General features: G+C 43.2%; 7 protein-coding genes, 1 non-coding gene and 1 pseudogene across 10 annotated transcripts; 5 read left to right on the top strand and 4 right to left on the bottom strand.

Annotated features, from left to right (window-relative positions):
• The first annotated feature begins 105,748 nt into the window (after positions 1-105,748).
• LOC126293584 (aminopeptidase N-like) lies at positions 105,749-261,193 on the top strand. Its single transcript, XM_049986859.1, has 17 exons — positions 105,749-105,866; positions 159,943-160,193; positions 167,894-168,064; positions 174,777-174,883; positions 187,805-187,954; positions 197,508-197,813; positions 204,218-204,401; positions 212,837-212,993; positions 218,129-218,210; positions 221,051-221,243; positions 224,371-224,566; positions 230,505-230,779; positions 235,248-235,435; positions 242,950-243,120; positions 247,064-247,207; positions 259,639-259,717; positions 260,308-261,193. The coding sequence occupies exons 1-17, from the start codon at positions 105,764-105,766 to the stop codon at positions 260,836-260,838; spliced, it is 3,288 nt and encodes a 1,095-aa protein (XP_049842816.1). The 5' UTR covers positions 105,749-105,763; the 3' UTR covers positions 260,839-261,193.
• Positions 243,274-243,348, bottom strand: Trnah-gug (transfer RNA histidin (anticodon GUG)). The gene has a single exon. It is a non-coding gene; the product is annotated as a tRNA-His (tRNA).
• A 29,809-nt stretch (positions 261,194-291,002) lies between the features above and the next one.
• Positions 291,003-900,410, top strand: LOC126293246 (AF4/FMR2 family member lilli). Its single transcript, XM_049986364.1, has 8 exons — positions 291,003-291,008; positions 291,139-291,772; positions 712,164-712,307; positions 806,147-806,308; positions 813,454-813,630; positions 826,882-827,079; positions 885,075-885,385; positions 894,724-900,410. Exons 1-8 carry the CDS (start codon positions 291,003-291,005, stop codon positions 894,817-894,819), a joined length of 1,728 nt encoding a protein of 575 aa, XP_049842321.1. The 3' UTR covers positions 894,820-900,410.
• On the top strand, positions 304,294-304,411 carry LOC126293806 (5S ribosomal RNA; annotated as a pseudogene).
• A 10,074-nt stretch (positions 900,411-910,484) lies between the features above and the next one.
• LOC126293345 (zinc phosphodiesterase ELAC protein 1-like) lies at positions 910,485-983,921 on the bottom strand. Of its 3 annotated transcripts, none has more exons than XM_049986538.1 (8): positions 983,510-983,921; positions 982,705-982,820; positions 974,509-974,664; positions 969,069-969,211; positions 963,795-963,987; positions 954,263-954,360; positions 949,067-949,247; positions 910,485-916,755 (listed from the first exon to the last, which is right to left on the bottom strand). In XM_049986538.1, the coding sequence occupies exons 1-8, from the start codon at positions 983,622-983,624 to the stop codon at positions 916,636-916,638; spliced, it is 1,122 nt and encodes a 373-aa protein (XP_049842495.1). In that variant the 5' UTR covers positions 983,625-983,921; the 3' UTR covers positions 910,485-916,635. The 3 variants fall into 3 exon arrangements, with proteins under 3 accessions (XP_049842495.1, XP_049842496.1, XP_049842497.1); XM_049986539.1 differs by having other exon boundaries at positions 983,132-983,861; XM_049986540.1 differs by lacking the exons at positions 974,509-974,664; positions 983,510-983,921 and adding an exon at positions 983,132-983,480.
• A 27,306-nt stretch (positions 983,922-1,011,227) lies between these two features.
• Positions 1,011,228-1,047,217, bottom strand: LOC126293370 (ubiquitin-conjugating enzyme E2 Z-like). Its single transcript, XM_049986572.1, has 5 exons — positions 1,046,752-1,047,217; positions 1,032,572-1,032,832; positions 1,019,331-1,019,442; positions 1,013,826-1,014,035; positions 1,011,228-1,013,622 (listed from the first exon to the last, which is right to left on the bottom strand). The coding sequence occupies exons 1-5, from the start codon at positions 1,046,883-1,046,885 to the stop codon at positions 1,013,242-1,013,244; spliced, it is 1,098 nt and encodes a 365-aa protein (XP_049842529.1). The 5' UTR covers positions 1,046,886-1,047,217; the 3' UTR covers positions 1,011,228-1,013,241.
• On the top strand, positions 1,046,908-1,065,636 carry LOC126293369 (nucleoside diphosphate-linked moiety X motif 17-like). Its single transcript, XM_049986571.1, has 4 exons — positions 1,046,908-1,047,441; positions 1,047,517-1,047,718; positions 1,050,068-1,050,324; positions 1,065,192-1,065,636. The coding sequence occupies exons 1-4, from the start codon at positions 1,046,908-1,046,910 to the stop codon at positions 1,065,486-1,065,488; spliced, it is 1,290 nt and encodes a 429-aa protein (XP_049842528.1). The 3' UTR covers positions 1,065,489-1,065,636.
• Positions 1,065,637-1,078,826: 13,190 nt separating this feature from the next.
• On the bottom strand, positions 1,078,827-1,098,186 carry LOC126293168 (prefoldin subunit 5). The gene is made up of 5 exons (XM_049986272.1): positions 1,097,855-1,098,186; positions 1,093,167-1,093,301; positions 1,091,664-1,091,738; positions 1,090,484-1,090,589; positions 1,078,827-1,079,472 (listed from the first exon to the last, which is right to left on the bottom strand). Exons 1-5 carry the CDS (start codon positions 1,097,945-1,097,947, stop codon positions 1,079,387-1,079,389), a joined length of 495 nt encoding a protein of 164 aa, XP_049842229.1. The 5' UTR covers positions 1,097,948-1,098,186; the 3' UTR covers positions 1,078,827-1,079,386.
• A 9,367-nt stretch (positions 1,098,187-1,107,553) lies between these two features.
• On the top strand, positions 1,107,554-1,124,575 carry LOC126293167 (signal peptidase complex catalytic subunit SEC11A). The gene is made up of 6 exons (XM_049986271.1): positions 1,107,554-1,107,688; positions 1,107,779-1,107,946; positions 1,108,054-1,108,163; positions 1,115,209-1,115,358; positions 1,118,085-1,118,262; positions 1,122,934-1,124,575. Exons 2-6 carry the CDS (start codon positions 1,107,899-1,107,901, stop codon positions 1,122,982-1,122,984), a joined length of 537 nt encoding a protein of 178 aa, XP_049842228.1. The 5' UTR covers positions 1,107,554-1,107,688; positions 1,107,779-1,107,898; the 3' UTR covers positions 1,122,985-1,124,575.
• The last annotated feature ends 28,858 nt before the right edge of the window (positions 1,124,576-1,153,433 follow it).

Raw genomic sequence — 1,153,433 nt, 5'->3', positions numbered from 1 at the left:
AATGGGTCTGCACATCTGGTGGCCCACCAATACCGTAATCTCTACCAGGACTACAGTGGGTCTGCTCTGTGATGATCTACCTACCGATAGTCTTCACCGTCGACTGACTCTGTTGTGGCCCATTACCTGTCTGCATGTCAAGAGTCAGCACTGTCTTTCGTTGGAAGGACAACACTACTTCTTCAAGACTGCATGGAAATCCACTACTTCCGTGTTCATTTTCTTTTACTACTCAGACTTTGAGAAAAACACTGCAATTTTACTTTGATGAATGATCAGGACTGTCTTTATGGACTGTGAGAAAATATTAGCTTTTGACCAACATTGTATCGATAAGTGTGTGCATTTCATTTCTTTGTTATTGTAATTATGAAAAAAATTTTCAAATCTGTATTGGCCACTGCCAAAACAACTTGTAAATTTTTTGTGGGGAGCATGGGGGCTATGTAAGTAGGCTGTTTAGGTTTTTTTATTGGTAACGCCGCCGCCACGTAGCGCTCTGTATGAAAATCACTGGCTGTGCCGTGTGCAATCTGTGGCTGGTTGGCATTGTTGTAATACTTGCCATTGTAGTGTCGGGCAGCGGCAGCTGGATGCTAACGGCGCGTAGCTTTGCGCAATTGGAGGTGAGCCGCCAGCAGTGGTGGACGTGGGGAGAGAGATGGCGGAGTTTTGAAATTTGTAAGAATTGGTGTCATGAACTGCTATATATATTATGACTAGTGAGGTAAATACATTGTTTGTTCTCTATTAAAATCTTTCATTTGCTAACTATGCCTATCAGTAGTTAGTGACTTCCGTAGTTAAAATCTTTTATTTAGCTGGCAGTAGTGGCGCTCGCTGTATTGCAGTAGCTTGAGTAACGAAGATTTTTGTGAGGTAAGTGATTTGTGAAACGTATAGCTTAATGCTAGTCAGAGCCATTCTTTCGTAGGGACTTTTGGAAGTCAGATTGCGTTGCGCTAAAAACTATTGTGTGTCAGTTTAAGCACATTCGTGTATAATTGTTCAAAGAGGACGTTTCACATAGACCAGTCTTGTATAAATTGTTCTAAGGGGACGTTTCAAATCTTCCATATATATATATATATATATAAGTTTATTTTGTAGAGAGAACCCTCTGGTGTGTATTCGAAAACTACGCCTTTGTCAAGCGAACCCAGAGCCTCGAAATCAGAGAAGTGTGTACCCAAAGGGACGCAGTTGTCATGATAACGCAGAAACCAATACGGCGGCTCAGAAACCAAAGACGTACGCATGGGGACGCCGACTGTACTCGTGGTAACGACGATTGAGCGGACGACTCATAACAAAACTGAAAATCATCGTCAACACGTGACGGCGTGTGACTGAAAATTTGGTGTCGTGTTACGCAAAACATATGATGACGAACTAGGCACTAAAACTTACACAAACATGCTGTAAAACTGTTACACTGTACCTTTTAGAGATACAGTAAGCACTAGACGAGATGCTGCTGCACCGTGCCATGGTAATGACAAACGGCTGCTAGGAAAAGAGACGCTCTTGGCCTCTGCGCTGTCTTGACAACGGCGTCTTTTTCGAACACACATTAGATAACATTGTCTAGCAAATAGACGACTTCATGTATGTATTTTAATGAGTGTTTCTTTTAATCGACCACCCTTATTCTACGGGAGCCGGCACTGCAGCTCAGCGTGTTCGGTCAGAGTGTTTCCTGGTCTCTGTAATAAAAAAAAACTGAGTGAAGGGATCAACAACGATCAACAACTGATGTCATGCTGCGCCCGCTACGAGGAATAAAAAAAAAGGGGGTAGCGTCTTTCATTAGTTATCAAAACGTCCTCGGTCCCAGGTTCGAAACCCGCCACCAGTTAAATTTCGATTAATAACCAGCATTGTCGTTCGAAGACTTCCGACATAAGAAGTTATTCTCATTATGCCAACGGCCATGTCAAAGAGGTCGGACGAGCGAGAAGACGTTCAGGGCACTCTCCTGTCCTTGGAGTGGGAAACTGCCCCTTAAGGCGAAATAATCAGCAATGATCAACGGCATGAGTATACAAAAGGCAATGGGAAGCACTGCATTAAAGACACGGAACGTCTATCCACTGGAAATGTAACCTGCAATTGAAAAAGTGTCATCATGATCTCTCTCCAGTGACAACAGATTCCAGAATAGACCCCCACTTGGATCTCCGGGAGGGGACTGCCAAGGGGGAAGTTACCACCAGAAAAAGGTTGAATAATCAACGAAAGGATAACGTTCTACGCGTCGGGGTGTGGAACATCAGAAGCTTGAACGTAGTAGGGAAGATAAACAATCTGAGAAGGGAAATGCGAAGGCTCAGTCTAAATATAGTAGGCGTTAGTGAAGTGAAATGGAAAGAGAAGGATTTCTGGTCAGATGAGGGTAGGATAATATCAACAGAAGTACAAAATTGTAGAACGGGAGTAGGATTCGTTATGAATTGGAAGGTAAGGCAGAGAGTGCGTCACTGTGAATAGTTCAGTGACAGTGTTGTTCTTATCAGAATCGACAGCAAGCCAACACTGGCAACGGTATTTCACGTCTACATGCTGACGAAGCAAGCTGAATATGAAGAGCGAGAGATAAAATATACGAGGATATTGAAAGCGTAACACGGAAATGAAAATACGGAGATGCAAATATAGTAGTAACAGGGATTGGAATGTAGTTGTAGGAGAATGAGAAGGAGAAGAAGAAAAGGTTAAAGGAGAATATGGCCTTGGGGCAAGGAATGAGAGAAAGACTAATCGAGTTCTGCAATAGCTTTCGGCTAGTAATAGCGAATACTCTTTTCAAGAATCACAAGAGGAGGCGATGTACTTGCAAAAGGCCGGGTGGTATGGGGAAGATTTCAGTTAGATTACATCATAGACAGAGATTCCGAAACCAGATACTGGATTGTAAGGCGTACCCAGGAGCAGATATATACTCAGATCACAATATATTAGTGATGAAGAGTAGGCTGAAGTTTAAGACATTAGTCACGAGGAATAAATACGCAAAGAAGTGGGATACGGAGGTGCTAAGGAATGACGAGATACGCTTGAAGTTCTCTAAGCCTAGCGGAGTTCAGTTTTTATAGATACAGCAGTAAAGAATAGCTTAGTGCAGCTGAAGAGGAGTGGATATTTCTAAAAAGGGCCATCACAAAAGTTGAAAAGAAACAGATAGGCACAAAGAAGGTAGCTGCGAAGAAATCAAGGGCAACAGAAGAAATACTTCAGTTGATCGATGAAATAAAGAAGTGCAATAATGTTCAAGGAAATTCGCGAGAAACAAGTTGCTTAAGAATGAAATAAATAGAAACTGCAGGGAAGCTAAACCGAAAAGGCTGCAAACGTGAAGAAATCGAAAAAGAAATGATTGTCGGAAGGAGTGACTCATCATATAGGAAAGTCAGAACAACCTTCGGTGGAATTAAAAAAATGTTCAAATGTGTGTGAAATCTTATGGGACTTAACTGCTAAGGTCGTCAGTCCCTACGCTTACACACTACTTAACCTAAATTATCCTAAGGACAAACACACACACCCATGCCCGAGGGAGGACTCGAACTTCCGCCGGGACCAGCCGCACAGTCCATGACTGCAGCGCCTTAGACCGCTTAACTAATCACGCGCGGCAATGAAATTAAAACCAAGGCTGTTAACATTAAGAGTGCAATGGGAATTCTACTGTTAAATGGAGAGGAGAGAGCGGATGGGTCGAAAGAATACATTGGAGGCCTTTATCAGGGGGAAGATTTGTCTGGTGTGATGGAAGAACAAACAGGAGTCGATTTAGAAGACGTAGGCAATCCAGAATTAGAATCGGAATTTAAAAGAGCTTTGGAGAACTTAAGATCATATAAGACAGAAAGGTAGATAACATTCCATTAGAATTTTTAAAATCGTTAGAGGAAGTGGCAACAAATCGACTATTGACGTTGCTTTGTAGAATGTATGAGTCTGGCAATATACCGTCTGATCTTCTGAAAAAATATCGTCCACACATTTCCGAAGACTGCAAGAACTGACAAGTGCGAGAATTATCGCACAATCAGTTTAACAGCTCATTTATCCAAGCCGCTGACAGGAGTAACATACAGAAGAATTGGAAAGAAAATTGGGGATGTGTTACGTGACGATAAGTTTGTCTTTAGGAAAGGAAAAGGCACCAGAGAGGCAGTTATGACGTTGCGGTTGATAATCGAAGCAAGACTAAAGAAAAATTAAGACACGTTCATAGGATTTGTCGACCTGGAAAAAGCGTTCGACAGTGTAAAATGGTGCAAGCTGTTGGAAATTCTGAGAAAAATAGGGGTAAACTATAGGTTGAAACGCGTAATATACAATATAAGAGTAGACGACCAAGAACGAAGTGCTTGGATTAAAAAGGGTGTAAGACAGGGATATAACTTTTCGTTCTTTACGTCGAAGAAGGAATGATGGAAATGAAAGAAAGGTTAAGGGGTGGGATTAATATTGATACGATTCGCTGACGTCATTGCTATCTTGAGTGAAAGTGAAGAAGGGTTAAATGATCTGCTGGACGGAATGAACAGTTTAATGAGTACAAAATTTGGGTGGAGAGTAAACTGGAGCAAGACGAAATTAATGAGAAGTAACAGAAATGAGAACAGTGAGGAACGAAACATCGGGATGGTAGTAGGTGAAGTTAAGGAATTCAGCTACCTAGGCAACAAAATAACTAATGACGGAGCAAGGAGGATGTTAAAAGCAGGCTAGCAATGGCAGAAAGGGCGTTCTTGGCCAAGAGAAGTCTATTAATATCAAAAATAGATTTCGAGGAAAAAATTTCTGAGAATGTACGTCTGGATTACAGCATTGTATGGCAGTGAAACAAGTACTGTGGGAAAACCGAAACAGAAGAGAGTCGAAGCATGTGAGATGTGGTGCTGGCGCTGTGTGTGTTGTATGAATGCGGCCACTGTGATGCCGCTCCCAATGTCTGCAGCGAACCAAAATGCGGTCATCATTTCGAAACACTACATGATGCCTTTTCTGTCCCCGTTGACGTCGTTGCATACACCACTGCCGTCCAGCAGGTTTCTACAAAGTCGTCAAAGGTAGGCGGAGAAGTGGAAGACGCGTACCTAACCTGTTCCGCAATAAACGGCGACGGACCGTCACCCCTGAAAGTGTACGATATGTCACAGTGTTCCACCTATTGGAACGAGGTGTCGGTTTTCTCTGAAGGGTGGTGTGGGTGGTGCGACGTGACCCATCGCGACGTCTTCTTCGGCTTTCCCTGAACCATTCTACGGACACCCGTTGCACTGCCGAAACACTTCGTTATGGCTGCGTCACATTTTCTCAAGGCAATAATGTGCCCTGTTTCAAACTCACTGATCTGCCGGTACGGTTCGCGTATACATCTGCACGGAATACTGGACGTCCACTCAAGTCACAGTCATCCATTACTTTCGGTTTATAGCGGCAACGAGAACGGCAACCATATTTAACCGGTAGATAGCTTTGCGCCGCGATAACGATGTTGACCTCGAATACACGGTCCGACACGGTTCAAATGCTAAACATTTCTGCAATAGATAGTAATGTATAATAATGAGCAGGAATAAACGCATCTCATTTTTGGACATCTTATAAGAACTCTAGAAAACAGAATTAGTAAAAAAAAAATACAAAAATTGTGGAATAGCAAGAGCGACATTAAACGGATCACATAAATTAAGGAAGATATAAAAGAACTCCAAATTAGAGTAGATGACTTAAAAACAAGACAGAGAAAACCAGAATACTGCAATACCTACAAACCAGACTACAAATCAAAATCAATAAAAGGAGTACAGGAAGAGTGGTCTCAGATGAAAGAGAGAAAGAAAATATCTCAAAGAATGAATAAATATTGGGCAGACAGAAGAGCAAAACACCTTTCATATAAGAATAGATTCTAATAATTACATTACCTAAATATCATATTCAGTTATTGTTGAGCAAAATTGTATCCCTGTGTAACAACTTGTTTACAACTTTGTATTTTTGACTAGAGTGGTCCAATGAAGGCCATAAAATAAATAATAATAATGTATGATAATATTTTCTCCTGCTTCCGGCCGCGTCAGGTGGTTAAAATCCCCCGAGCTTTCCACCGAGCTCTCCCCGGTCATTGTCAAGTGGTAAGAATGACTGCTGTGTCGCCGTCGCCGCGTCGTTATACAGCCGCACTGCTGGCTGTGACGTCACTGGTTCTCTCTTCCTCGCCATTTGTGGTAATTTCTTCATCCCGCGTCCGTCGCACCCGTTTTAACGTCGCGATGGCCGGGGGTCCCAGGCAGGGCTGAGCTGCAAACCGCCATCCTTGTTAGTGGGGTTTTCAGAGGTTATTTTAATAGCTCCTTTTACGAGGGTCCCTCCAAAAGAAATGCACACTATTTTTTAAAAATCCTTCTTTTATTCTACATGTTTGAAAGTTTTACAGTATGTAGATACATCCTTTAGGAACAATATTTTCATTTCTCCACATAATTTCCATCCCTCTCAACTGCCTTACTCCATCTTGGAACCAGCGCCTGCATACCCGCACGGTAAAATTCTGGACCAACCTGTTGGAGCCACTGTTTGGCAGCGTGCACAAGGGAGTCATCATCTTCAAACCTTGTTCCACGAAGCGAGTCTTTCAGTTTCCCAAAGAGATGATAGTCACATGGAGCCAGATCAGGACTGTTGGGCGGGTGTTTCAGTGTTGTCCATCCGAGTTTTGTGATCGCTTCCACGGTCTTTTGACTGACATGTGGCCGCGCATTGTCGTACGACAGGAAAAAATCCTGCTTTTGCCGATGTGGTCGAATACGACTTAGTCGAGCTAGAAGTTTCTTCAGTGCCGTCACATATGCATCAGAATTTATGGTGGTTCCACTTGGCACGATGTCCACAAGCAAAAGTCATTCGGAATCGAAAAACACCGTAGACATAACATTTCCAGCAGAAAGTGTATTTTTGATTTTTTTTTCCTTGGGTGAATTTGTATGATGCCACTCCATTGATTGCCTCTTCGTCCCTGGTGAAAAATGATGGAGCCATGCTTCATCACTTGTCACAATTCTTCCATGAAATTCATCTCCACTATTCTCCTACTGCATGAAATTTTTCTTGTTTCTTTGTGAGTCACTGTCAACATCCTGGGAACCCACCAGGCACAAACCTTTTCTAACGCCAACACTTTCAGTATTCTGCAAACACTTCCTTCCCCTATCCCAACATAGCGTGACAATTCGTTCACTGTGATGTTTGTCAGCAGTCTAAACTTCGTTAACTCTCTGCACATTGGAGTGTGTGCAGTACGAGGCCTGCCACTGCGAGGACAATCTTCAATATTGCCGTGCCCGCTTTCATCACGTAACCTGCTTGCTCACCGACAAACTGTACTGCGATCGACAGCAGCATCTCCATACACCTTTTTCAACCTCTTGTGGATGTTTCCCACTGTCTCGTTTTCAAAGCACAGGAATTCTATGTCAGCGCGTTGCTTCTGATGAACATCAAGTGTAGCAACCATCTTGAAGACATGCTGTGACGGCGCCACTCACGGGAACAGGTTGAACTAAGTTTGAAAACAAGCGGGAAGGATGTATCTACACACTGTAAAACTTCCACACATGCGGAATGTAAACTGTATTTTTTTACAAGAGTAGTGTGCATTTGTTTTGGGGTGGCCCTCGTATGACGCTGCTCCGATATCCCTCGTATGACGCTGCTCCGATATCCCTTCGTCCTCATAACGACAGACGTTTCGTCGAACAGAATTCGGTGTCCATTTTCTAAGATGTGTTCTGCCACGGCTCATATTCCTGGATAGCTTAGGCGTAAGCACCTCTCGTGTTCCGTCTGGCGTTGCTCCACAGTGCGTACTATTTGGCCGACGTAGTAACAGCCACACTGGCATGGTATCTTGTACACTCCAGGCGTTGTAAATTCTAGATCGTCCTTCACAGGCTGAGCTGTCGGATTTTTGCTGGGGGCCTGAACACCGATGAAATGTTATATCTCTTCAGCAGCTGACTAATCTTTCCCGACACTGTACAATACAAAGGTAAAAACACAAGTTTCTTTCTTTCTTCTTCGGTGGTTTTCTCTTCTCCGTTGGTGTGTTTCTTGCGTGTCACACCAGATATAGCCTGTGACATCTGTTGTTGGCTGTACCCGTTTTACCGGAAGACTTTCCGGAGGTGGCTCAATTCTAGTGGCAGACTTTCAGCGTCTGAGACGGCTTTAGCACGATGGACGAGGGTACTCAGTACGCCACGCTGAGAGCGTGCAGATACCGGTGTGTGTGTGCGTCGGTTAGAATTCCCCCAGTTTTTCACTACCATGGGGCCAGATTCATCGACGTAACGATAAAAGCAACTTGGGTCAGCTGGAGCAGTGTCCAAGGGGATGTCTTCAAATTTTTCCGTAAAAACCACCTGACGCGGCTGGAAGCCCTAGAAAATTTTATTCATTCATATCGCTGTAAAACCATGCATTCATATATAGTAATGTATATGTCATGTGAATAGGAACGTTCTGTCTCTAGCCGTTCAAGGGCTTTTTTTTCTTCTCAGTAGAACCTACTTTGCATACCCTTAGAAGTTTTTCAGACAATTTCTGATCAGCCTCCATAAATCATTGACGACTACGGAACGTTCTCCTGGTTCGAGTCCACTCCGCTAGCACTAATACTGCCTGGCAAAAATACAGAGGCACCCGAAAGACACGGTCGAATATCACTGCGGCTTCATGCACAAACAAGCCGTCATACATAAACGATTACAGTTGCAGCTCTCTGTGACAGGTGCAATGTCCACCAGACAGCATTAGTGTTGTTACTGGACATGGTAGGCTATACAAAGCGGTTCTAAACTGTATGTCAAAGATATAGAGGAGACCTAAAGAAGCAGATTTTGTATAGGAATGTGTATGTGCTAATGAGACATTATAGCAGTAGCTTGTACAGCAGTATGAATCACAGGAAACTGAAAAAGTATATGAAGACAAATGACAGTAGAAATTCAACTACTAGTTCACAAGTGGTGCTCGAGAGAGTGGCCATCAGCGATACACGATTCACAGCGACGTCTCACTGATTGGTGTACGAGGTGTGACAAAGTAATGGGACTGATTTTCTTTGCAAGATGTGGTAGCCCTGCAAGCTTGCATAGGCACAATATATTTGATCTTGGTCTATAAGCTGCTTCTAGTCCAAGCGGCACATCGATGGAACTGCTCAGTCGTGAGTTGTGCTGTAATAAGTTAACATGCGAACTGCATAATATTGCGCAACAGTATGACATTTCTTTTTGGGTTAAATTGGGTGAATACGCGACGACAACTTACGGTAAGCTTAAGGAGAGCTTTTGGAGAGGTGGTTACGTCAAGAGCTTTTCGTTGGCATAAAATGTTTAGTGAAGGCAGAAAAAATATTGAAGATGAAGACAGCAGTAGACGATCATAAACCTCACGGACGGATGTCAACTTTACCAGGGTGCGTGAACTGTACGATCTGATCGAAGATTATTCATGAATATGATTGTAGAAGAACTGAACATCAATCGAGAAACGGTTCGTCTAACAATAACTGAAGATCTTGGTATGAGAAAGATTTGTGCAAAAATGCTTCCCAAAAATGTCGCACCACAACAGCGTGAAACAAAATGTGGCAGCCGATCAGTTAGAGCAAACGGAAATCAATCCAGAATTGTTGAGCCGTGTTATCACTGGTGATGAAAGTTGGTTTTTTCAGTACGGTCCAAAGACAAAACGCCAAAGTCCGCAATGGTGCTAAAAAAAAAGCTTGCATATCAAAGTCAAAAGTGAAATGTATGCTTTTGTGCTTCTTTAATTCCAAGGGAATTGTTCATAGAGAGTGGGTGCCTCCTGGACAAACAGTTAACCAATATTACTACAAAGAAATATTGGAAAGACTTCGTAAAAGAGTTCTTCGTGTCTGTGCCAACACTGTTGATAATTGGATTCTGCATCACGATAATGCGCCATCCCATACTTCTCTGTCAGTACAGCAATTTTTAACCTCAAAACAAATTTCAGTGCTACCACAGCGACCTTATTCAACAGATATCACTACGTGCGACTTTTTCCTATTTCCAAGAGTCAAAACGGCGGTCAAAGGACACCATTTTCGAACAACACAAGATGTCCAAAAAGCTGTCACGAGGGTCTTGGAGGCTATTACAGAAGATGAGTTCCAGAAATGTTACGACCAATGGCAGAAGCCCTGAAAACAGTGTGTGCAATCAGAAGCGAACTACTTTGAAGGCGAAAACACTAAACTTCACTAGAACAGTAAGCAACAATTTTTTTACACATGAGTCTCATTACTCTGTTGTCGCACCTCGTATATTAGAAAACACGCGAGGCATGCCGATCACGTGTCCATTAGCTAGATCTTCTTCAGACGTGACGAGAGACTCCTACATCAGGCTTTTGATTTGACCCTCACAAGACAAAATCCACGCAGGTTAAATCGGGAGAACGCGGTCGCCCAGTCCTGTCCAGTGTTGGCAGTAAACAGCGTCCGTGTGATTCCTAACATTTCGACTGGAGTGAGCTAGGCTGCAGCGTACTGGAACCACATTCGTCCGAGGCCAGCTGGAGGAACATCGCCCCGAACCTCGGGTAAGACCTCCTGTAGGAAGATGACGTACGTGAGGCCAGTTCCACGACTAGGTAGAACGTACGGCCCTACTGTGTCACTGCGCGCAATGCATGCCCAAACAATAATGGAGGCCCTTTCTCGGTAGGCGCCTACCATTGTGCCACGTGGGTTACCATGAGCCCACACTTGAGAACTATGGATGTCCAACGTGCCCGACCGCGTCAAGGCAGCCTCACCAGCCACTGAATAATCTGCAGGGAATGTTTCACTGGCTGCAGTCTGCTGCAGGTACCGACGAGCAAAGCTGAGAGGTAGAAAAAAATCGTCAGGAGCTATTGCTTTCACTCCCTGCAACTGATACAAATGCATTCAGTCTTCACACAAAGGCCTCAAAACACTTTGATGGCTCACACTTCCTACAGCTCCCAGTCTTGCCGAAGGATTATTATCTACTGCGTTTAATATTCTTTCTTCCACTGCAGGTGTTCTGCGATATCTTCCAATGGCAGTTTCACGCCTGGAAGCATAAAACTATCTAATCGCGCGTAACTCTTGATGAAGACGCTGGAAGGTTCGGCGATCAGGCTGGTTCCTACACGGGAATCGCTCCCTGTACATACTTTGACCTCCCTGCGCAGCCCCATACAATGAAATGCATGTCGGCCATCTCCGCATTGATGCTGCATACTGCTCCAGATCCGTGCAGGAAATGATGGATCCAACTGGCGAAGCGTAGTCAATGGCGTTCGCTATCGGGACGAGGTGGTATTATCCCAGACACATATATATATATCTGCTTACCCGCCAGGTTGGCCGAGAGCGGTATTGTGCAGCATCCTGGACTCAGGTAGGCGCACTGGCCACAGATCAAATCCGCCTGGCGGATTACTGACGTCAGTCAGTGTGCCGGCCAGCCTGGATGTGGTTTTTAGGCGGTTTTCCACATCCCGATAGGTGAATACCGGGCTGTTCCCCACGTTCCGCCTCAGTTACACGTCTCGCAGACATCTGTACACTTTCGCCCCATTCCATGAACGCTAGACGCAGACAGCAGGGGGTATACTAATTCTGTCCCAGGGGGTATGGGGGTGGCGGCAGGGAGGGCATCTGGCCAACCCTTCTACATCTACATCTACATCTACATCCATACTCCGCAAGCCACCTGACGGTGTGTGGCGGAGGGTACCCTGAGTACCTCTATCGGTTCTCCCTTCTATTCCAGTCTCGTATTGTACGTGGAAAGAAGGATTGTCGGTATGCTTCTGTGTGGGCTCTAATCTCTCTGATTTTATCCTCATGGTCTCTTCGCGAGATATACGTAGGAGGGAGCAATATACTGCTTGACTCTTCGGTGAAGGTATGTTCTCGAAACTTTAACAAAAGCCCGTACCGAGCTACTGAGCGTCTCTCCTGCAGAGTCTTCCACTGGAGTTTATCTATCATCTCCGTAACGCTTTCGCAATTACTAAATGATCCTGTAACGAAGCGCGCTGCTCTCCGTTGGATCTTCTCTATCTCTTCTATCAACCCTACCTGTTGCGGATCCCACACTGCTGAGCAGTATTCAAGCATTGGGCGAACAAGCGTACTGTAACCTACTTCCTTTGTTGTCAGATTGCATTTCAGTACAATTTTCCATTGTTGCAACCTCTCGATACACCACAGCATCATCTGCAAAAAGCCTCAGTGAACTTCCGATGTCATCCACCAGGTCATTTATGTATATTGTGAATAGCAACGGTCCTATGACACTCCACTGCGGCACACGTGAAATCAGTCTTACTTCGGAAGAGTTCTCTCCATTCAGAATGACATGCTGCGTTCTGTTATCTAGGAACTCCTCAATCCAATCACACAATTGATCTGATAGTGCGTATGCTCTTACTTTGTTCATTAAACGACTGTGGGGAACTGTGTCAAACGCCTTGCGGAAGTCAAGAAACACGGCATCTACCTGTGAACCCGTGTCTAAGGCCCTCTGAGTCTCGTGGACGAATAGCGGGAGCTGGGTTTCACACGACCGTCTTTTTCGAAACCCATGCTGATTCCTACAGAGTAGATTTCTAGTCTCCAGAAAAGACATTATACTCGAACATAATACGTGTTCCAAAATTCTACAACTGATCGACGTTAGAGATATTGGTCTATACTTCTGCACATCTGTTCGACGTCCATTCTTGAAAACGGGGATGACCTGTGCTCTTTTCCAATCCTTTGGAACGCTTCGCTCTTCTACAGACCTACGGTACACCGCTGCACCCTTTACACTCAGCTTGCCAAATCCGTTCCTCACAATGCCGACCCTGCGTCAGCGCGGGACATGGCACCAGTGAAAGAAAGACATTCCTTTATAACTGCTTATTTCGGTCCCCTGTACCTGCCTGACGTATGTTTTGGACCACCCTGTGTAAGTGACATGAGTTAAGATGTTAAGTAATGACTGTGAAGAACGGGAGGGATGTAGCGTACCCGTATGAGACAGCGTTATCAGCACTCGACAGACTTCTAAACGCTCTTCGCTCTGGGTGTTCCATTTCGCCTGCTGTTCGAACTGTGGAATATCAAAATTCGCGTTGCATTCGGATGAGAGAGTGAGCCGATGATGGGCTAGAATGGAACGTGATGGTGAGCACACCCTATTGCCCCGGTTGCCGTCGGCCACGTATGACCACTGTGATGCAGAATTGCTGTCTGCTGTACCCAGCTCGTCGCATCCTGTCCACACTTGCGCCTGTCGTCCGAGACGCAGTAACGGACAGCTTGTGCCCTTCTGTCCCACCCCGCACCACTAGCAGCAGCCGAACTACAAATTGCTGTCCCCTGATTGGCTGCAGTTTACGCCACAATACAACGTCGGCTTTGTGGCACTCTTCCCTATGGAACCTGTGTGTGTGTGTGTGTGTGTGTGTGTGTGTGTGTGTGTGTGTGTGTGTGTGTGTGTGTGTGTGTGTGTGTGTGTGTGTGCGCGCAGACCAGATGGGGTGTAACATCTTACTGAGAAGTGGGCTCATATTATCCAGTTCTTTGTAAATTTTTCCCGTTTTGTAATCACTGCAATAACATCAGATACGATGTAAACCCGTAAAGTTCCGTTTCGCTTCTTGCGCCCGGTATGATTGCGGCATTTTGTCAGGCAGTGTGCACATTAGTGGACAATTTAACTGGAACAAGACAACTAAATTATGCAGGGTGAACATTAATAGAGCCGACAAACCGCGGGGACGGATTCTTGAGGGGAAATGGAGGGGAAAAACGGTCCTGTGAACGTGTTCGGAAATGCGTCGTTACCACGATAGATGCCGCTGAAGAATTAAAGTTCCCCTGATCCCTTGCCGTGTGTTCCTTGTGTGTTGCAGGCTGTGTGATTGGCTCAACGTACCATAAGCAGGAGAATGGTCAGGTATTCGTGCCGGGGACAAGCCGAGATGGTGTTTGTGTACGGCCGAGCAGATGGAAACGGTCGAGAGGCAGCACGGCTACGCCAAGACAATTTCGCTCACAATAGCGAGCACATCAGACAATACTTCAAGCCCTGTTTGGGCACTTGTGTGGTCATGGGTGCTTTCACACAGGCGAAGGGGCAGGGAGGCGGCGGACTGTGTGTACACCAGATCCGGAGGGCCGTGTGCCACGTCTCGACAGTTTCGATCTGCTCGGCAGCACACAAACATCTCGGTGTGTTCCCGACGTGAACATCGCACCATTCTTCTGTGAGCCGTGATGGCCCCGGTTTATGCGTTTCTTTAATCCTTGGCTGTTATTCTCCGTTTGGTTTCCCGCAGTTATTACGGTTATGTCGTGGTTCTTCCTCTTTCTACGCGTGGCAGCAGCGGTAGGTATCAATATTCGCGCCTTGTAGTATCTTTGGTCTGGTCCTTATAGTTTGCGGTGTGCGGCAGTCGGTCGGTTGGTGTGGACCAGCCAGGAAATCTCCGCTCGGCGCAGCTGGCCGGGCCCGCTGGCGGTCTCTGCGCAGTGTCGGAGCGTGTGAGAGCTGTGCTACGGGGTTCGAGGCTCACCGACCCAGGACATCAAAGTTCAGTGGTGATTTAATTACCGAAGCCACGTCTATTCACACTGTGCCGTTTGTTTTCACGGTTGGCTGTTGGGGGAATTCCCGTGAGCAACACCGAGTGTTCGAGTTGGCGAAAGTTTGGCCACCATCACGTGGAGTTTAACTGTATTTTCGTTATTTGAAGTCCAAGTGCACCAGCAGAATTTTCTGCCTTGTGGCCGTTAGCGTTCCGGTAACCTGCCCTGGCCGCTGACGTAAGATTCAGGCAGTGTACTTTCCTCACCCTGTTGTCGCTGTCCAACACGTGTGTGTAGTTTTGACAGCTTATGCATACTTGGTTGTGGGCGGCTAAGCCTTTTACGTTTTGGCTTTCGAGATCCTAGTGCACTGGTCGGGAGGGAAGCAAGTCGTCTTGTCTGTCGGTCCAATGCTTGTCTCTTGGTAGGGTTGCCGGCGAATCGGATATATTTGGGCCGGCTACCTGTCTCCCCAAAGCGAACGTTAATACACTCCTGGAAATTGAAATAAGAACACCGTGAATTCATTGTCCCAGGAAGGGGAAACTTTATTGACACATTCCTGGGGTCAGATACATCACATGATCACACTGACAGAACCACATACACATAGACACAGGCAACAGAGCATGCACAATGTCGGCACTAGTACAGTGTATATCCACCTTCCGCAGCAATGCAGGCTGCTATTCTCTCATGGAGACGATCGTAGAGATGCTGGATGTAGTCCTGTGGAACGGCTTGCTATGCCATTTCCACCTCGCGCTTCAGTTGGACCAGCGTTCGTGCTGGACGTGCAGACCGCGTGAGACGACGCTTCATCCAATCGCAAACATGCTCAATGGGGGACAGATCCGGAGATCTTGCTGGCCAGGGTAGTTGACTTACACCTTCTAGAGCACGTTGGGTGGCCCGGGATACATGCGGACGTGCATTGTCCTGTTGGAACAGCAAGTTCCCTTGCCGGTCTAGGAATGGTAGAACGATGGGTTCGATGACGGTTTGGATGTACCGTGCACTATTCAGTGTCCCCTCGACGATCACCAGAGGTGTACGGCCAGTGTAGGAGATGGCTCCCCACACCATGATGCCGGGTGTTGGCCCTGTGTGCCTCGGTCGTATGCAGTCCTGATTGTGGCGCTCACCTGCACGGCGCCAAACACGCATACGACCATCATTGGCACCAAGGCAGAAGCGACTCTCATCGCTGAAGACGACACGTCTCCATTCGTCCCTCCATTCACACCTGTAGCTACACCACTGGAGGCGGGCTGCACGATGTTGTGGCGTGAGCGGAAGACGGCCTAACGGTGTGCGGGACCGTCGCCCAGCTTCATGGAGACTGTTGCGAATGGTCCTCGCCGATACCCCAGAAGCAACAGTGTCCCTAATTTGCTGGGAAGTGGCGGTGCGGTCCTCTACGGCACTGCGTAGGATCCTACGGTCTTGGCGTGCATCCGTGCGTCGCTGCGGTCCGGTCCCAGGTCGACGGGCACGTGCACCTTCCGCCGACCACTGGCGACAACATCGATGTACTGTGGAGACCTCACGCCCCACGTGTTGAGCAATTCGGCGGTACGTCCACCCGGCCTCCCGCATGCCCACTATACGCCCTCGCTCAAAGTCCGTCAACTGCACATACGGTTCACGTCCACGCTGTCGCGGCATGCTATCAGTGTTAAAGACTGCGATGGAGCTCCGTATGCCACGGCAAACTGGCTGACACTGACGGCGGCGGTGCACAAATGCTGCGCAGCTAGCGCCATTCGACGGCCAACACCGCGGTTCCTGGTGTGTCCGCTGTGCCGTGCGTGTGATCATTGCTTGTACAGCCCTCTCGCAGTGTCCGGAGCAAGTACGGTGGGTCTGACACACCGGTGTCAATGTGTTCTTTTTTCCATTTCCAGGAGTGTATTTCAAGTGCAGACCGACCCCCAGAAACTTCTGAGCGCCGCTGGCTGTGCTGGCTTTCCTCATTGCTGTTTCACTGTGTATTTTAATGGCTCATACCCGGTCGCTTAAATTCGTATCATTTTAATTGGGTTTTAAACAATGGGCCTTCGTCCGCTTTTAAACTGAAAGTTCCTTACTTATCAAGTCTTACATTGTTTGGGCCTTCAGCGTCTTTTAAAATATTTTGTTTTTTGTTTTCTGGATAAAGCTTTGGGCGTTCTGCATTTCGAAAATTTATTGTAGTAGTGTTTTACAAACATGAGTTTTCAGCCATCTTAAAATTTAAATTCGTTACTTGTTATGTCTTAGATTGTTTGGGCCTTCAGCCTCCTTTTTTTGAAATTATTTAAGGTTGAAGCTTAGGGCCTTCTGCCTCTGAAAATTTCTTGCACTTGTGTTTTTAAATCGGGGGCCTGCAGACGTTTAAAAAAAATTAAAGCGGTTGTGCCCTTAAGCCATAAGATTGTGTGACATACTCAGTCGATAGTTAAGCTCGGAAATTTGTGCTGTAATGCTTGGACAACTAAATAAAGTTATATGTGTTGGAGTGTAACTGACAGCCGCTCATTTTTGGCCCCTTTCCACAATTCCAACTATCTGTTCTGTTCTGTCCTGCGGATTTAACCAGGCGTTTCATGCTGCTTACACTACTCTGCTGCAGTCACACAACCGGCATCACACAAGAACACACTGGACGTCCATAGCTTTAAACTTAATCTCTTTACAAGTTATTGGACAAATATGTCTATTAATTCTAGAATCACCTGGGGAGCTGTCATTCGTCAGTCCGTCTACCTTGGCAGCGATGCATTTCCAGACACACGTTCGTAGTACCTTTTTTCTCCGTTTCCAGTCTGTAATCTGTCCTGGATTTATTAAGGGCCTCCCTTTATGTATAATACAGAAGTAAATTCGTGAATATTTGCAACTAATGTGTTCTCCTTTTGCTTTAAGGACCTTCTGGACATGTTGTGGCATAGTTCAGACGACGTCACAGTAATTATTTCGTAGTTCGTCGTCATGAAACGACACTTTTCCTTCATTTGTTAACGTAAGTTCTTTCCTGTAACTAAGAATTTCCATGAACGTACATGAAATGTATTCGCAGTTGCAAGTATGGACAACCGTCAGTTGTGTAATTGAAGACAATGAAAATTTCTGCCGGGCAGGGACTCGAACCCGGATTTCCGGCTTACCTCCAGAGGTCGCCTTATTGTGTGGCTACCAGAGCAGTGCTCCACGGCCAGGACACACTCCCGTATCTGCTCAACAGGTGCCTCTGCGACCACTACTCGTACGTCCATTGTGTACAGTCCTGTACAGGGCAGACAGTTCAGCTGAAAGTCTCTTGCTTGCGTATATGCATGTCCCGAGCAACCTTGCATCGTAATTCGGAACAATACAGGCTCTGCAATATCGTATTCCGTGTGTGTGGTTGAACTCACCATACTGTCAGCTGGAAGTTCTGCTCCAGGGCTACTCGCAGTGAAGAAATCTAAAACACTTTTTTAGGAGAGTAATTTACGTTCTGCTCGAGATGGCTGTGTCATTGCATCGTGGATGCTACGCCGGACAGTCCTTGCTTTGTAACTTCAAAATGGTTCAAATAGCTCTGAGCACTATGGGACTTAGCATCTGAGGTCATCAGTCCCCTAGAACTTAGAACTACTTAAACATAACTAACCTAAGGGCAGCACACACACCCATGGCCGAGGCAGGTTTCGAAACTGCGACCGTAGCGGTCGCGCGGTGCCATACTGAAGAGCCTAGAACCGCTCGACCACTCTGAACAATAAAAAGTGACTAGTCACTGAAAATTACACGCTTCCAGACACTGGAGGGCCGAGAGTTCTACGTTGTTGCCAAAACGAGTCGTTTTTTTTCACGGCAGGTGTTAGCAACCGCTTCTTTATTAGTTTTCGTGCCTTCAGCTCCGAACTAAGAAGCCTACACCATAGCACTGAACAGTCAGTTTCAATCACTGTAGGGATTTTTACAAAAACAGACATAATGTATGATAGGATAGCCGCAATCAGTGATTTTACAATGTAACTTTTAATCCGTCTTGATTGCAAAATGTTTATTTATATGACCGGTTTCGGTTTCTTTAGAACCATCTTCAGATCTGATATTTCGGTTACCGGAGTAACCCGTCCAAATACAGCAACTTTCACTTTGTTGCATGACGTAAAATTAGTTGGCAGAATGCACGTCATTTATTTCATTATAACATTATTCATATAATTAATGCAAATGACGTGCATTCAGCCAACCAATTTTACGTCACGCAGCATTTGAGCATTTGAAAGTTTCTATATTTGGACGGGCTACTCCTGTAACCGAAATATCAGATCTGAAGATGGTTCTAAAGAAACCGAAACCGGTCATATAAATAAACATTTTGCAATCAAGACGGATTAAAAGTTACATTGTAAAATCACTGATTTCGGCTATCCTATCAGACATTATGTCTGTTTTTGTAAAAATCCCTACAGTGATTGAAACTGACTGTTCAACGCTATGGTGTAGGCTTCTTAGGGGGACAATCATTGAACTGTATGACATAAAATCGTCATAACTACTGAACGGTTTGCGTTAGGAAGTTCAAACTGCATATTTAGCCCCGGGGCATGATGGAAATTACTATGTGCATGTATGTTTTGGTTTAGCGACGAAGCCCACTTTCATTTGGATGGGTTCGCCAATAAGCAAAAGTGGCGCATTTGGGGGACTGAGAATCCGCATTTCGCGATCGAGACGTCTCTCCACCCTCAACGGATGACTGTGTGGTGAGCAGTGAGCAGTCACGGAATAATCGATGCGATATTGTTTGACGGCACGGTGGCTACCGAACGCAAAGTGAGCCTCATTTCGGCAAGATGTGGTACACGCAAGTCGGAGTTCGACCCCATCGAAGTAGGAGAGGCCTCGCCTGGCCGCCAGATTCTCTGGATCTTTTTGTGGTGCTATATTAAGGAAGAGGTGTACGGCAATAACACCAAAAGCGTTTGCTGAGCTGAAAACAGCCATTCAGGAGGTCACCGATGGCATCGATGTTCCGACACATCAACAGGTCATGGAGAACTTCGCTACTCATCTGCGGCATCTAATCCCTAATGACTGCAGGCTACCTAATATCTGTAGTGACGTTTACATGTTGAATAAAGTGTGTGCACGTTGTAGTTTGCAACTAATTTAGGTTTTTTCATATAGTTCAATAATTTTCACCCTGTACAATTATCGTTCATACACAAGGGAACAACACTTTGCCAAGAATGCAGCAACTGGGCGCATAAAATCGGTTAGAGCTAACCAGCTTCAATTCCCTGTTAAGTATGAGTTTAATCCAACTACTTTGCACATTACTGAACACTTAAGAGACAGGCGTGCGCCCAACACACCCACAAAGGTGAATGCGTAAAAGTATGAGGATAAGAAGCACCACTTGAAAATGATACATCGCCGACATCAGCTGATTATATGAATTACGAGCGAAATTTTCTTTCGATTGCTCAACGAGGATGTTTGTTTCTGTAGTCAGTAGTTTCGTCACGAACGATCTGACAGTGTTGTTCACCTTATCTGATAAATTATTTATGGTTAGTGAGAACCTTATCAGTTTAATTGCACTTTGTCGGGATACATCCGTTGCTAGTTTCCCATCTGTTGTACATTCGCTGTCCAGTGTAAACCACAGCGTTTTATCAGCGAAAAATATTTCTCCTTATCTGTCAGTGTATATAAAGAAGAGTGTCCGTTGGTTTGTTTTTGTTTGTAATTGATACAAATCTATAATTTTATTCTGGTCTTGATGAAATATCGCACACTTTACCTCCAAGGCAAGAAGACCTCTGTCTACATAAATTCCGTAACCTGACTTGAAACATGCGTATATAATATACAGCGCGTATCCAAAAAAAACACCCGAGTTTTAAAAAATCTTAGCTATAAAAAAATCATAACTATTATGCTATTTGAGATGTGTGTGTGAACAACGTACCGTTGGAAAGAGCAAACTCTCGAGTTTTACAAGTTTCCGCTAGGTAACATCACTGTGCGTCCGCTTCAGTTGCAGCAAAAATGGTTTAAGGACAACAGAAAGTGTTTTGTGTTCTACATTTTGCGCGGTGTGGGTCAGGTAATAACTGTTCAGCGTGACTTTCGTACTAGGTATGGTGTGGATCCTAAAGCACAGGGCATTAGGCGGTGGCATGAACAATTCCGAGAAACAGCTTGTTTGTGTAAAGGCAAATCTCCGGGCCGTCCCCGAATGTCTGGCAGACATCGAATGCATCCGCCATAGTTTCTCAAGGAGTCCGCAGAAATCCGTTCGCCGTGCAGCTCGAGAACTCAACGTGCCCCCGATGTCCGTCTGGCGTGTGTTGCTTCGTCGTTTACACGTGAAACCGTACAAAATTCAGCAACTGCAGGCTCTTCGTGAAGGTGGCGAACAACAACGTGTGGAGTTCTCCGCTGTCGTTCTTGACAGGATGGACGATGACAGTTTTCTTGCACGTTTATTGTTTAGTGACGAGGCAACATTCCATGTACAATACTGGCCGTTAAAATTGCTACACCGCGAAGATGACGAGTGCTACACACGCGAAATTTAACCGACAGGAAGAAGGTGCTGCGATATGCAAATGATTAGCTTTTCAGAGCATTAACACAATCTTGGCGCCGGTGGCGACACCTACAACGTGCTGACATGAAGAAAGTTCCCAACCGATTTCTCATACACAAACAGCAGTTGACCGGCGTTGCCTGGTGAAACGTTGTTGTGATGCCGATGCGTACCACCACGTTTCCGACTTTGGTAAAGGTCGGCTTGTAGCCTATCACGATTCCGGTATATCGTATCGCGACATTGCTGCTCGCGTTGGTCGAGATCCAATGAATGTTAGCAGAATATGGAATCGGTGGGTTCAGGAGGGTAATACGGAACGCCGTGCTGGATCACAACGGCCTCGTATCACTAACAGTCGAGCTGATAGGCATCTTATGCGCATGGCTCTAACGGATCGTGCAGCCACGTCTCGATCTCTGAGTCAACAGATGGAAACGTTTTCAAGACAACAACCATCTGCACGAACAGTTCGACGACGTTTGCAGCAGCATGGACTATCAGCTCAGAGACTGTGGCTACGGTTACCCTTGACGCTGCATCACAGACTGGAGCGCCTGCGATGGTGTACTTGACGACGAATCTGGGTGCACGAATGGCAAAACGTAATTTTTTCGCATAAATCCAGGTTCTGTTTACAGCATCATGATGGTCGCATCCGTGTTTGGCGACATCGTGGTGAACTCACATTGGAAGGGTGTATTCGTCATCGCCATACTGGCGTATCACCCGGCGTGATGGTATGGGTTGCCATTGGTTACACGTGTCGGTCACCTGTTGTTCGCATTGACGGCAATTTGAACAGTGGACGTTACATTTCAGATGTGCTACGACCTGTGGCTCTACCCTTCATTCCATCCCTGCGAAACCCTACATTTCAGCAGGATAAAGCACGACCGCATGGTTCAGGTCCTGTACGGGCCTTTGTGGATACAGAAAATGTTCGACTGCTGCCCTGGACCGCACATTCTCCAGATCTCTCACCAACTGTAAACGTCTGGTCAACGGTGGCGTAGCAACTGGCTCGTCACAATACGTCAGTCACTACTCTTGATGAACTGTGGTATCGTGTTGAAGCTGCATGGGCAGCTGTACCTGTACACGCCATCCAAGCTCTCTTTGACTCAATGCCCCTGCGTATCAAGGCCGTTATTACGGCCAGAGGTGGTGGTTCTGGATATTGATTTCTCAGGATCTGTGCACCCAAATTTTGTCAAAATGTAATCACATGTCAGTTCTAGTATAATATATTTGTCACCGGCATTTTTTCTTGGTGTAGCAATTTTAATGGCCAGTAGTGCAAATGGAATTTGAATCGTCATAATGTGAGAATACGGAGTACGGAACAACCACATGAAGTTGTACAACATGAGAGGGACACTCTAAAATTTAATGTACTTTGTGTAGTTTCACAGGAAAAGTTGTATGGTCTGTTTTCCTTTGCAGAGAACGCTGTTACGTGTACGTAGCACATATGTCGATATGCTTGAGAACTTCCTTTTCCGACAGTTGGAGACTGATTCGAACGACTCCATTTACCAACATGATGGGGTACCGTCACACTGACGTAAGATAGTGTGGGAATTTTTAAATCAAAGGATTCCTGAACGATGGATCGGACGCACTGTACCAAATGATTCAGCCTTAAGTTACCGGCCTGCAAGATCACTGAACCTGACTGTATGTGATTAGTTCTTGTGGGAAATTATAGGAGACTATATTGTATGTAAAGGGGGCACATAAGCAATGAATGAACTGAGACATCGCATAACAGCAGCTGAGGCAGCTGTAACTGAAGCTGCAGTGCGCAACGCCTTTTGGAATCCAGGAACAGGGAATACACCTTATAACAATATTTGTTTATGGTTCATTTAAACTTTTCATAATTGTATTGCTTTTAAAATTTTCGCGTATTGGTACTATATTTTCTGTATATGTAAAGTAAAGTGTGTTACACTGGAGGCTGAAGTTCTTCGTATTGTATGTGAATAACATAAGTAAAATAGTATGTACATTGTTTATTATGTTAAATAATTATCTGGTGACCTTTAGTTTTTAAAATATTGGGTATATAAATTGTTAATGTTAATGTAAATTTGACAATTTAAGAAATGGTCACGCTTAGCAACAATATAAGAATTAGGTGTTATATAAAAGCCAGTGTGCTTTTGTTTGAAACGAAAGTGGCTCTGGGGAGTGGAAAATGTGGCAAGGGCGAATTGGCGCGCCACCTACAGCAAATGCGGGAAGTTAAGCCACACAGTCTGTAGGCAACACCTTTGTGGAGCAGGAGAAGCTTTGCTTGCAAATTCACACAAAATGCCTCGGATGGAGACTGCAAACGGCTTACGGCACAGCTGCGAGTTGTTGGGCCGCTGTATGTGGATTTGACCAACGCCAAGGAGAGGAATTAAGTCGACACAGCAACAGACTTGCAGGCCGTACTGGGGACAGTGTAGCCGCCGTAACATTCGCCACACCCAAGCCTGCAGCCACCAGGTAAGAATTACTTTATAGTAAATTTACTTTTGTACAGCGTGAAACATTAATTTAAACTGTGTTTTAATAATCATTCTTGAACTTTAAACAAAGTCGTTCACCCTGTTACTTCATCCTGATCATACACCGATATCCTACATTCGAGTATCCTATTTTACTAACTTATGAAGTGCCAAGTTAATATGAAGAGGCGGCATTTAAATAGATTTTGTGTTTCTTAACTACTGCAAAGTGTTACAGGAAAAGTCTGCTTACGTAAAACTCAATCAGATTGTAGCCAAGTTAATAGAATCTGGTAAATGACTATACAGAATAAGTTCAAAGAATAATAGCTTCTGAAACTAAATTCCAGTAAGACAGAGATTTTCTTGAAGTAAAATGTTTAGTATAAAAATGTGTACTTTAGTATCTAAGTATTTTAGTATTTAAGTTGTTTATTATAGAAAATGCTTTTCTATATGTCCCACCTGGCCAATTTTTTTTTAGCTTCCCTGGCCTTTTTCTCTTTTTAAAACGCATTGTATAAGGGTGTAGTAGTCAAAATTAAATCCAGTGTCTGCACTAACATAACGTTGTTTACGTGCAGTAGCATTAATTTGAAGAACCAAATTAAACAGTAGGAACAAAGTAGGTAAATTTTATAGTTCTGCTTTTCCAAGACTTCACTGTTGTATTGCGTGGGTAGACCGGCTAAATGGTTTAAACCACTAGAAGAACTTGGAACTGACTTGTCCTAGCTTCAGTATAATATTATTATTATTCATACTGCGTTTCTATTTAACCGCTGGGTAAAAATCTTAGGAAAAGAATTGAATAGTCTGATTTACTTCCCCATTAGAGAACACACAGTCAGATCCTGTAAAAAGGGTAACTCTATTCATTAGTTTTTCCCGTTAACAGGACTATCCTCCCATAGTGTACTTTATTTGGAAGCTAAGCTAAATTTTTGCAAGAGGGTTATACGTGGCTTTGCCCCTAGCAGGACTATTTGTTCTGTTGGGTCACAGTATATGTGAAATTATAGAGACAGAGTTTCTATTATTTAGGTGAAAGCAAACTAAATTAGAATAGTAGAGGTGGAGTTATAACCTGTTCACTGCGATCGGCTGTTTGTAAGGCATTTTTTGAGAGTATACTTTCCTGAAATCGCGACGATTAATTGAGAAGAGCTACTTCTCCTGGTTGCGATATGTTGCAGGATCCATGGACAGCCAGGCCTCAGCTAAGCACACTGTACAAAACGTTAGTCAGGCACCAACAGACATGACACCAACACTGGATAATATAGAGGCTCTAGGCTAGACAGTGCCGTAACATCGGCGATGAGGGGAGTCCACGAGTTCCTCCACCTCTCCTATGTTCAACTGGAGCCACTATTAGACAACGTAGGGAGCGCTGATTGCTGAGTTTCACCTCGTATTCCACACCGCCGCTGATATGTTGTATTATGTTGAAGTAGCGATCTTTAGAGGGCCAGTTGGCGTCATTTCTTGATAAACTGATGATTCCAGGATGAGATTTTTACTCTGCAGCGGAATGTGCGGTGGTATGAAACTTCGTGGCAGATTTACACTGTGTGCCGGACCGAGACTCGAACTTGGGACCTTTGGCTTTCGCGGGCAAGTGCTCTATCAACTGATCTACCCAAGCACGACTCACAGCTTCACTTCTGCCAGTACCTCGGCTCCTGCTTTCCAAACTTTACAAAAGGAGAGCACGTGGCCAGCGAAATTTGAACAGTATTACATACTCTAACCACACTTTTCGGTACTGTTGAAGAGTAGCCAGCCTGTGCCGGTTGCCAGCCGCTTCGGGTCCCTGCTGCTGGGACGCTGCAGCGCGAGTGCGCGGATCTGAGGCAGATTGCTTTCGATTATTCGGGACGACGCGAATTGACAACAGCGTCTCGGTTCGCTGGAACTGTTCGGTATTGTTCTCGGGATGCTTACAGAATAATGTTGGGGCTCTACTTAGAAAACAAGACCTTTCGGTTTATATCGATAGTAGGTCGGCGGCCATCATCTTCTGCCGAGTGTATGTTTAGTATTTTCATCGTTTGCCGTTTGTGTTGAGCTTTATAGGTTATGTTCGGGCCAGTGTATGCGCTGTGAATTTCTTTGAATCCATGTTTAGCTGTCTGAGCCACTTATTGGTTTGTGTTTGTTAAAAGCTACAATGTCAGTCGAAGCACGGCACCTTTTCTAACTACGCTAAAAAGGGGACTGCAACACGCGTTTGCTCACTTCCCTTAGAAGAGTTTTGGTGTGTTTCAGACGTCAGTTTCAATGTGGTCCTTCACGCTGTCTTTGGCGTGGGTCTGCGTGGCCCAGGGAAACCTTGTGGTTGTCTGTTTTGGTTGACGTGCCAGGTGGGAGCTCCAAACCATCTCAGGGTACGCTCTTTGCGACCACGGATTATAGGTACCACTTCTTTCTCTATTCTGCCCGTTGTGTTTGGTCTTTCTAGCTTTTATCATCTGCAAAGTTTACTATTGTGTGTTTGTATTTTTTCTTAACTAAAGACTCTTAAAGTTGATTATTGGGACATTTGGATAAAACTTAAACGAATCTTGAAAGATGACCCAAATCAGTCACCTATCTTGTAAGTTTTAAGTTTTCAAGGTTGTTTTGTGTTCTTTCTATTGAAATAGTGGGTCCATTGTTAAAATCGCTTTAATTCATAACAATTATCTGGTGCTCAATTTGCATTGGTTATAACAATAATTGTGTAGCCCAATAAATTTAAAAAATATTTAAACAAACAGTACTCAATTTCCATCCCAACGCCATGCTCCCCCCCCCCCTCCCCCCCTCCCTGTTAAACGAGCACATGCAGTCGTACAGTAGTGCTACACACCATGTGTGCACAAGTGGAAGTAGGTTTTAGTAGTTATTCGGAGATGCAGAAGCTTCCACAGGATAGAGTACCATGCAGAGCTGCATCAAACCAGTCTCCGCACTCTAGACCGCAACAACAACAACCACACATATTGCAAAGGAAATCCTGTAACGAGTCAAAAAGGACTTTACTACTTTGGAATGACACAGAAATTTATTGAGGTAACCAGCTGAATCTGTTGATATGCCATTTTGTTGAAAAGATGCTCAAGTTTCACTTTAAACTGTAATTTGGTTCGATGTGAGTACCGACTGCGAGGCGGCAAACATCTCATAGGTTGCTTCCCACACTCGTGGTTGGGGCGTAACTTGTGCAACGGCAGCGTAGATTCGATTTTTCAGTTCGGATATTGTTTCGTAGGGGAGGAACATGCACTCAGTATTTAATGAAACCCCAGAGAAATGAATCAAATTTAGGGAGTGAGGTGGCCCTGCGACTGGCCCTTCACGGCCCGTTAGCCGACCTGGGAGGCGATTATCCTGGTAACTTCCAACTTCCGTGAGGAAATATGGTGGTCCACCGTGTTGCTGGTAGTAAACAATGCCATCTCGCTCATCTTAATCGGTCTGTGGAATTAAAACGGTTCCAGTATATCCAAAGTCGCAACACCAGTGACAGTTTTCTACATCTACGTAGATACTCCGCCAGCTACCATGCGGTGTGTGGCGGAGGGCACAATTTGCGCCAGTCATATTCCTCCCCCCCCCTCCCCCCCCCTCTGTTCCCATCGCGCGAGGGAAAAACGATTGTCTGAATGCCCCAGTGCGAGCTCTAATTTCCTTTATCTTAGAATGGTGATCATTGAGCGATTCGGAAGTTCGTGGTAGTAATATATGCTCCACTCCACATCCTCGGTGAAGATCGGATTTCGGAATTTCGTGAGCAGCCCCTTTCCGTTTAGTGCGCCGTCTATCTGCAAGTGTGCCCAACGTCAAACTAAAGAAAATAGGGCCATACACTTTCAATTTGCTACGGGAAGGAAACATTAACTCTGAACGTGTTCCAGGGTTGCAGGTGGATTTTCGCAGGCTGATATTCTGCACCTGTGCGTGTTCACCACGCCACTGATATGAAATGTTGGCCCATCGCTGAAGGTTGTCTTGAGGACTGTTTCGTCGTCCTGTATCTCATGCAACTTTTCCGCACATAATTCCACACAAGTAACCTTATCTGCTTCACTAGTGTGCTGTGCAGTTGTGAATGTGTATAGTTTCACGTGTAAACGTCTACGAAGCACTCGCCAAATTGTCTTTCGTGGAATATCAGTCTCGGGAGACGCACGTGTCGTTGTTCTTTGTGGACTGCGAGCAAAGCTCTGGCTGACCCGCTCGACGTAACAATCACGACCTGGGCGAGCTGATGAATTATCATGGTGCAGTGAACAACCTGTCTCAACAAAGTTCATGTGCCAAATGTAAACTGAAGGCCTGCTTGGAGATTCTTTAGCGTATTCGGAGCGTAATTTACTCCGAAAAGTTGTTGTAAAGTACGTTTTATGGAAAAAAAAAACAGGAAGCACACTCCGCAACAGTGACAGCAGCCATTTTAACTGTGCACTGTGCTAGCGCCCCTAGTGACAGAACGGGAAACTTACGCACTATGTGAATCGAACCTAAGGCTTAATAAACGTAAACATGGTTCGTAGCACGCCGTAATGCAATGTTTATTTGACCGTACGATTATCTAAGTGCGACTAAGCGTCATTGTCAAGATCATTTGTAACTGCAGTATTTAATGTCATTTTCAAATCACTCTTAATTACAACTAAAAAGTGATTTGAAAATGACATTAAATACAGACGTTATACATGAGCTTGACCATGACGCTTAGTCGAAATTAGCTAATCGTACAGTTAAATAAACATCGCATTACAACGTACTACGGATTACGTTTATTAAGCATGTGGAGGCTGTGGGTCCCAATAAACACAAAATTTTATAAACTTAAGGCTGTTTGATGCAAAATGACACAGCAACTGATTCCGTAAGTGAGCCAAATAAATTTCTATATATAAATTCCAAAATGGTAAAGTTCCTTTTCACACATCCTACATTTCGGCCCTAAAAGTTAACTTTTTTAAAATTTCTGCAGTAATTTGACTATTGAATTATCCCAGGGGAGTCTGTGTTCCGAGTCTCGTTACATATTTGGCAGTAGCGCATGAGTCGTCACTCAGTGTGACATGGGAAGAGTCGTGAGCTGTTTCATCGATATCAGACGTGTGATGTTGCACTGTGTGGAGGATTAGCTGCCAGGAATTTGAGCAATAATCTTCAGTGGTGATAGCCTTGTAGCGGTGCGCTTTCGTTAAGCGAAAAGAAGCCGACATGTCGCAATTTACGAGCAGAGTTTTAAGGTTTTGCGAGTTAAGCTTTATGAGAGTCAACGAATTCGAGGAAATTACTTGACTGGTAAGAGAGCCCCGACGACTTGGAAGTCGGGAAACTCGTCGCAGTTTACCCACGGAGCAATGAAATCGGAGTGCCCAGACGGAATAAACGCCCTTCTTGTAATAGAATGTACTTACATGGCCATCTGGAGATAAATTGTTATCTAGGAAGGGTTCGTGACACTGATCAGCCAGGACATTTACATCTACATGGTTACTCTACAATTCACACTTAACTGCCTTGCAGAGGTTTCACCGATCCATTTTCATACTATTCCTCTACCATTCCACTCCCGAATGGCGTTCGGGAAAAAGGAACACCTAAATCTTTCCGTTCGACTTCTGATTTCTCTTATTTTATTATGATGATCGTTCCTCCCTATGTAGGTCGGTGTCAACAAAATATTTTCGCATTCGGAGGAGAAACCTGGTGATTGGAATTTCGTGAGAAGCTTCTGTCGCAAGGAAAAATGATTTCCAGCCCAAATCCTGTATCATTTCTGTGACACTGTCTCCCATATTTCGCGATAATAAAAAACGTGTTGCCTTTCTTTGCACTTCTTCGATGTACTCCGTCAGCCCTACCTGGTAGGGTTCCCACACCGCGCAGCAGTATTCTAAAAGAGGACGGACAAGCGTAGTGTAGGCAGTCTCCTTAGTAGGCCTGTTACATTTTCTTAAGTGTCCTACCAATAAAACGCAGTCTTTGGTTAGCCTTCCCCGCAACATTTTCTGTGTGATCTTTCCAATTTAAGTTGTTCGTAAGTGTAATACCTAGGTATTTGGTAGAAATTACCGGTTTTAGATTAGACTGATTTATCGTGTAACCAAACTTTAACGAATGACTTTTAACACTCATGTGGATGATCTCACACTTTTCGTTATTTAGGGCCAACTGCCACTTTTCGCACCATTCAGATATATCTTCTAAATCGTTTTGCAGTTGGTTTTGAACTTCTGATGACTTTATTAGACGATAAACGACAGTGTCATCTGCAAACAGCAGAAGACGGCTGCTCAGATTGTCTCCCAAGTCGTTCATATAGATAAGGAACAGCAAAGGGCCTATAACACTAGCTTGGGGAACGCCGGAAATCACTTCTGTTCTACTCCATGACATTCCGTGAATTACTACGAACTGTGTCCTCTCTGACAGGAAATCACAAATCCAGTCTCACAACTGAGACGATATTCCATAAGCACGTAATTTCACTACGAGTCGCTTGTGTGGTACAGTGTCAAAAGCCTTTCGGAAATCCAGAAATACGGAATCGATCTGAAATGCCTTGTCAGTATGACTCAACACTTCATGCGAAAAAGAGCTAGTTGTGTTTCACAGGAACGACGTTTTCTAAACCCATGTTGACTGTGTGTCAATAGACCGTTTTCTTCGAGGCAATTCATAATATTGGAACACATTATATGTTCTAAAATCCTGTTGCATGTCGACGTTAACGATATGGGCCTGTAATTTCGTGGATTACTCCTACTACCTTTGTTGGATATTGATGTGACCTGTGCAACTTCCGAAACTGAACAACTTGTCGGGTGTTGGAGGAGTGTCTTCAGCAGCTCGCGAAACCAAGGCGAAACCACGTCCAGATGTCGTGGGGTTGCGCGGCCATCCCTCATAACAGATGTCGGACAGTGTATGCTGGACAGACTGGTAAAACAAGACAAGAGGCGAACTGTGGCGGAACTAACACTACAAGCGTGTGCGAACACGCAGAACGCCAAACACTTCTAACGATGGGCCTCCACAGCCGACGACCTGAGCGTGTGAAAGTGTTAAGGCCGCGACGTGGGCAACTCCGACTAAAATGGTCACGTGACGGTGGCTGGGCGTTAGCAGTGCGTGCGCGGGGTGGAGAATCCCGACCTTCTTCCAGGGTAGCAGCTCCTTGACATCTGTACTCAGGGCCGGAGACAAGCTGGCGGCCGCTCCACTACGCTCTGGGGAACATTCACGTGGGCAGCCGTGGGTTCAGTGGAACTCGTGCAAGGCACCAGCACGGCCGAGGAGTGGTTGCGGACCACGTCCGCCTCTTCATAACGACCATGTTTCCTGACGGCAGTGGCATTTTTCATCAGTCTCCATGTCACAAAGCCAGGAGTGTGATGGGAGTGCTTTGAGGAATACGGTAGTGAGTTACTACTGATGTTCTGACTTCCCTCCCCCCCCCCCCCCTCCTCCTCTCCAACTCTCTAGATGTCAACCAGATCTAGCACATCTGGAATCTGTTACTTCATGAGCCCACGCGAATAGTAAACGGCTGTGAAAACACACTTGTCCTCTTTACAAAAACTAATCCCGAGTTAATAACGAGCATCAAACCCCATTCGAGAATTAGTGAACCCAAGGTTGTCGTAGCGAGATTGAATATTGTAATCCCCAAATTCTCGAAAAATAAGCGAAAAATATACCTATTAAAAAAAAACAGATAAAAATTCACTTGACGCCTTCCTGAGAGGCAATCTCTACTCATTGAAAACTATTAATATAAGTGTAGACGAGATCTGCCTTAAATTCAAAGAAATAGTATCGGCAGCAACTGCGAGATTTATGCCTAATACATGAACAAATGACGGAGCTGATACTTCTTGGTACACAAAACGGGTTAGAACACTGTTGCAGAAACAACGAAACAAGCGTGCCAAATTTAAACAGATGCAGAATCCCCGAGATTGGCAATTCTTTACAGAAGCTCGAAATTAAGCGCGGAGCTCAATGCGAGATGCCTGTAACAGTTTCCACAACGAAACTTTGTCTCGTATGTTAGCGGAAAGAAACAATCAGTGCCTTCTCTGCGCGATAGCAGTGGAGATACTATCCAAGACAGTGTTGCCAAAGCAGAGTTACTAAACACAGCCTTCCGAAACGCCTTCACAAAACAAGACGAAGTAAATATTCCACAATTCGATAGAGAACAGCTGCTAACACGAGTAACGTAGAAATAAATATCCTCGGAGTACTGAAGCAACACAAGTCACTTAATGAAAGCCAGGCCGGCCGGTGTGGCCGAGAGGTTCTAGGCGCTACAGTATGGAACCGCGCGACCGCTACGGTCGCAGGTTCGAATCCTGCCTCGGGCATGGATATGTGTGTTGTCCTCAGGTTAGTTAGGTTTGAGTAGTTCTAAGTTCTAGGGCACTGATGACCTCAGATTTTAAGTCCCATAGTGCTTAGAGACATTTGAATAAAAGCCACTCTTCTGGTCCAGACTATATACCAATTAAGTTCCTTTGGGAGTATGCTGATGCATTATCTCCATGCTTAACAAACATATACAACCTTTCGCCCGACGAAAGTTCAGCACGCAAAGACTGGAAAGTTGCACAGTTCACACCAACATTCAAGAGAGGTAGTAGGAGTAATCCACCAAATTACAGGACCATATCGTTAATGTCGATAAGCAGCACGATTTTGGAACATATATTGCGTTTGAACATTATGAATTACCTCAAACAAATTGGTCTAGACACACACAGTCAACAGGGGTTTAGAAAACATGGTTTAGAAACCATCGTTCGGGTGAAACGCAACTAGCTCTTTATTCACAGGAAGTCTTGAGTGCTGTTGACAAGGGATTTCAGATCGATTCCGTATTCCTGGATTTCCGGAAGGCTTTTGACACTGTTCCACACATGAGGCTCGTAGAGAAATTGCGTTCTTATCGAAGATCATCTCAGTTATGTGACTGAATTTCTTATTTCCTGTCATATAGGTCACAGTTCGTAGTAACTGACGGAAAGTCATCGAGGAAAACAGAAGTGATCTCTTGCGTTCCCCAAGGTAGTGTTATAGGCCCTTTGCTGTTCCTTATCTATATAAACGATTTGGGAGACAATCTGAACAGCCGTCTTCGGTCTTTTGCAGATGACACTGTCGTTTCTAGACTAATAAAGTCATCAGAAGATCAAAACAAACTGCAAAACTATTTAGAAAAAATATCTGAATGGTGCGAAAAGTGGCAGTTGACCTTGAATAACGAAAAGTGAGGTGTCATCCACACGAGTGCTAAAAGGAACGCAAACTTTGGTTACACGTTAAATCAGTCTAATCTGAAAGCCGTAGATTCAACAAAATACCTTGGTATTACAATTAGGAGCAACATAAATTGGAAAGAACACACAAGAAATTGTTGTGGGGAAGGCTAACCAAAGACTGTTTTATTGGCAGGACACTTAGAAAATGTAATAGACCTACTAAGGAGACTGCCTACACCACGATTTTCCGTCCTCTTTTAGAATACTTCTACGCGGTCTGCGATTTTAACAGATAGGACTCACGGAGTACATCGAAAGAGTTCAAAGAAAGGCAGCACGTTTTGTATTATCGCGAAATATGGGAAAGAGTGTCACAAAAATGATACAAGATTTGGGCTGGAAATCATTAAAAGAAAGGCGTTTTTCGTTGCGACGGAATCTTCTCACGAAATTCCAATCACCAACTTTCTCCGCCGAATGCGAAAATATTTTGTTGACACCGACCTACATAGGAAGGAAAGATCACCACGATAATATAAGGGAAATCAGAGCTCGTACGGAAACATATAGGTGTTCATTCTTTCCGCGCGGTTTACGAGATTGGAATAACAGAGAATTGTGAAGGCGGTTGGATGAACCCTCTTCCAAACACTTAAATGTGATTTACAGAGTACCCATGTAGATGTAGGCTGTATGTAGCGTCAGAGTTCATCGCCCCTCTCCACGGAATTTACCGCAATTAGGTGACTTGTGTGTGAGTATGGAGATGTTGTCCAACTCCCTCCAGCGACCTACTAAGTTCTCATTGCTTCCATATGACGACGCGTTGCCGCTGGTATCCGTGCCAAAGGCAGACACGCCGGCTATCAGGTAGATGGTTAAATGTTCTCACTGGTCAGTGTAGTTCCAATATCGATTTTATTTGCTTCCTGTAACTTGTATGTTTCCTATGTGTATTGCGTATTGTAATATCTGTTTTAGTATGTTCTTTGGTTCAACATACATGTAAGTTATTATTTCCTGTAGAGTTATTTAACGAGAGTAATTCGTGGATGTAATTTGCGTAACAATGCCCTTTTGCAATAGTACTGTGTTAAAGTAGTGTATGTCAAACGGCTTCAGGAATAGCTTACGTAGTATTACACTAAATGTAAAACCGGGAGCCAAGTGCCTCCGCATCGAAAAACTGTAGGCGAGAATGTGGAAGGTGCATTGGCGCGAACCGAAGCAACAAGTCTTTGTGGCAGAAACAGTCGGTGGCTAGCATTCAAACGGTTAACATACCGAGTGCTAAAGCGCCCAAGGGCAGCAGCGAGACTGAATTAATTATGTGAATGTATATTGGCTATTAGATCATGGTAATTATGAGTTCAGGATCATTACTGTTTTTTAAAACTGTTCATTAACTTTCACGGAGATATATCTTTCTCAAGCACTTAGTTAGTCTTTTGTATGAAACGCTTCATGTGGTCAGTTAAAGTAAATGGTTAAAGTACAAGAATGAAAAATGCTGCTATCACAGTACAAAAAGGCGAACATGCCCCACGAAGAGTTAGGGATGTAAACGAAGGGAACTACGTTCTGGACTTATCTGGAAGCTTCACGGAAATTTAAACCAAAACTTGTTGATATGTTCGCACTTTTTTACTTGTGTCAGTAGGCCTATCATGTAACAATGTATCGTGTCAAGTACAGTCACACACGATGTCATCCCTTCAGGTACAAAGCGACCTCCGGAAATGTTATCCCCCCCTCCCCAGCCAGAAAAACTTTTTTAGCAGTTATATATACGCTCTTGAAACATTTGATAATATGTATTGTTTACTATGTCTGGCGAATCTTTTCGATTTTGGGGACAGGGTCAGGAACTTCAGCCTACAAAGTCCAAGATGCAGGTGTGCCAACATCTTGCAGCTAAGAGAGCTCACTGCGCCGGGGAAGTATGGTTAACTCGTGAAAAAACGAGAATACCTCAAGGTGTTTTGATTGAAATGCCTCTGAAGCTGCGGGATAAGTCGAAAAGCTGGTTCTCTTCTTTTACTTCCATAATTCGGCCCAGGACATATTCCGCTTTCTTGTGTTATGGTAGGAGAATTTTTATTCTGGTTCCCAGCTTTTACACTACCGTAATTTTCATATTAGACTGCCATAGCTTGGCAGCTGATGCAGATATTTGTTGGCTCGGGTGACGACGGTTCTCCTATAAATGTTTTTAAAAAATTTCAATTCTAGTGTGGTAGTGTGCTACCCCAACAGTGTCGAATTATTTCAGAATAAAAACAGTCTTGGTCGCGATTACATTTAAAGCCAACAACGCGTTTCGCACTTTTGGGACATCACCAGACTGTCCACAGAAACAAGTAACCACTGACTTAGAAACAAATAGAGGAAGAGGTATGGTCCCATCATGCTCGACCACGCAGGTAAAATGAACTAGGAGTCCAGAAACGTACGCCAGAGTAGCTGAATATCTAACCCCTCCTTCATTAAGACACATGAAATGAAACAAGGAGTCAACAGTAACTGCATGTGTAATCCATCCGCTATAAAGAAGTATAAAATGCAAAGTGGACCTACATGTTAATAGCGCGTTAGATGGAGACGCCGAATTCGATGAATATTTACTATTTACAAAATATACGAGAGAGAATTGTCAAAGCATGTGGTTCTATGGTTCCGAAGTGGCAAGGAATACCACTCAAGCCACGATAAGAAGATTACAGCACTGCAATGATACCAATGGGAATCACTTCGAACAGCTTTTGTAAATGGACGTTCATGCCACCTTTGTGACCTTCGTTGACCTTCGAAGACCTTAGTGCTACACAGCATTGGATTCATCTCGATAGCCGCTATCAGAAAGTAAGTACCAAAGTATAACATTCCATTTTTTTAAAAACAAAAAAGGTTGAGCTTCATATCTCTGAAGTTACCCCACCTAGCAAGAAAAAACCAAGGTAATATTATGGCCCCCGTTGTCCCATGTAACGTTTGTCCCACAAAGCTTTCAGTATAGTGATTCACCATGTATATCATCAAAAAGGTGAAAGAAGATGGCGGAAAAATTTCGACTATCGCATGTTAATTTGAACGCACCTGCTGACTCCGCCATAGCGGTACAAAATAGGATCACGCTTGCAAAACAAACGCGTTATGAGCAGCACGCATCACATAATGTCCGTTTGATGCGCACACAAACACTACTGTGCCATATCAAGATGCTAACACCGCTTATAATACCGAAAACATTTCAAACGTGTCAAACTTGTTACCACATTCCATGCTATCAAAAGCGTTCACCAAACCTTCAGAAGCTATGCAATCACATGTAACTCAAGTGCTTTTGTATATACGTACCGGAACGTGATCTGGTATATATGTAGTATAGAGGGGGGGGGGGGGGGGACAAATGAAAGTCGTAGGGCCGGCCGTGGTGGCCGAGAGGTTCTAGGCACTACAGTCTGGAACCGCGCGACCCCTACGGTCGCAGGTTCGAATCCTGCTTCGGGCATGGATGTGTGTGATGTCTTTAGGTTAGTTAGGTTTAAGTAGTTCTAAGTTCTAGGGGACTGATGAGATCAGAAGTTAAGTCCCATAGTGCTCAGAGCCATTTGAACCATTTTTTGAAAGTCGTAGGGACTGATGACCTCAGCAGTTTGGTCCCTTAGGAATTCACACATATTTGACCGTTTTTTTGAATGGGTACAAAAAAAGGTTCAAATGGCTCTGAGCACTATGGGTCTTAACATCTGAGGTCATCAGTCCCCTAGAAGTTAGAACTACTTAAACGTAACTAACCTAACGACGCCACACACATCCATGCCCGAGACAGGATTCGAACCTGCGACCGTAGTGGTAGCGCGGTTTCAGACTGAAGCGCCTAGAAGCGCTCTGCCACTACGGCCGGCTCATGGGAACAAAGGAACACAGCAGGTGAAAGCGAATATAGTATTAACCTGACTATAGCAGATGTTGAAAGTGACCTCCATTCATCTGTTTGCACTTTTGGGTCCCAGTCAGCAAGTTGCTGAAGGCGTGTCGAAGCTTGAGAGGTGCATTTGTTGTAATCTCATCGGAACTGTTCTGCTGCAGGTGAGGGTTGTTACGGTACACCATAGACGTGAACGCTCCCCACACAAAATAAACGCACGCTGACAGATCAAGTGACCTAGGTGGCCAGCTAGGGCTGCGACAAGACTGGCCTCTGTTAACAGGTCTGTCAGGAGTGAAGATCGTGTAAATGTGATCCAAGGTTCGGTCGGCAGTATGAGCAGTTGCTCCACCCTGTTGGAAGTAGCCGTAGGTGCTCTCCTCTTCCATTAATGCTGCCACAAATTCACATCCAATCGTATCCACTCGTCCAGGCCACTTTCATTCGCTCCATCCTTCACAACACGAATGAAACAGGACGGCAGCCGCACAACAAACCTGGCAGTGTTTAGGCACTCAGAGGTTCAGGAAACGTTACTTTAGTCACATGTATGTATATTTAGTTTTAACTGACTCTTTTCTTGACTTATAGCCATTTTTATGTGGTCCATCTCTCCCAGTACACTGGCCCATCTCAGCATACACCTATGGGCGAGATGGACCAGTCATGTGTGGAGGGTGAACGTTAATAAAACCGACAAACTGCAGAGTGGTATTCCTAGCTGGAAATAGAGGGAAAATGGCCCTATGAACGTGTGTCCGGAAGTGCATCGTTGCAACGGTGCACCGGTAGAGGCTGCTCACGAATGTCAGTTCCCCTGAACACGTGGCGTGTGTTTCGTGTGTGTTGCAGGCTGTGTGGTTGAAGCGTCGTGCTGTAAGCACCAGAATGGTCCAGTATTCGTGTCGAAAACAATACAGGATTGTTCCAGAATGAGAGTTTGACTCTGCAGCAGAGTGTACGCTCATATAAAACTTCCCGGCAGATTAAAACTGTGTGCCGGACCGAGACTCGAACTCGGGAGGTTTGCCACTCCGCTGCAGAGTGAAAATATCTTTCTGGAAACATCCGCTAGGCTGTGACTAAGCCATGTCTCTGTAGGAGCCTTTATTCCAGGAGTGCTAGTTCTGCAAGGTTTGCAGGAGAGCTTCTGTTAAGTTTGGAAAGTAGGAGACGAGGTACTGGCGGAAGAGAAGGTTTGTGGACGGGGCGTGAGTCGTGCTTGGGTAGCTCAGGTGGTAGAGCACTTGCCCGAGAAAGGCAAAGGTTCCGAGTTCGAGTCTCGGTGCGGCACACAGTTTTAATCTGCCAGGAAGGTTCAATACGAGATGGTGTTTTTGTACGCCAAAGCAGATGGAAGCGGTGGAGAGGCAGCACGGCTACACCAAAATAAGTACTCTCACGGACACCGACCACGTCGCATAACATTTGAAGTCCTTTTTTGTCGTTTGTGTGATCATGACAGACGAACGTTCAGGGAGGCGGTGGACTGTGTGTACACCAGATCTGGAGGACCAGGTTGTACAGGATATTCAGCTGGAGTCTAGTTCCAGCTCCAGGCAAATGGTTTACCAACACGATGTAAGCCAAAGTACGGTTGGGTGCTTCCTATATGACAACCGCTGCCACCCCTGTCACCTGCAAATCCCACGGATGCCACTCTGAACATCTGTTGTGACGGCAGTGCTATGTAGCTCTGTACTACGTTCCGGGACGGTTGTCGCTGAGCGCACGCCGTCCATTTCCGGACACATGTTCACCAGACCTTTTCCTTTCATTTCCAGTCAGGAATCCGATTCAGAAGTTTGTCGGTTTTATTAATGTTCACCCTGTATTTTCATCAATTCTGTTGTATTTTAAGTGACAGTGACTTGGTAATTTACTGTACTGACCTTTATGTGACCCTCTATACGAATATGATGCCAGAAGTCAAAAAGCACGTAAATTTTATGCAGAGGAAAAAAAGTTGTTGTATCCACGGACCCAACCAACCAACCAACCAACCAACCAACCAACCAACAACTGCCGCACGCGCGCCCTGACCGTGACATCGCAGGCCACAGTTCCTGCCGTGGCCGTCGGCGCCTCAGGGCGTCACCGCAGACGGAAGAGGTCGCGCCATGGCCGAGCTCGGGTCCTCAGCGCCCTCTGCCTTTCGCATACGAGGAGGAGCGCTGGCCCCGACACGGACAGAATATTGTCGATTGTGTATTGCTAGCCTTCAGTGGAGTTTATAGCGGAGCCATTGCAATGTGATATTTGCTATTGTATTCGACCATAGGTCGTCATTACCTGGAGAAAGAAAACTGGCGTTCTACGGATTGGAGCGTGGAATGTCAGATCCCTTAATCGGGCAGGTAGGTTAGAAAATTTAAAAAGGGAAATGGACAGGTTAAAGTTAGATATGGTGGGAATTAGTGACGTTCGGTCGCAGGAGGAACAAGACGTTTGGTCAGGTGAATACAGGGTTATAAATACAAAATCAAATAGAGGTAATGCAGGAGTAGGTTTAATAATGCATTAAAAAAATAGGGGTACGGGCAACATACCACAAACAGCATAGGAAACGCATTATTGTGGCAAAGATAAACACAGTAGTTCAAGTTTATATGCCAACTGGCTCTGCAGATGATGAAGAAATTGATGAAATGTATGATGAGATAAAAGAAATTATTCAGGTAGTGAAGGGAGACGAAAGTTTAATAGTCATGGTTGACTGGAATTCGAGAGTAGGAAAAGGGAGAGAAGGAAACATAGTGGGTGAATATGGATTGGGGGACAGAAATGAAAGAGGAAACCGCCTGGTAGAATTTTGCACAAAGCATAACTTAATCATAGCTAACACGTGGTTCAAGAATCATAAAAGAAAGTTGTATACATGGAAGAATCCTGCAGATACTAAAAGGTATCAGATAGATTATATAATGATAAGACAGAGATTTCGGAACCAGGTTTTAAATTGTAAGACATTTCCAGGGGCAGATGTAGACTCTGACCACAATCTGTTGGTTATGAACTGTAGATTAAAACTGAAGAAACTGCAAAAAGGTGGCAATTTAAGGAGTTGGACCTGAATAAACTGAAACAACCAGAGGTTGTACAAAGTTACAGGGAGATCATAAGGGAACAATTAACAGGAATGGGGGAACGAAATATAGTAGAAGAAGAATGGGTTGCTCTGAGGGATGAAGTAGTGAAGGCAGCAGAGGATCAAGTAGGTAAAAAGACAAGGGCTATTAGAAATCCTTGGGTAACAGAAGAAATATTGAATTTAATTGATGAAAGGAAAAAATGTAAAAATGCAGTAAATGAAGCAGGCAAAAAGGAATACAAACGTCTCAAAAATGTCATCGATGAGATCGACAGGAAGTGCAAAATGGCTAAGCAGGGAGGATAGAGGACAAATGTAAGGATGTAGAGGCTTACCTCACTAGGGTTAAGATAGATACTGCCTACAGGAAAATTAAAGAGACCTTTGGAGAAAAGAGAACCACTTGTATGGACATCAAGAGCTCAGATGGAAACCCAGCTCTAAGAAAGAAGGGAAAGCAGAAAGGTGGAAGGAGAATATAGATGGTCTACACAAGGACAATGTACTTGAGAATATTATGGAAATGGAAGAGGCTGTAGATGAAGATGACACTGTGTGAAGAGTTTGACAGAGCACTGAAAGACCTGAGTCGAAACAAGGCCCCAAGAGAAGACAACATTCCATTAGAACTACTGACGGCCTTGGGAGAGCCAGTCCTGACAAAACTTTACTATCTGGTGAGCAAGATGTATGAGACAGGCGAAATTCCCTCAGACTTCAAGAAGTATATAATAATTCCAATCCCAAAGAAAGCAGGTGTTGACAGATGTGATAATTACCGAACTATCACTTTAATAAGTCACAGCTGCAAAATACTAATGGGAATCTTTACAGACGAAAGGAAAAACTGGTAGAAGCCGACCTCGGGTAAGATCAGTTTCGATTACGCAGAAATGTTGGAACACGTGAGGCTATACCTACCCTACGACTTATCTTAGAAAACAGATTAAGGAAAGGCAAACCTACGTTTCTAACATTCGTAGACTTAGGGAATGCTTTCGACAATGTTCTGGAATACTCTCTTTCAAATTCTAAAGATGGCAAGGGTAAAATACTGGGTCGAGGGGCATTAGAGGGAAGCAGCTGTTGGGAAGGGAGCGAGACAGGGTTGTAGCCTGTCCCCAATGTAATTCAATCTGTATATTGAGACAGCAGTAAAGGAAACAAAAGAAAAATTCGGAGTAGGTATTAAAATCCATGGAGAAGAAATAATAACGTTGAGGTTCGCTGATGACATTGTAATTATGTCAAAGACAGCAAAGGACTTGGAAGAGCAGTTGAACGGAATGGACAATGTCTTGAAAGGAGGATATAAGATAAACATCAACAAAACCAAAACGAGGATATTGGAATGTAGTCGAATTAAGTCGGGTGATGCTGAGGGAATTAGATTAGGAAATGAGACACTTATAGGAATAGTAAAGGAGTTTTGCTATTTGGCGAGCAAAATAAGTGATGATGGTCTAAGTAGAGAGGATATAAAATGTAGACTGGCAATGGCAAGGAAAGCGTTTCTGAAGAAATTTGTTAACATCGAGTATAGATTTAAGTGTCAGGAAGTCGTTTCTGAAAGTATTTGTATGGACTGTAGCCATGTATGGAAGTGAAACATGGACGATAAATAGTTTGGACAAGAAGAGAATAGAAGCTTTTGAAATGTGGTGCTACAGAAGAATGCTGAAGATTAGATGGGTAGATCACAAAACTAATGAGGAGGTTTTGAATAGAATTGGGGAGAAGAGAAATTTGTGGCACAACTTGACCAGAAGAAGGGCTCGGTTGGTAGGTCACATTCTGAGGCATCAAGGGATCACAAATTTAGCATTGGAGGGCAGCGTGGAGGGTAAAAATCGTAGAGGGAGGCCAAAAGATGAATACACTAAGCAGATTCAGAAGGATATAGGCTGCAGTAAGTACTGGAAGATGAAGAAGCTTGCACAGGATAGAGTAGCATGGAGAGCTGCATCACACCAGTCTCAGGACTGAAGACAACAACAACAGAACACATTCGACTAGGCTCAGTACACGGATTACTCTTGGATATTACTTGGACTTGTGTTGCTGGTGCACGTTTCGTCAGAAATAAAGGTAAGTTATCTCTTCATTCTAACTGGCGCAATTTTTGTCATTAATTATTTTTCGGCCAACAGACATAGCTACATCCTGGTCACCACCCACGTTTTATACTATTTGTGGTGGTTGCCCCTAAAGTACCGCCGAGGACTTTGGGTTTCTGAGCCGTCACAAAAAAAGTGGTCAAAATTTACCAGATGATAACGTAGACGGCAGGGGAACACTCACTCACGGATATTATGAATTACCTCGAAGAAAACACCATCAACATGGGTTTAGAAAACATTGTTCCTGTGAAACAAAACTAGCTCTTCATTCACATGAAATGTTGAGTCCTATTGACAAGTGATTTCAGATCGATTCCGTATTTTTGGATTTCCGGAAGGCTTTTGACACGGTACCACACAAGCAGCTCGTAGTGAAATTGCTTACTTACGGAATATCGTCTCAGTGACTAGATTTGTTGTTTCCTGTCAGAGACGTCACAGTTCGTAGTAACTGACGGAAAGTCATCGAGTAAATCAGAAGTGATTTCTGGCGTTCCCCAAGGTAGTGTTATAGGCCCTTTGCTGTTCCATATCTATATAAACGATTTGGGAGACAATCTGAGCAGCCTTCCGTTGTTTCCAGATGACGCTGTCATTTATCGTCTAATAAAGTCATCAGAAGATCGAAACAAATTGCAAAACGATTTAGAAAAGATATCTGAATGGTGCGAAAAGTGACAGTTGACCCTAAATAACGGAAAGTGTGGTGTCATCCACATGAGCGCTGAAAGAAACTCAAACTTCGGTTTCACGATAAATCAGTCTAATCTAAAAGGCGTAAATTCAACTAACACCTAGGTATTACAATTACGGACAACTTAAATTGGAAGGAACACACAGAAAACGTTGTGGGGAAGGCTAACCGAAGACTGCGTTTTATTAACAGGACACTTAGAAACTGTAACAGAGCTACTAAGGAGACTGCCTACACTACGCTTGTCCGTCCTCTTTTAGAATACTGCTGCGCGGTGTGGGATCCTTACCAGATAGGAATGACGGAGTACATCGGAAAAGTTAAAAGAAAAGCAGCCCGTTTTGTATTATCGCGAAATATCGTACAGAGTGTCACAGAAATGATACAGGAGTTGGGCTGGATATCATTAAAAGAAAGGCGTTTTTCGTTGCGACGGAATCTCAACACAAAATTCCAATCACCAATTTTCTCCTCCGAATGCGAAAATATTTCGTTGACACCGACCTACATAGGGAGGAACTATCATCGCCATAAAATAAGGAAAATCTGAGCTCATACAGAAAGATATAGGTGTTCGTACTTTCCGCGCGCTATACGAGATTGGAATATAGAGAATTGTGAAGGTGGTTCGATGAACCCTCTGGCAGGCACTTATATGCGATATGCAGAGTATCGATGTAGATGTAGACATTGTTGAGATGTACATTCTTGCTCACGTTCATTGTAGCCTGAAAAATTGGTGCCATCCGTGGTAGGAAAAATGTGTGTCGTGTATGTCCCTCATGAACAGCGCGCACGCGCTCACATACACACACACACACACACACACACACACACACACTGAGCCGTTGCCACACTCTACGCCTGACATCGTTTGGGAAAAAGAGGCGAGGCGAAATGGTAGCTTGTGAGGACCAGAACGAACACCTGGAGTCGGCAGCCGGATAGTTGCTGTGTTGGTTGGCCCACCGGAGATGCGCAGATTCGTGCACCTCTGTGAATAGTGGCTTTTCTGAGGTACCGGACTGCAAAGTCGACTCCATTCAGTCCCCACTTGCAATGTTCTCTCGGGAACCGATCGAGATGGATCCACATTCACTGATATCGGCAACTACAGGGTGTTTAAAAAATGACCGGTTTATTTGAAACGGCAATACAAACTGAACGAGCAGCGATAGAAATACACCGTTTGTTGCAATATGCTTGGGACAACAGTACATTTTCAGGCAGCCAAACTTTCGAAATTACAGTAGTTACAATTGTCAACAACAGATGGCGCTGCGGTCTGGGAAACTCTATAGTACGATATTTTCCACATATCCACCATGCGTAGCAATAATATGGCGTAGTCTCTGAATGAAATTACCCGAAACCTTTGACAACGTGTCTGGCGGAATGGCTTCACATGCAGATGAGATGTACTGCTTCAGCTGTTCAATTGTTTCTGGATTCTGGCGGTACACGTGGTCTTTCAAGTGTCCCCACAGAAAGAAGTCACAGGGGTTCACGTCTGGCGAATACGGAGGCCAATCCACGCCGCCTCCTGTATGTTTCGGATAGCCCAAAGCAATCACACGATCATCGAAATATTCATTCAGGAAATTAAAGACGTCGGCCGTGCGATGTGGCCGGGCACCACCTTGCATAAACCACGAGGTGTTCGCAGTGTCGTCTAAGGCAGTTTGTACCGCCACAAATTCACGAAGAATGTCCAGATAGCGTGAAACAGTAATCGTTTCGGATCTGAAAAATGGGCCAATGATTCCTTTGGAAGAAATGGCGGCCCAGACCAGTACTTTTTGAGGATGCAGGGACGATGGGACTGTAACATGGGGCTTTTCGGTTCCCCATATGCGCCAGTTCTGTTTATTGACGAAGCCGTCCAGGTAAAAATAAGCTTCGTCAGTAAACCAAATGCTGTCCACATGCATATCGCCGTCATCAGTCCTGTGCACTATATCGTTAGCAAATGTCTCTCGTGCAGCAATGGTGGCTACGCTGAGGGGTTGCCGTGTTTGAATTTTGTATGGATAGAGGTGTAAATCTGGCGCATGAGACGATACGTGGACGTTGGCGTCATTTCGACCGCAGCTGCAACACGGCGAACGGAAACCCGAAACCGCTGTTGGATCACCTGCTGCACGTTGCCTTCTGTGGTTGCCGCACGCGGTCGCCCTACCTTTCCAGCACGTTCATCCGTCACGTTCCCAGTCCGTTGGAATTTTTCAAACAGATCCTTTATTGTATCGCTTTTCGGTCCTTTGGTTACATTAAACCTCTGTTGAAAACTTCGTCTTGTTGCAACAACACTGTGTTCTAGGCGGTGGAATTCCAACACCAGAAAAATCCTCTGTTCTAAGGAATAAACCATGTTGTCCACAGCACACTTGCACGTTGTGAACAGCACACGCTTACAGCAGAAAGACGACATACAGAATGGCGCACCCACAGACTGCGTTGTCTTCTATATCTTTCACATCACTTGCAGCGCCATCTGTTGTTGAAAATTGTAACTACTGTAATTTCGAAAGTTTGTCCGCCTGAAAATGTACTGTTGTACCAAGCATATTGCAACAAACGGTGTATTTCTGTCGCTGCTCGTTTAGTTTTTATTGCCGTTTCAAATATACCGGTCATTTTTGAAACACCCTGTACTTGCAGGTCTCAAACCGACTGCCCTAGAGAGAGCTTGGTGACGCTACCGACAGAGTCCTAAGATCACTTTCCTTACGACGTTGTAACACTGCTGTCCAATATCGACTACGCCTATATCACGTAATTTCTTTGTCTTCATAGGGTTAATGTGACATCTGTACCACCATGTTCTTTGGTTACACATCTATGTATTTGTTTATTCATATTTTCACTCGATTTATCTCCCTGTGATTAATTTAGACTAAAACAGAAGTTATTTCTGGCGTTCAACAAGGAAGTGTTATACGACCTCTGTTGTTCTCTGTCTATATAAACGATTTGGGAGACAATATGAGCAGGCGTTTTAGGTTGTTTGGAGATGATGCTGTGGTCAGAAGATCAAAACCAATTGCAAAGCGGTTTAGATGAGGTATCTGTATGGTGCAAGAATTGGCAGTTGACCATAAGCAGTGAGAAGTGAGAGGTCATTCATATGAGTGCTGAAAGTAATCTGTTAAACTAAGGTTTCAAGATTAATGAGACAAATCTAAAGGCTTAAATTCAATTAAATACATAGGAGCCACAATTAGGAACAACTTAAATTGGAAAAAAAAACATAGAAAATGTTTTGGCGGGAGGGAGCTGATTCAAAGACTGCGTTTTCTTGTCAGAACGCTCAGAAGATGCAAGATCTGCTGCCTACACTACGCTTGTCCTTCCTGCTTCGTAGTACTGCTGGGTGATGTCGGATTCATATCAGACAGGATTAACAGAATACACCGAGAAAGTTTAAAGAAGGGTAGCCTTGTTCTTACTATCGACAAACTGGGGAGAGTGTGTCACGGACATGATACAGGATTTGGGTTCAAATGGCTCTGAGCATTGTGGGACATAACATCTGTGGTCATCAGTCCCCTAGAACTTAGAACTACTGAAACCTAACTAACCTAAGGACATCGCACACGTCCATGCCCGAGGCAGGATTCGAACCTGCGACCGTAGCGGTCACGAGGTTGCAGGCTGAAGCGCCTAGGACCGCACGGCCAAACCGGCCGGCAGGATTTGCGGTGGACATCATTAAAACATCTCGTTGCGGCGGGATCTTCTCAAGAAATTTCAATCACCAATTTCTCCTTGGAATACGAAAATATTTTATTGACTCTGACCTACACAGGGAGAACGATCATCATAGCAAAATAAGGGAAATCAGAGCTCGTAGAGAAAGATATAGGTGTCTGTTTTTTCTCATGCTGCTCGAGAGTGGAATACTAGGGAATTATTGTGAATGTGGTTCGACGAACCCTCTGCCAGCCACTTATGTGTGATTTGCAGGGTAGATCTAGTGTCCTTGTAATTTTCCAATCTGTGTTATTTTTAATTGCTATTATGTTAAAGTAGTGTTTGTGGAACTGGTTCATGCGTAGGAAACGTACGTTTGTCGTTACGTAAAACCTAGAGGGAACTTTCTCTCCTACAAAACGTGCATGGTTGGAACAGAAAAGGTGGATTTGGCGATTGAACCGCAAGAAATCTTTGTGGCACAGTCAGGCGGAGGTTAACACGCAAACTGTTCACACCCTGATTGTTGAATGAGGATTGATTACTTACTTTACTTTACATGTGGCAAAGGCCTTATCGACCATACGCCTGCTCTATGAGCCTCTTCCACTTCTGCCTGTCCAATGCGCTGTTTGTCCAGCTGCTGTTGCTGTTCATCCTAGTTGTGTCCTCCCGAATGTCATCCCGCCATCTGATTCTGGGTCTCCCTCTTCCTCTTGTTCCATCTATTGTTCTGCTCAATGCCATTCTAGGTAGTCTATTCTCTGTCATTCCTGCTATATGGCCTGCCCAATTCAACCTTCTCCTCTTGAGCACTTCGATAGTGTTACGGTGTTTGTACAGCCCTCTTAATTCTTCATTTCTTCTTATTCTCCATGTTATTTTCGTCGTATACAGGTCCAAAAAGTTTCCTTAGTACTTTTCTTTAGAATATTAACAGTTTTTCTTCATCTTTCTTTCTAAATATTAATGCTTCACTTCCATATAACATCCCAGGTATAATGATCGATTGATATAAGCGGATTTTGAAGTTACTGCTAAGTGGTTTTTTCTTAGAAATTTGATGAAACTAAAAAGCGTCTTGTTTGCTGTTGATAAACGAGCATCTATTTCTATATCTGTTCTGTTGTTATTACTAAAAATACTTCCTAGGTACTTGAAGTGGTCAACAGTCTTTAAATTGAATTCATCTACAGTCAGAAGTGCATCTTTTCTGGTTTTCTTACTTATGGGCAAGTATTTTGTCTTTTCTTCATTAACATGTAATCCTGTTTTCTCAGTAATTTTTTTAGTAATTTTGCATCATTGTGAATAATTCTCTCTTTGATCTACTTATTAGTGCTACATCATCTGCATAGGCAAGTCTTGTAATGTTCACATACTGCAGGTGGATCCCTTGAGGACTAGTTTTAGAAAATGAGGATTACTGGCTACGTATTCGTGACATTTATTGGTTGTTCTTTTTCTTGAACTTGTTCATACTGTGGGTATGGCCACAATATTCCATTGTTATTTATCTAAATGTGTTCGTTATTGTTTCTGTCTGGTAGAATGTATACATTTAGTCATTTATTTTTATATTTTTGTTGGTCACAGTGAGATATAGCCTTACAGCTAACGAGACATTCTACAAAGCCTTCTGTTAGAGGTAACTGTAAGGTGCGAAGTGGAAATTGTAGCAGTTAATCTAGAAAGGCACGCATTATATTTGCTCATAAAATGTAGAAGAACAAATTAGATGACAGACGAATTTAAAATGACGTCACTAGCAGGTGGAGAGAAAGACGGAGAAAAAGAGGGAGGTGATAAAGCGCAAGTAAGAAAAGGAGGGAGTGTGACTGACAGCAAAACGAAGAAAGACAGAAGCGTAACTGGGAGCACTTGCTGTGTCTTCGACAGGGAGGAACTGGTCATATCTGTTATTCTACCATCTCCAAGACGTCAAAATTATTTCTTCCGATACTTATTCTGATAACCTTAGAGCCATCTTCAAGGTGAATAGCTTGTAGAATTTAAACAACTTGGCGCAATATTGCTCGTGCGTCAGAGATAACGCTGTCGGCAAGAGGACTGTCAGTCACAGGTAACACGTTGTTCGTGTAACAGTAAAACAAAGAAAGCCGAGGGCCAGGAAATACCCAATAATTACGAATTGCCTGATTGATTATTTACATGGGTGACATGCGTTCGAGTATCAGGCAGTGGAGACTCAGAAGAAACAATCCCAATGAGAGCGCGAACGTAAGATGCGAGGTTTCCATGAAGTACGGCGCTGTGAAACCCATCTAGTGAAGCTTGTTCACTTCTAATCGTATATCCACGGCTTCCTTGACCAGTAAATGCCAAGTGGACGGGGCTGTGGCCGGTATTTTGACCTGCATGTATTCCATGTCTACTCCACAGCACTGTATCAAGTAAACGCTGCCAGCGACTCATGTAGAGAATAGGAGTATGGTTATCAGCAGAAACATCGGAAGAAGGAGTAATACTGTCTCTGATGGCCACCCGAAAGATGGTGGTATTTTCTGTCCGCCGGGACAACTTCAAGGAACACATGGGTATACCTGTTAATACACTGACGGAAAAAAAAACCTAACGTCAAAAAAAGTCAATGTCGAGTAATGAAATTTCACGAATACATCTGACTAGGTAACATATTTAAGTGATTAGCATTTTAAGATCGTATGTTAATGAAAGCGCAAGACAAGCCATTGCTTTTGTGAAATGCTAATACCTTATTAACCAGAGTAATCGCCAGAAAGTTGACTGCAAAAGTGCATGCATTGTATTGCACAGCTGCTGAAGGTCAGTTTGTGCATTGGAGTTCAAATGTTCAAACGTGCGTGAAATCTTACGGGACTTAACTCCTAACGTCATCAGTCCCTAAGCTTACACACTACTTAACCTAAATTAGCCTAAGGACAAACACAATATTCCATTCTTGTTTTTCTAAATGTGTTCGCTATTGTTTCTGTCTGGTAGAATGATTACATATAGTCATTTATTTTTATATTTTTGTTGGTCACAGTAAGATACAGCCTTACATCTAACCAGGCATTCTACATGATGGCATGATAGCGGAACAAACACTGGTAGCAGTTACTCCTGAAATATATGTGGGAGTATGCGTGCGGAACGATTTGAAGTGGAATGAGCATATAAAATTAATTGTTGGTAAGGCGAGTACCAGGTTGAGATTCATTGGGAGAGTCCTTAGAAAATGTAGTCCATCGACAAAGGAGATGGTTTACAAAACACTCGTTCGACCTATGCTTGAGTATTGCTCATCAGTGTGGTATCCGTACCAGATCGGGTTGACGGAGGAGATGGAGAAGATCCAAAGAAGAGCGGCGCGTTTCGTCACAGGGTTATTTGGTAAGCGTGATAGCGTTACGGAGATGTTTAACAAACTCAAGTGCCAGACTGTGCAAGAGAGGCGCTCTGCATCGCGGTGTAGCTTGCTGTCCAGGTTTCTAGAGGGTGCGTTTCTGGATGAGGTATCGAATACATTGCTTCCCCTACTTATACCTCCCGAGGAGATCACGAATGTAAAATTAGAGAAATTCGAGCGCGCACGGAGGCTTTCAGACAGTCGTTCTTCCCGCGAACCATACGCGACTGGAACAGGAAAGGGAGGTAATGACAGTGGCACGAAAAGTGCCCTCCGCCACGCACCGTTTGGTGGCTTGCGGAGTATGAACGTAGATGTAGATGTAGACACGCACACACACCCATGTCTGAGGGAGGAGTCTAACCTCGGCCGGCACCAGCCGCACAGTCCATGACTGCTGTGCCTCAGACCTGCAGTGGAGTTCCGTGCCTGCTGCACTAGGTCGATCAACAACGGGGCGGTTAATGATGTTTGGAGATGGCGTTGGAATTTTAGTCCGATGATGTCCAACATGTGTTCGATTGGAGGCAGACCTGGTGGTCGAGCAGGCCAAGGCAATATGTCTACAGCCTGTAGAGCGTGCTGGGTTACAACAGCGGTATGTGGGTGAGCGTTATCCTGTTGGAAAACATCCCTTAGAATGCTGTTCACGACTGACAGTATAAGAGGTGGAATCACCAGACTGAAGAACACATGGGTGCGTTGGGTAACCACGGGGGCGCTCCTGCTGTCACAAGAAATCGCACCCCAGGCCACAACTCCAGGTGTGGCTCCAGTGCGTCCAGCACGCAGACAGGTTGTCTGCAGGATCTCAACTGGTCTCCTTCTAACTAACTCACGGCTGTGACTGGCACCGAAGCAGAACCAGCTTTCATCAGAAAACACAGCAGAACTCCACCCTACCCTCCAGTTATCTCTCCCTTGGCAACACTGTTCGCTGTATTAAAGTCATAACTGCTGCTCAGATTGCTGCTGCAGACGCAGTACGATGTGCCACAGCCATACCCTGAAGACGATGCTCTTCCCCCTCCGTAGTGCGACGTGGCCGTCCGGAGCTCGGTCTTCTTGCGACCGTACATTCTTGGTACGCCCGCTAAACCCGCTGGGCAGAACAGGTAATAGGATTGTGGAATGGGCAAAGGGTTGAAGTCAGTTTCTGCTTGTAATTGTCATTTATTGTAATTTAGGAACTCTTTCACGGCTGAAGGCCTCCAACAAGGAATCTTAACAAGATAAAAATCCAATTAAGATAGCAATAAAATAATTCAAAAAACAACATACGCAAAGTGTAGTACAAATGGCTGAGGGCCACAATTAATTTCCAGAATTTTAGAATATATTACCATCGACTTTTGAAGGTCGAATGCCAACAAGAAATCTTTTAAAAAAATCAAAAATTTAATTAAGGTAGCAATTTAAAACCCAAAAGCCAACACATACAAGCAACACAAATGGCTGACGGCCGCAACTAGATTTCAAAACTTCAGCATATATTGCCATAGACCTTTAAAGGCAGAAGACCAGCATGTTTAAAACAAGAAATGTTAAAAGTCAACAAGATAAAACCCAATTAAGATAGCAATAAAATAATTTAAAGAAACAACATATGCAAGGTGGAATACCAATGGGTGAGGGCCACAATTAAATTTCAAAATTTCAAATTATATTACCATAATCTTTAAAGGCAGAAGGCCGCAGTGTTTGAGCTTGAAAGATAAATTTACAATTAAGTTTGCAAAATTTTAAGAAACAGACTGTGGTGTCACCGGCAGACACCACACTTGCTAGGAGGTAGCTTTTAAATCGGCCGCGGTCCGTTAGTATACGTCGGCACTATCAATGAATTGCAGACCGAGCGCCGCCACACGGCAGGTCTAGTCTAGAGAGACTCCACAAGCACTCGCCCCAGTTGTACAGCCGACTTTGCTAGCGATGGTTCACTGTCTACATACGCTCTCATTTGCAGAGACGACAGTTTAGCATAGCCTTCAGCTACGTCATTTGCTACGACCTAGCAAGGCGCCATATTCACTTACTATAATCTGAACAGATAATATTGTGAATCATGTACCGTCAAGAGCGACGTTCATCATGAATGGATTAAAGTATCAACTAGCTACGTCCGCGTTCTGAATTCTATTCCTTGTCATGTTCCAGACCTCACGTCAGTATAGTCCTTCCATCCTCACGCCAGCCTGCGTGAGCTAAACGCGTGCATTTCGGCCTCCTCTAGTAACACGGTGTTGGCACTTTTGCCAACCGAACAGAAACAATAACCATAAGCCTAAAATTTAAAACAGCTGACAACAGATAATACCGGTTGCACTCAGAAGGCCTCCATGGAGGTCGGTCTGCCCTCGTTCACTTGGGTGAGGAGACAGGTGGTGAGCCCAACTACACTTGATCCGTCGGAACCCGACCAGGGGACAGCCACGCACCGACCGACACAACGACCTGCTTCCCGTCAATCAGTACGTGCGGACCCCAAATCGCAATGTTACAAACGTAACACACCATGTTGGACAGCGACAACAGGTGAGCAAAGGACGCTGCCTCAAATCAGGTCAGGTCAGGTAAGCGGAACAGCAACGGCGACGAGGCAGAAAATTCCGCTGGTACATTTGAATTTGAAACACGGTAATAGTTAACTCGCTCAAAAGAACACTGCCTGAATTTGCGTCAGTGCCCAGGGCAGGTAACCGGAACACTAACAGCTACAAGACAAAGAATTCCACTGGTGCACTCTAATCGTAATCGACCAAACTAGTTAATTGCACCGCACGGCGGCTAAATCTCATCAGTAGAACCACTCGGTGTGGCTCACCGGAAAGTCTCGCCAACAGCAAACCACCGAAGCGAACCACCTCAACATGGCTTGGGTAGCTGAAACCAGTACTCAAATTTGGCGTCCTGGGTCGATGAGCCACGGAGCTGGTAGCGATCGGACAGCTCCACACACGCTTCGACACTGCGCAGGGACCGCCAGCGGACCCAGCCGACTGCACCGCGCGGAGATAACTTCCCTGGTCCGCAGCAACCGACAGACACGCTCCAGACCACCTTTCCAGAAACTATATGCACCAAACCAAAGATGGCACATGCTGCAAACATTGATATACATCACTGCTACCACACGTAGAAGGAAGAGGAACCACGACTAACGGCAACAAGGGCGGGAAACCACACACACACACACACACACACACACACACACACACACACACAGACAGCGAAGTTCACAAAAAACGCGTAGTTGGGAGAGAGCAACGCTCAATTCTCATGACCACCACTTCCGTGCACAGTGGCTGCAACCCTGCAAACTCTCTCTGCAGAATCGTAGAAGGAACATACAGCTTCTTGCAGCCCTGTTACACGACCTCGTTCAAACCATGGAGGTAGAGTAAGGGGAGATGGCGCTACAGACTTAGGCTGTACGTTGTTTTGAAGCCAGTGGGCGGGGCCTGCCGCCATCTTGGATCCCCAAAACATTAGCAGACGAGTGTCTACAATTGCTTCTTGTTCGTTATTTCTGTCGCGTGCACGTGATATTCGTTTTATATAGTAAATGTTACACTGTTTTAGTCAACAAGAGAGCACAAGGAACGCAACTTCAAACGTTTTTCTGGTCTTAAATGCGCATTCTATATTGATGAGGATGCAAAGTTAGTTCTTTTTGCTGATGATACAAGTATAGTAATAACATCCAAAAACCAAGAACTAAGTGATGTAATTGTAAATGATGTTTTTCACAAAATTATTAAGTGGTTCTCAGCAAACGGACACTCTTTAAATTTTGATAAAACACAGTATATACAGTTCCGTACAGTAAATGGCACAACTCCAGTAATAAATATAGACTTTGAACAGAAGTCTGTATGTAAGGTAGAATTTTCAAAACTTTTAGGTGTGTCCATTGATGAGAGGTTAAACTGGAAGCAACACATTGATGGTCTGCTGAAACGTTTGAGTTCGGCTACGTATGCTATTAGGGTTGTTGCAAATTTTGGTGATAAGAATCTCAGTAAATTAGCTTACTATGCCTACTTTCATTCACTGCTTTCGTATGGTATCATATTCTGCGGTAATTCATCGTTGAGTAGAAAAGTATTCATTGCTCAAAAACGTGTAATCAGAATAATTGCTGGAGCCCACCCACGGTCATCCTGCAGAAATCGATTTAAGGATCTAGGGATCCTCACAGTAACCTCACAGTATATATATTCACTTATGAAATTTGTTGTTAATAATCCAGCCCAGTTCAAAAGTAATAGCAGTGTGCATCGCTATAACACCAGGAGAAAGGATGATCTTGACTATGCAGGGTTAAATCTGACTTTGGCACAGAAGGGGGTAAATTATGCTGCCACAAAAGTCTTTGGTCACCTACCAAACAGCATCAAAAGCCTGACAGATAGTCAACCAACATTTAAAAATAAATTAAAAGAATTTCTAGATGACAACTCCTTCTACTCATTGGCTGAATTTTTAGATATAAATTAAGGGAGGGAAAAAAACTAACTTAAGCATTAGTGTCATGCAATATTTTGTGTAATGTAATATCCTGTACATACATCTTTCATTAACCTGACACGTTCCACATCATTACGAAGTGTCGTATTCATGATCTATGGAACAAGTATTAATCTAACCTAATCTAGTAACACGACACGAAAATATAGCACTTCTAGTCTCAGTACTGTAATTCCTCTTTGTTTATACACTTCGAATAACCGTGAAGAGAAGTATGTGCTATGAAAAGCGTGCTTTCGTAATCCATTTCTACTCACTTTCATTGTGTTTGTGTCGATAAATTATAAAGCCAGAACTCCAAAAGCAATGATTGATAGTTTAGAGGCACCGATTTGTATTCGTTGCATTTTCAAGTCAAATGCAAATGTTCCAGTTTGCAAGAAACTTACCTCGTTTCCTTTGGTCTCCCATAGATGTATGCAGGGATGAAATAAACAAGCCAGCTGTCATGCCAACAAAGTGAAAGATTCGTTAAATTACGAAGGAAAAGAAATGAATTTAAGATTGTCAGGCCCATTGTAGTTTACACATCTGCTTCGTTTTTAAATGACATCCAGTATGGCAAATAACAGCAATTTACAGGGTAACACGACAACACAGTGATTAATGTAATGATGTAAGACTGGTCTTAGATAGGGAACTTTGCTTTAACAAATATGTAACCCTTTAAGTTGTAAGGTGTCAGGCAAATCCAACACATTCCATGAAGACCCAGACATGATAAGCAAATCCAGTAGTATGTCACATAGCTCCGAATAAATCGTGACATTAAATTAACCAAAGTAATACGAGTAACGAGTGAGCAAATAGAATACCACAGACTAACACAAGAATGCCTAAATGCATGTCATACCTTCCCATCGTGGGACAGACGCAGTTCCGAGGGGACAAACGATAACAGAAGCCGAGAGCAGAACCGTGTTAAGCTGGAAGGCCCTACGATAAGGGACACCCACGTCGCCAGCTAACCGCTAGTACCACCCCAGCCGCAAGTTTTAGCGTCTCTGTTACGTTGCAAACTTTAAAAACATTGCCCCACCACGAAAAGTATAACGTTTCTCATTGGATGGACATAACTTTTGTAGGCAGAGCTTAAGGTTAACATTGAGACCCTGATTGGTCAGAAGAAAACACAGCCAGGTAGTTTTTCTAAACCAACTTTGGTAAATTGTAGTAAGGAGAAGATAGGCGAGAGTTGCTTCCGAGACGGCGAGGAGAGCGGAGCTGTGCCGCCCGCCGCCCCCTGACGAACACCGACAAGGTAATGAACGCATGCGATGCCGCATCACAGCGCATAAAGCTTCACTCAGAACTGCAGAAGTCTCATTTGTTACACCTCCTTTTTTGCTTAATACTAGTGTCGATCGTCAATTAAAGCTCATGGTGTTCACATTTGCCACTTGAAGTAAAAATCTGAAACGCGATGATTTTTCTGTTATATAGTTATTGAGAAGCCACATCAGCCACTGTAATTTTCGACAAGTTAAGTAAGTAATTAAAGATAATTGAGGGTCACTGTAGACCATTTTGATAGTTTATACGGGGGGGGGGGGGGGGGGACAGCCTAAACGTGTTGGTCAGTTTCGAGACCTTTCGTACCACAAGACATAAGTTTTGCAGGTGGCACAAATAACTAATTATACGATATTGGATAAAGAAAACTGGCGTTCTACGGATCAGAGACTGGAATGTCAGATCCCTTAATGGGACAGGTAGGTTAGAAAATTTAAAAAGGGAAATGGATAACTTAGAGTTAGATATGGTGGGAATTAGTGAAGTTCGGTGGCAGGAGGAACAAGACTTTTGGTCAGGTGAATACAGGGTTATAAATACAAAACCAATTAGGGGTGATGCAGGAGTAGGTTTAATAATGAATAAAAAAATAGGAGTGCGGGTAAGCTACTAGCGAACGCATTATTGTGGCCAAGAAGAAACTGCAAAAAGGTGGGAATTTCAGGATTTGGGACTTGGATAAACTGACTAAACCAGAAGTTGTACAGAGTTTAATGGAGAGCGTAAGGGAACAATTTACAGTAATGGGGGAAAGAAATACAGTAAAAGACGAATGGGTAGTTCTGAATGATGACATAGTGAAGGGAGCAGAGGGTCAAGTATGTAAAAAGACGAGGGCTAGTAGAAATCCTTGGGTAACAGAAGAAATATTGAATTTAATTGATGAAAGGAGAAAATATAAAAACGCAGTAAACGAAGCAGGCAAAAAGGAATACAAACGTCTCAAAAATGAGATCAGCAGGAAGTGCAAAATGGCTAAGCAGGGATGGCTAGAGGACAAATGTAAGGATGTAGACGCTTATCTCACGAGGGGTGAGACAGATACTGCTTACAGGAGAATTGAAGAGACCTTTGGAGAAAAGAGAACCACTTGCACGAATACCAAGAACTCAGATAAAAACCCAGTTCTAAGCAAAGAAGGGAAAGCAGAAAGGTGGAAGGAGTATATAGAGGGTCTATACAAGGGCGATGTACTTCAGGACAATATTATGGAATTGGAAGAGGGGGTAGATGAAGATGAAATGGGAGATACGATACTGCGTAAAGGGTTTGGCAGAGCACTGAAAGACCTGAGTCGAAACAAGGCCCTCGGAGTAGACAACATTCCATTGGAACTACTGACAGCCTTGGGAGAGCCAGTCATGACAAAACTCTACCAGCTGGTGAGCAAGATGTATGAGACAGGCGAAATTCCCTCAGACTTCAAGAAGAATATAATAATTCCAATCCCAAAGAAAACAGGTGTTGACAGATGTGAAAATTACCGAACTATCAGTTTAATAAGCCACAGCTGCAAAATACAAACGCGAAGTCTTTACAGATGAATGGAAAAACTGGTAGAAGCCGCCTCGGGGAAGATCTACATCTACATCCATACTCCGCAAGCCACCTGACGGTGTGTGGCGGAGGGTACCCTGAGTACCTCAGTTTGGATTCCGCAGAAATGTTGGAACACGAGAGGCAAAATTGACCCTACGACTTATCTTAGAAAATAGATTAAGGAAAAACAAACCTACATTTCTAGCATTTGTAGAATTAGAGAAAGCTTTTGACAATTTTGACTGGAATACTCTCTTTCAAATTCCAAATGTGGCAGGGGTAAAATACAGGGAGCGAAAGACTATTTACAACTTGTACAGAAACCAGATGGCAGCTGTAAGAGTCGAGGGGCATGAAAGGGAAGCAGTGGTTGGGAAGGGAGTGAGACACTCCCCTATGTTATTCATTCTGTATATTGAGCAACAGTAGAGGAAACAAAAGAAAAATTCGGAGTTGGAATTAAAGTCCATGGAGAAGAAATAAAAACGTTAAGGTTTGCCGATGTCAGAGACAGCAAAGGACTTTGAAGAGGAGTTCAATGGAATGGACAGTGTCTTGAAAGGAGGATATAAGATGAACATCAACAAAAGGAAAACGAGGATAATGGAATGTAGTCGAATTAAGTCGGTTGATGCTGAGGGAATTAGATTAGGAAATGAGACACTTATAGGAATAGTAAAGGAGTTTTGCTATTTGGGGAGCAAAATAACTGATGATGGTCGAAGTAGAGAGGATATAAAATGTAGACTGGCAATGGCAAGGAAAGCGTTTCTGAAGAAGAGAAATTTGTTAACATCGAGTATAGATTTTAGTGTCAGGAAGTCATTTCTGAAAGTATTTGTATGGAGTGTAGCCATGTATGGAAGTGAATCATGGACGATAAATAGTTTGGACAAGAAGAGAATAGAAGCTTTCGAAATGTGGTGCTACAGAATAATGCTGAAGATTAGATGGGTAGATCACATAACTAATGAGAAGGTATTGAATAGAACTGGGGAGAAGAGGAGTTTGTGGCACGACTTGGACATGTTCTGAGGCATCAAGGGATCACAAATTTAGCGTTGGAGGGCAGCGTGGAGGGTAAAAATTTTAGAGGGAGACCAAGAGATGAATACACTAAGCAGATTCAGAAGGATGTAGGTTGCAGTAGGTACTGGGAGATGAAGAAGCTTGCACAGGATAGAGTAGCATGGAGAGCTGCATCAAACCAGTCTCAGGACTGAAGACAGCAACAACAGCACGGTATAGGAAATGAGTAAAAAATAGTCATGGATATTTGTAGGAAAACTGTCGTCTGGAGTAGTTGTGCACAGCGTTCACGCAATGGCAAGAGTTGCAGTATACTGACAGATGCAGCAGTATAGGTTATCGCGTATGATGTGAGTAGTACAGTGTATAACAATACAACCATTCAGGTGGTGGCGGGTGGAAGTCTGTACGAAGGCAGTCTGCTGTGTGCGGTGTTAGTGAGTGCGTTTCTGTGGCCGAGCGCTTCAGTCCGGAACGGCGCTGCTGCTGTGGTCGCAGGTTCGAATGCTGCCTCGGGCACTGATGTGTGTGACGTCCTTAGGTTAGTTAGGTTTAAGTAGTTTTACGTTCTAGGGGACTGATGACCTCAGATGTTAAGTCTCATAGTGCTTAGAGCCATATGAACTTTTATTTTTGTGCGTGCGTGGCTTTACTGCAGACACTATTAGTGGTAGTATGTGTTGCGTAAATATATGGCGACTGACAATGCCACGAGGAAAACAGTTGTTATGAGAAGAAAAAGCAAAAAGCATAGCGTACAAGGAAATCGGAGCCTCTGATCGTCAAATCACCAGGAAACTCAACCGTTCAAGTACAGCGACAGATAATTTCATTAGATTCGGCGCAGAATATGAACAGAACGGAAAATGCGGTGAAAGTAGAAAATTATCTCAGTCATCGAAGTTGTTACTCTTTGCTAGGTCCAGGATGAGTTATGCTGATGCACCATTGCCAGTAACCGCCACACATATGCGACAAATTATGTCTTGCGTTGAAGAAATGACTGCAGAAACCTGCTCTAGCACCCAAACATAAACACGATAGATTGCAGTTTGCTGATAAACGTATGGTCTTCAGATTCGGATGAAGTGATCCTCAGTGACGAGGAGTTCAATTTAGATGGTCCGGAAGCATTTCATTGTTACTTGCATGATGTGAGAACGGAGCAACAGGTAAGATTGAGCAGAAGTTTTGGTGCTGGGAGTATTATGGTTTGGGCAGCCTCCTACACTAAGCCGGCCGGTGTGGCCGTGCGGTTCAGGGGCGCTGCAGACTGGAATCGCGAGACCGCTACGGTCGCAGGTTCGAATCCTGGCTCGGACATGGATGTGTGTGATGTCCTTAGGTTAGTTAGGTTTAATTAGTTCTAGGCGACTGATGACCTCAGAAGTTAAGTCGCATACTGCTCAGAGCCATTTGAACCATTTCTACGCTAAAGGTAAGTCACGCATTTCTTGGCTGGACACTGCAGTGAAATCTAGTATGTACACTGAGCTGCTGGAGACAGAACGCATTAGAATATATGAGGATCTAGCGGACGAAAGTCGAACATTTCATCAAGATAATTGTAAGGAAACTACTATTGTTAGATGTTGGAGATACTGAAAATTTGCTGGAGCGAAAATTTTCAACTTCGAAAAGAGATTATTTGGTTTAAACAACAAAAAACTCAAAAATTTGTTGTTATTCTTGTGTTCCATAGACACCAAGAAACGTATTATCAGGGGATTATTTCTTACTGATCAGATTGGCCTCCACCACTCAAAGGATTACTTTGAGACAAATGCAAATGTTTACTGCCAGAACAGTGTCCAAAACATTACAATTTAGTAATTAGTTCTGCAATGAAAATGATATAGTTCAGTTGATTTCTTATCCGTATCTTAGTTCGGTGGAATCTGCTTCCTGATGCTGTGAAGCAGCCGCTGCCTCGGTCCATTTCATCTGTTAACTGGATCAAGTTACGTGAATTCCAAGAAATAATCCAGGTACCAAGTCGTTTTATAGTGGTTTATTTATGACAAGCTGCACCATTTCTTCGAAGTGGGAGCCCACTCCACATAACAGGCTACATAGTCACAATACTGTATCACAACAATAGGTTAATGGACAGACGTGCGACACAGTGGCTGCGTCTCAAAACTGTCTCCACCTGTACATCCTTGAGTCCTGAGCTCCTCCTAATTATACATTTGTTAACAACCAAGTCAACAAAACTACAGTCCAAATTTATTAAATTAACGATTGAAAGTTTAACATTTTATGAATAACTATCCACAAAACTTTGCTTATTTTATGCTGAAACTACCGTATAGAATAGAAAAGACTTTTACATAGGATATACATCATATTATATAAAATACTGAAAGATAACAATGCTAACGTAAATTTTCTTAATTATGGCTTCATTGCGAACATACTGGGTGATCAAAAAGTCAGTATAAATTTGAAATCTTAATAAACCACGGAATAATGTAAATAGAGAGGTAAAAATTGATACGCATGCTTGGAATGACATGGGGTTTTATTAAAACCATAAAAAATACAAAAGTTCACAAAATGCCCGACAGACGGCGCTGAACAGCAAAACGTCACTGACTGCGCATGACAATCGTGTATAAAGGGAGCTGTAATAGAGAGAGAATCAGATACTCCAGCAGTCACAGCATGTTGACGTTACCTGAAAAGACGCTTTTACTGAAGCTGTATTATCAGAATGGGGAATGTGCTAGTTCAGCGTTACGATCCTATCCCCGTAGGAAGGGGGTTCGAACGGATAAAGGTCCGTTGACAAATGCAGCTGTGGCGAGAATGATTTCGAAGTTCGAAGCCACGGGTTGTTTAGACGATAGACCCCGTAGTAGCCGACCGAGCACAAGGCGTAATGCTGCTGAGACAGTTCAGGATGAAATGGAGACTGTAGCGGGTTCGTCTATGCACGGTGAAGTCAGCACTCGTGCAGTCGCACGTCGCACCGGCATTCCATACACTGCTGTTTGGTTGGCACTGAGGCGTACCCTACGTTGCTATCCGTACAAAATCCATCGCCATCATGAACTGTTACCTGGCGATTTAGTGAAGCGGAGGGCATTTGAGGTGTGGGAGTTTCAAAAGATGGCCGAAGATGACGATTGGTTGAGTAACGTGTTGTGGACTGACGAAGCTAATTTCAGGCTTGGAGGGTCTGTCAGCGCCCACAACTGCAGAATTTGGGCCACCGAAAATCCTAGAACTGTCTTGGAAACTCCATTGCACGACGAGAAAGTCACGGTATGGGTTGGATTTACCACATCTACCGTTATCGAGCCTTTTTTCTTCGAGAAAATGCGTGATTATGGTTTTGTAACTGCTACCGTGACGGGTGAGAGGTACGCTGATATGTTACAGAATCGCATCATCCCCAAACTGGCTGATTAACACCTGCTGGAACGTACGATGTTTATGCAGGATGGCGCTCCACCCCATATTGTTAGACGCGTGAAAGATCTCTTGCGCGCGTCGTTTGGTGATGATCGTGTGCTCAGCCGCCACTTTCGTCATGCTTGGCCTCCCAGGTCCCCAGACCTCAGTCCGTACGATTATTGACTTTGGAGTTACCTGAAGTCGCAAGTGTATCGTGATCGACCGACATCTCTAGGGATGCTGAAAGACAACATCCGACGCCAATGCCTCACCATAATACCGTACATGCTTTACGGTGCTGTTGACAACATTATTCCTCGACTAGAGCTATTGTTGAGGAATGATGGTGGACATATTGAGCATTTCCTCTCAAGAACATCATCTTTGCTTTGTCTTACTTTCTTATGCTAATTGTTGTGTTCTGATCAGTTGAAGCGCCATCTGTCGGACATTTTTTGAACTTTTGTATGTTTTATGGTTCTAATAAAACCCCATGTCATTCCAAGCATGTGTCTCAATTTGTACCTCTCTATCTACATTATTCCGTGATTTATCCAGTTTTCAAATTTATACTGACTTTTTGATCACCCAGTATTTTGGAGAAGCACGACCTACTAGTAAGCAAATGGAATAATAAATTTTATGAGATCTAGTGTATTACGCGAAATCACTTATTAGATGCCGTTGGAATTACGGAGCTTTCAAAACAGGAATGTAAAACAAAAGGGTTGTTTTATGTCATAATGCATCTGTGCATGTTTCTGCTACAACTACAGAATAGTCTGAAGATAAAGATATCGATGTTTTCCTCTGGCCTGCAGGTAGCCCGAGTATGAACCAATTGGACAATCTTGGGGAGGGGGGGGGGGGGGGGGAATTCCAAAGCTTGTATATCGCAATGAATGGCAATTTGAAGCCGTGCGTGATCTGAAAAGAGTGACACGAAGAAATTGGGTGACAGTTTCACTGCAAGAAGAACAAACCCTAACAAAATCAAAGCCAAAGAGAATTTCTGAGGTAGTAAGAAAAAACAGACGTTGGACCAAGTATTAACAATGTAGTGACAAAACAGTCCAGTGTGTGCCCTTGTAACAATTTCCATCCTGGAAATGCAAACCCCTTCTTTTGCTACTCCTGTTATGAAAGAAACTATGTAATTCCGTCACGATTGTTTATGTCTTACACGCGTCTACTACGTTTACAATAAATTCGATACAGTATGCTACCGACATTGTTCCATTACTTTCATAGAACCCTGCCTTTGTACTGATTTCCCATTCTCTATCCCATGAAATTGTCGAAAGAGACGACGTAATTTTCGGTGAATATTGTGGCAACGCAACCATGAGAAATTACTTAAGCCATACTACTGTCTCACTGGGATCAGCCAATCCCCTAATGCAGTAATTGGGTAAACGAAAGGTTTGCCGTAATCACAAGAAATGACTTCTAGAAATGTACGAGAGTTCTACAATGAATAAAAACTGTATACTGCAGATCGACATTTAGATACATACTCCGCAATCCACCATACGGTGCGTGGCGGAGGGTATCTCGTTCCACAACTAGCATCTTCTCTCCCTGTTCCACGAACGAGGGAAAAATGACTGCCTATATGCCTCTGTACGAGCCTTAATGTCTCTTATCTTTGTGGTCTTTCCGCGAAATGTAAGTTGGCGGCAGTAAAATTGTACTGCAGTCAGCCTCAAATGCGGGTTCTCTAAATGTACTCAGTAGCGATTCACGAAAAGAGCGCCTCCTTCGCTCTACAGACTCCCACGAGAGTTCCTGAAGCATTTCCGTAACACTCGCGTGGTGATCAAACCTACCAGTAACAAATCTAGCAGCCCGCCTCTGAATTGCTTCTATGTCCTCCCTCAATCCCACCTGATAGGGATCCGAAACGCTCGAGCAGTTCTCAAGAATACGTCACATTAATGTTTTATAAGCGGTCTCCTTTACAGATGTACCACATCTTCCCAAAATGAACCGAAGACGACTATCCGCCTTCCCCACAACTGCCATTACATGCTTGTCCCACTTCATATTGCTCTGCAATGTTACGCCCAAATATTTAATCGATGTGACTGTGTCAAGCGCTACACTACTAATGGAGTATTCAAACATTGCAGGATTCTTTTTCCTAGTCATCTGCATTAATTTACATCTATATTTAGAGTTAGCTGCCGTTCTTTACACCAATCACAAATCGTCTCCAAGTCATCTTGTATCCTCCTACAGTCACTCATCGACGACACCCTCCCGTGCACCACAGCATGATCAGCAAACAGGCGCACATTGCTATCCACCCTGTCCAAAAGATGATTTATGTAGACAGAAAACAACAGCGGACCTACCACGCTTCCTTGGGGCACTCCAGATGATACTATCACCTGCGATGAACACTCACCATCGATGACGACGTACTGGGATCTATTACTTAAGAATTCGATTCCTGGAGGTGTGCCAGGAAAGTGAACACTTTCACCCCACTCCCCAGTTGTAGATGCCTAAGAAACGGATATTATGCACTGACGTGACAAAAGTCATGGGGTACCTCCTCATATCGTGTCGGACCGCCTTTTGTTCGGCGTAGTGCAGCAATTTCGTCGTTACATGGACTCAGCAAGTTGTTTGAAGTCCACTGCACAAATATTGAGCCATCTGGCCTCTACAGCTGTCCACAATAGCGAGAGTGTTGCCGGTGCAGGATGTTATGCACGAACTGACCATTCTACTATGTCCCATGAATGTACCATTGGATCCATGTCGGGCGACATGCGTGGCCAAATCGTAAGCTCGAAATATCAAGAATGTTCTTCGGACCAATCGCGAGCAGTTGCGGCTAAGTGACGAAGCGGGTTGTCATCGATAAAAATTCGATCGTTGTTTGCCGCAAATGGTCTCCAAGTAGTAGAACATAACTATTTTCAGTGAATATTCCATCTAAACTCAGCCCACACACCATGGTGGGGATACCACCAGCTTGTACAAAGCTTTTTTGATAACTTATGTCCACGGTTTCGTAGGATCTGCTCCACACTCGAAACCTACAATCCGCTCTTACCAACTGAAATCCGACTCATCTGAGCAGGCCACGATTTTCCAGTCCTTTAGGGCCCAGCCGGCGTCGTCACGACGCTGCAGGCGGCGTCGTGCTGTTAGCAGAGGCGCTCGCTTAGGTCGACTGCCGCCACAGTCCATTGACGCTCAATTTCGCCTCATTGTCCTGACGGATACGTTCACCGTACGATTCATACTCAATACTGTGTTGCTTGTCTGTTAGCACCGACAACTCTAGGCTGCTCTCGGTCGTTAAGTGAAGGCCGCCAGCATTGCGCTGTCCGTGGTGGGAGGCAGTGACTGAAATTTCGTCCTCTCGGCTCACTCTTGACACTGCCGATGTAGGAATATTGAATTCCGTAACGATTTGCGACATGCAATGTCCAAGCGTCTAGCTCCAAATACACTACTGGCCATTAAAATTGCTACACCACGAAGATGACGTACTACAGACACGAAAATTAACCGTCAGGAAGAAGACGCTGTGATCTGCAAATCATTAACTTTTCGGAGCATTCACCTACAACGTGCTGACACGAGGAAAGTTTCCAACCGATTTCTCATACACAAGCAGCAGTTGACCGGCGCTGCCTGGTGAAACTTTGTTGTGATGCCTCGCGTAACGAGGAGAAATGCGTACCATCACGTTTCCGACTCTGATAAAGGTCGGATTGTACCCTATCGCGATTGCGGTTTATGGTATCGCGACATTGCTGCTCGCGTTGGTTGAGATCCAATGACTGTTAGCACAATATGGAATCTGTGACTTCAGGAGGGTAATATGGAACGCCGTGCTGGATCCCAACGGCCTCGTATCACTAGCAGTTGAGATGACAGCCATCTTATCCGTATGGTTGTAACGGATCGTGCAGCCACGTCTCGATCCCTGAGTCAACAGATGGGAACGTTTGCAAGACCACAACCATCTCCACGAACAGTTCGACGACGTTTGCAGCAGCACGGACTATCAGCTCGGAGACCACGGCTGCGGTTACCCATGACCCTGTATTACAGACAGGAGCGCCTGCGATGGTGTACTCCGGGACGAACCTGGATGCACCAATGTTAAAACATTTTTTCGGACGAATCCAGGTTCTGTTTAGAGCATCATGATGGTCGCATCAGTGTTTGGCGACATCGCGGTGAACGGACATTGGAAACGTGTATTCGTCATCGCCATACTGGCCTATCACCCGGCGTGATGGTATGGGGTGCCATTAGTTACACGCCTACATCTACATCCGTACTCCGCAAGCCACCTGACAGTGTGTGGCGGAGGGTACCCTGAGTACCTCTATCGGTTCTCCCTTCTATTCCAGTCTCGTATTGTACGTGGAAAGAAGGATTGTCGGTATGCTTCTGTTTGGGCTCTAATCTCTCTGATTTTATCCTCATGGTCTCTTCGCGAGATATACGTAGGAGGGAGCAATATACTGCTTGACTCTTCGGTGAAGGTATGTTCTCGTAACTTTAACAAAAGCCCGTACCGAGCTACTGAGCGTCTCTCCTGCAGAGTCTTCCACTGGAGTTTATCTATCATCTCCGTAACGCTTTCGCAATTACTAAATGATCCTGCAACGAAGCGCGCTGCTCTCTGTTGGACCTTCTCTATCTCTTCTATCAACCCTACCTGGTGCGGATCCCACACTGCTGAGCAGTATTCAAGCATTGGGCGAACAAGCGTACTGTAACCTACTTCCTTTGTTGTCGGATTGCATTTCCTTAGGATTCTTCCAATGAATCTCAGTCTGGCATCTGCTTTACCGATGATCAACTTTATATGATCATTCCATTTTAAATCACTCCTAATGCGTACTCCCAGATAATTTATGGAATTAACTGCTTCCAGTTGCTGACCTGCTATTTTGTAGCTAAATGATAAGGGACCTATCTTTCTATTTATTCGCATCACATTACACTTCGCTACATTGAGATTCAATTGCCATTCCGTGCACCATGCGTCAATTCGCTGCAGATCCTCCTGCATTTCAGTACAATTTTCCATTGTTGCAACCTCTCGATACACCACAGCATCATCTGCAAAAAGCCTCAGTGAACTTCCGATGTCATCCACCAGGTCATTTATGTATATTGTGAATAGCAACGGTCCTATGACACTCCCCTGCGGCACACCTGAAATCACTCTTACTTCGGAAGACTTCTCTCCATTGAGAATGACGTGCTGCGTTCTGTTATCTAGGAACTCCTCAATCCAATCACACAATTGATCTGATAGTCCGTATGCTCTTACTTTGTTCATTAAACGACTATGGGGAACTGTGTCAAACGCCTTGCGGAAGTCAAGAAACACGGCATCTACCTGTGAACCCGTGTCTAAGGCCCTCTGAGTCTCGTGGACGAATAGCGCGAGTTGGGTTTCACACGATCGTCTTTTTCGAAACCCATGCTGATTGCTACAGAGTAGATTTCTAGTCTCCAGAAAAGACATTATACTCGAACATAATACGTGTTCCAAAATTCTACAACTGATCGACGTTAGAGATATAGGTCTATAGTTCTGCACATCTGTTCGACGTCCCTTCTTGAGAACGGGGATGACCTGTGCCCTTTTCCAATCATTTGGAACGCTTCGCTCTTCTAGAGACCTACGGTACACCGCTGCAAGAAGGGGGGCAAGTTCCTTCGCGTACTCTGTGTAAAATCGGACTGGTATCCCATCAGGACCAGCGGCCTTTCCTCTTTTGAGCGATTTTAATTGTTTCTCTACCCCTCTGTCGTCTACTTCGATATCTACCATTTTGTCAACTGTGCGACAATCCTAGAGAAGGAAGCACAGTGCAGTCTTCCTCTGTGAAACAGCTTTGGAAGAAGACATTTAGTATTTCGGCCTTTAGTCTGTCATCCTCTGTTTCAGTACCATTTTGGTCACAGAGTGTCTGGACATTTTGTTTTGATCCACCTACCGCTTTGACATAGGACCAAAATTTCTTAGGATTTTCTGCCAAGTCAGTACATAGAACTTTACTTTCGAATTCATTGAAAGCCTCTCGCATAGCCCTCCTCACACTACATTTCGCTTCGCGTAATTTTTGTTTGTATGCAAGGCTTTGGCTATGTTTATGTTTTGCTGTGAAGTTCCCTTTGCTTCCGCAGCAGTTTTCTAACTCGGTTGTTGTACCACGGTGGCTCTTTCCCATCTCTTACGATCTTGCTTGGCACGTACTCATCTAACGCATATTGTACGATGGTTTTGAACTTTGTCCACTGATCCTCAACACTATCTGTACTTGAGACAAAACTTTTGTGTTGAGCCGTTAGGTACTCTGTAATCTGCTTGTTGTCACTTTTGCTAAACAGAAAAATCTTTATACCTTTTTTAATATTTCTATTTACGGCTGAAATCATCGATGCAGTAACCGCTTTATGATCGCAGATTCCCTGTTCTGCATTAACTGATTCAAATAGTTCGGGTCTGTTTGTCACCAGAAGGTCTAATATGTTATTGTCACGAGTTGGTTCTCTGTTTAACTGCTCAAGGTAGTTTTCAGATAAAGCACTTAAAAATATTTCACTGAATTCCTTGTCCCTGCCACACGTTATGAACGTTCGAGTCTCCCAGTCTATATCCGGCAAATTAAAATCTCCACCCAGAACTATAACATGGTGGGGAAATCTACTCGAAATATTTTCCAAATTATTCTTCAGGTGCTGAGCCACAACAGCTGCTGAGCCCGGGGGCCTATAGAGACATCCAATTACCATGTCTGAGCCTACTTTAACCGTGACCTTCACCCAAATCATTTCACAATTCGAATCTCCGTCAATTTCCTTCGATACTATTGCACTCCTTATCGCTATAAACACGCCTCCCCCTTCACTGTCCAGCCTATCTCTGCGGTATACATTCCAATCAGGGTTTAGGATTTCATTACTGTTTACGTCTGGTTTCAGCCAACTTTCTGTTCCTAGTACTATATGGGCGTTGTGACCGTTTATTAATGAGAGCAGTTCTGGGACCTTTCTATAGACGCTCCTGCAGTTTACTATTAGCACATTAATATTGTTATTCCCTGTTGCATTTTGCCTACTCCTGCCTTGCCGCGTCTCAGGAGGCGTCTTGTCGGGCCTAGGGAGGGAATTCTCTAACCTAAAACCTCGGTCACCTCTTGTTCGCATTGATGGCGCTTTGAACAGTTGACGTTACATTTCAGATATGTTATGACCCGTGGCTCTACCCTTTATTTGATCCCTGCGAAACCCTACATTTCAGCAGGATAAAGCACGACCACATGTTGCAGGTCCTGTACGGCCCTTTGTGGATACATAAAATGTTCGACTGCAGCCGTGGCCAGCAAATTCTCCAGATCTCTCACCAACTGAAATCTTCTGGTCAATGGTGGGCGAGCAACTGGCTCGTCACAATACGCCAGTCACTACTGTTGATAAACGGTGGTATCGTGTTGAAGCTGCGTGGGCAGATGTACCTGTGCACGCCATCCAAGCTCTGCCCAGGAGTATCAAGTCCGTTATTACGGCCAGAGGTGGTTGTTCTGTGTACTGATTTCTCAGGATCTATGCACCCAAATTGCGTTGAAATGTAATCGCATGTCAGTTCTAGTATAATATATTTGTCCAATCAATACTCGTGTATCATCTGCATTTATTCTTGGTGTAGCAATTTCAATGGCCAGTAGTGTACCATTCTGCGTTCAACGTCGTGCGGCCATTATGACATCGGAAACCTTTTCACGTGAATCACGTGACAGCTCCGGCTGTGCACTGCCCTTTTTATACGTTGTGTACGCGATATTACCGCCATCTGTATATCTGCACATCGCTATGCCATAACTTTTGTAACGTCAGTGTATCACAGTGCCTATGTTGGCCGATGTATTCTGCAATGTCCTTCAGACACAGATGCACGTCTGAACGAAGAAGCGCTGCTGCGATCGTGAGCTGTATGAAATACAAAAATTATATTTCCATTTGGGAATGCGATGGAACTCCAACTGCACAATTTATTTGTGATAGTGAAAGTATGTGCCGCACGGGGGCTCGAATCCGAAGTTTCCGCTTTACCGTAGTAGCCGCCTTAACAGCTTTGGCTACCCGAGCTCCCTCCCCGAACAGACCCAGACTTGAAACTTCCAGGAAGGTTAGAACTGTGTGCAGGACCGAGACTCGAACTCGGGACCTTTGCCTTTCGCGGGCAAGTGCTCTTCCATCTGACTTACCCAAGTACGACTCACGCCCCGTCCTCACAGCTTTACTTCTGCCAGTACCTCTTCTCCTTGGGTAGCTCAGACGGTACAGCACTTGCCTGCGAAAGGCAAAGGTCTGGAGTTCGAGTCTCGGCCCGGCACACAGTTTTAATCTGCTAGGAAGTTTCGTGTCAGCGCACACTCCGCTGCAGAGTGAAATTTCTCATTCTAGACCCAGACTTCCGTATTATGTAACCGTTTAGTATGCATCAAGTACTGGCACAGGTACTGCGAACTTCCTGCAGGGAGAGACGCGTGATTACGGAGCGTAATGGGAGAGCGCCAGAGATTAAGGCGGCCACCAGTGTAAAGCGAGAAATCCAGGTTCGAATCCCGGGTCGGCAGATATTTTCACTGTCGCCAATTAATGGTGCAGTTGGAGTTTCATCATATTCGTAAATGCGAATATAACTCTTGACGAAACAGACGGATCTTGCACAAGAAAGAATCGTTAGTCGTAACCGTCTAGTCTTCTCACAACTCGTTTCGTGTCTGATTGCCCCAGGTTTCGCAGAAGAAGAAGTGACACTACTTTGCGTTTCACAACCTCTGGAAACCGGTTCCGAGACCTCTGGAGGGCATATAGGCAATCGGAAGTTCTGCACCATATGGAGACAGTATTTTATGCCCCCCTCCCTTACTCCCCCCCCCCCCTCTCTCTCTCTCTCTCTCTCTCTCTCTCTCTCTCTCTCTCTCTCTCTCTCTCTCTCTCTCTCTCTCTCTCTCTCTCTCTACCCTCACCTCCCTCCCCTCCTCTCCCGGTTAAAATGTACATCCATGCACTTCAGTTTCCAGATACTGTGTATTGGGATAGCGTCGAAAAAATTACTATTCTATAGTAGAATGGAAACGGAAAACGTTCTATGTGCCATTTTTTTGCACAAAACGCTTTTTTTATGCTATTGTGTTCCTAGTACTCTATTGCATGTCCCTTGGCTTGTTGCAAGTGTCAGTCACGCAGAAAATGTTTCAGTGATGAATAAGGAGATGTTGCATAGCCTTATTGCTTCTCTCTAGAGCTCCAAAATATAAAACGTATGAGAAATGGTTTTTGTTGCCTAAAGTTGTACTACTTAAAACTTATGTAATCCTCTACTTGCCCTCCCACACTACAAGCAAATGCCTTACAGAGCACACCCTGCCATTCTCAAGGCACAACTGCAAGGAGGAAGCAATGTGCAGGGGAATTTAATGTCTCGGTTCACAAAGGGAAACAAGGAAGGTACCACACATAGAAGAAATAGCCGCAGTGTCAATACACAACAAAAGATAACCAACATCAGAAATATCGATAATGGTTATTAATCAAGAGGTCAGGTACAAAAAAAAAGAAAGGCTCTGAGCACTATGGGACTTAGCATCTGAGGTCATCAGTCCCCTAGAACTTAGAACAACTAAAACCTAACTAACCTAAGGACAGCACACACATCCATGCCCGAGGCAGGATTCGAACCTGCGACCGTAGCAGTCACACGGTTCCCGACTGAAGCGCCTGGAACCGCTCGGCCATCACGGCCGGCCTCTCGAGTTCCAGGCACCATGTTTGCACATGGAGTAATTTGGAAAAAATGGGAATCGAATTTCGGTAACCGTGTACATCCCTGAAACGATTTTGCTACTCGGACCGAACGCCGGTCTTTCCACCGTCAACTGTCTTATATATAATATTGACGGCAAAACTGCTGCCTCGTTTCTGCCAGCACGAGGAAATGACGTCATTACTCTCTTTATAATACTTCTAATTTAGAGAGTGGACGTTCTTATTATGGGCGTCAATGAACTCATGAGAATTAGCAGAAAGATGGTTCCAGAAAGTATCTTTGAAAATGTTATTCACTCCAATTAATGAGTGCGGAACTTTTTCATCACACTCACTTACCTCAAGTGAATTTTAGAAAAAGTGCGAAGTGGTGACTAGCCGCACATTATTTAAATCCAACGTTTTGGAAACTTACAGCGGCTCACCAGCCGCTGGTTTGGTTTCCATAGTAGTTTACAAATTAGTCTGCTACGCAGGACCTAGTGTCTTTGCCAAACAGTTCGGTTTTGCTAGCTCAATAAATAGATCAGCATTCATAAAGGAAAAATGGCCAGCTGTGAACGACACCCACTCTCTGAGTGCTAAGTACCAACTTATGTGTGTATGCAGGCAGTTCATCTATTCCGGAAATCAAACACCTCGACTATTCCTGCCTGTTATCGACGTTGATACTGGCAAGATACCAATCCCGGGAATTCCAACAGTTCCAACGTTTCAATTTTAAGTCTGAAGTCGGGTAACAAAAGAATTATGTTTCTGTGTGATAAAATTTCAAATTAACAATTCTACGATCTTTTACGTTCACTGGGAAGTACGCTATAGCTTTTAATGGGCGAATTTACGAGTACCAAAATACATCATATCTTTCGATTGCAGTGACTCAAAAGCTTAAAGTCGCTACACCACCATTGGACCACAGACCTTAGAACGTGGCATAAATTTGAATTTGATACGACCATCCATTGCTGCGAAAAAGGGGTCTCAACAAATGGGCAGTCGGATAACAAACGACAAAATAATTGTTTTCGTATGATAGAATTATAAATTAACAGTTTCCGCATTTTTCCTTTACTTTCACTGTGAAACCTCGCTTCGTGCCAAATTTTATGATGGTATGTCAACGGTAAGTACTCTCTGATATTTGGTGAGTGAGTTTCCGAGTGTAAAAATATGTGTCATAAGCAGCCGTATCTTTCGATTTCAATGACTTCGAAGCTAACGTTTATTATAGTGCCAAGTGATCATACACCTTAGTATGTGACAAATTTTGAAGTTAACACGTCAACTCAATCCTGAGAAATAGGGTTTCTAATTGTAGGACACAGAGGCACCAAAAAGTGATCCAATACGGGTTCCATTCTTACCGACTGAGGCATGGAAACGTAATATACGCATCAGATTTTCATGAAAACGTCGAGATAAAATCGTAACATGCGTTCCACATTAATATGTACCAGGGCGTGCTGGAAAGTAATGCCGACGAATTTTTTATTCTGTTTTCCAAAACCAAAAACTGGTCTCTCGTTGGGAGAAATGTACTTGTCGCCAGGGAGTTTAGAAATAACTATGTAGGCATGAAGAATAAAGATGCGTAATATTGATAAACTTGGATTTATTTTAAAAAATCTTTAGAGGTTTTCGCGTGAAACATTCGGAAGCATTACTTTTTGGCGCGTCCCCGTAACTATATTATGAGTCTCTTTAACTCAGTGGTCACACATAGTACACTGAAGAGCAGAAGAAACTGGTACACCTGTCTAATATCGTGTAGGCTCCCCACGACCACGCAGAAGTGCCGCAACACGACGTGGCATGTCTGAAGTAGCGCTAGAGGGAACTGACACCATGAATTCTGCAGGGCTCTCCATAAATTCGGAAGAGTAAGATATGTGGAGATCTCTTCTGAACATCAACTTGCTCAATAATGTATATGTCTGGGTAGTTTGTTGGCCGGCGGAGGTATTTAGAAGTGTGTTTCTGGAGCCACTCTATAGCAATTCTGGACGTGTGTGGTGTCACATTGTCCTGCTGGAACTGCCCACGTCCGTCGGAATGCACAATGGACATGAATGGATGCAAGTGATCAAATAGCATGTTTACGTACGTGTCACCTATCAGATTCGTATCTAGACGTATCGCAGGTCCCATACCACTCCAACTGAACACGCACCACTTCATTACAGAGCCTTCACCAGCTTGAACAGTCCCCTGCTGACATGTCGGGTCCATGGATTCATGAGCTTGTCTCCATACCTCCATCTCCCCTATACAATTTGAAACGAAATGGCAACAGTCATCAACAGTGCAATGTCGGTGTTGACGGGCCCAGGCGAGGCGTAAAGCATTGTGTCGTCCAGTCATCAAGGGTAGACAAGTGGGTCGTGGGTCTTTGTCTCCGAAACCCTTTATAGATGATGTTTTGTTGAATGGTTCGCACGCTGACACTTGCTGATGGCCCAGCATTGAAATCTGCAGCAACTTGCGGAGGGGTTGCGCTTCTGTCTCGTTGAACGTTTCTATTCAGCAGCCGTTGGTCCCGTTGTTGCAGGATCTTTTTCCAGCAGCAGAGACGTCGATTTGATGTTTTTCCGGGTTCCTGATATTCACGGTACACTCGTGAAATGGTCGTACGAGAAAATCCCGACTTCATCGCTACCTGGGAGATGATGTGTCCGATCGCTCGTGCGCCGACTATAGCAGCACGTTCAAACTCAGTTAAATCTTGAGAACCTTTCATTGTAGCAGCAGTAACCGATCTAATAACTGCGCCAGACACTTGTTGTCATATAAGCTTTGGCGATCGCAGCGCTGTGTTCTGCCTGTTAACGTATCTCTGTATTTAAGTACGCATGCCTATACCAGTTTCCTTAACGCTTCAGTGTATAATGGTTACCGAATAGATAAATCATCAAGTCTGGACTGCCGGTATCCGTTTTTGGAATCTTCGATGTGAGCTCTGCGCAGACTTGCGTTTTCTGTAATTCCGAGCACACTTACAAGCCATATGAAACGGCATCTTTAATTATTTTGTGCTTTTCTATTTAACACCGATTTCCCTTATATTGCGATAAATATTCTTATTGTGTCGCTTTGGATCCTAGTGGGTGCTAGGCTCTTCACAGTGACACGTGGATCAATGTCCCACGTTCGTAACAATCACGTCATGTGTGTTCACTGGTAAGATGACGTCACAAAGACTGCACTACCAACACTTACAGACATGATCTATTGTGAGATCAACATTCGTTTATGCATTATCAGTCTCGTAGTTATTGGTGATTCAATTCTGACATTAGTTTGTCAGTTGACTGAAAGAAATTAATAAATTCGAAGTCAGTGCAGTACTCCATCTTTTCTTGCACTGCGCAAAAAACCAGTTCCTCCGTAGCAACTGACATTTTAAAAAACAAACAATTATCTTACAACCCAGTTACGACTCATATGGCAGAACGTCTATACGCAGCCGAAAACCGATTGTTGGATCTGAAACCCGGCAGTCGGAATCGCATTGACCCTGAGTACGAATCTGGTTCCTTCTGAAGAGCTGGTCTAAGTAAAAAAAAGCGTTTTCTAAAATATTATGTTTTTTAAGCATTTGTGTACCGTTTTCTCAGAATCTATGAAGGCTGGAACTACGAAATTTTGCACACATTTCTGAAAGCCCAATAAATGTTGACTCAAGAGCAAATTTTGAAATGACGAGTGTAGGCTGAGGTACGGGGCAAAGTGCTTGGAATTTTGCAAGGATTTTATATTATCCTTACATAATTATAATTAAAAATTATTAAAATTCCCCCAATTCGATATATTCAAGAAACTTCATGAGAGAAGGAGGAGGAGGAGACTAGTGTTTAACGTCCCGTCGACAGCGAAGTCATTAGAGACGGAGCGCAAGCTCGGGTGAAGGCAGGATGGGGAAGGAAATCGGCCGTGCCCTTTCAAAGGAACCATCCCGGCATTTGCCTGAAGCGATTTAGGGAAATCACGGAAAATCTAAATCAGGATGGCCGGAGACGGGATTGAACCGTCGCTTCACGAGAGAAGATCCTATACGCAAAGAGATTAAACAGAGAAATTTTGTAGAAATCTGTCGATGAGGTTCTGAGAAAAGATACATGTATTATTTTTTGAAAATGTAATTTTTAAATTCCGTGAAACAGTTAAATATATATGAGTACAATGCAAGGAACTTAACAATAAATATATTAGTTTCCTGTAAAGAGTGTTACAAAATTTCATTGCCGTATCTTCAAAAATGTGGATTTGGTGAATCTTTTAAACAGTGTGGGTCGTGAATTCCATTGATTTCTTTCAAGCAAACTTTTACCCCAAATCAAATTTCAATTTCTCGCAAACGCTCTACCGTGTCTGAATAGTGGATTGCGTTGCCAGGCGGCTGCTTACTTTTCAAAATGTCGACGAACTGATTCTTTTGTTGACTGCAGGAAAAGAAGTACTGGGCTAACCGGCAAGCTGATGATTTGATCTATCCAATGGAATAAAAGCGCATTTTATTCTTCTTGAAAGGGGAAGAAGTACGTAAATGCTGATATATTAACTGAAGTGAAAGAATCTAACCTCTTGGGAGCAATGTGAGAAAAATTGACTAATAACGGTGCAGAATCAAATCTCTTTACTCATAATTGCGTTTTCTAGCCAAAACGTTGGAATGTGATGAAGTTGTACCGGTTAAGGCTTCACACTTTTTCCGTCTGATCTCAGTCAGAGTAATAAAAGAATTTTGCACACATTATTTGGCGTGGAAGGGACTTCTAAACACCTGTTCTCTAACAGTCCCCCTTAAGAGTTCACTGATATCCATAGGAAAACTGTACCGTCTTAATTCAAAATATCCCAAAGGCATTGTTAGCCTCGCTTCATCACACTGACGAATTCGGAACAGCTGACTGACAAACACCATTCTTATAAAACAACTGACGCTTCGATAGGTGACCGTATTAGGAAACTCAGTTCCAGCCTAAGGTGTAAGCAGGACAGCGAAAGTCGTTTCAGACGCGCTAAGTTTCACACAGGAAATCGGCCACGTCTTTTCGTGGGAACCATCTTGGTATAGGATTTAGGGGATCCGTTTGGTCTCAGACCAGTAATTCCGAATTTAAGAATGATTTTTTCGTACACAACACGCAACATCGACAATTTTTTTGGAAAAACATGGATGGTATTTTTGACACCGCCTGTCAAAGTGGCTTCAATACAGGGTGATTATTCTTCAGATAGCATTTCTTTTGTAGCGGAAAAATTAAAACTACTTTTTCACCAACTTATAATGTATTGTTTTTATTTTTTTTACATATTATGAAAAGGTTATGTTAAAATGCCTAAATATTGTGCAGAAACACTGAAGACTGCAGCGTTAGGACTATATTTTACAATACTTCAAGCATATTAATATTGAGAAGCACCTTTTACCACTGCAGATGCAGTTTTTGGATCAACATTCTTTGTTGCAACAGGATTCCAGCGACGTTTCTCTAAATAGATTGGCGCCCCCTGCTCCGCTTGTGTAGTCTGTAAGGTCTGCACAGATTTCTTGTTTTTCTTTAATAGAATTTTCATGTACTTAAAAAATAGCCATCTCTTCGAAGCTTCTTACATTGATTAAGAATGCTGTAGCAAGCTCCTTTCGTTAGGTACTTCTGTCCAAACAGCGATTCCAGTCGCTGGAGTTGGAAGCTTTTGTCAACCTAGCCCTTATTGAGTTTTTGTGGTAATATTTCAATACAAACTTTCGATTTCAATGTGAAGAAATATCTTTATAAAAAATTTCGTGCCATATCTCAACCCCTTAGGTGTTTACTTTCCAAAAAAACCCTGAAACACCTTTTTGTCATAGATGTAGCCTTATTACTACTTAAATAATAATAATGATGATGATGAAGAAGAAGTAGTCCCATACTCCAGATAGAGCGTAGGGGAACGACGCTGGAGACCCGCGCCGCCTTGCTAGACGAGGTCCTGGTGGAGGTGGTTTGCCGTGGCCTCCCTCCGGCCGTGATGGGGATGAATGATGATGATGAAGAGGCCAACAACACCCAGTCATCTTGAGGCAGGTGAAAATCCCTGACACCGCCGGCAATCGAACCCGGGACCCCGTGCGAAAACGCTACCGCGAGAACAAGAGCTGCGGACTACTTAAATAATAATTTATCTAAAAAAATTCACCCACTATTTTACCCTCTTAGTGTTCGAATTTCTAAAAACGCTGAAGCATGTACTTGTTTATTTCTGACTAGAGAAATCAAATACCAATTTTCGTAGTTCTAGCTATAAAATTACCTTAGTAGCGACATATTTTCAAAAACCTTCCTTCCCCTTTTTCACCCACTTAGGGGTGTAATTTATAAAAATCCCTTCTTAGTCGACGCCTGTAGTATAGGGTTAACATCTTCTCCACATTTCAGTCTTATAATGGTTTCGGTTGGGCGCTGATGAGCTAGTTAGTTAGGCCACTGCGAGAGAGAGAGAGAGAGAGAGAGAGAGAGAGAGAGAGAGAGAGAGAGAGAGAGAGAGGCAGATATAGAGAGAGGGGGTGGGGGGGGGGGGAGAGTGAGTTCATATGACAACATACCTTATCTGACAAGAAGGCACTTCCGTGAGCTCCAGTGTTCGACGTGTCAGCAAGATTCAAATAAAAGCTATGGACCCAAGGATGGATTTTCTATCCATCGCTTATTTCTGTGTGTTTGTTCTTTACCTCTCCTCTCTAAATCCTATTTCAGCTCAGGGTTCCTCCCCTTGTCATTGCACACGAATGTCGTCGCGCGCGTAATTTATTTTCCAGACAACTTGTTAGTTAACAATATCTTCGTTTCACGTGTCGGTAGCAACATGTAATCCAAAATGTAAAGCGTAGTACATGTCCCCCACAGATCTTGAACCAACACATAGACTACGCCCAAGAGAAACAGCTACACCATGCGATGAAAAATATCCGGACACGTATTAGGCGACATTAGTATGATCTGTATCCATTCTTCGCCTTTACGAAGGTTTCTACTGGGGCTCTTTCAGTGAGGTGTCTGAATGTGTATGGAGGAATGGCACATCTTTCATCCTCAAGATCCGAAAGCAGAGTAACTAGCGATGTCAGATGCCTGGGGATGGAGCGAAATTGACGTTCCAGCTCATCCCAAAGATGTTCCACAGGGTTCAGCTCGGGCGTATTGTCAGGCCAGTCCGTTTCAGGAATAATATCGTCCGCAAACCACTCCAGTCACCTGACTGGTTTGATATCTCCCGCCTCCATTCCCTCTTATTTTACGTCTACTGATGAAGCCCGACGATCTCAATCTGAAGCGCAGGACTTCATATCAAAAAATAATTTCCTTATTCGCAAGTGTTTTGCTTGCATATGATGGACTGATGAGCATTTAGCAGTGTCGTCACCTATGTCTCATCTTGAGCGCCCGTCTTGGTGACTTTGAATCATGTGACGTGTTACTTTCGTGACAAGATATCGGTTCCGGCAATCGTACATAAGAGTCGATACCGCTAACCTAGTATCAGTCACCAAATACGACCAAGACGATTGCGAATAGAAAAGAATTTTTTCATGGTAGCACTTACTCTGTCGTACTCTGAGATGAAGATGTTGCAAGAAAAGCACTTCGTCTTCAGGCCACGAGTGGCCTATCGGCACCATCCGACAGCCGTGCCATCCTCGGTGGAGGATGCAGATAGGAGGTGCGTGGAGTCAGCACACCGCTCTCCCGGTCGTTATGATGGTATTCTTGACCGAAGCCGCTACCAGTCGGTCGAGTAACTCCTCAGTTGGCAACACGAGGCTGAGTGCACCCTGAAAAATGCCAACAGCGCATGGCGGCCTGGATGGTCACCCATCCAAGTGCCGACCACGCCCGATAGCGCTTAACTTCGGTGATCTCACGGGAACCGGTGTATCCACGGCGGCAAGGCAGTGGCGGAAAGTGTTGCAACAGGATAGGATTTCTTTGCAGGCCGCATCAAGCCACTCATACTGCTGATGATGAAGAAAGCGTCGTCGATTATTTTTTGGATATATTCTAATCTCTGTCTTCCCTTATAATTTTTGCCGCCTGAAGTACCGAGGAATTAATTCCCTGGCATCTTAACGCATGTCGCATCATCCTGTCATTACATATAAACGTTTTTCTTTTGATTTTTTGTTTGATACAGACCTCAATCAGTATGGCTGTTGACACAAATTCACTTTGCTTCATTTCATGGCTCTTCTCTGAAAAAACCACCTCTTTGCTGCTTTTCTGCTGCTTGATGATTACATTACACTGTGTACAAAAAATCGTTCACGTGAAATGTGATTCTCATGAAGAATCGTCAACAACAGCATTAATGTACGCAGTTCCCGGTAGAGTGGTTCGCATCACTGGAGTTCCGGGTTCAGTTCTTGGACAGGGCTGACATTTTCTCCGCTCGGGCGATGCTTGTCTGTGCCGTGCTCATCGTCTGATCCCCAGCTTCATCGAGGCGGAACTCGCCGTGTAAGGATTCTGTTTTATATAGGAAATTGTAATTTTAGTAATATTTTGGATGTCACGCGTTAAATGAAAACTACAATAGCATCTGATTAATAGCGGACAACATCTCTGCCGAAGACGTTGTACTGCGAAAGATTGTTAATACATAAATCTTTGCTTGCGAGTGGAGTATAATCTTAGAGAGAGAGATGTATCTTGTAATGGACTAAGACGTGTTTAGGCCACGCTGCATGCTGGCAATAGTTTTCTTATATTTTTACATTTATGGAGAGATATTTTGTAAATTCATTCAGTACAGTTCAAATGCTTCAAATGGTTCTGAACACTATGGGACTTAACATCAGTGGTCATCAGTCCCCTACAACTTAGAACTACTTAAACCTAACTAACCTAAGTACATCACACACATCCATGCCCGAAGCAGGATTCGAACCTCCGACCGTAGCACAGTACAGTTCAAAAGGTACTTCAATAGCGCATTTGCTGAAACATCCAAGCTTAGTAGTTAATTTGTTCAGCGATTTAGAACTGGAGATTTCTTTGTGATAGAGTAACAATGTGTGATTTAATGATTTTGTTAAAAGACGGATCGCATATGTGTTTCTAAGGAAGTAAAGAGAAATTGTTCAGATTTTTTACTTAATTTAAAGTGAATTTTTAACTTTTCAAGTGTTAAAATATTGTTTCTTAGTGAGGTAAAGTTTTGTTTTTCCATCAATGAGAATTCATGTCTTTCTACATCTACATCTACATCCATACTCCGCAAGCCACCTGACGGTACCTCTATCGGTTCTCCCTTCTATTCCAGTCTCGTATTGTACGTGGGAAGAAAGATTGTCGGTATGCTTCTGTGTGGGCTCTAATCTCTCTGATTTTATCCTCATGGTCTCTTCGCGAGATATACGTAGAAGGGAGCAACATACTGCTTGACTCCTCGGTGAAGGTATGTTCTCGAAACTTTAACAAAAGCGCGTACCGAGCTACTGAGCGTCTCTCCTGCATAGTCTTCCACAGGAGTTTATCTAACATCTCCGTAACGTTTTCGCGATTACTAAATGATCCTGTAACGAAGCGCGCTGCTCTCCGTTGGATCTTCTCTATCTCTTCTATCAACCCTATCTGGTACGGATCCCACACTGCTGAGCAGTATTCAAGCAGTGGGCGAACAAGCGTACTGTAACCTACTTCCTTTGTTGTCGGATTGCATTTCCTTAGGATTCTTCCAATGAATCTCAGTCTGGCATCTGCTTTACCGACGATCAACTTTATATGATCCTTCCATTTTAAATCACTCCTAATGCGTACTCCCAGATAATTTACGGAATTAACTGCTTCCAGTTGCTGACCTGCTATTTTGTAGCTAAATGATAAGGGACCTATCTTTCTATGTATTCGCATCACATTACACTTGTCTACATTGAGATTCAATTGCCATTTCGTGCACCATACGTCAATTCGCTGCAGATCCTCCTGCATTTCAGTACAATTTTCCATTGTTGCAACCTCTCGATACACCACACCATCATCTGTAAAAAGCCTCAGTAAACTTCCGATGTCATCCACCAGGTCATTTATGTATATTGTGAACAGCAACGGTCCTATGACACTCCCCTGCGGCACACCTGAAATCACTCTTACTTCGGAAGACTTCTCTACATTGAGAATGACATGTTGCGTTCTGTTATCTAGGAACTCCTCAATCCAATCACACAATTGATCTGATAGTCTGTATGCTCTTACTTTGTTCATTAAACGACTGTGGGGAACTGTATCGAACGCCTTGCGGAAGTCAAGAAACACGGCATCTACCTGTGAACCCGTGTCTAAGGCCCTCTGAGTCTCGTGGACGAATAGCGCGAGCTGGGTTTCACACGAACGTCTTTTTCGAAAACCATGCTGATTCCTACAGAGTAGATTTCTAGTCTCCAGAAAAGACATTATACTCGAACATAATACGTGTTCCAAAATTCTACAACTGATCGACGTTAGAGATATTGGTCTATAGTTCTGCGCATCTGTTCGACGTCCCTTCTTGAAAACGGGGATGACCTGTGCCCTTTTCCAATCCTTTGGAACGCTTCGCTCTTCTGGAGACCTACGGTACACCGCTGCAAGAAGGGGGGCAAGTTCCTTCGCGTACTCTGTGTAAAATCGAACTGTTATCCCATCAGGACCAGCGGCCTTTCCTCTTTTGAGCGATTTTAATTGTTTCTCTATCCATCTGTCGTCTATTTCGATATCTACCATTTTGTTAACTGTGCGACAATCTAGAGAAGGAAGCACAGTGCAGTCTTCCTTTGTGAAACAGCTTTGGAAGAAGACATTTAGTATTTCGGCCTTTAGTCTGTCATCCTCTGTTTCAGTACCATTTTGGTCACAGAGTGTCTGGACATTTTGTTTTGATCCACCTACCGCTTTGACATAGGACCAAAATTTCTTAGGATTTTCTGCCAAGTCAGTACATAGAACTTTACTTTCGAATTCATTGAGAGCCTCTCGCATAGCCCTCCTCACACTACGTTTCGCTTGGCGTAATTTTTGTTTGTCTGCAAGGCTTTAGCTATGTTTATGTTTGCTGTGAAGTTCCCTTTGCTTCCGCAGCAGTTTTCTAACTCGGTTGTTGTACCACGGTGGCTCTTTCCCATCTCTTACGATCTTGCTTGGCACGTACTCATCTAACGCATATTGTACGATGGTTTTGAACTTTGTCCACTGATCCTCAACACTATCTGTACTTGAGACAAAACTTTTGTGTTGAGCCGTTAGGTACTCTGTAATCTGCTTGTTGTCACTTTTGCTAAACAGAAAAATCTTTATACCTTTTTTAATATTTCTATTTACGGCTGAAATCATCGATGCAGTAACCGCTTTATGATCGCAGATTCCCTGTTCTGCATTAACTGATTCAAATAGTTCGGGTCTGTTTGTCACCAGAAGGTCTAATACGTTATCGCCACGAGTCGGTTCTCTGTTTAACTGCTCAAGGTAGTTTTCAGATAAAGCACTTAAAAATATTTCACTGAATTCCTTGTCCCTGCCACCCGTTATGAACGTTCGAGTCTATATCCGGCAAATTAAAATCTCCACCCAGAACTATAACATGGTGGGGAAATCTACTCGAAATATTTTCCAAATTATTCTTCAGGTGCTGAGCCACAACAGCTGCTGAGCCCAGGGCCCTATAGAGACATCCAATTACCATGTCTGAGCCTGCTTTAACCGTGACCTTCACCCAAATCATTTCACAATTCGAATCTCCGTCAATTTCCTTCGATACTATTGCACTTCTTATCGCTATAAACACGCCTCCCCCTTCACTGTCCAGCCTGTCTCTGCGGTATACATTCCTATCTGAGTTTAGGATTTCATTACTGTTTACGTCTGGTTTCAGCCAACTTTCTGTTCCTAGTACTATATGGTCGTTGTGACCGTTTATTAATGAGAGCAGTTCTGGGACCTTTCTATAGACGCTCCTGCAGTTTACTATTAGCACATTAATATTGTTATTCCCTGTTGCATTTTGCCTACTCCTGCCTTGCCGCGTCTCAGGAGGCGTCTTGTCGGGCCTAGGGAGGGAATTCTCTAACCTAAAAAAACCCCATGTGCACTCCACACGTACTCCGCTACCCTCGTAGCCGCTTCCGGCGTGTAGTGCACGCCTGACCTATTCAGGGGGACCCTACATTTCTCCACCCGATAGCGGAGGTCGAGAAATTTGCACCCCAGCTCTCCGTAGAATCGTCTGAGCCTCTGGTTTAAGCCTTCCACTAGGCTCCAAACCAGAGGACCGCGGTCGGTTCTGGGAACGATACTACAAATAGTTAGCTCAGATTCCACCCCGCGAGCGAGGCTTTCCGCCTTCACCAATTCCGCCAACCGCCTGTACGAACTGAGGATGACCTCTGAACCGAGACGGCAGGTGTCTTTGGTGCCGACATGAGCAACAATTTGCAGTCGCGTGCTCCCAGTGCTCTCTATCGCCGCCGGTAGGGCCTCCTCCACATCTCGGATGAGACCCCCCGGCAAGCAGACAGAGTGAACACTAGCCTTCTTCCCCGACCTTTCCGCTATTTCCCTAAGGGGCTCCATCACCCGCCTAACGTTGGAGCTCTCAATAACTAATAAACCCCTCCCCCCGTGTGCCTGCTCGGACCTTGCTGAAGGAGCGGCCACATGTCCACTCACAGGCAGAGCGGGCGATGCCACACGGCCAGCCTCCACATTGACCCTCCGCCTCGTGCGCCGCGAACGCCGCTGAACCCGCCACTCCCCTTGGGGAGAGGGTGGCCCAACCGCGCCCGGTACCCGCGAAGATGTCTCGACAGCAGGGACAGTGGGTGAAGCATCTAACACCTGGGGTGTACCTTGCGACGCACCATACTCCCCACTGCCGCTACACTCCGTGGCAGCAGGCTGAAGACGGCTGACCGCGGCCTTCAACACGCTCAGCTGTTCGCGAAGAGTGGCCAGCTCCTCCTGCGTCCGTACACAGCAGTCACACATCTTTATTTCAAGTTTCAAATATATAATTTTGCTTTCCCGAATTTCTCACCAACAGAACGTTAGTTGACAATGACCAATGCAGTAATGAGTTTAATTAGCTCAGACGTTTTGCGGTTGTCTCTACAGTTTAAAGCACATATTGCACATCGCGTTGATAGTAGTTGGAATTTTTTTATCTAACATATCAGCAGCTGCTGCAATAGTTTGGAGATAGCGGCAGCATAGCGTTTATTCATTGTGCAAACAGGTAGGCCATTTATAATGTACCTGTGATACTATCACATTTCAACACTAACATATATTTCAGACAGGGCATTTTTAACAGAGTCTACTCTGGCCACGATCGTTGCAGTACACAGTTTAATGTTGCATTTCTGATTAACTTTTACATCATCTCTGATCACTTTTCAAGAATTACGAGATTACTTGTGAACTTAAATACGCGCTAAACTGTTTCCCTAATCATGAGTTCAACTTTACGTTACCACACACACAAAATACCATTAAAAAGAACTATACATTATCATATAACAAAAAATAGTCACTTTCAGCCGAAGTGTCGTCAAATAGAAAGATTCGTTCCAGGCCGCTGAATTGTCCCAGATGGAATCTCCAAGCCAACAATGCCATACGAACATTTTGTTTTATTTTATTTTCAATAAAAATAATCTCTCCATTCAGCACAAATCAGAATTTAATTTTACACCCGACTTGAACGAATAGTGACAAACGTATGTAGGTGACTGCTGGCTGTCAGGCACGGACAGTTGGAGCGTAAGGCGCTCACACCATCTGATGCTGGTGTACGCAGCTTGTCGAATTTACACGGGAGTAACGAACTGCTGGCTTACACATAGTGTCGAATCGAACCAGACACGAACTGCATCGGGACAAGAAGACATCAGAATAAAAAAAAAAGGTTTCATCGGCCAGCGTTCGCTGAGAGTTGGAAAATAGAGAAATACAACAACTAGCTAGTCAGCAGGAGTAGGGTAAGAGGTGCCTGTAGAGAAGAAAACATGTAACGAAACATTCCAGGGAGTAACGAGACGATGCTTCGAGATCATTATGCATTCCTTAATGATTCTAATCGCTCTAAGCACTATGGGACTTAACATCTGAGGTCATCAGTCCTCTAGACTTAGAACTACTTAAATCTAACTAACCTAAGAACATCACACACATCCATGCCCGAGGCAGGATTCGAACCTGCGACCGTAGCAGCAGCCCGGTTCCGGACTGAGAAGCCTAGAATCACTCTGCCACAGCGGCCGGCACGCATTCCTTACTCAGTAACGAGTATATACAGTATCCAACAGCTCTACCCACTGAAGCTGTAGCTATGCTAAATTTTCTCGGAGTAGCAGTATAGTAATCTGCGTGGCTCAACTGTTAGGCGATCCACACAAAGCCTGTTACGATTTGAATTGTTGTCTGTAGTATACCTATGTACGAGGCACGTTAAATAACTAACGAACCATACTTTTTTCCTTGTATAGTTTTGGTTTAAAAAAGGCGAAATTTGTTGTGGGACACTGTGGAATATCCCCGCTTGAGCGGCCCAATACGTAACCTCCAAAACGGGTCTGCAACAGAAGTGCCTCCCAAGCAGGTAGCTGGGTTTGTTCTCTCGGAAAACCAGAGCATCACAGGTATCCGTAAGCGCTGGCAGAACGTCTAATGGGAATTGGCAGTGAACAAAAGCACGGTGAGTCGTTGGGCGTAGCGTCCGTCATCGCAACGAAGTCGGGCAAACTTCTCCGATCTCCAGCGTACCGGCTGGCCGCACACAGCTGTGAATCCTCCAGTGTTGGGGCGTGCGGACACTCTCATTCGACGTGCTCGACGGATCACAATCCCACACCTCGGTGTCCAGCTGGAGTCTCTTGTGCTCGTGCTGACACACTCTTCCCCACCGCCTAAGGCACGATCATAAAGAGCAACGAAGGACCATCTGTGAGCAATTGCTTGCCAATTACGAGGCTGATCTTGGAAATTTCTTGTCGAGCATCGTCACAGGCGATGAAACATACGTTCATGACTTCGAATCGGAAAGAAAACGGCAGGCCATGAATAGTCACCATGCCACGTCTCTTCCAAATATGAAGTTCCAAACCGCACAAGCGGACGATAAAGTCATGTCTACGATCTTCTGAGACTGAAGCAGTTACTCTATACGATGTCCTCCCTCGTGGTGCAACGAACAAATCTGTACTGTGCTACCTTCATAAAACTGAAGAAACGATATCAGGTGTCTGTCGCCACAAAAATACAAAGTAAGTTTTCCTTCTCCATGACAATGCAAGGCCTCACACATATCGGGTCACACGAGAGCAGCTCACGAAACCTCATTGGACTGCTCTTCCTCATCCACCCTACAGTCAGAACATCGCACCTTCCGACTTGAACGTTTTCGGCCCAATGAAGGATGCAATCTGCGGCAAACAGTACGTGGATGAGGAGTAGGCTATTGATGCAGAAAGATGTTGGCTCCGACGTCGATCAAAATGCCGGCATGCAGATGCTCGCAGTAGGGTAGTGTAAGGAAGTCTCACTGAACGAAAATTATCTTTAAAAATAGGGTTTGTGGTGAAAAGAGTGGAGCATAATACGATATACTGGAATCACGAATAAAATCAACCTCCTTTGAGAAAATGAAATGTGTAGCATTGCTTACGTTTCAATAAAAAATTTGTTGCATTGCTTATTGTTCAATAAGCAATGCAACACATTTATGTTATGGCACATTGTTCAAGTTTCCATCGCTAGTGTGCGCTGCGGTTGTGGTGCTGCAGTCGTTAACGTTGGCGGGAGATTTAGAAATTCAAGCAGGCGATAACAGGAAATTTAAAAACATAAGATGTTGATGGCCGGATATTAAAAAAAAATCGAAGATGGGATGATAGAAAAATACAAAAATTTCAAGCAATACCGCTCTGTTGTGGTACGTTCTATTCTGTTCGTAACTTCCATTCTGTCCCATTCTTGAATAAAGTTTCGATCTGTTTAGTTCCATTCTACGCCGATTCCGATCGATTGCATTACCAGTGTTCCATTCCGTGCTGTTGCATTGCAATGCGTTCTCTACCAATCTTTTTTTCTCCGTCTCTATTCATTCTACTCTGTTCTAATGCATGCCAAATTTTGCAACTATAGCCATCTTGCATTCTTCAATTACTCCTCCATCTTAGGTTTTTGAATTTCCTGCCATTATCGACATTTTTGAATAAGCTGCCACTGACAGCAGCAGTAGCGCCGACTAGCGGCGGAAACTTTAACTGTGTGACAGGCAACATATACAAGGTGTTCGGACATTCCTGTTACAGACTTCTGAATAGATAACATTTTGACTCGGAACCCAAGTACGGCTACAATCATTTGAAAACTGAGACCTAGTAGTCAAGGGAAGGCAGGATTCGGTTACGATTGTGGACGGGGCCGTAATCAGTTACTATTCGTTGCCTTTTACTGTTACACACTATTTATTTTAAACCAATAAATCCAGACTCAACAATAAATAAGAAATATCAGGTGTTGTTAATGAAGGAATAAAACAACTGTGTAAATAATAGTGTTTTCAGTGAATTACATATTAGCAAATGACTATTAAATACACATACAACAGACATTGTTTTAAAAGCAAGCCACTGTGATGTAGGCAGAAGGCCTTACACGTCAGGAATAGCCATACATTTAAAACTCGGTGCAACTTACAAATTACAGGTACTGAAATATGAAAGGCAAGTCGGCACAAAGACAGCAGACGGCATCAGACGCCAGGAATGACAGTAAATAAGGCTTTAAGGCTTACTGCTAAAATACAATTAACCACAATCACGGCTGAGAGTCTTACACGCCGGGAACGGCAATAATATAAAAAACAAATTTGAAACCTGCTGTAAAACAGTAAATACAATAGCAAAAGTGATATAAGAAAACGAGCAACTGATCCAGACGTCGCCCCAGGAATCGACCTCTGAAAAGGTCCAGCAACACACACTTTCGCGAGCGATGAGATAGGCAGCCAAGAGTTGCATTCACTTAATATGGTAACTCAGACCAGTGGCAGTCTAAGTAATGATAATCTTGCTGAAGCTACTTGACGTCCGATAAACCAAATGCAACATTGGAACAATACGCCGAAGCTGGAACCGGCGCACTAAGTCCCCAGCGCGTGTTTAGCGCGCCCAGAACGAGAAAGAACCACTACCACCAGACTAGAAAGCACTCCACTCGCCGCTCTTCGCCTCAGCCACTACGAGCAGCAACACCAACCCAAGTCACTGGAGAATCGCAAGATGTCACAATGATGGAGGTTCCCCCACTTAAAGCTTGCTGGATCCGGTTTACGACGAGGCCGTGCACCCTCGTGACGACAGCCCCTGCACCCGGCAGTCAGTGACTGCCGCCAGCGGTCCCATCGTGTCTTCGCACTGTGCAGACCTGGCTCCTTCTGAGCCCCCAACCGAACTGCCCACTGACACGACCCGGTGAAACAACGGCGTCGCCCCAAAGATAGGCCAACACTTACTACGTACCGATAACCGCCGCTGCTGCCACAGGCAAAGTTTGCGAAATCTAGTGGCGCCAGTCAATAGGAGAAGAAGACAAACACTTGCTACTATGACAACGAAACGATACCGTCTGGCCTCCAATAGAGGGCGGAAACCTACAAACAGCACCAACGCGAGCCTCAGCATGGCTCAAAAGCATATTGATAACATAAACAATTTCACAAGTAAGTGATTGGACATGACCAAATACATCAGTTGTTTTGCAGTTCAACTCACTAATACACAAATAAATTAGTCGTGTACTCGTTTACAGTTTCTGTTTAACGCGATGCGGGACGGCCTATTCCAGGGTGGATGTGTGGCGTCTCCTTGGAGCATCGCTGCCACGCCTGCTGACGGCATTTTGATTCGCAGCGTGCGGTGGGGGCGGGCGTTGTCGTGCGACAGCATGAATCCGTCGGACAGCACTCCCGGGCATTCTGACTTAATGGCGCGTCGCAGTTCCTGCAATCTGCCTACGCAGCGTTGCTCTTTGGTTGCAGTTCCACAGTTGACGGACTCTATTAGCAGAGGAGCTCCTGCAGTCGAAGCCGTCCCGACCTCAGCTGGATTTCTTTGGTGAACGACATGAGGGATTTTTCTACTGTTGGCTGTGCCGTTTGTCCTCCGGCAGTCGGAATACTGTTACACGCAATCATATCGTTCCACGATAACGCCCGCCCTCATACTGCCAATTATAGGCGAAGGTTATGTTTCAGCGATTTGCTTTGGAGACACTGCAGCATCCTCCGGGCAGTTCGGATCCTTCACCGTGTGATTTTTACATTAATGCTGACCTGAAGAAAGACAGGTTCCAGGCGCTGTCTGTGGCTGACACTGTCGCTGAGACGGATGCTCTCGCCTGTCCTGTTTCAGAGGAAACCACTCAGCCTGCAAGGTCCGGCCAATTGCAGAGGGTGAGGTATTGGTAGTTGGGATCTCCAACGTTAGGCGTGTTAGGCCCCTGAGGGACTCGGCTGACAAGAGGGTAAGAAAACCAATGTGCACTCCGTGTGCATATCAGGTGGCGTCATTGCAGGTGTGGAAAGGGGCGTCCCGGATGCCACGAAGAGCTCAGGTTGCAGCCAACTGCAGGTGGTTGCTCACGTCGGTACCAATGATGTTTTGTTCACTTTGGATCAGAGGAGATTCTCTCTGGTTTCGAGCAGCTAACAGAAGTGGTAATGGCTGCCAGTCTTGCTTGCAAGATGAAAGCACAGCTGACCATTTGCAGCATGGTCGACAGGACCGATTGCGAACCTCTGGTACAGAGCCGAGTGGAGGGTCTGAATCAGAGGCGCAGACCGTTATGCGACAGTGTGGGCTGCAGATTCCTCGATTTGCGCCAAAAGGTGGTTGGGTTTTGGGTTCCGCTGAATAGGTCAGGTGTCCACTAGACGCAGGAGGCGGCTACACGGGTAGCAGGGGCTGTGTGGACGCCTTTTTGGGTTAGAAGGTCTCGGGAAAACACAAGAAGGGCTTCAGTCACAAAGGGTGCAGGCTGGACACAGGAAGAACGTAGTTACAGGAACCATCGGTGTAACAGTTGCAAATTGTCGTAGCTGTGTTGGGAAAGTACCAGAGCTCCAAGCGCTAATAGAAAGCGCTGATGCTCAAATCGTTATAGGCACTGAACGCTTGCTGAAGCCGGATAAAAGCTCAGCCGAAATTTTCGCGAAGAACCTAACACTGTTCGGAAAAGACAGGCCAAACACGGTTGGCGTTAGAAGCAGTTGTCGCGAAATTGAAGTAGATACCTCCTGTGAGTTAGTATGGGCAGAGGTCATTGTTGGAAACCGGAATAAAATAGTAATTGGATCCTTTTACCAACCTCCCAGTTCAGATGATACAGTTGCTGAAACGTTCAAAGAAAACTTGAGTTTGATTTCAAACACGTACCGGACTCATACGATAATAGTTGGTGGTGACTTTAATTTACCCTCAATATGTTGGCGAAAATAGATGTTTAATTGCAGAGGTACGCATAAAATATCATATTGTGCTAAACGCATTCTCTGAAAATTATTTCTAGCAGTTAGTTCATAAACCCATGCGAATAGTAAACGGTTGTGAAACCACACTTAACCTTTTAGCAACAAGTAACACTGAGTTAATAACCAGCATCAAAACCGATATAGGCATTAGCGAACACAAGGTTGTCGTGGCGAGACTGAATATTGTAATCCCCAAATCCTCGAAAAATAAGCGAAAATTATACTTGTTCAAAAAAGCAGACAAACATTAACTTGGCGCCTTCCAGAGAAACAATCTCCACTCCTTCCATATTAATAATATACATGTAGATCAGATGTGACTTAAATTCAAAGCAATAGTATCGGCAGCAATTGAGAGGTTTATACCAAATAAACTAACAAACGACGCAGCAGATCCTCCTTGGTACATAAAACGGGTTAGAACACTGTTGCAGAAACAACGAAACAAAAATGCCAAATTTAAACAGACCCAGAATCCCCAAGATTGGCGATCTTTTACAGAAGCTTGAAATTTTGAGCGGACTTCAATGCGAGATGCCTGTAACAGTTTCCACAACGAAACTTTGTTTCCAAACCTGGCAGAAAATCCAAAGAGAATCTCGTCGTATGTGAAGTATGTTGACGGCAACAAACAATCGATGCCTTCTATGCGCGATAGCAATGGAGATACTATCGAAGACAGTGCTGCCAAAGCAGATTTACTGAACACAGCCTTCCGAAATGCCTTAACAAAAGAAGACGAAGTAAATATTCCAGAATTCGAATCGAGAACAGCTGCCAACATGAGTAATGTAGAAGTAGATATCTCGGAGTAGTGAAGCAACTCAAATCACTTAATAAAAGTATGTCTTCTGCTCCAGACTGTACACCAATTAGGTTCCTTTCGGAGTATGCTGATGCATTAGTTCCATACTTAACAATCATATAAAACCGTTCGCTCGACGAAAGATCCGTACCCAAAGACTGGAAAGTTGCACAGGTCACTCCAGTACTCAAGAAAGGTAGTAGGAGTAATGCACTAAATTACAGGCGCATATCGTTAACGTCGATATGTAGCAGGATTTTAGAACATATATTGTGTTCGAACATCATGAATTACCTCGAAGAAAACGGTCTATTGACAGAGAGTCAACATGGGTTTAGAAAACATCGTTCCTGTGAAACACAACTAGCTCTTTATTCAAATGAAGTGTTCAGTGCTATTGACACGGGAGTTCAGATCGATTCCGTATTTCTGGATTTCCGGAAGGCTTTTGACACTGTAGCACACAAGCGGCTCGTATTGAAATTGCGCGCTTATGGAATATCGTCTGTTACGTGACTGAATTTGCGATGTCCTGTCAGAGAGGTCACAGTTCGCAGTAATTGACGGAAAGTCATCGAGTAAAACAGAAGTGATTTCAGGCGTGCCCCCAGGTAGTGTCGTAGGCGCTTTGCTGTTCCTTATCTATATAAACGACTTGGGAGACAATCTGAACAGCCGTCTTCTGCTGTTTGAAGATGACGCTGTCGTTCATCGACAAATAAAGTCATCAGAAGATCAAAACAAACTACAAAACTATTTAGGAAAGATATCTGAATGGTGCGAAAAGTGGCAGTTGACCCTAAATAACTAAAAGTGTGAGATCATCGGCATGAGTGCTAAAAGGAACTCGTTAAACTTGATTTACACGATAAATCAGTCTAATCTAAAAGCCTAGGTATTACAATTACGAACAACTTAAATTAGAAAATGTTGTGCGGAAGGCTAACCAAAGGCTGCGTTTTATTGGTAGGACACTTAAGAAAATGTAACAGACCTACTAAGGAGACTGCCTACACTACGCTTGTCCGTTCTCTTTTAGAATACTGCTGCGCGGTGTGGGATCCTTACCAGGTAGCACTGACGGAGTACATCGAAAAAGTTCGAAGAAAGGCAGCACTTTTGTATTATCGCGAAATATGGGTGTGAGTGTCAGAGAAGTGATGCAGGATTTGTGCTGGAAATCATTAAAAGGAAGGCGTTTTTCGTTGCGACGGAATGTTATCACGAAATTCCAATCACCAACTTTCTCCTCCGAATGTGAAAATATTTTTTTCATACCGACCTATATAGGGCGGAAGGATTAACACGATAAAATAAGGGAAATCAGAGCTCGTACGTAAAGATAAAGGTGTTTATTCTTCCCGCGCGCTATACGAGATCGGAATAATAGAGAATTGTGAAGGTGGTTCGATGAACCCTCTGCCAGGCAGTTAAATGTGATTTGCAGGGTATCCATGTAGCTCTAGACATGCGTGGATACCGGTTTCAGTTTGACGCGGAAGTGCAGAAGTGGGTGCGGCTGTGGATCCGCCAGCGAGTGACCGCGTTCCACTACACAGAAACTCGTCGTCTCGTCTTGCAGTCACAAAATTCTCTTCATGCGTGTGCTGATTACTTTTGAATGGAGCCATTCACAGGACCCGTCGTGGCTGTTCAGTTTTCAGTAGACTGGCCCATATACAGGGATTGGGCAGAATAATGTGAACAGTGGCAGTAATGGGATGGTTTTGTTTGACGGTCATCAGCGTAGGTAAGGCACGTGTAACGCTGGACTGTGCCAGTGTTCAGTACGGACTAGCCGTCAATGCAGGTGGTCGTTCATCAGTAGTGCACTCTTCGTATTTGCTTTCACGGGCAGAGATCGACGCGCAATGAAAGACCTAACAGAGTTCCAAAAAGGGTAGATACTGGGGGCCCGATTAGCTAGAGCATCAGTAACCGAGACAATCGACTTACTGAATGTTTGAAGAGCAACTGTTTTGACAGTCATCACGGCATACACAAAACATGGAAATAAATCACAGAGTAAACGTAATAGAATGCGCAAATCAAATCTAAATGACGGGGGTCGTCGTATGCTAACACGAATCGTATCAAAACAACACGAAACTACGGCGGCTAATTTGACTGCTGGCATCAATAGCCATCTTCGAGACCCCGTATCTATCGACACTGTCCGCCGAGAACTCCCATAAAGCGAATATCCATTGATGAGCTGTTATACCGAACCATTAGAGACGATAACCACCGCAAAGAAGCGTAAAACATGGTGCCAAGAGCTTGAGCACTGAATCGTTGACCAGTCGAAGCACGTCATATGGTAGGACGAGCCAACGTTTTCGTCATTTCGAACATCGGGCCGGCTTTACGTCTCGAGAAAAGACACGTACAGTCCTCTTTGCTTGATTCCAACCGTAAAGCATGGAAATGTAACTGTTATGGTGTGGGCAGCCATATCATGGTATTCTGCTGGTCCCATCATTGTTCACAAAGGCCATGCTACAACCAACGATTGTTGTTGTTGTTGTCTTCAGTCCTGAGACTGGTTTGATGCAGCTCTCCGTGCTACTCTGTCCTGTGCAAGCTCCTTCATCTCCCAGTACCTACTGCAACCTACATTCTTGTGAATCTGCTTAGTGTATTCATCTCTTGGTCGCCCTCTACGATTTTTACCCTCCACTCTGCCCTCCAGTACTGAATTTGTGATCCCTTGATGCCTCAGAACATGTCCCACCAACCGATCCCTTCTTCTAGTCAAGTTGTGCCACAAACTTCTCTTCTCCCGATCGTATTCAATACCTCCTCATTAATTATGTGATCTACGCATCTAATCTTCAACATTCTTCTGTAGCACCACATTTCGAAAGCTTCTATTCTCTTCCAGTCCAAACTATTTATCGTCCATGTTTCACTTCCATACATGGCTACAGTCCATACAAATACTTTCAGAAACGACTTCCTGACACTTAAATCTATACTCGATGTTAACAAATTTCTCTTCTTCAGAAACGCTTTCCTTGCCATTGCCAGTCTACATTTTATATCCTCTCTACTTCGACCATCATCAGTTATTTTTCTCCCCAAATAGCAAAACTCTTTTACTACTTTAAGTGTCTCATTTCCTAATCTAATTCCCCTCAGCATCACCCGACTTAATTCGACTACATTCCATTATCCTCGTTTTGCTTTTGTTGATGTTCATCTTTTATATACTCCTTTCAAGACACTGTCTCTGACTGAATTACAATGTCATCGGCGAACCTCAAAGTTTTTATTTCTTCTCCATGGATTTTAATACCTACTCCGAATTTTTCTTTTGTTTCCTATACTGCTTGCTCAATATACAGATTGAATAACATCGGGGAGAGACTACAACCCTGTCTCACTCCCTTCCCAACCACTGCTTCCCTTTCGTGCCCCTCGACTCGTATAACTGCCATCTCGTTTCTGTACAAATTGTAAACAGCCTTTTCGTTCCCTGTATTTTACCCCCGCCACCTTCAGAATTTGAAAGAGAGTATTTCAGTCAACATTGTTAAAAGCTTTCTCGAAGTCTACAAATGCTAGAAACGTAGGTTTTTCCTTTCCTTAATCTTTCTTCTAAGATAAGTCGTAGGGTCAGTATTGCCTCACGTGTTCCAATATTTCTGCGGAATCCAAACTGTCTTGCCCGAGGTCGGCTTCTACCAGTTTTTCCATTCGTCTGTAGAGAATTCGCGTTAGTATTTTGCATCCGTGACTTATTAAACTGATTGTGCGGTAATTTTCACATCTGTCAGCACCTGCTTGGAATTATTATATTCTTCTTGAAGTCTGAGGGTATTTAGCCTGTCTCATACATCTAGCAACCAACGATTATGTGAACGTTTTAGATGATCAGGCGCACTCCATGATTCAAATATTGTTCCCCAACAATGATGCCATATTTCAGGACGATAACGCACCCATTCACACAGCCAGGACAGCGCAATCGTGGTACGAGGAGCATGCAACTGAACTGCAGCGTCTTCCCTGGCCAGCGCATTCCCCGGACTTTAACATTATGGACCCCTTCTGGATTTTATTGGAGCGCAGACTCCGGAGCAGGTTTCCGCCTCCCTCGTCACTGCACGAGTTAGAAGAGGTTCTGATCGAACAGTGGCATGACATTCCACTGGAGAGACTATACAATCATTATATGCCAGTATCCCAAGAAGAATCGCAGCTGTGTTTCGGGCAAACATCGGACGAACCCCTTATTAATAAACTATTCCCAAGTAAGTACAGATGTTCCCATTATTTTGCCTATCCGCTGTACTTTGCTTAAGATGAAGATTGCAAAAAAAGTGTGTGTTCCATATTTGGTAGGTGGTAGTGTGGACTAGAATATGTAAAAAATGACCAGATAATAAGCGGTATAAAATGAATACCTCTAAAAACTATGAGTACTTCGTCATCTTCTCTGCTGTGAAACAGTTCTTCTGCAACCTCTTTGCCATTACAAACGACCTCCAGTAAGTAGTAAACAAAAGAGAACACTTTATTCTGTTACTGTAAAACAAGAATCTACCTGCTGTTGCATAAGCTAAAGGAAGTACACAACATGATGTCCATTTCTAGTAAGTCATACCTCCGTCCGACGTTTTATGACATCACACACCGTAGGAAGAAAAATCAAGGTCTGATATGGTTTCTCTGGCAGGCATTTGAGATACGTTCCTGTAGTGTCTGTACATCATTAATGGAACTTGCCTACCTCAAAGATCTCAAGTCACTCGCTGAGCAATAATCCGAGGGACGACGGTCAGGGGAACGAGCTGGTAAACGCAGTGGACTTCCCTGACCAATCCGTCGGCCATTGAACGTAGTGAGAGGCGTTCTCGGACATTACGAGAAAATTGACTGGTACTCCATCGTACAAGCTAAAGGAAGTTATCTGAATGGTGTCCATTCCTACCAAGTTATGTCTCTGTCCGGCGTTTTATGGAATCACACACTGTCTGAAAAAAATCTCGAACCGTTGCTGGAATGGTGCCTCGTGTACCTGGACAGGCAAGTTGTTTGACAGGCAAGTTGTTTGACAGGCACTGACGATACTCTGTACAACTCAGGCTGTAGGGCAGTATGTGAAGGCCTGTTAGTCCATTAAATTCATTAGTCCGTTTAATTCATTAAATAACCAGTTACAAGCAGCAGGTATTTTCTGTGATTTGTCAAAGGCATTCGATTGTGTAAACCACAACATTCTTTTAAATAAATTAGAATTCTATGGTGTCGTGGGCAGTGCTGCAAAATGGTTGAAGTCATACCTCGCTAACAGGAAAGAAAGGGTGAATTAAGTCATCAGTCATCATCAGAATGGGAAGAAATTACATGTGGTGTCCCACAAGGATCCATCTTAGGGCCATTGCTTTTCCTTGTGTACATTAATGATCTCTCATCAGTTACACTGCCAGAAGCAGAGTTCGTTTTGTTTGCAGGTGACACAAGTATTGCAATAAATAGTATGTCGAGTGTAGTTCTAGAAAGATCTGCTAATGATATTTTCATGGATATTAATAAATGGTTTAAAGCCAACTTACTGACATTAAACTTCGAAAAGACTCACTATATGCAATTCAGAACCTGAAAGAGGTTTCCACCCAGCATATGCATAAAGTACGAAGAACAGCAGATAGAAGAGGTTGACAGTCTTAAATTCATGGGATTACAACTTGATAATGAATTCAGTTGGGAGGAGCACACCACAGAACTGCAGAAACGCCTTAACAAATCTATATTTGCAATTCGAGTGTTAGCAGACACAGGCGACATAAAAGTGAAAAAGCTTGCATACTTTGACTCCTTTCATTCCATAATGTCATATGGTATAATATTTTGGGGTAACTCTTCAAGTCAAACAAAAGTTTTCAGAGTCCAAAAGCGTGTCATACGTATTATTTGTGGAGTAAACTCACGGACATCCCGTAGAAATCTCTTCCAAGAACTGGGTATACTAACTACTGCCTCTCAGTATATTTACTCCTTAATGAAATTTGTCCTAAATAATATATCTCTTTTTCCAACAAACAGCTCAGTTCATACATACAATACCAGGAACAAAAATGATCTGCACAAGGACTTAAAAGCACTTACTTTAGTTCAAAAAGGGGTCCACTACTCAGGAACACTCATCTTCAATAATTTTATAAAGATCAGTTTAAAAGGAGCCTGAAAGAATTACTAGTGGCCAACTCCTCCTATTCCATTGACGAATTTTTTAATAGAAACAAATGATGTGTTGTATATATTTATACTATTAGTATTGTTATTTCAGCTTACAAATAAAAATAAAAAATGGTGACATGTTTCACATCCACGAGGATCTCCTCAACACTGATCTATGCAACGAAACACTAATCTAATCTAATCTAATCTAATCTCCATCCCCACTAATTGCAGTCCATGAATTAAGTGAAAATCGGTTCTGATGTCATGCTTTTTCAACTGCTTGTGCATTTTGCACTTCTTGGTTACGAAAATTGACAATACCATTTTGCATCAAACCAGTCAAGTGTGTTAAACGTACCGTTGTTGTGAAAAGTGATCTTCACCAGATGTTTGCAACATCTCCTGGGAGAACAACTTTCTGGCTGGGTGAGCCTGTTGTCGAAGGTCTTGGACATGGTGTACCTTCATATGGGTGTAGCAGCATTTCGTGCATGATTACCGAACGAGGTGGCGCAGTGGTTAGCCCACTGGACTCGCATTCGGGAGGACGACGGTTCAAACCCGCTTCCAGCCGTCCTGATTTAGCCTTTCCGTGATTTCCCTAGATCGCTTCAGGCCAGTGTCGGTAGCTGAGGGTCAGCGGCACAACGACAATCCTATGAGCCGGGTTCGATTCTCGGCTGGGTCGGAGATTTTCCCCGCTCAGGGACTGGGTGCTTTGTTGTCCTAATCATCATTATTTCATCCCCATCGACGGTCAAGTCGCCGAAGTGGCGTCAAATCGAAAGACTTGCAATCGGCGAACGGCCTACCTGATGGGGGGCCCTAGTCACACGACATTTGTTTATTTCATGTCAGGATGGTTCCTTTAAAAGGGCACGGCCGACTTCCTTCCCCATTCTTAATCCGACGGGACGGATGACCTGTTTGGTCACCTCTCCGAATCAACCAACCATGCATGATCGCTGACACCAGAGGATGACTAATCCCGAGACACGCTGAAATTCTGCATACCCTACAGAAGTTCCAGAATCTTCTTCCATTCGTTCCAACAGTCGCATCACCACAACAGGATTTCGAACGGAGAGAGGTTTTCAACAATCCGCCGTTGTTGGAGCCACATAGCCAAAATGTACTTGTCGCTGGAAAACATGGCTGAGTACTGGTGCAGGTAGATACCCGACATTCTGGATATTTTGGAGTGTACGGGGCACGGTTGCAAAGGTTATTTCATTTCCAAGAGCATAACAAAAAGTCATGTTCTCCGTTTCCCATGTGGAACAGTAGATTAGTATGATTGTATGTGCAAAGATAAGACTATTAGGTTGGTTCATAAGTTCGCAGAGTTTTCGTTTTGCATTTTGAAATTCAGGTTACTATGGGCTTATCTATCGACTGTCATTTTTTATTTGTAATTCGCTGTTCTATCTGAGTTTACATACTGTAATTACGTCATTTTGAGATAGTGATTGTGGACGCTAGAAAAATGAGTGCCAGCCTGAGAAATACGATCATTTACGACATCATCTTGTGTTCGAATCGAATAGGGCGATGTCAGTAGCGCAGGCAGCCACAAACATTTGCGCCGTGTATGCGGATGACGTCGTCGGTGAGAGCTAGACAAGAAATTGGTTTTCTCGTTTTAAGGAGGATTATTTTGACTTTAGTGACTCTTGACGTTCAGTAAGACCTTTGGGATTTTATGCAGATCGTTTAGACGCATTAATCCACAACGGTCTGCGTCAGCATCCTCGACAACAGGCAAATGTGATGAACTGTCATCGTCCCACCGTCGTGCGACATTTGCATGCCATGGGGAAGGTTCAAAAATCGGGTGCCTGGGCATTGCTTGCTCAAAGCCAAAATCACAAAAATCAACTGTTAGCCGTATATGCGTCTCTCTAACTTCCCGGGAGATTAAATCTGTTTCCCGGACCGAGACTCGGGACCTTTGCCTTTCGCGGGCAAGTGCTCTACCATCTGAGTTAGGTTCGCAGAAGAGCTTCTGTGAAGTCTGGAAGGTAGGAGGCGAGGTACTGGTAAAATTGAAGCTGTGAAGTCGGGTCGTGAGTCGTCCATAGGTAGCTCAGATGGTAGAGGACTTGCCCGCAAAAGGTAAGGATTCCGGGTTCGAGTCTCGGTCCGGCACACAGTTTTAATCTGCCAGGAAGTTTCATAGCACCGCACATACGCTGCAGAGTGAAAGCGTCATTCTGTATGCATCTCTGCTTGCTCCTCATCAACTGGCTAGTGAACAACACCGACGATGCCAAACTTGTATAGTTACTGGTGAGGAGAAATGGTGACTTTAAGCTAACACAAGGAAAATAAAGCAGTGGTTGAGTCAAAAAGGCAGCAACTCCCTATGCAAAGACCTGCACGCATCCACAAAAGACAATGTTATGCATCCGGGAGAACAGCAAAACTGCGGTGTATTATGAATTACTTCGCCAATGTGTAACCGTAGCTGCTGACATTTATTGTCGAAACCTGAGACGTCTTGCAGACGGAGTTCAAGAACAACGACGAGGAAGACTGTGTGAAGAGATGCCACTCCACGATAACGCCCGCCTACATTCTGCTAGACTGACAGACACAACTATACAGTCACTCCACACACACGTTATTCACCTGATCTTGCACCCTCATATTTTCATCTTTTCCGCTCTCTGTCGAACAACCTTCAAGAATCTTTCCGCGTGAAAAAGCACTCGGAACACGGCTCGTCGAACTCTTCGCCTGAAAATCACTTCACTGCTACAGTCATGGAATCTGAACGTTACCCGAGCTTTGGCAGACTGTCCTAAATAGAGAAGGATAACATGTTATTGATGACTAATTGCTCTTATGTGCATCTGTTGTGTTTATTAAATTTGTTGGAAAACGCTATGGACTTACGCACCAACCTCATGCAATGTGAAAGAACTGCACAAAATTACCGCAGCAGCACGTGGTTTCGTTAGAACTAACGTATGTGCTGCATTCACCCACAACTACACTACTGGCCATTAAAATTGCAACATAAAGAAGAAATGCAGATGATAAACGGGTATTCATTGGACAAATATATTCTGCTAGGACTGACATGTAATGACATTTTCACGCAATTTGGGTGCATAGATCCTGAGAAATCAGTACCCAGAACAACCACCTCTGGCCGTAATAACGGCCTTGATACGCCGGGGCATTGAGTCAAACAGAGCCTGGATGGCGTGTGCAGGCACAGCTGCCCATGCAGCTTCAACACGATACCATAGTCCATCAAGAGTAGTGACTGGCGTATTAAGGCGAGCCAGTTGCTCGGCCACCATTGACCAGACGTTTTCAGTTGGTGAGAGGTCTGGAGAATGTGATGGCGAGTCCAGCAGTCGAACGTTTACTGTATCCAGAAAGGCCCGTACAGGACCTGCAACATGCGGTCGTGCATTATCCTGCTGAAATGTAGGGTTTCGAAGGGATCGAATGAAGGGTAGAGCCACGGGTCATAACACATCTGAAATGTAACGGCCACTGTTCAAAGTGCCGTCAATGCGAACAAGAGGTGACCGAGACGTGTAACCAATGTCACTCCGTACCATCACGCCGGGTGATACGCCAGTATAGCGATGACGAATACTCGCTTCCAATGTTCGTTCACCACGATGTCGTCAAAGACGGATGCGACCATCACGATGCTGTAAACAGAACCTGGATTCACACGAAAAAATGGTGTTTTGCCATTCGTGCACCCAGGTTCGTCGTCGAGTACACCATCGCAGCCGCTCCTGTCTGTGATGCAGCGTCAAGGGTAACCACAGCCGTGGTCTCCTAGCTGATAGTCCAAGCTGCTGCAAACGTCGTCGAACTTTTTGTGCAGATGTCCCCATCTGTTGACTCAGGGATCTAGACATGGCTGCACGATACGTTACATCCATGCGGATAAGAAGCCTGTGATCTCGACTGCTGGTGATACGAGGCCGTTGGGATCCAGCACGACGTTCCGTATTACCCATCTGAACCCACCGATTCGATATTCTGCTAACAGTCATTGGATCTCGACCAATGCAAGCAGCAATGTCGCGATACGATAAACCGAAATCGAACCTTTATCAAAGTCGGAAACGTGGTAGTACGCATTTCTCCTCCTTACACGAGGCATCACAACAACGTTTCACCAGGCAACGCCGGTCAACTGTTGTTTGTGTTTGAGAAATCTGTAGGAATGTTTCCCCGTGTGAGTACGTTGTAGGTGTCGCCACCGGCGCCAACCTTATGTGAATGCTCTGAAAAGCTAAGCATTTGCATATCACAGCATCTTCTTACTGTCGGTTAAATTTCGCGTCTGTAGCACGTCATCTTCGTGGTGTAGCAATTTTAATGGCCAGTAGTGTATGAATACGGTCTGAAGTAACAACACTGACCGATGATTAGGGAGTGCTGTTCCACGGAAAACGTGTCATCATCTGTTTAGTTCTTTCTGTAGGTCGTTAGTAATAGCGCAGAGCTTGTAGTAGAAGTGCGTTCGACAATATCGAAAGCGGGCAAGTGCTCACAGCTGTTTAGGTATGCCGTTTAGAGCCCATGTTTAGGGGACATTTTTGTCTTGTTTTGGCCCATACCACCAGTTCTCAAATTGTATAATACTTTTATCTAACACCCTGTATTTCCTTAATTATTACGTTGTTCCCGTAAGAGCGTGAAAAGATTTAAGAGGACATAGATGGTGCTCCATCGAACAATTTGAGGTTGGGAGCTTGGGGTCCGAGAAGGCACCTTAATGAGATAATAGAAATAAACAAAAACATTACTGTCTATTTATTGTTTATACTGCTTACTGTTTGCACGAACGTCAAGTACAGGTGGCCATTCACACGGCCAGGTAGAAGATAAGGCCCAATGAGGTTGTCGCCTACAACGGCGGTCCAGATATTCGCAACAAAGCGTACTCGATGGTGTGACTCTACTAAGGTGTGAGGGTGTTTCATCCCACACACGGCTATTCCTGCTGTTCGAAATACTATTGCGACCAAATGAGGCTCGTCAGTAAACAGCACGGTTTGGAAGAAATCTGGCAGATCACTCCATTGTTGGAGCAACCGCTGGCACAATGCGACCCTTGCTGCAAAGTCGGACTCGTTGTGGCTGATACTGTTGTAGTTGGTGTTCGTGGAGTGCTCGCCACACGGTAGTGATTGCAGGGCCACCCGTTTCACGTGCAGTACTACCAATACTTGTAGTGGCGTCCGTGGCAACACGTTCCAGTGCTCCTCTTTAAAATCGGGTGTGCGAGTGGTCCTCATGTTGCCAGGTCCCTCTTTTCTTCTTTCCAAAGAACCAATCTCCCACATTCGTCGATCGAGAGAAATAAACACTCTTCGTGACGGATGTCGCCTGTTAGGAAATCGTTCCCTATACAGCCATTCAGCACTGAAGACATTGCAACGTACTTCCCCCCCACACAAGGTGCATGTCTGATTTCTGCGAAGGACCTTGCCGTTGGTGGGGAGGCTTGCGTGCCTCAGCGATACAGATGGCCGTACCGTAGGTGCAACCACAACGGAGGGGTATCTGTTGAGAGGCCAGACAAACGTGTGGTTCCTGAAGAGGGGCAGCAGCCTTTTCAGTAGTTGCAGGGGCAACAGTCTGGATGATTGACTGATCTGGCCTTTTAACACTAACCAAAACGGCCTTGCTGTGCTGGTACTGCGAACGGCTGAAAGCAAGGGCAAACTACGGTCGTCATTTTTCCCGAGGTCATGCAGCTTTACTGTATGGTTAAATGAACATCAACAAAAGCAAAACGAGGATAATGGAATGTAGTAGTGTTAAGTCGGGTGATGCTGAGGGAATTAGATTAGGAAATGAGACACTTAAAGTAGTAAAGGAGTTTTGTTATTTGGGGAGCAAAATAACTGATGATGGTCAAAGTAGAGAGGATATAAAATGTAGATTGGCAATGGCAAGGAAAGTGTTTCTGAAGAAGAGAAATTTGTTAAGATCGGGTATGCATTTAAGTGTCAGGAAGTCGTTTCTGAAAGTATTTGTATGGAGCGTAGCCATGTATGGAAGTGAAACGTGGACGATAAATAGTTTGGACAAGGAGAGAATAGAAGCTTTAGAAATGTGGTGCTACAGAAGACTGCTGAAGATTAGATGGGTAGATCACATAACTAATGAGGAGGTATTGAATAGGATTGTAGAGAAGAGAAATTTGTGGCACCACTTGACTAGAAGAAGGGATCGGTTGGTAGGGCATGTTCTGAGGCATCAAGGGATCATCAATTTAGTACTGGAGGGTAGCGTGGAGGGTAAAAACCGTAGAGGAAGACCAAGAGATGAATACACTAAGCAGATTCAGAACTATGTAGGTTGCGGTAGGTACTGGGAGATTAAGAGGCTTGCACAGAATAGAGTAGCATGGAGAGCTGCACCAAACAAGTCTCAGGACTGAAGACCACAACAACAACAAATACTACTTCATCGTGTTGTACTGAGTAATGAATGGGCCTGTTGTTGATTCGTAGCACTTAGTCATCGGGCAATGTAAATACGGTAACTCAGAGCCAACTTATGTACGAATAAAGTAAACAAGACCTGCATCGTGGCTTCCTAGTAATCAGACTCGCCCTCTAAGCACGACTCACGACCCATCCTCACAGCTTCAATTCCGTCAGTACCTCGTCTCCTACCTTCCAAATTTCACAGAAGCTCTCCTGCGAACCCGGCAGAACTAGCACTCCTGGAAGAAAGGACATTGCGGAGACATGCCTTAGCCACAGCCTGGGGGATGTTTCCAGAGTGAGATTTTCACTCTGCAGCGGAGTGTGCGCTGATACGAAACTTCCTGGCAGATTAAAACTGTGTGCCGGACCGAGACTCGAACTCGGGACCTGCCGAGTGAAAATTTCATTCTGGAAATATCCCCCAGGCTGTGGCTAAGCCATGTCTCTGCGACACCTTTCTTCCAGGAGTGCTGGTTCTGCAAGGTTCGCAGAAGAGCTTCTGTGAGGTTTGGAAGGTAGGAGACGAGGTACTGACAGAATTGGGGCCGTGAGGGCGGGTCGTGAGTCGTACTTGGATAGCTCAGTGGTAGAGCACTTGCTCACTAAAGGCAAAGGCCCCGAGTTCGAGTCTCGGTCGGGCACACAGTTTTAATCTGCCAGGAAGTTTCATATCAGCGCACACTCCGCTGCAGAGTAAAAATCTCATTCTTTTACGCAATCTTAGTTGTAAATACGCTGGAAGACAGTAACGCTAGACAAACCGGTAGACAAGTTTACTACCTTATCTCCTTCAGCTGGCTTCTCCGACCTAAGGTTCCGTACCTGTTCAGTGGAGCATTCTCTGTGTGCTGTTACATTTTCGCACGCACTTACGGAAACACCCTGTATATCACCAAATCAAAACTATTATCGATGTTGACGCTGAATGTAGTCCTACATGTGCGAAATTTTCACCTGATGATTGAAATAGCTGCAACGACGTAATACGTAGATAAATTTTACTAAGCGGTCTAGACGCTTTCGTTCACGAAATATTCACAAAGATGGCGGACACGTGCAGGAAATTTATTTCCTTTATTAACAGATTAACAAAGACAGACAGTGCCGAGGCGTTATCAGCGACTCTGATCAGGCGATGAGACGGAACGTGGTCGCCGATAGCCGCTTAATCTTCGTGTATCGCTTGATAGGCGCGATGGATCACATAAAAGGGATGGCCAGCGCTCATCTCCCGTCCCGAGGGTCTGCAGAGCACAGCCACAACGGACGCTTCGTTGCCATGACCCGACTGCACGCAGGTAAGTTGCCGCATCTTAGTTAACGGTCGCGGGCTGCGTCTAAGTGCACCAGAACACGAGAAGAACCTCCGGTAACTGCCATTCCCACGCATTTACGTAGCTGGTACTGAAACATCTATTTAAAAAATATGACAGCCTTTGAACAGCAAAATAGCACCACCTGCAATTTTATTTTACCCCTTATCTTCCAAAGGCATTTGATTGTGTAGCTACAGTTTTCGAAAAGAAGATACTTTTGTGGATTTAAAGTTGTTACAAACAAGTGATTTCCATCGTATTTGGATAGGAACACACAGAAATTGTTACCTTACCATTCAAACGACGCTGAAAAACAAAAAATGCTCGAATGGATGGTACAAAAAAAAAAAGCAAGGAAGAATGCAGGGCCACAGGGTTCAATTTTGGATCCATTCCTTTTACTTACATACAGGCTGAAATGTAGGGATCAAAATAACAATTAAATGTTAAATAAAGTTTTGTCTGACACTTATTTATTTTCGAGTTATGCTGCTTAATGTCATTTGTGGCATGATGGGCCAGTACAAGCTTTTCGCGTGTCGTGTTCGCCTGCGTATCGGCTCATGTCGCTTTATCGGCGGTGCCCCTGTACATTGCAGTCTGGAGGCAAGAAATTATCTATCCCTGTAAGTGGACAGGTGGTGCCTGGCCAGTTGCTTAGCCCGCCAGATATCCGTATCTTAGCGTCCTGGACTTCTATCTTCAGGGCCGCCTCAAAGAACTCGTGTATGAGGTTAGAATCGATAATGTAGCACAACTACACCAGCGAAATGGAAATAGCAGTGCAACTGTGCAGAATGAGGCTGAGACATTCCGAGAGCGCTAACAAATCGTGCACGTCACTGTCTTCGTCTACACGGAGATCATTTTGGACATGTTCTGGGGTACTCGTAGAGTACGTAGCTGTGTTGAATTTCGGGTCCATTCGCGTCTTTTCATTCCGAACACAATCAGTTTTGCGTCGTTTGTGTTGTGTAACTCTCAAATAAACAATTTTACACAAAACTTAATTTAGCGTTTCATTCTCATTTCGACGCACGCACTACACATACGAAGTGTGTAGAGTTGCTTTTGGAGCACCCTGCATATCAACGAACTTTCCCTTAATATACATCAAGTATATAGTATCTTTATCTGATGACAGAGGTGCTATAAAGAATGTGGTTTGTCTGATGAACAGAATAAATTCTTGATATTTTTGGAAGTGTACAGCCAAGAGAATAACTCCAACGAATAATGAAGCACATTAACGACAGCCAGTGATATCATAGAATTCTCTAAATTTTTGCCTGTACGTATCGATCGAAATCCGTACAGGACAAACTATATTATTCAGCTTCTTAAACTCTTAACAACCACAACATTTTCTATTTGCATAATTTTCTGCTTTTGGAAGCAAAACAGATGAACATATTACCACCTTTACTGTATTTGCACTCATTAACGTCGTATGGGAGACCTTTCTGTGTTAACTACACTCACGAAGTTGATTGTAAAGAGAGCTGTGAGAGTACTAGGTGTTCTTTAATCTCTTAGGCGCCTCTTCAACGAGTTGTGCGCTGTAACTGCACCTACAAAAGTTGTAAAATAAATCTACATGTACAGATATGTAGAGTTATTAAAGGAGATAAAAATAAACACTTTTTTGTGTGGCCCAAATGTCACAGGCGAACAGTTTCCCTGCTGGGGGTCCTTGAATGTTTTGACATTTGTAATGTTCACAGGCAGTGTTCATGCTGGCTTCTGGTGAATATTGTTTACATATGTCTCTGAAAATGCCCTCTGTTTACATTAACGCACAACTGGGATGTGCGTGCTAACGATCGTATATAGCGCGCAAAGAGTGAACAGGTGTCTCACCAATAATGGCGGCCAGCTCCTTCTGGAATGTCTGTCAAAGTCTGGCACACCAAACGCTTTCCATTTCCTACCACAAAAAGAAATCCGTAGCAAGGTCGAGAGAACGCGGTGGGTGCGGTAGTAGCCTAACCTTCTCAATCCAACAACAGGGCAAAACACTGTCTATATGTTGTGCAACACCAACAAAAACCTGGACGCAAGATCGTTACCCGACTGCCAGTGGGAGGCTACCGAACGTTTCCGGTGGTTATTTACACATAAGGACACCGCAATTTCTTTCACCGAGTATGTTAGGAGGATACGGCCCAATCAAAAGGTTGTGAACAACACCAGCGCACACACTTATCGCGAATCTCTGTTGATGGTGTAACGCACGAGTTGCCTTAGGGTACACAGCTCCGAGGCATGACTACTGCGTCCTTAACCTTGTACAGCGGGAGCCTCGTTATTGTGCAAAGATAATGCACGTTTGGAAATAATGTTTGCTTAAATTTTGGAACAGATACCACAGGCAAAACTCCACGGGCTGAGAGGTGTTGCACCTTCTGTTACTTGAATGGCTATATGCTCGCATTGTACAAGACTTCCCACACACTGGCCTTGGAGGTATTCAGCCTCCACGGCTGTGGATCGTGTGCCGATGTCGGGTTTCCCCTCAGTTCGCTGCAACACAGCTTCCTCAGATTGGCCAGGACGCCCGCTGCGAGATTCACCAGTTCCCCCTGGGTCTGGTCCGAGGGATCCTGTTTCAGTGAGGCGGCCATCAAGTCTCTGACAAGGACGTGGTTTGGGAACCTGCTTCCTGGAAAACAGGCGTCTCGATGCTCGACTGCTGCATGGTACCTCCATATAAATTTGATGTCTATCAGCTAACTCGGTTAGATTGTAATCACTAAACCACTAATTCCTTAATGAGTCGAACTTTCGTGTCTAAAACAGCTTCATATGCCTCGTTACTTTAGAAATGAGTTGATGTGTTAAATATTTGCGGCATGTAAGTAGAGACTCGCTGAAGCGCCAAAAATCTCATTTAGAAAAATGTGTAAAGCAGTGTAAAAGTTGGTGATAGCGACACGAACAGGTTTCGGCTCATTTTTATCCTAGGTCAGTAGGTTTAAGATCAAAATTATACAAAATCTAAAGAAAATAACGACATAAACGCCACCACACTGATTTTCACTCATTTCACAAAGTTCTCTCCTCTTGAGCAAACGGAAACATTTTAGCTGCATACAGGGTTAGCGCCAGTGGCGACACCTACAACGTGATCACATGAGGAAAGTTTCCAACCGATTTCTCATACGCAAACAGCAGTTGACTTGCGTTGCCTGGTGAAACGTTGCTTTGATGCCTCCTGTAAGGGGGAGAAATGCGTACCACCACGTTTCCGACTTTGGTAAAGGTCGGATTGTAGCCTATAGCGAGTGCTGTTTATCGTATCGCGACATTTCTGCTTCCGTTGGTCGATATCTAATGACTGTTAGCAGAATATGGAATCGATGGGTTCAGCAAAGTAATTCGGAACGCCGTGTTGGACCCCAGCGGTCTCGTATCACTTATCCGCTTGGCTGTAACGTATCGTGCAGCCACGTCTCGATCACTGAGTCAACAGATGGGGACGTTTTCAAGGACAACAACCATCTGCACAAACAGTTCGACGACGTTTGCAGCAGTATGGACTACCAGCTCGGAGACCGTGGCTGCGGTTACCCCTGAAGCTGTATCACAGACAGGAGCGGCTGCGATGGTGTACTCGACGACGGACCTGGGTGCACAAATGGCAAAACGTCATTTTTTCGTGTGAATCCAGGTTCTGTTTATAGCATCATGGTCGCACCAGTGTTTGGCGACATCGCGGTGAACGCACATTGGAAACGTGTATTCGTCATCACCATACTGGCCTATCACCCGGCGTGATGGTATGGGGTGCCATCGGTTACACGTCTCGGTCACCTCTTGTTCGCATTGAAGGCTCTTTGAACAGTGGACGTTACATTTCAGACGTGTTACGACCCGTGGCTCTACCCTTCATTCGATCCCTTCGAAACCCTACATTTCAGCAGGATAATGCACGACCGCATGTTGCAAGTCCTGTACGGGCCTTTCTGGTTATAGAAAATGTTCGATTACTGCCCAGGCCAGCACATTCTGCAGATCTCTCACCAACTGGAAACGTCTTGTCAATGGCGTCCGAGCAACTGGCTCGTCACAATACGCCAGTCACTACTCTTGATGAACTGTGGTATCGTGTTGAAGCTGCATTGGCAGCTGTACCTGTACACGCCATCCAAGCTCTGTTTGACTCAATGCCCAGGCGTATCAAGGCCGTTATTACGGCCAGAGGTGGTTGTTCTGGGTACTGATTTCTCAGTATCTATGCACCCAAATTGCGTGAAAATGTAATCACATGTCAGTTCTAGTATAATATATTTGTCCAATGAATACCCGTTTATCATCTGCATTTCTTCTTGGTGTAGCAATTTTAATGTCCAGTGGTGTCCAAAGCGAGTACTTCAATGACAGCTGGAAGCCATGCGCCCGTTGCGTGCATCCCACTGACTCCAGACCACCGCCATTTGCGACTTCAGTGGTGTGAAGCGAGAGCTAATTGGAGGGCAGGGTGGAGGTCTGTTGTGTTTTCTGATGGAAGCTGGTTCTGCCTCGGTGCCAGTGATGGCCGTGTGTTGGTTAGAAGAAAGCCACCTGAGAGCCTGCAACCAACCTGTCTGATTGCTAGGATGCGATTTTGTTAGCAAGACCATTCTCTGGCGGTTATCCCATGAACTCTGATTGCAAAACTGTACGTCAGTCTGGTGCTTATGCTGCCGTTCATGAACAGCATTCCAGAGAGTGTTTTCCAACAAGAGACCGCTCGCCACTTTCTAGCCCAATATGTTCTACATATGTCGACACGTCACCGTGGCCTGCTCGATCACCAGTTCTGTTTGTAATCGAGCATCGTGGTATCACAGCTCCAGCGTCATCCACAAAAAACGTTAATCCTACTTGTATTGACAGATCAAGTGCAATAGGCAATTATTCAAAAACAGTCTTAATCGCATTTATTATTATTATACCGCCAACCGGTTTCAACCCGACGTAGGGGTCATCTTCCATTGGTTGACCGCTGGTGGTGTCACTCCTGTCTACGTAACAACAGGAAACTATGGAAGATGACCCCTAAGTCGGGCTGAAACTGGTTGGCGGTATGCGATTAAGACAGTTTTTGAATAATTCATTAATCATACTAATCGCTGCTTCATCTCCACAACCATGTTGTCCAAAAATCAAGTGCAACGTATGGAACACCATCCCACAGACTGACCTCTGGCAACTGTACAACACAATACAGCCACGTTTGCATGCTCTCTTTAGATCGGTTATTAAAGTACCAGCACTTCATAATGGCAATGGCTTATCTCGCGCTTAGATTACCCTGTGATCTTGCAATCTTAATCACTTACATCTGTTACTTAGACAAAATGTATTGCTGTAATTTCATTACTCTACAGCAATTATTTGATGCCCGTTAATCAACAGCAAACAAGACAGTTTTTAGTTTCATCAAAATTCTAAGAAAAAGATCACTTAGCAGTAACTTCAAAATCCGCTTATATCAATCGACCATTATACCTGGGATGTTATATGGATGTGAAACAGTATTTATAAAGAAAGATGAACAAAATCTGTTAATATTCGAAAGAAAAATACTATGGAAAATTTTTGGACCTGTATAGGACGAAAATAACATGGAATGAAGAATAAGAAGAAATGAAGAATTATGAGGGCTGTACGAACACCGTAACATCGTCGAAGTGCTCAAGAGGAGAAGGTTGAATTAGGCAGGCCATATAGCAAGAATGACAATAGACTACCTAGAATGGCATTCAGCATAACAATAGATCTAACAAGAGGGAGGCCCAGAATTAGATGGCGGGATAACATTCGGGAGGACACAACTAGGATGAACAGCAACTGAACAAACACCGCATTCTACAGGCAGAAGTGGAAGAGGCTCATAGAGCAGGCGTATGGTCGATAAGGCCCTTGCCAGATGTAAAGTGAGGTAAAGTAACAAAGTGACCTGCAACTGCTCAATAACCCCTAGTGGGTCACCTTTCACTTTTGACACAGATGAAATCTTTGGCCTTTTCTCATCGCTATTGTTTTCCTTTGATCATTAACAACCGACCTCGGGGAATATCAGTTTGGGTTCCGTAGAAGTGTTGAAACACGTGAGGCAATAATGACCCTACGACTTATCTTAGAAGGTAGGTTAAGGAAAGGCAAACCTACGTTTCTAGCATCTGTAGACTTAGAGAAAGCTTTTGACAATGTTGACTGGAATACTCTCTTTCTAATTCTGAAGGTGGCAGGGGTCAAATACATGGAGCGAAAAGGCTATTTACAATTTGTACAGAAACCAGATGGCAGTTATAAGAGCCGAGGGGCACGAAAGGGAAGCAGTGGTTGGGAAGGGAGTGAGACAGGGTTGTAGCCTCTCCCCGATGTTATTCAATCTGTATATTGAGCAAACAGTAAAGGAAAAGTTCGGAGTACGTACTAAAAACCAAGGAGAAGAAATAAAAACTTTGAGGTTCGCCGATGTCATTGTAATTCTGTCAGAGACAGCAAAGGAACCTGGAAGATCAAATGAAAGGAATGGAAAGTGTCTTGAAAGGAGCATATAAGATAAATATCAACAAAAGCAAAACGAGGATAGTGGAATGTAGTCGAATTAAATCGGGTGATGCTGCGGGAATTAAATTGGGAAATGAGACACTTAAATTAGTAAAGGAGTTTTGCTACTTGGAGAGCAAAATAACTGATGATGGTCAAAGTAGAGAGGATATAAAATGTAGATTGGCAATGGCAAGGAAAGTGTTTCTGAAGAAGAGAAATTTGTTAACATCGAGTATATATTTAAGTGTAAGGAAGTCGTTTCTGAAAGTATTTGGATGGAGTGTAGCCATGTATGGAAGTGAAACATGGACGATAACTAGCTTGGACAAGAAGAGAATAGAAGCTTTCGGAACGTAGTGCTACAGAAGAATGCTGAAGATTAGATGGGTAGATCACATAACTAATAACAAATGAGGAGGTATTGAATAGAATTGGAGAGAAGAGAAATTTGTGGCACAACTTGACTAGAAGAAGGGATCGCTTGGTAGGACATACTCTGATGCATCAGGGGATCACCAGTTTAATATTGGAGGGCAGCGTGGAGGGTAAAAATCTTAGAGGGAGACCAAGAGATGAATACACTAAGCAGATTCAGAAGGATGTAGGTTGCAGTAGGTACTGGGAGATGAAGAACCTTGCACAGGATAGAGTAGAATGGAGAGCTGCATCAAACCAGTCTCAGAACTGAAGACCACAACAACACTATCACTCCCGTGTGAATTCTTGGTGGTACTTTTACATCTGATTATTGCGTGCCATCTGCGTCGTGTCGAATGTCTTCCCGAAGCCGAAGGACACGGGCCGTGCGAGGGCGTCTTTGTCTGCACCGCTCTCGATTTCTTAGGCGAACAGAGTGGGACGAGTGCCACAAGATCCCTCAAGGAGGGGGTGACGTATGTCTCCTGGGACACCCATCTGTGGTTTATCTGCCCGCATCAGGAACGCGGCGTGTTAAGATGCATATCGCGCCGAGAACGTAGTCCGAGATATTTATCTGCACACACTATCGCATCCCATGTTGCAATCGAAGAATTCTTTTTCCAATGGAGAAGGCTATCGTGTTGCAATTCAGATTTTGTCGGCTGGTACTTGAGTAATCTGGTAATTTGATTTTATCTACTTAATATCTTAAGTAATGCGTCAGATTTATGTATTCTTTCGTTCTGAATAGTCGTATGAAAAGGAAAACAAAGTTTCAGTAGTAGATAAAATATTGTCTAAGTATTCCGACATTATACCTGAGACAGCAATTAACAGAAGGTACTGGAGTTGGACTGAAGTATGGAATCACCGAAAACACAACAAAATACCGTGACAAAGTAGGGTATGGGAAAACTTTTGGCATTCGAAACAGCTTCTAGTGATCTCGCAATGGATATATACAGGTCGTGTATGGTTTGAGGGGAATCTTGTTCTCCCTGCAAAATAGTGTCAGTTCTAGATAACGATGATGGGGCTAGATAGCGACCATGCTCTCTTCTCTGCAGAGAAGACCACAAATGCTGCGGGCCATGGGAGATGCGAAAATTTATTCCTCGTACTCGCAAAACCAGTCCCGGATGGTGCTAGCTGCACGAGTAGGGGCCCTGTCCTCTTAGATCGCAGCATCGCCATTACGGAACAAATGTTCTAGCGTGGGATGGACATGGTCACGCAAAATAGTCACATAATCCTTTCCAGTAATGCGGCCTTGCAGTGTGACGGTGGAGCCCATGAAATACCACGATATGTCTGCCCAAATCAACACTGAACTCCCTACAGGCAATCTGTTTAATTTACTCGTTGTCTCTGTAGAGCTCTACCATGGGAAGCAGGGAGAGCTTTTGTTTGGTGGCCAGTATTCTCTTTCTGTTGCACACATACGAGGTGCGACAATAAAGTAATGAGACTGATTTTCTTTGCAAGATGTGGCAACCCTGCAGGCTTGCGTAGGCAGAATATCTTTGACCTTGGTATATAATCTGCTTCTAGTCCAAGCGGCACATCGATGCAACTGCTCAGTCGTGAGTTGTGCTGTAATAAGTTAACATGTATATGTGTCTCTCGTCACGGAAATGGAGCCGAATAATACTGCGCAATGGTACGCCATTTCTTTTTGCGTTAAATTGGGTGAAAACGCGACGACAACTTACGGTAAGCTTCAGTAGGCTTTTGGGTAGGAGGTTATGTCAAGATTTACGTCGGCATAAAATGTTTTTGTGAAAGCAGAACGAATATTGAATATGACGACCGCAGTGGACGACCATCTACCTCACGGACGGATGTCAACTTGGCCAGGATGCGTGAACTCGTACGATCTGATCGAAGATTATCTGTGAAAATGATTGCAGAATAACTGAACATCAATCGAGAAACGGTTCGTGTAATAATAACTGAAGATCTCGGTATGAGAAAGATTTGTGCAAAAATGGTCCCCAAAAATCTCACACCACAACAGCGAGAAACACGAAAAAATGTGGCAGCCGATCTCTTAGAGCAACCGGAAATCAATCCAGAATTGTTGAGCTGTGTTATCACTGGTGATGGAAGTTTTTTTTTTTCAGTACGATCCAGAGACAAAACGCCAAAGTTCGCAATAATGCTCAAAGGGATCACCCAGACGAAAGAAAGCTCGCATATAAAAGTGAAATGCATGCTTGTGTGCTGCTTTGATTCCAAGGGAATTGTTCATAAAGAGTGGGTGTCTCCTGGACAAACAGTTAATCAATATTACTACAAATAAATTTTAGAAAGACTTCGTAAAAGAGTTCCAGAAATATTACGATCAATGGCAGAAGCGCTGGAAAAAGTGTGTGTAATCAGAAGGGAACTACTTTGAAGGAGACAACTCTAAACTTAGAATGAAATTTTCACTCTACAGCGGAGTGTGCGCTGATATGAAACTTCCTGGAGGGTTAAAACTGTGTGCCCGACCGAGACTCGAACTCGGGACCTTTGCTTTTCGCTGGCAAGTGCCCTACCACCAAGCTACCCAAGCACGACTCACACCCCGTCATTCTAGAAATATCCGCCAGGCTGTGGCTAAACCATGTCTCCGCAATATCCTTTCTTTCAGGAGTGCTAGTTCTGCAAGATTCGCAGGAGAGCTTTTGTAAAGTTTGGAACGTAGGAGACGAGGTACTGGCAGCTGTGAGGACGGGGCGTGATTCGTACTTGGGTAGCTCAGTTGGTAGAGCACTTGCCAGCGAAAGGCAAAGGTCCCAAATTCGAGTCTCGGTCCGGCACACAGTTTTAATCTGCCTGGAAGTTTCAACACTAAAGTCGACTAAAACGGTAAGCAACATTTTTTTTCATATGAGCTTCATTATGTTATTGTCACACCTCGTATATTAACTGGGTTCTTTATTCCTAAGAATAAGAAATCTACTTAACTCTAGCTAGTTGTTGTGCGGTAGAAGCTCTCTCCAGTAGTCCACGTTCGTCTCACTGCTGTTTGAAGTACAGAGCCTGCTATGTACATTACTCTGGTCGCTACGTGTTGTCTGCCACTGGACTGCGAAGGCGTGCCTCAGTGACTCTCTCGGTGACAGACGCGACCTCACTCGGTGCAACAGACTGGCCCACCAGTCTGCAACAGCGATCTAAACACTGGCGGCCGAGAGGGCGTTCGGGGCGCGGTTCCTGCGAGTCTGTCACTGCCGTCTATCGGTCTTCTCGCAATCTCTATGCCGCATAGTATGTCTGCATCGTAGTCTGAGGACGACGTATACCGGAGGTAAAAACAGCCAGAACTTGCAAACTGTGTAAACAAGACTCATCCGTCCAAATGAATTTCCTGCATTGGTCCATGGTCCAGGTTTTGTGGGTTTTGCACCATGTTTTGCTGTTACGGGCATTTGCGTCATTGAAGAATGATTTCCATATTCAAGCTCGCCCTGCAGTTCTCTGATTATGGAGCTCCCTTCGTGATATTTTGATCTGACAGGATTTGCGAGTGCGACATTCTGTTCTGCAGCCGTTTTCCCTCTTACTTTTAGTAACAATCCTTTTCAATGAGCGTCTTTCAGCACAAACTGTCGTCCGCGTTGTACCTTAGCGAATAATGTTATTCTGCATTCCCTATCTACGGTATAAATCTTCGATATGGAGCCTTTTGAAACGCCAAACACTTTGGCTCTCCTGGTTACGGAAGCAGGCATCACACAAGCACCTACATGTTGTCCATATTCGAATTACTTAACTCCGACATATACCGAGGTGACAAAAGTCGTGGGATACCTCCCAATAATATATCGGATCCTCTTTCGCCAGTGTAGTGCAGCAAATCGATGTGCGATGGATTCAACAAGTCGTTGGAAGTCCCCTGCAGAAATACTAAACCATGCTCTATATCCGTCAATTGCGAAAATGTTGCCGGTGTAGGATTTTGTACACGAACTGACCTCTAGGTTATGTCCCATAAACGTTAGAAGGGTTCATGTAGAGCGATTGCCCAAATCATGCACCCGAACTGTCCAGAATATCTTCAAACCAGTCCCAAACAATTTTGGCCCTGTGACACGCCACATTGTCATCCACAAATTCTATCGCTGTTTGGGAACATGAAGTCCATCTTTTTATTCGTGTCAGAAGCATTTACGATGTATAGAATAATGTACAATATTTAAATGTCGTGTGTATATATAATTACAAGACAATTATTTACACTTTTGCAGCCCAGAAGTTAGCGACCTCTATTGCATTTGGCGTTGCATGTAGCAGGTCTTCTGTTGCGCTTGTTGCTGGACATGGGTAGACTGGAGCGGGTGGAAGGTCGTCTGTGTTGCTCCACACTCAAAGTGGCGGCTCCTCTAGGAAACCCCATTTGGTCAGATTGCACTTACATATCGTGACACCCGAGCGTAGTATGTTGAGGGATCTCCATGTACCCCAATTCTCTGTGTAGCCAAGTGGTAGTCTTTCGCTTGGTGTAATCCAACCCACAGTACTGGTAAGTACGTGCACGCCATAGTTCGATTCGGTATTGCTGTAGCGCCATAACTAGAGCCTCGGTAGATATGAAGAAGCTCTTTCTGGATTTTAATTGTGGGTTTGCTGGTTGATAGCCACAGCTTCAGAAGTTTCTGATTTTTTCTTCTCACTTTTTGCTGCTTCCTCTCGGCCAATGCCGGAGGGGGGGGGGGGGGTGGAATTCCCGCGAGGCTGTACAGTCTATCCAGAGGAGTAGGCTCAGGCACCCGGTGATGATACGACAAGTATCATTAAGAGCGGCATCTACTGTTTTGGCATGGCAAGAATTGAACCACACTGGCCTTGCTTACTCTCCGGCAGAGAAACACAATGCAAGGGAAGAGCTTCTCGCAGTATTGCTGTGTGCTCCCCACGTTGTGCCTGTTAGCTTCCTGATGATACTGTTCCTGGCTGCCACTTTTTGCTTGGTATTTAGGCAGTGCCTCATACGTTAATGCACGGTCGAGGGTGACCCCTAGGTATTTGGGATACGTACAGTGTTCTACTGATGTTTCTTCCCAGGTGATTTTTTGAGGGCTCTAGCTGCCTGCCGGTGTTTAAGATAGAAAGCGTAAGTCTGTATTTTTCCAGGATCTGGTCTCAACTGGTTTTTCCCTGTAGTAAGCTGACAATTCTCTCAATGCTTTCCAGAAGCACTTATGAAATTCCGTAAATGGCTGCCAAAGGTGTCCAAGTGGTCGAACATCCAGAGGACCCAGTACATTCCATACAAACGCAGTCCATACCATTACACAACCACGATTAGGTTGCATAGTCCCTTGCTGACAACTTGGGTCCATAACTTCGTGGGGTCTATGCCACACTCGAAGGTTACCATCAGTTGAAATCGGGAATCATTTAATGGTGCCACATTTTCCAGTCATCCCCGGTCCAGTCGATATTGCCACGAGCCCATGCTGTTAGCAAAGAAACTAGCATCTGTCGCTTGCTACCGTAACCCATTAACGCCAAATTTCGCTCCACTGACCTAACGGATACGTTCGCCGTACGTTCCACACTGATTTTTGCGCTTATTTCGCGCGGTGTCGCTTGTCTGTTGGCACTGACAAATCTACACAAATGCCGCTGCTCTCGGTCGTAAAGTAGAGGCCAACCGTGTCTTCGTTTTCCATGGTGAGAGGTAATGCATGAAATGTGATATTCTTAGCACACTCTTGACACAGTGGATCTCCGAATACTGAATTCCCTAACGATTTCCGAAATGGAATGTCCAGTGCATCTAGCTGCAAGTGTCTAGTCGACAACTCGGGTGCATGACTTCGTTGGGTCTAGCCACAGTCTCACCCTACCATCATCAGCTCTTCCCAACTGAAGTGGGGAATCATCTGATCAGGCCATGGTACAAAGCGTTAATTCTCGTCGTGAAGCCAGAATCGTTGCAAACCTTTTCACATTAATCACATGAGTACAAGTGACAGCTCTCCCAATGCACAGCTCTTGTATACCTGGTGGCCGCGATGCCACCGCCGTCTGTATCTGTGCACCTCGCTGTCCCACGACTTTCCTCACCTCAGTGCAAAGCACTCACGACTACACAGGACATTCTTCTGACCACGATTGAGACTTTGTACATTTGCCGTACGTGGCCAAATACAACAGTCCAACCTGCAGGCATGGGTAGATTCTGCATTTATGTTGTATAGTACATTTCACGTGGTATTTCAATATTTGTGACCACTCTCTGTTCCATGTCATCTGTTAAACAGTTCTGGTAGCAGAAACTTCTGTGTGAGCGCACGTGCTGGGTACTTAATCTTTTGCTCTCTGACCTCTGTGGTTAGGACTTACCTTGGCTCTCGTAAACTGATCAAACCAAATGCCTGGATGGTTCCTTTCAGAGGCACGCAGGTATTTCCTTCATCATATGTGCCGGTCTATAACGGCCCACAGCCAGCGGAACGCAAGTGTTCGTCGTCGCCCCCCCCCCCCCCCGCCCCCCCTCGCCTTCCAGCTTACTGCTTCGATGAGGTCACGCCTCGCAGAGGGACCCTCGAGGACAAACGAAACTTCAAAAGGTACTCTGCAGCAATAACCCCATCAGATATTTCATTTCACTCTCTTTACCATCCACCAATTTTCCAGCTAGTTACGCAGGGTTAAATGTTTTACCTAGAACTGTCACACAACAGGCGATGATTTCTCTAATTGGCCTGGACATTGATTTATCGACAACGGGTAAGAATATCGATGGGTGTCGGGAATGGCCCGCACAGCTGCCGATGCTTATCTCTCGCTGCACAGACATTACAGCTCAGCAGTTCCACTATCTCACATACGCGATCCATCCTAAATCCTCGAGGCCTTTCGGAGATAAGATTACATCAGAGGCAAGAGTTTTTTTTTTAGAGACAAAGTTCCCAGCGACTCCGACGACATCAATCATTTCTTTGCGCGCCAGCTTAATCCTCCGTGGCCATTTCCGTGGCAGCACTTAACTACTTGCTTTTAGATTACTTTTTCGCAGTTGTTGGGTTCACACATCTAGGCTGAACTACGTTAGAGAGAAATATGGAGGTTGTTCAAGAACACATTCTAATTACTTTGGTATAAGGGAATGGTGTTCTCTTGTGCCTCAATACAAAGTAACAGAACTTCGTTTCATTTCTTAACGCTATTTATCTTTGTGTATGTATTGCCTTAAATAGTAATCCCACTGAATAATCGTTTCCTACGGACTGACAGAACATCGAAGGCATTACTGGTACATACGTTGCGTGGTTGCTCTGAAATGCTAATGTTTTGTACGACGCTCGCTCAGTGAATTAAATTTAACATTTTAATCTACAGGGTGTCCCACATAAAACCGGTACGCCTCAGGTTCCATTTAATCATCTCTGTTCGAGTTGCTTGTGAAGTGGTAACACTGTCTTGAGAGGTGGCTACACTGCATTTTATCGGAAAGCTGGGTGCAGCTGGTTGTTCGTCCGTCAACTGTTGTGAGAAACTCGTATTGTCGAGCTATTAGAGAATTGGGTCAGTTTGTAAAGGAACAGCGAACTGATATTGTGGAGTGTTACACGAAAAGAGGCTCCATCAAGGAATGTAAAGATATTTTCATATGAAGTATCTTGACAGGAAACTCCTATCAGTACTATTCGGGATCTGTACAATAAACTGAGAGCTGAAGGATCCGTTCAGAACGTCCAGAGAAATGGGCTATCGACAGTGAGGGACCCATGAGACTAAAGACGGAATTCACGTGGACGTTACGAGAAGACGGCGCGTTGGTAGAGAGATTTCCGCAACAGGTTGGTGCAACACTTACGCCGTCTCATCCAGTAATAGAAGATATGAAATTAAAAGCTTCTCCTGTGAATGAGGTCCAAGAGCTGAAATTTGATTGGGAGAAAAAGGAGACCTCATTTCTGTAAGTGGCTGTTAAAGTCGACTGCTAAAGACTACTTGGACCCCTTGCTTTCTTCATGTGAGATGAGGCCTGGTTTCATTTGTCTAGTCATGTAAACTCCCAGAATTGCAGATATTGGTTGTAGGACAACCCACATGACCACCTCACTCAGAGAAAGCGGGTGTTTGGTGTGCATTTTCCGGCACGTGCATTATTGGCTCCGTACTTTTGAGCTGTACCTTAAACACTGTCAGACATCTAAGAGATGTGTCACCTTCTATGCACCAGTTAAGAGGTGCAAAGAAGCAGTGTGCAACATTCCAAGAAAATGGAGTAGTCGCTCAACATCCAGCCAGAGTGTGGTGCACATTACCACCATGTTCCCTGAAGACATACTTCTCAGTAGTGGCCTGTGGCTATCAAGATCCCCAGACTTAACATGGTGTGATTTGTCTTTATCGTGCGTAACACAAAGCAAAGTAAATAACAGATTTCAGCTATCAGTCGTCCTCTTGAAATTTATTGGCAGATCTAGATTTCAGCTATAAACTAGCCATTCCCAATGCGCTATCATTTTTCATCAATGCATGTAATGCCTGTTGGTCGGTAGCTGAAATCTAGATCTGCCACTAAATTTCAAAAGGACGGCTGATGGCTGAAATCTATTATTTACAAGTCAATAACAGTCGCTGCGTGCAACAGCCTCTGAATGGAAGGCAACCTGACAAAGCAAAGTGTATACTGACAATCAGCGCACAATTGATGATATTGAACGGAATATTACTAAATAAATTAACAGCATCACACCTGCATAATTACAGCACTTTACTAATAACGTTATCACACGAACTCAGCGATGCCTGGATGTCCATGGCCACCACATCCAGCATCTCTTATAAACAGGTAACTCTGTGTTTTTTAATGTCACTGATATACTGAAGTGCCCAAGAAACTGGTATAGGGATACGAATATGGCGCTGCTGTCGGCAACGCCTGTATAAGACAACAATTGTCTGAGTCAGTTCTTAGATCGGGTACTGCTGCTACAATGGCAAGTTATCAAGATTTAAGTGAATATGAACGTGGTGTTTGTAGTCGGTGCACGAGTGGTGGGATACAGCATCTCCGAGGATTTCAAGAGTGTGAAGAACATCTGGAATCCGGTAAAACATCAAATCTCCGACACCGCTGAAGCCAGAAAAGGATCCTACAAGAGCGGGACCAACGACGACTGAAGAGAATATGTCGGTGTGACAGAAGTGCAAGTCTTCCGCAAATTCCTGCTTATTTTAATGCTGGGCCATCAACAAGTGTCAGCGTGCGAACCATTCAACGAAACATCTTCGATAGACCCCAAGGCTCACTCCTTGTATCCTTGATGACTGCACACGACACAATGCTTTACGGCTCGCCTGGGCCCGTCAACACCCGTTTGACGTCCTACCCCTCCCCCCCTCCCCCTTAAAGAGGTTCTACACTAACATCAATTCACCACGTCCGTTACAGTGGGTATTTAAAGCTTACCTGGTTTGCGTTCCCTTAGTGGTATCCTTCAGATGTAGAAGAGCACGGCTACGGACCTTCATTTACATCGCACACATTCTCCTCGGTATTGCGATTTTTTTTTTCGTTGTCCACTGGAGTACGTTTGCACACTGTGTTGGCTGATGGAATACAAAGGTCCGCGTTCTGGGTCCGACCGACCGCCTTGTCATCCCTCGGCTGTGGCGCCACTCGGATGCGCTGTGACGTGAGCAGGCGGCTCTTCCGGCCGCTGTCGGATCGGCAGACTAGGCAGTCGCCGCCTCTGACTGAAGCAGCCATCACGAGGTTGAAGGGCCCCAGTTCCACTTGTCTCACCGAGGGTAAACCAGAGGCAGTACGGCGAAAAGATCCCACGTTCTCTGCATAGCAGCCAGAAACGCTGAGCCCTTTTTCCTTTGTTTCACATTTTCTTATCTTTTTTCCTTTTTTCGTTCTCTTCTCTTTTTACTCCATTATTTCTCTTTTTCACTTATTGTCTTTCTTTTTCCTTCTTTCTTTCACTCTCTTCTTTTTCTTTATTCTTTTTTAAACTTAGTTCTTTTTCCTTTCGAGATTTTCTTTTTTCCGCACTTCTGTTTCCTTTCCTTCTCTCTCTCTTCTTTATTCTCATTTAACTTCTCTCTTAATGTTTCACCTGATTTTTTCTTGTTTCTTTATTCTTTTTTATTTTTCTTCTTCTTCTTCTTCTTTTCTGTTTTTCTCTCTTTCTTTCTTCCTATTCCGTTTTCTCTCTCTTTTTCTTCTCTTTCTTCCTCCTTTATTCTTTTTTAAATGTCTTTTCATATTTTTCTTCTTCTATTTCTATTTTTCTTTTTCCCTTGTTTCTTTCTATCTTTTTCCTTAGAAATTCTTCCAATCCATATGTGGCATACCAGTGCTTAACGGTACTGGTTAAAAACAGTGTTGGTGGCAATTTTAGGTTTCTTTTCCAACTACGCGTTTTGCCTCATTTAGACATATTCAGGTTGATCTACATAGAAAACAAAACAAATGAATCTATTTCAGAATCGCGATCGCATTGTGCAGACTTGGATAACCTAAAAGCATGTATAAACAGATCAAATAGTGCCACACAGCTGCTGGTGAGAATGAGAGATCGTAAAGTGGAGCTTCATACCAGCAGCTGCGTGGCAGCGCCACCTATTGAGGTGATTCTGTATTAGGCGTCAGTACTATCACACGACGCTGTGGTGCATTGTGCTCCCTACCTGAGCCCCCATCTTGCTCTGTTACGCGCTCCTGGGAACGGGAACGCGTTATGCAGCACTTGGAGTCACTCGCGTCTATCTAGAAAAGGTAAGGCCTTCTCATCAGGCTGCAGCAGTATGATTACATATCTGAGTGTCTGATCGCTGGTGAATTTTCTTATCTGTTTTTCCTATTTTTTACTGAGTTTAACGAATGCGATGTTGCCCTGATGTATTCGACGGTGCCCTTTGGGTACACACTCCAAAGGATCGCTTTAAGAGATACCAAATTAAGGTATTTGCTCTTTCAGTATTTGATGTGTTCATACATGCTTTTAGGTTGTCCAAGTCTGTACAACACAATCGCGATTCTTAACTAGATGCATTTATTCTCTGTTTTCTGTGTAGATCAACCTGAAGACGCCTAAATAAGGCGAAACGCGTAGTTGAAAAAAATGAAAAAATAAAATTGCCACCAAGACTGTTTTTAACCAGTACTATCTTTTGGTTCTCTTTATTTCTTTTTATTCTTCTTTTTTCTTCATTTTCTTTTAATTCTCTTCTTTCTTTTTTTTTTTTTTTTTTAACCGCTAGCGCACGGACGCAATGCCTTACTTTCCCTGTAAGCGGGGCACGTCTGACACGATCGTCGCATGCAAAGACAGCAGTGCGGTGAGGTGCAGACCGAGTTAGCGATGCCGGACACTTGTCGCTACATTCACCGACAGCCCCCGTTGCCGCTAAAGCGCGTTAAGCCAGTGACACCGGCGATAATTAATGATTTACTGCCTGTCACGAGCGGATACCTCACTCTGGCGTAACCGCCCAGAACCGACCTTGCAATTCTAACCGCACCCAGCAACAAGTGGCCGCTGTCCAACCACGGCGCTGTGGGCTACGAATCCCGCCGTTGTGCGCCTTCATGATGGACCTGATTCGGTGACAGAGAATGTGAGCACGACAGAAAAAAAACAGCACCCTAATGCCGTGTAGCTCCGCCTGTACTCTCCATAACGTGCCTCTGTTGATACAAGAAGGCTTTCACGACAGGATGGTACTGTTGTTGATAATTCTTCAGGGTTATATGGCCGTGGTCCGTGGAATACTTCTATTCCTAACGATTCGTCCAATACTACGTTGGATATGCTCAGCGGTATGGCTGGTCCTGTTGAGTTCTGCCGACTGGACCAGACATATAACTGAGGATGTCCAACGTAGTATTGCACAAAACGTTAGGAATAGAAGTACTCCATGGACCATGGCCATATAACCCGGAAACATTATCAACAACACTGCCTCTGTTGAACCAGGGAGAGAGTCAACAACTTTCTCCTGATGCTCAACGTGATTCAGCTGAAGCCACTCACCAATTCATCATCAGAGCCAATAAACTGCTGTGATGCTGACAGCTTCCATTCACCACGCCGTTCCGTACAGTACCATGAAGTGCTTGGAACGAAAAGCATTACGTGGGAAACACTTCGAACAAGATCTGTCGTATTTTACGGAAATACGATCTGAAATGTGTTCCCGACCTCCAACTAAAATTAGAGCGCTTTTGAGTATTTTACGGAAATACGATCTGAAATGTGTTCCCGACCTCCATCTAAAATTAGAGCGCTTTTGAGTTCTGTTAAGGATGATCTTGGTCTGCGTAAGGAGGATGTATATCGCATTCCTTGTAGCTGCGGCATGGCATATATTGGTCAAACTATCGTGGAGGACCGATGTACTGAGCATAAACAGCACACACGATTACAGCAGCCAAGTAAGATCTGCTATTGCCGAACATTGTTTGGATACTGGTCACCCCCTGTTATATACACTCCTGGAAATGGAAAAAAGAACAAATTGACAACGGTGTGTCAGACCCACCATACTTGCTCCGGACACTGCGAGAGGGCTGTACAGGCAATGATCACACGCACGGCACAGCGGACACACCAGGAACCGCGGTGTTGGCCGTCGAATGGCGCTAGCTGCGCAGCATTTGTGCACCGCCGCCGTCAGTGTCAGCCAGTTTGCCGTGGCATACGGAGCTCCATCGCAGTCTTTAACACTGGTAGCATGCCGCGACAGCGTGGACGTGAACCGTATGTGCAGTTGACGGACTTTGAGCGAGGGCGTATAGTGGGCATGCAGGAGGCCGGGTGGACGTACCGCCGAATTGCTCAACACGTGGGGCGTGAGGTCTCCACAGTACATCGATGTTGTCGCCAGTGGTCGGCGGAAGGTGCACGTGCCCGTCGACCTGGGACCGGACCGCAGCGACGCACGGATGCACGCCAAGACCGTAGGATCCTACGCAGTGCCGTAGGGGACCGCACCGCCACTTCCCAGCAAATTAGGGACACTGTTGTTCCCGGGGTATCGGCGAGGACCTTTCGCAACCGTCTCCATGAAGCTGGGCTACGGTCCCGCACACCGTTAGGCCGTCTTCCGCTCACGCCCCAACATCGTGCAGCCCGCTTCCAGTGGTGTCGCGACAGGCGTGAATGGAGGGACGAATGGAGACGTGTCGTCTTCAGCGATGAGAGTCGCTTCTGCCTTGGTGCCAATGATGGTCGTATGCGTGTTTGGCGCCGTGCAGGTGAGCGCCACAATCAGGACTGCATACGACCGAGGCACACAGGGCCAACACCCGGCATCATGGTGTGGGGAGCGATCTCCTACACTGGCCGTACACCTGTGGTGATCGTCGAGGGGACACTGAATAGTGCACGGTACATCCAAACCGTCATCGAACCCATCGTTCTACCATTCCTAGACCGGCAGGGGAACTTGCTGTTCCAACAGGACAATGCACGTCCGCATGTATCCCGTGCCACCCAACGTGCTCTAGAAGGTGTAAGTCAACTACCCTGGCCAGCAAGATCTCCGGATCTGTCCCCCATTGAGCATGTTTGGGACTGGATGAAGCGTCGTCTCATGCGGTCTGCACGTCCAGCACGAACGCTGTTCCAACTGAGGCGCCAGGTGGAGATGGCATGGCAAGCCGTTCCACAGGACTACATCGGCCTCTCTACGATCGTCTCCATGGGAGAATAGCAGCCTGCATTGCTGCGAAAGGTGGATATACACTGTACTAGTGTCGACATTGTGCATGCTCTGTTGCCTGTGTCTATGTGCCTGTGGTTCTGTCAGTGTGATCATGTGATGTATCTGACCCCAGGAATGTGTCAATAAAGTTTCCCCTTCCTGGGACAATGAATTCACGGTGTTCTTATTTCAATTTCCAGGAGTGTAATAGCACCGAGATATTGGCATGCCCGTCCAGCTATTGGGACAGTGTTATTAGGGAGGCAGTTGAGATTAAATTAGCGAGCAATCTCGTTAACAGGGATGGAGGTTTCTGTTTAAACTATGTCTGTAATCAGGCTCTCTCCCTTGTCAAAAAACAGAGGGACAGAGTCAATACTACCTCACCTACGAATTCATACTATCACTGTCGATAGCTCTGGCTTTGGTCATCTTTGGTGGCATTAGTGTTCATTGTGTGTGGTATCTTTCCTGAATCAGTCCCAGGGCCCATGTTTTAAATCTGCATGTACGTCGCCTGTCCGTTACAGTTTGCCTTGAAAATGGCGGGGTGTTGTCCCGCCGAAATATCGGCGGTCGCTGAACGTGTTACCTGGCTGAATTTCCCGAAGTTATTGGATAGTTGTATACGACAGGAGAAACTCAGGTCTCACATTTTCAGCCATTCATGAACTTTATGTTCGCAAGCAACTGTGGACTTTTTGTGGAGGACAGTGCATGACGTCAGCGGCCCACAGTTGCTCGTAACTGACTTGAAGAACGTCCCGGAAAATTCGAGTGATCGATACGGCCGCCCATCGAGCATTTTCTCGACATAATCGACAGTTCGTGTATAAAATCCTGCAGCTGCAACGCTTCCGCAGTTACGGGCTGCTGTAGCAGCGGCGTAGCCCGTAATTTCTCCAAGGGACCTCCAGCGACTTGTCGAGTCCGTACCACATAGATTGTTGCACTACTCCGGGAAAAAAAAGATCCGACACGATATTACGAGGTATCCCGTGACTTTTCTCACCTGAGAATTTATGATAAATTCCGACTTAGAGAAACACTTGTGTGACAGTAATGGCTGTCAAGAAGGTCACATTGGTACACGCTGTAGTCCCCTGTGACGGCAATCCATGTTTGTATCTACATCTACATGGCTACTCTGCAATTCACATTTAAGTGCTTGGCAGAGGGCTTCATCGAACCACAATCATACTATCTCTCTTCCATTCCACCCTCGAACAGCGCGCGGGAAAAACGAGCACCTAAACCTTTCTGTTCGGGCTCTGATTTCTCTTATTTTATTTTATTTTGATGATCATTCCTACTCATGTAGGTTGGGCTCAAGAAAATATTTTCGCATTCGGAAGAGAAAGTTGGTGACTGAAATTTCGTCTTCGATTTAATGACTTCCATCCCAACTCGCGTATCATATCTGCCACACTCTCTCCCCTATTGCGTGATAATACAAATCGAGCTGCCCTATTTTGCACCCTTTCGATGTCCTCCGTCAATCCCACATGGTAAGGATCCCACACCGCGCAGCAATATTCTAACAGAGGACGAACGAGTGTAGTGTAAGCTGTCTGTTTAGTGGACTTGTTGCATCTTCTAAGTGTCCTGCCAATGAAACGCAACCTTTGGCTCGCCTTCCCCACAATATTATCTATATGGTCTTTCCAACTGAAGTTGTTCGCGATTTTAACACCCAGGTACTTAGCTGAATTGACGGTATCTACCCAAGTTAACTCTAACATAAAACTGCCGAATGGCACCCTGGTATAGATTGACCCAAAGTTTCCCCAGTCCCACAAGCTGAGACATCGTCGTGAAAAAACGTCTGTGGTCACAAACGTTTTGTTAACAGATTACCGGTTTCGCTCTTTAATGACCATCATCAGATCTGCCAGCCAGATTTTGCAGCCATAGGACTTTATTTTCATGAAACAGATCTGATGATAGTCATTAAAGACCGAAACCGGTAACCTGTGAACAAAAAGTTTGTGACCATAGACGTAAATTGAAGGAAACTTATTTCCCCAGTCCCATGTGGGTTCGAGTAGCAAGAGATATAGTGATCTTGCTGATCAGGGCAGTTGTTTGGAATTGGCAGCGCGCCACATCCACCACTCACAGACAGACGGTGCCTACTCTCACGTAATGAAGACGGCAGAGCGCCATTCTACCCTGCCGTCAGCTGTTCAACCACACCAGAGCAGCCACACCCGGCAGTGTCAGGATGTCAGCGGCAGCCTGGCCAGAGCCACACGTCACCATAGTCCACCTGCCAGGAGGCGCTTCCCAAAGATCCCTGATGACGACGCGCTCCCCAGTCTGGAATCAGTTACATCAGTTCAACTCACGAATGTAATAGTTTTCTTGTGGTTCGTCGTGTTTTGGTGCAACACAGGTATTGTTCGTTCCAACTCTTACGTACACTCTGACCTGCGCCAGGTCTCATATGACTTCCATGCTGATGCTAATGACAGAAATCAGGCAATAATGTACGCTACAGGCCATTGAAATTGCTACACCACGAAGATAACGTGCTACAGAGGAGAAATTTAACCGACAGGAAGAAGGTGCTGTGATATGCAAATGATTAGCTTTTCAGAGCATTCACACATGGTTGGCGCCGGTGGCGACACCTACAACGTGCTGACATGAAGAACGTTTCCAAACAATTTCTCATACACAAACAGCAGTTAACCGGCGTTATCTGGTGAAACGTTGTTGTGATGCCTCGTGTAAGGAGCAGAAATGCGTACCATCACGTTTCCGACCGTGATAAAGGTCGGATTGTAGCCTATCGCGATTGCAGTTTATCGTATCGCGACATTGCTGCTCGCGTTGGTCGAGATCCGATGACTGTTAACAGAATATGGAATCGATGGGTTCAGGAGGGTAATACGGAACGCCGTGCTGGATCCCAACAGCCTTGTATCACTAGCAGTCGAGATGACAGGCATCATATCCGCATGGCTCTAACGTATCGTGCAGCCACGTCTCGGTCCCTGAGTCAACATATGGGACAACAACCACCTGCACGAACAGTTCGACGACGTTTGCAGCAGCATGGACTATCAGCTCGGAGACCGTGGCTGCGGTGCGCCTGCGATGGTGTACTCCACGACGAACCTGGATGCACGAATGGCAAAACGTCATTTTTCCGGATGAATCCAGGTTCTATTTAGATCATCATTATCGTCGCATCCGTGTTTGGCGACATCGCGGTGAACGCACGTTGGAAGCGCGTATTCGTCATCGCCATACTGGCGCATCACCCGGCGTGATGGTATGGGGTGGCATTGGTTACACGTCTCGGTCATCTATTGTTCGCATTGACGGCACTTTGAACAGTGGCCGTTACATTTCAGATGTGTTACGAGCCGTGGCTCTACCCTTCATTCGATCCCTGCGAAACCCTGCATTTCGGTAGGATAATGCACGACCGCATGTTGCAGGTCCTGTACGGGCCTTTCTGGATACAGAAAATGTTCGACCGCTGCAGTGGCCAGCACATTCTCCAGATCTCTTACCAATTGAGTTCGTCTGGTCAATGGTGGCCGAGCAACTGTCTCGTCACAATACTCCAGTTACTACTCTTGATGAACTGTGGTATCGTGTTGAAGCTGCATTGGCAGCTGTACCTGTACACGCCATTCAACCTATGTTTGACGCAATGCCCAGGCGTATCAAGGCCGTTATGACGGCCAGCGGTGGTTGTTCTGGGTACTGATTTGTCAGAATCTATGCACCCAAATTGCGTGAAAATCGCACGTCATTTCTAGTATAATATATGTGTCCAAGGAATACCCTTTTATCATCTGCATTTGTTCTTGGTGTAGCAATTTTAATGGCCAGTAGTGTAGTTTTCTTGTCGTTCGTCGTGTTTTGGTAGTAACACTTGTACCTTGGCAGTCGATCTGCAACAGGTATTGTTAGTTCCAACTCTTACATATACTCTGATACGTTCTACTTGCGCCAGGTCTCATATTACAACTTCTGTGCTCACGCTAATGACAGAAGTGAGGCAATAATGTAACTGTGGCATGAGGGTGGAAGGTTCCGTGGAGTTAACATAACACGTTTAACCCGTGTTCTGAATTGCACTAAAAGTACCTTAAATGTAACTGGGATTTGAAATGACAACTGCTGAGGACAAAACAAAAACCATGTTCTTATATTCATGTTACACGCTTATAAAAGGATGTAGAGGGGACTTGAATCAATTTTTACTCAGGAACCCTGGTCCGTAAACGTTATTTAGTGACGCTATACAGCGTCTCCATCTCCATCTATATCCATACTCTGCAAGCCACTTAGCGGTGTGTGGTGGAGGCTACCTTGTGTACCTCTATCTGTTCCCCCTTCTATTCCCCTCTCGTATTGTTCGTGGAAAGAAAGATTGTAGGTATGCCTCTGTGTGGGCTCTCTCTGATTTTATCCTCATGGTCCCTTCGCGAGATAGACGTAGGAGGGAGCAATATACTTCTTGACTCCTGGGTGAAAGTATGTTCTCGAAATTTCAACAAAAGCCCGTACTGAGCGTCTCTCCTGCAGAGTCTTCCACTGGAGTTTATCATCTCCGTAACGCTTTTGCGATTACTAAATGAGATTCAATTGCCATTCCCTGCACTATGCGTCAATTCGCTGCAGATCCTCCTGCATTTCAGTACAATTTTCTATTGCTACAACCTCTCGATATACCACAGCATCATCCGCAAAAAGCCTCAGTGAACTTCTAATGTCATCCACAATGACATTTATGTATATTGTGGATAGCAACGGTCCTACGACACTCCCCTGTGGCACACCTGAAATCACTCTTACTTCGGAAGACTTTTCTGCATTGAGAATGACACGGTGCGTTCTGTTATCTAGGAACTCTTCAATCCAATTGCACAATTGGTCTGATAGTCCGTATGCTCTTACTTTGTTGATTATACGCACCGCCGCCTTTAAATGTATCTACACACAGGATGATTGCGTGATGTTACAAACTTGCAGGATGGTGAGGAAGGATAGATGTATGAAGTTTAGCTTACGGTCCCTAGTTCGGAAACAAACGAATCGAAAGTTACAAGCGAAAATCATTCTCATACTTCTGATAGTGCAATACATGTACTGGTACAGTTGTTTCTAAGACGTGGAAGACAGACCAAAACAAGAAATAATGTCCAGTAAACATGGGATCTAAAATTCGTACCTTAAGAGCTATGTAGGTATTAGGTACTCGCAGATGAAGAGGCTTGCACAGGATAGAATAGCGTCGAGAGCTGCATCAAACCAGCCTCTGGACTGAAGACCACCACCACAACAAGATGTATGAGCACTTTTTCATCTTCGCCATTGTGAAAGACATCTGCTCCATTACAAAAGTGCTCATAGCGCCTCAGGTCAACATTTTAGACGTCATGGTTACTAGTTTTTTTCTTGTTTTCGTCCATTCTACTACCTTTGAAAGTTGCCTACGCTACAACCTTAGCAAGAACGGTACCAGTACATGTATTCCTCACTCAGAGGGATCAGAATGATTTTCGCTTGAAATTTTCTACTCGTTCGCTTCAGGTACAGACACCCTTACCTCAAATTGATATATTTATCAGTCTCTATTATCACTGAAAGTTTGTTGCATCGTCACAGAATCATTCGTATAAGTCCTCGCTACAGCATCTAGAAGTGTGTAACATGAGATGTGAAGCACCGTGCCTATGTGCATGTTCTTAGTGCCTGATGCCCTATCTGACTGCATGTAACGTAAGTATGCGCAGTTTCCTATCTTGTCATAGAAACTTTGCGTTAACAGAAAAGCGCAAGACGGTAGTCATGAACCTGGTGATTTACAAGAAGTAATTACTTCAGCACGCCATTCTTTAACATCCAACACGTTCAGAATGGAGAAAAAGGATTTCACTGATTTCCGGACTGGTGCTGATAAAGTCATCAACGCAACATCAGTTTAGCTGCACAAATTAAAATCATCTCACGTGGAATACTGCACATCAAAAGATCATTCAGTACCACTGAACGTTGGTAAAGGGTAAACACCCTAAAGAGAGGCAACACTGTTGGCTCTGAGTCATACACAACTTGTCTGCTGAAAGAAAGGACTTGTTTGCTATGGTACCGTTCACGCCACATTACACTGATTTGCTTAATGATACGGCATACTGATGATTTTTGTTTTGTATTGTTCACATGCCTTAAGATATTTATGTTTACATATGTTTTGTCAATCTTTATAGCTTGATAACCCTGTAGGACTCAGCCCTTTCAGTGTAAGTAATTTGCTAGACACATGCTGCGGTAAATTTCGAATTTTCTTTTTCTGGCCGATTCGATGCAATTTTCTCTGGACTTGCAGTACAGTTTATATTTTCTGGATGTTGATAAATGTTTAATACTGTAGAAACATGCGTGTAATTTGGTATGTTATACAATACTGTTTTCTTTTATCTCAGAACATTACCCTAAGTCCGTAACACCTTTAGAATGTTAGGTCTTCAAATATTTATTTCTTTTTCTGGGGCGTTAGTTTTCTGACAAGTTTGATGCGGACCGCCACGGATTCCTCTCTTGAACCAACCTCTCCACCTTCCACGACAATTATTTGGTGGTTTTATTCCAATCGTAACGGAACAAATCCTACGGATTTCGGAGTTCTCGCAACTAGTTGTTACATGGCCATCACTATTTGTCGTATAGTAGCCCTGTGCGGAAGCTAAATGTGCTCGATAAACAGTTCAGGCAAAGAAGAAATAGACGCTCTTGAAAAGTGATGCTACAGAATAATGCTGGATTATCTGGCTGGACGAGATGTCTCTAGTCTGCATGTTCTCAGAGAACTGAAAGCAAATGAGCGTTCTTAACTATATACTTTGTGTGACGGTTTTTGAAATGCGGCGCTATGGAATAAAGCTGAAGATTAGATTGGTGTAGCAGATAACAGTCTACATATTATCAGATGAGTGAAAATAAATGTGTGCGCGTAAATAATTCATTTATGCAAATTTCAGAAGTGTAGTTAGTTTTCTTGTAGTGCGTAAGTTCGTAACGTTTTTCCGTAAGTTTAATAAACACAAGAGATGCACGTCACAGAGCCTTTAATCGTCAATAGGTTATTTTTCTTCGCTGTTTACAATAGTCTGCCAAATCTGAGCTCATTTTCGTCAGGAAGTGAAGTTCCTTCAAGGTTATTCGGTGGAGAGCGGAAAAGGTGAAAATCTGAGGGTGCAAGATCAGGTGAGTAAGTGGCTGCGGAATGACTTCCCAATCCAACTCCTGTGTGGCGTTTTTTGTCGCTCTAGGCGAACGTTCGCAGGCGTTATCGTGGAGTAGCATTACATCACGCAGTCTTCCTGCTCGTCGTTCTGCGATTGTGTCTAAAAGACATCTCAATTGTTGACAATAAACATCAGCAGTGATGGTTACACCTCGGGGGAGCCATTCGTAGTCCAACATACCGTTGCTGTGCCACCAGATGCATAACACTGTCTTTTGTGGATGGGCGTAGATCTTTGTATGGCCAGTTGCTGCTTTGTTCGTGATGAAACGTTCCTTCCTTTCTCTTATGTGAGCAGAAGGACATCATCTCTCGTCACCAGTAACTACAGTGGATAGGAATGTTGTTCACGGGCCAATTGATGACGAGCAAGCAGGGATGCATATATGGTCACTCGCTGCTTTTTCCGATGTTGGTTTATGTCATGGGGTACTCTTTCACCCAATTTCTAAACCGTACCAATTGCAAGCAAAACTCGCACGATAGTGGAATAATCACAGTGTATCACATTTGCGAGCTCTCGAGTGCACTGGCGTGGATAATTGTGGATTAATGCATTTAAACTATCTTCCTGAACATGGACAGTCACTAGCGTCAATCCGATCCTCATTAAAGGGCGAAAAGAGTTTTCCTGTCGTGCTCTGTCCAATGGCATTATCCCCATACACGGGTCAAATATTTCTGGGTGACTCCGCTACTGTCACCCCTTTATTAAACTCAAACAGAAGAATATGTCGGAAATGTTCCGATTTATCCACTTGTACTCCATTTTTCAGTGTCCACAACAAAATGACAATGTGTGAACTCAAACAGTGAACTACAGATAAAAAAATGATAATTGGTAGACAAACTTATAACAACCGGAATACCAACTCCAAATCAAAAACGTTACTAAGCTGTGCACATATCTAATAGCATCTACAGTTTGTTCATAATGGAATAGAGTTTATTTCACATTTAGTTGCAGGAATTTTATTAGGAAAGGAAACTGGAACACGCAAACGACGTTCTTTTTATATAAGTAGGGTAGTCGGAAAAAGCAAAAGCACCGAGTATAAAAATTTGGCCAAATCGGTGACGTTTGTGCCAGGATATAAAATCGTGTGCCTGGACATAAAATCGTCTTGCGTAATCCGCCTGTAGGAAACACGCAAAGTATTGCTTCCGCCGTTACACTTCAAACTGGGCTTAATGAAGCAGTCTGACTGTTCTTTTCTACAAGACAGAGACTACATTAACTACCTTTACACAAAATTTCCTTCCATTAGTCATTAAATATTGAAAGCTAGAAATATTGTTGGCTGTCAAAGTCTCAAACTGATGAAGGAGTACCAGTTTGAGAATGCAGTGAATGTTAAAGAGTGAATGTTAAGGCAAAGACTGCCTTCAGGTCAGTTGCTGAAAACATTCTACGGAATAAGAAAAATCCAAATTACACGAGTACGTCAAAACTTCGCTGGAAAATTTCAAGGAGCTTCACTCGTAACGTTAGTTTAAAAGTCCGTTTCCAGGACTCTCATATTGACTACTCCCTGGAAATCAGGAACATTATAGTGAAGTGCAAGGTCAGTGCTTCCATCGAGACTAATCAGATTGAGAAGAGATAGAGGGGACTGTGATATCAAAGTGCGATGACACACCACTGTTCGATGTTTAAGAAGAAAGGATGGAAGTTCTGAAGAGGGAAAGGAAAAAATAAGGAAGTCTGGAATTTAAATGCAGCTAAGGAACTTTTGAACAGACGCAAGGATGAATTTGCAAAGAACCTTACAGTTTCAAATGTATAAAAAAAAGTGAGGAACATGAACAAAGGGAGCTTGAACGATCAGTCCTAAGGAACAAGGGAATAAAAGTCGAGTGTTGAGTCGGTGAGCACTAAGACGCTGTTGAGTCTAGAGGAAAAGCTTGGAGGGTTAGACAGGCAACTAACAAAGAAAAGGACTTTAAAATCTGTTACACAACGAGAAGAACGATTGCTAAAATAACAAGAAGCGGCAGGAGCAACATGTGTAATGAAAATCTGGAAGAAGCAGACCAATTCAAGCAAAACAAGAAACGAGCTTTCTTTAAGGCGCCGAAGGTAGAAAGATCGATGAAGCGAGGAAGCCCTTTGTGAAAGGGTATGATGGTGAACAGGAGAGAAGGATGTACACTATATGATCAAAAGTATCCGACAGCCCCAAAAACATACGTTTTTCATGTTACGTGCATTCTGCTGCCACCTACTGCCAGGTACTCCATATCAGCGACCTTAGTAGTCATTAGACGTCGTGAGACAGCAGAATGGAGCGCTCCTCGGAACTCACGGGCTTAGAACGTGGTCACGTGATTGGGTGCCACTTGTCTCGTACGTCTGTACGCGACATTTCCACACTCTTAAACATCCCTAGGTCCACTTCTTCCGAAGTGATACTGAAGCGGAAACGTGAGGGGACACGTAAGCACAAAAGAGTAAAGGCCGACCTCGTGTGTTTATTGACAGAGAACGCCGACAGTTGAAGAGGGTCGTAATGTGTAACAGGCAGACATCCAGACCACCACCACAGGAATTCCAAACTGCATCAGCATCCACTGCAAGTACTATGACAGTTAGTTGGACTGGCCTACATACAGTCCTGTCCTGAATCTTTTAGAACACCTTCGGGATGTTTTGGAGTGCCGACTTCGTGCCAGGCCTCACCGAGCGACACCGATAGCTCTCCTCAGTGCAGCACTCTGTGAAGAATGGGCTCCCATTCCCCAAGAAACCTTCCAGCACCTGATTGAACGTATGAATGCGAGAGTGGAAGCTGTCATCAACGCTAAGGGTGGGTCAACACCATATTGAATTCTAGCATTGGCGAGGGACGGCACCACGAACTTTTAAGTCATTTTCAGCCAGGTGTCTGGCTACGTTTGATCACATGATGAAACAAAGGATGTCAAAATAGAAATAAAAAGACTAAACTCGGTTACTTTGAAGGGTTTTAACGCCCAGGTTAAAGTGGCGTGGGAAAAAACTGAAATGACCGAAGACAGCGGTAACTATCATCTCCAACCTGCGCTGAGAAAATAAAATGTGATGGGCCAGCGACAAAAGACAGTATGTACAAAATAATAATGGGCATCTGGAAAAATAGAATGGTACCGAAAGATTGGAAAAAGGGCGTCATTATTCCAGTACATATGAAGAGCGACGAAAAGGCTCTGTGTAATTATGGAAGAATCGCACTGATGAAGATCGTCTACAGGATTCCCTATAGATAGCTCTTGAACAGAGTGGAAGAACAGCTCGATCCAAGGAGTGAAGACTATCGAAGTCGTTTCAGAAAAGGAAGGCACTGTATCGAGCAGCATTTTTGGACTCGGAAGGCTACTGGAGCACCGGCGCAGAAAAGGTATGAGCCCTGCAGTGGACTGTACCACAGCTTACGGTTACGCGGACAGGAATGTGTTGTAAATGTCCTCTGTGCCAAGCTCTGGACTCAGTAACACAAGAATTACATCAAGGGACACCTTGAAAGACACCGATCCTAGGGTCAGATACCGAAGTACAGCATCGGAAGGCTTTGAAAGAAAGACAGAAGTTCTTGAAGGAGATAAGTTGTCACCGATCCTGTGCAACTTGCTGCTGGATCAAGTGATCCAACAAAGTGAACAAAGCAGTAGTTACTAAAGATGTACCGATTGGGTACAAAACACAACACAACACCGCAGTAGACTGCCTAATCTTTCGCCGATGATGTGGCATTGTTACATGAGAACGAAGAGGGTGCAAAAATGTCTCTGGTTGATTGGTAGTTTGGTTTGATGAATGGGACCAAACAGTGTGGTCCCATCGGATTAGGGAAGAGCGGGGAAGAAAGTCAGATGTGCCCTCTCACCGGAATCATCCCGGCATTTGCCTGAAGCGATTTATGGAAACCACAGAAAACCTAAATTAGGACGTCTGGACAAGGGTTTGAACAGTCGTCCTCCCGAATGGGAGCCGATTATGCTAGCCACTGCAACATCTCACTCGGAAAAAACGGCGCTAGAAAATCTTTCTTTAGTCGTAGCAAAAGACGGTTTTAAGGTGAGTCAGTAAGACCTAGGTCTTAACAGGACGAACTGGAAGATCTCGTGGTGGAAAATGTGAACGGCGTCTGTTACCTAGCAAATTACAGACCATCAAAGGCATAATGGGCAGGCTCCAAACGCTCCATGAAGTATGCTGCAAAGACAGCCTATAGAAAGCGAAACCTGACGAGAAGAGCATATGTGAGACATTTTGCACTATTAAAAAGAATCTGTTACAAAAAAAATTATTCCATTCCATCTTTGCGTGGTTGTACAGCTACTACTGCTACTATTAAAAATAGTCGTAGGTTGCAGAATGTTTTTTATTAACTCAAGAATGGCGCGTTCCGTCCTGGTAGATTATGTTCAGGTTATATGAAAATATAAGGGGACGGCATCTGCCGTGATCCTATACTGGACTACTATAAAACCAAAATAAGCTTCAAAAACCGACCGAATAAAATTATATAGAGAAACGTAATGCAACTCACATTAAGAAATCGGAAATTTTCTACCAGAAAAACATCCATCAAGAATGCACGATATTGCGTAAAACGCATATATAGTGTCTCCAGATCTGGACATTAAAGACTGTGTGATTTTTGTAACTTATTACTAAAATGTCTGAAGCATCCAGTAATTATTTTTCATCACACAGTCTGAACAATATAGCTACCATCCCTAACAACTACAATTACAGATGAAAATAACTCCTCTTGTTCTATAAAAGAAGCGGTCGTAATAGCCGCTACGTTTCCTTTCTAACTTTCGTTTTCGCGATTCATGGAGAAAGACTCATGTACGTTGAGAAAGTGTGTAATTTGTAATCATTAATCTATGCATGAAATGTTAGGCTCGTTATTATTGTAAGTAATCTTCCGATCCGTCATATCAACGTTTTGAACATTTAAACAACTTCTAGCAATTTATATGTGCCGCGCCGCAAGGAAACACAACAGCGTTGGTTTGCAACAATCAGCGCCATTACATGGCAATTTCCTATGTTACAAAATATTTCATGCGTTTTAACACAGCTGAAGCCACAAAGCAGTTTAAAGGAATTCATTTAACTACAGCTTACATAGCAATCAGTGTACTTAATTAATGTTAGTACTCGTACTTACAATATTTCAGATACAAGTTTGATACAGCAGCTTTTGTCTTGACTAGCAACGAAAGAATCTTAAAATGTATAAATTGTTTAGGCGCCTAATATGGTAAAAGTGAATTCACCAACAAGAAGTAAATGCAAATCCAGTATTTTGTTCTTTTTACATATTCTTATTTCATTGGCTCGCCTACGGGAATCTGACCTCTATTGTATGCAAGTTGACGTAATTTACAGACAGGCTTGGTGTCTGAATATCAATTAACGGACCCGTAAGCAAGAATAAAATGAAATACGTAGTATAAGACAATCTCTATGGAAAAAATATTAAAAATTAATGAAATAAAATCGCCGACATCAGCATCAGTAGACAGCGAAGGAGAAATCGAAAAATCTGCGTTACCTCATGGTGGCGAGACGGGCGTAGCAGCGCAGATACGAACTTCGTGCGTGAACTGTAAACAGCCGGAACTCAACAGCGGTTCCTGAGCCCCGTCCTATTAACACCGAGCTTACGTGTGAACGATAGGGGCTCATGCAACGTATTGGGCTAGTACTAACGTTAGTCGCCATGCGGCACTGCCGTCGGGTTTACAGTGTGATAACGGCATAAACGTCAAATAGTAATGGATAAAGTACGAAATAAATAACACGTAATAAAGCATATGGGAATATACACAATGCATGCAGCGAAAGCGATGCACAGGGACATACAAAATCCTTACGCTCAAAAGCAGTGCGAGAAGATAATGAAACAATATACGGAGAGCAATAAAAAAAGAGATTAGAGAACAAATTTATGGCTAAAAGGTAAGACTGCCAAAAAGATAAAGTATACCTGCATACACATAAAAAGCGAGCAAGGTCCTGGTTATGAAAAGCCAAAGCTTTATAAATTATTTGAAAATGAGAAACATTCAATCATAGAAAACGTAATTCTTGCTTGATAACTGATCATTGAGTAACACGTCCTTCTTAGAGAATAAATGTTTAACAATTTCAGATCTCTTCGAGCAGACTAAGCCTCTACCTTTGCGAGCGCGGTGCAGAACCCTGTTTCCGAGTGTAGGTGGCTGATGGCCATTGAATTTAAGGTGCTGAGAGAACCCGGAATTATGTTTAACCTGCCTCTTCTTAGCAAATGCTCCTGAAACCTAATTTCAAAAGCCCTTCCCGTGTGACCGATATAAGCTGCTTGAGATTCACACCACTCGAGAATATATACGCCGGAGGCAGTACATTTATCTTTCTGGGGACGTTCATTGTGAATGTATTCATACTGGATTTTATTGGAGGTGATATACGCCATTCTTATATTCAGATAGTGACAGAGTTTAACTATGGCGTAGGACACAGTACCTAAACATGGATTCTTAGCAAGCCTGTTGTTTTGCGGTGTAGGTGATTTGTCGGTCGTGTGGAGATGTTTTTTGCTTGTATGATGGAGGGCCGGTACCCGTTACAAAGCGCCATATTTCAGGTTTTCCAGTTCCTTTGTAATAGATTTAGCTGTAAGTGGAATTTCAGTGACTCGCTCTATTACTGATCTGAAATAGCTCATCTTGTAGTGATAGGGACCACACGACGTAGCGTGTATAATTGAGTCGCTCATAGAAGTCCTGCGATGAACGTCAAATTTGATGACGTTATTACTGAGACAAAGCTGCAAATCAAGGAAGTTGAGAATACCTTTGCTATTCATGGCATCATGGGTAGAGGTCATTTTGCTATGAAGATTGTTAAACCAGGAGCATAATATCCGATCATTTACCGTAAAACACAATTCTTGTGCCACCGACATATCGCCTGTAAAAGATTTTTTTTTTTTTTTAGGTGGAGACCCGGGTGAAATAGTCACACTCCAAGTATTTTACGAATATGTCAGCAAGAAAACCCGCAAAACGGTTACCCATGGCCAAGTCATCCAACTGCTTAAAGAATTTGTTACTGAAGTGGAAGTAATTTACGAAGTCGAAAGCCTAAGAAGAGTCATAATGTCGACTGTTTCATCAGTTTACAGACGCTGGTGCCTAGAAAGGTTATCCAGAACAAATCAAATAGTTTCTTGTACCGAAATCTCTTCTAGCGGAACGGCGAGAGTTTCTACTGCTTGCCTTAGTGCCTGCCAAACCCTATCCTTATACCAGCAACGTAGCTGGATCTGTCCCAATCTGGAACGTTTGGAGCATTATGGGGAGGGCCGTTCAACCAATTGGAACTCTGACGATATGAAGCGCCAACTGGACAGAATTTGGGGCAGTACCCCTCACGAGGGCGTCGAACACCTCTGGCAATATATATATATATATATATATATATATATATATATATATGGCGCTATGGTTGGCCCGCTAGATGGCGGTGCCATAGGTCAAATGGATATCAACTGCGTTTTTTAAATAGGTACCCCCATTTTTTATTACGTATTCGCGTAGTGCGTAAAGAAATATGAATGTTTTAGTTGGACCACTTTTTTCGCTTTCTGATAGATGGCGCTGTAATAGTCACGAACGTATAAGTACGTGGTATCACAAAACATTCCGCCAGTGCGGACGGTATTTGCTTCGTGATACATTACCCGTCTTAAAATGGACCGTTTACCAATTGCGGAAAAGATCGATATCGTGTTGATGTATGGCTATTGTGATCAAAATGCCCAACGGGCGTGTAATATGTACGCTGCTCGGTATCCTGGACGACATCATCCAAGTGTCCGTTCGCCGGATACTTACGTTATTTAAGGAAACAGGAAGTGTTCAGCCATGTGTGAAACGTCAACCACGACCTGCAACAAATGATGGTGCCAAAGTAGGTGTTTTAGATGCTGTAGCGGCTAATCCGCACATCAGTTGCAGACGCGCGAGAATCGGGAATCTAGGAAACGTCGGTGTTGAGAATGGTACATCAACATCGATTGCACCCGTACCATATTTCTGTGCACCAGGAATTGCATGGCGACGACTTTGAACGTCGTGTACAGTTCTGCCACTGCGCACAAGAGAAATTACGGGACAATGACAGATTTTTTGCACGCGTTCTATTTACCGACGAAGCGTCATTCACCAACAGCGGTAACGTAAACCGGCATAATATGCACTATTGGGCAACGGAAAGTCCACGGTGGCTGCGAAAAGTGCAACATCAGTGACCTTGGCGAGTTAATGTATTGTGCGGCATTGTGGGAGGAAGGATAATTGGCCCCCATTTTATCGATGGCAATCTAAATGGTGCAATGTATACTGATTTCCTTCGTAATGTTCTACCGATGTTACTACAACATGTTTCACTGCATGACAGAATGGCGATGTTCTTTGAATATGTAGGATGTCCGGCACACAGCTCGCGTGTGGTTGAAGCGGTATTCTATAGCATATTTCATGACAGGTGGATTGGTCGTCGAAACACCATACCGCGGCCCGCACTTTCACCGGATCTGACGTCCCCGGATTTCTTTCTGTGGGGAAAGTTGAAGGATATCCGCTATCGTGATCCACCGACAACGCCTGACAAAATGCGTCAGCGCATTGTCAATGCATTTGCGAACATTACGGAAGGCGAACTACTCGCTGTTGAGAGGAATGTCGTTACACGTATTGCCAAATGCATCGAGGTTGACGGACATCATTTTGAGCATTTATTGCATTAATGTGGTATTTACAGGTAATCACACAGTAACAACATGCGTTCTCAGAAATGATAAATTCACAAAGGTACGTCTATCACATTGGAACAACCGAAATAAAATGTTCAAACGTAGCTACGTTCTGTATTTTAATTTAAAAAACCTACCTGTTACCAACTGATCGTCTAAAATTGTGAGCCATATGTTTGTGACTATTATAGCGCCATTTCACAAAGCGAAAAAAGTGGCCCAACTAAAACATGTATATTTCTTTACGTACTACACGAATATGTAATAAAAAATGAGGATTCGTATTTAAAAAAAACCGCAGTTGATATCCGTTTGACGGATGCCAACCATAGCGCCATGTGGTTTCCCCCTTCAAGCTAGAAAAGTTTCGTTCTTTGCACTTTTTTCGTTTGAGGCTTATTTCGTGAGATATTTGGCCCGGTCAGTGTCAATGGACCACCCTGTATATGTTGTTGTTGTCTTCAGTCCTGAGACTGGTTTGATGCAGCTCTCCATGCTACTCTATCCTGTGCAAGCTGCTTCATCTCCCAGTACCTACTGCAACCTACATCCTTCTGAATCTGCTTAGTGTACTCATCTCTCGGTCTCCCTCTACGATTTTTACCCTCCACGCTGCCCTCCAATGCTAAATTTGTGATCCCTTGATGCCTCAAAACATGTCCTACCAACCGATCCCTTCTTCTAGTCAAGTTGTGCCACAAACTTCTCTTCTCCCCAATCCTATTCAATACCTCCTCATTAGTTACGTGATCTATCCACCTTATCTTCAGTATTCTTCTGTAGCACCACATTTCGAAAGCTTCTATTCTCTTCTTGTCCAAACTAGTTATCGTCCATGTTTCACTTCCATACATGGCTACACTCCAAACAAATACTTTCAGAAACGACTTCCTGATACATAAATCTATATTCGATGTTAACAAATTTCTCTTCTTCAGAAACGCTTTCCTTGCCATTGCCAGTCTACATTTTATATCCTCTCTGCTTCGACCATCATCAGTTATTTTACTTCCTAAATAGCAAAACTCCTTTACTACTTTAAGTGTCTCATTTCCTAATCTAATTCCCTCAGCATCACCCGATTTAATTTGACTACATTCCATTATCCTCGTTTTGCTTTTGTTAATGTTCATCTTATATCCTCCTTTCAAGACACTGTCCATTCCGTTCAACTGCTTTTCCAAGTCCATTGCCGTCTCTGACAGAATTACAATGTCATCGGCGAACCTGAAAGTTTTTACTTCGTCTCCATGAATTTTAATACCTACTCCGAATTTTTCTTTTGTTTCCTTTACTGCTTGCTCAATATACAGATTGAATAACATCGGGGAGAGGCTACAACCCTGCCTCACTCCTTTCCCAACCACTGCTTCCCTTTCATGCCCCTCGACTCTTATTACTGCCATCTGGTTTCTGTACAAATTATAAATAGCCTTTCGCTCCCTGTATTTTACCCCTGCCACCTTTAGAATTTGAAAAAGAGTATTCCAGTCAACATTGTCAAAAGCTTTCTCTAAGTCTACAAGTGCTAGAAACGTAGGTTTGCCTTTTCTTAATCTTTCTTCTAAGATAAGTCGTAAGGTCAGTATTGCCTCACGTGTTCCAACATTTCGACGGAATCCAAACTGATCTTCCCCGAGGTCTGCATCTACCAGTTATCCATTCGTCTGTAAAGAATTCGCGTTAGTATTTTGCAGCCGTGGCTTATTAAACTGATAGTTCGGTAATTTTCACATCTGTCAGCACCTGCTTTCTTTGGGATTGGAATTATTATATTCTTCTTGAAATCTGAGGGTATTTCGCCTGTCTCATACATCTTGCTCACCAGCTGGTAGAGTTTTGTCATGACTGGCTCTCCCAAGGCCGTCAGTAGTTCTAATGGAATGTTGTCTACTCTGGGGGCCTTGTTTCGACTCAGGTCTTTCAGTGCTCTGTCAAACTCTTCACGCAGTATCGTATCTCCCATTTCGTCTTCATCTACATCCTCTTCTATTTCCATAATATTGTCCTCAAGTACATCACCCTTGTATAAACCTTCTATATACTCCTTCCACCTTTCTGCCTTCCCTTCTTTGCTTAGAACTGGGTTGCCATCTGAGCTCTTGATATTCATACACGTGGTTCTCTTCTCTCCAAAGATCTCTCTAATTTTCCTGTAGGCAGTATCTATCTTACCCCTAGTGAGATAAGCTTCTACATCCTTACATTTGTCCTCTAGCCATCCCTGTTTAGCCATTTTGCACTTCCTGTCGATCTCATTTTTGAGACGTTTGTATTCCTTTTTGCCTACTTCATTTACTGCATTTTTATATTTTCTCCTTTCATCAATTAAATTCAATATTTCTTCTGTTACCCAAGGATTTCTAGCAGCCCTCGTCTTTCTACCTACTTTATCCTCTGCTGCCTTCACTACTACATCCCTCAGAGCTACCCATTCTTCTTCTACTGTATTTCTTTCCCCTATTCCTGTCAATTGTTCCCTTATGCTCTCTCTGAAACTCTGTACAGCCCCTGGTTCTTTCAGTTTATCCAGGTCCCATCTCCTTAATTTCCCACATTTTTGCAGTTTCTTCAGTTTTAATCTACAGGTCATAACCAATAGATTGTGGTCAGAGTCCACATCTGCCCCTGGAAATGTTTTACAACTTAAAACCTGGTTCCTAAATCTCTGTCTTACCATTATATAATCTATCTGATACCTTTTAGTATCTCCAGGGTTCTTCCACGTATACAACCTTCTTTCATGATTCTTAAACCAAGTGTTAGCTATGATTAAGTTGTGCTCTGTGCAAAATTCTACTAGGCGGCTTCCTCTTTCATTTCTTAGCCCCAATCCATATTCACCTACTATGTTTCCTTCTCTCCCTTGTCCTACTGACGAATTCCAGTCACCCATGACTATTAAATTTTCATCTCCCTTCACTATCTGAATAATTTCTTTTATTTCATCATACATTTCTTCAATTTCCTCGTCATCTGCAGAGCTAGTTGGCATATAAACTTGTACTAGTGTAGTAGGTGTGGGCTTCGTATCTATCTTGGCCACAATAATGCGTTCACTATGCTGTTTGTAGTAGCTTACCCGCATTCCTATTTTCCTATTCATTATTAAACCTACTCCTGCATTACCCCTATTTGATTTTGTGTTTATAACCCTGTAGTGACCTGACCAGAAGTCTTGTTCCTCCTGCCACCGAACTTCACTAATTCCCACTATATCTAACTTTAACCTATCCATTTCCCTTTTTAAATTTTCTAACCTACCTGCCCGATTAAGGGATCTGACATTCCACGCTCCGATCCGTAGAACGCCAGTTTTCTTTCTCCTGATAACGACATCCTCCTGAGTAGTCCCCGCCCAGAGATCCGAATGGGGGACTATTTTACCTCCGGAATATTTTACCCAAGAGGATGCCATCATCATTTAACCATACAGTAAAGCTGCATGTCCTCGGGAAAAATTACGGCTATAGTTTCCCCTTGCTTTCAGCCGTTCGCAGTACCAGCACAGCAAGGCCGTTTTGGTTAATGTTGCAAGGCCAGATCAGTCAATCATCCAGACTGTTGCCCCTGCAACTACTGAAAAGGCTGCTGCCCCTCTTCAGGAACCACACGTTTGTCTGGCCTCTCAACAGATACCCCTCCGTTGTGGTTGCACCTACGGTACGGCCATCTGTATCGCTGAGGCACGCAAGCCTCCCCACCAACGGCAAGGTCCATGGTTCATGGGGGGACCCTGTATATATATATTTATAAAACACGCATCATGCAGAAATAATCCGAATGGGATGGAAATCGATCGGTAGACGGGAAAGATGTGAAGCACATGTTCAGACAAACAAATGTTTACAATTACATAAAAAATGGCTGACTCATTCAAGAGAAACTGCTCTACAAGCTGAGCCAGTCAAAAACACGTTGCTCCACCTCTGGCTGTTGTACAGTTATTTGCCTGTCCAACGATTGCCAGAGACGTTGGACGCCCTCGTGAGGGGTACTGCCCTAAATTCTGTCCAGTTGGCGCTTCATATCGTCAGAGTTCCAATTGGTTGAACGGCCCTCCCCATAATGCTCCAAACGTTCCAGATTGGGACAGATGCGGCTACGTTGCTGGTATAAGGATAGGGTTTGGCAGGCACTAAGGCAATCAGTAGAAACTCTCGTTGTGTGTAGGCGCTCATTGTCTTGGTGCAGTGTGAGCCCAGGATGGTTTTCCATGAAGTGCAACAAAAAAAGGCGTATAATATCGTCGATGTTCCACTGTGCTGCAAGGCTGTCGCGGATGACAACCAAAGGAGTTCTGATAAGAAAAGAGATGGCAAGCCTGACCATCAGTGCTGGTTGTCGGGCCATATGGTGGTCAACAGTCGGGCTGGTATCCCACGGCTGTCGTGGGCGTCTCCAGACGCGCCTCCGCTGCTCATCGGGGCGAAGTGCAGACTCACTGCTGGAGACAATTCAACTCCAGTCAATCAGACTCCGTGCCAGAACAGCCTCAGGCATCGGTGGGATACGAAAGTGACCCTCGACTGCCATGAGGCCCGACAACCGGCAGTGATGGTCAGGGTCACCATTTGACTTCATAGCAGAGCCCGTGTGGCTGTCATCAGTGGCACCCATATCTCGCAGTATGTCTGTCTGTCGACGATATTCAGTTACCCGTTTTGTTGCACTTCATGGCAAGCCATCCTGGGCGTACATTTCAGCAAGATAACGTCCACCCGTACATTGCGAGACTCTCCACTGCCTATGTTCGTGCCTGTCAAACCCTACCTTCGCCAGCAAGGTCGCCGGATCTCGCCCCAAATGAGAACGTCTGGAGCATTATGAGCAGGGCCGTCCAGTCAGCTCTGGATTTTGAGGGTCTAACGAACCATTTGGACAGAACTTGGGACCTCGCAAGGAGATTAAACAACTCTGTCAATCAGTGTCAAGCCGAATAAGTGGTTGCATAACGGCCACAAGTGGACCAACGCGTTATCGACTTGCTCAGTTTGTGAAGCCCTTTCCCTTGCATCTCACGTACTTGTTTCCATCTCATTCAGGTAATTCCTTCGTGGGGCGCAGCTTACTTTATTATATCATATTTTTATCTTACAATATGCTTGTCCTCGAACTAGATAAAATCTTACCATCCTGCCGTGATAGAGAAACATGAAAGTAATTTTCAGAATCGGCGTTAGAAATTGATTCTACATCTACATCTACGTGATTACTCTGCTATTCACAATAAAGTGCCTGGCAGAGGGATCAATGAACCACCTTCAAGCTGCCTCCCTACCGTTCCACTCTCGAACGGCACGCGCGAAAAACGAGCACTTAAACTTTTCTGTGCGAGCCCTGATTTTGTCTTGTTTTATCGTGATGATCATTCCTCCCTATGTAGGTGGGCGCCAACAGAATGTTTTCGCAATCTGAGGAGAAAACTGATGATTGAAATTTCATGAGAAGATCCCGTCGCAACGAAAAACGCCTTTGTTTTAATGATTGCCACTCCAATTCACGTATCATGTCAGTGACAATATCTCCCTTATTTCGCGATAATACAAAACGAGCTGCCCTTCTCTGTACTTTTTCGATGTCATCCGTCAGTTCCACCTGATGCGGATCCCACACCGCACAGGAGTACTCCAGAATAGGGCGGACAAGCGTGGTGTAAGCAGTCTCCTTAGTAGATCTGTTGCACCTTCTACGTGTTCTGCCAATGAATCGCAGTCTTTGGTTTGCTCTGACCACAACATTATCTATGTGACCGTTCCAATTTAGGATATTTTTAATTGTAATACCGAAGTATTTAGTTGAATTTACGGCCTTCAGATTTTTATGACTTATCGCGTAACCGAAATTAGCTGATTTCTTTTAGTACTCATGTGAATAACTTCACACTTTTCCTTATTCAGGATCAATTGCCACGTTTCGTAACATACAGATATCTTATCTAAATCATTTTAAATCATTTTGCAAGTCGTTGTGATCATCTGATGACTTTACGAGACGCTAAATGGCAGCATCATCTGCAAACAATCTAAGACGGCTACTCAGATTTTCTCCTACGTCGTTAATATAGATCAGGAACAATAGAGGGCCTATAACACTTCCTTGGGGAACGCTAGATATTACTTCTGTTTTACTCGATGACTTTCCGTCTATTACTATGAACTGTGACCTTTCTGACAGGAAATCACCGAATACAGTCGCACAACTGAGGCGATGTTCCATAGGCACGCAGTTTGATTAGAAGACGCTTGTGAGGAACGGTGTCGAAAGCCTTCTGGAAATCTAAAAATGTGGAAGCAATTTGACATCCCCTGTCGATTGCACTTATTACTTCATGAGTATAAAGAGCTAGTTGTGTTTTACAAAAACGATATTTTCTGAAACCTGCTGACTATACATCTACAGTATATGTTCCAATACCTTGCTGCAAATCGACGTTAGTGATATAAGCCTGTAATTCAGCAGCTTACTGCTACTTCCCTTTTTAGGTATTGATGTGACTTGAGCGATTTTCCAGTCTTTAGGTACTGATCTTTCTGTGGCCGAGTGGACGTAAGTATTTGCTAAACATGGGGCTGTTTTATCAGCATACTCTGAGAGGAACTTGAGTGGTATACACTCTGGCCCGGAGGCCTTGCCTTTATTAAGTGACTTAAGCTGCTTCGTTACTCCGAGGATACCTACTTCTATGTTTATCATCTTGGCAGTTGTTCTTGATTGTAATTCAGGAATATTTACTTCGTCTTCTTTGGTGAAGGAGTTTCGGAAAGCCGTGTTTAATAACTCTGCTTTAGTGGCACTGTCATCAGTGGCTTCACCGTTGTTATCGCGCAGTAAAGGTACTGACTGCGTCTTGCCACTGGTGTGCTTTATGTATGACCAGAATCTCTTTGGGTTTTCTAAAAATTCTAAAACAGAAATTATTGGGAAGTCATTCGAATTAAAAAAAAACAGGTTTGTGTAAGTATTGAGGAAGTATTCAATGGAATAGTCGAGAGAAAACATTTATAGCACAATTTGATTAAAATGAGAAATCCATTGAAGGTAAACATCCCGAGGTATCAAGTAATACAGGGTGTCCATAAAGCCCCTTTACAACTCCAAAATTTGATTACAAACGCAGTTGTTGAAATATTTTAACAACTTTTCTTTTATTGTAATCAGTGTTTATTAACGTTTTTTGACAGTGTTTGATACACCAGTATATGAGCGCCTTTAGTTGCTCGAAGCACATCAAGACGGTACTCGATTTCTTACCATGTTCACTGTAGCATAGCGTCATCAATGGTGGTAATGCCATTACGAATCCTTTGCATCAAGTCAGTAATGTCCCATATCGGTGTTTGATACACGATATATTTTACATACCCCCATAAAAAAAGAGTCCAAAGGAGTGATATCTCTACCTGGAAAATGGTTCATTCAGGAACTGACGAACATGCAATCCCCAATGTGGTGGTGCACCATCTTGCTGGAAAATGAAAGTTGGTTGTAAGTCAGTCAATTGTGGTGCTACATATTCGGTCAGAAGGTCGAGGTAAACATCTGCAGTAATTGTTGACTCGTTGGAATGGATTAATTATTCGGTTTCAGATGATTCCACACCACACATTCACTTTTGGACTATCCCGGTGGAGCTCCCTAGTCACATATGTGTGTTCAGATCCCCAGATTCTCACATTCTGTGCGTTTAATGTCCCAGAAACATAAAAAAATTTGCCTCGTCACTGAAACTATGCTTCCTCCTCCGAAAGGCGTTCCAGCATGTTCAATGCAAACTCTGTCCGTTGGCTTGTCATTTGTCTCAAGTGTCTCTAACGGTTGAACTTTGTAAGCGTAAAACCATAAGTTCTTGTGGAGGACCTGATGCACAGTTGCACGTGGTTGTTGCAACTGCCTGGCAGCAGTGTGGATGGACTCAGCAGGTGAACGAGTGGAGTCGTATAAAACGCGGTCGCGGTCGCTGTTTTCCTCGGATGTTCTTGACCGTCCTCTCGTCGTTTATCCACCAATGTCCCTGTCTCCACAAATTTTCGTGCCATGCTTGGACTGAAGGGCGCGATGGTGGATCTCTTCCATACTTCGTCCTGAAGTTTCGTTGAGTCTGAATATCCGATATTGTGTCAGTCAGCCAGGACCCACATTGAGCTTTCTCTTGAGGAGTTGGCATTTTAAAATGGTTCAAATGGCTCTGAGCACTATGGGACTCAACTGCTGAGGTCATCAGTCCCCTAGAACTTAGAACTACTTAAACCTAACTAACCTAACGACATCACACACATCCATGCCCGGGCAGGATTCGAACCGGCGACCGTAGCGGTCGCGCGGTTCCAGACAGTAGCGTCTAGAACCGCTCGGCCACTCCGGCCGGCGATTGCCATTTTATAGAGGTTCAGTTCCTTCCATCAATAATATGAAGCACATAATTTTAGTGTACATAAAAACTTTAGTAAACAGTGTTTACAATGAAAGAAATTTTCTTAAAATATTTCAACAACTGCCGTTGTAACAAAATTTTGAAGTTGTAAAGGAACTTTATGGACACCTTGTAGTGTATGTAGCAGTCGGAATATACCGGGTGATCAAAAAGTCCGTATAAACTTAAAAACTGAATAAATCACGGAATAATGTAGATAGAGTCGAAAAAATTGACACACATGCTTGGAATGGCATGGGGTTTTATTAGGACCATAAAAATACAAAAGTTCAAAAAATGTCCAACAAATGGCGCTTCACCTGATCAGAATAGCAATAATTAGCATAACAAAGTAAGGCAAAGCAAAGATGATGTTCTTTACAGGAAATGCTCAATATGTCCACCATCATTCCTCAACAATAGCTGTAGTCGAGAAATAATGTTGTGAACAGCACTGTCAAGCATATCCGGAGTTACGGTGAGGCACTGGCGTCGGATGTTGTCTTTCAGCATCCCTAGAGATGTCGGTCGATCACGATACACTTGAGATTTCAGGTAACCTTAAAGCCAATAATCGCACGGACTGAGGTCTGGGGACCTGGAGGGCCAAGCATGACGAAAGTGGCGGCTGAGCACACGATCATCACCAAACGACGCGCACAAGAGATCTTTCACGCGCCTAGCAATATGGGGTGGTCACTTTGTAACCTTTGTTTTCTTTTTGCTTCTAATAAAAACCCATGTCGCTCCAAGCATGTGTGTCAATTTTTACCTCTCTATCTACATTATTCGATGGTTTATTAAGTTTTCACACACACGCACACATACACACACACACACACACACACACACACACACACACACACACATATATATATATATATATATATATATATATATATATATATATATATATATATATATATATATGCGTCGGTGGCGGGGGGGGGGGAGGGGGGCAGGGAGGAGGGGAATCCGAAGGACTTGCTACTAAAGTGTAGAGGTAGTTACGAACAGATGAAGAGGCTAGCACTGTAGGAGACTATCCTCAGCAACTGCATAATATCAGTCTTCAGACTGAAGACTAACAACAACGTATATACAGAGTCTATCACGCACATTTCCAGGGCAGCCACATATTAGCATCGAATTATTTCCTCGTCCACTAATTTTCAACTTTGGAGTATGTGTGCTGGAATGTAAATGTCGATTACACAAGGTTGCTCAAAGTTGGTCCATCGGAAGAAAGACAAAGAACGCTAACTTCCTAGGCTTATCTACGGAGATGGCAGCCGTCGGATGGTCGTGTATCTAATCTCACAGCGAGAGTGGCCGCTTGTGATACACTGTTTTGATTGCTTTACCTTGTGCTTCAGTTGCTATCTGTCTATTAGGTCAAACGTCCGATTAGTGACGTGTCCAGTGAAGGATTCGACACGAACGTGCAAGGACCTCGGCATAGTTTCTATAACGGCCATTCGAGACCTTGCCCTACAGACTGACTCAGCATTAACTACATTATCTCAGAAGTCCTGTGCAAGGTTGAGATCTTACTACCCTGTCAGCGTAGTCATCGCAAAGCCCGAGTGTCTATACTCCGTACATCATAAGAACAAACCTGATGGAAACGTTCCACCATGTATTCTTCTGCGTTTGCTTGAATCTCATTGGATTTCGTTTCACGTAGAGCGAAAGCCAAGCTATGTCCCGTACAGTCAAGTGCGATAGTTAAGGAGACGTTTTAGGCTACGTTACACGCGCATAGACTGAGCGATAATGCGGTACAACAGCTTTACCTTCGCATTAAACTTGAACAGCACTGGCCATCCTGCTGGTTCAACTAACCTGCAATGATGTGAGCAGTTGCAGTTCAGACGTAAAAAGGAGACGAGCAGAGAAACAATGTAACTTCGAATGTCGTTTAAATTTTTAAACAGAATGAGATAACATTCGGCAAAACTCCAACACTACCGCACGGCTCTTAGATGACCAGACGGAAAGCATGAAATGATCTCGTTCACACCTAATCACAAACAGGAGTGATGAAAATTCCTAGCTTAAACACAGGGTAATTTTTCGGAGCAAGCAAACAACATGGATTTCTGCGCATTGTGAGTACTGAAGCCACTGAGGGTATTAATTACAGTCATCGTCTGGTAATCTCTGAGCTTCTTCCTTATCCGGATCCGAGAAGCACATTTCAGTTCTGGAACTGTCACCTGGTATGGTACGTCTGGCAGCTTAACACTTATTTCTCGCAACAAATCGCTTAACTTGGCTTCAGATCAGATCAGTTGTTTTCATATCGTAATGATACATTGGCAAATACAAAAGTGCAGCATTCGTTTGGTGTGCTCGATGCTGCAAAAAGGATTGTTTTGCGTGTTCCTTTGACCCTTATCACTCTGGTTCGTATGAGTCTACATCTGAAGCATAAAACAATGCACTCAGTCCAAATGAAGAGAACTTGGTTTTTCATTTTTGTCCAAAAAATGAAATTCTTTTCGTATTTGAAGCAACCTTTGTCCACAATATTTCATAAAAATATCGATAATGAAGAATTTGTATTTCAAATGAAAACGTGAATTTCACGTGCAACATGTAATTAGAAACGAGAAGATGTGTATTATTAATAAAAATTTTGATAAATTTTACAATTACGGGAAGTTACTACTTCAAATTGAACAAAAAAAAAAAACTTCCACCAGCGATTTATGAACTGTTCCACATCATCATTCTACTACGCTACCGATTCCGCCAAACATCCAGTATGTATTTATACACTCCTGGAAGTGGAAAAAAGAACACATTGACACCGGTGTGTCAGACCCACCATACTTACTCCGGACACTGCGAGAGGGCTGTACAAGCAATGATCACACGCACGGCACAGCGGACACACCAGGAACCGCGGTGTTGGCCGTCGAATGGCGCTAGCTGCGCAGCATTTGTGCACCGCCGTCGTCAGTGTCAGCCAGTTTGCCGTGGCATACGGAGCTCCATCGCAGTCTTTAACACTGGTAGCATGCCGCGACAGCGTGGACGTGAACCGTATGTGCAGTTGACGGACTTTGAGCGAGGGCGTATAGTGGGCATGCAGGAGGCCGGGTGGACGTACCGCCGAACTGCTCAACACGTGGGGCGTGAGGTCTCCACAGTACATCGATGTTGTCGCCAGTGGTCGGCGGAAGGTGCACGTGCCCGTCGACCTGGGACCGGACCGCAGCGACGCACGGATGCACGCCAAGACCGTAGGATCCTACGCAGTGCCGTAGGGGACCGCACCGCCACTTCCCAGCAAATTAGGGACACTGTTGCTCCTGGGGTATCGGCGAGGACCATTCGCAACCGTCTCCATGAAGCTGGGCTACGGTCCCGCACACCGTTAGGCCGTCTTCCGCTCACGCCCCAACATCGTGCAGCCCGCCTCCAGTGGTGTCGCGACAGGCGTGAATGGAGGGACGAATGGAGACGTGTCGTCTTCAGCGATGAGAGTCGCTTCTGCCTTGGTGCCAATGATGGTCGTATGCGTGTTTGGCGCCGTGCAGGTGAGCGCCACAATCAGGACTGCATACGACCGAGGCACACAGGGCCAACACCCGGCATCATGGTGTGGGGAGCGATCTTCTACACTGGCCCTACACCTCTGGTGATCGTCGAGGGGACACTGAGTAGTGCACGGTACATCCAAACCGTCATCGAACCCATCGTTCTACCATTCCTAGACCGTCAAGGGAACTTGCTGTTCCAACAGGACAATGCACGTCCGCATGTATCCCGTGCCACCCAACGTGCTCTAGAAGGTGTAAGTCAACTATCCTGGCCAGCAAGATCTCCGGATCTGTCCCCCATTGAGCATGTTTGGGAGTGGATGAAGCGTCGTCTCACGCGGTCTGCACGTCCAGCACGAACGCTGTTCCAACTGAGGCGCCAGGTGGAGATGGCATGGCAAGCCGTTCCACAGGACTACATCCGGCATCTCTACAATCGTCTCCATGGGAGAATAGCAGCCTGCATTGCTGCGAAAGGTGGATATACACTGTACTAGTGCCGACATTGTGTATGCTCTGTTGCCTGTGTCTATGTGCCTGTGGTTCTGTCAGTGTGATCATGTGATGTATCTGACCCCAGGAATGTGTCAATAAAGTTTCCCCTTCCTGGGACAATGAATTCACGGTGTTCTTATTTCAATTTCCAGGAGTGTATATCAACTCTATCAAGTACAGTCCCTCGGAGCACTTCAAAGGCGACTTTTTCTCTAAATTTATGAAAAACGTTAAGAACAACCTATTTCTCGACGTTTTTCAACCGTTGTCCACAAGCGTGTTTCACTACGGAGCAGGAAGCAGTCGTAGCGATTTTCACACTGCGTATCAACAACGCTATAAACAGAGCATAACTGTACACAGGCTGTGACTGTGCACGACTCTTGAAATGAAAACTACATATCTAAAGCGTGCAAAGAAATACGTTGATGGCCGTATGCTGTAGCGCACGCTTTTGTAAAATGGAACTGGGATTCCATCCGGACCTGGTGATTTATTTGCTTTCAAATCTTTCAGTTGGTTCTCTACGCCAGGGATGCTTATTACTATGTCGTCAATACGTGACTCTGACCAATGGTCAAATGACTGCGTGTTTGTACGGTTCTCCTGTGTGAACGATTTCCGGAACGTGAAATTATAAACCTTGGCTTTCGTTTTGCCATCTTCAACTGCCACACTAGATTGGTCAACAAAACAAGAGACTGAATGGAAGCCTTAGACCCGATTAGCTATTTTACGTAAGACCAGAATTTTCTCGGTTTCTCTGCCAGATCTTTACCTGAGGTATGAGAGCTGCAGTTGTGTATGCTTCGCACATAGATCTTTTTACAGAGAGACTTAGCGAGGTGGCTCAGTGGTTAGCACACTGGACTCGCATTCGGGAGGACGACGGTTCAATCCCGTCTCCGGCCATCCTGATTTAGGTTTTCCGTGATTTCCCTAACTTTTGTAGTCGTTGTTGCTATAATCGTCACCATGATCGCTAACCCCTGTTTCCATACTGACATTGTCGATAAGGTACGGCCTGTTTGTAGCTACAAGGTCTAAGATATTTCTTCTCATATCGTCTGCCTTTTCCTCTAATACTCTTACATATTCTCATCATGTCTCCTTTTTATGTCAACAGACCACTGCACACCTATTACATTACTAGTACTGCCTCGGAAACCTTAATTCTGAGCCTGAAAAGTACCTCTTTCTGCTGCTTCACCTGCGTTTACGTTGTGTACTCGTATTTCTAAAGCTTTTTAACGTTCCGTGCCTCCCTTGTGAGATCACTTTGTTGTCTTTTTGTGTTTCCGTCCCATTGCTGAGAACCTTTCTCTTTTCCCCCTCAGAAACGGCTGTACACATGACTTTGAAATTTGTGTCGTATACTGAGATCTACGATCTGATGGAGATGCAGAAAAATTACCCTTCTTCATCAGTGTAATCAAAAGATACGGTCATTTACGCCACGTATTTTGGTACTTACAAACTTTCTAATGAAAACATATAGAGTGCTTTCGGTTGATATAGAATTATGAAATGTGGGAAGAAGCAAGATTTTACAATTTAAGTAAAAGAAAAAATCCGAAAATTGTTCATTTGTTAAGATATCACACGAAAAAAATATTTTCTTTTGTCGTGTTATCCAACCGTCTGTTAAGATCCATCTGTCTCAGGAGAGAGTGGACGTGTGGGGCGTGCGTAGTTGGAGTGATATGGGACCCGTAATACGTGTAGATACGACTGCGTCAGGCGGCACGTACGTCAGCATCCTGTCTGATCTGATGCATTGATTCATGGCCTTGTGCATTCCGGCAGACTTGGGCAATTCCAGCAGGACAATGCGACACCCAACACGTCCAGAATTGCTACAGAGTGGCTCCAGGAACACTCTTCTGCGTTTAAATGCTTCCGCTGGCCACCAAACTCCCCAGACATGAACATTATTGAGCTTATCTGGGATGCCTTGCAACGTGCTGTTCAGAAGAAATCTCCACACCATCGTCCTCTTGCGGATTTATGGACAGCCCTATAGTATCCATGGTGTCAATTCCCTCCAGCAGTACATCACAAATTAGTCGAATCCATGCTACGTCGTGCTGCGTCACTTCTGCGTGCGCGCTGGGACCGTACACGGTATTAGGCTGGTGTAACAGTTTATTTGGCTCTGCAGTGCATGTCAAATGATTCTTGAAGTTGTACATATTTTGTATTATAAATACTATTTAATATCTTTCATTGAATGTGCTCCAGTGCACAAGGACAGAGAAGGCAAACGTAATGCATATATCGATAATTGCGATAAAAATCAACAAAATGTTATCTTTGAATGTTTCTGAGCCGTCTTTAATAAACACCCTCTCTCTTGTCTTCTTCTTCTGCCTTGGCCATAGCTAGTATACGAATTTGTGATTAATACGTAATAATATTTGCATGAACTGGGAATTGTGTACGTGTATTTGTCGTAAGACAAATTACCACCTTTTTCACAGCTGACTGACCATAGGTTCTGGTTCCTGTAAGTACTTTGACGCTTTCCGGAAAAAAGAACAGTTAGCAGTCATTTCCTAGATCTCATACAGATCGCTAATAACTGTAGCAAGCTTTTTTACAGCATGCAGTCATTACTTCATTACGAATTCTGATGTTCATGTGCGAATAAAACTGGGCAGACCTATAATAATTAATGTTCACGACGTCGCGAATTAGGAATTGTGAGGCTGTTATTCTGACAATGAAGTATTAGTCTACGTACTCTCATTCCCAAATATACAAATAATTTTCTTTGCCAATGCAATTCTTGTTTTCGTTCAGAGATGGGGAGTTATAGCTCCCGAAAATTGTCGTAAAGAAGGAAACGCTTGACAGCTACATTGTGTTGGCTGCGTGAAATTGGGTGAAATCGATAAGCAAGACTTCTCATTTCGCAGACGACACTTAGAACTGGGAAGTGCGACATGTCGCGATAGAACAGCATACTATAGAACTTTAAAGGATTTTCACTATGGTTTTAATTTCGCCACAGATCAGAGCTTGAAATAAAAAAAACTCGTATTTTATCATTCCTTCTCAATTTCCACAATCCTTTGCTTATTAATAAACCTAATATTTTTCTCGCGATTCTGCTCCCTGATTCACTGGAAGAGAGAGAGGGGGGGGGGGGGGGGTGGGGAGAGAGACAGAGAGAGAGAGCTCCCTACCCGAAATTTCCAATTCACTCAAGATTTATTGTTTAACATTCAACACGGGGTTACTGAGATAATTACATTTACAGATCGATAGCACAAGCGCTTCTGAGCTGACAAGTAATGGCCAATACCGAAACGTCCTTATCAGTATGTGGTGTACCCACCATGGACGGCAATGCAGGCGCTGACTCTGTCATCCAGTCAACAGTACAGATGGCGAATACTGTCCTGGCATACTTTATGCCACGCCCGGTCGACCTGTTCACTTAGTTCTGTAAGACTTGTTGAGTGTCGAATAGCACGAGTCACTTCTCGTCCCATCATATCCCACGTGTGTTCGTTTGGAGGCAAGTCCAGAGACCGTGCTCAACAGGGACGTTGCTGCACGTCTTGCACAGCGTGTTCTGTTTCAGGGTCAGTGTATGGGAGAGCAATATCCTGTTGGAAAAAAACATCACGTTCCTGTAGCAAGAACGGCAAAGGAACGGATGTAGCAACATTTTGCACGTACCGAGCGCCGGTTAGCGTCGTCTCCAGAAATGCCGGAGATGAATGAGAGTTGTAGCTCATTGCACCCTACACCATAACGCCAGGATCGGGGCCATTGTGTCTCGAACGAATGCACACTACAAGGCAGCACTCACCAGGTCTCTGTCGTATGCCATCTCAGAAGTGATCCTCTAACGGCACCAGTCTAGCCGTGCACTTCGATGCTGTGGCATTAGTGGAAGACTGGGTAGACGTGTGTGTGCCCGTAGTCCCATTGCTAGTAAGTGGTTCTCAACAGTTCATGTTGACATGTTGACACGTCTGGGCTGACAAGTCCTCTTATCTGTGCTGTGGCAGTCGCACGATCTGCCACTTCCGCCCTTACAATACGAAGGTCCCGGCAGGCATCTGTGTTACGTGGACGTCCAGAACCTCGTCTATGTGTGTGAAAATGTTGACCATCGTTCAAAAACTGACGTAGCGCACCCTATGTGTCTGACAGTCCTCCGAAAGGAGCAACCTGCAGCTCGGGGGGCTACTATTTTACCCATATCAAAGTCGCTAAATTGGCTGTAGGAAGCACATGTACATCTCTGTGACACAGTTGCCAGCTTCCTACGCAAGTCTGTAACACACTGAGCCTTCGGGCTGTGAGCATTCCATATTAAAGTGTGGACACAGATGGCGGTTTGGTAGCTATGCCACTAAACTGCCTATTGGCGGACGACGTTGAAACCACTATCAGTACATTTACTGTCCAGTAGGTGGTGTATACTGTCATCAGCACTCCGTCTTCAGGCCACAAGTCGCCCATCGGGACCATCCGACCGCCGTGTCATCCTCAGCTGAGGATGCGGATAGGAGGGGCGTGTGGTCAGCACACCGCTCTCCTGGTCATAATGATGGTTCTCTGGGACCGGAGCCGCTACTATTTGGTCGAGTAGCTCTGCAATTGGCATCACGAGGCTGAGTGCACCCCGAAAAGTGGCACCCATCCAAGTGCCGGCCACGACCGACAGCGCTTAACTTCGGTGATCTGGCGGGAACCGGTGAATCCACTGCGGCGAGGCCATTGTCCGATTACTGTCATCAGGTGTACTAAATTTTTCTGGCAGTTTATATATAGTGTGTCTAACTTATAATCAAGTGCTAGGTATTCACTTGTGCAGAGACACTCTTTCACTACACTGCTGCCACGCTTTATTTTTGCATTCCTCGACTGCTTTTGTTGACAGCTACGTCGCGGCGCCTGTGCCTGGCGTCGGCCGTCGCCTTGGTGCTGGCGGGCGTCTTCGGCAGCGTCGACGCGCGGGCGGTGTCACCGTGGAGTCTGGACCGGCAGAGCGTCGCGACGTCCTCCAGCAGTAGGGCACAGGAAGACTACTTGCTGCCCACGGACACCCGGCCCACCGCCTACGCTGTCACGCTGTCTGTGCACCTGGGCGAGGAGGAGGGCAACCAGTTCGCCTTCCAGGGTAACGTCAGGGTCAGTATGGTGCCTGTTCACAGTCAGCCTGTCTCGAAATGCTCATAATAAAAAAAAGTAAAATGAAAAAAAATATGTCCCACAAGGTTCAGTGTTGGGCCCACTCGTGTTTGTCGCCTTTAATGAGGTGCTACAGGTCAGCGTCGAGATCAGTATGCCACCTGGTTGCAGGCAGCCTGCCCTAAATTACTAAGGAAGAAGATAACAAAAAAGCAACTGCAGAGTCCCACGAGGTTTGTCCACTCTTGTTCTTCACCTTCAATAAAGTATTCCAGAGGAACATTGGGTGGGTGTGACATCAGCTTACAGGCAACCCACAGGAAAACGCTAAGAAGTTGGCAAAAAGTAAATGGAGAGTCCCACAAGGTTCAGTAGTTGGTCCACACTTGTTCCTCACCTCTGATAAGGTGTTCCAGGGCAACAGTGGGATCAGCGTGCCATCTACTTGCAGGCAGCCCAGATTATAAAAAAGGTACATGCAGAGTCCCACAAGTTGGTCCACAGTTCTTTTTCACCTTCTAAGGTATTCCAGGGCAATGACAGGATCATTGGGTCACCTAGATGCAGGCAACCTAGATTAGAAACGGTAAATACAGAGCCCCACAAGGCTCAGTGGTTGGTCCACAGTTGTTCTTCAGGTTCGAAGGTATTCCAGGGTAATGACAATCTCAGCGTGTCACCTACTTGCATTCACCCTATATTAGAAAAGGTAAATACAGAGTCCCACAAGGCTTAGTAGTTGGTCCACTCTTGTTCTTCACCTTCAATAAAGTATTCCAGAGGAACATTGGGGTGGGTGTGACATCTGCTTACAGGCAGCCGTCATTAAAACACTAAGAAATGGACAAAAAGTAAATGGATTGTCCCACAAGGTTCTGTAGCTGGTCCACACTTGTTCCTCACCTTCAACAAGGTATTCCAGGACAGTGACAGGATCAGTGTGCCATCTTCTTGCAGGCAGCCCAGATTAAGTGAATAGCTTCCATCTTATATTAGAAGGCATGTTACTGGTAGCGTCAGAAGAAGTAGAGGTTCGCCGGCTAACTACAACTACACCTACTTCCAAACCTATTGTTGCTACATCACTGACACAAAAGCTACATGGAGAGTCCCACAAGATTCAGTAGTTTGTCCTCACTTTTTCTTCAATTTCGATCTAAATCTACTTCTACACTCCATAAGCCACCCAGCAGCGTGTTTCAGAGTGTACTTCATGTAGCTCTGTTGCTTGCCCCTTTCCCATTGCAGATGCAAATTGTTCGCAGGGAGAAGGGTGGTTGGTAAACCTCCCTGTGGGCTTCAATATCTTTTTTCTCTCGATGGTCTTTCCACAAGATATACATATGACAAAGCAATATACTTTTTATTCTATAAAATTTCGTGAAAACTGCTAGCTGTACCTTGTTGGTGTGATATTTCAGCACATTCTGGCCATCTTCAGGTGATTACTGACTAGCTATTTAACATGCGTCCATATTTAAAATCTCGCCGGTATGTGTGTCGTGTTGCTAGTTGGCACTGCGCACGAGTTGCTTAAGATCATGTGCTTCTGCTGTTAAGTCTCTGCGCTGCTCTGCGCGCACTTCATAGTAAAAGCCCGCCTCTCTGATCTCGAAACGATTGTCTTCGGATTGTAAGATCTCACGACGACGCCGATTACACAGATTACGACGTTTTTCTGCAATCAGGTCCCGCGCAGAATTTAAAAAGGGTACAAATGGCTCTAAGCACTATGGGACTTAACATCTCAGGTCAGCAGTCCCCTACAACTTAGAACTACTTAAACCTAACTAACCTAAGCACGTCACAAACATCCATGCCCGAGGCAGGATACGCACCTGCGATGGTAGGGGTCGCGCGGTTCCAGACTGAAGTGCCTATAACCGCTCCGCCACACCAGCCGGCGCAGAATTTAACTTGAAACCAGTGATGAGAAATTCAGACAGTCGTATTTCCACTGATTCATTGATAATTCAGCTCCAAAAGTTTGACATAGGAGCCAGAATTCTTGCTTCATTATATTTCATCTGACAAGCTCCCTGCAAAAGATTTGCTGCCTTCACAGGGAATACTGGAAACACCTGGCTCGCGTCTTTAACAAATCGCAAAATCGCTGATCATTTGGAAGAAGGTAGAAAGTAGCTATTACTAACAGATTGGTGCGTGAACAATATACACAGATGTCTTGTGAGAGGAGGTGTAGTTGGGCTCAAAGAAGCCAGTTGGAGTAACCGAGGAGTCGTTCGACATTTGAATAGGAGCGACGCCACTATTCGACAGTGTTGGCAGGTCTGGATGAATCGTGCTCGAACCCAAAGTCGAGAAGGATGCGGTCGACCTAAGGAGACAACAGAACGTGAGGACCGAGCAATCGTCAGACAGGCATTCAGAACCCCAGATTGATCATTATCATCGATGTAACATGCAGCTGAAGCTTCAATGACCAAAAGGACCATTGACAGCTGGCTCACAGAAAGGCGACTGTGCTCGCGGTACCTCTTACACTACCATTGACCTCCGTATACCAACAAGGTAGTAGTGTCAGACACATTCGGCCTGGACTCTGATTGATTGGAGTAGAACTGTCTTGAGTCGTGAGTCGTCCTACGAGCTGAGCGTTGATGACCAGCGATGACGTGTCTCAGACGCCCCAAACAGCACTGGGATATGAAACTGACTGTCACCGCCAAACGGTTCGACAATCAGGAGTGATGAATTGGGGTACCATTTTCTTCATAGTAGGACCCCGTTAGCTGTCATCAGCGGCACTCTTACAGCACAACGTTACGTTGATGATAGTATACTCTCGGATTTGCTGCCCTTCATGGCAAGTAATACTGAACATGAGTTTTCGCAAGATAATGCCCGCCCGCACACAGTGAGAGTGTCAACTGCTTGTCTTCATGGTTGAAAAATCCTACCACTACGAGAAAAGTGCCCCCCCCCCCCCCAAGAACTATGGACCTTGCCGTTGGTGGGGAGGCTGTCGTGCCTCAGCGATACAGATGGCCGTACCGTAGGTGCAACCACAACGGAGGGGTATCTGTTGAAAGGGCAGACAAACGTGTGGTTCCTGAAGAGGGGCAGCAGCCTTTTCAGTAGTTGCAGGGGCAACAGTCTGGATGATTGACTGATATGGCCTTGTAACACTAACCAAACGGCCTTGCTGTGCTGGTACTGCAAACAGCTGAAAGCAAGGGGAAACTACAACCGTAATTTTTCCCGATGGCATGCAGGTTTACTGTGTGGTTAAATGATGATGGCATCCTCTTGGGTAAAATATTCCGGAGGTAAAACAGTCCCCCATTCGGATCTCCGGGCGGGGACTACTCAGAAGGACGTCGTTATCAGGAGAAAGAAAACTGGCGTTCTACGGATCGGAGCGTGGAATGTCAGATCCCTTAATCGAGCAGGTAGGTTAGAAAATATAAAAAGGGAAATGGATAGATTTAATTTAGAAATAGTAGGAATTCGTGAAGTTTTGTGGTAGGCGAATACCGGGTTATAAATACAAAATCATATAGGGGTAATGCAGGAGTCGGTTTAATAATGAATAAAAAATAGGAGTGCGTGTAAGCTACTACAAAAGGCATAGTGAACACCTTATTGTGACCAAGATAGACACGAAGCCCACGCCTACTACAGTAGTACAAGTTTATATGCCAATTAGTTCTGCAGATGACGAAGAAATGTATGATTAAATAAAAGAAATTATTCAGATAGTGAAGGAAGACGAAAATTTAATAGTCATGGGTGACCGGAATTCAGTAGTAGGAAAAGAGAGAGAAGGAAACGTAGTAGGTTAATGTGGATTTGGGCTAAGAGGAAACCGCCTGGTAGAATTTTGCACAGAGCACAACTTAATCGTAGCTAGCACTAGTTTCAAGAACAATAAAAGAAGGTTGTATACATGGAAGAACAATGGAGATACTAAAATGTATCAGATAGATTATATAATGGTAAGACAGAGATTTAGGAACCAGGTTTTAAATTGTAAGACAATTCCAGGGGAAGATGTGGACTCTGACCACAATCTATTGGTTATGACCTGTAGATTAAAACTGAAGAAACTGCAAAAAGATTGTACAGAGTTTCAGGGAGAGCACAAGGGAACAATTGACAGGAATGGGGGAAAGAAATACAGTAGAAGAAGAATGGGCAGCTTTGAGGGACGAAGTAGTGAAGGCAGCAGAGGATCAAGTAGGTAAAAAGATGAGGGCTAGTAGAAGTCCTTGGGTAACAGAAGAAATATTGAATGTAATTGATGAAAGGAGAAAATATAAAAATGCAGTAAGCGAAGCAGGCAAAAAGGAATACAAATGTCTCAAAAATGAGATCGGCAGAAAGTGCAAAATGTCGAAGCAGGGATGGCTAGAGGACAAATGTAAGGATGTAGAGGCTTATCTCACTAGGGGTAAACAGATACTGCCTACAGGAAAATTAAAGAGACCTTTGGAGAAAAGAGAATCACTTGCATGAATACCAAGATCTCAGATGGAAACCCAATTATAAGGAAAGAGGGGAAAGCAGAAAGATGGAAGGAGTATATAGTGGGTCTATACAAGGGCAACACACTTGAGGACAATATAATGGAAATGGAAGAGGATGTAGATGAATATGAAATGGGAGATACGATCCTGCGTGAAGAATTTGACAGAGCACTGAAAGACCTGAGTCGACAACACTCCATTAGAACTACTGACAGCCTTGGGAGAGCCAGTCCTGACAAAACTCTACCATCTGGTGAGCAAGATGTACGAGACAGGCGGAATACCCTCAGACTTCAAGAAGAATATAATAATTTCAATCCCAAAGAAAGCAGGTGTTGACAGATGTGATAATTACCGAACTATCAGTTTAATAAGTCACAGCTGCAAAATACTAACGCGAATTCTTTACAGAGGAATGGAAAAACTGGTAGATGCAGACCTCGGGGGAGGTCAGTTTGGATTCTGTAGAAATACTGGAACACGTGAGGCAATACTGACCCTACTACATATTTTAGAAGATAGGTTAAGGAAAGGCAAACATACGTTTCTAGCATTTGTAGACTTAGAGAAAGCTTTTGATTATGTTGACTGGAATACTCTCTTTCAAATTCTGAAGGTGGCAGGGATAAAATACAGAGAGCGAAAGGCTGCAGAAACTAGGTGGCAGTTATAAGAGTCGAGGGACATGAAAGGGAAACAGTGGTTGAGAAGGGAGTGAGACAGGCTTGTAGCCTCTCCCCAATGTTATTCAATCTGTATATTGAGCAAGTAGTGAAGGAAACAAAAGAAAAATTCGGAGTAGGTATTAAAATCCATGGAGATTAAATAAAAACTTTGAGGTTCGCCGATGACATTGTAATTCTGTCAGAGACAGCAAAGGACTCGGAAGAGCAGTTGAACGGAATGGATAGTGTCTCGAAAGGAGGATATAAGATGAACATCAACAAAACAAAACGACGACAATGGAATGTAGTCGAATTAAGTCGGGTGATGCTGAGGGAACTAGATTAGGAAATGAGACACTTAAAGTAGTAAATGAGTTTTGCTGTTTGGGGAGCAAAATAATTGATTGTGGTTGAAATAGAGAGGATATAAATGTAGACTGGCAATGGCAAGGAAAGCGTTTCTGAAGAAGAGAATTTTTTTTTAAATCGAGTATAGATTTAAGTGTCAGGAAGTAGTTTCTGAATGTATTTGTGTGGAGTGTAGCCATATGGAAGTGAAACATGGACGATAAATAGTTTGGACAAGAAGAGAATAGAAGCTTTCGAAATGGGGTGCTGCAGAAGAATGCTGAATATTAGATGGGTAGGTCACATAACTAATGAGGAGGTATTTAACAGATTTGGAGAGAAGGAGCTTGTGCCACAACTTGACTATAAGAAGGGATCGGTTGGTAGGACGTGTTCCGAGGCACCACAATTTAGTATTGGAGGGCAGTTTGGAGGGTAAAAATCGTAGAGGGCGACCAAGAGATGAATACACTAAACAGATACAGAAGGATGTAGGTTGCAGTAGGTACTGGGAGATGAATAAGCTTTCACAGGATAGAGTAGCATGGAGAGCTGCATCAAAGCAGTCTCAGGACTGAAGACCACAACAACAACAACGAGAAAAGTCGCCTGGCCGCTCCCAAATTGAGAACGTTTGGAGCATTACGGGCAGGGCTCTCCAACCAGCTCGGGATTTTGACGACTAATGCACCAGTTTCACAGAATTTAGCACGATATTCCCCAGGAGGACATCCAACAACCCCTTCTACATCTACATCTACATACATACTCCGCAATCCACCATAAGGTGCGTGGCGGAGGTTACCTCGTACCACAACTAGCACCTTCTCTCCCTGTTCCACTTCCAAACAGTACGAGGGAAAAATGACTGCCTATATGCCTCAATATGAGCCCTTTATCTCTCTTATGTTAACTTTGTGGGCTTTACGCGAAATATAAGTTGGCGGCAGTAAAACTGTACTGCAGTCAGCCTCAAAGGCTGGTTCTCTAAATTTCCTCAGTAGCGATTCACGAAAAGAACGCCTCCTTTTCTCCAGATACTCCCATCTGAGTTCCTGAAGCGTTTCCGTATCACTCGCGTGATGATCAAACTTACGAGTAACAAATCTAGCAGCCTGCCTCTGAATTGCTTCTATGTCCTCCCTCAATTCGTCATGATAGGGATACCAAACGCTCGACCAGTACTCAAGAATACGTCGTATTAGTGTTTTATAAACAGTCTCCTTTACCGATCAACCACATCTTCCCAAAATTTTACCAATGAACCGAAGACGACTACCCGCCTTCCCCACAACTGCCATTACATGTTTGTCCTGCTTCATATCGCTCTTCAGTGTTACTCCCAAATATTTAATCGACGTGACTGTGTCAAGCGCTACACTACTAATGGAGTATTCAAACATTACGGGATTCTTTTTCCTATTCATCTGCATTAATTTACATTTATCTATATTTAGAGTTAGCTGCCATTCTTTACACCAATCACAAATCCTGTCCAAGTCATCTTGTATCCTCCTACAGTCACTCAACGACGACACCTTGCCGTACACCACAGCATCATCAGCAAACAGCCGCATATTGCTATCCAAAAGATCATTTATGTAGATAGAAAACAACACGAACGTGCCACACTTCCCTGGGGCACTCCAGATGATACCCTCACCTCCGATGAACACTCACTATCGAGGACAACGTACTGGGTTCTATTACTTAAGAAGTCTTCGAGCCACTCACACATATTTGGGAACCAATCTCACATGCTCGTACCTTAGTTAGGAGTTTGCAGTCAATCTATGCCAAGCCAAATAACTGCTTGCATAAGGGCCAGAAGTGGACCAACGCATTACTGAATCGCTCAATTTCCGAAGCTCTTTCTCTTGAATGCATCATCGATTTTTTTTTCTAAAATAGTAACAATCTGTTTGTCTGCACATGTACATCAAACATACCTACTACCGTCCTATTCCTCCACGGTGCGTCGTTTTTCCTTGCGTTAAAGTGTACTCCAGATTGTGACACCATCTGCTCCACCTCCAGTTAATCTGGTATCTATCTGGGCTCTCCAGTGGTATGATATTGAATAACTGACTCTATCCTTCATGGTGAAAGCTGAAACGTATTAAAAACAGTACTGATTACAGATACCTATTGTGAGGCCTGCTACCAAACTTCATACACATTGCCTTCCGTCTTTCAGATCGACATCTCCGTGGAAGCAAACACGAACACCATCACTCTACACAACGACGGTTTGGAGATCACCACCCTGACTGTGAAGACCTCTGGCGACGACGTCCAGCACATCGAGAGCACGTACGAGAACTCTGGCGACGACAGGCAGTTTCTTTATATCAAGCTGGCAGACGAGGTAAGGCACTCACACAGTGTGACAAGCCAAACTACTTGTTGTATTGAGGATCGATAAGTAAAAAAATCCCTATTAATTTATTTACTAACTTTTTGCTCATTATTCGCTTTTGTATTCGTAAGTCATATATTTCACACACATATTGGGTCATTCAAAAGGCTTTGCACAAATGAAGGAGGTGAAAGAAGAAGACACAAGTGTGTGCCGTTGACCTAAGAAACAGGGAAGCTAATCGTGAGCTACATGTTGAATGGCCAGGCATCCAATTGCAGCAGCATCGCACCCCTAAATACTTGGCAGTCACTCTCGGTAGAACCGTGACATTCAAGACCACCGCAAGGACACCAAAATGAAAATCTCCACTCGAAACAGCCTAATTGCGAACTAACGGGCACACAGTGGGGCTCACATCCACATACTATTCGCTCTTCTACAATGGCACTGTGCTTTTTTACTCCCGAATATACTTCCCCAGTCTGTCATCTCGTGCCAGGCAGGTAGACATTGCTCTCAACTAGACCTGCAGGTTGATTACAGTTTGCTTAAGACTGACCCCAACCGCTGAGCTCTAGTACCTGGCTGGATTAGCGCCACCGTGGGTACTCAGAGCAGTGGCTGCCACCAAGGAGAGACTGAAAGTGGAACAGAACAGTTCTCATCCACTACACGGACATAATCTACCACAGCAACGGCTGAGCTCGCGAAAGAGCTTCCGGAGGACACTAGACAAGCTCACCGTTTCACCACAGGCTGCCACCAAGGAGAGACTGAAAGTGGAACAGAACAGTTCTCATCCACTGCACGGACATAATCCACCACAGCAACGACTGAGCTCGCGAAAGAGCTGCCGGAGGACACCAGAATAGCTCGCCGTTTCATCAGAGAAGGCAAGGCTGGAGTTATGGAAGAAGTCGTCGCCTCACCTGTGGCGATGGACGCCAGAAGCTGAAGAACTACCACCTGGACACAGTGAAAGCTGCCTGCTGTGGAAATCTTTAAACGGATTACGATCAGGTGTTGGACGATCCAAAGGCAACCTGAAGAGATGGGGCTTCGTAACAGAAGACACGTCCAGTGACTGTGGACAAGGACAAACCACAAGCCACATGCTTCAGCCCCCTTGTGCTCTACATCCTGCACGAAGAACGATCTCCTGCAAGGCACTCCAAGCGGCTTGGAGGTTGTAAAGTACTGGGCACAGTGTGTGTGTGTGTGTGTGTGTGTGTGTGTGTGTAGCTTCTGTAAATTTGTATGTTTCTTGCTCGAGAATAATAATTTAATGGTTTCCAAGAGGAAAAAATTCGATTTTTCAGTGTTGATATGAGTACTGAATCAATCAGAAAATTTAGAATTCTGTCATAATCCACTCATTAAGAGGTGTAATATTATGTTACAAGTTTGACATACAGGTAATAAGACAAGTATCGGAGATAGAAATTGTTTTTATATCTTGAGGCAGCATAACACACGACTTACGCAGACTATATAGAGCCTGTGTTTGGGATTGAGAGCACTTATGGACTTCCAACAATCTTTACTCATAATTTAAAAACTTCACGGAACTTTTTCTCGCTGACACCTCGCACAAGATATGAAAGGAACACAGTGTTCATCTCCCACTACATTCTCGCCGCTCGTGCAGTAAAACTTCAGCATCGAATATGATGTTTTAATTTGTTACTTCTTTACTACCAAGAGTATTCGTAACACGTTGTGCAAACACACACACACACACACACACATACATACACACACACACACACACACACACACACATACACCACTGAATTTACCTGCAAAATTGTAGCATTGTACGACTCATAGATCGGGAGATATAATACCACAAACATTGAGCTACGTGAAGAACTAGCCTTCGGTAAAAACGGAGCGACAAATTACTGACAGCCATTAGTGACATCCAACAAACGTTAAACATTCTTTCAAAGATTTTCTTAACTTTTTCTGGCTTACATGCTTAACGTCAAACATTTAACACATTAATTGATATGTGAAACATTCAGACGTTTAAAACTGGTATGCACATGGGAGTTCGATGTTTTACAGATTCAGGGGTTTACTGATACGTATCTATTTCGAAACTCAGTAAATACAAACAGCTAGGCTGAAATAAAAGATTCTTAGTGAGACATCCACAAGTGTCACTTGGACTATTCGTGGTGAATAATATTCGCTGCAATTGTAATTTCAAACTTCCTTTATTTGGATAAAGAAAAATACAATACCCGGGTTTCACGATATTAATCGCACCTTCAGGTTCTACTTACCTGCATACGATCACATCGTACAACTCACGTAGAAAAATTGAAAAATTTGTCCAGTACCTGTGGCTGATGCTGCATGCTAATTAGTAGTTAAGTATACTAAATAACTACACCAAACATTCTAAACATCGACTCATCTTACATTATAAATCATCGATAACGTTCTTAAGAATCGCTAAGCATATAGTACTTCATTGCATGTGTGTTTCGTCATTCATAACCTTTTAAACAGCGCTTTCGTTTGTACTAAGGATTATTTGTAGTTGTTGTACAGCCCAACATATCAGGCGGAATAAAGAAAAGTCAAATTTTATTTGCTTGTAAAATACTGCATTCTCCGTTTCTATAATTAACTGTGTTACTCTGTTACAAATTAATACAATAAACGGCATGGAGATTAGAAATCATATCTTTTCCCCAAGCTATTACGTTTTGACAAATATGGAAATTGGCGTGACCTCCAGTAACTGCACGACGTGTAGTCATGAGAATGTCTGCTATCAGAAAAGCATTATAGCTGACGGCTACAGTTATCGCAGTCCAAAAAACTTTGCAAATAAGCAGTGAGGCTCATTGAAGGGTGAAGAACAGCTGTTTTACTTATGATAACAACTTGCAGAACTAGAAACTGTAAGCAGAGGCTGTATCTTGCATCTGAGTGCAATTGTACCAGTCTTTCATCTTTGTTAGTAATCCATAGTAAGAGACAAATCACTTGTGAGGTTCCCCAATGACCAATCTTAGGTTCACTGTTGCTCCTCATATATCTAAGCAATCTTCTGTCTAATGTACAACAAAAAGAACTCGTTGTTTTTGCGAATGACACTAATATTGTAATCGGTCCAAACACACATACAGGAACAAACAAAATGGTAAACAGTGTTCTTAAAAGTATTACTGAATCCTCAATTTTAAAAATACACAACATATTCAGGTACTATACCAGTGATAGGTGTAATATAAGATGAGGAAGTAACAAAGCGGAAACTTCAAAATTCTTAGGTGCCCATACTGATGAGAATTTAAAATGGGAAAAGCACATTTTGGAATTCCTAAAACAGTTCAGTTCAGACAAATTTATGCTTAGAGTCGTTGCATATCTTGAAAAGAGCCAACTCAGTACATTACCATACTTCGCATATTTTCATTCATTAATATCATATAGATTGATGTTCTGTGGTAGATGATGTTTAAGAAAGAAAGTCTTCGTTGCTCACATACGCGCTGTAAGAATAATGTGCGGTGCTCACCCACGATCGTCTTGTAGACATCTGTTGTAGGAGTTGGGCATTATGAGTACTAATTCCCATTATATTTACTGCCTCGTGAAGTTTGTTGTAAATAATCCACTGCAGTTCAAAAGAAACAAAGATGTACATAATTACAATACTAAAAGGAAAAATGACATTCACTGCTCCAGATTAAGGTTGTTTATAGCACAACAAAGTCGTGCACAGTGTTGCAATAAAAATTCCTGATCTCTTTCCTGGTGATAAAAAAATGTCTGACAGACAGCAAAGTAAAATTTCAAAACAAACTCAAAAAGTTTCTCCTTGACAACTCCGTCTATTCCGTAGAAGAATTTCTATTGCCGTAATGTGCAAAAGGTGATGGGTAGGAATTACTAACTCATGTCTGTATATTTAAAGAAAATTAAAAGAAAAGAAAAGTAAAAGGAAACTTCTAAGTTTTCAGCACGTAGCCGTATATACAAATGAATTTGCTACGGGAAGGTAAAATAACTCATTCTACATAATTACGATTAATCGTGGAAAACGTTCCATGGAAAATTAAATTAATTACCTAACTAAGTAACTCAGAATTTGTCGTATCAACTGATCCTTTCTTTTAGTCAACTTGTTCCACAAATTTCTTGTCTGCTTAATTCTGTTTAGTGCCTCCTCATTAGTTATGTAACCTGCACATATAGTTTTCATCATTCTTCCGTAGCACCACATTTCAAAAGCCTCTGCTCTCTTCTTCTCTAAACTGTTTATCATCAATGTTTCACTTTCGTAGATGGCTACGCTCCAGACAAATAGTTTCAGAAAAGACTTGTAGACACTTAAATCTACATTCGATTTTAACAGATTTCTCTTCTTGAGAAAGAACTGTACATAAAAAAATGAAAAATGGAAAAACCCTTCTAAATGTTACACATTTAGACATTTTTACAAATTAAATTGCGATGGAATGTAAATTGAATCGTTCCACATTATTATGATTTATTGTGCAACATAATAAATGGAACGTGAAATTAAATAATTAACTGAAAATTTACGTCCTCTTCTGTCTTTTTTTGTGTCCCTTCATTTAGGTCTTTGCGCTGCCAAGTTTTTTAAATCACCAGTCCGCAAGTTCCAGTTTTCTGCAGATTAGATCTGACAACAGTCAATGGGCTACATCCAACTCTAAAGCCACGTTACCTGTCTTCCTGGATACATTTTGAGTTACTTTTCTGGACAACATTTATGATTAACAAATGACAAATGAGCATCAAGTTCTATACAGCTTACCTGCTCCCTTGCTTTCTTGTGAACTGCAACATTGGGAGCATAATTTCGTGAACACATGGGTGGACTGGAAAATTATTAGGTTGGTGAATGCGTTCGTGGCGTTTTCGTTTTGCATATTGTTATTCCGGTTACTATGGGTTTTATTCTCGATGGTCATTTTTTATTTATTGTTCACTATTGCTGTTTGAGTTTACGTATTATGGTTTCGTCATTTGGAAGTCGTGAGTGGAGCTATGGGTGCTAGAAAGATGATAAATTAGAACATTTCCGACATATTCTTCTGTTTGATTTTAACAGAGGTGTGACGGCAGCAGAAGCAGCCACAAACATTTAAGTCGTTCACGTGGACAATGCCATTGTCCATAGCACGGCGAGAAAATGGTTTTCCCGTTTTAAGTAGGATCGTTTTGACGTTGGTGACTCTCCATCTGTCCGCAGCTTGTGGTCGTGAGGTAGCGTTCTCGCTTCCCGCGCCCGGGTTCCCAGGTTCGAGTCCCAGTGGGGTCAGAGATTTTCTCTGCCTCGTGATGACTGGGTGTTGTGTGATGTCCTTAGGTTACTTAGATTTAAGTAGTTCTAAGATCTAGGGGACTGATGACCATACCTGTGCTGAGCCATTTGAACCATTTGAACTCTCCATCTTCAGGAGGTCTTCAGGGTTTGATGAAAATCGTTTAAAAGCAATAATCCAAAACGATCCACGTCAGTGTACTTGCGAACTGGCAAATGTGATGAACTGGCATCATTAAACCAGCGAGAGACACTCATATGCAGTGGGGAAAGTCCAAAAAAATGGTTCAAATGGCTCTGAGCACTATGGGATTTAACTTCGGAGGTCATCAGTCCCCTAGAACTTAGAACTACTTAAACCTACGTAAGGACATCACACACATCCATGCCCGAGGCAGGATTCGAAAATGCGACCGTAGCGGTCCCTCGGTTCCAGACTGTAGCGTCTAGAACCGCTCAGTCACCCCGTCCGGCGGGAAAGTCCAAAAATCTGACGCATGCTCTAAGCCAAAAACACAAAAATAATCTGCTTGCTCGTCGTCAGTTGCCTCGTGAACAACACCGACCATTCATATCCTGCACCATTAGTGCTGACGAGAAATGGCGCTTTTATGCTAATATAAGGAAAAGAAAGGAATGGTTGACCCCAAACTAAGCAGCGACTCCCCATACGAAGACGTGTGCACACCCACAAAAGATAACGTTATGCATCTGGTGGAGCAGCGACGGCGTGGTGTACTGCGAATTGCCTCACCAAGGTGTAATCGTCACTGCTGGCGTTTGTTGTCAACAACTGAGACGTCTCGCAGACACGGTCCAAGACCAACGACTGTGAAGGCTGCGAGAGGTGGTGCAACGCCACGATACCGCCTGCCCTCATTCCGCTAGGCTGGCAAAAAAAGCAACTACACAGGAGTGGACTGGCAAGTCAGTCCGCACACATCTTATTCAGATGATCTTGCGTCGACAGTTTTTCCACTGTCGAACAACCTTCAACGAAACTTCCTGGCAGATTAATACTGTGTGCGGGACCGAGACTCGAACTCTAGACCTTTGCCTTTCGCGGGCAAGTGCTGTACCACCTGAGCTACCCAAGCACGACTCACGCCCCGTCCTCAAACGTTTTTACTTGTGCCACGAGCTTGCTTTCCGGATGAATGTGCTACGAACAGGGCTCGACGAGTTCTTCGCCTCAGAACAATGTGATACCTGCAGTCGTGGAATGGAGAAGTTAGGCCAGCGCTGGCAGACTGTTGTAAATCGTGAATATATTATTGATGACTAGAGTCTGTGTTGTTTGTATCTGCCGTGTTTACTAAATTTACGGAAGAAGTCTATGGACTTACGCTCCAACCCAATGGCAACGCCCCAACCCCTGGGAGTGACGCGTGTTTACTTTGGCAGGTGGCAGCCGGCACCCAGCTGGTGGTGGAGATCAGCTACGAGGGGGAGCTGTGGAACGACATGTACGGCTTCTACCGCAGCTACTACGTAGAGGACGGCGTCACAAAGTGAGTACAGAGGCAACCGCAACAGTAAACAGCTCGCTAGTCTCTAGCCTTGATAACGCCGTCAGGTTGGAGAGGAGTTCCGTGCACAGACTTCTTGAAGCATATCACCCACTGATGATTAGATCCTGCACAGAGTGGGGATCCTCTCGCCTTGTGTTAGTGGACAGTACCCTGTTCTGAGGCGGATCTTGGTACTTCATCCCACCGGAGGAATGGTACGGCCAGACAATTGCCTTCAAGAAACCGCAACTTCCAGTCTGTCACTCCCAGCCACTCCCATACTCTCTTGACACATCAGAGAAACGGCAACGAGAATCTTCAGGATGTTTGCCTACATTGTAAATATGTAAAATTCTCCGACGTTTCGGCCACTGTTGCAAATGGTCTTCCTCAGGGTTTTTTGTTGACTGTTGAATATATTTCTAATACAATTGTGGAAGAGGCTATTCTCGTATTATATAGGGTGTTCAGGATGAGTTGCAGGGGTCTTAAGGGGGGGTAGGACGCCAAACGGGACGTCTTGAAGCAGGAGAGACACCACAGGAATTTTTAATTTCCACAGTCTATACTTTTAAAAATAACTTTGTTAAACTTTGTCAGAGTGACCAGTAAGGATTCAGGATTTACACTTGTAGTGGTGGAAATTCAAAAATATAATAAAATATTTTTTTTACATTTGTGTTTCACCTTTTTTCATTTACCATTGGCTGCATTTGTTGTTATAGGTAAACTTTTCTTCATAAGTAAGGGAGATTCTTCGATGAATTTTGGACAGCATACAAACCATACTCACAGGTACACAAAACTCTAGAATTTTCCAAATCTATTAAAAACTGTGGTCAAAATTGAGATAATTAACTATAAAATTTGAGTTTTTATAAACATGAAGTTTAATTTATATTAATGGGTTGTTGTTGTGGTGGTCTTCAGTCCTGGGACTGGTTTGATGCAGCTCTCCATGTTACTCTATCCTGTGCAAGCTTCTTCATCTCCCAGTACCTACTGCAACCTACATCCTTCTGAATCTGCTTAGTGTATTCATCTCTTGGTCTCCCTCTACGATTTTTACCATCCACGCTGCCCTCCAATACTAAATTGGTGATACCTTGATGCCTCAGAACATGTCCTACCAACCGATCCCTTCTTCTGGTCAAGCTCTGCCACAAACTTCTCTTCTCCCCAATGCTATTCAATACTTCCTCATTAGTTATGTGACCTACCAATCTAATTTTCAGCATTCTTCTGTAGCACCCCATTTCGAAAGCTTCTATTCTCTTCTTGTCCAAACTATTTATCGTCCATGTTTCACTTCCATACATGGCTACGCTCCATACAAATACCTTCAGAAATGACTTCCCCACACTTAAATCAATACTCGATGTTAACAAATTTCTCTTCTTCAGGAACGCTTTCCTTGCCATTGCCAGTCTACATTTTATATCCTATCTACTTCGACCATCATCAGTTATTTTTCTCCCCAAATAGCAAAACTCCTTTACTACTTTAAGTGTCTCATTTCTTAATCTAATTCCCTCAGCATCACCCGACTTAATTCGACTACATTGCATTGTCCTCGTTTTTCTTTTGTTGATGTTCATCTTATATCCTCCTTTCAAGACACTGTCCATTCCATTCAACTGCTCTTCCAAGTCCTTTGCTGTCTCTGACAGAATTACAATGTCATTGGCGAATCTCAAAGTTTTTATTTATTCTACTCCGAAATTTTCTTTTGTTTTCTTTACTGCTAGCTCAATATACAGACTGAATAGCGTCGGGGACAGGCTAAAAGCCTGTCTCACTCCCTTCCCAACCACTGTTTCCCTTTCATGTCCCTCGACTCTTATAACTTCCATCTGGTTTCTGTACAAATTGTAAATAGCCTTTCGCTCCCTGTATTTTACCCCTGCCACCTTTATAATTTGAAAGAGTGTATTCCAGTCAACATTGTCAATAGCTTTCTGTAAGTCTACAAATGCTAGAAACGTAGGTTTGCCTTTCCTTAATCTTTCTTCTAAGATAACTCGTAGGGTCAGTATCGCCTCACGTGTTCCAGGATTCCTACGGAATCCAAACTGATCTTCCTCGATGACGGCTTCTACTAGTTTTTCCATTCGTCTGTAAAGAATTCGTGTTAGTATTTTGCAGCTGTGGCTCATTAAACTGATTGTTCGGTAATTTTCACATCTATCCACACCTGCTTTCTTTGGGATTGGAATTATTATATTCTTCTTGAAGTCTAAGGGTATTTCGCTTGTTTCATACATCTTGCTTACCAGATGGTAGAGTTTTTCAGGACTAGTTCTCCCAAGGCTGTCAGTAGTTCCAATGGAATGTTATCAACTCCCGGGCCCTTGTTTCGACTCAGGTCTTGCAGTGTGCAGTATCGTATCTCCCATTTCATTTTCATCTACATCCTCTTCCATTTCCATAATATTGTCCTCAAGTGCATCGCCCTTGTATAGACCCTCTATATACTCCTTCCACCTATCTGCATTCCCCTCAGTGCTTAGAACTGGGTTTCCATCTGAGCTCTTGATATTCATACAAGTGGCTCTCTTTTCTCCTAAGGCCTTTTTAATTTTCCTGTAGGCAGTATCTATCTTACCCCTAATGAGATAAGCCTCAACATCCTTACATTTGTCCCCTAGCCATCCCTGCTTAGCCATTTTGCATTTCATGTCGATCTCATTTTTGAGACGTTTGTATTCCTTTCTGCCTGCTTCATTTACTGCAATTTTTATTTTTTCTCCTTTCATCAATTAAATTCAATATTTCTTCTGTTACCCAAGGATTTCGACTAGCCCTCGTCGTTTTACCTACTTGATCCTCTGCTGCCTTCACTACTTCATCCCTCAAAGCTACCCATTCTTCTTCTGCTCTATTTCTGTCCCCCATTCCTGTCAATTTTTCCCTTATGCTCTCCCTGAAACTCTGTACAACCTCTGGTTCTTTCAGTTTATCCAGGTCCCATCTAATTAAATTTCCACCTTTTTGCAGTTTTTTCAGTTTTAATCTACAGTTCATAACCAATAGATTGTGGTCAGAGTCCACATCTGCCCCTGGAAATGTCTTACAATTTAAAACCTAGTTCCTAAATCTCTGTCTTACCATTATATAATCTATCTGATACCTTTTAGTATCTCCAGGATTCTTCCATGTATACAACCTTCGTTCATGATTCTTAAACTAAGTGTTAGCTATGATAAGTTGTGCTCTGTGCAAAATTTTACCAGGCGGCTTTCTCTTTCATTTCTTAGCCCCAATCCATATTCACCTACTGCGTTTCCTTCTCTCCCTTTTCCTACACTCGAATTCCAGTCATCCATGACTATTAAATTTTCGTCTCCCTTCACTATCTGACTAATTTCTTTTATCTCATCATACATTTCTTCAATTTCCTCGTCATCTGCAGAGCTAGTTGGCATATAAACTTGTACTAGTGTAGGAGGTGTGGGCTTCGTATCTATCTTGGCCACAATAATGCGTTCACTATGCTGTTTGTAGTAGCTTACCCGCATTCCTATTTTCCTATTCATTATTAAACCTACTCCTGCATTACCCCTATTTGATTTTGTGTTTATAACCCTGTAGTGACCTGACCAGAAGTCTTGTTCCTCCTGCCACCGAACTTCACTAATTCCCACTATATCTAACTTTAACCTATCCATTTCCCTTTTTAAATTTTCTAACCTACCTGCCCGATTAAGGGATCTGACATTCCACGCTCCGATCCGTAGAACGCCAGTTTTCTTTCTCCTGATAACGACATCCTCCTGAGTAGTCCCCGCCCAGAGATCCGAATGGGGGACTATTTTACCTCCGGAATATTTTACCCAAGAGGATGCCATCATCATTTAACCATACAGTAAAGCTGCATGTCCTCGGGAAAAATTACGGCTATAGTTTCCCCTTGCTTTCAGCCGTTCGCAGTACCAGCACAGCAAGGCCGTTTTGGTTAATGTTGCAAGGCCAGATCAGTCAATCATCCAGACTGTTGCCCCTGCAACTACTGAAAAGGCTGCTGCCCCTCTTCAGGAACCACACGTTTGTCTGGCCTCTCAACAGATACCCCTCCGTTGTGGTTGCACCTACGGTACGGCCATCTGTATCGCTGAGGCACGCAAGGCTCTCCACCTACGGCAAGGTCCATGGTTCATATTTATAGGAAAAACAGAAATATTGACATTCAAAGGACGCTAATTCATAAGATATACTTGATTCATTGTTCTAAATTTTAAAAAAGTTCAACCTGTATGCAACTGTCTACTATAAAGAGCAAGATCTGAGATTTTTTTTCAGTTCTAACAATTGCTAAACGCTTCATTTATTGTGTATCTGTTGTTGTATTTATTGCATTATATGCACCAGTAGCATGTGTTGTCTTCCTTCCTGAAATGAGTTTCTTAAACTAACAGGTCATCTTTCTTGCTACACACATACATAAATTAATAACGTTTACGTGATTATCTGTTATTTTATTTACTTTTCTTTACCGTGATTTATTTCCTCAGTCAACTGCAAATCTCGTTGCAGGTTTCAGGAATCATTTTCGTTAATAATTGTGGGGATACAACAGCAGTGAATTTGTGATCCTTTAAACTTCTGCCAGTCGCTAGAAATCATCGTCTAGCTAACAGCTTATCCATGCGGTCTACAGCCTCTCTCATGACTAAATTCAATTTCATTAACATTGGTTTGATTGTGTTCAGCAGCTCCGAAATGCTTGATTAATCCTTTATTAGACAGTTACGAAAATCAGCAGCTCGCGGCTGCTTAAGTAACAGAACATGGATGAATTTCTTCCCTCGCTTTAGCAGTCTCTTTGCTCACACCTTCCTCTCTCTCTTTTTTTCCTGTAAAGCACTCAAGGCAAACCCTCGTTTTCGTTTCTGTGTAAAATCAGGCAGGACCTCGTAGAACATGAACACAACAACAGGGCGACGCTGTAATAGCTGAGTAAAGTCGGTCGGGACGTGTGTAGGCTGACACGAAATTAGTCAGTCGGTCTGTCGGTTGGTTGATTGGTCCGTCGGTCGGCTGACAAATTGGTGCCTGTGTAGGGCCCATTATTGGTGTTAGCTTTATTTCTTGCCATCGAGAGAAACAGACGTCTTTGATGGGCACTTGCTTTACTTCTTGCCACTGGTAGATATAGACGAAAGAGAAACGGGCGGCAACTGTGACGTAGCGCTGTTTGCTTGCTGTCTGTTTTGTTGGCTGAGTCGTTTATTCTGCCTTCGACTGCTGTGGTTTCCCGCGCGCCAGCGTGTGTGTGTGTTGCTTCACCTGAACTACCCCCCTGTAGAGCTGTTACTGCTGGTGGTAACCCAGACGCAGGAAGTCTGCACCCGTCCACGTCGGCGGGTCCCCCGGATGTTTCTAACGCCTCTAATCGTCCAGCTCAAGGTAAGTGGCTGTTTCTCTAGTATGCGCGATTCGTGAAATATTGTCTGCTTGCCGATTTCACCCTGGTGTTCCGCCACTGCTGACTTCGTGTTATACTTTGACGAATATATATTTCGTGTTTCCGATATCTGTGTGATAATCAGTCGCCCCATCTCGCCTGTATAAAGTAGTCCACGCTCGCGGCTGATTTCGTAAACTCCAGCAGCATGTAACTTGTCGGCTGCTTATTTCTTTGAGCAGAGGACAAGTTTTTATTTCATTACTGCCTCGGAAAACAGCTCTAATACCTGCTCAGAGGAGAATTTTGCACTCTCGCTCTATTACCCCGTGTAATAGCGCGGTGTTTTGTTTCTGTTCTTCGCTATTGCTTTCATTCTTTCTCGCCGTTGGTTTGTCAGTCATCTTTATCTCATAACCATTGCCTCCGAAGATGAACCTGAGATTTTGTAGCAGGGGAGAGTGGTACACGGTGAAACAAAAATTACATTTTTGATTATTTTGTAGAAATCACTTCTTACAGAATAAAATATTTTTTAGAAAGAACAATTTATTGCCAAAATTTTGGAGTGAAACAAAAATGATTTGGCAGCTAGTTAATAAATGAACTTATAATTTTTGAAATATGCTCCAAATGTTTTACTGTGTACTCTAGTCAAACAGTTACGATTTTTGCATTGAATAGATTACATCATAAAGAAAACATTAATACAGTGTTAAATATAAATACAAGCATTAATCGAAAATACGTTTTGCTCTGTGAAAATCAAATCTGCCAAAAGTGACATACAGCTTTGTAGCCATAGACATCGCACAATCATTCCAGTGCCCATATGTTATACACCTCATTGTCTTCTGCTTATGGGAACACAAAAGCTCTGAGACCACATATTCGTCACTACTACGAATCAGGACGTAAACTATGAAAATACATCAATTGGAATTTATAACAAAATATAATCGCCAATCACACAACATCCCAGTTCAAATAAAAAAAAAATATCTACTGATGAACTGCCCTCTGATTCATCAGAGAGACATATTTATCTCCTTGTTCATCACCTTCGCTTGAAGACATTTTACTTTCACGTTACTGAGTTTTCTTCGTGTTGGCTTCTTCGCATTTCTTTTCTCATTATCTTCCAATTTCACCCTTTTCCTGAAAGTTTCTTTTTTTTCAGCTGCCGCCTTCTCAGGTGTTGAAGACAATATGATGTTGTTTTTTTTGAGTGTCCATTTGTTTTTCTAGGAGGATCTTGTGGGAAATCACGAAATTTCTTCAGTGAGATATATGCTTCAACATTTTGTATATCAACTTTATAAGTGCTTGGAGGGCTCACACATTCCTCTGATCCCAGTTGTTCTGCTGGATTAGGTGATCTGAAACTAAAGACATAAGAAAATCTGATTCATCGAAGATGTTAACGTTAAATAGATAAATTCCACATTTTCTAAAAGCAGAAGTTACATTTGTTATTGTCACTGCTTTAAGAAAACCTTCACTAGTAGATTCTCCAAGTTTATAAATTGTCATAGGCCTGAATCTCTTAGCATCGATGAGTGTCCACTAGTTCACTGTGTACTGTATACAAGTGTTCCACTACGTACTAAAGGCACCGTAAACTAAAAAATTATTTAAGATTCATAACCTATATACCTACGACATCTAAAACTGGTCAGTATATAGCTAAAAGTGTATATATGATCATGGAACAGCAAACTCGTTTTAGCTGCATGGATCATGTAAAATTTTGAACTTATAAATAGGTGTTAATTATGATTTCGGACAACCGAAAAGATCCAGTAACATATGAATTAGAATGTGGTTCACCAAATGTTCGGCCAGTACAGCCAAACATGTTTCTGATAATGATCAGCTTATAGTGATATCAACATGACGAAAAATATTACTAATAACAGCTGAAATGGAATGTTGCACAGTGTACTACGCTAGTCTACCACCTTTATGTATTATTCATCGCTGACCTGTGGGACCTCTTAGTTACAGTGATCAGGGCGAGTTTCTTTTGTGTCGGGTGATGGTGGGAGCAAACATGTGGGTACCTGTCCACGCAAGTGGACTTCCTACGAGGTGAGTGAGAAAAGTAATGAGACTGTTTTTTTATCTGGCAAAGTTTTTATTGTTTCTCAAACAACAGTAACTTCCCCTTCAAAGTAGTTCCATTCGGCAGTCATACAATTCTGTAGTCGTTCTTCCAAGGCTTGGTAGCTGTACTAAAAGTTACTCTCTTGCAGAGCCTTTAACACGTCGGTCACATTCTTTTGGATGTTCTCCAGAGCCCCAAAACGACCTTCTCTTAAGACATTTTTTCAATTTTGGGAAAAGAGAAAAGTCGCAATGACTCGGATCAGGTGATTGGGGGTCTGTAGGAATGCCTTTGGAGATAAGGAATTCCGTGACGGCAGTGGTCGGGTAAGACGGTGCGTTCAGATGGTGCAGCATCCACTCGTCTGCAGTGTCCGGTATCAGCCCGTTTCCTTAGCCTTTCAAGAGCACCTTTGTGAAACACTTGGTCAACAGTTTATCTTGGAGAATCTCACTACGCACACGTTCAGCGATTTTGTCGGATTTTGAGATGGAGGTCTCCCCGACCGAGGTTCATATTCTTCCTTCGAGAAACTATTTGTGCCAGCGAAAAGCTAGTGCCCCTGACAAGGAATGTTCCCCATGGATCTGCTTTAAATTTTGAGAGGTCACACTCGTTGATTCACAAAGTTTGGCAGAAAACTGGTTGGCATGACGTTGCTCTAAATTCCGCTGTTCCGTTTTCGTGAGGCACCAAAAAATCAGTACTTCATTGATGGCGTTCTCAAAAATTGCGTGATGTCTGTTCGGTGCTAAAACGCGGACAGAGCATCAGGAAGCGATGAACATGCCGTTCTACACAAGCAGAACACAGCATTTTCACACCGCCTGCATTGTTGTCAGTTTCATTACTTTTATTACACACCTCCTATGCACCCTGTGGGCAAGTTCACCGCGAGACTTTCACTAAAGTTGTACGTCGAGGAAAGGCAGCAAACAGTTCTTTCTTGCGTCCATGGTAAATTGTATTTTAGTGTGCTGCTGACTGAGCTGTTGGTGGGAGTTCGGTAGTTCTCCTTCTCGATGTGCCCAGATGACGATCATCGATACACCGCGGCCACGGTTCTGGTCCCAATACTGCGGTCTGGAGTGCTGACGCTTCAGATGCGTCCATGAAGGTGTCTGCTGCTGTAGTCGAGAGAACTGCAGCATCCACCTGGTTATAGAATTCCCCTCTCCACCTGAAGTAGGTGGTCATTAAACAGCGCGGCACTAACTTACAGACATCGAGTGCTGTTCTTTCCTTGCTCACAGTATCTGACACTGGTACGTTCGTGAATTAAGAATTCACACCGAATCTACCCATCACATTCGTAGCCGAGTACACTACTCTCTTGTTTTTGCCACAAAGGAGGTGAAATCCTTAACGTATGAACCCTTGTGGCTCATTAGACGTCGAAGCTTCTTCCTATACAATGCTACTCTCCAAAAGTACATCCTCAGAAATTTCATCCTCAGATTAAGGCTACGTTTGATACCAGTATTCTCCAGGAATGCCTTTTTTGCCAGAGCTAGTCAGATTTTTATGTCCTCCGTGCTCCGTTCCTCATGGGTCATTTTACTGCCCAGGTAGAGCAGTGTTTCCTAAGTTGGTGTGCTTCGTGATCCCCAATTCTGATGGTCCGTGGTAGGTTGTAACGCGATGTGTGTTTAATCGTGCGATTAGCCAATTTGGAGTAAGCGTCTTTGTCAAACATGTGTGTAACATTTGTATTTGATGTCATTTTCACATCACTGTTAATTACAAGTAAAAAGTGTCCATAATCCCTCATTTTACGAAAGGATCCAGACTGCAGTGACACCTTTTAAGATCGTATTCTGAATTTAGCTCTGTGCATAAGAACATGGTAATTAGCTCATCGCACGATTAAATAAACATCGCGTTACAGACTGCTACGGACAATGTTTACGTCTGTAGATTAGATTAGATTAATACTTGTTCCATAGATCATGAATACGACACTTCGTAATGATGTGGAACGTGTCAGGTTAATAAAAGATGTCTGTACAAGGTATTACATTACACAAAATATTGCATACACTAAAGTTTAAGTTAGTTTTTTTTTTCCTTCGCCTCCATTAATTTATATCTAAAAATTCAACCAATGAGTAGAAGGAGTTGTCATCTAGAAATTCTTTTAATTTATTTTCAAATATTGGTTGACTATCTGTCAGGCTTTTTATGCTGTTTGGTAGGTGACTAAAGACTTTTGTGGCAGCATGATTTACCCCTTTCTGTGCCAAAGTCAGATTTAACCCTGCATAGTGAAGATCATCCTTTCTCCTGGTGTTATAGCTATGCACACTGCTATTACTTTTGAACTGTGTTGGATTATTAACAACAAATTTCATAAGTGAATATATATATTGTGAGGTAACTGTGAGGATCCCTAGATCCTTAAATAGATTTCTGCAGTATGACCGTGTGTGGGCTCCAGCAATTATTCTGATTACACGTTTTTGAGCAAAGAATACTTTTCTACTCAATGATGAATTACCCCAGAATATGATGCCATACGAAAGCAGTGAATGAAAGTAGGCATAGTAAGCTAATTTACTGACATTCTTATCACCAAAGTTTGCAATAACCCTAATAGCATACGTAGCTGAACTCAGATGTTTCAGCAGACCATCGATGTGTTGCTTCCTGTTTAACCTCTCATCAATGGACACACCTAAAATTTTTGAAAATTCTACCTTAGCTACAGACTTCTGTTCAAAGTCTATTTTTATTACTGGAGTTGTGCCATTTACTGTACGGAATTGTATATACTGTGTTTTATCAAAATTTAAAGAGAGTCCGTTTGCTGAGAACCACTTAATAATTTAGTGCAAAACATCATTTACAATTACATCACTTAGTTCTTGGTTTTTGGATGTTTTATTATACTTGTATCATCAGCAAAAAGAACTAACTGCATCTTCATCAATGTGGAATGGTAAGTCATTAATGTATATCAAGAACAGTAAAGGACCTAAGACCGAACCCTGTGGGATCCCATAGTTGATAGCCCCCCCCTCCAGTTTGAGGAATCAGCTATTGTTTTAACATTACATGAACCCCTTATTTCAACTTTCTGCATTCTTCCAGTTAAGTATGAATTAAACCATTTGTGCACTGCCCCCCTCAAACCATAATGATTTAGCTTATCGAAAAGAATTCCATAATTATACAATCAAAGGCTTTTGAGAGATCACAAAAAATACCAATGGGTGATGTCCGGTTATTCAGAGCTTTTAGTATTTGATCAGTGAAAGCGTGTATAGCATTTTCTGTTGAAAAGCCTTTCTGAAAACCAAACTTACATTTTGTTAGTACTTTATTTTTACAAATGTGGGAGGCTACTCTTGAATACATTACGTTCTCAAATATTTTTGATAAAGCTGTCAGAATAGAGATTGGGCGATAGTTGTTGACATCCGACGTATCCCCCTTTTTATGCAATGGTTTTACAATGGCATACTTCAGTCTATCGGTGAAAACACCCTGCTCCAAAGAGCTATTACACACGTGGCTGAGAATCCTACTTATCTGTGGCTGTTGCAGGGTAGGTTGCGCTGAGATATAATAGTTAAGAAAAAAATTGGATGCTTTCTGCCGATTCTGAGCTTTTTATCATTGAAGTTAGCCAGTAAGACTGTTGCACACATAAATTCAAGCGGCCCGCCAAATACAATTAATGTCATTTCTTCTCATGCACAGAAGATAGCGTTTAAGACTACTAAGCCTTTGCCTTGGGTTCGATCCTCACTACCGCCTCACTTCCAATTTTTGTATTGCTCTCTTGTTCGGCTCTAGGAAACAAAACGAAGAACACATTTGGGATGCCTTCTCTGGAGGGCATTTGAATTTGTGCAGCGGCCTGATTGTCCAATTTGAGTGCTAATTAAATTGGAAATGGCGTAATGTATCGAGATTTTTCCTTAACAGTTATTTCTCAGCACAGCCTATCCTGCAACACCCTTAAATTTTTATGGGCAGTTTCTGACCACCCTGTATATCTGCAGAACTTCAGTACGCCATGTATATGGAAGGGAATCAAATGGATTTTGTAAGTAATGAAGACTGTATACACATTACACTTCGTCATCCACTGCTTCATGTAGTAAAACAGAATAGGTGTTCAGCTGACCTTTAGCAACTTGAGATTTCTCCACTAAGACTCTCTGCTCATATGCTCTCAAAGTGATTTGCATCAAATTTCTATATAAAAATGTGATCTATTGCAGATTTTTCTAGTCCATCCTGTTGTATAGTTTCTCCAAGATATTCAAATTTATTTACTCGCTCTATTTTACCTATTTGTGTTTCTATGTACTGGTGCATTTTTTAAATTTGTAATGAATTTTGTTTTTTTTCAGATGAAATTTTGAGACCAGTTCTGTTTACTAATTTTTCCAGAATGTTTATTTGAGTAACTGCTTCTGTCAGGTTTTCTGAAAGTATTGCGTTATCATCCACAAAAGCCAAGGAGTTTAATTTAATTCCATTTGTTTTCCTTCCCAGGGTTATTGGTTCAATTTTGTGATTTTTTAGCTCCGTATTCCAGATCCTTACCATTTTTTCTGGAACACAGTTAAACAGTAAAGGTGATAAACCATCACCTTGTCTAACACCAGTTTTTATTTCAAAAGGCTGAGATACTTCTCCCATAAATTTGCCTATAGATACTGTACATGTTAGTGTTTCACGAATTATGTTTGCTAGTTTTGATTTAACACAACATTCTCTAATGACCTTATCTATCGTTTCGCTGTCTATACAATCAACTGCTTTCTTGAAATCTATAAATGGCACTAGTATTGGTTTGCTGTTAAAGTACTATGGCGAATTATTGACTTTAAGTTAAAAATTTGTTCTGCAGAACTATACTTACAATATTCGCAATTCAATAAGGATGTCCTGTTAGATGTAAGAGAGGGTCTGTATCGCAGGTGAAAGAAATGCACTAATAAATAAATTAAATACATCTGTACTTTGTCTAGGCAGTCATTCCTGAAGTCTCTCCTTGATGATGGCATGTATAAAATACAGTGTACGAATTAATGAGAGACTGAATCAGAGAAACTGTGCAATGTAAACAGAGTGAGGTTAAGGCAGGGCAGGAGTACAACAGCTAACTATATGAGTACACTTCTGCCCACAGGTGGCTCAGCAGAGCGCAGTTCCAGCCGACATACACCTGGGTCCCCTTCCCCTTATACGATGAGCCACTGAGTGGGGGATAGATATGGCAGAACAACTAATTTCTTGTGTGTGCGTGTTTTTTTTTTGCCACCAGCTGACTTTGCAGGATGCCTTTTCGCCCGACATACTGGCACGCTTTCCTCTGCAACGACGATCCAGTGAGTGTGGGGTAGATGGGGAAGAAGTTCAACAAGTAATTTCTAGTGTGTGCTTCTGTCGCCAGGTGGCTCGCGACAACGCAGTTCCAGCCTACATACGCCAGGCGCGCTTTCCCCTGCTACGACGAGCCAGCCATCAAGGCGCCTTTCACCTTCAGTTTCATCGTCCCCTCTGGCTACAATGTGCTATTCAACACCCGGTTGAATTCTACCATGTAAGTCCAGATGGCTAAGGCCCCTATTTGGCTTTCACACATTTTAATTTAGAATCGGCACCAAATGGCGTGTGTCCATGTGGTAACACAGGTACAAAATACATTTCTGTTCTGGAAACAGCATGGGAATTGAACCGCAAATCAAGCATGGAATGAATAACAAACATCAATATAAAATACATAAACTGTTAATACTCAACTTGTACACTGAAGATCTACATGTGTTGCAATGGCCGGCCGGTGTGGCCGAGCGGTTCTAGTCGCTTAAGTCTGTAACCGCGCGACCGCTACAATCGCAGGTTCGAATCCTGCCTCGGGCATGGATGTGTGTGATGTCCTTAGGTTAGTTAGGTTTAAGTCGTTCTAAGTTCTAGGGGACTGATGTTGAGTCCCATAGTGCTCATAGCCATTTGAACCATTTTTTTGTGTTGCAATGTAAAATTGTTTCCCTAGTGATGTCCTTTACATGCACAATTGTAAATCTCTGTAAAAGAGTTCTTTTGCGCCTGACTTGAGATCACGTTCCACGAAGCTAACAGTCCTAGCCGCGAGTTGACGTATCTGTGGAGAGGTAAGCAGTGAATAGCAATGTACGTCACTGTAGTGCAAAGTAGCTCCGCTGGAATCGCTGTAGAGTACACTGGCTGGGCCTTGAAGATTAGCTTGGGAGTATCTGGCGATTAAATGCAAATGAAAAAGTTAAAAACTCGAATTAAAATTCGTGAAAAAATGATATCAATGATAAGACACACTGATGACATTGCTGTCCTCAGAGAAACTGCACAAGAATTACTGGATATTCTAGCAATACCACCACTTGCAAAATAGGTCAGCACTCAGATTAAAAATGTTGCTCACGCAGCATATGTTGGCTTTATCAGGCAACAACAAAGTTATTGACTGTGGATGGTATCGTCAGAATGGAAATAATGAAGTCACTGTGAATAACTCATTAATTCTGGCACTTACCTTGAATGGATTCCCACGTAGATCTCGTCGAAGTTGTTATGACTCATCTTGTTGATTATAGGGTGATTCCACTGTGACTGCTAGAAGGTCCAGATCTGTATTTTAGCAATATTTGAAGACCTAACAAATGCGTTTTTCAGGAAATTCTTAATGATCAAACAATACCAGATCAGAACAATAGTATGGTAGAAATAATTTTTGACTTGGTGTTCACAATCCACATTTTAATTAAACTTCTTGTAAATTCACATATACTTCTTCTTAATTGTCATCAAGAAAACAGTTTTTGTATCAATCTCCATATATTTAGTTTCCACTAACCAAACCCAAGACTTGCCTGTTCTTTCACAAAGCGAAATAAGAACTTAACTTCTGCAAAGTGAAACAAAGACTTCTCTGTGCGCATTTGCGCCAAAACGGTTACAAGTAAGTCAAATATTATGACTGTCTCACAGAAATGAATACACAAAAGAACCATATCACTGTAATATATCGATACATCCGAGTACCTATACATTAATAAAACCAAATGTGAATATTGTCACAAAAATATGTCTGTTACTTCGCAGATAAGTAGTACGATATTACTGGTATTGAGAACTGGGGTTGGAGTGCAGTAATGGTCACGTAAATAAAGAATCATTACAATCTGTTGAATGGAATGAACAGTCTAATGAGCGCATAATACGGATTGAGAGTAAATCGTAGCTAGACGAAAGTAATGAGACATAGCAGAAATGAGAACAGCGAGAAACTTAACATGAGAATTGGTGATCTCGAAATAGGTGAAGTCAAAGAACTCTGATCTCTAGGCAGCAAAATAACCTACAATCTATGGAGCAGTTAGGACACGAAAAGCAGACTAGCAATGGCAAAGAGGGCATTCATGGCCAAGAGAAGTCTACTGATATCAAATATCGGTCTTAATTTGGGGAAGAACCTTCTGAGAATGTACATTTGGAACACAGCATTGTATGGCAGTGAGATGCGGACTGTGGGAGAAACAGAAAAGAAGAGAATCAGAGCTTTTGAGATGTGGTGCTACAGATGACTGTTGAAAATTGGGTGGACTGATGAGATAAGGAATGAGGAGGTTCTCCAGAGAATCGGTGAGGAAAGTACGATGGTGAGTCAAATGAAAACCTTAAATTTGTAAAACAAATCGAAATTTCGCACCGTTATCCTGTAAGTTGGTAAGCGTGCTACAAGCAGCGTGCAGAATGGCCTCTACGTAGCAGCATATAGCAGGTGCACATACTGTCGCAGTATCAGTATAGAGATGGCGACTTGCACCAGGGAAGAACAGCGTTCTGTTGTTCGGTTTTTGTGTAGTGAAGGTGTGAAACCTGTTGAAATTCATCGACGAATGAAGGTTCAGTGCGGTGACGCATGTTTGTCACAGCAGCAAGTCTACGAATGGAGTAGGAAGTTCGCAATTGGTGTGACTTCAGAGGAAGATGCTCCTCGTCCAGGTCAGGTACAGCGAGTTGTGACTCCACAGAACATTGCAGCAGTTGAAGCCATAGTGTAGGAAAACCGCCGAGTGACATTGCAGCATGTTTACAGATTAGTCTTGTCAGCACACCACATTGTGCATGATGTGCTACAATTTCACAAAGTGTCTGCAAGATGGCTGCCATGGCAGCTGACTCCTGAAATGAGACAACGACGTGTTGATGCTCGTGAAGAACTTCTTCGGCGCTTTGAACGAGAAGGTGATGGCTTCCTTGCAAGAATCGTTACGGGGGACGAAACCTGGGTTCACTTCCACCAACCGGAAACGAAGAGAGCGAGCAAGGAATGGAGCCATTCCTCATCACCAAATAATTTCCATATGTCTGAACCACGCAAAGACGCAATGGGAGGCTAGAGGTTTCGTTCTGGTGAAGAGGTATTCCACGCGGTGCATGAGTGGTTGTGCGGACTACCAAAAGAATTTAAAGATATTTATGCACTTTGTAAGCGCTGGAAGACTTGCATTCAGCGTGGCGGAGATTACGTTGCAAAGTGATATAGCTTTGTACCACTTCTGCTTAATCAATAATATTTTTAAAAAATATTTAAGGTTTTCATTAGACTCACCCTCGTAATATATGGAAAACACTGACAAGAAGATGGGAGGCGAGGATAGGAATAAATGTAGAGGGAGCTGTAGAGAGCAAAACCTGTACTGGAAAACGGACTTGAACACATACAGCAAATAGAAAAGGATAGTGCTACTCTGAGATTAAGAGGTTGCCACAGGAGAGCAATTCGTGACGGGCTGCATAAAACCAGTTAGAAGGCTGATGATATTAAAAAAAAATAAGCAAAAAAGCTGCAGTTGCCGCTGCAGACGGCGCATCTAGCACCCATGTGGCGCTCAGGCTTGGCGCCCCTTGATGTTGGACGGTGCTGGACGCAGTATCGACCACTGGTGGACAGCCACTGCACTCGCGCTGCCAACTTCAGATCAACGACGATGACGACCCCCTGTGTGGCACTGATTGTGTAATATCGCAGAAAGTAGCACTTAAGAACAGAAGACAGTATGTAGACGAAGCGACAGTGTGGATGCTTTCGACTTCCCCGACTGAGGTGGCCCAGTACTTCTGCCAGTGAGCCAATTGGATTTAGGGAATGGAGGCTTTGACTGTTTTGTCGTTTCATCTGGATGCCCGTCCTCAGTCAGTAGAGCGTACTTAGTGCAGAACTGCATTTCGTTTTATCATTATTCTGAGGCCTCAGTTTCACTTTTAATTTTTGATTTTCGTTTTCTTGGAGGATCATGTTTGTCAAAACCCGACATGGTGCAGAATGTGTTAGTATATTCACAAATAAGATATTATTTTCTGTGCATGACTACATGCTGATCATTTAAATAAGTTTTCTTTGTTTTAATCTTAATTTACAACAAAATTCGATAAATGAAACCCAACAATGTACACGATATCACTGTAAAATTTATACATGGAATAGAACATTTCGTATAATAGTGTCAGTTTTTTTCCAAACTTTATCTGCCACCACCACTAATTCTTAAGGGTGGAAGTAAAATATTTTTATGGGTGCATGGTTTCGTACTTTCTGGCTAAGCTTAAAGTGGAAGATAATGTCGTTCCTTGTGTCATATTTATGAATACTACTGCTGGAGGATAGTTAAATACAGATTTAATAGAAGAGTGTATCTAATGTGGGGCTGTTGTTAGTAATCATCGTTCCTTAAACAGACACCTACATCAAATTCGAGGATGGACATCGGATATTACATTTACAGTATATTTCTGTGCAATGAATACTTTGTGTCTATATGTGGAATTGCCCCATTTTCCTTACATCAGTCAAGGGAAGTATGAAAAGTGAAATAATTTTGTAATACTTTCATCGCCGAAATCAGCAATTCCTCGTACAGGAAATGTTGCAGAATTCAAGCATTTGAAATCATCTGTAATGTATGATTTTCAATTCAAGTTCTGATGAAGAATTTTGAATGCTCAGTTTTACATATTTTCTTTTGAGCCTGATGTGTTTTTACTACTGATGCTATAGCTTGCCTTGTACATAATAGAATGAACTAGGTTTGTTATGAGCAGCATACATTTCTTTGTATCACTGTAACATGGAATGTTATTTCTAAATAGCAAGAATGGGGATGGACCCAGAAGTGACCCCTGTGGAACACCAATACTAATTGCTCCCATTAAAAAGAAGATTCATCATGATAACTGTATGTGCCATTTAATATGGTCCTGTGCATCCAGTCAGTTGAATATGTAGTGAAACTCTCATGATTATACCTCAAAAGCCACAGACTTTAACCTTCTCCAAAAGAACATTGTTATTTCCACTCAAGTACATGAAACAGCTCAGAAAATACATTTGTAGGTGAAATCCTATCACTCAGTTACTTTGACAAATGGTCTATGAAGTTGTGGATGACACGTTCTAGAATACCAATTGTCACAGGTTCTGAATGTTACAGTTGTATATACACTCAGTTATTCCTTTTGCAAAGGAAGTTAATTGTAAAGTGTGTCCATAATGACTAATATCTGAAAATCTTGCATTCTTGCTGCTCTGCAGTCTGTTAGTATTTGCTAAAAGATTTCTTCCTGTGAGCCATGAGATGCATTTAAAACATTTAATTGCCAGCACAGTATGTGGGCGCAGACACCACAGTCAGTGCCCTCTGACACAGAGAACAACCAAATAAATGTGTACATATTGCTATCTATAAGACAATAACATTTGTATACAGCAGAGTAGAATTATTAGGTTAATTAAATCTGTAATAACAGTAACAACACTTAACAGTCAATAATCAGTCAACTCTCACAAAAATTATAGCAATTAATAAGTCAAGATTGACTAGGTTTCCCCAAACCCCACAAGGCTGTATGAGGATGCTTTATTCGCAACAATCGGTTTCACGTCATTGGAGATCAAGGCCTGGCTCATTCAGCAGTTATGCTTTGTACATTCTGACAAGGATCTTTTTGATGTACTCAATTTTGATATGGCAGCGTACCAATGTGATTTAATTCTTAACTCCCTGAAAACTGGGACTCCATAATTGTCCATCTACTTTGTTGTTGTTGTTGTTGTGGTCTTCAGTCCTGAGACTGGTTTGATGTAGCTCTCCATGCTACTCTATCCTGTGCAAACTGCTTCATCTCCCAGTACGTACTGCAGCGTACTCCTTCTGAATCTGCTTAGTGTATTCATCTCTTGGTCTCCCTCTACGATTTTTACCCTCCACGCTGCCTTCCAATAATAAATTGGTGATCCCTTGATGCCTCAGAATATGTCCTACCAACCGATGCCTTCTTCTAGTCAAGTTATGCCACAAACTCCTCCCCAATTCTATTCAAAACCTCCGCATTAGTTATAGGATCTACCCATCTAATCTTCAGCATTCTTCTGTAGCACCACATTTCGAAAGCTTCTATTCTCTTCTTGTCTAAACTATTTAACGTACATGTTTCACTTCCATACATGGCTACACTCCATACAAATACTTTGAGAAACGACTTCCTGACACTTAAATCTATACTCGATGTTAACAAATTTCTCTTCTTCAGAAACGCTTTCCTTGCGATTGCCAGCCTACATTTTATATCCTCTCTACTTCGACCATCATCAGTTATTTTGCTCCCCAAATAGCAAAACTCCTTTACTACTTTAAGTGTCTCATTCCCTAATCTAATTCCCTCAGCATTACACGAGTTAGCTCCACTACATTCCATTATCCTCATTATGCAGATATAACTGTTGTGAGTCAACTTTTTTTAATGCAAATACTTTGGTTCTGTACTTCTACCATTTCAAAAATTTCACTCGGTGATTTGTATCCGTGACAGATAAACGTAAAAATATGTCTATACTAATGTGAAACTGGCAGTTGCGAATAAAGCAACTCATCATTCTTGACTTTTTAATTGTTATAATATTTATGACAATTTGAATGGTTATTGAGCATTGAGCGTTGGTGTCGCTATTCACAATGTCTGAGCTGTGGCTGCCGTCGCCAGTAAGTTGTTTGTACTTAAACATTATTTATGTCCACATCAAAGTATGTATTTTTCAGTTACACAATGTCGATGATGTCAAAGTTGCTGTGTATCTAGAAATCATAGAGCGCCATGAATATGTAGAAGATAAATATACCTATGTGTATGTGATCCTGATAGCATCCAACATGTGTCATATCTCACGGTACACAGGTGGCACTGTGTACTTGTTCCAGCTGTCACATGAAAAACGGCCACACTTCCTCGTCTGGACACTACTGTCACGGAATGGAAAGTGGTGGATATGTAAGAACGTTAATGTTCGTGAATCCAGTTCCTCCGCATTTGATGCTCATTCAAGAGAGTGCAATCACTCTAATAATGACATCACTGAAAACATCACCATTTGTCACAAGGCATGACAAGGTAGATTGTTGAACATCCTAGAAAAATAGAGACAAAAACTCATGTGAAGAAACACACCCTTAATGAAAGGCAGAGCTACGAAATAAGCTGTGTATAGAGAACTCAAACAGTACGTTAACCGAATTACAGTTTTCTCAGGTTAAATGCATGTAAAACTAGCTAAATTTTACAATGTATGTTGGGTCATCTCCAGATCTAGATTCGAGTTGACTACCTCCTTATATGATCGCCTCAGACTTTTTGCATTATGTCCGACTTGCTCACTGTGTTATTCGTGACAGTTAAACAGGGTGTTTCAAAATTACACCTACAATTTTCGGGGGGATGCAGAAGATGTTTTAAGGAGCAAAATGAGGATAGGAACCCATGTCCAGAACCAAAGGTGCAGAGTGTCAAAGTTACAGCTCCCGACGCCTGTAAATGCACGTACTAGTATACAGAGGATGATTCCGTGTTGATACTACAAACTTTCTGGGAGGATGGAGAAGCATAAATTTACTAATTTGAGGTAAGGATCTCTGCTCTGAAAACGAACGAGTCGAAAGTTACAAGGGAAAGTCGTTCCGATATCTGTGGCAGTGGAATACATGTGCCGGTACTGTTGTTGCTAAGAATGTAGGGTAGTCAACTTTCAGATGCGGTAGTGTGGACCAAGACAAGGAAAAATGTGCAGTAAACATGGGCTCTGAAATGAATACCTCAGCGGCTCTGAGCACTTGTTCATCTTCGCTAATGTGAAACACTCACCTCCTCTGTTGAACAAGTGCTCATAGGTCGTAAGGCATGCATTATAAGGCCCATGTTTACTAGACTTTTTTCTTGTTTTGGGACGTACTATCACCTTCGAAAGTTGCCTACTCTGTAATCGTAACAACAGTACGACTTTCGCTTATAACCTTCTAGTCAGTTATTTTCGGATCCCAGCCTTTACCGCAGATCGATACTTTTATCTTTGTTCATCGTCCTTGAAAAGTTGCAACGTCACTAACGAGTCACTCTGCATATAGGAGGCCTATAATTTCGACGCTCTGTAGCGTCGCCGGATGACTTTCGCGAATACAGATTCCTAACCTCATTTTGTACCTCGAGACACCTTCTGCATCTCCTCGAAGTCTGTAGGGGTGATTTTGAAACTCGCTGTACGTACATTAAGGTGAAAAATGTCTTGGGACACCTCCTAATATCGTGACTGACCTCCTTTTGGCCGGCGTACTGCAGCAGTGAGATGTGGCAGGGATTCAGCAAGTTACTAGAAGCCCCCTGCAGAAATATTGAGGCATGCTTCTTCTCTCGCGGTCCATAGTTGCGGAAGTGTTGCCGATGCAGGCTACAGTTTTTCATGCGTGTAGGCTCCAACCGACATGGTCACGAGTTCAGGATAAGCGGTACAGGCGATGTCGTGGTGTTAGCGAAGGCACTCGATCTTTTGTCCGCCGCCACATCCCAGTGAAGGAAAATTCCGTTGCACTGCCCTAACGGATACGTTCGGTGTACGTCCGGCACTGCTGCGGTTATTTCACGCAGTGTTGCTGGTCTGTTAGCACTGACAACTTTACGCAAACTCCGCTGCTCTCAGTCATTAAGTGAAGGCCATCGGCCACTGCGTTGTCCGTGCTGAGAGGTAACGCCTGATATTTGACATTCTCGGCACACTCCTGACACAGTGGATGTCGGAATATTGATTTCCCTAACCATTTCCAAAATGCATTGACTCTAGCTGCAGCTGCCATTCCGATATCAAAATCTGTTAATTCCAGTTGTGTTTCAATAACTACGTGCGGCACCTCTTCTTATGAAGGACCTGAGCACAAATACAGCTCTGCCAATGCACTGCCATTCTATATCCTGTACACGCGACACTACTGCCATCTGAATATGTCCATATCGCTGTCTCACGACTTTCATCATATGAGTGTATTTAGGCATTCTCGATTCCCAAAGAAGCTTCGATATTTGAGTAACAATAGTCACTCGAAACTTTTTTCAGGTGGCTGCCAACAGTATCGATATGCTTGGAGAAATGCACCGTTTACACTTAGTCTTACAAATATATTTATTCACAACAGTTTTCCATCGCTCATCATCTTTACAGTGGAAAAATATTGTGACAACATGTCATACATGCTATGTAACCAGGAAAGACGCCATAGCTGACTTGCAAACGCCAGAAAAAGATTCTTCACGCTATAATACCGGCTTAAGCAAACAGAAAACTTTGAAAACATGAAACCTCGTACCAGCAGCAAGTCCACAGCAGTCACTATAACATCCAGTAGGTTAACACACAAGACGTAGCATGTATGACGTGAAGTTGCCACAACATTTTTCCACTGTGAAGGTGATCAGTGATCGAAACCGGTTGTGAATAAATATATTTGTAAGGCAGCACAGTGTGTATCATGGATTTCTCCAAGGAAATTCACTCACCTTGGACAAAAATACAAATATGTTCTTTGCGCTGAGACATTCACTCAGTTGGTGCCATGAAGTGTAAGAGAGTTCCCAGTGGACGGTAGGACCGGTCTTCCATTGTCCACAGTGCTCCAGCAGGTTCTGACTAGTTGCCTGCACTCACCGTCCTTTGAGGCACTACCTAGATGTAGAGTATTTCTGTCGGAACCGACACTTTCCGTGTGAGGCCTATAAACGCCGCTCTCTGCCCCTTGCAGGGAGGACGTTTCCGTGGGCAGGAAGTACCTGGTGTTCCAGCGGACGCCCCCCATGAGCAGCTACCTCGTCGCCTTCATCGTGTCGCAGTTCACGGAGGTGACGGACGAGCTGGGTGGCGTCTGGGCCAGGCAGCAGGTGGTGCAGGACGGGCAGTACGCGGCCAGCGTCACCAAGCCCATCATCGACACCATGGAGCGGCTCGTCAGCGTCCCCTACGAGACAGAAACCATCGACAAGCTGGACAACGTGGCCATCCCGGACTTCAGCGCCGGCGCCATGGAGAACTGGGGCCTCGCCACGTACAGGTAATGGCGACCTCCAGCCGCCCGCAGGCTGGCCAACGTCAGCAGGTTTGTAACACGCGGCAGAGTCCGTGCAGAATGATGTGGTCGCCAGTCAAGTGTGAACTAACCACTCAATTTCAATGAACTGGTACTTCAAACTCTTCACAGATAGCACACTCCTCACTTTTTTCTAGCTCACTCACTCTCTTCCCCTCTCCCTCCCCCACTACATCGGCGCTACGTCACTTCACTTCAGTCCCCCCTCTACTGCCTGTCGACGAATCGAACGGTGTTTGTTGGGAACGATAGGTTTACGAGGGGTTGTGGAGGTGAGGGGCTAGGGGAAAGCAGCGTCAGTTGCTTCCTGCAGTGCTGACATAATTACAAGTGACTATATGTGCAGTTAAACTTCACGTCTACGGGTAGACTACCGTTGGCAGCGCTTGCAGACAAATGAATATTAAAGATACAAACGAAGAGGCTGGCTGTGTGAGCACGCACAGCCGACATGAAAATAAATGTTTGTTACTAACACTGAAAGAGGAATTTTACCTGAAATCGTACCAATGACTACAGGTGACAGTTAACTTTTTGAATCTGGAGTGTTATTATTCTCAACAAAAATAAAATCTACAGGAAAACTTCTGAATAGTTACTTAACATAGGTATATAGACTTTGTGATAGTGATAAACATACTCATTCTATTTTGGGTTAAATTTTAAAAGGAACATAAAATTGGGGTGCATTTCGTTGGTAGCCCTAGTTTTCAGCCCATGAATACAACAAATAATATTTCATTTGGCAGATAAAGACTTTTTTGGGCGCTCCATGAGAAAATGTCGAGCAAGATTAAATGTAATACCTTCTTTATATGTGACAGGCCTCTCTGTTTATCTTTCCTTTGTCCCCTTCGACCATGCTCTATTTAACTCAGACGCTATAAGGGCGCAAAACGTTGCGTGCACGTAACTGCATAGTTCGGCCATCTGTTGGTAAAATTATGAAGTGTTACGAAGCTTTATTGTACGAGCGAGACGAAGCGAGCGTAGCCGCAGCTGAGCGGCGAACTGGGCAACTACGCCAGGGTTCCGTACTTCATGAATGAACTACTTCATTTGGACGCAGGACACAAGCGGGGAGTGTGGTAGTGGTGGGGGTTACGGGCAGGCGCTGAAGGGGAAATACTGAGTGCTGGGGGGGGGGGGGGGGGGGGGGGAGTGCCGTTCTTAACCTCATACTGTGAAGCCACTCCACGCCCACAGTCGCATGAGGACTGTTCAAAAAGATCTGTCACCTGTACTCTGGTTGGTATCTAAAGAGAATTCCGCTGAATTTGCAACAAAAGTAGAGATTTATTTTCAATTGGCTTGTGAAATGTTTGCAACATTCAGAGAAGCGTCATGGGTAGCGAATTTCGAGTGGAACCTACACATCTCTCTTGTTGCCATGTTAAAGTTTGCTTCTTTCGCCAAAACACAGCGGAGTTTACATAGTGTCACCTCACTAACATGTTGTGCAGATGCAATGGCGAGAGAATTCTGAAACAGTGGTTTATTAGGCTCATTAATTGAGGAACTGAGGAAAAGTAAGTTCTGTAGTTTAACACAAATGCGCCCACTGTGTGGACTACGTCTCTATGCAATTGTTACACCCAGTAACTTGTGTAACCTGTTTGGTGTTACTCTGAGGGGCCAGTTTCCCCCCTACAGTTAAACCCCTCCACCTCCGCGGCTGAGCAGTCACGGTGCTTGACTACCATATCGAGGATCTGGTTTCAGGTGCTCGTTACGGCAGGGAACCTTGTGGCCAGTCTTGCAACTCACTCTAAGTTTGGCCGCACTGTACACGGCCGAAATACCACTTTAAGAGGTAGCGCCAACGAAATTGGTATGGGCATGCTTATCAAATATGTAAACAGGTAGAATACGGCGCAGTTGGTAGACCAGTTACTGCTGCTACAATGGCAGGTTACCAAGTGAGTTTGAAAGTGGTGTTATTCTCGGCGCACGAGCGATGGGAGACAGAATCTCCGAGGTAGCGATGAAGTCACGAATGTACCTTGAATATCAAGAATCCAGTAAAACATCAAATCTCGCTGTGGTCTGAAAATGATCCTGAATGAACGGGACCAACGACAACTGAAGAGAATCGTTCAACTTGACACAAGTGCAACCCTTTCTCAAACTGCTGCAGATTTCAGTGCTTGGCCATCAACAAGTGTCAGCGTGCTAACCATCCAACTAAACAACCTCAATATAGGCTTTCTGAGCCCAAGGCCCACTCGTGTACCCTTGATGACTGGACAACGAACTTCACCCATCACCTGGGCCCATCAACTTCGACGTTGGACTGTTGATGACTGGAACCATGTTACCTGGTCCGACGAGTCTGGTTTCAGATTGTATCGAGTGGATGGACGCGTACAGGTATGGAGACAACCGAATCCATGAACCCTGCCTTTCATCAGCGAACTGTTCGAGCTGGTGGAGGCTCTGTAATGGTGAAAGGCGTGTGGTGTGTAGTTGAAGTGATTTCGGACCTCTGATACGTCTAGCTACGACTCTGACAGGTGACACGTACGTAAGCGTCCTGTCTGATCACCTGAATCCATTCGTGTACGTTGCGAATCCCGGCTGACTTGGGCACGTCCAGCAGGACAATGCGACACTCCACACGTCCCGAATTGCTACAGAGTGGCTCCAAAATCTCCAGACATGATTATTATTGAGAATATCTGAGACGCCTTTCGACGTGCTGTTCAGAAGAGATCTCCACCCCTCGTACTCTTACGGGTTTACGGACAGCCCTGCACAATTCATGGTGTCAGTTCCCTCCAGCACTACTTCAGACATTAGTCGAGTCCATGCCACGTCGTGTTGCAGCCTTCTGCATGTTCGCGGGGGCCCAACACGTTATTAGGCAGGTGTACCTGTTTTCTTGGCTCTTCAGTTAATTTTAAGCGGTCTATAATTGGCCAAATTCTGTAATTTAAAAAATCAACACAATGAGTGGAAAAAGAATGACATTAAAACAATTATAAAAATTGTTACCGAGTCTCATACTGCATAATCCACTCCAATGTAAGTAATATTGCTGGTGTTAATCAATTAAGAAGCCCCTCACGCAGAAAGCACAAAATTTCTTCAGGCACTGACGCTACCTGTAGCTCGACATATGCGAGCAGCCCATAGTGGCTTGCTTTCCACGCATTATACTTTCAAATTGTGACTAAAGCTTTTTCGCTGAATCTTTATTTTATACCTGATATGTAAGTACTGTTTCTTTTTGTACTGTTGATCAGTTTTCAGTCTTCAAACCGTATTTGTAAGTTTTTACGTCAACAAAAAATTACCATGTCTGCTGCTGTCAAATAAAACTTTACGTATTAGTTCACGTACTAAATACTGTTCATCTTAACATCCAGCTGTCTGTATTTTAAATGTTAAGTAGCCTACTTATATTTATGGCTACTAGATGGCACTCTTGGTGTAATGTTCACCTGCCCGCACTTGCTAACGCGGGCGCCTCAGTGTGTTGCTACCTGTGGGTTTATATGTATGAGCAGCCCATAGTGCATTCCCTTCCACATATTCTTTTTTAAATTTTTGTCACTGAAGCCCTCATGTTTGAAAGTTTTACGGTGTGTAGATACATTCTTTAGGAACAATATTTTCATTTCTCCGCCTATTTCCATCCCTCTCAACTGCCTTACGCCATCTTGGAACCAGTGCCTTTATACCCGCACGGTAAAATTCTGGACCAACGTGTTGGAGCCACTGTTTGGCAGCGTGCACAAAGGTGTCATCATCTTCAAACCTTGTTACACGAAGAGAGTCTTTAATTTTCCCAAAGAGATGATAGTCACCTGGAGCCAGGTCAGGACAGTAAGGCGGGTGTTTCAGTGTTGTCCATCAGCGTTTTGTGATCGCTTCCATGGTTTTTTGACTGACATGTGGCCCTGCATTGACGTGCAACAGCAAAACATACTGCTTTTTACGATGTGGTCGAACACGACTCTGTCGAGCTTGAAGTTTCTTCAGCGTCGTCACATATGCATTAGAACTTATGGTGGTTCCACTTGGCACGATGTCCACAAGCAAGAGTCCTTCGGAATCGACAAACACTGTAGCCATAACGTTTCCAGCAGAAGGTGTGGTTTTGAATTTTTTTCTTTGGGTGAATTTGCATGATGCCACTCCATTGATTCCCTCCTCGTCTCTAGTGAAAAATTATGGAGCCATGTTTCATCACCTATCACAATTCTTCCAAGAAATTCATCTCCACCATTCTCGTACTGTTCCAAAAGTTCGCTGCATACCGTTTTTCTTGTTTCTTTGTGAGCCACTGTCAACATCCTGGGAACCCACCTGGCACAAACCTTTTTTAACGCCAACACTTTCAGTACTCTGCAGACACTTCCTTCCCCTATCCCAACGTAGCGTGACAATTCGTTCAGTGTGATGCGTCTGTCAGCAGTCACCAATTCGTTAACTCTCTGCACATTCTCTGAAGTGTGTGCAGTACGAGGCCTGCCGCTGCGAGGACAATCCTGTGTTGCCATGCACGCTTTCATCACGTAACCTGCAGGCCCACCGACTAACTGTACTGCGATCGACAGCAGCATCTCCGTATACCTTTTCCAACCTCTTGTGGATATTTCCCACTGTCTCGTTTTCCCAGCACAGGAATTCTATGACAGACGTTGCTTCTGACGAATGTCAAGTATAGCAGCAATGCTGAAGACGTGATGTGACGGTGCCACTCACGGGAACAGGTTGAACTAAGTTTGAAAACAAGCGGGAGGGATTTATCTACACACTGTGAAACGTTCACCCATGCAGAATGAAAATTGTATTTTTACAAAAAAAGTGTGCACTTTCTAACAACCCTACCACAACAAAGGTCAAAATTTAATGATTGTGATGTTGCTCACGCTGCTAAATACTACATTTTCGGGCAACAACATAGTTATTATGTGGCAGGTGTTATCAGAGCACAGTTAATAAAGTCATTTCATGTAATGATAAAAAAAAATTTGAACTCATCTTTTGTGTTTCCCACGCTGGTCTTGTCGCAAAATCATGACTCAATCGTTGAAAATCTAGGTGGTTATGATTCCAATCTCGGATGCAAAAAGGCCTAGGTTTTATTCTCCTATATTCAAAATTTATGTAGATGCGCTTCACAAACCATCCTTGAAGATTACACTTTTGCTGGACAAGTAAAAACATAATCAGCACTCCGAAATTAAGTTACACTTCCTTTTAATTGCTTTTATTGCAATATCACGTGAGACACAAACATCACTTCACAATACAAAACATACGTGAAAACATCTTCCTCACAGTCACTGTTATAGTTCACATTTTATAAGCTGACGACAATATTCGTCTTTCCAACATGATGTCCACGACTTAACTTTCTCAAGGTCCGACTCTCTAACAACTTAGCAACTAACTAATAATCGCTTACGCGCCCAAAAATCAGAGTTACAAGTACGTCAAAGATCATAGTAACAAAAGAAAGAATACACATAAGAATAATATCATTGCAATATAAACATATCGATGTATCACAAATGAAATCAAATCTGAATGTTGTCTCAGAAATATGTTAAGTAGTTAACAGAAATACAGTAGAATATTACTGGTATCGAGAGATTCAGGTGAGGTACCATAATGCTTACGTAATTCAAGTACCATTACAACTTCTTTTGGAGTGACCCTCGTAGGGTATACGTGACACGTAAGTACTGTTTCTTTCCTGTACCGTTAGCCAGTACTTGGACTTTTGCATAAAATGTTTTCCCATAATTTTACATTTATGTTATAGGCCAATTTGAATATTTGATTTCTGTTGAAGACACTCATAGAAGTGTCGAAACCTGATCAAAAGGCATAAATTTTGTGACCGAGGGCTGTAATTGCTGATACGTCTACATAGGACTCTGGCAGTCGAGACATGCGTAAGCACCCCGTCTGATCACCTGCATCTGTTCATGTCCATTGGGCATTCCGACGAACTGGACAGTTTCAGGAAGACAATGCATCACGCCACACGTCCAGAATTGCTACAGAGTGGCTCTAGCAAACACTCTTCTGAGTTTAAACACTTCCGTTGGCCACCATACTCCCCAGACTGGAACATTACTGAGCATATCTGGGATGTGTTGTAGCCCGCTGTTCAGAAGCCCTGAAGGATTCATGGTGTCAGTACCCTCCAGCACTACTTCAGACATTATTCGATGTCACGTCGTGTTGCGGCACTTTTGCGTGCTCGCTGGGGGCCTACACGATATTAGGCAGGTGTACCAGTTTCTTTGGCTCTTCAGCATATTTGCTCGGCTGAATGCCCGAAATTGCGTGGGCTATTCGTTACGCCGCCAGTGGCTGAAAATGCACAGCAGGTGACCGTACGTTTGCAGAGAGCGGCTGATCTTGTGGGCGGAGCAGGTGTCTGACCAGTACGACAAGCAGAGAATCGCGACGGTGATCGCGCACGAGCTGGCGCACCAGTGGTTCGGCGACCTGGTCAGCCCGCGCTGGTGGGACGTCATCTGGATCAACGAGGGCTTCGCCACCTTCTTCGAGTACTTCGCGACGCAGGAGGTGAGTCTTCAGCGGCGCTAGCTAGACAGCCTGCAGGGCTGTTCAGAGGTGGCAGGACAGAGTTTGATTCCTGAAAAAGTACACACATTTTTTGTAGATCAGAGTGCTACCTTACCTGACCCAAGGATGGGTGAAACCACGGTCCAACACGTCCACTCGCGACACACCTCATTGTATTTGTTTACTGCATTTGATATCACTTCCTATTATCTATATCTACAAGTAATTGCACTGATGAAAAAAAAAATAGTCCACCGTTTTAGAGGTTTCCAACTATCTCACGATTTACGGTAGCAACAGGGAATATGGAGTGCACAAATTACATTTACAGATAAATAGCAGAAGCGATTCTGAGGTACCAGGTATCGATTTATGCTGAGACGCTCATATTAGTAAGTGACCCGCCAGGGTAACCGAGAGCGTTAATGTGCTGCTTCCTGGACTCGGGTTGGCGCGCCGGCCCTGGTGGATTAACGACGAGGGCCGCTGTGCCGGCCAGCCTACATGTGGTTTTTAGGCGGTTTTCCACATCCCTCTAGGTGAATACTGGGATGATCCCCATGTTCCGCCTCAGTTCCACGGCTCACAGACATCTGGACACATTCGCACTATTCCATGGATTCCACTCGACGCAGACAGTTGGGGTACACTAATTCCGTCCCGGGCGGTACGGGGTATCCGGCCACCCCTTAAACATTAACATGCCAAATCCGATAAACGATGCCTGACCCTTCATAACTGTGGGATAAGCCTCAAGTGATAGATAGATTGATATCAGTAAGTGGTGTAGCCTAAATGCGTGGCAATGCAGGTGCTGACTCCGACATCCAGTCTATTGCATAGATGGCGAATTCCGTCCTGAGGTGGACTGTGCCACGCTTTGTCCAGCTGCTAATGTAACTCTGTAAGAGTCTCTGTAAGAGTCGTGAGCATGACTTTTCCTCCCATCATGTGCCACACTTACTCGACTGAAAGCAAGTTTGGAGATTGATCTAGCCAGGGAAGTTCCTGCACATCTTGCAGTATACATTGAGTTTCACCGGCAGTGTGCGGGGGAGCATTCACCCTCCGAGAGCAGGCTTAACAACATTCAGCACCTACCGAGCGCTGGATAGCGCCCGTTCCAGAAATGCCAAATGTGTACGAGAGTTCTAGTTTATCGCACCGCAGATCTTAAGGCCCCAGGTGGGGCCAGTGTGTGTTCGGCGAATGCACCATGGCAGACAGCACTCACCAGGAGTATGTCGTATGCGCAAGCGACCGTAACTTCCGTACAGGCAGATTCTGCTTTCAGAACAGATCACGGCGCACCATTCATCTTCCAAGTGACCCTCTGATGACACCAGTCTAGCGTGCATGTCGGTGTTGTGGAGTGGGTGTGCGTGCCTGTAGTCTGCGCTCACAAGCTGTCTTGCCCGTGCTGTGGTAGCTGTAAGATCCGCCACTGCTGCTCTTACCATACGACGATCATGACGGGCGTCTGTGCTGCCTGGACGTTCAGAGCTCTGTCTGCGGGTATGGGGATGTTCACGCAACTACTCGCACCAGCATCGTTGGACAGCTGACGCAGCATGTCCGACTTTTGTGGCAGTTCGCCGGAAGGAATGCCACAGTTTGGTCCCTTTCAAACTCACTCAGTTGGCTGAAGAAAGGACGAGTTCGTCTCCACAGCATGGTTGCCTGCTTGCCTCACCTATTTGCACCACACTGAGCCTTCTCTCTGTGGACATTCCCTATTAAATGTGGGGGGACTGATGACCTTAGCTGTTTAGTCCCCCTTAAACATCCCAACAACAACAACTATTAAATGTGAAACGCCTGGTTAAATGGGCAGGCCAAAACAGGTAGTTGTGGAAATGGGCCAAAAATAGTCGGCAGTCAGTCACACTCGAACACATTTAACTTTAATTTAGTTGAACAAACATTACAGCGCAAATTTCCGAGCTTAAATATGGACTGAATGTCACATAGTCTTATGGCTTTAATTTTTAAACCGGCTGAAGGTCCATGATTTGAAACACAACTACAACAAATTTTCAAAAGGCAGAATGAGCAAGGTCCTATCCTTAAATAGTATTTCAAATGAGGCTGAAGCCCCAAACAATCTAAGACTTGACAAGAGAGAAATTTTAATTTTAAAACGACTGAAAGTTAATTATTTAAAAACATAACCACAATAGACTGGAATGGCAAGGAAAGCGTTTCTGAAGAAGAGAAATTTGTTAACTTCAAGTATAGATTTAAGTGTCAGGAAGTCGTTTGTGAAAGTATTTGTATGGCCTGTAGCCATGTATGGAAGTGAAACAGGGACGATAAATAGTTGGGACAAGAAGAGAATAGAAGCTTTCGCAATGTGGTGCTACAGAAGAATGCTGAAGATTAGATGGGTAGATCACATAACTAATAAGGAGGTATTGAATAGAATTGGGAAGAAGAGTTGTCTGTCGCACAACTTGACTAGAAGAAGGGATCGGTTAGTAGGACAAGTTCTGAGGCATCAAGGGATCACCAGTTTAGTATTGGAGAGCAGCGTGGAGGGTAAAAATCGTAGAGGGAGACCAAGAGATGAATACACTAAGCAGATTCAGAAGGATGTAGGCTGCAGTACGTACTGGGAGATGAAGCAGCTTGCACAGGATAGAGTAGCATGGAGAGCTGCATCAAAACAGTCTCAGGACTGGAGACCATAACAACAACACCAACCACAATAAATTTTCAAAGACAGAAGGCCCAAAGCTTAAGCCAGAAAAAAATGAGGCTGAAGGCCCAAACACTGCAAGACTTAACAAGTAAGAATGTTTCAATTTTAAAACGACTGAAGGCCCATTATTTAAAACCCAACTAAAAGCATAAAAATTCCAACCATCAGCTACGAGCAATGAACTCGAAAGCCAAAACGTAAAAGGCGTAGCCACCCACAAGCAAGTATGCATAAGCTGTCAAAACTACACACACATGTTGGACAGCGACTACACATTTAGGAAAGGACACTGCCTGAATTTTACGTCTGCGGCCAGGGCAGGTAACCGGAACTCTAACGGCCACAAGGCAGAAAATTCCGCTGATGAACTTGGACTTCAGATAACCGAAATATAGTTAAACTCTACTGGATGGTAGCTAAACCTTCGGCAACTCGAACACTCGCTGTTGCTCACGGGACTACCTCCCAAACAGCGACCCATAAAAACCAACGGCACAATGTTAACAGACTGGTTTCGGTAATTAAATCACTACTCAACTTTGACGTCCTGGGTCGGTGAGCCACGAACCTCGTACCAATCGGAACAGCTCCCACACACTGTGACACTGCGTAGAGACCGCCAGCGGGCCCGGACAACTGCGCCGAGCGGAAATTTCCTGGCTGATCCACACCAACCAACCGACTCACTGCCAGTACGCCGACAGCGTTTAAAACAAGTTGCCAATGGAAATGACACCAACTACCCACACAGTTTGACAAACATTTGGACGAAGACTTGAACGACACTAAGCAGTGGCTGTGCAATCAAGAAAAGAAATCGGCAGTCGATACACACACACACACACACACACTCACACTCACAGCCAACCCATAACCGATCGGCGAGCCAAATCACGTCTTCCGGTAGGACGACCGGCCGACGATCCACGAAGACGGTCCCCCGCTCAAGTGATGCGTGGCGGCAACAGTCGGGCGAGCCATGGACATGCGGGCCTCACTGCTGCTCCACCCGACTGAACTAGTCGTGCGTTCCAACTCCCCGGCTGGGAGGTCGGAACTGCACTCTCTCCACGACAGACGACCACCAGGAAGCAATAGCAGTCCAGCAAAGATAACTCGTGAGGGCTATATCGGTAGGCGCAGCTGCTGCCTCTCACGGGCATACCAGCAGCAACTCAGTGACAGTAGATATTGAAACTGACATAACGAGTTGGCAGCACGCAAAAAAAGGGATGTAAAATAAGAGATGGCACGTGCACGACCCACGCACTGCGCAGATGACGCTCTGGCAGCTATTCCACTACGCTATTGGTGGACGACGTTGAAACCATTATCAGTAGATTTACTATCCCCAAAACCATTATCAGTACATTTACTATCCCCAAACCATTATCAGTACATTTACTATCCTCAAAACCATTATCAGTATATTTACTATCCTCAAAACCATTATCAGTACATTTACTATCCTCTAAACCATTATCAGTACATTTACTATCCTCTAAACCATTATCAGTACATTTACTATCCCTGAAACCATTATCAGTACATTTACTATCCTCTAAACCGTTATCAGCACATTTACTACCCCTGAAACCATTATCAGCACATTTACTATCCTCAAAACCATTATCAGTACATTTACTATCCTCAAAACCATTATCAGCACATTTACTATCCTCTAAACCATTATCAGTACATTTACTATCATCTAAACCATTATCAGTACATTTACTATCCCTGAAACCATTATCAGTACATTTACTATCCTCTAAACCATTATCAGCACATTTACTACCCCTGAAACCATTATCAGCACATTTACTATCCTGTAAACCATTATCAGTACATTTACTATCCTCTAAACCATTATCAGTACATTTACTATCCTCAAAACCATTATCAGCACAATTACTATCCTCTAAACCATTATCAGTACATTTACTATCCTCTAAACCATTATCAGTACATTTACTATCCCAAAACCATTATCAGTACATTTACTATCCTCAAAACCATTATCAGTACATTTACTATCCTCTAAACCATTATCAGCACATTTACTACCCCTGAAACCATTATCAGCACATTTACTATCCTCTAAACCATTATCAGTACATTTACTAACCTCAAAACCATTATCAGCACATTTACTATCCTCTAAACCATTATCAGAACATTTACTATCCTCTAAACCATTATCAGTACATTTACTATCTCGAAACCATTATCAGTACATTTACTATCCTCAAAACCATTATCAGTATATTTACTATCCTCAAAACCATTATCAGTACATTTACTATCCTCTAAACCATTATCAGCACATTTACTACCCCTGAAACCATTATCAGCACATTTACTATCCTCTAAACCATTATCAGTACATTTACTATCCTCAAAACCATTATCAGCACATTTACTATCCTATAAACCATTATCAGTACATTTACTATCCCGAAACCATTATCAGTACATTTACTATCCTCAAAACCATTATCAGTATATTTACTATCCTCAAAACCATTATCAGTATATTTACTATCCTCAAAACCATTATCAGTACATTTACTATCCTCTAAACCATTATCAGTATATTTACTATCCTCTAAAACCATTATCAGTACATTTACTATCCCAAAACCATTATCAGTACATTTACTATCCTCTAAACCATTATCAGTACATTTACTATCCCTGAAACCATTATAAGCACATTTACTATACCCGAAACTGTTATCAGTACATTTACTATCCCCGAAGCCATTATCAGTACATTTACTATCTCCCAGGTGGTATATGCTGTCATTTTCAGATGTACAAATTTTTTTTCGGCTGTCTACTTAGGCTGTAAAGTGCATCGCAAAGGGTACTTCCGTCTTACCGTTCACATTCTGTATGAATATGTGGGGAGCATGATCGCTTAAATGCCTTCTTGCGTGCTGTAACTAGTTGCGCTTCTTCAGCTTCTCGTAGCGTACTTCGTGACTAAATATTTCATAGGTGGATGGCCGGATGTTAGCATCCGATGGACACAATACTTCAGCAAGTTATCACATCGCCATCGTCAGGTGAGCTGATGGAGTTACTACTTTAGGGTTTGTGTGGTGCTTTTATCTTTGCCCTTCATCTGTCCCCCACCCCTCTGATTTGCCAGTCTGTCCAAAGTCTGCACCCAGCATCTCCTCCCTTACTCCTCCTGACGTCTCGTTGACCCATTCTAGATTCACATCTTAGATTAACGCACAGGTACACGTGCTGATAGCACCTGCCCTGTTCCTCCACCTGACCCCAAAATCAGTTCGTTGTGGGACATCTCCATCCTCTTTTGAGCCAAACTGACTGTGGGTTCTGAGGCCTCTCGAGGGGGTGTTGCCATTCTTTAACGACAGAGTCCCAGAAATTGCATGTCTCCGTCAGAAAATCAGTATGGCCGAAATCCAGTCTACTTAATTCCGATAGGTATTGTTTCGCCACTACTGACATGTTAGGCAGATACATTTTGGTATGTCATTGCCGCCCTTGGAAATACTCTTCGACAGTATGCACTGTCTGACCTTTACGTCCTGTCTCATTGGCAAGATATCCAATAGACTGTAGTCTGAGGTCATCTCGGACACTACCAAGCAGGACCCGTGGTTTTGATTTCCTTCACGATCCCTGTAGAGTAAAATGTAGGCGGTTGCATCACATGCCTAGGTTCCTCATTTGAAATTGGCTCTTGAAATTTTGTGCACAGTCTTTCGCGAAATAATTGCGACCTAAGAGCAAGTGTCTCCCATTTTTGGTCCTTCAGAATCTCGGTGAATCTCACTTATAGGTCGGACAGACCTGTGACCATCCGTGCTCCGCTTATTTGTACGTATTCAATATCCCCTGTTACTCGTACCTGGTGCGGCACCCACACAACTGATCAATATTCCAAGTTGGGTCAGATGGGTGTTTCGTATTCAGTCTTCTTCGCAGGCAGATTTCATTTTCCCGCTATCCTGCTAATGAACCAAAATCTGTTTCACATGCTCCTGTGTCTGTGTAATCATCCCATTTTAAAATCCCACCAATTACTACACCTAGATTTTTGTATGAGTCTGCTGGTTCCAAATATGACTCACTGATACTGTACCCATGGGAAACATTTTTAATTATGTGAAACGCAAAATTTTACATTTCTGAACATTTGAAGCAAGTTTCCAATTATTGTACAACATCTTACTATAATCTATGTGAATGTTTGTACAGCTTTTCCAAATAATACATCACAACTTCATAATCTGAAATTAGCCTGACGTTACTGTTATGTCGTCTGCCAGTTATGTATTTCGTGGCTCATGCTGGTGGGTTATTTGTAGTGTCGTGTCCTTCACTCTGTGCTTGTCATTTGTACCTGAGAGCCCTTATCTCTCGGAACAAACACCGTGGCAGACTGCACTTTAATCACCCTTACGGTTTTGGACCACTCGATTTGATACGTGGGGACAGACAACAGACACTGACAGAAGGCATGAGAGGTGTAGTTAACACCGAACTGTCATAGGCAAGTCGACAAACGAGGCAGAGACATCTCGGCAACACGACCAGTCTGATTCGAACTCCGGTGCATCCATGAGGAGTGGATGACAGCGAGTGGAACTCTAGGTATGTCAGTGGCTACACCTGGTCAGTGGGGACTCTCAGTCCTTGTTCACTGTACATATGCCTGGAGCCTGCTCCCCTGTGCCCCCTTGCAGCCACTGGCTGGCTGTCTACACTAGCAACTGTTGGCAACAGAGGCCGCAGCATACTGGCCTCAGCGATGGGTCTGTCTTCACACATACCTGGATAATGACGACATCAACGTGGCTCTCCATCGACACAGTTTGACAGTTTCTGGTCTAGGCCATCAGCAGAAAGTAATCCTCTTGAAAATATCAAAATCTTCGACCATGGATTGTGTGCGAAATAGCTGAGAGTCTGCTGCACTCTAGTCTCAATAGAAGTCTGGTCTGTGCACTGTCTCTTCATTCTCTATACAGTTAAATGAATAGTACAGTTCCTCATGGACACTGGTTGACAGTGTCCACACCCTATCAGTGATAAAAGGTGCTACTCTTTGGAGTGACTGTATAGAAAATAGGTAAGAATCTGGGGTGGTCTAGCCTCAACAGTGGGTAAGTCACTCCATCTGTGGGACTACCTTTTCACTCATTGTGCAGTTAAAAGTAAGATGGCAATTCTGTGATTTCCTGTGGGTAGTTTTCATTCCTGGCCAATGATCGAAAGTGAACTGTTTTGAAGGACTGGCCCTTCAGACAAAGATTGTATGTGGACTGTCTGACAACCTGGTGAATTATGGCTGTAGCGTTTGGTATGGACAGCCGTGGTCAATGTTCTCCACCCATGGCCAGTGGTACAGTGTGTTCGTATTCTTTAACAGACTAAATTTTTGGGGAGCATTTTTGAAGATGATGTTTGATGCTGTTGGTAGATACTCTCAGACTCCCTGCTAAATGACGGAAAAGTGTTTGAGTGTCTCATGGGTCTTGAGCTACTAGATACATAGTGGTGCAAATTGGGGCCCCTCTGGCAATGCAAAAGGAAAACCTTGGTATCATTACCCATAGACACTTATATCATCAGATACACTTCCAAACTTTGCCACTGCTTCTGAAATGTGCTGACACTGGGCTACCTGTCTCGTTTAGTGGTGTTATGCATCAGTGATTCAGGCTTGACGACTTGTGTCTCGGTCTGACAGGTGGAGAGGGACTGGAAGCTGGACGAGCAGTTTGTGGTGATGTACGTGCACACTGGCCTCTCGTCTGACTCCTCCAGCTCTTCACAGGCACTCACCGCTCCTGCGGGCAGCCCGTCTGAGGTGATGGCCCGCTTCGACGACATCGCCTACAACAAAGGTAAGTCACCGTGGTTCAGTGCTTCCGATTCGTTATCACACAGCTGCAAGTATGCCTGTTTTGCTGTGCTGTGTATCTGTAGATGTAGATCCAATCTCGATGATCCCATGGGACTCGTATTTGGCGATGCCATTGGATCAACGTGGGAACACTTGGAGTTCGTTTGCAACAGAGCGACATTTCTCAAAAATGTGGACTGAATCATTTGTGCCTGCACCAGCATCGTTCTCAGTCGTCAGCTCTGCCAGACATGGCCGCCTGTACCGCTTTATGCAGTGGACAATTCTGACCTTCATGTGCTGTGATGAGGCATTGGACACCTTGTCACCCAACCTTCATCGAAATCCACAGATCCTCACTGTGGCACCACATGAACAGCTGACCAGCTTCGCAGTTTGAATGAAACTCGTTCCCAGATATGACAATATGGCCTGCGTCTCAGTCGTCTACGTCAGTGGATTTCCCCATCTGCGGCCTGTACTGTTGGTGGAATAAATGCCCATTTATCTGTGGCCCGCTTATGTACATGATACTTTCAGCTGAAGGTGACCACCACCTATGTTCGATATCAAAATGCAAAAACCAATACAGATGGCAGGTGGCTTTAGCAGCAGTGGAGTATACACAGGGTGTTTCCATAAGAGGGTCCAAAAATTTAACAGGACAGAGAGGATGCTCCACTAAATAATTTGAAGTAGAGAACCTGGGATGGGAGAAGCCAGATTCAGGAGGCAACAGGAATAAAATCACATTACCCTGTGCTCTTTTACACAGTTAACTGCAGATACCACCACTGACACCATGACCACACCACCTGCACTGTATCTTTCAAAATGTGCTGAAACTTACAGCAGTCAACGTCAGTGCAAGCATGACACTGGTGAACAAGGTTCTGAAGCACTATGGTGTGTCAAATCGCGTCACAGGCAGATTCTACTCTGGCAACTAATGACATGTCCGTATCCACTGGGGTCTCATACACAAGTGACTTTAGATATCCCCACAGGGAATAATGAAGGGGATTCAGGTCAGGTGACCTCGCAGACCATGACATACGACCTCCCCTTCCAATCCAGCGACCAAGAAATACAGCAATGAGAAGGTTGTGGACGTTTACTCTGAAGAGAGGCGGTGTATCCATATCCTCTGACGAGGAGTCAAGGGTACGTTCTCCAACAATTCAGGTTGAACTGTTTGCACAAATCTCAAGTAAAGGTGGCCTTTCAGATGGCCAGGTAGAAGACGTGGCCCAGTCACATTGTCACTTACAACTCCAGCCCAGATATTCACAGCAAAACGTACTTGATGATGTGATTCTAATACAGCTTGAGGGTTCTTCTCATCCCACACGTGGCCATTCCTGTTGTTCGAAATACTTATGGATAAGTGAAGTAGGGAAAGCCGTGCATCATGACTTCCAAGCAATCAGACTCGTCCTCCTCGTCCTCCTCGTTTCCTTGCAGGAGATAAAAAGCCTACACGCAAATAAACAGAAGAGTACTATGTTATTTGAAAAAAGAGCTGGAAAACAATAATGACAGACAAAGCAATAGAAAAGTTTACTGCCATATCTCCTTAAGCTGCCTTCTCTGACCCCCAGGTTCCCTATGTCAATTCAGTGGAGCATTCTATACGTCCTGGTACATTTTTGCTCGCTCTTGGGAAACACCCTGAGAAAGTGTGTCGGGGGGGGGGGGGGGGGGGGGGGGACGCCGAAAACAATGCAGTCGTTGTCCAAATGCGGAAATGGAGCGATTTATCTGACGTACATGGTCAATGGCTTTCGCTCCAAGGGTGGAAACATTTCCGAAACGGTTAAGCTTACAGACTGCTTTGGTTAAAGGATCAGTGCACGGCCAAGTGGCACTATTCATAAACGGCACTGAAGCAGTTGGGATGCACCGTGGGCTGTACATCACAGGAGTGAAAGGCGGCTGTGGACATGTGTATGGACGAATAGACTTGCAACTTTGTAAGAGACATCATATTTACGCCAGTAACAGTGATACTTTTTTTATTTCAGTATTGCAATTTATGCCTTAGGCCATTCTCAAGTGAAGCTGAAAATACAGAATGCTTTTAAACTGTTTAATAAATTCGTTGTGTATCTTGATATTCTGCCGATTACACTGCATAAAAATGCAATTGCGTGAGCATGTTACTCACATGTTATGGCTATTAGGCCATGTCAACCTAAAATGAGCTGACACATTTATATGTCGTTGTCATTACTATTAAATACATAGGTGATGCTGTTACATAGTGCTAGCACACATATCCATAAGTCATACAACAACATAGTCTGTAGACACTTATGTTAGTTGGCCCATCGCTAGTCATATATGCACTACACTGCAGGGGCAGATTACTGCGGAAAAGGTGTATGGCTTCTGTGATGAAAATGAGCAACGGCCGTGGGCTATGTATGCTGCTCGGTAGTCTGGACATCATCATCCAAGTGTCATGACCGTTCGCCGGATAGTTACGTTGTTTAGAGAAACAGGGAGTGTTCAGCAACATGAGAAACGTCAACACGACCTGCAACAAATTCAGATGGTTCAAATGGCTCCGAGCACTATGCGACTTAACTTCTGAGGTAATCAGTCTCCTAGAACTTAGAACTAATTAAACCTAACTAACCTAAGGACATCACACACATCCATGCCCGAGGCAGGATTCGAACCTGCGACCGCAGCGGTCGCTCGGCTCCAGACTGTAGCGCCTAGAACCGCACGGCCACTCCGGACGGCGACCTGCAACAAATGATGGTGCCCAAGTAGGTGTTTTAGCTGCTGTCGCGGCTAATCCGCACATCAGTAGCAGACAAATTGCGCGAGAATCGGGAATCTCAAAAACGTCGGTGTTGAGAATGCTACATCAGCCCCGTACCATATTTCTATGCACCAGGAATTGCATGGCGACGACTTTGAACATCGTGTACAGTTCTGCCACTGGGCACAAGAGAAATTACGGGACGATGACAGTTGAACATAAGCGAACTGGGAGGGTTAATGTATGGTGCTGCATTATGGGAGGAAGGATAATTGTCCCCCATTTTATCGATGGCAATCTAAATGGTGCAATGTATGCTGATTTCCTACGTAATGCTCTACCGATGTTACTACAAGATGGTTCACTGCATGACAGAATGGCGATGTACTTCCAACATGATGGATGTCCGGCACATAGCTCGCGTGCGGTTGAAGCGGTATTGAATAGCATATTTCATGACAGGTGGATTGGTCGTCGAAGCACCATACCATGGCCCGTACGTTCACCGGATCTGACGTCCCCGGATTTCTTTCTGTGGGGAAAGTTGAAGAATATCCGCTATCGTGATCTACCGACAACGCCTGACGCCTTGCGTCAGCGCTTTGTCGATGCATGTGCGAACATTACGGAAGGCGAACTACTCGCTGTTGAGAGGAATATCGTTACACTTTTTGCCAAATGCACTGAAGTTGACTGACATCATTTTGAGCATTTATTGCATTAATGTGGTATTTACAGGTGATGACGCTGTAACACCATACGTTCTCAGAAATGATAAGTTCACAAAGGTCCATGTATCAGATTGGAACAATCGAAATAAAATGTTCAAACATACCTACGTTCTGTATTTTAATTTAGAAGACCTGCCTGTTACCAACTGTTCGTCTAAAATTGTGAGCCATATGTTTGTGACTATTACAGCGCCATCTATCACAAACCGAAAAAAGTGTTCCAAGTAAAACATTCCTATTTCCTTACGTACTACACGAATATGTAATCAAAATGGGGGTTCCTACTCAAAAAAACGCAGTTGATATCCGTTTGATCTATGGCAGCGCCCTCTAGCGGACCAACCATGGCGCCATCTGGTTTCCCCCTACAAGCCATACAAGTTTCGTTCTTTGAAATTTTTGCGTTTGACGCTTATTTCGAGAGATATTTGGCCCGGTCACGATCATTGAACCACCCTGTATACGAGGGTTGGAACTTAAATAGTGGCAACTACTTTTTCACAACCGATAAAAAAGGGTTACATGTTTGCACCTGTTACTGTCCTTCAAAGTAGTCACCAGCGTTGTGTAGAACCCGTTGCCAGCGATGTGCAAGGCGTAGTATACCGTTAGCAGAGCCTGTTCTGTTGATGGTGCGAATGGAGCGGTCTAGAGTTATGGCGATTCTCGTGTACGACTGTGATGGTGTTATCCTTACGCTGTACGCTCCTTCACGGCAGACCGTCAATGCACAGTATTACTGTTTGTTTTTGGAGCCTCACCTGCGACCAGCTTTGCGAGAGAAGCGGCGACACTTTCTGCACAACCCACCCATCTTTTTGCACGACAGTGGGCGGGCGCATACAATGCAAGCTCTGGCTGCTCTCTTCGGTCGATGGGACTGGGAAGTACTGTACCATCCACCATACTGCCCGGACTCAAGTCCTTGTGACTTTGATTTGATTCCGAAGATGAAGGAACCACTTCGAGGCATTCACATCAGAACTGTTCCAAAGATTCGACAGGCAGTAGACTACTTTGAAGGACAGTAACAGGTGCAAACATGTAACACTTTTGTAACGGTTGTGAATAAGTAATTGCCACTATTTAAGTTCCAACTCTCATATAGAGATATTTCTTCCTTATTTCTGACAAATGCATCTGTGGAATACCACTTCATCTTATATGTTTGAATTTCATAATAGCGATGCTGTACATTTTCCTATTAGTCAAATGCCGAAATCAAAAACAAAATAGTGGGGGGATGTATTACGAGAAAATTCTTTCTTCAGTGGGTCGATTTCAACCCCTTATCGACCACATGGGTACGCGTAAAAAAAAATTCAAAGCTGATCAGAGTCGAAGTGTTACCCTTGGGTAGATTCATTATTAAGTAAATGTCAAATTATGTATATCTATGTACTCAGCTCACATTGCGCTCCGAATTACTATATCATCCATGCTGCGTAAGCTACATATAGTGAACTTCTGCGTGTGCTGGAGCACCCCTTCTTTCCGCCAAATAACCTTTTGGCAGTGACGCATTTTCTCAATTGTGTCGAGATCTGCATAATCCCCTTACCAACTTTTGTCAGACTCGGAAATAAACAGTGAGTGTACGAGATGTAAGCACTGTGTATCGTTTCTTTGTAGGTGGCTCAGTGATCCGTATGATGCAGCACGCCTTGGGAACAGATGTGTTCTACGATGGACTTAGTCGCTATCTCAAGGCAAAGTAAGTACCACGTTTACATTCTGTGTCTACCTTGTGTCACACAGTGACCAGTAATTCAGCTGCTATGTGCTGAAAATCGCGTTTTCTTTAAAGGAACAACACCTGATGCAAGGAAATAGTGTTGAGATTCTGTCTCACTGGAATGAGACCTAGACTACATCAATGGGTCGGAGTACATGTGGCCCACTGCAACGTAATGAAGTTGAGGAAATGAAAAGTGTTACACCATGAACGCCATGTCTGATTAATATTTCCGCGCTTCTGCCAAATGTTTAACATTTTCAGATGGTCAAAAACTGACTTAAGTTACAACAGCAGAAAAAGAAAAAAACCTTTGTTGACTGTTACAAGTAGAGCTAGGTTGTAGAATAGGAAAGGTATTGGGTAAATAATTAACATGTTACCATATTAACTTAAATCTTCATTGAACATTACATACCAATACCGAGGAATATCATTTTACTGCTTTCTTGTAAACTCCTATGTCTTTAGTCATGGTAGATCAACAGTGGACCCAATCTTTAGTATGAGGCAGTTGATGGAAAGGCATTGGGAGTATGGGAAAGATCTGGTGATGACATTTCTGGACCCAGCGGAAACATATGACAGTGTTCACAGGGAAAAGGAGGTTGCAAAGCAAACACTTGAAGTCATCCAGGCAATGTATGAAAAAAGCTCTAGTTGTGTGCAGACACGTTGGAAGAACTGAATTGTTGAAGAAAGTTAAGGGACTAAGACAAGGAACTGTGATATCACCACTACTATCTAAATGATGATGGATGAAATAGTCAGAGACACAAAAGAAGCCCATAGACGAAGGGAGACGAAGCTGCTACTATTTTCTGATGATATTGTGGTGTGGAGAACTAGCATTAAGGAGGTACAAAAACAAATAGACTCCCTAAATGATAAGGTCGAGAAATATGGAATGAAATTTAGTGTGGAGGAAAGCAAGACCATGGTGGTAATCGGAGGGGATAGAGAGGGCAAGGGACAAATCCATACTAAGGGACGGGATATTGAAATAGTTGACAACTTTAAAATATCTGGGAAGTGTATTAATGGGGAATGCACATTTGGAGACAACAATTAGTAAAAGAATACAACAGAGTAGTACATTTTACCAGGGTGTGGGGGGTGTGGTGTTGGTGTGGGGAAGGGAAGTGCCAATGAGGTGCAAGCTGGTGCTATACAAGACTTACTTCACACCCATACTAATTTACTGCTCAGAGACTTGGACTATGGCTAAAGGAGAGGAGAGTAGGATACGTTCCACTGAAATGAAGTTTATGAGAAGTATTCTAGGGAAGAGGAGGAGAGACAGAATGAAAAATGAAGATTGTAGGAAAGAAATTGGAGTGGAAAAGTTGACTGAGAAAATTTAAAAGAATAGATTAAAATGTTTTGGGTATGTGAAGAGGAAGGGAGAGAAGAATATCAAGAAGAATGATGGAGTTCAAGATTGAGGACAAGAGACCAAGTGGAAGACCGAGAACAAGATGGATGAACACAATAAAGATGAGTTAAGGAGGAGAAATCTGCTATGGAACCAAATTGTGGAAGAAGAATGGTGGAAAGATCGAGTAAAGTGGCGAAGTACCATTGATACCCCAACCCGACCAGATTCTGGATAGAGGGAAACGAAGATGATGATGAACAATGTGGCAAATAATCAGTTGTTTACAGAAGAGCTACCATATCAACAACCAATCAGAGAACTTTATTGGTCGCACTGTGTCTGTAAAGGTACCTGTTGTGATTCGCTTTCGTCATATGCTTTCCTTCTTTTTGCTGTTTTTTTATAATACGCAAAATACTGCAACTAGTACCGCAAAATTACAGCAAAGTGTTAACCCTGTTTGATCCTACAGGCGAAGTAATTACTGCCAGTTAAAGGACAACGCACGAAAGAATTCGCTACGGAATTGCTATTGCTTCCACATCCCTGCAGGGCAGGCAGATAGCAGTGTAGCAACAACATTACTCCATCCTCTGTTTCATTGTCAATCATTTTGTTATTCCTACTGCGACGGGCGTTCAATATCTAATGCCACATATTTTTTACTGAAATCACGTTAGTTTTATGCAGGACTACAATATTGCACTATTCCCCTCTCTTTCGGCTGCAAAAACCAATTTCTCAACGCAGTGTACAATCAATGAGAAGGCCTTACGTCACCTTACTGGTGTCACTCTACTGGTCGACGTCAGAGCCAACCACTTGTTGCACCAAAACGCTCTCAATCACCCATGTAGTGTTTCTTGTGTAGTGCATCCTTCATTGGGCCAAGTCTGTTTATGGTCTTCTGAAATGAACCCAGCGCGCACACTCTTTTAGGCACCCCAAGTGGTGGAAGAGCGTGGCGTCACTACCAACAGACATGTTCAGTACTGAGCAGGGAGGTGTTTAATTCTGATCCATCGAATGAGAGTGTCCGCACGTTCCACCACTGCAGGACGACTGGAACACGGCAGATCGGATGTGTTCGTGCGACCTTATACTGATGATGACAGCCAGCTCACGCAACGACTCGCCGTGCTTTTGTTCTTTTCCAGAGCACTGACATTCTGCAAGCCCCTCTGAATATCGGCGATGCTCTGGTTTTGCGCCAAGAGAAACTCAATGACAGCATCAGAACTTCATGGAAGTACAGGGACTGAAACGGGAATACTCCACGATGCCCCACAACAAATTCAGCATTTTTTAACCTAATTTATCCAACAGAAAAAATATGTTGCATTCCCTATAGAACGCCCCTTATACTAATGCCTTGATGGATGAGACGTTTACACAGACAAAGTGACTGGGGTGATGTGTCACCGTGTCTGTTTTGATGCAGCGCCTTGAGCGAGGGTTCAGACGATCTTCTTCTGGTCGGCCTGGAGGAGGCGCTGTCGGAAGCCGACCCCCAGCCTCTGCTGCCCGAAGGAAAGACCTTCAGCGAGGCACTCAGGCCGTGGATAAACATGGCAGGCTACCCACTGGTCAGCGTCACCAGGGACTACGATACAGGGACCGTCACCCTGACACAGGTAAGTGACGACCGAGGTTACTGTACACACTGAGGTGCCAAAAGTCGTGGGCCACCAGCTAGTATTGCGTCTGACCCCTTTTAGCAAGGACTAGTGGCATGGACAGGTCGCTGGAAGTCGGGCATGGACAGGTCGTTGGAAGTCCCCTCCAGAAATGTTGAGCCATTTTGGGTCTACAGCTGGCCAGAAGTGAGGAAGTGGTGCAGACGCAACGTTTGTACACGAACTAAAAACTAAACTCAAAACTGCCCACCCAGTTGGCCGTGCAGTCTAACACATGGCTTTCCGGGCGGGAAGCAGCTCCGTGTCCCCGGCACGAATCCACCCGGCATTTGTGTAGAGGTCTGGTGAGCCGGCCAGTCTGTGTTTTTAGGCGGTTTTCCATCTGCCTCGGCGAATGCGGGCTGGTTCCCCTTATTCCACCTGAGTGACACTATGTCGGCGACTGCTGCGCAAACAAGTTCTCCACGTGTGCGTACACCACCATTACCATGCTAACATAGCGATTACACTCGTCTGCTGTGAGACGTTCCCTGAGGGGTCCACCGGGGGCCGAACAGCACAATAACCCTGGGTTGGGTGTGGGGTGGGTGAGGGGTGAAGTGGTATGCGGTAGTCGTCGCGGGGTTGTGGCCCACAGCGGCTGCCTGTCCGTCGTTTCTAGGTCCCTGGTTAACATGCAATACAATACAAACTCAAAACTCTGTCAGAAAAGGCCATGAAGGCCCAATGGTACTGACCGGGCGCCGTGTCATCCTCAGGCCACAGAGGTCACTGGATGCTGTATGAGACCAGAGCCGCTACTTCTCAATCAAGTAGCTCCTCAGTTCGTCTCACAAAGGCTGAATGCACCCCACTTGCCAAAAGCACCCAGCAGATTGGATGGTCACCCAGCCAAGTGTTAGCCCAGCCCGACAGCACTTACCTTAGTTGATCTGACGGGAACCGGTGACACCACTGTGGTAAAGCCGTTGGCTTGTGCATGAATTGTCCTGTTGATTATGTCCCATAAACGTTGGATGGGATTCATGTTGAGCGATCTGGCTGACCATATCATTCACACGAATTCTCCAGAACGTTCTTCAAACCAATCATCAACAATAATTGTGGCCTGGTAACATGGCGCATTGTCATCCATGAAAATGCCATCGTTGTTTGGTGGCAAATGGTCTCCAGGTAGCTGAAAATAACCGTTTCCAGTCAATGGTCGGTTCAGTTGGACCAGAGGACCCAGGCGATTCCATATAAACGCAGCCCATACCATTATGGAGCGTCCTTCAGCTTGCACAGTGCCTTGTCGATTACCTGGCTCCACGGATGCATAAAAAGTATGGACCTCTGATAATGGCAGAAAAAACCATCTTACTGTTTGCCACTGCCAATAAATTTGTCGTCAGTAAAACGAATGGTTTACTGAACATGTCCTACAACAACACTGGTGAATAACATCTGCAGTTTTTCAGTCGTGGCCAACAGAGTGTGTGTGTGTGTGTGTGTGTGTGTGTGTGTGTGTGTGTGTGTGTGTGTGTGTGTGTGTGCGTGGGGGAGGGGGGGGATAATATTTTTGAAAGAAGCAAAGCAGAAACACTGGCTGTGGTCATAGCTCATAGTCGACTAATGTCTTTCACTTTTCATCCAGTCGATGCTTTCGTGGTGTTGGGTAGTATGTACCGTTATTGTTATGAAGTTTTTTTTTAATTGCTCAAAATAACATTCCGAAATGTGTAAGCAAATTTAACGTTAATGATACCAAATATTACAGTTGATGCACACAAGTAAAATCATTCATAAAAAAGAAAGCAACATATCCAAAATACGATTTTACAGATGATTGTGTTCGGTCTTTCCTTGGGTAATTTTATGTGTTTACAAAGTGACGCTGCCATGGAGGAACGTCATATTAGCCAATGTGGGATGGCATAAAGTTTTTAATAATTTGCCGGCCACTTTGGCCGAGAGTTCTAGGCGCTTCAGTCCGGGACCGCGCTCCTGCTACGGTCGCTACGGTCGGTTCGAATCCTGCCTCGGGCATGGGTGTGTGTAATGTCCTTAGGTTAGTTAGGTTTAAGTAGTTCCAAGTCTAGGGGACTGATGACCTCAGATGTTAAGTCCCATACTGCTCAGAGCCATTTGAACCATTTTTTAACAATTTTTTTAACACTTACGTTATTATCAAAGGTATTTCAAAAACAAGTCAGTGCGCGACCGACCAACCGATCGATCCAACCGCCAATGCCCATTGCCTAAACGAACTCGAGCAGACTGGCGGCCTAAGACATACTAGCACTCCGGACGACAGTCAGAGACTGACTGCCGCACAAGTGCGAACGAGAGACAGAGCAGCAACCGGTGATGGGTGACTGACCCAGACTCACTCCGCCTGACCAACAGACTAGACTCGGCCAGAGTGACAGACTGCCCTGGCTGACCAAGTGCCTCCGACTGACCCAGACTCACTCCGCCTGACCAACTGACTAGACTCGGCCAGAGTGACAGACTGCCCTGGCTGACCAAGTGCCTCCGACTGACCCAGACTCACTCTGCCTGACCAACTGACTAGACTCGGCCAGAGTGACAGACTGCCCTGGCAGACCAAGTGCCTCCGACTGACTGACTCAGACTGCCCACTGCCGAGCTCATAGCGCCCCTTAAATGCACGTGGACAGGCAACCTTTCCCCGTTCCCACCAGAGTGAGACACCAAAGCTGCGACTGCCACAGCGGCGCCACCGCCAGAAACGGAGGGCGACTGCTTCACACTGCGCGTTGCGGCACGCTCTTCAGCAAATACTACCACGGCTCAGTCCCCTTAACGGTATACTCAGTTTGTAAAGCAGTATAGATGCAGATGCAGATGTGGGTGTAGATGGAGGGTCAGTCTCTGGCGGACAGGGCGGGCTTACAGCCGCGCGGGATTAGCCGAGCGGTCTTAGGCGTTACAGTCATGGACTGTGATTCTGGCGGAGGTTCGAGTCCTCCCTCGGGCGTGGTTGTGTGTGTTTGTCCTTGGTATAATGTAGGTTAGGTAGTGTGTAAGCTTAGGGACTGATGACCTCAGCAGTTAAAGTCACACACATCTGAATGTTTTTGAATGGGCTCACAAAGTGTTGCAACGCTCTGCCCTGCAGACCCGCTTCCTGCTGACGGAGGGCTCGGAGCCCGACTTGAGCACGTGGGACGTCCCGCTGACGTTCACCACCGGCCAGGAGGGGGACTTCACCAGCACGGCGACGCGCCAGTGGCTGCCGGCTGGCGCGGGGGCGGCGCAGCTCGATGTTACGGTCACGGCCGGCGACTGGCTCCTCGTCAACATACAGGAAGTCGGTGAGTCAGGCGCTGGACACCAGGGGGCGCCCTTTTCACGCCTTTGTAAATAAACTCCAGGTGACTGGTTATCACTGTTAGCATTCACCCGCGATTCTTATACATGTATTTTAACAACGCGTTTCAAGAGACAATGCACCCATCATCAGGTTGTAAAGTCTATGTCATGAAATTAAACGGACTAAAAAGACAAAATACCATCACAAATAGTTGGGAAGCCCATAGAGTAAAACAGAATTAGAAGTATATTGGACTGTAGGTCCTCGTCTTACATTGAACTTGTTGACACAAGTCGATGGCCGTCCCACAGCTACCAAATACACTCCTGGAAATTGAAATGAGAACACCGTGAATTCATTGTCCCAGCAAGGGGAAACTTTATTGACACATTCCTGGGGTCAGATACATCACATGATCACACTGACAGAACCACAGGCATATAGACACAGGCAACAGAGCATGCACAATGTCGGCACTAGTACAGTGTATATCCACCTTTCGCAGCAATGCAGGCTGCTACTCTCCCATGGAGACGATCGTAGAGATGCCGGATGTAGTCCTGTGGAACGGCTTGCCATGCCATCTCCACCTGGCGCCTCAGTTGGAACAGCGTTCGTGCTGGACGTGCAGACCGCGTGAGACGACGCATCATCCAGTCCCAAACATGCTCAATGGGGGACAGATCCGGAGATCTTGCTGGCCAGTGTAGTTGACTTACACCTTCTAGAGCACGTTTGGTGGCACGGGATACATGCGGACGTGCATTGTCCTGTTGGAACAGCAAGTTCCCTTGACGGTCTAGGAATGGTAGAACGATGGGTTCGATGACGGTTTGGATGTACCGTGCACTATTCAGTGTCCCCTCGACGATCACCAGAGGTGTACGGCCAGTATAGGAGATCGCTCCCCACACCATGATGCCGGGTGTTGGCCCTGTGTGCCTCGGTCGTATGCAGTCCGGATTGTGGCACTCACCTGCACGGCACCAAACACGCATACGACCATCATTGGCACCAAGGCAGAAGCGACTCTCATCGCTGAAGACGACACGTCTCCATTCGTCCCTCCATTCACGCCTGTCGCGACACCACTGGAGGCGGGCTGCACGATGTCGGGGCGTGAGCGGAAGACGGCCTAACGGTGTGCGGGACCGTAGCCCAGCTTCATGGAGACGGTTGCGAATGGTCCTCGCCCATACCCCAGGAGCAACAGTGTCCCTAATTTGCTGGGAAGTGGTGGTGCAGTCCCCTACGGTACTGCGTAGAATCCTACGGTCTTGGCGTGCATCCGTGCGTCGCTGCGGTCCGGTCCCAGGTCGACGGGCACGTGCACCTTCCGCCGACCACTGGCGACAACATCGATGTACTGTGGAGACCTCACGCCCCACGTGTTGAGCAATTCGGCGGTACGTCCACCCGGCCTCCCGCATGCCCACTATACGCCCTCGCTCAAAGTCCGTCAACTGCACATACGGTTCACGTCCACGCTGTCGCGGCATGCTACCAGTGTTAAAGACTGCGATGGAGCTCCATATGCCACGGCAAACTGGCTGACACTGACGGCGGCGGTGCACAAATGCTGCGCAGCTAGCGCCATTTGACGGCCAACACCGCGGTTCCTGGTGTGTCCGCTGTGCCGTGCGTGTGATCATTGCTTGTACAGCCCTCTCGCAGTGTCCGGAGCAAGTATGGTGGGTCTGACACACCGGTGTCAATGTGTTCTTTTTTCCATTTCCAGGAGTGTATCTTGTCGCACTGCGCCAGCTCGGGAGCTGTTGTGGACTGACCTGCCTAGGTGTTGTGGCGTGGTTACAGCCGTGTGCTTGACGGTAACGCTATGCTATTGGGCGCCGGATTTCCTTATTGCATGGCCTGTTTCATATATATAGTTCGCAATTATGACAAATCAGCTGTTGTGAACCATATATATGAAACAGGCCATCCCCTTAATAGCATAGAAGACAACGTAGAAATATTGCATGTAGAAAAGAAAGGGAGGAAACTTGATTTACTAGAGGAATTCGAGATAGCTATCCATGAAAAGAAACAAAGCAATATTTTAAATGCACAAGATAATTTTAAAGAAATGAGATTTTTTAGCGGGGTTTTAGAATTATTTTAGGGCAGTTATGCGACTTTAAACTTGTAGCATGTCACTGACGGAGTTGCGAGAGGCTGACGATGGCAGACCAATGCAATAAGGAAATCAGGCGCCCAATAGCATAGCGTTACCGTCAACCACACGGCTGTAACCACGCCACAACGCCTAGGCATGTCAGTCCACAACAGCTCCCGAGCCGGCGCAGTGCGACAGCATATTTGGTAGCTGTGGGACGGCCATCGACTTGTGTCAACAACTTCAATGTAAGACGAGGACCCACAGTCCAATATACTTCTAATTCTGTTTTACTCTATGGACTTCCCAACTATTTGTGATGGTATTTTGTCTTTTTAGTCCGTTTAATTTCATGACATAGACTTTACAACCTGATGATGAGAGCATTGTCTCCTGAAACGCGTTGATAAAATATATGTGTAAGATAACCAGTATAACGACTACTGTACCTCGACTCCATAATGGATTACATTAAACTCCAGGTGACGTCACTGAGGCGTCACGTACAGGTGAACCGGAACTCCACCAACAAAGTTGTATGTGTTGTAAGGCGTAGGGATTTTGGACACCTTACATGACAGGTGGGGCAACGGCCTTGCGGCAGTGGATACACCGATTCGCGTCACATCACCGAAGTTAAGCTCCGTCGGGCGTGGCCGGCACTTGGAAGGGTGACCATCCGGGCCGCCATGCGCTGTTGCCATTTTTCGGGGTGCACTGCCCCTCGTGATGCCAATTGAGGAGCTACTAGACCGAATAGTAGCGTGTAGTGTTGTCGATTTTCTGATGACATTTGGGGAGAGACAGAAATCGAGCCTCATACGAGACTGGATTACTGGAATAAAAATTTAAACAATTCAAGTTGACTGTGAGTAAGAGCAAGACAGTGGCAATGAAGATGAGTAGGACATACGCATCTTTTTATATCACAGTGGAAGGATGGAAGGTAGAACGTGTGAAAAGTTAGTGTTATGTCAAGTGATGGAACGGCCGAATTAGACGATTTAAACAGAATAGCAAAAGGACCCCGCTTCTTCCACCAAGTTCGAAACCTACATCTGGGATAAGGGAATCTCCCCTGAAAATTAAAAAAAAAACTGTGTGAAGAAACTGTCTCTTGCCAATCACGACGTACTTTCGAAGAAATATCATCCACGCAGTTCCGAAAATAGCAAGAGCCGACAAGTTGCGAGAATAATCGCACGGTGAGCTTAACAGCTCAGGCATCCAATACGCTGAGAAGGATAGTGTAGAGAAGAATGGAAAAGAAATTTAGGTCGCGTTAGGTGACGATCAGGTTAATATTAAGGCAGCAAAGAAGCAGTCCGGAAGCGGTTGGCAACGGGAGGAGGACTGAAGAAAAATAAAGGCACGTTCTTAGGAACAGTTGGCCTAGAAGAAACATCCGATAATCTCAAACGGTCCGACTTGTTAGAAATTCTGAGAAAAATAGAAGTAAGTTATAGAAGAGGCAATGACGGAAATAACAGATTCGTTGAAGAATGGGATTAAAATTCCGGTGAAAAGACAGCAGTGGTAAGACTTTCTGATGACTTTGCTACTCGCATGCTCAATGAAGATCAACAGGAATTGCAGGATCTGTTGAATGAAACGAACAATCTGAGTGCAGAATGTAGATTGAGAGTAAACCAGAAAAACAGAAAGGTAATCAAATGTAGTCAGAAACTTAGGCTCAAAACTGACGATCACGAAGTAGACGAGGAATTATGCTGTCTTGGAAGCAAAATAACCAATGACGGGCGAAGCAAGGGGAACAGAAAATTCAAACTAGCAAAAAAAAAAAAAAAAAAAAGTCGTTGCTGGCCAAGAGAAGTTTACTAGTATCAGACATAGGCCTCAATTTGAAGAATAAATGTTTGTTTGGAGCACAGTACAGCATCTCAGTGAGTCACGGACTGTGGGAAAGGCGGAACAGATTTTTCCTTTGCGATCAGTAGCGCCGGTAATGAAAGGCAGGAATGCTCCCGATTTCACAAACACTTGTGCATCACTATGATTTTTGCGCTGCGGTCTTAACGCTCTTTTTACCTCAGTGGACGAATAACTACTCTTGAGCGATGCACTGGTGAGCAATAATTCCGCGTGAAGCATTTCTGCTTCTCATATTTTCCTTGCCTATCCTCCAAAGTTTTTATGATGCCTGAGTTTTGTCGTGGTTAGAATCCTGGTGCAGGTAACAGTCTACACTACTGGCCATTAAGATTGCTACACGAAGAAGAAATGCAGATGATAAACGGGTATTCACTGGACAAATATAGTATACTACAACTGACATGTGATTACATTTTTACGCAATTTGGGTGCATAGATCCTTAGAAATCAGTACCCAGAACAACAACCTCTGGCCGGAATAATGGCCTTGATACGCCTGGGCATTTACTCAAACAGAGCGTCGATGGCGTGTACAGGTAGAGCTGCCCATGCAGCTTCAACGCGATACCACAGTTCATCCAGAGTGGTGACTGGCGTACTGTGACGAGCCAGTTGCTCGGCCAGCATTGACCAGGCGTCTTCAATTGGTGAGAGACCTGGAGAATGTGCTGGCCAGCGCAGCAGTCGAACATTTTCTGTATCCAGAAAGGCCCGTACAGGACTTGTAACATTCGGTCGTGCATTATCCTGCTGAAATGTAGGGTTTCGCAGGGATCGAATGAAGAGTAGAGCCACGGGTCGTAACACATCTGAAATGTAACGTCCACTGTTCAAAGTGCCGTCAATGTGAACGAGAGATGACCGACACGTGTAACCAATGGCACCCCATACCATCACGCCGGGCATTACGCCAGTATGGCGATGACGAATACACGCTTCCAATACACGCGCATAACACAGATGCGACCATCACGTTGCTGTAAACAGAAGCTGGATTCATCCGAAAAAATGACGTTTTCCCATTCGTGCACCCAGGTTCGTCGTTGAGTACACCATCGCAGGCGCTCCTGTCTGTGATGCAGCGTCAAGGGTAACAGCAGTCATGGTCCCCGAGCTGATAGTTCATGCTGCTGCAAACGTCGTCGAACTGTGCAGATGGTTGTTGTCTTGCAAACGTCCCCATCTGTGGACTCAGGGACCGAGACGTGGCTGCACCGTCCGTTACAGCCATGCGGATAAGATGCCTGTCATCTCGACTGGTACTGATACGAGGCCGTTGGGATCCAGCACGGCGTTCCGTATTACCCTCCTGAACCCACCGATTCCATATTCTGCTCACAGTCATTGGATCTCGACCGACGCGAGTAGCAATGTCGCAATACGATAAACCACAATCGCGATAGGCTACAATCCGACCTTTACCAAAGTCGGAAAAGTGACGGTACGGATTTCTCTTCACAACAACGTTTCACCAGGCAACGCCGGTAAACTGCTGTTTGTGTATGAGAAATCGGTTGGAAACTTTCCTCATGTCAGCCAGTTGTAGGTGTCGCCACCGGCGCCAACTTTGTGTGAATGCTCTGGAGAGCTAATCATTTGCGTATCACAGCATCTTCGTCCTACCGGTTAAATTTCGCGTCTGTAGCACGTCATCTTCGTGGTGTAGCAATTTTAATGGCAGGTAGCGTATGTGTAGAGGTTATTGTGACATTTCTGGCCGAGAGAGTTTATATCTTACAATCACGCATTACTGATATTCACTCTGAAAAGAAACAGTAGTAAAAGGGATAAATAGTTACAACTGGTGTGTGCCGTATGTGATTTGAGCGGGTAGAAACCCTACTAACAGGTGGTAAGTGGTCCCTACGGTGAACCTGCCAGCTGTTGGTAGATGTAGACGTGGACGTAGACCGGCTGCGGCGCTGTGCAGGCTTCTACCGCGTCAACTACGACACGGACAACTGGGCGCTGCTGGCGGCGCAGCTGCAGTCCGACCACTCGGCCATCGGGGTGGTGAACCGCGCCCAGGTCCTGGACGACGCCTTCCAGCTGGCCCGCGCCGGCCTGCTGGACTACGGCGTCGCGCTGGACAACACCGCCTACCTGGTGGCGGAGCAGGAGTACGTGCCGTGGTACAGCGCGCTCTCCGCCCTCTCCTACCTGGACACCCGCCTCCAGCAGTCCGAGGAGCAGCAGCTGCTGCAGGTGAGTGGGTCTGCCCGGCCGCCCCGCCGTCTGGTACCGGGGCCCCATCTGGCGTTCTCTCAAATTCACTGTAACTTTGGACGTAGGATTGTCATTCTGAAAGTAAACAATGTCGGACTGTTTGTCTGTCGGCCTATCTGTCCGTCGGTCGATCGGTCGGTCTGTCTCTCTATCTGTATGTCGGTCGGTTGGTCTGTTTGTCGGTTGGTGTTCTTGTCCGTCTGCCCGTTTAAAATCCTTTCACTCAGGAATGGTAGACGTATCAAGTGGCGAGTCATGTCACATACTAAGATCTACAGCTCCTTGGCGGTGTCATAAATGTAACCTTCTAAGTCAATGAAACCAAAAGCTGCGGCCATTTATGTCACATATTTTGATACCGGTGTTGAGCCATACAGGTCAATTCCCTATCTGGCTCTCTCTAAAATTCACAACAGTTGTGGACCTATGACCGTAATTTGCAAATGAAACAATGTTTTTTTTTCATAGTGATTAAAGTGCTTCTGGGTATTATGCAGTGTCATTGCTAAAATGTAACAACAATAATAAACTAAAACCGACGTTTCAACCGAATTGCAACGGCCTTCCTCAGGGCACGACTGGTTTTACATGGGGATAGGTGCTTGTATTTATTACAGACTATAGATGCCTGACGTCACTGTTGTAAAACTTTTAATTGGCCCTCTAATATAGTTGGCTAGTCATGAAGTAAGGGAAGATGGAAGGAAAGAGGCTATTGGTGGATGTCCACGTCGTCAATGATTGGTAGCTGTCCGCCAATCAGCGTTCGGCGTCTGGTCGCCAAGTTTTCCTGCTGGTGTGCGCGGAAGTGGAGTGACAGTTGCTCCACAGCTGTTTGTGCGGATACGTCCGTGTCCCGTGTAGCCTCTGCCCCGCTGCCCGTTGGGCTGGAATGGCCGGCAGCCAGGACGCCGGGAGTTTGTAGCCATCTTCTCTGTTGATGTTGACATGCAAAACTAGTCGTGCCCTGAGGAAGACTGTTGCAATTCGGCCGAAACGTCGGTTTTAGTTTATTGCTGTCGTTAGTTTTTAGCAATGACGCGGCACGATACCCAGAACAATTTTAATCACTATGACACCGGCCGCGGAAGCCTACGTTCTTATATCAATGTTTTCTTCTCCAGACATTTTTATTGATACTGGAAGACATACAGAAATGAGATAAACTCAAAAATTATCCACAGTCTAGCTATAGTTTTTGTAAGAAAACAAATAGCACACACAAGTTATTTAAGTCATTTGTGGTTCTGCTCCTCAAGTAGTAAAAACTGAACTCTTACAGGATCAATTTATTGTCCTTCTGACGGTCTCTCGGTCGGTCTGTCAGTCTATCGATCTATCTACAGGGTGTCCAGAAAAGGACTCCCTAATTTCAAAATTAAATATCTCGTAAACAAAGATCGATAGAGGAATGCAGTAAACGGTATGTTTATTGTGAAAGTTGTAAGAAGTTTATACAGAAGTTTGAAATACTAGTTACAAAAGCTGCTAACAGATGGCGCTGTAATCACCATACGTAATGCCTAGTATAAATAGTGATCCGAAGTCCAGAGCGATCAGTTCCACTACTGAAACGTGAAAGGAGGTTAGCGTACCGAAGGAAGAGATTAAAACCATGTACTCCATTGAACAACGCGTTTTTCTGGTGCTAGAGTCCTACGGCATAAGCCGAAGCACGATTTAATGTTCCAAAACGACCCGATGCGAAAACCATCCGTATGCTCTTCGCAAAATTTCAACGAACAGGCAGAGTAACTGATGATCTAGTGGGGCATGTTGGCCACAAGCAAACCGCAGTCACGCCTGAAAATATTGCCACAGTTTCTGGAATTATTCAGCGAAATCCAATGTCATCCGTCCGTAGAATTGTATCTGAGACTGGTTTGACGCGTTCCAGCACGCAGAAAATACTGAGAAAGAGCCTACACATGTTTCCATTCAAAATTCAAACGCACCAGGCCATACCCGTACGAGCTGCGCAACAAATGGTTGCCTTTGCTAATCAGATGCTCACATGATTGATAGTGAAGGATTTGATGTTGGCTGCATATGGTTTACAGATGAAGCACACTTACACCTGAATGGATACGTGAATAAGCAGAACTGGCGATTTTGGGGTTCCGAAAAGCCATATTGGTGTGAAGCGAAACCCCTGTATTCTCCTAAAGTTACTGTGTGGGCTGCAGCATGCAGCAGAGGCATTATTGGCCCTTTTTTCATTCGAGAAACGGTCACTGGTGCACTTTACGTTGCAATTTTGGAACAATTTGTCGCCATACAGCAAGCGTTAGACGATCGACCAGGTACTCTATGGTTTATGCAAGATGGAGCCCGACCACAGCGCACCGAACAAGTGTTTCGCTTTCTTGAGGAATATTTCGGGAATCGAATCATTGCTTCGGAATATCGCAAATTTACTGGTGCAGGCATGGATTGGCCTCCATATTCGCCGGAGTTGACTCCCTGTGACTTTTTTTGTGGGGCACAGTGAAAGACATGGTCTACCCGAAGCATCCCGCCGCGCTGGACGAGCTTGAATCGGAGGTCTCTGTGGCATGTGAATCCATTTCGGTTGAGACACTACGAAATGTGATGGCGAATTTCATTCTTCGTTTGTGCCACCTCTGTATTGCCAATGGTGAACATTTTGAAAACATTGTGATGTGATTGTTTGCAAAAATTGTTTTCATGCGATTATTTCACTTCTGTATGCTGAGATGAGCTGTACAGCTTACAGCGCCATCTGTTAGCAGCTTTTGTAACTATTATTTCAAGCTCCTGTATAAACTTCTTACAGCTTTCACAATAAACATACTGTTTACTGCATTTCACCATCGATCTTTGTTTTCCGAGATGTTTAATTTTGAAATCAGGGAGTCCTTTTCTGGACACCCTGTATCTGTTGTTGGCCTATCAAGCGGTCGGTCGGTCGGTCGGTCGGTCGGTCGGTCGGTCGGTCCATCTGTCTGTTGGTCTATCGGTCTATGGGTCTATCCATCTATCTGTTGTGGGCCTGTCTGACAATCAGTCAGTTGGTCTATCGATCCGTCTGTATGTCTATCGGTCGGTCGGTCGGTCGTTCTGTCGGTCTGTCTGTATGTCGGTCGGTCGGTCCGTCTCATGGTCTGTCGCTCTGTCTGTCTGTTTAAAACCGTTTTTCTAACAAGGGAACCTCCCCATCGCACCCCCCTCAGATTTAGTTGGCACAGTGGATAGGCCATGAAAAACTGAACACAGAGCAATCGAGAAAACAGGAAGAAGTTGTGTGGAACTATGAAGAAATGAGCAAAATATACAAACTGTCCATGTCCAAGATATGCAACATTAAGGAGAGTGTGCGATCAGGATCGCCGTGGTCACGTGGTTAGCGTGAGCATCTGCGGAGCGAGAGGTCCTTGGTTCAAGTCTTCCCTCGAGTGAAAAATTTAATTTTTTATTTTCAGTTTATGTGACAGACTCTTATGTTTTCATCAGTTTTTTGGGAGTGATTATCACATCGGGCAAGGTAGAAGAATCTTTTTACCCATTCGCCAAGTGTACAAGTTAGGTTGGTCGACAACACATTCCTGTCATGTGACGCGCATGCCATCTCCAGTGTCATATAGAATATATCAGACGTGTTTTCCTGTGGAGGGGTCGGTTGACCTATGACCTTGCGATCAAATGTTTTCGGTTCCCATTGGAGAGGCACGTCCTTTCGTCTACTAATTGCACGGTTTTGCGGTGCGGTCGCAAAACACAGCCACTAAACTCATTACAGTGAACAGAGACGTCAGTGAACGAACGGACAGATGACAACTTTGCGAAAATAAAGACTTGAACCAAGGACCTCTCGTGTCGGATCTGCTCACGCTAACCACGGGACCACTGCACTGCTGGGTCCTTGATGTTGCCTCTCTTGCACATGGACTACTCAGTTTGTATATTTTGCTTATTTTTTCATAGTTCCACACAACTTCTTCCCGTTTTCTCGATTGATCTGTGTTTAGTTTTTGAAAGCCTATCCACGGTGCCAACTTTTAACTAAATCTGAGGGGGGGTGCGATGGGGAGGTTCCCTTGTAAGGAACTGGTAGACGTACCAAATCGCAGTTCATGTCACATGCTAAGATCTACAGGCCCTTTACGGTATAATAAATTTAACGTCTAAGTCAATGAGATGGCATTTATGTCACATATTTTGATACTCGCAAACTCACTCACCAAAACAAGTTTGTTTGGGTGGCCACTCGTCAAAACCTACAGGGTACTTCCGGTCGACCGAGAGACGAGAAATTTGGCAATAAGTAACGTTTCACAGCACAAATAAAGTTAAAAATCAGAAAATTGTTAATTTGTATCACACGAAAAATATTTCTTCTGTCATTTCAAACAGTCGCAGAGTATGCGGCGCCTGCCCCGTGATCTGTGGCCGTGTCTAGACCGCTCTGGCTCTCTCTCTCCCGCAGACCTACCTCAGGACCATCCTGGCTGACATCTCGGCGCAGCTGGGCTACGTGGAGACGGCCGGCGACTCTCACGTGGACCGCATCCACAGGAAGCTGGTGTCCAGGTGGCAGTGCGCCGCCGGGGCCCCCGGCTGCCTGGAATTCTCCAGCCAGGAGCTGGCCAAGCTCATCGCGGACGAGAACTACCTGTGAGTGGCCGAGCGGACGCCAGGCGTCTCTCTTCCTTTCACCAGTAAAAGTCCGCACCTCGTGGTCCAGTGGCTAGCGTTGCTGCCTCTGGATCCCGCGGTCCCGATTCCCGGCCGGGTTGGGGATTTTCTCTGCCAGGGGACACTCACTGTCTGTGTTGCCCTCGTCGTTTCATTCTCATTGTCATCATCCGTGACAGTGGCTACACTAGACTGTGTAAAAGAAAAATGGGACTTTGTAAGGGCGCTGATGACCACGTAGTGGAGCGGCCCACGAATCAAACATCAAACATCACCAGCAAAAGTAGACTGCCATTAAAGTACACTGGGGTGAGAAAAAGCATGGGGTAGCGATAGGCACGTGCACAGATGGTGGTAATTTCGAGCATTGGCGGAACTGCGGTCTGTATTCATGAGATTCATGTGAAACGGTTTCCGAAGTGATTATGGCCGCACTACGGCAATTGGGAGATCTTGGAGGTGGAGTAGTGGTTGGAGCTAGACGTACGGTATGTTCCATTTCAGAAATGGTTAGGGAATTCAATATTACGAGATCCGCCGTGTCATGAGTGTACCGGGAATATCAAATTTTGGGCATTACCTTTCACCACGGACCATGCAGTGAGTAACGGCCTTCACTTAACGACCGAGATGAGCGGCGTTTCTATAGAGTTGTCAGTGCTAACAGACAAGCAGATATTGTGTGAAGCAACCGGAGAAGTCGACGTGAAATGTGAGACGAAGGTATCCGTTAAGACAGTGTGGTGAAATTTGGCATTAATGGGCTACGGCATTACACTATCGCCTTGGGCACGGTTCTTTCGCTCGACACCGTATCCGTTGGACCCTAGACGGCTGGAAAACCGTCGCCTTGTCAAAGGAGCCTGCGAGTGCAGTTGATAAGAGCTGATGGTAGGGTTCGAGTGTTGCGCTGACCCCACGAAGCCATGGACCCAAGATGTAAACGAGCTACTTTGCAACCAGGTGGGAGCTCTATAATGGGTGTGTTTGCATTATATGGAACCTATCGTTGACTGGAAATGGCTATATTCGGCTACTTGGAGACCATTTCTAGCCATTCGTGGACTTAATTTCCCAAGGAACATTGGAATGTTTATAGGTCAAATAAGACATGTTACTTGGCAACAGTTGTTCGTGATTGGTTTGGAGAACGTTCTGGCCAGTTCTACCATCGAACTCTTATGGACCTTAATCGAGAGGTCATTCCGCGCACAAAAGCCTGCACCTGCAACACTTCGGCAATCATGGACGGCTGTGGAGGCAGCAAGGCTCAGTATTTGTGCAGGGGTTCTTCCAACGACTTGTCCATTCGGTGCTACGTCGAGCTACTGGGCAAAAGGAGGCCCTTACTAACAGCTATCCCATGACTTGTTACCTCAGTCTACATTTGTTCCACATTCTTCATCTGTGTGGCCACGTTGTCCGTACTTACTTCATAATCATTCAAGATATTTCGCTACCTTCTATGCAACTACAAGAAAACGCCTCATTTTGGCACCAAAGATGTTTCGTTTTATTGAAATAAAAATTATCAGTGATCTGTAGTGAGAGATACTTACAAACTGTTCGTTAAAAGATTTCACATATAGTATTTCGTTCCTTGTTTTCTCTCAGATCAGGAAACGCAATCAGCTTACATGGTTTTTTAAGTTGTTCCTTAATTTGATAGTGTTGATTCTGGCCTAATCCCGTGTTGCCTTGCACAACTATCCATGAAGCGCAACAGAATATATCACCACTACTGTCTATGTGTATCTTCTCGCTGCACATGCCTAGTGTGTTTTGTGTAGTGTTAACATTTTTACTGCTAGTCTTTCATCGATCTAGAAATGTACTCCTTTTCTGTTATTCGTTATAGAGTCATTTAATTATGTTACTGTGCATTTATTTAATGTGCAAGTCAAGGAAAATCAAGGTGCACCGAGGGAGCTGAAGATTAAAAGGGTGAATGGGTGGCAATGAGGTGGTAGGGGGGGGGGGGGGGGTGGCGAGGGGTATGAGCCGGGGGTGAGGGTGGGAGGAGAGATCACGGAACTGTGAATGCCATGTAGTGGAATGGAGAGAGTATTCAAGGACAGAGTGCAATAATTAAATGATTCAAAACACATACCACAGCTGGCCGATGTGGCCGTGCGGTTCTAGGCGCTTCAGTCCGGAACCGTGCGATCGCTACGGTCGCAGGTTCGAATCCTGCCTCGGGCATTGATGTGTGTGATGTCCTTAGGTTAGTTAGGTTTAAGTAGTTCTCAGTTCTAGGCGACTGATGACCTCAGAAGTTAAGTCGCATAATGCTCAGAACCATTTGAGCCACATACGACAAATAATGGGGAAAGATTACATTTCCAGATCGAAGAAAAAATTCGCGGTAAATATGCTAACACTACACAAAACACATGATACATATGTAGCGAGAAAGATACAAACAGAAGGAGTGGTGCGTTTCGCATGGAGAAATGCATAGTTCTGCAAAGTAATTTGGGATTAGGCCAGAATCAACAGCACCAAAAGAAGGAAAAAGTCAGAAACTTGCAAAGCACATGGGGTTTCCTGATGTCAGCGAACATCAGGCGTGAAATACTGTAAGTGAAATGAACATTTTTTTATCGAATTGTTTTTCGATCTAGAAAGAGAAGCAGTTTGTAAATATCTTTTATTACCGACCACTGACAATGTTTAATTTCGATCAAACGAAATGCATTTTGGTGACAAAAACACGCATTTCCTTGTAGACGAAATTAAAATATCTTCAACATTTCTTTTTAGTTTTACTGTTCCAAGAAACACTACACAAATAGAAACTTCCTGGCAGATTAAAACTGTGTGCCCGACCGTGACTCGAACTCGTGACCTTTGCCTTTCGCGGGCAAGTGCTCTACCATCTGAGCTATCCAAGCACGACTCACGCCCGGTACTCACAGCCTTACTTCTGCCAGTATCTCGTCTCCTACCTTCCAAACTGATAACGCACACTCCGCTGCAGAGTGAAAATCTCATTTGGGAAACATCCCCCAGGCTGTGGCTAAGCCATGTCTCCGCAATATCCTTTCGTTCAGGAGTGCTAGCTCTGCAAGGTTCGCAGGAGAGCTTCTGTAAAGTTTGGAAGGTAGGAGACGAGATACTGGCAGAAGTAAAGCTGTGAGTACCGGGCGTGAGTCGTGCTTGGATAGCTCAGATGGTAGAACACTTGCCCGCGAAAGGCAAAGGTCCCGAGTTCGAGTCTCGGTCGGGCACACAGTTTTAATCTGCCAGGAAGTTTCATATCAGCGCACACTCCGCTGCAGAGTGAAAATCTCATTCTGACTACACAAAATGTTATCTTATCATCAGTGTTCTGATTCGTTTGATGCAGCCTGCCACAAATTTCTCCCCTGTGCTAATATGTACATCTCAGAGTACCACTCGCAACCTACGTCCTCTGTTAATTGCTGGATGATTTCCAATCTCTGTCTTCATCTGCAGCTCTCAGCTCCTCCACAGCTTCCTCTAGTATCATGGACGTTATGCCCCGATGTCCTAACCCACATCCTTTCGTCCTGTCCCTTCTCCTTGTCAGTGTTTTCCACATATTCCTTTCCTCTCTAATTCTGCGCAGAATCACCTCATTCTTTACCTTTCCAGTCCACCTATTTTGCAACATTCTTCTGTACTGCCACGTCTCAAGTGCTTCGGTTTTCTTCTTTTCCCATTTTCCAGCAATCCACGTTTCACTGTCATACAATGCTGTGCTCGAGACGGACATCCTCAGAACTTTCTGGCTCAGGTTAAGACCATCATAACATACTACTGGACCTACTTTGGCCAGTAATGTCATCCTTGTCTATGCTAGTCTGCTTTTTTAACTCGTCACTACTTCATCAGTCGTACGTTAGTGTGAATATATCGTCCATAAAACACATCATGAGGCCCGCGACTGCTGATAAGCATAAATAAAACGATTTCCTGTGTCTGTCATCATTTTCAGGCGGACAGTTGTTGATGGAGAGAGCACAGTCGCCTTTTGAGACAGCTGGCCAATCGCAAGTGTATGAAATCACAGTTACTTTGGTGAGAGAGATAGTATCGTCCTCAGCAGGGCCTATCGATTGGTAAAGCTTATATCTTCATCCTATACACAAACACCACACATGGCGTGACAACAGTTACTGCATTCAATCTTTTGCAACACGAGCTCAAAATGATTGGTCTTGGACGTTCTCTTCTTGCTAATGATAGTTACCTCTTCTCCCACGTAGTACGACAACGCCGATGACGATACGGCGGTCATCTTCTTGAGGATTATTCCCGCGCATCCGAAGGTTAGCTGCAATGCTTCATGATGAGCGTAGAGGGGAACAGCTCGTAAAAATAAAATACTTTTCTTTCACTAGCTATCCGCATTTTATTTGTTACACACTTAGCGAACAAATACGCGTCCGTACACCTCGGCGGACGAGAACAAAAGGGCTTGTTACAAGCATTAAATCGAGAGAGGTGTTGCAAAGAAACCGAAGTTACATCGTTTTTCTTTTTTTGCCGTCTTTTTAGATTACATTAATGTGGCTTAATTACGAATTGATATATCTTTGGGGCAATCAGCTCGCGCCTGTATGTGTTAATACATCTCGTTTGTCTACGCAGATAAACCTTATAGATACCTACATTCGAAGCAGGTTATGTTTCGACTTTTGCTGGTGATAAAAGTTCGTTTTTTTAGAAAAGGTGCTGTTAGAATTAACGAAATAAATTTGTAAAAGCAAATGTGTTTGCAAGGGAGGTGGCGTCGAAATGATGCTGCATACTGGTAATTGCTACAAGTGCTCTCCACTGTCTACATTATATTTACTGATTCCTTACGTTGAGTACAAAGTTATTTGAAAGTTCAATTGCTGAAGCCAGGCTATTTGTATAACATACATTACAATTCAGTTATTACACTAAATGATTACATATATATGTAAATATATCACTCTTGTGTTAAAAAATAGAGGGATTTGTATCAATGAATCTGAACTTTTCCTCAAGCAGGAGAGAAAGTTATCAATCGTAAGAGCAATTAATTTCCTGAGTTTTTCAGAATTTAGTCATCATGCTCATTATAAACGTATTATTGATTTAAAGACCACAGAAACTAAACAACTAACAATTTAACAAATTTAACGTTGCAGGTGCCAGATATGATTGCTTATTTTTATGTGTTAACGAAGTTCTCCTTTCATATTATTGCATACTATTTCATCAAAATTTGTATCAAGTTAATTCGATGTTGTTTCTCATGTATAAGATATATTCATGACTACAGCAAAAAATTCAAGATTGTTTGCTGGTTCCATTGAAATCATACTGTTCTTCACACTTTATTTTAGGATTTTTCTGAGCAATCCATCTCTCTAATGTTGAAACCAGCTTAACTTATCACGTATTTAGCTACCATGGATTGGAGACCTACAGCACGTTTGTATACTGCTTTCCATAAGTGTATGGATATGTTCCTGGGAACAAAACGTTGCAAAAACTCCTTATGAACGACGACTGAAGAGAATAGTTCAGCGTGACAGAAGTGCAAATTGTAGCAGATCTCAGTGCTGGGCTATCAACGTCAGGGTGCCAACAATTCAACGAAATATCATCGTTATGGGCTTTCGGAGCCGGAGCACCACTCGTGTACCCTCAATTTCTACACGGCACAAAGCTTTACGCCTCGCCTGGGCCCATCAACACCGACATTGGACTGATCATGACTGGAAACATGTCGCCTGGTCGGATGAGTCTCGTTTCACGTTGTACCGAGCGCATGGACTTCTATGGGTACCGGGACAGCCTCATGAATCCATGGACCCTGCATGTCAGGAGGTAACTGTCTAAGCTGGTGAAGGCACTGTAATGGCGTGGAGGGTGTGCAGTTTGAGTGGTATGTGACCACTCAAACGTCTAGATACGACTCTGACAGTATACGTAAGTATCCTGTCTGATCACCTGCATCTGTTAATGTCCATTGCTCATTCCGACGGACTTGGGCAGTTCCAGCAGGACAACTCCGGCACCCCACAGGTCCAGAACTCTTCAGAGTGGTTCCGAACACTCTTCTGAGTTTGAACACGTCCGCTGGCCACCAACCTGCCCAGACGTCTATATTGTTGAGCATATCTGGGATGCCTCACAACGTGCTGTTCAGAACAGATCCCCACGGCCTCGCACTCTTACGGATTTATGGACAGCCCTGCAGGATTCATGGTGTCAGTTCCCTCCAAACATTAGTCGAGTCCATGGCACGTTGTGTAGCAGCACTTCTGCGTGCTCGCGGGGGCCGTACACGATGTTAGGCAAATGTATCAGTTTCTGTGGCTCTGCAGTGTATATATATTAATGACTTACGATCCTGCAGTCATGAAGATGCGAAGCTAGTTCTTTTTGCTGATTATAGTACTAATCACACGCAACAAGCAAGAACCAGCTGAGAAAATGACACACCTGTCGAAGACGTATCTAGACCATCAGGGGTCCCATATCTCTCCGACTGCACATGCCCCACATCACGAGCTTGGACAGTCCCCTGCTGACATGCAGGGTCCATGGAGTCATGAGATTGTCTCCAAACCCGTACACGTCTGTGCGCTCGATACGATTTGAAACGATCTCGTCGGACGCGGTAACATGTTTCCAATCATCAACAGCCCAGTGTGGGTGTCGAAGGGGCCCAGGCGAGGCTTAAAGCTTTTTGTAGTGCAGTCATCAAGGGTAGCAAGTGAGCCTTCGGCTTTGAAAGCCCATATCGATGATGTTTCGTTGAATAGTTAGTACGCTGACTATAGCACCACGTTCAGACTCACTTAAATGTTGAGAACCTGCCATTGTAGCAGCAGTGACCGACCCAACATTTGCGCCAGACACCTGTTCATATAGGCGTTTCCGACAGCAGTGCCGTATCCTGCCTGTATACATAGCTCTGTATACCTCTGCATATGCGTGCTTACACCAGTTTCTTTGCCGCTCCAGTGTATATGAAGAAAAGTAACGGACCCAAGACTGAACCCTGTGGAAACCATTCTCGATGCCTTCAAAGATATAGGATTCTGCTGATTTTTGCACACTTTCTATACTGTTAAACACTTGTTTATATAGGTGTGCCATAATCTTTCTGTTTAGATACGCCTGTATTTGAATTTGTGTGCCTACACCAGTTTCTTTGGCACTCCAATGTACATTAACAACAATAACGGACCCAAGACTGAACCCTGTGGGAATCATTCTCGAAACCTCCCAAGTTAAAGGACTCTGCTGATTTTTGCAGACTCTTTGTACTATCAATTTCAACCTTTGCATTGTTCCAGGTAAATGTGAATGAGACTATTTGTGTACTGTCCCACTCATACCGCAATACTGAAGCTTATCTACAAGAGAAATAAATTCAGAGACGCCGCCTGCAATGCCGCAGGTTGTTTGAGTAAGGTTCTGGAAGTGCACTTGAACTGTTGGTGTTTAATGCGCGTTGCACGCCTCTCGTGTTTCCCTGGCAGGGTGGGCCCGGACATGAAGAGCGTGGTGTACTGCTACGGCCTTCAGCAGGCGGAGGGGCGGGAGGCGTGGGACTCGCTGTGGGCGCGATACTCGACCACGGAGACGGCCACCGAGCAGTCCACCATCCTGGCGGCGCTCGGCTGCACCACCGACGCCCAGCTGCTGAACGAGTGAGTACACGCAGCTGGTCGACAACACTCCCGTGGGCTGTTCTGCTGCAGCTAGCTGTCTCTCGTAAAAACTCAGAGTGTGTGTGTAAAATGGCAACATGAAAAATGACCAAAATAAAATGTCCCTGAAACTTCCTGGCAGATTAAAACTGTGTGCCGGACCGAGACTCGAACTCGGGACCTTTGCATTTCACAGGCAAGTGCTCTACCAACTGAGCTACCCAAGCACGACTCACGCCCCGTCATCACAGCTTTACTTCTGACAGTATGTCGTCTCCTACCTTCCAAACTTTACAGAAGCTCCTTTCTTTCAAGAGTGCTAATTCTGCAAGGTTCGCAGGAGAGCTTCTGTAAAGTTTGGAAGGTAGGAGACGAGATAGTGGCAGAAGTAAAGCTGTGAAAAACGGAGCGTGAGTGGTGCTTGGGTAGCTCAGATGGTAGAACACTTGCCCGCGAAAGGCAAAGGTCCCGAGTTCGAGTCTCGGTCCGGCACACAGTTTTAATCTGCCAGGAAGTTTCATATCAGCGCACACTCCGCTCTAGAGTGAAAATTTCATTCTATGGTTTTCTGTTTGCGTTGTGTGTGCGGTTTCATGTACGTTCGTTTGTGTGTGCGTTTTCTGTTATATGTGAATGAGTCATTCTTTGTGTGAGTGGACTGGATGGAAATTAGCACGGACCTGACATCTTCCGAAAGCCAACAGCCACAGACACAATTATGCAGACTACATCCAACCAACCACAAAATGAAAAATAAGCGGTCCTGCGACACATCTTACACTGACAAAATAATATCCACTTGGAAAAGAAAACTCTGATGAGAGTTACAAATAATGCAACTCATAGACACAAACAATAGTTGTTACGTACATATAACACAAGTATGTAACCACAAAACTACAGAAACATGAAAACAATCATAGCACACAAACACCACAGTCATTGCAGACATTACAGCAGACACAGAAACAAAACACTGACACCCACCACATGACTAACAGAAAGAAATGGTACATTTTAAGGTACCGACACAAATCAACACACAAAATAGTAATTGCACTAAAGCCTTACACATTTATTACAGAGCAATAAACACATTCAATTCACATTTACAAACAGCAATAGACAAACCAGTAAAATACCAAGAATGTCAAGAATGTGAATCAGTATATCTAGGGATGAAAGGGAAGAATTCCAGAACTAGGTATAAGGAACAAATAAGAAGCTGGAAGTATGAAAGTAGCCACTCTACCTTTGCTGAAAATCTGATAAAACATGGACATGGCAAGTATTAGAGTGAACAATTACAACAACGAATATTATAGGAAAACAAAGAGCCCTTGCAATTTAAAAGAAAGCAATTATTCGACAAATCGATATGAGAAATAACTCACTGATATGTTAGCTACTAAAGCAATAACAAACAGAAACGTGTAACATAACCAGATTAAATAACTAATGAATCCCCCCTCCTCTGACTCCCCCCCCTCTCTCTCTCTCTCTCTCTCACACACACACACACACACACACACACACACACACACACACACACACACACACACACATACACACATACACACACACACAACCAATGCACATATATCAAACCACACACATAACATGGTCAAAAGACGAAAGATAGACGATCAGCGTCAGGTGGCAACATTACACACTGCAAACACAAACACAGTCCGACACACGACGAAAAGTGGAAGCGAAGTGTTCTAATAAAGTTGGACGATAAAATCGCCCGAAATCGGCCACCTGGACTATGGGGACCGAATAAACACATCTCCAGGACTACACATACACATGAACTAGCAACATTGTAAGTCGTAAGCACACCAAACGATAATTTAACCTCAGGACACTTGTGCTGTAAAAGTTGTTTCTAACTTGAAAAACAAGAGGAAAACACGAGAAAGCGTAACAACGTAACATAATTATTTATAAACATATAAAAAGAAACATGTATTACAGGCCGCTGAAGATGCTTCATAAATAAGAGAATCAAAACGCGCATGGCAGTAACAGACTGCCTTTCATTAAGTTGCAAAGACCTCCATGAACAACAATTTTATTTTTGAGTGTCGACAAGACTGAGTGGTACAGGGGGGAATCCCCTGACCTGTGTGACGATGGTAGAAACGCGGTAGTTCGTGAACTCGCGTTGTAGTGTCCAGCTGAGTGAAAGATGTCGGCATGGAATCAAATGATTGAAATGGGTCTGAGCACTATGGGACTTAACATATGACGTCATCAGTTCCCTAGAACTTAGAACTACTTAAACCTAACTAACATAAAGACATCACACACATCCATGCCCGAGGCAGGATTCGAACCTGCGACCGTTGCGGTCGCGCGGTTCCAGATTGAAGCGCCTAGAACCGCTCGGCCAATTCGGCCGGCAAGGAATCCTGAAAAGTAGAAGGCAAGTGCTGTGATACGCATCCTACTTGCGGAAGGACAGCGCCTGAAGAAACGATTTACGGCGAAGGTATTATGAAGACGACAAGAGTGTTCGAGTGGTGTACGTAGTTTAGTGGAGGCAGAAGAAATGTTCATGACAAACTGAAGAGTGGAAAACCTTCCATTTTGACTGACGATTTGGTGCAAAAAATGGAGGAGTTCGTGAAAACCGCCGATTGACAGTGGACGAATTTTTTGCGATGTTTTCCAACTCTCCAGAACTCTCTCTTATGAGACACTCACAGTAACGCTGTCATACAGGTAACTGTGCTCAAGATGTGTGCGAATACAGCTAACAGAGAAAGTACGAGAAAAGTGTGGTAGGTAACACACGCGAGTTTCTCCAGCGACTTGAACTGCAAGGTGAGGATTTTCTGAGCTCTACTGTGACTGGAGATGAAACGTGACTGGCTCATTACAAGTCTGAGAGAAAAAAAACAGGTCTCACAATGGCGTCACACCAATTTTCCATTTGCTGGAAAAAATACAGAATCAAAATTGTGGAAAAAAAGATGGCCTCTGAGTTTTGTGACCGAAAAGGTATTATTTTGGTCAATTTTCTGCCTCAATTGGAAACCATCAGCGTACAAGATATTGTGTGACCCTGCAAAATCTCAAAAAATGTGTGAAATCTTACGGGACTTAACTGCTAAGGTCATCAGTCCCTAAGCTTACACACTACTTAACCTAAATTGTCCTAAGGACAAGCACACACACCCATGCCCGAGGGAGGACTCGAACCTCCGCCGGGACCAACCGCACAGTCCAAGACTGCAGCGCCGTACACCGCTCGGCTAATCCGGCGCGGCAACAAAACCTCAAAAGGATTCAGAACAAAGTAAGGGCATTGCTGACGAATGGAGTGTGCTCATTGCACGGCAACGCCCGTACTCGCACAGGCTTGGCCGCCGAGGCGCTCCTGGTCTCACTTGGTCGGGATGTCTCGAACTGCCCTCCGTATTGTTCTGATTTGGCGCCACCAGACTATCATCTTTCCACCTCCCTGAAGGCCCTCTAGGATGGGACTAAATTTTCGACCTGTGGACAGGTGCAGAAAGAGGTACTGGCGTGGCGGTGGAGCTGCCTGGAGAGTTCTTCGAGGAGGGCTTAAAGAAGCTCGTGTCACCGCTTAGCAGACGCACTGAAAGTGGACGGCGATTGCGTGGGAAATAGTCAACGAATGTATCGACAATATATTGTAATTTTTTCTGGTTACACATTTCTAAAAAAAGATATAAAAATCTATTAGACTTACTTTCTGAGCATGTCTCGTAAGACCTGGGGTTGCTTTTCCCAACTTGGCTAAATGGATCATTGTTAATGTGTGTATTTTACCGCTGAAGCTGTACGTCTCCATGTTCGTAGTAGTACAGCTCTGCCTTGCACAGTTCATCCATGTGCTGATGCTGTGCGACCAGAATAAGTTTAGACGTGGCGGAGTTACGGCCTGACCTTCTGCCGCCGCTGTTTGCAGGTACCTCACCAAGACCATCACGAACAACTCCGGCATCAGGAGCCAGGACTCGTCCACCGTCTTCTCCTCTACCTTCGGCACGCCGCAGGGCATCCAGGCTGCGCTCAACTTCCTCAGCCAGAACTTCGACGCCATCAGGCAGTAGTGAGTATCCTGCATGTCAACCTATGAAGGTGATTCACTCAAGAATCATACGACTACAATTCTGAAGATTTCGTTTGCTGAAGAAGTTTTGGGTTTTCATTGACTCCTTAAGGTATCTGTGGTGTGCGTACTGTAAGACCTTCGGTACACACACCATCAGATTATTTGACTTGTCGCTCTAACGAAGTAGGCGAATGTCAGTAATATGTCTCGTGGTCTTATTGTGGCGTGTTTATCTTCTGCCGTTAGGTCAGACGATAGAAATTCCACTTGCATGCTTAGAATAGCAGATTGACGGTGACCAACTTTAAATAGAACTTGATTAATTTTCACACACATTTATTAAAATAACAAGCATAAAATTACTTAACTTGGTTCTGGATGTTATTTACAATTGACAATCTGAAGTTCCTTTGGTATTCCTACGTTAATCTTATTCTCATATATATCTCTGATACTTGACAAAAGTGTCTCTACATTTATCTTCACGGCTATGTATAGGAATATGGTATTCTTATCAGGTGCCGACTGATACTTGACTATAGACTGGTACAGACTGGTGCAGACAATTGCAGACTGACTAATCGGAGGTCCGTACACTCATTATAATACCTCACGCGTTCATATATGATTGCGCGAGTGTGATCTGCTAGGAGAAAAGGTTCTACGTTAGCAGCAATCTCATTGGCTGCATTACATATTAATACGCGGATCGGCAGAAGCAGAATTTGGTCCATCTCTAAGGCAGCGCCATCTTGTAGTGCGGAGACAGATGAGCGTTGCGCCTGCGCTGTTGTGCTTAGCGGGGCGCGCTCTAGTGGGAAAGTTGTGAACGCGCTGGCTACGCGGAACTATGTACACAACAGTACCTGTATGAAATTAACTATCTGATGAGCTAAGGGGGGGGGGGGGGGGGGCGAGGCGGAGGGAGGAGGGAGGAGGGGCATGTGGTCAGTTCTCCAGACCCCAGAACAGCTGAAGTAGCTCCAGATTTGTAGCCGCAACGTTCGAAACGTGCTAAGTATCTTTTCTTTGAGAACAGGTTTTATTACATTACATATGAGGCGTGTTTTTTTTAAGTAAGTACCGTTTTGAAATTTAAAAAAAGACATGCTAAGATATCTCACACTTTTATTTTTACATGAAAGCCTGTACGTTAATCTACTTTTCTACATAATTTCCGTCAATATTGAGGCTCTTGCCATAATGTTGTACCAGGTTTTGAATACCCTCCTCATAGAAGTCTGCCGCCTGACTTGTTAACCACTGCATCACCACTGTTTTGACTTCGTCATCATCTTGAAGACGCTGACCGCCCCGGTGTTTCTTCGAGTGCAGGAACAGACAGTAGTCACTGGGCGCTAGATCGGGGCTGTACGGAGGATGATCTAGAGTTTCCCATCGAAAAGATGTGATGAGATCTTTGGTCTGATTCGCCACATACGGACGGGGATTGTCTTGCAGCAAAACGATGCCCTTGCTCAACTTCCATGGACTGTTGCTTTGATTCTGGTGTGACGTAGGCCACCCATGTTTCATCGACAGTAACAAATCTTTACCGTCTTTGTGGTACCGCTCAAGGAAAGTCAATGCACTGTCTAAACGTTTGGCTTTGTGCACATCCGTCAACATTTTCGGTATCCAACGAGCGCACAGTTTTCGGTAATTCAAGTGCTCGGTCACAATTCCATACAAAACACTACGAGAAACATTAGGAAAGTCGCTTCCTGGCAGATTAAAACTGTGTGCCCGCGAAAGGCAAAGGTCCCGAGTTCGAGTCTCGGTCGGGCACACAGTTTTAATCTGCCAGGAAGTTTCATATCAGCGCACACTCCGCTGCAGAGTGAAAATCTCATTCTGGAAACATCCCCCAGGCTGTGGCTAAGCCATGTCTCCGCAGTATCCTTTCTTTCAGGAGTGCTAGTTCTGCAAGGTTCGCAGAAGAGCTTCTGTAAAGTTTGGAAGGTAGGAGACGAGGTACTGGCAGAAGTAAAGCTGTGAGTACCGGGCGTGAGTCGTGCTTCGGTAGCTCAGTTGGTAGAGCACTTGCCCGCGAAAGGCAAAGGTCCCGAGTTCGAGTCTCGGTCGGGCACACAGTTTTAATCTGCCAGGAAGTTTCATATCAGCGCACACTCCGCTGCAGAGTGAAAATCTCATTCTGGATTAGGAAAGTCATTCCGCAAGTAGGAAATCGTGAAGCGTCTGTTTTCTCTCACCTTCCTGCACCAAACTTTCATTAACGACCGAAGGACGCCCACTCTGTTGTTCATCATGCACATTTGTGCGGCCTTCTTTGAATACTCTCACCCACTTTCTTACCATTCCATCACTCATGATGTTTTCTCCGTAAACTGCAAAGATCTCACGATGAATATCGATCGCTTTTAGGCCTTTAGCACTAAGAAATCTTATAACAGCCCGTACTTCACAGTCGGCGGGACTCACGATTATCGGAGGCATCTTAAACACTCAGTACACAACGTAAACAAGGAAGAACTGTTATGGCGTCAATGCGTAGATTAAGGTACAGGCTTTCATGTAAAAATAAAATTATTGCGATATCTTAGCACGTCTTTTTTTAATTTCATAACAGTACTTACTTTAAAAAACACGCCTCGTACTTGCGAGTATATTATACTACGAGAAGCGTTCAATAAGTAATGCAACACATCTTTTCGTCGAACAAGTGCGGAGTTCGTTGTGGGACAGTCGAATATTCACGTTTCAGCCCCTATAATTTCATGATGTTTGTTAAGTGTCGGCACTGTACATAGCCTTCAAAATGGCATTTCTATTGGAGATCCGCTCCAAGCAGAGAACTGTCATTAAATTTCTTTTCGTGGAAAGCCAAGGTACCGCAAGTATTCATAAGCGCTTGCAGAATGTCTATGGAGACCTGGCAGTGAAACAAGGCACGATCAGGCGATGCATCTCCATCTTCGAAACAGGTCGCGCAAACCTGTCCATCCTCCGCGTACCGGTGAGCCGCACACAGCTGTGACTCCTGCAGTGTTGGAACGTGCGGACACTCTCATTCCAGGTGATCGACGGATCACAATCAGACACCTCGCTGCTCAATTGGACGTCTCTGTGAGTACTGCTGATACACTCATCTACCTGCTGGGATACCCAAAGGTGTGAGCCCGAAGGGTTCCTCAGTGAGTAACAGAAGACCACAAAGAGCACCGAAGGACCATCTATGCGGAGTTTCTCGCAAGTTACGAGGCCGATCGTGACATTTCTTCGTCTAAAATCGCCAGAAGTGATGAAGCAAGGGTTCACCAATTTGAACCGGAAGCAAAGCGGCAAACGGACCATGTCTCCTCCGAAGAAAAAGTTCAGAGCCGGAGCCTCAGCCGACAAAGTCTTCTGGGGCTCTGAAGGGTTATTCTGTTTGATGTCTTCCATCAAGGTGCAACGGTCAACTATGAAGTGAATTGTGCTACCCTCAGGAAACTTAACTAAAGTTTCAGCGTGTTCGTCACCACAAAAATATTAACGAACTTCTCCTTTTCCATGACAACGAAAGTGATACGCCCGCTAAACGGGCACGGTAGAACAGGTAATTAGAATTGTGGAAAGGGCCAAATAAGGTGTTGGTCAGTTTCAGTTCAAAATTTTAATTTATTGTAATTTAATAACCTTTACAAGTTTCTAAATCCAATTCTTTCGCGGCTGGAGGCCTCCAAACAAGAAATCTTAAAACTCAGCAAGATAAATTTTTAGTGACTGAAGAAAAACAGTTAAGATTGCAAATAAAATAATGAAAATATATATGTATATATCACAGCTAGGCTGAAAGCCTCAAGGTAAAAGTGGATAGAAGAAACATAAACAAGGTGCAATACCAATGACTGAAGGGCACAAATAAATTTCAAAATTTTAAAATACATTACCATAATATTATAAGGCAGAAGGCCGCAATGTTTTCGCTTAAGGGGAAGTTTTGAGAATAAGGCTTTAAACGGCTGAAGACCCACAGTTGATTTTCCAAAAATTCAAATAAATACTTTAACCTTTAAGTTTAAAGTGGCCAAGAGCACACTAAATGAAAAAGCAATGCAACGACAAGAACTAAATTTAAGAATAAGGTTTTAAGCAGCTGAAGGCCCACAATTGATTTTCCAAAAATTCAAAATACCTTAAACCTTTGAGTGGCTCACATCGTACTAAATGAAAAGATAGCACAATAACAGTAACTTTCAGCAAAATATCCACTTGCCAGAATTAAGACTTACTTACACGGGCTGAAGGCCCTTGACTTACATAAAACACAATAAAAATTGTTTTTCTGTAAGGCATTGGCTATAATTGATTACCAACAGACCATTAAACCCCCATGGAATGGGCAGTACAACAGCACTCAGACGCCTCCAGGAAAAGGGGGGGTGGGGGGCATGGACCTGCCCTCGAAACACTAAAGTTCACTTAGGTGAGACAGGTGGTGGGCCCAACTGCATTTGATCCATCGGAAACCCAACCAAGAGACAGTCACGGACCGACCAATCAAACGACTTGCTAGCCACCAATCGGTACATGAGAACTCAAAGACCACACTGTTACAGATGTGATTATCCACAATGAAGCATGTATTAAGCTGTCAAAACTACACACCGCGTTGGATAGCGACAACAGGTGAGGAAAGGACGTTGCCTGAAATTACGTCAGTGGCCAGGGCAGGTAACCGGAACACTAACGGCCACAAGGCAGAAAATTCCGCTAGTGCACTTGGATTGTAGTGAATCAATATAGTTAATTCCACCGCATGGCGGCTCGATTTCACCACTACAAAATCCTTGGGGTTACTCACAGTAAAAGCTCCCCAAGAGCAAACTGGACGACACAACACGAATAGACGTGGCTTGGGTAGTTGAAACCACTACTCAACTTTGACGTCCTGGGCCGGTGAGCCACGAAGCTCGAAGCGATCGGACAGCTCCACACACGCTCTGACACTGCGCAGGGACCGCCAGCGGACCCAGCCAACTGCGCCGCAAGGAGATATCCTCCCTGGTCCGCACCAACCGACCGACTGACCGCACACCCCCTAGCCGGAAACTATATGCACAAGACCAAAGATGGTTCACGGTGAAAATATCGATACTCATCGCTGCTGCCACACGTAGAAGGAGGAAGAACCATGGCATAACCACAACAACGACGGGAAACACAGAAAGTTCAAGGAAACGCATAGTCTGGAGTGAGCACGGCTCAGAAAGGCCTCTCGCAAGTCTGCTCACAAAACTTCACTGGACTGTTCCCCCCCATCCACCTTACAGCCAGGATTCGCACCCTCCGACTTCCATCTGTTTGGCCCATCGAAGGATGCGCCACGCAGGAAGCAGTAAGCAGGGCGTTGGCTCCTACATCGACCATTACAATGGTACCTGCTGTCATACAGGCCCTGCCACTAAGGTGGCCTAAGGCCATCGCACTAAACGCAGGTTATGTTGAAAAATAGAACTTTGCAGCCAAAAGAGTGGGGAATAACATGGTGTATAGGAAACCTGAGTAAAACCAACATACCTTGAGGAAAAAATAAATAATGTGTCGCTTTACTTATGGAACACCACCCGTAAAACCGCTTCTTTGTATGACGAAGGTAACGAATCGTAGCAGTGATCAACAGATTTCGTTGCTGCTAGTTTTACAATCCTCTCCATTCCAAACGTGCCTGAAAATCAGCTTTCAAATACATCTGTTTAACGCCCGAACGTAATAGTTGCCATATTGTTTGTTGTTTACAGGCGGGTTTCCGCTGTCGAAGAACAAAATGATGCTAGTAATGTCTCAAAACGTTTCGTATCTGCGAAAGTTAGACGGAATATCGCAGGAGCAGAATCTGCTACGAGTTCTGGGAAAATAATTTCGACGAATCCCGAATAAATACATGAAGTTATTTTGTTTATATACTGAATGGTTCCATTCTTGTAGGAACTAGGTTTGATTCTACCGCGAGCGGTAAGCAATATAGAACGTATGCATAACACTATTTATTTCAGTGAAACACGGAGAAAGGAGACGTATCTATTGTAATAAGAAACTGTATTTAAATATTTAGAAACTAGCGTAATAACCTTCCCCACGTCAGTTGAAGTGCAGACGTAGCCTGTCTTGCAATTCCTCGTGAAATGAATTCAGAACAAATTCATTTCACAACTTCTAAGCGTGATTCATGAAGATATGCAAATATTTTGATACGTTATTCTACAGCTAAAACTAAAGAAAATAAGTCATATAAACATAGGTAAGCTAATGATTAGTTACGGAGCTACAGCTAATAAAAGATTTTGCCTGCAATTTAGCAACTTCGCTAATGTGAAGACACTGCAAAACTGTACGAGGTTAAAGTAAAACACGATTTCCATTTATTTTGTTGTTATTGGTCTGGTGAATCTAATAAAACATGCCCCTGGCGTGTATCTGCATTACTTGCTCGCATTATACATGCAATCGACAAAATGAAGAACAACCCTCTGAAACTGAAACGAGCAACGCAATCTGTTCATACACGTGCAGCTAAATGCATTGAACTCGGTAGAGACATTTTTGAACATGTATTGTGCAATTAACTTCCTTATCACTCAGCTTCGTTTGTTCCTGTTTAGCAAGAATTCACGTGTGCTACGGTATTAATAATAGCAAATTATGTAACACATTCATACAGTTTCAAATAACGTTATTACCATCATTTTTTCAAGATTAAATTCCCTACAACTTCTATTGAAAACTATGTGCAATTGTCTGCAATTTAAAAACAATTTGGAACAAGTAGAGAATAACTTAAAGTTTGCGAAATTACATCTTTGCTCCTCTAGATGTTCTCGAAAACTACTGCAGATACATACATGTCTGTGACGTTTTTGTAGATTCACCAAACCAGTAACAACAAAATAAATGGAAATCGTGCTATACTTTAACCTCGTACAGTTTTGCGATGCGAAGTGGTCAAGCGGTAGGCGTTGCAGTCTGGAACCGCGCGACCACTCTGGTCGCAGGTTCGAATCCTGCCTCGGGTATGGATGTGTGTGATGTCCTTAGGTTAGTTAGGTTTAAGTAGTTCTAAGTTCTAGGGGACTGATAACCTCAGAAGTTAAGTCCCATAGTGCCATTTGACCCTTTTTTTGCGATGGCTTCATATTAGCGAAGTTGCTAAATTTCGGGAAAAATCGTTTATTAGCCGTAAATCCGTACTAAACATTTGCGGACCTATGTTTATATAAACTTCTCTCTTTAGTTTTGTCGGTAGAATAACATATTAAAATATTTCCATATCTTCGTGAATCACCCTTTATTAAGAAAACTGAAACTGCTCAAGGCAGATTTCTAATGTGTTTAAAAAAATAGTGTCGGCGTGCAGATGACGTAATGGCAAACATGACGAATCTATGTAGTCGCCGTCAATCAAGCGTGATACATACGGTTCCTGGTAGAAGTGGCGGTCATTTCGTTTGCCCGAAAACATTCGTGAATGTATTTGGTGTTCCAAGGAGGAGGAGTGTGACATTAACCAAAAAACTAAAGATTGATCGAGTGGCGTACCATGGTAACAGGGGTGATTCATACACCTGTACATATAGCGAGGACGATATTGTACTGATGAAGCATCATACGACACCTGTAACAAGAGAAGAGGGTCATTACAGTAGAAGGAGTCTAAAAAATATCTCTGCTGTGATCTTAATATTGGTCGTTCATAGAAGACGTTTAAAGTCAGAATTTGCAGAGATCAAAGTTAAAGAAATAGAAGGATACTTTTTAAATTCTATCCAAATCTATCATTTGCAAGGCCGAGGTGAGATACTTGTAAGACGTGTGACTTGTTGCAACTTGACAATCAAAGACACTCACCAGACAACAGAAAAGCTCAGAATGCAGTAGAACTGCACCATAGGTCGAGGTGCAATATTAGACAGAACAGGTAGACATTCTGTGGGTGTGAATTTTATTGTCCCGGATACGCTCACACAGCCATGGTAGACACGCAGCTGGATGTAGCCATGAGAAGCGTATCCGGGACAATAAAATCCACACCCACAGAATGGCTACCTGTTCTGTCGAATATTGCACCACCGAAGTTACGACGTCAAGCAGCGTTGAAAAGGGAATGGGAGAAATGCTCCAAGAATTCCAGGTTACCGCTACACCAGGACTGTGATTCCACTCAAAGGCAACGTCTTAAGTCCAGGAAACCCTCCTGGAGACTTGGAAAAAGGCTTACTTCTGAAGTATTCCAACCAGAAACAGCATGGCGGGAAGAATGGTTCGCAGCCAATCCCGATTCTGCAGGTCTCATTGACCTGCATCTACATCTACATCCATACTCCGCAAGCCACCTAACGGTGTGTGGCGGAGGGTACCCTGAGTACCTCTATCGGTTCTCCCTTCTATTCCAGTCTCGTATTGTACGTGGAAAGAAGGATTGTCGGTATGCTTCTGTGTGGGCTCTAATCTCTCTGATTTTATCCTCATGGTCTCTTCGCGAGATATACGTAGGAGGGAGAAATATACTGATTGACTCTTCGGTGAAGGTATGTTCTCGAAACTTTAACAAAAGCCCGTACCGAGCTACTGAGCGTCTCTCCTGCAGAGTCTTCCACTGGAGTTTATCTATCATCTCCGTAACGCTTTCGCAATTACTAAATGATCCTGTAACGAAGCGCGCTGCTCTCCGTTGGATCTTCTCTATCTCTTCTATCAACCCTACCTGGTGCGGATCCCACACTGCTGAGCAGTATTCAAGCATTGGGCGAACAAGCGTACTGTAACCTACTTCCTTTGTTGTCGGATTGCATTTCCTTAAGATTCTTCCAATGAATCTGTCTGGCATCTGCTTTACCGACGATCAACTTTATATGATCATTCCATTTTAAATCACTCCTAATGAGTACTCCCAGATAATTTATGGAATTAACTGCTTCCAGTTGCTGACCTGCTATTTTGTAGCTAAATGATAAGGGACCTATCTTTCTATGTATTCGCATCACATTACACTTGTCTACATTGAGATTCAATTGCCATTCCGTGCACCATGCGTCAATTCGCTGCAGATCCTCCTGCATTTCAGTACAATTTTCCATTGTTGCAACCTCTCGAAACACCACAGCATCATCTGCAAAAAGCCTCAGTGAACTTCAGATGTCATCCACCAGGTCATTTATGTATATTGTGAATAGCAACGGTCCTATGACACTCCCCTGCGGCACACCTGAAATCACTCTTACTTCGGAAGACTTCTCTCCATTGAGAATGACATGCTGCGTTCTGTTATCTAGGAACTCCTCAATCCAATCGCACAATTGATCTGATAGTCCGTATGCTCTTACTTTGTTCATTAAACGACTGTGGGGAACTGTGTCAAACGCCTTGCGGAAGTCAAGAAACACGGCATCTACCTGTGAACCCGTGTCTAAGGCCCTCTGAGTCTCGTGGACGAATAGCGCGAGCTGGGTTTCACACGACCGTCTTTTTCGAAACCCATGCTGATTCCTACAGAGTAGATTTCTAGTCTCCAGAAAAGACATTATACTCGAACATAATACGTGTTCCAAAATTCTACAACTGATCGACGTTAGAGATATAGGTCTATAGTTCTGCACATCTGTTTGACGTTCCTTCTTGAAAACGGGGATGACCTGTGCCCTTTTCCAATCCTTTGGAACGCTTCGGTCTTCTAGAGACCTGATGCTACACGAGTCCCTCCTGGATTCCACTTACCTAGGAGGTCGTGGACCACCCTAAATCGCATACGCACCAAGCACGGAAGATGCCAGGACTTGAAGCATGAGTGGGGAATCGCTGAAAGCGCCAAGTGTGACTGCGGACACCAACGACAAACAATACACCACATAGTCACAGAGTGTCCCCTACGCAAATATGCTGGAGGAGGTCTCTGAGGAAGCAATCTCCTGGCTGGATACTTAAGATATTAACCTATAGTTTTTATTACAACTTGAAGCTCTGTTTGTCAATGTTACTGTCTGTAAAAACCACTTTTTCTCTTTTACATGTAACTCATCGTAGTATTTTTATCCATATGAATATTACTGATTTATCTATCTAATCTAAGACTTTCATTGCCATAAATGAATGTAATTTATTTTATTTGTAGTATATGCATATTGTGTTACCAGTAACAACATTGCTGTTCAATTCAACTAATACATCCTTGATGCCAAACGAAATAATAATAAATAATAATAGGTCGAGAGAAAGCGCAGTGACAAACATGAAGAATAATGCGACTTCTTCATGCCTGGAAGCAACACTTGTACATTAGCAGTCGATCTAAAACTCCTGTGGTATGTTCCAACTCTTACACTCTCCAACAGTCTGCAGACAATGGTTGAAGTGGTCGATGCAGCAAGCAGAAACTTACAGGTGCCAGTATTTGAATGCTGGTCCCTGTTTTGACCATGTGGTACAAAAATAAAATAAATTTGGAAATTAGACGACTGAAAGCTGTTTGATTTGACACCCTGTAGCGAATAACCGAGTCCTGCAACCATCTCGGAAAAGATGCTCATGTAGAGTCTCAAGTGAAATGTCTCCCAGTATGTACTAGTACAGGATGTAGACACATGGTTGACGACATATGGGTGTTTGCGTCTGGTTCTGGGTCATGCTCGGATATCTGAATAGTCAGGCTACCGCTCGCAATAAGCGGGAAATCCGGTTTCGAAGCCCGATTAGGCACAAATTTTCACTATCATCATTCCACTATACAGATGAATGTTGCCCGTATTCGCAACTACATTTAGACTGAAGAGCCAAACAAACTGGTACACCTGCCTAAAATGGTGCAGGGCCCCCGCGAGCACGCAGATGTGCCGCAACACGATGTGCCATGGAGTCGACTAACGTCTTAAGTAGGGCTGGAGGGAATGGACATCATGAATGGTGCAGGGCTCTCCATAAAGCCGCAGAAGTACGAGGCGGTGGAGACATCTTCTGAACAGCATATTGAAAGGAATCCGAGGTGTGCTCAACAACGTTCATGGCTACGGGGTTTGGTGGCCATGGGAAGTGTCTAAACTCAGGAGAGTGTTCCTGGAGACACTCTGCAGCGATTCTGGACGTGTGGGGTATCGCATTGTCCTGCTGGAACTGCCCAAGTCCGTCCTAATGCGCAATGGACATGCCTGGATGCAAGTGAAGAGACAGGATGTATACGTACGTGTCAGCTGTCAGAGTGGTGTCTAGACGTATCAGGGGCCCAGTAACACTCCAGCTGCATACGCCCCATACCATTTCAGATCCTCCAGCAGCTTTTAACAGTCCCCTGCTGACATTCAGATCTGTGGAGTCACGAAGCTGTCTCCATACCCGTACACGTCCATCCGCTCGATACAATTTTCAACGAGACTCTTCCGACCAGGCTACATGTTTCCAGTCATCAACAGTACTGCGACGGTGTTGAAAGACCCAGGCGAGGCGTAAAAGATTGTGTCGTGCGGCCATCAAGGGTACACGAGTGGGCCTTCGGCTCCGAAGCCCACATAGATGATGTTTCGTTGGATGGTTCGCACGCTGACACTTGGTGATGGTCCAGTATTGAAATCTGCAGAAATTTGCCGTAAGGTTGAACTTCTGTCGCGTTGAACGATTCCTTTCAGTCATCATTGGTCCCATTCTTACAGGATCATTTTCCGGCCGCACAGATGTCGGAGATTTGATGGTTTATCGGATTCCTGATATTTACGGTACACTCGTGAAATGGTAGTACGGGAAAATTACCATTTCATCGCTACCTCAGAAATGCTGTGTCCCATCGCTCGTGCGCCGATTATAACACCACATTTGAACTGACTTGAACGTTGGTAACCTGCCACTGTCGCAGCAGTAACACTTCTAACTGCGCCAGACAATTGTCTTATATAGGCGTTGCCGATCGCAGCGCAGTATTCCGCCTGTTTACATACCTCTGTACTTTAATACGCATGGCCGGCCGGAGTGGCCGAGCGGTTCTAGGCGCTACAGTCTGGAACCGCGCGACTGCTACTGTCGCAGGTTCGAATCCTGCCTCGGGCATGGATGCGTGTGATGTCCTTAGGTTACTTAGATTTAAGTAGTTCTAAGTTCTATGGGAGTGATGACCACAGAAGTTAAGTCCCATAGTGCTCAGAGCAATTGAACCAAAATTTAATACGCATGCCTGTACCAGTTTCTTTGGCGCTCCAGTGTAGATTACCTGTAGTCGCCTAGTGCACAACTAACGCGGTAAGGAGAAAGTATATCACAGTGTGAACTGCTCCATGTATTCCCACTTCATTTCAGATTCTGCTGTTTACTGTAATTCACAGTGTCAGGTACATTATAAACTACCATAGAGGACGCAGCTTTTTTGGGACAAACACTGATGTTAATATCGTTGACTCTAGAGGAGGCGATTATTGAGTTCGACAAGTAAAACGTGTAATCTCTTTTTACAGTTACGGTGGCTTCAACATTATCAGCAGCGTTGTCTCTGGTATAGCGGCGAGGTTGACGACAGAAGAGCAGCTTAATGAAGTAAGTAACGGTTGCAATTGAAAAAATGACACTCGCTAAAGCAAATTCCATATAGTCAGTAAGTAATTAGACTGCATGTGTCGGAATGCACATTTGCAACAAACTGCAGTACGATCCACCTGCCTTCATTTTTCACCCATATGTGAGGACTACAGGGGCTAAATAAGGTAGATTACAGCTCGAACGGAGGCACACGGACCATCCCTTGATCCTCGTTTCAGTCGCTAGATGAACGGGAAAGGGGATGTCTCGTAGTGGTGCAAAGTACCACCCATTGACTGCTCGGTACTCTGTGAAGCATGTTTGTAGATTTGATAGAAGTAAAATCCACACATCCACTACTCCAAAGCTCTCTCCATTTAGAGCCATACACGATCCGACATTCCATGCTGACAGAAGAGTTTGATAACACTGAGCGTGATGAAACAAACATAAATATAATTTCAGTGAGTTAAGAACACTTGTTTCTCAAACAAGTACCAGCCAGATGAATACAAGAAATTACGTAAATAGTTGTTTCACCATTTTCTATTCTAAGAAAAATTATTCAGCACGTTATATTCTGTCTTTACCAAAACATTTTTTTCCAGCTCACCAGTTTTGTCAATGACAATGAAGCAAACTTCGACTCAGCAACACTGCAGGTCGTGCAGGCGTCTCTAACTGAAGCCCAGGCAAACATGGACTGGACGGATAAACATCGTGACAGTATCCGCGTCTGGCTGCAGACGTACATCGAGAACCAGCCGGAACCAACTGGACAGACAGAACCAACTGGAGTGACAGAACCAACTGGAGTGACAGAACCAACTGGAGTGACAGAACCAACTGGAGTGACAGAACCAACTGGAGTGACAGAACCAACTGGAGTGACAGAACCAACTGGAGAGACAGAACCAACTGGAGAGACAGGACCAACTGGAGTGACAGAACCAACTGGAGTGACAGAACCAACTGGAGAGACAGGACCAACTGGCGAGACAGAACCAACTGGAGACACAGGACCAACTGGAGAGCCAGAAACTACTACCCCAAATTCAAATAGTAGTCCATGTTCGTCATCATCATTCATTTTAGTTGCAGCAACTTTAGGTTTATTACTCTCGCAGTTTACAGCGTGAATACTGAACTGTTGCTGATTATGTTTGTCCAACTTTGTATTAATTACGGTCATAGTGTCGCTTTGTGCTGTGGTGAAAACACTTCTTTAAGTTACTAGAGTTTGCATATATAATTTATATATGGTTATTTATATAATGACTTGGTGAAAAAAAAACTTTGTTTTCAACAGTTATACTACTTTGTTACTGCAAATATGGTATACCAATTGAAAGTATATCATTTAATTTTGGGGGTTAAGAACATAAACTGTAATATATGTTTCAGTTAGGATAATTGATGCCAAATTTGTGATAAAAGTAATTTAATGAAGAAATTGCAGTTTTATAAAATAAATTCTTTGCATATTCACTTTTAGCACTGATTCGACTTTGTCGTCCATTCAGAGCTATCACCGTCCTAGATTTGCCTGTCTAGTGTACCAGACATATTCGATGATTTACTGTCCAAATCCTAATCCTGGTCTCACCGCCACAACCAACTTCTCATTTCAGTTGTGACACCTCGTACCAGTCTGTCACAAACCAATGAACCTACCCTCAATACTAACGAGGGAAACTACCTCTCAGATTTAATGGTAAGCTGGTGCAGTGGGTAGCATGTCAAAAACTGAACACAGATCAAGAATGAAAACAGGAAGAAGCTGTACTGAACTGTGGAGAAAATGCAAAATAGAAAAAGTGAACCTCCAAGAACAAGAAGTTCAATAAAGAGTAGCAGACAATTAAAAGTGCCGTCGTGGGTAAGAGTGCATGATGTTGGACTACCGACCGGGCGAGCTGTGTTCAAACTTACCTCGTGCAATTTTTTTTCTGCTGTTCGCTTTATTCGCTGTGTCGTGGTGTAACGTCCGTTTGCAACAGTGAGCAGTAAGGAAGGGACCTATAATGACAGTTGATTCTGCACCAGTGTATTAGCAGCCGAAAGGAAGTGGCTTTCGAATGGGAACCCCCAACGTCTGATCACAAGGAGACAAGTCAGCCGAATCGTTCACACACGGCATTAGTGACAGCACTTGTGTGGCATATGGCAGGAATGTCTTACGGTGCACCTTATTTGTACGACTGGAAAGTCAGTGAGATATGCCTCCTTGCCAGAGATAGGTGTTTGCATGAATGTGAATGTGATCACTCCCAGGGAAATGATGAAAATATAATAGTTTCTCAAATAAGATTCAACAAATGAACGCTACAGTTCCACAATCACACAGTTTCTCTGTGCTCTATCAAAACATAAGTTTTTAACATTTCTGAAGTCGGGTTCCGTTTTGGAAGTCTTGACTCTTAAATTCCTTTGCTGTAACATAGGTCACGTCCGCTTACGTGTTGTTTACATTTCTGTGGGGCGTCTGTCTGGTATATCGCCTGCACTCACTATTCATCACATTTACTTGCAATGGTAATGTATTCTTACCACATGACTCATATTCTATAGCCGATATTTAGTATGACAACTGCGAAGATTGCAGAAAGAGAGCAATCATTTCAATGAACCGACGGACGGTTGGAACACGTCGTGCTTGGAACACGTATTACGTTCGAGTATAATGACTTTTCTGCAGACTAAAAGTCTACTCTGTAGAAATCAGCATGGGTTTCGAAAAAGACGATCGTATCAATGCCAGCTCGTGCTATTCGTCCACGAGACTCAGAGGGCCATAGACAAGGGTTCCCAGGTAGATTCCGTGTTTCTTGACTTCCGCAAGGCGTTTGATACAGTTCCCCACAGTCGTTTAATGAACAAAGTGAGAGCATATGGACTATCAGACCAATTGTGTGACTGGATTAAAGGTTTCCTAGATAATAGAACGTAGCATGTCATTCTCAATGGTGAAGAGTCTTCCGAAGTAAGAGTGATTTCAGGTGTGGCGCAGAGGAGTGTCGTAGGACCGTTGCTATTCACAATATATATAAATGACCTTGTGGATAACATCGGAAGTTCACTGAGGCTTTATGCGGATGATGCTGTAGTATATCGAGAGGTTGTAACAATGAAAAATTGTACGAAAATGAAGGAGGATCTTCAACGAATTGACGCATGGTGCAGGGAATGGCAATTGAATCTCAATGTAGACAAGTGTAATGTGCTGCGAATACACAGAAAGAAAGAACATTTATCATTTAGCTCCAATATAGCAGGTCAGCAACTGAAAGCAGTTAATTCCATAAATTATCTGGGAGTAGGCATTAGGAGTCATCTAAAATGGAATGACCACATAAAGTTGATCGTCGGTAAAGCAGACGCCAGACTGAGATTCATTGGAAGATTCATAAGGAAATGCAATCCGGGAACAAAGGAAGAAGGTTACAGTTCACTTGTTCGCCCAGTGTGGGATCCGTACCAGATAGTGTTGATAGAAGAGATAGAGAAGATCCAACGGAGAGCAGCGCGCTTCTTTACAGGATAATTTAGTAATCGCGAACGCGTTACGGAGGTGGTAGATAAACTCCAGTAGGATGCTCTGCAAGAGAGACCCTCAGTCTCAGTTTCGAGAACAAAGTAAGAGCATAGGGATTATCAGCCCAGCTGTGTGATTGGAGTGAAGAGTTCCTAGATAACAGAACGCGGATGTCATTTTCAATGTAGAGAAGTCTTCCGAAGTAAGAGTGATTTCAGGTGTGCCGCAGGGGAGTGTCGTAGGACCGTATTCACAATATATATAAATGACCGGGGAGTGAAGCAGAATATTGCTCCCTCCTACGTATATCTCGCGAAGAGACCATGACGATAAAATCAGAGAGATTAGAGCCCACACAGAGGCATACCGACTATTTCTTTCCACGGACAATACAAGACTGGAATAGAAGGGAGAACCGATAGAGGTACTCAGAGTACCCTTCGCCACACACCGTCATGTGGCTTTCGGAGTATGGATGTAGATGTAGATGTAGATGTAGATGTAGATGTAGACAGCTCATAATGCGAAAAAAAAGTAAATGGCGCGAATGAATTTTGAACACGTCTCGCGCGCTTGGTAGACCAACATCATACACACTTATCCAATATGGTATTACTGTTTCAGGCTGCTCTTTATTGCACTTCTTGTCCTTGAACCGTTCACTGTTTCTATTTTGCTTTCTTTTTCGCAGTTCAGTACAGCTTCTTCCTGTTTTCGTGCTTTATCTGTGTTCAGTTTTTGACGGGCTACCCGATGGACCGTCTTAGAATTGAACATGAGGGGAGCGCGATGGGGAGTTTGCCTTGTTAGCAACTGCTGCTGGTGGTGGTGGTGGCACACATCGCGACGCTCCATACAGACCTTTCATTGCGTCACTTTCAAGCAACACCAATCAACGTAGTGCAGGTGGGCAAGCTGTTCGCTAAGCAACAACTGTGCGTCGTCAGGCAACGTCACGTAGCTACGACGTAACAGACAAAGTTTACGGGGCTGATGCTGCAAACTGGTATATTTATCAAACATAATCATTCGTACTACCACGCAAACAAAAATCTCTTGTCTTTTTGCTAGAGGGAACACGTGACCCCCTCAAGCTGTTGACTTGTGAAACGGTGCCAGAAGAAAGGCGTAGTGAACTGCTAGGCAGCTGCCAATCAGTTCAAGGATAAAAAGGCCATTCCATCGGGGTATAAATAAACGCCAGCGAAAAGTTCCGTTTTACTGTGTACAGACAGTACTGCCAGTAGCCTTAAGTGACGTCTGTACTCGCTTTACTGATGTCTGGAAACGACGCTGGATCTATGCGTAGCTCGCAGATCTCGAGACACCTAAAACTACAGCTGTCGTAGACTTCATCATCAACATACCCTGATGTTGTTATTGTTGTGCTCTTCAGTCCAGAGACTGGTCTGATGCAGCTCTCCGTGCTACTCTATGCTGTGCAAGCTTCTTCATCTCCCAGTACCTACTGCAACCTACATCCTTCTGAATCTCCTTAGTGTATTCCTCTCTTGGTCTCCCTCTACGACTTTTTACCCTCCACGCTCCCCTCCAGTACTAAATTGGTGATCCCTTGATGCCTCAGATTATGCCCTACCAACCGATCCCTTCTTCTGCTGAAGTTGTGCCACAAATTTCTCTTCTCTGCAATTCTATTCAATATCTCCTCATTAGTTATGTGATCTACCCATCTAATCTTAAGCATTCTTCTGTAGCACCACATTTCCAAAGCTTCTATTCTCTTCTTGTCTAAACTATTTATCGTCCATGTTACACTTCCGTACATGACTACACGCCATACAAATACTTTCAGAAACTTCCTGGCACTTAACTCTATACTCGATGTTAACAAATATCTCTTCTGCTGAAACGCTTTTCTTGCCATTACCGGTCTACATTTTACATCCTCTCTACTTCGACCATCATCACTTATTTTGCTCCCCAAATAGCAAAACTCATTTACTGCTTTAAGCATCTCGTTTCCTAATCTAATTCCTGCAGCATCACCCGATTTAATTCGACTACATTCCATTATTATCGTTTTGCTCTTGCTGATGTTCATATTATATCCTGCTTTCAGGACCCTGTCCATTCCTTTTAGCTGCTCTTCCAAGTCCTTTGCTGTCTCTGACAGAATTACAATGCCATCGGCGAACCTCAAAGTTTTTCATTCTTCTCCATGGATTTTAATTCCTACTCCGAATTTTTCTTTTCTTTCCTTTACTGCTTGCTCAATATACAGATTGAATAAAATCGTAGAGAGGCTAGCAGAAACTAAAAATGTTACACCATCGAGCACCAGTCCGATGTTTACCAAGCTTTTTGGGGACGGTCTAGCCCCATGGGACACTCACGAAGACTGATGTTGGGGAAGGTGAATGGGGGACCTAGACTGCCTGAACAAGCAGTGAAGACATGGTCGGCAGTCAGCGTAACATCGTATAGCTGCACAACGTCGGCATATGTATTGCATGGTGCCGGGAGATGACTCACACCTAGGAGTGCCCAGCACTCACCAAATGTCGCAGAAATGCGGATACCGAGAAGATCATTAGGCATTTCCCTGATCTACCACACCAACAATACATCAATCCCACTACTAGCTGTAGTGGCTCTAATCAATGAAGAGATGTAACAATGGAACTTTAGTCAAATGCAAACTAGGGCTGATTATAAAATATCGATTTTTTAAAAAATATCAATATATTTAGGTTTTTTCACAGATATATCGATGTCGAAATGGCAATACCGAATGTCGATATTTTAATTTCATATTATTCTTTTTTGAAGTTTTCGATAAATATTTGAAATTGTTCTTTCGAAATTGTAGTAGAACATAATTTTCCTTACACTGTGTGGAGGAGTCGCAATACTTTTTGAGCTTTCATACGGTACAGTCTTTATCTTTGATTGTGTGAAGCAAGTAACGGGTGATCAAAAGGTCAGTATAAATTTGAAAACTTAATAAACCACGGAGTAATGTAGACAGAGAGGTAAAAATTGACACACATGCTTGGAGTGACATGGGGTATTATTAGAACAAAATTCACAAAATGTCCGACAGATGGCGCTGGACAGCAAAACGTCAGTGACTGCTCATGACAATCGTGTATAAAAGGAGCCGTGATGAGAGAGAGAATCAGATGCGCCAGCAGTCACAGCATGTTGACGTAACCTGAAAAGGCGCTTTTCGTGAAGATGTATTATATTATCAGAATGGCGAATGTGCTAGTTCAGCGTTACGATCCTATCGCCATAGGAAGGGGATTGGAATGGGTAAAGGTCCGTTGACAAATGCAGCTGTGGTGAGAATGATTTCGAAGTTCGAAGCCACGGGTTGTTTAGACGATAGACCCCGTAGTGGCCGACCGAGCACAAGGCGTAATGCTGCCGAGACAGTTCAGGACGAAATGGAGACTGTAGCGGGTTCGTCTACGCACGGGGATGTCAGCGCTCGTGCAGACGCACGTCGCACCGGCATTCCATACACTGCTGTTTAGTTACCACTGAGGCTTACCCTCCGATGCTATCCGAACAAAATCCATCGGCATCATGAACTGTTACCTGGCGATATAGTGAAGCGGATGGCATTTGCGGTGTGGGCGTTTCTAAAGATGGCGGAAGATGACGATTGGTTGAGTAACGTGTTGTGGACCGACGAAGCTAATTTCACGCTCCGAAACCGAAAGACGGACCCATCGCAGACCTTTCATAGTGCCGCTCACATGCAAGTTACCACTGTTAGCAAAATGATTATCGCCAAGCGTGGACATACATCGTTTTCATTTCAGTTCTTGCTCTACAGGGGATAAGCAGGCTGCTAGCTTGTTAATGTACAGAATAACTAATAATAAATCAATACTTAGATATACAGCTCTAAAACTTGCAGTGTATTTAAAATGCACAGCTGATATTTTTTTACCCGGTACGTCCCTCAATATATCGATAATTTTGTCTATATGTCGAGAGCTGATAACTATATTTTTATAAATATCGATATATCACATTCCAGATATTTTTAAAAGTATCAACAACTAGGATGACCTAATGTACAGTAGATAGGTGCCGTAAGCGCAGCTCTAAGATTAAGAAAGCTAAGTCCACAGGAAGTGTTAAATGGCAATAAATGGGGTGCATTGACGCAAAAGCCGGCCGGGGCGGCCGAGCGGTTCTAAGCTCTACAGTCTGGAAACGTGCGACCGCTACGGTCGCAGGTTCGAATCCTGCCTCGGGCATATGTGTGATGTCCTTAGGTTAGTTAGGTTTAAGTAGTTCTAAGTTCTAGGGGACTGATAACCACAGCCATTAAGTCCCATAGTGCTGAGAGCCATCTGAAACTTTTTTTTTTTACGCAAAAATTTGGTCCCGCTCCAACGAGACGAGGCTGAGAAGAAGAAGTTGAAATACTTTCTGACAGATAGAACATTCACCGGAATGCGTTATGTTGTTGTTACTACGTATGGTGGGGTATGTTAGCGTCAGATGTTGAGTGAAAACAGTGAAGGACAGGGATATGCCTCGTAGTCTGGGACAGGGTTTGCCGCATCTGACACAGCTTGAAAGAGACCTCAGTCTCCACATGGCCGGCTGATCGAACCGTCCAACATCCCGGCTTGTGGGGCATCTGTATGTGACAGCGGCCAGGCGATGGACTGCACAGGAAAGCTGGAGTAGGCATACTCGTGAAGATCCCTGTCGACATGTCTTGTGAGGTTTGCACACTATTTTGGTCGCTCTGTAATTTCCGTTTCTTACGTAAATACAAATGGAAAAGCTGGTAGAAACTGACCTCGGGGATTCCGTAGAATTGTTGGAACTGGCGAGGAAATACTGACCCTACGACTTACCTTAGATGGTAGATTAAGGGTAGGCAAACCCACGTTTCTAGCATTTGTACGCAGAGAAGGCTTTTGACAATGTTCACTGGAATGCTCCCTTTCACATTCTGAAGATGGCATGGGTAAAATTCAAGGAGCGAAAGGCAATTTACAATCTGTATAGAAACCAGATAGTAGTTATAAGATTCGAGGGGCATGATATGAAGCAGTGGTTGAGAAGGGAGTTAGTCAGGGTTGTAGCCCATCTCCGATATTATCCAATCTGTATATTGAGCAAGCAGTAAAGGAAACAATAGAAAAATTTGGAGGAGGAATTAAGATCCATGGAGAAGAAATAAAAACTTTGAGGTTTGTCGACGACATTGTAATTCAGCCAGAGACAGCAAACGACCTGGAAGAGCAGCTGAACGGAATGGATGTTGTCTCGATAGGAGGATATAAGATCAACATTAACAAAAACAAAACGAGGATAATTAATGTAGCCGAATTAAATCAAGCGATGCTGGGGGAATTTTATTAGGAAATCAGACTCTGTAAGTTGTAAACGAGTTTTGCTATGTGGGGAGCAAAATACCTGTTGATGATCGAAGTAGACAGGCTACAAAATCTAGACTCGTTACGGCAAGGAAAGCGTTTCCGAAGCCGAGAAATTTGTAAATGTCGGCAATAGATTCAAGTATCAGGAAGTGTTTTCTCTAAGTATTTGTATGGAGTGTAGCCATGTATGGAAGTAGAACATGGATGATAAATAGTTTAGACAAGAAGAGAATAGAAGCTTTCGAAATGTGGTGCTGTAGAAGAATGCTGAAGATTAGATGAGTAGATCACGTAACTAATGAGGAGGTACTGAATAGAATTGGGGAGAAAAGGAATTTGTGGCACAACTTGACTAGAAGAAGTGACCGGTTGGTCGGACACGTGCTGAGACATCAAGGGAACACCAAATTAGTACTGGAGGGAAGCGCGGAGGGCGAAAATCGTAGAGGGAGACCAAGGGATGAATCCACTAAGCAGATTCAGAAGGAGATAGGCTGCAGTAGGTACTGGGAGATGAAGAAGCTTGCATAGGATAGAGTAGCAAGGAGAGCGGCATCAAACCAGTCTCTGGACTGGAGACCACAACAACACGTAAATAGCCATATGTATAGCTGACACAAAACCACAGTCTAACACCTACAGTCGAGACACACACTGCTGTGAAAATTCTTACTGGCTGACAGTTGGTGCGAAACTAGCGGCCCCAGGGGCGAGAAAGCAGCCGTAAACTCAAAGTTCTTATTTAACTTTTTTTAGTTTATTGACGAAATAATTATTGCATTTCTGCGTTCCAAGCACTAGTAAATTATCAAGACACACGAATTAGCCTGAAATACACGTAAAAACAACCAAATCTCCCTGATTCAGTGACGCAAGCCACGACTTAATGACGAACAAATACTTGCGAATATGTGTGTAATTGCAGCTGATTCCGCTGGAAACGACAGAATGTAAACGCATATTTCAAGCGTCAGAAGAATATATTTCTTTTTTTGTCTTTCTTTGTTATGACAATCACTTCCCTTGACACTTAACTACTTTGTAGGGAAACTAACGTTTCGAACAGTCTTACACATCACTCGGCTTTCTAACACACAGGCATTTTTTATAAATGTGACTCCTTTTGTGACTCAGATGCAGCAACAATTGGATTCTTCTCTGTTGGGAAACTTCTTTATTGTTGTTATTCTTTTATTATCATTTTTGTGTGGTTTTTCCTTCAGCTGTAGTTGTGGTGCATTATCTACCACGCTAAATAATGTAGGTATTCCGAACCATACGAGTTTACTATGTTCCACATTCACTGATTTGACAGTGAAGAAATTACATTTTTGAGTAGTCTTTCTGCTGAAGGTCAGGTCTTCTGCTGTTTACTGACAATCTCTTTGTTCTTAAACAAGATGACATTATCCGGTAAACATTTGTACTCTACCAGGAAATCGTAAGTAAGCAATTGTGCAACAGTTGTGTTCCTAGGGTCCTTAGGAAACCTAAAAAAGAGACAAATTCAGTATCTCCTTTTTGTCGTTGCTGTAATTTATTCCTCTGCAGACGTTCTCGTTTGGAAAAACCATTTTATAGACGAATGTAAACAATTACGATTCGCTTTCGCTAGCACAAGATTTCCCCTAACTCACCGGTGTAACTACTTGCCCACTTGGTGCGCTGCAGTCGCAGTGATAAAAAAAAAAGAGACGGTGTGTTGCGACTGTTAACTTTGCACTGCGGTAAAACAATGTAGCTGAGTAATCTTTGACTATTGCTACAATATCTTTGTGTTGCTAGACCTCCTCTGCCTGAGACCGCTAGCAAAGTTACACGAATTCTGAGTTGAGCAGTGTTGAGTGGCAGGTGCATTTGGAAGAATAGTCAGGAAATGTGATTTATAAATGTCATATGAAATTGCTGGAATTGCCGTATGCACATTTTTGATGCAATTATGGAGAGAGAAGAATTATGAAGAGAGAAGATTTTTTTGAAATGTTGAAAGAGTGAGATACGTAAGCGCGTAACATTTTTTTGTGTTATTTAGATTGTAGTAACGAAGCTCAGATAATAATATTGCTACATGGATTGGTCTGATAGGGAGATGAGACTCCCCATGCTTAAAGTTATTTCTTAAAGTCACGGTATGTAAATACACTCATGTTTAAAAAAAAAAAAAAAAAAAAAAAGAAACTTGAACGACTAGAGGTGGGAAATTCATATTTGTAGGACATGTAGATTTGTGTGTTCTACAGAAATGATTATTACTGAACCATGTCGCCCTGCAGGTTCAAGGTCAACATAGATATCGTGAAGCAACACCAGCTACCGATGATATCTGCCTACTACTCTCGTTCTATAAACCGAAAGTAAAGCATCAGTGTGAGTTGAGGAGACGTGCGGGATGACTTGCAGACGTATGCGCGAGCCGTACCATCAGATCAGTGAGTTTAAAAGAGAGCGCATTATTTGCATGAGAGAATGTGGTGTATCCATAGGGGAAACTGCTGCTCGTGTTTCGGCAGTGCAAGGGGAGTGCGCAGAATGTTTCACGGAACGCCGTAGAATACAACGAGAAGGGTCAGATCGCACCACCCAGACCACCCCTCCGAGAAGATCGACAACTCATCCCATTGGCCTTTCTCGGCTCTGACGCAATAGTAGAACAACGTAACACATGGTACACTACCAGGGCGACAGTCGGTCGCCGTTTATTAAGGAAAAGTTTACGTCCGCGTCGTCCATCTCTCCGCCTACTTTTGACGAATGTGGAGAAACATGCTAGAGGGCAATGGTGTATGCAACGTTACTGGGGACAGGAATGGCATCAGACAGTCTTTTCGAACGAATCCAGGTCCTGTTTATTTGAAAATGGTGGCCGCTTATTGGTTCGTCACAGACAGGAGGAGCGCTATCGCAGTGACTATTCGGACAAGACATAAAGCTCCAACTCGAGGTCTTGAGGGGTAGGGTGGTGGTGGGTACATCCACAAATCACAGTTGGCGCCTGTCCAGGTCACTGTGACCAGTCTGACCTACGTGAATGACATCCTGCGACCAGTGGCCATACCGTTTCTGCACAACACTCCAGTCGCCATTTTTCAGCAAGACAATGCACGACCATATGTTGCTGCACGAACACGTACCTTCTTGGTATCACAGGATATCAGCCTTTAGCCCTTGGCCCGCCACATCAACAGACTAGTCACCAATGGAAAATGTGTGCGACATGATGAAACGACCGGTGCACCGCTGTGACGCAATTCCGACCACCACACGTGAACTTTGGAACCAGATGAAGGCAGCGTGGAAGGCTATGCCACAGAACGCCATTCGCGCCTTGCTTGCATCGCTGCCACCATGTGTAGAACAACTTACCAGGACCCATGGCGGACCCTGTCCCTGCTAGGCAACAGAATACATGGTGAATCGAGGTGACTGACACGTTACTCATTTCTGCAGAACATACTAATGTACATGTCCTGTGAATATGACCGTTCTATCTGTAGTCGTCCAAGGTCTGTTTTTTCAGAACATGACTTTTAGAGCATTGCATTTGAATACATTTCATTTAAATTTTGTCAGTATTCTTTTCTTACCAGTTAAAATTCCGACCTTTCGTTGAGTTTATTATATATGTACGCACACTGCACGCTGTGGTATAGAATTTTCAGTCACAGTTTTTAATGTTACTTCGCTGCTGTATGTTGTGCACTGCTTACGAGAAATCGTCGCGCGGGATTAGCCGAGCTGTCTAGGGCGCTGCAGTCATGGACTGTGCGGCTGGTTCCGGCGGAGGTTCAAGTCCTCCCTCGGGCATGGGTGTGTGTGTTTGTCCTTAGGATAATTTACATTAAGTAGTATGTCAGTATAGGGACTGATGACAGCAGTTAAATCCCATAAGATTTCACACACATTTGAACATTTTCTTAGGAGAAATCTGTCAAAAATGTTTGCCAAGACACGAGGTAAGTGAAAATACATTTTCGGATCAGCAATTTGTTTATATGTTCAGGTGCATATTTATTTCGGAAGTAAGGATACGTTCGGGGTAGTACCGCATTTTTATACAAACAGCCAGCTTCAGTTCGTAGACAGTGTCGAGCATATCATACTAAGCCCTCGTTAATTCAGTATTGTCAGACTTCGCCACGGTACACGAGTTTATGTTAGGAATTATCTCGTTTGGTGATCATTTTTGAGAAATTTTGGTAGACAGTTACAGGAAGATTGACTAAGATAGAGAGATGCAGGCAAGCAGTTAAGTTACAGCCTGACCAACACAGGAGAGGTTCGCTGTATTGTGCACCAAACATATAGTAACCATTTCACATCTGCGTCTGCCATCCAAGAACGACCCTTCTGTGTCGTCCTGCACCGTAACAGCAGCTGAACTAGAGATTTACTGTCGTTAACACCACAACACAAACGGCTGAGTTTTGGGTGCTGCTGTGACCGATTACATGGATCGTAATGAATGACGTGGCATTGTGTCAAGCGATGAATCGCAGTTGTGCACCACTAGTCCAGATCACCATCGTCGGCGTCTATGGCGGCGCCCTGGAGACAGCTCCCATTCTTCCAGTGTTTTGGGCAGTGTTGCTGCCTTCATTGTGTGGGGGTCCATCGGGCATTGGCGTGTCGCGAAAGCCGCCGAGCGCCCACGCCACACGGCAAAACACGGGCGTCGTGCTGGTTGCCAGCACGGCCCCTGCCACTGCCCGAAGTTCTGACTGCGTCATTCGAAGCACGGCCTGCAGAGGCCCTTCGCGTACACCGGATCACAGTACATAGGGCGTGTAAGTAAGCAAGAGAGGTCGCTCGTGCCACGAACCTTTTGCTGCATCCGCCAGTGTCGAGGGCAGCCAATCGGGAAGACGTGTACCTCCGCCGTTCGGGTACTTAGGACCGCGGCCGCGACCGTCACGTCAGTTACGACGCAGCCAACCGAAAGAGGAACTCTGCTCCAGCATCGCCGACCGCTCGCTGCGTCGCCATCGAGGGACCTCGTAGCCGCGTCGCCAACTTGTTGGTATTCTGTCAGACTCACTTGCCTAGGTTGTAGAAACTGTCAACTCATACAGGCCGCAACGTAAGTGTTAATCTGTTCCAATGTGATCCGCTCACGGAGAGCGAGGACTTAAACATTCGGTAATCGACAAGTAGAGAACGAACTCTGATCGTGAAAGCCTTCCTTTCGCTATTCGAAATACACTACTGGCCATTAAAATTGCAACGCCAAGAAGAAATGCAGATAATAAACGGGTATTCATTGGACAAATACTAGAACGGACATATGATTACATTTTCACGCAATTTGGATGCATATATCCTGAGGAATCACTATCCAGAACAACCACCTCTGGTCGTAATACTGGCCTTTATACGCCTGGGCATTGAGTCAAACAGAGCTTGGATGACGTGCACAGGTACAGCTGCCCATGCAGCTTCAACACGATACCACAGTTCATCAAGAGTAGTGACTGGCGAATTCTGACGAGCCAGTTGCTCAGCCACCATTGACCAGACGTTTCCAATTGGTGAGAGATCTGGAGAATGTGCTGGCCAGGGCAGCAGTCGAACATTTTCTGTATCCAGAAAGGCCCGTACAGGACCTGCAACATGCGGACGTGCGATTTCCTGCTGAAATGTAGGGTTTCGCAGGGATCGAATTAAGCGTAGAGCCACGGGTCGTAACACATCTGAAATGTAACGTCCACTGTTCAAAGTGCCGTCAATGCGAACAACAGGTGACCGAGACATGTAACCAATGGCACCCCATACCATCAGGCCGGGTGATACGCCAGTATGGCGATGACGAATACACGCTTCCAATGTGCGTTCATCGTGATGTCGCCAAACACGGATGTGACCATCATGATGCTGTAAACAGAATCTGGATTCATCCAAAAAAATGACGTTTTGGTACTCGTGCACCAAGGTTCGTCGTTGAGTACACCATCGCAGGCGCTACTGTCTCTGATGCAGCGTCAAGGGTAACCGCAGCTATGGTCTTCGAGCTGATAGGCCATGCTACTGCAAACGTCGTCGAACTGTTCGTGCAGATGGTTGTTGTCTTGCAAACGTCCCCATCTGTTGACTCAGGGATCGAGACGTGGCTACACGATCCTTTACAGTCATACAGATAAAATGCCTGTCATCTGTACTGCTAGTAATAAGAGGCCGTTGGGATCCAGCACGGCGTTCCATATTACCCTCCTGAACCCACCGATTCCTTATTCTGCTATAAGTCATTGGATCTCGACCAAGCAGCGATGTCGCGATACCATAAAACTCAATCGCGAAAGGGTACAATCGGACCTTTATCAAAGTCGGGAACGAGATGGTATGAATTTCTCCTCCTTACACGAGGCATCACAACAACGTTTCACCAGGCAACGCCGGTTAAATGCTGTTTGTATATTAGAAATCGGTTGGAAACTTTCCTCATGCCAGTACGGTGTAGGTGTCGCCACTGGCGCCAATCTTGTGTGAATGCTCTGATAAGCTAATCATTTGCATATCACAGCATCTTCTTCCTGTCGCTTAATTGTAGCACGTCGTCTTAATTGTAGCAATTTTAATGGCTAGTAGTGTACTTGCTTTTGGTTTTGAACTTATTTCCCTGTTAGGAAACCGTTACAAAGCTTGTTTCTTGAATTGCAAGGGCGAGGATGTTCTTATGGGTGGCCGTTATCCTCCGTTTACAACAACAATGCACATGTGAATTAATACGGTTCATTATTCACGTGAACGGGAAGTATTTACTTAACTTGAATGGAGTCCATGTTTGAGGTACAAGCCCATCAGCAATAGGCGCGCTATAATCAGTAATATGGTCACTACGTACTGTCGTAGCTGTTATGAACTAAACCCGCTCTGCGATTAAGCTGGCAGATGCCAAACTGGATGAGTGAATGAGAGCTCCAGTCAATGGTAGTGGCCTAAATACTTGCTGTCAAGAGGGCGTTGGCGGCGTGTTGCTTGTCGGTGTGACTCTGGCCTCCTTTGTAACAGGTGCATTTGACCCTGCTATCGATCTTCGCGCTTAATCTTCACCAACTGGCGGACAGCTTACGGAAGTACACTTTGACAGTCAACAAAGACCATTTGTACTGAATTGACTGTGTTTGTAAATATACAAGATGAACTACATACTCATGTATTATATTCGAAACAATGAATATAAACATTAAACTTGTTCACAATTTCATTCTTAACTTTGCGTATGAGAGCAGCTACCATACACAACGATACCTGCTGGAAATGGAGGAAATGTAGACTTGTACGTAAATCGATGTGACTCACGACGACTGAATGCAGCAGTTCCGACCAGTGTCATCAACAATTACTTTCTAGCTCAACTCAACAATGGTCCAAGCCTCACGCTATCAACACTGCTGTCAGCCTGCTCTCCACATTACTTTGAGTTTTATGCAGACACTGTGAACCACATGACTATGGCATTTTGCTGTATGCACACTGCTACTGACATTCGCAAATAATGCTATAGGCTTATTCTCCCAAGCAACGGACCTAAGTGTCTGAGACCGGTGAATAAATTAAATTTCTTTTATGCAACTGATTGCTTATTAGTTCATTATATAGTTACTTGCTTTGTTACCACGCCTATTGAATACACTCTAACACAAAAAATAAAAAAAAAGGAGAGCAGGAAGGAATTATCCGAATAGGACGGAAATCGGTAGATATGATGTACATGTACAGACAAACAAATGATTACAAATTTAGAAAATATGGATGGTTTATTGAAGAGAGAGTTCCACAAGCCAATAACGCGTTGGTCGACCTCAGGCCTTTTTGCAAGCAGGTATTCTGCTTGGCATTTATTGATACAGTTGTTGAAAGTTATCCTGAAGGATATCGTGCAAAAGTCTGTCCAGCTGATATGCGTACATCTCATACTAATAAGATGCACCTTAGGTCAAAGACTCGATGAATGATTTTGAGACGACAGAAAGTTGATATCTGACGCATTAAAAGAACTGTCTCTATAATCAACGTCTTCTAATGTATTATGCTTTTATGTCCATATTGTTAAGGTATTTGTACTTCATAAAACAAAATTCAAAAAACATTAGCACATGTTTGTGGTAAAAAACCGGACATTCCTGATGCAAATGGATGTCAGTTCTTATAAAAGAGCAACAAAAGGTTTCAAACGTATTGCTGAGGGATCATCAGAAAAGTAAAAGCGTCCTGCCAAACTGATAATTCGTGTTGTATTCCTGTGGAAGTAGTGAACTGCAAAAGGAGCAGGAGTTCATTCAACAAACGTAATTCTGCCGTTTGTGAAAAGAGAGAATTATCAATTCAATATTTGAAACTGTCTGCTACGTATCCACCTGGCCAAAAACAAAAATGATCCAGAATGAGATTTTCACTCTGCAGCGGAGTGTGCGCTGATATGAAACTTCCTGGCAGATTAAAACTGTGTGCCCGAGTTCGAGTCTCGGTCGGGCACACAGTTTTAATCTGCCAGGAAGTTTCAACAAAAATGATAACCATCGCATTAATATCGGCCGTTTCACAGAAATTAGAGTAACTGTACTAGTCTACTGCATTTGTATTACTACTACAACAATATCCTGAAGTGTTATAACGATTTGTGGCGCGGGATTAGCCGACTAGTCTAGGCGCTGCAGTCATGGACTGTGCGGCTGGTCCCGGCGGAGGTTCGAGTCCTCCCTCGGGCATGGGTGTTTGTGTTTGTCCTTAGGATAATTTAGGTTAAGTAGTGTGTAAGCTTACGGACTGATGTCCATAGCAGTTAAGTCCCATAAGATTTCACATACATTTTGTTAAAACGATTTGATTACAAGTATAAATGAAAGAAAACTTAAAATATCGCCTGCGTTTCCGATAACGCATAACAACACACAATGACGTAAAAAAAATCGGTATCTTCCCCAAAAACCAGTTTACTATTGAGAGGTGCCGCTCTTACAACAGCCGCGATTGTTGCTGAAAATGACTTCAGTGTCATCGATGAAAGCAAGAGCTGTTGGCAACAGAAGTGTCCTTCAGATTCACTGTCATGAGAAACACGACTTCAGCCGCTTATCGTGTGAAATACATCAGTGGTGGAAACAGAAAATTTCTACCAGACCGGGACTCGAACCCGAATTTTCTGCTCCTCTGGAACGGCTGCCTTAACTGCTTCGTCCATCCGTGCAAAAATTCTCAACCTCTCACGCGCAAATACTGGCGGAATAGGGAACTAAAATCGCAACATATAAAAAACAATTGTGGTGATGAAATTTCTGGAATAGATTTGTCTAGGCACAATTAAACCGATTAACATTGTAAGATCATCGGTTAATATAAGCTCGACATAAGCCATTGAAAATGTGGAATACTGGTACATTAATAACCGGTGTAAGCTCCAGAATATTGAATGCAAGGATACAAACCTGCATCTATTCTGTTGCAAAGGTGCCGGATGTCAGTTTGTGGAATGGACTATGAAAGTATCTAACCAAAATTGTTTCCTTTTTTGTTTGTGAAACTATCATTCATAATATTGTTCTAAATTAATTATTCAACAAACCTGCGTCTGACTGCGTCTCTGAACTTGTTTCTTGCACTCCTCCATTTTGACAGAAATGCAGCATGTATTTGAACCAGCAATCAAGTTTAAGAGAATGATGCCGTTAGTGCAATGGCGTTAAGATGGTACTGGAAAATTAACTTTTGGCCCTGATGTTTACTTGACGAAATTATATCTTGAACAATGCTAGTTGCACAATGGCATTAAATTAGTTATTGCTCTGATAACGTTAGTTATACCAAAATCGATTTCAAACTATGAACTGCATATATATACTGCATCGACGCCTCACTTTCTTTACGTTCTTTCATTGGTGGGTAACTTTACCTTACTACTCATTTTCATATTCAGTACAAGCAAAGGCTGTTAGATTTAAACACAGTGCTGATTTCAATATATATACATATTGTTAAAATTTTAAGTCATACACAAAATCCACCATTCCCAACATTTTAGAAGCACGAATAACTCTTGTAAATTTTTTTACAAAACGCCTACCGTGTCGATCCTTGGACATAAAATCCTAACACTGAACGTCATCTAACAAAAACCATTTTGAAATCATTATAAATCTTCTCTCATTTGCGTGCTAATGTTTGGTCAGAGCAGAGAGTGCGACCTACCTTACAGCTGTCACCACACGTCTGCTTCCTCCGGTCACCTAGCTGTGACACCCCGGTTTCTTACCCGGCTCTCTTAACCATTAAAGATCCTCATGCGCGAAGATAATATACTCATTTCACCATGCGGTTGGGAACTACCGACATTATATTCTGGAGCTACCCTGATCAGACCTTAAAACATACCTTTCAAGTTCAATGCCTGTTGCACTTGGTCGGTCAATACAGGGACGGTTAATGCTGTTTGTGAATGAGGCTGGAGTTTTTGTCCGATGATGTCCCATATGTGCTCTATTGGAGATAGATCTGGTGGTCAAGCAGGCCAAGGCAACATGTCGACAGTCTGGGCACCGTGTTAGGTTACAACGGTATGTGGTCGAGCGTTATCCTGTTGGAAACTACCCTCTGGAATACTGTTCATGACTGGCAATATAACAGGTCGAAGCCCCGGATTGGCTACAAATTTGCAGTCAGGATGCATGGGATAACCACGGTAGTGCCCCTGCTGTCATACGAAATCGCGTCTCCTGTGTGTCTAGCACGCACATAGTCTGGATGCAGGCCCCCAATTGGTCTCCTCCTAACCAACATAGCCGGCCGCGGTGGTCTCGCGGTTCTAGGCGCGCAGTCCGGAACCGTGCGACTGCTACGGTTGCAGGTTCGAATCCTGCCTCGGGCATGGATGTGTGTGATGTCCTTAGGTTAGTTAGGTTTAAGTAGTTCTAAGTTCTAGGGGACTAATGACCACAGCAGTTGAGTCCCATAGTGCTCAGAGCCATTTTCCTAACCAACATACATCTATCACTGACATCGAGGCAGATCCAGATTTCATCAGAAGATACAAGAGGCCTCCACCCTGCTCTTCAATGAGCTCTCGGTTGACAACACTGACGTGGCAAAAGACGGTGATTTAGTATCTGTAGAACGTACGCTACACGGCATCTGTCTCGGATCTGTGGTTGAAGCAACTCATTTGTAACAGTTCTTTGTGTCACTGTGGTGCTGACAGCTGCTCAAATTGTTGTTGCGGACACAGTACGATGCGCCAGGATGTGAATGTGTGGGTTTTACTTTTTCAAGTTGCGCAATGTATTGATCCAACAAATACCCTTTCGCTCTTGCAATAAACAATTTCCACCTTACACTACTACAGAACATCAACAAAAGCAAAACTAGCATAATGGAATGTAGTCGAATTAAGTCGGGTGATGCTGCTGGAATTAGAATAGGAAGTGAGACACTTAAAGTAGTATAGGAGTTTTGCTATTTGGGGAGCAAAATAACTGATGATGGTCGAAGTAGAGAGGATATAAAATGTAGACTGGCAATGGCAAGGAAAGCGTTTCTTAAGAAGAGAAATTTCTTAACATCGAGTATTGATTTAAGTGTCAGGAAGTCGTTTCTCAAAGTATTTGTATGGAGTGCAGCCATGTATGGAAGTGAAACGTGGACGATAAATAGCTTAGACAAGAAGAGAATAGAAGCTTTCGAAATTTGGTGCTACAGAAGAATGCTGAAGATTAGATGGGTTGATCGCATAACTAATGAGGAGGTATTGAATAGAATTGGGGAGAAGAGGAGCTTGTGGCACAACTTGACTAGGAGAAGGGATCGGTTGGTAGGACATGTTCTGAGACATCGAGGGATCACCAATTTAGTATTGGAGGGCAGCGTAGAGGGTAAAATCGTAGAGGGAGACCAAGAGACGAATACACTAAGCAGATTCAGAAGAATGTAGGTTGCAGTAGGCACTAGGAGATGAAGAAGCTTGCACAGGATAGAAGAGCATGAAGAGCTGCATCAAACCAGTCTCAGGACTGAAGACCACAACAACTACTACAGAACTCAGACAAACGCTCCTAGTGTACCAACAGGAACTGCTTGAAAAACATTCAGCAACAAATATCTTCTGGGGTTGTCTGCTGCAAGGAAAAGACAGAAAATATTCTATATATTCGTATGTAATTAGTGGGATACTTGGGTAGGCGAGTATTGCTAGTTAGTGTAAGAAAAACATCAAACGAACGAAAAATATTATTTATTACAAAAAATTGTGAGAAATCAAGGGAAATTTTTTTCTTATAAAATAATAACAAATTTCCGGGTTCTTTTCGGAACAGTAGATTGACTCTTATGGATAGGAATACTATTATTTTACAAATATTTTCTTTTCTCCATTTTCCTTAAGAATGTTACTCATCAGAATGGCTGAGAGCCGCACCTACACAACTTGAATAACTTTTCTAGGTACGGTCAAGGCTACGCTTGAGAAATGTAATGGAGTGTACTGTTATGGAGGTCAGATGGGGCTCGTATACGCTGTAGTGCACCACACCGTGAGCAGCGACGACTGCTGCCTGTGTTGCTCGCTGCTGACAAATACAACAACTATGTCCTTCTACCTGGATTGATCTTCGTCAATCAAACTCTCCCTACGCCTTGATGAAGTCAAACTACTGGCATGGCGCGTCGGTCAGATAACCAGTCCACCGCGATGCCACTCAATACTCGCTCGCAAGCGTTTAACTAGTACTCCGTGTTCACACCGCACAATAAGTGTGGCGGCCAACACAGTGAACAATGCTTAATCACGAGCGATTCAATATAGAGTGGTACTCCGATTCGCTAACGACGGAGGTGCTCTCCCAGTGAAGTACTGAGGAGAGACTGTGTTCCTCACTCTTTCCATACACATACCAACATACTCGCTCTCGTTACGTGTTCCCTCTCCAAGAGCGACAACGGCCCCTTTTTCTGGAAAAGTTGCAAGGGTATATCATTCGCTGCCTTCCTTCACTCCTCTGACTATTTGCGACAGAAATATTCCACCAATCAGCGTTGTTCTTTTAAACGGGAGAATGACGTTTTGTTTAAGTCGACCAATGTGGAAATCTGTAGCATCTCCGTTAGGCATATACCGTCCTCCTGTGAGAACTCCATAACTATGCTGTCGGTCCAAGAAAAAATGCGTATTCTCAGCGCTCCCACACAATGTAGCGGAATTTGCTTTCAAGTCGAACACTGAGGTCGTTATTCCTTTGCTCTGGCAAAAGCTGTCTTCTATGTGGGCGGTCTCTTCGGCCCAAGTAGGTGTGTTGTTGACAAAGCCTTCTGAAGGAACAGTCTTCCCAGAAGGCTGGCTTCCTATTTAGAACGAAAATTCCTGTGACCGTCATGTTTTGTGTGCCAGCGTCGACTTTTTTTCAACCTGGGTGCCCACTTGCAATTTACTTAGTAGATTTGCATATTGCTTACATGAATTCAATACAAACTTGACTCTACCTGATCGAGCTTCTGTTCGAATGAAGCGTCTTGATGTGCAGAGTACTATTGTGAGGACGGAATATGTAAGAAGCGAAGGTCAGGAGACCACGCCACCTTACAAGTGCCACGTGCCTAACATGACGGTCTTCACTTCCGGTGGTGCCATGTGGCTGTCCACAGCCCGGTCTTCTGGTGTCCATACATTCTCGTCACCACCACTGCCAGTAGTCATGTACAGTGGCTACATTCCTGCCAAATCTTTCTGCAATATCACTGGAAAGAACATCCAGCTGCTCGATGCTCTATTACAAGACCTTGTTCAAACGCAGCGAGGTTTTGATAATTAAGTCATAGTCGCCTTAAACTCATTCTTGATTAACATGAGCTCACCACGTCCAATCTGAAAGGCAACTAAAGCTCACAAGCTATGCTTAAAGCAAACCTGATTTGCGCTACCAGCACCGCTATTATGCGACTGACTCGAATGTGAACAGACACCATCTTTCAAATATAGAAACACGCCTACCAACTTTCATATATACCGGACAATTCTTCTTTGAGTTACGATGTTGTTTCCGTCGGTGTAAATAGAACTTTCTGCGCTCAGTTACACGACATGTATGTTGGTTTTAGAACTTAACACGGCGGAAATCGTTGCATGTGCTGTTTATGTCTCTCTAAGGTCTAAGTTATGAGCTGCACAGCGATAGACTAAAATGACGTTCACCATCAAGCTGGCTGTATTTTCCCGGTACAGAGGTAAAGCGTAGCTATGGTGGTTAATGCTGAAAGAATTGATTTTCGGTTATGCAGCTATGTTCATGTGCAGTTTGACTTGACTGTTAAAACAGCTCAAAATAACTGGCTTTTAAAATAACAGATTTTAAGTTTTTTATTGCTGTAATTTCCAGCAATAGACATAAAAATCGGGAAAAGATTGAAAAACTCTAACGCTTCCTGAGGCTTTACACGTTTCAAGATATGTAGAATCAAAATACAAATAAAGTAGGGAAATGAAAGCAAACTTAGTGCGTCCACTGCTCGCTGCTTTTTTTTTTTTCAAAAACTAATGAGGGGGTTGAGTACTACAAAAAGTTCTCCAATATTCGGGAATATTCTCCTACTAATTCTAATTTTTTAAATCTTTCTTCAGTAATCATTTTGGAATCGAGGATCGTACCCTTGTTTCAGCATTACGAATAGTCAGTGCCAGAGGGTGAAAACTGAGGTTGGAAAACTCTGTTTGGTGTTAATTTGTTCTTTTACAAGGCCGTGCTATGTGGACACAGGCAGCACATCAACTACTTTCTATTCTCATTGTAAACTACGAATGAATTAAGACACAAAGAAATTAAAGATATTACCTCTGGTGGACACTCATTCAGGAGGAAAGTTGAAAATTTCTCCCAGACCAGGATTCGAATTCAGTTCAGCACAAATCTTCAACTTTGCCCACTGAGATAAATCAGTGCCAACTGGCGGCTAACATCTTCAGTTCGTTTGCGACTTGATTTATAGTGGCTGCAAGATCAAAATGGTACCTGTAAAGAACGGGCTACATGTATAAATGAACTGTTAAGTTTTCAACTTATCCTTATTGCATAACTTTCTTTCACTTTTATTATTTCATAGAAACTAAAAACAAATAATAAACATTTGTGAGAAATTACTGGCGCTCTTTCTCTGATGTTTTTAATGGCAATTTGAATGCAATTAATTTTTACTGACAAAATCGAAAACTCTTTTTTAAAAATCCAAATCAATCATTTAGTTGTACACAAAATGCAGTGTGAGTCACTAACTGTTGCCACCTAGAATAACTCTCACAGTATGTTGTTGTTGTTGTTGTTGTGGTCTTCGGTCCAGAGACTAGTTTGAAGTTGCTCTGACTGCTGCTCCATACCGTGCGAGCTTCTTCATCTCCCAGTACCTACTGCAACCTACATCCTTCTGAATCTGCTTAGTGTATTCATGTCTTGGTCCCCCTCTACGATTTTTACCCTCCACGCTGCCCTCCAGTACTAAATTGGTGATCGTTTGATGCCTCGGAACATGTCCTACCAACCATTCCCTTCTAGTCAAGTTGTGCTCCAAATTTCTCTTCTTCCCAGTTCTATTCAGTACCTCCTCATTAGTTATGTGATCTACCCATCGACCCTTAGCATTCTTCTGTAGCATCACATTTCGATAGCTTCTATTCTCTTCTTGTCCAAATAATTTATCGTTCACGTTTCTCTTCCATACATGGCTACACTCCAAAGAAAATACTTTCAGAAACGACTTCCTGATACATAAATCTATATTCGATGTTAACAAATTTCTCTTCTTCAGAAACGCTTTCCTTGCCATTGCCAGTCTACATTTTATATCCTCTCTACTTCGACCATCATCATCTATTTTGCGCCCCAAATAGCAAAACTCCTTTATTACTTTAAGTGTCTCATTTCCTAATCTAATTCCATCAGCATCACTCGACTTAATTCGACTGCATTCAATTATCCTCGTTTTGCTTTTGTTGATGGTCATCTTATATCCTCCTTTCAAGACACTGTCCATCCCGTTCAACTGGCCTTCCAGGTCCTTTGCTGTCTCTGGCAGAATTACAGTGTCATCGGCGAACCTCGAAGTTTTTATTTCCTCTCCCTGGATTTTAATTCCTACTCCGAATGTTCCTTTTCCTTTTGTTTCCTTTACTACTCGCTCAATGTACAGTTTGAAGAACATCGGGGATAGGCTATAACCATGTCTCACTCCCTTCGCAACCACTGCTTCCCTTTCATGCCCTTGGACTCTTAAAACTGCTATCTGGTTTCTATGCAAATTGCAAATCGCCTTTCGCTCCCTGTATTTTACCCCTGTCATCTTCAGAATTTGAAAGAGGGTATTCCAGCGAACTGTCAAAAGCCTTCTCTAAGTCTACAAATCTTATAAACGTAGGGTGTAGGGCACTACCACCCCAAGGAAATTTCGCCACTAGGGGAAACAAAAGGCGAAAGCTAATGTAAAACATGAACTAGCCACTGAAGATGAACATGTCGGTTTGAAACCGGTGATGGCGCTATTTAAATAAAGAAATAAATTAATAAATAGCATTTAAAAAATGTCTGGTTGCTGTTATCGTTTATTTAACAGTCAACCTACATAAAAATAGTCGTTTGTCATAAACGATTCTTGATCTCGTAACGAGATTTCTGCAAATCATAGCTAGCAGTGAGGATGTAAGGTGTCAGGTAAATCCAACACCTTCCATGAAAACCCTGACATGATAAGCAAATCCAGTAGTATGTCACAACTCCGAATAAATCGTGACATTAAATTAACCAAAGTAATACGAGTAACGAGTGAGCAAATGGAATACCACAGACTAACACAAGAATGCCTAAATGCATGTCGTACCTTCCCACCGTGAGACCGACGCAGTTTCGAGGGGAGAAACGAGAACAGAAGCCGAGAGCAGAACCGTGTTAAGCTAGAAGGCCCTACAATAAGGGACGGACTGGACACCTACGTCGGTAGCCTGCCGCTAAGACTACCACCCGCACGTTTTAGCGCGAGACTTTTTCGCGTCTCTGTTACGTCAAGGACCACCCCCCCAGCCCATGTTAAAAGCTAGAGCCCTCCAGAAAAACAGTATAGATCTTAAGATAACACAAAAAGGGCCACTACCACCCGCAAGTTTTAGCGTGTTCCTTTTCGTGTGTCTGTTACATTAGGACCACCCCCCAGCCCATGTTAAAAGATAGAGCCCTCCAGAAGAACAGTATAGATCTTACGATAACGCTAAAAGGACCACACCAGCTGCAGGTTTTAGCGTGAGATTTTTCGCGTCTCTGTTACGTTGCAAACTTTAAAAACATTGCCCCACCACAAAAAGTATAACGTTTCTCATTGCATAGACATAACTTTTGTAGGCGGAGCTTAAGGTTAACATTGAGACCCTGATCGGCCAGATGAAAACACAGCCTGATATATTTTTTTAAAGCAACTTCGGTAAATTGTAGTAAGGAGAAGTTAGAAGAGAGTTGCTTCCGAGATGGCGAGGTGAGCGGAGGTGTGCTGCCTGACGCTGCCTAAACACCGACAAGGTAATGAACGCACGCGATGCCGCATTTTTTAGCGCGTAAGACTTCACTCAGAACTGCAGAAGTCTCATCTGTTACACCCCCTTTTTGCGTAATACTAGTGTCAATCTTTAATTAAAACTCATGGTGTTCACATTTGCCACTTGAAGAAAAGATCTGAAACGCGATGATTTTTCTGTTATATAGTTATTGAGAATCCACATCAGCCACTGTAATTTACAAGTTAGATAAGTAATTAAAGATAATTGAGGGTCACTGTAGACCATTTTGATAGTTTTCTCTTTTGTGAAACTTAAATTAAACCTAGATTATAGATGTGATATGGCATAGGTCATCCTTCGATCGAGTGTAGAACTTGGAAACCCATTCAGGGAATATTCGTTCACATTTTTGTTGAACGCAGTTGGTTTTTACCATCCTGTATTAAAACACTTCCTTTTATCAATAGTTCAATTTATAAACAATGTTTTGTGAGTAGAATAAAATTTCCAATGGGGAACTTAATTGCTTTTTCGACGTTTTTTCTTTTACCAGCTAACTAAAAATAGGAAAGCCTTGAATCCCTTCCACTAAATTGAGTTAGTATTAAGATTCTTTTACAGGGAGTGCAGTGGAGCTGACGCTGAGATCATTTAGTATTTGGTTATATCATCGCTAGTCTCACTGAACCCTTCTGAATTCTACATGTCATGTGTGGTCTGGCGTCTCCTTACCAGCAACAGGTCCCAGGTTCAAACTAGTTAATTCCCTAAAAAACACGCTCAGATCGTCGTTGCGCGAAAGTGGTAGCGAGACACGATATAGAACAATCAGACACCACCATGAATGTTTAGAAGGCACATATATTGTATGATAAAGACTCGAAATTTTTTTATTCACTGGCGTATGGAAATAACTTGTCTGGAGCAGTGAGGTGTCAGCGACTCAGGAACGCATACAGACGTCCACAGCACTGTAGGAAAACCAAAGTGACGCGCTCCTACACATCCACAGTGCCTGGCGAATAGCGCAGCAGGGCGTGCACAGACGCCCACAGCAGCGAAAGGGTTAAGGTTGTCACGCTCCCCTTTCTGCATCAGCCGGAAGCGCCCACGATGTGCAGCAGCCAGGGAAAGTACGGCCAACTGGTCAGTGGCCGCCAGTTCTGGCCCACTGCGCCGCTGCTGTAACATTGACTTCTACAGCACATTTAGCTGTGTATATTAAAGTAGTACACTCAACCAGCTAATGCACTGCTAGAACTGGCCGGTGGCTTCAAACGGAACATGTCGGATATTTAGCAACAAAAAATCTCAACTAATTTAAGCTAAATGGGTCGAGAAGCATTTGTTGTGGAGAGCATGAAACACTGTTTTTTTTCCCTGCTATTCCTATTAATAGCGAAAGGAGATTTCGCAGTTGTTGCAGCATCGAGTTTGAACACAAATTTTCGTAATTAGCGTTAAACTGGTCCTATCCAATAGTCAGCAGGACAATAGGGAACCACTATTAGTTTGCAAGCGCAAGGAAAAATCCGTCCCTAATTTAAAGCTATATATCGACTTAGTTGTTATTCCTGCTACTCGATACTACGAAAATTCGCCCAATGTCTCTTTTGTTATACGACATAAAGTATTGGATTGAAATATATATGCACGGTACCTTAGTAAATAGAGCTAATAAATGTGCCTATATGATTGTGTATCCTTTATATTTTTGTCAGATCTGTCCCATAAAATTGTTCTATGACATTAGGAGAATGATTGCCAAAGTAAAAGAGACTGCAATACTTTAAAGACGTGTTCAAATAAAACTAGGCCTACTGTCACATCCCAGCACAGCCTCACTATACCAGAAAGAAGTAACAGCAGACTGCGTAGCGCAATCTGGATGTCAACGACATTGGGTTAGTTATAAATTGCTGTAAACCTTTATATCAGAGATGACAGGGAGAGAATCTCCTTGGTTTGAAGCAAATAAGTTTCCTGAAAATAGGTTACAGAATTGCAATAGGCATAAATGATTGGTTAGTTTCTATCAAGTTTATTCTCACATATACTTATGAGAGGTGTTGGACCGTAAACCCGTTAGTAAGATTCAGTCTATTTATTCGGACTTGCTACTTCAAAGCTAATTGCCGGTACATATAAGAAACAAGTACAAAGCAATCGCTTGTTCTTGGTTGGCACTGAAATCTCTCTAAGTAATGGAGACGAAGACTGCCAGCCTCTGTTCAACACTATTCCAATGAAACTCTAAAAATCCTACTTGAGCTGCAGTTCCTGAGTGTCCACCAGAGTCTGTCACCGTCTTCTCATAGTTGAGGTCTTTATCAGCTGTATCGGCTGCTACGGGCCTACTCGGCCCCGCTGGCGTCTCGCTGCGGAATCTGGCTCTGAATCTGCATGTGAATCTCTGCTTCTAGCTATTCCGCTGCCTGGCCTTTTATTTCGTTTCTCATGTACTTGGGTGCACACAAGTTAATTTGTTTCACATGACCCTTTCATTTCTAATTGGTTGGCTTGCACAAGAATGCCTTCGGTCGCACACAACACTTTCGTTTCTAGCTGCACACTACTTAATTTGGTTCCACACAAGTCATTTCTGCACGTGACTGACACTCTCTCTTGCTGTATTGTCGCCCTGGTGTTTGTGTCTTCCATTGCGCAAGTTTGAGTCATGCTGCTTCCTCTGGCAGGAAGTCAAACACTAAGTTATTTGTTAAACGAGCCATACTTGGCAGCCTCCGCCGCTTATCCAGTCCCTACGTCCTGGTGGACTATTTGTTAATGTCGGCTGGCTGTTTTGCCTATGGAGCCTGGACTCTTATGGTCACAAAAGCAAGAATAAAAATTAAAATTTTCTATGGTCACAACACTACGATCAGAGGTAGGCAGTAGGAAGCAGTAACAACTGTATTGCTTTTAATATAATGTAGATTAGCGACAATGGTGCAACAGAAGTAACGGTCTCCACGTAATGGTAGTCATTTCTGAACTAGGTTCGGTACTTGCCTTGTCCAAATTTTTTTTTAGTTTATTACATTATATTGTGTTGGACAAAGTAGAATTTATTCTTTTGAGCATCGTAAAAAAAAGTTTAAACCATACTGTGCATTCAATCAGGTTAAATGTTTTTATCATTCATGATAACTTTTTACAGTACCAGTCACTGTTTTCCGATTTTATGCTAACAGTGGCAGTTTTATTTCTAAGATTTCTGTTTTGTAATTAAATTACCTTTAAACCATCCTATTAGCTCATCTGACTTTTTTTGCTGTTCGAATGGATTGGAAACTAACAGCAATGCAAAAAGCAGAAAACAACAAAAGGCCAGATATGAATATAATTAACTGAAAGATTAAGTTGAGTTCCTGCAACCTTTCCCATTGCGACCAATATTCCCCTTCTTGTTGCACCCCTCTCTTTGGAAGAAATTCTGTACAGTTTTCCTTCCTTTTCACCTCGAAATGAACAACCAAAAGCACACTACCAGAGCATTATTCTATTAAAATCTTAAAATATAGAACACGTCCATTACTTCACACGTCACGCTTGGATCCAAAATGGCTGCTAATGTCACGTGACGCGTTTCAGCCAATCATAAACTACGGTCAGCGGCAAACGCAGGGGGAAGCTTATCTATATTAATGTTGCACCGAAGCACCACAGGGCTTTGTCCGTCTGACTTGTAATAAGGCTGTATGATATTTAGAGGAATAGCTTTTGTAGTTTATCTAAATCATGTTTGCATGTCTGCCTGTTTTGTCTGTAACTGTTATGCCCTGAATTCTCTGGCTAATGTTGATATTGGACACTTGTCTGTAGCATCAGGATAATGGGATCCTAACTGATTTATTAGTTGGTGGGCCAAAGTAGGCGCCTTTTCATAGAGTTTTTTTCTGATTTTCTTTTAATATAAGTCTAGATAGATGGTTACTCTAAGAGGTCCTTAATTTGTGTGTTTAGTGTGTAGCGGTCTGCGTCAGCGATGATGTGGAGGATTATGTTTTGGAGTCTATGAATTCTTTGCAGATGTCCGTCTGCTGCCATGGACCAAACTTCTGATCCATATAAAATACTTGGCAGGATAACTGCCCTGTATAATCTAAGTTTCCTTTCTATGCTGAGTGCTCCACCTTTCTAGAGTGGGTATAGTTCTATGAAAGCAGTGTAGCCTCTACCTCTGGATCTGTTTATCTGCTTTGGGAAGGTTAAGCGTTTGTCAAGGCCTAGGTGTGTAGCTGAAGCAGTCCATTCTATTTCCTTTTCAGCTACAAAAATACGTCTGTTTGGGGGGACCAGTTTCTCTGTAAACATGACTGCTACTGACTGTTCAGGATTTATCTTTATTTTCCAAATATTGCACCATTTTACGATTCCATCCAAGTGCTCCTGCAGCTATTTTGTTATGAAATTGAGGTAGCTGCTATTCCTGTAAAGCGCCGTGTCATCGGCATTCAGCGCTATGTCACCTCCTGCCGACTTTGGCACGTCGTTTGTGTATAGCGAGTATAATATGGGGCCAAGAACTGAGCCCTGCGTATCTCCTGCCACAGCCTCCCTGATGCGGTACTGCCTCCCCACCAGAAACGAGTCAATCGTGCTGATGGCTTGTCCTGGAATGTCTAACTGGGATAACTTGTATATCAAGTCATCATGCCAGACTTTGCCGAATGCTTTGTCGATATCGAGAAAGACTGCCCCTGCGCTGTGTTTCCGGTCTCTCGCCCTGCATATGTGTTCCACCAGGCGCAGGGCTTGATGGATGGTGCTGTGTCCGGAGCGGAATCCAAACTGCTCAGGGATGATAGTGTTATTGCCTAGTGGCAATTTCGATAGGGCGCTGAGGATCAGGCACTCCAGTACTTCCCTAGAAAGCGCAGGAGTGGGATGGGTGTACAGTTTTGTGGAAGGATAAGGTCTTATTAGATTTAGGTAGGGTTACTACTACCTGAGCAGTTTCCAGGCTTTGGAGAAGTAGGTAAGGGACGCACGGGGTAGGGTGGCCATACTTTCCTTTGGACAGAGCTTTACAGCTGCCCGCGACGCGCTGCCACCTAGCGGCGGGAAGCGGAAGCTGTGCGCGCGGCGCGCTCTGCGCCAATCGGCGGCCGCCGCGGGCAGACGGTGCTGCCGCGCGGCGGCGGCGCAGCGGAAGCTCGGCGGTGCCGCAGCGCGCCTGCCGGCAGTCGTGCTGCGACCGCCGTGGCTGGCGGACGTGCGTGCGCTGCCGCGAGGTGCCGTCCCGTCCCGACCCGACCCGACGCGACCCGATGCGGCTGGTTCGCTCGGGCGCCGCGGCGCTTTGAGGCGGCCGCGATGCCACCGGCGCCGCCGCCGTCGTAGTAGCGGGGCGTCGTGTGCCGTCGAGCCGGGGGCGGAAGGCGAGAGGTCTGGGCGCTCCGGAGGCGGCCATGCGCCGGCCATGACGGCGCCCGTGCCGCTCGCAGTGATGACGCTGCTGCTGACGACGATGGCGGCTCGCGGGGCCGCCGCCTCCCAGGCGGCCGCCGTCGCGGCGCCGCCCCCAGGCGAGGCGCCGCCCCCAGCCGCAGCCGCGCCGCGCACTCGGCTGGCGGGCCCCCGCGGCGCCGACGACGACTACGATTACGGCGAGGAGTACCTGGAGGAGGAGCAGCCGGTGACCGGCACGGCCTCTGGTCAGCGCAGCAGCCCGCCCTGTCCGCCCTGCGCTGCACCGCCGTACACAGTGTGCTCCTACCAGACCCACGGCGTTAGAGCCACGTCTCGGCTGATACATCGCCATACGGGCCAGGCCATAACGAGTACAGGTCCCGCTTCGGCTAAAATGTTGTCGAACTGCACACCAAGCTATAAAGGGACAATTATGTACTCATATTTATTTCGTACGATAACCAATAGATGGCCCGGCATTCTAAGTCTAATTGTGATAAAAAAATATTCAACCGTCGAGAGGCTCGTAGTCCAATTTAAGGGGGGGTAGGACGTCAAACGGGCCGACTTGGAGCAGGGGAGGCACCACAGGAGATTTTAATTTCCACTGTCTATAGTTTTACAAATAAATTCATAAGACTTTGTCAGCGTCACCAGGAAGGTTTCAGAATTCACACTCATAGCAGTGGAAGTTCGAAAACACAACGAAATGGTTTTCTTGCATGTGAAATTTCATCGTTTTTTTCACTTACTAACGGCAGCATTTGTTGCTATAGGTACACTTTTCTTCATAAGTAAGAGAGATTCTTCGATGAATTTTGCACAGAATACAAACCATACTCAAAGGTGTATGAACTCTATAATTTTACAAATCTACTATAAACTGTGGTAAAAATTGAGGTAATTAACTAGAAAATTTCTGTTTTTTCTGAACATGAAGTTTAAAATATATCAGCTCATTCGTTTTTTCATAAATTAAACAAGTTCTAGAGTTTCATGCACCTGTAAGTATGGTTTGTATGGTGTGCAAAATTCACTGAAGCCTCTAACTTATGAAGAAAAGTGTACCCATAGCAATAAATGCAGCCGTTAGTAAGTGAAAGAATGATGAAATTTCACTCGTAAAAAAAATTATTTTGTTATTTTTTCGATCTTCCACTGCAATGAGTGTGAATCCTGAATCCTTCCTGGTGATGCTGACAAAGTTTCATGAATTTATTTGTAAAAGACAGTGGAAACCGAAATGTCCTGTGATGCCTCTCCTTCTCAAAGTCTTCCTGTTTGACGTCCTACCCCCGTTAGAATAGGGCAGAATGCATGGAACATCATCCAGATACAAGAAATCTAGAAGAAGAATGAAGTCGTAAGGGAGATGGACATAAAAATTATGGTGTATACCAGGCATACCTGTATGAAATGAGCGTTTTTTGTGAAAAGGAACGCTAATTTTGACCACCTTTCTGGTAATACGTGGACACCACGCCAATAAAAATGTTCGTCTTTTGAAGCAAACCTATCAGACACCCAATTTTCGACTTCTTCGTACGAATCAAAGTGTTCCTCAGCCAATGCGTGTCCCATTGATGAAAACAAATGGTAGTCGGAAGGGGCCAAGTCTGCTGAATACGGCGGGTGGGGTAGTAGCTCTCAGCCAAATGTTTTGATTGTATCCTGAACCAGTTTTGCTTTGTGTGCAGGTGCATTGTCGTGTAAAAAAATTACTTTGCCATGTCTTCTGGTCTTTTATCGATCAATGCATAGTTAAAAATTGATCATTTGTTATCTGTAGCAATTAGTGTTCACAGTTTCACCGGGTTTTAGAAGCTCATCATACACCACACCTTTCTGATCCCACCAAACACAGAGCATTGCCTTCTTGCCGAATCCATCTGGTTTGGCAGTCGATGTTGATGGTTGTTCCTGATTAACCCATGATTTTTCCCATTTAGGACTTAAAATAAATCCATTTTGAATCGCCACTAACAATTCGATGCAAAATTGGTTTTCTTTCATGTCTTTGAAGCAAAATTTGACAAATGGTTTTTTCAGTCTTTCATTCAATTCATGTGGCACCCGTTTTCCACACTTTTGGATCTTTCCTACAGAATTCAAACGGTCAGAAATTGTTTGTTGTGCAACATTTAGCACTGCTGCCATTTGCTTGCGACTCAAAGTATCATCTTCATCCAATATTCCTTGCAATTCGGCGTCTTCCAACTTTTTTGGTGGACTTCCACGTTCTTCATTTCTTACATCAAAATAATTATTTCTGAACCGTTGAAACCATATTTTGCACGTTTCTTCTGATAGAGCATGATCACCACATGCCTCGACAAGCAATCGATGCCAGTCTGCAGCACTTCCTTTCAAATGAAAACAGAAAATTAATGCTTTCTGCAAATCATCACTTTTTGGTACAATATTCCACATTGTTAACACGATGAAAACATATGATGTTGTTTGTTCCATGACTTGATGTATACTAAATATCTTTGACAGATGTCATACCAACCAAACAAAAAAAAAAGGCTCCTTCACAACAAATGTTCCCTATCGACACATTTGTATCTTCACGATCATTTCATACCGGCACACCTGGTAAGTGATGAACCGTACGTTGATCTGGTAAGGTAAAATAAATGTAATGAAGCAGAGCTTATATAATTGTACGACAAGTAACGATGGTGCCGTGTGGATAATACACTGCTTACAAAATACACCATCCGCTAGATAAAAGGACAGTCATTTAGGCTCTCCTGTATGAGATTTATTCTACCATAGCAGATGAACGTGCGTTTCATCACCTACACATAATTTGCTTCGTTCTTTTACAGTCCATCTAGTATAGTGCTATCTTTAGTCTATTTTAACTGTATCTAGACGATGTTCCTTACATTCTGCCTTTCCCCAGTCCTCCTTTTAGCTAGATGGTTTTATCTGGCGATCAGCATTTTATCTAAACCTGACCTTCGTTACATATCGTACAATCATACAAGCTCTGCTTTATGGTTCTCCTCCTACATTTTATTATTTCTTTTATCTTTCACCGCCACCTCGTTTGCCTCTTTTATTATTAGTCTACATTTCCAGTGTGAGGATAAAGTATCCTGAATTCCGCCCTATTTTAAATTGGACTTCAGACCTCTCCACAGTTGAACTTTTTTTTCACAATTAGACAGCGAATGTTATGTCATCTACTGGTTATCCTTTGAAATGAATTATAAATGTGAAATGAGTTGTGAAATAAATTCAGAACTAAACTCTTGTTTATATACGTATTTTTCCGTGAAGATGTGGCTCTGACGCCGAGAAAGTAGCTCAATCATAAATAGAGATTTGTAGTATAGCTGAGGCGATCTTTTGATGACGTTACAATTCTGCAGCTGTACATGCTCACAAATCAAAGTTTTCTGCATAGGGACTTTAATCTCGTCTCGAGGCGAAAGCTCGATTCTCGTGTCCATTGAGAGCGCGGCTGAGCCAACGAGCAGGGTGCGAATGGCGAAATACTGGGTTGGTGCATACGTCCGCAGCTCAGTGAACACGATAGATACATATAACAGAATTCAGTCATTAACGATACCGGGTGTTTCACAGTTCATGTTACGTACTTTTAGAGGTTGTAGACGGGACATAGTATATCAAGTTTTGCACAGGAACCGGTGTCCGAAATCGGCATCAAACGCCGCTACAGAGCCTCAAAGCTGTAGGCACCGACGACCGTAAATGTACGTGCGTGCAGGGTGATTCCGTGATGTTGTTACAAGCTTTCCAAGGGCGATGGAGATAAAGAAAGGTACCAGTGTAAATTACCGGTCCTTGTGCCGAAACGAACAAATCGAAAGTGACAAGCGAAGATCATTCTGATATCTCTAACAGTGGAAGACATTGCTAAGATTGTAGGGTATGCAACTTTCATAGGTGGTACTATGGAAGACAACGAGAAAAACTGTCTAATAAAGATGGGCTCTACAGTGAATACCTGAGAATCTCTGAAGTGCGTTATGAAATGTTAAAATATGTCTGAATTGTCAGTGATGTGTCATCGTCCAAAAAAAAAAAAAAAAAAAAAAAAAAAAAAAAAAAACCTATTTCTGATATTTTTCGACTATAACGTGACTCAGTCAGACATGTCTTAACATTTCAACGTGTTCTTGAGAATGGCTACAAAGCCCAAATCATGATTGTGTAAAATAAGTGAGCCATTAACAGTCAAATGGCGGAAATATATATGAAAAAAATCGACTGTGGTCCTCCACAAAGGAAAGGCCATTAAGAGCTCATAGCTTCTCAAGTACGCATTTTAAAACCCATGTTTACTGGACATTTTTTCTTGTTCTGGTGCATACTGCCATCTCTCGAAGCTGCTTACTCTGCGTTATTAGCAACAGCAGTACATGTATTCCACTATCTGAGATACCAGAATGATTTTTCTCTTGTAACATTCGACTCGTTCGTTTCCGTGCAAGGGCCCCTTACGTCGGATTGATACTTTTATCCGTCTCCATCATCCTAGAAAGTTTGTAACATCCATCACGGACTCACCCTTGATATACATACGCATATACATTCTCCAAATGACAATACGTAGCTCAGATAACAGCAGTGAACTACAAGTGGAAAATAACAATCGGTATATAAACGAATATCAATCGAAAAAACCAATACAAAAAGCAAAAAAACTGCGAAACTTATGTACCACACAACACATGGCTTTCACTATACTCATGGCTTTTGCTATACTCGCTACTACGCAGTATCCACATGTGTTCCAATTATCTTTAAACTAATACTGAAATGATGCGACTGCTATCGTGCTGGGGCAGCATCGGGAATCAGATATGAAGTTCATTTCTCCGGGTCTGTTTCTGTGTCCACAACTGAGGACGTTTTGAAACGATTTTGCCACAATATTGTAATACAGAGTTGCAACACTTGCCACTGTGAAACTTTTCTTCTTCCTTCAGTGGGCTCTATGTCATAGATCGATTCCGTGTTCTAAGCATCAAGCCATCTTTTTATTTGTCTTCCTACGGGTCTTGTATCTATAGATCTGAAATTTAACACTTGTTTTGATAGTCTTGAATTCGGCGTTCGGCATTTTTCGTAGAAGTTGTAGCCAGCGATTAGACTTGATCTTTTCATTTACAGAATACATCCGAAGCTCTGCTCTTATGTCTTCGTTTCTTAGTCTATCTAATCTTGTGCAACCCTTATTCCTCTCAAAGATTTCATTTCTGCCGCTTGGATTCTGCTTTGTCGCGTTTTAGTACTTATCGAAGTTGCATTTCCAAATAGCAATGTGGAGGCTGCCATTACCTTGAAATTTGATTTTTGCGTCTTTTCTCATTTTATTTCTCATTATTCCCTTGACTGATCAGCATACCATTTAATATTTATGCAGTTTGTTGTCAGTGTTGAGTTCATTCTGGTAGCTTATAATATTTCCCAGGTAACTGAAGTAAATTGTTCAGTGGTCTTTTTTCGTATACGATCTTAGTCTTCAATCCCTTTGCGACTTTGAAAGCCATCGCTTTTGTTTCTGTGGCGGATATCTTCATACTTGTATTACATTCTTTATAAATTTGGTTCGGTCTATAGATGCAAATTTGTAGCAATGTTTCGCTATCCTGTAGAATTGGAAGATCGTCTGCAAAACGCAGTTAAAAAATACGTCATGTGATTGTTTCAAGCACGGAACAATTAGTTGTTTTCACGCTTCTGTCACGAAAGTGTGGATAATAAGCTACATCCTTATCGAACCGCTTGGTTTATTGGGAGTCGATGTTTCTGACGTAGCATGGTTAGCCTTTATGCTTATTTTTGTACCCAGATGTAGAGTTTCTGTTGCCTCTATTATTTGCTGACGATGTCCATTCCTGCGTAATATGTTCCATAAGATTTTCCTATTTACATGGTCGACAACTTTCTGTAAGGCTTCAAATGCGATATGTCTTTACGTATTGAACTGTCTTGGTTTTCTATAATTTGTTTAAGAGTGAAAACATTATCAGTACAGAATCTCGCTCTTCTGAAAACATTTTGTTCTTCAGATAACAGATTTTCAGCAACAATCTATAAACAATGATTTATTACCTTGGCGTAGATATTCGCTGTGCCCGCTTATGTTATTCCCCAGTGAAACTCGTTCGCGTTATTGAGCGCCTAAATTTATCGATGAGGGGAGAAAATATTCTAAAAACGACATTTTACGCCACTGATTCGCTTAGTTGTTAATGTCGTGCGCTACGGGAACTAAATTTGACCCAAAGTGTACAGAACTCATGTGTCTTAAATGCCTGACGGTTCTTGTCTAAAGTGTCAGGTACCGATTTCATTGAAAGCGTGGTATTATGTTTCATTGAATTTGCTGATTTAACGTTTGTTAACCTTCTCATTCCTGAGCTTAGATTTTCTGAATGAAAACTTTTTATTGGTAGTCAGTGCGTTATTCTGCAACAAAAGAGGAGTAAAGTGTTAAATTCAAAAACTTTGTATGATTCTTAAATATGTTTTTATCCTAGTAACGACATTTCCAGGGAGGCCTTTGACAGATTTCATTTATAAACTGAAATACGCAAATACACTGGTGGGCAAAACGTAAGGACGAAAGTAAGTTTCGCATGATGTGTTACTGCCAAGTAACATAGCTCGATGAAACGTAGACCACACGCAGAAAGAACTATTATAGTATGATACAGTACAGCACAGAAGGTAACTGAAGAAATGCGCAAAGAGACGAAAAGGAATGTCGCTTTTATTCCAAAGACAATAATTATGATGAAGTCATCGCGGTTTATGATGGACCCCAGGACATTACAAAATGCGCGACATGTTTCTTAATGTGCGGTGTAATCACCAAATACGGCAGTGCATGGCCCTCCAATGCTGGCCACAAGAAGGTTGATTTTGAGTTGTGGCAGGGCGTTCCATTCCCCACTAACGTCTGACAACAATTGGGTGGTCGTTGGTGGATGTGCGCGTGCTACAATACCCTCCCCTCCCCCCCCCCCCCCCCCCCCAACGCATCCCACACGTGCCGGATGGGATTTGGGTCGGGAGGACGGGCAGGCCAGTACATTCGCCAAATACCCTCACCTTCCAAGACCTGCTCCACTTGCACTCTTCGATGTGGTCGTACATTGCCATCGATAAAAATTAAGACAGGGCCGAAAGCACCCCTGGAACAAGGTTCGTGCGGAAGGAGTACAGTGTCACAAAAGTTTGACTTATCAGTGTACCGCATTCAAATATTTGTGCGTCAGCGCGCACATGCAACGTTGTGCCCTCCCACACCCTCATACGTGGATCACTAAAACAACCATATTCGACATTCTAAAAGACTGCACAGTTGCACAGGTAACACCTGTATTCAAGAAAGGTAGTAGTAGTAAGCCATTGACTTACAGTCTCATATCATTAACGTCGATATGCAGCAGGATTACGGAACATACAGGGTGATCAAAACGTAAGTATAAACTTGAAAACTTAATAAACCACGGAATAATGTAGATAGAGAGGTAAAAATTGACACACTTGCTTGGAATGACATGGGGTTTTATTAGAACCAGATAAAAAACAAAGTTCACAAAATTTCCGACAGATGGCGCGTGAAAGATCTCCTGCGCGCGTCGTTTGGTGATGATCGTGTGCTCAGCCGCCACTTTCGTCATTGTCGGCCTGCCAGATCCCCAGACCTCAGTCCGTGCGATCATTGGCTTTGGGGTTACCTGAAGTCGCACGTGTATCGTGATCGACCGACATCTCTAGGGATGCTGAAAGACAACATCCGACGCCAATGCCTCACCATATCTCCGGACGTGCTTTACAGTGCTGTTCACAACATTATTCCTCGACTACAGCTACTGTTGAGGAATGATGGTGGACATATTGAGCATTTCCTGTAAAGAACATCATCTTTGCTTGGGATTACTTTGATATGCTAATTATTGCTATTCTGATCAGATGAAGCGCCATGTGTCGGACATTTTCTGAACATTTGTATTTTTGTTTTGTTCTAATAAAACCCTATGTCATTCCAAGCAGGTGTGTCAATTTGTACCTCTCTATCTACATTATTCCGTGATTTATTCAGTTTTGAAATTTATACTGACTTTTTGATCACCCTGTATACTGTGTGCGAACATTATGAATTACCTCGAAGAAAACTGTCTATTGACACACAGATTTAAAAAACACCGATCTTGTGAAACACAACTAGTTCTTTACTCACACGACTTGCTATTGACTTAGGCTTTCCAATCGATTACGTATTTCTGGGTTTCCAAAATGCTTTTGACTCTGTACCACACAAGCGCCTCGCAGTGGAATTACGTGCTTATGTAATATCGGCTCAGTTATGTGACTGGATTCGTAATTTCCTGTCATAGAGGTCACAGTTCGTAGTAACTGACGGAAAATCATCCAGTAAAACAAAAGTGATTTCTGACGTTCCCCAAGGCAGTTTGGTTCAAATGGCTCTGAGCACTATGGGACTTAACGTCTGAGGTCATCAGTCTCCTAAAACTTATAACTACTTAAACATAACCAACCTAAGGACATCACACACATGCATGCCCGAGGCAAGATTCGAACCTGCGACCGTAGCGGTCGCGCCGTTCCAGCCTGAAGCGCCTAGAACCGCTAGACCACCGCGGCCGGCCCCAAGCTAGTGATATAGATCCTTTGCTGTTCCTCACCTATATAAACAATCTAAGAGACCAACTGAGCAGCCGTCTTAGGTTTTTTGCAGATCATGCACTCGTTTATCGACTAGTAAAGTAATCAGAAGGTCAAAACAAATTGCAAAACGATTTATGGTACGGAAATTGGCAACTGAACCTAAATAGTGAAAACTGTGAAGTCATTCACATGACTGCTAGAATGAATCCGTTAAATTTCGGTTATGCTAAAAATCAGTCAAATCTAAAGGCCGAAAATTCATCTAAATACCTAGGAATTATTACGGACAACTTAAATTGGAACGAATATACAGAAAATGTTGTGGTGACGGCTAAAGAAAGACTGCGTGTTATTGGCAGAACACTTAGTAAGTGTAGCAGATCTACTAATGAGACTGCCTATACTATACTTGTCAATCCTCCTTTAGAATACTGCTGCGCGGTGTGGGGTCCTTACTAGATAGGATTGACGGAGTACACCTAGAAAGTACAGAGAACGGCAGCGAGTTTTGTATTATCGCGAAATGGGGGAGAGTGTCACTAAATGGTACAGGCTTTGGAGCGATTAAAATAAACGCGTTTTCGCTGCGGCGGAATCTTCTTACGAAATTTCAATTACCAACTTTCTCCTCCGAATGCGAAAATATTTTATTCGCGCCGACCTACATAGGGACAAACGATCACCATAATAAAATAAGGGAAATCAGAACTCGCACCAAAAGATACAGGTGTTCGTTTTTTCCTCCCGCTGTACGAGATTGGAATAATAGAGAATTATTCTGAAGGTGCTTCGATGACCCCTCTGCCGGACACTTAAATATGATGTGCAGAGTATCCTAGTAGATGTAGATGGAGGTGTAGACAATGTTCGTAGGTGCATTAAGCGTTCAGACCTCTTGCCATGTGTGAGTACGTCCAGAACTGTCGCGTATGATCGTTTTGATCATCTACGAATACCCGGCAAGAACTCAAATTTACAGAAAGTATACAGAATTTGTTATATCTCCTAACACGGAAGGATATTTCTTTAGTATGTAATGAATAAAAATATGGATGTCGATTTTTAATTTGATGATCTGCAATTGCATTCCCATGTCGTTGAATACAGTGAATCAAATGTGCTAGGAACTACAACCAGAAAATAGTTGCAATGTTTTTTTTCACATACCAGTAGTGCTAGGCTGATCCCCGAAATTATAGATCAGAAAGCCGAAAATCACTCAGGTCAGTTGACGAAATTCTGGTGAATAGAAAAAAAATTAGCCAAAATTTCCACTGATTAAAATGCCTCAAAGTCGAGAAACAGGAAATAAACTTAATTCACTGCTTTTCAACGTTTTCAACACCGTGGGCACCTATAACACTATTTTTTTTATAAAACTTCGCATCCGATCTTGTTTAGGGATTTAGTAAATATTTTAATGCTTTCGTCTGGTAACAGTGTTTGGCATAATAAAAGTTGACTTCTTTAAGGACGTAATAACAGTTGCGCAAAATGTATTTTGAAAGCTTCATTTATTCAGAGCTTTTTTAATATAAAATTTAATATCTGTGAAAAGGCCGTGCGCAGAATCGCGATCTTTTCCTTTTATTTTTTTTAGAGGGTGGTGGGGGGCCTTTCCAACATCTGTGTTACTGTAGCTCTTTTACAGTGTATCAAGCTAGGTTTGAATGACAAATTGTAGCAGGTGCCGAGGCAAATTGTGCGAAACGATTAATTCCTTTCGCGAAAGATTTTTAATTGGGCTGAAATTAATGCTCAGCTAATGCAATGGTATGTGCACCTTCAGGATTTTATGTGCAAAAGCCGCCTCCCTGAAGTAACGCCGGATAGGAGCGAGACTGATGGTACACCGGACCTTGGTCTTAGCTGTTTTGAGCGTTTGAAAAAATCTGGATTCGTTTAGATTTTACGTGCAAAAAAACACCTTTCTATGAGAAGTTTTCGAAGCGCTCTATTGCTGTACCTTAGATATGGATAGATGTTTGCCTACTACACATTACGACCGTCTTCAACTGTCGGTGGTCTCTGTCAGTCAACAGACAAGGCCGGCCTATACGCTTTTATGTTGTGTCACTTCACGTTTCCACTTCACTATCACATCGGGAACAGTCGATCTAGGGATGTTTAGGAGTGTGGAAATCTCGCACACACATGTATGCGTCAAGTGAAACCCAATCACTTGGCCACGATCGAAGTCCGTGTGTTTCGCCGAGCGCCCCATTCTGCTCTCTCGCGATGCCCAACAGACTACCGAGGTCACTGATATGGAGTACCTGGCAGTAGGTGGCAGCACAATGCGCCTAATATGAAAAACGTATGTTTTCGGGGGCGGCAGGATACATTTGGTCACATAGTCTATATATAATGTGCGTGTGTCCGTGTGTGTTTGTTGAGACAGAGATCAACAATGAGCTTATTCCAGCTTCTGCTACCTTTCAGACGCAATGTCTAGTTTACTGGACTTTTTTTAAATATTTGAACATATTTGAACCAAGAATGACAAATTTTTAATTTTACTGAAATAAGTAATAAATGTGTCCATGTATATATAAAGAAATGCATGAACTTTTTCTTCTATTTTCTTTTTAAATAACTCAGGGCTGAAGGAGTTAACCCGCCGTGTACTGATAGCTCAAGTGCAACAGGCGTGGAATTCCATCCCACAAACTGACATCCGGCATATACGCAACAAACTTGGCGGTTACACCAGTTACTAACGGACCAGAATTGCACATTTGCAATGGTTTATCTCGCACTTACATTAACTTGCCATCTTGCCAGTGTTAATCACTTAAATATCGATCTAGACAAACGTGTCCCCGAACTTTCATTATTCTATATTCATTATTTTCTGGTGTTGCGATTTTATATCCGTCGTGTATATACGTATGCGTGACCGGTTGTGAATTTGAGACCGAATTTCCAAGGCGGTTAAGGCAACCATTCCAGAGAAGCAGAGTACCTACACTAGAGCCCCGGTATGGCACAAGTTTTTAGCCTTCACCACTGATTCATTTCAGTGCGCTCGCTTTCATCGACTACACTGAAGTCATTTTCAGTTAGAATCCTGGCCGTTACAAGAGCGGAGCTCCTCGGTCGTAATCTGGCTGTTGCGAAAGGCATCTAGCATAAAGGAAATCACGTGGTGTCCTCAATTACTATCACAGACCCACTGGCAAACCTCGGTCATTATACGCGAAAGGCAAGCACTGACAATGCCATTCGGTCGACATGGGAGCACGTGAGGGTAGTTTGCTATAAAGGCCATGTTCCAACATGGTGCACTGAAGAGCGTTCTCTGAAATATTTGTTCCCTGCATTGTACTCTTTGGGGTAATCTACAGCAGATCACAGCCTGTCATAGTGTGCGCACTGGTCCCGACCTCAACATTCTAAGATGAGGTGTGGACTTCCGACACCTGTGTACGTCCAGCATCTGTTTTTGGCCTCACGGTCCTTCAGTCAATGCCATTTACACATTCACTAGCCAAATTTTTCAAGCATTAAATAATAAAATACCGTCTGTTGATATTCACTGCGACCTGTCTGAAACATTTGGCAGTGTAAATCATAGTACTGTCGTGGGTAAACTGAAGTTCTGTGAAACTGATGCTATGGCCAGTCGCTCGATAATGCCATATGTAATCCAAAGTATCCAGAACGTTGTACTTATTAACCCAACCAATGTAGTCTGGGAATATTATTCTGGCTGGGTCGCGTTCCCCAGGGCTCAATCTTAGGTCCACTATTGTTCCTAATATATGTCTCCTGTCGAATATACAGCAAGCAATATTCCTATTTATAGGTCATATTAGCATTGTAATCATTCCAAGTGTACATAGAGAAACAGCTGAAATGGTAGACAAGGCTCTTAAAATTATCACTGGCTGGTTTTCTGCGGATGGTCTCGCCTACAATTATAAAGAGAGTCAACATATTTGCTTCTGCACATTTACGAGTACTACACCAGTAATAAGTGTAACGCATAGTAAATAATTTGGAAATTCCAGAATTCTTATTTGTCCATACTTATGAGAATTGAAACTGGAAATAGTTGTTTTTGGAGTTCCAAAATGAGCTTGGCAACGGCCTTGCCGTAGTGCACACACCGGTTCCCGTGAGATCACCAAAGTTAAGCGCTGTCGGGCGTGGCCGGCACTTGGATGGGTGACCATCCGGGCCGCCATGAGCTGTTGCCATTTTTCGGGGTGCACTCAGCCTTGTGATGCCAACTGAGGAGCTACTCGACCGAGTAGTAGCGGCTCCGGTCAAAGAAAACCATCATAACGACCGGGAGAGCGGTGTGCTGACCAGACGCCCCTCCTATCCGCATCCTCACCTGAGGATGACACGGCGGTCGGATGGTCCCGATGGGCTGCTTGTGGTCTGAAGACGGAGTGCTTAAAATGTGCTTAGTGCAGGTGTATTAGCAGATCTTTGGGAGAGACAAATCATTACAAATTCTGCATATTTTTATTCGATAACACCTTATACAATAGTGTTCTGCAGTGACTAATTTTTATGAAAGAAAGTCATGACAGCTCAAAAATGTGCCATAAGAGATGTGTGGGGCTCACCCGTTGTGTCCTTGTAGACGTCTCTCATATTCGGCATTCTGACCTGCTTCGAAATATACTTACAGTATTCCCTCACGAAGTCGTTGTAAATAAACCACTACAGTTCAGAAGAAACAACGATATACATAATTACAACACCAGGAGTAAAAGTGACGTTTATTACTCCACACTGAGGTTGTCTTCAGCACAAAAAGAGGAGAGCAATACAGCAACAAAAATGTTCGGTAATTTACCCATTGATACAAAATGTCTGACAGAAAGCACTGTAAAATTTGGAAACAAAGAGAAAATGTTCCTCTTTGACAAGTCCATCCATTCCGTTGAAGAGTGTGTAAATGGTGGTGGGTAGAAATTAATAACTGACCTCTGTATATTTAAAAGAAAAACAAAAAAACAAAAAAATCTAGAGTTCAGCATGTGGACATATTTACAAATTAAATTGCGGTCGGAGTGTAAAATGGCTCGTTATTACGAATTATCATACAAAATGATCCGTGAACATCCAACTAATTAACTAACTAACAACCTGTGACAGGGCCACGCGGACTGTCTATTACACGGATCGTGTCATATTGACGTGTTTCTTACGTTCCCGGTATAATAAAAAAAGTAAGATGAACAACAAGTGAACTGTTTCTGTTCCCCGATTTTTGTTTATTTGTAACTAGGTTTCGGCACACTGGACCATCTTCAGGAAACGACTGACTAGCGTCCACAAGGGGCACTAGTTCTTAGATAACCAAACGTTGTAAGCAGAGATGCAGTCCACTTGCATCAAACTTGTTTTTTAGCTTTGCGTAAAGTGTAATTTACAGGGTAATACATTCGAAAATTTCTGTCAAGTTCAGAAGGTAGGAGGTGAGGTAGTGCCTGGAAGGAAGTCCCAGGCTGTTCTAGACATTTAAACTCCCGCTTCTTCCGCCTGCACGCTTTTCTTCATGCTGCGTATGCGCGTGTTTCGCAACTGGCTCAACTTCTTCTGTTGTTGCTTGTGACACACAGTTTTTTTTACAGTTATTTCTTTTTGTTTTCTATCTTTTCTGTGGATTCTGTCGCAGTTTAATGCCAAAACAGGGGCTGTTATTTGATTCGTCCGATCCTTCGTCACTCGATATGCGCACAAATCCACGAATTTCCTTTCTTTTATCCATTTCGGATGCAGAACAGCACAGCTGTTTTAGTAAATTACACTGTAGGAAATAGAAAAAACCACCTCAAGTTTTCTTAAAATCATTTTATTATACCGTTACTAGTTTCGTCAGCTCTGGCATCGTCAGATGGCAGCATTGACTTATTTGCAAGTTTTTCATTTATGTCCTAAAATATAACATAGTTTTTGTGATTGCACAGGTTACAAACAGTTTTACATTTGTATCCTAAAATATAGAGAAGTTTTTTGTGATTACGTTATTTTACACTTACGTGTATTTTATACATTGTACTTACTTCCTGAAAAGCCTTCCTTTAGATATTGTAGGATAGATATTTCATTTTCTTTTACAACCCATGCTGATCAATGAACTGAACTAAATATGAGAAGGCGGACACATTTGATTTCTTCGGCTGCTGATCTGATGCGCAAAGAACGTGACACGTGTAGAGACGTGCCACATTTGTGCAGCCACCTCAAAAATACATCTAAATAGTACACATAAATCTATACAGTTAGATGCTTACTTAATCATGTTTGAATGATAATGGCCAATGAAGAATTCTCTCTCTGTCAGTGAATTATTATTTCTATCACTTCAAATTATAGGAGTTGTACTATGAAGAACCAAAAATTTTATTCAGCTCCAGTAATTTAAAATGATAGAGATAATAATTAACTGACAGAGAAAAAAATCCTTCTTTGGCAATTACCATTCAGACTTAAGCAATTAAATGTCTAACTGAATGAATTTATCTGTACTATGTAGAAAAAAGTCTTTGAAGTTCAGTTCATTGATCGGCGTGGCTTCTAAAAGAAAATCAAATCTCGGTCTTATAATATGTAAAGGAGGCCTTTTCAGGAACTAAGCACAGTGTATAGAATGTACATAGGTGTAAAACAACGCAATCACAGAAACTTTGCTATTCTTTAGGACACAAATGTGAAACACTTTGTAAGCTGTGCAGTCATCAAAACTATATTATATTTTAGGACACAAACGTAAACCTTGCAAAGAAGTCAACGCTAGCGCCTGAATATGGACTAAAGTCCGAAAGTGCAGTAGTAAGGTGCATTAAAGTCATTTCAGAAAAACTTGTGGCTAGTTTAAGTCTTTCCTACAGCGTAATCCACGAATTCCCTATGGTTACCTTAGCCCCGTTCTACTAATAATTACCAACGTCCTGTCATGGGTTGAGCATAGCTGAGCGGGAACTTACGATCATCTAGAAACTGGGGCGATGTGTCCAGCTCCTGAAATGGAATTTTAAAGGAACCGTTTTGCATTTTTTCGCCTTTCTTTTCCTTTTAAAGAGTTCGCAGCAGTGGAGACAGTCGCGTCAAGTTCCTCGCACAGCCGTCAAGTCGGCTGGATGGAGCCGGGCGTATCGCTTCGAGAACTGTCCGATTGCTGTTGGAAAATTCATCGTCCGCCACCGCTGAGATCAATAGCGGGCAGATAGGCCGAGCGTCTTCCTACACGACCAGAACAATGCTCACACACACACACACACACACACACAGTGTGCTCGCCGATGACAAACCACAGGCGTATCCAAGAAGTGTGTACCATAACAACAGATTTCGAGAACAGGGTTAGAAGGGAAACAATAACAGTGTATTTACACTGCCTGACGAAGAAGGTGAAGAAGCACCCAAGAGGTGACAGGGAAACAAATGAATCTGCATGACGTAAGAGAGCATGCGTTGTTATTCCACTGATTACAAAATCGAGTCAAATTTACAAATCTGAATTTTCTCATGTTGAGAAAATAGTGTGCCATATATTTTACCTGGTAAAACCAAAATCGCGTAAGTATTTCTGTATTTACAACAGGTTTCGCCAGGTTTTGCTGTCTTCTTCAGGTCCTCAAAAGTTTTTAATATAAAACGTGTTCTTTTTAGTTGGAAACTCACGTCAAGTTGTTGTGTTAGCGGATAAAATGTAGCACATTATACATTAAATAAATAATTGTAACTTGTGCAGCTAACGTAAACATATGCGCTGCTGTACATTTTACTGTATATTGTCGTTTGTAAGACTTAACGCTGCAGTAAATTTTACTGTTTATTGTGTTTATCTAATACCTAACAGTCATCTTCGAGCTCTACACATACGGGCATGGTTTCGTCCACAAGGTGCTTTTCGATTCTAAATTTTTCATTAATGACCAACCTTTGTGTAATCTACTCCATTTTATCCACTAACATCACGACCGGGCGTGAGGTTCCAATTAAAAACGACCATGTTTTACACTGAAGAGCCAAAGAAATTGGTACAGCTGCCTAACATCGTGTAGGGCTCCACGAGCACACAGAAGTGCCGCAACACGACGTCGCATGCACTCGACTAATGTCCGAAGTAGTGCTGGAGCGAACTGACACCATGAATCCTGCAGGGCTGACGATAAATCCGTAAGAGTACGAGGGGGTGGAGATCTCTTCTGAACGGCGTCCCAGATACGCTCAATAATGTTTGTGTCTAGGGACAGTAAGGCCTATGTGTGATGCGGGCAGACTCCTCTCCCTTCTTTGCCAGCGCTAGACCGCTTTTTATGTCCTCCTCCCTCCGTCCATCATGGGTTATTTTGCTGTCAAGATACAAGAATTCCTTAACACCGACAGATCCAGACGATTTCACAGAGTTAGCAATAAAATTTGCCACGCAATCGTGACTGATTTACTTTCATAATCGGAAAAAGATCTTCCATACAAATATGTAGATCGAAATATTGTAGTACATTCCAACCTCATCGTGGAGACTTAGAAACTCTACCTAAGAAAAGCAATGTAGGCGACCTGGCCACTTGTAACGTAAAAAGATTTATCTTTGAAACTGAAATTACCGCGCTGGTCAGTCATAACTGCATCTGCTCAGAGGCGCTTTCAATTGACACGGAAACCGGTCTTGGAAACAGATGTAAATTTAACGGTGTCCTCGAAATCTTTATAAAACTCCCCTCGTAATCATACAATCTAGGCTTTCATGACTGGTGTCGTCTTCAGTTGAAACTTTCGGGCTGAGATGCCGAGGTCGATGTATAAAATTTCCCCCTGACGTTTCGTCTCCATCTGCGGGAGACATCTTCTGAGGTCGTCCGGCTACTGCCACTGAGGCTCCATGTACTCTCGCATTTATAGAGCGCATAGAGGGCACCACCATTCGTCACGTATGCCTATCTTTGGAAGGCGTCATCATTCTCGATTAAGAGTAATAGATTGTCATTCTGCTGTGGCAACGTCGACATCCGTATTTTGTCCAACTTCAAAACTTCCTCTTTTCTATTAAAATTATTATGGTGTTTATGAATCTCTATTGCTTCTCTGTACATGCACGCACGATAATGGGATGTTCGTGCTAGAACACCTGTCTCATTAAATTTAATTTCATGGTTCCCATCTCGAAAAACATGCTCAGCTACGGCTGATTTTTCGATGTGTCTTGAGCGACAGTCTCTTTTATCTTCGGCTAACCGGGTGTTTACACTTCTTTTTGTTGTTCCAATATCTACTTGTCCACAACTGCATATAATTTTATACGGTGTTGCTAGGGGGTGTCGGGCGCCTTTTGCAGTTCTTAAATATTCCTTAATCTTCGTGGTGGGTCTGAAGATTGTTTCAGTCCCATACCTGGCCAGAACTTTCCCAGTAGGTCACCGTTGTTGCTCTTGACTTCTGGCTTCTTTTCTTTTCGTAATTATATCAAGGCAACAAGGAATTCTTCAAAACTCGCGTTTTCTTTACCACTAGTAAGTTTAGGGAACTCTACTGTGCTTATCAGAATATATGCCTTCTACAAAGCGATATTCTTTCTGTATGGCTCAAGTGGCTCTGAGCACTATGGGACTTAACATCTGAGGCCATCAGCCCCCTATAACTTAGAACTAATTAAATCTAACTAACCTAAGGACATCACACTCATCCATGCCCGAGGCAGGATTCGAACCTGCGAACGTAGCGGTCGCTCGGCTCCAGACTGTAGCGCCTAGAACCGCTCGGCCACGCCGGCCGGCCTTTTTGAATCCGTCCCCATCAAATCAGAAAGAAGTCGCGTTGCAGCGCCTTTCTGTGGGCAGGCTTCTGTCAAGTCCACTTAAAATTCGAAGTCTGCACTCCGTTCCGGACCTTCCAGCTTTCGTTGCTGCACTCGTTTTTCCTTCATTAATACAACAATATCGAGTCTTAAATCGGAAGATAGTTCCAGGCAGGCCCCTTTACTTATCGAAAGTACTTTGTACTAACATTTGAAGCATCCATCCTCTTCGTTCAGTTCCATTGAACGCTTTTGCAACTCGAAGTGGAAGAACGCCTGCGCCTTCAGAAATGTTGCTGTTCGTACGACCAGTTTCTTCACGTGCCCCAGGTCTACAAATTTAGCTGAAAGAGCTTCTTGATGTGCAGGACGAGGAATTCCATCTGTCGATCGTTGTAATTTTTTTCTCTTTGATTTTCAACTAGGTCTTTAACTTGTTTCTGTTGGTGTTGTAACGTTGTTTCATAGCAAACACGTAGCAGCTACCGCTTATGCGAATTCTCATTCCTGTCTTCTGTGATTCCCATACATTTTAAACGGTTGTGGCAATAGATAGCTCGACTGCCGCTGGACCGGTGAACCTCCTTCACTCCAAAGCGAAGGTTAAAAACCGCTGACAGCAGAGAGGCGTGCCGAGCGCACAATCCCGCACTGCAACAATGGCCAACGAAACGTGGCGCTGCTTCGGCTGCTTCCTAGAATGTCCGAGCAAGGCCGGCTGACTTCCCCCACCCCATCCCCTCTCGCCACACGGCCCGCACACGCTGCACGCGTCAAGTCTGGCACGCCGTGGCCGGTCCTCACGAACCTAACACCAGATGAGAGAGAGAACTTGGATCTTCACAGGAAAGGCGAATAACAGCACTTAACATTCTATTCGTGTAAAAATTATGGTGTGGGCTGTTTCAATGGTCTCTTTCAAATTATCACGGTATAACTGTATATATGTATATGGGTGGGTGCACTTATCGCGTGATAATTATATATTTTTATTTTTATAATTACATATTTTATGATTTCGGTTGGGATGGCTTTAAATATTCTGGGCTAGCACGAGACTGTTAATTAACTTGTAGCGCGATAACTCTCGTATAGACATCGGTTGGCCGCATCTCGTCATCGTGCGGTAGCTTTCTCGCTTCCGACGCCAGAGTTCCCGGGTTCGATTCCCGGCGGGGTCAGGGATTTTCTCTGCCTCGTGATGGATGGGTGTTGTGTGATGTCCTTAGGTTAGTTAGGTTTAAGTAGTTCTAAGTTCTAGGGGATTGGTGACCTAAGATGTTAAGTCCCATAGTGCTCAGAGTCATTTGACATCGGTTGCCCCGATTTTTTAAACACAACGTGCGACTCACCGCCTTCTAATAAACAGTTTGCGTGAGCGCTGCTATTTAGAAAAGAAAGTCTGCCATTTCTTACGAAAACTGTAATTATTAATATGGGACTCAGAGGCTACTGGTTGTTTATGTAACAAACTGCACAAAGATGACTGAGATATTGCGGAATGTAATGATTTTCAATATTTCTTGTTCATTATTTGCAACCTAAAACTGGAGAGAATCTCGTCTGCCGTTAGGCGGCCAAAATGAAACATATTGAATCTTTCAATGCTGTGAATCACTACTGTCTTTTTAACTTTGAAATTAATGAAAGATCAAAATTGAGAAGTCTCTAGCATTTGCATTTTATATTATGACATGAAATTTTAATGAAGTAATACAGTCAGCATAGTGTCCGATTAAATCCTGTTAGGAGAGATGAGCTTCCTGCTCATCCAGAAAGGCCCGTGCAGGACCTGCAACATGCGGTCATGCATTATCCCGCCGAAATGTAGGGTTTCGCAGGGATCGAATGAAGGGTTGAGCCACGGGTCGTAACACGTCTGAAATGTAACGTCCCCTGTTCAAAGTGCCGTCAATGCGAACAAGAGTTGACCGAGACGTGTAACCTATGGCACCCCATACCGTCACGCCGGGTGATACGCCAGTATGGCGATGACGAATACGCGCTTCCAATGTGCGTTCACCGCGATGTCGCCAAACACGGATGCGACCATCACGATGCTGTAAACAGAACCTGGATTCATCTGAAAAAATGACGTTTTGCCATTCGTGCACCCAGGTTCGTCTTTGAGTACACCGTCGCAGGCGCTCCTGTCTGTGATGCAGCGTCAAGGCTAACAGCAGCCACGGTCTCAGAGCTGATAGTCCATGCTGCTGCAAACGTCGCCGAACTGTTCGTGCAGATGGTTGTTGTGTAGCAAACGTCCCCATCTGTTGACTCAGAGATCGAGACGTGGCTGCACGATCCGTTACAGCCATGCGGATAAGATGCCTGTTATCTCGACTGCTAGTGATACGAGGCCGTCGGGATCCACAACGGCGTTCCGTGTTACCCTCCTGAACCCACGGATTCCATATTCTGCTAACAGTCATTGGATCTTCACTAACGCGAGCAGCAATTCGCTATACGATAAACCGCAATCGCGATAGGCTACAATCCGACCTTTATCAAAGTCGGAAACGTGATGGTACGCGTATCTCCTCCTCACACGAGACATCAGTACAACGTTTCACCAGGCAACGCCGGTCAACTGCTGTTTGTGTATGAGAAATCGGTTGGAAAATTTCCTCATGTCAGCACGTTGTAGATGTTGCCACCGGCACCAACCTTGTGTGAATGCTCTGAAGAGCTAACCATTTTGCATATCACAGCATCTTCTTCGTGTCTGTTAAATTTCGCATCTGTAGCACGTCATCTTCGTGGTGTAGAAATTTTAATGGCCAGTAGTGTAGTATGCCCAGTCAAGACCGGTGAGCGAGGCAGTACGTGGTGTGTGCTCAGAGCCAGGCGGGCCGTCTCCACATCTCGCGCTGCCGTCGCACCCCTCGCCAGTGCATCGCATTTCCGGTGCAAATCCTGACAAACGGCACCCGTCGCCGCCGGGTTGCGCGCGCAGTGTAGAATATTCTACGAGCGGCCCGCGGCGCCCCCTTCGCCGTCCCCGTGGCTGGGGGATGGATGTGAGAGGCAAGAGTGGAAATGGCGGCGGAGGCGGGAGGGAGGCGGTGGGTCAGAACTCCCGCACACAACTCCTGCCCTGCCGGCGACACGCGACGCCCCCCCCCCCCCCCCCCTCCTCACGAAATGTGGGCTACTTTGCACGCCAGTGCGTGCTCCCGCGGCGCCCGTGCTTCTTACCTGCGTGCGGGGGCGGAATGCCCGCCGTCGTCCCCCGCTGTGACTGGTGTGCCCGCCGGGGCGCAGAGCTGCGCGTACCGAGGTTACCCTATACACTGGGAAATAAATCGCGCGGAATGGGCAGCGCCTCGAAAAGAGATTGTAGGATGAATATCAACAGAAGTCAAACATGGTTGAAGGTATGTAGTCGAGATAAATCAGGTAATGATGAGGAAATTAGATGAGAAAATGAGACAGTGCGGAATGAACAGCGCCTCGAAAAGAGATTGTAGGATGAATATCAACAGAAGTCAAACATGAGTAATAGTATACAGTAGAGTTAAATCAGGAAATGATCAGGAAATTAGATGAGAAAATGAGACAGTGCGGAATGGGCAGCGCCTAGAAAAGAGATTGTAGGATGAATATCAACAGAAGTCAAACATGGTTGAAGGTATGTAGTCGAGTTAAATCAGGTAATGATGAGGAAATTAGATGAGAAAATGAGACAGTGCGGAATGGGCAGCGCCTCGAAAAGAGATTGTAAGGCGAATATCAACAGAAGTCAAACATGAGTAATAGTATACAGTAGAGTTAAATCAGGTAATTATGAGGAAATTAGATGAGAAAATGAGTGAATGATAAGTTTTTCTACTTGCAGAGTAAAATAACTGATGACGGTAGGAGTGAAGTGAATACAAGTTGCATCCCTGAAAAATGAAATTTTCTTGATATCGAAAATAAGCTGAAGTGTAGACACAAGGTAATTAAAAACATTCGCTGTCAGTGGGCATTGAGGTAAAGCAATGTGGAAAGTAAGAAAATTTGTGACAGTTCGGGACTGGAATCCAAGTCTTCTGCTTATTAGGCGGATGCTCTGATCATTGGGCCATCTGCACTCTGCGTTCATTCCAATTGCACACCCAAATTTTCAGATAAACACGCACAACTGATGGACTGCCTACCCCTTGTCGATTATCCTCGAGGGATTCCCGTAAGATTTCGAATCTGGTGTGCATCTGCCTTGAAGGGTTTATTACATGCACACACCGCAAAAAAAAAAAAAAAAAAAAAAAAAAGTTTGGCCCACCTCGGTTCCGAGAGATCCGCAACCTGTACAGGAAACACACATTGAATGTAGTGCCACCACACAGCGAGACCTTCAAAGGAGGTGGTCCACATTTCTGTACACAGTGATACTCTAGTACCCTGTAGCACGTCCTCTTGCATTGATACATGCCTGTATTCGTCGTGGCGTACTACCTCCAAGTTCATCAAGGCACTGTTGGTCCAGATTGTGTAGCTCCTCAATGGCAATTTGGTGTAGATCCCTCAGCGTGGATGGTGGGTCACGTCGTCCATAAACTGTCTTTTCAATCTATCCCAGGCATGTTCGATAGGGTTCGTATCTGGGGAACATGCTGGCCACTCTAGTTGAGCGATGTCGTTATCCTGAAGGAAGTCATTCACAAGATGTGCACGATGGGGGCGCGAATTGTCGTCCATAAAGAAAAATGCCTCGCCAATATGCTGCTGATATGGTTGCACTGTCGGTCGGAGGATGGCATTCACGTATAGTACAGCCGTTACGGCGCCTTCCATGACCACCAGCGCCGTACGTCGGCCCCACATAATGCCACCCCAAAGCACCAGGTATCCTCCAACTTGCTGCACTTGCAGGACAGTGTGTCTAAGGCGTTCAGCCTGATCGGATTGCCTTCAAACACGTCTTCGACGAATTTCTGGCTGAAGGGATATGCAACACTCATCGGTGAAGAAAACGTGATGCTAATCCTGAGCGCTCCATTCGGCATGTTGTTGGGCCCATCTCTACCGCACTGCACTGTGTCGTGGTTGGAATGTGGACCTCCCTATGGACGTCGGGAGTGAAGTTGCGCAGCATGCAGCCTATTGCGCACAGTTTAAGTGGTAACACGACGTCCTGTGGCTGCACGAAAAGCCTTATTCAACATGGTGGCGTTGCTGTCAGGGTTCCTCCGAGCCATAGTCCGTAGGTAGCGGTCATCCACTGCAGTAGTAGCCCTTGGGCGGCCTGAGCGAAGAATGTCATCGACGGTTCCTGTCCGAACAACATCGGTTTGGTTCATTCCGAGACGCCTGGACACTTCCCTTGCTGAGAGCCCTTCCTGGCACAAAGTAACAATGCGGACGCTATCGAACCGCGGTATTGAACGATAGACAACACGAGCGGTGTACCTCCTTCCTTGTGGACTGACTGGAACTGATCGGCTGTCGGACCCCCTCCGTACAATAGGCGCTGCTCATGCGTGGTTATTTACGACTTTGGGCGTGTTTAGTGACGTCTGTGAACAGTCAAAGGGACTGTTTCTGTGATACAATATCCACAGTCAACAGCTGTCTTCAGGAGTTCTGGCAATCGGGGTGATGAAAAACTTTTTTGGTGATGAACTTTTTGGAAGACTTTATGATGACTTCAGTTGCCATGCTCTTTATTTCATGTACGATTGTACGAGAGATTTGCAAAAACTGCTCGAAAGTAACGTGCTCCTAAAATAGCAACATAGTCATTGGAGCAACGAAATACATGACATAAATTGCTATTAAAAATCATCCATAAAATACTTGAATTATATATATTTCTACTTGCCTGTCATAGTCGACTTCTTCTATCCTCCTCGCTCTTTGTGCCGTTCTTTATTTCACATCGCGTACCGTCAGGATTGATGGTCACGAAGTCAATGAAGTTAAGGAATTCTGCTACCTAGGCAGTAAAATAACCAATGACGGACGGAGCAAGGAGGACATCAAAAGCAGACTCGCTATGGCAAAAAAGGCATTTCTGGCCAAGAGAAGTCTACTAATATCAAATACCGGCCTTAATTTGTGGAAGAAATTTCTGAGGATGTACGTCTGGAGTACAGCATTGTATGGTAGTGAAACATGGACTGTGGGAAAACCGGAACAGAAGAGAATCGAAGCATTTGAGATGTGGTGGTATAGACGAATGTTGAAAATTAGGTGGACTGATAAGGTAACGAATGAGGAGGTTCTACGCAGAATCGGAGAGGAAAGGAATATGTGGAAAACACTTATAAGGAGAAGGGACAGGATGATAGGACATCTGCTAAGACATGAGGGAATGACTTCCATGGTACTAGAGGGAGCTGTAGAGGGCAAAAACTGTAGAAGAAGACAGAGATTGGAATACGTCAAGCAAATAATTGAGGACGTAGGTTGCAAGTGCTACTCTTAGATGAAGAGGTTAGCACAGGAAAGGACTTCGTGGCGGGCCGCATCAAACCAGTCAGTAGACTGATGACAAAAAAAAAAAAAAAAAAAAAAAGAAAACCGTCTGATTCCAAATTGGGAGGCATAGTGTTGTGCTGACACCGATGTCTTACTTTGCAGCACTAGTTCAGAAGCGTTGGAGCTACGCGCGATGGACTGAATTAGAGACACCTGTGGGGGCGCAGTGGGGGGGAAGGAAGGAGGAAGCTATCGTGGCGCCGATCGCCCAACTACCGTCCACGGATCACGGCGACCAGTTGGTAACACGGACGGCACGTGCCGATTGATTGGCTACTACACGTGCCGAAAGGTACTGAGACCACGTGACCTGCAAGTGAACGGGAGAGCAAGGGAGGAGGAGTTGTGTCGGCGATTGGCGCCTGAGAGTGAGGCGACAGAAGACACTGGACGGCGACCCGCGCACGGGTAGATGGCGGTAGTATGGCGTGCACGAAGTGTAAGAGGGCAGCGCATTGGCGGGTCTGTCATTTGCACTCAGGTGATTCGTGTGAAAACGTTTCCGAAATGACTGTGGACGTACGACCGGGAATTCACAGACTCTGCACGCGGATGGTGGTTGGAGATAGATGTGTGGGCTCTTCTATTCCCGAAATAGTTACGAAATTCAATTTTCGGAGATCCACAGAGTCAAGAGTGCGCCAGAAAGGCAAATTTCAGGCATTACATCTCACATTACATCTCACCACGGTCAATGCAGCTGCCGACGACCTTCACTTAACGACCGTGAGCAGCGCCGTTTCTATAGAGCTGTCATTGCTAATAGGGAAGGAACACTACGTCAAACAACCGTAGAAATCAAAGAGGGACGTAGGAAGGGACGTATATGTTAGGACAGAGCTGCGAAACTTGGCATTAATGGGCTGTGGCAGCAGACGACGGACGCGAGAGACTTGCTAACAGCACAGAAATCGCCTGCAGCGCCTCTCCTGGTCTCGTGACCACACCGGTTGAGCCCTAGACAACTGGGAAACCGTGCCGTGGCCAGACGAGTCCCGACTTCAGTTGGTAAGAGCCGATGGTCGCTATCGTCGGTGTCTCGTCGTAGTGGCAACCTTTGAAACTATGCCGTGGCATCGTTGCTGTCTATACTGGCAGAGAAATTACCTGACAAGAAAATTCGAGTTTGAGGAACGATACGGAAATTTAGAGGATTTCTGGAAAAACTGAAGCGCACAAAAGTCTGTGTTTGAAGCTTGTCATCAACGGAAAGGTGACAATCGTCCGGCGACAAGCCAAGTAATCCGAATTAACGCTGCTGGCGCCAAGGGGATAAATTTGTAGAAGACGTGCGGACGGCAAAGTGTTAAGAGCTAGAAATTGGTGACAGTATCAGTGAATTTCTCTTACGTGTACTGCTTTTCTTCACAGTCACCGCCGTGATCTACAGCTTTACGACGGTGTAGTCTAAACCACTGCGGCCGTATTTACTGGACGACTTCGGCAGCCATCGACAAATCCTTAATCCGTCCCATCCTCTGTTATGCCGGTCCCGCCTGGATATCTGCCCCCCCCCCCCGCCCCCAAATTCTATAAGTCGCTCCAGATCCTTGAGCGTCATGCACTCCGCCTCGCCTTCCGTATACGCCTCCCGTCCCCCACGCGGATCCTCTATCGCCTCATTCCGTTCCCCCATCTGCTCATATTCCTCGAACATATCGGCATACTCTACACCTCCCGCCACCATGATCCCCCTCACCCCCTGGTTCCTCCTCTCCTCTCCCCTCCCCGCCCCCTGCCACGACTTCATTGTTGTGTCCCCCCAACCCTCCATCTCCACAGCCTTCATCTCCTCTCCCAAGCTGGCTTCCATCAACTCCCTTTCCCGGATGATGCCCTCTCTCCCTCCTATCAACTCTGATCCTCACCCCCCCCCACCTTTCCTCTGTCCTTTTCCCGGGCTCCCTCTCCCCCCTTCCATCCTCCTTTTTTCCCCACCTCCCCTCTCTCTGCTCCCCTTCTCTCCCCCAAGTCCTTTTGCATTTCCCTCCTCTGCCTTTCCCCATTCCCTCTCACGTCTGCCCTGCCCCTCCCCTCCTTATGAGTCCTCTCCCTCCTTTGGTTCCCCTCCCTTTCGTTTTTCCTCTTCTCCCTCCTTGTTTCCCCCCCCCCCCTATCTGCCCAAGGCTATGGTGTGTCCTCTTTGTGCCGACATTTTAGTGCAGTGTTTACAGTGAGTGTTCAGTGTTGTGTGTCTTTTCCGACGTGTTGCGAACGGCCATCATACTCTCGCTGGGTGCGATTTTATATCTCTCCCGAACAGAAACCAGACTGTCGCCATGATTTTTAATTGTGTGTCTACTATGTTGCCTGTCTGCATCCTGCGTATTTTATTCGCTTTGGCAACCCTTTGCTTTCGTGTTTTAACTTTCCACAATTTTGCGCCGTTTAAAATTTAAGTCCCCGTTTTATCGCCTCCTTTTATTGTTTCTTAACTTCTCCTTACGTTTTAAAAAAGCCTGTAGGCTGCACAGCAGCGTAATCAGCTGCTGCCAGCCCGCCCCCTTGGGGGGGGGGGGGGGGAGGGGGAATCGAAATACAATAAAGGAGAAGAAAAAAAACCGGACATGGCTTGCTCGCGGTACTGTACCCCGGGCAGCTCCCGGTCGCTCAGCCCGTGGCTGGCTCGGTCAGTTGGGCAGCTGTTGGGTGGCTTCTGGTGGCCCACAGTGGCGACCCTGGGAAGCAACACAAGTGTGCAGAGAGCGAGTGACCGGCTCCGCCAGGCCGCAGGTACTGTCCGCGCCCTGCAGCGCCTCTTACAACACAGCCTCTGTGCACACCCAGCGCATCGCGGCCCGTTCTACCAGAGCTGGCCTCGTGGGCCGGCCTCACTTCAGTACTCTTACACGTCTCTCTCTGAGAGCCTTTTAGACGTTCTACTTTCTCATCTACTGTTCCAAAAAGTCTATCTACTAGCTCGTTACAGGAAACTGCAGAGAGAAGGTGACACACCATCCAGTCACCTTAACGAGACCCCCCTGTCAGACGCCCCAGTGCGGTCCCCAAGGATAGGTGCATAGCTGTGCTGGCCCATTGTGCCTTCTAGGATGATCACAGTTCGTAAAAGTTGCTTAAAAGACCTCGAGTAAAACAGAATTAATAGCCAGATTTCTCCAAGCACGTTTTACACATCCTACATCTGCATATACATTTATACTCCACAAGCCACCCAACGGTGTGTGGCGGAGAGCACTTTACGTGCCACTGTCATTACCTCCCTTTCCTGTTCCGGTCGCGTATGCTTCGCGGGAGGAAAGACTGCCAGAAAGCCTCCGTGCGCGCTCGAATCTCTCTAATTTTACATTCGTGATCTCCTCAGGAGGTATAAGTAGCGGGAAGCAATATATTCGATACCTCATCCAGAAACGCACCCTCTCGAAATCTGGACAGCAAGCTACACCGCGATGCAGAGCGCTTCTGTTGCAGAATCTGCCACTTGAATTTGCTAAACATCTCCGTAGCGCTATCACGCTTACCAAATAAAAACTTTGAACATAGCTGCTAAGGTTCAGTGACCGTGTCAGAATTATATTAGAACAAATAATCCCTCGGTCACCAATATTAAGTCAAAATTGACCAGGTTTCGACGCTACTGTGAGCGTCGTCTTCGGAATTAGACTAACTGTTCTAAAACACATTAGGTATATAATACATTAATCAGATTAAAGTTTCTACTGACTGGAAAAGATGCTGTACTTAAAGATCACACATTAAAAAAGATCTAAGCCGGAAAGGCGACGTCATGAATAGTTGTGAGATGGCGAGCCGCTAAGGGCCGCTCGTACTGTGAACAAGGGTTGCAACAAGACTGAGGTGCCCACGTCAGAAAGTGTGGACAAGTAAACATGGTGTTGCTACGAGCGCCATCTAGTAGCCGCAGAAACAACTAGGCTACTGTACATTCACAATTAGACACATGAAATTGTGATGAAGCTGATTCAAGGCATAAGGTAAGCAGCAATAATAATAGGATGAAGTTACATATTTATCTGCTTTAAATAGAGGTACATTTTGTAACGTAAAAAACGTTAGTTATGACATACAAGAAAACACCAGAGATGTGACAGGAAAACAACATTTCGGTAAACTGCATGAGGAAATCTGTATCAAAGATGAAACAATGGCTTTATACAGTCGGAAAAAGTTTTTATTTCGTAGCTGCAGCTGTTCTTTGAGAATGAGGCCATCATGACGAGAGAGGTGTTTGAAAATCCCCAATTCCTCTAACACATCTAACCTACGCCCCTGTGACGAAACGCGCCGCTCTTCTTTCGATCTTCTCTATCTCCTCTATCAACCCGACCTGGGACGGATCCCACACTGATGAGCAATACTCAAGTATGGGTGAACGAGTGTTTAGTAAGCCACCTCCTTTGTTGATGGACTACATTTTCTAAGGACTCTCCCAATGAATCTCAACCTGGCACCCGCCTTACCAAAAATTAATTTTGAATGATCATTCCGCACGCATACTCCCAGATATTTTACACAAGTAATTGCTACCAGTGTTTGTTCCGCTATCATATAATCATACAATAAAGGATCCTCTTTTCTATGTATTCGCAATACATTACATTTGTCTATGTTAAGGGTCAGTTGCCACTCCCTGCACCAAGTGCCTATCCGCTGCAGATCTTCCTGCATTTCGCTACAATTTTCTAATGCTGCAACTCCTCTGTATACTACAGCATCATTCGCGAAAGGCCGCATGGAACTTCCGACACTATCTACTAGGTAATTTATATATATTGTGAAAAGCAGTGGTCCCATAACACTCCCCTGTGGCACGCCAGAGGTTACTTTAACGTCTGTAGACGTCTCTCCATTGATAACAACATGCTGTGTTCTGTTTGCTAAAAACTCTTCAATCCAGCCACACAGCTGGTCTGATTTCCGTAGGGTCTTACTTTGTTCATCAGGCGACAGTGCGGAACTGTATCGAACGCCTTCCGGAAGTCAAGGAAAATGGCTTCTACCTGGGAGCCTGTATCTAATATTTCCCGGGTCTCGTGAACAAATAAAGCGAGTTGGGACTAACGCGATCGCTGTTTCCGGAATCCATGTTGATTGCTACAGAGTAGATTCTGGGTTTCCAGAAATGACGCCGGCTGCGGTGGCCGAGCGGTTGTGGGCACTTCAAGCGGAACCGCGCGACTGCTACCGTCGCAGGTTCGAATTCTGCCTCGGGCATGGATGTGTGTGATGTCCTTAGGTTCAAGTAGTTCTAAGTTCTAGGGGACTGATGACCTCAGATGTTAAGTCCCATAGTGCTCAGAACCATTTTTGAACCAGAAATGACACGATACGCGACCAAAAAACATGTTCTAAAATTCTAAAACAGACCGATGTCAGAGATGTAGGCCTATAGTTTTGCGCATCTGCTCGACGACCCTTCTTGAAGCCTGGGACTACCTGTGCTCTTTTCCAATGATTTGAAATCTTCCGTTCCTCTAGAGACTTGAGGTACACGGCTGTTAGAAGGGGAGCAAGTTCTTTCACCTTACTCTGTGTAGAATCCAATTGGTATCCCGTCAGGTACAGTCGACTTTCTTCTGTTGAGTGATTTCAGTTGCTTTTCTATTCCTTGGACACTTCTACATCTACATCTACATCCATACTCCGCAAGCCACCTGACGGTGTGTGGCGGAGGGTACCCTGAGTACCTCTATCGGTTCTCCCTTCTATTCCAGTCTCGTATTGTACGTGGAAAGGATTATCGGTATGCTTCTGTGTGGGTTCTAATCTCTCTGATTTTATCCTCATGGTCTCTTCGCGAGATATACATACGAGGGAGCAATATACTGCTTCACTCTTCGGTGAAGGTATATGTTCTCGAAACTTTAACAAAAGCCCGTACCGAGCTACTAAGCGTCTCTCCTGCAGAGTCTTCCACTGGAGTTTATCTATCATCTCCGTAACGCTTTCGCGATTACTAAATGATCCTGTAACGAAGCGCGCTGCTCTCCGTTGGATCTTCTCTATCTCTTCTATCAACCCTATCTGGTGCGGATCCCACACTGCTGAGCTGTATTCAAGCAGTCGCCAACAAGCGTACTGTAACCTACTTCCTTTGTTGTCGGATTGAATTTCCTTAGGATTCTTCCAATGAATCTCAGTCTGGAACCTGCTTTACCGACAATCAACTTTATATGATCGTTCCATTTTAAATCACTCGTAATGCGTACTCCCAGATAATTTATGGAATTAACTGCTTCCAGTTGCTGACCTGCTATTTTGTAGCTAAATGATAAGGGACCTATCTTTCTATGTATTCGCATCACATTACACTAGTCTACATCGAGATTCAATTGCCATTCCGTGCACCATGCGTCAATTCGCTGCAGATCCTCCTGCATTTCAGTAGAATTTTCCATTGTTGCAACCTCTCGATACACCACAGTATCATCTACAAAAAGCCTCAGTGAACTTCCGATGTCATCCACCAGGTCATTTATGTATATTGTGAATAGCAACGGTCCTATGACACTCCCCTGCGGCACAACTGAAATCACTCTTACAGTACTTCGGAAGACTTCTCTCCATTGAGAATGACATGCTGCGTTCTGTTATCTAGGAACTCCTCAACCAAATCACACAATTGATCTGATAGTCCGTATGCTCTTACTTTGTTCATTAAACGACTGTGGGGAACTGTATCGAACGCCTTGCGTAAGTCAAGAAACACGGCATCTACCTGTGAACCCATGTCTATGGCCCTCTGAGTCTCGTGGACGAATAGCGCGAGCTGGGTTTCACACGACCGTCTTTTTCGAAAACCATGCTGATTCCTACAGAGTAGATTTCTAGTCTCCGGAAAAGACATTATACTCGAACATAATACGTGTTCCGAAATTCTACAACTGATCGACGTTAGAGATATTGGTCTATAGTTCTGCACATCTGTTTGACGTCCCTTCTTGAAAACGGGGATGACCTGTGCCCTTTTCCAATCCTTTGGAACGCTTCGCTCTTCTAGAGACCTAAGGTACACCGCTGCAAGAAGGGGGGCAAGTTCTTTCGCGTACTCTGTGTAAAATCGAACTGGTATCCCATCAGGACCAGCGGCCTTTCCTCTTTTGAGCGATTTTAATTGTTTCTCTATCCCTCTGTCGTCTATTTCGATACCTACCATTCTGTCATCTGTGCGACAATCTAGAGAAGGAACTACAGTGCGGTCTTCCTCTGTGAAACAGCTTTGGAAGAAGACGTTTAGTATTTCGGCCTTTAGTCTGTCATCCTCTGTTTCAGTACCATTTCGGTCACAGAGTGTCTGGACATTTTGTTTTGATCCACCTACCGCTTTGACATAGGACCAAAATTTCTTAGGATTTTCTGCCAAGTCAGTACATAGAACTTTACTTTCGAATTCACTGAAAGCCTCTCGCATAGCCCTCCTCACACCACATTTCGCTTCGCGTAATTTTTGTTTGTCTGCAAGGCTTTGGCTATGTTTATGTTTGCTGTGAAGTTCCCTTTGCTTCCGCAGCAGTTTTCTAACTCGGTTGTTGTACCACGGTGGCTCTTTCCCATCTCTTACGATCTTGCTTGGCACGTACTCATCTAACGCATATTGTACGATGGTTTTGAACTTTGTCCACTGATCCTCAACACTATCTGTACTTGAGACAAAACTTTTGTGTTGAGCCGTCAGGTACTCTGTAATCTGCTTTTTGTCACTTTTGCTAAACAGAAAAATCTTCCTAACTTTTTTAATATTTCTATTTACGGCTGAAATCATCGATGCAGTAACCGCTTTATGATCGCAGATTCCCTGTTCTGCATTAACTGATTCAAATAGTTCGGGTCTGTTTGTCACCAGAAGGTCTAATATGTTATCGCCACGAGTCGGTTCTCTGTTTAACTGCTCAAGGTAGTTTTCAGATAAAGCACTTAAAAATATTTCACTGAATTCCTTGTCCCTGCCACCCGTTATGAACCTTTGAGTCTCCCAGTCTATATCCGGCAAATTAAAATCTCCACCCAGAACTATAACATGGTGAGGAAATCTACTTGAAATATTTTCCAAATTATTCTTCAGGTGCTGAGCCACAACAGCTGCTGAGCCCGGGGGCCTAAAGAGACATCCAATTACCATGCCTGACCCTGCTTTAACCGTGACCTTCACCAAAAGCATTTCACAATTCGAATCTCCGTCAATTTCGTTCGATACTATTGCACTTCTTATCGCTATAAACACGCCTCCCCCTTCACTGTCCAGCCTGTCTCTGCGGTATACATTCCAATCTGAGTTTAGGATTTCATTACTGTTTACATGTGGTTTTAGCCAACTTTCTGTCCCTAGTACTATATGGGCGTTGTGACTGTTTATTAATGAGAGCAGTTCTGGGACCTTTCTATAGACGCTCCTGCAGTTTACTATTAGCACATTAATATTGTTATTCCCTGTTGCATTTTGCCTACTCCTGCCTTGCCGCGTCTCAGGAGGCGTCTTGTCGGGCCTAGGGAGGGAATTCTCTAACCTAAAAAACCCACATGTGCACTCCACACGTACTCCGCTACCCTCGTAGCCTTGTTTCGATGCCAGTCATTTTTTCGCCTTCGTGCGAGGATTTAGAGAAGGAACAGCAGTGCGGTCTTCCTCTGCTGTTCTTGATCTACAGAAGACATCTCAGCAACTCTCTTAAGGGTGACAGTTATTGAACTACACAGAAGAGCCAAAGAAACTGGTACACCTGCCTAGTATCGTATAGGGCAGAAGTGCCGCAACAAGACGTGACATGGACTCGACTAATGTCTGAAGTAGCTCTGGAGGGAACTGACACCATCAATGCTGCAGGGATGTCACCATCAATCCTGCAGGGATGTACACAAAACCGTAAGAGTACGAGGGGATGGAGATCTGTACTGAACAGCATGTTGCAAGGCATCCCAGATATGCTCAATAATGTCGATGTCTGGGGAGTTTCGTGGCCAGCCGAAGTGTTGAAACTCAGAAGGGTGCACATTGCACATGAATGGATGAATGGATGCGCCGGCCGGAGTGGCCGTGCGGTTCTAGGCGCTACAGTCTGGAGCCGAGCGACCATTACGGTCGCAGGTTCTAATCCTGCCTCGGGCATGGATGTGTGTGACGTTCTTAGGTTAGTTAGGTTTAAGTAGTTGAGAGTTGTAGGTGACGGATGACCTCAGAAGTTAAGTCCCATAGTGCTCAGAGCCATTTGATGAATGGATGCAGGTTGCTTACGTACGTGTCACCTGCCAGAGTCGTATGTCGACGTATCAGGGGGTCTCACATCACTCCAGCTGCACACGCCCCACACCACTACAGAGCCTCCACTAGGTACAAGTCCCCTGCCGACATGCATAGTCGACGTATTCACGAGCATATCGATGATGTTTCGTTGAATGGATCGCACGCTGACATTTGTTGACAGCCAAGCATTGACATCTTAAGCAATATGCGGAAGGGCCGCACTTGTGACACGTTCAACGATTCTATTTAGTCGGCGTTGGTGCCGTTCTTGAAGGATCTTTTACCGGCCGCACTCGATGTCGGAGATTTGATATTCTACCAGATTCCTGATACCTAGGAGACGCTGTGTCTCATCGCTCGTGCGCCGAGTATAGCACCACGTTGAAACTCATATCTTTATAACCTGCCATTGTAGCAGCAGTAACCTATCTAAGAACTGCGACAGGCACTTGTTGTCTTACGTACATGTTGCCGAAGGCAGCGCCGTATTCTGCCCGTTTACATGTATCTGTATTTGAATACGCATGCCTATACCAGTTTCTTTCGCGCTTCAGTGTGTATGAAATAAAATCGTCCTAACTTTTGAACGTTTTGGGTTAGGACGTTCAAACTTCACGGTTGGTCGCGGGGCATGATGGGATTTGTATGCGCATGCATGGATTGGTTTAGCGACAAAGCCCACTTTCGTTTGGATGGGTTCAAATGGTTCAAATGGCTCTGACCACTATGGGACTTAACATCTATGGGCATCAGTACCCTAGAACTTAGAACTACTTAAACCTAACTAACCTGAGGACAGTACACAACACCCAGTCATCACGAGGCAGAGAAAGTCCCTGACCCCGCCGGGAATCGAACCCGGGAACCCGGGCGTGGGGAGCGAGAACGCTACCGCACGACCACGAGCTGCGGACTGGATGGGTTCCTCACTCAGCAAAATGGCGCATTTGGGGAACGCAGAATCCGCTTTTCGCGATCGAGAAGTGTCTTCACGCTCAACGGGTGACTGTGTGGTGTGCAATGTCCAGTCACGGAATAATCGGCGTGATGTTCCTTGATGACACTGTGACTACCAAACGGTACGTGAAGGTTTTGGAAGATGATTTCATCCCCATTATACAAAGTGCCCCTGATTTCGACAGGCTGTAATTCGTCCAAGATCGATCTCGACGCTATCAAAGCAGGAGAGTGAATCCTGGAGGCCCACTTTTGGGACCGCATTCTGGCTCTGGAGTAACCAGAGGCCACTGGCCGCTATATTCTCTGGACCAGAACGCATGCGATTCCTTTTTGTGGGGCTGTATTAAAGACAGGATGTACAGCAATGAGCCGAAAACCATTTCTGAGCTGAAAACAGCCATTCAGGAGGTCATCGACAACATCGATGTTCCGACACTCCAGCGGGTCATGCAGAATTTTGCTTATCGTCTGCGCCACATCGTCGCAAATGACGGCATGCATATCGAATATGTCATAACCTAAATCCTAATATCTGCAGTGACGTTTACATGTGGAATAAAGTGTCTGCACGTCGAAGTTGGTAACTATTTTTTTTTCTCGCATAGTTCAATAAATGTCACTCTCTAGATTCTCTGCAGACGGTGCAGTCATTTATCGTGTAAACTCATGAGATTGTCGAAACGATTTGCAAAATGATTTAGGCAAAATATTAGTATGGCACAAATAGTGGCAATTCACTCTGATTCATGAAAAGTTTGAAGTCATCTACATGATCACTAAAAAGAATCCGCCAAATTTCACTTACGCAACAATAATATACAAATGTAGAGGGTGTTAACTGAATTTCATACTTAGGGATTACACTCACAGATAACTGAAACTGTAACTGTAACTGTTATTTGAATAATGTTGTGGGGAAACTATACAAAAGACTGCGATTTACTGGCAGAGATTAGAGTAAACTTGTCCGCTCTCTCTGCTACACAATGTGGAGTCCGCATCAGATACTATTGACGGAGAAGAACGAAAAAGTTCAAAGAAGGGGAGCTAGTTCTGTATTGTAGCGACGTAGGAGAGTGAGTGCCACAGATATGATACACGAATTGGTGTGACAGTCAATGAAGCAATCACCAAGTTTCTCCTCGCAGTGTGAAAATATTCTGTTGGCGCCCTCCTACATAGGGGGAAATAAACATTATAAAAAATCAGAACTCGCACAGGAACATTTGTGTACTCGTTTTTCCTGCACGTTGTTGGAGATTGGCACCCTAGAGAAATAGTTTGATGGTACTATGGTGAACCATCTGCCAGCGATTTAATTGTCAATTGCAGGGCAATCGTGTAGATGCAAATCTAGATGTAGAATGACGTGATCAGTCTGGGAATACTACGAAAACATTGCCCAGACCAGCCAGACCGACAGAAAAGGGAAAGATGCAGCTGTTTAGTGCAAGCTGACGCCGAGCATTTTTGGCACTGCTAAGAGATGATGGTGTCTTTGAAAGAAGGATATAAGATGGACATCAACGAAAGCAAAAGAGGATGGAGGATAATGGAATGTAGTCGAATTAAGTCGGGTGATGTTGAGGGAATTAGATTAGGAAATGAGACAAAGTAGTAAAGGAGTTTTGCTATTTGGGGAGCAAAATAACTGATGATGGTCGAAGTAGAGAGGATATAAAATGTAGTTGGCAATGGCAAGTAAAGCGTTTCTGAAGAAGAGAAATTTGTTAACATCGAGTATAGACTTACGTGTGAGGAAGTCGTTTTCGGAAGTATTTGTATGGACTGTAGCCTTGTATGGAAGTGAAACATGGACGATAACTAGTTTGGACAAGAAGAGAATAGAAGCTTTCGAAATGTGGTGCTACAGAAAAATGCTGAAGATTAGATGGGTAGATCACATAACTAATGAGGAGGTATTGAATAGAATTGAGGTGAAGAGGAGTTTGTGGCACAACTTGACGAGAAGAAGGGACCGGTTGGTAGGACATGTTCTGAGGCATCAAGGGATCACCTATTTTGCTCCTGGCTCAAATGGCTCTGAGCACTATGGGACTTAACATCTGAGGTCATCAGTCCCCTAGAACTTAGAACTACTTAGACCTAACTAACCTAAGGAGGTCACACACATCCATGTCTGAGACAGGATTCGAACCTGCGACCATAGTGGTCGCGCGGTTTCAGACTGAAGCGCCTAGAACAGCTCGGCCACACCGGCCCGCTTGTGCTCCTGGAGAACTGCAGGACACAGACACCATCATACGTGCTGCTTCTGTGGGCTACCAAACTGAGCCTTGTGCGCGGTCAGCGCTGCAGATTCGTAACCGAAGGCGCTCAGGTTCGATTCTCAAATCAGTTGGAGATCTACTGCACTCAGAGACTAAGTCTTGTCGTTATGTTTGTACTGTCATAATTGACATTACACTATTGACACGGCTGTATGGTCTCATTGCTAAACCGAATACATTCAAAAATAAAAATTTTGCTGGCATAAGTTGTCACCAGCACACCTGGCGGCAAACAGGCTACGAGAACATCGACTCGCATTAAACGCGCCGCCAACGCCCTCTCGGCCGCCAGTGTATAGATCACTCCGGCGCGCCAGAGGACCCAGTCAGTCAGTCAGTCAGTGGTGCAGTGAGTCACTGAGATGTCAGTCACAGCCCAGTCACCTGTAGTCGCAGTCAGCACACAGCGACCAGAGAAGTGAGCATAGCAGGGTAACTTGTACTATTAAGGAAGAACTAAGACTACTACAACTAGCCTAACTTAAGTACACTACTGCCCATTAAAATTGGACAAATATGTAATACTAGAACTGACATGTGATTGCATTTTCACGCAATTTGGGTGCATAGATCCAGAGAAATCAGTGCCCAAAACAACGACCTCTGGCCATAATAATGGCCTTGATATGCATGGGCACTGACTGAATCAGAGGTTGGATGGTTGTACAGGTACAGCTGCCCATGCAGCTTCAACACGATACCACAGTTCATGAAGAGTAGCGACTGGCGTATTCTGAAGAGCCATTGCTCGGCCACCATTGACCAGAGGTTTTCAATTGGTGAGTGATCTGGAGACTGTTCTGGCCAGGGTAGCAGTCGAACATTTTCTGTATTCAGAAAGGTCCGTACAGGACCTGCAACATGCGATCGTGCATTATCCTGCTGAAAAGTACAGTTTCGCAGGGATCGAATGAAGGGTAGAGCCACGAATCGTAACACATCTGAAATGTAACGCCCACTCTTCAAAGTGCCGTCAATGCGAATAAGACGTGACCGAGGCGTGTAACCAATGGCACCCGATACCATCACGCCAGGTGATACGCCAGTACGGCGATGACGAATACACGTTTCCAATGTGCGTTTACCGCGATGTGGCCAAACACGGATGCGACCATCATGATACTGTAAACAGAACCTGGTTTTATCCGGAAAAATGACGGTTACCCATTCGGGCACCAGGTTCGTCGTCGAGTACACCATCGCAGGCACTCCTGTCTGTGATGCAGCGTCAACGGTAACCGCGGCCACGGTCTCCGAGCTGATAGTCCATGCTGCTGCAAACGTCGACGAATTGTTCGTGCAGATGGTTGTTGTCTTGTAAACGTCCCCATCTGTTGACTGAGGGATCGAGACTTCGCTGCACGATCCGTTACAGCCATGCGGATAAGATGCCTGTCATCTCGACTGCTAGTGATACGAGGCCGTTGGAGATCCAGCACGGCGTTCTGTATTACCTTCCTGAACCCACCGATTCCATATTCTGCTAACAGTCATTGGATCTCGACCAACACGAGCAGCAATGTCGCGATACGATAAACCGCAATCGCGATAGGCTACAATCCGACCTTTATCAAAGTCGGAAACGTGATGGTACGCATTTCTCCTCCTTACACGAGGCATCACAACAACGTTTCACTGGGCAACGCCGGTCAACTGCTGTTTGTGTATGAGAAATCGGTTGGAAACTTTCCTCATGTCGGCCAGTTGTAGGTGTCGCCACCGCCGCCAACCTTGTGGGAATGGTCTGAAAAGCTAATCATTTGCGTATCACAGCGTCTTCTTCCTGTTGGTTAAATTTCGTGTCTGTAGCACGGCATCGTCGTGGTGTAGCAATATTAATGGCCAGTAGTGTAAATCAGCGCAGCGGGCCAGAGTACCCAGTCAGTCAGTCAGTCAGTCAGCCAGTGGGTCACCGAGACATCAGTCACAGGCGGCACACAGCAACCAGAGTAGTGTGCGTTTCCAGCACTGAGGGGTTCGGTTGGGTTGTTTTGGGAAGGAGACCAGACAGCGAGGTCATCGGTCTCATCGGATGAGGGAAGGATGTGGACGAAAGTAGGCCGTGCCCTTTCAAAGGAACCATCCCGGCATTTTCCTGGAGCGATTTAGGGAAATCACGGAAAACCTCAATCAGGATGGCGGGACGCTGGATTGAACCGTCGTCCTACTGAATACGAGTCCAGTGTCTAACCACTGCGCCACGCCAGCACTGAGGCTAACGTGTACTATTAAGGAAGAACTTATACTAGAACAACTAGACTAAGCTAAGGCCGGCCGCGATGGCCTCGCGATTCTAGGCGCGCAGTCCGGAACCGCGCGACTGCTGCGGTCGCAGGTTCGAATCCTGCCTCGGGCATGGATGTGTGTGATGTCCTTAGGTTAGTTAGTTTTAAGTAGTTCTAAGTTCTAGGGGACTGATGACCAAAGATGTTAAGTCCCATAGTGCTCAGAGCCATTTGAACCTAAGTTAAGCAGTTTTCTTGTTCTTACGACCAAAGAACCTAGTTGATACATGCGTGCAACTGTGGGCTACCACCTACCAAAGCACATCCGCTCCATGCTTCCCATGATACAAGCCTACAGTGACAACGAGACGACAATATATATATATATATATATATATATATATATATATATATATATATATATATATATATATATGTGTGTGTGTGTGTGTGTGTACGGAGTCGTCTGACTTCTCCCTCTTTTCTCTGAGCAAGAAATTATTGGCTGATAGACATTCTCCAGATAACGTGTAGCCAATTTTTTTTAACAGAATACAATGTTTGGAAATTTGTGGTAAGGACCATGGTACCAAACATAAGGTAATTCCAAATCCAATTATGAAGAAGTTAATGTTAAATAGGTGAAATCATTTTGCTAATCCTACGCATAGGTCTTCTGTCCCTGAGTTTACGCACTATTTAATCTATCTGAACTTACGCTAAGGACAACACACACACACACACACACACACACACACACACACATGCCGGAGGGAGGAGCCGCGCGAACCACAACAAGACGCCCCTGACCACGCGGCTCGGTCAGGATACAGATGGTTGGTTAATTAGAGGTACCGAGAGCAACACACTGGACACGGGGTGTGCCCACATTAAAAGCGGAATGGCTCTTTCAGGGCGAGTGTTAAGTTAACTGGCCCTGCGCTGAATAATAAGCAGTTTCATTACGGGAAACGACGCAGCCGTTACCGGCGTTAGTCAGGGGCCGCTGGCGGAAGACGGTCTGGCTGCAGCAGGCACCGGGCCAACGGCTCCTGCCAGACTGCTAAACACACCCGCCACGGCGCACAGTGGCACCGACGGCGTTCCCATGTGCCTCGTTTTGCTTTACAGACCACACTCGAACATTTAGCTTCATTAAAAATGTCTTCACCATGTTGTGCTCTGCAGGTCACTAACTGAGTGGCAACGGCCTTGCCGCAGTCGCTACACCGGTTCCCGTGAGATCACCGAAGTTAAGCTCTTTCGGGCGTGTTCGGCACTTGGATGGGTGACCATCCTGGTCGCCATGCGCTGTTGCCATTTTTCGGGGTGCACTCAGCCTCGTGATGCCAATTGAGGAGCCACTCGATCGAATAGTAGCGGTTTTGGTCAAGAATCCATCATAACGACCAGGTGATCCGTGTGCTGACCCCACGCCCCTCCTATCCGCATCCTCCACTGAGGATGACACGGCGGTCGGATGGTTCCGGTAGACGGAGTGCTTGAGTGAAGGATACTGAGTACCAGGCGTCGCCTGGGTATATATTTATTCCAGTGCTCTAGTAGTTCATCTTCTGCTTCCACCGTCTATCTCCGCCAGCGCATCCTATTTCCTTTCTCTATCTCCTCTTCTCCTCTTTCGCTGTCCGTTTTCCCTTTACTTGTCTCTGTCCGTCTCCTCCTTCTCCTCCTCCTCCTGCCTTTGACTATCTCCTCATTCCATCTTCTCATTCCACCTCCTCTGCCCTCTTTCTCTCTCCACGTTATCCCACTCACTCCAGTAGGAGGCTGCTGGCTCTTACGCCTACGATATTTCCAAGTTGTAACTAATATCTGTACCAAATTTGACTGAAATCGTTCCGGAGGCTTAGGTTTAGTTTTTCATCCATGGTGTTACTCACGTGTCAAATATATTGCACAGATATTTCACGCGTATTCGTACACATACTTCACCTGCATGTCTAGCGAATATCACCCTACTGTGTCATTTTCACCGATTAATGTTTATCACGTCACACCTCCTAAACTGTGTGCTGCACAATGATATAACTTTGCAGGTAGATTCAGTGGCATATGTCGCTACTGTCTGCGAAAAGTGTTGTGGATAGTAAAGAAGTAATAAAGTATGCTGCATGACGCGTAGTCTTTTGACGCACCTTAGTATTTGACGTATCTTCTGAACTATGTGCTGTACAACAATATATGTTTCTGGGTACACTCACTGGCAGATATGAATACCATCTGCGGAAAGTGTTGCAAATACATTTACTAGCAACGACGTAATAAGTTTGAAAGTTTCGCATGACGCAGTAGTTTTTGGCGCACCTCTGTGTTCCATAACCTGAACTATGCGTCCTACAATGATTCTTTTGTTTTTGTGCATTCAGTAGTACACATCAATACTGTCTGCAAAATCTGTCACGAATACAGTTAGCAGTAAAGAAGTAACAAATTAATACGTCATGCTCCATATGGCAGTTTCACTGCATTAAGAGCGAAAATGTAGCAAGTGATAAGCTTTTTTTTCCTTTCATAATTTTCTGGGGGTCGTCAGCGAGAAAAAGTTTCGTATAGGTTTGAATTTATGTGTTAAGTTCGTTGCAAGTCTCTTAGTGCTTTCATTCTCAAATACTGGATGACTGAAGGTACGAGTATTCTCGCGTTGTGGGCTACACCCCTGTGACAGGTGTGTGGCTCTCGTCCCCACAGTGTTTCTTTCCATACAACAAATGATACGTGTACCAAGTTTGGTTGAAATCGGTTCAGTGGTTCAGGGGGAGACATGCAATGTACAAACGTTTTTATAATTTGTAATAATGTATACATCATAGTTTGAAAAGAATGTCACATATTGAAGAAAAGCTCCTATAATCATGTGTCCGGATTTCAATACCTGTTCACATATGTGTCGTTTTACTTTACATCTACATCTACATACATACTCCGCAATCCACGATAAGGTGCGTGGCGGAGGGTACCTCGTACCACAACTATCATCTTCTCTCCCTGTTCCACTCCCAAACAGAACGAGGGAAAAATGACTGCCTATATGCCTCTGTACGAGGCCTAATCTCTCTTATCTTATCTTTGTGGTATTTCCACGAAATATAAGTTGGCGGCAGTAAAATTGTACTGCAGTCAGCCTCAAATGCTTTAGACGAGTAATGCGTAGTTTTCGACAGCGCACGCAGAATGCACAAGAGATGCACAGTCAGTTAACGGAATATCCACTTGTGGGCAGATGTAAGTCGTAGAGGCATCGTGGAAATAGAGTACCAGCTACAGTATCGTTATATGGGGAGGAATTGTTGGTGACAAACTCACTTCATAAAGTTTACCAAACATATTGACAGCTGCTGTGTATCACCGATTTCTGCGCGATGAATCACCACCACTACTGGAGGATGTTACTGTTAGGAAGGACGACTCTGGCTAATGATCTACCGAGTGATCAAAGAGTCAGTATAAATATGAAAACTTAAAAAAAGCACAGAATAATGTAGATAGAGAGGTAAAAATTGACACACATGCTTGGAATGACATGGGGTTTCATTAGAACAAAAAAAAAGTATTTCTAGACGCGTGAAAGGTCTCTTGCGCGCGTCGTTTGGTGATGATCGTCTGCTCAGCTGACACTTTCGTCATGCTTGGCCTCCCAGGTCCCCAGACTTCAGTCCATGCGATTAATGGCTTTGGGGTTATCTGAAGTCGCAAGTGTATCGTGATCGACCCTACATCTCTAGGGATGCTGAAAGAAAACATCCGACGCCAATGCCTCACCATAACTCCGGACGTGCTTTACAGTGCTGTTCACAACATTATTCCTCGACTACAGCTATCGTTGAGGAATGATGGTGGACATACTGAGCATTTCCTGTAAAGAACGTCATCTTTGCTTTGTGTTACTTTGTTATGCTAATTATTGCTATTCTGATCAGATGAAGCTCCATCGGTCGGGCATTTTTGGAAATTTTGTATTTTTTTGGTTCTAATAAAACTCAATGTCATTCCAACCATGTGTGTCAATTTGTACCTCTCTATCTACATTATTTCGTGATTTATTCAGTTTTGAAATGTATACTGACTTTCTGATCACCCGGTACATGGAACACCGCCCCATATGCTACGGTTCGAGCAACAGTACCCCGGTGCGACGTCTCGTGGGCGGCGGATTGGTCGCTAGCGTGGCCTAGCCGTTCACTGGACCTTGGTCCCTCTGATTTCTGGCCGTGGGGACATTTAAGGGTATTGGTTTATGTCCGACCCATCGACAATGTGCAGACGTTACAGCAGCGTCTGATTAATGCGTGATCCGAATGGGGCCAGGTGTGCTTCCAATAGTGCGTGATTCGCTGTGAGAAAACGCTGCAACGCACGTCAGGGTGCGTGGTAGCTAGGACTGTTGGTAAAATATCGACATATCTGTACGTTTTTCCCGATAAACATCGATACATATCGGCGATATTCTTACTCACGATATGTGGATATATTGATATCAAACTGGCAACATCGAGAGCCGATACTTTTATTTATTTTATATTTTTCACAATTTTCGGTAAATATTTGAATATGTTCTTTCGAAATTTTAGTAGAACATAGCTTCACTTTCACTTTGTGAAGGAGTCTTTTTGAGCTTACAGCACGTCCAATCTCCCTCTTTTAATGTGTGAAGCAAATATAGGTAGCACAAAAGAACATTTCAGATTGTACTTTGGGGGGGGGGGGGGGGGGGATGGAGTAACAAGTTTTCCGATGTGAAGAAATAGCACAACAGTTGCGTTAAAAAAACAATTTTTGACGCAAGTAGTGTACTATTTCTTCACATCGGCATTCTTCAAAAGCAGTTCCTGAAACTAATGAACAAAAATCTAAATAACAAGGTTGGTCTTCGCGGTGGACAGAAACGTGTGAGGGAAAATGCTGACGTAAACGAGGCTGGAGCAACTAACAGCAGCTGCAGCGTTTAACTACACGCCGCAATTTTGACACTGTAACTACCTGGGCGCTGCCATCTGCAGAAATGAAAAAAACAGGCAAATGGACATGAAATGTTCCGCACAAATCCGATATGTGACAAAATCGAACTACGGACCCATCGGATACCTTTTTTTGTGTGCCACTTAAATGTAGTTAAAGCAAGGGTGACAACATTTAGAGTGCAACGGGAATTCCACTGTTCAATGGAAAAGAAATAGTGGATAGCTGGAAAGAATACACCGAAAGTCTCTATGCTGCCGAAGATTTGTTTGATGTGATATAAGAAGAAACAGGAGTCGATTTAGAAGAGATAGGTGATCCTGTATTAGAATCAGAATTTGCAAGAGGTTTGGAGGTCTTACGGTCGAATAAGGCAGAAGCGATAGATAACATTCCATCAGAATTTCTAAAATCATTAGGGGAAGTGGCAAGAAAACGACTATTCACGTTCGTGAGTAGAATGTATGAGTCTGGTGACATTCCATCTGACTTTCGGAAAACCATTATCCACACAATTCCGAAGACGGCAAGAGATGAAAAGTGCAAGAATCATGGCACAATCAGCATAGCAGCTCATGCATCGAAGTTGCTTACAAGAATAATATACAGAAGAATGGAAAAGAAAATTGAGGATGCACTATGTGACGATAAGTTTGGCTTTAGGAAAGGTAAAGGCCCGAGAGAGACAATTCTGCTAATAATGGAAGCAAGACGATAGAAAAATCAAGACACTTTCATAGGATTTGTCGACCTGGAAAAAGCGTTCGACAATGTAAAATGGTGCAAGGTGTCAGAAATTCTGTGAAAAATAGGCGTAAGCTATAGGAAAACACGAGTAATATGCAATATGTACAAGAGCTTAGAGGGAATAGTAAGAGTGGTCGACGAAGAACGAAGTGCCCGGATTAGAAACGGTGTAAGACAAGAATGTAGTCTTTCGCCCCTACTGTACAATCTGAACACTCAGGAAGCAATGGTGGAAATAAAAGAGAGGTTCAGGAGTGGAACTAAAATTCAAAGTGAAAGGATATCAATGATATGATTCGCTGATGGCATTACTATTAAAAGACAATAGAGAGATTGGAGAGATAAGAAAATAAACACATTAAAAAAATTGCATCACCCCGGTTCCAGGATCTGTTGAGGACAGGCGGTGACTGTGGATATTGTATCACAGGAATGGCTAGACGGTCAATACCTCGTCCGCGTTGTTACTTCGTGCCAGGAAGGGCTCTAGACAAGGAACCCCGACAACAATGCCACCATGTTGAATAATGCTTTTCGTGTAGCCATAGGACGTTTTGGTGTGAGTCAAACTGTGCCCAATAGGCGAGGTCCTTATGCCTACAACCAGACAATCGTCGGAGACGTGTTTGGAGGCATCCCGGTTAGGCTGAACGCATTAGAGACACTGTCCAGCGAGTGCAGCAAGATGGAGGTTCCCTGCTGTTTTGGGGTGGCATTATATGGGGGGGATGTACGCCGCTGGTGGTCATGGAAGGCGCCGTAACGGCTGTACTATACGTGAATGCCATCCTCCGACCGACAGTGCAACCATATCAGCAGCATATTGCCGAGGAATTTTTCTTTATGGACGACAATTCGCGCCCCCATCGTGCACATCTTGTGAATGACTTCCTTCAGGATAACGACATCGCTAGAGTGGCCAGCATGTTCTCCAGAGATGAACCCTATCGAACGTGCCTGGGATAGATTGAAAATGGCTGTTCATGGACGACGTGACCCACTAACAACTCTGAGGGATCTACGCCGAATCGCCGTTGAGGAGTGGGACAATCTGGGCCAACAGTGCCTTGATGAACTTGTGGATAGTATGCCACGAAGACTACAGGCATGCATCAATGCAAGAGGACCTGCTGCTGGGTATTGGAGGTACCGGTGTGTATAACAATCTGGACCACCACCTCTGAAGGTCTCGCTGTATGGTGGTACAACATGCAATGTGTGGCTTTCACGAGCAATAAAAACGGCGGAAATGATGTTGATAATACTGTTCCAATTTTCAATACAGGTTGCAGAACTCTCGGAACCGAGGTGACGCAAAACTTTTCTTGATGTGTGTTTATAGAGCTATATACTGGTTTCCTGTATCGTATTCTTCAGTACCAACTGACACTGGCAGTTATTTTAATGGGTGTATTTGGGATTGTCCGGTATCTTTTTATACTGCGGTCTGTTCTTTTAGGTGGGGAGATATCGCTTAGAGCAAGTCGGTGCTGTTTCGATGCACCCTGTGTCTATTTGGGTTGTTGTATTTGAATGTAGACACCAGTGCCGTGTGTTTTTTCAAGGAGCAGCGGAACCGTAATACAGTTGTTGTACTGAGTTGGGCGTCGACTTCACTGCTATGGTTTGATGTTTAGCCAATCAGAAGTACAGTAGCGCTAAAGGCGAATATTTCTACGTGCACATACATACTCCTCAAGCCACCGTACGGTACGTGGCGGAGGGTACCGTGTACTACTACTTGCCATTCCCTTATCTATGTCTCTCTCAAGTAGATTAAGGGAAAACTGAGTGCGTACATGCCTCGTTAGCAGGCTTAAATTCTCGTATCTTCGTGCTCCTTACGCGATAATTATGTTGGTGGAAGTAGAATCGTACTGTAGTTAGCTTCAGACGCTAGTTCTCTAAATTTTCTCAGTGGTTCTCCTGGACAAGAACGTCGCCTTCCTTCCAGGGATTCCTATCTGATTTCGCGAAGTTCTCCGTAGTAGTTGTGTGTTGTTCTGTGTTGATCGAATCTACGGGCGAGAAATCCAGCGGCCCGCTTTTAAATTGCTTCGATGTCGTCCTTTAATTCGATCTGGTACGGATCCCAAACACTCGAACATTACTCAAGAATAGGTGCCACTAGCCTCCTATATGCGGTCTCATTTGCAAGTGAGCCACACTTTACTAAATTCTTCCAATAACCCGAAATCGACCATTCACCTTCCCTACCATGATCCTGACGTGCTCGTTCCATGTCTTACCACTTTGCAGTTTTACGCCCAGATATTTAAACGACTTGACACTAGTAATACTGTATCCGAACATTACAAGATTGATCTTCCTATTCATACGTATTAAGTTACATTTCTCTGCATTTGAAGCTATTGCCATTCATCACAGCAACTGGAAATTTTATCTGTGTCGCCTTATATCTTCCTACAGTCAGTCAACGTTGGCACCTTCCCCTACACAACATAACCATCAAACGACTACAGATTCCGCCCTCCCTCTTCGCCAAATCGTTTATGTATACAGAGAATAATAGCGGTCCTGACGAATGTCGAAAGCTATTCAAGACGCTCATACTTTCGTTAACAGTTATTTCGAGAAGTAGTAAAACGGTTTGTTCTGTGAAACGTTTTCCTCGTTCGCCGTTTTTGTAAAACTTAAAAGGCCGCGCCAAAGTGTTGGTACAATGCCACCCGGAGTTTGGAGTGCCAGGAAACCCGAGAGCACAGCGCGAAGTCTGGGCCCCCTGCAGGGCTGCAACCCACACAGCAGCACAGCTGCACGGGCCCGTATCGACCGGCCCGCAGGCGTCGCCGGCTACTGGCTGGTACTGGCTACGGGCTGCAAGCGCCGCTGCTGGTAGCAATGCTGTTGGCTACTGCAGCTGTTGCTAGCTACTGGCTATTACTGTTACTGCACTGCTGCTGGTTCTGGCTCTTGTTCTGGCCATGCACTGGACACCTTATCATACTACTCAGACTGTTGATGAAAAGATCAGTCATTTCCTGTTCTCCCCCACGTCACTATCTGCGCACCTCCCACCAACACACACCAGAGTGCTAGACAACTGTTTTCCTCGCTGTTATTCAAGGTAGTGAGTGATTTTCTTACCAGTTTTGGTCTACAGTGTAAGAAACTTATATAAGGTTTTGCCTTCAGGGAACGTTGAACAGATCGGAAGCAGCCCGGAGTGAATGCCCAGAGCGTTGTTTCATCTTTCAACTGGTTTGATGCGTCCAGACACGCTTCCTGTCCTGCGCAAAGCTCTTCATCTCAAAGAGGACCTTACTGACTGGCCTATGCGGTTCTCTTCATACTTAGGTGTTTTAAGGAGAGTTACTCGGGCATAAATTTCCAAAATCAGCAGCACGCAATTCTCAGCCGAAAGGAAAATCACCTTGAAAGATTATAAGGTTGCGAACTCCGTATGACACATTTGCAATATTTTCACATGGCATCGGTAGCTTAACTGACAGCGAAAATGCCATGTAATGGAAAAGTCAGCGTTTCGAATCTAGGTAAGAGAAAGTTATTTTTTCTTTGATTTAAATTCCAGACTTATTAAGAAATGGAAATTTTAAGTAACAAATATTTAGTCACATTTAAAAAAAATTGAAGTAGCATATTTTTATTCTGAGTTACTGACCAAGTGAAACTAATTTAAAATATGAAACAGATATGGCAAATGCCTTACTGTTCAATGACAGAAATTACGTTGTTGTTGTTGTTGTTGTGTCCTTCAGTCCGAAGACTGGTTTGATGCAGCTCTCCATGCTACTGTATCATGAACAAGCCTCTTCATCTTTGAATAACTACTGCAGCAAACATACCTCTGCATAGTTCATTCATCCCTTGGTCTTCCTCTAAAATTTTTACCCCGCCCTACACTTCCCTCCAGTACTAAACTGGTGACCCCTTGATGTCCCAGAGTGTTTCATTAACCGATGCCTTATTCTAGTCTGATCGTGCCACAACTTTCTTATCTCCCCAATTCTTATCAGCACCTCCTCATTATTTACATGATCTATTCACGTAATCTTCAGCATTCTTCTGTAGGACCACATTTCAAAAGCTCCTGTTCTCTGCTTGTCTAAACTGTTTATCATCCATTTTTCACTTCGATACATGGCTGCATTCTATACAGATACTTTCAAAAAATACTTCTTAACACTTAAATCAGTATTCGATGGTTACAAATTTCTCTCCAGAGCTGGCCGCGGTTGTCGAGCGGTTCTAGGCGTTACAGTGTGGAACCGCGCGCCCGCTACGGTCGCAGGTTCGAATCCTGCCTCGGCCATCGATGTGTGTGATGCCCTTAGGTTAGTTAGGTTTAAGTAGTTCTAAGTTCTAGGGGACTGATGACCTCAGAAGTTAAGTCCCATAGTGCTCAGAGCCATTTGAACCATTTCTCTCCAGAATCGCTTTTCTTACCATCGTACCACATTTTACATAACCTCTACTTTAGTTATCATTAGTTATATTGCTGTGTATCAACTACTTTAAGTTTCTTATTTTCTAATCTAAATCCCACAGCATCACCTGATTATATTTACTTTTATTCCATTGTCCTTGTCTTGCTTTTGTTGATCTTCATCTTATATCCTCCTTTCAGGACACTGTACATTTCATTCAAATGCTCTTTCAAGTCCCTTTCTGTCTGTGACAGAATTGCAGTATGGTTGACAACTGTCAAAGTTTTTATTTGTTCTCCTTGAATTTAGATTCCTGCTCCAAATTTTTCTTAGGTTTCCTTTATGGCTTGCTCAGTGGACAGACTGAATAACATCGGGGACATGCTACAAACCCTGTCTCACTACCGTATCAACCACTGGTTCCGTTTCATGTCCCTCGACTCTTATAACTACCCTCTGATTTCTGTACAAGTTGTAAATAGCCTTTCACTATCTCTATTACACTCGTTAATAAAACTCCAGTCTCTAGAAATATAAAATCATTTGTTTTCTATTTTCTGTTTCGCGTTTTCGTACGAACTTTTAATTTCTTTTGGATACCTGAGTGTGATGAGGAATTACAAGACAAAAATTATATGTAATTGACATTAAAATGTTTCAGAATTTGTTGATGAACATTTGTATTTGTTAAGAAATACGGAGTTTAAATAAAAGTAAAACAAAAATTTTGATTACCTAGATTCGAACTAGTGACGTGAAGGTTAAAATACGCTTATCGCCAACCACTCAGCTAACATCGGCTACGTCTGTACGTTGCAAATGCTTCCAGCGTAACAAAGGTACGAAATATGATGTTGAAAGTTGGAATAAGAAAGAGCGACCGGTTAAAACCGATGCTGGTATTTTAGTTCTGAATAACTGCTGATCGTCTTTGAATGATATTGCTTCTGATGAAAGAGTCAACTTACAGATCAGCATATTATAAAACGAGTGTTGGACAATAAATATTCGCTACTGGATTAATTCATTTTTGGATTTTTAACTTTTTTCATATAATTTATTGTCCCTGGTTTGGTTACAATCTAAACTATTAATTTGAATTTTTAAAGAAATATTTTTGGTTTTCTCATCAAAAAATGAGTTGTATTCAAATTCCCGCTAAAAGTACAGATATATATTCGTCTAGGAAACAGCTTTTCCCTTTCGGATCGCAACAAAATTTACACAAAAGCTCAATATTTGGCGCCACATGTATCAAATATTAAAAAAGGAAGTTAGGGCATGAGTAATAAATTAAAAATTAAATGTCATTCATAGTTTATAGCAAAGATAGGAATTAGTTGTTCTGCTGCCTGCTTCTACTTAATGTGCCGCTATGTGCCTGCGGCCCTTAGAAACGGGCAACTTAACACGAAAAGCAGACTTGTCCAACGCCAGACTACACCCTTTACCACTAACTATTCGTAATCCTCGATTACAGTGTGATTTTTTTTAAGACATTTGTAAGATTAAGATCAGTAAGAGAATACTGGGATTTTTTTCTTTCGATAAAGCAACGAACGATGAATGTACTGAGTTTTCTTTTATTTACCTATTTCATTTGGTATTTTAATTCTATGTACCTTGAAATGTAAAACATGAAATTCCGAGAATGCAGTAGACTTTTTCAACTTTTGCATGATACGTACGTTTATTCATGAAAATATCGGCAATAAAAAACGGAAAATCGAGTATTTTAAAGTACCGTTCTTTTGAGCGGCTTTAAGAGTCATGTTAGAATGGATGCGGAAAAAACCGATGTAACCGAAAGCCGGTTGTTTCAGCGGTAAGCATCACCCCTAGTTGAAAGACACCGCTTCCATTTCGTTCTATATTTTTTCGTTAACGCGTCTATTCAGTCATCGGTCGAGCTTTAGAACGTTCTTGTGTGACAGATCTCGCTCAGATCGTCTGAATCGCTAACAACTGCAAGGCGTATTCAGTGGCTGACCTCACGACGGAGAAACCGTATACTGTACTATAGTACCCGACCACGGTATTACTGCACTTGGCCGTCAGTGGCCATTATCGGAAACACGAGGTGACTTTAAACGAGTGCCGTGTTGAACAAGGAAAGTGCTTGCCCCTCTGAATGATTGCAAGAAAGTTATGGATACATTATCAAGTGGCGCAGAGTGTTATCGTGAAATATCGCGACAAAAAGTCACGATAAGACGTCCAAATGGAAACTGGTAGGTGCGACAATGTTCTGGTCGAATGCTACGTGTTTGTAGTGCAGCATTTGTGTTGGCTGTAACGTCATCGTACTAGTGTCGGCAAAAGCTACCGCTTTTTACTTCAGTGGCAGGCAATGAAGGCCGCGTTACTTCATTTTGTTAGGTTTTACAGGAGAAGCAAAAATGTTTCTTCTAAAATAATATGACGTGCCAACTGAAAGAAAAACAGCCTTCTGTCGCTATTTTTATGGAATTAACCTGGTGTCAACACTGCTAGGAGTGTCTTCCTCAGAATTTAAATCAAATAATGGTCTATATTCTACAACATGATCACAGAATTATGAATAAAAACGTATGATAGAGTATAGGTACGGGATCATCGTGGAAGACTGGCAGTACTTTATTTATTTATTTATTTATTTATGCATTTATTTTACCTGGTAAGTTTAGGACCTTCAGGCCCTCTCTTACACCTAACCAGGCATACTCAGATTGAACGAGTTGCAGTTCCTACAGAACATTAAGGACATATAACGTATTATGCAGTATTGATGTTAAAGAAAAAAAATAGAGATTACAACAGTAGTACAATGATAACTATAACAATAAAAAAAGAATTATAACAATCAAGAATATGTCATTTATAAAATAATAAATATGCCAAAAGGGCATTGATCACATGCCCTTTTGGCACATTTATTATTTTATAAATGACATAAAGTACTGCCAATCTTCCACGATGATTCCGTACTTTATCATAAGTTTTTATTCATGATTCTGTGACCATGTTATAGAATATAGACCATTATTTGATTTAAGTTCTGAGGAACACGCACCTAGCAGTGTTGAAATCAGGTTAATTCTTTAAAAATAGTGACCGAGGGCTGTTTTTCTTTCAGTTGTAACTATTCACGGCCTGAACGTGCAGCCATGTACAAAAACTTTGCAATATAAAGTGTTACAAAAAAAGCTATTACATGTGTAAGTGCATATTAGAAGCCTAGTTATTGAAGGATTAGAGAAATCTACGAACTTTCCAATTTCTCTTTGATAACGGAGTGAGAGGTTACTGGAATTAAAAGGTTTTCACAGATAGATGAAGTTAGCAGGTTTTCATTGCCCACCATGGACATTTTTTCTCATTTAACGGAGGTCCGAATTCTAATGTTCAAAGGCGGTTTTCCTTTTTTTTTTTTTTTTTTTGTAAAACAAAAGTCTATTCGCTTGTCGTTCGAACTTTCTTGTGTGACAGATTGAGTCATATTTAAATCGCTAATAATTACGAAATAGGTGGGATTGACGGAGGACATTGAAAGGGTGCAAAAAAGGGCAGCTCGTTTTGTGTTATCACGTAATATGGGAGAGAGTGTGGCAGATATGATACGCGAGTTGTGATGGAAGTCATTAAAGCAAAGACTTTTTTCGTCGCGGCGAGATCTATTTACGAAATTTCAGTCACCAACTTTCTCTTCCGAATGCGAAAATATTTTGTTGAGGCCAACCTACATAGGTAGGAATGATCATCAAAATAAAATAAGAGAAATCAGAGCTCGAACAGAAAAGTTTAGGTGTTCGTTTTTCCCGCGCGCTGTTCGGGAGTGGAATGGCAGAGAGGTAATATGATTGTGGTTCGATGAACCCTCTGCCAAGCACTTAAATGTGAATTGCAGAGTAATCATTTAGATGTAGAATGCGTAAACAGTGGTTGAGCTCACAACGCATACATCACGTTTCTTCGTGTTTGTCTCACTGTTTTGACTGCACGCACGATTGTTACTTGTGATTCATCTGTTGTGCGGTCATTGGACTACTGACGCCCAGCAGCCTGAATGGATGGGAATAGTGGGGGGCGATGTCGCGTGGCCACTGGACAGCCGTGTGTGCGTTTGACGGCTCCCCAGGCAGCAGGGGCGGGCGGCCGTCTGTCGGCGCTACCCTGGGGGCTGTGTGCAGGCGACGGAAGCCGCCGTCAACCGTATGTCCGGAGCGGAGCGATTTGTCGTCCGACGTGGCCGCGAAGGCAGCCGAGGGGCAGCACCTGGCCGGACGACACCCGCGTAACAGCGCAGTCTGTGTGAACGCGCGTCCGTTGAATAGGGCCGCGTAAGAGATGGTCTCAATGGTCACAATGAACACTAACAAGGGGAGGCCACGGCGTTTGGAACGCGGATTTACTGCAAACATCGTTCACTCGTAGTACTCCACGAGGACAACACAATGTGTGAGCAGCAGCGATTACACCTCAAGCGTTGCTGAGAAAATCGCAAGATAATTTCGGCCGTCGAATATACAGAGTGTTACAAAAAGGTACGGCCAAACTTTCAGGAAACATTCCTCACACACGAAGAAAGAAAAGATGTTATGTGGACCTGTGTTCGGAAACGCTTACTTTCCATGTTAGAGCTCATTTTATTACTTCTCTTCAAATCACATTAATCATGGACTGGAAACACACAGCAACAGAACGCACAAGCGTGACTTCAAACACTTTGTTACAGGAATAGTTCAAAATGTCCTCCGCTAGCGAGGATACATGCATCCACCCTCCGTCGCATGGAATCCCTGATGCGCTGATGCAGCCCTGGAGAATGGCGTATTGTATCACAGCCGTCCACAATACGAGCACGAAGAGTCTCTACATTTGGCACCGGGGTTGCGTGGACAAGAGCTTTCATATGCCCCCATAAATGAAAGTCAAGAGGATTGAGGTCAGGAGAGCGTGGAGGACATGGAATTAGTCCGCCTCTACCAATCCATCGCTCACCGAATCTGTTGTTGAGAAACGTACGAACACTTCGGCTGAAATGTGCAGGAGCTCCATCGTGCATGAACCACATGTTGTGTCGTAATTGTAAAGGCACATGTTCTAGCAGCACAGGTAGAGTATCCCGTATGAAATCATGATAACGTGCTCCATTGAGCGTAGGTGGACGAAACTAAAATGAGCTCTAACATGGAAGTTAAGCGTTTCCGGACTCATGTACACATAACATCTTTTCTTTATTTCTGTGTGAGGAATGTTTCCTGAAAGTTTGGCCGTACCTTTTTGTAACACCCTATATAACCATGCTATTTTCTGCATGTTTTAGATTAAAAAAAAAAAAAAAACACTGACCATGGTGATATTTGTCGCCGAAACTAGTTTGGGAGAATAAAGAAATAAACAAATAACAAGGTGTTTTGCAGCAAGGCATACTCAATTTTTGATATTACTGTTTTTCTTTGCAACACGGACAAAATGGAAGAGTCCCAAGATAAAATCGTTGTAAGCTCTCACTTCATTGCATGTGTCACAGTTTATCTGTATGCATGCGACAGAGTGTGTACCTAATATTTAGCAAAACACCGCACGCAAGAACAGGATTTTTCACGTGCTCATACCTCGGCACCTGAAGCTGACAACAAGGTACAATCAGCTGTTTTTGTTAGCTGTTGGGCGAGGGACCACTCGCGCACTCAACACAGGGATAGTCTTAGTGTCGCTGTCCTATAGTTGAGAGTCAAAGTATGAATACTACACAATTCCTCCTACTTTGGCGCATGTAGCAAATCAGTTGGTTCTTTTTGCATTTGATGCGGTCTGCGATGGACTTGAAGGTACTATGGAGGCACGTTTAGTTCATTAGCGGGTAAACGCATCAAAAGCTGAAATTTATGTCAAATGTGAGGTGTACGCTCCCTTGCTGGTGTAAATAATTGAAGCTTCTAAGTCAGCGCATCCCAGAGATATGACCATATGTATCACACAGTTTGATACTCGAAAACTTACTCATAAAAAAAAAAAAAACTTGTAGGCTACTTCTCGTTAACATAAAATCGTGATATTTGGCAATAAGTAAGGTTTCACAGTACAGGTAAAACAAAAAATCCGAAAATTGTTAATTTGTAATTCTATCACACTAAAAAGATATTTCTTTTATCATTTGTTGTGTGTCGTCAAACTTTAAGTTAAAACAAACTGTAGTTCTCCATTCCGGGTGCGTTGCAGTGGTTTATCCAAATTTCGAAACGCGTCATACGACCAATGAATTCATCCCTTGCCTGACATTTGACGTTTACCACCGCCAGCCACTCAGGTTCAGTGGAGAACTATTGACTGTGATAATAATAGTCTCCTGCCACATGCACGGTTTTATCTCACATTTATAGTCTGAAACGCCAAAGTAACTCGTATACGCATGAGTATTCAAATACAGAGATATCCAAACAGGTAGAATACGGCGCTGCGGTCGGCAACTGACCTATATGACACAAGAAGTGTCTGGTGAAGTTGTTAGATCGGTCTCTGCTGCTACAATCGCACATTACCACGATTTAAGAGAGTTTGAATGGGGTGTTACACGAACAATGAGACACAGCATCTCCGAGGTAGCGATGAATTTTGCCGGACGACCATTTCACAAGCGTACCGTGAATTCCAGGAATCCAGTAAAACATCAAATCTGCGATATCGCTGAGGCCGGCAAAAGGTCCTGCAAGAACGGGCCCAACGACGACTGAAGAGAATCGTTGAACGTGACAGAAGGGCCACCCTTCCGCAAATTGATGCATATTTCAATGCTGGGCCATAAACAAGTGTCAGCGTAAGAACCATTTAAGGAAGCATCATCGATGTGGGCTTTCGGAGCCACTAGTGTACTCTTGATGACTGCAGGAGCCAAGCTTTACGCCTCGCCTGGGACCGTCAACACCGACAATGGACTGTTGATGACTGGAAACACGTTGCCTGATCGGACGAGTCTCGTTTCTAATTGTATCGAGCGATAGGACGTGTACCGGTGTGGAGACAACCTCATGAATCCATGGACCCTGCATATCAGCAGGGGTCTGTTCAAGGTCGTGGAAGCTCTGTACAGGTGGGACGTGTGCAGTTGAAGTGATATGGAGCCCCTGATATGTCTAGATACGACTCTGACACGTACGTGAACATCCTGTCTGATCACCTTCATCCATTCACATCCATTGTGTATTCCGACGGACTTGGGCAATTCCAGGAGGACAATGCGACACCCCATACGTCCAGAATTGCTACAGAGTGGCTGCAGGAACACCCTTCTGAGTTTAAACGCAAAACTCCCTCAGGATGGACATTATTGAGCATATCTGGGATGCCTTGCAACGTGCTGTTCAGAAGAGATCTCCACCCCCTCGTATTCTTACGGACCTGTGGACAGCCCTGCAGGATTCGTGCTGTCAATTGCCTCCAGCACTACTTCAGACATTAGTCGAGTCCATGCCGAGTCGTTTTGCGGCAGTTCAGCGTGCAAGCGAGGATTCTACACGATAGTAGGCAGGTGTACCAATTTCTTTGGCTCTTCGGTGCAATTTAAACTAGTAAGTTAGCGCAGCCAAAAGATACAGCCCCATATACGTGGCAAATTTTGATACTCGAAAACTGACTCATAAAAAACCTAGAGCATACACACCGTTGGCATAGAATCGTGATGTTGTACAATAAATGAGATTTCACAGTACAAGTAAAGCAAAAATATCCGAAAATTGTTAATTTGTATATACATCACACGAAAAAAAAAATTCTTATGTCACTTGTTGTGTGACATCAGACTTTAAAATTAAAGCTATCTGTGTTGCAGTGTTTTATCGAAATTCGAAAAGCGTCATAATAGCAAGAAGTCATTCCTTTCAGAGTGAAATTATCACTCTTAAGCGGAGTGTGCGCTGATATGAAACTTCCTGGCAGAACCGTGAAAGGCAAAGGTCCCGAGTTCGAGTCTCGGTCCGGTACACAGTTTTAATCTGCCAGGAAGTTTGTTATTCCTTGCCTGATCTTTTACCATTGCGATGCAGTCAGGTTGACTGTAGAGCCTCTGCTTATTATAATGTCGGTCGTCTGCCTATTGCACGACTTTGTCTCACATTCATATGAATTGAATTAAAACAATCTTGACACCTTGGAATCCCTGGGGCCGATATCTTGGCTGTATTACTCTCGATAATAGGCAAAAACGGTCGGGGTTCTCGCTATCCGGAACGGATGAACTTTCTGTGTACACAATAAAGTTTGTACGACACCCCCACTGAACGAGTTCTACATCTACATACATACTCCGCAATCCACTATACGGTGCGTGGCTGAGGGTACCTCATACCACAACTAGCATCTTCTCTCCCTGTTCCACTCCCAAACTGAATGAGGGAAAGATGACTGCCTACATGCCTCTGTACGAGCCCTAATCTCTCTTATCTTTTTGGTCTTTCTGCGAAATGTAAGTTGGCGGCAGTAAAATTGTACTGCAGTCAACCTCAAATGCTGGTTCTCTAAATTTCCTCAGTAGCGATTCACGAAAAGAACGCCTCCTTTCCTCGAGAGACTCCCACCCGAGTTCCAGAAGCATTTCCGTAACACTCGCGTGATGATCAAACCTACCAGTAACAAATCTAGCAGCCCGCCTTTGAATTGCTCCTATGTCCTCCCTCAATCCGACCTGATAGGGATCCAAACGCTCGACCAGTACTCAAGAATAGGTCGTATTAGCGTTTTATAAGCGGTCCCCTTTAAGATGAACAACAGCTTCCCCAAATTCTACCAATGAACCGAAGACGACTATCCGCCTACCCCACAACTGCCATTACATGCTTGTCCCACTTCATATCGCTCTGCAATGTTACGTCCAAATCTTTAATCGACGTGACTGTGTCAAGCACTATACTACTAATGAAGTATTCAAACATTACGGGATTCTTTTTCCTATTCATCTGCATTAATTTACATTTATCGATATTTAGTTAGCTACCATTCTTTACAGTAATCATACATCCTGTACCTTACAGTCACTCGACGACGCACCTTCCCGTACACCACAGCATCATCAGCAAACAGCAGCAAATTGCTATCCACCCTATCGAAAAAATCATTTATGTAGATAGAAAACAGCGGACCTACCACACTTCCCTGGGGCATTGCATATGATACCCTCACCTCCGATGAACACTCACCATCGAGGACAACGTACTGGGTTCTATTACTTAAGAAGCCTTCGAGCCACTCACATATTTGGGAACCAATCCCATATGCTCGTACCTTAGGAGTCTGCAGTGGGGCACCGAGTCACATGCTTTCCGAAAGTCAAGGAATGTGGCATCCGTCTGATACCCTTCATCCATGGTTCGCAAGATATCATGTGAAAAAAGGGCGAGTTGCGTTTCGCAGGAGCGAAGCTTTCTAAGCCCGTGCTGACGCATGGACACCAACTCGTTCATAGACAGTTTTCCACACTGAACAGCATCGTACCAGGACGTCCAGCATACCACTTTCTCCTGTGTTACCGGCATGACATACGGTCTGAGGAAAGTGCGTGCGGTTCGGGGCTGCGTCACGCACAGCGCGTGTCTGCTGGTGGGCCCAGCCCCCCTTCCTCCCCCCCCCTTCCCCCCGTCCGTCATCCCCCTGTTGGGGGCCCGAGGGTCGCTGTCCTAAACAGGGGCAGGCCGCAGCGCCTCAAATATTAACGCCGGCCGCGGGCGGGACGCGCAATGAGTCCCGCGGGCCGCCATTAGCGGCAGAGGCAACCTGTCGCTTCCTGAGGAGGAGGCGGCCGGCGGGGTGCGAAACGTCGTCAGGTGAGAAGGGCCCGACCTGCAGTGCCTCCTCACAGGCCTTCAACATAGCACGAGGGGCGTTCAACAAGTAATGCAACACTTTCTTTTCTAGGCAAGTGTGCGTTGAAAAAAATTTGGTATTTGAAGTATGTAGAGTTGTAAGACTACTGTAAGCTACCGTTGACTACGGTAGTTCTCCTAGTAGCTTTGATCAGTTAATGTCGTTCCCGCATTACCAGTGTGGTAGGTGGGTTGCATAGCTATTGGGCATTATAAGGGTCACTCTCTTTCCACATGCGATCAGTATCTTACCAGATTCCCCTAGACACTGGAACCGTTGAACTGCCTAGTAACTGGGTGAGGATATATAAAGCGCTGGGTAACCTACGACGTAACATTTTTGTTCTACATAGTTATCCTCCTGCCTTTTACATAGCGGTAGTCCGCCCCTGCAGCTGAGTGGTAGCTGGCACGTTAGTTTAGCATGTTCGGTCAGAGAGCTGGTTGGCCTCTGTAATAAAAAACTGAGTGGAAGGATAAAAAAACTTGGACGGGTGTCATGAATGACCAGACACAACGATCAACAACGAACAAAACACAAAAAAATAAAAAAATAAAGTGATCAGCACAACCCAGTGTCATGCCAAGCGGCCAGGTTCGATTCCCGGCTGGGTCGGAGATTTTTCTCCGCTCAGTGACAGTGTGTTGTGTTGCCCTAATCATCGCCATCTCATTCTCATCGACACGCAAGAGACCGAAGTGGCGTCATGTCGAAATACTTGCATCAGGCGACCGGTTTGCCTGGCGGGAGGCGCTATGCCATGACATTTCATTTCAATTACGTAAAAGTAAACAGCATTTTTAGCAAAATTGAAATTTTCACTGTTTCCATCAGGTTTGCTTGGAAAATTGTTGATTTTTAATGTAGAACAGAAGGATGTTGTAGTAAAAATTAAGAAGACAATCCAGATCTGTGATACGGCGCTAAAATTGCAATTTCTTCAACGAAAAGGTAAAATAAAAAACCCCGAAACCAAACCCCACCTCTCATAAGGTGGGATTCACGAACTTCTTCCAGTTGGGATGACACGTGTTGGGAAAGCTTTCTGTGTGCATTTCTGCTGCTTTACTGGCACTACATGTTGCTGCACCACACGTTAAGCGTATGTCTGCCAACTCTAGTGACGAAAATCGTTCTACCTGTGACAAGGCCTCCTGCACTGTACATGGTAACACACCTCACCATGGACACATCACAAACTCCATAAAACATGTTTCTGTTATTCATAAACAATTTTCTCATTTATTGGCGATGACAGGAAACCCTTGCCTTTGATCATTATGAAGAATGTTCTGCTGTCTGCAAAATATCAATAATAATTATGTATGTATTTATGTTTGTGCATGGGAACTGCATTTGCTTCAATTGCATAAAAGTGCAGAAGTTTCGTGATCAAACATTCTGTAAGGATATAAAATACGCAATGGGCTAACACTGAAGTGCGGCTCTAATTATGTGCAAACCAAAGAAACAAAAAACAGAAAGAAGTCGTCCCCTTCCAGTTTCTGTCTTTCGCATTCATTTAAGTTCGCCTCCCTATCACTGGTGCCAGTATTACCGGTAATCCTACCATTTACTATTTCACTTACGTACTGCGCCAAAACTACCGAACTGTAGTCTCGGTAGAGCGCATCTCCAGTTGTGGGACATCGAGGAATATCCCCGCTTAAGCCCATATAGTTTCACGGAGTTCCGATAGGTGGCAGCGCTATACCTAGTCTTGAAACTGGCGTCTGTGATGGAGATGCATGCCAAGCAGAAAAAAATGTCGTTCAGTTTCTTTTGGCGGAAAAGCACAGCATTGCAGATATTCGCGCTGGTAGAATTTTTACGGAGACCTGGTAGTGAACAAAAACCACGGTGAGTCGTTGGGCAAGGCGTCTGTCACCATGGCAACAAGGTCATGCAAACCTGTCCCACATGCCGCATGCCGCTGTGTCCCGTGCAGTGTTGGAACGTGCGGACAGTCTCATTCGAGGTGATGGACCATTCGCATTCAAACACCTCGCTGTTCAACCGCTCGTACCTGTTGATAGAGCGGACACACTCGTCCGCCACTTGGGAACTCGGAGGTGTTGAGACCGCTGTGTTCCTCCATACCTGACAAAAGGCCATAAAAGAGCGACGGAGGGCCATCTGTGTCGAATTGCTTGCGCCTTACGAGACTGATCGTGACAATTTTTCGTCGGACGTCGTCACAGACGGTGAAACATGGTTTATCAAAACTAGACATGACTGTCTTATTCGGATTGCCGCGATCGTTCTTTAAATAAAAATATGGAATTTCAGTCTTTGATCGCTATTTTTTATTTTCAATGACCGGTTTCAGGCTAGGTGACCGTCTTCATATCATGTATTGTAATTACAGAGTAACCTGTCAGTACAGAATTATTGGTTCGCTGTCATAACTGACAGGTTACTCTGTAACTGCAATACATGACCTGAAGATGGGCAGCTAGCCTGAAACCGATCATTGAAAATAAAAAATAGCGATTGAAGACTGAAATGCCATTTTTTTCGCTAGAACATTGGTTCATTACTTCGAAACGGAAAAAAATGGCAACCCTTCGAGGGGCATCACAGGTCCTCACCTTTAAAGAAAAAGTCCAAAGGTGCACTCTCAGACTGTAAAGTAATGGCGACTGTCTTTGGGAGTCCGATGTTCTCCCGCTTGCCCCAACGATCAGCTCTGAAGTGCTGGTGAGGCCTTTGGGACCAAACTGCCGAGGTCATCGGTCCCTAAGCTTACGCACTACTTAATCTAACTTACACTAAGGACAACACGCCCGAGGGAGGACTCGAACCTCCGACGGGGCAGCCGCCCGGGCCGTGACGAGACGCCTTAGACCGCGCGGCTACCCCACGCCAACTCTGAAATGTTTTGTGCCACCTTCAGGAAGTTGAAGAAACAACCTCGGTGTGTTTGTTGAACAAAATTGCAAAGGAACTTCTCCTGTTCCATGACAACGCGAGCTTTCACACAAGCGTGTGCATTGGACAGGAGGTCACAAAACTTCATTCTTCTGTCCCTCTTCATCCAGCCTACAGTCCGGATCTCGCACCTTCTCACTTCCATCTGTTTGGTCCAATGAAGCACAAACTCCGCGGAAAGCGGATGATGCGGAGGTTATCGGTGCATTAAGACACTGGTTTCGACGTCGACAAATACAGAGGTACCATGCGGACATACAGAACCTCCGAGTAGGGGGTCGTATGGCCATGGCATTGATCGGAGATTTGAAAAACATGATTTTGCAGCGAAAAGATGGAGAATAGAATGGTGTATTGGAATCCTGACTAAAACCAACAGTCTTTCACAAAAAAAAATGTTGCAATACTTATCGAACACCACTCGTAAATAAACAATGCAGTAGAATGCGTAAGATGACCTTTAAAACTTGAAAGTCTCTCCGGGTTTGCTGCCGGATACTAAAATCAACTTCATACTTCGGCGATCCAACTGGTCGCCATGTTCAAGAGAACGCTGCTTCTGCTGACGAGTGCCGCTGAGAGCTGACGCCAGGCTGCAAATCGACGTCCTACGTAGGCCACCGTTCAGTACAAGGCACATGCGCCGCCCATCACGGTTGAGCAAGGAGGTGGCGACGCCCTTAGTGGAGCACTGCTGCCAACGGTATATCGCACTCAGAGCCGCACCGAAAAACGTTCAGTTTTGATGCGATACAATACAGGATTCCACGTCTTGCTAAGAGGAAACCCATTGTCTCTGTTGATTAAATTATCCGGCAACCTAATTTCAATCGCCTCTTACAGAACCTGTTCCGAAAACCGCAGATGTTGGCAACTACCACAGTTTCATCAAATTTCATACTGTGTCCCTCATTTAAGCAGTGCTCTGCTACTGCAGATTTTTCGTAGCCTCGAATGACGGCGATGTTCCACACATCTGTCATGAACTGTGCGAATCGAACGGCCAATGTAAGCCTTCCCACACTGACACAGAAATTTGTGTACACAGGGTTTCCTAAGCCCCAAATCACCTTTCACAGAGCCGAGTAGTGCCCTAATCTTAGAAGTTGGACGGAACACACTCTTAATGTTAAAATTCCCCTGAAGATGGCGACCAGTTGGATCGCCGAAATATCGGGTCAAGTTGATTTTAGGATCCGGCAGCAAACCCGAAGAGACTTTCGAGACTTATGAGGCCGGGGAAGCCTACGTAGTCAGACCTTTAATACTGTTCGCAGATGATGCGGTTGTCTATAACAAAACAGCAACGCCAGAAGATAGTAACGATTTTCAGAATGAGCTGCAGAGGATTGGTTAATGGTGCAAGCCCTGGTAGTTGACCCTGGTCGTAAATAAACTTAAATATTGTGCATATACGTAGGAAAAGAAATCCACTACTGTGCAACTACGCTGTTTATGAGAAACTAACGGAAATACTATCTTTCGTACAGTACCTAGAAGTAAGTGTCCAGAATGACCTTGAGTTGAATGACAACGCAAAAGAAATATCGGGGAAAGCGGATGCCAGACTGAGATTAATGGGAAGAATTTTTAGGAAATGTTACTCGTCCACGAAGGATGTGGCTTACAAGGCACGTATTCTAGTCGTTCTTGAGTATTGTTCATGACTCTGTGGTCCTTTCCGGGTAGGACTGATAGAAGCAGTAGAAAAGATCCGACGAAGAGCTGCGCGTTTCGTCACGGGATCGTTTAGCTGGCCAGAGAGTGTTATGTAGATGCTAAGCAAACTCCACTGTCAGACGTTGCAAGCGAGGCGGTGTGTATCACGGTGAGGTTTACAGCTCAAATTTGGAGAGAGCACATACCGCAAACTGACGGACAACATATTATTACCCCCCCCTCCTCCTCCTCCTCCTCCCCCCCCCCCCCCCCCCCCCGCCCCGCACATACATCTCGCATAATGTCCACAACGGGAAAATTCGAGAAATTAGAGGCAATAACGAGGATTACCGATAATCATTCTTCCACAGCAGTCAGCTTTTGCGAGCAGTACAGAGAAGGGGGGGGGGGGGATCAGTTAGTGATGCTCAAATATCCTCCGCCTCACACCGTTAGGTGGCTTGAGGTGTATTGTGTAGCTACTGATGTAGACTGGGGTAAAAACTGTAGGCATAGGCGAAGGCTTGACTAGAGCGTGGTGGTTCAAGTAGTTATTCGGAGATGAAGAAGCTTGCATAGGACAGAGTATCCTAGAGGGCAACATTGAACCAGTGTTCGTACCCAAGACCACACTTCACATAATTTTTACGCGAGCTGACAATGAGACACGGTGTCAAGAGTTCACGCGTTTTATTGTGTGACCGGACTGTCGTCGGCGCAAACACTTTGTGCAGCTGGAAGTGACTCTTTATCGCGAATTGAAAACGCCTCTGTCAATATAAATGCTTCATAGCTGACAACCACAGGGTTTGATTTGCATAAATATTTACAGACGGTTGTGGTTAATGTGCCGCTTCTGTCACTGACCGGTTTACCCCTCGCGCCGTGACCTCTGACATTTTTATGACATTCAGACAAGCCCTTACCTTCGCGCTACGGAGTGTGATGCCACGATCTCAGTTCGTGCCATTCTCTGTTCTAGTCATGTCGGGCGTCATCCCTTCCTCAAAACACAATTAGTCCTAAGGGAAAAATGGAGGCTGATGTTCGTTTAAATCTAATGTAACATTGACGAGAGGAAAAATTTCTGCCGCTCTTCCTCTACCTCTACGTGACTACTCCGCAATTGACACTTCAGTGTTTGGCAGAGGATGCGTAGAACCACTCCCAGAACATTTCTCCACCGTACCTGCCTTCAGTTGGACGTAGGAAAAAAAAACACCTACCCCCTCTCCGTGCGACCTCTGATTTTTCGTATTTCACTACAATGATAATTTCTCCCTACAAAGGTTGGAGGCAATTAAAATATTTTTTTCTATTCGGAGGAAAAGTTGGTGAATGAAATTTCATAAAAAGATTTCGCCGCAGCGGGAAAATGCTTTCCTTGTAACGATCCCACCACAAGTCAAGTTAAATATACGCTCCCCATCCTCAGAGTAACGTGGAAGGAGCGAGTGACCAACGAAGCAGTGCTATCTAAAACTAACTACAACAGTATTTCGGCTATCTTGAAGCAGAGACGACTCCGCTGGCCGGGACACGTCCACCGTATGGACCCTGACAGACTACCACGTGAGGTGATGCTCGGAGAGATCTCTATAGCCAAAAGCCCTTTAGGACGTACTGTGTTGAGGTTCAAGGACTCCTGTAAACGAGATATAGAGAGCTTTGGAATCGACAGATGGGAGAGACGGGCTAGCATGAGACCAGAGTGGCGTGATGAGATATCATCTGGAATGTCGAAGCACGATGAAGGTTTGTTAGACAGATTAAGGCAGAATAAGCTTCTCAATGCTACCACTGCTCCTGGCACAGCAGCCAGACACACTTGTGACAATTGCGGCAAGAGATGCCGTGCTGCCATTGGTTTGACAAGTCATACGAAAAAATGCAACCCATAAACACACAGAAACTGCAACAATCATCTACCAAGAAGTCGTGGCCAAACAAAACTAGTTTCTGGGTATTTTTTCCAACTTTTTGGATGTCCTTCGTCAATTCTACCTTGCAAGTGTCCCATATCGCGCAGCAGTACTTCAGGAGATGACGAATAAGTGTAATGAAGGTCATCTCTTTGCTAGACCTGTTACATCTTCTCTGTGCTCTGGCAGTAAAAGCATTCTATGTTTCAACTTCTCGCTCAATACTTTCTTTGTAGTGGTCCGTAGTTAGACTATAAGAGAGAAAAAAAGGACAACGCACCACAAAGGATTACCCGAATGGAACGGAAATCGGCAGATGTAACGGCAAACAAATGATTACAATTTCAGAAAAGGTTTGGAGATTTATTCAAGAGAAATAGTTCAAATGGCTCTGAGCACTATGGGACTTAACATCTGAGGTCATCAGTCCCCTAGACTTAAAACTACTTAAACCTAACTAACCTAAGGATATGACACACATCCATGTCCGAGGCAGGATTCAAACCTGCGACCGTAGCAGCAGCGCGGTTCCGGACTGAAGCGCCTAGAACCGCTCTCCCACAGCGGCTGGCTGTTCAAGAGAAATAGCGTCACAGATTCAGCAAATCGATAACGGACTAGTCCACATGTGGCCCTTCTACTAGCAGTTATTCCGCTTCACGTTGAGTGTCACAGTTGTCGGATATCCTTGTGAGGAATGCCGTGCCAAAGAAGCCCAGGTGGCACGTTGTATCGGCGAAATCCCGAGGATCCTGCCAGTAATGCTCCGAGAGTTCGCAGTTGGGGAGGCATGCGAGTACCTCGCTGGCCAAGGTAGGGTTTGGCGGACACGAAGACAAGCGCTAGAATGGTCACCATGTGTGTGCGGGCATTGTCTTGCTGAAATATGACTCCAGGATGGGTTGCAATGAAGGGCAACAAAACAGGGCGTAGAATATCGTCGACGCGCCGCTGTGCCATAAAGGTGCCGTAGATGAGAAGCAGAGGCGTTGTGTTATGAGAAGAAACGGCACCCCAGACCGTAACTTGTGGTTCATCTACATGGATTCTCTACAAATCACATTTAAGTACCTGGCAAAGGATTCATCGAACCACCTTCACAATTCCCAATCTCGTATAGCGCGCAGAAATAATGAACAGCTATATCTTTCCGTACGTGCTCTGATTTCCCTTATTTTATCGTGGTCATCGTTCCTCCCTATGTAGGTCGGTGTCCAAAAAAATATTTTCCCATTCGGAGGAGAAAGTTGCTGATTGGAATTTCGTGAGAAGATTCCGTCACAACGAAAAACGCCTTTCTTTTAATGATTTCCAATCCCAATTCTGTATCATTTCTGTGACATTCTCTCCCATATTTCGCGATAACACATAACGTGCTGCCTTTCTTTGAACTTTTTCAATGTACTCCGTCAGTCCTATTTGGTAAGCAACTCACACCGCGCAGCAGTATTATAAAAGAGGACGGGCAAGCGTAGTGTAGGCAGTCTCCTTAGTAGGTGTGTTACATTTTCCGAGTGTGCTGCCAATAAAACGCAGCCTTTGGTTAGCCTTCCCCACAACATTTTCTATGTGTTCTTTCCAATTTAAGTTGTTCGTAATTGTAATACCTAGATATTTAGGGGAATTTACGGCTTTTAGATTAGACTGATTTATCGTGTAACCGAAATTTAACGAGTTCCTTTTACCACTCATGTGGATGACTTCACACTTTTCGTTATTTAGGGTCAACTGCCACTTTTCGCACCATTCAGATATTTTTTCTAAATCGTTCTGCAGTTTGTTTTGATCTTCTGATGACTTTATTGGCCGATAAACGACAGCCTCATCTGCAAACAACCGAAGACGGCTGCTCAGATTGTCTCCCAAATCGTTTATACAGATAAGGAACAGCAAAGGACCTCGAACACTACCTTTGGGAACGCCTGAAATCACTTCTGTTTCACTCGATGACTTTCCGTCAATTACTACGAACTGTCACCTCTCTGACAGGAAATCGCAAAATCCAGTCACATAACTGAGACGATATTCCATAGGGAGGCAATTTTACTACGAGCCGCTTGTGTGGTACAGTGTCAAAAGCGTTCCGGAAATCCAGGAATACGGAATCGATTGGAAATCCCTTCTCAATGCTACTCAGCACTTGATGTGAATGAAGAGCTAGTTGTGTTTCACAGGAACAATGTCTCCTAAATCCATGTTGACTGTGTGTCAATATACCGTTTCCTTTGAGGTAATTCATTGTCGGTCTGTACGCCCGATAAGAGTTAGGTTGGTATCCCACCGCTATCTGCGACGTCCCCAGATACTTCTTCGGCCACGAATCTCTTTGACTAGAGTGCACTTGTCTTCAGTGATGAGTCCCGCGATCCTGGTTCGAACTGAGTCCCAATAACCAGCGTAAACGGATCTGAAGACTCCCTGGACAGTGGTGGGATGCCAACCTGCCGCTACGACAACCAGCAGTGATGGATGGTCTAGGGTGCCATTTATTCTCTATCAATCGGAGCCAAACCTTATAAGTTCTTGCATCAGGGCCACAGATGGACCATTGCGGCAGTCACTTGCCCAGTCTGCGGACCTTTTTCTCTTGAATAAATCGTCTCTGCAATTGTAATGATTTATTTTTCTGTACACATGCACCACATCTACCGATTTGCGTTCCTTTCGGATACTTCCTAAGTGTTGAGTCGGTTACTTTTTTTATGTATACGACCTAGCAATTTAGTTGAACTGGCAACCTTCATTTTTTTCAGTTTATTGGGTAAACGAAATATAAAGCGATCCTCGTAGTATACATATGGAGGACAAAATTCGTTATTGTGTAGGTTCCACAGCCACTTTCTACCATGGTGCAAAAAAATAATTCAGATCGTCCAGATACTTTTGAACATAGCCAAGATGGCTGCTTGGTGTCATATTGTGACTGGCTGTTTCATCTTAATGCTCTGTAAAGTACTAAGCTCTAACTGGTGGAGAGCAGTGAGGAGGGGAGGCGGGAGGCGTTACAAAGCACATCTGTGCTAGTTCCGCCATCTTGTATTATTTAAAAGTCAAAGACGATTATGTGCTGGGTTTCCATTACCAGCTGACACGACGCCATAGCAACGGTCACGTCGCAGACTGCAGTGGATGCGTCAAGTACCGTGTTCCGCACACATAAGCGGAGTCTCTCGTGGCAGAGTTCTCAGCGTGTTGTCCACTGAGTGTGTGCGGATGGTCGCGGTATATAAAGCAGCACGAAGAACAGAGTAGGGGCAACAGGAAGAAACCTGGGATCCAGAAGTGGATGACGTGTAAAATTAATGTATGGGAATTAAAGCCACATCTACATTCATACTCTGCAAGTCACGTTCCACGTTTTGGTGCGGTGGCGGAGAGTATATTGCGTACCAATGTCACATCCCTCCCTCCCTATTTCCACTGCTAATGCTTTGCAGGAAGGACGATTGTTGGGAAAGTTTTGTGTCTTCTCGAATCTATCTGTTTATACTTCCACGATCTTCTCGAGAAATATACGTGGGAGTAACGAACATATCGAGGGAGTCCTTCACGAAAATGAGCTCTTGAAATTGTATGAGAGTAAGTAATGCAAGATATTTTTCTGAAAGGACGTTTGTTTTGAAACTTCCTGGCAGATTAAAACTGTGTGCCGGGCCGAGACTCGAACTCGGGACCTTTGCTTTTCGTGGGCAAGTGCTCTACCAACTGAGCTACCGAAGCACGACCCACGCCCCGTCCTCACAACTTTACTTCTGCCAGTACCTCGTCTCCTACCTCCAAAACTTTACAGAAGCTCTCCTAAGGCAAAGGTCCCGAGTTCGAGTCTCGGTCAGCCACACAGTTCAAATCTGCCAGGAAGTTTCATATCAGCGGACACTCCACTGCAGTGTAAAAATCTCATTCTCGAAACATCCCCCGGGATATGGCTAAGACATGCCTCTGCCATATTCTTTCTTTCAGGAGTGCTAGTTCTGCAAGGTTCGCAGGAGAGTTACTGCTAAGTTTGGAAGGTAGGAGACGAGGTACAGGCAGAAGTAAAGCTGTGAGGAGGGAGCGTGAGTCGTGCTTGGGTGGCTCAGATGGTAGAGCACTTGCCCACTAAGGCAAAGGTCCCGTGTTCGAGTCTCGGTATGGCACACAGTTTTAACCTGCCAGTAAGTTTCATGTCAGTGCACACTCCGCTGCAAAGTGAAAATCTCATTGTGAGGCTATATTTAGGTTTCCAATAGACCACTGTTTTGGCTATAAAGCTCTATGTTCCGACATAATCTCAGTTCAATGCGACGGCCTTACGCCATCTTAATCGGAGGGCTTGTATATCTGTGTGATACCACTCTACTGCCCCAAGTCTGGAGCCAACGTCTTGCTGCATCAGTAACATCCCCACCATCGACGTGTCGCTTCCCGGCGAGTTCATCCTTCATTGGGCCAGACAGATGAAAGTCGGAATGTACGAAATCCCCGATGTGTGGTGGATGAGGAAGAACAGTCCAGTGGAGTTTTGCGAGCTCAAGTGTCAGACTTGTGTGATGCCTTGCATTGTCATGAAGAAGAATTTCGATTACATTTCTAGTGATGATCAGTCTCAAGTCGGTTCTTCAGTTTTACTCGGAGTAGTGCAATACACTTAACAGTCGATCGTTGAACCACCAAGGAGGACGTCAAGCAGAATAATCCTTTCAGAATCCCAGAAGACTAGGGGTGCTACTTTGAACTTTCTCTTCAGAGGAGAGGCTGTGTGGCACCAGTCGATTGACTGCCGCTTTGTTTCCAGTTCGAAGTGGTGAAATGTTTCATCGCCTTTGACGATGTTCGCAAAAAGCTGTCACCATCAGCCTTGTAACGATCAAACAATTTCGCAAAAATGGTCCTTCGTCGCTCTTTATGGTCTCATGTCGCGAGGAACGCGGTATCCCAACTGGTGGAAGAGTGTGTCAGCATTACCAACAGAGGTGCCCAGTTGTGTAGCGACGTGTCTGATCGTGATCCATCGCTCGCCTCGAATGACAGTGCCCGCACGTTTCGACATTGTAAGAGTCACAGCTGTGAGCGGTCGGCCGGCATGCGGAGGTTGGACAGGTTTGCGCGACCTCGTTGGGATGATGTCAGGCGCCTCTCCCAACGACTCACCGTGCTTTTGTTCACAGCCATCTATCAATAACTGTGGTGCTCTGTTTCCCGCCATAAGAAACTCAATGACTAGACGTCATTTTGAAGGATACATACAGAGCTGCCATGTGTCGAAACTTCAGGAAACTGCAGGGAACGAAGAGGGAATATTCCACAATTCCCCACGACAAATTCCGAATCTTTTTAACTGACACTGGCGGAGATTAAACTATGTTGCATCGGTCATAAGTAAACTACACTTAGATGCACGACGCCTCTGTTGCAGCGTCTGCAGATGGAACTGGCTTTGACGCTTGCAAAATGAAAGTGGAATGGAATGCGCTGCTGCTCTTCTTCTATTTGTTCCATCTCGTGTGGATCCCGTACTGACAAGCAGTATTATTAGAACGACGCTTTCGCAAGTTGCCTCCTTGGTGGGTGGACTTAAGTTCCTAACGATTCTTCCAATGAATCACAGTCTGGCATTTGCCTTTCCTGCGATTAGTTTCATGTGGTCGTTCCACTGTAAATCTCTTCGAACACCTATTTTAGTTTCCAGTGGTTGTTCTGCACTCGTGTTATTATGCAGAAACGTTTTTTCCCCTTCCAATGAATATGCGGTACATTACATTTCTTTATGTAGGTTCAAACTGTGAATACCTTTATCAACCGTTAATCCTGCATACATTTTGTTGCATTTCGCTACAATTTTCTATACGTTAGCATCGTATTCGACCTGCCTGAAGAATTCGGAAATTTATTCTGCTGTATAGCGGGTTATGATTTATAAAATTCAATAAAACAAACAATTTCAACCATTTATTACGTCACTAAGCTCTCTCTAGCACATACAGTTGGCTGTAAGACGGTAATGTCTGAACAAAAGGGCCTTAATAACCCTAAATTTATTCCATAGGAACTGCGTCAGCTGCATCTATCTTTATTCTGGCGACCTGCTTAGGTCACAACCTCACCATCGTGGATCATAGAAGTCGTATTCATCAGTTCTGCTCGCAATTCCAAGACCGTAATCAGTCAAGATCATGAAATTTTCCATTTTGATACTTCGTCTCATATATCAAATCGTGAACTTCTGTCTTTCTCAGTAAGCTGTCAGCATACATGTAAAGGCTTACAGCTACAATTTCCGCTAAAGATAGAAGACAAAATATCACAATTATATTTTCATTAATATTGCAGTTTCGGAATACACATTTAAATAAGTCTTTCATAGTGTGAGAAGGGTACAGATGTGTATTGCATGATATCTTTTCTAACTTTTATTAAAGCTTTTAACTTTCCTCCCCCTCTGAAACTGGAAGTTAAATTACTATGACTGAATAACATCTACTTACCTGAATGGAAAATTTTGGACGAGAGAAGTCTCTTCCCCAATATTTTCACACAATTATGTCCTACTCTTCCAGGTATAAAATTAATTGCTACACCTGGAATAAAATCCCTGTGGCTCTGCAGAATTCCGATCATCGTCGACTCTGAAATTATTAAAGTAATCAGAGGCACAATCGTCCACCGTGGGAAGCCGTCTTGGGTGCTATGACGTACTTACTCTATCAGTGTCCAAGTTGTGTATTAATTTCGATAAAAGACCAGAAAGACGACAGTGATGCAGGCTCTACTGACTTCCCAGGATACAAAGTTAAATTCGAATTACGACAGAACGAATATTGTTCCAAGCCACGGGCAAGAGAGAAGTTAAAATAACCAGATAATTGAACGTAACGTTTCCATTCATGAAATTACAGTTTTCCATAAACGATTTTTCTAGCTATGTTCAGAACACATCACCCTCTTGTATGAGATGCAACATTAGCATTCATAAAACTACGTTCGGTATCCTAAAGGGCAGCTTACGACAATGTTGTCAATTACAATTCCATTGCGATCCTACCCTCCGCAGTTCTAAATCAGAAGAAGTTAGTTCTTCGTACACGTTGTTCCGTATTCTATTCACAGAATCTGCCTCTCAGAGCCGTAAGGAGTCTTTGAGCCATATAAATGACTTTCTCGGATATTCGTGAGACAAACTGATGCCACAAACTGTGTTTAGTACTTGTTCCAAAGATGATGAATACGACATTTCGTAATGATATGGAACGTGTCAAGTTAAGAAAAGATGTCTATCCAAGATAATACATTACACAAAGTATTACATGACACTTAATATTTTTAATTTTTGGTTGGGGGTGGAGAAATTACACACTTACTATATACAAAAAATCATCCAATGAGTAGGAGTTGCCATTCATAAATTCTTTTAATTTCCTTTTAAATGCTATATGGCTATATGTGAGACTGCTATTAGGTAGGTGAACAAAGGCTTTTGTGGCAGCGTAATTTACTCCCTTCGGAGCCAAAGTTAGAGTTAACCTTGGGTAGTGAAGATCACCCTTTCTCCTAGTGTTGTAGCAATGTACTACTATTACTTTTGAATTCGTTCAGACTGTTAATAACAAATTTCGTAAGTTAATATATATATATATTGTGAGGCTACAGTGAAGATGCCTAGCTCTTTAAATAAGTGTCTGCAGGATGATCTTGGATGAGCTCCAGCAATTATTCTGATTACACCCTTTTGTGCAATGAACACTCTTTTACTCAATGATGAGTTACCCCAGAATATGATGCCATACGAAAGCAGAGAATGAAAATAAGCGTGGTAAGCTAATTTACTGAGATGTATATTGCCAAAATTTACAATGTCCCTAATAGCATAAGTAGCTGAACTCAAACGTTTCAGCAGATCTTCAGTGTGATTTTTCAACCTGTCATCAATGCATACACCTACAAATTTTGAATATTCTACCTTAGCTATCGATTTCTGATCGAAGTCTACATTTTTTAATGGTGTCATTCCATTTACTGTGTGGAACTGTATATATTTTGTCAAAGTTTAATGAGAGCCCATTTGCAGAGAACCACTTAATGATTATTTGAAAAAGATCGTTTACAATTTCATCAGTTAATTCTTATCTGTTGGGTGTGATAGCTATACTTGTATCATCGGCAGAAAGTACCAGCTTAGCATCTTCGTGAATACAGAAAGGCAACTAATTAATATATATTAAGAACAGCAGAGGATCCAAGACCTAACCTTGTGGCACCCCGTTCTTGATTTTTCCCCAGTGAGAAATCACCAGTTTTTTGCATATTATGTGAACTGCTTATTTCAACTTTCTACACTCTTGCAGTTAGGTATGATTTAAACCATATGAGCGCTGTCCCATTCATACCACAGTACTTGTTATTATCTAGAAGTATTCCATGATCACAAAAAATCCCAACGGGTGACTTTCGGCTACTCTGCGCATTTAATATTTCATTAGTGAAAGTACACATAGCATTTTCCGTTGAAAAACATTTCTGGAAACCAAACTGACATTTTGCTAACATTTTATTTTTACAAAGGTGTGAAGCTACTCTACAATACATTAGTTTTTCAAGAATTTTGGATAAGGCAGTCAGAAGAGAGATTGGGCAGTAGTTTTTGACATCAGTTGTATCCGCTTTTTTATGCAGCTGTTTAACAATGGCATATTTCAGTCTATCTGGGAAAATACTCTGCTTCAGAGAGCTATTACATTTGTGGCTAAGAATCCCACTTATCTCTTGGGAACAAGCTTTTATTATCCTGCTGGAAATGCCATCAATTCCATATGAGCTTTTATTCTTGAGAGAGTGTATTATCTTCCTAATTCCAGAAGGAGAGGTGGGTGGAATTTCAATTGTATCAAATTGTGTAGGTAAGGCCTCTTCCATTAACTGCCTTCCTTCTTCTAATGAACATTTAGATCCTATTTTCTCTACAACATTTAAAAAATGATTATTCAAATTGTTTTCGACTTCCGGCTTGTTGTTTGTCAAGTTTCTATTCGCTTTAATGGTAATGCCGCATCCTGTACTCTTGGTTGCCCTGTTTCCTTTGTAATAATATTCCAAATTGTTTTGATTCTGTTATGAGAGGTATTAATCTCAGACACGATGCACATGCTTTTGGACTTTTAATAACCTTTCTTAATGTAGCACAGCAGTGTTTATAATATTTGGTTGTTTCTGGGTCATTAATCTTTCATGTTGTTAGATACATTTCCCTTTTATAGTACAAGATATTTTTATTCCTTTAGTAAGCTAAGGTTTTTTTGCATGGTTTCTTATAATTAGATTCAACTACTTTCTTGGGGAAACAGTTTTCAAATTTTCTTACAAATGTATCATGAAATAAGTTATGTTTTAAATTAGCGTCGGGTTCCTTGTACACCTCATCCCAGTCTAACTGCTGAAGATTTTCCCTGAAATTTCTAATTGTTGAGTCATTAATTGAACGCACAACTTCGGAGGGTAGCTTTGAATTTCTGAATGGAGCTATGACATACACTGTAACTATTCGAGAGCGGGCCCACAGACGAAACATTGAAATAGGGATCCAACGGTCGTACGGGCACATGCATTGCGCTATGGACACACACAACTTACGTCGAGTAACAACAGTGTAGGTCAAATTGCGAGGGCGAAATACAGAGCAAGTGACACGAGATCGCTCGCCGTGTGTCGTGACCGCGGTCAGTGTGTAGCACGCGACAGTAGCCGCTGACATGTCGTGTTGTGTGTGCAGAGCAGGCTACATTAAATGGCGTGATAACTGGATGTTCACTCCAAATTGGAGGTGCGTGCAACGATCAGATTTTATGGTCTAAGCGGCTCAGTTTCAGGGACAATTCATCGTGAGATCACCTGCTGCGTACAGGGTGAAAAGTATTTAAACCGACAATCTCTGGGAGGTTGTAGGGGACATCAAAACAAATATTTTTTCCTAATGTCATTTTTTCCTATGAGGCTTATTTAAACCGGTGGAGGCCGTATTACGCTCTTCAGTTGTTAGAGGCCGTATTAGGATCTCCAGTTGTTAGAGGGCGTATTACGATCTTCAGTTGTAGGCAACTTCTGTCCACCAGTGTCGTAGTGCATTGTCTCTGTTTACCAATGGAGCGATACACCTGGAGCGAGTACTCCGATACGGTTGGTGGTTACTACGTAGCGCACCACAGCGGACGAGCTGCACAGCGCATTTGTCAACAACATCCTAATCGCCGTATCCCGCATCATACGACCTTTGCTGCTGTGCACCAACGTCTGCGTGAGACCGGGACATTTAGCAGATTACCTGGACAGGGACGCCGTCGCACGGTAAGAACGCTGCAATTTGAGTGATGGAGTCTTCAACATGCACAATTCAAATGTTTGGACTGAGGGTAACCCACATGTCACAGTCACTAGAGCTCATCAAGCGTGGTTCTTCGTTAATGTGTGGGCCTTCTGGTGTTGGGGACTGTTTAATTGGGCCGTATCTGCTACATAGGCCATTAAATGGCAGGCACTATTACAATTTCCTCGCCAGAGCATTGCCAAAATTGCTGGAAGACGTCCCGCTCCCTACAAGACAACGGATGTGGTTCCAAAACGAAGGGGTGCCGGCACATTTCAGTCGTCGTGTGCGTCGATTCCTGGACCGGCGGGTCCCATAAACGTGGATTGGCAGAGGCAGAGTGCTTGTTGGTTAAATTGATTTGCCGCCAAAGAAATCATCCTCTGCCGGTTTGAATACTCCTCATAGGAAAAAAATGACATTAGGGAAAAATGTTTGTTTTGATGTCCCCTACAACCTCCCAGAGATTGTCGGTTTAAATACTTTTCACATTGTATAGGGGTAAGATAGATCCTGCCTACAGAAAAATTAAAGAGACCTTTGGAGAAAAGAGAACCACTTGTATGAACATCAAGAGCTCAGATGGAAACCCAGTTCTAAGCAAAGAAGGGAAAGCAGAAAGGTGGAAGGAGTATATAGAGGGTCTGTACAAGGGCGATGTACTTGAGGACAATATTATGGAAATGGAAGAGGATGTAGATGAAGACGAAATGGGAGATACGATACTACGTGAAGAGTTTGACAGAGCACTGAAAGACCTGAGTCGAAACAAGGCCCCCGGAGTAGACAACATTCCATTGGAAATACTGACGGCCTTGGGAGAGCCAGTCCTGACAAAACTCTACCATCTGGTGAGGAAGATGTATGAGACAGGCGAAATACCCTCAGACTTCAAGAAGAATATAATAATTCCAATCCCAAAGAAACCAGATGTTGACAGATTTGAAAATTACCGAACTATCAGTTTAATAAGTCACAGCTGCAAAATACTAACGAGAATTCTTTACCGACGAACGGAAAAACTGATACAAGCCGACCTCGGGGAAGATCAGTTTGGATTCCTTAGAAATGTTGGAACACGTGAGGCAATACTGACCCTACGAGTTATCTTAGAAAAAAAATAAAGGAAAAGCAAACCTACGTTTCTAGCATTTGTAGACTTAGAGAAAGCTTTGGAGAATGTTGACTGTAATACTCTCTTTCAAATTCTGAAGGTGGCAGGGGTAAAATATAGGGAGCGACAGTCAATTTGCAATTTGTACAGAAACCAGATGGCAGTTATAAGAGTCGAGGGACATGAAAGAGAAGCAGTGGTTGGGAAGGGAGTAAGACAGGGTTGCAGCCTCTCCCCGATGTTATTCAATATGTATATTGAGCAAGCAGTAAAGGAAACAAAAGAAAAGTTTGGAGTAGGTATTAAAATCCATGGAGAACAAATAAAAACTTTGAGGTTCGCCGATGACATCGTAATTCTGTCAGAGACAGCAAAGGACTTGGAAAAGCAGTTGAACGGAATGGATAGTGTCTTGAAAGGAGGATATAGAATGAACATCAACAAGAGCAAAACGAGGATAATGGAATATAATCAAATTAAGTCGGGTGATGCTGAGGGAATTAGATTAGGAAATAAGACACTTAAAGTAGTAAAGGAGTTTTGCTATTTGGGGAGCAAAATAACTGTTGATGGTCGAAGTAGAGAGGATATAAAATGTACACTGGCAATGGCAAGGAAAGCGTTTCTAAAGAAGAGAAATTTGTTAACATCGAGTCTAGATTTAAGTGTCAGGAAGTCATTTCTGAAAGTATTTGTATGGAGTGTAGCCATGTGTGGAAGTGAAACATGGACGATAAATAGTTTGGACAAGAAGAGAATAGAAGCTTTCGAAATGTGGTGCTACAGAAGAATGGTGAAGATTAGATGGGTAATTCACATAACTAATGAGGAAGTATTGAATAGGATTGGGGAGAAGAGAAGTTTGTGGCACAACTTGACCAGAAGAAGGGATCGGTTGGTAGGACATGTTCTGAGGCATCAAGGGATCACCAATTTAATATTGGAGGGCAGCGTAGAGGGTAAAAATCGTAGAGGGAGACCAAGAGATGACTACACTAAGCAGATTCAGAAGGATGTGGGTTCTGGGAGATGAAGAAGCTTGCACAGGATAGAGTAGCATGGAGAGCTGCATCAAACCAGTCTCAGGACTGAAGACCACAACAACAACAACAACAGTGTGCAGGCAACTTCTCGCCCAGGTACTGCAAAACGGCGAAGCAGTTTGACGCCGGACGCACGGATCTCTCTCGCCAGTACCGCGAAGGCAGGCCCGCTACGCCCACTGCCGTGTCAAACGGTGACAGTGCAGATGTGATCATTAGGCAGGATCGCCGCGTAACACTGCAGGAAATTTCCAGCATGCTGAACATGCGGCGTGGGGGTGTGTTCTGTGTCGTCCACCAACACCTCGAATATCGTAAACTGTGTGCCAGATGGGTTACACGGCTGCTCACCGATGTCCAATCGTCACTGCCATTTTTAGAACGGTATACTGCGGAGGGCAACGAGTTTCTGCGGCGAATCATCGAAGGGGACGAAACGTGGGTCCACCGTTTCACTCCCAAAGTAAAGAGAGCTTCGATGTTGCACACCGCGCCAGAAGAGTGAAAGAAGGCCAAGGTCCAACTTTCAGCCGGAAAGGTGATAGCGACAGTGTTGTTTCACATGGAGGGTGTGGCGCACGTGAAATTTATGCCGAAAGGCGCGACAATCAACCCTGCTTCGTGTTGTCAAACGTTGCACCGTTTGCGTAAGGGAATTAAAGTAAAGCAACGTGGGAAATTGAGCACGAGGGTGATTTTGTTACGCTGTAATGCAACATCGCACCCGGTTCGCCAAATGTCAGAACTGGTGCAGCGATTCAAGTGGTAGGTGTGGTAACATCGTGTGTACAGTCCACACCCGGCGTCATGCGATTATCGTGTGTTCGGCAAGATGAAAGAGCATCTCAGTGGACGACGATTTCGAAACGATGAGGAGGTGAAAGCCGCTCTTTCCAGGTTGTTACGTAGCACTGGAGGTAATATCTACGCGTCCAGACTCGAAAAGTTGGTTAACCGTTCCGAGAAATGTTTACAGTCTCTTGGGGACTAGGTTGAAAAGTGGAAATACATTACATGTTGCTTATGTATATGTGATTTAATAAATGGCCACAACTTGGAAGTGAAACTTACTTTTTGATTAGCCCTCATAGATGCTCAAAGTGACGACGGTCATTCTCAATGTATGCATGACAATGGCGCACGAAGTTCTGCCACACCCTCTCAAAGATACCTGGTGTCTTTTGTAACGGGAGAGAGGCAGCTTAGACCGTAACAAACAGGTCTTCATCCGTTTCTACAGACGTTTAATAAATTAACGTATTGAGATAACCGCAGAGGAAAAAATCCAGAGGTGCGAGATCCGGCGATCGTACCGCAGATGAGACATTACCTCCCTTCCAATTTGTGTTGTTCACGTGCTTACTGACAGTGACATCGAAGTGCGCTGGTGCACTGTCGTGTTGAAGCCACGTCCTTTTGCGATCAACAAGGGGCACAGTATACATCTACATCTACATACATACTCCGCAATACACCATACGGTGCGTGGCGGAGGGAACCTCGTACCACAACTAGCATCTCCTCTCCCTGTTCCACTCCCAAACAGAACGAGGGAAAAATGACTGCGTATATGCCTCTGTACGTGCCCTAATCTCTCTAATATTATCTTTGTGGCCTTTCCGTGAAATATAAGTTGGCGCCAGTAAAATTGTACTGCAGTCAGCCTCAAATGCTGGTTCTCTAAATTTCCTCAGTAGCGATTCACGAAAAGAACGCCTCCTTTCCTCCAGAGACTCCCACCAGAGTTCCTGAAGCATTTCTGTAACACTCGCGTGATGATGAAACCTACCAGTAACAAATCTAGCAGCCCGCCTCTGGATTGCTTCTATGTCCTCCCTCCATCCGACTTGATAGGGATCCCAAACGGTCGAGCAGTACTCAACAATAGGTCGTATTAGTATTTAATAAGCGGTCTCCAATAACCCTGGCAGCCCATCTCGTAGGAACGCCAGTAAATGTGCACCAGTGAAACTAGGATGCAACAAATTAGGTCCTTTTTAAATCACCTCGGACAATGCCCGCCCATACGCTGCCAGAGAATCGTTGCTGATGGCGCCCGATGTGGGTGGCGTGCGGATTGGCCTCACTGCAGACATGGGTGCTTCGCCTCTTGAAGACACCATCCCGGGTGAATGAGGCCTCTGTACAAAGTTCAGCACTCCGTGGATAATCCTTTGACAGAACTAAATATGGGGCTCAAAATGCGTTGGTTCCAGAGCTTCCACACATTCTTTCCAACAGGGGTACAACTACTGTCACAACACTCCACTCCCATTTGCATCTTCCAAAGTGTGCGTCTCGCAAGCAAGTTGATGGGCGCTTGTTGCTGATTGGGTGCCCACGTGATTCAACACCATCTACTCAGAGTCTGGCGTTAGGATATATCGTTGGTGGGAATACTTGCAAGCCCTCTGTGGCATCAGTGACCCCATCTCTTATAAGCTGTTATCCATGGAGATAAACTTGTTCCATTTAGGATGACGCCTGTTGGGAAAGCATTCTCCGTTTATTCCTGCTGCTTCATGACCACTACATCTTGTTACACCCTACATTAAGTGCTTGTCTGCCAACTCTCAAGACGAAAAACGTTCTATTTTTGACGAAATGTCATAGACTGTACACGGTATCACACGTTACAAAGGACACATCACAAGCCGTATCATGCAATGGATAACAGGGATAGTGGTGTGCGTGCAGCAAAGCTTATTGTTTTGGAGCGATGGATGTGATCGTGACGTGACACATGTGCTGTGATCTACGTTATGTGCAGTACGTCTATCTGGTGGTCGGAAGTGTGTGCTGTTTACCTCTCACTGCCTGTCTCCTCGTGTAGCACACACATGGGGTCTTTAAGAGAGTGTGACACAGTGGAACACATCCACTGAGATGCGGTCATCACTTTGAACAATTTTCTATGAGCTACATCCTTGATATGTGGCGTATGCTGCGAACGTACATAACACCACAAACATACGTAACACCACAAACATACGTAACACCACAAACATACGTAACACCACAAACATACGTAACACCACAAACATACATAACACCACAAACATACGTAACACCACAAACATACGTAACACCACAAACATACGTAACACCACAAACATACGTAACACCACAAACATACGTAACACCACAAACATACGTAACACCACAAACATACGTAACACCACAAACATACGTAACACCACAAACATACGTAACACCACAAACATACGTAACACCACAAACATGCGCTTTTCGGACCATTGGTTCCCTGTCCCAATACAATCGGCTGTGGATCCAGTACCACTTTTCTCAACTTGACCCAAAAGGTTTGAGACAACCAGTAGATTCACTGCCACCTGTTTCACTTTCACCGAAAAGGTTTGAGACACCCCGCATTTCCAAATTTATTTAGTTCTTATCCTAATTCATGCTGCTTCCTCCGTTAATATTGAGTTACGCAAGTGCATATCATTTGCTGACTCCCTCACTCTGGTTCTCCGTGCTATGTGGTGACGTAGCATACGAGTGTGGTGGGTGTGGCTGCTGGAGCCCTGGATCTCAGGCAACAGTGGGGAGCCACGCCGCAGACGGCGCGCACGTCTGGTGAGCAACACACACGGGAGCCAGCACTGCCGTCTCTCTTAATTGTCTTGCTCTGCTCGTTCGTGGGGTCGGGTCGCCGTAACGACCGCCCACGTAAGCAGCTTCCGTAGCAGCAGCCAGGGAAGCAGGAAACTTCTGTTATCGTTGTAAGGTTGTAGCTCTTTGTCCCTGTGTGTGTGTGTGTGTGTGTGTGTGTGTGTGTGTTAAATACGGCGTCGATGCGGTCCTCGTTTCTGACTGCGAATATCACACTACGAGAGAGAAGAGTGGCAGAGGTTTCAGCAACACGTTAGAAAATGCATGTATACTGGCTGAATCAGCTGCCCTACCGTGAAAACGTATGTACTCTGCAACGCCTTTATAAACCACGGACAAGGTTGTTTCGCGGGACATGGAGACTATTAGCCCTACAGAAAAAATTAAAAATACCTTTTTGTTGGAAATTAAATGTAGTTAAATTTTTACCGGGGTACGTTTCCGAGGGAGGTCATCATTTTCGAGTTATTCCAGAAAAATGCGTTTGAAGGTCGGTCGAAAACTGTGGCCTACTGCAATGACGTATAGTGCGAAAAAATTTAACGAGATTAAATTTCCAACAAAAGGAACCATTCAATTTTTTCTTTACGACCAATAGCAACAGAATAAGAAAATCTCTCACGTGGTTTTTGAAGGTGTTGCAGGTTGCATAAAACGCGTAGCTGGCGGCAGCTAAAGCAATTTCTAATAAATACACTACTGGCCATTAAAATTGCTACACAACGAAGTTGACGTGCTACGGACGTGAAATTTAACCGACAGGAAGAAGATGCTGTCATATGCAAATGATTAGGTTTTCAGAGCATTCACACAAAGTTGGCGCCCGTGGCGACACCTACAACGTGCTGACATGAGGAAAGTTTCCAACCGATTTATCATACACAAACAGCAGTTGACCGGCGTTGCCTAGTGAAACGATGTTGTGATGCCTCGTATAAGGAGAAGAAGTGCGTACCATCACGTTTCCGACTTTGGTAAAGGTCGGATTGTAGCCTATCGCGATTGCGGTTTACCGTATCTCGAATTTGCTGTTCGCGTTGGTCGAGATCCAACGACTGTTAGCAGAATATGGAATCGGTGGGTTCAGGAGGGTAATACGAAAGGCCGTGCTGGATCCCAACGGCCTCGTATCACTAGCAGTCGAGATGACAGGCATCTTATCCGCATGGCTGTAACGGATCGTGCAGCCACGTCTCGATCCCTGAGTCAACAGATGGGGACGTTCGCAACACAACTACCATCTGCACGAACAGTTCGACGACGTTTGCAGCAGCACGTACTATCAGCTCGAACACCGTCGCTGCGGTTACCCTTAATGCTGCATCACAGACAGGAGGTGTACTCGACGACGAATGTGGGTGCACGAATGACAAAACGTCATTTTTTCGGATGAATCTACGTTCTGTTTACAGCATCATGATGGTCTCATCCGTGATTCGCGACATCGCAGTGAACGCACATTCGAAGCGTGTATTCGTCATCGCCGTACTGGCGTATCACCCGGCGTGACGGTATGGGGTGCCATTGGTTACACGTCTCGGTCATCTCTCGTTCGCATTGACGGCAGTTTGAACAGTGGACGTTACATTTCAGATGTGTTACGACCCGTGGCTCTACCCTTCATTCGATCAATGCGAAACCCTACATTTCAGCAGGATAATGCACGACCGTATGTTGCAGGTCCTGTACAGGCCTTTCTGGATACAGAAAATGTTAGACTGCTGCCCTGGCCAGCACATTCTCCAGATCTCTCACCAACTGAAAACGTGCTGGTCAATGGTGGCCGAGCAACTGGCTCGTCACAATACGCCAGTCACACTGTGTTGTCGTGTTGAAGCTGCATGGGCAACTGTACCTGTACACGCCATCAAAGCTCTGTTTGACTCAATGCCCAGGCGCATTAAGGCCATTATTACGGCAAGAGGTGGTTGTTCAAATGGTTCAAATGGCTCTGAGCGCTATGGGACTTAACATCGGAGGTCATCTGTCCCCTAGACTTAGAACTACTTAAACCTAACTAACCTAAGGACATCATACACACCCATGCACCAGGCAGGATTTGAACCTGCGACCGTAGCAGCAGCGCGGTTTCGGAATAAAGCGCCTAGAACCGCTCGGCCACAACGACCGCCGAGGTGGTTGTTCTGGGTACTGATTTCTCAGGATCCATGCACCCAAACGGCGTGAAATTGTAATGACATGTCCACTCTAGTATAATATATTTGTCCAATGAATACCTGTTTATCATCTGCATTTTTTCTTGGTGTAGCAATTTTAATGGCCAGTAGTGTACATATATTGAGTGTTTCACAAATAACTGCAGAATTTTTGTGGGATGCTAGGACGGATATAGGCAATCGTTTTAAGCATATGAACATGTAGTTGCTTACATATTTATGGTGGTTGGCGGCGTCAAAAAGTCATCAGTGTGACTGATTCTGCGATAACCGGCGGCGCCTATTTGTATTTATTCGTATCCGCGCCCTGACGACCAACTCCGTACTCGTCTCCTCCTCACTCAGTGCTGTGTAACTAAAGTGAGCTGCCGTTTATGTACTTCACTTCCAGTTCAATGTAATTCGTAATCAAATAAGATACCAGAGGTCAGGTGGTGTGTCATGGAACAATGGTACGCACTTGCAAATAAAAAAAATATTGTTTCTCTGTGTTAAGATGCGTAGGATATGGAAAGTTACGTGTGGAATCAACCTGCATACGTCTACTTGGTGTTTGGTGCTGCAGAATGTCTGGAAGGTTCACGGCGTTTGTGTGCAGAGTATCGAAACAGAGGAATACGAAATCAGAGAACATTTGCTGCCGCGGATCCTCGTCTACGTGGAAGGGCCGCATTAGAGGGAGATGTGCATGATCCTGGTCGACCACGCAGTGTAAGCAGTCCTGCGTTTCGAGGAACGAGTACTCTTAAGTGTTTCACAACATCCCTTCAGGTGGCACACGCTCCGCTGCTCATACTGTGTTCTGGCAGTGTTTGGAGAACTCTGCGTGATCATCCTCACACCTACAACTTGTGTAAAGCAGAGGACCTTTTTGCCATTGACTTTCCAATTTGAAACGAATTTGCCGTATGCTTTTTCAGCAAAGATTGTTGCAATCGCTTCTCCCTTGCATGATCTCACGAAAATCTGCGTATTTTCAGGAACGATTTTCAGTTAATGTTTCGGCTAGAATTATTCAGAACCAAGTGGTGGGGGCCTTACATTCTTTCACACCGTCTGACTGGTCGTGCTTATCGCGTATTTCTCGGACACCTACTTCTCGAAGGTGTGCCGCTTCAAACCAGCATAGTAGGGCATTTTCCCATTTCACAAGCTGCGTAAGAAGATTCTTGGACAAACAGTACCACAGACGCTAGATTAGATGTAATGGACCTGTTCAGAGGACTACAAGATCCCTACGTCTCACACCAGTTGAATTTTATGTTTGTCTATCAAACTCCTGCAAATGCTGTGAAAGAACTTGAAACGTCCCCATAGAAAAATTTTAAAATGACCTTGTTGGAAAACTTATTACGTTATTTGGATTTCAAACAGCTGAGCAAAACTCAACGTGCTCAAACAGTTTTCTTTTTACTTATTCTGATCATCACTAAACTAACACACAATCTGTCTTTCATTAATCGATACAAAAGAATGGCCCTGACTAACAATAACGTATACCTTCCATGAATCACTTACCTCACAAAAATCTTCGTTACTCGAGCTACTGCAATACAGCGAGCGCCGATACTCCCAGCTAAATAAAAGATTCTAACTACTGAAGACACTAACTACTGATAGCCATAATTAGCAAATGAAAGATTTTGATAGAGAATAAACAATGTATTTACCTTAATAATGTTCAAAAGTCCTATACATCTATTCATGACCTCCATCTTTACAAATTTTCTTTTTCTGGCGGACACATGTCCAGATCGTCCGCTTATAGTGACTTCTCAAAACTCTGCGATGTCTCTCCCCACATCCACCACTGCTGGCGGCTCACCTCCAACTGCGTAACGCTACGCGCTGTTCACAGCCAACTGCCCAACACTACCACAGCGAATATTCCAACAATGAGTCCAAATAGCCACAGACTGAACACAGCGCAGTCAGTGATTTTCATACAGAGCGCTGCGTGGCGTTACTAACCTGAAAACCTAAACAGCCTACTTACACACTCGTGGCTGGAACTGCTGTTGCTGCAGGACACATCAGAGATCAAGCCGATGAGACATTACCCGGTGTCCTCCATAATTTGGTTTGAGGGCACAAGTCATACCATCAGGGCCACGGTGCACTATTCACAGTGTTTCCTGCAAGCAGAACAAATGATCTTTGGTGTTGTCTAGCGCACTATGTGTCAGGGACCGCATGTTGATATACTTAAAATGATAGCCTATATCCGTCCTACCATCCCACCAAAATATTGTACTTACATCTGAAACATCGAGTATATAAGAAGCGATTAACACAACCATAAAAAATACTTTTAGAAATACGACATACAGCAAGACAAAATCATTATTGAAAACGAGCGTGAAAGCTAGGTCTGTGATGAAATGAGAGCAACCAGCTGTTAGTATAACTCTTAAAATAATATAATTAAGGGGGTTGACACAACAGTAAGAGTGCGTTCTACTGGGTGGGGTGGTAACGTTATACTACTCACGCCAGCATCGTCGCTATGTTTATACACTACTGGCCATTAAAATTACTACATCAAGAATAAATGCAGGCGATAAACGGGTATTCATTGGACAATTATATTATAAAATGGTTCAAACTGCTCTGAGCACTATGCGACTTAACATCTCAGGTCAACAGTCCCCTATAACTTAGAACTACATAAACCTAACTAACCTAAGAACATCACACACATCCATGCCCGAGGCCGGATTCGAACCGGCGAGCGTAGCAGTCGTGCGGTTCCGGACTGAGGCGCCTAGAACCGCTCGGCCACCGCGGCCGTCAAATACATTATACTAGAATGTGATTACATTTTCACGTAATTTGAGTCCATGGATCCTGAGAAATCAGTACCTAGAACAGCCACCTCTGGCAGTAATAACGGCCTTGATACGTCTGGGCATTGAGTCAATCAGAGCTTGGACGGCGTGCACAGGTACAGCTGCCCATGCAGCTTCAACGCGATACCACAGTTCATCAAGAGTAGTGACTGCCGTATTGTGAAGAGCCAGTTGCTCGGCCACCATTGACCAGACGTTTTCAATTGATGAGATATCTGGAGAACGTGCTGGGCTGGGCTGCCGTCGAACATTTTCTGTATCCAGAAAGGCCCGTACAGGTCCTGCAACATGCGGTCGTGCATTGTCCTGCTGAAATGTAGGATTTCGCAAGGATCGAATCAAGGGTAGAGCTACGGATCGTAACACATCTGAAACGTAACATTCACTGTTCAAAACTGCCGTCAATGCGAATAAGAGGTGAACGAGACGTGCAACCAATGGCACCCCAAAGCATCACGCAGGGTGATACGCCAGTTTTTTTTTAGTTTTTTTTTTTTTTTTTTTTTTTTGTTTTGGTCATCAGTCTACTGACTGGTTTGATGCGGCCCGCCACGAATTCCTTTCCTGAGCTAACCTCTTCATCTCAGAGTAGCACTTGCAACCTACGTCCTCAATTATTTGCTTGACGTATTCCAATCTCTGTCTTCCTCTACAGTTTTTGCCCTCTACACCTCCCTCTAGTACCATGGAAGTCATTCCCTCAAGTCTTAGCAGATGTCCTATCATCCTGTCCCTTCTCCTTATCAGTGTTTTCCACATATTCCTTTCCTCTCCGATTCTGCGTAGAACGTCCTCATTCCTTACCTTATCAGTCCACCTAATTTTCAACATTCGTCTATAGCACCACATCTCAAATGCTTCGATTCTCTTCTGTTCCGGTTTTCCCACAGTCCATGTTTCACTCCCATACAATGCTGTACTCCAGACGTACATCCTCAGAAATTTCTTCCTCAAATTAAGGCCGGTATTTGATATTAGTAGACTTCTCTTGGCCAGAAATGCCTTTTTTGCCATAGCGAGTCTGCTTTTGATGTCGTCCTTGCTCCGTCCGTCATTGGTTATTTTACTGCCTAGGTAGCAGAATTCCTTAACTTCATTGACTTCGTGACCATCAATCCTGATGTTAAGTTTCTCGCTGTTCTCATTTCTACTACTTCTCATTACCTACGGCTTTCTCCGATTTACCCTCAAACCATGCTGTGTACTCATTAAACTGTTCATTCCGTTTAGCAGATCATTTAATTTCATTTTGACTCAGGATAGCAATGTCATCAGCGAATCGAATCATTGATATCCTTTCACCTTGTATTTTAATTCCACTCCTGAACCTTTCTTTTATTTCCATCATTGCTTCCTCGATGTACAGATTGAAGAGTAGGGGCGAAAGGCTACAGCCTTGTCTTACACCCTTCTTAATACGAGCACTTCGTTCTTCATCGTCCACTCTTATTATTCCCTCTTGGTTGTTATACATATTGTATATGACCCGTCTCTCCCTATAGCTTAGCCCTACTTTTTTCAGAATCTTGAAGAGCTTGCACCATTTCATATTGTCGAACGCTTTTTCCAGGTCGACAAATCCTATGAACGTGTCTTGATTTTTCTTTCGCCTTGCTTCCATTATTAGCCGTAACGTCAGAATTGCCTCTCTCGTGCCTTTACTTTTCCTAAAGCCAAACTGATCGTCACCTAGCGCATTATCAATTTTCTTTTCCATTCTTCTGTATATTATTCTTGTAAGCAGCTTCGATGCATGAGCTGTTAAGCTCATTGTGCGATAATTCTCGCACTTGTCAGCTCTTGCCGTCTTCGGAATTGTGTGGATGATGTTTTTCCGAAAGTCAGATGGTATGTCGCCAGACTCATATATTCTACACACCAACGTGAATAGTCGTTTTGTTGCCACTTCCCCTAATTATTTTAGAAATGCTGATGGAATGTTATCTATCCCTTCTGCCTTATTTGACCGTAAGTCCTCCAAAGCTCTTTTAAATTCCGATTCTAATACTTGATCCCCTATCTCTTCTAAATCGACTCCTGTCTCTTCTTCTATCATATCAGACAAATCTTCACCCTCATAGAGGCTTTCAATGTATTCTTTCCACCTATCTGCTCTCTCCTCTGCATTTAACAGTGGAATTCCCGTTGCACTCTTAATGTTACCATCTTTGCTTTTAATGTCGCCAGTATGGCGATGACGAATAAACGCTTCGAATGTGCGTTCACCACGATGTCGCCAAACACGGATGTGACCATCATGATGCTGTAAATAGAACCTGGATTCATCCGAAAAAATGACGTTTTGCCATTCGTGCACCCAGATTCGTCGTCGAGTACACCATCGCAGGCGTTCCTGTCTGTGATGCAGCGTCAAGGTAACCGCAGCTACAGTCTCCGAGCTGATAGTCCAAGCTGCTGCAAACGTCGTCGAACTGTTCGTGCAGATGGTTGTCATCTTGCAGACGTCCCCATCTGTTGACTCATGGATCGAGTCGTGGCTGCACGATCCGTTGCGGATAAGATGCCTGTCATCTCGACTGCTACTGATACGTGGCCGTCGGGATAAAGGAAGGCGTTCCGTGTTACCCTCCTGGACCCACCGATTCCATATTCTGCTAACAGTCGACCAACGCGAGCAGCAATGTCGCCATACGATAAACCGCAATCGCGATTGGCTACAATCCGTCCTTTATCAAAGTCGGAAACGAGATGGTACGCATTTCTCAACCTTACACGAGGCATCACAACGTTTCGCCAGGCAACGCCGGTCAACTGCTGTTTGTGCATGAGAAATCGATTGGAAACTTTCCTCATGTCAGCACATTGTAGGTGTCACCACCGGCGCCAACCTTGTGTGAATGCTCTGAAAAGCTTTTTATTTGCATATCACAGCATCTTCTTCCTGTCGGTTAAATTTCGCGTCTGTAGCACGTCATCTCCGTGGTGTAGCAATTTCAATGGCCAGCACGAGCTCGGAATGCTCTCTTCGTTTCACACGTTACTACACCAGCTGGGTACTGCGGCGTTGTCAGGGTATTTGTTTATATCAGTACCCGATACTCCGTACGTGTGAAATTTATTTTTGACTTATAAAGCTTCTTTGTATACAACCTTTGCAGCAGTATGATTAGGGACATGATAAAAGAGCCAGCCGGCCGGTGTGGCCGAGCAATTCTAGGCGCTTCAGTCTGGAACCGCGCGATCGCTATGGTCGCAGGTTCGAATCCTGCCTCGGGCATGTATGCGTATGATGTCCTTAGGTTAGTTAGGTTTAAGTAGTTCTAACTTCTAGGGGACTGATGACCTCAGATGTTAAGTCCCATAGTGCTCAGAGCCATTTGATCCATTAAAAGAGCCACATAGAACTGGCCATGTAGAAAACAACTGACACAGACCAACATACAGCATCTGGCCTTTCATTTCGTTTATGGTCATGGCTTAAAGTTAGCTCTCTTGGAATTTTACAAACTTAAAGTGAAACGGTAAATTGTTAGGAATAAACAGGATTGAGCGTGTATAAACTCGCTCACCTGCTCCACTTACCGTCAAAATTTCCGCTTCTGTGATACAACACTGGAGAGAAGTAACTGTAGGCCTCTGTGAGTGAAGGGGTTCTGAGCGGCGACGTAATGTATGACACTTCCGATCAGAGTTACGTTGCGCCTCACTTCCAGAAGGAGCTTCCGAAGAGCAAGCTAAAGCCCCATGTTCCCGAGCTGCAGCAAGCCTCGCCTAATGTTCTTCACTGGATTCTTGGGACTGCTCAGTTCCCAGATTATTTTAGCCATTCTGGTGTATTCAGAAAGGTTCGACCGTTACGTAGGCATTTTTATTCGTGAACAAAACGATATCAGGATGTATTGACTAGGCACACAAATTACAAAGCAGACTTAACACATTCATAAATAAAACCTATCACAAGAACCAAACCAATGTCCTTGAGTTTATAATACACGGTGCGCAATAAGTAAATACTAGTCAAGTAAATTCAATATTACTTTGTATCTCTACGTTCAGGTTGCAGCACTTAGATCTGTCACTGACTTAAACATCCGAAAATGCTTGTGCCACCGAGATAGAAAAAATTTTGTACGAAGGAAATCAAATATAAACAAACCTATCAAAAGAAGTAAAGCAATGGCGTTGATGCACAAAGGAAAATCAGCCAAATTTGTGGTAAGATCTTATGAGACCAAACTGCTTAGGTCATCGGTCCGAAAATGAGCAAGTCCATGTATTATAGCCAAGTAATTTCCCTGCTATTTTGAATTCATAAAGATAAAATTGCATCACTTGATTCAATCACTGACATAAGCTTCTCAAACTACATGTGTCACTTAGTTTAAAAAAATGTGAATTTTGTTGGTACTCCAGTGTACCACCAGAGTAACAGCGCCATCTGTTGTGTGTTGGATGTATTATGCAGTAATGGTGAAACATCCAAACTAGTAAGCAGACACGACGACTTTAGATAAACCTTTAAATTATGATTCAGTTTAGATAAAACTTTCAATTATGGTATCATTTTGCTGCGATCCGATTTTGATGAAATAAAGCCTATAAGTTGCCCCATGCTATGATCAAACTACCTGTGAAAAACTCATGAAAATTTGACTTGTAGCCTTGGAGTTTAACAAGTTCAAACAGACAGATACGAAGATTTTATAGTTTTATTATTGGTATAAATTATAGCCACTACTTACTGCTGGATGCCACCACTGTTTAAGTCCATCCTTGTACACTTAACTGGAGAATCAGATCGGCACAGACTCTGCAAAAAAACAGCAGCAGGAATACTTCTTTGATCGTTAAGCACATTTCCAGCATGCTGCATAGTCTGTGCTTGCCCATTATCTGCTCTATGTAAAAGTTTTTAGATTTGCTTATGGCCATTCAACAGAGTGTTTGCATTCAATCAAGGGTGTGCCGACAGCTCTCCTGTTAAATTATTATAAGTTGCAGTTTATGGTCATGTTGGATCCTACACCACACGCCAAGTAAACAACTTTATTAGGGGCTGTTCTTTAACAAGAGGTGTCTCTGTAGCTGTACGCTATCCGGTCGAAAGTATCAGGGAAACTATTAGTAGACATTAATGTGGGCGTGTCCAACCTTCACCTTTACGGCACCTTGAGTTCTGCGGGACGCACTTTTAATGAGGTTTTTATATGTCCATGCTTTTGGCGGTAGGTCTTTGGGACGACGACCGTTTACTGTTGCGACAAATTAGAACACCTACAGCCGTCCTTACGATTTTATTTTATTTTGTCGCAACCAGTTTCAATGCTTCAGTGCGCCATATTCAGGCACGTATGCATAAAACAGTAACGATAGCATTATCAACTTATCAATCAAGTTACTTAGAAACTGATTAAAAACAGATTGAGAAACAATTCCAAGACTCTACAACTGAAGTTACACCGAAAATTTGAAAAACAACTAGCTACATCCATTGTCACATGTCTAAAATATTCCATAACGAATTTCCACTCAATACATTGTTCAGTTATACTATCTATTGACCACTTCTTTAAATAACAATTCGTAATTTTTATTGGGCAGTTGGACACACATGATCTGCACAACCCTGAAATCTCCTATTCTAAGACAAAATAACCGTAGGTAGTAAATGGAAAGAGACAACACTGCACAAACAAATAAAAAGAAGGTCCATGACCTGTGTGTCGTGTCACCGTATAAAGTTCTTGGTTGTACACAGACAAGGGACACACACTATGTCATATCTATGAAACCTTCCCGTCTCCTCTATACCTCTTTTGTTAATGATAACCTTCCCTTTTACAATAAACTATGAAACCTTTCCTTAGGATTTCTATCTCTTGCTTAATAATAACAAATGAAATCTTCCCTTTGAAATTTATTCTATTTCTCTATCTTCGCATAAAAATTTAGTTGCTGCCTATTAAAAGTGATTTTCCGATTATTTCGACGAAACATAGAATGTGTCGTCGTCGTGGCCCTCAGTCGTTACCTGCAGTAACCCAAAACTGTTCCTTACCTTTTTTACTGTTAGTGGATCGCCATCTGACTGCTACATCGAACTGAGACATGAATATACTTACTCTGTTTTACTATACTCTTTTAGCTGCTGGTGGGCTTTAATAATAAGTGGCTGTATTTATTACCAAAGCTTACGTTATTCTTTAATAGCAAAGCTGGCGTTATTCTTTAATTACTTTGACTGAAATTACGTAATTCATAGGTAAACTTTTTCTTGACAACAATAAAATTTTGCAAAGTTTTACGTTGATCGTTTTTGGGATGGATTATAATTAGAAATGCAATATTGCTGGCAAAAGTTAATTATATTCTGAATGAAATGATATTACAAACGTTCAAATGGGACTTTCTTTTTACAATAATCTTACAACTAGCAAACTTCGTTTCGCAAAGAAAATAATTCAATAATATTAGTTCCTCTTATGATAATAGTTAGTTGATGTCTCTGTACATCCGTTTATAATCTCTTGTAAATCATAGGTGGTGGCTGCCAGGCACAACCTCTCGCTTCAGACCTGCTACCTACTCGCTTCACTTCTCGCTTTCTACTGACATCCTACGAACGCTAAAGTGCGGTCTCTCCTGCCAACAATGCTTTCTGGTGCAGACAATACCTGCTACCATTACAAAATGTAACAATGCGCGGTCTTTCCCGCTCTTTTCTTAAAATATATACATACGCGGTCTCTCCCGCCCTTTTTAAAATTATATCAATTTGCGGTCTCTCTTGTCAACAATACTTTGATGCAGACATTCCCTGCTACCACAATTATTTCCAACATGAGAAATATTAATTATTCCTACTAAACCCAATTAATAAAATATAAACATCTTTCATAAATTGTGATTTGACAATAAACAATAGAAATATACACGTCTTACATCTATAAAATGGATGTTTTCTTAAGTTTTTATGCTTATAAACCACAGTTTGTGCAATGTATGTTGGAATTACCTTGACATAGTAAAACATCTTTATTAATATTACACAGACATAGTAATCTTGATGTATTGACCCACATGTTTTTCATGTAAACCACTACGGATTTCCACTTAAGTACTTTGCAGCGTTTGTTCGACTAGGCCCCAGTTATTGGGTTTCAGAATTTTGCCCAAATATTTCAGTACGATATCCCTTTTACATGGCTTTGGTTTCCATTGCTGTTACCGAGTGTGAGATACTCTTACCGTTTGATGTCGACCAACTTGTTTCAGTATTCGCTGACGCATATCTTTGGATGTTGTATTTGAATGTTTTTCCAGCCAGTTGGCAGTTGATGGTTCGACTGCTGACACGTAAGTTTCAGATACTTCCAACATTCATGTACGGTGGTTATTAGAGGTGTAAACTCAGGTATTCATTGTATTTATGTTGTTCTGCAGATGATCTGCGTATCCAGTTACGCTGGCAACTGATGTGATATATACAGGGACCATATCAACCTGTACCGCATCAACAGCAGTGAGTCTTTCAGTGTTTTCGGTGTTTTGTGTGTATTTGACGTATAAGTAAGGAAGGGCTTTTCGATACTGAAGATCCTGAGGAAGATCCCAGCGGAGGGGTCGAAACGTCGATCATTTTAGAGGACATATGGAGCGGCCTAATAACGCAGAAGACTTTAACTTCAGTGACAACGGCTACGGAAGCCTAGAGACTTACATAGATGCATTGATGAGTGTTAGTTTGCACAGCACTACACTTGCAAAAACAAAAACAAACAAAAAACCGAGTCCACAGGAAAGTCACACTTCTGCAGGTTCTTCTAGTATCTCGTAGTGCCACAGCATAGTCTGTTGACAACCTTCCATGTTGTCCACTTCTGTCAATGACTAAAAGGGTGGTCTTCCTTCGAAACCATCAGTTTCTCCAAATTTTGACATTCGCTCACCGCACTTCAGTAGTCGCCATGAAATTCTTTCTCGATTGCACCCGGGAATGCTCCTGCTGGTGGCCATGTAAATGACAAGCTGACGTAGCCATAGCCTTACTTTTCTCCCACCTAGCAGCTGCCTCGCATCTAATTTATGCAGAGGCTGTACCAGCAAGAAAGGGGTTTACCTACGGGTATAAACCTTAAACAGCCCAAGATCATGTCACATCTATGTTTCTGGCTGAACATGGACCATGCAAAACATGCTTATTCTACATCTACATGGATACTTTGCAAATGACATTTACGTGACTGGCAGAGGTTTCATCGAACCACCTTCACAATTCTCTATTATTCCAATCTCGTATAGCGCGCGGAAAGAACGAAGACCTATATATCTCCGTACGAGCCTTGATTTTCCTTATTTTATCATTCTTATCTAGGTCGGTAGCAAAAAAATATTTTCGCATTCGGAGGAGAACTTGGTGATTGGAATTTCGTGAGAAGATTCCGCCTCAACGAGAAACGCCTTTGCTTTAATGATCTTCACCCCAAATCCTATATCATTTAGTGACACTCTCTTCCCTATTTCGCGACAATAGAGAACGTGCTTTCCTTCTTTGAACTTTTTCGATGTACTCCGTAAGTCCTATCTGGTAAGGATCCTACACCGAGCAGCAGCATTCTAAGAGAGGACGGACAAGCGTAGTGTAGGCAGTCTCCCTAGTAGATCTGTTACATTTTCTGGGTCTCCTGCCAATAAAACGCAGTCTTTGGTTATCCTTCCGCACAACATTTTCTGTGTTCTTTGCAATTTAAGTTGTCCGTAATTGAAATTCTTAGGTATTTAGTTGAACTTACGCCCTTTAGATTTGACTGATTGACCTCGCAGTTTTCATTACTTATGATCAATTGCAAATTTTCGCACTATATAGATATCTTTTCTAAAGCATTTTGCAATTTGTTTTGATCTTCTGATGACTTTGTTAGTCGACAAACGACAGCGTCATCTGCAAACAACCAAAGACGGCTGCTTAGATTGTCTCCCAAATCGTTTATATAGATGAGGAACAGCAAAGGGTCTACAGCACTACATTCGGGAAAGCCAGAAATCACTTCTTTTTCTGTCGATGACTTTCCGACAATTACTACGAACTGTGACCTCTCTGACAGGTTCAAATTTCAAATGGCTCTGAGCACTATGGGACTTAACTTCTGAGGTCATCAGTCCACTAGAACTTAGAACTACTTGAACCTAACTAACCTAAGGACATCACACACACCAATGGCCGAGGCAGGATTCGAACCTGCGACCGTAGTGGTCGCGCGGTTCTAGACTGTAGTGGCTAGAACCGCTCGGCCACCCCGGCCGGCCTCTGAAAGGAAATCACGAATCCAGTCACATAACTGAGACGATATTCCAAATCACGCGATTTGGCTACAAGCCGCTTCTGTCATACAGTGTCAAAAGCCTCCTCAAAATCCAGAAATACGGAATCAATCCAAAGACCCTTCTCAATATCACTGATGCGAGTGAAGAGATAGTCGTGTTTGACAAGAAAGATGTTTTCTAAATCCGCGTTGACCGGGCGTCAACAGAGCGTTTCCTTTGAGGCAATTATTGGTTGGTTACTTGGTTCGGGGGAGAAAACCAAACAGCGACGTTATCAGTTCCATCAGATTGCGGAGAGATGCAGAAGGAAGTAGACCATGCCCTTTCAAAAGAAACCATCCTGGCATTTGCCTGAAGCGTTTGAGGGAAATCACGGAAAATCGGGATGGCCGGACGCGAACATGCTTATCCAGCACTGGAGTAACACAGAGGTAGCAGGCTAGTCGTCACGGTGCACGGGTGAGCTCCCGACGTGGTATCTGCCAGGTTCTGCATTGTGTTGTTTCCGGAAGACACCTTCTGTTTCGTTTTTAGGTAGTGTTTCCTGTAAGTAAGCGTTTGTTCGAGATTCAGTCCAAGATACTTCCGAGTCAGAGAATGTTCAGGACCAATTCCTTCGCAGATAATCTCAAGGATAAGTTTCCTTTAATTTTACGTCTATGGTTACAAACTTTTTGTTAGCAGATTACCTGTTTCGGTCTATAATGACCAACATCAGAGCTGTTTTATAAAAATGAAGTCCTAATAGTATTTTATAAAACAGATCTGATGATGGTCATTATAGACCGAAACAGGTAATCTGTTAACAAGAAGTTTGTGCCCATAGACGTAAATAAAAGGAAACTTAATGTATTAAAAAATGTTCAAATGTGGGTGAAATCTTATGGGACTTAACTGCTAAGGTCATCAGTCCCTAAGCTTACACACTACTTTACCTACATTATCCTAAGGACAAACACACACACACACACACACACACACACACACACACACACACACACCCATACCGGGGGGAAGACTCGAACCTCCACCGGGACCAGCCGCACAGTGTATGACTGCAGCGCCTCAGACCGCTCGGTTAATCCCACGCGGCAGACTTATTGTATATACTGGTCACTGTTTTATCCGCGGCAATGTCACAGCTTGTGTAATCTTAAGGATTTTGCCCGTATGTTTGTTCCTGAGGTAGAATAGACAGGTTTGAGCTCAGGCTTGGTGCGACTTCGGGTGATTTTCATTAGAGTAGGTGGTAAGCTCTTCCAGAGCTTCGCACAAGCTTTGTTCAACTTTTTCAAAACAGCCGGCGTGAGCAGCGATTACGGTTTCAACAGCATAGACAAAACTCTGCTTCCTTTCAGGTAGTGGATGATAACTAGTGTAGATGTTAAACAACGATGGTGAGAGCACACTGCCTGGCGGTAGCCCATTCTTCTGTATTCTCCATCTGCTTCTTTGCCCCTGAAATCCCACAAAGAAATTCTGGTTCTGGAGAAAGTGCCAGATGCTGCAATCAAGGTTGATGACCTTGGTGATGTCACATACTTATGTCAGAAAAGGCTGTCGCAAGGTACAGTGACATAGATGTGTTCAGCACCAGTGATGAGCTATTTCCCAAAGCCATTCTCGATGTGCTGTGCCAAGTTTAAAATCTGTGATGTACAATTTTTTCCTTCTCTGAAGCCAACTTGCTGTGGTATACGGATCCTTTTGATCAGATTATATCACCGGCATCAATAATTCCATAAATCTCCCTAACTGTCTGTATACACTTGAATAAAGAGGTACCTCTGATAGCGGAAGTCCAGGTAATTTCAGGGTGAACTCGGCTTCAAATTTGTCGCCGCTCTTGTTGGACATAAACGGCACTCTGCGCTATCTAGTTAACACCGAAAATCCCGCCAGTGCAGCAAATTCCTAGTAAAGCACGGAGATAGCAGGGCGGCGCTATAGGCAGCGGCTAGGGCATAAACCGCTTCACCTGTTATCGGAACTATCGTGAGTGTGCCACACGGTTTATGCAGACTTTTCTGGCGCTCTGCCAGGAATTTTCGTTCACATTATCCGTAACCGTTAGATTCCACACATATACCATTGACCTACATGACACAGGCGAGGTGATTTGGCACAAGATTTGTCTCCGACCCAGCAGCACATTGGACCTCACGTAAACAACATTGGTGATCACCTCCACATTTTTTACTGCAGTTGTACAGCTGCATGAGTGCTGTTGGTCATCAAACCTGCACCAGCAATGGACGATACCAAATAACGAAATTTTGCTTATTGAACCTATACTGCCTATATGATTAAATTTTTATATGACTTTAGTATACAGAGTGCAAAATGTAGTACATGCATCTGATACCTCTCTCCCGGGCACTGACAAACTGCAGCGAAATGCAGGAAAATTTGCAGCGGATAGGCACTTGGTGCAGGGAGTGGCAACTGACCCTTAACATAGACAAATGTAATGTATTGCGAATACATACGAAGAAGTATCCTTTATTGGATGATTATATGATAGCGGAACAAACACTGGTAGCAGTTACTTCCGTAAAATATCTGGGAGTATGCGTGCGGGACGATTTGAAGTGGAATGATCATATAAAATTAATTGTTGGTAAGGCGGGTACCAGCTTGAGATTCATTCGGAGACAATGTAGTCCATCAACAAAGGAGGTGGCTTACAAAACACTCGTTCGACCTATACTTGAGTATTGCTCATCAGTGTGGGATCCGTACCAGGTCGGATTGACAGAGGAGATACAGAAGATCCAAAGAAGAGCGGCGCGTTTCGTCACAGGGTTATTTGGTAAGCGTGACAACATTACGGAGATGTTTAGCAAACTCAAGTGGCAGACTCTGCAAGAGAGGCGCTCTGCATCGCGGTGTAGCTTGCTGTCCAGGTTTCGAGAGGGTGTGTTTCTGGATGAGGTACCGAATATATTGCCTCCCCCTACTTATAGACCGAGCAAGGTGGAGCAGTGGTTAGACACTGGACTCGCGTTCGGGAGGACGACGGTTCAATCCCGCGTGCGGCCATCTAGGTTTTCCGTGATTTCCAGGCAAATGCCGGGATGGTTCCTTTGAAAGGGCACGGCCGACTTCCTTCCCTAATCCGATGAGACCGATGACCTCGCTGTGTGGTCTCCTACCCCAAAACCAACCAACCTACCTACTTATACCTCCCGAGGACATCAAGAATGTAAAATTAGAGAGATTGGAACGCGCACGGAGGCTTTCCGGCAGTCGTTCTTCCCGCGAACCATACGCGATCTAAAAAGGAAAGAAAGATAATGACAGTGGCACGTAAAGTGCCCTCCGCCACACAGCATTGGGTGGCTTGCGGAGTATAAATGTAGATGTAGATGTAGATGATACTGGATGAAAGACGTGGTTACGTTATTCCATGTTTGTTTTTTAAGTCTATGACAGAGTCCGTCACTAACAGTGTTCAAATGGCTCTGAGCACTATGGGACAGCATCAGAGGTCATCAGTGCCCTAGAACTTAGAACAACTTAAACCTAACCTAAGGACATCACACACATCCATGCCCGAGGCAGGGATTCGAACCTGCGACCGTAGCGGTCGCGCGGTTCCAGGCTGAAGAGACTAGAACCGCTCGTTCACAGCGGCCGGGTCACTAACAGTGTCTGTCGAGTGTTGGTGTGACTGGCCTTCAGCAACATGTGACCACATGATTTCACTGGTTGCGAGATCTAAAGAAGTTGCAGAACCAAGGCAACATTGGAGCACTCTCTGTATCGAAATAGGCCAGGGCTGCGCGTGAAAGACGAGATAACACATCTCGTTGAAAGGTAAAGAAATGGAGAATCCGAAGGTAAGATACAGCCACTGGCTATGTCGAGGTACCTGGCTATACGAGGCAGAAATGATCATGTTGTTTAGTCAATGGCACTCTACGCCAGGGGTGTACAGATCTGCTAACACCGTGGGATGCAGTGGGGCGTTTGCATCCTGCAACAGTAGCAGGTAGCAAATGTATTTATGTGGAAACATTATTTGCCCAATGTAATTTGAAATATGAATTTCATTGACTCCACAACTCGTTTTAAGTTTGGATCAGTTTTTGTAGAATACAAGCGCAGAGTTAGCTCTGAATTGTCGTACTTGAAGAAGTTTCTATTTTTTGATTTGTTAACATTCAGTATGAAAAACAGTTGTTCACAAATATGTGGCGTTCAAAAACAAACGAGTCGGAGGCATAATTACGGAACACCAGTACCTTTATGTTAGAGATATTGACCCTGGCTGTTGCGACACTTGTCCCTCTGTGACACAAGGCGGTGAATGGCTGTCTCATAAAATTCCTGGGGCTGTGATGTTAACCGATTCCGCACATACAACTGGACGTCCTCGTCCGAGGTGAATCGTTTGCCCCTATGCTGACGTTCTTCTTTGACCAAAATGGCCCCCTTCTGATTCACTTTCTGCAGCACGGGACAACAGTGAATGTCCAACGTTACTCGCAAACCTTGACCACCCTTCGCCAAGCGACCAAATCAAAACGACCAGGCTATCTCACCCGTGGGGTCATTCTGCTCCACGACAATGCAGAGCTTCATACGGTCCAACACAGTCGTGGCACTCCTGCAGAAATTCAAATAGGAGGTGCTCGGCCACCCTCCATACAGTTCGGGCCTCTCTCCCTGTGATTACGCCATTTTTGGTCCCCTTAAAATGGTTGTGTAGGGTAAACGATTCACCTCAGACGACGACATCCGTCTGCACGAACAGAACTGGTTAACATCACAGCCCCGGGAATTTTATGAGGCAGCCATTCACCACCTTGTGTCACACTGGGACTGATGTCTCAACAGCCAGGGTCAGTACTTCTAACATACAGGTACTGGTTTCTGTAATTAAACCTCCAGCTCGTTTCTTTTCAAACGCCCCTTATAAGTTGACTCGAAGAGCTAGTGCATTGTTGCTATCAACACAACAATGGAAATTCAACAGATTTGTTTCATCGAATTTAATTCCGAGTATATCACCGTTTTGCATGTTGATGAGTTCCAGCTGCACGACTTGTGGTGTATTTTAAGATAAAATGGCAAAAAGGTTGCCAAATAAATCTAACGATGGCGTTCACTTGTGAAGAATGAAGAATGAGTGGCAGGCCACTATCAGACCGATAGCGGGCTGCATTGAGCCAGCAGACCGTGTTCTGTACACCCCTGTGCTGTACTGTCACGCCAGGTGCTGGCCCCAAATGATGATGACCAACACAAAGTCGCAACGTTCGTCTTCCCCACAGAATCAGAACGTGGACATGAGCATTGTGATGCTGTATGCAGCAGCGGAACTCCTCTGAAAAGGCAGTGTAGTCCCATTGCAGTGTTCAGTGTTGTCGTTGGTCACAAAACATACGACATACTCCTTCTTGGTGCTCTGTCAAGGAAAGCCAATACAATGGCCACTGTAGTGAAAGTCCACGGCGGTCCACACATCGTCTCACTGTCTGCATCGACACTCGCCCTCCTGAAAATGAGGCCTTTTCCTGACTTAAGCAATATCACACCGGTTTACGACCCTGCACAGCCAGCTGGACAACACATCTGTCGCCTCAGACGCTGGTCACGCGGGGCAGCTGAGGTCCAGCGCAACGTGGAGTATGGCTCTCCTGAACCTGTCGATTCCACGCAACAGTCGTGGAGTCGGTATCAAAGCAAGCACCGGTATCGTGTGTAAGATTGTGGGGGTTTGTTTTTGCTATTCTTATTCTTGAATTGAAAACACTATGTTAGATGATATGACAAGTTTAATGTCGCAATATTTGTCACAAAATTACAGCTTTTCACACAGTTTTCAACTCGCCACCATAAAAACAGCGCAATGGATAACGCATCTTGCCAACATCAAAAAGTGAAATACGTTTATACACGACAATGTTAAATATTAACTGTCTGAAAGAACATTAAACTTAAGCACAATATTATGAAAGTTTAATTGGAAGTTTCTTTAAATTAATCCTAAGCACAATAATATGAAAGTTTAATTGGACGTTTCTTTACAAAATTGCTCCTACACATACGTTATGATGTTGGTCAGTACTACGAAAATAGTCCGATTCCGGTTCAAAGTTCGGTACTATTTAGGATGACAATCAAGTCTACGGTGGATGGTTAGTGAAGTGACAAATTTGAGCGCAAGATTACCCAATGCCGCTCGAGTTTACAGTGGATGCAAGCTGGTGAACCAACAAAGTTTACGCTTCCGCACGCGGTATTTACCTTAAGCTGCGACGTGATGCTATCTGCAAGGCCGCTCTCTCACACTGAAATTCCTACAAAACTAATCTGTCCTTTGCTGAACTTACCAGCAGAAACTTTCCCTATGTTTCTCATTATGCGAGAAAACATGTACTCAGCCCTAGTCTTATTATGTGGCGACATACACGGGCATGGTTGGAGCAGCGTGCATATCATAGTGCCCTCTCAGTTCTCGCAAGAACAATTAACTAACTTGGCTGGTTCGTTTCTCCACAGTTGGAGCTAAAAGTTGCTACAGCTAATTTTAGCTGGAGTTCAACCACTCTGAACGCAGTGTCCACACCAATTTCTTCTCTGAGTCGTAGAGAGTGTTAAGCGCTCTGTTCTGCACTTGACTTCAGTTCAGAGAAGAGTCCCCACACAAAATTTCTCTCTTGTCCTACTCGTGGCACAACTGCTACCGTCCACTTGGGTTCCTTTTTCACGTCGCGGCTTTTTTCGACCAATAGGAGCATTCCTCTCATTTTGTAGAAACACCCTCTACTAATCGCAACATCCCTTCTATCAAACTGCGTCGCAACTTCAGTAGTTTTCTCCTTCCTAGTGAGTTTCCGCCAATCGGAGGTTTTTTGCCCATTCTAGATGCCTAAAGTACATTAACCTTTCCATGTGTCGCACTCGCTGGACGAAAATGCGTCACTTGCTTTTGTTCGTATCCCACTGGAATTTCGAAACACAGTTTTCTAAACCTTGTACCGATGCCCTCACTAGCAGGCAGCCCTCCAGCTTGAATCACCAGGCCCGGGGTCGCTGTCCTCTTTCCTGCAACCCCTTTAAGTGGTCGCCGGCGTGACTCCCGAAGTGCAGTTTTGCTATGCCGTTGTGCAGCTGTCTTTTCAAAACTAAAAGCGACTCGACTGGCGTTCCCTGTTCTATCTTCCGCTCAAAGACATGCATTGTATAGGAATTGTGCGTTAATTACCGTCGATTGACTGTTGTCCCTCTTTGCATTACGTATTGATACGCAAATAATCTCATAACTGTCGATTTACGTTAGGTGTCATCTTCAGCTTCTCATTGCGATTTGTAAAGGTCTCGTGTAAGGTGTGAATCTGACCATTTATTCTGCCACCTTACACGTGGAACAGAAAACCACAGTCTTTATACTGCGCAGTCCTCCCACTGTAGAGCTCCGACGCTCGCTGGCAGGTGTCGCTCATGACAATGGTATGTGTGAATCAGAAATCCACCTTCCTTGCATATGGTATGTAGACACCGGTATTCTTAACTGCACAGGTGAGCAAAACGTTAGCACGAAAGAAACTTTTGAATGATGTGTCTCTGTCAAGTAATGTTCTCAATAGGACTTGGACTTTACATTGAAAGAACTTCTACAGTATAGCACAGAAGGTAACTGAAAGAAATTCGCAATAACACAAACAGAAACTTTAATTTTATTCGAAGACAATAGTCACAATATAAAGATAGTAACTGTTCCGAAAGAACAGATACCAATGATGACCATGCAGCTTCCCCAGAAAGAAATGATAATTAATCGAAACCTTCAGCTAGCAATAGGTGTTTTTGATATACCTCAAAGGGGACAGCTGAAAATGTGTGCCCCGACCGGGAAACTGGGATCTCCTGCTTACATGGCAGATGCTCTATCCATCTGAGCCACTGAGGACACAGAGGATGGCACGAATGCAGGGACTTATCACTTGCTCGCTTCCCGTGAGACCCACATTCCCAACTGTACACAACCTACATTCGTAAAGTTCCTAAAGGATATTTGCCCATTCACTCATTACTCGCGCCAACTAAGCAGCAGGTCCCGGGTTCGAGCCCCGGTCGAAGCACACATTTTCAGCTGTCCCCATTGAGGTATATCAAGAACACCTGTTGGCAGCTGAGAGTTTCGATTACTTATCATTTCAATAGTTACAATGGAGTCACTGTGATTTATTATAGTGACCTGGACATTACAAAAGGGCGTGTGTGATCACTACAGACAGCTGTGCACGCCCTGAAATGTGCTCCCACACTGGCTTCAAGGTTGGTCGGGAGTCCTCGTCATACGGCATCCCACTCTTTCACCGCCACAGCTGACAACTGCTGCATCCCACACGTGCTCAGTGGGGAGCAGGTGGGGCAGTCCACTGGCCCAGTGTCCTCTCGTTCGAAGAGCTCGTTCACTTGTGCTATAAAAAGCGGCAGACCGTTGTTAGCCATACAAATGACGTCAGGGCCAAATGCACACCTGAAAATACAGTGTCATGACAACCTTGACAGATGGGTGCATGTGCAACGTGCCCGTGCCCGTGCAACATTACACCTCTCCACACAGCAATACTTGGACCATGAAATCGATCATATTCGACAATACTCCCGGGTGTATTACAAGTCCACATCCTTCACAGTAAGTGGGTATGTCCATGGTCACAACTTATAAGGAACCTGCTCGCATACAAGAAAAGTGTATGACCCAGCTCTTCGTTGATGCATTCTCTGTGTTCGTGGGACGATTCCAAACTGTGCTACTAATGCATGGCTTTCTACAGAACAGAACACACTCTTTGGTGGGAAAAGAGCCCAACCCCATGTAGTCAATGTACTACTGTGCAGTGTAAGATGGTTCAAATTGCTCTGAGCACTATGGGACTTAACTTCTGAGGTCATCAGTCCCCTAGAACTACTTAAACCTAACTAACTGAAGGACATCACACACATCCATGCCCAAGGCAGGATTCGAACCTGCGAACGTAGCGGTCATGAGGTTCCAGACTGTAACGCCTAGAACCGCTCGGCCACCCCGATCGGCTGCAGTCCTGTTAAACATGGTTGAAATTGCACCTTTTGTTGCACAACGACCACCTACCTCCCTTTGGGCAGCAGTACCTGTGGTTCACAACGCCCCCCCCCCCCCCCCCCCCCTGAATGCAAAACAATGATGCGAGCAAAACCCTGTCGCCCTCCTTCCAGTTTCGCAATGCTTCTCCTCCATTTGTTGTCTACATCTACATCTACATTTATACTCCGCAAGCCACCTAACGGTGTATGGCGGAGGGCACTTTACGTGCCACTGTCACTACCTCCCTTTCCTGTTCCAGTCACGTATGGGTCGCCGGAAGAACGACTGCCGGAAAGCCTCAGTGCGGTCTCGAATCTCCCTAATTTTACATTCGTGATCTCCTCGGGAGGTATAAGTAGGGGGAAGCAGTATATTCGAGACCTCATCCAGAAACGCACCCTCTCGAAACCTGGACAGCAAGCTACTCCGCGATGCAGAGCGCCTCTTCTTGCAGAGTCTGCCACTAGAGTTTGCTAAACATCTCCGTAACGCTATCACGCTTACCAAATAACCCAGTGATTTAACGCGCCGCTCTTCTTTGGATCTTCTCTATCTCCTCTGTCAACCTGACCTCGTACGGAACCCACACTGGCGAGGAATACTCAAGTATAGGTCGAACGAGTGTTTTGTAAGCCACCTCCTTTGTTGATGGACTACATTTTCTATGGACTCTCCCAATGAATCTCAACCTGGCACCCGCCTTACCAACAATTAATTTTATATGATATTCAAAAAAGTGGTTCAAATGGCTCTGAGCACTATGGGACTTAACTTCTAAGGTCATCAGTCCCCTAGAACCTAGAACTACTCAAACCTAACCAACCGAAGGACATCACACACATCCATGCACGAGGCAGGATTCGAAGCTGCGAGCATAGTGGTCCCGCGGTTCCAGACTGTAGTGCCTAGAACCGCTCGGCCACTCCAGCCGGCTATGATCATTCCACTTCAAATCATTCCGTATGTATACTACCAGATATTTTACAGAAGTAACTGCTACCAGTGTTTGTTCCGCTATCACATAATCATACAAGAAAGGATCCTTCTTTCTATGTATTCTCAATACATTACATTTGTCTATTTTAAGGGTCAGTTGCCACTCCCTGCACCAAGTGCCTATCCATTGCAGATCTTCCTGCATTTCGCTACAATTTTCTAATGCTGCAACTTCCCTCTATACTACAGCATCATCCGCGAAAAGCCGCATGGAACTTCCGACACTATCTACTAGGTCATTTCTACATATTGTGAAAAGCAGTGGTCTCATAACACTCCCCTGTGGCACACCAGAGGTCACTTTAACGTCTGTGGGCGTCTCTCCATTGAGAACAACATGCTGTGTTCTGTTTGCTAAAAACTCTTCAATCCAGCCACACAGCTGGTCTGATATTCCATAGGCTCTTACTTTATCAGGCGACAGTGCGGAACTGTATCGAACATCATCAAGATATTGTCCGTGGGCCATTTTGTAATTAATGAGGACAGCAACCACAGTGCACCGTAACCGCTTGCTGATTGAAACAAACTGTCTTTTCATGTTCCATATGGCCCGTTGTGGAGCCGGGCCCATTTGGTGCTATAGTGACGCCGACCTCACGCCGTGTTACTGACTGAGTCTGAGGCCTCATTTCCACACAGTAGCTTATACGAATATGGACTGGCGTTAGGAATGAAAGGGAAAGCGGCGTGGTAGAATTTTGCACAGTGCATAACTTAATCATAGCTAAAAATCGATTTAAGAATCATGAAAGAAGGTTGTATACATGGTAGAGGCCTGGAAACAGTGGAAGGTCTCTTATAGATTATATAATGTTAAGACACAGATTTAGGAACCAGGTTTTAAATTTTAAGACATTTCCAGGGGCTGATACATACTCTGACCACAATCTATTTATTATGAATTGTAGATTAAAACTGAAGAAACTGCAAAAAGGCGGAAATTTAATGAGGTGGGACCTGGATAAACTGACAGAACTAGAGGTTGTAGAGCGTTTCAGAGAGAGAATTAGGAAACGAGTGACAAGAACAGGGAAAAGAGAAAAAATAGAAGAGGGATGGATAGCTTTGAGAGATGAAATAGTGAAGGCAGCACAGGCTCAGTAGGTAAAAAGACGAGAGCTAGTAGAAATCCTTGGGTAACAGAAGAGATACTGAATTTAACTGATGAAAGGAAAAAATATAAGAATGCAGCAAACGAAGCAGGAGAAAAAGAATACAAACGTCTCAAAAACGAGATCGACAGGAAGTGCAAAATTGGCTAAGCACGAATGGCTAGAGGACAAATATAAGGACGTAGAAGCATGTATCACTAGCGGTAAGATAGATACTACCTGCAGCAAAATTAAAGAGATCATTGGAGAAAAGAGAACCACCTGTATGAATATCAGTAGCTCAGATGGAAAACCGGTCCTAAGCAAAGACGGGAAATCAAACAGGTGGAAGGAGTATGTAGAGGGCTGCACAAGGCCGATATGCTTCAGGGAAATAATATGTAAATGGAAGAGGACGTAGATGAAGATGAGATAGGAGATACGATACTGCGTGAAGAGTTTGACAGATCACTGAAAGACTTCAGTAGAAACAAGGCCCTGGGAGTACACGACATTCCGTTACAACTACTGATACCCTTGGGAGAGCCAGCCATGACCAATCTCTACCATCAGATGGGAAAGATGTATGAGACAGTCAAAATATCCTTAAACTTCATGAAGAATATAATAATTCCAGTTCCAAAGAAAACAAGTACTGACAGGTATGAAAATTATGGAATCACCAGTTTAGTAAGTCAGGATCGCAAAATAGTGACACGAATTTTTTACAGACGAATTGAAAAACTGGTAGAAGCCGACCTCGGAGAAGATTAGTGTGGATTCCGTAGAAATGTTGGAACACGTGAGGCAATACGGACCGTACGACTTATCTTAGAAGGTAGGCTAAGGAAAAGCAAACCTACGTTTCTAGCAATTGTAGACTTAAAGCTTTTGACAATGTTGATTGGAATACTCTCTTTCAAATTCTGAAGGTAGCAGTGGTAAAGTACAGGGAGCGAAAGGCTATTTACAATTTGTACAGAAACCAGGTGGCAGTTATAAGAATCGAGGGACACGAAATGGAGGCAGTGGTTGAGAAGGGAGTGAGACTGGGTTGTAGCCTATACCCGATGTTATGTAATCTGTATATTCGGCAAGCGCTAAAGGAAACAAAAAAAAAGGAGTAGGAATTAAAATCCATGGAGTAGAAACAAAAACTCTGAGGTTTGCCGACGACATTGGAATTTTGCCAGAGACAGCAAATGACCTGGAAGAGCAGCTGAACGAAATGGACAGTGTCTTGAAAAGAGAATGTAAGATGAACACCAACAAAAGGAAAACGAGGGTGGCCGAGCGGTTCTAGGCGGAACAGCTGGAACCACGCAACCGCTATGGTTGCAGGTTCGAGTCCTGCCTCAGGCATGGATGTGTGTGATGTCCTTAAGTTAGTTAGGTTTAAGTAGTTGTAAGTTCTAGGGGACTGATGACCACAGATGTTAAGTCCCATAGTGCTCAGAGCCGTTTGGACCAAAAACGAGGATAATAGAGTGTAGTTGAATTAAGTCGGGTGATGATGAGGCAATTGGATTAGGAAATGAGACACTTAAAGTGGTAAATGAGTTTTGCTATTTGGGGAGCAAAGTAACTGATGATGGTCGAAGTAGAGAGGATATAAAATGTAGAGTGGCTATGGCAGGGAAAGCGTTACTGAAGAAATTTGGTAACATTAAGTATATATTTAAGTGTCAGTACGTCTTTTATGAAAGTATTTGTATGGATTGTAGCCCTGTATAGAAGAAAGGCATGGACGATAACTAGTGTAGGCAAGTAGAAAATAAAGCTTACGAAATCAGATGCTACAGAAGAATGCTGAAGATTAGATGCGTAGATCACGTAACTAATGAGGAGGTACGAAATAGAATTGGGGAGAAGAGGAACGTGGGTCACAATATGAATAAGAAACGGAACCGGTTGGTAGTAAATGTTCCGAGGCATCAAGGCATCACCAATTCAGTTTTGGAGGGTAAAAATCGTAGATGGAGACCAAGAGACGAGTACACTAAGCAGATTCAGAAGGACGTAGGTTGCAATAGTTATTTGGAGACAAAGAAGTTTGCACAGGATAGAGTAGTATGGAGAACTGCATCAAATCAGTCTCTGGACTGAAGACCACAAGAACAGCATGTATGTCACGTTAATTTATCTAGCTGGTCCTGAAATGCTGATCACGTGCATATCCTGGGATGTAACGTGCTTGGTGCTACTTCGACCCTGCTGCAGCTGCCTTCGTGGCGCTGCAGGCTTTATGTCCAGTGGTCGCTCACTCGTGATACGTAGGGGTTAAACTGTCTGCCACACAGAAAAGTGCGGGAACGAGCGATGCGAAGGCCCCAGCAGATGGTCTGAAAGAACTCGCACCCTTCCCGCACACGTGCGAGGCCATCAGCCGGTAATTGACTGGTCCGTGGCAATTCGCCATCGGACGAGCCGCCGCCAGCAGCGCAGCTATTGCAGTGGGTGGGGGTGGGTGGCGGTGGGGGGGGGGGGGGGGGGGGAGGCAAGCAGTTACCAGCAATCACTACACTCGGCCCCACCTGACCCGGATAGCAGCAGAAGCTGGCGTAAACAGCCCCGCACCAAAACCTCTCTGTTTGCCCCTTCAGTTCACTTCCTGTGAAGTATTTTTCCTCTAGTGCACTCTTAATTGATTACTTTCTGCATTAGTGTGATGTTGTTCTCCAAGTACTTCTTTTCAATAACATCAGGAGCTCCATGATGGTATCTGCCGATAGTGGTGTTGTGTACAGGATGCTACAGGTACCAGGAAAAGGGATAAACAGGGGACAGTGAATAAAGCAAATTATCCTACTGAATGTGGATCTGAGAACTAATATTTTCTACACCACCATGTATAGCGACTAAATATGTAAACACCATAAAACTTAGTATACTGGAATCAAGACTATAGACAAACACATTACAGGTGTTCCACACAGCCACTATTCCTGATATATATATATATATATATATATATATATATATATATATATATACTGATGCAGGAACAGTAAATATATACAGGGTGGTCCATTGATAGTGAACGGGCCAAACACCTCACGAAATACGGATCAAACGAAAAAAATACAAAGAACGAAACTCGTCTAGCTTGAAGGGGGAGATTAGATGGCGCTATGCTTGGCCCGCTAGATGGCGCTCCCATATGTCAAACGGATATCAACTGCGTTTTTTTTAAATAGGAACTCCCATTTTATTACATATTCGTGTATTACGCAAAGAAATATGACTGTTTAACTTGGACCACTTCTTTCGCTTTGTGATAGATGGCGCTGTAATAGTCACAAACGTATAAGTGCGTCGTATCACGTAACATTCTGTCAGTACGGACGGTATTTGCTACGTGATACATTACCTGTGTAAAAATTTACCGTTTACCAATTGCGGAAAAGGCCGATATCGTGTCGATGTATGGCTATTGTGATCAAAATGCCCAACGAGCGTGTGCTATGTATGCTGCTCGGTATCCTGGACGACATCATCCAAGTGTCCGGGCCGTTCGCCGGATAGTTACGTTATTGAAGGAAACAGGAAGTGTTCAGTCACATGTGAAACGTCAACCACGACCTGCAATAAATGATGATGCCCAACTAGGTGTTTTGGCTGCTGTCGCGGCTAATCCGCACATCAGTAGCAGACAAATTGCGCGAGAATCGGGAATCTCAAAAACGTCGGTGTTGAGAATCCTACATCAACATCGACTGCATCCGTGTCATATTTCTAGGCACCAAGAATTGCATGGCGACGACTTTGAACGTCGTGTACAGTTCTGCCACTGGGCACAAGAGGAATTACGGGACGATCACAAATTTTCTGCACGCGTTCTATTTAGCGACGATGCGTTATTCACCAACGACGGTAACGTAAACCGGCATAATATGCACGATTGTGCAACGGAAAATCCATCAGCGAAATGTGTGGTGCGGCGTTATGGGAGGAAGGATAATTGGCCCCTATTTTATCGATGGCAATCTAAATCGTGCAATGTATACTGATTTCCTACGTAATGTTCTACCGATGTCACTACAAGATGTTTCACTGCATGAAAGAATGCCGGTGTACATCCAACATGCTGGATGTCCGGCACATATCTCGCGTGCGTTTCAAGCGGTATTGAATATCATACTTCATGACAGGTGGATTGGTCGTCGAAGCACGTTCACCGGATCTGACGTCCCCGGATTTCTTTCTGTGGGGAAAGTTGAAGGACATTTGCTATCGTGATCCACCGACAACGTCTAACAATATGCGTCAGCGCATTGTCAATGCATGTGCGAACATTACGGAAGGCGGACTACTCGCTGTTGAGACAAATGTCGTTACACGTATTGCCAAATGCATTGCGGTTGACGGACATCGTTTTGAGCATTATTTCATTAGTGTGGTATTTACAGGTAATCACGGTGTAACAGCATGATACGTTCACAAAGGTACATGTATCACAATGGAACAACCGAAATAAAATGTTCTAACGTAACTACGTTCCGTATTTGAATTTAAAAAGCCACCTGTTACCAACTGTTCGTCTACAATTGTGAGCCATATGCTTCTGACTATTACAGCACCATCTATCATAAAGCGAAAAAGTGGTCCAACTAAAACATTCATATTTCTTTACGTACTACACGAATATGTAATAAAAAATTGGGTTCCTATTTTAAAAAAGGCGGTTGATATCCGTTTTACCTATGGCAGCGCCATCTAGCGGGTCAACTATAGCGCCATATGGTTTCCCCCTTCAAGCTAGACAAGTTTCGTTCTTTGTAGTTTTTTCGTTTGACGCTTATTTCGTGAGATATTTGGCCCGGTCATGATCAATTGACCACCCTGTATATGTTGGTGTTGTTGTGGTTTTCAGTCCTGAGACTGGTTTGATGCAGCTATCCATGCTTCTTCATCTCCCAGTACGTACTGAAACCTACATCCTTCTGAATCTGCTTAGTGTATTCATCTCTTGGTTTTCCTCTACGATTTTTATCCTCCACTCTGCCCTCCAATGCTAAATTTGTGATCCCTTGATGCCTTAGAACATGTCCTACAAACCGATCCCTTCTTCTTGTCAAGTTTTGCCACAAACTCCTCTTCTCCCTAAGTCCATTCAGTACCTCCTCTTTAGCTATGTGATCTACCCATCTAATCTTCAGCATGTACAAACAATTTTCATTGTATACATGCGGTCACATTATACTGTCTCTCATATATATATTGATATATATATTGTTTGTACATACACTAATAAATAAATGTCTCATACATCCAAAAATCCCAGTCTTGATCCGAATGCATTGAGATGAAATTAAATGATTGTATGAGATTGATGGCTGAGAGTCCCCACCAGGGAAAGTTGGGCTGCTGAGTTGTAAGACTTTTCAGGTGACACCACATTGAGTGACTTGTGTGTTGTTGATGATGAAATGATAACACAACAGCCAGTCTCTGAGTAGAGAAAATCTCCGACCCAGTCAGTAACAGAACTCAGGCCCACTGCATGGCAGTCAAACACAGTGACCACTCAGCTAAGGGAGGCAAACTCCAGATACATTGACAACCTTCCACAATGCGTTTCTGCAGTTCATCGACACTATCTACAGGTCTGGAATACACCAAAGATTTTAAATATCCTCACACAAAAAAGTCGCCGGCCGGAGTGGCCGAGCGGGTCTAGGCGCTACAGTCTGTAACCACGCGACCGCTACGGACGCAAGTTCCAATCCTGCTTCGGGCATGGATGTGTGTGATGTCCTCAGGTTAATTAGGTTTAAGTAGATCTAGGTTCTAGGGAACTAATGACCATAGCTGTTAAGTCCCATAGCGCTCAGAGCCATCTGAACCATTTTTGAGCAAAGAATTTCAATGGGATCAAGTCAAGGAACATTGTATTGCGGAGGGACAATTGACACACTTGTCAGAGATTCAGAATCAGGCAAAAAGGACTACAAACGTCTCAAAAATGAGATCGACAGGAACTGCAAAATGGCTAAGCAGGCATGGGTAGAGGACAAATGTAAGGATGCAGAGGCTTATCTCACTAGGGGTAAGATAGATACTGCCTACAGGAAAATTAAAGAGACCTCTGGAGATAATAGAACCACTTGTATGAACATCAAGAGCTCAGATGGAAACCCAGTTCTAAGCAAAGAAGGGAAAGCAGAAAGGTGGCAGGTGTATGTAGAGGGTCTATACAAGGGCGATGTACTTGAGGACAATATTATGGAAATGGAGGAGGATGTAGATGAAGATGAAATGGGAGATAAGATACTGCGTGAAGAGTTTGACAGAGCACTGAAAGACCTGAGTCGAAACAAGGCCCCAGGAGTAGATAACATTCCATTGGAACTACTGACGGCCTTGGGAGAGCCAGTCCTGACAAAACTCTACCATCTGGTGACAAGATGTATGAGACAGGCGAAATAACCTCAGACTTCAAGAAGAATATAATAATTCCAATCCCAAAGAAAGCAGGTGTTGACAGATGTGAAAATTACCGAACTATCAGTTTAATAAGTCACAGCTGCAAAATACTAACGCGAATTATTTACAGACGAATGGAAAAACTGGTAGAAGCCGACCTCGGGGAAGATCAGTTTGGATTCCGTAGAAATGTTGGAACACGTGAGGCAATATTGACCTTTGGACTTATCTTAGAAGGAAGATTAAGGAAAGGCAAACCTACGTTTCTAGCATTTGTAGACTTAGAGAAAGCTTTTGAGAATGTTGACTGGAATACTCTGTTTCAAATTCTGAAGGTGGCAGGGGTAAAATAAAGGGAGTGAAAGGCTATTTACAATTTGTACAGAAACCAGATGGCAATTATAAAAGTCGAGGGGCATGAAAGGGAAGCAGTGGTTGGGAAGGGAGTGAGACAGGGTTGTAGCCTATCCTCGATGTTATTCAATCTGTATATTGAGCAAGCAGTAAAAGAAGCAAAAGAAAAATTCGGAGTAGGTATTAATATCCACGGAGAAGAAATAAAAACTTTGAGGTTCGCCGATGACATTTGTAATTCTGTCAGCAAAGGACTTGGAACAGCAGTTGGACAGAATGGACAGTGTCTTGAAAGGAGGCTATAAGATGAACATCAACAAAAGCAAAACGAGGATAATGGAATGTAGTCGTATTAAGTTGGGTGATGCTGAGGGAATTAGATTAGGAAATGAGACACTTAGAGTAGTAAAGGAGTTTTGTTATTTGGGGAGCAAAATAACTCGTGATGGTAGAAGTAGAGAGGATATAAAATGTAGAATGGCAATGGCAAGGACAGCGTTTCTGAACACGAGAAATTTGTTAACATCGAGTATTTATTTAAGTGTGAGGAAGTCGTTTCTGAAAGTATTTGTATGGAGTGTAGCCATGTATGGAAGTGAAACATGGACAATAAATAGTTTGGACAAGAAGAGAATCGAAGCTTTGGAAATGTGGTGCTACAGAAGAATGTTGAAGATTGGTGAGTAGATCACGTAACTAATGAGGAGGTATTGAATAGTATTGGGGAGAAGAGAAGTTTGTGGCACAACTTGACTAGAAGAAGGGATCGGTTGGTGGGCCATGTTCTGAGGCGTCAAGGGATCACCAATTTAGTATTGGAGGGCAGTGTGGAGGGTAAAAATCGTAGAGGGAGACCAAGAGATGAATACACTAACCAGATTCAGAAGGATGTATGTTGCAGTAAGTACTGGGAGATCAAGAAGCTTGCACAGGATAGATTAGCATGGAGAGCTGCTTCAAACCAGTCTCAGGACTGAAGACCACAACAACAACATTCCTGAGCAGTCAGATGAATGTGTATCAGTTAACTATCATGCTTGTACCACACACACATTCTTTCAACATAAGGAGGATCATTAACAAATAATATAGCCATAGACATTTACAGTGATGCAATATTCACATGACTGCAATTGTGAAAACATTATATCAGGAAAAACATCCGTTTCAGGACGTATTTTTATTAGGATTAGCTGCTGGACCGTAAAGAAATTCAGAAAGACCTGCAGAGGATATATGCATGGTGCAGAAACTGGCATTAGCCTTCAACATATCAGGAACACAACAGCAGTAGCTGAACATAAGCATCCTGATAGAAAGTCCTCTCCATTCAATTTTCTTCCTATAAGTGGTAATTCTTTCCTGCCACCCGCGTATCTTGTTCTCCATTCATTTCTTAGTTAATAGTTTTCTCTGTCAATTTGATGTCGCCTCCCATGTTATATTGGAACCTCCACGAGACTGATGACAAAAAAGTATGTGTGTAGAAACCGAGAAGGATTCCTCAAACAGCAACCGTATGCAACCCGGACCCCTCTATTCGACCATGACACCCAGAACATAGACGGAACCAGGTCCAGGGTGGACTCCGTGTGACTTGATCTCCGGAAAGTGTTCGATATAATTCCACATTGTCACCTCATCAACAAAAAACGAGTTTATGACCCATGAGATCAGCTTTCTGATTCGACTGAAGTGTTCCTATAAGACAGAACACAGCACATTCTTCTCTTCAGAGAGAAATCTTCGGACGTAAAAGTAACTATGGACGTACCCGATTGTTATGCAACCATTAGCATTCATAATCTCTGCATAAATAACGTAGTGGACTAAATAAGGGATCTTCTTTGATTCTTCAAAATAACTGATGATGGTCGAAGTGGAGAGGATATAAAATGTAGACTAGCAGTGGCAAGGAAAGCGTTTCTGAAAAAGAGAAATTTGTTAACATCGAATATAGATTTGAGTGTCAGGAAGTCGCTTCTGAAAGTATTTGTATGGAGTGCAGCCATGAATGGGAGTGAAACGTGGACGATAAATAGTTTACACAAGAAGAGAATAGAAGCTTTCGAAATGTGGCGCTACAGAATAACTCTGAAGATTAGATGGGTAGATCACATCAGGAGAATTCGTCGCCGTTCTAAACAGACGGTGTATAAAAGCATCGAGAATATCGAGTTCGCTACAACGGCTGGAGACAAGAAGAACCGCATACCAGTCAAGAGTGTTGCTGCTACTGCACTTGTCGACGGACCTTGTGTGTTCCGTGGTTGCAGGTTTGATTTTAGTATTGACATTAATGATACTTTTGGTCATGGTAATGGTTGGCTCACTGTAGCCATTGTACGTGGAGATACGGGAGTTCCTAATGTTCCTGGACTTGAAAGTTTCCTTGATAGAGACATTATTGCCTAACGTACCTACCATATGTTAGAACGTGCAAATAAAGATTTTGGTAAATGAGCTTATATGTCTACTTCGGCATTGTCTTTGTATACTCGTAATAAGAGGAAAATATCTGTAAATGCGTCTGTATTTGTATATGTTAGTATGTCGACTAGAAGAAGGGATCGGTCGGTAGGACACGTTCTGAGGCATCAAGGGATCACCAATTTAGTATTGGAGGGAAGCGTGGAGGGTAAAAATCGTAGAGGGGGGCCAAGAGATGAATACACTTAGCAGATTCAGAACGATGTAGGCTGCAGTAGGTACTCGGAGATGAAGAAGCTTGCACAGGATAGAGCAACATGGACAGCTCCATCAAACCACTGGACTGAAGATCACGTCAACAACTTCAACTTTGATTCTTCGTGGCCTCGGAACAGCAGTTGATCAAACATTACGTGGAGCAAACACCTAACAACAGTTTTATTACCATCAGTTGTATTTAATTATCTTTGAGCTAGCAGTTTCGGTAACTCATTGGTGCCATCCTCATGCCACAGAACATGTGAACGTAAAGAAGTGAACAGCGTAGTGTACAAAGTTTGTTAGAAAGATAACGGAACTGACAACGCTGTGATCGATCTGCAATGCTAGCAGTTGGTTCGTCCACTCCAGATGCTATGTCAGAGTTTCAGCTCTGTACAGCCATCACGTGATTTCTGAGAGCGCCATCAATGATGCGTTTTTTGTTTTTGTTTCGTGTGTTACGGAGAAGGAACAGTGGAATTTAGAGCAACGTTACGCCATCGAGTTCTGTGTTAAACTTGCGAGTATGAACTTTGAAAATTGGAAGCAGACGTGTGGGGAGCGTTCCTTATCAAGAGCATAATGTTTTTGATGGCAAAAATTAGTTTTGGGAGAGCGAGAATACTTTTTAAGATCGAATGAGCAGCTCAAAGATCAAAAGAATGCTGATTTATTTTTTTGACAGAAGGGATATCGTGCATAAAGAATTTTTTCTTGCAGGACAATCTGTCAACCAAGTGTTTTGCAAAGACTTTCTTATTACCAGGAAATTGAAAAATGTCTTAAGAAAGAAGTCACTTTGGGACTCTTGAGAACATTCAAAACAATATGATTGATGTTTTAAAATACCTTACCAATTTAAGCTTTACAGGACTGCTGCCAAGAATGAGAACAACACCAGCGTATAGTTTCAGAAGGGAACTGCTATGAAGGGGACAGTTATTTGAAAAAAAAAAACTTTTGTAGATAAAAAACCAGTCTCACTACTTTTATCACAAACCTCATATGTCTGCTGTGTAGCACAAGATAATAATATAGAAAGCAACATCGGCAAATGTCGCCACACTAAATAAAATGTAACATAAAGAGTTACAAAGAGTCAAACGTGTGACCAAACCACACTATATCTGGACATGTTCACATACTGTTTGGCATCAGTAAAGTAACACATTCATACTAAACACTTCTAATAGAAACTACAATAAACATTTCGATAGCACACACCGTTGCTTGCCACAAAACTTTCTGCTTTTAAAGAACACCCACAGGCAAAGATACACAAGGTTGTTCGTAGTGAAGAAATCTAGAGGCGAAGATGGTACGATAAATGTTTTAGAGAATAAGGAAATCTACATTCATTTGGAGAAAGAACATGTGAATCTTTTACATACGCCAACGGAATCAGAGGACAATCTCGTTTTTGAAATTTTTCATAATTTTTGTGATTTTACTACTGGATTCCTGATTGGGGTTTTTTATCGTCGACTATCTCGGTTCTCGTCAATATTTCTATAATTTGTCTTCACTGGTCTCACAGGCTACCCAGTCAAGATTTTCATATGGGTTTTCGGTTTCGTACTTTGACTGATTCATGGATTTTACGTTCTGGTGAGGTACTTCATAATTTTTATCGGTGTGTGTAGATTCTTCCTGTATTTCGTTTTACTTCTTGGTTCTAGACCGGAATTCTACATGTTACTACTCACCGATGATGTGACTAATATGTTATATCGATGTATGTCAGTGACGGTTTGTATTCATCTATGACTTTGTCTGATGTTATCTATCATCTTTGGCCGTCGCCTTTGACTGACCGTGTACGCAGTTGTTGTTTAACCGTTAAGGTAACCACTACGGAAAGCAAGTTGGCTTTTAGCGCATATAATTTTGGATATAGGTGTTGACTTGTAACTTATGAGTTACTGTTTTTCGTCTAGATTTTCACGCAATCCGGATTTATTTAACGGCGCTATGATATTGCAACAAGATCTATCCGTTCACAGCCTGCCTGGGTGAGTGGCTTATACATTTCACTTTTTTCTGATGATATTACTGTGTAGTAAGTGTTGTTAACTCTGCTGTCCATGTAGCTTCCCCGCAGGAAAATAATTTCTACACCTATAACTTACGGTATCTTTTACGATGTTTGTGCACTTTCCTAAACAAAGCTGTTTTCGTGTTGCGTTGTTACGTGATAAGGACCCTACACGAGCACCAACGTACTGACTGACTGACCAACCAACCAACCAATTTCGTGCCGGCCTCCACACGTCCCTACCGTCGACCGAATGCACTCGGTGATTACAGCGCCGCCATGTTGTTTTGCTATTTATTGTCCACGAGACCCCTGTTGGTTTTACACAGAAGCAAAAACAAGGGTTTGCCTTGGATGTTTTACCGGTAACAATGGCAAAAAGAAAAAGCCGAGAGAAAGCTGTGGGCAGAGAAGTAGCTAATGTAAGGAAATAAATTCACTCACGTCCTATTACTTAAGATCTGGGATCCGATTTCTTTCGTAATTATCTAAGAATAGATTAAACATGTATTTCGCCGCTGCTCAACATCAAACCATTCTTAATGATAAAGAGTAAAGCCATGAGAGGGTCTGTTATTCAGGACTTAAGAGGACATCAAATGCAGTTCAGTTGTATCCCCACAATTACCAGCTAAAATGACTCCTGAAACATGCGTGATTTTTAGTTGACTGTGAATCAAAATAAATATGTTCACGTAAACGATGTTTTATGCGCGTAGCATAAAAGATGACCTGTAAGTTTAACAAACCCGTTTCAAATTGGAAGTAATACTATACGTGGTGGTGCACATCAAGTAATAAATGCAGTAGCAGGCACAAAAATGAATAGTTTCGAAACAGTTGGAATGGTAAAAAAAAGCAATAAAAATAAACAGAAAACTCACACATCCCTCTTCATAGCAGAGGGATTGGATATAGGTTTTTTTAAACGCTTAAAACACTGAATCAAGTATATTTTACGAATTAACGTCAAATGAATGTCAGTACTTCGGCTTTTAGATTTCACTTCTGATAAGTGTCGGAAATAATACCTAAAACCAAAAATACAGAAGGTCGATAGACTTTTCTCTGTTCTATTTGAAACCACTGTGATTTCAGTTTGCTTTTGTTCTACAATATTACTTTTATTGTTAACCGGTTTACGGCTTACAACGCCATCTTCAGTCATTTACTGAGTCAGTAAATATCTGAAGATGGTCTTTTAAACCGAAAACAGGTTAACAATAAAAGTAATATTGTAGAACAAAAGCAAACTGGTGCTTTTCATTTATTATAATGTTGTTCTACCAAGAACCGACGGAAGATACTGTTAACATTGTGGATTCATTAAAAAACGAAAGAAGTGCTGCATTTCTTTCATATATATTTCTGTACTCGTCACATGAAGTGTTCCACGAACATCTAAAGTCTTTAAATCTCTGTATTTAAAGTTTCGTCCGCCTCGCACCCTGTCTTGCACATCAGAACAACATTTAATCTTGCGCGCAATGACGAAAGACGAAAAGTAAAAGCTCGTTGATAGTTCGGTCGGTTGCTCAAAACGCCCCCACGTGTCCAATTTTAGGGTCCGTAGCACGGTCGGCTGGTGCATTTCTAGGACCCTCGTCGGTCGTTTGTTCTCTTTTCTCTCATTGTCTTGTGTGTAGTTGTGGATAGTTCAGGTTATAGCTTTTTTTTCTCCACACATCTGCTGAAAGGAACTGTGGGTTTTTTCATGTTATTGTTTATTGGTTTTGTTGACAACCTGATTTTAGTCACGTTCGTGAAATATATTTCTTGCATATTCGGACCAGTGTATTACAGTTTCCAGTTCGTAGTACAGGATACCTTGTTGTTCCTCTTTTGAGTTCAAAGTAACAAGTGTATCTTAAGTTCGTCTGTTTAATCCCACAACTAACTCCGATCATATTACGTACTTGTCGTTCTTCTTACCGACAGATTAAATCTTCCTGTTTAATTTGTTCAAATCACTGGTCCAGTGTTACTGCGTTTTTTTAGGCACTCTTCACAGGCTGAACTTCATCTTCTAATGACACGACAGATACAATCTTGATGTGTAGTTCGTTATATTTGGAGAAGTTTGGCTTGTTGCTACTATTGAGCCTTCTTTCGGCTCTTAACCTGACTACTGATATTTTAATGTTACCAGGCTTTATAGCATGCCGCTCCTCCTATAGTCATTCTAGTTAATATAGTGTATCCAGCGTTTTACGTACATGGTACACGGTATAGTTCCAGTTGTGCGACTTTGCTCTCCAGCACACTGCTACCGTCTTTTTAAATATGTATGTCGTTTATCGGTGTGTTTCGCCAATGGATTTTCAGCTTGACTTCCATCTCAACTAATATGTAGGGTATTTGCTGTTGCCGACTGCCACTTAAGATGTGCGATTTCTTACAGGGTGTATTTCGTGGCTGTAAGATTTATTTCAATCCATACACAATATGGAAGGCTTCTGTGACGTTGATGTTTCTGGATTACTGCGTTTATAGTTTTTTGCCAGTTTTTTACATCTATGTGTAGTCATAATAGTTTCTTGACTGAAAATGTCATTGGTCATATTTTACTCGATTTCATGGCTTTAGTGTCTAACTTCTTTCTCCCTCAATCAGTGTACTTTTCTGTCGACCCACTTCTTTGTTTTCTGGCCATTGGTGTTTTCTGCACTATTCCTATCTCTATGGAACTCATTTTTAATCTGTCTGTGTGTGATATAATGCAAAATTTTCGTGTGTGTGTGTGTGTGTGTGTGTGTGTGTGTGTGTGTGTGTGTGTGTGTGTGTGTGTGTGTAAAGTTTGATCTTTGATACTTTTTAACTTCGTGAGCCTTATTAATGCAATGCCACACGTACTTTAGCTCATTGAATGTACTCCATATTTCATCATTGTGGTTGGGCAAATTTAAGTGTGGACTGCTGTTCATTGGGATGTCTCTGTGGAGTTTATCAGAACAGTAAGTTTCTCGTCTATTATCTTGACGTGCTGGTCGTTTTAGTAATTAAATAAGTATTTCATTCCTCGGCGTGCTTCACCAATAGATTTTCAGCTTGACGTTAGCCTCAAGTAATAGGTAGGGTATTTGTTGTTGCTGGTTGCCACTTACGGTGTGCGGTTTCTTAAAGGGTGTATTTCGTGGCTGTAAGATTTCTTTCCATCCATACACAATATGGAAGGCTTCTGTGACGTTGTACTCATCACATTGCCGGTATTATGGCTGCTAGATGCTTCAACTGAATTATATGCGGTTATTTTTGTAGTGAAAATTGTTAGCGTTGCTTGTTAACTATATTACCGTCTGGTTCAGAGACGCATGATATATTGTGTCCCCTGCATCATTGCGTGCCTTAGGTTTTAATCCTGTTGGCCGGGTTCGATTCCCGGTGTGATCAGGAATTTTTCACCCGCCTCGATATGAGTGGTTGTTTGTGTTCTCATCATTCCATCATCATTCATGAAAGTGGCGAGGTTCGACTGAGAAAAGGTTGGGACTTAGTACGGACGCTGATAGCCGCGCAGTTCAGCGCCCCACAAACCAATCATCATAATCCTGTTGGCTTATCCCATTATTAAGAAGCTTCTGTGATTTTTAAGATACATTTCCATTTTATAGTTGGTTTTACACAATATGGCAATTTTATCTTCGATCTTGCCTCACCAGCAGGGTATGATTGACGTACGGCTGGGCTGTTTTGGTTTAGTATTTACACTGGCTAGACATTTTGCTCGTATTCAGCTCACGTGAGTTGTTACTCTTTTGCTGCCATAGTCACATAGTAAATAGTATACATATACCTTGTATACATTTTTTGGCTCTTGTCTACACTTCGACCGATCGACTGCCTCCCCCCCCCCCCCCCCCACCCGCAACCCCCTCTTCCACCACGTTATTTATTTATTTATTGTTCCGTGGGACGAAATTAAGGGTAAGTCTCCTTGGTCATGGAACGAGTCAATACATGAAATTATAACACGATAGTAGAAACAGATAAAATGAAATATAAAAAAACATAATCAGGCGACAAGTCGTAACTTTAAATAAAAAAAATCAACAATGTAACACGGGAATTTGCTTAATTTTTCAGCTCTTCCAGGAGCTCCTCCACAGAATAGGAGTGAGCCATGAGGAAACTCTTTAGACTTAGGAGTTCGGGCTACTGCTAAGATTTTTGATTTCTTGTGGTAGCTTATTGAAAATGGATGCAGCAGAATACTGCACTCCTTTCTGCACAAGAGTCAAGGAAGTGCATTCCACATGCAGATTTGATTTCTGCCTAGTATTAACGAAGTGAAAGCTGCTAACTCTTGGGAATAGGCTAGTATTGCTATCAACAAACGACATTAAAGAAAATATATACTCTGAGGGCAATGCCAGAATTCCCAGACTATTGAATAGGGGTCGACAAGAAGTTCTCGAACTTATCGTTTTCTTTTCCCACAACTCTATTCTTTCTGTTGAAAAAAATACCTCGTGGCTTAAATTTCTAGTTGAGTTCAGTTTCATAGTTGTTTCTGGGAAACGTCATATGTATGACACGTTGCTTCCGAAGAAAGATGGTAATTTTATAATGTTTTCAGTGAGTTACCTCTCCGGTTAATATGTTTGGAGCCTCCCGTTAGCTCACCCTTAGTATTTTTTTCTCCGTTTGGTTCGGATTATTCCATTTGAAAAGTGTGTTTAGAGTGTAACTATTAGTTTGCTATATCGTTTCCTGAGTTCCTCTAAGTTTGTTCGTTGTTTACCGTCCCTCTCGTGACAATATGACTACCATTGTGTTTAGCACTGAATACGTTTTCTTTGATAGTATGACTGTAGTTTCAGTTATCTTCATGAGTGGCGTCTAATACCTGGGTGACAGGCAACTAGTACCATGATATACCCCACGATGTGTAACGTTACGTCTAACAAGGGGAGTGTGCTTTTCTTTTTAGAATTAGGATTGTTTTTATCCACATGACTTGAACGTGTCTTAAATTTTGTATTGTCCAGGTGCGATTAGGACTCGTGCCTTTAGGGTTACGTGCAAAATTAATCATGTATACAAACAGTACATCCATTCCTGAAATCGAGAATCTTGACCATTTTTGTGTGTCGTTAATACTGGCAAGATATAGGTCCCAGAGATTCCAAGACTTTGGAGAATGTTTTAATTTCAATAATATAAAAGTAATTTAGTCATGCAGAAGGCAGGCGATCATTTCTATAATAACCAGTTCTCCATTCTGCCTGACTCGTCATTTGACCAATGAAGCCATTGCTATTCTGATGTTTGACTTTTACCATTGCAACCAGGCACCCTGAACTATTGATTTTAATTTGAAGTTTGACGTCGGATAACAGTCGAAGAAAAAATTTAACTTGCTTGTACTCTGAAACATCGCTTCTTGACAAATTTCATGGTTCGAGGGAAGCATCGTATACCTTTAGATGTGAGTTTGAAAGTATCAAAACATGAGATAATTGTCATTCGTGTCCATTTCATGCATTTGAGTTTCTTTTTTTGTTCCTATTAAATGTCTTATGTCTAGTGTGTCAGTTTATTGATGCCAACCAGTATGTGAGCATGTTCTATTACAGCGTGGTTTGTGTGCACTTCAACTCTCTATATCCCTTTTTTACATTTTGTAGCGACCTTCACCAGTCTTGGCGTGTATCTGTATCACCACATTGTGTTGTACACGAGACACACTACATTGTATAGTTGATGCTGTAATGTACAAGGGCCTGAGGATGGCATCAGTAAAGTACCGAAACTGGTAGCTTAAAGAACACGGCTGTTGTTTGGCTTTTACATAACTTAAAGTAAGGTATTGGTTGAGTGTGTGCATCCTGAAACACTAAGGAATTGTCAGTTTGCTAATGGAATAAAATGTCGGAGTTAAAAATTGTAGAGGTAGAGAGAAAGAGAATCGGCTGTAACAAGAAAGTTCAGATAAGCGTGGCGTGCAGTAGTTACGGACAAATGCAGTGGCGGCAGCAGCAGCAACAACAACAACAACAACAACAAGACGACGACGACGACGGCTTCGTGACGTAACAACACTCGCTGTTGGCCGCTAGTGAAAGCTTAAAACGAAATTCTCCTATTCACTATTGATCTTTTCCCCTTTCACACTGAAGAACCAAAGAAACTTATCCAACTGCCTACTACGGTGTAGGACCCCCGCGACCACGCAAAAGTGCCGCAACACGGCGTGGCACGGACTCGACTAACGTTTGAAGTAGTGCTGGAGGGAAGTGACACCCTTAATCCTGCAGTGCTGTCCATAAACCCGTAAGAGGACAAGGGGGTGGAGATCCCTTCTTTCAACACGTTGCAAGGCATCCCAGAAACGGTCAATAATCTTCATGTCTGAAGAGTTTAGCGGCCAGCGGAAGTGTTTAAGCTCAGAAGACTGTTCCTGGAGCCACTCTGTAGCAACTCGGGAAGTATGAACTGTCGCACTGTCCTACTGGAATTGCTCAAGTCCGCCGGAATGAATAATGGACATGAGTAGATGCAGGTGATCAGACAGGATGCTTAAGTACGTGTCACCCGTCAGTCATATCTAGACTTTTCAGGGGTCCCATATCACCCCAACTGCATACACCGCATGCCATTACAGGACCTCCACCAGCTTCAACAGACCCCTGTTACCATTCCGGGGTCCACGAATTCATGAGGTTGTCTCCATACCCACACATGTCCATCCGATCGATAAAATTTGAAACTTCACTAGCCCGACCACGTAATTTTTCCAGACATCAACAGTCCGATGTTGGTGTTGACGGGTACAAGCGAAGCGTACAGCTTTGTGTCGTCCAGTGATCAAGCGCACACGACTGGGCCTTCGGCTCCGAAAGCCCATATCTATGATGTTTCGCACGCTGACACTTGTCTATGGCCTAGGATAGAAATCTGCAGCTCTTTGCAATTCGGTTACGTTTGAACGATTCTCTTGTCGTTGTTCCCGTTCTTGCAGGCTCTTTTTCGGGCCGCAGTGATGTCGGAGATTTGATGCAGAAACCAGCACGGTTTTAGGAAATAACGGTCATGCGAGACACACCTGGCCCTCTTTGTGCATAATATACAACTGGCTCTAGATACCGGCTCCCGGGTTGATGGCATATTTCTCGACTTTCGAAATGTGTTCGAATCAGTTCCGCACTGTCACGTGCTACAAAAAGTGCTCGTTTACGGTCTATCCAATGACATATGGGGTTGGATAGAAAGTTTTCTAACAGACAGGGAGCTGTATGTCGTCCGGAACGGGCTAACTTCAACAGAAGCAAGAGTAACATCAGGTGTGCCCCAGGGCAGCGTAATAGGTCCTCTGCTTTTTACGATTTACATAAACGATCTGGTTGCTGGTATTGACAGCGGCCTTCGGCTGTTCGCCGATGATGCTGTAGTCTACAGGGAAGTAGCATCACACGAAAGTTGTGAACAAATCAGTGAGGATTTTCAGAAAATAAATACGTGGTGTAATGACTGGCAGTTAACTCTCAACATTATTAAGTGTAATCTACTGCGTATAACAAGGCGAAAATCCCCATCAATGTATGAGTACAAAGTAAATGATCAGTCTCTGGAGGCGGTAACATCAGTCAAGTATCTGGATGTGACTATTCGAAATGATCTCAAATGGAATGATAAGATTACACAAATAACGAGTAAGGCGAACTCTCCATCGCTTCAGGATTCTACCAATAAACCGAAATCTAGTCCTTCAACAAAGGCAATAACTTACAATACGTTAGTTCGTCCAGTCGTAGAGTATTGTGCGTCTGTATGGGAGCCTTACCAGTTGGGTCTGATTCAAGAGACTGATAGATCCAAAGGAGAGCAGCAAAATTCGTGACTGGTACATTTAGCCATTGCGAGAGCGTTACAAATCTCGTAGAAAGGTTGAAGTGGGGCACACTTGCAGATAGACGACGCGCTAAACAGAAGAGGCTACTGTCTAAATACCGAATTCCAATCTTTACCGAGGATGTAGAGCATATATTATTATTACCACCAACTTTCAAATCGCGTAATGATCATCATTCAAAGATAAAGGAAATAAGAGCTCGTACTGAGGCGTTCATACAGTCGTTTATCCCTCTCGCGATCCGCGAGTGGAACAGAGGGGGAGAAATATGACTTTGGCGCGAATTGTGCCCTCCGCCATTCACCGCTTGGTGGCTAGCGGAGTATATATGTAGATGTATATGTTTTATCGGGTTCCTGATACTATGGTACACTCTTGAGATGATGCTAGGGGAAAATCCCCAATTCATCGCTGCGTCTGAGATGTTGTGTACCATCGTTCGTGAGCCGACTATAACACCACGTTCAAACTCGCTTAAACCTTGATAACGTGCCATTGTAGCAGCAGTTACAGATGTGACAACTGCACTAGACACTTGTCTTATATAGGCTTAGCCGGCCGCAGCTCCGTATCCTGCCTGTTACGTATCTACCATACGCATATATATATATATATATATACATACCAGTTCCTTTGGCGCTTCAGTATATTTCAAGCAACTCATCTGGAACCTTACGCTAGTTAGCGGTAACTCCTATGCGCGCTGCGTGTACAACATTCATGATTTTTTGTCTGCTTTTGCATATTACTTTTATACTGTGAGCTCCTGATACGTGACTAGAACGCGGCGTGTATTCCACCGTAACGCTCTCATTACTTCTGTGTATGGCTCGCTGTACTAAACTCAAGGCGAATGCTAACCTGGGTGTCCTAGATGCTTTTCATCCACCTGCTGCTAATGACGTTTCGCTGTGTTCGACTCGTATGCAAAGAGGCAAAGCTCGTTTCGTCGAAACAAAGAAGTCCCCCGCTCTCTTACGCTTGAAATATTTTTGAGGTTAACGCAGCGACATTAACAAATTCTGGAGGCAGTCTAGTCTGGGATTCCATGCCTCAGTCTGTAGAAACGGAACTCTCACAGGATAGCTTTTCTGTCTGTCAGTCAAGAACTCTATTCACATATTAAGATATGTAGTCCTTGCTGAGTGTAGAAGTCTAAGCTTCTAAGTAAATGCAGTCAAAAGATGTGGTCATTTACGTCACATACTTTCGTAATGGAAAACCCGCTTATCAGAGCCCAGGTACTATGTTACATTGACATGTAGTCACGAAATTTGGCAAGAAGCAAGGTTTCGCAGTACAAGTAAAGGAAAAAAAATCCGATAATTGTTAATTTATAATTGACATTAAAAATATTTTTTGTAATTTTTCATTAGTCCATTCATCTGTTAAATCCTTTTTTCCGTGTCAAGTTGAAATTAATTTCACATACTTAGTTCTATGGTACCTTGACGACGTAAATATTATAAGCTAATCTAATGAGATGAAAACATTAGGTCAGTTATGTTACATATTTCAATACTCGAAAACTCGCTCATAAAAACCAGTAAGTCATTTCCTGTTGAACATAAGCGTGAAATTTAGCAAGAAGCATGGTTTCACAGTACAAGAAAAAACTATTTGAAACTCGTTAAATTGTAGTTACGTCACACAAAAATATCTTTTGTCATTAGAACAGGCGTTGCATTCAACGTCAGTCAAAAGTGTAATAGACAAACAGTAGTGCATGGAAATAGAGGATTCAAGTTATACTCACGTCTTAGTAAGTAAATAGTGGCATTCGGCCAATTTTATGAGAAATACAGCCGAAAGAGAAATTACACTACGTATTGCACAGTGTGTCTAAAAAGAAATACTAATTATATTTATTTCTTTTCTTGGTCTGCTTGAAGATTTCGCGTATGTCTCTTATAAATTACCGGCAGTACTATCGACATGTAGATGTCAGAACTACCACCTACTAACATCGACAGGATGGGTTTTCTGGGGAGCCTGATATGAGAATAAAACTCAATTTCTTGATATCTTACTTGAAAAGCATTGAGGAACAGCTGGAGTATCACAAGGCTCAAAGACCTAAATAGAGGTAATTTGTTATACACTTGTGCGGTGTCCAGATTTTACAGACCGCACATGAGCTTAATCCATGTTCGATACAGTATGAGATTCTCACAAAATATTATATCAACAAAAGGCAATTGCAGTAATCTCATGTACGGAAACTAACAAATAATATCTACAGGGGCATGAATAAATAAGTCAAAGTGAACCGCATTTTGGAGACAAACTGAGCAGGTCCTCATTAGCATGGGAAAACCCCGCTTAAAAAGAGAACGCCAAGCTTCAGCGCAGAAAGGGATAGGGCCAGAACAATACATTATTCCTTGTAACGTAAATACAGCTGGGATCGAGGGTGTCTGCGAACTGGCAAGAACAATAAAATTCACCTCTAATGAGACGGAGAGTGGCTGAAACCATACCGGGAGACACAGACAAGACTGGGAACGTCCTCATCATATAAAAGCATTCGAGAACTAAAATTTCTAGCTACATCTCTGTGCACAAATGTGTGGAAAATAGAGAGGGCATTGAGAGCTTTGCTTTCTGAAAAGTGTGGATCATACGCTTCACATATCCTGGCAACAGATAGCAAAAAGGCAGTTAATAGTTCCTGCAGGAATTTGTTGGGCAAAGAAATTGTGCATGTCACTCCAACACTTAGCGAATTGTGCAATAGCCATTATTTTGACTAGGGAACAATTAATGTTCTACGGAACGCAGGAAAGTTGTGCCTGAGTGAATTCAGTCAAGGCCAGAGTAGGGAATTAGCTTTTCAGATCCAGCACAGAGACAACGCCGTTGCAGATACAGCTTGCTAAAGTACCATCGCGCATTAGGCCACAGTAAATGTAGAGTTGAGATTTTGAACACTCCAACTTGGGTACGCTTTGACCATTGAATATCAAAAGCTAGGATACTAACCTACCCTCACATTCAGTACATGAGTTTTTTCATTGGTTCAAAAAGTAAATTTATTCTCCACCAACATGGTGAATTGACCAAGTACAACATTGTAGATGTAATTGAGCTAATGAAGATTTTAAACATACTTTCATGTGATAAAAATTTTGTCATATGTAGAGATAACAATTTTAATAATCATCGATTCGAATGTCTAAGAGTTAAATATTTTGTTATGGAGCATCAACAGCAATTCAACAAGACCGTTGTGTATCACTTGACCTCTGATAAATAATAAGTAGAATAAAAAAGGAATAGCTGTTTTATCTTTTTGGAATAGGCCCCAAACTTTCACTTTTATTAATTCATGCATTCTAGTTAAATGACAGCAGCATATCTAATGATTTTGTTATGATCCGCACATGATATCAGCTGCCTTACAGGTTCATATGTATACAGAATGTCTGTTGAACTCCCTGAGCTTGAGAAGAGAGTTCAGATGTTTTGTCCATTTGCATGCTAAGTGGTAAGCTAAGTTTACACACGTCAGTCATCTCGCCGTGCAGATACAAAGTGCGGACAATCTCAAACACACAAGTGCCAAAGGAACTAGTACAGACATGCATATTAAAATGCAGAGACACATAAACAGGCAGAATACTGCATCGCAGTGGGCAATGCCTATATAAGACAAGTGTATGTCGTGGTCGTTAGATAGGTTACTGCTCGAACAGTGGCAGGTTAGCAAGATTTAAGTGAGTCTGAACATGGTATTATAATCGGCGCACGGGCGATGGGACACAGCATCTCCGAGGTAGCGATGAAGTGGAGATTCTTCCATAAGACTGTTTCATGAGTGTGTCGCAAATATCAGGAATCTGGTAAAGCATCAAATCTGACATTGCTGTGACTGCAAAAAGACCCTGCAAGAGTGGAACGAATGACGACTGGAGAGAATCGTTCAACGTGACATAAGTGCAACCATTACGCAAATTGCTGCAGATTTCAGTGCTGGATCGACAACAAATGTCAGGGTGCCATCCATTCTTCGAAACTTCGATATGGGCTTTCGGAGCTGAAGGCCCACTCGTGTATCCTTGGCGACTGCACGACACAAAGCGTTGCGCCTTACCAGAAACCGCCAATACCGACATTGGACTATTGATGACTGGAAACATGTTACCTGGTTGGACGAGTCTCGATTCAAATTGTATTGAGTGGATGGACGTTTACGGCTACGGAGACAACCTCATGAATCCGTGGACCCTGCATGTCAGCAGGGAGCTGCTCAAGGTGGAGGCGGCTCTGTAATGGTGTGCGACGTGAGGAGTTGGAGTGATGTGGAACTTCTGATACTTCTAGATACGACTCTGACAGTTGACACGTACGCAAGCATCCTGTCTGATCACCTGCATCCATTCTTGTTTATTGTGCATCCCGACGGATTTGGGCAACTCCAGCAGGAAAAATGCGACGCCCCACACGTCTAGAACTGCTACAGAGTGGCTCCAGGAACACTCCACATGAACATTATCGAGCGAATCTGTGATTCCTTGCAACTTTCTGTTCAGAAGAGATCTCCACTCCTTGTACTACTGTAGATTTATGGACAGTCCTGCAGTATTCAAGGTTCCCTCCACCACTACAAACATTAGTCGAATCCACGCCACGTCGTGTTCCGGCACTTCTGGGTGCTTGCCGGGGCCCTACACGATATTGGGCAGCAGTGCCAGTTTCTTTGGCTCTTCAGTGTAGTAAGCAATAAAGTAATTTTACCGATGTTCACCTAATGTGAACAGAGTTTTAGGCTCCAATGAAGCTGAAGTTAATTTTTTTTCAACTTGAACGTCGTTTTCGAAAAAAAATGAGTGCTGTTTTTGATAATGTGAAGGCAATAACGTTATAGTTCCGTAGAGCAGGAATTTTACTCTGTATTTCGTACAGTTGGTATGCCCTCTAAGGGTGAATATAATAGAGTGGTACTCGAAGCAATGCTGTTGGCAGTCTGGAGGAAATGACTGTATAGCTCCAAAGGTACGCAACGTTTTTTCATTTGTCTGGTACATCTGTACGTTCAACATTCCTAATTCAGACAGGGTGTAATGAATTTTTCTATAGAAGTGACAGGTTTCAAAACAGAAGATGTTGGTAAGGTGTTGGTATTTCCCTCCCTCCCCCCCCTCCCTCCCTCCCTCCCTCCCACCCGCCCCAGAAACGAAAATGGATTTGTTTCACTGTTTCTGCACAAAAACAAACTGCAACCCTCGTTCCAGTCACGTTTGTAATTAAGCGTCAACTTCCTCACTCAATAGCTTGCATCTTCCGCCGTAAGGGTACCGTTCGCAGACGTTAGCGTTTCGAGATCACATCAACGTGTCACTGGCTCGATCTTTTCCTTGCGTCGCAGTTGCTGGAAGGCTGATATATTATTCATAACTTCTGGTCCTCGCCACGCCAATATACGAGTTTTCTCCCCTCCTAACTTTGATCGAAGAACGGATCGACTCCGTTGCGTATCACCGAAGAAATACTGAAAGAATATCTAGAGGCTGTTACTGGCACCAAAGTTACGTGTCCGCGTCCTCAAAGACGAAACAAAAACTGAAATTGACGGTAGGGAAACAAAAGCGGAAATGGTAATATACATAGCAAATTCCAAGTGTATTGGCTCAGCTTAACTCTCGTACCAATTGCAAACATGTATGATCGAGGCGCTGCGAAGCAGCTGAAGTTAAATTGCAGATATCTCCAGGTGCCGTATGGAATTCCAATTTGTTTTGTATATGCTTAAGAATGGGATACAACTCTTCGGCTCCGAACGATATCATATCGAAGCCAAAGACAATTTTTAATCTTTGAAAGCGAAGAGTAAATATAAACACTAGCTTAGCGTCCACTTCACACTAATTAAGGCCATATAAGAATGGTCTTTATCGAATGTACTTTCAACAAAAAAGCGGTTCTGGTAGCTGAAGTCAAACGTTTTTGTTAATCATGCTTATTAAGTTCTTGTGAAGATATTTACATAACTTTCAGCCCCTAAAAAAAATATTTTTTCTATGAACCGAGGAGTGAAATTCCAAATCTTCGTAAATTTAGCTTTAAAATTTTTTAATGTAACGAAATATTTTTTTAATTTTCATTCACTTATGCACTCCCTTAGTGGTTGAATTTCCAGAAACGCTCAAACACACACTTTATTTTAATTTCTAAGTCAAACACCAGTTGTCATAGACGTAGTGTTAATCATCGTTTAGTAGTTATTTAGTAATTATTTAACCCGCGATTTCATCCCCTTAGTGGTTGAATTTCCAAAAATGCTGATACTAGTATTTCTTGTTTTCTGATTGAAACAAAGTACCTGTTTTCGTAGTTCTAGCTTTAAAATTCCCTTAATAGCGACATACTTTCAAACAGCCTTTCATCCCCTATTTCACGTCCTTGGGGTGGACCCCCGGACAATCCCTTCTTAAACGACGCCTGGAGTAGAAGATCCTCACCCTCTCTGAACTTCACGCTTCTATCACTAGCGGATTTGCGAAGATGAGACAGTGTATCAGTCTGCCCTGCGTCACCCCCTTAGGGGTTGGATTTTGAAAAAGCAATGACATGCGTATGTTTTATTTCTGAGAAGCCAAATTTAAATTTTCATAGATTTAGCATTAAAAAGGCTTTCATAACAATATTTTCATAAACAATTTCATCATGTTTTTCACCCCATTAGGAGCCCAGTTTCCAAAAACACTGAAACACGTACATTTTTTATTTGTAACCACGAAGTCAAATACCAATGTTGATAGATGTTGCATTAAAAATATTACGGTAGTTCTTTAGTAACGACATGATGCAAAAAGACAGCCATAATTGGAAATAAAATAGATATTTATACAGTATCTAAGAAGTAGCAGTGCTATGTATGCTACGATGCAGTAATGTTGTGCACCGCACTTCATACGAAGGTATATTGATATGGTCCTACCCTCTTTGGATTCATATTTTAGGACTTAGTTTTACATTGTATTTTGTTTATATATAGATTAGTCATTGGGCGAGACACGTCGTCTTCGCAACAAGTTCTTGCAAATTCTAAGTCTACGTCTATGCTCTGAACTCAGCGTAAGGTGAATGGCTGGGGGTTCTCTTTGCCATACAAACATTATTTCTTCGCGTTCCAGTCGTAGGTAAAGCGTGGGAAGAATAGCTGCCTACATCTACGTACTTCGTGTGAAATCCACCTGGAAATACGGGGCAGATTGTGCTTAGCACTGCACCAGTTACGAGGGATTCTTCCTCTTCGAATCGCCTGTGGAACCACTGCTTAGACACCTCTGCACGTCCTGTGGTTAGTCTCATGTTGTCCTCGCGCTTAGTACGGGAACGATATGGAGGTTATGAAGTAGATTTCTAGATCGTCCACTAAATAACGAATATTACCAGCTATTAGTAGTCTAATTTGATCCTCACCGTGTCCACGTCAGTGATAAGTAGCAGGGATACTTCATTCGAATAACCGTGTAAGTTTTGATATGTGATACGTATATCTCAAAAGTGTCTGCTAGCTGACATTTTCGTGCATGTTGGCTAAAGTTTCTTGCGCAACCGAACACCTTTAAGACCTTTCTTTGAACTTATATTTTTTTATGAGCCCAGCACTACATGTCGCGACACTCTAACAGTATTCAAGTATATTTAATTTAAAAGTCTGCTGAGTCCTTACAAATCAGAGAGAACAGTGCAGAACTAAAAGAATCGTTTGAACCAGGACAATAGAGCGCCAACCACATGTTCGAATACAGCATCATCGTATTTATACATGCTGACTTTCCGTTGCTTGCAGATAACGATACGACTTACAGATGATTCAAAAAGAGAACGAAAAGTTACGCACCTTTTTACGTGGAAAGAAATACAGGTTGTTCGGAAAGTTGCTGTGCTGCTACCACTTGGGTTGGAAATGACGTCCACGGGCGACTGTGCCCGTCAGGAGCAGCTTAATTTTGTTGGTAAACACTTGACTGTGATACGCTTCTCACGTAAGCAAATATTTCGATTTTTAAGTTACACAGCATACGTCGGCGATTGGAGTACACTACAGGTTTTGCTGCTCCCCAAAGATAAAAGTCTGGTGGAGTAAGGTGCGGCGAGCGAAGATTCCATATGTTTCTTCAGGCCACACGGTCCCCAGAAAACTCTTCCGGAAGACGCATAATGTTACTGGCTGTGAGCAGAGTTTTGTTGAAACCATGCGTCGTTCGTCTTCCTTTAGCTGGCCAATGAAATCGTCAACCATTAAACAATGACGTTCACTGTTCAGTTTGTTCAAAAAATACATGAACAATAGGGCACCGTCTGGGTATTGCTACCACACTCCAGTTTCCTAATCATGCAATGGCGTTACGAGCACAATATCGGCATTCTCCGTTGAACGTAATCGTGTGTCACGTGTCTTAATATGAACAGAAAAGTGGAACCAGATCTATTCTTTATAGAAGGTGACGTCAACAATGGTAGTGGTGTTTCTGTCGATAAACCATTTCCAGTAACGGATTCATTTTCCGTGATCCGCATCTTTAATTTCTTGCAGCTACTGTCACAGTATACGGGAACGATTTCGAAGGGTTACTTAACCGCTCGCTATATGGGCGTTTGCAGGCCCGATATCTTTCCTGCGTAACGGTTTTGCTGGGCTCTGCTGCATAGAATCATAAATGTCCAACAACTTCGGCGCTTTAGTTGCTTGCCTCGCGAAATTTCTCAGTAAGTCGACGAGATACAGCTGTTTTCCGGGAATTTTTCAGCAAATGCCTCCTGCACCAAATCAGTGCAGTTACCGCCTTATCACAGCACATGTTCAACAAGAAAAATACCTCGCTCAGTGTAAAGCACCATAATTTAAAAAGAAACTGAACATCCAAACACTACAGATTGCATTTTTATTTTTTATCTTTAAGTAGATAACAATTACTGTGTGTAGTTCGTTGTTCTCTGTTCGAATTTGCATGTTGTGTGCTTACTTAAACTGAGTTAAGTAATAACTTTTACGCGCTACAGGTCACTCGTTTACGCTCGATTTTGACCCCTCGTTTATTGCAACAATTTTGCACTTTTACATTCAGTATTTTATTTGAAAAATATTTGAGAGTAAGTGTTTCAAAGCTGCACCATGCAACAGTTTTAATGTATCGTATTGTATATTTTTAATAATTAGGAAACACACACACACACACACACACACACACACACACACACACACACACACACGCTGCTGCTGATATCATTGGACTCTAAGCTTTTTTTTTTTAATCCACTCGACTTCCACTGTTCTTACTATCTGACGTAGCTTCTCTAAAGCAAAAGTTAAGTTGTATATTGCACTTGGGTGAGGGACTTAATACAGGCCACCTGAATAACTCGGTCACTTTTAGTGATAGGAGAAAATTTTTCAGACGCTCATTTCTCTCATGACGTCACTGAGCGCGAAACTTCCTTAAATCCACTTGACTCACACTGTTCTTATCATTTGACATTGGTTCTCTAGCCGAAAGCACCATAGCTTAGAAACAAATTGAGCATCCAGAATAACACATAGCCGTCATTAGTTTTCATGAGTTGATCGAAACAGTTAAATGTTACACGACACTAGAACAAATTTAAAAAAAGACTCGGGTCTCTGAAAAACGGTTCTGCCGACTTGTGTTCTGAAGAGTTTCATTCGAATTACCTCTGTTCGTAGTCTAGTACTCATCGGTTTTCCTAACGCACTTTATTTCCAGAGTTCTCTGCTTGACTGTAGTAGACAAATGTCAGAAGTACGTAACGTTCCTACGTGAAATCGTCTCATTACAAGCATTTCACTGAGTTGCTTCGTCCATCCGTAACACGTTGGCATAAAAATGCACGAGAAGTTTCGGTACTGGACTAAGCGAAAGAGCTCCTTGCTTGGCTGGCAGCTGTGTTGCGAAAATCTCTGCTAGTGAGTCTGCCATTCTTTCTATTATACGTGCTTCTCACCATGCGTCGTAAACTTGGGTTTGGAAGTCTCCAGCGTGGTTTCCTATTCTGTTTCAGCTCCCTGTAGTGTCTAATAGCAGATTCTGATGGCATTCAAAAAATCAACATCTTTTGACATTATTTAGTAATTATACGCTTGCCCAACAACAACATCGAAGAGGAAGTTTCGTCTGGAGATGATCTTTGCTTTCTGCAGGTGCAGCGTGGTTCAAAAGGTTACGTGGAAATTGAAGGAACTAATGGAGCAGTCGAAATAAATCTAGGACAAAAAAAGTTCCAAGAAGAAATTATCTCAATGGGATGGTAATCGCTAGGTGTGATGTACACATAAACAAATGACTACAATTTCAGAAAAACTAGATGACTTATTCGAGAGAAACAGCTTCACAGATTGAGGTGGTCAGTAACGCATTGGTCCACCTCTGGCCCTTACGCAGGCAGTTATCCGCCTTGTCTTTGATTGACAGAGTTGTCTGGTGTTCTCCTCAGCGACACAGCGCCCAACTGGCGCGTTAGAACGTCAAAACCCCGAGATGGTTGCAGGGCCCTGCCCATGATGCTCCAAACGTTCTCAATTGCGGAGTAATCCGGTGACGTTGCTGTCCAAGGCAGGTGTTGAAAGGGCGAAGACAAGTAATAGGAACACTGGCGGTGTGCAGCAGGGCATCATCTTGCTGAAATGTAAGTCCAGGATGGCTTGCCATGAAGAACAGCAAAACGGGGCGCACAATCTCGTCGACGTACCGCCCTGCTGTAGGGATATCCAGATGAAAACCAGAGGGGTCCTGAAAACAAGTGTCACCCCATACCATGACGCCTGGTTGTCGGACGAATGCTGGCCGACAGTGAGGTTGGTGTCCCACCGCTGTTTTGGGGCGTCTCAAGACATTTCTTCTCCCTGGAATCTCATTGACTTCAATAGAACAGCCATGAGTATCAGTCCCGCTGCGAACTGATCCCGATGACTGGCGAAAACGCGTGTTGAGAACGTTTGGAGCATTAAGGGAAGAGCCATCAACAATTTCGGGATTTTGTCGATGTAACGCCAATTGGACAGAATTTGGTATCCCTCTCGAGGACATCCAACAACTCTGTTAATCAATGCCAAGCCGAATGAGTAACTGTCTGCATAATAGCCAGAAATGGACCAATTTGTGAAGCCGTTTTTCTTCAATAAATCATTCAGTTTTTCTGAAATTGTAATCATTTGTTTGTCTGCACATGTACATCATATATACATGTGTATCATATATTCAATCTGTATATTGAGCGCGCAGTAAAGGAAACAAAAGAAAAATTCTGAGTAAGTATTAAAATCCATGGAGAAGAAATAAAAACTTTGAGGTTCGCCGATGACATTGTAATTGTCAGAGACAGCACAGGACCTGGAAGAGCAGCTGAATGGAATGGATAGTGTCTTGAAAGGACGATATAAGATGTACATCAACAAAAGCAAAACGAGGATAATGGAATGTAGTCGAATTAAATCGGGTGATGCTGCTGGAATTAGATTAGGAAATGAGACGCTTAAAGTAGTGAATGAGTTGTGCTATTTGGAGAGCAAAATAACTAATGATGGTCGAAGTAGAGAGGATATAAAATGTACACTGGCAATGGTAAGGAAAGCGTTTCTGAAGAAGAGAAATTTTTTAACATCGAGTATAGATTTAAGTGTCGGGAAGTCGTTTCTGAAAATATTTGTATGGAGTGTAGCCATGTATGGAAGTGAAACTTGGACGAAAAATAGTTTAGACAAGAAGAGAATAGAAGCTTTGGAAATGTGGTGCTATAGAAGAATGCTGAAGATTAGATGGGTAGATCACGTAACTAATGAGGAGGTACTGAACAGGATTGGGAAGAAGAGAAGTGTGTGGCACAACTTGACCAGAAGAAGGGATGGGTTGGTAGGACATATTTAAGGCATCAAGGGATCACCAAGTTAGTATTGGAGAGCAGAGTCGAGGGTAAAAATCGTGGAGGGAGACCAAGGGATAAATACCCTAAATAGATTCAGAAGGATATAGGTTGCAATAGGTTCTGGGAGATGAAGAAGCTTGCACAGTATAGAGTAGCATGGAGAGCTGCATCAAACCAGTCTCTGGACTGAAGACGACAACAAATACCGATTAGCGGCCAATTTCCATAGTTACCTAGGGGCGCTTCTGTTCTGTCACAGTGCACAATATGTTAAAAGGTTGGATTGCCCGTCGATGTCTACGTCATTAGAGACGCAGCACGATCTCGCGACGTTGCGGAAGCAGATCGCCCATGCCCTTCCAAAGGAACCATCATGGCGTTTGCCTGGAGCGGTTTAGGGATATCGCGGAAAACGTAAATCAGGATGACCGGACACGGGTGTGAACCATCGTCCTTCTGAAAGGTACTCCGGCGTGCTACTCTCTGTGCCGCCTCGGCCGGTGTCCGTTTTGGAACAGGAGCTTGTGATTCTGGAGGTGATTCTGGAGGTGATTCTGGAGGTGATTCTGGAGGTGATTCTGGAGGTGATTCTGGAGGTGATTCTGGAGGTGATTCTGGAGGTGATTCTGGAGGTGATTCTGGAGGTGATTCTGGAGGTGATTCTGGAGGTGATTCTGGAGGTGATTCTGGAGGTGATTCTGGAGGTGATTCTGGAGGTGATTCTGGAGGTGATTCTGGAGGTGATTCTGGAGGTGATTCTGGAGGTGATTCTGGAGGTGATTCTGGAGGTGATTCTGGAGGTGATTCTGGAGGTGATTCTGGAGGTGATTCTGGAGGTGATTCTGGAGGTGATTCTGGAGGTGATTCTGGAGGTGATTCTGGAGGTGATTCTGGAGGTGATTCTGGAGGTGATTCTGGAGGTGATTCTGGAGGTGATTCTGGAGGTGATTCTGGAGGTGATTCTGGAGGTGATTCTGGAGGTGATTCTGGAGGTGATTCTGGAGGTGATTCTGGAGGTGATTCTGGAGGTGATTCTGGAGGTGATTCTGGAGGTGATTCTGGAGGTGATTCTGGAGGTGATTCTGGAGGTGATTCTGGAGGTGATTCTGGAGGTGATTCTGGAGGTGATTCTGGAGGTGATTCTGGAGGTGATTCTGGAGGTGATTCTGGAGGTGATTCTGGAGGTGATTCTGGAGGTGATTCTGGAGGTGATTCTGGAGGTGATTCTGGAGGTGATTCTGGAGGTGATTCTGGAGGTGATTCTGGAGGTGATTCTGGAGGTGATTCTGGAGGTGATTCTGGAGGTGATTGTGAGTTGATGAAAGCTCTGAAATGTCAGGGGAAAAAAGGATAGACAGTGCAGGCGCACGCAAGTCCGGCAAAGATAATATGCTGTGTTTGTGTACGTACAGCTACCTGTCAGTGAAGCACATGCAGTCCGTTGTCATGCCGTTGACCTCCCGTGCACGGTCTTCATCTCACACCTTCATTTTTTCTTTTTTTGCGAGTGGGGGGGGGGTTGAGGAAGTCATATCAAAAGCTTAGTGTATTTGACCACAGTTAGTGACGAATAAATACTTCTAACCATGATACTTGCAGTGCCAAATAAGGTTCGTGCAATGTCTGATGTATCTGGCAGAGTGCATCAGAATTTTCTATAAAGACGTATTGACTGTGGTGGTCGCAATTTGTACAACGTCTAGTATCTACAACCCAGTTGGGAAAACAGCTCTTCAAGGTTGCTGAACTTGAGGTACGTGTGTATTGATTGTCCCTGTTCTTCATGAGATTTCAAAGCTATCACAGGCTTAGGATTGCTTGTAAGAACAAAAGTTCCTGTTCCACAGTCACTGCGTTAAGACTCCTCTAGAAGCTACTTCAGTGAGTGCACCACCTTTTGAATCATCCTGTGCATCGGACAGTCGCCCTTTGTGTATTGTAGTTTAGTTTTTCATAATACAGTGTGTGTTTGAGTAAAATCTTATCAGTTTTAACTTTATTTCCTGGTGACATGAAAATGATCAATATTTGTAAGTACTGAAAATTAGGAAGATAGTACACACAAAACGCTCCAGATATGGAATATGGCAACCCTGCCACTAATAGATTGCACCATGTACATTTTCCGAACATAACTTAGTTTTGATAACACCACTCTGATGTTCTGTATTAGGTTCTGTGACACATATCTTCAGAACAATATTACAATCATGAGAACCGTATTTTATATCCTTCTGACAGATAGTTACTACTGTTCGTACATGATGCCATCCAATAACTGATAACGTGTACTGATTTTTATGTATAGACTGGTTTATAATTCAGCATTGTATTTTCAAATTCGTAGAGTTACCAGAACTAGGACTAACCTATGGTCATCTATACTGTCTGGTGCTGGAAGTGTCTAATTCCTGAACTGTCAATTTGAAGTAGACACAACTATGAGTACTCAATATGGCGACCCAGCCAGGAGCAGTGCGAACGTCACTATTAAATGATGTACCGTTACCAATTATTGCTTAGGATATTCTTGCATTGTTCCACAAACCACTAAATTGGTTCGGTCATTTTAATTCCGGTGCAATATTCATTTTTATAAGCAGTGTCTTCTTGAGAGCAGTTCAAGCGTAAACTCGAAATGTCACCGTCTGCTGATGGATCACTATATCACTGATATCTCAACGTAAGTCGTTCATTATGTCTAAGAGGATATCTCATGACTGGAGTGCACAGCTAGATTTAGAATCCACTCCATATCAGTCAATTTCCTGAGCCCACCTGGATAAAGTCTCATTTATCACTTTCATGAAGTGAACTGACACCTGTTTACTCAATCCTTAAATCTGTTGCCCACTGAAGTGTTCTTTTCTTACGGTACGTGGGAAATAACTTACATGAGTCTGTAACCTCGATAAGGTGAATCTTTGTAAAATCCCGCCCTCTGGAATGTTTCCGCCATTACGTTTCCGCACTGGCCATCGGGCTTACACGAACAGCCGAGTATTTGGAACTTACTTGGAAATGCTGTTCGCTGCCGCGACCTAACAGATGGGCGGCTCCATTGGGAATTCATGAAATGCAAATACCGGCCCGTCGACCCATCCGCGTGGAAACGTCTGATGCAAACGCCAACTGGAGTTTGTAACATCTCGTACGTGTGCGGATGTTAGGGATAATGAAGGCGTGATCGGTATCTGGGTCACCTACTAGGGAAATGTTTGAATAACGCATCATTTGATTAGTACAATAAGCCGACAAAATGCGCGCCATGAAAACTGCAACTTTACATTGGACACCAAATTCTGAAAATTGCCTTAATGAGCTAATATAGCACCTGTAACAATTTCATACCCACCGCCACCAATTTGTTACAGAATCTAAATTCGATGTGTAAAAGAGCTTCAGACGTCTTACTACTTTACGAAAGAGGTACTATGTTAAGTATTTGGCATTAAACGTGCAAATAAGATAAAAAGTTTAGAAAATTTTAGGAAAGATTTGAAATTTTTCGGAAGTCGCTAAGTGCTCTAATCCTCAAGCCATGGATGACTACAGTCGTCGCTCCATTTTAAGAAAACCCTAATTTTTCGCACATTTTCACGATTATGACGTAATATCTCCTCAATCCTGTGCGTATAATGGTATAATTTTGCAGGTACATTCAATGTTATATGTGGATACTGTCAGCAAAATATAATGCGAATAGAATTAATGGTAAACAAATAATAAATGAAGTCATATTACGAAATCGATTCGCATTTTGTGAATCTGGGACTCGAACGCGGTTTTTCCCGCTTTCACGGGCGGTCGCCTTAACCACAAACAGCTTACGTATTTTACGAATCCATTTCGTAATATTTACCACAGCAGTAATCGGCAGAGCAGTTTCCTGTTCCTTGAGACATGCATGCAACTCTGAAGAACATGATAGTGTGAAGATACATGCGCTGTGTAAACACATCGTTGAAGATACAGACGCTATATAATCACAGACAGCGTAACCATCAGATATAAATCATCACGCCTGAAGCCGAAGTTTTACGGCATGAACAGGGAAAATGTAGCACTCGTTAGCCTTTTCTTCTTTCGTCATTTCGTTGGAGTCGTCTGCAAGAAAGTATTGTGAAGCTCTGACACACACCATGGTTACGGTTACTACAAGCCACACCACAAGTTGGGAAACGGGGCCAAATTTCTGGTAGTTTACTGTCGAGTTGAGATTTTCACAAATGCTTTATTCGTATCTTACAGAATATAGCAGTACGGCAATAAACAGCCTTTTAAACACGCCGCTAACGGCAAACAAGTAATTTATAGCAATACAACAATTTAAAAAAAAATTGAGAAAGAAATACAGAAGCTAGCAGTGCGGCAATAAACAACGTTTTGAAACACGCCGCTAACAGCAATACAATACAACAGTTGAGGAAATGTAAAGAACATTAGTAAACAGGTTACTAAAGTAAATAAAGAACTTTGTTTATAAAGTACGGTGAGCTAGTGAAGCTACCAACACCGCCATTAAAAAAATTAAACAGGTCTCAGCAAACACACGATTAATGGCAATAAAAGGAATTTACAAACTTGGAGGAATTAAAAAAAAATTAAACAAGTGACCTGGAATATCATTAGAACATAACATATGACGGACCCGTGTAAGGTGGCCACAAATCACCCACTCAGGGATGCTCAGGCTAGACAGAATATTGACCAATTTAAATACGCCCGTAAACACAATTGCCACTCTCAGGCTGGTCTCTGCACCGACTTTTAGCCAGCGAAAACTTGTTATAAGATGGCTTAACTTGCTGACAGAGCTTACCTCTTGCAAGGAAACATCACACCGCACAGTCCTGAATGAGTGACCACATGATCAACCAACAAGAAGCATGAATTTACTCATAACACACGACAGAATAGCGAAACAATTAAACTGTCGAAACTACGCCTCCCATCGGGCAGTAACGAGAGGAGGAGGGAAGATCACTGTCTTCAATTACACCGGTGCCAGGGACAGCAAGCCCGATCGCCGGAGTCCACAAGGCAGAAGAGACACTGATTACGCAAACTCATTACTTAATGATTAAACCTTCCACTAACTTAACAGGCAGTACAAGACCTCCGACGGCAAGGATCCACACATCCGAGCGCGCGCGCGTCGCCAGCGTACCCGACACGCCACGGTCACGCGACAACACGCTCTGTCACCGGAGTTCACGGCTTGTCTGCAACGTTGACGGGTAGTGACCGCTCCATGTTAGGTGTCTCCTTTTAAACTCCAGTGTTGAAACGGAGGATTTAAAGAAGCTTGTTAACGCCCCACCGAGGCGAAATGAACAGCAACTACTCGTGGGGCGAGTCTACATACAACCAACACGCGGGGAGCTCTCCCGTCAACTCGACCCGCTCGCTACACACAGCCGACATACATCACGTGGCGACTCGGTACAACCGACCACGCCTGCTTCGCGCTGGAGAGCCACACTGCCCTCCCGTGTCCACCACACTCTCTCCGCGCAACGCCTCTACTTCCGCGCCACCACACGAGCTTACAACCGGTCAAAGATCTCACTTCCTCCGAAGCAGTTTCCCGAAAGCAAAAATGCAAATATCGATAGCAGAGGAAAAAGACAACCAAGCAGCCACTTAATGACAGATAACACATCAAACAAACATGTCAGGGGAAGAAAAGGAAAACCAATGTAATCTATACACAAGGTGTAGCACGAGTCTATACACGGCTCAAGCTTTAAGTTTTCAAATTTCCCATCGGTGTTATTTCGTGAGACGTATACCACTGGAAGCATTATGATGGCAGATTGTCCTCGGATTGTGCACTGTCAAAATTCCAGCAGTCAGCCTCTCCACGGTGCGATCTGCCTCTCCTCTAACGTCTGCCGCTGAAGTCCGTTGACCATCTCCGTAATGCTGTGACGGCTACTAATCGGTCCAATGACGAAACACGCCGGTCTTCGGTGGATTTCTCCACTATTTCTACGCTTAATTCTAGATGTACAAGGTCTTGCAGGAGACAGCCGAAACGGAAGTACTAAAATTTTACATAGTGTCCATCATCATCATGTAAGACTGATTATGCCTTTCAGCGTTCAGTCTGGAGCATAGCCCCCTTATAAAATTCCTCCATATTCCCCTATTCAGTGCTAACATTAGTGCCTCTTCTGATGTAAAACCTATTACTTCAAAATCTTTCTTAACTGAATCCAGGTACCTTCTCCTTGGTCTGCTCCGACTCCTCCTACCCTCTACTGCTGAACCCATGAGGCTCTTGGGTAACCTTGCTTCTCCCATGCGTGTAACATGACCCCACCATCTAAGTCTGTTCGCCCTGACTGCTACATCTATAGAGTTCATTCCCTTTTTTTTTCTTTGATTTCCTCATTGTGGACACCCTCCTGCCATTGTTCCCATCTACTAGTACCTGCAATCATCCTAGCTACTTTCATATTCGTAATCTCAACCTTGTTGATAAGGTAACCTGAATCCACCCAGATTTCGCTCCCATACAACAAAATTGGTCGAAAGATTGAACGGTGCACAGATAACTTAGTCTTGCTACTGACTTCCTTCTTGCAGAATAGAGTAGATCGTAGCTGAGCGCTCACTGCATTAGCTTTGCTACACCTCGCTTCCAGTTCTTTCACTATGTTGCCATCCTGTGACAATATGCATCCTAAGTACTTGAAACCGTCCACCTGTTCTTTGTTGCTCCTATTTGGCACTCAATCCGTTTATATTTCTTTCCCACTGACATTACTTTCGTTTTGGAGATGCTAATCTTCATACCATAGTCCTTACATTTCTGATCTAGCTCTGAAATATTACTTTGCAAACTTTCAATCGAATTTGCCATCACAACTAAGTCATCCGCATATGCAAGACTGCTTATTTTGTGTTCACCTATTTTAACCTCACCCAGCCAGTCTATTGTTTTCAACATATGACCCATAAATAATATGAACAACAGTGGAGACAGGTTGCAGCCTTGTCTTACCCCTGAAACTACTCTGAACCATGAACTCAATTTACTGTCAACTTTAACTGCTGCCTGACTATCTATGTAAATACCTTTAATTGCTTGCAAAAGTGTGCCTCCTATTTCATAATCTCGTAGAACAGACAATAACTTCCTTCTAGTAACCCGGTCATATGCCTTTTCTAGATCTATAAAGCATAGATACAATTCCCTGTTCCACTCATAACACTTCTCCATTATTTGCCGTAAGCTAAAGATGTGGTCCTGATAACCTCTAAGAGGCCTAAACCTACACTGATTTTCATCCAATTGGTCCTCAACTAATACTCGCACTTTCCTTTCAACGATACCTGAAAAGATTTTACCCACAACGCTGATTAAAGAGATACCTCTGTAGTTACAATATTTTCTGTTTCCATGTTCAAAGATTGGTGTGATTACTGCTTTTGTCCAGTCTGATGGAACCTGTCCCGACTCCCAGGCCATTTCAATTATCCTGTGTAGCCATTTAAGACCTGACATTCCACTGTATTTGATGATTTCTGACTTAATTTCATCCACCCCAGCTGCTTTATTGCACTGCAAACTATTGACCATTTTCTCCACTTCCTCAAATGTGATCCTATTTCCGTCATCATTCCTATCCCATTCTACCTCGAAATCTGAAACATTACTGGTTGTATTTTCACCTACATTGAGCAACTCTTCAAAATATTCCCTCCATCTGCCAAAGGCATCCACAGGATTCACCAGCGGTTTTCCTGACCTGTCCAAAATACTTGTCATTTCCTTCTTACCTCCCTTTCAAAGGCAGCTAATTACACTCCAGAATGGTTTTGCAGCAGCTTGACCCATAGTCTCCAACCTGTTTCCAAAGTCTTCCCAAGATTTTTATTGGTTGCTGCAATTATCTGTTTGGCTTTGTTTCTTTCTTCAACATAAAAAAGAAACAAAGCCAAACAGATAATTGCAGCATCCAAGAAGAAATCTGACACAGTGTCATTACAAAAACAAAAAATAGTGCTGGTTTGTATACACTACATGTCAGATATAATCACGACAGGACCGACAAAATACATGTTGAATCAAATATTTTCCGGGAAGTCAGCCAGGTAACACTTTCAGGGACCGCCGATAATTCGGCGGGAGAACACCCCGCCATTTACAAGGCAAGAGCAGGATTCCAGACATAGTTGAAACAGAAACCTCCATCCCTGTTAACGAGGTTGCTCGCTAATTTAGTCTCAACTGCCTCCCTAATAACACTGTCCCAATAGCTGGACGCGCATGCCAATATCTCGGTGTTATTATATAACAGGGGGTGACCAGTATCCAAGCAATGTTCGGCAATAGCAGATCTAATCGTGTATGCTGTTTATGCTCAGTACATCCGTCCTCCGCGGTCCTGATAGTTTGACCAATATATGCCATGCCGCAGCTACAAGGAATACGATATACACCCGCTTTACGCAGTCCAAGATCATCCTTAACGGAACTCAAAAGTGCTCTAATTTTATTTGGAGGTCGGAAAACATATTTCACATCGTATTTCCGTAAAATACGACCGATCTTGTTGGACGTGTTTCCTACGTAAGGCATAAAGGCAGTAGACTTAGGTGTTGACTCAGAATTATCATCAATCACCCGATGTACAGTTCGTCGATAGCGCAACGCACGTTCTATCTATCCTTATAACCATTTTGACGAAATGTAAGATGGGACAGCTCAGCTGGCAAAGTCTCAGCGTCAGAAACGACATGTGCCCTGTGTACCAAGGTACGAAGTACCCCTTCACGCAGAACCGGATGGTGACAACTACTAGCCTGCAAGTAGAAGTCGGTGTGAGTACGTTTCCTGTAGACTGCATGTCCCAATGATCCATCATCCTTCCTCCTAACCAACACGTCAAGAAAGGGAAAGCAACCATCCTCTTCCACCTCCATCGTAAAACGAATGTTCGGGTGGATCGAGTTCAGATGTTCTAGAAAGACATTCAAATTCTCCCTACCAAGAGGCCAAACAACAAAGGTATCGTCAACGTGTCTAAAGAAACAGGCGGGTTTCAAAGGCGCCGACTGCAATGCACGTTCCTCGAAGTCTTCCATAAACAAATTTGCGATCACAGGAGACAACGGACTACCCATCGCAACTGCGTCTGCTAGTAATACTGGTCATTAAATAAAAAGTTGATGTCAACACATGCCGAAATAGATTAGTTAATTCAGCACCAAACCTAGCCTCAATTAACCGCAACGAATCAGACAGAGGAACACGAGTGAAGAGACAGACGACATCGAAACTCACTAAAATATCGAAGTCATTACACTGCAGTCCCTCCAAATGACGTAAAAAAATCAGCTGTCCGTTGCAGTATGACTTGAAAATGGCGGGGTGTTCTCCCGCCGAAATATCGGCGGTCGCTGAAAGTGTTACCTGGCTGAATTCCCTGAACTTACTGGAAATTTGTATACGCAAGGAGAAAGTCAGGTCTTACATGTTGAATGTTTGCATCTACGTACAGACTCCACAAGGCGGAGGATGTCCTGTTCCATTCCGAAATAGAACGAGGGTTAATGGACCGTCTATATGCTTCTGTATCAGCCTAAATTTCTCATATCTTGGTGGTCCGTACCGTAAATATGCAGTGGCGGCAGTAGAATCGTTCGGCAGTCAGCTTCAAATGGCAGTTCCCTAAATTTTCTCAATAGTGTTTCTCGAAAATAACGTCGCCTTCCCTCCATGGACTCGGATTTGAGTTCCCGAAGCATCTCCGTAACACCTGCGTGTTGTTGGAACCTACCAGTAACAAATCTGGCATCCCACCTCCGAACGGCTACGGTATCTTCCGTTAATCCAACATGATAGGTCGCACTGGTGTCTTATACAGGGTGGTCCATTCATCGTGACCGGGCCAAATATCTCAGGAAATAAGCGTCAAACGAAAAAACTACAAAGAACGAAACTCGCCTAGCTTGAAGGGGGAAACCAGATGACGCTATGGTTGGCCTGCTAAATGGCGCTGCCCTAGGTCAAGCGGATATCAACTGCGTTTTTTAAAAATAGGAACCCCCATTTATTATTACATATGCGTGTAGTGCGTGAAGAAGTATGAATGTTTTAGTTGGACTACTTTTTTCGCTTTGCGATAGATGGAGCTGTAAGAGTCACAAACATATGGCTCGCAATTTTAGACGAACTGTTGGTAACAGGTAGGTTTTTTAAATTAAAATACAGAACGTAGGTACGTTTGAACGTTTTATTTCCGTTGTTCCAATATGATACGTGTACCTTCGTGAACTTATCATTTCTGAGAACGCATGCTGTTACAGCGTGATTACCTGTAAATACCACATAAATACAACAAATGCTCCAAACGATGTCCGTCAACCTCAATGCATTTGGCATTACGTGTAACGACACTACTCTCAACACCGAATAGTTCGCCTTCCGTAGTGTTCGCATATGCATTGACGGTGGATCACGATAGCAAACATCCTTCAACTTTCCCCACAGAAAGAAATCCGGGCACGTCAGATCCGGTGAACGTGCGAGCAATGGTATGGTGCTTAGACGACCAATCCACCTGTCATGAAATATGCTATTCAATTACGCTCCACCTGCACACGAGCTCTCTGCCGGACATCCATCATGTTGGAAGTACATCGCCATTCTGTCATGCAGTGAAACATCTTGTAGTAACATAGGTAGAACATTACGTAGGAAATCAGCATACATTGCACCATTTAGATTGCCATCGATAAAATGGGGGCCAAGTATCCTTCCTCCCATAATGCCGCACCATACATTAACCCGCCAAGGTCGCTGATGTTCCACTTGTCGCAGCCATCGTGGATTTTCCGTTGCCCAATAGTGCATATTATGCCGGTTTACGTTACCGCTGTTGGTGAATGACGCTTCGTCGCTAAATAGAACGCGTGCAAGAAATCTGTCATCGACTCGTAATTTTTCTTGTGCCCAATGGCAGAACTGTACACGACGTTCAAAGTCGTCGCCATGCAATTCATGGTATGTAGATATATGGTACGGGTGCAATCGATGTCGATGTAGCATCTCAACACCGACGTTTTTGAGATTCCCGATTCTCGCGCAATTTGTCTGCTACTGATGTGCGGATTAGCCGCGTTAGCAGCTAAAACACCTGCTTGGGCATCATCATTTGTTGCAGATCGTGGTTGACGTTTCACATGTGGCTGAACACTTCCTGTTTCCTTAAATAACGTAACTATCCGGCGAACGCTCCGGACAATTGGATGATGTCGTCCAGGATACTGAGCAGCATACATAGCACACGTCCGTTGGTCATTTTGATCACAATAGCCATACATCAGCACGGTATCGAATTTTTCCCCAATTGGTTAACGGTCCATTTTAACACGGATATTGTATCACGAAGCAAATACCGTCCGCACTGGCGGAATGTTACGTGTTACCACGTATTCATACGTCTGTGGCCATTACAGCGGCATCTGTCACAAAGCGAAAAAAGTGGTCCAACTAAAACATTCATATTTCTTTAAGTACTACACGAATATGTGATAAAAATGGGGGTTCCTTTTTTTAAAAAGACGCAGCTGATATCCGTTTGACCTATGGCAGCGTCATCTAGCGGGCCAACCATAGCGCCATCTACACGAAGCAGAATAGTAATACTTTATCCTAACATTACAGGTTTATTTTCCCTATTTATTAACTTATATTTTTCTACATTTAAAGCCAGCTGCCATTCACCACACCATCTCGAAATTTTGTCCAACTCATCTTATATCGTCCTATCGTCACACGACTTGGACACCTTCCCCTACACAACAGCAGCGGCAGCAAACATTACTGCCCACCCTGTCATCCATGTATACAGTAAACAACAGCTGCCCTCTCACACTTCCCTGAGGGACTCCTGTCTGCCGCTGAAAGCAACATACTGGGTTCTATTATTTAAAAAGTCTTTGGGCCACTCGCGTATCTGGGACGCTATTCCTTAATTAAGTCTGCAGTGGAGTACGACGTAAAATGCTTTTTGAAATGTGTAGTCTACCTGTTCCACATCATCCATAGTTCACGGTAGATACGGTGAAAAAAAAGGAAGCGGAGTTTCAAAAGAGTATTGTCCAGGTAGGAACCTGGCACTCAGTGTTTGAGTGTAATGAAATAACGACAATATTATGGAGAATAAAGGAGCATTATCAATGTGGGAAGATTTGTTCACCGAAAACGCGAAGGTGGAAATTTCTTGCTAAGGCCGTGCTGTTTCAGATTAAAGAGACGGTCGCTCCTATATAACAGATGTTTCAATATTTTCTTTTAACATTGCCAGCAGCTGCACTATGAAACGGATAATGTATGCCTGCCTAGACGAGAATGAAGACAATTTTGGCTTGCATGAGAGATAAGCAAAGGACCCAGAAGAGCGGCTGGATGGCATGAACAGTGTCTTTAAAGAAAGATAAGAGATGAACATCAACAAAAGGAAAACGATGGTAATGGAAAGTAGTCGAATTAAATAAGGTGATGCTGAGGGAATTACATTAGGAAACGAGACACTTAAAGTAATAAAGGGGTTTTGCTATTTGGGGAGCAAAATAACTGATGATGGTCGAAGTAGAGAGGATATGTAGTGTGTAGAGTGGGAATGGCAAAGAAAGCGTTTCTGATGATGAGAAATTTTGTAACATAAAGTATAGATTTAAGTGTCAGGAAGTCATTTCTGAAAGTATTTGCATGGAGTGTAGCCATGTATGGAAGTGAAATATGGACGATAAATAGTTTGCTACAGAAGAGTGCTGAAGATTAGATGGGTAGATCACATAACTAACGAGGAGGTATTGAATAGAATTGCGGAGAAGAGGAGTTTGTGGCGCAACTTGCCAGAAGAAGGGATCGGTTGGTGGGACATGTTTTGAGGCATCAAGGGAACACCAATTTAGTATTGGAGGGCAGCGTGGAGGATAAAAATCGTAGAGGAAGACCAAGAGATGAATAGACTAAGCAGATTCAAAAGGATGTAGGTTGCAGTAAGTACAGGGAGATGATGAAGCTTACACAGGATAGAGTAGCATGGAGAGCTGCATCAAACCAGTCTCAGGACTGAAGACCACCACAACAACAACAACATACCTCTGTCCAAGCCCTAATCTCTCTTATCTTTGTGGTCTTTCCACGAAATATAGGTTGGAGGCAGTAAAATCGTACTGCAGTCAGCCTAAAATGCTGGTTCTCTAAATTTCCTCAGTAGCGATTCACGAAAAGAACGCCTCCTTTCCTCCAGAGACTCCCACCCGAGTTCCTGAAGCATTTCCGTAACACTCGCGTGATGATCAAACCTACCAGTAACAAATCTAGCAGCCCGGCTCTGAATTGCTTCTATGTCCTCCCTCAATCCGACCTGATAGGGATCCCAAACGCTCGAGCAGTACTCAAGAATAGGTCGTATTAGTGGTTTATAAGCGGTCTCCTTTACAGACGACCCACATCTTCCCAAAATTCTACCAATGAACCAAAGACGACTATCCGCCTTCCCCACAACTGCAATTACATGCTTGTCCCACTACATATCGCTCTGCAGTGTTACGCCCAAATATTTAATCGACGTGACTGTGTCAAGCGCTACACTAGTAATGGAGTATTCAAACATTACGGGATTCTTTTTCCTATTCATCTGCATTAATTTACATTTATCTATATTCAGAGTTAGCTTCCATTCTTTACACCAATCATAAATCCCGTCCAAGTCATCTTGTATCCTCCTACAGTCACTCAACGACAACACCTTCCCGTACACCACAGCATCATCAGCAAACAGATGCACATTGCTATCCACCCTATCCAAAAGATCATTTATGTAGATAGAAAACATCAGCGGTCCTACCATACTTCCCTGAGGCCCTCCAGATGATACCCACACCTCCGATGAACACTCACCAGCCGGATTGGCCGAGCGGTTCTACGCTCTACAGTCTGGAACCGCGCGACAGCTACGCTCGCAGGTTCGAATCCTGCCTCGGGCATGGATGTCTGTGATGTCCTTAGGTTAGTTAGGTTCAAGTAGTTCAAAGTCCTAGCGGACTGATGACCTCAGAAGTTAAGTCCCATAGTGCTCAGAGCCAATCATTTGAACATTGACGATCGAGAACAACGTACTGGGTTCTATTACTTAAGAAGCCATTGAGCCACTACCATACTTCGAAACCAATCCCATATGCTCGTGCCTTAGTTAGGAGTCTGCAGTGGGGCACCAACTCAAACGCATTCCGGAAGTCAAGGAATATGGCATCCGTCTGACACCCTTCATCTATGGTTTGCAAGACATCATGTGAAAAAAGGGCGAGTTGTGTGTGTGGCTGCCAAAGGAAACTATTTTGAAGGAGACAGTATTGTATGAAAAGAAATCGGTGCAAAAAAATCAATCTCATTACCTGTCACACACCTCATAATTTTAGGGGAGATGTAAATTCTGGCGACCATGGCAGGACTGACAAAAATGCCGATTTGAGTGTTACGCAGGTAGCTTACATTAGTCATGAGGTTTTCAGTGAAGGAGTGGTGTGGAGTAACCATAATGAGAAAGAAAATTTGGAGAAACGCAGAAGTTTTCGTTTCTTGCTAAACTTTTTTTATGTCAGCTTGAATAGAGAATCGGTGCCCTATACGAGTTCGTAAAGTTTTTTTTTTTTTTCTTCCACGCCACCAGGAGATGCTTTCTCAAGCGGATAATGCGTGCCGTGGCGGACGCGGAGCTGAAAGTTCCTCCTAAGGCCCGACCGGTCCGATGCGAGTAGGTGGCGGGGGCGGCGGCGGCGGCGGCGGCGGCGGTGGCGGGCGGCCAGATCAATAGCCCGGCCAGCGCCGCTCCTCACCGCCCCCCGCGGGGGTCGGTCGCGCCCCCCAGGAGCCGGCCTGCACCATCAGGACGACTTGGGGTTCCAAGACACGGAATTGTGTAGCGACGAAGACTGGCCAAGAAAACTGTAACACCATCAAGGCAGCCTGTAACAAACGTCAAATGCACATGTATAGTTTTCGTGTATAATGGAAGCATTGGCGGCCGAAGACTGCTGTCACAAGAAGTCACCCTTAATCTGCCAATGGCCGTGTGAGAGGGTGGAGGAGCGGAAAGAGGTTCTGGGCACACTCTTATCTTTAGAGTGGGAAACTGCCCCTTAATGCGCTACAAACAGCAATGATCAATGACATGATCCAGAAGGCGATGGAAACCACTGCATTAAGGACACGTAACGTGTACCCACAGGACATGTCGCCAGTAATTGAAAAAGTGCCAGGATGATCTCTCCAATGGCGAAAGATTCCGGAATAGACCCACATTCCGGTCTCCTGGAGGTAACAACCAATGGGCAGGTGACCGAGACAAAGATTGAATAACCAATGAAAGGATGACGTTCTACCAGCTGGGACGTGCAGTGTCAGAAGTTTCAACGTGGTAGCAAAGGTAAAAAATCTTGAAAAGGGAAATGTAAAGGCTCGATCTAGATGTACACTACTGGCCATTAAAATTGCTACACCAATAAGAAATGCAGGTGATAAACGGGTATTCATTGGACAAATATATTATACTAGAACTGATATGTAATTACATTTCCACACAATTTGGGTGCATAGATCCTGAGAAATCAGTACCCAGAACAACCACCTCTGGCCATAATAACGGCGTTGATAAGCCTGGACATTGAGTCAAACAGAGCTTGGATGGAGTGTACAGGTACAGCCGTCCATGCAGCTTCAACACGATACCACAGTTCATCAAGAGTATTGACTGGCGTATTGTGACGAGACAGTTGCTCGGCCACTGTTGACCAGACGTTTTCAACTGGTGAGAGATCTTGAGAATGTGCTGGCTAGGGCAGCAGTCGAACATTTTCTGTATCCAGAAAGGCACGTACAGGACCTTCAACATGCGGTCGTGCATTATCTTGCTAAAATGTAGGGTTTCCGAGGGATCGAATGAAGGGTAGAGCCACGGGTTGTAACACATTTGAAATGTAACGTCCACTGTTCAAAGTACCGTCAATGCGAACAAGAGGTGACTGAGACCTGTAACCAATGGCACCCCACACCATCACGCCGGGTGATACGGCAGTATGGCAATGACGAATACACGCTTCCAATGTCCATTCACCACGATGTCGCCCAACACGGATGCGACAATCATGATGCTGTAAGTAGAACCTGGATTCATCCGAAAAAATGACGTTTTGCCATTCGTGCACCCAGGTTCGTCGTCGAGTACACCATCGCAGGCGCTCCTGTCTGTAATGCAGCGTCAGGGTTACCGCAGCCATGGTCTCCGAGCTGATAGTCCATGCTGCTGCAAACGTCGTCGAAATGTTCGTGCAGATGGTTGTTGTCTTGCAAACGGCCCCATCCATAGTCTCAGGGATCGAGACGTGACTGCACGATCCATTACAGCCATGCGGATAAAATGCCTGTCATCTCCACTGCTAGTCATACGAGGCCGTTGGGATCCAGCACGGCATTCCGTATTACACTCCTGAACCCACCAATTCCATTTTCTGCTAACAGTCATTCGATCTCGACCAACGCGAGCACCAATGTCGCGATGCGATAAACCACAATCGCGATAGGCTACAATCCGACTTTGATAAAAGTCGGACTGACTCATCATACAGAAAAGTCAAAACAACCTTCGATGAAATTAAAAGGTAGTGTGACAACATTGAAAGTACAACGGGAAGTTCACTGATGACTCCAGAGGAGAGAGCGAATAGATGGAAAGAGTACATTGAAGGCCTCTGAGTGGAAATATTTTACTGATTATTTAGAAGAAACAGGAGTCGATTTACAAGAGTAGGGGGTCTAGTATTAGAATCCGAATTTGGAAAAGCTTTGGAGCATTTAAGATAAAATAACACAATGATCAAATAACGCAGAGAGGACAAACAGTCCATCAGATTTTCTGAAACCATTTGGTGGTGGGAGAGAGAGAGAGAGAGAGAGAGAGAGAGAGAGAGAGAGAGAGAGAGAGACAGACAGACAGACAGACAGACAGAAAGGGCAACAAAATGGCTATACTCAGTGATGTGTAGAATGTATGAGTCTGGCGACATACCATCTTACTTTCGGAAGATCATCATCCACACGATTCCGAAGAGTGCAAGAGCTGACAAATGCGAGAATTATCATCCGATCAGTTTAACAGCTGATTCATGCAAGGTGTTAACAGTGTACACAATAAGTAAACGAAAATTGAAGTTGTGTTAGATGTTCAGTTTGGCTTTAGGAAAGGTAAAGATACAAGAGAGGCAATTTTGACTTTGCGGTTAATAATTGAAGCGCGACAAAAGAAAAATGAAGGTACGTTCATGGGGTTTGTTGACCTGAAAAAACCGTTCGACAATGTAAAATGGTGCAAGATGCTAGAAATTCTGAGAAAAATAAGGGTAAGCTGTAAGGAGAGACGAGTAACGTACAGTATGTGCACAATAGCCGTGAGGGTATAACAGTGGACGACCAAGAACGAAGGGCTCAGATGATAAAGGGTGTAAGACAGGGATGTAGTCTTGCGATCCTACTGTATAATCTCTACGTCGATGAAGTAATGATGGAAATAAAAGAAGGTTCAGGAGTGGAATTAAAATTCAACGTGAAAGGATATCAATGATACGATTCGCTGATGACATTGCTATCCTGAGTGAAAGCAGTAGTAGAAGTAGAAACGGAAAGAGAAAGAAACTTAGCAGGATTTGTGGTCGCGAAGTAGATGAAGTTAAGGAATTCTGCTACCTCGCCAGCAAAGAAAACAAGGAGGAGATAAAAAGCGGACTAGCAATGGCAAAAAGGGCATTCCTGGCTAAGAGAAGTCTACTAATGTCAAATACCGGCCTTAATTTGAGGAAGAAATTTCTGATGATGTACGTCTGGAGTACAGCATTCTGTGGTAGTGAAACATGGACTGTGGAAAACTGGAACAGAAGAGAATCGAAGCATTTGAGATGTGGTGCTAGGGACAAATGTTGAAAATTAGATGCACTGATAAGGTAAGGAATGAGGAGGTTCTGCACAGAATCGGAGAGAAAGGAATATGTGGAAAACACTGATAAGGAGAAGGGACAAGATGATAGGCCATCTGTTGAGACATGAAGGAATGACTTCCATGATACTAGAGGAAACTGTAGAAGGCAAAAACTGTAGAAGAAGTCAGAGATTGGAATACATCCAAAAAATTATTGAGGACGTTGGTTGCAAGTGCTACTCTGAGATGAAGAGGATGGCACAGGATAGGAAAATTTGACGACCAAAAAAAAAAAAAAAATTAGGCAGTGGCTTTCTCACTTTGAAATCGCTTACGAATGTTAGTTTGTGAGAATCTCTTGTTATGGCAGATGTAGGGAGATATGAAATGTATTGTGTAGAGATCACATTAGAAGGATGCTTTGCATCTCCTTCACTCTGCGGTAATAACGAAGTTCCAAAAGGTTTACAGTTTTTCTTGACGAATGAAATACTGTTAGTTTAGATTATTATTTTATAAATGAATCCAGTAATAAACATTATAAACAGTACTAGATTGTGTAATAAATAATAAAAGTTTTAAGTGTAATTCGAAATGTTTCTTAAAAAAAATTAACTGTACATTCAGAGCTAGTACATATCGATGGTAGCTACGAAAATAGTGATTTCTTTTCATTCACTTTAGCTTGAAATATATCACGTATAAAATTACACATTAAAAAAAAAAGAGCTTAGATCATACTGACCTGTCCAAAATTTGAAAAATATTACTGATGTCGACTTCTACTGTTGGGGGAAAATAATGCTAGAGCAGGAAGTTCCTTTACAACTATAATCTATAATATGGATGCATACCTCTTGAGTGACAATATGCCACATCTTGAAACCACAGAACTATCCAAACAACAGAACTGTGTGTCCCTCATCGTTTGATGACCTCATTCGAAAGTAGTAGACGAGTCTCCCTGTGGATGTCGATTTGGTTGTAGAAGAAGCGGTCCGACTGAAATACGTCCGCTTTCATCCGCAGTTTGCCTGGATGAGAGCCTGAGTACCGATCGAAAATTCCGGGGTTAGATCCTCAGTCAGTACTAAATATCTCAATATTCAATGATCCGAGAGTCCGAAAGATGCCGAGTTGCTCCATAATTTGCAGTCTACTTCAAACTGTTGGCTCCCGCGCCTGTGGAACTGCCTGGCCGAGCGACTTCAGAATGGAGAAGGCAGACAACTTCCACTAGGACTGTAGCTACTAGATAAGGTACGTCAGTGTTCAAACCATCGTTCAAGCTAAGAATACTGTTACTTGATCTTTTCCTGCAAATGGTATGGCGCTAAATAAGTGACATAGTGAAAGAAAATAAAATGAAACATCAATTTCCTACTGATACCAACAAGCTTACGGAAATACTCTACGGTATGCAAGTCCAGGGTGTCGGCTGAGCTGAAGAAAACAATTTCTGATCAATACATACATATACTAGTAACAATGGACGGCTATGAGACATGTATATCGACTTCATTGCCAGAAAACTCACAGTGGCTCACAGAAGAATGGGAAGACCAATGTTGGACTACACACAAAAGTAAAAAAAAAACACAATAGATGATAGAGGTACAACAAAGGTCAGTGTCATAGCAGAAAAAAGTAAATATTCGAAATGATAGCAGGCTGGCCATATCACTCGGTCGGCCGTTATGGCCGAGAGGTTCTAGGCGCTTCAGTCTGGAACCGCGCGACTGCTACGGTCGCAGGTTCGAATCCTGCCTCGGGCATGGATGTATGTGATGTCCTTAGGTTAGTTAGATTTAAGTAGTTCTAAGTGAATGATGTCCTCAGATGTTAAGTCTATAGTGCCCAGAGCCATTTGAACCATATCACTTCAATAAAACATGGCGGACAGTTAAACATTCTTTTGGCGCCCAGTCTATCAAAGAAGACGGATAGTTGGGAGCTGACTCACAGGCATCAAATCACGAAGTCATTGAACTGGATGATCATTACCATGGCGACGATGATTTTCAGGAATATTATCACAACAGAAACGCAGGCATTTCCAAAGCAGTCTTAAAGGTTTATGTTGAAATAAACACTAGTTCATTATTAGAAAAAACTAATTTCGCACCTTTGAGAATTACGACGCTACCTGACGGCATGAAAAACAATAGAAGCTAGGCCCAGATTGAAGTACAATAAAAAATTAGAAAAAAGTCAGCAAAATATAATCATATGTGCCTCCGTTATATAGGACCAAAAATGATCATTATATAAAATACCTTTGGCCCCCAAGTCATTTTGAAGGCATCCCACTTGATTTTAAGGTGTTGACAACATCGAGTCTATTCCCAGTACAATAACTGCGCTGACGTGTCTGAATGGGTAACGAATGCTGGTATGGTGACAATACCTGCATACGGACTGCACTTGTGCATTTTACATATGTATCTCACCTGGTGGTAGCAACATACCATACCATTCGAACAGTATCAGATATATTTCCTCTTAAGGCGTTGTTGTTCTTTTTTTTCCTCCAGTCCAAAGACTTGTTTGATGCAGCTAACCATTCAATCCCCTTAATCTCTGGACATTTAGTGTAGCCGACAACGAGTTAAAACTGCTGCTGTTTGTCAAGCTTGAACCACCTCTGCTATTTCTACACCCCCCCCCCCCCCCAATACACTTTTATTACTTCTTTATCAAGTAGACTATTTCTTGATACCTGTCAACCAGGTTTTCCTTTTAGTCAAAGAACACAAATCTCTGTCCTCCCGAGTTCGATTCGCTATCTGATACGCGCACCTCTTGTCCACCATTCATCTGTAAACACAACATTTCAGATGTTTCTGTTCTCTCCTCGACTTGAGAGTGCTTAGCGCCCACGTTCCACTTTCGTACGAGGCTAAACTCCACACTAATACCTTCAGAAAGGCTTCCTAATACTTACATTTATATTCGATGTTAACAAATTTCCGTTTATCCTGTATTGCTTTTCTTGTTACTGCCAGCCTTTACTTGGAGCATCGTATCCTCCTTTCCTGCCGAATAGCGAAACTCATCTCCCTCTGTTATGTCACATTTCTGCATCTAATTCCCTGTAGCATCTACTGATTCCATTCGCCTACATTGTCTTAGTTATGTTGGTATTCATTCGCTAAAGGGACACAGTCTTGGCTGCAGAGTTGTAACTATTTTTTATTCACCGATGACGTGTTTCGCCTGATTGAAGCATATTCATATTAGCTACGCAGTTTGCGTAGCCCGAATGAGAGCAACCACACCTTCACCATGCTCACATAATACAGATCCAGAAGAAAGTAGGTTACAGCAGTCACCCAGAGAGGAAGCGGCCTGCGCGGGAAAGGGTAGGGCTGAGAGCTGCATCAAACCAGTCCACGGAGTGAAGACCACCGTAGGAATTCGCCAGTTCACTGATATCTTACTTGAAAGTTATGAAGAATAATGAGACCTGAACGTCATGGCCTGTAGTTGTTAGTATGTAATAACTCAAGAACTTTCACAGATATTGAAACGAAACATTGGCTGAATAATTAGTATATTGTGAACTCTAAGCAAAAACTTTAAAAAGCTGGAATACATAGTGGAGTCAATGATGATGTTTACCTTACATACTGAATTACGTGTAATTTTTATCTTAGGTTCACTTTACTGCCACACTATTGAAAATAAAATGTCAAAAAAATTTGATTCTTTTAGGTATTAACTTGTTAAAACAGTAAATCAAATATTTACCAGTTTCTCGTTTTGTGTATTTTTTAAAAATATTTCAAGACCATTTTTACTCCTAGTAAGTGGATACAGATATATAGGATATAGGATATATAGATAAAATATTTTGTACACTAATGAATAACGTGTTTCACTTGTGTAGGTAAGATCTTTATGAATATTTATGCAAAGTTTGTTCTTCTAATTTTAGTACGTAACTATGCCAAAACGCTGATATTGTGGGATACGTACTAAAGATTTGCACGCCATTTCTTCTCAACGATAGGATAGCACCCCAATTCTTTATTTCTTTTGATTCAGAGTGCCCTCTTCAACTTCTTTACTTTCTTTCTTTTCTTTGTTATTCTGGTCACATTTTCCATGCTTTCAGCCGGTTTTTCAGCTACAGCAATATTTCGCTGCTGCGTAACAATTTCCTCATTTTCACGATTTACAAAAACAGGCTTACATTGATTATCATAAAATTTATGGGTGCAATAAAACGTCTTCGTAAAATGGTTTAAATACGCGGCCTTATCGAGAACTTTACAATACGAATGCATTTGAAAAACATAAAAAAAGTAATCTACTTGTATGTACAGAAAGACGGATTGCAATAATCCTTGCTCATAGTACAGTAGATATGTTCACGGATACTGTAGAAACCAGTTGCTATGGAAGTAGGGGCGCCAAAATTAAATAACGAGAGACTGTGCGCAAGATTTGTGTTTGACAGTGGTGTCACAGGGGCACATTGAGGGGCCCATCTGCATTGGAAAGGCATTTAAAGACTAAAATGATGTGCTATACATAAGGTATATACTTTTAGAATCAGGGAGAATCCCAGAATTTTATAAAAAAATTCCATTTTTTTGGGCCCTCATGTCATCCAGTTCCCCTTAATGTGCATCGGATCATCGTGATGGGCAATAATAAACATATACAAAAACTTAAAAATCTAACTCTATAGTACAATTATTTTAAAAATCATTTCAGAGCCTTGCAGTGGACGACTGGACTTGGGGTAGAAGAAGCTGGGCACACAGGTGACAGGCGGGTCAGGAAGCTTACACGCCCTCTAATGATCTACGAAAATGTGTGTGTGTAGCATATGAGAGGGCTTCGTGGTCATAAGTAATGTATCAGTGGCGTCGCCGTTCGTTACGACAACGGGCCACCACGCTGATGGAGAGTTAACTGCCGACGCGGTGCCTTCTGCTGGGACTAACTAAGAGACCAGGAGCCGGTAAGGAGACGTGTTGGACCCGCGGCTGATGCACGACGCTCATGGGGACCCACCCAGCAACGGTGTGCCACAGGGCGACGGAAGCGCCGTTTCGGTTGCTGTCATAAAACACATCTGCATGATTACTCTGCAATTCGCATTTAACTGCTTGGCAGAGGGTTCATCGAACCACAATCATACTATCTCCCTACCATTCTACTCCCGAACAGCGCGCGGGAAAAACGAACACCTAAACCTTTCTGTTCGAACTCTGATTTCTCTTATTTTATTTTGATGATCATTCCTACCTATGTAGGTTGGGCTCAACAAAATATTTTCGCATTCGGAAGAGAAAGTTGGTGACTGAAATTTCGTAAATAGATCTCGCCACGACGAGAAACGTCTTTGCTTTAATGACTTCTATCCCAACTCGCGAAATATCTGCCACACTCTGTCCCCTATTAGGTGATAATACAAAACGAGCTGCCCTTTTTTGCACCCTTTCGATGTCCTCCGTCAATCCCACCTGCTAGGGATCCCAGACCGCGCAGCAATATTCCAGCAGAGGACGAACGAGTGTAGTGTAAGGTGCCTCTTTAGTGGACATGTTGCAGCTTCTTAGTGTCCTGCCAATGAAACGAAACCTTTGTCTCGCCTTCCCCACAATATTATCTATGTAGTCCTTCCAACTGAAGTTGTTCGTAATCTTAACACCCAGGTACTTAGTTGAATTGACAGCCTTGAGAATTGTACTATTTATCGAGTAATCGAATTCCAACGGATTTCTTTTGGAGCTCATGTGGATCACCTCACACTTTTCGTTACTTAGCGTCAACTGCCACGTGCCACGCCATACAGCAATCTTTTCTAAATCGCTTTGCAACTGATACTGGTCCTCGGATGACCTTACTAGACGGTAAATTACAGCATCATCTGCGAACAACCTAAGAGAACTACTCAGATTGTCACCCAGGTTATTTATATAGATCAGGAACAGCAGAGATCCCAGGACGCTTCCCTGGGGAATATCTGATATCACTTCAGTTTTACTCGATGATTTGCCGTCTATTACTACGAACTGCGACCTTCCTGACAGGAAAGCACGAATCCAGTAGCACAACTGAGACGATTACCCATAGGCCCGCAACTTGATTAGAAGTCGCTTGTGAGGAACGGTGCCGAAAGCTTTCTGGAAATCTAAAAATACGGAATCAACTTCAGATCCCCTGTCGATAGCGGTCATTACTTCGTGCGAATAAAGAGCTAGCTGTGTTGCACAAGAACGATGTTTTCTGAAACACTGCTGATTACGTATCAATAGATCGCTCCCTTCGAGGTGATTCATAATGTTTGAATACAGTATATGCTCCAAAACGCTACTGCATACCGCCGTCAATTATATAAGTCTGTAGTTCGATCGATTACTGCTACTACCCTTCTTAAACACTGGTGCGACCTGCGCAATTTTCCAATCTGTAAGTAGAGATCAATCGGTGAGCGAGCGGTTTTATGTGATTGCTAAGTAGGGAGCTATTGTGTCAGCGTAATCTGAAAGGAACCTAATCGGTCATGTGTCATGGCAGCTGAAGAGGTGAACGTATAAACAAGCAGACGGCAGTTAATGGCTCCCAGATCTGACGATATCCGCTCACGCACACCCCTGGCACGCGGCTGCCCGCACAGCCTGCCTGTTGTGCGGAGGAAACGACTACCAGGCGGATCCAACAGCAGCAATGTGCTTTTTGACGGAACTGGGCACCAATCAATACGTTCATACCCCATGACACGGACTGTGCAGACATAAGTCTGTTCGTCCATGAGATGCAGACACATCGGCGTCGAGGTTGATGAAGCCTGGCTTGAGGATGGCGTTCGGCACGGTTCGACACTGTCGTTAAGCGGAAAAAAATGAGAGCTTACCGAATATGAAATTTGGGATTTGACCGAGAACTTCCTTGCACATAGAATTCAACACGGTGCTCTTAAAGGGTGGCGTTCATGAACAACACACACTACGTAAAAGATGTACCAAACCCACACTTTTGAGAATATGGCAATGAGATTTTATACCATGCTTTACATGAAATTGTATATATAGTCACACACACAAACAGGGTCGTCCGTTTGAACGTTCCAGCGCAAATATTTGTGGTACAACTGTAGGTATTGAAAAACGACTTTCATGGGTATGAATGTAAGGCAGCAGCTCATAAGAGCAAATACTATGAAACATTCTAAAACGTAAGCAAACATTATTTTCAACACAAATTTATGTTTTTTGAATGGACACCGTGCGTTATTTCTTACGAAATCAATAACGTGAAAAAATCACAACTCCCAACATGATGGATGTCAGGCACATAGCTCTGCGTGCGGTTGAAGCGGTTTTGAATAGCATATTACATGACAGGTGGATTGGTCGTCGAAGCACATTACCGGATCTGAAGTCCCCGGATTTCTTTCTGTGGGGAAAGTTGAAGGATATTTGCTGTCGACAACGCCTGACAACATGCATCAGCCCAATGCATGTGCGAACATTACGAAAGGCGAACTATTCGGTGTTGAGAGGAATGTCGTTACACGTATTGCCAAATGCATTGAGGTTGACGGACCTCGTTTTGAGCATTTATTGCATTTATATGGTATTTACAGATAATCACGCTGTAACAGCATGCGTTCTCGGAAATAAGAAGTTGACAAAGGTACATGTATCAGATTGGAACAACCGAAAAAAATGTTCAAACGTACCTACATTCTGTATTTTAATTTAAGAAACCTACCTGTTACCAACTGTTCGTCTAAAATTGTGAGCCATATGTTTGTGACTATTACAGCGCCGTCTATCACAAAGCGAAAAAAGTGCTCCAACTAAAACATTTATGCTTCTTTACGTACTACACGAATATGTAATAAAAATGGTGTCCTATTTTTAAAAAAACGCTGTTGATACCCGTTTGACCTATGGCAGCGCCATCTAGCGGGCCAACCATAGCGCCATTTGGTTTCCCTCTTCAAGCTAGACAAGTTTCGTTCTTTGTAGTTTTTTGGTTTGAGGCTTATTTCGTGAGCTATTTGGCCCGGTCACGAGCTATGGACCACCCTAATCTTTGTATTATAAGTTACTCAAGAGATTTGTACAAAATTTTATCTGTTTAATCTCTTGTATATAGTAAGCTTCTCCGAAGATATTTTTTGAATATGAGGCCTCACTTTATTAAATCAGTTAAAACCTAAAATATTTTGACTTCTTACAGTTTTCAATAAACAAATAAACCCACTGACGATGGGACAGAGGTGCTGAAAGTTTTTGAGTAAAAAGAGAAACCAGTGTGTTTGCAAAAAAGGCGGAACCCATATCGTATAAGATTACATATATTTTTGATACTAAGAGCAATTATTTACTTCGTATGGAAATGGATCTGAGATTTTTAAATTTTTATTTGAGAACGGAATTAAGTGCAGCAAAGTTTCGGAAGTGTCAAATACGAGTTTAGACGATTCTGCTAAGAGCAAAACAAGGCTTCGCGAGTGATGTGCGTGAGTCTGCAGGAGGATGCGGTGAGGAGGTTGAAGACGACGAGCGCTCTGGACGGCGCAGCACGTGTGGCGGCACTGCGGGGAGAAGGTGAAGCAAGTGGCTGGTCACAGCCGTGGAGCCGGTCTGCGATGTGGACTACGGCGCTGGAGCACCAACTCGCCGACGCTACGAGGGTTTATCTGACGTCTGGCGGTGACAAGGGAGGCTGCGGAATTATTGCCAAAATTGTTGGATTTCAAAGACAAAGACAGTGGCACACGGAAATTTCTCGCAAGTCGCTAGTTGTGTTCAAGAACGATCCAGAAGTAGCGAAACACCTAAAGTCAAGAGAGAGGAAGCGTGCGTTTACGTACATGACTTTCACATTGAGGCTCAATCGTTGCAGCCTTCATTCTTAGAAATGCGGGAAAATTTTTTCTTCGATTTTAACGCCATAGTGCACCATCAGTTCTTGTCACAAGGCCCAATGATGTACCAGGAGTACGAAAAAGAATGTATGGCGAAGGAATTCAAGTCTATCGTTACATGGTAACGGACCTACATACACTTTGTTCCCTGGTCTGAATTTGTAGCTAAAAGTATCACAGTAATGACGTACCATCTCCCACACGAGGCAGACAAAGCCATATGTGCCTTTTCTTCCCGAAAATAAGTAAAATGTTAAAGGGCCGTTGTTTTACTCACATTTTTTCCAGTCATGAGTCTTCTCAGTGGTTTGATGCGACTCGCCGCGATTGGATCTCCTGTGCCAACATCATCATCTCAGAGTAGCCTTGCGACCTACGTCCTCAATTATCTGCTGGGTGTATTGCAATGTCCCCCTCTACAGTTTTTACCCTCTACACCTCCTCCTGTACCATCAATATTTCCTGATCTCGTAACAGATACACTCTGTCCCTTCTTGTCAGTGTTTTCCACAAATTCCTTTCCCCCGCAGATTCTGTCCAGAACGCCCTCAGTCCTTACATTATCGGTCGACCTAATTTTCAACTATGTCCTTTGAGAAGGGTTTAATAATCCGGGGGTTCTGAGCAGTGTCAAATGTCATCAGGAACGTCGTACTCTCGGTCATCGAACTAAGAACTGTTGTTTTCGACACCGGATTGTGCGGAAATGAATTTTTCAAATAAATCGTTTCTTTCATTCACGTCCTTTATGCCACCCTATGAGGCCTTTTCGTGTCTATTCCAAGCGTGTCTGAAATGTTCTTATTTGCCACCCATAAGAAAACCTCCAGATTCCAAAGCCGCGCGACGCGGTATATCCCATGGCAGACTCATCAAGAAAAGGAATAAAGTGGGGATAGGAGTTCCCATCGTGTGGCAATGGGCAGGACGGTGAAGTCTGTTGTCAGTCAACCCACCTTGCAGCTCAAACGAACGTCTGAGCTGTAGCTATGTCAGCACCTCAAATTTGAAGAACTGCCCAGCCAAAGGGCAGCGTCGCAGGATGTCACGCTTTTTAACCATCGTAGCGGAAGGTTGCACGCACCTTTCAGCGAAATTTCCAAGTGCTACGTCACAATAGGAGGCCATCGCCATCTGCTGACTGCTGCGCCGGCGCCGTTCTGCCCGTTTGCGCGATTGCTGTCGGTCCGCCACATTTTAACGTCTTGTCCGAATTTTAATACACTGCGCATTGATCTTGGCCTGCCACGTACTCAGGATGAAATTTTAGCGGATGGCCCAGGAGCAGCTGCTCGCGTTCTTCGTTTTATCCACTTGACAAATCTGTCTAATCCTTTGCCTGTTAATGTGCCTTTTATAGTGTTGTCCTTTTTAGTTGGTGTTTTAACCTTGTACATCGCAGGGCATTCATAATTTAGTCTGGGCACTAATGACCACAGGAGTTACGCGCCCACAAAAAAAAGGGAGGCGGTTACGGGGCTTCGAAAAAGTGATCGTTCGATTGTCCTGGTCAGTGTAGATAAGGCCTTCGGCATTGGCAGGAGTTCCAATATATCCCCGCGTTACGTAGTCTGTGACAGTCAGTCGTTGATGCTGTATCCAGTAGGAGCTTGCTTTAACAGCACAACACGAGACCTGTTCAACGTGTTTTCCTTTTTCCTCCGCAGAATTCGTCCCTATTAAAGAACCAGTGTATAAGACATAACACACCGAAGGAAAAACTGTAAACACAAAGAAATTGAATGGAGAGTAATGAAATTTCGGGAAATACACCTTCTCTAGGTAAGATATTTAAGTGATTTGCATTGCAAGATCCCAGCTCAATATAACCGCAAGAACCGCCACTGCAAAAAAAAAAGTTGCAGAAAAAGTTTTGACTAAAAAGGGTCCTCTGGCATTTACACTAATGTCTGGCTCGGTGGCTGAGCGGTTCAGTGCCGGAGTAAAGTTCCGTAAGTCCGGTGTTACGTCTGTAGTCAGAGCTACATCTACATGATTACTCATAATTCACACACCAATGCTTGGTAGAGTTTCACAGAACCACTTGCAGACTATTTATCTACCGTTCTGCTCCCAAACAGCACGTTCCCTTATTTTATTACGAAAGTATTTTCTCCTTACGCAGATGGGAGTTAACAAAATATTTCATCATTCGAAGGACAAAAATGGTTGTGGAAATTTCGTGAAAATACACTGACAGAAAAAATCGCAACACCAAAGAGTAATTAACTTCATCACCATCGTCAGTTTTCTGCTATGTTAGTAGGTCCTTTACCTCTCCGTTCACTGCGATCCATTGCTTCCTTCTTAAGGCTGCTGTATATTGCATCGTAATCCAGTATCTGGAATCTCTTCCTTCCTCGCTTCCTTTTCCCTTCTACATGAACTTCTAAAACTGTTTTTATCAGTCCGCCATTCTTTCTTAATATACGCCCGATCCACTTTCTTTTTCTTCTCTTTATTACATCTAGTAACTCTTTTCTCTCCCTCTCTTCTCAATACCTCTTCATTTTGTACCTCTTCATTTTGTACCTCTTCATTTTGTACCTCTTCATTTTGTACCTCTTCATTTTGTACCTCTTCATTTTGTACCTCTTCATTTTGTACCTCTTCATTTTGTACCTCTTCATTTTGTACCTCTTCATTTTGTACCTCTTCATTTTGTACCTCTTCATTTTGTACCTCTTCATTTTGTACCTCTTCATTTTGTACCTCTTCATTTTGTACCTCTTCATTTTGTACCTCTTCATTTTGTACCTCTTCATTTTGTACCTCTTGATTTTGTACCTCTTGATTTTGTACCTCTTGATTTTGTACCTCTTGATTTTGTACCTCTTGATTTTGTACCTCTTGATTTTGTACCTCTTGATTTTGTACCTCTTGATTTTGTACCTCTTGATTTTGTACCTCTTGATTTTGTACCTCTTCATTTTGTACCTCTTCATTAACTCACAATAATGAATTTGGACAATACATTTGTCTAGCTGACATATTTGAGTGATTAACATTGAAAGATCACAGCTTAAAGTAAACGCGAAATAACGCATTGCAAACAGGAAATGCTGATATAGTAATAGCAGGTGTAACAGCCAGAATGTTGCATGCTTGAATGCAAATGTGCATTCATAGTGTTGTACGGGTGTCGGATGTCAGTTTGTGGGATGGACTTCCATGCCTGTTACTCTTGGTCTGTCAACAGTTAAGCGGTTAATGCTGGTTCGATGATGCTGAAGTTGTCCTCCGGTGATGTTCCATGTTTGCTCGCTCAGAGACAGATCTGGTGATCGAACAGGCCACGGCAACATGTCGACACTCTGTAGAGCATGTTGGGTTATAACAGCGGTACGTGGGCGAGCGTTATCCTGTTGGAAAACACCCCAAATATGAATGGCAGCACAACAGATCCAATCATTTGTTGACGTACAGATTTGCGGTTAGGGTGCGTGAGAATGACGACGAGAGTGCTCCCTCTGTCACAAGAAATCGCACCCCAGACCATTGTTATATTTGTAAGTCCAGTGCGTCTAGCAAACACACAAGTTGCGTGCAGTCCATTAACTGGTATCCTCCTAACCAACACACGATCATCACTGGCACCAAGACAGAACGAGCTTTCGTCAAGAGACACAATACCTCCACCATGTGTTCCAATGAGCCCTCAGTTGACACCACTGAAGTCGCAAATGGCGGCTATTTGAGGCCAGTGAAGCTCTACAGGGCGTGTGCCTTAGAGCTGTCCTTGAACTAACCGATTTGTGACAGTTCGTTGAGTCAGTGTGGTGCCAAATGCTGCTCAGACTGATGCTGCAGATGCAGTACGGCGCGTAGAGCCATACACCCAACTCAGTGGTCTTCCCTCGTGCTACGTGGCTTGTCGGGCCCGGTCATCTCGCGACCGTACCTTCTCGTGACCACTGCTGCCAGCAATCACGTACAGTGGCTACAGTCCTGCAAGGTCTTTCTCGAATACTGCAGAACGAACTTCCAGCTCCTCGTAGACCTATTACACGGCCTCATTCACACTAATTGTGATGTTTATAATGGCGTCTTTGTCGTCTTAGAGGCAACATCAACTCGACATGTCTGTGATGTACAGACGGCAGCAGAGCCAGGATGGGGAAAGTATAGGCACATTTATTTGATCCAAGCCTCGTTGGCACAAATTTATTATTTAACAATAACTGGTTATACATCCAAGTTAACACAATTAACAGTTTCAAAGGAAATTTTAGCAATCAAAAATATTTTTTAAAACATTCTCTAGAAGAAAATGCAGTCCCACTCTGAAACATCACGTAAAGGTACTGTCAGTAAAGGGTATATTACCTCGTACAACAGTGCAGCATGTACAAATATTAACAATTACACCACAAAAATATTGAACTTGTCATTTGTACTACATGTAAATCAAATCCTAAAAAAACCGAATTTGGCAAGAGTGCAAAAAATTCCCTAATGCCTGGTAAAAAAAGTGGCAATAATAATACATTTTTTTTAACCTCCTGATTTCACTTAAGCTTACGTAAACCCTACACAAATGTCAGTGTCACGTGACATCAGTTCACCTTTCGTGACAAATGCACAAAATTTCTAAATTATTTTATGTCAGTTAAGTAAGCTACAAGACAGAAATAAAATTAACGACTGGTGACATGAGTAAACACTGTCAAGTTTTCAGTTTCACGACGGTTGTGTTATCTAGCAAATTTTCATTTAAATACTCCCGCCCACGTGTTCCAAAAACAATTCAGTCAGTCTCGAGAAGAAACACAACTTAATACGCAAATATGGCAATGTCAAGAAATAGATGGGATTATCCCAAGCAGTCTTAGTAGAATTAGGAAATTTGCAATTTAAACGCACCAATTTTAACAAAGTCTAATGTAATAATAATTTGGACAGAACTTTCATAAGAATATCGATGACAGAGGATACCGTGCCATACACTATGAAACAAATTAAGAATTATTCACAGTAGACACCTTGCACAAGATGATATTCTGTGAGGTATTTCAAATCACAAAATGTTGGCTACTAGTACCAACCCCATAATAAAGTAATGATCATTAAATATAATAAAAGTATATGAAAACTTCGGCCTTAGCCAGGTGACGAGAACCACACCAGTGCAGCTTCCTGCTACACTCGAGTACTAGCCCCAACAAACAACAGTTGGTCACGGAGAACCACGGTAAGCAAGCGAGCATTCCGTCCTCCCCACATGCTGGCCAACAGCCACACTCACCGCAGTCCTTAATCGGCAGCCACCAGCTGACTCCCCGCCGCTTCCGTCCTGTCGCCATATACTCCACCGAGCCGTCCTCCCCAAAACTGTTGCTTCGTGCACCAGCGCCATCAGCGATCACGCCCCCTGTCGCTGCGGCGATAACGAGTGAAATAATCTCGCGGGTAAATCAAAAATGCTGAGCCGTGACACGGCTCAATGTCCAGTCTCAAAAATAACTAACGCTCAAGACCATTACAGCGTGTGTTCAAGCAAACCTGATTGCCATCCTGATAGTAGCGTTAAGCGACTAGTGCTAAATATCAAGAGGCATCATCTATCGGGTGTAGGAACACCCCCATCATGATGGACAACTACTCCTTGGTATTGCGGCTTTTCTGCTTGTGAGTGTATGACCAACTCGTTTATGCCATCAGTCTTCTCCCTGCGTAGGCTACACTGTAATCGTGCATCATAGGGCTCCTCTGGCCTGGAATTCCAGGCTAACCTCTCTGCCCTCCAAGAATCCCGTTCGCAGCTGTTCTGTTTCGCGTGGGAGACTTTCCGTGTCACCTCTACCTCCGCCTCTGACGATGCCTCCTGCATTAAGGGAGCTTTTCATCGCACAGATTCCCTGTCACCCCCCCCCCCCCCCCTCTTTTTGAGTGCAGTGGTAGGGCGTAGGAGGGTAATCCTGGCGCCGTTTAGCGCAGAGACGGACGCCCATCGGCGCCGGCGCCGGCGTCGATTGCTCCGGCGGCGTCGGGACGCCTCTAACCTGCCGTGGCGTTAATGGCCTCTCTTCCGCCGGCCAGCGTTAATCCACAGCGCGCCCACCTCCCCCGCGCTCAAAGTGGGGGCGGCGTGGGCGGGCATCGCTGCGCTTTGACGCACTGCTGCCTCTGGTCGCACCCCGCGCCACCTTCCCAAAGAGTGAAACTAACGAGAACACGGCAAGTGTCATAACCCGATTTGTCAGAAACTTCACTCTGCGGAAGAGTGTTGAAAACAAGCGAACACGTATGTTGGCTCATTCGGACGTGGGAGAATCGGAAAGTAACTCACAATTTTTTTTTTCTCTCTCCTGATATTGCAGCTGGAATATTGAAATTTCTTGACAGTGTAGTTTGAAGCTTGCGCTACAGACCCTGTTTTGTTTGTACGTGCAACTCGAGCGAGAGAAGCAGTAACTACGAAACAAACACGGCGCAAATTTCACTGTCGTCTTCTTGTGAAGAGCAGCGAACTGTACATCTACATCCATACTCCGTAAGCCAACTGTCGGTGTGTGGCGGAGGGTACCCTGAGTACCTCTATCGGTTCTTCCTTCTATTCCAGTCTCGTATTGTTCTTGGAAAGAAGGATTCTCGGTTTGTCTCTGTGTGGCTTCTAATCTCTCTGATTTTATATTCATGGTCTCTTCGCGAGATATACGTACGAGGGAGCAATATACTGCTTGACTCCTCGGTGAAGGTATGTTCCCGAAACTTCAACAAAAGCCCGTGCCGCGCTACTGAGCGTCTCTCCTGCATAGTCTACCACTGGAGTTTATCTATCATCTCCGTAACGCTTCCGTGATTACCAAATGATCATGTAACGAAGCGCGCTGCTCTCCGTTGGATCTTCTCTATCTCTTCTATCAATCCTATATGGTACGGATCCCACGCTGCTCAGCAGTATTCAAGCAGTGGGCGCACAAGCGTAGTGTAACCTACTTCCTTTGTTTCCGGATTCCATTTCCTTAGGACTCTTCCAATGAATCTGTCTGGCGTCTGCTTTACCGACGATCAACTTTATATGATCATTCCATTTTAAATCACTCCTAATGCGTACTCCCATACAACTTTCACTGTCATTATTAGTGTTTACAAACTACGAAACAAAGATGGCGGATACTTGAACAGCTCAATGTGTTGTGGGTGGGAGTCTCGAACCTTTGTAAGGTCTACCTGCCATCCTACCATTTTGTGTTAGAGAGAGAGAGAGAGAGAGAGAGAGAGAGAGAGAGAGAGAGAGAGAGAGAGAGAGAGAGAGACTGATAAACTTCGAAGAATCAAAACCCCCGCTCGGAACATACATATTAAAGTCAGCCATCTTGCTTTCGTAGGTTAGTGGCACTGAAACGTACGTAGTTAGGTCTAAGTAGTCCTAAGTTCTAGGGGACTGTTGACCTTAGATGTTGAGTCCCATAGTGCTCAGAGCCATTTTGAACCAAACACAATGTAAACAAACAAAGAAACACAGTCACACTTCTACACAGAATTAACGTTAGATCTAACTATAAAACTGTTCTAAAATTTCAAAGTAAATGACTTTTCTTCATTCAGTTCTATATGACTGCAAATGACAAATTGTGAAAGAATACAGGTACAATAAAAAACATAAAAAATAGAAAACCTCAGCATGTGGTAACTAGGTAGGTACAAAAAACTTTGTCCGCTCTTAAAATTTGAAAATGCAGTCTTAGAAACTCAGTGATAGAAAGAAAATAAAAGCCCACTCAGTGATAGAAAGAAAATAAAAGCCCACTAATTATGCTGGAACTTCAGCGAAACACGTCTGGGAAATCGAAGAAAAAATGGAATTATGTTTTCCTCAAGGCGGACTCTAAACCCAAAACTGTTCGTAACCAGACACGGGCAAAACAGCTGCATCCTCAAGACGGGCAAACATTTTACAGGGTGGAAGTATAAACCAATACATCTCACTGCATGCATCATGCGTCGAATTTTTGCTGATTGCAGGGGTGCGAATGTAAATCGAACAAGCGCTCACAGATGGTGTTAAGCAAAGGCAAATAACTAAGGTGAAAGTAGATTTTTCCCTCCGACTTGATTAAGAAATGTACACAGAGACATGTTATCACCTTACCAAAACTCGTCCAGGTAGTAAAAAGAAAGTAACTATCATTTAGAATAAATAGATGTGTATTTAATTTCTTACATACGTGCAGCCCTGGTACCTAACCCCCGCGCCACAGTACGCTAGCGCGGCGGTAAAGGAGCAGAAAGAAAACGGTGACGCCTACTGATAGAGAAAAAGTAGTAATTCGTATCCTACATTTGAAGGGGAGCAACGCCTGTAGATATTTTGCACGCTCACCCTTTGAAGTAGCCAGATCAGTCTTATGCACCGTAGCTTTCTAGCAAACTTAGAGTGCTGGTTAACTTCCTGCTGCCGTCAGCATATGAATTGGTATATTCCTCAGAGTCTCTTCCATAAACGGTGCATAATTTTTTCCAGACAATTTTTTAGAAAAAGATAGGTCACAGTAGTGGATGATAAGTATTTTAATAAATGTCTTGTAGCAGTTTACTGGGAAACATATCTTTACCCGAACCGTTTATTGCAAATGGCTTCCTCTAAACTTTTGCTTTGTAACCACGCATTGTTACCACCACATTGTAATACGATGCCCATAGTTCGGCTTTGACGAATTACATGTATACGGGGCCCCGCTGTCTAACATTTCGCGCATGCTCCGTTCTGCACTGCCGAACTGCAAGACCGATTCCTGCTTACTTACTCAAGACCAAGTCCGCCGCACGCAACCCGCAAGGGCTGTGGCAAGCGCTTATAAGATGCTTCTACTTGACCCTTTTTACTAACGCGCCTCTGCCAAAAGAGAAAAGTGTAGCTCATCTATAAAGGAGACTGCAGCACAGAATACTTGCGCGACCCATTCTTGAGTACTGCTCCAGTGTTTGGAAGTTCCACCAGGTAGCATTGAACGATGAGTTTGAAGCAGTTCAGAGGCGGCCTGCTAGAATTATTGCCGGCAGATCTGATCAACACATGAGTAATACAGATCCGCTGTGTGAACTCAAATAGCAATCCATGAAGAGAGAACAAACGCTTGCGAGATGGCGGGATTTTGCCACCATATACTGGGGTTATCCAGAAAGTAAGTTCTGATAGGTCGCGAAATGGAAACCACAGTGAAAACCAGAAACGTTTTATTTCCAACAGTTAGTTACACCTTCCACCTACTTCTCTGCATAGTCGCCGCTCCAACTTGGAGTTCTGTTGTAGTGTTGTATCAACTTCCTAGTATACTCGTCATAGAAAGCAGTCGCCTGTGCTTTCGGCCAGTTATCTGCACTGGTCTGCAGCTCGTTTTCTCTGGAAAAATGTTGTCTTCACAGCCAGCGCTTCTCGTGAGCAGAGATGAGACTTGGGGGACACAATTCTACATCTACATTGTTACTCTGCAATCCACACTTAAAATGCCTGGCACGGGGTTGATCGAACCATTTTCATACTGCTGCTACTCGACCACTGTAGTGCTCCACCACGGTCCGCAGCTCGTGGTCTCGTGGTAGCGTTCTCGCTTCCCGAGCACGGTGACCCGCGTTCGATTCCCGGCTGGGTCGGGGATTTTTCCTGCCTCGAGATGACTGGGTGTTGTTGTTGTCTTCATCATCATCATCATCATCATCATCATCATCATCATCATCATCACTCATCCCCATTACGGTCGGAGGAAGGCAATGGCAAACCACCTCCACTGGGACCTTGCCTAGCAAGGCGGCGCGGGTCTCCCGCGTCGCTTCCCTACGCTCTGTAAAGAAGTATGGGACTCATCGTCATCACTCTACCATTTCACTCTAGAATGGGGCGTGGGAAAAGGAATGCCTAAATCTTTCGGTTCGAGCTCTGATTTGTCTTATTGTGGGTGATCACTTTTCAACTGAAATTCTGCAGGAGCGCCTTCATTGCCCCTGCAGTGTGCGGCCGAGAATTGCTCGACAGTTGTGTTACGTGGGCTGCATGACACAAGCGAAATCTCTAACCAGGCCCTCATACTTGGCGGGAGACGCTATTCCCTACGGATCTTTAAGTGCTCACTGTTCACTCGAAACTGAAAAGAGCGACGCGACACGAACGACTGGCGTACCAGAGACACCGTCCATCACATCTGCGCAAAGCTTTTCCGGATTTTCCCAGTGGTTTCCATTTCGAAACCGATCGGAACTTACTTTCTGGACAACCCTCGAAACAAAAGCTGATAATTCTTATTTCATTTAATTAGTATGGGGTCGCATGTTAGGTGGGGTTATCGAATTATTAACCATTTATTGGACGATACTGGGAAAGCCTCAGGGTTACATAATTTGAAAGTAGGCGGCCCGTCAAGAAACAGGTGGAGAGCGGCTTGTCGCGGTGGCCGTGTAATTGCTAAGATACGAGTAGAATCAGGGGCCAGGAGACTCTGAAAGTTTAAGATCGTAGAGCGCAGCCACCAGTCTCTTCAGTACGGACGGATCTACGAGGAATTCCTGCCGCAGATGCGAGCTAACTATTGCGGAAGTTCTCAAGCCAAACGCCAAAGCGTATTCCTCACAAAAGACACACAAATGTGTCTGGTTGGCTGAACTTCAGCTGGAGGAGAGGTAACAATTTGTACTAGAAGAGTGTGAGAATGAAGGCGCTCGGCTGATAGCTTCGTGACTCCTAGACTGACAGGTATTCAGTTTCTAATCATTGGCCACAAGGAGAGTTCACCGTAAGGAGGCAAGGTACCTGTGAACTGGAGTCTTCGTGGCGAGGGGGACTCTCTAGAGGGTGTCTGTGGAAGACACGTCGCTGGACAGCTTTTTGAGACATTGAAACATCCTGGCAGATTAAAACTGTGTGCCGGACCGAGACTCGAACTCGGGACCTATGCCTTTCGCGGGCAAGTGCTCTACCAACTGAGCTACCCAAGCACGACTCACGCCCCGTCCTCACAGCTTTACTTCTGCCAGTACCCCGTCTCCTACCTTCCAAACTTTACAGAAGCTCTCCTGCGAACGTTGAAGAACTACCACTCCTCTGGTTTCGAGACATTGCAGGCAAAAGGCGTCATTGGACAGGCGCACCGTTAGATTCCAAAGCGCTGATATCGCCCCCTAGGAACGGCGCCATCCGTATCTTTCTGAACAATACTAACGGATCTGTGCTACTTTGTGGACACTGAAGCATTACAAACTGCACACTTCAGTCAAGTGTCCGCTCCCGGATTACGAGCAACCAGAATTCTCGATTGGCGTCCGGCTGTGCAGGGAAGCCGCTGCGACCCTGGGAGACTGCGGCCGCTGTTTAGCGCCCTGTGTGCGGTCAGAATCTTCAGCTGAGGGACGCACTTCGTCTGCACAACGGCCGGTGGTAGGGAGCGCGTGGACGCCGCAGAACGGCCCGTCACGGCAGTGAACCCTGTGACACACGCACACCACCTCGGCACATGGGGAATCCGTAACAGTAGACACAGTCAATGCAACTCTGTGTGCAGAATTTCTTCACTTCGATGCCAATCCTTATCAATCACTTAGTGTTTCCGTCGAATAAACGGCGGCGCGACTTCCACTCACAAATGTTTTGCCAATCTCATATTTAGATTAATGATTAGAAGTTAACATTCCGTGTCTATACTACTTCAATTTGTATAGTTCTCATTGAGTGTCGTCTTTGCAATAAATATGTTATTGTACCCAGTCGTTTTACTTCTCGTGCTATTAGACTCCAAGTACCGATCTCTATTAAATTAGAGGAGAGCATTAACACAGGTTGGAGAAGGAATCCAGGTGCTATTCGCCGTTCCATGTTGGCAATGGCAGGTCTAATGTAACTCACGTCTTAGGGGAACGACACCGTCTCGGACAGAACAGGGGCGATCATCACACGTACACACGCAGTCGAGGATGGCTGTGGACACTTACACACCGGGCACTTGAGACATACTGCACAACGATTCTACTGCCGCCAGAGTACATACCACGTGAGGACTACAAACAAAAGCTGAGAAAAATCAGGGCTCGTACGGGAGCATATAGGCAGTCGTTTCTCGCTCTGCCCATTTGCAAGTGGAACAGGAAAGGGAATTACCGGCAGTGTACACGGTACCCTCCGCCATGAGCCGTGTAGTTCCTCACGGAGTACGAGCTGTGACTATAATGTAATGGGATTGACAGAGTAAGTACGCAATGCACGTGCACCAAAGATGAACGACCAATAGCTGTGAAGCCCTGTCAGTCGAGTGTGGCATCCCTGCTGTTTGTAGACAAAGCAGTGTGGCCGTGGCAGTCGTTGTTTTGTTTTACCGGAAAAAGATAAGCGTAGTAATAGAACAACGAATTATGAAGTTTCATGGTGTAGCAATACATCGGTAGTTCACGCTGAAGTCATAGATTACGTTTACATAATTTTCCTAATACGTCACGTCGTTCAATCGTTCCATCTGTGGATCGGTCCATTATATAATAAATTTAGCCAAAGTCGTACAACAGAAACAACTGTGACAGGGTGGTGTAGTGGTTAACACATCTGTCTGGTGAGCAAGAGACACAGGTTTGAATCCTGGGGTTGTTACAAATTTTGATCCATCGCTTCAGTCTGCATATACGCATGACAGATGTCTGAGACTTGGAATGGTCTCTGGAACGAAATAGTTTTATTTGATAATTAACTATAACACTCCAACCACCCCCTTAAAGTCAATTAAGACAGAATATCATAATATGAAGCAGGGAAGAGTTATCTTAGCAAATAAGACATCTTTACCGATAAGCTAACACCGAGAAGTTTTGATAACTACAACATTATACATCACTGAGAGTTTATGTTATGAACAGAAGAGGAAGAAACCTCAGATTTAATTAATGGACAAATATCCAAGTGATAATTGTAATTAATATTTTGAAAGCTAAGTCCAAGGTGATGTTAGTCAGAGAGAACTTTTATGTGGAAGAGAGTTGTAAGCGCAACGAAGAAATTCAATGCGCCTACAATACTCTTTCACAGAAGAAGTCGCTTGCTGGCTCTCGTGCTGTAAAGACGTGCGAGGAAAATTCTTGTCTTAGTTATTGAGAGTACGGAACGCGACAAGATTGTTTTGCATTCAGAAGTGTTACTTGCGTGACGTGATTCACGAAGTTCGGAAACTGATTTTCTAAGCAGAGACAGGAACTGATAGACACGTGTAACCGTGCATATTGACGAAACTATTGAATATTAGTCTTGACTTTCAAATAGTTGCAACTAAAAGAAGAGTGGATAGTATATCAAAGGACTACACTCAATTAGTCTCGAGAAGGACACAATTACACGACTTCACGAAGATAATACGATTACACTGAAGAGTCAAGTTGTCGTCATTGTCAAGAAACTTAATTTTAGTAGAACCGACTTTACCAGCCAACTGCGTGTGCGTATCGTGCGAAAGTTATAAAGTATTTAGTGGCCAAGGGACAATAAATTGTTCGTTCCAAGTGAAATATTAAGCGTCGACTACATTATTAAGTGATTTAGCCAATGATAGTTAACCAACGACTGTTCATCAGGGACAATTTAATCAGAATATCAAAATACCTGCTTCATTAATTGAAAGAGAACTTTAGAACATGTTTTTAACACTACGGCGTAGGTTCACTCAGACGTGATCAAAGAGTATCTGTGGATCTCGCTTCATACAACTTCAACTCCATAGCAACGAGTCAACAACGTCCGAGAAGACTGATAATTACCATGTTTCCTCGCAATTGGTGGTGTGTACGATGTGGATGAGATCAGATTTAACAACTACTGCGTATCCGGGCAAGGACTCATCTTAACTGTGAAGAAGCATCCATCATACGAGGTCGCATTTCTGTCGCCCGTTCACCAACGGGGACCTACGTCATCGCGCATCGCGTCTCAACTCCACTACATCTACATCCATACTCCGCAAGCCACCTGACGGTGTGTGGCGGAGGGTACTTTGAGTACCTCTATCGGATCTCCCTTCTATTCCAGTCTCGTATTGTTCGTGGAAAGGAGGATTGTCACTATGCTTCTGTGTGGGCTCTAATCTCTCTGATTTTATCCTCATGGTCTCTTCAAAGATAAACGTAGGAGGGAGCAATATACTGCTTGACTCCTCGGTGAAGGTATGTTCCCGAAACTTCAACAAAAACCCGTACCGAGCTACTGAGCGTCTCTCCTGCAGTCTTCCACTGGAGTTTATCATTTCCGTAACGCTTTGGCGATTACTAAATGATCCTGTAACGAAGCGCGCTGCTCTCTGTTGGATCTTCTCTATCTCTTCTATCAACCCTATCTGGTACGGATCCCACACTGCTGAGCAGTATTCAAGCAGTGGGCGAACAAGCGTACTGTAACCTACTTCCTTTGTTTTCGGATTCCATTTACTTCGGATTCTTCCAATGAATCTGTCTGGCATCTGCTTTACCAACGATCAACTTTATATGATCATTCCATTTCAAATCACTCCTAATGCGTACTCCCAGATAATTTATGGAATTAACTGCTTCCAGTTGCTGACCTGCTATTTTATAGCTAAATGATAAGGGACCTATCTTTCTATGTATTCGCAGCACATTACACATGTCTACATTAAGATTCAATTGCGATTCCCTGCACCATGCGTCAATTCGCTGCAGATCCTCCTGCATTTCAGTACAATTTTCCATTGTTACAAACTCTGGATATATTACAGGATCACCCGCAATAAGCCTCAGTGAACTTCCGATGTTATCCACAAGGTCATTTATGTATATTGTGAATAGCAACGGTCCTACGACACTCCCCTGCGGCACACCGGAAATCACTCTTACTTCGTAAGACTTCTCTCCATTCAGAATGACATGCTGCGTTCTGTTATCTAGGAACTCTTCAATCCAATCACACAATTGGTATCATAGTCCATATGCTCTTACTTTGTTCATTAATCGACTGTGGGGAACTGTGTCAAACGCCTTGCGGAAGTCAAGAAACACGGCATCTACTTGGGAACCAGTGTCTATGGCCCTCCGAGTCTCGTGGACGAATAGCGCGAGCTGGGTTTCACACGACCGTCTTTTTCGAAACCCTTCCTGATTCCTACAGAGTAGGACGTTAGAGATACAGGTCTATAGTTCTGCACATCTGTTCGACGTCCCTTCTTGAAAACGGGGATGACCTGTGCCCTTTTCCAATCCTTTGGAACGCTTCGCTCTTCTAGAGACCTACGGTACACCGCTGCAAGAAGGGGGGCAAGTTCCTTCGCGTACTCTGTGTAAAATCGAACTGGTATCCCATCAGGTCCACTGCGAGAGCTGTGGCAGTAGCAGCTCTACGGCGTCGACAATACCAGCACGCGGTTGGAGTGCGGGAACGCCGCACACCATCTATGCTTTAAAATTAGGTACAGGTACGGTGGCGCTATTTTAGAGTCACTTGGCACGTGCCCGTTTGTAGGTACATGCAGACACTTGCGGGGATTTGTCAGCGGCGTCCCCGGCTGCGCGCCCACTGCACGTGACGTCACGCGGGACGCCGTCAGCTGGCGGCTGGAGCTGGAGCGAGCACAGTGGCCCAGTGTGGCGCCGTTTGATGTGGCCGCCTCGCCACACGTGGGGGGGAAGACGCAGCGCCGCCACACCGCCCGACGCCCGATCAATATGGCGCCGGCCGACGCCGCCTCCGACGCATACACGCGGAGGCTGCGCGCTCGATACAGCGCCGCGACGCCGCCGCCGGCGCCGCCCCCAGCGTCCACCGCCCCCGCGGGCGGTCCAGCTGAAGCCGCCGCGACTCCTTCCCGCAGAACTGGCTGGACGTACGAGCACGACGCTTTCCTGTTCAGGGTTCCGTGCCTCCGTGTCCTTGTCTGGGAGCTTTGATGTCCTCCTGCCTGTTTCTTCAGCCACCAGTCTTCTGCCTGGTTTCATGCGGTCCGTCACGAATTCCTTTCCTGTGCCCATCTCTTCATCTCAGAGTAGCACTTCTACCCTCTCAATTATTTGCTGACTATATTGCAGTCTCTGCCTTGCTCTACAATCTTTACCCTCTGAAGCTCCCTCTACTACCATAGATGATGTTACCTGATGACGTAAAAGATGTCCTACCATCCTGTCCCTTCTTGTCACTGTTCCATATATGTCCCTAACCTCACTGATTCTGCAGAGAACCTTCTCATGTGTTACCTTATCAGTCCACCTAATTTTCAATATTTTTCTGCAGTACGTCTCAAATGCATCGACTCACTTCTCTCCCACAGCCCACGTTTCACTTACATACAATGCTCTCCTTCAAATGTACATTCCCAGAAACTTCTTCCCGAAATTATTGTTGTTGTGGTCCTCAGACATAAACACTCGTTTGAACCAGCTCTCCATGCTACTCTATACTGCACAAGCCTCTTCATCTACGAGTACGTACTTTAACCTACATCTTTCTGAATCTGTTTAGTGTATTCATCTCTTGGTATCCCTCTACGATTTCTAAGCCGAATGCTCCTCTCCCGTAGCATATTGGTGATCCCTTGATGCGTCAGAATGTGTCCTATCAACCGATCCGTTCTTCTAGCAGGGTGTAATACAAATTTCTCTTCTCCCCAATTCTGACTGTACCTCCCCCATGATCTACGCATTTAATCTTCAGCATTCTTCTGCAGCACCTCATTCCGGAACCTTCTATTCTCTTCTTGTCTAAATTGTTTATCGTCCATGTTTCACTTCCATACATGGGTGCACCCCATACAAATACTTTTGGAAAGTACTTCCTGACACTTAAATCTATATTCGACCATAGCAAATTTCGCTTCTGGAGAAACTCTTCTATTGTCATTGCCACTCTACAGTTCATAGCCTCTCTACTTCCACCATCATCAGTTATTTTGCTTCCCAAGTAGCAAAACTCACTGCTTTCAGTGTCTCATTTCATAACCTAATTCCATTACCACCGTTTTGCTTTTGTTGATGTTCATCTTATGTCCTCCTTTCAAGACACTGTCCATTCCGTTCAACTGCTCTTCCGAGTCCTTTGCTGTATAGGACAGAATTATGTCATCAGCAAACCTAAGTTTCTATTTTTTCTCCTTTGACTTTAATTTATACTCGATATTTTTCTTTGATTTCCTTTACTGCTTGCCCAGTACACAGATTGAATAACATCGAGGATAGGATACAAACCCCTCTTACTTGTTTCTCAACCACTCCTTCCCTTTCGTGCCACTCGACTCTTACAGCTGCCGTCGGTTTCTGTACAAATTGTAAACAGTCTTTCACTCCAAGTATTCTACCCCTGCCACCTGAATTTGAAAGACAGTATTCCGTTCAACACTGTAAAAAGCTTTCTCTAAGTCTACAGATGCTATAAGGGTAGGTTTGCCTTTCCTCTTCTATGAGAAGTCATAGGCTCAGTATTGCCTCGCGTGTTCTTACATTTCTCCGGAATCCAAACTGATCTTCACCAATGTTGGCTTCTACCAGTTTTTCCATTATTCTGTGAACGATTCGTGTCAGTGTTTTGCAAGCAGACTTCTCTTGGCCAGGAATGCCCTCTCGGCCATTGCTAATCTGCTTTTGATGTCCTCCTTGCCCCGTCTTCCATGGGTTATTTTACTGTATAGGTAGTAGAATTTATTAACTTTATGTACTTCATCATCAAGCCTGACGTTAATTTTCTCACTGTTCCCATTTCTGCTATGTCTCATTTCTTTAGTCTTTCTTCGATTTACCCTCAATCCATATTCTGTACTCATTATATTGTTCATTCCATTCAGCTGATTTTGTAGTTCTTCTTGACTTTCACTCAGGATAGCAGTGTCATCAACGAGTCCTATCGTAGATGTCCTTTGACCTTGAATTTCAATTCCACTCCTGAACCTTTGTTTTATTTCTATCATTGCTCCTTCGATGTATAGGTTGAGCAGTGGGGGTGGATGACTACATTCCTGTCTTTCACCCTTTTCAATCCGGGCGCTCTGTTCTCGCTATTCCACTCTTATTATTCCCTCTTGGCTCGTGTATAAGCGGTATATAACCAGTCTCTCCCTATAGCTTACCCGTATTTTGCTCAGAATTTTGAACATGCTGCACCATTTTATATTGTTATCAACGCCAACGTCAGAATTGTCCTTCTTGCGCCCTAACCTTTCCTAAACCCGAACCGATCGTCGTCCGGCAGATCTTCAATTTTCCATTCTTGTGCACATTATTCTTGTAAGCAACGTGGATGTATGACGTGTCACGCTGGTTGTCCGATAATTCACTCACTTGCAGTCTTCGAAATGATATATTTTTTTTAAAGTTTGTTGGCACAGCGCCAATCTACACACCAACATGAATAGTCGTTTCGTTCTCACTTCCCCCAATAATTTTAAAAATTATAATGGTACATTACCTATCCCTCCTGCCTTATTTGATATTACGTCTTCGAAAGCTCTTTTAAATTATGATTCTAATACTGGATCCTCCATCTCTTCTAAAGCAACTTCTGTTTTTTCTTCTCTCCCGTCGTCAGACGTCTTCCGGACTAAAATAGTACAATTTTGCTATTTGGGTAGCAAAAGAAATGATGATATCCGAGACGTAGGGGATAGAAAATGTAGTCTGGCTACAGCAAGTGCAACATTACTGAAAAACAAGATTTTCCTAATATCTAATATAAATTAAAGTGTCAAGAACTCTTTTCTCAAAATTTTGGTACGGAGTGCAGCATGGTAGGGAAGTCTAATGTAGGCGATAAACTGTTCACACAGGAAAGAAATTTAAACTTTGTAAATGGTGTAGACTAGATGAGTGGATCTAACAAATGAAGAAGACGTAATGAATCTAAATGAGAAAAACGAAACTTCCAGCACAGGTCGAATAGAAGGCGGCATACGTCGATAGAAAACCTACTAAAGCACCAAGGACTCGCTAGTTGGTAACATACGGATGTTTGAGAGTTTCAAATTGTAGAGGGACCAAAGTTTTCACTATAGGAGATACGATGAAGTAATTATGTGGAGATAGAGAGGATTCGGCGGTATACGGAGTGTTATCTGTTGTGAAGTCATCGCGCAAATGTCTCGTGCATTGATACTGAGCATGTAACGCCACCAGTTGTCAATATTGCGATGTTTCCACTGCAACACTTTTCTGGAGTACGTTATCGCTTTATCAAGTGGTCTACAACAACAAAAAAACCAAACAGTAAATCGCAATGCAACACCTACTGTCAGCCATATCAAATAATTACGTCGTCCAATAGTATTGGGCTGGTGAGTAAGTTGGTAGCGTTTTCCGTAAGTTTAATAAACACAACAGGCGCACACGAGAGACTTCAGTCATATTCTCCTTGACTACTTACAACAGTCTCCCAACGCTGGGGTAACTTTTCTTATCCGCGGCTGTAGAAGTCTAATGGAGAGTGCTGCAGGCAGGTTTCGTTGCTGAAAGATGCGGTCGCAAGCAGTAAATGCATGAAATTTTGAAAGATTTCCACTATCAGGCTTGACAAAATTCCTTTCCATTGTGATTTGAAAATTGTAAACGCGTTTCGATAGTTAACAACTAAACTATTCACGGGAAAATGTGCGCGAAGTCATACTAATTCCAGCTGAAACTCATGTAATACACGTAAGCAGAGCCAACGTCATGAAATTTAAAGATTTTTTGAACTCTTAATTACATGAAAATAAAAAAAATTGTGAGAACATTGACCGAATATGTGTTTTTGATGTTATACTCATTCATAGTAACAATAATACAAACCTTACTTCGAACAAAGGAAAATGACATATTATGAACTCTTCCCATTTGGATGTTTCCTGGTGATTCTTCAGTAACACCTAATCATTAAATCGAAAACTAAAACCCCTCAATAATTCTAAAATAACAAATTCCAGCTGTAAACAAACCACACCGAACAGAACACATGGCCATATCGAAACATAATCACCTTTCGGTACAGTTGTCGGAAAATTGGCGGGAGGACCGATCGGTAACAAAAGCTTACAGAATAACAATTTTGGATAAAGGACCCAAGATGACGTCACTGCTGAACATGACCAACAGCACCAATCGATTTGAACGACACTGAATAGGGCCCCAGGATAGCGGCGTGCTGACACGATGCCCCTCCATACTGCATTCACAGGATGACACGACGCTCGGTCAGTTCCGACTGGCCCACTTGTGGCCATAACGACAGATCTTGCCTTGACTGCATTTTTTTTCCCGCGACCCCAAATTTTTATTTGGTTTCTTCCACTGTTTGCTCAGTGTTCAGATTGAATAACATTGGCGATAGGCGACAACCACGTCTCACTGGTTTCCCAACCAATGCTCACCTTTCACATCCCTCGACTCTTTAACAATGGCAGGCTTGTTTCTGTACAAGTTGTAAATAGGCTTTTGCCCCTTGTTCGAATGGTTCAAATGGTTCTCAGCACTATGGGACTTGACATCTGTGGTCATCAGTCCCCAGAACTTAGAACTACTTAAAAGTAACTAACCTAAGGACATCACACACATCCATGCCCGAGGCAGGATTCGAACCAGCGACCGTAACGGTCGCGCAGTTCCAGACTGAAGCGCCTAGAACCGCTCGGCAACACCGGCCGGCTTTTGCCTTCAGAATTTCAGAGTGTATTCCAGTCACCATTCTCAAAAGCTTTCTCTGACTCCGCAAATGCTATAAATGTAGGTTTTCAACACTATTTTATTAGGTCACTCTCTTGTCTGTCTGTGTCTCTTTGGCACACACTTTGTAATTGATTTTAAGCTCTCTTCTTCACCATCCACAGACTTGAAACTTCCACGCAGTTCAGAACTGGGTGACATTGCACTATTAACTCGCTTTACGGGCCGGTGCACTCCCGGCCCTTACAGATTCTCGTTTTTCATTCCTCCTCGGTTAAGACTTTATTATGGCGTTAAGTATTAATTTTCTCACGTTTTCAAGTCAGCAATAGCGTATACTTTCCTGGTTAAATAGCGTGTATGTCACGTGAAGTAGTTAAATAGATATGAGGCTTCGTGGCAGATTAAAACTGTGGGCCAGAACTCGGGACCTTTGCCTTTCGCGGGCAAGTGCCGTTGGTTGAGCACATGGCAGCGAAAGGCAAAGGTCCCGATTTCGAGTCTCGGTCCGGCACGCAGTTTTAATCAGCCAGGAAGTTTCACGTCAACGCACACTCCACTGCAGAGTGAAAATTCCATTCTTATTAAATAGATATTTTTCCACTGTGGAGGTGGTCCATCATCGAAAGCAGCAGGGAATAAATGCATTGTAAGACAGTGTAGTGTGTACCATGCATTTCTCCAAGCATATCAATTATTTTTACGCAGAATAATCATTTAAATAAATATTTCTTCAACATAACAGGTTTAAAAAAAAGTCTAAGAAGTATAAAATAATTTCTTCTGGCCCCGAAAGATTCCCAACCCCAAAAAAGTCATGAAAATTTGTCTTTTGGAATTTTTAATAGCTATGAAAAAACTTCTGAAATTTAAAATACAAAACCTCTGTCACATGCAATAGATAACAGTAACAGGAGTAGAGAGTAGCTCTCGTTCATAAAAATGTCAGAACAATCCATATGATTTGCGGCCCAGTAAAATTGTGACATTTTGTGAAGTATTGACGCGTAAACTGTAGATAGTGATCATCTATTTTCGTTTTAAATTTTACAATTACTATTATAGCTATTAAAATTCACAAGCACAAATTTTCAGGATCATCTGTTTGTGGTCTGGGAATTTTAAGGGTTAGGAGAAATCATTTTATACATTTTAGTCCGTTTTAAAAAAGTGTTTTACTGAAAGGATTTTTATTAAGTAATTATTTGCTACCTTATCCAGTAGTCTAACAAGGAGCTACATAGCGCTCCCGTATTCAATGAGTGGCTGATGCACTCCTATATCTGTCCTTCGCGCTGAACCGACAGCCAATTATCGCGCTATCTAAAATCCGGTACTGCGCTGGAGATAAGAGCAGAGATAGCTCCACCCACTGGTGAAGGGCGCGCATGCGCGGAAGCCGTTAGGCGCAGTCACGAGAGAAGATGCAAATCGAAGGCAAGGATCTCGAGTTGCGTGCCTCCAAACACGTCCGCCCACCACCGCCACTGAGGCCGTACTCTCGCAGTCTCTCGGCTCCTGTCAGCGCGTTGCATCGGAAGAACGACTTCAGATTTCGAATCGTGTCGACGACGACAGTCTGTGGAAAATTTCGACCAATCACTGGCGCCCTAACTCGTCTACGAACACTACAAACTAGCTTTTTAATGCACAGTGCAGCCACATTGTCCCTTTCGTGACCAGTGGACAAACTTCGACATACAAATTTACTTCGCGGAGTTCACAAGGGTACGAAAGTCGCACATCATCTGGCGTTTGATGTACTGGGCGACAATTATTGAACTATACGAAATAAAAGCGTCATAACCTCTGAACGGATTGCGCCAGGACGTTCAAACTGCACGGTTTGCCGCGCCGTGTGGTGGGAATTAGTACGTGCATGCATGGTTCCGTTTAGCGACGAAGCACACTTTCATTTCGATGAGTTCGACATCAAGCAAAATTGGCTCATTTGGGGGACTCTGAATCCGCATTTAGCGATCGAGAAGTCGCTTCACCCTCAACTTTGGTGTGCACTTCGTAGTCAGGGAATGATCTGTGCGGTACTACTTGGTCGCATGGCAATAACGGATCGTGCAGCCACGTCTCGATCCCTGAGTCAACAGTAAGCGCGAACTTTTTGGACCAAGCGTCAGTGCGAAACTGAGTCGAACGCCTTTCGAAAGTCGAGAAATATGGAATCAAACTGGCAGCCGGTATCTAGAGCCTGTTGTGTATCATGCACAAAGAGGGCCAGCTGTGTCTCGCATGACCGCTGTTTCCTAAAACCGTGCTGGTTTCTGCAGATGAGCTTCTCAGAGTCTAGTAAGGTCATCATGTCTGAACACAAAATATGTTCAAAGATACTACAACAAATCGAGGTCAGTGAAATTGGCCAGTGATTATGTGCATCAGATTTTCTACCCTTTTTACAGATAGCTATGACCTGGACCTTCTTCCAGTCCTGTGCAAGTTTCCGCCGTTCCAACGATCTGTGATAGATGATGGATAAGAATGGTGCTATATTTGTAGCATAGAAGACATATAATCTTACTGGGATACCATCTGGGCCGGATACCTTCCTGTCGTCTAAGGATCTTAACTGTTTTACAATCCCAGATACACTAAACACTATGTCAGCCATTCTTGCGTTCGTTCGATTATTGCATTCAGTGTAGTTCGAAATTATTGTACTGCAAGTCTGAAGTCTGCTGCGACGTTCCTCCCTCGTGCTCCCCTTCAAGGGAAGATTGTAAATAACACGTAAACGACAACAAAATAGATGGGAAAGGAAACTAATTACGCGCGCTTCGCATTTACAGGGCCTCAACAGGAAAATCCATTGGTTAACCAGGTCTCCCCCCCCCCCCCCGCCCCTCTACCCCTCCCTCCCGCAGGCCCGGCGAGGAACTAATTGCTTTTCTTCGCAGGGCGGGCGATATTAATTACGGCGGTGAATCAGGCTGCGCAGAATTTTCGCGGTGGTGTTTCCCTGGGCTACGCAGCCTCTGCCGCTACCTCTGTGCATTTCCAATTAACTCTGACCGGACGTGGGAGAGAATTGTGCAGGCGAGCCGTGGGATGGCGGCGCCACGTCAGATGGTGGTGCATGCCGTCGGCTGCGCTATGCCGGCTGCCCTCAGGAACGCACAGTGTACACGGCGACATCAGGCGAAGCTGTGTGTGTGTGTGTGTGTGTGTGTGTGTGTGTGTACACAGCGTACAGCTGGTCCCGATCCCAGCTGGAATTCCAGCGGCAATTTTGTACGACGCTCGCGACATGTGAAATTACACGGCGCCATGTGAACATTCCCACTGCGGAACAGGCTGTTGAAAGAGGCGTAGTATTTTGCCGTAACACTGTCACTATCTACATTCAATGTATTCTCAGTTGCGAATTAGTACAACCACCAGCTGTAGAATGGAATGGCGAGAGTCAAAATGTTTGCCGCAACGGGACTCGAACCCGGATTTCCCGCTTATCGCAAGCTGTCCGTGCACGATTCGCGGCCACATCCAACATCAAACACGTGTCTACGACCTACCTCCATTGTCTATGTTCCCGTACAGGTACTTGAAAGTCGCTTGCCCGGTATCAGCACAGAAATACCATAACGCAGTGCCTACGGCAGTTACAAGAGTCGAGGGGTATGAAAGGGAGGCTGTGGTTGGGAAGGGTCTGAGACAGAGTTGTAGCCTCTCCCCGATCTTATTCAATCTGTACATTGAGCAAGCAGTAAAGGAAACAAAAGAAAAATTCGGAGTAGGAATTACAATCCATGGAGGAGAAATAAAAACTTTTAGGTTCGCCGATGACATTCTGTCAGAGACAGCAAAGGACTTAGAAGAGCAGTTAAACGGAATGGACAGTGTCTTGAAAGGACGATATAAGATGAACATCAACAAAAGCAAAACGAGATTAATGGAATGTAGTCAAATTAAATCGGGTGATGCTGAGGGAATTAGATTAAGAAATGAGACACGTAAAGTAGTAAAGGAGTTTTGCTATATGGGGAGCAAAATAACTCGTGATGGTAGAAGTAGAGAGGATATAAAATGTAGAATGGCAATGGCAAGGACAGCGTTTCTGAACAAGAGAAATTTGTTAACATCGAATATTTATTTAAGTGTGAGGAAGTTGTTTCTGAAAGTATTTGTATGGAGTGTAGGCATGTATGGAAGTAAACATGGAGGATAAATAGTTAGGACAAGAAGAGAATAGAATCTTTCGAAATGTGGTGCTACAGAAGAATGCTTAAGATTAGATGGGTAGATCACATAACTAAAGAGGGTATTGAATAGGATTGGGGAGAAAAGAAGTTTGTGGCACAACTTGACAAGAAGGGGGGACCGGTTGGTGTTACATGTTCTGAGGCATGAAGAGATCACCAATTTAGAACTGGAGGGCAGCATACAGGGTAAAAATCGTAGAGGGAGACCAAGAGATGAATACACTAAGCAGATTCAGAAGGATGTAAGTTGCAGTAAGTACTGGGAGGTGAAGCAGCTTGCACAGGATAGGGTAGCATGGAGAGCCGCACCAAACCAGTCTCAGGACAGAAGGCCACAACAGCAACATATTACTCTGATTACGATGCAAAGTTCATTCGGGCGTGCATGCATGTAATGAGAAAAACACAAGTTCTGCGATATCGTGTATACTGTAATTGTCACTATGCTGTTGTTTCAAGGAGACCAGCAGACAGAAAAATTCGTATTCCAGTTTTCTTAATGTTGAAACAGACTAAAGGGAAAAAAATCCCAACACCGGGAAGGACTTGCGCGTTTCCACATCTGAAAGAGAACGTCTATTCATATTACAGCAAGAAAGGAAGAATGAATTGGTGGTTGGTGTTAATAACGTTCATCCTCCTTTACCTCCTCTGCATTACTGCACATGAGGTGTCACTGAGCACATTTGTTCTGTGCATGAAGTACACGTGAGGCGCCTAGTTGTTTCCACTGCACTGTGTGGAATACGAAGGTTCTGTTACAGTTCACTAACCTGTTCTCTTCAATCTGATGTCCCCAGCGCAGAAAACAGCACGCAGCTCGTAGGTTCTGTATCTTGAGGTTGAAACTGACTTTTAGCGAGGTTCTGTTCTGAAATAATGTTTCACGTCATTGGGATGCCACACTCGTATTTTAATATATCCACACGAGAAGGCTACACGATGTTAATACAACACCTTCTGATACAGCAAAGTACATGATCAAACACAACGTCTCTCCATCTGTTAAAACGCTATTTTCTCAGGCACTGGTGGATGTATCAGATCACTTGGCAGTGTAAAAAATTTAAGCTTCTACGTCGATGCAATCAAAATATTCGGCTCTTTATATCACAGTTTTTCATATCTTGCCATTATCGATAACAGGAAAAAAGACGTAAAAATGCTCGATTCCCGGGTCGGGTGTTGTATGTGTGTGTAAGTACAGGCTGAAGCGACGTATGGAAATTTGTGCCAAGGACGCGATTTGAACCCGGAATTCCTGGGTAGTAAGCCGGAGATCGGGTTTTAATCCGCGATTGTTACAAACTCACATATGCTTATATACATTATAGACATTCGTGGTCTGTGGAGAAGTGCTGTCATTTGATAATTATCTTTGTACGGAACGCTTGGTGCACCAATGCTACGTACAGTTTCTTTTTTTCTCTACGTTCTGCAACACATTCTGGATGATGATGATGATGATGATGTGGCTTGGCTGGGCTGGGCTGGTTGCTGCTGCTGCTGTCCTATTGCTGAAAGTGGTTTTGTGAGCCACAGATATACAGCCATAATGTACCGGCCATTAGCGTCCGGCTGCATCCTGCTGCGTGCGTTCTTTCTCACAGGAGGGCAAAGGTGGCGCAGCGAAATATTCTCTTGCCAGCGCCAGTGCCGTGGGGCATCACAACGGCAAAAAGTATGTACACTCCTGGAAATTGAAATAAGAACACTGTGAATTCATTGTCCCAGGAAGGGGAAACTTTATTGACACATTCCTGGGGTCAGATACATTACATGATCACACTGACAGAACCACAGGCACATAGACACAGGCAACAGAGCATGCACAATGTCGGCACTAGTACAGTGTATATCCACCTTTCGCAGCAATGCAGGCTGCTATTCTCCCATGGAGACGATCGTAGAGATGCTGGATGTAGTCCTGTGGAACGGCTTGCCACGCCATTTCCACCTGGCGCCTCAGTTGGACCAGCGTTCGTGCTGGACGTGCAGACCGCGTGAGACGACGCTTCATCCAGTCCCAAATATGCTCAATGGGGGGCAGATCCGGAGATCTTGCTGGCCAGGGTAGTTGACTTACACCTTCTAGAGCACGTTGGGTGGCACGGGATACATGCGGACGTGCATTGTCCTGTTGGAACAGCAAGTTCCCTTGCCGGTCTAGGAATGGTAGAACGATGGGTTCGATGACGGTTTGGATGTACCGTGCACTATTCAGTGTCCCCTCGACGATCACCAGAGGTGTACGGCCAGTGTAGGAGATCGCTCCCCACACCATGATGCCGGGTGTTGGCCCTGTGTGCCTCGGTCGTATGCAGTCCTGATTATGGCGCTCACCTGCACGGCGCCAAACACGCATACGACCATCATTGGCACCAAGGCAGAAGCGACTCTCATCGCTGAATATGACACGTCTCCATTCGTCCCTCCATTCACGCCTGTCGCGACACCACTGGAGGCGGGCTGCACGATGTTGGGGCGTGAGCGGAAGACGGCCTAACGGTGTGCGGGACCGTAGCCCAGCTTCATGGAGACGGTTGCGAATGGTCCTCGCCGATACCCCAGGAGCAACAGTGTTCCTAATTTGCTGGGAAGTGGCGGTGCGGTCCCCTAGGGCACTCCGTAGGATCCTACGGTCTTTGCGTGCATCCGTGCGTCGCTGCGGTCCGGTCCCAGGTCGACGGGCACGTGCACCTTCCGCCGACCACTGGCGACAACATCGATGTACTGTGGAGACCTCACGCCCCACGTGTTGAGCAATTCGGCGGTACGTCCACCCGGCCTCCGGCATGCCCACTATACGCCCTCGCTCAAAGTCCGTCAACTGCACATACGGTTCACGTCCACGCTGTCGCGGCATGCTACCAGTGTTAAAGACTGCGATGGAGCTCCGTATGCCACGGCAAACTGGCTGACACTGACGGAGGCGGTGCACAAATGCTGCGCAGCTAGCGCCATTCGACGGCCAACACCGCGGTTCCTGGTGTGTCCGCTGTGCCGTGCGTATGATCATTGCTTGTACAGCCCTCTCGCAGTGTCCGGAGCAAGTATGGTGGGTCTGACACACCGGTGTCAATGTGTTCTTTTTTCCATTTCCAGGAGTGTATTTTCTGGGTCTCATGAACAAATAAAGCGAGATGGGTCTCACAAAGTCGCTGTTTCCGGAATCCATGTTGATTCCTAGAGTAGATTCTGGGTTTCCAAAAGCGACATGATACGCGAGCAAAAAACATGTTCTAAAATTCTACAACAGATCGACGTCAGAATTACAGGTCTATAGTTTTGCGCATCTGCTCGACGTCCATTCTTGAAAACTGGAACTACCTGTGCTCTTTTCCAGTCATGTATAACCTTCTGTTCCTCTAGAGACTTGTGGTACACGGCTGTTAGAAGGGGGCAGGTTCTTTCGCGTACTCTGTGTAGAATCGAATTGGTATCCCGTCAGGTCCATCCGTCAAGTTTCGAACCTTATTTTATTTGCCACGCAGTTTCAGCGTTCTACTACACCATCTTCACCCTGAAACTGGTTGCCAAATAAAATAAGGTAGGAAACTTGACCGCTGAAAGGTGTTTAATTTGACATCCTCTATCGTATAGTCGACCCCCGAAACTATGGCAAAAAAGATGGACATTCAGTTACTACTTTGAGGTTCTTTCTCGGCTTTTGTGAGAAAATAGACAAAACTGGCCAGGTGTGGGTAACGCTCGCGCACCGAGAGTTCCGTGCAGAGTACACAGACAGGCAGGCAGGCAGGGCATCCATTTCGAGTACCGAGAATCTCGACCATGTTTGGCTGTTACGGCCGGTGATACTGGCAAGGTACCGGTCCCTATGAGGCAGGGCGTAAATGATGTTTGATCACTTATCTTCGCCCTACTCCGACAAAAGTATGGTATCAGATCAGCAGCCAGTTTCTCTGCATACGTAGATACTGTTCAAACGATGTTAAAAGCTGCGTTGAAGAAAAACACTGTCAATACTTAGGTTTGCAAAGAAAGCTATCCTGTAATACAACAAGTGTCGAGTGGAGGACGATTGCTTCATCTCTTTAGAAAAATGCCAAAATTCTCCAATGACTTATTTTATTTCTTTAGGTTCAAAATTAAACACTTGCGATCAGCCCGTATTTAATTATCAGTGTCCTCAGCTCACAGTTCAAACAACCCCGTGCACACATAAGCCAGCCAGAAATGTCCGACCCGAACTACACTTCGGGCCATTAAAATTGCTACACCACGAATATGAGGTGCTACAGACGCGAAATTTAACTGACAGGAGGAAGATGCTGTGATATGTAAATGATTGGCTTTTCAGAGCATTCACACAACGATGGCGCCGGTGGCGACACCTACAACGTGCTGACAAGACGAAAGTTTCCAACCGATTTCTCATACACAAGCCGTTGTGATGCCTCGTGTGAGGAGGAGAAATGCGTACCGTCACGTTTCAACTTTGATAAAGGTCGGCTTGTAGCCTATCGCGATTGCCGTTTATCGTATCGCGACATTGCTGCTCGCGTTGATCTAGATCCAATGACTGTTAGCAGAATATGGAATCGGTGGGTTCAGGAGGGTAATACGGAAAGCTGTGCTGAAACCCAACGGCCTCGTATCACTAGCAGTCGAGATGACAGGAATCTTTTCCGCATGGCTGTAACGGATCGTGCAGCCACTTCTCGATCCCTGAGTCAACAGATGGAGACATTTGCAAGACGACAACCATCTGAACGAACAGTTCGACTATGTTTGCAGCAGCATGGAGTACCAGCTCGGAGTCCATGGCTGCGGTTACCCTTGACGCTGTATCACAGACAGGAGCGCCTGTGATGGTGTACTCCACGATGAACCTGGGTGCACGAATCTCAAAACGTCATTTTTTTCAGATGAATTCAGGTTCTGTTTACAGCATCATGATGATCGCACCTCTCACTAATGCAAAACGTCTGGTCAACGGTGGCCGAGCAACTGGCTCGTCACAATACGCCAGTCACTACTCTTGATGAACTGTGGTATCGTGTTGAAGCTGCATGGGCAGCTGTACCTGTACACGCCATCCAAGCTCTCTTTGACTCAATGCCCAGGCGTATCAAGGCCGTTATTACGGCCGGAGGTGGTTGTTCTGGGTAGTGATTTCTTAGGATCTATGCACCCAAATTGCGTGAAAATGTAATCACATGTCAGTTCTAGTATAATATATTTGTCCAATGGATGCCTGTTTAACATCTGCACTTTTTCTTGGTGTAGCAATTTTAATGGCCAGTAGTGTAGTTAGTGCCAATTTCTATGGCGTCACATGTCCGATAGTTAGCCAGCGACTGACTGCGTCCATTCCTTCCAGGACCTGTAACTACGTGATAGAACGTGGGAAACGCTTAACTCTGATCAGTTGGTCAAAATGACCAGCCAATCAAAACAATCCTTAGAGTTCTTTCTCGCGCTAAATCTTTCTTACGCCAATCGACATTCAGTGATGTATTTACGTCAATTTATCAAGCAAATCTTAATAAAAGTTTAACAAAAGTAAATGAAAAGAAAACCAATCTTGAAATTACTTTAGAAAATCATTACTCTGCAGATGGCTATTCTGACTGCATTCTTACGAAAGCAAGTACCCTTGGACATACGTCAAGGTTAGGGATATTACAGCTTTCATTGCAACTGCTTGCTTTTCACTTTCCCATGACATAGTTACGTAATGTTTAACATCAGATAATGATGAATCTTCATGAATATCTCACATACACACACTCACTCACTCGTTCTCATTTATTCACATAACAAAACAAATAGTTATTACATAAATATTAATCCTTTCTGAATTCTATATTGCAAAAATGAAAAATAGTGAACGTTTTTAATTATAAAAAAATCTAAATTAGTTGTTCTGCCATTTAGTGAACTTCAGTAACTCCAAATGATGCTAAGAGACAAACTGCTATGAATCCTAACTGACTTTAATCTTGTAAGTGTCGGTTTATGGCGTGTTAGGTAATTGTCTCTAAATCTGAAAGTATCTCAGCTAGATAGCTATTTTAATACAACCTTCCTTTTAATATCAAAGGGCTGTATATTGACTTTTAACAAAATTGAATAATATTTAATACTGTTTATTTAGATTCTTACGGTATTGAATATTCTGTCGCTCAAACTAACACAGGTTTCGCTTCCCACGGCTGGGCTAGCGACAGGTGCGGGTGAGTCCCGCTAAAGACATCAGCGGCTATATCTCGCCACCGCCAACGGCTCCGAAGCTACGCGCCCGTGCTTCAAAGCAGATTACTGCAGTAAAAATGCTACTGCATATTGACTCGCGATGTTAAACCAGGGATTCGAAGTGTTTCAAATTCAATAACATAAGCGTGGCGTAAAGGAGGCGGGTGTCTATTATTATGATGATCGATAGTTTTGTGTTCAGACTGACTGGGTTGCAATGGTAAAACTCGAATACCAGGCAAGGATTGTCTTCACTACTCATGTGATGCGTTTCGGAATTTATCCATCATCAGACACAACCTAAACGCCATATCTACTTGCAGTAATGGCTCCTGGATATCTGATGATGTATAAATTCCGAAACGCGTCATATGAGCAATAAAACCATTCCTTGCCTGATGTTTGGCTTTTACCACTGCGACCCGGCCAGCCTGAATGCAGAACTGCTGATGATTTTAATCTCAAGCTGGACGTCTGATAAAGAATGAAACACTTTCTTCGTGTCATGCAACAACAAATTAACAATTTTACAGGTTTTTCCTTTACTTTTACTGCGAAAACTTGCTTCTTACCAAATTTCATGATTTATACTAACAGCAGGCACCTTATACTCTTGTATGAGTGAGTTTCTGAATATCAAAATGCGTGACATAAATGGGCGTATCTTTTGACTGCATTGCCTTATAAGTTTCAATTTTTTACAGGTCAAGAGATCCTAGACCTTAATGACTTAAGTTTCACCTTGATACATCCACCCGGTCCCGAGAAAAATGGTTTCGAACAGTCAGATGGACAGACACAGACGGCCAACATAGTGATCCCGTAAGGGTTCCGGTTTTACCGATTCACGTACGGAATCCTGAAAACGACCCGAATTGAAGGACAGGTCTTGAGTTCTGCATTGTCTGTGTAGTACAGCATCCCAGTGTTGGACGGACCACCTCTTTCGCCTGACCTAGCACGGCTTGTCTTTAGAAAAGGATAAAAGGTCAATTCTGTATTAAAAGGAACGAGATACCAGTGAAAGGGAAAACGCCACACGTCATCAGAAACGTCACAGGGGAAGACATGCAGCACTATCTCCGTCAATCATTGCACCTCTTCATGACACACTTAGTGATTCAAGAGTGTTTCCATTTTTAAAATAATTTTACATGTACGTAATGAACATCCCTAGGTCCACTGATTCCGGTGTGATAGTGAAGTGGAAGCGTGAAGGGACACGTACAGCACAAAAGCGTACAGTCCGACCTCGTCTGTTGACAGACAGAGACCGCTGACAGTTGAAGAGGGTCGTAATGTGTAATAGGCAGACATCTATCCAGACCATCACACAACAATTCCAAACTGCATCAGGATCCACTGCAAGTACTATGACAGTAAGGCGGGAGGTGAGAAAACTTGGATTTCATGGTCGAGCGACTGCTCATAACCCACACATCAAGCTGATAAACGCCAAACGACGCCTCGCTTGGTGTAAGGAGCGTAAACATTAGACGATTGACACAATGGAAAAACGTTGTGTGGAGTAACGAATCACCGTACGCAATGTGGCGTTCCGATGGCAGGGTGTGGGTTTGGCGAATGCCTGCTGAACGTCATCTGCCAGCGTGTGTAGTGCCAACAGTAAAATTCGGAGGCTGTGGTGTTATGGTGTGGTCGTGTTTTTCATGGAGGGAGCTTGCACCCCTTAGTGTTTTGAGTGCCATTATCACAGCACAGGCCTGCCATGATGTTTTAAGCACCTTCTTCATTCCCACTGTTGAAGAACAATTTGGGGATGGCTATTGCATCTTTCAACACGATGGAGCACCTGTTCATAATGACCGGCCTGTGGCGGAGTCATTACACTACAATAACATCCCTGTAATGGACTGGCCTGCCCAGAGTCCTGACCTCAAGCCTGTAGAACACCTCTAGGACGTTTCAGAACGCCGACTTCGTGCCAGGCCTCGCCGACCGACATAGAGTTCTTTTTCTCAGTGTAGCGCTCTGTGAAGAACGGACTGCCATTCTCCAAGAAACCTTCCAGCATGTGATTGAACGTACGCCTTCGTGATTGGAAGCTGTCATCAAGGTTAAGGATGGGCCAGCACCATAATGAATTCCAGCATTACCGATGGAGGGCGTCACGAACTGTCATTTTCAGCAAGGTGTCGGGATATTTTTGCTGACATAGTATACTTCTACATGGATACTCTGCAAATCACATTTAAGTGCGTGGCCGAGGGTTCATCGAACCACCTTCACAATTCTCTACTATTCCAATTTCGTGGTGATAGTTCCTCCCTATGTAGGTCGGTGTCAAAAAAATATTTTCGCATTCGGAGGACAAAATTGGTGACTGGAATTTCGTGAGAAGATTCCGTCGCAACAAAAAACGCCTTTCTTTTAATGATGTCCATCCCAAGTCCTGTATTATTTCAGTGACACTATCTCCCATGTTTCGCGATAATACAAAGCGTGCTGTCCTCCTTTGAACTTTTTCGATGTACTTCGTCAGTCCTGTCTGATAAGTATAAAATCGGTTAACTTTAAGAATCAAGGAACTAAATCAAAATTAGAAGTAAACACAATTTGCTACATGCAGTCTTTGCTAACAATTCATCGCTTGATTCAGATATACTGGTTAACGGTTTTTCGTTAACAACGAGTTTGTAAGTGATCTTCACGAAGAATAAACGCAACGAAATACCACACCCGGGTTCGATTCCCGGCGGGGTCAGGGATTTTCTCTGCCTCGTGATGGCTGGGTGTTGTGTGCTGTCCTTAGGTTAGTTAGGTTTAAGTAGTTCTAAGTTCTAGGGGACTGATGACCATAGATGTCAAGTCCCATAGTGCTCAGAGCCATTTGAACCATTTGCAACGAAATAAATAATTCATTACCTTCTTGTTATAAGATAAAGTCAGATATTAACAAAGGTCAGTTACACAATTGAAAATTCGCACAGAGCATTATCAGAGTATACTGAGGCTGAAAAAAAAAACATTTCTTTTTTAAATAAAATGTTTTATAATTAGAGTACCGTTACTTTACTGCCACACTCTGGACAAATGTAGTGTTGTACAGATGTGGTGGCGCACATGTGCAACCATAAAAACTCATTAAAACTTTAGACAACATTGTCCATGGAGCGCAGTGACCTTTATCTGTACTTAGCGTAAAATCAATGGTCGTGATCGCAAACATTTGTTCATTGACCGGTTTCGGCTTATGTTAAAGCTATCAGAATTTTTCGGCCCCTACGACTGTGTACACTGTCGTGTACGATCGTGATACCAAGTGGAAAACCCTAAGCCACATCGGCATTGCAGGAAACGAACGTATCGGTCGGTTGGCCAAGCAGGCCACCCCTTCACCACCCCTGGAGCTCGGTCTCGTGGAGAGAGACCTCCGGTGAGTCCTACATCGCAAGGTCCACGATGTATGGAGCTCTGAATGGTCTGTCTTGAACACGCGAAATAAGCTCCGCGTGGTCAAGTCGTCCACGGCCGTATGGAACTCATCCTTGAGGAGGACCCGTAGGTACTCAATGGCCGAGCGGTTCTAGGCGCTACAGTCTGGAACCGCGCGACCGCTACGGTCGCTGGTTCGAATCCTGGCACTGGCATGGATGTGTGTTATGTCCTTAGGTTAGTCATGTTTAAGTAGTTCTAAGTTCTAGGGGACTGGTGACCTCAGCAGTTAAGTCCCATAGTGCTCAGAGCCATTTGAACCATTTATGAGCACGTGTAGGGACTCAGTTTTTCTCTGCCATCTCCGAGTTGGACACACGCGGTTGACCCACAGCTATCTCCTTCGCCCGTGAGAACCCGCCCAAGTGTCGCTGTGAGGCAGGGCTGACAGTGGTCCATCTTCTGATGGACTGCCCCCTTTAATTTACCAGCTGCACTTCCTTTAATTCTAGGTGACTATGTCTCTATAGCTGACTCAGATTTACGTTTTATCCGTGCAGCTGGGTTTTTATCACTCGCTCTGCTCTCGCATGATTTCTCAGGCTACACCTACTCCAGCGACTTTTAATTGTGACGTAGATACCAAAATAGTGTCTTTTATGGTAACATATTGTGTTGGTACCTGTATCAATGCATTCCAGCTGGAGGTTCTTTTACCTGATCCATCAACCACTCTAGTCTGTTTTACTCCAGTCAACTATTTGCTCTGCCCCTTTTAAGTGTCCTCTATTTTGTGTTATTACGGTGTTCATTTTAGCTCTGTACCCCTTGGTGATCCGTCCATCTGGGTGCAGAGGTTACTCTTTTACTGTATAGGCCTTTTACAAGTATGTCTGTTTGGAACAGCGGACTAATGACCTCGATGTTTAGCCCCCATCAAACCTCAAAACCAACCAACCAACTAACAAAGTGGAAAACTGAGGCGCCGCCAGGACCACCCATAGGCGGCCCAAAAATGCTGAGGATGACTTTGACATAAGCCGAAACACCTCAGTAAACAAATGTTATTGCCATGTCGAGTGTTGATTTTAACCTAAAAACAACTCGTAACACTTTACTCCGTGAAGTAAGTACTTGAAAATAACACGTCACCGAAATGAGCTGACTGTGGTTGTAATGCAAGCGATGAAACTGTCTTCGAAAAAAAAAAAAAAGTGACTCTGGAGTACGATATGAAGAAACGTACCGTTCAGCAATGTTCCCACTTACCTATGAAGTGCTTTTCCGTATTACTGCTGCGAATGTCCACATTACCAGAAGCTTCACAAACAGGCTGTATTTCTTACGACGTCGTCAGTATTGACTAATCACAGCGCGTCTCTGGAAGAGGGCAGGCGCATACGGCGGGTGCGACCAACTGTGCCAGAACCAGTGTTGTCAACTTCAGGGAAGAGCGACGCCACAGTGGCGCAGCCGGTGGGAAGGCAAACAGAGCGGTACCAGTCGAGACTGCAGGTGCCGGAACTGCCTACCTGTTGCTATCTGTGTGTCTGCCCGCCCGCCTCTGGTGTCTGCTTGGTGCACAAAAGCCACGCCCGCTGCCAGCCGGACCACCACCACCACACTTCGAGCTGCCGACACTGCCGTTAGCCCGAGAATTAGGACTCAAACACCTGCTCAGCACAGAAATCTCGCAGACACCCGAAGAGGTTTTCGTAGAATGTAAAGTACATCAGTGGAAAGACGCAGTCGATACCTCCACTGCGCGATAATAACGATTATGTCGCAGCTGGCAGCAGCACCAGATATACGATATTTCCGAGCTGTGTCAAAATCTCGCCCCCCCCCCCCCCCTCGCCCCAGCCTCTGTCCCTCCACTGAGCGTTTGATATAGGACGTCAAAAATTTTAAAGAACTAGAGTTCTCAAATACATCTTAATTTTGCAGCGCACCTCTTTCTGAAGAATGTGATATATAAAATATACACTACTGGCCATTAAAATTGCTACAGCACATAGATGACGTGCCACAGACGCGAAATTTAACCGACAGGAAGAAGATGCTGTGATATGGAAATGATTAGCTTTTCAGATCATTCACACAACGTTGGCGCCGGTGGCGACACCTACAACGTCCTGACAAGACGAAAGTTTCCAACCGATTTCTCATACACAAACAGCAGTTGACCGGCGTTGCCTGGTGAAACGCCGTTGTGATGCCTCGTGTAAGGAGGAGAAATCACGTTTCCGACTTCGATAACGGTTGGATTGTAGCCTATCGTGATTGCGGTTTATCGTATCGCGACATAGCTGCTCGCGTTGATCGAGATCCCATGGAATCGGTGGGTTCAGGAGGATAATACGGAACGCAGTGCTGAATCCCAACGGCCTCCTATCACTAGCAGTCGAGATGACAGGCATCTTATCCGCATAGCTATAATGGATCGTGCAGCCACGTCTCGATCCCTGAGTCAGTAGATGGGGACGTTTGGAAGACAACAACCATCTGCACGAACAGTTCGACGACGTTTGCAGCAGCATGGACTAACAGCTCGGAGACCATGGCTGCGGTTACCCTTGACGCTGTATCACAGACAGGAGCGCCTGTGATGGTGTAGTCAACGACGAACCTGGGTGCACGAATGGCAAAACGTCATTTTGTCGGATGACTCCAGGTTCTGTTTACAGCATCACGATGGTCGTATCCGTGTTATGTGACATCGCAGTGAACGCACATTGGAAGCGTGTATTCGTCATCGCCATACTGGCGTATCACCCGGCGTGATGGTATGGGGTGCCATTGGTTACACGCCTCGGTCACCTCTTGTTCGCATTGACGACATTTTGAACAGTGGACGTTACATTTCAGATTTGTTACGACCCGTGGCTCTACCCTTCATTCGATCCCTACGACACCGTACATTTCAGCGGGATAATGCACGACCACATGTTGCAGGTCGTGTACGGGCCTTTCTGGATACAGAAAATGGTCCACTGCTGCCCTGGCCAGCACATTCTCCAGATCTCTCCCTAATTGAAAACATCTGGTCAATGGTGGCCGTGCAACTGGCTCGTTACAATACGCCAGTCACTACATTGATGAACTGCGGTATCGTGTTGAAGCTGCATGGGCAGCTGTACCTGTACACGTCATCGAAGCTCTATTTGACTCAATGCCCAGGTGTATCAAGGCTGTTATTACGGCCAGTGGTGGTCGTTTTGGGTACTGATTTCTCAGGATTTATGCATCCAAACTGCGTGAAAATGTAATCACATGTCAGTTCTAGTATAATATATTTGTCCAATGAATGCCCGTTATCATCTGCATTTGTTCTTGGTGCTGCAATTTTAATGGCTAGTTGTGTACATGTTCGAGGCGTTGTAAGATATGTCATTTTGTCTTAAGTGTGCCTCTTTACACAGCATTCCTCTATTGCCCGTCCCTGTATTTCGTTCTGTGTGTTTTTAAACATGTCAATTTTATAATGGAAGCCATGAAACCTATATTCAGGGCAGTCGAAATTAGAATCTCTTGTGGTGCCTCTCCTGCTCCCAGTTAGCCGGTGTGATATCCTACCTCACTTCCCTTAAACAAACATCACAATTAATACTGGATGAATTATTAGCTACCAGGAGAACAGGAACTCGTCAGAAAATTTGCACTCTTTATTACCTGGTAGCTAATAACTTTCTGTTTTGTCTGACAGAATATTCAGTACAAGAGACAAGCAAGGCGGTATACATTTCTTCTCTCCTTACGTCCCAGCATTTTTTTCTCTCTCTAATCTTCCTACAGCTTTACACTGCGTGCTTTCGTTTCTACGAAAGAATCTATTACCTCTTCCAACATCCTCAAAAGTTTTTCTACATGAAAAATCATAATATAGTTGCCTAATACGAATAGTTCTCGAGACTGGTGTGGTTTCTCGATTTGATTACGTCTAATTTGTCACTGTCTGCTAGATAAAACGAAAAAGCCCTTTTCCAGTATTGCAGCAACTGTAACACACGCCAAATGAGCGAGACTGTTTTGGTCAAATGGTCATTTTTATATTGCTCATTAACATAAATAACACGACAGAACGTAATGCACGAACTACCAGTGTCAGATGCCTGTTAGGCCTACTAAAAGCAATAAGTTTTATATTAGAAAATAGTTTCACACTTCATTCATACTCTCCAGTTTCTCGAGCATCAGATGGAAAATTAGTAGTACGATACACTGAGATAAATTTAATCGTCATATTTCTTCCATACAATTCGTGTGTTCTTCACGTTTCTTCTCCTTCCTCGTTCTAACAAACAGTCTTGTCATCACTAAATATGTAACTATTCCTGACATTGTCAAAATTTGTTCTCCGGCTAACTTCACCAACCGTGCCAGAATCACCGGTTCAGTTATCCCGCGTTTATTCTCCGGTGTGTACAATGCGTTTTCTTCTCTATTCGGAGGAGCGGGCACATTTATTAGTGCAGCGATCTGGCAAACATTTTCTGTCAAGATTTCACTTTGTTGGATACATCGGGAATAGGTAATATTTCTTACCTGTTAATCCTGTTAGTCGTTTGTTTCCACTCTCGTAGTCTCAGTCTATAGATTTCGCTAACAATTATAATAATGTTTTTCATTCGCACACCCAATCAACCAGATAAACAGCGATTTACCCGCATTTACGCATTCGGTTTCCTTCTGTTCCGCTCGTAAAGCCCTGTTCCCTTGTGTTTGCGGGGAAACTTTTTACTTCCAGATGCGACGACGATTCTCCTGGCACACACATCGCGTACATTATGCAGGCATTGGAAACTCAGCTTACGATTCGTTCAGAAATCAACTTATGTCTTCAAAAACGTTGTAAAACCAACTGGGATAAGTTTCAAAATCATACAAATAATCGACAGACCAACATTTGCTGGATGCTTGGCGCTTTGTGAAACATGGTTTTTAATCTTTATCCTCAAGGATATGAATTTAGCGCTCTCCCCTCTTCCCCCTGAAGTTGCTGCTAGGGGGGGGGGGGGAGGGGCGGATACCCCTGTTGGCCGCTCCACACACACACACACGCACACACACACACACACACACACACACACACACACACACACACACACACCCCTACCTTAATATTTACCATAAATATTTAGTCATGTTACCAAGACTGCCCCCAAATGTTCAAGGGATACAAATATACCATGACAACATCTTACACCCCCTGCCAACTTGAAACTATATGTACATCAACTACTGGCACAAATTGTACATCCATCTGCATATTTTAAAACATTAACCAGTGTATTACCCCAGCCTTTACGCAGTCATTACGTATAACCGATACAATCTTCAGACTCCCTGCTGTGTAAAGTTTGCTCACATACAATCACTCGTGCCGCCCTCTCCCTCCCTCTCCCTCCAGCCTAACTGTCGATCCCAACCAAAACTGTTATTTTATATAATTTGTGATGTGATAATGTTTTCTCTTCTGCTATAAGATTCTTGCTCCTAGCAGTATTTGTTTACAAAATACGACAGCATACAAGTGATGTGTTACGACAGTGAAAGGAACCTGTGACCACTGTAGGGACTCTATTTTACTAAATTTATTTTTAACGTTAGATCTTCGTTTCGTTTTTGTCACTGACATAGTGTTTTGTTTCCCCACTATGCAGGGCCACATGTCCCTCTAAAAACCCGTCAAAAACACACACACACACACACACACACACACACACACACACACACACACACACGTGTCATATTAACAACTGAAGATCCTCCTGATGATGGAGGTCTGAACCTTCGATTCGCCTCGTGGAGACAAACTGTGACTGGTAACCGTAAACTTCTGGTTTCATTTAATCCCGACATCAATTATGTAATGTTACTGACTGTCTCTGTTAAAAGTTCACACACGAAAGCATCTAGACACACGACTACTTGCGAGTTAGCACGTTGTTAATCAGTAGGTTTCTTGTAAGGAAGTGCTGGCCTTAATGTCTCGCAATCTGCACGAAACACGCCACGCGAATTTTATGTACGACATGAAATGTTCACACGCAAATCTCTCCTAAAATAAACCACTGGCAAAGCTGAAGCTTTCACAAAATACCCATGATGCAGTCCGGCTGCGTCAACGACACAAGAACCGACCAAACGCGCGAATTTCTTCATTTTGGGACAAATCTGATAAGCGCGGCTTAGGACAGGTGTTCACCAGAAGACGGTCCCTAGTGTCTCTCAGCGCACAGATTTGAGACACGAAGAGCTACAAAAAAAAAAAAAAAGCCGGAATGTTGAATTCCGACTGACTAGTAAGATAAGCAGCCAATCAGATAATCTCGAACACTTCTATACATGCGGTATTTGTAAAGTCAGCCAATCAGATTACCACAACTAATTTAGACTTGAAATCTCGTAATTCGGAAACTAAATAAAAGTTAAAGAAAACAAAATTCCTTTCTACAAGATAAATTGCTAACAATTTAATACTCAACGTCCCTTCTGGCTGGCTTTTACAAAATCAGTTTCACTCAGATGCCCGTCACGATTTCCACAGTCTCACAATAACTTTGTCATACATACATTTAAATAGATTTATTAAAATATATTCTCACTTTATGTATGTCCTTTCACTCTCGCAGTCTCTCCAAAACTCGCAACCAAAACACGATGAAACAATAATTTTCCAAAGTAGTTTCACTTACGTCAGAAATCAGTGGTAATAAAACTAAAGAAAATACAAGAAACTTATATAATACACTACTGGCCATTAAAATTGTTACAGCAATAAGAACTGCAGATGATAAACTGGTATTCATTGGACGAATATATTATACTACAACTGGCATGTGATTACATTTTCACGCAATTCAGGTGCATAGATCCTGAGAAATCTGTATGCAGAACAACCGCCTCTGGCCGTAATAACGACCTTGATGCGCCTGGGCATTGAGTCAAACAGAGCTTGGAAGGCGTGTACAGGTACATCTGCCCATGCAGCTTCAACACGATACCACAGTTCATCAAGAGTAGTGACTGGCGTATTGTGACGAGCCTGTTGGTCGGCCAACATTGACCAGGCGTTTTCAATTGGTGAGAGATCTGGAGAATGTGCTGGCCAGGACAGCAGTGGACCATTTTCTGTATGCAGAAAGGGCCGTACAGTACCTGCAACATGCGGTCGTGCATTATCCTGCTGAAATGTACGGTTTCGTAGGGATCGAATGAAGGGTAGGGCCACGGGTCGTAACAAATCTGAAATGTAACGTCCACTGTTCAAAATGTCGTCAATGCGAACAAGAGGTGACCGAGGCGTGTAACCAATGGCACCCCATACCATCACGCCGGGTGATACGCCAGTATGGCGATGACGAATACACGCTTCCAATGTGCGTTCACCGCGATGTCACATAACACGGATGCGACCATCATGATGCAGTAAACAGAACCTGGAGTCATCCCAAAAAATGACGTTTTGCCATTCGTGCACCCAGGTTCGTCGTTGAGTACACCATCGCAAGCGCTCCTGTCTGTGATACAGCGTCAAAGGTAACCGCAGCCACGGTCTCCGAATTGATAGTACATGTTGCTGCAAACGTCGTCGAACTGTTCATGCAGATGGTTGTTGTCTTGTAAACGTCCCCATGTGTTGACTCAGGTCTCGAGACGTGGCTGCACGATCCGTTACAGCCATGCGGATAAGATGCCTGTCATCTGGACTGCTAGTGATACGAAGCCGTTGGGATTCAGCACGGTGTTCGGTATTGCCCTCCTGAACCCACCGATTCCATAGTCTGCTAACAGTCACTGGATCTCGACCAACGCGAGCAGCAATGTCCCGAGGCGATAAACGGCAATCGCGATAGACTACAATCCGACCTTTATCAAAGTCGGAAACGTGATGGTACGCATTTCTCCTCCTTACACGAGGCATCACAACAACGTTTCACCAGGCAACGCCGGTTAAATGCTGTATGTATATGAGAAATCGGTTGGAAAGGTTCCTCATGTCAGCACGTTGTAGGTGTCGCCACCGGCGCCAATGTTGTGTGAATGATCTGAAAAGCTAATCATTTCCATATCACAGCATCTTCTTCCTGTCGGTTAAATTTCGCGTCTGTAGCGCATTATCTTCGTGGTTAGCAACTGTAATGGCCAGTAGTGTAGCATTCAGTAGTGTATGAACCTATCATCTTGGCTGTAGTTTCAATTGTCACTATCGACGAATACATTATAGTCCTCAATTCAATTTCACAACGCCAGCGTTATTATTGTGTTTCAGGTAAAAATTTGTATTTCCGAAAGTATTGAAGTTATTGATTTGAAATTTAGCAGTATGGTTCTGTTATCCGTAGAATTAATTTAGAGAACACTAAAGAAAAAAAAAACCTCTTAGTTAACTGCTACTGTTATTCTCGTATTCGTGAACATGTTTATTACAATACTAGTCATTTCAGTAGCAATTTAGAGGTTTTTACAGTGAGTGGACTCTGTCCATCTAACAATTCATTTGTAAAAAAAATCCAAAATAGTACTTCTTATTGCTTTTGATATGGTTATTCTCTACCAAAACCATACTTTCCAATCTGAAAGCATTTTTTTAAACTCAATAGTGGCTTCATATATTTTCCTGAATGACCGCTGAAGTCATGCAAAATAATTTATCTCTATTTTGCATGCATCTAACACTATTCCGGCAATGCAGAACTTACATAACACCCATACACATAATAAACAAAACATAAACTGTACTATGTTACGAATTCTACAAATACTGAATTAGTAATGTTATTTCAGTCTTCTTCACTAACATCCGTCCCGGCTTTGTTGTTCCACGTAACAACCACTTGGTAGAAAATCTCCTCTTCCCGTCCATTGGGAATGTATGACAGACCTTGCTGAATGTCCTCTTCTTTTTTTGGTTTGTGTGGGGACACTGCCTTTAGGGTATGCTAAGGTGTTGCGAAAAGCTACATTATTAGGCCGTGCAAGCTTAAATGTGTGACACATCGGGCTGTATGTGTGTCACGACATATACACACATCAAAAAATGTTTTGCATCGCCTCGGTTCGGAGAGTTCCGGAACCTGTACAGAAAACTGGAAGAGAGATCAACATCAACATCTTCCGCCCTTTTTATTCCATATCTCATGAAAACCACACACTGCATGTTGTACCACCATACAGCGAGACCTTCAGGGGCGGTGGTTCAGACTGATACCCGGTAGCACGTCCTCTTGAATTTATGGATGCCTGTATTCCCGTGGCATACTATCCACAAGTTCATCAAGGCGCTGTTGGTCCAGATTGTCGAACTCCTCAATGGCGATTCGGCGTAGACCCCTTAGATTGGTTGGTAGGTCACGTCGTCCATAAACAGTCCTTTTTTTATCTATCCCAGGCATGTTCCACAGGGTCTGGAGAACATGCTGGCCTCTCTATTCCAGTGATGTCGTAATGCTGAAGGTTATTTAAAGGATGAATACGATGGGGATGCGAATTGTCATCCATCAAGACGAACGACTCGCCAATACGCTGCCGATGTGGTCGCGCTGTTGGTTGGACGATGACATTCACGTAACGTACAGACGTTACGGCGCGTTCCATGATCACCAGCGGCATACATCGACCCCACATAATGCCACCCCAAAACATCAGAGAATCTCCACCTCGGTACACTCGCTGGACAGTGTGTCTAAGGCGTTCAGCCTGACCGGGTTGGTCCAAACTCGTCTCCGACGATTGTCTGGTTGAAGGCATATGCGACACTCATCGGTGAAGAGAACGTGATGCCAATCCTGAGCGGTTCATTCGGCACGTTGTTGGGCCCATCTGTACCGCGCTGCACGGTGTCGTGGTTGCAAAGATGAACCTCGCCATGGAGGTTGGGAGTGAAACTGCGCATCATGCAGGCTATTACGCCCAGTTTAAGTGGTAACACGACGTCCTGTAGCTACACGAAAAGCAGTATTCAACATGTTGGCGATGCTGTCACGGTTCCTCCGAGCCATAATCCGTAGGTGGTGGTCATCCACTGCAATAGTAGCCCTTGGGCGGCCTGAGCGAGGCATGTCACTGATACTTTCTGTCTCTCTGTATCTCCTCCGTGTCCGAACAGCATCCCTTTGGTTCGCTCCGAGACGCCTCGACACTTCCCTTGTTGAGAGCCCTTCCTGGCACAAAGTAACAATGCGGACGCGATCGAACCGCTGTAGTGACCGTCTAGGCATGGTTGAACTACAGACAACACGAGCCGTGTACCTCCTTTCAGAAGTGAAGACGAATTTCATATAGCTACAAGAGTTAACATAATTTGTTCAGACCATTCCAGTGTTGAAAGTACACAACTCTTACTGAGATTACATAAAAAGGTTGAAACTGTTGTTTGGTTAAGGATTGGTTGTAGTAAAGTTATTTTAACACTGACGTATGTATCTGTCTCGCCGATTTAAATATGGAGGACAATGCCACGGATATGATACACGAATTCTGGTGGCAGTCATTAAAACAAAAGCTGTTTTTACGTTGCTGCGAGATTTTCATGTGAAAGTTCAGTCACTAACTTTCTCCTCAGAGCATGAAAATATATTTTGCTTGCACACACCTAGAGAAGGGGATATCGTCGTCATAATAAAACAAATCAGAGCTCCCACAGAAAGATCTAACCGTTCGTTTATCCCACGAAAATAGCTTGAAGGTGGTTCGATGAAGCCTCTGCCAGGGACCTAACTGTGAATTGCAGAGTATTCACGTAAATTTAGATGTAACTCTTATCCATATCCGTGTACGGTTATGTTTCGATAGTAATTTGTATTGGGTAATTAAGGATTCCGCCAACAGTTGCTTTACCTGTGTACACTGGTGAGACAAAACATTACGACCACGTCCTTAACAAATGTTAACACTAAAAGGCTTTTGTACTCAAACCAGTATCATATTTTGTTACAAAAGATGTAGGAAAGTTAATCCAACAGCAACAGAGAGATTTTTAAACTCTGCCAAGGAACAAGAGTGGCAGGATGTTTATACTGCCAATAACATAGACGATAAATACAATGCTTTCATTAACACATTTCTCATGTTCTTTGTGAGTTGCTTTCCAGTAGAACATTCGAAACACGGCACTAGAAGTAACAGGCAGCCCAGGTGTCTGACTAGTGGGGTAAGGATATCTTGTAGAGCAAAGTGGGAATTATATCAAAAATTTAGAAGTACTCACAATCAAGCTGTAGTACCCATTACAAACAGTATTGTAAAGTGCTTAAAAATGTTATTAGGAAGGCAAAGAGTATGTGATATGCAAATAGAACAGCTAATTCACAGGATAAGATTAAAACCATATGGTCAGTTGTGAAGGGAGTGTCTGGTCAGCAGTCACTTCATAGTAAAACTATTTCTGTTACTGATAAATCGGATATATGTACAGTATTTAACAATAATTTTCTGAGCATTGCTGGTGAATTAAATAAAAATTTAGCTTCTACAGAGAATCATATACCTCTCTTGGAAAATACATTTCGGAGATTGGTGTCTGAAATACTCATCTGTGATACAGACAAGAGGGAGACTGAGTCAGTAATTAAATCACTGAAGACTGAGGATTCTCATGGCTATGGTGGAGTGTCTAGCATAATATTAAAGTACTGTGCTGTACATGTTGGCCTTGTATTTAGCCATATTTGTCATTTTTCCTCTAGGAATGGTCAGTTTCCTGAGCGATAAAAGTACTCAGTAGTGAAACCATTTTATAAACAGGGAGGAAGCGATAATGTATATAATTTTAGACATATTTCTGTGCCATCAGTGTTTGCAAAGTTCTTGAAAAGGCTGTGTATGTAAGGATAATTGATCATTTCATATCACACGATTTTCTATCAAATGTACAGTTCGGCTTTTGAAGTCGTTTAACAACTGAAAATGCTGTATTCTCTTTTCTCTGTGAGGTAATGGATGGGCTAAACAATCGGTTTCGAACGTTAGGCATATTTTTTGATTTAACTAAGGCATTTGATTGTGTTGATCATATAATATGGCTCCAGAAGTTGGGCCATTACAGAATCAAATTGTTTCACATGTTACTTAAGCAACAGGCTGCAAAAGGTCATTATTCGCTATGTTGATAACGGCTAAGATGTGGGATCTGAGTGGGATAATCAGTGTTGGGGCCACACCTGTTCCTTATTTATATAAATGATATGCCCTCTAGTATTACAGGTAACTCTAAAATATTTCTTTTTGCTGATGACACTAGCTTGGTAGTAAAGGATGTTGTGTGCAACATTGGCTCAGTTTCAAATAGTGCAGTACATGACCTAAATTCATGGCTTGTAGAAAATAAACTAACGCTAAATGACAGTCAGACTCAGTTTTTACAATTTCTAACACACAATTCAACAAAACCTGACGTTTTAATTTCACAGAACGGGCATATGATTAGTGAAACTGAACAGTTCAGATTTCTAGATGTTCAGATAAATAGTAAGGTGTCTTGGAAAGCCCACGTTCAGGATCTTTTTCGAAGACTTAATACTGCCATTTTTACTATTCGACCATTGTCAGAAGCGGGTCATCCTTCGACATGACAATTGGTTTACTTTGCTTATTTTCATTCGCTTATGTCGTATGGTATTATATTTTGGGGTAACTCTTCCCATTCTAAAAGGATATTTTTGGCTCAGAAACTGACAGTTTGGATAATAAGTGATGTAAGTTCACGAACCCCTTGTCGACGCCTGTCCATGAGTCTAGGTATTTTGACATTGGCCTGTCAATATATATATTCTTTACTGTCATTTCTTGTTAACAATATTAGCTTATTTCCAAGAATAAGCAGCTTTCACTCGGTGAATACTCGGCAGGAATCAAACCTGCATTTGGATCGGACTTCCTTAACTCTTGTGCAGAAAGGTGTGCAGTACACTGCTGCATCCATTTTGAATAAGCTACCGAGCGAGGTGGCGCAGCGGTTAGCACACTGGACTCGCATTCTGGAGGACGACGGTTCAATCCCGCGTCCGGCCATCCTGATTTAGGATTTCCTTCCCCATCCTTCCCTAATCCGAGCTTGTGCTCCATCTCTAATGACCTCGTTGTCGACGGGACGTTAAACAGTAATCTCCTCCTCTCTTGAATAAGCTACCACAAGCATTCGAAAATGTTTGCAGTAATCCACGCGCTTTCAAATCGAAACTGAAGAGTTTCCTCATAGGTCACTCCTTCTATTCTGTCGAGGAGTTCCTTGAAAATGTAAGCTGATTTTTATTGTATTGTTGATTGTGTTTACTTAAATTTATGGATTGATTTTTTTAGGGGGTTGATAAACATTTATTTTTAACTGTTATTACTTTTGTGTTGTAATTTCATGTACTGACGCGTTCCGTGACCTTGGAGATTTGTTCCTCAGTTTAGTCTTAAGGAACTTGACGTGTAAATAAATAAATAACATTAGGCACAACAAATTGCGTATCATTAAGGAGAATGCGAATGTGTGGAAGGCTTCCCTGCGGGTTTCTCGCAGGGAATCAGTTGTCCTTTGTCGGCTCCGCATTGGCCATTCGTGGCTGACACATGGTTACTTCCTCCCCTCTGTGGCGGACTTTTAACTTTCCCGGCACCCTACCTTCGGTGTTGAGCGACAATGCCTCAAAAACAGCTTTAGTTTTACATTTTATTAGTGAGGGTGGGTTTTATCAATTAATCTGAGTTTTAGCGAATTTCCTTTGTCCCTGTGTGTCCTCCACCCTAGGGTATAGGTTTTAATGTGTTGCAGAGTGGCTGGCTTCTCCTTTTTTTTTTTTTTTTTCTCGTGGTCAGCCAGCCATTGTAATATGTTTTCTTATTTTTAATCTCTTCTCCCTGTTTCTTGCCCCTCTCTCTGGTTTTCTTGTCCTGTTTTGTCCATTGTAGTGTTTATTATCCTTTCTCCTGTTATCGTGCCATAAGTCTTCTTTGATTTCTTCTTTTCCTCTGTTGTACTGCTGACCTCGCACTTTGGTCTCCCCCCACCCTTCCTTTTAAACCGACCACTACAGACTGGGAAGCCCCTAACCTCTATAAGGCGTGGTCACCCAACATCGCGTCGGCAGCTCGCAGTTTCAAGATCCTAAACCACTTTACATAGACGACAACGAATTCTTTTGCAACGTCACTCCTGTACAACGCATTCAAAGGCTCACAGCCGCGACACTTCAGGGCACAACCTCAGGCTTTCGACAGTTACCACCATCGCCTTTATCAGGACCATACTAACATGCTTCCTTGAAGCAGATCTGACAAAACTCTTGTTTTTGATCAGACATTGGCTTTAAATTGTACTATTATGTTAGACGAAAATTCAACTCATCACTGGCGTATGTGTGAATATACTCCATATGGCCAAATCTTAATTAGTAGTACTACATGAAAGCCCTTGGTAGGGGACATACAGATGCAGCCGACTTCCTAGCTGATGACCAGCGAGGGTTGCCACCCTCCACGTGACCACCAAGCAGCGACCTAAGCGTCATCAGAAGACGTTGACCCCACAGAACTCTTCCTCATGTCAGCTACATTATGAGAAGCAGGACTGACTGTAGCCTGATGCAAGGACCTTTACTTAGGCCGGCACTTGGGGGGGCCGGCACTTGGGGGGGCCGGCACTTGGGGGGCCGGCACTTGGGGGGGCCGGCACTTGGGGGGCCGGCACTTGGGGGGGCCGGCACTTGGGGGGCCCGGCACTTGGGGGGGCCGGCACTTGGGGGGGCCGGCACTTGGGGGGGCCGGCACTTGGGGGGGGCCGGCACTTGGGGGGGGCCGGCACTTGGGGGGGCCGGCACTTGGGGGGCCGGGGCCGGCACTTGGGGGGCCGGGGCCGGCTCTTGGGGGGCCGGGGCCGGCACTTGGGGGGCCGGGGCCGGCACTTGGGGGGCCGGGGCCGGCACTTGGGGGGCCGGGGCCGGCACTTGGGGGGCCGGGGCCGGCACTTGGGGGGCCGGGGCCGGCACTTGGGGGGCCGGGGCCGGCACTTGGGGGGCCGGGGCCGGCACTTGGGGGGCCGGGGCCGGCACTTGGGGGGCCGGGGCCGGCACTTGGGGGGCCGGGGCCGGCACTTGGGGGGCCGGGGCCGGCACTTGGGGGGCCGGGGCCGGCACTTGGGGGGCCGGGGCCGGCACTTATGCACTTCTAGGCCAGTTCACTCTGAGCAATCTTCCTGGGAAAGGCATGGAATACACTCACATTGCATCTGTGGGGTCCTGCCCACTTGTCACTTATAGGGTGCCTTAAAGATGCTGCTTTCTCTGATAGCTGCACAACAATTCAAGCAAATCACATTAATGGTTTTTATTACAATAAAGTAGACTGACAATATTTTGGGTCACAAGCTATTGGCGACAAAGGATTGAGAGAAAACCATAACTCTGATCCAACAAGAAAACTTTTGAACCAAATTTGGTACATAGCTGCCTAAAAAGTACTGTGAGAAATACCATTACCACCTCCAGGGATGGCAATAAGAAGGTGGTATACATAAAATTGCTCTAGAACGACTTGTCGGTGTTCCTTCCCTGTATTTAGTTGACCAGTAAGATTATAGAAGTATGAAATGCAGACTGTCTCTTATTTATATTGTTCAGTGTGTCAAGCAGGTCACGAGAATGAGCACATCAGTGAACTAATAATTTTGTCTATATTTTTCGAGACCGAGTATCATTCCACATGGCTCAGTACCACACGCAGATTTAACATCCTCTCTGGAGTTGTGTGGTATAAAATGGGAGACAATGGACACACACAGCGTGATTCAGCCCCCCCCCCCCCCCCAACGATATAGTTTTATGCAACCTGCACTACATCTGTAAAAGGAATGTCATCCAGCAGACCGCCATGTAATCGACGTTCCCTCTGAGTTTTGGACGACTGTTAGCAAATGAAATCATTCTTTGAAAAATATAAGTGAGAATTGGCCAAGAGTTACATGATACTTTTGGACCAAGATATACCTTTACTTCTGCCATACTTAAGCAAGCGTCTCGAATCTTTCTTTGTGTAATTAACGGTATAGTCATGCAAGGTTTGGACGTGTCTGTTAATTTAGTCCGCTTGTAGTGTGTAACCCTTAACTGACGAGGTATGGTCTCACAGATCGCCCGAAACGTTCCGAACTCGTTTTCAAAGGTCGTCGTCTAGCAGAATACTTCTTGACCCTCTCTACCCTCCTTAAGTAGCCGACTCCACGACAGTTCGTTGTTGTTCCCATTATCGCCTTCTTCGTTCGTTGTTGTTACGTGTTACTGAGACGTGATGAGGGTCTCCTAGACGTCTCCTCGCGAACTACGTAACTTTTTTCCTCGGTACCCAACAAAATGTGTTCGCAGGAATTCAATCTTAACAACTTGGTCAGTGACACTGATCAATAAATAGACGGAAAAGACGACCATTTTTCAAAAGCCAGTGACCTCATTTTGTGCTAGTGGGGGACCATTCAGAGGAAGAACTTTAGGACAGTAGTAATGGTGACCTTTTCATTACTGCAGTGAAATACGTAACATGTTACTCAAGACGAGAGGTGATAAAGATAAATGTAGCGCTAAATGTGATTTTTGCAAACTTCTTTTTGTGTCGATGAAGCGCAACTTTTATTCGCAATTCCCTACTCCAAAATTTAGTTTTACGTTAAAATTTACTTGATACAGAAATACTATAATTTTTCAGGTCGTTATATTTCGTTCTCCAACAGTTCTTCCATGTGAAATTAGAAGGAAGGTCAGCGTTGGCCGTAATTGCCATGGTTTATTGACAGCAAAATCGATTTTCAGTCACATAATGATCCTCTTCAGTGCTGCAGTGTACAAATTAAAACTCATAGGCACCGATAATAACTTGACACCAGTGCCTATAAGTTTTAATTTGTACACTACAGCACTGAAGATGATAATTATGTGACTGAAAATCGATTTTGCTGTCAATAAACCATCGTAATTACGGTCAACGCTGACCTTCCTTCTAATTTCACGTTTATGGTCGTTGTCCACGCAGCACTCTATGGAATCGCCAATCAATGTTTTATGTAAGCTATTCAAAAAAAACTATAGAAAACTAAGTGATTTTGTGTGAAAAAAATAAAATATTGCAGGATTTATTCAGGGAAATTAAATCGACAAGAAGTATTTAAACAACACTTATATAATTTGTAAAAATAAATGTTATTTAACTTAAATTAACAATTTCAAATGATTTGCACCTTTAATCTCGATGTAAACATAGGATCCCAGAGACCCCACCTTGCAGTGTACATTAAAGAAATATCACCTCGTGAGTTAAGGGTATACGGAATGAGTTTTTCGATGAAAAAATCGATTTTTGGGTAAATGCATTTTCGAAAAATTTAGACACTCCCGTTTAATACCATGTATGAAATATTTGGATGACGTGAATAGAACTATTTTAAATAATTTTTTAAAATAATTTCAGCACACGATGTTCCGAACCTTGCATATGAGATGCGAAATACACCTGATATAGACAGCCTTGCCAGAGATATAATTGAGCACAATAGAGTTAGCTTTTCTGTTGGCTACACTGCTAGACAGTTGACAATAGATTCTGCACCATTTGTATTGCTTCCTTTGTCAGTACATCCATGTCATTGTTGTGAAAGTCGTATGTGGAGAAGTCATTGAGTTCTCTTTCCTTCAATATGCCAAGACCTAGTCTGAAGGTATTTAGAAAGCGTGTACATTGGCACAAGAAAGTAAAGTGTACTAAAAATTGGTCTAATTCATCTTCATCAGTATCTGATGTCCCAGTAGCGACTAACCTCAACACTGGTAGTGATACATTGAGTGATGCTGCTGCCACTACACTGGAAAGTACTTCAAGAAAAAAACTAGCTGTAATTGAAGAAGAACACAAGAAACTAAATGCTGGGACTACAAAATATGAGGTAATTAACGTCTCTTCATTATCAGACGTTTTGGAGAACAATGTGTGCTGCAAACAATGTGTAAAATGTGGTGTTTCATTGAAAACAAACTTACATGTAGGACGTGCTTGTGAATTAGAGTTGTGCAGTTATTGCAAACACAGTGTTACTTTCTTCAATTCCTCACATGTTACTGCAGATACAGGTAAACTATACGGTATAAACATTAGACTGGTTTATGGATTACGGTGTGTAGGAAAGGGCAGGGCTGCAGGTGCCATGTTGTGTGGTGTGATGAACCTCCCTCCTCCACCTTCAAAATTTAACAAACACATAATTGCAATAGGCTCTGCTGTAGAAGATGTGGCACAGGAAAACATGAAAGATGCTGTTGAGGAAGCAGTTGTTGAAAACAATAATAGCAGAGACTTGTCCATAGCTTTTGATGGAAGCTGGCAGAAGAGAGGCCACACATCTCTGAATGGTGTAATAACAGCTACAAGTGTGGACACTGGTAAGGTAGTTGATGTGGCAATACTTTCCAAGCTTTGCAGATGCCAGGAGAAAATTAAAAATAAACATGAAGAGGAGTGCATGGCAAATTACTATGGGTCAAGTGGTGGTATGGAAGTTGCTGGTGTAAGAAGTATTTATCAACGCTCAGTAAAATGGTACAACGTTAGATACATAAATTATCTTGGAGATGATGACTGAAAGGCTTTCAAAGAAATTGAGGAACTGAGAACCTATGGTAACGATGTGAAGATTTCCAAACTGAAGTATGTTGGCCATGTTCAGAAGAGGATGGGATCAAGACTTCGACAGCTCAAGGCTAGCATGAAAGGCAAGAAAATGAGCGATGGAAAAACTTCAGGTGGGAAAAATAGACTGACAGATGCTACAATAGATCATATTCAGAAGTGCTATGGTCTAGCAATAAGACAGAATACAGCAGATGCAGAATTAATGAGGAGTCTGGGCTCTGTTTTTTTCATACAGCTTCAAACAGTGAGAATCCCCAACATGGGCTATGTCCAAAAGGAGACGATAGTTGGAGCAAGTACAACAGAGGCAAGGTAACTAAGAAACAATACAATCACCCTCATCACCTGCGACTTGCCATAATGGATGAAATAAAACCAATATTCCGGGACCTCGCAGATATTAGTCAACTAAAGAAATGTCTTCATGGCCGGACTCAAAATCCAAATGAGTGTGTGAACCATGTGATATGGAATAGACTACCTAAAACCGTGTTTGTGGGTATAAACACACTTCACTTTTGCGTTTATGATGCTGTTTCATCATTCAATCAGGGCAATATAACAAAGTGCAAAGTTCTGCAGAAGTTGGGGCTCTGTGTAGGACTACGAACTGCCGTAGCTATGCTTTGTTTGGACAAAGAATGGCTTAGGTCTTCAGATAATGCCATAAAAGTATATTCAAAGATGGCTAGACAGCATAGCAGAGCCATCAAGAGGAAGCTGTTGTACGATTCTGATGATACAAGCTATGGAGCAGGCTTGTACTGAAGTAAAAACTTTGAAGCTAATTTCCCATAACTTCAGTTTTTTGTGTATAAGGTACATTTTCTCAGGGCCTATTTATAGTAGAAAGATGAAATTTTCTGTAGTTGTTCCTTAAGACCTTCTAATATATCTGAATTAAAAGATATGTGGAATTGTTTTGTATTAATGGATGTAAATTTTAAAATACTTGTTAAAATGTACAACTTTTTTTAACGATTAAAATAAATAAAATATCTGAAAAGCTATACATTATATTTTCAAAATTAATAATTCAGCATAAAAGCAGAACATATCTCTGCGTCCTGTGAAAAAATCAAGAGTATCGTCCAAATAACAAATGAAATATGTTCCAAACTTTTAGCTCAATTTAACATTGTAAGCATAGGGCGTTCCGTATACCCTTAAGGGGTAATCTGCCGCAAATTATTCAGAAACGTTGTATCAAGTGTGTTTTACGGTTGGAAACAAGGAAATTAACAGGAGATACCAAAGTAGAAGTGTGGACGTAATGAGTTTCCCCATATGCAACCTATGTAACTTCAGAAGTATTTACGAAAATTGAATACTACAAACGGAATAAATTTACAGAGACATGGAAAATCTGAGTCGCTGCACCGCTAATTTCACAGACACATAGGAAACACTTGGATCAGTATGGCAGAAGTGAGATATCTTGGGCCAAAACTACCGTATAAATCATGGCCACTTCTCACTTGTATTTCTTATAGTATGATTTCATTTGCTAACAGTGTCCCAAAGCTCTGACAGGAACTTACACCGATTATTTCCCAAAGAAAAATCAACAAACAGCCGAACGTTTCTGAAGTTACTTTATTAAATCTGTCTGCATGCCCCTATGCGCCCCACGTACAGAGAATCAGGTACAATGATGCACGCATAACCGGAGCCACCAACACCTGGATTCCGTGAAAATTTTTGTGGAGTGTGTGCTTCGAAGACTCGAGCACAAGTTGTTTTAATGAGACGCCGAAACTGATCTTGTTAATAAAGTAACAACTTCGGAAAACATAGAGCTGTTTGGTGATCTTTATTCGGAAAGTATGTCATCGGCCGTTGTCTCGTATCCACGACGTATCAAGAGGGAGTGTATCGATTACGCGGCTCTCGTCTGTCTTGATACCGTTGCTGATGCAGACGTAGTGCGGGTTGCATGAAATGGATCGGTAGGGGCAGGTGAATGACGCTGAGTGGATATGCGAGTACGCGGACGACGCCACTGGTAAAAAGGTAGTAAGGAAGTAAATGAATCACATCGCACGTGTGACGTCTCACACCGCACAGTCATTAGGCCCCGGGATGAGGCGGGCGCGAGGTGTACCGACAAGTTCAACGCACGCCGTGTGCCGAAGGCGACTGTTCGCCGAGGGCCAGGGTTGGGGCCTGCGACAGCCACGGGGCGTGCCCGCGGTCCGCGCATGCGCCATCGACTGGCCTCGGCTGGACGCCGGGCGACCGCAGCGCCGCACTGCGGCTGCAGACGGCAACTGGGGGGCGCATTTCCGGCCCTTCGTCGATGGCGGCGGGCGACCCACCGCGGCACCAGAGACTGGGCCACCCCCCCCCTCCCCCAAATAAAAAAAGTCCTGGGCCCAAGCGAGGACTGCCAAAGCCACTGTAGGTAGCCACACAGCCTCCCCAACGCCTCAACCTCCTCTGCTGCTGGTCGTTACAATGATGGGATTGCATCAAGACTAGCATCCTCGAGAGAGCAGACACAATCTATCTGATCAAGAGCATTAGGGTATCTGTACAAAGGCTCACCATGGAGAAATTATCAGAATGGGGCAGTTGTGACGTACATGTCCAGATCAACTAATGATTAGAATTTCAGAAAAATCTGATGATTTATTCAGGAGAAAGAGCTTCACAGATTGAACAAGTCAGTATGTGGTGGACCAAATCTGGCCCTAGCCCGAGCAATCGTTTGGCGTCACATCAAAAGACTTGCACCAAGCACAAAGGTCTACCCGCCACACAGTCGTATTATTTCACTTCATTCGACTTGGTGTTGATTGAGTTTCTGCATGTCCTCCTCATGGATATTGTGCCAAATTATGTCCAATTGACGCGTTACAGCGTCAAAATGCCCTGTGCATAATGCTCCAACCGTTTTCAGTTGGGGAGAGATCCAGTGACCTTGCTGGACAAGGTACAGTTTGCCAAGCAGTAGAATCTCGTGCCATGTGGAAGAGGACATTGTCTCACTGGAATGAGAGCCCAGGTTGGCTTGCCATGAAGAGCAACAAAACAAAGTGTATGATATCGTCGATGTCTGCTGTGCTCCAAGGGTGCCATGCATGACAACCAGAGGATTTTGTTATGAAAAGAAATGGCACCCCCAGACGATCACTCCTGGTTGTAGAGCCACATGACGAGTGACGGTCAGGCAGGTACCTCATCACTGTCCAGGGCACCTCCAGAGGTAATTACCACTGAGGACAACTGTGGTTCCACGCTGAAGACTTGAGTGGATACCTCCTGAACAGGAGTGGATATCAATCTGATTGTCACCCAACATACTGTATGACAACCAGCAGTGATGGTCTAAGGTGGCATTTCTTTTCGTAGCAGGACACGTTTGGTTGTCATCCGCGACACACTTAGTGCACAACGGTACACCCCGTTTCGCTTCCCTTCATGGTAAGGCTCCTGGGCTTACCTTTCAGCAAAATAATGCCCGTTCACTTACGGTGAGAGCTTCTACTGCTTGTCTTCGTGTTGGTGAAACCCTACATTGGCTAACTAGGGCGCCGGATCCCTCCACGGTTGAAAACGTTAGCAGCATCTTGGGCAGGATCCTCAAACCAGCTGAGGATTTTGACGATGTAACGCGCCAGTTGCACAGACTTTGGTACGACATCCGTCAGGACGACAGTCAACACTTTAATCGATGCCAAGTTGAATAACAGCTTCTATAAGGGCTAGAGTTGGTCAACGCATTATTGACTTTATCAAGCTCATTTTCTACAATACATCAATTTCCCTGAAATTGTAACCGTTTGTCTGTCTGTACATGTATTCATCACATCTACCGATAATTCGTCGTGGTTTACAGCCTTTTATGTCTTACAGTGTGTTAGTGTACATGTGTAAAGGTGTGTTTCCACCGTTCCCCTGTATTATGGCTTGAGCTCTGCTGGGGGCACACTGAATGTTGGTGGATGAATGACAGCCCATTTTTTCTCAAGAGCCAAAAGTGGAGAGCCGGGCGACGTGCAAGAGCAGTTCTATGAGCTTCAGTCTAGAACCGCGCGACCGCCACAGACGCAGGTTCGAATCCTGCCTCAAGCGTGGATGTGTGTGTCCTTAGGTTAGTTACGTTTAAGTAGTTCTAAGTTCTAGAGGACTGATGACCGCAGATGTTAAGTCCCATAGTGCTCAGAGCCATTTCAACCATTTTTGAACCAAAAGTGGAGGAATTAATTATGCTGGAGTCTGAATTGAAGTCGACGTTCTAACGCATCGCAAAGGTGTTCGATTGGTGTTAGGTCGGGAGTTGAGGCAGTCCAGTCCATTTCACCAACGTTAGTTTACAGACGCTGCTTCTTGACAGAGTGCATTGTCACGCTAATACAGGAGTTGTCTTCGCATTGTTGCTCTACTGTACACAATAAACAGTGATGTGTGTTCGTAGCCTTCCACCTTTCGCAACCACAATAAGGGGACCACACGCTGACCAGGAAACATTCCCATGTAGTAACACAACCTCCTCAGTACTTCACCATTGGACCATTGGCATTAAACTTGGTTGCAGCTAACGTTCAGGTATTCACCAAACGCAAAGCCTTCCATCGGATTGTCACAGGGTATAGTTTGATTTATCGCTCCAGATAACTTGTTTCTACATCTACATCCATACTCCGCAAGCCACCTGACGGTGTGAGGCGGGGGGTACCTTGAGTACATCTATCGGTTCTCCCTTCTATTACAGTCTCGTATTGTTCATGGAAAGAAGGATTGTCGGTATGCTTCTGTGTGGGCTCTAATCTGTCTGATTTTATCCTCATGGTCTCTTCGCGAAATATACATAGGAGGGAAAAATATACTGCTTGACCCCTCGGTAAAGGTATGTTCTCGAAACTTCAACAAAAGCCTGTACAGAGCTACTGAGAGTCTCCCTTGCAAAGTCTTTCACTGGAGTTTATCCGTCATGTCCGTAACGCTTTCGCGATTACTAAATGATACTGTAACGAAGCGCGCTGCTCTCCGTTGGATCTTCTCTATCTCTTCTATCAACACTATCAGGTAGGGATCCCACACTGCTCAGTAGCATTCAAGCAGTGGGTGAAGAAGCATACTGTAACCTACTTCCTTTGTTTTCGGATTGCATTTCCTTTGGATTCTTCCAATAAATCTCAGTCTGGCATCTGCTTTACCGACGATCAACTTTATATGATCATTCCATTTTAAATCACTCCTAATGCCTACTTCCAGATAATTTATGGAATTAACTGCTTCCAGTTGCTGACCTATACTGTAGCTAAATAAGGGATCTTTCTTTCTATGTATTCGCAGCACATTACACTTGTCTAAACTGAGTTTCAATTGCCATTCCCTGCACCATGCGTCAATTCGTTGCAGATCCTCCTGCATTTTCCATTGTTACAACCTCTCGATATACCACAGCATCATCCCCAAAAAACCTCAGTGAACTTCTGATGTCATCCACAAGGTCATTTATGTATATTGTGAATAGCAACGGATCTACGACACTCCCCTGCGGCACACCTGAAATCACGCTTACTTCGGAAGACTTCTCTGCATTGAGAAGGACATGCTGCGTTCTGTTATCCTGTCATCCACTGTCCAACGGCGTCGCCCTTTGCACCACCCCAAGCACAATTTACCATTTACCACAGAAATGTGCCTTACGACTGGCTGTTCTACAACTGTAACCCATTCTTTTTGACCCCCTGTGCACGGTCAATGTGTCCGATGGATTACTGGTGGCACTTCCTAACTCAGTAGTGGTGGTTTCAGCTGGTTTCGTGGGACTTTCTGCGCCCAGCCACCACAATACTCGGTGGTCCCTGTACATAATTCCGTGAGGTCTGCATGGTATTGGGTTTTAGTGTGGTCGTTACACTTGTGTCATCTCAGCAACAGTCGATATGGACAACATTAGAGCGGCTGAAATTCGCCTGATCGATTTCATACCTCGGCGACATCCCGAGACTAATCTACCGTAATCGTCACTGATCTCTACTGACCGATTCATTCTGCTGTTTATGCTTCTGTAGTGACAACACAACACTCCCTGCCTCTCGTGGCATCTGGTGGTCAGCTCCGAATTACATCCGGGTGTTTCGAGGCTTGTGATCAGATAATCTATTGTTCACTCAGCCGTGCGTGGTACTATAGCCATGTGGTGTACCTTCAGACAGGAAACGATAATGTTGCCAGCAAGACTCGCACGGCCAGTTAGACGACATCTTGAGCACCACGGGCTGCCAACACAGCGACAGGCTGATGGGGTATCCTTCGTTGCTGTAGGAGCATATGATAAACTACTGCCAGAAAGGGAGCAAGATCTCCTATTAGTCACCATAGAAACTGACAGGCACATCTTGTGGTCAATATCATTCCACTGATTTACTTGATTCTTTATTCCAGAAATACTTACTTCAATCTCAGAGATTTCTGCATTCGTTCAATGAACAAAGTTGTGAATTCAACCCACTAGTAACAGCATGACGAGGTATTTCCAACAGAGAAATGTCCTGCATGCCAACCAGCGTGGATTTCTTAAGCACAGACCGTGTAAAACCCAGTTCGCACATTGCTCACATGGCATCCCGAAGGCCACAGATCCAGTCCCTCAGGTAGATGCAGTATTTATCCATTTCAGAATAGCATTTGGCACACTACTACACCTGTACTTACTATGAAAACTTCTATCGTAAGGGGTATCGAGCGAAATCTGTGACTGGGAAGACGATATTTTAGTAGGGAAGACACAGGACGTTATCCTGGATGGAGTCATCAGCAGATGTAGAAGTGCAGTTGTGCCCCACGAAAGTGTGTCGGGAAGCTTGCTCTTCATAATGCACTTGTATATTAATGACCAAGAGGACAATATTAATAGCAGCTTTAGACTTACCGCAGAGAATACAGTTACATGTAGTAAAACAGTGTCTGAAAGAAAATTGCATAAATACTCGTTCTGATCTTGGATAACATTTCAGAGTGGTGCAAAGATTTGAAACTTGCTTAAAGTGTTCGAAATGTAAAATAGTGTACTTCACAGAACGAAGAACTCTAATGTCCTATGAAGTGCGATCGGTAAGTAATTCAACGCACTTTTTTCCTCGGAAAATTTCTGTTGAAAAAAAAAAAGCGAAATTTGTTGTGGGACATCGTGGAAAATTCATTCTCTACATTATCACGAAATTCCGATACGTGGCGGTCCTGTACATAGTTTTAAAAATGGCGTCCGGAGCAGAGGTACTATAGAAGCAGAGAGCTGTCACTGAGTTTCTTTTCGCGGAAAAGCACAGCACCGCAGACAGTCATAGACGCTTGAAGAATGTCTCGGTAGACGTGTCAGTGAATAAAAGCACGGTGAGTCGTTGACCGTTGAGTCTGTCATCGTTGCAACAAGGTCGCAGAAACCTCTACGATGTCCAGCGCGCCGGCGGGACACACGCAGCTGTGACTCCTGCAATGTTGGAACGTCACAATACATCGTATTTTAAGCATTTTCTGAACTTATTATTGTACGTACAAAACTTTTTACGTAACTATATTCCCCATATTAGGGCTTGGTAAAAAGATGTAGCCTTTATTTACGAGGTGGCGTCTTGTACTGCCCAAATTTGTTGGCTATATCACTGGGGCGAGCATTTTGTGTCTTCTGTGTTTCCTCATTAGTTGCAACGTGTACGCAAACAAATTAATATTTAGGATTTCTCTCGTCATCTTCTGTATGGGTGTCGATGTCAATGTAGATTAGGGTGGCCAAACGTCCCGGAAAACCGGCATCGTCCCGGTTTTCATCCCTGTGTTCCGGTGTCCCGAAAATTTGTTTCGGGACGCTCAAAAGTCCCGGAATTTAGTTTTTAAATACATTTCGTGAAACTTTCTAAAATTTTTGGAATTTCGCTGTATTAAAGGAAATACAACACAAGAAATTAATATATTTTAGCTTATTTGTCTAAAACCTCCATTGTCCCGTACTAGTAATCACAGTATCAGTATTGATACACTAAGGTAATAATTTGTTTTGAGCGGTACTTTGGCCAACAAGTAGTAAATTGTATTATTGTAACAGAGCTATGAAACCGTCCGATTATCGCGCCACTTACACACTCATTGTCAGAACAGTGTAGTAGTTGATGTTTTGTCAGACAAAATGCAATAGTTTTTTCTCATATTAGTGGTATTATTGCTTCAGTTCTGTGAAACGCAATGCCGAAACGTGCCTGCAAGTTCAGTGACTGTTATTCCAAGGAACAGAATTTCATTAAGAAAGGTCGTTTTGATTACGAAGCAGTGTGTTCCGTACGTAACTGTTTTATTAGTATAAGTCATGGTGGACGCTCCGACATAGTTGATCACATCAGATCAAATAAACACATTAACAGATACAGTGCACCGAGCTGCAGTAAAACTGTACAAAATTATTTTGTGAAACACCAGTGAAATGAAGAGACGAAAGTTCGAGCAGTCGAGCTTACACTAGCCTACCACACGGTAAAACATCACCAAACTTACATCTAGTGATTGTACTAATAAGCTTAACAGCATTATGTTTCACGATTCTTCCATTGTAAAAAAAAAGTTTAGTTCAGCAAGAACTAAAGTGTCAGCCTTAGTGAAAGGAGTTATTGCTCCCCAGAGTGTAAAGGAAAGCCTTGAATACATCAACAAGTCTTCCTTCTACGGGATATCCACTGATGCCAGCAATCATAAGGCCACTAAAATATTTCCGTTTCTTGCTCAGTTTTTCGATATTAATAAGGGAATTCCGACCAAACTTTTGAAGGTGAGTTCCCTGCCTAATGAAACATCTGACAATTTCAAGATTTTGTATGAATACTATCGAAATGTTTGATCTTGAGAAAAATAAATGTGTGGCATTTTGTGGAGACAGCTCCAACGCAAACTTTGGTGGTTTAAAAAGACAAGGGAAATGCAACGCGTTTACCAAATTAAAGGCAACATTGCATGATAACATTGAAGGCATAGGGTGCCCTGCACATGTTTTACACAATAGCATGCAGACATCTGCTGACAGTGTAAGCTGTGATGTTGAAACTTTCCTCATGAAGGTATACTCATACTTTTACATATATACTGTTAGAACTGAGAGGTTTAAGGAGTTCTGTGATTATGTGGGAACTGAATATATGAATGTAATGTGTCACTCGAAAACTCGCTAGTTATCACTGTTCACAGCAGTTGAAACAGTAATCCGCCTGTTTGAACCATTAAAAGATTTTTTTCCTAAATGAAGACAAAGCCCCCAAAATATTGGTTCAGTTTTTCAGTAACCCTTTAAGTGAAGCCTACTTATGGTTCATTCACAGTCAGCTTAGCACTTTGCACCATGGGATAAAGGAAATTGAGGGAAGCACGAAAAGTGAAATAGAGGTAAATGATGTTTTGAAAAATACTCTGGAAACTAAGAGGAGAGAACAGCACTTCATTTCTTTTAATGTTAAATCTGTCCTTAAAAGAGCAGAAGTATCAGAAGCAGCGGAAAGGAGTTTTAGAGAAGTAGTTAACAAGTTTTATGACACTTGTGCAAGTGGAGGGCCTCATATTTATCCTCATCGCCGGTGTTTGATTGGATGTTACTGAAGAAAGTGGCAAAATGCGAAAGTGTTGAAGAGACAATTGAAATCGATGATTCCATTCTCTTTGATCAGTTCGGCTTACTGACAAATTTTGTTGAAGAAAGTCTTCACAAGTGGAATGATGAAAAAAAGCACCATTGGAATGTCATGAGAAGTGGGTGAGTTCTTTAAAAAGCTGTGACTGTCTTCAGCGCTACTCTGAGTTGGTAATATTTGCAACGTATTTATTTGCAATCCCAGCCCATAATGCCAATGTGGAAAGAATATCCAGTGGACTGATGAAAAAAAAAAGAATGGAGGTGGACTCTCTTGAAGCAATCCTGCAGACCCTGTACAACTACAAAATGGATTGTGCCGAGTTTTTTCACTGTGCCTCAAAGAACAAAGACATGATCAAGGAGGCTGGAAGCAGTGCAAAATACCCTTTTCTCCAAGGACAGTCAATTCCATCTGCAAGTGCTCAGTTATATTAAAAGTTAATATTAATTGAATGGCTGCAAAATTTTGTAAAATCGTAATACATTTCTTTATTACTGTATACGTTTATTAAATGTCATTAATTATACAGATAATCTAGATTATATCAATCTTTTGTATCCTATTATTAGTTATAATAATCGGGTTAACAAAATGTATCAACAAAACATTAATATTTAAAATAAAGAAACCTGGGTACATGTGGAATGAGGTGCCCATTGGCACCTGCGTGAATGTGTCCCGGTTTTCACCGATAATAATTTGGTCACCCTAGTGTAGAACCTATAGGAGAGATAACGTATATATTTTTACGCTACTCAACGATAAATAAATGTTTCTGTCCTGTCCCCTAGTACCTTAATACTATATGACCACCTAGAAAGGTGTATGTTGTCAACTGGTGCAAAAAGCTTAAAGCTATTGCCGGAATGTACTGTCTCTGATAAAGGAAGAGACAGTCAGCAAATGTATTTTCACTCCAACCACCTTAGTTCACACGTAAACAGTGTGTTAGAATATTACTTTGTAGTGATTTATGTGGAGGACGTTGACAATGGTAACAGTTGATTTAAATCATTCCACGCTCGACAGAGCTTAGCACTCATCCGATGATACTGTGTTTCTACAGTAAATAGGCCTATTTTTGACGATGACCTGTATACACATCGGAAGATTTGAAAGTCTGGCAAGTGATGTACCCTTTTCCCCATTTAGTAATGTATTATTGTCCACATGACATGTTTGGGCAGTGCTCTAAGTACACTCTGTGCATCATTTCTGTATTCTTTCAACTTTTGCAATACCACTTAACAATGGACGAAAGGCCGAAATTGCAACTGCGAAATACAAAATTTCTACAGTTAGCGGCAAATATGATGTCCATTAAAAACTTTTACGTGACTGCGAACCCCAACCGTGAGGAGTTATTCAGTTGACCGATATTATTGTTGAAGTATCGGTGCCGAGAAAAAACGAGACCATTCAAAATCTATACGTAGCTCGGAACTCATCCAGTCAACATCACTTAGAAAGTTGACATAACATCAGCTAACGATAATGTTTCTAGAATAACATATCCTGTTCTGCTGTCACAATGCTCACTCGACTCGGTGACACATTTCTGACAAACGATGCTTCTTAGCAACGCACACCACGTGTTCACATTTGGCTCGCACAGCCGAAAATTTGAACGAGAAAAAATAACATCAGCATTAATATCTGTTACATACGCAGAGCAAACCCGCATTGGGGAGTAACCAGTAAAGTAATAGCCGGTATCACTTCCTAAGCAACCAACCCGGCATTTACCTTAAGGAATGTAGAGAAACCGGCGAAAACCTAAATCTGCGTGATCAGACGGGAATTTTTACTGCCATATACATCTATATGATTACTCTGCTATTCATAATAAAGTGCTTGACAGAGGGTCCAATGAAACACCTTCACCATGTCTCTACCATTCCACTCTCGATCGACGCCCGGGAAAAACGAGCACTTAAATTTTTCTGTGCGAGTCCTGATTTCTCTTATTTTATCGTGATAATCATTTCTCCCTATGTAGGTGAGTGCCAACAGAATGTATTCGTAACCGGAGGAGAAATTTGGTGAGAAGATCCCGTCGCAACGAAAAACACCTTTGTTTTAATGGCTGACACTCCAATTCACGTATCATATCTGTAACACTTTCTCCCCTATTTCGCGATAATACAGAACTAGCTGGCCTTTTTTTGTACTTTTTCGATGTTATCCGTCAGTCCCACCTGATACGGATCCCACACCGCACAGCAATACTCCAGAATGGGGCGGACAAGTGTGGCGTAAGCAGTCTCTTTAGTATACCTGTTGCACCTTCCAAGTGTCCTGCCAATGAATCGCAGTCTTTGGTTTGCTCTAGCGACAACATTGTCTCTTTGATCGTTCCGATTTAGCTTATTTGTAATTGTAATCCCCAAGTATTTAGTTCAATTTACAGCCTTCAGATTTGTGTGACTTATCGCGTAATCGAAATTTAGTGGCTGTCTAGTAGTACTCATGTGAATACCTTCGCACTTTTCTTTATTCAGGGTCAATTGCCACTTTTCGCACCATACAGATATCTTATCTAAGTCATTTTCAATTCGTTTTGGTCATCTGATGACTTTACAAGACGGTAAATGACATCATCTGCAAAGAATCTTAGACGGCTACTAAGACTGTCTCCTATATCTTAATGTAGGTCAGGAACAATAGATGGCCTATAACACTTCCTTGTTTTACTCGACGACTTTCCGTCTATTACTACGAAATGTGACCTTTCTGACAGAAAATCATGAATCTAGTCGCACAGCTGAGGCGATATTCCGTAGGCATGCAGTTTGGTTAGAAAGCGCTTCTGAGGAACGGTATCGAAAGCCTTCCGGAAATCTAAAAATATGGAATCAATTTGACATCCCCTGTCGATAGTACTCATTACTTCATAACGATGAAGATCGAGTTGTGTTACGGAAGAACGATTTTTTCTGAATCCGTGCTCACTATGTGCCAAGGCCATCGAAGTACTTCATAATCTTCGAATACAGTATATGTTCCAAAACCCTACTGCAAATCGACGTTAGTGATATAGGCGTATAATTCAACGTATTACTCCTACTTCAGTTTTTGGATATTGGTGTGACCTAAGCAATTTTCCAGTCTTTAGGTACGGATCTTTCTGTGAGCGAGCGGTTGTATGTAATTGCTAAATATGGAGCTATTGTGTCAGAATACTCTGAGAGGAACCTGACTGGTATACACTCTGGACCAAAAGTCTTTCCTTTATTAAGTGATTTAAGCTACTTTGCGACACCGAGGGTATCTACTTCTATGTTTCTGATCTTGGCAGTTGTTCTTGATTCAGATTCAAGAATATTTACTTCCTCTTCTTGCTGAAGGCGTTTTGTAAAACCGTGTTTAATAACTCTGCTTTAGTGGCACTGCCATCAGTGACTTCACCGTTGTTACCGCCCAGTGAAGGTATTGATTGCGTCTTGCCACTGGTGTGCTTTATGTATGACCAGAATCTCTTTGGGCTTTCTGCCAGATTTCGAGACAGAGTTTGGTTATGGAAATTATTAAAAGCATCTGGAATTGTAGTGTGCCCTGTATTTCCAACTTCTGTAAAACTTTGCCAGTCTTGGGGATTTTGCGTTCTTTTAAATTTGGCATGCTTCTTTCGCTGCTTCTGCAACAGTGAACTGACCCGTTTTGTGTACCACGGAGATCAGTAGCACACGCATTAATTTATGTGGTACATATCTCTCAACTGCTGCTCTTTGAAATCATTCCACAACTTTTCAACGCTTACATGACCAAATCGAAAGGACTGAAGTCAGTCTCTTAAAACGGCAATAAGAGCATTTTTGACATCTTTTGTACATATGTATACTTTGCGTTTCTTTTTGATGGCTGTAGGTTCTACGGCATTCAGCCTAGCAGCAACTGTCTTGTGGTCGCTAATCCCTGTATTCGTCACGATGCTCCCTATTTGTCCAAGATTATTTGTTGCTGTCAAGTATGCTTTCGCAACCATTTATGCTTCTATTGAGCTCCTGAACTAATTGTTGAAACTAATTGTCTGAGTACAACGTCGGATGACGTTTTACGCCTGTCGCCGGCTTTAAACGTACAATTTTTCCGGTATATTGAGCGCAGACTGAAGTCACCACCGAGTGTAACTAAATGAGTGGGACACTTCTTTGAAATGAGACTCAAGGTTTCTTTGAACTGTTCAACAACTATATCTTCTGAGTCGAAGGGTCGATAAAACGATCCAATTCATAGTTTAGTCCGATTGTCAAGTGTAACACCTACCCATACTGTTTCACAGGAACTGTCTACTTCAATTTCAGTACACAAGGCAAATTGCTTCGGACACCAATAAATACTCCAGCACCAACTGTATTTAATCTGTCCTTTCTGAACACTGTTCGATCATTTGAAAAACATTCGGCTGAACTTATTTCCGGCTTTAGCTAGTTTTCTGTACCTATAACTATTTGAGCTTCAGTGCTTTCTATTAGGTCTTGGAGCTCTGGTTCTTTCCCAACACAAGCAAATGTTTCAAATGGCTCTGAGCACTACGGGACTTGACATCTGAGGTCATCAGTCCCCTACACTTAGAACTACTTAAACCTAACTAACCTAAGGACAGCACACACATCCATGCCCGAGGCAGGATTCGAACCTGCGACCGTAGCAGCAGCGCGGCTCCGGACTCAACTGCCTAGAACCGGTCGGCCATGACGACCGGCCTATCCCAACACAGCTATGACAATTTACAACTACAGCTATGACAATTTACAACTACAGTAACGATTGTTTCGACAGCTAACTTACTGTGTTTTACCTGTCCCCTTTTAGACACACACAATTTCTGTAGTTCACTGAGACCCTCTGACGCAGTCCCTTCCACACAGCCCCCGCTACCCACGTAGCCGCTTCCTGTGGGTAGTAAACTCCTGACCTATTAAGCGGAATCAAGGAATCTGCAGCCTACACGGAACCCCCTGAGCCTCTGATTCCACTCGGCTCTGCACCAAAGGACCGCAGTGGGTTCTATCGACGATGCTGCCGGTGGTGAGCTTCGCCTTAATCTCGCAAGCAAGACTAGCGGTCTTTCCCTTTTCAACTAGCCGCCCGAAACCAGAGAGAATCTCCTCCGATCCAAGATGACAAACGTCACTGGTACACAGATGAGCCACCACCTGCAGTTGGCTGCACCCTGTACTCTTCATGGCATCCGGAACCACCCTTTCCACATACGGAATGACTCCCCCCGGTATGCACACAGAGTGGACACTGGTTTCCTTCCCCTCCTTGGCAGTCATGTCCTAAGGCACCCCATGTCCCCAATGATATACATCAATGCCTGTTTGCAGCTAGGGTGTCGATTTAATCATCATCAATGGTATCTATTCTTTCAGGAACAGGTACTACCTTCATATATAGTCATATATTTTTACGCTACTCTTCATATATAGTTACATATTTTTACGCTACTCTGCGCATAACGTTGGAGCTCCCAACTACCAGCAGACCCACCCTCTGCGAATGCCCTGACCTTGTGGGCCGAGAAGCTTCCTCTGAAACAGGGTGAAAGGCTGCATCTGGCTCAGAGACATCGTCAGCCACAGATGACGCCTGAAACCTGTTCGCCAAATGAACTGGGGAAGCAATATGATCGGCCCCTTGGAAAGTTTTTCACTATCTACCAGTTTTTGGAATGATCTCCTACTTGACCACAGGTGAGGGGTCAACTTCAGTGCAGGCAGTACTCGGGACAGCCAGAGCATTGTACCGATTGGGGGACACGTGGGACATGATCGACGTCCCTTGCTTCCCTGTGTCCGCCCCCATCGCCCCCCCCCCCCCCCCCCAGTGATGCCCCTTGGCAGGTGCCTCAAGCTGTGTGACAGAAGCCAACACAGCCTGGAGCTGTGAGCAATGGGTCGCCAACTCAGCTCGCATCTACACACAGCAATCACAGTTCCTATCCATTGCTGCAGTCGCTCCTTTTTGAAGCTCGTAAAAATATGTAACAAACGAACGACGTACTCGCCTTATTAGTTGCAAGAATTCGAAGTGCTCTGTTTCCGACAGTCTAAACGACACTGAGATACACTAACAAAAACGAACAAAAACATATATGATACGAGGGTCCATAACATTGGTGGTACTGTCCACTAAGCTGTTATTAAAATAAAAGCTTTTGCCTAGTAAGCACACAAACACACAAGAAATTACGAAAATAATCTAATAATTACACCGGTATCTGTAAATAAGTCAGTGCTGTTGGAAACTCGTAAAAATGTATAACAAACGAACGGTGTACTCGGCTTATTACCAGCAGGAACATGAGGTGCTTTGTCTCTGATGGTCTGTCCATCACCCAAATGCACAGTGTCTTTCCACTACACGCCAAGAGAACCGCTTGCAATAAACGCCTGTGTACAATATGCAACGTAAGCCAAATGCAGGGTCAAAATTATTCGGATGGGACTTCAGTTACTAGTGTGTGTAATACAGCTATTTGTTGTTGTCATTCTGTAGACTGGTTTAATACAGTTCCTGTGAAGTCTATTCATCTCTTCGAAACTGCTGCACCGTACGCCCTTTCAACCTACATAGTGTTGTTAAACCAGTCTGTCTCTACAAATTTTGCCATTCACACTTCCGTCCACTAGCAAACAAACACCCTGCCCCGTTGACGCTCCACGATTAGTTCTCACCTGGTACCTTCCATTAGTAAAATACTTCCACAAAAAACGTTTCTCGCCCATTAGATTCAGTACCTCTGCGTTATTCAATCTACGCATCTAATCTTCAACATTCTTCAGTAGCACCCCATCTAAAAACCGCTGTTCCCTTCGTGTCTGAACTGTATCGTCCACAGTACATGGTACACTTCTTAAGAAGGAACTGCCTGACTGAATTTTTGTCATGTTGAGAAATCGGGAGGAGTGACCTGTTTCACTTGGTAAAAACTTCCTAAAGCCAAGATCTCATAAATATTTCTTGATTTACAACAACCGGTTTCGACAGACTTTGCTGTCACCTTCAGGTCTTCAAAATTTTGAGTTGGAACGTCACGCAAAGTTGTCGTGTTAGTGGATAAAATGTTGCATGTTGTACAAAGGTTTTTCATAAATTTTAAATGTTTTATTTATGACTGTTTGCCGTTTACGACTGGTTGCCTAAGTTGGAGCATTCCTCACAACAGGAATTTACAGACATGTGAATTATTACCAGCATGAAGTGCTTACAGCTCTTACCAACAACTTAAGTTTACAACAACTGTTCGAGGCGACGGTGGTCAACAACAACAACAACAACAACAACATATTCCACGGGCATCAATGAATTCCGAGTGCACTATAATTTGTCCCCACTGATTAAACAATTTGTTTCTGATGGGGGTGTAACAGCTACAATACCAATTCTCTGCACCCTGTATTGTTCGAAGTACGCGTTTCAACAGCCAGCTGGAGGATGGGTGCTCACACACTATCCGGCGAAATTTCCACAAATTATACCGGGTCAGTAACTCCTTGTCTAGCATTCGGGCTAGTAGTCTGTGGCACGAACGACCAAATTTCTTCGTAATTTGCTATCCACGGCGACACATTTTCCGCCAGTTTGAATGACGCGGTCGAGCTTGTATTTCTAGGGAGGAACCAGTGACCAGGTCGTGAATAAGAGGCAACCGTGACGACATAGTTTCCACAAGCAAACGACCTCTGTAATTATGAAAATACCAGGCTCCAGTGCCGTGACGAGGAACTTCATCGGCGTCCTCGTGCACAAAGAGCACACTACTGAGTGTGAGGCTAAGATAATTAGCAAGACACAGGCTCTAATTAAGGGCGACTAGACCACCATGCGGCCGAGTCACAAGGACCGTTAGCCAAATATCGACCGCACCACGATGAATAGGAGACTCGAGGGGCTAAGAGGAACAAAGCACAGCTCGCAGTTAATGACATTAAAAACCCAACATTTTTGTTGGAATTCTTCTTAACTAAAGTCATAATCTCTGGTGGATTACAGCACGTCACATATTCCAGAATATGCCAATTTCGCGAGGCTAGTAAAGAGCCAGTGCATTACACACGCAGAGCTTGACCTCTTGGTGTAATGAATAGTAGCTCTCTTCAAATGTGGATAATTCTATACCATTGTACAGGGTGTTACAAAAAGATACGGCCAAGCTTTCAGAAAACATTCCTCAAACACAAATAAAGAAAAGATGTTATGTGGACATATGTCCGGAAACGTTTAATTTTCATGTAAGAGCTCATTTTAGTTTCGTCAGTATGTACTGTACTTCCTCGATTCACCGCCAGCTGGCCCAATTGAAGGAGGGTAATGTTGACTTCGGTGATTGTGTTGACATGCGACACATTGCTCTACAGTACTAGCATCAAGCACATCAGTACGTAGCATCGACAGGTTAGTGTTCATCACGAACGTGGTTTTGCAGTCAGTGCAATGTTTACAAATGCGGAGTTGGCAGATGCCCATTTGATGTATGGATTAGCACGGGACAATAGCCGTGGCGCGGTAGGTTTGTATCGAGACAGATTTCCAGAACGAAGGTGTCCCGACAGGAAGACATTCGAAGCAATTTATCGGCGTCTTAGGGAGCACGGAACATTCCAGCCTATGACTCGCGACTGGGGAAGACCTAGAACGACGAGGACACCTGCAATGGAAGAGGCAATTCTTCGTGCACTTGACGATAACCCTAATTTCAGCGTCAGAGAAGTTGCTGCTGTACAAGGTAACGTTGACCACGTCACTATATGGAGAGTGCTACGGCAGAACCAGTTGTTTCCGTACCGTGTACAGCGTGTGCAGGCACTATCAGCAGCTGATTGGCCTCCACGAGTACACTTCTGCGAATGGTTCATCCAACAATGTGTCACTCCTCATTTGAGTACAAATTTTCTCTTTACGGATGAGGCTTCATTCCAACTTGATCAAATTGTAAATTTTCACAATCAACATGTGTGGGCTGACGAGAATCCGCACGCAATTGTGCCACAGAGGATGCCAGTAGAAAACCTCCCAATATATGGGTCTAACTGGTTAATGGAGGAAGTCAGTGAGATCTCCAGTATCGTAGACTACATTTTACAGTAGTATTCCAAACTTTTGTTGGGCAGTGTACACGGTATATAAACATTTATACATATAATTTATAGCAGAAACGTTATTAACAAAAATCTCGAAATGTTCTCGATCGACCTTCGTCGAATTTTTAAACGATTATCATATAAACATTCAGATGGACAGAAGCTTTATATTTTTTAAACAACAATGTACAAGTTTCCTGTTGAAAAAGAAAATGCTGAGGTGAGCTTGAATATGCACTTTTCTTTTTCCTTTTTGCAGTCAGTTTCAACATCTCTTTACATACAACTTTTTTAAAAAATTGCACACACAATTATGCTCTCTTCTGTTCAGTTTTAACAGAAAACATGGAAGTTGTATTTGTGGCTTGCCAGTTTATGATCAAGATACTGCTACTGCATCGTCTAAAACTTTGCCGTGTCACTGAAGCTATTATCATCATAAATACAGCAGCTGGAAAGTATCTCCTTCACTTCCTGTACAACCATCGATACCAACCGATTCACCCATCCGGTTTAAGCTGCTTCAATTCCCAATCGACGTTTCGGTGGCAGTAACAATAAAGATGAGAGATGGCGGAAATAGACATGAACAGAGAGGGCAGGGGGAGGAAGTGGACGTAAAGAGGGGAAGGAGGAGGTAGAAGTACGGGGTGTGTGAGACAGAGAGAGAGAGAGAGAGAGAGAGAGAGAGAGAGAGAGAGAGAGAGACAGACATGGTGGGGTGAATCAGGTGATGGATAGAAGGGGGACCAGGAAGATTGGATAAGAAAGTGTGTTCAGTTGCCGAAGTATGTATCAGTTGTGGCTGGTTGATTTGGGGGAGAGGACCAAACAGTGAGGTCATCGCTCCCATCGGATTAAGGGAAGATGGGGAAGGAAATCAGCTGTGCCCTTTCAAAGGAACCATCCCGGCATTTGGCTGAAGGGATTTTGGGAAATCCGAGAATTTTTTTTTAGGATATTGCTGTCCCGTCAGCAACTGTGATGGATTAATATTTTGAAGAGTCAGCCATAGTTGCACAAATTTTCTGGTCTTTACCAGGTTTCGGCTAAATTAATCTATCCTTCCTCAGAAGCATAAAATTACTATAACGCGCCAGAGTAAGCCACAGTCAACATTAAAATTAAAACCTATAGAATCGTGGTACCATGTCGAATTATAGGTTTTAATTTTAATGTTGACTGTGGCTTACTCTGGCACGTTATAGTAATTTTATGCTTCTGAAAGAGGCTAGATTAATTTAGCCGAAACCTGGTAAAGACCAGAAAATTTGTGCAACTGAGGCTGACTCTACAAAATATTTAGTGAAAGTACGGAAACTTAAATCAGGAGGACCGTGCGCGGATCTGAACCGTCGTCCTTCCGAATGCGAGTCCAGTGTGCTAACCACTCCGCCACCTCGCTCGGTAGCAGTTGTGAAGCATTGCCATGATCCCTTAAACAATACCTGCAACAAAAGAAACCAGATAGTAAAGATAACGAACGGAGCAGTTAAGACTCTAATGTTGAGGGTTGCGTAAAGTGAAAATCCAGGCGCCGTTGTTACGTCAGCGCTATTCTGGCTGTAGTTCCGCTAGAACAAGAAGTCAGAGGGCAACCGTCATCATTTGTGGAAATAAGCTTTCCCGTCTCGAGACATTGTATTCAAACTGAGAATATGTTCAAGGATTTTGCAGCAGACCGATCTTAAGGATATTGGTTTGTAATTTTTCCGATCAAGTCTTCTGCACTCCTTATTTGCAGGAGTCACCTGCGCTTTTTTTCAGTCTCTGGTACTTTGCGCTGGGCTGAGAGATTCGCGATAAATGCAAGTTAAGTAAGGAACCAATGCCGTGGAGTATTCTTCGTTGTTGCTGTGATCTTCAGTTCAGACTGGTTTGATGCAGCTCTCCACGCTACTCTATCCTGTGCAAGCTTCATCATCTCCCAGTACCTACTGGAACCTACATCCTTCTGAATCTGTTTAGTGTACTCATCTCTTGGTCCCCCTCTACGATTTTTACCCTCCACGCTTCCCTCCAGTGTTAAATTGGTGATCCCTTGATGCCTCAGAACATGTCCTACCAACCGGTCCCTTCTTCTAGTCAAGTTGTACCACAAACTCCTCCCCAATTCTATTACATACCTCCTCATTAGTTATGTGATCTACCCATCTAATCTTCAGCATTCTTCTGTGGCACCACATTTCGAAAACTTCTATTCTCTTCTTGTCTACGCTACTTATCGTCCACGTTTCACTTCCATACATGGCTATACTCCATACAAATACTTTCACAAACGACTTCCTGACACTTAAATCTATAATCGATGTTAAAAAATTTCTCTTCTTCAGAAACGCTTTACTTGCCATTCCCAGTCTACATTTTATATTTTCTCTACTTCCGCCATCATCAGTTATTTTGTACCTCAAATAGCAAAACACATTTACTACTTTAAGTCTCTCATTTCCTAATCTAATTCCCTCACCATCGCCCGATTTAATTCGACTACATTGCACTATCCTCGTTTTGCTTTTGTTGATGTCAATCTAATTCCTCCTTTGAACACACTGTCCATTCCGTTCAGCTGCTCTTCCAGGTCCCTTGCTGTCTCTGACAGAATTACAATGTCATCGGCGAACCTCAAAGTTTTTATTTCTTCTCCATGGATTTTAATACCTACTCCGAATTTATCTTTTGTTTGCTTTACTGCTTGCTCAATATAGAGATTGAACAACATCGGGGAGAGGCTACAACCCTGTCTCACTCCCTTCCCAACCACTGCTTCCCATTCATGCCATTCGACTCTTGTAACTGCCATCTGGATTTTGTACAAATTGTAAATAGCCTTTCGCTCCCTGTATTTTACCCCTGCCACCTTCAGAATTTGAAAGAGAGTATTCCAGTCAACATTGTCAAAAGCTTTCTCTAAGTCTACAAATGCTACAAACGAAGGTTTGCCTTTCCTTAATATAGCTTCCAAGGTCAGTCGTAGGGTAATTATTGCCTCTCGTGTTCCATTATTTCTACGGAATCCAAACTGATCTTCCCCGTGGTCGGCTTCTACTTGTTTTTCCATTCGTCTGTAAAGAATTCGCGTTAGTATTTTGCAACCGTGACTTAATAAACTGATAGTTGGGTAATTTTCACATCTGTCAACACCTGCTTTCTTTGCGATTGGAATTATTTTATTATTCTTGATGTCTGAGGGTATTTCGCCTGTCTCATACAACTTGCTCACTAGTTGGTAGAGTTTTGTCAGGACTGGCTCTCCCAAGGTTGTCAGTAATTCTAATGGAATGTTGTCTACTCCCGGGGCCTTGTTTCGACTCAGGTCTTTCAGTGCTACTCTTCGTTTTTTTAATTCTTTTAATTTTTTAAAAAGTACAAAAACCCCTATAAACTAAAAAAATATTTATTACCCATTTAAGTTTAATATCAGTGGGATTGTTGTGAGCAAAGCTTTGTCACGTCGAAGCACCATTAAGGAAATAAAATAAGAACAGAATACATATAAAAATGATAAAGTGTGAAATTGAAATAAAAGTTAGCTACCTACGTAACGTACGTAAATCTCAAAACGACGGTATCAAATCGTTGAGCGTAACTCATCGACAACTTACTCAGACAAATTCGCAATACAGACATGAGTGGGTCGCTCACGGTTGAATGAAGCGTGATCTAGTACGCTGTCATCAAATCGCTACAGGACATAGGCCTCCTAAGATAGATTAACGCATGGAACTAAGTTCGTACGTATTTTTCCAAAAATATGAAACAAAATAAATGAGTAACTCTATTCTTCATAAATGTTAGGCAAATTAGACAGATTGGATTGCCGGTCCGGACCCACAATTTCAAGTGCAGTTGTCGAATTATTTCAAGACCCGAAGCAGCTATGTCATACAAAATTCCCTGTAGTTATAAAATTATTTACCTGCTTAAAGAATGTTTCGCTTTTACCTGGTTAGCAATAACTTCTGAAAGGAATCTGCGTTGAGAAACTCATTTCGGGACTTTATATGAGTCTTAGTTATCCCCATTGTACTCAGATTTGTACAAATCGTCTCAGATGATCATTTTCCTGACTCTAACACAGCGTCCTTACTTCTACTAGCAGCTGTGTTCTCGGCACTTGCCACTATTCACGTGCTCTCATCCTGATAAAGTTACCATCAGTGAGAATCTGAAATTAGGTACGAAGCTCCAATACCTCGGCTTACGGTCAAACTATCAAGTAATACAAATAAAGTACATCATCCTACAATCTTTTACCTCAAATAAATCTCTCTTCTAGTGTTCCTTCTTCATTGTTTACTACCGAGGTCTTCAAATAAAGAAATGCGATAACGTATTGAGTCAGTCATTCTTTTAGTGTTGATAATAGAGTAAGTTAAGACTTATTTGTCGTAAATCCCTGACCATGCAGTTATTAATAATACTCTGTTTCTGAGTTTTGAGATGGAAACAAAAGTCTGAAGTGACGCCCTCGTGATAGTATCTCTAGAAATGTGAGAGCATAGGTAAGCTGTGTGCCTGAAATTTTCTCTTTGCCGATTAACGTGAACTGTTGTATGAAAACTTCCTGAAACACATACGGTTAGAGAGATACCAACTTTTACGTTACATTTATTACCAACAGCCATTGAATCCACGATAATTATAACATTATTTAAATAAATCGTATCATATAATTCTTTTGTCACGGGACCCAATAATCAACGTAGAGATGAGTGACATGGGCCAACTATTGTAAGTAGGCTGTTAAGGTTTTTATGTTGGTAACGCCACGTAGCGCTCTGTATGAAAATCACTGGCTGTGCTGTGTGCAGTCTGTGGCTGGTTAGCATTGTTGAAATATTCGCTATTGTAGTGTTGGGCAGTTGGATGTGAACAGCACGTAGGACTGAGCAGTTGGAGGTGAGCCGCCAGCAGTGGTGGATGTGGGGAGAGAAATGGCGGAGTTTTGAGAGCGGATGATCTGGACGTGTGTCCATCAGAAAGAGTAAATTTGTAATACTGGATGTCATGAACTGATATACTATGACTTTTGAACACTATTAAGGTAAATACATTGTTTGTTCCCTATCAAAATCTTTCGTTTGCTAACTATGCCTATCAGTAGTTAGTGCCTTCAGTAGTTAGAATCTTTTATTTAGCTGGCAGTATTGGCGCTCGCTGTATTGCAGTAGTTCGAGTAACGAATATTTTTGTGAGGTAAGTGATTCATGAAAGGTATAGGTTATTGTTAGTTAGGGCCATTCTTTTGTAGGGATTATTGAAAGTCAGATTGCGTTGCGCTAAAAATAGTGTGTGTCAGTTTAGTGTTGATCAGGATAGGTAAAGAGCGAAATGTCTGAGTACGTTCACTTCTGCTCAGCTCTTTGAAAATCAAATAACGTAAGGGGTATCCAAGCACAGTAATTAATAAATTTTTCTAAGGGAATGTTTCACTATGTGCGACTACCAACATGAGTATCTAACAAATAGATATCCTCTGTGTAGCGATGTAACCTAAATCACGTCATAAATTCAAGTCTTCTGGTCCAAATAGCATACAAACAAGGTTTCTTTCAGAGTATGCCGATACAATAGCTCCATACTACGCAATCATATACAGCCGCCCGCTCCAAAACAGGCCATGTCTAAAGACTGGAAAGTTGCACATGTCACGCCAATTCACAAGTAAGGACATAGTAGTAATCCGCTGAATTACAGACTCATATCAATACCCCCTGCGGTTCCAGGGGTTAGAATAGGTCCGAGGTAGCCCGCCTGTCGTAAGAGGCGACTAAAAGGAGTTTCACACGTTTCGGCCTTCATGTGATGGTCCCCTGTAGGAGTTAGTCTCCATTTTTCTAAATTTTCCCAAATCGACCCAACCCCCCCCCCTCACGACCACCTGGTCACACCACGGCAGGTTAAGGATGGCAGTGAAGCTTATTCACTCTGGTATCTCGAATGTGTAAGAGTCGATGGGGAATCTTTCTTGTCAAAGATACCTCAGTTTTTTGTGGAGCATTTAGGAGACAACATTGGGGAGGTGGAAGGGTGTCCAAAATGCGGTCAGGGGCAGTCTTGATTGAAACAGAATCATCTGCCCAGTCACGGGCACCACTTGCCTGTGACGAGCTGGGGGATTTTTCGGTAACCATCACGCCCCATAAGAGCTTAAGTGTGGTCCAGGGTATCATATTTCACAGGGACTTTCTTTTGCACTCTGACGATGAGCTGTGTACCAATTTAGAACAGCGAGGTGTACATTTCGTCTGGCATGTCAACCGGGGTCCGAGAGATAATCAGGTCGCCTCTGGTGCCTTCATCTTGGCCTTCGAGCGTGACACATTACCCGAGAAGGTAAAGGTGTTGGTGTATCACTGTGACCTCACTCCCCTGATAAAGTGAATTAATGCTGGAAGTCTGGTCACATGTCTTCCCCCTGTACTACATCACCTGTTAGGATTGTGGACGTCCTTCAGATCCCAATACTCCACGTGCCCCGCCTCCCATGTGTGACAAGTATGAAGAGCACCACTTGCCTTGCTCACCAGACTGCAGGATTCTCCAGACAGAAAGAAAAACAATGGAATACAAGACCCTTAATCGACTGGCCTACACTGACGCTAAGAGAAAATGTGAAAGGCTACATTCTGGGCATGAGACATCAACCTACGCAGCCGCTGCGACAACGCGCCTACCATCCTTGTTGAATTATTTAAATCGGAACGAGAGGCCGATGATCTAGTAGTTTTGGTCTCTCCTTCCCCTCTTTTAAACCAACCAACCAATCGTATTAAGAACGTAGATTTTCAGAAGGAGGGGTTGGGGTTGTTTGGGGGAAGAGACCAAACAGTGAGGTCATCGGTCTCATCGGATTAGGGAAGGATGGGGAAGTAAGTCCGCCGTGCCCTTTCAAAGGAACCCTCCCAACATTTGCCTGGAGCGATTTAGGGAAATCACAGAAAACCTAAATCAGGATGGCCGGACGCGGGTTTGAACCGTCGTCCTCCCGAATACGAGTCCAGTGTTCTACCACTGCGCCACCTCGCTCGGTTTTCAGTAGGATTTTGAAATATATACTCACTTCGAACATTACTAATTCGGTCGAAGGAAACGATTTGTTTGAGAAATAGTCAACAAAGTTTCATGAAATACCGTTGTTTTGAAACACTAGCTCTTTATTCTCACAAAGTAATAAGTGCTATCAAAAGGGGACTGTAAACTGACGTCACATTTCTAGATTTCCAGAAGGTTTTCGACACCGTTCCTCACGGACGAATTCTAATCATATTGCGTGCCAATGGATTATGATATCAGTTGTGCGACTGGGTTCGTGTTTTCCTCTCTGAAATGCCACAGTTCGTAGTAACTGACAGAAAGTCATCGAGTAAAACACAAGTAATATCTAGCATTCCCTAAGGATATGCTGTAGGCCGTTTGCTGTTCCTGATCTACATAAACAACTTAGAATACAATCTTAGCAGCCGTGTTAGATTGTTTGCAGACGACGCTGCCATTTACCGTCTTGTAAAGTCATCAGAAGATCAAAATCAATTCTAAAATTAATTAGGGAACCTTTTAGAACGCGGAACGTTTACTGCAAATAATGGAGTGTGAAGTCATCGACATGAGTACTGAAAGTTATCCGCTAAATTTCGTTTATACGATAAATTACACAAATCTTAAGACAGCACATTCAACTAAATATCTATGGTTTACAGTTGTTATTGTATTTGGGGTCTTCAGTCCAGAGACTGGTTTGATGCAGCTCTCCTTGCTACGGCCGTCCGTTGTATTGGCAGAACTTGTAGAAAATGCAACACGGCTACTAGAGATACTGCTTATACTACGCTTGCCCTACCTCTTCTGCAGTATTAGCTATGTGGGATCCACACCAGATAGGATTGCCGGAGGTCATCGAAAAAATTGAAAGAAGAGCAGCACGTTTTTTACTGTCGCGAAAACGGGGAGTGTGTGTCACTGACATGATACGCGAACTTGGATGGCAATCATTAAAACAAAGTCGTTTCTCGATGCTTCAGGATCTTTTCATGAAATTGCAATCACCAATTTGCTCCTCACAGTGTGAAAATATTTTGTTGGTGCCCATCTACATAAGGACAAATCATCGTCATAGTAAAATAAGGGAAATCGGAGCTCACACGGAAAGATTTAAGTGTTGGTTTTTTCCGCGCTCTGTTAGAGAATGGCACGGTTGAGCAATAGCTTGAATGTTGTTCGATGACGCCTCTGCCAGGCACTTAACAGTGAATTGCAGAGTAATCATTAGATATGTCGGTCAATGAAATTCTCACATCATACCAAATTGTATAGGTACACGTAGTATAATTGCAAGTTTTAGGTTGCACCCATCAAAGGACGTTTTACTGTCGCAACAGCAACGATAGCAAGTTGATGACAGCGAGCGCATGTAAGCGGAAATGGCGGTTGTAAGCAACGCTCTCCACGATGCTCTCTTGTAACGTCTGCCTCTGGGAGTTAGTGAGCATCTCCGTGACGCTTTCGCGCTCACCAAGCGTTCCTGTAAGGAAACGCGCAGCTCTTCCTTGTATTCTCTGTTCTTCTTCCATCAGTCGCACCTGGTACGGATCCCAGACTGACTGACAACACTCAGGGGTACGACTACACGTTTCCGCTCCGTCCTCCCCCGACCGGAAGCTCGAGAAGGCACTTTCACGGCTCCGCCTCCAGTCAGTCATTGTCTGTCTCCTCTGCTCTGCGTGACGTCATTGGAAGTATTTCGGTGCCCACCAGACTGGCTATTGGTCGGCGTTTACGGTTTACTGCGTAACCTTTAATTAAATTTAACGGCCGGCTGACCTTTGCGCGAAAACGTGATTCACCGCAGCGTCGAGTCGCCGGAGTACGCAAACATGTCCAGACACGGACTTCGACACCGCTAACAAATTTTCGGAAGTTTTTGAGGGCTATGACCGCTGTGACGAGCCACAGCAGTAATAACGTAATTATTATATATTCCCTTTAATGCAGGAGTTACCTTTACTCCTGTCAACATACTTTGAAAACTGTGGAAAATCCATGATATTCAATTAACAAAACGTGCAATTTAAACGACAAGTGCTAAAGGATTGTAGTGTTGCCGTGGCCCTATTCCACTGCATTCAGGGAACCCATATAGCGGGTGCATGTAACGACTCCAAACACCGTGCCACTACTCCAGAACCTAGCATGTAACATGCAATTCTACGTACACGAGCATTGCACTTCGCCAGAACCAGTAAACGGGTGTAAGTGACTCAGCGTACAGAAAAGTCAAAACATCCTTTCGTCAAATTGAAGCAAAGGGCGGTAACATTAAGAGCCCAATGGGAGCTGCACCTTAAAACGCCGAGGACAGAGTTTTGAAGCGGAAACACTACACTGATGGCCTGTATGAGTGGTTGGAGTTTTCTGAAAGAAACAGAAGTCGACAGGGAAGAGATAGGGCCCCCGGTATTAGTCAGAAAAGAGCTTTGGAAGACTTAAGGTCAAATCAGGTGGAAGGGATAGACAACATTCCATCAGAATTTCTAAAATCATTTGGGGAAGTGGTAACAAAACGACTATTCTCGTTGGTATGTAGCGCGTAAGAGTCTGGCGACATACCATCTGACTTTCGAACAAATATATCCGCACAGTTCCGAAGACTGCAAGTGCGATAATTCTCGCACAATCAGCTTAACAGCTTATGCATCCAAGTTGATGACAAGAATAAGATAAAGAAGAGTGAAAAATTGAGGAACTGTGAGTCGACTATCGGTTTGGCTTGAGGTTGATAATAAAAGCAAGACTAAAGGAAAATCTGAGATATGGTCTTAGCGTTTGTCGGCCTGGAAAAAGCGTTCGACTACGTAAAATGGTGCATGATGTTCCCAATTCTGAAAAAAATAGACAAATAATATAGAATATGTACAAGAGCCAAGAGGGAATAATAAGAGTGGATATCCAAGAACGAAGTACTCGGATTAAAAATGGTGTAAGACAGGGATGTGATCTTTCACCCTGTCAGTCTGTACATCGAAGAAGCAATGATGGAAAAAAATAAAGGTTCTGGAGTGGAATTAAAATTCATGGTGAAATGATACCAGAGCTACGATTAGCTGATGACATTGCTATCTTGAGCGAAAGTGAATAAGAATTATATGATCTCCTGAATCAAATAAACGTTCTTTTCAACAAGGAATACGGACTAACAGTAAATCGAAGAAAGATGAAAGTAATGAGAAGTAATAGAAATGAGAAAATCAAGAAACTCATCTGGATTGATAGTCATGAAGAAGGTGAAGTTAAGAAATTCTGCTGCGTAGGCAGTAAAATAACAAATGACGGACGGAGCAAGGAGGATATCAAAAGCAGACTAGCTGTGGCAAAAAGGCATTCCTGGCCAAGAGAAGTCTACTAATATCAAATAACGGCCTTAATTTGAGGAAGAAATTTCTGAAAATGTACATCTGGAGTAAAGCATTGTATGGTAGTGAAACATGGACTGTGGGAAAACCGGAACAGAAGAGAATCGAAGCATTTGAGATGTGGTGCCACAGGTGAATGTTGAAAATAAGATGTACTAAGTTAAGGAATGAGATTCTAAGAAGAATCGGCGAGGAAAGGCATATACTAAAAACCCTCATGTGAAGAAGGGACAGGATGATAGGACATCTGCTAAGACTCCAGCGAATGACCTCCATGGTACTAGAGGGAGTTGTAGAGGTTAAACACTGTAGGAGAAGACAGAAATTGGAATACATCCAGCAAATAATTGAGGACGTGGGTTGCGAGTGCTACTCTGAGATGAAGTAGTTGGCACAGGAGTTTGTGGCGGGCAGAATCAGACCAGTCATAACACTGAGACCCAAAAAGTGTGCCTTTCTTAATAGCAGCCATTACTTCGCACTCATTCATGTTTTAAAAACAGCCATTTGTGACAGCGAATGGACTTTTTATCCAAGATTCCTTGCATTTTTGTAGGGCTGTGGCTCGATGATACTTACGTGTAGATATCACCATCGCCATCATCATCATCATCGAACAAACTGATACAGCCGATGACCCTGTCTGATTGATCGTTTATGAATTTTTGGCAGGTTAGCGCGCGTACTGCGCTTCCTTGAAGCACATCGCTGAACGCACATTGGCAATTAACTCCCAAACCCTGGTATCTGCGCTAGCATTCGCTAAGACACGTTGGCTTCAATTATCGTCTGTTTTCTCTCTAGTCAGTTTGTGTTGTTAACTGAGATGTCCCCGGCGTACCATGAATCGCAGTGTACATACGACAGCGTCCAGAGGTAATAAGCCCGTTACCTCCGTTGCTGATTGTACCTTTTCAGGAAGAATGACTTACTGAGTTGCTGAAACAGCGCACTGCAAACCACCACCTGTACCAAAAACAGCTGCTGATTTGCAGTTAACTATTTCAAGTGTTTGATAGCTGTAGATTATTGCTTCAAGAAAATTATTATTGAGTACTGTTAAAAGATTTTCCCTTCCCCGACATGAGGTTTAGTTTTATTTCGCGACTGAGTGTTCTTCGACAGCAACGTCAGTTTATCCATAGGATAAAAGTCTTTTGTGCGTCGCAGTCCCGTAATATTTTTACGTCTGTATGGATGCAGTTATTCATATAATTAACATCAGACCTCTCGCAAATGTCGCAGTTACGTAGTCTGAAGCAAAACTGCAGAAATATTTAATGCGACCTTGATGAGACTTCAAAGGGATGAAAGTTCGGCAACTTGCTTTAAATCTTCACATATCTAAAATTGCACACTTGACGAAACAACTGCCGTGACTGAAAATCAATTAATCAGAGTCTGAGTCGGGCTACTCATACAAATACCTGCGATATGAAACAGGCTGATGACAGAGACTGAGTCGTGGGTATGGAAAGTGGCAGACTTCATCTACGTCTACGTGATTACTCTGCTATTCATAATAAAGTGCCCAGCAGAGGGTTCAACGAACCACCTTAAAGTTGTCTCTCTACCGTTCCACTCTCGAACGGCGCGTGGGAAAAACGAGCACTTAAATTTTTCTGTGCGAGTCCTCATTTCTCTTATTTTATCCCGGTGATCATTTATCCCTATGTAAGTGGGTGCCAACAGAATGTTTTCGCAATCGGAGGAGAAAATTGGGGATTGAAATTTCACGAGACTATCCCGTCGCAACGAAAAACGTCTTTGTTTTAACGATTGACACTCCAATTCAAGTATCTTGCCTGTGGCACTCTCTCTCCGTTTCGCTATAACACAAAACGTGTTGCCCTTCTCTGAATTTTTTCGATGTCACCCGTCAGTCTCATCTGATGCGGATCCCACACAGCACAGCAGTACTCCAGAATGGGGCGACAATCGTGGCGTAAGCAGTCTATTGACTATACATGTTGCACCTTCTAAGTGTTCCGCCGATGAATTGAAGTCTTTGGTTTTCTCTACCCACAACATTATCTATGTCATCGTTCCAGAATCCAGAAATTTAATAATTAGCATTAGTTGTGCAATTAATATGAATTTTCACTATGCCAGATCTTTCGTAATTTCAAATGTTTCTGAAAAGAAGAATAATTTTAGCTATACAAAGATAATGAATATCGATTGTAACTAATTTTTATACACTTTAGCCTGACGTGTCGTATACGAAATCATATGAAACTATTTCAGTGAAACAACCAAGATAATGTTCGCCTATAAGAAAATCGAAAATATTGCTGGTATCGACCATTTCCATACAGACCGGTAATGTCAGAGGAGGGTGTTCCATTACAGCGTCCTAATTTGGCTTCTTTGAGGCGGCATGTTAATCTTCCTGACAGGCTCTCTGTTGCTAGCAGCGGACGCGAAAGCGGCTGACCTGGTGTTAAGTTTTGTTTGCGAAGGTGTTTTCTACTCATCGCTGCAGGGCAGGGCTTTTTCGTGTCGTTGACCGCCTGAGGGGTTGGTGAAGCACCCCTCTCCTGCTACGCCCTCCCCCCCTCCACCCCAGCCTCCACCCTCTCCGGGGTCCCTTGGCTGCTCTTGCTTGGTGGCCCAGCCTGGCCTCTGCCATTTCCACCTTTTCATTCTCTTTATTCTTTTCCATTTCTCTGTTTTAATGCTTTGTCGTGATTGACCTTTTATCGATTTGTGTATGCTGTGGATTTTTCTGGGTTTTTGATTGTTTTTTTAATTTTTTTATTTTGTAAGTTACACTTTTTTGCAGGATGTGCTTTTCGCTTCCTTCCTTTCATGACCACCCCTGGTTTGCCATTTGACGGATGAAAGGAGTGTTGGCCTTGCCTTTTAATCTCTTTCACACCAAAAAAAAAAGTGTCATGGCTAGCGTTCCTGCCTCTGGACCATGGAGTCCCGGGTTCGGTTCCCAGCTGAGTTGGGGATTTTCGCTGCCTGGGGACTGGTTGTTTGTGTTGTCCTTATCATTTCATCATCATCAACAACATTCGTGACAGTGACTAGACTGGACTGAGTAAAAAATTGGACTGTGAGAAACTTGGGACTTTTCACAGGACTGATGACCGCGCAGTTGAGCGCCCGACAAACCAGACATCAACAACACCAAAGCAACCAATCACTTTTCAGTAAGTCTTTCAAACAGGAGCATATTCGCTTCTTTAGTGCTCCGACAGGAGCATATTCGCTTCTTTAGTGCTCCGACAGGAGCATTTCTCCGTTCGTTCACTTCTTTCCCTCCTGCAACAGGGCATGTCAGTCATGTGAAAAGAAAGCTATTGCTCAGTATACTGAAACAACGCAAAACTAATTTTACACCATAACCGACTTCTACACGCACAAAAATTTTATATGTACTCAACACTACAAAATGGACTTCGCAGGATCCTCCTAATGATTATGGAGACAGCTTAGTGTTTGTTTCTCCATGCTGCGTTACTCTATAAACTATATCTTCTACCCACACCAGCTTTTTCCATGCGTATTTTACGTCTACTAGTAAGGTAACTTCGAAGTTCTGCATCTCGGAAAGGGATAAAGATATGGACAAATTTTTCAAACTATTAGAGGAGGGGATCTTACGAGTGTATCGTAAAAAGTTTCAGCAAGTTGTGCATAACGGTGATTGAAAGCGCTTGGGAGTTTTGAAAACGAGATGTCACTTCTAGATAATATCTAAAGAATATGATGTTAAAAATTACAGAAATTTTCTGTGGATCTTTATTTAGATATCTGCTTCTGATGGCGAAAACATGGTGAAAAATGCTTTTTTCGGGTTTTCTGAGGAACCTTCCATGAACGAAATGGTGCCTCTATAAGCCTCTGAGCGCACAATAGATGACATCTAGTGCAAAAAAGAAGCATCCGATTTTCTTCATTTGTCTAATCTGCGTAAAATGTGTGATATTCAAAGTTTGGCCGTATGCTGGTAAAATAGTGACACTAGAACGACCCTTCTGTAGGTTATACAAATGGTCCCTACCGCAAGGGCTATCCAAAACACTTCTTCTTAACTTTCTATCACCAAAAAAAAGCCCAAGTATAAGTTCTTATGCGCAGCATTTTGGAACACAGTGCAGTTCTCTCCATGTGGCTGACGTGAGGCCCACAAGTTCGAGGTTAAAATAAAGTGTGCACGGGAAGGCATTCGGCCATTCAGTCTTTGCATGTTCCACACGGGAACGCAAAGTGAAGAACCGCCTCACAACTGCTGCAGTGGGAAGTAACCCCTGCCATTCAATCGACAGTGATTTACAGAATACATACACTGACCCAAAAAATCACAACATTCAAAAATAATTAATGTAGAATAATGAACTTTCGTGAATACATTTGTCTAAGTGATATATTTAAGTGATAATTAATTTAAACCCTCAGCTGCCGACAGGTGGTGTTGATAGATCTCGATGGGGCCAGCTGAAAATGTGTGCCGCGATCTGGACTCAAACCCGGGATCTCCTGCTCACATGGCAAACCGTTTATACATCTGAGCCACCGAGGACAGAGATGAATAGCGCAACTGCAGGGACTCATCCCTTGTACGCTTCCCGTGAGACCCACATTCCTAACTGTCCATAATCTATATACACAATGTACCTAATAGGTATTTTCCCATCCAATCATTACTCGCGCACACTAAGGTGACGGTTCCCGTAAGAGTTAGGCCTACCTGTGAACAATCGCACAGACAATGGTCAGTGGCTGCGTTGCCTTTAACTATATATATGAAGATAGGAACTGTTCTCGAATGTTCACAGGTTGCCCGAATTCTTACGGGAATAGTCACCTCAGTGTGCGCGAGTAATGAGTGGATGGGCAAATACCTCTTAGGTACATTACGTAAGTGGATTATGGACAGTTAGGAATGTGGGTCTCACGGGAAGTGTGCAAGGGATAAGTCCCTGCAGTCGCGCTGTTCATCTATGTCATCGGTGGCTCAGATGGTCAGAGCGTCTGCCACGTAAGCAGGAGATCGCGGGTTCGAGCTGTCCACATAGAGGCATATCAGCAACACCTGTTGGCATCTGATGGTTTCAATTAATTATCATTTATTCTAGACAAGCTGGACGGTCATCAATGGTATCTGTTCTTTCGAGAACAGTTAATGTCTTCATATATATATATATATATATATATATATATATATATATATATATATATATATATATATATATATATATATATGTGATTAACTTCGCAAGGTTACCAGTTAATGTTAGACCGAGATAAGTCATTCCAGATGTGAAATGCTGGTTCATTAGCTATCGGTGTAACAGCGTAAATGTTGAATGTAAGCATGCCAACCTGCATGCGTTGTGTTGCACGTGTGTCAGATGTCACTTTGTGGGATAGTGTTTTATGCCTTTTGTTGCTGGTCGGTCAATACAGGGACGGCTGATGATGTTTATGGATGACGCCGGGGTTGTCGTCCTATAGTGTCCCGTATGTGCAAGATGGGAGACAAACCTGGTGATCGACCAGGCCGAGGCTACATGTCGACACTCTGTAGAGCATGTGGGGTTGCAACAGCGGTATGTGGGCGAGCGTTATCCCGTTGGAAAACACCCCCGGGAATGCTGTTCGTGAATGGCATCATAACAGGTCGAATAACGAGACCGACGTACAACTTTGTAGTCAGGGTGCGTGGGGTGACCGCGAGAGTGTTCCTGCTGGCATACGAAATCGTACCCCAGACCACAACTTCAGGTGTAGGCGGAGTATGCACGCAGACAGGTTCGATGCACGCACTCAGCTGGTCCCCTCCCAAGCGACACACAGCCATCGTTGACACTGAGACAGACCGAGCTTTCATCAGAAAACACGTCAGACCTCCACCCTGCCCTAAAATGCTCTCTCAATCGATACCGTTCAAGCAGCAAGTGGCAGTGTTTCGGGGTCAATGGAATGCACCACTGCAGCGCATATGTATCGGAGCTGTCCTTCAAGTAACCAATTTGTAACAGTTCGTTGTATTACAGTGGTGCGGATGCAGTGCGATGCGTCAGAGCCATACTCTGAACACGATGGTCTTCCCTCTCGGTAGTGCCACATAGCCTTTCGGCTCCTGGTCTACTTGCGGATACACAACTCGTGACCACTGCTGCCAGTTCATGTGGCTACATCTTACAAAGTGTTGCTGCAATATTGCAGAAGGAACATCCAGCTTCTTGTGGCTCTAGAACACGACCTCGTTCAGACACAGTATGGTGCTAATAACGGCATCTTTGTCGCCTTAAAGGCATTCCTGAGTAACATCAACCCCACCGCGTCCAAACACAAAGGCAACTAACGCTCTCGACCATTAGAGCGTGTACTTAAAGCAAACCTGATTTGCATCCTCATAGTATACCCCCCATGAACCATGGACCTTGCCGTTGGTGGGGAGGCTTGCGTGCCTCAGCGATACAGATGGCCGTACCGTAGGTGCAACCACAACGGAGGGGTATCTGTTGAGAGGCCAGACCAACGTGTGGTTCCTGAAGAGGGGCAGCAGCCTTTTCAGTACTTGCAGGGGCAATAGTCTTTTCAGTACTTGCAGGGGCAACAGTCTGGATGATTGACTGATCTGGCCTTCCAACATTAACCGAAACGGCCTTGCTGTGCTGGTACTGCGAATGGCTGAAAGCAAGGGGAAACTAAGGCCGTAATTTTTCCCGGGGGCATGCAGCTTACCTGTATGATTAAATGATGATGGCGTCCTCTTGGGTAAAATATTCCGGAGGTAAAATAGTCCCCCATTCGGATCTCCGGGCGGGGACTACTCAGGAGGATGTCGTTATCAGGAGAAAGAAAACTGGCGTTCTACGGATCGGAGCGTGGAATATCAGATCCCTTAATCGGGCAGGTAGGTTAGAAAATTTAAAAAGGGAACTGGATAGGTTAAATTTAGATATAGTGGGAATTACTGAAGTTCGGTGGCAGGAGGAACAAGACTTTTGGTCAGGTGAATACAGGGTTATAAACACAAAATCAAATAGGGGTAATGCAGGAGTAGGTTTAATAATGAATAAAAAAATAGGAGTGCGGGTAAGCTACTACAAACAGCATAGTGAACGCATTATTATGGCCAAGATAGACACAAAGCCCATGCCTACGACAGTAGTACAAGTTTATATGCCAACTAGCTCTGCAGATGATGAAGAAATTGATGAAATGTATGATGAGATAAAAAAAATTATTCAGGTAGTGAAGGGAGACATAGCTAACACTTGGTTCAAGAATCATAAAAGAAGGTTGTATACATGGAAGAATCCTAGAGATACTAAAAGGTATCAGATATATTATATAATGGTAAGACAGAGATTTATGAATCAGGTTTTAAAATGTAGGACATTTCCAGGGGCAGATGTGCACTCTGACCACAATCTATTGCAAAAAGGTGGGAATTTAAGGACATGGATTCTGGATAAGCTGAAAGAACCAGACGTTGTACAGAGTTTCAAGAAGAGCATAAGGGAACAATTCACAGGAATGGGGGAAAGACACACAGTAGAAGAAGAATGGGTAGCTCTGAGGGATGAAGCAGTGAAGGCAGCAGAGGATAAAGTAGTTAAAAGACGAGGGCTGTTAGAAATCCTTGGGTAACAGAAGAAATATTGAATTTAATTGATGAAAGGAGAAAATATAAAATGCATTAAATGAAGCAGGCAAAAAGGAATACAGACGTCTCAAAAATGAGATCGACAGGAAGTGCAAAATGGCTAAGCAGGGATGGCTAGAGGACAAATGTAAGGGTGTAGAGGCTTATCTCACTAGGGGTAAGATAGGTACTGCCTACAGGAAAATTAAAGAGACCGTTGAGAGAAGAGAACCACGTGTATGAATATAAAGAGCTCAGATGGCAACCCAGTTCTAAGCAAAGAAGGGAAGGCAGAAAGGTGGAAGGAGTATATAGAAGGTTTATACAAGGGCGATGTACTTCAGGACAATATTACGGAAATGGAAGGGGATGTAGATGAAGACGAAATGGGAGATACGATACTGCGTGAAGAGTTTGACAGAGCACTGAAAGACCTGAGTCGAAACAAGGCCCCCGGAGTAGACAACATTCCATTAGAACTACTGACAGCCTTGGGAGAGCCAGTCATGACAAAACTCTACCAGCTGGTGAGCAAGATGTATGAGACAGGCGAAATACCCTGAGACTTCAAGAAGAATATAATAATTCCAATCCCAAAGAAAGCAGGTGTTGACAGATGTGAAAATTACCGAACTATCAGTTTAATAAGTCACAGCTGCAAAATACTAACGCGAGTTCTTTACAGACGAATGGAAAAACTGGTAGATGCGGACCTCGGGGAGGGTAAAAATCGTAGAGGGAGACCAAGAGAATACACTAAGCAGATTCAGAAGGATGTAGGTTGCAGTAGGTACTGGGAGATGAAGAAGCTTGCACGGGATAGAGTAGCATGGAGAGCTGCATCAAACCAGTCTCAGGACTGAAGACAACAACAACAGTATACATCTACATCCATACTCCGCAAGGCAGCTGACGGTGTTTGGCGGAGGGTACCCTGAGTACCTCTATCGGTTCCCCCTTCAATTCCAGTCTCGAGTTCGTGGAAAGGAGGTTTGTTGGTACGCCTCTGTGTGGGCTCTAATCTCTCTGATTTTATCCTCATGGTCTCTTCAAAGATATAAGTAGGAGGGAGCAATATAGTGCTTGACTCCTCGGTGAAGGTATATTCCCGAAACTTCAACAAAAACCCGTACCGAGCTACTGAGCGTCTCTCCTGCAGAGTCTTCCACTGGAGTTTATCTATCGTCTCCGTAACGCTTTCGCAATTACTAAATGATACTGTAACGAAGCGCGCTGCTCTCCGTTGGATCTTGTCTATCTCTTCTATCAACCCTATCTGGTACGGATCCCACACTGCTGAGCAGTATTCAAGCAGTGGGTGAACAAGCGTACTGTAACCTACTTCCTTTGTTTTCGGATTGCATTTCCTTAGGATTCTTCCAATGAATCTCAGTCCGGCATCTGCTTTACCGACGATCAACTTTATATGATCATTCCATTTCAAATCACTCCTAATGCGTACTTATGGAATTAACTGCCTCCAGTTGCTGACATGCTATATTGTAGCTAAATGATAAGGGATCTTTCTTTCTATGTATTCGCAGCACATTACACTTGTCTACATTGAGATTCAATTGTCATTCCCTGCACCATGCGTCAATTCGTTGCAGATCCTCCTTCATTTCAGTACAATTTTCCGTTGTTACTACCTCTCGATATACCACAGCATCATCCGCAAAAAGCCTCAGTGAACTTCCGATGTCATCTACCAGGTCATTTATGTATATTGTGAATAGCAACGGTCCTATGACACTCCCCTGCGGCACACCTGAAATCACTCTTACCTCGGAAGACTTCTCTACATTGAGAATGACATGCTGCATTCTGTTATCTATGAACTCTTGTAGTGACGTTGTTAGCGCCTCTCTTACGCCACCGGCACCATCTTTCAGATGTAAAATGACGCCTACCGACTATCTTTTTTTGAGAACATTATCAGCGATCTTTACAATTAAAGTTACAGAATAAAAACCGCCTTGATTGCAAATTTTTATTTTTATTGGAGTGACCGGTTTAGATTCTATTTAAGAGCCATCTTCAGACTCTGAAAAAACGTTTTGCCAGATAGAGGGATTGTTATAGTAGTAAATATATATAGCAGAATGTAGAACTTACAAATATACCCAGAACGGTGGGTGGATTCCGTGGGCAATTTACACCGACCCTCGACGCTGGAATAATTGCTAATCGGACAAGAAGGGAACAGTTATTAAATAGGCTTGGTCACGCCAAACGTTCTTTGTGTGACATCATTGCTAGCCAATCAGTAAGACGTCTATTATTAGGTAAATAAAAGAAGCAAACTATAAGTGCGCTATAATTAAATTATATCGTAACATCATCATAAATGATAAGTCGTCATAAAATATAAACAATAAGGGTTCCTTGGTTTAAAATCGGCTAAAAGCATGCTGCCCTCTAACTATTCTGCGAAGAAGCACCAAAGGTTGCTAAGTTGACAGGGAGACGCTTCCAGCAAAGATACATCGAGGGTTGCCGTGGAAACGGCGTCCTATTCCGATTCTACAGTCTACAGAGCTGTCAAATATTGCTGTAGATGAAGACCAGCGTCCTCTGTCGATATAACATGTTGGAATCGATATAGCCAACCTTTGGTGCATCTTTTACAAAACTGACATTAGAGAGCAGCGTACTTTTAGCTGATTTTAAAGCAAGGAACCTTTATAGTCTATATTTTATGACGAATAATAATTTATAATGATGTTACGATATAATTTAATTATAACGCACTTTTAGTCTAATTCTTGTGCTTACCTAATCATAGACGTCTTTCTGATTGTCCAGCAATGATGTCACACTCAGCACGGAGGTGGGGCGTGACCAGGCCTCTTTAATAACAGTTCCCTGCTTGTCCGATTAACAGTTATTCCAGCGTCGAGTGTCGGCGCAATTTGCCCACGGAGTCCACCCACCGTTCTGGGTATATTTATTTATTAGCTCTACGTTCTGTTGTATATACTTACTATTATAGCGATCCCTCTATCTGGGCCTGCCGGTGTGGCCGTGCGGTTCTAGGCGCTTCAGTAGGGAACCGCGTGACCGCTACGGTCGGAGGTTCGAATCCTGCCCCGGGTATGGATGTGTGTGACGTCCTTAAGTTAGTTAGGTTTAACTAGTGCCAAGTTCTAGAGGACTGATGACCTCAGATATTACGTCCCATAGTGCACAGAGACTGAAGATCTTTCTTAAATAGCATCGAAACCTGTCACTCTAATAAAAATAAAAAGTTGCGATCGAGACTTTCCATTCTTTAATTTCTTTTATGTCGTTTAACTCCTCCTTGGTGTTGAGACATTTTTCCGTCAGTCAATGCAGACGCAAGAGTAGGTGGAGATTCGTGTTTTTAGGTGTGGGTGGGGAGTGAATTTCCTATAGACCATATCAAGAGCCTCAGCAAATATTTAAAAATGATATTTATCATGTTCGACCCCGGCCCGGGATTCCTCACTGCCTGCAGGGCCAAGCGAATGGGCCTTAAGGCAAAAGATCGTTTCAGCGCCTTTATATGCTCTCTACTTCGACAATCATCAGTTATTTGCTCCCCAAATAGCAATACTCCTTTACTACTTCTAGCGTCTCATTTCCTAATCTAATTCCCTAAGCATCACCCGACTTAATTCGACTACATTCCGTTATCCTCGTTCTGCTTTTGCTGATGTTCATCTTATATCCTCCTTTCAAGGCACTATCCATTCCTTTCAACTGCTCTTGCAAGTCCTTTGCTGTCTCTGACAGAATTACTCCCTTCCCAACCACTGCTTCCCTTTCAATTCCCTCGACTCTTATAACTGCCATCTGATTTCTGTACAAATTGTAAATAGCTTTTCGCTCCCTGTATTTTACCCCTGCCACCTTCAGAATTTGAATGAGTGTATTCCAGTCGACAATGTCAAAAGCTTTCTCTAAGTCTACAAATCCTAGAAACGTAGATTTGCCTTTTCTTAATCTATCTTCTAAGATACGTCGTAGGGTCAGTATTGCCTCACGTGTTCCTATATTTCTACAGAATCCAAACTGATCTTCCCCGAGGTCGGCTTCTACCAGTTTTTCCGTTCGTCTGTAAATAATTCGAGTTGGTATTTTGCAGCCCTGGCTTATTAAACTGATACTCCGGTAATTTCCACATCTGACAACACCTGCTTTCTTTGGTATTTGAATTTTTATATTTTTCTTGAAGTCAGAGGGTATTTCGCCTGTCTCATACATTTTGCTCACCAGATGGTAGAGTTTTGTCAGGACTGGCTCTCCCAAGGCTGTCAGAAGTTATAATGGAATGTTGTCTACTCCCGGGGCCTTGTTTCGACTTAGGTCTTTCAGTGCTCTGTCAAAGTCATCACGGCATCTCCCATTTCATCTTCATCATCTACATCGTCTTCCATTTCCATAATGTAGACTGGCAATGGCGAGGAAAGCATTTCTGGAGAAGAGAAACTTGTTACCATCGAGTATACATTTAAGTGTCAGGAAGTCGTTACTGAAACTATTTCTGTGGAGTGTAGCCATGTATGGAAGTGAAACGTGGACTATAAATAGTTTGGACAGTAACAAAATAGAAGCTTCCGAAATGTGGTGCTACAGAAGAATGCTGAAGATTAGATGGGTAGATCACATAACTAATGAGGAGGTATTGAATAGAATTGGGGAGAAGTTTGTGGCACATCTTGACCAGAAGAAGGGATCGGTTGGTAGGACATGTTGTGAGGCATCGAGTGCTCACAAATTTAGCATTGGAGGGCAGCGTGGAGGGTAAAAATCGTAGAGGGAGACCAAGAGATGAATACACTGAGCAGATTCAGAAGGATGTAGGTTGCAGTAGGTACTGGGAGATGAAGCAGCTTGCACAGGATAGAGTAGCATGGAGAGCCGCATCAAACCTGTCTCAGGACTGAAGACCACAACAACAACAACAACAACTACTACTACTACTACTACTACTACTGCTACTACTACGCTGGCACATTTGGAAAGCAGCCAGTTCATTAGCTTCCAGACTGAGGAGTGACACGTGTGTAGAGTGAACTCCTGCGAGCCTCCACGGGTTCTCCATCGTCCGCCCGCCACATTCCGCTGCCGTTTCTGCACCCACTCATAGATTCCAGTTAGCGTGACCGGGCTGCATCGGCTAGGCCAGTCCCGAGAGGGCGCGGAATCCCCGAGCTGCGTGCATTATTGACGGCATGGCCACTGCCCGAACCCGTTGCGCAAGTTTGGCTCGCAGCACGGAAAATCGGAAAGGGAAGCTTCCAGAAAACGGGCTGAACTGTCAAAGTCCTGCAATCTCTACACTGCGGCCGCCTCAATCTGCAGGGTGGGCGAGAGGCCCCTGTGCAGCATCAATTCTTCTTCCGCGGGTTGCTTTCTGTGTTACTCCTTATCAATTGTTGGAATTCGTGTTTGTGTGTTTTCGCCGTCGCGATAGAGGTTTGCTTTGCAGCCATCGCATATGTGAGCCGTTACAGTTAAACTAACGAGGAGCGCTTACTGACAAGTGTGTAGGTCCACGAACGACAACGCGCAGCAAAGACAATGAGACAGGTTATTTGAGCATTCTAGGAAAGTTTTAATAACACGCCAATGCAAAATACCGGACTTCTGGATTACCAAAGGTGTGCTTTTGCTTTTGGCAGTGTTAGACAGGCCGCAGAGTGATAGGAAGAGGACACAAGAAGGAATGGATCCCCGAGTCTCCACTTCTGTTCAGAAATCTCCTGTGAAGTCGACACGCAAACGTACTTTGGAACTCTGACTACTGAGGACAGTAATGAGAGACCAAGTAAAAAAGACCTTTAGGTCACACCTTTAAGACTGGCGTTCTTAAATGTGACCGGAATGATCGCGTTTTAGTGTGCAGTACTTCGGTAACTCGATTTCTAAAGTCAGTAAGCTGTGCTGAGATAGTGTTTTCAGAGGAATGTGTTATTTAAAGCAGGTCACGTGCTACATACATTGTCGTATGGGCCGAAGAGAGTCCTCATCACACTCTCGAGTTACGAAAGGAACCCCCCCTTACGTAATGATATGGGCAGCCATGACTCAACATCATCTGCTTGGACCGTACTTCTGAAGGGACTATGAATGGCGCAAATAATTTACACTTTTTACAAACGTGGTTAGTACCTCAGCTTGACGATACGCGCCTTACTCTATAGAACTCAAATGGTTGCAGCAAGACGGAGCCCCTCCTCGCTACACTCTTGCAGTCAGCGAGTTACTAAGTGAACACTTTCCAGGACGGTGCAAAAGTCGTGGTTCATCAGCAACGCCAGTTAGGTTGGAATGGCGACCAAGAAGTCCTGACCACACCACACTTGACACCTAGTTACGTGGAGCCATTGAGGCGCACGGATCCGAACGTCGCTCTGCTACCAACGGAGAGCTGTGCAGTGCTGCTGAGGATGCATTTTGCACCGTAACACCCTACATGCTCAAAACTATGCCAAGAAGAACATGGATGCGTGTGTAAATGTGTTTGCAGCGTATGGAGGAACGTACCGTTATGTTGGACACTTAGTACATACGTACATTACTGGCCTTTAAAATTGCTGCATCACGAAGATGACGTGCTACAAACGCGAAATTTAACCGACTGGAAGAAGATGCTGCGATATGCAAATGCTCAACTTTTCAGAGCATTCACACAAGGTTGGCGCCGGTGGCTACACCTACAACGTGCTGACATGAGGAAAGTTTCCAACCGATTTCTCATACACAAACAGCAGTTGACCGGCGTTGCCCAGTGAAACGTTGTTGTGATGCCTCGTGTAAGGAGGAGAAATGCGTACCATCAGGTTTCCGACTTCGGTAAAGGTCGGATTGTAGCCTGTCGCGATTGCGGTTTATCGTATCGCGACATTGCTGCTCGAGTTGATCGAGATCCAAGGACTGTTAACAGAATATGAAATCATTGGGTTCAGGAGCGTAATACGGAACGACGTGCTGGATCCCAACGGCCTCGTATCACTAGCAGTCGAGATGACAGGTATCTTATCCGCATGGCTGTAACGAATCGTGCAGCCACGTCTCGATTCCTGAGTCAACAGATGGGGACGTTTGCAAGACAACAACCATCTGCAGGAATAGTTCGACGGCGTTTGCAGCAGCATGGACTATCAGCACAGAGACCGTGGCAGCATCACAGACAGGAGCGCCTGCGATGGTGTACTCGACGACAAACCTGGGTGCACGAATGGCAAATCGTCATTTTTTTCGGATGAATCTAGGTTCTGTATACAGCATCATGATGGTAGCATCCGTGTTTGGCGACATGGTGGTGAACGCACATTGGAAGCATGTATTCGTCATCGGCACACTGGCGCAATCACCCGGCCCGATGGTATGGGGTGCCATTGGTTATAGGTCTCGGTCACCTCTTGTTCTAATTGACGGTACTTTGAACAGTGGACGTTACATTTCAGTTGTGTTACGACCCGTGGCTCTGCCCTTCATTCGATCCCTGCGAAACCCTACATTTCAGCAGGATAATGCACGACCGCATGTTGCAGGTTCCGTACGGGTTTTTCTGGATACAGAAAATGTTCGACTGCTGTCCTGGCCAAGCACATTGTCCAAATCTCTCACCAATTTAACATGTCTGGTCAGTGTTGCCCGAGCAACTGGCTCGTCACAATACGCCAGTCACTACTCTTGATGAACTGTGCTATCGTATTGAAGCTGCAAGGGCAGCTGTACCTGTACTCGCACATACAAGCTCTGTTTGACTCAATGCCCAGGCGTATCGAGGCCGTTATTACGGCGAGAGGTGATCGTTCTGGGTACTGATTTGTCAGGATCTATGCATCCAAATTGCGTGAAAATGTAATCACATGTCAGTTCCTGTATAATATATTTGTCCAATGGATACCTGTTTATCATCTGCATTTCTTCTTGGTGTAGCAATTTTAATGGCCAGTAGTGTAGTTAGTGCCAATTTCTATGACGTGACATGCGCTTCATTTTATAAACATAAGAAATAAGTGTAAGTGATACTATTCGTAGTCATCCGATATTGTATATAGAAGTGTAGCTTGGAGCGCTGCTGTCACACGTATAACAAAAGTGAACAGGGGTACTGTATGTGCTAGACTATGGTTCTACTTTGAACTGTTCATTCAGTTTTGAGCGAGATTAATTGCGTGACATTTGCAGCGCAATAGTTATTCTTAGGAATTTACATGCAGTCCATTAGGTGAGTTTCTACCAGTCAGAATATCTTTGTGCCATTTACTACTTTTGTTTCAAATAGTTCATGATCCACCTACATCTAGTATTTCATATCAAAAGAAAGAGTTTTGTTATCGCTGTCGTTTCTAGTTAGTATATTTGTCCTTCCATCTTCCTACAAGCTGTTGGGCTTGTTATTATTCTTTCATTGTGTCGGCTATGACGAGAGCTTCTGACGCTCAAATTGAACAATGCCAGCTCGATGGAAAAATCATTATATTTCACAATAAACCTGCAATACTCCATTACCACTGTTTGTTTCAAGTTCTTACTAACATCTGATTCTTTTTGGCATGACCTAAATTTACCCAGAGCACTAGAAATAAGAAAAACACTGTGTTTTGAAGACTGATTCTTAGCGTTTTCCATATATTTCTTTCCTTGCTGATTCTGCGCACCACCTCCCTATTCCTTACCTTACGAGTCCCCCTAGTTGCCATCATCCTTTTGTCGTAGCACATCTCAAACGCTTCGATACATTCCTTTTTCGGCTTTCACCATAGTCCACGATTGATGTCAATGCAATGATGTGCTCCCAACTTTCATTCACAGAAATTTCTTTCTCAAATGAAGCCTGATATTTGATCGCAGTAGACTTGTTTCGGCCACGAATACCCTCTTTACCTTTCATGTCTATCAAGCGTTATTTTGTTTGCAATTTATTTACTCTGCTGCTAAGGGGTCACCAATTTTCATGTTAAATTTATCGCTTATCTAATTTATGCTACTCATTATAGTCCACAATTCTCGGTGTACTTTGGGACCACATTCTATGCTTACGTGATTAACTGGTGGTGTTTTGTTGAAACAGGCCATTTTTTCCAGATAGACTGAAATTCCCTATTCTTAAACCATTGCATAGAAAAGGGGACTGCTCTGATGCTAACAACTACCGCCCAGTCTCACTTCTGACAGCTGTATTCAAAAGTCTTGAAAAAGTAATGTATTCGAAAATGAAGTACTAACAAAACGTCAGCTTGGTTTTCAGAAAGGCTTTTCAGCAGAAAATGCTGTGTATGCTTTCACTCAACAGACATTGAATGCTTCGAATAACCGAACATCACCCATTGGGATATTTTGTGAGCTCTCGAAAGCTTTTGCCTGCGTGTGTCAATAAAATTCTTCTAGGTAAGCTTGAGTATTGTAGAATGAGTGAGACAGTGCACAAATGGTTTAATTCATATTTAACTGGAAGAATGCAGCAGGTTGAAATTAACACTACAGACAGTCTGAAAAAAAAATCCTTAAGTCCTCTACCTGGGGAGGTATCTAGAATGGTGTCCCAGAGGGTTCAGTCTTGGGTCTCATGTTGTTGTTGTTGTTGTTGTCTTCAGTCCTGAGACTGGTTTGATGCAGCTCTCCATGCTACTCTATCCTGTGCAAGCTGCTTCATCTCCCAGTACCTACTGCAACCTACATCCTTCTGAATCTGCTTAGTGTACTCATCTCTCGGTCTCCCTCTACGATTTTTACCCTCCACGCTGCCCTCCAATGCTAAATTTGTGATCCCTTGGTGCCTCAAAACATGTCCTACCAAACGATCCCTTCTTCTAGTCAAGTTGTGCCACAAACTTCTCTTCTCCCCAATCCTATTCAATACCTCCTCATTAGTTACGTGATCTATCCACCTTATCTTCAGTATTCTTCTGTAGCACCACATTTCGAAAGCTTCTATTCTCTTCTTGTCCAAACTAGTTATCGTCCATGTTTCACTTCCATACATGGCTACACTCCAAACAAATACTTTCAGAAACGACTTCCTGATACATAAATCTATATTCGATGTTAACAAATTTCTCTTCTTCAGAAACGCTTTCCTTGCCATTGCCAGTCTACATTTTATATCCTCTCTTCTTCGACCATCATCAGTTATTTTACTTCCTAAATAGCAAAACTCCTTTACTACTTTAAGTGTCTCATTTCCTAATCTAATTCCCTCAGCATCACCCGATTTAATTTGACTACATTCCATTATCCTCGTTTTGCTTTTGTTAATGTTCATCTTATATCCTCCTTTCAAGACACTGTCCATTCCGTTCAACTGCTCTTCCAAGTCCTTTGGCGTCTCTGACAGAATTACAATGTCATCGGCGAACCTTAAAGTTTTTACTTCGTCTCCATGAATTTTAATACCTACTCCGAATTTTTCTTTTGTTTCCTTTACTGCTTGCTCAATATACAGATTGAATAACATCGGGGAGAGGCTACAACCCTGTCTCACTCCTTTCCCAACCAGTGCTTCCCTTTCATGCCCCTCGACTCTTATTACTGCCATCTGGTTTCTGTACAAATTATAAATAGCATTTCGCTCCCTGTATTTTACCCCTGCCACCTTTACAATTTGAAAAAGAGTATTCCAGTCAACATTGTCAAAAGCTTTCTCTAAGTCTACAAATGCTAGAAACGTAGGTTTGCCTTTTCTTAATCTTTCTTCTAAGATAAGTCGTAAGGTCAGTATTGCCTCACGTGTTCCAACATTTCGACGGAATCCAAACTGATCCTCCCCGAGGTCTGCATCTACCAGTTTTTCCATTCGTCTGTAAAGAATTCGCGTTAGTATTTTGCAGCCGTGGCTTATTAAACTGATAGTTCGGTAATTTTCACATCTGTCAGCACCTGCTTTCTTTGGGATTGGAATTATTATATTCTTCTTGAAGTCTGAGGGTATTTCGCCTGTCTCATACATCTTGCTCACCAGATGGTAGAGTTTTGTGAGGACTGACTCTCACAAGGCCGTCAGTAGTTCCAATGGAATGTTGTCTACTCCGGGGGCCTTGTTTCGACTCAGGTCTTTCAGTGCTCTGTCAAACTCTTCACGCAGTATCGTATCTCCCATTTCTTCTTCATCTACATCCTCTTCTATTTCCATAATATTGTCCTCAAGTACATCGCCCTTGTATAAACCTTCTATATACTCCTTCCACCTTTCTGCTTTCCCTTCTTTGATTAGAACTGGGTTTCCATCTGAGCTCTTGATGTTCATACAAGTGGTTTTCTTATCTCCAAAGGTCTCTCTAATTTTCCTGTAGGCAGTATCTATCTTACCCCTAGTGAGATAAGCTTCTACATCCTTACATTTGTCCTCTAGCCATCCCTGCTCAGCCATTTTGCACTTCCTGTCGATCTCATTTTTGAGACGTTTGTATTCCTTTTTGCCTGCTTCATTTACTGCATTTTTATATTTTCTCCTTTCATCAATTAAATTCAATATTTCTTCTGTTACCCAAGGATTTCTACTAGCCCTCGTCTTTTTACCTACTTGATCCTCTGCTGCCTTCACTACTTCATCCCTCAAAGCTACCCATTCTTCTTCTACTGTATTTCTTTCCCCCATTCCTGTCAATTGTTCCCTTATGCTCTCCCTGAAACTCTGTACAACCTCTGCTTCTTTCAGTTTATCCAGGTCCCATCTCCTTAATTTCCCACATTTTTGCAGTTTCTTCAGTTGGTCATAACCAATAGATTGTGGTCAGAGTCCACATCTGCCCCTGGAAATGTCTTACAACTTAAAACCTGGTTCCTAAATCTCTGTCTTACCATTATATAATCTATCTGATACCTTTTAGTATCTCCAGGGTTCTTCCACGTATACAACCTTCTTTCATGATTCTTAAACCAAGTGTTAGCTATGATTAAGTTGTGCTCTGTGCAAAATTCTACTAGGCGGCTTCCTCTTTCATTTCTTAGCCCCAATCCATAATCACCTACAATGTTTCCTTCTCTCCCTTGTCCTACTGACGAATTCCCGTCACCCATGACTATTAAATTTTCGTCTCCCTTCAGTACTTGAATAATTTCTTTTATCTCATCATACATGTCCTCAATTTCTTCATCATTTGCAGAGCTAGTTGGCATATAAACTTGTACTACTGTCGTAGGCATGGGCTTTGTGTCTATCTTGGCCACAATAATGCGTTCACTATGCTGTTTGTAGTAGCTTACCCGCACTATTTTTTTATTCATTATTAAACCTACTCCTGCATTACCTCTATTTGATTTTGTGTTTATAACCCTGTATTCACCTGACCAGAAGTCTTGTTCCTCCTGCCACCGAACTTCACTAATTCCCACTATATGTAACTTTAACCTATCCATTTCCCTTTTTAAATTTTCTAACCTACCTGCCCCATTAAGGGATCTGACATTCCACGCTCCGATCCGTAGAACGCCAGTTTTCTTTCTCCTGATAACGACGTCCTCCTGAGTAGTCCCCGCCCGGAGATCCGAAAGGGGGACTATTTTACCTCCGGAATATTTTACCCAAGAGGATGCCATCATCATTTAATCATACAGTAAAGCTGCATGTCCTCGGGAAAAATTACGGCTGTAGTTTCCCCTTGCTTTCAGCCGTTCGCAGTACCAGCACAGCAAGGCCGTTTTGGTTAATGTTGCAAGGCCAGATCAGTCAATCATCCAGACTGTTGCCCCTGCAACTACTGAAAAGGCTGCTGCCCCTCTTCAGGAACCACACGTTTGTCTGGCCTCTCAACAGATACCCCTCCGTTGTGGTTGCACCTACGGTACGGCCATCTGTATCGCTGAGGCACGCAAGCCTCCCCACCAACGGCAAGGTCCATGGTTCATGGGGGGGGGGGGGGGGGTTGGGTCTCATATTGTTGTTAATATATATTAATGACTCGAGAATCTATATTCATGAAGATGCAAAGTAAGTTCTTTTTGCTGATAATAAAAGTAAAGTAATTACATGCAACAAACAGGAATGAGCTGAAGAAATTGTAGATAATGTCTTCCAGAAAATTAAGTGGTTCTCTGAAAATGGGCTCTCACCAAATTTTGAGAAAACACAGTTTATACAATTCTGTACAGTAAATGTCATAACACCATTGATAAATATAGACCACGAATAGAAGTGTTTCTAAGGTAGAATGTTCAAAATGTCTTTCTGTGTGCATTGATGAGAAATTGAATAGAAAAAAGCACATTGATGACCTGCTGAAACGGTTAGGTTCATCTACTTATTCTATGCTATTTGGTGACAAACATATCAGTAAATTAGCCTCGTACGTCATTACCATTCACTGCTTCCATATGGCATCATATTTTTGAGTAATTCATCATTAAGAGGAAAAGTATTCATTGCGCAAGAGCGTGTAATCAGAACAGTAACTGGAGCTCCCTCGGCATCGCAGTGCACACACATATTTAAGGAACTTGGGATATTCACAATACCTTCACAGTGCATATATTCACTTACGAAATTTGTTATTAATAACCGATCCCAGTTCAAAAATAACAGCGAGGTTCTCAGCTACAACTCTAGAACAAATGGTGATCGTCATTATTCTGAGTTAAATGTGATTTCCCTAAATCACTCCAAGCAAATTCCGGGCTGGTTCCTTTGAAAGGGCACGGCAGACTTCCTTCCCGAATCCCATGAGACCGATGACCTCGCTGTTTGGTCTCTTTCCCCCACCCATCCAACCCCCCCCCCCCCCCTTCTAGGTTAAATCTGACTTTGGCACAGAAAGGGATGAATTATGCTGCCACATAAATCTTTTGTCTTGTGCCAAACATGATTAAAAGTTTAACAGATAGCCAACCAACATTTAAAAACAAATTAAAAGAATATCTGAATGACAACTCCTTCTACTCAATGATGAATTTTTACACCTGAAGTAGTAACGGTAAAAGAAAAGAAAAAATATATTGTGTAAAGAAAACTTACGCTAAAGTGACATGTTCCACATCATTACGAAATGTATTCATGGTGTATGGAAAAAGTATTAATGTAATGCGATCGCTCTAAGCTTGTTGACACCAGTGCTTACCAATTTAAATTGCATACTACAGCACTAAGGATGGTCACTAAGTGACTGAAAATCGATTGTGCGGTTAATAAAACAAAAAAAATACGACCAATGCTCTCTCTCCTTCCAAGTAATGTAATGCATTTATCACTATTAGCAGAATAAAGTTCATAAAAAGCTGTACCATGCACTTGTGTCACTCAACATCTTGACAATACTACTACTTTTAGATGCTAGATAGCAAAATGTATACAAAGAAACAAAACAGTGTATAGAAAATGCCTACAATATTGTTTTTTATTGTTTCAGGTAAGCCGCAATGATTGATGATAGTAACACACCCATAACTGAAAGGTCAGTGACAATATTTGTAAGTACCGCTACATGTTAAGCATTAGCGTACCAGGATGGCGTACACCGTCTAAACTAACGTAGAAAATTGTTTTTTAGTTAGTGTTGGTACTAAAAATTTTAACTCCCGTCCAGACAGCCTGTTACTCAAGTGAGTTCAGAGATCTCTAAAACGCCGTTGTACTTGTCCAAATAGTACCATCGCCATAGCAAAGCTTGTCTGTATCGTAAAACTTCATTCATTCATCCTTGGTGACTGTCGATTACCTAACTGACATGAACCTCCTTTTTTACACAACAATTTGGAAAGAAATTGTATCAAAACAACAAACTTTTTTTTTTACTTTTTCGTAAAGTAACTGGTATCTAGAGTGTTGGCCAATAAACGTACAGCCCCATGAAGGCAGTGAGCAATAAACGTCAGATGAGCGTGAGGCATGCTACTTGCTCATATATGTCAACAATTAGAATTTCATCACAACCATACAAATTACTCATAGGTAGGAGTAAGCCGATTTAAATTCTGTAGACAGCCTCTTCCTAAAATGAATTAATGTAAAAAATGAGATTGCCAATCGAGTAGTCATAACAAGCAACTTCCATATACCAAGCCATTTCCACATCTTCCTGTCAGTCCCCCGACGTCATGCCGACGGACGCCTTTGAACAAGGCAGATTGGGAAGCCTTTACCTCTGCTGTCATCCCTGAATCTCACCCACATGGTGCCATAAATGCAGTCATTGCGTAGGTCACTACAACGATAATTTCTGCGTCGTAAAACGCGATCCCTCGTTCTTTAGGGTGCTCCCAGCGAAAGATAGTAACTTGGTGGTCGCAGGAAGTCGCTGAGGCAATGAAAGAGAGTCGGAGAGCTCTACAGCGACATAAGCGGTACCCTCCCCTAAAGCGCCTAGTAGCCTTTAAGCGGCTCTGTGCCCGTGTCCGCCAGCTTATGAAGCGACGGAAACTGCAGGGCTGGAAGAGGTACGTGTCGGCCAATGGGTGCCATACGTCATGTTCCCAACTCTGGACAAACATCAGACGTCTTTATGGGTACCAGACAGCAACAGGTGTTCCCGTTGTTAAGATAAATAGCGTTTTACCGCTGTTGCTGAACACTTTGCTAAGCACTGTGCTCTAGCCTCTGCGTCGGAGAACTTCCCCCCAGCCTTTCTCCGACGGCGGATGGAAAGGAAAGTCCTCTCGTTCACTACATGCCACAGTGAATCCTGTAACACACCATTTACACAGTGGGAGCTCCTCAGTGCCCTTGCACATAACCCGACACTGCTCCTGGGCCAGATCGGACCCACAGCCAGATGATTAAACATCTCTCCTCATCATCTTACACCGGATCTGGTGCGAGATGGCGTCTGTCCATTGCAATGGCGGGAGAGCACCATCATTCCTGTGCCCAAACCTGGTAAAAACCCGCGTGACGTGGACAGCTACCGGCCCATCAGCCTCTCAAACTTTCTTTATAAGCCACTGCAACGTACGGTATGTCGGCGGTTGGGTTGGGTCCTAGAGTCACGTGACCTACTGGCTACACGTCAGGGCGGCTTCCGCCAGGGTCACCCTACCACCCATAATCTAGTTTCCCTCGAGTCTGCCATCCGAACAGCCTTTTCTGGACGCCAGCATCTGGTTACCGTCTACATTCCGTGTCCAAGTCAGTGCCTCGCTTAGTTCCCACCCCCACCCCCCTCTCCCCTTTTCCAGGAAAATCGCGTTCCGCAGGGCTCCGTATTGAGTTTCGTACCGCCCCTACAGTAGTGGTGTCGCTGAGCGGCCCCTACAGCGAGCCATCCACAAGGCGCAGTCATGGGTTCTAGCCCACGGCTTCCAGTTTTGAGCCTCAATGTCGTGTATCATAAATTTCTGTCGGCGTCGTACCGTTCATTCAGAACGAGAACTTTACCTTAACGTCGATCCACTCACTGTAGTGGAGACATGCCGATTCTTAGGACTGGTGTTTGACGCCCGACTGACTTGTCTACTTCACCTTCGTCAACCATAGCGGAAGTGCTGGCAGCACCTCATTGCCTCCGCTGCCTGAGCAACACCGCCAGTCTACCACTGTGATGTTCGCCTAGCGACGGGAGCTGTTAGTGCGAATCCGGTGACCAGTTTCCTGGTGGAAGCCGGAGTCCCTCCATTCAAAGTTTGGCACCCACAACTGCTTGTCAGTTACGTTGCACACGTTCGTAGTTCCCAACCACGGCGATTCATCTCCCACATCGATGGCTCAGGTCAGGGTTCACGATTGTGGTTCGCGCCCGGTCCCTTTCGTCTTCAACTGGAGTCCTTCCCGTTACCACCTGTCCTCCAGGTCCATTGACGTACACCACCATGGTGTACACGTAGGCCGCAGATTCTTCTGGACCTTTCGCATGGTCCTAAGTACTCCGTTAACCCTGCAGCACTCCGCTATCACTTCCTCTCGATCCTCGACATGTACCGAGGCCATGAAGTGGTTACACCGAGGGGTCTATGGCTGATGGTCACGTAGGCTTTGCGTATGTTCATGGAGCACGTACTGAACAGCGCTCCTTACCAGATGGCTGCCGTGTTTTCACTGCAGAGCTGGCGACCATATCTTGTCCTCTTGAGCACATCCGATCATGTCCTGGGGAGTCATTTCTACTGTGTACTGACTTCTTGAGCAGCCCACAAGTCATCGATCAGTGCTACCCTCGCCATCCTTCTTAGCGGCCATTCAAGAGTCCATCTATGTCCTAGAACGGTCCAGTCATTCCCTGATGTGTGTGTGTGTGTGTGTGTGTGTGTGTGTGTGTGTGTGTGTGTGTGTGTGTGTGTGTGTGTGTGTGTACCCCAGGACACGTCGGAATGCCCGGCAACGAACTTGACGACAGGCTGGCCAAACGGGCTGCGCGGAAACCCCATCTGGAGATGGGCATCTCCGATATTGACCTGCGTTCTGTCTTACGACGCAGGGTTTTTCGGCTTTGGGAGACGGAATGGCATAACAATACGCACAACAAAGTGCGTGTCGTTAAGGTGATGACGAATGTGTGGAAGTCTTCCATGCGGTCTCGCAGGGATTCAGTTGCCCTTTACCCGCTCCACATTGGCCATACGTGGCTCACACATGGTTACCTCCTCTGTCGCAGGCACCCACCTCGGTCGCTATGGCTGACAATTGGCTGTCGTCCACCTCTTGCTAGACTGCCCACTTTTAGCCGCTCTGCGGCAGACTTTTAACTTTCCCGGCATCCTACCTTCGGTGTTGGGCGACAGTGCCTCAACAGCAGCTGTAGTTTTATGTTTTATTCGTGAGAGTGGGTTTTATCATTTGATCTGAGTTTTAGCACATGTCCTTTGTCCATCTGAGTCCTCCAGCATAGTGCTTTTAGGGTGGAGGTGGAACGAGGGACCGATGATCTAGTAGTTCGATCCCTCTCCCCTCTTTTAAACCAACCAAGCAACCAACCATCCATCCAACCATCCATCCATCCATCCATCCATCCATCCATCCATCCCTTAGCGTTCGGTGGTAGGCGTGATTTAACAGCGTAGCGCTCCACCAGGAAGGTAGGCATTCCACCCCCCCCCCCCCTCCCCATCCTAGTCGGCAGGGTAGCATGCTTGCAGTGCAACGCTTTCAATTTCTTCGCGACGTAAGGTTGAAGTTTCGTGTCCTTTATTTGCAAAATGTTATAAAATCTGCACGAAATTACTCCTTTCCGTTTGAATGCACGCCGTGCAATGGCGCCTGTATGTCGCACCTATCAGAACACGGCTGGAAAGGTGGTCATTGCATCAGAGGCTGCCATAATGCGCGCTATCAGCTCTTCATCCGTCTCGGCAGGCGTATTGTAAACAACTTATTTCGGAGCTCTGAAGATAAAAAGCTGTAGGACCATCAGGTAGGTATAACGTGCACGTCATACCACCCGCCCATTGCGCCCTATACAGTTGGCACCAAAAATCTCACCCAACTAGTTTCGAAGTGTGCTGACGCACCACGATGTTGCTGCGACATGCGCTATCGCACGTTGAGCAGGACATGGTGCAATAACTATTGGCAGAGTCTCCGTTCAGAAGATTAAGTATCAGTTTGCCTTCTGTCGTTGGGTGAGCGTGAATGGACGAATCAGATTATAGCCTACCACGCCAGCCCAAACGTTGGCGCTCTTGCTGACCACGAACAAAGATGGCGCTCAGATTTTCTCGTTCCAACATGTGGTAATTCTGGCTGTTGAACACACCTTGAATTGTAAAAGATGCGTCATCCGTAAAAAGTACAAAGGTTGCGAATTCAGTTTGAATTGCACACTACTGCAAAAACCACAGTTAGAAATCAATCCGATGTGGTGAATCTTCTAGGTGAGGAATTTGAATTTTGTGAAGGTGGTGAGGATGTAATCCGCCAACTTCCCACACATGCCACACTGTGGAATGGTATATACCCATTTCTCGAACAGAACGCAACACATCTTGAGCTTGTTAAGGGCGTGTTTTGCAGCTTGCTCATCAAACTATGGCTTACACTTTGTGTTGAAGACCGCGTCCTTCTGACCTTCACGTCTGTGCGCACCTGCCTCTCTTCGAGGCCTGTGGTTGGTAGTGTACAAGCGTGTATCTGGCACACGACGATTCAGAAACCGCTGAACGTACAACGGTTCAGCAGCGAGAGCATTTCTTTTCACCACACCGTAAGCATAGCACATGTCCGCCCTTTCATTCCAAGAAACGCGCTCCATTTCCCGTCCACACACTATCAAATAAGAGTGCCACCGTTTGTCGAAACACTAACAGCGGACCGTACTCTGCAGCGTGTCCAAGTGCCGTCCTCTGTCCGATACCTTATCAATGGTCCGCCTCGTTGCAAATGCCAGAAAAAACTCCTTGCCGCCGTCGCACCGGGAAACACCCGCTACCGTTTCAGCTCGGATGGCGGGCTGTATGCCTACCTTCCAGGCGGCGCGACGCTGTTAAATTACGTCTTGCGCCGAGTGCTAAGGATTGCGGACATGAGTTGCTAGGTAAGCTGTTTATTGCGTCCCACTCTGCCAGCCTTCTCATTTGCTACATACGTTTCTGTAAGGTCTAGGAGTAACGTCTTTGATTCATAATCAAAACGTTTTCGGCCCCGGGTTCGAATCCCGCCGCTGCTTAAGTATTGATTAATAATCAGCATTGGTTAAAACTGTCACTTAACAACTTCACCCAACTTATTACATAAAGCTTGTAAATTTTGATATAGGACTGAAAACTGATTATGAGATTCAAATTTAAATAAATTATTACTTATCGTAATACTGCTTTCTTGAGGCTCTTTGACAATAAAAATTCCTTGAGGTGATTTAGCTACCACACACTTCATCTAATCGGCAGCCCAGTAATTATTGCTGCTGCTGCCGCTGTTGATGTTGGTTCTGAAGTGGTTACTAAAGCTGGTTGTGGTGTTGGTTAGGCCTCTGGTGTTGTTGCTAAAACTGTTGTAGTAGTTCCTTGGTGTTTTCTGTGATTTGTCCTAAGCGTTTGATTGTGATGGTCACCAGATTCTCTTGCAAAAAGCAAAATTAGTAGGAATAAGTGGTGGTGCATGGACAATTGGCTACAGTCGTATCTTCAAGACAGAAAGCAAAAAGTTGGCTTGAATAGCTCAGGTGGAGTATGCGAGGTTTCCTCACATTCTGAATGGAGATCCATCACATGTGGAGTGCCTCAGGGCTCAGTTCTTGGGCCACTATTATTTCTGATTTCTATAAACGACCTACCATTATATACAAGCCTGCCGTGTAAATTTACATTATTTGATGATGATACCACAATTTTTATGAGCAGTAGAACAGATAGTAATCTTCAGAAATCCATTAATCACATACACTCAGATGTGATTAATTGGCTCAAGGTGAATGGTCTCTCGTTAAATTCCAATAAGACCAGCTGTATTCATTTCTGTACATAAACACAAAGAGAGAGAGAGAGAGAGAGAGAGAGAGAGAGAGAGAGAGAGAGAGAGAGAGAGAGAGAGAGGAGAGAGAGAGATAAGTGTGACATGTGGTAATAAACGAATAGAAAGAATGGAAAGTAAAAAACTTCTTGGAGTGCACATTTACAGGAAAATGAACTGATCTTCGCATGTTATAGATCTCTGTAAGAGGCCTCGATCTGCTGCATATGCTTTACGGGTTGTCACCACGTGTGTTGAAACTAACACTGCAAAAGCAGCATGCTATGGCTACTTTCACTCACTGATTGAATATGGCATTATTTTTTGGAGCAACCAGCCACTAAAAAGGAAAGTGTTCATTGCTCAGAAGCGAGCTTAATGAGTTATATGTGGATTGTGCCCACGAGACTCTTGTAGAAATAGCTTTCGAAAACTTAAAATATACACAACTACATGCCAATATACTTTTCGTCTTATGTCGTTTGTCCGTAAAAATATAGAGGAATTTCAACCAAACAGTAATTAACATGAGTATAACAGACAGAGGAAGAATGAAATACACAGCGAGCATATAAATTTGAGCTTGGCGCAAAAGGGTGTCCACTACACTGGAACAAAACTCTCATTCTGCCAACGGCCTCGTCAAAGAGGACGGAGGAGCAGACAGAGGTTCAGGGCACTCTCTTGTCCTAGAAGAGGGAAACAGCCCCTAAAGGCGGAAAAATCAGCAATGATCAACGGTATGAGGATGCAGAAGGCAATGGAAACCACTGCAAGAAAGACACGTAACGTGTAACCACAGCACATGTGGCCTGTAATTGAAGAAGTGTTATCACGATGTCTCCATTGGCAAAAGATTGTGGAATAGACCCCCACTCGGATCTCTGTGAGCGGACTGCCAAGGGGGAGATTACCATGAGAAAAAGATTGAATAATCAACGGGAGAATAACGTTCTACGAGTGGGGGTGTGCAATTTCAGAAGCTAGAACGTGGTAGGGAGACTAGAAAATCGGAAATGCAAAGGCTCAATCTAGATATAGTACGGGTTAGTCAAGTGAAGCGGAAAGAAGACAAGGATTCCTGGTCACATGAATATAGGGTAATATCAACAGCAGCAGAAAATGGTATAACAGGAGTAGTATTCATTATCAATCAGAAGGTAGGGCAGAGAGTTTGTTCCTGTTCAGTGACAGAGTCGTTCTTACAAGAATCAACAACAAACCAATACCGATAACGATAATTCGAGTATACATGCCAACGTCTCAAGCTTAAGATGGATAGATAGATAGATAGATAGATAGATAGATAGATAGATAGAGAGAGAGAGAGAGAGAGAGAGAGAGAGAGAGAGAGAGAGAGAGAGAGAGAGAGAGAGAGGATATTGAAAGGGTAATACAATATGTAAACAGAGATGCAAATCTAATAGTCATGAGTTACCGGAATTACGTTGTGGGTGGAGGAGTAGAAGAAAAGGTTACAGGAGCATATGGGCTTAGGACAAGGAATGAGGGAAGAGAAATACTGAGTTCTGTAACTCGCTAGTAATAGCGAATACTCTGTCCAAAAATCAAAAGAGGAGGTGGTACACTTGGAAAAAGGCCGGGTGATACAGGAAGATTTCAGTTAGATTACATAATGGTCAGAGAAATTCCTAAATCAGATACTGGATTGTAAGACGTACCCACGAGCAGATATAAACTCAGATCACAATATAGTGGTGATGAAGAGTAGGCTGAAGTTTGAGAGATTGCTCAGGAAGAATCAATACGCGAAGAAGTGGGATACGGAAGTACTAAGGAATGACGAGAAACGTTTGAAGTTTTCTAAGGGTGTAGATACAGCAATAGGGAATAGCTCAGTAGGCAGTACAGTTGAAGAGGAATGGATATCTCTAAAAAGGGCCATCACAGAAGTTGGGACCGAAATCATAGGTACAAAGAAGAAATGCATCAATTGATCGATGAAAGGAGAAGGTACAAAAATGTTCCGGGAGACTAAGCAATACAGAAATACAAGTCGCTGAGGAATCAAATCATAGGAAGTGGAGAGAAGTTAAGACGAAATGGCTGCATAAAAATGTGAAGAAATGATTGTCGGTAGGGCTGACTCACCATAGGAAAGTCAAAACGACGTTCGGTGACATTAAAAGCGAGGGTGGCAATATTAAGAGTGCTACGGTAATTTCAATGTTAAATGCAGAGGAGAAAGCGGATAGGTGGAAGATTTGATGTGTTACAAGAAGAAACAGGAGTCGATTTAGAAGAGATAGGGGATCCAGTATTACAATTTGAATTTAAAAGAGCATTGAAGGTCTTCAGATCAAATAAGACAGAAGGGATACATAACACTCCATCAGAATTTCTAAAATCATTAGGGGAAGTGGCAACAAAACGACTATTCACGTTGGTGTCTAGAATATATGAGTCTGGCGACATACCATCTGACTATCGGAAAAGCATCATCCACACAATTCCAAAGACGGCAAGAGCTGAAAAGCGAGAAAATTATAGCACAATGAGCTTAACAGCTCATACTTCCAAGTTGCTCACAATAATATACAGACGAATGGAAAAGAAAACTGAGGGTGCGCTAGGTGACGATCAGTTTGGCTTTAGGAAAGGTAAAGGCACGAGAGAGGCAATTGTGACGTTGCTGTTGTGACGGCACAAACCCCCGTTACTAGACGAACAGGTCTCGTACGCAAGCATTGCTTTGTGGAGAGCGAGCGTGCGACATGGCGCGCGATTCCCGGGGCCGCTTAGCGCGCCCACGCGACATTTGCAACGGTCGGTGGGATGCATCCACGTGGCCCGCAGCTTGGGGCATTGTTTGGTTTCCCGCGCATTACGCGAAAACTGTGTAACTTGCAGTGAAGAGCGATGCGGCAGCGGATTGTGGTCAGCAAGATCGATCTTTATTTCAAGCCACGAGACGCAAAAGCTATAGTAACTTGAAAATCGTTTCATATCACGAATACTAAAAGATTAATAAAAATAGTGAATAACAACTTACAGGGATGAGCGAGCACTCATTAAAAACGTTTCGTCATAGCGGATCGAGTGCCGTAGTCATATGTTTAGTTTCATAAATAATTGAGCCCGTAAAGAGCAATAAACAAAGTTTGAGGGAAAATTATTTATAAAATTCAATAGAAAATTCGTAACGTAAAGCACTGCACTATATAATATTTTGGGTGGCATCACACGTATTTTAAACTAGTTAAGTTATACTATATACTTAACTTGCAATAGTTTTCATTGTTTGCAAATTATTATTAACATTTATCGCCTATAATTAATTAATTAATTATTATAAATATGAAGATTTTGAGCAGTGCAGTGTGTAGATCGCTATAGGTTACATCTAAAAACGGTGCTGTATGCAGTTCTATGTTAAAAATTTGCAGCACAGATGTAAACAAACAAATTTGCGCTAAGTGGCGAAATTTTGCAAAAACTTAAACTTTATTTACGGACGATAGAATAATCATAGAAATTAATGTAAATTAGTAAGTAAGATGTACTTTTTAGCGCGGTGCCGATGGTGTATTTATTTCTGTCGAGGGATGTATGTATCAAAATTTGTAACCTTAACTGGTGAGATTGGTACTTGCATTACCAAGGGGTGGATATTCGAGCCTATATAACCGAGCGGCCATCTTGGCCAGGGGTCAGTCGTTGGGCACTCGTTTTGGAGAGCGGTGGCGAGCGAGTCCCACTTGAGGGTGGCCCCTCTGGTCTTTTGAGAATTCTTTTTTGCGCCGATTTATTTCGACAAACAATATTGTTTGATAGTGCAATTGCCAAGCATATATTTGGTGAACTGGAAGTGCTACGTTTTTTTTTTTTTTTTTTTTTTTTTTTTTTTTTTTTTTTTTTTTGAGAGTACTATTTACGAGGTATACATCGTCGTAAGTGAACATGTGGAGATCTCTGATTTCGCGCGAAAACTGTTAGAACAAAGAGGACAGTGGGACTTGTTGTTCTGTTCGAATTGATAGAGTAAGTCTCGTTTATAGCAGCCTAGATCACTGCTATTGGGTGCTCGGAGTCAAATTATTATTAAAGTAAAACTGTAAACCGTCTCACCAGTGCTAATTTCATTGGGTGAACGCCAATATACAGTGATTGAACTGTGTCGTGAAAAACTGATTTTAGAATAGTAAGCGCCTAATTCTTGTTCCATAGCGTAAACTGTACTTACGTCTGAGTGAATAACTAATTCAAAAACTATGACAAATGCGCGGGTATGGGAGTGTGCTAATGCACCAAGTGTGGATATCTACCCTTGACACTTACGTGAGAGCCAAAGTTTTCAATAACATTTTTACCTAACACTTGTATATGCACATTCGAGTGAACACCCTTCAACCACACTACTTCTTTATTTTCCGCCCCGTCGCGCGCTTAATAGTGGAAGCAAAACGAAAGAAAAATCAAGAAACGTTTACAGGATTTGTGGACCTGGAAAAGGCGTTCGACAATGTAAAATGGTGCAAGATGTTCGAAATTCTGAAAAATGTAGTGGAAGAAAGCTGTAGCGAGAGACGGATTATATCCAATATGTACAACAGCCAAGCGGGAATAATAAGAGTTTACGATCAAGAACGAAGTGCTCGTATTAAAAAGGGTGTAAGACAAGAACGTAGCCTTTCGTCCCAACTGTTCAGTCTTTACATCGAGGAAGCAGTGATGGAAATAAAAGAAATCCGGCCTTTGTGGCCGAGCGGTTCTAGGCGCTTCAGTCTGGAACCGCGCGACCGCTACGGTCGCAGGTTCGAATCCTGCCTCGGGCATGGATGTGTGTGATGTCCTTAGGTTAGTTAGGTTTAAGTAGTTTTAAGTTCTAGGGGACTGATGATCTCAGATGTTCTCCCATAGTGCTCAGAGCCATTTGAATTTTTTGAAATAAAAGGAAGTTTCATGAGTGGAATTAAAATTAAAGGTGAAAGGATATCAGTGATACGATTCTCTGATGACAATGCCATCCTGAGTGAAAGTGCAGAAGAAACTGCTGAACGTAATGAACAATCTAGTGAGTACACAGTATGGAGGCAGAGTAAATCGAAGAAATACGAAGGTAATGAGTAGGAGTAGGAATGGGAACAGCGAGAAACTTAACATCAGGGCTGATGGTCATGAAGTAGTTTAAGGAATTCTGCTACCTAGGCAGTAAAATAATCAATGACGGGTAGAGGAAGGAGTACATCAAAAGCAGACTAGCTATGGCAAAAAAGGCACTCCTGGCGAAGAGAAGTCTATTAATATCAAATATCGGCCTCAATTTGAGGACGAAGTTTCTGAGAATGTACATCTGGAGTATAACATTGTATGGTAGTGCAACATGGACTATGGAAAACCCGGAACAGAAGAGAATCGAAGCATTTGAGATGTGGTGCTACAGACGACTGTTGAAAATTAGGTTCTACGCAGAATCGGAGAGGAAAGGAATGCGTGGAAAACATTGATAAGGAGAAGGGGCAGGATGATAGGACATCTGCTAAGACATGAGGGAATCACTTCCATAGCACTAGAGGGAGCCGTAGAGGGCAAAAACTGTAGAGGGAGATAGACATTGGAATACATCCAGCAAATATTACAGGACGTAGGTTGCAACTGCTACACTGAAATGAAGAGGTTGGCACAGGAGAGGAATTCCTGGTGGGCTGCATCAAGCGAGTCATTAGGTTGATGACCAGAGCAAAATGAAATTTAACCCAACTTTGCAAGACCAAAGATTGTTTAACAGTAACATAACTTGCTCTCCCTCTGATAAGCACATTGATGACATACAAAAACCAAATGACATGACCACCTTAGAACTGTATAACGGGTTTAATGAGGCAGAAATCTCATCCGAGTATTCGTTGTTTATGAGGAGATTGTGCTTCGCCTCATGTACGATGGAGAAATGTCAACAACGACATCTCGGAAATTAGACAGCGGTTTATAGTTCGACGATGCTGCTACTCACGTTGATCGGAATCCCACGACTGTAGGGTAAATATGGGACCCATATGTTCATATAGCCCTTTATTGACCCCGTACAGCATCAGAATGTCAGTGGTTCAACACAGGTAACGCCCGAGAGGACACGCGTGTCATTCACTCGGCAGTCCAGGCCCGCACAGCTACGCCTCGTACACTGACTCGCGAAAAGAGCTTTCCAGCAGTTAGACAGTTCTCTCACCCACTGAAACACATGGCCGCGGGTTGTCAAGAGACTGTTAGCCACCACTCGCCACCCACTACGAATACCGACCCCTGTGATAGGGAATAACATACCCACATGCATAGTCCAAGCTCAGTCTGATCAGGTGCCCAGTCAAGCTAAAGCCGATGCGTCTACCACAGCTGTTAGCTATACGTATAAAATATCGCACTGTGTACTCCCTCTAAGTTATCAACGAATTGAGTAGTGTATTCTCCCTACTGTCGGTATAAATGCGACAGAATGCTTAGCTAATGTGTTCCGAAACGCCGCGCATAAAAACGGCATTTTCCGGGTCTTATGCCTTGGTTCTATTGGTGATGAAAATGTAGGCTCAAGAGCTTTAGATGTCTATTGGGCTAGGGACCATTTGTATACACAACGGAAGAGTGATATTGGTGTCACTAACCTACAGCACAGCGTCAAAGTATGAATGTTACGCACTTCCTCCCGATTAGGTAAATGGAGGAAATCGGTAGATTTGATGTGGTCTGCGGCAGCTTTGGTAGGCCTTAAGGAGGCACTTTTATTTGATGTGCGATTCCTCGAAAAACCCACGCAAAGAGGACTTATTAATTTTTCACCTCACTAGCGGGCTAAAACCCAGTCGACGATTTCGAAACGGCTCTGCACAGCAGCTGAATGTAATTTTTAGCATGTATTCTTAAAATTCCGATCTCGATCAAACTCAAAAAGTTTTCTCGATATCTTTATCCGTTTTCGAGTTACTGAGGTCTAGTGATACCCTACTTGTACACACAAAATACGCATGTAAAACTCGACGGGAAACTAGAGCATTGCAAATATTCATAGACGCTTCCGCAGCGTTTTCATAGAGATCTGGCAGTGAACAAAGGCACGGTGAGCCGTTGGGCGGGGCGTCCGTCACCATGGCAACAAGGCCACGCACAGTAGTGACTCGTGCAGTGTTTGGATAGTGCAGACAGACTCATCTGAGGCGATCGAGGGATCGGAATGAGACACCTCGTTGCTAGATTTCTGCTCCGCCATGACAATTCAAGGCCTCACAAAAGACTGCGCACCAGAATGGCGCTCTCGACGCTTCTTCGGACTGTTCTTCCCCCAACCAATCTTCACCCCGAATCCCGCACTTTACGAATTCAGTGTGTTTTGTTCAATTAAGTTTGCACTCCACAAGAGGCAGTGCTTACATGACGGGGAGGTTACTGGTGCATCAAGACAGACCGTCCCAGTGAGATCGCGGAAGGCCGTCGCAGTGAACAGAGACTATGTTGGAAAATAGGGTTTTGTAGCCAAGAGAGTGAGGAATAACGTTGTGTAGTCGAATCCTCTATTAAACCAATCTGCTTCTAGAAAAAAAAAATGCGATGCATTACTTATAGCACGCCCCTATAGAACAATACTTGATGCTGTAGCCAGTGTCGGGGAGCAACCACTCATTCGTAGTTATTTCGCAAATAGACTTTGTCTACTTGGCCATTTTTACTGCTATGTTTTCGCGGCTATTACTGCTTAGGTTCACCTACTCAGTTTTCGATGTTAAAACACACACACACACACACACACACACACACACACACACACACACACACACACACACACACACACACTCTTTATCTTGAACCACTCCATACAAGTTTTTGTCCAAAAACAATATGAAACAAAAATTATGTTAAAAAAATGTAAAAATTTATCAAGGAACCTTTGTTTAGCTACCACGGAGACGTTAACCAGCGTGATTTTCTTCTAAATTTGTTCGTTACGAAGTATGGAACAGGACTCCGGCCTTTATGCGGGGTGCACCAACACCGCACCGACAAACGTCCAGGCGTAGTGGTATGGAGCTAAACAAGGGAAAAAAGTCTACTGAACACGGGTCCTACACTCCATACTGTAAGAACTGAGAGCACTTGTCCATCTGCTACTGCAAGCTCTTTGTTTTCCATGTTCCGAGAGGAGACAGTATGTACTGAAAGAAGAAAAAATGTCCAAAAATCGCGGGCTCTAAAATATTCACATCAAGAGCTATGAAAACTTGGTCAGCAAAAGTGTGTTTCGCAGTGGCTAAGATAAACATGCGTCCAAAGCTCTTAAGGTAAGTACTTTATAGCCCATGTTTACTGGAGATATTTTTCTTGTTTTGGTACGTACTACCATCTCTCAAAATATAAAAAGCGAAGAGTTTTCAGTAGAGAAAATGTATCTCACAGCATCGGAGATGGACCGGTGCTCGCAAGTACTACGGTATGCATTTTAGAGCTCTTGTTCGGTACACATTTTCTTCTTGTTTTGATCCACACTGCCACTAGTGAAAGTTTGTCGGAAATCTGCTTCATCCTGTGTGCACACTCGTTGATCGTGATCAGCGTTAGCGATGGCTAGTGTCACTGAAACAACCGGTTTTCGGCCACGCCGGTTATTTTCGTCACCATTGTGACGTGACTGTCATAGCCGCTAAAAACAGCCGATTTTATTTTCTTATTGCAGTTATTTACAACAATAAACGCAGATACCGCACTATGGTCGAAAACTTTTACGACTCCTTCATACGTCTGCGTTACACATTTCAAGATACATAGAATTAAATTATTAAATAAAATAGGTAAACCAAAGAAAACTTAACCCGTCCACCGTTCGCTGCTTTCCCATTATTGACCTACTGATACTAATTTTTCAAATCTCATTTAAAAAGATCACATTGTAACCGAGCATCATACCACTATTTAGGCATTGCTAACTGTCAGTGTGGACAGAGTGTAATCTAAGGTTGGAGGACTCCGTTTCTCGTGTAACGTGCCTGTTCCTAACAAGGGAAACTCCCCATCGCAACCCCGTCAGATTTACTCGTAGTGGTAATATGGTCCAGTGCATAGCCCGTCAAAAACTGAGCACAGATCAAACATGAAAACAGGGAAGAACGTGTGAAAAAGAAATGCAGTATAGAAACAGTGAACGGTTCAAGCCCAACAAGTACAATAGTGAGAAACGCTGAAAAACTCCGTCGTTCGCCGGCCGCTGTGGCTGAGCGGTTCTAGGCGCTTCAGTCCGGAATCGCACTGCTGCTACGGTCGCAGGTTCGAATCCTGCCTCAGGCATGGATGTGTGGATGTCCTTAGTTTAGTTAGGTTTAAGTAGTTATAGGGGACTGATGACCTCAGCAGTTAAGTCTCATAGTGCTCAGAGCCATTTGAACCATTGATCGATGACCGACTTTGTTTCGCCACTACAGCATGTGTTCTGATTCCCTGGTCTCCGCTTCTCTTGCTTAGAGAGGTGGTCCGCAATTTCACTCTCCGTCATCACGCTCATTTCACCACAACGGAAGCGTCCGCGCCCAGTGTCTCCAACGTTCCAAAACCAAATAATCTAAATATGTCTACCGAAAAAAAGGAAAAAGCTAGGATAAAGCAAGTTCTATCATTGTGCAGTTTTTATTTTTCCAATGATACCCGTATTTTATATTAACGTCTTCTTGTGAGTTTCTTTCACACTACCTTCTTTGTCTCACATTAAAAATGTAATCTATGTGTTTGCTAGGTGTATAGAGGACAAATGTCACAGCATCTGCACTGCAGTATTACATTATATCAGTTTTAAACGAGGCCGTTAGTCACCAACCGCATACTAGCTTCAATATAGGATTATGCAGCCAAGCGGTTCTAAATAACTGTTAGGTACACTGATCTCGGTTTCGACACCTACAAAGGGTGTCGTCATCAGAATTAAATTTTGATAAATCGTAAAATTACATTGCTGACATGCAATGGTCAGAATTTAGAGCAGCTACGCTCAAGTCAAAAGTGAAATGAAATGTTCCAGCCTTCGCAACGTGTGCGTAGCTAGGAACATCGTGAGACTACTTTTATTTCACTTTTGACTTGAGCACAGCTGCTCTAAATTCTGACAATTTTTCGTTAACAAAGTCATTTTATGATGTCTCAAAATTTCACACTCTTAGTAGGTGTCGCAACCAAGGTGAGTGCACCTAACAATTCTTTGCAACCGGTTGGCTGCCTGTGTTGAGGTTACATTATTTCTTAGACTCGGATATTAGGCCTGCGCTGTTTCTCACACTCAGCGCACTGCTGCGCTGAACACGAGTCCCTTGTTCCTGTCCCATGTTCAGTCGCTGGAATGTTGCCTGGGAAGCGCATAACTTCAGATTCATCCCGCACAAATCAAAGTTTGCTTTGCTTAGAACGGCTTCCTTCACGACTGTGACGTCGCAATACTTCTCTGATGTCAGGTGTGTTGCAACAGCGTTCCTAGTAATGGTCACTACTACTTATATTTCGTACGTACGTTATTCCTCTTAGTCCAGTTGTGTTTAACCAGAAAAGGAGACGAACCGAGAATAATTGCTATAAAACATTTGATTGTTTTGATGGCTTCATTTGTGGTCCAACATAAGTGTCCTAGCTCCATCCCCTCACCACCACCCCTGGCACAGTGTGCTTCAATGGTAGAAGATCAGAATGTACCCACAAACGGGATATTTCTTTGCAGTTTTACGATTATATCTTTAAAGGACACAATACTGAGAACATGGTTTCGTTAAAAGTGGTACGGCATCAAATTCTGCATTGAATGAGACCAAACACATTTCCCATAATAGTGCTAATCGAAGTTGTACACTACTGGCCATTAAAATTGCTACACCAGCAAGAAATACAGATGATAAACGAGTATTCATTGGACAAATACATTATAGCAGAACTGACATTTCACGCAATTTGGGTGCATAGATCCTGAGAAATCAGTACCCAGAACAACCACCTCTGGCCGTAATACCGGCCTTGATATGCCTGGGCATTGAGTCAAACAGAGCTTGAACGGCGTGTACAGGTACAGCTGCCCATGCAGCTTCAACACGATACGACAGTTCATCAAGAGTAGTGACTGGCGTATTGTGACGGGCCAGTTGCTCCGCCACCATTGACCAGACGTTTTCAGTTGGTCAGAGATCTGCAGAATGTGTTGGTCACAGCAGTCGAACATTTTCTGTATTCAGAAAGGCCCGTATAGGACCTGAAACATGCGGTCGTGCATTATCCTGCTGAAATATAGGGTTTCGGAGGGATCGAATGAAGGGTAAAGCCCCGGGTCGTGACACATCTGAAATGTAACGTCCACTGTTCAGAGTGCCGTCAGTGCGAACAAGAGGTGACCGAGACGTGTAACCAATAGCACCCCATAGCATCACGCCGGGTGATACGCCAGTATGGCGATGACGAATACACGCTTCCAATGTGCGTTCACCGCAATGTCGCCAAACACGGATGCGACCATCACGATGCTGTAAATAGAACCTGGATTCATCCGAAAAAATGACGTTTTGCCATTTGTGCACCCAGGTTCGTCGTTGAGTACACCATAGCAGCCGCTCCTGTTTGTGATACAGCGTCAAGGGTAAACGCAGCCACGGTCTCCAAGCCGATAGACCATGCTGCTGCAAACGTCGTCGAATTGTTCGTGCAGATGGTTGTTGTCTTGCAAACGTCCCCATCTGTTTACTCAGGGATCGAGACGTGGCTGCACGATCCGTTACAGCCATGCGGATAAGATGCCTGTCATCTCGACTTCTAGTTATAAGAGGCCGTTGGGATCCAGCACGGCGTTCCGTATTACCCTCCTGAACCCACCGATTCCATATTCTGCTAAAAGTCATTGGATCTCGACCAACGCGAGCATCAATGTCGCGATACGATAAACCGTAATCGCGATAGGCTAGAATGCGACTTTTATCAAAGTCGGAAACGTGATGATACGCATTTCTCCTCCTCACATAAGGCATCACAACAACGTTTGACCAGACAACGCCGGTGAACTGCTGTTTGTGTATGAGAAATCGTTTGGAAATATTTTCTCATGTCAGCAAGTTGTAGGTGTCACCATCGGCCCCAACGTTGTGTGAATGCTCTGAAAAGCTAATCATTTGCATATCACAGCATCTTTTTCCTGTCGATTAAATTTCGCGTCTGTAGCACGTCATCTTTGTGGTGTATCAGTTTTAATGGCCAGTAGTGTATAAATTTTACATACTTACGGAAAATTTTCGTTTTAATTTCCGTGTTTTGGTAATGTCGTATAAATTAAGCTATCTATCAATAAAGTGAAAAATACAAAAGCTATGGAGGAATACATTCTGCATTTGATGAGACCAAAAATGAATTTTTTGCACCACTTGTCTCAGTACAGCTCCACCTTAAATTTGGACCAACTCGCGTTGATTGTGTTGTTAGTGTGTAACAGTGAGGAATTTTTTGTTGCTGCTTAATGAATTCTTCCGTTATGAGCTGTACCCTATTCCCTCTGTCTTTTAGATGCAGTTGGAATGAGGAAGACTCCCAAGTCAGAGTTATACGACTTCCTCACGCCACTGAATGAGGTAAATCTGAAAGGTGCAGCTTTTGTCATAGATGGTGGATTGCTTCTCCACCGGATTGTGTGGAAGAATGGTGAAACATTCTAATGAATCTAAGTAGATACGATGACCGACTAAAAGAAGCACTATACCCGAAACGCGACAAGTGTGGTGTCTGATGGCTACATAGAAGACCTGTCGACCAAGAGCATGGAATATGCCGAAGCGAAAGACACTCACTCCTGAGGTCGTGTGTACCGAGTGGTGACCACGACACAGGAACAGCTCTCTTCCAACGACAGAAATAAAGTGCGTCTTATTAGCTTGTTTCCTGAGAGGCTTTAGGTGAAGGTTTTTGCAGTGCAGCAAGATGCAGACCATCTGATTGTTGCCACAGCCCTTAAGGTACCACAGCGCCGTGAGAAGATTGTGCTAGTAGTTGGAGATAAAGACCATCTCATCATGCTCAATGCCGTAGCCACACCATCAGCAAACATACATTTCTCAAAACATGGAAGAGGAACGACCCCATCAAAAGTATTTGGTCCCAACAGCTTCAAATAGGCAAACGTCAAAAGGCCACAAGTATTTCTCCATACCGTAAGTGGATGTGACACAACTTCACAGAATGCAAGCAGGGCAAGGAGGAGGTGATCAAGCTGTTGGTCGAAAATAAATGTTATAGAAGAAATCAGATCTTCCTTCGACCATGAAACATAGGAGCTGAAGCTATAGCCGAAGCTGGGCTACGATTTCTAACAACCCTGTGCGGAGATAGGGCAGTAGATACTTCAGATAAATTTCTATTCAACCTCTATGCCAAAGCCCTCGTGAAATCCAAATTCAGCCTAGCACCCCTGCCACCAACATTCGACGCAGCCCACCAACACTGCTTCAGAACTGACATACAAATACAAATGTGGCCAGGGCACCAGATGGATCCACTCCTCTAGGGGAGGGAAAGCTTCAGAATTTGTTCTTGACCCTGTCCCTGCCTCCAAGGAATCAGCTCCACAGTCTCTTCTCTCCACAATTGTTAACAAATTCAAGAAGGGATGTGTCGGTGGTTCTGGTTGTGGGAAGGCTGGGAATAAGTGCTCACCGATTTGTGGCAACTGCAAGGGAAACTTTGGCACTAACTCGATCCAACCAGTTGAAACCGACGAACCAGGTGTCAACGAAGACCTGACTGCATACATGGGACTACGAAAGTTAGACAATTTTAGTATTTTATTGTCTTACTACGTTTACTAAGTACAAGAGTAGTACAATGGAATCCTGTAGTACTATGTTCAAATAAAAGTAAATTATTATTATTATTCTCGAGTCAGAAACATACATCAAACACAGTTTACACAATCTTTGAGGAAAATTTGGCCACTTGCAGTGCACTTTCAGATGCCTGGCGGAGCTCACCTTCTCTGCAGGTGGCCGGACACAGTGGACACTGTAGGACACACTGAGCAGTCTGCTCCTCCCCGCAGTCACACTGGGTTTTGTCCTCTTCAATGTGTCCCCGATGTGCCAGGTTAACTCGTGACTCCTGACGTCAGCCTATTTTAAGGACTTGCAGATTTGGCCAATTCTCGCTACGGCCAGGGGGTAAAGATTCGGAAAATCTCTTCCAACCAGGAGGGTGGAATATCCCAACCCTCCATAGTTGCAGCCTGGCTTCTTCACCAGTGATTGTTAGTTCCTCCCATGTTCTGAGGACACTTTTACTTGACCTCAGTCGCTTTTGGTAGGGTTGTTGCCCGTGCATGAGGTGCGTTTTTTCCTGCTCCAGTTTCGTTCTTTCTCTGTTCGCTGCTATTTGTCTCCGAACAGGAAGTGGTGCGCTTCTTGGAAGGTGCCAGAGCCATTTGACTGGAATCAGCTTCAAGAAGCCTGCTATAATTCTGCATGTGTCGTTTACGGCAGTATCCACTTGTCGGACGTGTGTTGACTTACACCACACTGGACGGGCATACCTTGCAGCGGAGTAGCATAATACCAATGCAGAAGTTGGGATGGTTTCAGCCTGACTGCCCCAATTAGCTTTCTCAGTAGGTTGTTCCTTAAGCCCTGACAATTCTACCTTTAAGTTGGGGGTATAGTGTAAATAAACCTTACACAATTAAAGAGTCTTGATTGGTTGTGAGAAATGATCCAATTTTAAGGTGGACATGTACGGAAATAGATGGTCCAAAAGAATTACTTTTCGTCTCATCGAACGCAGCATTTATTCCTCTATAGCTGTTGTATGTGCCACTTTATTGATAGGTAGGATAGTTTAGACGATATTACCAAAAAGCAGAAATCAAAACGAAACTTTTTCGTAAATATGTAAAATTTATGCAACTTCTATCAGTACTGATGTAGGGAGTGTTGGTCCAAAAAATGTGTATCTGGTCTCAGCCAATGCAGAATTCAATTCCCTACAACTTTCAGTAGGGCCATGTCTTCGTTCTTGTGAGCTTTCATGAGAAATAACCGAAAAAGTACCCCTTTTGGGGGTACATTTTTACCCCTCCCCGCTCTGAAGCACAATTCCGCGGGAATGGAGGTCGGGGAGACCTACGATAGTCATGTTGGACCACAAATGAAGCCATTAAAACAATAAAAACTTTAGTAGCAGTTATATCCGATGTGGATTCTAAGCCTACCGGCCTACTCGTTTGTGTATGTAAACGAGCCACGAACGCACACCAACATTGCTTTAGTTCGTTTTCTTGTGCTTTTTAATTCGACCTTATAATATTTTTTATGGGATATTAAAGCGTGCCTTGAAGTCTTACCTCAGTGTAAGTAATTTTCCTTTCATCAACAGGTACTTTTTGCTTTCTTGTAATCAAGAAAATAAAAAGCCAGAAAAAAGACAAATTATTGTGAAAAATGGCTCTGAGCACTACGGGACTTAACTTCTGAGATCATCAGTCCCCTAGAACTTTGAACTTCTTAAAGCTAACTACGCTAAGAACATCACATACATCCATGCCCGAGGCAGGATTCGAAACTGCGACCGTAGCGGTCGCGCGGTTCCAGACTGTAGCGTCTAGAACCTCTCGGCCACTCGGGCCGGCTTTTGTGAAAAAATCCATACCTCGGGACCCCTGATAAACCAGTCATTCGGCAGCCAAATGGTATTAAAAGAAGCCGGAATTAACTCTAAAAAGGTTGATTTGGCAACACAGCGTACGCCACATAGCCACTGTCGTATGTTGCCGCTTTGTTAGCTGGCCGTTGTGGCCGAGCGGTTCTAGGCGCTTCAGTCGGGAACCGCTCTGCTGCTACGTTCGCAGGTTCGAATCCTGCCTCGGGCATGGATGTGTGAGATGTCCTTAGATTAGTTCGGTTTAAGTAGTTCTAAGTCTAGGGGACTGATTGAGCCGTGCCGGCTCGTATCGATTGATCGATGAGGTCTGCATGGTGTGATCTTTGGGCTCGGCCGTTTGACGTGACTTTTGGCCGCGACGGGCGTGGGGGCTGGAAAGGGGACAGCCAGAGAGACTGCTAGTAGCCTGTTGAGGGGTAATTCAAATGAGTTCCCCAGTTTCAGTGAGCGTAAGTTAACGTACTAGTGTAGTTTATATTTCTAAGCTGACTTGGTAGTATGCTATTCGCTCTCGTCGCTTAAGGTTACGTCAAGGGCATTAGCTATTGATTCACCCTTGACTATTTTATTTCAATGTTCGTGAAATAGGCTATCATTTTATTCATCGTAATTTTACGTTTGAGGAATTAATGTCTGCCGTTTTCTCTCTCCCCCCCCCCCCTTTCCCTAGAATTGTGTAGTAGCACGCGCTCTAAGAGCTTTTTTCCAGTGTGTTGTAGTGTACTGCGTGCGGCACCCTGTCCAGCTCGCCCGCTTGCTGTTTGTTCTGGGTCCAGTAGCCTCTGGTCTGGGTCCACTGCACCCCCCCCCCCCCCTCCCCATTCTGTTACTTGAATTAGCCCGTGCCTATGTGACGTCACCTATTTGGAAAATCTGTCACCAAGGGGTGTATCTGTTTGCAGTGTATTTTTAAAAAATTGTGATATCCATGACTGGTTAAACTTTATCTCATTATTGTAGTCTCCTTTTGCGAGCTTTACTCTGTACAGAATTTAATTAACTTGTGAATCACTTAATGCCTGTTTAAAGATTAATGTTATTGTTTGAATAGGGCGCTTGCCCGTGCTTGTAAGGATTCTTTGCTAACTTAACTCACCACAAAAATTTTAAAGATTAAATTTTATTTCTTAAAGAAAAGTTGAATAAAAGCGTTGCTGTTATAAACTGTAATTTTATGTGCCCCGACCCTCCCGTTCAACAGTAATTGCCTGATTAGGGTGGATTGACCACCACACTGATGACCTCAGATGTTAAGTCCCATACTGCTTAGAGCCATTTTAACCTTTTTCTTCCACATTGTTGCCTTGCGCATCCACTAACGTAGCAGAGACTTTTGCAGCGATGTCCGCCTTCAAATACAGAAACGCAGAATTACCAAACGGTCATCCATCAATGTGTTTCGCCCTTTCATTTTGTCCCGTGCTGCGGTACTAGGGAGTGGGGCATTAGGTGTGAACGAGGACTCCAGATCTGCAGCTGGAAACAAACAGAATTTTTTTTTTCGAGGTAATAACTCTATCGCTCGCGCTCACGTGTTCCCATCGGCAGACAGTAGCACACGCGGGAGGGAAATTTCCCATCGTAGAGGACAGTCGATAAGTGGACTCGCATTCGCCTCGGATATTTCTCTCTGGAAAATTGCCGCCCATTCGGGAGTTTTGCGGGCAAAATTAGTCCGGGCGGTGCGTGGCAGACGCTCGAACGGGGAGAGGCGCGAAAATTGGCGTGTGGAGGCCGGACGCGGAATTGTGCCCCCTTCACCCCTGTGTTTGGGGCGCGTGTAGCTGACGTCAGCGGTGTGCGGGCGCGTGAGCGATTATTTTCGGGAAAATCTCCGCGGAATTGACAGCGGCTATAAAAAACACGCCAGAATGTGACGACAGAATCGGCAATTTGCTTCACGCAATGGTACAAGCAGGCTCTGTCTGTAGCGCCTACTCAGAATGGACGCACGTGTCACCCAGCTAGTGGGCTGTGGTAGCAGGGTCATTAAAGGGACGCAAATGTACCGTAGAGCCACCGAGCTTTCTTAATTTTTACTCGATCAAAGCAGGGATCTTCACAGCTGTGGAAATAAAGTGTGTTACACTACCGAACAATAAGATAAAATGACAGATTCAACTTACAACATGATAAAGAAGACGAAGCAAATATTCCAGAATTCGAACCGAGAACAGCTGCGAACATGAGTAAGGTAGAAGTAAATATCCTCAGAGTAGTGAAGCAACTTAAATCACTTAATAAAAGCAAGTCTTCTGGTCCAAACTGTATACCAATTAGGTTCCTTTCGGAGTATGCTGATGTATGCTTAACGATCATATACAACCGTTCCCTCGACGAGAGATCCATACCCAGAGACTGGAAAGTTGCACAGGTCACACCAATATTCAAGAAAGGTAGTAGGAGTAATCCACTAAATTACAGGCCCATATCGTTAACGTCGATATGCAGCAGGATTTTAGAACATATATTGTGTTCGAACATTATGACTTACCTCGAAGGAAACGGTCTATTGACACACATTCAACATGGGTTTACAAAACATCGTTCCTGTGAAACACAACTAAGTGCTATTGACAAGGGATTTCAGATCGATTCCGTATTCCTGGATTTCCGGAACGCCTTTGACGCTGTGCCACACAAGGGGCTCGTAATGGAATTGCGTGCTTATGGAACATCGTCTCAGTTATGTGACTGGATTTGTGATATCCTGTCAGAGAGATCACAGTTCGTAGCAATTGACGGAAAGTCATCGAGTAAAACAGAAGTGATTTCTGGCGTTCCCCAAGGTAGTGTTATAGACCATTTGCTGTTCCTTAACTATATAAACGATGGGCGGGGGGAGGGCAAAAATCTGAGCAGCCGTCTTCGGTCGTTTGAAGATGACGCTGTCGTTTATCGACTAATAAAGTCATCTGGAAAACGATTTAGAAAAGATATCTGAATGGTGCGAAAAGTGGCAGTTGACCCTAAATAACGAAAAGTGTGAGGTCATCCGCATGAGTGCTAAAAGGAACTCGTTAAACTTCGGTTGCATGATAAATCAGTCTAATCTAAAAGCCGTAAATTCAACTAAATACCTAAGTATTACAATAACGAACAACTTAAATTGGAGGGAACACACAGAAAATGTCGCGGGGAAGGCTAACCAAAGGCTGCGGTCTATTGGCAGCACACTTAGAAAATGTAACAGACCTACTAAGGAGACTGCCTACACTACGCTTGTCCGCCCTCTTTTAGAATACTGCTGTGCCGTGTGAGATCCTTACCAGATAGCACTGACGGAGTACATCGATATAATTCCAAGAAAGGCAGCGCGTTTTGTATTACCGCGAAATATGGGAGAGAGTGTTACAGAAATGGCACAGGATTTGGGCTGGAAAGGCGTTCTTCGTTGCGACGGAATCTTCTCACGAAAATCCAACTTCCTGCTCCGAATGAGAAAATATTTTGTTGACGCCGACCTACTAAGGGAGGAACGATCACAAAGATAAAATAAGGGAAATCAGAGCTCGCACGGAAAGATACAGCTGTTCATTCTTTCCGCGCTATACGAGATTTGAATAATAGAGAATTGTGAAGGTGGTTCGATGGAACCTCTGCCAGACACTTAAATGTCATTTGCAGGGTATCGATGTAGATGTAGATGAACTTAAATTACGTGGCCGAGCATCATTCGTTACAAATATCGGACTTGGCTTAGCGCCCCCGCGCACGTAAAATGGAGTAATCTGGTTGTGTACAGTTAAAGTGAACTGCCTCGCCATCGGTATTCTGAGATTAAACAGCAACACGTGTCATTCCTTATCAAACGATTCAGAGACCTGTGCAGATGCGCATTCGTTGAAACTAACTCAGGAAGCCTTACGTAAAACTGTGTAATACGGAAAATGCTGATATCGCTAAACTATGGCAAATATCATCCGCTTTTTAGACGATTTACACATACAAGTCTAGAAAACATATCCGGTTATTAAAATAATGTTAAAGGAACATTAGCAAAGTTACAATTATAATTACTACTTTTACAAGCGCTAATACACACGTCATGTATACAAGAAGTTGGCGTTGAAACTGACCTATATTCGAGTACATTAAACGTACTATTCACACATGGACTCCTCTTACTTCCGCAACTGTTAGAGCGCAGTATGCGGAGAGGAAGGTGTAGGAACGTGTTCGTGACATACATGTTTATTTACACAGCACATACGTGGTACATATACGAATTTGCTTATAGCCATGAAATCACACGGAACTTTCCTACGTAAGGCAAAAGGAAATTAGGAACAGTGTCCATGTTGGCTCTGCTGACATAATAAAATTAGTACAGAGTAGCCGCTTTTACGAGCGTGAATACATTTTTAATATTGATAATTAGCTACAAATACGTTTTAAATTAGCATAAAAAGCAACTAAAATCACCGTTTTCTTAGATGGTGGCTTACGTACAGGGTAAAATAAAAGGAGCAAACGGAATTTGTCTACAAACTACGGAGTTATTCTGATTTAGGTTATGACATGTTCGATAGGCCTGCCATCATTGGCTATTTTTTAAGACAACATTGTAGTGTGGAGATAACAGCTATTGGTTTACTTATCAGTTATTCAAAATGACAGTCACAGTCGCATTGTTTATGCACAGGCAGGGTGACGACTCCAGTGAGCGACCAAATGGTGTAAATTGCCCTGAAGATGACCCAATCGTGGTTTGAAACCGGTTGGCGGCAAAATAAATAATGCGGCCGTGACTGTCATTTTGAATAATGGATCATTGGCTATGATGTGGCGCAGACGAATAGCGAAATTCTGCGCGGCCCGCTGAAGTGTCCGAACATCGATGCTGTCGACGGCCTGTTGAATGGCTGTTTTCAGCTCAGAAATGCTTTTGGGGTTATTGCTCTACACCTTGTCCTTAATACAGCCCCACAAAAATGAGTCGGCTGTGATCAGATCCGGGGAGAATGGCGCCCAGTGGCCTGTGCGTTCCCCAGAGCCAGAATGCGGTCCCCAAAGTGCTCCTTCAGGACATCAATCACTCTCCTGCTTCCGTGGAGTACGAGCTCCGTCTTGCAGGAACCACATCTTGTCGAAATAAGGATCACTTTGGATAATGGGGATGAGATCATCTTCGGAAACTTTCACGCATCGTCTGGTAGTCATCTTCCCATCAAGGAATATCGCACCGATTATTCCGTGACTGGAAATTGCATATCACAGAGTCACCCGTTAGTGTGAAGACACTTCTCCATGGCTAAATGTAAATTCTCAGTCACCCAAATGCGCCAGTTTTGCTTATTAACGGGCCCATCCAAATGAAAGTGGACTTCGTCGCTAAACCAAACCATGCGTGCACATACTAAATCCCATCATGCCCTGCGGCCGACCGTGCAGTTTGAACGTTCTAACGCAAACCGTTCAGAAATTACGACGATTTTATCTCATACAGTTCAGTAACTGTCGTCCTATATGTCGTACATGTACATTATTGCAGAAATCGAACATAGCGAGATTATTCGCCTAAACATTAAGTTTAGTAAGTTTATTAAGATGGTAAAGATGCATTGACATGGTGAGAGGATGGACTAATTAGGAACAAGTAAACACATGGACAACGCTGGGTTTCTCAGCTAGTGGATATATCCTAGTATACGCAAAACACGTAGGAATGGTTTAATTCTATAGAGAAAACAAGCTCGCACAAGGCTGAAATTCTAATCAACGTATCCCTAAAGCATGGAAGTACTGGGGTATTACTTTGGCACAGTTCAGTAAAGGGGTTCGCAATGTGACATTTTCTGTTTTCATAGTGTACTTTCGTTCATCCGTGAATCACTTTCTCAAAGATTCTGAAATGCTATGGTATTAGCCTGGAAACAAAAAAAAATATAGTTGAGACAGACGGGTATTTATAAACTTACAGTTGTTGTTTTCGGTCACTACGGGAGTATCGAAAGGCGATCTGTTTTAATTGTTAAAAACTATTCAAAATCCAAGATCGTACAATTTTTTTTTTATTCTGGACGACCAGTTTCAACAGTCACAGCTGTCACCTTGAGGTCTTAAACATTTTTTTTGGTAGTAAAATGAACATTTTTTTACTACAAAAGAAGCTTAAGACCTCAAGGTGACAGCTAAGACTGTTGAAACAGATTGTTTCGAATAAACAACTTTTTGTGCGATCTTGGCTTTTTAGTTGTTTTTACTTACAGGTATAGTTCATCAACGATGGGACAGACAGACAACCTTGGCCATGTATCAGGAACCATCCCAGCATTTGCCTGAAGTAGTTTAGGACAGTTTTGCAAAGAAGTTGTTTCATAATGTAAATGGCCGGTTAAGTACAGTGTGCATGGATGCCTCAGCAGTAGTCACTGCACTGAGTGCACACACTTCACACACACTTCACACACACTATTAGGGCCATAGCGACGATATTTTGTTTCCATTTTGAGTACCGTAGCTTCCCATTGTTAGCCAGAAAAACTGAGTCAAGGTCACTCCACAAGGAGCGAGATGTTAAGCTCAAAAAGCTGTTAAACTGTTGATATTTTACGTTGCATAGCGTTGGAATAAGGTTTCCTAGGAGAAGAGACACCAAAAACTTGCCCGCCAGCAGTGCTAAATTTGAAAGGAAACTTTAGTTAATTCTTTTGCGAGACGTAATCAGTAACGTGCAATGAATAAAAATCACAAGCTAATTTCTGTTATTAAACTGTTTCTTTACTGTAACATGATCTTTAAATAGTCACCATTCAATAACTAAGAATTATGTTCAATAGCCATGGAAAACACACGTGGGAGACGCAGATAAGTGACTGAACTGATTGCGCGCTTCAGGTACTGTATTGTTGTACTTACGGAGACTATCAGACGGGCACACACCTACAGCCGTTTACACGGCGAGGTCCCCAGAGGTGCAATCGACTTTTTGAAACTATCTGTACCGCGGTGTAGTTTAAGATCCCAGGCATCACACATTTCGGCCATGCAGTCTGTAGCTCGTGGTCTAGTGGGTGGCATTGCTTCCTCTGGATCACGGGGCCCCGGGTTCGATTCCCGGCCGGGTTGGGGATTTTCTCTGCCCAGGGACTAGGTGTTCCTGTTCTCATCATTTCATCATCATCATCTGAGACAGTGAACAGATTGGACTGTGACAAAATTGGGACTTTAAACAGACCGCGCATTTGAGCGCCCACAATCAATCAATCAATCAATCAATCATCATTGCGGTCATTCACACTAATGGGCCCTCGTGTGAGAGTAATTGACGAAAAAAGAAATGGGAATTTTGTGGCTCAAGAGCGTTAAGAAAGCTGCGCTATGTAGTCTGGACGCGTGATTTGGTGGATAGAATAACATTGTCACCTGCAGGAGGTTGTAGGTTCAAATCTCATCACATGCACTAATTTTTTTTTACGTTTAAACCTTTGACATTGATCATTATTTTTATTCAATTAATTGTTTTAAATGTAATTTTCTAATTTCATTAATCTGCCACATAATTTTAATCACTGTATATAACTTTTCATTTGTTTTATTTATTTTGTATCATTCTCTTTCCAATCGGAATATATCAATTTGATTATATTTATCTATTATAATATTTAACTTTCTGAAAACTCCAGTGTATCAGTCAAAATACAAAAGACGAAATTGAGCCGTGGCTGGCTCGTGTTATGCTTTGCATTAACCCTTGGTTGCTATTCTATGCCGTATGCGGGCAGTCAGTCAGTTGGCTTGGAGCAGCGAGGAAATGTCCGCGGCGCGTAGTTTGGCGGGGGCCGTTGACGGAGTCCACGCGCGGTTAGAGTGTGTGGTGCTGTTCCCATTGCTACGAGGTCCGTGCCTCACCGATCCCAGACACGAAAGTTGCATTTTGACTTAATCTGCCAGCCAGCTCCAACTGTTCACACTGTGTCATTTTAATTTCGTTGTGGGCTGTTGGGACATTCCCGCGAGCAACAACGTGTGTTTTCAAGTTGTCGAATTTCTAGCCGCTCGTCCTGTGGAGTTCAACTTAACTTGATTACTACTGAATTGAAGCGTACCAGCGGAATCTTCTTCTGCCTTGTGGCCGCTGACGTAAATTAAGGCAGTGTATTTTCGCCGTCGTGATGTGGCTGTCCAGCATGGCTCGTAGTTTGACAGCTCAATGTATAATTGGTTGTGGGCGCCAATACCTTCTATGTTGCTCCATTGAACTCCCTGTTGTTTGTTGGTCGGGTGGAGCGGAAGTTACTCTGTCACTTGATCAGTTGACTGTCTGTGGGTTGGGTTGCCATCGGACTGTTGAGCCGACTCACTGTCTCACCTGAGCGAGCGTTAGTGTTTGAGTTCCAGGCCGACCCTTGGAAACTTCTGAGTGGCGTTTGATGTGCTGCCTTTTCTTATTTGTCCTTGTTTGTTTATGTATGGCTTATAGCCGATTTTAATTTCAAGTTGTTTTGCCCTTAAGGCGTGAGATTCTTTGGCCTTGAGCATAATTTAGAGAAATGTTTTAAGATCTTCTGCCTTTTAAATTCAAATTCCTATTTTTGAGTCTTAAGTGATTGGTCTTCAACTGGTTTCATTAAATGGCGCATTTAGCCGGGAATTAAGTTCTAAAATTAATGTTTGGCTTGCTCTGCTTTTAATGTTTTTTTTACCCTTGTAATGTTTGTCAAATGAATAAAGTAGTATGTTCGAGTGCAACTAAGAGCCACTCATTTTGGCCCCTTCCTGCAAATTAAACTATCTGTCCTGTCCTGCGGGTATACCAGGGGATATCAGAAATAATCTCTCTATTTTATAATGATGCGAAAAATATATTCGTGTTCCCAGTTGTGCAATTGTCTTGCACGGTAATCATCAAACAAAGATTTAAAGCAATACCTATTGCACTATCGACAAAATAACACAGACGAAAATCAAATGAAACACGGATTTATAAGGAAAACTAAATTCAAGGAAATGAGAAATAGATGTAAAGAACACAATAATGTGGGCGAGAAAGAAAGAGTGGTAAAACAAACTAAATTAATTTAAAATTAATTAAAAACACATGAACAAGGATTTCAAATGGATTAACAATGATAGGTAGAAAAATGAGAGGAAACAAAGAAATTGATTTTGTGATTAAATTATGTGACAAAGGAATGAAAGTAGGAAACACATCTAAACCAATTAATTGAATAAAAGTAGTGATCAAAGTGATTTCAAGAAAGACTTAAAAATAAACAAGAAATAGTACACCTGACAAGATTAGAACCCACAACCTCCTGCCTGTAAAGCTGTTACCCTTTCCATAATGCTATTCAACCAGATTACTTCACGCTATTCAGTGTCACACAATATTCCGATTTTTTTTTGTCAATTACTCGGATTCGAGAGCCCATCAGTGGGAGTGGCTGCCATGTCTGACACCTGGGATCTTTACGTACACCATGGAACAGATAGTTTCAAGAATCCGGTCGCGCCACAGGGGACGTCTCCTCGTTAGCAAAACAATGAGGAAGGCGGGAGAATGCTTTTGAGGCCACTGCTTTCAAATGCGTCTTCACTTCAAAAACTATGTCGCTGTTTTTCGCTGCGTTGCCGACCAGCGCAGTGCTACAGTAGAGAAGTGAAATTTTGGGGACATAAATTTCTGGTTCTAAATGCGCTAGCCACTGTAACCAAGATACGCGTTGAAGGTTTTCCGATACGCGAGAAACGAACACCATTTTTCATCTGTTTAATCAGGCACATCTGTTTCGACGATCTCACCAAATTGCGTTTTCCATTTGCCGCTCATGCGGAACGAGTACTCCATTTCATCGCACATTTAGCTTACGTTCGCGCAGTTCTTGCCGAAAAATATTTATCGGTAAATACGAAAACACAATATGCTTTTTTTCAAGATCTGTCTCCTTTAGAAAGGCCATTAAACATTTGATTGGATGGTAGTTTCATTCACTTAGTGATGTTTTCATTCACTGACACATCGTGTATCGTAAACTCTCATTAAATCACCAACGATATAGAGCAAGTCAAGTTGTACATTAAAAGGCAGAAGCAGCTACAACTTGCTACTTCTCTAAATTACACTGACTACAAATTACAACCATTTCATTTCATTTATTGGAAGTTTTAAAAGTAAGGTCGTAGAATATACACTGAAGAGCCAAAGAAGCTGGTACACCTGCCGAATATCTTGTAGGGCCCCCTCGAACATGCAGAAGTGTCGCATCACGACGTGGCGTGGACTCGACTAATGTCTGAAGTAGTGCTGGAGGAAACTGACTCCAGGAATCCTGCAGGGCTATCCTTAAATGCGTAAGGGTACGAGGGAGTGGAGATTTCTTCTGAACAGCTCGTTGCAAGGCATCACAGATATCCTCATTAATGTACGTGGCGCCCAGCTGAAGCGTTCAAGCTCAGAGGAGTCTTCCTGGAGCCACTTTGTAGCAATTCTGGACGTGTCGCGGATCGCATTGTCCTGCTGGAATCGCCCAAATCCGTCGGAATGCACAATGGACATAAATGGATGCAGTTGATCTGACATGATGCTTACGTACGTGTCACCTGTCAGAGTCGTATCTAGACGTATCAGCGGTCCCACATAACTCTACTGCACATGCGCCACACCATTACAGAGCCTCCACCAGCTTGAACAGCCCCCTGGTGACATGCATGGTTAATGAGGTTGTGTCCATACCCGTAGACATCTATCCTCACGATACAGTTTGAAACGAGACTCGTCCGACCAGGCAAAATGTTTCCAGTCAGCAACAGTCCAATGTACATGTTGACGGGTCCAGGCGAGGCGTAACGCTTTGTGTCGTGCGGTCATCAAGGGTACACGAGTGGGCATTCGACTCCGAAAGCCCATATCGAAGATGTTTCGTTGAATGTTTCGCACGCAGACACCTGCTGATGGCCCAGCATTGAAACGTGCTGTAATTTGCTGCGGGGTTGTTCTGTCATGTTGAACGATTCTCTTCTTTCGTCGTTGGGCCCGACTTCAAGGATCTTTTTCGGCCACAGCGACGTCGCAGATTTGATGTTTTACTGGATTCCTGATATTCAAGGTACATTCGTGAAATGGTCGTAAGAGAAATCCCCACTTCAGCGGTACCTCAGAGACGCTGTTTCCCACCGCTAGTGCGCCTACTATAACATCACGTTCAATCTTGATAACCTGCAATTGTAACAGCAGGAACCGATCTAACAACTGCGCCAGAAACTTGCCTTATACAGGCGTTGCCGACCGCAGCGCCGTGTTCTGCCTGTTTACGTATCTCTCTGTTTGAATACGCATGCCTATACCAGTTTCTTTGGTGCTTTAGTGTATAATTTCACATGTAACGGAACATTGTTCTACACGACTAGAAAAATTTGTTTTGAGCAATGAAACAAGTGTAACAAAAATGAGTCAAGGAAAAAACTGAGTTATTTGTAGGAGATGGGATATTAAAATAACAAATAGTAATTTAGAAGAAGAACCAGCCCGGTTGGCCGTGCGGTCCAACGCACGGCTTTCCGGGCGGGAAGGAGCGCCTGGTCCCAGGCACGAATTCGCCCGACGGATTTGTGTCGAGATCCGGTGAGCTGGCTGTGTGTGGAAGGTTTTTACGCGGTTTTCCATCTGCATCGACAAATCCGGGCTCGTTCCCCTTATTCCGCCTCAGCTACACCATGTCGGCGATTGCTGCGCAAACCATTCCTCCACGTACGCGTACAGTACCATTACTCTACCACGCAAACATAGGGCTTACATTCGTCTGGTGTAAGACGTTCCCTGGGGGGAGGGGTCCACCGGGGGCCGAACCGCACAATAACCCTGGGTTCTGTGTGGGGTAGAGGAGGGGTGAAGTGGACTGAGGTAGCCGTCGTGGGGTTGCGGACCTCTGCTTCTGCGGCGCGGACGGAGCCTCTCCGTCGTTTCTAGGTCCCCGATTAACATAACATAACATAATTTTGAAGAAAATATTAGAAATATAGTCCCTTTCCTATCATCGCCTTTTCTTTTTCTATTAGAACAGAATGTAACACACAAATTATGGTTCGTGCTGTTTGTATTCGAGGTGAGAGGGCGTCGGCAGAAACATCAAACGTCTCCCACGTGAAGGAGCGTACTAAATTTGGTCTTGGATTACTAAATGAAATACACCGTGAGTAAGTGTGTGTATTTGTTCCTACAGCCTAAGAACTAATAGTAGCTTTCAACCCTTGAATACTATTGTTAGTCGAGTGGAGGAACACATTCCCATTCAATGAACGCCCTCTTGCTGTGGACGCCATATTCGCAGCAGTGGCTGCAGGGTTCTGGTTGGGTCTCTTTTTTTTTCCGCGAGCGGAAGTGACGTACGCCGCTCTTAGATCAGGTAAACCGTATTTCGTCCATAAGTTAAAAGCGTCGAATCGACGAACGAATAGGTGTGGACGTAAATGTTGATTCGTCGATGTGACTACCGTGTAGTATTCATGAACAAAATGGACTCGTCGATTCGCCGAATGTTTAGTAATGAGCGACCAATTTGCAGTAGATATTTGATTGGATGTTTGTTGGAAAGAACATTCTGGTTTCTAGTATATTCACTTTCCTTTTAGGTCCTGACGAATTACCCGAAACGGAGAAAGATGGATGCAATGGAACCAGATCTTGACATATTATCATCCGATGATTTTGACGAAGGCTACAACGTCGTAGAAGACGACATCGTTTCCGATGACTCTATAAACTCCGCGTCAGGTTGGGGGTAGATAAACACTAAACGCAACGGTGATTCAGATTGAGAAGGAAGCGTGTGTTGGAAAAGACAAGAAGAAGGCAAGACAGTCAACTGTTTGCTCCAAAAATACTGGCCTGAAAAATGTGCAGAACAGAAGCAACGAGAGTGGTTCAAGGAAGAAGAGCTCCTCACCAGCTTGCAAGTCGTTAGCCACAATTTCGTCCTCTGGAGACAACTTCACATACATCTTGGTGCCATCCAAATGCGAGCTAATGCCTAAGACAGGATTCCGTAGGAATGAGTTATTGAACGAAAGGGTACAGTGGGGTAACATTGAGAGGTGAAACACGTGTGACGCAACCGCGAGTGTGGAACATCACAAGATTCTGTCAAATACGTGCCATCAGCAACGTTCATGAAGCCCGAAGAAAGTCACATTTCAGCATGAGTTACCTGTCTCCCAGAGTTTTTTCCTTTGAAGTCGATTCTGTACAATTTCTCAACGCAACATTTATAGTGAAGAGGCCATTTGCGACGTACAGTTGTATTCTTTAGTGAATGGCAGCTGTGATATATTTTTTGGATCTTTTCAGATGTTGTATTCGTTTTTATGTCGGCTATTCTAATTATTTCATTGGGTATACGTACTTTCTGTGTTTCCACTTGTTTGCCAAGTTACTTTTGGTTCATTAGATAAACTGATCAAGTATTCTTCTTATATCGTTCGTCTAACTATTTGTCTACTCTCGGCACGTGATCGCTCAGATTGCCGTTCAAGACTTCATGAAATTTTCTTTTGGATACTTATTCCATAGTGCTCTCGCTGGGTGAAAAGTAAATGTCAACGTGCTTTTGTTTGCAAAGCTGTGCAGTGCGATTTTTTGTGATTTACTGCAATGGAAAGACCGTGTAAACCTTGGAATGTATTTTTCTTTAACTTTCCTTAAACAAAGTGTTTCTAATTCTATTTGTGTGTCGCTTTTAACCTCTTTACTGGGCAAACATAGGTGCCATAGTCGAATCGACGAAGGTATAGGTTTGGGATGGTTTGAAGTCAGTATAGTATTCCACGGATAAGTTTATGTTTTGCGTGTGTGATGCTTTTGTCCCTCCCATAGACAGGAGGAAAGCCTCAGAACTCATTCAAGGCAGAATAACTACTCAAAGACAAAAAATGAATGAACATCAAAGCTGTCGAACTACAGGCCGTGCCGCACAGCATCACCACGGCGGGGAAAACGCACTGCCAGAAAACTGTGCAAGCGTCCAGGACAGGTAAACGGAACGTTAATGGCCACAAGGCAGAAGATACCGCTGGTGCACTTCATTTCAAAACAGGCTGCAGAATTTGTCGAACCAGCACATCATATGTTGCTGCTTGCGGGAACGGCCCAGGAAGCAGCAGCCGGCAATGAACCAAGAGATGTCGCGGCAGTTGACGTTTCGTAACAGGTTACCTGGTTACCCAACTCCAGTATCCAGGCTTGGTGGGCGACGAACTTCGCAACTCTCACAGCTAGCGCCTCAGAACTCTGACCGTGTCTGCACGCTGCCAGCAGCCCCGGCCTGACTTCACCCCACGGAGACTTTCTCGCTGCTCCGTCGCAACCGACCGGCTGGCTACTCCAGTACGCAGACAGCAGTCATCTGCTCGGCGGAAATCACAGAAGCTACACACAGTTTCATGTAAACTCCACAATCCCAAAACCGATCACAGTGGAACAACAAGGAGAAATGACGCACACGCACACACTGAGTTTCCGTAAGCGGTTCGCGAACAAATACACTTCGTCCAATGAGAAGAACGACCCACCAAGGTCGGACGAGCCTTGGCTGTCCGGAGCTCACTGCAGCTTCAACCTGACCCAACTAGATGTCCTTCTGGAACTCGACGACCCGGGCGTACTCGCTCGGACCCACCCATGCAGAGGAACTCTTGCCCATCGGCGACGACATCTCTGCACGAAGAAGGAACCGACCCACTTCCGGCAAGAGGACCAACTGAGGAGGCCCAGAGACGGTCAAAACACCCACACACGTCGGGCGATGAGACGACCTACCGAAAGTCGTTCCCGCTCCAATCTCCTTCCGTCGGACAGTTCATGTGGGTAGCCAGCTGTCGGCAAGTACTGGCTGTCTGTGCCTCACTGGCTCTCTATCCCTGTCAGACGACGACCCGGAAATACTAACAGTCGCTCCAGAGATAGTACGACAGTGCACTTATCGATAAGCGCTGCTGCTGCCGCCACTCACGGGCAAGCAAACCAGCAACTTAGTGACGCAAAAAAAAAAATTGAACAAGAAATAGGAGACAGAACCATAAAAGCAAGACGACGAGCAATAAAAGGCATGACCGCGAGCTGCGCACGGCTCACATAGTGTGACGAGCGCAGAGAACACTACCTCTCAACACGGACAACGCAGTGGCCGACGGCCTCCACTTAACAACAGAGAGCGGCGGCGATTTGAGTCGAGTTGTCAGTGCTAACAGCCAAGCAACACTGCGACGATCGCAGAAATCAACGTGGACAACATCGAGAGGTCAGTTGGTGCACAACACCTGCACTGGCAACACTATCGGTATTAAAGACGGCTATAGAGGCAGCCTGATTCAGTATATATGCAGCGCCCCTTCAACGACGTGTTCAGTGCATGCCTCGTCCAGTTGCTGAACTACTTCGGGCAAACGAAGGTCCTTCGCGGTAGTAGGACGTCTCCCGTTACTTTTCTCACATGCCTCACACATTGAATCGCCAAAGAAACTGGTGTAGGTATGCGTATTCAAATACAGAAATAATGTAAACAGGCAGAAAAACATTGCCGCGGTCGGCAACGCCTATACAAAACCACAATTGTATGGCGTAATTGTTAGATCGATTACTTCTGCTACAAGGGCAGGTTATCAAGATATAAGTGCGCTTGAAAGTGGTGTTACACCCTGCGCACGAACAATGGGACACAGCATCTCTCAGCGGTAAAGTGGGGATTTTCCTGTACGACCATTTCACGTGTGTACCGTGAATATCAGGAATCCGGTCAAACATTAAGTGTCTGACATTGCTACGGCTGGAAAAAGACCAACGACAACTGAAGAGAATCGTTCACGTGACAGAAGTGCAACCCTTCCGCAGATTGGTGCAGATTTCAATGATGGGCCATCAACAGGTGTCCGCGTGCGAACCATTCAACGAAATATCATCCATACGGGCTTTCGGAGCCGAAATTCTACTCGTGTATCCTTGATGAGTGCGCGACACAGAGCTTTACGCCTCGCGTTCGTCTGTCTACATCAACACTGGACTGTTGATGACTGGAAACATGTTGCCTGGGTGGACGAGTCACGTTTCAAATTGCATCGGGCGGATGGACGTGTGCGGGTATGGAAACAACCTCGTGAATCCGTAGGCCGTGCATGTCAGCAGGGGACTGTTGAAGAGGGTGGAGGCGCTGTGGTGGTGTGGAATGATATGGGACCCCTGGTACGTCTACATACGACTGTGACAGGTGACACGTATGTAAGCATCCTGCCTGATCACCTCCATCTGTTCGTGTCCATTGTGCATTCCGACTTACTTTGGCAACTCCAGCAGGACAATGGGACACGCCAAACGTCCAGAATTGCTACAGAGTGGCTCCAGGAACACTCCTCTGAGTTTAAACATTTCCGCTGGCCACCAAACTGCCTAGACATCAACTTTATTGAGCATATTTGCAATGTCTTGCAACGTGCTGTTCAGAAGAGATCTCCACCTCTTCGTACTCTTCCTGATTTGTGGACTTCCCTGTAAGATTCACGGTGTCATTTCCCTCCAGCACTACTTCAGACAAGAGTCGAGTCCACGCCACATCGTGTTGCTGTATGGCTACACGATATTAGGTAGGTGTACCAGTTTCTTTGGCTGTTCAGTGCATATTACCCGGTGTTTCCTGCTCATTCTGCCTATTTTTCTGAGCATTTCACATACCCAGCTATATCTTACGTTGTCGAGTCTTTTTCTAGGTCGTCAAATACTACGATGGTGTCTGCCTCCATAGCCCTTTCCACAATTTTAGAGAATGATAGAAACAAAAGTAAACACAATCCAGCATAGAATCGTGAAGTAGCCTCCTGATCTAAAGCGCTCTCGACATCGTAATCCAATTTTCCGGTAATTGGCTAGAAGTAATGCCATGGTACCTGGCAGATTAAAGATAGCTCGGGATTCCGAAGGAGACCTCACTGGCCGGGGAATTCGTGCGCCAGCAGAGAAGAGAATTCCGAGTAGATTTGGAGAAAGAAATCTGTTCTTTATACAATGTTAACAACGCAACAGTTCTCATCTAGAAATTTCTTTGGAAAGAAACGAATAATGGACTTTTTTATCCTTCTCGTGGCTCATGGAAACAAACTTTCGCGGAATTGTTATCGGACTCGCGTCGAAACAGAAGCACTCGGAATACCTGAAGTTCTTTTTTAGACCAATACGGTGTTTTAATTAGTTGCTCTTGTTTTCGCTGAAGCACAGGAAGGAAAATGCCTAATTCCGGATAGAGACACTTTTAATTATCTTCATTCTACTGCCTCAGGAACGCTGAAGCAGACAGAGTGACGTGGTGGAATGTTAATGGCTTAAGCAACGCGCTTGCATTTTCCTCTTCAAATTAGCACTCGTTTACAAGCAGCTAACATTGCCACCTTTGCGGAAACATCTTTTGGTATGAAATATTTACTTGAGAAAGAGGTACAAAAAGCATCGACTGGCAGGCTAATAAAGAAAGAAATAATTAAGTAGAAAACTTTATGGGGAAAATCCGTCAGTCGCATAAGGTCACTGGATAAGTTCGTATCATTTTTCCGTAAGTTTAATAAACAGTAAGGACACACGTAACGGAGACTTTAGTCATCAATACTATATTCTACCTGACTATTCACAGCCATCTGGCAACGCTGTGGTCACTTTTCGATTCCGCTATTGTGGAAATCACGTGGTCTTCAGGGGGAGAATTGATTGAGCTGTTTTCTGAGCACATTTTCAACCGGAAAGGAAGTTCCTGAAGGTTGTTCAATAGAGAGCGGAAAAGGCGCAAATTTGAGGCCGCAAGACCAGGTGAATAAGGATTGTGCGGAATTACTCCCCAACCTAACTCCTGTGCAGCGGTTCTTTGTCAGTGTAGCAGTGTGTGGGCCGACTTCACGCAGTCTCCCTGGTCGTTGTTCTTGACTGCGTCTGCAAGACGCCTCACCTCTGAGTTGTTCATGGTTACAACTTGTGGAAGCAAATCGTAGTATAACACACCGTTGCTGTTCCACCAGATGCAAAACATTTTTTGTAGATGTACGCACATCTTTGTACTGGGAGATCCTGCCTTGTTTCGGTTCAACCATTCTTTTTTTTTTCCTTTATCCTTCTATGTAAAATTCTCGTGTTACAGTGTTAGTTGCCATACTCCTACGAAACGGCTCGATCGATTCTGATGAAATTTTACATGTATAACTTTGAACATAGCTGCTAAGGTTCAGTGGCCGTGTCAGAATTATATTACAACAAATATGCCCTCGCTCACAAATATTAAGTAAAAGTTGACCATGTTTCGTCGCTACTGTGAGCGTCGTCTTCATAATTAGCCTAACTGTTCTAAAACATATTAGGTATATAATACATTAATAAAGTTAAAGTTTGTACTGACTGGAAAAAGATGCAGTACTTACAAGTCACATATTAAAAAAGATCTAAGCCGGAAAGTCTCGTCTTGTTGCAACCCTTGTTCACAGTAGGAGCTGCCCTTAGCGGCTCGCCATCTCACTTACAACTATTCATTACGTCGCCTTTCCGGCTTAGATCTTTTTTAATATGTGACTTGTAAGTACTGCATATTTTTCCAGTCAGTACAAACTTTAATTTTATTAATGTATTATATACCTAATATGTTTTAGAACAGTTAGTCTAATTCTGAAGACGACGCTCATAGTAGCGTCGAAACCTGGTCAATTCTGACTTCATATTTGCGACCGAGGGCTTATTTGTTCTAATATTTTACAAGTATTTTGGCTGCTCTGAGAATCGGTCGTAATCTATTTTTCATACCCCTAACTCATAAGTGTGGCCCACCCCAAAACTTTTTTATTTTTTGGACAGAACTTTTCATTTTTATTTTTTATGATACGGCATTAAAAAATACACACAAACGTAAATTTTCACCCTCCTACCACCAACCCCCATTTTTAATAGCGATTTTAGTAATTTGATAATTTTCAACCCCATTCGATAACTGATCAATTATCACTTGATCAGTTATTCCCGCCAGGTGTGTACCGGTGATAGTCTTTCACTATGAGATAGATACGTAATTGAAGAAAACGTACCAAAAGCAACGAGTCGAATATCCCTCTTTGAATCGATGTAACTAGACCGAGAAGTTTAATTCGGTACCACGCGTCATTCGCCAAACCGACATTTAGGCCTAGCGCACACGCTTCGATTTTGATCATACGTAAATATGTCGTACGATCAAATTATTTTAGTGGAACAAAGAAGTTCCTAAGCTCTAATTCGTTCCTCTAAAAGAATTTAATAGTATACTATTTTTACGTTCGATAAAAATCGATGCGTGTGAGCTTGGCCTTATTCATAATGCTGTCGAAAACTTTGCGACACGAAATTGACGCCATGTTTGTATGCTCATGGACTAACCGTGTATCGGCTGCAGTTGTTAAATCCGCGCGACCTACCGTAGAAACGCTAGAACTAATAGTGGCCGATACTGCCGCACTTTCCCTCTAAGCCTTTTCTCGCTTCCTACACAGTATTCGGCCATCATTGTTGTTTGTGTCACGAGCTCCCGCCAACAACGGCTATTGTTACACGCATACATTATTCTTATAGACTATAGATAGTTAATACGGCAAAACAACGTTTTCCAGATCAGCTATAACATATAAAGATTTTCAAAGGCGGAGCGTTCGCCGGGTATAGCTAGTGCTACCATAAAGATAAGATTCGTCTGTAGCAACGATACAGGAAAGCAGTGGTCGGTGTTGTGACGAGCCAATTAATGACGACCAGGCAGGGATGCACATACGGCCATACGTTGATTTGTTGTGATTATGGCTCAGAGCATGTGCTACCCATACACTCTATTATTGAACCTTGACCATTGCGTGCAAATGTCGTGCAGAGGGGGAATAATTACAGTTCATCACATTTGCCAGTTATCGAGTAGGCTGACATGGATCTTTGTGGATTACTGACTTCAAACGAGCTTCGTCAAATCTCAAAGGTCTTTATGAACGTGCAGATTCACTAATGTCGAAATGTAAAATTAGAAAATCATTTTCTTACGGTGCCGTGCCCATAACAACCGGAATACCAACATTGAAAAAAAACGTGCTTCCATCTTTCGCACAACCAAATATTATCAGTGGCGGTTTTTATGTATGTGTGGGTGTGTGTGTGTTTACCTTATTGCTATGGCTCAACAACCAATAACTGAATCTGCGGCACCGGTGGAAAAGAAGACCCATCCTCCTACTCCCCATCCGTCTTTTCTGCCTCTTCCGCAAGTAAGTCAGTTGTTCCACCGAATATCATGAGAAAACTTCACTCCGGAGAAAACCGCTCATTTACATTGAGTCTCGTACCATAGGAATCAAGGGAGAGGACGTTGTTTGGTGGCCGGTATCCTCTTGTTACGACACAACTGCACACATTTATTATCAGGGTTCTTTATTTACATAAACAGAGAGCTGCTACTAATTTTTAAGAGAGTCCATGTGTTGTGGGACAAGCTCTTCAATATCAGTCACAGTTAGCTGGTGAAGCAAAATTCCCACTGTAAGATGAAAGACAGACGCCAAACAAGAGTCTAAGTCGGTCTATCAGTGACTGAGCGACTGAGGCCGAGCTAGTGACTGTGACTGACTGACTGACTGACTGACTGACTGACTGAGCGACTGAGCCCTCCAGTCAGCAGCGGTGAGGTGGCGTTGGCGGATCGTTGCTTGCGAGTCTGTCTTTGGCCTGTCTCCTGATGAGTTCACTTAATCGAGCGCCTACTGTCGACCTTCTTGCTACATCTTTGCCGACCGGAGTGCTGGCGACAGCTTACGCCAGCACAGTTTAAAGAAAAATTGGCAAATTGGGTGTGGGACATAAGCACTGAGGGTTCAGCAGAAGCTTCATATAGACAGTTCACCCATACTGGGAGGCGATAACCTCGGCCATTTTTGCCTGTTATCAACACCTTTACTGTCCAAATCATTCGTCTAGGGGATTTTTCAGAATGTTTTTATTTCAATACCATAAATGTGAGAACGCACCATGTCATTCTCGTGGGAGAGAAGTCTTCCGGAGTAAGAGTGATTTCAGGTGTGCTGCAGGGGAGTGTCATAGGACCGTTGCTATTCACAATATACATAAATGACCTGGTGGATAACATCGGAAGTGTACTGAGGAACTGAGGATTTTTGCGGATGATACTGTGGTATATAGAGACGTCTAACAACGGAAAATTGTACTAAACTGCAGGAGGATCTGCAGCGAATTGACGCATGGTGCAGGGAATGGCAATTGAGTCTCAATGTAGACAAGTGTAATGTGCTGCGAATACATAGAAAGAAAGATCCCTTATCATTTAGCTACAATATAGCAGGTCAGCAACTGGAGGCAGTTAATTCCATAAGTACGCATTAGGAGTGATTTAAAGCTGAATGATCATATAAAGTTGATCTTCGGTAAAGCAGATGCCGGACTGAGATTCATTGGAAGAATCCTAAGGAAATGCAATCCGAAAACAAAGGAAGTAGGTTACAGTACACTTGTCCGCCCACTGCTTATATACTGCTAAGGAGTGTGGGATCCGTACCAGATAGGGTTGATAGAAGAGATAGAGAAGATCCAACGGAGAGCAGCGCGCTTCGTTACATGATCATTTGGTAATCACGGAAGCGTTACGGAGATGATAGATAAACTCCAGTGGAAGACTATGCAGGAGAGACGCTCAGTAGCGCGGCACGGGCTTTTGTTGAAGTTTCGGGGACATACCTTCACCGAGGAGTCAAGCAGTATATTGCTCCCTCCTACGTATATCTCGCGAAGAAACCATGAGGATAAAATCAGAGAGATTAGAACCCACACAGAGACAAACCGAGAATCCTTCTTTCCAAGAACAATACGAAACTGGAATAGAAGGGAGAACCGATAGAGGTACTCAAATGTACCCTCCGCCACACACCGTCAAGTGGCTTGCGGAGTATGGACGTAGATAGATAGATAGAAGGCATGCAGCAGGATGGCCGCGATTGTTACAACAATCAGTAATTTTGCGCTTAGGCTGAGTGGTTCACGATCGTAACAAAGTCAGGCATGGGACAAAGAATGACTTTTTTGCTCATATGACGCATTTCGGATACTATCCATCAGATGTCCAGGAGCGATTACTGCTCATTGACTATTCTGCAAACATTTATTTCATATACAACATGAACCGCAATATCTACGTACAATAACTGCTCCTCGATGTCTGATGATGGTACATTCCGAAATGAGTCATATGACCAATAATGTCAGTCATTCCTCACCAGATGTTTGCCTTTTACCATTACGACTCAGTCAGCCTGAACTACTGATGATTTTAATTTCAAGTTGGACATCGGATTACAAATAGCAGAAGAATTATTTTTTCTTGTGAAAGTAATGATTCTTTGATTTCTTTTTCCTTTATTTGTACCCAGAAACATTACTCCTTGTCAAACGCACATCATTTTAGACAAAGAGGCAGTACGTAAATGACCGTATCTTGTGACTGAATTGACTTGGAAGCTAACGTTTATTGTGCCGCCAAGGGACCATAGGCGTTAGTATTTGATGTAAATTTGAACTTGATACCCTATCCGTCGCTGTGACAAACTTTTTAACAGTGAGGCTGACAGACAGACAGAAAGACAGACGAGAAAGGGATGCTATGAGGATTCCGCTTTTACCGACTGACTGCACGGAATCCTAAAAATTAGCGCAGGAAGCGCCTTGCGTGTAGCGTTCAACACATTCGAATGTGAAATTCTGTCAGCCGAGTTGATATGAGATCCTCATGCTCTTGTAAGGCATACGTGCATTCCCTCTACGTCTTTGCTAAGCATTTTGCGATCGGCAATGCTTAGTAGTAGCCAGGCCACATGTACATCTGACGATTACGCGTCAGCAATAAGCATTAACGATTATGTCATAGGAGGCAATGTTGTGCAACCTTAGCAGGGACAAGATCCGACAATTCGGGAGTACGATCTTACAATCTGAGACTGTGTTCCGAGACTAACTTCCGTCGCAACGTCCGCAAACGTGACGTCAGATCCGTCTAGCAACAGCGATCTGAACGGCCATTGGCTGAAAGTTTGAGTACGTAAAGTGAGAAATGTGTTAATGTGTTGTAAAGGGTTGAATATAAGGGCGTAGCCCACAGCCGCCATATTGCAAATTCTTTGATGTGCGTGTATCAAACTATTTTCTTTATTAATACGAGTATAGTACAAAACTTTGTTGACATTTAGCAACTGACATCCCGAAACACTCCACTTCGGCAGGATCGCAACCTGCATGGAACGTGGCGACTGATCGCTACTACTGTGCGACGAGGGACTGCCGAAGCAGCCAGACGCCAGCTCGCTGACACAGAAACCATACAAGTATGGCAGAGTCGCTTCCTTCTCGCTACAGTGCCACAGAGGGCATTGTACCTTGATATTACGTTAAATAAGTAAACGGATCGAAGCCATTTGTTTAGACATTCTGTGGCCACAGTGGCACTGGAGCGGAATACGACGCAGGAAAGGCCGGACTACCAAACGTGTTTCTCCGAAACTGCTTCACAGAGGGAGATAGCACTGCCGTAAGACGCCGCTCGAACGACAACAGAATGACTGAGTGACTCATATCGAAATTAGTGACCACGGGATAGAGAAGCAACCAAAATGGCTTAACAGAGGGAAAGCCACTGGACCGAACGGCATATTAATACGATTCTACATAGACTACGCAAAAGAACTGACCCATCTTCTAACAGCAGTACATCGTAGGCCTTTAAAGCAGCGATTCGTTCGTAATGATTGAAAAACATCACAGATGACACCCGTTTTCAAGAACGGGTATCGCACAAAACTATAGATCTTTAGCTCTGAAGTTGGTCTGCTGTAGAATTTCGGAACATGTTTTATGCTCACCTGCTACATTTCTGGGAGCCGAAAGTCTTCTTTGTAGGAGCCGACACGGGTTCCGAAAACAACGATCTTGTCAAACCCAACTCGCTGTTTTCGTGCACGAAACCCAGAGAGCAGCAAAATGAACTAAATACGACCGTACAGAATATCAGACCAGCTGTGTGGTTGGTCTGAACAGTTTCCAGCACACAGAGCACAGCACGACATTACCAACAGAGAGCAGTCTTCAGAGCTGACAGTAACTTCGGGCGGGCTGCGTAATAGGGCCATTACTTTCGACAATTTACAGTGAAGAGCCAAAGAAACTGGTACACCAACCTTACATCGTGGAGGGCCACCACGAGCATGGAGAAGTGTTGCAACACGATGTGGCATGGACTCGAATAATGTCTTATGTAGTGCTGGAATCACACCGTAAATCCTGCGGGGCTGTCGGTAAATCCGTAAGAGTACGTGGAGGTGGATATCCCTTCTGAACAAGACGTTGCAAGGCATCCAAGATGTGCTCAATTATGTTCATGTCTGGGGAGTCTGGTGGCCAGCGGAACTGTTTAAACTTAGAGGAGTGTTCCTGGAACCACTCTGTAGGAATTCTGGAAGAGTGGCGTATCGCATTGTCCTGCTGGACTTGCCCAAGTCCGTCGGATTGCACAATCGACAAGAATGGATGCAGTTAATCAGACAGGACGCTTACGTGCGCGTCACCTGTCAGAGTCGTATCTAGACGTGTCAGGGGCCCCATATCACTCCAGCTGCACATGCCCCGTACCATCACAGAACCTCCACCAGCTTCAACAGTCCCCTGCTGACATGCAGGATACATGGATTCACGAGTTTGTCGCCGTTCCCGTACGCGTCTATCTGCTCGATACAATTTGAAGCTTTGTGTCGTGCAGTCATCAAGGGTACACGAGTGGGCCTTCGGCTCCGAAAGCCCATATCCATGATGTTTGGTTGAATGGTTCGCACGCTGACACTTGTTGATGGCCCAGCATCGAAATCTGTTGCAGTTTGCGGATGGGTTGCACTTCTGTCACGTTGAACAGTTCTCTTCAGTCGTCATTGGTCCAGTTCTTGCAGGATCTTTTTTTCGGCCGCACCGATGGCCGAGATTTGATATTTTACTGGATTCCTGATATTGACGGTACACTCGTGAAATGGTCGTACGGGAAAATCCCCGCTTCATCGCTACCTCGGAGATGCTGTGTCCCATCGCTCCACTTTCAAACCCACTTACATCTTGATAAGCTGCCATAGTAGCAGCAGTAACCGATCTAACGACTGCGCCAGACACTTGTGTTATGTACGCGTTGTCGACCGCAGCGCCTTAGTCTGCCTGTTTCCGTATCTCTGTATTGAATACGCATGCCTGTACCAGTTAATATGGGGCTTCAGTGTATGTATGGTACACTAGCTAAGCGCCCACTGCTTCGGTCGTGTGGACTCTGTCATACGCAGAGATTTCTTTTTGTAATCAAACTGCGGGGAGCACCATTCATCTTGCTCGCCAGACTGCCGAATTTTCCAGAAAGAGTGTAGAATCATGGAATAAAAGACCCTGGACCGACTAACCTATACTGAGGCCAAGAGGAAATACGACCCACTCCATCCTGTGAGAATGACATCTTCCTACGCTGCTGCTACAACACCTGTGCTAGCCCCATCTGTTTCTCCAATTGTGGCCGGATCGACGAGTAGTAAAACTCCTCCTGCCCCCTCGCCAGTGGGGGGCTCTACCCACCGGGTTGCTCCTGCGCCACCTACCTCAGGAGCAACACCATCCCACCCATCGGGGACGTCCGTCCCCACTTCTAAGCCGGAGAAGTGTCCAACTTCTTCGGCTTCTCACGCTAGCAAGGGGTTCCTTGGGTCCCTCCCCAGGTTTCCGCCAGCGAGAAGCCTGACGACCGACAATGGCATAAGTGCCCGCAATCAGCTGGTCGTAGGGCTTCACGATCCCCCTCCGTCCCGGAGATTGAATTGGTGAAGCCCTCCCAGCCGGTGCGACCCAAGGAACGGCGTGAGAAACCCAAGAAGAGCTCTCAGCCCAAGGAACTCGCGGTGGCAGCCATCCCACCGCAACCTTCCAGCTCTGCTTCTGAGGATGCGGTGGAGATTCTGGCGTCCGCTGAGGACCTCGATCTCACCGGTCCATCAGACGCCATGGAAAGCACTATCACAGGTGCTAAATCGGAGGCAGCAGGTGACCCAGCGGCGTAATCTCCCTTCCGTCAAGCCTTTCTCAGCCATGGACGACACCATCCTCCAGTGGAACTGCAGCGGTTTCTTCCACCATCTAGCTGAGCTCCGCCAACTTATCAGCCTTCACCCTTTCCTCTGCATTGCTCTGCAGGAAACTTGGTTTCCGTCAATGCGAACCCCCGCCCTCCGTGGCTATCGGGGTTATTATAAGAACGGGGCAGCTTATGAAAGGGTGTCTGGTGGCGTCTGCATCTATGTCCTGAACTCTCTTCACAGCGAGTCTGTCCCTCTCCAAACACCTTTAGAGGCTGTCGCTGTTCGGGTGTGGACGCCACAGGCTGTTACCGTCTGCAGTCTTTACCTTCCACCGGATGGTGATGTCGCGCAGCATGTCCTGGCTGCTCTGATAGCCCAATTGCCGCCACCTTTCTTGTTACTGTGCGACTTTAACGCCCATAACCATCTGTGGGGTGGGTCAGTGGCAACAGGTCGAGGAGCCATCGTTGAGAATTTATTGACGCAGCTCGATCTCTCGATCTTAAATGATGGTGCCTTCACACACTTCAGTGTGGCGCATGGCACATACTCCGCCATTGACCTTTCCATCTGTAGCCCTAGCCTTTTGCCGTCTGTCCAATGGAGAGTGCATGACGACCTTTGTGGCAGTGACCACTTTCCGATCTTTCTGTCTGCCACAGCGTCAGTCTTCTGGGCGCCCCAGCAGATGGGCTCTGAATCAGGCTGACTGGGACTTGTTCTCCTCCACTGCCGCTATTGAGCCTCTCTCTAACGATGACATTGATGCAGTGGTTCAATCGGTCACCACCGGCATCGTTACTGCCGCCGAATCTGCCATTCCCCGTTCTTATGGGTCCCTTCGGCGGCGGTATGTGCCTTGGTGGTCGCCTGAGATCGCTGAAACGGTTAAAGCTCGCCGGCGGGCGCTCCAGCGTCACAAGCGACATCCCTCAATCGACCACCTTATCGCCTTCAAACGGCACTTTGCTATGAATACCGCTTCTGCCAACTACCCCTTGGGCTTCCGCGGATGGAACGTCGGAGTCTTTCTTTTCGCACTCACCATCCTGAATTGTACAATGTTCTATTCAGTGAGTGGGAATTTCGAAGTGCCCTCGCCGGTTGTCCTGATACCGCTCCTGCCTGCCAGCGACGCCTCCTCGATCTTTCCAATCGCATTTGGGTCGAGGGTGAGTTTCCGTCGCAATGGCGGGAAAGTCTTGTTGTCCCCATTCTGAAACCAGGGAAGAACCCTTTGGAGGTGGACAGCTACCGTCCCATTAGCCTCACCAACGTTCTTTGCAAGTTGCTTGAACGGATGGTGAGCCGGCGCTTGAATTGGGTACTGGAGTCTCGAGGCCTTCTGGCTCCGTCTCAGGGTGAGTTCCGTAAAAGCCGCTCCGCCGCCGACAATCTGGTGAGCCTGGAGTCGGCCATCCGTACTGCCTTTGCCCGCCGTCAGCATCTGGTTGCCGCCTTTCTCGACATGCGGAAGGCGTATGATACGACATGGCGTCATCACATCCTTTCTACCCTTCATGGATGGGGTCTTCGGGGCCCTCTGCCGATCTATATCCGCAATTTTCTGTCGTATCGTACCTTCCGCGTCCACGTCGCGGCCTCGTATAGTTCCTCCCAAGTCCAGGAGAACGGTGTGCCACAGGGTTCTGTTCTCAGTGTGTGTCTGTTTTTAATAGCTATTAACAGGCTCGCTGCGGCCGTGGGAAATACTGTCTCCACTTCCCTGTATGCTGACGACTTCTGCCTTTACCACAGCTCTATTGGCATTGCAGCTGCTGAACGTCAGCTACAGGGCGCAATCCACAAGGCGCAGTCTTGGGCTGTAGCGCATGGTTTTCGGTTTTCCGCAGCGAAGACCTGCGTTATGCATTTCTGCCGGCGACGCACTGTTCACCCGGAGCCGCGGCTTTATCTTGACGGCGAGCTTCTTAAAGTGGTGGAGTCACATAGGTTTTTGGGGATGGTTTTTGATGCCCGGTTGACTTGGCTGCCTCATATTCGGCAGCTTAAACAGGCGTGTTGGCGGCATCTAAATGCTATGCAATGCCTGAGTCACACCAGGTGAGGCGCCGACCGATCTACTCTCCTACGGCTTTACCAGGCGTTAATCCAGTCCCGTCTGGACTACGGGAGTCTGGCTTATGGCTCAGCATCCCCATCTGCGTTGCGGCTGCTGGACCCAATCCAACACAGCGGGATACGCCTTGCCACTGGTGCCTTCCGGACCAGCATACTTGTGGAGGCAGGTGTCCCTCCACTGCGGTTACGACGCCAACAAGTACTGGCTGCTTATGCTGCCCATGTTTTTAGCTTGCCCGGGCATCCAAATTATCGTGTCCTCTTCCCGCAGTCAGTCGTTCATGTGCCAGAACGTCGGCCCCGGTTGGGTTGTCCGATCGCTGTATGTATCAAACAGCTTCTTTCCTGGCTTGGGTGTTTCTCTGTTCCACCTCCTTTCCGGGCCCCTCTGTGTACACCCCCGTGGTGTGTGCCTCGCCCTTGCCTTCGGCTCGACTTGGCACAGGGCCCGAAGGACTCAGTCTCTCCGGAGGCCTTCCGACGCCGCTTTTATTCCATCCTGGCCACGTATCAGGACTCTGGCGTTGTCTACACCGACGGTTCGATGGTTGCTGGTCGTGTCGGTTATGCACTAACTCTAGGGGACCATTCTGAACAACGTTCGTTGCCGGCTGGCTGCAGTGTTTACACTGCTGAGCTGGTCGCCATCTTTCGTGCCCTAGAGTATATCCGCTCCTGCTCAGGTGAGTCCTTCGTTATCTGTAGCGATTCCCTGAGCGGTTTACGAGCTCTCGACCAGTGTTTCCCTCGTTCTCGTCTGGTGATGGCTATCCAGGAGTCCCTGCATACTCTTGCCCGTTGCGGCAGATCTGTGGTCTTCGTTTGGACCCCGGGCCATGTTGGGATACCCGGAAATGAAACTGTTGACCGCATGGCGAAAGAGGCCACTAGTGCACCATCTCTGGAGATTGGCCTCCCGGCGACTGATTTGCGGGCACTATTACGCCGCAAAGTTTTCGATTTATGGGACACTGATTGGCGTAACCTGGCCGTGCCAAACAAACTCCGCCGTATCAAGGAGACGACTACTGTGTGGCGGTCATCCATGCGAGCCAACCGCAGGGAATCAGTCGTCCTTTGTCGGCTCCGCATTGGCCACACCCGACTCACGCAGTTATTTACTGTGTCGTGAGGATCCCCCTCTTTGTCGTTGTGGGGCGTCCTTGACGGTGGTCCATATTCTGTCGGAGTGCGCCCTTTTAACCGTGCTCAGGCAGACTTTTGCAAAGCCTGACACGCTCTCTGCTCTTTTATCTGACGACTCTGTCATAGCGGACATAGTTCTGCGTTTTATTCGGGCAGGGGGATTTTATCGCTTAATGTAAGTGTGTGTTTTTGTGTTGATTCTAGCCTATGGCCTACGATTTGTCTGATATTTTTTTCTTCGGTGGTTGGCTTTTCCCTTTTTGTTTGTATGGTCGGCCAACAATCGTCACACTGTGTGATTTTAGTTCGTCTTGTCTGGTCTTTGTCTACGTTTCTCTTGTTCTGTGTCGTCTGTCTTATCGTCTGTTGCTCGTTTTTATTCTTTGTGGGTGTTTTTAGTATTTGGAAAAAGGGACCGATGACAGTGACAGTCTGGTCCCTTTAAGCCCCAAAAACCAACCAACCAACCAACCAGCGGTCCTGAAATGTGTACGTCAGATGTTGGCGAACACTGCGACGAAAGTGTGCTGGTACCACATCCTGAACGACCACATTTGTATTCGCTGTTGTAGTGGCGCGGCCTCCGGAAAGGTAGGCAGTACATTAATGAACAAATCCAGGTAAGACTCCCCAGGTAACCTTTGTGGTACCACGTAAGCCGCTATTAATCTATCGTCAAGTACGTCCGCCCACACGTTTATTGAGAATCGGTGTTGATGCCCACTTCCCAGAATTGCTTGAGGATTTAGATCCGCCTATACATGCTGGTTATGGAAATTCACAACACCATCTCTTGTGAACGCTGCCTCACCGGTAAATAAAACCTTCGATGCGGACAGTGGATGTGCGGCAGAGTTCTGCAACAGCCGTCGCCTGGCACGGTGGTGCTGTGGCCCTGGGGCCTGAACGCGCTGTGATCGGTACGTGTGTAGCAACAGTCAGGAAGTGCTCTACCTCCGCAGGTAAGAGAGTGAGGGACTCCTGCCGACCGCAGTGGCCGAGCGGTTCTAGGCGCTACAGTCTCGAACCGCGCGACCGCTACGGTCGCAGGTTCGAATCCTGCCTAGGGCATGGATGTGTGTGATGTCCTTAGGTTAGTTAGGTTTAAGTAGTTCTAAGTTCTAGGGGACTAATGACCACAGCAGTTAAGTTCCATAGTGCTCAGAGCCATTTGAACCATTTGAGGAACTCCTCCTGCTGCTACTGATCGTCGCACGCTGGTCCAATGGGTTTCTTCCACCAAACGTAGCACACGCTCCTTCATGTCAGGCGTGCGGGGCCTCCACCGAGGTGCGAGGGCACCCCTCAGACGCTGGAAAAGTCTACCCTACCGGAGAGCACTCCGCGTTGTGGACGTTTTTCACCGTAGAGAGCACGGGCTCTCAGGCTACGTCCGTTTGTTAAACGACAGCACAATAGATTTCTCCAAATTTTTGGATGTTCACATTGATGACAACTTGAACTGGAAGAAGTATATTACTGAGCTTCTCAAAGAACTAAGTTCAGCTTCTTTCGCTCTTCGTATAATCGCTAGTATTGGTAATAAACAGATCAACCTCGTAACGCACTTTGCAAATTTCCATTCAATAACGTCTTATGGAATAGTTTTCTGGGGTAACTAACCACTTTAGCGCCCGGGATTAGCCGAGTGGTGTAAGTAGGTGCAGTCGTGCACTGTGTGGCTGGTCCCGGCGGAGGTTGGAGTCCTCCCTCGGGCATGGGAGTGTGTCCTTAGGATGATTTAGATTAAGTAGTGTGTAAGCTTAGCAGTTGAATCCCATAAGATTTCACAAGCATTTGAACTAACCACTTAGACATAAATTATTGATTGCACAAAAGAGAGTACTGAGAATAATTAGTGGTGTTCACCCAAGGACCTTTTCAAGGAGTTAGGTATGTTAACTGCAACATCAGAGTACATATATATGCGCTAATGAAATTCGTTACGAATAATCCATCTAATTCGTGAAGAACAGTGATGTTCATAAATACAACACTAAAGGGGAAAAATGACCTTTCCTCTCCGCTATTGATGCTGTCAGTTGCTTAAAAAATAGTACATTATTCAGCAACAAAAATATTTGATCATTTGCCCAAAAACATAGTGTGTGGCAGGTAGCAGATGAGGTTTTAAATCTAGCTTAAAATCATTTCTTTTGGACAACGCCTTCTACTCCATGGACGATTTTCTATTTCGGAAATGGTATAAAAAGGTACCTCTAAATGTAGTTGCATGTGTAGAACTCAAAATTTCAGTAATATTGATATTAGCACAATTCATGTGTGTGTGTATATATCTTGTAATCTGACATGTTCCAGATCATATCGATAAAATAATCGGGAAAATGATCTACAGAACATGACATGTTTGACATTTATTGGACATATTTGACATTTCATTTGTCGAGTACTCAGTTTCCATTGCTAACAAGTGGTGGAAGAGGTAAAATGTAAATGTATACATCATTCGTAGGTACAAACAGAGCAATGACAGTAAACACATAAGTGAATCCTCATATGGAAGACGGTAAAATACCATGATACGTAACCAAGATTGACAGAACCTTTCAGTAAGGCATACAAACACAACGAATATAAACGTGGCCTCAAAGACGTCTCTAGCCACACAACTGACCACAGCCCACCTAATAGTAGACAGAATCCAGCCACAACACCCTGCCGACACATTCGAAGAAGCGCCAATGCAACGACTGTGCTGCTACCCGCAACCAAGCGTCGCGCAGTCCTTCCTATAAACACGTGTTTATCTCGGAAGGTATGCGTTACTGGGCACATGTTCATTGGACTTATTTTTGTTTCGACGAGTACTACCACCGCTCAAAGTATTAGACCCTTCTTTTGAACACCCTGTATAAAAGATACTTGGCAACTGTGAAGGAGTATGCTGATGCATTAGCTCCATTCTAAACAGTTGTGTACAACCGTTCGCCCGCATCTCGTGGTCGTGCGGTAGCGTTCTCGCTTCCTACGCCCGGGTTCCCGGGTTCGATACCCGGCGGGGTCAGGGATTTTCTCTGCCTCGTGATGGCTGGGTGTTGTGTGATTTCCTTAGGTTACTTAGGTTTAAGTAGTTCTAAGTTCTAGGGGACTGATGACCATAGATGTTAAGTCCCATACTGCTCAGAGCCATTTGAACCATTTTTTATACAACCGTTCGCTCGAAGAAAGATACGTACCCAAAGACTGGAAAGTTGCTCGTTAACGTCCATATTCAGCAGGATTTTAGAACATATATTGTGTTCGAACATCATGAATTACCTCGAAGGAAACGGTCTATTGACACACATTCAACATGGGTTTAGGAAACATCGTTCCTGTGGAACACAACTATCTCTTTATTCACATGAAGTGTTGAATGCTATTGACAAGAGATTTCAGACTGATTCCGTATTTCTGGATTTCAGGAAGGCTTTTGACACTGTACCACACAAGCGGATGGTAGTGAAATCGCGTGCTTATGGAATATCGTCTCAGTTATGTGACTGGATTTGCGATTTCCTGTCAGAGAGGTCACAGATCGTAGTAATTGACGGGAAGCCATCGAGTGAAACAGAAGTGATTTCAGGCGCTCCCCAAGGTAGTGTTATAGGCCCTTTGTTGTTACTTATCTATATAAACGATTTGGGAGACAACGTGAGCAGTCGTCTTCGGTTGTTTGCAGATGACGCTGTTATTTATCGAGTAATGAAGTCATATAAATGTTCAAATGTGTGTGAAATCTTATGGGACTTAACTGCTAAGGTCATCAGTCCACACACACACACACACACACACACACACACACACACACACACACACACACACACACACACACACACCACGCTTGCCCGAGGGAGGACTCGAACCTCCGCCGGGACCAGCCACACAGTCCAAGACTGCAGCGTCTGAGACCGCTCGGCTAATCGCATGCGGCTAATAAAGTCATCAGAAGATCAAAACAAACTCCAAAACATTTTAGAAAAAATATCTGAATGGTGCGAAAAGTGGCAGTTCACCCTAAATAACGGAAAGTGAGAGGTCATCCACATGAGTGCTAAAGGAACTAGTTAAACTTTGGTTACACGATTAATCATTCAAATATAAAAGCCATAAATTCCGCTGAGTACCTAGGAATTACGATTACGATCAAGTTTAATGTTTATTGTGGGGAAGGCTAAGCATAGTCTGCGTTTTATTGGCAGGAATCTTAGAAAATATAACAGACCCACTAAGGAGACTGCCTGCACTACGGTTGTCCGTCCTCTTTTAGAATACTATTGCGCGGTGTGGGATCCTTTCCAGATAGAACTGACGGAGTACATCGAAAAAGTTCAAAGAAGGGGAGCACGTTTTGTATTATCGCGAAATATAGGAAAGAATGTCACACAAATGATACAGGATTTGGGCTGGACATCATTAAAAGAAAGCCGTTTTTCGTTGCGACGGAATCTTCTCACGAAATTCCAATTACCAACTTTCTCCTCCGAATGCGAAAAAATTTTGTTGACACCGACCTGTATAGAACGGAACGATGACCACAATGAAATAAGGAAAATTAGAGCTCGTACGGAAAGATATAGGTGTTCATTCTTTCCGCGGGCTACAGGAGATTGGAATAATAGAGAATTGTGAAAGTGGTTCGATGAACCTCCTAGCAGGCACTTAAATGTGATTTTCAGAGTATCCATGTAGATGTATAAGGATAGAGTGCATGCGTGCTTGTAGGTGACTATTGAAGGTATATCACGAATTACTCAGTTCCGTATGGCCGGTATTACACTATCAAATTTCTTTGTCAAAGATGTGATCAAAGATGTGATCAAAGATGTGATCAAATATTCCGTCAAATATATTTGACAAATATCTTAGACTTAGCGCTAGAAGGGGTATTAGACTGTCGTCATATTTTTCGTCCAAGTTCAAGATGGCTGACAACAACAACTTGTTATTAATTGCAGCAGTTGCATGTACCACAATTGCACTGTGTGCACATGCGGAAGAGAAAAGGGGGGGGGGGGATTACGATAAAATCATTCAACAAAACTTGTTACGTGAGCTTATGGCGAAGAACGTCAAGTCGTACATCTGTTACTTAAGAATGGATGAGCATACATTTCTGTATGTGGTCAATGAAGTGTATCCTCATATCTCAAAGCACGATATTCACTTAAGAACTGCTGTATCTGCAGAATACAGGCTCACTGTAACACTGCGATTCCTTGCTACAGGAGAGGTTTAGGTTAGGTCAGGTCTGCAATCTTCTTAACCTATTTTTGCATTCAGTGTGCCTCACGTTGTAAAGCGCCTCATCAGCTTCATACATCTCTATTAATTTTGTAGTTGTCGGCACACACCAAACACACCAACTGTATTACTGGCAATGTTTATTAAAACACTACAGACCATAGAATGCTGCAGCGATGCTAGTGCTCCATGTGGTAACATGTCCCATTGCGGCGAACAGAAGACAAGCGACTTCTTTGATCAAATATACAGCGAGGCCCTAGATTTGATCAAATATTGGACGACATTTGACAAAGTTCCCTATTATAGCATCAAATATCTATGACAAAGATATTTGATAGTGTAGTACCGGCCTATTGGCAATGACAGCAGAGCCTGCAGTGGTCGGAGGTCGGCGCAGCACCGCCTGCCAGCCAATTGCCGGCTCTGTAGTGCCCGAGGCACAAAGCTGACGGCCCCCACCCACTGCCTCCACCCACACCCACAGGCGCGCCCCAACGCAGCACCTTTGACGTGCTTCTCGCATTATTAGCCTTCTGGCGGTAACTTCTGCGAAACGTGATGATACTGAGCTACCTAAAGTTTTTACTCTATGTTCAGTCGTAACTCTGCACAGTGGCCCGTTAACAAACTTACCAGCACGCCACAAGATAACCCAGATGATGGGGTACCGTACACGATGCGGATGCGACTGTCTTGATACGGCGCCGAAGCAACCCTTTGGTGGAGAGCTTATAAAAAAATTCAAGCGACTTAACCGAGTCACACTGCGATGATGGGGATACAGAACAGCAATACGACTGTCTGTCGTTATCTCCCAGCGCAACAACAGTGATAGTTCCTCCACACACGCGAAATCTGGCTGCAGTATAGAAAGTGTTCTTCGCACTGGAAGCAAAGCCACACCTCTTTCCACTCTCCCGTACATACTCGACACATTTGGAAGTTGACCAGCGACGCTCCACATGTAAGGCTCCTGTGGGAACACCAGTGTCGCACGGAAAACTGTCCCGCCAATGCGGCACTTACTACAAGCTGTCTGAGCCGTGCACGCCTCATCTTCGTCCCATTAATTGTTTGTCATCTTCTATTACGGTGGTGGTGCCTCGTTTTCTTATTCCATTTACTGCCTGAGCCGTGGTAAAAGTTGCTGTTTTGAAGAGCGCGCCGCAGCACGTAGTGTGAAGCAGTCGCCCTCCGTTTCTGGCGGTGGCAATCGCAGCTTTGGTGTCTCCCTCTGGTGGGAAAGGGGAAAGGTTGCCTGTTCACCTGCATTTAAGGGGCGCTGTGAGCTCGCCAGTCGGTCAGTCTGGGTCAGTCTCCCGTCCCCAGCTTGCTAGTCTGTCTCTCGTCCGCATTTGTCAGGCAGTTGGTGTCTGTCTGTCGTTCGGATCAACCTTTAAAGCCTGCAAAATGAGTCTTCCCACGCCGCCAGTAAGAGAACTCAGCGAGTGGTCGCCCAGTCGGGGCTTAGTTCCTGTATCTGAGTCTGCGCGTTAGGCCGCCAGTCTGCTCGAGTTTGCTCAGGCAATGGTCACTGGCGGTTGGATCGATCAGTTGGTCGGTCGCACACTGAGGCACAAGATGACTTGTCCGTCTGCGCATGTTAGGTCACCACGTGAGTCCACTGGGCCGCGCCGTATAGCGAGGGGTAGTGAGTTCGCGGCCGACACGAGAACAACGAGAGTCAAGCCACGACATCGGTCTGGCCGGTGCGAGCTGCGACGCCGTGAAAAGGGAGATCGGCGCGCCTTCCTGCGTCCGTTGAAGCGGCTGGCGGCGGACGGTTCGGGAGAGCGATTTCGGGGTGCTGCGCCAGGTCTTCTCCAGAAATCGCAGTTTATAGAAGTTAAGTGATTGGTGGTATGTTGTTTGATTTACTCTTGTTAAATTCTACTTGTTTTCTCGGTGAGGTCACCAGCCGTCTTGCTTTGGGGTCGTCCCAACATTCTTCTCCGTTTGCCCACCCGCGAGAAGGTGGTTGTTTACAATTTGGGTGCTCCGCTTTTCCCTTGTGGAGTAGGGGTGGGTTAGAGCAACCTGCGGTTCGGGATGTTCGGTAATCTCCCTATCAATGTACCGTACGTTAGTAGCTGCCTCTATCATGTTTGTCGGATTTGGTGTGTTAACGAATTTATTGCTTGGAGTGTAACGGTCAAATACCTGAAATACGTTTTGGTCTTTGGAAACTTAGATATTATTCCCTATGATCTGGAAAGGCGCTGTCTGTGCACTGTACAGCATCTTAAGTATTGTTTGGCCTACCTTGTAGAATTTTATATAAGATGTCATTTCATGGGCTTTTATTTAAATGATCATTTTAGTATATAAAGTTGTCACCCTTTGACTGGTAGACTTTTCTTAGAAGTTAAAGTCAAGTTGCACCCTCGGTGGCAAGGTTAATATTTTACTTGTTAGTGTTTTGTACCATTTCCATCCCTCCTGGGGGGAGGGGGGGGGGGTGCATAGTTTGTCTGCTTGTGTAAATTGTTAAAACTCTTAATTTAAAGTTATGTGCTGTGTTGCAGTTTTGCACTAGTGTAGTCTTTCAGAGGCTGTCGTGAGCGGTCGTAACTACGGCCATGTCAAAAGGGGGCGGCAAGGTTCTCTGCGCAAAAGCTCACACAGTCAAAACTTATTTCTTTCTGCCTACGAATAAATTGTAACTTTCATATTTAGTGGGTGCTTTCTGGTTTTTAGTTCAAATCTGTTTCTTTTTAAAAAAATGCTTTTAGGTAGTATTAAAGTGAATATAATTCCCATTTGTTAAAAGGAATTTGGTTATGACTTCATCAGTTACTCCCTGGCAACTACTTCCATGCTTACATAGTATGACTAAATGTGTTAATGTTATTCTTGAATCGCTAGTAAATGAAATATATTCTTAAGAATATTCTTAGAAAATAAATCACGGTTCACTGCCGTCACTAACTTACTGCCTTACTTGCCTGTGAGTGGCAGCAACAGCGCGTATCGATAAGCGTACTGTTGTGCCATCTCTGGAGAGACCGATAGTATTTCCGGGTCGTCGTGTTCCGGGTAATGAGTGAGAGGCGCACCAGCAGTGCAGCAGCAATGGAGCAGCAGTCGCAGGCGGCCGAGCGATTGGCGTGGAGAGCCAAGCAAGCCGGCCGTCGCGTGGAGTCGGGCTGCAGCCGCTGGCGGCGTGCACGCGCGGTTGCAGTGTGACGGGCTGCTTGCGAGTGCTACGAGGTTCGCCGCCCACCGGTCTCGGACACGGAAGTTGAGACCTCACTTAACCACATTTCTTCGTTGGATCTTGGTTGTCGCTTTTGGGAATTCCTGCGAGTAACAATGTGTGCATATTCTAACAACCCTACCATAACAAAGGTCAAAAATTAATTATGATTGTAGTGTTGCTCACGCTACTAAATATTGCATTTTCGGGCAACAACGAAGTTATATTATGTGGCAGGTGTCATTAGAGCACAGTTAATAAAGTCATTTCTTGAAACAATTCATAAACCAGGCACTCATCTTTTCGTGTTTCCCACGCTGGTCTCGTTGTGAACTCATGGCTCAATCGTCGCAAATCTAGGTAGTGATGATTCCAAGCTCGGGTGCAAACAGGCCTAGGTGATATTCTGCGATATTCAAAAGTTTTATAGATATGTTTCATAAACCATTCTTGGAGATTAAACTTTTGCAAGTTAGGACAATGGTGATGTAAAAAAGTAATTTAAGTTACACTGCTTTTTTATTACTTTTGTTGCAATATCACGTAACTCGTTCTAAAACATCATTTCACAATATAAAACATACTTGAAAATACCTTCCTCACTCTTAAAGTTCACATTTCATAAACTGACTACAATTTGCGTTTTTTTAACATGACGACCAAAGCTTGACTCTCTAATAACCGCGTAAGCGCCCAAAAATCAGAGTTACAAGTACGTCAAAGATAACAGTGACAAAAGAAAGAAGACACATAAGAATAAAATCATTGCAATATATACATATCGATGTATCGAAGTACCTCTACATTAATGGAATCAAATCTGAATGTCGTCACAGAAATATGTTAACTATTTTAGAGAAACACAGTAGAATATTGCTGGTATCGAGAGGTTGAGGTGAAGTGGTGTAATGGTTACGTAATTCAAGTACCATTACAATATTTTAGTCCGCTAAGATTCCAGCCTTCTTCCTGTGAAATTTAATTCAACTTAATTATTCCCTGTTACGGAAGTTCACCGGCGGTATCCTCTGCCTTGTGGCCGTTGACGTTCCGTTTACCTGCCCTGATCGTTGACGTAAGTGTATTCCCCTCGTCGTGTTGTTGCTGTGCAGCGCGGCGTGTAGTTAACACGTGAGGTGTTGTTGGTCGTTGTGGGCGCCAGTATTCTGTGTGTCGTGTATCGAAATCTTGTGGTCGTTTTGCTGGTTGCGTGGATCGGAACTGATTTTGATTGGTCGGTCGGCTGTCTGTCGGGGTGGGTTGCCTGCAGACTGAGAAGTCGTTGGGTAGGCTGCCTGTCTCACCTAAACGGAAGTTAGTGTTACAATCCCAAGCCGACCCTTGGAAAATTCTGCGCGCCTTTTCTTGTGTGTTATGTAGTAATTTCCCTGTTTGGATTTTAGTTATTTGGATGATGTGTGGCTTTTAGCAAAATATCAATATCTCTTAAATTAATGTCCTTGACTTGCCCTTAAGGCATATTGTTATTCTTTGCTTTATATGAAATGTTTTAAGATACGGCATTCTGCCCTTTAAAATTAAAATTCTTCTTTCTAGGGCTTAAGCGGTTAAATTATTTGCTGCTGAGCGACCTTCAGCCGAGTTTTTATATATCTTAAATTAATCTTCTCCTGCCCTTAAGGCATAAGATTGTTACGCTTTTGAATGGGGCCTTCAGCCCAATTTTCATGAAAATTTTTAAGGTAAGGCCTTCTGCCTTTTGATTGAAATTCCTCTTGTTGCTTAATATGCCACCTCCAGCCTAATTGCATTAAAATTAAATTGGTTAGGCCTTCAATATTTAGAAAATATTCTTGGGTGAAACCTCGAGAAGAACTTTGTGTTTCAATTTTGCTTAAGGCTTGTATCTTGGATATTGAATGTGGCCTTCAGCCGATCTAATCAACGAGGCCGATTAAAGTTTTGAGTGTTTTGAATCCTTGTTGTAATACTGTCTGTTGATAAATAAAGTTCGTATATTGAGTGCAACTGACAGCTCATTTTGGCCCCTTTCCACAACCTAATCCGCTCTGTGCTGCTAGCCCAGGCACCCAGGCATTTCAGTCAGTGTCATGTCGCACACCTCACCATCTCAGTGAGAACTGCACCTTAAATGCTACCCGTGGGTGGCGAAGGTGGTTTGCTAGTGAATGTACACTCAGAGAGAGACACAGAGAGAGACACAGAGAGAGACACAGAGAGAGACACAGAGAGAGACACAGAGAGAGACACAGAGAGAGAGAGACCGCAAAATAATTACACCAATGAGGCGGAAATCGATAGATGTGATGTACACGTACAGATAAACAAATCATTACAGTTTATTGCAGAAAACTTAATTTGTTAAAGAGAAAGTGCTTCACAAATTCAAGTGACGCGTTCGTCCACCGCTGGCCCTTATGAAACCAGTTATTCTGCTTGGCACAGATTCATAGAGTTGTTGGATATTCTCCTCTGGGACATAGTGCCAAAATTCTGTCCGACTGAAGTGTTATACCGTCAAAATGACGACCTGGTGCGACGGACCTGCCCACAGCTCTCCAAACGTTCTCCACTTGGGGAGCTTCGGCGTCCTTGCTGGCCGACACAGCGTTTGGCCAGCACGTACGGAAGGGCATTATCTTGTTGAAATGTAAGTGCAGGATTGGTTGCCATGGCAGGTAACTAAGTGAACGGGACGTATAATTTCGCCTGACATATCGCTGTGCTGTAAGGGTGCCGTCGGTGACAACCGGGGAGGGAGGGGGGGGGGGGGGGTGTCCTACTATGAAAGCAAATGGCACCCCAGACAGACCATCACACCTTACTGTCAGGCTGTATAGCATGGGATGGTCAGGTATATTCTATTGCTATTACTCTTTGTCTTGACCATACCTTTTTTATTTCTAAAAACACCTTACGTGCTGCCGGCTGCTGTGTCCGAGCGGTTCTAGGCGCTTCAGTCTGGAACCGCGCTAGTGCTACGGTCACAGGTTCGAATCCTGCCTCGAGCATGAATGTGTGTCATGTCCTCAGGTTGGTCAGGTTTAAGTAGTTCTATGTGTATGGGACTGATGACCTGAGACGTTATGTCCCATAGTGCTCACAGCAATTTGAACCAGGTGCTTCGAATTTCCATCATTTCCAAAGACAGTGGGGCCTTGATGACCCCGGCTTATGAGTTGATTTAAAACTTGGCTGTTACTCTGCGTTTGGTTTCCCGCGGTTATGCCGTGGTTCTTCCTCTTTCTACGTGTGGCAGCTGCTGCGTGTATCGATATTTGCACCGCAAAGCATCTTTGGTCTGGTTCTTCTAGTTCGGATTGGCGGTGTGAAGCCAGTCGGTCGGTTGGAGCGGATCAGCAAGCAAGAAGTCTCCACTGGGCGCAGTCGGCCAGGCCCGCTGGCGGTCTCTACGCAGTGTCGGAGCGTGTGGGGCCTGTTCAGAGTGCTGCGAGGTTCGTGGCTCACCGACACAGGACGTCAAAGTCGAGTGGTGATTTAATTACCGAAGCCAGTCTGTTCACGTTGTCCCCTTGGTTGGTGGTTCGCTGTTGGCGGTATTCCTGGGAGCAACAGCGAGTGTTGGAGTTGCTGCAGATTTAGTCGCCGTGTGGTTAAATTCAAGTGCACCAGCGGAATGCCTTGTGGCCGTTAGTTTTCCGGTTACCTGCCCTGGTTGCTGACGTAAATTCAGGCGGGGACCTTTTCTCACCTGTTTTCGCTGTCCAAAATGGTGTATAGTTTTTCACAGCTTAATGTATTTCTGGTTGTGCGCGGCTATGTCTTTAACGTTTTGGCTTTGGAATTCTCGTACACTGGTCGGTGGTTAGCAAGTCGTGTTGTCGGGGGGTCCCTGACTGTCCCTTGGTTGTGTTGTCCGCAGATCGAGAATAGTTCGGCCGACTTCTTGTCTCACCTAAGCGAACGTTAAGATTTCAAGGCCAGGCCGAGCCCCCTGGAAACTTCTGAGCGCCGTTGCCTATTCTGCCTTCTTATTAGCGTTTAATTGTGAATTTTTAATGCCTTGTAGCCGATGGTTGGAATTTGTGTGCTTGTAATTGTGTTTTTAAAAACAAAGGCTTTCAGCCGTTTTAAGTTGTAAGGTTCTTATTTATCAAGTATTACATTCTTTCAAGAAAAAGCTGTGGACCTTCTTCCTGTTCAGAATTTATTGTAGTTGTGTTGTTCTTAAAATGATGGGCCTTCAGTGGTTTTAAAATTTTTGGATTCTTACTCATCAGGTCTTACATCGCCAAGGTTAAAAGCTTTAGGCCTTCTGCCTTGAAATATTGGTTGCAATATTTTAAACAAAGGCCTTCCGCCGTTTGAAGCACGGTTCCTTATTGGTCATAAAGCTTGGGACTTGTGCCTATTGAAAGGTTATTGTAATTATGTTTATTTTAAAATTATGGGCATTCAGCCGCTTTTGAAAACTTAATCTGACTAGTCAAGTCTTACATCGCTTGCCCTTAAATACTACACTCCTGGAAATGGAAAAAAGAACACATTGACACCGGTGTGTCAGACCCACCATACTTGCTCCGGACACTGCGAGAGGGCTGTACAAGCAATGATCACACGCACGGCACAGCGGACACACCAGGAACCGCGGTGTTGGCCGTCGAATGGCGCTAGCTGCGCAGCATTTGTGCACCGCCGCCGTCAGTGTCAGCCAGTTTGCCGTGGCATACGGAGCTCCATCGCAGTCTTTAACACTGGTAGCATGCCGCGACAGCGTGGACGTGAACCGTATGTGCAGTTGACGGACTTTGAGCGAGGGCGTATAGTGGGCATGCGGGAGGCCGGGTGGACGTACCGCCGAATTGCTCAACACGTGGGGCGTCAGGTCTCCACAGTACATCGATGTTGTCGCCAGTAGTCGGCGGAAGGTGCACGTGCCCGTCGACCTGGGACCGGACCGCAGCGGCGCACGGATGCACGCCAAGACCGCAGGATCCTACGCAATGTCCTAGGGGACCGCACCGCCACTTCCCAGCAAATTAGGGACACTGTTGCTCCTGGGGTATCGGCGAGGACCATTCGCAACCGTCTCCATGAAGCTGGGCTACGGTCCCGCACACCGTTAGGCCGTCTTCCGCTCACGCCCCAACATCGTGCAGCCCGCCTCCAGTGGTGTCGCGACAGGCGTGAATGGAGGGACGAATGGAGACGTGTCGTCTTCAGCGATGAGAGTCGCTTCTGCCTTGGTGCCAATGATGGTCGTATGCGTGTTTGGCGCCGTGCAGGTGAGCGCCACAATCAGGACTGCATACGACCGAGGCACACAGGGCCAACACCCGGCATCATGGTGTGGGGAGCGATCTCCAACACTGGCCGTACACCTCTGGTGATCGTCGAGGGGACACTGAATAGTGCACGGTACATCCAAACCGTCATCGAACCCATCGTTCTACCATTCCTATACCGGCAAGGGAACTTGCTGTTCCAACAGGACAATGCACTTCCGCATGTATCCCGCGCCACCCAACGTGCTCTAGAAGGTGTAAGTCAACTACCCTGGCCAGCAAGATCTCCGGATTTGTCCCCCATTGAGCATGTTTGGGACTGGATGAAGCGTCGTCTCACGCGGTCTGCACGTCCAGCACGAACGCTGGTCCAACTGAGGCGCCAGGTGGAAATGGCATGGCAAGCTGTTCCACAGGACTACATCCAGCAATTCTACGATCGTCTCCATGGGAGAATAGCAGCGTGCATTGCTGCGAAAGGTGGATATACACTGTACTAGTGCCGGCATTGTGCATGCTCTGTTGCCTGTGTCTATGTGCCTGTGGTTCTGTCAGTGTGATCATGTGATGTATCTGACCCCAGGAATGTGTCAATAGTGTTTCCCCTTCCTGGGACAATGAATTCATGGTGTTCTTATTTCAATTTCCAGGAGTGTATTTAAGGTTAAAACCTAGAGCCTTCTGTCTCAAAAAAAAAAAATTATAGCAGTTGTATTTAATTCATGGCGCTTCAGTCGTTTTAGAATTAAAAGCGTTTTCTGTCTATAGTCAAGCTTAGAAGTTGTGCTGCAATATTTGGACAACTAGATAAACTGTTATGTGTGGGGTATAACTGACAGCCAATCATTCTGGCCCCCCTTCCACAATTCCTACTACTTGTCCTGTGCTTCGGGTTTAGCAGAGCGTTCACCAGTGTTACGTCAATCTTATAAAATAATTACTCGTTTGATACATTGTATCAGGTCGTCATTATCGGTCACGAAACAAGTGCAAAACTTGAAACTGACGAAAGGCACAAGTTGTATTTGGAAACAGAAAAAGTGTGGTCAAGAGGTAAGAAAAGTCGTAAACACGCAAATGGTTGCTTCGTCTCAGAGCGTTTTCGTGCACATTGCAGCTGCCACCTCTTCGTTCGTCACCGGGGCTCGGTTCGAAGTGGGCCTCACCACAGACGACAATTCTACTCGAGCCAGTAAGATCCCAGGTCAAAGCCTCGTCAGCGCTGACAAGGGAGACGTCTCTCCACTCGTGCAGTAACGTGTTTCATTGTGATCCGTTGCTCACCTGGGATGACAGTGTCCGCACGTTCCGACATTGCGGGATCCACGACAGTACGCAACCGGCCGGTACGTGGGGGATCAGGCAGGTTTTCACAACCTTGTTGGGATGATGGTTCAGATAGTTCAAATGGCTCTGAGCACTATGGGACTTAACGTCTTAGGTCATCAGTCCCCTAGAACTTAGAACTACTTAAACCTAACTAACCTAAGGACACCACACAACATCCAGCCTACACGAAGCAGAGAAAATCCCTGACCCCGCCTGGAATCGAACCCGGGAATGTTGGGATGACGACAGGCGCTTAGTTCGACGACTCATCGTGCTTTCGTTCACTTCCAGGTGTCCGCAGTCATTCAGCAAGCGCCTACGAATATCTGCGATGCTGTGGTTTCCCGCAAAAAAAAAAAAAGGAATCAGTGAAGCCTCTGTTACAGAGGCCATTTTGAAGGCTACGTACAGCGTCGCCACGTGTAGCCACAATATTAATTCATTAGTCGCCATCGATGTTCTTCTCTTTGTTGACCGTGTGTATCTTCCTGAGTCGGCATCGGTTCATTTCACGAAGACGGTGGAAACCAAGGAATACAATACTACGTCGCTTTATATAACTCTCGTAAAACTCGCTATTTTTTATTCGCAACACGAGACTTGCTCTGCTCGTCGCACAAACCATAAATACTAACAATATGGCTGCCTTTCCGCACACACCAAAAATTATGTCCATCCACTACAAGGTAACAATCTACAGTGTCCCTTAACTCCTCCTTGGAGTATGAAACAAACGAAATCCAATGTGAACATTACAAAGATTATAATCTACATGACTCTCAATTTAATCTTTGGCGCAGCCTTTAGGGTATTATATGTCTCTGCGTCGGAATGTGTCATTTCAAACTTCATGAGACTACAGGGGGCTGCAGTGGGAACATTCCACGATGTCGAACAACAAATTCCGCAATTTTTCAACCGACATTGGCCGAAAACATCGATGTGTTTCATGATTTACTGACCGCCCGTCATACTAGAGTGATAGTGCTCGGTCACGGTCGACACTGTTGAACGCTTTCCGTCGGTGAGGTTACGACCTGTGCGGCAGCAAGCTCGCGGAACGTGTCTGCTGGTCCCTCCTGCGGATCCGAGACACATTCGCGTCGCGGAAGCATCTGACCCGGGGGCCGGCTCAGGACGTCACGGCAAGTGGGTTCGATCGCCAGGCTGCGGGGTGTGCTCGGGAAGTGACGCAGGTCTGACGTCAGCAGTGACGTCACGGGCGGCGTGGAACCCACGTGGCCCGCGCGGCGTCCGCGGGGGGCGTCGACCCCTGGAGGCGGCCGGAGCCGGCGGGGCGCGGGTTCGAGTCCCGCCGCTCACTTTTTTGTTTTGCTTCTGAGCGTGGAGCCGGTTCTGTTAGGTGTCCTTCAGCTGGTGATGAGTGTGTGCCCCACCACATCACCGCCCGTCAAAGAGCAGCAGCGTACTAGCTTAAGGGGGGCAGGACGTCAAACGGGCCGACTTGGAGCAGGAGAGGCACCAGCGGACATTTTAATTTCCACTGTCTATACTTTTACGAATAAATTCATAAGACTTTGTCAAAATGACCAGAAAAAATTCAGGATTTACACTCAAAGAAACGGATGCTCAAAAATATAAGAAAATATTTTTTTTTTTTTACATTTGAAATTCGACCTTTTTCCACTTACCATTAGCTGCATTTGTTGCTATAGGTACACATTTCTTCATAAGTAAGGGTGGTGTAAGCACAGCATACAAACCATACTTACAGGTGTATGAAACTCCAGAATTTTCCAAATCTATTGAAAAGTGTGGTAAAAATTGAGGTAATTAACTATAAAATTTGACATTTTTCTAAACATGAAGTTTAAATGTAACAGTACCTTCACTTTTTCATAAATTAAATAATTTCTAGGGTTTCATACAACTGTAAGCATGGTTTATATACTGTTCAAAATTCATCGAAGAATCTCTCTCATGAAGAAACGTGTACCTACAACTACAAGTGAAAAATTCATGAACTTTCACATGTAAAACACAATTTTGTTATGTTTTTGAACTTCCACTGCTATGACTGTGAATCCTGAATCCTTCCTGGTCATGCTGACAAAGTTTTATGAATTTATTCGTAAAAGTATAGACAGTGGGAATTAAAAAGTCCTGTGGTGTCCCTCCTGCTCCAAGACGGCCCGTTTAACGCCCTACCCCACTTACAGGCAGACACGATAAGGTATTCGAAATTATAAGAGAGGACATCACAGAAAGGTGCCAAATAACCGCTGGCGAAATTATACCTGGCAGAGAGAACGTAATTCGACAGAAAAGGGAGTCGCATTTACAGCTTTTTCCCAACGATCAAGGAGTGAATGAGGCTAAGACACACAGCTCCCACACTAGCGTGGTCCATGTCCTCACAGGCCATTGTCCATACCCAGAACATCTCTATCAGTTTGGCCTCGTCCGAACACCCATGTGCACTTGTGGAGAACTAGCAAGTCCTGAACATGTCACTTCGCACTGTCGCAGACTTAGACCCATACGACATTGAGTGGAATACGGCAACATACGACAAATTCGACAACAGCCGACTGTAGCATACTGAAAGACATAACAGATAATCTGTCACGTACGTTACACGAATTATAGGACCAAGAACAAGCACGTACACAAATGAGAGCAAACACTGGAACAGGATACTTGAAACGACACAGTCACAAACCCATAAATAGACTCAGGTGCTGTAACAAACAGGCATAGATGTAAGGTAAGATTATATCAAGAAATACAGAAACGGATCAATTGCCACTTTAAAATATGTATAAACGTCCAGAGTTCTTGTTGTTGTGGTCTTCAGTCTTGAGACTGGTTTGATGCAGCTCTCCATGCTACTCTATCCTGTGCAAGCTTCTTCATCTCCCAGTACCTACTGCAACATCCTTCTTAATCTGCTTAGTGTATTCATCTCTTGGTCTCCCTCTACGATTTTTACCCTCCACGCTGCCCTACAATACTAAATTGGATATCCCTTGATGCCTCAGAACATGTCCTACCAACCGATCCCTTCTTCTAGTCAAGTTGTGCCACAAACTCCTCTTCTCCCCAATTCTGTTCAATACCTCCTCATTAGTTATGTGATCTACCCGTTTAATCTTCATCATTCTTCTGTAGCTCCACATTTCGAAAGTTTCTATTCTCTTCTTGTCCAGACCACTTACATGAAAGGGAAGCAGTGGTTGGGAAGGGAGTGAGACAGGATTGTAGCCTCTCCCCGATGTTATTCAATCTGTATATTGAGCAAGCAGTATAGCAAACAAAAGAAAAATTCGGAGTAGGTATTAAAAATCCATGGAGAAGAAATAAAAACTTTGAGGTTCGCCGAAGACATTGTAATTCTGTCAGAGACAGGAAGGGACCTGGAAGAGCAGCTGAACGGAATGGACAGTGTGTTCAAAGGAGGAATAAGATTGACATCAACAAAAGCAAAACGAGGATAGTGCAATGTAGTCGAATTAAATCGGGCGATGGTGAGGGAATTAGATTAGGAAATGAGAGATTTAAAGTAGTAAATGTGTTTTGCTATTTGAGGTACAAAATAACTGATGATGGTGGAAGTAGAGAGGATATAAAATGTAGACTGGCAATGGCAAGGAAAGCGTTTCTGAAGAGAAATTTGTTAACATCGATTATAGATTTAAGTGTCAGGAAGTCGTTTCTGAAAGTATTTGTATGGAGTGTAGCCATGTGTGGAAGTGAAACATGAACGATAAGTAGTTAGGACAAGACGTCCTGAGTAATACGCGTAATTTAAATGATATAATTGTTACTACGCTTAGATAAAATACTTGTAATGAAACTGATGCAGTTGGTCATTAAAGTCAGATAAGGCTTTATCTTACAAACACCATGCACACAACACGCACACATAAGGAAGTCACAGATGCGCAAACAATGTAATGATTAATCCCTCCTGTGAGGACAGATGAGCTGTAACGAATGTAAGATAAGAATAGAACAAACACTCGTCTGTAGACACAACTTTACCAAATTATCAAATAAATACTAAAGATACATTATGTACACTACTTCGAATGTAACACTCTTGATGATTTGCCGACCTCTCAAACCCTAGGTACTCGCTACATTCTTTGTCTGCCGTTTCGTTTAGTAATTATTTATTATTGTGCTGGCCTTCACACGTGTGAAATAATTGAATATAGCCTGTTAATGAGAGTTCATTATATATGAAGTGCAAGTAAATTCACTGTTTAGTTTTTCTAATATTAATAACGGAAGTTTATCATTTTGGTGCGCTGCTTCCAAACACAGCAGCCAATCGCACAGGCGGGTCACAACTTAGGCGGGCTTCCTCACGGTACCCGGACCGAGTAAACCGTCTGGTGCCTCACACCACGTTGCGTCACCTTCCCGCTGCTGCCTCTCTTCTCTATGGAAAGTGGCTTGGAGGTGAATACGATTGCTGTAAAGCCAGAAGTATTAAAAGTTATATTCTGCGTAAATCACTCACAACATCGATACGTGTCTCTCATGATAACTAACTGCGTTAGATCCTGTGTAATGCCTTCAACCTGACAACGCATTCGCATCTCACGTCCATACTACTGCCCCTAACTCGACACTTTCGGCGCTCCAAAAAAAAAATAATGACAATGCTTACCGACTTCGCTGTGTGTCCTGTAGTTAAAAGGAAAGCAAAGGACGAGAAAAGGGTGCACTGAACTGAACAAAGTGACCAGTGCTCGCCCGACCTTGGCTGTTCCTGAGGTTTCGGCGTCAGCTTCTTGACAGATCGGCGATACACCAGTCCTGAATGCCAAACTGCGTAGTAGTTTTCTGTCAGTGCCTTCCAATGCCGCCTCGTTTGCATGCGCACACATCTCCTGCCACCACTGTTCCCAGGAACGGGCAGAAGCACCTCATGCTGGTTCCGTTCTCCGCGAGACACCCTGACAGGATTCCGCAAGAACAAAGTCACCTTGAACAATTTGTCCATTTTATTTGGACTGTTGAGCTCCGTGGCCGTGGATAATGATATTTCACTGAAAAAATACGGCAACCAGCCACTTTTTAATGCGTTTTTTTTATTTACGCCAATATGCATTTCGGGTTTGCACCCATCTTCAGCTGGCAAATTACATGGATCTTCAGTTACTACAGTAGTACAATCTCGACAGCAGTTTGGATGCTGCAGCAGGCCTGTGCAAAAGCAACGACTCCAATCATTTACTTCAATTTCGCGAGTTTAAAGTCACACACTATCAGCTGTTCATTTTACTTGTTACTATTTTTCTTTTAATAACAAAATGTACCAGCAGAAAGAGGGCCTGGCTATGGGTAGCTGCCTTGCCAGTTTGCTTGCAGATATTTTCATCAATAACTTAGAATGTAAATTTTTTAAAGAAAACTCCCAGATGGTAAACAAGATAATTTATTACAAAAGGTATGTTGATGATATAATAGTCTTATTTGATGGCACAGCAGAAGAAATTGATAACCTTGCAAAAGAAATGAATAAAATGCATCAGAACATCATCTTCACTGTAGAACACCAAACAGAAGTAGGTTTAAATTTTCTGGATCTCTGCATAAGTAGCTCCAACAACAAACACAAATTTCAAGTATACAGGAAACCAACATACACAGATAACACAATTAATAAGTCATCCTGCCACCCGGATAAACATAAGACGGCTTCATACAGAGCAATGCTAAACAGAATGCACAAAATACCACTACAACCAGCTGACCAAATAGAAGAACTAAACACCATCAAAGCAATTGCTTACAATAATGGTTACAATCCAAAATTAATAGATGAACTAAACTCTAAGATAAATCCCCACATAAACACAATAACAAAACTACATTAAAGAATACCACAACACAGCCAAATGAAAAATATGTAATCTTGCCATTTGTAGGAAAGCTGTCATATAAAATAGCAAACTTGTTCCGAGGAACAGATATCAAAATCAGCTACTATACAAATAACAAAATAAAGGACAAAGCTATCCATAACATTAAAAATAATACCAAACCGTACAATCAATCAGGAATATACAAACTTAACTGCAACTCATGTCCAAAAACATACATAGGCCAAACAGGGAGAAACTTCAGCATACGGTTTCGAGAACACATGGATGCTCTTCGTTTAAAAAACTTAAATAAATCCACATTCGCCAAACATGTAGCAGAAGAAGAACATCAAGTAACAGACATATCCCATAACCTACAAGTTCTCCACTTAGCCAACAAAGGAAAAAGAATGAACCTCCTAGAAGAAATCGAAATTTATTCACATAAACATGCATCCCCTTCTGACATACTTAACGACCAAACAGAGCTGCCAAACCGAATATTTCTAAAAAAACTTTCACACTCTACTTATCAAACCACTTACTAAGCACAATCAACAAACAAAATAATCTATTACAAACCCAGCAAATGCATGTAATAATATAAAACATAAAAATCTTAATTCTAATATCTTAATTCTATCTTTGTTATATTGTAAATGTATGAATTACTGCTTTGTATAAATGTGTTGTGTTAGAATACTTCTATCAGCCAAGTCAATATTTAGAAAACAATAGCTTATCTTAGAACCTCAAAACTTTCGTAAAAATATAACTCTGTCCATAGATGTATGTATGTAAACAAAAACTGTCAGTCGACAACATGGCGGATAACGCAGTGCGCCTGTGCAAAATACGTGATAAAAAGTGTTTGTGTCGTTGCAAAAAAGAAGAAAAGCCAGGAAAAAACAAGGAGAGGAGAATGTAAGTAAAATGAACAGCTGATAGTGTGTGACTTTAAACTCGCGAAATTGAAGTAAATGATTGGAGTCGTTGCTTTTGCACAGGCCTGCTGCAGCATCCAAACTGCTGTCGAGATTGTACTACTGTAGTAACTGAAGATCCGTGTAATTTGCCAGCTGAAGATGGGTGCAAACCCGAAATGCATATTGGCGTAAATAAAAAAACGCATTAAAAAGTGGCTGGTTGCCGTATTTTTTCAGTGAAAAAGTCACCTTGTTTTCGAATAATTTTTTTTTTTTTCCGCGAGCAGTACAGACTCGAAGAATCCACGATGCATCACGAAGAAATCATCCGAATGGATCGGAAATCGGTAGATGTGATGTTCATGTACAGGCAAACAAATGTTTGAAAATTCAGAGAAATTCGATGATTTATACAAGTACTCCACAAATTGAGCAAGTCACGAACAAATTGGTCCACTTATGGCCTTTATGCAAGCGGTTACTAGGCTTGGCATTGATTGATAGAATTGTTGGAGACCACTGTGAGGAATATCACGCCAAATGCGGTTCAACTAGCGCGTTAGATCGTCGAAATCCGGAACTTTTTGGAGGGTTCTGCCCACAATGCTCCAACCGTTCTCAGTTGGGGCCAAGATGGGTTTTGGCAAGCAACGAGACAGTCAGTAGAACTCCAGCCGTGTGTGTGGGATTCCATTACCTTGCTGAAATGTAATGCCATGATGGCTTGCGATGAAGGGCAACAATACTGGGGGTGTAACATCGTCAGCGTACCGGATGACAGCCAAAAGGGTCCAACTACGAAAAGAAATAGCGCTGCAGAACATAGCCCCTGAATGTCGGGTCGTTCGCCCGGCGACAGACACACTTTTTCGGCCTGGAATCTCATTGACCGGAGTAGAATTGTCTGCAGTGATGAGTCCCGGTACGAATTGAGCCTCGATGGCCAGCGAAGGTGTGTCTGGAGACGCCCTGGACAGCGGAGGAATTCTGACGTTTGACCCGCCATATGGCCTGACAACCACGAGTTAAGTGCATCGGTGGCCGTAAAGTTTGTGCATGACGCTCAGGCAGATGAGTGGTCCTTGCATGTAATACGACGACCCGAGGCAGCAATGTACACTACTGGCCATTAAAATTGCTACACGATGATGACGTGCTAGAGACGCGAAATTTAACCGGCAAAAGATGATGCTGTGATATGCAAATGATGAGCTTTTCATTCACACAAGGTTGGCGCCTGTAGACACACCTACAACCTACTGACATGAGGAAAGTTTCCAACCGATTTCTCATACGCAAACAGCAGTTGACCGGCGTTGCCTGGTGAAAAGTGATTGTGATGCCTCGCGAAAGGAGGAGAAACGCGTACCGTCACGTTTCCGGCTTTGATAAAGGTTGGATTGTAGCCTATCGTGTTTGCGATTTATCGTATCGCGACATTGCTGCTCGCGTTGCCAGAATGTGGCATCGTTGGGTTCAGGAGGGTAATACGGAACGCCGTGCTGGATCCCAAGGGCCTCGTATCACTAGCAGTCGAGATGACAGGCATCTTACCCGCATTGCTGTAACGGATCGTGCAGCCACGTCTCGATCCCTGAGTCAACAAATGGGGAAGTTTGCAAGACGACAACCATCTGCACGAACAGTTAGACGACGTTTACAGCAGCACCGACAATCAACTCGGAGACCATGGCTGCGGTTATCCTCGACGCTGCATAACAGACGGGAGCGCCTGCAATGGTGTACTCGACGACGAACGTGGGTACCCGAATGGCAAAACGTCATTTTTTCGTATGAATCCAGGTTCTGTTTACAGCATCGTGATGGCCGCATCCGTGTTTGGCGACATCGCGGTGAACGCACATTGTAAGCGTGTATTCGCCATCGCCGTACTGGTGTATCACCCGGTGTGATGGTATGGGGTGCCATCGGTTACCCGTCTCGGTCACCTCTTGTTCGTATTGACGGCACTTTGAACAGTGGACGTTACATTTCAGATGTTTTACGACCCGTGGCTCTATCCTTCATTCGATCCCTGCGGAACCTTACATTTCAGCAGGATAATGCACTACCGCGTGTTGCACGTCCTGTACGGGCCTTTCTGGATACAGATGATGTTCGAGTGCTGCCCTGGCCAGCACATTCTCCAGATCTCTCACCAATTGAAAACGTCTGGTCAATGGTGGGCGAGCAACTGGCTCGTCACAATACGCCAACTACTCTTGATGTACTTTGGTATCGTTTTGAAGCTGCATTAGCAGCTCTACCTGTGCACGCCATCCAAGCTCTGTTTGACCCAAGGCCCAGGCGTATGAAGGCCGTTATTACGGCGAGTAGTGGTTGTTCTGGGTACTGATATCTCAGGATCTATGCACCCAAATTGCGTGAAAATGTAATCACATGTCAGTTCTAGTATAATCTATTTGTCCAATGAATATTCGTTTATTATCTGCATTTCTTCTTGGTGTAGCAATTTTAATGGCCAGTAGCGTATGTCGCACTGTATGGCCGCAGATTGCCGGCTGCTGAGGTATGGAAACGTCACCACGTCACTTCTAATTCTCCGCTGCGCGTCTGGTGGCTAGCAAGTTCCTGCTGTGCCGTAACCCTGCCCTGTATCGGAGATGAGCAGCAATAACTCCTCACGACGAGCTCTCGAATCCAACAAGGCGGCGACACTGGGTTTCCCGAGCACTCCGCTCCGACAGCTGGCCACAATACGAGTCGCCGGGAGCCGATATCGTCTGTCGATATGAGATCTCGCGGCAGCTCCCCTCCCCTCACCACGGAAACGGAACGGGCGCGATAAAATCTGCAGATAGTAGGCAGCTATAGCGGTGCGTTTTATTGCCCTGACAGGCCGTATCTGTGAAAACGCCCTGGGCGCATTCCAGTCGTCACAGCGGGCCATTATGTGCCCGCTAAGGTGCGTGCAAGTGTGGTCTTAACCCCACTGGACACTGGACGTGCAGAGACGTCCGCGACGATATAATGGTGCCAGTTCTCCCTCACTAAACTCTGAAAGAATAGCGTGTACTGATACGAGATTCCCCCCCCCCCCCCCCCCCCCCGCGTATGTGCCTAAAAACTGACAACCGTGTCAAAGGTGTTATTGCTATTGGTGTGTACTAATTCGCACACAACAGTAAGGAGAGCTCGGCTAAAGAGTGGTGCAGCAGTTGTCGTCGTAGGTAGCTGGACAGGAGCAGAAATCATTAGAGAACACGTAGATACAGTGAACGAAAGCTTTCATCTTCAATCGTTGTGGAGCAACTTTACAAAAGAACAAACAGCAATAAAGTCCAGCTCTCGGTGCAGTTTAAGACTCCCGCTACTAATGCACGAGCGAACTGTCGAAGGCTGCGGCCGAGACTGGCACATGTGACTGCCGTCCATCCTGAACCAAGACGTCAGAGGTCGTTCGTAGTCGGAGGCACTGAAGGCGTGACTCAGCGGGTACGCATCATGGGGTCCGCGAGGTTCCTCTGCTACACTCGTCGGCGTCTCTGGAAAGCGTGCGTGCCCGCTGCCAGCTGTGAAAGGCCAGTCAGGGTGGTATCGGTCTGTAATGCCACAGTTATTATTATTATTATATACTGTTGCCCTTAATACAGTGATTGAACTTGAACTCTATCTATCTATCTATCGCTTGCACCTTGTCCTGCGGTAACGCAGGGTCAGCCATGGTTAACCGGATTTGGCATGTTAATTGTAGGGGGTGGCTGAATACCCTTTCTGCCGCCATCCCGTACCCCACAGGGTGGCATTAGTGTACCCCAGCTGTCTGCGTCTAGTGTAAATCGTGAAATACACTGAATGTGTTTTCAAATGTCTGTGAGTCGCGTAACTGAGGCGGTACGTGGGAACCAGCGCTGTATTCACCTAGTAGGATGTGGAAAACCGCCTAAAAACCACATCCAGGCTGGCTGGCACACCGGCCTTCGTCGTTAATCCGCCGGGCGGATTCGATCCGGGGCCAGCGCGCCTACCCGAGTCCAGGAAGTAGCGCGTTAGCGCTCTCAGCTTCCCTGGCGGGTTACATGATTATTCAGTTTTCCCTTTTTATGATTTCTTCTTCTTTTTTCTCTTCCAAAAGCCTGTTCATGCTTTGACTGTGTTCGTATTTCCTTTGCTCAGTCCACATTTTCCCTGATTTTTTCCTTTTTTTACTTCTAATTTTGTGTTCATAACTATGTTTATCAATTTGTCGTTTTCAATCATCATTTGATTCCTGCTTGTTTTAGGTCTTCTTCTATTTCGTGAAACCACTTGCTTTTTTTATTGAGCTGTTGACTGCAACAAAAATCATGTTTGTGAGTCTGGTGGTGTTCATTCCGCGTATGGCCCAAAGGGTGTTAATCGACGTTTTCTGATTGTCTGCTCGTATAGTTCATGGCTTGGCGTCTTCATCCATATACCATCTCTATGTACTGCTCCAAAATTTTTTCGAAGGATTTTGCGTTCTATCTTGTCTGTTTCTGTGATGCCCCGATTGTGGTGCATCGAGGCCTTCTGGCAGTGCAGATGTATTGCAGTGCCTGAGTTTCGCCTGTCTCGAGATGCTTCTTTTACTGTAGAGCGTCCACGTGAGGTTGTACGCTTTCTGAAGTTCTTCTGTTCGTTCTGTATTCGACGCTTTGTTTGATCCTCCTATTTGTATCTATTCTCAGAGACACGTGAATTTTTCCACTCTGCTAACCATTCCGTGCTTCGTTTGCATGAATTGCGTATTGTTGTTCTTTCTTTCCATATATTGTGTTTTCTCGTACGATATCTGTAACCACGTTTTAGCAGAGACTTAATGTAAATATTCTAAGGCTTCCTGCACTACTTCTCTATTGTTGCTGAGTATTGCCAAGTCATCTGCAAATGCTAGGCATTTTACGATTGTCTTGTTTACAAGCGTTCTGCCCACACACCCCCTAGCCGGGAACTACATGTACAAAGATGGTACAAGGTGCAAATATCGATACACATCGCTGCTGCCACACGTAGGAGGAGGAAGGACCACGGCATAACTGCAACATCAGTGGGAAACCAAACACAGATAGACAGCGAAATTCAAGGAAACGCATAGTTCGGAGTGAGCACGGCTCAATGTATTTTCATTCAATTAAGTTACGGGTTCTAAAACTTCCACAATGCATAAGCTAAATTTTATTGTCGCTAGTGTAGTACAACTCGTCGACATCAGAGCCATCGACTTGCTGCGTCAGTAACCTCCCCATCAGCCACGTACAGTTTCACGTGGAGTGTATCCTTCAACTGGGCCAAAAGTCGAAGTTGGAAGGTTCGAGATCTGGGCTGTAGGATGGATGACGAGGAACAGTTTTATGAGCAGAGTTTTCTGAGGCCTCGCTTTATCGTGGAGAAGGACAAGTTCGTTCGCATTCTTTTCGGCGTAGACACGCTGCAGTCGTATCTTCAACTGCTTGAGAGTAGTAAAATACACTTCATTATTAATTGTTTCACGCTGAAGGAGGACATCAAACAGAAGTTGGAAGGTTCGAGATCAGGGCTGTAGGATGGATGACGAGGAACAGTTTTATGAGCAGAGTTTTCTGAGGCCTCGCTTTATCGTGGAGAAGGACAAATTCGTTCGCATTCTTTTCGGCGTAGACACGCTGCAGTCGTATCTTCAACTGCTTGAGAGTAGTAAAATACACTTCATTATTAATTGTTTCACGCTGAAGGAGGACATCAAACAGAATAACTCCTTCAGAATCCCAAAAGATCGTCATCTCTTTACTGGCTGCGGTTGCTGATCTGAACCTTTTCTTCGGAGTAGAGATGTTGTGGCGCCACTCCATGGATTGTTTTCCGTCCAGTTAGAAGTGGTGAACCCATGTTTGATTGCCTCTGGCGATTTTCAAGGAAAAATTTTCACAGTCAACTTCATACTTGGAAGTAATTCCGCTGGTGCTGTCCTTCGTTGCTCTTTATGGGCTTTTGTAACGGCGTGGAACCCGCCTTTGAGTTCTGCACGACACAGCCGTCCAGTTGTGCAGCGGGGTGTCTGATTGTGATCCGTCCATCACCTGCATGGTAACCACGTAGCAGCGGTAGGAAACCACACGGAAAAATGATTCCTTGACGTACTTCGAGTAAAAATATGAACTAACACCTGTAATAAACACGACTATTCGACGGCGCTTTGGAACGTGTAGAGGTGTGTGTCAGGACAGTCGGAAGACAGAAATATATATATATATATATATATATATATATATATATATATATATATATATATATATATATATATATATATATATATATATATATATGTGTGTGTGTGTGTGTGTGTGTGTGTGTGTGTGTGTGTGTGTGTGTGTGTGTGTGTGTGTGTGTGTGTGTTTAGAATTCCATTTTAGGAAGTACGTTGTCTCTAAAAATAATAGTGATCATGACACTGACTGCCTACTGAGAAACCGGAGATAACACAGAGGGGGTCTGAAGTAATGAGATTCAATCATGAAATACTGGTGAGCGAAGTGTCTACGATGAATACGAATCAACACTTGGCTGTGTTTTAACGCAGTTACAGTATAGCGTGGGGACGCTTTAATTACGCAGAATTACGTCCGTCAATTACTATCAGGGCATTTACATGCGTGATCACTTACGCACTGTCACACGTCGCTTGTCACACGATGACGTATTTAATCAATGTGTCCAGCACTGGATTATCATCACCGGTGAGGTCGTTACGAGCAATTGTTAACACAGACCGAAGAGTATTTTGTTTTTCTTGCGAGTCAGTCGTGTAACTAAACACGATAGGCAAGTGTAGTACCTGTTCAGAATCACGCTTCGGATGGACGCTTGGGTAGCGACACACGAAGGCGCCGAACGGCGGAATTTCCACGTCCAGCACAGAACGCGAGCGTAATCAGTCTAGGACCCGGATTTTAATTAACTAAAAAACAGTGAAATATGCAAGCATTTATGACCTAAAACTTACATAAATATAACTTTAAAAAATAAAATATGACTTAAAAGAAGTTTATTTAAAGCAGTCTTGTCTGTTTATTTAATTTTTTATTCACCATAAAGTAATACAAAATTCACTTCTCAAAATATTGTAAGTATAGTTCTTTCTTTCTGTAAGGTTAGTGGCTAATTTGTACCTATTTTTTGAATGAATGTTTTATTTTCTAAACGCAAAGTACAGTGAAAAGATCATCTATCGAAACAGTAGAACTATGTTTTCATTTCTACATAGTATTTAAAACGTTTCACATTATTTAATACCGTATGTCAATCTTCAGTATCTGTAAAGTTGCACTGCTACACAAGGGGCAGTTTCAGGTTTTCCGTAGTCAAAGATCTACGGTTGTCGCTGAGGATAGTTTTGTACGTGGAAAAGCTCCTCTACACTTCACAAGACGTCACTGGAGCGTATTTGAAGGCAGCCAGGTCACTGGAGTTCAGCTTTGTTTCAGCATCTTCAAATGTTGCGACATTTCCTGAAAGACTGTCACTAACTTTGCACAGTGTAGAATATCCAGGGTTCCGCTGGAGAACACTTAGCCATTTGGTTTTCACTTTGTCTGCCACATGACCATGAGCTCGACCCACCTCACTATGCACATGTTGCACAATACTCAGGGCCTCACATGGCTGAGTGCCAACAACTTCCAGCCGTTTGATGGCTTTTGATATCACTGAGAAATTGGCGTTGATGTATGCCAAGTTTCGAAGCAATGTATCTGTAAAAACGTCTTTCACAATTTTTATAGCACTTGATTCATCGCTATCAAGCTCACAGCAGATTGTCTTTATTTGGGTGTAGTTGGTGCAGTAATACTCAACAGCATTAAGCCAAGAACCCCATCGTGTAAGAACAGGTTTAGGTGGAAGGGGCGTTGGAGGTGCTTGTTCCTTGCATTTCTGCACCCGTAGCAGAGCCCTCACATAGATTTTCTTGCTACAGAAAATTAATTTTTCACACTTCTTCGGCACCTCTGTGCAACGCATGTGCAAGGCAACTGACGTACACCATACTGGGATAAAGAATCTGAAGCCCTTTGGCTGCTTTAGCCATATATGAAGCACCATCTGTTGCAAGAAGCAAAAAGTTGTCTCTTTTCACACCATCCGGCCACAGTAGCATCAGAGAGTTGTCAAACAAAATAGCAATCGTCGAATTGTTTACTCTATCGAGAGCTTCACACGTTAGTAGGAACATATCTCCAGGGCCGTTAGCTTTTAGAACACCAACAACATCATTTGCAATATATCGCCCACTAATATCCGTAGTTTCATCTATCGACAGCTAGATCTTTTGCTCAGCAATAATAATTCGTATTTTGTTGAGCACATCATTCTAGCATACGGATAAATAGTTGTTTCTCAGTGTAGATTCATCTGGAACTGGATGTGTTGTGTACTTCTCCAAGAACCATCTGAAGCGTGGATTCTTCACCTTTGCCAATGGGATGTTGCAGGGCACCATCACCTCACACAAATCCTTGCAGAATGATTGCACAGTTGACGATGGTTTCATTTCAACTCCACTTGCAGCAAAAAAAAAAAAAAAAAAAAAAAAAAAAAAAAAAAAAAAAAAAAAAAAATGCTGTATCCGGAAAGTTTACGCAAATGCATTCCCTAATGACATTAGCAAATTTTTCAAGATGCAGGTAATTTTTTTTTTTGTCATTGAGTTTAAGAGCACACGTTACCGCAACTAAATGTTGAGAATGTCACATTTTCATCTGCCCCAAACCGGAACAGTGTCGGACACGTGTAAGTCGAGATTACTTAAGTTTAACAACATGCGTAATGTTGCGTTCACTCGTCAAAACCTCAGCCTTCGCCAGTATGGTTACATTGCGAGAAATTTAGCGGTAAGTTTATTGCGTCTTCTAATGGAATTTACTACTTACCTGTCAAATAATAAATTACTGCTGGTAATCGTGGCGAGGAAACTTATTACTCCTCATGAAAGAACAACACAAGTAGTGAAGGCTGGAGCAGTTAATTGTAAATATTGTTCACTGAAAATACAGATTTCGGTGGCTGTGTGCTAAAAGATACAAGTAAACCCTTCCAATAAGGTAACATCCATGCCTTATTGTATTTACAGTTGGTTAAGCTCTAAATGTGACTCTATGATGAAATAGTTGCTAGTAAATTTAAGTGAAAAACATTAAAGCCACTAATATATACATACACAGTTCACATTTCGGCCACTGTCTGTAGTTAAAATATAGCTGGCTTCACAGTACGTCTTAACAATCTACAACGCCCTCATTACTCGTGTGATGCATTGATAATATGTACTGACTTTATTTTACGATTAATACATTTTACTTGTTACTTTATACTGTTATAAACGTATGTAAATGAAACAAACTAGGTGTTTGTTACTAAAAACAATGACTGACGTCTTACGGTTATACATACCTGGTGGCAATTGTGTGAACTAAACAGTGACATCGACCATTCCTCCACAATTTACGGTTGAACGCAGAAAAAAAAGAAAACAAAGAAAACTTGTTCGAAGGACCTAAATTAATAAAGTTTAATAAAACGCAGTTAAACTCCAAGTCCGGTTGAAGGAATCAGAACAGGTAAAAATTGTGTTCCAAGCTGTCGTACCAGGAGCAGTATTTCGAAAGCGCTTGAAATATTTATGTTTTACAATATCCTCTCCCATAGTTTCACATAAAAATACATTATAATTTACACGCTACTAAACTTTGAGCTGGATCGTTTAATAATATGAGGAATACATTTGTCTCCGGACACTGTCTACTCATATGCAATATGCTGCATAATAAGGCACGCATATTGCCATACTCTGCTTCTTTGTATGTCTTGTAGCACTGATGGTAGCCACGCAGTGATCAAAATCTGGATTTCCCGTAGACATTACTTGCACTACCATTTTACTACTTGAAATACATACAACAGCTTGGCGTATCTGAGAAAGAAGAATAGTAGTAACGGAATACGCTACCTCACTAATGCAGCAATTGTAATGCAAGCATCGAGACGGATTTCCCTTGCACTATTAATAACGTCCTAAAATCAACTTCATTCCGACCCAGTTGCCGGAAACAGCCTTCTTATTAATAGTCAAAAATTAAGAAAATGTAATTTTACTGTACAGTTCTTTAAACGGCACACAACAAACATTCAGCACAATTAAAGACCAATATTATTAAACATCGGTTTGCTGCTGAATCCCTGAACATACACTCTAAGACAAAAAAAAATAAGTGCACCACAAACGAATTATCCGGATGGTACGGAAATCGGTAGATGACGACATATATGTACAGACACAGCAATGCCTCTGCGGCGTGGTTACCGTCGTCGCTGGCGGCGCAGTGTACCTGTGTATCGCAGTTTGAAGGCGATTGATATTGACTTGGCTGGGCAGTTTAATAAACAGCAGTTGATAGGAGGTCCAAATGTTTTTCGTGGACTCCATCTGAACTTTACTTGTGATGTACAAGCAGTGTTTGGAGGTAGTACCTGGCTGACACTTGGACACTTGATGTTGTATGGGCAATCAAGCAGATTATGGTGGCCTTGAAGCATTTCCAGATGCTAACATTTTGGCTTGGAAGTCATTTCAGATAAATTGGGTGATACATTCAGGAGAGAGAGAGAGAGAGAGAGAGAGATTGACAAACTGATGAAGTCAGTAAGACGTGAGCCCTTATCCGAGCATTCGTTCGGCTTGGCTCTGGGTGACAGAGTTGTCGGATTCCTTCCTGAGTGATGCTGCGCCAAAGGCTCTCCAATTGGCGCGTTGCGCCATCACAATACCGAGCCGACTGGATCGTCCTGCCCATAATGCTCCAAATGTTCGCACTGGGGAAATATCCGGCGACCTTTCTGGCCATGGTAGGGTTTTGCAAGCACGAAGACACGCAGTAGAACTGTGGCTTTGCGCGGGCGACCACAGTATCTTGCTGAAATGGCTCGCCGTGAGGAACGAGAAAGCAGGGTGCGGAATATCGTCGGCGTATCGTTGTGTTGTAAGGCTGCCGCGGCGGTCGAAGAAACTGGCGCTGCTATGAACAGAGATGGCAGCCCATACCCTCTCTCCTGGTTGTTGGGCAGTCATGTTGCTATCCCACCGCTGTCCGGGACGTATTTAGACACTTCAAAAAGTTTTTGACTGGTTTCGTTCACATTTCTGCACGATACTCTCTTAAATATTTAGAGGGGCATAGACTAAATATATTTTTAAGCAGCGTAAGGTTCCAGAATGAAATTTACACTCTGCAGCGAACTGTGCGGTGATATGAAGCTTCCTCGTAGATTAAGGCTGTGTGCCGGACCGAGGCTCGAACTCAGGACCCTTGCCTTTCGTGGAAGGTCTCTCTCCCACTTCAGTGCAGGCTTAACATTTCGATCTGGAAGAATCCCGCAGGCTGTGGCTACGCCATATCTCCGCAATATCCTTTCTTCCAGGAGTGTTAGTTACTCAGCGTGCAACAGGGATTTTAGGGAGTTTGGAGGATGAGAGGTAGACTAGCAGAATTTGAAACTGTGAGTATCTTGAAATTGAGTTATAAACGACTGCGAGAAAGAAAAAACTGCTTTGGTCTCTTATGAAAATATGCGATTTTTTATGTATTTGTTTTTCACTACAATAACAGGGCATTTAAATCATGAGACGGATTGTTTATCCCATATATGTTCTTTCTCGTATATTTTTAGGCAAAAATTATATATACAACAGTGTGTTCTTTTTTCTTACTCGCAGTTGGCTTTCACAGAAAAAAGGGAAGTCGCAATTAGGCCTGTCAGCTTATGATTAGAATACCAGTAAGCCGTCTGAAGTTGCAGCAACAATAAACAAAGCTCAAGTTCAGAGAGAGGGAGGGGCGAGAGAGGAGATACAGAGGAAAGGGGGGGAGAGGAAATGGACAAAGAAAGCGGGGTGGAGGATGAGAGAGAGGGGGGGCGAAGAGAGAGAGAGAGTGAGAGAGGGTTGGGGGGGGGGGGGGGGGTGAGGGAGGTACTACTGAATCTGAAACTATCAGGAATAAAGTACAAGAAGCGAAGTGCTCTGTACAGTAATACAAATTAAGACTGCAGTTATGAGTCGAAGGGCCTGAAAGGGAAGCAATGGTTGAGAAGGCGCAAGGCACGACACAACAAGCAAAAAGCATACTTGGGTAATTAACTTTAAGGCGAAGATATAAAAACTTTGACGGTTGGCGATTGCGCAATTCTGTCAAAGGTGACGGAGGACCTGGAGCATCAGTTGAAATAACATCTTTCAGAAGATATAATAAGATGAATATCAGCTAAAGTCTTGCTTAAATGGCTCCTTGTGGGCAGCAGTTGCTGCAAACTGGTCCTCGCGGCCCCTTTGGTGGATCGATGCGTAGGGACTGCACAATATTTCAAGATTATTGCTGGTTTTTGAAAGGTTGCAAATACGCTTTCGCTGGCTAGTGTCTTCCAGTTCACATTTTTCAACTTCTCAGTGACGCTCTACCATTTGTCAGTGGACAGGTGCTAAATTACTGAGGACGGGCAATTTCAGAAAGAAAACCACACTCACTGAGAAAGATCGAAGTTTCGAAACATGTTCGGGTAAAAAATATGAAACTTCCCCGTTTGAATGAAAAGAACGACTGTGCTGGTAAAACTTCTACGTTATTTGATTTTTCAAACTCCAGAGTGAAACTGAATGTACTGACACTGTTTTCTCTTTACTTATTCTGATCATTTCTAAACTGACACACAATATTTTAGCGCAAAGCAATCTGACTTTCAATTATTTCTACAAAAGAATAGCCCTGACTAACAATAACCTATGCCCTTCATAAATCACTTACCTCGCAAAACTCTTCGTTACTCGAACTACTGCAGTACAGCGAGCGCCAATACCGCCAGGGAAATAAAAGATTCTAACTTCTGAAGGCAGTAACTGCTGATAGGCATATAGATAGCAAATGAAAGATTTTGATACAGAACAAACAATTAATTTACCTTAATAGTGTTAAAAAGTTATATATATAGTAAAGCACTCCGTCTGCAGGCCACAAGTGGCCCATCGGGACCATCCGACCGCCGTATCATCCTCAGGTGAGGATGCGGATAGGAGGGCCGTGTGGTCAGCACTCCGCTCTCCCGGTCGTTATGATGGTTTCCTGTGACCGGCGCCGCTACTGTTCGGTCGAGTAGCTCCTCCATTGGCATACCGAGGCTGAGTGGACCCTGAAAAATGGCAACAGCGCATGGCGGCCCGGATGGTCACCCATCCAAGTGGCGGCACTGCGGCAAGGCCGGTGCCATGTAATCGAGTTTAACAAATTTCCTTTTTCTGACACTTACATCCGCATCGTCCGGTCACAGTAACCTCTCAAAACTCTGCCATCTCTCTCCCCACATCCACCAATGCTGGCGGCTTACCTGCAACTGCCCAACGCTACGCGCTGTTCACATCCAACCGCCCAACACTACACTGGCGAATAACTTCCAACAATGAGTCCAACCAGTCACAGACTGCACACAGTGCAGTCAGCGATTTTAATAGAGAGCGCTACGTGGCGTGACCAACATAAAAACTTAAACAGCCTACTTACAAATAGGACAATAGTGGTAAGGTGGCTGTATAATTATTGCCCCTTAACGTACTGTTTTAAATACACAACCGTAATCTACTCATCAAGCCGAGGAGTTTGATACCACTCATGCCATACTTCAAGTAAACTGATACTGATTTGCGTAGTACGGAGAGTAATCTTTCGTACGTGGCCGACATGAGCTCGATACTAACAAGCATACCCTACTCTGCATATTAATACTCACGTAGAATCGCAATCACTTTGAACTCAATTGGATACAGGGAGTGCCGACCCGGGTGGCCGAGCGGTTCTAGGCGCTGCAGTCTGGAACGGCTCGGCCGCTACGGTCGCAGGTTCGAATCCTGCCTCGGGCATGGATGTGTGTGATGTCCTTGGATTAGTTACGTTTAAGTAGTTCTAGGGGACTGATGACATCAGCTGTTAAGCCCCATAGTGCTCAGAGCCATTTGAACCATTTTGAACGCAGGGAGTTCGCAGCCGTCGAGAGAACAACAACATGTAACGCATTTCGAGGGAGGCCACAAAAGGCCGACTCTGTGCAGTGGGGAGGCAGGTACCATTAGCTAACAATAAGCCGTTAAGCTTGCTTCTCTGACACACCTGCGTGGGATGGAAAGAAACACCTTAGCACAGCCGCGTGGCCGCTTTTAGAGGACCAATACACGGCATCCGCTTTAACGGAAAATGTTCAGCCGCACAAAATAAACAGCGGGGCACAGACGACTGAGCAGAACACACGCAGAAAGGCCACACCTGATGCCTGGGAAAGCTTCTAGGAAAGGAATGCTTCCAGAATCGCAACGGGAGGTATATTAAAAGCTCAAAAGACATCGTCGCTGTGCTTATTTTTACAAAACAGAGAACAGGCCACAGCGAAAAGCATCACTATCTTTAACAAATACTCGCATATCACGTCATGGTGTGGAGAACACGCGGCTACACCTGGAGTATGGGTGGAGTCAGAGCATAGGAGCGAAACATGAGTGCTATACGCCAGAAGGAAAATAGTTTCCACCAACAGTACGCTTCTCAAGCTTCATTGGGCCAAGAAACGACGCAAGTGGTACCGCAGTCAGCATTGTGGTAGGGGGTGAACACAAGGTACAGTGGGGGGAACAAGAAAACACACACAGACCGGGTCCGTGAGTGGAAGGGCAAATCTCTTGAGACCAGTGCCGTGTGTAGACGGAACACTTACTGTTCTGTCGACCTGGAAGAGCTTTATCGTCAACACCAAACAACTCCAGAGTGGAGATTACGGATTTCGACCCGAGTTAGGTTTTTCTGCGGAATAGTTACAGAGGGCAGATGTGTACACGCCGATAAACCAGAGCGAGTGGACATTGCCAGTAGTTTAGCTCGAGAAAAACAGTCTCAGGAAAGCTCAGGGCAGTTGCCGTCTGCTGATACGGTCAAGGCCAGAATAGTATTGGGGTTTACAGGTCCGCAGAGCGTAAACGCGCTTTCGTCATCATACGCCACTGCCGACCACAGCAACGGCCGACAAAGCCGCCGACGGTAAATGTAACGTTTTTCTGCCGCTAAATAAGAGCGCCACTAGCCTGTGTGTGCAGTTCAGTTCTATTTGATATTGGTGTTCTGTAATTTCTTCTCATTCCCTCGTATCGCGCGTGTGTTCATAGGGCTTAAAAAGGTATCGGTAAATAAACGTTGCTGTCCAGCTAAAATAGCATAGGCAATAGGGCGTATTGAAGTGTTCTGGCTGTAATTATTTGGAGGTTAAATTGTTTTTTGATCACTGTACTGCAACGCTAGGGCTTCTTTTCTAAAGTAAGAACACTTTTGGAAGGTTGTTATATGTTAATACTTTTCGCGATTTCATTTAGCTTGTCAGTTCATATGTCAGGATCTTCCAAATTATAGAGGATTTTCCAGTGCCATCAACTACACGCTTGAGCTCAATGAGTATGATGATTTTTTATAAAAATATTTAGAACAGGTAACAATTGTTTGTGTGTTCTAGAGTAGAGGCTACACCTTCCCCACTGAAATATTTTAGGGCATGTATGACGGCTTTTATTCTTATGTCTAATCGTGACTTCATCCGGGATCTGCTGACCATGCAGGGCCTGGGTTCACGGGCACAGCCACTAAAGTGCATCAGTGTTGTTCATGTTCAGTCTTTTTACAAGGCCTGGTGGGATATACAGGTGAATCACCAATTACTGCCAGCAAGAATAACTCCACAAGTATGATAGCAGCTGAAAAGTTTGTGGGACATACGTTGCATGGGACAACGAGGGCCATAATACGTCGGTTTTTTTGTTACTAGGTGGGGTCACGTCAGAGATTTGAAAGTCATTTTTTTAAAAAAATGAATGCTATAGTTTGGTAATACCTTTTTTATAGCGGCTAACGAGACTAATCCAATGATGATGTGTAACAATAAGGTCTTTGAAGGTCAAAAAGGTTCGCATGAACGTCCATTTACAGAAGGTGTTCCAAGTGATGACCATTGGTACCAGTGCAGTGCTGCAATGTTCTTATCATGGATTGTGTGGTATTCCTTATCACATCGGCACTTATCGAAGCACATGCTCTGACAATTCTCTCTCGTATATCTTCAGGTGTAGTTGGAACCTCTTTATAAACAATGTCTTTTACGAATCCCCACAACAACAAAAAATCCAGAGGCGTCAAGTCTGGCGCATGAGCTGGCCACGACACATTTCCTCCGCGTCCAATCCAACGATTTCGGAATTGTCTCTGCAACTCATTTGCAGCCATCAGCGAAAAATGTACCGGACAACCCATCATGTTGATACCACATTGTATTCTTTGTTCCCAAAGGTATTTCGTCCAACAGACCTAATGTTTCTTGCATTAAGATTTCCTTTGATGAAATAGGGGCCTATAATTCTGTTCTCCAGAATCCCACACCATACATTCACCGACCGCGGTTTTTGTTATGCAACTTGCGGCAGTCAACATGGATTTTTCAGTAGCCCAATAATGCTTGTTATGCAAATTAACATTTACATCGTTTGTGAATGTAGCCTCGCCAGTAAATAAAATCAAATTGATAAATGTGTCATACCTCTCAATGTGAAGTTGACCCCATTGACAGAATTCAATGCGAGGCATACAACCCGTACCAGCTACTTCTTGGTGGAGACTGATATGGTGAGGATGATATTTATGCCAATGCAGAACACGAATAACATTACTCTGGCCCATGCCAGATTTTCTTGCGATCCGTCTCGATCTAACACAAGGATCTCGAACCACAGTGGCAAGAGCAGCAGTTTCCGTTTCGTCGTTAATAGCTTTCGTTTGCCGGATATGTTTCCGATGCGTTAAAAATGCAGTTGTTCTCAGTTTATCATACACATACTTAAATGTATAATATCTAGGTCTGACTCAGTTTCGTTGGCATTCTCCGTAAATGAAATATCGACACGTTCTTCGAAGAAGTACATCATTCACATTCGCTTGATTCGACGATACTGGTCTTACCGTGCCTATTAGTGTTGTGCTGCGAAACCGTCCAATGGTGTTTACGTGTCAATGGCACGTTAGAGGGATACGCCGTATTCAGCGAATATTTACAATTTGCACGATGTACGAGAGAGAATTGTCAGAGCATGTGCTTCGATAAGTGCCGATGTGATAAGGAATAACACTCAGCCCATGATAAGAAGATTGCAACACTGCATTGATACCAATGGTCATCGCTTCGAACACCTTCTGTAAATGGACGTCCGTGCCATATTGGTGGCCTTCGTTCCAGTGTGCTTAGCATGCAGATGAATTGGTCGCACGCCCCCAGCTGCGCCCCTGCTAACCAACACACGGCCATGGTTGGCAGCGCGGCAGAACCAGCTTCCGTCGTAAAACACGACAGACCCCCAGCGAACTCTCCCTGCACACCATTGTAGTCGCAGATGGTGGTGGTTTGGGGTCACTGGAGTGGGCACTAAAGAGCGTCTGCCTCGGACCTGTCCTTAAAGGAACAGATTTGTAACACTGCGTTGTGTTACTGTGGAGCCAACTGCTGCTCAAATTGTTGCTGCAGATGCAGTTACGATATGCTAGAGCCGTATGCCGAACACGACGTTCTTCCCTTTCGGTACTGGCTGTCCGGAGCCCGGTCTTTGTGCAGTATCGCAGAAGGAAGGTTGAGCTCCTCGTAGACCTATTACACGACCACGGTCAAACTCAGTGCTGTGTAGATAATGACCTCCTTGTTGGCTTATAAAGAAAATCGCCCAACAGTCACTACTTTCACCACACACGTGGCTGGTTCCAGTCTGTTCGGTACTCATCACAGAGACACTGGGCACCAGTAATTTACCACTGCTCAAAGATAGATGCACCAATCATTGGCGCCAGCGATCATAACCTGACAGCAAGACACCACGTTTCGTTTGTCGCATAGCTCGTTCGTGGTGTTAAGATTTTTGTCAGTGTAGATAGAAGTAATAATGAAGTGTCTTCTTTGGATACCTGTGCAAAATGAATGAGGACGGGCTAACGAAAGAAATATTCCTTTATTTCTGAAAAAAGAAGTCAACAACAGTATGGATTGCAAAAATAAGAAAATAACAAGAAATAAACTACAATAAAGAAAAGAAAACAACAAATATTCTTTTAAATGAAATACTGAAATTAGAAGGCTTTGAAGGCAGAAGAAATAGGAAAGCGGGAGCAATGCGAACAGAAGGAAGATGAAGATAATATTGTAGGAAGATGAAGCGGAATTGCAAAAATAGAGAAGAGGAGAAACTGAAGTTGTTATGTCAACCCACTTGGCCAATAGAAATATAGAAAAATAGTACTGTCTACCCGAACTTGCACAAAATATTTTCTGCTTTTGTTTTGGTAAAAATTCCCCTTTTGCACTAACGCTTCAGGTAATTTTAGAGTTATGGCTGTAATACACTGTTCTGATGAGGCACTTCAATTAGTGGTTCTACGGTGTAGTAAAGCAGCAAATCTCGTCCCACTATCGTTAGCATAACAGATGAAATACAATTATTTTGGTAGAATATACTGAACATTACTTAACATGCGTACTCCAAAGCCAGGTGCTTTTAATAATTTCCACAACGAAATTCTGTCTCGAAATCTGGCAGAAAGCCCAAAGAGATTCTTGTCATATATAAAGCACACCAGTGGCAAGACGCAATCAATACCTTCACTACGCGATAACAACGATGAAGTCACTAATGACAGTGCGACTAAAGCAGAGTTACTAAACACAGTTTTTCGAAAGTCCTTCACCAAAGAAGACGAAGTAAATACTTCTGATTTCGATCAAGAACGACTGCCAAGATGAGAAACATAGTAGATATCCTCGGTGTAACAAAGAAGCTTAAATTACTTAAGAAACGCAAGGCGTCCGATCCAGATTGTATATCAGTCAGGTTCCTCTCAAAGTATGCTGAGAAAATAGTTCCATATTTAGCGATTATGTACAACCACTAGCTCACAGAGAGATCCGTACCTAAAGACTGGAAAATTGCTCAAGTCACACCAATACCCAAAAAGGGAAGTAGGAGTAATCCGCTGAATTACAGGCCCATATCACTAACGTAGATTTGCAGTAGGGTTTTGGAACATATACTGTATTCGAACATTATGAAGTACCTTGAAGAAAACGATTTATTGACAAATAGTCAGCACGGATTCATAAAATATCGTTCTTCTGAAACACAACTAGCTCTTTATACTCATGAAGTAATGAGCACTATCGCCAGAGGAGGTCAAATTGACTCCTTATTTTTAGATTTTCAGAAGGCTTTCCACACCGTTCCTCACAAGCATCTTCTAACCAAAGTGCGTGCCTACGGAGTATCGCCTCAGTTGTGCGACTGGATTCGTGATTTCGTGTCAGAAAGGTCACAGTTCGTAGTAATAGACGGAAAGTCATCGAGTGAAACAGAAGTAATATCCTGCGCTCCCCAAGGAAGTGTTACAGGTCCTCTATTGTTCCGGATCTATATTACGATATAGGAGACAATCTGAGTAGCCGTCTTAGATTGTTTGCAGATGATGTTGTCGTTTACCGTCTTGTAAAGTCATCAGATGATCAAAACGACTTGCAAAATTATTTAGATAAGATATCTATATGGTACCAAAGTGGCAATTGACCTTGAATGAAGAAAAGTGTGAAGTTATTCACGTGAGTACTAAAAGAAATCAGCTGAATTTCTATTACGCGATAAGTAAAACGAATCTGAAGGCTGTAAATTCAGCTAAATACTTAGGGATTACAAATACAAATAACCTAAATTGGAACGATCACATAGAGAATGTCGTGGGTAGAGCCAACCAAAGACTAAGATTCATTGGCAGAGCACTTATAAGGTGCGACAGGTCTACTAAAGAGACTGCTTACACCACGCTTGTCCGCCCTGTTCTGGAGTATTGCTGTGCGGTGTGGGGTCCGCATCTGGTGGGGGACTGACAGATGACATCGAAAAAGTGCAAAATAGGGCAGCTCGCTTTGTACTACCGCGAAATAGGGGAGATAGTGTGACAGACATGATACGTAAACTGGAGTGGCAATCAAAACAAAGGCGTTTTTCGTTGCGACGGGATCTCATCATCAAATTTCAATCACCAGTTTTCTCCTCCGATTGCGAAAACATTCTGTTGGCACCGACCTACATAGGGAGAAATCATCATCACGATAAAGTAAGAGCTAAATCAGGGCTCGCACAGAAAAATTTAAGTGCTCGTCATTCCCGCTTGCCGTTCGAGAGTGGAACGGTAGAGAGACAGCTTGAAGGTGGTTCATTGAACCCTCTTCCAGGTACTTTATTGTGAATAGCAGAGTAATCACGGAGATGTCGGTGTTTATAAGCGTACTGTATGACTGACGCCACTCATCTATTGAAAAAGTGTTTGATGGGTTGCTCTTAAGGCCTGGTTTCGTGCAGCTCTACGTGTTCCTGTATCCTGTGCGAGCCCTTTCACCTTCTCATAACTACTGCAACCTATCTCCTATTACTCTATCGCCTCAGAAGGGTACCGTAAGTCTTTAGGAGCGAAGCGTTCCTGATGACTGGAAGAAAGCACAAGCCGTTCCGGTTTTCAGTAATGGTTGTCAGACAGACGTACGAAACTATAGGCCTATATCTCTGTCATCAGTCAGCTGTAGAATTTTGGAAGATGCTCGCGTGTTACGACATTTCAGGAGACTGAAAATCTCCCTGTAGGAATCAACTTCGCTCTCGAAAACAACGGTCGCGTGAAACTCAGCCCGCTCCGTTCGTCCACGAGGCCCCGAAAGCAGTACATAACATGTAACTGGATCTTGGGAAGGCTTTCAGTGCAGTTCCGCATTACTGCCTAGCGAAGGAGCGTACGGGATGTCGGAGCAACTGTGTAACTTGACTAGGAAAGACGAGGTAGTATGTCATTAACGATGGTGAATAGATTTCGGACGTGAGAGAGATTTCTGGTGTACCCCAAGGGAGTGTTGCAGGTCCATTACTTTTCACAATAGTCATAAATGACAAAGGAGACATCATCCGAAGTTCCACGAGACTCCGCGTGGATGATACTGTTGTATAGGGGGAGTCGCAACGGTACAGAATTGTAGCGAATTACAGGAAGAAACGCAGAGGATCCACGGTTGATGCGGTGTGCTAATTGATCATCAAAAAGAAATGTGATATATTGTGCATAATTAGGCAGGAAGTTAAATTACTGTGTCATTATGGTTGCAGAAGAACCATTGGGGGCAGTGAGTTCATGAAACATCTAGCAGTATGCGTACGGAGCGATTTGAAGCGGAACGACTACACAAAAGAAATCACAGGAAAGGCGGAGACTGACGGGAAAAATTGTCGGAAAGTGTAGTCCACCCACAAACAGAGAAGATCCAAAGAAGAGCTGCGCATTTCGTTACAGGTTCATTCATTAAGCGCGAAAACCTCACGGAGATGCTCGACTAACTATTGAGTCAGACGCGGCAAGAGAGGCGTTCTGCATCACGTTGTGGTTTACGGCTAAAACTTCCGACGGCATACATTCCTGGAAGAGTCAACAAATATACACTGAAAGAAAAAAAGACACCAAGGAGGAATTGTGCGTCATAAAAGGAAGTTTGCAGGCGTGTTTCTACTTCTGAAAGATGCTGTCCATTCAAATTTTGCACCACTGTGAGGATGTAAATCAGGTTTGCTTTAAATATACGCTGTAACTTCTTTAGCGTCAGTGACCGACAGGGAAGACAATTGTGTTCAGGGTATGGTTCTCGCTCACCGTGAAACTTCTTTATTGAAATGAGTGTGTCTGTACTTAAATTGCTGAGTGACTGAGACCCACAATATCCTAGCGAAACACAATCTGACTGCTAAAAAAAAGATAACCTGATTCAAATGGTTCAAATGACTCTGAGCACTATGGGACTTGACTTCTGAGGTCATCAGTCCCCTGGAACTTAGAATTACTTAAACCTCACTAACCTAAGAACATCACACACATCCATGCCCGTAGAAGTCTCGCGGTTCCAGACTGTAGCGCCTAGAACCGCTCGGCTACTCCATCCTGCAAGATAACCTGACTTCAAATAATTAATCCAAAATAATGGTAAGGTTTTTAACATGGCTGTCAATCAGCGACTGTTGTATGATACAAAATTTTTAAAAACACAGTCATCAGTCTCGAACACAATTAGTTTGTCACCTAGGTTTCGGTGTCACAAGGGACACTGTGTTGCCTGTAGCAGAAGACACATGGCAGTCCCTAGTGGCTTGCACCTCTGTTGCATTTTATTTTAATTCTGACTACCTGACGCTCTCAGGTATGACCGCCGCTTTCGTATTTTTGGTACGTTATGCTGTAACATTTAGTTTTAATTTTGTCCGAAGAAGGTGTCCCTTGTGACACCGAAACTTAGGTCACAAATTAATTGTGTTCGAGACTGAGGGCTATGATTTTCAAAATTTTGCCAAAAGAATAGCCCTGACTAAAAAGAAATCTTAACAATAACCTATACATTTCATTAAGCACTTACCTCGCAAAAATCTTCATTACGCAAAGTACAGCAATACAGCGAGCGTCACTGCCAGCTAAATAAAAGATTCAAACTACTAAAGCCACTACCACTAATAGGAATGTGGGTAGCAAAGGAAAGATTTTGTTGCAAACCAAATAATATATTTTTTTACCTTAATAATGTGACATCCACTCCAGACACGACTATAAATCGTCATTGATATCCAGTACAAAGGTATATAATCATGAATAATATTTAGTCTCCAAATCAAAGATGTACAGATCGTTAGCATACGCTAACACTTCAGACCTCTACCCTCCATCAATGCTAACTTCTAACATCCATCACTGCTGGCTGTTTACCTCCAACTGCCCAACAGTACTTCCATCACTGCTTGCGACTAACTTCCAAATGCCCAACAGTACTGGCGATCAACTTCCAACAACGAGTCCAACGAGCCACAGTCTCTTACAAAGAGAGTGCAGTCAGAGATCCAATGCAAAGCGATACACAGCGCTGCCAACACAGAAGCAGCCCACTTAAAACGGTATTGCATCTGCGACAGCAATCTGAGCAGCAGTCGGCACCACAGTAACACAACGAACTGTTACAAATGGGTTAGTTCAAGGACAGCTACGAGCAAGACGCCCTGTAGCGTAGATTGCACTGACGCCAAACCATCGCTATTTGCGACTTCAGTGGTGTCGAACCAGAGCTCATTGGATGGGAGGGTGGAGTTCTGTAGTGGTTTCCGATGAAAGCTGGTTCTGCCAGTGATGTCCGTATTATGGTTTGGAGGCTAGTTGAGAGCCTAGACACGCTGGACCCTCACCTGGAATTATATTCTGGAACGCGATTTCGTATGACAGCAAGAGCACTCTCGCAGTTGTCCTGCGCACTCGGAATACAAATATGTATGTTATTCTGGTAATTCGACCTCTTGCGTTGCCATTGATGGACAGAATTCCATGGAGTGTTTTCCAACAGGATAATGCTCGGCCGCATACCCCTGTTGTAACCCAACATGCTCTACAGCCAGCTCGATCACACTCTCTCTCTCCAGTCGAGCATATATGGAACATCACTGGACAACTCCAGCGTATCCACAACCAGCATTAACCGTCTCTGTATTGTCTGACCAATTGCAACAGGCAGGGCTCTCCATTCCAAAAATTGACATCCGGTGCCAGTACGATATAGTGCGTGCACGTCTCCAATCTTCCATTCAACATCCTAGTGATTACCCATGTATCTGCATTTCACATTTGCAATAGCTTATCTCGCTCTTACATTAACCTGTGACCGTTCAATGTTAATCACTTAAATATGTAATCTAGACAACAAAAAGGACAGTGTAGTTTCAGCTCTCTGAGACTGCAGACGTGTGTGCGTGTCTACTGCTTACAAAGGCCTTAATCGCCGAAAGCTATTATTCTGTGAATCTTTCTATTGTGTCTATCGCGACTCAGCATCTCCGTTATATGGTGAATAGCAACTTCCGTTCTCTGGTATTGTTACATTCCATCCTGGATTTTACGTTGTTTGATTAGCTAGACAAATGTAATCCAGAGATTCGTAAGTCTACATTAAACATTCTTTTGTGTGTTCATTTCTTTTCCGTCAGCGTGTTACTTCCTCCTAGGTATATCTCGCGGGAGGACCATGAACATAACATCAGACACATCCGATCCCACACGGGTGGTTGCCGGCAATAGTTCTTCCCACGACAGTAACAAGAAAGTGCGGAACTAACGCTGGTACACAAGTACCCTCGGCCACACACCGCAAGTTACCTTGAGGACTACAGGTCTAGATGTTAGTTAACTGAAACTACCCATTTAATCTTACATCCATGTTGCAGCAAGAAACTCAAGAGCAGAAGTAAGCGATGTATTAAAACCATTTCCACGTGACGATGGATCCTCAGCGTCCAAAATGCAACGTGTGATTAAATAAAACACGAAATAGATTGAAGGCGTTATAATTCGTACTTCCTGTCACTTAAACTGGTAGTGGATGTCACCAAATTTCTTTTCTTCCTACTCTTAGTTTGTATTTTATATCCACATCACTTCGGTTGTCGTCACTTCTTCTGCACTGCAAGTGTTGAAATGCCGTTGGAAAAAAATTGGAAATGTGTGGTAAGGTATGAGACTAAACTGTGAAGGTAATCACACACACACACACACACACACACACACACACACACACACACACACACACACACACACACACACACCTGCCCTCTGGAGGACTCGTACCTCCGATGGGGGGAGCCGCGCGAACCGTGACAAGACGCCTAAGACCTTGCTGCTAACCCGCGCGGCACAAAATTCCGTTCTTGTGAAGTTATTTACATGGACACTTTCATCCCCTAACAAGTTTTTTTATACCTAACCTAGAAGTGAACTACCGAATTTAACATAATTTTTTTTAAATATAATGAGATTTTTCTTAAAACTTTTCATCCCCCATTTCACTCCCTTAGAGGGCTGAATTAACAACAACAGTGAAATACATATTTTTTCATTTCTAACCGTAATGCCAAAAACTCATTTTGAAAGATTCTGCTGTAAAATTGCTTTCAGAATCAAACATGAAACATTTCACCCACTATTTCACCCCTGTAGGTGTTGCATTTCCAAAAAGTTTAAAAATGTGGTTTTTTTTCTAACCGAGAAGCCAAGTTCGAAATTTCATAGATTTAGCTTTAAGGGCAGATGTAAGGCCAAACTTAGAAAAAAAAATCGAATTTTTTATTGTGTAATTTATTACACTGATTATTTCAAAAAACATCCCAAAATTTCATAATTGAATTCTGAAAAGAAATTTGTTTTAAAAAAGTTTGTTTGGGCGTCTGCGCCTGCCACACCCCCATCTTTCTATGCTGTGATCCACACTTACCTTTGCTACAAATTTTTTGTGAATTAAGTTTTCGTTCACATAATCGAACCGAACTGCAGATGAGCCTAGAACGCTATGATAAAAATTACCATTACTTGTTCCTTTGTTTACAGCGTGGTTTTTGTAACAGTATATGCTACAAACTTCAGTTATTAGTTTCACACCCGTCGACCTGTTTTTTTGAAATAGGTCGCAACAGTGTACATATATCCACAAAAGTGAGGAGATCTCGAATTTCACATGTAAAAAGTACATGAAATTTAAATAAGTGTTAAGACGCTACTCCTAAGAGAGAAGAACAATTTTCGAGGAAACCACTGAGTTCATCGAAGAAGGGAATTGATGAAAGAATTGATGATGGTGTGTACATTGCCAAAGACGAGTTTTCCAGTGAATTTCGGGCAACTGACTTGGAAATAATCTCTATATGATTGTTTCGTGTACATGTGTTAATTGTGGGTCAAAGGGTCTTAGACTGTATGATGATAGTGACAGGATTGGCATTGTAAGTAATAGACATATCTTTCGTAAAGGTTGTAAGTATGATGTCCAGTGCAAGACTTCTGTTATCCATGGGAAGATATATAGGGCCAATACAAGACTGTGTTACACCGTGAGATGCTTAAGTGTAGGCAGAGAAGACACAAATTTGTTGTGTGGCCTGATGAACAGGACATTCCTGCTCCAGTGACTAGTTTCAGTGATTACAACAAAACACTCCTTAGCGCTCTTGAAGTTAAATACAAGGACGACATGAAAGCTGTGGTGAGGAAACTGTGGATATTAACAATGAAGGGGAAGGAGGAGACTGTGAAGTGAAGACAGATCTGAGGGCTATACATCACTTCATGGTGTATCATCTGTTATTACTGTGGATACAGGGAAAATCTTAGACTTCCAAATATTGCTCTCAGTGTGACACAAGACACAACAATGACGGCAGTGAAGAAGAAAGGTAGCATACACAAAGTTTTCAGGCGCAGTTACCAGTGGTCAGGTGGTAGGATGGAAGTAGCTAGAATGAAAACAATATTCCGAAGGCCAGTTGAGCAATATGGTGTTAGTTACGTGAAGTATCTAGGTGACGAAGATACCAGTGTTTTTAAGACCCTTTTAGAGAGCAATCGTTATAGCTCACAAGCTGAAATTGGAAAACTGGAATGTGTGGGACATGGTCAAAAGCGAATGGGATTTACAATTCTTAGATTGAAGAAAGAAATGAAAGGTAAGAATTTAGAAGATGGAGAGCCACTGGGAGGTATTAATAGAGTGACATACAAGGAAATTCAAAGTATAAATTCAAAGTATAAATATATAACGGAAAAGCTATCGCAAATATCTTACGTAGAGTGAAAACACTGTAGCAAGGTACGTGAGCTGTATTGTTTAACAAACTTTCCACAAATGATAATCCTCAACATTCCCCTTGTGACATATCCTGGTGCAAATATCTCCAGGCAGAAGCCAGTGGAAAGCCATACACCCAGAAACATGGTTTTCCACTTCGTGTTTTAGATGTTATAAAACCAACTTTCAGGTACCTAACCAATCCCGAACTGCTGAAGAAAATCGTTCATGGAAAAACAGAGTACAAATGAGAGCTGCAATCATGTTTTATGGATGTTTTGTCCAAAAACGTTATTTGTGTCATCCATTTTTGTGAAGATAGCTACATGTCTAGTGTTTAATGGAGGAAATGTAGGTAAGATCAAGTGCCTGCAGAGGCTACGCTCCCATCCAGGTGTATTCACACTGAAGATATTCAGAAGTATCGATAAAGCGTGACTGGGCAAAGCTCAGGCAGCAGAAGAAAAAATGCAAAAGTTGTCTAGGCGAAGGAGGCAGGGGAAGAGAGTACTCCAGGAAGACGAGGATGAGAGTAAAGATTATGGTATACTAGAGGTATACCAATATTGTAAAAAATTAAAATTGAAATTGCTGTAAATTGACTTTTTGGAGGTATAATGTGCCTTTCCTTAGTAGCTATGCAAGCTAACATCCTGAAATTTGGCATAGTTCTTAAGAACTACTTACTGAATATTTCTGTTGAGCATTTTCCGTTATCTTTTGTCTGAAAAAAGTTCTCCTTCAAATTTAAAAAGAAAATGGAGTCCTGGGTAACACGAAACTCAAAAATTAATTTCAAAGCAACTATGACCTTTAACAAAATCTGTTCCACACGTTTTATTAGTCTCTTATTCAGATGTAAACTGTGAATTTGCAGTTTTATTGCTTGCTAAGTGCACGAGAAAAAGTACATCACACATGCCATGGCAATTAAAAATTCAAATCCTTATAAAATATGTCGTTGCGCATTTTCAAACAAAAATTACGCCGAATATCGAGCATTATGTTGTACATAACATTCTCAAGGTTTACTATTTTATCTATAATATTTTTGGAGGTATATATAAGTACAAGAAAGCCTTGTGCTCTACATCTGTGCTTGAAAATGTTTTGGTAGTTAGATATTTTCTTGAAATATTTCAACCTTTATTTCACCCCCATGAACACCCATTTTCGCGGGTCTAGCTTCAAAATTGGCTTAATAGTAACGTACTTCCAAAAAACCTTTCATCCCCTATTTTGCTCTATTATGGGCGGAATTCCGAAAAATCCCTTCTTAAACGACGCCTACAACATAAGATAAACATCCTCTCCAAATTTCAAGTTTCTATCCTTAGCAGTTTGGACTGGGTGATGAGCCAGTCAGTCACGACATTGTCTTCTTCATCAATTTAATTTCCTCAGCATCGCTTGATTGTATTCAGCAACTCTGCAGTACCCTTGTTTCACTTTTGTTGATGTTCATCCTACAATCTCTTTTCAAGACACTATCCATTGCGTTCAACTGATCTCAAGTCGTTTGCCGTATCTACAGAGTTTTTATTTTTTGTCATACATCTGTTGCAACAACGGCACCCTGTTATATTTTACTCTGTGATAAGCAGAGCTATATTTCTGGAGTAACAGTCCGTGCTGCCGCCCCCGTCTTAATCCTCACATCACTCCGCTCTCTCCCTCCCTCCCCCCCCCCCCCCCATGCTTCCAAGCTGTGCGACTCTTGCCCCCCCCCCCCCTCCCCCCGCGCTGTGCTGTGGGGTGACTCCTTATGTGGGGCAGGGGTTTCCGAGGCGGCGCCTGTCTCCCTGCCTCTCTCCAGCTTTACGACAGCCTCCAGCCTCGACCCACATCTGCTGGAGCCTCCCTCCCCTCCAGAGCCTTCCAGCGCCCCGCCGCTGTAAACCTCGACCTAGGTCACGCCCCCCGCCGCCGCACGCTGGATAAGCCAGAGGCGTGGCGTCGGGGCATAAGCGCCGCTACAGGGTGGCCGAGATCGGCCCAGCGCTTAACGACCCGTCAACATCTGGGTCACCAGCGTCCGCAACTTTATCTTCTGGGAAACTGACGGAGAAAAGAATCAGCGGCGACTGTCCTTATACCTACATTACAGTTGCAGTGGACACATGATTACCTGCACCTCAGTTACACGGATTCTCGATTATCCGGATTGTCAACCGCGAGCTAATATATCTGCAGTCCAGTCCGTGTGTGCACGAATATGTGGCGCTGACACTGTCCACTAGTAGAGTTGCCAACTGCCGGCCGGAGTGGCCGTGCGCTACAGTCTGGAGCCGAGCGACCGCTACGGTCACAGGTTCGAATCCTGCCTCGGACATGGATGTGTGTGCTGTCCTTAAGTTAGTTAGGTTTAAGTAGTTCTAAGTATAGGGGACTGATGACCTCAGATGTTAAGTCCCATAGTGCTCATAGCCATGTGAACCATTTTTGTTGCCAACTCATTTTCGACAGTGTCCCTACACGACACATGAAAAGTCCCTACGTTCACGCTACGATGCAAAAAACGAATCTAGACAGTCGACTATAATCTATTGCTGACAAGGATAGTGAGTGCTTAGCAACCGTTGCAAAAAAAAAGTTAAAATGTGTGTGATATCTTATGGTACGTAACTGCTGAGGTCGGGACCAGCCGCACAGTGCATCACTGCAGCACCTAAGACCGCTCCGTTAATCCTGCGCGGCCGCAACTGCTGTCGGCAACATTATTTCAACAGCTTTGTTGTCCTGTCCCAGCTCAACAACTTAGAGGTCCTTGTAGTAGGTTGATGCAGCTACGATGAAAGCACTGAATGATTATTGAATTGTGACACCAGACTTTTGTGCGGATCGCCATTTCCGTGTTTCAAAAGTTCGCTTCTTGCAGCAAACAAACTAATTACACATGCCCTCCAACTAGTACCAAGTCTGTCCTTGAGATCTGCAGTTCACCACCCTCTAAAATGTTATTCCTCTTGCCACTAAACTAAGCTAAACTCCGCCCGTACAGGCCACGAAGGCCCAACGGTACCGACCGGCCGCCGTGTCATTCTTAGCCCATAGGCGTCACTGGATGCGGATGTGGAGGGGCATGTGGTCAGCACACCACTCTACTGGCCGTTGTCAGTTTTCGTGACCGGAGCCGCTACTTCTCAGTCAAGTAGCTCCTCAGTTGGCCTCACAAGGGCTGAGTGCACCCCGCTTGCCAACAGCGGTCGGCAGACCGGATGGTCACCCATCCAAGTACTAGCCCAGCCCGACAGTGCTTACCACTGCGGCAAGGGAGTTGGCTTTCTTCTTGCCACTCATCTCTAAATTTCTGCTTTCGGCTTTGACTGTCACTGTTTTGTAACTCTCTTTCTTCTCATCACTGCTGAAGCCATAAAAAAGAAATGCTAATTCTACAGTTATAAACGCCCAAGAAAAACTTCAGAGGCTTATATTAATGCTAAAGGAACTGGACTGATCCAGGCAAGCTGTTTATCCCGGATTTTCAACAAGTTGACGCACAACAAAGACAGATACACAATCGCCCCTGCAGAAGTTAAGAATGTAGCTGTGGAAGTTACAATGATGCAGAGATTACAGTAGACGCGCTAAAAGTTGCCTGTTGGACCCCTGGTTTCGGTCGGAGATCTTTGCGTCGATTGTCTTCAAATAACGTTTGTTGCTAACATCAGGGGTTCTCCAATGGTGGCCATTCTTCTTCTAATCGTTACGTTGTATTGCAACAATTTTAATTTGATTTACGTTGCTACAAAGAAATACCTCCTTTGAAAATGATTCTCATAATGCACATTCCTGATTGTATGTTACTTCCGTACGAATTTTGTGCCAAGAGAGAGCAGCGTTCCGGCACGAGGAATGCTGTGCGACAAACGTGTCAATATTCCCTCCTTCACGTACCCTCTCCAGACAATGCAATATTTTCCTTCTGCACCTCGTTTCGTCCCTGATATGGGCCATATAAGCTAACTTTCCATACGCAATGGTGACAAACGTATAGAATGTTTAAAATTTATACAGATTAGCAATTTTTTCTTTTTTAGTTTCGTTCTTCGTAGTTTTCCTTTCATGGACAAAAAGTCCCTGCGTTTTATAGAGAGAACGGAAATTCGTCTCTACGCCTTACAGTTTGGAGAAAAAGAGACGAAGTCCCTACGCGTATGAAGAAGTCCCTACGGTTGGCAATTATGTACGCTCGCGCCCTGCGCTCTCTCTCTGCCCCTCGCATTTCATTATCGTTTTAGTTAAGACAGCGAGAGTCCCACTATTGTTGGGTGAGACACTTGCCAATCGCTGCCCCACAGTGCTGTGTCAATCCTGTGGTTAAAAATGTCAAAGTGCAGTAGAGTACTGTTATCGCTTAAAGAGAAAATGGTGTCACAGAGGGGCTCAGTTGTGACAGCAGTAATCCACGTTTCGCATCATATCGGACGACGAAATTGTTGTAAACGATCTGCAGTCAAACGAACAGCAGGAAATGTGAGAAGAAACTGAAGAAAATGCAGATGAAGAAAATCATGGACCATCCCATGCAGTATTATTTCAAGCCCAGCAAACAGCTCTGAAAATTTACCAAAAAACGAATACAGTGTGAGTTTATGGGACTTAACACATATGTTCATCAGTCCCCTAGAACTTAGAACTACTTAAACCTAACTAACCTAAGGACATCACACAGCACCTAGCCATCACGAGGCAGAGAAAATCCCTGACCCCGCCGGGAATCGAACGTGGGAACCCGGGCATGGGAAGCGAGAACGCTACCGCACGACCACGAGATGCGAGCGTTAGTCCTGTTAATCGAGTCTCCACTGTACCTGTTACGTTGACCCACTACATTTGCATGAGTGGGATATTAGTGGCTTAGGTGGTAGCTTCATAATCATGGTTATTTTCATCAGATTCAGGCTTTATTTATGTAACGGTTTCCTTCCTCTCCCCCACTCCCTTTCCAAACCCCCCTACCCTCGCCTAACACTCCGCCTTCTCCCCTCTAGTTTTGATATAGGCTGCTATTCTGTTTATTTGTATGTACCAAAGTCGTGATATATTTTGTTCAGAGGACAAAGTTTTCTACCATAAACGATAGTTACGTTACAGTAGCTTAACACTAGTTGAAATCCACTTATTTGCTTGACCCTTAGATCAGATATCAATAGCCCATTCTGCTTCCATATAATGGATCTGCATCCACCTTTTTCCATTTTTGATGCATTCTTCTAAACATAAAATAAAATTGAAGATGGCCAATGTACATAGGGGATATTTAATAAAGCGTAATATGGGGGGGGGGCGGCTTTATAGCTGTTATAGAGTACAATGAAACTGTGTGTCACCGATGTCTGTACATAGGGGATATTTAAGGAAGCGTAATATGGGGGCGGCCTTTATAACAGCAATAGAGTTTTTAAAATTTTTGCGTGCCTGCCTGCCACTGTGTCCGTCCGTCCTCATATTTGTACGAACATTACGCAAAAACTACTCCAAGAAATTGAGGTTTTCACATTTGTATTTCCAAAGGTCTAACTTAAAATCTGATACATGGTTCATCCTGATAGCCCGTCTGAAAGCCGAATTACTTATACATACGAAGCGTTTTCTGTAACGGGGTCATTTCGCAGTGTACTTATCACTGAAGACATGTCTGCTCCCGTCAGTGAGATTCCAAGCCGAAGACGTGTCTGGAGGCTCCCTGGGCAGCTGTGGGATACCAACCTCACAGTCGCGCGCCCTACGATCCGACCCCGACAACCAGCAGTGGTGGTCTGGGCAGCCATTTTACTGGGTAGCGCAACCCCTTCGCTGTCATCCGCTCCACCTCACAGCTCAGCGGTACGTCGACGATATTCCGCGCCCCATTTTGTTGCCGTTCATGGGCAGCCATCGTGGGATTACATTTCAGCAAGATAATACTGGCGAGTACACGGCGAGAATTTTTACTGTTTGTCAGCGTGCTTGACAAACCCTAAGTTCGGCAGGAAGGTCGTGGATTTCTTCCCAACTGAGCCCGTTTCGAGCATTACGGGCAGGACTCCTCCAACAAGCTCATGACTTCGACGACCTGACGCTCCAGTTGGACAGATTTTGGCACCATGTCCTTCTGGGAGACATCCAGTAACTCCGTCAATGCCAAGCCGAATAACAGCTTGCAGGAGGACCACAAATGGACCAACGCGTTGTTGTCTTGCACAGTTCTGAAGCTCGTTCTCCAGCTTAAATCATACAGTTTTTCTGTAATACTGAAACGTCGCTGTGGAGTCGTTTCACAGACGCTTGTCTCACTGGGTTCTGTGCATCCCATTCTGTCCACCACCTGATTGCAGTTTAATTTATAACTCTCCAAGAAAAAACGAGTCTTATTAAATGACATTATGTTTGATTTTTTTGTGTTCCATAGGAAATAATGTCCTGTATTAATAAACTTTCTTCCCTTCACCCTACCCCATGTGTGCGTGAATGTGCCTGCATGAGTGTTTTTAGCAGTGTTTTCGGGTTTCTTTGGTGGGGCACGCTGAGTTGGTTGTCGTCTGCTAGGAGAGGGTGATGTTTGCTTCTCGTTTGGAGGGTAGCACAGGATGACCTACTTAGGATCCCAGTACCTGGACAGAGAGAATTACCCCTTTTAGTCTGAGGTTGGTTTGTTTGTCAGGTTGGTGGCGGAAGCTTACCCCTCTGGTAGCTTCCGTTGCACGGTAGTCAGACGAAGCTCGGTGGAGAAAGAACACTGTGCACCTAGCGGTTGGTGAGTACAATTCGTAGCTCCTAGAGCGGGTTTCCGCCTATCCGAGTTAATTTTATTTCGTGACGGCAAAACCATTCTCCTATTGCACCATTAAAATTTCTTACATTTGTGCCTGGTTTGTCTAATTTCTGAACAGTTAACTCGTAATGAAGTTTACCACGTGCTGAAGCTCGCCCCGTTCGTAAGCGGCAGGCGCGGATTCCATGTCCTATATCTACTATACAAACCTTGCGAATCTGGTAAACCTCTTTCCAAGCTAATGAATGAGCACAATGGTAATAGGTATCTCTCTGAACTATTTCTGTCGTGGGTATGTAGATGGAATGATTGAATTATTGTGTTCCACTTCTACTTTGTGTGTTTTTACTTTTTTAATTGCGTTATTCTACGATTTTTGGTGAATTATTTAGTTACATTTTTCATTCACGCACCAGTCATGTGTATTCATAGAATGTGCATCTAATTCAGTAATGAAATTTCAATCAATTATCTGTGTGCACATGTACATCACATCTTACCCGGAACAACCCAATACACAGCTATCAAAATCCTAACATCCTGTCACTTGAATAATGAAACTTGATGAAAGTTCATTAAATGTATGCTCGGCATTCGTGCTTTTCCGACGTTCGTGCGGTAATTGCGAAAGCGTGAACCATTCAGTCTTCTGACTGGTTTGATCCGACCCGCCACTATTTCCTCTCCTGTGCCAACCTCTTCATCTTAGAGTAACAGAACCTTCTGTTCCGTAGGTCGTCAGTGTACCTAATTTTCAACATTTTTCTGTAGCATCACATCCCAAATGCTCCGATTCTCTTCTGGTTTTCCCATAGTCCATCTTTCACTACCGCACAATGCTGTACCCCAGACGTACATTATCAGAAACTAATTCCTCAAATTAAGGCCTATACTTGATATTAGTAGATGCCATAGCTAGTCTGTTTTTGACATCCCCCTTGCTCCGTCCGTCATTGGTTATTTCACTGCCTAGATAGCAGAATTCGTTAACTTCATCTACTTCGTTACCATCAATCCTGATGTTGAATTTCTCGCTGTTCTCATTTCTACTACTTCTCATCACTTCGATTTACTCTCAGTACATATAATGTACTCATTAGACCATTCCATTAAGCACATCATGTAGCTCTTCTTCACTTTGCCTCACGATAGCAATGTCATCAGCGAATCCTATCTGTGATATCCTTTCACCTTCAGTTTTAATGCCACTCCTGAACCTTTCTTTTATTTCCATCATTGCTTGTTCCTGACCTCACACTCTCACTGCCCCTCGTGGCTCTTGAACATGTGGTACATTACCCATATTTCCCTATAGCTTACTCCTATTTTTCCAGAATTTCGTGCATCCTGCATCATTTTACATGGTCGTATGCTCTTTCTAGTTCGACAAATCCTTTGATTGTGTTTTCATTTTTCTTCACTCTTGCATCCATTATCAATCACAACGTGAGAACTCTCTCTCCTAGTGCTTTACTTTTCGTAAATTTATTTACTTATTCTTTACAATTACAGCCTATTATCTGAAAAACTAAAATAAGTCGAACAATTGACATTTTCGTGGATAATAATAAATGTATGTATTAATTAGTTATTCCTTGTCCTTAATACAAAACTCCTAACACAAAAAATTCAACAGATACATCTAACACTAAAAACTGCAATAAGAGGTTTAACTAATTACGTGACTACTGATGCTGCTGTTGGTAGTACAGAATCTGTTGTATTCGGTTCAATTATTTTGGTGCATTTAAATTGTAGACGGTTGCTTCCGCTACTGAATCGGCCCTCTTAAATACTCCAGTCAACTGTCATTGTCTGCTGTATTCCTTGGGTGTTGCCCACGGTAACAAGTAGTTCTACAATCGACCTTCGTAAATCCAGACTCTTGTTTTTCAGATTAGCAAAAACTTTTGAAGTCCAAGTTTCGTAAGGCCTCCATACTCCAGCAAGCCGATTTCCGGCCGGTTTTTTCCGCTCCCAATTTTTTTTTCCCATCCACATTTATTACAGTACATCACTTGCACTTTTCATTGTGTGTGTGTGTGTGTGTGTGTGTGTGTGTGTGTGTGTGTGTGTGTGTGTGTGTGTGTGTGTGTAAACAAAAGATGAAAGATAAATACGCAGTGATAGTTGGTAACACTACACAGTCAAAACTCATACATGTTGATCATACAATGAAAAGTTCAAGCGGTGGGTTGTAATCAATGTGGGTGAAGAAAAACTCCGGAAATCGCCCAGATGGAGTTTGGGGACCGAATGAATACGCTTCCAGGACAACAGACATGGAGTAACAACGATGGAAAACGGAAGTAACACCAAACGATTATTTAAGGTCATGAAAGTTGCGGTACCAAAGTTGTTTCTAACCTGACAAACAAGAGGAAAAAATGAGAAAACGTTACATAGAAACTTATATGTAAACTACATAGTTTAATATATTACACATAAGGGAATGTGCATTACAAACCACTGAAGATGCTTGGTAAATGAAAAAAAGAAACGCATATGACAAAAAAAGCAAACTGTCAGTGATCAATTAAGTTTCATTTTGCTTTATTATATTTCCTGTCTGGGATCAAAATGTTCATTTGTGATCGTATTATTAATTTCTGTCGGTATGACAATCGTAAGACCCAGAAAATTGTGTTTCCTGACGGAAGCTGGTTCTGCCTCACTGCCAGTGATGGCCGTGTGTTGGTTAGTAGTAGTCCGGCTGAGGGCGTGCAACCAACCCATCTGCGTGCTAGGCACATTGGGCCTGCAATCATAGTATGGGGTGCGATTTTATGTGGCAGCAGGAGCACTCTCTTGCTTGTCCCACGCAACCTGGCTGAAAAACAGCGCTAACCGTCCCTGTACTGACCAAACTAGTTTAACAGCCGTGGGACTCCATCCCACAGACTGACATCCCGCACCTGTACAACACACTGCAGGCACGCCTGCATGCTTGCAGTCAACATTACACCGGTTATTAATGCACCAGCATTTCGCATTTGCAATGGCTTATGTCACGCTTACATTAACCTGTCAATTTGAAATTTTAATCACTTAAATATGTTACCTAGACAAATGTTTTCCCGAAATTTCATTACTCTACATTATTTCTTCGTGTTGCGATTCTTTTTCAACGGTGTATTTTCTGGGTTTAAAGATAATCTTTAACCAAAGAAATGAATAAAATGAGTACAAATAACTATTGTGATCCAAAAGTGGAATTACAACAACAAAACTAATATTTTCATGGGTTGTTGTAAACGTTTTCGTGACTACGTCACAACTTGTAGATTACATTTGAGTTATCCATACACGTTTTAATACATGTCACCAACATTTTACCTCATTTTTACTTGTTTTCCACGAGAAGACAATCAGGGTAAATTTTAGGCACATGTCGCTAACGTTGCCATTCGTTGTTGCCCGGTAGTGCTGGCGGCCACAGATATCTGGATTTGTTTGCTGCGGTTTGGTAGGAGGCCTCAAGAAGTACATGAAGCGTGAAACAGTAATCAGTCGTCTATCTGAAAACTTTATTGAAGTTCATCAGTACAACTCGAGAAGTATGAATGAATGCGATACATCAAAGACCAGAGTTACTGGATACGAAAAGTAATGTCATGCGGTGACAGCATTAAGCAATTGACAGCTGGCGCGTTACTGGCCATTAACACTGAAACGCACGTGATGTAGAGTAAAAGACTTTTGATGTTAACCGACGTAAAACAGAATTATGGCACGCTGCTGGTTGTACTACAAGGGCAGCAGCGAGAACGTCGTTCTCCAGACTGCTATCTTTCTATGAACTCTATGTTCCATAGCTGTGGCCGTATATGTATGTATGTATGTATGTATCTATCTATCTATCTTTTCGCTTCTGGATTACTGTGGACGCGAAAAAAAGAGCGAATCTTTACTTTCGCGTGCCGATATTCGAACTGAAGCGAAATAACACTGTTCTTTGACAACTGGGAATGATCTCTCGTGTCTAGTGGAACAAACTTGATAAAATTCGGCAGATTTGTAAGAGGGACAAAATAATGCTATACGTATATTCGTCTTTGTGCACATTGTCACTTTTAAGGGGAAGAACACACCCTGACACGTAATTTGGCATGCTAGGTTTGGAGGGACAGATTCGCATAAAATATAAATATGTTTCTCTCATGAAAGTTGATATATAATTAACTTCCTTGAAAACTGTATAACGAATTTTGCAATAATTCGAAATTTTACAAGATGCCACACCATCAATAATTAATTCTGAAAACTGAAAACCTTGCAATATAAATTAAATAAGTTTTGAAGCCAATACATCCATGTGTAATGGAGCTACTTTCCGAATTATCATTTTTTGGAAAATAAGCTGTACACAATGTGGTGACGGAGTTTTTCCAAGATACCTAATTAAAATACCTAAACATTCATTATTAGTCTAGTTATTTGTTATTGGTATTTGTTTTATATTTGAATTGTTATTTTAAGTTTTACAATCTCTTTTTAGTGTACACTTTCACATACATATAGTTTCTTAACTGAAAATAACTCATAATTATGATAAAAATCATTAAAATAATATTAATCTGTAAATAAATTCTTAAAATAGGATTATTGTGATGATTTTGCATCATAATAATGAGTTACTTATCATTTTCAGTCAAGAGAATGTACTTATGTGAAATGATAAATTAAAAACAAAAAATAGAATTGAATGTAAAACGTAAAACAATAATTGAAAACGTAAAATAAATATGAGCAAAATAAATAACTAGACTAATAATGAATGTTCAGATATTTTAATTAGGTATGTTGGAAATATTCTGACAACACATCGTATACAGCTCATTTGCCAAAAATGGTATTTCACACACCAGCTCTGTCACACATGGATGGATGTTGAAAGTTTCTTTAATTTACATTTTTCCAAAAATTTTCAGTTTTTAAAATTTTTTAATAGAGAAGGCGTATTTTACAAAACTAGATTGTACAGTTTTCGATAACGTTAATTACATATCAGCTTTAATGTGAGACTTTTTTTATATCATCGCTTCAAAGATGTTCGCCTCAAACCTAATATGCCAATGTGCCTGTCCAGGTCTGTTTTACCGCTTAAGATAGAAATTATACACAAACAAAAAAAACGTATTGCGTCATTTGACGCCCTCTGCATTCTCGCCAAGTTTCATGAAGTCGTTCATTAGAACTTGGGAGTGAGTGTTCTCTTGTTAGATTGCGTAAGTAGGCGCTGTAGCGTTTTCGGCGTGACAAACAGGAATGAAGGTTCAGTGTGCGAGGGAAGCATCTACAGACAAGGACAGAAGCAGATACGAGCCTGCCATACAAAATACTATTCACAGTTGGTGGGCAACACCTTGGCCAAACGTCGATAACTGCCTGTTACTACACACTCGTTTGCGATCGCGCACACGAACGATAAAGCCGGAATGAAATATCCATAACATTCGTCTTATTTCGTGAACGGTTTGAGGTATCTAAACGAGATTTTTGAAAATTATAGCACACTACGACCAGAGTATTTTGCCTTATGCGTATTATGCAGCCGTGTTAGTCCACTAACTACAGACTTTTTCGATGAAAGAATGTAGCATTTAAGTGCCTTAGAGTGTTGGTGAAATGAGGAATGCTATTTATTTTGGAATAACGTATGTAAAGACATTATGTGTCTATTTTTGTGTCGAGAATGTGCTTTTTCATAAGCTACTGGCTTTACTTTTCCTCGGCTCCTCACGTAATGAACTCAATAAACAACTGTTTCAGAATTCTCTTGCAGTTGCGTCTGCTCAAAATGTTAGTGCTATGTCACTATGTAAACTCTGGTGTGTTTAGGCCAAAGAAGCAGGCAACAAAGGAGGAGGAGGAGGAGGAGATTAGTGTTTAACGTCCCGTCGACAACGAGGTCATTAGAGACGGAGCGCAAGCTCGAAGTAGGGAAGGATGGGGAAGGAAATCGGCCGTGCCCTTTCAAAGGAACCATCCCGGCATTTGCCTGAAGGGATTTAGGGAAATCATGGAAAACCTAAATCAGGATGGCCGGAGACGGGATTGAACCGTCGTCCTCCCGAATGCGAGTCCAGTGTGCAAACCACTGCGCCAACTCGCTTGGTGGGCAACAAGAGATATGTAGGTTTTACTCAATATTCACTACCCATTACGTTTCTCTGAAAGTTACAAATGATTAACAAGCCAGACGAAAATAAATAGCTGCTTTTGTCATACACGGTGATTCTAAAGTCACACTGCAACTTATGTTACAATAGGACGCAATTTCAGTACATTTTAATGTGACCACCTCACACGTCTTGGCACCCCCCCCCCCCCCCCCCCTCCGAGCGCTCCGCCGGCTGGAGTGGCCGAGTGGTTCTACGCGCTACAGTCTGGAGCTGCGCGACCGCTACGAACGCAGGTTAGAATCCTGCCTCTGGCATGGATGTGTGTGATGTCCTTAGGTTAGTTGGGTTTAAGTAGTTCTAAGTTCTAGGGGACTGATGACCTCAGAAGTTAAGTCCCATAGTGCTCAGAGCCATTTGAACCAACCCAGCGCTCCACTGTAGACCGAAAAACTTGCCCAAGCATATCTGGTGTAATCTCAGCAGCTGCGGCTCGAATCTGATGTGTTAAGTGTTCAGTGCTGCGGATCTTCACCTGGTATACCTTAGACTCGATAAACCCCCCTGCAGAAAAGTCTAAGGGTGTCAAGTCAGGAGAGCGGGGTGCGCACGTCCGTGGAGAGACACGACCAATCCATCTCCTGGGAAATGCTTCATTCAGATAATACCGAACAACGAGGGCAAAATGGGGTGGTGCACCATCCTGTTGAAAAACAATAATATCCATAATCCCATCAGATATCAACTGGGGCTCCAAAACTATTCCATCATATGTAGGTATGTGGTTCCAGTAACGGTTTGTTCTGCAAAAAGGAAGGGCCCATACACTGCTGACCTCGTTATCCCTAACCACACGTTCACTTTCGCTGTGTCCCACTGCCAATCCTGCACCACACTTGGTTGTTCGTCTGCCAAGATCAGGCAGTTGTGTCTGTTCACATGTCCACAGGTATGAAATGTAACTTTGTCACTGAACAAGACATTTTGCATCAAATTATCATTTTCCACAGCTTGTAGCAGGTCATGACACATGCTTGTATGGTTGCGTAGTCCTCCGCTGCAAGTTTATGTACGACCTGGATATGGTACGCACGTCTGTGCAGCGTGTAACGAAGAAGTAACAGTGGTTTGAGGAATACCAAGCTCCTTACTAAGTCTCTTGGTAGATGCAGAAGGGCTACGTGTGATCGCATCCTGCACACCTTGCACGGTGTCTAGCGTTATGGGCGTTCATCGTCTGAGACGCTGCCAGTACACTAGAGTTCATTGATTAGGGTCTTGATAGCTAGCCTGGTAGGGCAGTCTGTCCACACCTGTTCATACGTCATTCAGACAAGCAAAAACAACAGTGATTCGTTCTTCTTTGGTTAGCATTCTGTAGTAGTACCTGCAAGAAACAAATATTCCGTTACTGTATCACAGAAATGTACAGTGACTTACAATATCACTGAAATGTAATGTGACTTTATAATCACCCTGTATTTTCGGTGGAGTTCTTTCTAAATAGAGGTGATGGTAACATTTTTTTTTTTTTTTTTTTTTTGAATGGTCATCATGCAAGTGTGGGAATCGAGGGGCTCCACTAAATATTTACAGAGAATGTGAGCATAGGCTTCTATTTAGAACGGCACTTCCCCTCCAGCGCCCAGCCGCCACCCCCACCACTACAGCTCCACATGTGCCCTGCTGACCGCATCTACCGGCCACTTTATTCTGCGCAGACTCCAGGCGACAGCTGACAACTGACAACTGGGTCCAGGGCCTGCTATCACTGTTGTGGGGAATATCTTGGCGCCAGTAGTGGGCGATACAAAACACTAGGGGGCGTGACATCTGCCCAGCAACTGTCATCTGCAGTCAGATGGCCAGTTGTGGTTTGCTCTGTTCAGTGGTTCCATCTGTTCTGGGTAGTTCTATTGTGTAATGGCAAAAACTGATATCAAAATTCTCATAACATTAGTAGTTTAGTTTCTTACTCATTACCAGAGTTGCGACTAACGAAAGACCAGTTTCTGATGACACTTTGTTGGTCACTCGTGATGCTCAGGATCTACTAAATGGTGTAGCGAGACCCTCACATTGATAGTACATAGCTTTAAAACACTGGAATCACGAAATAATAATAAAAAAACAGAAGCTTCACCCTGTAGAGGCAGAGCTGATTAACACCCTGCACAGAAAATCCAATCGACGTGTGTCCTTTCTCAAAGCGACAGTTCCAACTCTGGAATCATTTGACAACAATCAGATACTGAAAGTTTCAGTCAAGGATTACGCAGCCTGTTTCCGATATTAGAGAACATAAAATGTCGTTGTAAATCATAAATACAGCCACTCTGCCTAGTGCAAGCACTTGCATACCCCTCACGAAACTTCCTGGCAGATTAAAACTGTGTGCCGAACCACGACTCAAAGTCTGGACCAAAGTTTGGAAAGTAGGAGACGAGGTACGGGCGGAAGCTAAGCTGTGAGGACGGGTCGTGAGTCGTGCTTGGGTAGCTCAGTTGACAGAGCACTTCGGTACTAAAGGCTACGGTAACAAATACGAGTCTCGAGGGTTGGGTTGTTTGGGGGAAGAGACCAGACAGCGAGGTCACCGGTCCGATCGGATTAGGGAAGGACGGGGGAGCAAATCGGCCGTGCCCTTTCAAAGGGACCATCCCGGCATTTGCCTGGAGCGATTTAGGGAAAGCAGGATGGCCAGACGCGTGATTGACCGTCGTCCTCCCGATTGCGAGTCCAGTGTGCTAACCACTGTCGAGTCTCGACCTGGCATACAGTTTTCATCTGCCAGGAAGTTACGTATCAGCACGCACTCTGCTGCAGAGTGAAAATTTCATTCTGCATACACCGCATGTTTATCGCTGTAGCAGGACCAGCTTCTTAAAAATCAAGGAATAAATAGTTAACCAGCCACTACCGACGCACGCCATTATGAACAAGCAGTGGAAGAATTTTTGTGGACGCCTTCCAGATCCCTCAAACATACTTCAATTTTTTAAGATGATTATAAAACATACATAACTTAGAATAACAATTTTCCTACATTTTAACTATTGTTCTTTTCTGAATCACCTGATTGCAATTGTTAACATTTATATAGGCTGCATACATTCTCGGAACACAAGTTGATGCGTTGTATAGAAATCCATTTGTTCATGTATGTCGTAAAAAGTTGGTAAAATCGTACGAAGACAGATTAAAAACTTTATCTTTGTCTTCCTCAAAAAGAACAAAGAATGCACTTAACTTCGTCTCTTCTCTAGCGGAGCGTGGTGTGGGAAAAGCCGTCAGGCGCCGACGCCACTCTGCAACACAGGACCGTCGTGCTGGTTGCCGGCTCTGCCCCTGCGACTACACGACGTTCCGGCTTGACCTATAGGGGGCCTTCGCGTACACCGGACCACAGTACACAAGGCGTGTAAATCAACACGTGAGGTCGCTCCTGGGGCAGACCTTTTGCTCCATATGGCAGTACCAAGTGCAGCCAATCAAGAGGAAGTGTACCTTCACCTTGCGGGTATTCAGGGCAGCACCGACTACGGCCAAGGGTCTTGGGAATGCGCCCGCGGACCTGTTGTTATATTCTGTCAGACACATCTGGCAAGGCTGTGGAAACTGAACTCGTACAGATCGTAGTTGACTTGCTACTCTGTTCGAGTGTGCTCCGCTTCAGGAGGGCGAGGACTTAAACATTAGTAAACAAACTAGTGGACTGATTGTAGAAGCCGGCAGTGTGGCCGAGCGGTTCTAGGCGCTTTAGTCTGGAACCGCGCGACCGCTACGGTCACATGTTCGAATCCTGCCTCGGGCATGGATGTGTGTGATGTACTTACATTAGTTAGGTTTAAGTAGTTCTAAGTTCCAGGGGACTGATGACCTCTGATGTTAAGTCCCATAGTGCTCAGAGCCATTTGAACCATTTTTTTGATTGTAGAAGCTTTCACTGCACTGTCTCCCCAACCAAAACTTGTGTTACAAGTACTTGAGTTTCGTTGTGAACTTACTTTCCTGTTAGGAACTAGTTATAAAGTTAGTTAATTATTTTTAACGGTCATTGGAGGCCATTTGTGTTGAATGCATCGTGTTCTTAAATACAGAGGCTGAACTACAATTCCGTGTGTTTCTTGCGGAAGTGTTGCAAGTCTAGGATACTTCAGAGCGGATGGACCCAATGTACCCCCTTTTATTCTTCAATTGTATGTTCAAGAAAAGCCACACTAATGACTGGTTATTCTCTATTTGTACTCTGAAGACACACAAGACGTGGAAGGACGGTAGGCATGCGCTGCGGATGTCGGGAATATATGAAGAGACCTAGATCTCGTGTCGGCCTGTCAAGGATGCTGGCTTGACGGCTGACAGCTTGATGTGAAGTAAGCTTTGTATTTGCACTCTGCTTTTTCTAAAAATTGTAGATAAGTTTTTTCTCGCTGTATTTTCTGGCATCTATCTCCAAAATTCCAAAGAGTGTTGCAGCCGAGAATATCAATAACTTTCTCTTGACCAAGAAATGCTATAAACGTAGGTTTGCCTTTCTTCAGCCTGTCTTCTACGATAAACCGTAGGGTCAGTATTGCCTCACCTGTTCCTACGTTAATCTTCCCTGTGGTCGGCATGTACCCAATTTTCTCTTCTTCTGTAGGTGATTCGTGTTTGTATTTTGCAACGACGACTTACTAAACTGACAGTTCACTAGCGTTCACACGTGTCAGCACCTGCCTTCTCTGCACCATGAATTATTGCACGCTACGTGAAGTCTGAGGGTATTTCGCTGTTTCATATGTTTTGCACGCAAGGTGGTGGTGTAGTTACGTCATAGGTGTGTCGTCCCGTCCCCCAAGGATGCCAATCATTCTGAGGGAATGTAGTCTATTGCAGGAGCCTTGTTACGCCTTAAGTCTTCCTGTGCACTGTCAAACTCTTCATCCAGTATCACATCTTCCTTGCCATCTGCATTTCCTTCTACTTCCCTTCCCACCTTCACTACTTCTCCTTCTCTTCCCTTAACATTATGTTCACATTCCTTTCCTTTGTGTAGCACCACTTACCCTACATGTACCTTTCACCTTTCCCTTCTTTACTTAGTACTGACTTACCATCTAAGGACTTGATATTTGTACAGCTGCTTCTCTTTTTGACAAGTGCCTTTTTAATTTCCCTGCAGAACGCATCTATGAGGTCTCGAAAAAGACGATCGTGTGAAACCCAGCTCGCGCTATTCGTCCACGACACTCAAAGGGCCATAGGCACGGGTTCTCAGGTAGATGCCGTGTTTTTTGACTTCCACAAGGCGTTCCATTCAGTTCCACACAATCGTTTAATGAACAAAGTAAGAGCATATGGACTATCAGACCAATTGTGTGATTGGATTGAAGAGTTCCTAGATAACAGAACGCAGCATGTCATTCTCAATGGAGAGAAGTCTTATGAAGTAAGAGTGATTTTAGGTGTGCTGCAGGGAAGTGTCGTAGGATCTTTGTTATTCACAATATACATAAATGACCTTGTGGGTGACATCGGAAGTTCACTGAGGCTTTTTGCGGATGATGCTGTGGTATATCGAGAGGTTGTAACAATGGAAAATTGTACTGAAATGCGGGAGGATCTGCAACGAATTGAATCTCAATGTAGACAATGTAATGTGCTGCGAATACATAGAAATACAGATCCTTTATCATTTAGCTACAATATAGCAGGTCAGCGACTGGAAGCAGTTAATTCCGTGAATTATCTGGGAGTAGGCATTAATAGTGATTTAATATGGAATGATCATATAAAATTGATCGTCGGTAAAGCGGATGCCAGACTGATATTCATTGGAAGTATCCTAAGGAAATGCAATCCGAAAACGAAGTTCACAGTACGCTTGTTCGCCCACTGCTTCAATATTGCTCATCAGTGTGGGGATCCGTACCAGATACGGTTGACAGGAGAGATGATCCAACGGAGAGCAGCGCGCTTCGTTTCAGGATCATTTAGTTATCGCGAAACCGTTACGGAGATGACAGATAAACCCCAGTGGAAGACTCTCCAGGAGAGACGCTCAGTAGCTCGGTACGGGCTTTTGTTGAAGTTTCGAGAACATACCTTCACCGAGGAGTCACAGTATATCGCTCCCTCCTACGTATATCTCGTGAAGAGACCACGAGGATAAAATCCGAGAGATTAGAGCCCACACAGAAGCATACCGACAATCCTTTTTTCCACGAACAATATGAGACTGGAATAGAAGGGAGAACCGATAGAGGTACTCAGGGTACCCTCCGCCACACACCGTCAGGTGGCTTGCGGAGTATGGATGTAGATGTAGAAAAGTGATGAGACTGACAACTCTGCGAGCGATGTTTCAACGCCATGTTGTTCTACTTGCGTAGACACGTGTCTTCATCCCTTACAGAAACTCAGTAAGAGTTTCCGCTGCGCACAGCCATCACATGATTTTTGAGAGCGCCGTCAGTGATGTTGTGTTTTTGTTGTGTGTTACTAAAATCGAAGAGTGGATTGTACACCAACGTCATGGAATCAAGTTGTCTGTTAAACTTGGGGAACCGCCAGTGTATCGTTTGAAAAATTGAAACAGGCCTATGGAGTACATTCCTTGTCAAGAGGACAAGTTTTTCGTTGGCACAAATCTTTCTTGGAAGGCCATGAACACGTTGAAGATGAACGTCGCTCTGGAAGACCTTCAACTTCATAAATAGACGAAAACGGCTTCGAACATGCTCTTATGAGATCAGACTGACGCTTAACAATAAGGATGCTGGGTGACCTGACAAACACTTTAACGTACATCAAACTTTGACTGAGTTTTGCACACGTGAAAGATTTGTGCGAAAATGGTGCTGAAAGCCTCACAGCTGACCAGGAGGACAGTTGAATAAATGCGCGTATTCTCTTGAGAGTACTGCCAATGAGCTCAAACGGTTCAGCCGTGTGATCGCAGGTGATGAAGCCTGGATTTCTGAGTACGATCCCGAGATAAAGCGGCAAAGCAAGGACCGAAAAAAAACTCGAATGGACAAATCAAAGTTCAAAACATTGCTGATTCCTTTTTCGGTAGTAGTGGTATCGCGCATACAGAATCTGATCCTCAAGGACAAACTGTCAACCAAGCGTGTTACAAAGATGTACTTGAAAGGCTCACCAAAATGGTGAATCGAGTGAGACCAGACATCGCAGACAAGCGGATGCTGCATCGTGACAACGTCCGATATCACACTGCGACTTCCAACACGGTATTTTCGGCCTCGAAAGGCATTCCTGTTGCTTCACAGACGCCCTGTTCACCTGGTATGAGCTCTGCAGCTCGTGGTCCAGTGGCTACCGTTGCTGCCTCTGAATAACGGGGTACTGGTTTCGATTCCCGGCCGGGTAGGGGATATTCTCTGCCTGTGGACTGGGTGTTTGTGTTGTCTTCATCATTTCATTATCATCATAAAAACTGGGACTTTGTACGGGTGCTGATGACTGCACAGCTGAGCGCCCCACAAACCAAACATCACCACCTGATATGAGTCCCTTGGGACTCTGGAGAACATTCAAAAGGTTCTGACCAACATCTTAAAGATCCTACCAGTTGAAACCTTTCCACACTGCTACCAATACTGGGAACAACGTCACCAACGGCGTAAGTGTACCAACGGGAACTAATCTGAAGGGGAAAAAAATTGCTGTTTGAAATAAATAAATAAATTTCATATATAAAAAATCAGTTTCATAACTTTTCTCACATACCTCACACACAGAAGCGCCAAAGAAACTGGTATACGCATGCGTATTCAAATACAGAGGTATGTAAACAGTCAGAAGACGATGCTGCGCTCGGCAACGCCTGTATAAGGCAAAAAGTGCCTGGCGTAGTTGTTAGATCGATTACTGCTGCTCAATGGCATGTCATTAAGATTTGTGTGTTTGAAAGCGGTGTCACAGTCGGCGCAAGAGCGATTGGACACAGCATCTCCGAGGCAGCGATGAAGTGGGCGTTTTCCCATACGACCATTTTACGAGTGTTCCGTGAATATCAGGAATCAGGCAAAACATCAAATCTCCGACATCGCTGTGGCCGGAAAAAGGTCCAGCAAGAATGTGACCAACTGCGACTAAACAGAATCGTTCAACGCGACAGCAGTGCAATCCTTCCGCAGATTTCAGTGCTGGGCCATCAACAAGTGTCAGCATGCGAAACATTCAGTGAAACATCATCGATATGGGCTTTCGGAGCCGAAGGCCCACTCGTGTATCCTTGATGACCACACGACACAAAGCTTTACGCCTCGCCTGGACCGTCATCACCGACACTGGGCTGTTGGTGACTGGAAACATGTCCCCTAGTCGCACGAGTCTGATTTCAAATTGTATCGAGTAGATGGACGTGTAAGAGTACAGAGACAGCCTCATGGATCCATAGACCCTTCATGTCGGCAGGGGACTGTTCAAGTTGGTGGAGGCTCTATAATAGCGTGTAGAGTATACAGTTGGAGTGATATGGGACTCTTCATACTCCTATATGTCTCTGACAGGTGTCACGTAAGTTAGTTTCCTGTCTGATCGCCTTTATCCATTCATGTCCATTGTGCATTCCGATGGACTTGGTCAATCCCAGCAGGGCAATGCGACACCTCACATGTCCAGAGTTGCTACAGAGAGGCTCGAGGAACACTCTTAACCACCAAACTCCCAAGTCATGAACGTTATTAAACATATCTGGGATGCCATGCAACGTGCTGTTTAGAAGAGATCTCCAACCCATCGTACTGTTGACGATTTATGGACAGGCCTGCAGGATTCATGGTGTCAGTTCCCTCCAGCACTACTTCAGACATCAGTGGAGTCCATGCCACGTCATGTTGCGGCACTTCTGCGTGCTCACGGGGTTCCTACACAGTACTAGACAGGTGTACCAGTTTCTTTGACTCTTCAGTGTATATTTCCTACAGTAAAGCTTTCTTGTAGATGGTTAAATTTCTGGCCTAGTCATTCACACACACCCATTGTGGACTCAGTCTCCCCTTTTAGTAGTGCGTATTCCTCTGTAGGTAGCCATGTGAGTGTCAGATGAGAGCAGCAGAAAGAAAAAGAGATGAAGAGAAATAGTTTGATAGATAACTGTAAAGTTAGTTCAATACTCAGATTGGAGAAAGACTGCTGTCGTAGAGATTCACATAAATGTATTTTGAAATGTAAGGATCCTTGGCTACCATCAAGAAAGCGCATGTGAGTAACTAAATAAATAATTTGTAAGTAATGAAGTGTGCTTCTAATGTAAGACGCGTCAAGTTTTGTGAATGGAGTGAATATCAGTATCAGCAAAAAAAGAAAGAAAAGCGTAAATCTTCAAAAATGGCTCTGAGCGCTATGGGACTTAACTGCTGTGGTCATCAGTCCCCTAGAACTGAGAACTACTTAAACCTAACTAACATAAGGACATCACACACATCCATGAGAGAGGCAGGATTCTAACCTGCCACTGTAGCGTGTAATCTTCCATCAGGTTAACTGGGTATTTTCTTTGCTGATTACTACACTGGTTACCTTAGCAGTGGTGAAGTCATTGAGCGAGTACGAAATACAGCCTGTCTCGATCAGTTTTATTGTCTGTGATAGCCGAGTGTCAGACGTGGAACCCGCGCGACGAGTTTATTGCGCCAGTGGCCGTGAGGTTCCGTTGTCCGAACGCCGGCGTCCTGTCGAACCCCGATGAATATTCACGGCTGTGCCGGGCCCCAGCCTCGTAGGTGGTAATGAGGGACTCCTTGCGAGGCAGTGGCACGGTACGTGGTGAAAGGGGTGGAGGGAGGAGGCCAAAAGAAGCAAAATAATGCGCCGGAGGTGGCAACCGGAGAAAGAGGGCCGAGCGCCGAGGGCCGACGGCGGGAAATTATAAAGAGGGTTGCGCGCGCGCGCCGGTCGTCCAGTTAATTAACGAGCAAACGGGGTGCTTATCTCTGCAGGCGGGCGCTGGGGCAGCGGGTGGGAGGGGCGCGCTATGCGGCTGCGGCTGCTGTGGCGCCAGCGATCAATAGCCGAGCTGCCGCTGCTGCATCGCTGCTGCCTCTCTGGCTGCCGGCCACTGCCACGTCTGCGCCGCTCGCGCTCTTTGGCGACGAGCTGTTTCATCTGCGCCGCTGGCCTCATTAACCCTCGCGTGATAGCCGCTCTGGAAAAAACATACGAATGGCGTCTCTTTCTGATTACATATTGCTTCTAGCAACTCTACGGCAATAAAATATAAAACATTTCCACAGAAATAATGATTTACTGCAAGATCCGTGCTGATTGTTGAAATCACAACTCCATTGTTGCATGCTATAATTAAGTTGCAATCTTGTAAAAAAAAGTATTTTTCGAAATTTTCCTAGCACTTCGTCTCCGTTCATCAACAAACTCGTGCACCACTCGTTACCCTTCATTTATTTCTCATCGTTCAGCAGACTTCCATGTATGCAGTTCTGCACTTACGACATAATTCATCTCTCAACCTACAGTAGTGCACACACTTCTATCCTGTGTTATTCCCGTTTCGAAGGAATGTACACCTTGAATGGACACCGTCTCCTGAAAGTACACAGGTGCTCATCAATTGTAATAAAAAAACGCAAGGATACAAGACGAAATGAAGGCACCAATGAACATTGCAAACACAGCCCATATAGGTTCAGCTTTGCATCCAGAAACTGATTTTATTTCTTCTATTGTAAGTTTACTATCGTACCGAAGGCGCATCAGAATGTCACGAAATCTTCAAAAGCTCATTGTGGTTGCAGAAAAATGGCTCTGAGCACTATGGGACTTACCATCTATGGTCATCAGTCCCCTAGAACTTAGAACTACTTAAACCTAACTAACCTAAGGACATCACACTACACCCAGCCATCACCATTGTGGTTGCAAAAATACCAAAATTCGCCCAAAGGTTTCTCACATGCATTATGTTATTAGTAGACCAAAGAATACCTATAGAATCAAGTTCGATCTATCGTTCACGAGTGTTGGTGTGTAATACTGTTAAACTCTACATGTGATTGGTGATAAAAAGTGTCCAAGGAGCTTTGTCACGGTTCATGCGGCTTCTCCAGTCGGAGGTTCGAGATCTCTCTCGGGCATGGGTGTGTATGTCGTCCATAGCGTAAGTTAGTTTAAGTTAGATTAAGTACTGTGTAGGCTTAGGGACCAATGACCTCAGCAGTTTGGTCCCATAACCACCAATTTCCAAATTTCTGGGAGAATCTGCCCTTGTTTGTAATTCTGGTCCAACGTGACATCGAACATGTGCAGTTTCAACTGTTATACTCCTGGAGGCCTGAATACACACATAAAGTGCTACTATCTCATACGTTATTGTCCACTTCTAGATGCAAGAGCAGGTACACTACTTTCCTGAATATCATTATCATCTTATTCACATTCATGATCATTCATGATCATTCAAATCATCGCTGACCTGCATGCATTCGTTTGTCGCACCTACAGCAACATAACACTCTCGGCGTTTCCAAAAACCGATTCACTGTCGCTCTCACTCTTACATATTTTTGCTAAAACCTAGTCGAGCCTTCAGCCCCACAAAATGCATTTCCTAACTCTGACTTCATTCCAACCATGCACATGCACATGTACATAATTTCTATTAATTGGTAACAAGATTCGACGTTTATATGTTGGTTGAGAAGGTGCATTGCTGCCGAGTTTTTATTTTTGAAATAAAGTTGAGATAAAACATCGAAAGTCACATATTATATATCCGAGATATTTTCTGACGTCATTGAAAAAATTTCGAGTTATCGTACTACGAACCGTGATACAACCATAAATATTTTGCCCATTTACAATCAAAACACTACAAAAAGCGTATACGGAGTATGAGAACCCTATGTCGCGTTAAAACTGTTCCTTTGAAGTTAAAATAGCCTCGGAGCGGCAGACAACAAGCCAGAGTTAAAGGCCTCCGTACACGATCATACCCGCTTCTCAAATTCGCACTCTTCTATCCAATGGTTTGTCAAACGAGCCTGTCCGCATACCAACAAAGTTTGTCAATTTAATCTCACTTTCGAAGTAGACGCTGTTCTTGTCGAGAAGTATTTTTACACTAAGTACTGAGGAATGCCTAATGATGCAGACGAAGATTTTCTTACATTCACTTTATCCCATTATTAAATAACATACTCGTCCAAGGAATGATTGAAATGGAGAGATAAATACATTCCTGAAAATCTGCTAAAGGAACTATTAACCTGATCGCCGCATCGGCTTTCTCTGAATGGATAGTCAAACTTCTGACAACTGTGTTACTTCTCTCTCAAACTGAAAAAGACGACATAAGCATGCGAAAATTTGTTGGCAAATGTGTTCAAATGTGAGTGAAATCTTACGGGACTTAACTGCTAAGGTCATCATTCCCTAAGCTTATACACTCCTTAACCTAAATTATCCTAAGGACACACACACACACACACACACACACACACACACACACACACACACATGCCCGAGGGAGGACTCGAACCTCCACCGGGACCAGCCGCACAGTCCATGACTGCAGCGCCATAGACCGCTCGGCTAATCCCGCGCGGCGAAAATTTATTCTCTTCTACTTGGGCCTCTAATGGCAGTTCATTTAGGACACTACAACGTGGTGAGATATGCATCGTCTGTGGAAGGACTGGAGAGCTTCGGTTTTTGTACTTTTTTCAGTTCCTCTTCGCATGTTGTATGTACAACGTTGTTTTTTTTCTTAACCCCTTCGTGCGTAATGTGTGTCTGGTTAAGACGCGAAACCTTTGCTAATATGGGAGTTGCCAGTGCTGTTTTTTTTTATTAGAGATGGCGAGACAGTGAGATAAATAGCAATAACTCTGTTTTTAATTAAACGTCCGCAGCGGAACATCGACACGAAAAAACGTCCACCACCTTGTCACATCTGTCGTCAATTAAACTCTCTCTCAAACACATCACACACACCTGCATTTGACTAACATATCAAACAACGCAACACTGTCAAATATTTGACAAACATTTGACAAATGTATGATCGCCTAAATATTGTGCCCATTGGACATTGTAGACCGGCAGTACACCCGTGGATATTTTGATTATCAAATACGCCGGGAGAAACTCAAGAATCACATTTGACAAACTGTTTGAACGTGTACAGGGGCCTTAACTTCGAGTCACATCTAGAAAGGAACAGAACGTAAAAGCATTGAGTCACTAACAGGCGTTGAGCTGACATCGGTCGCCTTGTCTGCGGTGTAGCACAGCGTGCGCCCTAGGTTGGACTGAAAGGTGAGTATTTGGCTGCAAGTTGGAGAAGCCAATAGATGTGAATGCCAAATAAAGACCGAGGTAAGAGACTGATGTTAACACAATATTTAATTGGTCCATTTCAACAGAGCGCCACTTGTACAATATCTGAACTTACCGTAAACATTCTGCAGTAGAGTTGCCAAACGTCGCATACAGTGAGTGATTTTTCCACATCTGAGTCCTAAAAATTTATTCCTTTTGGACCGTGTCATTGCCGTCTTCGTTTACCGTTCATCCAGCCTTAGATGTGTTTGGAACAGTCATGGTACTTTCCTACTTATTTATATTTTGCACAACCTCTTTCGTAAAATAATTCCCATTTTCAACAAGTTTGTGTGTGTGTGTGTGTGTGTGTGTGTGTGTGTGTGTGTGTGTGTGTGTGTGTGTGTGTGTGTGTGTGTGTGTGTGTGTGTGTGCTATTCCATTTGTTCAAAACGTTTTTGATGTGTGAAGTTCTGCGTTCTGTTAACTTCTGCAGTATACAGGAAAATTTTTAAAAAAACGCTATTTTTTAGTTGATAGACATTTTTGCAGTGTCCCACACATATTTAACATTGCACACAATTTTCTGTGTACGGTATACATCTGCAGTAACAAACCTATATAAATAAACAGTTACAGGTTTGTTATGGTTCACTTGTAAGTACAAGTTCAACAAATTTCGCCACTAACTATATAAACTAAATGACAAAAATGATGGGAGATCCCACAAATCGGCCCGATCTCCTGCTGCGTGTCGCAGTGCAGCAACTCGACGTGGCATGGACTCAGCAAGTGTTTGGATGTCTCCTGCAGAAACTTCGAGCCATACTGCCTCTAAAGCCGTCCATAATTGCGAAACTATTGCCGGTGCAGAATTTTGTGAACGAACTGATCTTTCGAACATGTACCACAAATGTTCGGTTGGATTCATGTCGGGCGATCTGGGTGCCCAAATCATTCGCTCCAGTTATCCAGAACGTTCCTCAAACCAATCGCAAACAATCGTGGCCTGATGACATGGCGCATTGTCATTCACAAAAATTCCATCGTAGTTTCGGAACATGAAGTCCACGAATGGCTGCAAATGGTCTTCGAGTTATCGAACATAATCCTTTCTAGAGTATGATCATTTCAGATGGACCAAAGGATCCAGTCCATTCCATGCATACACAGCACGTACTATTATGTAGCCACCACCAGCTTGCACAGTGCCTTGTTGACATCTCTGGTCCACAGTTTCGAGGAGTCTGCACCACACTCGAAATCTACCCTCAGCTCTTACCATGGTTTTCCAGTCGCCTAGGGATCCAACCGATATAGTCACGACACCAGGATTTATCCACAGCTCTTGGTCTAGTGGCTAACATTGCTATCTCTGAGGTTCGATTCCGACCTTGGTTGGGAATTTTCACTGCCTGCGGACTGGATGTTTGTTTTGTCCTCATCGTTTCATCATCATCATCATCATCATTCGTGACAGTGGCTAGAATGGACTGTGGAAAAGATTGGGGTGTGGAAACGATTGGGACTTTGTACTGGCGCTGATGACTGTGTAGTTGAGCGCCCCACAAACCAGACATCAACATCATCATCATCATCAGCCGAGGAGAGGCGCTGCAGGCGATGTCGTGTTGTTAGAAATGGCACTCACGTCGTTCGTCTACTCCCATAGCCCAGTAACGGCAGGCTTCACCGCACTGCGCTAGCGAATACGCTCGTCGTACATCCCACATTTATTTCTGCTGTTATTTGAAGCACTGTTGCTTGTCTGACAACTCTACGCAAACGCCGCTGCTCTCGGTCGCTTTCCGTGGTGAGAGGTAATGCCTGAAATGTCATTCTTGGCGTACTCTTGACACTGTAGATCTCGGAATATTCAATTCCCTATTAATTTTCGCAATGCAATGTCCCATGCGTCTTACTCCAACCACCATTCGACGTTCAAAGTTTGTTAATTCCTGGGGTGGAGCCATAACCACGTTGGAAACGTTTTCACATGAATCACCAGCGTACAAACGAGAGCTCCGCCAATGCACTGCTCTTTTACGCCTTACGATATGACCGCTATCTGTATATGTGCTTATCGTCATCCCATTGCTTTTGTAACCTGAATGTATTTACTTCACACTAAAAGTAGAAATTCTCCTTATCGTGCTCTTTCTTCGAGTGGATGAATATAACAGATATTTGGTTTTTTCCAGTCAGTCATTGATGTTACATTCGAACTAGATGCATTCAGCAAGCAATAGAACAATTTTTTCCCCGTAAGCATGATGGTTTCATTCAGCACACGATATTATTTCCGACTCTTTTGGCCAAAAGCTCTTACTTTTCAACATAATCTCCGTTCATTGTGACGGCTTTGCGCCACCTTATGGGCAGGGTGTGTGCGCCCGCACAGGACCACCCCTCTGGTCGACGTCGGGGGGAGCGTCTCGCTGCGTCATCCACATACCGCTTCCCGCGGAGTGCATCTTTCATTGGGCCAAGCAGATGGACAGCGGACTGTGCGAGATACGGGTGTAGGGTGGATGAAGGAGAACAGTCCAGTGAAGTTTTGTGAGCCGCTCCCAGGTGCGCAGACTTGGGTGAGGCCTTGCATTTTCATGGAGAAGCAGTTAATTCGTTTGCATTTTTGTCACGACGAACACGCTGAAGTCGTTTCTTCAGTTTCCTGAAGTTAGCGCAATACACTTCAGAATCGATCGTTGCAACATGAGGGAGGACATCAAACAGAATAACGCCTTCAGAGACCCAGAAAACTGTCTCACGACACTACAGGGTGAGGGTGCCTCTTCGAACTGTCTCTTCGCAGGAGACGTGCTGTGACGGCATTTGTTGAACTGCCGCTTTGTTCCCGGTTGCGATAAACCCGTGTCTGATAGCCTGAGACAATGTCCGACAACAAACTGTCACTATCGGCCTCGTAATGCGTAAGCAACTCTGCACACATAGACCTTCGTTGTCTCCTGTTAGGCGGGGAGAAAGGCAGCGGTCGCACAACTCTGAGTGCCGCGACTCGTGGGCGAGAGTGCCGGCAAAAACAATAGAGACGCGCAGTTGTGCAGCGGGGTGTCTCACTGCGATCCGTCGGACGCGTCCAATAAGTGTCTCCGCACGTTCAGACATTGCAGGAGTCACAGCTGTGTGCAGCTGGCTGGCACGTGGAAGGTCGGACAGGCTTGCGCTTCCTTGTTGCCATGATGACAGACGACATGCCCAACGACTCACTGTGCTTTTGTTCACTGTCAGGTCTCCGTAGACATTCTACATGCGCCTACGAATATCTGCGACGCTTCGGCTTTCCGCCAAAAGAAACTCAGTGACAGCCGTTTCCTTGGTACGCAGCTCCATTGCAGACGCCATGTTGAAGACTACGTACAGCGCTCCCACCTGTCTGGACTCCATGAAGCTGTAGGAGCACAAGTGAGAATATTCCACGATGTCCCACGACGAATTCCGAATTTTTTCAACAGAAATCAACCGAGAAAAATGCGTTTTGCATTACTTTCTGAATGGTTCTCATATATCATTTTGTGATACACAATTGAGGACATATGTCATAAACATTGAGATGTGTCAAAAACTAGCTTTTGGTAAAAACTGAGCGGAATTTACCCTGAATATACTCATCCGGGATTCGATAATCAAAGCAGTCAGCGATTTCCAACAACTTTTATTCATAATCTCAAGCCTTAGCTACACTATTTGTCGCTTATACAGTTAACGTCACCTATTGAACACGTGGCGGCTCATTTGTAAGGCAGTCAGACGTTTGAATCTGTTCGTGGCAATTCATTTCGTTAAAGCAGCAGGGGTGGGGGTTGACTGCTGCTAAGCAGCACAGCGCAGGGGTTCGTTTCCAGAATCAGTCTTCGACTCTGCAGTGCAGAGGACTTAGAAATGAATAACAAAAGTTGCTGGCAGATTGAAACTGTCTGCCAGAATGTTTCCTCTCTCGGGTATGAACGAAAATATTCCTTAAGAAATGAAAAAATGTCACAATAGGCAAAACATATAAGGATTATCACTGTTAGTTTCACGTCTCATTTCTAAAAATTTTCTTGTCCTTGGAAAATGAGTCTGACGTGATAAAATGACAGATGAGTTGGTTGTCTTGGTCATAAGTAATGGAAATGCTAATTGTTAACATTTGAAATAAGTTTTAAGAGCCCTCAGTGGACTTTCAATACACCTAGAAGCTCAGTATCCGTCCAAAAAGCATACGAATGAAACGTTCACTGACGTAACAGGGGTAGCGAGTTAACTCAGACGCAAAGCAGCGCCTGGAAAGCGGACGACCCGCCGGACCGCCGTGCTGCATCGTGTGCGTTGCCGGCGCCCACCCCATCGGCTGCTATCCCTGCTCTGGGCCTCGCGCCCGCACGCGGCTGCCATAGCTACTAATTTGAGGAGAGAAAATAAAAAGTTGTATCTTAACTTGCGAGAAGTTTTTAGGTATATCATCAGCGCCACCGAGCTCATACGAGTAATCAGACATTCAAGATACTAGCAGCAATATTACAGACTTTAATTTCATTCAACGTGCAAACCCAGCAACTATTTTTATTATTTGGATCATCATGAAGCCTGTAACAAAGAGCACATTTTATATTATAGTATTTACATATTCTTAAAGAGCTACATCAGTAGATGGTTCTTTCTGTTCTATACCATATATAAAAACCATAATATTGATTTCGATAAAGTGCTGAAAACAGGTTCTACATTCACATGTTAAGCAACAATATTCTGTGGGCCACTTCATGGTGCGTGGTGACGGTTACTTTCTGTACCACTGTCACTTTCCTGTTCCAGTCGCGCATGGTTCGTGGCAAGAGCGATTGCTGATAACCCTCTGGTGCGGATCGGAGCTGTCTAATTTTACCTTCACGGCCTTTACACGAGTAACGTAGGAGGAAGGAATATGTTGGTTCGCTGATCTAGAAATGTATGCTCTCTCATTTACTAGGTTGGTGCATAAGTTCCTAGCATTTAATGATCACAACTCGACAGACTTCAGTCAACAGTAATATATCCTCCTTTATTATTTACAACAGTCTCCTAACGCTGTTGTAATTTTCAGGTTCAGCGACTGAGAAATCACATGGTTTTTGAGGCGAAGAACTCATCGAGCCATGTTTGGAGCGCATTTTCATCCGAAAAGGAAGTTCCTTGATGATTGTTCGATAGATAGCAAAAAAAGTGAAAATCTGAGGGCACAAGTTTAGATCAATAAAGTGGGTGCCGAATGACTTACCAACCCGACTACTGTATAATGTTTTTTCACAGCCTATCACTCCACACAATCTATCTGGTCTTGTTCGTGGTTTGCATCTGGCTTGTCGACAATAAATGTCAGCTCCTCGGGGAAGCAATTCGTAGTACACCACACCGCTGCTGTTCCAGCAGATGCATAACATTATCTTTGGTGAATGCCCGCAGCGCTTTGTACTGGGTGTTTCTGCTTTGTTTGCGCTCGACCATTTCTTTATTTCCCATATGTTAGCATAAAGACAGCATATCTCGTGACCAGTAAGGGTTCAGGATAAGAATCGTCGGTGTTGTTCACGAGCCAATTGATAAGGAGCAAGCAAAGATGAACATTTGGCCACCAGCTGATTTTTGTGATTTTGGCTTAGAGCTTGCGCTACCGATACACCCGATTTTTGAACCTTCCCCAGTACATGCAAATGTTTCATCGCATCTGCCAGTTCTCGGCTACACTGACGTAGATATTAGGTCTTCCTGAACGTGGACAGTCACTAATCTCAAAACAATCCTGGACGGTCAACATGCCATTGCGAGTTCTGATAAGGAGAAAGTCAGGTGGACTGGATCAGCTAGGTGCTGTGGGAAGTGCAAGATTTACGGAAAAGAAGGTAGTTGTAATGAACGGAGCAAAGAATATATTAAAAACGAAAGAGCATACATTTACTGTATATTTATGGGTTGGTTTCGCTGAAATAAAACATTTTGTAAAACAACACTAATGCCTCCGAGGGTTAAAGCTATCTGTTTATAGAGTCCATGACTGCTGCTTCGGACTTTGGCTATTTTCAAGTGGAACGCTGAGAAAGGTTTCGTGCTTTAGCGCGTATGAAAATTTAAAAACATCAGACGATGCACTCATTTCATTGCCATGGAGTCAACAGCAACTTTGCTCGTACGAGCTCACCTTTATGTATCAGTGCTCTCCAGAATTGTGGAGTCCTGGATGGAGAAAGTGCTTTACACAACATTAGCTAGATTCTTCGAATTATTTTGTTGAATTTCTAAACATACATAGCTTCTTGTGTTTGTCTGCCCTTAAAATTTTTGCACTCAACTGCGTCTTCTAGGTTCCTTGGTGTCTCATTCGGAATCCGATTCCTGCTAGCTAGTAAATGTTTAAAAAGAAGTCTTGCCGGAAACACCCACTGCTGCTAACGGACTTGCTTCGTTTCCATGCCATTTTCAATCATAACCGATAATCAACAGGCACAGAAATCGTCTAATGTGTAAACATTTATAACTTTGGACAAATGACGTTCTGTGTCGAATCAGTTATTACCCCAGTGAACCAGCGACTTTTTATAGCATCGAACTCTCAAGTATGAAACAGTTTCAAACCTCTTATACCTCTATACATGTGTTAACGAGTCAAATATGAGTTTAAGAACGTAAACGAGAAAAACTGCAGGAAAGGTCTGAGATAATGCCTGCTTTTCTAGAAGTCACGGAGTGGTCTCATTACGAGTCATTAGCCGAATATAGTGTGGATAATTTGCCTTCTTTTTTTTTAAGAAACGGCTAGTTTTTCACGCATGTAAATCTTCATAATATCATATCTCCTGACCTACGTGTAGTACAATAATTGTGCAGATACAGTCAAGTGTGGATAAACTGCGTTGTGAATAGAGCCCATAGTAACGAAACGATAAACTTAAACGCGATGCGTGATGCTGTCATTTTGACTGCTTCAACAGCGAAGATATATTAAGTGATAAAATTTTTTCCCTTTTATTATTTTGTGGAGGGAGGGGGGATAGTCAGTGATTGAAAGATTCGTAAAGCTTTGAAATTACTTAATTATGTGTAAAGTTTATTGGAAGTCGCTAAAGGCTCTCATTCCCAAATATTGGATTAATTATCTCTGGGTAACTGCGTGCTGCGAAATGCGCTGCCTCAAGACAAACACACAGTTTCTAACAGTAATAGTTTTTTTTTAGTCGGTTGTGAGCTCTGCAAGATTCATGAGCTATTTCATATTTACGTGACAAACCCTAATTCTAGGGTTATATTTTATTTTTGACACATGGATCTATACCGACAATTGTAGAAACGGCGACGGTACATTTGTCCTTACTAATGTAAAATTGCTACCTTCTGAAGAAGACAAATTTATATTTGTCGAAACCTAGGTAAAGAATTTCTATATCCATTGCAACTGGTCGGCTGTTTATAATTTTATTAGTAATAGATGTCTTGAACTCCTAACACAAAATTATACCTCTTAATGAGCAGATTATTACAGCATTTTAAATTTTACATTCGGTCAGCAATTAAGCGAAATATGGAAAATTATATTTTTAGCTGGCTCTGAAAACCGTTAGATAGGCAACCTGGAAATAAAACGGGTTCCGGGATAGCTGTTTAGTACTAAAGACAGGGGAGAGCGTCATACCTAGTCTCCCAGGCAACACACCATGTTTTTCGGTTAGTACTTCAGTCTAGTGAGTGACTTCCCAATCACATGAACGAACGCGTACTAGAAGCTGCCATAAGCAATTTCTGCCATTTTCTACACTTCTTGTTGTTGGACGTGAGCTGTTTCTCTTGCTGCTTTTGTAAATATTTGGGGTGTACATATTTAATTTCTGTTTAATATATTAAAGCTATATGGGCTTCATTGTTAATTCTTCTGAAAGAGAGTTCAATTGTGAGTTATATATTACATATATTTTTAGAACTATAGAACACGTTGACGTATAAGCTACACTTCATAGAAGCTTCTATTTCAAGATGTTTTTAACTTGGAACTGATTTTTGATAATACTTTTGCTTAGTTTTATTTCACTTGTTATTCATGTGGAATAGAGTAATAATATAACACATAAACGATTAAATATAATATTGACAAGGTTTTCTGCCTTAAAACGGTGTTGAATTTCAGTAAAATATTTGTTCCTAGGTAAGTGACAATGTTGCACCTTGTAACAGTGTTTCACAATTGAAAACACTTTATTTTTCAGGAATAATTTTTGCAATTTAAGAAAAAGAATTGGTGCATACATAAAGGTATTGCTGTCATTTAAAAGTATAACAAGAAACAATATTTAACTTGTATTACAGTTTGCTATAGGCGAAAAGATAAGACGAATCTTGTAAATAAAAAATGGTTCAAATGGCTCTGAGCACTATGGGACTTAACTGCTGAGGTCATCCGTCCCCTAGAGCTTAGAACTACTTAAACCTAACTAACCTAAGGACATCACACACATCCATGGCCGAGGCAGGATGCGAACCTGCGACCGCAGCGGTCGCGCAGTTCCAGACTGAAGCGCCAAGAACCGCTAGGCCACCCCGGCTTGTAAATAAAACTGTGATAAATGATTATACTGTATGAGAGCTATGCCGTGTAGAAGAAAAATTTAATGTTACATATTGTGTATAGCGAAAACTAGCAAAGATTACATGTAACTATTATTCACTTTCTAAAACAAAAGTAGGTAAACGAGGTCTTCCCGTTCAGACATTAACTTCATTACTACTACTACTACTACTTGTGTTTCAGTAATCAACAGAATTGAGAGTAATTTCTCTGTGTAATTTAGTATTGTTGTTGTTGTTGTTGAATAAGAATTTAATTTTCGAAAAATGTTTCTGCAGTTCTTTATCGGATCCTCTTGGATTACTTACACAGACATGAAATATTAAACTCCTAAACCACATTAGCGTATCAGGGCTGTGCACACATTGTTTGGAAGCAAAAACGGCTGATATCTTGTCGCCTCCGGTCTTTCTTCTATTACAAAGTAGAATCTTTGCTTTAGTTTTCTACTAAGTGCGAATTCTTCGTTTTTGCCACCTTGTGCATGGAAGCGAGTATAAAATATTTTCATGGTCAGTGTTTTAAAACAATGAAGATGTACAAGAGCGACCAGGGCACGATACATCGAGAGGACATCAAAATTGCGATGGCATAAGTTAAAGAAAAAAGTGGATGTGAATGATACATATTGTGTGTGTTTTAAACCAACAACTGCATTGTGTCATGACACTTGTTGCGACATGTCTTCTGACGCAAACGTCTCTCAAATGCATTGCATACATTATTTTCCTAAAACCTAAATATTTTTTTCTTCTAGTAAGGAACAATACGTTACAACACTCTTTTCTTCTGTACTTTCACCAGGAATGGCAAAGAGCTTGGATGACAACTTGAACGGAATGGATAGTGTCTTAAAAAGAAGTTTTCAGATAACCAAGGGTAAAATAAAGAAAATGTAGTCAAAATACATCGATCCATGTTCCAAGAATTAGATACAGAGCCGAGACGCTACAAAAGTACTAGTAGAGTTCAGCTATTTCCGCTACAAATTAGCTTACGATGGCAGAAGTAAAGAGGCTTAAAAGAAAAACTCGCAAAACTAAGAAAAGCTTTTCTTTAAATCGAGAATTTGAGAAGTCTCTTCTGAAAGTATTTGTTTGGAACGTTGCTTTGGATTAAAATAAATAGTGGGTGACAAAGAGCTGAGGCAGCAGCTTGCGATAGGTTCTTTAAAGACAGAAAGCTGGAGGTGAATAGGCTGCAGCGGATGAGAATGAACAGGTACCGAATACAACAGTGCACAAAAGAAATTTTTTTCTACTGTTTTACGTACTTTCACCTCATTCGTCTAACCAGGTGTTCCATGTATTTTATGTTATGTTCTTAACGTCATGGGATAGAATACCCAGAAATAAAGTAAAACATGAACAACGGAAAACACTGGTAACTGCGGTTGGAAAAGCGCAGTTTACATTAGTTTATGAGAGAGATTACATGCTGAAGACCGAAAAAAATTTTCGAGATTTGTGGTAAAGTCTTATGGGCCCAAACTGCTGAGGTCATCGGTCCCTCTGCCTTCACACAATTTAATCTAACTTAAACTAATTTACACTATGGACAACACACACACACACACACACACACACACACACACACACACACACACACACACACACACACACACACACACACACACACACACACACAAGCACGAGGGAGGACTCTAACCTCCGGGGGGGGGGCAGCCGCGCGAACCGTGGCAGGACCCCTCAGACCAAGCGGTATATAATATGAGAGAGAGAGACGCGTGACTGAGAAACGGAAAAAGAGATACGCGTAACTGGCAGAATGTAGAGGTATTTGCATTTCTGTTTGACAGAGGAAAAAGATGAGAAGAGTTATGAGGCTGACGAAAGGAAAAGGCTTCATTCAAGCTATTTATTAAAAAGCACCAAGGCACTGAATCCGTGCGCGGAGCGCAGGGCAGCTATTCCAGATGCAGGCAGCAGTGAGAGCGACAGAATTTGCATATGTTTTTCTTGTTTTACGGGTGCACACGTCTAGGACACTAGGTAAGAGGGAGCTTGTTTCTGGATCATCACGAGATGACAGGCGCGTAGATCTGTGATGCGAGGTAGTGGGGAGCTTGAGCACCGGCAAGTCGACGATGCAGACAGAGCATAGGGCAGCCACGTAGCCTGTGTGGATGCATCCAAATTAGGGGTATGGCTCAGTAGAAGCACACGATTTAAGTAAGACAAGAGTGATGGAACGTAGTCGAATTGAATCTGGTGATGCTGAGGGGATTAGATTACGAAGTGAGATTCTGACAGTAGTAGAAGCATTTCAATATTTGAGCATCAAAGTAACGGACGATTGTCGAAGTAGAGAAGATATAAAATGCAGACTTCCAACACCAAGAAAAAGCGTTTCTGAAAGTGTTAATTTAAGTGCATAGAGGGGTTCTCAAACTTTTTCCAGCCGCACCCCAATTCTGAAACGTAAATTACTTTAACCCTCCTCAGTACTACTCATACCAAACACAAAAATGGCCGATGATATCTATTTACCTCCGTCTAATTATTGCAACTACCAGTTGTAGTAGTGGTAGTAGTAGTAATGTAGTGGTGGTGGTGGTGGTGGTGGTGGTGGTGGTGGTGGTGGTGGTGGTGGTGGTGGTGGTGGTGATAATAATAATCCCCGTGGAGGCCCGGGAAAAGAATAGGCCTCCGGTATGCTCTGCCAGTCGTAAAAGGCGACGAAAAGAACAAACCACTAATAGGGCTAACCCCCTTTTAGTGTGAGTAGTTGGTTCAGGACACAACTAAAGAAGCCTCGGACAAGCGCCGTCATGGTCGGGGACGACGCTTGAACCCTATGCCCGCCAACAATGGTAACGACACTGCTAGCCAACTGGAAAATGATTTAAATCCAAATAGAGGTGTTTTGTAGGATATGCTTCCTGCAACCACACTAGAAGGAAAACAAAGACAGAGGATGAGATGGTCAGATGAAGTTAATCGACACCTCATGTTCTGTTATTACCAAGCCACAAACTTAGGAACCAACACAACTGGATACAGATCACAAGTATACACAACATTTATTACCAGATATCCAGAATTAAAATTTCTAACAGAACAACGACTAGCTGATCAGATCCGTGTAATAATCAAAAATAACAGGATACCCCAGTCAGAATTAGAAAACATCAAACAACAAGTACAACAAATACTGGAACAAAGTAATGTGCAATCAGAAGAACAAGAAAATACAGTAATGGACTCAAACATCCCAGAGCAAACAAACAAAGAACAACACACATCAATTAAACAATCATAGGAAAACGAAATCTTAAGACTGCCACCAGAACAAGCACAAATAGAACACAAAGTGACACACATGTTAGATATAGAAGAAAAATTTCAGCTGACGTATATAGAATGCAAAGACACAAATACAGAAATTAGACCATTCTTGCATAGACCGCAAAATAACCCACAAGTCGAAACAACAATAACAACTATCAACACAATCATACACAACAAAATAAATTAAAACACAACTGTGGAAGAATTACAACTACTGGTTTATATAGGAGCAATCACTACACTAAATATACACACTAGGCAGAGATAAGAACGAACCAACACTCAGAACCACCCCACAAAACCAGCATGGCAACACAGGCTACAGATCAGAATAGAAAAACTGAGAAAAGACATCGCACAGCTAACACAATTTATAAGAAATGAAATATCAGACAAAAAACGAAAAAGGTTGGGTAAAATCTCACAAGCAGTGATAGAGCAATTAGATGAAAAGAAGCAGAAATTACAAGCATTGGCCAAACGACTTAGAAGATCCAAAAAAAGTGAAAATAGAAGGAAACAAAACCGAACATTCAACACAAACTAAAAGAAATTTTACCAGACAATAGATAACACATTAAAATAGACAATCCACCAAACATAACAGACATGGAACACTTCTGGGGCAACATATGGTCAAACCCGGTACAACACAATAGACATGCACGGTGGATACAAGCAGAAACAGACACATAAAGGATGATACCACAAATGCCTTAAGTGATAATTTTGCAACATTCTATGCACAATTGGAAAGCCCCTGGAAAAGATAAAATAGCAAATTTCTGGCTAAAGAAGTTCACCTCAACACATTCACATCTAACTAAATTATTTAACAGTTACATTGCAGACCCATACACTTTTCCTGATACACTTACACATGGAATAACTTATCTGAAACCTAAAGATCAAGCAGATGCAGCAAACCCAGCTAAATATCGCCCTACAACATGCCTACCAACAATATACAAAATATTAACTCCAGTCATTACACAGAAATTAATGACACATACAACACAGAACAAAATTATAAATGAAGAACAAAAAGGCTGTTGCAAAGGGGCATGAGAATGTAAAGAGCATCTCATAATAGACGCAGAGGTGACATATCAAGCTAAAACTAAACAAAGGTCGCTACACTACGCATATATTGATTGCCAAAAAGCTTTTGATAGTGTACCCCACTCATGGTTACTAGAAATGTCGGAAATATACAAAGTAAATCCTAAATTGATACAGTTCTCAAACATAGTAATGAAAAATTGGAAAACCACACTTAATATCCAAACAAATTCAAATAATATCACATCACAGCCAATACAGATTAAGCGTTGAATATACCAAGGAGACTCATTAAGTCCTTTCTGGTTCTGCCTTGCTCTGAACCCACTATCCAACATCCAAAATAATACAAATTATGGATACAATATTACTGGAATATACCAACAACAAAATCACACATTTGCTATACATGGATGATCTAAAACTACTGGCAGCAACAAATCAAGTACTCAATCAATTACTAAAGATAACAGAAGTATTCAGCAATGATATAACTATGGCTTTTGGAACAGACAAAAGTAAGAAAAATAGCATAGCCAAGGGAAAACACACTAAAGAAGATTACATATTGGATAACTACAGTGGCTGCATAGAAGCGATGGAAAAAACAGGTGCCTATACAGACAAAAAATAGGAATAGATGATACAGATATTAAAAAAGAACTAAAAGAAAATATAGAAAAAGACTAACAAAAATGCTGAAAACAGAATTGACAGCAAGAAACAAGAAAAAAGCTATAAATACTTATGCTATACCAATATTCTTCATAGAACGAGCAGAAACTAGCAAAATACACAAAGCAATATATAAATACATCAGCTACACCATTGCAATTTCATAACCACTTCTACCACCCTTTAGATCACATAACACCAACAGATGCAAATAAATGAAATTGGAAAAAGAAAACACTACATGGTAAGCACCTGTATCATCTAACACAGCCACACATCGATCAAGACGCATCCAACACATGGCTAAGAAAAGGCAATATACACAGTGAGACAGAAGGATTCATGATTGCAATACAGGATCAAACAATAAACACCAGATATTACAGCAAGCATATTATTAAAGATCCCAATACCATAACAGATAAACGCAGACTTTGCAAACAACAAATAAAAACAGTAGATCACATCACAAGCGGATGTACAATACTAGCAAATACAGAATACCCCAGAAGGCATGACAATGTAGCAAAAATAATACATCAACAGCTTGCCTTACAACATAAACCTATAAAACAACATGTTCCCACATACAAGAATGCACCACAAAATATACTGGAGAATGATGAATAAAAATTATACTGGGACAGAACCATTGTAACAGATAAAACAACACCACATAACAAACCTGACATCATACTCACCAATAAAAAGAAGAAATTAACACAACTAATCGAAATATCCATACCCAATACAACAAATATACAGAAGAAAACTGGAGAAAAAATTGAAAAATGCATCGAACTGGCTGAGGAAATCAAGGACTTGTGGCATCACGATAAAGTTGACATCATACCGATTATACTATCAACTACAGGAGTCATACCACACAATATCCACCAGTACGTCAACGTAATACAGCTACATCCAAACGTATATATACAACTAAAGAAATCTGTAATTATTGATACATGTTCAATTACCCAAAAGTTCCTGAATGCAAGCCGTATAACCCTAGCTTACTTATTTGTTACATAGTTTAATTAATTTCTTTGCGTGTTTTTGGGTACTTGCATTGTTTAATTCGTATATTTCGGGCGTATTATAGTATTTGACAGTTTTAGCATCGCGCTTTAGTGTTTACTTCGTAGATTCTTATTTAAATTGCGTGTGAGTTTCGTATAGGAGGTGCAATTTCGAGTTTTAGTTACTGTAATCGTAAATTCAGCAGATTGTAGCGCAGTCGTTAGGCATTTGTACAGGTTAGTTGATACATTCTTTGCGTGTTCCGCTTGCGTTATCTAGGCACCGACTCGTGTTTCAGTAACTGTTGTTAAACATCGATTAGAATGGACAGGGACTGCGATTGCTGTGTTCGGATGAGGGCTGACTTGGCATCCCTTCGCTCACAGCTGCAATCGGCGCTGACTTCGGTCGCGCAGCTTGAGGCTGTTGCCAATGGGCACCACTGTGGGGAGCCGGACTCGGGTATCACGGGGATGTCAACCTCATCCCGTCTGTCCCCAGATCGGCCTGCCGCTGTGGTTGCCCCGGTTGCTGCCCGCAGTGGAGCTGAGCCCTCGCCTGTGGTTGATTGGGAGGTCGTTCCAAGGCGTGGCAAGCAGCGAAAGGCGTCCCCGGAAGCTGACCAGAAAGCCTCCCCGGTGCGTCTGACAAACCGGTTTCAGACACTGTCTCTGGCTGAGCCAGATGCAGCTGCCTGCCCTGTTTCAGAGGATCATTCTCAGCCTTCAAGGTCCGGGCAATCGCAGAGGTTGGGCTTACTGGTAGTTGGGAGCTCCAATGTTAGGCGCGTAATGGGGCCCCTTAGGGATATGGCGGCTAAGGAGGGGAAGAAATCCAGTGTGCACTCCGTGTGCATTCCGGGAGGAGTCATTCCTGATGTGGAAAGGGTCCTTCCGGATGCCATGAAGAGCACAGGGTGCAGCCAGCTGCAGGTGGTGGCACATGTCGGCACTAATGACGTGTGTCGCTTTGGATCTGAGGAAATTCTCTCTGGATTCCAGCGGCTATCTGATTTGGTGAAGGCTGCCGGTCTTGCTTACGAGATGAAGGCAGAGCTCACCATCTGCAGCATCGTTGACAGAACCGACTGCGGACCTTTGGTGCAGAGCCGGGTGGAGGGTCTGAATCAGAGGCTCAGACGGTTTTGCGACCGTATTGGCTGCAGATTCCTTGACTTGCGCCATAGGGTGGTGGGGTTTCGGGTTCCGCTGAATAGGTCAGGAGTTCACTACACTCAGCTGGCGGCTACACGGGTAGCGGAGGCTGTGTGGCGTGGACTGGGCGGTTTTTTAGGTTAGAAGGCCTCGGGAAAGTGCGGGATGGGCTGCAATGTCAAAGGGTGCTTGGCAATTACAGGACGTGCTTGGATCAAGGAACAGTCGGAATTATAGTTGTAAACTGTTGTAGTTGCGCTGGAAAAGTCCCTGAGCTTCAAGCGCTAATAGAAAGCACAGAAGCGGATATCGTTATAGGTACAGAAAGCTGGCTAAAGCCTGAAATAAGTTCTGCAGAAATTTTTACTAAGTCTCAGACGGTGTTCAGGAAAGATAGATTAGGCAGAATTGGTGGTGGAGTGTTGGTGTCTGTCAGTAGTGGTTTATCTTGTAGTGAAGTCGAAGTAGATACTCTGTGCGAATTGGTGTGGGTGGAGGTTATACTTAACAGCCGAATTAAGTTAATAATTGGCTCCTTCTACCGACCCCCAGACTCCGATGATACAGTTGCGGAACAGTTCAGAGAAAGTTTGAGTCTCGTAACAAATAAATACCCCACTCATACGGTTATAGTTGGTGGGGACTTCAACCTACCCTCGGTATGTTGGCAAAAATACTTGTTCAAAACCGGTGGTAGGCACAAAACGTCTTCCGAGATTGTCCTAAATGCATTCTCCGAAAATTATTTAGAGCAGTTAGTCCACGAACCCACGCGAATTGTAAATGGTTGCGAAAACACACTTGACCTCTTGGCCACAAACAATCCAGAGCTGATAGAGAGCATCATGACTGTTACAGGGATTAGTGATCACAAGGTCATTGTAGCTAGGCTCAATACCATTTCTTCCAAATCCATCAGAAACAAACGCAAAATAATTTTATTTAAAAAAGCGGATAAAGTACCACTAGAAGCCTTCCTAAAAGACAATTTCCATTCCTTCCGAACTGACTATGCGAATGTAGACGAGATGTGGCTCAAATTCAAAGATATAGTAGCAACAGCAATTGAGATATTCATACCTCATAAATTGGTAAGAGATGGAACGGATCCCCCGTGGTACACAAAAAAGGTCCGAACGCTGTTGCAGAGGCAACGGAAAAAGCATGCGAAGTTCAGAAGAACGCGAAATCCTGAAGATGGGCTAAAATTTACAGACGCGCGAAATTTGGCACGTACTTCGATGCGAGATGCCTTTAATAGGTTCCACAACGAAACATTGTCTCGAAATTTGGTAGAAAATCCGAAGAAATTCTGGTCGTATGTAAAGTACACAAGCGGCAAGACGCAGTCAATACCTTCGCTGCGCAGTGCCGATGGTACCGTTATCGACGACTGCGCCGCTAAAGCGGAGTTATTGAACGCAGTTTTCCGAAATTCCTTCACCAGGGAAGACGAATGGAATATTCCAGAATTTGAAACACGAACATCTGCTAGCATGAGTTTCTTAGAAGTAGATACCTTAGGGGTTGCGAAGCAACTCAAATCGCTTGATACGGGCAAGTCTTCAGGTCCAGATTGTATACCGATTAGGTTCCTTTCAGATTACGCTGATACTATAGCTCCCTACTTAGCACTCATATACAACCGCTCGCTCACCGATAGATCTGTACCTACAGATTGGAAAATTGCGCAGGTCGCACCAGTGTTCAAGAAGGGTAGTAGGAGTAATCCATTTAACTACAGACCTATATCATTGACGTCGGTTTGCAGTAGGGTTTTGGAGCATATACTGTATTCAAACATTATGAATCATCTCGAAGGGAACGTTCTATTGACACGTAATCAGCATGGCTTCAGAAAACATCGCTCTTGTGCAACGCAGCTAGCTCTTTATTCGCACGAAGTAATGGCCGCTATCGACAGGGGATCTCAAGTTGATTCCGTATTTCTAGATTTCCGGAAAGCTTTTGACACCGTTCCTCACAAGCGACTTCTAATCAAGCTGCGGAGCTATGGGGTATCGTCTCAGTTGTGCGACTGGATTCGTGATTTCCTGTCAGGAAGGTCGCAGTTCGTAGTAATAGACGGCAAATCATCGAGTAAAACTGAAGTGATATCAGGTGTTCCCCAGGGAAGCGTCCTGGGACCTCTACTGTTCCTGATCTATATAAATGACCTGGGTGACAATCTGAGCAGTTCTCTTAGGTTGTTCGCAGATGATGCTGTAATTTACCGTCTAGTAAGGTCATCCGAAGACCAGTATCAGCTACAAAGCGATTTAGAAAAGATTGCTGTATGGTGTGTCAGGTGGCAGTTGACGCTAAATAACGAAAAGTGTGAGATGATCCACATGAGTTCCAAAAGAAATCCGTTGGAATTCGATTACTCGATAAATAGTACAATTCTCAAGGCTGTCAATTCAACTAAGTACCTGGGTGTTAAAATTACAAACAACTTCAGTTGGAAGGACCACATAGATAATATTGTCGGGAAGGCGAGCCAGAGGTTGCGTTTCATTGGCAGGACACTTAGAAGATGCAACAAGTCCACTAAAGAGACAGCTTACACTACACTCGTTCGTCCTCTGTTAGAATATTGCTGCGCGGTGTGGGATCCTTACCAGGTGGGATTGACGGAGGACATCGAGAGGGTGCAAAGAAGGGCAGCTCGTTTTGTATTATCGCGTTATAGGGGAGAGAGTGTGGCAGATATGATACACGAGTTGGGATGGAAGTCATTACAGCATAGACGTTTTTCGTCGCGGCGAGACCTTTTTACGAAATTTCAGTCACCAACTTTCTCTTCCGAATGCGAAAATATTTTGTTGAGCCCAACCTACATAGGTAGGAATGATCATCAAAATAAAATAAGAGAAATCAGAGCTCGAACAGAAAGGTTTAGGTGTTCGTTTTTCCCGCTCGCTGTTCGGGAGTGGAATAGTAGAGAGATAGTATGATTGTGGTTCGATGAACCCTCTGCCAAGCACTTAAATGTGAATTGCAGAGTAGTCATGTAGATGTAGAATGCAATGTAACATACACCGTACAGTTAAAAGGAAGTCACGCTTGATCAAGGTTTGCGTCACTTTCCATTTTTAACCAGACATAACATCTGAGAAAGGAAAGCAATAATAATAATAATAGTAATAATAATAATAATAATAATAATAATAATTATTATTATTATTATTATTATTATTATTACTATTATTATTATTATTATTACTATTATTATTATTATCCAATAATTATTATAATTATTAGAAAGTGTAATTCGAGCACAGCAGAGGTGAACCTATTGAAAAACATTCGTATATCTGCATTAGTCAAAGGTGGTGCAATATGACAAACACAAGTAGTTCACAAATAACCACGACTGTGACTGCAGTTATTGGCGTTGAGCAAATACTTGTACTTCACTACATATGTTTTTGCAAATCTACATCTAAGTGTATTGTATTGTATGTTAACCGGGGACCTAGAAACGACGGAGAGGCTCCGTCCCCGCCGCAGCCGCAGTGGTCCACAGCCCCACGACGACTACCGCAGTCCACTTCACCCCTCCACCGCCCCACACCGAACCCACGGCTATTGTGCGGTTCGGCCCCCAGTGGACCCCCCCCTCCACCCCAGGGTACATCTGTACATCTCACACCAGACGAGTGTAACCCCTATGTTTGCGTGGTAGAGTAATGGTGGTTTATGCAGCAATCGCCGACATAGTGTAGCTGAACATCTACATGGATACTCGGCAAATCACATTTAAGTGTCAGACAGATGGTTCATCGAACCACCTTCACAATTCTCTATTATTCCAATTTCGTATAGGGCGCAGGAAGAACGAAAACCTACATCTTAACATACGAGCTTTGATTTCCCTTATTTTATCATGGTGATAGTTTTTCCCTGTGTTGGTCGGCGTCAACAAAATATTTTCGCTTTCGGAGGAGAAAGTTGATAATTGGAATTTCGTGAGAAGATTGCTCCGGAGCAAAAAATGCATTTGTTTTGATGATGACCATCCCAAATCCTGTATCATTTCAGTGGCACTCTCTCCCCTATTTTGCGTTAATACAAGACGTGGTGCCCCACCTTGAACTTTTTTAATGTACTCCGTCATTTCTATCTGGTAAGGATCCCAAATCGCGCAGCAGTATTCTAAAAGAGGACGGACGAGCGTAGTGTAGGCAGTCTCTTTAGAAGATCTGTTACATTTTCTAAGTGTCCTCCCAGTAGAACGCAGTCTTTGGTTAGCCTTCCCGACAACATTTTCTGTATATTTCTTCCGATTTAAGTTGTTCGTAATTATAATTCCTGGGTATTTAGTTGAATTTACGGCCTTTAGATTTGACTGTTTTATCGGGTAATCGAAGTTTAACGGGTTCCTTTTACCACTCCTGTGAATGAGCTTATACTTCTAGTTATTTGGGGTCAACTGCCAATTTTCGCACCATACAGATATCTTTTCTAAATTGTTTTGCAATTTGTTTTGATCTTGTGATGACTTTAGTAGTCAAATGGTTCAAATGGCTCTAGACACTATGGGACTTAATTGCTGAGGTCATCAGTCCCCTAGAACTTAGAACTACTTAAACATAACTAACCTAAGGACATCATACACATTCATGCCCGAGGCAGGATGTGAACCTGCGACCGTAGCGGTCGCGCGGTTCCAGACTGTTGCGCCTAGAACCGCTCGGCCACCCCGGTCGGACTTTACTAGTCGATAAACGACAGCGTCACCTGCAAACCAATTAGTTCACATATTCGTTGGTTACTTAAGATTTAACTGTTTTCATCTCTTATGCATTTATTTCATTCAGAAAATTTTAGTACTTGAAAGACCACAACGTACAAATAACGATACAACAATATTCAACATTTAAATAGTAATTTGAAAATTACTGTATTCAAACTGGTCATCCAAGAAAAGGAAATAAACAGTAAAAATGCACAATGTCCAGAGCTCGTAAATTTTTTGGCATTTGCACATAAATTTTGCTTTGTGTGATTCTTCACAAGAAGGAAGTAGATTCAGTCTTGTTTGGATCTTTCAAAGAACCAGTCGCAAATAAGCTTCCAGCTGGAGGCCAGACCGACGTTGCTTCCTGAGTAATGACAGTAAGTTGATGGGAAGGGCAATAACATGACCGCCGCCTTCTTGCTATTCATTCAGAGTCTGCATCCATAAATTTTCAAGTAACTTCAGCTTAAATTCAATTCCAAGTGTTCTATCAGATGGGAGTTCTAGTAATTCCTGTTGTTATACTATTGGAAAGTGATGTTACGATCGTATCGAACAAATTGTGGATCCAGTCATACTTTGACGAAAATTTTTTTCCCGAATAGTTGACCAAGTTTTTCGAGAAGTACCAGACCAATTCGATTACTCTTACCTACAGCCAACTTATTTTTCTTCACCAAACCATTCACACCAGAAAACATGTCGCATTTCTCCTCCTCCGTCTGACCACGTTTTCTTTTCAATGCAAGCGCTTTCACACTAATAAAGACAATATCACTATTTCGGCCTTTGAAGTAATACGTTAAAATCAATTTCTCACCAACGTCGGCCAACTGTCACAAAATTAGAAGCCATTTTTGGTCGAGAAGAAGAGCAGCAAGTGTGGGACTACTGTTTAATTGGAACGCACCAAGTCCATCTTTCAGCTTCACAACCCAGCGAAGAACTTCATCGCAAGACAACGAGCGTACCTCCATGTACAATAGAAGCGAACCGTGAGCGGAACCCATCTCCTCGCGAACAATGCGAAGCAGCCTACTGTGTAAAGGTCGTGCTTTCACAAACCTTACAGCACTCACTGACTTCGGGTTGTTCTGCCTTATAAGCCAGCGCCTCCCCGTGTATCACGCAGTGCGTGAATTGTACAGAAGAAGAAACAGCACACGCTTTTGTCACGAACCCTTTATTTAGTTCCAGTAGATGCTGTCACCTCATCGGTACAGACACCAACACGGTTTGTCCGTGACAAGTTGTTGTCAACAAAAAAGAAATTCACAAGAAAGAATCTTCACCAGAAGTCCTCCCCCCCCCCCCCCACCTTCCAGAAATTTGCAAAATAGAAAGTCTTGGTGCATTTTATTTTCATAGTAGTAGCGTACAAAAACAATAAGCTGGAAAGACTCTCAGTACTGTCATCAAGTTGCAGAGAGCGAATTTTGGGGTCGTGAGGACGTGATAGCAATTTATTTTTCATGTCAGTGATGGCTGTGTCAGTATCACGTCACAGTGGTATTGTCCCCAGACATTCGGCAAAGCTTTCTCGTTGCGTGATTTTGGACATTTTGACAGTTCTGGGAGAACATACTTTCTCACCAGTGATCTTTGATTATTTGAATGTTGCAATTAAATAAGATAACTCCAGGGATAGTCTTTGGGCTTTTCTAGGAAGTGGTTCTTTTTTTCACGAATCTTAATTTCCGTTTAGTTGTTGCTTGTGGCGTTAAAAAAATTTGATGGGTTTATCTACATGGTGTGGACTTGCAGGAGTCCGTTTAGTTTTATAGGCTTCAGTCTTTCGTTAGCTAAACTCTCCAAACAAAGACTAAATTGTGAAGATTCCTTATTATTCCAAAGAATGCTGGTAAAGCCTAATGTCAATCAATTTTATATTTCCATACTTCGTACTTGCGTTTAGAGCTAACGTGGCTGATAGGAAATGAGAGATATGCGAACAAAGAATGTATTTAGATTAAATTCGCATCTTTTTCCTTGCGAGGAGTTCATACTTTCGACGGAAAAGACACACTCAGTGAATAACTTCGGGGGATCTCTTGTAACCACTGAGAATCAGCCACTTATCGATGCGAATCTGTATTAGATCCGATTGTTTGACTACATGCACTAGAATTCCACTTCTAGCTGTCTCACTGCATTTTTCGTGAATCTGGAAGCTAGTCTGAAATCGGGATGGACATTCAGAATGGCTGTGATACACAATTTATTCTTGTATTCAGTGTTGCAAGGATGTGGCGGTCGCTTTGCCAAACGGCTTATTGTCATCAGTGGCTGCTAAACGTCTGGTAAGCAGCTAACCCAGCGGGCGATCGGGGGCAGACTCTGCGTGGTGAAATGCGACTCGTGAATTTTCTCGCCATTCCTGCTGACAGTGTTTACTGGTCAGTTCTTGCGAAATAAAACAGCACATTAATGTACAAGGAGACTTCATGAAACAGTCTATACCATGATGTAGGTTAAGGTCCAACGAATGACACCCTGCAACCATTCACTCTGGTGGGTCCTCGCTTGCGACTAATTAAAGAAGGAAAAAAAAAAGATTCAGAATTTCGTGTGAAGCTCTATAACGAATAATGACAAAAGACTGGTTGCATAGCGTATTGGTTAATCAACTGTTCGTTCAAATCGCATCAAGAACGTTGGATCATTTTCATTTTTAAATCTTTATCGAACTGACTTATCATTATTTTTATTCAGTTAATAGGTTTACACACACTTTTTGTTTGGTTTGTCACGTCATTTTAAACAGCGTTTTCACTTCTTCAGTTGTTCTTTTTATTCCAATAATTATTTTTCCACTTGGAATCTTCGTGCATCTAAATTTAATGCTTTTATTTATCTATCATTATGTTTACATATTTGAAAAAGCCGACCTGTCAGTTAAAAACCAAAAGACGAAATAATCTACTTACATGACTGTGCAATAGTGTCAAGAATGTATTCTTCGTAACAAGATGTGCTTTTTTAAAGTAGTCGTCATACAGACACTCTTACCATAAATTCGTTTTGCCAATGGACAAACTAACGTGGATTATGAGTCAAGCGAAAGCAAAGATTATGAGTAAAACTAAATGTCAAGCGAAATGAGAAATAGAAAAAAACGCATGCAGCAACATGAAAGAAAATGCGAAGTAAATTGAGGTTAATACATAACAATAATCGAAGTCACATAAACAAGTTGTCCAAATGGAGAAAGACTAATAGGAAAAAAATGAGAGCAATGATGTGACAAACGAATAGAAACAAGTTACATTTAAACCATGTAACTGAATTAAAATAATGATCAAAGTCATATGGATAAAGATTCCAAAATAAAAAATTCAAAGCATCCAACAAGACTTGGACCCCCTTGATTTTGTATTCGAGGTCAGCATCTGTATAATTACACCACACAGCCATACCAATCTCAAACGTACTACCATATCTAAAGCTATAGACAGTCACACGAAATTCCGAAATTTTTTCCGTCTATTATGTGCAAACGAGGGCCTGCCAGGGTGGATAGCTGCAGGGTGTGATTCCATGGACTTTTAACCACCGTTGGGATCCCACCTTGTTAGTTAATGAAAATGAGAATTTTCGGTCACCAGAAGACTGCTTCTTGTAGTAAGACATATAAATATTTCAATGAAGACTGCCCCCCACTCTATTACTACCGCTGCAGAACAGACTTCTGTGGAGAAATGCACCAATCCAGTTTCCAGACTGAAGGTTACAATCGAGAAGCCCAGTGTTGAAATCCAGCAGTTTTCTTATGAGTGGCGAAGAAAAACATTAAGGGACACAACTGCTTAGCAACAGCTCGAAAATCCCTCAGAGGATGTAATAAAGGGCGTCATTGAAACTGATCCTTTCCCTGAGGCGTTAATTCCCACACATTTCGCAGCGTGACGAGCAACAGGAAGACGCCCTTGACAACTTTTGACACTGTTGACGCCCTTGTATGTTTCAACCCTTCCCTAAAGACAGCTCCCTCCAAGTAGTCCGGGATTTTGACAATCTAAAGCGCCAATTGGACAGAATTTGGTGTAATATCCAACTGAATGACAACCAGCATATCAAAGAGTGTAAAAACTATTCGCTTAAGGGTTGAAGGTGGACCCATACGTTCTTGACTGCCTCATTTCGTCAAGCGTTATCTCTCGAATTAATCACCCATTTTCTCTGAAATTGTAATCATTTGCGTGTCTGTACATGTAAATCACATCCACCAATTTCCGTCCCATTCGCATAATTCCTTCTTGGTGTGTCGTTCCTTTTTCTGTCTTATCTTCCCTCTTGAACCACCCTGTATTTCAGTTCACATCACTTAGATAAACTTTGTGCACACGGTGAAGAGAGCAAGTGACTCTTGTTCCCCAGACACTGACAGAACAGCCTGGCTGATGAAAGTGTGTCGTCGTTGTGTGTTGCAGGCCTGGGGCAGTACCTGGGCGCGCCGTGCGTCGACGACTGCAGCCCCTCTCTGCCACACACCTTCTGCGACCCCGTGACGCAGGTGTGCGAGTGCGAGAAGCACTACCCCGTCAAGCTGGGCGCCACCAAGGGCTGCGCTAAGCGTGAGTACTGCTGCCACTGCACGCGCTCTGCCTAATGGACTACACACACACACACACACACACACACACACACACACACGGCGTGGAAGGAAGTAGAGAGGCCCTTCCTGAGGCGAGGGCGCAAAGGGCGTGCACCGTGAAACCCTACCCACAGGGTAACTACGGCGACCAGGGCAGCGCCAGATATCGGGGTCGGAGCGAGCACGAGTGGAATGTTGCGGGTTGCATACTTCACAAGTCAAGGCGCCGCTGTTACGTCAGTGCTAGCAGGCTGCCGTCGTTCTCGCTGTAAGTTCCTCGACTACGGCGAGTCTGAGAATCGTAGCGCTGCAGTCGCTTCATCCCCATAGACTCACTCACTACCTTTACATGCGACACATCTTCCGAAAGACGAAAACTGAATTTCGAAAACCGTTTTTTCAATCCTTCATGTTACATTTAAGGTCTGGAGCTGATTTTCTAGCCCTGTTAAATATGGCACTTCGAGAACAGCTGTTACACTTTCTGATTTAGTCCGCACAATTGCTATTTCTTTTCAGACGAAGTGTAAACAGCTTGTAATGGTACTTGAATTACGTAACCATCACGGCACCTCACCTCAACCTTTCGACACCAACAATATTCCACTGTGTTTCTGTAATATAGTTAAAATATTTCTGTGACAACATTCAGATTTGATGTCATTAATGTAGAGGTACTCGATACATGGATACGTATATATTGCAATGCTATTATTCTTATGTGTATTCTTTCTTTTGTCACTATGATCTTTAACGTACTTGTAACTCTGATTTTTGGGCGCGTGAGCTGTTATTAGAGAGTCAAGCTTTGGTCGTCATGTTAAAAAGACGCAAATTGTAGACAGTTCATGAAATGTGAACTTTAACAGTGAGGAAGATATTTTCAAGTATGTTTTATATTGTGAAGTGATGTTTTGGAACGAGTTACGTGATATTGCCACAAAAGTAATAAAAAAGAAGTGTAACTTAAATTCGGAGGGCCGATTACTTTTTTACATCACCATTGTCCTAACTTGCAAAAGTTTAATCCTCAAAAATGGTTTATGAAACACATCTATAAAACTTGTGAATATCGCAGAATAACACCTAGGCCTCTTTGCATCCGAGCTTGGAATCATCACTACCTAGATTTTCGACGATTGAGCCAACGAGACCAGCGTGGGAAACAAGAAAACATGAGTGCCTAGTTTATCCATTATTTCAAGAAATGACTTTATTAACTGTGCTCTAATGACACCTGCCACATAATATAACTTTGTTGTTGCCCGAAACTGCAATATTTAGCAACGTGAGCATCACTACAATCATAATTAATTTTTGACCTTTGTTGTGGTAGGGTTATTAGAAGCTTCAGTCTAACATTTCTATTTCACTGTACAAAAAGCCACTCCGTCCATTTTAGCCAAAGTACCGTTTCAAAATCGGTTGCGTTTACATGAGAGCGAAAATCGGTTGCGGATTTGGAAGACCGGCAACTAAAAGGGGATTTCCAGAATCGATTCTGAAGTGTTTACAACGGTTTATGAAGTCCGGTTTTGAGAGCCCCATGTAAACGAGGTGATTCTCGCTTATTGATGAACTCGGTAGTGTAAGGCTAGCCGTGACTTACCGTTAGTGTGGAAGACGAGTACACGATCCAGCTGCTGTAGAGCAGCTCTGACAATGCGAAGTGACTGACTCTTGGGATCAGATGGCCTTTAACGAAGCTGTTTTTTGTGAGACTGTGAAGGGTTGACGCAAAGTATACAGTCGCCAATTGCATATCTGGAAAAATTTTCACGCTGTAGTCTACGTTTCAGACGAAATACGTACACGTTTCAGTCGAGATACGTACACGTTTCGTGCAGTGCAAACAAAATTGTTTTATTCTTGTTTATTCCAATATCTCTATGAGAAAACGCGTGTACTGCGTCAATCGAAAAATGGACAGAGCGAAAAGTCACTGTTATTTGCGACAAAAAAGCACGCTATTTCTGTATGCATTAGGTTACCGAGAGTTACGTTTATGGGTTAACAGCGAGTTGTGTAGTTTACCATTAATTCCTGTAATTTACTTTAACAATTAATCACCATTCAGAGATTGCACTTCATCCTCATGCCAAATTTTCTGTTACCGTCGTTTCGAACTAGGTAACTCCTCGAAAGTGTGTAGGCAAGGTGTTTCACCATTTGATACGCACTTACAGATAGAATGGTAGATAAAGTTTTACACATGAGCCCACGTCCGGAACCGTCGTCCAACAAGGCTACGGATCGCCAATGTTGTTGGTGCCGGCGCTTGTACATGTACTCGTATGTATATAGAAAGTGATTCTGTGGGGATGATACAAACTTTCTAGGATGATTGAGAAGGATAAATGCATCAGTTGAACGTAAGGGTCCTCTTCCAAAACGAACGAATAGAAAGTTATAAGTGATAACCGTTCTGACACCTCTGACTGTGGATTACGTTGTACCGGTATTGTTGCTGCTAATAATGTAGGGTAGCCGCGTTTCAGAGGTGGTACTGTGGACCAAAACAAGGAAAAATGTACAGTAAACATAAGTTCTTAAACACATACATTAAGAGGTAAGAGCACTTGTTCAGTAGAGGAGATCTGCTTCACATTAGCGAAGATGAACAAGTGCTCATAGCTTCTCAGGTATGCATTTTAGAGCCCATGTTTACTGGTCATTCTTTCTCGCAAGTCTGCAGGCTTTCGTGGCCGTTGTCACTGAAGTTAAAATCTTCTGGGTTATTAGGCCGCGTCATGTTTCTTCTAAAATGTTCGACGTTTCTACCTCTCTGCTGGGATCTTCCTCAGGATATTTTGGTGTCCACTAATGCTAGAACACTCTAGCACACAGCGTTCTAGCTGCAGCGGACACCAAAAGATCCATTTTAGAAGAAACATGACGGGGCCTAATAACCCAGAAGATTTTAACGTCATTCTTTCTCGTCTTGGTCCATACTACCACTTCCGAGAGTTGCCTACCCGACAATCCTAGTAATAACAGGAACGGTACATGTACTCCACTAGCAGAGGTATCGGAACGGTTTTCTTTTATAACTTTACACTCGTAGAAGGAACCATACGTAAAATTGGTATATTAATCCGTTGCTATCATCCTTGAAAGCTTGTAACATCACCACGGGCTCACCGTGAATAGACATATATTTAGAGGCGGCGGCGCCTGCAACTTTGATGCTCTGTAGCATTGGGTGACGTTTCGGATACATGGATTCCTACGTAAAACTTAATCTACTAAGTGCCCTCCACAACTTTTATAAGAGTTTAACATGGATTTTGAAACAACCTGTAGATATTCCCTCATTATAATACCCCTTCGTATCTATGAAAACTGGCCCACCTCCTACCGTAACGCGATCCCACCTTATTTCATGAACAAGTTAACACTTGCTTAGCGCAACGGTAAATAGTGCTTCAAGAACGTGTAAGTTCACTTCCATGTTCAAGTTTCTTACCAATAGAACTACTAATTGAGATCTGAAAAGTTTAATATTGTCACTTTGTACTGAGTGCTATGTTTACATTCTGCTTACTTTTAGTACGACCGCACGACTTACCATACTCTGATTTTAATGAAGATATTACTGAACAGTGACGCGACACGGACACACACAAAAAATTCAATAACAAAATTAAGCACACGTATCTCGCCTATTTACCAGCACGTTTTTAAGCTATTCAATAACTCTGAGGCAGTACTAACTGAGGATCGCAAACTATCTTCCCTTCTTACGTGAATCAGTAACCTAGGGTACTAATAGGCGAATGTGTCCATATCAGACACGACACTCTCACATCGTAGGTCTGTCTTGATGTCAAATTATTCTACAGAGTCGAGACTCAATACGAGTGCACCAGACGAGAGGTTTCATGAGCAAACAGTATTTACGTCAATAAAGAAACATTATTACCGCCTCGGTGTTTTGTCTAATAAATAATATTACGCGGTGAGTATTGCGAATGAAATCTTAACGATAATCACTGTAAACGTATAAGATTGGAATAGCTACATGCTTCGAGATTGTCGCGTCGGAAATAATAAATAATTCTCAGTTATACTGAAACTGTAATAAAACATTTTTCTTTGCTTTCAGTCATTTACCGTGAAGAAATCTCTCTCCCCCTTCGATAACTTAAAAAACACATGCAGTTTAACATTGCCGCACATGTATGCAAACACCGTAATTATTCCCAACAAGACGATCTGCCTTGGTTCGTGACAAAAACAGTCCGTCCTCCATTTTATTCTGAACATGAACCATCTTTCGAGACAAACGTGCATCAGATTTGAAATGTTACAATATTAAAATAGTTGGAGGTGATGGCTGTCGGACTTTGGAATCAGAAGTAGTCACCGCACTTTCTCTGTTTTATTGCAACGCTGCCCATCTACAGCCATTCACGAACTGGATTTCTCAAAAATATTTTCACCGATTAATTAGGCAACTATTCAGTTACCACTTAACATATTTTCCTTCAAAAACTTTTCTATTATGTTTCGCCACGAGACTTCGCAATAAGTGGATACGACCAGTAAACCACTTTTATATGATCGTCATTCGACACTGTACAGTATGTACTTACATGGATGCGGTGTCTGTTCTTTCGGACATGTCCGAAAGAACAGACACCATATCCGTGTAAGTATATAGTTCTGGCAATACCGGCCATGACCTCCTCCTCCTGTGCGGATGCACACATATTCCCCGAACTCTTACGGGACTTGTGGTAAGAATATCTTCCACGAGTAATGAGTGTGTTGGGTAGGGACACTACGAATGTAATGTGTGGGCGTATAAGGTGAGAATGTGGGTCTCACGAGGAGCGTGCAAGGATAAATCCCTGCAGTCGCACTATCCTCTGTGCCTTCGGTGGCTCAGATGGACAGAGCGCCTGCCACGTAAGCAGGAGATCCCGGGTTAGAGTCCCGCTCATGGCACACGTTTTTACCTGTCCCCGTTGATACACATCAACGCCCGTCAGCAGCCCAACGTATTAATATATAATTCTAATTTCTGTACAGTATGCTCCGCCTAATAGGCAAAACACGTGCGGTAAGCATGCTTGCCCCACACTTCTGCTTAAACCTTGCTAATATGATGCTAGAATAACACTGTAGGCTGCAGGAAACATCATTTGTGGCTCCGAAGATGTTGACGAAAACTTACCTTCTGAACCTGTAAGGAATGTACCAAAAGTTTTGCTAACTAAATATGTGCAGCGCATGGAAAACGATTCTCACTCAAAATATACTCTTTTTACATCGCACTAGTATCCCTGTTACTCGAAGTCCACGACCACGTGGTTGATTCGTAAAAAGAAACGTTATGTAAATTCTCTCAATTTAATAATGAGAATGTGAGTGAATACAGAAAGAAAGATTTTGTGTCAGTTGTTAATTATTTCGAGTCAAACTACAACCAGTTCACATGAAGAACATAGTTAAAATTAAATGAACCACCAGGCATTTACACCACAGCCTGATAGAGACCTTGCTAACGAGGTACTCACGAAACGAACGGAAATTCAAAAGATGGTTAGATGACCGAAGAACGAATTTGCAGTTTTCGGCTACGAAACAAATGCGTAACACAGAGAAAACTATATTCTGGTCCAGGTTAGTCCAAACTGTATGTCATACCGCATTACTCCTAATGGCGCACAATCTGGACAGACAAGAACTATCAATATGGCTACCTAAGCAAAGCATTTGCACCATACTGCATATTACCTCACACATCGTCCCTAGTACACAGAGATACGCAGATCGCAAGTTTTCGCTTACAAAGCTAGGTTGTAATCCCCAGCTAACCTCTATCTCTCTGGATATACGAGGGATGGGAAAAACTGACAGATTAAAACCGATACTGATGTTTCAGTTCTGAATAACCGGTATTTCTCTATACTTAGGCTTGATTATAACACTTTATTTTTTAGTAATAACCGAGTAAAATAACCGTTATAACAGTCAGCCATAGCAGCAGTGCTCAGATTTTCCGGTTTCATAAAAAACTATTTTTTAAAGAAAGGAGTAACCTTTATCCGTAGGGTGGCCAGATGCAATTGCTTAAAAAGGACAAACAGCTTCAAAAAGGAGGACAAAGGAAGGAAAAAAGAGGACACCTTAAATCGGGTCAACTGCAGATTAGGATACCACCCGTCAGCTTTGGACAAGTCACGTGACTGTCGGAAATCACCGGTAAAACCAGTAGTTAATTGTTACTGGTGGTCAGGCGGTGATTCCCAGAGCAATATTTTTTTATTTTAAATTAAAACCATTGATTGTGGTGACAGTGTGGCATCAATTGTTTTTATATTGACGCGCAGTTTCAAGATTTAACAAAAGACGGCTGCCTAAACGCCACGCCTGATTGGCTGCTCTCATGTGACTCGTCCAAAGCTGACGGGTGGTATCATCACCTGCAGTATTGCCCATCAAACATACGTTCAGTTTCAATAAATTGGTTTATTGTTTATAGACGTTACATACATACATTCCTTGACAATTATTGATACTTATCGGAGGAAACAAGTTTTTGCAAAAGTTTAGGCTTACTTAACAGATAATTGTAAAATGACACAAATGAAAATTCTTTTAAATTATATTGGACCATCAACAGACCTTTCAGTGATTCAAGGCTTAATCTATTCCTCTCATCAGTCCACTGTGTAGTAATTAGAGAAAATATTCTCGATCCTGGTGCCACCTACTAACACCGCCTTCGTGCGTGTTTATCACGAAGACTGTGCCAATAGTTAAAGTGTCTAAGAAAAGCGGAATAGAACGGGACGAATTGTAAATTTAACTGTATTACGCTCAGGTTTGCGAAAAAGCGGGACAGTGTAAAAATCTGCCCGGACCCCGGACAAAGAGCTAAAAAGGAGGATATGTCCGCATTAATCCGGCCGTCTGGTCATCCTATTTATTCGTAAAGTTCACATTGGTTTGAAACATACTGTTATTATAGAAAAGCGGTCAGTGCAACTTGAATAACGATGCCGACAGAAACGAGCAACAAGCAGAAGGCATGAGAGTTGTTACAGCATTGTTGAGACAATAATTTCCCTACCTGTTGCCGTGAGTCGTGGTTTAATGTACACGCAGCGTGCAAGACCTTCCCTCCCTCCCGTCCCCCCCCCCCCCCCCCCCCACACCCAGTCTAGACGGTAGCTTCTCTCTTTCGACGGGGGACATCGGTCGGATTGCAGGATGGTAAAAACTCTGCTCTGGAAATATTTTTATGAATTGACATAGCAGTGAAGTAAAATGCTTCATTGCGTTAAAAGGTTTGTCTTCCATTTCTGTGAAATAATAAGAGAGAGGAAATTTTGGCAACAGCAGTAAATTAAAAAAATAGCGATAATTCATTGATAGTATACAATAAAAATAGAAAGTAGCAGATCTGCTGCCTTTGCCCACATAAGATACCTTTATATACTTGTACCACTTGAAAACGGGAAAATTAACCATAAAAACAGAGTCCTTCAGCCTCAGATTTCACCCATTACCACTGACCGTTGCTAATACCCTACTAGTGATATGATCCCTGATTACAACATGATTTTTGTGCGGACTTTGAAGAAATTAGAATCAAAGGAAGAATACTGGTGATTTTTTTCCTAGAATTCAACTAGACTTCACTTTTCGAGAAACGCATCGAACGGTGGACGGAATAAGTTTGGTTTTATTTGCCTATTTATTTTAATATTTTGATTGTATGCATATTGAAACCAAGTCAAAATTTTACAGTCTTCGTTGATGATGTTTCATTTGTGGGGCGCTCAACTTCGCGGTCATCAGTGCCCGTACAAAGTCTCAATTTTTTACCCAATCCAATCAAGCCACTGTCACTGATGATGATGATGATGATGATGATGATGATGATGATGATGATGATGATGATGATGATGATGATGATGATGATAACACAAACATCCAGTCACCACACAGAGAAAATCCCCAAACCGTCAGTCTTCGTTCCATTTCTACGTTCATTACAGGAAGTAATGTGAATAAAAAACCGAGAATCGGTTATTTCAGAAACTGGCTATATTGAGCGGTTGTAACAGTCGGGTTAAATCAGCGTGGGGCAAAATTGATACAACCGGAAACCAGTTGCTCCAGCGATAACAGCCATCCCTAGGATACACCTTTCGGCAACCACGCATCCTCCAGAACCGAGCAGAACAGAACCAAAACTATTTTTCCTCATTCACACACACAGAGCCGTGCCGCTCACACTAGCTGCGTTGAATTCCTATTGGCCGAGACAGCGCTTACTCAGATCACGTCCTTAAGACGAACCCTGACAGCTTAGCCGGTAGCGACTACACCACACAGGCCGCCCGCGGTAGCTGAGTGGTCAGTGCAACAGAATGTTAATCCTGGGGGCCCGGGTTCGATTCCCGACTGAGTCGGAGATTTTCTCCGCTCAGGGACTGGGTGTTGTGTTGTCCTAATCATCATTATTTCATCCCCATCGACGCTCAAGTCGCCGAAGTGGCGTCAAATCGAAAGACTTGGATCCGGTGAACGGTCTACCCAACGGGAGGCCCTAGTCACACGACATTTTTATTTTTTATTTTTCTACACCACACACATCGTCTAGTGGTCACAGACTACCCCATAGGAAGAGTGAACTGAAGCAATATGAAGAGTAAGACAGCTGTAATTGGTGATTTCTTTACTGTCACGAGCGGTTTCGCTGCATTAAAAGAGCATCCTGCCGTGAACTACATGTGAACGAAAAGATCTCTTGTAATACACGTGATCAAAATACTGCAAGAAACTTTCTAAAAAATTTAAAATTTTTGCGACAATTTTTGAGAAGCTCTTCTCAAATATTTTTAAAGATCTTATGTAAATCATTTAAACAGGCAGAAAAAAATAAAAATTACAACGTACTTACAACAGTGTAACATTAGCGCACCAAGACACCCCCAAAGTTCGTAGTCAAAACGTGACATAGTTGGTAGCCTACACTGCACTTTTACACTCTCAGCGAGAACTTTTCATTCTGAACATCGTTTAGGAGCTGGAGATCATGCGCTCTAAGAACACCCTCCCACGTCACACTCTAAACAACCAGTTGGAAATAGGGCACTGTGAGATTCTGAATAACTTTTACTGGCTAAAAAGTGGATATTAATTTTATCTACTTTGTGATTCTACTTTTTATACGTGTACCACTTTTTTCGTCGTTCTACAGGGTGATTCAAATGCAACTGTACACACACCGTGGGTGTAATATATGCCTCAAAATCAGATTAAAACTTAACGTTTGGCCAAAATTGCTTTATGTTCGAGATGGGTATGGAAATGTCGTGTATCTAGAGCCTCCCGTCGGGCAGACCGTTTACCTGGTGTAAGTCTTTCGAGTTGCACCACTTCGGCGACTTACATATCGATGGGTACGAAATAATGATGATAAGGACAACACAACACCCATTCCCTGAGCGGAGAAAATCTCCGACCCAGCCGGGATATGCCATTCCGTCGCACTGACCACTCAACTATCAGGATCGAACATGTTCGAGATATGCAGTAGAGTAGAGATCCCAAGTGCAACACAAACAACACAAAATGTATTATTCTCACAAAATGACGACACGAAGGGACCTGAAATTCAACACAACTATGTACTGTACTTTTACCCCAGAAGAAGTTGATTATCATGTCCATGAAGACGAAGACAGTGATGTGCTCAACGTCCGTTTTACCGCTCTCGGAATGTTGGTTTCATCCATCTTATTCTGCACAGCCACTTTTAGTTTGCTGCTGTAGTCGTCCAACATTCTCATCATCAGCACCGTACACGAGCTGCCTGATACGTTATCAAAAGTTCAACTCCAGGGTGTTAACTCAACTTACGCGGTGTGGTCTCTCAGACTTCGCCAGAATTTTACAAGTCACTATCGTAGTCCATAATGGCAGAACGTTTTTACACGCCAATTACCCTCTTGTAAACACCAACCCTACAAATTATTATCACCATATTTGATTGTTGTCGACGCGTGTTATCTACGGGGGTTGTCGACGTGGGATTGGGATCTCCTAGACTGTGCCTCATGAACTCCGCACCCGCTTTTGTCAGTTCAGTACAAAATGTGTTAGCAAGAATGTGACAATTTTACACTCAGTTCGATGAAGTTTGTAGTCATTGAATGAAGAAAGGTGTTAATGAACAGATTAAGAAGTAGACGAGGAAGACAACGATTTTTCACTAGCCAATGATCATAATTCTGCTAGTGAAAAAGAGGGCCTGAAACGTCCCCTTTGAACAATTAATGAATTACTGTGCTTAAACTGACACAATATTTTTAGCGCAACGCAATCTGACTTTCAAAAGTCCCTACAAAAGAATGGCCCTGACTAACATTAACCTATACGTTTCGCAAATCACTTATCTCACAAAAATCTTGGTTCCTCGAACTACTGCAATACAGCGAGCGCCACTACTGCCAGCTAAATACACTCCTGGAAATTGAAATAAGAACACCGTGAATTCATTGTCCCAGGAAGGGGAAACTTTATTGACACATTCCTGGGGTCAGATACATCACATGATCACACTGACAGAACCACAGGCACATAGACACAGGCAACAGAGCATGCACAATGTCGGCACTAGTACAGTGTATATCCACCTTTCGCAGCAATGCAGGCTGCTATTCTCCCATGGAGACGATCGTAGAGATGCTGGATGTAGTCCTGTGGAACGGCTTGCCATGCCATTTCCACCTGGCGCCTCAGTTGGACCAGCGTTCGTGCTGGACGTGCAGACCGCGTGAGACGACGCTTCATCCAGTCCCAAACATGCTCAATGGCGGACAGATCCGGAGATCTTGCTGGCCAGGGTAGTTGACTTACACCTTGTAGAGCACGTTGGGTGGCACGGGATACATGCGGACGTTCATTGTCCTGTTGGAACAGCAAGTTCCCTTGCCGGTCTAGGAATGGTAGAACGATGGGTTCGATGAGGGTTTGGATGTACCGTGCACTATTCAGTGTCCCCTCGACGATCACCAGAGGTGTACGGCCAGTGTAGGAGATCGCTCCCCACACCATGATGCCGGGTGTTGGCCTTGTGTGCCCCGGTCGTATGCAGTCCTGATTGTGGCGCTCACCTGCACGGCGCCAAACACGCATACGACCATCATTGGCACCAAGGCAGAAGCGACTCTCATCGCTGAAGACGACACGTCTCCATTCGTCCCTCCATTCACGCCTGTCGCGACACTACTGGAGGCGGGCTGCACGATGTTGGGGCGTGAGCGGAAGAGGGCCTAACGGTGTGCGGGACCGTAGCCCAGCTTCATGGAGACGGTTGCGAATGGTCCTCGCCGATACCCCAGGAGCAACAGTGTCCCTAATTTGCTGGGAAGTGGCGGTGCGGTCCCCTACGGCACTGCGTAGGATCCTACGGTCTTGGCGTGCATCCGTGCGTCGCTGCGGTCCGGTCCCAGGTCGACGGGCACGTGCACCTTCCGCCGACCACTGGCGACAACATCTATGTACTGTGGAGACCTCACACCCCACGTGTTGAGCAATTCGGCGGTACGTCCACCCGGCCTCCCGCATGCCCACTATACGACATCGCTCAAAGTCCGTCAACTGCACATACGGTTCACGTCCACGCTGTCGCTTCATGCTACCAGTGTTAAAGACTGCGATGGAGCTCCGTATGCCACGGCAAACTGGCTGACACTGACGGCGGCGGTGCACAAATGCTGCGCAGCTAGCGCCATTCGACGGCCAACACCGTGGTTCCTGGTGTGTCCGCTGTGCCGTGCGTGTGATCATTGCTTGTATAGCCCTCTCGCAGTGTCCGGAGCAAGTATGGTGGGTCTGACACACCAGTGTCAATGTGTTCTTTTTGCATTTCCAGGAGTGTATATATATATATATATATATATATATATATATATATATATATATATATATATATATATATATATAGCAGTTCATGACAACCAGTTTTACAAATTTCAAAACTCCGCCATTTCTCTCCCCACATCCACCACTGATGGCGGCTCACCTCCAACTGTGCAACGCTATGCGCTGTTAACAGCCAACTGTGCAACGCTACAATGGCAGACAACAATGCAAACTAGCCACAGACTGCACACAGCACAGACAATGATTTTCATACAGAGCGCTACGTGGTGTTACAATTACAAAAACCTAAACAGCCTACTTACATAGCCCCCATGCTCACCACAAAAAAATTTACAAATAGTTTTGGGCAGTGGCCAATACAGATTTGAAAAAATGGCCTACTTACAGGCCATTCAAAAGAACTACTTCAGGACAATTGTATTGAGGGCTTTCTGTTTCTCCAACAAAGTACTTAGTGTTAGTTAAAATTAAATATGTCCTGAGTGGTGGTTAAAAAACATGTAGCTCTCAGTACTAAATATTAATTTCGCAGCCTTTCTTTTTCTGGCTATCGAGTTCAGTTTTTATATGCAAGTTTAAACCCCAGAAATTAGTTTCATGCGAAAATTTGCTTTCTACAGAGATATCATAATTTTAAGAACGTTCTGTGTACTATTGAAAAAACTTCACAGAAGTATGTGATTTTTGCTTGATACAAAAATAAAATATTGTTGAAACTCTTTAGTGCATAAAATAAACAAGGAGTATTTAAACAACACTTACATAGTTGTAGCCATAAATGTTATATAACATAAATCTTCAAATGACTCACAGCTTAAATCTTGATTTAAAGATAGGGGTCTCAGAGACCACACCTCGTACGTCACAGAAAAGTCACCTCGTTAGTTAAGGGTTAAGACCTGTATGTCGAGTGGGCCAAACCGCTGGCCCAGCACGACCTGTCCTCTTACAGGGATAAGTAATACTTAAATATTCTCTTGCCTCCCAACTGAAAAGCGGAGCCATCGTGCGTAAAACATACGCTGGTTCGTGTCCCGAGTGGCACATCATGAAGCAGACCACCCAGCTCATGTTCCAAGCCTCTGAATACCCTCTGCCAATCAGTCAATCGTTAATACTCACAATTTTTTATTTTTAACAAAATTGACCCAGTTATCCCAAACATACAAAATCATTGTACTTACACTTTTACTTAATAATAATATAATAACTATAACAAAAATCATTTATTTTACTAACATTCCCCATAGGTGAAAGTAATTAAATAAATTAGGTAATTATTATTTTTAAAAAAAATTTTAAAAAGCATTTTTTACATAATATTCTTAGTTACAAAAATTGTCCTATTTTTTACTTCTGTGAAAAACATTTTTTAAAATTATTTTCGAATCAAATTTTTAAGAAAGCATTTTTATAACTTTTTCTTAGCCTCAAAAAGTCCCATTTTGACTTTTGTGAAAAACGCATTTTTTTTAAAAGAATAAGTAAAAAAATCATTTTTGCCACTTCTTCTTAACCCCAAGAATTTATCTATTTTTGACTTTTATGAAAAACGTGTTTTTTAAAATTATATTATAGAATAAGTATATAAGATTATTTACTTTCTGCTTCAGCAACCATAAGATTATTGGGAGTTGTTTCTAAATGTTTTTGAAGGAAGGTTTATTTATAGTTTTACCACATTTACTAGTAACAATTAATTAAAATGAATTAGTTAACAAAAGTGAATTTTATTAAATTATAAATGGACAGCAAAAAATGGACAATATTAAGAAAATAAATGTTAGTTAACAAAAGTAGATTAACATTAAAAATTTCGCATTGTGAACATGAGTAAATTATATTAAAATTTATAAGTTGACAAAAGTAAATTGTATAAAAAATTAAGCAGACAACAAAGAACGGAGAACATTATTATTTTTTATATGTATTAAATGGAGAACATAGAGAACAAGAAATGTGAAAGACATTACAGAATATGGAACAAACTTAGATAAACCAAGATCTATTTGTAAAAAGTGTATAAATAATGATCAGCTTAATAGATATTCTTCAAACAAAATAATTAAGAACAATAACACATTGAACAGTACCAAAAGGTAAAAAAACTCGTACTTAATGTGAAACAGTGAGAAGTGTAAAAGAATATGGAAAAAATTAGGTAAACCTAGATCAATTTGTAAAAAATGTTTAAATAATGATCGTATTAGCAGATATTCTATTAGAATGGGTAATATGCAGAATAGAATGGAAGAAACGCAGGACAGGAGACAACAAAAAGAACAAAATTATATGGTCAACAAAGAACAAAATGTGCAAAATTGTATGGACAACAATGAACAAAATGCACAAAATTGTATGGACAACAACAGTTTAAAAACATGCTATTTATGTAATATTAATAAGAATTTAGATTGTTTTACAAAAAATCACGCAAGTATACTTTCAGTTTGTAGAGATTACAGGAAATAAAAAACTGAAATAGATTATTCAAATCTAGGTTTTTTTGTTGTGGTATAATTCCCAGTTGTCTAACAGAAAATGAACAAATCCAATGTAATTAAAATGAAAATTTTGAGAAATTTATTGTTGACATTTTAGAATACAATCAAACACAACGGTTTTAAACATAATGATGAAGATATATGGAATTGTTGGAAAATTTAAACCTGTCCAATTTAAAGATATTTAAAATTCAATGAAAAAGACATTATATTTGTTAATAAATACATATGTTTCCTTAATTATGTAAATTAATACATCTGTTTCCTTAGTTATGTAAATAAATAAATAAGTTAGTTATTTATTAAACAAATACATCTATCTGCTTAGTTATGTAAACAAATTAAAACAAAACCAAAAAAGAATATAGAAAATGTTGTTTGTTGTTCAATCTATTTTAACAGTATCTGGAATAACTATATTATTCTGTATAAAAAGTGTAACATTAATGGTGGATATTCGTAATTAAGTCCAACTAAACTTGCTATATATTTACGAATGTAGTATTTTTCAAAAGTATAAATTGGATAAATTAAATTTCCATATTCTGCAGAATAAATATGGTAAATATCATACCCTAAATAACTAAATAATAACAGATACCATTCTTATTCTATAGTTTTCTTAGTTATCTAAACAAATACATCTGTTTCACAAGGTGCAAAATCTTTAGGAATAATTAATTTATCCATTTAATCTAAATAAATTTATTTGTAACTGATTAAAAATCTGTATAGTAAATGGAAGAAGACAGAAATGTTAAAATTATAGATCTATTTTTTGAGAATCATATGCATTACCAAGATACAAGAGAAAAATTAACTAGTTTGTTGGACAAAGTATACTATGTATAATGTTCAGATTTAAATTACTTAAAAATGGTTGTGTAAAAATAACAGTTTAAGACAAACAAAAAGATGCTTTTGTAGAATTAAAAGATTTAAGTAAATGAACTGGAAACAAGTATATATACACACAAGATTCTTAAAGCAATTAATAAATGTTATTTGGAAGAAAATTATTTGGATTTTAATGAAGAAAGCAAAGAAGCAATAAATATTACAAAGACGATATTCCATGTAAAGAAGTAGTAAAAGAACACAATGGTGGACGAATTTACAGAAAAAGGCTTTAAATTTTTATATATTTTACAATATTTTTATCTACCAATGTTTTAGTAATACCAAAATTTCTATTTATTTAACAATCGTTCAGGTAGTTCTCAGTCAAAGATAAATTAATCAAAACTTAAAACAAAGAGAAATTAAATTTCAAATGACAGTAAAACAAATAAATGTTAAACAACCTTTAAACTAATTTCTGGGGTCGCATTTCGTGAGACCAAAATATTAGCAAAATTTGCTTGATCTTCTGAATAACTTAATTAAACTTGGAACAAAGATAAATAAACAATGAAACATATGTTAGGTGTTGTTTTAATTTGTTAACATAACTAAGGAGATATATGTATTTGTTTACATAACTAATGAAACAGATGTGTTGGACAATTTTTTGCCTGTTTAATTTTTAATAAAATTTACCTCTCTCAACTAATACATTTTAATATAATGTACTTAGGTTCTCAATGCGAAATTTTTGAAAATAATGTACTTTTATTACCTAATTCATTTATCTTCTTAATATTGCCCATTTCTGCTGTCCATTTATATTTTACTAAAATTTACTAAAATTTACTTTTGTTAACTAATACATTTACTTACATTAACAACACAATGTATCTTTGTTAACTAATTCATTTTATTTGTTTTCTTTTTGTTGTCCAGTTATATTTTACTAAAATTTACTTTTGTTAGCTAATACATATTATTTTGCTACAAATCTTATTGTATTTTAGATAAATTGTATTGACTTTTAGATGAATCGTTTGTTTATTATAATTTGTTGCCCATTTTTTGCTGTCCATTTATGTTCTAATAAAGTTTACTTTTGTTAACTAATACATTTTAATTAATTGTTACTTGTAATGTGGTAAAACTATAAGTAAATCTTCCTTCAGAAAACATTTACAGACAACAACTCATAATAATCTTATGATTGCTAAGGCAGAAAGAAAACAATTTTCTATATTTATTCTTTAATCTAATTTTAAAAAATACATTTTTCAGAAAAGTCAAAAATAAAAAATTTCTTGGGGTTGAGCAAAAGTTGTAAAAAATGCTTTTTTATACTTTTTAAAAAATGCGTTTTTCACAAAAGTCAAAAATTGGACTTTTTTGGGGGGTAAGAAAAAATTATAAAAGGTGCTTTTTTAAAAATTTGATTCAAAAATAATTTAAAAAAAACACGTTTTTCACAGAAGTGAAAAATAGGACAAATTTTATGACTAAGAATAGTATGTACAAATGCTTTTATAAAAAATAGTTTTTTTTAAATAATAGTTAATTACCTAATTTATTTAATGACATTACATTCACCTATGGGGAATGTATGTAAAAAAATGATGTTTATTATAGTTATTATTATATTATTATTAGGTGAAAGGGAAAGTAGAATGATTTGGTAGGTTGTGGATAACTAGTTTTTTATAAAATTGAGCTAGTGAGTCAGAACCTACAAAATCATCCTACTTCTTACACTCACACCTACATGTTACGAGCATTCACGATACCCACACGGATAAAGAGGCTCTCATCCGTAAACAAACACCACTGGCAGAAATTCTGTCACCTAGAATTGCCTAAAGGTGTCAGTTGCTGTACCTTCTGCACATGAAAAGAGTAGAACTGTCTCCATATCAGGCGCCTTATAATTGAACGAGGAACCGCTACAGTGGCACATACGATGTGTATGTTATGGTCGGATCCTCAATGATCATTTTCAGTATGTTCTAAACATGTTTGATATAATGCTTACAACATCTGATGTTATGCATCGTAATGTGGGTAAAGCCTAATTTCAGACAAACTTAATTCAATGTTTTAGTCTTATTTTCATGCATATAGGCTATTAGACCTACAAAGTGTGTCCTGTTACTTTTGAATTACCTGTTATTTACCTTCACTTGAACGCGCAATTGTTATCTTTAGCTTTTTTATTATTCTTTCATTGTTGAGCTGGAAGGTGACAATTACATTGTGAGGTGGCAAAACTGAATGTGGAAGTAGTGTGTTAAGAGTAAAATAACTTGTGCCATACCTCTGTAGATAGCATTTTGTACCTTACTTTTGATCTACCATTTATTTACCTTTTCTTGAATATGCAGTTGTTATCTTTAACTCTCTTATTAATCTTTCATTGTTAGGACGCTAACCAGATTTCCGTATTCAAAAATCCCTCCGCACTTTTAGTATGTGTCACGGTCTTACTGTCGCTCACTAATGCCTACCGCTGTATGTCAACTTTTCGTGTTAGTACACACCTGGTCGCCTTTCGTGCTCTACCCTTGCAACCACGGCAGTGTGTGTATAGATTCTCGTTTTATATTACTTAAAATTATCTTAGTCCTTTTCCATCTTATTGTCTTAAATTTCTGTCATAGTGACGTATCCTTTCATTTGACAAAGTCTGCTCGACATAATATTTTTAACGTGTCAGTAACTATGTCAGAGTGCAGCGGTTTTAATTTAGTGTCCTCCATTTCACGGATTCCATATGGATACACTTATCTGCTTATTGCTCAGTAAGCCTTATGGTCTTGACATATATTCGTAATGTTGAAATGTGTGTGAATTCCTAAGAGACCAAACTGTTGAGGTTATCTAACGCCCCCCCCCCCCCCCCCCACACACACACACACACACACACACACACACACACACACACAAGGGAGGACTGTATTCGCTCCGATGACATGTTTTGTTTATTTTGGCGTCTTCCCCTCTTCTGCGATTTGATTTTTGACTACAAACATTGCAGGTGTCTTGGTGCATTTAAGTGGCACTGTTGCAAGTAGGTTTTATTTTATTATTTTTTCTGCCTATTTAAATACTTCACATAAGATCTATAAAATGTTTTAATTCTTTAAAAATTTTCGAAAAAAATTTGTAAGAAATTTTAAGAGTCTTCTAGTAATTCATCATATATATTACATGAGTCTTTTCTTCCTTACGTGGTTAACATGAGGATGCTGTTTTAATGGAGCTAAACCGCTCGTGACAATAAAGAAATAACCAGTTACAGCTGTATCGCGTTTCAGTTTACTTACACACACACATTCATTATGAAGTTCAGCCACTGTGGCTGCCCGTATTACATCCATCTGACACAGCAAAAGTGCTTTCGAGTTAGCAGACACACAATACACGATACACTGGGAGTCGCCATATATGACAGCCAATTTTCAAGTTGCGGACAAAGGTGACAGTGTGGATATAGTTTTTGTTGATTTCGAGAAGCATGCGGCTCACTGCCACACCACACGGAGCATCAACACAGAATGTGTACCTGGATTGAAGATTTCTCGGCAGGCAGGATGCAGTGTGTCGACAAATGTACAAATAATTTTAACTGTGCTCAAGGGCAGTGATAACGAATGAATGACCGCGCGGGATTCGCCGAGCGGTCGGGGCGCTGAAGTCATGGACTGTGCGACTGGTCGTTAGGATAATTTAGGTTAAGTAGTGTGTAAGCTTAGGGACTGATGACCTTAGCAGTTAAGTCCCATAATATTTCTCACAGATTATAACAAATGAGTGAACACAATGCGTTTAGCCGGTTGATGTGACACAAATTGACTCATTCAGTTGTAGTTCTACTTATCGGCCGAATTACTCCTTTATTCTTTTGACTGAAACTTTCTATGGGAGCGACGGAATTAAAACAGTCGGGCAGAGCGCTCCATTCAGTTCCGAGCGGAAACAGTCGATCGTTTGACCATTGTTAAATCTGCATTGTCAAAATTGTTCAAATGGCTCTGAGCACTATGGTACTTAACTTCTGAGGTTATTAGTCCCCTAGAACTTAGAACTACTGAAACCTAACTAACCTAAGGAAATAACACACATCCATGCCCGAGGCAGGATTCGAGCCTGCGACCGTAGCTGTCGCGCGGTTCCAGACTGAAGCGCCTAGAACCGCTCGGCCACTCTGGCCGGCCTCTGCACTGTCAATTGCCCTCTGTTATCGCCAGTCGTCACTGTGTTGGCGTTTGGAGATAGGAAAAACCGACTGCTTAAAACCGATACCGAGATCTAAGTTCTGAATAACAGGGATTTTTCGGTATTGTTTGATATCGGGTATGACACTTTCTTTTTTCCCAATAACCTAGGAAAAAATCGGAAATATCACTAAGCCCTAGCAGCAGTACTAGGATTTCTCGTTCTTAAACACTCGTTTTTTTTTTAAAAAAAAAAAAAGGAGCAAGTAATTTTTATTCGTGAAGTTTCCATTGCTTTCAAATATTGCATTGTTATGGAAAATGGGCAAAGCCATCGGTGCTACCTTAATAACAATGCCGCCAGAAATGAGCTGTAAACACACGGCATAACAACTGGTATAGATCTGCTAGACAATAATGTACCTGTGATCTGAGGTTTTCCCAGCGTACAAAATCTTGAAAATTTCTCGGGTATTCAGACGAGTAGCGTCGTCAAAAAGCCGAGATATTTCAGCAAGTCGACTTCTTGTCATCTTCAGGCATTCTTGTAGTCGAGACTTTCGGACGACGCTACCCGGCTGAATACCCGAGAAATTTTCAAGAATAATGTACCGCCTAATGTGTGGTATGGCCCATCGGGCCCATCTGCTGTGTATCGTACTTTGTCACTGTCGTCGCCGAACGTTAGTTGTATTACAGAATGGCAGCATCTCTTTCCTGGAAGTACACTGAAGAGCAAAAAAACTGGTACACCTGCCTAATGTCGTGTAGGGCACCCGCGAACAAGCAGAAGTGCCGTAACACGACGTGGCATAGACTCAACTAATGTCTGAAGTAGTGCTGGAGGGAACTGACACCATGAATCCTGCAGGGCTGTCCATAAACCCGTAAGAGAACGAAAGGGGTGCAGACCTCTTCTGAACTGCACTTGCAGGGCATCCCAGATGGGCTCAATAACGTTCATGTCTGGGGAGTTTGGCGGCTAGCGAAAGAGTTTAAACTCAGAAGAGTGTTCCCGAAGCCACTCTGTAGCAAAACTGGAAGTGTGGGGTGTCGCACTGTCCTGCTGGAATTGCTGAAGTCCGTCGGAATGTACAATGGACATGAATGGATGCAGGTGATCAGACAGGATGCTTATGTACTTGTTACCTCTCGTATCTAGACGTATCAGGGGTCCCATATCACTCCAACTGCATATGCACACACCATTACAGAGCCCCCACCAGCTTGAACAGTCCCCTGCTGTCATTCAGGGTCCAAGGATTCATGAGGTTGTCTACATACCCGTACACATCCATCCGCTCTATAAACGTTGAAACGACTCGACGGACCACACAACATGTTTCCAGTCATCAATAGTCCAATGTCGGTGTTCACAGGCACAGGTGAGGCATAAAGCTATGTGTCGTGCAGTCATCAAGGGTACACGAGTGTGCCTTCGGCTCCGAAAGCTCATATCGATGATGATTCACTGATTGGTCGCATTCTGACACTTGTTGATGGCCCAGAATTGAAATCAGCAGCAGTTTGCGGAATGATTGCACTTGTGTCACGTTGAACGATTCTCTTCAGTACTCATTGGGTCTAGTGGACTGGTGACGTCAAATATTAAGTCTCATAGTGCTTAGAGCCATTTTTAAAATATTCCGGAGGTAAAATAGTCCCCCGTTCGGATCTCTGGGCGGGGACTACTCAGGAGGAAGTCGATATCAGGCGAATGAAAACTGGCGTTCTACGGATCGGAGCGTGGAATGTCAGATCCCTTAATTGGATCGGTAGGCCAGAAAATTTAAAAATGGAAATGGATAGGTTAATGTTAGATATAGTGGGAATTTGTAAAGTTTGGTGGCAGGAGGTAGAAGACTTCTGGTCAGGTGAATACAGGTTATAAATACAAAATAAAATAGGGGTAATGCAGGAGTATGTTTAGTAATGAATAAAAAATGTGAGTGCAGGTAAGCTACTACAAACAGTATAGTGAATGCTTTATTGTGGCCAAGATAGACACGAAGCCCACGCCTACCACAGTAGTACAAGTTTATATGGCAACTAGCTCCGCAGATGACGAAGAGATTCGTAAAATGTATGATGAGATAAAAGAAATTATTCAGATAGTGAAGAAAATTTAATAGTCAGGGGTGACTGGAATTCGATAGTAGTAAAAGGCAGAGAAGGAAACGTAGTATGTGAATATGGAATGGTGTAAGAAATGAAAGAGGGAGTTGCCTGGTAGAATTTTGCACAGAGCATAACTTAAGCCTGGAGATACTGACAGTTTTCAGGTAGTTCTTATAATAGTAAGACAGAGATTAAGGAAACAGGTTTTAAATTGTAAGACATTTCCAGGGGCAAATGTGGACTCTGACCACAATATATTGGTTATTTACTGTAGATTAAAACTGAAGAAACTGCAAAAAGGTGGGAATTTAAGGAGATGGGACCTGGATAAACAGACAGAACCAGAGGTTATAGAGAGTTTCAGGGAGAGCATTAGGGAACGATTGACAGTAGTGTGGGAAAGAAATACAGTAGAAGAAGAACTAGTAGCTTCGACTGATGAAATAGTGAAGGCAGCAGAGGAACCACTAGGCAAAAAGACGGGGTCTGGTAGAAATCCTTGGGCAACAGAAAAATATTGCATGAAAGGAGAGAACATAAAAATGCAGTAAATGAAGCAGGCAAAAAGGAATACAAACGTCTCAAAAATGAGATCGACAGGAAGTGCAAAATGGCTAAGCAGGGATGGCTAGAAGACAAATGTAAGGATATAGAAGCTTCTCACTAGGGGTAAGATAGATACTGACTACAGGAAAATTAGAGACCTTTGGAGAGAAGAGAACCACTTGTATGAATATCAAGAGCTCTGATGGAAATCCAGTTCTAAGCAAAGAAGGGAAAGCAGAAAGGTGGAAGGAGTATATAGAGGGCGATGTACTTGAGGACAATGTTACGGAAATGGAAGAGGATTTAGATGAATATGAAATGGGAGATAAGCTACTGCGTGAAGAGTTTGACAGAGCACTGAAAGACCTGAGTCGAAACAAGGCCCCCGGAGTTGACAACATTCCATTGGAACTACTGACGGCCTTGGGAGAGCCAATCCTGACAAAACTCTACCATCTGGTGAGCAAGATGTATGAGACAGGCGAAATACCCTCAGACTGCAGAAAGAATGTAATAATTCCAATCCCAAAGAAAGCAGGTGTTGACAGATGTGAAACTTACCTAACTATCAGTTTAATAAGTCACAGCTGCAAAATACTAACGCGAATTCTTAACAGACGAATGGAAAAGCTGGTAGAAGCCGATCTTGGGGAAGATGGTTGGATTCTGCATAAATGTTGGAACACACGAGGCAATACTAACCCTACGACTTATCCTAGAAGATTAAGGAAAGACCAACCTACGTTTGTAGCATTTGTAGACTTAGAGAAAGCTTTTGACAATGTTGATTGGAATACCCTCTTTCAAATTCTGAAGGTGGAAGGGGTCAAATACAGGGATGAAAGGCTATTTACAATTTGTACAGAAACCAGATGGCCGCTATAAGAGTCGAAGGGCATGAAAGGGAAACAATGGTTGGGAAGGGAGTGAGACACGGTTGTAACCTATCCCTGATGTTATTCAATCTTTATATTGAGCAAGCAGTAAAGGAAACAAAAGAAAAATTCGGAGTAGGAACTAAAATCCATGGAGAGGAAATAAAAACTTCGAGGTTCGCCGATGACATTGTAATTTGTCAGAGACAGCAAAGGACTTGCAAGACCAGTTGAACGGAATGGACAGTGTCTTGAAAGGAGGATATAAGATGAACATCAACAAAACAAAACGACGACAATGGAATGCAGTCGAATTAAATAGGTTGAAGCTGAGGTAATTAGATTAGGAAATGAGACACTTAAAGTAGTAAATGAGTTCTGCTATTTGAGGAGCAAAATAACTGATGATGGTCGAAGTAGAGAGGATATAAAATGTAGAATGGCAATGGCAAGGAAAGCGTTTCTGAAGAAGAGGAATTTGTTAACATCGAGTATAGATTTAAGTGTCAGTAAGCGTTTCTGAAAGCATTTGTATGGAGTGTAGCAATGTATGGAAGTGAAAAGTGCACGATAAATAGTTTAGACAAGAATAAATCTTACAAAATGTGGTGCTACAGAAGAATGCTGAAGATTAGATACGTAGATCACGTAACTAATGAAGTGGTACTGAACAGAATTGGGGAGAAGAGGACTTTGTGGCATAACTCAACTATAAGAAGGGATGTGTTGGTAGGACATGTTCTGAGGCATCAAGGGATCGCCAATTTAGTATTGGAGGGCAGTGTGGAGAGTAAAAATCGTAGAGGGAGACCAAGAGATGAACACACTAAGCAGATTCAGAAGTATGTAGGTTGCAGTAGGTACTGGGAGATGAAGCAGCTTGCACAGAATAGAGTAGCATGGAGAGCTGCATTAGGCCAGTCTCTGGACTGAAGAGAACAACAACTGCTGCTGGTGCTGCTGCTGCTGCTGCTGCTACTACTACTACTACTACTACTACTACTACTACTACTACTTTTATTATTATTATTACTTTTCGTTGTCATGCTTGAGAAACTGGAGCATATAAATGAAATGTGAAACTATATGAGGTAGCTAAAAATGTCCATTTTTGGCAAAAAAGTGTAGCTTATTTGGCGTGTGTTACATTTGCTGCAATACTTGAAAAGCCTATTTCTTATTATCTAGCAGACAGTGAGAAAATAGGCGCAATCAAATTGAGAAACCAAAACCAGTCTGGGGTACTATTCGTATTAACAGCTTTCTCGGTATTAGACAACGACATTTTGACTTTTCAGGTTGCGAAACGATTGACGAATGTTGATGTGTAGTAGATTCTTTCACAGAAAGGAAAGCCCTGCGTGTAGAGCCTTAGCAAGATTAGAGGGGGAAAAAATCTGGGACGTAAGGGCGGATGAAATGTGTGCCGTCTTGCTTGACTCTTGTCTTTACTGATTTTATGTTTCCTATATTTCAAATCACACAAAAGAAAATTGGTTGAAATGGCTCTGAGCACTATGCGACTTAACGTCTGAGGTCATCAGTCGCCTAGAACTTAGAACTAATTAAACCTAAGTAACCTAAGGACATCACTCACATCCATACACGAGGCAGGATTCGAACCTGCGACCGTAACGGTCGCTCGTTTCCAGACTGAAGCGCCCAGAACCGCACGGCCACTCCGGCCGGCAAAGTCACACAAAAGATAAAGTTGTTAGCTAATAGGCTATAAAGAGTGCAAATTTTCTAAAGAGTTCATGTCCTCCGGGTAACAAATAATCCCATCCAGGACTAACTGTGGTTTCTTTCTTTTAAGTGGGGAGGGGGGGGGGGGGGTAGGGTGTCAAAGCGACTAAGTGGGAGCAGGACAGGCACCAAAGGACATCTTAATGTCCTGAATATAGGTTTGATGGCTTACATTACAAAATGTACACGTTTGAAGTCCGCAGAGCGACGTTAAGTGACGTGCGATAGAAGAATGCTGTATTAAGAGGCGTAGCACTGCACTTTGGCACACTTAAGACCAAATAACATGTCTTACATTTCCCAAAACATATGTGTTTTATATATAAAACTCTTCGGAAAGGTGTGCGATACAAAATGAACATATTTTCGTAAAATGGTTTTTTTTTATTTTTGACGTCCTATTTTAAATGTTGGAGGGGGAGAGGGGGGCGCCACTTTGAAGTTTTTGTCCTGGTTCAGAAATATCGTAGATCCGGGCCTGCTTACGTCTGACCCGCCTAAGCTCTGGAATCCAGCAACGGTCGGACGACGGACTGGAATGCGATTTCAGCTCCACCGTAGCCGTATGTATCGATTTCTCGAGCTGCACAAAGGCGAGACAGCGCAGAAAGGAGTACTTGGGAGCGGACCAAAGAGGAGCGAGACAAAAGATGCTCCAGTGGGCGTGGCGTGGCGTGGCGTTTGCCGGCCGTAATTTTCGGCGCCTCTGATAAGTTTGCTCCTTCCCGCGCTCTTTGTTCACCCCCCCCCCCCCCTTTGCCGGCTGTGCAGGACTCCGTCACTGTATATATATACGTGCCTGGCACAGCACCTTGATCGCGGCCCCAGCCTTTGAAGTTCTCTTATTACGGCGTCCGCATCGCGCGAAGATGGATCTTCCCTTATTGTCATTACATCGCCAGCGTGGTGTAAGTTTTTGTTTCCTGTAATTTGGTGGGAGGAGGGGGGGGGGAGGGGGTGTTGGAGGGAGGCGCGTCACACTATTTTCCAGCAACCTGAAAACGGGGAGGAAAAAGAAAATAAACAATCGACATAAAAACAACTTAAAATCTAACAATACTCTGCTAGTTCTATTTGCAGTAAGTTAAATTTAGAATCAAAATACATGGCAGTAATATCTACACTATTGGCCATTAAAATTGCTACACCACGAAGATGACGTCCTGCAGACGCGAAATTTAACGGACAGGAAGATGATGCTGTGGTACTCAAATGATCAGTTTTTCAGAGCATTCACACAAGGCTGGCGCTGATAGCGACACCTACAACGTGCTGAAATGAGGAAAGCTTCAGACCGATTTCTCATACACAAACAGCAATTGATTGGCGTTGCCTGGTGAAACGTTGTTGTGATGCCTTGTGTAAGGAAGAGAAATGCGTACCATCACGTTTCCGACTTTGATAAAGGTCAGATTGTAGCCTATAGCGATTGCGGTTTATCGTACCGCGAGATTGCTGCTCACGTTGGTCGAGATCCAATGACAGTTAGCAGCATATGGAATTGGTTGGTACAAGAGGGTAGTACGGAACGCCGTGCTGGATCCCAACGGCGACGTTGCACCAGCAGTCGCGATGACAGGCATCTTATCCGCATGGCTTTAACGGATCTTGCAGTCACGTCTCGATCCCTGAGTCAACAGATGGGGACGTTTGTAACACAACCACCATCATCTACACGAACAGTTCGGAGACGGTGGCTGCGGTTACCCTTGACGCTGCGTCACAGGCAGGAGCGCCTGCGATGGTGTACTCAATGACGAACCTGGCTGCACGAATGGCAAAACGTCATTTTTTCGGATGAATCCAGGTTCTGGAACGAACCATACAATAGACACCGATGAGCCATAACACTAGGGCCGATCGCACAACCTTCGCTATCTGCAGATCAAATTTGGCATTAGATCAGAAACTGAAGTATGTTCACGAGTCAGCTCTATTGTACAGGGTGTATCAAAAAGAATCATCAGATTTATCGTCTACATTTCTGAAACTAATAAACATATACCATTAATTTTGCTTCTTGATGAACGGAAAGATTTCAAAATTCCCGCGCTTCCAGATGCCAGAGTGGCCCTACCCCATCCTGTTGGTAAATCAAGTCGTTTGAATCGGTCTAGATACGTGCTTCCCCCCCTCTGTACTTCCCCCCCTCTGTACTTCCCCCCCTCTGTACTTCCCCCCTCTGTACTTCCCCCCCTCTGTACTTCCCCCCCTCTGTACTTCCCCCCCTCTGTACTTCCCCCCCTCTGTACTTCCCCCCCTCTGTACTTCCCCCCCTCTGTACTTCCCCCCCTCTGTACTTCCCCCCCTCTGTACTTCCCCCCCTCTGTACTTCCCCCCCTCTGTACTTCCCCCCCTCTGTACTTCCCCCCCCTCTGTACTTCCCCCCCTCTGTACTTCCCCCCCTCTGTACTTCCCCCCCTCTGTACTTCCCCCCTCCGACTTGCCACGGCCCCCCCTCCGACTTGCACGGCCCCCCTCCGACTTGCACGGCCCCCCTCCGACTTGCCACGGCCCCCCTCCGACTTGCCACGGCCCCCCTCCGACTTGCCACGGCCCCCCTCCTCCAACTTCCCCTCCCCCTCCAACAGATTGTGGACTGAAGCACTGCAATTGGTAGCTATATAATAAGTATCATAATGATGGCTGCCTGTAGCAAAGGCTGAAGGCCACCCTGATAGTCAAAGTTGCCTGTCTCCTGATACAAAAGACAATAGGGAACTTGATGCACTGTTGCCATGCGAGCATTGAGTCTGGCAGTCCTAACTTTGAACACTTGCTGTGACCCATGTTATTCTTATTCGGTGCACACAGTTTTTCATAAAGCAATAAATATGCATTTACGACGATTGGTTACCTATCTCGATATAATAGGTTGTAGAGCCACTATTGTCTGAGTTTGCCTCAATTTTTTTGAGACAGCCTGTCCAGCCGTGTCATAGTGGGGTCCACGGACCAGGGCTTGTAGGCACGTGATTGGCAGCAGCCTCGCACCACCAGGAACCGCGCCAGCCGCTGAAAACTGTAGAAAAAACAATTCCGCCTGTTTGTGTATGTCGGATGATTTTCCTGCGACTGCCGAAGATCTATAGCGGGCGAGCGGCAGGCACCCTTCGTACACGTCTGTATGAAGGATAGTAGGAGCCCAGGTGCTAACCGTACGGTACATTAACTATCTGTATGTCACTGCAGATGCTCTCATTTCTCTTATCTGTTTTTGATGACACCTAATGATATGAAAGGAAAATCTTCTACACAGCCATCCAGAATTATTCGATGGTGGGTACCATGTTTGTGTGCAATGATTTCCCACTTCTAAGCTAGCCTAACAGACGCCCCTCCCCGCCGACAAACCGACAAACCCACAGACTGACGTGCCTCTGTACTGATTTAATTATCCCATATGCTACAGTACATGGCAGCTTTGTCAGTTCGCGAACGATAATGCAGGTTCCCTGACACTGAGGTGCGTGCAGTTTATTTCCGTAAAACGGATTTTGTTGGTCACATCCAGGCACGGAAATGAGCTCTCCTAGTTCAAATGGGAAGTGCAACAAAGCATTTGTTACTTTTTTGCCGTTCGTTCCGATATTGACAACACGAATAGTTTAAGTTTTCACGCATTTTATTTAACCCTTAGATTACCAACGTGGCGTGTGTGTCCCACGATAGGTTATCAGAGGACCCACTGGAATCAGTGGCATGTTACTGCTGTGAATATGTGTCCCTTTGATGAGGGGAAGCCTTATAATTACACGTTGCATCTGTAGGCTGTGCTGTCTCCTGTCCTCAAGTTTCATTGGTAACCCTCAGCTCAGTATTGTCACACTGAATTAGTTCGCACCTGCAGGTAGGCAACCAAGCTGCCAGATCCGCAAAGCGGGGTTCCTTCGCGCCTTCCGGAACACGTCCTGTCAAACGAACTTGCACCCACGGATTGTCGCTTGCCCCATCACAAACAGAGCCCATACTGAGCAGCTGCAGTGTGAGTTACAAATTTGGAGAGACGCTCTGTCCACCGATGGGGTGTCTGTTTTCAGCAAGTCTTGCAGGTTTTGCGCAGTCGTATTCCGAACCCTGGAAGTACCTTTGAATAATCCTCTATGTCCTACCCTCCACCACAACCAACCCTTTGGGAAGCGAAATGTCGGGAAACAATCTTTCCACATTGCTACATCTATGACATTAATTAAAATAACCATACATCAACGCCTTTGAAATAAAATCCGTAGTCAAAGGGTTAAGTTTGACGTCTATTTCCTTCCCTTCAGCTTTGGCTTGTTTTGCTTCTTGTTTGGCTAAAACTAACCGTACCCCTTTTGTATACACCAAAGGCCCTGAACAACAGCATCACCAGAAATGATGGCAATTACGGAATGTTATTTCTTGTGTGTATGCAGTGTGTATTGTACCCGTGGTCTAGGGGTAGCGTCTTTGATTCATAATCTAAACGTCTTCGGTCCCGGGATCTATCCCCGCCACTGCCTAAATTTTGATAAATAATCAGCATTGGCGGCCGAAGACTTCTGGCATAAGAAGTCAGCCTCATTATGCCAAGGGCCTTGTCAAAGAGGGCGGAGGAGCGGATAGAGGTTCAGGGCACTCTCTTGTCCTAGGGGTGGGAAATTGCCCCTAAAGGCGGAAGAATCAGCAATGATCAACGACATGAGGATGCAGAAGGCAACGGAAACCACTGCATTAAAGACACGTAACGTGTATCCACAGGACATGTGGCCTGTAGTTGAAGAAGTGTCATGATGATCTCTCCATTGGCAAAAGATTCCGGAATAGTCCCCCATTCGGATCTCCGGGAGGGGACTGCCAAGGGGGAGGTTACCATGAGAAAAAGATTGAATAATCAACGAAAGGATAATGTTTACGAGTCGGGGCGTGGAATGTCAGAAGCTTGAACGTGGTAGGGAAACTAGAAAATCTGAAGAGCGAAATGCAAAGGCTCAATCTAGATATAGTAGGGGTCAGTGAAGTGTAGTGGAAGAAAGACAAGGATTTCTGGTCAGATGAGTATCGGGTAATATCAACAGCAGCAGAAAATGGTATAACAGGTGTAGGATACGTTATGAGTAGGAAGGTAGGGCAGAGGGTGTGTTACTGTGAACAGTTGCGTGACCGGGTTGTTCTAATCAGAATCGACAGCAGACCAACACCGACAACGATAGTTCAGGTATACATGCCGACGTCGCAAGCTGAAGATGGACAGACAGAGAAAGTGTATGAGGATATTGAAAGGGTAATGCAGTATGTAAAGGGGGACGAAAATCTAATGCTCTTGGGCGACTGGAATGCAGTTTTAGGGGAAGGAGTAGAAGAAAACGTTACAGGAGAATATGGGCTTGGGACTAATTGAGTTCTGTAACACGTTTCAGCTAGTAATAGCGAATACCCTGTTCAAGAATCACAAGAGGAGGAGGTATACTTTGAAAAGGCCGGGAGATACGGGAAGATTTCAATTAGATTACATCATGGTCAGACAGATTCCGAAATCAGATACTGGATTGTAAGGCGTACCCAGGAGCAGATATAGACTCAGATCACAATGTAGTAGTGATGAAGAGTAGGCTGAAGTTCAAGACATTAGTCAGGAAGAATCAATACGCAAAGAAGTGGGATACGGAAGTTCTAAGGAATGACGAGATAAGTTTGAAGTTCTCTAACGCTATAGATACAGCAATAAGGAATAGCGCAGAAGGCAGCACAGTTGAAGAGGAATGGATGTCTCTAAAAAGGGCCATCACCGAAGTTGGGAAGGAAAACATAGGTACAAAGAAGGTAGCTGCGAAGAAACCATGGGTAACAGAAGAAATACTTCAGTTGATTGATGAAAGGAGGAAGTACAAACATGTTCCGGGAAAATCAGGAATACAGAAATACAAGTCGCTGAGGAATGAAATAAATAGGAAGTGCAGGGAAGCTAAGACGAAATGGCTGCACGAAAAATGTGAAGACATCAAAAAAGGTATAATTGTCGGAAGGACAGACTCAGCATACAGGAAAGTCAAAACAACCTTTGGTGACTTTAAAAGCAACGGTGGTAACATTAAGAGTGCAACGGGAATTCCACTGTTAAATGCAGAGGAGAGAGCAGATAGGTGGAAAGAATACATTGAAAGCCTCTACGAGGGTGAAGATTTGTCTGATGTGATAGAAGAAGAAACAGGAGTCGATTTAGAAGAGATAGGGGATCCAGTATTAGAATCGGAATTTAAAAGAGCTTTGGAGGACTTACGGTCAAATAAGGCAGAAGAGATAGATAACATTCCTTCAGAATTTCTAAAATCATTAGGGGAAGTGGCAACAAAACGACTATTAACGTTGGTGTGTAGAATATATGAGTCTGGCGACATACCATCTGACTTTCGGAAAAACATCATCCACACAATTCCGAAGACGGCAAGAGCTGACAAGTGCGAGAATTATCGCACAATCAGCTTAACAGCTCATGCATCGAAGCTGCTTACAATAATAATATACAGAAGAATGGAAAAGAAAATTGATAATGCGCTAGGTGACGATCAGTTTGGCTTTAGGAAAAGTAAAGGCACGAGAGAGGCAATTCTGACTTTACGGCTAATAATGGAAGCAAGACTAAAGAAAAATCAAGACACTTTCATAGGATTTGTTGACCTGGAAAAAGCGTTCGACAATATAAAATGGTGCAAGCTGTTCGAGATTCTGAAAAAAATAGGGGTAACCTATAGGGAGAGACGGGTCATATACAATATGTACAACAACCAAGAGGGAATAATAAGAGTGGACGATAAAGAACGAAGTGCCCGTATTAGTAAGGGTGTAAGGCAAGGCTGTAGCCTTTCGCCCCTACTCTTCAATCTGTACATCGAGGAAGCAATGATGGAAATAAAGTTGCAAGTGCTACTTTGAGATGAAGAGGTTAGCACAGGAAAGGAATTCGTGGCGGGCCGCATCAAACCAATCAGTAAACTGATGACAAAAAAAATGCAGTATAATAGCAAGAATGCGTGACTAGGTTTGCAGGAGAGTTGGGGCTGTATGGTACGCCCTTTCAATACACACAGCCATCATTTCTGGCTGCAATAGCGGCTCGAACAGTTCCGGGCGTCGATTGAACTGAGCGTGGACCATCCTACGGTGCTCTAACTCTACACTAAAGATCTTCAACCGTAGTGGCTCCCGAATGGTGACGTGGTAGTCTCTCAGTGACTCATTCCACAACTTTTGAGTGGGTTACAGTTCTAGACGACGTGGCGGCCATGGCAACGGTCGAACACCATCTAGGCCGAGGTAGGTCAAAGACATCACGGGCAAACTACGGTCTTTCGTTATCTAGTTGAAAAATGTCATGGAGACATTGAAGATAAGACGCTGCCATCGGCCTCAGTACGTCGTAAGTGTAACGGCTGTTGTCCAAATTACTAGTTATCCGAGCTGCTACACTGAACACGCATGAAGTAGTATCAGTAACTGTTTGTTATTGAAAAACTACATCTACGTACATACTCCGCAAGCCACCGTGAGGTGAGTGGCGGAGGGTACCGTGCACCACTGCTAGTAGTTCCACTCGCAGAGAGAGCGAGAGAAAAACGACTGTCTACATGCCTCCATATGAGCCCTAATTTTTCGTATCTTATCTTCGTGCTCCTTACGCGGGATATGTGCTGCCAGCACTAAGGTCATTCTGCACTCAACTAAATTTTCTTAACAGTGTTCCCCGAAAGGAACGTCACCTTCCCTCCAAGGATTTCCATTTGTTCCTGAAGCATCTCCGTAATAGTTGCGCGTTGTTCAAACCTACCGGTAACAAACCTAGCAGCCCGCCTCTGAACTCCTTCGATGTCTTCCTTCATTCCCACATGGTTCAGACCCCAACCACTTAAGCAGCACTCAATAGTAGGTCTCACTAACGTCCTATATGGGGTTTTCTGTTGAGATGAACCATACGTCCCCAAAATTCTCCCAATAAACTGAACTGGACCATTCGCCTTCGCTATCAAACTTTTCACAGAATACTTACATTTCGTATCGCTTTGCAACGTTACGCCCAGATATTTAAACGACTTCACTGTATCAAGCAGGACGCCACTAATGATGTATGCGAACATTACAAGTTTGTTTGTCCTACTCATCCACGATAATTTATATTTTTCTACTTTTAGACCAAGCCGCCATTCATCACATCACGTACACATTTTGTCTAAGTAACTGTGTATCTTCCTACGGTCACTCAACGATTACAAATTCCCATACACGACAGCATCATCAGCAAACAACTGGCAGATTGCTAGCCACGCAGTCCACGAAATCGTTTATGTAGAAAAAACATCGGTCCCATCACACGTCCATGGGGCATCCCCGACGATACCCTTCTTTCTGATGAACACTCACTGTCGAGAACAAGATGTTGGGTTCTATTACTTACGTAGTCTTCGAGCCACTCACGTATCTGTGAACCTGTTCTCTATGCTACCACCTTTGTTAAAGTCCGCAGTGACGAAGCGTTGTGACGTACATGCAACCAATTCCGCAGCAGGAGCGGCCAAAGCTTATTGTTACTAATAATAAATCTAATAAAACGGAGTTTGCTTGGGTCCCGCTAACTACTAAATAACTTGTGACAAGGGATTTCGTAAATTAAGTCTTTTAAAACTTCAGAATCATCATAACCCATAACCAATAATGGACAATGACTATTACAATGACATAGGTATCAATAATGACTGAGTGCCAGATTAACAAATTGTTTCAAAGTTACATTAACATTTAATAACCACAGCATATTTATTTGGAGGAAAAGGAGGCTTCTTTAAGTGACAAGCAAAACAAGGGATTATTGCAAACTCGGACTAACAATCACGAGCCTAACCCTGCAACTACGCTTTACGCTATGCTTGCGAATTTTACCTGGAATTCCATCTTCAAACGTAGTCACGCCATGTAAATCTCTCATGGCTACATAAATGAAACAAAGCCTTGAGTGTGGTAAGATCTGCCATCACCGACGTGAGGGTGAGGGCAGACAACCTCGTCTCACAACAATGCTTAGAATCGCGCTCCCATGTTTTACCCTGAGATTGCTACTATCGACATGTGAGTGCTTATTTATTTCCAATCTAACATAAAGCAAAGAATATTGTTTTCAATGTAATGGAGAATTCTGACACACACTTTACAGCCTGTCAAATGCTTTCAGGAAATGTAGAAATACGGAATCTGCCTGTTGCCCTTCATCCATAGTTCGCAGTATTTCATGTGACATAAGAGCAAACTTTCTCACGAGCAATGCTTTCTAAACCGTGCTCATTCGTGGACACAAACTTCTCGGTCTCTAGGAAAATATTATATTGGAACTAGGAATATGTTCTAGAATTCTGTAACAAAAGTGTGTTGGAAATTTCTGTCTGTAATTTTGCGACTTCGTTCTTTTACCCTTATTATATGTAGGAGTCGTCTGTGCTCTGTTGTAGTTATTTGGATCTTTAAGGTGAACGAGAAATTCGCGACAAATGCAATTTAAGTAAGGAGCCAATACTGTAGAGCACTCCCTGTAAAAGTGGGCTGAGATATCATCCGGACCTGGCGTCTTATTTCAGTTGTTTCGCTACGCCAGTCCATAAGGGACTGTGTTCGAAGGTCCAACGACGGTATGTTTGTGCGATTCTCCTGTGTAAAAGATTTCTTAAACGCGAAAATTAAAACCTGGGCTTTCAGTTTCCTATCTAGAGCTGCCACACAGAACTCGGTGTAAGCGTTACACTTACGGAAGGATTTTGCACAGGATGTTTCAAAGTCTATGCATCAACGTCTAGATGTAAGAGATCACGCCATGGAGAACAACTTTTGTTGCAGACAAAATGTTCGCAGACATTTGCGACATTAGCGTTCCTCCAGTGTTCACCGGCCCTGGTACAACGAGATGTCACTGAAATAGCAAGGTCTACTAATAAGCGGAGAAATATGCTTTCACAGGGACCAAATTATTGGCTCATAGGCAACAACCGAGGCATACGCAACTTGCACAGTCCCCACGCACTGCCACCTCTCAGGACCATAACCAAAACAAAAGGACGCCAGGCGTCGATTGGAAGTGACAGCGATCATTTTGTTCCTAGCAAAAGTTGTTCCCCTCAACGTGATATATCTTTCATTCTTTCTTTCGCTTACGCCATAGTCCCGCAGCGATCGCAGGATTTGGAAGTGTAAGTTTTACGGATGGCCGGATGGCCTTCCTGCTGCCACCCCGTATCCTCCGTCAGGACGGAATCATTGTACCCCAACTGTCTGCGCCTCGTGTAAATCGTGAAAGAGTGCGGACGTGTTTCAAATGTCTGCGACACGTGTAACTGAGGTGGAACGTCGGGACCAGACCGGCATTCACCAAGCGGGATGTGGAAAACCGCCTAAAAACCACATCCAGGTGGCCGGCACACCGGCCCTCGTCGATCCGGGGCGCCTACCCGAGTCGAGGAAGCAGCGCGTTAGCGCCCGCGGCTATCCTGGTGGGTCCTCGACGTGATTTATCATCCCCTCGGCATTTCATGCACAGTCCCTGGAAAAACCTTGTGTACAGTACTTACCTCTCTTCTGGAGAGTGCCGACATTACACACACTATATGACTAGTAACAAGGTTGTATGAAAGGCCTAATTCGCTGGGGAATTTGGTCGGTCTGCACTAGCGGTTGGAGGCGAGTTGCGTCACTCGCCATACTCTGGCAAGACGTCGACCCCGGAAGATGACCCACTCACTCTCTAGTTGAACAGCCTGCTGAATACACAGTGGGTTGAAGGATGCCGAGTAAAGCTCTAGCTATTTCTGCCCAAGTGACTGGCGCGACAGAGCACTGCGCCAAAGGTGCGGCGTTAGGGATCTGTGGTGTTCGCCCGCTGGATACGCCTGACGTGCAAGCAACCCAGTACGCTGAGCTGTAAAGCGTGCAGCCTGTGCGCCCGGCGGATACAGCACGAACTAGAGGTGACGGCGTTGCGCACCGAACAATCACGTTAGGTGTTGGGCCACAATGGCGAATGCAGTCTGGCAACGTCCAGAGCGTCCACACAGGGATACGGCCATTGTGGAGTTGTACGCAGCACCAAGATTCGCCTCGTGCCGTGTCCAACGTTGACGTCGGTCGCACCACAGTCGCTGCTCCTGCGCCAAGAGAAGCCGGACAAGGGTTGCTCGACAGTCCATGATGCTTCAGACGTAGTCAGCCTGAGCGTTAATAGATTTGCAAAGGTTTAGGACAGAAATCTGTGTGACAGTCTGCACTCGCACACGGAGATTCACGGACTGAATCGGTGCCAGTTTGGCTTTAGGAAACGGAAATTCATTGAGGCACATTTAACAGTAGACACTCGAAACAAAAAATACGCTACTGTAATACTAATTGAAGTCACGGGAAAAAGTGATAATTTATGGGTGCCATCATTGTTTTCCCGAATGCGTGAACTAAAGTTAGTGTCCGCGCGGAATACCGTGGCTGGTAGATGGATAGCCAGCAAGGCACGGGAGGGGGGGGGGGGGGGGAGGGAGGGGTGCTACGAACAGGTGCTGGAGGGCAAATAGCTAGTGCAGGAGGGAAGTGCAGTTCTAAATTGAAATTCGTGGTCAGATTTTTTTTTTTTTTTTTTTGTAATTATTAAGTGGAGCCTCTCCACGCACACGCCTCCGTGGAGACCATTCAATCTCTCACCTCTGTTTCGGTCAGTATGTAAAAAGAATTCAACAGAAAATTCCGCGATATATTTTCGCCTGGCTTGTTGACCATTTATATCTTTCAGAAAAGAGTTACGAGTGGGGAATTTTGGGGTAATACCTAAACTTTTCTCCTGTTACCACGTTGAAATTTGTTTCTTTCGCCATATCACGCGGGGTTCACGCTGTATCACCTCACTAACACGCTGTATACATGCATTTGCGAGGTAATTCTGAAATAGTGGTTTACTAAGTGAGGAACTCAGAAGAACTAAAGGCATTAGCTTATGAAAAAGCACGTCGACGGTACAAACTGAAGGTATAATGTGTTCACGTACGTTGTTCCAAAACCCTCAGTATGTCTCGTTGCAACAGATATAGATGTCCCTTAAAAATTACAGTCTTTCATCGAAAAAGTCTGTATTTCACTAACACAGTAGATCATGAAGTTTTGCGTAATAATCATATGGCAAAGTACTCCCCTTTCTCGTACTATCATTTACCAACATCTCATTTCCATATCAAACTGTTTATAAAATATGACAAATATTGTGCATATTTCACTCTGGATTTATCGCTTGCGCGGCGCGATCGGAAATGAAGGCGCTACGTCCGATCAATTTTGCTCGAGATTGGTGACAGACGGAGACCTCTACCGAAGTCTGAAGAAAAGTGTGCCGCAGGTGAGTATCGTAGGACCGTTGCCATTCACAATATACATAAATGACCTTTTGGATAACAGCGGAAGTTCACTGAGGCTTTTTGCGGATGATGCTGTGCTATATCGAGAGGTTGTAACAGTGGAAAATTGTACTGAAATGCACGAGCATCTGCAACGAGTTGAAGTATGCTGCAGGGAATGGCAATAGAATCTCAATGTAGACAAGTGCAATGTGCTGCGAATACATAGAAAGAAGGATCCCTTATGATTTAGCTACAATATAGCAGGTCAGCAACTGGAAGCAGTTAATTCCATAAATTACCTGGGAGTAGGCATTAGGAGTGATTTAAAATGGAATGATCATATAAAGTTGATCGTTGTTAAAGCAGATGGCAGACTGAGATTCATTGGAAGAACCCTAAGCAAATACAGTCCGAAGACAAAGGAAGTAGGTTAAACTACACTTGTTCGCCCACTGCTTGAATACTGCTCACCGATGTGGGATCCGTACGAGATAGGGTTGATATAAGAGGTATAGAGGGTCCAACGGAGAGCAGCGCGCGTCGCTACAGGATCATTTCGTAATCGCGAAAGAGTTACGGAGATGATAGATAAACTCCAGTGGAAGACTCTGCAAGAGAGACGCTCAGTAGCTCGGTACGGGCTTTTGTTGAACCTTCGAGAAGATACCTTCACCGAGGTGTCAGGCAGTATGTTGCTCCCTCCTACGTATATCTCACAAAGAGACCATGAGGATAAAATTAGAGAGAGATTAGAACCCACACACAGGCATGCCAACAATATTTCTTTCCACGAACAATACGAGACTGCAATAGAAAGGAGAACCCATAGAGAGAGGTATTCAAGGTACCCTCCGCCACACACCGTCAGGTGGCTTGCGGAGTATGGACGTAGATGTAGATGTAGAAACGTGTGCCAGTCGTGCAACTGAGACTGAATTTGGCGACCAGCCCGGTAGTCACCTAGTGGGATGTGGAAAACCGCCTAAAAGCCCCATGCAGACCGGCCGGCAGACGTGCCCTCGGTATTACTCCACCAGGCGGATTCGATCGGGGGCCGGCGCGCCTAAGCGAGTCCAGCAAGCAGCGCATTTGCGCTCTCGGCTGACCTGTAGGTGTGCTTCCATACTGCATAATGCATTTAAATAAAAGCACACTTATTGTTACCACTAAATTAATCGTCCGCTTACACAGACAACACAACAGCACTCTGTCTGGCAACTACAGCGTCACTTGGGTCAGGTTGCTGAGTATGGCAGTAACCCGAAACACAGAACAAGCTGAAACGAAATAAGTTTTCGAAAACAGCCACAAGTAGTACTCCATATATTTTACGAGGGTTGCCCAGAAAGTACTGCACCGCATTTTTTCTTCAACAATGCTTCATCGAATATAATGAGAATTACGCACAGGAAATAACGATGTTTTGCCTACACGCCCTATTATTCCACGTAATCTCCATCCCGTTCTATGGCCTTCCTCCAGCTCGAAACAAGGGCGTGTATGCCTTGTCGGTACCAATCCTTGTCCTGGTGGCGGAGACAGTGCTTCACTGAGTGAACCACCTCGTCGTTATCAGAATGTCTTCCACGGATTGCATCCTTCATCCTTTAATGGCAAATGACATCATCAGCTTGCTGCAACATGTCAGGCGTGGATGGTCCCCTCGACCACTGCAAATCGTGGAGCGCCACCAAACCTCCTTCTGATTCACCCTCCGTGCCCAACGACTAACTGTACTTCTGCCGACAGCACATGCTCCGTAGACTTTGTACAAGCGATCGTGAATATTCACAACAGTGTCTTCCTCTGCAGGGAGAAATTCAGTGACGGCACGTTGCTTGTAGCATACATCACCTACAGACGTCGTTTTGAAACTGTCCTGCAGCTACACTATCTGTCGGAAGTGACGGAAACTTCGCTCGCTCATTCAGGAGACTTCAAATTATGCATACGTAACGTTTTGCATTCGTAGATTTGTTTTCGACTGAGGAAAATAATGCAGTGCGTTACTTTGTGGGCAAACCAAGTATTCACCGCTTTCGCTCTTAAATGAACAAGAGGGTCACCAAGATATACGCTGTAAAAGATCCAAAGTCAGAGAATATGGAATACTTACATTGACGTTACGTGAAGTACATATTCTACTTACCGTAAGGTGACTTACGTTTAAAATTGGTTGACAGCATTAAAGATCGCGTTTAAAGTTGTCTGACATCTGTAAACATAAGACTGGCTGTACTGCAATACTTGAACTTACGCCTGAAGTAGTAAATTTACTACTGTACCTTAAACGTAAGTTTAAGTATTGTAGTACAGACAGTCTAATGTTTACAGCTTTCAGCCAACGTTAACGCGATCTTTAATTCTGTCAACCAGTTTTAAACGTAAGTCACCATACGTAAAACTGCTACACTAAGAAGAAATGCAGATGATAAATGTGTATTCATTGGACAAATATATTATACTAGAACTGACATGTGATTACATTTTCACGCAATTTGGGTAGATAGATCCTGAGAAATCAGTACCCAGAACAACCACCTCTGGCTGTAATACCTGCCTTGATACGCCTGGGCATTGAGTCAAACAGAGACTGGATGGCGTGTACAGGTACAGCTGCCCCTGCAGCTTCAACACGATACCACGGTTCATCAAGAGTAGTGACTGGCGTATTGTGACGAGCCAGTTGCTCTGACACCATTGACCAGAGGTTTTCCTTTTTGTGAAAGATCTGGAGAATGTGCTGGACAGGGCAGCAGTCGAACATTTTCTGTATCCAGAAAGGCCCGTACAGGACCTGAAACATGCGGTCGTGCATTATCCTGCTGAAATATAGGGTTTCGGAGGGATCGAATGAAGGGTAAAGCCCCGGGTCGTGACACATCTGAAATGTAACGTCCACTGTTCAGACTGCCGTCAACGCGAACAAGAGGTGACCTAGACGTGTAACTAATGGCACCCCATACCATCACGCCTGGTGATACGCCAATATGGCGATGAAGAATACAAGCTTCCAAAGTGCGTTCTCCGCGATGTCGCCAAACACGGATGCGACCATCGTGATGCTGTAAACATAACCTGGGTTCATCAGGAAAAATGACGTTTTGCCATTCGTGCACCCAGGTTCGTCATTGAGTACACCATCGCAGGCGCTCCTGTCTGTGATCCAGCGTCAAGGGTAACCGCAGTCATGGTCTCGGAGCTAATAATCCGTGCCGCTGCAAAAGTCGTTGAACTGTTCATGCAGATGGTTGTTGTCTTGCAAATGTCCCCATCTGCTGACTCAGGGATCGAGACGGGGCTGCACGATCCGTTACAGCCATGCCGTTATGATGCCTTTCATCTCGACTGCTATTGATACGAGGCCGTTGGGATCCAGTACGGCGTTCCGTATTACCCTCCTGAACCCACAGATTCCATATTCTGCTAACAGTCATCGGATCTCGGCCAACGCGAGTAGCAATGTCGCGATACAATAAACCGGAATCGCGATAGGCTACAATCCGATCTTTATCAAATTCGGAAACGTGATGGTACGCATTTCGCCTCCTTAGACGAGGCATCGCAACAACGTTTGTGTATGAGTAATCGGTTGGAAACGTTCCTCATGTCAGCACGGTGTAGGTGTCACCACCGGCGCCAACCTTTTGTGAATGCTCTGAAAAGCTAATCATTTGCATATCACAGCATCTTCTTCCTGTCGGTAAAATTTCGCGTCTGTAGCACGTCATGTTCGTGGTGTAGCAATTTTAATGGGCTGAGCCGTGAAACAACCTACAGTCCTCGTACCGCCTTAGCGCTCAGTGGTTCACAACCCCACAACAGGCCACAGCAAAGTAGAATATGTACTGTACGTAACGTCAATGTAAGTTTTCCATGTTATCTGAATTTGCATCTTTTATAGTGTATATACGCTGGTAATGCTGTAGTTCATTTGAAGAGCGAAACGGGTAAATAAAAAATACTAAGTGCGACTTGTAGCCGTTTTCGAAAACTCTGTGTTAGCAGTCGCTCCCCCTGCAGCCAGTGCCTGCTCTTGTTAAATTGTTGAAACGAAGTGTTCCGAAAAGTGCCGACTGCGAACGATTAGTGGTTCCTGGCCAGGGGCTACCACACCGTGCCCTTGATACAATCAGTGTACTGAGGCCTCATAAGACAATTTATGTAGGTTACCAGTACGATCCGTAGAGAAGCTGCTCGAGATGTCAACCACAGTGTCCTTACTGCTTCTGGAGCAAAAACGTTCTATGGACACTGGACTATTGCGTCCATCATCCGTGAACACCTACAGGTCGTGTCTGGTGAAGAGTCCATGTCTGGTCAAATGGCTGGCTGCTAGTGTTGCGTGTTCAGAGAAGGAACGCAGACACTGGAGGATGAATGAGGAAGTGTCGGCTGCACTGAAAGCCGCTCTCTCGGGACGTCAGTTCCAAAGTGCCGCTGAGGTGCAGCACGCTGAGCGACAGTTCCTCGAGCGCAGGGCACCGAGGTTTGCCGACTGCGTGCTGCGACAGATGCGTCAGTGTCGGTGGCGACTATGTCGGAAAATAGTGCAAGGCGTATAGTTCTTGTCGCCTACGTGTATCTTTTTTGGCAGTAACTTTTCCCTGTGAAAAACAATGACGAAACTTACTTTCGAAACACCCTGTTACAAAGTACCGTGGCATGCTGTGAGGACTAGTTACGACGCCACGTTCACGCCCCCATGTTATATGTGGCATAATACATTGTCCTAACAAAAAAAAATTCTGAACGATTTCTGAGTAAGAAAACCCACTGCGTAATCGGCCGCTCTTATATACTTTTTATTTATTTACACGTCTTGTTTCGAAGGACCAAATTGAGGAGCAAACCTCCAAGGATACGGACGTGTCGGTAGATGAAACTACAACATAATATTAATAACAGATAAAATAAAATGTTTATGAACCCAAAAAAGTCAAGCCATAAGTTTAAGTAAACGCTATCAATAGTATAACATAGGAATAAGCTTAATTTTTCAAAGAACTCCTCAACAAAACAGAAGAGTGCCATGAGGAAAGCGCGTGGATTACTACTGAGATTTTTGAATTCTTGTGGTACCTTGTTGAAAATGGATGCAGCAGTATACCGCACAGCTTTCTACGCAAAGTTAAGGAAGTGCGATCCAAATGCAAGTTGGATTTCTGCCGAGTATTAACTGAGTGAAAGCTGCTTATTCTTGGGAATAAGCTGATATTGTTTAAAAGAAAGGACAGTAGAGAAAGCGAGAGCGAGAGGCCAATGTCGAAATACTCAGACATGATAACAGGGGTCGACAAGAGGTTCATGAACTTACACCACTTACGGCCCGAATAGCTCGTTTCAGGGCCAAAAATTTCCTTTGAGAATGGGAAGAGTTCCACCATACTATAATGCCGTACGAAATAAGCGGTTGAAAATAAGCAAAGTAGACTAATTTTCGTGTCTAGCAATCACTCACTTCAGATACCTTTCGAATAGTAAAAATGGCAGCATTATGTCTTCGAACAAGATAACAAGATCCTGAAAGTGGGTTTTCAACGACAGCTTACTATCTATCTGAACCCCTAGAAATTTGAACTGTTCAGTTTCACTAATCATATGCCCATTTTGTGAAGTTAAAACGTCAGGTTTTATTGAATTGTGTGTTAGAAACAGTAAAACTGAGGCTTACTATGAATTAGCGTTAGCGTATTTTCTACAAGCCATGAACATGCACGAACTGCACTACTTGAAACCGAGCCAGTGTTGCACGCAACATCCTTTACTACCAAGCTAGTGTCATCAGCAAATCTAAATAGTTAAGAGTTACCCGTAACACTACAGGGAATACCATTTATATAAATAAGTAACCAGGAGTGGCCCCAACACTGATCCCTGGGGGACACCCCCCCCCCCCCCCACTTGACTCTACCCCGCTCAGACCCCACATCACAGTCATTCTCAACATTTTTAGTAGTGAGCTTTTGCTGTCTGTTGCTCAAGTAAGACGTGAAACAATTGTGAGCTACTCCCTGTATTCTGTAATGGTCCAACTACTGGAGCAATATTTTGTGGTCAACACAATCAACCGCCTTAGTTAAACCAAAAAATATGCGTAGCGTTCCTAATATTTTGTTTAGTACATCGAGTACCCCACAGAGAAAAGAGAATATAGCATTTTCAGTTGTTAAACGACTCTCTAAAGCCGGCCGCTGTGACCGAGCGGTTCTGGGCGCTCCAGTCGACAACCGCGCTGCTGCTACGGTCACAGGTTGGAATGCTGCCTCGGGCATGGATGTGTGTGATGTCCTTACGTTAGTTAGGTTTAAGTAGTTCTAAGTTCTAGGGGACTGATGACCTCAGATGTTAAGCCCCATAGTGCTCAGAGGCATTTGAACCGTTTCGAGTCCCTAAGCCGAACTGTCATTTGATAGCAAATTACGGGATCTAAAATGATCAGTTCTCCTTATATACACAGCCTTTTCAGTAACCTTAGCAAACACTGATGGTATGGAAATAGGTCTAAAATTGTCTAAGTTGTCCCTCTCCCTTTTCTGCCTGTACTGTCTTACTACTACCTACTTGATTCAGATGCGCTAAAACGCTGCGTACTACCTTTATCTACATCTACATGATTACCCTGAAGTTCAAAGCTAAGTACCTGGCAGAAACTTCATCGAAACACATGCTGCTTCTCTACCGTTCCGAACTTCAATAGCGCGCGGAAAAAACGAACCCTTGAATCTTTCCGTGCGAGCTCTGATTTCCCTTAATTTACGATGATCCTTTCTACCTATATGGGTCGGCGTCAACAAAATATTTTCGCATTTGGAGGAGAAAGTTGGTGATACAAATTTTGTGAGACATTCCGGCCGCAGCGAGACACGTCCTTCATTTAACGATGTGAATTCCAAATCCTGTATCATGTCCGTGACACACACACATTCCCCTATTCCGCGATAATACAAGATGTGCCGCTCTTCTTTGAACTTTCTCTATGCGCTCCGTCAATCCTATCGGGTAAAGTATTTGCAATTTTATTGCCCAGTAGCGTAATATATTTTATGATAACTCTTTATTGCGTGATGGAGTAGGACAGTAATCTGATGCTTCATCAAAAGGTTTACATCACGAGTAAGAAATGGTGACGGACAAAGTTCCATAGGTGGTCTGCCATTTTTCCCGTTCCACGTCAGCGGATAAAACAGAAAGTACAACTACTTGTTTTTGCTGATCAGAAACATAGTACAGTGAAACGAACTGGGAATTGTCAGTAGGTGGTAAGTGCTAATTACTTTGCTCTTTCTCAAAAAAGTTAGCTCTGATCATCCAAAAAAGAAAAAAAGACGTGGGGCATTCCCACCTGTTCTTTCACTCCGCTCGGTTCTGGAAAATGAACCGCGATCGATAATCTCTGTAAGGACCAGCCTTCCTCATCGCAATGCGTTAATATCATCTGTTGAGTGTATTTTCTGAAATCGATAGCGCTACAACAAATGTAAATAAAAAATGCAATACTTGATTAACATTTATCATTCAGGACTCATTTAGATGTCATTACACATGATGCAACAAATTACACAAAATAATGTTCTTATACGGCGACAACTACAGTGTGGATACCACAAGTTTTGACATTGGCTCCCCAATTCATTTTGTTATTCGTCAACGACCGCCTGCTTATTTAAACTAAAAGTGGGAACTAATAATTATTGCTGGTCATACCATTTTGTCCAGGCAGGGGAAAAGCCGTGTAAAGGTACAGTGGAAAACGACGGCTTTACTAAAGCTTTTAACCGCTCTGACACAAAAGTCTGGATTTGATTTTCTAAAGCAGACAGGACACAGGGACCCCGTTCCTCATCACACAGTGCAGTCTGCCGCTGCCACGCTTCAGATAATTGTGTTTATGGCAGTAATGCGGCACAGAATGTGGTCTGTTGTGTTGATTTTCTGAAACATCTAGACTGTGCCACAACATACATTTTCAAACGGACGTGGGCGAACTACACGGAATATCGCATTGTAAAATGAGCTAGCTCTTGTTAATGATGAAAATATTCTGAATGTGCACTAGCTTCTACTGGTCCCTTGCCGAGTAAAGGTTTAGGAAATATCTGCGCAGCAAGCGGTATTCTACACTGGCAAGTGTAAAACAATAACTAGTGGAAACAATACATGTAATCCGTAGCAAACGCGTGGAAAACTATACCGGAAGAGACTCTGTGTTTCAAGCTGGAAAAAAATCCTAAACTCCAGTTGACCACACTGGCGCTTTTGCGATGCGGAAACTGAGGGATTTTGAAGTGTTATTTCATTTACTGACATTTGTACAGGGCACGTGCCATTGTCGTTCTGTAGCACGTCATGCATACAGAATTATTTAGTATCAGACTGAAGGCGTTTCTCATAGGGGAACAAACACGTAGTAATAGAGAGACTGCAACTATAGGGAAAAAATGCACCAGAGAGTCTGTAATTTAACAAAATGAACTTTCATTCTTTTAGAAGATACTTAAAAGAAGAATGAGCTGGTTGAGGGGTTGGGGCCTCAGAATTTACTTCCAGGCTAGCGCTCCTCGTCTGTTGGTGAACCTGTCTCTGTTTTGACCCACATTTTGATTCGCATTGCTCTTTGTGAGATAGTATATCCCTGTGCTGCGTTAATAAGTATAGTATTTTGGCAGTCAACAATTTGTTACTGTCTATTTATCAGTTTGTATACTAAACAAAGCTAATATTTATGTTAAGTGAGACCATTTAAATGAGAGCCGCGTACACTCTTAAGATGCAAATGCGACACGTCCCATTCCCGATGTGATGAAATTGAATCTGACATGAAGTTCGAATTACAGGAACTTCGACCTTAATCATCAGCCGCGCAACCGAATCCCAACCCTAAGGAAATCCGTTAGTGGGGGACATTTTCTGTTCAGCAAAGAATCTATGGCAGCCAGAGAAGGTAGGAATCATTGGCAGAGACTGGCATGGTGGAAGATCGGTTTCATCTCCAGAGAAATGTTGGTACACCCTAGGTGACCTTCACCCTAGGTCTTGCCTTAGATCCTAAGAAAGACGAAAGGACTAATCACAGAGTAAGCAAAGTTTTTGACAACGTTGACTGGCATACACTCTTCGAAAGTCAGAAGTTATCAGGGGAATAACACAGAGGGATGAGGATTATCTACAATTTGTACGAAATAGATAAGAGCTAGCGACCACAGGCCCTGCAGACCACGTGCTGCCTCCACAAACTGCCTCCATTCCTTCCTGTTTTGTGCCCGGTTCTTCCAGGTGTCTTCAGTCCTCACGACTGCTAGGTCCTTCGCCAGGTTGTCCATCCACCACTGCCTTAGTCGACCAATGGGGCGTTTGGTGTTTGGCTTCCCCTCCAGTGCCATCTTCGCCTGTCTTCCATCCGTCATACGGGCTACATGGCCCACCCATTGTATTCTTTCGCTCTTTATCTTCTGCAAGATAGTCGGTTGTCGCATCAGAACGTAGATTTCCTCGTCTTTCCTCCTATTCTCCGTTATCTAAAACTGGTCCCAATACCTTCCTCATTACTCTACTTTCAAATATTAATAGTTTTTTCCTTTTCTCGTTCACTCATGCTCCATGTTTCTGTACCGTACATTACTGCTGGGCATATCATTGTATTGGAGATTTTCATCTTAGTGTTCACTAAGATCGATTTAGAGCCAAGCGTCTCTCTGAGGGAATGCATGTATTTCGTTCCCACTGCTATTCTTTCCTTGATGTCCATTTTTATGTTGTTGTCCGTGCTAAACCAAGATCCCAAGTATCTGGTGTACTCTCTTGAACAACTTACCATCTATCTCAAGAAGATCTTCCTGCTCTTGTCGTCTTCCTAATTGCATGAACTCTGTTTTGTCTCGATTCACTTTGAGCCCTACCTTCTGTGCACAATAGCCCATTTTCTGGCACATTCCTTTAAACTCACGCTTTGATTCACTTAGTCATCTGCATATGCGAGACAATTGAAGTTACGGTCCATCTCTACCCCAACCCACTCCTGTTCCCTACACTCTTTTATTACTTTCTCTGGCCGGTCGGAGTGGCCGTGCGGTTCTAGGCGCTACAATCTGGAACCGAGCGACCGCTACGGTCCCAGGTTCGAATCCTGCCTCGGCATGGCTGTGTGTGATGTCCTTAGGTTAGTCAGGTTTAATTAGTTCTAAGTTCTAGGCGACTGATGACCTCAGAAGTTAACTCGCATAGTGCTCAAAACAAAACAAAATTACTTTCTCTAAGAAGACATTAAAGAGCACACATGAGAGAGCATCCTCTTGTCTGAGGCCTGTCTCACTTTGTAATGCTTCTGATGTGGCTCCTCAGACACGTACTGCTTCCTTTGACCCTTCCATACAAGCTTGCACGATTCGCACTAGCTTCTCAGGGATTCTGAAGCCACGCATTTCATTTTAATAAGTAAGACACAATTATATCGAAGGAAATAAAAGGTAAGCAGTAACTGAGAAGCAAGTGACGTTGAGTGAGGCCAATTGCCCATGTTGTTTTCTCAGTATAGTGAGTAAGCAGTAAAGACAACAGAGGTAAAATTAGCAGGAGAAATTAAAGTCGATGTAAGTTAATTAAGAGAAAATTGAAGTTCGCCGTTCACATTCTAATTCTCTGAGACAGCAAGGGCTTTCGAACATCAGGTGAACAACGGCGAACACAGTTTGCTCAAAAATATCTTATAACGTAAAATAAATCAGAATAAGGAAATGAAGTGTAGTCAAAGTGAGGTGCTCCTGAGGTAATTCGATTATGAAATGAGACGCAAAAAATGGCTCTAAGCACTATGGAACTTAACACCTGAGGTCATCAGTCCCATAGACTTAGAACTACTTAAACCTAACTTACCTAAGGACATCACACACATCCAAGCCCGTGGCAGGATTCGAACATGCGGCCGTAGCAGGAGCGCGGTTCTGGAATGAAGCGCCTAGAACCGCTCGAGACGCTAAAAATAATAGACGAGTTTTCCTATTTGGCCAAAAAAGTACTGTGGTACAGAAAATGTAAAGAGAATATAAATATACTTCCCGGCAGGTTAAAACTGTTTACCATACCGGGATATGAAGCTGGGACGTTCGTCTGTCAGGAGCAAGTTTTCTGCCAACTGAGCTATCAGAGCACATTTCACAAGCCGTCCTCACAACTGTGCTTCCGTCACTGCCTCATCTCATACCTTCCAAACGTCTCTGCAGTATTCTTTGAATGAGGGTTTCCAGTCCTGCCTGGTGTACAAGAGAACTTGTGTGGAAGGTAGATGACGTACTGGCGAAAGTAAAGCTGTGAGGACGGATCGTGAGTCCTGCTTGGGTAGCTCAGCCGGCAGAACACTTGCCAACGAAAGCCAAAGGTCCGAGCTTCGACTGCCGCCCTGCACATAGTTTTAACCTGCCGGGGAGTTTCATATTATCGCACACTTTGTTGCAGAGTGAAACTTCATTCCGGGGGAATAATTAATTTCTCAATAGACAACAGCATGATAATTGTGAATCCTCCCTGATACAAAACACTTTGTTATTCATTTACTTACTTATTCCCCAAACAAAGTGTGTTTTGCAACAAGGCGGACTCACAATTCCCGTATTGTTGTTTTTCTATGCAAACACGGACCAAATGGAAGAGTTCCGAGATAAGTCTATTGTTCTTAATAGACAGAAGTGTAGCGAATAAAAAGTTTAGAACAACACCAGGGTAAAACTACAGTAAGCAAATTGAGAGGGATGTAGGTTGATGTAGTTATACGGAGATGAAGAGGCTTGCACAGCATGCAGTAGTGTGGAGAACTGCGTCAAACTAATCCTCGGACCAAAACCACAGTAACGACATACACTGTGCGATCAAAAGTATCCGGACACCTGACTGAAAATTACTTATAAGTTCGTGGCGCCCTCAATCGGTAATGCTGGAATTCAATATGGTGTTGGCCTACCCTTATCCTTGATGACAGCTTCAAGACACAGGATCAATCAGGTGCTTGGGGAATGGCAGTCCATTCTTCATTGAGTGCTGCACTGAGGAATCGTTATCGGTTGGTGAGGCCTGGAACGAAGTCGGCGTTCCAAAACATCTCAAAAATGTTCTATAGGATTGAGGACTCTGTCTAGGCCAGTCCATTACAGGGCTGTTATTGTCGTGGAACCACTCCACCACAGGCCGTGTATGATGAACAGGGTCTGGATCGTGCTGGACGATGTAGTGGCCATCCCCGAATTGCTCTTCAACAGCGGGAAGCAAGAAGGTGCTTCCAACATTAATGTAGGCCGGTGGTGTGATAGTGCCACGCCAAATAACAAGCGGTGCAAGTCCTCTCCATGAAAAACACGACCACACCATAACACCATCGCCTCCGAATTTTACTGTTGGCACTACACACGCTGGCACGTGACGTTCACCGGTAATTCGCCATACCCACTCCCTGACATCTAAGCGCCACATTGTGTACCGGATTCGTCACTCCACACAGCTCTTCCACAGTTCAATCGTCCAATGTTTTCGCTTCTCACACCAAGCGAGGTATCGTTTGGCATTTACCGGCGTGTTGTGTGGATTATCAGCAGCCACTCGACCATGAAATCAAAGTTTTCTCTCCTCCACGTAGCTGGAGTACATCCTGATGCAGTTTGGAATTCCTGTGTGATGGTCTGGATAGATGTCTGCCTGATACACATTACGATCCTCTTCAACTGTCTGTAGTCTCCGTCAGTCAACAGACGAGGTCGGCCTGCACGTTTTTGGGCTGTATGTCTCTCTTCACGTTTCCACTTCACTATCACATCGGATTCAGTGGACCTAGGGATGTTTAGGAGTGTGTGAATCTCACGTACAGACGTATAACGATGTGTAACACCAAGACGTTTGATACATACATTCTGAAACACCCTGTACACATTCCGCAAACCGCTGTACAATGGTGAAGAGTTCCCTGGGCCTCATCTCAGAATTACTTATTACTTCAACACTTGAATGACCTAGCCCTTTGCTGACCTAGCCCTCTGTGAACTACAGGAAAGCAGCGATATTCCGGTAAACATTAGTTTCTATAACAACTGATACATGATTTTTCTGTCCGTTTCAGCATTATCTGTATGTCATCTGATTTTCTACACACATCTTAATGTCATCCTATATACGAAGTGCTTTGTAGAATTGTGGATAATAATCCCCGGAAAAAAGGTAGCAAATGGTATATGCTGATCTATCTTTCCAGCAAACAAACGAAAATATAATAATAATACGCCAAATTATTCAGATTTCGAACGAGCAGAAAGTCCTGCTGATAGAATTATGTCGGCACGCTGCGGTACTGGAGCTGTGATGGCTACCGAGAAGTGCAAAAACAGCCGTCTATGTTTTTAATCAATATTCGCGTGTACCCCGCCCTTTCCAGGGTCGAGCTGATGTTTTCCCTGCCGCGAAAACAAAAAGAGCTTCAACTTCGTAATTGAAATGGATTTCGTCTGAGGAAGCTCAATCTAAGTGAGATAGGAGAGCCGCAAACCATGTAAACAGGGTCGCGCCTTTCGATTTGCTGCTCAGGAGAGTACTTTGTTCTCCGAGAATTTCATGTCTTCAGTCATCGCTGATGCTATTATTTTTTCTGCTATATTCAACAGCAGGAATAGAGCGCCGAGATATTCTTGAGAAGCATAGAGACTCTGTAATGTGTGACGTACTTGTTTTAAATAGACATTAAGCAGTTGTCATATGAGGACCAGCAATAGCCGTGTAGTTCTCTTTCCTGTTGGTTGTTTCTTGAATATTTATACCAAAAGATATCTGAACTGAACACACCGTAGCTATTTTTTTTTGTCTGGGGGTACACTGTTATATTTTATCAAAAAGAATTACAACATACTTTATTGGGTCAGATACATGGATGACGTTCTTTGTTTAATAGATAAACCTCAGGCAAAAATTGACCAGTTGCATACAGATATAAACACTATACACAGAAAGATAAGATTCATAACGGAAAAAGAACAGAACAACCAAATAAACTTTTCAGATATAACCATTAAAAAAAAAATAAGCATAACTTTGAAATGTAGCGTAAACCTGCAGCAAGTGACACAGTCCTACATCAGACTTCTAATCACCCACACTCACAGAAACAATCAGCACTCAGATACATGCTTCGTAGACTCAACACAGTACCACGTAGCATAGAAAATTACCAGAAAGAACTAGACATCATCACACAAACAGCAACAAAATAGGTACAATAGGGATCTAGTGACCCAATTAAACAAAAAATTTGAAAAATAAATACATTCAGTGAGCGCAGTTCATAAACACCCAAAAACAACAGTACAGCAAAACACTACACAAACAGAGTCCGAACAATAACGACACAAAAAATACACGAAACAAGATTAGAGGTAGTACACAATGACATACAAGCACAAACTCACATAAAATAACAAACATTTCCAAAAGACAAGGGATAAACATAGCATTCAAAACAGACAATTCAATCCAAAGGCACATTCCAAAAAATAACAAAAACACCGGTATCTACCACAAAGCAGGAATATACCAACTACAGTCCAACACATGGAAGGCATATAGGACCAACCAGGAGAACATTTGACACCCGGTACAAAGAACATATCAGAGCATGGAAATACGGAACGAGCCACTCAACTTTTGCAGAACATATGAAAGAAAAGAACCACAAACCCACTACAAGAGAAAGTGATATGAAAATAATTAGAATAAATAATGAAAAACATATCCTAACATTACAGGAAAATTATCAGATATACAAAACAAAGGCTGAGAAGAAACAACTACTAAATGACGAAGTCAACATGACTAACAACACACTGTTTATACTGATCGATCATATAATAGACAGAAATCCCAACAAATGATTACACACCTGATTCCTCTCAATTTTATTGCCTCTCTAATACACACACACACACACACACACACACACACACACACACACACACAACACAGTTGAATGAATGCAGAAAACTGAGAATGTTGGTAACACTTAGAAAAACAAATGAAACTATGTATTAAAAAGATGGCAGTTACAGTGATGTGTAACGTAAACAGTGAACTTAAAGTGAATTGTAAGATGTTCACCTCGTTGCCAGATGAGAAAAAGCTGTTTGCTTGGATGCAATGAATTAGAAGTTACATGTAAGTACCTTTCCATTTCATAATAAAACGTTAAGGAACTGTTTTTAAATCTATAACCTAGATGTGAAACCATAACCTACGTGTGAAAATGGACAAATCATGTAATATTTCAGGACACCCACTAACCAATAAAGATGCCTTGTAAAAAAGGCGAAGCGCCTCTGGGTACGTAAATAAAAATTAAAATTTCGATGTGCAGCATGCAAAAAAGGCGTTTTCTTTGAAAAAACTGCAATTTATATAAAATTAATCAAACACACCGTCGTCGTCTTTGACTACCAAAGCTCTACATTTATATACTAAGCTGTTGCAGTTTCAAACGTTGAGCCGTTTTCAAATGAATCAAAATATTAAAACTGTCAGACAAGAGAATAGCGTTATGCACATACACAGATAGCGGCAGTATCGCCTGCACAAGATATAAAAGGGCAGTGGACTGGCGGTGCTGTCAGTTGCAGTGAGGTGATTCATCTGAAAAAGTCTGCGACTTGAATATGGCGGCAATACGGTAACTAACACATTTTGAACGCGGAATGTTGGTTGGAGCTAGACGCATCGGATATTCAATTTCGGAAATCGACAGGGAATTTAGTATTCCGCGATCTACAGTGTCAAGAATGTGCGCGAGAATACCAGATTTCAGCCATCACACCTCACCACGGACAACTCGGTGGCTGACGGCCTACACTTAACTACCGAGAGCAGCGGGGTTTGCGCAGAGTTGTCAGTGCTAACAGACAAGCAACACTGCGTGAAATAGCCCGAGAAATCAATGTGGGATGTATACGAACACATCCGTTAGGAGAATGTGGCGAAATTTAACGGTAATGTGCTGTGGCAACAGACGACAGACGCGAGTGCCTTTTCTAACAGCACATCGTCTGAAGCGCCTGTCCTGGGCTAGTGACCGTATCAGTTGAGCCCTAGACGACTGTAAAATCGTGGCCTGCTCAGCTGAATTCTGATGTCACTTGGTAAGAGCTGATGGTAGCGATCAAATTTGGGGCAGAAATCATGTAGCTAAAGACCGAAGTTGTCAAGAAGGCACTTTGCAAGCTGGTGACGCCTCCATAATGGTGTGGGCTGTGTTTACATGGGTGGATGACAATGAGCCACATCAGAACACTCTCGACAACTCAAGCGAATGGTTTGGCCACTCACGTCGACCGACATCAATCCCATCGAACATTTATGGGACATAATCGAGAGGTCAGTTTGTGCACAAAATCCTGCGCGGGCAACTATTTCCCAATTGAGGACGACTATAGGTGCAATATGGGTCAGAATTTCTGGAGAGGAGTTCCAATTGATGAGTTCACGGCACGTTGAGTTCCTGCACTACGCCGTGCAAAAGGAGGTCCGACTCGATGTTGGGGGGAGGCCAATGGAATGGCCGATGACTTCGCAGTTTGGTCCCTCCCCACCCCCTCTTTTAAACCAAACAACCAACCAACCAACTAACTAACTAATAAAACGGTCAGGGGAACTAGAAGACCACGTGACCTATTCTTCCAATCCTGTGAGCAAAATTGTCATTGAACCGATAGCAAAACGGGCAGAGACCCCATCCCGCTGAAAGAAGCCTGTATGTGCCTCTCCCAGACGCTTAATTTGAGGTATTAATTTCTCCCTCAGCATGTTCAGATAAGCCATGAAAGAAGAAAGGCCATAGGACATGAATTTCCCACGAACCACACCACACTATCACCTTTTGGCAGCCCTATAGTTTTGATGGACTCATCAAATGTAGATTGCCTTGAGACAGGTATCAAAGATTTTGTCTGTTCATTAATAGAATAATTTGTTGGAATATCCTATGTACCCAGACATTGTAGACAGGCTGTGGAATATGAACATGCAATAACAAACGAAACACACCACCAGAGAGGGTCGGGATGACATGAAGGACAACAAGAAGAAGAAGAAGAAGAAGAAGAAGAAGATAGAGGTGAAGGAAATAGATAAGGTAATTGGAGGGAGGGGGAGGGGAAGAGGGAGGGAGAGACAGAGAGAGAGAGAGAGAGAGAGAGAGAGAGAGAGAGAGAGAGAGAGAGAGAGAGAGAGAGAGAGAGAGGGGGAGGGGTTCCGGATGTGGATATAGAGAGGGAAGGGGGAGATGCAGCTCAGGAAGTACACTATGTGATCAAAACTATCCGAACACCTGACTGAAAATGACTAACAAGTTCATGGCACCCTCTGTCGGTAGTACTGGAATTCAGTATGGTGTGAGCCCACCCTTGGCCTTGATGACAGCTTCCACCTCTATAGGATTCAGATCAGCATTGTGTGCAGGACAGTCCATTACAGGGCTTTTATTGTCGTGTGACCAGTCCGCCACAGGCCGTGCATTATGAACCGGTGCTCGATCGAGTTGAAAGATGCAAGCACCATCTCCGAATTGCTCTTGAACAGTGGGAAGCAAGAAGGTGCTTAAAAAATGAATGTGGGCGTATGCTATGACAGTGCCACGCGAAACAACAAGGGGTGCAAACCCCCTGCATGAAAAACACGACCACACCATAACACCACCGCCTCCGAATTTTACTGTTGGCACTACACATGCTGGCATATGACGTTCACTGGGAATTCACCATACCCACGCCCTGCCATCGGATCGTCACATTGTGTACCACGATTCGTCACTGCTCACAACGTTTTTCCACTGTTCAGTCGTCCAATGTTTACACTCCTTAGACCAAGCAATGAGTCGTTTGGCATTTACCGCCTTGATGTGTGGCTTACGAGCAGCTGCTCGACCGTGAAATCCAAGTATTCTCGCCTCCCACCTACCTGTCATAGTACTTGCAGTGGATCCTCATGCAGTTCGGACTTCCTGTGTGATGGTCTGCATAGATGTCTGCCTATTAGACATTACGACCCTCTTCAACTATAGGCGGTCCCTGTCAGTCAACAGACGAGGTCAGCCTGTACACTTTTGTGTCGCACGTGTCCCTTCACGCTTTCACTTCACTATCGCATCGGAAACAGTGGACCTAGGGGTGTTTAGGAGTGTGGAAATCTCGGCGATAGACGTATGGCAGAAGTGACACCCAATCACCTGACCACGTTCGAAGTCCGCGAGTGGCGCGGAGCTCCCCAAAAGCTCTTCAAATGGCTCTGAGCACTATGGGACTTCACATCTGAGGTCATCAGTCCCCTAGACTTAGAACTCCTTAAAGCTAACTAACCCAAGGACATCACACACATCCATGCCCAAGGCAGGATTCTTACCTGCGACTGTAGCAGCAACGGTGTTCCGGACTGAAGCGCCTAGAACCGTTCGGCCAGTGCGGCAGGCGCAGAGCTCCCCATTCTGATATCTCACGATGTCTAATGACTACTGAGGTCGCTGATATGGAGTACTTGCAGTAGGTGGCAGCACAATGTACCTAATATGTATTGGGGGTATCCAGATACTTTTGACCACACAGTGTAGCAAAAGGTAAGTGGTGATCCTGAAACAGGAAATTATCCTCTGATTGATTTCCTCATTTACCTTTAGGAAAATCCCCCATAAGAATACAGCCTGCGAAACTAAGAAGATAAACGTGTAGTGAATCATCATTAAAGATTTTGTCCTCATAAGAGCGCCCCATTCTGCTCTCACGATGAGTAATGACTGCTGAGGTTCAACATTATATTCTACAATATATTGTACAACAAAAGCAAACTGGTGCTTTTCATTTATTATAATGTTGTTCTACCAAGAGCCGACGGAAGAGTCTCTTAACATGCGAAATGTATGTTTTTGGGGTGTCTGGATACTTTTGATCACATTGTGTATATCCAATTCCACACATCTGTGACAATTGCTATCATTGCCGGGTTCTCTAGTGTGAGGTGTGAGACAATTTAGAATGTGTGGTTACAAGCCACCACTGACTTCAGAATGAAATATTATCGTAGTTAGTTGAAAAGGGTTCAAATGGCTCTGAGCACTATGGGACGCAGCTTCTGAGGTCATCAGTCCCCTAGAACTTAGAACTACTTAAACCTAACTAATCTAAGCACATCACACACATCCATGTCCGAGGCAGGATTCGAACCTGCGACCGTAGCGGTATCACTGTTGCAGACTGTATCGCCTAGAACCGCTCGGCCATTCCGGCCGGCTATCGTAGTTAGAGCAAAGCTATTTGTAATGTAGGTTTTTCGATTAAGTCGGCGTCTAATTGCGCTCAAATGTAGCCCCTGTTAGAGGAGGCTCGCATTTGAACGCAACCCCATCTGGTCTTTGCAGTGAATTACGAATTCTTTCAGACACCGAAGAATCACCTCATAAATTTCAACAAGACTGAACGATTCACTTCTGCAGTTATATCACCCGTATCAATGTGAGTGTTGTAGACGTCAGTTCTGATATGACCTCAGAGAGAAAATCCAGATATTTGAGGTCAGGCGATCTGGGAGAGCAAACAACGGGCCCTGCCTCTACCTGACCATTTGAGACCGCGTACCAATTCTTCGGCGTTGTGCAAGGCGGACATCCTTCAAGCAGTCATGGAAAGTCCAGCAGCGGAAATCAAAAGTACCCTCCTCCTCCAAGTTTTGATGGAAGAATGTGTGGACCAAAGAGACGATCACTTAGTTCTCCTGAGCACACATTCAGTGAGAGACGTTGGCTGTGTGGGTTTATGTCAGATGTGGATTTAATGGAAAAGCGCGTATTTAAAATGCGTTTGTACAAGCTGGGACAACACTTAGTGATGACGTCAGTGGCGACTGATAACCAAACACTTGCAGCCGTGTCGGAAATGGCTCTTTCCCGGACCCATATTTGCAGGGACGTTTCTGCTTCCATCCTGCGCAGCTGCGCGGGAATATTTACGGAGTGAGCATCCATATGTGCAGAACAGGGTTTTTTGTCCCATCAAACACACGTATTGTGCTACGGCACAATGTTTGTCCGAAACCGCCCTGGACATTTTTAATGTCGTTTCATGGGCAGCACTAACGAACTCCGGGGAAAAGTATCTTTCATTTTGCGCACACCTTTCATAGGCGTCATACCAGTTTTACTTCGGTATCCGGAATGAGCTTGGCTTAAATCTTTATAGAAATGTCCAAGTTAAAGTTGCTCTAAATGTGTGTTCATTCAGCGAATGTCTTAATAAATGTCCGACGAAACGCGTGTTACCTTAATTCAGATTCACACAGGCGGTCTACAGCACCACTCTTACTAAATGCAAGGTAGCAGGTGTAACCTCCTCTACAGCATTAAGTGACAGCGACCGTGTGTCCAAAGACTTAAAGCAGTCGTCCTGTTAATTTCGTTTCCAAAACGCAGCATTGTATTGAGAAGAGCTACGACTCGAATCTGGATTCATGAAGCATTGGGAATAGTGAGAGATCAGATAACAAAACACGATCGCCAGTTCAAGTGGGACAAATAATTTCAGGCTAGTTGTCAGTTCGTTCAGCGTTGAACAATAGAATGGAAACTCTTTGACATCGAAATTAGTCAATAACATGTTAACAACATCAATCACACACAACTTCTGTAAAGATCCATACTGTTAAGTATGACCAAAGTAATAAAACTTTCCGCCCTATAACGCTTACTAACTGACCAGCTCAACAAACAAATTACCTCTTTGAAGAAAAATTAATGAATCGCTGATCAAATCAAATTCTAGCGTACGCGGACGCTAGAGTGTGATGAAATTCAACAACACTTTCAGCAGTACCTTTGATTCACGTCAATGCGTACCAATACGTTAAACTTGCAACACCGATTTAACCAAACTAAATTAACATTGTGCAATATGTGTATTGCAGTACTTTTAAACTAATTTGATATTTTGCCTTCCGTCTTTGAACACTTCAATTATTAATGTTAACAAAAATGAGTTGACTAACTTTTCTTTTAAGGATACTCAGAATCTTTCAGGATGACGAACAGTACCATAAGGACCGTAACACGTCGCTGTTGTTGTTGTTGTTGTTTTGGTGGTGGTGGTGGTGGTGGTGGTGGTGGTGGCTACATCCTTCTGAATCTGTTTAGTGTATTCATCTCTTGGTGTCCCTCTACGATTTTTACCCTCCACACTGCGCTCCAATACTACATTGGTGGTCCTTTGATGCCTCAGAACATGTCCTACCAACCGATCCCTTCTTTTAGTCCAATTGCGCCAAAAATTCCTCTTCTCCCCAATTCTATTCAGTACCTCATCATTAGTTACGCGATGTACCAGCATTCTTCTGTAGCACCATGTTTCAAAATCTTCTATTCTTTTATCGTCCATGTTTCATTTTCATACATGGTTGTACTCCATACAAATACTTTCAGACAAAACCTTCTGCCACCTAAATCTGTAATCAATGTTAACAAATTTCTGTTCTTCAGAAACATTTTTCTTGCCACTGCTAGTTGACATTTTATTATCCTCCCTACTTCGGCCATCATTTATTTTGTTGCCCAAATAGCAAAACTCATCTACTAATTTAAGTGTCTCATTTCCTAATTCCCTCAGCATCACCTGACTTAATTTGACTACATTCCATTATCCTTGTTTTGCTTTTGTTCTTATATAAGCATTTCAAGACGCGGTCCATTCCGATCAACTACTCTTTCTGTGCTGTCTCTGACAGAATTAAAAAGTCATTGGTCTTATTTCTTCTACCTGGATTTTAATTCACGTTCCAAATTTGTCAGTGTGTGTGTGTTACGTTGACGATTCGGGCAACGGATGGATCTGACCAGTATCCTTTGGCTCCTGCAAGAAGCAATTTCCTCGCCACACTACTATAGAAGTCAGACAGACGCTCCTAACGTACCAAAAAGAAATGCCTGAAAAACTTTCAGCAATAAATATCATCTGGAGTCGTCCGCTGTAAGGAAAAGACACACATATATTGTATTTTCTTACGCAACTAGTGGGATACTTGGGTACTGGAGTATTGCCCGTTAGTGTAAGAAAAACATAAAACGAACGGAAAATGTTATTTACTGCAAAAAGCTGAGAAAATCAAGTGAAACTTTTATTTATAAACTGATACAAAAATATCCGGTTCTTTTCGGAATAGGAGGCTACCTCTCTTGGCTAGCAATCCTGTTAATGAAATTGATATACAAAGTGTGGGAAAGCTCTTTTATCCCTTACAAATACAGTTTCTTTTACAGTATGCTCGGTGTTGAACAACATCAGGGAGAAGCTATATTTGTGCCTCATTCCCTCCTCAGGTATTGCTTCACTTTGATGCCCCTCGTCTATTATAATTGCCGTCTGATTCCTGTACAAGTTGTAAATAGCCTTTCACTCCTTGTATTTTTCTTCTGCCACTGGACTGAGGATGCTATTTATGCATTCACTCACTAAACAGTGCAGGCCTTAAATAATAACCCGTCGCTAGTTGGTGTTTTTTGTGATCTGTCCAAGGCGTTTGACTGTGTAAGTCATGTTACTCTCTCGGAAAAACTCCAGATTGCTTTACACACATCCGGGTCTAAACCTCCTTAACAAACAGAATGTAAAAGGTTGTGCTGAATAATTCAGATCATTTCGGAAATGCGGTAAATATTAGTGACTGGGGAAAATCGTCACAAGACGAGTCGCACCGAGTTCAATTTTGGGTCCAGTCCAACTCCTTATATACGTGAATCATCTTCCACTTAAGATTCAAAAAGCAAAACTGGTACTTTCTGCAGGCAATAGTAGTGTTATAATAAATCCCAGTAGAGAGAAAGCAACAGATGAGCCGGTAAATGATATTTTTCATAGCAGTATTAAGCACTTCTCTGAAGTGGGATTCTCCCTAAATTTTGAAAAAAAAAAATACTACATTCATTTCTGTACAACGAATAATCATACCAACAATTGATGAAACACATGGGCAGGAGGCAAGAAATAGGATAGAATGCTCCAAAATTTTGTGTGTGCATATCAATTAAAACTTCAACAGTATGAGGGATATTACTGAATTTCAGAAACAGTTAAGTTCAGCTGGTTTTGTTCCTCATATAATTGCTTATCTTGGAAACAAACGTATCAACCTCCTGACATAATTTGGATGTTTCCACTCAATAATGTCTTGCGGAAGGATATTCTGGGGTAGCTCATCATTTAGAAATAAAAGTACTGATTGCTAAAAAGCCAGGGGTAAAACTAATGTATGGTGTTCATTCAAGGGCGTCATGTAGGTACCTCTTGAAGAAGCTAGGTATCTTAACTACCTATCACAGTAGATATTTTTGCTAATGAAATTCGTCATAAATAGTGCGTCCCAATTTGAGAAGAACAGTGATGTACATACATACAACACTAGAGACAACATAATCTTTACTACCCATTGTTAAAACTCTGTGACTCAGAAAGGAGTTCAGTATGCAGCAACAAACATTTTTAATCATTTTCACAATAACATGAAGTGTCTGACAAGCAGAAAACCAAGTTTTAAATGTACTTTTAAAATGATTTCCCCTCGACAACTCCTCCTATTCCATTGAAGAATTCTGCTAAAAAACTGGTAATCACTAAAAGAAAAGCAGTAGCAGTTGGATGGTTAGGAATAAAAAATGTGTTCATTAATGTTAACACTAATCATGTATCCGTATGCTGTAAACTGATTCCTTCTACATCAATTCGATAAAAGAATCGCACAGATCAGCTATGGGACACCTAACTAACTAACGTGTGGTGGTTACCTATGAAAGTAATTTTCCCTTCCTTGACGAATTTTGAATGAAACCGTAGCATCAACAATAATTCACCATTTAGTGTTACTAATAAACAAATGTGTAAAAACAAGGAGGGTAAGTGTGACATATTGAAGTTTGTCTCGCAAGGCGAGTTTACAGAGGGCGGTCCTCTATTTCCGACATATTTGCAGAATTTGAAGGACGGTGACATGACATGGGTTTTCGAAACCAATACGAAGCTATTCTCGAAACAGCTCGAAAACGAAATCGTCTTTGAAGATCAGAACATTTCTCAGCGCGGTTTCGTGAAAAATACACAAAAAATGGTCTAGCCATGCCTATTCAAATACAGTGATATATAAAGAGACAGCACAGGGCGCTGCGATCAGAAACACCTATACAAGACAACAAGTGTCTGGTGCAGTTATTAGATCGGTTACTGCGGCTATAATGACAGGTTATCAAGACTTCAGTGAGACTGAACGTGGTGTTATAGTCGGCGCACGAGCGACTGGGCACAGCCTCTCCGACGTAGCGATGAAGTGAGGATTTTCCCGTACGTACGAGTATGTGGTATCAGGAATACGGTAAAACATCAAATGTCTGACATCGCTGCGGCTGGAAATAGATCCTACAAGAACGGGCCAACAACGTCTGAAGAGAATCGTTCAAGGTAACAGAAGTGCAATCATTCCGCAAACAGCTGCTGATTTCAATGCTGGGCCATCAAGTGTCATCGTGCGAACCATTCAACGAAACATCATCGATATGGGCTTTCGGAGCCGAAGGCACTACACAAAGCTTTACACCGCGCCTGGGCCCGTAAACACCGACACTGGACTGTTGATGACTGGAAACATGTTGCCTGGTCGTACGAGTCTCGTTTCAAGTTGTGTGGAGCAGATGGACGTGTACGCGTATGGACACTACCTCATGAATCCATGGACCCTATTAACAGGGGACTGTTCAAGCCGGTGGAGGCTCTGTAATAGCGTGTGCATATGCAGTTGGAGTGAGATGGGGGACCCCTGATATGTCTAGATACGACTCTGAAAAGTGCCACGTACGTAAGCATCCTGTCTGATCACCTGCATTCATTCATGTCCATTGTGCATTCCGACGGTCGGGCAACTCCAGCAGGACAAGGCGACTCCCCACAGGTCCAGAATTGCTACAGAGTGGCCCCAGGAACACACTTCTTAGTTTCAACACTTCCGCTGGCCACCAGATTCATGAGACACCCAAGACATTAACAGTATTGAGCATATATGAGATGCCTTGCAGCGTGCTGTTCAGAAGAGGTCTCCACCCCCACGTACTCTTACGGATTTATGGACAGCCCTGCAGGATCCATGGTGTCAGTTCCCTCCAGCACTACTTCAGACATTAGTCGAGTTGCGGGGGCCCTACACTATGTAAGGTATGTGTACCAGTTTCTTTCGCTTTTCAGTGTAATTGGATTACTAGAACACGCGTCGGTAAATCAGTTGATCCGTAATAGGATTTTTATAATGGAAACGTTGAGTAACAAACACTGGTCCATAATCTGTAAAACAGCGTTTTTACCTTTAATTAGTGACCGTAAAAATAATAAAGTAGAATTTCATAGGGATAGGCGAAGTGCGTTTGTGTTAAATGATAGAAAATTACGTAGGTAATTAATACTGTTCAGTCTCCACAAATAAAAAGGCAGTTCTTTTTCTGTTTCGCATTTTTGGAACAAAGTTTTAATTTATTACGAATACCGGCTTTTTGATGCCATTAGTAATAATCAAAGATGGAAACACGATGTTTCGATTAAAAATGATTCGATATTTGTTAGCTAATGCTTAAATTTGTTAACAAATATGGAATTTAAACAATAGTAAAGAAATTTGTATGCCACCAACGAGATGGCACCCATTGATTTTAGCCTTACGACGCTATCAAACTATGCAGTCTTTTTGATTTTTTAACTACTGATTGTTTAAAAGTATTAATTCTCGAAGTTAAATTTCTTCACTTTTAATGCGGAAAAAAGAAAACAGGGAAGTGACACTTTCTCGGGATTATGATATTCTTTCTGGACCAGACACCACCACTAGCATTCTAAAAACGTCGACCGTCCTCGTTGATTTCCAACTTATGTTCCACGTCAGCGTACAACAGGAGAGGTTATTAAATACGTTTCGTACTGCTCCACCACACCTTTTTCAGATGACCCAAATTTTGCTGTTGCAGATAAGACTGCGAGTCCAGTATATTCCGAGTAGCTGTGGTTATGGAGTAGCGTACCGACGAACGTGCTAATAAGACAACAATGTTTTATAGTTAGCAGGGCTCGGAAGTCTTCCAATCTTTTTTATATGCGTTGTACTGCTGTAGAATACTGATTTCCGCACTGACGTTAAAATCGTATTGGTGTGAAGGAAATTTAACAGGACTAAACAATCCATAGGTTCCGTTCTTAGCTCAGTTAGTAAACTAACTGGTTTATACGTAAGTAGGGATCTGATAAACCGACCGGCTAAAATCCATACCGGTATTTTAGTTCTGAGTAAGTGGTATTTTTTCTGTATTTGTTTGTTCTCGGTTACAACAGGTATTTTTCTTTTTTACTCATATCTGGTTGGAGAATCGATTTATCAGTTTGCCATAACAGTGGTGAAAAAATTTTTGGTTTTAGATAAAACATTTTTTTTTTAAAAAAAATCTAATTTGGTAGGCAGATATCTGAGTCCTGAAAAATTCATATCGTCTTTGAATGATACTGATTAGTCAGCTTACAGACCAACACACTATAGGACGACTACTTACGATCTCACTGGGCAATAAATATTCGCCGTTGGACTAATTCATTATTGAAATGTCAATGTAACTGTTCCTGCTAAATCTCCTACTTTGTCCAATATGTAAACTGTTTATTTAAATTTTTTAAAAGAGCACTTTTGGTTTTGTCAGCAAAGCGTAATTGTTTTCACAATGCCGCTAAAAAGTAGATACTTATTTGACAGAAAACAGCATTTCATTTGAAACAGTTAAGGACAAAGAACGCAACAAATTTTACACAAAAGCTTACACTGGGATCGCTCCTAATATTGTGTCGCGGCTCCTTTTGCCCTGCCTAGTGGCCGGCCTGAGTGACCGCTCCGGTCGCAGGTTCGAATCCTGCCTCGGGCATGGATGTGTGTGATGTCCTTAGGTTAGTTAGCTTTATGTAGTTCTAAGTTCTAGGGGGACTGATGACCTCAGCAGTTGAGTCCCATAGTGCTCAGAGCCATTTGAACCATTTTTTGAACCTGCGTAGTGCAGGAATTCGACCTGGTATGGACCCAGCAAGTCGTTGGAAGTCCCAAGCAGAAATATTGAGCCATGCTGCGTCTATAGCCGTCCATAATTGCGAAAGTGTTGCCGGAACAGGATATTGTGCACGAACTGACCTCTCGATTATGTTCCATAGATGTTGAACTGGATTCATGTCAGGCGATCTAGGAGACAAACCATTCGCTCAAACAGGTCAGAATGTTCGTCAAACAAATAGCGAACAACTGTAGCTCGCAGACATGGCGCATTGTTATCCATAAAATTTCCATTCTTGTTTGGGAACATCAAGTCCATCGATGGCTGAAAATAGTCTCCAAGTAGCCAAACATAATTGGTTCCAGTCAATGATCAGTTCGGTTGTTCTAGTGGACCCTGTCCATCCCACATCACTATGGGGCCACCACCAGGTTGCACAGCGCCTTGTTTACAACTTGGGTCCATGGCTCCGTGTGGTCCGCACCACACTCGACCCCTACCATCCGCCCCTACCAGCTGAAATCGGGACTCGTCTCACCAGGCCACGGTTTTCCAGTGGTCTACGGTACTATCGATATGATCAAGAGCCCAGGAGAGGCGCTGCAGGCGATGTCGCGCTGTTAGCACAGGCTCTCGCGTCGGTCGTCTGCTGCCACAGCCCATTAACGCCAAATTTCGCAGCACTGTCCTAATGGATAACCTTTGTTGTACATCCCACATCGATTTCTGCAGGTATTTCACAAAGCGTTGCTTGTCTGTTAAGGCTGACAACCCTACGGAAACCCCACAGCTCTCTGTCGTTAAGTAAAGACCGTCGGGTACTGAGATGTCCGTGGTGAGAGGTAATGCCTGAAATTTGGTATTCTCGGCACACTCGTGACACTGTGCATTCAATCCGATAACGATTTCCGATAGGTGCAGCTACCATTACACTTTCAAAGTCTGTTTATTCCCGTCGTGTCACCATAATCACATTGGAAACGCTTTTATATGAATCGGCTAAGTACAAATGACAGCTGCGCTTTTTTTCCTTTATTGTTTTTCGATCCCCCCCCTCCCCCCGAAGGGGGGCGGGCTGGCAGCAGCTTCTGACATTGCTCTGCAGCCTACAGACTTTTTAAGATGTAAAAAAAAGATAAGAAACAATAAAATCAGGCGATAAAACGGCGACTGAAATTGTAAAACGGCAGAAAATTGTGGAAAGTGAAAACATAAAGCAAAGAGTTGGCAAAGCTAATAAAATACACAGGAAGCAGAAAGGTAACATAGTAGACAGACAATTAAAAAACATGGCGACAGTCTGATTTCTGTTTGCAAGAGATATAAAAATCACACCCAGCGACAGCATGATGTCTAATCTGGCAAGGACCCACACCAGGCATCGAGCTACCGACCCATCATCCTACTCCCGTCCCTCTCGAAAGTTTTCGAGAGGCTGTACGCGAGAAGACTGATGCGACACGTCACCCAGGAGGGCATCATCCCGGACGAGCAGTTCGGATTCCGAGAAGAGCATGCCACTTCCCACCAGCTCTTGCGGGTGGTAGAACCGGCCATGAGGGCACTGGAAACAAGGGAATTCCTTGGCGCAGTGTTCCTCGACGTCTGCCGAGCGTTTGACTCGGTGTGGCACGACGGTCTCGAGTTCAAACTCTTTGAACAAGGGATACCGACGTCCCACATGACGCTGCTGCGGTCGTACCTGTCCGAACGAACCTTCCACGTGAGGGCTGACGACGGTACGTCCACAGACCGGCAGATACAAGCAGGGGTGCCGCAGGGGTCGGTTCTCGGCCCCTCGCTGTACTCCCTGTACACTGCAGACGCGCCGAAAGTGGCAGGAGTCGAACTGGCGCTGTACGCTGATGATACAGCCCTGTTCACGTGCAGCATGAATGCCCAGGTGCTGCAAAACCGCCTCCAACGCGGGTGCGACGCCTTGGGCTCATGGGCAACAAAGTGGTGGTTGAAATTCAACGCCACAAAGAGCCAGGCAGTCGTCTTCACTCGAAGACTTCTGCCGCCAGGGCTTACGCCGCTCGAAATCCTGGGAGAACCTATCCCATGGAGTAGGACGGCGAAATACCTAGGGGTTACCCTAGACCGCAGGCTCACCTGGAAGCGTCACATCCGTGATGTGAAAGGGAGAGCAGTTGGACGCCTCCGCACCCTGTATCCACTGCTAAACCCGCAGTCGACATTGCCACCGCAACACGGCATCACGCTGTACCTAACATTGGTTCGCCCACTGTTAGAGTATGCGGCCGTGGTCTGGGGGAAAGCCGCAGATGCTCACACTGTGACTCTGCAACGGATACAGAACCGCGCCCTGAAGACTGCTATGCATCTTCTGAGGCGCTTTTCGACGCGCCAACTCCACGAGGACACCGGAATCCTGCCTCTCCGGAAAAGGTTCCGCGCCATCGCCAGGAAGTTCTACGAGAGGACGGAACACTCCCACAATCGGCTCATCCGTGGACTGGGCCAACAATCACATCACAGGCCAACCACGCGTTGGCCTGACCTGCTGAGGGATTAAGTTTTACTAATCCATCAACAGAGTGTGTCTTTCTCTTTTTCACGTAAAACCAGACAGGACCATTCGACTAGACTGTTAATACATATTTCTCTCTCTCTTACAGGAACTGCAGGAACGACATATGTATGTCTATACTGCACCACCCCGAGCCAAAGACAGGCTCGTCATTCCAGCGTCAGCGTCAGCATGATGTCTATTCGCAACACTTCGGAGAAGACACTCAACAGTTAGCACTCACTGTAAACACTGCACTAAAATGTTGACACAAAGATAACACCATAGCCGAGGGTAGACGGGGGGAGGGGGGAAACAAGGAGGGAGGAGAGGAAAAACGAAAGGGGGAACCAAAGGAGGGAGAGGACTCATAAGGGGGGGAGGGGCAGGGCAGACACGAGCAGGAATGGGGAAAGGCAGAGGAGGGAAAATCAAAAGGGGAGAGAAGGGGGCAGAGAGAGAGGGTAGGTGGGGAAAAAAGAGGATGGAAGGGGGGAAAGGGAGCCCAGGAAATGGACAGAAGAAAGGAGGGGGGTGAGGATCAGAGTTGATAGGAGGGATAAATGGAGGGAGAGAGGGCATCAAACGGGAGGGGGAGTTGATGGAAGCCACCTTGAGCAAGGAAATAAAGAGTGTAAAGATGGAGGGTAGGGGGGACAGCTCCGCCAGTGCACTGCCCTTTCACACTTTCTGTACACGGCGCTCGGTGCTCTGTATGTGTGCATATCGCTAGCCCATCACGTCTGTGACCTCAGCGTATTATTTGTCTGCCGTTTCTATAAATAACAAAAAGGAAATTCTGGAATGAGTAATAAATTAACAATTTATAACATCATTCATAGTTTATAATGAAAACAGAAATTAATCTGCTGCCTGTGAATGTATAATACGCCTTTACCAGCTTGCAACCCTTAGAAACAGGCAACTTAACACGAAAAATAGTTACCTGACCTCAGCTTTCAACCTTCACCGCTGACTATTGGTAATTCCCAAATAGTGGTATGATCGCCCAGAGCAACATAGTTTTTAAAAAGAGATTCAAAAAATTAGAATCAGTAGCAGAATACTGATGAAGTTTTTGTAGCATTTACACCCTCATTACTTTCCGAGAAAAGCAGTGAGTGCTGAACGAAATAAGTTTTATTTTATCTACTTATTTTATGTGATATTTTAGTTGTCCGTAAATTGAAACATCTAATGCAAAATTCTGAGAGAGTCATCCAACGTTTCAATCTGTGTGTGAGGTGTGAGCTTATTGTTGGAAATAATAACAATAAAATACCGAAAAACAGTTATTTCAGAAGCCGGTTATTTCGAGCAATTTTAACAGTCTGGTTAAACGGGAGACGAAAGCAATCTTTGTATATCCGTTCTCCTGAATGGTGCTCTGCTCACTTAAATAATAAATGAAGTGTTTATTTGAATAGTGGTGCAAGTCTATCTTTGTTGATTCTGAGATATATAGTCCTAAAGTTAAATGAGCGCTGAAAAACCTCCAGTTGAGATACAAGAAATATTCAAGCATATGGCTTCTTCCTAGAAATGAACCTTTCTTTCTGTTTGTTTCGACCCTTAATGTCAGAAGCATTATAGACAGAAAAATGGAGTACCACTTTTGAAATAAGCCCTTCAAATTATAAGCCTGCAGCTGCCGTATTGAAGTTATTTTATTATACTGAAACCAGTTTTTGTGAGTCAGTACATCATACTCAGGCGTTAACTGGCTCTGAGGGGATGAACTCCAGTCGTATACACAATCAGTGTCCAATATACATGAACTGTAAAAGTGATGTTGTGTCTGCAACCAGCAAGTACTTGATGGCGGCAGCATACAGAACACTGCTTTTACAGTATTGTACAGAAGCCGTTTTATGGATGGTGGGCACTGATGGGATCTTGCATACGATCAACTACATTGAAGAGCCAAAGAAACTGGTACACCTGCCTAATATCGAATAGGGCCCCGCAAGCCTGCAAAAGTGTTGCAACACGACGTGGCATGGACTCGACTAATGTCTGATGTAGTCCTGCAGGGAATTGACACCATGGATCCTGCAGGGCTGTCCATAAATCCGTATAAGTAGGAGGGGGTGAGGATCCCTTCTGAACATCACGTTGCAAGGCATCCCAGATATGCTCAATAATGTTCATGGCTGCAGAGTTTAGTGGCCAGCGGAAGTGCCGAAACTCAGAGGAGTGTTCCTGGAGCCACTCTGTACCAATTCTGGACGTTTGGGGTGTCGCATTGTCCTGCTGGAATTGCCCAAGTCCGTCGGAATGCACAATGGACACGAATGGATGCAGGTGATCAGACAGGATACTTACGCACGTGTCACCTGTCAGGGTCGTACCTAGAAGTATCAGGGGTCCCATATCACTCCAACTGCACACGCCCCACACCAGCTTGATCAGTCCCCTGCTGACATGCAGAACCTACGGATTCATGAGGTCGTCTCCATACCCGTACACGTCCATCCGCTCAATACATTTTGAAACGAAACTCGTCCGATCAGGCAACATGTTTCCAGTCATCAACAGTCCAGTCGGTGTTGGGGGCTCAGGCGGGAGGTAAAGCTTTGTGTCGTGCAGTCATGGAGGGTACACGAGTGGGCTTTCGGCTCCGAAGGACCATATCGATGAGGTTTCGTTGATCGGTTGGCACGTTGACACTTGATGACACAACATTGAAATTTGCGGCAGGGCCACACTTGTGTCGCGTTGAGCGATTCTCTTCAGTCGTCGTTGGTACCGTTCTTGCAGGATCTTTTTACGGCAGCAGCGATGTCGCAGAGTTGATGATTTACCGGATTGCTGAATTTCACGGTACACTAATACAAGAAAATCTGCACCTCCTCGTTACACCGGAGGCCGTAAATTCAACTAAATACCCAGAGTTTACAATTACAAACAACCGAAATTGGAAGGAACACACAGAAAATGTTGTGGGGAAGGCTATCCACACAGTGTGTTTTATTGGCAGGACACTTAGAAAATAATTCAAAAGCCAAGATCGCTTAAATACTGTTTACTGGATAACCGGTTTCAGCTCACTAAACGTGCCATAATCAGATCTGAATGTAGCTTAGCATTGATAAATTATTTGGATATAACGATATATGATGCAGACCAACATGGTTTATGAATGTTAGTCTTCATTCATATCCGATGATGGCACCTTTAGTGTGTTGAAAACGGTTATCCAGTAAACAGTATTTAAGCCATCTTGGCTTTTGAATTATTTCTCCAACAGTGTGATCGCCCCACTACGCAGTATGTGTTCACTGCACTTAGAAAATTTAACAGACCTACTAAGGATACTGCCTACACTACGGTTCTCCGTCCTCTTTTAGAATACTGCTGCGCGGTGTGGGATCCATACCAGGTAGGACTGACGGAGTACATCGAAAAAGCTCAAAGAAAGGCAGCACGTTTTGTATTATTGCGAAATATGGAAGAGAGTGTCACAGAAATGATACAGGATTTGGGCTGTAAATCATTAAAAGAAAGGCGTTTTTCGTTGCCAATCACCAACTTTCTCCTCCGAATGCGAAAGTATTTTGTTGACATCCACCTACATAGGGAGGAACGATCACCGCGATAAAATACGGGAAATCAGAGCTCGTACGGAAAAATATAGGTGTTCGTTCTTTCTGCACGCTATCAGAGATTGGAATAATAGAGAATTGTGAAGGTGGTTCGATGAACCCTCTGCCAGGCATTTAAATGTGATTTGCAGTGTACCCATGTAGATGTAGATCCTGTGTCCCTGTGATTGCGTCTATAAATAAACAAAAAAAATTTACAATGGGTGACTTCTATTGCGATATCTGCCCGCATGCCCGCATACACCGTACAAGAACGAACAGCATTCTTCATACACTCTCCATATACCATGAACATGCCGGCTTTTTCTGCATTGGCAAATCCCGTCGTCCAGTCACGACCTACTGCTTGGACTGTGACATTAATTGACTGGCAAGTCGCAATGCACTCAAGGAATACGCAAGCACATTGCGAGCGAACATAACAACATCGTACCTAGCAACGAGGTACGCTCAATGGTACGATCAAGTATCGGCGCGGAAGGTTTTCAAAATACGGTATCTCGTAAATCATTCGCAGTAGGATCTTGGATGAAACTCCGCTCACATTCCGATTTACTTTTGGGCTGTTAATATCAGTCGGCATTGTATCATTTTACAAATGGAATGGTTTTACAGAAATAATACACTTCTGGGTATTATTACAACCTGTTTATTGACTAAGAGCACGAGGCCCTGACTACAAATCTATTCTGTGAAAACCGCACATCAATAGCTCTTTCTATTTCCGCAATATCGGGGTGCAATTTTTGGGTGACTAATCCTGTATATTCCACTAGGTCTGGTAACAATATTACGCACGAGCATCTACATCTACATCCATACTTCGCAAGCCACCTGACGGTGTGTGGCGGAGGGTACCTTGTGTATCTCTATCGGTTCTCGCTTCTATTCCAGTCTCGTTTTGTTCGTGGCAAGGAAGATTGTCCGTATGCCTCTGTGTGAACTCTAATCTGATTTTATCGTCATGGTCTCTTCCCGAGATATACGTAGGAGGGAGCAATATACTGCTTGACTCCTCGGTGAAGGTATGTTCTCGAAACTTCAACAAAAGCCCGTACCGAGCTACTGAGCGTCTCTCCTGGAAAGTCTTCCACTGGAGTTTATGTATCATCTCGGTAACGTTTTCGTGATTACCAAACGATCCTGTAATGATGCTGCTCTCCGTTGGATCTTTTCTATGTTCTCTATTAACCCTGTCTGGTACTCATCCTACACTGGTGAGCAGTATTCAAGCGGTGGGTGAACAAGCGTACTGTAACCTACTTCCTTTTTCGGATTGTATTTCCTTAGGACTCTTCCAATGAATCTCAGTGTGGCATCTGCTTTACCGACGATCAACTTTATATGATCATTCCATTTTAAATCACTCCTGATGCGTACTCCCAGATAATTTATGGGATTAACTGCTTCCAGTTGCTGACCTGCAATATTGTAGCTAAATGATAAGGGATCTTTCTTTCTATGTATTCGCAGCACATTACACTTGTCTACATTGAGATTGAATTGCCATTCCCTGCACCATGCGTCTATTCGCTGCAGATCCTACTGCATTTCAGTACAATTTTCCAATGTTACAACCTCTCGATACACCACAGCATCATCTGCAAAAAGCCTCAGTGAACTTCCGATGTCATCGACCAGGTCATTTATGTATATTGTGAATAGCAACGGTCCTATGACACTCCCCTGCGGCACACCTGGAATCACTCTTACTTTGGAAGACTTCTTTCCATCGAGAATGACATGCTGCGTTCTGTTATCTAGGAACTCCTCAATCCAATCACACAATTGATCTGATAGTGCGTATGCTCTTACTTTGTTCATTAAACGACTGTGGGGAACTGTGTCAAACGCCTTGCGGAAGTCAAGAAACACGGCATCTACCTGTGAACCCGTGTGTAAGGCCCTCTGAGTCTCGTGGACGAATAGCGCGAGCTGGGTTTCAGACGACCGTCTTTTTCGAAACCCATGCTGATTCCTACAGAGTAGATTTCTAGTCTCCAGAAAAGACATTATACTCGAACATAATAAGTGTTCCAAAATACTGCAACTGATCGACGTCAGAGATACAGGTCTATAGTTCTGCCCATTGTTCGACGTCCCTTCTTGAAAACGGGGATGACCTGTGCCCTTTTCCAATCTTTAGGAAAGCTATGCTTCTCTAGAGTCCTACGGTACACCGCTGCAAGAAGGGGGCAAGTTCCTTCGCGTACTCTGTGTAAAATCGAACTGGAATCCCATCAGGTCCAGCGGTCTTTACTCTTTTGAGTGATTTTAATTGTTTCTCTGTCCCTCTGTCGTCTATTTCGATATCTACGATTTTTTGTTATCTGTGCGACAATCTAGAGAAGGAACTACAGTCCCGTTTTCCTCTGTGAAACAGCTTTGGAAAAAGACATTTAGTATCTCGGCCTTTAGTCTGTCATCCTCTGTCTCAGTACCATTTTGGCCACAGAGTGTCTGGACATTTTGTTTTGATCCGCCGCGTCAGTTTAAGCGGACAATTATGACACACCCTGTAGATTAATCGAGAAGACAGGATAACGCAGCGCTGAAAATCGGGGCACCCCTGAGGCATGCCCCAGATAAACGTCCCCCTGGGGGCGGTGCCGGCAGCTGCGCGGTGCATTTAGGGGTCGGGATTTCCTGCGGCGCGGCGCCTCTAACGCCGGCAGTGTATTAATCCGCGCGCATTACCGCCACCCACCCACCCACACATTTACCTGCCTACCCAGCCGCACGCCTGCGCCATTACCGCCACCGACCGTAATCAGTTTTTGGACGCGCGCGCCTGGCATCCAGACCGCAGACGCTGTGGCCACGGCTCCCCACAGCTCACCGCTTCGTCTAGTCAACAGCGCGACGCAATCGCGAAATCCCTTCCCTGTACAAACAGGCTGACTGACAAAATTACTTCTGAATACATTATGGGAGTGAACAGTGATCAATGTGTTACAAATATTGTAAGTAGGCTGTTTAGGTTTTTATGTTGGTAACGCCATGTAGCGCTCTGTATGAAAATCACTGACTGTGCTCTGTGCTGTCTCTGGTTTTGTTCCATTGTTGTGTCTAACTTTTCAAGCTTTTGTCCCATTTGTTGCATTAATTGTAATAACAATGCACTGGTGTCTTGAAACATGTTCCTCAGTGCTATTCGGCAGTGCATTTAAACCGGCAATATTCGCAATTTGAAAAGCAGAAAATGTGTCTAGACTTATTTGAGAAAACGGTGACGACGCAAAACCTGAATCTACAGTATTTGCAAGATTGTGTCCTGTCATTCCTGAGGCGAGCTGTTGCTGACCGATCGATCGATAATGCTTCCCTGTTCACTATTTGTTTCACTGTCTACATGATTATTTGCCGCCCGCTCCATTTCCCTATGCACTATTACCAAATTACTACTTTGAATGACTGCTAATTCATTACACGGTGTTGCTGATATGCTACGCTCGTCGTCACTATCATTTCTCAATTTACTTTGGAGCCTAGTGTTAAGTTTTTCACACACCATTATTATCACGTATTTCACACGATAACAAGAAAAGCACAATTTGAAGAACAAAAACAAGAAAACACATTAGCATAGCACTGAAAATAATATCTCGTTAATTGCAAGCACAGCTGCGAAATACTTGGTGCAAATCTTCATGCATGCCACAACTGTTTTACTGTACAACAATGAAAAACTACAACTACAAACGAAATTCTCTCTACAATTACGCGCTAGCAATAAACAATAACTATACTAATTACCCAAACTACAAGAAAAAATCAGAAGATTCCAGTGAGGTATCCTCGGCTAAGGGTCGACATATGAAACGTCCCCTTAGAAAAATTTATGAGTGACTGTGCTGATAAACCTCTTGCATTATTTGATTTTCAAACAGCTGAGCAAAACTGAACATACTCAGACATTACTCTCTTTACTTATTCTGATCAACACTAAACTGACACACAATATTTTTAACACAACGCAATCTGACTGTCAAATATCCCTACAAAAGAATGGCCCTGACTAACAATAACCTATACTTTCATCAATCACTTACCTCAAAAAAATCTTCGTTACTCGAACTATTGCAATACAGCGAGCGCCACTACTGACAGCTAAATAAAAGATTCTAACTACTGAAGGCACTAACTACTGATAGGCATAGTTAGGAAATGAAAGATTTTGATAGAGAACAAACAATGTATTTACCTTAAAAGCGTTCAAAAGTCATATAATCAGTTCATGACATCCAGTCTTACAAATTTACTCTCCCTGATGGACACACGTCCAGATCGTCCGCTCTCAAAATTCCGCCATCTCTCCCCCCACATTCACCACTGCTTGAGGCTCACCTCCAACTGCGCAAGGCTACGCGCTGTTCACATCCAGCTGCCCAACACTACAATAGCGACTATTTCAACAATGCCAACCAGCCACAGACTGCACACAGCACAACCAGTGATTTTCATACAGAGCGCTACATAAAACCAACATAAAAAGCTAAACAGCCGACTTACAATACTTACTATCAAAAACAGTCTTGATCACAATTTATTTATTACGGTGACCAGTTTCAACCACTACTGTGATCGTCAGACCTACAACTCGTGTACAAAGCTTTAATTAGAGGGCTACATACATTAAAGAAAATACATAAAGTTACAACGGTAAAAAACGATGAATTACCAATGGGTAAGAACCACCTCCTGCTGGAGAATCACTACTGGAGAAACCAGTGCTCGTCTTACTGTATATAATGGAAGCTCCGCCCACTTGCGACGGAATGTCATTACTAACCAATGGGTTATGGGTCGAACAACAATGTAAAACTTGTTAGTTAAAAGAACATTATCAAGAAAGAAGATAAACACACACACTGAACTTAGCTTATGTAAAAGCTATTGTCAATTAAGAAGCGATAAAAATATTTAAACATGTGTGATAAATAAACTTTGTTTTGACAGAATATGCGTTGCCCTCTCAAGGCCTGTTAGTGAACCTTTCGGAACGACTGGCTGCCACGGTGAAGTTGGACGCCATTCCAAAGATATGGCAGCAGGCATGTTTCTAACGAAGTTGTTGCGAAAGTGGAATGGCAGAGACTGTCAAGTCATACGATGCACTATTGAGCAGGTACATATCGCTATTGAAACGATTTTCAGTGAGTAGGTTGCAATAATCGTTAAGTGACATGTATAGTACATGCTGCACAGATACGATTTACTGGTGTAATAAGAGACTTCCATTTACACAGATTACATAATAATTCTTACAGATCAATACTAAAAAAAATTGAGAGGACAATTTTTAAAAATGCATTGCTATGTCTCATATTGCATTCCAGTCTTATAAACAAATAAAAATAATGAAAACGAAATTTAAAATTATAATACTATGAGCCATAGTGTCAAAAATAAAAGGATGTCAATTATCAAATGCTGTCTAAAAGCATATTAGCAACCATTCTAAAACCAGATAGTCAGTCAAAAAAATGGTCTATAATAATGTAGGAGAGTAACCAGTTCCGAGATGGTACTCGGATTTCATAATGGTCCAACTTGTGCAGAAATATTTTGTGAGCAACACAGTCCAAGGCCTTAGTCAATACAAAGGAGACGCCTAGCGTTAGCCAACTTTTATTTAACCTGTCCAGAGCGTGACAGGGAAACCATTCGTAAATGGGAACTGTACGTGGAGCGTTGTCGGTATGCGGCGCTGGACGGAGCCTCACGGAGCGCGGCGCAGCCGCTGCTCACCTTTGGCTCCGCGCCTCGCCAGCGAGTGTCTCGAGTCTCCCGGCGCCTTCGCCTCCGCCTCGTTCCATTGGGTCGCAGCCCCCAGCCCCCACCCCCTTGCCCGTTAGCGCGGCTCCTTAATTGCTTCATTAGGATTTCCTGGCGTAATTGCAGCTCGCCACCGGGCGGTCGAAGCACCCCCCACCACCACGTAGCCAGCTGGCTGGCTACAATGCGCGCAGCGCAGACTTCCTGTCCGCGCCACCACCACCACCAATGGACGGCGCTGCGACTCGACTGCGCCGCCGCCGCGCTATGTTTTCTCCACACCATCCCCTGACTCACGAGGGGCCATAGCGACATCAGTTTCCTAAACCACTACAAGGCAATTACAGAAAGAAGTCGAAAAAAAATCAGTGATTTAAGTTTTAAAAGACTTCAGAGTGCAGCTTTAAGTAGGGGACAGTGCTGTACCGCGTCTACCGTCTGTAATAGGTTTATATACCCTGCAGCAAAAGTAATGAGTACACGCTTTTAGCGGTTCCCAGTTCACTCAAAATTTATTGTTGCCGCAATGCATATGATGTACATGAAATAACAACATGGTGGCCGAGCAGCTGGCTCGTCACAATACGCCAGTCACTACTCTTGATGAACTGTGGTATCGTGTTCAAGTTGCATGGGCAGCTGTACCCTGTACACGCCATCCAAGCTCTGTTTGGCCAGCCGGAGTGGCCGAGCGGTTCTAGCCGCTATAGTTTGGAACGGCGCGACTGCTACGGTCGCAGGTTCGAATCCTGCCTCGGGCATGGATGTGTGTGATGTCCTTAGGTTAGTTAGGTTTAAGTAGTTCTAAGTTCTAGGGGACTGATGACCACAGCAGTTAAGTCCCATAGTTCTCAGAGGCATTTTGAACCAAGCTCTGTTTGACTCAATGCCCAGGCGTATCAATGCCGTTATTAAGGCCAGAGGTGGTGGTTCTGGGTACTGATTTCTCAGGATCTGTGCACCCAAATTGCGTGAAAATGTAATCACGTGTCAGTTCTAGTATAATATATTTGTCCAATGAATACCCGATTATCATCTGCATTTCTTCTTGGTGTAGCAATTTTAATGGGCAGTACTGTATGTCGACGGAGGATGCATAGGACGCTTGCCTGACTCATACCTCTTCCTCGTGCAATTGCGCGGGAGCTGACGTGAGGATCAACTGCAACAGCAGTCTCCTCTGCCGTCACTTGTCCGCTTCTGTCACGTTGGGTAGGTGTGACACTTTCACGTAACTGGTTGAAGAGGTTGATAAATAGTTGCCGACATGGTTAGCGTCTATTGGGATATCTTCCCTCATACACTGTACGAGGGTCGGTCAAAAAGTAATGCCTCCCATTTTTTTTCTACTTAAAAAAATTAAGTTAAGTGAAAAATTTGAATTTGGCGCCATTCCTCAAACCTTCTTCTGCAATCCACTGCAGTAGTAACTTTCTGTGTCAACATGTGGCAGCACAGCAGAAGTTTGTAAGATGGCCGACATCGATGTTCGTTTGAGACAGCGTTGTGTGATTGAATTCTTGAATGCAGAAGGTGAAACGCCCATACGCATTCATGAAAGACTGAAGAAGGTGTATGGTGTTGTGACAGTGGATGTCAGCACTGTTAGACGATGGGTTCGTCGTTGTAAGGAAGCTGAAGGGCAAACACCGTTAACTGACGAAAAGCGGAGCGGCAGGCCGGTGAGTGCAGTGACTCCACACAACATTCAGCAAGTTGATGACATCATTCGTGGTGACCGTCGGGTGACTGCAGATGAAAGTTTGTGCACGGTGGGTTCCAAGAATGTTAACCGATCAAAATAAAGAGGCAAGGAAAACAATAGCCTCCCAACACTTGCAGCGCTTCCGTTTGGAGGGAGATGAGTTTCTGAAAAAAATTGTGACCGGGGACGAAACATGGGTGCATTTTTTTGAACCCGAATCAAAGAGGCAGTCAATGGAGTGGCGTCACACAAGCTCGCCGAGGAAGAAAAAATTCAAAACTGTGCGATCGGCAGGGAAAGTTATGGCAACAGTTTTCTGGGATACAGAGGGTGTGATTCTGGTTGATTTTTTGGAGCAGGGATGCACAATAAATTCTGTTCAATACGTCACAACCCTCAAAAAACTTAAAGCACGTCTTCAGCGAGTTCGCCCAACAAAATCAATGGCAGATGTTCTTCTTTTGCATGACAATGCAAGACCACACACCAGTCGTCACACCTCTGACGAGATTGTCAAAATTGGATGGGAAGTTTTGCCTCATCCCCCATACAGCCCTGACCTGGCACCATCAGACTTCCATCTGTTCGGGCCACTAAAAGAAGCTCATCGTGGGATTCATTTTGAAGATGAGGAGGCCGTCAAAACATCCGTGCGTCAATGGCTTAGGAAGCAGAGCTGTGATTTTTACCGTGCTGGGATACATGCCCTTGTTCAAAGATGGACCAAAACTGTAGAGATGGGCGGAGATTACATTGAAAAATGACAAAATGATCCTCAATGTTGTGGTTTTCAACCTATGTAATTGCATTTAAATTTCCTGACAATTAAACGTAGAAAAAAAAAATAGGAGGCATTACTTTTTGACTGACCCTCGTACAAGAACGGATAGCATTCTACGAACACTCTCCATATTCCATGAACATCCCGGCTTTTTCTGCATTGGCAAATCCCGTCGTCCAGTCACGACCTACTGCTTGGACTGTGACATTAATTGACTGGCAACTCGCAATGCACTCAAGGAATACGCGAGCACATCGCGAGCGAACATAACAACATGGTAACTAGTAAACTAGGTAGGCTGAATACCACGATCAAGTATCGGTGCCGAAGATGTTCAAACTACGGTATCTCGTAAATCACTCGCACTAGGATCTTGGAAGAAACACCGCTCACATCCTGATTTATTCCCAGTTTCTTAATGTCATTCGGCATTGTTTCATTTTAAAAATGGAATGGTTTTGCAGAAATAATACCCTTTCTGGGTATTATTACAATCTTTATTGACTAACGGGACGAGGCCCTGACTACAAAACTATTTTGTGAAAACCGCACATCAATAGCACTTACCATTTTTAAGTCATTAATCCTGTATAATCCACTAGATCTGGTAACAATATTACGCACGAGCAACAGTATAGCACTGTGGAAGCCGTTGTACATGTCAAGCAAAATTTTTAAGTGTTTAATCCTGTATATTCCACTGGGTCTGGTAACAATATTACACACGAGCAACAGTATGGCACTGTGGTAGCCGTTGTACACGTCAAGCAAAACGAGAGTTACCAGTTCCAGTAACTCGTGCGTGGTGACGTTCAAGAAGACGCTTCCAGCAGTGCCCTTATTGTCGGCATTTATTACAAGCTCTAAAACCTACACATTGAAGTTCACGCGGCAGCTTTGCGAACGAAATATTGCTGCATAACGATTGCAGGCTTTCAACAAACGACTCGCACCCTCCGACTCAGAGTTGCAGTACTACAAGTTTTGGTTGGTTTCTTTGTCTACGGGCTGGGATACGTAGTTGCCGCATTACAGGCCAAATACTGCTGAGTCTACAGAATACAATATGAATACACACATGAATCGAGTGGTCGAAGGTTCCTATCAGTTGGCAATTGCGAATTAATACAGAGATTTATAAATGAAAGATTGCAATTAAATAAAATCTTTCTTATCTTAACGACTTTGAATGATGATTACGATAGTAGAGGTACTTTTGAGAATGACGCATATTTGTGCAAAACACTTATTGGTGTCAATGGTCCAGCAATTAAATAAAGTATAAGTCGAATAACAGGGAAACAATAGTTTCCTACAGTATGTAATTAGTTAGGAACAACAACATGGCTCGCGAGGTATTGACTTCCAAACGCGTACTACGTCTTCACTGTAGAAGCCACGGAAATCTCACAAGTGCACAAGTCGACACTACGAAATATTTCTCTCTCTCGCGACCACTCGCAAACTGCTCCACTCCAAGTCTTTCCAGCCACTGTGCGTTCGTTGCACCATCCAGCACCTCCCGTGTGTTCTGTCCCGTCCCGAACTGCCACCTGCTCGGAACTCGCCGTGTCCTCTCCGGAAACTCGCTCACATCCAGTCTCCCCATTCATGAGCGCTGTGATTGGCTAGAGCGCTCGCGCCATGTCTCCTTTTCCAACACACAGTCACGCAGTGAAACATATTCGAATTACTGTATTCACATTTAAATACTTGAAATTAAATAAATATTCCTACGACTGAACCATAAAGACGCTCTAACACACATTATTAAATACATAAACAAATTAAATAAACATATATCAAAACAAAAGCAACTAAAGGTAGGCCAGTAGCCTAACGTCTCTGTGCGTTCTAAAACACTGTAAATATTTAGCAATTTCTTCATGAATAGTATATATCGGATATAAACAAAGACATGATGAATAAATATATTTTTTAGCACGCTGCTACCGTTTCTTCGTGTAACTGTGGAGTACTTATGGTTTGCGCGATCGATAGTAATGGGCCACTTTGACCTCCAATAACTCATGTACTATTTAAGTTGCACGCCTGTAATTCATACCAATTTAGGTTTATACTAATAGCTTTCTAAAGACACGCCGATAGACGAAATTGGGTTAAGAGTTTAAATTTTGGAAGTACGTTGCTGCGTGTTAGTTGTATAATTTACCGTCAGATCATCATCATCATCAGTTACCTGCGATATTAGCAGGTCCTTTGCCTCTCCATTTTCTGCGCTCCATTGTTTCCTTCTTAAGCCTGCTGTATGTTGTACCGTCCATCATGTCATCCAGTATCTGGAATCTCTTCCTTCCTGGCTTCCTTTTCCCTTCTACATAACCATCTAAAATTGTTTTTATCAGTCCGTCATTCTTTCTTAATATATGCCCAATCCAATATCTTTTTTTGTCTTTATTGCATCTAGTAACTGTCTTTTTCTCTCCCACTCTTCTCAGTACCTCTGCATTTTTTACTCAGTCCATCCAGTTTATTCTGTCCATCTTCCGCCATGACCAGATCTCAAAAGCCTCCAGCCTTTCTCTGTCTCTTTTCCTCATAGTCCACGTTTCGGCGCCATATAGAACAACTCCATACAAGACATTTTATGGGTCTCTTTCTGAGTTCTCTGTCCACGCTGCAGAAGATTCTCCTTTTCTTATAAAACGCCTCTTTTGCCATTGCTATCCTTGTTTTAATTTCTGTGGTGCACTTCCAGTCGCAGTCTTTCCTGCTTCAAAGGTACTTAAAACTTTCCGCCTGTTCTAGTGTTTCTCCATTCAGCATAATTTTTATTTCCTTATTTCCTCCTAGTGCCAATACTTTTGTTGATACTAAACTTTAAACTAATAAAGGCATTTAAAATCTGAATACACCGTCACAATCGTCGTGCAAATAATAGTAATTTTCATGTTTCTTTTTGAGGTATCTTGATTCATCTGGCTACTATTAATACCTATACGAACTGTGAAATGTCTGCCATTAAGGTTTCACAACGTCCGCCATCTTCGGCACTCCCGGCACAGACACCTCCTTCACCGACACAAAGCCCCGTCCTCGTCACAGCGGAACTCCCAGCCACGCGGCTGCCCCCCTCGTCCGGCTAACGTCTCCTGCCACGTGTCTCCTGCCGGGACCCGGCTTGGACCAGCGTCCTGTGCGGCCACGCCAACTTAGAATATTTTCAGGGCGCCACGTTTCGCCCGTTTTTTGAGCACACATTATGCACCCATCTGGGGGACAGCAAACCTCCACGAGATGGTACAGTTGCAACGAGCCTGACCCAGTTTTTTTGGCGCCATATTCCGGTCGAAAGTTCGGTGAAGCAACTGAAACAGGTGTTTCTTATCTTAATGCTCTACAACAATGGCTCCAACCCGAACTGCAAGAGATGGTACAGTTGCAACGAGCCTGACCCAGTTTTTTTGGCGCCATATTCCGGTCGAAAGTTCGGTGAAGCAACTGAAACAAGTGTTTCTTATCTTAATGCTCTACAACAATGGCTCTAACCCGAACTGCAAGAGATGGTACAGTTGCAACGAGCCTGACCCAGTTTTTTTGGCGCCATATTCCGGTCGAAAGTTCGGTGAAGCAACTGAAACAGATGTTTCTTATCTTAATGCTCTACAACAATGGCTCTAACCCGAACTGCAAGAGATGTTACAGTTGCAACGAGCCTGACCCAGTTTTTTTGGCGCCATATTCCGGTCGAAAGTTCGGTGAAGCAACTGAAACAGGTGTTTCTTATCTTAATGCTCTACAACAATGGCTCTATCCCGAATTGCAAGAAGCCGTTCCATAGAACTTTGTTTGGCAGGGAGATGTTGCGCTGCTTCACTGGCGTACAACTTGCTTGTTTCGCATGACCTCCACGTCCACACGTGATCTGACGTCACGCGATTTTTGCCTTTGGGTGTCCGTAAAAGCTCACCTGTGTATACCTCCGCTACCAGCTGATCCACCCACAGCATTGCTGCAATAATTACTCCAGACTCACCTGATCAAGGTTTGGGAAGTACTCGCCCATCGATTCGGTGTGTGACGAATGGTGCTCACACTAAACACTCGTAAGAAAAACACTTTCGGTTGCTCTTTCATTTGGTGCATTACTTATAACTGCAAACTGAATGTAAACACATCAAAAAAAAGTATTGCAGCACCTCAGTTCCGAGAGGTCCGGAACCTGTACAGTAAACTGGAAAAAAGGTCAACAGAAACATTATTTCCACCGTTTCTATTGCTCATGAAAAGCATACATCACATGTTGTACCACCATACAGCGAGACCTTCAGATTGCTGTACCTGTAATACCTGTACCACGTCCTCTTGCATTGATACATGTCTGTATTCGTCGTGGCATACTATCCACAAGTCCATCAAGGCACTGTTGATCCAGATCGTCCCACTCCTCAACGGCGATTCGGCGGAGATCCCTCAGAGTGATTGGTGGGTCACGTCGCCTATAAACAGCCCTTTTCAATCTATCCCATGCATTTTCGATAGGATTCGTGTCTGGAGAACATTCTGGCCACTCTAGTCGAGCGATGTCGTTGTTCTGGAGGAAGTCATTCACAAGGTGCTCAGGATGGGGACGCGAATTGTTGTCTATGAAGACGAATGCCTCGCCAATATGCTGCCGATATGGTTGCACTCAAGACGGAAGGATGGTATTAGCGTATCGTACAGCCGTTACGGCGCCATCCATGACCACCAGCGGCGTACGTCGGCCCCACATAATGCCACTCCAAAACAGCAGCGAACCTCCAACTTGCTGCACTCGCTGACCGGGTTGCCTCCAGACACGTCTCCGACGATTGTCTGGTTGCAGGTATATGCGACACACATCGGTGAAGAGAACGTGACGCCGATCCTGAGTGGGGCATTGGGCATGTTGTTGGGCCCATGTGTACCGCGCTGCAAGGTGTCGTGGTTGCAAAGGTTGACCTCGATGTGGACGTCGGGAGTGAAGTTGCGCATTATGCAGCCTATTGCGCACAGCGAGGTCCTGTGGCTGTACGAAAAGCATTATTCAACATGGTGGCGTTGCTGTCAAGGTTCCACAGAGCCGCAATGCATAGGTAGCGGTCATCCGCTGTAGTACTTGCCCTTGGGCGGCCTGAGCGAGGCATGTCATCGACAGTTCCTGTCTCTCTGTATCTCCTCCATGTCCGAACAACAACGCTTTGGTTCACTCCGAGACGCGTGGACACTTCCCTTGTTGAGAGCCATTCCTGGCACAAAGTAACAACCGCGGTATTGACCGTCTAGGCAGTGACATCTGTGAACAGTCAAAGGGACAGTATCTGCGATACAATATCCACATTCGACGTCTGTCTTCAGGAGTTGTAGGCAACGGGCTGATGCCGAACTTTTTTTGATGTGTATAGTAAATGCTACAAAGCCTCGGAACCTGTACATTAATTTTGAAACACCTAGTGTAAATGACAATCCTTCCAATATGATAGGACGAAGCGAGGTGGCGCAATGGTCAGCACACTGGACTCACATTCGAGAGGACGTCGCTTCAAACCCGCGTCCGGCCATCCTGATTTAGGCTTTCCGTCATTTCCATAAATCGCTTCAGGGAAATGCCGCAGTGGTTTCCTGGAAAGGGTTCTCTTTCCATCTTTCATTTATCCGAGCCTGTGCTCCCTCCCAAACGAACGTAGTCGGCGGAACGTTAAACACTGATCTCGTCCTCCTCCTCCAATATGACTCGTGGATCTAAAATTTTTCTGTTTGCTGATGACACCACCTTGGTAGGGAATGAAGTTGTGTGCGACATTGACACAATACCAAATAATACAGCTCAAGTTCATGGCTCTTAAGAAATATCTTGACCCTAAATCACATTAAGACTCAGTTCTTACAGTTTGTAACACACAGTTCAACGTAAAATAACATTTTGATTACACTGACAGGGCATATGATTCGTGAGACTTAGTATTTGAAATTCCTAGGCGTTCAGATACACAGTAAGCTGCTGTGCAGAGCCCATGTTCAGAATCTTGTTCAGAAACTGCACGCTGCTTTATTTATCGTAAGAACAGTACCTGAAATAAGTGATAGTTCAATACATCAAGGACTCTACTTATTTCATACGTATGATATTATTCCTTGGGTAACTCTCCTGACTCAAAAAGGCAATTTTTTGGCTCAGAAAAGGACGGTTCGAATAATATGTGGCGTAAGTTCGCGAAACTCTTGTCGACCCCTGTTCAGCAGTCTGGGAATTCTGACATTGGCCTCTTAATACATATTTTCTTTAATGTCGTTTGTTGTTAACAATATGAGCCCATTCCCAAGAGCTAGTAGCTTTCACTCAAAACCAGGCAGAAATCCAGTCTGCATTTCGATCGCACCTCCTTGACTATTAGGCGGAAAGGTGTCCTGCTGCATCCATTTTCAATAAGCTGCCACAAGAATTCAAAAATATTAGCAGTAATTCACAGATTCTCAGGCCTGCGTCTCCGTGGCTGCTCTGCAAACCACACTTAAGTGCCTGACAGAGGCTCGGAGAACCACCTGCACAATAATTCTCTATTATTCCACTCTCGAATAGCACCTGGAAAAAACGAACACCTATATCTTTCCGTGCGAACTTTGATTTCCCTTATTTTATTATGATGATCGTTTCTTCCTCTATAGGTCGGCGTCAACAAAATATTTTCGCATTCGGATGAGCGAGTCAGTGATCGAAATTCCGTGAGGATATTCCACCGCAACGAAAAACGACTTTGTTTTAGTAACGTCCATCCCAAATCCTATATCATGTCCGCGAAACTCTCTCCCCTATTTCTCAATAACACAAAACGTGCTGCTCTTTTTTCAAACTTCCTCGATGTATTCTGTTAATCCTATCTGGTAAGGACCCCCCACCGTGCAGCATTACTCCAAAAGAGGACGGACAAGGACGGTGTACACAATCTTTTTATTCTAAACCGCAGAGATTTGCTACGGTTCACTCCTTTTATTCTGTCGAGAAGCTCGTCGAAAAATTAGAAAACAAAGCCAATTCCTCTGTTATGCTGCTACTTATCTTTATTGAATCTTATGGCCTGTCGTGCACATAGGATTCATATAAGTTTCGTTTTGTCTGTGGCTACTGTTCTCTTATGATGTCATGTACTGACGCGATCATGACCATGGAGACGTGCTCCTGAGTTGGGTCCTACGGAACATGACACATACGAAAGTGAGATTTCTTTTTGGGAGCATCTAGTCTCCTGATTGGTTTTATGTGACCTTACAATACTTCCTTTCTTTTACACGGTATCTTGCATGAGGGACAACCACAGCCGTAAGCAGATATCTCTGTATATAAAAGGCAATAAATATTATAACTCACTAACTGGCTGATAATCGCTCAGCCCAAACCGCTAAGGATAAGTACTTGAAATTTGGAGAAGGTGCAGACCTTATGTGTAGGAGTCGTTTAAGGAGGTACTATTCAAAATTCCAATCCTAAGGTGTGAAGCAGCGATGAAGGTTTTTATTAAAAAAAAACTGTCGCTATTAACGCAATTTTGAAGCTAGACTTATGACATTGGTATTTGGCTTCTCGGTCAGAAATGAAGAAAAACGTGTTTCAGATCTTTCGGGAATTTGACTCTATGGGGATGAAATAGTGGGTGAAAGTTTTCTTACAGAACTACGTCAGTATTTTGAAAACTACACATATCATTGGTATTTGACTTCACTGTTACAAATAAAGAAAATATGTGTTTCAGTGTTTTTGGAAATTGAACCCCGATGGGGTGCAATAGGAGATGAGATTTCTATGAAAATATTTTATAATGAAAGCATATCTATGAAAATTTAAATGTGACTTCTCAGTTACAAATGAAAAATACGAGGCTTTTTTTTAAGTAAGTACCGTTTTGAAATTAAAGAAAAGACTTGCTAAGATATCTCAATAACTTTATTTTTATTTTTTACAATACAAATTTTTATTTATTGCTTTCATTATTTATTTATTGCTTATTATTATTTGTATTTTTACAACACAATTTTTTATTTTTTACAATACCCTTCCCTTCATCTATAATAACAAAAACCCAACACCACACTGTACACACTTCCTTTGCTCTTATCTAAAAATGGTTCAAATGGCTCTGAGCACTATGGGACTTAACATCTGAGGTCATCAGTCCCCTAGACTTAGAACTACTTAAACCTAACTAACCTAAGGACATCACACACATCCATGCCCGAGGCAGGATTCGAACCTGCGTCCGTAGCAGCAGCGCGGTTCCGGACTGAAGCGCCTAGAATCGCTCGATCACAACGGCTGGCAAAGAAAGTTCGTTCGTAGAAAAATACTGAACGTGTTCACGAGAGTGTGGTAAGTAGTCCACAGAAATCGACTAGACTGCTATCCATCCAGCTAAATATCACACGAATGTCATGCCAGAACATGCTGAAGCTTTTCCATATGCGAGCCAACAAAGTGAGACTGATGGAAGCATTAAAACCTACGGATTACGCACAACGACAACACTGTTGCGAATGGTTACTCACGCTTGTAGTCCATGGTTAAGGGCATCCAAGTCTTTACTCGTACTCAGAGAAAGCATGGTTTCACCTTAGTGCGTAGATGAACTCGAGAAACACACGCTACTGCTGGACAGACAATCAGAGAGAACGCTTTCAAATGCCTCTTCATGATGTGGTAGCAGGCGTGTGGTGTGCAGTTTCAGGCCAACGGGTTGTAGGCCCTATTTTCTTTAACACCGTGAACGCTCAAGTGCGTGTAACGGACTTGTTGCAACCGTTCACAGCACGAAAGTAGGCGTTTTTCCAGCAAGATGGCGCTACCCCACATGCTTCACGCTTTTCAGTCTTGTACATCAATGAAGCTTTCGAAGAGCAACGTACAGTTTTCGCAGGTTTATCGCCTCCCAGATCGCCCGATCTTTCCATCTATGTTTTTTTACTTGTGGGGTACTTCAAAGAGTGAAGTCTACAGTAACAACCCGCATACAAATGAAGAGTTGGAAACAAATATTCGCACTGCGGTTGCGGAAATCACACCAAATGAAGTGGCCAAAACTTTCCAGGATATGTTGAGACGTGCTGAGTTGTGTGCCCAAGTTTATTAATATCGAGCGAAGTGACGCTGTGGTTAGCACACTGGACTCGCATTCGGGAGGACGACGGTTCAAACCCGCATCTGGTCATCCAGATTTAGTTCTTCCGTGATTTCCGTAAATGGCTCCAGGCAAATGCTGGGATGGTTCCATCGAAAGACCACGGCCGATTTCCTGTCAGAGCTTGGGCTCCGTCTCTAATGATGACGATGCCGACGGGACGTTAAACAATCTCCCTTCCTTCTCAACGTTTATGGTGAACATTTTCAGCACTTTCTGTGAACTGTTGACCTATTGAATGTTTAGTACGTTGTTTTCCATTATAATAATTTACTACCCTGTATCATGTACTTACAATAAAAGATTGAAATGTCTATATATTGTTTACAAGATATAGACCCTATCTTATTTTGGCCACCCTATAGCTATAGTCAATAGTGAGAAACAGAGCAAACAACTTACATGAGTGGTTAGCACACTGGACTCGCATTCGGGAGGACGACGGTTCAATCCCGTCTCCGGCCATCCTGATTTAGGTTTTTCGTGATTTCCCTAAATCGTTTCAGGCAAATGCCGGGATGGTTCCTTTGAAAGGGCACGGCCGATTTCCTTCCCAGTCCTTCCCTAACCCGAGCTTGCGCTCCGTCTCTAATGACCTCGTTGTCGACGGGACGTTAAACACTAACCACCACCACCACCACCACCACCACAACTTACATGTTAAATCGTTACATTAAAGTTGCAACATGGACTTGACCCCACATTCTTTCTCCTTGAATAAATGACGTAATTATTTAATTGTTAAATAAGCGAAAAGTATGGGCCCATGGTTCCTCCAGCGTTCTTAAAAACTTTTTTTTAAATATATAAGAACCTTCGGGGAATATCCTCCAAATGTAATGCGACATAAGACCAATAACGGGCCACAGCACCCAATCAAAAATTAAAACCTGTCGTAAATCCAGGCCTGACGGCAGTAGGGCGAACTTAGACATTACACAAAACGTCTAGTGTTACCATCCATCTAGGGCGCCTAAAATTAATGACAATGTCGCAAGTATCGACAAGAACGCAGTTAGTAATAAAAACAGCATAATGACGTTACGCGTGGTTTTCCGTGAAATTATTGCCAAAGTTTGAAATCTTCAGAAGTGATAACGACGCTTCTTTCTCGAGCGAGATTCATATGAAGAAATGTCGACGTGGCAAACGTTACTTCACATTATCCTCGTATTTTTTGCACTTTCTATGTTTTGAATGCTTCTTGGATTGGATGATTCCAATCGTAGAAACAAATCGTGTAAATTTGCCACCAAATCGTCCTGAAGAATAAACGTAAGAACAAAATATAAGAATTGAGGACGATATAGGGAGGATATAAAGGAATATGAAAATTTAGATTGTAACTACTGCAAATACAATACACACACACACACACACACACACACACACACACACATACACACACACACACACACACACACACACACACACACACACACACACACACACACACACATATGTTACATAGTAAATGTATGACACTTCGTGTGAAACCCATTTGTCATTTCACAGTTAATATAACGTCCCTGTATCCCCTAACTTGATAAACAAAAATATATGTAGTAACCTTTTATCGACATGGGTAGCTAATTGAAAGAAAAAAATAGAATCAAGTAATCGGGTTTCCAACACGGGAGGCAAAACAAGTCCGCGACCTAAGTCGCTATGCTACCAGTTGGGTTGAAATTACTGCGCGCTAAAAGATATCTAATTATATCGTAAACTTTGATGGTTGTTTTCTCAGAAACTGTCGAATATCTACGGATAAGCCGGGACTCCTGTTCACTTATGTTGGCCCCTCTTCCAGTGAGCGAAGTTTCTGGAAAATCTCAATCATAGCAGTTGTCGTGTTCTCCTCGACAGTACAACACTTCTGCTTAAAAACAACCTTAAAATGGCCTAATCCCTGTGACATATTTTCTGCCTCATAAATGACATTGGTTCTCTTCACCAAAGTGAAAACCTTTGTGCGTTGGTGTGGTGGATGACAGCTGGTATCACGAAGATAGCTGCCAGTATGCGTAGCATGCCCCAGAGTCCCATCGTGATTTCTGAGAACCAAAACATCAAGAAAGGCAGTCTGTGGCATCCTTCTCTGCTTACACTAGAATGGAGACATCTAAAATGATCTAATGAGCAAACGGTTATCCATCAGCGTACTCACCTGAAGATGGCCGCCAGTCAGTTGATCCGTCGAATTACTGTCTCAGAATCACTAAATTGTCTACACAGCCAGCAAAAGTATCATCAGTCATTACTCCGGGAAAGTCTACATAATCCAGCCTTGTGGATTGTTTCCAGAATATATTTTCACTCTGCAGCGGAGTGTGCGCTGATCTGAAACTTTCTGGGAAATGAAAACAGAGTACCAGTCCGGGATCCGAACCTTTCTATTTCGTTACCATACTCTCTATCAACCGCTTGCGATAAATAGTTTCTGGCAGGAAAATTCAGATCTTTGCACACACCAGTGCTGAGTGAAAATTCGGTTTGTAAACGCTTTTTATTCCTTCTCTCTCATCTCTAATTCGTTTTCCAAATTACTCGCGGATTGCGTATATTACCTGTTCTATTTAAAGAATGAATAACAGGGGGTAGGATACAACCGTGTCTCAGCCGCTTCCCGGCTACTGCCTACCTTCTATAAATTCTTCTCGGTTAACAAGCCTCATTATTTCCAATAAAGCACTATAGCTTTCGATAGAGTCTCCGCCACCGTCATCAGGTGTTCAAATCACTGACTGGTGGGGCTAGCACGGTGTTTGTAGAATACTCCACAGATGCTAAACGTGTCTTCACCAGTTGCAACACATCACTGGGGCAAGACACTAGTCAATCTGTTTTGCCACTGACATGCGATGAGTATGCTTTCTCAAGGTGCAAGTTCTCCAGGCGTACGTAAATGAATTGTGCACAGGGAAATGGAAGAAAATGGTTGGTCGTCACACGTCGAAAGTAGTTGTGAGTTCTGTGTAAACATTTATAATTACTGTGTAGCCATAGGAAGTATGAGCAGCTGTAATGAAACGAGAGTTACAAATCATGTAAAGAAGTGTCCTTGCTTGGGACACTTTCACAATAACTTCAGTTGACTACACTCAAAAACGAGTTTATTGATACAAACAGTATAAGTTCACAAGTTATGTGATGCGTTAGGACACTATTGGCCACTAAAATTGCTTAACCACGAAGATGACGTGCTACAGACGCGAAATTCAACCGACGGGAAGAAAATGCTGTGATATGCAAATCATAAGCTTTTTAGAGCATTCACACGTGTTGACATGAGGAAAGTTTCCAACCGATTTCTCATACACAAACAGCAGTTGACCCGCGTTGCCTGGTGAAACGTTGTTGTGATGCCTCCTGTAAGGAGGAGTAGTGCGTGCCATCACGTTTCCGACTTTGATGAAGGTCGGATTGTAGCCTATCGCGATGCGGTTTATCGTATCGTGACATTGCTGCTCGCGTTGGTCGAGATCGAATGACTGTTAGTAGAATATGGAATCGGTGGGTTCACGAGGGTAATACGGAACGCCGTGCTGGATCCCAACGGCCTAGCAGTCGAGATGACATGCATCTTACCTGCATAGCTGTAACGGATCGTGCAGCCACGTCTCGATCCCTGAGTCAACAAAAATGGCTCTGAGCACTATGGGACTTAACATCTACGGTCATCAGTCCCCTAGAACTTAAAACTACTTAAACCTAACTAACCTAAGGACATCACACAACACCCAGCCATCACGAGGCAGAGAAAATCCCTGACCCCGCCGGGAATCGTACCCGGGGACCTGGGCGTACGCTACCGCACGGCCACGAGATGCTGGCCCTGAGTCAAAAGATGGGTACATTTGCAAGACAACAACCATCTGCACGAACAGTCCGAAGACGTTTGCAGGAGCATGGACTATCAGCTCGGATACCACGGCTGCGGTTACCCTTGACGCTGCATCACAGACAGGAGCGCCTGCAATGGTGTACTCAACGACGTCATCACCATACTGGCGTATCACCTGGCGTGATGGTATGGGGTGCCATAGTTTACACGTCTCGGTCACCTCTTGTTCGCATTGACGGCACTTTGAACAGTGGACGTTACATTTCAGATGTGTTACGACCCGTGGCTCTACCCTTCATTCGATCCATGCGAAACCCTACATTTGAGCAGGATAATGCACGACCGCATGTTGCAGGTCCTGTACGGGCGTTTCTGGATTCAGAAAGTGTTCAACTGCTGCCCTGGCCAGCACATTCTCCAGATCTCTCACCAATTGAAAACATCTGGTCAATGGTGGCCGAGCAACTGGCTTGTCACAATACGCCAGTCACTACTCTTGGTGAACTGTGGTATCGTGTTGAAGCTGCATGGGCAGCTGTACCTGTACATGCCATCCGAGTTCTATTTGAGACAATGCCCAGGCGTATCAAGGTCGTTATTACGCACAGAGGTTCTGGGTACTGATTGCTCAGGATCTATGCACCTAAAGTGTGTGAAAATGTAATCACATGTCAGTTCTAGTATAATATATTTGTCCAATGAATACTCATTTATCATTTGCATTTCTTCTTGGTGTAGCAATTTTAATGGCCAGTTGTGTGGTTCAGAAAGTCCTTGAAAATAAAGTCTTGGAAAACAACACAAGTAACTCTCTCTTCTTAGACATCAAAAGTAGACAGAAAATGAGAAGTCTCATCTCACGAGCAGTAGAAGGAGTTTCAGCATCAGAGTCCGGTTGGCAAGGGCGACGTCGGGTGCGGGCGGCGGCATGGTGCTGGCGGTGTTCTTATTCTGCTGGCAGAGACGGAAAAACTACCTGCTGCTCGCCGGGCGAGGATACTTATATCCGCGTGGCGGATGAATGCCAGACAGCTATTGGTCTAGCGATATGGGCTCGGATTCACTGGGGACAAATGGCACGGTAGATACAGCAGAAGGTCTGTAGATGTGTCGCGGCGTCTACTGCTATCGAGCGGTCCCTCTGAGGTAGCCTGCATCCTGCAAGCCAGGGGAAGTTCGGCCGACTTCTGCCGATGCGCCTGCGGAGCAGGAGCGATGACCTGCAAAGCGGTGCTGCGTTGCGGGTTGCCGTGCTTGCAGGGAACCCCCGAAAACCGCCACGTTCTACTACTGCTTATGAATCCGGCGATTGTTCAAACACTCACTACGGGTGAATGAGTGAGTATACACATATAAAAGAGTGCTAACTGTGAATCTTCAGAGGGAAAGAACTGGAAATGTTCTCACAGCACACACTGAACGAACAAGAAATGGTGTTGACTGAACGATGAACTTGGATAATGATTTTTCTTGTCGTGTGTGGTAATGCATAGTTATATCTCCTGGTATTCAGTCAGTGTGGCGATGTGAAGTTCAATCCGTGATTAGAGAGATAGATAAGCTCGTATTTAAGTTTGTAAGTAATCTCGTAAGTCTTGGAAAGTGATAAGCAATGCCAAAGCTAGTCAGCTATGCGACATTAAACTGTGTGACAAGAGTACAGTCTGGTCTGGTAAATTTAAGAAAAGTGTCGTGTGAGGAATCTAAAGGCAATCTGACTGCGAGAAAAATTTGAGATATAAATAATAACCAAAAATATCCTATCTGAAAAGTATGTCGCCGGCCGGTGTGGCCGAGCGGTTGTAGACGCTTCAGTCTGGAACCGCGCAACTGCTACGGTCGCAGGTTCGAATCCTGATGACCACAGCAGTTGAGTCCCATAGTGCTCAGAGCCATTTGAACCATTTTTTTGTAGTAGGTACTGGGAGACGAAGAAGCTTCCACAGGATAGAGTAGCACGGAGTGCTGCATCAAACCAGTCTCTGGACTGAAGACCACAACAACAACAACAACAAGATACGTTATACGTTAGTGCGTTACGTCGTGTGTACATCAGGAGTAAAATAAGTCTCGAAACTTTTCGAACGGACGGTGTACCCGTTACACACTGCTCGTTCCTTGTCGCTTTCATTACTGAACGGCAGTGCTGATGTGTGCGCACGGCAGGTGCAGTGGACTGAAGGCTCGTGCGTCTGTGTGTTGGCAGCGGTGCGGCTGGGCGAGCAGTGCTTCTACCTGGCGACGTGCACCTACACGGACGCGCACGCCGAGTGCAAGCAGATCGCCCACAACGCCATCTGCCAGTGCAAGCCCGGCTACCACGTGGTCGCGCGCCAGCGGCCCACCAAGAAGGTCTTCTGCTCCGAAGGTGAGTCGCCCCGCCACAGCAGGTAGGTCTAAAGCACGGGCCAGCCAGCCAGGCAGCCAGCTGGCTGCTGCCTCTCCTGCACAGGGCTCACGTCTGCCGTCTCGCCCACCTCGTGACAGTGAAGAGGGGGGGGGGGGAGGAGGGTAATTTGCCAGACACTGTATTTGGGGGAAGTGGGAGACGATGGGTCGACTGTGTACCTGTTACGTTTTATTGAAAGTGATCCCGAAAGCCGACATCCGGTTAAGAGCATACGTACAACGATTTGTCAGGCTCAAAATTGGGGAACGAGCGTAGGGTCAACTGTTGGCACAGAACGATTTATTGGACTTGAACTCTCGATGCTGGGCCAACTGTACGCAATTAGCACTTTGTCAGACACGTTATGGGGGGGGGGGGGGGAAGGGGGAGGTTAAGGTTAAGGTCATCTTAATTGTGCATATGTAATGATTAATTGGATCTGGTCTTAGAAGGGGGGGAGGGGAGGGTGTGGACAATGTCAAACCAAATTGTACATGCCTTACAATTTATCGCGGACACGATCTTGGGGACCATGTGTACACACACTAAGATTGTTTTGGACTTGAAGCAGCGGGAGGCCTACCATATACACAGATATAACGGGTGATCAAGAAGTCAAAATATGGTTCAAATGGCTCTGAGCACTATGGGACTTAACTGCTGTGGTCATTAGTCCCCTAGAACTTAGAACTACTTAAACCTTACTAATCTAAGGACATCACACACATCCATGCCCGAGACAGGATTCGAACCTGCGACCGTAGCAGTCCCGCAGTTCCGAACTGAGCGCCTAGAACCGCTGGACCACCACGGCCGGCATCAAGTCAGTATAAATTTGAAAACTTAATAAACCACGTAATAATGTAGATAGAGGGGTAAAAATTTACACACATGCTTGGAATGACATTGGGTTTTATTAGAACAAAAAAAACTTAGATTTCTTGCGCGCGTCGTTTGGTGATGATCGTGTGCTCAGCCACCACTTTCGTCACGCTTGGCCTCCCAGGTCCCCAACCTTCAGTCCGTGCGATTATTGGCTTTGGGGTTACCAGAAGTCGCAAGTGTATCGTGATCGACCGACATCTCTAGGGGCGCTCAAAGACAACATCCGACGCCAATGCTTCACCATAACTCCGGACGTGCTTTACAGTGCTGTCCACTACATTATTCCTCAGCTACAGCTATTGTTGAGGAATGATGGTGGACATATTGAGCATTTCCTGTAAAGATCATCATCTTTGCTTTGTCTTACTTTGTTATGGTAATTATTGCTATTCTGAGCAGATGAAGCGCCATCTGTCCGACATTTTTTGAACTTTTGTATTTTTTTTTGTTTCTAATAAAACCCCATGTCATTCCAAGCATGTGTGTCAATTAGTACCTCTCTACCTACATTATTCCGTGATTTATTCAGTTTTCAAATTTATACTGACTCTTCGATCACCCAGTAGATTTATTGGAAGACAAACATTGCGTTAACTGTACACATGTAACCATACATCAGCACCTGCACATTTCTATGTGACTGTACAAAACACACATATCACACCTCTGATAACAGAGCACTGCAGCAGGGTTGACTCCATACACGCTACACCTCATCAGATCCGCCACTATCAGCGCACCGAGGTCGGGAGCACTGTACACATATTCTGATACAGTACATTCAACTCGACACTGGTGGGATCACAAGGGTCATACTGTACTACGTAACTAATTATTTGTACACACAATCTGGGACGAACACTGGGCCAACTGTAAACACGCGTAGATTTATTTTATGTGCTATTGGAGAGCCATTGTTGGGTCAGCAGGAGCCACAGGGTAATTTAATGGATCTTATATCGAGGTACCGCCATCATGCCAAGTGTAGACACATCATTTACTATCTGTACCTGGTCACGCTTTCCTCTGGCTCAGTCTGGTTAAAGGGAAAAAAAAGAAAGGAGAAAGCATCCGTTTCTAATGTCTATGGGAACTGGATATACGTCCTAATCTCCATCTGTCTCCTGTCTCTGTTCATCTTCCCAGCCCTTATTCTTTGTCCATCACTTCCTCCCTGTCCACCTTCTCCTTCCCTCCTCTCAATCCATCACTTCCTCCCTGTCCACCTTCTCCTTCCCTCCTCCCCTTCTCTCAATCCATCTCCTCCTCCTCCTCCTCCTCCTCCTCCTCTCTCTCTCTCTCTCTCTCTCTCTCTCTCTCTCTCTCTCTCTCTCTCTCTCTCTCTCTCTCTCTCTCTCTCTCTCTCTATATATATATATATATATATATATCCCTCCCTCCCCTTCCCTCCCCCCTCCCCCTCCCCCTCCCCCCACACACACCTTAACACCTGTTTATTGTTATTGCAAATTCATATTCTGTAGTAACATTCTAATCACAAACCAATAAGCCATAAGTACAAGTTTCCTAACTCCTATCAACGTTTCACTATTGTATATTCTACGTATATATTTATATATTAAAATATATAGTCTATATGTTTCACAAGCTGCGACATAGTAGCAAGCAGAAACAGTGATCCAGGTACTGTCAAATGTTTTTTATTCCAGTCTCTGATCACAATGTAAAGTCCTTGGACGATGAACGGTTTCAGTCAGTAATAACCATCTTCGGATCTGTTCTACACCATGTCCTACCGTGATAAAGCCGTAAAGGCGTCGTCAAAACGTATGAATACACTCCTCAAACCATCGCCACGTAGAAGTAAAATATCGTGTAAAATAGGCCACATCGTCCACACAGTCATTTTTCACCATAATTTAGGTCGGTGACGATGCTTTGCTGAGTGTATTTGTGTGTTTTGACGACGCCATTACGGCTTTATCACAGTGGTTCAAATGGCTCTGAGCGCTATGGGACTTAACTTCTGCGGTCATCAGTCCCCTAGAACTTAAAACTAATTAAACCTAAATAACCTAAGGACATCATACACATCCATGCGCGAGGCAGGATTCGAACCTGCGACCGTCGCAGCAGCGCGGTTCTAGACTGTAGCGCCTAGAACCATTCGGCTACCCCGGCCGGCTGTATTACAGTAAGACATGGTGTAGAACAGATCTGAAGACGCTCATTACTGACAAACCGCTCATCATCGAACCGTGTAACTTGTCTACAAGGGACGAAGATTAGAATAAAAACATTTCATAGCATTTAGACACATGCATACTTATTACAGTAATGTGAAACATTTGAAGTAAATCGAAAACGTACATTTTGAGATTTTTGGTAACAATGCTTTCTCTTACATATAAATAACTAGGTACCTAAAAGTACGCCTGTATTAGAGTTCAACGTCTTGTCAAAATTTCAAAGCAATCGGTCACGAATTTTCGGAAATACACGATTTTGAACAAATGAACATTTACATTTTAATTTATATAGACTGGACCGGACATCCAGTCACCAAAGTTGAACAAACAGTTCACTCAATCGTGTATCGCCATGGACACATCGTTTCTTCACCTTCTGAGCAGCAAATGAAAAAGGCTATAATACATTTCAGTTGTTTAGGAATCTGCTCAGTGATGATGCAGTACCGTTTTCCCAATTACGTGCCACCTATCTGGAAATGTCGCAGCTTTGTTGAAGCATGCCAAGATTACGCCAGGTTTCATACCTGTCGCTTCTGATGACAGACATGCTGATGCTGTTCGGCAAAGTGGTTGGGCTGGTCATCTCCTGATACACACCTGCGCTGTGGTGAGCCGAGACAGCAACGACAGCTAATCTCAGCTGCAGAATGACTGCAAACTGACCGGAATTCTGCCGACTGCATGATTCAGGCCCTGTGTAGCTTTCAGTGACGTGGCTACCCCCTTAGCCACCTTCACTTTCACTTACTGCCTTGTTGCAAAGCTTTTCCAGTGCTTTTTCAATAAACGTCAGCTGAGAAGCTGGTACAACGTGACTCGAGACATGTGCCAGACTTGGGTCAGATAGCATGCTGCTGATGACAGTAGACTTGCTAGCACTGATCAGCTGGGTTGGCCTTCTTGGCCCTCATCTGCTGGACATTACAGTCAGGTGACCCTGAATGCAAAGAGATTGCAGGTTTATCAGAGCACTGCAAGTCACTTGTTTCAATCACGGCGTCGCTGACGATGAACACATCTGTGCTTGTTGGGATGGCACATTGACTGTCCATCTTGGTAGCAGTCATCTATTTCGTGTTAAAACCACGGCAGCACTACCAGGTTATCTCGGTTGCAAAACGACTGCAACGAGTTGCCCACAGTAAAGAAGCATCTGGTTTCAGACCTGGTGATGCTGATGACGTATATAGTGTCGCTGCTATGAGCGATCATTCAGCTGATTATCTTCGCAGCGCTCATCTGCTTCGTGCTAAAGCTGTTCAGCAAGATGAGATAACTATAACAAGTCCAAGCCGACTGAAATTCTCTGGGCCACTTGTTTCAGACTCCGTGTGCTGATAGTGGACACTGCAGCATGTCGGGTTTAGCATTCTTTGTAGGTCTCACCTGATTGCTACTGAGGTCATGCCGCAAGATCAGTAAACATTGGATGGATAATGACCACAATCTAACAGGAGCAGCACTGGCCACGTGTATAACGCCTTTTGCTTCTGACGATGGCTTTCTGACCTGTCAGACCACTTTTATGGCATTTATGTGCTTTTTGCTCAAGCTGTACAACAGGTTGAGGTAACATTGACTTACAAACAATTATAAACTGAGTGGGCACCTGTTTCACAGTTTCTGGGCATGCCAACGTCGCTGTCCTTTAGGACTGGGTTGTTGACCTTCACAGCAGCTGTTCAGGAGAACTGGGTAAAGTTTGTTGTGCAGCGACCATAACCTTACTAGACTGGGCCGGCCGCGGTGGCTGAGCGGTTCTAGGCGCTTCAGTCCAGAACCGCGTGACTGCTACTGTGGCAGGTTCGAATCCTGCCTCGGGTATGGATGTGTGATATCAGGTTAATTAGGTTTAAGGTGCTCTAAGTTCTAGGGGACTGATGACCTCAGATGTTAAGTCCCATGGTGCTCTGAGCCATCTTACTAGACTGGTACACACCACTTGCTTCAGATATAGTCCTGCTGACAATGGACTTACAGCATTGTTTGGTATAATGACCAGGTTGGGATTCTTCACTAAACTCATCTGGTTTTTCTTTGTGTTGGATGTTGAGCCACTTAACTACATCAGAGTGAGCCATGTTTTTCATACACAGGGCTGTAAGCGATGGACATGCATCTGCTTGTTGACATTACATATTAGATGGCCATCATCACAGCATTCATGAGCTTCGTGCTGAAGTTGTTCAGCAAGTTCGTTTAACTTCAACTGTGAAATGACTATCACGTGATAGGAGACATACCAGTACCATTATGCATGTCGATTGTGCTCGCAGTCTCCATGGCACCCATCTGCTATACGCTGAAGCTGGGAAGCAGGATCAGGTAACATAATCTACAGTTGACACTGGAATCAGCTGAATGCTGATAGCTTGTTTCAGAGCTGGTCTTGCTGACAATGGACAAGCTAGCATTTTTTGGTGTAGGATTTAGGTTGGTCTTGTTCGTTGCACTTATCTCTTTCCTTCTTAATTTGGACTGTAGAACCATGCAATATCCCCTGGAAAGAGATCAGAAATTAACCAGAGCACTGTGGATAACCTGTTTCAAACCCAGTGCTGCTGATGATACACACACCAATACTTGATGAGATGATAAAAAAAAACTGTTCATCTTGACGCGACTCATCTGTTCCACGTAGAAGACTGGCCACATGTGCAGGCAACCATAGCTGCAAAACAACCTCAAGTTAGCCACAGCAGTTATGATACTTGGTTCACGTGTGGTAGTGCTAATGATGGGTATTTGGGCTGTCGCCACACTGACGCCAGGCAGCAAAAGACTACAGTTGTGTTGGCCACTTGAGTTACACCTGGTGCTGCTGGCGATGGACATCCCAACACAATAATGTTATGAACTAGATGGCTTTCTTTCTGGATTTAATCTGTGTCATTTTGAAAGTGGGCATCAGGATCAAGGAACCTTTCCTGCAAAAGTAGCTGACAGGACCTGTGTGAGTCACATGCTCCAGATCAGGGGCTGCTAACACTGACACACCAGCACTGTTTGGTGCCATGACTACGTTGATTCTTCCTTAAGTTAGACAGAAGACTGCTAACCTTCGCTGTAGTGCAGTGTGTGGCTTTTGATTAAGACCCAATGCTCCTGACAATGGATCTGTCAAAGTGGCTGGCCATCTTGACTGCACTCATTTATTTTGTGCCGAATCCAGGCATTAGGACCGGGTAATCTTGAGTACTAATTGGAAAGAAGTGGGCCATAGCACTGCAGTTACTATTTCAGACCTGTTACTGCTGATTATGAATATTACAATCATAGTTGGGGATACAAGACTCATTTGGTTTGCACCAAAGTCAAGGAAAAAAGTGCAGCTAACGTTGGCTGCAAACACACAGTGAGCTGACTGGATGGGTGCACGCCACTTGCTTGTGACCTGTTGCTGCTGACACTCCGTAGGTCATCGTTTTCCTGTGTGATTACCAGGTTGGTCACCTTCACAACATTCGTCTGCTTTATTCTGAAAACAAGAATAGGTAACCTTCGCTGTTGAAAGAAGTCGACTAGCCCAATTGGCTCAGACCTGAGGTCGTTTAAAATGCACAGGCCAACACTGTTGTGAAAGTTGAATAGACGGCTACCACCTGATTTCTCATGTGCTTCATGTTGAAACTGGTTAGAAGGCTCAGGTAAACTTGGCTGCAAGATAACTGTCAATGGTGGTTCAGCCACTAGTTTCAAACCTGATTGACCTGCAAATGCTGTTCAAGGTGGCATCCAAGCAGGTCACCTTCAGGACACTCATCTGTTACATACAGAAGCTGTCGAGGAGGATCAGATAACTTAAGAGGCAAAGTGATCACGGGCTGACCTGACCAGTGTGGACCACTTGTTCTAGACTCAGTACTGCTGTCAGTGGACATAGTAATCCCACTCTTTGTGAGGACTGGGGTGGGTACCTACGGGGTACTCATCTGCCTCGCTTTGACGTCAAGCAGCAGGGTCAGCTAAGAGTGGCCGCCGAGTGGCTGCGAGCTGACTGGGGCGGCGCGGGCCGCTCTGTTCCAGACCTGGTGCTGCTGACGACGGACATGCCGACGCTGTTCGGCGTGGCGACCGGGCTGGCCATCTTCACGGCGCTCATCTGCTTCGTGCTGAAGCTGTTCAGCAGAGCCAGGTACTCCCGGCCGCGGCACTACGCCAACGCCAACCTGGCGCCGCCCATCCTCTTCTCCAGCGAGACCGGTGAGTTGCTCTGTAAGTCGACGCTCTGTGAGTACTGTCTACTACATTCTCTGCTACCTGCCTGCCTGCCAAGTGCCACCACTGTGCTTCGCCCACTGATATACTGACTCTGCGCACCTCTGAGGACACAGCTGCGAGGACCCCGTCCTCCTGCCTTTCACATTCCCACACATTCACAGTGCACGCGCTTGTCACAAATCGATACCGAAAGCTGACAGCTAAACACTGGACACGTGCGTGTGGGTGTGCGTGTGGGTGTGCGTGTGGGTGTGCGTGTGGGTGTGCGTGTGGGTGTGCGTGTGGGTGTGCGTGTGGGTGTGCGTGTGGGTGTGCGTGTGGGTGTGCGTGTGGGTGTGCGTGTGGGTGTGCGTGTGGGTGTGCGTGTGGGTGTGCGTGTGGGTGTGCGTGTGGGTGTGCGTGTGGGTGTGCGTGTGGGTGTGCGTGTGGGTGTGCGTGTGGGTGTGCGTGTGGGTGTGCGTGTGGGTGTGCGTGTGGGTGTGCGTGCGTGTGGGTGTGCTTGTGGGTGTGCTTGTGGGTGTGCTTGTGGGTGTGCTTGTGGGTGTGCTTGTGGGTGTGCTTGTGCTTGTGCTTGTGCGTGTGCGTGTGCGTGTGCGTGTGCTTGTGCTTGTGGGTGTGCGTGTGCTTGTGGGTGTGCGTGTGCTTGTGGGTGTGCGTGTGCTTGTGGGTGTGCGTGTGCTTGTGGGTGTGCGTGTGCTTGTGGGTGTGCGTGTGCTTGTGGGTGTGCGTGTGCTTGTGGGTGTGCGTGTGCTTGTGGGTGTGCGTGTGCTTGTGGGTGTGCGTGTGCTTGTGGGTGTGCGTGTGCTTGTGGGTGTGCGTGTGCTTGTGGGTGTGCGTGTGCTTGTGGGTGTGCGTGTGCTTGTGGGTGTGCGTGTGCTTGTGGGTGTGCGTGTGCTTGTGGGTGTGCGTGTGCTTGTGCTTGTGCGTGTGCTTGTGCTTGTGCGTGTGCTTGTGCTTGTGCTTGTGCGTGTGCTTGTGCGTGTGCTTGTGCTTGTGCTTGTGCTTGTGCTTGTGGGTGTGCTTGTGGGTGTGCTTGTGGGTGTGCTTGTGGGTGTGCTTGTGGGTGTGCTTGTGGGTGTGCTTGTGGGTGTGGGTGTGGGTGTGGGCGTGCGTGTGGGCGTTGATCCTCACCCTCACACAGAAGACGGATAGGCAGACCGAAAAAAAAGTCAACCCCAAGACAAATCCTGCTGAAAATACTCCTAGTCGGCAAGACTCAGCGGGTCCAGGACTACCTCTGGAGATGTTCAATGCAGCCCCGGACGAAATCTTAGGAGCAGATTTGGTATATCCATCATTAGATTCCACAGAGCTACCAAAGTGAAGGAATGCCGAATGCTGCATGTCGTCTGCTCTTCCTAATACTCCCCCACATTTGCTATGGGATTAAACTCAGGTGATTTAGCGGGTTAGTTATTCGAGGTTCCATTACGCTGCCTCAGAGTTTTTCCATGTTAACGGAAACCTGAATAAGTATGGTCGAGTCATGGGACGAAAAGCTGCCCCAGAACCTCACAGAAACACTCACAGCACAAACTGTAACTTCCACGCACTGCAGATTGAACGCCTCAGTGCACTATTGTCATTCGGAAAGGGAAAAGAGCCGGCCGGAGTGGCCGAGCGGTTCTAGGCGCTACAGTCTGGAACCGAGCGACCGCTACAGTCGCAGGTTCGTATCTTGCCTCGGGCATGGATGTGTGTGATGTCCTTAGGTTAGTTAGGGTTGAGTAGTTCTGAGTTCCAGGGGACTGATGACTTCAGACGTTCAGTCCCATAGTGCTCAGAGCCATTTGAACCATTTGAAAGGGACAAGATCGCGATTTGTCGGACCATGCTACACGGGTCCAGCCAGCGACTAATCAGTTTCTGTTGCTGTTTCGCACACTGAAGACGTGAGGCATCATGTGACTGTGTGAACAATGGTCTTTCACGACGTACCCGACTTCAAATGTCCGTTACCCTTCGCAGTGATCGGTGGAAAACTGCTCGAGACAGACATGCACCCACTGCCAGCAGCAATTCCGGTCGAGCTTGAAATCGATTGTCACTGACAAAGCGTGACACTATTCTCCGGTCCCTGTAGGTTAGGGTGTTTCTACAATCGCTGCTCTTCCGTTGTGTTACGTGCTATGAGTGGCACTTCGTCCCCTGTAGACACGTTACACGGTTTGCACCGATACGTCAAAAAATTGGGAAAATTCTTTCACGGTGTGGCTGTGGACACATACAAACACAACAGTGCCTTTGCACCATTTGCCACAGTGACACACGATATTGCGCCAATTCCATACAGCCAACGGCCACATACGCAGCACTTCACTGTCGTGACTTGCGTCATCGGCGGAGGATCATATGACCACTTGGCAGCTGTCCTACACCACCTAAAGCGCTTCAAAGCTGCCAGTGGGCTCTTTTAATCAGATTAGTTAATATTTTGTCTGGTGAGCTTATTTCAATCTAATGACTGGCATCTACTAAAGTGGGGGTACCAAACCGTTCTGTTCTAGGACCACTGAAATGATGTCACTAAACATAACAGATTCTTAAAAGTTTCTCTATTTGCAAATGACACGAGTCCATTGTGAAGATGTAGAAGGCAAAGAAATGCTTTAGCAAACAATATCGATTAACTGAAGCAAAACTAGGGAAATTTTCATAAAAGAGAAACGTCATTATCACACGGTGAGGAAGGAATCAGTGGGGAAGAACATTTCGAATTTTTCGTGTTGCAATTGGACGTTCCTCCTCGTTTGAATTATAGCATTCAGGATCTTGTGTACGATCTAAATTTTCCTCTCTTAACTGTGACAACAATCTCCACTGTCCTACTATTGTTTGCCTTCTATATATTATGTCTATTATAGCATGCATGCCACATTTTGGCGCAGCTCTGTGAATTTTTAAAGACTATTCCCATCCCACAAGAGGGCCGTAACAAGTATGTGCAGTGTGATTTTCCGAACTGCGTGTAGTCTATTGCTGAAGCACCTTGGAATTCTAACTCTGTAGGTACATTGCATGTGGGAGTTTTCATTAATAACATTGACTAAAAGACTGCTAAAGTCACCCAGTGAACAAGAGACGAAGTATAATCATTACTTGGGTACGCTGTTGTACAGAATGGTGAGCACTGTTTTCAAAAGGCCTCAGAGCTAACTGAATAATGTGCTACATGCATCCCAGATTTTCAGACCCACGTAGCAAAGTTTCCGTGTGGCAGATGCGTTTTACCCCGTACAAGACTTCCTCAGAGAAGCTTAGAGCTTTCCATAGTAATGTGTTAACTACTAGCATACATGATGTCGTAGGAGGATTCGTCAGTATTCCGTGATAGGACACGAACGATCATTCAAAGCAAAAAAGAAAAGGGCAGTGAATATTGTCTCAACAATCTATATCTGAAGAGCTGTGGGCACTTCGATACAGTGAAGCAAATCTCTTCTACTGCAATCTCTTTGCTTTCCAAATTTTTGGGAGGAGGTAGTATGGACCAAAACAAGAAAGATATTTTCCTGCATACAGACCCTCTAATGTGCGTACTTTAAAAAGCATGAGCACTTGTTCAGCAGTAATGTGTGTTTCACAATAGCGAAGGTAACCAACCGCTAATAGCTCTTAAGGTATGCATATCAGAGGCCATGTTTACGGTACAAATGATCATTTCTGTCATATTCCTGAACATTGACCACTCCGCTGGGACACCCTGTATACCTAAAATCACGAATCTTCGGTATTTTTTAACAGCATTGTTTAAATACGACAGCTTCATTATACACTCCTGGAAATGGAAAAAAGAACACATTGACACCGGTGTGTCAGACCCACCATACTTGCTCCGGACACTGCGAGAGGGCTGTACAAGCAATGATCACACGCACGGCACAGCGGACACACCAGGAACTGCAGTGTTGGCCGTCGAATGGCGCTAGCTGCGCAGCATTTGTGCACCTCCGCCGTCAGTGTCAGCCAGTTTGCCGTGGCATACGGAGCTCCACCGCAGTCTTTAACACTGGTAGCATGCCGCGACAGCGTGGACGTGAACCGTATGTGCAGTTGACGGACTTTGAGCGAGGGCGTATAGTGGGCATGCGGGAGGCCGGGTGGACGTACCGCCGAATTGATCAACACGTGGGGCGTGAGGTCTCCACAGTACATCGATGTTGTCGCCAGTGGTCGGCGGAAGGTGGACGTACCCGTCGACCTGGGACCGGACCGCAGCGACGCACGGATGCACGCCAAGACCGTAGGATCCTACGCAGTGCCGTAGGGGACCTCACCGCCACTTCCCAGCAAATTAGGGACACTGTTGCTCCTGGGGTATCGGCGAGGACCATTCGCAACCGTCTACATGAAGCTGGGCTACGGTCCCTCACACCGTTAGGCCCTCTTCCGCTCACACCCCAACATCGTGCAGCCCGCCTCCAGTGGTGTCGCGACAGGCGTGAATGGAGGGACGAATGGAGACGTGTCGTCTTCAGCGATGAGAGTCGCTTCTGCCTTGGTGCCAATGATGGTCGTATGCGTGTTTGGCACCGTGCAAGTGAGCGCCACAATCAGGACTGCATACGACCGAGGTACACAGGGCCAACACCCGGCATCATGGTGTGGGGAGCGATCTCCTACACTGGCCGTACACCCCTGGTGATCGTCGAGGGGATACTGAATAGTGCACAGTACATCCAAACCGTCATCGAACCCATCGTTCTACCATTCCTAGACCGGCAAGGGAACTTGCTGTTCCAACAGGACAATGCACGTTCGCATGTATCCCGTGCCACCCAACGTGCTCTAGAAGGTGTAAGTCAACTACCCTGGCCAGCAAGATCTCCGGATCTGTCCCCCATTGAGCATGTTTGGGACTGGATGAAGCGTCGTCTTACGTGGTCTGCACGTCCAGCACGAACGCTGGTCCAACTGAGGCGCCAGGTGGAAATGGCATGGCAAGCCGTTCCACAGGACTACATCCAGCATCTCTACGATCGTTTCCATGGGAGAATAGCAGCCTGCATTGCTGCGAAAGGTGGATATACACTGTACTAGTGCCGACATTGTGCATGCTCTGTTGCCTGTGTCTATGTGCCTGTGGTTCTGTCAGTGTGATCATGTGATGTATCTGACCCCAGGAATGTGTCAATAAAGTTTCCCCTTCCTGGGACAATGAATTCACGGTGTTCTTATTTCAATTTCCAGGAGTGTATTATGACATAGCTTTCCCTCGCTGGAGCCAACCACCCTCGAGGTAAAAAGTAAAAAAATAGTATACAGAATGTATCATAATAAACAGCAAAACAGACATGTGTGAAAATATATGACAATACAAGGGAAAAAACTATGAGTGAACATGGGTACAAAAATCAGGGGTTTGCAAGGTAATTGCGAACGTGTCTTTGAGAACCGCTGTTGACTTCATAACGAAATATTGCCCTAGTTAACGCATATGTGTCAAAGATATTAACTTTTCGATAAAGTCCCCATCTAACTGAGCTCAAATTTCAGCCACAGCCGCCTTACCAAGCGGGGTTCCATTTCCCGGTGCTGCCTGCCTGCCTGCCTGCCTGCCTGGTTGGTTGGTTGGTTGGTTGGTTGGTTGGTTGGTTGGTTGGTTGGTTGATTGGTTGGTTGGTTGGTTGGTTGGTTGGTTGGTTGGTCGGTCGGTCGGTCTGTTGGTTGGTTTCTTGGTTGGTCTGTCTGTTGGTTAGTTTCTTGGTTGTTTCGTCGGTCGGTCGGTCGGTCCTTCGGTTGGTTGTTTCGTTCGTTCGTTCGTTCGTTCGTTCGGGGAGTAAGGGACCAAACTACAGGGTCATCTGTCCCGTGCTGCCAGGGATTTTCCTATGGTGGGAGGACTGGACCACTGTGCGCTCAGAGTAGTGATCCCAGTCGAGGAGCTACTGATGACGGAGTGGTAGCGACTCCACGGTCGGAACCACGGCAACAGCCGGGAGTGCGATGTCGTGCTCACCCCACGCGCCTCCATACCGCATCCGATGGCGACTGAGCGAGGATGACTTGGCGGTCGGTCGACTATCGCCCGCTCTTCAGGGCCTGATTGCGAGGCTTCCTTTCCTTTTCGACATTCTACAATAAAATTTACTGTGGGACCCTATGCGTTTTTCACAGCGTCGATTGCATGATTGCATGATTTCATGGCAACCGCAAATATTTCATTGACAATTTGTTTTGACAACTACGGAATCGTTCACACAGTAGCAATACGACTAGAGAATATAGAACCACAGGGCGCGTCTTTCATTGCCACATTTGGGTGTAATGTAATACAAACCCAGATGCTGTAGATCGTCTGTAACGTTATAAAGCAGGTCTTCTGCCTTTGTTGACAGGAACGAAATACACTTGAGATATGTCAGTATAAGACAGAATCACTTCCCTCGCCTTTTGATAGTCTTCCCCAGTGTCAGTTAGATTAGAGCGATCATATAATTCTTTCTCACGCTGAGTTCCATTAATCGGATCATAGACAGAACACTAAAAAGAATTAATAGTGGCTGGTTGGGGTCTTCTTCTTTGTAAGAATCACCCTACACGAAAAAGAAAGGTGAGGAAGAAATGCTAACCAAGTTCTCCGAGCCAAATGCAAAACCACCTACACTTCATGGTAGTGAGACCTGGCCACCAACACAACCGGAAATGAACTGCGAATACGAGTTGCGGATTTATGATTTTTAAGAATAGAATCTGGTTATAGGCCATCGAGGACAGTATAATATAATAAAATGATAATATAATAGGATAGGGAATGAATGATAATAAAATGTTTGAATGTGTGGCTTTTTTAAAATGGATGAATTAAAGAGATTAATTCTTTGACATGAAGGACAAGCACAATAAGCTAGGCATTGCCTGTAACGGGAAAGGAATCATTTTAGTTTATATTTATATAAATAAATCGTCTTCATAGTATTTTATGGATACCAATTATCAATATTATGTCCGATCGCCGTCTCCTTGACTGTGGCCGTGTTGTTATATTCGGATCTTCGTAAATTTTCCGACGTACACAGGTGGGCTTCCGTTCTTCTTATTGCATTACTACTTGAAATAATAATAACTCTCACAAATATTCTGTTAATAAAACACTACTATATTTCTGTTCGATGCACACAGAAAATACACACAATGGCGGTCTGCAATTACTCGCTAAAAATGGCGGTTCTCACTCGTTCACTCACTGAGCGAAACCTTCCTTCCAACAACTCGTACAAGAACAAAAAAACTGCTCTGTCTTTTAACATCTGAAAGTCAAAAATACCTGACGGTAGGCACAGGCTCTACGCTAGGCTACTACCACCTCATCTTTTCTCTTTGCTTTTAAAGAGGATGAAAACATAAAAGTAAGAAATACAAAAGGTATATCACAACAGGTGTTCCCTGACGACAGGAGGCGTCGCACTGGCGATACGCAGAGACACTTCAGGTGGTAAACGTAAAGGCAAACAAAACACGCAACGACATAAGCATAATTACTATGTTAAGTTAGTCTTTTTGAAAAGTAAAAACAAATTGATTGAAGGTCGGATTATGGCTTCCGCAGCCCTCCCTTCATTGATCGTCACTGTCCTAGCCGGGAATGATTCTTCAACTTTCGACGTTCACGATATTTTGATGGAGTCCTGTCAGTGCTTATTCGGGCCGCCTTACAAATGGTTCAAATCACTCTGAGCACTATGGGTCTTAACTTCTGAGGTCATCAGTCCCCTAGAACTTAGAACTACTTAAACCTAACTAACCTGACATCACACACATCCATGGCCGAGGCAGGAATAGAACTTGCGGCCGTAGTCGTCGCGCGGTTCCAGACTGTAGCGCCTAGAACAACTGGGCCACTCCGGCCGTCCAAACTTTTCTAATAGAACAATCTTCATTATATTCTGTATCTTTATTCCTCAAGTCGATCTATTTATTTCTCAGCACAATCAACCTGTTGACACATTATTCCCAACGAGAGCCCAGTTTGTTGATACCGTCACTGCAGAATGTTCGACTCTGTTGACAGAGCCAGATCCTCACCTCTGCTTCATCACTACTGAAGTGAATTTCTTGAAGGTGTTCAGTAACCCTTTGACTACCGACGGGATGTACGTCTCACACGCCAGGTTACCAGAGAACCAATTGGAATTTGTCACTTCTTATTGTTGTGTATCAGTGTCCCTCTGGCAAAGGGAATCAGAAATGGTTCAAATGTCTCTGAGGTCATCAGTCCCCTACAACTTAAAACTACTTAAACCTAACTAACCTAAGGACATCACACACATCCATGTCCGAGGCAGGATTCGAACCTGCCACCATAGTGGTCGCGCGGTTCCAGACTGTAGCGCCTAGAACCGCTCGGGCACTCTGGCCGGCAAAGGGAATCCAGCTAATGCTTAGCAGAATTCTTATAGTTACAGACTGCAACTATATGTTGTGCTCTCACCAAGTTCCACTGTTGACCCTCGTCACCGCATTCTCACATCGCATTAGTTCGCACATGCATGTAGGCAACCCAGTTACCAGACTCGCAAAGCAGGCGGTCTTTACGTGTTCTCAGACACATCACGAGCCGGCCGTTGTGGCCGAGCGGTTCTAGACACTTCAGTCCGGAACCGCGCTGCTGCTATAGCTTCAGGTTCGAATCCTGCCTCGGGCATAGACGTGTGTGATGTCCTTAGGTTAGTTAGGTTTAAGTAGTTCTACGTGTAGGGGACTGATGACCTCAGATGTCAAGTCCCATAGTGGTCAGAGCCATTTAGACACATCACGTCAACCACTTGGACCTGCGAATTGACGTTTGCCACATCAGAAATGCAGCCCACAATCAGCATTTCTCGTGTGAGTTATAAACTTAGGCATATGCTCTGTCCACTGACGTGTGTCCGTTTTCAGTATGTGTTGTAGTTTCTGCATAGTTATCTTCTGAAACCCTGGATGTTCTTATGAATAATCCTGTATGTCCTGCCACCCATCGCCGTTACCTTAGAAGACTGAAAGGTGGGGAATAAGCTTTTCGTATTGTTACTTCTGACTAAGGCATTAATTAAAATAACCATACACTAATATTTTGTGAAATAAAATCGGCCGGGGCCCAGGTAGGGCTACATGGAGGATGACCGATGACAGTGAACTCGAGATGTCAGATTGTTGAAGATGTCGCAGTGCAGCTGTGTGGGCGGCTGTGGCCATAATGAACGAGAGGGCGCCCATGCATGGAGAAACTCTCTTACAGCAAGTTCTTTCTAGTACACCGACATAGTTACGCTACGCACAGCCATGTTACACGCTAAAATTCAAAACCCTGTAATGGCAGAGGGTTGCAACTTCGTCATCGAAGCAGGAAAGTCGACCGTGTCTTGAAGACAGGATAGATCTCTGACACATAGACAATAGTGTGAAGAGGTCCGCCAGAAGGTTGCCTCGAGAAATAACATTTCCCGGAAACTCGCAAACAGCAAATGGGGAGCAAAACCTACTATGCTGTGAACCACCACCAAAGCACTATGCTTCTCTAAAGCTGGATATGCCTGGCCAGTATGAACCAGATCAAACGTAGTGAAGGAGGTCGACATAGGCCTTAATGAAACGTGTCAAAGAACAGGATGTATGAAACCCACGTCCCTACGAAAGCTTTACAGTTCTGCTTGTCTTGGGAGTCCCAGCTCCTGAAAAACATCTCACGAACTCACAGAGAGGCTCAGACAAATCATCGATCATGAACAACCGCTCTTTAGCACCACATGGATGCCTGGACAACTGAGACCCCCATAAAGGAACGCAAGACTTCCAAGAGGGCCACAGTAAGCACCCCCTTACACACTGGGGATGGCAAACGTAAAATAATTAATTGGGAGACTTTCAGAGCATCCGTGTGGTTTTCAAGACTTATGCTCAACCACAAGACCTTCTGCACTTGGACCAGATCATCAATAGTTAGTTGGAAAATCCCATGGAACAAATGCATAATGGGATTTGGTAACTTGGCAAATATACTCGGACCTTAGATCTTAGGCCCTTAACCACTCAAATTCTGCTCATTATTCCTGGTAGAGCTCGGACTTTCCTCCTCATCATCATCATCATCACGAATCTTTAAGGGTAATGATGAGGGAAAGGAGTAATCCGGCCCAACGCTTCACTTTAGATTTTGCATTTATCACACCCTTCAGTGCAAACCATAGAACAAGCAAGTGTAACAATGAGAGAATATTTGCTCTCGTAATTTGCTATATAACTTAAGAATTACTTAATAAACAATAGGAATCTAAAATTATTCATTTATAACAACAACAACAAAAAATAATTTATGAGACCATAAATGATAAATATCAACGGTTAATAAAGTCCTATAAACTTAAGCAAGGATAACCTTTTCAGTTTCTGAGTGAAGTCAGTAGGTGACATAGGGGACAATCAGATGTACATTAAATGTTGCGCCATTAAGGACGATCACTCACTAAGGACGATCACTCACTAAGGACGATCACTCACTAAGGACGATCACTCACTAAGGACGATCACTCACTAAGGACGATCACCCACTAAGGACAATCACCCACTAAGGACAATCACCCACTAAGGACAATCACCCACTAAGGACAATCACCCACTAAGGACAATCACCCACTAAGGACAATCACTCATTAATAATTATAACCACAAACTAAAGAACATTCATTTAAAGCAATTAACATAAATAGCAAATAAATAAGTCACATCTCAGTAAATGTATTAAATCCAAATCTTTCAGTTCTATAAGAATGTTTGATCGTGGAATACAAGGATTACCGACACACAATGCTAAATTTACCAAGCAGCAATTTCTCCAAACCTAGAACTATCTTAATAATACTTAGGTTATCCAGAACTACTCTAATTCGCCTATCTTGGGCATAACGGTGGAATAGATAATTAACCTATTTCATTCTCCTGGAACATTGAATGGCAATGGAGACTCGGGCAACTTTTACCCCAGCGTGTCTCTGGAAAGAGGATGGCTCCAGTAGGCGGAGGAAAGATTTACCCGAACTGGAAAGGGAACTCGCCTAACACAAGCCACTAGGTTGGACGAAAACCAGTTGGCGATTTTTAATCATTAATCAAAGCTTGCTGACCAGCGAGCGAAAATTACAGAGGCAAAGGTAGCTTTATTTGTGCTCACAAGAATTGATAACTTCTGCAAATGAGATTCCGGCAGAACTACTGCCTTAGTATCAGCACAGGACTTTGCATGTTAGGAGAGCGAGTCAACAACGGTCTCTACCAAGCAGGCGCTACATTTCAGACAAACCGAGCAACCGATATGAGTCGTGGCTAGGCGGATTGCCAAATAAAAAGTCTAGCACTACCTTAAATAAGATTAAATAGAGCACTTAAATGCCACGGGGACTAAACTCCTTAATTCAAGAACAACGACTAAAGTTAAATATGCCTACGTACTAAAACACAACAGATATTGGCAAACATTTACATAATGTCGTATTTGAGACATCCATAAACTTGGCTAGAGTTCACTCTCTCTCTCTCTCTCCGCCAGACAGTACAAGGTAATTTAACGTTTTACAGCGTGCTTGTCCAAACAGTGACCTACGCCGTCCATGGGAAAACAACGGCTTGTAGAAGGTCCACAGCCAATTTTTTATTTGTTTGTTTCTTTACGACGCGCGCCTTAAGTCAGTATTGTGTTCAAATGCACGATGATGGAAGGGGGCAATAACACATACGCAAGGCAATTTCCGACCACAAACTCAGAGCAGAGAAACGTTGCTACACAGTTATTAATAGCTCCCACAACACCGGGAGATTGGCCTTGCCAGACGATGGCCGTTGCACTAACTAGATGAAAAATCTTACTTTCAGTGCGACACCACCTTCTGTACGTTATTGGCAGCCGAAGACGGACTTCCTAGCTTCAGCAGCCCATTAACGGAAACCAAACGTTGTCCACAGATTTATGGCCCTTGTGCCCTGATGCCCCGAGTTTTTAGGCCCTTCCAGGCTTAGCATAGAGGGACCAAACGTCCAGCTGCAGAAAGGCCGCCCAGGGCGAGACATTGTCCCAGCTGCCTCATCCGCCCTCGGCAAAGCACACAGCGGGCGCACCAGCAGTGCGTTTGCAGAGGCTCCGCAACGCCCTGTAGGAAAGCGCGGAAACTCCAAACAGGAGTAAACAGAGGGAAAACCGGAACTGTGGCAAACGACACGGTTCACAAACATAAAGAAATAATCTAAATCTGCTGAGTACTATGCATGACTTGTATTACCTCAACCAATATTGTGAACAGAATAAAGAATTCAAAGGCATTACTTGGCAGCATGTCCTCACATCCAACATACACCACGGTGTTCTCAGAGCTAACAGGGATAGCGATTGATCCATCGAGCGAGACTGCGAACTCGAGTTGATATCCAGTTGCTCACTGCACACAGCCACTTAAGGTGTGTTGAACATGTCCAGAAGTACTGTTAGATAAACCTCGCGCTTCTAGTTGCTCCCAGTCCTAAGAAAAAATAGCAGAGATAACATCTCGTAGTTCCAGCAGCTGGCACCACTAGCAATTCATCCAATGGGCTCCAGAATGAGATTTTCACTCTGCAGCGGAGTGTGCGCTGATATGAAACTTCCTGCCAGATTAAAACTGTGTGCCGGACCGAGACTCGAACTCAGGACATTTGCCTTTTGCGGGAAAGTGCTCTACATCTGAGCTATCCAAGCACGACTCACGCCCCGTCCTCACAGCTTTACTTCTGCTAGTACCTCGTCTCCTACCTTCCAAACTTTACACAAGCTCTCCTGCGAACTTTGCAGAACTAGCACTCCTGAAAGAAACGATATTGCGGAGACATGGCTTAGCCACATCATAGGGGATGTTTGCAGCTCAGTTGGTAGAGCACTTGCCCGCGAGAGGCAAAGGTCCCGACTTCGAGTCTCGGTCCGGCTCACAGTTTTAATCTGCCAGGAAGCTACACCCGATGGGTTGCACGCCCTCGCACGACTGGCTCTCCGGCTGCCTGGCCCCACCCAGCCGTCACCGAAGCTCGAGGAATGCACTGACCAAACCCCAGGGCCGTGGCTGCTGACAGTCCCGAGTGCTGCCAGAGGTCGACCGCGCCTCGCAGCTTCCACAGCTAGCGCCGCGCCCCGCCGCATGGCTTGCCCCGGCCGCCTCGCGTCGCACCCCAGCGCCGCCCGGCCACAGCCCGCCCCGGCGCTGAGAGGCGCGCCCCTCGCGCCGCTGCCCGCAGGGATCCCGCTGGCGGTGCACGGGGGTCGTCCGCCGTCGCGGGCCTCCAGCCAGCGCAGCGCAGGCACCGCCGGCTCCTCCACGGGCGGCTGCGGCTTCGCGCCGCCGCGGCGAGCCTCCAGCGACGGGCTGGTCAGCCTGGCGGGCACGGCGCGCGCGTGCGCGTCGCGCGGCGTCGCGGTGCCGGCGTCGCGGGCAGGTGCGGCTCGGGCCGCGGCCATCTTGCTTATCTCGTGCCACCTGACGGCCACCGCGGCCAAGGCGGCCGCCGCCGCCGCCGCCTCCACCCGCCGCCGCAGCTCCAGCGAGGGCGGCGGGGGCGGTGGTGGTGGCGCCCGGCCGGACGCGGACGCGGACGACGACTCGGAGGTGGAGGCGGCGCCGCCGCTGGCGGGCCCGGCGCCCACCCCCACGCCCGTCACCAGCGGCGCGCCCGCCGCCCTGCCTGACCCCGGCCTCGAGTTGCTGGACGCCGACTCGGAGGACGAGCCGCCTCTGCAGCAGCGGGAGCCCGGTGAGCAGCCGGGGGCGGCCGGCGGCGGCGGCGGCGGCGGCGGCGGCGGCGGTCCGGCCCCGGGCCCGAGCCCGGGCGCCGGGCGCGGCGCCGCCCCCGCGGCCGTGCGCGGGGGCGGCGGAACCGGCTACTGCCCCCCGCCGCCCTCCGCCTGCTCCACCGCCTGCGGCACGCCGACTCTGCTGCACAAGAGCGGGCGGCTGACCGCAGGTGACTCCACCCCCCACCCCACCCCGTCCTTCCGTCTCCCTTCCCCTCTGTTCTACCCTGCGACACGTTGGACCTTAACTGATCACACGTGTGGGCTCCGACTTCCTCACCTCCTGCAACTCTCGCCTCCCTACCTCTTCCACGTCTTTCTGCCCAGCAACACATCTAGACACGAGCTGATACCCTACCTGCATCACTACCTGAGGAGACGTCTCCAATCACCTATCTTCCTATCTCTCTCTCATCCATCCGGCAAACACATCTAGACAAGCTCAGTGATCTGGCCACTCTCTGCATATTACACGACTGGGTTAGAAACTTACGAGGCAGAGGCTACTCCAGGAGGTCGAACAAACCAAATAAAGTGAGCAACAGAGAGCGGTGCTGGTTCATGTTGGTGGCTGGTCACGGGGTTCGGAGCCTCTCCCTCCCAAGAAAGAGATCTGTTCTACCTGATGTCGCTATCGCACGAGAGTGTCGCAACTGAGTTCTACTTTGCAGAACCCTCCAGAGTCCGCAACTGCCTCCCACACACACTACTGGCTAAACAAGTGGCGTGAATATGTTAGCAAATTTCAGCAAACAACTGTGGTGGGTGATCTCTTGTCAACAGCTTTAACTGGGCAGAACTGCCTTGGTGCTAAGAGTCAAGCACCTTTAATCATGAGGGCACAACCGAAGCTACTCTTGGAGGGAACCTGTGAAGATTAGACTGTGGCCTTTCAAATATTTTTTTTTTAACAGATCACCTAAGACATTTTTTGACTGGCTGCTACCCTGTACAGCTGTATGGGACGTCCCAAAAGCCAATAAATTAAACAAAAGAGGTGTAGGTTGATATCGATATTTAATAGTGTAGAAAATGGAACATTAAGGTACATGCAGGTGGATATGTAGACAGCAGTGTTATCTACTGTCAGTATCAATGACTGAAGATATTTAAAGACATATATGTTTAAACCATCTCCGTCGATATTTCTCGCTGCTCCACAGACCAATATCTGACTTTAAAAACCTTCAGTCATTCATACTGACAGTAGATAACACTGCTGTCTAACTATCCACCTCCATATACACTCCTGGAAATGAAAAAAAGAACATATTGACACCGGTGTGTCAGACCCACCACACTTGCTCCGGACACTGCGAGAGGGCTGTACAAGCAATGATCACACGCACGGCACAGAGGACACACCAGGAACCGCGGTGTTGGCCGTCGAATGGCGCTAGCTGCGCAGCATTTGTGCACCGCTGCCGTCAGCGTCAGCCAGTTTGCCGTGGCATACGGAGCTCCATCGCAGTCTTTAACACTGGTAGCATGCCGCGACAGCGTGGACGTGAACCGTATGTGCAGTTGACGCACTTTGAGCGTGGCGTATAGTGGGCATGCGGGAGGCCGCGTGGACGTACCGCCGAATTACTCAACACGTGGGGTGTGAGGTCTCCACAGTACATCGATGTTGTCGCCAGTGGTCGGCGGAAGGTGCACGTGCCCGTCGACCTGGGACCGGACCGCAGCGACGCACGGATGCACGCCAAGACAGTAGGATCCTACACAGTGCCGTAGGGGACCGCACCGCCACTTCCCAGCAAATTAGGGACACTGTTGCTCCTGGGGTATAGGCGAGGACCATTCGCAACCGTCTACATGAAGCTGGGCTACGGTCCCGCACACCGTTAGGCCGTCTTCCGCTCACGCCCCAACATCGTGCAGCCCGCCTCCAGTGGTGTCGCGACAGGCGTGAATGGAGGGACGAATGGAGACGTGTCGTCTTCAGCGATGAGAGTCGCTTCTGCCTTGGTGCCAATGAAGGTCGTATGCGCGTTTGGCGCCGTGCAGGTGAGCGCCACAATCAGGACTGCATACGACCGAGGCACACAGGGCCAACACCCGGCATCATGGTGTGGGGAGCGATCTCCTGCACTGGCCGTACACCTCTGGTGATCGTCGAGGGGACACTGAATAGTGCACGGTACATCCAAACCGTAATCGAACCCATCGTTCTACCATTCCTACACCGGCAAGGGAACTTGCTGTTCCGACAGGACAATGCACGTCCGCATGTATCCCGAGCCACCCAACGTGGTCTAGAAGGTGTAAGTCAACTACCCTGGCCAGCAAGATCTCCGGATCTGTCCCCCATTGAGCATGTTTGGGACTGGATGAAGCGTCGTCTCACGCGGTCTGCACGTCCAGCACGAACGCTGGTCCAACTGAGGCGCCAGGTGGAAATGACATGGCAAGCCGTTCCACAGGACTACATACAGCATCTCTACGATCGTCTCCATGGGAGAATAGCAGCCTGCATTGCTGCGAAAGGTGGATATACACTGTACTAGTGCCGACACTGTGCATGCTCTGTTGCCTATGTCTATGTGCCTGTGGTTCTGTCAGTGTGATCATGTGATGTATCTGACCCCAGGAATGTGTCAATAAGGTTTCCCCTTCCTGGGACAATGAAATCACGGTGTTCTTATTTCAATTTCCAGGAGTGTATCTTAATGTTCCACTTTCTACAGTATTAAATATCGATATCAACCTACCCCTCTTTTGTTTAATTTATTGTCTTTTGGGACGTGCCCATACAAGCTGTACAAGGTAGCGGCCAGGCAAGGAATGTCGTAGGTGATCTGTTTAAAAAAAAGTCATATTTCAAAGACCGCAGTCTACTCTTCACATGTCCCCTCCAAGAGTAGCTTCGGTTGTGTCCTCATGATTAAAGGTGATTTTCCTCAGCACCAAGGCAATTCTGTCCAGTTAAAGCTGTAGACAAGACAGTGCTGCAGTTGTTTGCTGAAATCTGATAATATATTCACGCCATAGGTTCAGCCAGTAGCGTCTGTGGGAGGCAGTTATGGACACTGAAGGATTCTGCAGAGCAGAACGCAGTTCCTCCACTCTCGTGCGATCGACATGTCGAGTAGAACAGATCTCTTTCATGGGAGACAGAGGCTCTGAACCGCATGACCGGCCACCAGTATGAGCCAGCATCTCTCTCTGTTTCTCACGTTTATTTAGTTTGTTCGACCTCCTGGAGTAGCCTCTGCCTCGTAACTTTCTAACCCAGGCGCGCCCTGTGTATCGTACACACAAAAATACATTCTCCTTCTTCGACCATATTTCCTGTTCTCTCATTTGACGTCAGTCGTGGATGTCCAACCCTAAGTCCTGATTGCTCGACCAACTGTGCACTGTCGTCAGAAGTGGGATGCAACCACATCTCTCTCCTTGCACCTAAATGCAATCATCTTAACAGCAGAATGTCATTTCTGACTATACAAACGCCAGGACAACACAGCGTACACTCACCAAGTGGAGCAAATTTCCGACCTGGTCAGCCCCTTCGGTTGGTAACCCACCAAGCTTAATGTACAGCTACTGGGGTGAAAAACCTGTACCTTTACATTGTTACAGTGCTCAAACTCAGCAACTTGTCTGGAGATGACTATGCTTTCTAGCTGCACACCTCTCACCTCTTGATCATGTCCTGTATCCAACAACATATCCAGATATGAACAGATCCCCAAACAAACATTGGTCACTTACTCTGATCCCAGCTCCACCTGGCTTGGTCTGTCCTGCAACACAACCAGGCATGATCCATTCCCCCCACAACTACTCTATCTACAATGGCTGCAGATGCCTCCATCCTCCAACCATCTACTCCCATTCTTCTCCCAACTTCATTTCACACAACAGTACAGCCCTGGAATTCTTTGAGATCAGTCATACCGACAGTAGATCACACTGCTCGCCAACTACCACTCTCCCTGTCTCTTTCCGGTCCTACACTAACACAACTCAACGTTATTCTATGTCCTTACTTCTTACTTCGTGGGCCACATTCTCTGATATTAGTTATACATCGTTCTGCCTTCCATTGCCTCCCTTTTCTACCTCTCCCTGGTGCATTCACTCAGAAACACAGCCAGACCCGAATCTTCCCCATTACTCTAGTATTACCACCTTGTGTGTTTCCTGAAAGTCTCTGAAATCGTCCGAAATGACTTCACCTTCGAACTACTCGCCTCCAAGCCTCTCCCTGGTCCATTTCACACGGCTCTATCCACACAGTAACCTGTCCCCTTGCAACTGTCCCGTCAGTTTCAGTATCAGAGTGTGATCACACTGACTCTATCCTGGATTTCCAATTGCTTGCTTGCCTTCGACTGGTTCATTCCAAATTTTATTCCATCCACACATGTTCTCCCTCTAGCACTCCATAAATGATTCAACACCCAAGATCACAGACATTGCCTGCAATGAACTCTGATCTCTCATTGCTCATCTCCATAGTTCATTCCATCCAGACATGAAGACATCACCTTACTACAATAGTAACTACTTCAGTAACCAAGATCACTCACTCTAACCACAAGTGACTCCATCCTGTCTCTTCTACTCTCGCCTCCTCACCTCTTGCTGATGCACTCAATAAAATGACAAGCACACAGCACGGGACAGATCACTGACGTCTCTACATGCTTCTCTGGTTGATGTCACTTCTTGATTGAGGAGTTTTCTGACTGGCAAAACATTTATGAACTGGTTCCCGATCTATTTTGTGTCATAGTACACCTAGATATTAATATATTTATTCACAAGTAACCATACCTGCACCGTTTCGTGATGTCAGTGACATCGACACAGCTGCTCTGTTAGTCCCCTCTTTCAGACAACTTGCCTTCCCACCCCTTCCTTGTCGAGTATTACAATAATGCATTTAGTAAATTATTCCGCATCTTTGTCACTCTCTTACCAGATTCTGTAGCTGATGTCAAAGTCACTGACAACAGGTGTCTCTGATAATAATAGTCCACTGGTCCATTCTTTGCTGTAATACAGCAAGAAAAATGATCTGTCCTCCTTTCCATTATCATACAGGCTTTGGTGGCTCAGTTGACAGTGTATGCTGGCAGCCATTAACTCTATCCCTACTGCAGCTCACCCCCCTTATCCATTCCTAGTGCCCTACAAACAGTAATACACGCAGATACGCAACCAGGCCATACAGACCTCAGTGGCAACTGGATCGTTGTGCAGCCTGCAGCAAACACCGGTTCTCTACACTTTCTCTATAGCGTTTCCCAAAAAGAGCGACGTCGTCTTCCCTCCTTCGATTCCCACCTGCGTTCACAAAGCACTTCCGCGTTCGTCAATCCTACTGATAACAACTCCAGCTGCAGAAATCTCAACTGCTTCGACGTCTTCGTTGAATTCGACCTGCTGGGGATCTCAAAAACTCGACCACTAATCTATAATGGGTTGCAGAACTCTTCCGTATGCTGTCTCCTTTCCCAGAAATTTGCCAATAAATTGAAGTCGACCATTTGCCTTCCTCACTACCATCTTTATGTGCTCGTGCCATCTCATATCACTTTGCAACGTCATGCCTAGACATTTAATCGACGTAACTGTCTAGCAGCACACTACTAGTCTTGTATTCGAACGTTACAGGATTGTTTCTACTACTCATCAGTGTTAATTTAATTTTTCTAAATTTAGAGCAAGGTGACATTCGTCACAGTAACCTTGTATACTTCTACAGTATCGTCAGCAAACAATCGAAGATCGCCGATGAAGCTGTCGGCCAGATAATTTATGTAGATAAAAAAAAAAAAAACAGCTGTCCTATCACACTTGCCTGGGGCACTCCTGACAATACCTTTGACTCTGATGAAACTCGCCATCTAGGAGAACATGTGTGTTCTGTCATTTAAGAAGTCTTCGAGTCATTCACATATCAGGGAACCTAACCTGCTGCTCGGACCTTTGTCAACAGCCTGCAGTACCACAGTGCGCCAAACGCTTTCCGCAAATCTAAGAATACGAAGTCTGCCTGTTGCTCTTCATCCGTACCGTGCAGGGTGTGCGAGAAGAGGACAAACCGAATTCCTCATAAGCGATGGTTTCCAAATCACTTGCTGACTTGTGGACGGAAGCTTTTCTGTCTCAAGTGAATTCGTTAGACTCGAAGTCGGAATGTGTTCAAGAATTCTGCTGCAAACCGATGTTACGGATATTGATCGGTAATTTTATGGGTCCATTGCATTACTCTTCTTATATGGGATCCAGAAGACACATGTGAGGTCAGCGCCAAGGCTTCGTCTAGTCCTGCCGACTTGTTTGGTTTCAACTCGTTCACATACTTCTCTGCACCAGTGATGACCATATAGGAGTTTGTGCTGTAGTCAGATGATGTCTGTACGACCCTCCAGGAGAATGATTTCTTAAGGGCGAGAGTTAAGACTCCAGCTTTGCTTTTGCTGTCTACTTTTGCGGCACCAGATTGATGTTCAAATGGCTCTGAGCACTATGGGACTAAACATCTGAGGTCGTCAGTGCCCTAGAACTGAGAACTACTTAAACCAACCTAACCTCAGGACATCACACACATCCATGCCCGAGGCAAGATTCCATATGCGTACCCGTCCATCCGCTCGATACAATTTGAAACGATGCTCGTCCCACCAGCCAACATGTTTCATCAACAACACTCACCCAGGCGAGGAGTAAAGCTTTGTCTCGTGCAATCACAAAGAATACACGAGTGGGGCTTCTTTGGCTCCTAAGGCCCGTATCGATTGCGTTTCGTTGAATGGTTCACACTCTGACACTTGTTGACGGCCCAGCACTTCAGGATTCAGTCGCGCGGGTCTGGACTGAAGCGCCTAGAACAGCTCGGCCAGACTGGTGTGCTATAGAAAAATACAGCTGGTCCGTAGCGCAGTGTTGCCGTGCGCTGCACTCATATTGCAGCACTGTTGAAGGCAACACTACTGCGGCCACACATCACCACAAAATTTAGCCCATATACACTCCTGGAAACTGAAATAAGAACACCGTGAATTCATTGTCCCAGGAAGGGGAAACCTTATTGACACATTCCTGGGGTCAGATACATCACATGATCACACTGACAGAACCACAGGCACATAGACACAGGCAACAGAGCATGCACAATGTCGGCACTAGTACAGTGTATATCCACCTTTCGCAGCAATGCAGGCTGCTATTCTCCCATGGAGACGATCGTAGGGATGCGGGATGTAGTCTTGTGGAACGGCTTGCCATGCCATTTCCACCTGGCGCCTCAGTTGGACCAGCGTTCGTGCTGGACGTGCAGACCGCGTGAGACGACGCTTCATCCAGTCACAAACATGCTCAATTGGGGACAGATCCGGAGATCTTGCTGGCCAGGGTAGTTGACTTACACCTTCTAGACCACGTTGGGTGGCACGGGATACATGCGGACGTGCATTGTCCTGTTGGAACAGCAAGTTCCCTTGCCCGTCTAGGAATGGTAGAACGATGGGTTCGATGACGGTTTGGATGTACCGTGCACTATTCAGTGTCCCCTCGACGATCACCAGAGGTGTACGGCCAGTGTAGGAGATCGCTCCCCACACCATGATGCCGGGTGTTGGCCCTGTGTGCCTCGGTCGTATGCAGTCCTGATTGTGGCGCTCACCTGCACGGCGCCAAACACGCATACGACCATCATTGGCACCAAGGCAGAAGCGACTCTCCTCGCTGAAGACGACACGTCTCCATTCGTCCCTCCATTCACGCCTATCGCCACACCACTGGAGGCGGGCTGTACGATGTTGGGGCGTGAGCGGAAGACGGCCTAACGGTGTGCGGGACCGTAGCCCAGCTTCATGGAGACGGTTGCGAATGGTCCTCGCCGATACCCCAGGAGCAACAGTGTCCCTAATTTGCTGGGAAGTGGCGGTGCGGTCCCCTACGGCACTGCGTAGGATCCTACGGTCTTGGCGTGCATCCGTGCGTCGCTGCGGTCCGGTCCCAGGTCGACGGGCACATGCACCTTCCGCCGACCACTGGCGACAACATCGATGTACTGTGGAGACCTCACGCCCCACGTGTTGAGCAATTCGGCGGTACGTCCACCCGGCCTCCCGCATGCCCACTATACGCCCTCGCTCAAAGTCCGGCAACTGCACATACGGTTCACGTCCACGCTGTCGCGGCATGCTACCAGTGTTAAAGACTGCGATGTAGCTCCGTATGCCACGGCAAACTTGTTGACACTGACGGCGGCGGTGCACAAATGCTGCGCAGCTAGCGCCATTCGACGGCCAACACCGCGGTTCCTGGTGTGTGCGCTGTGCCGTTCGTGTGATCATTGCTTGTACAGCCCTCTCGCAGTGTCCGGAGCAAGTATGGTGGGTCTGACACACCGGTGTCAATGTGTTCTTTTTTCCATTTCCAGGAGTGTAGATGCAGCTTCCATAAGCGTTTGTGAGGTACTGAGTGGAGTGCTTTGTTCTGAGAGGTAGGTCGGGTGTCGGCTTCCGGCGCTGTAGGAGAGGGGAGTAGGCTCCAGGCTGCGAGCTCAACCTGGCGCCGATTGCCGCCGCCTGGAAGAGCCGAGGCGTCTGTGGGGCTGTGAGCGGCGCGGTATTGATCTGGTGAGGGTGAGGGGGGAGCAGTGAGGGAGGGAGGCACCCCCCCCCCCTCTCCCTCAAGTTGCGAGCTAAGGAGCAGCAGCGGGGGAGGGGAGGCGGTTGTGGCTGATTTGATTAGCCGGTCGCGCCTACGCAGGGCTCAAGTTTCCCCGTCCCGCCATCCCGCAGTTCCGCCGCACCAGGGACGCACAGCGGCCGCTGTTCCAGGCGCCGCTCCAGCTGGAGGCAGTTCTCGCCCCAGTTAAGCTGTTACTGCGGGCTTCTCGCTGTCTCCGCGACTGACCGGCGTTTGAGAACACAAACGGGGCGAGTGCGAGTCTAGTGTTGAGGGTTGCATACGTTAGAAATCAAGGCGCCGCCGTTTCGTCGGTGCTCCACCTGTTCCCTTCCTCCTCACAGTAGTGCAGTGGGTATGACGGGTCTGTGAACGGTGGCGCTGAGGTCACATCCTACTCCTTGAGTCGTTCCCTCTGACACTAGGGAACACTAGTGTAAACCCGCGATGTAGCACAGATATACATGTTCATATACAGCGTGGTCCATTGATCGTGACCGGGCCAAATATCTCACGAAATAAGCGTCAAACGAAAAAACTACAAACAACGAAACTTGTCTAGCTTGAAGGGGGAAACCAGATGGCGCTATGGTTGGCCCGCTAGATGGTACTGCCATAGATCAAACGGATATCAACTGCGATTTTTTAAATACGAACGCCCATTTTTTATTACATATTCGTGTAGTACGTAAAGAAATATGAATGTTTTAGTTGGACCACTTTTTTCGCTTCGTGATAGATGGCGCTGTAATAGTCACAAACATATGGCTCACAATTTTAGACGGACAGTTGGTAACACGTAGGTTTTTTAAAATAAAATACAGAACATAGGTACGTTTGAACATTTTATTTTGGTTGTTCCAATGTGATACTGTACTTTGTGAACTTATCATTTCTGAGAACGCATGCTGTTACAGCGTTATTACCTGTAAATACCATATTAATGCAATAAATGCTCAAAATGATGTCCGTCAACCTCAATGCATTTGGCCTTCCGTAATGTTCGCACTTGCACTGACAATGCGCTGATGCATGTTGTCAGGCGTTGTCGGTGGACCACAATACCAAATGTCCTTCAACTTTACACACAGAAAGAATTCCAGGGACACCAGATCCGCTAAACGTGCGGGCCATGCGGTGCTTCGACGACGAATCCACCTGTCATGAAATATGCTATTCAGTACCGGTTCAACCGCACGAGAGCTATATACCGGACATACATCATGTTGGAAGTACATCGCCATTCTGTCATGCAGTCAAACATCTTGTAGTAACATCGGTAGAACATTAAGTAGGAAATCAGCACACATTTGCACGATTCAGACTGCCATCGATAGAATGGGGGCCAATTATCCTTCCTCCCATAATGCCGCACCATACATTAACGCGCCGAGGTCGCTGATGTTCCACTTGTCGCAGCCATCGTGGATTTCCCGTTGCCAAATAGTGCATATTATGCCGGTTTACGTTACCGCTGTTGATGAATGACGCTTCGTCGCTAAATAGAACGCGTCCAAAAATCTGTCATCGTCCCGTAATTTCTCTTGTGCTCAGTGGCAGAACTGTACACGACGTTCAAAGTCGTCGCCATGCAATTCCTGCAGCATAGAAATATGGTACGGTGCAATCGATGTTGATGTAGCATTCTCAACACCGACGTTTTTGAAATTCCCGATTCTCGCGCAATTTGTCTGCTACTGATGTGCGGATTAGCCGCAACAGCAGCTACAACACCTACTTGAGCAGCATCATTTGTTACAGGTCGTGGTTGACGTTTCACATGTGGCTGAGCACTTCCTGTTTCCTTAAATGACATAACTATCCGTCGAACGGTCCGGACACTTGGATGATGTGGTCGAGGATACCGAGCAGCATACATCGCACACGCCCGTTGGTTATTTTCTTCACAATAGCCATACATACAACCATAGCCATACAACGCGATGTCGACCTTTTCCGCAATTGGTAAACGGTGCATTGTAACGCGGATAATGTATCACGAAGCAAATACCGTCCGCACTGGCGGAATGTTATGTGATACCACGCACTTATACGTTTGTGACTGTTACAGCGCCATCTGTTACAAAGCGAAAAAAGGCGTCCAGCTAAAACATTAATATTTCTTTACGTACTACACGAATATGTAATAAAAAATGGGGGTTCCTATTTGAAAAAACGCAGTTGATATCCGTTTGACCTATGGCAGCGGCATCTAGTGGGACAACCATAGCGCCATTTGGTTTCCCCCTTTAAGCATGACGAATTTCGTTGTTTGTACTTTTTTCGTTTGATGATATGAGATATTTGGCCTGGACCACCCTGTACATCTTTACACACATACATAAATTTCTATATACACATACATACCTTACAAACGCACTGAAGAGTCAAAGAAACTGGTACGCCTCCCTTATGACGTGTAGGGCACGCAGAAGTGCCGCGACACGACGTGGCATGGACTGGACTGATGTCTGGAACAGTGCTGGAGGGAACTGACGTCATGAATCCTGCAGGGCTGTCCATAAATCCGTAAGACTACGAGGAGGTGGAGATCTCTTCTAAAAAGCACATCGCAATGCATACCAGATATGCTCAATAATGTTCATGTATGGGGAGTTTGGTGGCCAGCGGGAGTGTATGAAGTCACAAGAGTGTCCCTGGAGCCACTGTGTAGCAATTCTGAACGTGTGGCGTGTCACATTGTCCTTCTGGAACTGCCCAAGTTCGTCGGACTGCACAATGGACATGCATGGATGCAGGTGATCAGAGAAGATGGTTACGTACGTGTCACCTGTCAGAGTCGTATCTAGACGTATCAGGGGTCCCATATCACTCCATCTGCACACGCCCCCACACGTTCACAGCGCCTCCACTAACGTGAACTGTCAGAGAAGCTCCCTCTTCGCGGATGTCTTCAACCATCTCAATCTTGTCTGCCTCAATACTGGCACCCCGACTTTCCTTTCGGACTCTACTCCATACCTACTCCCACTTGGACCTCTCGATCTGTTCTACCACTCTTGCCCGTCGGTTCGAGTGGTATGTCCTTTCTGACACCTATTCGAGCGACCATTTCCCCTGTGTCGTTCGTCTCCTGCCCCACACCCCATCCCCACGTCCTTCGAGCTGGAACATACCGAAAGCTGACTGGGGACTTTACTCCTCTCTGGCGACCTTTCCGGACCACGATTTTCTCAGTTGTGACAGTTACGTCGAATAGCTCACTGCTGTTATCATCAATGCTGCCGTACGTTCCATTCCTTGTACTACCTCTTCTTCACGTCGCGTTTCCGTCCCCTGGTGGAATGAGGCTTGTAGAGACGCTACCCGTGCTCGACGACGTGCTTTACGCACCTTTCGCCGCCATCCTATGTTGGCGAATTGTATTGGATACAAACGACTCCGAGCGCAATGCCGTAGAGTCATCAAAGACAGCAAAAAAGCTTGTTGGGCCTCTTTCACCAGCTCCTGTAACAGTTTTACTCCCTCTTCTGTCGTCTGGGGCGGCCTGCGCCGGCTGTCAGGCCTTAAGGCCCACTCCTCGGTACCTGGCCCGACTTCAGGTAATGAGGTACTTGTTGATCCTGTGCATGTCTCCAACGCCTTCGGCCGCTTTCAAGCTCCGCCCATTACCACCCTGCCTTCCTTCCCAGGAAAGAGGCAGAAGAGGCTCGGCGACCTTCCTTCCACTCGCTGAATCTGGAAAATTATAATGCCCCCTTTACTATGCGGGAACTCGAACGTGCACTTGCACTGTCCCGGTCCTCTGCTCCGGGGCCAGATGCCATTGACATTCAGATGCTGACACACATTTCTCCGGCAGGCAAAAGCTTTCTTCTTCGTACCTACAATCGCGTCTGGACCGAAGGTCAAGTCCCCATGCGTTGGCGTGACGCCGTCGTTGTTCCTACACCCAAACCCGGGAAGGATAGGCACCTTCCTTCTAGTTACCGCCCCATTTCTTTTACAAGCCGTGTCTGTAAGGTGATGGAGCGCATGGTTAACGCTCGGTTAGTTTGGATTCTTGAATCTCGACGGCTACTTACCAATGTTCAATGCGGCTTTCGTCGCCGCCGCTCTGCTGTTGACCACCTTGTGACTTTGTCGACATTCATCATGACCAACGTTTTGCGAAAGCGCCAAACCGTAGCCGTGTTCTTCGATTTGGAGAAGGCTTATGATACCTGTTGGAGAGGAGGTATCCTCCGCACTATGCACAGGTGGGGTCTCCGCGGTCGCCTGCCCCTTTTTATTGATTCCTTTAGGGTACGTGTGGGTTCTGTATTGTCCGACGTCTTCCTCCAGGAGAACGGAGTGCCTCAGGGCTCCGTCTTGAGCGTAGCCCTTTTTGCCATAGCGATCAATCCAATTATGGATTGCATTCCACCTAAAGTCTCAGGCTCTCTTTTTGTCGATGACTTCGCGATCTACTGCAGTGCCCAGAGAATGTGCCTCCTGGAGCGCTGCCTTCAGCGTTGTCCTGACAGCCTATACTCATGGAGTGTGGCTAATGGCTTCTGGTTCTCTGAAGAGAAGACGGTTTGCATCAACTTCTGGCAATATAAAGCGTTCCTTCCGCCATCCTTACATTTCGGTCCCGTTGTTCTCCGATTCGTGGAAACAACTAAGTTTGTAGGGCTCACACTGGACAGGAAACTTTGTTGGTCTCCGCACGTCTCTTATTTGGCTGCCCATTGTACATGTTCCGTTAATGTCCTCAGAGTTGTTAGTGGTTAGTCTTGGGGAGCGGATCGCACTGTCCTGCTTCGCTTGTATCGGTCCATAGTCCGATCAAAGCTGGATTATGGGAGCCTCGTCTGCTCGGCCATCCCTCTTATGCCGTCTCAACTCCATCCACCATCGGGGGTTACGTCTTACGACCGGAGCATTCTACACTAGTCCCGTCGAGAGTCTTTATGCTGAAGCTGCCGAATTACCCGGCGCGGCGTACTGCTTTGTCGGTATGCCTGCCGGCTGTTGTCAATGCCCGACCACCCCTCTTACCAGTCCTCCTTCGCCGATTCTCTCGACCGTCAGTATGGGATGTACGTGTCTGCCCTGCTGCCCCCTGGAATCCGCTTTCGTCGCCTGCTTCGACAATTGGATTTTGCCCTCCCTACCACCTTCAGAGAGGGTGAGAGACCGACACCACCTTGGCTCCAGGCTCCGGTTCATATTCATCTCGACCTCAGCTCGCTCCTGAAGGAGGGTACTCCGGCTGCAGTGTATTGCTCACGGTTTGTCGAACTTCGTGCGCGACTTGCCAGCCACACCTTTATTTACACTGATGGCTCCAAAACTGACGATGGTGTCGGCTGTGCCTTTGTCGTCGGGGCCGTCACCTTTAAATACCGGCTCCCCGACCAGTGTTCCAGCTTTACGGCCGAGCTTTTTGCTCTCCATCAGGCCGTTCAGTATGCCCGCCGCCACCGCCATTCATCGTATGTACTCTGATTCACTCAGTGCTCTTCAGAGCCTTGGAGCTCCATATCCGGTCCATCCCTTGGTGCAACGGATCCAGCAGTCCCTCCATTCTTTTGCTGATGATAGCTCTTCTGTCAGGTTTCTTTGGGTTGACGGCCATGTAGGAGTGCCTGGGAATGAGGCTGCTGATGCTGCAGCCAAGGCTGCAGTCCTCCTGCCTCGGCCAGCCTCCCATTGTGTCCCATCATCTGACATTAGTGGGGTTGTTTGTAAGAGGCTTGTGTCACTGTGGTGGGATACTTGGTCATCACTTCAAGAAAACAAGCTCTGGGCCGTAAAACCGTTCCCAGCTGCTTGGACAAACTCCTCCCGGCCGTCTCGGCGAGAAGAGGTCCTTCTGACCAGGTTGCGGATTGGGCATCGCCGGTTTAGCCACCGCTACCTGCTGTCTGGTGACCCAGCCCCGCAGTGCCCTTGAGGTCATGCATTGACAGTGCGCCATGTTTTATTGTCGTGTCGCCGTTTTAGTCAATCTCGTGTTGTCCTGTCTCTGCCATCTACTTTACAGGATATTTTAGCTGATGACGCTCGAGCAGCTGCTCGTGTTCTTCGTTTTATTACTTTGACTGGCTTGTCCAATGACATCTAATTCTTTCATTTATTTTATCTGCATCTTTGTAAGAACTTTCTGGTGTTCCCCCCTCCCCCTTGAGTTTTACTAGATTCTATGTGCTCTTACAATTGTGACTGGGCGCTAATGACCTCAGTAGTTGAGCGCCATAAACCCCCCCCCCCCCAAAAAAAAAGTGCTGATATGCAGGGTCGACGGGGAGTCATGAAGTTCCCTCCATACCCGTAAGCGTCCATCTGCTTGATACTATTTGAAACGACGCTCGTCCGACCAGGCAACATGTTTCAAGTCATCAACAACCCTCCCCCAGGCGAGGAGTAAAGCTCTGTGTCGTGCAGTCATAAAGGATACACGAGTGGGTCTTTGGCTCCGATTGCCCATATCCATTACGTTTCGTTGAATGGTTTACACTCTGACACTTGTTGATGGCCCAGCACTGAAATCTGGAACCATTTCCAGAATCGTTGAACGATTCTCTCCAGTCGTCGTTGATCCCGTTCTTGGACGATCTTTATACGGCCGCACCGATGTCCGAGATTTGATGTTTTACCGGATTCCTGATATTGAGTATACACTCGTGAAATGGTCGGACCGAAGAACCCCTCCTTCATCGTTACCTCGGAGATGCTGTGGGGGTGGCGCACCTTCGAAATCTCCAATGGGAACCACTGTTCTCTATCGCAGATTACGATCCTATGGAAAAATCTACATACGATTTGTGTGAAGCTTGTTTCGACACACATGGTGCTGTCATCAGCTGAACAGAAATACAGAAATGGGTACCCATGTCATGTTCCCCACCTCCACGCACGAGAGTAGGACAGGCCTGTACTTCTTAACTTCTAATTCGCAACGTTGTATTCCTCCGATGTATTGGGCAGCGGACTACTTACGCGCCACTGTGGCCGGGGCTCGACGCAAATGCTACTCTAATTTTTCGATTATAGTAAGTACTTAAACGTAGTACCGCCAATCTCAATACAGTTAGTGATTCGCTTTTGAAATGACCATACGCAGCACAGAAGTATATCTTCAGGAAGGTCAGCACAGTCGTTTCCGATGCTGTTGACCACGTCTGCACGGCACGTTGGCACGCTTTATCTTTCAGATGTCCCCACACAAGGAAATCCGACGACGTCAGATCCACGACCTAGCGAGCCATTTAATAAGGCCACGCTGTCTAATGCCTCCTGTGCTTCAGTTGGGTAATGCGCTGGGCAACCGTCATGCTGAAACCACACACGTTGTCGGACGTTCAGGACAACATGGTGCAGTAGCGCCGGTAGTTCCTGTTCCAAAAACGTTCGATATTTGCGTTCATTCACGTGCAGCCGATAAAATATGTACCAATGAATTTTTTTCCGCACGATGTGACATCATACGTTAACCGAGCAAGGACTTCGATGGTCAACTTGCTGTAACCAGTGGGGACTGCCTAAACTCCAGTAACACATGTTACGCTAGTTAACTCCACCGCGGTTTGTGACAGTGGAGTCATTGGAAAATAGTACCTCAACAAAGAATATTGGGGGTAGTCTGCATTTGTTGACGTGCCTGTTCACAAAACAATACGCTGTTATGGAAGCCGGCGCCATGAACTTGTTGATGCAGTGTCACGTGTTATGGATGGTACTCATGACGATGCAGTATTGTGGCAACACTACCTACGGGCATACGATACTCGCGGTGTAATTGCCGGACGCTTATGCGTGGGTTGCGGTGCACTCACTAGTACACGTATCCATTACCTTCTGCTGCAAACACGTTTGCTTCGTTTCCTTTTGCCGGTCGGTACGCTGCCATCACACATACAGCGTTCACAACTTGTGAAAGAGTCAACGACAGCGAGCTTTCTCTAGAAAATGCTCGACATTTATCCTACATTCTCTTTAAATTAGGATCATTCCAGTTTTTCTTCTGTGGTTGCAATAATCATTGTCCACTTGCACGTCTGTTCTCCAATTGAGTGGTAGAAGTGGCGGCAATAAACACTGCGCCAGTACTGTAGCGTCCAGAGCCGCTGTATGTTCCGCGACCGCACTGTACGTGAGCCCTGGTCGCAATGTACTGCCTGTTACGATACGTCGCAGTTCGCTACGCAGCCGCGATAGCACGTAGGGTAGTGCCCTGTTTAATGTGCTGGAGGAATGTAGCGATGTGAATGGGCTTTCCAGTTAGAAATGATGAAATACTGGCCTGTCCTACCCTCGCTGCATGGAGGTGGGGTCATAAGTGCCACTGAGTAGCATATCGTAAATTAAGATTCTGTGCCAGTTTCTGTTCAACCAGTTACAGCTGCATCTGTCGCGAAACAAACAAAATGATTCACACACATTAAGATTTTGCTGTAGAATCGTAATCTGCAATAAAAAAATGGGGGCTTCCACCGAAGATTTGAAATCTGCCACCCACCACCCAACTGCAGGGTGGGGTAGAAGGTCGAGTGTGGTATCACTGGATGCTCCCCTCTCCAAAAACGAAGCAGAATTATAACTTTTTTGATCTGAAGTGTAGTTTTCGAGCTATTTCGATGTGTTCAGTTAAAATGAACACCCTTTATGTACACATACATCCATATATGTACATAGCTACCTATGTACACTCCTGGAAATTGAAATAAGAACACCGTGAATTCATTGTCCCAGGAAGGGGAAACTTTATTGACACATTCCTCGGGTCAGATACATCACATGATCACACTGACAGAACCACAGGCACATAGACACAGACAACAGAGCATGCACAATGTCGGCACTAGTACAGTGTATATCCACCTTTCGCAGCAATGCAGGCTGCTATTCTCCCATGGAGACGATCGTAGAGATGATGGATGTAGTCCTGTGGAACGGCTTGCCATGCCATTTCCACCTGGCGCCTCAGTTGGACCAGCGTTCGTGCTGGACGTGCAGACCGCGTGAGACGACGCTTCATCCAGTCCCAAACATGCTCAATGGGGGATAGATCCGGAGATCTTGCTGGCCAGGGTAGTTGACTTTCACCTTCTAGAGCACGTTGGGTGGCACGGGATACATGCGGACGTGCATTGTCCTGTTGGAACAGCAAGTTCCCTTGCCGGTCTAGGAATGGTAGAACAATGGGTTCGATGACGGTTTGGATGTACCGTGCACTATTCAGTGTCCCCTCGACGATCACCAGAGGTGTACGGCCAGTGTAGGAGATCGCTCCCCACACCATGATGCCGGGTGTTGGCCCTGTGTGCCTCGGTCGTATGCAGTCCTGATTGTGGCGCTCACCTGCACGGCGCCAAACACGCATACGACCATCATTGGCACCAAGGCAAAGGCTCTCATCGCTGAAGACGACACGTCTCCATTCGTCCCTCCATTCACGCCTGTCGCGACACCACTGGAGGCGGGCTGCACGATGTTGGGGCGTGAGCGGAAGACGGCCTAACGGTGTGCGGGACCGTAGCCCAGCTTCATGGAGACGGTTGCGAATGGTCCTCGCCGATACCCCAGGAGCAACAGTGTACCTAATTTGCTGGGATGTGGCGGTGCGGTCCCCTACGGCACTGCGTAGGATCCTACGGTCTTGGCGTGCATCCGTGCGTCGCTGCGGTCCGGTCCCAGGTCGACGGGCACGTGCACCTTCCGCCGACCACTGGCGACAACATCGATGTACTGTGGAGACCTCACGCCCCACGTGTTGAGCAATTCGGCGGTACGTCCACCCGGCCTACCGTATGCCCACTATACGCCCTCGCTCAAAGTCCGTCAACTGCACGTACGGTTCACGTCCGCGCTGTCGCGGCATGCTACCAATGTTAAAGACTGCGATGGAGCTCCGTATGCCACGGCAAACTGGCTGACACTGACGGCGGCGGTGCACAAATGCTGCGCAGCTAGCGCCATTCGACGGCCAACACCGTGGTTCCTGGTGTGTCCGCTGTGCCGTGCGTGTGATCATTGCTTGTACAGCTCTCTCGCAGTGTCCGGAGCAAGTATGGTGGGTCTGACACACCGGTGTCAATGTGTTCTTTTTTCCATTTCCAGGAGTGTATATACACCGGCGTCCAAAATTAAAGCAACAAACGCAGCACAAAGACTGCTATTATTTTGCCACGAAACATCATAAACAGATGATAGTAAAGTAGAAACAATGTAAAGGATACAGAACATAAATAAGTGCTATATGTATAACGATGGACAAAAATGTTCTTCGTTTCTTTCCAACGTAACAGGTTTGCACACACATTCCAACAACTGGTTCATATGCTCACTATGAGGTGTGACCACTTCTGGCTGCAACACAGGCCCAAAAACGAGCGGGCATGCTGTTCATAGCTGCCCATAAGTCTTGGAGAGTGGTTGGTGGATGCTGACATGATGCAACCTGTGCCCCCTAGTGCATCCCAAACATGCTCTTTGGGATTCAAATCGGGAGAGCGAGCAGGCCATGCATGCATGCATCACCTCTGTTTCCAAGAAAACATCAACTACCCGTCCTCTATAAGGTCGACCATTATCATCCATCAGTAACAAGTCTGGCTTCACACCATCTCCCAACTGCCACCCATGAGGTCCCAAGATCTCATCACGATATCTACAGCAGTTGAACCCTGCTGAGTCACGCATACTATTTCATGAAGAGGTGTTAAGAGTGATCCACATAATCCCTTTACTCGCACCATTGGGGATCTCTTCGATATCCGTCTCTTCCCACAACGCTTGGGTCCTGAAAACGTCTTACACGTTCCTTCCAGATGCAAGTGCTTCGAGAATCGCTCTCTAGACCAAATTAGTACTAATCTGTGAAAAGAAACTTGGCCCCCTCTTCGGCGTCCAGGTGCTATGTTGACGACTGCACTCTAGACGTCCCCTTCTGTGAAGAAGCACAAGAGGTACACACACACACACACACACACACACACACACACACACACACACACACACACACACATCAGGTCTCTGACAATAAAGCCTTCTGTCACCGTCTGTCTCGATGTAACAAGTTCAGTGGATGGTGCGAGGTCAAATCCCAGTTACCGTGCAGTACTAAGGCAGTACTCTCGTGTCATTGCAGCTAAATAACACACCTATCTTTCTGATATTACACATACGCTGCCCTGCCCTGGTCTTCAGGATAATGTTTCAGTCTCTAAAATTTGTCACCACATCCGAGAAACAACAGAACAGTTCACAAAAAGGCGTTGGGCCACATCAGTTTGCGACTGACCTGCTTCCATTCTTCTTATGGCGCTCCACCGCAGTGTGTCTGGCAGGCGTCTTCTTTGTGCCATACCACACCGCCTGTGACTGTGTACACACAGACTGTAGATGTGGGGCTACCCGGCACACACGATCCCGTCTGATAGGCGCCCTGATGTATATATACCCTCACATACACACATGTACACTTACATATATACAACATTCACTGATAACACGTCAGTCAGTGCATTGGTAAACAGCAAACAACAAACCCAGCAGTTTTGTATGTAGTGGCAGCGTTAAGTGTCTCCAATTATACTTGCAAACTCGTGTACTCGCTGTCCACTCGTACACAATAACAGACTCATGTGACGAGTTTTCATTTAAATGGGCACTGTGAATAATAACAATAAATTAAAACTTACCATAAGGACAAGAAAAAATGAAATGTAGTAAGTGGTGTACTTTTTTTCCTTTCATCGGTTGGGGGAGGGGGTGGGGGGATGTCAGTCAGAAAAGGCTTTTTAAAGGTTTCACATTATGTGTTAAGATTGTAGGAGATCATTAAGTGTAGATTATGATATTTTAAATTCGTTCAGTAATTATATGGAATATTGAAAATGAATTTTTTTGTCCCTGGAAGCTGTTAGGCAACATACAGCTGAAACTAGATTACTGTACCCCATGTCAGTCACTTCGTAATATATCACATCATCTGTACAGTTTCCAGTGACACTGAAGGCAAGATTCAGTGCATCAAAATAGAATTCGGGGATCCTCACAGATTGCTGGTTCTGTTCGCAAGCAAATCATGTTTGTTATTATTCACTGAACTGGACTAAAAACACACGAAAACGAATTACGACAAAAAATCTCAAAAAATCAAAACTGAACAGAATGTGGTTCACATGTATACCGAAAGACTGTATTTTAATCTTAGACTAAAAACCTGGCTTTGAATTTTTGCGGTGAAATGTACTTTCGTGAATCAATGCATGTTAACTAAAACGTCCTCTTTTGGGTGAAATAAGCTATCTTTATCGAGAGTTTCGATCTTGTACGTCGACTGTGGTACTACAGGGTGCTTAACAACGAGACTGTCAAAAACTAGTGTGTGCAGCGCTCTCATATCAAGCTTTGCAACATTAATTCAAAAGCTGTTACACTACTACGAATAACCGCTATTTCAGTATGATAGTCTTCCTGCGAATCATTTGCGAAAGAGAAACCAATTAAAAAACTTTAATCATATGAAGAAACCTAAACTCAAAATATCTATGTGGAGACACAGGGATAATTTAAAGCAATTTTATGTAGTAGTCGAAAGTGTCTGTTGTGTCACATCAGATCCAACCACTATTACGCCAAAATTTAGGTTCTTATGGATAAGCAGTCTTCCTTGTGAAGCACTCGGTTAGGTATTGATTATTACAACTGATCTGCGGAAAGGGCAGAGAATTCAATAGCATTATGTCACGTATGTAAGACTCCGTACAAAATGTGCAACTGATTTAGCCCCTCTTTTAACCACAATACACCATAGGTCCCTCGAGCAAAAACCTGAGTTCCATCGTTGGAAGTGTTCACATATGTGCGTGAGATATAGCAGAAACCTTTCGTCATATGCTTAGTTCAAACATAATGAACTATCCCGAAACCAGCAAGGATTCCGAAAACATCGGGCATACGAAATTCTACCCATGCCTTTCTCAGCTGACATCGTGAGAACCTTACATCAAGGTGATCACGTAGCTGAAGAATTTCATTTCCGAATAGCATCTAATAGAGCACCATCCCAGTACGCCATAGGTGTATCGTAAGTATTATTTCATGGGGGTATTAAACAAAATTTATGGCTTGACTGAAAATTTCTCAGTAGGAAGGATGCGAAGTCCGTCAAAAGCTCACTATTGCAGATTGTCTAGTAAACGCTGCCTGAACGATGTCGGAACAGTTTTTCTGTCCCAGAGGTGTTGTCTAACTCTCACAGCACCAACCGCCCAACTTTTTTCAAACAGCCACGTAATCTACCTCATACAGACTACGCAAGCACATTGCATTGCGATCTTTTGCATGTGATATCTTCGTGCAGCACTATTATCACTATATTAACATATTTTTAAGTAACATTGTTTTCCGAAGTAATTGCTGTTTTTGTAAAGTTCGCTTTATCTATGGCAACTGTTGTATTATTATTTACGTCACTGGTGGATTTACTCCATCTGTATAATGTGTGTTGTCCACTGTGCTTTCACAAGCTGCAGACCTTCGATCGAGTTCCTTATGACATGGCTTCTGAATATTTTCTCCTTCTCTGCAAAAACAGCGTCGCTTAGTTCATCCACAAAGCACTATACCGCCAATTTCTCTAATGAGATGGCACAGTCGTAGCACAAACGACATTCCAGGTATAGATTTTCTGTTCTTGCGGAAAATCAAGTAAGGAAAATGTGTGGATGGTTCCTTTCAAAAGGACAACACCAATGTCGTTCCCCGTCGTTTCTCTGTTTCTAAGAAGTTTTGACGCTAAAGAGACGATGAATCCCAATGCTCCTTCCTTTCCCTTCAAGTTTCCCCTACCAACAGACCAACAGCTATCTCTCCTCACTGCTACCCTACTGATCACACACACGCAGGTCCATGCATATTTTATACTTGAAAATGAACGCTTGACACACATTTTTAAACTACAACAAATATCTAAATTGTTCCCATTCGAGAGTTCCAATGCTATCACCAACGGTTCTGTTATCAATTCTTAAAACTGTGGAAAGGGTAACAACGCTTGTTAAATCACGTCCCTCAACCTGTAATGTTAAATGAGCGAGATATAATTTAATCTCACCTGATTTAAAGTTTGCCTACATTTCTTCCTATCCCAATACAATCTTCACACTTGACATGTTCAGCATCCTGAGTAATCAATAACACATATTACAGTCCTTGTCTTCCTTTCTAAATTTCGTCCGCAACAGATCCCTCTACTTTGGTATCCCGTGTAAATAATTTCATACATATATGAAAACTTGGCAGTATCCAAGAAATTGTTTTTTTTCATTTATCATCACAAACATTAACATGCTATATCAATGTCTTCATGGACTCTACAGTCATTGGCATACACGCCGATGTATATAATATTACTCTTTTGTCATCGCTGTTGCTAATTTTCAAGATTCGTATTAACATCTGTAATACCAATCATGTTATTCATTTTCAAAACAGAGAACTTAACCCTTCACCGTAATTCTTTATTCATTGTAGCTTTTTGTTGTAAGTGTCAAAAGACAAATTGTTCTGATCCCAAAAATGTTGAGTATTGATGTCTGAAATAAGTTTGTTACTGATCTGTGAAGTTCCATGAAGCAAACACATTTAGTTGTAAGAAAAAGGATCTACAGCTGAAAGTCAGTCGAACAGACTTACATTCACAGTTCCTAGACCCGTTAGTTTCTCTTCCTCCTTTTCTTAGCTTAGTGAATTCTAATTTCATCCAACTGCTGACCACCAGTAACCAAACTAAATTGTTGCTGTGTATGAAACCAAAGTATAGCATTAAATTTCAAATGTAAGTAGAAAGAGAACATAGTCAAGAAAGACAGAGTATGTTGCATTGTGAGTGGTGCCAAACAATGTACAAGGCAGCAACTAGGTCTAAAACAGAATACCTTTATTATCTCTTGATGACTGGTTTTCAGCTGATGATCTCATTACATGTGAAAGGCCACCAATGTCTCATTTAATGATTATGAATAGCTAATTATTTCCTATTGAAAAGTTCAGAAGATCGTTTTTTATAGTTACTGGGCATTTCAGTGCTTTGAACGAACTTACTGCCTACAGATTTTCAGTCTCTTCAGTTACTGACAAAGCATGAGTTTCCTATTACTGAATTACACTATACGTTGGTCTATTTGATTGTTTCAAATGAAAGGAATAAGAAAAGTCATTTATCCCTCCCCTCTAAAAAAAGCCATACCACTAATTGTGATCTTTAATTTTGTGATAATTAATCACATTTAGTTGAGAAACGTTTGGAAAAACATAACAACATACTTATATTTGCACAAGCATTCTAACTTTCTTTATGGGTTGCTTGTAGCACTCTATGCATACTAGAACATTATTTCACACTGATCCATCATATCCAATACAACTGCAGTAATCAGATACAATAAAACAGAATTACACTATGAAAAGAAGAGACTTGTACTTAGCCTTTACAAACAAAAATCTTCAATATTTAAAAAAATGGATTATGAATAAAAGATACAGATCTTATTAGGGCTGCAAAATTATGACAGCAGCAGCGACGGACATTTTACGCTATTTAACTTGAATTTCAATAAACGTAAGCTCCAAGAACACACAGAGGAAATAAACCGTTTTAAAAATAGGTTGACATAGTATAGATGTAGCTTGCCTTCTTCTTAGAATTCTCTTCTGTACGCCAGTAGTTACTGCAAATTAGTCCATTCACACCATATTCAGTGTACTTTAGTGTTTTTTAGATGAAAACCCGTACACATTTTCTGGTTATTTAATAAAAAATACGATCACATCAATATTTGTAACTCGCTACTGTAATGTGAACGGCTGCCTTCTTTTATTTTGATTATTGTGAATGTGAACATATGTAAATTTCCCTTGATGCATTGTGTTTCCCCAACCCTGCAATGCAATGTGCTATTCTCCTCTGTATACCTTGTTCTTCACGTGCTAATGCTTTTTATATTCTTTTGACAGTTATGTAGCAAGAACTTGGACAAAGGATGGACTGTTAATACTTTCAGTGTACTGTACGGACTGTCATGAATGTATTGAAAAATTATTCCTGAACTGTAACCTTAGTCGTGGTGTTACTTGTCATGTTGTGTGCATTGAGTATAAGCAAGATGGCAGTGGTGACAAAAACATTAGGCAATATTTCTATCGATACTTAGGCTATGTTTTGAATCAAGTAAGTCGTGCTTTTTGATTGCTTTTCTAGATTAAATGACTTAGATGTAGGTGTCAATATGACACAAACGTCTTTTCTATTGACTGTCTAAATTTATTAAACTTTTCATTAGCAGCTTTTAATCAGCCATTTTCAGGATCGTGACCTAACTAATAAATAGAAAAGACATAACGTAAGTAAACTTAATTTTTTAATTGCAACTTTAGAAAGTATTGTACTTACTATCTCTAAAGCACAAAAATTTTTAAACAGTTGATAGCCTTTTAGTACTAGACTAATAATTGTGCACATAAAGTATCGTTATGGCATTCAACAGATTGTTTTTGTTATTTTACAAATATTTATAAGTTCGATAAATTGACTCAACTAATCCCTTCAATAAACTAAAAAGAAACATCACAAGCCATAACGATAGCTTTTTAAATAGTCAAATCATTTTTGTAGGTAATTCAGAAAGTAATAAACTACTGTCTAAAGTGCATTACATATAATCAGTTATTCATTGTAAGAACAAATACAAAAGATTTTCTGAATTACCTACTTCAATGATTATATTTGTAGCAGTTATCAAAATTCTGCAATTGTCTGACATGATTACTAACAATGCATTCGAACTGACTGGTATAGTTGCATGGAAAATGCTTCGACCTGTAAAATTTTCAGAGTTTACTCACTGATTTAGGTGGAGAAAAGCAATTACACACAGTAACAATAATTTTCTGACCATTCAGTTTTATTAGATTAATGTAACATATAGTTTTAAAGTAGATATAGAGCCATAGTGATTACATGAGACACATGAAGTATCATGTAGAGACATTTCCCATTCTCTGAAAACTCAATTTCTCCTCAATGAAACTGCTTCCACTGTAGGCCAAGCAAATTTTTGCTGCTCTTAGGATGTACCACCATTTGTAGAAACTTTACAGAACTGGTGGTGGTACAAAGTACAAAATTATTTGCAATTAAAAGCGCGTTTGTTCGCGTGTCTAGAGAAAGCAAAATTGATAAAGTTTTAGACGCTAGGCATCATCACTGCTCTCTTGCTGCATTTTGTAGTAGTCTCCTTGTAAGTTTAATGTCGTAGCTGCAGTGGGTGTCTTGCTGTGTGTTACCTGTTTGGTGAGTGTTCTGTAATCCTGTAGATATCATACCATATTATCTGGCTTTCCTTCATCTCCTTGTTATTTACCCTTGTTTGTAGCTATAAAATTTTCTGCATTCTTGATACACATAAAAATAGTATTTTGACTAGTACTGTTGTAGCTTGTTTGTTGGTGTGCAGACAATGTCTTTACTGTTCCTGTAGAGTCCTGTGATGTATCCATCATCTATATTAAGAATGTTCACAAAATGACGAAACACAGTAATTTTATTAGCTTCCTCTGTACTCAGTAATAATATTGGTAGCTTCTTTTCCAATTTAACATACTTTGTTTTGACATGTTGTGTTCATACAATTACATGAAACAGAACATTCTTCTTCATCCTATGTTGTCAAATAGTGAAATGATTTCAATTTATTTACTTCCATAACATAAAACACCTTTAGCATCATGCCGTGATGCCAATAGTTCAAAACAAATCCGTCTAGAATGAGACATGAATACTATAATATTGATTTTATAAGCAGTGTGTCACAATTTCTCGACTTAAATGCTAACTCTTATTTCAGTAAAAATAAATAAAAGTTCTCTAAGCTGCTGTCAAATAGCATTTGCTTTCAAATGAACTAGGTCATCCAAATTCACTCCTGTAATATAATGTGGCATGTATGTGATTAAAATTCTTCAAATTCCTGTAGAGTAGATGTATGCTGCATGTTACCAAAGTTATGGTTTTTTCCTATCTTTTAGTACGTAGTACGTATGATACTTGCTAATTCATGTTCAAATAAAAAGTCTTTGCATGGATGCATATTATTATTATGAAATTCGTTGTGTGATGTATTTATGTATGTTTCTATATGTAACCCTGTGTTTTATGTTTTTGTTTTAAATGTAGTCTGTGTTTTATGTTCTACATAAATTTGTGTTAGATCTAGGTTTTGAAATTTCTCCCCTAGTAATATAGGATACATAGTGAGCAGTGAATGTTATATGACACTTTTTATTGCTCTGTTTCCTCCTTACCAAAACAAAACAAAAGCTATAACACAATATTAAATTCCTATAGCAAAAATATTTGTTTACTTCTGTATAGCAAATGTAAAATACATTAACAAAGTCAACGTTTTTAATAGGGATCAGACAAGAAAAACATGATTTGTTCTCCAGTCCATATTCATCATGTAGGAGATACAGGTTTTTGATAGTGTACTACTCCCCATACAGGTATCTTAGTATGCTTGCTTACATCTGTTGTATTTATCATCAGTTAGTTCCCTATTCTAGCAAAGTAATCTACACAAATTATTTGTTTTTCTCAATACAGTAACTTACAGTACTCTGTAAAGATCACTCATGTAAAGTTCATGATATTGACAAATTGCCACACAAGCCACCCAGTTTTACTTTCTCCCTTTGCTGACTACTGAAAGGTGTCTACGGTATCCTAATGCACACCATCTACCCTATATGCAAACTGACACACATTCTAGGAAGCGAAAGCAATTAGTTACATTACCATGATAAACTGAAATGTATTCTAAAGACTTTTTGCACTATTCAATCTCTCTTATTGAAGAAATTCCAGTACCCCTCTACTGATGTATGCTTCTATTTGTAAATAAATGTAGTTATTAAGTCACATCCTTTTCCTTTCATTTGTCTGTAACTACTAGACACAGGTCTATTCGTCAGTGCATTTCAGACTATATGGCCATTTTGAAACCATCAATACATCACACTTATTAGTAAAATGCACATTAATTCCACATCATATCCACAAAATGTAACAGCTGCCTTCATGCATGAAACTGGTTTAGTAGTAAATACCTGGGAACAGCTGATGTATCTGTGAACAGGTATGGATGTGATGTGAGTTTGTCTTAGTTATCTACACAGACTGATTTCTTGAAAATGCCCACAGAGGCTGAAATCGGCTGACTGTCCTGTGTTAGTCAGTTAAACTTTTGTGTATATCTAGACCCAAATAAAGGATAATGATGTAACTTAATTTTATGCAGGCTGTGATACCTGCACAAAGATATTATTTTAAAGACAATACCTGCATTTCCTCCATTGTAATTCACTGAAATGATCGAATTCTCTTTGCAGTGATACTAAACCTATATACAAAACAAGCAAAACAGCTCAGGAGAAATGATAAATAAAAGATATATGTAATATGACTAATGATAAACTCAAGGAAAGACAGGCTTCGAAATGCATATTTATTATCTGCTTACATTAACGTAAGTTCAAAAATAAAATATAAGAACTGTAACACTGTCACAAACAGTGATGTACATGAAAGATTAGTTGAACCAAATGAATTGTATGTTGAAAAGAGTTAATAAGGTGAACAACCAAAGTAAAACAACAGTAATGGAGTGAACGCAAATCAGATGACGCTCCAGGAATGAGGATATGAAATGGAGACTGGCAATAGCAAAAAAAACTGTTTATGAAAAATAGATTACTAATTTATTTGGTAGAAAATCGTTTCTGAAAGTATTTGTCTCGATGGCAGACTTAGGTAAAACTAAAACGTGGACATCAAATAGTACAGTCAAGTAGGGAATGGAAGTTAACAGAGAGTTTCTAACCTTCAATTGAAAATTTGCTCCATGGACTCATTGATGTGGCTTCGTTTGCAGGACATATAATTACTGTTGTTTGTGTTTTAAAAATGAAGAGACATGCCTAGTTTGCATATTTCCATTTCGTAGTGAGCTACATAATCATTTATTTTGGATGACAGTGGCAACTCAACCTGCAGAGATAAAGTTTTCTGAACACAGAAGTGTATAACATAAGTTACTTGTCTTGTAACTTTCCTTATGTAAGACAGAGACCTCTTTAAAAATACCGGTATTGGTGTTTTGACAACTGCTTCTCGATATTTACTTTCATTGATGTCGTTCGTCAACACCAATACCTCTCATTTCTCAAAAAATAGTGCATTGCATGACTATAGTACTGTACTGTTGTGCGAAACTCAGATTGCCCTTTTCTTCCATATATCCTATAAACCATGTATGAAGGGCAGCAGAAGATTCCGTGTTCCTAGATTTCCACCCGAAACGTTTGACATAATGCATCATCCTGGCGAATGTACGAGCGTACAGGTTAGGCTCCCAGATATGTAACTCGGTCAAATACTTCTTAATTAATAGGATCCAGTACATTGATCCCGATGGTGAACGTTCATCAGATACAAGGGTATAGATTGAATGACCAGGAAAGTCGAGTGACTGAAGGAGAATACAGGATGAATTGCTCCAGACAAATGTAAGTTAACACAGGAAAAACAATACCATAATGCTCGAATACAGCATCAGCAGTTTGCTGGTTGACACAATCAAATCAACTAAACATCCAGACGTAACTCTGAAGAGAGATTTGAAATGGAACGAGCTCGTAAGGGCCGTTGTAGGAAAGTTCGACTTCGGTTCATTGTGAGAATAAGTGTACCTCGTTTATAGAGGAAACCGTGTATGTAATACTAGTGCGAGCTATTCTTGAGTAATTCTCGAGTGTTTGGGATTCCCACAGGGTCAGATTAAAGGAAGACATTGACGCAATTCAGAGGCGAACCGCTATATTTGTTAGTGGTACGTCCGATGAGCGCGCGAGTAACGAAGGTTTCGAGAACTGGTTCTACCCACTACGCTTACGTGCAATACTAAACTGTTGATCCCTTGATGTCTCAGAATGTATCGCTTCTTCAAGTTGTGCCACAAATTTCTTTTCTCCCCAGTTTTATTCAATACTCCCTCATTAGTTGCTTTATCAAATCCATCTGTCTATTAGCATTCTTCTGTAGCACCCATGCCAAAAGCCTCCATTCTCTTCTTGTTTAAACTGTTTATCGACCACGATTCACATCCATACATAGCTACACTCCAGACAAACCGTACAGAGAAGACTTTCTTACACTTAAATACATATTAGATATTAAGAAATTTCTCTCCTTCAGAAACGTTTTACTTACTAGTCTATATTTTGTATCGTCTCTACTTTGGTCATAAGTTATTTTGATGCCCGAATAGCAAAATTAACCTACTAGTTTTGGTGTCCCGTTTCCTAATCTGATTCCCATAGAATGACCTGATCTAATTCGACTACATTCCAGTATCATTATTTTGCTTTTGTTATTGTTCACCTTTTATCTTTTTTTCGAGGCGCTGTCCATTACGTTCAGCTGCTCTTCCAAGTCCTTTGCTGTTTCTGACAGAATTAAAAGAGGATCGGCAAGCCTCCTACTTTTAACTGAAGTTAAAATCTTCTGAGTTGTTAGGCCGCGTCATATTTCCTTCTAAAATAATGGACCACGTGCTCTAACAATAATGGACACCGAAACATTCTGAAGACGACCCCAGCAGAGTGGTCAAAACGTCGATTATTTTAAAAGGAAATATGACGCGGCCTAACAACTCAGAATATTTCAACTTTAGTGGCAATGGCCACGAAAGCCTCCAGACTCTTTTTTTTTTCCTGAAAATTATTTCATACTCCAAATCTTTTATTTCCCTTAGTGCTTCCTCATGTACAGACTGAATCACATCGGGCTTCCCTCTCACGCCCCCCGACTCTTACGACTGTGATCTGGTTTCCGTACAAGCTGTAAACAGCAGCCGGCCGGGGTGGCCGAGCGGTTCTAGGCGCTACAGTCTGGAACCGCGCAACCGCTTATTTGTGTGTGTGTGTGTGTGTGTGTGTGTGTGTGTGTGTGTGTAAACAGCATTATTGTGAAATACGCACAGTGATTTCTGAAAGTGTGTGTGTGTGTGTAAACAGCATTATTGTGAAATACGCACAGTGATTTCTGAAAGTGAATACTAAGACGAAAAGATTCAGATAATATTTGTAAACGACTATCTGCAGGGAAACATTTCTCGAAGTGTGTTCATACTGCCCCACACTGCCGTATTTACCAGCAGTTGCCCCAAATACGAGCACCCGACCATACAATCACTTAAATTAGCGTTACGATATTAACTCTTTAATGTACTGTTTCTCAATGCTTTTCTACGCAACTATATACCTTCATATCGGCATGCCTTGAAATTAATCAACACGTGAAATTACAACTACACGTGGAACTACAATTAGAGCTTTGTAGTAATTACCTACGAAAAGTAGCTTTTCCTCCTATGACGAATTTCTACTTGCATGTATAACATAAACAACCGTCCAGTGGCAATGTCGTTATTAATAAATAAGTGTGAGAGTAAACAATGCAAATATGTGTAATGTTTATGTTTCAGTCTTGGGGCAAAATGTAAACAGAGAGCGTAATATTATACCAACGTCAAGAGGATATTTCGGTTTGACGTTGGCAACATGTGCAGTATCCCATGCTTTTAGATGAGCGGTAGTCACAAAGCTTTAATTTTCACATCTAAAAAAAGTAAGTTATGTAATTAATTTTTGTCTGTTTACGCGTATACAGTAGTATAGCTCGCCACTAGTGAAGCCAAGACAAACTGACACGGTCCATCCCCACTTCGACAATGGGATAAGACAGTGACACTCGAACCTGACGCGGAAGTGACTTTTCTGCCACTCGATGCATTCCGCCCAGTAAGCTGTTAGTTTCACTCGCAGCAATGTGAGCTGTCTTCTCAGTTCCGGTCTACGAGCACACTCGCGGAAATCGCGACACATTCGGAAGTAAACTGTGAAATATTCGTGGCAAGCAAGGAATATACTCCGCCCAATAGAATTAGGGGAACATGACTCTGGGTGCCTGCCACACTCCATTGTGAAATAATTGAGGACTGAGTATCTTAGCGAATTACACCTTCATCTGTCATAAGTACACAATGAAACCTCATTACATCCTTGTTCGTTTCCATAAAAAGAACTGAAATGTCAGGCAGTCATGCAAAACGAAGTGGAAACAATCATTGATCCTGGGTGCTGTTCATTGTACTTTGAGAACTTCAGTAACTGTGAGCGTCTATGCTCGGTACAATGAGGTCCGTTCCTAGTTCTTCAATGAGAGCCCATGAGAATTCTAGGGGAGTCTGTGATGGCCACGAACCCGTCTATAGAGCATTTCCCACAAATGCACCATTGTGTTTACGTCAGGATTCACCACCGGCCATTCCATTACTTCAGCGTCCAGGCTTCATAACACATCCCTGCTGATGCCCGATACACAAGCACTGGCATTAGAAAGAATTCAGCGCCACCACACCATATGCAACAGCATATTCGGAAATAAACTAATTTTCAGCATTCTTTTGTATCACCTCTTCTGAAATACTTCGATCCTCGCCTTTTCTGGTTTACCTACTGTCCACGATTCACTACCATACAGTGCTGTGCTCCAAACAATATATAGGGTGGTCCACAGATCGTGACCGGGCCAAATATCTCACGAAATAAGCGTTCAACAAAAAAACTACAAAGAACGGAACTTGTCTAGCTTGAAGGTGGAAACCAGATGGCGCTGTGGCTGGCTCGCTAGATGCCGTTGTAATAGGTCAAACGGATACCAACTGCGTTTTTTAAAAATAGACACCCCCATTTTTATTACATATTCGTGTAGTAAGTAAAAAAATAAGAATGTTTTACTTGGACCACTTTTTTCGCTTTGTGATAGATGGCGCTGTAATAGTCACAAACATATGGCTCACAATTTTAGACTATAGTTGGTAACAGTTTTTTTAAATTAAAATACAGATCGTAGGTACGTTTGAACATTTTATTTCGGTTGTTCCAATGTGATACATGTACCTTTGTGAACTTATCATTTCTGAGAAAGCTGTTACAGCGTGATTACCTGTAAATCCTATATTAATGCAATAAATGCTCAAAATGATGTCCGTCCACCTCAGTGCATTTGGCAATACGTGTAACGACATTCCTCTCAACAGCGAGTATTTCGCCTTCCGTAATGTTCGCACATGCATTGACAATATGTTGTCAGGTGTTGTCGGTGGATCACGATAGCAAATATCCTTCAACTTTCCTCACAGAAAGAAGTCCAGGGACGTCAGATCCGGTGAACTTGCGGGTCATGGTATGGTGCTTCGACGACCAACCCACCTGTCATGAAATATGCTATTCAATACCGCTTCAACCGCACGCGAGCTATGTGCCGGACATCCATCATGTTGGAAGTACATCGCCATTCTCTCATGCAGTGAAACATCTTGTAGTAACATCGGTAGAACATTACGTAGGAAATCAGCATACATTGCACCATTTAGATTGCCATCGATAAAATGGGACCCAATTATCCTTCCTCCCATAATGCCACACCATACATTAACCCGCCAAGGTCGCTGATGTTTCACTTGTCGCAGCCATCGTGGATTTTCTGTTGCCCAATAGTGCATATTATGCCAGTTTACGTTACCGTTGTTAGTGAATGACGCTTCGTTGCTAAATAGAACGCATGCAAAAAACCTGTTATCGTCCCGTAATTTCTCTTGTGCTCAGTGGAAGAACTGTACACGTCGTTCAAAGTCGTCGCCATGCAATTCCTGCAGCATAGAAATATGGTAGGGCTGCAGTCGATGTTGATGTGGTATTCTAAACACTGACGTTTTTGTGATTCCTGACTATCACGCAATTTGTCTGCTACTGATGTGCGGATTAGCCGCGACAGCAGCTAAAACACCTACTTGGGCATCATTCTTTGTTGCTGGTCGTAGTTGCCGTTAAACATGTGACTGAACACTTCGTGTTTTCTTAAATAACGTAACTATCCGGCGAACGATCCGGAGACTCGGATGATGTCGTCCAGGATACCGAGCAGCATACATAGCACACGCCCGTTGGGCATTTTGATCACAATAGCCATACATCAACACGATATCGACCTTTTCCGCAATTGGTAACGGTCCATTTTAACACGGCTAAAGTATCACGAAGTAAATACCATCCGCACCGGCAGAATGTTACGTGATACCGCGTACTTTTACGTTTGTGACTATTACAGCGCCATCTATCACAAAGCGAAAAGTGGCCCAACTAAAATATTCATATTTCCTTACGAACTACACGGATATGTAATAAAAAATGAGGGTTCGTATTTAAAAGAACGCAGTTGATATCCGTTTGACCTGTGGCAGGTGTATGTAGCAGGCCAGCCGTAGCGACATCTGGTTTTCCCCTTCAGGCTAGACTAGTTTCGTTCATTGCAGTTTTTTCGTTTGATGCTTATTTCGTGAGATATTTTGCCCAGTCAGTATGAATGGACCAACCTGTATTGTCAGAAACTTATTGCTGAAATTAAGGCCATGTCGTGTGGGGCAACACAATCTGTTCGATGTACTTCCTGGCTATAAGGTGACCACAGGCGACAAGATCCGTACGACTGTCAACATTGAAGCTTCCTCGCATCATCACGGAACTTCGGAAATCTGTCGATTTTCTGGACAACGCTTGGCAGGTGCAGCTCACTGAGGGTTGTCCACACGCGAACACTGCCAGCTCCTTGCGCCAGAGGATATCTGGACTCGTCTGTGAATAACAAGTTTCGTCAAAGACGAAGTTGCCAGTTGACACGGGAAAGGTGGAACAGACGGTGAACTGAGAGATGATGTCATGTCGAGTGGAACTAGAACAGGACGTCTGGGTCGTGCAGTCCTTTCTCGTGACCTGTTCATCACAGTCTCATTAAACACAGCGGCTCCAGTGGCCGTCTTCCAGTGCTCTGCAACACAGAGACAGCCACTGGATATCGTTAACCACGCGAGGTTGTTGCCTTAAGATGTCTCACTGTATGTGCTTGGTAGAATATGTTTTCCACAAATGACAACTGGTCACCTGGGTAACGCACTAGGACACCAGTACTCACTTCCCTCTGAGGGGATCACGTGATACTGTAATGCATAACACAGGCAAGAAATGGCGAATGATTTTTAATTGTTGCCTACATTGAAAGTGACGATCTCAGGCATAGCAATAAGACCACAGACATCACCAGTGTCAAAATAGATTTAACATACGGGACGATGATACACGGGTTCCCCTAATTCTTTTAAACAGTGTAAAATATCGTTTTCCTCGCAGAAATTTAAGCTACAGTCTCCGGTTCCTGCCTAACCGCATCCTCGGAAAAAAAGGCCAAATATTAGGGACAAGCAAAGAATAAAAATTTCATCGATGGTCACAGAATCTGTTGAAAAGCGAAGATGAAAAAACAAATTATTAGCTCGTAATAGGATGCAACCTACTTCTTTCATTCCCTAATTCGACATATTTCGCCAGAAGGCCACGCACAACTGTCGACAATATTAGTATATCCTGAAGGCTTTTACCTTCGATGTATCATTAAATGACAAAATTATAACGAAAGATACCAAGAATGACGTTTTACCAATAAATCTTCAGTGTGGAATTGTCTAGAAATGCCATACTTCACAACTCGTAAATTATAATTTGTAAATAAATAAATCCCACCGATATGGCGTCTCCAAAGTTGGAAGTTTGTGAACTCTTATCAACTTTCATTGTCGCATTGTTTTTCTTTTTTTCAAATGGTTCAAATGACTCTGAGCACTATGGGACTTAATTATTTCTGAGGTCATCAGTCCCCTAGAACTTAGTACTACTTAAACTAGCCTAAGGACATCACACACATCCATGCCCGAGGCAGGATTCGAACCTGCGGCCGCACGGTTCCTGACATCTCGGCCACCCCGGCCAGCTTTCTTTCTTTCTGCCCCCTCCCAATCAGTCTTCTGACTGGTTTGGTATGACCACCACGAATTCCTCTTCATCTCACAGTAGCACTTGCGACTTCCGTCCTCTATTGTTTGCTGGATGTATTCCAATCTCCGTTTTCCTCGACAGTTTTTACCTTACAGCTGCCTCTAGTACCAGGGAAGTTATCTCCTGATGCCTTAACAGATGTGCCTTCGCCTTATCAGTGTTCTCGATATATTCCTTTCCCTGCCGATTCTGGAGAAAATCTCCTCATTCTGGAATCTCCTCATTCTGGAATCTCCTCATTCTGGAATCTCCTCATTCTGGAATCTCCTCATTCTGGAATCTCCTCATTCTGGAATCTCCTCATTCTGGAATCTCCTCATTGTTTACCTCATCACTCCACCTAATTTTCAACACTCTCCTGTAGCACCACATTTTAAATAATTTGATTCTCTGCATTTCTGGTTTACCTACTGTCCACGATTCACTACCATACAATGCTGTGCTCCAAACAGATATTCTCAGAAATTTATTCCTGAAATTAAGGCCATGTCTGATCCTACTAGGAATGTCCTTTTTGTCTCTGCTAGTCTGCTTTTTGTGTCCTCCTTGCTCCTTCCATCCTGTGTTATTTTGCTGCTTAGGTTACAGAATTCCTTAACTTCATCTGGTTTGTGATCACCAATCTGGATGTTAAGTTTCTCACTGTTCTCATTTCTGCTACTTCTCACTACTTTCATCTTTCTTTGATTTAGTCTCAGTCCATATTCTGCACTCATTCCATTTGCCAGATCCTGTAATTCTTCTTCACTTTCACCCAGGATAGCAATTCCGTCAGCAAATCTTATCATTGATTTTCTCTCACCTCGAATTTTATTTGAGTGATATGCCAGTGTTGACAACACTTGAGCTCCAAATTCGAATGACAGTAGCTTCTCCTCTTTAATAATGGGCTATGAAATTTTGTTAAGGATCCTGTAGGTGCGACGTAAGTTTTGTATAAATGATTTTCTTTTCACATTTGACCATGTGCAGAATTCGTCACCTTCGTCAGTTACAAAACACTTCAAAATTACTTAAATTCTCTTTAAAGTTGTCTCTGAATGGTTCTTGAACGAAACTGTAATTAAAACACCGTCATTTGAGTCGTATGCGCATAATTACGTCACTCAGTCCAACTGGTATGTGCAAACTTTTTTCACTTTAGATGTCGTTTGTTTCTTCTCAGAAATTATATTAATGCAAGTTATCTGCTTTAATAAATATTAAAACCACATTGAATAAACTTTTAAGACTCAAACTCGCGATGAACGTTGTCAAAAATTAACAATCTTGTCAAATAAATCAGTAATACTTCTTCCATAATATAATTCTTCATAAATAAATTCTCGAAACACGTATGTAAACTTTTGTAGTATACACTAGTTTACTATCTTCCCATATACTACATATAGACGTGAACATGAGCCTTGACAAGATAGGACTGAACATTTACAACATGATTAAACTTTCTATGACGTCATTGTTGTAGAAACATTATAAATTCTTATTTTATCAGTTTTTAGAAGCACAACGCAACAACTCGGTTTCAGGATCTTCTGTTGCTCTTTGGCTGTCGACCGGCGACATTGTGTGGCCAGCAATTTTCTCTCTGGTCCCGGCAGTGAAGACTCCGTTCGTTGCGCCGCCCTCTCCCTACATGAAACATAAAAATAAATACAAAACTTAGATAATTCACAAACATTACAAATATTACAAAATACATAAGCAAAACACTAAATTATACTTATATTCACCTGAAAACTGGGCTGACACTGGTGGATGGGTGACACTCCAATTTCGCGTCCCACTGCAAGACGTGTATCTATAAACAAACAAAAATTAATGACATATCTTCATGTGTTTGGGCTATGATTAAAGTTTTGGGACTGGTTGTCGTAGATATCCATCCCCTATGAATGGGCCCCCGCAGATAGACCAGCAGCGCAGAGGTGTCGCCGCCACGCGGCCGCGAGCGCAGTTACCGGCTGGCAGAGGGCAGCAGTTTACAGCCCAACTGGGAGGGATTTGGCCAATCGGAGCCGAGTCCCCGGCCCGCCAGGCTAATCTGCTGTCGCGTCGGCCCCCAGTATGCTGTGTTGCCGCCCACGCTTTACCGTAATGGATTTCCGGTGGCTTTTAATGAGAACGCCAAGATATCGCGCCCCAGGGACGCATCGCGGCGCCTCTGCCGACCAGCCGCGGAGGTTGCAAGCGCCTATACGAGCTCCCTGCTACAATCTACGGCGTTAAACAAAGAGCAGGCCCTGCTAGCGCCGGACGCGCAAAGTGCTCCGAGTCAGCTACAATGCTGGCCATTAAAACCGTAAAACACAGTGTAGGTGGCACGCAACAGACTTCAAAATGTCGCCGAGTGTTTCACATGCTCAGATATGCTCTAACATTCTGCGTGGTGTCTGTCTGTTCTATATCGTGTCTCCCTACCACTTTCGCGCAACGACGCTCTGAGCGTGTTTTTTAGGGAATTGACTAGTTTGAACCTGGGACCTGTTGCCGGTAAGGAGACGCCAGACCACACATGACATGTAGAGTTCAGAAGAATTCAGTGAGACTAGCGATGATATAATCAAATACTTAATGATTTCAGCGTCAGCTCCACTGCACTCCCTGTAAAAGAATCTTAATACTAACTAAATTTAGTGGAAGGGGTTCAAGGCTTTCCTATTTTTAGTTAGTTGGTAAAATAACGAAGAAAAAGCAGTTAAGTTTACCCTTGGAATTTTTATTCTACTCACAAAACATTGTTAATAAATTGCACTATTGATAAAAGCAAATATTTTAATACAGTAAGTAAAAACCAACTGCGTTCAACATAAATGTGAACGAATATTCACTGAATGGGTTTCCAAGTTCTACAATAGATCGAAGGATAACCTATGCCATATCATATCTATAATCTAGGTTTAAATTAAGTTTCATAAAAGAGAAGACTATCAAAAATAGTCTACAGTGACCCTCAATTATCTTTAATTACTTATCTAACTTGTCGTAAATTACAGTGGCTGATGTGGCTTCTCAATAACTATATAACAGAGAAATCATCGCGTTCCAGATTTTTACTTCAAGTGGCAAATGTGAACACCATGAGTTTTAATTAACGGTCGACACTAGTATTACGTAAAAAGGGGGTGTGACAGATGAGACTTCTGCAGTTCTGAGTGAAGCCTTATGCGCTCAAAAATGCGGCATCGCGTGCGTTCATTACCTTGTCGGTGTTTAGGCAGCGTCAGGCAGCACAGCTCCGCTCACCTCGCCATCTCGGAAGCAACTCTCTCCTAACTTCTCCTTACTACAATTTACCGAAGTTGGTTTAAAAAAAAATATCTGGCTGTGTTTTCATCTGGCCGATCAGGGTCTCAATGTTAACCTTAAGCTCCGCCTACAAAAGTTATGTCTATCCAATGAGAAACGCTATACTTTTCGTGGTGGGGCAATGTTTTTAAAGTTTGCAACGTAACAGAGACGCGTATAGTCTCACGCTAAAACTTGCAGCTTGTGTGGCCCTTCTAGTTTTATCGTAAGATCTATACTGTTCTTCTGGAGGGCTCTATCTTTTAACATGGGCTGAGAGTGGTCTTGGAGGTCGGCCAGCGATATTGGTGTCCGTCCCTTACCGTAGGGCCTACTAGCTTAACACGGTTCAGCTCTCGGCTTCTGTTCTCGTTTCTCCCCTCGCAACTGCGTCTGTTTCACGGTGGGAAGGTACGACATGCATTTAGGCGTTCTTGTGTTAGTCTGTGGTATTCCATTTGCTCACTCGTTACTCGTATTACTTTGGTTAATTTAACGTCAGGATTTATTCGGAAATATGTGACATACTACTGGATTTGCTTATCATGTCAGGGTTTTCACGGAAGGTGATGGATTTGCCTGACACCTTACAATGCAAACGATAAGCTACATTCTGGAAACGAGGAAAGACCACAAAGTGGATTTCTCCATCACACAGTTTGTCATTTGCGATCAGATCATGTTGGGTCTCGTGCAAGGAAAAGAAACTTGTAATAGAATGCGAGTGCCAAGTGCGAAAAGAGATTACAGTTTATCATCCCGCGATACTGGTCAGAATCCCACGACTATCGTACATATATGGAATCGAGAGATTGGGAATGACACACTCAGTGCGGTGCAGGATCTGGATGGCTCCACACGAGTAGTGCCTGCGAGGACAGACATATTGACCATTTGGCGATGCAGGACCGCACAGCTACTTGGCGTGCCTCGAGACCAGTGGAGCGTGCAGTGGGAACACTGGACACAGTAGTAGCAGAACGTCATCTTTCCAGTCTCGTTTCCGTGTACAGCATTACAGCTGTACCTGTGTGTGGAGGCTTAGAGGAGACCAAATGTTGCCATACGGCATTTTTCACCATCTGACACGTTTATCGCACAACCAGTAATTTGGACCTCTTAAAGCTGGTGGATGTACTCTACCCACGTTCTCGGTCACGTCATCTTCCTACAGTGTGACGTAAGACCGCTTGCTGCCTGTGCTGTCCCCACCAGTTTTGATAAGGAAGGTGTTTCACTTTTCCCTCGTTCTCCAGACAACTCAACTGTCTGAAAACATCTGGTCATCAGTTTATGAGAAAGTACCATGACGGCACTCATAAACCACCATAGATAATAAACTTTGGCACTGAACTGAATAAGTGCTGAATAACATACCCTCATCTGTCAACCACTCTCTGTTCGACTTGATGCTCAGATGGCCTACAAATCACCTATGTATTTAACCCTTCTTTCTATTACACACTAAGACAAAAAAAGACGCACAAGGAAGGAATTAGCCCAATGGGACAGATCTGATGAACATGTACAGATAAACAAATTATTACGATTTCAGAAAAATTGAACGATTTATCCAACAGAAAAAGCTTCGCAAATTGAGCAATTCAATAACATCTTGGTGCACCCCCGTCCCTTATGCAAGCAATTATTCAGCTTGGCATTGTTTAATAGATGTCCCCCTGAGGGATTGTTGTTCATGTGGTCTTCAGTCCTGAGACTGCTTTGATGCAGCTCTCCATGCTACCCTATCCTGTGCAAGTTTCTTCGTCTCCCAGTACGTACTGCAACCTACATCCTTCTAAATCTGCTTAGTGTATTCATCTCTTGGTCTCCCTCTACGATTTTTACCCTCCACGCTGCTCTCCAATGCTAAATTCGTGATCCCTTGATGCCTCAGAACATGTCCTACCAACCGGTCCCTTCTTCTTGTCAAGTTGTGCCACAAACTCCTCTTCTCCCCAATTCTATTCAATACCTCCTCATTAGTTATGTGATCTGCCCATCTAATTTTCAGCATTATTCTGTAGCACCACATTTCGAAAGCTTCTATTCTCTTCTTGTCCAAACTATTTATCGTCCATCTTTCACTTCCATACATGGCTACACTCCATACAAATACTTTCAGAAATGACTTCCTGACACTAAAATCTATACTCGATGTTAACAAATTTCTCTTCTTCAGAAACGCTTTCCTTGCCATTGCCATGCTACATTTTATATCCTCTCTACCTTGACCATCATCAGTTATTTTGCTCCCCAAATAGCAAAACTCCTTTACTACTTTCTCTCTCATTTCCCAATCTAATTCCCTCAGCATCACCAGACTTAATTCGTCTACATTCCATTATACTCGTTTCGATTTTGTTGATGTTCATCTTATATCATCCTTTCAAGACACTGTCCATTCCGCTATTTATAACCCTGCATTCACCTGACCAAAGGTCTTGTTCCTCCTGCCACCGAACTTCACTAATTCCCACTATATCTAACTTTAACCTACCCATTTCCCTTTTTAAATTTTCTAACCTACCTGCTCGATTAAGGGATCTGACATTCCACGCTCCGATCCATAGAACACCAGTTTTCTTTCTCCTGATAACGACATCCTCTTGAGTAGTCCCCGCTCGGAGATCCGATTGGGGGACTATTTTACATCCGGAATATTTTACCCAAGAGGACGCCATCATCATTTAACCATTCAGTAGAGCTGCATGCCCTCGGGAAAAATTACGGCTGTAGATTCCCTTTGCTTTCAGCCGTTCGCAGTACCAGCACTCAAAGCCGTTTTGGTTACTGTTACAAGGCCAGATCAATCAATCATCCAGACTGTTGCCCCTGCGACTACTGAAAAGGCTGCTGCCCCTCTTCGGGAACCACACGTTTGTCTGGCCTCTCAACAGATACCCCTCCGTTGTGGTCGCACCTACGGTACGGCCATCTGTATCACTGAGGCACGCAAGCCTCCCCACCAACGGCAAGGACCATTGGGGGGGGGGGGGGGGGGGGCAGCTGAGGAATATCGTGCCAAATCCTAACTTGGGCGTACGATAGTCAGTCATATACCGAGTTGATTCGAGGGCCCTGCCCGTAGTTCTCTAAATTGGGGAGGGACCGAGTGATCTTGCTGGTCAACATAAGGTCGGGAAAGCAGTAGAAACGCTCGCTGCTTGCGGGTGGGCACTATCTTGCTGAAATGTAGGGCAATGCAGAGTGAAATAACAGCTTGCGTAAGGACCGCAGGTGCACCACGCATTATTTACTTGTTGATTTGTGAAGGCTCTTCTCTTGAATAAATGATCCAATTTTTATGAAATTGTAATAATTTGTTTGTCTGTACATGCACATCACAGCAACAGATTTCTGTCCCATCCGGGTAATTCCTACGTCGTGCATCGTTCTTTTTTTTCGGCCTAAAGTGTACACTGCAAACAGACAATACGCAAAGCTTCGTTTCTACTGTGTTTCCTGATGGCGAAAGTTTAATGGCCAGCTTTATCTAATAAAACGTATCTGGACACACACATTAGTGGACCTTACGAGCGTGTGTGTCAACCCTTCGCCTTTATCACTGCATGAACTTCAAAGGGGATATTTTCAGTAAGGTTAATGCCGTGATATTAAGTGACCGAGTGGTTGACGGATGAAGTTGCGTAACGCTATTTCCGGACGACGCTGACACGTGTAGGAAGGTTGCTTCGCTAATGCATCAGTGGGGGACCTTTACTAGGTTAAGTAAGAGTAGATCCAACGAATCACACGATCGCGTAGCAAACACAAGACGGTTATGGCGATGCCAATAAACTCCAGTGGCAGACGAGCGACGTGTTGGGCGTCACCAGGAGAAATGCTGCTAGAATTCCTACAAGAATCGGGCAGCGTATCACTTGCTCCCACACACGTCAGTGCATTCAGCCTACGTACCATTCGCGACTAGAACAGGAGAGGGGGGCGGGGGGAATCAGATAGTGCCCCTCCGCCTTAGTTCCCTCACGGAGTACTGACGTACATGCAGAGGTGCAGCATTTTGACTATTAAGGTTATGGGGAGGGCAGGGGTAAAATACAGGGAGTGAAAGGCTATTTACAATTTGTACAGAAACCAGATCGCAGTTGTAAGAGTCGAGGGGCATGAAAGGGAAGCAGTGGTTGGGAAGGGAGTGAGACAGGGTTGTAGCCTCTCCCAGATGTTATTCAATCTGCATATTGAGCAAGCAGTAAAGGAAACAAAAGAAAATTTCGGTGTAGGTATTAAAATTCATGGAGAAGAAATAAGAACCTTGAAGTTCGCCGATGACGTAATTCTGTCAGAGACAGCACAGGACTTGAAAGAGCTGTTGAATGGAATGGAAAGTGTCTTGAAAGGGGGATTTAAGATGAACATCAACAAAATCAAAACGAGTATAATGGAATGTAGTCAAATCAAGTCGGATGATGCTAAGGGAATTAGATTAGGAAATGAGACACTTAATGTAGTAAAGGAGTTTCGCTATTTGGGGAGCAAAATAACTGATGATGGTCGAAGTAGAGAGGATATGAAATGTAGACTGGCAATGCCAAGGAAAACGCTTCTGAAGAAGAGAAATTGGTTAACATCGAGTATAGATTTAAGTGTCAGGAAGTCGTTTCTGAAAGTATTTGTATGGAGTGTAGCCATGTATGAAAGTGAAACGCGGACGATAAATAGTTTAGACAAGAAGAGAATACAAGCTTTCGAAATGTGGTGCTGCAGAAGAATGCTGAGGATTATATGCGTAGATCACATAACTAATGAGGAGGTATTGAATAGAATTGAGGAGAAGAGAAGTTTGTGGCACAACTTGACAAGAAGAAGGGACCGGTTGGTAGGACATGTTCTGAGGCATCAGGGGATCACAAATTTAGCATTGTAGGGCAGTGTGGAGGGTAAAAATTGTAGAGGGAGACCAAGAGATGAATACACTAAGCAGATTCAGAAGGATTTAGGTGGCCGTAGGTACTGGGAGATGAAGGAACTTGCACAGGACAGAGTAGGATGGAGAGCTGCATCAAACCAGTCTCAGGAATGAAGACCATAGCAACATCAAAATTCGTGTAAAACTGGAATTGGAAGGATTATTAAAACCAAGTGTATATGGGAAAACCGAAACGGAGGAGGATTAAGAAGTGTAGGCATTTAGCTGAAGTGAAGAATAGAAAAGATAAAGCAGATTACTGAGTATTTTGGGTATAGTAGGTATGCAGAGATTAAGACACTAACCGTTCACAGCATGAAAACATCTGAAGAAAGAAACGATAATGCAAGCTGCTAACAATTTAAACGCCGTTGTTGAAGATTCAGTGGACGCCTGAACCTCTGCTGCTGAATATAGCATGAGAAAGAATGTTCTTGTCTCAGAATACCCGCGCGGATCAATAGAGGCGTCTAGCTTCTACACAGTGTGTGTACAAGGACATCGCATTAGATTCGTATCAAAATTAAAAATTGTTCCGTTTTGCACGTTTAATTCGGGGACGAAGGGGAAACATGTTAATGTCATATCGCGGTAAGAGCTGTTTCCATCGATTTTTATCTATCACGCACACCTCTTGCATTTATCACAGAGTATGAATTAGTCGGAGGCTCCCGCAAACAATGAAGCTAAAGATAGTCGCGTTGCGTGCACACGCACCAGCTGCAAACACGGACCAGCGTTAACGTAGCCCTGTTACCGTTGTCTGCCAACAGGGCGGCAGTAGAAATCGAAATCGCTGAGGGCCGAAGCACAAGCAATAACGCAGCCAAAGTGTATCACGTAGACGTAACTATGAGGGGTGTATCATAATTAATAACGAACAATGACACGGGTGAAAATAAATAACAAAAGCAGAAACCCAAAACAAGCAATTTGCAAAATAATTGCTAATGTGTGCTTACAAGCCGCCACTGACTTTAGTATGAAATACTGAATAAACATACGGCATAAATGCTTTATCAGACGTGGTAGTTTTTTTTTTTTAAGGATTCTGTACCTCAATCAGTAAAACCAGAAGCATTCTGGGATAGCTTTGTTGTTCGTCCGTCTATCTGTGTGTGTATCCAACTGTTAAAACCACATTTTCTCAGAAACGGGTAGGCGTATCAATTTGAAATGTGTATCGCATACTGTGGTCTGTGGTCCCTTGGTTTTGTAAAGCTTAGAAGCTTCTACGTCAACACAATCAAAAGATACGGAAATTTACGTCACATGTTTCGATACTCGCAAACTGATCCACCAAAACCTAGACGATACTTCGCGTTGACCTGTAATCAGTATCTGGCAAGCAGCAAAACTCAGTAGTTAAAACCTATACTGTACGTTAACCTAGAATCATGAGACGGCAAGAAGCAAGGTTTCACAGCTCAAGTAAAGGAAGAAAAACGAAAATTGTTAATTTGTAATTATATCACACGACAAAAAATTCTTTGTCATCCGACATCAATCTTAAAACTAAAACGATGAGTAGTTCTGCGTACAGGCTGACTGGCTCGCAGTGGTAAAAGTCAAACATCGGGCAGGGAACGACTTCACTGCTCATATGACGTGATTCAGAGTTTATCAGCGAATGTTTGTTTCACACACAACTTAAGTTGCCATATCTACGCGCTAAATCGCTCCCGGATATCTGATAAATTCCGAAACGCTTAATATAAAGTCATTCATTGCTGATTTTTTTACTTTTACCATTTGAATACAGAACTACTGATTATTACGATAACGGTCGCCTGGCCCTTGCGTGACTTTGTGTCACATTTATATTACTGAAATTAAAACATTCTCGACAATCTTGGAATCACTACGACTGATATCTTGCCAGTATCAATATCGATATCAGGGAAACGTCTTCGAGATTTTCTATTCCCGGGATGGATGAACTGTCTGTATAACACAACTTAGTTCATCCGGAACCCTCATTACGAGACTCCTAATCACACCTGGCCAGTTTCCGTGCTACGAGTATAATGAGACCTTAGTCTGACGACAGTTGTTGATTAACTTTAACTAAACCTAGCGCATTTCTGCTTTACGCCATTTACAAAGGATCTAAAAAATATGAAGCATACATCAGAAGCAGAGCAATGATTTGGATGTAATATGACAAGTGTACATCGACAAGAAGACAGTACAATACAGTGTGAACATAGCAGAGCAGACACCAAACCAAAACATAGTAAGTCCTGCTATGTCCGCACTGTATTCTGTTTGCTTGTCCTCGGTGTATGCCTGCTCATCTCAAACAGTACATTGCTTTCTTCCTCGCGTATGCTACATCTTTTCTAGATCCTTTGGCAATGGTGTAAGACTGAGTCGCGTAATGGTTTCTAAAAGTTAATATACGAATGTGGTCAAGATGGATGATCTATTGCCATGAAATATTGCTCCAGTTAGTACAGTTGCATTTGATATTTGAACTTCCAGATTAAGTCCCCATTTAAATGGGGTGAAATTTCACCCACGGTCTACCTTACATCTACATCTACATGACTACTCTGCAATTCACATTTAAGTGCTTGGCAGAGGGTTCATCGAACCACAATCATACTATCTTTCTACTATTCCACTCCCGAACAGCGAGCGGGAAAAACTAACACCTAAACCTTTCTGTTCGAGCTCTGATTTCTCTTATTTTATTTTGATGATCACTCATACCTATGTAGGTTGGGCTCATCAAAATATTTTCGCATTCGGAAGAGAAAGTTGGTGACTGAAATTTCGTAAAAAGGTCTCGCCGCGACGAAAAACGTCTATGCTGTAATGACTTCCATCCCAACTCGTGTATCATATCTGCCACACTCTCTCCCCTATAACGCGATAATACAAAACGAGCTGCCCTTCTTTGCACCCTCTCGATGTTCTCCGTCAATCCCACCTGGTAAGGATCCCACACCGCGCAGCAATATTCTAACAGAGGACGAACGAGTGTAGTGTAAGCTGTCTCTTTAGTGGACTTGTTGCATCTGCTAAGTGTCCTGCCAATGAAACGCAACCTTTGGCTCGCCTTCCCGACAATATTATCTATGTGGTCCTTCCAACTGAAGGTGTTCGTAATTTTAACACCCAGGTACTTAGTTGAATTGACAGCCTTGAGAATTGTACTATTTATCGAGTAATCGAATTCCAACGGATTTCTTTTGGAGCTCATGAGGATCATCTCACACTTTTCGTTATTTAGCGTCAACTGCCACCTGACACACCATACAGCAATCTTTTCTAAATCTCTTTGCAACTGATACTGGTCTTCGGATGACCTTACTAGACGGTAAATTACGGCATCATCTGCGAACAGTCTAAGAGAACTGCTCAGATTGTCACCCAGGTCATTTATATAGATCAGGAACAGTAGCGGTCCCAGGACGCTTCCCTGGGGAACACCTGATATCACTTCAGTTTTACTCGATGATTTGCCGTCTATAACTACGAACTGCGACCTTCCTGACAGGAAATCACGAATCCAGTCGCACAACTGAGACGATACCCCATAGCTCCGCAGCTTGATTAGAAGTCGCTTGTGAGGAATGGTGTCAAAAGCTTTCCGGAAATCTAGAAATACGGAATCAACTTGAGATCCCCTGTCGATAGCGGCCATTACTTCGTGCGAATAAAGAGCTAGCTGCGTTGCACAAGAGCGATGTTTTCTGAAGCCATGCTGATTACGTGTCAATAGATCGTTCCCTTCGAGGTGATTCATAATGTTTGAATACAGTATATGCTCCAAAACCCTACTGCAAATCGACGTCAATGATATAGGTCTGTAGTTAAATGGATTACTCCTACTACCCTTCTTGAGCACTGGTGCGACCTGCGCAATTTTCCAATCTGTAGGTACAGATCTATCGGTGAGCGAGCGGTTGTATATGAGTGCTAAGTAGGGAGCTAGAGTATCAGCGTAATCTGAAAGGAACCTAATCGGTATACAATCTGGACCTGAATACTTGCCCGTATCAAGCGATTTAAGTTGCTTCACAACCCCTAAGGTATCTACTTCTAAGAAACTCATGCTAGCAGATGTTCGTGTTTCAAATTCTGGAATATTCCATTCGTCTTCCCTGGTGAAGGAATTTCGGAAAACTGCGTTCAATAACTCCGCTTTAGCGGCACAGTCGTCGATAACAGTACCATCGGCACTGCGCAGCGTAGGTATTGACTGCGTCTTGCCGCTTGTGTACTTTACATACGACCAGAATTTCTTCGGATTTTCTACCAAATTTCGAGACAATGTTTCGTTGTGGAACCTATTAAAGGCATCTCGCATCGAAGTACGTGCCAAATTTCGCGTGTCTGTAAATTTTAGCCCATCTTCAGGATTTCGCGTTCTTCTGAACTTCGCATGCTTTTTCCGTTGCCTCTGCAACAGCGTTCGGACCTTTTTTGTGTACCACGGGGGATCCGTTCCATCTCTTACCAATTTATGAGGTATGAATATCTCAATTGCTGTTGCTACTATATCTTTGAATTTGAGCCACATCTCGTCTACATTTGCATAGTCAGTTCGGAAGGAATGGAAATTGTCTTTTAGGAAGGCTTCTAGTGGCACTTTATCCGCTTAGAAAGACAATACTGATAAAGCTCGTTACATGTTAGAAATTTCTGTTCATTCGTACCTGTTGTCGAAAGTCTACACAATACCTTATGCACATAATGGGACTACACCCTAACTACGAAAAACGCCCTTTCGCCATACGCTGTGGCCGAGCGCTTGTAGGCGCTTCAGTCCGGAACCGCGCTGCTGCTCCAGTCGCAGGTTCGAATCCTGCCTCGGGCATGGACGTGTGTGATGTCCTTAGGTTAGTTACGTTTAAGTAGTTCTAAGTCTAGGGGACTGATGACACCAATAGTTAAGTCCCATAGTGCTCAGAGCCATTTGGACCATTTTGAACGTTTCGCCATAACGTACTTCAGTATTAGCAGTAAACATGATGGCAGGTAACAGTCTCCAGGCGTTCACCAAACACATATCCCCCATCGGACTGCCACAGAGTATGCAGCCGATTCATCACTCGTTTCAAATGACGCACTGTCGAGTCGCTTCGCTTAGCACGTCTACAAAAATGGGTGGCTCATGAGTAGCTGTTCGAGAATTGTATCCCGTTCTCTTCAACTCCCCACGCAGCTGCACTGCTGCTGGCGCTTCGGAACTGTCGAGTCATTCCTTCCGCTGATGTCGTGCGATCTTCACGACGACCCTCTACAGTACTGGTTGGTCGCTGTCCGCTGGTTCGTGAGGTCTCAGTAATCCTGGTTTAATTACGGTTGTTCGTTCCTGTCTGCGCTCCACAATAGCATCACCAAAAGTAGACTTGCATAGTTACAGGAAGGCTGGAATGCCCCTGATGGATTTGCTACTCAGGCGATACCCAGTGACTAGTCCCCGTTCGAAGCCACAGAGCTGTCCTGTTGTTCCTGCTTCTCCACTGACAACGCAGTACGGCCCCGCTTCCTTTTGTACAGGTGGGACCACCTATTCGTCAGTTCCGCATTGCGTAGGGATCAGCCAATACTTCTGACCAGATAAGCTTTTTGTATACAGTGCACAGGTAGTGACATCGCAGAGAACTAATCAAAACGTCCGTTCTATGTATACCGTCCGAAAACCAAACTGATCTTCCCTGACTTGGGCTTCTATCGATCTTTGCATTCTTCTGCAAAGAAAACTTAGAGTAGGAATTAGCTTTCAGGGAGAAGAAATAAAAACTTTGAGGTTTGCCGATGACACTGTAATTCAGTCTGAAGCAGCAAAGGACTTGGAAGAGCAGTTGAACAGGATAGTGTCTCAAAAGGATATAAGATGAACAGCAACAAAAGCAAAACAAGGACAATGGAATGAAGTCGAGTAATGATGAGGGAATTAAATTAGAAAATGAGACAATAAAAGTAGTATTAGTTTTGCTATTTGGGTAGCAAAATAACTTACGATGGTCGAAGTAGAGAGGATAGCAAGAAAAGCGTTTCTGAAGAAGTTTGGTAACATGGAATGTAGATTTGAGTGTTAGGACGTCTTTTATGAAAGTGTTGGTCTGGAGTGCAGCCATGTGTGGAAGTGAAACATGGGCGGTAAACGGTTTAACCAGAAAGAGAATAGAAGTTTTTGAAACGTGGTGCTACAGAAGAATGCTGGAAATTAGGTTGGTCTATCACCTAGCTGATGAAGACAGACTGAACAGAATTGGGGAGAAAAGAAATTTATGGCACAACCTTACTAGAAGAAGGGTCGATAGGACACATTCCGAGACATCAAGGGATCACCAATTTACTGCCAGAGGGAAGTGTGTGTGTGGGGAGGGAGAGGGGGGGTGGGGAATAGTACATCTACATGATTACTCTGCAATTCGCATGTAAGTGCTTGGCAAAGGGTTCATCGAACCACAATCATACTACACTCCTGGAAACTGAAATAAGAACACCGTGAATTCATTGTCCCAGGAAGGGGAAACCTTATTGACACATTCCTGGGGTCAGATACATCACATGATCACACTGACAGAACCACAGGCACATAGACACAGGCAACAGAGCATGCACAATGTCGGCACTAGTACAGTGTATATCCACCTATCGCAGCAATGCAGGCTGCTATTCTCCCATGGAGACGATCGTAGAGATGCTGGATGTAGTCCTGTGGAACGGCTTGCCATGCCATTTCCACCAGGCGCCTCAGTTGGACCAGCGTTCGTGCTGGTCGTACAGACCGCGTGAGACGACGCTTCATCCAGTCCCAAACATGCTCAATGGGGGACAGATCCGGAGATCCTGCTGGCCAGGGTAGTTGACTTACACCTTCTAGAGCACGTTGGGTGGCACGGGATACATGCAGACGTGCATTGTCCTGTTGGAACAGCAACTTCCCTTGCCGGTCTAGGAATGGTAGAACGATGGGTTCGATGACGGTTTGGATGTACCGTGCACTATTCAGTGTCCCCTCGACGATCACCAGAGGTGTACGGCCAGTGTAGGAGATCGCTCCCCACACCATGATGCCGGGTGTTGGCCCTGTGTGCCTCGGTCGTATGCTGTCCTGATTGTGGCGCTCACGTGCACGGCGCCAAACACGCATACGACCATCATTGGCACCAAGGCAGAAGCGACTCTCATCGTTGAAGACGACATGTCTCCATTCGTCCCTCCATTCACGCCTGTCGCGACACCACTGGAGGCGGGCTGCACGATGTTGGGGCGTGAGCGGAAGACGGCCTAACGGTGTGCGGGACCGTAGCCCAGCTTCATGGAGACGGTTGCGAATGGTCCTCGCCGATACCCCAGGAGCAACAGTGTCCCTAATTTGCTGGGAAGTGGCGGTGCGGTCCCCTACGGCACTGCGTAAGATCCAACGGTCTTGGCGTACATCCATGCGTCGCTGCGGTCCGGTCCCAGGTCGACGGGCACATGCACCTTCCGCCGACCACTGGCGACAACATCGATGTACTGTGGAGACCTCACGCCCCACGTGGTGAGCAATTCGGCGGTACGTCCACCCGGCCTCCCGCATGCCCACTATACGCCCTCGCTCAAAGTCCGTGAACTGCACATACGGTTCACGTCCACGCTGTCGCGGCATGCTACCAGTGTTAAAGACTGCGATGGAGCTCCGTATGCCACGGCAAACTGGCTGACACTGACGGCAGCGGTGCACAAATGCTGCGCAGCTAGCGCCATTCGACGGCCAACACCGCGGTTCCTGGTGTGTCCGCTGTGCCGTGCGTGTGATCATTGCTTGTACAGCCCTCTCGCAGTGTCCAGAGCAAGTATGGTGGGTTTGACACACCGGTGTCACTGTGTTCTTTTTTCCATTTCCAGGAGTGTATCTCCCTACCATTCCACTACCGAACAGCGCGCGGGAAAAACGAACACCTAAACCTTTCTGTTCGAGCTCTGATTTCTCTTATTTTATTTTGATGATCATTCCTACCTATGTAGGTTGGCCTCAACAAAATATTTTCGCATTCGGAAGAGAAAGTTGGTGACTGAAATTTTGTAAATAGATCTCGCCGCGACGAAAAACGTCTATGTTGTAATGACTTCCATCCCAACTCGTGTATCATATCTGCCACACTCTCCCCCCTATAACGCGATAATACAAAAAGAGCTGCCCTTTTTTGCACCCTTTCGATGTCCTCCGTCAATCCCACCTGGTAGGGATCCCAGACCGCACAGTAATATTCCAGCACAGGACGAACGAGTGTAGTGTAAGCTGCCTCTTTAGTGGACTTGTTGCAGCTTCTAAGTGTCCTTCCAATGAAACGAATCCTTTGTCTCGCCTTCCCCACAATATTATCTGTGTAGTCTTTCCAACTGAACTTATTCGTAATCTTAACACCCAGGTACTTAGTTGAATTGACAGCCTTGAGAATTGTACTATTTATCGAGTAATCGAATTCCAACGGATTTCTTTTGGAGCTCATGTGGATCATCTCACACTTTTCGTTATTTAGCGTCAACTGCCACCTGACACACCATACAGCAATCTTTTCTAAATCTCTTTGCAACTGATACTGGTCTTCGGATGACCTTACTAGACGGTAAATTACAGCATCATCTGCGAACAACCCAAGAGAACTGCTCAGATTGTCACCCAGGTCATTTATATAGATCAGGAACAGCAGAGGTCCGAGGACGCTTCCCTGGGGAACACCTGATAGCACTTCAGTTTTACTCGATGATTTGCCGTCTATAACTACGAACTGCGACCTTCCTGACAGGAAATCACGAATCCAGTCGCACAACTGAGACGATACCCCATAGGCCCGCAGCTTGATTAGAAGTCGCTTGTGAGGAATGGCGTCAAAAGCTTTCCGGAAATCTAGAAATACGGAATCAACCTGAGATCTTCTGTCGATAGCGGCCATTACGTCGAGCGAATAAAGAGCTAGTTGCCCTGCACAAGAACGGTGTTTTCTGAAACCATGCTGGTTACGTATCAATAGACCGTTCCCTTCGAGGTGATTCATAATGTTTGAATACAGAATATGCTCCAAAACCCTACAGCAAACCGACGTCAATCATATAAGGAGACGAAGATATGAATACAGTAAGCAGATTCAGAAGGATGTTGGTCGCAGTACGTACTCGGAGATAAAGAGGTTTGCACGGGATAAATTACCACGGAAAGCTGTATGAACACAGTCTTTGGACTGAAGACGACTACAACAACACGGGATGGAACAGGGATGATGATAAAACCTCGTGATTTGTTATCTTTGGACTTTCCGTGTCTAGCAGTGTAGGTATTTGAGAAGGGCAGCGAGGCAGCTCACCAGTTCCGACGCCGTCACTCGGAGCAGCGTTCCGCAGGGTGCCTCTGAGCCACCGACCGGGGCGAGCGCGCGGCTCGAACCTAATGGTACGGTTACGGTGTCGCCTCTGGCCGGTATTAGCGGGCTGTCAGTGATTTACGGCTGCGGTGGCGAACCTAATCGATGTGTCACGTCAGAGCGGCGCTGGGGGACAGATTACATTCGGCGCCGCCTGGCACAGCCGGAGTCACTGCTCGTCAAAACAGACCGTTGGCCGATCCGATCCACTGGGCGTTGCGGCAAATGAGATTCGCGCGGGGGGCTATACGGCACAACACGAGCCCGCTCACTCTTCTACATCAGTGGTATTACTTCGATATTCGTACCCGGCAAACCGTTGTCAAGTGCGTGGCAGAGGGAACTTCACACAGAACCACACACTTGAATGCCTTTCGCATTGCAGTGGCATATGGGATGTGGGAAAGATGATTATCTTATGAACCCTACAGTTAGTCTGTGCTTGTCTTTACACGGGTGTCTGAATACTTTTGACCAGACAGCATGTATAGGATGGGCATTACGTTGCAGTCTGGTAACAAAATATATACGTCTGATGCCCGTGATGTCAGACATGTTGGAAAGAACACACAACATTTTGTTCCTCTTTGATGTATATCAATGGCTCGGTTACTCCTACTACTCTTCTTAAACACTGGTGCGACCTGCGCAATTTTCCAGTCTGTAAGTACAGATCTATCGGTGAGCGAGCTGTTGCATATGATTGCTAAGTAGGGCGCTATTGTATCAGCGTAATTACTCGATAAATAGTACAATTCTCGAGGCTGTCAATTCAACTAAGTACCTGGGTGTTAAAATTACGAACACCTTCGGTTGGAAAGACCACATAGATAATATTGTGGAGAAGGCGAGACAAAGGTTGCGTTTCATTGGCAGGACACTTAGAAGTTGCACCAAGTCCACTAAAGAGACAGCTTACACTACACTCGTTCGTCCTCAGTTAGAATATTGTTGCACGGTGTGGGACCCTTACCAGGTGGGATTGACGGAGTACATCGGAAGGGTGCAAAAAAGGGCAGCTCGTTTTGTATTATCACGTAATAGGGGGGAGAGTGTGGCAGATATGATACGCGAGTTGGGATGGAAGTCATTAAAGTAAAGATGTTTTTCGTCGCGGCGAGATCTATTTACGAAATTTCAGTCACCAACTTTCTCTTCCGAATGCGAAAATATTTTGTTGAGGCCAACCTACATAGGTAGGAATGATCATCAAAATAAAATAAGAGAAATCAGAGCTCGAACAGAAAGGTTTAGGTGTTCGTTTTTCCCGCGCGCTGTTAGGGAGTGGAATGGTAGAAATAGTATGATTGTGGTTCGATGAACCCTCTGCCATGCACTTAAATGTGAATTGCAAAGTGATCATGTAGATGAAGATGCAAGTTGAAAATTTGTGCCGAACCAGGATTCGAGCCCGGGTCTACCATTTACTGTGGAGATTGACTGACACTATGCCATCTAGATATCATCACACCTGCTCGACTACCTACCACGCTTCATATCAGACCCAAATTGTCAATTTGTACCACAACCTACTGACGTAGTACCCCTGCTCATCAGCTTCATTATTTGTGGCGTCTCGTCATTCCCGCAAAAGTTCCAGCTTGACGTGCAACTTCACTGAAGGGATCATTGGCCATCATTGCAGGAATTATATGTATGGTGTCTGTTCTTTCAGACATGTCCGAAAGAACAAACACCATTTTGATCCTGCAGCCACCATGAATCAGGGCACATAGGTCATGTCCGAAAGAAGAGACACTACAAATATAGTTACAGCAATGATCTCTTCAGAGCACACGCACATAAGCTCGAACTCTTCCAGGAATCGTCAAGATGCCAGAAATAGAGAAGCTAATGAGCAGGGTCACGACACCAGCAGTGAGTGGGACAAGTTGACAATTTGTATCTCACGGGATGTGTGCTAGGGTAGTCCCCGTGGTTGTGGTGATCATTGTGTCCAGATGGCGCGGTGGTCAGGGCATCTGCCTAGTAAGGACGACACCCAGTTTCTAATCGCGGTCTGCCGCAAATGTTCGACTTGCCCCATTTATGTAAATCAGTGGTCACTGGCAGCTAATGTCTTTAATTCCTTTCTGTCTTGATCAAATATATAGTTCGTGTTATCAGTAGCTCAAAAAAAAACTGTTCAAATGTGTGTGAAATCTTATTGGACCTATCTGCTAAGGTCATGAGACCTTAAGCTTGCACACTACTTAACCTAAATTATCTTAAGGACAAACACACACATCCATGGCCGAGGGAGGACTCGAAGCTCCGCCGGGAGCAGCCGCACAGTCCGTGACAGCAGCGCCTCAGACCGCTCGGCTAATCCCGCGCGGCTATCAGCATCTCATTACATAAACATGACGCTCTTTGAAGTTGTGGTTGTCTACGAGAAAACGCTATTGGTATCGTGAAGTTACGCAATTACAAGACCAGATATCCAAAGTGGATTCAGCGAGTATTTTTCTGTCCCTAAACACCTGTCGTGCGAACACCGTGAAGATAAGATTAGGTTAGGTTAGAAGCGTCTCGTGCAGTGATATATATACTTGTAGATCTTGCTACACTTGAGCCATGAAGGAAACGAGTGGAAGTACATGTTACAATTTTAAACTGTACTACACATGTTATTGTTACCAATTACAAGTATGTGCTACATCGAACTCTACTGACGCAGCCATTAATTATTCACATGGCTTACCATCCATCTGAACACCTAGGAATTTGAACTGTCCAGACTCACTAATCATATGCCCATCCTGTGCAATCAAAATGGCAGTTTCAGTTGAACTGTGTGTTATAAACTGTATAAAACGAGTCTTACCGTTATTTAACAAGAACTTATTTCCTACAAGCCATGCACTTATGTACTGAACTGCACTGTTTAATACAATGCCTATGCTTCACTCAACATCCTTCACTACCAGGCTAGTCTCATCAGCAGTCAGAAATATTTTAGGATCATCTGCTACATTAGCATGTAAAGAAACAGTTATTGCCCCAGCACTGAGCCCTGAGGCATCCTCCACTTGTGTCCTAATCGGACTCCACGTCTTAGCTGTTCTTATTACTGTGCAGAATGACCGTTTGCTGTCTGTTGTTAAAGAATCAGATGAACCAATTGGCAGCTACTCCTCTTAATCCATAATGTTCCAACTTCTGCACTAATATCTCGTGATCTAGACAAACACCTTAGTTAAACCAAACTCTTCAGTTTGAACACTGGTTTGATGTACATCTCCTCAATAGTCTGCCTTGCGCAAGTCTCTTAGTTTCTACATAATAATTGCAACCTTCGCTCACTTGAAGCGGATTACAGGACTTAAGCCTCGTTGTCCCTCTACAGTTTTTATCCCTTTCCCTCCATACTTACGTTCATAAGCAACCTGAGTTTTTCTTGATGCCTCAGGATATGTCATATGAGTTTGTGCAAAATATTTCTTTCTTTCTCCAGTTCTACTAGGTAACTCCTCACCAGTTATATGACCCACCCATCTAATCATCATTTTTCAGTAGCATCACATTTCGAAAGGTACTATTCCCTCCATGTCTGAACTGTTTATCCTCCGTGTTTGACTTCCAGACAAGGCTGCACTGTATACATGTGCCCCCAGGAAATACTTTCTTGCACTTAAATTTATAGTTGATGTCAAAAAATTTCTCATTTTCAGTAATGCTTCTTTTGCTGCTGCCAGTTTGCATTGTATATAATCTCTACTTCGGCCTTCATCAATCATTTTGCTGCCCAGATAGTAGAAATCACACAGTTCATTTATAATCTCAGTTCTGAATATAATTTCATCAACACTGCTTGATTTAATTCGACTGGATTTCTTCACCAGCATTTTACCTTACTTGGTGTTCGACCAATAATCCGATTCCTTTGCCAATATTGATTTTTAGTGACGAAAATCTTCTCTGGCAATGATCGGATAATGATTATTTATATATTTTCCGCGGAAGATACCCATACCAGCAAACTGGTAAATGTACAGGATGAAGCAGAACCACGCCAACAAACTTTCAGAGGTGGTAGTATGGACTAAAAAACGTCCAGTAACCATGGGCTGTAAAATAGATACCTTAAGAGCTGTAAACACTTCTTCAGTAGAAGAGATGTTTGACAGTATCGAAAATGAACAAGTACTCTACGGTCTTAAGGTATGCACTTTAGAGCCCACCGCTGAAAAGTTTGTTGGTTCAGTTTCGGTTCAGCCTCTATTTTTTGGAGTATATTAGTGAAGGTATTGCAGATGAACTGTAGACGATACGTGAGCTGCGACTGTTGGCACTGTAGCTCTAGAGACTGCATGTGGCCGCTTGGCGAAGGCCGCCTGCTGACCGGTGGCTGCCCGTTCGCGGCCCGCAGGTTCCCGGAGACCCAGTCTGGCGTCCATCCACTCGAGCGCGTCCTCGTCGCGCTCCATGAGCTTCAGCATGCGCAAGTTCGAGCGCGAGAACCAGCAGCGTGAGGAGCGGCGGCTGCAGCTGCTGGCCCAGCAGCAGGAGCAGCAGCAGCAGCTGCTGGAGATCCAGCAGAAGCAGCAGCAGCAGCAGCAGCTGCAGCTGCGCCAGGAGCCGCAGCAGGCGGCGCAGCCCCACCAACAGGCGCCGTCGCCCAGTCCGCGAACGCCCATGAGCACCGACGAGCTGCTGCCCGCCGTCTCCGAGGTCAGGGATGTGAGTAATTGGGGAGGTAGGGGGCTAGGGACCGGGGGGGGGGGGGGGCAGAGGTAGGAGGAGGGCACACCACCACCACCACCACCACCACCACCACTTGCTTACTTCACTTATGTGATTGTACTCAGCTACGGAGATCCTCTTCCACTGAGTTCTTTACCCTGCTTTCTGCTGTCAATTGCCCTCTGTGCAGATCTGCACCAAGTCCTAGTGGATTCTCTCTCCCCAACCTCTCTCTAGTTTGCCTACTCGTCTTCTTCCACAGAGAGTAAAATCTGGGGATTTCAGAGACCAAAATGTAGACTTCCACAGCCGGAAATATCATGTCCATTATAATTATCCGGGCTGTTATGCCGTGTTCGGTTGATGAATTCTGTGTCGATTCCCAACGTTTCGCCTCCGACTGCGGGAGACTTCTTCAAGGGGGTCCGTAGCTCGCTAGCGAGCCAGTGGTTGTGTTGGACCTTCCATCGAGCTACGGACCCCCTTGAAGATGTCTCCCGCAGTCGGAGACGAAACGTTGGGAATCGACACAGAATTGATCGACCGACCACGGCATTACAGCCGGGATAATTATAATGGACATTTCAGAGACCGTCAGTTTCCATCCATCTGAGCAACGTACCCTACCCGTACGAGGCGTTCAGTTCTCTTCGGACCTCCAATAATTGGTCACATCCGACTCACAATCACGCCACATGCTCCATTCCCTAGTGATCTCACCTTGCACTCATACAATGAAGGCTTTCATGACCGGATGGTACTGTTGTTGATCATTCTTCCGGGTTATGCGGCCATGGTCCATGGAATTCTTCTATTCTTAATGTTTCGTCCAATACTACGTTGGACATCGTCAGAGGTACGGCAGGTCCTGCTGAGTCCTGCCGACTGACGAGTCGGGCGTCGGAGAGCGGCCTAAATACCGAGGAAAGTGGGAGTGGTCTACCTTGCACCTAATAGCAGAGAGAAAACTAGTCAAAGACAAAATATAACTATCGATAATAGTCCGTCATAGGTAAAAATCACTTATCGATTCTGTAAAGCCACTGTCCATATCTCGCTTAATTTCAAGACCTCTTCTTTTCTATTAAAATTATCTTCATGTTTATAAATTTCAATAGCCTCCCTATACAGTCGTGGTAGCACTTAAAACTGTAGTTTCAGAAAACTTAGCTACATGGCCACCTGACTGAAGTGCATGTTCCGCAACGGCCGATTCATCTATGTTTCCCAGTCGGCAAAGACTTTTATGCTCATTTACCCTCGTATTCACACTTCTTTTCGTAGTACCGATATAGATGCCGGAAAGAATGGGTACTCAAACAAAGAAATTAATAGAGATTTAAGACCTAATTACAGCAGGCCAAAGGACAAGGATGGTGTACAGCAATGGAAGAACACAGTGTCTTTACCTTTCATTAGTGAGGTTGCAGATCGAGTCGGCAAAATTTCGCTGAAACATAAAGTGAAACCAGTATTCAAACCTACCAGAAAAATAGGACAAGTACTTCGTTCTGTTAAAGATAGGAGGCCACCATTATCATCTAGCGGTGTGTATAAAATTCCGTATACTTGTGGCATGGTCTATATTGGTACTACGAAAAGAAGTGTGAATACGAGGATAAAGGAGCATAAAAGTCTTTGCCGACTGGGAAAAATAGATAAATCGGCCGTTGTGGAAGATGCACTTCAGTCAGGTGACCATGTAGTCAAGTGTTCTGAAACTACAGTTTTAAGTCCTACCACGAACTATTATCCATGACTGTACAGGGAGGCTATTGAAATTTATAAACATGAAGATAATTTTAATAGAAAAGAAGAGGCCTTGAAATTAAGCGAGATATGGACAGTGGCTTTACAAAATCGATAAGTGATTTTTACCCTTGACGGACTATTATCGATAGTTACATTTTATCTTTGACTAGTTTCCTCTCTGCTACCAGGTGCAAGCTAGACCACGCCCACTTTCCTCGGTATTTAGGCCGCTCTCCGACGCCCGACTCGTCAGTCGGCACTCGGCAGGACTCAGCACGACCTGCCATACCTCTGAAGATGTCCAACGTAGTATTGGACGAAACGTTAGGAATAGAATAATTCCATGGACCACGGCCACATAACCCGGAAGAATTATCAACAACAGTCACCTTGCACTGGACTGCAGATCATCTTTTAGATTTTGTGTTCAGAAATGAAAAGATTATTCAAGCCTTTTTTTCTGGGCGCTCCAAGTTTTGCAACTGCCGCTTGGATCAGTCTTTTGTACAGCTGGAGACTGAAATTCCTTAAAGACTGCACGATTTAAAAAGCTGACTGTGTCCAAAGTACAAAAGAGTTTGTGACTCGGATCCATGCTTTGCAGCTTGGCGCCGAGGTCCTCATAATTATGAACACTTTTGTATGTTCCGACTACCATTGGCTGCAGTAGGTAACAAGCCCTGTTCATCACCATATTCTCAGTCGTCGATTCATTCACAAGAAAACTGATCTCCCTCTCTGCCACCTCTACACTGCAGTTCCTCCTCAGATTTGGACAATGGGGTCACATCGTTTGCAAATGTGAGATGTGCTGCTATCATCTTTTCGAGAGCCAGGTTCAACAGTGACATAGCATCCCCTCGTGTCGACGATATGTTTATGTAAAAGCTCTCCACGAGTTGGTTTCACAGCTTCCCTTTGCCTTTTGAACTAGTAAATCAAACTCGATCTAGGCTTATAATCTTCTTTGGTATTCCAAACTACACCAGATAATTCATCATGCTCTCCTGCTGAATGCGGTTGTATGCCTTCTTGAACTCTAGAAAGAGCACATGAAGGTCTTTGCCATATTCCCACATCTTCTCAGTGAACTATGCCAGTACACATATATTGTCCACTGCCAACAGCCATTTCTCAAATCACCTGATTTTGGTCAATTGCTTGTTGTGCGCAACAGCTGGATTCTATTCAGTAAATAGTTGAACATCTTACAGCAGACATTTAGTGAGTTGACTGCTACATAACTGGTGCAATCTATTTTGTCACCTTTCTTGTCTGTAGGACAGATGATCACAGTCTTCCAGTCTCCTGGGGTCTCGTCTACAATCCAGATCCTTTATCATTAATTGTTGAATCTCCACCCCCCCCCCTCCCCTCCGCACATCCTGAATGACTTCTGCCTCGACTCCATCTTCTCCTGGACTTCTGTTATTCGTCCATTTCATTATCTGGTTCCTTATTTTCTCCAGTGTAAGTGGTGGATAACGTAAGGCCGAAAAATGTCAGGATGATGGAATCCAAACAGATCTTTAGGTTCATTACTGTTGAGTAGCTCCATGGAGTCCTGTTTCCATCTCTCAGCAACGCTAAACTCATTGGTGACTATGGTCCTATTACTGTCCTTGACGAACTTTTGATGACTCTGTTATCCCCCCTTAAAGAAATTAACCCTGTGTTACTTCTTTGGGGCCTCGTTCCCGAAAAAACCTCTACATTTCCTTTGACGTACATTATCTTTGGTCTCGTCAAAGTTGCTTTGGTAGTTCTCCACACATGGTCGAAATGTGCTTTGCCTTGTGCAAAAGCTGTGCCTCATAGACAGGTCTCCTTCACTTCTCTTCGCTAATATCTTAATGCGTTCATCTCCAAACAAATTCTTCTTGCCCCTGATCTTCTCCTCATGACTCCATTTGACTTCTCATTTAAGAATCCTTGACTTCTTTCCATACTACTTCTTGCTCCTTTTCTGCATCCTCTTCGTCGAGAATTTCAAAACCGCTGCTGAGATGGAGTTCAAATTCGTCTTTTTTTTATGTTATGTCTTTAAGCCTATCAATGTGGTAGTGTACTATTTTCTTAAAATTATTCCTAACTCTCAGTTTGGGCTCAGTTGTACTTGCGGCTAGTTTTTTATTAGGAAGTGGTCATTCCCATACTCTGCAAGCTATTCTGTCTTTAGATTCATCAAGAAGTTACTTGTTTTGGCACCAATTACAATGTGATTTATCTGGCTGTTGTACCATCTGGTAACACCTATGTTTCTTTGCGTATATCCTTCCATCAGAAATTTGTGTCATTGATGAACGTCACTTTCGATATTACAAATGTGATGAATCTCATGTCTTCGCCTTTGCTAGATTCGTGTAAACTGTACCTTACAGTTGTTGACATGAATATGTCTCCTCTTTCCATTTTAACATTCATATCATCAAGTAGGACTCTACAGTAGCTATTCAGAATAGCATCCCTCATTATCTTGAGTTCCGCTTAGAATTCGTCTTTTGCTAGGGGGTGTGCATTCTTCTGTGGGCACGTGACAGTCTGTTATAAACATTGCTATTCTAGGGGTCACTAACGAAAACCTAGAGACATTAGGAACTAGAGCTTTACTCCCACAAAATCCCGTACCTAATTTGTGTCCTGAATCACAGCTTCCATAAAAGACTGTATCTTTTTCGACCTCTAAGGTACTACTATAAACCCAACAAACTTCTCATAAAATTGCTAAATCCATCCTATATCTTTCCATCTCCTTCACTAGACTACTCAGGAGGATGTCACCATCAGGAGAAACAAAATGCATTCCACAGAATGGAGCATGGAATGTCAGATCCCTTAACCAGGCAGATAAGTTAGAGGATTTATAAACTGAAATGGATTGGCCAAAGTTAAATACAGTGAGAGTCATTGAAGTTCTGTGGCATGATGAACAGGACTTCTGATCAAGTGAATACATGGTTATAAATACAAAATCAAATAGGGGTAATGGAGGAGTAGGTTTAGTAATTAATAGAAAACAGAAATGCAGATAAGCTACTATGAACAACATATTGAATGCATTATTGTGGCTAAGATAGATACAAAGCCCACACCCACCACAGTCAACTACCTCATGAAGAGATTGAAGAAATATATGATGAGATAAAAGAAATTAGTCTTCAGATAGTTAAGGCAGACAGAAATTTAATAGTCATATGGGACTGGAATTCAATAGTAGGAAAAAGAAGAGAAAGAAATATTAGTGAGTAGGGACTGGGGTAAAGGAATGAAAGAGGAAGCTGCCTTGTCGAATTCTGTCCACGGCATAATTTAATCATTGATAACACTTAGTTTAAGAATCGTGGAAGTTGGTTGTTAATGTGAAAGAAACTTAACGGTACCTGAAGGTTTCAGATTGACTTTATAATGGTAAGAGAGATTTTGGAACCAGAGTATAAATTTCAAGGCGTTTCCAGGAGCAGATGTTGACTCTGATCCCAATTTTATAGTTATGAACTGCAGATTAAAGTTGAAGAAATTGGGAAAAGGTGGGAATTTAAAGAGATGGGACCTGGATAAATTGAAAGAGCCAAAGGTTGTAGAGAGTTTCAGAGGGAGCATTAGGGAAGGATTGAGAAGAACACGGGAACACAATAGAAGAAGAATGGATAGCTTTGAGAGATGAACAATCAAAGCAACAGATGATCAATTAGGTAAAAAAAAATTATGGTTAGTAGAAATACTTGGGTAACACGAGAGATACTGAATTTAACTGATGAAAGCTGAAAACATGGAAATGCAGTAAATGAGCAGGCCAGAGGGAATACAGACACCTAAAAAATGAGACTGACAGGAAGTGCAGGAATGGCTAGAGGATAAATGTAAGGGTTTAGAAGCATGTATCACCAGGGAAGAATAGAGAAGCAGTTTTATGAATATCAAGAGATCACATGGAAAACTACTCCTAAGCAAAGAAGGGAATACAGAAAGGTGAAAGGAGTATATAGAGTGTCTATGCAAGGGAGATGTACTTCAGAACAATATTATGGAAATGAACGAGGACATAGATAGAGACGGGATGGGGGATACGATACAGCGTAAAGAACTTGACATAGCACTGAAGGACCTAAGTCAAAATATGGCCATGGGTGTAGACTACATTCTGTTACATCTACTGACACCCTTGGAACTGCCAGCCACAACAAAACTCCGACATTTGGTGAGAAAGATGTATGAGGCAGATGTGAAATTACCGAATTATCAATTTGACAATTCATGGCTGCAAAATGCTTCCATACATGATTCACGAGAGAATGGAAAAACTTGTAGAAGCCAACCTTGGGGAAAATGTTTGGATTCCAGAGAAATGCAGCAACATGCGAAGTAATACAGACACTACGCCTTATGTTAGAAGATAGGGTAAGGAAAGGCAAACCTACATTTATAGCATTTGTAGACAGATAAAGTTTTTGACAATGTCGACTGGAATACTCTCTTTCAAATTCTGAAGGTGGCATGGCTAAAACAGAGGAGGTGAAAAGCTATTTACAATTTGTACAGAAACCAGATGGCAGTTATAAGAGTAGAGGGGCATGAAAGGGAAGCAGTGGTTGAGAAGGAAGTGAGACAGGTTTGTAGCCTATCTCTGTTGTTACTCAGTCTGTATATTGAGCAAACACTAAAGGAAATAAAAGAAAAATTTGGAACAGGAACTTAAGTCCATAGAGAAGAAACAAAAACTTTGAGGGTTGAGGATGACATTGTAATTCTGTCAGAGACAGCAAATGACGTGGAAGAGCAGTTGAATGGCATGCAAAGTGTCTTGAAAGGAAGATATAAGATGAAAATCAACAAAAGCCAAACAAGGATAATGGAATGTAGTCAAATTAAATCAGGTGATGCTGAGGGAATTAGATTAGGAAATGAGAGACTTAAAGTAGTAAAGGAGTTTTGTTATTTGGGGGGGGGGGGGGGGGGGGAGGCAAAATAATGGATGATGCTCGAAGTAGAGAGGATATAAAATGTAGACATGCAATGGCGAGAAAATATTTCTGAAGAAGAGAAATTTGTTAACATCAAGTACATGTTTAAGTTTCAGGAAGTCTCTTCTGAAAGTATTTGTATGGAAGTGAAACATGGATAGTAAACAGTTTAACAAATAAGAGAATAGAAGCTTTTGAAATGAGATGCTACAGAAGAATGGGGAAGATTAGATGGGTAGATGATGTAACTAATGGGGATGTACTGAACAGACCTGGGGAGAAAAAAAAATTGTAACACAACCCGATTATAAGAAGGGACCAATTGGTAGGACACATTCTGAGACATCAAGGGATCACATTACAAGGCTTGCACAGGATGTAATAGCTTGGAGAGCTGCATCAAACCAGTCTTCAGACTGAAGACTATAACAACAACAACAACAACAACAACAACAACAAATTCTTCTTGAAGCCTGAGGGTATTTCACCTGTCTCATACACCACGCTCGGCAAATGCAAGATTTTTGTCATGGCTGGCTCCCTCAAGGCTATTAGTAGTTCTGACAGAGTGCTGGCTGCTCCCAGGGCCTTGTTTTATGCCTTACAGTGCTCTCTTGAATTACTCTTTCGACATCATATTTGTCACACCATCTTCGTCTCTGTCCTCCGTTTGTGTAATATTGCCTTCAAGTTCATCTCCCCTGTATAGACCATCTATCTGCTCCTTCCATGTTTTGGCTTTCCTTTCTTTGCTTAGGAATGGTATTTCATCTGAGCTCTTGATATTCATAAGACTGCTTCTGTATTCTCCAGAAGTCTCTTTAATTTAGCTGTCAGCAGTATCTATCTTTTGCTTGTTGAAATATGCTTCTAAATCGTTACATTTGTCCTCTAGCGATTCCTGATTACCCATTTTGCACTTCCTATCAGTCTTATTTTTTAGAAGCTTGTATTCCCTTTTATCTGCTTCATTTATAGTATTTTTATATTCTCTCCTTTCATCAATTAAATGCAGTATATCTTGTGTTATCCAAGGATTTCTACCTGACCTCATCTTTTTACCTTCTTTATCTTCTGCTGCCTTCCTTTCCACTATCCTTCTCAATCAGTCCTTATTGCTCCCTCTGGAACACTGTACAACCTCTGGCTCTTTCAGTTCATCCACAGCTCATCTCCTTAATTTACTACCTTTTTGCAGTTTCTTCAGCTTTAATCTACAGTTCATAACCAATAGATTGTGGCCAGAGACCACATCTGTCACTGGAAATGTCTTACAATTTAAAACCTGGTTCCTAAATCTCTGTCTTACCAGTATACAGGGTGAGTCAGGTGGAAAGGTACATGCTTTCAGACACTATAGTATTGGTGATTCTGAACAAAAAAAATTAATATGAACATACGCCCTATTGCAAATGGTTTCTGAGATAGAACATGTTTAATATCACTGTTATTAAAAAAAGCTTACAACTCAAAAGCTGCACACCCCAACGAAAATGTGTCTTAGTACACAATTAAACTAAATTAAATTTGCTACAGAAAAAGGTCCTATTTATTTTTTTTGTCTAGGACTAACAGTTTGCATCAAGAGACCATGGGAATATTGAAAATCTTGGACAATGCACATGCCCGGTAGCTTAGGTACTTTTTGTACGCCAGTTTGAGGTAGTTTTCTGACTTGATAGACCACAAGTGTCCTGTATCAAAATCTTCCTCTATATTACTGTGGTATGTTGTAAACAGTGACAATGAATAATATAGAAAATAAATAAAAATGTACATTAAAAGTGTTCTATCTTGGAAATCATTCAGAACAGAGCATGTGCACACATCAAGTTTTTGTCACAATTCTTTGTCACTTAACTTTGAAGAAACACACTACATGCAGTTAAGAACTTGTAAGGGGTGTCCCACGAGTATATGCCTGACATACAGTAGAAGTAGTGCACAGTCTTAAATTCTTGGGATTACAGCTTCATAATAAATTCAACTGCGAGGAGCACACCACAGAACTGCTGAAATGTCTTAACAAACCTCTATTTGAAATGCGAATTGTGTCCGAGATAGGGGATATAAAAAAATGAGAAAGCTGACATACTATGCTTACTTTCATTCCACATTGTCATACGGGATTATTTTTTGGGATAATTCATCAAAGCAAGCTAAAGTTTTCCGGTCACAAAAACGTGCAGTAGGAGTTCTACGTGGTGTGAACTCGAGAACATCCTGCAGAGGCCTGTTTAGGGAATGAGGGATACTAATATTTTTTAATTTTAACTCCAGTGCATTAATGTGATTTTAGTAAATGAATCTTTGTAAAATGATTTTTTTCATATAGTGTTCATTAAAAAAATTATCATTCCACTTGGGAGCTGTGGCAGATACATTAGCTTATTTGTTTCAGTAGTACATATTTCTCATGTACTATTGTTTTTCTGACGTGTTCTACATCCTGGAGGACTTCCTCACTTCGGATCAATTCAAATGAAAGTAAATCTAATCTAATATTTCAGTCCCAAGGAATTTTGCAGAGTGTGTTTTATTTAGTGTATGACTGCTTCTGGTGCTATCGGACCATCACTGTGGGGCACTTTACTCACTCCGGAATGCGCTATTCACCCACAGGAGGCGCTGTACAACTCTGGTTCATCCAGTGCCAGCAGCAGCCACGTGCAGTCAGCCTACCAGGGGCCGTGCACCTCGACCGAGGCATCGCGCTAGCCGCTCGCGACACCTCGCCCGCACCGCCGACTCCGCAGCTAGTCTGTCCGCCGGACCTGCAGGGGGCTCACTTCTTCACCCCGTGGGCTCTCTGCCGGTCGGAAGACGTCTGTCGGGTGCTTCGTCCAGTTACGCGGCAGAGGTCACTACGCCTCGACAGTGGCACGTTCTGTAACGTGGAGAGTTATGGTGGGAGTTTGTAGTTTACAGGGCAGGCAGACACAGTACAGTAACTAAGTGTACCGTAAGTCTTTCTGAGAAGCCTTTGACCCCGTGTCACGTGACAAGGGGTGCTACTTTCGCTAAAGATAAACTCGACACTTGTGGGACAATCCAATAATTCACCAAATAACTCACAGATTAGCATGAGCAGAGGATAAATGCCATTAAAACTTTATACACTTCCAGTGCGATATACATTAGATTTTCAGTGGCTCGTTTCACTTCTCGAGAACATGCGACAGACTCGTCACCCTTAACAGTTACGCTTCTGTCCAGGAGATAACCCACATATACACCGTGGTCTAATACTGCATCAGTGACAAATTGTGCAACTTTCATGGATTTGTGTAACATAATTTTTGAGCAGATATTTATTTTGACCATAATGACTATATCAGGCATTCTCACATTCTGTGTTTAAAGGACTTTCCATTGAACTATGAATGCTAACATTCTGTGTGTTGCCTGCAGGCCTTGTGCAACTCTGTGGGAGATAACACTATATCTTTAACACACACACCCCCCCCCCCCTTTCTCTCTCTCTCTCTCTCTCTCTCTCTCTCTCTCTCTCTCTCTCTCTCTCTCCCCCCACCTCCCACTTCTCACCTCTACTCTGAAACATTGAGAATAGAGCGGTAGCATAATGACAAGAAAGGATGTTCAGCACAATACTGAATCACAGGGTCAGTATAACTGAAATAAAAATCAAACACGGGTGGGAAATTAGAAAAGTAAGAACATGTTCCTCATAAAACAAAGACCCATTACATGGAAGGAAAATCAAACATAGGAGATTTTATTCTCTCAGTGACCACTGATAACTTCAAATTCTCCCCCAGATGAATGTGTTGACATTTGTCTTGATGTCTTTCCCCACTACTTGACTTTCTGCCCTATTTAATGTTAAACTGGGTTATAAGAAGTAAAATGCAGTGATGTAGACTACAGATATTTCATTGTTTCTACAGTATTCGAATGAAAATAATCCAGTAGTATCGCAGATTCTAAAAGCTGTTATACACTAAATACTATTATGTGAGATATATAGTAACTTCTGTACAAGGAGTAACCAGTGAGATTCAGTGGTGACTCCCAGAGATTTTGTAAATCACAAGTGGCCTTATTCCATGAGGGCTAAGTGGAGAATATGGATTCTCTTCATAAAATGCACCAATACAATCCAACATCATGAAATAAAATGTTAATATGTGGGTAGTGTAGCAGCTGAAATGGAGATATTTGAATTCAGGTTTTGTGAATGCAAATAACCAAGAATATTTTTGATGGTAGAGTCCAACAGCAAGACAGTAGAACATATGTAATTTTTTGATGTGTAGACATTAACAAATTTTGCAAACTATCCACTATCTTGTCAGTAATGTCATATTTAATTTTTTTAGCAATTGACACACATTCTCTTACAGGCACATAATTACAGTGATTCTTTTCAACTGTCTTGAAATGTAATGCAAAGGTGGGAATTCTGAGTTGTGCTAAGAGACCTTCAAACATACATTCTTTATAAATGGGAGCATCTATAACATATCAGAGCACGCCAGATACTTTAAATGTTTGATCTGAGTATTTTGAGAGACCTATGGTGCAAACATCATCTGTGACACAATGTGTCCGCACTGGGAGATGGCAGTCCCTTTTAATGGAAAAAAATATGTAGTTCCTTGAATTGTTTCATGTACCTGAGATAATGTACATTTCAAAAGACTTATCATTTTGAGATCTTCTAATAGGTTGTTTTGACACATATCATTACAATCCTAGTTTTGATTATGTCCACGAGGTCATTTCGACATTTAGGAAAGTTATGTTAAAAGATATCCACACAATTTTCTGATCTAATATCCAGTTAATACAAAAGGTCTGGTCTCAGAATCATCACATTTCAAGGTTTAGAGAGATCATACATTTGCATGTAAACAATATTATATGCCAGTTATGAAATGCAAACCACATATGAAGTGATATTAAGAGGAGGAGCTGTATTCACTAGCCATTACACAAAGTTAGTGATGCAAAATGAAAATATAATTTTTTGGTGTTGTCATTGTGGTGGACAATGTCATTTCAAATGGTCTCAAAAATAATTTACTTTAGTTAGTACTCTGTTGTGCCACTTAACATTTAACACAATTCCAGAAATGATAAACAACTTTGATTCATACATCAGACTTTCTGGTCTGAGATGTGTTGAAATTATTTCATCTTAAAATGACAGGCTTTTTTCTTTCCTCAATTACTGTAATGCTGTCAAACGCCACAAAGGTTCACACATAGGTATGTTACTAGAAATCTCTTTCTCACTGCCCCTATAAGCAATTCTCCTTTTTTATTTTATTTTATTTTTTTCACAGTTTTTATGACATAAATAGAAGTCCAGCAATAATCATTAGAAGTGTTTGTAGCTTTACACTTAAAAGGACCAACAGTGCTTTCACTAGGCTTAAAGTTGTGTCAAAGATACAGATAAGTTTATTTTTTCATAATTTTGCTGACAATCAAGAGACCCTCAGCTACATTTTCACAGTTACTTTCAAGCTCTGTGGCCTGTTTCTCACTACTACTGCATAACTGCCGTTGCTATCCAAAAATATTTTTTACTTAACAGTTGAGAACATATTTTCTACTTGTTACTTTTGTGCATTCTGTATATTACCTATCATATGCTCATACACTAGAATTGTGTTCTGTCACAGGTGTCCAACTCCGTCTGTGAAGCAAACATGGTTTGAGCATGTTCTGAAAAGGACTTTTCTCATAACTGCAAATTCAAAATGGCTGCAGTAATCTTCAGATTCACTGTCTCGTAATTCATCAGCAAACTGTAGGGTGTACTGAGACTCGCCCTGTCACTGGTGCATTTCAATAAATTTTGTGATTGCTTGTGCCATTCAGTAATGTTGTCAACATTACATAGGATAGAAAACAAAATCTCTCTCACATGAGTGGTGTATTTGAGGGCTTTACTGTTTAATGTTATCCACTGTCACCTGCTTGTCACTGAGACACACAAAAGTATACAAGTAAAAGAATTGCTGTTATCATAAAAACAAGAACATTTTGGGTTCTGTGACCCCATCACACAATTTTCAGTTCTGTTGTAATCTTATTGATTTTGTTGTTAGAGTTTTAAATAATATATATGGTAGAAGCATTTAAACACACAGAATTCTGCATGTTAAAACACTCACCATACCTTCATGCACTGGCCACTAAGACACACAACTGCATAGTGTGCCCAGTTAAGTCTACTATGCTGCTTTGCTCTGTCAACAGTGAACGTGAGACATGCAAATCTTGTTTGTTTTCATCAGAACTGCTCACTTCAACTGGACAAACTATTTCATATTTACAGAAGTGAAGCTGCACTAATCTGGAAACACCTCAACAGAGGGTCACAGAGCCCAAAAAAATCACTGTTATAAGATTTTATTTTCTACTGAAGATACGTTTATAAAGTCATGTACAGATTCTCCATTATTTTTTAGTTATTCGTGGTATGGTACCTCAATGCCAGATTCTCATGTTCAGTGCCTGCACTCTTCCAAGTGCCCAGTGTGACTGCATTTCACAGTCTGACAGCAATTTGCAACATGGGACTGCCTCTACACAATCCCTGTCAACAGGACACACTCTTGCTAATTGCGAAGAAGTTCTTTGACAAAAGGGGAAAAATAACATAATGGCATAAATGACTGAACTGCAGCCTAAGGAATGTTTCAGAAATAAAATGTGTTTCCAAGCCCCTCCCTGGCACTCTGTCATATGGTGTTGCTGAAAGTTCACAGTATTTTCTGACAGTGGATACGAGCAGGGGTCTGCACAGGTAAGAGATCCGCACCTGCACGACCCTCATCCCCAACCGTAAGTCTTTTTGATGATTGTCTGGGGATGTTGAAATACTGTAGCTCATTCAGTACAGCTGAGCTCCGAGGGTAGGCTTGAACCTGGGCAGAATTTTCATCTGCCAGAATCTGAACTTCATAATTTACATTCTGTTGACTAGAATCCTGAAGGCCAATCATGGACACGCGTAAAAGGAATGTAGTCTCTCAAATTTTGATATGTTCTGTAACACACTTTGCTGTAATTACCAAAATGAGTTTTATGATATCTTGTGCAGAACATTTGTGCAACATTGGAAAGTCAATGAAAATGTGTTAGAAGTTACTGTCTAATTTTAATACTGTTTAATATTGGCCCTATAGTTCATTTACCAAATGCGAATAATTCATCATAATATCAAAACGTGCCACCGTACTACACTTCTTAGTGTACTAAGCATTACAACATTTACATGTAAATATATTTAAGAGAAATGGTGGTACATTCAATCATTTGACACCAAACATTATTTATATCACTGTGATACACAAATAAGTCAGCCCACCAAGTGGAGATTACAATGTATGGAGTGTTAGTTTGGGGCAGCTTTCAGTAGTTGTGTAAACTAACTGAGCTGCTGCAAGTGAAGCAGGAATTACCGACGTAAGGCACACACTCGTACAGTGGAATTGGCATGTACATGTACATTTAACTGATTGAAAGACCAGGGAGATGGACACGGTGCCATCTCTAGTCCTCACACACGTCGACAGTGCGTCTACCCTCTACGGGGCAACTGAGCTAATACATTGGCACTCTGTTCTGAATGGCCAGTATTTGTCGAACAATTTTCCTGACATTTCACTGGTTCGAGGGACTGGCATTTTTGAGATACACTCTCCGTTGCTGGTGGAGGACTGTAGTTAGCCTGTAGTCATAGATCATATCCAATCTGCAGGGGGACATTTCCGTGGTCATTAACACTGTACTTCCTCATCTGTTAATTGCAATGGTTGTCCATTGTTGCAGTGCAGAAAACTAGGATTTTGTACATCTTTAAGCTCTCTTCCTCCTTAATATAACTATTGTCACGTTTATGAACTTCAGCGGCTTCCCTGACAACAAGAACCTGTGTGTCAGTGTATTTAGTTGTGTGGTCTGTCTCACACGGCATGTGCTGTGCCGTAGCCAGTTCCTCAACCCGTCCCAACCTGCAATACACTTCATGTTAGTAGACCCTAGCACTGGTGAATCGTACAGCTGTTCCGACAAAGACTTTTCCCCATGTACACAGTATGTGGCACAGTCCTGACATCAGCAAAGAACATAAGGCATTCAGTTGCAGTCTCATACATACTCTGACCTCTTACAACGTGGGAAGTATGTGACATACTATACAGGTACGAAAGAGTCTGTGTTGCAATTATTATGTCTTACCTAACACAATTAGCTCCCCCAGCTTATTCGTAAACAGAGCATCACCACCACTTAAAAATAACAAACTAGTATTTGGTTGACACACTGTGAGGCGACAGCCCGTGACACAGTGCCCAAGGGGCTCCTCTGAAGTATTTACAGCAGAGGAAAAGCCTCCTAACGCACAACGTAGTCTTTACTTATGCGTCTTCAAAAAATGGCAATCTGGCATTGTTAGCAAGAGAGGCTCAATGGAGACTGGAACAAGAGACAGCTTACGATTCATTGATACTTGGCTGTAGTCTGTGAAATGTTTTCAAACTGTTCAACAAGGGGGAGATGTGCATATATAACTTATCAGCACTTGAGTTCTGTGCCAACCACAGAGTTTTAATAATGTAATGGATGTTCACTATAACAAACTGTATATAGAATTATGGCACCTCGGCCATGTTTCATGCACTGAGGATATGTGCACATTGTCAGTTCCATTCTTTTTTCACTCAATAGCAACACCATTCTTATTTTCTCGTACTACTAAATTTTAAGTGCAACAAAGTTAGTTCCAATTGGTGCTATAATATTTTCTCTTGGGAATATAGCTTACCGAGATTGTGAGTTGTGACTGTCTGGATATGAGGAAAATACTTAATTATTGTGTACAGTGCCTAAAAGCACAAGACACAAATATGGATTAAAAATTGGTCAGTGTTTTTAATGTGCAAATAAACAGACGTAAACATGCATACAAAAACAAAGGAAGAGGAAGTTCGGACTTACGATGTTAGTAAGCCATGCAAACTGTTTGATAAATACGAAAGTGTTACGTGCTGTGCTATGTTGCGTTCATTTGTTTCCTGCTTTCTGTTGAAAAATTTTCAGTCCTGGAACAGATGAATCTAGGAGTGCTGCAATGACTGCATACGTATATACATTGCTAACGGAATGCATTTATCATGTGCCTCATTGTTAAAAGAAAGTGAATACTACTGTACTTCGGCAGCCTAAAACGCAGTATTATGCAATTCTTATTCCATTCCAGTATCTAATTTCTTGTGGACAGCATCTGTAGGACTTTCTTTTGAAATCGAATAATTGATGTGCAGCAGTTTTCAAGTCTTTTTGTATGGAGAATGTGCGAGTACAACTATTGAAGTGCAGTTCTTATCAAATACTGTAGTTTCTTGTAGAGATACACTGAGGTTCAAATGTGTAGATAAATTTCATTGAAATTTTCTTCAATTGTTATGTAACTTAGTATGATGTCAGTAAGAAATATGAGCATCAAAGGCAACTTATGGGCTGAGTAATATGAGTACATAGTCCACTAATATCAATTTGGAAGCTACATTTATAAGCTATTCGGATAATGAATATGTAATGTGCCCAGCAATGTAACCCAACACTCAGCAATATCTTCTGCATAAAAATAAAGTATTTAAAAATGTTTTCCTGTAACTAAAAAGCAGTATTTTAGCAGGAAAACTGTGCTTCAGCCAAGTGTTCATATTTCTTTGTATGATGCTGAACATATCATTCTATGGGGAGCTGTGAAATGGTTTCTCAGGTGTAGTTTACTCAGACTACAGGATGCAACATAAGTTTTTCCATGTGATCTGTGACTTTCACATTTCACATCATTTCATATGTTCCAGGAGAAACAATAAAAAAAAAACACATTTTGTGTCAAAATGTGGCACATTACAACACTTCCATCTTATATGATTTTGAAAACTGTTTTATTTCTATGAACACAAACTGCACATCCTTCCACTCATTTTGACATTTTCATCTGTTTACACCAAAACAAAATTGGTATCAATTATTTTTTATTACTACACAAGCAGATTAGCAGTTTTTTCTATAATAATGGTAACTGAGTCACTATGTTAACCCACTTGTAACCTAAAGTACTATTTGGGTAGGAGGCTAGCCATCATAGCTAAGCACTATGCACAGTTACTGAATTCAAAAGTATCAACTTTTTATTCATGCAAAATGGAAACTTTTTCAAAAATGTCTGCTGTGATGGTTCTTCATGAATTTGTTACCCATATTCAGTTCTAAATAAAATTACTTTTCTTTTAGTTGCTAAATATTGTTTTTTTTAATGCTCAGTAGCAAAACTGACCATCATAATCATCATCATCATCATAGTTTTTCAACCATCCTCCCCCAATGAAGTTACCATCAATATGCAAAATAAATTATAACTGATACATTTCTTCTTCTTGGGCAAGATAAAAAAAATAGCCATTTAAACACCAACAGTTGTTGCAGATCTTGATTAAAAGACATGTTCACTAATTCTTAGTAGCTCCCACTTTCCCTCCCCCCCCCCTACATTTCTGTTATCTCACAAGACCACCTGTTTGTCTTTCTGTATACACTTTTGAGTTTTTCATTTCTTATTCTAATGCTTTTCTTTGTTGTTTGATTCTAGAATTAACTCACCACCCACCCAGACTACTACTGATGAAATATTTCCTTCATTTTCTCTGACTTATCTCTTCCATCACCACCACCACCACCACCACCACCACCACCACCACCACAAATAATTACAAACCAATAAATTTTATTCCATTGTCATTTGCTGGTCTGTTCTCTTGGTTCAGTTTAATCTCTCTCTCTCTCTCTCTCTCTCTCTCTCTCCATTTTCTCTTATTTTATTTTCTATTATTTTCTTAGCTTAATTCCTTATCATCCATAATTTTCCTGTCATCTGTTCTCACCAGTGCATTATAAAGCTATACTGTCACATTCACATTCCATCCCCTTACTACCAGTTTTTTCCCCAAACCCCTTTGATTTTTAGTGTGCCATCACCATTCCAGCACACTGACAAATTTTCATTGACTTCTATACTCCATTATGGAAAATGCTACAAAGATGAAAAGTGCCACTAAGTTTGAGAACAGGCAGGTAACTTTACTTCTATGTGCTTGCCCATGAAGCCAATCTTTTTACTTTCAACCAACTTTCTTCAGTTATCAAAAGGTAAATGGTTGATGGTTCCCTTAACTCCTACTTTATTTTCTCATACATAAAAGCTTAACATGTTACCTGCTGTTTGCATTCACACACACCACCTGTCCATTTCCATATGCAAGTGCGTGAAAGTTTTCTAATTATATACACCGAGACCAGACTACTATCAGTTCGTTAATGTGTGAATAGTGTTGATTGTATTGAGAGTGTGAAAATCAACTTATTTTTCATTGTTAGGATTCCAAAGATAACAAACTGTCTGGGGTTACACATTTTGAGGCAACTTTTTGTCAATGGTTGCATGTATGAAACCTCACATAGTAATAAGAAGTTATTTGTTGGTCCTAAACATAAGACGTTATATTTGTACTATATTACAAGCTTACCACCTGTAACTATGGTCGTCTGTTTTTAGAGTTTAAGATACAAAGTATATAATGTAGTGCCAAGTGCTTTTTATGGTGCAGTACTTTACAAAGTAAAAACTAATAGTTTTCTGAAGGCTAAAACTCCAATTTTATGTACACAAATCTGAATGATGTTGTTGTTGCCTGTATGTTTTCAGGGAATGTTTATTTTTTTGTGGACAGACCAATCGGTTCATTTGACGCATCTACCAAACTCGCTATTTGTGCACTGACACGTACGGCTCGTGGAGAGGAGAAAGCACACGCATGATAATGTTATACATAAGACTTATGTGACATTTGTTTTTCTACAAAAAAAATACATACAATTTATTTTACGTGTGATAAGTGGCTTTTCGCTATGTGTGAAAAGTGTAAATTAACTGTAGTGGGACCCATCGACATGTATACATCTTACACACAAATTCTGCTTCTTTTTAATTTGACATGTCTGTAATGGAACAAAGAATATGGCCAGTATGGATTACTCAAGAGTTTTGATTGTAAGGAGTTCAGTCACGTTCTGCAATAGCACTTAAACCTAGACACAGAAAATGTTTTTCTTATCCATATTTATTCCTTTTGAGAAAGTACATTAGGAAACATTAACACAATTGCTACATACACATCACACATTATATAATTTTCAATTAATTATAAAACAACTTTGCATATGCCACAGTCAGTCAGGTAGTTGTTATTCCACCATTTCCCTTTATTCACACAAGCAGCATGCATCCATGGTGTTGAAGCATGAAAATTATACTTTCAAGCAGGGCAGAGCTTCCTTCAGTCATACATACTGACAAAAACTGAAAATAAATTTTGATAAAAAAATACAAGCGTTACCAAAGAGGAATCCACATAATGTTCCATCATACACATAAAAGACCAGTTCTTAGACAGTGGGCACTCGAGATAAATTCTGGGTATCCCCTGTGTTATATTTATTACTTACTCACTGGGGATGGCATGGAACAGGTTAAGAGTAGCTACATTTTGGAGTGAGTTTCACTTCCCCCTACAGCCACAATTCCTTCACTGTTTCTGAGTTTAAGTTTGTTTGCTCTCCTCTCTCCATAGGGCAGCAAGTCTAGTTTTTGATTATGTGTGTCAATTTATAGTGTTTGTCACTAACTTTCTATGAAAGACATGTCTGTCAGAATCATTGTTATCCTTCAATTGTAATACAGGTAGCAGTCTATTATTCTTATCTTTGCAGTGGCCAATTGTGATCATATAACAGCTTCGATTCCTCTTTATTCTATGTTATTTCCTATGTTTTTCGTAGTCTCATCTTCTCCCTCTGTTGGCTGTGTTCCAGGCCCAGACGGAGTTGCAATATTATTATTTCATTTAATGTCATTCCTCCCTGTTTTGTCTTTCCTCTGCTCTGCCCTTGTTTCTGATTTATTACTTTTTGTCATGAAAAGTTTAGTATTTTATTAAAATAGTTCCTTTCTGTTGTATCCATTTCTGTGATATTACTTCTTTCCTTATTTCTCTACTCCTTGTGAGTGTTGAATTTTTCTTCCAGAAATACTGAAATATTCCATTTTTGTAGCCTATTCTCACTCATTCAGTAGAGGGGTTTAAATATTAATCTATACTTTGCAATCACTCCTCATACTGTCTGCACATTTTGTTCATATCATTACTATCATCATCATTATTACGTGTTTTTATTTTCTCATGGCAAGGAGCTAGATTGTGGGTGGTAGGTTCAGTCTTCCAGAAACTCCAAACACTATAAGCTGAAACTTTTATTTGTAAATTAGTGATGATGATGATGATGATGATGATGATGATTTCCTTTTAATTGCTAAAGAATCTGAAACCTGTTTGTGAAAAAGAGCAGTCAAAGAGGGGACAAAAATAATTAAATGGTCACATTACTTTGAGGAGGGATATTTGGTGAATTACTTTCGAAAAAATTTGAGCTATTCCAAGTAAAGACGTGGCTTCCAGTCCACAAACTAAAACTCTCGTAAACACTTTATCAAAGCGATTGTAACGCACGTGAGATCACACATATTACAGCACTTCGGTTTTAAACTAAAATTTGCTTACTAGCAGTTCACAAATGCTTCTGTGGAACAACATAACACAATCTGGTTAAAAACATATTCATTTTAGTTTTATAATTCAGGATTATCCACCGAAATAAATATAAAATGAGAGAGCATTATTTTCTCAATAGACTGACTGGAAAACAGCAAAGATAGTGATAAGCGTACCATTTTGCAAGACAGAACAGATCATCAAATAATGTCTACACATGCACAAGAGAACGGGAACAGTTCTCTTATCGCAATATGTCACTAAATCGGGATCACACGCATTGCCATTTTTCTGCGATGCAATAACGTGCTATTGTAGCATGTGACTGAGCTGACAGCCACTGAGCCATACATGAATTGTAAGTTTTTCCACATGTGAAGAATAAATATGGCTTTTTGTCCATATGTTTATAAAAAATATGAAACAAAGATCTGACACTTTTTTTAAATTTTAGTCTTCATTGCTGTTGTTACTGAATTGCCAAGTTCAGAGCCAAATCACTGACTACTGCTCATGTTATTTCACAATAAATAATTATATAAAATCTAAAACAGTTTGTAATCTTTTATATCCTTAAACTGTCCATGTCACCTTTTTTTAAAATTTTCTGCAAGCTGCTGCTTATATCTGAAGTTTGCAGGTTTGTTTCAAAATAATAAAGTCTACTCCAATAGCTAGATCAGCAAATAGTTTCTCAAAATGTAAGCAACCAGTAACATTTTGTGTTCCAGAAGCTGCAAACTTTAGTTAATACAGTGGTATTCAGATCTATCAAGTTCACTGTTTGCCACATCAGTAATAATAATGGAAGAGGACTGTATTAGGAAATGAGACACCAGAAGTAGTAGATGAATTTTGCTACTCGGGTAGTCTGGTCAGACAACTGGCTCAGGACAGTCTGTTCACAAGAAGAAGAGCGACTTCCGAGAGGGGTGCAGCGAGCGGAGCAGGCGAGCTCCATCCACCGACTCACGGCACACCGACTGCCGAGGGGTGGAGGGGAGGTGGAGGGGAGAGGGGGGGGGGCGGGTGCAGAGTGGAGGAGTCATGCGGTGCCAACGACACACTCGCGTTTGCATACACACTGTGCTCCGAGAGGTGCCGATGGCGCTCTCTAATATCCGCCGCCACGACAGCTGTCGGCCGCTACGTATTGCACGTCTAGGAGAGGAAAAATTGTGACGACAGTGTAATAAGTTTACAACATTCGTGAAATTGGTAGTTTTGTGTCAAATGAAGGTATCTGTCACTACTAATTTTGTATCAGACCACATAGACAATTTCTGAATGAAAAAGTACCAGTAGTAGAACTTACATTGTGGGAATAAGAAGAGAATGATTAAAATTTTGAACATTTATTCCCACACGTAACACGGAAATGTACGTACACGTACGTCACTCTGATTAACACTTGTTAAGTTTCTCATCTGTGCACAATGCACAGTTGATCCTGCTGTCCAATTCCGCAGTACCAGTGTTGATTTTTCAATATATATATTTCAATTTTGACTGCACTGTCGCACCACCGGCAATCTCCTTCCAGTTGCTGGACCCTCCCCAGTCATCTGCAGTTTACTGACAAAAGGGACACACTTGAAATCTTAAAGAGCTTGTCTTTGGATTTGTCCTCTGAAATGTTGTGCTCCCTAAACAACCATTTTACTTTTGCCCGTGCCCGTGCCAGCCCAGCCACTTTCAAATTACAATTGCAGGGTGGCAAGTAGACAACCCATTGCCATTTAGTCAATCACACGTTTTTAGCAGGTCTACATTCTCAAATTAAAGTTAACAGAGCCCACTTCCTCTCTCACTTTCTCTCATTACAGGTAACATATCTCTTTTTGCAGCCATTCCCACAGTCTCGATTTGTTATCGTACCGTGTCGGTACTCTGTCCACCCTATTGTTACAGTAATGAAGTGTTGTCAATCACAATGACTGCAAATATGTTCTCCCAAATCTTACTGCATAGTCAAACCACCTATGAATGCTGTAATTTACCCTCTAGTAAGGTCATCTGAAGACCAGTATCAGTTGCAAAGTGATTTAGTAAAGATTGCTGTATGGGTGGCAGGTGGAAGTTGGCAGTTGATGCTAAATAACAAAAAGAGAGGTGATCCACATGAGTTCCAAAAAAAATCAGCTGGACTTTGATTACTCTATAAATAGTACAATTCTCAAGGCTGTCATTTCAACTAAGTACCTGGGTGTTAAAATTACGAACAACTTCAGTTGGAAGGACCACATAGATAATATTGTCGGGAAGGCGAGCCAAAGGTTGCGTTTCATTGGCAGGACACTTAGAAGATGCAACAAGTCCACTAAAGAGACAGCTTACACTACACTCGTTCGTCCTCTGTTTGAATATTGCTGCGTGGTGTGGGATCCTTACCAGGTGGGATTGACGGAGGACATCGAAAGGGTACAAAAAAAAGGGCAGCTCGTTTTGTATTATCACGTAATAGGGGAGAGAGTGTGGCGGATATGATACGCGAATTGGGATGGAAGTCATTACAGCAAAGACGTTTTTCGTCGCGGCGAGATCTATTTACGAAATTTCAGTCACCAACTTTCTCTTCCGAATGCGAAAATATTTTGTTGAGTCCAACCTACATAGGTAGGAATGAACATCAAAATAAAATAAGACAAATCAGAGCCTGAACAGAAAGGTTTAGGTGTTCGTTTTTCTCGCACGCTGTTAGGGAGTGGAATGGTAGAGAGATAGTATGATTGTGGTTCGATGAACCCTCTGCCAAGCACTTAAATGTGAATTGCAGAGTAGTCATGTAGATGTAGGATGTTTCCAGAGTTCATTTGACCACATTAACCACCTTATGTGGATTGAGCCCAGAATTTTAATTTGGCTTCCCTGACGAACCGCTTTCTCAATCTGACATTTCCAATAATACGAGGGTGGATTCAAAGTTCTTGGAATCACCACGAGTGGTCAGCACTAGTGCAGCGAGTTGTTGCATTGTTGCCTGTAAACATGTGCTGTGTCAGTGCTCTCGGAAGACAGCTGTGGCGGTGATGTGGTTCTGTTGTTCCAGCGAAGTGATTTGCGTAGATGGAGGTATGAATTGTTGCCACACCCACCTTTTTCACCTGATATGGCTCCGTCAGGCTTCCATGTCTTCCCAAAGCTGAATTTTTTTTCTTGGTGGATGAACAAAGAACAGATAGCCAGAGTTGACAATTATTTTGCAGGCCTGAAGCAAACACTTTCTTGTGATGGAATCAGGGCACTGGAACATCGCTGGACCAAGTGCATTAATCTGCTGCTTCCCTAATACATTTCATTTCTACAATGAAATGTGGCCACCAGTCAATAATGCCTCCACGTTCTTTCAGCAAAGATGTCTTGTTCTGCAATTCTTCGCATGTGTAAGGAAATATTCTGCAGAGATGCACTACTCCAGACGATCTTTTCCTGAAGTATATGTCGAGGTTTCCAAAGACTGGGAGCAGTCTGCTACTGGATGCAGAAGTAGTCAATTGCCTGTCTCGAGACACCTCTGCCGAAGTTATCCAACTTGTGTGTGTGGTTTTTTTTTTTCCCCAGTGGATATTGGCCAAGTGAAAGAGAATAAAAAAGTCAGAAATTACAAATAAAGTTTATGCAGAATGTACAGTTACAATTAACGGGGATACAAAGGGAAATGATCGACTTTTTGGAACCACTTACACAGTAATGTAGGTTATGGTTCCAGATATCACACGATGCAGTCACAAGTAACTGAATAAAAGTAATGATGGCAGTCATTTCTGTTACAAGAGACTATATAATGAGGGAAACTACAGCTGTGAATATGCATCTTAGAAAATAAAAAACCACTTCAGCTAAATGAAAATCCTTTTTCATTAGACTCATAGTAAACATCCAATAAAGTGGGATTTTCACAGATCTGAAGTTGTTTTCTATTTTCCAAGATGCATTTCTATCTGACAGGACTTGTGCCCCTTCAGCATAGCAGCCTAGAACTTCAACCACTAGGCTACATGAGTGTCTTTGAAAGATCTACTTCATTATTATATATTGAGCCACCTACTGGATGACAAGCAATTCCTTTACACACAAAACAAAAGACCACTTTAAAGCAACTTGGACAAAGTGGAAGGCAGTTTCAAAGCACAGTTGAACAGAAAAATTTGTAAAACTGTACAAAGTAAAGTCAATGCTCTTACCTTGCAGTATATGTTGGTTACACCTGCCACAAGTGGTGATGGGAATATAAGATGACTGATGAGCTGATTTGTGTAGCCAATAAGAACAATTTTTTGGTTTCAAAAGCATTTTTCATAACATCCTTTAGCATTGTACTTCTAATTACTCAAACATGGGTACACAAACACACACAATAAAAAAAAATTAACGGAAGCGATATATTCTTGGAGATGTGACCCGCCTAGGGAACAAAACAAGATTTATTTTTTTTTTTTTTTTTCTAACACAGGTTTCGCTTCTTCATGTTTAAGAAATGGCATGTATCACACAAATGACACTTTGTACATAAAAACAACGAAATGTGTATTTCGCTACAAGGACCACATCTTCAAATGTAGAAAAATGTAAAAATAGTAACACTAAGTTTTTTTCATTCCAACACACTATGCTAGGGTTTGTATATGCTGTTGCTGTACTTTACAAAATGCATAAATAAACCCTGCTTTTGAGAGTACCTTCTGCGCGTCACACATATTCAAACAAGTGACAGTCCTCTCCCTGTCTGTCTGTCTGTCTGTCTGTCTGGTGCCGTGTAGAGATCACCTCATGGCTGACCAGGTGCCCTCGATACTGTTGGTGTGCGCACCCATTTCAGGATCTTTAATGTCACTTCATGGTTTACTGTAAAAATCCTTGAATCCTTCATTGTTCAAGCATTTGTACAATATGAAACAGTCAGAAATGACAGTCAATCCTAGAAGGATGTATTTCTTTACGACACCAAACAGCAACTCCTTCATACATTTGAGAAAAGCTTTGAAACAACCCTTGTGGGTTCCTCTTGATTCCTCCGAAAACCCACCTTCCTGCATTTTTGTTGCCTCTGCCATATTTTCTTCTCCCGAACAAAGCCTCTTCCATCTTGATAGTGACTCCCCACCCACCAACTTAACTTTCGTTGTTGCACATTTCAGTACATATTTCTCTGCAAAAGCTTTTCCAATTCACTACTGTCTTCTCGGATAGCTGTAGTTCATTAGTAATAAAAATTTCTGCACCTTTTGACCCAGAGACAAGTTAATTGCAGAATTTTTGTGATAATTTGCATCCATTTACCACATTTTTTTTTCCAATGCTAAAACTAACTCTTTACTGCAGCTCCATTGCATCCCATCTGTGCCTTTTGTATCACAACCAGAATTCACTACTGTATACAATTTACTTCCGATCAGATTTTCAAGAACAAATACATTCGTAATTTAGACATACATCATAACTTTTACATCACAAAACGCCAGACTGCTTACATGCATCTGAAGAAATATTCACTAATGTATACAAATTACTTGCGATCACACTTTCGCATAACAAATTTCCACAATTGAGACAGATCCCATAACAATTGCTTCAACATAAAAAACACACCCAATTGCCTGCGTACATTGTTAAAAAACATCAAAATGGAGCAGAAATAGAAAAACGATAATGAGCCATCCGTAGAACTTGAATTATTTGTAGCAGTCCACACCTTTGCCAACATTCCACATTGAAATAATAATAATAATAATAATAATAATAATAATAATAATAATAAACAACAAAGTGCTATATACACGAATAATAGAAACGGCAATATACTGTAATAGCACAAACTAAAGAACGGGCCTTCTATGCAACATATGTAATTAGTCTCTCATCGGAACAAAAATTCACTATTGTATAGTAATTTTTTGCGATCATACTTTCATTTAACAAATTTCCATAAGTTAGACAAAATGGAAATTCATGGTATGATCTTATGGGACCAAACTACTGAGGTCTTCTTCGGTCCCTAAGTGGCAGACCGACCCAGTTATAACTGTCGTAACATAAAAAAACGCCGAACTGCTTAAAATATATACAACTATAATGGAAACGCAAAATTCAAGGTAAGTAAAAAATTAATAACGGGTTATCCATTAAACGTGAATAATACATTGCTGTCTGTCACTAACACAACAATCCACATTTAAGAAAATATTGCACCATACAGACATATCAGTGATAGAAATCCTAAAGTAATGGCTGTCTACACAGTGCAAATAATTCTTGCCATCTGTGAAATATGTTATTCTGATGTTTATTATTTACGGCATAAACATAGACACCTCACCAAAAAGGTATGTGTAAAAATAATGCAATTTCATTCATATTTTCTCATTTTAAGACTAATCAGTTCACCATAAGCTTGTTTCCAACTAACTGACACCAACGATATGAGCACAGGCGTTGCCAACATTTGCACTATACCAGGAACAAGAGCAGTATGTAGGCGTCCCACACTAAAAATTTAGCTGAAAAATATGAACTGAAATTCACCCCTCTTTGCTGGGCTTTTCTGGTGATTTCACAGGATTCTCTTTGCAAAATCTGCACTTTTTTCACATAGATGAAACTCACTTCTGTGTATGTAATGGTAGGTCTTGTCAGCTGAGAGATAGGATGGATCAACTCTTTATTCTTGCTCTACCAATCACAAAATTTGGCGACATTTTTCTTGTTCCACTCTAAGGTGCTAACTCTTGCCCTTCTCAGACAAGTGGAAAGAGTAACTGGCATTGCACTGATGGACCAGGAACTGCTTCATCGCCACTCTTCAAGACACGTATAATTTTACTAAGGTAATCGACCCAGCACTAAAGTTTATTCACAAAGCAACACAAACACTATACATGAAGTAGTAACTACATATCTTGGTGTACACACTGGCAAACAACACAGCTTCAACAAACACATACGACTAATCACATACAAACCCAAAAGTACACTTCACAAACTAGAGACATTAAATGCAACATGAGAGACTACCACTCGCATACATAAGAATGTACCACTGCGTACTTTTTGAGTCAGTGTAGGGCTTTGCAGCTGGTACATGGACACACAGACTTGCTTTCGTCACAAACAGATTCACTGGTAAGCCGGAGCACAGGCACGTGCTACTTAGACTATCTGGGACAATTCACACTACATCAGTTGATTCACCGTACGTGAAGCTCGTAATATACCTGATCGATATAACTGTCAGCTATTGGGCTGCAACGTATTGGCTGAAGATGGGTAGACCTGAGAAAGTTTTGCTGATCACTTGGCAGTACAAAGAAGATAGTTCCAACTAAAAAAATTGGTGTGTTGGCAACAAGAGAGAGATGAGAGTGATAAGGGCCATCAAGTATTTTTATTTTTTCCCCAATATCAGGGAGTGGTCACGTTTGCACCAAGTCAACCCCAGCTGAGGCATGGTTCATTTTGTGACTGGATATGGCTCTTATCCCACACGCCTGCAGCACATCACCTTCAGAAAGCAGTTGTTGCCAATGTGGGGAAATTGGTTCTCCTGAACACTTCATTTTGAAATGCATTACATACAGGTACTTACATAATAACACAGACTACACTATATGCTGCACTGAGGAACCCAGATGCATTAACACAATTGAATGCAATCACCAGCAACATCTAAAAGTGGGACATGACATGTACAATCAGACTCAATACAGAAGGTGCAGAAAAATCAAGACAGGCTGACACATAGTTCAAGTACTCTAATAATTACGATGAAATGAGTGTTATCTCAGTGTTGTCACTGTCACAGACATACAAAACATACATAACATAACATAAAACATGTAAAAATATGCCCAACTGCTCATGTGAATATTACACTAAGACTTACGGATGGAACTAATTAATAGTAGACATAATTAGAATATTGTTCTAGTACCCACATTAAACCTGTACCCAATATTGTTAAGTGATTACATAAATAACACATTGTTCTACATATAATAATGTGAATGTAATATCAGTTTCATATAAAGCAAGCAAGCAAAATCAGAGTATGTACACAAAACGAACAGAGAATGCATATTACACAGTCATACAAAATTAATGGGTCCACTACTTAAAAAGTCTAGTTTTATTCAACAAAATAATTTTACAATGTTTGTTGTCAATGTCAGTGGTGGCTTGTTATTTCACCTACAACGATGAAGGAACAGTATATAACTTAATTACGTCACACTTAGGCAGGATATTGTTTCAAAGCCAAGTAGAATTTGTTTGCTACCTACTGTAGTAGTAGTAGTAGTAGTAGTAATAGTAGTAGTAGTAGTAGTAGTAGTAGTAGTAGTAGTTATATAACCTAACAACCATCAACTCACACAGCACTCTACCAAACAACACCAACATAGATTAGATCCGCATGGACTGAACAAATTGAGCTTTCCCAAAGAGGGATGTTTGTGTGGATGTGTAGCATCACATGTGGCCGCTGGACTTAAAGTTCAATAGCAAGTCCCCTTCCCCACATGGTGTTGGTGGAAGGATTTCTATGTCTACTCTTCCCTATCTTAAATCATACCATAAATTTGAGATTTCCTACTTCCAAGCTCCAGTAAATTTTCTTAAAAAATAACTAATTGCTGTAAGTAAATAAAACACAACACTAAAGTGCAAACAAAAGAGCTCCACGTGGTGCTGCTTGGGCAACAGCGCCATGGCCTGAACTGTGTAGTGGTGGCCATAGGTGTTGGCTAAGTCTGTGAGGAGAGCTACAGCCTGCATAAATAGCAAGCCGTAAATATAAAAAAAAAATTCTGCCAATTCAGAAGTAGGAACCAGGGAGACACAAAATGTAAACAACTAGGCTTAATACCAGCAAGACCTCAATTAATCCATCATGAAAACAAAAGGAGTAATCACAAGAAAATTGTAACATAAACCAATCTACAATCCAATAATGTGTACATATGATCTTGTAAATGACCATTTAGGAACAAAAATATAATTACAAGATTCTTTAGAGGAACCAGTCAAGGTAATTTAAACATGGAGAAAAAAATTTGAGCCTGTATGATTCTCCTCAATTCTCCACGCATAAAATCATCCTGCAGTAGAAAACAATGTTAAAGTATAATCATTCAGAGACATAGCACTAGATGCATATCAATCTCAGCAGTCATTTTTGTGGTAGCAGTTCTCTTATTAGAGGCAACAGTTCTCTCCAATTTTCACCTTTACTCTGCACCCATCATGACACTAGATGCAGTGTATCTACAAAACTGTAGCTTGCTCTTGGGTTTTAACAAAGTAGTTTCTGACAACTTATTTTCATTGGGAGTTTTTCATGTCCAAAATGATGGTAATAATCAACTTTCCACATATCGTTATCAACGGAACTTTAAAATTTGAATCTTGTCTGCTAATTAAAAATCGTGTGTTTCCAGGAAAAGTTTTTGGAATAACTTCACTTTCCCAGTACAAATTACCACTCCTTACACACTTTAATGGGTACACTTAATTTGTCATATCAATACATAGAATTAGAAAGAACGTTATAGTGTTTAGGATTAGATGTCCTTTTTGTTCAAAAATTATGCAATACATATTCAGAAAAAGAGATATAATGTCCCTTTCACAGATCTCAAATGAAATGGACCATGTGGATGTGTAGTAAGTCTAAAAATCTTACCTCTTTTCATTAAACATGTAAAGGTACAATACACAGAGGTAGGCAATTTCAATGCCATTGTCGCCAAACAGTATCAAACTACAGAACTTACTTCCACTGATCACAATGCTGCACTAAATGACATCATTAACAACACAAATTCCATGTGGTGCTCCTAACAAAGTTGACAATGGAGCAGAAGGTGTTTCATATTATCAGCTCCTCTCCCAGCTTCTTCTTAAATGAACTTTAATTGCTAATAAACTTTTTAGGGTTACTGGCAAGTTACAGCAAATGTTTGTTCCTGAATAATGGGCACCTATCTGGGGTAAAAATCTTTAGGAAGATTACTCTTATTTTTATCACTGACTTGAAAAACATTTATAAAAAAACTCATTGATGAACAAATAGATTAGTAATCAGCAGACAGTACACCAGTTTCTTGAGAAGGTCACTGCAGAATGTTTTTAAGTTCACACTACTATTAATTCACATAACAGATTTTTGAACTAAGTAAACTTTAATTTAGCTTGATGAGTTACCCCAAAAAATTACATTATGGAATTAAACTAAGCGAAGTACATTAGGATTTTCTATTTTATTTTGCCGGGTCTGACAACAGCCAAACTACAAATGAAGATTTGTTTGGGCACTTCAGTATTCTGACAGCACACAATGAAATGTGTTGGCAAATTAAAACTGTGCACTGGATTGAGACTCAAACCCAGGACCTCACCTTTCACATGCAATGCTCTTATGTACTGAGCTACCTGTGTGCAACTCACCAGTAGTAGTAGTAGAGCTGTAAGGGCAGATTGTGACCTGTGTCCAGGGAGCTCAGTCGGTAACAGCACTGCCTGTGAAAGGCAAGAGCCCAGGTCTGAATCTCAATTTACCACACAGTTTTTATTCTTCTGAGAAGTTTCAAAACAGCACAAACTCCTCTGAGATTCATTGTGGCACTTTGTATCCCATAGATGTTTAGACATCCATCAGTCTGCAGGAACTGGTAATGAAGAAGTGGCAAGGGTACAAAGAACAATTTGTTTCTGAATCTATATATTAAAATATCATTAGTTCTGATACACTGCATTACACCATCAGGCCACAAAGTCAAATTTCATAAAAGCTATTGAACAAATAGTAAAAACAACAGTTCTGATTACAAATATACACACACTTCCTGCCTGGCAAAGAATAAACAGACAGATGTACAGTTCGCAGCTATTCTCGCCTTTTGACAGGAATCTCCATGAGGTCCCTTGAAGCTACAACCGAACAGGAATCGCAGTCCGACAAGGCGGCCTCGGCTTCTGCTAACAGCTTAGCGACGCAGTCCACATCCTGTGAAGGAAAGCACACACTGCTTGTTACCACTGTCTGTCCAACTGTGCAGGCAACAACATTGGACGTAATGGGAAACAAAATTGATTTTGTTCTGTCAGGGAAATAACGAAGACATGTATTTCCACACAAACAAAGAAACAAAACCAAAACCTCAGAAAAGATTCCACTCTTTTGGTAACACATTGTATATGAAGCAATTGGTACTCTAGTAACAGGAGACATTTCTGAATCCAGTTAGACGTACTCCTTACCATATTATCTAGATAAGCTTGTGGGATTTTGTCCCATTACCCCACAGTGACCCCAAATATGTTCTGTAAGGTCTCTGGCAGGACAGAGAAATCGCAAACCAATTGTTTTAGCATGACCCACAAATTCTTGATACAGCTTTAGGTCTCAAAAATATGGAGGCTACCCCATCTGATTGATTCAAAGCTCCACTAGTGAGGAAGAGAAGTCTACAAATATCAAACACAGGCCTTACATTGAGGAAGAAATTTCTGATAATGTACTTTTGGAGCACTTCACTATATGGTATGAATCATGGACTGTGGGAAAACCAGACCAAAAGACAACTGAAGCATTTGAGATGTGGTTCTACAGAAGAACTGTACATATTAGGTGGACTGATAAGGTAAGTAAAGAGGAAGTTCTCCACAGAATCAGTGAGGAAAGTAATATATGAAACAGACTGACAAGAAGAAGGGACAAGATGATAGCACAGAAGTCATCAGGGAATAACTTCCATGATATTAGAGGGAGCTTTAGAGGACAGATTAGAATATATCTAGCAAATAGTTGAGGTCTTAGGTTGCAAGTTCTAGTCTAAGATGAAAAAGCTGGCACAGGAAGGGAATTCATGGTGGGCTGCATCAAACCAGTCACAATACTGACTGGGGATGCACGCATTGTCATCCATCAGCACAAATCCCATTTCAATATGTTCAAAAAACCAGAGTCACAATGAGTAAGGATTTCATCCCAGTATTTCACACTAGTCATCCTACCACATACTGGCAGAAGGGATGCTCTGTGGTCACACACAACTATCTCAAACGTGACTGAACAGTCTCGATAAGGGTGGTGGTAATCTACGACACAGTTAGGGTGTAATGTCATCCCCGTTGCCTACACACACACACACACACACACACACACACACACACACACACACACACACACACACACACACACAGAGAGAGAGAGAGAGAGAGAGAGAGAGAGAGAGAGAGAGAGAGAGAGAGGACGGGCAGCAACTGGGGTATCTGCCCTAGGTGGCAATTTAAGGGAGAGCCAAATACATATTCTTGAAGAAAAGCCTAGTTTCACAAAACACCTAGCATCCAGCACACATGGGTTTATCCATTATTCAGAAGATTTTGAAACGCACCCCTGTTGATTTTTGAACACATTCTAAGTTTATTTCTGAACGAATCTCTAGTTGATTTTGAGCACAAGCATAGTCCGTGTAATGTGTGTGCATGTCGCATCTAGAAATAAAAAAACTTTTCCGCAGACAAAAGGGGATGGAGCTGTACTAGCTGAGCCAAATAAACAAAAACAGGTCAATGGCAATTTCTCTTGCTTTATGTGGTTGATTGCGAGTGTGAATGATCAGCATTGTTGTAATTATTAGTGAAATTCATAGACTGAGGCAACCAGAGTGGAAATAACAGGAATAACAGGTAATAAATATTAACATATTAATCTTCTCGCTATACCCAAGAAAATGAAATTTTGACAGAAAATGTCCGTCAGATCACTACACTGCTAAGAACCAATTGTGCAGTCCCCGGTTAGCAGCCTTTAAAGTTGTATTGTCAGAATAGGGCGGAACACACTTTGTATAAACACATAATAACACCTAATTGGACAGTAAACTTGGGATAACTAAGGTGGTAATTATGGCAGGGAGAGCAATGTTAACTGGAGAATAAGTAATCACAATGGCAGGAATAGTTACAGAATTAGTGATAAGATTTTTTGTTAGAACAGGGAAGGAGAAAAAAAATGGGGACATCACACAAATTATAACGAAAAATTTTATGATTCCAAATTTATATAACAGTTTTGTACTACTACTACTACTACTACTACTACTACAACGAGGTGCATTCAAGTTCTAAGGCAATTGATTTTTTTTTTTCTCCGGACTGGAAAGAGATAGAAACATGCGCATTGTTTTAAAATGAGGCCGCATTCATTGTCAATACGTCCCAGAGATGGCAGCACCATACGGCATATGGAATTTTACCGCCAGCGGCGAGAATGAGAACTGTTTTCAATACTTAAAAATGGCGATGTTTTCCTTACTTGAACAGCGTGCAATCATTCGTTTTTTGAATTTGCGTGGTGTGAAACCAATTGAAATTTATCGACAGTTAAAGGAGACATGTGGTTATGGATGTGTCTAAAGTGAGTTCGTAGGTGCAACAGTTTAATGGAGGCAGAACATCATGTGACAACAAACCGAAACAACCTCGGGCTCACACAAGCCGGTCTGACGAGATGATCGAGAAAGTGGAGAGAATTGTTTTGGGGGATCACCAAATGATTGTTGAACATATCGCCTCCAGAGTTGGCATTTCTGTGGGTTCTGTGCACACAATCCTGCATGACGACCTGAAAATGTGAAAAGTGTCATCGAGGTGGGTGCCACGAATGCTGACGGACGACCACATGGCTGCCCGTGTGGCATATTGCCAAGCAATGTTGACGCGCAACGACAGCATGAATGGGACTTTCTTTTCGTCGGTTGTAACAATGGGTGAGACGCGGATGCCATTTTTCAATCCAGAAACAAAGCGCCAGTCAGCTCAATGGAAGCACACAGATTCACCGCCACCAAAAAAATTTCGGGTAACCGCCAGTGCTGAAAAATTGATGGTGTCCATGTTCTGGGACAGTGGTCAAAACAGACTCCTAAAGAAGCCTTCGCCACTGCCATGGAATCATGTCGTCAGCATTGTGAAAAATGTGTACGTCTGCAGGGCAATTCTGTCGAGAAGTAACGTCAGTTGCATCGATTTCGGGTGAGTAGTTAACTAGAAAAAAAAAAAAAATCGGAGGCCTTAGAACTTTAATGCAGCTCGTACTTTTTGATCTCGTCCTTGAAAAACTGAAGCATATGAATATCATCGTTGGTATAAAAGAGGAGGAAGTGACTAAAGTATGAGGTCATCAGTCCCTTGTTCCTAACACAACATTGCCACAAGTGTGAGAATAAAACAGACAAGACACACAACACAAAATGGAAAGAAAGGAAAAACCACAAGTACAAAGGAAAGACAACCAGCACTAAAACGGACAAAAGAGGACAAGAAAACAACAGGGATGCTAGAAACAGAAGACAGTAAAACAAGAAAGCAGATTACAGTGGCTGGCAGACCACAAGAATAAAAAGGAAAAGCCAGCCACTCTGCAACACATTAAAACCTTCACCCTAAAAGTACTAAAGTACTACGTTGAAGGACACAGAGGGACAAAGGACATCCACTAAAACTTAGATCAAATGATAAAACCCTCCCTCACGAATAAAATAAAAAGCTAAATCAGCCAATGAGGCAATGTCAGATAAAATGAGCAGCAACGAGTCCAGTAACCCAAGATTTCATCACTGAGCAGTCGAAGTGGGACAGTGCACGAGAATATGAACCACTGTTAACCAGGCACCACGCCGACACTGAGGTGGGTCTTCGTGGCACAGGAGGTAACTGTGGGTCACCCAAGCTTGGCCAATGTGGAGCCGGCAGAGGACAACTGACTCGCTGCGAGAGGCCCGCATGGAAGACTTCCACACATTCATAGTGTCCTTAATGGCACACAGTTTGTTGTGCGTAATGTTATGCCATTCCGTCTCCCTAAGACGAAAAACCCTGTGGCCTAAGTGAGATGCCCATCTCCAGAAGCAGTTTCCGCGTAGCCTGTTTGGCCAGCCTGTTGGCAAATTCGTTGCCTGGGATGCCGACATGTCATGGGGTCCACACAACCACCACTGAATGACGGGACAGGTCCAGGGCATAGATGGACTCTTGGATGGACACTACCAAAGGATGGCAAGGGTAGCACTGGTCGATAGCTTGTACACTGCTCAAGGAGTCAGCACACAGAAGAAACGATTCCTCGGGGCATGAACAGATATACTGAAGTGCACTGCAACTATCAAGTAAGGAATGATGTTCAATATGGCCGCCATGAATTAGCCACAGCCAAAACGACCATCAGCCATCCAGACATTGGTGTAAACCACTTCAGAACCCCGGGGTTAACGGAGTCCTTAGGGGCACACGAAAGGTCCAGGTGAAGCTTCAGCCTACAGCTACACCCCGTAAGTGTACGTGAATGGATCTCAAGGAGAGGTGGTACAAGCAAGGACTCCAGTTCCGACAGAATAGATTGCTTGCAAACCACAATCTGTAGCCCTGACCCAGGCCAGCTATGTGGGAGGTGAACTGTCATTGGGAAAAGAAGACGGTAATTAGGATGTTCAGGAGAGCTATGAACGTGTGCAACGTAACTGGTGAGCAGTTGTGCATATCTGATCTTGAATGGAGGGACTCCAGCCTCCACTAGTACACTTGCCACCAGACTAGGGCTAAAAGCTCATGTCGCTAGTCGAACTCCGCAATCGTGCAATGGGTCGAGCAAACTCAATGCTGAGGGTACCGCTGAACAATAAACCACTCTCCCATAGTCAAGGTGGGATTGAACAAGGGCTCTGTAGAGCTGCAGCAGCTCAGAGCTATCTCCACTCCAGATGGTGTTGCTCAGGCAGTGGAAGGCATTGAGGTGCTGCCAACACTTCCGTTTAAGCTGACGAAGATGAGGAAGCCAAGTCAAATGAGCGTCAAAAACAAGACCTAAGAATCGGTATGTCTCCACTACAGTGAGTGGATTGTCATTAAGGGAAAGTGCTAGATGAATGGTATGCTGCCGACACTCATATAATGTGGCAAGGATATGATTTCGCCAGGTCATGTTTTATGCTTTATGTAAATCAAAAGACAGAATCCAGCTGTTGGCGTCTGGAAAAAGCTGTTGGGATGGCAGACTCGATGGACACAAAATTATCAGTGGTAGAGCGACCCTGGCAGAAGCCGCCTTGACATAGAGCCAGCAAGCCACGTGGCTCAAGGACCCAAGCCAACCACCAACACACCATACGTTCCAGCAGCTTACGAATTATGTTGGTGAGGCTGACGGGCGCATAGCTATCCACATCAAGCGGGTTTTTACCGTGTTGAGCACCGGAATGATGGTGCTCTCCCACCATTGCAATGGAAAGATATCCTCATCATTGTCAACCAGATCTAGTGCGATATGTCACATCTAGTCAGATGAGAGATGTTTAATTATCTGGCTGTGGATCCGATCAGGCCCAGGAGCTATGTCCGTCTATGTGCAAGGGCACTGGGGAGCTCCCACTCTGTAAATGGGGTGTTACAGGATTCACTGTGGCATGTAATGAATGACAGGACTTTCCCTTCCAGCCGCCGTTTGAAAGTGCGAAAGACTGGGGGTAATTTTCCGACGCAGAGGCTCGAGCAAAGTGCTCAGCATCTCGTTTGCATAAGTAGATAACACGCCATTTATGGTAACACTGGGAACACCTGTTGGTGTCTGGTACCCAAAAATACGTTTGATCTTACGGAAAGTGATGTATGGCACCCAATGGTGGAGATGTATCTATCCCAACACTCCCGCTTCCGGCATTTGATAGGTTGGCGAAAGCTGGCACAGAGCCATTTAAGACTAAGAGGTGCTGCTCATGCCACTGCAGAGCTCTCTGATGCTTCTTAATTGCTTCAGCAACTTCCGGCGACCACCAAGGGACTGGCTTATGCCAGGGGCACAAACAATTGTTGTAGCCACCTGCTCAACCATCACATTGATGTTACCATGTGCAGGAGATTCAACGGTGACAGCAGAGGCGGAAGTCTCTCAGTCCACCTTGTTTGAAGCCCACCTGGGCAGGCATCCGTGGGCCTGACGCCGGGGCGGTGACAGGAAGATGGGTCAGTTTTCACTATCAGACAGGTCATCATGTGCTCTCCAGTCGATAGATGGCAGAAGTCCTGGGCTGCAAATTGATAAATCAATGTCCGAGTAACTACCATGAACCACACTAACATGTGGCAGCCCCAGTATTTAACAGACCGAGGTTGAACTGAGACAGTAAAGTTCGACATCTCTGCCAATGGAAAAGCAGACAGTGGCAGAACACTACAGGAGTGGAGAGTAAACCTCAAGGAAGAAATTCTGGACACTTTTGCATTTGTGCTTGAAGGAAGACAGACCTGCTCCAAGTAGTGTGTGTCATTCCATCGTGTCGGAGACAGACTCTACGCAGTGAATGGCCGCCACAACACTAACTTTGTAAGGGACTTTATATTTCTAGGGGTCTAAATGTGCTTCAGAATAGGATGTACTTTTTCCACTTGTATTATGAAACTGACAATAAAAAAATACGAGTCTCTACTCATGTTAAACTCTGAACTGTTTTGAGGTGGTGAATACTTCGTGTATTTTGATTAAAAAATGGACATAGCTTTCCATGAACCATGGACCTTGCCGTTGGTGGGAAGGCTTGCGTGCCTCAGCAATACAGATGGACGTAACGTAGGTGCAACCACAACGGAGGGGTATCTGTTGACAGGCCAGACAAACGTGTGGTTCCTGAAGAGGGGCAGCAGCCTTTCCAGTAGTTGCAGGGGCAACAGTCTGGATGATTGATCTGGACTTTTAACATTAACCAAAACGGCCTTACTGTGCTGGTACTGCGAACAGCTAAAGCAAGGGGAAACTACAGCCGTAATTTTTCCCGAGGTCATGCAGATTTACTGTATGATTAAATGATGATTACGTCCTCTTGGGTAAAATATTCCAGAGGTAAAATAGTCCCCCATTCGGATCTCCGTGCGGGGACTACTCAGGAGGACGTCGTTATCAGGAGAAAGAAAACTGGCGTTCTACGGATCGGAGCGTGGAATGTCAGATCCCTTAATCGAACAGGTAGGTTAGAAAATTTAAAAAGGGAAATGGATAGGTTAAAGTTAGATGTAGTGGGAATTAGTGAAGTTCGGTGGCAGGAGGAACAAGACTTTTGGTCAGGTGAATACACGGTTATAAATAGAAAATCAAATAGGGGTAATGCAGGAGTAGGTTTAATAATGAATTAAAAAAATAGGAGTGCGGGTAAGCTACTACAAACAGCTTAGTGAACGCATTATTGTGGCCAAGATAGACATAAAGCCCACGCCTACTACAGTAGTACAAGTTTATATGCCAACTAGCTCTGCAGATGATGATGATGATGAAATAGATGAAATGTATGATGAGATAAAAGTAATTATTCAGGTAGTGAAGGGAGACGAAAATTTAAGTGTCATGGGTGACTGGAATTCGAGTGTAGGAAAAGGGAGAGAAGGAAACATAGTAGGTGATTATGGATTGGGGATAAGAAATGAAAGAGGAAGCCGTCTGGTAGAATTTTGCACAGAGCATAACTTAATCATAGATAACACTTGGTTCAAGAATCATAAAAGAAGGTTGTATACATGGAAGAATCCTGGAGATACTAAAAGGTATCAGATAGATTGAATGGTAAGACAGAGATTTAGGAACCAGTTCTTAAATTATAAGACATTTCCAGGGGCAGATGTGGACTCTGGCCACAATCTATTGGTTATGAACTGTAGATTAAAACTGAAGAAACTGCAAAAAGGTGGGAATTTAAGGAGATGGGACCTGGACAAACTGAAAGAACCAGAGGTTGTACAGAGTTTCAAGGAGAACATAAGGTAACAATTGACAGGAATGGGGGAAAGAAATACAGTAGAAGAAGAATGGGTCGCTTTGAGGGATGAAGTAGTGAAGGCAGCAGAGGATCAAGTAGGTAAAAAGAGGAGGGCTAATAGAAATCCTTGGGTAACAGAAGAAATATTGAATTTAATTGATGAAAGGAGAAAATATAAAAATTCAGTAAATGAAGTAGGCAAAGAGGAATACAAACGTCTCAAGAATGAGATCGACAGGAAGTGCAAAATTGCTAAGCAGGGATGGCTAGAAGACAAATGTAAGGATGTAGAGGCTTATCTCACTAGGGGTAAGATAGCATTTGTAGACTTAGAGAAAGCTTTCGACAATGTTGACTGGAATACTCTTTTTCAAATTCTGAAGGTGGCAGGGGTAAAATACAGGGAGCAAAACGCTATTTACAATTTGTACAGAAACCAGATGGCAGTTACTAGAGTCGAGGGGCATGAAAGGGAAGCAGTGGTTGGGAAGGGAGTGAGACAGGGTTGTAGCCTCTCCCCGATGTATATTGAGCAAGCAGTAAAGGAAACGAAAGAAAAATTCGGAGTAGGTATTAAAATTCATGGAGAAGAAATAAAAACCTTGAGGTTCGCCGATGACATTGTAATTCTGTCAGAGACAGCAAAGGACTTAGAGGAGCAGTTGAATGGAATGGACAGTGTCTTGAAAGGAAACATATAAGATGATCAACAAAAGCAAAACGAGGATAATGGAATGTAGTCAAATTAAATCGGGTGATGCTGAGGGAATTAGATTAGGAAATGAGACAAAGTAGTAAAGCAGTTTTGCTATTTGGGGAGTAAAATAACTGATTATGGTCGAAGTAGAGAGGATATAAAATGTAGACTGGCAATGGCAAGGAAAGCATTTCTGAAGAAGAGTATTTTGTTAACATCGAGTATAGATTTAAGTGTCAGGAAGTCATTTCTGAAAGTATTTGTATGGAGTGCAGCCATGTATGGAAGTGAAACATGGACGATAAATAGTTTGGACAAGAAGAGAATAGAAGCTTTCGAAATGTGGTGCTACAGAAGAATGCTGAAGATTAAATGGGTAGATCACATAACTAATGAGGAAATATTGAATAGAATTGGGGAGAAGAGGAGAGTGTGGCACAACTTGACTAGAAGAAGGGATCGGTTGGTAGGACATGTTCTGAGGCATCAAGGGATCACCAATTTAGTACTGGAGGGCAGCGTGGAGGGTAAAAATCGTAAAGGGAGACCAAGAGATGAATACACTAAGCAGATTCAGAAGGATGTAGGCTGCAGTAGGTACTGGGAGATGAAGAAGCTCGCACAGGATAGAGTAGCATGGAGAGCTGCATCAAACCAGTCTCAAGACTGAAGACCACAACGACAACAACAGTTTGGGGATTTTACCATCATTCCCATCAGCTCTCAACACAACCTGACTGCATCTGATAAGGTATTTGTCTGTAATTGAACATCGTAGGAGCAGTTCCCATTTATTTAATATCTCATTTCTTGAATAATGATCATTCAACACAATTTTCTCTTATCTGCATCAATTACTAAATTTTGAATAGAACCCTTGTTATTAAATTATTTGTTTAACGTTTATTTTCTAGTTCTGTACATTTTATTAACTCTTAATTCTAGCCAATACATGTACTATTTGACTGCAATATGGCAGCTACTGTTGCCGTTTGTAGTGCATTAGTTGTGGGGCACAAAAGCAGATGTACACAGCTCGACCCTACAACTACATCGAGCCGTGCAATGTCTAAGTACCTGAAGTACGAGTGACCACAGGTCAAGGCACAAATGGTTTGCTAATATGGCAGCGCTGTTTGGAAAAGCAACTAGACTAGAAGTAACCGTTTTATACCGTCTCATCTTCCACACGGTCGTCTGTTGACAGGACAGGATGCTGGCCGCAAGAGCCAGGGGAAGACAGTGTGTACCTAACCCTACCCAGGTGGCGTGTAGAAGTGGGGCAAAAGACGACAGACCCTACACCTAGTGACCGCGGGCTGGTCCCACGTGAAGGGGGCCCTGGATCACGGCAGTCCCTAACAGTCCTATGCGTCCAACAGATTATCCCTGGAGAATCTGTTGTCCGCCAGAAGAGAGTTGCAGCAAGCTGCGGGAACTGCGAGTCCTCCGGACTCTTGAAACCACGACAAGTTTTGCTTTTTTTCCGCACAGTGTGCAGCAGAGAGAGAAGAATACTCGTGGAATTTCTTGAAAATATTTTCGTTGCTACTTGAAGATTCTCAGCTGCTCTCCTGGAGTCTTCTGCTTACTTCTGTATCTTCCGCTTCTTGCTCCAATAGGGTGGGCTGTCTCCGGATGGGAAGAGCTTGTTCCCGACTTAAGCCGGGGGCCAGAGGGAGGCCATCACTGAAGTGTCTGCTGCAGCCTCTTGCTGGCCTCCGGTCCTGGCTCAGAATTTCGTTTTTACCGAGTGATGCTATCAATTTATATAGTACTAGCACAGGAACGTAGCTTAGTCCAGGTATTTATTTATTTATTTATTTATTTATTTATTTATTTATTTATTTATTTATTTATTTATTTATTTATTTATAGTTGTGCATTCTTGTCAAATGCCGTATTACACAGCATCTGGCATTGTGCTTAATGTTTATGATTGTGTGTCGTATTGCGATGTAATACTGTAGGTATATTCAGTGATGTATGTGGATGTAGTATGCAAAATTTATTGCAAATAGAGTAAGCAGTGAAGAAATAATAAATTTACAAGCCATAAATAATGTGGCATCTTATTGTTTACGAGGTAATATCATAAACTGTGTGTCGTGCAATGATATAATTTTGCAGTTACATTCAGTGCTGTAAGTGCATACTGCCCGCAAAACATGTCACTGATAAGAGTTAGTAGTAAAGGAGTAGTAAATTGCAACATCATACCCCACGCAGTACTTTTACTGCACAACCGGCGGAACAGTGGTAAGCGATTAACTTTTTCTCTCTCTCGCATCACTCTGTAAAGTTTGTCAGCGAGAAAGAAAAAGAATTGTATAGGTTCCAAATTATGATGCGAGTTACTAAGTGCTCTCTTTCTCAAATACCGGGTGAATAAAGTCCATGAATTTTTTGATGCCTAGGGGGTAGTCTTAACTCAGTTATCACAAACAACCGTTAGTCTTTACTTTGAATAGTGTAGTAGTAGTAAATTGTGAACTTTACTATGTAGTACTCATGCTATCTGAACAACTGATAACTAGGACAGAACAGTGTGGGTTTGTTTTGCAGACATGGTGGAACATGACCACAACTACAGTGATGTTTGTGATTTGGTTGTGGAACATTTTGCATATGTCAAATCTCCATCTCAGTAAGGTATTGGCAAATGGAGATACTGGCCCCCTAGCTTCCTTGTTGACACAGACCAAAGAGTCATTACAAAATACAATATCAATATTGCCGTGCAATGTTTTGTGCAACCAAAGACTAAACCTCAAAGAAAAGTACCCACTTAGTATGGAATAGCAAGAACAGTCCTACGAGGGACATAGAAAAAGCTAAAAAACTGAGACCTAAATGAAGATGATCCGTGTAGTCACATGAAATTCTGCGAGTTGTACGCAATCTGACAAGAACCTGACACCAAGTTTTACAAAATAATGTAATCTACTCACCAAGCGGCAGCAGGGGACACTGCCATTGCTTGGCGAGTAGATTTTTTTATCTGTGCATTTACATTATATTATCAATAATTGATAATTTCCAAGAAGTTACTTACTTGAAGTGACGAAGCTACTTTTCAGGTGAGTTGCTGAGTGAAAACACTTACCTGTATCTACCGGATTCTGTGAATCCCCATGTGAGAGTGGAAACAAAGTTAAACCCTACTGTTGTGAGTTTATGGGCAAGGATTTTTCAGCGGTGGGCTAATCAGTTCTGTAAATTACCTTATATGCTTCAGGAAGTATTGTTTTAACTGGAAAACAGACCATTTTTTGAACAGCTGAGGCTGGTTAAGGAAAAGTTAGTATGGCAACAAGACAGAGCACGCCCACAATACATGGTTATTGTGAGACTTTTCAAATGAACACTTCAATGTATGGTTTGCAGATGGGGTGCCATTCAATGGCCTCCAAGCCCCCAGATACCGCATGTTGATTTCTCAGTGTGGGGTATAGTAGAGAAAGCTGTTTATTCTCTAAAGATTTGTGATGTTCAATATTTGAAAGACCGAATCAGTGTAGATTTTGAAAACCTACAGTCCAGAGAATTTCTGGCAAAATTTGTCAATCAGTGTTGAAATGAGGTAATGCTTGCTTTGAACAGTATGGAAACCACCTAGTGTCTTTAGTATGTTCATTGAATGCTACACATATTTCTGTGACGGCGTAAGTTTGTATTTTTATTTTGTAATTTTGACAGCTGACTTATCGATCACATTGTATTTTTCTGAATAATAGTGTAATGACTGCAATGCCAGCTGTTATATTGTAGATTCTCAGAAACCTAGTAGGTATGACACAGAGCAAGCACGTTAGTACATAGCAAACAAGAGGAAAGCACCGTTCAGGTAGACTCTTGTGTGATAAGTGAGTAGGTCATAATATAAATTAGTAATCCAAGCATTCATTTGGATTTATTTGGTTACTGTTGTAGCCACAACATAATGAGGGCCCGTTTTGTCCTTTGAAGGACAGGCATTCAATAGGAAGGATTAGGGCACGAAGACCATGACCATTACACTTTTAGGCTTATTGCTTTCACCTTATGCTGGCGAACAGCGAGGTACTATACATCCACACTGGGCTCACTGTGTGTCCACGTTTGCTTTAAGGGGCTGCATACATTAAATATTTGATAGTACTAGATTGTCAAATGCTCAAAATAATAAAGTGACTCACACCCGAAAGCAAGTGAGTATCACAACTATATTAGTTACAGCCAGTGGAAAATGAGAGAATGGCTGAAAGAAGGGAGTGTCGTGTATGTTAATTTCCTGACTAAAATAACAACCAAGGATCTAACAATTTCAGAAGCTACTTTCGGATGATTCCTGCATCTTACAAAAAATTATTAATTTTGATATGACAAAATATAGGAACAAAATACTTTAATGAGAGAGGCAATAACAGTCAATAAGAGATTAGGTGTAACTAATATTTCTGGCAACAGGCAGGTAATTCGAATTCTTGAAATTCTGTGATGTATCACCAAATGCAGTTAGCGAAATGACTATTGATACCTGTGAAGTAATTATATCTGTCCTACGAGGATATTTTAAGGTAATTAACACAATATATTTTTTATGTCTTGTAATAATGTAGTGAGGCTCGCACGTATTTCGCTTCTGTTTGTGCCTATTCTAGCACTAATTTCCTCTTTCCTGTTATTTTTATTTCATATGTATGACATACTTTTTGAGGTACAAGCATCTTATTACACGGCTGAGTAATCCAACAAGCCTATGGGCCTACAACATTTCAAATTAATAAGTAAAGCAATGTCGTAGTGTATGCTCCACTGATCCCTAAAGAGGTAAATCCAATTAATATAATTCTGTTCAACTTGTTATGTATTAAAAGACTTCAGAAAATTAATCTAAGTAATGGTATGTACACAGACAAACTGAAAACAAGCAGCACACATTAACACCGTATCCTCCCTAAAAGGACAGCCATAAATATCCCTTTTTGCACCAGCAACGTTTTGTGTCACAGTTCCTGTGTTCCCTCTCAGTATGTGTATATAGACATAACTGTTGTGTTTGTCCTCTTTGCACCTGGAGCATTGACACATCTGTTTTCTGCCTATCTCACTGCCGAAACAGGGTAGGCCACCTGGCAGTCCATCGTCTGTGCTGCTGATTTCCCAGACTCTAAATATAGATACATGTAAATGTAAATTCATGCAGATGAATAGGAAAAAAGAATCCTGTAATGTTTGAATACTCCATTAGTAGTGTAGCACTTGACACAGTAACATCGATTAAATATTTGGGCGTAACATTGCAGAGTGATATGAAGTGGGACAAGCATGTAATGGCAGTTGTGGGGAAGGCATATAGTTGTCTTCGGTTTCTGGTAGAATTTTGGGAAGATGTGGTTCATCTGTAAAGGAAATTGCTTATAAAACACTAATACGACCTATTCTTGAGTACTGCTCAAGCGTTGGGAATCCCTGTCAGGTCGAATTGAGGGAAGACATAGAAACAATTCAGAGGTGGGCTGCTAGATTTGTTACTGGTAGGTTTGATCATCACGCGAGTGTTACGAAAATGCTTCAGGAACTCGGGTGGGAGTCTCTAGAGGAAAGAAGGCGTTCTTTTCATGAATTGCTACTGAGGAGATTTAGAGAAACAGCATTTGAGGCTGACTGCAGTACAATTTTACTGCCACCAACTTACATTTCGTGGAAAGTCCCCAAAGATAAGGGATTAGGGCTCATACGGAGGCATATAGGCAGTCATTTTTCCCTCATTCTGTTTGGGAGTGGAACAGGGAGAGACGATGCTAGTTGTGGTACAAGGTTCCCTCCGTCACACACCATACGGTGGATTGCGTAGTATGTAGATGTAGACTTTAAATTAGCCCACCGTCAGACTGCCACAACGCTTCACGAAACTGTTGGGCAGCCTGTTCTACGTGATCCAGCATCAAGGGGATGCTGAATTTATCATGCAAAGCTATGGTCAAGTAGTCTTACATTAAGTGCAAGGTGACTCGCAGAATTCTCACTCGCACTCTCTTGGAGCCAACAAATGTGTATATTGGCTGTATTCTCCCCCACTGTTACTGCCACCGTATTTGATTTCTGAGGTCATGTGCACAATTTATCTGCCTTGGGATTTCAATGACCACGAGTTATTGTTACCCCAAGATTGCAGATACACAATTCTTAAATAGTATTTATGCAAATGACAGTGAGGAACTGAGGAATATGTACATTCACCATCGGTCTACAGATGAAGGCTCATTTGTGATCGTTAATGTGCCTACAACAAAGGAAACCAAATGTCAGTCTTATGTTGCTCAAATTGCAAGCAGTCGTGGTTCAGGCAGCGATACAACATGCGTCAAATATGTCAGGAAACAAGGCATGAAGCTTGTTTGGCCACACTTGCCAGACATTGTCTAAATAAACGAAGAACGTATAACCTTAATTTTAACTGTAATGGATGAAACTGAAGGTATTATATGCTCAGCTAAATTTGGAGCTGTATGTGTGGTACTCCATCTTACTACCTTTCATTATATTTGTAATTTTGATGATAGCTCACACTGTTAGTGTAAAACACTGGGTTTTTTTCCATTTATGACACTTCATAAAGCACTTAAGAAAACTTCTTGCAATTTTTTACAATTTATGGAATAGCAAACAAATGTGAATCTCACTGGTCTTTCTGCCTTTTGAAGGGTAAGAAGATGGCAAGTTACGTTAGTGTTTTCGAATGTGTTAAACAGGATTGTTCGAATATAGGAATTGTTTCGAACCAAAGAAAATCGTCATCGATTTTGAGGTAGCAATCCATGGAGCTGTTCATTCAGTTTTTTCCTTGGAGTGAAATACTTGGCTGCAGGTTATATATCCCAAAATTGGAAAGTTTTCTTTCTGTTTTGCTTTTTTCATCTTATGCTAGCAACACATCCTAGTTTGCTCGGGACCTGAGGAATATTCAGTACACAATGTTGCGTGTTTTTCTTCCTGAAAAAAATACAAACTGTTTTCTGGGGTCAGACATTTAAGATCTACACAAAGTTAACCACGAATGGCACTCAGCACTTAACTCTACTTCTGTCACACATGATTTTTTGACCTCATGTTTGGTCAAAAGCAGTATCAAACGACACCCTTACTGAGCAGTCATTTAAATTCAAAAGTTAGGTCTGGCACTATCATACAACTTCGCAGCATTACAACTGTTCTGCAGATGATCAAAATTGTGCCATCAACCAATATGCTCCTCTCATTCCACTAGACAGCTTGAGTGGATTAAGATTTCTTTGTTAATACAATACATGACATTCCTCTTAACACCCTTTACATCTGCATTAAATCATCATTTACGATTCCCCTTGACATGAGTGTGATTCTGAATCAGAAGTTGAAGTAAACCGTATTTTGTTTTCGTGTTCTCTGTCAAATAACAATCGAAATTTCAGAGGACTTTGACGAGTGTGGGTTACCTTCTCCCTTTAGCAGCATCTCGTTTTGTTTCTGAAGACATTCTTCTGTATAAATTAACTGTCATGTTTCTTAAGTGTATATTGAAAAATCTCTAGCATTCATTTTCATTTATCTGTATCAGCTGTTATTGAATATAATAAACTGTGTAAACTAATAAATATGTCTAGTTTACTTATCGTTCTACTTGTTAAACATTTGTTGTGGTAAAATCTTGATATTTTCACTACATAAATACGTAATTTTGTATTTTCTTTGTATAATTACATATTCTATGTAAACATGTGTTCTCAATGGCTAAAGAAAGTACTAACTCTGGAGGCAAAATAAAACAAAACAAACAAAAAAACAACCTTTGTAGCACCAGGGGACTATTAAAACTTTGCCTCAGATAATGCATGTTTTCGTGGACAGTATGTGGGTGTTCATTCCTGCTACTTTGTGGGTGGGCAATATAACGGACCTTTCTCTTTTAAAAAAATCTGTTTATGTACGTTATGCACTGGTGCTTATGACGTATTAGTAATTTTCTCCCTTTTTCCTGTTTTAGTGAAACACTTTTATTTTAGCACAAATATAAGTCTGATACAAATGTGTTCTGATGAAAAACCACTTCTATATGAGACATGTATCGCCAGAGCTAAATGCTTCAGGGGGTGCTTACCTAAATGCAAAAATTTGGATTATTGAGTTAATTATACTTTGTCACTTGTCCATCACCATATTTTACTAATAAATCTGAAAGACTTGTCTATTTTTTACAAATATGTTGGTTTTAAATTCCAGTGGCCAGTAAAGACCATTAACAAGCAATTTTGTATCAGTTTTGCGATACTGGTATGTTTGTGAATGGTACAGTGCACTGATGTACATTAATTGGAAAATGATTGTAGAAGTTTTAATATTACGTGAGTGGTTCAGAATCATTCCATAGCAGTAGGGGGCAGTACTCGTCAATGCAAAAGTTGTTACTTACTTCTGATAACTTAATTAAATATATTTTTCCTCGTGAAAATCATTCAGGGACACTTGACAGCCTATATCCTCCAAAAATCATCTTTCCTTGTGAAATGATCTGAATGACAGTGAAAGCCGCACACCTGGGTATGCACACATGGGCACTTACTACTTGCCAACCAGTCATTAGATTTATTACTTTACTTTTTAACCAACAGATACATTCAGTGGGTAAGTTTTGGTATATATGTTGCTGCTTTAGGTTACACAAAGAATAAGAAGATGCAATATTAGTGAATTAAGGTGCCAGAAAGTTTGCTGGTAATGTTCTGTTTCGAAATATACTGCACAAACCATAAAAACTACGTCAAATTGGTATGGTGCCAACCAGTATACTTAAAAAAACTGCAACATAGTTCAATAGAGCATATGCTTATCTTCTACAGTTCAACAAACATTTCTGCCTTTTCACATCATCTAGTGCAGTGAATCCAACAGACAAAAATGGTGACTGGATGATCCATAAAAGATCAACACACACACTCAGACCTGGCTAGCAGATCTTTTTGAATACTGCACCATTTACAAGTCGCAGTTAAGGTCTTGGCAGCAAAATGTAAAAGTGTTTTGCAAGCAATCTTTTTTCCGATGAAAGAGTTCACCCATTAACTCAGTCACGAAGTACACCAGGAGAAACTGAAGGATCACAAACTTTTACCTGTCTTTATTCACTATTTTTTTGTCACTTAAGGTAGCAAAACAAATACTAAAACCTGGACAAAGAACGTATCTGTGTCGGGAGGGGGGGGGGGGGGGGGGGGGGGGGGAAGTATCTTAATTGTACAACTGATTGTTTTAAGTGCACATACAGACAGGGATCACGAGACATTGGCTTTTAAGACGTGTAAGGAAGCTTATTTTTATGAGGTATGTATTAATTAACACATACACTCTAAACACTTGTTTAAATCACAGCCAAATAATCAACGTATATGAAATGTATTTCCATTCTACTTATAATGGAACTCAGACGCGGATTTCCGTACAGTATTACACTCTCAAAGAAAAAAACTAAAATTTTAAAAAACTCTAAATATGTCGTCTCGTTAGTCAACTTTAATGTTTTGCACCATGCTGAATTTGAAGCATGCAGACAACAATGCTTGTTATAGTACATAATCCATTAATGTGTACTGATATCTTTTCAACAGGAGGCAGAAAACTCAAGACACTAGGACGTGGACCAGTTTATATGGATACTGGGTGTGATGAAGGCAGTGGCTTTATTCCAGCTTCTCTTTAACGTACTTTAAAGATGAAGTAGGAAATGCATTTTGTGATCTAATGAGAATCATGCCAAACAATCAATTACCTGCACAGCTTGCTGACAACTTGCTGGAAAAGTATACTGATGACAAAAATGCATCTTTCTTACTGTGCGTTTGGGCACAGTGTCTTCTGCACTTTGGAGAAAGACAAACACTTGTGACAGCTTCCACTCTCGTTTTAGCTCTTTGAATCCACTGACCCAATCATTTACACTTTTTGAGTATGGTGAGAAGAATGCATGCTTACATTCCACTAAATACTAAAAATGAACAAGAAAACCGGAGACAGACAAATATTCATGCTGAAAAAACTGTGCAATTGGAAGATAGTTAAACTGACAGTGTGTTGTACACTAAATTTAAATGTTTCCTTCAGCTTCAAAATATTTTCTGAATACAATATTTGCAACTGAAGCCTATTATTGTGTACTTCTGTCATCTTTCGTTCAGTTTCGAAATTTAAGAGGATGTTTTACCATTCTGTAAATTCTGTAGTAAAATGTAATAAAATTGCTATACTTCTTGTGACTCACTGATGGAAAACAGAAAACGAGTTTGCAGGTTAAGTTGCAGAGTTCACATACTGGCAATCAGGATCATTTTGTAAAGCTACAGAATTCATGTGCTGAGCAGATAGAAGTTATGTATTTCGTCTGAGCCACAGGAAACAGCAGCTCGTCTGCCTCTGCACCCAATTCAAATGACTGGCGCATGCAAAGAGCGATTTCAGACAGCCTCAGGAATCTCTGAGAGCACACACAATGCTAGCTGTATCACAATTCAAAGCTTAGTTCCAAGAGTGGCAGAAATTTTCTATAGCACAAGCACAAATAAGTAACACACATTAGGCCCGGATCTAGGGGGTCGGGCATAAACCCGGGTATCTGCCTCGGGGGGCAATTTCAGGGAGTGCCAAATTCATATTCTTGACAGGAGGGGTGGAGGGTGGGGGGGGGGGGGGGGACAACCACTCATTTCACAAAGCAATTAGCCCCCAGCGCACGTTGAGCTATCTATTGATTTAAAGTCATCCCTATTAGTTTTGAACATTTTTGAAAACATTCTAAGTGGATGTTCTCATGTATTTATGATTTCTGAATTTCACTACATATTTGTAACCTCGTCAGTGAATCGGTATTTTAATTTTTCTTCATTTTGGCATCCAATGTGGGGCCATCTGAGTATCCAGTTTTTGCTCGATACATTTTAGCACCAAGCAGAAAACCATTTTGACATTAACCCCTCAATCAATCTGAACTCTTCGCATTTTTGGCAGGCAATGCGGGACGACATATTTTGCGTATCGGTCCCTCGACTAATTCCAACTTACCACAGAACAAACAAATGTTATTTAATATGTATTGTCATAAAGAGAGTAACCAGTAACATGTTACACCTTAAACTGCTTGTCCTCGATGCAACTTAATTGCACATTTATTCCATGACACAAAGTATTACAGAAGTTCACTGGGTAGCTGAGTGCGATGTCACCGCCAGTGTGAAGTAAGAATACGTCCCTCAGACTACGAGACATGCAGCGAACACTGTTCACTCTGCTGGTGTGGTAAACAGAGTGGCAACACTCTTTCATCAAAGGATTTCTCTAAAAGTTCAACGTTTCTCCATGTTGGAGTTCCCAATATTCCCGAACAAATTTCTATCGTCTACGAGGGCAAGATTTTTTGAGCTGCCATGTCACTTATTAGCAATTACTTCAAGTACAGCCAGTAATTACAGTTTCCTTAAAACTTTCGTAAGTTAAAAGGCCCTCCTGCACCTGAAAGTTGCTAGAAACAACAAATTGTGTTTTGAGCTAGACACATTACAGTCACTGTTGACTCGAGGCATGACACCGTGAGAAAGTAATGAGTAGCAGCACTAACAAGATTAGCAATAAACTTATCAAAAGTGCCGACCACGAAGTATGTGAAGTAAACAAATTCTGGTACCTCGAACGCAAAATAACATGCGACAGATGAAGCAAACATGACATCAAAATCACACTTCCACAGTCAAACGGAGCATTCCTGGCCACAAGAAGTCTGCTGGTGTCAGCCATAGATCTTCATTCGAGAAATTAATTTCTGACAATGTATGTTTTGGACAGAGCACTGTATGGTACTGAATCACGGACAGTTGGAAAATCTGAATAGAAGACAATGTTGAAAATCAGGTGGATTGATAATGTAAGGAATGAGGAGATTCTCCACAGAACTGGCAGAGAAAGAAAAAATTAAAAACACAAAGAAGAAGAGACAAGATGATGATATGTTTGTCAAGACATCAAGGAATAACCTCTGTGGTACTAAATGAAGCTGTGGAGGGAAACAACTATAGGATATGACAGAGATTGAAATACATCCACCAAATAATTGAGGACATAGCAGAGCATTGTTTGGAAGTGAATCATGGTGTGTGGAAAAACTGGACAAGAAGAGAAGTAAAGCATTTAAGATATGCTGCTACTGAAGAATGTTAAAAATTAGATGGACTGACAAGGTAAGAAATGGGGTGGCCATCCAAAGACTTAGCGAGGAGAGGAACCTGTGGAAAACATTCATAATAAGAGACAGGATGATAGGATGTATTAAGACATCAAGGAATAATTTCCATGGTATAATTACCCGACAGAATGGAGATGGGAGCCTGTAAATCTGTCTGTTGCAGACTTCATCAAAATCTTATATGGCAAATATTGTAATAGAGAACACTGATTACTAGTTTCAATCACTTAAAATGGTCATCTTCAGACCAGAATACTAACATGTGATGTCTAAATTGAGGGAATAACCAAAGTAAGTCATTATAGTGATAACATCGTTAAATACAACTAAGTGAAATTTCCTTCAGGACGTTAATAATGTAATGTCAAAGTGTCTTACCTATTCCTCCAATTTAGAAACAGCATTGAACAGTCCACGGGCATACTACCAGTCCATTGTCCAACAGGTACAATATTTTGGTGATCAGACGTGTCGCCATCATCAGGTGCACTGACAAAGTGAGCTTATTACACAGAAATTTCACGAGAAGACTACCGAATTTTCAAGCATGTTCTGACTTCAACATATTTTCTGTTTAATGTAAAATACTATGAAAAAACAGAAGGACTCGCAACGGGGAGCGCACTCTCGCCTGTGGTTGCTAATCTCTATATGGAGTATTTCAAGGAGGAAGCTTTGGCGTCATCCAAATGGAGATCTACTTGTTTTCTACGTTATGTGGGTGACATGTTCGTGACATGGCCCCATGGAAGGCACAACCTGCTACACTTCCTTACACACCTGAACTCCATACATCTGAACATCAAATTCACTATGGAGACTGAAGCAGAAGGAAGATTACCATACCTGGACGTCATGGTCAAAAGAAGAGTGGATGGCAGCCTAGGCCACAGGGTATACAGGAAGAAAACACACACCGACCTGTATTTGCATACTGATAGCTCCCACCACCCTGCGCAGAGGAATGGGGTGCTAAAAAAACACTGGTGCACAGAGAGCACACCATCTCTGACAAAGTGTGTGTGACCCAAGAGCTGGAACACCTCAAAACTGTATTTCAGAAAAATGGGTACTCGGAATGGCAGATCAGACGCGCTCTCCGCCCCACCTCCACAGTACAGCATGTGGAGACGGAGAAAGTCACAGATAGAGATTGCCACTGCCTATATACCATATACTGGCACACTGTCGGGGAAAATAGGACGAATATTGAGGAAACACCAAGTAAGAACTGTCTTTTGCTCACCAAACAAAATGCGAGCATTATTGGCAAGTGCCAAAGACTCTGGGTTTGTGAAAGGCCGGCATATACCAGATTCAGTGTCAATGTGGGAAGACTTCTATTGGACAGACGGTGCGCACCATTGAAGATTGTTGTCGGGAACATCAGAGGCACACTCGAATTGGGTACCCCTCCAAGTCGGTGGTCGGAGAGCACTGTTTGTCCAAAAATCACGAAATGGACTACCAACATACCAAGGTCTTGGCAAAGACATCTAAATACTGGGACAGCATGTTAGAGAGGCTATCAAAATTAGTACCAGGGATGAACTCATCAACCGAGATTGCGGCTACAACCTCAGCAGGGCATGGGAACCAGCACTGAGTCAATTAAAAAGACGCTCAGCAAAGGAAACGAACGGGTGACTAAGGCAGATGAGGCAATTACACCGATGCCACCACAGACGCCAAAAGGGGAGAGAATGCCTCGCAAGGGGAGGGGATTTAAGACTGCCGCCCGCCCTGAGGAGCTCAGTACATCAGTGCACCTCATGATGGCATCATGTCTGAGCGCCACAATATTGTGCCCGTTGGACACTATGGAGCGGCAGTACACACGTGGACTGTTCGAGCAAGTAATACACCGGGAGAAACCGAATAATCACATAGAAACAACTTGTCAGTATCCTGATCTAAAGATGACAGTTTTGAGTTGTTTAAACACCTAATCAGTGTTCTCTATATTGCCACCTCAGCCAAGTATGTGTGTATTCTCTGTGTCCTTGGCAGCTTAGTCGGAAGGAGCGTCTGTCATGTAAGCAGGAGGTCCCAGGTTCGAGTCTCGGTCGGGGCACATATTTTTCAACTGTCCCCGTTGATGTTTATCAGCGCCGGAAAGCAGCAAAGGTCTAGATTTCACAATAACTTCATTCTTTGAGAGCTGCAATATCACAAATGATATCTGTACAGATACTAGCTTCATAACAATTAAATGTCCCTCGCCATACTGCTGTGATGGATAATAAGTAAAATGCGGCTGACAGCCTACACATCGTTCGCTAAAATGGCCAATAATTCACACGGCAGACAGATACTAGAATGTAAGTGATTTAAAAAAAAAACATTCGGTCAGAAATGGCAAACTGCCAAAGGTTGGCAACAACGAGCACCTAACAAATGACGATGGCCAAAATGACAGCACCCAAAATGCAACCTACCTAAAACAATCTCCTCGCATCAAGAGGGCCAAGAGGAGGTCTGTCGAGTCACTGGAAGAAGTTTAATTCCCCACAGCTTGTTCCAGTGAAGAGAAGACCAGAGATGATGCTAAAGAGACACCACCTGCTCACAGACAGCAATGCAGAGATAATCAGAAGGGATGGAAGAGCTAGTGGGATGAGGTAGGAGGACTGCAGCCTTGGCAGCAGTGTCAGCAGTCTCTGTTCCTGTTAGACTGGTGTGATCAGGAATTCACATAAACATTGAGCCGTGGTGCGCACACCAGCTTTTTGGCACGACTCTATAGATTACCCGGCTGTACTAGGATCTTTGACCCTGTTGTAAACACGCGGGTGTTTGACGCTCGAGGCAGGTGTGGTTGGACTCGCTACGAGGCACAAGGACGTGCTCGTGTGGACAATAGAGGAAAACACGCACGCACGCTCGGCCAGCAGTGGCACGGCGGGTCTACCTCACAAGGCAGTCTGAGTATGTGGTGGACCTGCCCGATGTCAACTCCAGGCACTGTTCGCCGCATTGCTTCAGTGCCCGTTTTCTTGGTGAGACCCATCCCTGGAGACCATCTCGAACAACGCTCTCCATCAAAGGTATAAGTGAGTTTGGTACCATTGTTTCGTTGCGCTGCAACGAGTGCACTTGTTGCTTGGTTGCCCTAATGTACGTGTTGTTGAAGTAAGAGCAGCCAGCAGTGTGTGTGTAACCGCATGGAGACCAGCGGTTACTATTTCTTTTTAAAAATCCACTGGTTGGATTACTATTAGGAAGCAGATTAGCTCAAAAGTGTGTGTGTTATATTTAGGGTTTTTGGAACAGTATCGAAAAGTTTATGTATTGTCTGTATGACACTTTCCGTGTATCTTGACTGCCATCAAATCGACATACCTTGTATATTGCTGTAAAATTTGGGTCACTTCTATTGAAAGCACTTACTCAGTTATTAGTAAAAACTTGTATTCTGTAAAGCTAGTCAATGTACGTAGATCCTTTACATACATGCATTTATTTGGTAGCACGCACTCACTTATTAATAAAGGCTCATATTCCGTAAAAGAATCATTTGTATGTACAATTTTATACTTATGCATTTATCTAAATGCACTCAGTATTAGTAAAAGAGCAACTGACTGTTCATTTCTTTGTTGTTTATTGACCTGTTAACTTATATTAATTGACATTTGGTTGGTGTTTGCTGTGTCTCTTGCTGTCTGTTTGTGTTCCAGTTTTCTGCAAGTTTGTGGATGTGGGAGTGGCACCACGTTCCGCTTTGGTGCACAGACGCTGTGACATGTCCATATTATACCACTTTTAAAAAAAATATTTGTCCCACATTTCTTTAAATCTTACTTTCTGATTGTAATTTATTGTTCCTTTAAGTATTGAAATCTCTGTGGCTCATCTCTAAGTCAGTTTTGGTAATTGTAATTTGCTGCTTTGCTTGAGAAACAAGCTATCTGTGATATTTTGGCATTGTCTTAAAGATAGCCACGTGTTGATTGTCTCTTAGCTGTTTTATAAATATTGTGTTGAATAAATTGTTAATTTATGCTCAAGGCGTGCCATTATAGTGGCCTTGACCTTCCATGACTTCCTCAGTCACCAACACAGTGGTTCCCTTAAGAGTGAGCAAGTGGAAGCTTTCTTGGACCCATTGCACTGTGTACAGTGCAGAACGCCTCTGAATGGCGCTGAGAGAATCTGAACATGTGGCACTATTAATGTGTGGCCTTATAGAGGGCTAAGAGCTCTTCTGTAAATATTGAGCAGTGTTCCAGAAGCCGATATTAGAAACTGTCCTTGCAAATGATGAAGGCACACCCGATAATCATCAGACTTAGTGTTAGTACTGTTATGTGCGATGGTGGCTCTAAGTTGCATATGAAGATCGAAAAACTTGAATTCAGAGTAGTCTCCTTAGGAAGCAAATGAAGTTAAAGACAAACATGGGCCACTGCACGAAACCAATGCATTGAAGTGTCCCCACCCATCAGGTAGTGTGAAGTTAAGCTGCCAGAGCAATTGCCAAAAGCAAATTCTGGGAGGTAACAGAAAAAAGGACATGTGTCACACTGGCAGTGAAGGGAGGCACAGGATGAATAGCTGGGCACGGCAGACGAACGCCACGCATATCCGCTCAGGAGATCATCATACTAGTATTCCACCAGCAGTTTGGCAGCTTCTGGACAGAGACTCAACCGGCTTAGTGTAAAAGGCGCCAGTGACCAAACATATTCCACAATGTTGAATTGTATTTAGATGGCATAAGATGGACAGATGTGCTGATGCATAAATGAAACACTCATACTACAGTTTCAAATGGACAAGGGATCAGTCCCAATGGAGGAGGGTGGGCCGATCCACTCCCCAGGAAGTACCGCTGAGGACACGTACGACACTGACGGACCGTGTATAGCGGGCGGCCAGGTTAAGACACGTGGGAGGACCAAGAAAGTTTTCTATCAAGCATGAGCCCCAGGAATTTTGTAGTTTCAGCGAATGGAAGAGCAGCAAATCCAAGATGTAAAGACGGTAGAAGAAACCCATTTTGCCGCCAGAAATTCACACAAACGGTTTGATCAGAGGAAAAGTGAAAGCCACTGTCAATGCTCCACAAGTAAAGATGATCGAGACATCACTGAAGGTGCTGCTCGGGGAGACGAGTCCATTGAGAACTGCAATAGACTGCAAAGTCGTCGATGAAAAAAGGCAGCCAGAGATGCCTGGTGGGAGACAGGCTGTATTAGGGTTAATGGTTATAGCAAAGAGGATGATACTAAGGAAGGAGCCCTGAGGCACCCCTTTTTTCTGGATAATGATGTCCAACAAAACTAGCCCCACACAACTTGAAAACTTGGCTTTTTAAAAGTTCCTGATGGCAATAGGGCAGGCAGCCTCTTAAGTCCTATGTGCATGGAGTATGGATGATACCAGTCCTCCACAGCAGGTGCCGTAGGCTTTCTCCAAATCAAAAAACATGGCCATAGTATGATACTTCCACAGAGAACCATTCAGGACAAGGGTTGACAATGTGACAATACGGTTAAATGTGGAAGAGCACAATCAAAATTAACATTGTGCAGTGATTAGTAGATTGTGAGATTGTGGCCACCGTACCAACCGGCCATGAATCATACGTTCCATCACCTTGCATACAGAGCTGGGGAGACACATGCGGTGGTAGCTAAAAGGAAGGTGTTTGTCTTCGCCTGACGTATGTTTGAGTATGACAGTGGCTTCATGCCATTATCTGTGAAACATGCCACCTCTCCAAATGAGACTCCATGTATGAAGGAGTAAGTGCTTGCATGCAAAGGAGAGGTGCAACAACAACGTAAATATCATCTGGCCCTGGGGTGGAAGTTCAGGATGAAGTGACAGTGTGATACAGGATTCACAATGCTGAAAGGAGAAGAGTATCAACCGAGCCACCTCCACTCGTTTCCTATGGAGGAAAGCAGGTCGATAGTGGGTGGAGTGTGAAATCTCTGCAAAACAGCTGCCTAAGGATTGGAGATAGCGATAGGGTCCACAATGAAATCATCTGCTACGGTCATGTCATAAGTTGAGGAATGGACACTGGTCATAGAAAAACCATCTGAGGTTGCTCCACACGAGGTCAAACTGATTGAAACTGTTAAAAGAACTAGAAAATGAAATCCCTCTGGCTTCTTAGCTATCCTGAAGAATGTGACAACATTGCACATGGAACTATTTACAGTGAATACAGCTCACCATCTTAGGATAACGGTTAAAATGTGGAGAGCGTGTCTACACATGTGCATCACATTGCAGCATGCATCAGTCCACCAATGGACTGGGCCACAATTCACTAAAGATGAAGTGCAAGGTACGGAATGTTCTGCAACAGTAAGTATAACATTTGTAAGGTATTCTGCCTGGTGATGACAACTGGGGAAAATGTTGTTCATCAAAGGTTGCCAAGGGGGAGTAAAGCCTCCAGTCACTCATAGAAAGCTGCCAATTGCATTTACATGTAGGTGGGGTTGGAGTCCACAACCAGAGAGCACACAGGAAATGGTCACTCAAGTACGTGTCAGAAGACACCAATCGAGACGACGAGCAAGCTGGGCAGTATATAACAAGAGGTCCAAATGGGATTAGGTGCGCGTTGGTCCTGAAGGGAACTTGGGTGCTCTAGTGTGAAGAAAAATGAGGTTGAGTTAATTGAGAAAATCAGCCAAGAGGGCACAACCTCTCTGACAGGTTTTAGAAGAGCCTCAAAGGGGATGGTGTGTATTGAAGTCACCGAGCAGCAAAAATGGGTGAGGGAGTTGACCAATAAGTTGGAGGAAGTCTGCCCTGACGCCACCAAATGACAGAGCAATGTAGATGCTGCAAAGAGAAATGGTGAATTGAGGAAGGAAATGCACGCTGCAACAGCTTGCAGCCGAGTCCTCAATGAGATAGTCTAGTTATGAACACCATCAGATGAGCAGCACGACTCCCCCATGAGATGGAATGCCGCCTTAAGAGGGGGTGGGAGAGGGAGGGCGGGGAAGGGGGGGGGGGTGCCAAAAGGAAATGCAAGAGGTCAAAGCACACACAAGGACATAATTTTGTTTCTTGGAGGCAGAAAGCAAGCATGTGCTGTGATTCCAAGAGAAGCCATAATTCCTCCTTGTCGGATCTAGTGCTGCAAATATTCCATTGGATGTAGGTCATGACAGGAAAAGGGGAGCAGGGAACAAACGAAGGGATGACACCTCAGTGGCTGCCAAATGCCAGCCTTTGCAAACACTGCCACAAGGCGCACAGGCTGGAGGATCCCATTCCACAAGATCTACAGAGGCGTCACCATTCTCACTTTGTCAGTTGCAGATTTCAGGGCAGAGAAACAGCATGTAGTGCACACCAACGAAATGGAGGTCAGCCAGTTGAGGGTATCACACGGCGACACCATCGAAGGGGATCTCCGTGTCAGGGAAGGAGAATACTGTTTGTCTTTGTTTGATTTCTTAAGAGTTTTTGCGGTAGGCAGATGAACACTCAGATGTCTGTGGGCCACAGGGACATAAGAGATCTTTGCAGCAATGTTCCTTTTGTCCTTTCCAACCAGCCAGTTGTGAAGCTGATGATTTCACTGCCGAGGGCAAAGATTTGGTGGCTTGCCACACAGCTGGAGGAGGGGGAGATGGGGATGGGAATGCTACCATGAGACTGGACAATTTTACAAATACAGTGCTGAATTTGAGGTCACAAGTCAGTCGCCATGTCCTCTGTGGAGTGAGGCATAGTAAAAATGGTACTGTAAGTGCCAAATAGTAAACTGCAGAGCTTTCAAGTAACCGACAACTTGCAAGTGACAGGGTGTGGTACTTTTCCCTTCACCCAAATTTCTCGGACGAGCCGCTCATCGAGATACGTGGGACATTCCTGAGATGAGGCTGCATGGTCACCATTGAAACTGATAAAGCACGGAGGAGGCAGGCAATTGCCCTCGGGAGCATCCCTACCGCAAGCCAAATATCTGGCTGTGTTTTGACGTAGCATGCAAGTGTGGTTATAACTTTGACAATCGTAGCGACACATCGTGTTTGTATGTACAGTCTGACTGATGACTTCATAGCCTGCTTGGACCTTTGATGGAAGCACTATTCTATCAAATGTGAGGAAAAGGGTGTGTGTGTGTGTGTGTGTGTGTGTGTGTGTGTGTGTGTGTGTGTGTGTGTGTGTGTGTGTGTCCTCCGTCAGACCATCAAGAGAAGCTGCAAGCAGCTGTCGGGCTTGAGAATCACAATTGGTCTCCAAAAGCAAAGTTCCATTACATGAACGACTACAATTTCACAGAGGTTGCAACTGCATCAACACCTTTCTTAACTATAAACAGATTAACTGTAGCAAAGGACTGACCTCCTCCAGTACATGACACCACGAACTGAGGTCCAGCTGGGAGATTCTGTGAATCTTTAGCCTCATTCAGTTTATGTTTTGTAGACATAGACTGAGATAGCGATCGGCTTATTGCGAAAAAATCCCCCACAATTGCCAGCGTCCTCAATGGTGGGCTCCTTCAACTGGGGGGGGCGGGGCGGCTCTCCCCTAAGAGGGGGCTAACCCGCTTCAGGTGATTAGTCACACCTCCAGAACTTCTAACAGAGGGACCAATTGGCTACCTGGGGAGGTAACAGCTCAGGCAATCACCCCTCCCTGGGCCTGGGCTGTAGCAGCAGGTACCTGCAAACACTACCTGTCGAGCCAGGGCAGGGAATTACACATTAACCAGCCACCTGTTATGCGTCAAACATGTGGGCCGGACTTCAGGAGTGCACAAGGTGTAAGAAGAAACACAGGAACCTCGAACACCAAAGCAGAGGAAGGGTAAGAGATGGAGGACGAAGAAAGAATGAAAAAACACATTAAGAGCTGTTCTGATGTCAGTGTACTAAAACCTCAGAACACGTTTCCAAAAACATCTGAGATGTGTTCCCCAAGGAAGGGGAAAATGAATAGCAGAAGGACAGGACGTGCAGTGTGGGAAGGAAGAAGTGCAGCAAAAGCTGTCGCCCCGTAGTAACCAAGCACGAACTCACCAAAGGGTGGCGAGCCTCCGGGATGGAAGCGTTTTGTGATTACTTTCACTGAACCACATGATTTATTATTACTATTACCGCCGCCGCCGCCAGCCCAATATTCTGCTGAAAGTAAAAGCTAAAATGTTGGCTGCCATTTTAGTTGAGGAAGCAAAAGATTTTTCTTTACACTCTGAGTGGTTTGACAGTTTAAAAACAGATACAGGACTCATTAATTTAATGTATATGGAGAAAACTTATCCTCAGACCCAGATGTGGTTGATATTTTCAAAACAGTTTAAAGAATAAACCCAAGACAACAATTAGGGCCAAATTTACAATGCCGACGATATGGGAGTTAATTTCAAGATGTTGACTACAAAATCCTTAGTTTCATCAAAAGAAACACCTGCCCCAGAACACAAAATTAAAAATGAACAGATAACTGATATTTTGACATGAAACGCTTATTGCTACAAACATCTCAAAAATGAGATAGACAGGAAGTGCAAAATGGCTAAGCAGGGATGGCTAAAGGACAAATGTTAGGATGTAGAAGCTTATCTTACTAGGGGTAAGATAGATACTGCCTACAGGAAAATTAAAGAGACCTTTGGAGATAATTGAACCACTTGCTTGAACATCAAAAGCTCAGATGGAAGCCCAGGTTCCTAGCAAAGAAGGGAAAGCAGAAAGATGGAAGCAGTATATAGAAGGTTTATACAAGGGTGATGTACTTGAGGACAATATTATGGAAATGGAAGAGGATGTAGATGAAGACGAAATGGGAGATACGATACTGCGTGAAGAGTTTGACAGAGCACTGAAAGACCTGAGTCGAAACAAGGCCCCCGGAGTAGACAACATTCCATTAGAACTACTGACGGCCTTGGGAGAGCCAGTCCTGACAAAACTCTACCAGCTGGTGAGCAAGATGTATGAGACAGGCGAAATATCCTCAGACTTCAGGAAGAATACAATAATTCCAATCCCAAATAAAGCAGGTGTTGACAGATGTGAAAATTACCGAACTACCAGTTTAATAAGTCACAGCTGCAAAATACTAACGCGAATTCTTTACAGACGAATGGAAAAACTGGTAGAAGCCAACCTCGGGGAAGATCAGTTTGGGTTCCGTAGAAATATTAGAACACTTGAGGCAGTACTGACCCTGACTCATCTTAGAAGAAAGATTAAGGAAAGGCAAACCTACGTTTCTAGCATTGCATTTGTAGACTTAGAGAAAACTTTCGACAATGTTGACTGGAATACTCTTTTTCAAATTCTGAAGGTGGCAGGGGTAAAATACAGGGAGCGAAAGGCTATTTACAATTTGTACAGAAACCAGATGGCAATTATAAGAGTCGAGGGGCATGAAAGGGAAGCAGTGGTTGGGAAGGGAGTGAGACAGGGTTGTAGCCTCTCCCCGATGTTATTCAATCTGTATATTGAGCAAGCAGTGAAGAAAATAAAAGAAAAATTTGGAGTAGGTATTAAAACCCATGGAGAAGAAATAAAAACTTTGAGGTTTGCCGATGACATTGTAATTCTGTCAGACAGCAAAGGACTTTGAAGAGCAGTAGAACGGAATGGACAGTGTCTTGAGAGGACTATATAAGATGAACATCAACAAAAGCAAAACAAGGATAATGGAACGTAGTTGCATTAAATCGGGTGATGCTGCGGGAATTAGACGAGGAAATGAGACGCTTAAAGTAGTAAATGAGTTTTGCTATTTGGGGAGCAAAATAATTGATGATGGCCGAAGTAGAGAGGATATAAAATGTAGACTGTCAATGGCAAGGAAAGCGTTTCTGAAGAGAAATTTGGGACCATCGAGTTTAGATTTAAGTATCGGTAAGTCGTTTCTGTAAGTAATTGTATGGAGTACAGCCATGTATGAAAGTGAAACATGGATGATAAATAGTTTGGACAAGAAGAGAATAGAAGCTTTCGAAATGTGGTGCTACAGAAGAATGCTGAAGATTAGATGGGTAGATCACATAACTAATGAGGATGTATTGAATAGAATTGGGGAGGAGTTTGTGGCACAACTTGACTAGAAGAAGGGATTGGTTGGTAGGACATGTCCTGAGGCATCAAGGGATCACCAAGAGATGCATACACTAAACAGATTCAGAAGGATGTAGGTTGCAGTAGGTACTGGGAGATGAAGCAGCTTGCAGAGGGTATAGTAGCATGGAGAGCTGCATCAAACCAGTATCAGCACTGAAGACAACAACAACAACAACAACTGAATAGATGAAAAACCTACCCACCAAGCAGTGGTGGTGCTAGGTTTCAGAGCCAGTGGCTCCTTCCTCTGGCGGAAGGATTGAAGGGGAAGGAAGAGGGGCAAAGGAAAAAGCACTGGTGAGGTTTAGGAGGTGAGGAATGTTAGGAAAAGTCATGCAGAACCCCAGTATCGGGCACACTTTCCAGACAGGATGAGAAGGGAATTCTGAGGCACAGTACACCGACTGAAGACCCTAATACAGTTGACAAGGCTGATATACATCTCGGAATTAGTCTTTAAATTTAAGTAAGTAAAAGATGTTAGCGAAGATATGAACCCGACTTACCCCTTCAGCATCATCTGCAGTCTGCCGGTATCGCTGGCTGTAATGGTACAGTATGAGGACCCTGGCTCCGATATCCTTTGCAAACTGGGCAGCCATTGCAGGGGTGGAGTGGCCATTTTCCAGGGCTTTGTCCCTGAGAGCCTCTTCCAGGGTCGCCTCGTGTACTACGACATCACTATTTCTGTAAGTACACACCACAGTCAAATGAATCTATCTCCACTCAGTACAGAGATCGTTGAAACAATAGAAATGTTTTAATTGGCAAATGGAACTATATTGTTCCAGGGACTTTTAAAATGTGAAATATCTATGACGTACATACGCAGACTGAAGCGGCAAGAAAATTTGTACCGAGGCGGGGATTTGAACCCTGATCTCCTGCTCACTAGGGAGATGTGCCAACCACTACGCTACTGCAGGCACACTGACTTGCACAACTGCACAGACTACCCTAGCACGCCTCCCTCGTTAATCCAAGTTCCAATTCACAGCTCACCATAAACTCAAATAGCACAGCACAAGCTATCTAACCGTATTGGAACAGCACCTCAGCTCTCAAATGAAACAGGTGATCCTGCACGAGAACCGAGCATAGTTTCACGACTACACGGACTACTCTAGCAACTGCCCCTTCTTAATCCAATTTCCCATTCACGCATCAGCCCATTTGGTATTTCCTTAACTCCCAGCCATGCTACAAATTTTCATTGTCACTTCACTATAAAGCTGACGGCTCTCCATATTTGCAACTGCAAGTATATTTTTTGTACGCTGGATCATAGTCAACATTACTTCAACGTATCTGACGTTTTTAAGACTGCCCAGGAACACAACAAACTCCCAAGTTTCTGGATATACACTTACGAGTGAAAACATTACGTCCACTGCCAACTGCAAGATCGAATTCTGCGTAATGCCACTGTGGGCCCGTGATGCAATAAGAGAATTGCATCATCGGTGCAGAGAGAAACAGGAAATCATTCTAGCAATGATACAGGCTGCAAATGGGGAAATCCACTTTAGCAAAGGGCAGATTGTTACAGATGGGCAACTTTTAATGACCTGGTCAGAAATAACGGAGCTGGTCGACTATTTGTATGCTACTGTAGTGAGGATCTAAGGAAAGTGATTGAAGGATGCTAAATATGATAGGCGGTGACCTGTGGTAGATTTGATGACAGAGTATAAGTCTGGTGCAGGCTCAAGTACAGGGTGGAGAAGGGGAAATGCATGTTTCTCAGTATGAATAACTGTACTTTTATTGCATTTTTGAAATCTTCATACCTTAATTAGGTTTGAAAAATAATGTTGTTAGTATAGGTGACTGTAGGCTTTCCCAGCATAAACTATTGATGAAGGTTTTCTCAGGTCTCCAGCCAGGTGGTAGCGTTGATATCTCGCGACGATCTCGTACTATCCGTATTCTGGCGAAGTGTCGAGATTCGCAGAGAGCTAGTTATTTGCGTGGTCATCCGCCTCCACTAGACCTCGGGTGGCTGCGGTGGGGACCAGCAGCGTGCTCGCGGTTGTGGGGATGGCGTCCCCACCCAGCGGCCGCATTTTGTTCTCAGTGTAAGTATTCGCACAGTATACTGTATACTGCTGGCCGTCGTCGTCGTCCTTCTTCTTGGGTTCTGACTGCTTCCTTCTTTCTTTTAAGTGCCCTGTTGATCTGTGTTTCACTGTAGCCATTTTGTTGGAAGACTTCCCTCAGGTGTTGCAGCTCGAATGGTAGGCTGTCTGTCGCAGACGGCGTGCACCCTACGTACCAGGGTGGTCAGTACTGTTTGTAACAGCTTTAATCTACATTTCATTCACACAGGTTCAATTTCCTGCCAAACAGATTTCTTGAAAAAGTCAACTGTGCGGATCGTGTCCACGTGCATGCTCTCTCTATCTTGAGCAGGTAAAAAAAAAAAAAAAAAAAAAAAGTCCAGGTTGACAGATCTGATGAGCGACGGGGATGAGGACAGTAACTGTAAGTGGGAGTGACGTCTCCGAGCAGCACTCGTCACACCACTTCCACGGATGCTCCAGCCATGTGAGCTGTGCCACCACCCTGTCGGAAGCACATTTCTCCCACATTCACTCGATGCCTTTGGAGTTCCGGATGAAGAAAGTAGCGCACTGATGCCACAGTAGGTTCAGTTCCTCCACTTCAAAAAATTAATGTCCAACAATCCCTATCTTAAGAGACACCACACCACACTTATTTTTGGTTTGAGTAATGGTTTTTGGGGCAGCTCACACTGGTTCTCCAATGTCCAGTGCTGACCGTTCTAAGCGTTAACGTAACCGTCGAGATGAAAATGGGCTTCGCCACTCTCAAATACTGGGACATCTGCTTCTCCTATAAGAATAACATGCAATATGGTAGAAAATCCAAATCACTTAGTTGCTGGACAATCATTTTATTCGAGTTAGATTTGAGACTATCACAAAAGATGCAATGAAGCAAACCGCACGATGTATCCACCAATACAGCCAGTCACCGAGCGAATTGTTTCGGACGGGTGAGAACTGCCATTCTCACTGTGTCTGTTTCCTGGAGTTCGAATTGAACAGGGAAGGCCAGATAATTTCCTTTTTCATCACAGATCCAGTATTTCTAAATGCTGCAACCCATCAGAGTACAGTGTTTTGATCTTGTACCACATCTCTATGTCCGACATTAAACTTTCGATTGAAAAGGTGCCGAACCGTAACCGCAGAATCATTCTTCCTAAAGTACTGCTCAACTGTGAACATATGATGCGATATGCTCCAGCACTGTGTAGCAACTTAGACCACACTGTCAGAGCAGTCTGCCAACACTTGCTCAAGGTCAGTATTCCCAGTCGTCGTCGAGTAATAGCAGTTTAAAAAACTGCATTTCCTCTGCCCCACCCTGTACTTCTGAGAAAGCTGTTCACTACACACCGTCGAACGTGAGCCTACGCAGCAGACGCCCCTTTTCGTTCTTGAGTTACCCAACAACATTATCAATTGCAATTTGACTAGGTCTCGTCGTGTTTCTCGATGCGTGTGGCACCATACATCTACACACTGGTTCAGCAATTCCTTTAACTTATAGGCCAGCAATGTGTCGGTGCAGAGCAGGTGCCGGATAGTGTGCCAAATGTGTTCTGTCCAGTTCAGATCAGGCGAATCTGGTGACAGACATCAACGTGAGTTTACTGTCTTGCTCCTCCGACCACTTCAGCACTGTTCTGGCCTTGTGACGCGGACTGTTATCCCACTCACTCAAAGAAGTCGTCGTCATCGGGGAAACACGATCGAGCACAAAAGGGTGCAGGTGGTCTGGAGTGATGTTCATGTAGTCACAGCTAACTCTGTGTCCTCAATTTCTACTACAGGACCCACGGAAGCTGAGCAAATGTCTCCCACAGCACAGTACTGCCTCAATTAGACTGTCACCGTGGCACAGTGCACATTTTGAGCAGCCATTCCGCGCGGACGACGGTTTATCCAGACAACTGTTAACCTGGTGTCAGAATGAACGCAATTCTTCCATCTGGGGGACACCTGTCCATTTTCTGTGGTCTAATCTCGACAACCTCGCATCCACTCCGATCACAACTGACGAGGTCATCGGGCCGACATGGAAACATGTAGGGATCATCTGCTGTAGAGTCCCGTGATCAACAGCGTGTGGTGAATGGTGTTCTCCAGTGCTCAGTGCTCAAAAAATATCAATGTTACGAGTTTAAATACCAATGTTTTGATACTAATCCTGCAGGAATGTAAATACTTTAGGATTAAAGAGTAGCACTCACCAAAAAGCAAAAGGGTCGAGTTGCTGATAGGTACACGAAACAGAAGGGAAACTAGCTATGCCTTGACAGGGTCCTGACTAGACTAGTAATGCCAATGTTATTTTTTGGCAGATAGATTGGTTTCAGTGGGTGTAGTGTGAGACGATGTGGGTACACGGAGAGGGAGGGGAGAGGTACTGGAGGGGAGAGGCTAACGGCTCGGAGGGAGGTGGCCAGTTGAGGGCTAGGAATGTGGATGAGAGAGGTGCAAGGTACGTGGCCCGGCACGATTGTAGTGGCCATTAGGAAGTAGTGTTCACCAAAGAGAATGTGAATTGGGAGGGGTTGACAGGATAGAGGAAGTGGAAAATGTTGGGTGGTGGGTGGAGGGTGCTGGGAAAGTGGATTACTCAAGATTTGGGCGAGGATGGTTATGGGAGCAAAGGATGTGTTGTAAGGGTAACTACCATCTCCATAGTTCTCAGAAGCTGGAAGTGGGGGTCGAGGGATGGATTCCAATGGTTTGGGTTGTGAAGAAGCATTGAAATTGTGCTTGTCCTACATCTACCCAACCCACCTGATACCGCCATCATCACAACTGGTCTAGCTGGCACAAGTAGAGGCGTGGGTGTGGGCACATGTGCGGGGTTTTATTTTAATTTAGCTTGTCAAAGGATAACTCTCAAAGCTAACAAGTTTTCCTTCTTTTGTGTGCTCCTATCGACAACTTGTCTGAAAATAGTTTGTGGAACAACTGGCATCCTTACACCTGCTTGTATCATGTAGCAAGTCACTGCAGGCCCACCAATTTGTCTTCCTGACTCTCCAGATCTGGTAGACCCAAGAGGGTGCCATTTCAAGTCCATTTCCTCCAACATCGTCTGAAAGGATACTCTGAATGATCCCCTGACAAGCCACACGGCATGTCGGCCAGCCTACGATTATACCCATCTCTAGTTCATTTAATTGCGAGATGTATCACTGGCACCAAACTTTGATCATTTGCATATTTGATCACAATGTACTTATCTGCAAAATTGCAAATTTGTACTTTTCTTCCCTATGGGTGTGCTATTTTCAGTGTTCTTCAGTGTATTATGGAGCCCTCATTAAACAAAATGTAATTTAAATGTTGTTGAAAAAGCTATAATCTTAAGTTTATACAACCATCTTATAATTAATTCTCATATTGATATGTATTGCTTAGTCTCATTTTTATAGAACACATGTATGCAAAAATTACTAAAATGAAAGGATGTGTGTTTTCAAGATTTGCACTGTAATGCATCCCCCAGAAAATGAACATGATATCTTGGACAGATAAATGAATGTATAAAAAGTAAAATTTTCATCTCTGGGAAAATCAGTTACGAATTTATGAGTCTCATCAACACCCTTCAGTATAACAAAATATATGTGCATTAATAAAACAAATACTAACTGAGCAATCTTCTTCATCCTGGAAGCATCACAGGTGTCTCCAACAATGGTTACCTTACGACCATTTTTCTTCGGTCCCAACACACTTGACGGTTCTATCTAGTTGTGTTAAGGTTGGATGATAATTACATAAAAATATATAGTCATGTCTGAAGTCACCATTATTAGAAAATTAGCAGTAACAACAAGAAAAACAGTGTCAGCACACTCCAGGAAATTACTCAGACACAAAACTCTCACAAAGTATTACATGCAGATAAAAACTCTGCCTACTTTTTCATTTTCTTTCACAAAAGGGAAGACATTCATCACGTCCTATTTATTATAAGCAGTAACTCTAACATACCATTGACGCTAAAACCACAAACCCTTACTGTCCACAGAACTGGTGTATACCATTTGTGAAGGGGAAGTGTGTCTATTGCCTACTCCAGTGTATCACAGACACCTGCTGCCTCACTTTTATGTCAGCAAAGTATGCACAATTCAGGAAAGGACACCCTAAAACTGCCAAAAGCTGCTACATTATTAATTGGCACTATTTTTATGACTATATACTTATTAAGTATCACCATGTTACGAAAAACTATCAACATAACATGGGAAGACAGTTCATCAACATCAAACTTACAGACGTAACACAAAAGTGCACCAAGCATCATGGTATTACAATATACAGTGTAATCCAAAAAGTCACACACATGAAAATAAATGTCTTTGTAAGCAAGAGTGGCTTTGCACTCATTTGGTCAGTCACTGCAAGATTGCAACACAGGTACCGCCAACAGCAAACGAAGATAGTCAAGTCACATAAGATCCATAGTACAGTAGAGTTCCATTGCTTCATAAATATACAATTTTTCGAAGAGTTTTGACTGTTTAACAGTATTCTGGCAGTTGTTTGTATGCACATGTTGTAGACATATTTTATTGGAAATATCTAGATACTACAGTGCTAAACAATTCAACAGTAACAATATTAATCATCTGTTTCCAGGAAAAACTAACTGTTGTAGACAATAAAGGAACTGGAGGACTGGCAATTTTAACGGACACGAAACTGACCAACATGAAGGATGGTGATACTGTTTGCCCTAAACCAATATGAGGAAACTATCTGTCCAAGCCCACATTTGTATTTTAGTGCTCAGAAACCAACGCAGGAGTCAATAATCTCAGACATATCATCTCTGTAGTACAAAGGAATTTAAGATTCCAGATAAAGAGAAATGTCTAGTGCACTGTACATGGTTTCAATGAGCTGTTGACACTGTAAGGATAAAGATATCGATCCCGTCCCAGACAGGTCGAACCTAACCTCGACGCATCTTTGCCCAGCTACTTGGCATCCCTGATAGGGAAATCCCACTGTACTAGAAGTGTGCAGCTCAGTGCCCACCATTTGTCATGGAACGTTAGTGACGGACTACAGCCAAAGCCTACATAAAGAACTGGTCGCCAGTGTGAGTGCAGTGATTGATTTGGTAAAAAATTATTAATTTATAGAAATGAGGTTATTTATAAAGTCCAGGAAATACTCTTAAGGCTACCATAAATAGCCTACTAGCAATGGCTAACTCAATTCACATGGTGTTAAGTGAGTGAATGTGGCAGCAGAGCGACTGATTAGGCTCGTGCAGACAGTCTCGCTATCGTTTAAAGTATAATCGATGGAGTGTTACCAAATTGGTGTGAACTTGATTTAACCTCATCATGTTGATAGTATTTCAGTGGGAATTATGCTCAGAGTTACTGAAGTCACTGATAGGGCACGACTACAGTTTGCCCTCTGTTCTGCCATAACTGCAAAGTCCGAGTGTCTACTAATTGAACAGCAAAAAATACACGAACGGGCTCAAAGAGGAGGATCAACTTACAACATCTACGGAATTTCAGAACTGGATCGTATTTTTTTCACTGACAGAGTGGTTTCACCTTAGGGGATATGTGAACAGCCAGAACAGAATAATTTGGTCACCGCAAAACCCACAGCTTTCACAAAAACAACTCGCACTGTCAGAAAACTGGAGTCTGGTGAGCTGTACTGCATTGTCTAATAGTGGGCCCAGTTTTCTTTGAAACTATAATGCACAGCATTGTGCAGCAACACATGTTGGTAGGCACTGTGCTCAGAGTTATTGAAGTCACAAGCAAATGATTGGGAGCTTTCTTAAACTGGCAGTTCTTCAGGCACACAAACATTATTATTCATTGCAGCAGGATGCTGCGACTTATCACACATCTAGTCAAACAATTCATTTCTTAAGAGAATTTTTTGGTGGTCGAATCACCTGTACAGGATTATGGCCACCAAGTTCTCACAATTTAATGTCTCCGATCTTCTTCCTGTGGGGCTACCTTAAATAAAGGGCCTATGAATACAGACTGCAAACACTGACATAACTAAAGATGAACACAATTATGGAGACTAGCATCAGGGTCAATGTGCTCTACAAAGTGATCTCGAGGAAGTTTCTTCACACGTGGGGTTACGAAGTAATATACACACACATTTTTTGATGTAAGCGACTTTTGATCACCCTGTACTTCAGTCTGCTGAACATAACTTGTTCATCTGATGTCAACAAACTGAAATCTTAAAATCAAGATGCTCGATACGGTGGACATTGAGTTATGCCCATAGTTTTGATGGCACTGAACCATTCTCCCACGTTACATTGACAATTTATTATTGTCTGATGATGATTTAATATATACAACTACATAAAGACAAGTTGTAGCTTAATGTTGTCACCAAAAAATTTCAAATGCATACATTATACATCCTCAGCCATACGTTAAGGAGCAGCACAGAATGAGCACACAGTTGACCCGGCTACTGTCTGATCCCAGATCTCGACGCCGCCATTTCTCACTCGAACTGACCTGATGAGCTCATCTACCGATTCCATTGATGACTTATTGATATTGCACCAACAAAATACTTTTTTTGTGTGTGTCATATGTTTCTATATATGTACTCTATAGTCCTGAGGGAGGATTTACCTCAGAATCATCAATGCTCTCAGTCCCTCTTATATGCATGACAATGACTCAGCACCTCAATTGTTGGGCGAGTTGCTACCTTTACTCCTCAAGTGCTCATTTACACACACCTCAAAGAGCACAACAAAGTGTTCACTGAAGCGAACAGGGAAAGTCCTGTGTGGTTACACAACACACAAAGTACACCACCAGTACTGGAGACACAGAGGGCTACCTGTCTTGGCGTCAAGTTCTGGGAGGAAATCTGCAATTTTTGCATTTTCTGTGACAGCTAGGTCATTCACTGATGTGAGGGAAGTCACGGGATAATGATACGCACATATACAGATGGCATTAGTATCGCATCCACAGGGTATAAAAGGGCAGTGCATTGGCAGGGCTGTCATTTGTACTCAAGTGATTCATGTGAAAAGGTTTCTGAATTGATTACGGCTGCACAATGAGAATTAACAGTTTGATCATGAAATGGTAGTTGGAGCTAGATACATGGGACATTCCATTTCCAGAAATTGTTAATTTAATTCAATATTCTGAGATTCACAGCATCAAGAGATCTGAGAAGAACAAATTTCAAGAATTATCTCTCACCATAGACAATGCAGCGGCCAACGGGCTTCACTTAATGAGCGAGAGGAGCCATATTTGTGTTGAGTTGTCGGAGCTTACAGGCGAGCAACATTGCGTGAAATAACCACGGAAATCAATGTGAGACTTACAGCGAATGCATGCATTAGGATAGTGCAGTGAAATTTGGCATTCTACATCTACATCCATACTCCGCAAGCCACCTGACGGTGTGTGGCGGAGGGTACCCTGAATACTTCTATCAGTTCTCCCTTCTATTCCAGTCTCGTATTGTACGTGGAAAGAAGGATTTTCGGTATGCTTCTGTGTGGGCTCTAATCTCTCTGATTTTATCCTCATGGTCTCTTCACGAGATATACGTAGGAGGGAGCAATATACTGCTTGACTCTTCGCTGAAGGTATGTTCTCGGAACTTTAACAAAAGCCCGTACCGAGCTACTGAGCATCTCTCCTGCAGAGTCTTCCACTGGAGTTTATCTGTCATCTCCGTAACGCTTTCGCGATTACTAAATGATCCTGTAACGAAGCGCGCTGCTCTCCGTTGGATCTTCTCTATCTCTTCTATCAACAATATCTGGTGTGGATCCCACACTGCTGAGCAGTATTCAAGCAGTGGGCGAACAAGCGTACTGTAACCTACTTCCTGTGTTGTCGGATTGCATTAATGGCCTATGGCAACACAACTGATACGAGTGCCTCTTAATAGCACAACATCACTTACAGTGCATCTCCTGTACTTATGACAATACTAGTTGAACCCTACACAACTGGAAAATCGTGGCCTGTTCATACGAGAAACGATTTCAGTTGGTAAGACTTGAAGCTAGGGTTCAAACGTGGCGCTAACCCCACGAAGCCAGGGACCCAAGTTGTCGACAAGGCACTGTGCAAGCGGGTGGTGGCTCCATAATGGTGTGGGCTGTGTTTACACGGAACGAACAGGGTCCTCTGGTCCAACTCAACCAATCTTTGACAGGAGATGGTTGGCTACTTGGAGACCATGAAAACATTCGTGGACTTCATATTCCCAAACAACAATGGATTTTTATGGGTGACAATGTACCATGTCACCGGGCCAACATTGTTCGTGATTGGTTTGAAGAACATTCTGGCCAATTCAAATGAATGACTCAGCCACTCTGATCACCCAACATAAATCTCACTGAACATTTATGGGACGATGTCTAGAGGCAAGCTGGTGCACAACATCCTGCATTAGCAACACTTTCACAATTATGGATAGCTATGGAGGCAGCATTGCTCAATATTCCTGCACGTGCTTCGAAAGACTTGTTGAGTCAACACCTCATCAAATTGCTGCACGGAGGAGGAGGTCCAACACAATATTAGGAGGTATCCAATGAGTTTTGTTACTTCAGTGTATGCTGTGGCAGAGAACAACAACAACAATAATAATAACAATAATTATATTACTATTATTATCTAATCATTTTATCAGGTAATCGACAACTTCATCCCAATTCATCACAATATGTGGCATGTACTGATAATAACTCTTCTCTTCAAAGCCTAAGCAGAGTGTCTTTCTCAACAATACTGCTAACGGAAAATTTTCGTTTTCTCTTCTATTTCCTCTACTGTCGTCTACAGCTTTCACCCCTTTATTGTACAGGAAATTTCGCTTTATGGGGTATCACATCTGCTTCTGTTGTGATACCATTTATTTCTGCTGTTAAAAAGACCCAGCTTCAGCTCATTGTTCAATTAAAGCACTTACGTGTACTTTTACATCGAGTTGCCATGTTGCCCCTTCCTTCTTTCTCCTCCTATTCACTTTGCTGGTGCACTGTGGAAGCTATGAAGTGTACATGTTCAGAAAGTCTTCCCAACTCTAAAGGACATGCACCAGTGAACGTCTGAACTATCAGTGACACTCTTGCTTTTACTTTCAAGCAAATGAGGGTAATCGAAGGACTGAAAAAGAGGGATTTTGATTACAATGCTTAACCTGCAAGCAAAAAGTGTAACAAAACTAAGCTCATACAAGCTAAAAAAGCAGTATATGAAAAGAAGTTGCACCAAAAAAAGTGTAAGGCAGCCTAGGAAGTTATCTGACAAGATAAGTCTTCCAGCCAGCTATATGAAACTCTGCCTGATCCATGAGAATTTAATGAGTACCTTGTCACATCAGTCAGGGAACTTGGAGGCAAAATTAAGATAACAGACATATCGGCAAGGCGTCTGCCCAGTCCCCAGTCCCCAGTTGTCTGAAAGCCCTTTGTTCCAATGGGATAAAATCAGGCTGAATGTTGTCGGTAAAAGTGTTTCCAAGTTATCTGATTCCAATAGTACAGACTGCTGATGCATGTTTAATTATCTTGTGAAATAAACAGTTAACTTTATTAGTAAGCCAGTGAGTTTTACTTTTAATGGCTCAGAATTGTAAAAGTTGTCTCTGTATTAAAAAATGGTAATAAATAACTCCCCAAAACAAGTTTCTACTGTGCAAATATTCTCAAAAATATTTGAGCCACTCACCTATGTTCAGTTAAGTAATTATTTTGAAAAGCATCACCCCCTTAGCAACAGGAAGTAAAGATTTTAGCAACACGAAAATACTAGCCCAGCTGTTTGGAAATTGTTAATCAGACTAACAGTCTAACAGTGTCACTTCTATTATGTAATCTAAGTAAGCATTTTACTGCTAACAAAATTAGATTACTACAGTATACAAAAATCAACATTATCAGTAATTTCTTCCTACAGTAAACAGTTAGTCTCAATAAGAAATAGACACTTCCCCTTAGTAGAAATTGTTACAGGTGTTCCACAGGGCTCTGTCCTTGGCCCTTTTTTCCTTGTGGCTGTCATGACCTGTCCCATTGTGTATCAGTCAGTTATCTGCTAGGCTGATGGTACAACTTATTTTTCATTACAGCATCCCAAATCTTGATACGATTGTGCAAGAAATTCTGGACTCTTTATTAAACTGGTTTGCAGCCAGTTAACTTGTTTTTAAATACAGACAAAACCCAAAAGCTTATGTTAGAACTGTCCAAGGACGTAGATAATGTATGTGTCAAGCTCTTAGGAATACAGACTGATGTCAAACTCAATTGAAAAGAACATATCAGTGAAGTCAGTAAAAGGATTTCATAAGTATCCTACCTCATGGGCAAGCACAGATAGGATCAGCAATGATTATTTCTGTTATGACATACTTTGTAGTCTTTCATATGCAGACATTCTCTTTATGTCAGTAACAAAAAATAAATAAAAATTGTCTGAGTAATATAGAAGGTTGGTCCTAAAGAGCACTGTCACCCTCTTTTTGCTACACTCCGCATACTAACAGTGGTGAATCTGTTCATCTATGATTCTGTACTCTTTGTCACAAGCAACTTTACAGAACGTGTTATCAGGGAAACAATGGCACTAGAAATAAGGCAAACACTGGCATCTCAATGCACAGGCTAGCAATAGCAGGAAAGTCCCTTCAAGTGAATGTCCTCAAAATTTGTAACGCGTTTCCTCTCACTGCTCGATCCTTACCATTTAAATAAATCAGATTTAAATTACATGACAGGCTAACAAAAAATCAATGTTACAATATAAAGAGTTACGATACAGACAAAATTGATATGAATATTTCGGATTGTAGCTGTATACAAAATACACTATTGGCCATTAAAATTGCTACACCACGAAGACGACGTGCTGCAGATGCAAAATTTAACCGACACGAAGAAGATGCTGCGATTTGCAAATGATTAGCTTTTCAGAGCATTCACACAAGGTCCGCACTGGTGGCAACACCTACAACGTGCTGACATGAGGAAAGTTTCCAACCGATTTCTCATACACAAACAGCAGTTGACCGGCATTGCCTGATCGTGCCTCGTGTAAGGAGGAGAAATGCGAACAATTACGTTTCTGACTTTGATAAAGTCGTGATTGTAGCCTATCGCAATTGCGGTTTATTGTATCGTGACATTGCTGCTCATGTTGGTCGAGATCCAATGACTGTTAGCAGAATATGGAATCGGTGGGTTCGCGAGGGTAATACAGAATGCCATGCTGGATCCCAACGGCCTCTTATCACTAGTAGTCAAGATGACAGATATCTTATAAGCGTGGCTGTAGCTGATCGTGCAACCACGTCCCAATCCCTGAGTCAACAGATGATAACGTTTGCAAGACAACAACCATCTGCACGAACAGTTCGACGACATTTGCTGCAGCACGGACTATCAGCTCTGAGAATGTGGATGCGGTTACCCCTGATGCTGCATCAGAGACAGGAGCGCCTGTGATGATGTACTCGACAATAAACCTGGGTGCATGAATGGCAAAACGTCATTTTTTCAGTTGAATGCAGGTTCTGTTAACAGCATCATTCCGGTTGCATCCGGGTTTGGTGACATCACGGTTAACGCACATTGGAAGCGTGTATTAATCATCGCCATAATGGCGAATTACCTGGCATGATGGTACGGGGTGCCACTGGTTACACACCTCGGTCACCTCTTGTTTGCATTGATGGCACTTTGAACAGTGGACATTACATTTCAGATGTGTTACGACCCGTGGCTAAACCCTTCATTCGATCCCTGCAGAACCTTACATTTTCACAGGATAATCCACGACCACATGTTGCAGGTGCTGTACGGGCCTTTCTGGATACAGAAAACGTTCGACTGTTGCCCCGGCCAGCATATTCTTCAGATCTCTCACCAATTGAAAACATCTGGTCAATTGTGGCCGAGCAACTGGCTCATCACAATACGCCAGTCACTATTCTTGATGAAGTGTGGTATCGTGTTGAAGCTGCATGGGCAGCTGTACCTGTACACGCCATACAAGCTCTGTTTGACTCAATGCCCCGGCATATCAAAGCTGTTATTACAGCCAGAGGTGGTTGTTCTGGGTACTGATTTCTCAGGAACTATGCACCCAAATTGCGTGAAAATGTAATCACACGTCAGTTCTAGAATAATATTTTTGTCCAATGAATACCCATTTATCATCTGCATTTCTTCTTGATGTAGCAAATTTTAATGGCCAGTAGTGTACTTTATTTGTATATGTAATATGAATACTAATTTCAACAGAATGAGATTTTCACTGTGCAGCGGAGTGTGTGCTGATATGAAACTTCCTTGCAGATTAAAACTGTGTGCCCGACCGAGACTCGAACTCGGGACCTTTGCCTTTCGCGGGCAAGTGCTCTACCATCCGAGCTACCGAAACACGACTCATGCCCGGTACTCACAGCTTTTCCAGAATGTTTTCATATCAGTGCACACTCCGCTGCAGAGTGAAAATCTCATTCTGGAAACATCCCCCAGGCTGTGGCTAAGCCATGTCTCCGCTATATCCTTTCTTTCAGGAGTGTTAGTTCTGCAAGGTTTGCAGGAGAGCTTATGTAAAGTTTGGAAGCTAGGAGACGAGATACCGGCAGAAGTAAAGCTCTGAGTATCGGGCATGAGTCGTGCTTCGGTAGCTCAGATGGTAGACCACTTACCCGCGAAAGGCAAAGGTACCGAGTTCGAGTCTCGGTCGGGCACACAGTTTTAATCTGCCAGTAAGTTTCATTAATTTTAACAGTTTGACGCAACTGTAACTTGCTATTACTGGAAAAGCCTGTTCTAATGTATCGGTCAACGGGAGTAAAGAATCTGAACCCATCTGCATTGATGGATTCCTGCCTTTAGGTCCACGCAACATGCAGCAGTAAAGTGGAGGTTCAGAGTTTACACAGACTGCAGACTTAAAAGGAACATGTTTATAGTTTACTTAACCCCCCCCCCCCCCCCCCCCCACACACACACACACACACAAGCTTAAAATTTAAGGAAGCACTTAAATTTTGAGATTAAAATATTTGGAAATTGGATACAGAGTTACTACAACATATGTTTTTATAAAAAAAAGTCTAGTTAACTCAGAAAATAAGACAGTGTACAGACAAAAGAGGATACAGTGTTTCCATTTATTTCGACACTGTGGCCTGCCTTGATCCTGCCATAGAGGGGCCCAGGGGGCACACCGAGTTGCTTCAGCTTCTCAGCGTCAAGCCGTCCAGGGCTGTCCGCTTCCGTCACCACAAATCCGAATGACGGGATGCTGTGCAAGGCAGCACCCGCCAGCACAGTTGCGCTCTGCCCACTGAAACTACCACACGACACAAACATTTGATTGGAATATTCCCAGGTTGAGAAGCTTATTTGCTTCACAAATTCTAGCTTAAAGGCCATCGTGTTAAGTTGATGAGGGAATGTCTTACAGTAACCTCTGCAGACACACAGGTTTTTTCAACAAAAACTTAATTGAAAATAACTATGAAGTTTTTTGGAATTTACATTAGTGAGGTAAAATGCAAAAAAAAAAAAAAAAAGCATAACAAAAGTTGGGTTCATAAAAGACTAAAAACTGCAACAAATGAATCTGCAACCAGGACTCCAACCTTCTCTAACAAAGGCAGAAGCAGTAGACTTCAGAACACGAACATGAGGCAAAAAAAAACACCATAAATTGTACACCAATTTTATAAAGAAATTGCTGTTTTTAATCTACAAATACTAAAATATACCAAGCGGGAAAGCGCCGGCAGACAGGCACATGAACAAAACACACAAACACACACACAGAATTACGAGCTTTCGCAACTGGCAGTTGCTTCGTCAGGAAAGAGGGAAGGAGAGGGAAAAATGAAAGGATGTGGGTTTTAAGGGAGAGGGTAAGGAGTCATTCCAATCCCGGGAGCGGAAAGACTTCCCTTAAGGGAAAAAAAGGACAGGTGTACACTCGCACACACACACACACACACACACACACACACACACACACACACACACACATATCCATCCGCACATACACAGACACAAGCAGACATATTTAAAGGCCTTTAAATATGTCTGCTTGTGTCTGTGTATGTGCGGATGGATATGTGTGTGTGTGTGTGTGTGTGTGTGTGTGTGTGTGTGTGTGTGTGTGTGTGTGTGTGCGCGCGCGAGTGTACACCTGTCCTTTTTTTCCCTTAAGGGAAGTCTTTCCGCTCCCGGGATTGGAATGACTCCTTACCCTCTCCCTTAAAACCCACATCCTTTCATTTTTCCCTCTCCTTCCCTCTTTCCTGACGAAGCAACTGCCAGTTGCGAAAGCTCGTAATTCTGTGTGTGTGTTTGTGTGTTTTGTTCATGTGCCTGTCTGCCGGCGCTTTCCCGCTTGGTAAGTCTTGGAATCTTTGTTTTTAATATATTTTTCCCATGTAGAAGTTTCTTTCTGTTTTAAATACTAAAATATAAATACACGAATATCGTATTTCGAGAATGACCTCAGAAGAAGCTTTATAAATAATAGCTAAAACAGCCTGGTGAAAATACTGTAGCTACAGAAAACTTGATGGAAAAAGTGACAGCAACTATTAGTTTATTTTTCATTATGTGCTTGTAGCATTCAATATATATAATACCCATGCACATCAAATTATTATTAGCACCCAACTTTTACAGGCACACACATTATATAGGACAGCTTTCAGTGACGTGAACACAAGCTTCGAGTGTTCAAATTCTTACACACAAAATTTACTGTAACCACAGTTTTGTCAGCTAAATAGTAGTAATCTACAACGGAGATACTTCAAATACTGTGGAGAGACTGGTAAATTTCTTTTAGCAACAAGCAGCATTAATGAAACACCTCTGACCAGGCAAATGCTATTTTCGTGCCAGTCTTTGAAAAAAATCACAACAAATAAGGCCAACACGATTGTTGTATTTTCATTACTACTTCACACAAATACAGGGCTACTCAAAAAAAGGAACAGATTTCCAATGTTTACTGCTTCCAAACGACAACAAACAGAAACAATTCTAATGTTCCTGGAAAAAGAAGTTGAAATTTTTATGCATTCAATGTGAGCACCATGTGTTACATGACAAATATCAGAATGGTGGCTCATTTCCAACCACATATGAAGCAGCTCGTTTTAGAGAAATTTTCTATGCACACCTTACTTTACCTGATGTGACCATTCTATGACACTGGATTGTAAGAGGAGGAGAAACACAAGATGATCATCATCGGTAGCTCTCAGGTCTCCAGATCTCTCACCTCGTGACCTATCTGCTGAGTTACATAAAAGACTGCATTTTTATCCCCCCTATGCCTGATACTCTTGAAAGTCTGAGACATTGCCATGCTGAAGCTGTGAATTCAATAATGAGGGACCAGCTGCTTTGTGTGTGGCAGGAAATGAGCCACCGTTTTGATATTTGTCATGAAACATGGCACTCACATTGAATGCATAAAAATTTGAACACTCTTCTTTTTCAGGAATGTTGGAATTGCGTTTGTATCTTATGTAAATTGGAAGCAATAAATGTTTGAAATCTGTTCCCTCTTTCTGAACAGCCCTGTAATGCACTTTTCTAACTGAACAGTCTCTCGTCAACTGTCATAGCAACATTGACTGCTACTTCAGATCTGAAATATGTCTTGCAACTTTATTGCCTTCACCTCATTAAAATCCAGTAACGAATATCACAGTTCACCATCCCTTGAAGAATGAGGTCATCAGATACAGTGCACTAACTACAATTGGGAAAGGAGAGGGAAGAAAACAACTTTAAAGATCAGTCGAAAGAATGGACAGGGTGTTGAAAATCATGTCAACAACAAGAGTAAAAGAAGGCTAACGAAATGTAGCTGAACTGAATCAGGTGATGCCGAAGGAATCTGATTATAGCACGAGGCACTAACTAGTATATCGGCTTTGTTATTTGGAAACAAAAATAATTGCTAATAGCTGAAGTAGAGAGGATACAAAGTGCAGACTGATGATACAAGAAATTCTTTATCAAAATTCATTTATATCTGTTCACATAAAAGGCAATGTCCTGACTGACTGACTTATCTCCCAGAGTGCTGATTTTATACTGTAAGCATTGTATACAAGGGAATTTTTCAAAACTCTAGGGAATGAAATGCTTTTTGGAAATATGTCCCTATCAAGACAATTTTGAAAATAGGACTACAAAAATTGGTATTTGGTTTCTCAGTCAGAGTAATTAAATGTGTGTTTCAGCATGTCTGGAAATTTAACCCCTATGGGGATGAAATAGTGGAAGAATGCTTTCCTGAAAATAAATTATAGAACCACTAAGACATTTTTAAAGCCGCCTATGAAAATTGGTATTTGACTTCTCAGTTACAAATTAAAAACCTGCATTTTTCAATGCTTTTGGAAATTCAACACCTAAGCAGATGAAATGGGAGATGAAATGATTATAAAAATATTTCATTACAAAAGGATTTTTAAAGCTAATTCTCTGCACACAAACTGTGTATCCAAACATCGAATGTTGAGTGTGCCGAGTTTCTGACATCTTAACATGGAACAGCACATTGGAGAATCCTTCCGAATGTGCAGAGCAACATCTAGCATTTCAGATATTCTGAACATGCATCTGAACATCAACCAATGAGATGGCAGAACATCACCTATGTCACATGCACAACATCTCCTCTCAGTATGGAGTTGCGAGGCACCATATTGGCAATCAGCTGAAGTCCATACATATATACACCATTTTTGAGAACCAGCAAATTGAGAATCTCTCACAACCCATCATCAATTGTATGATTAATCATAATGAAATGATGAGTAATATCATATTTGTGGTAAAAGAATTACTGTAACTTGTGTATTATGAGAGTGCTGCATTTGAAGGCAACAGCACATTGAGAGTCCATCAGAAACACATTGTTCTTGGTACAATTTGTTACAATTAAATTTCAGTTAGTAACATAGCTACGATTAAAGCTATCATGAGATGTTAACATGGTAAGATTGGCTTCCACAGAGTTGCGGTCATTTTACAGCAGTGAGTAGCATTACAGATTCATAATAAGGAGTGAGATGTAATGGGTGGTCCTGTCCCAGTACAACTAAATAGTTTTTTCTTTCTAATGTTTGCATTTTTAATAGGCTGTGATACTTTGAGTAGTTTATCATATGTATATACTATAATATTCAATGTTATGTAAATATACGCGTCCTGTTCTCAAGGCACGAGCTTGTTCGACTGGCTTAATCCACGGGACAGCTTGCACTACTTGTAGTGAGATATTTTACCCCTTTTTCTTTTAAATGTTCTAAAGATTCTGCTACTGAATATAAACAGTGATCAAGGAAGACTGATCTTACAGTTTTACTACAAGTGAGAAAGATGAAATATTTACCCTATGTAGAAAACTATTGTAAATTTCTATCACTATTTGTAATGGAACTTTTATAAGCCAATGTCCTTATTGACTATACATGCTACTTTCCTTTTTGTCTGAAAGCACGTCAACGGATATTGAAGTTTTTATTTATGTATACTACAGATAGAACTACGCTACTGGGAAATGGGCAGTGGAGGAGATGTGCATTTTAATAGAGCTAACACCCATTTCATAAACAGTCCGATTTACGAACTAGGAACATCCCACAACTGCCACTAGAGCACGCTGTTGCACGCATGTTGCGCCAAGTGTACCGTGTGCACATGTCACATTGTTTCTGAGCATTCGGCAACACTGTGAACTTGGCACACACAACATTGACAGAAAGCACAGTCCACGTATCAACAGCTTAAGGGAGCTTAAAGGGGTTAAATGGGGCCCGGCTGTTTCACTGACTCATCACTGCCAAACCCAAAATGCTAAGAATAGAAACTTGAAATTTGGGGTGGTTGTGGATCTTATACTGTAAGCATAGATCAGTGTGGGATTGATTGAAATTCCATCTATAAGGGGGTGAAGCAGGGAATGGAAGGTTCTTTGAAAATATGTAACTATTAAAGTAATTTTTAAGCTAAAACTATGAAAACTGGTATTTGGTTTCTCAGTCAGAGATTCAGCCACTAAGGAGATGAAACACTGGATGACATTAACATTTATTTGAAAATAAATGGTTATTAAAATGCTACTAAAGCATTTTTAAAGCCATATATGTGAAAACTGGTAGTTGACTTCTAAAGAAATGTGTGTTACAGGATAAAAGTTTTCATGGAAATGTCAGCACAAGAAATAAAAAGGCAGGATTAACAAAGATCACTTACTATATATACAAGAAGCATATTTGCTTAATGTACTCTCAGAAGAGACTGTGCTTCTATGGCCTTCATTAGCATGAAAATGTAGATGTTCAAATTTGTGAACATAAAAATTTGATTTGAGAAAAACAAAATGTGTGTCAGACTTACACTTCCCACACACCACTGTCATCACACACTATACTTCGACCTCCAATCTCCTGCGGGTGTAGACATCCGTTGTCATCGCTGTCCACTTTCCAATCTTGCCAATCGTCAGGATATTGATGTTGAGCTATCATCAACTCGTGAACCTACTAAAACAATCCAGGTTTACACTAATGTGATAATTTTTCTTTGTTGTGCTTTAAGTCAATAATATCAAAAGGAAAATTCACTTAACTATATAAAATATGAGACAGAACTACTGTTAATCAGTCCCCTTCAGTGGGAAAAATTCTTAGCACTGTCAAAAATATAAGAACCTCATCTAACTTTTGGAATTATTTGTTTCTTCCTTAGGGAGGAAAGAAGGGTAGGTAAGGAGTACCTAACAGAAGGGCCAATCACTCCAACCCTAGTGGGGGAAGGATACGCCTGTTGCCAAATGCCCGTGACATTCTCATTCTAGGCTACTTATCACAAACTGTACACTAGTTCGCCAGAGCAGATACTGAGGTTTAGAGTTTCATGGCTGACAGAAGCAATGTGGCATCATTGAGTTCCTAACGGCAAGTGGTGTTAATACAGTTGCAATTTGTCAGAGGCTCAGCAGCTTATGGTAAGCATTTTGCTAATGTTGGCACTGACTAACAGATGTCAATTCAGAGAATGGGGACTCATGATGGGAGTTCATATTCCCCTCCTGCTCAAACAAAAGCTGTTCAGTAAATATCTTTGCATTTTACATGTGTCAATATTAAAATTTAACAGCTAACTTTCAGTGAATAAACCAGTATGAAAATTAAAGGACAGAAGAAATCCTCGCGGTCAGGCCCCGAAGACTGTGCTATAGTTGACTGAGCACCGTGTCATTCTGTCAGTCAGTCATCATTGAATACATTACAGAGTGGCACAGGGTCAGCATCCCGCACTCCCGGTCGTAGTCAACAAAATGGTTCAAATGGCTCTGAGCACTATGGGACTTAACATCTAAGGTCATGGGTCCCCTAGAACTTGGAACTACTTAAACCTAACTAACCTAAGGACATCACACACATCCATGCCCGAGGCAGGATTCGAACTTGGGACCGTAGCAGCAGTGCGATCCTGTACTGAAGCATCTACAACCGCTCGGCCACAGCGGCCGGTCGGTAGTCGACACTCCGACCTCAGAGCCCCTAGCTCTCCATCGGGTAGCTCCTAAACTGGCATCACAAGGCTGTATGTGCCTCTACACAGTCCTTGATGTAAATAAAATAGAAAAAACTTCCACATGGGAAAATATATTAAAAACAAAGATTCCAAGACTTACCAAGGGGGAAAGCGCCAGTAGACAGGCACAATAATATCACACACACACACACACACACACACACACACACACACACACACACACACACACACACACACAATTTCTAGCTATGCACCCTCCCACCACCACCTACTCTAGTCCTGTAACCCGGAAGGTGTACACGATCAAAGGCAGAGCCACGTGTGAAAGCACCCACGTGATTTACCAACTGACCTGCCTACACTGTGACCCTTTCTATGTGGGAATGACCAGCAACAAACTGTCCATTCGCATGAATGGACACAGGCAGACAGTGTTTGTTGGTAATGAAGATCACCCTGTGGCTAAACATGCCTAGGTGCACAGCCAGCACATCTTGGCACAGTGTTACACCGTCCGAGTTCTCTGGATACTTCCCACTAGCACCAACCTGTCAGAACTCTTGCCCTTCAGTATATCCTCTTTTCTCAATATCCGCCAGGCCTCAACCTCCGCTAATTTCAAGTTGCCATCGCTCATACCTCACCTGTCTTTCAACAACTTCTTTGCCTCTGTACTTCCCCCCTCGACTGACATCTCTGTCTGAACTCTTTGCCACAAATGTCTGCTTGTGTGTGTATGTGCAGATGGATGTGTGTGTGTGCACACACGAGTGTACACCTGTCCTTTTCCCCCCCCCCCCCCAAGGTAAGTCTTTCCGCTCCCGGGATTGGAATGACTCCTTACCCTCTCTCTTAAAACCCACATCCTTTCGTCTTTCCCTCTCCTTCCCTCTTTCCTGAAGAAGCAGCCGTCGCTTGCGAAAAGCTAGAAATTCTGTGTGTGTGTGTGTGTGTGTGTGTGTGTGTGTGTGTGTGTGTGTGTGTGTGTGTGTGTGTGTGTGTGTGTGTTTTATTTATTGTGCCTGTCTACCGGCACTTTCCCGCTTGGTAAGTCTTGGAATCTTTGTTTTTAATATATCTATACAGTCCTTCCGCCACAGAAAAAATTCCCTGGCTGTATTCAGCATTGAACCCGAGTTCCTTGCACGATCAACTGTCACATTAACCACTCAGTTCCCTGCACGATCAACTGTCACATTAACCACTCGGCTACGGAGGCAGACTAGCATGAAAACTAAGTCTTAAAAACACCAAGGAATCCTAGGAAGTACAAGCTTTGCTTAACACAGGCTATTTTCCAGTTGCTACCTTATGCTTATAGGCTTGCATCCCGACCAGCTTCAGTGAACATTCCAGTCACGAAAAGCATCCACTCAGACTGGCCATACTTGCTGGCACCAACAAATCTGACAGTTCGAGAGGCCACAGGTAGACCAGCAAACTGCAGGAAACCGAGTCAGGCAAGACAGGCCAAGAAAGACCCTCCACACAGCTACAGTCTGCACTCACACTCTTACCGGTAAGTGAAATACTGATAATGGTGCAGATTTCACTTTTACATTAAGGAAATTGTGATGTCAAAGTTTTGAAACCTACCCCACATTACACTTTTCACATCAATTCTGTGACAAATACTTTTCAAATACTCTGAACTGCAACTCTGGATCAAAGAGAATAATAATAATAATAATAATAATAATAATAATAATAATAATAATAAAACATTATATTTTATTTTAGCTAAACAATTTATTATTGCCACATGGGTTTAAATAGCTCTGAGCATTATGGGACTTAACATCTGAGGTCGTCAGTCCCCTAGAACTGAACTACTTAAACCTAACCAACCTAAGGACATCACACACATCCACGCCCAAGGCAGGATTTGAACCTGCGACCGTAGCGGTCGCATGGTTCCAAATTGTAGCGACTAGAACCGCTCAGCCACACTGGCCGGCCTATTGCCAAATTAAAATGTTTTATATATTTTATTGTTATTTTTATTAAAATCATAGGCATCAGTGGCACACTAAAAGTGTCAGACTACAAGTTATATTTCTAGGCTGGGAGAGAGGAGAGTATGAGGGATGAGGGGGAGGGGGGTTAAGGGCAGCAACAAACTTGACTCCACAACCTGGAGAACCAAACCTTAGCTCTGTGCCTGCTGGGTTTACACAGGCTTGAAGACTTCTTAAGTAACGGAACTCAGTACGTCGTTGACACCAGGTGTTCATCAGAGACCAAGGTATCATCAGGAGTGCCCCAGTAAAGTGTGATAGGAACGCAGTTATTTTCTGTACATATAGTACGAAGCAATATGACATGGAACGAGTATGTAAGGATTTTATTGAGAGATTATTACAAAAATGTGGTTCATCTCTAAAGGAGAACATATACAGGTCACTAATGTGACCCATTTTTGAGTAATATATGAGCATTTGGGATCTGCACTACATCAGATTACAAGAAGACATCAAAGTAATTCAAAGGTGGGCTTCTAGATTTGTTACTGATATGTTCAAACAAGACACTAACATTACAGAGAACCTACAGGAACTAAAATGGGAATCACTGTAGGGAAGGCAGTGTTCTTTTGAGAAGAACTACAGAGAAAATTTAGAGGACCGGCATTCAAGGCTGGACTCGCAGAATGATTCTACTGCCACCAACGAACATTTCACATAAGGACCATGAAAATAATAATAGAGAGATTCAGGCTCATACACATATAGGCAGTCATTTCTCTCTCACTTTATTTGCGAGTGGAACAGAAAAGGAAAAGACTAATAGTGGTACAGGGTGCCCTCTGCCATGCACCCAGAGACTTGTGGAGTGTGGATGTAGATATAGTTGTAGATGTAAAGTTCAAAGGCCTGCAATAAGGGAACTGTATGACGAATTAAGGGTCTGACACCCTTAGCCAGCAAGTGCTGATATTCATAAGACAACAACCAGCTAACTTATTCAATTGAATTGGCACATGGTACACAAGGGAATCTCTAGCAGAATCAGAATTTCACAAGTCTTTGATTCACACTGTTGCTTCGCTTGACTATCAAAACATTTGTGCTGGGCAGGTTCCACTGCTGATCCTCCATACTTAATATCGGGTGCCAGTTTCTGTCGAAACATTCACGGTTCAAAACCATAAGAAAATCAGAAACACGTACTAAGACAACAAACAACTCTACAGCAAAATCCAAAATCTTCCACACACAATTTAGAGAGAAATGAGGCACTCTCTGCAGACACATAAGAAAAACAGAGGAAAGCAGACTAACGAAACAAATATTGCAACAAAAAACAATCAATGCCTCCAAATACAATATGGACCAATAAAAATCTGTTCTCGATGTGACGGCAGGAGAAAACACACAAAAGATGTAGACATGCATGAGGTTTTGGAACCAGTGGCTGCTCCTCTTGGCAGAAGGGTTGAAGAGAAAGGGAGAGAGGGATGAATGAGAAGGACCAGTTTAGGAAATGTGAAAAATTTCAGCAAATTTGCACACAGCCTCGGGTGAGGGGAGACTTACTGGATTGGACAAGAAGGAAAGAATAATTGTCAGTGCTCAAATACTCCATGATTTAAGTGGATCAATGGACCTACAAAAAACTAAAGTTTCTGATGGAGATATCCAAATCAGAAGATTTAATGAGCAAACTGAAAACTCTGAGGATTTTCAAGTGAAAGAAGAAAAGGAAAGTATAGAAAAACAATCGGCAAGAAACAGAATGATTGACAAAGGGGTTATGGGACCAAACAGATAGGTCATCAGCCACACGATTCAAGAGTTAGACACCGAAGAAAGAGGGTCTAGTAAAAGTGGACGGATCCAGTCAGGGGAGTCAAATTATAAAATAGTAAACATTAAACACACACATTAAAAGGCATAAAAGATGAGACCAAATCTAAAAACTGGAAGAAAGGGACAGTCTGGGGATAACAGACCAAGAAGACTAGGAAAGAGGTCCCAACCACAACCAACCTGCAACTGCTCCAAGACTAAAGAAGATACTTATACCTGGAAATAAAAATCACTTTCACGGGTCAAGAAATAGAGGAAAGAGCAAAATGTATGAATCAAAAATATTGAGAAAAAGAAAAAAGAAGAGCCACCACTGGAATAAGAAATCATATGAAACAGTTACATGTGGTTCATAGTTGAACAGCTCTGACAAAAGTTGAAGAAAAACATACCTGCATGTGGTTTAAAAATTTCAAACACTTAAATTATTACTGCAAAAATGGAAGAAAGAAACCTGACTTACTAACCACATAGTTGAAATTCAACATGGATCTTGACAGACTTAAGCATTCTCTTACATATCTTCTCAATCCATGGGGGCCAAAAATCTCCAGCAAGAAATCATTCTTGCTCTCACTCATGTTGTTTGACAGAGTGCAAAGCAGGCCAGGCAGACCAAACAACTGAAACACAAACAATTAATGCTTTTTTTCCCTTCAAACATGGTACATCTGTTTTAACCAATTGGTCTCTATGTTAAGGAAATATTATTCCTACATAAACCCTCATGAATTTTACAAAAATCTATTACATACAGAACAAACAGGATCAGTGCATAACTATTTTCTCTATCTGCAACTGAGCCACTGTGAGCATTTGATTCGGCACCTGTACAATTGTTACTCTCAGGTATGTTACAAGCTGATTTGTCCCAAAAGCAACTCATGGATACTGTACTCAAAGGATGTTACATTTTTTCTGTCTTGTGAAGTGCAAATGGTCACATATCTGAACATTTAAAGCAAGTTGTCTACCTCTGATCCACTTTGAAATCTTATCAAGATCTGACTGAACATTTGTGCAGCTTCATTCATGCAGTACTTCATTATAGACAACTGTGTCATCTGCAAAACGTCTGAGGTTAGTATTAATACTGTCTGCCAAGTAATTAACACACAACATTAATTAGAAGAGTCCCAGCACACTTCCCTGGTGAACACTGAATGGCATACAACCACCCTCTACCATTAGTACTGTCAAATGCCAGATTTACATATCAACCCTATGAAGATATGGGATGCATCTATGAAAAAGAAACATAAGAAGAGCAAGAGTGTACTTAATTTGTATCTCCCAAGTGGTGTTATATATGACTGCCCCCAACCCTCTCAATCACACACTCCCTTAATTATGAATATCAATTAGGAAGCCAAAGGCTACTACATTTTTATATTTTGTAAAGCACACAGCTTTATGTTTTTGTATATTAAGACTTGGTTGTCAACCTTCCCATCACTGTGATAATCTAACTGATGATGATGACTGCTTTGTGGCACACTCAACTGCATTCTTATCAGAGCCCATACAGAGTCCCAATCTGTACACAGTCCAATCTCACCACATTCATGAATGATAAAATGATCAGGACAACACAACACACCCAGTTCTTGGACAGAGAGAATCCCCAACCCAGCCGCAAATCTAACTTAGGACCTTGTGATCTAGAGGCAGCAACGCTAGCCACTAGACCCTGAGGTGCAGATGAAAATTAACTGGTTGTGTGAACTGGCCTTATATAAAGTTACACAACCTGTATAATTCTGAGGTACCTAATGAGACTTCACTGTGTAATAGTAATGGCTCTATCCTACATTCACTGACCCCAACAGATAACTGTTCTGTCTGTCTGTGACCTTGCTCCATTTTGACTGTCATGAAGTTTCTGATTATTGAGAAACTTTTGTTAAGTACCCTATGTGAACTTAGGTTTTTGGCTAAACATTAAACTTGTACTAAATCCACACCTATTCAAACGTCTAGTAATACTATGCCACCAGGTTGTGTCTATGCATGGCACTTACTATATCATGTGCAAAAAATGCAAGCGCAGTTTTACACAATCACTGTTTCTGGAACAAACACTGTCAGCCAAGTTAAAGGTTTGACATCAGAATGGCCTAAAATTATGCTATAAATGGAAAACTTTTCATTTGTGTGTCCATATTGTCCATAGTTGCTTTACAATTCTTGGAAGAGGGGAGGGGGTTATTTTTGTTCTGCCATCACAACTATGAAATGCACTTTTTTCAGCAGACACACTTCACTTTGGCGTAGAGCATCATCAGTGGTCTGTTAATTAACTTAATTACGTACCACTGATGATGCTTTACCTCAATAAAGCGAAACCTGTCTGGTGAAAAAAGTCACGCATTTTTACAGCTGCAATGACAGAACAAAAATACCCTCAAGGAATAGAAAAAAATAGGAAAACAATTTCTGAAAATGATAGTAGCATACTCACCACAGCGCAGAGATGATAAGTGTGCATGTGTGTGTGTGTGTGTGTGTGTGTGTGTGTGTGTGTGTGTGTGTTTTTTTCAACAAAGGCCTTGTTGACAAAGCACACTTTCCAACAGTCTTTTTGCTGTGCCAGCCACTATATGGTGAGTAGCAACTACCCGTTTCATAATAATGTTACATTCCATCCTGGATTTTACACTGTTCAAAACTTAATCCTCCCCGCATGAAACATGGACTTTGCCGTTGGTGGGGAGGCTTGCGTGCCTCAGCGATACAGATAGCCGTACCGTAGGTGCAACCACAACGGAGGGGTACCTGTTGAGAGGCCAGACAAACGTGTGGTTCCTGAAGAGGGGCAGCAGCCTTTTCAGTAGTTGCAGGGGCAACAGTCTGGATGATTGACTGATCTGGCCTTTTAACACTAACCAAAACGGCCTTGCTGTGCTGGTACTGCAAACGGCTGAAAGCAAGGGGAAACTACGGCCGCAATTTTTCCCAAGGACATGAAGCTTTACTGTATGATTAAATGATGATGGCATCCTCTTGGGTAAAATAGTCCCCCATTCGGATCTCCGGGCGGGGACTACTCAAGAGGATGTCGTTATCAGCAGAAAGAAAACTGGCTTTCTACGGATTGGAGCGTGGAATGTCAGATCCCTTAATCGGGCAGATAGGTTAGAAAATTTAAAAAGGGAAATGGATAGGTTAAAGTTAGATATAGTGGGAATTACTGAAAGTTGGTGGCAGGAGGAACAAGACTTCTGGTCAGGTGACTACAGGGTTATAAACACAAAATCAAATAGGGGTAATGCAGGAGTAGGTTTAATAATGAATAGGACAATGGGAATGTGGGTAAGCTACTACAAACAGCATAGTGAAGGCATTATTGTGGCCAAGATAGATACGAAGCCCACACCTACTACAGTAGTACAAGTTTATATGCCAACTAGCTCAGCAGATGAAGAGGAAATTGAAGAAATATATGATGAAATAAAAGAAATTATTCAGATAGTGAAGGGAGATGAAAATTTAATAGTCATGGGTGACTGGAATTCAGTAGTAGGAAAAGGGAGGGAAGGAAACGTAGTAGGTGATTATGGACTGGGGCAAAGAAATCAAAGAGAAAGCCGCCTGGTAGAATTTTGCACAGAGCACAACTTAATCATAGGTAACACTTGGTTCAAGAATCATAAAAAAAGGGTGTATACATGGAAGAACCCTGGAGATACTAAAAGGTATCAGATAGATTATATAATGGTAAGACAGATTTAGGAACCAGTTCTTAAATTATAAAACATTTCCAGGGGCAGATGTGGACTCTGGCCACAATCTATTGGTTATGACCTGTAGATTAAAACTGAAAAAACTGCAAAAAGGTGGGAATTTAAGGAGATGGCTCCTGGATAAACTAAAAGAACCAGAGGTTGTACAGAGTTTCAGGGAGAGCATAAGGGAGCAATTGACAGGAATGGGGAAAAGAAATACAGTAGAAGAAGAATGGGTAGCTTTGAGGGATGAAGTAGTGAAAGCAGCATAGGATCAAGTAGGTAAAAAGACGAGGGCTACTAGAAATCCTTGGGTAACAGAAGAAATATTGAATTTAATTGATGAAAGGAGAAAATATAAAATGCATTAAATGAAGCAGGCAAAAAGGAATACAAATGTCTCAAATATGAGATCGACAGGAAGTGCAAAATGTCTAAGCAGGGATGGCTAGAGGACAAATGTAAGGATGTAGAGGCTTATCTCACTAGGGGTAAGATAGATACTGCCTACAGGAAAATTGAAGAGACCTTTGGAGAAATGAATATAAGGAGCTCAGATGGCAACCCAGTTCTAAGCAAAGAAGGAAAAGCAGAAAGGTGGAAGGAGTATACAGAGGGTCTATACAGGGGTAATGTTCTTGAGGACAATATTATGGAAATGGAAGAGGATGTAGATGAAGACGAAATGGGAGATACGATACTGCGTGAAGAGTTTGACAGAGCACTGAAAGACCTGAGTCGAAACAAGGAGTAGACAACATTCCATTGGAACTACTGACGGCCTTGGGCGAGCCAGTCATGACAAAACTCTGGTGAGGAAGATGTATGAGACAGGCAAAATACCCTCAGACTTCAAGAAGAATATAATAATTCCAATCCCAAAGAAACCAGGTGATGACAGATGTGAAAAATTACCGAACTATCAGTTTAATAAGTCACAGCTGCAAAATAGTAATGCAAATTCTTTACAGACGAATGGAAAAACTGGTAGAAGCGGACCTCGGGGAGGATCAGTTTGAATTCCGTAGAAATGCTGAAACACGTGAGGCAATACTGACCTTACGACTTATCTTAGAAGAAAGATTAAGGAAAGGGAAACTTATGTTTCTAGCATTTGTAGACTTGGAGAAAGCTTTTGACAATGTTGACTGGAATACTCTTTTTCAAATTCTGAAGGTTGCAGGGGTAAAATATAGGGAGCGACAGGCTATTTGCAATTTGTACAGAAACCAGATGGCAGTTATAAGAGTCGAGGGACATGAAAGGGAAGCAGTGGTTGGGAAGGGAGTGAGACAGGGTTGTAGTCTCTCCCCGATGTTATTCAATCTGTATGTTGAGCAAGCAGTAAAGGAAACAAAAGAAAAGAAAAGTTTGGAGTAGGTATTAAAACCCATGGAGAAGAAATAAAAACTTTGAGGTTTGCCGATGACATTGTAATTCTGTCAGACAGCAAAGGACTTTGAAGAGCAGTAGAACGGAATGGACAGTGTCTTGAGAGGACTATATAAGATGAACATCAACAAAAGCAAAACAAGGATAATGGAACGTAGTCGAATTAAGTCGGGTGATGCTGAGGGAATTAGATTAGGAAATGAGACACTTAAAGCAGTAAATGAGTTTTGCTATTTGGGGAGCAAAATAACTGATTATGGTCAAAGTAGAGAGGATATAAAATGTAGACTGGCAATGGCAAGGAAAGCGTTTCTGAAGAAGAGAAATTTGTTAACATCGAGTCTAGATTTAAGTGTCAGGAAGTCATTTCTGAAAGTATTTGTATGGAGTGTAGCCATGTATGGAAGTGAAACATGGACGATAAATAGTTTGGACCAGAAGAGAATAGAAGCTTTCGAAATGTGGTGCTATAGAAGAATGCTGAAGATTAGATGGGTAGATCACACAACTAATGAGGAAGTATTGAATAGGATTGGGGAGAAGAGAAGTTTGTGGCACAACTTGCCCAGAAGAAGGGATCGGTTGGTAGGACATGTTCTAAGGCATCAAGGGATCACCAATTTAGTATTGGAGGGCAGCGTAGAGGGTAAAAATCGTAGAGGGAGACCAAGAGATGACTACACTAAGCAGATTCAGAAGGATGTGGGTTGCTGTGGGTTCTGGGAGATGAATAAGCTTGCACAGGATAGAGTAGCATGGAGAGCTGCATCAAACCAGTCTCAGGACTGAAGACAACAACAGAACTTAATTTCCAGGTTACCTTGGTATTACTCTGTATGCAAGTGCATGAACAGGAGAGGTTTGTACACAACCTCCTTTGTAGACTAGTTTCTATTGTCCAGTAGTCTCCCTACGAATTTAAATCTGCCACCTCCTTTACCTACAACAGAGGCTATCTGACTGTTCCACTTCAGTACCTCCAAAAATTGACACTCAAGTAAGTAAGTACGTAAGTTGACTGATTGCATGATCTCTCTGCCTTCTGAGGGGACTTACATCTCAGAATCACGAACACCGAAACGTTCACACTGTGCCTTGGACTGTTCAACTTCCAACATACGCTTCATGTTTTCACCAACCCTTGCCTGCATTTGGCATAAACCTGTTTTTTCTCTTAAAAGGTATGCGGGACCAAGTCTTGCCTTTTGCGAGCAAGTGCTTACCATCTGAGCTACCCAAGCACAACAGCTTTTATTCCGCCAGCACCTAATCTCCTACCTTCCAAACTTCACACGAGCTCTCCTGCAGGTCTTGCAGAACTAGCACTCCCAGAAGAAAGCATGACCTTGTAACATTATACACTGTTTAGCAGCCATATCCCATACAATAAGTCCAATTATAGTGCACGCAAGTCTTTCATAGTACTTTTTGCTGCGTGTTTGTTTTCATTATGTCTTTCAAGGACAAAGGAAGCACACTTCAATTCAGAGAAGGTAACTTCAAAGAAAAGTATTTCGGGTCTTTAGTTTGTCCGTCTGTGTGATAGCTCAATTACAAAATGTAGAGACTTTGTAAAGTGCTAAGAAAGTCCCCAATATTTGAATTGGGAAATAATATTCTCTTTTAAATGTGGCAGAAGATATTGCCACATAATACAAAGTCATTAATCCTCAAATAACTGACAAAAGAACGTCTTAATTTAGTTTGCAGTTTCATGAACATTTGCAGAAATCTTATGTTTTGAAACAAAAAAGGAGCTCAAACTTGCGTATGTATTATTGGCAGTCTCACAATGAAACACTACTGCCAGTCTCAGCTCTTCAGAAAGTTCATTACACTAACTGTGCCTTGCTTGTTGCTACACATTCTTAGTTTCCTGAACAGTATAACATACCGAGTCAACTGAACCTGCTGACAGCAGATGTTAGCTTCATCCCGTAATGTAATGGTAACACAGCACTTGACATCATATGTATACAGGCAGGAAAAGAATGAACACTGAGAACTTTTGCATCTATCATTTTGTGGAATGTACACCGTATGGATACACTGATCTGTAGTGTAGCTTGAAGTGCAGAACTGGTTGACAGTATGCAAAGCAGTATTAGACACTTCAGTGAATCTGTCAATTCTCGCTATGGCATTTTCAAGAAATTTGAAAACAAAATGCCACCACCACTTGGTATCTTTAAAATTCTACCCTTTTTTGCAAGATAGTTTTAGTGATAACTTGAATAAACAGTATTAATGTTTCATAATATTTATTTAATAGTTTCTTATGAACTGACTTCCGGCTTCTGTCATAAGATAACTCAGTACTAAACAGATAATCCAAACAACTTCAGCAGGAATTCATAGCTGTACAAACATTGTTCTGCAACAATACGAGACATTTTGTGACTACATTGGTACAAAGCATAAGCACAATGTAATACACGAAGAGACTGAATGTATTACAGTATATTCAAATATTAATATTATATGAATGTGTAGGCCAAATATGTTGTACAAGTGAGTAATGGCCCATGCTATTATCTCATATGGACAAACTGGTGAATGTATGAACATACCAAAAGGACACAGGATGGGAGAAATAAGTCTATGGAATGGGGAAATGGATCGGTTATAACAAGCTAAGTACCTATTGGACAGAGAAATAATGACCTGCTTCCGCTACTTTATAGGGGGTGAGAAAAGGAACTGTGTTTAGTCACTAAGAACCAGTTCCGAATTCTTTGACTGGTGTTTATTAATGGCCACAATTTCAAGTTGTTAGTTTTCTGCTTGTAGTGCCTTAATGGAGAACATCACATTTCACACAATATGAATGACATTCATTCAGAGCATATTCAGCAAAGGTGGAATTTTTCTGTCATCCAAATGCTATGCTTCTTTGCAGAACAGAGCAGGTGTCTGACGAAACTTCTGAATATAAAAAGGATGGTGAGATATGAATATTTAGTGGAACTTCAATACAACATGACACACTGACAACAGCAGAGACAAGGCAATGGAAAACTGGGCAGAGTTCAGCCTGATGCCTGTACTCTTACATGGGGACACTGAAGCATGATGAGCTTAATTCCCTGCAACATTTACCATCATTCATTCCAGTGCACAGGAAGGTGACATATCTCATGATATGCTACCTACACAGTTTATTTGCCAATAGTGTCTTGCTAAAAATCTGTATACCAGCAAAGAAAATTCATCAACCATTACTCATGCATTGTCATACGGTGACTGAATGGATAATTTGCAGTAATGATGGTTCTTACCGGGACCACCGAATCACCCAAGCTCTATTATACTTAGAACCATCTGTGCATGTCCAGTCAACAATATTTGAGTTCAACACGCTGCTATCCAGTGCTTTCTATGTCTTTTTTAGCGCCCATGAAGTTGTGAATCTCATCAACAAAAGGGAATTAGGATTTCCACACATGACGAGAAATGTGTGTGTAATTCAGTTGCTCATTAATACACATTTGTTATTAAGTAATGAATGTTCATCTAAAGTTTTTTGTTTTGTTAATGTCAACATACGTGATCTCCATGAAGATGAGTTATGAATATCTTCTCTATACGTCCTGGCTTTGCTGTGCTCTTCTGTAACTGAACTTGAGACCCTTCTCCACAATCAAACATCCAGATTCTACCATCTGCAATTTAGGAAACAGATAAAATAAAGTTGTATTTACATATAAACAATCTGCAAGGCAAATTTGATAATTATGATTTATCCTATGCGGGGTTGCTGAAGTGCGTGAGTATGGGAAATATGGAAATATGTGAATTATTGAAGATTCTAGACTTTTCTGTTGTCAAATATTTTTCAACTGAATTAGTTGCAATATCACAGTTCTTCCCGTGTCTGACACTGTAAGAAGAGTTGATGGAATGTTATCTATCATATCGAGATGGATTTGAGAAACAATTAGATTGATCCGTTGAATTAGCACTTTCAACGTACCTTCAAACCGTAAAAGGGTACAAGAAACGCTTCTGTCTGCTGTTGGATAACACGACGCTGTCCCTAAAAATATTAGTTCCATGACACGTTATTTCTCACACTGTTCCCATACTACCAGTACCCGTGACACAGACACAATAAACAAACACACATGCCACTACCTGGTACTATCAAAGATGCCGATGAGCCAAGTTATTCCACTTCTGCACAGTATGTCAACTGTTTACAAAATGGCTCCCTCACGCACAGAGGTGCAAGTGAATGACGGAATTTTAAATGAAAACAAGAACTAGTTGTGTTGACGTACACTACACATCTTAAAGATATTGACCTGAACTATGAAATCTTTGAGCCCGGATGTAAGAGGCCACTATTTACCTATTGCATCGATACAATTGTAAAGACCCGTCCAATCGCAAAGATCAGTCTTCGTAAATATAAGTGCACACCATGTCTGCGCAGAGAGATAGTTTCGCGTGGGCATTGCACGCATGGAAACTGCAGGTTTCAGGGAAATTGCTCATACATGTAGGCACCAAGTACATATGAACAAACAAATCATAAGGGCTGGCGCGCACGGATGATTATTGTCGCCGCGACTGTTTCATTAGTCTTGTCCAGGCAGTGGATATTTACGTAGATGCTCGCATGTTACGACATAGCAGGCGCGTGATAATAGTCTGCCGACCCGCAAACAAGCCCGTGACAAAACTGTCACTGCACAGCAAGTATATTCTCCACTAGTTGCTTTACGACTATCGACATAGTAACATGCAAACATGGTATCAACATCTTAGCACGGGAGACGCTAGAGTCACCTCGTTACACTTCTCTGTGACGTCACTATAACGTGTACCTGTCCAGTTTTGACGACAGGGATATCTATTGACTTTCGTGGTCGTATCGAGTTCTGAGGGCTGCGAGCTTCCTGTAACACAAAGCTCACAATTGGTATATTTGGTCTCTTAACTCAGTGGTTGTTTGGTAACTAATTCCTTCCAAACATGAAGGTGTGGCTAACCAGGACACGTTCATTTCAGAAATGCTGCTTGCACAAACACAATCATTGTGTGTGCCTCATTAGCATTAATAAATGGAAACGTACATATAAGTTTCACACCGGTGAATAAATCGCATCTTGTCTGATCTTATTCAGTTTGCCATGTTTATTGACTTGGTTTTAATTGATCTGTTTATTCAATTGAATACCATATACATAACGAAATGTCGTCCAGTTACTTATGCAAAATTAAACATTCTTTACTCACTGGAGCAATAAATATAATATTACTGAAACCGTGGAAAGATTGTAAATACGGAATAACATTGTGACTGTTGTGGCCATTCTTGCATACGAATTACAGCAGCAACCGAGTGTCTTCAGTTTGTACATTCACAGAAATTTTGGCAACTATTGGTGCCATTCCTTTCTTTGAAAGTGAGAACCGATACACTTCATACTCGTCATTTCCATATGTATTACGAAAAGTACTCAGCAAAATGCTCCACAATGGTAAAAGTGTGCTGGTTGTGCGAACTTTATTTTAATTTGCACAACATATTGTAATTCACTACTAGAAACTTCTTCCTTTGCGCTCGACAATAACTGAAATAACGATAGAAACAGTAGCAGGAACACTCCTGTACCAGAATACACTTCGTCTTCACATGTAGCCTATTTTAATTGGAGACATTCTTATTTGTTTGGAAAAGAAGTCTCCTAAAGCAACTAGCTTGTAATTTTTTTTCTTTTGCACAGTACTTTATAGATGACGGAGACAAAATTACCACTTAATTCTTTTTCCAAATATGTCAATTTTTTCTGCTTTTTATTCCGAGTTGTGGGGATTCGCAACCTTGCTAACGGTGTCTCCCTCCTGCCCCGCCATCACAAACCCTGAACGCTGTCTAACCTATGATGCGTTACTGTAGTCTACAGTGTCAGTGAACTTGAACTGAAAGTGATTGTGTAATAGATAACAGTACAATATTTTTGTTAGCTAGTTTCGTAACGGAAAAAAATAAAATTCATTCATATGATATGGGCTGTAAATTGAAAGTAATAGCATATGCATAACAATATTGAAACAGAGCAACCCAAGCAGCATTTCTGCACCCAACCAACAAAAAAAGCCATTTGCAGTTGGCGGCTAATAAAGAAGAACTGAAAAAAAGGAGGAAGACTATATGTGCAAATACATAACTGAATGCAAAATGGCGAAAACTAGAAGATGACGGTTTTCAGGGATTTTGAATGTCAGTTCGGTTTCATAAACTAAGAACTATTCTTGTCTGGCTTCGCAATCCAATAATAAAAAGGAGAAAACGTTATTTCTAAAACAATTGCTTAAAAATTAAGGTGTATCTATAACGAATAGCGTCTTAAGCCTGGTTCACACACGCAACAGAAGTGTCGCCACAGCTAGTGGCATACTGCAGTTGCATGTGTGGACACCCAGTTTTAAGTGCTGCAACGTCAGAGACGCAACTTAAATTCAAGTTGGTTGTGCTTTGTCGCACACTTCACTTTCACTACTGCTCCCTGGTGTCTATATTTCGAAACACAAGTATTCTGTCGCAGTTGTTATGGAATAATCGTTGCTGTACTCTATTCGATTTCAGTTTGTTTTCATTTCAATACCGAAAAAGAGAAAGCAGTGGTCAGGAAGTACACTTTCGCAGCGTCTGGTACTACAAGAATAACAACCTATGTTTGATTTACAAATTTAATAAATGTTTTCAGAAAATCAGGTCGTACAAACTTCATGATTTGTGAGCATCCATTTTCGGATATAACATTGGGGTTTTTGTTTTCCTTGCCACATAATGCTATAACCTGCGCTATAACATCCATACCTGCCAATATCATTTCAGTTAACGCCGTATTGAAGGCTGTGTAAATTCGTAGGATTTGTGGCATCATATGTAAACCGTAGCTCACGATGCCATTACAGAAAGCCACGAGGTGTGGTGCCACATTACTTGCATGTGTGAACCCACATTATAGTCCATAATAAAGCCCCTGTAAATGATCAAACATTTTGTCATACTTAACTATGCTTGCCAAATACTTGACCGTGCACGGTGTCGTTTTAATTGTTATTCAAGCATAGATTATGTTTGAAGTGTGTGAGAGAAATTTTTGACGAAATGGCGGACGTTGTTTGTCTTTTTGTTTCGCCACATATGTGCAGTGAAAAATTGTTGTATTACAATTTATCTCACTGTATCGTGAAGTTCCACTACTAGGAAAACTATTATCAAGCATAAAAAACAAAATATTACAGGCAATTACCAAAATGCTAGAGCTACTGCGACTTTCTCAGCCATATATTTGTCATGAAGAGATCATGAAGAAAGTCAATGTTTCACCCATGCAGTGACATACAAGCAGAGTGGAATGAAATAAAAGACATCGAAGTTCTCCAGTTCTTTCACTGACGATGTAGGCTATATATTGCCATGTTGTGGTACACTGCCTTGTCATTGGACCAGAAGAGAATAAATTTTCGCATATGTGTGTCTACTTTTTCAATTTGCAGGTGAAATAACGCTGAACAAGTAATTAAACGTTTTACTGTTGATCTGCAGAAAGTTGATGTAATTATCATGTGGATGGAAACATTTCCTTGGACAGGTTTCCAGTTGTATATTTCTTATTTTAAACTATTACCTGGACTGGCGTTTTGTTTCCTTCTTCCTCTTTAAACATAGTGCCAGAGGATATGTTAGAAATGCTTTATCTGCATTTGTAGCCATTCCCCCTAGTGCAAAAACACAGCATAAACGAAAGGAGTATGCTTCAGAATTGAGGTTAAATTGAGAAGCCTTCATAGAATGTGTACAGCTTGTTTGTCACATCCGTGGCTAGACAGGTAGTGCTAATTTCATTGTTTTCTACAAGAAGTGGTTAGCAATCACAGTTTAGCCAATAATCAGCCGCCTTTAGTGAATTAGCAGTCTAGTAAAAAGTTGATTAAGTCTCTTCAGTAAATTGATTCCTTAGGATGGATAGGATGTGTGAATGCTGTGTACGGACGCAGGAGGAGCTCGCCACTCTCTGTGAACAGCTGAGCGTGTTGATGGCCACAGTCAGCCATCTTCAGGCTGCTGCCTTGGAGTGTACCGGCAGTGGGGAGTCTGGTGCGTCGCAAGGTACACCCCAGTTGTTACATGCTTCACCCACTGTCCCTGCTGTCGAGACATCTTCGCGGGTACCGGGTGCGGTTGGCCCCCCTCACCCCAAGGGGAGTGGCGGGTTCAGTGGCGTTCGCGGCGCACGAGGTGGAGGGTAAATGTGGAGGCTGGCCATGTGGCATCGCCCGCCCTGCCTGTGAGTGGACATGTGGCTACTCCTTCAGCAAGGTACGAGCAGGCACACGGGGGAGGGGTTTATTAGTTATTGGGAGCTCCAACGTTAGGCGGGTGATGGAGCCCCTTAGGGAAATAGCGGAAAGGTCGGGGAAGAAGGCTAGTGTTCACTCTGTCTGCTTGCCGGGGGGTCTCATCCGAGATGTGGAGTAGGCCCTGCCGGCGCCGATAGAGAGCACTTGCTGTACCCGACTGCAAATTGTTGCTCATGTCGGCACCAATGACTCCTGCCGTCTGGGTTCAGAGGTCATCCTCAGTTCGTACAGACGGTTGGCTGAATTGGTGAAGGCGGAAAGCCACGCTCGTGGGGTGGAATCAGAGCTAACTATTTGTAATATCGTTCCCAGAACCGATCGCGGTCCTCTGGTTTGGAGCCGAGTGGAAGGCTTAAACCAGAGGCTCAGACGATTCTGCGGAGATCTGGGGTGCAAATTTCTCGACCTCCGCTATCGGGTGGAGAAATGTAGGGTACCCTGAATAGGTCAGGCGTGCACTACACGCCGGAAGCGGCTACGAGGGTAGCGGAGTACGTGTGGAGTGCACATGGGGTATTTTTAGGTTAGAGAATTCCCTTCCTAGGCCCGACAAGACGCCTCCTGAGACGCGGCAAGGCAGGAGTAGGCAAAATGCAACAAGGAATAACAATATTAATGTGCTAATAGTAAACTGCAGGAGCGTCTATAGAAAGGTCCCAGAACTGCTCTCATTAATAAACGGTCACAACGCCTATATAGTACTAGGGACAGAAAGTTGGCTGAAACCAGACGTAAACAGTAATGAAATCCTAAACTCAGATTGGAATGTATACCACAGAGACAGGCTGGACAGTGAAGGGGGAGGCGTGTTTATAGCGATAAGAAGTGCAATAGTATCGAAAGAAATTCACGGAGATCCGAATTGTGAAATGATTTGGGTGAAGGTCACGGTTAAAGCAGGGTCAGGCATGGTAATTGGATGTCTCTATAGGCCCCTGGGCTCAGCAGCTGTTGTGGCTGAGCACCTGAAGAATAATTTGGAACATATTTCAAGTAGATTTCCCCACCATGTTATAGTTCTGGGTGGAGATTTTAATTTGCCGAATATAGACTGGGAGACTCAAACAATCATAATGGGCGGCAGGGATAAAGAATCCAGTGAAATATTTTTAAGTGCTTTATCTGAAAACTACCTTGAGCAGTTAAACAGAGAATCGACTCGTGGCGATAACATATTAGACCTTCTGGTGACAAACAGACCCGAACTATTTGAATCAGTTAATGCAGAACAGGGCATCAGCGATCATAAAGCAGTTACTGTATCGATGACTTCAGCCGTAAATAGAAATATTAAAAAAGGTAGGAAGATTTTTCTGTTTAGCAAAAGTGACAAAAAGCAGAGTTCAGATAGTGTTGAGGATCAGTGGACAAAGTTCAAAACCATCGTACAATATGTGTTAGATGAGTATGTGCCAAGCAAGATCGTAAGAGATGGAAAAGGGCCACCGTGGTACAACAACCAAGTTAGAAAACTGCTGCGGAAGCAAAGGGAACTTCACAGCAAACATAAACATAGCCAAAGCCTTACAGACAAACAAAAATTACGCGAAGCGAAATGTAGTGTGAGGAGGGCTATGTGAGAGGCGTTCAATGAATTCGAAAGTAAAGTTCTATGTACTGACTTGGCAGAAAATCCTAAGAAATTTTGGTCTTATGTCAAAGCGGTAGGTGGACCAAAACAAAATGTCCACACACTCTCTGACCAAAATGGTAGTGAAACAGAGGATGACAGACTAAAGGCCGAAATACTAAATGTCTTTTTCCAAAGCTGTTTCACAGAGGAAGACCGAACTGTAGTTCCTTCTCTAGATCGTCGCACAGATGACAAAATGGTAGATATAGAAATAGACGACAGAGGGATAGAGAAACAATTAAAATCACCTAAAAGAGGAAAGGCCGCTGGACCTGATGGGATACCAGTTCAATTTTACACAGAGTACGCGAAGGAACTTGCCCCCCTTCTTGCAGCGGTGTACCGTAGGTCTCTAGAAGAGCGAAGCGTTCCAAAGGATTGGAAAAGGGCACAGGTCATCCTCGTTTTCAAGAAGGGACGTATGTTCGAGTATAATGACTTCTCTGGAGACTAGAAGTCTACTCTGTAGGAATCAGCATGGGTTTCGGAAAAGACGGTCGTGTGAAACCCAGCTCTCACTATTCGTCCACGAGACTCAGAAGGCCATAGACACGGGTTCACAGGTAGATGCCGTGTTTCTTGACTTCCGCAAGGCGTTTGACACAGTTTCCCACAGTTGTTTAATGAACAAAGTAAGAACATATGGACTATCAGAGCAATTGTGTGATTGGATTGAGGAGTTCCTAGATAACAAACGCAGCATGTCATTCTGAATGGAGAGAAGTCTTCCGAAGTAAGAGTGATTTTAGGTGTGCCGCAGGGGAGTGTCATAGGACCATTGCTATTCACAATATACATAAATGACCTTGTGGATGACATCAGAAGTTCACCGAGGTTTTTTGCAGATGATGCTGTGGTGTACTGAGAGGTTGTAACAATGGAAAATTGTACTGAAATGCAGGAGTATCTGCAGCGAATTGACGCATGGTGCAGGGAATGGCAATTGAGTCTCAATGTAGACAAGTGTAATGTGCTGAGAATACATAGAAAGATAGATCCCTTATCATTTAGCTACAAAATAGGTCAGCAACTGGAAGCAGTTAATTCCATAAATTACCTGGGAGTACGCATTAGGAGTGATCTAAAATGGATTGATCATGTAAAGCTGATCGTCGGTAAAGCAGATGCCAGACTGAGATTCATTGGAAGCATCCTAAGGAAATGCAATCCGAAATCAAAGGAAGTAGGTTACAGTATGCTTGTTCGCCCACTGCTTGAATACTGCTCAGCAGAGTGGGATCCGTGCCAAATAGGGTTGATAGAAGAGATTGAGAAGATCCAACGGAGAGCAGCGCACTTGGTTACAGGTATATTTAGTAATCGTGAAAGCGTTACGGAGATGGTAGATAAACTCCAGTGGAAGACTATGCAGGAGAGACGCTCAGTAGTTCTGTACGGGCTTTTGTTAAAGTTTCGAGAACATACCTTCACCGAAGAGTCAAACAGTATATTGCTCCCTCCTACGTATATCTCGCGAAGAGACTATGAGGATAAAATCAGAGAGATTAGAGCCCACACAGAAGCATACCGACAATCCTTTTTTCCACGAACAATATGAGACTGGAATGGAAGGGAGAACCGATAGAGGTACTCAGGGTACCCTCCGCCACAAACCGTCAGGTGGCTTGCGGAGTATGGATGTAGATGTAGATGTAGATGTAGAGGTTGAACTTGACAGGCAAGTTTGCTCTTTTAAGACGGACTTTATAAGTTTTAAGAAGTTTCATTGTCTGTTCGAAGAAGGTTGATGTAATCATCGAGTTCTGAGAGTAATATTTCCTTTAGCATATTTTCATGGGAAAATCTCTCATTTTAAGCTATTCCCCATATCAGAGTCTTGTTTTCCTCTTCTTCTTTAAACACAGAGCTAAAGTCAATGCCACTACTGCTACGTCTGCATTTGTGGCCGTACCCACGAACAGGAATAACGTCTGCTTCAAAGTGAAATTAAACTGACAAACATTATTTGAATGTGTAGGGATTTGCTTCACAAATCCGTGGCTATGTAAGATCGATTTTGACAAACACGTTTGACCGTTTACGTCAGCTTAAAAATAAGGTAAGCGAATAAATCGTATATATGGCTTCTTCGACTTCGCATGAACTCGACAAGACCTCGATTATCGATATATATACACGAAAGTCGAAGCTGAGCATGTATACATCGTAGTAGTGATGGACTAATCTGCGATTTTCCGGTAACAGTGATTTCTGTGAATGCTACTTTTCAGAGTCTGTTATTCTTAACTGAAATTTGTTGCAGTTACGAATCGCAGTTAACGCTCCTACACACGCTACTGCATGCTTGACAATCGCGCTTGCGCAAGCGTGCTTGCTCAAGCGTGCACAAATTCCTTGCGCCTCGACACGACTCAAGCAGGCACGTACAAGCATCTGTTTGTTTACAGTGGAAAACGTCGAGCACAGACTACTATGCACTTGCTGTTGAGCCTTTTTGCTTGTTTTACAGAAAAACAAAAGAGGAAGCGCAATATGTAGAGTAAAGAGTGGCTTCAAACACGAAAATCGTATTCTCGTACAAATTTACTGAGTGAATTGAAGATATATCCTCGCGAGTGGCATAATTACGTCAGGATGAATGAGGAAACGTATTTGAATCTTTTGTCCCTCGTGACGCCTTTGATTAAGAAGTAGGATACAGGCATGATGGAGGCTATAACACCACACGAAAGGCTAACAGCAACATTACGATTTCACGCGACAGGAAGGAGTTATGAAGACGTCACATACACATCTGTAATTTCACCACAGGCACTAAGTGTCATAGAGCCTGAAACCTGCCGTGCTATCTATGAGGTGCTCAAACGTAATTTCTTAAAGGTAAGTGAAACACTGTTTTCTCATTATGAAGTTTTCCTCTGGCCACTGAATGTATTTTTGGTTTATGTACTTTAACTTCTTGGAGGCAAAACCTTATTGAGCCCATAGCATTTACAGTCCCTACCCTATAAATATTGTAATACTTATTCACGCCAAATTACTGCAAATTTTTTGGACTTGAAATGTAAACATTTCATATGCTAGCAAACTATTTTTCATCAGTACATTCATGGCAACATTTTGTCAGTCAGTTATCTGTGTACCTCTTGCTTTTGTTTCAAATGGTTGTTGCTGTACCACATAGCATAATTTTATTTTATGGGCATTTGATGACAGCTGTCTCTGTACCTTTTGCTTTAGTTTGAAATGGTTGTTGTAGTACCTAACTGCATTACTTTATTTGGTAGGCCTTTGATGACAGTGAATTCAAATGGGAAGTTCACACTTACAGCAAATGGTAGCAAGGGACACCAGGTATACCTGGGGGCCTCATTGGTAATTTCCAAGAATCATTGCCAACAGTAGTCGCGGGGTCGAAAGTGCGATTGTAAATCGATCATGTGACTCTGGTGGCGGGCGTTATGAGTATGTTTAAGCCGCGTTCACACACGCAACGAAAGTATCGCCACAAGTCAAGTCATTCTTGAGTGGCGCTGTGAGCTACAATTCACACAGGACGTCACAAATTCTTCGTAATTGCGCAGTTTGCAAAATGGAGTCACCTGTATCAGCTGATTAAATTGCTGTACATATTACTAAATAAGACGTTTTGGAAACATAATAAATGTAAAATATTACTTTCCAAAGTGTTTCTCGTCTCTTTTGTCTCGACTACATGTTTTAAGAATTGATTTGCAGCTTCAAGCCAAGCAAGGCTGGGTTTATAAATACCGTCTGCAGACGCACCACTCTTAAGTGGTTTCAGTCCTTTTTTGTGTTCATTCATGTAAGCACTTCGAATGCTTCGAATTTTTAACTTTGTTGTAGCTACATCAATTCCAGGTACATATTCATACATACTGTTTACTATTTTAATTAATACAGCATCTCTAAAATTTCTGTCTTTATATGATTCGCTTTTGTGGTTCCAAAGGCATTCTCGTTCTTGATACACCTCCAAGAATCTCATAATTGTCGCTGTTGACCACTTTTTCGACATATTAATAGCAAACGCACAAACAAAAGCACTTTCTGTGAACGAATACGCACTAGAAAGGTTTGAATCCAGCCGCGAGGTAGCAATCGAATGACGTTATTCGATTGTGGGGAAGGCTAAATGGCGCAACAAAGTAGAACCAAGTACAACTTTTTGTTGCGTGACAAAAATTGCGCTTCTTAAATGGCGCCACAGAAAACTAGGAGTTCACACATGCAACTACAAGTCAACTGCAGTTCGCCATTCGCAGTGGCGATACTTTTGTTGCTTGTGTGAACCTGGCTTTACAGTGGCCACTACAGCAACTACAAAAGAAGAGCGTTACAAAAATACTTGTATTTACAAAGGATACGACTTACCTTACCCATCGTCGGTGTTGTTGTCGTGTGATGTGTACGCTACAGGAACAATTCCCTTTTTGCCAAAGCCAGGATAAATTCTGCCAACATCATGCAAGAATATTGGCAGAGCGTCACATGGTTAACTTTTCCCTCCAAGCGCAAGTTGTGGAAATAGAGGTACTGAAACAAGTATAGTTAGTCTCTTGGCCTGCACGGCCTTCTCTTTTAATGGAAGGCTTCACAGATTTCCATAGCCGCTCAATGTTCTGCGTGTGGACACTGCGGTCATCCAAAGACACAGAGTGGTTGACGAACTCGTAGTCGAATCCTTCAGCTTTGAGAGTCTTTTAGGAATGAAAGCACAACGAAACACTTTCGGCAGTCTCTTTCTATTCCGCCGAATACCCATATATGATCGATTTCAATCTCTGAAAGTTATCCTTTCTCGTTCTTCCTTCTAGCTATATGAGATTGGCCCACTTCCACAACTTTACTCGGTCCACCAATTGGTACACTGTCGTTTGTCACTACCACATAACACACTTCTCTGCAAACCTGAAATAGTCACACACGGTGTTAGCAGATAAGTCAGTTTCCGATGCTGTTTCTTCCAGGGTTTAGTCTCGAATCCAGCAAGATAGAACAATTACTCTGGTCTGGATGGATAATTTGGAAGAGTCGAACCACATATTCTTCCTAATACTCGTTCGTTTTCCACATTGAAATTGTAACGGTATTTCAGCATCGAAACTCTTCTTAAGAAGTTTTACGCACCTCACACCACCACAGTCTCGGCAGTACCTCCTTTCCTCGTCCGGTAGTACTCCCTATTTGCGACAAAAGGTCAAACAGTTTTCTACCCTGGATATTTGCGACGAAAGGTCAAACAATTTTGTACACTGGATAAGCATGGAATTAGATTTTTCCATGCGAGAGATTTCGCCGAAGAAACGTCAGGAACACCATACATCTAACTATCGACAGAAATTGTCTGGGTTTCCCTGGCAACTAACAAATAATTAGCGGAAGTATGTGATGTAGAGCAACAAAAGGAACGACGGGGACCAGATATAAATGACGATCACAAATAATTGATCATAACGCCCGTCACCAGAGTCGTATGATCGATTTATAATCGCACGGTCGATATGTATCGTTTGGACCCCGCGACTTCGATACGTAATCATTCTTGGAAATTGTAACAGGCAATCAGGCATTGAACATGTGGAAGTAGCTATTCCCGCAGCCATTGAGAGAACAGGGTGCAACCAACTACAAATTGTGGTGCACATGGGAACAAATTATGCCTGTCGTCTGGGCTGTTAGGTCATTCCAAGAACTGGCAGAGAAGGTTGAGAAGATTAGCCTCGCCCATGGAGTTTCAATTAAGCTCACAATTTGCAGCACTGCCCCCAGAACTGATCTAGACCCTTTGATTCTAAATCAACTGGAAGAACTGAACCAGAAACTTCGAAAGTTCTGTGACAAGCTAGGATGCGACTTACAGACTTGTGCTATAGGATTGAGAACTGTAGGGTCCCGCTAAATGGATCATGTGTGCACTACACATCATCGACTGCTATTCAGGCAAGCTGACCGCATACGGCGCCCACAAGGGTTTTTGTTGATTACGCGACTCTCCACTCAGTCCAGATAATGATAGATATAGGAAACCGAGAAATATCAGTACAAGATCGAAAGAAATGTCTCTCACAGATGACAGCATTAAAATCCTAGCAGTTAATTGTGAATCATTAATATCCAAGCTTCAGAATTCGAAGTACTCCAGAAAAGCAGTGAAGTTCATACAATACTAGGTACAGAAATCTGGTTGAAACCTGAAACTGATAGCAGTGAGAGTTTTGGGGAAAACTTATGAATATACAGGAAAAATAGGCAAACGGGAAATTAAGTTGGTGTATTTGTCACAGTAGACAAGAAACTCAAATCCACTGAGGTAGAAGTTTAGACTGCATGTGAGATTGGGCAAGACTCGCTATCAGGGGGTGGGCGTGGAATCATAATTGGATTCTTGTCTCACCCACCAGACTAATTTCCTGGTGTAACCAAAAACTGTAGAGAAAACCTCAGTTTGCTTACCTATATGTAAGTTCCAGAATCATCAGTAGTGACTTTAATCATTCAACAATTAAATGGAAAATTACAGCTTTATTAGTTGTGGGCATGATGAGACATCCTATGAAACATTACTGAATACTACCTAGAACAGATAGTTAGGAACACCACTCATGATGGAAATATATTGGATCAAATAGCAACATACAGACCTGATGTCTTTGAAGATGTCCAGGTTGAAACTGATGTCAGTGACCATTACGTGGTTGTGGCAACAATGATTACCAAAGTACAAAGAACAACTGAAACAATCAGAAAGATATACATGTTTAGTAAACTAGGTAAAAAATCCAGAATGAGATTTTCACTCTGCAGTGGAGTAAAAGATCGGTAGGTCAGATCTCAATGAGGAACTTGAAGTGTGGAGGGTGTTGTATTTATGTAAAACAAAATTATCAGTATAAGACCAGAAGCGACTTATGTGTAATCAGTGAAGAGCAACATTTTGAACTGGCAGCAGTTGAAATCAGAGACAAATACAGGTGTAGGAATTTGATTATCTTATGTATATACAGATCTCCTAGTGGAGACTTCAACATCTGTCTCTCTAAACTTAATCATGTTCTTGACAAGATATCCACTCCAAAGAACCACATTCTCATATGTGGAGACCTAAATGTAGATAAACTGAATCCTGATGCTACATGGGACTCATTACTAAGTCTTGCTCAAAGTTTCAATCTAGTTCCAAAGGTTAACAGTGGAACAAGAATAACAAAATACTCAAAGACAGCTGTTGATCAGGTATTAACAGATTTAGGCAAAGAAAACTGTGAGGTGGTGGTAGCAGAGCTAGGATTATCTGATCACTCAGGTCAAATCATTACTATAAAAGTGGCTCCAGAAGAAACAAAGAAAAGGCATATTTACAGACGAATTTTTTCTAAACAAAATAGATATGAGTTTGTCAAACAGATAGCAGGACTAACATGGGACTCAGTATACTCAGAGGTAGATGCAAATGAAAAATTCAAAAATTTCATGACATTGTTTAAATTAAATTTTGAAGAAACATTTCCCAAAGTGTTATGTCCATTATCAACAGCAGGAAAAAACAAGTGGGTCACAAAAGGCATCAAAAAATCGTCTGAAACACTAAAGTACCTGAGCTCCATTAAACACAGGCAAACTAATCCTGCTTTCTCACTCTTTTATAAAAGATACAGGAAAACATATAGGAAAATATTGTTTGCAGCAAAGAGAGCTCATAACTCCAAACTGGTGCTCTCTGCTGAAAACAAAAATAAGGCAGTATGGAAAATTGTAAAGCAGGAAACTGGTACCAGGAAAGTGAATCTGTCAAACCTGAAAATCAAAGAGGAAGGGACTGTAATAAAAGACCCAATATATTTGGCAAACTATATAAAGGATTATTTTAGTAGCATAGGAAAAAAATTACAGGAAAATTTTTTAACAGCCCCTCAGGTCAAAAAGCCAAATAATGGTGTATCACACTCGATGGTGTTATTCCCTACAACACAGGAAGAAGTCTACAAAGCAGTCAGCAAACTGAAAAACAAAAACTCAGCTGGTCTGGATGAAGTCCCCATTTTTATAATTAAGGACTGTATCAAGAGCCTACTCCCACCTTTAGTTGATATTATAAATCAATCTTTCAAGCAGGGCTACTTTCCAGACTATTTAAAATATGCTAAATTACTACCTCTCTTCAAAAAAGGTGATGCAGGAAAAATTGAAAATTATAGGCCAATTTCTCTACTCTCATGCTTTGCAAAAATATTATAAACTATTATGAAAGATAGGCTAATGAATTATTTAAATAAATACAACTTACTGTCTGTTGACCAGTTTGGATTTCGATCAGGGAAAAGCACAGAATCAGCAACAGCACACCTCACAAAACACATTCTAGAAGCGTTAGATAAAGGGAACTACACAACAGGTATATTTCTTGATCTAACTAAAGTGTTTGATACAGTAGACCACAACATATTGTTAAATAAGTTAGATGAACTGGGAATAAGGGGACTTGTGAAAAAGTGGTTCCAGTCATATCTAAGAAATAGAAGACAGATAACTGAAATCTCACATATTTCAAGTCGCTCAAACTTTATTGTAAAGTATACTTCAGACCCAAATTATGTAAATATAGGTATCCCACAGGGTAGTGTCCTTGGCCCAATACTATTCCTCATTTACATAAATGACTTCCCACAGAGCATAAAGCATGGACAAACAATATTGTTTGCAGATGACTCAAATGTACTAATCAATGACAAATCACCAGATGCACTGAAAGAAAAAGCCGAACAAACACTAAACAGTGTACGTGAGTGGGCATCCAATAATAAACTAACACTAAATTTTAAAAGAACAAATGCTGTAAACTTCTATGTCTGCAAAAAACCACACTATAACAACTTTAAGTTAAACGATGAAACTATAGAATGTGTAGACTACACAAAATTTCTTGGTATGCATGCTGATAATCAGTTAAAGTGGGAGGAACATATTAAAATACTTAGTAACAGAATCGCTACAGCATGCTATGCTCTTAGAATTCTGACTGCAGTGTGTGATACTACATGTGTCAGATCTGTATATTTTTCTTATATCCACTCTGTTATTACCTATGGAATAATATTTTGGGGAGTCAACAGTAAAAATATTCAAACAGTTTTCAAATTACAGAAAAGAGCAAGCAATTCGTATAATAACCAAGAATGGCAGTAGGGCTCACTGCCTTGAACATTTCCAAAAGCTGGAAATCCTAACTGTCCCCTGTGAATACATTTTTCAAAGTATTATGTATGTAAAGAAAAATATTGACTGCTATGTTAAAAATTCTTTAGTACACAGCTATGGAACCAGAAACCAATACAATCTGCATCTAGAGAGAAAAAATAAAGTTAAAACGCAGCAGAGCTTGTTGTACAATGCTGTTAAATTGTATAATAAATTACCCCAAAATATAAAAAATATTGACACAATTGGACAGTTCAAAACAAAACTAAAAAAATTTTTATTAAATAAAAGTTATTATGCAGTAACGGACTATCTGAATTAAAACATGTAGTGAAATTAAAGTAGCCTGCATTGTAATACATGAGGAAATAATTAAAATATGAAATCCAAAATTTTACAGTACTATAAGAAAATTACATAAGGATATAAAACTAATGTAACATACTTTAAAAATTTGTGTAAATATTAATTTTATGTGCATAATTTGTAGGTATATCGTATTGTATATGATTTTGCTGACGAAATCCACACAATGTAAATTGTTACATGGATTAATAAAGAAATCAAATCAAATCAAATCAAAACATCCAGCACGGGGCAGGAGCATGTAGGGGAACTCTGGCTCAAATTTAAGAGAATAGCTGACTGTGCAGTGGATTGATTTGATAATCACTGTAAAGAATCTTCTAAAGGGTCAGACATTACTGCATAATAGGTGTAAAACAAAACATAGGGGTATAGATAGAGAGATGCTGAATGAATTGCATTTGGCTGCCGAGAGCAATGCATGATGCTTTCAATGTCTATCGTAGCAGAATATTGTCAAATGATCTTTCACAGAACCGAAAGAAATTCTGGTCATATGTAGTGGCTGTCAGTGACACCAGAGATAGTGTCAAGTCCGTAGTGAAGGGGACAGGAACTGAAACTAAGGATAGTAAAGCAAAAGCTGAAATGAGTAACTGCACTTTCAAATGGTCTTTTAGAAAGGAAAACCCAGGTGAACTGCCCCAATTTAATCCTTGTACCACTGAAAATATGAGTGAAATAAATGTTAGTGTGAGTGGTGTTGACAAACAGCTGAAATCGATTCAATTGAAAAGAGCTCCAGGGCCCAGTGGAATTCCTGTCAAATTCTACACCAAATTTGCAGCTGAGCTACTCCTTTTCTGACCATAATCTATTGTAGATCCCTCAAACAAAAAACTGCACCCAAATCTTGGAAAAAGGCACAGCTCACACCATCTACAAGAAGAGTAGTAGAAGTGATCTACAAAACGCCCGATCAGTGTCCTTGAAATTGATTTGTTGTAGAATCTTAGATCATATTCTGAGGTCAAACATAATGAGATATCTTGAACAGAATGACTTCCTCAATGTCAATCAGCATGGTTTTCAAAAACATTGATCGTGTGAAACCTAGCTCGCACTTTTCTCACATGGCATACTGAAAGCTTTGGATCAAGGCAATCAGGTAGATGCAGCATTTCTTGATTTATGAAAACCATTTGACTCAGTATCACACTCAAAAGTATTGTCAACTGGGTTAAATGAAACTTGTGACTGGACTGAGGACTTTTTAGCACGAACTATGCAGCATGTTATCGTGGGCAGAGAATCATCGTCAGATGTAGAAGAAGCCTCGGATGTGCTCCAGGGATGTGTGTTGGGATCCTTGCTGTTCATGTTGTATGTTAATTACCTTGCACACATAAGTGATAGTAAAATCAGGCTTTTTGAAGATTACCCAGTTGTCTACAATGAACCACTTTCTGAAAGAAGCTGCATAGATATTCAGTCAGATCTTGATAAGATTTGAAAGTGGTGCATGGACTGGCAACTTACTTTAAATGTTCAGAAATGTACATTTGTACACTTCACAAAAGGAAAAAAAGAACATAGTATCCTGTGACTATAATATTAATGAGTCACTGTTGGAATTGGCCACCTCCTACAAAGACCCTGGTGTAACACTGTGTAGGGATAAGAAATAGAATGATCACATAGGCTCATTCACAATGGAGAACATTGAACATATACAGAGAAGGGCAGCAAAATGGTCACAGGTTTCTTCAGTCTGTGGGAGAGTGTCACAGAGCCACTGAAGGATCTAAACTGTAAGACTCTTAAAGACAGATGTAAACTCTCCTGAGAACGTCTATGAACAAAGTTTCAAGGACCAGCTTTAAATGATTACTGTATGAATATACTACAACCCCAGTGTACTGTTCACATTGGAATTGTGAAGATAAGATTAGAACCATTGTTGCATACATAGAGGCATTCAAACACTTATTCTTCCTGCACTCCACACGTGAATGGAACAGGAATAAACCTTAATAACTGGTACAATGGGACATACCCTCTGCCACAAACTTCACGGTAGTTTCCAGAGTATAGATGTAGATGAAGATGTACATTTCTAAGAACCTGTTCTATAGAATGATGATACAATTGTCAATGCATCTGAGTGCTGAAAAAAGAAAGCCAACTATTTACTGTAATTAAGAATGTACCTACTGCCATATCGGTTGCATGAAACTTTTGTCAATTAACCATGGTTTCGATTGCACTGGGACAGTCTTCATCAGAATAAAAAATTACATGGAATACCTAAAAAATATGACGACATGGCTTGAAATGAAATATTCTCAATATGGTTACTTCCATAAATTAGGTACAAACAGAATGTACTTACATGTAATCACACCATGTTTAAAAACGTCTGAGCAAAAATTGCTCTCATCAAATAGAAATGTCAAAGAATTAAAAATAAGATATGAAAGTATAACATAATTGCCAACAAGATAAAATACTCCATGGAATACAATGACGACCGCAAGATCGCTTAGGGCCAAGAGAGGCATAACGCAGCTGCTACCGTCAGACTAAACAGCTTACAGGCTGAGGCAGCTATGTAGTGGACACGAAAACATATTCGTGCCATCTAGCAGGAAGTACTCTAACTACAGGCAACGTAAGAGCAAATGAGGCATTGCTAGGACAAATATAAACATTAATGGTAACAAACAGAAAATGCAGTTCAGGTAATACACAGAGAAAAAATAAAATTGGAAGGGAAAATGTTGCTTAGTACACTACATAGAGAAGAATATCATCATTCAGACAATTTTAATTAGTGGCTCTATACCTTGAAAGAAGGTTTCTTGCATAATTGCAATTGTTCATTAAGAATGAGGCCGTCCTTCAGAGATAGGTGCTTAAAAATTTCTAGCTCTTCTAAGATTCCATTTTCTCGGAATGCAAGATCTGGACATCTTTTACATTCTGCCCTGTGATTAATAAATGGCCAGCGAAGGTTGAATTGTGAATATTGGTGCCTTTTTTACCTAGAAGGTGCTCCTTGAATCTTATCGAAATAGATCGGTCTGTTTGCCCTATGCAATAGACGAGGCAATTGTCGCAAATAATTTTATAAATATCAGAATTTTGCAAAGGGGAAAGCGTAGGTTTGAAGTTGTTGTAAGACACTTGTTCAAAACATGCATCATCTGCACCACTAATTCCCCTAGCAACACTTGTTTCACCCACACACTACAGCCCCCTTTAAAGGTAACAAAGTTAAACTGTGTAATAATGTTGTGTCGGCACTACAACAGAGTAGTAGCCACAACATAGTTTGTCCATTATGGGAACTACCTACATTCTGGAGAAGGAATTTTCTTGAGATATTTAAGTATATGTGATGTATATGCCACAATTTTACTGTCATAGAGAGGGGAGGGGAGTTTGAGGTTAACTGAACCTCAGTGTTAATTGGATCACCACTTTAATTAACAATTTAAAAAGGAAAATTTATTTTTTTCTTTCCTTAGATTGGATGTACTATTTTACCTTATATTACTGGTGTAGTCAATTAAAAATTGTGAAATCCACTAGTAAGAGTAATTTTTTCCCGCATCTAACAAATTCTCCTAAAGTTTTAGTTATTATTAGTATACATTTTTGTTTGTTTGAGTGAAATTCATTTGTATTGCTTTATGATACTCCATGAAATATAACCTGTGCACGGAGCCATTTTCCCACTGTTTTGAAGATTTTTGATAAAGTAAAGGTGGAGTTAACTGGACCAATAAAGTTTGGGGTTATGTTGACTGGTTCAGTTAATCCAGAAAGTTTCTGATGAAAGAATATAATGAGTAATTTCAAAGCAACACTTGCCAGTGCCCCAAGAATGACCAGATAAGCCATTGCAGCCTTGTAAGGGTGGCATCCATTGGCTTTTACCATCTCCAACATCTTGAAAGACTTTAGTGTCAGTGACATTGAATCTTCCAATTCAGATACAGAAGACCAAAGTAGTAGTGAAGTAAAGCCTTTACTCAAACCCCAAGTGTTAGAGGAGAAGAGCGGCAACTTTCAAGATGCTGACTTTTCCAGTATATTGATTCCACTGATACAGACCTCTACACAAGAGGTGATGAAAATGTTGAAACAGTGAAAAATGGCACTTAATTGCAGTCAAAATAGCAGGGAAAACTGCCACGAGTGTGCACTATTATGTTACCAAAGTCATTCAAATGTACAATGATGGTTGTGAAGTGAAGTATTTGAGAGTTTCATCTACTACAAAATTTGTAGTTTCGTAAGAATATGATATCTTTGTTGCTTCAAATGAAATAATTACCAAACTGCCCAGACAATACATGGAATTAGGGTCCAATACAAAAACGTTATTTGGTACTAGGCTGATGTCGGTAAATTCATTGTACACTAGTTTTGTTATTTCCGCAATTGTTTTCATTAATATAAAGATGTGTTCAGCATTGTTACTAATGTTGTTGCAATAAATTTTTGTATTCAGAGTCCTGTAATTCATGTATTTAACCAAGAGGTCCAGTTGACCCTGACATATGGTCTAGTTAACACATCCATTGTGGTTAAATGCTCCAAAGGAGGGGCAAAGTTGTTCTTCAGATCTGTAAAATCTGTGTGACATACTACAGAAATGAAAGTGCCTGTGGTTTCTGTATGTTTTCCTTCAGATTCAAGACTAAAAATTTTATAAAATACATCCTTTAAGCAAAATTTCAAAAGAAAAAACAATAAGTCCAGTTATCCCCAACTTTCCCTACATGATACAGAGTTTGTGTGGATGGACTATGTCAGGAAGAAGAGTTTTATGCATTTGTTTCATAGGCTGTAGCCTCCACCACATAGTGTCACACACTAAATACTGAAATTAAAAAAAAAATGTGATTATTGGTAACTTACATAATCAGTAATTAGTCTTGCAGAACAGTGACAATACTCATGACCTTTTAAAAATAATTTAAATTCATGACCAAAACACAATCGAACCCTTTTTTTACCTCTCAGAAAATTTCATTTTACTCCTAAGGGGATAATTATCTCCGGTAGGGAGCCACTGGCTTAGAGGGCACATCTGTTAACAGAGTAATAAGTACTTAACAACAAATGAGGGCCTAGTATTTCCGTAAGCTGATGTATTCACTTTCATTGCAGAAACACTTCTCAACAAGAAATGTATTTAACACTGCCCTATCATCTGTTTCCTTGTACCTGTAGGTATGTCTGCGGTGCTTTGTAATGTAGTGGCACTACTGTTTTGGATAGGAAAAAGTCAGTTTTGGTGCAATATTTCTGAGCACGCAAGTTACAACCAGGTGCGGACCCGTTTACAGTGAGTTACGATCACCAGCAGTTGCGAAGTAAAATAGAAGCCACAGGGGCGTAGAACTACTGGAAAAAGTACATGCAGTGGTGTGCATGGTGCAAATCACAGGCAGAAGAGGTCCACTGGCCAACCTAAGTGTTACGAGTATGTGACCCGGAGCGGTGTGTTTAGGAAAACAGAGGTGCACAGCTACATATAAGTAGATGCCAGTTCACTAACAAAGCATTCAAGTGTGACAGCTCTCCTGGACGGCGGGACGTGTCACACCACTGGATATGTGCAGCAGCAGATGGGGTGCCAGTGTTCCAGACCATGGCAGGTCGCCGGTTCGACCCCCTGAGGCCAATGCGGAGCCTGCAGTCAGCCAGCGGCAGGCCACATCACGGCTCCCTACTGCGGGCAGTCTCGTCAGCTCCCGACACACGCCAGAGGCATCCCAAGGCGCGGGGCGCAGATTCGGACCCGGGATCGTGGGCACTCGTCGTCGCCGCGATCGTAGCCATGCCGGCGAGGAAGCACGCAGTACACCTCGCAGCTCCCAGTGGATGGCGCTGAGCCAGCAGGGGCACTGTTTACAAACGTTTCCACTTGGGTCACAGTCCATTCATTGAACTTTTACCTACACCTAGAATTCATTGTCCTGTGGCTTCTCCTTGTCAACTTTCTCTACATTTTCACAATGGTACTTAAGTGTTTCAATATTCATTTCTTAAAATTCCACATTGATGACACACAATCTGACTGCAAGAAATATTTTGGCCAGAGCTCCGGTAGTTCTTCAGTTTGTCACCACAGCACTCCCCTTTGCCATCAGGTGCATTTCGTTCTTTCACCACCAATCATTGCAGCTGGCAATATCTACTGCACGAAATTGTATAACCGATGATAGTGACACAGGGATAAAAGGTTTCTTCCCATTCAGTAGTATGGATTCTTTAATTTCAGCAATTTACGAATTTGGCAGTAAATTTTTTTCAGAATTTCAAAATGCATATCACTGCAGATGCATTGTGGTCATAAGAAGTGTATTTTTTAAAATTGTTCTGTGATGCTAGACTGGTTAAGAATTGAAGCTACTGCTGTGTCTCCACCCCTTGTAACTATAGCTTGCAAACTGTAGGCGCCCCGGTGGTCCCGGTCGCCTATGGTGGACTGGAAGCCGGGCGGTGACCTCTCCAGTTGACAGGATGCTAGGAAATTACTGTGGACGTGCCAGAAACGCCAAAGAAACATTATTAATTCATGACACCTTTATTCCTTCCGAGCATAATGTGGCCCATGTAACACAGGCTGGCTGAGTTGGTGATATCAACGACCTTCCCCGAGTCCTTGCTGACTCGGAACGATAACACCAGCTCCGGACCACTGGCCGGCCGACTTGGTGGCAGACAGCAGGCCGCTGCGTGTAGGAGGCTCCGGGTTCGAGTCCCAGTGCTGTCGGCACGGGAAGCGTTCTCGTAGTGCAGAGTGTACTCTATCCCACCCCGTCTTCTTCCCTGCCCCTCCTGTGCGGTGGACAGGCGGTTAGGGGCTGCAATCCCCCAGCATCGTCAGCTCACCCAGTTGTGATGACAGATGCACAGGGCTAAGCCCCGCATGATCTCAACGACAGCTCTCTGATGTGGTCAGCATAGGTGGCGAGTGAGTCTGCCACAATGTCTGCTAATCCTGGATTGATGATTGACAGCAGCAGCAGAGAGGACCACAGCTGGTACTGTCCCCTCACGTCTGCTGCTGGATGGGCCGCCCTTACTGCAACATCTCCTTAACAAAGATTAACATGTCGATCACCGAGCTGAGCACTACGCAGCGTCCCAGTACACCTCTAACTGCAAGTCTAACTGCGAGTGTCTTGTTGCTATCAAAGCTGGCGTATTTAAAGGAAGCACGAGTGATGCCCTGACATCATGCTAGTTTGTAATGAATGCATTCGTTCCACTTATACTGCTGATTTATCTGTCGTACTCGCCCCTTAGGTGTTCTTGTGACAGAGTTACGTGTTGTTACGGCAGACTTATGTGAAGTTATGAAATGCAGTACAGCTGATGCTATACCTCTGTCTTACACTCTACAAAAGTCTCCGTCTAACACAAACCCGCGTGCTAAGCAATTCTCTTTTGCCTGTTGTGTGTAACCAGGCCACTGCCCCTGTGTGATGACACATTCCGATACATGTGCAATCCTCTTACCTCTTGGCTTACCTACTGCCTCTGGCTCTCGGCATAGGCACCGAAACTTTAACAATATTCCACGTTTCCAACACTTTACTATTCCACGGCACTACAAAACTGCATCTTTGTCTTATTGGCCTACTGTATAACATCAAACTCAATGAAGAGAGCTTTGCACAACTTGTGGGTAGAAAAGGAGAACAAATCTCTCTCCTTATTGGACATATGGCAGTGAAACATTCATTTGTGGGGCAGATGAGTCTTATCAAAGATGAAATGCACACATGCACAAGCGTTCCAAACAGAATGAAATGAGTAACCACTAGAGATCACAAATGAAGTCTGCATGTTTGTTTTAAACTCGCCAACTTGCCGTCTCCATATGTTCAGAGACTCGACTCACCAGTATCTTCAGCTGCCCATTTAACAGTATACACATCACTTGAGACTAATGTCACATACAATCGGATATCAGTATAGAAAGAGCAGGAAATAAGTTTGTATGTATAATTAAGGATTCATGGCATTGCCAATACATACACAAATTTTGATAAGGATAGAAGCGGAAGCAACAAATTAAAATTCGTGTCTTTTTATCAAAAGATAAAGTTGAGACTCTTATGTGTCCAGGAAAATGTAATTCAATCAGATCAATGGATCACATCTGCAACTGTTGTGCATGACTCTTAGGGAGCTAATCTGCAATTCTATACACGGCATCACTTAATTTTTGTCTTACACCTCCATAGTATTTCATAGATGTTTTGTGAATTGGGAATCCCCAGAGAGAAGACGACGTTCTTTTCACAGAACGCTATTGAGAAATTTCCTGGCAGATTGAAACTGTGTGCCAGATAGAGACTAACTCAGAACCATTTGTTTCGCAGCAAGTGCTTTATCGACAACTACCCAAGCACGATCCACAACGCAATGACCCTTCCTCACAGCTTTATTTCTGTCAGTGCCTTGTCTTCTTCCTTCCAAACTTCACAGAAGTTGTCCAGTGAAACTTGCAGGACTAGCACTCCTGGAAGAAGGGATACTGCAGACACATGGCTCATTCACAGCATAGGGGATGATCCAGAATGAAATGGCGCACGCGCACGCTCACGCACACGCACACGCACACGCACACGCACACACACTGCTTCAGAGTGTGAACATTTCACTTTGGGGATTACTGAGAAAATTTAGAGAACCAGCATTCAAAGCTGACTGCACAACGATTTAACTTATATTTCGCATAAGGACCACAAAGATAAAATGTGAGAAATTACGGCTCATGTAGAGGAGTATAGACAGTTGTTTTTCCCTCACTATTTTAGAGTGGAACAGGAAAGGAAGTGACTAGTTGTGGTACACGGTACCCTCAGCCACACACCATATGATGACTTACATCGTCTGTACTGGGTAGTTGTTATTAAAGTGCAGCTACTCATGGAAGCCCAGTGTGGGCCGTAATTATCGCATGATAGCGATACTTGTTAGATATGTTCATGCATTAATGCGGAATAGATTTACAATGGAAAAAAGAAATTATTTTCAGATTTGGTTACCAGGTGCATCCTTGCAGTTATTTGACAAGCCACAACGTCAGCTAACATTATGCCTATCACACAGAGAGACTGCAGTATCAGCAAAACTGTTTTATGTGAACGGCAACAATTATAGTGCTGCACTGAGATAATATCACCGACGGGAAAGGTCAGAGGAGAGGCCCGGTATCATTAAATGGTTTAAAGAAAATGAAATTTGAAAACACGGATGAACTCGGTGTGGCACCTGGATGAGAAGGCGTCTTATCCCAATGGGCGTTATTGATGAGGTTGCTGTTGCTGTAACTGGCCACACAGCACGTGTCCCCATTAGTGTTAGTGCTCATGCAGTGTCATGAGAATTGTCCATCCCGTCGTCAACAGTACAGAAAGTTTTGGGTCTGTTTTATGCTGGTACCCGTACAATATCCAGACAGTGCAGCAACAGAAACCTTACGATCCGCACCAACATTCTGAATTTTGTCTTCAGTTTCTGGCACAGTTCAAAGTTTATAACTTTTGGCCAGAAATATTCTATGGAGTGCTGAAGCACATTTTATACTACAGACTGCAGTGAACACACAGAACTGGTAAATTTTGTGTGCTGTTCAACAGCGTGTCGTGCACAAAGAGCCACTGCACACATCATATTTGACTGTAGAGCGTGGATTCACAACCACTTTTATTCTCTGTCCACTCTTCTTTGAAAAGAGTACACTCAGAGCACCTGTCAGCTGTACCATCACACCTGCACGTTATTGAGACCATCTTGTAAAACACGTGATTCCTACTTTGGAAGCAGATTGCAGCTGTGTGGAAACCAGTTTTCACACAAGATAGGGCCACACCTCACTCCCTCGCCCAGCCATCGATCTGCTTAATGCAACCTTCTGTGAACCCATTATCTCCAGAGGTTTTCCAGATGCATGGCCTACAAGACAGCCTGATCTGAATCCTTGTGATTTCTGGCTCTGAAGATTTCCAAGAGAACACATTTACCAGGCAAACATTCAGTCTCACATGGTCCTGAAGGCTAGAGTACAGAAATGTGTTGCCCAGATTCCACCGGAACCGCTGAGCAACTGTCGATCACGTCTTTTACGGATGCAGCATCTCATCGACACTTCTGGTGCTCATATTGAACAAACTGTGTAAGCGGCCGTTAATAATAAAACAAACATTACTTCTTTCTCACTTTGACCTTTTCTGCCTACATCCCATCCCTAATCCATTACATACGGAAAAATTTCAGCACATATTTCTTCCATTCACAGCACCAGATTTGTACCTGGTAACCAAAATTTGAAACTTTTTTCCCCCAGCGTAAATCAGTTCTACATTAATGCATCAGAATATCTACCAAGGTTCGCTGCCATATGATAATTACCACAGTGAAGCTCCATGAGTAACTGCACTTTAATTGTAAGCACCCGACACACAGATGTAGACAGTCTTGCAAAACACAGCTTTGTTAGAGGACATCTACCTCTCTGTTGGTCATTTTTATCCTGTCAGTGGTACACTGTAAAACCAATATCTTGCACTTAACTAACGTGCTGAATCACAGCTTTACACCCTGCACGCTTCAGTAACAGCAAACACGTCAACCAGCAGGAAGCGGCCGCAGGGTCGCCGTACTCCGGCTCCTTGTACTCGCAGAACTACAGCACGAAGGAAAACTTTAGCACCAATGCAGCAGCGCACCTCGATTTCTAGTGCAGGCGACCTTCAATATTGGACTTTCACTCTTTCCATTTCTGATCTCTAGTAAGCGACCACCAATTAGTATCATATTTCCATACACGTCACTTATTAATCATACTGTAGATCCCACATGCCACAGAAAAACTTTCAGGGATGGGGAACTGAAGAAATACAAAGCATGTGAGAAAAATATCGAGACCAAATTTTTTTGCCCAAGTTTTTATTTGTTTCCAAGGGCAACATCATCTCCTTCAAAGTAGTTCTTCAGCAGCAATACAGTGGTGGACTCATTGTTCCCAGTCTCAGCAGTAGCACTGAACGACTTCAACTACATGTCGGTCACATTCTTTCGAATGTTCTCCAGAGTCCCAAAATGACATCCTTTTATGCCATTTTTCAAAGAAAATAGTCACAAGGGCTCAGATCTGGTGAATAGGAGGCTATGGAACAATGGGAATGTCTTTTGAGGTCAAAAATCCCCTGCTAGAAGTGGCTGTGTGATGTCACGATGCAGCACCTACTTGTCTGCAGTGTCTGGTCTCAATTCTCCCTTTTTCTGAGTCTTTTGAGGATATCTTTGTAAAACATCTGGTTGGCAGTTTGAGGAACAAATTCTTTATGCAGAATAACTAAATTAAGAAAAAAAAGAAAGAAACAGTATTCTTTCGATCTTCAATTTGCTCATCCAAGTTTTTCACTCTAAATGTCTGTGTGCCACTATTCACTTTGCTGCTTTGTCTCAGGACAGTACTAAAATATCCAACATTCATGACCTGTGATCACACAACTGAACCATTCGTGGTAATTGGCGGTCCTCTCAAAAAGATAAATGCACGCGTTTCTTCAACTGTCCTGCTCGGCTGTGTGGTTTCTCGGCACCCTGTTGGCACAAATCTTTTGCATGTGCAAATCTGGTCAAAATTTGATGTCTGGTGAAAGTATTCAACAGGTCACCCACCATCCTTATTGTTAAATGTCAGTCTGCCCTCACAACAGTTTTTGAAGTCTAAGATCCCCACCCACTCCCGAGCGAGGTTTATCTTTGACATGTTCTCGGCCTTCCGAAATGATTTGTGCCTGTGAAAAACTTGTGCTTTTGGTGAGAAATGTTTTCCACAAGCCTGTTTGAACTTTTCAAATGTCAACTCACAGATTGCCCAAGTGTAACACAATTGCATAATGTTGTTCTAAATTCCACTGTTCCATTTTTGTAACACATCAAGTACAAAACTTCACAAATGCCACTCTCAAAAATCATGTGATGGCTGTACAGAGCTAAATCTGGGACAGAGCATCAAGAAGGCATGAACACACTGGTTTACACAGGCAGAACAACACAGCTTTGCCAGATCGCTCGCAGTGCTATCAGTCTCATTATTTACGGGACGTGTTAGAAAAGTAAACTAAAAATAAGGATGTCGCTGTGCGGCTCTAACAGTTCCCTTATCAGAGTGGAGAGCAGGATACACTGGTGAAGATTAGAGAGGGAGGGCAGGTGGACAGGATGTCCACAATGAGGATGATAGTGGCCAAAGATGGAGGAGCAAGTGCCTTTCCCTCAATCTTCACCTCCCCTCGTCCTCAATACAGGTAGATTTCTTTTGTCGTTGGATCTCGGTGACATGCCCTTTCTTTTAACATTAGCAGTTTCTAAGCATTAATAAAACTAACATTTCACTATACAAGAAACTTTATTGCTATTATGGAAGGGAACTTACATTTGTCCCCACCAAGTGTGATATTCAATTTTTTTGCATAAAAAAGTCTCATCCAAAATGTAAATTACACATCTGGACAGAATACTTCAGGTGGAACATTTAATGGCAGAATTAAGTAACAGCTCAAGTTGTACAGTCCAATAACAGCATGCACCATTTAGTTCACCACATTATTAAATCAACTGTGCAAATGGAGCCATTACTTGAATCTTTCACAATGGTGTAATGTCCTAAGTAGGACACAGAAATCACAGATAATACCATCAATCATTACTGAAGCTTCCCACATTCTATCGACATCTGAAGCTAAACACTGAATAACATGCAAGCAGTCGCAATTATAAGACCGTCCATTTGTGAGAAAAACAATCTTGTTAACTGTGAAATTTTGTATGCATCTGACTGGTAAAGAACCCTCACTCAACACCAGTACTGCTCTTCCCAAAAATCACCATATGCAACTGCCGATGTACTGCTGTGATGATGCAGTGCCCTAAAATGGAATTTACTTAAATTACACAATGTGTCTGACAGGTTCAAATATGACCTTAAACAAATTTTATCCACAAAGATTGCATTAGCAGTAAAAATCTGTATTTTAGCAACGAACACCATCAGGCATTAAACAGCCACGGCATATGAGCAATGTCCGAGTTATTGTTCTCAGTTCAGTAAATAAAATACGTGGATCACAAAAACTGATCTGAATTACAAACAAATTATTTATCGAAACAGTCTTTTCTAAAAGCTACAAAGGAATCAATTTTATGACTCAACATTACATTACTATCCTGAAAAAGATACTGATATTTTATCATACATCTATCAAAAAAAACACTACCTGGTGGAAATTTTTGTTCATAGTTTGAAGTTCAAAATTTTAAGCAAGAGTAAAGAAGAATTGAGCCAATGTTTAAATACCCTGAATATATATTTTAGGATGTTTGCACCATTATATCACACTTCAAATACTAGACAAAGATACATGTTTTACATCCACTACGTCAAACTTTGTACCAAATTTCATTTTGTATCTAGCCTCACTGCTCCTCAGAATTCAAAGCCAAAATCTACATATGTGTGGTAACATTTCCAAACTAGATAGGAAAATGTTGTAGCATTAATGGTGCCAGTCTATATTTACATCATTAAGTAAATAGAACTTCAAGAGTAATACCTGATCACTCATCTACGTTACCTGAGGATGACGGCAAAGTTACAACTATATTTCCTCAAAATGTAAATATTTAATCAAAAACTTTTCATTTTCCACACTTTCAGTTCAACACATTGGTCTCCTTGACCAGTACAAATTGTGCAGTTAAGTGCTTGCATGAGAGTCAAAACTGCTCCGTTAAATAGATGACAGAAGTTGACATTTTCATTCAATGAACAGTAAAGGAGGGTGAAAGTCAAATGGAAATGCTAGTAAATTGTTGAATAAAAAATAAAATTATATCTTAGGCAATAGTAATTGGCTACTAAAATACAGTCTGATAAGCTGTTTTTGATAAACATCCCCTGCACACGATTAGTTTATTGTCCCACTAAGTGGAATGACATGAGAGGGGAGTAGAGGAATAGTGCACCAACACTCAAGTGGTTAGCCACTTTAAGGCATTACAAAACCCGGCAAGAGTTTAGTGTAAAATGTTAACCATTTAACAGAAATGTCATCAACTAATACAGTAAACAGACTGAAATCACATTATTCACATTGAATTGCAAACAGATGAAGCATTAGAGACATTCAGGAAACTTGGTGCATAAGAAGAAAATAAAGTATCTACTAATTTTAACTTGTATATAACAAAAATTACATAATGTCAAATGCATATCTAATATTAAAATCACTGAAAAGACATTCTCTTGGGAAGGGTTGGGCCCTCAGACAAGTTAAGTGTGTCAGTTTTAATATAATTTTCTTTATAACAGTATGATTTATATGTTATCTTTTTATGAAATTTAATATACAATAGACATTCAACATACACACCGATCACAAATTTACGCTAAGTTCATGAAAGTCTCCACCAGTGTTTACAACACTGAGGTTTCACAGCCGGCAAATGGCAATACCCGATTCACCCATCCAACCCGCACATCAGCTCTTACTGTTCTCGACACCGACTGCCGATGCCTCATCTCCAGACATCACCAGCTCCGAAGATGTATTGGGTTCGCCAGCTCCGTTGTTTCCTTTCGTGTTCTCTTCTGCCCCGACAGAAGTCTCACTGGAAGTGTCGTCCGACGTCGACGATGGAGAAGGAGGAGAAGACAAGAGAAAATCGTCATCGCTGAGGTTTCCAGGAGTGGTGGCCGTCTCGCTGCCAGCGGAGCAAGCTGTTCGGGCTGTCGAGAACAGTGTAGGGATGGAGCTCGAGCTAGTAGAGGCATACTTTTCAGACAATTTTGTGTGTAGGGCCTTGATGCGTGCCAGTATAATTTGGTACTGAAAAATGCCTCGCTCTTCACCAAAAGGATCCTAAAAACAAAAAAGAAATAAAAGAAATATGTAATAAGAAATATGTACAGTTAAATTTTAGGAAACACTAAATAGTATGGGAAGACTAGGTGGGAAAGGGACAATGTGGGCGGGAAAGGGAATTTCTATTTTGTTATTTCTATATGGTGCCTAAATCTGTCACAAACACTCTTTATTGTGACAATACACAGCGTCTGGCTTACCTGCATGTAGTGACCATTAAGATGCATTTTACGTCGAATAGACTGCTCGTAATAGTCGTAGAACTCCAAGAATGTTTTCTCCATAACCTCCATTAGTGTTTCTGGAATGGCAAGCATAGTCTCATTTTCCAGCATTCCACAGACGGCAACCCTCAGGGTCTCATGATGTATTATGTCATTATACCGACTAGCATCACCGGAGCATCGTTCCTACAAGCAAGCAAGTAGTTACCATTTAAAGTAATTCAACATAAGGAATCTGGCAACTGCTAACACTATTTTGATTATGTTTACTGAGAGTTTGAACTTCATAGAAGGTTTCCTTTGCAACAAGAAGGAAATTCTCTCTGTATACACTATATTCGGTGTGTGTGTGTGTGTGTGTGTGTGTGTGTGTGTGTGTGTGTGTGTGTGTGTGTGTGTGTGTGTGTAAAAAATACTGAATTTTTCTGAATACAAGAATTAAAATAACAAGTAACTCCACTCATTCTACCAAGCTGCTAAATAAGATCAAGCATGCCTCTATGAGAGTACTGACATCAATATCAATTACTATATATCTACTGGGCTCATCGCTCTCCTTTTTCCCCTATATGGAGATAGAATTCTAAGTTGTGAGTACCAGAAATGAAACTACCTGAAAACGTAGTTTTTTAATTGAAAATTACATAATTATATCGGCCTCATAACGAAAAATTTTGATGCACTTTGGAAAAATAAGTCCTATGAAACATTCTTGCCACTTTCACAGATCTTGACTGGAATCATTCTACACAATCCTTACACTTACTCCGAGGTCATTTTGATATTTCTACAGCTGGAATCAATTTAGGAAAACATCTTCTATTGAGTCCATATCCAAGTGAATTATTTTGAGTGGAAGTTGATTCAACCAGGCCACCTGTGTTCAAAGCCACTGCCAATTCAGTAACAAATTCCACAAGCTTTCCCCTAGTAGGCCATATAAACATACAGATTTACTATCACCATGAAAATGTGGAGGGGGGGGGGGGGGGGGGGGAAAGAAAGAAAAGGCTTTCTTCCATGACTTTTTCTCTCTCTAAAGGTAGCAGTCCATTCGCTGGTTGCTGTGGTCTACACAAATCTTGTTTTTATTACACTGAAGAGGCAAAGAAACGTACACGTGCCTAATATTGTGTAGGGGCCCCGTGTGCACACAGAAGCACTGTAACGCGACGTGGCACACACTCGACTAATGTCTGAAACAGTGCTGGAGGCAAATGACACCATGAATCCTGCAGGGCTGTCCATAACTCTGTAAGAGTACAAGGGGGTGGAGATCTCTTCTGAACACCATGTTGCAAGGCATCCCACATACGCACAATAATGTTCATGTCTGGTGGAGGTGTATGAACTCAGAGGTTTTCCGGAGCCACTCTGTAGCAATTCTGGACATGTGGGGTGTCGCATTGTCCTGCTGGAATTGCCCAAGTATGTCAGAATGTACAATGGACGCAAATGGATGCAGGTGATCAGTCAGGATGCTTACGTACGTGTAAACTGTCAGACTGCTAGGGATCCCATATCACTCCAACTGCACATGCCCATCCCCATTGAAGAGCCTCCATCAGTTTGAACAGTCCGCTGCTGACATGCAGGGCTCCACAGATTCATGAGGTTGCCTCCATACCGGCACACGTCCATCCACTAAATACAATTTGAAATGAGATTCGTCCAACCAGTCAACATGTTTCTAGTCATCAACACTCCAATGTTGGAGTTGATGGGCACAGGAGAGGCATAAAGCTTTGTGTCCTGCAGTCATCAAGGGCGCACGTGTGGGCCTTCACCTTCGAAAGCCCATACTGATGATGTTTCATCGAACGGTTCGCACACTGACCCTTGCTGATGGCTCAACATTGAAATCTGCAACAATTTGCGGAAGGTTTGCACTTCTGTCACATCTAGCGATTCTTTTAAATAGTCGTCGGCTGCATTCTTGCACAATCTTTTTTTCAGCCGCAGCAATGTTGCAGATTTGACAATTTACCGGATTTCTGATATTCGAGGAACACTCTTGAATGGTCATACAGGAAAATACCCACTTCACTGTTACCTCAGAGATACTGTGTGCTGTCACTTGTGCGTCAACTGTAACACCACATTCAAACTTACTTAAAGCTTGATAACCTGGCACTGTAGCAGCAGAAGCCAATCTAGCAACTGTGCTACACATTTGTTATCTTATACACGCGTTGGCAACTGCAGCACCATATTCTGCCTGTTTACGTACCTCTGCATTTGAATCTACATGCTTATACCAGTTTTTTTTGGCACTTTAGTGTATAATACAAAACCCAGGCAGATTTGATTCTGTCTATCACTCCAGATTTGGTTCTGACATTGACATCAGATGCAATCATTTAGTGTTCTGCCATCAAAAGAAATATATTCCTAGGGCTTCCCATTTCACAAACACCAAATGGACTTAATGAGGAATGAGTCTCCATCTTCTGGGAATAAATCATCACATTACACAATCACAAGTAATACGGTAATGGAAAGTCCTTGGTGGAACGTAAATAATTTGAAGAGTAACAGTACAAATAACAGACAATTTGTTAGGGATACAAACACAACTGGAAAATTTGCTAGCTTTTGGATGACTCCTTTTCAGGAGCTAGACAAAACACACACACACACACACACACACACACACACACACACACACACACACACACACACGAGAGAGAGAGAGAGAGATATGCACACACCTGTACAGCTACCCAGTGCCATCAAACTGTATTGCGTCAGCACAATGATTAACCTGGAAGCTAGGGTAGTTCTTTGTCTTATTTATGTGCCTACAGATGAGACGTCACCTCAGCTCTGCAGTGAGCAATTGCAACAACGCTATTCAAGAACTTCGCGTTTCCCTCCCTTCATCCCCACTTAGAGCAGTCTAGTGATCTTACTTAACTGATACCTATTCACACTAAAGGGTGAATGAAGAACTCTGTGTGTGAAGAAGTCAGCACAGACAAGTTATGTCATTTCAGATATTAAAAACTATTCTCTATTCACTGCTTATCAACCACCCACATACAAACTGACAGGAAAAATCACAGCACCAAAAAATAATGTAGAGTAAGAACATTTTGGGAATACATTTATCTAGGTAACATCTTGAAGTGATTAAAATTACAAGATCACAGGTCAACATAAGCCTAAGATAAGCAGTTGCAAATGCAACATGCCACTACATTAATAACTGCTGTAACTGCCAGAATGTCGAATGCAATCATCCACAGGTCCAACGTACAGTTGCCGGATTTCAGTTTGTCGGACGGTGTTCCACACCTGTTGCACTTGGTCAGTCGATACGTGGAAGGTAAATGCTGACCGGGAATGACAGTGGAGTCTTCGTCCGACAGTGTTCCGTATAAGCTGCACTGGAGACAGATCTGGCAATCTAACTGACCGAGGCAAAAAGTCGACACACTGTAGAGCGTGCTGGATCACAACAGTAGAATAAGGATGAACATTATCTTGGTACTTAACCCCCCTGAAATGTTGTTCACAAATGACGGCACAAAAGGTCAAATCGGCAGACTGGTGTACAAGTCTGCAGTCGGGGAGCATGGGACCCATGAGAGTACTCCTGCTGTCATACCAAATTGCACCCTAGACCTTAATTCTTGGTGTAGGTCCAGTGTGTCTAGTGTGCAGACAGGTCGGTTGCAAGTCCTCGACTGGTCTCTTTCCAACTGACACGCAGCCATCACTGGCACCGAAGCAGAACTGGCTTTCATCAGAAAATGTGACAGATCTCCTCCGTGCCCTCTGATGAGCTCTTGTCCGACACCACTCGAGTTACAGACTATGGTGGTTCGGGGTCAGTGGTCTGCACACTGTGGGGTTCTGGCTCGAAGCTGTCTTCAAAGTAACTGACTTAACAGCCTGTCTTGTCACTGTGGAGCCAACTGCTGCCGTGTAGCTGTCTGAAGCCGGTCTTCTCGGTGCGACACCTTTCGCGACCGCTGCAAAAGCAATCGTGTAGAGCGGCTACATTCCTGCCAAATCTTTCTGCAATATCAGAGAAGGAACATCCAGCTTCTTGTAGCCCTATTACACGATCTTGTTCAAACTTTAATAATGTGAACTCACCATGCCCAACCTCAAAAGTAACAAACTTACAACAGTTATGACATTTATTTAAAGCAAACCTGATTTGCATCCTCTTACAGAACTCGTGCAAAATTTGAATAGGCGTTACCTTCCAGATGTAGAAACATGGCTACCAACTTTAGTTTATGACACACAGCTCCCTTTTTGTCTATTTTCTCTCCCCGTCCCCCATCAGTGCATGTATGACTCTTGTTACCTCAAAGTAAGTCCATTTTTCCATGCTAATGTTAGTGATGGTAACAACCAAATGAAAACAATCATTTCAGTCCATTTTAGCTTTAATTATTGGTTGGGCTGTTTATTCATTCTTTTGAGTGAAACCAGCCTTCGAGTGCAGTTGGATGAGAAACAGTTCACAGGGTTCGGCACATTCTGTTCCAAGCAAAAGTATTTGATCATTTTACCGTTCTTAAATAATTGTCGTCGACTGCAATCGAGTTATCGCTCGTTGTCACTATTATTGCCGTACCGATATTTGCCTATTGTTGAGTGTCAATAAGTAGCTTTTAGTTCAGTTTGTAATGCGTGTTTATGAATAAGAACTCGCTCAATAGTGAACTCCGTGTCTGGTTCAAAAAGCTGAAATACTAAGTGGCGTGATCCTCAAGATAAAGTCTGTATGATTTAACATACCTGAAAACATGATTGATATTCTGAAATTATATTAAATAAATTCTAAGAATATTAATGAAAACAAATATTTCTCACTATAAATATCGCAACAATTGACAGTTTATGCTTAAAAATCAAGCGAATAAGTCACTAAACAACAAGAACCAAAAAAATTTCCAAATAATTGAGAATCCTGGATGAAATAATGAAACACACACACACACACACACACACACACACACACACACCTACCTTTTTGTTTATTCCTGTCTGCAACTCAATATTTCCACTACATGGTGAGTAACAGTCTATTCTTTTCAAAATATTCTCATTTTAAAAATATATTTGCTATTCATCACACCTTGAATGAAGATATGTTACTGGTCTCTAGAAGAGCAACCCTACTCATGGTTAACTGGTAACCAAGGAGGAGGAACAGGTATGTAAATGAAATCGCTCAAACCCAGAGGCTGTGTGAATACATTCATCAAACTGAGTTGGCCATACAGTCTAGCTTCTTTCGATTGGACAAAAAAAGAAAGAACTATCAACTGGCCAATCAGTTATTAAAACATATTTGCTGTCTCATCACTAGCTAATGCACCCATCAATACAGGGAGATTTCTAACACACACAAGAAATAAATTAGGAATTGTAACAGCTCCAGCTAAATCAGTCTAAGGTAAAGGTAGAACACTTTGAATTAACAGTGGGTCTCCTACATATTGTAAGTCAGACACATACCCGCTCAAATCCTGGTTCATTGTGGTATGGCTTCTCGTTGAGAAGGCTCTGAATCGATATCAAGACGGATGCCAAACTCTGGGCTGGACTCCAGCAGGGGCCAGTCCATGTCCTGGAAATAAAGTGAGAGTCACAACATTTGTTTATTCTGTTTCTCCAGCATGCCAAGGCTGGAACGAATATGCAACTCTTTTTGTGATTACGATAACCATCGTGTAAACCATATTATGTTGTACAGAAAGAACATTTATTTACTGGTTTCAGACTGCTGGTCTATTATTAAAACAGTCATAAATGTCACTCTTGCATTACACCAGTCATACAAGTGGAAAATTCGTCACAATAGTAGACGACGCAGCCACCACGTGTACTCGTCACCAGCTTTCGAAGGGAAAACTTGACAATTTTCGACTAGCTTGACTGGTGTAACCCAAGGCATGCATTTATGACTGATTTGATAATGAGCTTGCAGTCCAAAACTGGTTATCAATAAATAAATATTCTTCTTGTGTGACTTAAAACAGTTTTCACAACAGTTATTGTAATTAGTGCATTTGATCACTCATTTTCTGTAGAACCATTCAAGAAAGAGAATCTTCAGAGACGTGGAGTGTGTCGAGGTACAAATTAACAATGAACTGTGACTATGCAGATTAATGCTATTCACACGTCTGGATCTAAATTAAATTAATTAAATTATGAAGAAATCTGCTACTTTTCACTGCCTATAATGAAGGGCCATGTGAGAAGCGACTAACAGCTGAGTGGAGACCAGACAATGTGACTCCCCATCTAAACTGAGCAGATCCATCCAGTTTACTGCTACATCAGTATGCACTCCATACACAAGGTGAGCTAGTTCTTGGAGCCAGTAATTCAATCTTAACTAAACAAATACTTGACTGAATCCAATAACAGAAATCACATTGCAGAGAAGAGGGCATTGTTAAAGCAGAACTGCACCTGGAGAAATGTCCACAGTCCAAACTTGCCACAGTCTGTAGGACACATCTTGGTAAATGACAAAATCGAGACACCAAGGAGTTAATGACATCAGTTGCAAATGGGCAATGATTTAAATTGATGGGGAAGTTTACAATTTGTGCCGGGTCTTCTGCTTACGAGGCAGATGTGCTGACCACTCTGCCATCCAGACACAGTAGCCACCACAACTGCACACTCTACCCAAGCACACCTCCCGCCAGACCAAAATTCTCTACTTGTACACAAACTACTGATTTAGTGCCCTCAGCCATTATCCTCATTACTCATAGAATTTCACAGATTTCTATAAGAGTTCAAGTGTTATGTGCATCTACATTGAATCAATCATTGGCCACCCTCACCAAAATTATATATGCAATGTCTGTTCTTTTGGAAGTGTACAAAAGAACAGAGACCACATGTATAAATGTAAAAATTGTCAACAAATAGGAAACCAAACAAAACTCATCTGTGTCCCATCTCAGCATGAGATATTCGTGGGCAGGTTTGTACGTGGAAACACTGTCACAAATATCTCCATACCTGTGTCATAAATTGACTGTTATATACCAAATAAATCCAAAATATAATGATTTAAGGGAATTGATTTGTACTGAGAAATTAGAAACAATACCGCAATGCAGCTTTGGAGATACACACCATCACTTCACAAAAGAGATACGTTCTAGATGCCTCCTTGCTGACAGATGGTGTTCATCATCTGCAGATTTCATTCGATAATTAATGAAAAGCAAATATGCCTATCATGAGAGAATTCATTTGAGACTGACACTCATTTCCGGCCACGCACAAATTGTTGGGTCAGTGGTTGCTCCAAGGTGGTGCATACCCTCTTGGGAACATGCAGTGCTCCATAGAATTCTGGGAGATGTGACAAGGAATGATGGTGACGTCATGAGGACAGTCAGGAACACTCTCTCTCTCTCTCTCTCTCTCTCTCTCTCTCTCTCTCTCTCTCTCTCAGTGTGTGTGTGTGTGTGTGTGTGTGTGTGTGTGTGTGTGTGTATTTTCTACTTTTCATCCCTTTTGGCTGAAAGCTTATATGTACAGCAGTCCTTTTCATTGTACCTGTTGGTGACATTCTATATGTACTGTAAGATTAATAATTCCCAGACACAGGCATTTTTTGTCCTGTGTCATGCACAGTTCCTGTTTGTGAAGGGTGTGCATAGCCATTGTGGTGTGGATGAATTCAGAGAAGCACTGTCTGAGAAAAACTGCACAAACATTGAGTCCAATCATGATAAGATTCCGATGTGGTGTAAAACTGGCAACTTACTTTAATGTTCTGAAATTTAAAATAGTGACTTCATAAAATGAAAAATGTAGTATCCTCATCAACACTCCGTTGAAAGTTGGTGACCGTCACACAATCCTCTTAACAGACTGTATCCATTTTTCCCAGTCTCCTGCATTTTGAAGTATCTGGCACCATGTTTGGTGTATCTTTTCCATCTGGCCCATCCATCATCTCGATGGTCTTTCCTGCAAACTTTTCCCTTTGACTTTGCTTTTGATGATCATCTTTTTCAAGTTATCGTCTTGTCAAATTATGTGACCAAAGAACTGCACGATTAACTGGAAACAGACACAGGATAAACTCTTCTCCACCATGAGTTCTTGAAGGATTGATTTGTTGGCCCATTTGTCTATCCACAATATTCTCAGCAACCTCTTGTATGTCTCAAAAGTGTCAGTTCTTTTGTGGTCCCTTCAGTTGCTGTCCATGTTTCCGCACCAAAAAGGAAAACTGGAAACACCAGACATTTCAACACACTCAATTTAGTATGTCTGGTTGGAGATATATGTTTCCAAATCAGTCAGCTTTGTCCACAGCTTGTGATCTAGTGGCTAGCACCGACACCTCTGGATCATGGGGTTCTGGGTTCAATTCCCAGCAACCAAGTTTTATCCATGAACAACTTATTTTAGTATGGTCTCCACTGATTAACAGCTAGTTCTATGTTGGTCAGGGATGTGCTGTCTTCGTCTCTGGTCTCATTCCAATTCTGGAGTTTCTAGATTCTCTCACATTTCACTGAAGTAATTATTTTTGTCTCTTTTGCAGCTCCTCTGTATTAACACCAATAACTTTTAGTACTGCTGATTTCCCTGTAATCCTCTCATGCTCTGTACTTTCCTGTCTTCAATGATTTATATGGTTCCATTAATAAACCACTAATTTTTATTCCTCACTTTTTTGCTATACTTGACTACTTGCTCAGCTGTTTTAACTAATGTCTCCTTCAGAAAATTCCATTTCTCAGCAGATGTCATGTTATTTGACTGGTTGAAAATATTTCTTGTACCCGATTCCTAAAAATTTCAGTATTAGCCTTTTGCTTACTTTTCTTGCTTTGGGAGGTGTCCCTTTACATTTTGACAATCTTCGTCTTAAGCCAATCAAGGAGTAGCCTATCTGATTACAGTATGTTCCACCTGGTGAGGTATTGGAAGCACGTGTCAGCTACAACTATCTTATTTTCCTGAAAGAACTGTATCAGCTGATATCTATGATCATTTCTTTTACCTAAATCATGACAGCGAAGTATTTCATCTGACAAGCCCCCTTACCTATCATAGCATTAAAATCTCTCTACACTACGGTAACTTCCTTTCTGGGTGCTTACTCTAGGCAGATGTGAAATACTGGTAACTACATCATCATCAAGGTATAGGCTACAACTCACATCACTGCGGCATTCCATCCTTTGTGTACTAATAAGGCAACACCACTGATGGAATTATCTGATATCGATATCATCATCACCACCACCACCACCACCACCACCACCACCACCACCACCACCACCACCATTTAAGACTGATTATGCCTTTCAGTGTTCAGCCTGGAGCATAGCACCCCCCCCCCCCCCTTTCCCTTATAAAATTCCTCCATGATCCCCTATTCAGTGCTAACGTTGGTGCTCTTCTGATGTTAAACCTATTACTTCAAAATCATTCGTAACCAAATCCAGGTACCTTCTCCTTGGTCTGCCCCGACTCCTCCTACCCTCTACTGCTGAACCCATGAGTCTCTTGGGTAACCTTGCTTCTCCCATGCGTGTAACATGACCCCACCATCTAAGCCTGTTCGCCCTGACTGCTACATCTATAGAATTCTTTCCCAGTTTTTCTTTGATTTCCTCATTGTGGACACCCTCCTGCCATTGTTCCCATCTACTAGTACCTGCAATCATCCTAGCTACTTTCATATCCGTAACCTCAACCTTGTTGATAAGGTAACCTGAATACACCCAGCTTTCGCTTTCATACAACAAAGTTGGTGGAAAGATTGAATGGTGCACAGATAACTTAGTCTTGGCACTGACTTCCTTCTTGCAGAAGAGAGTAGATCGTAGCTGAGTGCTCAACTGCATTAGCTTTGCTACACCTTGCTTCCAGTTCTTTCACCATATTGCCATCCTATGTGAATATGCATCCTGAGTACTTGAAACCGTCCACCTGTTCTAACTTTGTTCCTCCTATTTGGCATTCAATCCGTTTATATTTCTTTCCCACTGACATTACTTTCGTTTTGGAGATGCTGATCTTCATACCACAGTCCTTACATTTCTGATCTAGCTCTGAAATATTACTCTGCAAACTTTCAATCGAATCTGTCATCACAACTAAGTCATCCGCATATGCAAGACTGCTTATTGTGTGTTCACATATCTTAATCTCACCCAAACGGTCTATTGCTTTCAACATATGATCCATAAATAATATGAACAACAGTAGAGACAGGTTGCAGCCTTGTCTTACCCCTGAAACTACTCTGAACCATGAACTCAATTTACCATCAACTCTTAACTGCTGCCTGACTATCCATGTAAAGACCTTTAATTGCTTGCAAAAGTTTGCCTCCTATTCCATAATCTCTTAGAACAGACACTAACTTCCTCCTAGGAAACCGGTCATATGCCTTCTTTGGATCTATAAAGCATAGATACAATCCCTGTTCCACTCATAACACTTCTCCATTATTTGCCGTAAGCTAAAGATCTGGTCCTGACAACCTCTAAGAGGCCTAAACCCACCCTGATTTTCATCCAATTGGTCCTCAACTAATACTCGCACTTTCCTTTCAACAGTACCTGAAAAGATTTTACCCACAACACTGATTAAAGAGATACCTCTGTAGTTTTTACGATCTTTTCTGTTTCCATGTTTAAAGATTGGTGTGATTACTGCTTTTGTCCAGTCTGATGGAACCTGTCCCGACTCCCAGGCCATTTCAATTATCCTGTGTAGCCATTTAAGACCTGACATTCCACTGTATTTGATGAGTTCCGACTTAATTTCATCCACCCCAGCTGCTTTATTGCACTGCTATCTATTGACCATTTTCTCCACTTCCTCAAATGTGATCCTATGTCCATCATCATTCCTATCCCATTCTATCTCAAAATCTGAAACATTACTGATCGTACTTTCACCTACATTGAGCAACTCTTCAAAATCTTCCCTCCATCTGCCCAAGGCATCCACAGGATTCACCAGCAGTTTTCCTGACCTGTCCAAAATATCTGTCATTTCCTTCTTACCTCCCTTTCGAAGACTGCTAATTACATTCCAGAATGGTTTTCCAGCATCTTGCCCCAAAGTCTCCAACCTGTTTCCAAAGTCTTCCAAAGATTTCTTCTTGGATGCTGCAATTATCTGTTTGGCTTTGTTTCTTTCTTCGACATAATTTTCTCTGTCTACCTGAGTTCTAGTATGCAGCCATGTTTGATACGCCTTCTTTTTCCTTTTACAGACTGCCTTGACTGTGTCATTCCACCAAGCTGTTTGCTTCATCCTACTTTTACACACTACTGTTCCAACACATTCTTTAGCCACTTCTAGTACTGTGTCCCTGTACCTTGTCCATTCCTTTTCCAATGACTGTAATTGACTACACTCAACTAACTGGTACCTTTCTGAGATCATTGTTATGTACTTGTGCCCAATTTCCTTATCCTGAAGTTTCTCCACTCTTATCCTTCTACATATGGACCTGACCTCCTGCACTTTCGGCCTCACAATCCCAATTTCATTGCAGATTAGATAATGATCAGTGTCGTCAAAGAATCCCCTGAATACATGTGTGTCCCTCACAGCCTTCCTGAATTCCTGATCTGTTATTATATAGTCAATGACGGATCTGGTTCCCCTGCCTTCCCAAGTATACCGGTGAATGTTCTTATGTTTAAAAAAGGAGTTTGTGATTACTAAGCCCATACTGCCACAGAAATCCAAGAGTTGTTTCCCGTTTCTGTTGGCTTCCATATCCTCTCCAAATTTACCCCATAACCTTTTCATACCCTTCTGTTCGATTTCCCATCCTGGTGTTAAAATCACCTATGAGCAGAACACAGTCCTTGTCCTTTACTCTAACAACCACATCACTGAGTTCCTCATAAAAACTATCTATCTTATCTTGATCTGTCCCTTCACAATGCGAATTTACTGACACAATCCTAATTTTCTTGCTAGACATTGTCAAGTCTATCCACATCAGTCGTTCGTTTACATATCTTATTGCAACTACGCTGGGTTCCATTTCTTTCACCAGAAAAAATACTGTTATTGACATTAGCTGTTTTGAAGTGCCCAGTGCCTTTCCAGTAAATCTCTGCTAATCCTAATACTCCTATTTTAGTCCACTGTTATTTTCTCTCCACAATCTATAACTTTCCAATTTGGCACAGTCATTGTACGTTCCAAATCACAAATCTGTGTGTATTCCTTTGGGTGTTTACTGTTTTTCTTCAAGCTGTCCATGCAGATATCTGACTGGCAGACTGTTGAACAGCAGGCAAATTCGTGATGGGGTTTCTTGGGAACAAAACACTGGGGTGGTTTCCTGTTGCCTTCCACAGTGATTCGGAAATATAGAGAAAAATATAAAGGACTATATAGAATTGGTTAGGATCAGTGGTAAGGTCACGGTTCATCCCGGATAAGGAGGAAGGACAAACGAAGAGCTCTCGTAAGCAGGGTCACTCAAGTGCTGAAACAGAATTTTCTTTCAATGAGATTATAACATAGTTCTTGCCCACTATCCTACTACTACAAATCAATGAGTCAAAATTGGAATCAATCAGACTGTACAATTACGCAGGTGTAACAATTTGTATGGATATAAGATTGAATGGTCACCATAGCCTCAGTCATGGGCAAATCTGACGGCTGACCAGTTCATTGGTAAAATGCCGGAGAAATGAAACCAGTATGCAGCAGAGATTGCTTACAAAACGCTAGTATAACCAGGGCCAGTTTGAGGCCAAGTTGCACTTGGCACACCAAGCTGAGAATGGAACCTGGGACACGACAGCTGTAAGATTTCTATACATGACGTATCACAATTAGTAGAGTCCGCTTGGTGTGCCAACGGTGCCCAACTGCAAGATTTGTATGCAGTGCATTTCATAATTACTAAGGAAAATTGACACAGATGAAACTGTACAAGAGAAAAGGGCAGAAGGGGAGGACACCAAATGATGTTACTTGTGTAGCAAAATGTTCTTTAATTGGCTATGTATAAACCATCCTAGAATATTGCGCAAGTGTGTGTCACTGTACAACACAGGACTGGAAGACTCATTAAGGTGGGCACAAACTTTTACAAACATGCCTGATCAAAGAAGTTCAAGAACCAGTTCCAAATGACGACTTTACAAATGTGCTAGCGATCACTTTGTATAACTCGTGTAAGGGTTGCACGGACAAGATCAGACTAATTGCGAGACACGAGGGCGTGTTTAAACAACCTTTCTCCCCACCCTTCATACATAAATGAAATGGTATGAAGCTGTAACAACTGGTAAAATAAGAAGAACATGCTGCCATGTATTTCACAGTGGTTTGCAGAATATTGATGATGGTTAGAAGATGTTGCTGTTGTTGTGGTCTTCAGTCCTGAGACTGGTTTGATGCAGCTCTCCATGCTACTCTGTCCTGTGCAAGCTTCATCTCCCAGTACCTACTGCAACCTACATCCTTCTGAATCTGCTTAGTGTATTCATCTCTTGGTCTCCCTCTACGATTTTTACCCTCCACGCTGCCCTCCAATGCTAAATTTGTGATCCCTTGATGCCTCAAAACATGTCCTACCAACCGATCCCTTCTTCTAGTCAAGTTGTGCCACAAACTTCTCTTCTCCCCAATCCTATTCAATACCTCCTCATTAGTTACGTGATCTATCCACCTTATCTTCAGCATTCTTCTGTAACACCACATTTCAAAAGCTTCTATTCTCTTCTTGTCCAAACTAGTTATAGTCCATGTTTCACTTCCATACATGGCTACACTCCATACAAATACTTTAAGAAACGACTTCCTGATACATAAATCTATACTCGATGTTAACAAATTTCTCTTCTTCAGAAACGCTTTCCTTGCCATTGCCAGTCTACATTTGATATCCTCTCTACTTTGACCATCATCAGTTATTTTGCTCCCCAAATAGCAAAACTCCTTTACTACTTTAAGTGTCTCATTTCCTAATCTAATTCCCTCAGCATCACCCGACTTAATTCGACTACATTCCATTATACTCGTTTTGCTCTTGTTGATGTTCATCCTATATTCTCCTTTCAAGACACTATCCATTCCGTTCAACTGCTCTTCTAAGTCCTTTGCTATCTCTGACAGAATTACAATGTCATCGGCGAACCTCAAAGTTTTTATTTCTTCTCTATGGATTTTAATACCTACTCCAATTTTTCTTTTGTTTCCTTTACTGCTTGCTCAATATACAGATTGAATAACATCGGGGAGAGGCTACAAATGACTGCCATCTGGTTTCTGTACAAATTGTAAATAGCCTTTCGCTCCCTGTGCTTTACCCCTGCCACCTTCAGAATTTGAAAGAGAGTATTCCAGTCAACATTGTCAAAAGCTTTCTCCAAGTCTACAAATGCTAGAAACATAAGTTTCCCTTTTCTTAATCTTTCTTCTAAGATAAGTCTTAACGTCAGTATTGCCTCACGTGTTCCAACATTTCTACGGAACCCAAACTGATCCTCCCCGAGGTCCGCATCTACCAGTTTTTCCATTCGTCTGTAAAGAATTCGCGTTAATATTTTGCAGCTGTGACTTATTGAACTGATAGTTTGGTAATTTTCACATCTGTCAGCACCTGCTTTCTTTGGGATTGGAATTATTATATTCTTCTTGAAGTCTGAGGGTATTTCGCCTGTCACATACATGTTGCTCACCAGCTGGTAGAGTTTTGTCATGACTGGTTCTCCCAAGGCTGTCAGTAGTTCTAACGGAATGTTGTCTACTCCCAGGGCCTTGTTTCGACTCAGGTCTTTCAGTGCTCTGTCAAACTCTTCACGCAGTATCTTACCTCCCATTTCGTCTTCATCTACATCCTCTTCCCTTTCAATAATATTGTCCTCAAGTACATCGCCCTTGTATAAACCCTTTATATACTCCTTCCACCTTTCTGCCTTCCCTTCTTAGCTTAGAACTGGGTTGCCATCTGAGCTCTTGATATTCATACAAGTGGTTCTCTTCTCTCCAAAGGTCTCTAATTTTCCTGTAGGCAGTATCTATCTTACCCGTAGCGAGAAGCTTCTATATCCTTACATTTGTCTTCTAGCCATCCCTGCTTAGCCATTTTGCACTTCCTGTCGATCTCATTTTTGAGACGTTTGTATTCCTTTTTGCCTGCTTCATTTACTGCATTTTTATATTTTCTCCTTTCATCAATTAAATTCAATATTTCTTCTGTTACTCAAGGATTTCCAGTAGCCCTTGTCTTTTTACCTACTTTATCCTCTGATGCCTTCACTACTTCATCCCTCAGAGCTACCCATTCTGCTTCTACTGTATTTCTTTCCCCCATTCCTGTCCATTGTTCCCTTATGCTCTCCCTGAAACTCTCTACAACCTCTGGTTCTTTCAGCTTGTCCAGATCCCATGTCCTTAAATTCCCACTTTAGAAGATAAGCTCCCCAAAACACTACAACTAAGTGAATGCTCAGCTATTCATAAAATGTTCTCATGTAACTTTGTCTCACAATGCTATTTCACTCTAAGGTATCAAATCGAGCCTGTGCATGATCAAATTTCCCTTAACTGTCCTAATACAGGGAATTATTCATCTCCGTGACAACACACATACTTTAAGATCCATACCACTTACGTAATAATATTCCCTTGTCAAAAAAGTTCCAGGAGAGCTCTTTTTATAAAAAAAATAAAAGCTGTACTTAAAGATTGTAGCTCCTATCGAAGTAGTCCCTTTGGCTATCCGTACACAGCTGCCTATGTTTCTGGAGCTCTTGGAAGAAAGACAGGAAATTTTCAACTATCTGAATCTACATCCATACTCCGCAAGCCACCTGACGGTGTGTGGCGGAAGGTACCCTGAGTACCTCTATCGGTTCTCCCTTCTATTCCAGTTTCATTTTGTTCGTGGAAAAAAGGATTGTTGGTATGCTTCTGTGTGGGCTCTAATCTCTCGGATTGTATCCTCATGGTCTCTTCGCGAGATATATGTAGGAGGGAGCAATATACTGCTTGACTCTTCGTTGAAGGTATGTTCTCGAAACTTTAACAAAAGCCCGTACAGAACTACTGAGCGTCTCTCCTGCATAGTCTTCCACTGGAGTTTATCTACCATCTCCGTAACGCTTTCACGATTACAAAATATACCTGTAACAAAGTGCGCTGCTCTCTGTTGGATCTTCTCTCTCTCTTCTATCAACCCTATCTGGTATGGATCCCACACTGCTGAGCAGTATTCAAGCAGTGGGCGAACAAGCATACTGTAACCTACTTCCTTTGTTGTCGGATTGCATTTCCTTAGGATTCTTCCAATGAATCTCAGTCTGGCATCTGCTTTACCTACGATCAGCTTTATAAGATCATTCCATTTTAAATCACTCCTAATGCGTACTCCCAGATAATTTATGGAATTAACTGCTTCCAGTTGCTGACATATTTTGTAGCTAAGTGATAAGGGATCTATCTTTCTATGTATTAGCAGCATATTACACTTGTCTACATCGAGACTCAATTGCCATTCCCTGCACCATGCGTCAATTCGCTGCAGATACTCCTGCATTTCAGTACAATTTTCCATTGTTACAACCTCTCAGTACACCACAGCATCATCTGCAAAAACCTCAGTGAACGTCCGATGTCATCCACAAGGTCATTTATGTATATTGTGAATAGCAACGGTCCTATGACACTCCCCTGCGGCACACCTGAAATCACTCTTACTTCGGAAGACTTCTCTCCATTCAGAATGACATGCTGTGTTCTGTTCTGTTATCTAGGAACTCCTCAATCCAATCACACAATTGGTCTGACAGTCCATATGCTCTTACTTTGTTCATTAAATGACTGTGGGCAACTGTATCTAATGCCTTGCAGAAGTCAAGAAACACGGCATCTACCTGTGAACTCGTGTCTATGGCCCTCTGAGTCTAATGGACGAATAGTGCGATCTGGGTTTCACACGGCCGTCTTTTCCGAAACCCATGCTGATTCCTACAGAGTAGATTTCTAGTCTCCAGAGAAGTCATTATACTCGAACATAATACATGTTCCAAAATTCTACAACTGATTGACATTAGAGATATAGGTCTATAGTTCTGCCTATCTGTTCGACGTCCCTTCTTGAAAACGGGGATGACCTGTGCCCTTTTCCAATCCTTTGGAACGCAACACTCTACTTGAGACCTACGGTACACCACTGCAAAAAGGGGGGGCAAGTTCTGTCGCGTACTCTGTGTAAAATCGAACTGGTATACCATCAGGTTCAGCGGCCTTTCCTCTTTTAGGCGATTTTAATTGTTTCTCTATCCCTCTGTCGTCTATTTCTATATCTACCATTTTGTCATCTGTGCGACAATCTAGATAAGGAACTACAGTGCGGTCTTCCTCTGTAAAACAGCTTTGGAAAAAGACATTTAGTATTTCGGCCTTTAGTCTGTCATCCTCTGTTTCAGTACCATTTTGGTCACAGAGTGTCTGGACATTTTGTTTTGATCACATAAGACCAAAATTTCTTAGGATTTTCTTCAACTATGATACTTTTAAGCTCATTTGTCACTGCCAACTGGATAATTGCAATACCTTGATGAAGCTTTCCTTTTAGTCACCTTAAATCAAGTGGCGAGCGTCAACTGAATACGGCGGATGTGGGATGGCAATAACAGAATGCCTGCCCAGATACTCCGAAACTGGTAAAGCAGCATGGGGTCCTGTATTGTCATACAGTTAAGAACCGGTCCTAAGAATGCCGTAAATCAGGGCAACGATGTCAAACTCCATTGCAAATATTTCAAGACTTCAACTTAAAGAGAATGGTGCACTGTTTGACCTTGAGGAACATACTTATGTTGAACTAATCCTTTACTATCAACACTGTCTGTGCTCCAAGGTTGTCATTTGACTGTTTGCGACTGGTGATCCAGGACTCTGTGACATATTTTTGTCCCGAGTTCGAGTCTCAGTCTGGCGCACAGTTTTAATCTGCCAGAAGATTCAGTGTAGCAGAATCTACACTATCTGGAAATCATACGGGACATTCCGGAAATGCAAACAATACCCCTAAAATGCAACCGCTGTCAGCACACTTAACTTTGTGACCAGGTCTATCTTGTCCACGTGTGGGTGCAACTCATTTTCTTCGCTGCCAAAATTATGTCCTGGTATTCTCTACTGTACTCCAGCCCAGAACTGTTTCAATGTCTCAGAAAATTTCATAGTAGTGCAGCCACCACAAAACATCTTGGAAATAGTCACTAGACTGTGGCTATCCCATTCACCACAGCGTCCTATCCCATATTAGCAGTGGTGCACCTATATGTGCAGTAGTGTCTACGAGCAACACAAAGCTGGAGGGAGGCATCAACACAATTGAAGCAGTAATGCATGCCGTGAGGCATGTCCAGGTAGCTCAATCATCGAAACTGCAGCTCCCAAAAAGGCAAGGACCTGGCTTTGTATCCTGGCTCCAGGTTTCACAACGATGTAGAATGATGGGTGAAATATCTGTTCTGGAAACATTCACCTGTTTTACGTAGAAGTACCACAAAAACACTATGTTCTTACACCTCGTGGAAGGAAATTTTCTCCAGTATTTCCAATGGCACACATTGCCCAACTAGAATTAACATTACACAGATATAGATAGGAATTTTATCTACTATGCCATTTGACACAAATTTTACCAGCTATGCCAGCTGATACAATATATGTCAAACAAGATGTACAATACTCACCCAAGAATACTGAGGCAGATCTTCCCATTCTTGTACAGGTTTGGGTTAAACCTGACAGTGCCTCCTCCAGTCGTCATGAGCTTGACACGTGGTGGCCGTATAGGGTAGTCTGGAGGGCATCGCACGAGGAAGTAGAAGAAGCCACCCTCGTAGGGGGTGTCAAATGAACCCGTGATGAGCGCGTGAATCACAGTGATGTCCTTCTCGTCGGGAACGACAAACAGACCGGGCGGTGGTTCATTGTAGATTGACATCATGTCCCTGAAATATAACCACTGATAGACAGCACACATTTTTTTGGCAGTTTATCGAGTACTAATTGTAAAGGAAACAACCACGAAAAATAGGAGGCCTGAATGAAATGGTGCTGTCTCAAAAAGAAGCGATTAAAAATCATTTTCATGTAAATTATGCATCCTTGGCTAGGGTTCAGAATGGAGTTATACACTCAGATGGGAAGATTGCCAGCAAGGAATTTTGGCTGGCTGGTTGGTTGGTTGGTTTAAAAGAGGGAGAAAGGGACCAAACTATGAGGTCATCAGTCCCTTGTTCCTAATGAAACAATGCCACAAGTGTGAGAATAAAATAGACAATATGTATAACACAAAATGGAAAGAAAGGAAAGATCACAAGAACAAAGGAAAGGAAGTGAACACTAAAAGGAACAGAAAGAGGACAGGAGAACAACAGAGATATGCAAGAAACAGTTAGAAGAGAGTAAAACAAGGAAGCTGACCAACTAAGCCTTCACCCTAAAAGCACTAGGGTGAAGGACACAGAGGGACAAAGGACAGGCACTAAAACTCACATTGAATGATAAAACCCACTCTCACAGATGAAACTTAAAACCAAAACAGCCAATGAGTCATTGTCGGCTAAAATCAATGATAATGAGTCCGGAAACCAAAGATGAAGTCTCAGGACAGCCAAAGGAGGACATGGCAGAAGAATATGGGCCACTGTCAACCGGGCACTGCACCGACACTGAGGTGGCTCATGGCGCTAGGGTAGCCATAGGTCACCCACGCATGGCCAATGCAGAGCTTGCAGAGAACCCCATAGTCCCTGCGAGATGCCATTGTCTAAGACTTCCACACATTCTTGGTCCCCTTAATGGCTCTCAGTTTGTTGTGCGTACTGAGATTCTGCCAATCCCTCTCCCAAAGCTGAAAACCTTGCGGCGAACGCAGGTCAGTTGTGGGGATGCCCATCTCCAGAAGTGGTTTCCGTGTAGCGTGTTTGGCCAGCCTGTCAGCAAGTTCATTTCCTAGGATTCTGACATGACCAGGGGTCCAGACGAACACTCTGAATGACTGGACTGTTCCAGGGTATAGACTCCTCAATGGACGCTACTAAAGGGTGACAATGGTAGCACTGGTAGATAATTTTCAGGCTTCTCAAGGAGTCAGTACATAAAAGGAAAGACTCCCCAGGGCATGAACGAAGATACTGAAGTGCACGAGAAAAGGCCACCAGCTCTGCAGTGAATACACTTCACCCATCGGGTGAGGAACACTGTTCAATATGGCTCCCGTGCACGTAGGCAAAGTGAACGCGATCATCAGCCATCGAGCCGTCGGTGTAAACCACTTCAGAGCCACGGAACATGTCAAGAATCTAGAGGAAGTGACAGCGGAGGGCCGCAGGGTGAATGGAGTCCTTAGGGCCACATGAAAGGTGTAGATGAAGCAGCGGACGAGGCGTACACCATGGAGGTGAATGGACCACAAGTGGAGGTAGTAAAGGGAAGGACTCCAGTTCAGAGAGAAGGTACCACATGCAAACCGCAATTGTTAGCCCCGACCTGGGCCACCAATGCGGGAGATGGACTGCCATGCGTGAGAAAAGGAGACGGTAATACAGATGCTCAGGGGAAATATGAATGTGGTGAGCAGTTGCGCACGTATGATCTGCAATGGAGGGACACTAGCCTCCACCAGCACACTGGTCACCGGACTCATCCTAAAAGCTCCTGTAGCTAGTCGAACGCCAAAGTGGTGCACAGGGTCGAGTAAATGCAACACTGAAGGTGCTGCTGAACTGTAAACCACATTCCCAAAGTCAATTCGGAATTGGACAAGGGCTCTGTAGAGTTGCAGCAGCGTAGAGCGACCTGCACCCCAATTGGTGTTACTCAGCCAACAGAGGGCATTGAGGTGCTTCTAGCACTTCTGCTTAAGCTGACGAAGATGACGCAGCCAAGTCAATCGAGTGTCGAAAACCAGTCCTAGGAATCGATATGTCTCCACTACAGTGAGTGGATCATAATTAAGGTAAATGCTGGGTCCGGATGAACTGTATGACGCCGACAAAAGTGCAAGGCACACGACTCTGCCTGAAAACTGGGAACCGTTGGCTACAGCCCACGACTGCGTATTGTGGATGGCTCCCTCTAGGTGCCACTCAGCAAAACCAGAAGGTGCTGCTAGACTGTTAATGGCCACTGAAAATAGAGACACACTTAACACAGTGCCCCGTGGAACTTCATTCCCTGGATATGGATGGAACTATGGGAGGTACCAACTTGGGACGCAGAAAGTACGGGGCGACAGGAAGTCTTGGATAAAAATTAGAAACAGGCCACAGAGACCCCACTCATACAAGGTGGCAAGGATATGATGTTGCCAGGTCGTGTTGTATGCTTTACGTAAGTCGAAAAAGATGGCAACCAGATGGTGCCATCTTGAAAAGGCTGTTCGGATGGCAGACTTGATGGGCGCAAGATTGTCAGTGGTAGAGCGACCCTGGTGGAAGCCACCCTGACATCGAGAAAACAGACCACGTGACTACAGGACCCACCCCAACCACTGACATATCATACATTCCAGCAGTTTACAAAGAACATTGGTGAGGCTGATGGGCTGATAGCTACCCAGGCTCAAGCAAAGTGTTCATCAATCATGTTGGTGTCAGTAGATAACATGCCATTTATAGTAACACCTGTTGGGGCCTGGTACCTGAAAAGACGTTTGATCCTTGCCCAGACTTGGGTGATGTATAGCCCCCAATGGTCGAGACTTATCTCTTCTAACACTCCTGCTTCCATTGTTTGATAAGATAGCGGACACGGGCAAGGAGCTATGAGATGCTCCAGGGAAGGGTGCCGCTTATGCCAATGTAGAGCTCGCCAACGCTCCTTAATTGCATCAGCGACTTCCGGCGACCACCAACGGACTGCCTTATTCCTCGGCACCCTAAAGACCGGGGGATCACGTTTTCTGCCGCAAAAACAATTGTTGTAGTGATCTGCTCAACCATCACATCAATGTTACCGTTTGGGGGAGATTCAACGGCGACAGCAGAGGTGAAAGTTTCCCCGTCTCCCTTGTTTAAAGCCAGTCTGGGCATGACGCTGGTGTAGTGACAGTAAGAAAGGGAAGTGGTCATTACCACACAGGTTGTCATGTGCTCTCCAGTGGATCGATGGGGAAAGTCCTGCGCTGCAAACTGATAAATCAATGGCCGAGTAGCTACCATGAGCCACACTGAAATGTGTGGTGGTCTCAGTGTTTAATAGGCAGAGGTCGAACTGAGAAAGTAAAGTTTCAACATCTATGCTTCGGCCAATAAGCATGATACCACCCCACAAGGGGTTCTGGTCATTAAAATTTCCCAAAAGTAGGAAAGGTTTAGGGAGTTGATCAAACAGTGCAGCTAATACACTCAGGGGTACTGCACCATATGGAGGAAGAAAAACATTGCAGACAGTTATTTCCTTCATTGTCGTTATTCAGACAGCCACACCTTCAAGAGGGGTATGAAGGGGCACATGTTCACTACAGACTGCGTTTAGGACATTAACGCAAACTCCACCTGACACTCATTTATAGTCCCTACAGTTTCTGTAATACCTCTTACAGCCACAAACAGCAGGAGTCCGCATTGCCGGGGACCAGGTTTCCTGCAGGGTGTAACAACATAGATTAAGGGTCAACCTGCGACAGCAATCGCACAACTTGCGTACGGACCGTTAGACGCCGCCATGAGTGCTAAGAGTGCATTGCGATAGCTGGCACGCATGTTGCCTACGGGCCGGGAGGTGCCGCCACAAGTGCAACCGTATACAGGGTGTTACTAAAAGGTACAGCCAAACTTTCAGGAAACATTCCTCAAACACAAAGAAAGAAAATATGTTATGTGGACATGTGTCTGGAAACGCTTACTTTCCATGTTAGAGCTCATTTTATTACTTCTCTTCAAATCACATTAATCATGGAATGGAAACACACAGCAACAGACAGTACCAGCGTGACTTCAAACACTTTCTTATAGAAAGTGTTCAAAATGTCCTCTGTTAGCGAGGATACATGCATCCACCCTCCGTCACATGGAATCCCTGATGCACTGATGCAGCTCTGTAGAATGGCGTATTGTATCACAGCCGTCCACAACACAAGCACGAAGAGAGTCTACATTTGATACCGGGGTTGCATAGACAAGAGCTTTCAAATGCCCCCATAAATGAAAGTCAAGAGGGTTGAGGTCAGGAGAGCGTGGAGGCCATGGAATTGGTCCCCCTCTACCAATCCATCGGTCACCGAATCTATTGTTGAGAAGCGTACGAACACTTCGACTGAAATGTGCAGGAGCTCCATCGTGCACGAACCACATGTCGTGTCGTACATGTACAGGCACATGTTCTAGCAGCACAGGTAGAGTATCCCGTATGCAATCATGAGTGCTCCACTGAGCGTAGGTGGAAGAACATGGGGCCAATCAAGACATCACCAACAATGCCTGCCCAAACGTTCACAGAAAATCTGTGCTTGTGACGTGATTGCACAATTGCGTACAGATTATTGTTGATTGTGAAAATTTACAATTTGATCACATTGGAATGAAGCCTCATCCGTAAAGAGAACATCTGCATTGAATTGAGGATTGACACATTGTTGGATGAACCATTTGCAGAAGTGTACCCGTGGAGGCCAATCAACTGCTCATAGTGTCTGCACACACTGTGCATGGTACGGAAACAACTGGTTCTCCCGTAACACCTTCCATACAGTGATGTGGTCAACGTTACCTTGTACAGCAGCACCTCCTCTGACGCTGACATTAGGGTTATCGTCAACTGCACGAAGAATTGCCTCGTCCATTGCAGGTGTCCTCGTCGTTCTAGGTCTTCCCCAGTCGCGAGTCATAGGCTGGAATGTTCCGTGCTCCCTAAGACACCGATAAATTGCTTCGAATGTCTGCCTGTCGGGACACCTTCGTTCTGGAAATCTGTCTCGATACAAACGTACCGCGCCACAGCTATTGTCCCGTGCTAATCCATACATCAAATGGGCATCTGCTAACTCCGCATTTGTAAACATTGCACTGACTGCAAAACCACGTTTGTGATGAACACTAACCTGTTGATGCCACGTACTGATGTGCTCGATGCTAGTACTGTAGGGCAATGAGTCGCAAGTCAACACAAACACCTAAGTCAACATTACTTCCTTCAATTGGGCCAACTGGCGGTGAATCGAGGAAGTACAGTACATACTGACGAAACTAAAATGAGCTCTAAAATGGAAATTATGCATTTCCGGACACATGTCCACATAACATCTTTTCTTTATTTGTGTGTGAGGAATGTTTCCTGGAAGTTAGGCCTTACCTTTTTGTAACACCCTGTATAAGTGCCAATGGAGTTCGGCCATATCTCATTTTGTTGGCATCTCATTTTTGCTTATTCCCTTATTTGCTTGGTTGCTTAGCTCTTATTCGTTTATGGCTCATGTTATTGTGCTCTCTTTCAGCCATTCTGATTGTTTTAATTTACTCCCAATTGAGAAGTACTCATTTTGCCATTTCACTTTTGCATGTTTCTCATTTAGCTAATAATATGCTCCTTAGCTTTTTACAGTTGAATTTATTAGCGCAGTCTCATGTACTGTTTGTTGATTTCAGCCTGTTCATATTTTGATGTTCTTTAAATACTGTAATAATTATCGGAAGCATTTCTTCCCTTAAACTTGTGTAAAGTATTCTCGATGTAGGATTTATTCTGACAGGTGTAAGGTCTTGAATATACATTATATACAAAACTGTGCTTTAATAGGAATTTATTTTTTCAGTTGTACTACATCAGACAACAATATTGTGATATGAGGGAGAAATTTGAGGGGCGAACCCATGGAAACAGTCTTAAGTGATCCCCTTAAAAAATAAAAATGTGTGACACTGAAAGACGTGACACTGTAGGCACCGAAAAAAAAAAAAAAATATACATCAAATTATACGTCACAAGGGCAGTGCAGATAGCAGGCGTAAAGCTTAACAGTTGCTGTAACTTAGCCAGGCAGTGGAAAAAACTGCCGCAATTCCACTAGAGGATGTGGTCATCATGACACCGGGAAGGCATGGAACATTCAAAGAGGCAGTTTACACCTTAGGGTCACCTGCTTCCACCGACTTTTAGCCTGAGCAGTCTATATACATTGTGTCTGAGGGTCTGGCGAGATCTAGACCCTCAGCATACTCCAAAATCTCCACCCCATCCTCAGATGTAGAGCTTGTATGTAGCGGTGGTGTGGGTGCCACCACAATTTCCTTGGTCTTAGGGGGTCTTCTTTTTGAATTTCTCTCACTGCTCCTTGGGTTTCCCAGGCTGGTAGGACTTCACTGACTCAGTCTCCGGGACAGAGGATGAGCACGAAGCCCTGCAACCAGCTGCTTTTGAGCTCTTCAGACACTGGCGAGTGTTGTCTTTCCCACTAGCAGAAACCTGGGAAGGGAGTGACAAGGGACACCTTCCTAGTGAGAGAAGCCGAAGAAGACTTACCCTTCTCTGGCTTAGAAGTGGGGACGGATGTCCCCGATGATTGGGGGAGGTGTTGCTAACAACCATCAAGGGGGCAGGTGTAGTCTTCCGGCTCTGAGAGTCTGAGAGGTGACTTTGGTTGATGGAACTGATGGTCCCAGAACTGTTGTTGTGACAACGTGAGACAATGTCATACGCACAGGATGCAGGTGTTCAAATTTTCTCTTAGCCTCAGTGTAGGTCAGTCGGTCCATGGTCTTGTACTCGACGATTTTCATTTCTTTCTGGAGAATCCTGTACCCTGGCAAGCAAAGGCGAATGGTGCTCTCCGCAGTTGACACAGACAGGAGGCGGGCCACACGGAGTATTGCGATGTGATGAGCGTCCGCAATCTCGGCATGTGACGCTGGAAGTACAGCGGGAAGACATATGGCCAAACTTGCAGCACTTAAGGCATCACATCGGCGGAGGTAGACCATCACCTTGACCTTCTTGGGCAATGTATCACCCTCCAAGGCCATGATAAAGGCATAGGTGGCAACCTGATATCCCTCTAACCCTGGTGGACACGCTGGACAAAATGTACACCTCGCCACTCTAAATTGATGTGCAGCTCATCGTCAGACTGCAAAAGAAGGTCCCTGAACCATATTTAAGCTCTTAAGGGGTGTGATGATTACAGAAAAATCCCCCATCTTGTCACAAGCGAGTAACTCCCGTGACTGGGCAGAGGATGCTGTTTTGATCAAGACTGACCCAGATGTCATTTTGGACAAGGCCTCCACTCCCCAAACTTGTCCTCTAAATGCTCAACAAAAAACTGAGACTTCACCATCAGGAAAGATTCCCCATCAGCTCTCAAACATACAAGGTATGAGGGGAAATAAGATCTGCAGCCATCCTTAATCTGACGGTGTGGCCAGGGAGGGGAACAATTTGGAGTCCTACTTCTGTGCATTGAATTGAGCTCGTGATCACTTAGACGCTGCTGATGTTTCACAACCAGCACGAGATGACTGACTACGCTCCATCGCATGTCAGCCGCCCTAATGTCACCCACTCCGACCAGGGCCCTCCCCACGGGCGCCACCAAACCACAGCAAAGGCCGCCTGGTAGGATGGCTATTGCCGGGAGTCCCGATGCCCCAGGAGGATGGGCATCTACCCCTTGGCAGTTAACAGCGCAGGCATCAGCAGAGCGATCCCTGCGTGGTCAGGGGGCTACGACCAACAGAGTACATGGCAGCCCCACCACAATGGGCTGGCTACTGTGCAGGATATCAGGTGCAAAGAAGTCCATAGTCATCTTCGACGCAGAAAGCGACACTGCATAGTGCACAGTGGAAAATGCACGCAGGCAGGTGTCACACCCAAGAGATGAAGAATGGGTGGGACTGCAACGCGACAACGAGAAAGTGGGCTAAAGATGTCAATGCCCGATGGACACAATGCACCATGTAAGATGCCCTTCGGCAATTGGCTCGCAATTCGGGAAAATTTGGAGGAATGGAGGTCAAACCCTACAGGGGACCATCAGATAAAGCCCGAAATGTGCGAAACTCATTTTAGTCGCCTCTTATGACAACCAGGAATACCTCGGGCTTATTCTAGATCCCGGACCCACAGGCGGCGAAGCAATTTTGAATCCATGCAAATCCAAGACTTATTAGAAAACATATTGTTCGCCACTGTCTTGCTACAAATTATCTAAATATCTAGGTTCAGGAACCGAAAGTTCTATTAGCTGTATTGCAAGTAGTGGTCTTTGTTACATGCCAGAATGACATATTAATGTGCTGTACACAGGATTCAGTAATTAAAGAGGTAGGTAACTATTTTCTTTGAAAAATATCATTGCAATCAAGTAAATATTGAGCTACCTCTAGGAGGAAAACAACTGCTATACAGTATAAATGAGGTGGCAGCAGGCTTTATTTTTTTTTTTTTTTTAAGTAGCTGTTATCTTTCTAATTGGCTCTATTAATCTTATAGTGGGATAAATTATCACTGTACTTGGAGCCACAGACGGACCACAAGAAAGCACGATCAGGCCACAGACAACCTGTGCTTGTCACTGAACTGTGTGGACAGTGGAAGTGACTGCTCTGTCGCAAGACCACACATGTTGATGACCAAACGAGTCTCCATGAAGTACCACAGCTGACCCACTGCCAGTTGCAATAGTTGGTCACTGCCTCTGTTTCATATATTTCGGTGTGACATATAAGGTGCAGTCAAATGAAAACAAGACAGATGGAAAAACCAAGTAAACTGTTTATCATTTCAAAAGTAATCGTAAGTGTTAATACATTTACCCTATCAGACAAAATGGTCATTGCCTTCACAGTAAATGTTTGAGGATGCCTCCGGAACCACAGTTGTACCTAAGGCTTCACCTCTTTGTCCAAAGCATATCAATGGCAATGAAGCTCTTTCTTCCGAGCTCCAAAAATATGGTAATTGCACGTGCAGAGATTGGGAGTCTATTGAAGATATCTAACAAAAAGAAAAATGGTTCAAATGGCTCTGAGCACTATGGGACTCAACTGCTGTGGTCATTAGTCCCCTAGAACTTAGAACTACTTAAACCTAACTAACCTAAGGACATCACACACAGCCATGCCCGAGGCAGGATTCGAACCTGCGACCGTAGCAGTCGCACGGTTCCGGATTGCACACCCAGAACCGCGAGACCACCGCGGCCGGCAAGATGTCTAACACCTACCCAGCAAAACTCGCACAGCTTATTCGTGGGTGAGCTCAGATGTTGTTAACATCGTTTCTATTACACAAGAAATGTTTCAGCAGTAAGTCCTTATACAACACCTATGAAGTCCCAATATCTCTCTACATACGATTTTCATATTTTTGGAGTCAAGAAAAAAAGACATTTCTGGCGATCTACGTCCTTCAGATGAAGAGCTACACATCTGGGTACAATCACGATTCCATAGGCACACTCAAACACTTATCCGTGAAGAATTAATTGAGCACTTGTCTCACAATGGAATAAAAGTATCTAACATTTATGGCGATTACTTTTGAAATAATAAATAGTTTACTTCCTTTTTTGCCATCAGTCTCATTTTCATTTGACTGCCCTATCCAGATATGTAGCCACTACCATGAAGTCAGAGAACATTACCACAAAGTCAAAGAGCAGCAGCATTTAAACACAACCAATCCATCCCATCACTGCTCAACCTGCTGCGCAACATAGCTACGCCAAGTTCCCATCTAACGCGGCCTCGCAGTCTTCACCACAACTGTGTCACCATTGCCACTCCCCACTGAAACACGATGCACAGACTTCTATCCAATGGTTCCTGCCCTGGCAGCCAGCATTCTGGTGGCACCTCTACGAGACTGCTCCCCACCACCAGAGCCCACCTGCCGCTGAACTCCAGCTGACGATTCAGAGCTAGACAGCGCAGCACGACGATCTACCATAATGACCATCAATGCCACCGCCCGTTCGCAGTGCAGAGGACCACCTGAGCTGCAGGGCTGCCCTGCCCATTCGGCTCCGTGTACCAGCTATGTAAGCTCAGCGCACCATCTTCCCGGTTGTGAATGCATTAGAATGTCTGTCCAAGATGAACGAACTAATAAAGAAATAATGAAGGAGGTACTGGATCATGCTGGGCCACATTATTTAAACTCGCAGGTCCAGTCTTGTCAGCACAGCTGAGCACTACTGTGATGTACAGCCCATGTCAGTTGCCAGTGTCCTTATGATTCAGCTTCGTTTGCCATCTCCAGGGCACAAAGCGGTGACTGCTGTCTGACTGCATAAGCCCGAGCCCACCGGTACCTGCCCTCGCCCCCACGTTTCTGGCCGTACCATCAGTTACCGACAACTGTAGCTGCTGCTCTCCGGTCTGCAGGCCTGTTTTCATTTCCCAGGCAGACCTGCTAGGTTCAACTGCCTGTATTTGAGTCAGCATAGGTCTGCCCTTGAAAGTCACAGCGGGCCAGGTGTGGCAGCTTCACAGCTATCTCAACTGATAATGTAATGTACTTCTGTAAACGTCTCTGTGGCAACGCCTCAGTGTTGTCAAAGTTCCACAGATGGCTAATATCTTATCCCGCAGCCAATAGCGCTTTGCAGCTGAAAGCTAGTGACAGCACTTTGAGCTGTCAGGGATCATCTTACACCGTTGCTCCCACCTGGCTTATTGTCACCTGCTGTCTACTGTGTGCCTGCTGCTGATGCTATTGTCAATGTTCGTGTATGATTATTAATAAAAAAAATCTGCCAACATATTAGCATTGTAAATGACCTGCACTTTCACCCACCTCCATCTAAGAACCACTCACTGACACCATCCCCAAGTGAGGAATTAAAGGTATGTTTAAAAGTACATTAAGCTATCGGACAAAGTCCTTATATTTATTCACTCACAGCTCTCTCACATATGGCTGCTGTCATCTGCAGGCACCTGAAGCCCGACTGCAGTCTGTAGTCATCTCGGCTGGTGTGGGTAGTGGGAGGTACAGAAGGAACATGGCAAGGTTATGGGAGTTGAGGGGGGGGGGGGGGGATGCTGTACTTTGCCTGTAGGAGTGTGCAGGGATATTGAGCAGAATTTCCATTCTACAAAATTTCTTTACACATCGGCTAAATGGTGAGCTCGCTGAAGCTGTCTCCAAAGCCACCGACAGTTAATAGCTTACTTTTTGTTAGCATCATATAATTTAAGTACGTGGATACTCCACAGTTTGATAAAATGAAAGAGTTAATTGCTATTGATTATGGTAAAAATAAGCTTTCGAATGTTTACAGTTAAAACAGCATTTACATAACACACAAGTGTGAACATTTTATTTCCACTTTCATGGTTGGTAACCTTGATTATGTCAACGATCATATAAAGAATTTCAACAATGTTCACTGTTGACAGTCATTTGAATTGGCGAGTGTGCAGACTGGAATTGGAAATGGATAAAACAGACTTTCATGTTGCTGTTAAACAGAATTGCATGAAGTTCACACAGACTCTGCACCACACTTAAGAAACTTACTTTTAGATTAATGAATTTAAATGTGGTCAGACAAGCATTGAAGATGAAGTGCACTCCTGCAGTCCAATTGAAGTCACTGGAAAAGTCTACGATATGGTAATGCGAGATTGCTGAGACTGTACATATCTCAACTGCAAGAGTCCATAATATCCAGCACTGAGAATTGGCTACCAAAAAGCTGCGTGTGAGGTGGGTGCCACGATTGCTCACAGTCGATCAAACAATGTCCAGCAATGTTCACTAACAATCTGCATGACTTTTGTGTTGATTTGTGACTGTTGAAACTTGGATTCTTGACTACACACACAGTCTAGACAGCAGTCAAAACAATGAACAAAGGCTGGTGAAAGTGCACCAAAGAAGGCGAAGACCATTTTGTCAGCTGTTTAGGTGATGAGCATTGTTTTTTGGAATTACCAAGGATTAATCCTCATAGATAACTTCAAAAAATGCAGAATCATAATGCTTTTTTTGTTGGATCATTTGAGACTTGTGTTATCTGAAAAGATCACAGTTGACATGAAAAAACTGCTATTTCACCAAGATTGTGTAACACTCCACACATTGGCCATAACAGTGGCGGAGCTTTGAACTGGTTCATTATCTACCCTATTCATCGAACTTTGCCCTAACTGACTTCTTCCTATTCACTAACTTAAAATTTTGGCTTGCTGGGAAGAAATTGTCATCAATGAGGAAGGTACACTTGCAGTCAATGAGTATTTTGCAGTTTGACAGAACTTATTTTTCCGCTGGAATGAAAAAGCTGGACGATCACTGGCCCAAGTTATATCCCTCTAAGGAGACTATGTCAACAAGCAAGATGAGTTGTTCATGACACAAACTATTTTCAGTGCTTTTTTATCACTCTTATCAAACCACCCTCATATTGTTCAGCTGAGCTTTGAGATGTATTGAATTATTTGTGTGTTGAACGTTTTCAGTCATATATTTCCATGTGGTCTTACATGTGCTGTTAAACCATTTTGCAAAAGAGGTACGTTAGCAGTGAAGTATTACAGCTCCCTCTCATTAGTGTCAATTGCTTAAAAATATGTCAAGATGGTTTTATATAATCAAAATTATAAACACAGGACAAAATCAGTTGCAGTGGCAAGCATTTTAGATCTCAGAAAGGATTGTCAACTAAGCAGGAGATATATATATATATATATATATAATCTCCTGAGACATGACAAACTAAAATGAATAAATAAGAAGTTATTACCTTTTTTGAATATCTTATGACTTATTTTCTACACAATCTTCAGATCAATTAACATGTTCCAGATCATATAGTAAATATACTTATGTAACATACAAATAAATATAGCAACAGTGTGTCAAATTTGATGAGAATGTAGACAAGATAGTACTACAGAGCAATGTGTTACTGCAAATTCACAAATTATCACAGTCCAACATAATCAAGCCATGGGGCTATGCTATCTCTCACCACAACCTAGATTTAAGAGGGCATTGGGAGGACATGTGGCACTATCACACACCAGCCAAGGAATCCTTTTAATAGTGTTTTCATGGTAAGAATAAATATAATAAATAAAAAGACACACAGTTTCACTTTACTTGTATGACAAATTAATGTGCTTCTCACAAGAGAGAAAATTTGAAAGACCTCTATTTTGCATCACTTTTTATCTCGTCTTCTTGCATTGTCAGAAGATGGGAATTATGCCTTTCGGCAGGCTACACAAGTGTATGAATAATGAACATAATTTTTGGATCACTACTAAGGCAGTTAATGAAATGTTGGAAACAACAGACGGTTTGAAGCAAACAGCAGCCAGCACATTCAATTGAGTAAGTCGTTAGAGCTCAACAAACAATATAAATACTATTTGTTACAACCTGGTAGTTGTCTGAAAGTTAGTTGTCAATTTCCGCGTATAACTTAATTACTGCTCGTTTTCCGACACCGTCTATGGAAAACAAGTATATTATGAGTGTATACCGCTCTCCAAAAATAATAAAAACTGCTTTAGAATTGCTTTCCCTCTCAAGCTACAATGGATTAGGTTGCAAAGAGGATAACTTGAAAGGAGAATTTCATATATGGATTATGTCACAGACTGTATAGTTTTCTAACAATTCCTTCTGAAATTGAACAAGCCGTACAATGGAGCACGTAATACGAGTCGCAAATTTTGGTAACAATCTCACATTTCTCGTTGAAAATGTGTTCGATAAAATTCCGAAAACAAACCATTGGTTACACTACAGAATGCTGCAAACATTGCTTTCAGATATGATAGCGAATACTCCATGCAAATTTTAAATGAGATATGGTATTGCATCATTGATATTAATCAACGTAACACGTGCTGAATTGTCTGTACAGAAATGTCATCATTGTTATTGAGGTCTAGACGTATCTACGAACCTTTTAATCCTCAGAAGACATTGTGCTGACGGCGTCTCCTTCTGCCAATCTGTATTTGTAATAGGGTCCCAATCCGAACCTAATGAACTGACAGCAGTAACAGCAACAACTTTAATATTTTGTGGCTTTGCCATTTTTCGTTTATATGGTCACGCAATGACGAAAAGGCATAAAAATAAGCCCAAATTTGATGAAACTCTGCAGCAATTTTATCGAGATTGCGGCAACTGTCCAAACTTAACGCTGTGCACAGCACAGCAGACTGCAACACAAACAACTTGCGCTCGCCATCACGTCTGTGAAACAGATGACAGGAGGGGCAAGTTTCACGTAAACCACCAAAGAAGTTCCGTCAACACCAGCAGGCGCACAATGCAATCAGATCAGAGAAGTAATAGTGATAAAATGGCTAGTGCGGTAAATAGTGCGAATTCTTTACGCAGAATATTAGTGGGGATAAAAACTTTGGAAAATAGCGACACAGTTAAAATAGCCAGATTTGTAGACTGTCTTGTTAATTATTTCACGCCAAATAGTTTATCTGTAAATGTCGGCTGCAAACTGGAAGAAGACGTGCTGGTATTATATCCCGCAAGTCCGAATTTTGTGAACGTTAAACGAGAAAAATCATTGTCAGACGAAAAACTTTATTCTAGTGGAACAGCGGACTTCGGAAATGTGGTGTTGCAGGTAAAACAAAAGATAACGGCATTTTATATCAAATCCCTGCACTAAGCAACAAAACAATGTCAAATATTGTTGTAGCATTCCCCGACATGCCCAGTTATGTTATTGGAAGAAACGGAGGAGGCTGCTCTATCAATCCCGGAGAGCACCCTAAACCGTGGAGTTCATGTTGGAGTGGCTGTTGTCCTGGAATCTTCGGATTCACATATTCTTTTGACCCAAAGGTCGGGTCACATGCGGTCATTTCCAGGAGCCTGGGTACCACCCGGTGGAAATATTGGTAAGCTTTTGCTTTTACAGACGTATTGAGGGATGAAATACTTTTAAACATATGCAGTTGACGAATGTGTACATTTTTTTAATATATAAATTACTTCTAAATGCTTCTGAGACATGTCAGAAGGCTGGGTCAGTTGTAGACAACTTGTGAAGACCTTAAAGCCTCCTAACTCATTTGCGGCCACTTCCCAAATCGATTCAGTATGGAGTAGAAACAGGCAACAGTCAGTGGACACACATTTAAAAAAAAAAAAAAATACCGTACTTAGGTCAAATATGTGGATTTCATTAAATTATGGAAAGAGCTGGCAAATATTGCACATCATATCCTATGTTAAGATCATAACTAACTTTTGTCAGAGCAAATTCATAATAATCATTCAACAAAAAAATTCGCACGGAAATTGATGAATATTAAGTATCTGTATATTAAGGATGACTTCATATAATAATCATGTTATTATGTCCTCACTACACATGTACTACAATCTTTTTTGGACCTTTGCTTGGAATACACTAATCATGTCTGCCTAATCTGCCCAGAAAGAAAGAAAGGGGGAAGGTCTTTTGTTACGCTTTTGAAGCCAGTAAACTAAAAATATGACACTCTTTGATGTACACTGTATACCTAAGCAGTTGAGTACAAACTTACAGCCCAGCACTCCTATTCGCCCATGCCCCCTTTCCTGTGCCAAAATATCTCAAACAGTGTGCAACCTATACTTAAAGTCACTTGTGTTGTCAGCCTTGGAGAAGAAAATAAAAATGGGTCTTGCTTTATGACTGACTGAAGAAAATCTACAGCCTTTACAACAAATGTAAGTAGTCAGAATGAGTTACGAATAAGTAGGCCTACTCTTTTTTGAGTCATAATCTTGTGTGTAATATAGGAACAAATACACTTGCTAAAGGCATATTTGTCACATTTCCCTACCCAGAACTGTGACATCTGCAATTTTTTACTACTTGTGTACTTCTGTGTAGCAACTAATTGTGTTTCCAGCTGTGATGACATTTTACCTCCCACAGGGGTTGTTGGTCACTACTTCTTGTAAAAGAACAAGAAAGGAAATAGGAGAAATCCACTGAATTACAGACCCAGTTGACTATGTCAATTTGCAATAGGATTTTTGAACATGTGCTGTATTTGAACATTGTGAATTACCCAGAAGAAAACGATTTATTGACAAATAGCAGTGATTCAGAAAATATTGTTCTTTTGAGACACAACTGGCTCTCCATTCTCATGAAGTAATGAGTGCTATCAACAGGGGACATCAAATAGATTCCATATTTGTAGATTTCCAGAAGGCTTTTCATATTGTTCCTCGCAAGTGTCTTCAAATCACAGTGCATGCCTATGGGCTATCACCTTAGTTGTGGGAGCTCCTGTCAGAAGGGTCACAGTTTGTAGGAAACGATAGATAGTCATTGCGTAAAGCAGAAGTTATATCTGGCATTCCCCAAGGAAGTGTTATAGGTCCTCTGCTGTTCCTGATGAACATAAACGACATAGGAGACAATCTGAGCAACCCTCTCAGATTGTTTGCAGATGATACTGTCATTTACCACCTTGTGAAGTCCTCAGATGATGCAATGATGAAAACCAATTGCAAAATGATTTAGACAAGATATCCGTATTTTGCAAAAAAATGACAATTGGCTCTAAGTAACGAATAATGTGAAGTCACCCATATGAGTACTAAGAGATATCTGCTAAATTTTGATTATGTTAAATAAATCACACAAATCTAAAGGGTAACTTAAATTGGAATGATCACATAGATAATGCTGTGGGTAAAGCAAACAAAAGACAGTGATCTATTGGCAGAACACTTAGAAAGTGCATCATGTCTGCTAAAAACACTCTCTACACCACACTTGTCTGCTCGCTTTTGGAGTACTGTGTGTGGTGTGAAATCCGCATCTAATGGGACTGATGGAGGACGTCAAAAAGCTTCAAAGAAGAGCAGCCCACATTTTATTATCACAAAATAGGCGAGACAGCACCACGGGTACGATACGTGCATTGGGGTGGCAATCCATAAAACAGAGGCGTTTTTCGTTGCGGCAAGATCTCATGAAATTTCAGTTGACAACTATTCCTCCAACTACTAAAATACTGTATTGGCACCCACTAACATTGGGAGAAATGATCATGATAAAATCAGAGCTCACTCAGAAAAATTTATCTGCTCGTTTTTTCCAAGTGCCGTTCAAGAGCGGAACAGTAGAGAAACAGCCTCTGCCAGACTCTAAACTGTGAATTGCAGAGTAATAATGAAGATGTATTGTAAATGTTTGCAGATGCAGATGGCAGAAGATAATGGAACTCATCCTTTGCTCACAGAGTCTGGAGAGAGTTTGGTGGAAGGTGGGCTGCGTGAGCTGTATGAGGAAACCGGCCTCTGTCTGAACGCCGACCTTTGCCCAGAAAGCAGGCAGTCGCCATCAACTTCACAGGGACCCTCTGTGCGTGTGTTGTGCCTTTGGGAGTCTGTATTCCCCCCCTTCTTGCCGGCGGGCCCTCCGCGGTATCACCACGCAGTCGTGTACCTTCATGTCGTCATTTCGAAGAACAAGGATGAGCTTCAGAATGCAATAAAGGTATGCCTCTCGTCTTTCTGGTTTTGCCAACAGTACTTCCACAATGCCAACGTGCATGGATTCCGAAAACATCGATTATGTGCAACCCTACTCGCACTTTCCTCTTGTGACATACTGAAAGTTTTGGATCAAGGTAGTCAGGTACATGCAGCATTTGACTCAGTACCACACTTAAGGTTATTGTCAAAAGTACGATCATATGGGATATCGAGTGAAATTTGGAACTGGATTGAGGATTTTTAGGTACGGAGGACGCAGCCTGTAATCTTGGATAGAGAGTCACCGTCAGATGACTTCGGATGTGCACCAGGGAAGTGTCTCTGGATCCTTGCTGTTCGTGTTGTATATTAATGACGTTGCAGACAATATTAATAGCAACCTCAGGCTTTTTGCAGATGATGCAGTTCTCTACAATGAAATACTGTCTGAGAGAAGCTGCATAAATATTCAGGCACATTTCGATAAGATTTCAAAGTGGCAAAAATATCAGCAACTTGCTTTAAATGTTCAGAAATGTAAAACTGTGCGCTTCTTACAAGGAAAAAAAAAAGTGATATCCTGGGACTGTAATATCAGTGAGTCACTGTTGGAATCAGGCAACTCGTACAAATACCAGGGTGACATGCTTTGTAGGGATATGAAATAGAATGATCACATAGATTCATTCATGGGAAAGCAGGTAGTACACTTCAGTTTATTGGTACAATACTGGGGAAGTGCAGTCTGTCTACAAAAGAGACTACTTACAAATCACTTGTGTGACTAGTTCCAGAATATTGCTCAAGTGTGTACGACCTGTACCAGGAAGGACTAACAGGGGATATTTAACACATACAGAGAAGGTCAGCAAGAATGGTCAAAGATTTGTTTGATCCATGGAAGAGTGTCACAGAGATACTGAAGGAACTGAACTGGAAGACTCTTGAAAAGAGATGTAAACTATTCTGGGAAATTCTCCTGACAAAGTTCCAAAAAGTGGCTTTAAATGATGACTCTTGACAATATTCTACAACCCTGTATATATCGATCACATAGGGATTGCGAAAATAAGATTAGAATAATTATTGCACGCACAGAGGTATTCAAACAGACTTTCTTCTTGTGATCCATATGTGAATGGAACTGGAAGAAACCCGAACAACTGGTCCAATGGGATGTTCACTCTGCCACACACTTCACAGTGATTTGCAGAGTACGGATCTGGATGGAGATGTAGAACAGTATTATGTTGAGGGATGAGACGTACAAAGCTTAATGCAGAGAAGCGATAAGGCTTGTGGGATTGGCATTATGATACGTGTAAACTGCTTAAACAAATCTTTATTTGCACTGTGTATGATGTCGTGTACGAACAGTAAAAAATAAGAAAGTTAGCATACTTTACTTACTTTCGTTCTACAGTGGCAGACTTAAGTCCGTGGCAGAATAGTGGAAAAATGCAGTCAGTCAAAAAAGGAGATTGCTCACAAATCATTTCTCGACCAATCCTAGATTCTCTCTTAAGTGTGTGTGATTTATACCAGATAGGGTTACCTGGAGACACCGAGTATAAACAAAGAAAAGCTGCCGAATAGTCACATCTTTGTTTGAGACATGAGAGAGTCTTCAGGAATGTTGAAAAACATGAATTGGCAGACACTTGAAGATTATCCCATAAAAGACACATAGAAAGTTTCGAGGGGGCAATATTAATTGAAGAATCTAAAGATATTCATCCCCTTATGTATCGCTACTGTTAGGATCGTGAAAACAAGTATTAGACTAATTAACTGTGCATAGAAAGCATTTCTTTCTGTGCTCTGTGCACAGTTGGTACAAGGAAAAATCTGTAACACCTGGTATCGTTCTAAGCACCCTGACATACACTTCACAGTGATTTGCAGACTATATATTTATAGATACAGATAATTTTCAGAATATCTCATAAGCCAAGCCTAAGTTGTCCATGTACAAAAACTTGTAATACACATTATTTGTGGTGTGAACTCAAGAACACATTGTAGAGGCCTGTTCAAGGAAGTGAAAATACTAATTCCTGCTTTGTAATATTTTATTCCACAGGGAAATGTGTTATAAATAATACGCCACTTTCACATAAACAGCTCAGTTCATGGAATAAACACTAGGAAAAATCTTTATTAAGATTGAAAGTCGCTTTGGTCGAGAAAAATGTCCACAACCTGGCAGCAGCTATAAATTGTCGGGTTACTAATAAAGTTCAGTTAAAGGCACTTATGGCATTTGGGGCTCTACGGCTGTGTGCTGCTATTGGCGGTTCGTTTCCTGTGTTTTTTGACGTGAATGGTGTGGGGTTGAAGATTATAGATCTGGCTGTTATGGGTTGTAAAATAGGTTACTAATTTTTGCATGCATTTCGTGTACAATATGTTTCTCGGAATGTGACAGGATTTCTTTGGGTATATTTTTTGTATTTCACTGTCACAGTTTGGTTCTGTGATGCTGAAGCCAACACGCGTGAGTGGAAGAAAACACGTTGTGGTGATGGACTGACCTGTAGCGTAGTCCAATGATGGTTTCAAAGACTTTGTTAGGTATTTTCTAAATGTCCCAATTTCTGAGGTGGTTGTTATGCAGGAACCTATGACTACAGTTCAAATTTTCTGGAGTATTATGTTTTACACAACAACATTCTGCACAGTGTATTTCCATTTCGCTGTCACGTAATTTCGTACACTGCGCATCATGATGGCATTTATTGAGCATTATTTTCTCACTGGTTGTGCCATTGTGCCTAATCATTCACAATGCAAAGAGTTACCAACTACATCATTTATTGCAAAAGCCGCTGACACCATAAGTGGAGTTTTACCTAAAGTTCAGTTTATGAGCATCCCAAAGAATTTGTCAGTGCCCAAATGATTTATATACTTTTAGAAATCTCAAATAACATGTTTGAAATCTGAATTCTGCATATCTTAAGTGTCAGTAATGTGGTCAGTGTGAACAGTGGTTTTCTGTTTGGTGGTGTGTGACTGCAATAGACTAAGAACTTTTGCATGCACCTATGTTTATTGTACATTTACATGTTTTGTGACAAATTTATTACCTCCAAATGAAAACATTTAGGAATAGTTCACTATTTCACTTTGGACCGTGGGAAAAAAATTGTATATTTCTTTTTTCTTGCAAATGTGTATTATGTGTTCTTGTTTTATGACATGTTCTACATCCTGAATAATCTCCTCATTGCGTATTTATGGTACAGAAAGTATATCTAAACTAATCTGTGAATGAGACTGTAATGGACAGTAAGGAATTTCAAAGAAATTTGTGCAGCCTGCTGCATGTGTTTGCAGGCAGAATGGAAGTCAGTCACCTTTTGATTACTGCATCTTAGCTGCCAGCAATTTGCACAGAACAACCAGTTATGCCACTTAAGTAAAAATGGGGGATGGGAGGTAGTCCTCAGTTGACAGGTATGGCACAAGGAAAATGCAATCGCTCTCCAAAGGAGGTTGCATACAAAACATTCCGGCAGTGCATACTAGAATATCGCTCGAGGATATGGAACTTGTACCAAATAGCATAACGAGAGCTATTGAACATACACAAGGAAGGGCAATATGACTGGTGACAGGTCTGTTTGACCCACGGGAATGTGTCACAGGAAATGAAGCCCGAACCTGAACTGGCAGATGCTCACACGATAGGCACTGATGGTCCCGCGAAAGCCTATATTTAAAGTTTCGAAAAATAGTATTAATTAAATAATTTAGAGGTCTTCATCAACTCCCTTTATGACACGCCAGTGCAGACTGCAAAGATGAGATCAAAGTAATTACTGAACGAACAGAGGCATTTCATCAGTCCCAATTTCCAGTCTCTGTTCCAGAAAGGAACAGGAAGAAACCCTAAAAACTGATAGGCTACAGTGGGAAGGAACATCCACCCTGCAGAGTATTGCTGTAGATGTGGACTTCCAGTAGTTATCTATTCCTTCCTAAAGCCTGTCTTGGAAGTACAAATGATCAAAATGCAGCCATTAGCTGTATTTTGAATGTGACTTTCATTTTCGAAACAATTATAATCTTGGAAATGCAAGTTTTCTTGCTTGTAGATAATAGTAAAAAATGTCACTGAGAACATGTGACAACCACAGACATCACATTGATTTTCTTAAGACCCATTCTTCTTGCAGAGGAAATACTTGAAGGTTAATATTAAGCTACCATTGGTGTTTAACTATTCTTTCATTCACAGATAAAATCTGTAAATCCCATAACAAGTCAAGTTATACATTAACTGCCAGAAGCAGCCACTCTTGGCTGCTGTAAAGTACAGTGTAACATGAGGCACAGTGTAACATTTGGATTTGGGTATAAGTTTTCATGTTGGTAGCCTTGTTTAATCTTTTGTAATTGTCATTTGTTATCACCAGTGGCACGTGTAGTTTGGAAGTGATTAAAATTCATCTTTGCTGAACAGTGGGGAAAAAAAAGTGTGTTACGAAGTATGGAAACTAAATTTTTGTAACAATATTATGGAAAGGATAGTTGCTATTCACCATAAGAGATGCTGAGTCACCGATAGGCACAACAAAAAGACTGTCGGAAAGTGAGCTTTTGGCCAACAAGGCCTTCGTCGGAAATAAACCAACACCCTCACATGCAGGCGTGCGCGTGTGCCTGCCTGCCTGCCCGCCCGCCCGCACACACACACACACACACACACACACACACACACACACACACACACACACACACACACACACACACACACAGTCACTGATTCCTGAGGCTAGTATGCGAGCAGCAGCACATGATGGGGGTAAGCAGGAGAGTGGAGTAGGGAGGGGAGGGATAGCAGAGTAGGGGTGGGGGGTGGTAAAGTGCTGCTTGTGGGAGCACACAGGGATGAGATAGAAAAAGGTGGGGCAGCTAGGTGCAAACGACTGTGGGTTTGTTGGTGGAATAGGTGGCTGTGTGGTTCTGGAGTGGGAACAGTGAAGGGGCTAGTTGGGTAAGGACAATGACTGACAAAGGTTGAGGCCAGGTGGGTTACGGAAATATAGGATATATTGCAGGGAGAGTTCCCACCTGTGCAATTCAGAAAATCTGGTGTTGGTGGGAAGTATCCAGAGTGCACAGGCTGTAAAGCAATCATTCAAATGAAGAACGTCATATTGGGTGGTGTACTCAGCAGCAGCAGAATGGAGTGTGTGTGTGTGTGTGTGTGGGTGGGGGGGGGGGCGCAGGCGCGCGCGCACGCGAGCACGATGTACATGTTTCTGACAAAGGTTTTGTCGCACTGGACTCGCATTCGGGAGGACGACGGTTCATTCCCGTGTCTGGCCATCCTGATTTAGGTTTTCTGTGATTTCCCTAAATCGCTCCAGGCAAATGCCGGGATGGTTCCTTTCAAAGGGCATGGCCGACTTCCTTCCCTATCCTTCCCTAATCCGATGAGACCGATGACCTCGCTGTCTGGTCTCCTTCCCCGAAACAACAACAACAAAGGTCTTGTTGGCCGAAAGTTCACTTTCTGACAGTCTTTTTGTTGCGGCCTATTTGTGACCCAGAATCTCCACTATTTGGTGAGTAGTAACTATCCTTTTCATAATAGTGTTATATTCCATCCTGGATTTTCCGTTGTTTGAAATAAATTTTTATCATAATATAACGTTCTCTCTATCATGTATAGTCACAAACAAATGCTCTAATTTATGGCCATAATCACACACAAATTTATCATATTGCATTCTGAGAAAGCACCTTTTTTTGAAACTTGTGAAATTATATGACACTTCCCTATGGAGCATAGTTTAGCATTTTAATCTCAGACTGTTAAAATGATGTGAATAGTGCAACCCCTGTTCTTGGAGCTACTGACAATCATGAGGGTCATAGTGAGTCTTAGAAAGAACCGAAGGAGATGCACCATGTTAGAATTTAGTTGGTTGTGATACTTTTAGACGTTTTTCTAAAGTTGATGAAAGAATAAGCAACCATAAAAATAGAGGGAATGAGATACATTGAAGTAGATAATGCAGTTAAAAAAGCATTTGAAGATTGTTCAACACAGTGGAAGACAAAACAGGAAAATAAAATGCAATCCAACATGAGAAGTCTGTCTTCAAAAGAAGCTAACTTTTGTGGAGCCTTGTGATCCTTCAGAGTACTCAGACAATGAAGATGCTAAAGGTCAAAATGAGGGCAAGTAGATGATGATATGCCAGCCAAGACAATTATGTTTCATGGAGTTCCCAAGCAAGCACCCAGTTCACTATATTGGTAAACTGATCAGGAATAAGGATGGCAATGGAGACATTTCTCTGTAGGAGAGGTAAAAATCATAGTTGATACAACATGTGCCAGAAAAAAGTGTAGTAGGCCTATTTAAAAAAAAAGATTCTAAATATTAGTTTCAGCAAATTAATTGTAGTTTGTGTTGAGAAGCATTTGAAGAACCCAAGCTATACCAAGATGAACATAGTTCCTCATACTTACTACACTGTTCGCCAGTATGTATTAGGTGCCCTGACTCGCATTGTGGCATACTAATAATTTACTGTTGTATTTAATATTCTCAATAAATACATCAATTTCCAAGTCAGAATGAGTCTGTGAACTTTTGATGATTTGTTAAGGAATCTGAAAAAAAAGTCTTACAAATATATTTTTCAAAATTTATGACATAACTTCCCTGTTATGCTGTGCTCCAGCTTTCCCTTCTGACAACAAATTATGACTGGCACTAATCCTCTCATTGCTAATTATGGAATTATAGACACAGTGGAAAGAACTACTGCTCTTTCTCTTATACTACTGTATTTGTCTCTTCACATCTAATATTTCAAAGAAAGCATGTCAGGTATGTTTATATTGAGAAAGTGAACATTATGGACATTAGAGTTACTAAGCATAATTTTACAGTCCATAGTCCCAGTACTCTGATAAACTATTGGAGTGGCTGATAAGGTATTCATTTACATTGTTTTCAAATATGTAGGGATTTTCTATTTCCTGCCTGATGTGTATCAGCGATCTGTTAGTCTTTTGCCCCAGAGTATAAACTGTATTCCAAACCCTAGATATTAATTTATCAATATTCTTGTGTCATCAGCAAAACTTGCAGTTTTTTGAAGAGTCCTCCAACATCCCAGGGAAATCTATTATGGAGGTGAAGCATGGGAAGTCAGGGGACAGTGAGTGAGTGAGACACATGTACGGGACAATTGAACGTCGCTCTCCTGTATGTGTGGAAAAGTGGAAACTTAGGTATTCATAAGATCAGATAAAAAAAGCTTTGACCTTGTTTTTCTTCTGCTTATGAATACAGATTGTTATCAGGGAGCTGCACATATCTTGAATTGTTTTTTATCTACAGTGCTCATTCCGCATTACTATGTAAACTGATTATTTACACGTAGTAAACAGGTATGTATTTAAAATGATTTGGCACTATTGCAATGAGCTTTTAGAGATGGCCTCTTTTTATAAGGAGCTTGTATATTTCAAGATACTGCTTTGGCGATTGTTAATTAGAGATGTGATCTACCAAAACTACAGTTCATTAGATAAATGACTGTAAATGGTAGGATTTCCAGTAGTATTGCTAGGAAAAGAAACAAACGAATGTGTGTGAAGGAAACTGGGAGCCGACAACAGTCGAAAGAAACAGATTGCAGATGCCAGGCAGTTACCTTGGACCCCAGTCAACATAACCTCATTCAAACATGAGTCGATTTGTGACTGCATCATAAAGTTGTTCTTGATTGAAAATGTCAGTTTACAAGCCTAATTCTCGTCATTTGCAGGAGGTGTCACTGTTATGTTTCAGTATGAAGAAAACAGCGGCTGAGTCTAATCGAATGCTCTCACGTACATATGGTAAGGACACTATTAGAGAAAGACCGTCTCGTGAGTGGTTTCAATGCTTCAAGAATGGTGATTTTTAACATCCTGGACCAGCATAGTGGTGGGAGAGAGAATGTTTTTGAAGATGCAGAATTGGAGACATTGCTGAGTGAAAACTCGCATCAAACTCAAGAAGAATTGGCACGATTAGTTGGAGTTACTCAGTAATCCATTTCAAAACGTCTCAAGGTAATAGGTATGATTCAGAAAGGAGGAACTTGGGTCCTGTGTGAGCTGAAACCAAGAGACATTGAATGGCGTTTGTGAACAGTTGCATCAGAGTTAAAAACGGAAGGGATTTCTGGATCGCATTATGTCTGGGGACGAAAAATGGGTTAACTAGGATAACCCTAAATGCAAAAAAGCATGGGGATATCCCAGCCACGCTTCCATGTTGATGGCCAAACCGAATTTTCACAGCTCCAAGATCATGCTCTGCATTTGATGGGACCAGCTCAGCGTCGTGTACTATGAGGTGTTAAAACAAAGTGAAACAATCACAGATGCTCGTTATCGAACACAATTAATCCGTCTGAGCTGAGCATTACAAGATAAAACGGCCACAATACTGCGAGAGGCACGATAAAGTGATTTTGCAGAACGACAACACTTGACCTTGTGTACAGGGCTTAATCGCCACAGACTGTCCACACCATAGCAGTTTTGTTGCTGGTGTCTTCACGTTGCAAAAGAGGTCAAAAAGTGCTTGACAAAGTTAAAATTTGAAGTGATACCCCACCAACCGTATTCTCCAGACATTGTTCCCTCTATCACTTGTTTAGATCAATGGCTCATGGCCAGGCTGACCAAGACTTCTGATCTCATGAAGAAGGCACAAATTGGATCGATTCGTGGATCACTTTAAAAGATGAACAATTTTTTCGACGTGGGATTCGTACACTGCCCGAAAGATGGGAGGAAGTAGAGGCCAGTGATGGAAAACACTCTCAATGATAAACATGTAACCAGTTTGTTTCATTAAAGCCTCAAATGCTGGGGAAGAAAGGAGTAAGGCAAAGTTGTACATCTTTTATTATTTTGTTCCTAATAGAATGTTCAACATGATCAAAGGCAACTGTTTCCTATTTTTATTGACCAGTAAGGAAATTGTTTGCAAAACAACAGAAAAATGTTTTGTAGAAGCTTGATGAAGCGATGTTTGATACCAGAATGAGATTTTCACTCTGCAGCGGAGTGTGCGCTGATATGATTTAATCTGCCAGGAAGTTCGATGTTTGATACGTTTGTTGTGTTCTTTTCTTTCACAAAACTATCTTTTTCTATTGCTACATGATAAATCTGTATTTTAACAATGGAATGAAAGGTGGATTGCTACTTACCACAAAGATGATACAGTAAGTTGCAGACAGGCACTTTTAATTGTGCCTCTCTGCAACTTAATTTGTCAGTTTACAGGAAGTAGCAATCTATCTTCGCCTTACATTGTAATATTCTAACCTGGAGTTTCGACTGTCTAAATCTGTATTTTGATTTTTACTGCATCATCTATTTGTTTCCACAATACATATCAACAATTTGCAGTTTCAGTGTTGCTGTAGACATTGTTTATTTTTGAGTAACAGACAGGAGAATAACTGTATAGAACAGAAATGTTCTATAGGTTACACATACAGGGTTATTTTTTTTCCCACCATGTACAAACTCTGGGAACTTGATCGATGAGAGGATACGGAACAAATAAGGTCTAATGAACTTATGTCCGGAAATGCGTGGTTTCCATATTAGAGATCATATACTCAATCATATTTTGTTACAGAGACTGTGGTCTAATATGCGCTGTATCACGCAACCACAGTAGCAGTATGAGTAGTTTCTTCCTAGAGGGAGGTACTGTTCCTCATACATCATGCCTTAGTGCCCTCTCCTGCCATAGTAATTGGTAATGTGTCAGATTCACTTCGCTTGCTCACTCAACTTGTAGTGGGTGTGATACAGCATTGTACAGAACAGTTCCGTATTCGAATCGAGAGCTTGCTGACGTGGTGTCTACTTACAGAAAGGCAAATGGCAATAAGCGGCACTTAGCAAGGTTCTATCAGGAGACCTATCCCCACTGACCACAACCAGAGCATTCAATGTTTGCAACAGTGGTTTGCCATTTGTCTGAGACAGGGTCGTTTCAGGCAGTAAGAAAACATGAAGGACATACCCAAAATGTTCGGACACCAGACTTGGAGGAAAATATGATCAACAATGTGGAAGGCGACTGCCGTATTAATACCAGGCAGTTGACCCTGCAGAACAGGGTAAGCAAGACTACCGTGTAGAACATTCTCCGCGACAGTTGTTACTATTATTATCACTTATACTGTGTACAGGGCTTAATAGCCACAGACTTTCCACATCATAGCAGTTTTGTTACTGGTGTCGTCATCAGGCACCCTCGATTTCGTGATTTGTGTCATCCATCTTATTCACAGATGAGGCCACCTTTACGCCGCCGAGTGGTACCTTCAAAATTCAAAAGTCATCTGTAGGATCGGTGCAGCTGGAATGTATGGGGCAGGATAATTGCTGACTATAGTTTGGGACCAGTCTTCTTCCCACGTCGCCTAGCAGACCGTAACTGAGTGTTTCTTGTGGGTGACTTTGCCTGCTGGAAGAAATGCCCTTGATGATTCGAACGGTTATGTGGCTGCTACATGATGGTGCTCCAGCCCACTTCGCCATTAATGTCCTGACACATCTCACTCGTGTCTTCTGTGGTTGGTGGATCAGATGGGGGGGGGGGGGGGGGGGTGTTCACTTGCATGGCCAGCTCATTCACTGGATCTCAACCCATGCAATTTCTGGTTGTGGGGCTATCTCGAAAGCATCATGTATGCATCCCATTCCGGATGCAGACACGTGTGAGCATATTCATGCTGCCTTTGACACTTCTGATGCAGCCTGTCCGATGTGAACATGCGAGACAGAATATGTTATAGCATGTACTTGCATGCGTTAAGGCACGTGGAAACCATTTTCAACATATACTGTGACTGTGGCTGCGTGGTACACTGTGTATTAGACTGCAGTCTCTTTAACACTGTATGATTAAATACATGGTCTCTAGTATGGAAACCGTGCTCTTCCGCACATAAGTTCGTTATACCTTTTTTGTTCCGTATCCTCTCATCAGTCCCCAGAGTTTGTACATGGTGAAGGAAATCATCCTGTATTTGCTCACTCCTTCCAATTTCTAGGGGAATCTGTGGAGACACTGACTGCATACACAAACAAAGCAATCCAAATAAGGTAACACCGATAAGTATGCAATACACCTACCATACGGGTAACACAGTTATGTCTTGACCGACCAAGGGAACTAGGAAAACTAGTCTACGCCTACTTAAGAGAGCCTACGGTAGTTTTACAACTCTGTAAGTAACCATGTTTGAAGTGGAACCTGCAAGATGGGTGTATTCATTCAAGAGGCACACGAAGTACACTTGACTGTTACATTTGAGCTTTACACTAATGTAGTGATTCTTCAGTTTCTCCTAGCATATTTGTTGATTGAGCAGTCCACAAGAGTACTGCCAGTTCATAGTGTCCTAAGGACATAATATTTCAATGATTAGACATGTCACCATTCTCAGGTGTGCCGACGAACTGAGGTGAGGGTGTGTGGCCGACTAATATCCCCCGTCCCTGCGAGCCACTCCGTCCGTGTGTTAGCGTCAGCGGTCACAGAGGTGCTAGCGTCGGCATCTGTGTTAACGTTGATATAAGTTCTCTTTTCAGCCTACTTGCCAGACCATTTTATGTACTGAGAGTCTCGTTAATTAAACTCGGTGCTGGTTCCCAAGCCTTGCGTAAGACTATAGCTGCAGTCTGTTGATGAGATTGTCCTGGCCACAAATTTGTATGGCCTCCCTAATGACACTGTCCCAGTATTTAGAAGTCTGTGCCAAGATCCTGGTACATTTGTACTCCATCATGGGGTTCTTGGATAAACAGTGCTCTGCAACCCTTGACGCATTGGGATACATCAGTTGAGTGCATCTCTAATGTTCTCGCTGGCATCGTCTGTCCAATATGTCATCCCACATGGATATGGAATCTGGTATACACTGGCCTTCTGCAAACTGAGGTCATCTTCGACACTTTCCAATAAAGCTCATTTTTTATCAGGCAGGGAAAAGACAGTTTTGACTTGGTGCTTCTTCAATATGTGTCATTTTTCCTTATGGTGCGCTAATATACGGTATAGAGGCAGTGGCTGCCTCTTCGTCCGTGGCTTCTTCAGTCTCCACAGGCTGTACTGTTGTGATGGAGTGGAGAGCGCACCTAATCTGCAATCCTGGTTACGGTGAATGGCAGATGAGGCATGCTGAGCTCCCGAACTACCAGTTTATCGTGCCAAACTGCCACACTACTTCTGCGATCAGGCATGTCGCCCACAAACTGAGCTCTCGAGGGTGCGTGGCCAACTACTATCCCCTGCTGCCACAAACCACTCTGTCCACATGTTAAAGAATGCCAATCAAATGGAAGTACAAAGAGTGCTCTAAACTGAGACCAGTTCGGAAAAGGCCAATAAAAGATCGCAAATTACAACTGTGGCAAAATGAATGGGATACTTCAGGCACTGATAGAACATATGAATTTCTCCTTAACATCAGGAAGAGATTACAAATGAGATTTTTTAACTCATCGAGAGGACTGATACATTACCTGTATGGCTATGGCCCTTATGCCATGCATCTATATAAAATGAGAAGACAAGATACACCCGCGGCAGTGCGGGCACACCGAGACACACACATTGTGGGACTGCACGTACTACGTAGAAGCAGCTGTAATTGACATAAGGTATTAAGGATATGGGATTCCAAAGCAGCATTAAGGAGAGAGTCGACGTGGCAAATCTTTATCTATACTGCAGCCCCAGTATCAAGGAAGGCCAAGACATTCAGCCCCAAGTCACCGTGCTGCCTTCCAAGCTAGACGACATACTCTGCAGATGGAGAGAAGATCACAGGTTGAGGTGACCACTGAGTAAAATACTGTCCCAAGAATCTCCATTGCATTGGTGCAAGTGATCACGGAAGTGTGGAGTTCAAGAAGTAACAGTGATGGTCGGAATTACTCGCTACAGTGGAAATGCTGCTGACGTGCTGCCCAATGCCCAAGGAACCCAGCAGACTATGGCTGTTGACAGGAGTATGACGACGACAGATCTAGTAGTAGAAACGACCAATGCACCAAAGTAAGTGAGCGAACTCTGTAGTGTTTGTAGTAGTTTAGTAGCTGGGTAATTGGTTAAGTGTCAAAGTATTTTTGTAGCAGTAGTAATAGTTTTTTAATCTCATTTTTTAAATTATGTACCAGAAATAAATAATTAATACACAAGGCAAAAGTCCCGAGTTCGAGTCTCAGTCCAGCACACAGTTTTAATCTGCTGCCAGGAAGTTTCATAATTAATACACAACTTACAATTATCCAAGAAAATGTGGCTTGTACGGCCTATTTTAGCTTTTCAGTTAATAGGCTGTAATTATGATAAATAAATAAAAACTGCCAGTGCACCCCTGTACTGTTCGATCAACAGTTTAATCTAGTTTGTTGTTTTTCCCTGCACCATATTCATGAATGTAATTAAGAAGATTGTGTCACTATATTACCAAGTCGATACTGAATACAACTTCCCAGTGCATCAGTGACTACACAATACCATACGCTTAGCTGTCTTTAAACCTGTACACTGTATAAGTATGAGGAATGAATGTTTCTGTGGAGTAAGATCAGTCACTCTGACATGATTTTGTTTTTAAAATTAATTTCATCACCTTCAACCCCCTTCAGAGCGCTGGGTAATGGGTCAATATAATTCTGAAACTGTGTCACTCGACGGATATCATACACTTTTTTCCCTTAGTATTATAATTTTGAAACAAAGGAACAGCGTTGTGTCTGAACAACAGTCTATAAAGTATTGGAAAGAGAAAACAACATGCTTTTCGTGGTCAGCGCGATCAAGCCATTTAAATTCATTTATATTTGTTTTTGTATGGGGTCCCTGAAGCATCACGTTACTGCTTCAGCTTATGCTGTAGAGAAATAAATTGTGCAAATACGTAATGCTTTTTTACTAATTGTACTGAGTGTGAAGATAGTTCTCTGGTGCAGTGAATGGTTTGGGGTAGAGGCAGAGGTATTATTATGTGGGGTGTTTTTGTGCAACACTAAGCAGGGCACCATCACATCCTGTCTCACTGGTGTCTGGTTGTCCGCTCATGCTTGCTTACAGCACATACTTTGTTAGACAAAGCATTGCCCCCCCCGACTACAGTTAATACACACTACTTATTTGCTCCCTGTCCTTAGGTGATGAACATTGTAACGTAGTCAAGAAAAGGTATAAAAAACTGACTACATTGCATACATCCCTAAGATACAATTAGGTTTGTTATATGCAGCAGTAAGGTAAGCTGTTTAAACATATCTGTGCTGTATTTTCATACCAAAAAAGTCACAAATACTACCTCCATGTACATACTAGGCAATAAGCATACCTTTTTAAATGCACAGTTGTTAGTACAAAAATTAGTGTTCAACAACAACTGTGTGTGACTCAGTGGGCTAGTGCTGTTTTTCAGTTGGATGGCACTTAGGAACTTGGACGTTGCTATCATAGCAAAGTAATCCTGCAGCATTCCTGGACAATATCCACATCATTAAGAAGCGAAGACAGGGTAAAGCAAGTGTTCGCATACATTTATCTTAAAGATTTCATGAAGTGAAGTGACATAGTGTGAGGTTTTTTACAGCATCAGATTTTAACTTCACAGAAGTGCACTTTTTAAACAGAATCCCACTCCCCCTACTTTCCCCCAGTACAGTAACCCTTTTAGTTTTGTAAGGCTTATTTTCTCTTAATTGCCTCCTTTGAGTCTAACCCTTCACAGATGTTTAGATGAAGCAAAACTTTGTTAAAAAATTGTTTAGTCACATCCTTTTGTAACAGTTTCCTTTGTATTGCAGCTAGATCCAGATGAAGTACAGGCATGTGTCTGGCTGAACGAAGAGGACGTGAGGGCACTGGTATCCGACAACGCGACCAGTCGTACAGTCCTGCAGTGGAAAGCGGAGCCAGGCAGTGACATGACACCCAAGCTGACCGCCCTGTCATCGATGTTCCTGGCTCCGTGGCTTGACGAACCCCTAACCGGGGTGCAGGCGGCCCTCTATGGCTGGCTGCGTCTCAAAGACAGTTCGAGGGGAGGATGCGGAGGAGTGAAAGGCAGCTGCAATAAAAGCTTTGAAAGCTGTCGGATATAGCACACTAAAGTAGAGCCATAGCCCTGTATGTATATTGTGGGCCGTACAAATCTGTGATAGTTGGCACTCTGTAAGAAAATGCCTCACAATGTTTACAGTACTATTTTTTAATGGTAATGGTTTTGCAAAATATATTTAAAGACTTTTATTGCTCTTGTAAGAAGGTTGGTATTTGAGACATTGGTAACTTGCCATTTTTCTCACAACAGGAAGAAATAATAAACTATATATTTTGTGCAGGTAGGGCCCTGTAGATTGTATGCATTTGAAGAAAAAATCATAAGCTATTGCTAAAATAATTCTTTATGTACTACTGGTTTCAAGCTTCTGACCATTTTCAGGTATTTTATATAGGAATGGAGCTATATGGGGCACTTCAAGATCGGCAAAACTGTCCACCATATAGTGGAGAGGCTAAATCACAGATAGGCACAACAAACAAACGCTAACAAAGCATTCTTCCTAATTACACACACACACACACAAATGAAGATGATGATAACATTTGGTAAACCAGTGTTTAGCATTCTGATGATGACAGAAGAATCTGCTGAAACTAGTAAAGCAAAATAAATTTTCTAAATGTGCAACTGACTCAATTTCATTGTGAAATAAAGAATTTTTTCAGCAGCAGCCCACAGAAGTCTTGCAGCAAATCCTTTCTTCTGCCCTCCCCTCAACCCAACAAAAAGAAAAAACACAACACATAGAAACTTTTTATTGGTGGAAACACTAGGACGACTTACAGCTTCAACCCTAAGTAACATTAGTCAGTTTCCTAAAACTGTACTTAATTTATGCACCGCCACACAAGACTGGCAAATAACTTTGATAAAGAAGAAAATCAGAAGAGTAGACACGCTTTGGTTCGTGGATGACAAGGTTGTTGTGGCTGCTTCTGAAGACGAACCCCCATGAGTAGTCTTTCGACTAAGTAAAACAGCATAGGAATATGGTTTAGAAAATTCTATAACCAAAATAGAAATTTTGGCTAGTCAAGTAAAGGAATTAGTATGAGTCAGCATTTACAAAGGCACCATATTATAGAATTTATGTATGATTTTAACTGCTAATTATCATAGGCAACAAGACAACAATAAATAACAAATGTTATAATATTTATGTGCCTCTGAAGGATAACTCTTTGGAGGAAGGAAACACCCTGAAATTCTATGAAATGTTAGAATGTTATGTTTCGGGACTGTGCACTAAACCGATTGCTATACATTAAGTGGATAAGATGACATGTAAGGAATTGCATATAGTTACTGCCTGGTAGTTTTAAACTCTTTAACCGAGGACCTTGCCTTTAAGCCACCATGGCGTGACTCACCATCTGTCCTACGGCTTTACATCTGCCTGTATCAGTACCTCTTGTCACTCGTGCCTGGATACCTCAGTAGGTAAGAGCATTGCCATCAAAAGGGAAGGATTCATTCCAGATACATACAGTCAGGTTAACAGAAAAAATTAAAAATACAGGAAAAAGTGGTATAAACAGTAAAAGATTTTAAATGTGTTCCCACTGGAAGAAGAGATCAAGTGCTAACCTAAAAGAGATCAAGTCTGCAGTTTAAGTTGGAAGCCAGTAGGTCTAATCCTTGTCTAGTGATGAAGATATAGTGACCTTGCCTTTCAAAAATGGTTCAAAACATCACACAAGACCCAGTCATTACGAGGCTGACCTTGCCGTTACTATGAAGTTTAGTGTAATAGATACTCACAGTTAACTCATTCCAAGCAATGTCCTCCGTAATTTAACTTAACTTCAAAACTACTGCACAATGTTGCTGTTCATTTTTGTATCTTATAACTGTAAATCATCCTGTGTTCTGTAGCCTGTGAATAAGAGTCCATGGGCAGCCACAGCAATTGTTCGTTTAAATAAAATCATTTTGGGTTTTCGCTGCATCGCTATAAAACACAAACAAATTATACCACAAAAATTTTGACTGTCCTTGCAACAGTCCTGTTCAGAGCAGCGGAATAGTCACCCTGGAGAGGACTGCTGCAAAGGCAGTCAATAGTTGTTTCAGTGTTTTTATGAAGATGCCACCCAAAATGATTATATTAAAAAATAATTTAATATTTAGTACTGAACTGATACCAGCACAGTTCACAGCCCATCAGCAGGTGAAGAGTGATTCTTTTCGCATATATGACTAGCTGTGTTTACTAATGCAACCCAAACCTTGCTGAAAATATAATGTAAGTTGGATTGATAAAAAATCTGCTCACTATGTGGTGGCATGAAAAAACACACACAAAAATTAAAGAAATGTGCAAGATTTCAGACTTGGTGGGTCCTCCTCTTGGTGAGACTGAAGGGGAAGCAAGAGAAATGAAGGAAAAGGAGTAACAAGATTTACCAAATGAGAATAGTTACAGGAAAGTTGCCCAGAACCCCAAGTCAGAGAGAGCTACTGGACAGGATGAGAAGGAAAGAAACCCATGTTGAGGAGTAATTCGTCAATAGCAGTGGGTGTGACAGGTCCTCTAGAAACAGCATTTTGCACCTGGGCTGTTATTAGATGTTAGTAGGATAAGTAATATTCAGATGGAATGTATTGCAGGGCTGTGCACGCAGGTAAACAGAAAACAGTGATAAGCAGGTTGTGTGTGTGTGTGTGTGTGATTACACTGACAAGTGAGCTATATCAACCATACTCACCAAACATAACAAGAAAAATACTTGAGTGGTGTTAAACTATTGGCTTTTTTAGACACAAATTCAAATAATCAGTTCGGGTTGATGAAAAATTTACAGCTCAGATGATGATGTGGTCCTCTGTTTGATGCAGCTCTCCTCACCAATCTCAGCATTACAACTGTAAACCTTCATCCCTATACTGCCTTCTGTAATGCCTGACCCTCCCCTGCCCTTTCCCTTAATCCCCCCCCCCCCCCTCTCTCTCTCTCTCTCTCTCTCTCTCTCTCTCCCCCCCCCCCTCCCTCCCTCCAGATTTCAAAACTGACTATTCCGTGAGAGGTGAGGGCCTCAAGATGTGTCCTATCAACTGATCCCTCAATTTAGTCAATTTTTGCTGTAAATTTCTTTCTCCCCAGTTCAGTTCAGTACCTCCTCATTACTTATTTGATCTAATCTTCAGCATTCTTCAATAGCACCGTATTTCACTGTCTACATTTCACTTTTTTTAGTTCTTCCACACAAATAGCTTCAGAAAAGACTTCCTAATCCATAAATTTATATTATATTTTAACAAACTGCTCTTTTTCAGAAATGTTTTTTCTTGTTATTACCACTCTGCATTTTATATCTTCTCTTCTTCAGGTGTCAGTTATTTTGCTGCCCAAATAGTCAAACTCACCAACTGCTTTTAGTGTCTCATGTTCTAATGTGTTTCCCCTCAGCATCACCTGAATTGACTACATTCTGTTAACTTGTATTACCTTCATTGATATTCGTCTGATAACCACTTTTCGGGATACCATCCATTCAGTTTAACTGATCTTCCACGTTCTTTGTTGTGTCTGGCAAACCTCAAAGTTCTTAATTCTCCCTGTACTGTAATTCCCTTTTCAAATCCCTCTTTGGTTTCCAGTACTGCTTATCAGTGGACTGATTCAATAATACTCACTTCTTCTTATGTTTCTTTCTTGTCACACAAGCAGTGGAAAGGGCTGATGCCAGGATGATCACTGTTGAAGCTATAGCTACAAATAGATGACGTGCGAAGGTGGTCGAGGCTCTGGACTCAAAACCACACAGGTTCACCTAGATTTAGATTTTCCACAATTTCCTTTAATCACTGAAGGCAAATGCTGGGCAGGTTCTTTTGAAAATGCTGTAGCAAATTCCCATTCCTATCTGAACTTGAGCTTTGTCTCTGACCTCATCACTGAGAGGATATTACACTCTGGCCTACCTTCCTTTTAAGCAAATTCTCTTTGTGTCCAGACACTCACGTGGAGAATCTTTGCATCTGTAAATCCAGATGGGCAACTGCATCATTGTTATTATTAAACATTGTACAGTTTCAGTTTCCTGTATACTGTTCATTAGCCTCTTCCATTTCCTTTTGTCCACATATAACCCATCACAGACATCATTATCCATTGTCAGTGATGTCATCTTTGATCACGTCCATCCACTGGGTTCTGGGTCTTCCTGCAGAAAGACTGCCTTTTCCGGATTTACTTGGGAAGTTTTTGTAGACTCTGCCTCATTAGATGTCTGTACCACCATTGTCTGGATGTGCTGATTGGTCTAAAAGGGACATCTTAATTCTTCTTAACCTCCTCATTCCTTATTATCATCATTTTTATTTTTAACAAGAGTTTACACTGTTCGAGTCTACTCTGGGTTATTCCCAGCTTGCTTATGAGTAGGCCTGGTGTGGACAGTTCCAAACAATAGTGTCGTATTTCAATGTCTTTTCTACACCCTTTCATTCTAGATGGAGTGCTTTTCAGGTCATGTGATATTTATCCACAGCACCTATGATGACAGGTGTTTTAATGTATTGAATGATTAGAGTATAGTTAACATTTGTTATATTCAAAACAGGTAAAACATCAGAGAAAAACCAAGGTAAGTGGCATACTTTCATAATATGGACTGTCAACCAGGAGAACATAATTTCCATATTATCACATTGACTGCCAAAAAGCTCCACTGCCCACGTTGCCTGACGCCATGTGCTAGCCAGCGGCCACAGTAGGGCCTAATGCCATGGAATGACCTGACCTGACAGGGAAACATTCATCACCATGCACTTGGCAGTCAATGTGTTAAACTTATACCTGCAGGGTGTTAGTATTAACATTTTATACAAACCATGGAAATAAGCTTAAATACTGCTCTTGTGTCGTGTACCTGAATGAAACTCTGCTTTAAGAAATGTGATACTAGATATTAACATTTGTTTGTTGCGTAAGACAAAAATGTGAAGTGCCCTGAAATTTGCCCATACCTGTAAATAATGAGCATCGTAAGTTCAGAAATTTGGTACTACTAGTAATTCTTAAATTTGTTGATCATTTGAAAAATTCTTTTATTGTAAACACACAAAATTGCTCAATAATATCTGTTTTCATTCTCTGTCTCTCTCAACTAGGTTGATTCTCTGGACTTACACTGGTGCCATTGTGCCCAAATTTTTCCGAGGGAAATGAGAATCTCAAATTTGGGTAAATAAAGTAAATATTTGCACATGAATATAGCACAACTGTCTATTCAGCTCTCATTTTCAAGTTCCATTCCTGTTAACAAGCTACTTATGCTGCACTGAATGTCAATTAACCCCTTAGCCTACAATGTTGTGTGAGACACACACAAACTAGATGTATCAGAGACACGTGGTACGTTTACCGCGCCGAACAAACGCATGTCGTGCGAGAGATGTCGTCGGTCAGCTGTGCCAAATGTAAACAGAACGTATCTGACACGTTGCGGAGCTGATCGAGTACACGCGGCATACACGAATTGTCCTTCGCCCCATTTGGACCTGCCGACATTACAAAAATATTTTAACAATGTTCCCAATATGTAGCAAAAGTGTTCACGAGGAAAGGGAGACGTGGTGGCATAGCCAACAATGATTCTGCAGGATATTTTGACAGTAATAGCGACGTTTTACCTCTTGTACGAAAACGGTGTAAGCGGCTGGCGATTGAAGATGATACTGACGAAGAAGAGCAAACCTACCAGCAACAATCACGAGTCGTGGATGTGACAAAAGGAAGACAGTGAACCAATAATCTGGATATACAGAAATTCCAGGAATACAGGAAGCAGCTTTACAGTACGCGAGTACAAGCATAAGAGAGTTAGACGTTTTCTATGTAATATTTAATAGCACATTTAGGGAAAACATCGTAGCTGAGGCGAATAGATATGCGCAAGACGTACTCAACAATGAACAGAAGATACAGAAAATAGACCAAAACTGGTCTATCAGCTGTAATGAAATAAAAATATACATTGCGCTATGTATAATCATGGTTAAAGTAAGGAAACCATTGCTTCAGATGTATCGGTCTAGGAGGGGCCGCTACAGAAACGGCAATATTTAGGAAGATGATGCCACTTCAGGTGATTTCTGCACGTAAGTAGATTTCTGCATCTAGCAAATGAAAGAGTACACAGCGCAAGAGAATATTGCCATTGATGAAATTTAAGGGGACAAACAATTTAACCCATCAAATAGAGCGAGGTTTGGTATTAAAATTTATAAATTGTGAGAGTCAAGTTCAGGATACTGCTATGATTTTAAGATATACACGGGTAGTGACAAATGTGATGTTAGTGGTAGTGCCTCTGAAAGTGTAGTTCTAGAATTATCACAGTCGGTGTTACACAAAGGGCAACTCTATATTAAGATAACTGGTTTTCTTCACCGAAACTTTTCAAAACTCTCCTCACCAATAAAACTAATGTGATTGGAACAGTGCGCTCTAACATAAAAACTATGCCCACAGACTTCCTGAAGGCAAAATTAAAGAAGGGAGAATATACAGTGATGAGTTGTAATGGAATATTGGCACTAAAATGGAAAGATAAACGAGACATTTACATGCTTTCCACAAAACATTCAACAGCAGAAATGATTGCCACAGACACACCGTTCCGCAAAATCGTGGAAACCAAAATGTGTCATCGAAGACAATAGTGGCATGATTGGAACTGATCACCAATATCAGATTCTCGTATGCTTCCTTGTGATGAGAAAATGTATGAAAGGATACCGCAAGATATTCTTTTACCTATTTGACGTTGCTTTATTTAACACATACATTTGCATTACAAAATACGTTGTGGCAAACGACAGCTACGCAGAATATAGGATTCATATTGCAGAATCATTGTTGAAAACTACACCTTTACCGGAATATAATCGGAAGAGATGATTAGCATGCGGCGATATACCACAAAGACTGAATGCCCAACATTGGCACATTTTCCCAAACATATTGATCCAACACCATCAAAAGTAAAGGGCAAAACTGAGAATGCAAAAAGTGCAGGGTTGCATTACATGTGCCAGATTGTTTTGAACAATATCATACAATCGAACTCGTGTACACATCATTGTGAAGACAATTTGTTCGAGAATATGTTTGCCAATGTACTAACTTAACAGATGTTTTGGACCAAATGTAATACAGTCTTAGATCATTGCACTGTTGTGAATATTACTATTAAAAGGATTTCATCAATGTATGTTTGCTTACAAAGGGAAATAAAATGTTTGTGAATATATCATTGCGTTTGAGACAATGAATGTTTCGTTTCTAATGGGCAACTAATCGTCATTATTTATGATACTGGCAGAAATGTCACGTTACTGGTATCACACACGTACTTACAAATCCCGGGGGCGTCTGCATGACTTCAGACGCCACCAGATGTAGTGCACCGAAGCCTTAGCGTGTGTAAGCGCCGGGAATCGTAAGGCACATCTGTACCCAGCAGCCACTAATAGCTCATGCTAACGGAACTTAAATCGTACGGCAAAGGATTAAATCCTTGAGAGTATAAATTTTTCCAGCTGTGTGGTGGTGAAGATTACAAAAAGCTGATGTAATATATTTTCAAAAATGGATTTTCATTGATTAAAAAAAAAGCTACAACTTGTATTTCAGACTTTTATATAAATAATGTGTGTACATTTAATTATGTCCAGTGAAGAGTTTTACTTACATTTACACATACTTGTCTCCATATGACATTTGATTCTGACACTAGAGACAGGCTGTGAAAGACTTCCCACAACAGGTTGGGGGCAGCATAAGGCCTTCCGGGTTATTCTGCCAGACATACAAACTGAATCCAGGTGCTCTCTGTGGCTGACACTGACCCTCAGCTGGATGCAGTCATTTGTCATGTATCAGAGGAAACTTCTCAGCATGCAAGATCTGGGCAGTCACAATGGGTGGGATTATTGGTAGCTCCAATGTTAGGCACATTATGGGGCTGCTTAGGGAGGTGGCTGCCAAGGAGGGGGAAGAATGCCAATATGCATTCTGTGTGCATAACAGGTGGAGTCATTCCAGATGTGGAATGGATTCTTCCAGATGCCATAAAGATCACAAGTGGAGGGTCTGAATCAGGCTGAGACACATCTGCGACCCTGTATGCTACAGATTTCTTGACTTATGCCATATGGTAGCCGGATTTTGGCTTCCGCTGAACAGGTCAGGAGTCCATTACAGACAGGAGGTAGTTACACAGGCAGTGCAGGCTGTCTGGTGTGGGTTGGGCGGTTTTTTATGCTAGAGGGTCTCAGGGAACACACAAAAGACCTCAGTTTTAAAGGGTGCAGGTCGAACATGGGAAGAATGTTGATCCGTACTGTAGTTGCTACGATTTTAAAAGACAATTGGACAAACAGTGGAATAATTTATTCTTCTGGATGATTGAAGTTGCTGTAGTGAACAGTTATATTTTTTACTCAATATACTAAAACAAATGTGGAGAAGAACTGCAGACTCACCTTCCCTACGGAAGAAATGTAATGGGGCAGCTATTTTGCCAGGTGAGAAATACAAATTCAAAGAAAAGAGGAAGATGATTATCTTCTGACACTGAGGAGAGACTAAATGGCAAGCTGCATTTTATAATGCAAAGTGAATAAAAAAAACAACAAAGGATTGAATGGTTTGCAGTTTGTTCAAGGAGGAAGAAGAGAAACAATTTTATACTGCAAAAGGAAACCTGGAATTCACCTGGAAGGATGTTTTAACAGGTACTATACTGAAACAACTATAAACCACCATAAACAAACATCAATGTAACTTCACAAACTAGTGTAGAAGAAATTGTCAAGTGACCTCATATTTAATATTTAAGGGCAGTACTGTCATGTTGGGTGATTTCGAACAGTTTCAATGTTATTTTCACCATAACTTGCATATATTATGTTAGGTTGCATTTTCTGTTACAGAAGTAATGTGTGTATATGTATTACAAATAAAATATACTACAAACGAAAAGTCTGTGTGTACCTATATTTACCAGAGGCATAAGAGTGTCTGAAATCGCCCTGTGGATTGGGATGACTTCAGATCCAAGTGTTAAATCTCTGTCCAGAGTTCCAAAGTGACTTTTTTTAAAAAAAATTCTGCATTCATCCTATTTGATTTTAGAAGCTGAACACATTTTAAGGATGCTGAACACATTTTAAGGATTTCCATCATTACAACTAAGTGATAAGAACTGAAGTAATGAATTTTATATACTACAGGACAATTCTTACTTTCTAACTAATTACATTTCTAATTTATAAAGTTCTAAATAGAAATATTAAAAACAGAATCATGACAAAGAAATTCTACTTAAAGATCAAAATCATTTTTCTTGTTCAACATCCAAACTAAGTTGCAAACACTGGCCATAAAATTACAATGACCTACGAGTCTGAAGCACGTTTTCTCTAAAAATAAACAACCTTTCTCAACTGGTGCAGGCAGTACTCACGAAACTTGTCCTTTTGGTAGTGTCCTCATGAGGGACATTAGGACACAAATATTATTATTGTGTGGTTGCAGAAGTTTCATATATACTTCCCTTGCACCAACATTTGTGTGCACTCCAACATACTATACTACCTCATATGCTCCTTGTTCTGGATGTGTATTTATAGTCCGCAGAAAGAAACGCCTCTTCTTATAGCGACAACTTTTCATTGGATGATGGGTCTTTTCACTTTCACTACTGCTAGAAGCACTGTCAGTTGTTTCCACACTTGATTTTCCAGGAGAAATGTCTGGTTACAATGACGGGAATATCTGGCTTATTTGGAGCATAACGAGCATTTCTTCAAAACTGGAGATCCGTGCCTCTGTCTTGCTTTGCCAGCCTTCGTCACCATCAGGCAAATCCCGTAAGACATGATCTGGTTCAAATGGGGTCAGGCCTGTAGCACGAAATCCATTCTTTATGTTTACAGTAAAGTTTGCTGAAATCTTTGTGTGTTTCAGAAGAGATGGAAAAACATCCTTGTAAATGATCTGAGTGTAGGGCCATTTCTTCAGTTAATACGGTTTGCCACACTGATTTCATTGGTCTGAAAAAGCTTACATCCCGTAGTCTGAGGAGATGAGTGCTTAGAGAGAAGGAAAATGAATGAAATATTGTCCTGTCCATACTCTTTGGTAACAGACAAGGACACAACTGGATTAGTTGTCCCCAATCATCACTGTTGGGCCTCTGGCTTCTTCAAATAGGACAAAGTGATTTTAAAGAACCAGAATTCAAGTATTGATAGATCAAACCACAGGCTTTTACTCCTATTGAAATGGGTCCCCTGTGGGCCACCTTCTTGCCAATTCTCACACAAATGCTTCGGTTTATAAAGAACTTATGGAAGAATCAGTTTGCCATCAGCACTTGCTGCCATCATTATCAAAATACTAGATTTTGACGAACCCATCAGTTGTCAGCATGCTTAGTCCCTCGTTTTGTAATTATTTGATGCTTTCTCGGATCATATGACACTGTTGATTTCGTCATGGCCGATTATGTTGCCTAGATGGGAGGTTTTCCAACATTGGTTTTATATTGGAGAAATACATTTTAATGGTGCTTTGTTCCCTTGCACACAAGGTCTTTCAATGTTTTTGCTTATGCAAACAAAAAATCTTCTGAAAAATTGCTTGAGGAATAAATAGCCCCATTATTGTCCTAGTAAACTATTAGAAAACTACTACTAATTTCAGCTAGATTTATCGAAGTAGCCTTTCACTAAATATCTAATATCCAATTTAGTGAAAGGAAATCCCCTATGTGCAACTCTCAATATACACTGCTTTAACATTTCTTCTTCTTCCTCACTAGTACTGGTTGTACTGCTAATTTTTTTTTAAATATTTCCTGCACTTTATTTAGTAGAGTTGCTCTAGGTATACCATACAAATCACAAGCTTTTCTATAAAATAATTTGCCACACTGAATATCTTGAACAGCTTTATCTCAATATTCTGGGTCATAATTACACCATATTTTGGTGTCATTCTTGCTTTTATACTTTTCCGACACTGTCCAAATTTTTTTAAAAAAGAATCATTATTGAATAAGTCAAAACTTGACAAACTTCTACAACAATCATCTCAGCGTCATAGGCTAGAACACATTGACAACTGCAGTTAAACACACACACACAAACTGCAGTCTCAGAAAGTTTTCTGTTGATACAGTACAAACTTTCAACAATGAGATTCTTTATCAGCTATCATTTGATCCAAAATAAAAGTTGCACAACACCAGAAATACAATCTTGCTCTTAAAATAATTGGCAAACAGAAATGAAAATTAGCAGCAAATTGTTGCTATGGAAGAGGAAAGGGTAAGTAAACCACACTATCTGAAACCACCCCATTTGATGATGGTGTAATAATATGTAATCCCTTACATCCTTACCCACATAAAGTGAGAGTTGAGGAGAATGCAGTGAGTAGAAAAATTGGATTGGAAGGCACTAACGGAGAAGAAGAAAGACGTTTTGTTTGCTTCAGCATGCAGAACTGCCACGAGATGAAAGTAGTCAAAACTGGGCTCGCTTGCAGCAAAGCCTTACAGCGCATCAGACGGTCAGCGTGGTGACCATTGTTGCAGCAGCTTCCCTCGATACAAAAGCAAGTAGAGACAAGTCAACAATGATGCATCTGATGACAATAATGAGCACTTGAGTGGCACCAAACTGGAAGTATCTGTGTGGAGGCTCTGAGGAGCACTACCATTAGACTGCATTTGTCATCATGCACACCCGTCTTGTGGCACAGTGGTATGGGGTGCTATTGGGTAATATGGACAGCAGCCATTACATATCTGATGTGTTAAGGCCAATGACATTACCTTTCGACAAGATAACGCAAGACTGCACGTCCCCACTGCTGTCCTGTAGTGCCCTGCGCTGCCCTGCCGTGCCTCGGTACAGGAGGTGGGGTTCTGTTGCCCTGGCCAACACAATCGCTAGATCTCACACACACTGAAACCTTCGATTCACGTTCTTCCGAGGGCATAGCACGCCACCACTCACTAGCCACTACAATTGATTCCCTCTACCCCAGAGGTGAAACAGCACAGCATGATGTACTTGTGTCAGTCTTCCAAGCTCTGTTCAACTCCACGCGGGTTAGAGTATTGTTGCTTTGATTGGTGGCATCACCGTTTACAAATTTCACACCTTGTATACACAAACCACCTACAAATTTATTCACTTTTCCTTTCTGTAATGTAAGCATATCACACTGTGCCCCACTGCAAAACATTAATGAAGTGACTAACGTACAGAATAGGTTCCGAGGTATGTGAGTGGCTCTAAGGCTTCTTCAGTCACAGAACCCAGTACGTTGTCCTCGATGGCAAGTGTTCAGTGTGCCCCGGGCAAGTGTGATAGGAGTGTTGTTATTTTCTGTACACACAAATCATCTGGCGAACACAGTGGGCAGCTATTTGCAAACTATGCTGTGGTGTACGGTAATGTGTCAAAGTTCAGTGACTGTAGGAAGATACAAGATGACATAGACAAAATTTCCAGTTGGTATGATGAATGGCAGCTAGCTGTAAATGTAGAAAAATTTAATTTAATTCAGGTGAGTAGGAAAAACAATCCAGTGACATTCGGAAACAGCATTAGTAGTGTCCTGCTTGACATATTCACACCATTTAAATATCTGGGCGAAGCAATACGAAACAGACCGAGCACGTGAGGATTGTGGTAGGGGAAGGCGAATAGTCAACTTCAGTTTACTGGGAGAATTTTGGGAAAGTGGTTCATCTGTAAAGAAATTGCATACGGGGTGCCAGTGCGACCTATCCTCGAGGGCTGCTGCAGTGATCAGGATCGCTACTAGGTCAGATTAAAAGAAGACATTGAAGAATCGAGGTGGACTGCTAGATTTGTTACCAGTAGGATCGAACAACGCAAGTATTACGGAAATGCTTTGGGGACTCAAATGGGAATCCGTGGAGGCGAGGAATGAAAAACTTTGGAGAACTGGTATTTGAAGCTGACTGCAGAACAATTCTTCTGTCACTGATACACATTTTGCACAAGCACCATCAACATTAGATATGAGAAATTACAGTTTATATGGAGGCACATGGCCAGTCATTTTTCCCTCACTATTTGTGAGTGGAACACGAGGAGTGATACTAATCAACAACTGAATATGGTCTATAATCAAGTTTGGAATGAGAGACTGACGTGTCAAAATGTGATGAGAACGCAGGTAAAGACTGCTGGCTGCCTTCCGTAAAGTTTCAAAATAATGTATGCTACAGACATCTATCAGCTGAGTAGGGTTACAACAATAGTCTAAGTAAATCACAATCTTCCAATTTTACCAATAATTAAGACTGACAGTCACAAGAAGTAGTGTTCACAAAAGCAATTTATTTCTGTAACAAAAAACAGATGAAACAAATATGAGCTAATTTAAATTAAACTGGTAAACTTCTAACAATCTGGATTAAATAAGAGCTCTAGATAAATCATTTATTACAATAGTAATCAGTATCGAGTTCAAATACGCACGTGATAAACTCCTCAGGAACAAGCAATCATTGCTAAGTACATTCTGCAAGAAACAAGTTGTCAATAGATACAAATGCCAGAGTAGAGCCTGCAAAAATCATCACTCTTACAAAATTTCTTACTGCCTACTGCACAATTACCGAATCTTCCCATAAAAGTTTCCATCAAGAAGACTACACAGTTACCCAGACGATTCTTATTAACAAACTTCCACAATCGAACAGATAGCCAAAAATATAATGTCACAGTCGCGTGTATGTCTTTGCAAATTGTTACAGAACTGAAGATCGGCTTTTAGATCCAGCTTCCATAGTGTGAGACAGCAGTTATCAATGACATTAGCAAGCACTAGGTGTACAAAAAAGGTGAAACTTGTCCTCCACAAGCAGCTCCAGAAGGTTACGTCTTGACTGCCGCCTGCTGTGCAGCTGCCAGCTGGGCGCCGAGCTGCGCCTGCAGCTGTGCCTCCATCACCTCCATCACAGCTGAAACATTTCATCACCACTTAGTCACATTAACGGGTAAATAATGAAATATTCTACATCTATACTCTAGAAATCACAGCACAGGGTATTAAACACTGTACCACATATTAGGACTTCACCACCCCTTTACAGTACAGGGAAAAATTGATTGCTTAAATGCTTCTGTATGTGACATAATCAATCTTATGTTTGTGATTCCTACATAATCAGAACACAGCTCTTTGTAATGCAGGGTGGAGCAGAGGAAAAACATGTTTTCCACTACTGAATAACTGAAACCTGATCTTATTTTTAAGAAATCTTGCACTCAATAATAATAATACTATTGCATTTTTAAAACTACATACCTTAATTAGGTTCAGAAAATAATGTTGTCGAGATGACATCCTCCTTGTCAAACATAAATTTGGATCCTCTCCTGAAAGTTATCCAGGCTTTCTCCAACATTTAATTCAGCACAGATTCAATTTCCTGACAAATGGAAATTGTTTCATCAACTGTAGGCAGCTCGCTCATGTATACTTCTTGTTTCGAGTGGTCCCACAAGAGGAAGTTGCAGATCGACAAATTGGGTGAGTGTGGGGGCCGAGGAACATCACCATATTGTGAAATGACATGTCGCGGGAACATTTTGTGAACTACCTACCTCCATGGATACAGAATGGAATTTTCACTCTGCAGGAGCGAGTGTGCTGATATGAAACATCCTGGCAGATTAAAACTGTGTACCGGACCGAGACAAACTCGGGACCTTTGCCTTTCACAGGCACGTTCTCTTACCAGCTGAGCTACCCAAGCATGACTCACAACCTGTCCTCACAGCTTTACTTTTGCCAGTACCTCATCTCCTACCTTCGTAACTTCGCAGAAGTGCTGCAAAACCTACAAGACCAGCACTCTCCTGGAAGAAAGGATATTGTGGAAGCTTCTGATCGGCACACATTCCACTGCAGAGTGAAAATTTCATTCTGGAAACATCCCCCAGGCTGTTGCTAAGCCATGTCTCTGCAATATCCTTTCTTCCAGGAGTGTAGCCCTGCAGGTTTTGGGAGAACCTTTGTGAAGTTAGGATGGTAAAGAGACTAGGTGCCGGCGAAAGTAAAGCTGTGAGGATGGGTTGTAAGTCGACCTTGGGTGGCTCAGTCAGCAGAGCACCTGTCCGCAAAATGTGAAGGTCCAGAGTTCAAGTCTTGGTCTGACACACAATTTTAATCTGCCAGGGAGTTTCACTTCCACGGATGCTCTCGTCATATGAGGTGAGGCACCATCCTACTGGAACAACATTTCTCTCACATTCACTTGACACCTTTCAACTTCTGGATGAGGAAAGTTGTTTTAACATTTCTATGTGGCATGTCGATGTTAAAGTAACTGTGCTTCCTCTATCTTCAAAAAAGTAAGGTCCAACAACCACTATCTTGGAGATACCACACGGCACTGATACTGCTGAGGGTGTCTCCTACATCCAGTACCGACAGTTCTGTACTTAACATAAACATCCAGATGAAAACGAGCTTCATCACCCATGAATACTGCGACATCTGCAATTATGTCCGTTATGCCACAAAATTCTCTGCACTAAACAAAATCCGTTTTGCTTAGCTGCTAAACAATCATTGTTTTAGGTTTCAGGAATTACTGCAACCAACTGCCGTTTTTCCTTCAATTTTTACTTATTCATGACCGGTTTCGAATCAGCAGGCAATTCAACATCATATGATACAATTTACTTTGGAGTATTGTGGGGGGTCGTGCACTGTATTGAATTTAATAGCAAGAATAGTTTTAATTAGCTTCAGTTTACACTTTCTGTACATATTCATTGTTCCTTTTACCTGGCTAGGTAGCGAAATAAAACTTATCAATTCTGGATCTGGAACACAACAACTATCTAGTTAAAGGTTTCAGGAATTACTGCAACTAATACATTTGGTGTCCCACAATGCATGACGCCCATACTAAATTGTATCATTTGATGATGAATTGCCAGGCGATTCGAAAACGGGTACAAAGAAATAAAATTTCAAGAAAAAACGGTAATTGGTTGCAGTAATTCCCGAAACCTTTAACAATACAGTCGCAGTGTTCCAAATCCAGAATGGATAAAAATCATTATTTTGTATGGGTTATATTTGAGATGATCAAGTAAGATGGGAAATACTTAGCAATACAGCCGGTTGCTGAAGCAAATGATGTGAAATACTCGGCAATACAGCCTCTCGCCTAGCAGATCATTTCAGACTAGCAACAAACTGAATGGTAAAGACCAGGTGGTTTCTTTTTCAGGACAGATTAGTTGTGCTACATGCTGCAATCCAGTAGCGTACAGAGTTTTGATCTGGGACTGCTGAGTACTAGTGGTTTAAAAACTGTGTTTCTTCTGCTCCTTCCTGTATATTCGTAGATTCCTCAATAATGCTGCTTCTTGAAATGTGGTAAGTGGGCTTTCAAAGGACAGTTGGTGTCTTACCTTCAAGTGACAGAGTTGAGGGTTTTCAGCAGACTCTCCCCAGTGGGGAAGCAAACCTATGACACATGTGCTGCCCTTCTCGGTGTATGTTCAACATCCCTGTTACTCTTATTTCGTACAGGTCCCACACACCTCAGCAATATTCTAGGCTTAATCACACAAGTGTTTCGTAAGTAATCCCTATGTAGAATGACTGCACTTTCCCAATATGATGGCAGTGAACCAAAGCATGGATGGATTTAATATTACTGAGTGTTAAACAGATTGATGATCAGCACTCTTTCACAAGATCACGTATTGGTGTATGAGTAGTTGCTCTTGTGAAAACAAGAGACGAAATCCACAGAACTACAGCCACAATAATAAAAAAAATTCACACTGTATCTTCAGTGGAACTATTCACATTGTTGTCGCACATTTGAAGAATTAGTAAAAAAGTGGAAGACAGTAAGACAGCTGGTTGATAGCAGAACTAGTAGTATGAGCCAGCCACTCAAGAGAACATTAAAACCTCCATCCAATTAAATTACGCAGGAGTCCTGATACTACTCAAAATGTCAACCATTTTCTTGCTAATAAATGAAAAGCACCAGTTTGCTTTTGTTCTACAATATTACTTTTATTGTTAACCGGTTTTCAGCTTACAAGGCCATCTTCAGACATTTACTGAGTATTATCACCAAAGAAGTTAAATGTTAGCAAATGACATTGGAAGAGAAGTAACACATATAGACTGAAGTTTGCTAACATTTAACTTCTTCGGTGACAATACTCAGTAAATGTCTGAAGATGGCCTTGTAAGCCGAAAACGGGTTAACAATAAAAGTACTATTATAGAACAAAAGCAAACTGGTGCTTTTCATTTATTATAATGTTGTTCTACCAAGAACCAATGGGAGATTCTGTTAATATGAATTTTCTGGCTATTGTTTTGTAATAGACAATAGTTGAGAGAAGCCCCTCGGTAGACCAAATGCTTCCCAGCTATCGTAAGACAACACATCATTTTGAACACGGTTATAGTGTATGTGACAAACCAAAGCCTGCCACCTGCTTTACCAACAAATGAGCCGATGGTGATCATTCTATTACACATACCTTCAAAGTGTTACATCAAGGTATTTGTAGGAGTTGACCAATTTCAACTGTGATAGGATTCCACATTTTTTGTTTTGTGAAGTACACAATTTTATGTTTCTGAACATTTAAAGCAAGTTACAAATCTTTGGACCACTTTGAAGATCTGGCCAAATGTTTGGGCAGCTTTCTTTTGATACCACTTCATAATAAATAACTGCACCATCTGTTTAAGTTTAAGGTTACTGTTAATATAGTCTCCCCGATCATCAACATATAACATGAACAGCACGGCCCCAGTATACTTCCCTGGAGTACACGAAAAGTTACTTCTACATTGGTTAGGGACTCTCCAACATTACATGCTGTCTCCTCCCTACCAAAATATCCTCAGTCCAGTAAAAAATTTTATTTGACACTGTGTGTGATCATACTTTGTTGAAAGGTGTGTCGCATTTTTCTGATGTGACATTCCAAAACACATGAATCAAGGTAATCCGTTAAAAGTCAGTATTTCTTGACTTCCATGAAATGTACTGACTGAAATGCTTCATGGAACTCAAGAAATACTGACTTTTAACAGATTACCTTGATTCATGTGTTTTGGGATGCCACATCAGAAAAATGCGACTTATATTTCTTCACAGACTTGTGAGGTGGAACGAAGTAGAGGGGGGGGGGGGGTGTACTCTGACCCGATACTGACTTTTTGAGCATTTCGAGAAGGAACATTACAAGAATTCTAGAATAAGGAAGATTATGTGAGCCAGGAAGACCATAATTGATACAACATGATGGATCACAACAGGGAACTGTCAAAAATTTTGGAAAGAAATCCACAAGGGGAAGAAGAGAGGAACCCACCAAGAACAAGAGAGGAGGGTGTGTATGCAGTAATGACGGCAAGGGGTCTCCAGAAAGTAGACCGTTTGAATAAAAAAAAGTAAATAAATGGACAGTTAGAAGTGGTGACTGTCCTAAATAACACGAAAGAAATAACGGTGAATTACTTCCATCACTATGCTAAAGGCACAACATAACTAATGCTAAATATAGTTGTAAAAACCTTTCTATGCACCCCATGTGAAACTGAAGTCTGCTTTTCACACACAACATTCTGTCAGTTACATTACTTACACTGTGACAATGATGCTGAAGTCGTGGAAAATGTATGATGGTTAGTTTTCTATCAATTCACATAGCATTGACATTTTTATGTTCACAAAAAGTTAAATTTATCAAAACTTCCATATTGCAGCACGCCACTGCAACAGATAAGTAGTCAACATTGATGCAATCTACACAGTGTATCTGAACATTTATTCAACCTGCAGAAGTTCAGAATTGATCACTAATTCCTCTTCCACACATTCAAAGCATGTACAGAAACCAAACAACAGTTATACGAATCAAAGAGCATAAGAGAGAACCAATAGTTAAGAAGGGACTGATACAAAGCTCCAGCCTATCCCTATTGTTATTCAATCTGTACACTGACGAAACAAAGGAGAATCTCTTGGAGGTCATCAAAGTTTTGGAAGAAGAAATAAAAACTTTACAATTTGCCAATGGTATTGTAATTCTGTCAGACAGCAAAGTACTTAGAAAAGCAGCTTGAAAGAATCTTTTATGTACTGAGAAAAGTAAAAGTAAAACAAGAATAACGAAATGTAGTAGACTTCAATAAAGCATGATCACATTTTTTTTTTTTCTCAATGAAGTGCATTTCACTTTGAAATAGGGATGCTAAAAAAAACTTATCACTTACAGAGAGAGAAACAGGAGTCCCCTGCAACAAACCCAAATACTTTGGAATAAAGATGGACTGTCCGCTTACAGGGTGTGATAAAAATTAATGGGAATTTTCTTAATTTCGTGGGCTTTACACATCCAATTTTCAAATTTTCTATATTGTTGCTACTCATGTTTCTGATGCATTTTTGTATTTCTGGCTGTTTTGAATATTTAGTTTACTCTCGACAGTGAAAAAGGTTATATGCACTTTTGAGTGCTCAGAGAATATTCCTTTTGAAAAAGATGAATCAAAGAATTTGCATTAAATTTTGCTCGAAAAATGAATAGAGTGCAGCGTCACAATCGAAATGTTGACTGTGGCTTTTGGTGAATCTACTAAAAGTAAGACAAGAGTTTACAAGTGGTATATACATTTCAAAGATGGTCGACAACATGTTGACAATGACATCCACACCAGACGCCCACGCACATCAATTTCCAAGGACTGTGTGGAAGAAGAATGAAAATGGTTCTGGAAAAAAAATCATCAAATCTTCAACAGAGAGGTTGTTGATGATGTCGGCATATCCTTTAGCTTCTGCAAAGCAGTTTTTTTGGATGGTTTGGGCACGAAACATGGAGTAAAGTTTGTTACAAAGTTGTAGCATTTTGACCAAAAACAACATTGCATAGAAATCGCTCAGGAATTGCTGAATAAAGTTTAAAATGATCCAGAACTTGCAAAGAAGGTTATATCAGATGTCAAAACACGGGTATACGGGTACAATGTCAAAACAGATGGGACAATCGACCCAATGGAAACTGACTGAAGAGCTGAGACTGAAAAATATTTGACAATTTCAATCACGTATGAAGGTTCTTCTCGATATTTTCTTGGATTACAATGGGATAGTGCACCATCAGTTCCTGCCTCATGGTTGTACACTCAGTACTATCTGGAAGTTATGCACTGTTTGCATGTAGCGAACCAAAGAAAACTACCATAATTGTGGAAAACCAATTGTGGGAATTGCATCACGATAATGCTCCCACTCACCCCTCAATGCTCGTTCCTTTTTTTTTTTTTTTTAGTGAGAAACAAAACCATTACATTGCCTCTGTCAACTTATTCACCAGACATGGCCCCCTGTGACTTCTTTCTATTGCCAAAGCTGAAAGGAACCGTGAAAGGACTTAAAGATTCTTTTAGAAAAATAAAAATTCCCATTATTTTTTTGATCACATCTCATACATTCAAAGCCCACTACAACCAATACAGCTCAAAGTATCTGCACAGGTCATCTGTATTTTACAGGAACTACCTGGGGTGCTTCGAACATCTGCCATGGCACTACATTTCTCTGCAACAGAGTATTCTGCTCCAATGTTGCAAAATTCTGTACGTGCCAAACAGGTCAAGACAGCTTCAAATGACACTGGACACATTGTCTGTGACCGACGCCCTTTGGTAAGCTGTACCACATTATAGGTACAGCACTGACAAGTATTCCCAGGAAAGCAGCATCACAACTGGAGAACACAAAACAGGAAACTGAGCCCAGAAATCTCTTGTTTGGGCACAAGCCTCAACAACTAAGGTTCCAATTGAGAAATAGCTTCCTGTAGACAACTACAGTGATTCCTATGCCTATCGAAACTCAAACAGAACTTGAGATTCTTTGTCCGAGTCGTACCGAACGGGCCACGGCATCACACGTGCCTTATATGGATTCAAAAACTGCACACACTGAGAACTGGGGCATCACGGTGCAAAGTCAATCTCAGAAAATAAGGCCTCAGGAGCGTGAATGAAATCTCCCAGTGTGGTGATTCACAGGACCAACGTCTGCTAATCTGTAGGAGCCTGCTGGATACAGGCAGCAACAATGCCGACAAATTCTGAAATCTGCTTATCTTGCTGTTCACCTGTTCATATATTTTTTTAAAAAACCTTTCTGTCTGTATTTTACAAACTCTTGTCATACCCTCGTGCTCATAAATTAAGGATAATTGTAGAATGTGGTGCCACACAATGTGGCACTACACAAACCTGGCGGTAATAGCGTAGGCACGTAGGGAACACACATGATACAGATCTTTAAGTCCGTGGTACTGGTGGTAAGTCGAGAAAACCTCCCGAAGCACACGTGCTACAAAACGCCACTGTTTCCTGCACACGTACCCCGACATCAATATGGGACATGATCATCGTGCACACGTACATAGGCCACACAACGGGTTGGCATACTCTGGATCAGGTGGTTGAGCAGCTGCTGGGGTATAGCCTCCTATTCTTGCACCAGTGCCTATCGGACCTCCTGAAGTGTCACAGGGGTTTGAAGACGTGCGGCGATACATCGACCGAGAGCATCCCAGACGTGCTCGGTGGGGTTTAGGTCTAGAGAACAGGCAGGCCATTCCATTCACCTGGTATCTTCTGTTTCAGGGTACTACTCCACAATGGCAGCTTGGTGAGGTGGAGCCATGTGTTGTCATCCTTCAGCAGAAAAGTGGGACCCACTGCACCCCTGGAAAGATGGACATACTGGTGCATAATGATGTCCCGATACATCTGACCTGTTACAGTTCCTCTGTCAAAGACGTGCAAGGGTGTACGTGCACCAATCATAATTCCACCCCACACCATCAAACCATGACATCCAAACAGGTCCCTTTCAAGGACATTAAGGGGTCAGTATCTGGTTCCTGGTTCACGCCAGATGAAAACCCAGTGAGAATCACTGTTCAGACTATACCTGGACTCGTCCGTGAACATAACCTGGGACCACTGTTCCAATGACCATGTACCGTGTTATTGACACTAGGCTTTACATGCTCTCCTGTGACCAGGGACCAGTGGAATGCACCTTGCAGGTGTCCAGGCAAATAAACCACGTCCGTTCAGTCATTTGTAAACTGTGTGTCTGGAGACAACTGTTCCAGTGACTGCAGTAAGGTCCCAAGCAAGGCTACCTGCAGTACTCTGGGGCCATCTGCGGCCACTGATTGTGACATATCAGTCTTCTTGTGATGTTGTACACTGTGGACATCCCATACTGTAGTGCCTGGACACATTTCCTGTCTGATGGAATCATTGCCAAAATCTTGAGATCACACTTTGTGGCACACGGAGGACTCGTGCTAGTATTCTAACCCTCATAACATCATTCATGTGTTTTCTTTGAGCCATTTTCATCACACAGTCACCATTAATGTGTCTGGAAATGTCTGCACACTTACTCACAACACCGTACTCTGACATGCACCAACACACCTCTGCATATGTGGACTGCCGTGAGCGCAGCCGTACGATGGCCGCAGGTCAAATGCACTGCACGGTCATACCCCGAGGTGATTTAAACCCGCAAACTGCCCACCAGAGCGTTGTTTCACCATATATCAGCATTACCCTCAATTTATGAGCATGAGTGTACATGTTAAACACCATATTTTTACTGATATTACCTTCTGTCTCTACATTACTTAATTTACTTTGCATGTAATTAATCTCTGTGTGTATCTTATTAATGCTTTATAAGTATTGCAATAATTTCATGTCCTGGATACACAAAATAAACAAAGTGCAGTATTTCTGGATGCACTGACCCAAACATCGGTACTCCCGAACCAATTCAATGATCAATATGAAATCTGATTAACATACTGTACAGTTACTGGATGAGTATTTCAATTCAGATTTCAACCTTAGACAAATAATACTCTGTTATTAGACGTACAATGGATCACTGAAGTATTAGAATGTCATGGCCCATTACCATATTACTTACTCCATAAATCATGCTGTGCACACATGTTGCTTCACTATGGTAAGTTGACTACTGCTCTATCAAACCTCTGGTTTACTAATCACCCTAAGCATATTCTCTTCATATTATGGCAAAAAAATTTAAAATTACACATCTATCACTGCAACAACTACAATTAATAGAAACGATTCTGTACTTTACATGGAAAGCAGAGTTTTGAATTAGCAACTACTTTTGTTGCACTATGTAACTCCTGCAACATAAATTGCAATAATATAGTGTTAGCATAGTGCACATATACAATATTCCCATTTACATGCAGCACGAGCAGCAAGTAACAACTGCCAGTGAGGTGACTAATGGGATATAGGAGTGCAAAATTATCAAATAGCTTGATATGACAAAGGTTTTTCAATATTCTTTTTATAATAAAACTGCTTTATTAATAACATTCTACTAGATATTTACTATAGTACATTAAATTTTCTTTTGTCTGTTTCTACGAGTCAATTTGTATTACTAAGCTGACAATGACCTATAGACAACAGCAGATGATGGACCATATTGTCAAATGAAGGGCAACGAACCAAAGTACCATAAACTGGATATACTTTGACCACTGGAGTTGCTTTAACTACTCTTGCACCAAAAGTTTCAAAGCTCACTGCTTGCTCCAGTTTTCAGTATATACTGGGGAAACATTCCAAATGTGAAAAATATGTATAAATAACAAAGATGCTGTGACTTGCCAAACGAGAAAGCACTGGTAGGTAGACACAATAAAAAACACAAAGACAAACACACAAATTTCAAGCTTTCGCAAACCAAGGTTGCTTCATCAGCAAAGAGGGAAGGAGAGGGAAAGACCAAAGGATGTGGATTTTAAGGGAGAAGGTAAGGAGTCATTCCAATCCCGGGAGTGGAAAGACTTACCTTAGGGGGAAAAAAGGACAGGTATACAATTGCGCACGCGCACGCGCCCACACACACACACACACACACACACACACACACACACACACACACCAGAAGACAAACGATCAACTGTATTAAAGAATTGAATTACTTGTATTCGTATTCACATGTGGTAGTATCATTAACCTAATTTCTCCAAAATTCCGAATATTAATGCAATGCTTATTGTTTTTACATTTTTCCAGGTGAAAAGTTAAACAGTTTGAAATTCTGTATTGGGAGTCCTTTCTTTCTACAAAAGGGAGAATTACAGTTCTTTAGTGATTTTCTATTTCTACTGCTCTGTGAGTCATTTAGTTCACCACTTCACTAGTGGTAAAATGGAAAATACCAGTCTGGCAGGAAGCATTTAATTTTCTGACAATACTTCAACAACATACCTGAAATGTTTGATTATGGCTTTATAAGGAATCGTTATGTTTTAAGACTTTGGTTAACCCAGTACAGGTACTGAAACAACATTATCAAGGTAATAAGCACAGAATGTCAGAAAAGTATACAGAGAAAACTCTTGTAGTCAGATATTAACATGTCTTCACCATTCATTGACTAAGATATGAGGACCAAAAAAGTAAGACCTTGTAGATAAAATTCCCTATATTTCAGAATGTATCTTTACGAAATAGATCTACAATGACCCTTACAATTCTATTCATAATATTTTGACAGAATGAATACTGTCAAACAGAAGGCACTTTGCATCAATCAGTTGACAGAGATGTCTGTTTCAATATAAAAACAATAAGAGAGATCTATTCCATCTACAGGCTATGAGTTTTACTCATCAGGATCATATTAACAGTGCTGCATTGTTACAATTCTATTCGAAAAGTGAGCCACATCTCTATGGCAACAATTACAGCTCACTGATCAACCTATCGACCTGTGCTTCCAGAAAGATAAAGTTAACAGCTAAATACTTGATATTACAGGTAATCTGAAAAGCAGCAGAGTCAGATTTAAAAACAATTTGATAGTATTTACTCACCTTCTCGCACTTTAGCTTTCTCAATCATTACACCCTGCAGCTTTTCTAACTGCTGTGTGACAAAATCCACTTTTCTTTTGAAATAATCTTTTGCTCCATCAATATCCTGAAACACCAACATAGGGGGACACTGTTGCCACATTTATAAACAAAATCTATTAATAATGGTCCAAGCAACTCTACAATTAAATTACACAATGCACACAGTGCACTCTCTTATCAATTGCTAATGGAGAGTCAATATATAAGACACACATGAAAACAACTTCTTTAAGCATCACTATCAAGAGAAGCAAGTCAGCATGAAGTAAGACTAGGTAAACTGGAAGTGCACATTTGCCCAATCCATACCTCTAGATAGATTTTGTCTCCTTTGATAGCTATAGATCTCTCCTGTATTTACAATATTTCACATCGATCAATTGCTTTCAACTGTTTCAAAACTCCGCAAGCTAGAGCATTAAAGCAAGCTGCTACTTTGTTTCAAACTGGTTTCAACCTTACAGCAGCTGTTATTGTTTGAAGAATGGGTACCAAGGCAAACTCCTTCTGTCCACTACAGTACTGATCTTTATTTCTTTTTTGTTTTTACCATCACACTTGGATTTTCATTTAGATTCATTGAGAAAGTTGTGTTTTATTCTGCTATAAAAGTTTTCAGTAAAAATGCACCTTCTGTGCTTCTGCTGTTGTTAATGGTTTGCATGATAAATGACAGGTAGCGAACAAAACAGATCACGAGTCTGATGATGTGGGTAGCCAATCATAATGCTCGTTCTTAATTCCTATGCTTTATAAATGAAGCAAGCTAGTATTTTGTTTCACCTGTAGTAATTCAAGCTGAGCTACTAGATTCCACCCTAATCACCAGCTCTAAATCACGATATATTATAGGAAAACAGTGAAATATTTATGACAAAAGTGACTGCAAGTATCAGTTTAAGCTGTGCTGTCAGGTCCCATATCAACCGCCTCTTCAAAGCTACAAGATATTCTGTAAACTAACAGCAAAATATTTGGGATAACCAAGATGATGAATTTCATTGCTGTTCTTTTCACTCACAGCAATGTATGCTCTGCTATTAGATCACATCCTCACCACAAACTCAGAAATAATGAAATAATCAGAAAATCAGCCAATATTTGTGACATCTGTCTTAATCTAATAGCTCATACATACCTTCTCTATGTAGTACCCCGTTCCAATATCAATCACAACTTTCTCGTGGTCCATTACAGTGCCAGGAACATATATCTGTTCACTCTTTGTTAAGAAAAGATGTGACAGAAGATAACACAAAGGAACAAAAAGTAGGTTAGATACAACAATTCAGGCAAAGAAATTTGATGCAGGAAGACATGAAATGACAATATAAGATTGGATCAAAAGGCAATGGATATTTTTGTTTTTCTTAAAGTATCTTTATTCATGAATTTTGTCTCCTTCAAAGTAATCCCTCAGGTACTTCAAAGTAATCCCTCAGATATAATACACTAGTTCCAACCTTGGATGCACTACTGGAACTCAGATTTTGTTATGGTGTTCAGTTACTTCACTGATTCTGTTTTTGCGTCATTAATGGTGGCAAAAAGACATCCATTCACAGTTCTCTTCCCCCTCGGGAACATGAACATGTCGCGGGGTGGGGGTGGGGAGGGGGGGCATATGCAGTGAATACAGTGGCTGAGGCAACGTAACAGTTTGGTTTTTTTGTAAAAAAAAAAAAAAAAAAAAAAAAAAAAAAAAAAAAAAAAAAAAAACCACAAAGTGTTCAGGTGCAAGCGCAAACATTATTGTGATGCAATTCCCACAAGTGGTTCTGCCACAATTCTGCTTGTTTTCTTCGGATTGCCTCAAGTAAACGGCACATAACTTCCAGGTAGTATTCCTTGTTGACCACATGACCGCAAGGCAGGATCTCATGATGCACTATCCCACTGTAATCAAAGAAACCAGTGAGAACATTCACATGTGATCAAACATGTCAAATTTTTTCACTCTTGGCTCTTGAGGCAGTTTCTATTGGGACGACTGGGTGTTGATTTTGACATCACCTGTATTAACCTCCTGTGGAAGTTCTGGATCACTGTTGATTTAATTTAGCAATTCCTATGTGATGTCGTTCTTGACTGAAATTCAATAAGCCCATAACAAACTATGCTGCTATTTGTTTCACACCCAAAACATTCGCAAAAATTCCTTGCAACCGCTCTAATCAAGATTTGGTGATATTCCAGAACCACAAAACAGAAGTAACTTTTTCCACACTGTCGTCAGTAATTGCTGTGCTAGGACATCTAGGGCAGTTATTACCTTCTATGTCTTCTCGACCCCTCGAAAAACTTTACCGCTCGATAACTCTGTTTTACTCATGATAGGTTTGCCAAAAGTTACAGTCAACAATTCGAATTTCCATTTTTCAAGTAAAATGTATGCAAATTCTTTGATCCATCTTTTTTAAAAGTAAAAATTCACCAAGCACCTGAAAAACATAACCTTTTCAACTGGCAACAATACACCAAACATTCAAAACAGCTCGAAAAAACTGGATATATAAAGCTCATAAAAGTAAAATATCCAGTTACTTTTTGATCGCACCTGTACAGTTATACTAAATGACATAACACATTCTATCTTCAACCCAGGACACAAAAGTACATGCAATTTCACACAAAAGGATACAGATGATGTCAACGGAACTAAAATTGGTTTGTCTTTCAAGCTGCTGTTCACAGGCTCCAGACTTTCCAATGAGTCTTGAAACTTATTCTGCGCCAACTTCAGTGTCTGCAACGACTCTTGAAATAGAGTCAGCTCCTAAAGAAAAGATAACATAAAGAAAATGACATCAAACTACAAATATATAAAAAAACCTAACACTGTAATGTCTGGCTTAGCTGCGGAGTGCACACAAAACTTGCAAAATTCATTCAAATTTGTATGTAGTCACTTCAGTAAACATCAAGAGTTACCATCTTGTCACTACGTGCACGGCACTTCGTGGCTTCGATATTTTTGATAAATAATTGATTTGCTGGATCGATATCTTAACACTGCGCACAAATTATTTTCTAATTCAAAAAGCATTCCGAACTAGCCCATCATCAATAATCTTTCTATGGCACCAATCACATTCAAATTAGCAGTCTATATACTGCCTGATAACTGAAAGTACCATTGTGGTATTGTATAAAAATAACGTAGACAAGTCGTGTGTTTATGACTTGACTTCGGGAGCTGAAGCAAAACACTGCAGACCACTGCTACATGTGGATTCAGTACAATTGGTCTTCTACTGAAGCTGATGAACCTACAGTATCTCCAAGATAAAAGCTGTCCTGCTCCATAAGCAACATGTGTTCTTACTGTTTCCTGCTCGCCTGATTTTCCTACCAAGCAATCAGAATGGTTAATTGTTACAGTCAAGTGTGGATGTGTCAAATTAAAATGATAATTTTCAACAACTGAGCGCGCGTCTTATCGATGACTGTTCCTAATCTTAACTAATCCAATACCTCTTGGTCAAATATATAAAATACATCCTCCAGGAAGCCACTGTTGTGAAATTCTACACCTGTGTTATATGATAACATTACTTACGTCTATGTGGGCGAGTCCCTAACTACGAGGACAACATGCCAAATCTCTAGAACTGGAGTTCCAAGAAACCCATATCATTCCCAAACCATCACAAACCTACTGCATGTCAGCCCTGGGATGGGGCCTCAAATGAGCTAGCACCATCATCTGCAGTCCCAACTGGGCTTAGCGAGTCGGCTCTCCTCTCCTCTTCTCTCCTCCCTGTGCCCTGCCCTTGCTGGGATATATCCACGTAAGTACACCCACAAGTTCTCATTCATTCTGCTGGTCCTCTTAACAGCTGCCACATTGCTGGCCCCATATCCACTGCTTCTGGTCATTCTCAGTGATACTGCACTATCACCTACAATTGAGTTTTCTCTTACACTGACTTTATTTCCTAAATTCTTAATGTAGAGATCTGCCTTTCTAAGACAAGAGAAGGTATCAATTACAGTGATCGTCATTATTTTCTACCCCTCAGGAAGCTAATTGCAGTTAAATACACACCGTTACAGTTTATTTCATTCACACAAAGCTGCACTTCATATCCACTGACACTATTTGGTATACCTAATTTTAATGCACCCAAAGATACGTTTCTCCCATTTATAAGGTCTCCCCATTTCTCTTTTTCTGAAAACATTCCAGTCAAAGTGTACTCGAGGTGTGGTACATACAATCTCACCACTGTAATTAGCTTCAATTCGAGGGTCTCCAGCCACAACTAGCACAGTGGCTGACATCAGGGAGGCACCGTACAGGGTTCATGTGGTCTACTCCTCAACCAGTGCTGGCATCGGAGCAATTTTTCTGGAGGCAAAACTTCCATACCATTTCAATCAGAGCCTCCAAGCTTCTCCAGTTGAATAGGACTTTCAAACAGCATTGCTTTATTGAATCCTACATATAGGATGAGACAGCTTTTTCATTTTGGATACTTTTTGGTATCCTGAAGTTATTGATCTACACTGAGCTGACAGAAGTGATGGGACAGTCCTTAATATAGCGCTGAACCTCATTTTGCCCGATATAGTGCAGCAACTCGACGTGGCATTGGAAGTCCCCTGCACAAATATTAGGCCATGCTGCCTCTATAGCCATCCATAATTCCAAAAGTGATGCTGGTGCAGGATTTTGTGAACTAACCGACCTCTTGATTACACCCCACAAATGTTCAATGGGATTCATTATAGGTAATCTGGGTGGCTAAATCATTCACTCTGTCCAGAACGTTCTTCATATCGATCAACTGTGACCCAGTGACATGGCACATTGTCATTCGCAAAAATTCCATCATTGTTTGGGAACATTAAGTCCATGAATGGCTGCATATGGTCTCTAACTAGGTGAACCTAACCATTTCCAGTCAATAATCAGTCAGTTGGACCAAAGGACCCACTCCATTCCATGTAGAGAGAGTCCATACCATTGGGTAGAGCCATGACCAGCTTTCGCAGTGCATTGTTGACAACTTCGGCCTATGGCTTTGTGGGGTCTGTCCCACATTCAAACCCTACCATCAGCTCTTACCATCTGAAATTGGGACTCATCTGGCCGAGCCATGGTTTTCCAGGCGTCTAGGATTCGTGCAATATGGTCGAGAGACCAGGAGAGGCACTCTATGTAATGTCATGTTGTTAACAGACACACTCCTGTAGGTTTACTGCTGTAGCCCATTAATGACAAATTTCGCCACACTATCCTAACAGATACATTCGTCATACATCCCACATTGATTTCTGGGGTTATTTCACGCAGTGTTGCTTGTCTGTTAGCATTGACACTCGTTAAGTGAAGTCCATTGGCCCCTGCATTGTACATGGTGAGAGGTAACGTGAAATTTGGTATTCTTGGCATTCTCTTAACACTGTGGAGCTCTGAATATTGAATTGCCAAAAGATTTCTCAAACAGGAAGTCCCAAGTGCTTAGCTCCAACTTTCATTCTGCATTTAAATTCTGTTAATTTCCGTTGCACAGCCTTAATCACATCAGAAATTTTTTCACATGAATCACCTGAGTTCAAATCACAGCTCTGCCAACACACTGCCCTTTTATACCTTGTGTATGCGGTAATACCACATATTGCTATCCCACAACTTTTGTTATGTCACCTCAGTGTATTTTAACTATGACAAATTGTTACAACAGTCCCCTAAACTAATGAACAATGTTACCATAATCTTATTAATCACAGAGATGCAGCTTTGTCCACTTTCAATGTATGGAACTCAAAATTATAATAAATGATATGAAATAGGAATGGCAAAGACCTCTAACGAACATTTAACTGAGACAAACCATAAAATTTTTTTAACAACAATGTACAGTTTTACTGTTAAAACAGGCAGAAAAGGAAAATGCTATGAAGATGTGTGGTTTCATTTTCTCTCTTGCAGTCAGTTTTAACTATGGCAGCAGTGCATTTAATCCATTAATAAATTATTTTTCCTTTGTAAAATGCACAGACAACACTGTTTTCTTTTTCTCGCAGCTGGTTTTAACACAAAACCTGTATATTACAAATGTTATATACACAAACTACAAAATCTGAGTCACCTGAAACTATGTAATGCTTCCCATTCACAGATTAAACAGTGCGAAATAATGTCACTCAAGCCACTGTAGAAACCACTTACCTCTTCATATTCGAAACCACATACTTTCACAGCACAGCATTTTCTTTCTCGCCATCAGTTTTAACAGAAAATATGCACATAGTCCACTTATGTGATAGATAGCATTGTGACACTATAGTTTATGAGTAGCATCAATAAAATGAAACATAACATGTATACAATATGCCTGATCTACACAGATTTTGATTCCATTGTTCTTCATTCAAATTTTCAGAATGACAATACATTATTAACTGTGTATCTCCTACCTCTCTGGTGTACTTTATGGCTGAGAGAAATTTTGAGCTCAAGATGACCAATATATCCTTACCAATAACATCATCCTGATGAGTTACTGGCACGTTAAACCAGAAGGTATGCAACTGGACCACTAGTCAGCTGCATCACAGTCTCTGATAAGTATTTTAAAGTGTACAATGTACATATTTTGTACATAAACTTTCACACTGCAAGGAGGGCCCTATTATGTAACTTATACCGCATATCAACAAATGTTCACACTTTATAACCTAGTTGCAGCCCTCTGTCAGCAACTTCATTTTTGTTCGTTTACATTTCGACCTGTTGTGGCAAGTTGGTTAATCTGTAAGCTTACACAACTATCTTATGAAATAACTCTGTCACACACATGATGTTGAAAATGGAAACGTTTTAGTGTTCCAAGAGTTACATGGCACCTGGCCTATGCAACATTGGCAAACTAGAAATTACTTAAGTTCTGTATTCTTCAAAAAGAAATAAGTGATTCATTAACTACATTTTCAGCGAGTGGAATGTGACTGAAGATACGTCAGATATTAAGGTAGCTCAAACCAGTCTCTCTTCAAACTTACAACTACAGACCGATTCGGTGATACCCACTTTTGCCGCTAAGGATTAGCAAATTTTGTTTGTGTTACGTGATCGCATATGTAAATCGTGTAAAACGAACTCTCAAATAATTTTTTAAGCAGAAGATAATCGTTTGGAAATCATCCTTAGGTGGTTCATAATCATTTCCATTCACAACACAGAATATTACAGTCAGTATACTGAACTCTTCGCGAAATACGCTATTTTTAAGCTGTGATGGCTTTATAAGGATAGCTTTTACGGCGGCAACAATTCGAACTTTTGACACAAACTATTATCAGTTCTCGAAACCAACTTACCTGGTCGAGTTGCTGTTTCAGTTGGGTTAACTGTTGCAAATTTAGCTTAGTTAAATCTATTTCCTGCATCTGAGGCTGCTTTTTCGATGCCATGCTTGAACACACCCCTCTCAATCCCCTAAGTTCAGTTTTGCTTGTTTGGTAATACCTTTGTTCCGACACCAACAGAGACTTTACCAAAGATCTTCATACCAACAAAGAGAATACCGGAGGTTAATCAAATAACAAACAGGAACACGGCCGCCTAGGAAAGTTCTGACATGTCAACCAGAAAGTCATTCCCATTCCCATTTACTCTGTGCCCATTCCCAGTGATCTACGCCTACGAGTGTACTATCGCCACGAGTGAAAGAGTCGCAGTTTTGTTTATGCATTATTGTAATGCACAAGGATACGTTTTGTGTTCCGGCTTTGTTGTAATTTAAAACCAAAACAGAAACCACAAGAACATTATTTAACAAATTACGTGATTTTGCAGTTACAACCATTATATTACTATTCGATTCGCAATTGACAGAACGAAGTACGACGACACCATTCTACAATGAATTTCCATACGAGACAAAATCCCACAGGCTGTGAACGAAACTGGACGTCAACTTCAATGTTTTTCTGGTAAAAAAAAAAGTAGTAACGTTGACATTTTGTGGCAGGTTGAGGGGAGAGCGAGTATTAAAGCTGGACAGTCTTGCTGTCCGCTAATATCTAAAGTTACTTTATTTCCATAGCGCTTACTCATATTAAAGTAGCTGATTTAGTGCTTTTGCACATTTTTAATCTTTCAGTTGTTATTTTGCTTCTTTTCCTGACAAATTTCAAATGCTTCATGATGAATTGGAATTTTCCCCGTGTGTATTTTACCAAAAGATACACCAGATACCTGAAAGCGAAAAAAAAAAACGATTTAGGTTCTACAATAGCAGAGCAGACAAAAAGCCTACACTGTGTGTAAATAAGAACGTGAACTGACGAAGCTGTATTCATTAAATAACATTTTTAATAGAGAGTAAGTCGGCTATATTGAAGGAAAGAAATAAATGGTTTTTGACTATCCTTGATATTTAAAAATAAGAAAACACAATGGATACCATAAAAAGCCTCAATCTACTGCCTTATTAACACTGTTCGTCATGTCTATTTGTATGTACGTATTTTCTCTAGCAAATAAATGGCGACGTCCTTAATTGTTTAGCTGACACTTTTGCTATTGTTTCATTTCTCAGAGGTCTACCATACAAGTTTTATCAAGAACATCTGTTATCAAAAGTGGTTTCGCAGTTAATAAAATTCGTCATTGCTGCTTCATTAATTCTGATGCCATTCCTCGACTTTATGTGTCGTGGTTGGTATTTCATAACTTCACTTTCATCGTTCTGTACTGGGCTTAGCGGAATGGAATCCTGTTGATGTTCCATACGGTATAGTGTAAAGGTACTAACATAAGGTGGTGACGTCTTCTGCCATTCTGTTACGTCGATGCTTACTGAAAATCGATCTTTAACCGTCTTAAAGTGACATATACTGCACTTAGAATTTCTGCCAGTTTCAGTGTCTACAAATTTCCATAGACCTTTAATTTATATGCCTTGTCGCTTCGTAACAATACACACACCGCATTATACAGCATAACTGTTAACTGCTGCGCCCCATATTCTTTATAAATTAACATGAGAGCAGGAAAGTAATTTCTAGGGCGCTCTCCAGCTTTTACGATAGATGGATCCAGATGAGGCAGGGGTGAGAAAATGGGAAGTATGAATTTAGTCAGAATGTTATGACTTTAGGCCAATGGCCCTGCCAGAATGGTAACGCTGGCTCCTATCAGATCACTGAAATTAAGTGCTGTAGGTCTTGGCTAGCTCTTGGATGGGCGACCATCCAGGTCTGCTGAATGCTGTTGGCAAGTGGCGTGCACTCAGACCTTGTGAGGCCAATTGAGGATCTACCTGATTGCAAAGCAGTAGCTTCACCCAAGAAAAGTGACAACAGCTGGGAGAACAGAGTGCTGACTTCGCGCCCCACCATATCCACATCCAGCAATGCTTATTGGCTGAAGATTGCATGAGGGTTGGTCTGTACCATTGGGCCTTCCAAGGCCGTTTCAGGCTGAGTTATTACATTAGAGGTAAAATAAAAATATAACCATCATCTCTCACGCCTGAAAGATATTGGTTCAAGGACAAAGCTTTTTTTATATATACCTATCTTTCAAACTGCAGTCTGGAACACTTAACAGTTTTTTCTGTTAAAGCGGTGCCAGAAAATTGTGTATTTGAACACTCCCTTGGTAGATAGCCTACACTGATGAAAATAATTTTGAGTTAAAGTTAACTACGCCCTGTGCTTCCGCAAAAGTGTTCATTATAACACTTCTCTTGGAAATGAATGTGCCAGTGGTAATGGTGAAATCATTATAAAAAATAGAAATGCTGTTCAGGTAACTTTGAAATATTGACAAACTGTGTAGCAGATTTTATCAAGTAACATGTGTCAAAGGTCATATGGCTATTTCACATTTCATTCATCATATTTCATTGACATTACCTTCCGGATATATAAGTTACCTAAATGAAATCCTTGAACTGCTTCACACATAACACTTCAGACTTCAGAAAATATCTTGTGTGTAACAGCTACTGAAATGCAAAACAATCATTAACGCAAATGCCTCAGGTTGCAGATAACAATAGTGTAAATATTAGTCTTCCTGCAGGTTACGTTACTCGTCAGTAACATACAGTCCTTCTCGTTGGCCTCCCCACAGCATGTGGTCTCACAACAGCAGCTTCTAGAAGGGTGTAAGAGTGGGGGCAACCGCTCTAGAGCTGATTTTCTCTGATTCTGGTCGCACCAGTAAAAGCAGCAAGTTAGCTTAGACAAACAGTACAAAATAGACTAACATACAATATTTATGCTTCATCATTGTGTCGTAGCAGCCTCCATGATACTGATACAGTTTTTAAAAATGTGTCTATACTTTAGTTACAAACAATTTTTTAAAACATGTGTATATTTCTTTTACTTGTTTTATGATTTTTTACTGTTCAGAGGAGAATTCAAAGAAAGGAACACTGCAAAACCAAAACAGAGAGGGCATGTGATTAAGAATAAGTTTGAAACTTATTACTTTGTACAGGACAGGACAAAAGACACTACTGATGGCAACCAATTGAAAAGAGTGTCACGTAGAAGGAGGTTTATTCAGCACTTGCACATACAAGAGCACCGAGCGAACTGCCTCCAGCCAGAGCACATACTATACAGAACATTCCAGTACAATGATTCTTGACTTTTGTGGATACTTCTAGAATGTACTCGAACTGAATATAGAAATTAAAATTGTATACTCCAGGTGAGTTTTGAACTCACAACCCTCGATGCAACAGTTTGGTATCATCCACTACATCACGGAGTTACTCAGCTTCTGCAGGGACATTGCTCCCTTCTTAAGAGAACAGCGTCTCGGTGTTAACGTCTTCCTATTCCGGCAATGAGTCATCGGTCCTGCATACTCCAACTCTTGATGACTGATTCTCGTCCTGGTGGTGATCTCTTAGAACTTCTTCTGCCGCTACGCTCTTCGTCACTATTCCGCTTGTTGCCTGTAGCTGGATTTTCGAATTTACCCTGGGTTGTAGGATCCTTATAAGGCTTCATTCGAAGGACGTAGAGCATATCTCTGATCTTTAGTTGTCTTGTGTCAGGGTCGAAATCTTCAACATCATAAGTAACATCAGACAACTGTCTTACAACCTTATAAGGTCCAAAATAGCGCCTGAGGAGCCTCTCAGAGAGACCAACCTTCCAAACAGGACTGAAGATCCAAATGAGATCACCAGGCTGGTAGACAACAGGCCGATGGCTCGCGTCATACCTTCGGCGGTCGTTTCCTTGAGCCTGCAGCGTGATGAGTCGAGCTAGCTGCCGAGCTTCCTCAGCTTCGGTTAACACCTGGGCGATGTAGTCGTCGTCCACATCATCAGGATGTAACGGAAACGCAGTGCCCATCATCGTAGTGCCTCACACCAATGCACAAGGAAAAATGGCGTAAATCCTGTGGTGTCGTGTTTGACGGTGTTGACAGAAAACGTAACAAAAGGTAGCACCTCATCCCAGTTGCTCTGCTCAACATTGACGAACATTGATAGCATGTTGGCCAAGGTCTTATTACGGCGTTAGTTTGCAGATGGTGGGCAGTCGTCATGTGCGGGTTTATCTCTGTCACAAGATTCGATTGAAAAACTTTCCCTCGATCCGTAATTAACGACCTCGGGGCACTGTGTTTTAATACAATGTTTTCCACAATGAATTTGGCGACCTCCGATGCTTCGGCTGTTTTCACCGCTTTTGTAATGGCATAGAGTATTAGATAATCAGTGCAAACAATAATCCATATACTGCCACTATCAGGCGCTGAAAATCGTCCGAGGAGGTCAATTCCAACACGTTGGAAAGGCGTTTCGGCTGGTGGAATTGGTATGAGACCCAGGTGGCTTTGAGGAACTGCCTTTCTCCTCTGGCACACTCTACAGTACGACACATAGTGAGAGACACTCCTAAATAAACCTGGCCAGAAAAATCTCTTGCGGATTCTATTGTATGTCTTAATAAATCCTAAATGTCTGGCGTCAGGTGTGTCATTGAATTTCTGAGAACATCTAAGCCCATGTGTTTAGGAATCACTAGTAGCCACCTCTTTCCAAACGGATCAAAGTTTTTCTTGTAAAGTAATCCATTAACTAGCTTAAATTGTCCCTTCACATTCTCTGGCCAATTTGAGGCAAGCTTAATTTGAGATATCTTGGCATCCTCCTTCTGCTCAGCAGAGAGATCCTGGAGGGCAGCGAGACAGTCACTATTTTCATCAAAGTCTTGATGGTCTAGCACAGGGTTTCTTGAGAGACTGTCGGCATCTTGGTGTTTTCTTCCACTTTTGTACACTATGGTAATGTCATGCTCTTGAAGACGTAGTGCCCACCTGGCGAGTCGTCCTGTTTTGATCCTTAAGACCTGTCAATGAACAAAGTGAATGATGGTCTGCAACAACTGTGAATGGCCTTCCATAGAGATACTGTCGAAATTTGCACATGGCCCAGATCACAGCAAGACATTCTCTTTCTGTAGTTGAGTAGTTTCTCTCGGCTTTTGTAGGTGTCCTAGAAGCATAGGTTATAGCCTTCTCTTCTCTATCCGAAATTTGCACCAGAACAGCACCAATCCCATACCTACTGGCATTTGTGTGTAGTTCTGTAGGTGCTCTCTTATCATACAGACCAAGTACAAGCTCAGTCGTCAGAGCTTTTCGCAATGCATCGAAAGAATCTTGCTGGGCACCACCCCAGATAAATTTAGCATCAGCTTTTAACAACTCTTGGAGTGGCCTGGCTTTGATACAAAAGTCTTTGATAAAATGGCAGTAATAAGACCATAATCCGAGGAAGCTTCTTACATCTCTAACACTTTTAGGAATAGGAAAGTCCGTTATAGCTCTAACCTTTTCTGGGTCTGGCCGCATATCTTCGTCTGACACAAGGTATCCAAGTATTTTGATTTATTTTGCTCCAAATAGACACTTTCTTGGATTAAGTTTCAGTCCGCCTTGTTGGAGACACTTAAGAACGACCCTCAGTCTTTTTATATATTCTTTAAATGTCTGAGAAAACTATAATGTCATCTAAATAACAAAGACACATCGTCCACATCAGGTGCCTTAGAAGATTATCTATCATCCACCCAAAAGTTGCTGGTGCATTACACAAACCAAATGGCATTACCTTAAACTCATACAGGTCCTCAGGGGTGATGAAAGCAGTTTCCTCACGATCAGCCTCATCTATTTTGATTTCCCAGTATCCCGAGTACATGTCCATGGTTGAGAAAAACTTAGACCTCTTCAGACAATCTAGTCTATCGTCAATTCGTGGAAGAGAGTAAGCGTCCTTTTTAGTTATCTTATTAAGCTTCCTGTGATCAACACAGAAGCGCCAGCTACCACCCTTCTTCCTGACGAGAACCACTGGTGACGACCATGGGCTCTGCGAAGGCTGAATGATGTCGTTCTTCATCGTTTTCTCTACCTCGTCGTGAATTATTCGACTTTCCATTGTTGAGACATGGTATGCTCTCTGGCTTATTGGTCGATGGTATCCAGTGCTTATCCGGTGCTTCATTATCGATTTGTCTAATTTGCTCTTCACCTGTGGATTGAAGCACTCAGAGAACTCTTGAAGAATGGCTCCTTAGTGAGATTTGGTGATAATCGAGCTAGAAGATCTTGTCTCATAGTGGTAGCGCTAATTTCACCCACAGACTCGGCATAAGAGGTTTCTATGATGCTCAGCTGTTCTTCAATTAACAGCTGAGCGTTTGCTATGCACATGCGTCTTGGAAAGATCTGCAGTTCTCAGCGACAGTTAACTATCCACAATTCACCAAATTTGTTCTTAAACGAGACGACAGAGGCTGGAATGACCAAATTATTCTTCGGTGGTATGCTTCTCTTACATTCCACTACAAGATCCATGGGTTGATGCATTGCATGACACGTGGCAGTTATCTTTCTAGCGCTGACTCCAGGAATGATTACTTCCTCCATCACATATAGTCTCCACACACTCAGATGTACATCTTCCTGTCCAAAGTATCTCATCTCGTCTAGCATAATCTTCGAGCGACCACAGTCTATAATTGCCTGAGAAGCTTTCAAAAAATCCCATTTGAGAATGGTGTCATGACTACACTCGTATAAGATGAGGAATTCTAAGGGCTGTGCATGGCCACTTATACCCACACGAATGGTACATCTTCCTGAGGTTTTACATATTTCCCATTAGCCACCTTCAGCAGAGATGTTTTGCTGTCGAAGAACACTGTTTTCTGCAACTGGCGACGGTACTTCTCCGATATGATTGAATATGATGCTCCAGAGTCCACAAGAGCTTGGGCTGGTCGGCCATCCATGAGAATATCGACGTAGTTTCCTGTCATTTTTGCAGTGATCGACGGTGGAGGATTGTTCTCTTCGGCGGCCTCACCTCAAAGGAAGGTCGCAAATTTTAGTTTTGCAGGTTGCGGCGGCTACGTGATCAGCTGGAGCTTCTAAACAGCGATGGAGACCTTGATCGGCGTGTTGGGGAGCGTCATCTTCAGCAGTTAGCTTCCAGTAATGGTGACCTACTTCGTCCTGCACCCACATCTTCTTGTTATTCTTCGTCATCCCGGAGTTGGTGTCGGTTAAGATCAGTCTGCTGTCTTCTGACGCGGGAATCATCAAATATTCGCCACCTTTCTCGACAATAGCGCACCACATGTGCCAGTCGTCCACAGTGGAAACATACTGGTTGGTTATTCTGGGTCCTCGTGATATCAGTCTTCCTTGGTGTCCAAACAGGTTGCTCATGCGGCATTGTAGGAACGTAATTCCACCTGGGTCTCGACTTTTTTACCATTCTAAAGGGAAATGAAGGATAATAGATTGGGTTCAACGTCTGCTCCACTTCCACCCTTTTGACCTCTTGAAGCGTCTCGGATTTTTGCTCGCCGTGTAATCCTAGTGGCTTCTGAACTTCCTCTCTCTGTATCTTACGAAGAACACTTGTGAAATCAGTTGGTTCCTCCATCAGAGACATCGATACGACGTTTGAAAGAAGTTCAAACTTCTTGCATGTAATTCTTTTTTGATGCATTGTCTCAATATACTGGCACCATTTTACGAAGTTGTCTGCTGCCGAAACCTCCTTCAGGAGTAGGGCTTAATACATGTCCTCAGCAAGACCCTTCATAAGATGTGCAACCTTATCTTCCTCCTTTATTCTAGGATCCACTATTTTACTCAGATCCAAGGAATGTAGGATGCTGTAGTTTCTCCTGGACACTATGCCCTGCACTTAAATTTATCTTCAGCCTTGCACTTCTGTCGTTGTGTGTCCCTGAAATACTTGCGCAGTTCCACCTAGAATACTTCCCAGTTTGTGAACTTCTCCTCGTTGTTCTCATACCATTGCTTGGCAGTGCCCTCAAAGCAGAAAAATGCGCTAGAGAAAAACACACGGTGTAGTCCCATTCGTTAAATTTTGCTATACACTCATGTACCTTCAGCCACTTGTTTGGATCTTGGCTATCGCACTAGAGAACCTGGAAGGATGTCTCATGTTGTGGCACACAGTTGCTGTCATCGTAACGTCCTCTTTTTCTGCCACCGATAGACTGTGATCTGCGATCTGTTGAATATGGCACGAACTCGGGTTTCTCGCCACTTCAACGGCGGATCTGTCATGGGCTGATGGGAGCCACTGTGTCGTCGATAATGTGCGCTATCACAATTTCCAATACCCATTGTCTCCACCAGAATAATGGCACGTAGTAGAAGATTTATTCAGCACTTGCACAAACAAGAGCACAGAGCGAACTGCCTCCAGCCAGAACACATACAGTATATACATGGCTACAGAACATTCCAGTACAGTGAGTCTTGACATTTGTGGATACTTCTAGAATGTACTCACACCGAATATAGAGATTAAAATTGTACAGTCCAGTGAGTTTTGAACACACGACCCTCGACGCAGCAGTTTAGTGTCAAACCACTACACCCTCGAGCTACTCAGTTCGTTCTGCGACGATATTAAGGTAATCTTGTTTGTTTGTTTGTAGTAATTATGGATACAAACACCAGAGTGCGTGGTAAATTTTTTCAGATAATTATTGATACAAACACCAGAGTCCACTGCTATTTAATCAAAAATCAAACAACTCAGACATTGTTCATTAGTGATTCTAAAGGCGAGTGCGCACATATGATTTTTGTACAGTTACTGTTTTGTCACTCTTGCCCAGTCTGTGGATGTACATATACGAAGATGTGCACATGTTACAACATGACAGCTGTGTGACACTTTTGTCTGCCGCCCTGCGAACAAACCCATGACAAAACTCTCACTGCAGGACGAGGTTTCTATACCGCGCGCACAAAGGTGACAATATTGTCACTCTCCATGCATGCGTTCTCCACTCCAAATCCGCTTTCTGACTCTCGACACAGGTGATTGACAAACAACCATTGTATCAACATCTTCACACAATGTGACTGTGTACGATTATGCTATTTTTATACAAGAAGGATTATTCGGACATAAATATTAAAATTAAAGGATGAAAAGAAATCAGTCAAATAACATTTTCAAGTTACAGTGAAGAAAACTTTTCTATCATGATGCAGACATCACTTGTGCATGCTAGCTGTAGCCAATTGCGAAGATGTTTACTAATGAAGAAAGAGTTCTTGCTGTAAAAATTTTGTACAAAGGTGGTTATAATTTAGTAATAAATGAGTGGCATAATTTCAGTGTTGATATGCTAGGAAAACGCAAACAATAGAGAACTTAAAAAGAAGCAATTTACAACGCTCTTGCAGACACTGATTCTAATATGTGACTGTTTAAACAAGCCTACATACACTGATACTAATATACGACTGTTTAAACAACTCTACCTAAGTGTCCGAGATCATCTGACGAAATGTATCAGCAAAGACGGGAAACAATTCCAGAAAGAACTTTATAAATAATCCTGTAGCTTCAATGAAGTCTCCAGCAACTTCAGAATTCCAATTGTTTGTTTTTATTCAATTAGATTATGATGGATAGCGTCTTTTTGCCTATCTTGCATGTACTCTGAGACATATCACAGCATGCTTGTAAAGTCGGCAGTGGACATTCTGACTGTCATCAAAACATTTTTTTACATGGCAAACAGCTTCTTCAACTTTCATATGCTGAGTAGAGCATATGCTGTAAATCATATGTGGCCCTGTAGGACAACGGAAATGTACCTCCGGTAATCTCCAAAACAATATTTATTTTTGATGTCAATGATTTGTATTTCCATTGCCAACATTTCTGTACAGGTGGTGTGTTATGTTGGCAGCACAGCGGCTTGAATGTTGTGGCGATCGGCGAGGGACTGACGTGTACGAACGATATTTTTGTTTATGGCTCGATAGTAAGTGAAATTTACGGAAACTTCTTGTAAAACCAAGACGCAAAAATGTTTGCCAGTATGTTTGACGAGGTGGCGCGTATGAACAAGCGCCAGGTATGTTTTTTTAAACGCTGAACTCAATTAAACATATTACATATGTGTACCAAGAGTCGTGCATATGTTTGTAGCTTTTCACTATTATTTCGAATACTCTTTTTCAGTTCCTCTACCAAGTATTGAGTTTCGGAATGATAGTTTCGTCGGCGCTTATGATATGGAAAGGTCTTATGGTTGTTACAGGCAGTGAAAGTCCTATAGTAGTCGTACTAAGGTCAGTATTTGGCACCGTCAGAAGTGTTCTGATGATTTGTTAGTGAATAACACTGCCTCTTAAGTGATTGTGACTGAAGTGATGATAATTTACTTTTTATGCAGAGACATAGATAATTTTATGGGTAAGTATATAACCAGGAGACGCCAGTTTTGCCCTCTTAGGCGTCTGAAGAAGTGTTAGTGTGAGGTGCTATCGTGTTAGTATCTTTAGCTTAATATGTATTACGAATGAAATATTACACCTCGTTACTGGAACCACCCGAAGGCAAACTAATGTTTAAAATGAAGTTAATGGAAAAATTTGTCTGCTCGTTACTGGTTTGGGTGTGCGTTTATAGCAGCAGTAATGTTATACGCGTTTGTCACTGTATGTGTGTTTGAATATTGTATAAGCAGTGGGATTGGGGAAGAGAGAAAAGTGTGCTAATGCCCACATAAAACTATTGTATTATTTCTTTAAGTATTGACTGCTTTGTGTGAGTAACTGACATCACAGTAGTATAACTTATTTTATTTATCATCTTTTATGCAGTAGCGAAATATGCTGTTACACTTACCTATCTTGTACATCAAAAGTGAATGCTTGGCTGTGACTCAAACTTCTTTTTCTGTCACTGTTGTTGTCAGACTTATATTGATTATCTCTAATGGCTTTGTAATTGGTGCACTATTGACACCTAATCTACATTCGATTTATTGACTGTAATCATTAGTCTAAAATGCATGTGGTCTGATTTGGTATATGTCAGATATTCAGTTTTAGTCAGAAGTTTGTTAGGGGACTTTCGGAGCTTGTAGGTAGTAACATAGAGTAATAGTTGTTTATATTGAAATAAGGCAGTGGTGGCTAAATTCTCAGTTCTGTGTCACAACAAACTACGAGCTTGGCTTGGTTTTAACTTGTAGTGCAGCTCTGATGATTGTGGCAACTCCTAATGAAACATAATCATTGTCATGCAGGAAATACAGTGATGTGAGAGTGCACTGCAAAGAAATTTGCAAAAAAAATGTGTAAAGTGCAGCAACATAATTAAGTCATTCATGTAAATCATTTTTGTCTGAGCTTACAGTCTCTTGTCAATGCCTCCTCATTTTAATGTGCAGTTAGAAAGTCTATCACTTTTGTAAAATGTTTTATTTAACCAAAACATAGTTGCATGGGCAAACATTACTCAAATGGAAACATCACTGAATTGTTTATTTGTTACTGTAAAGAGAGTTTTGTAATTCCCAGTTATTTTTAAAACTCTGTGAGTGCAGTAGTCTTTTGCTGTTTTCAGTAGGTAGCCAAATGATTGTCAAAATACATTTGTTACAAGCACATTGTGCTCAGCACCATATGTTCTATATGTGGGTGTTGCTAGAAGACTGGCATTTTGGAAACTACATTTGAGTCAGCAGTTGTTGAATTAAAAGGCACCTGGATATACATCCCAAGAGACAAGAAATGGTTGTCGCAAATTTTATATTATTGTGTTCTATAACCAGACATTTAATTGGGTAGAAAGTTGATAGGTTGTCAAAGCATAGAATTTTCTCTTTACTTATGCCTTTTGATCAGATTTGGAGGTGTAATGTAGCTGTCACCCTTCCCTAGCTTTGTGTGTTCTTTGAATGCTTATGTTCCACTCACAAATTGTGTCTTTGTGCGGATGATCTGCCAAAGGCACTGAGGCACACAGCCTGCATTCAAGGAAAACGGATATCCCTCATGGACATATTGTACAGCGTTAACAAGAAATAATCATGTCTGTCAAAATCGTGTCCATCAGAAGATGAACAGGGAAGTGTGCTACTAAACTCCCGGGCACTCTTGCGTGTATTTGGACAATATTTTGACATTTAATCAGAATGTATGGAAGTATTATCTTCAAGTAATGTGCAAACACTTAACTCTTCTTGGATCAGTGGAAGACGATGTGGGTTTGCAGATGTGTTTAAAAAACACCATGCCAATGGGGCAAGACCTACATAGATTGGCGTAAGTGCACAATAGGAGAATGTATTTGTATTTTTTATTTATCCTGTGGGTTAATTATTGTACAAAAAGTATGCACAATATAAGACAAGTTAATTTTCATTAAGAAAGAAGCAGTTTCAGAACATTGTTCTCTCTAAAAATTACACAGTGAGAATGGAAACAGAAAAAATGCTAATTAATGAATGTAGTAACACACAGAGTATACAAGCAATGAGTATGACCAACTAAGAAATATGTAGGCAAATAGTGCCACTCGAGAATTTACCCAAAGATTCATTGAAATACAGAAGTGATGAAAATGATCACTGGGAATAAAACAGGAGGAAAATAACTTTCAAATATACATTAAATTTACCATTAAGAATGCACAGACAATGACATTTACTACTAATAAAAGGTTTACATGCATAAGAAGTGTTAAACTTGTGAGAAGTGTAACTGAAATGTACATATATGCTGTAGCATTGTAGATTACTGTTTTACCTGCTAGTGTTCTACACTCCATCAGTCTTTCCCAAAGAAAGCAGAAGTTTCTTGTTTGACAACTTAGCTTGCATTTAGTTTTTAATATTTAATTTACACTTTCTTAATTTTTCATTTCCAAGAATTCTTACACCAATTAGAAGCAGTGCTTTGTTGGAAATGCCATTAGTTTATTTTTAAATACGGGACCTGGAACAAGTTTTATTTGATCTACAGTCTCATTGTGTGGTATGACACCAAGGTGTATTATAGATGTTTGGTATGATTATGCTCTCGAAAAGATTTGGTGGATGTTTGGGATTACCGAAGCATCCAATTCCAACCGTCTGCTATGACACATGATGTCACAAATATGGTGGGAACGACCATTCACCATGGCTCCAGTATGGCGTGTATGGTGGCTATATATAAACATGATAATAAACTTGAAAATAGATCAAAAAACCAACACACACATCTTCCTCCAAAAATATAATCAAACTAACAGGACAGGCATGGGAAATTGGGGTTTTTTTGGTTGGGACAAACTAAATATAAACACACACACACACACACACACACACACACACACACACACACACACACACCACCATCCCAAACCTCGTAAAACGATGACATAAATCCAACACAAAATTCCCAAACTTTGACCTATATCGGTCGACTGCAGCTGATGATACCAAAAAATCATAGCTACAACCACACATTAGAATTGGACGCTTCCCTTCACCTACATAGGTCAGCAGCAGCTCATGATACCAAAACACACACATCTACGAGAAATCAAAGACTTCCCATTACTTATAAAGCTCAAAAACAATAATGATACCAAACAATTTAAATCAAGTACTTCCCCAAAGATATCTAAATCAACCCCGAGTGCCAATACCAAAACATAAACCACCTACACATACAGAAAATACTGCCGACCAAACACAGAAATACCCCACCAACCATCATAACACACAAAAAATCCACCCAAAAACACCACTACTTTCAACAAAAGATTTCCGGCACTACACACTAGGTCAGACGCCACACACACACACACACACACACACACGCACCTCCCTCCCTCCCTCCCTCCCTCTCCTCCAAAATCAATGATCCATCAACAAATAAACACCGAACAATAAACAACTCTCAGTCACACGCTACAACTCAAAAACAGCTGCAACAAAACAGATCCTCCACAACATAATCATAAAACAACAAACCAACCCACCTACTTACACAAACATTACCAACTATCCCCCCCCCCCCCCCCCCACCTGAGCCGCAGTCTCTTCCTCCCTCCTCCCCCCCCCCCCCCCCCCTTCCCCGCCTAACAACACATTCTTAACCAACCACCTTCAGCCTATACATTTTACTAATAGACTTTAAAAACCCCCAAAAATGCAATAATCCCCAAGGACGCTCTTCTGCCAACAATACTCATCTAAATGACACTGAAGGTTAGAAGAGTGCCTCTTCCCCCTCCAAATAACTCACTTAACGAACACGCCCCCCCCTCCCCAAAAAAAAAAGAAAAAAAATCCCTATTATGTTTGTACATGCCCCAGTCTCATAATTCTTAAATTCTAAACTATGGTTAACAATAAAATGATCATACCCCCTCTGGCCCAAACCCCTACAAGATGAAAATGCATCACAAACTATAGTGCTACCCTCCTCTATAAACTCCTCAATCCCACCAATTCCCTTTTCATTCACTCTTTCGAAACCCTAAAAACACTCTCTGAAAAACCACCCCCAGATACAGCAGCTCCCCACACCCATAAACCAACCGGAGACTTACACCCCCCCTTAAATGCTTCCTCTTCACAAACCGCGATTCGTCAACCTCCACGACCACCCCAGGCCCACCCAACTTACCCCTGTACTTAATATATTCAGAACAAACTTCCCTACAAAATGAAAACCAGTCAAACTCTCACTTACACCAATGTCATGTGCACAAAAACTATTGGAGGATCTATAACAAAAATAAAATGTCATCAACACTATCTCTCACATGTGTGACCTATACCTCTCGAACCAGGTACCACGCCTTTTGGAGCGCCATAGGTTGTCCCTGAGGCACCGCCACATGTAGCAGTCCCTTGTCCGAGATGCTGGAACTCTGGCCAACCACGTGTTCTGCCGACACACACTGCATTTCAGCCAACAGCCCAAATAATTGTAAGAATTTTATCAGGGACAGCATATCGTCACCCGTTTCTGCCCACAAACGAGAACTGTTATCTTTATCAGTCATATCCATATCTAACAAAACAAGCAAAAAATTAAATTAAACGACTCATCACGTGACATACAGCAAACAGCACTACAATAACTTTGAAACAACACAAACTTAATTCTTAACTAACTGAAACCAATTTCTGTCAAAGACCAGTCTCAGATGACACCTGGACAGATCATGCAGCAACACCAAAACGGTCCCAATACACCACATAACACGTGAACCATAAACACGCCACCAGAGGACAACACCAACTGCAACAAAACTACATCTAAAAAAACACAACAGACTCATAAAATAAACTCCGTGACATCACACCACAACACCCTTACATCAGGGGTCAAAGCCGACGGGTGGGATCGGTTGCCTCAGTTGACCTGGATATTCATTGTCCTCTGGTAAAATGTGTGTGTATATCCTTGGTTTGGATTAAGTTTTCCTGTTCTTATGAGGTATTCCCTGGTGAATATGATTGTTTCTTGGATGAACAGACGTGACATGTTTAGAACATGAAGTTTTCTGAAATGACATTTACAGGACTCCATCTTTTTTGAGACCACAAATTATCCTTGGTGCTCTTTTCTCTAGCTGAAATAATATATACTATATATTATATTTATTATATATTATTTGAATTTCCCAAGATGATGATTCCATAGTGGAGCAACGAGTGGGACTCTACATGAAGTGCTTGCCTTACTGTGAGTTTAATTGTATAGATTTCAGTATTTTTAGTCCGTAGCACATTGATGCTCAGACTTCCTCTGATAGGTTGTATATATGTGTATGCCATTTTAAATACTGTTGAACCCAAAGACCCAAAGTTTTGTTGCACTTAACATTGTCAGTTATATCATTATTGAAACCTACATTAATAGTTTTTTGGCAGGATGAGGGAATGAAATGGAAGTTGATACAGTTTTTCCACAATTTACAATTAGGCAATTTTTGTTAAACCACTCAGTCTTTTCAGTGTCATCTGAAACTGACTGAAGGCCTTCAGGATTACATCCAGTCAACACTATGCTTGTATCAGTAAACAGGTTAGTTTTTGTGAGCTCATGTAATCAACAAGATCATCCACATAAATGAGGAAAAGTAGCAGCTATAGAACAGAGATGTCATCACATTTACCTTTTAGAGCCCAGCAGGATGGACATAGAGGAACAATGTAACTCCACTGAACGTTGCATGTATTACAGTTAACTCAAACATCCTAATTTTTATGATATCCCTTTGAGATTCTATTTTTAAGAAATCTGTGAAGACGTTTTTTTTCCAGTTGATCATTTGAATTGTGATGGCAGCTTTCAGTTGGACGAGGCACTGAACATTTAATACATTCTTAGTGATGGCATTATATGTCTAATGTCTTGTTCATTGGCAGTCAATTTGTTTATGAGATAATTAATTGGCAGCATTCCAGCAGTTACACATGCAGTCCATCCGCACACTGTGACAGATGCACAAACCGATCAATGCCTGTCTGTAGCCACTATCCCCACGCATGGGTTTACACACCAGTTTTTGTTATATAATGTTGTCCACTGGTAAACTTGAGATGTACAATTCACATGAAGATGGCTGTCAGGGCTGTGAAAGAAATATGATAACAAGGTGTTGGTATCCTGCAGAAATTGCAACACTTTGTAAGCCAGCTTCAAGGCGCGCACACACACACAACAGTCTAGATGCAGTGAAAATATTGGTTATGAAAATTACCTAATCAGTGAAGTAGTCACTGCCAATACTGGAAAAATACAGGTTCCTGACGGTTCAAAAGTAGAGAGAAAACAAGATGCAAAGGAAATAAATGTCTGATCTACCGTGTTTATATTCATAAATATCTACTCAAACAAATAATAATTTTAAGTTATGGTGTACTAAAATGCTGTTTTTATTGTGTTAGGTTACTATATTTTGTAGAATTTACCACAGGAATTCCAGCAAGAACATGCACTTTTTTTTTTTAATGTGACCACTTGAGTTGAGTTGTCAGTTTCTTAATTGGTTGGCTGAATTTTGAATGTGTGTAACACATTTAGTGCCTTATAACATTTATTTCACCATTCAGTAGTGTGCAATGTAACATTGTCACTTTGAGATCCCATTTAGTGTGGATCATCTACCATTTGTGGACACTTTGTTGATGTGTTCCATTCACTTGCAGGACGAATCAGCTTTAATGAAATCACAAACTGCAAAATTCATTGTATTAACTTAAGTAATTTTAATTTACCATTGTAAAATATGCTAGTTTTGTTCCATGTTGACTTTTTTTCCCCCTCAGGAGAAAATGTAGATAAAAACATGTATGTGACACAAATTCATCCCTTGCAGTGGGAGCATGGAACCTGCATTTCATCGTGGCGACCTTCTATTCCTGACCAATTATCAAGACGAGCCTGTCCGTGTTGGCGAGATCGTCGTGTTCAAGGTTGAGGGCCGTGACATTCCAATTGTTCATCGTGTACTTATTTTGCATGAGAAGTAAGTATATTGTGAATCTAAACTTGTCTTGCGCAGGCAGCTTGCTACTGTATGCAAGTCGCCGAAGAAAGATTTCAGTAGTAATGTTAAATGTCAGTCCTGAAGTCTTAGGTAGCTGAGCTATTGATGGATGAAATGAAGAAATCCACTTGGTTTACAAGCCACATCAATTCAAATAGAACACACGAACTGGCGCAGTGTTTCACATTCATAGACATGATAGCAACATCTGGAGCTTTCTAGATAGTCTGAAGTGATGCATGTGCAGGCAGCTCATAGCAGCCCCAGCGTGTAGGCGGTGAAAAGGGTTGGTGTCACATTTGAAACTGTCTCTTCCACCTACCTAGAAGTGTCAAGCATCTGTCTTGGCTTTTGCCCAGTACCCAAAGCCTGCCTCCACACCCTACAAAGAATTGTAGCCCTGGTCTCTCTTAGAACTGTTGCAGTATATTATGATTTTGGCTGTCTCCTTATAATAAAATGCCAATATGATTACATAAGAACCAAAACTCTCATCTTTCTAAATTGTACTTAATGTCCATTTTCCAGACATTGACTTGTCAAGCTTCATATGTTCAATATGTCATGTGTTCAGCAGCAGTGCAAATAGTTCAATCTGTGCTGGTTTTGCAGGTAACACTATAAACACTTGGCACTTGGACAGCTTTGCTGTCTTTAACAGGGTGTAACATATCTCGTACGTGGGCCACAACAGTGGTTTCAGTCCTTGTCTCTGCAACACACCTCCTATCTTGCTTCTCGTTGGCCCACAGTGGACCAGGAAAGCAGCCGGCTTGGCCTCTTCTGCCAATTCAGGGGCATTCTTCATTGCTGGAATTTGAAAGTGTTTACACTGTCCCACTTGCTGTAAAATATTTGCTCTGAATATGTGTCATAAGTGCTGCAGTTCAGTCTGTAGGCGGTCATCAAAAATAATCTTTTCTCTGTGTTTTCCTGAGTCCAGGACTTCTATCTTGTCTACAGGATGGCATTCAAGTACCGGTGAGTGTGCATCGGTTTCCTGTGCACCGAATGCCCAACCTGGCCTCGTATCTTTCGCACAACTGGAACATCCAATAATGATACCTTGCCATAGCCACCCATCTCAACAGTGAATTTAATCTTGAAACGGATCCATACACGTGATTAACAAACTGCTGAAATGCATTTTCACGATGATTCCAAATTAGGAAGATGTCGTCAATGTACCATAGGAAGGAAGGAGGACACAACAGCACAGAGTTCCGGGCATGCTCCTAGAGGCCTTAAAGAAGTTTTTGACAGCTGCAGATTTACTCATTGTCACAACAGCTGTCATCCAGTTATTGGTTGGAAAAATTAACAACTGTTCTATGGATCTTATTGGACTCTCAGGTCATTTCTGTCAAAAGTTAAGCTGTCACGCTTGGTACATTGTTTACCTTGAAAAAACTCCCAGACTATTCTGCTGCCATGGCTACATCTACCCACTCCTATATCATTTAAAAGGAAATTAAAAGACTTTCTTAATGGCAACACCTTCTACTCATTAGATGAATTTTTGGATATAGTTAGTGGATAATTCCCCAACCCCCACAAAAAAGTGTCATGTAATATTTTGTGTAATGTATTATCTTGTGTATAGACACCTTTTATTAACCTGACACATTCCACATCATTACGAAGTGTCGTATTCGTGATCTATGGAACAAGTACTAATCTAATATAATCTAATCTAACTGAATGCCGAGAATGTTGACAGAAACAGATGACAGTCAAGTAGGTTTTTGATGTTAAGATTAAGCTCATACCTTGTCCTCCTCACAATGATGTGACTAGTCTTGTTTGAAATTCTATCCGTTCATTGCCTGGAAAGCAGATATGGAATAAAATTTTAAAATATGAGTCTTGCCTTTGTACATTATCATATTGGTATTCAGTTATAAAGGAGGTGGCTGAGATTAGAATAAACCACAACATTTTTAACAGATACTCGTAGAAGATCGGAGTTACTATTGGCTGCCCAACTCGCCTTCCTGTCAATGCATCACTTCAACCTCCTCTAGAAGGTTCCAGATGCTGCTATTGTGCGTACATTACCTGAACAATATGCTTGCCCTGGCAGGTGGTAGTTTTTACTCTTGATGATGATGGGACAGTTTGAGACAACTGTAGCCAGCTCAAGTGTTTTATTTGATGTGATGCACTCATAAACTGAGAAGATTTTGCAGAGGCATGGCACCGTGAAAGACTTGGAGGACAAATTTAACCTTAACCCCACCCATCTCTCCCTCCTTCCCTTCATCATCTTTACTCCTTCCTCATTTTGTGCCGCCCCCCACCACCCCACCGCCCCACCCCCCACCTCCACTTGATCCACATAATGTACCTCTTCATTTTTGTTTTGTGTGGGCATATGAGCCGGAACTACTTTGTCATGAACAGTCTACATTATTTTAGTCTTATAATTTATTTTCTGTCGTACTTTTAAACTTGCTCAGTTAATGCTTTCATTAGGAGTGAAAATTAATGTTCTCTGGAGGAAAACAATACAATATCGTTAGCAGAACAAAGGTAGTTCAGATATGTTCCATTAATGAGTACTCCTCTGTTTTCTCAGTTTATGGATCTGAAAACTTGATGATATAGTGTCTCCTTTTTATAACAAGATAGCAAAATTATTTGTAAATGAACTTAAGGCATGTACTTTTGTATCTCTAATGCTCCAATACCTTGTTGCCTGGCAGGGAGAATGGGACTGTAAAGTTTCTGACAAAAGGTGATAACAATAATGTGAATGACCGAGGGTTGTACGCCCGTGGGCAGATGTGGCTGACCAAGAAGGACGTCGTCGGGCGGGCCCGTGGATTCCTTCCGTATGTCGGCATGGTCACAATATACATGAACGAATACCCTAAATTCAAGGTCAGTATGATCACAATTTGTTATGTTCTTGTAATTGTGGGATCTGAATAACTGTGATGCCATACATGAGGAATGTTAAAAAGAGAGAGACTTAACACCCAAGTGGCCTTGTTATTAATTGTTCCACATTGTTATTTAGTTTCAGATCATTGTTGTTTCCATGAAATATGATAATAGTGTATGTGGTGATTTCCCGATGGGAGCAGATAGAAATGTGAAGTTTTGTGTAAAAGGAGGCAAAACCTTTACAGAAATCAGAATGAATCTTCACTCTGTAGTAGAGCGTGCACTGCTTTGCAACTTCCTGGTGTATGAGCCCTGTGGTCTTGAACCGAGAATTTGCCGTTAGCAGTAAACTTTCGTACCGATTGAGCTATACTGGCATGTCTCATGACCTGCCCTCAAAGCTGTACTACTTGGATAGTTCAGATGTAACACTATTTCTGGAGTGTCCGGGTTCAAGTCCCAATCTAGCTTTTTGTTTTGTCTGTCCAGAAGTTTCATTTACATGAGTGTTTGAAATGGTGAAGCTAGGTTGTCGATAGTTCTTCAGTTTCAAAGCTCATTGTGGATGTATTGAATATGATGCTCGACTAGGAAGATCTTAAAGTTGCAGGTATTAGCAATGTTCAATGAGTTTATCCAGCTGCATTCTTGCAAGCTACTTGTGCATGATACAGGGTGACCACCCCAAAAGTATTCAGAACTGTTTAAACACACACAGATCTGGTTGTGTCAACCTATAGCAGCCAATGTGGCAAATTCAGTAACGCAACTAAATTTTAAAATTGTAGTTGCCAAATTATGACACTGCCCTTTTTTGTTTTTAATGAAAATTTTAAAAAAGTGGTATTGAGAGAGCCTTCATAGATGACTTCAACAATCTAATGTCAGGAAATTGATGAAATAGTAACATGATAATGTGTGTCTCAACATCAGGAGAAGAGGTGCCAGCGTAACTGGGGTACAGTTCAGGTGTTACTTTTGAAGTTTTTCAGAATTTCTCAATGTATGCGGTAGTCAAAAAACATTTGAGTCAGTACTACACCAAATTTGTTAGTGAAAGCTTGATCATACACTGTATGAAATGGAATGTTTATCCAGACTGAAGATTTCTTGGTAGCAAGGATGTTGGATTCAGAGTCATAGGCAGGTAAAGTAAATTCACTTGTGTTGCAGGGAAATATGTTAAGACTCTTGTGTCTGTTGCATTGTTAATGACCTTGTAGACAATATTAATAGTGACCTCAGACTTTTGCAGATTGTGCAGTTACGTATAATGAAGCATAGTCTGAAAAAAAAGCTCGATAACTGTCTAGTCATATGATCTTTGTATTATTTCAAATCTTGCACTTCACGGAACGAGGAAGAGAGATCATAGTATTGTATGACTACGAGGTGTGTGGGAAAAGTAATGAGACTACTTTTTATCCGTCACTTTGTTTTTTTCAGCCAACATTATTGTCTGCTTAGAAATTGTCCCCTTCAGCAACTACACAACAGTGAAGTAGTTGCTCCCAGTCGTGATGGCAGTGCTGAAAGGCTTGAACTGGCTGGACCTTTAACATGTTGATCACATTCTTTTGACCGTTTTCCAGAGTTCCAAAATGACATGCTTTCAAGACATTTTTCGTGAAGACGAATGGCAGTTCAGTTGAATATTGGGGCTGTGGACCTACAGGAATGCTATTTGAGGTCAAAAATTCTGTGATGGAGTGGTCATGTGACATGGGATATTGTCATGATGCAGCACACACTTGTCTGCAATGCCTGAACCGTTCGAGGATATCCTCATAAAACATGTGGGTGACAGGTTTTCCTGGAGGAACAAATTTTCTAAACTTGATACCCCTACTGTAAAAAAGGAAATCAGCCTTGTTTTGATCTTTGATTAACTCACTCGTCCTTTTTTTTTTGGTCAAGGAGATGTCTCAGGATCCATACTAAAAAAAAAAAATTAGGTTTTATCATGTATGAGCACACAACTGAACTTCTTGTGGTCATTGACAATCCTCTCAAGTTGATCAACACAAGCATCGTGTGATGCTTGTACGGAGATGAAACTCGGACTGAGCATCTGGAAGAGATGTACACACTGGTATGTGCAAGTAGAATGACACAGCATTGCAGATCGCTTGCAGTGTTGTCAGACTCATTACTTTTCTCCCACACCTCATACACTATCAGTGGGCCACAGTCAGAATCGATCAGGTAATATAAAGGAGTGGATGTAACATTTTATAGGGATTCGAAATGGAACGATCACTTAGGCTAAGTCGTAGACGAAACAGATGGCAGAGTTTGATTCATGGGACTAGGGATCCACAGGAGGAGGTTACTGACAAGGTACTTTTTCGATCCAACCTAGAATATTGCTCATAGGTGTGGGAACAGTACTCAGTAGGAGTAACAGGGTATACTGACTGCACACCACAAATAGCCACAATTTTGTTTTACTCATGGGTGAGTCAAGAATGAACAAGTGAAGAAATGAGGACATACTACAGCTTATATATATATATATATATATATATATATATATATATATATATATATATATATATATATATATATAATGATGATGTAAATAAAATAGAAAGAAACTTCCACATGGGAAAAATATATTAAAAACAAAGATTCCAAGACTTACCAAGCGGGAAAGCGCCGGCAGACAGGCACATGAACAAAACACACAAACACACACACAGAATTAGAGCTTTCGCAACTGGCAGTTGCTTCGTCAGGAAAGAGGGAAGGAGAGGGAAAAATGAAAGGATGTGGGTTTTAAGGGAGAGGGTAAGGAGTCATTCCAATCCCGGGAGCGGAAAGACTTCACTTAGGGGAAAAAAAGGACAGGTGTACACACACACACACACACACACACACACACACACACATCCATCCGCACAGACACAAGCAGACATATTTGAAAGGAGTTGAGGTTGGTTCCATCAGATTCACCTGGTCCTACTCCAAATCCCATGCCACTTTCCTAGACGTTGACCTCCATCTGTCCAATGGCCAGCTGCACACATCCGTCCACATCAAACCCACCAACAAGCAACAGTACCTCCATTATGACAGCTGCCACCCATTCCATATCAAACGGTCCCTTCCCTACAGCCTAGGCCTTCGTGGCAAACGAATCTGCTCCAGTCCTGAATCCCTCGACCATTACACCAACAATCTGAAAACAGCTTTCGCATCCCGCAACTACCCTCCCAACCTGGTACAGAAGCAGATAACCAGAGCCACTTCCTCATCCCCTCATCCCCTCAAACCCAGAACCTCTCACAGAACAACCCCAAAAGTGCCCCACTTGTGACAGAATACTTCCCGGGACTGGATCAGACTCTGAATGTGGCTCTCCAGCAGGGATACAACTTCCTAAAATTCTGCCCCGAAATGAGATCCATCCTTCATGAAATCCTCCCCACTCCACCAAGAGTGTCTTTCCGCCGTCCACCTAACCTTCGTAACCTCTTGGTTCATCCCTATGAAATCCCCAAACCAGCTTCCCTACCCTCTGGCTCCTACCCTTGCAACCGCCCCCGGTGTAAAACCTGTCCTATGCACCCTCCCACCACCACCTACTCCAGTCCTGTAACCCGGAAGGTGTACACGATCAAAGCGAGAGCCACATGTGAAAGCACCCACGTGATTTACCAACTGACCTGCCTGCACTGTGACGCTTTCTATGTGGGAATGACCAGCAACAAACTGTCCATTCACATCAATGGACACAGGCAGACAGTGTTTGTTGGTAATGAGGATCACCCTGTGGCTAAACATGCCTTGATGCACGGCCAGCACATCTTGGCACAGTGCTACACCGTCCGAGTTATCTGGATACTTCCCACCAACACCAACCTATCCTAACTCCGGAGATGGGAACTCGCCCTTGTGTGTGTGTGTGTGTGTGTGTGTGTGTGTGTACACCTGTCCTTTTTTTTCCCCTAAGGGAAGTCTTTCCGCTCCCGGGATTGGAATGACTCCTTACCCTCTCCCTTAAAACCCACATCCTTTCATTTTTCCCTCTCCTTCCCTCTTTCCTGACGAAGCAACTGCCAGTTGCGAAAGCTCGTAATTCTGTGTGTGTGTGTGTTTGTGTGTTTTGTTCATGTGCCTGTCTGCCAGCGCTTTCCCGCTTGGTAAGTCTTATATATATACCAAGCAGGAAAGCGCTGGTAGATAGGCACAATAAATAAAACACACACACAGAATTTCTAGCTTTCGCAGCCGACGGTTGCTTCTTGAGGAAAGAGGGAAGGAGAGGGAAAGACGAAAGGATGTGGGTCTTAAGGGAGAGGGTAAGGAGTCATTCCAATCCCGGGAGTGGAAAGACTTACCTTAGGGGGGGGAAAAAGGACAGGTGTACACACACACACACACACACACACACACACACACACACACACACACACTTGTAAAGGCAAAGAGTATATATATATATATATATATATATATATATATATATATATATATATAATAGAAAGAAACTTCCACATGGGAAAAATGTGTGTTTGTGTGTTTTATTCATTGTGCCTATCTACCGGCGCTTTCCCGCTTGGTAAGTCTTAGAATCAAGCATTTGAAAAAAATGTTCACACAGTATGTATTTGTCAAATTGAATGTCTTAAACTGACCTTTCTCGATTCCTTCGGCTTACAGATAGCTGTGCTGGCATGTCTCGGACTGTATGTGCTGGTACATCGAGAATAGTAGAGGGGTGTGGCGTGCGCGGCACATCGTTGCGTGTGGCCTGCCGCCTGCACCGACTTCTCCTCACCACTGCAGCCCGTGCGCGATGCTATCAGACGCCGGCTTTCGAGCGACACCACCTGTGATATGTTTCGCCTTCCTGAGAGGAACGCGATGGGATGTCACCGAGCACGTTTGCTCCAGTTGCTGGGGAGGTGGCCACAACATGACAACTTAAACTTGTCACATGAACACTTCGCAAGAATGAGTCTGGCTTGTATGTGTCTATGTGTGTATGTAACTCTGTGTTTGATAAGGTGACCTTTTTTTTATGTATGTATGGGTGTAATGTGTTGTGTTGTAGTTGCTAATCTTACAGAGCTTCCCATGTGCTTGGAGACTGCAGGGCTCTAGATCTTGTGTAAAAATGGGGGCCACAAAATAATTCTGTTTTATGGTTTTTCCCCAGCATTCTTGTTCATTTGGGGCAGTATCATCATAGAATGTTACTGTGGTGGTTATCAGGACCAGCTAAAAATACACATATTTCTAGAAAGCTTGTTTATTTAAATGTGGCAAGGCAGATTCATACATTTTCTGTGTGTATGTGTGTCTTGGTTTTATCAGAATTGGATCACGTTTCAAAATTTTATCTGCATTGTGGTCTTTTGCTATAGGAAAATGAGGCATTGTTTCTTACAAAGTGTTCATACTTTGGTAGCTGATAACTAGAGTGAATTTGAAAATTAATTTGGGTACTAGTTATTGTTCATCCTTCTCTATTAAAATCTAAATGCACCATCTTTAAAGCTGATGTAAGTCGTTGGTGCTACAAATGATTGTCGATACTGCGTTAGCCCTAATAATAATTGCCTTATTGTTGTTGTTATTATTACTATTATGGTAAAAACTGTCAAAAGATTGAGTGTGAGACAGAACGGTTGAAGTGTTATTTGCATCATGATGACTAATATCTAGTATCCAGATGAGAGATTTATGTTTGGGCTTTATAGAACCTCAGATGGAAGTCATTTTATTGACTTCTGAGATATATCAGTTAGAAAATTGTGTAAGGAAGTGTACCAAGTTTGCCATTCTATTTATGGTGGTGCTGTCGTAATGTGGGGACTACATGTGGAATTACCTTTACAGACTTGTTACGGAAAATTCTTTGAACAGATGAAGTGAAGCTCTTTACATGTGCAGTGTAAATGTTTTCATTCTTCTTGTGCAATTTTGTGGTAGTCAGCATTATACACGAGGTGATCTTTATAACATATCTGTACAATTTTATAAATTTTGCAGATGCAGTTTGTTTCAAGTCATTCCCAGGTGTTCAAATGAGCTTCATATGCATCAGAAATGTATAAAACTTTTTTTTAATTTTTGCTGTGAAATTGTTCAGTTGTTTGTAATTTATTCATTGTAAATGAAGGAAGGCTTTTTCTTTTTTTCTGTTATTGGTCACGTGTGTCATCTTATTTTTAAGGTGAAACATTCATGGGCAACATTTCCTGTTTTACTGTGATCAGTTCATAATGAGCATCGGAAAATTGTAAATGTGAACGAAAGGAAAAGAGCATTTAAATGAATTTCCAACTGTTGAAAAATATCAGTGTAACTGCATTCACCTTTTTCCCTTAGTGTTCTTCCACAATGGCAAAAGCAAAAAATTAAAGTAATCCCAAAACACTGTAATAACGTGCAAAAGCAGCTGACTTCTGTACGAGGGAAATTACGAGATGGAGCTATGTTTTTTATCAAATAGAAGTAAGACAGGTGATATGTGCAAAGGTTTCAGATTGAATGAAAAAGTTGGTTGTAGATACCGTGAAAACATTTCAGCACAACTGAAACACGCACACATGATTAAAATTGTTTCTTGGACCGTGTCTCAAACCTGGGACTGGTACTCGTGCAAGAAATTGTATTGCAGAAACATGGCTTAGCTGCAGCCTGGGGGAGGTAGGTGCGGTACTGGTGAAAGTAAAGCTTTGAGGACAGATCGTGAGTCGTGTTTGGGTAGTTCAATTGCTAAAGTACTTGCCCCTGTGTTGTCCAGTCATTAGCTCTTGGTCGACCATTCCTTCTGGTGTAATACAGTCTGCCTTTCATTATTCATTTAGGCCTCCTGTCATCCTCTCCATACTTTCTAACTAACATATTCGTTGAGATTTAACAAATTTCTCTATATCTGTCCCTTGTATTTCATGGTTGTACCTTATTTCTCTCCCCGATGTTATTCAATCTGTATATTGAGCAAGCAGTAAAGGAAACAAAAGAAAAATTTGGAGTAGGTATTAAAATTCATGGAGAAGAAGTAAAAACTTTGAGGTTTGCCGATGAAATTGTAATTCTGTCAGAGATGGCAAAGGATTTGGAAGAGTAGTTGAACAGAATGTACAGTGTCTTGAAAAGAGGATATAAGATGAACATCAACAAAAGCAAAACTAGGATAATGGAATGTAGTCAAATTAAATCGGGTGATGCTGACGGAATTAGATTAGGAAATGAGACACTTAAAGTAGTGAAGGAGTTTTGCTATTTAGGAAGTAAAATAACTGATGATGGTCGAAGTAGAGAGGATATAAAATGTAGACTGGCAATGGCAAGGAAAGCGTTTCTGAAGAAGAGAAATTTGTTAACATCGAATATAGATTTATGTATCAGGAAGTCGTTTCTGAAAGTATTTGTTTGGAGTGTAGCCATGTATGGAAGTGAAACATGGACGATAATTAGTTTGGACAAGAAGAGAATAGAAGCTTTTGAAATGTGGTGCTACAGAAGAATGCTGAAGATTAGATGGGTAGATCACATAACTAATGAGGTATTGAATAGGATTGGAGAGAAGAGAAGTTTGTGGCACAACTTGACTAGAAGAAGGGATCGGTTGGTAGGACATGTTTTGAGGCATCAAGGGATCACAAATTTAGCATTGGAGGGCAGCGTAGAGGGAAAAAATCGTAGAGGGAGACCGAGAGATGAGTACACTAAGCAGATTCAGAAGGATATAGGTTGCAGTGGGTACTGGGAGATGAAGCAGCTTGTACAGGATAGAGTAGCATGGAGAGCTGCATCAAACCAGTCTCAGGACTGAAGACAACAACACACAACACCTTATTTCTAACCTTCTGACTCAAACTCGTGGCAGGATTCTCCTCTCGAATGCCTCGATGTTTATTCATATCGGCTTGTGTTACCATCCAAATTTCTGATCACACAGAGAAACAGTTCTCTTAACGCAGTGTGTTCTAGAATACCTGTTAGTTTGCTTAGGCTCTGTTTCCTGCTTGTATCCTTTCTTTAATACATTGTCTCATTATTACTGCTTTAGAGGACACCTAAATAATGAAAGCAGCTGACAGCTTTAAAACATTTATTAGAGGCCTTCAGATCATGTGGTGGTGTTCTTGCCTTAGAATTGGACATTGCCGTGTATTTGACCTCATTTTTGTTTATTTTTTGCCCCTCCTGCTTCTGTTATTTCATACATTTCATTAAAAGTGTTTACATCTCTTGAACATTTGCAGTATCATCTGCATATGCACATGTGACTGGATTTAATTATTGTTTGTCTCATGTATTTTCTTGTAACTCTTGCACAAGAATGAAAATCTGAAAGTTTCCAGTTTTATTCTGTGACAGAACAGGAACAGAGATACGAGTATGTACAATGAAGAAGAATGCAAAAAACATTCAAACCAGGGCCATACTTGTTTGCTACATGGGAACCGAAGCAGGGAATGAGCTGAAACGTATGCCTTAAAAAAAGGCTGAAAGGAAGAGTAAGCATGTCAGAAAACTGATGATAAGCTTGAACACATGCTTAGAAAATGTAAAATGCAGGCTAAGGAACTATATAAACAAAGAATTGATGTTTCAGTAGCCAAGTCAAAGTGCTGGATTATGGCTCCAGATGTCTGAGGTTTAAACCCTGTCGGGCCCAGGATTTTCATTTATCATTAATCACTTCTTTCCCCTCTGGCAATGTTTGTTAATATGAATAATGCCGAGTACCTCCGTGGTTCAGAGTCCATGCTAAATTGTTGGTTCCTCTATAACTGACTGGGTCTGTCAGTTTAGGGCTCAGAGAAAGGCAGAGGCGTGCCCTCTCCAATAGGACGGTGTCTTTTAAAGCAGTGTTTTGTCCAAGCTAACCTTCAGGTTGGTGACAGCCATACTTTTTTAAACAGCGAAAGGTAAGTATGGAGACGTGAAATTATAGAAACCCAGCCTGTGGTGTTACTGAATTCCCACCTGCGATTTCTTGTGTGATGTAACATGGTGCTAAATCTTTTCTGTATGGACACAGGACATCTTTTACAACACAGTATCACATGTCACTGTTTTGTATTGTTTCGTTTACAGTTTACTCGTACTTGAAAAAATCCCAGAACATTTAAGATGAAGATTGTATCAACAAACACAGGATCATTCCACAAAACTTTAACCAACTAGAAGTAACACCAACACCCTTCATTGAAATTAATACAGTTATAAAAAACAAAAGCTGGTTGGGGGTTGAAGCCATTTCAAACAGAATTCTGAAAAGTTGTTACAACTTAACAAGTAAGGTCATCAATGATGCATGCACCGTGTCACTGACACAGGAAATTTTTCCACACAGGTTAAAATATGGGAGCATTAAACCACTTTGTAAGAAAGGTGACAAGATGTACTTAAACAATTATTGTCCTATCTCCTTACTGACTTTTTTTTGAAAATATTCAAAAAAGTAATGTACTTGAAAGTAATTGCACGATTAAGTACAAACAATATTTAACATATTACAGTTTGGATTCCAGAAAGGTTGCTGGACTGAGAGTGCTATTTAACATTTCACTCATCAGATAGTACAAGCCTATAATAATAATAATAATAATAATAATAATAATAATAATAACAATATTATTATTATTAGCCAGTTGGGAATTGATGGCTTTACACACATTTGGTTTGAATCTTACTTGACAGACAGAATGCGAAAGGTTGTGCTGAATAGTTCAGACAGTGCCAGAAAGGTAGAAAATTTTAGTGGCTGGGGTAAAATCAAAAAGAAGTCTCACAGCATTCAATTTTGCGTCCACTCCTATTCCTTATATATGAGGCTATCCGCGCTATAGTGGCCTAACCCATAGCACACTGGTTTGTAGGATTGCCCACTGGAAGATATTGACGTTTGCAGAGCGCGGCGTATGGCAGTGATTGTGGTATAAAAAAGTGGTTCGATGTCAGGTAATTGGCTATACTTAGAGTTAATTGTAATAGTATTTTTAGACTTTTTTGTGTCGGTTAGGCCACTATTGTTTCGGCACACTTGGTCATAATACATGAATCGTGTAGAATAGGCTGTTATTACTTTACACACTGTAGTCAAACATTGGACAAGATACACATGAGACAATGTTAATCATCCTTATCGTCATTTACAGGGATGGTGTCCAGATGTCTTAAAGTTACACTAATAACCATGGTACACTGGGGGTACAAATTGCAGCAAGGTCATTACATTCGTCTTTCTCAATGCACTAATAACGTGTCCATTGGGATATAGTACGTCCAGAGTCTCAGTTACTTTCAACCCTCATTTAGCAAAACTGACGTCAGCAAACAGGACATCTGGCTCATTGGCGTACATATGAAACATGGTATAGAGAGAGGATGCTTTATACTGAAGCCACTGAATATGGAACCACTGCACCCTGTTATTTTGTGTCGACACTTTGCGGTTACATATGTTTCTCTTTAAATGTACTGTGAACATGAAATCATTCCTTGTCATCGGCATAGCGGTGAAGGGTTGTTGTTTTTGTGTATTGATAATGACATTCATCCAGAGTGTGTGTGTGTGTGTGTGTGTGTGTGTGTGTGTGTGTGTGTGTGTTTGGTATCATTGCAAAGAACAGGAAATTTCACCCAAAGTCCTGGTCACATGGTAGGTATGAATGCTCACTGAGTAGGAATTTATGGTGGATTACTTCCAGTGTGAAGTCTGCATGCAAAACCATGAACTGACACATTAAGGTTTTTTTTATATTCCGATTTTGCCTGGACGCTATGTTTAATGTAATGCATGAGAGACAATCCAATTTCTTGCAGTCCTTGGATGCTTTGCCCTCCCTCACTCCATACATACATGGTAGCTTTCTTGGTACATAGGTCATATATTCCAAGGCAGTACATCCACAATTGCCACTTGTAGTAACAGATACCTGTCGTAAGTACGGGAGTCGGTAAAGTCCTCATCAAATCAAAGGCAATCACGGGCATGTCATTGTCCTCATGCCTCGCTTCTTCTGCATTGCAATGCATTCCCGTTCAAGTGTTCTCGGACTTTCTTTGACGTAACTCTCTTTGACGTTCCCATTTACTCTTCTTCTGTTGTGTCACCTGACTGATGTTATAGAGGTCACATTCACGGCAGGAATCGCTTACAGGGGGATGAAAGGACAAATTAAATCTTGTATTAAATATCTGACGAAACATGTAGTACAAGATCGGATCATGAAGCTCGGCTTTATATAAATGGTGTAACTTCCCCGTGCTCAGGTCTAGTGACAAATACTTCCGATCCACTGTTTCATTCGCTCGTGCACAATGGCTCCGATATGCTGGCAACAATTTTATGAAGTTCTCTACCACAACCGTCTTTGCTATTGGTGTGTTGTTTTTAGCAGGGCATGTGTGCGTGGGATCTAGTGGTATACTTTGTGCAAAAGAACCCTTGTAATCCTACTGCCTGATATCTGTAAAATTCCCCCTGCAGGTCTGGGGGTAAGAATAGGCCCGAGGTACCCCTGTCATAAGAGGCGACTAAAAGGAGTTTCACATGTCTTGGCCTTTATGTGATTGTCCCCTGTAGGGTTTGACCTCCATTCTTCCAAATTTTCCCGAAGAGCGAGCCAATTGGGGAAGGGCACATTATATGGTGCATTGTGTCCATTGTGCATTGAGATCTTAAGCCCACTTTCTCATCGTCACATTGCAGTCCCGCCCATCTCTTGGGTGAGGTCAACTTCCTGGGTGCATTTTCCATCATGCAGTATGCAGTGTCGGTTTCTGCATCGACGATGACCATGGACTTCTTTGCATCTGATATCCAGCACGGTAGCCAGTCTGTTGTGGTGGGGCCGCCTTGTACCCTGTTGGTTGTAGCTCCTGACCACACAGGGATTGCTCTGTTGATACCTGCACCGTTAACTGCCCATGTATGCCAAGGGGTAGATGCCCATCCCCCTAAGGCATCGGGACTCCCGGCAATGGCCATCCTGCCAGGTGGCCTTTGCTGTGGCTGGGTGGCACCCGTGGGAATGGTCCCTGGTCAGAGTGGGTCGCATCAGGGAGGATGACACGCAATGAAGCATCATAGTCCATCATCTCCTGCTGGCGGTGAAACACCAGCAGTCTAAGCGTTCAAGAGTTCAATTGAACGCACCGACATGTGACACCAAATCGTTTCCCTCTCTGGGTCACACCATTGGAGGAACATCAGGCTAAGGATGGCAGCGGATCTTATTCGTCCTGGTACTTTGTATGTTCAAGAGCTGTTGGGGAATCTTTCATGACGATGAAACCTCAGTTTTTTGTTGAACATTTACAGGAAAAGCTTGGGTAGGTGGAGGAATTGTCCACAATGAGATCTGGATCAGTCTTGATCAAAACAGCATCCTCTGCTCAGTCATGGACGTTACTCACTTGAGAAAAGCTTCGGGGTCCAAGGGATAAGGTTGCCACCGATGCCTTCGTCTTGGGCTTTGAAGGTGATACATTGCATGAGAAGGTCAAGGTGAGGGTCTACTGCTGTGATGTAAAGATGGGAAAGACGACACTCACCAGTAGCTGAAAAGCTAAAAGCAGCTGATCGCAGGGCTTCACACTCATCATCAGTCCTGGAGACTGAATCAGTGAAGTCCTCCCAGCCAGGGAAACCCAAGGAGCAGCGAAAGAAACCCAAAAAGAAAACCCCTAAGGCCAAGGAAATTATGGTGGCACCCACATCACCGCTACCTACAAGCTCTGCATCTGAGGATGGGGTGGCAATTCTGGCATCTGCTGCTGACCTAGATCTCGCCAGACCCTCAGAGACAATGGATATAGACTGCTCAGGCAATAAGTCGGTGGCAGCAGGTGACTCTTCGGCATAAACTGCCTCATTGAATGTTTCATGCCTTCCCAGTCTCATGACGACATCACCCTCCAGTGGAATTGCGGCAGTTTTTTCCACCTCGTGGCTGAGCTACGGCAACTGTTAAGTCTTACACCTGCTTTCTGCATTGCCCTCCAGAAAACCTGGCTCCCGGCAAAGCGGACCCCTGCCCTCCATGGCTCTAAAGGATATTACAGGAACTGCAGCGACTATAAACGAGTGTCAGGTGGAGTTTGTGTTTATGTCCTAAACTCAGTCTGTAGTGACACTGTGCCCCTTCGAACCCCTGCTGAAGCTGTGGCCGTCAGAATATATATTTTCCTCCAGTTGGTGCAACACCCCTGAGTGTATTAGCTGCACTGTTTGATCAATTCCCTAAACCTTTCCTACTTTTGGGAGATTTTAATGCCCATAACCCTTTGTGGGGTGGGACTATGCTTATTGGCCTAGGCAGATATGTCGAAACTTTACTGTCTCAGTTCGACCTCTGCCGCTTAAATACTGGGGCCGCCACAGGTTTCATTGCGGCTCGACATAGTTACAAGTCCATTGATCTATCAATTTGCACCACAGGACTTTTCCCATCTGTCCACTGGAGATCACATGACGACCTTTGTGGTAGTGACCACTTCCCCATCTTCCTGTCACTGCCCCGGAATCCCACCGATGCCTGTCCAGATGGGCTTTAAACAATGCGGACTGGGAAACTTTCACTTCTGCTGTCACTGTTGAATCTCCCCCACACGGTAACATCAATGTCATGGTTGAGCAGGTGACCTCTGAAATCATTTCTGCGGCAGAAAATGCGGTCCCGCGCCCTTTAGGGTGCCCCGATGTAAGACATTCCCTTTGTGGCCGCCGGAAGTCGCTGAAGCAGTTAAGGAGCGTTGGATAGCTTTACAGTGGCATAAGCAGCACCCTTACGTGAAGCACCTCATAACCTTTAAATGGCTCTGTGCCCGCGTTTGCCAACTTATCGAACGATGGAAGCAGGAGTGTGGGGAGAGATTTGTCCCAACCGTTGGGTGCCGTATGTCACCTTCCCAAGTCTGGGCAAAGATGAAACTTATTTTCGGGTACCAGAATCCAACAGGTGTTTCCGGTGTTACCATAAATGGCGTGTTATCTACTGACGCAAACACAATTGCCGAGCACTTTGCTCGAGCCTCTGTGTCAGAGAGTTACCTCCCCCCCCCCCCCCCCCCAGCCTTTCGCACACTCAAACGGCGGCTGGAAGGGAAAGTCCTCTCACTCACTACACGCCACAGTGAATCCTATAATGCCCCATTTACAGAGTGGGAGCTCCTCAGTGCTCTTGAACATTGCCCCGACACAGCTCCTGGGCCTGATCAGATCCACAGCCAGATGATTAAACATCTCCAATCTGACTACAAGCGACATATCCTTGTCGTCTTCAATCGGATCTGGTACGATGGCATCTTTCCGTCGCAATGGTGGGAGAGCACCATCAGTCCGGTGCTTAAACCCAGTAAAACACCACTTGATGTGGACAGCTATCGGCCCATCAGCCTCTCCAACATTCTTTGTAAGTTGCTGGAACGTGATGTGTGTCAACGGTTGAGTTGGGTCATAGAGTCACATGGCCTACTAGCTCCATGTCAGGGCGACGGTTGGATCTAATTATCAAACACTGGATCAATGTAGTCTGCCTAATTTGCACTCCATTTTATGCATCTCAATGCTTACAACAATTTATCTCCTGACTTGTGTGTCCTGCAGTGACATAATTTGCCAGGTACCTTCAGTGGTATAAGTGGATAGTGTCTGCATAATGTGTTGCAAGTGGAGTCGGTAGTAAAGAGGCATTAATTTAAAAGTCATCCCTGATGCTGAAATTTTACTGTATGATCAGTGAACATGTAAAAGTGACAAAATTTTTGTCCGTTCATCATTTTATGGACAGTGTAAGTCAGAAGAAGTTTCATCCAGATTTGAAATTACATGTAAAGTTTGTTACTAAATGCTTCAATTCTCTAATAATAAGAGAATGTAGCTTGGCTAACTCAATTTGTGTACCTCAAGATGGGTACACACTGATGTATTACTGTGTTACACCTTACCATAAGATTATATACCTCTTAATGAGCGGAGTGACAGCATCTTAAATTCTGTCAGTAATTATATGAAATACTGAAAATACTGAAGCTTTTGACAATGTTGACTGGAATACTCTCTTTCAAATTCTGAAGGTTGCAGGGGTAAAATATAGGGAGCGACAGGCTATTTGCAATTTGTACAGAAACCAGATGGCAGTTATAAGAGTCGAGGGAGATGAAAGGGAAGCAGTGGTTGGGAAGGGAGTAAGACAGGGTTGTAGCCTCTCCCTGATGTTATTCAATCTGTATATTGAGCAAGCAGTAAAGGAAACAAATGAAAAATTCAGAGTAAGTATTAAAATCCATGGAAAAGAAATAAAAACTTTAAGGTTTGCCGATGACATTGTAAGTCTGTCAGAGGCAGCAAAGGACTTGGAAGAGCAGTTGAAGGGAATGGACAGTGTCTTGAAAGGTGGATATAAGATGAACATCCTCCCCCCATGAACCATGGACCTTGCCATTGGTAGGGAGGCTTGCGTGCCTCAGCAATACAGATAGCCGTACCGTAGGTGCAACCACAACGGAGGGGTATCTGTTGAGAGGCCAGACAAACGTGTGGTTCCTGAAGAGGGGCAGCAGCCTTTTCAGTAGTTGCAGGGGCAACAGTCTGGATGATTGACTGATCTGGCCTTGTAACACTAACCAAAACGGCCTTGCTGTGCTGGTACTGCAAACGGCTGAAAGCAAGGGGAAACTACGGCCGTAATCTTTCCCGAGGGCATGCAGCTTTACTGTATGATTAAATGATGATGGCGTCCTCTTGGGTAAAATATTCCGGAGGTAAAATAGTCCCCCATTCAGATCTCCGGGCGGGGTCTACTCAAGAGGATGTCGTTATCAGGAGAAGGAAAACTGGCGTTCTACAGATTGGAGCGTGGGATGTCAGATCCCTTAATCGGGCAGGTAGGTTAGAAAATTTAAAAAGGGAAATGGATAGGTTAAAGTTAGATATAGTGGGAATAAGTGAAGTTCGGTGGCAGGAGGAACAAGACTTCTGGTCAGGTGACTACAGGGTTATAAACACAAAATCAAATAGGGGTAATGCAGGAGTAGGTTTAATAATGAATAGGAAAATAGGAATGCGGGTGAGCTACTACAAACAGCATAGTGAACGCATTATTGTGGCCAAGATAGATACGAAGCCCACACCTACTACAGTAGTACAAGCTTATATGCCAACTAGCTCTGCAGATGACGTAGAAATTGAAGAAATGTATGATGAAATAAAAGAAATTATTCAGATAGTGAAGGGAGATGAGAATTTAATAGTCATGGGTGACTGGAATTCGGTAGTAGGGAAAGGGACAGAAGGAAACGCAGTAGGTGAATATGGACTGGGGCAAAGAAATGAAGGAGGAAGCCGCCTGGTAGAATTTTGCACAGAGCACAACTTAATCAGAGGTAACACTTGGTTCAAGAATCATAAAAAGGGTGTATACATGGAAGAAGCCTGGAGATACTAAAAGGTATCAGATTATATAATGGTAAGACAGAGATTTAGGAACCAGGTTTTAAATTGTAGGTCATTTCCAGGGGCAGATGTGGACTCTGACCACAATCTATTGGTTATGACCTGTAGATTAAAACTGAAGAAACTGCAAAAAGGTGGGAATTTAAGGAGATGGGACCTGGATAAACTGAAAGAGCCAGAGGTACAGAGTTTCAGGGAGAGTATAAGGGAGCAATTGACAGGAATGGGGGAAAGAAATACAGTAGAAGAAGAATGGGTAGCTTTGAGGGATGAAGTAGTGAAGGCAGCAGAGGATCAAGTAGGTAAAAAGACGAGGGCTACTGGAAATCCTTGGGTGACAGAAGAAATACTGAATTTAATTGATGAAAGGAGAAAATATAAAAATGCAGTAAATGAAGCAGGCAAAAAGGAATATAGAAGTCTCAAAAATGAGATCGACAGGAAGTGCAAAATGGCTAAGCAGGGATGGCTAGAGGACAAATGTAAGGATGAAGAGGCTTATCTCACTAGGGGCAAGATAGATACTGCCTACAGGAAAATTAAAGAGACCTTGGGAGATAAGAGAACCACTTGTATGAAAATCAAAAGCTCAGATGTAAACCCAGTTCTAAGCAAAGAAGGGAAAGCAGAAAGGTGGAAGGAGAATATAGAGGGTCTATACAGGGGCAATGTTCTTGAGGACAATATTATGGAAATGGAAGAGGATGTAGATGAAGACGAAATGGGAGATACGATACTGCCTGAAGAGTTTGACAGAACACTGAAAGATCTGAGTCGAAACAAGGCCCCCGGAGTAGACAACATTCCATTGGAACTACTGACGGCCTCGGGAGAGCCAGTCCTTACAAAACTCTACCATCTGATGAGCAAGATGTATGAGACAGGCGAAATACCCTCAGACTTCAAGAAGAATATAATAATTCCAATCCCAAAGAAAGCAGGTGTCGACAGATGTGAAAATTACCGAACTATCAGTTTAATAAGTCACAGCTGCAAAATACTAACACGTATTCTTTACAGACAAATGGAAAAACTAGTAGAAGCCGACCTCGGGGAAGATCAGTTTGGCTTCCGTAGAAATGTTGGAACATGTGAGGCAATACTGACCCTACGACTTATCTTACATGAAAGATTAAGGAAAGGCAAACCTACGTTTCTAGCATTTGTAGACTTAGAGAAAGCTTTTGACAGTGTTGACTGGAATACTCTCTTTCAAATTCTAAAGGTGGCAGGGGTAAAATACAGGGAGCGAAAGGCTATTTACAATTTGTACTGAAACCAGATGGCAGTTATAAGAGTCGATGAGCATGAAAGGGAAGCAGTTGTTGGGAAGGAAATAAGACAGGATTGTAGTCTCTCCCCGATGTTATTCAATGTGTATATTGAGCAAGCAGTAAAGGAAACAAAAGAAAAATTTGGAGTAGGTATTAAAATCCATAGAGAAGAAATAAAAACTTTGAGGTTTGCCGATGACATCGTAATTCTGTCAGAGACAGCAAAGGACTTGGAAAGGCAGTTGAACGGAATGGATAGTGTCTTGAAAGGAGGATATAAAATGAACATCAACAAAAGCAAAACGAGGATAATGGAATGTAGTCGAATTAAGTCGGGTGATGCTGACGGAATTAGATTAGGAAATGAGACACTTAAAGTAGTAAAGGAGTTTTGCTAGTTGGGGAGCAAAATAACTCATGATGGTCGAAGTAGAGAGGATATAAAATGTAGACTGGCAATGGCAAGGAAATCGTTTCTGAAGAAGAGGAATTTGCTAACATCGAGTATAGAATTAAGTGTCAGGAAGTTGTTTATGAAAGTATTTGTATGGGGTGTAGCTATGTATGGAAGTTAAACATGGATGATAAATAGTTTGGACAAGAGGAGAATAGAAGCTTTTGAAATGTGGTGCTACAGAAGAATGCTGAAGATTAGATGGGTAGACCACATAACTAGTGAGGAAGTATTGGATAGGATTGGGGAGAAGTTTGTGGCACAACTTGACCAGAAGAAGGGATCGGTTGGTAAGACATGTTCTGAGTCATCAAGGGATCACCAATCTGGTATTGGAGGGCAGCATGCAGGGTAAAAATCGTAGAGGGAGACCAAGAGATGAATACAGTAAGCAGATTCAGAAGGATGTAGGTTGCAGTAGGTACTGGGAGGTGAACCAGCCTGCACAGGATAGAGTAGCATGGAGAGCTGCCTCACATCAGTCTCAGGATTGGGGGGGGGGGGGGGGGGGGGGGGGGGAAACACCAACAACAACAACAACTGAAAATCAAATTTCTGTTGCCCCTGTTACCTGTTAGTTGGGCACTTTGCAACTAGGAAGCACCAATGGGTTTAGCCGTTTAGTAATATAGATTCAAAGAGTAAATGTAACAACTCGTCAAACAGCTGAGGTGCCAAGTCTCCTACAGGCACTTAAAGAAAACAGTGTCACAAGCTTTTGCACAAATCCTTCCTGAGGGCTTTAAAATACATGTAAAACATGCCCCGTATGACTACATTGTAGCAACTCATTACATTGTGGACACCAAGTCCAGTTGCAATGTCAGCATAATGTAGTCAGTTCAGACAATATGACTGTGCAAGTGCATATAATACATATACTTCACAGCTCTCAGGAAGGATTCATCTGACAACTAGTGACATTATCAGTCTTCGGTCCTCCGAGTCTTAGGTAGTGGCACGTATGAAAAAAGTCTCAGTTTTCAATCTGTGTCAACTTATATAAAATTCTCGAGCTTTTGACCATCGTCTCCACCGTTGTCGTCAGTTGTAAAAGTCACCGACTGGTAGGGTTTTGTACTTACGTAGGCTAAATTGCAGCCACTGACACGAATCAGAGGAATGCGAGTCGAACAGCTGCGGCCCACAGCGGGACCGAGTGACCAAGCGAGTTGGAGCGGCATCACATTTAAAACTGCCGTTCCCACCTACCTACAAGTGTCCAGCACCCGTCTGTTTCCTGTCCCTGTGCCTTATTCAGTGTGTATGTCTGGTTTCTGTTAAAATTGTTGCCAATTGTTCTACAAGGTGCATTCAAGTTCTAAGACTTCCGATTTTTTTTTCTCCGGACTGAAAGAGATAGAAACATGTGCATTGTTTTAAAATGAGGCCGCGTTCATTGTCAATACGTCCCAAAGGTGGCAGCACCGTACGGCAGATGGAATTTTACCGCCAGCGGCGAGAATGAGAACTGTTTTAAATACTTAAAATGGCGACGTTTTCCTTACTTGAACAGCGTGCAATCATTCGTTTTCTGAATTTGCGTGGTGTGAAACCAATTGAATTTCATCGACAGTTGAAGAAGACATGTGGTGATGGAGTTATGGATGTGTCGAAAGTGCGTTCGTGGGTGCGATAGTTTAATGAAGGCAGAACATCGTGTGACAACAAACCGAAACAACCTCGGGCTGGCACAAGCAGGTCTGACGACATGATCGAGAAAGTGGAGAGAATTGTTTTGGGGGATCGCCGAATGAGTGTTGAACAGATCGCCTTCAGAGTTGGCATTTCTGTGGGTTCTGTGCACACAATCCTGCATGATGACCTGAAAATGCGAAAAGTGTTATCCAGGTGGGTGCCACGAATGCTGACGGACGACCACACGGCTGCCAGTGTGGCATGTTGCCAAGCAATGTTGACGCGCAACGACAGCATGAATGGGACTTGCTTTTCGTCGGTTGTGACAATGGAAGCACACAGAAAAAATGATGATGTCCATGTTCTGGGACAGCGAGGGCGTAATACTTACCCATCGCGTTCCAAAGGGCACTACGGTAACAGGTGCATCCTACGAAAATGTTTTTAAGAACAAATTCCTTCCTGCACTGCAACAAAAACGTCTGGGAAGGGCTGCGCGTGTGCTGTTTCACCAAGACAACGAACCGACACATCGAGTTAACGTTACGCAACAGTTTCTTCGTGATAACAACTTTGAAATGATTCTTCATGCTCCTTACTCACCTGACCTGGCTCCTAGTGCCTTTTGGCTTTTTCCAACAATGAAAGACTCTCTCCGTGGGCGCACATTCACCAGCCGTGCTGCTATTGCCTCAGCGATCTTCCAGTGGTCAAAACAGACTCCTAAAGAAGCCTTCGCCGCTGCCATGGAATCTTGGCGTCAGCATTCTGAAAAATGTGTAGGTCTGCAGGGCGATTACATCGAGAAGTAGCACCAGTTTCATCGATTTTGGGTGAGTAGTTAATTAGAAAAAAATTCGGAGGCCTTAGAACTTGAATGCACCTCGTAATGTCAGCTGCTTCCTTTATAACGGAATCCCAACATCTCTATGCACGAGCTGAGCCATACTGTGGGGTGACGACAGCAAGTTAGCAAGTGTGCTGCAGAGACGTGGACCGAGACCAGTGTTCCCATCCGTCCCCAACATATGAGATATGCTGCACCCTGTTGAAGATGAGATTGCTCTCTGTGTCCAGTGAGTATGGCGTACCTCGCAGCTGACGCAGCAAATATATAGGTGAAACAATTCACGCAATTGCGGAGCACTGTACTGAGCACGAGTGACTGTGAAAAAGGGAGCTCAACATGTTGGCCGTAGCTGAGCATTGCCTCGAAAATGGACACAAAATACAGACTGACAAGGCCATAGTCTTGACTCGTGGAGCATCATATTGAGCTCCAATTTTAAAGGACGTGTGTGAGATTTTTTAACAGAGAGCAGGGGTTACACATCTAATAATGTGTGGGGGTAGGCTTTAGATGCTGAAATGCAGTTACGATGAATGCTCGACGCTAGTACGGAGGTGGGATCGGCAGTTTCGAACGTGGCGCCGGTCTCCCTGCTCTGTGCCACTCGACATCACTCGGCTCCGCGGCGCTGGACCTGCCAGCTCACCTATGTACGAACCTCTTTGGCCCTTTCCAAATGGAGCCGGAGGCTACGATCGTGCCCACATAAGTAGAAAATCTTGTCAGTGATTTTTACTCCCAGTGGTGATAGTGGAGATAGTCATCGAAAGTTCGAGGAGTATTTTAACCGATGTGGCTTGAAAAGTGATAAGATTTTATTCGATCTCAGTGTCGCTTGTGTAGCTATCGGTTTTCGGCACTGCCCAAGTCAACTGTTACTGTACTTGTCAGGATGGTATAGTAGCTCAGGTGAATATCCGGGGTGGTTTTTCTACACGTAAAATGAGGAATGACAGGATCTAGGAAAAAAAATGGGTTTTATTCCAAAGAACTGCCATAAGGGGTACAATATTCACGAAAACTGTCTATGGCTGTGGAGTGAATCACATGTGGTACAGAAAGAACATTTCACCCTCAATTGGAATTTTGTGGAGACATCCAGAGGGTAAGGAAGTTGGCAGGCAAGAGAGCTAGCTGCTAGCTCACTGACCCTCTTCTGTACTTCACATGATGGCACACGGTCCTCCCACTGGTGTGTTTGTGGCAGACAGTTGGCATCTCTCACTCAGCAATACCGTGGTGGTGCCCCTAGCTCAGCATAATAGCTCGGGAGCCAGTCATAAATACTGCCTAAGGCTAAGTTAAAATGGTGGAAGTAGAGTGCTATTAAATTTTTTACCATTATTACCCATTACCATGTACACTATCATTACAGAAACTTAGAGTGTTTCACGGGCAAGTGTGAAATTGCATCCCAGAATCAATTAAGTGTCCAGCAATATCCTTGTGATGGAGGTGCTGACAGCTGCAGGCTGTTAAAGCGTTTGTTGTAGTTGTGTTTCTGAGAATGGTGCTAAAAACTGATATATATGGAATATCAGGCAAGCTTTGTGGTTGGATTCAGAACTTACTAGCAGATAGCATTCAGCATATCATTCACTTCGGAGCAATATTGGCAAATACGAACTTCTAGTATACCTTAAAGGAGTGTTTAGGAAGGGTACTGTTAATTTTACATACATTCCACATGGGAAAAATATATCTAAAAACAAAGTTGATGTGACTTACCAAACAAAAGCGCTCTTAGGTCGATAGATACACAAACATACACACAAAATTCAAGCTTTCGCAACCAACGGTTGCTTCTTCAGGAAAGAGGGAAGGAGAGGGAAAGACGAAAGGATGTGGGTGTTAAGGGAGAGGGTAAGGAGTCATTCCAATCCTGGGAGCGGAAAGACTTACCTTAAGGGGGAAAAAAGGACAGGTGTACACACACACACACACACACACACACACACACACACACACACACACACATATACACAGACACAAGCTGCTTGTGTCTGTGTATGTTCGAGTTTGTGCGAGTGTATATCTGTCCTTTTTTCCCCTTAAGGTAAGTCTTTCCACTCCCGGGATTGGAATGACTCCTTACCCTCTCCCTTAAAACCCACTTCCTTTCGTCTTTCCCTCTCCCTCCTGAAGAAGCAACCATCAGTTGCGAAAGCTAGTAATTCTGTGTGTGTGTTTTGTTCTTTGTGCCTGTCTGCCGGCGCTTTCCCGCTTGATAAGTCTTGGAATCTTTGTTTTTAATATATATATATATATATATATATATATATATATATATATATTAAAGGCCTTTAAATATGTCTGCTTGTGTCTGTGTATGTGCGGATGGATATGTGTGTGTGTGTGTGTGTGTGTGTGTGTGTGTGTGTGCGAGTGTACACCTGTCCTTTTTTTCCCCTAAGGGAAGTCTTTCCGCTCCCGGGATTGGAATGACTCCTTACCCTCTCCCTTAAAACCCACATCCTTTCATTTTTCCCTCTCCTTCCCTCTTTCCTGACGAAGCAACTGCCAGTTGCGAAAGCTCGTAATTCTGTGTGTGTGTTTGTGTGTTTTGTTCATGTGCCTGTCTGCCAGCGCTTTCCCGCTTGGTAAGTCTTGGAATCTTTGTTTTTAATATATTTTTCCCATGTGGAAGTTTCTTTCTGTTTTATTTACATCGTCATATATATATATATATATATATATATATATATATATATATATGTGTGTGTGTGTGTGTGTGTGTGTGTTGAACTGCCAATGGATTGTAGTGAAATGTAGGAAAATCTGCAGAGTATAAAATCTATACCGGGTATCATTCCCAACATAAATAAATGCCATATGTTGTGGTTTTAAGTTCAAAGACTGATTTGCTGCAACTCACTACACTGCTCACTCTGTAAACCTTTTCAGTTCCCTATAACTACTGCAAGCTACAGAAATTTTCACTTCCTGACTGTAATCAAGCTTTGATCACCTCCTCACTCACCCCCCTTGCCGGGCCGAGTTTAGTGGCGGCCAAGCAGAGCCACAGTCTGGCCAGGTGGGTGCAAAAAAAGATCTCTGTGCCCCATTTGCTAGCAGTTTTTACCTTCGCACATTATTTTCCTACAGTCTTACACAAAAACCAACTCACGGCTGTAATATCCCTAAATCTTCTCCGTTGCTTGTGATCATTAAATAGACATTTATCAGTAATGACAAGCCCAGTGCTATTAAATATCCTCTCACTAGAAGCACAAGAGGAAAGTCTACGCAGAACTTTTCGTGCCACTTGAGAAAGTCTGTGTAAGTTATTGCTCTCGATTTTCACTACTCCAGAGGCACTGTTCATCTGGATTTCCAATTCCTCTTCTGCCTACGATTGAAAGACACTCTTTGCACATTTTGAAAGCCTCGATGTTGAGGCTTCATACTCTGCACGACATTTTGCAAATAATGCAACATACCAGCGCAAAGGATAAATGTGTTACACCACATAGCTGCTGACAAATTTGGTGCACTGTTCACCAGAATTTATATCTTTTCACTAATATACGATCAACCCTCGAGTATGTCCGTACTTAACTAGCAAAAATATGTAATATTTCATTTACCTTGAAGTGCAGCACATCTGGAACTTGCTGCAGTATAAACTTTCTCTCATACTTAACAAAAAGTGCTTTAGAGGACACCCCTGCAGTACTAGACGGAATGCTAGCAAATGCACTGCCTTTCTCTTAAGAAATTCTGAACGCAAGCTTTCAACCCTGAAATTTCTTGTAAATGTTTGACAGTACTGAGGCACACAGTATTCTTCAAATACAATCTCTTACGCAATTTTTAGAGTTAGAAACATTAAACCAAAAATTTAAACATTATTTGTTGAGAAATCCATCATTTTACATATACGAAAATGCTTACAGCACTGTCTGCTGAATTCTCAGCACTGTGTTCCTGTACCTGGTACACCAACAGGACGAGCAGCTGCAGCATCCGTCGGACCATTGTCGGCTTCTGTAGCTTGGGTAGCCTCGTGAAATATTTCGAGAAATTGAATTAATTTCTCTGCGACCTGGTAATCCCAGTTTCCAAACAAGTGCATTTTTCCCAATTCACATGAAACTTCAAGTATTTATTCACGGCTGCATAAACATGGATTTTAGCACAACAAACAAAATATTCCAAGTCTCGATGTGCTGCTCTATGGTAATATGCAACCATGAATCTTTCACATGGCCACTCCTTTCTAAATAAGTTACGACATTTCTCGTTGCTTCCAGTAAGTGTAAACATGAAGACAATATTCCCACAACCATTTATCCTCGAGGATGCCACATAAAATAGTGCTACGGAATTGGTTGTTACGTGGAAAGTGACAATAGTTCAGAAGAGCTTTTTTCACATTTGCCCACTGATAGGTAAAGATCATAACCCTCAACAGTTGGCTCGTAAATATTCCTAACTTGCTCATGTTACTTTCAATTTCCTGCTGTATATCTGTAGCACTTTTCTCCATATCAGACAGAAATTCAGTGACAAACATGGCCTGAATTTTCTATTGTAACTCTTGAGACTGAATGTGTAGTAAAAGTAAAATAATCTGATTTGGTGTAAGTGTGTGTCCAAGTCAATTGTACATGCAAACACTCCACCTTCCATATCCTGCTACCTTTGGAGGACCATAGTCACAGGGTATTCCGCTGCAACTTGTTTGTGGTTGATGAAGGATATCTTTTGCGCTAGCAGTGTGTTCAAGATCCTGAAAGCCTTCTATTACTGAGCACCCTGCAAAAACTACATATTTATTTGGACTATCTGCAACCTGTGTAAAATTTTACTGTACCATGCTATATCCTGATTACATCAGACCAGTGCAAGTTCTCTATTTCAGTTTCAGGGAAACTTCATTTTTCTCTTTAACACATTTCTGATCCTTTAACTTTGGGTGGACTTTTGCTGTGCATTATGTATTTCTGACAATAACAATAATAATAATAATAATAATAATAATAATAATAATAATAATAATAATAATAATAATATATGACTCCCCAAAAGCTCTATCAAGGAAACAAAAACAGCTGTGAGTTGCTTAGACATCTACATGACTACTCTGCAATTCACATTTAAGTGCTTGGCAGAGGGTTCATCGAACCACAATCATACTATCTCTCTACTATTCCACTCCCGAACAGCGAGCGGGAAAAACGAACACCTAAACCTTTCTCTGATGACTTCAGTGTCTTATGCTGAATTGTCTGCATATGTTTGCATTAACTGTCCACACTCAAGGAGATGTTCCAATGGATTCTGGTTCATGCAACAGCCAATTCAGTCTCACTACCTGGGCATACACGTGCAGATTTCTGCTTCAATAGGCCATGCCACGAGCAGAAAGTTCACGAGTTTTCCTGGGGTTTTCATGTGGCTGCAAGTTCTAGTTGCTTCCAGTATGGTGATGAAGTGGCCCTCTGACCACATCGAAACTCTTATAAAATTGTAGCACAAAAGTCCTTGTTTGTGCAAAATGACCCAGGAACATTACATGAACAAGAATATAAAAAACAGGCTGTATGAAGAGCTGGTTGAAACATTTCTGGACAATATTCCAACTGTGGACCAAAGTGTCATAAAAATGTAGCTACAAAGTTTGAGATCACATTTCAAAAAAGATCTCAGGAACGTGGAGGCTTTAGAAAGAAGCAGAAAAAGAGAAGAATTAATTATATGAGTAGCTCAGATGCAAAAAGATGCTAAATGCATTTTTTATTGATTTTTAGTTGAGCACACTACTGCATAGATTTTTCCTTGCCAACACGATGAAATAGGTTTCAGGATGCAGAACACGCTGTAAATTGTTGAAATTGGCTGTAGAAAATTGTGGTCAGCTCCAAAAAGCCGCTAGCTGCACATTGTCTCCAGCTGCAAAGCCCGCCAATGTCAACAGGTGTGGCGGTCAATGTCCCATGTCCGGATGCAAAGAATGCCAACTGACATCAGACTTACCAGTCTAGACATTCAAAGTTACCTTTCAGTTTGTTACAAATTGAAAAGATAGCTTTCTCATTCAGAGAAAGGTTGTCTGTGCTGTAGCAAACGCATATGCAACACTGAAGCGGTCACTGCTGAGAAACTGTCAAAATATAAGCTGGTATGCACAGTTCAACTAATCAGCAGAATGTTTGCTGGCGTATTTGTGTGTGTGTTTGAAGGAAATGTCAATGGTTTAAAAGCAAAAAATGGTAAAAAAACAAGTGCGAGTAACTGAAATAGTAGTAACTCTTCAAGAATTTGAAGCCATTGTTGTAGTTGCAAATGACCAGAACAAGACTGAGACAGACTGACTGTCCCTCCCAGAGAAGGAAGAGGCGTCCTGACCAGTGGAAAAGAAATGTTTCCAAAACAGGCTGGTAAGAACATGAAAAGCATTAAGAAAAAAAATTTATGCAGTGAATACTGCATTGACACTAATTGTTATAACGTATCTCAAAGAATTAGTGACAGTTACTGGTAACTGGCATTTCCAAATTCAAAAAGCCAAAAGAAAAAATTGTGTTCACAAAAATCAAAAACAAGAAGATTTGTCTAGTTCGTGGAGAGTCCTTATTTAAGTTTGAAGCTGAAGATGGGGAGAGCATCCTGAAGAGAGGAAAAAATACTCGGAGTTTGGAGCTCCACTTTGGTGAAGACTGGGTGACTAATGACAAACTCATATTCTATACTGAGATGCTGAGCAAGAAGGCACTCCTAGAGTAGCTCCTGCCACTGTGAACCATCTGAAGAAGCCGGAAGTGATTTTGAGTCGATGGGCAGTGTTGAGTTTGATGTCAATTAAAAGCAATTTTCAGCTAATTTCATTTTCTAGAATTTTTTTGTCAGTGTTTTAACTAAGATGCAACACTCTGCCAATTTATTTTCTAAAATTTTGTCAGTGTTTTACTAAGCTGCAATTTTGAGCTTATTTTATTTTCTACAGTATATTGTGATGTCAAAAACGTGACAGTGTAATTATAAAAAAAAAGAAAAGAAAAAGAAAGAAAGGTCCTAATATTGAATATTCGCATCTGTTCTCTTTTTGACGTTAAGTAAGTCAGTTTTTCTTGACAAAATATTATCACCTTCGTATTTTTGTATGCCGATTTTACAGAATTTTCAAACTTCTCTTTGAAATAAAACAAATTCTGTTTATATTTGGAATAATTAAATTCCACCTTTCTGTCATTCCTAACATATCAATGAGTAGTGGATTTTGTTTTGTATTTGGATTGACACATCTGCAAAACCTGCTAACTACATGGATCGGGTGCAAAAACCAGTAAGTTAATATTTAACTTAAGATTTTAAAGTATAATAAAACATAATCACAAATGTCGGCCATTAATACCATGTAATAATTATTTTTTACTCATTTTTTGAAAAGAAATGAAGTCTTAATTATAATAGTTCAGATGGGACGAGTTTTTCATGATTATCTCAATTTTGCTTATCATGTAGTTAGCAGCTTTTGCATCTGGGCTACTCATATAAATAAACAGAAAGTCACTTGTACCATGTTCATTGCTGTACCGAGTGAGGTGGCACAGTGGCTAGCACACTGGACTCGCATTCGGGAGGACGACAGTTCAATCCCGCATCTGGCCATCCTGATTTAGTTTTTCTGTGATTTCCCTAAATCGCTTCAGGCAAATGCTGGGATGGTTTCTTTGAAAGGGCAGCTGATTCCCTTCACCTTCCTTCCCTAGTCCGATGAGACCGGTAACCTCACAGTCTGGTCTCCTCCCCCCTAAACTAACCAATCATTGCTGTATTGCCCATTACATTGCTACTTCCATTATTTTACATTACAAGTTATTTTCCTTTCCAAAGGATCAAGAACACACTATTCCTAGCATATCAAATCTTCACAATTCTCAAAGGAAGACAGATGATTCAGAAACCATATCCTCTTGTACGTGACCAGTCACTCTTGCATTGTCTGTTTCTCTGCTGCACCGAGCCCTCTTGATACCTGGGCTCAGCCGGGTACCCGAACAAGCCACGGGCCTCAATGGCACATCGCGGCTCACACACACTGTTGTCGGTACAGCTGAGCTCTACCACCTGCAACGCGGGCAACACAAAAAAAAAAAAAAAAAAAACGTCAACTGCAGGCGGGCTCTGGCGGGTAAATGTGGCGTGATGCACTGCTGATTCTGTGGCTTGATGTTCAGATAAAACTACTGGTACACCTCTGATTATGAAGTAGTACTGCTATGTACATGGTGTAGACACTAAACTATGTTGCCATCCAAAGATAACAATTGAGTAGTGAAGAGCAACAAAATTATGCTTTGTGCTGTAGGCCATATGGAAATGAACAGCAGAGAAATGGGCGAGACAGCTTTTCATGAATGTTCATATATACGGTGTGGGCCCACATCCGTAAGTAAAGCTGGTTCAGCATAAGAACAGCATATGTCAGGAGCATGCATGTATGCTGAAATCTCAAAATTGACGACAGTGTGCTGTAGGTCCTCATGGTTCTCAGTGCCACAATTATGTTCAGTGTTAACAAATTTCTCTTCCTCAGATGCTCTTTCTTGCTATTGACCATCCACATTTTATATCCTCTCCACTTCTGCCATTACCAGTTATTTTACTGTCCAAATAGTAAAACTCATGTACTGCTTTTAATGTGTGACTTCCTACTCTTAATTCCCTTTGCATCATCTGATTTTATGTGACTGCTTCCCATTACCCTTATTTTACTTTCGTTGATGCTCAGCTTCTAATCTCATTTCAAGACACTATCAAATTCCATTCAACTGACCTTCAAAGTTCTTTGTCATCTCTGATGGAACTGCAATATCACTGGCACACTTCAAAGTTTTTACTTCTTCTCCATGAACTGTAACTGCCTTTCCAAGTTTCTTCTTCACAGGTTGTTCAGTCTGGCTGAACAACAGTGGGGATAGGCTATAACCCTGTCTCACTCCCTTCTCAACTATGCTTCCCTTTAAAGTCTTTTGACCATTATAACAGCAGTGTGTTTTCTGTACAACCCCCGGGGATTTATCCTTGTTATCTTCAGCATTTCAAAGAAGGTATTTGAGTCAATATTGTCAAAAACTTTCCATAAATCTATAAAAGGCTATAAACTTACGGTCTGCATTGCAGTGTAGTTCCTACATTTTTCTGGACGTCAATCTGATTTAATTTTCTGAGGTCAGTTTCTATCAGTCTTTCCATTCTTTTGTAAATAATTTGGCAGTGTTTTGCAACCGTGACATATTAAACTGATTGTTCAGTAATATTCACACAAGTAAATACAAGTCTTCTTTGGAATTGGATTCATTACATTCTTCTCGAATGTCCGATGATATTTGGCTATCTTTCACCTTGCACAATATTCTTGCTGTGACTGGTCCTCCCAAAGATATCAACAATGCTGTGGAAAAGTCATCTACTCCAGAAGGCTTGTCTCGACTTAGGTGTTACTTTCCTCAACTCTTCTCACAGTATGGCATCACCCGTTGTCTTCTAGTATGTTTCCTTCATATTCACCTATGTATTCTTATCATTTTGCTCATTTGTTTGTCTTACAGAGATCATTAGAAAACTGAACTGGCAGATGCTTCAAGATAGATACGAACTATCCCATAAATCACCTTTAAGTGAAGACTTCGTGAAAATACTACAGTCCCTTATGTATTGTTTCAGAACAGATTGTGTAGACAAATGTAGACAGATTACAGCTCACACAAAGTCTCTCAGGTAATTTTTCTTCCCACACTCCATACTTAAACAGAAAGGGCAGAAGGCCTCGTGGGAAATACGCCCCTTACTATCTCACTCCAATTGTGCCACATGCTAGCACACCAGGACTGAGTCTGCAGAATGAAATAATGGTACACAGAAATGATTGCTCTGTTCCTCCACTGGAACTGGACACAACTATGTAACATATATTAGGATGACATACAATTATTGAACTATATGAAATAAAATTGTCATAACTTCTGAATAGTTCGCATTAGGATGTTCAAACTGCGCAGTTGGCTGTGACACATGATAGGAATTAGTGTGCATATGCACACCAGCCTTCTTGTTGACGGCTATTTGCATCTGAAAATGTCATGGTACAGCCACTGAGCATATAGCACTTGTGAAGGCCCACTGTGCATGAAACAACAGCCCAACCGAGTTCAAGCTGAAGACAAGTGTGGTTGGTAGTCTTCAGTCCTGAGACTGGCTTGATGCAGCTCTCCATGCTACTCTATCCTGTGCAAGCTTCTTCATCTCAAAGTACCTATTGCAGCATACATCCTTCTGAATCTGCTTAGTGTATTCATCTCTTGGTCTCCCTCTACGATTTTTACCCTCCACACTGCCCTCCAATACTAAATTGGTGATCCCTTGATGTCTCAGAACATGTCCTACCAACCGATCCCTTCTTCTAGTCAAGTTGTGCCACAAGCTCCTCTTCTCCCCAATTCTATACCCCCTCATTAGTTATGTGGTCTACCCATCTAATCTTCAGCATTCTTGTGTAGCACCACATTTCGAAAGCTTCTATTCTAGTTTTGCTTTTGTTGATCTTCATCTTATATCCTCCTCTCAAGACACTGTCCATTCCGTTCTACTGCTCTTCGAAGCCCTTTGCTGTCTCTGACAGAATTACAATGTCATTGGCAAACCTCAAAGTTTTTATTTCTTCTCCATGGATTTTAATTCCTACTCCGAACTTTTCTTTTGTTCCTTTATTTCTTGCTCCATATACAGATTGAATAACATTGGTAATAGCCTACAACCCTGTCTCACTCCCTTCTCAACCACTGCTTCCCTTTCATGTCCCTCAACTCTTATAACTGCCATCTGGTTTCTGTACAAATTGTAAATAGCCTTTCGCTCCCTGTATTTTACCCCTGCCACCTTCAGAATTTGAAAGAAAGTATTCCAATCAACATTGTCAAAAGCTTTCTCTAAGTCTACAAATGCTAGAAACATAGGTTTGCCTTTCCTTGATCTTTCTTCTAAGATAAGCCGTAGGGTCAGTATTGCCTCACATGTTCCAACATTTCCAGGGAATCCAAACTTATCTTCCCCGAGGTCAGCTTTTATCAGTTTTTCCATTCGTCTGTAAAGAATTCCTGTTAGTATTTTGCAGCTGTGACTTATTAAATTGATAGTTTGGTAATTTTCACATCTGTCAACGCCTGCTTTCTTTGGGATTGGAATTATTATATTCTTCTTGAAGTCTGAGGGTATTTCGCCTGTCTCATACATCTTGCTCACCAGATGGTAGAGTTTTGTGAGGACTGACTCTCCCAAGGCCGTCAGTAGTTCCAATGGAATGTTTTCTACTCCGGGGGCCTTGTTTCAACTCAGGTCTTTCAGTGCTCTGTCAAACTCTTTACGCAGTATCTTATCTCCCATTTCATCTTCGTCTACATCCTCTTCTATTTCCATAATATTGTCCTCAAGTACGTCGCCCTTGTATAGTCCCTCTATATACTCCTTCCACCTTTCTGCTTTCCCTTCTTTGCTTAGAAATGGGTTTCCATCTGAGCTCTTGGTATTCATACAAGTGGTTCTCCATTCTCCAAAGGTCTCTTTCATTTTCCTGTAGGCATTATCTATCTTACCCCTAGTGAGATAAGCCTCTACATCCTTACATTTTTCTTCTAGCCATCCCTGCTTAGCCATTTTGCACTTCCTGTCGATCTTATTTTTGAGACGTTTGTATTTGTTTTTGCCTGCTTCATTTACTGCATTTTTATATTTTCTCCTTTCATCAATTAAATTCAATATTTCTTCTGTTACCCAAGGGTCTCTACTAGCCCTTGTCCAAGTGTGGTAACAATCAAGAATTTGATTCCCACATTTGAGGGAATTGGTATTTTTCGCGATGACAGTGTTGGCTATGTTGGTCATCCAAAAGGATGAAAATATCTGACAACTTTGAAAGGACATGCACTATGTTACAAACTGACCCCAGGAAATTGATCGCATGAGCTGCACAAGTGGTGGGAATCAACTGGGAGACATTGTGAGAAATTGTTGAAGACCGGCATCTCTTCCCATACAAAATTCAAACCCATCCACCTTTAAGCTGAAGGGCCATAGTACAGCAGTTGTGTTTCACCAACACTACTGTCCTCCGAATTGACAAACAGGACTTTGATGTGAATATATTTTTGTTTACTGATGAAGTCCATTTTCATTTGGATGGGTTCCTCAATAAGCAAAATTGGAACACTTGGGGGGACTGAGAAGTTGCATTCCACAATTGAGTAGTCTCTTCACCCTCAGTGGGTGGCTCTTTGGTGTTCAGTGTCCAGTCACAGAGTAATTGGTGCGAATTCCTCGGCGGCACGGCGATTACCAAATGGTATGTGAAGGTTTTGGAATATGATTTTGTCCCCATTATTGAAAGTGTCCACAATTTCGACAAAATGTGGTGTATGCAAGATGGACCTCAACGCCATCAAAGCAGGAGAGTGTTTGATGTCCTGGAGGAGCACTTTGGGGACCACATTCTGCTCTGGGGTACCCAGAGGCCACTGGCACGAGCCCCAATTGGCTGCCATATTCTTCGGATCTGAACTCGCACAACTCCTTTTTGTGAGCTATATTAAAGACAAAGTGCACAGCTTTAACCCCAAAACCATTGCTGAGCTGGAAACAGCCATTCAGGAGGCCACCGACAGCATCAATGTTCCGACATTTCGGCGAGTTGTGCAGAATTTCACTATTTGTCTGCACCACATCATTGCCAATGATAGCAAGCACATTGAACATGTCATAACCTAAATCCGAATTCTGTAGTGATGTTTACATGTTGAACAGAGTGTGTGCATTCTGTAGTTTGTAACCAATTGACATTTTTTTTCCCATACATTTCAATAATTGTCACCCAGTAGGATTAACTTTTACAGCTGAAGTGAGAGGGGGGGGGGGGACATTACTTCTATCCTCACAGATACCACTGTTCACTGTTCGCGTGCACCTGGATTTGATGTGCATAACAAAGCAAAACTGAATACTAGCTTAAAAGTGTCCATATAATTTAAAATAATACTCATCAATGTACACGTGATTATAGAGGGGCTGTGTGTATTTGGCTTAGAGAGGGCAGACACCAAACCGCAAATAAGTTAAGTAAGTTGCAGTGAATGACGGACTTTGGGTGCTCGCAGTTTGACACGGGGACACTGTTTATTGCACACAAGCCCATCGACAGTGCACTAACTATTTGTAACCTACAAACACACTCATGGTGTCTACATAACTTGGAGAAATACATTGGTACATAGTTTGTCATCAGACTGGCCCCTTGAGTATTATCGTGACAACAAAACACTATTGTGCACTCATAAGACAAGAGGAAGTGGACAAAGTGACCGTGGGTAAATTTGCTCTAAGCTTAATCACACATGACAGAAAGAATACAATTACTATCTGTGAAAGTACCATTACACAATAATACCATTAAATAAATGAGACACAAATGGAACAGGCAGATAAAAGGACAAGCCTCATATGAATTTACTATATAATAATTATAATTGAGTAAGGCAGTACGATTAAACACACTCGCTACTATGGAGAAGGAAACTACTGGTAATTGTTGGAAGAACAGTCCTGTGCAGGTGCACATACGCACCCTTTGATAATACGCGTGGCAAGAGTGATAACGTCCAGCAAGATGTAAACATTGATACAAGGGATTCCACGAGGTAGAAGCTGTAACCTGCAAAAATGAAGTTTCTCGGTGGTGCGTACGGACTGATAGCAAAACTTGGGTCTGTTTCAAGAGTAAATGAAGCTCTCTGCCACTAGCTATCAATAAGGCTTGCAGATGCCAGCAATCTCAGTTTGGCCAAAGCATGTGGTACTGACTCAGAGGTATTGTGTTTACAATCTGGAGCACTGTTATGGCAGGCCATCAGACTTTCTTTCTTCTAATCTAGAACACATTGGAATTAACACTCAGAAAAACATGTATCTCGTTTAAACGGAGATGCAGGTCACTCGGTGTCTCCGTGGCAAGTGCTGGTACAGGAGCACTTTCTGCTGCCTGCCTTTCTGGGAAGAATTCCGAACTACTGCAAGGATGTGCATGGCAGAGAGAGTGTCCAACTCTCGGGTCCACTTTCCCTCGTGGTCCTTTCCAGCACTGTGTGTCATATCGTCTGCTGTCTACGTCTGTTGAAGTAGACTGGTGGCAGGCACGTACCCCCTCTAGTCCATGAATCACAGCCTTTTAACTGGTACATTTGGAAGTACCTGCTGCTATGCACTTTCCAAACACAGCTGTAAATTTAGACATACTCGTAGTTAAGTGATGAAAAATTCTAGGACTGTGTCCTGTACCTTTAGAATTGCACTCTGACTTCTTCCAGTGGAGTACAGTTGCTCGGTGTGTGAAAATTAGGCTGGTGACAATTTGATTTATAGAAACAGTGGATTTCCTCTTAGAAGGACATAGAACCCTGTGCTATCTTGTATCAAAACAGAATGTTCTTCAGTCCGGCCAGTCTGAGTTTTTGAAAATACTCCGAGTGT

Source organism: Schistocerca gregaria, chromosome 10, assembly GCF_023897955.1.
Source record: "Schistocerca gregaria isolate iqSchGreg1 chromosome 10, iqSchGreg1.2, whole genome shotgun sequence".
Taxonomy (NCBI): Eukaryota; Metazoa; Arthropoda; class Insecta; order Orthoptera; family Acrididae; genus Schistocerca; species Schistocerca gregaria.
Note: the sequence above shows the minus strand (reverse complement) of the source record. Positions and strands in the feature narration are given on the sequence as shown.

Excerpts from the sequence above, each read along its gene's own strand:
- LOC126293584 (XM_049986859.1), top strand. The coding sequence starts at position 105,764 with ATGGATCACATAAAAGGGATGGCCAGCGCTCATCTCCCGTCCCGAGGG. Across the intron at positions 160,194-167,893 it reads CCTTCCAGGGTAACGTCAGG|ATCGACATCTCCGTGGAAGC; the intron begins GTCAGTATGGTG and ends TCCGTCTTTCAG. Across the intron at positions 221,244-224,370 it reads GGACCGTCACCCTGACACAG|ACCCGCTTCCTGCTGACGGA; the intron begins GTAAGTGACGAC and ends TCTGCCCTGCAG.
- LOC126293246 (XM_049986364.1), top strand. Across the intron at positions 827,080-885,074 it reads GGTGCCGGCGTCGCGGGCAG|GTTCCCGGAGACCCAGTCTG; the intron begins GTGCGGCTCGGG and ends CGCGGCCCGCAG. Across the intron at positions 885,386-894,723 it reads CCGTCTCCGAGGTCAGGGAT|GAGGCGCTGTACAACTCTGG; the intron begins GTGAGTAATTGG and ends ATTCACCCACAG.
- LOC126293345 (XM_049986538.1), bottom strand. The coding sequence starts at position 983,624 with ATGCGTGCAATGCCCACGCGAAACTATCTCTCTGCGCAGACATGGTGT. Across the intron at positions 963,988-969,068 it reads GACAGTGGTGTGTGGGAAGT|TTTCAGTGGGCAGAGCGCAA; the intron begins GTAAGTCTGACA and ends GTCGTGTGGTAG. Across the intron at positions 916,756-949,066 it reads CTGCAGATGATGCTGAAGGG|GATGTGGACTGCGTCGCTAA; the intron begins GTAAGTCGGGTT and ends TTTCCTTCACAG.
- LOC126293370 (XM_049986572.1), bottom strand. The coding sequence starts at position 1,046,885 with ATGGCAAAGCCACAAAATATTAAAGTTGTTGCTGTTACTGCTGTCAGT. Across the intron at positions 1,019,443-1,032,571 it reads ATCTGCCTCAGTATTCTTGG|GACATGGACTGGCCCCTGCT; the intron begins GTGAGTATTGTA and ends CTTTATTTCCAG. Across the intron at positions 1,014,036-1,019,330 it reads ATGAACCAGGATTTGAGCGG|GAACGATGCTCCGGTGATGC; the intron begins GTATGTGTCTGA and ends GCTTGCTTGTAG.
- LOC126293369 (XM_049986571.1), top strand. The coding sequence starts at position 1,046,908 with ATGACGAAAAGGCATAAAAATAAGCCCAAATTTGATGAAACTCTGCAG. Across the intron at positions 1,047,719-1,050,067 it reads ACCACCCGGTGGAAATATTG|AGTCTGGAGAGAGTTTGGTG; the intron begins GTAAGCTTTTGC and ends CTTTGCTCACAG. Across the intron at positions 1,050,325-1,065,191 it reads AGCTTCAGAATGCAATAAAG|CTAGATCCAGATGAAGTACA; the intron begins GTATGCCTCTCG and ends TTTGTATTGCAG.
- LOC126293168 (XM_049986272.1), bottom strand. The coding sequence starts at position 1,097,947 with ATGGCATCGAAAAAGCAGCCTCAGATGCAGGAAATAGATTTAACTAAG. Across the intron at positions 1,091,739-1,093,166 it reads TAGTTCCGTTGACATCATCT|ATATATGTTCCTGGCACTGT; the intron begins GTATCCTTTTGT and ends AAGAGTGAACAG. Across the intron at positions 1,090,590-1,091,663 it reads CGGGGTACTACATAGAGAAG|GATATTGATGGAGCAAAAGA; the intron begins GTATGTATGAGC and ends TTGGTGTTTCAG.
- LOC126293167 (XM_049986271.1), top strand. The coding sequence starts at position 1,107,899 with ATGTTTGCCAGTATGTTTGACGAGGTGGCGCGTATGAACAAGCGCCAG. Across the intron at positions 1,108,164-1,115,208 it reads CCTATAGTAGTCGTACTAAG|TGGGAGCATGGAACCTGCAT; the intron begins GTCAGTATTTGG and ends CATCCCTTGCAG. Across the intron at positions 1,118,263-1,122,933 it reads ACGAATACCCTAAATTCAAG|ATAGCTGTGCTGGCATGTCT; the intron begins GTCAGTATGATC and ends TTCGGCTTACAG.